The sequence below is a fragment of the Mustela lutreola genome, chromosome 11 (genome assembly GCF_030435805.1).
Source record: "Mustela lutreola isolate mMusLut2 chromosome 11, mMusLut2.pri, whole genome shotgun sequence".
NCBI classification, from domain to species: Eukaryota; Metazoa; Chordata; class Mammalia; order Carnivora; family Mustelidae; genus Mustela; species Mustela lutreola.
In genome coordinates, this window is record NC_081300.1 from 52,719,245 (window position 1) to 53,872,677 (window position 1,153,433).

Sequence of the window (1,153,433 nt, forward strand, 5' to 3'; positions counted from 1 at the left end):
TCAAGTGTCCAGCGGGCTCTCTCTCCTATAGTGACCTCCTCTGAGCTATACCTCACCCTCGAACTGTGCCCTTGCCCAGTGGGTACACCCAAGCCTCTGCTGCCGGGTCCTCCCACTTTTGCCCCTTTGGGACCCACAAGGCTCCCAGTCCTCAAATCAACCCCTTCTGCATCTTCCCCAATCCATCAAACTCACCTGCAAGAGGGTGTGGTACCACTTCTTGAGAATCAACAGAGGTTTAGGAAAACATACTTCATTCTCTGTCCCAACCATACTGTGTGACCTTGTCTTGGACCCCAAAAAGAACATCGGAACCCACCTAACCTGGCACTCTCATACCTCCAGCTCCACTCTGGTCTGCAATGACCGTAAGAAGAAGGGCAGACTTTGCCCCTCCCCTTCCTGTCTGACAGAACATTCCCCTTCACCATATCCTCTTTCTTCCGGAGGTGACTCCTGCCCTTGCCCCCGGAGTGGAAAGGGTTCAGGAAACAGAAACCAGCTTATCGTGAGGAAACACAAGCCAGGAATCATTAAAAAACATTCTATCTGTTACAAGGGGGAAAGAAGTCTCTAGGACAACAAGGATTTGCCTCAGCTGGGAAAGACCAGGACTTGGTGGAAAAGACCGTCCTTCACCAAGGGAGCAAGGTGCTCAGGTTGTTGCATGGGGCTCACCTTGCTCTTACCAGCAGAGGTAGGAGGTAGGAGGAACCCGGGTCAGGAAGGACCCAGGTATGCGAGGTCTGCGTCCCTGTTACCTGGCACGGGATCTGGCTCATTAGATTCACAGGGAATGTTATAGTCAATGGAGTGGACTAACTCTGGACTTTGCCACTGACTCACTCTTTGGCTTTGTCAAGTTCTCTTGGGTAAGTAATCTGTTTTTCCCTCTACAGAGCTGATAGGGGCATCTGGGTGGCTCAGTCCATTAAGCCTCTGCCTTCGGCTCAACTCATGATCCCAGGGTCCTGGGATCCAGCCCAGTGTGGGGCTCCCTGCTGGGAGTCGGCTTCTTCTTCTCCCTCTGCCACTCCTCCTGTTTGTGCTCTCTCTCTCTCAAATAAATAAATAAAATCTTAAAAAAAAAAAAAAAAGTAAAGCTGATAATAAATAAAACCTCCCTCGCAAGGTTTTTTCCGAGTGTGAAAAAAGAGATGGTATTATATGTCACTTGGTGAACTCAGAAATGTAGGAATAAAAAAAAAATCCCTAATTCTTCAATATCCCCAGATAGCAATAAGGTAATAAGGTAAGTAATAAGGACTAAAAAGAAAAAAAAAAAGGACTAAAAAGAAACACTTATTTTCTTATTGGCATTCTTTAACAGAGTAGACAGAGTAAGAGATTTTTTTTTTTTCATGGAATCAGTATAACTATTTTCATGTTGAAAGAGAAAAATCTGGGGGTGCCTTGCTAGATCAGTCCATAGACAAGAGACTCTTGATCTCAGGATTTTAAGTTCCAGCCCCACTTTGGGTATCAAGATCACTTAAAAACAAAATCTTTAAAAAAAGAGAGAGAGAGAGAGAAAGAAAAATGTGGCAGGTGAACATTTTTATTCTTCAAGACCTGGCTCTTAATGCAATCAAGTCTGCTAACTACTGCCCAAAGCTCATCTTGTTTGTCACTCATTCTAACAATGAGGTAAGTTTAGAATCATTAGGTAAAATTCTGTCCCAAAATTTGAATTGAGATTTAACTGGAATTTTGTTAAACCTGATTGTTAGAATACGGAGTTTTCTTGTTCAGGAAGATGGTAGCTTCATTCATTTACTCAAATTATTATTTTTCTCTGAGTACATTTTGGAGTTTTCCTCATAGAATCTAGTGTATTTTCTGTAAAGAATTTTATAAGTTTTTTTCCTACTATAAGAGAGACATCTCTCCATCATATTTTAGCTGTTTACAGATGATATACAGAAAGTTACTGACCTAAAAATCTGTCCTATAGTTGCCATAATAAAAATAGCAATAAAAAATGATAAAATTATACTAGTTTTGAACAGTTGCCAAATAGGTTTTCTAAACACACAGTCATATCACTTAAACAAAATGAGAATTTTATCTACTCCCTTCCAAAAGTTCTGTCTCCTATTTTTGTTTCATGCTGCACTGAACTGGTCATATTATAAAAGGGTTTTTTTTTTTTTTTTTTTTTTTTAAAGATTTTATTTATTTATTTGTCAGAGAGAGTGAGTGAGAGTGAGCACAGGCAGACAGAGTGGAAGGAAGAGTCAGAGGGAGAAGCAGGCTCCCTGCGGAGCAAGGAGCCCGATGTGGGACTCGATCCCAGGACGCCGGGATCATGACCTGAGCCGAAGGCAGCTGCTTAACCAACTGAGCCAAAGGGTTTTTTGTTTTTGTTTTTAAGACTATCTATTTATTTGACAGACAGAAATCACAAGTAGGCAGAGAGGCAGGCAGAGAGAGGAAGGGAAGCAGGCTCCCCACTAAGCAGAGAGCCCGATGCCAGGCTCAATCCCAGGACCGTGGGATCATGGCCTGAGCTGAAGGCAGAGGCTTTAACCCACTGAGCCACCCAGGCACCCCGGAACTGGTTATATAATAGTAAGATGTTAAATAATTATATCTCTTAAATGTTCCTGCAGCCTCATACCCTGAGTGGACATGGGTACAGATGCTATAGTCAGCTGCAGTAACGGAAACAAGAATCCCTGACACTTACAAGGTGCACCAAGACAGTCTGAGTCTAAACTTGATGCTCTCAACCATACTAATTCAGGAACTATTCTCACCTGGTCTAGCATGTTCCATGCCACTCTAGCATGATCCTCGTGCTTCAGACTTTTTCCTCTACCATCTCCCACCAGTTTCCTGGCTTTGTAGCCAAGCTTTATCTCCAACTCAAGCCCCAGTTGGACTGGTGATCCTGTTTACCCTGGGATCTTATTTGGCACTTCCTTGCGACACTGCTTCCAATAATGGTCTCTTGGCTCTACCAATGAAATTAAATAAAGAGGTGGCCTTTCTCTGTGTCTTCTTTAGGCCTCAAGACCCCATCTTATTTAACGCCCCAGTTTCCTTTTACCAACATAACACCATCGAAGTCTCTCCCAACTTCCCTTTAAAATATCTCTGAAAACAATAGCAAAAAAGAGGAATTAGCGAGATTGTTTTGTTAATTAAAAACTCACCATACCTAATGTCAGAAAGACTAAAGAGAAGTGATACTCTTCTACTCAAAACTTGCATATTCCTTCAAAAGGGCAACTTGACAGTGCCTGCAAAAAAAAAATCAATAATAGAATTTTACATATTTCTTGACCAAGAAATCTCACATGTTGGAATTTATCCTGTCATCATGGATGAACACAAATACATTTCTACAAAAGTCTTTATTTCAACATTATTTATGATGGTTAAAAATCTGTAGAATCTAGATGTCCAACAATGAATGGTTTGTTAAATAAATTATACTATATCCAGAGGAATATTTCATAACATGGGAAAGTTCACCATATGCACCGTTAGGTACAAAAAATATATTACAATCAACATATGGAGTGTAATCCATTTATGTTATATGAATATACATTCATTTCTACATAACTATGTGATTATAAATATCTATTGTCTATCTGTATATTTATATATCACTATAGAAATCACCACAGACAATAGAAATACATACCCCCAAATATTCAATTCTGTAATAATTGTATCATTGTGTAATTATGAAGAAATATTGTGTATTTCTTCTTTTTTTCTCACTGAATTCTGAATTTTCTACAGCTGACGTACATTACATTTGGAATAGGAAAAATAGTCACTCTTAACAGCCATTTGTTAATTAGGTTTTGGCAAAGAGACACACACTATTGGGCTCAAATACAATAGAAGGTTTTTTTAAATTAACATATAATGTATTATTTGTTTCAGGGGTACAGGTCTGTGATTCATCAGTCTTACAGAATTCACAGCACTCACCATAGCACATACCCTCCCCAATGTCCATCACCCAACCACTCCATCCCTCCCAACCCCCTCCCCTCCAGCAACCCTCAGTTTGTTTCCTGAGATTAAGAGTCTCTTATGGTTTGTCTCCCTCTCTGGTTTTGTCTTGTTTCATCTTTCCCTCCCTTCCCCTATGATCCTCCATCTTGTTTCCAAATTCCTCATATCAGTAAGATCATACAATAATTGTTTTTCTCTGATTGACTTATTTCGCTTAGCAAAATACCCTCTAATTCCAACCCCATTGTTGCAAATGGGAAAATCTAGGTTTTTCTGATGGCTGCATAGTATTTGTGTGTGTGTGTGTGTGTGTACACATACCACATCTTTATCCATTCATCCATTGATGGACATCTAGGTTTTTTCCATAGTTTGGCTATTGTGGATATTGCTGCTATAAACATTGGGGTACACATGCCCCTATGGATCACTACATTTGTATCTTTGAGGTAAATACCCAGTGATGCAATTGCTGGGTCATACCATAGCTCTATTTTCAACTTTTTGAGGAACCTCCATACTGTTTTCCAGAGTGGCTGCACCAGCTTGCATTCCCACCAATAGTGTAGGAGGATTTCCCTTTCTAAGCATCCTCGCCAACACCTTGCCGTTTTCTGACTTATTAATTTTAGCCATTCTGATGGGTGTGAGGTGATATCTCACTGTAGTTTTGATTTGTATTTCCCTAATGCTGAATGATGTTGAAGACTTTTTCATGTGTCTGTTGGCCATTTGGATATCTTCTTTGCAGAAATGTCTGTTCGTGTCTAAAATAGAAGTGTTCTTAAATCTCCCCAAACTGTCTTGAGGTAAGTGGTTCAGTGTTATGATGAAGCGTACTCCAGTTATTCAGGAACCAGAAGATTTCTTTCACCTTATGCTGCTATTATTTGGATTTATATCCTTTTCCACTTGGTAGAAGCTGGCTAACCTCCACGTCCATATTCTAGACCACAGGAGAGTCCAGGACAAGTAGATTTGTCTATAAGGAGATGGCCTGGAAGCTGCACTTAATTTCCATCGACTGTGGGCTTCATCCTGGTCATGTCACCACACTAGTCTGCCAGGCAAGCTGTCATCTATAGCTCCCAGCCACAGATACATGTTCCACTAAAACTGAGGATGAGGAATTATTACTATAATGAAGAAGTAGGACTGAATAGTGGGAATCAATTAATAGACACTTTCCCCAGATATTATAAAGCTACAATAGTTAAAATAATGTAATTCTGTGGTACAAGAATAAATAAAATAATAGAGTAGACCAGGTAAACGAGAAACAGTCTCAGATTCATTTAAGATTTAAACATATTTAAAAAAAGAAGGTAGCTTTTCAAATTAGGATGGATGACAGAATGAATTATTCAATCAGTGATGTTGAGAACTGGATAACCATTTGGGAAAAAACAAAATTAGATTAAATACCAAAATATATTCCAGATGTCTTAAATACTTAAAGTGCTATAGGGAAATACTGATGCAAATGGTGACCAGATTGTACTTCTGTAGTTGGTTCCCTATTCCACAGATCTCTGGGCCTTATTGAGTTTAATTACCTCTTCACTGACCTTTGGCAGCCAGAACTGCAATTCAGCCGCATAGAAGGCCATGTTTGTACTGGGTCAGAAGAGTGCTTTCTACTTTGTTGTTTTTTTTTTTTGCTGTTGTTGGTTTGTATCCTTTCTTTTTTCCTTTATGTCAACCTTATGTGTTGCTAAATACAATGCATAAAACTACATGACTTCCAACTTCTACCTGAGACTACCCTATATGCATCTGATTATATTTGCTGCAAATAAAAAGTCTCCAACTCAACAACAACAAAAAACTCTATTGAAAAAATGGGCAGGGGCACCTGGGTGGCTCAGTGGTTAAGCCTCTGCCTTCGGCTCAGGTCGTGATCTCAGGAACTTGGGATCGAACCCCGCACTGGGCTCTCTGCTCAGCAGGGAGCCTGCTTCCCACCACCCCCCTGCCTGCCTCTCTGACTACTTGTGATCTCTGTAAAATAATAAATAAATAAAATCTTTTAAAAAAAGAGCAAATGACTAGAATAGACATTTTTCTAAAGATGATATGCAAATGGCCAACAAATGTATGAAAAGTTGCTTAACATCACTAATCATCAGAGAAGGTAAGGACACCTAGCCGGCTCAGTCGGTAGATCATGTGGTAGAGCATGTGACTCACAATCTCAGTGTCATGAAATCAAGCCCCACATTAGGCATGGAACCTACTTAAAAAAGAAATAATAATAGAGAATCACAATAGAAATAATAATAGAAAATCACAAGGAGATATCACCTCTTACCACATTCTACCCACTGATAGTAGGATGGCTACTATTAAAAATTAAAAGACAAAACAAGGGGCAACTGAGTGACTCAGTTAGATAAGCCTCTGCCTTCAGTTTGGGTCATGGTCTCAGGATCCTGGGATTGAGCCCCGCATCAGACTCCAGCAGGGAGCCTGCTTCTCCCTCTCCCTCTGCTGCTCCTCACTTCTTGTGATCTCTTTCTGGATCAAATAAAATGAATAAAATCTTTAAAAAATAAAATAAAATAATTTTTAAAAACCTAGAAAATTAAGTATTGGTAAAGATATGGAGAATTGGAAACTTTGTGGCTGTTGGTGGAAATGCAGCTGTTATGAGAAACAGTATGGCGGTTCCTCAAAAAATTAATAAAAATAGAACACCATATGATCGAGCAATCCCACTTCTGAGACACATAATGTATGACTCCACTTATATGAGGTATCTGAAGTAGACAAATTCATAGAAACAGGAAGTAGAGTGGTGGTTACCAGAGGTTGGGGGAAGAGGGAAACAGAGTTGTTATTTGATAGGTACAAAGTTTCAGTTTTGCAACACAAAAAGAGGTCTGGAGACTGCTTGCACAATGGTAGTATACTTAACAACACTGACCTATATACTTAAAATGGTTAAGATAGTAAATTTCTGTGGTATATGTTTTTTACCATAATTAAAAAAAAATCAATCTCCTCACAGAATTTGTGGTTTTAGATTGTAAGAATCAGAAATAGAGAGTTCTTATAGCTAAGCTATCCAACATAGTAGCCACCAGCCACATGTGGCCATGGAGCACTCAAAATGACTATTCCTAATTGAGATGTGCTATAACTTAATAATACACACTGAGGGTATGGGATGCCTGGCTGGCTCAGTCAACAGAGCATGAGACTTGATCTTGGGGTTTTGAGTTCAAGCCTCATGTTGGGTTTAGAGATTGCCTAAAAATGAAATCTTAAAAAAATAACAGTAATAATACACATGGAGGTTCAAAGACCTAGTACAAAAAATATTAAATATCCAATGATTTTTATATTCATTACATGTTGAATGTAACATTTTGGATATATTGTGTTAAATAAAAATACAGTATTATTATTATTTAGAAGACTTATTTATTTTAGAGATAATGCATGAATGGGGGAAGGGGCAGATGGAGAGGGAGAGAGATCATCTCCAGCAGACTCCCCACTGAGCATGGAGCCCCACAGAGGGCTTGACCCCATGACCCTGAGATCATGACCTAAGCTAAAATCAAGAGTCAGATGCTTAATTGACTGAGCCACTCAGGTACCTAAAATAATACATTATTAAAGATAATTTTAGGGGTGCCTGAGTGGCCTAGTCAGTTAAGCATCCAACTCTTGATTTCAACTCAGGTAATGATCTCAGGTTCAAGAGATCAAGCCCAGAGTTGGGCTCTGCACACTGGGTGTGAAGTCTGGTTGAGAATATCTCTCTCTTTTCCTCTGCCCCTCCTCCCTCAAAAAAAAGTAAATTTTACCCATTTCTTTTTATTTTTACTTTTTAAAAATAGGGGTACTAAATTTGGCAGAGATTTTGGAGTTCTCAGACTAGGAGTTTTGAATAACTAGGAATAATATGTCAAGGAGTCTAATGCAGAAGGTAGACAACATAAGGACAGCTGGATGATAAAAGCAGAGAGATGGAAACTCTAAGAATCAAAAGAAAACGTTAGAAATCAAAACCTGTGGCAGAAATCATGGGCTCATCAATAGACTACACATGAAAAAAGAATCAGTGAGCTTGAAGATAAAAGAGTAGTAACTTCCCAAACTGAAAATCAAAGAGAAGAAAAGAAAGAATGAACAAGATGAAACAGAATATCCAAGTACTGTGGGACACTTACAAAGGGTGTAACATATAAGGACTGCAATACCTGAAGGAAAAGAAAAGAAAAGAAAAAAAGACTTAAAATAATCATAGCTGAGAATTTTCCACAATTTGTGAGACACAAAACCACAGATTCAGGAAGCTCAGAGAATACCACACAGGATAAATACAAAAAGTGTACACATAGGCATATTATATTCAAACTTCAGAAAATCTAAGACAAGGAGCCAATCTTGAAAGAAACCAGAGAAGGGAAGAAAAAACACCTTCTCTATAAAGGAATAAGAATAAGAATTACATTGGCCTTTTCTTCAGAAACCATACAAGCAAGAAGAGAGTAAAATATTTAAAACATTAAAAGAAAAATCCAGCAACAGAATTCTACATCCAATAAAATTATCTTTCAAATATGAAGGAGAGGGATACCTGGGTGTCTCAGTCAGCTAAGCTGCTGCCTTTGGCTCAGGTCATGATCCCAGGGTCCTGGGACAGAGTCCCATATTGAGCTCCCTGCTCAGCAGGGAGCCTGCTTCTCCCTCTGCCTGCTGCTGCCCCTGCTTGTGTGTGCTTTCTCTTTGACAAATAAATATACATAAAATCTTTAAAAAAAAAAAAAAAGTGAAGGAGAAATAAAGAGTTTTTCAGACAAGCAAAAATTGAGAGAATTTTTCTCTAGTACACCTGCCTTGTAAGAAATGTCAAAAGAAGTTCTTTAAAGAGAAGGAAAATGATAAAGTTCAGAAAATCTGATCTACATAAAGAGAGTCTGATAAATGAAGCATTGAGAAATAAAGGTAAAATAAAATAATTTATTTTTTTATTCTTAATTGATCTAACAGATAACAGTTCAGAATAGTAACAGCAATGATATATAGTACAATTCTAGCTTATGGACAAGTAAATTGTATGACAACCATATCATAAGGGATGGGAAGGATGAATTAGAGATACCCTAATCTATGGTACATGCACTACCCATGAAGTGATAAAATGTTATTCAAAAGTGGACTTAAATTAGTTGTAAGTATATATTATAAACTCTAAGGCAATGACTTGAAAAGTTTTAAAGAAGTGTAACTGATACACTGAGAGAGGAGAGAAAAACTGAATCATATAAAATGCTCAGTTAAAAACAGAGAAGGCAGAATAAGGGTGGAAGACCCCAAAAAACAAAGGAAACAAAGAATAAAAAAACCCGACCCACACACAAAAACAAAGAACAAGAAGAGTGAATAAAAAAGTCATAAATATGGCATATATTAATCCAAGTATATCAATAATCACTTTAAATGTGAATGGTCTAAATATACCAATTAAAAGAGAGAGACTATCAGAGTAGATAAAAATAACAAGACCCGGGGCACCTGGGTCGCTCAGTGGGTTAAAGCCTCTGCCTTCGGCTTGGGTCATGAACCCAGGGTTCTGGGATTGAGCCCTGCACTGGGCTCCTTGCTCAGCAGGGAGCCTGCTTCCCCCGCACCCCACCCCCGTCTGCCTCTTTGCCTACTTGTGATCTCTGTCAAATAAATAAATAAAATCTTTTAAAAATAAGTAAGTAAATAAATAAATACAACAAGACCCAGCAATATGCTGTCTACAAGATTGAATATGAAGACAGATTACAAGTAAAGAGACAGAGAAATATCTACTATGTTAACACTGACCAAAAGAAAGTGGTAGTAGCTATATTAGTTTCAGACAAATATCTCCTGCAATATCTTGGAAGGCAGGACTCATGCCAATTAGGCTCATAGCTCTAGGAGGAGTGTTTGAGAAAAGTCACAATGTATATATATCTATATATCTGTATCTATCTATCTATCTATATATATATGTAGATATACTGATTGCTTTTTCTGTCTTTAGCTAAGTCCTATGAGAGGGATGAGTCCAGACAAGAGTTAGGTCTGAAAGCAGAGTAAAATGGAATACATTTCCACTAAGGATGTTTAGTAAAATCTTTCTCATGTGCTCTTTACCAGTCAACAGGAGCCGGCCAGATTAATAAAGTTTGGTTGCTTTCCTACCTAAGCCAGTTGCTTCACATGGCTTCAGGTGATATCCATCATAATATTTTGAGAGTGGATAGGAGCCATGTACCAGCCAGTGAGTAAAAGAGGAGGCTCTTCAGGCCTTCCAGACACCATGTGTGGTTGTGGTTACTTGATCGAGGAGCTGAGTGGAAGGAAATATACCAGAAATATATTAAGAATCCACAAGACTGATCTTCAAGAACTTATAATTCTTCAACCCCTAAAGCAATCCCCAGGGCCCCCACAACTGAACCTAGGCAGGAACATACACTTCAAAACCATTTCAGATGTGGTCATGAAGGATAACTGATTGAAAAATCTTCCAGAGGCAGAGCCAAAAGCAGAGCGGGAATGGGGAAACAAACTAACGGGAAACAAACTTTACTGCCAGCGCAGGGAGCCTTTCACCTTAGCATGCATTACACCATTGCCGTAGGGCAATGATTGCTGTTTTTCTTTCCCTCTTTTTCTGAAAGAGGATTCTTATAATCCCATTCCTAATTCACCACTGTTTTTGGTGAGTGGAGGTGGGGAGGACAGATAACTTGTTTTTCAGAAGATGCTCACATGAAAGAGTCACAGAGTATCCTGATGGAGGAATGTATGTCACAGAGATCCTAGATTTTGAACTGAGTGAAATGGTCAGATGGGATTTTGTATTGTTTCACTTGAATGTGGGACAAGTGTGTTTTATCTATAGGAAGAAGGCTGAACATGTATAATTGGCTCATCAGGGGGCTGGGCTATATGCATTTCCCCCACTTCCTCTAGCAACAGAATTATCAAATTTTAGATTAGCACATGGCCAGTCAGCCAAAGGCTGTATTTCTCAACCTCCTTAGCAGCTGGGTTTGACTATGTGACTTGGTTCTAGTTCATGGGGTGTGAGAATTCATACATACCATACATTCTTAAGCTATTAAAAGAAATAGGCATGCTTGCCCTGTTCCTTTCTCTCTCTCCAGGGTCTGAAGAGGTGATAGGTGGCAAGAGCTAAAGCAAGCATCTCAGATTACAAGAGAGCAGCCACAGGGTACCTGGGTGGCTCAGCTGGTTGACTCTTAATTTTGGCTCAGGTGATGATCTCAGGGTCCTGGGATCATGCTCTGTGTTCAGCTCCTTTCTTAGTGGGGAGTCTGCTGGAGATTTCTCTTTGTCCCTCTCCCTCTGCTCAGGGCCTCTTGGGCTCTCTCTCTAAAATAAATAAATACATTGTTAAAAGAAAAAAGAAAAAAAAAAAAAAAACGAGAGTGCAGCCAGGGTGGAGCCACAAAATAGAAGGTTAAGTGAGGTGACCCTCAGCACCTCAGAGCTGCCATATTACCCCCCTGAAATGCTTATATTCAGACTGACATAGAGAGAAATAAAGTTCTTTCTTATTTATTTGGGCCTTTGTTAAAACAATGAAAGCTTATAACCTAATTAATGCAGGTTTATGTTCAGGTATCATCTCATTACATTGTACCTCTTTTTCTTAATTGTAATTCTTTTTATTATAAGTAGCCAATCAGTAATAATATGAAAAGTATCTGGGAGAAATAATATGTAACAAGTTTACTCTAATCCAAGGACTGGAAGTTCAACCAACCCTTGCAGGATCTAAAACAGGAATTAGAGAAGATATCAGGAAAATGGGGTTATTCTCACCTCTGCTTCTATAGAGCAGATTTTCTCTACATGGGTTGGTATATGACCCAATATAATTGAACTGGCTCCAACTTTACTTCATTTCCTAACAGAGACAGAATGACACCACCTTTCTGATTCCAGAGTTCCCACGATAGGGAATCTGGCCCAGCTTTGGCTAGGGTCTACTTTAATCAGGCATCCTATAGACTGGTATTAGAGAAGAAAGTTCTTAGAAAAGGTTGGTGTCAGCTTCATAGATAACCTATGGGTCTAATATATAATTAATTTATGTTTCTATCTTCTGCATTATATTTTGTTGTGAGTTGTAAAGAAATAGGAACACCTATTCATTACTGGTAGAAATGCAAATTTGCATTGTGAAGTGGAATTTGGCAACATTTAACAAAACCACACGTGTTTGACACAGCAACTGCACTTCTAGGAAGTTGTCCTCGGGAAACATCTTCAATACTATGAAAATATAAAATACATATGCACAAGACTGTTCACTACCAAAAAAACAAACAAACAAACAAACAACAAAAAAAACCTGTTCACTGCAAAGTTGTTTGTAACAGCAGTCTAAATGTCCAAACATAAGAAAGTAATTCAAGTATGGTGCATCCATACTATGGAGTACTATGGAACCATTAAAAAATAAATAAATAAATAAAGTTGATCTCTATAAACTGATATGGAGAGATTTCCAGAACATATTTCTTTTTTTTTTTTTAAGATTTTATTTATTTATTTGACAGACAGAGATCACAAGTAGGCAGAGAGGCAGGCAGAGAGAGAGAAAAGGGGAAGCAGGCTCCCTGCTGAGCAGAGAGCCCCATGTGGGGCTCAATTCAAGGACCCTGGGATCCTGAGCCGAAGACAGAGGCTTTAACCCACTGAGTCACCCAGGTGCCCCCAGAATATATTTCTTAAGTGAAAAAAGGAAAATACAAAAAATATCTATGGCAGTCCACGAAATGAAGTCCACAACCTGAGAGTCCCTGAGATTTTCTGTGAAGTCAAACTCTTTTCCTCATATTACTTACAAAGTCATCACTTGTCTTTTTTCACTATGTTGGCATCTCACTGATGGTACAAAAACAATCAGGGTAAAACTACTGGGGCCACTGTAAACCAAGCTTGTGACAAGGACACTTTACTACAACATACTCTTGGGCAGGGGTGGGGGAGACAATTTCACCTTGATGAAGCAGTAAAATTCGGTAATTTTATTTATTTTTATTTTTTAAAGATTTTACTTATTTATTTGACAGAGAGAGACACAGTGAGAAAGGGAACAAAAGCCCGGAGAGTGGGAGAGGAAGAAGCAAGTTTCTAGCTGAGCAGGGAGCCCGATGCAGAGCTCAATCTCAGGACCCCGGGATCACGACCTGAGCTGAAGGCAGATACTTAACAACTGAGCCAATTCAGGTTCCCCTAAAATTGGTAATTTTATTGAAACTTGACCCTAAGGACATGTCTTTTCAATATTTTGTGTGACTAAAGGGGAAATATACATGAATTACTTCTGATGCACACAGAGTGTGATGGTTATCTCAAGGAAAAGTATTTCTGCTGTTGTCTGAGTTACAAGCTGAACTAGCCACTTTTTCATGGAACACTATTTCTACTTGAAAGAACAAATGACAGACAAACTATTGTTATTCAGACATGGATATCTGATAGTTTTGTTTCGTTTTGTTTTCTCAGAAATGACTGAAGTGAACTTATTTCTTCAAGCAAAACAACTGATAGTATATATTACTAGTGGTAAAATTCAAACTCAAGTCAAAATTAGAATTTTGAAAAAGTCCCACCCACTACCATGGGGTTTTCAGCGTACTAATTTCAGCTTAAAGATTTTTCTGATGAATTCAGAGATGATATTAAATCAAACAATTTTTTATTCATTCTATACAATGCAATGTATCAACATTTGGGAGATCCATATATTTAAGTGAACCATAATTTTCCAAATGACTAAAGCATGATGGTACAAAATCATGCATGGTTAAAAAATACTGTTGGGGCACCTGGGTGGCTCAGTCGGTTAAGTGGCTGCCTTCAGCTCAGGTCATAATCCTAGGGTCCTGGGATCAAGCTCAACATCAGGCTCTTTGCTCAGGGGGAAGTGTGCTTCTCCCCTACCTGACATTTCACCTCCTTATGCTTGCTCTCTGTCTCTCTTGCTCGCCCTCTCTGTGTCATATAAATAAGTAAAAGCCTTAAAAAAAAATTCTGTCAAAGTATAAAGTAGATCCATAGATTTTAAGGTAAGAGAATTTTTTTTTTAATGTAAGAGGATTTTTAAAAGTTCACTGATAATGGCTTCAGATTCCACAAGGCAACTAACTTTTAAGAAACTATCACTATTGTGTTTTAAAGTAATATCAAAGAACATGCACAATACTTGAAAAGACTGTTAAAACACTCTTCCCTTTTCCAAAGACATGTCTATTTGAGGCTAGCTTTTCTTTTCATGCTTCTATCAAAACAATATAACTGTAGGAGATCACTTGAAGAAGCAGAAAGAGAATTCAGCTGTATTCTATTAAGGCAGACATTAAAGAGATTTGCAAAAAAAAAAAAAGTAAAACAATGCCACCTTCTTTCTGTTTTTTTATTTGAGAACATGGAGTAATTTTTCACAAAAATGTAATGTGTTTACATTTCAGGAGCTTATTATTGTTAATTTTAATTGAACTAGTAAATGTTTTAATAATTTCCCAGATTTTAATTTCTGATGTAGTAAATATAATGGATACTACCCACATAAACAAAAGCTCTTTGCTTCTTCAATAATTTTTAATAACGCAAAGAGACCCTGATATTAAAAAGTTTGAGAACTGGTTATCTATAGTATACTATCATATAATAAAGAAATATACATATATCTACTTATTTTTTTGCAAAAAGAAACACAGGAAGGAAACACTAGAAATTAATAGTCTTGGTTACCTAGAGGAGTTACCTACATGGTGGGAGGAACTTACAGGACTGACCCTTCATTAGGTAAATCTTATACTTAGTATTGACTTTGGAACCACGCTACTGTTTTTGTGTCTTTTTAAGATTTTATTTATCTTGACAGAGAGAGAGAACACAAGTAGGAGGAGTGGCAGAGGGAGAAAGAGAAGCAGACTCGCTGCTGAGTAGGGAGCCTTGCATAGGTTTCAATCCCAGGCCTCTGGGTTCATGACCTGAGCCAAAGGCAGATGTCTAACTGACTGAGTCACCCAGGTGCCCCAACGCTACTGTTTTAAATACGAAAAAATTATGATAAAATCAAAAGAATATGGGGCAACCATAAAATAGAATATAAAAATAAACCTAAATGCATTTAAAAAGAATAAGTCACATTGAACAGGATGGAATGAAGAACTAACTCAAGTAACTTTTGAACATAGTATTTTGACCTTATACCCTCAGACTATAGAAAAAAAATGAATTATAATAGTAGGTTTATTCTTTACAGAGGTGTGGTTGATATATTCTAGAATTGAACATGTGATAATTGCTTAAGAGTAAGGTGACACAGTTTCTCCCTGTCAGAGAAGAGAGTTACAACTACGAAAACCAGGAAGACTGAAATGAGTCTTGCGGTATCGGACTGAAACCATGAACTCATGGTTTTCAGCATATGGTTACAGGTGTGTGTGTGTACACACATGTCCACCTCTACCCTCTCTGACAGGTCCTAAAAGTAATGATACTCCAGTAGTTATAAACACACCTAGAGCCCAGGTCTTGGTTTCTAAATACCTTCTCTACTGAAAGTAATTAGCATTTCTTGGAGAAATAATTGGTATCAAAGCTAGAACAGGAAAATCCGTATGAGTCTGGAACATTTTCCCATGCCAGAAAAGAAAAGTCCTCAAAAAATGACAGAGTCAAGTCAAAAGGATATGGGAGTCAGTTTGAGGTGCTCCCACTGGCCAAATATGAGACCATTTGAGCATCAAGATAACAGCGATTGGTTATAACCCACTGAATAGGATTTCACAAACCTATACTGATATAAATACACAAGCAAACAAACAAATGGGGAAGGAGCAGCTCTCAGTAGAACAGTAGTAGAAGGCTAATATTAATAGAATGCCAACAAATAAATGCAAAAGAAATGGTGTTAGAAACTGGTAAATAAGGGGGTGCCTGGGTGGCTCAGATGGTTCCGCGTCTGCTTTCGGCTCCAGGTCCTGAGACTGAGCCCCACGTTGGGCTCCCAGCTCAACAGGGAGTTTGCTTCTCCCTCCCCACCCCGCCTCTCCCCCTGCTTGTGCTCTCTCTATCTCCCTCTCAAATGAATCAATAAAATCTAAAAAAAAAAAAAGAAGAAGAAGAAGAAGAAGCTGGTAAATATGATGGTTATATTTGATTCAAGCTAGAATCACAGTGGATTGACACCACCTTAACCAAGTAATTAAAATTAGTATTACCAGTAAGGGGACAAGTCAATATTGAAATCCTAGTGCCACCTAATCACCTAATACAATGTACTGAGAAAGGCATAATGTCACTTTTGCGATATATCTATCAAAAATGCACAGCGCTATCTAATTATGAAAAAAGGTGAGGCAATGCCAGAGTGTGCTATTGTAAAATAACAGGACTTACTCTTCAAAAATGGCAAGGTTATAAATGACAAAAACCATCTGTTCCAGATGAAAGGATACTGAGTAAACATACGTGTAATTCTAGATTGGGTCTTAGCCTAGAAATTTTTGCTTCTTATGAAAAACATTCTTTGACAACTGGCAAACTATGAATCTGGTCCGTATTTAGGGTAATAGCATTATATCAATATTAGTTCCCTCATTTTTTCTTAAAGACCCATTTATTCCTTTGAGAAAGAGACAAGGTAGAGGGAGAGAGAGGGGAGGAAGAGAGAATCCTCAAGCAGATTTCCCATCAAGTGCAGAGCCTGATGTAGGGCTCAATCCCAGGACCCTGAGATCACACCCCAAGTCAAAACCAAGAGCCGGCCACCCAACTGACTGAGCCACCCAGGTGTCCCATTAGTTTCCTAAGTTTGATCATTGCATAATGTAAGGGGATGTCCTTGTTGTTAAGAAATAAACACGTGGGGGGTGGCTGGGTGGCTCAGTGGGTTAAGCCGCTGCCTTTGGCTCAGGTCATGATCTCAGGGTCCTGGGATTGAGCCCCGCATCGGGCTCTCTGCTCAGCAGGGAGTCTGCTTTCCCTTCTCTCTCTGCCTACCTGTGATCTCAATTTCTCTGTAAAATAAATAAATAAAACCTAAAAAAAAAAAAGAAAAGAAAAGAAATAAACACGTGGGCGCCTGGGTGGCTCAGTGGGTTAAAGCCTCTGCCTTCGGCTTGGATCATGATCCCAGGGTCCTGGAATCAAGTCCATCATTGGGCTCTCTGCTCAGTGGGGAGCCTGCTCCCCCACCCCCATCTCTCTGCCTGCCTCTCTGTCTACCTGCGATCTCTCTCTATCAAATAAATAAATAAATAATCTTTAAAAAAAAAAAAAAGAAGAAGAAATAAACATGCAAGTACTTTGAGCTCAAGGGGGCAACACAACCTGAAACTTATTCTCAATTGATGAAAGAAAAAAGGGACATATCTGTGGGAAATGATTTTGTGTGTGTGTGTGTGTGTGTGTGTATAAAATGAACCAAACCTGAAGAATCTGGGTGGTGAAGCGTATATGGGAGTTATTTGTACTATTCTAACCACTTTTTTGTAAAGTCAAAAGTATGTTTAAAAAAATCACAAAACAAAAATAAATGAGAAAATAAGGATATTCAGACACAAGCTCTAACATGGATGGAACTTAAAGACATTATACTCTGTAGATTAAGTCTCAAAAGCACAAATACTGTATGATTTAACTTATCTGAGGGACCTATAGCAGTAGTCATAGAGACAGAAAGTAATAGAGAGGTTGTGAGGGGCTAGGGAGAAGGAGGAACAGAGAGTTAGTGTTCAGTGGGTAGAAACTTTCAGTTTAGGGTCATGAGAAAGGTTCTAGTGCTGGAGATGGTAGCCCAGCATAGTAAAGGGGCTTAATGCCACAGAACTGTACACTCAAAAGGGTACCCTGTACCATTTTGCATTATGTATAATTTACCACACATACAAAAAAAAAGTAAATGAAGGTTGACAGCCCCAGATTTCTACTTTAACCCTACAATACCAGCGCTGCTTCCCCAGAACTGATTACAAACTGCAGATTCTTTCAACAAAACATTTAAGGAACAGCCTCCTTCCAGACCAGAGGTCTTGTAACATCCTGACGATCACAGTAAGAAATGGCCTATTTAAGTAATAGTTAAGAGCTGGCTCAGGAAGTAATCTCAGTCACTGGAGTAATGAGCCAACAGCCCATCTGCAGGCATCCCAAGGGCGGTGACCAAAAAACCAAGCATCCTGCAAGCCTTTGCCTGTTGCACCCTTTGACCTCTGCCATATGAAAAGGAAAATTAAAGCGAATTGAAACGGCTGACTTGTCTGAGTTCTGGCACTGGCTTGGCCCAAAGTAGGCCCACATTCTCATCTAGGTTATTCATTATTCTTTTATAGTATCAACAGTGGTAAAGTGTCTTCCATACTTGAAGTACTTGTAGTAGTTGCCTGTACAGCATCAAATATCAAGGTGCCATAAATCTTGTCTTATTTTTTAGAAACTTCGAGTACCATGTGAAAAAAATCATTTCCCTTTTTCACAGCTACAGTGACATTTCAGGCCTTCCATCTTTATTTATTTATTTTTTCCCAAGCCTTCGATTTTTTAAAACCCCTTTAACCAGACTCTTTGCCTCTAATTCATTCTGGAGAAAATGGCAAACTTTGTCCTCCAAAAGTATTGCCAAAGAGTCACCATTCCCTACAGAAGAAGGCCCCATACCCCACCCACCTCAGCCTAGCAGTTTGACCTCAATATGTCTTTTAAGGTTTACCTTCCTTGTATCTGCCAAATTAGACCACTGAACCTTAGAATGAATCCCCCAAAGAGTACACCCATTTTCAAGACTTTAAATATACATTGGTGAGTTGTTCTCTCACCAGCTTTGAACACGAGATTTCCTTTTTTTCAAAACCTTGCCAATTCTACTTCCTTCAGCTTTTAGAATTCACTAAACAACGTCTTTTTTCCTCCTTTGAACTCCTGGGCACATTCGTCTATTGTTCTTTGCTTACTTAATTTTCACAACAGCCAGCTTCACACTGTACACATAGTGAGCACTCAAGAATATTTGTCAATATTTGCCAAGTGACTTAATATCACTATTTCATTCATGCATAACCTCTCATTGTACCTAGAACCTGAGGCCAAGGTCTTTTCTTTAACTAAAAAAAATAACACCTACTATTTTTTGTGATGATAAAAGGTAAGTCCAAGCTCACTGCAGGAAAAGCTACAAGAGGGCCCCTGGGTGGCTCAGTTGGTTAAGCATCTGCCTTTGGCTTTGGTCATGATCCTACTAGGGTCCTGGGATAAGCCCCGCAGTGGGCTCCTGGCTCCTTCTGCTTGCCCTCCCCCTGCTCTCTCTGTCACTCTCAAATATTCGAATAAAGTCAGGAAGGAAGGAAAATAAAACCTGCAAGAGAGAGGGGAGGCATAATCTCACAACTTGGACACTGACACTATTTTACATTGAGAGTGACGGACTTAAGGCAACAGATAAAGCTGAATTCTAGACATACACAATTTTATTTTTGTTTTGTTTCTGTGGACATTGAAATTGTGTCTGGAGTGGATGAAGGTTAGAGTGTAGATCTAGAGGACCCCAGCTAAAAGAATATAAATCTCCAATTTCCTTGACCTGGAAGAAAGAATACAAACTCCTGAAAGTCCTCCAAGCTTTCTGGGCTTTATTTCTCAGAACAATCTGCAGCTTGGACAACTGCTCTGTGTGAGTTGCGGGCATAGGGATGGAGGGGAGGCCTCTAATCCTACAGCTAATCAGCTAATCGATGAGGAATGAATGTCAACTTCCCATTCCAGCATTGAAGGTTTTTTTTTTCCCAGCTTAGACAGCCTGTTACCAGATAAGGATTCTTTAACAGTAACTTCATTAAACTTTCTTTTCACGGCTTGAAGTTGCACAAACTAAATTTGTGTTATTATTCTCCCTGGATCAGAGTTTTTTGTGTTTTTCATGCAAGTTACAATTTATAAAATAAAATACAGATTTTGGAGAAATGGGAAAAGCAAGTGTACATTTAAGTTCTATTAGAGAGAAGACTTTTCCTAAATAATATCATTAGTATGGAAAACAGAGACTTTATTTTATGAATTGAATTTCAACTACAAAGAAGCCTGTATCTCAGACTGTGGCGCGAGGGGGGGGGGGTCTCAAGAATTCTTGGAGGCTCAACAAAATGTCGACAGAAGGCAAAGCACTGTGCTTACAGAATCATTAATCTGTTTAGAAAATGCACTTTGTAATCAGACAAATACAAAGTGACAAGTGACTGATGAAGGAGAAGTTTGTGTAGGCTTTTTCCTATATTCTTTCCCATAAAAAGGCTGGTAGGTGAACATATGATTTTATTAGATGAAAACAAAGTGAACCTAACTCAAGAAATCTAGACCCTTTTGTGAAACGGTTGTTTTGTTTAGTTTTTAAAACTTAGTTTTAAAACTAAGGGGCGCCATGACTGACTCTTCATCCCAGGGTTGTGAGTTTGAGCCCCCACACTGGGCGTGGGGCCGACTTAAAATTTAAAAATAAATAAAATAAAATAAAAATAAATGGGATTCTTGTGAAGTACAAAATATTTAGAACTCACCAATTTCTGATTTCTAGCGAGGGATAATGTGTCCAAGAATTATGAGACAGACAGAAAGAGAAGGAAGGAGGCAAAGGAGAAAGGTGGGGGGGGGGGGGGGTTAAAAACAGTTCAGCTACTTGAAATTCTACTTTTTTCAAACTTTATGGTCAGATTGTCATGATTCTACCCTGTGGAATAAGACCTGGGTGTGTTTTCATGTTACCATCTGGCTGCACTGGCTGAAAACAACTCCACACTAGACGTATCAAATCTTTCTAGACTTTCCTCCCCCATCTCCCTATTCTTGTCTCTCACATACACAGGACACACCCAAGGAGGAAATAATTGCCTTAAACACCTTTGTAGCCATTAGTTTTTTAAACGTAATTTATTTCTTTACGGCCAGTACTGTAAAACAGTAGTTCTAGAGATCTCAAAGTGAGATACTGATTCGATGAACATGTTGCCTGAACCAAAAAAAAATCAGAGGACACGTGGTCTGACTGTTCAACTAGGAGAAATGGCAATAACTATTTGAAGATAGAATTGTCCAAAAAAGAAAATTTACCTCAGTTATGGCCCTAAAAGAGGCGAGGAGAACTAACAGCCTTAAAATGCTACCTACAGATAAGATGTAATTGTTTTCCCTGGCAAGAAGAAAATGTTTAATGATAGCAAAAGAAATAACTAGAAAGGAAGGTACAACAGGGCATCATTCTGGGACTTCTTCTTAGCCCCCTTAGAACACGAACCACTTAGACTAGGGAATGAAGAGTTACCAGCCAGAACATTAACTGTAAGAGCTTATCCAGAAATGATATGATGTCTGGTATTTGCTTCAAAACAATACAGGAGAGAAGGGAGTACGTGAGTATGAAGTCAGAGCGGCCTTGGGCTGATAACTGTTGCATCTAAGTGATGGGGATGTGAGGATTCATTATACTAGGATCTCCATATTAGATATTTAAATTTTTCCGTAATAAAAAGTAAAAAAGCAAAACAAAGAAAGACATTCTAGGCATGACAAGAGTCTTTGTTTCTGAGGTCACCTGGCTATTTTTAAGATCTTTTAAAAAACTGTATTCGGGACTAGTACACTTGAGTGTGGACTGTTGCCAAGCACAAACAGAAGGGGAGAGAAAAACAGGGACTGATTCAAACATTTATTTCACCTTGAACAGGAGACCTGATCATCTACCCTGTAAATGTGTTGCTGAGGACAGCTCCCAAAACGGGTTGGAAAAATAAAATAAAAATATATCTAAGTTTTAAAAATAAAGTATATCCAAGTAGCTTGGACATGAGGATGTTTTCCTGCCTTTTATGGTAATATGGGAGAGTTGTTTTGGCTTTTTCATGACATCCTGTGGAGGCCTGCTGAACACTTCAGGAGATAACAGATTGTTCCCTTGTTCCCAAATATGCCAGAAGAGAAAGCCTTGACTTAAATGTTCCATGCCTTTCAGGGGATATGCTGACTCCCTCCCTCCACTGATAGCATGTATGAATTTGTTTTGTGGGAAAGCATCTTGCCCTATTTTTACATGTTGGAATACTTGGCCAAATTTTCTATAAAAATTACCTGCATTGGGATTAACCTTTCTAATTTTGTAGATTTGGTCATCTAGTTCAACAATGTAAATGGTTTGACAGCCTTTGTTATTGTGTCCTGAAAAAGGCAATGAATAATGAGCTCCCAGGGTGTCACTGGGGGGTTATTCTCACTTGCTAATGATTAACCACCCATGGCTCCTGGCCTGCAGAGCCAGACTTAAAGGCCCCAAATACAACTTCATACTTCTATTTTAGATCCCTGCTTATTTTTTATATAGGAGCTTTAAAAATCCCCTCAAACTCAAGCCAGGACAAAACCTCAATGTCCAATAAATGGGGAGTGGTACATAAATTATATCCCCAGTTGTAATGGACTATTATTTGGTCATTAAAAATGATGATGATGGACATGTTTCCAAGAAATGTTAAAAGAAGTTCTTAAGAGAAAAGGGAAATAACACAGGTCAGAAACTCAGACCTACATAAAGGAAGAGCACAGAAGGAGTAAATGATGATAAAATAAAATGATGCAGGCCCCCTGCACCAGCCTATAATGGGGTACTTGCCTCTCTAACTCCATTTCACCTCTCTCTCTCTTCTCAGACTTGCACAAAAAAGTACAAGATGAAAAAAAGTAAAAGCCCCTTTATTGTGCATCTTATTCCCTTCCTTTTCTTCCTTCCAAAAGTAGCCATTGTGAATATTTCCTTGAGTTAATATTTGAGTTTCATTCCCAAAAATATAGGCATAAAATATTTTACACAAAAGGGATAATTGTTCTGTACCCTGCTTTAAAAGACCTTATCAATATATAATTAATCTTTAATATATTAACCTTATCATTATATATTATTAATTAGTCTAATATACTATTTTTTAAATTTTTTAAACATTTTATTTATTTGACAGAGAGAGACAGCAGGAGAGGGAACACAAGCAGGGGGAGTGCTTGAGGGAGAAGCAGGCTCCCCACTGAGCAAGGAGCCCTTTGTGTGGCTGGATCCCAACACTCGGGGATCCCTACCTGAGCCAAAAGCAGATGCTTAATGACTGAGTCACCCAGGTGACCCTAATTTACTATTTTTGTTCTAATGACTGCTACATGGGTTTTCATGGGTTTTTAAATCCAGATTCCTTTTTTTGGGGGGGGGGGGTGTGAACTGCCTACCTACAGACTTTGCCTAACTTTTTAAACACAGAGCTCTTCTTTTTTATAGTCTGTAGGAGTTCTTCATAAATTAGATAAATTGGTCTTGTGCCTCACATATGCTGCAAGTATTTTTTCCCACTTTCTTGGCTTTTGGAAAATGTATGGTGTTTTTCCTCAAAGTTCTTTGAAGACACAAAATGTTTATAAATGTTTATATCTTTTATTGTCTCTTGATTTTATGAGCTGATTAGAGAGGCCTCCCTCACTCCAAGATCATATCTATGTCTTCTTTCAGAACAGGCTGTGTCAACCTTGGCACTATAGGCTCCGTGGGCAGGATAATTTTTGTGTGGTCCGTCCTAGGCATGATAGAACGCTCAGCGGCATCCCCAGCCCCTATCCACTAGATGCCCAGTAGCATCCCCCTCCTCTCAGGTTAAGCTCACCAAACATGTTTCCAGAAGATTGTCCTCTGTAAAGAAAAATCACCACATGCATAGGGTCCATATGCCTTGACAACCACTGTTTTAGAACATGCATAAGTGCCTTTTTAATTACTTTAACATTTTAATCTTTATTCTATCTATCTATCTATCTATCTATTTATTTATTTATTTTAAAGATTTTTGTTTTTATGTAATCTCCACAGCCAACACAGGGCTCAAACCCATAACCCGGAGATCAAGTATCACATGCTCTATTGACTGAGTCAGTCAGGCACAGCATTTTAATCTTTGATTCAGGTGAATTTTATTTCTGTTAAAGAAGTGAGATTGAGACCCAGCTTTATTTTTAACTATGAGTAGTCAACTGTCCCAATTCAATTTACCCCTGCTCTGAAAAGACACCTTTGCCAAAAATCTAAATCTCCATATATAATCTAATGTGTCTCATTGTTCTTTGTTTTCTCTTCCTTTTTCTCTTGGTACAAAACTTTTACATTTTAATTATTATCAACTTCTAAATATACTTTAGGGGCATCTGGCTGACTCAGTCAGTGGGACATGTGACCCTTGACCTCCTGCTGTTAAGTACAAGCCCCACGTTGGGTAAGAGATAACTTAAAAATAAAACCTTTAAAAATATAATATACTTTGATACTTGGAGGGGCTTCCCCTGCCCTCTTTCATCCCCAGTGCTTCTCTTTCAGAATTTCCCTGCCTACAGTAAACTCTTTAATTTTGATGAACTGTGGCAATTTTTAGAAATCCTGTTGGTATTTTAATGGAAGTTGCTTTAAATTTAAAGATTGATTTGGGGAAAATAAACATCTTTATGCCTTCACTACTGAATCTTGCTAGAAAGAATAAATTATATCTTTTATTTTACTTAAGTCTTCCTTTATGTCCCTCAGTAGGGTTTTAAAGTTTCCTTCATAAAACTCGCACATATTTCTTGTTAAATTTATTCCTAGATATTTCATCATTTTATTGCTATTATAAATGGGTCCTCCACAGCATTGGGAAGAGGTAATGGTGATAAATGGAAACATGCGAATGAATTAACCCCTTGACGAAAGGAGGAGAAAGGGAATAAGTTAAAAACAAACGGGTATGATATTCTGAAAGTCTTATTCTTGCTGCATAAATATGGTACTTATTCCAAATGATACATATTTTTTAAAAATGGACACATCGCCTCCCTGCATTCATTACTGGTTCACCTAACCTTGTTCCCTCAATGTTAATTCACTCCTTTTAATTCTTTGTCAGATGAACAAAAGCAGACTGTTTCTTGCTTACCTTTCTAAAAAAAAAGAAGAAAGAACAACATGCAAACAACCAATATAATAAAATATTTTACAAAAGTTATGAATCAGGAAAAAGAAGAATTAAAAATTGCCAATAAATACATTAAAATGTGCTCACCTTCTCAAACAAAGAAATGTGAACCTTACAAAAGTTAGGTGCCGTTTATTTGCCCAGGTGACTGACGAACTGAAATTGATTGTTAATATGTAAAGGCGTAGAGAAAGAGGTTTTCTCACATACTTTTGGTGTGATTTTTAAATACGTAAGATGATTTAGAGAGCCATTTGGCAAGATCTATGAAAAACACATACCTTTGACCCAGCCATTCCACTTCCCAGGGACCCTACAAATGTACTGAAGCCCCCAGACCTCTGTATAGGAGCTGACATTCTGTTGAGACACTAGTTTACAGTGAGGAGACGTTCCCTTGATTTGGATGGTGAGCCCATCCATGTTCTCTCAATTGTCAAGTATTTCAAATATAATTGGACTATCTTTTTGTGCTTAGTTACAAACTAGAACTATCTAAATACTCATCACTAAGCAAATTGTTACATAAGTGGAAAAAAGCAAACTACAGAATATAATTATTGTTTGGATCATTGTCTAGGGATTCAGAGTGACAGGACAAATTATTTAACCTCCCCAGACTCCAACAAGTTCATTTGTCAGATGGGGTAATAACAAGGAATACTTCTTAGGGTTGTTTTCCAGGAATAAATAAGACTAAATAAGTGAAATGTTTGGAAACTGGCTGGCATGTTATATTCAATAAATGTTGATTGTAATTATTGTAATCTTTTCATTAATGATTCTTACACTCTCATTTTATCTTCTTTCCTTTCCTTTCTTTCTTTCTTTCGCTTTCTTTTTTTTTTTTTTTTTTTTTTTTTTTTTTTTTTTTTTTTTTTTTTTTTTTTTTTTTTTTTTTTTTAAAGATTTTTATTTATTTATTTGACAGAGAGAAATCACAAGTAGATGGAGAGGCAGACAGAGAGAGAGAGGGAAGCAGGCTCTCCGCTGAGCAGAGAGCCCGATGCGGGACTCGATCCCAGGACTCTGAGATCATGACCTGAGCCGAAGGCAGCGGCTTAACCCACTGAGCCACCCAGGCGCCCTTTCTTTCGCTTTCTTTCTAGAAAGTTCTATACTCAACATGGGGCTTGAACTCACTACCTTAAGATCAGGAGTCACATGGTCTATCCACTGGGCCAGCCAGGTCTACCCACTTACCGTCTCATTTGCATACATTATTTTGTTTAATAAATATTTATTGAGTATCTATGATGTATGAGGCATTGTGCTAAGTGCATGAAAATTTTCATAATGATCATACATTTTAGAAGGGGATCAAAGGAAAATAAGTTAACAGTCAAATAAGCAAAATAATTAAAAATTGTGGTTATGGAAGAAATGAAGAAAGGGTTGAGCTGGATCAGTGGTTCTCAGCCAGACGTAATTCCTACCTCCCCATGCCACCACCACCATTTCCATCCCCTCTGGAGGACATCTGGCAATGTCTAGAGATGTTTGGTAGGGAGGGTACTACTGGCAAGTATTGGTTAGCAGTCAGGAATGCTGCTAAACCACGCACAGGACAGCCCCTGCAACAAAGAATTAGCCAGCCCCAAATGTTAACAGGGTTATGGCTGAGAAACCCTGAGCTAGGTGGTGACAGTGAGGGGTGAGAGGGGTACCTGAACTTAGGTCAGAAGGTCAGAACTTAGGTCAGAGACTTCTCTGGGGTGACATTTAGGCCAAATTTTGACTGGGGAAAAAGAGCCAGACTTGCAGCAAGTGGTGTGGGTCCAACCTGGGCACAGAGGACTTAAAAACAACAAATAACAATGAAAAATTCCTTATATTAGTGTGTAGTATACATATGCCCCCACAGAGAGTAAAGGGGGCAATTAGGAGGCCTTTACATTTTAGCTGTCTTGTTGAATTTTAGAGAATAGCTTTTTTTTTTTTTTTTAATTTAAAAATGGGGGCCAGGGGCTGGGTGGCTCAGTCCTTAAGCGTCAACCTTCAGCACAGGTCATGATCCCAAGGAGCCCTACACTGGGCTCCCTGCTCCACTGGAAGCGCTTCTCTCCCTCTCCCGCTGCTGTGTTCCTGCTCTATCTGCTATCTGCTCTCTCTGTGTCAAATAATAAATAAAATCTAAAAACAATAAATAAAATAAATAAAAATGGGGGAGGGGAGAGTATAAAAAGCAGACAGATGGAAGACAGCCTCTTGTAAAACTATAGGTAGATTTCAGAGAGGGAGATCTTAGAGCATGCCCCACCTGTTCAGGAGGCCCTGGTGTATCATCTGTGGTTAGGCTCTGCTCTTCATCACGTTCTACATCCAATGGACCTTCCCCCAAAGAATGACAGAGATCACCTGATTTAAAGCCAGATATCTATGTCCAATACTTGGTTTTATATCTTTTAGTTTTGTTGTATATGATGTGTTACTTATCTTGACTTTAAGGGGGAAAGAATAACCCACCTTACAGTTTGTGTATTAAATGAGATAATTTAAGGAAGTGTTTCATAAACTGGAAAACACAATATAGATACACGCTGTTGAGAATAAAAGGGAAAAGGCTGTGCTCAACTAATAATCTTTTTGCTTTGTTACCTTGATTCCAAACCCCCTCTAGGTAAAGAAAGATGAAGAATGGACTGAAGAGGGGGAAAGCCTGGGAAAGGAAGTGCAGGCCAAGAGGAAAGTGATTACAAACAGAAGTTGTAGCCCCAGTTACATTATTCATGCAACTAAGAGCAGGGAGAGTAATCCTGATGGGGTGGATAAAATCACCACAAGATGATTGTTATAGCCCAGGCCCTTGGAAAGACAATGGCCAGCTTCTCCAAAAGCAGCCCAAGAACCTCTGACCTGAGATGTCAAAAGTTGATTATGGAATTCTGGTGCAGTATTTGGAGCCCAGCAGTCTGCATATTTTATAAAAGTATCTGTTCTCCAGAGACTAGAAGCAAAAGGCATCCAGCCACTGTGTGAGTCATCATCCTTGCTGGATGGAAATCACTCTTTATCAATGGCTGTCCAGTAGATGGAGGAAATAAACACATTCTCTGATCACCTGAATATATATATAAAACTGCACACTGTACACACTTTCCTGGCTTATTTGCCTTTCTGTTTCTTGCTGAGTTTTTGCGTTGGAAGGGTTTGTAGGCTGTGGATTAACTTACCCAACTGTCTTTCTTGGCCCTGAGGCGGCTTCAAAAGATGACACCAAATGGAACTTTGTGTGCCTAGAGGGAAAAAATAAATAATGGTGAAAAACGTGTATCAGCGGTCTTCTCCAGCACCAAGCACCTTCTTTTACTCACATAATTTTCCAATTTAACGCTTATATGAATTCAGCAAGTAATATGTAGCAAAAGGGAATCTATAGCATTTCTTTTAGCAATGGAAGGAAACTCAAAAGTCATTGGATCAGTTTAATCGAGAAGCCCGGCCTGGGACATTAAGGGACTGACAGAGCCAGAACTGAAACTTGTTTTTCCACCTTGAGAAAAGCAAATAAACAAAAAATATCCTAAGCAATTGCGGGTTTTTTGAGCCCACTTGGTCGGCTTGTTTTCCTTCCCTGTGTTATGCAGACTCCAGGCACTCTCTTCCCAGAATGCAACAATCCAAAGCTCCAAACAAGTTTGAGACCAGCCTGAGGTGGGGGTGGGGGTGGGGTGGGGGTAGGGGAGAGCCCTACACGAGCCATCACACGAGATGATGCCGGTGTTCCTCTTTGGTGCATCTCGTCAGATTTAATAACAGCTTTGATATGATTCGCTTGAGCAAAAGGTGAGCATTGGCCGGATCAAGCCGGCCCTCCAGCGAGAGGTGTTCAGTTCGACTGTTTTCCTCCTCGCAATTTGAAAGAGGCTTTTAATTCTCCCCGCTCTTCCCTCTTCCCCTGTAAAGTTTGTTTTCTAGCTATGAAGTCGCTTCAATACTTGGTTTCCATGCCGGTTGCCTGAGAATCGCAATAATTAGCCAAGTTCGCTTAGACGAAAAAGATACCTTTGTGTACCTAATGAGAGCCACCGCGTGGCCAAGGATAACCACGCAGAAGGAAACATTTTTGTCTCGCGCTTCTGTAAACGCGGAGGGGGAGGGTTAAGCCTACCCGAAGGCGTGTTTTGTGGAGTGGCTTCGAAAACGGCCGAAGCAGCTTTCGAAGTTAGCAAACAAAGCGTCTCCCCAGTAACCGCCCGGTTCCAGACGAAGCTCCTGCCACTCAGACCGCGGAGTCGCCGCGTCGGCCAGCCCCCGGCTCCTCCTCCCTGCGTCTCCCCTCGCTCCTCGCTCCTCCCTCCTCCCAGTTCCCCAACGGACACAAGCCACCAATCCCAGCAACAAACAACCCTTCAAATGCAAGAACGCCGCGGCCCTCTAACGGGCGGCCCCCCACCCTCTCCCCGCCCCGCATCTGTCCTGCACTCGGGCGCAGCAGCTGATTCATCTCCAGCCAGGCCGGGGGAAGGAACTGTGCTCCAGCAAGTTGCAGGGTAGCTTCCAGCCTCGTGGTTTCCCCTAGGACCATGTTTCCCCTCCTTTGCCGTTTTAGATGTGTGTTCTCTTAGGTGCCGAGCAGGCGGCAAACCACAGAAGAAAAAAATCGTAAGGCTGCTGCCTTCTTAGAATGACGCTTTTTTCCTTGTTTATTCATTTTAAGTCCTGTAATTGGTAAAACCACCCAAGCTTTGTAAACTCTGGCCTTAATTCACTCTCGAGGCGGGGGTGTCTTTTTTTGGGAGGGCGAGTGGGTGGGAGGCTGGCTTTAATTTTCAGTGTAATCCTAAAACAGAGGCTCCAAAGTCTAGTTAGTCATCGTTTGGCTGCCTTAGTCCTCGGGTTTAACCTTATTTCCACGGAGCTTTTCCTGCCGGCTTCTCCATCGAGGTTACAAAACAAAAACAGCACAGAGCCGAAACTGGAGGCAGACTCCGGCGCTGACGTCTCTAGTAGTCTTATTTACGTTGTTGTTGTTGTTGGGTTTGTTGCTTTTTTTTGTTTTGTTGGGGGGGGGTTGTTTGTTTTTTAGTGATGGGGAAAGCCATACAGTGGCATGCGACAGTTCCTCTGCCACAAAACAACAGGACACACACGCGCAAAAACTAGACCCAGCGGAGAGGGCGGGGAGGGGGCAGGCGTTTCTTGAAGTCGGCAAAACAGCATTTGGTCTTTTAAAAGGGTAATATCTCATCAAGGAACTCCTGTTGGAGCCCTCTCAACCAAAATAAACCAACAGGAACATGTGTTTATTCAATGGCTAGTTTCTGTTTGAAATACCCGAGGGGAGAAGGGGTCCCCTAACAGGGCTTAAGCTCTAAAAGTAGACTGTTTACCAAAACAGACGACCAGCCCCAGTGTGGTCGCCCCTTTTCCTTAAAGGCGGCAGCCTCCTGAGTCCTAGGTAGAGGTTTCAGGCCGAGTTTTTGCCGTGGGGCAGGCGCGCGCCCGGGCAGTCCCCAGGCTGAGACTTTTTAAAGAGCATGTGAGCATGACAAGTGTCTGTCCGCAACGAGTTAGATTTTGAAACTGCCTTGCAATCCAGTCCGGAACTCACAGCTTTAGCCGGGGGTAACAGACATTTGCCTGGGGTGTCGGTGTCTCATTCTCCTCCCCCAACCGCCCCCACCCACCCACCGCCGTCGCCGCCGCTGGAGGAAGAGCCCCGGGAGGAGCAGGGTGCGACGCGCCGCGCCCGCGTGTCAATGGCAGCCGCGCATTCTGGAAGAAGTTGGTTCTTGTCCTGAATACTTTTCCAGCGGTGCCCCGCCCCTTGAATCAAAAGCAGCTGTCTTCTCCTGCGGCTAGAGCCGGGAACGGTGGAGTTTGGGGCAGCTGTCAAAAACGAGAGGGGAGCCTTTTCTTCCCTGGGGTGGAGGAGGGGGCAGCCTTTTTCCATCTGTTGCAATTTCCTAACCAAACGCACCCTCGCCAGGCGGAGGAAGAAAGGCCCAAAAGAGAAACCCAGACGCCCGGCTGGTGTCGCCGCCGCCGCTGCCGCAGCCGAGCAAGGGATGCGGGCGGCGTGCGCGCAGCACCGAGGAAGGATCGGGTTTCTGGGCTCAGCCGCCCCCACGAGGGACGGGTGACAGCGGGCAGAGAGGCGCAGAGTGAGGCAGTGCAGCCCGAGCGCTCGGTGCCGTCCTCCCCAACTAGAAGGTGCGGGGGAGGGGCGGAGGAGCGGCGGGGCGGGCGGGGGACGGGGCGGGCAGCTGGGGGCGGAGGCAGGACCTCCTGTACCTTCCCTCTTCGCCTCTCTCACTCTGACAGCGCCGAGGTACGCCGAGCAGGATCGGGGAACAAAGGAGAGGAGTGGGGAGGGGAGTGAGTTGGGAGAGGGAGAGTCCTCAGCCGGCTGCCAGAAGATCCCGGCAGGAGGAAGCCCAAGTGTCACTTGAATTCCACCCAAGGAGCGGGAGCCTGGGATCCGAGCGACTTGATTAGCAATAACGGCCGGAGCGCGTCCTGCAAGTTACGGGAGAGTCGGCTGGGAAGGAGGACAATCGCGTGCCCCCCTTTGCCCCCACTCCTGGCCCCTCGAGACCCCCGCATCGCCTCGCTCTGGAAGGGGTGCTCCAGAATGAAAAGCAAGAAAGGTAAGGCTTGGCGGGCTGTGCCCGCCGTGGGCGCGGGTCCCCGGGAAACGTGCTCGCTGGGCCCCGCGGGGCTTGGGGAAAGAGTGACTTAGTGGACTTTTCAGCCCGGGGCGCTCAGGAACCGCGGCGGTTCTCTTTGTTGAAGCTGCGTCTGAAATGGCAGTTGCTGTTTTCCTTCTAGACACAACACGAGGGGCTGTTGTGGGGAGACGGGCCTCTCCACGCTGCTGGCACGTTGTCAAGAAACACGCTCAGTGCCTTGTTTGTACGCCTCCCAAGTTTCATTGTTTCAGCCGACACCCCACGCTCCGCGGAGCCGCCGCGTGGCTTCTCGCTGGTTCTCGCGGGTGGAGGTTTGGGCCGGGTCGTGGGGACCCCCCACCCCGATTCTCCCCGCCGGGACCGCGGAGCCGCGGCGCCTTTGTCTGAAAGTTGGGCTCCCGGGCCCCCACTCCCTCCCAGTTGGGCCCGGGCACTCTCTTCGCTGGGGATGGGGTGTTTTCACAATCGAAGGAATGCGACCCTGGCCTCCAAACCGCCCGAGGGTGTCGGTAGCCTTGGAAAGCTGGACTTTTTTAAAACTCCCAGTCTCTAAAAGTTTTCCCACGATGAGTTTGAGGCACGATGAAGAGTCAGGACGGAGGGCGAGCAGCTTAAAGCGGCGTGTGGTCAGAATGAGTCCCAGTGTGACAAGCAGGCTTGGTTGTAAGGGCACAGAGTGAGTCTGTCATTGTTTCCACGAAGCGTTCTGGAAGCGTTACAACTAAAACTTGCCGTCAGTCTGGTTTAAAAACAAAATACACAGAAAGAAAAGAAAAGAAAAAAAAAAAAAACCCACCGCCACGAAAGGTCAAAGAATGTTAACTCCCTTCTGAAGTTAACTTTTTTTTGAGTCCCTGACTGGGAGGTACTCCGAACGTTCCGTGGTGAGCCAGAGTTGGCTTTTCTGTTGTGATTTATGTGGAGTGGTTCAAAACAGAAGTTAATCGCTCAGGGAAGCCAGCGCGGGGGCGGCGGGGGGGGGGGCTGCTGCGCATGCCCGGGAGCGTCCGGGAGTTTTTGTAACTCCACATTCTTTCAGACTCCGCCGGCGGATACGGTCAAAACCCAGTGTGGGTAGCGGGGCAGCCTTCAACCCAGGAGAGTTCTTTCGGCCACGTTTTCACCTGGGAGTTCTGTCCCTTTCATTCTGGGCCGGTGGCTTCAGAACACGCGGAGCTTCTCAACCCAGGCTTTCCCAGAGAGAGTAAAATTAAATACCAAAACACAGGGTATTCATAGTGGTTGGTCGTAGGACTCCCAGCGAACCCTCCCCAACGGTCAGTGAGAACGTTGAGGGCTTAGAGGTTCGGAGGTTTAACAGGACTCGGTAACAGACGCGCGCGGGGAGCGCCCGGCGTGGCGTCTGGAAGGCTGTGTGTGTCACCTCGCCGACGACTGACGGGTCTAGCTCCTTACTGGAAGGCGTTTTCGGTCTCCTGGTGGAACTGACGGGCATCAGTTGGGGGGTTTGTTTATGTAGAGCGGTTCTTGGGAGCCTACAGCAAAGCTAGGTTTCCGCCGAGGGCGGGCTCCCCGCATTGTTCGGGCTCGGGTGGGGAAGGCGCAGAGCTGCCTCGCGGGTCCTCCCCCGCAGCCCCTCGGGTACGTTCGCTGTCCCCGCGGCTCTCCCTTGTCGTCGTCGTGCCCTCCCCTCCCCACCGCCAGCACTCCTCGGCCCTCCCCAGAGCCCCCCACGAGTACGTCCCCCCTTCCCAGCAAAGGAACTAGGCTGGGACCCCGAATATTCAGGGTCAGCGGCCCCGGCCGCACCGCGTAAGGAGGTCCTGCTACCGAGCGCCGACTCATGGAAACAATGAAAGGTGACGTGTTGGAAGGGAAACTTTGCGACTGGTTCACAGCTTGTGCGGGGGAGCCGAGACTGCTGAGATTGCCCAGTTTCTTTCCCTTTTTAGGTTTTCCCGGCAAATCGTCTTGACGGTGGGCAGACCCCTCAGAATGTTGAGATTCACAGCCTCGTTTCTAGTTTCTTGTAATCTGAAACTCCTGAAGTCCTCTCTGCCGGTGCGGTTGGAGGGGCGATTTCAGTTGAGGCTGAGAAACTCGCTAGAACAAAAGCTTCCCTGGCTGTCCTCCCTCCCGGGCTCCTCCCTCTGTGGTCCTCCTGCGTCCTGCCTCCCAGCCCGTTTCCTCCAACTACCTCGGAGGGGGCCGGGTTGCGGGTCGGCTCAGCCAGGACCCGGGAAGAAATCTGCCCTGCCTGGCTTTTGTGGGGTTGGACTATTGTCTGTTTTATAAAAGTCTCTGAAAATCTGAAAAGTTTTCTTGAGAACAAAAGCACTTTAAAGGCCCAAGATTTGGTAAGCCTGTTTTGTGATCATAGTGTCTCGTCTTTAGGAAGCGGAGGATATCAGAAAGTTCCCACCCAGCAAATGGATTTAAAACAAGCAAAGATTGAGTGAAGAAGATCCCCGACGTCTTTTTGCTTCTAGTCTCTGACAGTTTGGAGTTCTTCCTTTAGAACTGCTCTCCAGCTGGGTCCAGCCAAGCTCACCTTGGAGTTTGTGCCTGGGGTGTTAACTACGATTTCCGTGGCATCTCCTGAGATACTCTAATCAGAAAACTTGTTAGGTTAGGCTTCCTTTTTCCTATTTGTATACTTAAACTCTTCCTTCGATTATTCTAACTTCTAGATCCCTTTCTAGCCTCTTCCAGGTATTTTTTAAAGTCCCAACTTCACAGCCATGATCTCTGGCTTTCCCCTTCCACCCCCAGCCCCAGTTCCTATTAAGAAAAGATTGATTTTCCCAGCGGTGGGATCCATAGGCCATCTTGTGGCTTTCTAAACATTTCCTTGCATGTGGATGGAGTAAAAAAAGGCTTGTGAGCCCCCTCCCCCACCACCACATTTTTTAAAGTGTAAGCAGAGCAGGACCTTTGGAAAAAAGTGGTAACCGGGAAAGCTCTGTTACAATAGGAAATGAGTAACGTGGAAAAGTCTTTTTGTTTTTCCAAGCTGAGCCACAATCCGGAGGGAGGGTTTTAATGAAAACAGTCCTGACAGCAGCAAACGTGGTTTGCTGCAGTGAAGTATCAGCTGGTGTGGCCAAGGAACTTGAAGTCTTAACTTCCTGTTACTTCAGCTTTTGTGCCCATACTGGAAATATTTGTTAAGAGGTCCAGAGGCCTGGCATTCATTTATTTAAATGAACTGAGTACAGAGTAAAGTCACACTTCAGTTTAGTGTTGCTTAACTGAAACCTGCTTTTTGTGTCACTAACCTATTCTGAAAGATCAGGCTTCTTGTCAAACTAAGCAAGCAGATCAAAGGGCAGGCTTCAGGGGTTTTTTTGTTTGTTTGTCTCAAACTCTTTTGTTGTTATCAACATACAGTTGGGAATTCACCGTTCACTGAGAAAATTTTCACACTTTTCTAGATTAAAAGGGGGGGAAAGGGATTATAGCCTCAAGAAGAATGTCTGGCTTTTCAGACGTTGAAGAGTTTAAACAAATTGCTTTATTCAAATTTGCCTTAGTCATTCAATTACTTGACACATTTTTTAAAAGGTAGATTTCTTTATTTATCAAAGTAAATGTAAAACAGGAACTCATTTCTAATTTCTTAAGGTATTTTATTAGTAGCTCTTGGCCCAAATTTCGATACAGGTTTTAAAAGTTTTTCCGATTTTCTACAGTAAAAGCAGTTTCAGTTTTAAATGTGCCTCTTTTTTAAAAAAAAACTTGTTTTAAAGCAGTTTAATGAAATCCTCTGCAAAAGGGAACATAAAATATGTGGCGGTTAAAACTTAGGATTCTTCTGTGCGGTTTATTGATGGCTGTTGGTTAAGCCTTGAGCTGAAGTGAATTTGCAAGATCATCCTACTCTTTTGTTAGAACTTGCTTTACTTGGTCTTTGGAAGGTTCTTTTCTGTGGACACTCCCTCCAGCACTATCTGCCCCCTGCAGTCCAAAACTAAAAATGTGTCCCCAAGTAAAAGTCAGACTTAATTGTGAACTAGCTCGTCAACAAATCTTGGAATGCAAAGCTTTTTGAGTGTTAAAATGCTTTAAAAGGACGGGTTAAAATTTTTTATAATGCATCGAATGGTTTATCACGAGGTGGAGTATTTGTTTTTATTTTTTTATCAAGGTTAGCCACTCTGAATTGCATCAACAAAGTTATGAACGTTCTGTTTTCTTTCAATTTTATGTTATTTTAATTTTTTTATATAGAACTACTGGTATTTTTCGAGCATGCGATTGTTTGTAATTCATTTACATTTTAAACATTCTAGATTGTCTTCAAAATAATCTATTTCTTTAGTCATTCAGAGTTGCCAGTTGTCCTTTTGAAAGGGGGGAGGGTCCATAGCATTTGTAATTTAAATTTTTTAAAGTTCAAAATTATGTTTAAATGTTAAAGGGGCCAAGTCTGAATTTTTGTTGACCCCAGTCTATTATATGTGTTGTAAATATTCTCTACGGCTGTGAATTCTTAAAATTTCTGGTAGGATTAAAGTACTTACCGACAAAAGAGCATTTCCTCTAGGGGGTGCATATTCAGTCTTTGTCATGTAATATTTTAAGACTGAAGTCTACTTCTTGCTATGTAGTATTCTAGATTCTGATTAAACTGTCAGTTGAAATTTATAGAAATTTTTAAAAGTTTATTCAGTAGTAGCATCTTTTGAGCTCTTACTCAAGTACTAGTAGTAAAACAATATTTTTGTGTGCCAAAACTGAAAACTTCAGTGGCTGTTTGTACTTAGTAAAAGGTGACCAGTGCTTTCCATTAAAAGTAGGTGTCTAGTTTTGAATAAATGTAGGTAGCAATGAAAAAGAAATGACCATGGAGTTGGCAGAAAAAATTGAAATAAATTTTACCTTTAGAATTACTAACTGGGTTGGGGACGCTTGGATGGCTCAGTGGGTTAAGTATGAGGACTCTTCATTGCAGCTCAGATCTTGATCTCAGGGTCATGAGTTCAAGCCCCTCTGTGGAGCCCACTTTTTTAAAAAGTATATATATATACACACAGACACATACTGGGTTAAGTGTTTGATTTCCCCTCCTTATGTAAGTGGGAAAAAATGTATGGACCCTTGGATTGTTTTTCCTGAGTTAGCAATGACCTCAAGGAGAAGATTGTTAGATACATTCCATCTGCTGTAGCGCCTTTCCTATTCGCATGTGACCCAACTATTCACTTCAGGTGCAGCGTTGCCTCCTCTGCTGCGCGAGACTTCTGGGCATCACTCAAAAGGAATGTGAGAAGTTAAATTCTACAGGAAAGTGGGTATGAAAGGGCTCGTGACCACTGGTTGAGAATCTCTAACATGCCACCACTGGTCAGGTTACCATTGAGACTTTGACATGTGCTCTGATACGTCAAGAGAGAAAACATTGGTACTTCGCTTGGCTCTCAGGAGTCAAGACAGTGTGGTTGCACACTAATGGCCCTAAGAGATAAGCTGTGCGTTGGTGCTCCCCTGATAAACATGGTTGACGCTGGCCTTTGTCCTTGACCAGGTGTTGTTGTGGCATCGGGCAGTGAGACGGAGGATGATGACAACATGGACATCCCTCTGGACCTCTCCTCCTCTGCTGGTGCAAGCAAGAGAAGGCGAAGGGGCAACCTTCCCAAGGAATCTGTGCAGATTCTCCGCGATTGGCTGTATGAGCACCGATACAATGCCTATCCCTCAGAACAAGAAAAAGCATTACTGTCCCAACAAACACACCTGTCTACACTACAGGTAAGGAAAAAGAACATGAGGTGTATGCATGGGGTTGGTTTCTTTCCCTTTCCAAAGACCTTTTATAGCATTCCTGTTTATCAAATCATTAAATGCCTCCCCACTCCAAAAAAAAAAAGAAGAATATTTTTCTATTGTAAACTTTATAGTACTAACTGGCTCTTTAGAGAAGCAGAAACACTTGACGGTCATCTGTCAAATAGCATTTCCTTTAATGCCTAAAAGGGCCTTCTTTTATGCACCAAACATAAAGAGGAGGTTAAATCTTCCTCTATTGCCCAGGAAACTGGTTTGATATTTAAACAAGGGCAGACTTCAGTGAAGTAATTCATGTTGTGTCTGTTGACACAGTCATTTGAACTGGGAAAAATCAGTAACTGGGAGGAGTGGCCCTTTTCATACAGGAAAAGTTTTCCTGTAGTTGAGTAACTTAAATGCTGGGGCAGTGGGTAATAGGTTAATATGGGGGAGTGTTAAAGGGTGAACTTCCCTCCCTAAATTCATTTTCAGACATTTGAGAATTTCTATCCTTTTCTTCCTCTTGAAAAGGCTTAAGGATGATGAGATTAAAAAGGGAATTTGTATTAGAAGAGGAATAAGTTTATGGCAGGAAATAGCTCTCTTTCTTGGCGGAGCTCAAATACCTTGAAATAACTTTGGAAGTTCCGATAAGCCTTTTCATGCCTTCTTTACTGCAAAGAGAGAGATCAATTAGGCATCCCAGAGAAGGTTCTCAGAACGTGTTTGCCGAGTGTTAAAGCATACCTTTATGATTTCAGGTCTGTAACTGGTTCATCAACGCCCGCCGCAGGCTCCTCCCAGACATGCTGAGAAAAGATGGCAAAGATCCAAATCAGTTCACAATTTCCCGCCGTGGGGCCAAGATTTCTGAGGCAAGTTCTGTGGAGTCAGCCATTGGTATCAAAAACTTCCTACCGACTCTAGAGGAGAGCCCATTTCATTCCTGTACAGCTGGACCAAACCCAGCCCTAGGGAGGCCGCTATCCCCCAAGCCATCGTCCCCAGGATCAATATTGGCTCGTCCATCCGTGATTTGTCATACCACTGTGACTGCATTGAAAGACGTGCCTTTCTCTCTCTGCCAGCCAGTTGGTGTGGGGCAAAACACAGATACACAGCAGATAGCAGCCAGCAGCTTCACAGACACCTCCCTCCTGTACCCAGAGGACACATGTAAATCCGGACCAAGTACAAATCCACAGAGCGGTCTTTTCAACACTCCCCCCCCTACTCCACCGGACCTCAACCAGGATTTTAGTGGATTTCAGCTTCTCGTGGATGTTGCACTCAAACGGGCTGCAGAGATGGAGCTTCAGGCTAAACTTACAGCTTAACCCATTTTCAAGAAGAAAAGTTTTCACAGGTGTTATTATGATTGCCGGGATGATGGCAAGAGACAAACTGCATTATTTTATATATTTTTTTAATAATATTTGCACATGGGATTGCTAAAGTGAAGCTTCCTGTTACTGAGATGTCTTCAATGGAATACAGTCATTCCAAGAACTATAAACTCAAAGCTACTGTAGAAACAAAGGGTTTTCTTTTTTAAATGTTTCTTGGTAGATTATTCATAATGTGAGATGGTTCCCAAGATCATGTGATTTATTTTTTTCCCCTCTTTCTCCCTTCCCTTTTTTTTGTTCTTTTTTTTTTTTTCTCCAGACTGTGCAATACTTAAAGAACCTATAGCATCTTCTCATTCCCATGTGGAACAGGATGCCCACATACTGACTAATTAATAAATTTTCCATTTTTTTCCAAACAAGTATGAATCTAGTTGATTGATGCCTTTTTTTTTTCATGATGTAATAAAGTATTTTCTTTAAAATTTACTGTAATACAGAGTATTTTGTTGAGGGAAGCACTTCTTAAAAATGAGTAGGAATATAGCACCCAATGAGCAGGAAGTTGGGGGTAGGGTGGAGTGTGAGTTAGGGGGGTGTCACGAGCTCTTTGAAGAACCGTGGACAACAAGCCAGTATGTATAAACAGGATGTGTGATATTTACTCTTGATAGGAGGCATAAGCAGGCCCTTAAATCTTGACTTAAAACTGCATGACAAGTTGAAATGATTCATTCCATCAGTGTTTAGCGAACCACTAAAGCCCTTGGTGATCTGTCCTTCACATTTTGAGACATGGCCAGTGTTGAAAAAAGGTCTCAAAGCTCCTGATTAGGACTGAAGTTTTCAGAAGGAAACAATAACCTATGGGGTCTCTCTGTATTTCCCTCTTTCATGTCACTCTTTAAACTTTATCAAGTGCTACAGTTAGGTTAGGCCCCTATATTCAAATACGATGTGAATCTGTACAGAAATCACCTCTTTAAACATCTGAAAACATTTTCTAAAATGATTAAAACAGTGGGGTTCTGTCAGCCATGAGACTGTTTGTGTATTAGGTTTATTTTCTAAGGTCACAGTGGGTGAAAACTGGTGCCATACATAAGTGGAGTTTGTTGGGATAGACAATTACTTACAAGGCCAGGATAGCCAGAAGGGAATTGGTGGTGTTCCTTTCACTTACATGGTTGACCAGATTTGTCACATGCCACAAAACCATTCTTTGTTGTCATGCTTAGTATGAGGTTTCTTTGTTATTGCAGCCCTGTTCTTTTCAGCCCTGCTCCAGCTAGGAACTGGCTTGAGTTTGAGGTAACATCAGAGCTTTAGTACTGTTTAAAGAATGTAGAAAAATTCAAAGTTAAGTTTGTCTAATTTTGTCAACTTTAACTTAAAGTCGCTACCATAGAAAGGGCTAAACTCAGACTTGTAAATAGAAAAGCAACACTGAGAAGTCAAGCAAAGAGGTGGAAGTCAAGTGAGGAAAAGGTGTGTGGTAGCCTGTGATGGGTGCAGCAATGAAGGGAACCTCGACCATGAGGGGGTGGCCCCACCTCAGGGTTGCAGAAGTAGATACAACCAGAAAAAGAAATAAATGAAGAAAAGGAAATATCAAATATAAATGAGATAAAGATGACTAAGACTCATTACCTGCTCTAATAGCTAGATCAAAGACTGAAATTCTTTGAGTAGAGATAAGGGAGACCAGCAAATCCTGAAAGGCTTACCTTGTTAAGATGTTTAATTAATCATACTAGCAGGGGAGAGAGAAGGCGCCATATGAGTGATTTAAAAGAAAAATGTCTAAGGTCAAAAGAAACCCAAAAGTTTAAAAAAACGACAGAGTCCTCCAGAATTGCCTGTGTTTTATTTGACTTCTTTTCTGCTTGAGGTTCATAAAGATCCTGTTTGATAATAACTGGTCTGTAATAAATGTAAACCATTAAAAAACAGCTAAATATAATTGGAATGTGAAATATAAAAGACCATATAACTATCCATATTGCAGCTGAATAGAAATGAATTTTGTGCTTAGTATTTATATAATCGCTTTTCATTAGCGATTTTTTTACTTTTAGCTATTTGTGTTTCTGTTTAAAGTTCATCCCTCCTAGATAGGATACTGTTGGGTCTTGCTTTTTTAATCTAGCCTAACAATCTCTGCCTTTTACTTGATGTATATATTTGATTTATGTTTAATACAATTTTTTGTTAACTTTTAGTTTTAATTCCAATTAACATACAGTGTTATATATATTTAATATAATTTTTGCTATGTGTCTTTTGGGTTTTTCTCTGTTCCTCTGTCTTCTTTCAGGTTAGTTGAATATTTTTAGTGTTTCTTTTTAATTTTTCTATTGGCTTATGAGCTGTACTTTTTTTAATGGTTGTTCTAGGGATTAAAAAATACATCTTAAATTTACAACAATCTATTTAGGGTTATTATTACATGACTTCATACAAAATACGGTACCTTGCAACAGTATGCTTCCTTCATTTTTTATATATAGTAGAGTTAGATACATAATAAATTAATTACAATGCTATAATTTTTGTTTTAGGCCGGTCCATGTCTCTTTAAAAATTCAGAGAAAAGAGGATATATATAGTCTTGTATTTTTGTTAAATATTATCACTTCTGGTGCTCTTCATTCCTTCTTGTGAATCCAAATGACATGTTATCATTTCTCTTCAGTGTAAAGAATTTCCTTGAGAATTGCGCAGGCCTGCCAGTGACAAATCATCTGTTTTTGTTCATTGAAAATGTCTTATTTTACTTTCATCTTTGAAGGACAGTTTCACTAAAGATTGAATTCTGGGTTGATGGCTTTTGCTTTTTGTTTTTTCCATCACTTTAAAGGCATTTGTTTTCTGGTTTCTATTGTTTGGGATGAGACATCAATGGTCTAATTGTTCTCTTGTATATCATGTCTTTCTCTGGCTCTTTTATCTTTGGATTTTTGTAGTTCCACTATGATGTGCTTAGGTAGGGTTTTCTTTGTATTTGTTCTGTTTGGGGTTGAACTTACTGCATCTGTAAGTTGATGTTTTGTTTTGTTTTTTCACCAAATTTGAGAAAATTTGGCGATTACTTAAATTTTTGTTTTCTGCGGTCTTCTCTCTAGAACTTTATATTAGATCACCTGACATTTCTCCAGGCTGTTTTTCTTCAGTCTTGTTTCTATTTATTTTTTAAATCGAATAATTTGTATTAGGTAATTTTTTTTTTTAGGATTTTATTTATTTGACAGAGAAAGACATACTGTGAGAGAGGGAACACAAGCAGGGGGAGTGGGAGAGGGAGAAGCAGGCTTCCTGCTTTGTGTGGAGCATGATGCGGGACTGTGGGACTCAATCCCAGGACCCTGGGATCATGACCTGAGCCAAAGGCAGATGCTGAGCCACCCAGGCGTGCCTGTATTAAATAATTAAAAAAAAAAAAGATTTTGTGGGGCACCTGGGTGGCTCAGTGGGTTAAAAACTCTGCCTTCGGCTCGGTTCATGATCCCAGGGTCCTGGGATGGCCCTGCATCAGGCTCTCTGCTCAGCAGGGAGCCTGCTTCCCCCTACCCATCTCTGCCTGCCTTTCAGCCCACTTGTGATCTCTCTCCCTGTCAAATAAGTAAAATCTTTTAAAAAATTTTTAAAAAGATTTTGCTTATTTACTTGAGAGAAAGAGCATAAGCAGGGTGGGGGTCAGAGGAAGAGGGAGAAGGAGACTCTTGAGCTGGAAGCCTGACTTGGGGCTTGATCCCAGGACTCTGGGATCATGACCTGAGCCAAAGGCAGACATTTAACTTACTGAACCACCCAGGTGCCCCTGTATTAAGTAATTTTTAATTCACCAACTCCTCTGCTATCCCTAATATGCTATTGAGCCCATCCAATGAATTTTCACTAAGTTATTATGTTTTGTACATGTATCATTCCGATCTGGTTCTTTTTTTATTATTTCTGTTTCTCTGTTGAGATTTCCCATCAGTTTATTAATCAGAAGTATATTTTCTTTTTTTTCTTTTTTTAAGATTTTATTTATTTATCTGCCACATCACAAGCTGGCAGAGAGAGAAGCGGGAAGCAGGCCCCCTGCTGAGCAGAGAGCCCAGTGTGGTACTCAATTGCAGGACTCCGGGATCATGACCTGAGCCAACGGCAGAGGTGTAACCCACTGAGCCACCTAGATACCACACAAGTATATTTTCGTATAAGCTATTTATAATAGTTGTTTTAAAGTATTTGTTAATTTACATGTCAAATCAGTCAGTTTGCACTTCATTTCAGAAAGGGTCACATTATTTTTTTGCTTGCCAAGTGATTTTTTTTTACTGTATGCTGGACATTATAGATAATACCTTAATAAGGATTCTGGATTCTGCTACATTCCTCTAAAGAGTGTTTTTTTGTTTCTGTTCTTTGTTCCAGCAGGCAGTTCATTTGGCTGGACTGAAACTTCAACATCTGTCTTCCCTGTGGTAAATAGTAGCTCAAATGTCTGATCAATTTTTTCAGCTTCCAGCTGTTGCCTTTCAGTGGGCCCACTAGGATCTCCCTGCACAAGCGGACCAAGGATTTGGACAGTTTGGATTCAGAGTTAGGTTTGCTCCTTCTGCTGCTCCCTCCTTTGCAGGATTCCTCTTCTAACTTTCCATTTACTCTGCCAGCTCCAACTCTGTCCTTAGTATCTCAGGTCACTAAGGCTGCAGCTCTCTGCCACCTCTACTGAAGATGGAAGAGAGCCCTCAGGCATCAAGCCACAAGTTGGATATTTTATTCTTTGAAGTTCCTTCATTTTAAAGGTGAACAACCCTCCAGTTTCTTCCTCTGTTGTTCACTCTCCAGGCCTCCAATTAGCTTTTTGTCTAATTTTTTGTTCACATTTTGTTGTTATTACCTGTAGGAAAGTTAGTCTGAAAAGAAATGACTCTGCCATTACTAGAAAGTAGAATTTTACTATAGTTACTTTTAAATGCTAAATCACGAGTTCTTACATTTATCTGCAAATTGGAATCACCTGGAAGGCTTAAAAAAACAAAAACAGGAGCTCCTGGGAGGCACAATTGGTTTAGTGTCTGTCTTTGGCTTAGATCATGATCTCCGGCTCCTGGGATCGAGTTCCACATCGGGTTCTCTGCTCAGTGGGGAATCTGCTTATCCCTCTTACTCTTCCACTTCGTTCTCCCTCTTCTCCTCTCTCACCCTCTCTCTCAAAAATAAATAAAATCTTAAAACAAACAAACAAAAAAACCCCAAAAAACAGGGAACCTAGGTGGCTCAGATGATTAAGATCCTGGGATCAAATCCCAAATCCCACATTGGGCTCCCTGGGAGCCTGCTTCTTCCTCTGACTCTGCCTCTCTCTCTCTCTCATGAATAAATAAATAAAATAAAATAAAATAAAAGAGAAAAACCTGTGGCTTGGCTTATTAGGTAGTTTCTCTACATAAGGAGAACACTAGGAGTTCTCTTTACGTACCTTAAAAAAAAATGTTCTTTCGCTTTTTGTTGAGGTATTAGACAATTTTTGTAAGAAATGTAATTTAGGCCTCCTGGATGGCTCAATCATTAAGCATCTGCCTTTGGCTCAGGGCACCATCCCAGGGTCCTGCCAGCTGGCTCCCTGCTGAGTAAGGAGTCTGCTTCTCCCTCTCCCTCTGCCACTCCCCCTGCTTGTGCTCTCCTGCTTGCTCTCTCTCTCAAATAAAAAAATCTTTAAAGAAATAAAAATAAGTAAATAAATGTAATTGGATGTAGAGTTATCATCTAGGTCAACTTAGCCAATTAGAGTTTAACATAAATTTGGTATCAGACGCTGGGGTCGTATGTAGCATCCGTACAGTCCATGCAACCTGTCAAACTAAACCAGCAACAATAGACCTAATACTTCAGGAAGATAAACATGCATTTGTAGCAAATGAAAAAATACAGTTTATCTCTGAAGACTTGTTCAGGGAGTAAAAAGCAACTTTCAGAAATCAGGTTTTAGGTCTCATTAAGCTCATTAAGAGAAGAGTGTATCAAATCTTGACCTCTACCTAAAAACAGACTACTGAGATAAGGGGTGTTTTCTTTTTTTAAGATTTTATTTATTTATTTATTTACTTACTTATTTTTAAAGACTTTATTTATTTATTTGACACAGAGAGAGATCATAAGTAGGCAGAGAGGCAGGCAGAGAGAGAGATGGGGAAGCAGGCTCCCTGCTGAACAAAGAGCCTGATGTGGGGCTCCATCCCAAGACCCTGGGATCATGACCTGAGCCAAAGGCAGAGGCTTAACCCACTGAGCCACCCAGGCACCCCAAGATTTTATCTACTTATTTGACAGAGAACTCAAGCAGGGGAAGTGGCAGGCAGAAGGAGAGGGAGAAGCAGGCTCCCGGCTGAGTACTGAGACCAATGGGCTCCATCCCAGGACCCTGGGATCATGATCTGAGCTGAAGGCAGATGTTTAACCGGCACCCCTGAGATGAGTTTTATGATTTAAAGACCGAAAAAATAATAAATAATTTGTGGCTGAAGAAATAGTAGTAATTTGGGATGCCTGGGTGGCCCAGTCAGTTAAGAGTCGGACTTCCGCTCAGGTCACGATCCCAGGGTCCTGGGATCAAGTCCTACATTGGACTCCTAGTTCAGCAGAGAGCCTGCTTCTCCCTCTGCTTGCTGCTGCTCCCCTGCTTGTGTTCTCTCTCTCTCTGACAAATAAATAAAATCTTAAAGAAAAAAAGAGCAACAATTTATGGTTGGTGGTCACAGGAGGACAGCTAATAAATGAGGGAAGCATGAAAAGTGATGAGTACAATAAAAAATACTATAAGGTTTTCACCAAATGTCAAGGAAACTGTTTTTGAATGAAATGTTTTATAGACGTCAATAGAATGTACAGCTTTTGAAGCGCTGTAAGGTTGACTTGCAAATGAAATCAAATTCCACGGTGGGAATTTACTCAGACGTAGAGAGAACTTATATAGACAGACATTTAACTGACGAACATACAGGTTAGGAAAATGAAACCATGGAGGGGTTTCAAGATCAATTTTTGTTTTGGAAATTTGATTTACTCCATTGATTCTGTGATGTGTATCACATTAGGTAACATTTCTCCCCACCCCACCCCACCCCCAGCTTATGTGTATGGTAAATCTCCACAATCTGGAACATTACTTATTTCCAATTCTCTAATCAACAGTCCTCCAATTGTAATGTTTTCTATAAATGTATCATCTATAAACCCAATATTGCAATGAAAAATGTGAGATCATTGAGAAAAGGAAAAGAAACAATATTTACTGAACACTTTATGTGATTTATTTCATTAGTATTACATTTATCGAACAGTTTCTGTACCTGTCTCCTTTAGTCCTCACAACCCTAGTGAGAGATGTTATTCCCATTATGGAGCTAAGAAACCTGAGGCTCATCCAAGTTCAAGGTGGCTGTGGTTAGTGGCTAATAGAGCCCACATTCACTAGGTGATTCTGTAAACTCCCTCTCCTTCCACACGCGATACCTGAAATGAAATAACTTGGACCTGTCCCATTTTTATCATGCTGTTGATCAAAAAAGATTTGATGGTTGTTTTGGCAGATGATCACATTCAAGTTTTATTTTCTAAGTACCGCTATTTTTCTGTTGTCTAGCAAGCTCCCTGCCATCCCCCATTGGTTTACCCTTTGGCCACCTCTGCTTCTCAGGGAGACTTGATTTCCTAAATCCTATGGCTGGCCAGAGCCTGAAATCATGAACTCTCCAATGCCAAGAAATCTGTTTTGTAGCTTCTCTGTGTGAGTCTTAACACCTAATCTCTGATTCACTGCATTTCATTTCCCTTTCTAAGTATCAGCTTTCTGAGCCTGCAACCTTGGGGCTACTACTTTTTTCAGTGCATGTCTGGAGTGGTGGTTTGTTTTTTGACTCAGAGAAACTTTAGACTTATCCTAGTATATCTCATTACTCTGTGCTGCTCCTTTTAATTTCCTCGGTATAGAAATTGTCTTTAGGGGGAAACTGTATTTTCCCAAATACAGATGAGGGGCCGCCTTGGACCGAAGACACCGCTTCAAGAAGTAACACTTTAAAAAGGAAAGTGAAGATTTATGACAGTGCCTTTCCACTCTTCTCTCCTCCAACCCCAAAATATCACCTTTTTTGGAAACAAGTCCATGTAAGCTGATTAGAGCCAGAGGTCTTAAATGGTATACACCAGGGGGCAAAGATCGGCTTTAAAATAAATACCACCAAGCAAAGAAAACAAAGCAGAGCATTATTTCCCTTTCAGAGACCTCAGCTACAGCAGGAAAAAACTCTGTGCAACTTTTATAATGGACTGTCACCTCCAAGCTTGACTCAAAGGTCGACTTTATTTGGTGAAATGTGTTGCTATTCGCAGGCAGGTGCTGCCCTGCTTTCGCCAAGTCCGTGTTAACTTGAACCTGCCGAGGTACCTTTGATCAGCTCCCTGAGAGCCTCACCGGCTTCCCGAGTTGGCTCCGGAAACATCAAAAGAACTGTAAAGCAGACTCTAATCTCAGCCTTCCTGTTTCTGTGTCTGCCCACTGGGTTCACATAATAGCATGTTTTCCTTGAAGGGCGTTTTCCTCGATTATACTGACTGTCACAATGTCAAACCTGCATCCAGGTATTGGGGGGCGGCGCTTTTTGTAACCCGATCTTTGCAAATGGAGAGTCAAGGAGGGTTCTCCGGGCTCTTTTGAGATGACATTTATGTGATGATGTAAATCAATGCCTGCTGGCCTGGTGCTGGAAGTAACCAGAAGATCCACCTTGGTTTAGGGGAATTCTGTTAGCGGGAAAGCAGCTAGGAAGTCCAACATGTTTTGTTCATGAAGACGACATCCAGACAACAGGTCTGGGTATTATGAACTGGGCCTCAGACAGTGGATTGGGTATTCTAAGTTATAAACAGCAATGTCCCTTACCAAGGGATCCCGAGTGTATTACCAGCTCGAAAGTGAATGGTCAGATAACATCCAGTCTTCCTCTTTTTTAAAAAATTGGTCTCTCATCCTTTGGCACTCAACAAGTCAATTCGTGTCCTTGGGCTCCATTTCTCTTTCAAAGCCCATACAATTTTGGCTGCCAAGATTTTGTGCCTCTGCATTTGGATTTTTAAAAATGCTTTAAAAAAAAAAAAAAAAGATTTTATTTATTTGTTTGACAGAGAGAGACACAGCGAGACAGGGAACACAAGCAGGGGGAGTGTGAGAGGGAGAAGCAGGCTTCCTGCCAATCAGGGATCCCGGTGTGGGGCTCCATCCCAGCACTCTGGGATCATGACCAGAGCCTAAGGCAGATGCTTAACGAGCGACCCACCCAGTCTCCCCGCTTGGTTTTTTTTGTTGTTGTTGTTGTTTGTTTTTGACACCGCATTGAGAGGTGTTTTAGAACTGGGGCCGTAAGTGAAAAACAACTGAACTTGTGGAGCTCCAAGCAAGCTAGCTGGTGTCCCGCTAAACCTGGATGTCACCTCGAAATTTGGTAAAAATAAATACCTAAAGCAGAAACGCTTTAAAAGTTTTAGAGCAAAACAGGTTGGCCTACAAAGATACGTGGTTGTTGCATGTTAGATAAACGGGACCTATCTCCACACACCCACCATTCCCTGGGCTGGGTTCAGAGTCCTGCTTCCACATGCCTCAGGCCAGGTAAATGCTCCTAATCCTACTGCTGCCTTTGATCTTGTGTGGCCAGGCCCCACCCCACCTATTCTTCCCACCTTCTGGCTGCCTTTCTCCCAGTCTTACAATAGCAGCCGGTCCATTTCCTTCCCCCACTCCTCGTGTGCTGTCTTCCTTCCTTCTCTCTGGTTATACAAGGAAGTTGTGTGAAAGCTTCAGAAATGGGTTGTAGCCTGGAGAGAGTGGTGGCCCTTCTACTGAAGATGAGGTAATCCTCTCTCTCTCTCTCTCTCTCTCAAAACGGTTTGAATTTTTACCACAGGCATCCCTCTTGTGAAGTCAAAGTAACACCGATTCCTCCTTACGAAGGGGCTGACCCACCCAGAGAGATTTGCTTTCTTCTCCCTCTGGGCTCCCTTAAGAAAAACACTCTGAGGGGTGCCTGGGTGGTTCTGGGGGTTAAAGCCTCTGCCTTTGGCTCGGGGTCCTGGGATGGAGTCCTACCTCGGGCTCTCTGCTCATCCGGGGAGCCTGCTTCCCTCTCTAAATGCCTGCCTTTCTGCCTACTTGAGATCTCTGTCTGTCAAGTAAATAAATAAAATCTTAAAAAAAAAAAAAAAAGAAAGAAAGAAAAGAAAGAAAAAGAAAAAAAGAAAAGCACTCCAAAAAGATCTCATTTTGCCTTTGGTGCTTTTTTGTTGTTGTTCTCATGAAAGATGTAAAACTTAGGACAACCGTGGAACAGAAACAGGTATACTTTTTCATTTTCTTGGAGGCAGAAGGACTTTACTGGATCATTTAGGCGAGATGAGAACACTGGGTTCCTCTCTTAACCTTTTCAAGTTACATGACCTCTCCAAGCCTGAGTCCCCTCATCTCCTTATTTATCTTCTAGAGAATGTTTTTAAGTTACCACGGCCGGTCCTTTACTAGAAAAAATAACTGGTTGAATAGAATCTCATTTGTCTATTCTTGGATGTCTTGCTTTTGCTTCATTCCCCAGTTACTCAAGGATAGTATCTCTCCTTCAACTCTTTGTTCTTTGCTCTTTGCTCTCCTTTTCTCTTTCTTTATCCCGCTTTTTTGTTTGCCAGCTTCTCGTAAAGGACATCATGAAGGATACAGATGAACAACCAGGTGAAGGGGTAATGGCTGAGGTCCAGAAGGGGTGAGGGGAGTGAAGGATCTTCTGTCCCCCCAACCTGCAGGGTGCTCCCCACCCAGCCCCGCACTGTGCGCCGATGTCTTTACCAACCTACAGGTTTCTTGCCTTTTCTGACTTTGATACACTGAGCTCGACTTCAGAAGAACTAAGTATTGTACCAGGCCCCATAACACTAGCTTCTCCAAGCTGGTTTTCTCACCAGTAAAGCAGAGGATAGGGTGACATAAAGGATCGGGCCCGCCTCTGAGAGCACTAACTTCTAAGGACATAAACAATGATACCTGTTGATCTAATAACAATGTAGTTTCTTTGAAATCAGTAAAAGGTCCACAAAATACTGATAACCATAAGTTTAAGTAAAAGATGATGTGACAGAATGCAAGTAAAAAGTTTACGAGTGGAAATGTCTCTTCCTTGGGCAAAACTATCAAGAGGGGGATTGTAAACTTTGGGGATGATACTTCCATTCAGGGAGGAGAAGAGCCTACATTCAACTATTCGCCTGGGTGGTTCAGTGGTTAAGTGTCTGGCTTTGGCTCAGGTCAGGATCCCGGAGTCCTGGGATCAAAGTCCCGCCTCGGGCTCCCTGCTCTGTGGGAAGACTGTTTCTCCCTCTCCCACTCCCTGCTTGTGCTCCCTCTCTCGCTGTCTCTCTCTGTCAAATAAATCAATAGACTCTTAAAAAGATAATAAACTATTAAATTGGAAAAGCCAAGTGTTTTGTTTTGTTTCAGGTAGCAGTGAGGCAGGCGGCAGAGTGAAGAGAGGACAGAATGGGCTACTGCCCTGAGAGGGAGGTGGAGGTGAGCAGAGGCGGGCAGAGTGCCAGGCCTGCCCAGTTGTCATGTCTGGTCTCCACTGGAGACAAGTGGGGAGGTTCTCAAGGATTTCCTGAAGACTACAGGCCTCCAGAAAAACCTGTAGTCGATTAGGAAAATGACTGAAATTCTAAACTGAGTGAGAGGTCAGAGGGGCATTTGGAAACCAGGTAGGAAATAACCTTATGACTTCAGGGAGCAAAAATGTGGAGGCTTGGAAGTTAGGATGTAATGCTTTTAAAACTGAGCTGTCCCTTCAGAGTAGCTGGGCAACCGTATGCTTTCACATTAAGGCATCTAAAGCACAGCATCAGTGTTATTTGAGAGAAAGGGAGCCACACTATGCAGGGCAGACAACTCCGGAGCTCAGAGAACCTTGACTTTGTGCTCAGGACTCTGGAGACGAAGGTGGAGGGGCAGTGCTGGGGGAGTGCTGGAGCAGGCTGGCAGGAATAGAGCCCTGGGAAGCCAGGGAGAAAGATACCAGGTTCTACCTTCAGGCTGTGCTTTGGAATCTTCTGGCAGGGCGCTTTGAAATGCAGATATCTGGGCTCCAGCCAGGGCCAGCCCCATTAACTTAGAGGACCCAGAGCAAAACACACATGTGGGGCCCCTTCAAAGAACAAGAAAAAAAGCACCATGAAAGCTACTAAAATCTAATGTTTCTTCCTTCTGTTCACCTGTCATGGTGTTTTCCACTTGCTATTTAATGTTTCAAGTAAAGGAAAAACTACAATTTTACATTATTAGCATGAATTTTTACCACTCATCTTTATATCACAAATGCCAGTTTTATTTACTTTTCTTTCTTTCTTTTTTAAAACCTGTTATTTCTTTATTTCACAGAGAGAGAACGCTCACACAAGTCGTGGGGGAGCGGCAGGCAGAGGGAGAAGCAGGCTCCCCACTGAGCAAGGAACCTGATCCCAAGACCTGGAGATCATGGCCTGATCCAAAGGCAGACTTCTAACTGACGGAGCCTCCCAGGCGCCCCACAAATGGCATCTTTAGATGGACGTATAAGAGCATGAAACATACGCAGAATCACACAAATCACACCGCTTCTGTTTCATAGTTTGTACACGCATATATATTTTGTTGTAGCGAGAATAGTGGAAACATGGCGTTAAAATAGCCAAACGTTCTTTGTTGTTTTTCACTTCTTAATATGCCCACATCCTACCGACCTTCTCTACCTTTGGCTTCCTGAGCAAGAAAGGACTGAAAGGAGAAGGAACTATGGATCTCCCTTCCTTTCCCTTTCCTTTTGTATCACCATCTTCGAAGTAAGTGGTTGGCTGGGGCACCTGGGTGGCTCAGTAGGCTGAGGGACTGACTCTTGGTTTCAGCTCCAGTCACGAACTCAGCCCTGCATCAGGTTCTGGGTACAGTGCCATGTCTGTTTGAGATTCTCTCCCTCTCCCTTTGCCCCTCCTCCCACTTGGATGTGCTCTCACTTTCTCTCTCTCTAAAATAAAACAAATAACTAAAATCTTTGAAGCAAGTGGTTGGCTATTATAAGGAAGTAACGAGAGCAAGAGAAAACGTGGTAGCAGTCCTCATTCATTCATGACTCTGAGAATGCCATTGCTTGCTTTCTGGCTGGAAGAGAAAGAATGACTTCTTGGGGGTGAACCCCTCCAGTTACTCAGTCGTAGACCTGGCACCCTATCTGGCATCTATTTGGAGTCTGCTCAGTCTCTTGCTATCTCCAGTGGGGATCTCCAGTGAGTCCACTGAAATCCTGAGCTCCTGGGACATGAGATGGCACACTCCATGAGAATGAGCCAGCAAGGACACACGTGACACCTAACTCTTCAGCTTATGAACATCCACTGCTGTCCCATCCGACGTCACCTCCAAAACACAAATACAAAGGTATAATTGTTAAGAATTTCAAGTTGGGGGGCACTTGGGTGGCTCAGTCAGTTAAGCATCTGCCTTTGGCTCAGGTCATGATCCCAGGGTCCTGAGATGGAGCTTGCCCTGCATTGGGCTCCTTGCTCAGCAGAGAGCCTGCTTCTCCTTCTGCCTTTCCCACTCCCCCTGCTTGCACTCACTCTCTCTTAAATAAATAAATAAAATCTTAAAAAAAAAAAAAAAAGAATGTTAAGATGGTTATAAAAAAAGCAATAAACCAAGCACAGGGCTCTCCTGAGCATGGAGCATGTCCACGTCCACATTTCCCACCCTAGACTTTCTGGCCTGGGCCTCTAAAATGAAGGCAAGGTGAGGGAAGTGAGGAAGAGTCAGGTTCCATCAAAGTTGTTAAAGGTCTGGGTGAAGAGGCAAAGGGAATTCCAGGTTCCCCTTTATTCCGTGTCCTCATTGTCAGTGTGTGTTCACCACAACTAAGCCACAGACCAGCAGTGGAGAAGCTCCAAAGAGGTACCAACATTTTGCAACACTAAGAATTGAAGAGAGGTGGGACCACGTGTGGCTTTGGTGAGGGATATATCCCTCCTCCCACCATGCATTTTTGCCTTCAACTCTTGGAAGTCAAAGGACCATGACAGCAGCCAGGCTGAGGTCAGGGGCTTACCTATTACACCCCAACTAAGGAAATCCTGTTCTAGATCCACTGTTGTTTACAATCAAATTCAGCCAGATCAATCCTAAGCCCCACATATAGGAAATGTTGAAGAATACTCTGTTCCTGCTCTCAAAGCCAATGTGTACTTTACCCTATATTCAGACCCAGACCTAGATGAGGCAGTATCCAAACTAGTTTTTGCACCATCTTTTCTGGAAATGGAAATTTGAGATAAGACTGCAGTTCACAAAGGTAGTGCTTTCAGGAGAAAATTGCCTAAGTCTATTAACATGACTGATAAATTGCTTTCATGGATTGAGAAGTATCCAAATGACTTGGTAGCACAGTATTTCTCAATCCTTTCTTCCCACGGCGGACACAGAAAGCGGTCACATTGTGTAGCATATACAGCTAGGCTCAGCTCAGGGCTGGAGAGCGTCCATGGGAACTCCAGCTGCCTCCAACCTTGCCTGGGGCTCCAAGGCCTACTGAGCACTCAGTGTACCGTACCTAACCACTCCACAGGCTGCAGCACCCAGCATGGGAAGCTCTGCTGAGGTAACACCTGTTGGATCCTTCCCGAAAGTCATTACCCATTTCTACTTTCTAATGGCATACATTTTCCATTTCCAGAGGATTGAGGGAGAAGTGGTTATCCCTGGCCTGTAGAGGTGAGCACAGGACATGAGCTAAGTCAGTTGGTAAACCTTTTCCCCAGGCCTCAGGGACTGGGTGGGGCATGGCCCTTCATCAGTCCAATCAAATGAAACTCATGCCTAGAATGCTGGGACAAAGCAATCCCTCCTCTTCTGTACACCATGTGTGTGGAGGTGAGACCACCACTATGTCCAGTGAGCCATCATGACAGAAGCCAGGAAGAGGAAGTCAATGCTTGGAAGAGGGTCCAGCAAGTGAAAGGAGTCCAAGACCCCAATTCTTCAAAAACTTCTAGATGATTCCAGACCTGAGGCTTATATGGTTTTTAAACTTAGCACTTATGGGAACCAACAAAATCATTTTGTAGTTTAAACCAGGTCTAGTTACCGTTCCTCTTAATTGTAACTGGCTGCACTCTAACAGGTTCCGATTCTCCTGCGCATCTAATACTGATATACCTCCAGCAAGCCCTTCGAGTTTTTCAGTAGCAGTAAGGAAAAATCCAAATTTCTATCTATACCGAATTGTTGTTAAAAGTATCCATTTGGGGGTGCCTGGGTGGCTCAGTGGGTTAAGCCGCTGCCTTCGGCTCAGGTCATGATCCCAGGGTCCTGGGATGGAGTCCCACATCGGACTCTCTGCTCAGCAGGGAGCCTGCTTCCTCCTCTCTCTCTGCCTGCCTCTCTGCCTTCTTGTGATCTCTCTCTCTGTCAAATAAATAAATAAAATCTTTAAAAAAAAACAAAAAGTATCCATTTGGGGCACCTGGGTGGCTCAGTGGGTTAAGCCGCTGCCTTTGGCTCAGGTCATGATCTTAGGGTCCTGGGATCGAGTCCCGCGTCGGGCTCTCTGCTCAGCAGGGAGCCTGCTTCCCTCTCTCTCTCTCTCTCTGCCTGCCTCTCCGTCTACTTGTGATTTCTCTCTGTCAAATAAATAAATAAAATCTTTAAAATAAAATAAAATAAAATAAAAAAGTATCCATTTGATGGGGCGCCTGTGTGGCTCAGTCGGTTAAGTATCCCCCTTCAGCTCAGGTCATGATTCCAGGGGCCTGGGATCAAACCCCAGGTCGGGCTCGCTGCTCAGCGGGAAGCCTGCTTCTCCCCCTCCCACTCCCCTTCTTGTGTTCCCTCTCTTGTTGTGTCTCTCTCTGTCAAATAATAACTAAAGTCTTAAAAAAAAGAGAAGGGCGTCTCCATTTGAAAGATGTTTGGCCAGAGTTAGACCCACTGTCTCTGACCATGAGTGCAGTGAAGTGAACTGGGCTCTACAGGAAGCAGACCCGTGACACTGGCCAGTTGGCGAGGCTTACAAACCAACCAAGTTAAAACCACTCGTGCTGTGGCACACCACAAGCTCCAGGAGATGTTGGGGTGAGTTACCACAAAGGATTCTAGAAGCAGCTAAGGGCTTCTAAAAGTGTATTGGCTACCATTTTAGAGACAGGAGACCAGCCCTTAATAGCTGATTCTGTAGTTTCCTGGCTCCAAGAACTTGTCTGAGCCTCAGTCTCTTCTCTTATAAAGTTGGAATAACATACTTTATCTGCCTCACAGAGATTTTGTAAGGATAACTGAGATAGTGGGTGCTGATGTGCTTCCTAAACCATCGACGTTGTATGGACACAGCGGATTACTGGTAAAGCAATATTTATTGGTTTATTTATTTTTTTAATTTGGTAGAACATTTTTTAAAGGCCTGTAGACACTCACCAAAAAGTAACTCACTCATCCTTTCTTTCCTATCTTAGAGTACTTAGTTATTATGTGATAATATTTTATTTTGAGGGGAATTGTGGTAAAATGCATATAACATGAAATTTACCATCTTAACCTTTTTTTTTTTTTTTTAAACTAGACTCCATGCCCAGCACAGAGCTTCATGTGGGGCTTGAACTCACAACCCTGATATTGAGACCTGAGCTGAGATCAGGAGTTGGACACTTACCCACTGAGCCATCCAGTTAACCATTTGTCAGTGTGCAGTTCTGTGGAAATCGTACGATTGCACTCTTGCGCAACTATCACCATCATCCATCTCCAGAACCCATCTTGCAAAACAGACACTCTGTCCCTATTAGGCAATAACTTCCCATTCTCCCTGCTCCAGCCCCTTTGAGCCAGCATTTTACTTTCTGTCCCCATGAATTTGACTGTTCTCTCAGTCAGTCACTTAGACGGAATCATACAATATTTGTCCCTTCTATGACTGGTTTATTTCACTTAGCATTGTGTCTTCAAGATTCTTCCATGTTGTAGCATGTGACAGAATTTCCTTCCTTTTTTAAAAAGCTGAATGAACAGTTTGTTCATTTGTTTGCCTGTTGATGGCAACTGGGTTGCTTCTACCTTTTGGTTATTTAAGAATAATGCTTCTATGGATGTGGTGTCACAAGTACCTTCTTGGGACCCTATTTTCCATCCTTTGGCTATATACCCAGAAGAGGAATTACTATATCATACGGTAATTCCAGTTTTAATTTTCTGAGGATCTATCACACTGTTTTTATTTATTTTTTATTTTTTTATTTTTTTTTATTTATTTGACAGAGAGAGATCACAAGTAGGCAGTGAGGTAGGCAGAGAGAGAGGAGGAAGCAGGCTCCCTGCTGAGCAGAGAGCCTGATGTGGGACTCGATCCCCGGACCCTGAGATCATGACCTGAGCCGAAGGCAGCGGCTTAACCCACTGAGCCACCCAGGCGCCCTATCACACTGTTTTTGAGTGGCTATAGCATTCCATATTCCCGTGTGCAATGCACAAGGGTCCCAGTTTCTCCAGCACCCTCATGAACATTTGTTAGTTTCTGTTTGCTGATAGCCATCCTAATTGGCAAGAGTGGTGTCTTGTGGCTTGGACTTGTATTTCCTAATGACTAGTGATGTTGAACATCATTTCATGTGCTTATTGGCCCTTTACATATCTTCTTGGGACAAATGTCTGTTCGAGACCTTTGCTCCTTTTTAATTAGGTTATTTGTTTTTTGTTGTTAGGTTGTAGAAGTTCTTTATATTGTAGAAGTTCTTTATATATATATAAATATATATATAAAGAAGTTCTTTATATAATATAAGGATATTAACCTCTTATTAGATACATGATTTGCAAATACATGGCATTTTTTAATTTACAACTTTTTTTAAAAGTTTTTTTTTTATTTTTATTTAACAGACAGGGGTCATAAGTAGGCAGAGAGGCAGAGAGAAAGGAGGAAGCAGGGTCCCTGCTGAGCAGAAAGCCGGATGTAGGGCTCGATCCCAGGACCCTGGTACCATGACTTGAGCCCAAGGCAGAGGCTTTAACCCACTGATCCACCCAGGTGCCCCTATTTATAATTTTTTTAATTTATACTTTTTATCTAACGCATTTTCAACAAACTAAGATTTCATTAGTCTTTTCTGCAAGGCACTAATTTATAATCTATGATAAGATGAGCCAATAGTTTCAATATATCTACAGTGCATTGGTCTTAGCTCCGGCTGCTATAACAAAACAGCATAGGTGGTGGCTTAAAAGACAGAAATTTATTTCTTACAGTTCAGGAGGCTGAGAAGTCCAAAATCATGATGCCAGCATGGTCAGGTTTTGGTGAGACCTCTCTTCCTAACTTGCAGATGGTCACCTTTGTGTTGTGTCCTCAAACAGGAGAGAGAGCAAACATGGTCCCTGGTGTCTCTCCTTATAAGAGCACTAATCCAATCACAAGGACCCCACTGTCATGACTTTTTCTAATCCCAATTACCTCCCAAAGTCCCCATGTTTGATCACCATCACAATGGAGGGAATGAGTTCAACATACACCTTTTGGGGAAACACAGATCAGTTCATGGCACCACCTAAAAGTATTCGAGATAGACTTCAACAAACCAAATGATGCAAATCCAAACAAATATGAAATGACACTACACACCTATCAGAATGGCAAAAACTTGAAATGCTGATATCGCCGAGTCCTGCCAAGGATGCAGAACAATGGAACTCTAATTTATTGTTGGTAGAAATACAATATAGTCCAGCCACTTTGGAAGAGAGTTTGGCAGTTCTTACAAATCTAAACATACTCTTATCTTACGATCCTGTGATTGTGCTCTATGGTATTGCTCTATGGGTGGCTCAGTCATTAAGCGTCTGCCTTCAGCTCAGGTCATGATCCTAGGGTCCTCGGATCCAGCCTGCATTGGGCTCCCTGCTCAGCAGGAAGCCTGCTTTTTCCTCTTCCACTCCCCCTGCTTGTGCTCCCTCTCTCACTGGGTCAAATAAATAAATAAAATCTTTAAAAAATAAAAAATTAATAAAAATAAAAAGTTGAAAACACATCCACATGAACACCTGAATGTGGATGTTTATAGCAACTTTATTCATAATTGCCAAAACCAGGAAACAACAAAGATGCCCTTTAATAGGTGAATGGAGAAATTGTGGCACACGCAGACAATGGGATATTATACAGTGCTAAGAAGAAACAAGCTATCAAGTCACAAAAGACATGGAATAACCTTAAATGAGTATCACTAGGTGAAAGAAGCCAATCTGAAAAGTCACCTACTGTGATTCCAAGGATATGACATACTGAAAAAGGCAAGACTATGGAGACAGTAAAAAGATCAGTTGTTGCCAGGGTCGGGGTTAGTAGGAGAGATGAACGAGCAGAGCACAGTAGATTTTTAGGCCAGTGAAAATACTTTATATGATATTATAACAGTGGATATATGTCATTATACATTTTTTTAAACCCATAGAATGTCCAACACCAAGAGTGAACCCTAAGGTAAACTACAGACTATGGGTGATTATGATGTGTCATTGTAGGTTCATCCTTGGTAAAAAATGTATCATCCTAGTAAGTGATGTTGTTAATAGAGAAGGTTATTCATATAAGGAGACTGGGAGTATAAGGGAAATCTCTGTACTTCCCTTGCAATTTTGTTGCAAATCTAAAACTGCTCATGGGCCCCTCGGTGGCTCAGTTGGTTAAGCGTCTGCTTTTGGCTCAGGTCTTGATCCCAGGGTCTTGGGATTGAGCCCTGCATATGACTCCTCACTCAGCAGGAAGCCTGCTTCTCTCTCTTCTTCTGCCTGTCACTCCTCCTACTTGTGCTCTCTCTTTTTCTTTCTCTGTCAAATAAAATTTAAAAAACTTAAAAAAAAAAAATTTAAAAAAAACTGCTGATAAAAAAAAAGTCTTAAAAAAAAAAAAGAAACAAAGACTACTTTAGACAAACCATGAGAAACTGTGGACTCTGAGAAACAAACTGAGGGTATTGGGGGGGCGGTTGGGTGAGCCTGGTGGTGGGTATTATGGACGGCATGTATTGCATGGAGCACTGGGTGTGGTGCATAAACAATGAATGCTGGAACACTGAAAAGAAATAAACTAAAACAAAACAAACAAAAAAGGAAATGGAGGAATTCTTAAAATCTGGCTCTGTGTGTTTTTTTGGTGTCTCCACTCTTAAAGCTAAGGCCATTTCCAGAGATTCGTGTGTTGCCTCAGCTTCCACTTTGTGGAGCAAAGGGATCAGGACAGACTGATCTCCAATGTAGCTTCTAGATCATAATACAATGATTAGAAAATGTAAACAAACCCTAAACTTGAGATAGTGAGGATATGCTAAAGTATTCAAAAGGAAGTGTCTGTAATTTACTTTGAAATGCATAAAATATAAGAAAGATCACTGGGTAGAGAAACAGATGGATCATGGATAGCTAGGTGATACAGAAAGTCCAGTAAAGTATTAGTGCTAAGTTCTCAGTAGGGGGCCTATATTGGGGTGTTCACTGTAAAAGTGTTTCAGTTAGTTGCACGTTTGAAATTTTACTTTGGAAACGTTGGGGAAAAGATGAGTGACTGGGCCTCCCGTTTTCATGACTAATGCAGAAAAAATGAACAACATGAAATAACCTGTTCAACTGGTTAAAAAGCTGTTAGATTTAATAGCTAATCTAAGATGTTGTAACTAAAAGGTTTCAGGCCTTTTTTTAAGAAACAAAAGGTCAAAACTTCTGCTATTGCAATAGTTTTAAGGTACCAATTACTGAATGCTTACTATGTGTGCCAGGACTCTGCTGCATGTTTTCTTTTTTCTTTTCAAGTTTTAAATTTTTTAAAAAATATTTTATTTATTTATTTGACAGACAGAGATCACAAGTAGGCAGAGAGGTAGACAGAGAGAGAGGAGGAAGCAGGCTCCCTGCTGAGCAGAGAGCCCAATGTAGGGCTCTATCCCAGGACCCTGAGATCATGACCTGAGCCGAAGGCAGAGGCTTTAACCCACTGAGCCACCCAGGCGCCCCCAAGTTTTTAATTTTAATTCCAGTATAGTCAACATACAGTTTAATATTCAGGTGTGTGATACAGTGATTCAACAATTCTTTTTTTTTAAGATTTTATTTTTTTTTAAGTAATCTTCCCACCCAACGTGGGCCTTGAACCCACAACCCCGAGATCAAGAGTTGCATGCTCCACCAACTGAGCCATCCAGGCCCCCCAGTGATTCAACAATTCTATATATCAGCCTATGCTTATCATTACAAGTGCACTCCTTGATCTCCATCACCTTTGTCACCCGTTGCCACCCCCACCTGGCCTCTGGTAACTATCAGTTTGTCTCTATAGTTAGGAGTCTGTTTCTTGGTTTGCCTCTCTCTCTTTTATCTTTTGTGCTTTGCTTTGTTTCTTAATTTCCACACAAGAGTGAAATCATATGGTATTTGTCTTTCTCTGACTGAGTTATTTCGCTTAGCATCATACTCTAGCTCCATCCATGTTGTTGCAAATGGCAAGATTCTATTCATTTTTTTTTTTTTGGCTGAATAATAATGTATCCAGACACTTGGACTGCTTCCATATTTGGCTGATATAAATAATGTTGCTATAAACACGGGGTGCATATATCCTTTCTTTTTTATTTTTTTTAAGATTTTATTTATTTATCAGAGGGAGAGAGGGGGAGAGAGCGAGCACAGGCAGACAGAATGGCAGGCAGAGGCAGAGGGAGAAGCAGGCTCCCTGCTGAGTAAGGAGCCCGATGTGGGACTCGATCCCAAGACTCTGGGATCATGGCCTGAGCCGAAGGCAGCCGCCCAACCAACTGAGCCACCCAGGCGTCCCCACATATCCTTTCAAATTAGTGTTTTCTATTCTTTGGGTAAATACCCAGTAGTGCAATTACAGGATTGTGTATCTATTTTTAACTTTCTGAGAAACCTCCATACTGTTCTCCACAGTGGCTGTACCAGTTTGCCTTCCTACCAACAGTGCACCAAGGTTCCTTTTCCTCCCCATCTGTCGGAGGCAGGCCCCTGGCCAGGGCGGCCTCCGCCATTAAAAGATGGCGCCTGGCTAGTTGCCAGGTGAGGATTGCCTCGTGAGACTAAGCGGAACGCCCAAAGAGGAAGTAAATAGCATTGGTTGCTAGCGAAGTTGTTCGTTTAGGTGCACAGCCTGATTCGCTCCCTCCTGTACCCTGCTCGCTGATTGGTCATGTAAGCGTATATAAGTGTGTAGACTTGCAGAAATAGAGAGAGAAGAGAGAGAAGATGCATCCGAACCAGGGCGTCTTGTGGGCCGAGGGCGATACACATCCTCGCCAGCACACCTTTTCTTGTTGTGTTGAATGTTTTTTGTGAAACACGTCATCCAGTTGAATCCTCATGACAATCTCTAAAGTAGGTAAAATAGGTATTATCATCTGGTTTTGACAGTCAAGGAAATGGAGGCTTAACAAGCTATAAAATGAGCTCGCCAAGGTCATGGAGTTGGTAACTGACTAAGTGGGGTTTGAATTCTGAGCTGACTGGTCTCCCTGCCTGCTCTTGCCCACTATTCTGTCCTGTTCCATCTGCTGCTTCAGTCTTACTGACATTCTGTCAGGACGTAGACAGGAAAATTAGGGTTATGTAAATGGAATATATTAGCCAACCTCAGTGTGCTTTTGTGTTTTGAGCAGTGTTTTGAGCAAACACCTTGAGGACTAAAATGCTCATTGCCTATATGTGTGAGGGTCAGTTCAGTTGCATGGAATGGTTTGGCTTTGATCTTGTGTAAGTCAGGAGTCTGCATACTGGTGCTTCATATGTAAATTGAGGCAACAAAACTCACCTGTGTGAAAAAAGAGTAAGACTTTGTGTGCTTTCCTTCTTCACACTTTTTTGTGCCGCTTGTTCTGCATTTAACTTGAAGCATCCACAGGCTTTGAGGACCATGAACAGTATGATAGCAGAAAAGCAAAGAAAAACACATACATGTTGTTGATTGGTTTTACTCTCAAAGTATGCTTTTTTAAAAAAAGGGATTTATTTATTATTTGAGAAAGAGAGCAGGGCAGAGGGACAGAGGGAGAGAAAGTCTCAAGCAGACTCCAGGGGGCTCTTCACAGGGCTCGACCCCACAGCCCAGAGTTCATCACTGGGTAGGAAACCAAGAATGAGATGTTCAACTGACTGTGCCACCCAGGCACCCCTCAAAGTATACTTTTGAGAATCAAAAGAGAGAGAGGAACAGGGAGGCATTGGGTTTATGCTCTACCAGCAGTTGAAGATCAGCAAGGGATTACCAGACGAAGGGCTGGTAGGTGTGGTGAGATGAGGTAATGAGGTGAGGTGCCATCACAGCTGTGATGGGGAGGGGAAGGGAGATGGGCATTTGTGGCCTTGGAGATGGCCGGGGCTGTCAATGAGAAGTGCTAATAGGAAGGGGGAAGAGAAAAAGTCAGGCAGTCAGAAGTCTCTAAGCCAAGCCCATGAGACGCACCACTTGCACCTGACCGCAGGCTCCACTGTGGAGAAAATCACCCTCTTGTACTGTTGAGGCATCAGGACAGCCGTTCCCTCAACTGCCAGGACACAGCGCCCGTGGCTTACCCTGCAGATAAAACTCTAAATAAATTGGGCCCTGCATGGACACCCCAACTCTTGCATTCCCAAAGAGGACAGGTTCAATGGTGGTGGAGAAGCAAGTCCCCCAGCTCCTGAACTAGGGCAAGACTGATTAATGGTAAAACCAATGCTCGTGATGTACCTTATAAAGTTAGATCAGGGGTTCCTGACTGGCTTTCTGTAGAGCACGTGACTCTTGTTCTCAGGCTCATGAGTTCAAGCCCCATGTTGGGTGTGGAGCCAACTTCAAATAAATATAAATGAATAAGTACTACAGTTCCCCTCTCATCTGAAGGGGGCTTTTGTATTTGCTCCAACCAACGTTTGTCAGAACTTCAGAAAAGAGGAGCCAGGGCTTAAATACTCCTTGTCATCCTTTAATCTGAGTTACTGATTCACCTGAATATCACTTGCCTCCTATACTTAGTATCTCCTCCCCATCCCCCACCTTCTTCCTACACTCAATACCCTCTCCTCATCTCAAGTCATCCCATGCACTTTAGATATAATTCCTCTTTATCTAAACGAACACAAAAACAATAGCAACTTTTTACAGAGGAGATGAGAATAATTTATTACAGATATTACAGAATAATGTGTTACAGATTATTACAGAATAGGCAAGACAGAACTTCAAGGGTCATCCATTCGATTAATATTTATTGAGTACCTTCTATATGCTAGGCCTTTGTTTGGTTGCTTGGAAATATAGAAAGGAATAAAACAGACCAAAAAAAAAAAATCCCTACTGTCCTGAGGGTTACATTTTAGTTGGGAGAAGGAGAGAAAGCATTTTATTTATGCATCTTCTACTGTGAGTGCTGGGAAGTTGCAGGCTTCCATGGAGGAGAGATGGCTGAAGGATACCTTGAGAACCCTGCCATACTTTAAGAACCATTTTATGCCAAGTACTATTTTTGTGCTTTTGACACTCAGTTTCTCTTCTCATGGCCCACATTTTGAATTCATGAAGCCTTTTGAATTGTGGGTGTGTAGATGTGTATGGAAAAGGAAAAAGGGACTGATACACGGCTGATTCAACATGATTCCAAATATAAGCATTGCATTTGTAAACAGGAACCCAAAGGCTTCAAAAACCGCACACTTTAAGCCCCTTCCTCGAAATTTAAAGAAATCTAGGCCAGGTACTTCAGACTTCTACATCTTGGGAATTGGAGTGGGAAGGAGGGAGAACAGAGTGGATAGTCCAAAATAATTTCAAGGGCCATGGAAAGCTGGTATAATCACTGACCACATACACATATACAAAAGACCAACAGGCCTTAGAGCTCTTTTTTTTTTTTTTTAAAGATTTTATTTATTTATTTGACAGAGATCACAAGTAGGCAGAGGAGGGGGGGGAGGCAGGCTCCCTGCTAAGCAGAGATCCCCATGTGGGGCTCGATCCCAGGACCCTGAGATCATGACCTGAGCCAAAGGCAGAGGGCTTGACCCACTGAGCCACCCAGGCGCCCCCCCCCTTAGCTCTTTTAAAAGCAAGGAGGACAGAGAGGATGACTCTAAAGGCCATTTAGATTTGCAAATTATAATCTGTAGAAAACTGCACCGATTTCTGGGTGAGGGAGGAATAGTGGTGATTTGATGAAGGCAAGAACAATATGTTTCTAAACCAAATATTAAATCACTTGGTTTGGCAAAGGAGTTTTCTTTCCTGATCTGTATATACATAAATATCAACAACTATAAACAAAATCTGTAGTATCTAAATTGTCCTGGAAAGTTCAGGACCTGTGTGTTTGAACAACACGGGGGTTGGGATGTCAACCCCCCTACACCATTGGAAAGCCACATAGAACTTTCAACTTCCCAAAACTTAACTACTGATGACCTACTGTTGGCCAGAAGCCTTAATAATAAGATAAACAATCCTTTAACACATATTTTATATGTACGTGTATTATATACAGTATTCTTACAATAAAGTAAACTAGGTAAAAGAAAATGTTATTAGGAAAATGTATTTACAGTACTGTACTGTATTTATAAAAAAAAAAGATTGTTGTGTATAAGTGGATCCATGCAATTCAAACCTGTGTTGTTCAAGGGTGAACTATAATTCAAATTTCATTATTATATGAAATATCCAGAGAAAAATCTGACTGTCCACGAAATTCGCTGTTGTGAAGGTTGATTGAAATAAGGTGTCCAGGGGCGCCTGGGTGGCTCAGTGGGTTAAAGCCTCTGCCTTTGGCTCAGGTCAAGATCTCAGGGTCCTAGGATCGAGCCCCACATCAGGCTCTCTGCTCAGCAGGGGGCCTGCTTCCTCTTCTCTCTCTGCCTGCCTCTCTGCCTACTTGTGATCTCTCTCTCTCTGTCAAATAAATAAATAGAATATTAAAAAAGAAAGAAAGAAAGAAAGAAAGTGTCCAGGAGCATTGGGGTGGCTCAGTTGTTAAGCATCTGCTTTCAGCTCAGGTCATGATCTCAGGGTCCTGGGATCCAGCCTTACATTGGGCTCCTTGCACCATGGGGAGCCTGCTTCTCCCTCTCCCACTCCCCCTGCTTGTGTTCCCTCTCTTGCTATGTCTCTCTCTGTATAATAAATAAATAAAATCTTTAAAAAAAAAAAAAGGTCTGCAAGTCAAACCCCACCTTCCATAAATCTTTGCCTCCTTCGCTGCAGTTAATCACCTGATGTACTTTGTCAAAGGCAGAAGGCTTTGGTCTATCTTCAGCTTATCGTCTAGTTTTCTTCTTCTGCATTTGCAGAGTGTGATTCCTTCCCTTCCCTTCTCCCAGCTTCCATACAGTAGAATGTGACTGTGAGAGGGTAGGGACAGCTCAGCCCAGAGTTTTACACTTAATAAAGTAATCGTCTTTTACATTCAACATCCAAGCATAGTCTTTCGAGGGCTGGGGCTGAAGTATTAACCAGACTTTAGAACCCTAGCTGCTGTCTGAAGTCCTCTGTGGACTTTCCCACACTGAAGAAGAGTCCTCTGTCCTAATGTGTGTTAAAAGGCACAGGGCTGTTTGCCTAAACTTGGCTGAAACTGCCCTCTGGGTCACAGCGTGAACACCGGTGTCAGGTGGTAACAGCCCTGAGGGACAGCAGCGACTTCCGCCCAGCAAGAGCAGCCAAGCCTGCTGGGAAGAAAGGGTTGCAACCTTTAGTGAGACAAAGGGATGCTTTTGGGAAATGAAGAGTTCCTGCTCACAGACAAATAGGTCTTGAAAGTCACACGCTCTGATATGGTCCCGTCTGAACAGGAAAAGGAGGATTTCTTATTTGTCAGGAGGTCTGCTTGAAAAGAAAAGAAAAGAAAAAAAAGTGCCCACTAAAATATTGCTTACTTCCTAGAGGGAAGGACATATTCTTGGATTGAACTCCAAAGGATGTCAGTCTCAACAAGGATGTCCGAACTAACTCTGTCTTCTTATGGGACTATTTGTTTGCCAAGAACCAGAAGTCACTCAAATCAGTTAAATAAAAGAAGGTTGATTTTAAAAGACACAGTAGTAGTTGTACTTCCTTCTACGTGGACATTTGTCAGTGTTGTGATTAGCAAGGCAGTGGCACTCACACCACTGGGTCTGTGACATATGCAAAATTGTTCTGGTAGCTCTTTCAGCATGGAAGGAACTTTAAAAGTTTTGGAGTCTCCAAACTGAAGGAAGACCAACTTTGTTTATTTATTTATTTTTAAGATTTTGTTTTTATTTTATTTTTATATTTTTTTATTTTAATTTTTAAAAAAGATTTTATTTTTTTATTTGACAGAGATCACAAGTAGGCAGAGAGGCAGGCAGAGAGAGAGGAGGAAGCAGTCTCCCTGCTGAGCAGAGATCCTGATGTAGGGCTGGATCCCAGGACCCTGGGATCATGACCTGAGCTGAAGGCAGAGGCTTTAACCCACTGTGCCACCCAGGCGCCCCAAGATTTTATTTTTAAGTCATCTCTACACCCAGCGTGGGGTCAAACTGACAACCCCAAGACCAAAAGTTGCCTGCTCTTCGGACTGAGCCCACCAGGCTGCCCAGGACAATCTTTAAAATGCTGACCACTTTGCCATGGCTGCCTGGAAGCTTAGAAAGAAATGGAGTATTCATTTGACAACTCGGGATCCTGGGGGCCTGAGAGCTTGGTGAAGTCATCCATCAATTTTTCCTTTCTTTCTTTTGTTTAAAAAATTGTTTGGAGTTTTATGTTTTCATTCCATAAATCATCTTAAAGCCTTTTTAGGAGTTTCTTTAAAAAAAAAAAAAAAAAAAAGCAACAAATAACTAAAGAGGGGCGCCTAAGTGGCTGCCTTTGGCTCAGGTCAGGATCCCAGGGTCCTAGAATGAGTCCTGCGTTGGGCTCCCTGCTCAATTGAGAGTGTGCTTCTCTCTCTACCTCTGCCTCTCTCTGCCTATTTGTATTCTCTACCTGTCAAATAAATAAAAACCTTAAAAAAAAAACAACAACTAAAGAAAAAAAACAAACTTCCTTGTATGGAAGTTTGGTATAGTCCTGTGGTATAGACCTACTAACCGTTAAGGTGCTCTGCCCCAGTGCAGCCAACCCCAAACCCTCCGGGGCACCTAGACAACAACCCCCACCCCCACCCCCCACCCCCGCCCGGTGTCAGAGCCTGCTGGGCTCTCAGGCTATCATCTCAGGTGTATGCAAATAGACCCAGTTCCCCAGATGAGTTCACACTCTATGGTTGACGCTGTGTTTACTTTTTCCTTCAGTTCTGGTACCTTTGTTCTGAGAGTTACATCAAAGATTGCATGGGAACCACCTCCACATCTCCAGAGACTTTTTTTCCTTCCTTGTTGAAAGCCAACTGGAAGATTCCAGGGTTTTGTTGTTGTTGTTGTTGTTGTTGTTGCTGCTGTTCTAAACATGCCTTGAAATTCACTTTATGAACGATCTGTTTCCTTGTTTGCAAAAGTAGGTGCTAAAATGCGTCCATGTTTGGTGAACTGAAAATCAAGGTAGTATTTTTGGAAAGGTCATTAGCAATATTTGAAACAAAGTACACGTCTAATTGGTCTATTTGTCTTGGAGTAAACCTGTAGATACAGCTTCCACATGTACTGAGGATACACTGTGAAACGATTTTTACTGCAGATTTTGTTTGTCATAGCGTGCTGAGGAAATAGCCTAAATGTTCATCAACCCGGGGACTAAATAATATATTATGGTTCACCCGTAAAATGGCATGCTATGGAGCCAATAAAGAGAATAGGTGGGTCATAACGTTCTGAAGTGATGCAATACGTCATTAAACGAAGGGAAGCAAATAATAAAGGAATGTGTCTAGTCTGCTTCATGTTTGTGGGGAAATAAAAAATATATATGCTTCAGTATGCATAGACAAATTTCAAAAGGAAAAACAATAAATTGTTCAAAGCTGTTGAATATTGCAGAACTGGAGCAGAAAAATAGGCTTATTTTCAACGTCCACCCTTTTGTTCTGTTTGAAATTTTCATATGTGTTTCTTTATCACCAGTAAAAAACCGACAGATAAATGGCTTTGCTTGCACAAATTGTACATCTATGAACAAATAATCTAGAGTTAGATGGGATTGAAAGACTAGCTCGGTCAGTTACCCAGGGACCTTGGGATGCTCCCTATAAGTTACCTGTAAGTGACTATCTCAGTGTGGGTTACTGTGAAAATTAAGCTACGAGCTGCATATGAAACAATATAGTCAGGACACAAAGCACTTTCCCAGTAAATGTACATGCAAATGTGTAATAATAATGGTGATGATAATAATGAGAATGAATCTTTGTGTGCTTACCATGTGCCAGGCACCATATTAAGAGCTTTACATGTGTTGATTTATTTAATCCTTAGAATAACCTTATGAGGTAAGTACCATTTCCATCCTAATTGTACAGGTGGGAAAACTGAGGTACAGAGAAGTTAGATAACTTGCCCCCAAAGACACAGCTTGTCAGTGGTCTAACTGGGATTCCAACACAGGCGGTCTGGCCATAACCTGAGCTCTTTCCCACTTGCAGAATGGCGCTGTTTCTGCTGGCCAGACAGGCCCACTCATGGCACAGTTCTGAAGAGGATCAGAGAGTCAGTCTAGTTTCTGAGAGAAATACTGGGAATATTTGTAAGCCTATAGCAATTCTTTCCTACCCAACCCCAAGGCAGAATATTACAATCAAAATATCACATGGGGGACGCCTGGGTGGCTCAGTTGGTTAAGCAGCTGCCTTTGGCTCAGGTCATGATCCCAGCGTCCTAGGATCAAGTCCCACATCGGGCTCCTTGCTCAGCAGGGAGCCTGCTTCTCCCTCTGCCTCTGCTTGCCTCTCTGTCTGCCTGTGCTCGCTCTCTCCCCACCTCTGATAAATAAATAAAATCTTTAGAAATATATATATATATCACATGGGTCTTTCCTCTGGAGGGTGTGGGGACTTTCCCTCTGCCCTTGTTTCCTCCCAGATGGATCCTCTCTGCTTGTGAATCTGTAGTCAGTGACAGAAACGCTGCTTGGAAATTATTACTTTGGGCTGAAGCCAACAGGGATTATGAGGTGTGGAGGGGGCGAGAGACCCTTCTTTTCTGTATTTATTATATAATAAACAAATATATTTAAAAAAATATTTTATTTATTTATTTGACAGAGAGAGAGAGCATGCACAAGCAGGAGAGCGGCAGGCAGAGGGAGAAGCAGGCTCCCCCCTGAACACAGAGCCCCACACCGGGTTCAATCCCAGGACCCTAGGATCATGACCTGAGCTGAAGGCAGATGCTTAACTAACTGAGCCTCTCAGGTGCCCTAATAAACAAATTTAAATACTAAGAACCGCCTTCTTTCTTGAAGTGACACCATTGTCACAATAACTTCTCTCAGGATGATATACCAAGGTTCTCAAGGTAGTCAAGACCTCATACTTTCCTCCAGTAAGCATTTCCTTAATATTTAACTCAAGTTCTCTCAGTAGAATATTTAACCCAATTCTAATGCGTTGCCTTTGCTGGAAGAATAGCTAGTCCTTGGCCTTCTCTTAACCTATCTTAAAATGAAGTGCCCTTGAGAAAAACTACATGATGAATTCAGCCACTGACAGGTCCAGAAGAGTCTAACACAGAGACATCTCAGGCTTGCTTGGTTAGGGTTTTTTACTTTCTTTCTCTGTCTCCAGAATTACTCAGAATTATCTGAATAATTATACCTCATTTCACCGCTATTTACTAAGTGTTTAATACTCACTCACATTCAGTTAAAAACAAACAAACAAACAAACATTTTCCCATACCAACATCTCTCCACTGTTCTAATTTTCCAAACGATCAATCAGTTTTTTCCTTTCTCTGTAAGATTTCATTTTGAACGGTCTGCTAGCCAAGGAATCCTTGGTATACCCACTCAAGCCTACACACGAAGACACAAGTTCTTTTGAAAGGATCGTCCTTCAATCATTTCAGACTCATTGCCTTGCTTGACTAATGTAGGAAATAATTCAGGAGCCCTTGAGTTGCTCTTTCATGCTTGTCCAGCTCAACACTGGAAATGCCAGGCTCACCAAGATCTCCCAGGTACTGCTCTGGCCAGGGACCAGGCTGTAGATGAGAGAAGTATCTTCACTGAGTGTGCTGGGGAGAAGGGAGGCTCTTGATCAATGTGTTACATTAAATCAAGCTGCAAAGGAATCTAAGAGTAAATTATATAAACTATCTCCTGCTTGCCTTTGTTTAAGTGCTGCCTTTGAGGTCTGCTTCTTTTCATACTTGGGAATTACAGACAGACATTGTATTGGCCAAGGTTGCAAAGTACATTAGGGGTTATTCTAGAAAGGAAACAATGGTGACAAAGCTGACATATATATATATTTTAAAGATTTTATTTATTTGACAGACAGATCACAAGTAGACGGAGAGGCAGGCAGAGAGAGAGAGAGAGAGAGAGAGAGAAGCAGGCTCCCTGCTGAGCAGAGAGCCCGACGCGGGACTCGATCCCAGGACCCTGAGATCATGACCTGAGCCGAAGGCAGTGGCTTAACCCACTGAGCCACCCAGGCGCCCCAAAGCTGATATTTTTAAAAAGACATTTTATGGGGGTGTCTGGCTGGCTCAGTTGGACTCTTGATCACGGGGTGGTGCGTTTAAGCCCCACCTTGGGTGTAGAGGTTACTTAAAAAAAATTAATTTACAGAAGTAAATAAACATTTCAATAGAAAGAGTTATTTCCTAGGACCAAAAATCCTTTCAAATGAGCCATCTTTTAAAGTTAGTAAAATGTTTTTATTTTACCCTGGAGAGATGTTTCCCCCAATACACTTTATGGGGCCATCCGTATAGTATTATTTAGGTCCCCAGATGTTTCTCTTCATTTTTCATAATAGATATTGCTGGCAGGCATTGGACTTGAAAGCCCTAGGAAGAAGGAAGGGCTCATCAACTGATGAGAGAAGGGTAGCTATGCAGGAGGAGTATTTTCTATTTCCAAGCATGACCCCCAGAAGCAGTGAAAGCACTAGGACTTAAGACTACAGAACCTGTAATTGTTTTTTTTTTTTAAGATTTTATTTATTTATTTGACAGACAGAGATTAGAACCATGCAGAGAGGCAGGAAGAGAGAGGAGGAAGCAGGCTCCCTGCTGAGCAGAGAGCCCAAAGTAGGGCTCTATCCCAGGACCCTGAGATCATGACCTGAGCCGAAGGCAGAGAGGCTTTAACCCACTGAGCCACCCAGGTGCCCAGAACCTGTAATTGTTGTATATCACCTTCCTTAGTGTCAGTAGGGAGAATGCATTTTCCTCCTTTGTAGCAGAAAAGAAAACTACGACAATTTGCTTCCCTTTCTCTCTTTCCAAAGTTAAAAGGTGATTTTTTCTACTGGAAAATCTCTTTATCGTGATCTCTATAGAAGCTCCCTGTGACAATGATTCGTGTATGAAGTAATATGGAAGGAAGAAAAAGGCTCCAAGTGTGAGGAGGAAGAATGGCAGTCTTCAAACGCCCTGATGAAAACATTTGTGCAATGAATAGCGAGTTGAATCAGCTACATGGCAGAACTTGACTTTTGGTTTTTATCAGAGGGCTTTCCTGCTTTCAGCCATTTTCTATAAACTCAGGCTTGTGCTCATTTACACAGAAACATAATGAAATAATCCATTGGCAGGCTAAATGGAGACCCAGGAATCAGGAATCCTTGGTACTGGGATTTCACATTCCTGCGATTGTCTGGTGATGCCTCCCTAAGCCAGCAGTAAGCCCGGAGGGAAGCATATGGACCAGGAAGTAGCACACTATTTCCTCTCTCTGTTTTAGGGGAGATAATCAGTGACTTACAGAAGAATTTAAGACCTAGTCTGTACACTCATAGCAAATGAATTGGGACCCACAGAGGGTTTTCAGACACTATTGCCAGTTTCTGTTTGCAAAAGGAGCTGATCTGATCTTGGTTTAGCAGCTGAAAGTCAAACAGACTAGTGAGCAAACCTCAGGTACATTTCACACCCTTCAGTATCACTGGCATTTGAGAATGAACACATTCAGACGCTATGATTTTTAACATGCCATTTATTTAAACAAAAATCAATTTGTATTTTCAAGGGGTGGCTTTCAAAGATATTAAAAATTTCTTTCATGTTTAGAGCAAACAATTTTGTTCAATTTCTATAAAAAACAAATTTCAATGAAGCAAATTTCAACTTTGCTTCATTGAAAGTCAAATTTGCTTCATTGAAAGTCAGTTTTACATGCAAAAAAGAAACTCATTTTGTTTTGGAATTGGCCAAAATGTTTAAGAAGCCCCGGTGAGATATAAGAATTAACTAGGTAAAAGGCAAGAAGTATAATCGCTGGTCACGCTATGTGAATAGTTAGTGCACAAAACCAAGTAATGAGATCTTTGCAGTTTCACAGAGACTGAGCCACTTGATTAATCCTCTTTTGAAACAGTTTCAAGGGGCCCCAGTGTGGCTCAGTCAGTTAAGCGTCTGCCTTCCACTCAGGACATGATCCCAGGGTCCTGGGATGGAGCCCTGCAGCTGGCTCCCTGCTGAGCAGGGCATCTACTTCTCTTCTCCCTAAGCCTGCTGCTCCACCTCCCTGCTTGTGCTCTCTCTCTCTCTCTCTGTATTCAAATGAATAAATAAGATATTTTTAAAAAAGTTTCAAACATACATTGTGTTATTATGTACAAAAATAATAAAAAGTGGCTGATCTGCTTAATTTCCACGTTTTATGCATATACATGGGTGGGTTTGCCCAAGAGCTTGGTGGGGAAAAACCACTGTGGACACAGGTTTCAGAGTTTGGCATTTTCAAAGATGTGTAAGGCCACTTCATAAAACATTCTAATTTACCTGTTTGGGGGTAAGTCTGTATTTTCGTGTATAAAGTAAGGTTAATGAATATGACCACGATGAAAACCAGAGGAAATGGACAGTGCCAAATAATTATCAATTTTAAATGTGGGAAGAAGGACAGAGACCCCACTGAAGAGGAAGCTGAACAAAGGCTTAGATTTTGGACCCAAATGTGTCACTTGATAATTATATCCCACTGGGCAAGTCACTAAGCCTCAGTGAGGATAGTTTTTCATTACTTTGGGATGAAATAAAAACCACAAAGCATTATTCTGATCTTCCAAGGGTAGAGGCTATGTAGGAAACAAAATGAATGAAATGTTTGAGAAGAGATACAAGTGGGTAAAATACACACAGGTCTACATGTGTTTGAGAGGCTAATAATTTCTTTCATGAAATATACAGCTCCTGACCTGAACCTTTCAGATGCATGTGATCCTCCCAGTAAAAGGCCTTTTGGTTTTCAGTGTTTTGATCCCTTAGATAGGATACAACGTTTACCCACCTGTTCAAAGGTGGCTAGCATATGTGTTGTCACAATGAAAGTTAGAATGATAGTGTTTCTTAATTACTTAATTATTCCCTCCAAAGACAATTTTATTTTGGGAGAAGCAGGGCTTTGTAGTGAAAACTCACAGACCTGAAAGCAGTGCATTATTATTTTATTAATTTCTTCTTTTTACATTATCGGAAACATTCATCTATTTACAATTTTTTTTTTGTCCACACACAATCTAGGTAAATAAGCCTATGAAATTCCACTTCATAAAGCCATAAAAATGTTCCCCACCCCTCCATCTGAAGGCTTTCTAATGAATCTTTTTTTCCAAACCAAAATAATTTTTAAAAATTACATCGGGAATTCAGATATGCTAGTGATTTACATTCCAGTTATTTAAAATATGCATCTAGACATGTTTTAAAAAAGAAATGGTAAATTCACAAGGATAAGGCTTAAATTAAAGTGGTAATGCACAGTAAAACATTAAGGAAACACCTATAAATAACAGAAATATATTACAAATAAATTAGTTCTATTTACCATTTCAAATATTAAAAATCTTTAATCCATTTCTTCATCTCTCTTTACAAAAAGGTTATGTGAATTGTATGGAAACATCTGCAAAAAATATAATAAATACTTAATTTCTTTGAACGTTTTTTGATGTGGGAGACAAACTTCTTTTGTAATTCCCCCCTCCCCAAGAAAATGCCCAAACAGCTTTATACCAAAGTTAAACAAAATAAGTAATTTTTCAGGGTACATACATTTTCCATTATGAACTAAAAAACATTTCTACAAATACATCAAAAAGAACAATGTAACAAAGGTTATGCTCATGGATGTCAGCTTAAGGGGGCAAGTGGTTAACAAGCAGCTTTATGTGGGGTTATGTTTTAAGATCCATAATTAGCTTTTTATAAAGTGTTTGTACAATTTGTGTTTTTAAGGAAGGCAGAGGTCATGATGCCTGTAGGCAGTCAGCTAAAAGATTTAAAATTCTTACCAAAAATAGCTTATGAATATACAAATACCATTCATGTAGACAAGATAAATAGGCCTTCTCTTGTCTCTCTTTAAAATATCCTGGGCTAAACCAGTTTCCAAAGAAAATACTGTAGGATGATCTTGAATCGTATTAGAAATCTATTTCCTAATCCCAATCTCATCTCTATTTCAGGGCATGGAGCTGTAGTTGGGAACATGGGTCTTCTAGTGGATATCGCTTCCTTCAGTTAGTCTATGAGTTCCAAGTCATTTTCAAGACTGAATGTGACTATAGGCTACCCAAGGCGGCAGTTGGCCTTACTTGATGCAAACTTTGTGTGACCTTCCATTGCTGCTGCAAAGCAAAGAAAAGGTATACTCTTTTTAACAGAAGTGGACATTTGAAGTTCAAAATCTCGGTAAGCTCCCATCGTGCAAAGCACTCAAGGTGCTTTATTCACTCTAGTTAAAAGTTGGTTGGTTGGTTTTTAAATAAGTTAGTAGCCCTTTTCTTGTAAACCACAGCAGTAAACATTTGTGCCCTGTTTATAAAGATAGCTCAAAGCATCAATGGCTCTGAGAGGTAGCGAATTCCCTAGTGGTTTTAGAATATGTCCGTGAAAATAGTTGTTGCCAGAACCCATCACCTCTCTTAATTTCATAAATAAAATTAAATTAGCACCTGGCTACGAGAGTGTATTTTTTAAAAGAGCTCTGGTGCAAGCTTCTTTAATGTGTATTTTTCAACCGTCATTTTTCAATGGTAATTCCTAATGCTTTGGGGGTGGGAGCTGGACATAAGATGCCAGTGTTCTTTAAGATCACCACCTCCTAAATGTTTAAACTGCTACGAGTTAGGGCATTTAAAGATAACTTCAGCTAGATGCAAAGTGCACACTGCCCATCCGTCATGACTAAAAGCATAAATCCACACTCTCCGCCAAAAGCCTGGGTTTCTTTCAATGCTTCTGGATCATGACTTTTCCCCCACTTCCTGTTGGTTGCTGAACCTTCCAAATCAAATTTCTTCTCTCACTACCTGGGACCTCAAGATGAGGGGCAGCTCTTTGGAATGAGGCTGCCGATCTGCTTGGGTAGAAAATTGATTTTATCGGTTTGATGTAGGACACGATCCTTATGCTGGGGTGGGATAGGGCTCTACGTAGTAGTGAGAGAAGACCAAAGGAGAAAATATGTCTGCATTACAAACTACTGGGTTACAACAGATGGATGTGTAGCATTCAAAGGGATGATGGGAAAATCCAAACTTCTCTCTGAAAACACCCTAGCTGCCATTTCCATCACTTCTTAAGCGGATGTGTACTTCTATACGTGTAATTAGGTGGGCCCCCCAGGATGGACACTAACAAAATAAGAGGACCGACACTTTCCCCTTTAAAGACCCCCACCACAACAACAATATAATACACATAGTACAATAAAAGTTGATAAAACATTTCAGGTCTAAATTTTCTTAATAATAGGACAAAAAAAAATCCCCCTTATGTAGTATATCTGAAACTATCAGTGCTTCCTTGCCTTTCTTCATGTTATTGCCTTTCAGAATAGATTAATTTCCCTGAAAGATCGAATTTACAATCTTCTGCTGATTGAAACATTTGAAGCAGTGATTGATGGAATAACAGTGAGGCAGTTTTGTGCAGCTGTGATTGAAGCAGGTACCGCCAGCACCTGCGGATTTCGCTTCCCCCTTCCCCACTACGTATCCAGGTCCCCCACCCACGGCCCAACTTGGTCCCCTCTTGGCTTGACACTCATCGATTCCGGTGAGATGGCGTGATTTCTGAGGTTGGAAATAAAGTGCTCCATCTGCTTTACAAAATAATAACCGTTTAGGGGAAATAAAGGGAATCGGAGCCCTAGTATCTTTCAACGTGGAAGACGGTTAAGTCCCAAAGGATCACCCTGTGATACTGGATTTCTGAAATACCCTATGATTTTATATTGCTGAGCTCTAGGGACAGACTAACTCGGGAGAACTGAGGATGGTGGGCGACCTAAAGGGGCCATTTCTACACAGGTGGGTTCGGTTCTGCCAAGAAAAGAAAGGGCCGGCTCTCCGGATGAGGCAGGGTGACGCGTCGGTACGGGTGGCGAAGCTCGGTGGAGAACATGGGCAAACCGGTCCGGGCTGCGGGGGCTACTGGGGGACGGCTCCTGCAAGACCGACAACTACACCGCGACAGTGGAAGTCACTGAGCTCCGGAACGGACGGGCTCGGAGGGCGGGCAGGGGGGCGGAGGGAGGACAGAGCGCGGAGGCGGCGCGGCGGGGCCGGGCGCTCAGAGCCGGGTCTGCGCCTCGGGGATGTAGATCTCGATGCTCTCGGCGCTCTCGGTGGCCGAGTTCTGGCGGACGGACGCGGCGCGCTTGGCGGCCATCAGGCGCTTGCGGGCCTCCTGGCGCTGCGAGCTCTCCAGCGAGCGCTCCCGGATCAGCGGCGCGGGGCCCTTCGCCGGCTTCTTTGGCACTGGAGGAGGGGCCCTTCTCTCCTGATCAAAGCAGAAGGTTCAGGACATTACACAGCTTCTCAGGACAAGCTTGGGAAAAACTGGGATAGGTCAGTAGTTAGAGCACGCACACTTTTTCCTTTTCCTTTTTTTTTTTTTTTTTTAAAAACCTAAGGGTGGTTAGCTCTGATCTGCACACTGTGAATATATAATAAATGCATATATATATATATATTTTCTTTATTATTCTGGCTTGGGTATTCAAAAGTTACAGGGGGAAAAACAATTACGGGTAAGCCTAAGGCCAAGGGTAAGGCTGAATTGCAGAACTAGTCTTTCCAAGGGAAGGATGTGGGTATTTAAAATGCCCCTTTCTGAAAGGCTGCGGCTCCCAGCACATTAAGTGTGGTTCTCTCTGGAGGCTCCAGACTCTTCCGGGTGCCAGAGATGGGTTGGGGGGCAGCGGCTGCCTCCAGGAACTCTGCGTCCCCACTAAAGAGGTGAGGCAACGGGTAAAGCTCAAAGCTTGGTTCAGAGTTTGAAAACATCCCCGCCCTCTCCCGGGGCCCACCCAAACCTGGATGGCCAATAGAAGAAGAGATGATAAAGCTGTGTTCTTTAGCTTTGTCGATGTCAAAGTGAGTTATTATACCCGTTTGCACATCACACACAAACACACAGCGATATTCTTTCCGGGGTCACCCTGGAGTGAGGACACTGATACAGTTCCTATATTGGGAGCGGGAGTGGGGGGATGGGGGGGCTGGAATCAGTTCCCGGATAGCTTCTAAAACATCCCGCTGGGATATCACTCCTTAGGGGCCTCAGGATGGCTGTGGTGGCCCAGAAGGCAATTCCAGTCACAGGGACAGACACTGTGTGGTGAAAATTTAACACGGGACTGAAAGAAGCTCTCCCTCAGCATCAGCAAACTATGAAATGGTCGGAAATTTTTAAATGCCACTGCACAGACAAAAGCCACTCAATACTTGGGTCCCCGGGGGAGGTGGGGGGGGGGACACATAGTAGGAAAGAAGCAAACTTATACCACGAAGGAATTTTTAAAGCTGGTGATCTTTCAGGCCCGGAAAAGATCCGTGTGAATCTGTTGTTTTCATTTTTAGTGAAATACCTTCAATTCTCATAACACAACTGTGAAGGTTATCTTAAAATAGGGATTCTGTGATTCTCCAAGGGGCACTCATTGTCTCTTAACACACACTCATTGCTTCAAATCCTCCTTGCTTGCCTGGGGGAAGTGACTGGATAAATTTATTACATTAGAATTGCCCACAGGCTATTTAAAGTGGAGTCTGGGTGGACAGAAAAGGAAAGTACAGAGTGCAAACGATATTTGGCCAACTCTGATTGTGCTTCGTTCTTCCCCTCAAGTTCGTGGGGTGCTGAAAAGCTCTAGGCATAGACAAAGTGTATAAAAATTTAGAAATCCAGTTCACTAATGACTCAACAGGGTACATATGTCAATTCTTAGCATCACAATTTTTTGGACATTTTAAATCTTCATTGTTGGGTAACTTGATATTTTTGAAGAGTGAGAATATTGGAAACATTTTAGTCATATCTCCTTTACTTGTACTTAAAAAAAAGTAATATTTGAAAAAAAAAATCAATGAATGAGAAGTTAGATAGATCAACTCTAGAAACTAAATTACCAGTATGTATGTACATCCGTAGTGTTTTCTTATATAAGAACAATTTAAAAGCTTATTTAGTAGACAGTTTTAAACACAGATTAAAGAAAACTAGATTGAGTGCAGATGTCTGGCTTCCCAAGTGAGAGGACACACATATATCAATAGTACTTTCATGCTTAACACAAAAAGCTCCCAGGTTGTTGGTGATAGTATTGGAGATGAAGGACAATGACAATAACCCTCCTGTCAATTAGGCATGGCCCTGGGGACTGGATTTCTCCTGGGAGTCTACTGACCCTATGAACTCAGATAACATGATGGAGAGCAGCAGAATGGATTGGATTGCTGTTAGCTCTCTGAGAGGTAAGGAGATCTGAAAAGGGCAGGGCCGCCAACGCTTCATGGGAATAGCCAAGTCTAATTTTTAGAAGCTTAATCTCTCAGAACTGTTTGACCTCAGGCCCTAGGAAAGCAAAGGGTTAAAAAAGTCAAGCATGACAGGAGGCCTAGGGAGGTAGATACTGGATACCTGTGTGAGCCCGGTGGAGCCACCATAATCAAATGTGAAAATTGCAGTTTATTTGTTAAAGTAAAAGAATTTGAGTCTTTATTTCTAGACTGTTGAATGAGAATCCCAGTGAGCAATATTCCCCAAGGCAAATCAACCCAAAGTAAAACTCTTAAAAAAACCCAAAAAACAAAAACAAAAAACCCCCAACATTTATGATTACTGTGAAGCTTTATGGAGTATATTTTTAAACTTGAACAACAGTGGTTTCTTTATTACTATATTTATGAAATGATTATCAAAGTCGGTTAGTTTTTCAGGGCTTCCTATTTTTCTCCGAAACACATCCTACGGGTGTAAGGAAGTTGAACTCTTGCTCTATATAATCATGCACTGAAGATGTCATTTATTTTAGTTTAAAAAGCAAAATGGAGGCAGTTCCTTCCAGTGACTAAAGTGATTTAACTTAAAGTTTAATTAACAAAAAAGCCACATTCCCATTTTCCAATTCACAAAGACAGGTTTTTCTTTAAAAATATGCCTGAAACATATTACAGATAATATCCCAAATGATTACTATGTAAACATTGTCATTACAATGAGATTAATATGATATCAGCTCCATTTCACATTGTAAACAGCAAGACTGAATGCAGAAGCCTATTTAGACTGTCCAGTGTTTGTGCAGGTTTTTAAATGAACCATACAAAATCTACATTGTTCTACCTTCTTGTCAAGAGGATCCATCTGTTTCCAATTATTGGCCTTTAACTGATGAAGTTCATCAAATTTCATACTAATATTTTCTATGGACAACTGCAGCATGTCCCAGAACCCGGCCAAATCCTGTGAGGTGGGCCTCGGATGAGCATTGGGATTCTGTACAAGAGAAAGAAAAACATTCACACTTTAGAGAAAGTCTGTGATAATAAGTGCAGGACCAAAGGGTTATTTTAAAATATTTTAAATAATGTACGGGGGATGAGTTCCTTTCGGCTTTCAAATAGGAGATAAGAGTGAGGCTACGGGGCGCCTGGGTGGCTCAGTTGGTTAAGCGGCTGCCTTCGGCTCAGGTCATGATCCCAGCATCCTGGGATCGAGTCCCACATTGGGCTCCTTGCTCGGCAGGGAGCCTGCTTCTCCCTCTGCCTCTAGGCTACCACTCTGTCTGCCTGTGCTTGCGCTCTGTATCTCTCTCTCTCTCTCTCTAACAAATAAAAAATCTTTAAAAAAAAAAAAAGAGTGAGGCTACAAATGGCAATCTTATCTATCTACCTATGTACCATCTATCTATAAAGATTTATTAAGGAATAATTGACAACAGTAAGGTAATTTAAAGTGTACGACATGATGATTGGATATTTACACACACTGGGTAAGGACTCATCCCATAGAATTAATAACCACCTCCATCACATCACATATTTATCTTTGTGTGTGTGCGAGAGCATTTAAAGTTCCACTCTCAGCAAATTTCAGTTATACAATACAGTGTTATCAGCTATAGTCATCATCTTGCCCATTAAATCCTCAGACCTTATTCATCTTGTAACTGAAAATCTATCTTTTTGCCAGTCTCTCCCTTTCCCCTCCACCCCAAAACCCCTGGCAACCACTTTTCTACTCTCTCTTTCAATGAGTTTGATGCTTTTTTTTTTTTTTTTTAAAGATTCTGTTTCAAATGGTAATTTTATACACTCATCTGTCTGAGTCAGTGATTCTCAAATGTCAAGGTTGTAAAACTCTTCTTTTGTAATACATCTATCAATGTGGTATGGGGAGAGAGTCCAAACTTTTCAAAAAACTATGTCAAGATTCATTTAAACCATATCTAGCGGCATCTGGGTGGCTCAGTAGGTTAAGTCTCTGCCTTCAGCTCAGGTCATGATCTCAGCATTCTGGGATAGAGCCCCACATCGGGCTCTCTGCTCAACGGGGAGGGTGCTTCCCCTTCTCTCTCTGCCTGCCTCTCTGCCTACTTGTGATCTTGCTCTCTGTCAAATAAATAAATAAAACCTTTAAGGAAATATATCTAAATGAAGATACTGTCCCTGGGGAAAAAATACAATATATTATTATTATTAGGATTGGAATTGACTCCACACCATCCCACTTATTCAGAGAACAGATAAAGAATCTAAAATAAGATTTGTTTTAACAATTGTGTTGAGTAAAACAATAAGGTAAACAAATGATGAGTAATAAAATATTGGATTTTTAAAGTACTATGTTTTTGGCAATCACAATGTTGCTAGTATAAGAAGTCATTTTATCATACAAGTACTTTGGCAAAATCATTGGAAATGAATTCATTTTAAATCAACCATATCATAAAATAGCAAATGTGAGAACACATATCTATACATACACATAGATGTCTGTAATGACACATTTTCTAGATAATATTAAACATTCTTTAGTGTCTAAGGATTGACTTTTTTTTCACTATCCATATATCCCTGACAGGTACTACAAAGTATGGCTCATTTAATTTATATGATTACATATAATAATTTATATGTATGATTACATACATATAATAGTTTTATATATGATCATATATATATTTTTTATGATGTAAAACAGACAAAACATATAAGAAATTGAAGGGGTCATGCTCATTGTTAATCACTACCACCAATGGTAGCCAAAGGTATTCATAGTTAGGTGGGTGGGAGCCTCCAGATGTCAGAGGCTTCCATCTGGGTCAGTTTTGGTTTTGTGGGTATTCAAGGCAATCTGATATACTACGAAACCCCATGCCATATAATAACCTAAGGCCATTCTATACTTTAAAAACCAACTTTCAGAAAGTACAAAGTCAGTGCTCATCAAAGTTAATAGGTTGGAAAGAACTTTTTAGCCCTTGATGGACTAACATTATTGGTCTGGTTTCAAAATGAATATAAGTAAAAACATATTTATAAACTTACACTTCTCAAACTACCCATAGTTCTGGATTCATTGGAAGATGTAATTTCTGAGTATTTGGTTTAAACTCTAGTCTACTGACTTGTGAATTCAACTAAAGAATTTCCCTGTGGTATTTTCATTTAGTAAGTTAACTCAACATCTAGGTTCAGAATAGATGGAAAATAGCTTTAACAAAGTACATCGCAAATGGAGTTTTATGGTCTTCTTTATCTCACCAGTAACTAAGAACTAAATTTTTCACATTTTGGAGTTTACTGAAGTGTTTTAGGTTACAGGCCCTAATGGCAAAATTGTTCTAGTGCAACAATGCATGAAATGTTAGGTAGGCCCAAAGAGTTTGTTTAACTTTGTATGATGGGCAATTTGTTCCCTCTTCACCAAGAATATCTTTGCTTCCGTATCATCAAGGGGAAAGATGGGGAAGCAGAGAGAAAGAGAATCTGTGGGTCATGTGACATTCCATGCACAAGGAGTTGCAGCTCTTGCCTTAGCCTGAACCAGACCTGTAGGTCAGAGGTGGTGGAGGTTGTGGAAGGATGAGGGGGGCTGGGTTCCTTAGTTTAGTTTTGTTGGGATAAAGTAATGCTCATGCATTTACTCTGTGCCTGAGAGTCTAGTCTGGGTTAAGATGCAGGTGTTTTCAGGTGTTTTCTTCCTCAGAATAAGAACGCAAGAAAGGAGAGCCGGGTCTGTTTGTGGCCAATGTTAGCTGGACTTTTGTGCAGCTTTACAGAGCTACGCAAGGCCAACATCTGGCCACCATGCTTCTTGCTGCAGAGGAGCTGGAGATGACTGATGAGCCCCATGTCCCTCTAGGAGGGTGAGGAATAGAACTCAGATCTTGGGAATCTTGGGGGTCGAGAGGAAATCAAAAGGGACAGAGGTCAAACAGATTGGAATTTGAATCTTGGCTCTGCCTCTTACCCCGTGACCCTGGCCAAATTATTTATTGATTTATTTATTATTTTTTTATTCCTGGCCAAGTTATTTAGCTTTTCCATCTCAGTTTTGCTCAGCTGTAAATCTGTCATCAAAATAATGTCACTATCTGCTCCATAGGGTCTCTCTGAGGTTTTAACCAGATCAAAATAACTAAAAGTGGCGACCAGCACATGATTGGTTTTCCTTCTTGCCTTCTGGGGCAGGTCTTGAAGCAGCCATTAGTGGCCCTCTGCCGGAAGTACGGTTCTGCTTCCTACCTCTAACATGCTACCCACGTTTACAACTAACTTCCTCTACTTGCTAAGGCATGTGAAACCATCAGGGACTGGGAAACATCAAAAGCTGGCTTTAACAGTGTTAACCTTTCCTAGAAATCTGCAAAGTTTTCAAATGTCTTCTCTGCGATTTCATCTTCAAAATCTGCACAGTGTTTGCATTCTACTTCATAATACACCTGTTTATTGTACAACTGTTAAAAAGTGTGCTGTCTTTGCCCTAGAGTGGCTTCCCTGTATCCTTTAGCCAGTTTGAGAAAAATAGCTTTATCTGTACTTTTGTACATTTGAGGAGCCAACGATCATGTTAATTAAGATCTGTGACACATTAGCAAGTTTATAAATTAGCAGGAATTCTGTTCATGGCACAGGGTGAAGCTCAAAAAAATATTTGTTGAATTCACTTATCAATGCATTTACTAACCTATATTGTCTCATAATCCAGATTATAATTTCTGAGAAGGTGGAGGAAGGGCCAGGTAATTTTGGCTGAGGGAGGGGAAAACAAACTACAGATGTGGGTGGTGAGTGTGAGGAGAAGGAAAAGGATCATCCCAAAGGGAGGTTTCGGAAAGAGAAGACTGGTGAAGAGGGACAGAGAACACCAACTTTTGTATGCTTTCCATTTTCTCTTGATTGAACCTTATTTTGGTAAATCCCATTCAGCCTATATTTGTCCTTGTTAACAAGAAGATGTGGTTAAGACCCTAAAATCAGAGTCAATTAGATTGCAAATAATCATGCTAATTTTACTCTGTATAAGATAAACAAGTTGCTTTTCATGTTATTTATTTTAGAGCAAGCTTGACCAACAATTGACCAATAAAAGCTATTCCTGTGGAACGACACTTGCAGACATAGTAGGCGGTTTTTTTAAAAAAAGGCGTATAGATGTGAGGAAGCTCTCGTCCTTGTACTTTGCAGCCAATTTAAAAAATGTTGTTGATGCTAGTGGTGTTTTTCTCTCTTCGTTTTGCTTATTTGGTTTTGGTATGTCCAAGAAGGATGAATGATTCATCCGTCTCGAGGAGATCAAATCTACACTTTGGCCTGCCGTCCACCTCTTGGCCTTGAATGAAACCCCTGATGATGAAATAGTTACAGACGGCTATTTCAGAAGGAAAATCATTATCCAGAATGGTTCTTATTTTTGAAATATCAGGTGTTCTGTATTTTGGTAAGAATAATGAAATCAGGGCTGTCATGCGAAAGCCAGGAAAATGGAAAAATTTCTGTTACGAAAACCAAAACAAAACAGGAAATGGAGTTTCGACTTGATTGGATTTTTCTCCTAAGATTATTTAAGTATAAAATAAACAGTTCTAATTTTAAGAAGAGTAGGAAATAAGATTCATCAGAAAATTCTATTGCAGGTAAGAGAGTCCAATGGGGCTTCACTTGGTTCAAAATCAGTTTTACTTTAGTTGTACCAGTCTTGGCAACACATTCTCCTCCTGACTAGGAAGTGGTAGTGATGGGGAATGTTACCTACCAGGTTTTCTTCACACAGTTCTCTGAACTGGTAGAATTTCTGGGCCATGAGAAGTTGGGCACTGCCCACTGCGGTTCGGATTTTCCCTAGAACTGAAAAAAGCAAACATACAAGAAGTTTACACATTATGTCTCATGGTTGAGATTTAGTCTGGTAAAGCAAAGAGGAAATTGTGCTGCAATAATTAGGGAAAACAGCACCCATACAGCACATGAATACACACACACACACACACACACACTGCGCAGTTGCCGCTGTTACTCTGCTAGTCTATGGAACAACAGACTTCTAGAGTAAAGTATAACATTGACTTGGAAAAAAAAAAAAAACAAACCACAAGCTCATCCTGCGTATTCTTAGGAATAATGGAGTTTTCCATCACAGTGCTGGAGGTTACAAGAGAAGAGGCAAATAGTTTCCCTTCCTCCCCCTTTTACCGCAAGGATGAATTTCAAGAGTTTATCAATATAGTTATGGATTTATTTGTGTCAGCCATCATGGTCTGCTAGCTCGCTTTTCCAACGCAAACCCAAACCCAAGAAAAGCATTCCTGACCTGGGGAAGGGGTGGATCTCTTGGCACACTCACCATATCCTATCCATAGCTTTCAGTATTTTTCCGGAGCCCAGCCACCGGGACTGTCAGGAAAGTGCCTTGGCCAGTTGAAGGATTTTCTAAGGAATGAACATTTTCAGCCTGTTGCCTAGGGAACGCCAGCACCGTTCCAGCTTTTCCACTCCACAGACCAATTTTATTGTTAATATAGGTTTAATTCCCTATGCACTGTGCTGAAAATCTCCTTTGCAAGCTACTTCTTGTCTTCCGTGCAGACTAAGTACGGCGAGAACCTTTCAACGGACGGGCGTGCTGAGACTCTGAGACAGGCGGAAGGGCTCTGCGTGGAGCTGTCCCGAGTCTGCATTGTCCCAAAGCCCTCCCTCCACCCGGTGGGGACCGGGGCTCCAGCGCCACCGGGTAGTTCTCAACACGCCCTCCCCGTCGGGAAGGAAGGGGAGAAGGCACCCTGCTCGCCCCTTCCTGGGCCACACAGAAAACCAGACAGGGAGACTCCTCAGCAGGGCCCTTGCCCCGCCTGGAAATCTGTGCGGGGATGTGACCTAAGATAGAAGCAGTGTTTGCTCCACGGTTGTTCAGATGTGAATTGACAGAGCCTGACACCCAGGGCGGAATGAGGTCTCCCTTTCTCGACCTCAGTCCCCATAAAGTCTGAGAAGGAAACAAAAGAAAAGGAAACTTCATGTTGTTGCAGGATTTTCTAGTATTTTCTCCTCTGTTTAAAACTGCTAGGCTCAAAAACAAAAACAAAAACAAAAATCAAAAAAACCCCAAATCCAAAATACTGCCAGCCTAGATAAGGGTTTATGAAGCACATGACACATTGGAATGACTCTGATATTTTGACATCGCCCCCCCTTTACATGGAAGTCCGGGCATTCATGTGCTCTCTGTCACCCGTCACAGCTGCTCCCCCCAACCCCTCTGAAGAAATTACATCCTTGGTGATAGCTGGGGGTTCCCCTGACAGCATTAGGGCAGCAATTCCTCAAGTTAAGTATTTAATCTTTCCAGGCGGCTTTTAACCTCTTTTGGGGGGGGGTTATCTTTTAATCATCTTAACCAATGCATCTGTGGTGTGAGGCCCTTCTTCCTTTTGCACACCCCTGAATTAGAAAGGAAAGAGCATGTGGAGCATGTGGAGACACAGGGCATCCTCGCAGCTAAGGGTTCAGGCCCTGAGCCGTGGAGAGCTCTGGCTCCCACACTTCCCAGCCCCTGCCCTGGACCGGTCACTTAATCTCTGCTCTCTCATCTGTGAAGTGGGGCTTACAGTACCTAGTAATAGGACTGTCAGGAAAGTTTAAAGCAGTAATAGTAGGAAATGCTTAGGACAGTATCTGATACATAGCAAATGACCAATAAATGTTATGACCTAAGGCCAGGACACTATTCTGTCTCTCTGGGTGTCCCACACTTGCTCTGCCCAGAAGAGAGGAGAAAAAAAACAAAGTCTGGATTATTCAAAGGTAACCCAACATGGTTGGTTGCCTGGGACAGGTATATGCTTCAGATGACCTGTCCCAAATCTGAGAAGTTCTGAGCTGACATTTCCTAAGTGACCATGTGGCTTTAGGCAAATTCTGAATTATGTTGCTGATGGATTGGATGGTGACACCAGCAAATCTCAGATTGAATCCTGGGAGCTTAGAGCTAGTACTGAGGGGTCTCCAATTTGCTGACTGGGAAATTTGCATGACTCCTGGAACTCCCACAGAAACTCAAGCTATTCTGATATTCCTCAAAACTGTGAGCGAAAGATTTTCAATTACACCCAAATACTCAAGCTGTATGACTACCATAGCAACAGTAGCTGAGTAAGACAGTGTTTCTCAAATGAGAAGAAAGCAGTGCTCCAAACAATCTTTCAGGTAACACTCAACTGTGTAGGTAAGGGTTAACTTGGATAGATGTCTTCTTGAAAGTAGAACAAGGGATATCTGTCTTCATTCAGGATGGTCTGGTGAGAGCTATAGATTTGGAGCAAAAATAACTGGGGTGGACTCATGTCCCTTCTGTTTTCCAGGTTTTTGCCATCATGTTCCTTGAGTGGAAATTCCCTACTGGCTTGTGTGTGTTTCCAGAATCTGAGAGAAAGGAGATGCTGATGTGGGCCTTTAGTGAAACCACGCAACAGGAGGGCTTGGGGCAAACAGACGGTAATTCCTATCTCTTTGTCCTCCACACTTTTGTTTCTAGAGAACTAAAAACTCACTTTGTTTTTTAAAAAAGATTTATTTATTTATTTGAGAGAGAGAGAGAGTGTGTGTATGTGTGTAGGGGCAGAGGGAGAGGGAGGGAGAGAATCTCAAGCACACTCCCCCTGAGTGTGGAGCCCAATTTAGGGCTTGAGTCAAGGTCTCACAGTTGTGAAACCAAGAATCACCTCCTAAAAACTCACTTTAATCTTTTTTTAAAGATTTTATTTATTTATTTGACAGAGAGAGAGATCACAGGTGGAGAGGCAAGCAGACAGAGAGGGGGAAGCAGGCTTCTGCTGAGCAGAGGCTTAACCCACTGAGCTAACCAGGTGCCCCACTCACTTTAATTTTTAAGAAGAAAGCTCAAATGGGGATGCTTGGGTGGCTCAGTTGGTTAAGCATCTGCCTTCAGCCTTATGATCTCAGGATCCTGGGACTGAGCTTCCTGTTGGCCTCCCTGCTCAACTAGGAGTCTGCTTCTTACTCTCTCTCTCTCCACCCCAATTGTGCTCTTTCTCTCAAATAAATAAATAAATAAAATCTTTAAAAAAAAAAAGAAAGAAAGAGAAAAAAGCTCTAATGAAGTTCTCTTTTCTCATTAGACATACACTTGGTGTATGAGATCACCCCCTTTCCTGAAGGTAAATTTCATATTTGTTATGTATAGAACATTTCATATTTGTTATGAGAAAGAAAAAAGATAATGAAGACGATGTGCTCCTGGGATTACATTTAGCTGGTTTCCTTCACGCTCAGGTCCATGTACCTTTTCCAGATTGTTAAGCTCAAACACAGTCTGCAGTTGGTACCATCCATCTTCCCTCATTCATTTCGTCTTCTGGAATCATGCTTCTCTGCTGTATTTCCTCAGGCATGCCATTTAACCAAGATTATACCATTTATTCATGTAATATTTAGTCATATTATAGGCCTTGTTCTGCTGTGCCACTCTTTTTATGTCGATAAGGCTGGTCTCCCTAGGTGTCTTATAAAACCCCTGATGGTTCATTTTTAAGATTCCTTTCACCCTATCCTTTCCTCCCCTGCTGTTAGACTGTTCCTCAGTGGAAGTACAAAATGACAACCCAAAACTCTGGCGAACTAAATTCCTTCCATTTCAGAGGTAGGCACCTCCATACTAACTCCCCCACTTACACTTCTAGAAACTTCTCATCCTGCATTTAGTTGATGTCTATGGGGGATCAGAAAAGAGAGCACAGGCCTGGGTTAGTTTACCACATAAAGCCAAGAAGATCTTCTGGAAGGTCAGCACTGGTTTTTGAGAAAATCTGTCTATTCATATTATAGCCTTGTATTTTGCATGCACATTAAATCAGATCCCGTCAGGACCCTGTGAGGCAGGGAAGATATCATTATTCCTTGTGAGAAAATCTGGACTTAAAGTAAGAAGTACCTTTCCTGGGGCCTGAGGGTGGCTAGGGCCCTGTCTTCTCCCTCCCCATCCAGTTGTGCTCTTTTCTCTCAACACATATTGAAAACTGGATCTGAATCTACTTACATGAAGCCATCTGAGGGTGATTTCTTTCCTTGATCAACACTCTCTAGACAGTGTCACTAGACAGAAGGGGGGCAGCTGTAGCAAGCTGATGGAAGAATGGGGACGTTCAGCACACACCCTCTCTGTCCCACATCCAGAAGGAAGAACAAAGCCCATGTACACGAAGTGATCATTGCACACAGAAATTTCCAAAGTAAAAAGAACGTAGGAACCAAGGATCCCTTGAAAGAGATGCTCGTGGGTGTAAGGTTTAAGTCTGGGTTTTGATTTTAAAGATTATACATCAAAATAGAAGTAGAGAAAGACTATTTTGGAGTGTGAGATGGGTGTCTCAGGAAAACTCTGATTTTAAATCTGGCCACATGCAGATAGAACCCCAGACATTGAGAGAAGAGCACACCTCTTCCCTCCCACTGAACCCCCTTGTGGGTGATGACTTTTATTTGGGGAACAAGGGGGTGGTATAAATGGCACAGGGATGAAGGGAATGGCAATTTATTTTAATCCTGGAAGTAGGTCCACGGCAAAGCTCAAAAGCAAAAAACAAAGCAAAAAAGAAGCAGCAAAAAACAAAGACTGTTTCCTTTGGGGGTAGAACTGACTTTCTGCTGTGTCCACATCAGCGTCTCATATCTGTGAGCATAGCTCTCTCTTCCTTTCTCCTCCACCCTGGGGGTTGCCATTGATGGCTCCTCACCATGTCTTCCCTTCTCACAAGACTTTCAGGATCGAGTACTTCCCGGCCAAGAAGTGTTCCCCCAGTGGATTCAGATGAGAACTGGCTGTAAAATTAGATACAACTCCAACAGGATGTTGGAGAAGAATCCAGCTGGGTCTATCAGGACTCACACGCGAGACCCCATATGGCTTTAAGCTGCTTCAAGGTCACAAGCATCACCACTATCTGGACAGCTGGATATATGTTTAGGGAAAAATGATTTTGCTATTTGTTTCTGTTCCTGTCCTAGCAGGTTGGCTCAGTCGTAAACATGAGAGAACTTTCATTTGGAAAAAAGGAGTCCTTACACATCATTACCATATGCATCTTTTAATATTCCAAGAAGAATTAAGTCCCTAAACTGAAAAGACAGAAGCAGTGGTTTTCCTGTTTCTGATTCTTGTCTCTTAGGGCCAACCTCACAGTCATCAGGCCCCCACATTAGGCATCAGAAGCAGAGAAGGATAGACACATTTCCTATGCCCTCAATGGCATGTCCCTGAAACCTGGATACTAAAACCAGTACAAGGTGTGCGGCTGGCTGTGAGTGGGGAGGCTTCCCACCTCATGTCCAGTGGACACAGTGGGCAGGATGCTCCCCAAACCCGGTCACCTACACCAGAATTCACCTAGCATACTCCTTTTCCAGTCTAACTCTTCCTGTCTGAGTAGTACGCAAGTCAGGGAGGCCACTTACCAGAGGCTGATCTTGGGAGAGCTTATGGCACTCTGAGACTCTGTTTCCTTTATCTGTCAAATAATCATAATACTATCTTCGTAGGATTGCACATTATTTAATGAAATAATATACAAAAGTTGTTAGAATGTAGCAGAAATTGTAACCTCTCTATTCTATTGACATTTGTTAGTTCTTGGGCATTTACCTGGGAAATTAAAAGGTGGCTTTGGCTGAAGTAGGGAGTTATTTCTTCTGCTAATCTTCATAATCCAGCCTCTCTCTTCAGTAGTGTGGACTGATTGAATGTCCTCTTTTTTTTTTTTTTTTTTTTGTGGCTTTCACTCAGGTAGATTTAGGTGAGTGTCAATAATTTCTTTGGTCTGTGTGTTTAAAGCATCCGTCACAATTATTCAGGGGCCCAGACTTTCTCGCATGGTTTGTCATAGTTCCCCACCTGCAAGAGTGAGAACAATGGCCAACTGGTTGCTGGGTGGAGGAGAGGGGGAGGAGGATCCTGAAAGAGAGAGCATAGCTCTCTCTTCCTTTCTCCTCCACCCTGGGGGTTGCCATTGATGGCTCCTCACCATGTCTTCCCTTCTCACAAGACTTTCAGGAACTATGTTCACTCCTTCCATCTACCTGTGTCGTTGGCCTGATTCCCTTTTAGGGTTCTCTAAGTCTGTCTGGATAGTCTCTGCTTCTCTGTGCTCTAACACTACTGGGGATGCCTGTGAGCACCCTCCCATCCCTCCCATTCGGAGGGAGGGAGAGATATCTTCCCCACTCTCAAGGTCCTCTCTGCCTAATATAAAATGCCTCTTCTTCCTTGTCCTGGGCTGTACTGTGTCCTCCCCAAATTCAAATGTTGAAGTCCTGGGGTGCCTGGGTGGCTCAGTGGGTTAGGTCTCTGCCTTCAGCTCAGGTCATGCTCTCAGGATCCTAGGATGGAGCCCTGCATCGCTCTCTCCTCAGCAGGGGGTCTGCTCCCCCTCCCCCCATTTGCCATCTCTCTCTGTGTGTCAAAATAAATGAATAACATCTTAAAAAAAAAATGTTGAAGTCCTAACCCTCAATACAGGGCCTTTGATTTGGTAATTAAGTTAAAAAGAGGTCATTAGTGAGGGTCCTAATGCAATATAACTTGTGTCCTTATAAGAACAGAACAGAGCACAGACACACAGAGGGAAGACCTGTCACCAGCCAAGGGCGGAAGCCTCAGAAGAAACCAGCACCTTGATTTCAGACTTCTAGCCTCCCAAAATGAAAACACGTGTTTCTGTCGTTCAGGCCAGCAGTGTGTGGTACTTGGTTACAGCAGCCCTGGTGGAGTCCTACCTTCCTGCGAATGCTCTCAAAAGGATGGAAAGCCTCTGCTCCTCTGCTTCCCCAGCCACCATTAGTCTCCCCACCCTCTGCCGCCTGGCCCTCCTTCCTCTCTTTCCTCTGCTGGATGGATCTGCATTTGGCACCAACTCACCCCCCCCCCCACCCCACCGCCAGTCTCTGGCTCTGACCCCGCATTCCTTGTTCCTTAGGGCTCTCTCGTTCACCTCATAAATGCTGAACACAAAATTCAGTCCGGAGCTCACTTCCCTTCTTCTGCTCAAATGAACTCATTGCTCTCCGGTTTCAGCTATTTTGGAAATGTGTTGATGTTTCCCAAGTTTATAACTCCAGCATATATCAATCCCTCAAGCTTCAGTGTTGCATAGCTAAACAGCCACCTGAAACCTCTTGTCTCTCCAAATTATATTTCCCTTAGGATTCCCTAGTTGATTACCATTACGGTGACAAGGCTTCATCACCCCATCCGCAGTATAACTGTTCTCCCTCCCTTGCTAATCCTTGCCAATCTCTTAGGGAAACTGGAGGGTCTTTTTATCTCATATAATTCCCAAGATTAAGACTCTTCCTTGACTGCCTATCATCCATGGGGTAAGCAGGAAACTCTCTTCAATGGATTGCAGGCAAGGCCCAACCTGTTCAGCTTTACATCTGCCACCTCCCTCAGTGTTCTGGATTTCCAATTGCCCAAATCTAAAAGCTGTCTCTCTTCTCAGTGCCTTCGCTCTGGCTAAACACCAAGCTGGGAGATGCCTCCTGTCTACGTGCCTCCACTAGCCCATCTCCCTCCTCAGATGTACCTCTTCCAGAAATCCCTATCTCCTTTCCCCTCTCCCTCTCTATTGCTCCTCAAATTCCCTATGCATAAAGCTGTCTCTGCCCTTTCCACATTCTTTCCAGTGTGATCCGCTGTGATCTATTTATATGTCTGACTTTCTTACCAGACCTCAAGCCCTTCAACGGCACACATGGGCCATGTAACTCCAGGTATCTTGCTGAAGGGGTAGGCTTTGAAACTAATGGCTTTGAAACTAAACTTTGTAAACTTCATCTACAGAGTTTATGTTAACCAGAAAAATAAATCAGCCACAACATTCCAGGCCTTAAGCATTCTGGTTATTTGAGGTTTTACCATGTCTAGCCTCAATTTGTAAATTGCAGTACTGACTAATTAATTAGCTAATATAGTCTTAGCTGGGTTATGATTCCTTTTGGGTTTCTGTTTATAATACTATTTGGGCTGATGTAGGTTGACTTCTTTTTACTCCCTTGGCCTCCCCCTGCCCAACCCCTGTTGTAGACTATAGGGGTGAAGAGGGAAAAGGAATTAAAAAAAAAAAAAAAAGGATCCACCCACTTACTTTAAATTCATGTGGATTTGCCACACCAAATCTGTGTGATTTCAAGTTGGGATTATTCATGTAGAGACATTCTTATTTACAAGTGTGTCTTCATGGAAAAGAATTTCTCCAACCAACTGCCCAGCTGCTCCTCAAACACATTTGTGATCCAGACCTACTGTCAACAAAGCGTCTCCATAGAAAACATGGGTCTGTTTCATTCCTGGCTGACAGTGGTTGCTCTGCATTTTACAAGAGTGCTTTTTTTTTTTTTTTTTTTTTTTTTTTAGCCAAAACTCAGTGGCCAAAGAATAGAGAATAGAATTCTCAAATAGAAATTAACCTATACACTAAAAGCTTCCACACAGTTAAAACATGGGGGGAAATACTTTCTTGTTTGTAAAGAGCAAGTTTTCCAAATCTCAGCTAGTTGAGATTAGCTGAGTCCATCCAGTCCATCCTCCAGGAGTCTTACTCATAAAAGGTAGTTATGCTTTAATGCATATCTCAGTTTACACGAGCTATGAAATGATAACATACACGACACATAGTAAATACAGTTCTTGAGCCTTTGAAAGCTGAATGAAATGAAAGTAGATAACACTTCCCTTGGTAATCCAGAAGAAGAAAACTGAAAACTGTGTTTGAAGTCCATTGCAATTATATTCCACAGAAATAGTTACTGTTGGAGAAAACCATCGGAGATCTTGCCCCAGTCCCTCTCTGCAGTGCAGAAGCAGTCTGGAATAAAGGAACACCACTGGCCTAGACAACAGGAGATCCATTGCTGGCCTGCCCTTCACTTTGCCACATTCTCCATCTCTCCGTGCCTCTGCAGCCCCCTCAGCCTAGAGACCACTCCCAATGAAACACGCCCATGAAAGGATGCTCTGTGATGTACATCTGGCATCAAAACCTTCCCCTTTTTTTTGCCCAGCAGTGCAGAGCAAAATAAACTGAGCACTTCAGAAGGTTAAACATCAAGCACATTATACACGGATTTCCTTTTCATTATTGCAACTTCCCCTGTGGTCACTAATTTCAGGTTGGCCAGACCTTAAAAAAGAGACTAAGCAGTGTGTGTGTACACGCACGTGTGCTTGCGGGGGTGGGAGGCTAGGGCAGGGAGGGACTTTTTGAAGATCACTTCGAAAGTAAGATGCGAATAAAATAGAAAGGAACCAAGATGTACCCAGCCCACCCTGTTTAGAAATACACAAGGCTCGAGGCAGATGAAATGCAGAAATCAGAGAGAGCTCCTTTGCTTGCCACCCACAGGCTGCAGGGACATGCCACAGGTAACACTGGGCAGAGTAACCCTGGCGATCTCACCAAGAGACAGTCACATCGATGATTGTGCACAGCTTCCGTAACTCAACCTGAAACCAGGCAAACCCCATTTCAGGTTTCATTACCAGCCCCACATTCGCTGCCAAGGTTCACAAGCCTTCTGGGGGACCCAGGGCCAAGTTTCACTAACTTGGATGCTATTACCAGGCAAAATTAAAGTGGAATTAATCTGCCTCCTGCACACGCTCTAGGTTTATCAGTTCATTTCAGATAAAGCCTGAAAATTCCGCATATAAGTTGTCCACAATTCAGGAGGCAAAGATACATTTCCCAGCACAATCGACCAGTATTTCATCCTAGGGCCCCTGAAACCTGAGCCTCTGTTTTTCACCCGCATTGCTAGACTGCATTCCTAGTTAGGAGCATTTGGTTCCATCTGGCCGTTTCATTCCCGGTCAGATAATACCAGACGTATCTATGTAACATACAAGCCACTGTCAAATAGCACTGAGCCATCTCCCCGAGACAGCTGTTTCATACAAGGGTTTCATTGTCTGAGGAAAGCTTGTATCATTTTACTTCAAGTGCTGGGGGAACAAGCATTCTGTCAACCGCCAGGGTTTGGAGGAAACCTCACTCACTGCAGACTTTTCATTATTTGGTTACCAAGCCAAAACTCTCCTAACGACTGTTAGGGATGAACATTTAAAACAAGAACTGAAGCCCTTGTCTCACTTTTATTTTATCAGGGCGCATAATAGCTCCACACACCCAGAGAATGTATAGTTACACTTTGCAACGATCACGCGGTGTTACCAGGCGACCACAAATGCCCTTCTCGTTCTGTCCCTTGTTCCGCACATTTAACAGCTTCAGGTAAACCCGGAAAGTGTCTTCCAGTCCCAGAGTGCCAAAAACAATATTCCTAGGAAGCAGCTATCAGAGTCAGGGCAATGGTATCATACAATAGTTGATAACCTAATAATTATTTAAAATTGGATGGCTCCTTTCCTTTTTAACGCTCTAGACAAGAAAGATGACTGCAACCGTCCCACACCCTAAATATGGACCTCAAGCTCCCACTGAGCGCATAGGTTCTGTTCCTAGCTTCTTTTTTTAATCCCCCACCAATACTGTGTATTTCAAAATCAGGAAGACAGTGAGCAGAATACCTTACATTCTTATAAGCATGATAAATAACTATGAACAAGATCCTAGAGTGTTAGAATGTTCGTTCCACTACTTTCAGCCGCTGCAGAGGGTTTTTTTAGAGGGGGGCAGGATTTTTCGCCTGTGGTAAAATAGATATCAGGATCTACCATTTCAACCAGGTTGAAGTGTACATTTCAGAGGCATTGAGTTGCATTCAACATTTTTGAATATTTAAGAACTGGGATAGTTCTAGTGTCTCTCCCCCCCAAAATAAATTAAGCAAGTATAGTCCGAATCTTCCTTTCTCAGGGTGCCTGGGTGGCACAGGTGGTCTCAGCTTTCTGCTCAGGTCATAATCCCAGAGTCCTGGGATGGAGTCCTGCATCGGGCTCCCTGCTCAGCGGAGAGTCGATTGTCCCTCTCCCTCTGCCTCTCACTGCCCACCCTGCTCGTGCTCTCTCTTGCAAACTCTCTCTTAAATAAATAAAATCTTAAAATTTTTTTTTCCTTTCTCTCACTCTAAACTACTTTTCCTTCCCTAAGGATTTTGAAGACTATCTATCCTGGAAGGGATCTGTCAAGGAGTGTTTCTGGTGTACATATTTTTTTTTTTTAAGCTGGTTACTCAGACGTTGGCAGTGCCTACCAGACAGGATTGCCCCTCCCTTTTTTTAAATAAAAAAAAAGAAAAGGCTAAATTAGAGAATGAATAAAACAAAGGCCCTCTACAGCTCCAGGCCCAGTTATCAGAACAGAATTGTGGTTGCCAAGGAGCCAGGGACAGATATGTATGGAGAGCTTTAGAGGACAGCACCAAGTGACACACAGAGTATTATTATCTTGTCAACTGTTATTCATGTTGTATCTGTTCCATCAGACACTTCTGTGTTCTGTGACCTTGGACAAGATACTGCCAGAGAGCTGTTTTGAGGGCAAATAAAACACCTGTCAAAGTCTCCAGCCCACTGCCGGGGGTATTGTAAGGACAAGATAAATATTCTCTCATGTGCTTCTAGTCTCCCTTCTTCCCGTTCAGGGTGGCTACGGCTCTCTGGTCAAACCTTCACTGATCTGAGTTTGCCTCATTTGAAACTGGCAACTCTTGGCCCTGGAAAGTTTGGGCTGGGAAGTTACCTCTGTGCTATTTAGAATTCTGGAATGCTGGTAGATTGAAGCTCTTGGGGATGAAGGATAAAGCTTTCAAGTGCTTGTTGAATGGAATCATGTCCCAAGAGCTGAATGGGACATAGAAGGGTCATCTAGATTATTCGGCTGACCGACACAGAAGTCCTTTCTACCATTTCTGTGGCAGGTGCTCATGTCTCTGTCACATCCTTGCTTCAGAAGAGCTCATCACCAAACCAGGGAAGCCCCCTTTCTACTTTTGACAACAACTGCTAGTTACTTATTGAGTATTCTGTAGCTCCTGAAGAGGAAACATTTTGCAAGATGAAATACTTTTGTAAAATAGAATTTCCAAAATATTTCCAGTACTCAAATATATATTCACTGATCCCCTGCTATGTACCAGGAACCATCAGATGGGCAGTGGATATAAAGATGAGTGAGGTAAGAATAATTTCTGTCCTCAGAGAGCTCATTTTTCAGTGGAAGACAGAGATACATAGACTACTATAAAATTATGTTGGAAATAGTTGATAGACAAATGTACAGGCTATTATGGAATCACCAGGGAGACACACCCAATTCAGCCTGAGGGGAGGCATTCTGCAAACTTCCGGAAGGTGAGGCCCAAGCTGAGACTTGAAGGAAGAGTCATATTTTCTAGGCTGGATGGGTGTATATGAATAGATGTTACTAATTTGAATCAGTTTTGTACATTTAAAAAAGCATACATAAAGAGCATTTACATCTAAACTTAGTGTTAGCTGTTTGATCTATAGTTATTTGAAAAAATTAATTTGAACTTTTCACTACAAACCACTGGGTTTTAAACTGTATCGTAGAAACCCTAGGATCTTTTCTGAGGTCAGGGGAGAGGATGGGGGAGGTTATTAGGGGCAGTAGAGGCTGAGCAGACAGAACTCAGACAAGACAGCTTCACGGTTCTTCCTTCCTCCCTTCCTTTCTCCTTCCTTCCTTCCTAGATTTTATTTATTTATTTAACAGAGAGAGGGGCAGGGAGATACAAGCAGGCAGAGTGGGAAAGGGAGAAGCAGGCTTCCCACAGGGCAGGAGCCAGATGCAGGGCTCAATCCCAGGACCCTGGGATCATGACCTGAGCCGAAGGCAGCCGCTCAGCGACTGAGCCACCCAGGCGCCCCTTCACTGTTCTTTCTGTTATATTTATTGGTGTTGTGTGTAAATTATTTTTAATTAGAAAAGAGGGTTCTGATATTAAAATATGTTTCAGGGGCACCTGGATGGCTCAGGGGGTTAAGCCGCTGCTTTCGGCTCGGGTCGTGATCTCAGGGTCCTGGGATCGAGCCCCTCATCGGGCTCTCTGCTCAGCAGGGAGCCTGCTTCCTCCTCTCTCTCTCTGCCTGCCTCTCAGCCTACTTGTGATCTCTCTGTGTCAAATAAATAAATAAATAAAATCTTTAAAAAATATATATATGTTTCAAACTACAAAGTAAGACCAATGCCCCAGTGAAGCAGGTTTCATTGCATACTTGCCATCTAAGACTGATTTATTTAGTTCAGTACTTTTAAAGCAAAGTACTAAAAAATACTCCCACCCCTAGTTATCTTTGCCTGTTCTTCAGCCATGACCATTGCACCTCCCCCTGCAGGCAACAACCCTGTAAAATAAAGTGGTAGATCTGAGAAAATGTATCACTACTCTGAAGAAAATGTTCTTCAGGTGTATAGCTTATTAATAGTGGAAACTTCATGTACAAAGACAGCAGTTATTATTCTTTAGAACAAATCTTGTTATAGCAAAATACCTTCATGTGGGATATATTTGTTAAGTCCTCTTCATAAATCAATATTTTAAGTAACATGTGAAGTAAAATTCCACAGCTGTGAATGAATGGGTTGCTCCTTCATGTTCATTACCTTGCAACTTTTCTAATAGTGTAATTTCAAAATACAAAAATACTTCTCTTCCATCCCAAGCACAAGATGAGAACCCAATTTTCTGACAAAATTTTCACCTTTCAAATACATGTGTTTGTGTCAAAACACATTAACTTGTTTTCATAGCTCCTTTAGCATCACAGAAGATTTTCCTAAATCTTTATACAATAACTACCTTCATACATCATTGTAAAGCTGAGTTGAGAGAAGTAGATATAGTCTTAGATGGGGGGAAAAAAACCAAAACACTCAATAGAGTAAAAGAAAACAGATGAGCAGCTTTCCTGGATCCTATTGGAAGCCAACCAGGAACCTAGAATGAGTCCCAAATTACTGAGTTGAAGTTATTGGAATCTGAAAATTAGCTTGTTCTGTTGAGCAGAGGCTGCTGCTTCTTAGACATGCATTTTTTCTAGGAAAATCTAATAAGCTTTGGGTATACCCACAAGAAGAAAGGAAAATAAGAAGATGTAACTGCTAAGACTTCTTACTGAAAATTACCCTATCTGTTGTTGCTGGGTGGTGCCTCCTTCACCTGTCACCAGGGCAAAAGCTAATTCTGCTTGTGGATTAACACTCAGGTGACCTTGTAGTGGCACCAATTCTTAGGGGCAAGTGTCAAGGAGATTTACTTTTCCACTGCTAAATTGTTTGCATTTATAACATGAAAGGACAAAAGGAACGTTACAGAAACCTACTTATGGATTTTCTGACCTGTTCATAAAGACAACACATAACACTGGCTAGTCGATAGGGTTCAGTCAGGAGGAATGAATGCACAGGAGAGCTGAGCTCAAGACACAGCAAGGAAATTCCACAACCTGCTAATTTTTTTCCCAGACTCAGTTTTCATAAAAATACTTCCTTTATGGAAAACTCACTGTCCCTTGACATACTTGGTTTGGTTCATTTAGTAAGTCTATTTAACATCATTTAACATAGGTGCAGGGTCTAATTATTAGGAAATTATTATTTTTTAAATATTTATTTATTTATTTATTTTTAAAAAGATTTTATTTATTTATTTGACAGATAGAGATCACAAGTAGGCAGAGAGGCAGGCAGAGAGGCAGGCAGAGAGGAGGAAGCAGGCTTCCTGTGGAGCAGAGAGCCTGATGTGGGGCTCAATCCCAGGACTCTGGGATCATGACGTGAGCTGAAGGCAGGGGCTTTAACCCACTGAGCCACCCAGGCGCCCCTTAAATTTTTATTTTTTTAAAATTTTACTTATTTGACAGAGAGAGAGAGAGAGCACAAGCAGGGAGAGCAGGAGAGAGGAAGGGAAAAGCAGACTCCCCGCTGAGCAGGGAGCTCAATCCCAGGACCCAGAGATCATGACCTGGGCCCAAGGCAGACACTTAACCATCTGAGTCACCCAGGTGCTCCATAATTATTAAGAAATTATTAATATTTTTATTAGGGATGATGATATATGATGATTATGTTAAAAAATAATCCTTAACAGTGGATACATAGTAAAGTGCCATGATGCATACCTTGGACTTTCTTCAAGATAATGTGGCAAAAATGACAGGAGAGGGAAGATAAGAAAAGGAGACTGGCCAGTTGTGATGGGTGACAGGTACATGGAGGTTCACTGTACTAAACCCTATACTTTTGTGCGTGTTTTAAATTTTTTATGAGAAAAAGTTAAATGATCTAAAAATAGGCCCCTTGGGGTGCCTGGGTAGCTTCCTCCTTAAGCATCTGCCTTCGGCTAAGGTCATGATCCCAATGTCCAGGGGTCAAACTCTGAGTTGGGCTCCCTGCTCTGCAAAAAGCCTGCTTTCTCCTTCTCCCACTCCCCCGCTATGTTCTCTCTCTCTTGCTATGTCTCTCTCTGTCAAATAAATACATAAAATCTTAAAAAAATAATAAAATAAAAATTTAAAAAATTTTTAAAAATGTTAAAAATAGGCCCCAAAAGCCGCATCATGACAATACTCTTCTAGGTGGTTCCCATGCAAAAATGAAGACAGGCTTAAATGCCTACCCCTAAATACCTAAATTTCTTTGATTCAAAAATGTCATCAGTTGGAAGATCCACCATTCATTTAATAATAGTTTTTCAGATGGGGCGCCTAGGGGGCTCAGTGGGCTAAACCTCTGCCTTTGGCTCAGGTCATGGTCTGGGGGTTCTGGGATCAAGCTCCACATCTGGCTCTCTGCTCAGCAGGGAGACTGCTTCCCCCTATCTCTCTGCCTGCCTCTCTGCCTACTTGTGATCTCTCTCTCAAATAAATAAATAAATAAAATCTTTTTTTTTTTTAAAGGTTTTTCAGAGAAAACAAACACACAGCATTAAAATACACACTGATTACAAACTATATCCCAATTTCAGAATTGTTGAAAATGTGAAAAACATGCCTCAGAATTGAGGTAACCTGGTCATGTTGTTGTCAATGACTTTATTTATTCATTTTTAAAGGAAGCTCTATATCCAATCTGGGGCTTGAACTCACAACCCTGAGATCAAGAGTCCCAACCTCCACCAACTAAGCCAGGCAGCCAACAGTCTGCCAGCCAGTCTGCTACCTATTGTTGTCAGTTGTTAATAGGAATTATTGTTGTGTTAAAAAGCAATTATTTTCAATAACGGTGAGCCAGGTCTCAGTTATTTATCTTACTTATTCATCATATTTTATCACTTATTTTAACCCCGCCAAGTTGAAATTTGTGTTAATTCATTTAGTGGCTGAAGGTTTGCTTCCCTGAAACCCAGGAGAGAAACTGCATGCTAAAAACGGGTTTGTGAATTTTAATAACCGTGGTCTCTACTGGCCTATGCGTTATTGGCCTTGTTCTACTACTTGGACCGGTGCATGGGGCATTTAATTCCCTGGGAATCATCAACCCTTCAGAAACCTCTCCGGAAAGAGGAACCGCTGTAGAACGGTGGGGCCATCCTCACGTTGAGCTTGGTCCTCTTCAAAGAAGAAAGGATCTAGAGCTAGCAGGCACCGGGGTAGAGCTAGCTAACGCTCTGCCCAGTGGTTCTCCTTCCCTGGGCGGCGCAGGGGGCGGATGGTCTCGCAGCCGGAACAGCCCCGCGGTCCGCACCCCCAGTCGCCGCAGGGGGTGTGGAACCGCAGCTAGACCAGCGAACCTGGCAGGAAAGGAACCACGACATCTACAGATACCGCGCCAGCCCAGCCCGGAAGCGCCGTGTACGCAGGCGTGCACGGCGGCCATTACTTACTGTCTTCCGGCAGGTTGTTTTCCCGCTCTTCTCTCTCCATCTGCTGGCACCACCCTTCCATGCGGTCCCGCTCGGCCTGGAGAAGCTTCAGAAACCAGTGGCCGTCCCGGTGGCACACTGACCTTTGGACAGCCTCCAGGGGATCTTCAGTGATCGAGTCAATCCAAGGATCCGGGGGAGGCAGAATCGAAGGGTCAAAATCCGCATCAAAGTCATCGTCGGCAGCGCAGGCGTGGTAGTGGTTTCCTGAGCCCTGAATGCTGACCGTGGAGGTGCTGGCGTCCCGGGAGAACTGTCTGGCCATTGGGCCGGGGCACGAATTGTCCTCTATAGACTCCAGAGAGTTTTCCAGATTATCGTGGAAGTCCAGGTCGGCCTGTACTGCTGTTGTCACACTGTTGGATCGAGTGAACCTGCGGAAGCTTGGAGGAATAGAGAAAGCAGAGTTAGTTCAAGGCTGTTTCTCGAAGCAAAAGCATTGCTACTTTTCCTGGTGAGTGTGACCATAGGCAGCCTCATCCTCTCAGCCTGGGGAAGTAGGCCCTTGATACAAACTTATCAGTTGCCTTAGCTTTAATATGCAGAATACAGATCTCTCATCTTTATTCAATGCCATATTAAAGCATATTTAGGCAGATTTTAGAAGCAGAACAATGTGTACAACTATTGAAGCTAATATTATGTCCCATATCCAACCGTCCCATATCCGGCCTCCTTCTCAAGTCCGGGGTGGCTTGAAGTGTGGTAGTCAGGTTGCTGAGGTGGTAAGGAAACCAATTCAATTCTATCTTAGTCAGCATAATTTGCTTAGAAATTGGAGAAACAAAACCAACCCAACCTGGCCCAAGCCATATGTAAGTCCTGCATGATCACATTTTTTTCCAGGGACAGCTCTTACGAAGTAAGACTTTCTGAAAGCAGACTAAATGTCATGAGGTTCCTCTTTTACTTTTCTTTTCTTTTTTTTTTTTTTTTTGGTTAAGATTTTATTTATTTATTTGACACAGAGAGAGATAGATCACAGTAGGCAGAGAGGCAGGCAGAGAGAGAAGGGGAAGCAGGCTCCCCGCAGAGAGCCCGATGCCAGGCTCCATCCCAGGACCCTGAGATCATGACCTGAGCCTAAGGCAGAGCTTAACCCACTGAGCCACCCAAGCGCCCCTCTTTTTCTTTTTTTAACCAAAGAATATATTAGGAGATATAAGGTTTGTTCATATCATTGGTGATATTAGCAGATTATTTGTCTAAGGGGGTGCTTGCCAGATTACTCTTCTGTAAAGTTACTATTTTCCTCTTTGTAATTAATAAGAATCTTCTGGGGGCGCCTGGGTGGCTCAGTGGGTTAAAGCCTCTGCCTTCGGCTCAGGTCATGATCCCAGGGTCCTGGGATCGAGCCCCGCATCAGGCTCTCTGCTCAGCGGGGGGCCTGCTTCCTCCTCTCTCTCTCTTTCTCTCTCTCTCTCTCCCTGCCTGCCTCTCTGCCTACTTGTAATCTCTGTCTGTTAAAAAGATAAATAAATAAATCTTTAAAAAAAAAAATAAGAATCTTCTGGAGAGGGACTTTCAAACTTTGCAAATATCTAGCTCTTCATTATACTTTCACCATTAATTTTAGCATCCATGGATGATTCTTATCAGCAACCATTATTATTTATTTCTATATCTGTCCAACTTTGTGCATTTACATGTATATTATAAATAATCAGTTCAATTAACACCTCTGGTATCTCTGATGCCCTTTTTCAAGTAGGCATGCGGCACAGTTCTCTTCACAGTTGATCCCGTTGAAGTTCCCTCTCTAGGCAAAGCGCCCTGCCATCCCCAGACTAAAGGAGGAACTTACATCATTCTGACACAACAGTTTAAACAGAACTTCATGGATCCCTTGGCAAAATCCTGTCTGAAGAGTTCAGGAAATGTGGAATGCCTTATAAATCTGTCTTTGAGGTTCCTCTTGAAATTAAAACACTTTGCCCCTGTAATAATTCTGATCGAATAGGTCATTGTTATCATTTGGCACAAAGCCTCTGGGGCAAAACAGTTCACAGTTGTAGAGTTCTCTGGTACCATTCTCCTCTGCACCTTTAATTTCTCTTCCCACAGTTCTTGTACCAAGGTAATAAAAGACAGCTTGTTCACAGATTCAGTTTGAAAATTTTGTAAGGATATTCACGTAATCCATGTTTCTTTCTTTTTTTTTTTTTTTAGATTTTATTTATTTATTTCACAGATCACAAGTAGGCAGAGAGGCAGGCAGAGAGAGAGGAGAAAGCAGGCTCTCTGCAGAGCAGAGAGCCCGATGTGGGGCTCGATCCCAGAACCCTGGGATCTTGACCTGAGCTGAAGGCAGAGGCTTTAACCCACTGAGCCACCCAGGCGCCCCATGTAATCCATGTTTCTTAACCAGATGGCTCTATACATGTCTGGTTGACCCCTATAATGAAAGTGAGGGTATATGGAAGGTGGGAGGGGTGGGGAAGAACAGAGGAGTGGTGAATTCTTCCTCAGACAAAGGGCAAGGGAAAGGTGTGGGCCTGAAGTAATTTAAAACTCACACAAAAAACTTCATTGGCTCCTACAGCAGGGAGGCAACAATGATAGAGAATGTAAGTCCACTGAAGGAGGCATCATGTGCCTGTTACTCTACTCTGTACTTTTTTTAAAAAGGTAACTAACTTCCTGATCTAATATTTTACTTATTTTTCCTTGTGAAAAAATATACATGACATAAAATGTACTATTTTAACCATATTTTTAAGCGTATGGTTTGGTGGTGTTAAGTACATTCACAGTATTGTGCAACTACTACCACCACCACCCATCTCCAGAACTTTCTCATCTTTCTCAGTTGAAAGTCTGTACACATTCAACAGTTTGTTCCCTTCCTCCCAGCCTGTGGCAGTCACCACTCTACTTTCTGTCTCTAGGGAATTTGACTTCTCTAGGTCTCTCATAGAGCTGGCATCATGGTATTTGTCCTTTCTTTCTTTCTTTCTTTCTTTTAAAGATTTTATTTATTTATTTGACAGAGATCATAAGTAGGCAGAGAGGCAGGCAGAGAGAGTGAGAGGGAAGCAGGCTGCCTGCTGAGCAGAGAGCCCCATGCAGGACTCGATCCCAGGACCCTGAGATCATGACCTGAGCCAAAGGCAGTGGCTTGACCTACTGAGCCACCCAGGTGCCCCGTATTTGTCCTTTCTTGATCAGCTTATTTCACCTAGTATAATGTCTTTAAGCTTCTTTCATGTTGTAGCATGTGTCAGAATTTCCTTCCTTTTTAACACTGAATAATACTGCATTTTATGTATATACCACATTTTGTTTATCCATTTGTGTGCAGATGGATACTTGGGTTTCTTCCACGTTTTGGCTATTTTGAATAATGCTTCTTTGCACATGGGTGTGCAGGTATCTTGCTGAGACCCTGTATTCCATTCTTTTTTTTAAGTTTTTATTTGAGACAGAGAGAACACAAGCAGGGGTGTGCAGACTGGCAGAGGGAAAAGCAGGCTCCCATTAGGGAGCCTGATGTGGTGTTCCATCCCAGGACCCTGGGATTATGACTTGAGCCAAAGGCAGATGCTTCACTGACTGAGCCACTCAGTAACCCCTATCTTCCATTCTTTTGGGTGGAAATGCTGAAGAGAAATTACTGTATCATATGGTAATTCTATTTTTAATTTGTTGAGGGTCTACCCTACTGTTTTCCATACCGGCCATACCATTTTACATTCCCATCTGCAATGCACAAATGTTTGAATTTTTCCACATTCTTGCCAACACTTATTTTTTTACTTTTTGGTAGTAACCATCCTAATGTGTATGAGGTGGTACGTTTTCTTTACTGGCTCGTCATCATGCCATGTTAAGTTGGTTGATTTGCCAGTTGATTTTCTTTTCTTTTCTTTTTTTAAAGATTTTATTTATTTATTTGACCGACAGAGATCACAAGTGGGCAAAGAGGCAGGCAGAGAGAGGAGGAAGCAGGCTCCCTGTTGAGCAGAAGGTGTGATGCAAGACTGGATCCCAGGACCCTGAGACCATGACCTGAGCCGAAGGCAGAGGCTTTAAACCCCCTGAGCCACCCAGGTGCTCCTGCCAATTGATTTTCAATTGTTTTGTATTCAATAGTGCCAGTCTTCCAGGACATTGCTCTAAACAATGTCAGACAACATTTAATAAGCCAGATTATGTCTTTTCTCTTAATTCTCCTGGGACACTTATTAAAGCCAATTAATACTAATGCTTTAGTCCATGAAAAAGAAAAAGTAACCAGAACAATACAGATAAGAAGTTACTTGTAAGACTGTAGAAATACTAGAAGTTACAAAAAGGTGAGAGTACAATCATCACAATAAATCCTTTTTTTTCCCTAGAAAATAAATATCAAGAAAAAAGGTGGCTGCACTCTTGATCTGTATTAGTTCTTAGGATGATCAAAATAAGCAAATATAGTATGATTCTGGTCACTCATTTCATGAAGATAGACCAGCCAAAAATTCCCTGGCCCATTTTATCGTTCGCTCTTTTCAAGAAATTACTTTTGTTGAGGGTGTTTTACCTGGTCATTTTATAAGCTCTTTAACTCTAGAATGGGCCATACAAAAAAATTAATTAATTAAAAATTAAAAAAAAAATCACACAGTATGAAAGCCTGAAAGCCATGTTACAAATGTCTTGTACCAGAGCAAAAGAAAGAACAATTTTGCTAATGTGATTCTTCCAATAGCCCCTTACTGCTTGGCGGCAGTAGGCCTTTCCTGTGTCCTTCTCATTCTCCGCCCACCCCCCTCCAAATGTTAAATGTCATCTTCAGAAGCTCAGCTTTCTTTCCAGACACATATGTGTGAATTGGATGACTCTCCCTGCAACAGTTGACATTTTGGCTGTTCTACTAACACAAAATCTCAACTATGAAAACACTAGGCTTCACTCTCCAAGATCATATATTGCCAGGGGCGTTACATTTTCCAGACTGAAAGGAGTGCCTTATTTTCAATCGCAGTGGACTTGCCAGAGATAGAGTCTGTTCCACACACAAAACAGAGTGACCTCTCCTGGGTCTCTGTTTTTACCTATGCAAAACTGTACCACCAGCATTCCTGACAGAGGGCTCCTGGCTATGAATCTTGTAAAGTACCCACCTTCTTAAGAAAAATTACTTGGCAGTAGATTAATAGAAGTTTGCAGTTTAGTCACCCAGAAAGAAATAAAAGTTAAGTAAAATTAAAAAGGTTTGGGATTAAAAGCGGTGCCTTTGAACTCAGGCAGCCCTGTCCAGGCTGCGCTGTTTCTCTCAATTAAATTCCTTAAGCAAGTGCTTTCTTCCACCCAGAGCTTTCAAAGAATGTTCTGCTCTACAAAACGCTTTATGTCTTTCAAGTGCAAAGTTCGCTCTGAGTGAAGAGTACAATCAAGTTGTTATTGCTGTTTTAAAACTCTGATAGGAACACAAAAGGAATCATTGGATTGCTTTCTGTATTTTTAAAAAGAATAGATCAGTTGCTGGTAGATGGTATAAACCTATAAACTGAACCCAGTGGCTTGCCTTTTCCAAATCCACAATCCCCAGGGTTGAAGCTTCTTTGGTACTTCATGCCCTGAAGGCACAATGGGTAATAATTACAACTTCTGAAAAGGATAGGCCAATATTCTGGCCTAAGGAGCAGAAAACCATGAAACTTTATAAAGACTGGATCAACCAGTATGGGACACCATACCCTTTCTGTTTTGAACAGCAAGAGGAGAGTCATTTGGTAGCATTCACCTCTGCTTTTGCTTTGTGCTCCTGTTTTGTTTTGTTTTAATTTAAAATTTCATTTTGTATAGGCTCTGTGCCCAATGTGGGGCTTGAACTCACGGCCCTGAGATTAAGAGTTGCATGCTCTACCAGTGAGCCAGCTATGTGCCCCATGTGCCTCTTCTGTGAAACAAGTTTGTATGTGTAATTAGAGGATTTTCTGCCCGCCTCATGCATCCCTCCACGACTTTTCTGTAGAGGGCATTACAAATCCAACACATAGATGGTTAATCACAGAGGCCCTTCTCTTTCCCCCTGTCTGATGAGGCTGCATTTAAACAAAGTTAAAGCATGAGCAAAAAAAACAAAGTCCAGTCAGTATGTTTATAATGCCCATGCTTTGGCTTTGCAAGGCATTCAGCTGTGTGAGACCCAAGGCATAAACTTATCTTGAGGAGATGAACTTGGTCATTCTGTTACTGAACCCTCCAGCCCCTGGTTATCTTCTTCATCCCTCTTATTCACATAATAATGGTTGCCTTTCAGGGCTAACAGTGGTTTCAAAGGGAGAAACACTAGTTCTGTGCTGTGCTCTTTTTCTTTGTAGGAGGCTTTAGACATTCTTCAGTAAGCCTGCTGTCAAGGCTGACTAGATGTGGGATCTGAAAATGCTACTCTTCAAAAAGTGCAACCATCTGGGTATTTTATGAAATGGCACCCTTTAACTGATGCAAAAACCCAAGACATTTCATTATATAAAAGATAGATCAAAAGCAAGGTGTGGGGGTGAGAGGAGATTGAGATCCAGAATGAAAACTTTCTAAGAAAGATTCTCTTGTTCTTGTCAGATTAGCTTCACAGTTAGAATAATGAATGGAGGAACCTAGGTGGGATGCAACCTTGGTCCCAAATGCAGGGGGAAGGGGCTCTCCTGCTCCCCATTCCTATATTGTCTGCACGGTCCTTGCAACAGATTGTAAAACGATCTTCAAACAAGCTTCCACTCATTATTCAAAAGCCATCCGGTTCATCCTTCTTTTACCTGAAGATCTCTTTAAGCAAAGGAAAAAGGAATAAATTTTCTACATAAAGACTCTGTTCTAGGTAATTGTAATGCAATTGCCAATTAAAGAAAGGGAAGGAGCAGACATTGATGACAGTGGGCTTGTTCTCCTTGGATCCCTTAGGAGAGGGCCCGACATGTGGCCAGCTTCCTTAGGCCCTCTGGGTAGGTGCTAGTATCCTTGATGGGGTATCACAATAGGAATCTTGGTTAGGAGTCTCAGCAAAACATCTTTGAACTGACAGTGACCCAGCAACCAGAGCATTAGGTCACTCCTTGACTGTTGACCCCAGGTAACAAAAGCCTGAGAGGTCTCACCTATAATTCATTTTTATTGTTTTATTTTGGGGTCAAGTGGAGGCCAGAGGCTTGTGAGTTGGAAGATCATTATTCTTTTGCAAACTAAGTTATCTGTAAAAAACGTGAAAGGGAAGAAAGAAAGAAAGAGGGAGGGAGAGAAGCTGGAGAGACAGAAGTAAGGATGGAAGGAAAGAGGGTGGGAGAGATGAAAGTAGAGAGAGGGAGGGGGACAGAGAGAAGAAAAAAGGAAAGGAGGAAGGAAAGGAGGAAAAAATGTATGAGGCATATCAGGAATTATGCCAAGTTTCAGGCTTTTACAGTTTGAAATGCATGAATGCCACACCTTTAAAACTCAGGTGTATTGTAAGGATTATTTGGCTAGGTCATGGTATTGTTAACTTGGCAAAGAAAAGAAGTTATTTGCCAAATGTAATATTGAGGGTGGGTCCTAGGCTATACAGTACTCCCAAGAAAGCTGTAAGGAGTGGGAATTGATCCAAAGCTTCCAAGGTTGGCAAAGGGGGGATGTTTTTGATTGCCAGTGGTCTTTCTAACTCTGTGGTCCCTGAACTGGCTGCCAGAAGTTGTCTCAATTTTGGTTGCTGCTGCTGCTGCTTCTTCTTTTTCTTTTAAAGATTTTATGTATTTATTTATTTATTTATTTCACAGAGAGAGTTAGTTTGCAGAGTGAGTTAGTAGGCAGAGAGGCAGGCAGAGAGAGGGGGAAGCAGGCTCCCAGCTGAGCAGAGAGCTGGATATGGGGCTAGATCCCAGGACCCTGAGATCATAACCTGAGCCGAAGGCAGAGGCTTAACACACTGAGCCACCCAGGTGCCCCTCAATTTTGGCTTCTTGTTTTCACATCTTACTTAGTTGAAAAGGCACAATTCACTACAAGCCCAAATGTTTATGTATTTAAGTCATTTATGATCAGGAAAAAGATCTCTTATAGTAGTTGATGTTATGCTAAAAGAGAAAACAATGCTAGCTTTGCACATGTTTGTTATGCCAAGTTATAAAGCCCTGAGCTTTAATGTGTGAAGCAAGGAAAAATTTTAAAACTTAGAATTTTTTGGAAATAGAGATAATGTTGGTGAAAAAACAATAGTCTAGTTATCCTTATTCACAGAGGCATTTGTTTCCAGAAATGGGGAGCAACTTTGATAATAGCTTGAAGGGGGGCCTTCAGCACCTGTGACTCTGGTGTGTGCATTCACAAATGTGCGGAAATGGCAGGTGTCATTCACAACTACATTTTGACACCAGCGTTTTCCCCCTTAGCGTTAAAAGTGTCCCAACACTTTCGCATTTTAGGATCCTAATAGAGTATTTATCAACATTTAGCACACGGGGTAAGAAACCTGTGCACAGCTGGGGTATCTTTATTCCTCTTGGAAAAATCCCACATCTTTAAAAAAATATATATTGACTCTTTTGATATACAAAGCAGAAAGCCTTCATCATGAGCAGACATGTACGATAAGGAAGGTTAAAAGAAGTCTTACGGACACCTAGCTGGCTCAGTGGTTTAGACCCTCTGCCTTTGGCTCAGGTTATGATCTCAGGGTCCTGGGATCCAGCCCAGTATTGGGCTCTCTGCTCAGCAGGGAGCCTGCTTCTCTGCCTACGTTTGATCTCTCTCTCTCTCTCTCTGTCGAATAAATAAATAAATATATATTTTTCAAAAAGTCTTTTAAGAGGAAGAAAAATGACGTTAGATAGAAATATGGATCTACACAAAGAAATGAAGAACACTGGAAATCATAAATTTGTGGATGAATAGGACTTTTTTCCCTTTCATTTAAATCATTTGACTAATTAATTAATTTTAAATTTTATTTTTAAATAATCTTTACACCAAACATGGAGCTCAAACTCAGGACCCTGAGGTCAAGAGTTGCATCCTCTTCTGACTGAGCCAGTCAGGTGTCTCTGTGTAAATCATTTTTTTTTTTTTAAGATTTTATTTATATATTTGACAGACAGACAGAGAGGGAACACAAGCAGGGGGAATGGGAGAGGGAGAAGCAAGCCTCCCACAGAGCAGGGAGCCCAACACACAGCTTGATCCCAGGACCCTGGGATCATAACCTGAGCCAAAGGCAGATGGTTAACAACTGAGCCACCCAGGTGCCCCTATTTAAATCATTTTAAAGATAATTGACTTTTAAAGCAAAAACACTAACACTATTATGGATCTGTAATATGCATAGAAATAAAATGTTTGATAACAGTAGCCAATTTTTGGTAGTAGAGGGATGGAAACAGTAAGTTTTTTACATATGAAATGATCTAATTTCAATGTAGGTATAATATAATTAAAGATATACATTATAATCCCTGTTGCAACCATTAAAAATACAATGAAGAGGTACAGCTAATAAGACAATAAAGGGACTAAAATAGAATCATAAAAAGATAATCCAGGGGCGCCTGGGTGGCTCAGTGGGTTAGGCCACTGCCTTTGGCTCGGGTCATGGTCTCAGGGTCCTGGGATCGAGTCCCGCATCGGGCTCTCTGCTCGGTAGGGAGCCTGCTTCCCTCTCTCTCTCTCTGCCTGCCTCTCCATCTACTTGTGATTTCTCTCTGTCAAATAAATAAATAAAATCTTTAAAAAAAAAAAAAAAGATAATCCAAAGGAAGCTAGAAAAAATAAAAAATAGGACAAAGAGGAGATACAAATAACAAACAAATACAAACTGGCAGCCTAAACCCAAACACATCAACAATTACATTAAATGTAAGTGGTCTAAGTATCCCAATTAAAAGGAGGAGGTTGTATGATTGGGTTAAAAAGCAAGACCAACTATAACTAAACATAAATAATTTAAAAGTGAAAGAACGAAAAAGACTACCTCGTGCTTACACTAATGAAAAGAAAGTTCAGGGGCACCTGGCTAGCTGAGTTGGTGGAATATGTGATGCTTGATCTTGGAGTCATGAGGCCAAGCCCCACGTTGGGCATAGAGCTTACTTAAAAAAAAAAAGAAAGAAAAAAAAGAAAGCTTAATTGGCTCTCTTAATATCATACAAGGTAGATTTCATAACAAAAAATCTTAGGGAGAAATAGGGATTTCATAATCATAAAGGGGCCAATTCATGAAGAGGACATAACAATCTTAGATGTTTTTGCACCTACTAAGAAAGCTTCAAAATGCATGAAGCAGAAGTTGATAGAACAATAAGGAAAAATAGATAAATTCATAATTATAGTCAAAGGCTTCAACATTGCTTTCTCAATAACTGATAGAATATGTAGACAGACGATCAGAAATTTATAGAGTAATTAAAAAACTAACCAGACTTAATTGGCCTTTATAGAACACTCCATTCAAAAATAGCAGAATATACATTTTTTTTCATGTGCATACAGACTATTTAGCAAGATAGTATATTGGCCCATAGAACAAATCTCAATGAATTTTAAAGGATTCAAGACATAAAGTATGGTGTCTGGCCATAATGGAATTAAATAGAAATCAATAACTAAATGATGTTTACCAAGTCCCCAAATATTTGTGAGCTAGATATAGACTATGGGTTAAAGAAAAAAAAAACAAGATTAGGAAGTATTTTGAACTGAATGAAAATAAAAACACAATAATCAGAATTTGTGGGATGTGGTTTTAACAGTACTTAAAGGGACATTTATAGCATTAGACACCAAGTACAGAAAAATAAAGGTCTCAATTCAATCTTCAGCTGCTACTTTAAGAAATTAAAAAATAAAGCAAATGCAATCTGTGGTAAGTAGAATAAAAGAAATGAAAAGATAAAAGCAAAAAAAAAAATCAATGAAATAGAAGACATGAAAACAAATATCAGTGAAATCAAAGCTTTTTCTTTTAAAAAAATTGATAAATTTAGTAATCCTCTAGCCAGGCTGATGAGGAAAAGAAAGAAAAGACATACATTGCCAATATCAGAAATGAGACAGGTGACATCACTACAGATTCTATAGCTATTAAAATTGTTAGAAAGGAACATTCTGAACAACTTTATGCCAATAAATTGGATAACTTAGATGAAATAGACAAATTCTTGAGAGACGAACTACTAGGGATCAAGTAAGAAATCAATGACTTAAATAGCCTTATACCTATTAAAGGAATTAAATTTTTAGGAAAAAAAACTTTCCCACAAAGTAAACTCCAGATCCACACAGTTTCACTGGCTAACTCAATTAAATATCTAATGAAAAATTAGAATAATTCACACAAACACTTTTAGGAGATTGAGGAGGAAAAATGCCTCCTAGATCTTTCTATTAGGCCTTACTCTAACACCAAAGACAACAAAGACAATACAAGAAAACTACAGAACAATATTTCTCATGAATACAGATACAAATATTAGCAAATCAAATCCAAAAACATATAAGGAGGATTATGCATGATGACCAAATTGAGCTTATCCCAGGAATACAAAGTTGGGTTAACATTAAAAAAATCAGTCAATTTCAGACAACTGAATAAATACCACATGTAAAAGAAAGAAGCTGAATCCCTACCTCGCACCACACAGAAAAGTTAGCTTAAAATAGGTCAAAAGCCTTAATTTAGGAGTTAAAACTATGTAATTCTTAAAACATAGGGGCAAATCTGCATTATTTTGGCTTTGGCAGTGATTTCTTAAATATGACATTGAAAGCTTAAGTGATGAGAAAAATTGGAATTCATCAAAATTAAAAATTTTGTGCATCAAAACCCACTATCAATGAGGTAAAAAGACAACTCAAAGAAGGGGAGAAAATATATGTAAATCACATATCTGATAATGGTCTGGTATCCAAAATATATAAAGAACACATACAGCACTCATCAAGAAAAACAACCTAATATTAAAAATGGGCAAACTTTGGGGCACCTGTGTGGCTCAGTTGGTTAAGCATCTGACTCTTGATTTCAGCTAAAGTGATGATCTCAGGGTCATGAGATGGAGCCCTGCATCAGGCTCTGTACTCAGCATGGAGTCTGCTTGTTCCTATTCCTCTGCTCCTCCCCCTGGCTCACATGTTGTTGTTCTCTCTCTCAAATAAACAAAGTCTCTCAAAAAAATTAATTGAAAATGGGCAAAAGACTTGATAGGTATATCTCCAAAGAGATAAATGGCCAATAAGCTTATGAAAAGAATCAATATCAGTAATCATTAGGGAAATGCAAATCTAAGCCATAATGAGATACCACTTCATATCCGCTAAGATGGTCATAATTTTTAAAAATGGAAAATAACAAGTGTTGGCCAAAATGCGGAGAAATTGGAATGCTCATACACTGTTGGTGGGAATGTAAAATGGTATAATTGCTGTGGAATATAATTTGGTGCTTCCTCAGAAAGGAATCCTAAGCATAGAATTACCATGTGACCCAGCAATTCTACTTCTAGGTAAATACCAAAAAGAATTAAAAACAGATGTTTAAACAAAAACTTGTACACAAATATTTGTAGTAGCTATATTCTTAATAGCCAAAAGAGAAAACATGGCCATGAACAGATGAATGAACAATGTAATATAACTATATAATGCCTATTCAGCCATAAAAAATAATGACATACTGATACATGCTACAACATGGATGAATATCAAACCAAACACAAAAGGCTACATATTATATGATTCCACTTATAAGAAATATCCAGTAGGCAAATCCATAAAGACAGAAAACAGATTAGCAGTTTCAAAAGGCTGGGAGGAAGGGTGAATAGACAGTGACTGCTTAATGGTTATCAGATTTTTGTTTGAAGTGATGAAAATATTTTAGAGCTAGATAGTGGTAATGGTTGTACAACATTGCAAATGACTTAATGCCACTGAATTGTACATGTAAAATAGTTAAAATGGTAAGATTTGTTTTATATGTATTTTACCATAATTTAAAAAATCAGTCAAGGGGCACCTGGGTGGCTCGGTTGGTTAAATGTCTGCCTTTGGCTCAGGTCGTGATCCCAGGGTCCTGTGATCAAGCCCCGAATTGGGCTTCCAGCTCAGTGGGGAGCCTTCTTCTCCCTCTCCCTCTCCCCCTGCTTATGCTCTCTCACTCTATCTCTTTCTCAAATAAATAAATAAAATATTTAAAAAAATTAGTGCAATTTATTATATTCATAGTTTAAAATGAAAAACCTTGTCATATCTCTTTAGTTACAAAAAAAAAAAAAAAAGAAATTGACAAAAATCCAACATCCGTTCCTGATCATAATTCTCAACAAACTAGTTGTAGAGAGGAACTTCCTCTATTCAGTAAAGCGCTTCTACAAAAAACATAAAGCTCACATAATATTTAATGATGAAAGATTGAATATGTTTACAAAAGATCAGAAGTAAGGCAAGGGTGACGATACTCATGACTTTTATTCAAAATTGTATTGGAGTTTTTAGCCAGTGTAATAAAACAAGAAAAAGGATGCATCCAGGTGAAAAGAAATAAATCTGCCCTTTTTTGTAGATAACTTGGTAGTCTAGAATATCACATGAACTTTACAAAAAAGACACCGAAACTAGTAGGCTGGTTTAAGAACATTATAGGATAGAAGATCAACACACACAAATCGATGGTATTTCTATGATCTAACAATAGATAGTTGGTAAATAAAGTAAAAAATACCATTTATAGGATCAGGGACAAAAAGAAGTATCTATGGGCAAATCTGACAAAATATGTGCAAGACATGTACACTGTAAATTACATAATATTGCTAAATAACAGAAGAGAGAGGGGTTGCTTTTGGTTAAGTATCCAATTCTTGGTTTTGGCTCAGGTTATGATCTCAGGGTTGTGAGACTGAGCTCAGTGGGGAGTCTGCTTCTCTCTCTCTCCCTCTGCCCCTCCCCCTGCTCACATGCTCTCTCTTTCTCTCAAATAAATAAATAAATCTTTTAAAATAAACAAGGGGCACCTGAGTGGCTCAGTGGGTTAAAGCCTCTGCCTTTAGCTCTGGTCATGATCTCAGGAGCTCGATCCCAGGACCCAGAGCCACGCATCAGGCTCTCTACTCAGCAGGGAGCCTGCTTCCCCCCACCTCTCTCTGCCTGCCTCTCTGCCTGCTTGTGAACTCTGTCTGTCAAATAAATAAAATCTTTTAAAATAAACGAATGAAGAAAGATTGTTAAGATGTGAAATCTTCTGTGATGTATAGATTCAATGCAGTGTCAATCAAAATCTGGTAGGTGTTTAATGGATATTAACAACAAACTCTTTCTAAAACTCATTATGGAAAGGCAGAGGACCTAGAATTGCAAGGGAAAAAAATAAACTGACAAAAAGGAATTGAAGGACATACAGTATCTAACTTCAAGACTTACTCTAAAGCTACAATAGTTAGAATAGTGTAGTTTTAGCATGAAGATAGGCAATTAGTTCAATGGAACAGCATGGAGAATGCAAAAACCAGTCCATACACATATATCAATAAATATTTTAAAAGGATATTCTATCTTTAAAAAATTCTAGAAAATGCACACAAGTGTCAACAAGTGGGGAAAGGGGTAGGGGAGAAGAGGTGGGAGGGCAGGAGGGGCTGACTGTGTAAGGGTAAGTGGAAACCTTTGGAGGTGGTGGATGTGTTCTTTATTTCAATGGTGGTAATAGTTCCATTATTATATACATACATACATACATACATACATACATATATATATATATTTCTGACAAATACATACAAATCTATCAAATTATATAATTTGTATGTATAGTTTATTATATGTCAATTTCAATAAAGCTGTTAAAACAATGAGGGGATATGAAGAGGACAAGTATCTATGCACTCAAATGCCTCTCTCTGAGAATAAAGTGGTGCAGATTTTTTCAGGAGCTATTTGCAAATGGGTATCAAGAACATTTAAAAAATGTTTGAATTCTTAAGCCCAGAAATAGAATAATCTGAAATAGCAAAAATATATAGTGCACAAAGATATTTATCACAATATTATATATCATTATTTTGATCAGTTGCTTTTGATTTTTAGCGAAGTTATACATGCACAGAATTTTAAAATATCAAGTGGTTCTGCAAGTCTGGCATGAAAAATAGTAATTCCTGGTCCACTGGTGTAGTAATTTTCTGTTCTGCTGGCAGCCACTTTTAAATACTACTTCTAAATAACAAACGTTACTATTTGTTAAAAATTTAGTTTTTGTCTTTAGGAAAGATGAACCTTTAGATTTCTCTCACCTCATCTTCATTCACTCCTTCTCGTCATTCTCTCTCTGTCTCCGTCTCTGTCCCTGTCTCACTGTCTCTCTGTGTGTCCATCTGTCTGTCTCTGTCTCTGTACGTGTGTGCGTGTGCACGTGTGCACTTCTGGTCTGGTCCAGTATTTTTTTCCATTCTCCTGATATAGTTACATTGTAAATTTGAATCAATATTCAGAACTTGCTTTTTATGACTACATTATTATGAGCAGGAAATAGTGTATCTAGCTGACTGTGTGTTACCAATTGTGCACTTCTCCCTCAACAAATTCAGATGTGGAAGTCCTAACCTCTGGTAACTCAGAATGTGATTGTTTTTGGAGACTGGACTTTAAAGAAGTGATTAAAAGCACGTGAGTGGGCCCTAATCCAATGAGATGGATACCTCTATAAGAAGAGGAAATTGGGACACAGGGAGAGAAAAGCTTCTGAAGACACAGGGAGAAGACAGTTATCTATAAGCTAAAAGCCGAAGAAGAAACCAACCCTACCAACACCTTGATTTGGACTTATAGCTTCCAGAACTGTGAGGAAATAAATTTCTGTTGTTTAAGCCACCCAGTCAGTGATGTTTCGCTATAGAAGCTCTAGCAAACTAGTATGCCATATTATATTCTACATTCTACACATTTTTTCCTTTTTATTTTTCTCCTTTTTAAAAATTTGCTTTATTTTTTATGTACTTAACACTATAACTCAATTCTCAAAATTCTCCCAGATGTGTAGTTTTCTCTGCATGCACTGAAACAAATACATAGTTATGCTGCAAGTCTTCTTGAATTAGTCTTTCACAGAGCTTCTGACCTGCTCCATCACAGCTGGTCACTCCCTAGACCTGCTGTACAACTGTTGTCTGGAGATTTCTCTTCTCTATCATCTTGAGGTCTCCTTTCCACCCTTTCTTGAGTTAGATTACTTGTTTCATGGATTACTTCTTTGCTTTTCCCCTTTTGTACTTTTTCTAGAAATTTCTTCAATTTATCTTCCAGCTCTTCTGTTTTGCTATTAAGTTTTTAATTTCTAAGAGCACTTTTTTCTCCCCCCCCCCCCAAGGGGATAAGATGCTCCGTAAGAAACCGTATCAATTTTCTTTTTCTTTTTTAAAAAGATTTATTTATTTGAGAGAGAGAGAGAAAGAGAACATGAGCAGAGGAGGAGCAGAGGGAGAGGGACAAGCAAACTGCACGCTGAGCTCAGAGCCCCATGTGGGGTTCAATGTACAACCCTGAGATTATGACCTGAGCTAAAATTGAGAGTCCAACATTTAAAGACTGGGGATGCCAGACACCCCAGAGACACTATCAATTTTCACTTCTTCTTCTTCTTTTTTTTTTTTTAAAGATTTTATTTATTTGACAGACAGAGATCACAAGTAGGCACAGAGGCAGGCAGAAAGAGAGAAGGGGAAGCAGGCTCCCTACTGAAGCAGAGAGCCTGATGCTTGACTTGATCCCAGGACTCTGGGATTGTGACCTGAGCTGAAAGCAGAGGCTTTAACCCACTGAGCCACCCAGGTGCCCCTCAATTTTCACTTCTGTCATGGAATTTTCCTTGCCCACGTGTCCCTTCTTTTCTCTTAAAAATAATTTTTCCCCAGGAAAACAGATACACTTTCCGAAATGTGATAGTTTGCTTCTTTATATTACTGGTCTAAAACAAAGCTGAAAAATGTTACAATGACACTTGCAAATCCCACTGACTCCCTATTTCAAGTCTATTCTTTTGGTCAAAATCCTATACCATGGGCAGAAAAAAAAAATCAGTTAAATGTTTGATCCTAGATCTCTAGACTTTTTACAAGTTAAAAAGTCTTACAAATTTTAGAACTCAGTCATTTGAAGAAATCAAATCGAGAAGCTTCATGACGTGCTACTGCTCACAAAACCAACACAGAATTCCAGTTTTTGAATGCATTTGCAATATGAATGAATGTCCCTTTTAGTCACAGCTAATGTTACAAATATACTGCTTTTCCCCTTATATTAGTCTTCTAAGGCTGTCCTAATAAAGTATCATGGACTGAGTAGCTTAAACAGCAGATATTTATTTTCTCAGAGTTTTGGAGGCTGGTAGTCCATGATCTTCCTGAGAACTCTCAAAAAAAGAAATAAATAAAATAAAAATAATTTTTAATTTTCTGAACATTCCTTAAAACTTTTGGTTCTTTTCTTACAACTCTGATCTGAGTTTGCTGATTTTAGCTGTCTGCGCATGCTTGAAAGGCACAGTAAAAGCCTCCTCAGAAGTCTCTACAGTAGGGAGGAGCTTACCCCCTGTGATCCTCACTGTAGGTTATCTTACTGGGCTCTCACCTTGCAAAATCTCTGATGTCAGTGTGTCTTTGGGTCTTTGGGCTCACACTGGTCAGTTCCCCCACAATAGATTGTTTCATACTTCTGCTTAGAGGGAATAAATCTGGCTGCCAGGATTCTGGAAGCAGTGTGAGCATAAGGAGGCTTAGGGCGGGGTGCCTTAGCATTCTGTTTGTTAATTTTCACTTATCTTCCTATTTTCAGGCTCATAAGGGTGCCTTCAACTGTGCTGCTGTCCGCCATCTCTGAGATCCTTTGCTTTAGCACCTGAACAAAAGAAACTTCCAGTCTTCTGCCAGAGTGCGGAAGGGCTGTCACTGGGCTCTGCAGGTATAAAGAGTTCTTAGCTCCTTCATCCCTACTTCTCAGAGCTCCCAGTGCTGATAGGCCCCATGCCTTTTGTGGGTTCTGAAGTTTAAATTGAATTGCATCTTCGGTTTTTGCATCACTGGCTTTATTAGGATTCTGCTTTTTCTGGTCAGTTGAGTCAGCATCACTTGTCTATCTGCCTTCCAGTTTCCAGAATGTCACTGTTCTTTTTCTCTCTCCTGTTCTCATCATCCTTGGCAATTAATGCCCAAAGAAGCAAAAAATCCTTTTACTGCCATTTAGTTTCAGAAGGCCTCAAAGATGGTTTATGTATTTTTTTCACTGTTTTTTTTTTTTTTTTAATTTATTTATTTGACAGAGATCACAAGTAGGTAGAGAGGCAGGTGGAGAGAGAGGAGGAAGCAGGCTCCCCACTGAGCAGAGAGCCCAATGCGGACTTGAGCCCAGTACCCTGCGATCATGACCTGAGCCGAAGGCAGAGGCTTTAACCCACTGAGCCACCCAGGCACCCCTTTTTCACTGTTTTTAACCAGAAGTCAATCTAGAAATAATGGAGATATTTAACAGTGGGAGACAGGGGAAGCAAATTATGGTTTATACTTATTCCTGAATATTGTATAACCATCAAAAGAATTATCTGTTGTGAATTTTTTATGATGAGAAAACTTTTGTTATAACAGTTGATTTTATTTTTATTTTTGTTTAAAGTTTTGCTTTTTTTTTTCTTTTCTTTTTTCTTTAGTAATCTCTATACCCAGTGTGGGACTCAAACTCATGATCACATCAAGAGTCATATCCTTTTCTGACTGAGCCAGCCAGGTATCCCAAATTATTACTAAATTTTATTTTATTTTCTTGAAGATTTTATTTATTTATTTGAGATGGAGAGAGAGAGAAAACACAAGCAGGGGTGGAGTGGCAGAGGAGAGGGAGAGGGAGAAGACTCTCTGCTGAGTAGGGAGCCTGACTGGGATGCTGAGATCATGGCCTGAGCTGAATGCAGCTGCCCAACTGATTAAGCCACCCAGGCAATCCACTAAATTTTATAACATTGAACAATTTTAGTAACTTAACATGTTTATGGAAAAAGTATGGGTAAAAAGTATACCCCTTTATTAATTCATGGTTAGTGAGTGAAATTATGGGGAATTTTACTTCTGTAATTTATAAATTTTCATAATGTATAAATAGTATCTTACTTTTAAATCATTAATTAGATTTAATAATACATAATTATGGAAGTGATAGATGATACTTAAGACACACATACACACAATTTTTTCATTGTTCAGAAATCCCATCAGAGAGGTATAAACTGCCCACATACTGCTTTATGTTTTCCTCCATGTAAATTTATATACCACTCTTATAATGAAAATAAATATATTCTTCTTCTTTTTGTATCCACTGTTAGAGTTTTAGAGTCATTAGTGGGATCATGTAAGAAAGTCTTAAAAAAAAAAAAAAAAGCCTTGTATGAACCATGGTTAATACTCGATTATTACTTGGAAGGACAGGGGAGATCCGTGGGAGCCCCTTTGCTTTCTCACTGTAGTAAATAGGAAGGATTGGTTTACTGGATTTGCTAATTATTAGCTCAAAAGACAAGAAGACCTCGTGCAAATTCCTAGGGGAGCAGTCAGAAGAATGAGATGGGGACAGGATGCTAGGAGGCATTGGGATACAGAGCAGAGGCAGAGCAGGAGGTGTTGCCAAGGTTTGCCGTCTTTGCTTGAGATCATTCAGTCCCTCATAACAATAAATACTGTATGCTGTGTGGATCCTATCCAACAGGGCAGCTAGCTGATCCTTGAAACAGGAGTTGGGGAAAGACAGCTAATGTTTGATGGAGATGAGGAATTTCTTCCCTGGCTTAAGAGAAGCAGTCTTGTTGCATGCATTTGTTATCTCTCATTTGGCACTGCCGTGGCATTTAAACCAAAGACCTTTAGACAGCATTCTTAAGGCATGGTCCCCACCACGAGGTAGCTCTGGAGAAGGGATGTGGCACATCTACTATGGATGGCATTTTGAGGTCATAATGGCCATCTGCAAGTACACCAGGGAGATTTTTAGAATACTCCATTTAGATTCCTCTTTTTGGAGCAGATTGGTTACTTAGTACATTTTACTAATTAGTTATTAACTTATTCCTTCTGTTTTAATTTGTAGCACTGCAGAACACCTAGATTTAAAGTCTACCCCTTCATAGACAAATCAGCCAGGTGGACTTGGGTGAATTAGTTTTGGTTCCTAAATTGTGATGGATTCAAAAGATGATAATGAGGAGTGCCTAGGTGGTTCAGTGGGTTAAGCCTCTGAAGGTCAGGTCATGATCTCAGGGTTCTAGGATTGAGCTCCCCACTGGGCTCTCTGCTCAGCAGGGAGCTTGTCGTCCCCCCCCCCCACCGCCCTCCCACCTACTTGTGATCTCTCTTTCTCTGTCAAATAAAGTCTTTTTTTAAAAAAAGGTGATAATGAGTTTCTTGGCCTCTTAAAAGTCTTAGTTAATCTTCCTCTCTTTGTATGATCTCTTTCTTTCTCTGGCTCTATTTCTATTCTCTCACTTTTTGTTAGGTTACAGTTGTTTATCAGTCTATCTCAGAAATAAAGAGATGGATTGTACTAGCCATTCAACACTGTAACAATTTATCACTAGATAATTAAAAAAAAATTCCCTTAGCTGTCCTTAGATAATCTCATCTGCCCAATTTTGCTTTTTAAGATCCTATCTCAATTAATTACTACTAGCAGAATTGTAAAAAAGAATCCTAATCAGAGACAGAAGTTGTAAGTAATCCCTGTTTGACAGTGGATTTCTTTTGGAGAGGTTGAAAACAATCATTAACATCAATTTGTTTATTTTACATCGGTTAACTATAAAGTGACCTTTGAGGAAGGGTATGTTTTGAAAAATTAAACAGGAAAATTGAGATTGCCAGTCCTTTTGGGAGATGACTCTGAAATAAACCATTCAAAGTACTGAGAAACTGACCATCCTACAAAGTTCAGTAATTCATTAAATGTTCAACTTTTTCAAAACATGGTAAAAGTGGCTCATTCCAAGTTTTGGGGTTGTTATTAGGTGTGTCCAAAGAATGCAGTATTTAGCATTATCATAGATAGATACATATTAGGGTATTTATTTGATAAAACAGAATAGTTGACTGCAGGGGAAATGTTTGAAATATCTCAATTTTAAAATTGAGATAATTTTCTCTTATTGCTTCAGAAAAAGTGGTATAATTACTTTCTTGAGATTTTAATCTTTAGGGAGATTCCATTTGGGTACATAATAGAGTAGGAAACATTTATATGGTGTTTCCTATATGTCAGGTATTTTTCTAAAAGTTTTACATACATACATTAAACCATATACCCTAAGACAACACTCTGAGGTTAACACTATTATCTACTATTCCTCTTCTTTTTAATTAATAAACTTTTTAGAAAAGATTTTATTTATTTATTTTATGGACAGCGATCACAAGTAGGCAGAGAGGCAGGCAGGGGTGGGAGAAGCAGATTGCTGAGCAGAGAGCCCGATGTGGGGCTCGATCCCCAAACCCAGGGATCATGACTCCGAGTCGAAGGCAGAGGCTTTAACCCACTGAGCCACCCAGGTACCCCTAAACTTTTTTTTTTTTTTTACGATTTTATTTATTTATTGGACAGACAGAGATCACAAGTAGGCAGAGAAGCAAGCAGAGAGAGAGGAGGAAGCAGGCTCCCCACAGAACAGAGAGCCAGATGTGGGGCTCTATCCCAGGATCCTGGGATCATGACCTGAGCTGAAGGCAGAGGCTTTAACCCACTGAGCCACGCAGGCACCCCTAAACTTTGTTTTTTAAAGCAGTTTTAGATTCACAGCAAAATAGAACACAAAGTACAGTGATTTCTTATATCCCCTCTGCCCCTTCCCCCAGCCCCGGACCTCCCCTTTATCAACATCCTCCACCAGAGTGGTATATTTGATACAACCTGAACCTATATTGACACATCAGTACCATCCAAAATTCATAGTTTACATTAGGGTTCACTCTTAGTGGGGTATGTTCTTCAGGTTTGGATGGATGAGCAATGACATGCATCCACCATCGTAGTAGTATACAGAGTGGTTTCACTGGCCTAAAACTCCTCTGTGCTCAGCTATGCATTCCTCTCCCTCTTTTAATCACTATTTTTACTATCTCAGTTTTGCCCTTGCCAGAAGGTAGTTGGAATCACACAGTACGTAGTCTTTTCAGATTGGCTTCTTTTGCTTAGTAATATGCATTTAGGTTTCCTGCACATCTTTTTATGGCTAAAGAGCTTATTTCTTTTTTAATGCTGAATAAGATTCCATCCTCTGGCTCTTTACTCTTTCACTTACAGAAGGATGTCTTGGTTGCTTCCAAGTTTTGCAATTATGAATAAAGCTGCTATCAATATTTACGTGCAAGTTTTTGTGTGAACATACATTTTCAACTCTTTTGGTAGTTACCAAGGACTGCGATTGCTGGATTTTATGGCAATGTTTAGTTTTGTAAGAAATTGCTGAACTGTTTTCCAAAGTGGCTGAACCATTTTGCATTCCCGCCAAAAATGAACAAGACTTAATGGTGCCTTACCACCATTTAGTATTGTCAGTGTTTTGGATTTTGGCCGTTCTAATATGTGATTAGTGGTATTTCATTATTTTAATTTTCAGTTCCCTAATGATATATGATGTGGAAAATTTTTTTATATGCTTACTTGCCATTTGTGTATCTTAGGGGAGGTACCTGTTAAAATCTTTTGCCCATTTAAAAAATCAGGTTGTTTGCCTTCTTATTATTGAGTTTCAAGAGTTATTTGTATATTTTGGATAGCAGCCCTTTATTAGTTGTGTCTTTTGCAGATATTTTCTCCCAGTGTGTGGCTTGCCTTCTCATTCTCATGACTCTGTCTTTCAAGAGCAGAAGCTTTCAATTTTAATGAGGTCCAGAGTTTATCAATTACTTTTTTTTCATGGATTATGTCTATATTTTGTATGTTATAACTATTATATACTCTATTCTTACAGTCAAATAAACTAGAAAAAAGAAACTTTTATTAAGAAAATCACCAGGAAGAGAAAAGACATTTAACAATACTATACTGTAAAAAATCTGTGTGTAAGTGGACCTGCACAGTTCAAACCCATGTTGTTCAAAGGTCAACTGTGCTTCCTTTTTTACTCTTTTTAATAGTTGCCCTAGAGATTGCAGCATAAATTTTACAACTCACCCAAGTGTGCTTTCAAATAACACTCTACCACTTCGGGAGTGGTGCAAGTACTATGTAATTAAATAATCCTAATTCTTCCCTCCCATTCTTTGTATCATTGCTGAGATATATATATATATATATATCTTTGAAGTCAAAGGAGATATATATATATACACAGTACGTAGTCTGTGTATATATATATATATACGTATATATATATATATATATCTCCTTTGACTTCAGACAGTACCTATGAATGTTAGCAGAATGGAGCAGACAGGGTATGAGACTTGAAATGTGAAGCCTGGAGCTGGCTCCTAGTTTCAATACCAGGGTGCTCTATAATTCAGGGCAAGACACTTCTCTGTGAGCCTGAGGGATAAGATGGTGTTTAAGGACCAGCTTAGGCTGCAGTCCTCTCGGGCTTCCAATTATCTTGAAGTCTGTACTAGCAAAAGTGCTCTCTGAGTTCTTAATAGGTTTCTGATGCTTTGAAAACAGGCTGCATTCACAGACATGCAAAGTGCTCCATTGTTGTTTTTGGAAAAGACTATGGACCAGGTTCCTAGAGCATTTTGAGAAGGTTCAGATAGAGGTTTGGACTCTGGAGGTTTGGTAAGGCTCATCAGCTATGGTCTCATTGATTTCTGGTTATTAGCTAGTTACGGAATGGCAAGCCTCTTAATTGTACACTAATGAGAACTTAATTACAATTAACTCATTTCTCATGAGCTAATGATGATTAGCTTTTTATTTTTTTAAGATTTTAGTTATTTATTTGACAGAGAGATCACAAGTATGCAGAGAGGCAGGCAGAGAGAGAGGGAAGCAGGCTCCCCACTGAGCAGAGAGCTCTATGCGGGACTTGATCCCAGGATGCTGAGATCATGACCTGAGCTGAAGGCAGAAGCTTGACCCACTGAGGCACCCAGGCACCCTTGATGATTAGCTTTTAAAGAAAGGCTATATTAGTTCAACTAGTTCCCATAGGCTTTCAGGCTAAAAAAAGATGAACTATAAGACACCTTTAGAATCTCCAGATGTCTCTATCATTTGAACTTGATAGAACACATTCTCTGGATCAAGTCACTCATATGACTTAGGCCTCTTCTAAGGGGGGGATCACAAACATGTAAGAGCGTGGGTGTGGACACTGGGATTCCAAGTCCGGCTTCTCTGTCTTAGTAACTCTTTGGTTTTAGACAAGCTCTGTGTTTGAGTTGAGAGTTCTCACTGGTTTGTTGGGAAGCTTATGAGATAAAAGACACCAATGGAAAAAAAAGAAAAACTCTTTATTCTGCCTTCACTCATTCTTTCTCAGATGCTCTTCTTCTTCGTCTTTTTCTTCTTTTAGATACTCTTTCTTTATGTGGATTTGTTTCTAGCCTTTATCATCTTCCTTTTGTCTGAGGATCTTTTTTTTTTTTTTTTTAAGTTTCTTTCCCTCCCTCCTTCCCTCTCTTTCCTTTTCTTTCCCTTCCTCCCTTCCTCTCTTTCTTTCTTTCCTTCTTTTCTTCTTTTGTAATCTCTGTGTCCAACATGGGACTTGAACTCATGACCCCAAGATGAAGAGTTGTGTGCTCTCCAACTGAGTCAGGCAGGCGCTCCTGAAAACTTTTTAATATTTCTCACAAGGCAGTTCTACTGACAACAAATTTCTTCAATTTCTATTTGTCTGAGAACGACTTTATTTCTCTTTCACTTTTCAAGGATAATTTTAGAGTACAGAATTCTAGGTTGGTGGGCTTTTCCCCTTCAAATATTTAATATTTCACTCCACTCTTCTTACTTGCATGCTTTTTTAAAGAAAAGTTGCATGTCATTCTTATCTTTGCCCCACTATAAAAAGGTGGTTTTTTTTTTTTTTTCACTTTCTCCCTCTCTTTTTTTTTTTCTTTTGTTCCTTTCAGGACTTTTTCCTTTTGATTTTCCTTGAATATGGTATCTCTAGGTGTACTGTTTTGGGCATTTATTCTGCTATATCTTTTCTGAGACCTGGATCTGTGGTTTGGTGTCAGACATTAATTTGGAGAAATTCTCAGTTACTATTTCCTTTCTTTCTTTTCTTTCTGTTATTCCCATTATGCATGTTTCTTCTATAATTGTCCTACAGTTTTTGGAAATCCTGGTTTTTGGGTTTTGGGGTTTTTTTTTCCCCTCAGTTTGTTTCTCTTTGCTTTTAGTTTTGAGAGTTTCTATTATTTTACCCTCAAGCTCAGAAATTCTTTGCTCCTCTGTGTCTAGTCTACTGATGAGCCCATCAAAGGCCGTCTTCCTTTCTGTTACAGTATGTTTGATCCCTAGCAAATCTTATTTATTCTTTCTTAGAATTTCCATACCTTTGCTTCCATTTTCCATCTGTTCTTACATGCTGTTTACTTTTTCCGGTTTGATAATTCCAATAGTCCTGCCATATCTGACTGGTTCTAATGCTTGTTCAGTCACTCTAAACTGGGCTTTTTACCTTTTAGTATGCTTTATAAATTATTATTGAAGAATAGGCATGGTGTCCTGGGTAAAAGGAACTATGGTGAATAGGCCCTTAGTAATGTGACAGGTGTGGGGGAGGGGAAGCATGCTGATTGATTAGGAGATCTTTTGGTAAACCTGCACCCCTGGACCATGAACTTCAACAGTACTTTCCAGTTTCTCTCCATCTTGTGTAAAGACAGAATGGCTAGAGGGGGGAGGGTTGGATGTTGTGCTTCTTCCACATGTAAGGCTAGAGGGAGCTGGAGTTGGATATTTCCCTTCCCCTGGGTGGTTTGGTCTCTGATAAGACTCCAGCAGGTTAGGCTCTGGTAAAATAGTTTCTCGTGAGGGCAGACCTTGTTTAGAATGCTCTGGTATATTCTCTTAATATTGACATTTGATAGTTATTATTTTTCATTTACAATGATAGATAATGTTCTGCAGTTGGTTCCCATCCTTTGAGTGATTTCATTCAGGATAGCTCAATGAATATGTTTACTGGATCAATGGGTATGGATACATATATAACTATTGCTGATCTTTTTAAAAAAATATTTTTTTATTAACATATAATGTATTATTTGCCCCAGGGGTACAGGTCATTGAATCATCAGGCTTCTGCATTTCACAGCATCACCATATATTGCTGTCATATTAGTTTCCACATGGTTGTATCGATTTTCTGGGGTTCAAGATTATTTAATTACATGAAATTCTAAAAAATATTATATATACATATATGAAAACCTCCTAGATACAAGTGCAGTGTTAATACCACAAGGCCCTGAAATTACACCCCTTCTATAAACTGATTTTTTTTTTAAAGATTTTATTTATTTATTCGACAGAGAGAGATCACAAGTAGGCAAAGAGGAAGGCAGAGAGAGAGGAGGAAGCAGGCTCCCCGCTGAGCAGAGAGCCCAATGCGGAACTCGATCCCAGGACCCTGAGATCATGACCTGAGCCGAAGGCAGCGGCTTAACCCACTGAGTCACCCAGGCACCCTATAAACTGATTTTTAAGCCATTTTTCCCAGATAACCTTTACCCAGATACTCAGTTTATGTTGCATATAGCCTTGCATTTGGGATGCAATCTGTAGATACTTATTGGATGGATAGATAGTCGGATAGCTGGATGACCTCCAACTGATTCCTTCTAATCAACACACAGAAAGTTAGTGACAAAGTTGAGATGATACACTGATCTATGATATAGAGCTATTTCTCACACTATAACTGCAGTTCTACTTCGTTCACCAATATATATTGTATGCTTAGTATGTGAAAAAACAGTTCTAGAAGCTGGGGGTACTACTATTAATAAAATATAGTTCTACCCATCATGTACCTTACAGTTTGATTGAGAAACTCATATATCTCTCTGGATTAAGTTCTCATTCATAAAATGAATGTAGTGATCTCAGAAATTCCTTCTAGTTTCTGAAACTCTTAATTTCCAGTTCTAGATATTCATATTCTTGAGTAAGATTATTTTAAGGAATAATCTAAAGGAACTGGTGATTCAAGATAATGATAGATCTTCTCTTTTTTTCCTTCCTTCCGTTCTTCCCTTTTCATCATCGAGTGCATACTAAACACCAGACACAATTAAGTGCTAGGAATAAAAATAGGAATAAGATAAATCCTCTTCTTTTAAAAAGTCTACAGTCCAAAATGGGAAGATTTTTTTGAAGAGGAATGGTTTGGCAACACAACAGTACTGCACAGAGTATTTATGTATATGTGAATATGATGTGGTTACTCTAATATTCTAGCAAAAACTTGAGTGGTTTCCAGTATTAAAGTAGAGGAAGGAATCAGCTAAATGCTTCCAAAGTTAATGGAAAATATCACTGAATCTTGTAGGTTTATGTCAGGGGGAAATACTGGTACCATACTTGCCAATATCAAGATGAAAGATGACAAATGCCAATAGACTCACCACTTCTCTTCTTCTACTTGCACTCCTACGGACTGGAACTTACTGGGTGCTTTATTTTCCCCTGTTTTATCAGTCTCTTCAGCATCATCCACCTGAAGAAATAATCAAACAGGCAGAGATGCCCTATTTTAGTAATCTTGCCTGAAAAACAAATGTCACATTTTATCAGAAACCTCTGCAGTACTACTGGAATATTTTGTGATTTGTAGCCTATTTGTTCAATATTTGTGTATTTGATGAGGGCCATCACTACACTGTTAGCATGTGCTTTGACTCTGCTGATCTTAGTAAAATGAAATTTTATTTGCTCTTAAATGTCTATGATTGCCCCATAGATTTGTTTTTTTTTTAATTTTATTTTTTCAGTGTTCTAAGATTCATTGTTTATGTACCACATCCAGTGCTCCATGCAATATGTGCCCTCCACCAGGCTCACCCAACCCCCTCCACCCCTGTCCCCTCCAAAACCCTCAGTTTGTTTCTCAGAATCCACAGTCTCCACCGATTTGTGAGTATGTGCTTACCTGTGAATGCACTATATTAGAAAGGAACACTGCATGGAAATGGTTCTTAGAAGTTGTGAATTTGCAGATAACAAAATACAAAAGAAGGAAGAAATTTTATTTACTATAGTTAGAATGGTTGATATTGAGATTTAGGTACTAACTTTTAAAGATAAACTATATGGTATCTTCATTTTTTCCCCCTTAAACTAAGAAATTGACTTTGAATATCATGCCATGATTCCTAAGTAGCTATGTAGACTGCAGCTCACATAGAAAATGTGTCTATTGGGACTTCATCAAGGTCAAAAGCTTTTGCACAGCAAAGGAAATAGTCAACAAAACCAAAAGACAACTGCCAGATTGGGAGAAGATATTTGCAAATATCAATAAAGGGTTATTATCCAAAATCTGTAAAGAACTTATCAAACTCAACACCCAAAGAACAAATAATCCAATCAGGAAATGGGCAGAAGACATGAATAGACATTTCGGCAAAGAAGACATCCAAATGGTCAACAGACACATGAAGAAGTGCTCAATATCACTCAGCATCAGGAAAATACAAATCAAAACCACAGTGAGATACCACCTCACACCAGTCAGAATGGCTAATATTAACAAGTCAGGAAATGACAGATGTTGGTGAGGATGCAGAGGAAAGGGAACCTTCCTACACTGTTGGTGGGAATGCAAGCTGGTGCAGCCACTCTGGAAAACCGTATGGAGGTTCTTTAAAAAGTTGAAAATAGACCTACCCTGTAACCCAGCAATCGCACTACTAGGTATTTACTCTAAAGATAAAAATGTAGTGATCTGAAGGGGCACGTGCACCCCAGTATTTACAGCAGCAATGTCCACAATAGCCAAACTATGGAAAGAACCTAGATGTCTATCAACAGATGAATGGCTAAAAAAGATGTGTTTTATACACACACACACACACACACACACACATACACATATATATACACAATGGAATACTGTGCAGCCATCAGAAAACCAAAGTCTTGCCATTTGCAATGACGTGGGTAGAACTAGAGAGTATTATGCTGAGTGAAATAAGTCAGTCAGAGAAAGACAATTATCATATGATCCCTCTGATATGAGGAATTTGAGAGGCAGGGCAGGGTGTCATGGGGGATAGGGAGGGAAAAAATGAAATGATAGGATTGGGAGGGAAACAAACCATGAGAGACTCAATCTCAGGAAACAAACTGGGGGTTGCTGGGAGGTGGAAGGGGAGGGACAGGGTGGCTGGATTATGGATATTGGGAAGGGTATGTGCTATGGTGAGTGCTGTGAAGTGTGTAAGACTGAAGATTCACAGGCCTGTACCCGTGAAGCAAATAATACATTAGTTGTTAATTTAAAAAAAAAAAAAAAAAAGAAAGCAAATATGTCTATATTTAAATGATAGCTTTTGTGACAAACACATAGAGGTTCTATGGTTATTAGATTTCCTCTCCCAGATTTTATTTTTTATTTTTTAAGATTTTATTTATTTATTTGTTATTTATTTGTCAGAGAGAGAGAGAGAGTACAAGAGGGGGAGTGGGAGGCAGAGGGAGAAGCAGACTCCCTGCTGAGCAGGGAGCCTGATGCAGGACTTGATCCGAGGACCCTGGGATCCTGACCTGAGCCAACGGCAGATGCTTAACCAACTGAGCCACCCAGTCATCCCTCCCAGATTTTATACTTCCTCTTACAGTAATATTACTAATTTATATGTTTTTCTATTTTATTTTGACCTTAAAATTTACCAGCATAAAGTTGTGAACAAGAATTTTTTGTAATTTTTAAAAAGGATTTCTAATTTCTAATATTGTTAATTTGTGTTTTCCCTTTCAGTCAAACTTTATATTTTTTTCCCAGAGAACTGACTTTGGTTTCATATATCAATTCTATTTTAGTTTTTCTTGCTGTTGGTCAGTTTTTGTTTTCCAATGCATTTATTTCTACTTTCATCATTAATAATTTCCTTCCAATTTACTGTTCTTTTATAGTTTTGTGAATTGAGTGTTTTGTTTATATTGTGATTTTTTTGCATAACTGTGAAAGAACTTAGGGCTATGAATTCTTCTGAGATCATAGCTAGGGCCACAACCCATAGTGATGATTTTTAGGATTCTCGTCATTTATTTCATAATACTCTTGGATTTCCTCCTTCATCCAAATGTTATTTAGAATACTTTTTAATATATTTAGATGGTAGTTTTTGTTATCTGCTTAGCATTACTTTCTAGTTTTAATTTGTAATGGTTGGAAACCATTGGAAACCATGTAATATCTCTTCTTTTTTGGAATCCATTAAGATTATCTCTGGAATTTTGACTTGAGATAAGTCCCCTTAAAAAATCTCTTCCTGGGACGCCTGGGAGGCTCAGTGGGCTGGGCCTCTGCCTTCAGCTCAGGTCATGATCTCAGGGTCCTAGGCTCGAGCCTCACATTGGGCTCTCTGCTCAGCAGGGAGACTGCTTCCACCTCTCTCTCTCTCTGCCTGCCTCTCTGCCTACTTGTGATTTCTGTCTGCCATATAAATAAAATCTTAAAAAAAAAATCTCTTCCTGAATATGCATCAATTCTGATTTCAAGAATGTAAAAATAAAATTTACAAAGTCTGAATGTACTGAGTACTGTCACAGAAAAACTATTCATGACACTTTTTAAAGAATTGGCAAGGTACACTTTATTCAGGGGGGACTATTGTGATAGGCACAGGGACCACAGTAGGCTTGGATTCAACTCCAAATGCAACAAGAAAAAGTAGGAATTTATAGCCAAGGAGCAGGGTGTCAGTGCGTAGAAATTTATAAAGAGGAGATATCAGGGATAAGAGGGGACCTCACATCCTTGCTGAAGGCAGGCCAGGGTGATCAGGCATCATCTGGGGGGCGATGGAGGATGGAGAACATGATCAGATGAGAAACTGGACACCAGCCCTGGGGCATTCTGGCTAAACTGACTTAGCAGGATTCTCACTAAAATTGGGCGACGCAAAGATGGACACACAAATACAAGAGTCAGGGCCTAGTCAGGAAGTGAATTCAGAGCAGCCTGACTAGAGTCTGGCCAAGGAGAGTCTTGTTATCAATACTACCTCCACTGCTTGCCTTCATTGGTGTACGTCCATTGATTATGAATCATTGATGATGTGACTTTTTTATTTCTCAAGGCCCTCTTTTAATTAATAGTAACAGCTCACTTCGTTTGTCTCAATCTATGGACTAGTTCACTCAACATGGCAGTTGGACTCATCTCTTCACGTGGGGCATAATGTATCTCTGTACTCTTGGACAGGCATTAAAAGAAATAAGTAAATTTAGGAGTGCAATCTCAGATAACTTAATTTTCTTTTTAATTCAAAGGATGAGAAAGCAAACCACATGTTCAAAGTGATGTGAAGATTAAGCTTAAAGCTCTTTTAGGTTGCTCTACAACATGAGTTCAATGACCATGGAGGGAAGTCACAATCTAATATCTGGAGGTAGAGAGGTTAAGATATAAAGCTACTACATGAAACTATATGTGCAATTACTCTTGAGAGACTAAAAGATGGTATAACCGCGTTACCTTTGGGGAAGGGAGTAGGAGTCAGAAGTAGAAAGATGGGGGCATTTCGTATTTTGTTCTATATCCTTTCATACTGTATGAATCCTTTATAACAATACTGTATCCATATACTACTTATTTTTGTAATTTTAAGAGAAACAAATTACCCTTAATGTGACCACTGACTTTTTAGAAGGACATACAACTTAGCTCTAAATTGGAAGCAACCAGTTACCTTCCCTGTGACCCGCCCAGCACTAGACCACCAGAGGAAGCCACCAGATAAAGTAGTTGACTTGAATTTTGAACTATATTATAAACAGAATACATGGTTTAAGATATTATAGAATCATAATTAGTGCCATGAAATGTTCCCACTAGTATGCCAAGTAACTATTCTAAGACTTAAGAGCTAAGTGAATTAAGACTACAAATTCACCCTACCCATCTCAAGCTTTTTAATACATATGCTTATGGTTTATTGGACAAAGTGCCGTTTTCTGGTGACTTGCTTATTATCTATCAGCTCCAGGCCCATATTCTATACCCATCTGGTCTGTGGCAGGGGCCAGGACTCTGCCAACTACATTTCCCAGGCTTTGCTGCTGGCCAGCTTCCAGTTTTATTCTAACAAAGGAAGGTCGGAGAAGGGAAGAGACTTTCTTTCTGTTTCCACCTTCTGTAGGCATTGCTCCAGCATGCGAGGGCAGCTGTGGTTTCAGCCCCTTTGACCCATGTACCAGATGTGCTTCTCCCTTGGATGTCCCAGCACCAGCTGACCACACCTGCCATGGTGGTGCAAGGCTGGCTGCACTAGGGACTCTCCCCTGAAGTCCTTAATTCTGGGAACCTCACCTTTCCCTTTTTGCTCCCTTAGTCCTAGAAGTGGTAATTGCTTAGTGTATCACATTATTGCTCTCTCAATCTTCCCATAACTGTAGAACCAATATTGTGTATCAAACTGCCTCTGTTTGAGAACTGAGCATGGTTTCTGTTTTCCTGAATGGGATTCTAACTGGTTCCATGCAGCTACACTCATGTCGATGAAGAAGGCTTAGAGAGTTAGCCAAAGGAGGATATTGCAGCTTTACAGTATAGGACAGTAGCAAAATTACCCAATGAAACTTTGCCCAATGATGCATGATAAGTATCTTAAGTCCCTTAAGAACCATGATCCTCAATGCATAGAGAAAGGGAGAAAGAAAGGATCCAGGGGTCTCAACGACAAGGATGGAGGACATTGTACTCTATGAATTGAGGACATTGTGCTGTTTGAGCCCCACCCCACCCATGTAAACCTACAGATGATTTGCATCCAAGTGTTGTCATCTTCCAAGCTTCAGCTATTGTATGTAAATTTATCTTAGTGACTTTTACCCCCTTACAAAAATGCACAAATGTCACCACTCTTACATAGTACTTAGGGTAATCTATTTAAATTTGTGAAGTGACTTTCAAAATGCTTCAAGTAATTGAATAGTAATTACATCTCTGTCCTGAAAAAAAATTAAGAAAACCCTTAGCAGATAAAATTTCAGCAAGATTGGCTATTATTTTAAAGGAAGGTAATAATAACAGCTAGATCTGATATTGAGTGAGCTCACTACACTTAGAATCTTACATATATTGTATCAGTCAATTTTTTTTTTTTTAAAGATCCTATTTATTTGACAGAGAGAGAGCACAAGCAGGGGTGCAGCAGGCAGAGGGAGAGGCAGAAGCAGGCTCCCCCCAGAGCAGATCAGCCTGATGTGGGGCTTGATCCCAGGACCCTGGGATCATGACCCAAGCTGAAAGCAGTTGCCCAACCAACTGAGCCACCCAGGTGCCCCTCAATCAAGTTTTTAAAAACATTTTATTTATTCATTTGAGAGAGAGAGAATGAGCAGAGATGGGGGGAGGCACGGGGAGAGGGAGAAGCAAACTCCCTGCTAAGCATGGAGCCCAAATGTGGGGCTTGATCCTAGGACATTGAGATCACAACCTGAACAGAAGGCAGATGCCTAACTGACTGAGCTACCCACGTGCCCCATGTAACAGCCTATTTTTACTATACCTGTGGGATAAATACCCTGTGGGATAGCAACTGTTATTCTCAATTTTCAGGTGAGGAAACTGGAATCATTAAGTAATTGGCCTAAACTCACACAGGGTATAAAGCAAATGATTGTAATGTTAGTTGTTAGGCATGGATTAAATTAAAAATGTAGGGGAAGGGTTGGAAACTCTGACCCTAAAGAGGTAAAGGTTGGGAAAGAGTCCAGGATCCTAGTATTATCTATTTTCGGGATTAGGATTTAAATTAGGTTACAGTGTAATAAAATTTGATGACTATTTTGCATTTTGAATTTTTACTTATTATTCTTCATCAAAGAAGAGGTGTGGCATGGTCACATTAAGCATCAAGGTACAGTCTAGGCTCTGTTAATGTAGAATGTGTGGCCTTGGGCAAGTTACTCAACCTCTCTGTGTTCTCATCTATAGGGTAGAGATAATCATACCCCCTATGCCATAGGGTTTTTGTAGGGGCTAAATGAGACAACCACATAAAGTACTCAGTTCTTCCATATAGTTTCTACAGTAATGAACAGCAATTGGAGGAAGAGTTAGAGCAAGTTTTCTGCTCACTAAAATATTCATATATTTAAGTGGCAGGATGATATCTGTAATAAAACTTTCTCCCCAATATTGTATGTGGATTTCAGAGTAGTTCCATCTTACTGGGTGAAAATGACAATAATATAAGGTAGATTTCATGTATATGAATGCTTTATTCTGAGTAAGAATTATGTGGCGAAGGGGTGCCTGGCTGGCTCAGTCAGTAGAGCATGTGATTCTTGATCTTTGGGTTGTAGGTTTGAGCCCCACAGTGGGTGTAGAGATTACTTAAAAAGAAAAAATAAATCTAAAAAAAAAAGAAAGAAAGAATTACTTAGAGCAGAACTTATGAGACCAACTGGCAGACCTGGGAGGTGATTAAGATGGATATATAGAAGCTTTTTTTTTTTTTTTTTAAAGATCTCATTTATTTGACAGAGGGAAACAGCGAGAGAGAGAGAACACAAGCAGGGAGAGTGGAAGAGGGAGAAGCAAGCTTCCTGCCAAGCAGGGAGCCCAATGTGGGGCTCTAGCCCAGGTCCCTGGGATCATGACCTGAGCCAAAGGCAGATGCCCAACAACTGAGCCAATCAGGCACCCCTATACAGAAGCTTTTAAATAAAATGAACAGTAAGACAGACAAACAACTATCTTTAAAGTATGCTATTATTGGGTGCCTGGGTAGCTCAGGCATTAAGCACCTGCCTTCAGCTCAGGTCATGATCCCAGCATCCTGGGATTGAGCCCTACATCAGGCTCCCTGCTCAGCAGGAAGCTTGCTTCTCCCTCTCCCTCTTCCCCTACTTGTATTCCCTCTCTCCCTGTCTCTCTCTCTCTCTCTGTCAAATAAATAAATAAAATCTTTCAAAAAAAAGTATGCTATTATTAAATACAAAAGGCAAGATATAGAATAGTGTGAGGTATATGTTAACATCTGGGTAAAAAAGGGACAATAAATTAAAATATGTATTTGCTTGAATATCCACAAAGTATCTCTGTACAGAGATGCAAATGTTGGTTATATTTCCTCCAGCAAGGAGAACTGACAGTCTATTAAATAAGAATGGGAGGGAGACTAGTCACTGAGTACCTTCTTAGAACTTTAGAATTTTGAGCCAGAGAAATATATTATCTATTGAAAAATAATGTAAAATAAAGAAGAATGAACATTAAGGAAGTAGAAGAATGCTAACATGGCTGGGTGCCAGCTATGTGCTAGATAAGGATGGTAGTTTTTTTTTTTAATCATTTAATCATATCACAAAATTCATCTTAACTCCTGCTAGGTGTATAGTTACATCCGTCATTGAGTACATTCACAATGTTGTGCTAGATCACCATTTCATGTCTAGAATTTTTTCATCATCCCAAACTTAAATTCTGTACCATCCTAGAAAGCTGGAATTTTTAAACTCAATCTCAAAATAATTCTGTGAGAGATGGTTAAGGGAACAGGCTCAGGAAGATGGCATCATTTACCTGGGACAGCAGGAAGGACCAACCTCTGCTCTTCTCTGCTCCTTCAAATCCCTTGGGCTGGTGGGAGACCAGTTAGCTTCTAGGGGAGGTAGGAGTAGGCATGGGTGTGGAGGCTGGCTTTGCCGCATGTGCCTTCTGCTGTGTCTTCTAGTACCAGGCACCAATGCCACAAGTTCTTTTAGGAACTTGACAGCTTGTGTTATGGAAGCTTGTAGACTATATATATATATATATATATATATATATATATATACACACACACACATGCATATACATATATATATGAATATATATTTATATATATGTAACCATTTGACTCATTGCTACTAGACAAAATTTAATTGTCCTTTAGAAGTGCACTGTACAGAATGCACTATGAAAATACATCATCGTTGTGAAAACCTACCCCACGCCTGGCTTTTAGATGTGCCTTAGAGTTGGTTCATTGTAAATAGATTTATTGGCTGCCACGTCAGGAAGTTATTATTCAAAGGGCACCTGCATGATATGGCACAACAAAAAAGGGAGAAAGGCATGACTCTTCTCCATTGAGAGAAGGAAGTTTCTAGCAGGGTAAGCCAAGCTGAACAGATGTGAAAAACAAGAATCAGTTTGATCTTATCTTTGAGCAGCAGAAAACACTGGGCTGAACTGAGGAGCCTGCTGAATTATCTACCACTTTTTGAAATGCATGATTAAATAACCAGCAATTATGCTGAAACTACTGCACATTCTTTGCTCATGAAGCTGCGATGTGAGTGATTGCTTTCTACACTACTAGTCACTTTGGTCTTGCTCTCCCTCACTCCCACATGTATGAGAAGTGATTCACGTTTTTGTTCTCAGATGGTTACTCAATAGTGTTGAACGTACTATAACACAACCCAGTAACCCAAGTTATTCTTGGATGTCCACTCCTTTTTTGAGAATCAAAAATGTGCATTAGCTATTGAGTGCACTTTGTGTGTGATTGTGTTCATGTTTGTTTAGCTATTCTGATGCTTTGAGTCACACATTTAATTTAGAGGACAAAAATAACAGCCTCTAATAATGCCTGCAGACAAAATATCTTCATAATTTTTTAAGTCACGGTCAACAATGTAGGAATTTCAGAGCCAAGTGTTTGAAAATCTGGTCCCACACATGGCCCTATCACCCACAATGTCCAGATGGCAAAATCTTCTGGAAAAATAAAAGTGCGTCATTTCTTGAGTTTTGGGGTCCCTATTTCAAAGGACAGAAAGGGAGGCTGTTACCTGTATCCCAATAGAGAGACAGCGGTTTTTCTTAAAGTGATCCTTCTTCCTGTCCTCCGTAGTGACAGTGGCTATGGTGGTCGTGGTAGTGACTGTGGCAGGGTTGTTGCTCATGTGTTGACTCGCAGGGCCATGGATCTGGGCATTTGCAGCTTCGATGGCGGCTGTCAGAGCCTTCATACTGTCCAGGCTCTCCGTGGAGTTGCTCAGTCCAGACTGGCTGATAATATCTCCTCGCTGGCCCTGTCCATCCATGTAGGCATCCTGGGCAGACTCTGTGCTACTCTGGGCTGTGATAGAAATGAAAGGTTTCGTGGTAGTTCTGGGTGGGACTGGAGGTGGTGTCTTCTTATATGTTGTAATGCAAGATGACACTGGAAGACAGTGAAAACAGAGACACTGTGATTTCTGTGTGGGTTTTAATTTCTATATTGTAACTAACAACCACTGGAAATCAGGGCACATGAAACACACGAAGACATTGAGCATGGAAACAAGTCCGTTGATAGAGTAAGTGAGATCCCTGCTTCGAGAGGATAGTTGAGCCTCCTCTGAGGTGATGCTCCCACAAGACTGGGGGGAAAAAAGACTGGAAAAACACCACCCTCTGAGATGGACGTTTCTGAAATGGAAGTTAATATGAATCAACATAAGATAGCCATCTGTAGAAATCTTCCCAGGCAATAGTGCGCCCTGAGGGAGAACGTATATACATGGAGATAAGCCCAGGGTAGTCTCGACCTGCTCAGGAAAATACAAAATATAGCTAATGTTAAACAAGGTAACTCTGGAGAAGATTGCAGTGGTGGAAACAAAGCAAAGAGATTGTGAGCAAGTGTGGTTTAATCCTAACCACAGTGGGAAGTGCCCTTGGGGTGCGCCTGGGGCACAGAGCCCTCCAAGCTTCCTGGGCTCAGGTTTTTCCTTTCTTCCTCCCTCCTTCTTTTCCCTCCCTCTCTTTCTTCCCGTCTTGGTCTCCCCCACTCCCTCCAGCCCTCTTCCTCTCCCCCCCTCTACCTCTACCTTTCCTCCTTCCTTCCTCTGGATAGATGCTCACTATATAAGCTTGTGTTCTGAATCTTTGTTGTTATTTCTGAGCAAAATTGTCCTCTAAGAAGGACTGCATTACACAAAAGTATACCAGTGTAGTCTCCCTGGTTTCTAAATCTGTGATGGCGGATGGGGGGGATGGCTTGTATGAGCCTCCTCCCTAAAATGCTGCCCTTCAAGCCAACCTAATCAACTCAGGGGCGTCGGTCTGTACAGAAAGGTGTCCTTCCTGGACCTGTACAGTTTAGTCAAAATCCTCCCCAAGGCTCTGGATGAAGTAGCCTTTGCTCTTCTCTCCAGCTACCTGATCATAACTCTGTGGTTATATGAAAAAGCTTTACGAACTGGTTTTCAACTCTCTATTTGTGGAGCATGATGTATAAAATACGGATCAAAAAGAATTATTCAGTTTTCAAGTGAACTTCCCGCCAGAAAAGAACAATTCCTGAACCAGCTTTCTAAAGACTTTTGTTAAGTCCTCTTAAAAAAAAACGATTCAAACTATTGTGTTTCAGTCACATCCCGCACCCCCCCCCCCCAGGCCTTGCCCGCTCACAGTGGGCGGTCCTTGTTACACCAAATCAGCTACTTCTGACCACAGGATCCCAACTCTCATATGAGCTGCAACCGGGGCCATCTCACTAAATGAAATACTTGCTATAATATTTGGGATGTTTCCTGAGGCCACTCAAAGGAAGTGTCCTATAAGGAACAATAAACAGAAGAATCCTGTTAATGCTGTCCTGTGGTTCTACTGGCTTGTGATTTGGAGTAATTTCCTTAACAGTAAAAGAGATAGGGGCAGAAGTATTTTGCTGTTTCCTAGGGATTACCTGATGGAATATATATGCGCTGGTAGGGGGTAATGTAAACAATATAAATGTAGCCACCGCCCAGTTACCCAGGATGAATGACTGCCCATGGCTTACCCAGGAAACCTTCTACCTAACTTAGTGCAAGGACCACATATGCATCCTTTAACTGGAACAGCTCAGCAGCTCCCAGCCCAACATCTACAGTTTTCAGCAAAGGTGCCTCAGAGGTAGTGGAACCGGTGGAGGCTCACAGTGCCCGCCTGCAAGGGGCCGAGCCCGGATCAGAGCCAGATGGGGCTCGGGGCTCAGTTTACCCACCTGGCTACAGTAGTGCCAACATGGTCCCGCTGACTTTTTCACCTCCCCCAGTTCAGTTCCATGTTATGGACCATACCTACTGAGGAGCTACCTTCCACTGCCCAGGAAGGTTTGAAGGGATAACCCTGCTTAGGAAGAGGCCCAGCTATTTCACTGGAAGACCAGCCTGGATGCCAGAGGGAGTGACCCTAAGTGGGATGGGGTCAGTCTCTTCAAATCTAGTGAAACCAGATCATTTTTATTACTTCTTTTAAGTCGTTACACTGTGAACTCATTATTTTGTTGAAAATGGTGCTCAGGACATTCAGCCCACTCGTATTCCAAAGAAATGAAATGCCACATTCTAACAAAGAAATGTCTGATCCTTGGGCTTGGTTATAGCTTGTTGTTAGTTACCCTGTTTCCTCTTTTGGTGTGGAAAATCCAAAGTGCACAGTGCAGCCAAGTACAGTAATATTTCTTCTGATGTGATTTACAGCAGAAATTTTGTCAAGATGTGATGTGTGATGTGGGGACTATAGAAAGAAGGGTGTCACCTTATTTCCAGCGTAATGATGGGGGTTTGGGGGCACTCCCCGGGGCCAACTGCAATTTGGTGCCATCTGGTGGCTGTTGTCAGCTCCCCTCCCGCATGACTAGGGATAACTGTGTCCTTTGATCAATGGGGACCAGCAAGACAGCAGCAATGCTAGAAATCCACTAGGGTTAGATTGGACAGGGAGAATCCAGGGGACATAGCTTTCCCAATAGGCTGGCCCAGCTCCAGTGCCCAAAGGAGGTAAGATTCTGAGATTGCCTCACCTCAAAGAAGGAAGCTGAACAGAAGACAGTAATCATGTGCTTTGGTGTTGTATTCGAGGGACTTCATCATGAAGTTTCACGGCAGTGTGGGGCTTGGCACAACTCTGCCACAGTTATCAGACTTACACTCAAAGAAGCACCACCCATCAATTATCAGATAGAAATTTAAAAGGAATTCCAATCTTTAAGAATGCCCTCTGCCAGAGAAGAAAGGAGATCCAAGACGACTCATACTTCCTACAACCCCCTTCCTTCTCATGCCCCAGTTCTTTCACATACAAGCCTGCTCCAGAAACTCAGACATCCACATTCTCAATTTTTCTCAGCATCTCTCTTTCCTGGTTTTGCAGGCTAAATTCTTTCTTCTCTCTTAAGATATTTTTTCCTCCTAATTCTACTCTCATGATTCAGCACCATGAATAATTTAGAATCCACTGGAGTCTGAGTGACAAGAGGGATGTAGTAGAATGAGGTTCAAGGAGATGAAACACAAGTAAATAAAACTTGCCTGGTCTGGACAGAAAGAGAAAGTAAGTGACTTCTATATCATCAGTGAAATACTTCTCTTGTTTGAGAGTAACATTCTCAAAACAGTGATTAAAAAAATACAAGTGCTCCTTTTATTCAGTTGGAACTTAAAAAGAGAAAAAATAGGGTACTTTAACCATTTTTATTACTTTCCTTTGCCTGACGTATTTCTTTGTTCATTTCAATTAAACTGATGTTTTTTCTTTATTTGGATCCTGATAATTTACTACCCCAGCTCAAAGTTGGAAAAAGAACTCCTATTTATAAGAGTCAGCAAGAGCAGAGTTACACATTTTGATGACATCACTTTCATTCAGAGGATCCTTTGCAGAGTGTAGAGACCAGAGACCTGGCTTTTAAGTGATGCAAGAAGGAAGAGGAGGAGGGAGAGGTGGAGGAGGGGAAGAGGAAAAGATAGAAAAGAAGTAAAAAAAAAAAAAAAAAGAACAAATTCCTATCTTATTTCAGCTTCTAGCCCAGAATTCAATATTGTCTCTATTTGCATGGAAAGATAATGCTAGTGTTGAAAGCCTCAGAAGGCCTGTGCCAGGAATTATTTTTTTTCTGTAGTGGTGAAGTTTTTCTGGAAAAAAAAAAAAATCTAGACTTTCTTATCACTCTGGTTATCTTCTGTGATCAAGAGTACATGTGTCAGGTGGCCACAAAACAGATGTAGGCTCAAACCACGTGTTGTATATTCTTAATTCTGGCTGGGGCGTCAGTCGGATGCTCAACCAACTGAGCTCAGTGTGGAGTCTGCTTGCCCCTCTCCCTCTACTTCTCCCCTTGCTTGAGCTGGTGCTTTCTCTTTAAAATAAATAAATGAAATCTTAAAAAAAAAAAAAAACAAAACTTCTGACGGGTTAAGCTAATGTGTCATATACCATAAGGCTATGTTGAGGAATTACTTAGCACTTCCTTGTTACTTTTTAGAAACTCTTTCAAGTAGAAGCCCATAAGAACTACAGATCAAAACCATAAAAGGACAACAAAAGAATTCCAAAGTATACATATACATAGAGTTTTCTAGTAGCCAAACAATATCTTTTTGATATAAACAAGTTATCCTCAGACGTTATTAACCATAACGCAAGCTGTGATCAAGCTGTGATTTGATCTGCTTTTAGTAGGGGCTGGTTTCTACAGGGAAGTCATGGTCAAAGCAGTCCTGGATTTGCTGAGTTGTATCAGATGGTCTGCACTTACTGAGTTGAAGACCACCGTAGAGAGAAGGCCTGCCTCAACCCACTATCTGTGGAGGGCAAAGGTCTCTTGATTTGGTCCAGCCAACAACAGTTTAACAAGCCCTCAAAAGAAGATTTAAAAAAATCAAATGCGGGGCTCCTGGGTGGCTCAGTGGGTTAAAGCCTCTGCCTTCGGCTCGGGTCATGGTCCCGGGGTCCTGGGATTGAGTCCCGCATGGGGCTCTCTGCTCAGCAGAGACCCTACTTCCTCCTCTCTCTCTGCCTGCCTCTCCGCCTACTTGTGATCTTTGTCTGTCAAATAAAGAAAAATCTTAAAAAAAAAAAAATCAAATGGGGTTAGCAGTGGGGGTGCTAGAACTGGTTCTTATCAGCTTGCTAGATAATTGTGCAAATCTCCTCCACAGTCTCTGTATAGTGACATTTCAATGATAGCTTGAAACTGACCTTGGTGTCAATGTTAACACAATGGAAATTGGGAAATAGTACCCCTGCCTCAGAGAGCAAATCATGAAGCATTTCCAGCACACCTGTGTGCATAGCATGGCACTGGTCAGAGTGTGGTCCACAGACAGGTGTCGAGTCACAAACTATTTGATGAACATATAGTAAGATACGCCATGAAAATTGAGAGTAAACTTCTAGAAACTTTTACAGCAATTCTAAAGACCATTTCATTGATTGAATCTAACAATAAGAAGACTGGGTCTTGGTTTTGGGTGCCTCGTTTTTAAAATTTCCTTTATCCAGTGATTTAATTTATTGCATTTTTACCAAAATATTGATCTGTAACAGACCGGACATCAAACAACAAACTAGCCCATCTCCAGAGACAGTTTGAGAAGCACTAACAGGAAACATTTGCAAATCCAGTGGACAAGGCAGAGGTAGTGCCTGTGGGATTAAGAACATATGAGGGAGGTAACTTGAAACTACAGGCTAGTTTAGAAAGCAAAAGGATGTGAAGAGGCCAAAAGAAAAAAAAGAAATGTGGAAGGATGTAAATTTAAAGGGACCAGTGCACAAATACAAGTTGGTGGCTTTAGCATCAGGTAAGCTGCCTACTTCTAAGAGGGTGTTTCTGGGTACAAGTGTGACATCTAGAACAACGGGGGGATTGTGATGTGCGTTTTATTCCAGGCTTTTCTCTTTAAGGGGACATTGCTGAGTGCTCCACGGAAAGAAAAACCATATCTTACGAGGAGTGGATTAATGAGAGAGGATGTTTAGTTTGCAAGAGAAGGAAGACAGGAGAATTTCCAATGATTTCAAAAGCTCTTGTGTGTTGGCACGGACTAATTCTGTCTAAGACATTGCGGGAAACCACCAAGGTGAGAGCTCAGAGAGGCACTAAGAATAATTCCGTAGTAGTCAGTTGTTCAAAGGAGGAATATGGGGCTTTTGCTGTATAGTGAGCTTCTTGGTCTGTGGAGGTGGTAAGCACAGGCCAGCTCATCCTTTGGCTGGGAAGTTGTTAAAATTGTACCACCATGGTACAAGGGATGGGAGCCTGAAGTAGGTGACAAGATTTCTTTCACACTGGAGCTCCCGCGGTTTTCTGAATATTAATCAGAGGTAGAAAAGAATTTGAGAAGTAGAGACCCATTGAGAGTGAGGTGAAAAAGCCGAAGAGAAGAGGTGAGGGAGCATTACCAACGCGGATGTTGGGTAGCAATGACCAGTGTTCAGGTGTCCTGGGAATGCATTTTGGCATAGATGAGGGCAAAGCTGCTAATAAGAGAAATTTGCTGCTGCTGTTTTGCATCAAGTAGGCCGAGAAGTGCTGAACTGATAATGAACCAGAGGTCGAGCTCCCCGCGGTGATTCGCTACACAGGCTGGACTCCTCACCCACCAAGTCCCAGATAAACCAGCGTCCTGGCTTGAGTCCTTCACGGGGTAAGAGCATAAACCAGGTGAAAACAAAGATGATAAGATGGAACATTAGCCCAGGCTCTTTTTTTTTCTTTTAAAGTGCTCCCCGCAACATGAGGCTTAAACTCATGACCCTGAGGATCAAGAGTTGTGTCCTCCACCAACTGAGCCAGCCAGTCAGGGGCCCCTTTAATTTGGATTCTCCATGTGCCATTAGATCAACTGAGTCACCAGAGAGTGAATCCTTACTCTGTAATGTGCTAAGAATTTAATAGACATAATCTTATGACAGAAGCAGCTCTGGCTACCCCCACTTGTTTGGTGGTAAGACTGAGGCCCAGAGCAGGTAACAGATCTCTGTCTTATCCAGCTACTAAGTACTGGAGTTTGCATAACTTGGAGGCCTCAATCCCCGTGTTGGGCTCTCTGCTCAGCGGGGAGCCTGCCCCCCCCCCCCACTTTTCTGCCTATTTGTGATCTCTGTCTGTCAAATAAATAAAATCTTTGAAAAATAAAAATACTGCCGAAGTCGGGCTCGGGGCTGGGCACGGAGCCTGCTTAAGATGCTCTCTCTCTCTGCCCTTCCCATCCTGTAAATGCTCTATTGCGCACTCGCTCTCTCAAAATAAAATGAAAATGAAAATACTTAAAAGGGAAGAACTCCACAAAACAAAATGTACATGGAAAAATTGCTCCCTTGTTTCAAAATATTTACAGCTGAACATCTCCAGGCCACCCAAAGTGTGGCGGTCAGTGGTCCATGCAGAGCCGGCTGCATGGTGAGAGGGCCGGTGGGGAGGGCCGTGGGGAGCGGCGCGGGGGTCCTGGAAGAGGGAGCCGGCTTCTCGCCTGCCCTCCCGGTTAGTGTTGGCTCCGGGGACGTGGCCATGAGAACGGTTTCCACTGAAGCCGTCCTCCACGGAAACCACAGAGACTAGGTAACCTTTCCTCTGTCGAAGTAGAAAAAAGCACGCTTGTGTGAGCGTGTAGGGGAAGGGCAGGGAATGTGGACAGAGAGGGAGGGGTGGTGTAATAACTCTTTAGTCATAAGACTTGCCAGTTGGTAGTTACTAGTATTCCAGACACTTCCTAATGCCAGACAAATGCCCCAAGCCTCGGCATGTCTGGCTCGGAGATCTATTCATCCGATAGCAGCCCGGCTCTTGCGGGAGACAGATCTCTGGGCAGCCGCGCTCCGCCGCTAATCAAACACAACATTGTTCTCCGCGGGAAGAATGGGAAGGTTTGTTTGAGAGTCACAACTTTTTTTTTTTTTTTTTTTTTTCTTTTCTAAGAGGCACCCTAGTTGTTTTAACAAGTTGCTACAAAACTTGGTCTTCCTGAGGTGAGGCTGTGGCGCACAGTGCCTGCACTGTACCAAAATCCAGGGAGGGAGGGGTCAGAGTTAGTCATTAAAAAGGGAAGAAAAAAAAAAAGCCCCAGGCACTTCATGCCTGGAAATGATGTAACAGGCAGCCACTCCTCTGTTAGAACTACAACCAAACAATGCTCAGGCAGTCCACGGCAGCTGCTCTCCAAATGTCAGCGCCAGCCCCGTCCAAAGAGCTTGAAAGGCAGCAAGCTGGAGGGTTTTGTGCTGTACCTTTCTCGCCCACATTTTCCCCAAGCCCTCCCAGGAACCTGGCAACAGGTAACGTGGCAACCTTTGCTTTATAAACTGGCAAGTGGCATCATTTGAGAGAACAAATGGATTTTCTTTTTTAAAGTCAGCTTCATCTCCCCCTGCCACCTCCATACTTCGCCCCCCCACCCCCCGCCCGCCAAGGAGCTGAGAAAAAGGCACTGCCTCCTGGCAGCCCTGCTCTCGAGTGCCGCCTTGTGGCTAAGCTCAGAATATCACCGAAGTACCCTGAAACCCGCGGCTCAGCTCGAGGTAAGTCACGCTAGGAAAAGGGCTGGACATCTTTGCTAGATTTGTCTTCCAAAAAAGCCCATCAAGAGCGCCAGTCAAGATTCAGAATGCCTTGCCCCCCCCCCCTTTTTTTTAAACGTATCGCCTTAACAAAAATTTTACCCCTGCTGCAGCATAAGGTCTCTGGGTTGAAGTTGTGGTTTTTTGTTGTTGTGTTTTAACAGCAGCTAGGGTAACATTTTTTTATGACTGCGAGTTGAAAAGCAAGAACTGCTGTAGCCGCGTGGTTAGGTGAGTGGCAGCAAGGAGCAATAGCCAAGAAACTGAGGATTCCTGTTGGGTGGGACGTGCATTTTCTATTTTTAATTTTTATGTGATTTTGTATATGTAACTTGTATGCGGAAATCTTTCTCTGGGGCAGAAGCATTTCTAATTCGTATTTCTGGCTTCCAGTTAGTCTACTTGCAAGGATTATTGAGATTTCCCAGACTGTGGGCCTTCCCAGAGAGTAGGGCCTGCAGTACCAGTTTAGCTTTTATCTCTGTGTGGGGCAAACACCCACAGAAATGCCAAGGGCACTATTTGCAACTAGTCTTTCTCTCAGGTACTCCCCCTTCTGATGTCTCTGATTTGGAGGGAAGGCTATAGTTGGTCGCTGCTGGTAGCTCCAGCCAGTTACGAGGGCATCCGTTCTTTCTACTTCTCTGGAAATGTTAACTGGAAACTAAGCAAGAGGTTTAGATCAAAGTAACTGTGCTCTTCAGAAAGTTCCATTAATTAACTAAATTAAAGGAAGTTAAATGATGTTTGGAGGAAAGTCATTTTAGAAGGCCCAGGTCCAGGGACTGAGGTCTGAAACTTCTAATGTAGACTTTTAATGAAGCTTGGCAGCAAGTTAAATACTATTAGAAATTGAGGGTTACCATATGGAAAACCAGTTGTTGCCTGAAATCAATCATTTCAAAGGAACATCTTGAAAGTAGACAGACATTTGGCTAGTGTTTGCCTAGACCATTTAATACTAAAGATAAAAAGCCCATGGCTCTGAGTAAGAATCATTTGACCAGTAGCCACGGTGAGTCATAGCCTTCTTAAGAACTAGGCACAAATATTGAAGTCAGGATGTTGAGAACATTGGGCTTACTAATTTGCAAGGCAGGGCTATTGCTTCCAGAAGGGAATGTGATCAGGATTTCACGGTTCATTTTCCTGGTCTTTCCAGCAGGTGCTGTTGAGTCATCCATGTACAGAAGTGACTGCCCTGGCTGTTTCATCTGTTAGGATTAAATTTCCACTTGTTCCATCACTTTATGAAGTGATTTCTACCATTGAGTCAGATATGTCACTTCCTCTAGGACTTAGGGATTTTTTTTTAATGTTTGTAACATTGTGTGTGTTTTTCAAAATTTGTCCCAGCCAGTCTGCAGGTTTTCCTGGATTGAATGGATTGTTTACAGGAGGGGAAGATTCCGGGCCCAAGGTCAGGGTTACCAAATTATATAAGGTTTCCTGTTTGGGCAGTTGGTCTACCAACCCCTCAGGTTAGTGCAGACTGGGGCTTGCCAAAGGACATCATGCCTACAAGGCCTGGGAGTAAGGATGGTGCCAGGAGCAGGGAAGGAAATTTTTCTTTTAAGCTTCTCATCAGCTAGCTTTCATTTCTTGTCAGATGTCACTTCACATTAATACTTTCCTATAGTTCTCTGTAGGTGATTTTTTTTTTTTTCCCCTGACTGGGAATTCTGAGAGAGGAATTTAGTTAAGGATGTAGGAACCAGTAGGTCAGGCATTGTGGTCCCTTCTGTTCACGATGACCACAGTGCCTGGAATGGGTGTGGCACATGGGACTACCACAGTAAAGTATTTTTTTTTTAATTAATATATAATGTATTGGACGCCTGGGTGGCTCAGTGGGTTAAGCCGCTGCCTTTGGCTCAGGTCATGGTCTCAGAGTCCCGCATTGGGCTCTCTGCTCAGCAGGGAGCCTGCTTCCCTCTTTCTCTCTCTCTGCCTGCCTCTCCGTCTACTTGTGATTTCTCTCTGTCAAATAAATAAATAAATAAAATCTTAAAATATATATATATATATATATATATATATATATAATGTATTACTTGTTTCAGGGGTACAGGCTTGTGATTCATCAATCTTACACAATTGGCAGTTCTCACCATAGCACATACCCTCCCCAGTGTCCATCACCCAGCCATCTCCTCCCTCCCACTGCCCCTCCACTCCAGCAAACCTCAGTTTGTTTCCTGAGATTAAGAGTCTCTTGTGGTTTGTCTCCCTCTCTGGTTTTGTCTTATTGCATTTTCCCCCCTTCCCCTATGATCCTCTTGTTTATCAGATTCCTCCTATCAGCAAGATCATATGATAATTGTCTTTCTCCCATTGACTTATTTCGCTTAGCATAATACCCTGTAGTTCAACCACCTCGTTGCAAATGGCAAGATTTCAGGTTTTTTTGATGGATATATATATATATATATATATATACACCACATCTTCTTTTTCCATTCATCTGTTGATGGATATTGGGGCTCTTTCTGTAGTTTGGTTATTGTGGACATTGCTGTTATAAACATTGGGGTGCATGTGTCCCTTCGAATCACTACATTTGTATCTTTGGGGTAAATACCCAGTAATGCAAGTGCTGGGTCATAGCTCTATTTTCAACTTTTTGAGGAACCTCCATACTGTTTTCTAGAATGGCTGCACCAGCTTGCATTCCCAACAGTGTAGGAGGTTTCCCCTAGTAAAATACTTGTTAAAATGAAGGAATGAACAGGGTTGAGAAGATATTTCCTGGAGAAAAAGAAAAAAGGACCACTAATCTGGAAAGGGAGTCACCAGGGTAGAAGTGAAATGAATACTCAGCAAAGCCATTCTCTGTGACATTGGATATTGCATTCGAATCTCTTATCACCAGTGCCCACTTCTGTTTGGCATTGGCCAAGGGCTGGCCAAGTGCAATTGTGATTGGCCAGCTTTCGCCATGAGCTAGTATGCAAAAGCACAAACTAATATCACCTGACTGGTTGGTCCTATGGATTATTCAGCTAACTTCCTCCAACTTCTGTTTGGCTTTACCCACGGGCCCTGGGCAAATGGCCAAGTGAGGGGCCTGTGATGCTAACTGCCCATTTGCCGTGCATCTGCCTTGCTTTGCCTGCCTATTATTCTGCTATTCTCTGCTTGCAAAAGATGGATATCTGAGAGCCAAGAACTTTCTTTACCTCTTGATCTTACTTCATGGAAATTAGTGGCACCTACACAATGGGACCTGGAGCCTGGAATACAGGGAAAAATCTGGAATGGAGCCACACAACCAAACAGGACTCTTCTGCCAGGTTATTTGGTGACTGGTAAACAAAGTAGAACTCAAGCCTACCTAACCCCGGGTCTGTTTGGAGTAGCTGACGGTCAATGGGAGAGGGGTTATCAGGCACAGATTGCCAGCTTGTCCTGCTTGAGAAAGCGAGTTGGCTGTGTAGCCAGTGACCTGTGCGCAAACCAGCGTATGTCACGAGTCCAGTCAGGCTAAGTCCTAACTGAAACTTCCAGCTGGATGTGTTGGTAGCCCCCACTCACTGCTAGACTGTTCTGGGCTTTGGAGAGAGGGCAGCGCTATCAAAGCTGCCTGCTTCTGCCGCCCTTATGGACTGGGGGTCTGCAGGGAGGGCTTGGCCTGGAGCAGAAGCTTTGCACAAGGCAAGCTCAAATCCCCCCAACCCGGGAAAACAGGATGTGTGGGGAAGTGAAGAAGAAAGAAAACCCATCCACCATTCCTTCCTGTTGGTTTCAGCATGATGAGGAATAATTATCCGGGTCTGGAGAGCAGGGCATGTGGGAGGCCACAGGACGCCCTGGTGTGTGTAGTTAGGCAGTTAATTATTCATCCCACTCCATTCCTCTTTCCTCTCTGAAACCCCCCTTTTCAAAGGAAAAACAGGAAAACTGACTGGGTTAATCTGTAGAACACAGTTTCTGTTAGCCCACTCAGCCCAGGAAGGAGACCTGCCCACTACTGAGTCTCAGATAACTGAATCAGCGCTTAAAATGACACCTCCTTATCCAGCTGTGTCCTTGACAGATGAGGACACAGATCTAGAGAAGGACCTGTCCACGTGTCCCCAGGCCTCTCTGTCCATACCAAACTTTAGACAGGACTTCGGTCCACCAATCAGTGTTTACAGTTGGTAGGAAAAGGGCCCCTTAAAGACTGCATTATAAACTCTATTTTACAGTTGGGTTTTTGTCAGTTGGCAAAAATGTAATAAAAATAATCTAGGAAACTGAAGAGGCCCGCACTAAAACGGTATCAGTTTACTCTACCTGCCCCCACCAATGTCCACCTTCACTGTGTTCAAGAGAGCCAGGCACTGTTCCTGGAATCCCAATTCCACAAGTGACGAGGGGACTGGAGAGTGGGCTGCCCAGGTTCTCCAGGGAGGGGTCTGACTGGAGCCTTGACTTCTTCCCCTCCAAACCTCCACTTAGATTAGAAAGAGTTGCCTTTTGTCATTAAGATTCTACTTTGAACTCTTAGAAGAACCTTAGCTGAATTTTAAAAGCCCTTATTTGACTCTCTTGGTTGGATGTCTTTGGAATTCAGAACTTTTGAGGATCGTAGAAAGCTAATATACCTGACATTCCCTGGGGGTCTAGGGCAGCGCCCTAGGGGTCGAGGGAGTCTAGGGGGTCTATGGCTGCGCCTCTTGATGATGGACTCTAATCTGTTTGTATTCAGAAAGAGGTAGCACAGCCGCACTGCAGGAAGTTCCAAGGTCAGGTTTTGGCCAATGGCTTTCAGAATTGCAGATGAAGGAATGATGTTTCCCTGCTCCTTTGGAAGCCTTGGAGCCATAGGACTTTCTCCTTCAGAGGCATCTACGGCCCTGCCGGGAGTTGTGTCCTAACCAAGCCTACAGAGAGGATTGGGGCGGGTGTGGGGGGGGTGGGGGATGGCTGGGGAGGGGTGGTAGCAGACTCTATTTCCATATGTTTAAGGAAGAGAGAAATCCAAGGTTAGGTATGATGCTACTCCTGATGTCTCTCTTTGTGTTGGAGTTCTGGGTGTTCATTGGTTTCACACACTGTATTCAGAAACATCTTGTTCTGGTTTTTGTGAAAATGGTAATTGGGGTGTTCGTAGGGGGGCTTTCAAGTAACCTTTCCCCACAAGGTGGAGTGATGTGTACATAAACTACAGAGTGGGGTAGTCTTACGTGTTCTTGGAAGAGAAACACCTCATATTTGCAAGGTTGTGTGGATGTGTTTTCATTCATCTTTTCCATCCTCATTATGACCCCCTGCCCTCAGGCTATAGTTGCTTCCCCATAAAATAAATAAAACCAACATTCTTCTCCTTGACCCACCATAATTTATACTCACAGGAGGGTGGCTCTATGCGAGGTTCAGGCTGGGCGCCATGCTAAGTACGGGCAGCTTAGGACACTCCCCTAAAAGTTTCTCTGCAAAAGCACTCTTGATTCGCTGGAGCCCTACCTAGTATACACAGTTTAAAAATTCTTTTTTATTTTTAAATTTTACTTATTTATTAGAGAACACAAGCAGGGCAGAGGGAGAGGCAGAAGCAGATTCCCTGCTGAGCAGGTAGCCGACATGGGGGCTCCATCCAAGGACCCTGGGATCATGACCTGAGCTGAAGGCAGCTGCTTTAACCGACTGCGCTGCCCAGGCGCTCCCAAAATCATTTTCAAAATGCACATTTTACACTGCATTTCCAACCCCGGAGAGAGGAGATAATCCATGTAAGAGCTTGAGTTAAAGAATAAACTGAGGGGCAGTTAGGTATGTTAGCGAACAGACAGATAGATATAGATGAAGCACTAGAAAATTTCAGGATCTAAAGCACCCCACCGCCGGCTGATGTAGGTAATGTTCTTTTCAAAAAGAACCGGAGAAAGTAAAGACAGAATGATTTGGTTTCTCGATTTCTGATTGTAGATGAAAGATTTAGCCAAGTCTCAGTTCTTTGAAGAGGCAACTACACCCACAGCAAACCTACAAAGCAGATGTTAATACAGTCTGTGTGATGTGCCTGGGTCTGGGGGTTTGTAATTTACACCGGTTGTAATTGACATAGCAGTACAACTGCGGAGCTGGCAAGGTGCAGGAATGCGGAAAAACTAGAGGAAACCAGCGCCAGTGTTCGGATTGAAAGTAACTACCAATAAAGACAGGGAAATGGATCACAGAGAGGGGAAGCATTTGGATAGCCGCTGCTCAAAGATTCAGCCGGTTTGCAGTTGCTGATACCTTGTCAGGTCTCCAGATAAAGGCAAGTCTTGTCACCCTCAGGCACCTGGCTGAGAGGTAATAAAACAGTTGCCTTATCTCCTAAGGGTGGAGTTGGTCAAACCTCGGTGGTAATTATAGTAAACTGAAATTGCCTGTCATTTACCGCCCCCCCCCCAAAAAAAAAGAGGGCGAAAGGAAGAGGCTTAAGGCAGGAAACTGTCACCCTCTTTGGATTTTAAAAAGCAAGCAAAACAGCCAGGAGTTTTCCTGGGAGTGAGAAAAAACAGCCTGGCCAGGCTGCCCTCTCCTGGGGGTAACAGGATTGCTGACAGCTCAGGTCCACGTGATGGTCTAGAAAAGAGGCTCAAGCTGATGAAAATCCAAGAAATCTTCTTAGGAGTCTTCCTTTCTAAATGTAAATGACTGAGTCCGTGCTTTGCTAAGGAGGGAAGGAAGTCACAATCACACCGAGTGACTCATTCAGTGCTGTTAGCTCAGGCAGTTGGATAAAAAGTTTTAGCAAAAGCAGCAACAAATCTACTTTAAATACTAGCACAGTAAGGAAATTCCTCTCTTTCAGGCTGAATGCCAACTGCACAAAAGAGCTCCTGTTGACATCTCATTTACAATCTCCCCCAGGACACAGACAAGACCATTTCAATAAACCCGGCTCAGAAACACCTATTGTTCGAAATCTTCAACTAGCCACAGGCTACCACCACTCCCTATTGTTTTGTAAAAGAAAAGATTTAGAAGGAGAAAGATTGCCACTGTGGAAGCTCTGAAAAGAGGAAGGAAAAAAGTCCTTTGACCCGATGCTGTCAGAGAGCGTGCATGAAGAATAAAGTTAATGGATTTCCATTTTTATAAGAAGTGCCTAAGAAATGCCTGTTAAGTTTCTGAACTGGGGATGGGGAATTCTAAATTCAACGCCAACTTTGTGTGTATAAGAAGTGAACCCCTGCCAACGGGTTTGCTAAATGAAATGCCATAGGCTATACTTACCCTATTCTCAGCCCTACAAAAGCCCTGTTAGCACCAATAGCAGAGCACCAGGTGAGTCTTTGATCTGGGCTGTTGCCCTGGGAATTAGAGCTGGACTGTCCTTTCCAAGTAGAATTTCCAGGCTCAGAGCCCACTCCTCCCTGTTAATGATTTCTTTCTTTTTCATCGCCCCGTTTTGCTCCCTCTTTTAGTAAAAGTTGAACACTCTCTGGAGTTATGTAATGTCCTTAGATAGTTGTTCTTCACTATGCTTCAAATTCAGGGATATATTTGTGTTTACCCCCCAAAAGGGGCCCTCTTCATCTGCTCCTTATCTTGACCCTTGTAATACGTCTTGCAGTTAACCTTACCTATCTCTGCAAATGATCCCTTTATCTACCCAGAGCTCAAGCCCACACTGGGCATTATCTCTAATTCCTTTGAGTCCAAACCCCTCTTAAATCCGTCTGGAATCCTTCTACCTCCTGCAAACCAGCTTTCTGCTTTCCTAGATGCCATTACAATACTCCCCTCCTGAGGATCACAGCAACTTCCTAACTCACGGTTTCTCTAACCACCAGTTGTGACTTATTCAGGGGTCATGAAACCAATTGAGGCGGGTCATGCAGTTTCACCACTTAAAAAAATGAAGTAGATTAGAAAATGTGAGATTGCGTCAGACAAAGGAAAAAGTACTGTTTTGTGAGATTTGTTTCAGTTTGTGTTTGCATCTGGATCTCTGTACGTTCTGGGCAACAGGTAAAAACGGATTTTGTTTGCCACGATATTCTGAGAAATACTTTTCTGATTGCTCTCACTGGGTCTGCCTGATGCCTGCTTCAGGAGCCTGCTTCACTGCTGGATACACTTGGAGCAAGGGTTGAAGACACTGAACAGAAGCTGTCACTCCAAACGACAGGTCTGCCCACAGGAGAGTCTCGGGCTTTGGAGAGTCTGAGTAACTGGGCTCCTGCTCACTTTTCAGAAGGGCCTTGGAACTCTGCATCCTGACTGCTTCTACTCTTCCTTATTAAAACCATCAAGTTCACGGGAAAGTTAAAGGGACTTAGAAAATAAAACAGCCTCCATAATGGATTCCTGCCCAGGCAAGTCCAGACATTTAAAGGAATAGTCTTGCTGTTGTTTGCTATCATATGGAGAGATGTTAAGCTTTCCTTTTTATATTGGAAATGAAAAAGTAAAGAAATCTGCACATGCCGACCATCCCTGATAGTGGTCATTCCACGAAAGCCCATGAGACAGACACAACCTTCCTGAAGTTGCCAGCAAGCACATCCTTATCCCTTCCTTAGTGTTGGGGCCCTGCCACCGCTCTGCATCTTGCTGGGAAGAGAGGTGGCCCCAGTTCTTGCAACTCCTCCCCCAAAATCCCGTGCCTGAACCGCACTAAAAGAAGTCCCTGTTTTTTCGCCGGGTGCCTTAAACTTACTTATGTTATGGAGTCTGGGTCTAGAGAACCTGCTCCATTAAGTGGAAGGGCTACAGAAATTCACCTTTTTTTTTTTTTTTTTTAAATTTTATTTATTTATTTATTTATTTGACAGTGAGAGATCACAAGTAGGCAGAGAGGCGGGCAGAGAGAGAGGAGGGAAGCAGGCTACCTGCTGAGCAGAAAGCCCGATGTGGGGCTTGATCCCAGGACCCTGAGATCATGACCTGAACCGAAGGCAGCGGCTTAACCCACTGAGCCACCCAGGCGCCCCCAGAAATTCACCTTTTTAGGGGGAAAAAAAAAAGAAAGAAAAACAGCAATTTTAAATTCTGTAATTTAGAAGCCAGTGTGCTGCTTTTTTTTTCTTAAACTGATTAGCAGTAGCTTGCCTTTGTTTGGCAGAAAATAGGACAGAAACTTACTCTAAGAATGTGAATGTGAATGTGCTCTCTAAGTCACTGCTGTGATTCTGCACAAAACTACTATGTACTCTGACATCAAGCAGTTAGAGCACGTGTGCTTATGGAGGATTTTAACTTTATTCCTTGGGCTTCTCAAAAGAGAGGGAGAAGCAGACTCCCTGCTGAGCAAGGAGCCCCAATGAGGGGCTCAATCCCAGGATTTATGACCTGAGCTGGAGGCAGCTTCTTAACCGAATGAGCCATCCATGTGCCCCGGTTTTGAATTAAATTTAAATGAATCCCACATTAAAAAAAAATAATAATAATGAAAGCCTCTTAATATTATTTGATATTTCACTGTCTTTAAGAACTTAAGGAACATTGACCCATAAACACTGAACACTGGCATTGCACTGATGTTTTCACACCTAACATCTTACCGTTTCCAGAATGCCATCTTCTTACATGTCTAATTGCCTGTGGGACACACTGCTGTTTGCTCTCTCATCACCACCCTCCTTGCCAACAGGCCTCAGTGCTGTTAACTTTTCCAAGCAGCCATGACTTTTTGGGAAGTCAGTCCCTCCCCTAGATACGGAGTCTGAATCTTCATTGAACCGAAGTGTGATCGTAGTGATTCTGGGAAGGTTTCCCTCTCTAGTCAAAGCAACACAAGGCAAGGACATTGTTTTTGCTCCTCTGGACGTTGTCATCAGCAAGAGATACCCTGAAGTGTGACTGCCATCTGGGGACCCTGTGGCAGGGTCTGCCTGAGCAGACAAACCCGTACGGAGGATGACAGGTGGAAAGATGGTAGGAAGCTGGTTTGGATATATTCAATGGCTGCCTAACCTCTAGATTTGCTGTTATTTGAGAAAATGAATGCCTTTCCCATCTAAGTCACTTTGATTTTATTTATAAAATTTTATTTGCTTATTTATTTATTTGGCTTGGGCTTATGCAGATGAATTTATATATGCTAAGCGTCATGCTTGCACGAACACTCCTGTTCATTCATCAAGATTCACTTTATTTGTGTTCCATTAGTACCTCCTACATATCTTTATCGTAAAACGCACCACAGGGGTGCATGAGTGGCTCAGTTGGTTAAGCATCTGGCTCTTGATTTCAGCTCAGGTCATGAGCTCAGGGTCACGAGATTGAGCCCTGCATTGGGCTCTGTGCTGGGTGCAGAGCCTGCTTAGGACTCCCTCCCTCTGCCCCCCCCCCCCCATCCTCCCTGTGCTCTGGCAAACTCAATCAAAACAAAACAAAAACCCAAAAAACTTATCAGACTTTGCTTGTTACAGCACTTCTCCAATGCTCTTGTATGAGAACGAGGAAAGTTAGTGATCAGGCAGATCTTTGTTTACTACTGTTTACTTGTTGGATTAAATGATTCTTTTTTTCTTTTTAAAAAGATTTTATTTATTCATTTGAGAGAGATAGCACAAGCAGGGGAGAGGCAGAGGGAGTGGGAGAAGCAGACTTCTAGCTGAGCAGGGAGCCCAAAGTGAGGCCCAGGACCCTGGGATGATGATCAGGAGGGGAGGGCAGGATATGAATGGCACCTGCTCACTCTAAGTTCAAATACTTGAAAATTTAAAGTTTCAGACCCTATCCAAGCTCTGTTTAAGGCTTGTCAACTAGATTTCCTTAGTTCACTATAGTAATAAGGTAGACTACCAGCCCCCAAATTATCCGCTTCAATTACTACAATTCTATTAAACAACCACTTCTCTGCTTTCCGTACCTGAGAGACAATTTTGCATGATGTTTCAAAATGTAAGTTTTAGAGGCAGACGTTGATTTAAAAGTGTGTCACCTAGGGAAGGTTGTTTACTTTCTTTGAATATCAGTTTCTTATTGTGTAAAAGGAGGACTAGAATACCTTCCTGAAAAGGTTGTTGGAAGGATAAAATGAAGTAATATATGAGAAATGCTCAGCACATTCCCTGACACATAGTAAGTGCTCAATAAGTGTATACATTAACAGCAACAATAATGTCAACAATTTCATAAGAGAAATCCCTTCCTTTTCTCTTAGCAGCTACTGAGCCAGGTGCATCCTATGCAAAGGGCCTGTGACACGCCAAAGCAATAGTTCCATGTGAAGGTAGTCAGATTATGCCATCCATCTCTATGACAACCACGCTCCTCATTTATTTTGTCCAGTGCCAGATGGGTGGTATGTGATGAGACAAAACTGAACCTCAGGCTAAAACTGTCATTCAGTATATTCACTAGCAGTACCCCTGCCAGGGATGCCCTCAAACTTTGGATTTCATGTGGCCTTTATTTACTTTTAAAGATTTTATTTATTTCTTTATTTATTGGACAGAGAGAGAAATCACAAGTAGGCAGAGAGGCAGGCAGAGAGAGAGGGGAAAGCAGGCTCCCTGCCTAGCAGAGAGTCCGATGTGGGGCTTGATCCCAGGATCCTGAGATCATGACCTGAGTGGAAGGCAAAGGCTTAACCCACTGAGCCACCCAGACACTCCTTCATGTGACCTTTAAATTCATAGTTTCAGTCATAGAAGTACTTCTGAAACACGGACTATCTCAGACATATTTTCATTTTTAGTTATTTCCCAAGGACAAAATAAAGCCAAAGATACCTCAATGTCTGCCATTTAGTCCATTTTGCTATTACTAACAAAGGAAGATTAGATTAGAAAAGATTGTTGAGAAAAAAAATTTGAGCTTAAGTGAAGTGTGGGTAGCACTCTATCCTATAAGTGGTCTTGGATATAAAATCAAACCGGGGCATCTGGGTGACTCAGTTAGTTGAGACTCTGACTTTGGCTCAGGTCATAATCTCAGGGTACTAGAATTGAGCCCTGCATGGGGCTCCCTGCTCAGTGGGGAGCCTGCTTCTCCCTCTTCCTTTGCCTCCCCCCCTGCTCATGCTCTCTGTTTCTCAAATTAGTAAATAAAAAACTAAAAAAAGAAACAAAACCAACCTAAACTTTCTCAGGAAAAAAAGGGTTGGCATTCTAGAGAAAGGAGTAAAAGGAACAATGTTGGTTGAAGGGGTCCTATGCCCAGGGCACTTAGAAAGAATGGATTTATGGGGTGCTTGGGTGGTACAGTCAGTTAAGTGGCTGACTCTTGATTTGGGCTCAGGGTCATGGGATAGAGCCCCATGTCAGTCTCCATGCTCAGTGCCGAGTCTTTGGAAGTCTCTCTCTCCCTCCCCACCCCATACTCTCTCTTTCACTCTCTAAAATAAACCTTTTTTAAAAAAATTAATTTGTTAATTAATTAATTTGACAGAGAGAGAAGGAGAGATCACAAGTAGGCAGAGAGAGGGAGAGGGGGAAGCAGGCTCCCAAAGAGCCAGACACAGGCCTCGATCCCAGGACCCTGAGATCATGACCTGAGCCTAAGGCAGAGGCTTAACCCACTGAGCCACCCAGGTGACCCAAATTCATAGTTCTTATAAAAAAGGTTTACTTTAGGAGTGCCTGGGTGGCTCAGTGGGTTAAGCCTCTGCCGTAGGCTCAGGTCATGATCTCAGGGTCCTGGGATCAAGCCCCGTGTCCCACTCTCAGCTCAGCGGGGAGCCGGCTTCACTCTCTCTCTCTGCCTGCCTCTCTGCCTACTTGTAATCTCTCTAGCTCTCTCATTCTGTGCCAAATAAATAAATAAATCTTTAAAAAAAATATTAAAAAGTATGAATTTATAGGGCTCCCGGGTGGCTCCGTCGTTAAGTGGCTGCCTCTGGCTCAGGTCATGATTTCCAGTCATGCCCTGCATCTGGCTCCCTGCTTGGCTGGAGGCCTCCTCCTCCTCCTTCCACTCCCCCTGCTTGTGTTCCCTCTCTTGCTGTCTCTCTGTCAAATAAATAAGTGAAATCTTTAAAAAACAAAAATAAAATTTTTTTTTAAAGTATATAAATGACAGAATGCCTGGATAAAGTAAAAGTCTTGTGATCTCAGGCAATGCACTTAAGTGTTCTGTGCTTCATTTATAACAAACTGTAGAGTGCATTCTGTAGCATTTTATAATAATCTGTAGAATGGGACCATAACTATAAGATAGTTGTTACAGTAAACATGAAAGGCAGCAGGTGTGAAAGCCCTGTGTAAATTGCAAAGTGCTCTGCAGATGTTGTAGTAGGAACAACAGCAGTAGTCCTAATGATTGTCACTTTTTTGGGAGCCAGTTGAGTAAATTTTCCAAACCACAACTCTTCTGGAGCAGCATAAATTGAGTTCGCCTTTGGCTAATGTTGAGTTGGGGTTCTGGGGATAATTTTATAAAATTTGCATGAAATTGCAAATTCAGGCAAATAGGAGGGGGGAAATGCCATAAAAATTAGGAGGGCCAAAAGGAATGGGCTCTAGTCATCAAATTGCATACTTCCTCTCCCACCCACCCCAAAACACTCATAATATTTGATATAAAAATAACATGGCAACAAATAGCTGCATGAAAAAGAAATAGTTCTTCCAGTATTGATAGGATAGGATAAAGTGGATTTTAAAAGTGATGGGAATCAAACAAAACTTGGAGAGGAGATAGAAAATAATTTTTCATATGCTGCATAGAGTTGATAGCTTTGGTGGTTTTGAATAAATGAGTAAAAGAGTTGGGACTGGTGGGTCTAATGTTACCATGGTAAATGCTAGTTGGGGGTCTCTAGTTTCTTGAATAGAAACTTGCTTCTATAGAATAGGTAGAATCCAGAGGCACCCAATAAAAGGCTCTAGGATGCCCCTTTGTGAATTTGGAGCAAGGAGGAGAGCTGAGTCTCGAGCAGATAATCTTTGAGGGGAGTTGTTGGGGAAATGGACTTGGCAATAGCCAGGTGAGGAGAGAAAAAATCCAAGGGAGACCTTGGTAGGTGGTAGGCAGTTGGAGTGGAGCTAGCTAGTCCCAGCAAAGGGAAAGGGAGGTGTTGGGTAAGGGGAGGCCAGGAAAACATTTTTCTTTGCTTTCTGAGGAAGAGGCATCTCTGAGCACAAATGTATGAAGTAGGTAAAATTTCCTGTCTTTCTCTCCATAGCTAAAGGGAGATGTGCTGCTACCCGCTCTTCCCCACTCACTCAATTCCACATTTTCCAGATTCTCTTTCACCCTTCTTTTAAGAAGGGTGAAACTCTTATTGAGTCTGATAAATGCATTGGATTTTTGGAAGAATTCCAAAAATCCCCCAGTTGTTGTAGCCCCTCAACAGACTGCAAGCCTGGGAGAGCCCCTGAACCAGAACTACCCAGCAGGAGGTCTTCCCAGATTCCTGGCCCTTACAAATAGGACTGACAAGATGATTGCTGTTGTTTTAAGGTACTAAGTTTTTGGGTGATACGTTACATGGAAATAAACAAAAAATTGCCCCCAAACTAGAGAGTGGCAGATAAGGGGTTAACCTAGGTTAGCCTGACCCTAGCCATGTGTTTTTTTCCATTACATGATTGCTTCAGAGGCCTTTTTGAAAGGGGGGGGGGGGGGAAAGCTGTGCTAAAATATATATTACACACAGTTTACCATGTTAACTATTTTTAAGTGTACAGTTCAATAAGTATATTCACATTGTTGTGCAAGCAGTCTCCAGAACTCTTGTCATGTCTCCAAACTGAAGCTCTGTAATAAACCAACAACTTCCCATCCTTCCCTCTCCCCCAGCCCCTGGCAACTGCCATTATACTTTCTGTCTAGTGAATTTGACCATTCTAGGTCCTTCGTGTAAGTGGAATGATACAGTATTTGTCTCTTTTGGGACTGGCTTATTTCCTTACGAGCCTATGTGTGTGTCCTTATATATTTATATATTTTAAGCCTATGTTGGTTAGGGAGTCTGACCAGCAACTAAGGTTTGTCAAGGACAAATGTGAGAGATTCCAGGTCCTGTAAGTCACATACCCAACATGTCCCAGGAAGGACCTCACAAGGGCACTTACTCTTAACAATGACAGTTCACAGTTCCCTGCCTCTAAATGGCTTTTTTTTAAAAAAAAATATTTTATTTATTTATTTGACAGGCAGAGATCACAAGTAGGCAGAGAGGCAGGCAGAGAGAGAGGAGGAAGCAGGTTCCACGCTGAGCGGAGAGCCCGATGTGGGGCTCAATCCCAGGACCCTGATAATGACCAGAGCCGACGGCAGAGGATTTAACCACTGAGCCACCCAGGCACCCTCTAAATGGCTTTTAAGAAGGAAGAGGAATCTGGGAATCAAGAATAAGATAAGGCTGTTCGGTTTGTTTCAACTTGTGCTGGGTTTGCCTTCCCTCTCAGATCCAACCTTGAGAATGAAATCCCTTTCTCTGACACAGCTCTTTCAGAGCACCAAACACACACACTCTGTGTCTCTTCATTGATTTCCTCTGTGTCAGTGGTGTGTAGGGACTGGGTGGACTTTTTGTGATTAACTGTAAATTATGTATCAAGCAAAAAACCTTTTGCAGCGAGTTGGCTCTGGGGAAGGTAGGTGGGCCTTAAATGCTGCTGCTTGCTTACACAGACTAAGACTAGTCCCTTTGGGGGCTACTTTGACCCACTCTGCCTTCCTCCCATCCCTAATCTAAGACCAAAAGGCAGTTCTGGGCTGAGGTGCACTTTCTTAGAGTCAACAACCTAGCTTGCCTCTCCCTGACCCTAACGCCCACCTAGTAAACTTGTGGAATCTCCCAGGGTCCCAGCCCACTGTTGCGGGCTGAACTGTGTCTCTCATTCCCACCCCCAAGTGAGAAGTCCTAACTCTCAGGACATCAGAACAACTGTATTTGGAGACAGGGTCTTTAAAGGGGTGACTAAGTTACAATGAGGTCATTAGGGTGGGTCTGAGTTCAATAAGACTGGTGTCCTTATAAGAAGAGAGAGAAGTAGGGCCACCTGAGTGGCTCAGTGGGTTAAGCGTCTGTCTTTGGCTCAGGTCATGATCCCAGGATCCTGGGATTGAGCCCCGCATGGGGTTCCCTGCTAAGTGGGGAGCCTGCTTCTGCCCCTCCCTCTGCTGGGTCCCCTGCTTGTGCTCTCTCACTCACTCTCTTTCTCAAATAAATAAAATCTTAAAAAAAAAAAAAAAAAAAAAAAAGAAGCACTAGAGGCACATGGTCACAGAGGAAGGACCATGTGGGGCCACAGGGAAAAGGGAGCCATCTGCAAGCTAAAGAGAGGGACCTCTGAAGAAGCAACCTGCCCCCACCTTGACCTTGGACTTCCAGCCTCCAGAACTGCTAGAAAATAGATTTCTGTTTAAGCCATCCCATCTGTGGTACTTTGCAGTTTCAGCAAATTAATACACCAGCAGCAACAGAAATTTCAGAGTCTTGAGGTTGGGACCTCAGCCCAGAAATTCTGAAGGTAATAATCAGAAATTCAAAAGGCAATAAAGCTTTTTAATTTAGTTCCTCTTTCTTCATCTTTCATAAGTGGTTTGCGAGCAGGTTTGGAAGGTGGTGCTGGTGACTGAGCCTGGGGTGAACAAGACAGTGGGGCCACTGGAGTCCTGGCTCAGAAGAGGAGGCACTGTGGCTGTAGATTCTAGAACATCTGCAAGTATGGGGAGACCTAGCTGGTGTTTGGGGCATGGTCTTAAGAGGCTCATCTTGACGGGCACTTCACTAACTCCTTCCCTCTTGTCCTTGATTACCGGGAAAGTAAGAAGGATTGCATCACACAAATCCTGATACTGTTTTAGTGGTCTTTTTGGGGAATGGTGATATGGGATGGGAGGGACACCTGCTGTCTAGACAGGTGGTAGGGTGGATGGGGAGATAGAATAATTGTCTCCAAATTCTGAATCTTTTTGAAATCTGTGAATGCATTACCTTACACAGCAGTGGGGACTTGGGCGACGTGATTAAATTAAGGATCTTAAAATAGGGGACGCCTAGGTGGCTTAGTGGGTTAGGCCATTGCCTTTGGCTCAGGTCATGATCCTGGGGTCCTGGGATCGAGTCCTGAGTTGGGCTCCTTGCTTGGCGGGGCGTCTGCCTCTCTCTCCGCCTCTGCCTGCCTCTCTGCTTGCTTGTGTGCTTTCTCTCTTTCTGACAACTAAATAAATAAATAAAATCTTTAAAAAAAAAAAAGTATCTTAAAATGGCAAAGAATCCTGGATTATCTAGGTGGCCCCATTGTAATCACAAGGGTCCTTATAAGCAGGAGGCAGGAGGGTCAGGGTCAGGGAAGAAGGTGTGTTGGTGGACATCCTGCTGGCTTTGGAGATGCATCAGGCCCAAGGCCAGGAATACCAGCAGCCAAGCAGCTTCTAGAAGCTGGAAGAGGCAAGGAAGTGGACTCTCCCCTACAGCTTCCACAGTGGGCAGCCATGCCCACCCATTTTAGACTTTTGACTGTAAAGCTATAAGACGATCAGTGTTAAGTCACAAGTTTGTGGTAACTTGTTACCACAGGAAACCAATCCACGTGATGGGGATGAAAGTCCTTGGCAAGAGTGGCTATCACGTATAAACGGGCAGTGGTAAGTGCCCCGTGGTGAAATGACAGACAAAGCTAAAGCTTCCATCCCCTAAATCATTTTCATCCCCTAAAGTGATTCTCTAGGTGGTCTCCCAACCTACCTGGAAACTGTGGTTCAGACTCTCCAGCCACACCCCAGAAAGCCCCTCCAGGTGGGCCCTGTGAGTACTTCAGGTGGCTCCAATGCACAAGAAGTTTCACGCAAAGTAAGTGACCTGGGCTGGTTCTTCAGAAGTGACGGGTACCTGGGTACCCTCAAAAGTGGGTGTGGTCCTGTTAAATCTACACTTAGATTAGTTATTTCATGATTTATCCTCGGCTTGGAATCTGGGAGGGATGGACAAAGTTTTCAACCCCAAGATGGGGTTTTCAGGGGGAGTGTGGGATGAGGGGGAGCCCAGAGTTCAGTCTCCATGTCCCTACAGGTCCCCATCCCTTTCACATAGCCTGTGCCTGTGGGAAAGCCCAAGAATAAGGCTAGATCGTGGTGGCAGAGCCTCACCCGGCCACTTACCCATGGCCCAGCCTGGTGTGGCAGAAGGGGTAGCTAGTTCCTGTTAACTCCTTGCTCAGTCCTGAGCTGGCTAATTGGGAAAGTACTGGCTTCTGAAGGCCTGAGCGAGGTCATCCCTTCCAGCCACAGCCTAAGTTTTGGAATCATGCAGACAACCGATTTCAGTTCTGCTTCTGCCTCCTATTAGCTGGGTGATTTTAGGCTCTGAATCTCTCCGGAGTCTCTAAACAGCGATGCACAAGTACTTCTCGGATAGAGGTGATGAGAGATTTGTGAAATAATGTATGCAAAGGTCCTAGGGCGGGGCCCACAACAAAGTAAATGCTCAGTGCTGTTGTTGTTGTTGTTGTTTTTTTTTTTTTTTTAATATTTTATTTATTTATTTGACAGACAGAGATCACAAGTAGGCAGAGAGGCAGGCAGAGAGAGAGGAGGAAACAGGCTTCCTGCTGAGCAGAGAGCCCGATGCGGGGCTCGATCCCAGGACCCCGGGATCATGACCTGAGCCGAAAGCAGAGGCTTTAACCCACTGAGCCACCCAGGCGCCCCGCTGTGCTGTTGTTACTTATGGTCATTAAATATAGTTCCTGTTAATTGCAACGAATCGTTATTATTTACTCCAGCCCTGATTTAGTCTGTTTCCAGGCTTTAACTTGTATTAGGGATCAGAGCACAAATTCGTCCTTACAAGGGATTCAGCCCATTTTAAGTTCTGCTAACAACACCTCTCTTGGAGGTTCAAGGCTCTCTGATAAGGAAACGCCACCTGTAATGTTAGTCCAGTTTCTCAGCGCTTCCCAGATGCTGGAACTTTTCGCAGCAGCCGGAGGACAGACGTGGCTGGCCCTGAGCTGGCTGTTCCCTGCCTCCCTCACCGTCTGGTCCAAGTGGCTCCGGTATTTTCCCTTCCTCCTCCTGGGGCTGGCCTCCAGAGCACCCAGACAGCTGCTTCCACATCCTGCTGCTTCAGAAGCAGAAGTGAGGTGCCTTCAGGACCTTTCTAGGTGAATGACAGCCTTGAGATGAAATGAATCAAATGCTGTGCTTAGGGCAACCCAGGCTTTCCCCCTGTCATCTCTGCTCCTCCTTTCTTGTGACACAGAAAAGGGGCCCAACCCATGTCCGTCTGCTTGATCGGGTCGCGCCAGCCTTTTCCATGAACACAGTGGCCACTGGTGACCTGGGTATGAACGGTCCCTTTGTGAGTGGGGGTCTTGCTGGCAGACACGCTGCCAGTATGACAGGCCACTTTGTGGTTGAGGGGGCCCCTGAATGCATGCAGGCTCTGAGGGCATCACTTTGGGGATCTGTCCCCAGACGGCAGATGAGGCATTGTACCAGCTCCCTGAGGGGTCTGCTGGGTTTTTCACAGGCAGCCAAGTGACAGCATTCCAGGAAACCAGAGGGGCTCAGGGAGCCTCTAGAATTTCAAGGGGAACAGCCTGGCATAGGTGCCCACTCATTTCTACCTTGTCCTTTACTCTGAGCTCTAGGGCACTACATTGTGGCTCACACACTTACACCTGAATCCCACAGATTTGAAGTTTTACCTTTCTTAGAAGGGAAAAGCCTGTTGATTGTACCTCCACAGAAACAGTTTAATTTTTAAAGATTCAAGATGTCCCCAAAGGACATGATAAAGACTAATTACAAGAACGGGTAAAACGAACAGATGAAAATATCCTGCTCCCTTTTAATTCAAGTTTATTCTATTTATTTTGTGTAAGCCAAGGGAGGGATTGTCCTATTATTTCATCTGATTTAGGCCATATGCACCTAAGCATGTCTGTTATGGGCTGAATATTTGTGTCCTTTCTAAATTCATATGTTGAAGCTCTCACCCCTAAAATGATGGTGTTGGGAGGTGAGGCCATTGGAAGGTGATTAGGTTTAAATGAGGTCCTGAGGATAGGGGTCCTCATGATAGGATTAGTGCCCTTCTAAGAAGAGATGCCAGTTTTTCTCCTTCTCTCTTGCCACATGTAAAGGTCATGTGAGGACACAGCAAAAAGCCTACTATCAGCAACTCAAGAAACAAGGTCTCACTAGACCTTGACTCCACTGGCACTTAGATCGTGGACTTTCTAGACTCCAGAACAATGAGAAACAAATGTCTGTTGTGAAGCCACCCAGACTGTGATATTTTGTTCTAGCAGCCCCCAAAGGCAGAGATAGTGTCTTGGAGCAAAATAATCTCAACTCCAAGAAATAGACTACAAAGACCTAGGCAGTTCTCACTGGATGCTCCTCCCATCCCAGAAGACAAAATCATGGTCTTTCACAGATGCTCGTAGAAGAAAGTCGACCCACCACATGCATAGAATGTGCGAGAAGGAAGAACCAAAGCAAGAAGCCCTTGGATATACCCACTGCCCACCTTACAGAGCCTCTCCTGCCACCTAGCCAGGGTTCTTGAAAGTGGTCATCACTGGCCTGCTTCCTAAAGGAGATGGTTCTCCATTTTCTCTACCAAGCACGCTTCACTTCCTCCTCCGTGGAAATCTAGCTCTAGTTCATGATATGCCTATGATTGCATGCCTGCAAAATTCTACAGCTATTTGTGGGGTTATCTTAGGAATGGACTTATTCCATCTATTAGCTTTAGTGGCCTAAAGAGACCTATATAGAGACCTATATGCTGCCGTGCTGGCATTTTCTGCCCTCACACGTCGTTAGGGGCTGCGTGTGTGTTTGGGCCTGAGTGGGTCATGGTGGTGGGGAGACCACCTTCAGGTGAAGCATTTGCCATGTGTAATGTTCCTCAAGGTGATGCCACGCAAATGCCCCAAGTGAAACTGTCAGAGGCCAAATTAGCAATTAGTTCCAGGAGATAAGAATTGGAACAGTTCCAAGGATTTGTGATACAAAATAATTTGCTTTAAGGCAGTTAAACCAGAAGCATAAATTTGAATTCTGAGGGGCAGAAAGTAGATTAGTGGTTGCCTAGGTTTGGGGCTGGGAGTGAAGGGTGACTAATTGGGGTGATGAAAATGTTCCAAACTTAAGTTGTGGGTGATGACTGCACAACTGTGTGAATATACTAAGAAAAACCCCAAACATCTAATTACATACTTTAAATGGATGGTATGGTATGTGAATTCCATCTCAAGGTGCTAAACATTTAATTCTGAGAGAATTACATCATCTATAAAAAGAGTCCTGATATTTTATTAGCATTAGTAACTAATTAGTAACCAATTATTTCTATGTGTGATGACTTTAGGTTATGTATGTTCCTGGGACAAACAGACTGCAGAAGTTGTAGGGTTTCAGACAAGGACCAGGTCCCAAGCACAAAAACGCAGGGAGTGGATTTGTCCAGTCTGAGTGTTCTTTAGTCTTTCTCTATGTTCTCCCCCATTACAGATCCGTGGGGTAGAAGGAGCTGTCTGAGCATGCGTGATTCCTCCTACCTTTTCTCTGGAGTCATCCCCTGTTCTCTACAGCCAGAAACACCACCTGCTGATTCTCCAGCAGGAGGGTATAACAAGCTCTTCAGGGAGAAACATGGATCATGGAGTAGTTTCTGTAAAGCCTGGAGGTGTTTGGGTGAGTCAGTCGGTTGAACTTGGGACTCTTGGTTTCAGCTTAGGTCATGATCTCAGGGTCGTGGGACCCAGCTCCAAGTCCCACCTTGGCCTCACTGCTCAGTGTGGAGTCTGTTCGGGATTCTTAACCCTCTTCTCCCTCCTCCTCTGCTCTCCCCGCAGCCCCTAGACATCTACTTGCCTATGTGCACTCTCTCTCGCAAATAAGTAAAATCTTTAAAAAAAAAAAAAAAGGATAGGTTGCCTTATAATGAATTTATTTTATTATTTTATCAAGGGGCTTTTTCTTTCTCTATGTAATATTCTTTTTTTTTCTTCTCTATGTAATATTCTTAAAGAATAATTATAAACCACCACCCAGGATCATGATTTGGAATGGACTCAGCACCCTAAAAGCACCCAGCTCCCAGCCCCCTCTACATCTTTTCCCCAGTCTAAACCACCTCTCCTTTCCCCAGAAGTAACTACTTTTACAAATCCAATCATTTTTAGTTTCTTTACCTATAGATCTTCTAAAGCTTATCTTTTATTTATTTACACATAGCCAGGGTATGTATATTATAACTATATTTATAACATCTGAATCCCATGGACTTTAAGATTTGCTTTTCTTAGAAAGAAAAAGCCTATTTTATTTGCTTAAATTTTTGTTTAAAGATTTTATTAGAGAGAGAGCATGTGTGAGTGTGCTCAAGCGGGGATGGGGGCAACAGAGGCAGAGGGAGAAGCAGACATAACCCCATTAAACAGGGAGCCCTACATGGGGCTCGATCCCAAGACCCTGGGATCATAACCTAAGCCGAAGGCAGATGCTTAACTGGCTGAGCCACCCAGATGCCAAAAGCCTATTTATTTTAATTCTAATAATTTAACATCTTAATCATTGGTACATCTGTTCTCTTCTCCTTCATGGTGCCTTGCTTCCTTGTGTGCTTAGTTATGTTAGACAGCAAGAAGATCACGTTCCTTGCAAAATTATTTTGCAAAGTTATTTGTGGCCTAGAAAAATATTCCGTTTTCTGTAAAGGATTATCATGGAAATATTCATAGCTTGAGGTTCTTTGAACCACTCAGCTGATGTAACTTTAACCCAGGATGTGAAAGAAGGCCACGTGGTTACAGCGTCTCAGGAATGGCTACCCCCTTTAGTGTCAAGATAGGAGTTTTCTTGGTGTATCTGTGTTTTATTTTGCTTTGTTTTATTTGGAGTCGGGGGAAGGGGAAGTGGGTCATAGGGATATACCTGTCTTCTGGTTCATGCTAATGTATAGAGTGTAATCTTTAGGAGTGCAAGCTTTGTGGGGTAGTTTTCTTATTAGATGTTTCCTTGGGAGGACTGGGGCTTTAACATCTGCCCACTTCTTCCTACTCTAGGATATTATCAAAACCTAAACTTGTGATCATCCTGATTCAGTAAACGCCCTCAGTGCAGAAGCACCTTTACTATTTTAGTTACCTCTCTAACTTCCTGCTTTCCAGTAACTCCTTATTAACTCACTGGATCTTGGATGTTTTGAAGGATCTATATGTGTACTTAGAGATGTATGGATCCTGCCATATTACTGCAGGTGAAACCTTATGAGAACATAACTTCAAATTTGTAAGATGAAATATTTATTGGTTTTTATTTTATTTAAAAAAAAATTTATTTGACAGACAGAGATTACAAGTAGGCAGAGAGAGAGAGAGGAGGAAGCAGGCTCCCTGCTGATCCCAGAACCCTGGGATCATGACCTGAGTGGAAGGCAGAGGTTTTAACCCGCTGAGCCATGGAGGCGCCCCTTTATTGGTTTTTATATTACAGTGACTAAAAGTCAAGCCTGGGTACATCTTTTTGGCTGGAGGTACTATGACTTCCTGTGACTGAGGGTGGGGGACAAAACAGAATAGGGAAAGGGGAATGCTTTGTATACTTCCTTTGGGGAAGTTTATTAGAATTTCTGAGTGGGAAGAGGCGATTTATGCTAAAGATGGTTATGTATATGTATGTATGTATGTAAGGTATATCAAAAGGGGGTTTGGATTTTTTAAAAGTTTAGAAACACGATTCTATAATCAGTCCTATTTTCTAAAACTTCATTGAAGTTGCAGTTCTACAAATTCTGGAATGAAGACGCCCTTTTACATTTTGGGTCTTTACATTTTGGGTCTTTCATCTATTGAAAGCTATAGATGCTCTTCTCCCAAAATAATTCACACATGTACACTTATACAAATTGAGATTATAATTTCAGATGATCGAAGGGACCATCTAAAGTCCATTCATTGATCTAGATTAAGAACTTCAGCTCTTCGGGTGCCTGGGTGGCTCATTGGGTTAAAGTCTCTGCCTTGGGCTCAGGTCATGATCCCAGGGTCCTGGGATCGAGCCCCACATCGGGCTCTCTGCTTGGCGAAGAGCCTGCTTCCTCCTCTCTCTCTGCCTGCCTCTCTGCCTACTTGTGATCTCGGTCTGTCAAATAAATAAATAAAATCTTAAGAAAAAAAAGAACTTCAGCTCTTAAAATAGTAAATACTAGTTTAATTTCTATAAATGAATAGGTTAAGTAACCTATGGCCATCCATAAAATTAGAATTGTATGCAGATATTAAAAAGGAAATAACTTGGGGTGCCTGACTGACTGAGTCAGTAGAACATGTGACTCTTGATCTTGGGGTTGTGAGTTCAAGCCCCATGTTCAGCATAGAGTTTACTTAAAAAAAAGAAATAAAGCAACTCTATGTATACTAAGTAGACAGATGCTAAAGATATAATGTCAAGGGGCGTCTGGGTGGTTCAGTGGGTTAAGCCTCTGCCTTAGGTTCAGGTCATGATCTCAGGGTCCTGGGATCAAGCCCCGTATCTGGCTCTCTGCTCAGCAGGGAGCCTGTTTCTCCCTCTCCCTCTGCCTGCCTCTCTGCCTACTTGTGATCTCTCTCTCTCTCAAATAAATAAATAAAATCTTAAAAAAAAAAAAAAAAAAGAATAGGGCGCCTGGGTGGCTCAGTGGGTTAAAGCCTCTGCTTTCAGCTCAGGTCATGATACCAGGGTCCTGGGATCGAGCCCCGTATCAGGCTCTCTGCTCAGTGGAAAGCCTACTTCCTCCTCTCTCTCTGTCTGCCTCTCTGCCTACTTGTGATCGCTGTCTAATAAATAAATAAATAAAACCTTAAGAAAAAAAGAATAATTCCGAAAAGAAAGAAAGAAAAAAAAGATACAATGTCAAGTGTAAAAAGTTGTAGAACAAATGAGAATGATTTTTGTCTGTGTATACACTATGTAATTATAATTCTGTTTGTGTACAGTAGAAAATATCTGCAGGGATATAGAAAAACTTGACATTGTGACTGGATGAGTATTGTGGAGACTTTTTTCTTAAACCAAGTAAGATTTGGACTTTCCATCTTAAGCTTGTATTTCTTGTATGTATTATGAAGAAAAATTGAGTTAAAAAAATCATTCTTCTAAAATACAGTGTTTTATAGTCTTTATAATCTACTCCAAAGGAAAAATCACAGGTATTTATTGCTATAGCTATTTATTGCTATCCAAATGAGATCCTTTTCTCTAATTGAAAATTTTTACCTCTTTTCCCTTTTTTGTTTTCTAAAAGGTTAAAAGACATTTTTGGACTTTCCTTCTTGACTTGACTATCATTGTCCAGTTATCTTGCTTTTGCTTCTCTTCAGGTTTTCAATTTCTTGTTTGTATGTAATGCATTATGTGAATGAAATCCAGGCATATATAAGTTATATTGAAATATTGCTTGAATTTCTACATGAATTCTCTTATTTCATCAGCTACTAAGTCATACATTTATGATTTTTATGTAAAACATTCCATGGATTGCTAGCTCAAATTATGCTGTTATAGTGAACTACATGAAATGAGGTAATTAGAAAGCTGCCAAGTTCTTACATGATGATCTTTGTCTCAAATGTTTGTCTCAAAATATTGATCTGTTATATACTTGCATGGTTAGATTTATTAATGCTAATCCCTACCAGATACTAAATTTCTCACCTGCTATTTCCATTTAATTATGTCCTTATTTTTTTTAAGCAGAGCTAATTTTCTAAAATGAGGCATTTTGGGTAACAGTAGAAAAGAGACACTTTTCCTGGCTTCAGTTAGAGTGGGGTTTAGAATGAAGTCAAGAAATTGGTTTAATAATTACAGATATTACTACAACAGAAAGTCCAACTATTCGTTGATCACAGAAAGTGTCATATACTAACTGGTCAGGAGTCTGGTTGTCTCTCTCATTTTTGTCAGTGAATATGGCTCCATCTCCTTGGAAGTTTTCAAACTTATACCACGGATGCAGCCAATTGATTCATTCACATGTGAGCAGTGGGTGTGGCCTCTTCTGCGCTGAGGGTAGATAATTGGCTGAGAGTAACCTCCCCCTCAGCCTAGATGTGAGAAGCTTCCTGAAATGTACCGTAATGGGGATTCCCTTCAACAGATGGCCAGCATCTCTGTCTTGCAGTTGGTTATTTGCTGACAACTTCCTTCTGTTGAACTGAACTCTTTCTGATTTAATAGACCCTCCTTACATTTAATTCTAACTTTCAAAAATAAAGAAATTGGTAATATCCAATTTGTAACCCCACATTCCTCTTCCTCATATCCATGTTTAAATTGTCATCAGTTCCATGAATCTAATCACTTTCATCCCATGGATTGCCTTGGTCTTGACACGGTCTTCCATAATAATCACAGGATTCTATCCCTCCAGTCAAAACTCTTATTCATTTCCTACACTGTCTTCTGAATTATCTGTTAAAGAGACAGACTTGGTCATTGCATTCCCCAGGTTAAAGATCTTCAATTCCTAAGAATAAAGTCCAAACTCTGTGTTGGCATTTTTATAATTTAATGCATTCTCTTCTGCTTCTTACTATTCTCTTCCTACACACCTTTTGCTCCTTTCTCTTACTTATTTTCCTGCTTGTATCTTGACCACATGCTATTCCTTCTGCCTGTAATTTTTGTCCTCTTTCTTTACTTGGCAAACTCCTACTCATCTTTTAAATCTCATATCTGTTATCACCCCTCCTGTAAAAACTTCCTGAATTACTTACCCTGTCCCTGTCCTCTCTTAACTTTTAGAAGGTGCCTCTCGTATCTTTTATCACTGTACTGTAATTATAGACTTCTGTCTCTCCAAGAGAGTAGACCCTGTGTCTTAACCAACTCTGAATCCAGTACCTCCACAGTGCCTGCCTGGCTCAATACAGTTTTTTGTTTTTTGGTTTTTTTTTTTCAGTTATATGTTGCGTATCTGAAACCAGTTCATATGTCTTTCTGAGGTGATTGATCTTTCCTTAAGAAGAAAACTAGACTGAGGTGCCTGGGTGGCTCAGTTGGTTAAGTGTCTGCCTTTGGCTCAGGTCATGATCCTGGGGTCTTGGGATCAAGTCCCACATCGGGTTCCTTACTTAGGGGGCAGTTGTCTTCTACCTTTCCTCCCCACTCATGCTCTATCTCTTTCTCTCTAAAAATAAATAAAATCTTAAAAAAAAAAAAGAACAAAACTGGACTATCACAAAATGAACTTCAGAATGAGCCTGATTACCTAATGGCCAGCTGGGATACCCTGTCCTCATTGTTATTTTATAATTTGATAGTTTATGGATATTCATAGGAATAGTTATAAAGTAAGAAAGAGGCAAAGGCTAATCAAGGAATTTTACTTCTTCCTAATTTTAAGCCCCCTACTCCACTAATATAAAATGGACACACTGGGGGCGCCTGGGTGGCTCAGTGGGTTAAGCCTCTGCCTTCGGCTCGGGTCATGGTCCCAGGTCCGGGGATCGGGCCCCGCATCGGGCTCTCTGCTGAACGGGGAGCCTGCTCCCCCCACCCCGCCTGCCTCTCTGCCTACTTGTGATCTCTGTCTGTTAAATAAATTTAAATTAAAAAAAAAGTGGACACACTGGAGATTCTAGAAAATTCTCCATCCAAATCTTTCCTCTTCTCTGTCTTACAGAAATATGTTTATTTTCTTGGGTAGAGGTAGCCACATCTCTTCTGGGGCCATGGTCTCATATCTATGATTTTGATTACTCTTTTAAAAATGTTTTTCCTATTCTTGAAAAAATACATTAACATGGGGTGCCTAGGTGGCTCATTCAGTGAATGTCTGACTCTTGACTTCAGCTTGGGTCATGATCTCAGTGTCCTGAGATTGATTCCTGTGTTGGGCTCTGTGCTCATCAGGGAGTCTGCTTCTCTCTCTCTCTCTCCACTCTCTCTCTATAAAATAAGTAAATCTTTTGAAAAATTATGTTAGAATAGTAGAGTAAAGAGCAGAGTAGAGTAGGTAAAGAGCAGTTGCAGTGGTTAGAAAGACTGACCCATCTGATCCTTATGTTGTGCTTAAATATTTTCAACTCAAATCAGTTGGTGTTTCTTTCATTCTTTCTTTCTTTTTTTTTTTTTTTTTTTTGAAGATTTTATTTGAGAGAGAGAATGAGAGAGAGAGAGAAAGAGAGAGCACAAGAAGGGGAGGGGGGTCAGAGGGAGAAGCAGACTCCCTGTTGAGCAGGAAGTCTTATTCGGGACTTGATAACAGGACTTTAGGATCATGACCTGAGCCACAGGCAGTCACTTAACCAACTGAGCCACCCAGGCATTCCAAATCAGCTGGTCACTACCCATTTTGTTTTTCTGCTATACAGCTTTTCACCCCTCTTCTGTTTTATGATCTCATATTTCTTTTTTTTTTTTTTTCTTTTAGTCACATTGATGTGCATTTCACTACTCTGAATGTCATCATGTTAATGTACTTTATAAAGGTCCCAGTGACTCTTCTGTTGATCTTACATTTTTAGGAATGGGAGAACTTCAAGAATTACTATCAAGCTCTTGAGGCATTGGGTATTTGCTGTTTTTTAACATCAGCAAAACATTCTATTCCATCAGTACTTGACACTCTCAGTATTTGATTCCTATATTATCAAGAGAAGAGCTCTAAGCGAGTCTCATTATAGAATAAAGTTGGCCGAGATGCTATAATTGTCAACATCTGTTCATGGTAAAGGATATTAACTAGGCAGCAGTGGTTGTATAATGTCTCATTCATTTGATCTATTCCATATCCATATTTAGAATACCTCTGTATCCCATAAGAACGTAAAAACTGATACTAGACCTTTGTTTCCCTAGTACAGCTTTCAACTGCTGTTGAAACTGCTGGTTTCCTTTCTTTCTTTCTTTCTTTCTTTCTTAACTGCCACTGGTTTCAAATAGAGAAGTCCCTAAGCTGTGGTCCATGGCCTGGGTATGCTCAGCTGTGTCCAGAAGCACTGGTACAAAAGCACAGGAAGATCATGAATGTGCTGTCTTGTGGATATTGCCCAAGGTCAAGGACTATCACAGGACTAGAATTTTGTGTAGGGAGCACAGCCCCTTTGCCTAAAATTTGCTTACAGGTGAGGTTGCTGAAGAGTCAGCTTGGCATAATGTCTACCATAGTGGCTCAGGTGAGGGTCACTCTTAAATTTTTGGATCTGTGTGATGATGAAGCATCAGTTTGATGAAGATAAGAAATATACCATTTGACATAATTGCACTGTTGCTATTCACAAAGTCGCCCCAGGTTGATTAGCCTAATGAGATAGGTTACATGATGATTTTTCTTTTTTGTATCCCTTATAGCTCTTAGGTTAATAATGTCTTGTGTACAATAGATTCTTAATAAATATTTGTTGAAAAAAAAAATAGACATAGAGAAAGAAACGGAGTAACTTGGCATGAAAGTCCTGTGTAAGGCCTGCTCTGGGCTAAGAGCCATGCTGCCCTGTTCTTAAAGCCAAGGGGCTCCCTCCAAGCCTTCCTCCAAAATCCCTGATTTCTGGGCCAAGCAATGCAAAATGGCCCACTCCCATGATCAGAACCAGATTTCTTTCTAATGTGCAATAATAGGATAGGCTCTTCAAAAGCACTTCAAAGTCACCAGGAAAGTTAGGACTTGCCATGGCAAGAAACAGAGCAGGGGGCCCCTTGACTGGGGTCTGAAATGAATCCTTGGTTGAACAAGTAATGGAAACTGACAAAGCTCCCAAACTGTAGAGAAACCCAGAGCACAGAGAGGTTGGTTAGTCAGACTCAATCATATTCCTCATGCGACATTCTACACTGAAGACACAGGGTTGAGGGAAGCCAAACTGGCGCCCATGCTTGCCTTCTTCCTACACTGATGTGTAGATTTAAAAGACCTTTCTCAGCTGAAAGCCAAGTCATGAATCCAGCTCAAAGCAGAGCAAACTCACAGCTTCCTTTGCTTTGTAGCAAACCCTTATATCCAGAATCATATTCAGCCCCTTTTTCCTAATAGATCTGCTGTTACTATTACAACTATGGTCATCATTTGTTGAGTGTATGCAACTTGCTGTATATTAACTACTGTCATTTCAGCTGTGAGTGAGGAAAGAGCAGCCCAGAGAAGTTAGTTAATTTGCCCACAGTCACACAGCTGTGTGTGTGTGCTCTATGAAAGTAAGACAACATGTTTCTATATAATACTACTCTGTGCATTTATATCTATATTCTTTATAGATATTATTTATATAAGGAAATATATCACATATTAATAAATAGCTATTAATGTATATTACTAAAGATTCTAGAGGCAGTTTTATAAAAATAAGATAATGTACTATATATATATATATATATAATTGACCCTTGAATAACAAGGGTTTGAACTGTGAAGGCCCACTTACTGGTGTATTTTCTTTTTTTTAAAAGCAGACTCCTTGCCCATCGTGAAGCCCAACATGGGGTTTGAAGTCATAACCCCGAGATCAAGAAATGAGATTGAGAGGTGTCCCCTTGGGTTGCCTGGGTGGCTCTGTCAGTTAAGTGGCTGCCTTCAGCTCAAGTCATGATCCCAGGGTCCTGGGATCAAGTTCCGCATCAGGCTCCTTGCTCCCCTGTTTCTTTCTACCTTGGCTCCTTCCCCTGCTTGTGCTCTCTTTCTGACAAATAAATAAAATAATATCTTTAAAAAAAAAAAAGACTTGGACACTTAGGGGTACCTGGGTGTCTCAGTCATTAGGCATCTGCCTTTTGCTCGGGTCATGATCCCAGGGTTCTGGAATTGAGCCCTGTGTCGGGCTCCTTGCTCAGAGGGAAGCCTGTTTCTCCCTATCTCTCTCCCCCAGTTTGTGTTCCCTCTCTCACTATCTCTCTGTCAAATAAGTAAAAAAAGTCTTTAAAAAAAAAAAAAAAAGAGTTGGACCCTTAACCTTACATGGGAGGTGCCCTGCACGTGAATTTTTTGGATAAATACAGTACAATACTGGAAATGTATTTTCTCTTCTTGATGACCTTCTTCTTTATTTTTATTATTATTTAGATTATTTGTTTATTTGACAGACAGAGAGAGAGTGCAAGCAAAAGCAGGAAGCAGGCTCCCGGCTGAACAGGGAGCCCAACTACCCAAGACTCAATCCCAGGATCCTGAGATCATGACCTGAGCTGAAGGCAGTTGCTTAACCAACTGAGCCACCCAGGCACCCCCTTGATGACTTTCCTAATAACATTTGCTTTTCTCTAGCTTACTTAATTGTAAGAATACCGTATATAATATGTATATGTGTATATATATATATATATATATATATATATATATAATATGTAAAATATGTATTAATTATCTGTTTATGTTATTGGTAAGACTTCCAGTGAACAGTGGGCTATAAGTTTTGGGGGAGTCAAAAGTTATATTTAGCTTTTTGACTATGCAGGAAGTCGGTGCCCCAAAACCCCACACTGTTCGAGGATCAACTTTATGTAGTGGTCCTCTGCGGTATCAGCAGTAAGTTGGTTTTTCTACACATAGCAACAAATTCATAATAGTAAATATTCACCCTTCACTCTAGAGATGGGAGGTTACTTCTAGCCCCTAACCGCACGTAACCCTATAGCAATCCCATAAGGACATAGGATAGGTATTCCTATTAGGTCCTGTGTGCTGCAGGTGGCAGGCCAGCTTGTGAGAATTTCAAGAAGATATAAAATATTTGAATCTTGAAAAAAGAGTGGCGCTAAACCATGAATAAAAACTGCAAAATCAAAATTAGTAAAAATTCAGTGAAATACTGTTCTAAACTACCATTATGTCAGCATCACTAATTGTTACACGTACTGTTAACAAACTTCCATTACATTTGAAAATACTTTGTGGATTAGGTTTTTTTCATTTTGTGAGAAATTCTGAAGTATGTACGTTTGCCAAAGAATCAGCTAATCATAAGCAAAATGAGTTTTACATATGTAATTTTGATTGTAAATAAAAACTTTCAAATGATTACAGGAAGCTCATCAATGGGAATGGGAATCATTGTAAAAAGGTTTGAATGTACAGGGTGGATTTTCTTACTTATTTATTGTAGAGGGGCAGGGGAGGGGCAGAGAGTCTTAGGCAGGGTGCACTGAGCATGGAGCCTGACACAGGGCTCCAGCCTACGAGCCAGAGATCAGAACTTGAGCCCAAACCTTGACTGCTTAACCACGCGCACCACTCAGGTGCCCCATTAATCTCCCTTGTTTTCTCATTCATTCATTCATTTACTAATTAGGTTCCATGCCCAGGGTAGGGGCTTGAATTCACAACCCTGAGATCAGGAGTCACATGCACTACCAGCTGAGCCAGCCAGGAGCCCCTACAGGGTGGATTTTCTGGAAGAAGCCAAGTTCTGAGCCTGTGAAGCTCCTAAAGTCACCCAATTACCACCATGCAGGATGAGAGCTGATTTGCCTAAGGTAAGTGGGTAGTTAAGTATGGAGGTCAAGCTCAGACCTTGTCTCTGGGCTGTGGTGGTCTTTCTGTTCAGGGTCTCCGGGGAGCAGTCTCCTTCAACGTCTAGATCCCCTTCAGGACCTGCCAAACCAGTGCCTGCCACTGATAGACACACATTCTGGGTTATGTTCACTTACATATGCTCCACTGTAATTATTTACAAGAACTAACCGGCTGCTCCCTCACCGAGTCTTGTGAGACTGTGCCTGGCAGCAGTGGGAACTAAAAGTGAACTTGGAGATTTCATGGTGTGCCGTATCCCTTGGACAGTTTATAACAAACTGAGATGAAACCACTTTTAACCTATCTGGAGACACAGGCATTCAGAAAAGGAGGGTAGTGTGGCAGGTGATTTCAAGGGTTACAAGGGTTTCAAGTCCTGGGTTTGAAAAATTCTGTGACCTCGAGTTAGTAATGTCACCATGCCTCGGTTTCTTCCTTTCTAAAACCAGATGATAATAATAAAACCTACTGAATTGGGGCTGCCTGGGTGGCTCAGTTGGTTAAGCAACTGCCTTCAGCTCAGGTCATGATCTCGGAGTTCCGGGATTGAGTCCCACATCGGGCTTCCAGCCCCATGGGGAGTATGCTTCTCCTTCTGACCTTCTCCCCTCTCATTCTCTCTCTTTCTCAAATAAATAAATGAAATCTTAAAAAAAAAACAAAACTGAGTTACTGTGAAGATTCAGTGAGATAATGTATGTGTTCTCTCTGCTTGCTCTAACTATGAACAGTTTATAAAGTGCTCAACGAGTCAGCTCTTTGTATTATTACTTGCTTTCATTTCTTATCAGTAGTCTAGCTCTTTGTCCAGGACTTAAAAAGCATACCCAGGAGATAGGCATTTTCAATATTATGTATTGCTGGTCGAATAGTGAAGGCACAGCCCCTATGAAGGGGTATATGGCAATATCTAGTACAAATATGTATGCATTTACCCTTGACTTGGCAGTTCAACCTCTAGGAGGGTTGTTTTTGTTTTTTAAGCTTTTTTTTTTTTTTTTTAAGATTTTATTTATTTATTTGACAGACAGAGATCACTAGTAGGCAGAGAGGCAGGCAGAGAGAGAGCAGGAAGCAGGTTTCCTGCGGAGCGGAGAGCCTCATGAGGGGCTCAATCCCAGGATCCTGGGATCATGACCTGAGCTGAAGGCAGAGGCTTTAACCCACTGAGCCACCCAGGTACCCCAAGCATTTTTTATTTTTAAATAATCTCTACACCCAATGTGGAGCTCAGACTCACAGCCCCTAGGTCAGAAGTTACATGCTCCACCAACTGAGCCAGCCAGGCCCCCTCTCAACTTCTAGGAGTTTTGAGCCAATGTCATAAAAGTAAAAACAAAACAACATAAATAAACACCTAAAATATATTGAGTGTCTGTAGGCCAAATACTGTACTATATACTTCAACATGATCTCCTTGTATTTAAACCTTTACCCATCTGGAGTGCTAAGTAGCTCTCACCCCATTTTACAGATAAGGCAAGTGTGGCTCAGTCACTCGCTTCTGATCACAACACAGTCAAGAAGTCATGGCTATAAAGTTTGAAACGAGGAATGTCTTTTTTACTATCCTATACTTTGTTCCAATAGAGTGTTGTCGAAACTCGTGGTAGGAGCTCATATTTGAGAAGGCCATCTATAAAATCAGTCCTTGAAAAGAAATTTAACTAGCCTCTATTTCCTGGAGGGCATATATTGAACCACAGAGCCACATACTGAACCACCAGCCACAGATCTGGTAGCTTCCTGTGTTCACCTAAGGATATGTGTTGTTTAAAATTAGGAAACACCTGAACATCCATACCTATCTCCAAAACATTTCCGATCTGTAAGGCTTTGGGATTGGCCCCTGATTTTGCATCTCACTGAATTACTGCAAAAATGCTTTGGCTTTTTTGTCATCAAAACCAAACCAAAAGTTGTACGGGTGCTCTTTGAACTTAAAGCATTCATGATTTCAACAGAACTGTTGTATGTGCACCTGCAGCAATATTTAGAGATGTGAACATCTTAGTTAAATACCAAATGTACATGGGATCATCTTCAAGTTGATTTTACAGTTAATTTTAATGGGTGTGATGGATAATTTAAGAGGGTGTGATTTCCAAGGTCAAACTCCAGACCCTGCCATCAGGTGATTTTAGCAGTTGTCTGAATTATGGTATGCTCCAAAATGAACAGTAAGTTCAGACTGTAAGTGTGGATGTAAAATGTAAAAGCCGTTTTCTAAATTCAGGATCAAAATAGTGGAAATGGCTCTGATATCCCTGTATAATTTCCTTCAAAAACTGATGAGACCGCTAGCCATGAAAGCTGCCTTCTTACATAGATTAAGAGAGTTATTCTTTTAAAGGGGGAGCTTTGTTTACATTGACAACTTCTGGTAGATGGCTAAAAGTAATAAAAACAAACACATAGATATCGAAACTTAACACTCTTTAAGAACAAGAAGAAGAGAAAGAAAAGAAGCCATTGTCTAAAATTGGTAGATTTTCCCATACAGCTTGTTTTTGACTTATAAATTTCTATTTCCTACCCCAGAGAGAGTGGTGGAGGGTAGGTTATGGCTCTTTGGAGGCAGGTGGTCTTCTGGGTTATGCTAATTTGTTGCCAGGGGCTCAAAGCTTCTTATTCAGCAGAGAATAGTTTCTGGCTACAGAAGTTCAAAGATTTACAGGAGGCTGCTCTCTGGATAGCTGTGCTTGTAATCACTTTAGTCCTCCTTATTAAAAAAAACTTCCAGTGTTGACAAATGGCACACTCAGGAAGCCCAAGTTCATAAACTACTTCACAGAAAATATTATTAATATTGATTAAATTAGTCTTTAACACTTTTCCTATTTTTTTTTTTTTTTTTGTCTTTAACACTTTCTTGAACCAGCCTGAAAAACCTTTCCTTTCTTCCCAGCCCCAGGACTAGAAGAGCAGGTAAGGGCACAGTCCCATCTGATGAGAACACCCCCCGTTTCGGGTTGGTTCCTGGCACTGTTCACTCGGGGAGCTGCTCCCTCTCCACAGAGATGTCATGGCTCCTGGTGAGGTGATCAGGGAACCCTATTCCTAGTTGCTTCTCTCTTAAGTTCTCTCAAAGTGGGAAAGCAAGGGTTGAGGCTGGTGGTTTGTCTGTGGCTTTGCCCCAAATCAAGCTGACTTTCAGCAGCAGGCTACGATATAATCCTAGTGGAAGTGACTATTTGTTTGCAAGATCTTTGGACACTGGGAAGAGGGGTGCTATAGGAAGCCTTGGGAACACTGCAGAGAATGGGGAAAAGTAAAGAAGAGAACAAGAGCCTGTTGAGCACCTACTGTATTCTGTACATTGTTAAATCCTTTATGTATACCATACTGTTTGGTCTTTATAGTTGCTCTGAGAAATAGAGATCTCCATTTTATTGGAGAGCAAGGCAAATGTTGGTTAGCGGCCAAACCCATCCAGTTAGTGGATGGCTTTCTCTTGCCTGAAGGGGCACCCTGTTCACTTTCTGTCACAGGGAAAAAGAAATGTAGTTGGAGTAGAGGAGGAAGGAGAGGGAAGAGAAGGAGAGGAGAAAGAAAAACTTAAAAAAAAAAAAAAAGATGAATGTGAGAGAGCTCTGAACCTTTGCCAGTGGTTATTAGACGTTAATGCTATCTGAAGTGAGGGTAACCCCAAGAAAGACTGGAAACTAGGCACACCTTGACTCATCTTCCAGCTTCTGGGTCACACTGGGTCATCTATGCCATTTTAGGAGGAGCCTAGTTTTTAGAAACTGTTTGGTAGATTCTCGACTTAATGCTTATCCTGCCCAGAGACATTGCTTTGTAATAGGAAAATTTCACCCAAAGTATTGTAAGTCTGAACCTTTGAGAAGAGATAATTTATTTGCTCAGTCGGTGATCCAGTTTCCAAGTTAGCCTTGGAAGCAGGAGGTTTGCGTTTCTTTGCAGAAACAACTCTCTAAGTATTGACTTCAGTTTCTACAGTATTCTGTTTTTAGCTTCCTGACACACTGCTTACTGCTTTTCACTCTGGTGGAACCAAGAGGAACTCCTTCCCCCAGGCAGCCCTTCCCAATCTCTGTAGCTATCTGACTTAAAGGTCGGAAAAGATGTTTCGTTTTGATTTCTCATGGTAAAAACGTTGAGACCTCATTCTAAATTTATTTCTGGGAATAGGTCCATCAGCTATCTATTTGTTAATGGATTTACCGCAGTCTAGCTTGACGTCTGAGCATATGGGCTTTGCTCAAAAAGTAGAAAGACAAAATGACAAGGACAAAATTCAGCTAGGGAGGAAATGACATTAATAAATTTGGAGTATTTTTTAAATGTTAAATCCATTTGGGGTTGTTATGGTATGACTATTCGTGTCCCCTCAAAATTCACGTGTTGAAAACTTACACCCCTCAAGGTGATGCTATTAGGAGGTGGGGCTTTTGGGAGGTGAATAACACAAGAAGATGGAACCATCATGAATGGGATCAGGGCCCATATAAAAGGGATCCCAGAGAGCTCCTTCCCACTTCCACCACGGGAGGACACAGTGAAAACTTAGCAGAAGAGGGAGCGCAGCAGACACCAATCTTGGATTTCTAGTCCTCTCAACGGTTAGCAGTAAATCTGTTGTGTAAGCCACCAATCTACCATAATTTGTTGCAGCAGCCCAAACAAACCCTGACAGGGGTATTTGAGATGCACTGCATGTCATATTATGGAGAACAGTATTTCTTAAGCAGAGAAATGGAGTATTTCCGTATTCAGCATGCAAGTAAAACCAGATCATAGTTTTGAATCGGAAGAACAGCTCCATTTTTAATAGATTTACCATACAGGCATTATGCTGTGGGTATTATGAATTTTGCATATGGGGACCAAAGATTGAATAAAGATTTTACTTTTTTTCCTCTATGCCTGAGGAGTCATTTCATTTTCTGGGTCAGAGGCTGTGAGGCCATAGAAAGCATCACCTCAGATATGACAAAATTCTTAAGTCCTCCCCGCCCGAAGGGGATTGTGGCTCACCAGCCATTACCATGGAGAATTAAGATACTTAAAACCTACCTAAATAAAATGAAGTGACAAGAAGAAAAAAGGAAAACAAAAGCTCCACATGGCCAAGGGAGGTTTTGTTGATGAAATGGAAGCTGGTCGTGGAGACACAGGAAATTTACTGTTCATACAGGTTTCACCTCTGTGGCTCACTGAAGCCCCATGGCATGCCTATACAGGACACAACTGTGGGCCAGGACTTGAAGAACCATCTCATCTGTTCGATATTTTCATAGTGGCTCATCTGTTCCCATTTTTGAAGACGTGGAACTTTTCCAAAAAAGCCAAACTTCATTGTATAGGCTTTCTAAAGAGTTTGATGCCATTTTGGTATTTTGGATTCTCAGCTACCTATGAGGTCTAAACAAATCACTTTTGAGGCAGATTCTCCTCATGGAACACACCCAGGTTATCAGTCACCAGGGCCTGTCACCAGCCTCTGCTGTCTCATCTTGTCCCTCCAGGCTGGATGCCTCCTTCCCAATGCTCCCTTTGCCACATGTCTGAACATACCACGGATCTGGTGGATAAAGAGCGGCTGCCTGGGGCTGGACCCTTCCTCCATGGAAAGAAAGAGCAGCCTGTATAGAATGTCAGGGCAGGCAGCCTCACTCAGGCCTGACTCATTTCTTTGTGACCTGCATTCTCGTTTCTCCTTGATGAGCCTGGTGTGCTGGCCCCACTTGTGGAAATATGTGCCCGGCTCCCTGCTTCAATTTCAAGAGGGAAAATCCCTTCTAAGAGGCATATTTAGAAGATTACATCATGGACTTCCTGGTACAGAATGGTTTTGCTCCCATTAGATGAAAGAGTTTTTCTCCAGTTACTATGCCCCAACCACCTCCCACCTTCCCATTCTCCCAATTTGCTTCTGGATGTTTCTCTCTTACCCTGATTTTATTCCAGTGGGATTATCAATCAAAAGTTAGAGCTCAGAATCCATCAGCATTATCAATAAAACTTTGTAACTATTGATTTTGAAGGTTTTTTTCCTGGTCAGATATTTTTCTTCATTGCAAAGTCGGGACAGCATTGATGTGTGTTACTGTGTAAGCATAATTTTAGGTCTTTAAAACATGAAAGCACATTTGACTTTTAACCTTACCATTAATGCGGTATAAATAGCTTTTTTCTTTTTGCTGATTTAAAAAGCTTACGTGAAGCTGCAAAATGCTGAAGGGGGCACCCCTGCTTCAGAGAAAGAGAAAGCAGAAAATTGCATGACGAAAATACTTGGTGGAAAGTAGCACAGGCAATCTTTGTTGATTTTTCTCTTACAACTTTGAGAATTGTTTTTCCTTAAAAAGAAGAGAAAAGATAAGCTACCTAAAATAATGCTATTTTTAGAGTTCTACGATAATCCCCAAACAGAGTCATTTTTAAAGAAAAGGTAGGTTTCATTTCTGGCCATGGATCCCCTCCACTGATTTACGTACTCCTTGACATGATTAGCGGGAGGAAGCTGCCTCGAGTTCATACCCCAGATGGAAAATAGCAAGTACAGTAATCAGCTAAGCATTCATAAGGACTGCTGTCTGAGGTTTGATGTCGGACCAAGAGATAGTCTCACACGCATTCCACTAAGCATGCTGGTCAAAAATCTCACATTCCAGATGCACCAAGAATGCATGCGTTGAGCACACGCGCACCCCACCCCCCACCCAAGACTGCGCTTCAGACAGCCCCCCTGAGCACACGTGTCCTAACACAGTTAAGACAGAGCATGCTTCCAAGCCTTCAAGCTTCCACAGCCCTCAGCCAAGAAGCTGCACCAAAGATGCTCAAGCTGCAATCGAAGGGGGCCTGACCTCTCATACCCACAGCTGCCCCAGCGCACTTCCCGTGAGCCCCAGGGGCTCAGGGGAGGCCCAGAGATAAGGAGGCTCCTGAAAAAGCCCTAAGCAGTCATTCTGCTTCTTGCTCTTGTTTTTCCTGACTCTCTTCATTCTCTGGACAACGCAAACCTGTTCGAGGGGTTAGGCTAGGCCATGCTACCCAGTAGTGGCAGTAGTCACTAACAAAACGATGAATGGAACAGTAGTTCCAGCGGATCAAGAGTTTAAATCATCTAATGTTCTCATGGGCTCCTGGCTTTTTAAAACATTTATTTTGTCTTTCCATCCTTTTTTGCAAGTGGAATACAGTGCTTTAGCCAAATAGGCAACGTAAAGCTCTGACTTCAAAGCCATTCTTTGATTAAACATCAAAACTGCCCAGGGTGGACCAACTGTTATCTGGAATTCTACAGATAATTAACTGAAACTCGGTGGCTCATTTGCCACTGGGAGTTTCTGCAGACAAGGCCATTCTCATGGACCTGCTTGATTTTGTTGCTGTCTCCTCTGTTTTGTTAGGCTGGGAGAAGTTTGGATAGTCTCAGGATAAGACTCCGTGTTCCCATGCAGAGGAAACTTGACTCCTGCTTGGCCTCATAGAGGCCTGGAACTGGCATGGAACCCTCTCTTGTGCTTAATGTGACATCATTTTGCTCCTCTTTCTTGACCTGGAAACACCACTGCCTGCACCTTTTCCTGGTCCCTCGCTTACTTGAAAAGAGCAGCATGCTTTCCACTGTGAATGTCAGAAATGCTGCCTTTTCAACTTTGCTTTGTGAAATAGGATGGTACTAAGTCTACAGAAGGCACAGAGTTCCCCATTTTGCGTTTGCCAATCCTGTGGGTACATGACTGAGCTCCTCCCTCATCTCCCAGTCTTCAGACTCCAGCCCATCCAATCCCTGTGCTTGAATTAAGCAGATGGTCTCATCACTCCTATCCCCTGGCATTTTTCCACTTCCCACCTCCATGCATTGCTCATTCATCAGGCCACATCTCCCTTTAAATGTGAAGACTCCCCTGAAAGCCCACCACCTCTTCCAAGGAGCCTCCCCTGATTAAGTAGGGATGAAGGAACCTTCGAAGCATGACTGACAGACTCCCGATAAATGAGAACACACACACCCAAAACAAACACAGAGACTCACAAGAAGGGAAAATTACACATTCGCTACTTGTGCTTTGTGCTTCTATGAGGATAAGGAGATCAACATTATACCAATAACCAATTAATCATTTCAGACGATGGGGTATTTTCAGCATTCCTGGGGGTTAGCAAAATCCTGCTGTCCTCTCCCACACCAATCCTCCTCTTTCCTTAAACCCCTTTTCCCTTTCTTCTTCACTTCCTGCATGCATGGCTAAAGGGAATTGCCACTTGCTAGATACGGATGATGCAAATACCGTCGACAGAAGCTGGTCCTCCCAGTGCCTCCTGGGTGCTGGTGGATCACACTGCCTTGGAAAAAGCTGCATCTGAGGCCAGTCAGTGCCTTCACCACTTAGGGTTCTCGTCAGGGAGCTTGAACAACTCCATGCCCACCGACTTGGGCAAGCATGTTGGCTACGTTGGGATGAGGGACCAAAACACTGTAGAGAAGGCCCTGCCGAAAGAATGGGGGGCAAGGTTTCTGGCAAGACTTTACATCCAGCCTCAAATAAGGCTGCTGGAGAGAGCAAGGGGATCTGGAAAGAGCCTTGGATCTGAGGCAATCACATCAGGAAACAGAACGAGACACGTTCGCGCCCCTAAAGACTGCCCTCTCGGGTCAGTGTTCATGCCACGGGTGGAGGCCCGAGAGACTCATGGCATTGAATGACCAGAACGAGGAGAGACACAGATGGAATGGTGACAGCTGGCAATTAGAACAGGCACCACACACTGCTGCCACAGACGCTTTCTGGCTACAAAGCCACGCTAGGCAACCTTTAAGCAAAACAGTATTGATTTTGTGGTTGTGAAAACGTACCTTCAACTGCAGAACTCAGTTTTATGACACCTTGAATAAAAACAAAAAGTGGCAGTTATATAATGGCCCCAAATGACCTCTTCTCGTCTTCTCAAAACACACACATGCTTCGGATCTAGAGTTTTTGCTGGTATTTTGAGGATTTAACTAAACAAACATCAACTTTGAGAATAAAGTAATTTTCAGTCCATTGTTAGACTAAATGATGTCTTCATTAATCCCACTAAAACCATTTGGGGGAGTTTTTTGCTGAATAAGCCATCTGACACGTTTTTGGGTAAAACAAAGGCCAAGTCTGTCTGAATGACTTTCTGTAAATAAATCATGCTGGATAGTGAATTGATGAAACTTCACACAATGGGACACCAGTGGCTAGTACTTTCTATTTAATGTTATGTATAGAGATTGTTTGATACATGTTGGAGCAGGGTTGCTGTCAAAATATATAACAAGTGGTTAAAAACCATGGTGTGATCTGGCAGCTTCCTTCTCTGAGCTGGTTGGGTCACAGGCCATTTACTGGTCAGATGTGTTCAGCGATCCCGCTCCCTGCAGGTCAGTAAAAGGGCTTCTTGAGCGTGTCAAATTGTTCATGAAGCAAGTAGACATTACTCTTGACTGGATATTCATGTGCCTTTTCAGTAAATTTAAAGACTTTAAATTTAAATTCAGTGAATTTAAACACTTAATTGAGGTAAATTAGACTGGGTCCTATGATTTGATTAAAAATTCCCTTTTTTGGTATGTCATAGTTATAAATAATATTCCCCAAACCCTATGTGATAGCCATGATACTTTAGGCTGAACAACAATATCTATTTACAGTTTCATGTCATTGACATTCTGGTTCTCTTCAACCAGAGGAGTTCTCTACAGTTCTCTACAGTTCTCCTCAACCAGAGGAGTCTCAAATTAAAAGTGGAAACAAAACCCTCTTCAAAATCGATAAGCCAAATTAGTATGAGCATGAACACGCACTGATTTTAACAGATTGTTAACAAAGAGACAAACTTGCTCTCCACTACAGCTTTCTGAAAAAGTTCCTTTTAAGTTACCTATCGAATTTCATCTTTCCTGCAGAACCAGTAGTGTCTGGTCAATGTTTAACAAAGGACTCTCCAGGGCAAAAAGTATGCATATAAATGTAGGTGTGTTTTTCCTGATTTTTACTGATATAAATGATGTATGATACATAATCTAAAAAAATAATAAAATACACAATGCTCTTTACTTCAGGTTCTGTATAATCAATTGATTCATGCAGAATGCTTTTGTTGAGTTTGGTCCAACTCTTGTATTCCTATCTAGCAAGGCAATCACTATTGGACAAAATCACGCATTGCGTTTCATCCCACTCTGCTCTTTTCCCAATAAATTTAATTATCACTACATCTCTTCTGTGGCTTACTGCTGAACTATTTTTCACGCTGTCATATAAATTATTTTCATTACATTAAAACTCTTTCAACTTCATCACTAGGTAAGTACTTCCACTGTGGCCTATTTCAGGCGACCAGCCTGATGTCAGGGAATGTGGTGTTGAAAAGAGATGGGCAAGGAACAATACCATTAGGTAGTATTTTGACCATGCAAGTACAGTTGTTATAAACAACCTCAAGAGTATGGAAAGCAAACTGTAGTCAAATGATGAGAAAGGAAAGAGTTTTAAGTATTTATTACCTTTGTTTTTAATATAATTTATTTAATTATAAGTTTATATCTTTTATAACAATGGCTGTGTTTGATAATGGGTTCACAGAACACCCCAAAATAAAAGAATTTGCTCTTGCAAGTTGGTATGAACCAAATCTAGCATAACGTTGTCACCACTGATGTTCCTTTCCACTCAGGCCCACAGAAGAAAATCTTGATCTTCAGAATACTTCCTGAGCTATTCATAAAAGGGGTAATAATTTAACAGAACGAAGTACATGTAAGTAAGCTTAGCATTTGCCATTATTTTTCCAGTAATTTCAAACCTTTTAAAACTGTCATATATACTATCCATAGGTCACCCGGGAAATAACAGTCACTGACAGTCAACCACGAACATAACCTAAATGGACTTGGCAAGCCCACTTATGCCAAGAGGTATGAGTCACTGGCTTATTAAACAATGAGCCTGTCTTTTTTTTTTTTTTTTTAACTGGAGGATTCTTATACAGGAAATCAGTTCATGATAGTGATTTTTTTTAGCCATATTTATTTTTGTGTATAACCATGGTGTCAGCAACTGCCATTGAGATAAAAGGACAACAGTGTGCTCTAATCAAGGTGCTCTGATCAGGCTTTATGCTGGTAGAACAAGAAAATCAAAACAAATTTTTATGGGATTTGTGGGTGGTGGTGGACCAGAGCCCAGTAATACTTTTATTGAATAAGGAGAAAAAGGTAAGTTAAAAAAAATTAACATCTGATTTTAGAGCTCTAATTATTAACATTATCTTAAAAACATTAGTGATTTATCAACTCCATATAGACGTCTCCTGTTTTTTTTTTTTAAACCCCAAATGAAGCTGTTTCCTATAGTAGGACAGGCCTTTATAAAGATATTGCAAAATAACTGTGTTGTAGTGAAAATATAGAATTAGCTAAATCTAATTAGATAGCTACTTTTAATATTATACAGAAATTGTAGAATGAGGGGAAGACATTTTATTTTAAAATACAAATATTTTAAAAAATTTGAATATTTAAGAAATGGTTGATGTCGATGCTGAAAAGCTACATGTAGCACTGTTGACTTCCAGGACACACGATAGACGTTATCTGGTGACTGGCTGACATTGACATTGCCTGGAATTCAGGGTAAGCCATAACACATACATATATGTATATAGACACACAGTGGATCCTACTCCTCCCTAGCCCTCCCTTTAAAGTTTCATCATCTGCAAGTGTTAGAAAATAAAATGTAAAAAAAGAGAGAGAAGGAAAAGACACCTCAACTTGACATCTTAATGTAGCAAAATTCCTAATCTTGTGGGTGATTTGTGCAGACCCTGTCTATTGTTTTCCTGCAAGTCAGAGCGAATCACTACCCGGGTAAGCTTTCAGTAACACTTCCCCAATTCCAAAGTTGTTCCACCCTCTTTCTTACCTCTCTCACCTAATTCACCTAATTACTAATTTCAGTTGATTTAAAATAATTTTTGAGAAGCAAGTTAGAATAATCCATGCTGAAGTGTGAATGACAAGGGCTCGCTCAAATCTTCCAGTGACACCTCATTGTTGTTGGATTGGTAATAAAATTTTTAAACCTGTCAATGCCCTATGTCATATATTCCTACTGATTTTGTTATGTCATCTGACTTTCTCCCTTTTCCAAGATTCATTAGCCACTTTGGTCTTTTCCCTGGTGCCTAGTGCCCTGCAGTGCTAATTCCTTTCTGCCCATGGGGTGCCTCCCTCTGCAGTGAGTGCTTTCTCCTGACCTGCTAGATCTTGCTGCGCAGCCCCTTCTCTTCAGATTTTACTTCAAGTTGTCCCTCCCTCAGAGAGCCCTTCCTTGATTCTTGTATTTAGAGCAGACCCAGTAAGAACTCTGTAGACCCTCTCTCTTACTTATTTCTTCTATGCCAGTTATTCCTACTTGGGATTATGTCACTGATTTATCACTCGGTTCCTTGTTTATATCTCTCTGCCTCATTACAGTGTAAGCAGAATGAGAGCAGAGACCTGGTTTGTCTTGCTTGCTGCTTTAACTCCCGTGACTAGAACCATGCCTGGCGTAGAGCAAATACTCAAGTATTTATCTATTGAATAAGTGGTCATTCCCAAGTGTTTCCTGAGATCCTAAAAAGAGAATTTTATCAATCCCTACAAATGTAACTCAAACATGTTGTCTTAATTGTGGATACTGTTGAGCAGAATGCTCAGATTTCACTATATTGACCACTGTCTATTTCTACTTGGAGGCTGGTCTTCGTGGAGGCCAGTGAACATTGCCATGTGGCGTAAATATACATAAATTACAGTAATATTTAGGTTTCAGGATTATACTGTTAAATAGATTCCCAAGAAGTCTTTTATCAACGAATTGGAGTCAAGGTTATGCTGTAAATGGTCTTCAGGAAATATCAACTAATTGATTTTATATCCAAATACCTCAAGAATTTGCAGTTCTTTTATCTCTACTGTCATCACCTTAGGGCAAACTGCCATAGCAATGCTCACACGAACCTGTATAATATGATAGGGATCGAGAAAGAGGAACCAAGAAAGGACCATTCAGTTTTTTATGTCCTCTTTCCGATGCATTCTCATACTGTAGCTGGAGTGGTCTTTTCAAAGGCAAGTCCAATTATGTCATACCCCTCACCCTTTAAAATTCTTAAATGCCTTTTCATTCTTTTTTTTTTTTTTTAAAGATTTTATTTATTTAACGGAGATCACAAGAGGCAGAGAGGCAGGCAGAGAGAGAGGAAGGGAAGCGGCTCCCTGCTGAGCAGAGAGCCTGATTCGGGGTTCAGTCCCAGGACAGTGGGATCATGACCTGAGCCAAAGGCAGAGGCATTAACCCACTGAACCACCCAGGTGCCCCACTTTTCATTATTCTTCAGTCCAAGATTGAAAGCCCTAACAGGACTTGCATAGTCCTTCATGAGGTTACTCGTGGCAGAATAAAAATGCCCACAAATTCTTCCGTTCACCTCCCACAGAGGAATAGAAGTTGTGTCCCACTTATTCTTGAATTTGGGCAAACTCTGTGACTACTGTGACCTTTAAAATAAAGTGGAAATGAGACTGCCTGGGTGGCTCAGTTGTTATGTGTCTGTCTTCGGTTCAGGTCATGATCCCAGGGTCCTGGGATCGAGCCCTGCATCAAGCCCCACACTGGGCCCTTCATGGAGCCCTGCATCGGGCTCCTTGTTCAGAGGGAAGCCTGCCTGTCCCTTCTCACTCCCCCTGCTTGTGTTTCCTTTCTCACTGTGTTTCTCTCTGTCTGTGCCCAGGCCCATGAACCTGGCAGTCTCTTCCTGTCTCTTGGATCACTCCCTCTGAGAACCCTGAGACACCATGTTACAAGTCCTGAGCATGGAGGCCATGGTAGACATTCTGCCAAACAATGTAAGATGAGGGAAGTTGCTAGAATGCCCTGGGGAAACTGTTGGTGGAAGCTGGGAGGACAGGGAAAACAGTATCCTTGGAGACTGGAAGGAAAGTCAAGTCATCTGATGTAGTGGTGGGATGTTTGGCAACATTATGACCTATAGTAACATGGAAAAACAGAAAACATACCTAAAATAAATAACATATTTAGATATATGTAAACTCATATACCTAATGAGTTTGTAGATTTTTAGTAAGATTTCCAGGAAAAAACATGTAGAGTGCTAGTTAGTTTTTTCCAAGAGTTGCATATAATAAAGTACAGGTTAAAAAATGTGTCTTAAACAAAGAAAGGGACTTCAGTTTTCAGGCAAAATTTAGAGGAAATATAGATCTAGGACTTGTTGGTTTTTTTTTTTTTTTTTTTTTTTTTTATTAAAGATAACAGGGTTTCATATTCTTAGCCTTTCCAATGACAAAAGCTCCCAAAGTATGAAACTTACTGAGGATGAGGACAATCTCAGGGGTACAGCTGTAAGACCCATTTTTATGACTGTAGAAAGATTTAAGCATGTGCCTCAAAAACTTATGAAGAGATGAAAGGTCTTCTAAAAAGGTGGTTCCACAGCACCAGGCCAGAGAAGTGCCTGTCTGGAGGAAAACTGCATGTGTTTTGTCTAATAGAGTGATGTCTAATAGGATTCATAGGAAGCCCATGAAGATATCAAGGGAAGTGTTTAGCGGATACATCATCAGTGTGGACAAAAATGGGCAGAGGTAGTTCAGAGTGAGAATCTTTAAAGCCTCCAAGCATCTATGGGCAGGGATTAGATTGATAAAATTAATCAGTTGCAAATGACATCTTATGTGCTGTAGACTGAGTCTTGTCCCCTATTCCTGTCCCCTGCCCCAAATTCATATGTCGAATCCCTAACTAATCCTCAGTGTGATGGGGTTTGACAATGGGGCCTTTGGGAGGCTATCTTCAGGATAGGAAGAAAGTTCTTACCAGAACCTGACCATGCTGGCACCTTGATCTCAGACTTTCCAGCCTCTAGAACTGTGAGGAATAAATATCTGTTGTTCAAGCCACCCAGTCTATGGTATTTTGTTACAGCAAAATACCTGAGCTGACCTAGACGTTAAGGAAACAGGATAGATGACTCGGAAGGTGCAATTAAGAGTTTGGAGGAGGAGATAAGAACTGCAAAGATTCATCCCTGGGCAACAGGACCAGGCCCCCAGTGAAGGAACTGGCAACATATGGACTTCAGAATTGCTCTGGACCAGTAGATTACTCCATGCCCCTCCTTCTTCCACTCCTGACTGGGAGAGGTCATTACACTGATCTCATCTCTGTGTCGTCAGTATATGCTGGTGTGCGTGGAGCAGATAGCTTTTTATTTTCATTTACAAGTCTTCATATTGATAAAAGTATACTAGAGAACAGGATCAAAGGATCCTCAGCAACACCTGAACCTTATTTCAGTGGTAAGAACCCGCACCTCAAACTTGAACTTCATGCCATAATGCGATTTCTGGAGGGCTTTGGAAGGAGTCTGTTTTGCCTTACAGAAGAGTCTAAATAATTTGTGTCCAGAGGATGGGCTGTAGCTGACTAAAAATGTCCACAAATTATTTGAAATGCTTCCTATTGAGAGGTGACATCTCTGTCATTTTCTTTGATCTGGGGGCGGGGTGCTCTGTGACTGCTTCAACTAATAGAAGATGGTGAAAAGGATGCTCTGCTAGTGTCTGGGCCCAGGATTTAAGACTTCCTATCTCTTGGATACTATCCCTGGGGGCCCTGAATTGTGATGTAAGAAGTCTTAAAGCTGCAGTGCTGGAGGTGCCCCCTATAGGTGTTTTGTCAGCTGTCTCAGCTGAGCCTACACTTCAAGCCACAGAAGCCAAGGTGCCAGGTGTATGAATAATGCTAGCCTGGAGGGCCTAGACCAGCCCAACCTCCAGCTGAAGGAGGTTTGATCCATAAGATCTTGGGTATAATAAAGTAGCTGTTTTTAAGCTGTTATGCTGTGTGTTGAGGTAATATGTTATGAGCAGGAAACAGTTACAGGTGCCTCAATCCTCTGAGCTTACTCTGTATTGCGTCCTGAGCTTTGTATTCCGCAGCTACCCCACCAGCCACCCCACTTTCTCAGCTCTCTGAATAGTGACATGTGTCCCCCCTCACCCTTCTTGATCTCTCAGGTCTTAGCTTATGAGGATTTTCTCAGAGAAGTTCTCCCTGACCCCCTAGATTAGTTCCATTGTTAAAGCAGACTCTCCCACAAGAACTGTGTTTCTTTCTTTGAGAGCAGTGATCTCGGAGAGTATTTCATTTATGCCATTCATTTCATTTATATTGTCTACCTCTAGACAGTAAACTCTATGAACAGAAAGAAAGCAAGACTCTTTGATCATCACTGATTTCCCGGAGTCCAGCAGTGTGACCGGAGGCAGTGCTGAGCAAATATTTGCTAAGTAGATGAATGAAACATTTGATGCTGCTGATAAGGACTCCCTGCTTCCCTTAGCCATTAATACCTGTGCCACTTTTCTTCCCTCTCACGTACTGTGAACAAATTTGATTCAAAGACATTGTAACTGGGGAAGGTCAGTGTGACTTACTATTAAGTCACCACTACCTCGCGACTATCTGTAAAGGCATTTCAGCATAACCCAAGCAGCTGCAGTTGCTTTTGGATGCCCGGGGCAAGGAAAAGCCGAAGAGCGGAAGGTTGCTTCTGGGCATGCGCGGCACAGGCGTACAGAGAGAGAGAGAACCCACACGTGCCTGCTCGCTTCTATGTCCTTGGTGGAAACTCATTCCGAATTTAAAGAAAGCTGGGTGCTCCAGTTAGCTACATTATTCCCAAGTTTAAGTTCAGACATAATTCTTACTAGATTGTCCTGACACCAAAACCCTGGGCGAAGGAACGCCTGCGTGCGTGAGCTTGCGTGTCTAGGTAAGAGCCCTATCCCTCCATAACCAGCGCTCCCAAATTGTTTGTTTGTTTGTTTTTTTAAGATTTTATTTATTTATTTGACAGAGATCACAAGCAGGTAGAGAGGCAGGCAGAGAGAGAGGAGGAAGCGGGCTCCTTGCCAAGCAGAGAGCCTGATGCGGGACTCTTCGGGGACCCTGAGAGCATGACCTGGGCGGAAGGCAGAGGCCCAACCCACTGAGCCACCCAGACGCCCCCAGAATTGTTTTCTTAATACTGAATTTGCTTTCTCCTGTTTAAAAAAATGCATTTCCCTGCTTGTTTACTCCTGTGGGTGTGGAAAGTAGAAGATCTATTGGAAATAATCTTTCTCAAAATTTTTCAGTTTATCTCTTTTAAGTGTTTAGTCTGTCCTTTTTTGCTGACGTGAAATAAGCCCAAGTTGCTATAAATGTCCGTATAATTTCCATTTCATAATTTAAAAAGTATTTTCCTTTGCCTTGTTAGATTTTTCTTTCTTTCTTTTTTTTTTTTTTTTAATTTTTATTTATTTGACAGACAGAGATCTCAAGCAGGCAGAGAGGCAGGCAGAGAGAGAGGAGGGGAAGCAGGCTCCCCGACAAGCAGAGAGCCCGACGCGGGGCTCGATCCCAGGACCCCGGGATCAGGACCTGAGCCGAAGGCAGAGGCCTTAACCCACTGAGCCACCCAGGCGCCCCTGTTAGATTTCTTTTAATGCTGGTCTCCACATGGGTCTGTGTACTATCATTAAACAGGTTTAGTAGGGCTCCAGTCAGGGAAACAGGGGTCTCCATTTGCCCGTGATATTTTTGCTCTTTTTAAAAGAAAACATTCCCACATGGCAGGGCTACAATGTAGACAGACATGTTCCACATCCTCTTACTGAGTTCACACACTCTGGGACTCTGCCCCTTTCCACTTCTCTGATTCGTCCTCCCTCCCTAAGTGCATAATGCAGCGCTTGTCCCTTTTGAACATGTAACAGATTAAAGAGCTGGTCAGGAGGCAGATGTAGGCACACCTTTGATCTCTCATCCTTGGGGGTTAAGGGAGGGCAGACACCTGGCGGCTGCGGAGCTGGAAACAAAACACAGGCCCGGACTGGAATTACCTTAAAGGGAGCCGCAGCGCCAGCCAAAGAGGCAGCTGGATGCGCTGAATGGGCGCGGAGGGAGTAGAGCCCACGGTTGGGCAGAGGGCGAAACGGAGTCCGAACAGTGTGACTCCGGCTAGCAAGGGGATGGCTAGAGTAACCGTTTCTTACGCAGAGGACTGGGAAAACCAGACAGCTATACTGAGAAAAAAAATGAAAGTAATTCTTTTGCAAATAATATTGCCAGACGTTCAGCTGTGGACAAATGCTGAAAGGCGATTTGGATGGCAATTCGGGAATCTTTTAAAGTAAGGATATATAAACTTTTTATTTTCTTAGTAGAACTGTTTTTAGTAAGGGTTTCCACCTTTGCATCAGGATGCTGTAAACTTTCTTAGTCAAAACGAAACCTGAAAAAAACAAAAACAAAAACAAAACCTGGACCCGTTCCTAGGAGTTTTGGTGAAACTGCATTGCCCCCTGGCGTTTGCGCGCGCTAGTGCGTCATTGCAGGGAAAGCCCGGAGAATGCGGTCGGTCTGTGGCAGGATGCGGCTTCCAGGCTTATCTCGGGTCGGAGAATAGAGTTTTAACCCTCAGATGTAGACATGGTTTGACAGACGTGGAGTGAACATGTGAAAATAAGGCTCTTTTCTTGTCCACCCTCAGTGGAATCTCCAGAGGTTTTCGGTAGCCCTTTAAAGAAATTGATCACATCCAAATCTGCCGATTTTAGTACACAAATGGTCCTGTGAGCAGGCTGCTTTACACCTACCCTTTCTCCAGAAACAACGCAAATATTTGCTGTGCTATAAAGCCTTTCCTGACTTCTCCTTGGCATACTGGCCACACCTCAAATGTCATGCCTCTCTGCCTTCATGCTTCTCTCTCTGATGGAAACTTGAAAGTGAGAATTAGACCTCACTTATTTTTGTATCCACTATGACTAAGGTGGTGCCTGGCAGACAGCATGTGTCCATAAAAATGTTCTGCTTGCCTCTAACAATGCTGTTCACAAAGGGATGGAATACACTGCTAAATCAATAGCAACTGATAGTCAGTGTGGTAACAGAACCCAAGGCAGGAGAACATGGTCCCTAGATGGGACTTGGAGTGTCCGAAGCCCCTGAAACTGTGCAGGTGCCACATCCAACTATGGGGGAGAGTGGTAAGAATAACCTAAAGCTGGGAGTATCTAGTTCTAGGAATCCATACTATTCTATTCTATCTAATCTGTTCTAAAACTATTCAAACTTTAACTTCCATCTCTTCCCCAAATGAAGCTCTACTCTAGAGAAATCATGAGTGTATCAGTTATTACCACTGTACTTACAGATTTCACTGGGGCAGATATTTTTAGGAAAGTGTCAAGCTTCAGAGTGCTGTGCTTGATGATACTGTGGCATATTGGCCAAGTCCATCAACCCTGAGCCAAGTGACAATGAGCCAGAAGCACTGGGGTCTGGGGCAGATTACGTGTATTGAGGGAGGGGCCGACCCTGAAGAAGCTGACACTGTGAGTCAGGTGTCAGGCTCCCCTATGTATAATGCACACAATGTTACTCTGCTTTAGATAGTATCTCATGTCAGGAGAAATGGCCAGATCTGAAGACTCTATTGCACTAGGATGTGTCAGGAGTTTGGTATTGTTAGCAGTTTTTAGGTTATGATATTGTCACATTAATACTTTAAATAAAAGCTTCTTCAAGCCATTTGTTATACTTTAGTTCAGTTAAAATAAAACTTTTTTTTTTTTAAAGATTTTATTTATTTATTTGACAGAGAGAGATCATAAGCAGGCAGAGAGGCAGGCAGAGAGAGATGAAGGGAAGCAGGCCCCCTGCCGAGCAGAGAGCCCCATGCGGGACTTGATCCCAGGACCCCGAGATCATGACCTGAGCCAAAGGCAGTGGCTTAACCCACTGAGCCACCCAGGCACCCCAAATAAAACTTTTTGAGGAAGAAGGCTAGTGCAGTAGAACTTGGTTGTTAAGAGTTTGAATTTTGGAGTCAAATTGAATAGGTACAAATATCAGCTGAGCCACCAACCAGCTGTTTGACCTTGGAAAACTTACTATACTTTGTTGTGTGTTTGTTTTCTCAAAATGAGGATGCCATTAATAGTATGTAGTGTCTGGTATCTGGTAAAGTGTGTTTGTTGTTGAGGAGGACCATATGAGTTTCCCACTATGGTGGGGTGGGGTGTAGAGATTAAGCCGGTCTATTTGGTCAAGTCTATTCTGTGAGACATTACTAAAAAATCCCTATATATGAGGAAATGTTCTAGGTAGTGGGACTTCTCTAGTGCTCGTCTTGTCTCTGAGGCTAGCCTCAGTGCATAGTTGGAATTAAGCATATCTCTGACACTTCAGACCCCTGAGAGTCTGTTGGAACCTGAAAGCGTTCATCCTTGTCCTATTCCCATGGAGAGCTCTATCCTCAGGGCTAGCCCAGAGCCTGAATGTCCACCAGCAAGGGGGATCAAAGACAGTCTTCTTTGGCCCTAACTTCCTTTTAAAGGTGTCCAGAATACTACAAAGTGGCATATAATTATTTTAAGCTGATAGCATTTGGAAATAGGCTCCCCCCCCCTGAATTTCCTTACCTGCCTAAAAGCAGAGACCCCTAAAAGAACTCAATGGTCACAAATCCATTTCCCAGGAGTTTCTGCAACCAGGAAGGATTGATTCTTGTCACTAGAGAGGAGGAGTGTCACCATATTTAAGCAGACATTATCATGAAACTATCACATGCCTCACTAGTCTCCTAAGAGCTCATTTATCTTTCTTAAGTCATTTGTGGGGGTGCCTTTGTGGCTCAGTCAGTTAAGCATCCAACTCTTGATTTGGCTCAGGTGATCATCTCAGGGTTGTAAGATATAGCCCGCATCCACCCCATGTTGATCCTGGAGTCTGCTTAATCTCTCTCCCTCACTCTCTGCCCCTCCCCACCCTGAGTGCACATTTGGGTGTGTGGTCTCTCTAAAAAAAAAAAAGGTCATTTGTAAGAGCCTTCCTTCTCCTATTAAGATAGTATATAAGCCTCAAATTCTAACTGCCTCCTTGAGTCATATTTTTCTACAAACATGTATATGAATAAATATCTGTCTTTTCTCTTGTTTATCTACCTTTTGTAAATTTAATTTGCAGGCCCCAGTAAGGAAACACAAGAGGGTAGGGAAAAAAATTCTTCCTCCTCAACACATTCCAACATGGCTTTGACCAAATATTGGACTCTACTGTGCTATATCTCTATTCAGGTCTATAGAACTAGCTTGGTGCCTTATAACAGAATATCTTCAGTTTTAAGGAGTTGAGGGTAAATTTAAGTCTGTCATAAATCAGAAATAGAATACCCTGTATAATATTTGTTGTGTTCATATTTGTAAAGCATCTTTGAACAATAGCTCAAATATAGGTGCTAGATAAGTATTTGCTAAATAAAAATATTCGCTGTCTTGTACAACTCCAATCTTTATATATTTATTTTCTTTCTTTCTTTCTTTTTTTTTTTTTTAAAGATTTTTATTTACTTATTTGACAGAGAGAGAGAGAGAGATCACAAGTAGGCAGAAGCAGGCAGAGAGAAGGGGGAAGCAGGACCCTGAGATCATGACCTGAGCTGAAGGCAGAGGCTTTACTCACTGAGCCACCCAGGTGCCCCTATATTTATTTTATTTCACACAGCATTTTCGTAACCATATATATATATATATATATATATATATATATATATATATATGATGATGTAAGAAGTAAACACTGTTAAGAAGCTAAAAACTTTTTATTGTTGGAAAAGATCATTGGAGTGAGACTATTTTGACCAACTTCTGCCTTTTGAAGTATAACCAGAAATGGCGTTTTTAAAGGTGTGCGAGGCATATTTAGACTTACACTAAGTGGAATGGGTGGATGACTAGGAAAATAAATGGTGGTAATAATCACTAACAATGGTACAAAATTATGCATCCTGTGGGAGCCCGGAAATATATATTCCTTTTCAAGAGGAGATGAGACTTAGAAAATGGGGTGCTCTAATGTGGTTTTCAAAAGGCGTGCAATCATCAATGAGCTAAATGAAGCTGGCAGAGCACACTTAGGCCTGGGAATTCCACTGCATTCCAAACAAACCTGGCAACTGATACCTTCCTGGACAGCTGTTTCTCCCATTTATTTCCCAAATTCTTCTTGCTAGTTGTCAGCTAAATCTTTACGTGAGTGCAGTATCCACCCTGCAGAAGCAAATTCATGTCAGAGTTTTCCTTTTCATTTGGAAAATGATTCTCAAAAATGTTGATTGTCATTCTTTAAGCCTAAAGCAAAAATGCAAGGTTATTTTTTACAAATGCAATCAAGCCTATCATTGTGTTATATTTCTGAGAAATTTCTAAGTAATTTCTATTTCAGTGTCTCTAAATGTAAATAACAGTTCTGATTATCCATGCTTGTATTAGCCATATCCTGAAATTAACACTTGACACCTATCAGGTAAGTGAAATGGTTGATATTTGGTTGATAAGTCATCTAATGTTAACTTTTCCATTACTAAGCACATTGAAATCAAATTCCATCTATTAGTTTTATTTTAGCTTACTTTATTAAGAATATCTTTGTATGGTGACAGATGTTAACTAGACTTACTGTGGTGATCATTTTGCCATATATACAAATATTGAATCATTACAATGTGTACCTGAAACTAATATACTGTCTTATGTCAATTTTACTTAAAGAAGAAAAAGAGCATTTGAATAGGTTAAGCGGCTTGACCTTTGGCTGAGACCATTTAACAGCCTTCTGTTGCAAAATTTTCAAAACCCTTCCTATGGCATATAGCTTTTTGGGCTTCCTGGACACTTATTACTTCTTGTTTTGTCATAGACCACTCCCACGCCCTGCGCCTCCCTCTCCCTCTTGCCAAACTCTGCTGCTGCAACCACACTAACTTCTTTCAGTTAACTTTTCCTTCTCATTCATTCTTCTGGTCGTTGTGCTTTGCCATTCCCTTATCAGGAGTTAAAGAAAGAGTTCCTTAGGGAAGGGGCAATGTATTTTCCCTGTTTGCCTATTTCATGGCTTCCCTAGGATCCTCACACACCCTTATTTCTCTCTTTATAGCACTTGTAACCATGATAGACAATTATATGCATAAGTGTTCAAAAAATAAGTCTCAGTTCTCTGCTCCTTGAAGTTAGGGCAGAGCCTGGGTTAGTGTTCCTGCTATGTCCTCAGGGACAGTGCCCAGGCTTGGCATACAGTAGGTACTCAGTAAATGCCTTGCTAAATAAGGAAAGGGATTCTTGATTCTCTTCACTCTTAAATTGGCAGTTGATGATTTCCTGCTTCGTGGCTGTACTTGAGCAGAAACGGTAACCATTTTTTGAAAGTTGATTATTTAAATCTGAAATAAAGCCAGTTTTTTTTTTTTTTTTTTTTTTTTTTTTTTTTTTTAATAGAGGTAGAAAACAGATTTTGAACTTGGCCTCCCAGGAGCTAACTTTCTCAACAGTTATTTTCTCCCACACATACTCATGCATAACTGATGGGAATATTCTTTGTAGGAAATTCTAAGCAAATACTATCTTGATGAAGTGGTTCCACTTTCCATTTTAATTTGTTGATTTATTTATATCTATCTATTTTTTAAAAAGATTTTATTTCTGAGTAATCTCTACATCCAATGTGGGGCTCAAACTCACAACTCTGAGATCGAGAGTCGCATGATCCACCAATGGAGCCAGCCAAGCACCCCACCACTTTTCAGTAAAAAAAAAATCTGTTGTTTTTATTTTTAAAAGATTTTATTTATTTATTTGAGAGTGAGAGAGAGAGCGGGAGGGAGCACACAAGAGTGCAAGAGCACTTGGGAGGGAGAAGCAGACTTAGTGGGGAGCCCAATGTGGGGCTTCATCTCAGGCTGCTGAGATTTTGACCTGAGTGGAAGGCAGAGGCTTAACTGACTGAGCCATCCAGGTGCCTCGTTAAAATTCTGTTTTGTTTTTTTTTTTCTTAAGATTTTATTTACTTATTTGAGAGAGAGAACGTGCACATGTGTGCACAAGATGAGGAAGGGCAGAGGGAGAGGGAGAAGTAGACTGCCCATTAAGTGGGGACCCCAACATGGCCCTGGATCCCAGGACCCTGGGATCACAACCAGAGCCAAAGGGAGCTGCTTAATTTACTGAGCCACCCAGGCGTCCCTTTAAAAATCTACTTTAAAGAAATAATCATAGATGATTTAACCCTTGTCCTCATATAGTCTAATCCCAACAGAGCAACATGAATAATTCTTTAAAAACCAAGATCATGTAACCCATTCACTAAAACTTAGAAATGGTTCCCATTTCATTTAGAAGAGAAGCCAGATCCTTTCAATTGCCAACAGGTCCTGCATAATTCATGTTATTTATGAATTTCATGACATTTTTTCTAAAGAATTTTCTACAATGAGACACATTTTTGTTCAGGAAAAATAAAAGCATTATTGAAAAGAGAACCGTGACATTCAGAAAGTAGCTTTGGAAAGTTAACGTTCCATTTTTTCTCCCCATTAAAAATCAGTTATGAGGACTCCAGATTTTTTTCAGAGTTTGTTTTGTTTTTTTTAATGGGAAACATGGTCACTAATCTTTAGTTATTCAATTGCTGATTGGAGAAACACACACACTAGAAAGAATTTGACATTTCTTTTTCTTCATTTCTCTTCTTTAAAGGTTAATGAGAATTAGGGAGTGTTTAAGACTCTTAGAGACCACTTGCTAACAAGTTCTAATTCTTATTCTGTCTTCCTTTAATGTCACTGTATTCTTTGTCATTCTTGGCTCAATTTCAGCTGCTTACGGATACTGTGGCAAGCACATCACTTACATCAGGGCACATTAAATGCAGAGAAGCTGGGAAGAACTTTATCCAAGCTCACTCCTTTTCCTATAGTTCCTGTCCTCACACCTGTTCTCCTCTCCCTGCCCTCAGTGCCAGGCTGGGCAAGTCCTTCTGTCCTCTAGTCTGGACCCTTTCTTTTGTGTTCCAACTGGCCTGTCTTCAGTCTTTTCCCTCTTTAATTCTTTCTCCCTAAATGTGACTTCCTTACCTAAAAAACAGTTAACGGCTCTGTTGCTCAAAGCATCAAATTCAAGGCCCCTCTCAGTGTAGATCCGGCCTCTTCTTCCATTACTTCCTCCATGTACCCTACCTAGTCTTTGGCTTAACTCTTTCCTTCACACACCACAGACTTCTGTGCTTCCACTCCTCTGCATGTGCTGCCTTTTTGCCTGGAAACCATTTTCCATGCAAACAGTTTCTTGCCACTTTCCGGAATCAACTCACTGCCTTTCACAGTGGAGCCTTCCCAACCTTTTCAGGCACAATCGATTCCTCTCTGGCCTTCCTTTAGCATTCTGCTGTCTCTGTTCTGGCCCTCAGTCCACAGCATTTTCGTTATTTGCATTTCAGTTGCACTTAGTGACCTCTGCATTCCATTAGAGCACTGTTCCTGTATCTTATACTATTGCTCTTTAGAAGTGCTAGTGGATAGAACATCCCTGTTGATAGGATACTCATAAGTAACCATTCTGGTAAAATACTACTGTAGTAGCCGTGGTTGGTACGTGAATTATGAGAGGAGGATGACTGTCATAGTGAAGGCTGCTGCTGTCACCCCTCCCGCCTCACCATCATCTCTTCCAGCATCACCACCTCTACCATGTCCACCTCCATCCACTAGCACCGCCCCCACTATCACCGTTGCCATCATCATCTCTGCTATCACTACCCACCCCATTCCTATCTTCACCACCATCTCTACACTATCACCCCATGACCTGCACCTCTCTCACCTCCCCTAACTTCCATCACTTTCATCATTTCTGCCAACTCCACCACTGTCACCCCTCTCCCACTGGATTTATTGAGCAACTGCCATATACCACGCACTGGATTGACTTGTGTGTGTGTGTGATCTCCTTGCACTTCCACAATCTGAACAAAATGAGTGCTGTGTTCTGAATGTTTGTGTCCTCCTAAAATTTACATGTTGGAATCCTAATATGCAGTTTGGTAGTTTTGGAGATGAGGCCCTTAGGAGCCTATTAGGTAGTGAAGGTGAAGCCCTCATGAATGGGATTAGTGCCATAGGAAAGTGGCCAGAAGGAACTTGCTTGGTTCCTCTGCCAGGTGAGGTTATGTGGGATGCTGTGGATGAACTGGGATGCAGGACCTCACCAGACCTAGAACTTGACCATACAGGCACTCTGATCTGGACCTCCAGCCTCTAGAACTCTAAGAAACAAATTTCTCTTGCTCACAGGTTACTCAGTCTGTGGTATTTTGTTATAGCAGCCTGAACTGACTCAGACAATGAGAACACTGAAGTCCAGAGAGATTAGGAGCATTCTGTAATGACAGTTCCAGGCAGAAGAGTTTGGGGTTCTCTGACCTGAGTCTGAGTCCCTTCATTTCCAGGCAAAATGTCCCTGACCTTCCAAATTCCTTGGGGACTGAAGGCTATGCATTTGACTTCTTTTTGCACTTCTTTTTTAACTTCCTTTCTTTTTTACATCTTTACTTTTTAACTTCTTTCAGTGCTTTTCACTGGTTGGAATTCAATTCAATACTGGTTGGAAAAGTTGGTAGCCTACTTATCTAGCTTGCTGAGTTTGCATGTTTTTTTTTTTTTTTTTAAAGATTTTATTTATTTACTTGACAGAGAGAAATCACAAGTAGATGGAGAGGCAGGCAGAGAGAGAGAGAGAGGGAAGCAGGCTCCCTGCTGAGCAGAGAGCCCGATGCGGGCCTCGATCCCAGGACCCTGAGATCATGACCTGAGCCGAAGGCAGCGGTTTAACCCACTGAGCCACCCAGGCGCCCCTGAGTTTGCATGGTTTTAATGAAAAAGACCTATCATACCATAAATAATTGGTTTGGATATTCTCATAAAATCTCCATTTCAAAACCAGGAACCTGGTTTTAGTCCATGTTGCTCCTCACAGTGAATTCAAGGCATGAAATTTTTGGTTTATGCTAGCAAGGCAAGGGAAAGTGTAATCTCAGTTCCCACTGGAGATGCCTATGTCTACATCTGAAAATGTGATTACAAAAGAAGACTATGAGGAGAAGGTCAAAAAGAAGAAAGGAGTTGACAGGAAAAAATGTGTCCTGTACATGTCATCTAATGTTCAAGAAATTGGACAGATTTATGCAAAAGGAGTCTTGCATGCTTTTGTTTTCACTTCCATATCTTGTGAGAAAATCCATTGCAAAGAACAGCTTTATCACCTGCATATCACCAAGCTGCAAGCCATGGACAGACACAGTTTTACATTCGAAAGGTCAGTTTGCAGGGGCTGGGTCAGAATACCAGCATTTCAGTGAGAACTTGGGTGAATAAATCTTATCCTCCCCGCTACTAAGAAGATACTGCAGTTAACTGCCTATTCCCAGCTCCTTTGGACTCACTCCACCGTTTACTGGCTAATAGCGATTTCCGTGATGCCTGTGCAGAGGTGGGCTCTAAGGTTGAACAGTAGGCTCTTTGAATGAAGGGAGAGGGGGCTTCTAATTTGTCATACTTGCTGATTTCCAAAGTGTAAACTCTACCACACGGCTATTTGGAAGCCACCAACTTGACATCAACTCACTTGAAAATTTCGCAGTTGTTCTTATGAACCAATATGAGCTCCAGTATGTACCAGTATGCACCATGGAACCTATGGGGGCCCTTTTCACCATGAGTCATTCCCTCCTTCCATATCTCTGCCTCAAGGATTAACCTTGTTAATCCCATTACCCTCAAGCCCTTGCCAGTTTGAAGCCACTTCTCCTTACCCTTTCATGAGAAGAAATGCTAAGGTCAACGTACACATAAAATACATTAATTAAACAGAAAAGGTAGCACCTTTTTATGGTTTAAACCTCAAGATTCAGCAGGTAGCCAGTGAAGTCTCTTTCCTCTCCCGGTTCCCAGTCAACAGGTTTCTCTCCCTAGATGTTATCAATGTTCTCAGTTTTTTTTTGTTGTTGTTCATCATCATACTTCCCACTGTCATTTATAGATCATTTTTCTGTTACTACCACTCTATAGACTCTCTTGTTTTGAGGGTAAACTACTTATACCATTTTCTCTGTCTACATCTATTAACTTCCACAATATGCCTCATCTTACACAGTGATTTTAGCTTCTGTTTTATTGACCTTTGCATCCTGTCCTCCAAGATGTCAATACTCATGTTTATAGCCTCACAAAACTTCCCGAACTTTAGGGATCTTTATCTCTACTCTGGCTCTTCAACCATCAGACCAGCGATACGTCAGATATCAGCATTTCTCAGAGCAATTTCAGCCCTAAGTGATTGGGAGTAAAAGTACTCCTTTGGCCACAATCTTTTAATCTTACACCTTCATCACTTCTGTGCAGCAGACTCTCTCCCCAAGGGCCATCTGTGAACTCTGGCACTTCTGTGTTTTTCCCCAGTGAGCAGCTTTCTACAGGTTTCATGTGTTTTCATCCTTGGCCTGGACCCTAATTCAACAAGAGAATTTTCCATCTTCTTGCCCAACTATCACTTATACCTATTCCAACATGACTCATCATCTATATATTCCTGGGGCAGTTATGAAGATATTTCTGTGCTTAAAAACCTTCAGTGGTTCCCCAGGGTTTAAATCCAGAATTCTCAGCTAAACAGCAAGTGATTTTCATGAGCTGGGGAGGTCCATATTTCCAGTGTGTCTGTAACTGTCCACCTCATGGATCCAATCCTTCTGTAATACTCAACTCCTTACTTTTGTTTGAACATACCCTGGGCTTTCCTACCTTCAGAGCGTTTGTTTGATGACTCCTTATACTTAATCTGTTAATGGATTTATCTTCATATCTCTGCCTCTGAAAGTCCCATAGGCCCAGCTCAAATGGCACCTCCACCACACCTTCTCTCCTTTCCCCTCATCTTCTAGAAATTCTCAAAGTTCTTGTGTGAATTTACATCTTTCATAAAACAAAGCACGCTGTGTTTAATATGATTGTTATTTTTGTGTCTTATCATCCTAATAAACTGAACTTCTTGAAGACTCTTGCTTTAATCCTTGTAGTCCCTACAACATTAAATAATTGCTTTATACATTTGGATAGAATATATTTTAATTTTTTCTTCATAAGAACTAGCAAGGATCTGGAATTAAAACAGGGCAGAATCAATATTACAATGTTCTGACAGCTTACTCTACTACTCAACTTCATTCCCAAATTTATAGAGAACAGAATAGGATTTTTCCCTACTCCAGCTGTCTTAGAAATTGTTCTCGTTCTACCTAGATAGCCAACAAGAGTCCAGTAGAGGAAATGTAAGCACTTATTTCTGCTATACATCACAGTGTGTTGGATATTTGGATGACACATGCATGCGTGGCATGTGTCCTGTGTTTCTGTATGTTGGGGGGCAATGCCTAGCTTAGAGTGGATGGTCAGTGAACAAGAAGAGCTATCACCATCATTGGTGGTCTGTGCTTAAATTGTGACCCTTGTGTTCTTGATCACCAAGGCCCCCATATTTTTGTAGAGAATGTTTTTCCCTCCAGTGGATTTTTACTTTTTCACAGAAGCTCTGTTGACCCCCATTCTCCTATATTATTCCTTAATTCTGTACCAGATGTTCTTCCTAACTTAAAAAAGAGTAAGGTCTCTGTAATCATAGAAGCGACTCAACCTTATCATTCTTTTTGTTAAAGAGTTAATATCATCTTTAACTTCCAGGAAAACACAGCTCTGGACTGAGATACTTGACACATGGAGTCTCACCTGACTATGAATCACTGGGAAAGAGCATGTGATGACCATCTACAGTTTTTTTTTTTTTTTTTTTTCTGTTTTGTTTTGTTTATTTATTTATTTATTTTGGTGACTTTCCCTGTTATATCTCTGAGAGAGTTTTCTCTTCATGCAGTTTTTTGAGCTGAGGAAATAATTTACTGGACTGTTTTATATTTTCGTTTGTTTAATTCAATTGAAGACAAAACGTATTTCTGGAATGGATTTATCATTCCTCACAGCTCAGTCCCTTACTGATCACTTAAGACGCATGTGCAGTGGGCATTATAGAGTATATGGGAGACATATATAGAGTATATGGGAGTATATGATAAAGCCTATGAGCTCAATGCTGCTTTGGCTAAGAAAACCAACTTCAGGACATGAGGCACCATTATAATTTTCTGACTTCCATTAGGGATCTAATAGGGAGCTGTTTTCCAGGAGAATAGCATACACTATGAACTATTCTTCAACAGAAGAACAGAGCAGTCTCTCACAAGACATCCTGGTTGAGGTTGTGTAATATTTGTGGCTTTCCTAGCTCTAGCTGGTGGTGAAATATTCATGTTCTCTGGCAGAGGCATGCCATTACATGACAGGACAGATGGGCTGGAGATCCCCATTTGTTATCTCTCTATGATTGTGACAGCAGAACTGGGAGCAAAATAAAATCAAAACATCACAAATTGCTTAGGGTTAAATGAAGGAAACCACAAGATGACCAGCTGTAACCTCTGCCTTCAAGGCACAGCAATGTATGATTCAGAAAGGATGGCACTGATGTCATAGGCTCGAGGGCAGAAGAAAGCTTTACAGGTTGGTATAGTGATCACAGAGTTTAACTATTCTCAGAAAGTCTTGATTTTAAATATTCTACTCAGTTGTCAGATGTGTTATTTTCTTTCATCCTCAAAGATTAGTCATTGAAAATCCAGGAGAAAAAAATATTGTTTACCCATGGTCATTTTCTCCATGAAGAAATGCTACCATTCACAAACGTGGGCCTGGAAAGAATGGAGAAGGTCTTTGTTGAACCTGTGCTACTGGCTCTTGATTCCATAACCCTACTGAAAGATGAGCAGAGCAAACAAAGATGATCTAGTCCTAGTGGGATGAGACAAGACTGGAATCACAGGGGATCTGGTGGGACCTAAGAAAGTGTGGAACTAGCTGTCTTGGTGAAAGAAGAGGGATGATTTTAACTCATTTACAAGAGCAAACATTCTTAACATAAAATGGAGGCTCATCAGTGTTCAATGTAACTGCCATTTCCAGCTGCAGCGTGGGAACTAGGAACTGGCATTTCTTTATTTCTTTTTTTAATAGAGATTTTTTATTTGGTGGCACAAATAGGGGGAGCAGCAGGCAGAGGGAGAGGTAGAAGTGGGTGCCCGACGTGGGACTCGATCCCAGGACTCTGGGATCATTACCTGAGCTGCAGGCAGACACTCAGCTGAACCACCCAGGTGCCCCAGGAATTGGCATTTCTCTAGAGAAGTTTCAAGAGGTTTAAGTGGACTTGAAAACAACACTCTCTTCTCATATTCTTCAGCTGGTTTTTTAGGATCAGAGATAAAATGACGTCTTAAGGGATTAATCGAAGGGCATTTCTCAAATTAATTTGTGACCAGGAGCTTCAGTAGGAAAGAATTTCTCTTGCCAGGATCTTCATGGAGAAAACTTTATTTCTAGTTCCACAGAGTGACACATATTTACCATGTGATGCTGATAAAAAGGGGAGGTATTTTAAAATTCAAGATTTTTTTTTTAATAACCATCTTTTTCAAAGAACTCTGATCTCTAGTTATTTTACATGATAGAAGATAATGACTAAATGAAATGCTTATTTGCCTTCGCTGAGAATGGCATATAAAGTATTTACATCAATTGATACTGCTGGATAAATTGCAGATTCCTTTTCTTGGGTTCATATTTATATCCTTCCTGCCTCGAAAAGCCAATATGTTCTGATGAGAAGGCCCTGATTTCTTGGAAAAAGCTCTAGATTTAAAGCCCAAGGCTGGCTGACCAAGTTTTAGATACATAGTAAAGGAAATAACAGGAGTAGAAGAAGTTGGGCCAAATCGTCTCCATGTTTCTAATTTTTAAAAAGATGTTATTATTTTATGAGTCAGAAGGCCTGGATTTGAATCCTGATTCTTCTCTAACAAGGTGTTTGACTACCATCAAGTTATGTCATCTTTGTTGGCTCATCTGTAATGAGGCAGCTTCTCCAGAGGAACTCAAAAGTCCCTTTCAGCTGTCGAATTTGGATTCTCATTCTCTGAGGACCGGTAAAATGTTGAAACATAGGATTTCATACTGGGATTCTAGGAGAAGCTCTCTTAACATGGAACTCCTAGGTGTATTCTCTACTCAGCATTATATAATTGAAGAGTAGTGTCCAAACCCCTGACAAAAAATACATTGAACGTCTGTTTCTTATTGAGTGTTCTGATAAAATACAGAGAAGATGCTGATGTTAGCTGAAGTCGGACAAGAAAAGACCAAATATATAGAAAGCCTCAAGAGATCATTTAATTTCTCTCCATAATAAATAGCTCAAGCTAAAAATATCAACAATCTATAAACAAGAACTGCTCTGATACAACCTTATAAAAAGAAATAGCTTTATTGAAACCTAGCCTGAGGTTTTATGAAGGAAAGGTTACACTAGAAAGCCTCCAAATTTGTTAGGAGAGAAGTATTTTTTTTTTCTCCCATCTCTATTTAGGATGATAAATGATACATTTCACTTCTAGAGGCCCAAGTAAAAGCGAAGGATGAAATAAAAAGTGCTTAAGAGGCTAGAAATAAACATAGTCGCAGCTTTGCCCCTATGAAGGATGTATAGCAATAATGAGGATCAGACAAAGGGTTATCATCATAGAGAGTAAATGAGGCATGAAGCAAATAATTAAGGAGTATTAAATCCTCTCAGAGAGCACTTGTGAGACTATAAAAGGCAAACATTGTTAGCCGTATTGTTGAGAAGCGATGATAAGAAAAAGTGAATGAAATAACTCAGTGTTTGGGAAGGAGCATGGTATTGTGGTTTCTTACTAGGTGTATGTTCTTTGGCAAATTATTTGTTCTTCAAGATTCTTAGTTTTTTCCTCTGTAAAATGGAGCAAGTTCTATCTCCATCGCTAGAGGGACACAATGATTAAGTAAGGTAACAAATGTAAGGCACATAGGGATGTTTCTGAAACATAAAAGGGGTCAATAGTCGGTGCCTGTTGTTAGTTAAGGTGATGTTTGATCCAGCTGGTCAACCAAGGGTATTCTATCATTGACATGAAAGATGTTCTCCAGGACCTGTGACAGCTCGCTGAAATACCACGAGAAAGGCATTTTTATTTAAGCCATAATTTTCTTGCAAGTTGGGATCCTCCACTTTGACGAATCCTTTTCTCATTCTCATTCATACAGGAAAAGTTATCCACCCAAGATTCTATGATCTGACAGAGCAACTAATTGTGAGAAGCTTAAGAAAGGAAAGGCAAAGGTGGGGGTGGGACTGGGGGGGCAGCTGGAGGCCTTTTCTGAGAGATACTAGGCAAAAGTTGCTGAGATTCTAATGGAAGCAGGATGAGAAAATCAGAGGCAATTGCATAGAGAACCGTGATTTCTGATACACCCACTCCCTTGAACTACACCCATACATACAAGGTCATGATTAGCTGGTAACATTGCAACCAAAACAGTAAGAGAAGGCAGCGTTGTCTGCTAGCTTATCTGCTAAAGTCAAGCAGCAGTTTAGAAGCCCGAGTTGAACTCACTCATGCCCAGCACAGCTTCAGCTCTGCTTTGCCCTTGGTTGTGTATATATGCATATAGTGGACCTTTGAACAACATGGGTATGAACTGTTGAGTGCACTTTGTCCAGAGTTTTTCCAGGACAGCATTGTAAATGTGTTTTCTCTTATGATTTTCTCCCCCCCCCCTTTTTTTTAAAGATTTTATTTATTTGAGGCAGAGAGAGAGCACAAGCAGGGAGGAGGATCAGAGGCAGAGGGAGAAGCAGATTTCCTGCTGAGCAAGGAGTCAGATGCGGGACTCGATCCCAGGACCCTGAGATCATGACCTGAGCCGAAGGCAGAGGCTTAACTGACTGAGCCACCCAGGCACCTCCTCTTACGATTTTCTTAAAAACATTTTCTATTCTGTAGCTTGCTTGATTATAAGAATACAGTATATAATAAATATAGCATATATACTAATTGATTACTTATGTTATTGGTGAGGCTTCCAATCAACGGTAATCTATTAGTAGTTAAGTTTTCAGAAAGGCAAAGGTTAGAGGATTTTTTTTTTTTTTAAAGATTTTATTTATTTATTTGTCAGAGAGAGAGACAGCGAGCACAGGCAGACAGAGTGGCAGGCAGAGTCAGAGGGAGAAGTCAGAGCAAGGAGCCCGATGTGGGACTCGATCCCAGGACGCTGGGATCATAACCTGAGCCGAAGGCAGCCGCTTAACCAACTGAGCCACCCAGGAGTCCCAGGTTAGAGGATTTTTGACTGTGGGGGGCTCAGTGCCCCAGCCCCTCCCTTGCCTGTATGTCTCCTGAGAAAGATTTAAGGTCCTACCCGTGTTCTGTTTCCTCCCAGCATAGTTTTTTTGCAGACGATAGCACTAAACAAATGTTTACTAAATTAAAAAAGAATCTTTGAAGAAAATTCTTTGTACTGTTTTTGTATTATTATATTATTTACAAAGCAGGATCAGTGTTTTCTGGCAGAAATTAAGTTAATTTATCCCTGCTCATGTTAAATGGTCCAAATGCTCTCAAATCATAGACTATAATTGATATCTTGAAACAACAAACCTTTTCATCAGCCCCATCAACAAAGTTAAAAACCTAGTGGCCAAATAAGCTCTATTCCCCACTTGACCTTTAATAAGTGTTAGAAATGTAATTGTAGGATTTTCCATCAGTCAGGGTCAGGTTGCCCTCATTTTGAAGGTACTCTGAATGCCTGAAAAACAAGCTCTGTCCTTGTGTGTTCCAGAAAACATGGATCTTGTGCCCCTTTCAGTGGGCCTGTCCTTTTCCTCCTCTAAACATCATCGCTAAGAAGAGGAGGTAGTCAACCATTTCGGTGGGAAGCAGATATATGTAGAGTTGCTACCCACCTCAGCAAACCAAAACACAGGGGATGGATTTAAAGATTAACATTTTCCTGTGTCTAGAGTTTGGACCTACAGAAATACACCTAGGTCAGTGTGGCATAGTTGTTCAAATATCTTCCAGATTGTAAGCATTAGAAGACCATTTCTAAGAGAGATAAAAATATGTTTTGAGCAAAACCCCCGAGATTTTGTGATTCAATCAATTTGGAGAATTCTTGATCAATTAGAATTATGATTTTTTAAAAAAGATTTTTATTTATTTATTTGATGGGGGGTGGAGGGGAACACAAGCAGAGGGATTGGTAGAGGGAGAAGCAGGTTTCCCGCCAAGAAGGGAGTCTAATGTAGGGCTGGATTCTGGGACCCTGGGATCATGACCCAAGCCAAAGGCAGATACTTAATGACTGACCCACCCAGGTACCCCTGGATCGATTAGAATCGAGGACATTCCTTTACTGTAGGGTTTCTTGGAGTCTTCGATATGGTAATAAGCACTGATACTTCCTAAGAGGTTTATAGCATGTGAGGTATATCCAGATATATCTCAGTAGGAGAGCTATATATTTTCTTGTTTTTAAAATTTTTTTTCTACAACAGCTCATAAAATTCTGGAATACAGTTTGAGAAATGCAGACAAGCCTCACCCCTGCCTGCTTTTTTTGTGAAGTTCCTAAACATTGTTGAGAATTTCTCAACTCCAGAATTCTTAGTAGTATCTCTAGGGCTAGGTCAGGATTTGAATGGGCAGTGCCAAATAAGGAGAGATTTACTTGGCCTCGGTTTAGCTCTTGGAAAAATGTTTGGGGATTCCAGATGGCCTTGGGACCTTTGAAGCTGTAGCACCAAGCTGTGAGTGGCCTGGAATGGCCTATTTGGTGCAAGGTCTCTGCAGGTGTGGTATGAGATGAAGTGGGTTTCTAGAGGATATGCCAGCTGGTAGGAGCTCATTAGAGAAGAAGGAAGTTTCAAGAAGCAACGAGGGAGGGAAATGATTAATCTTTTGGTTTTCCCATTTTTATCCTCAAGTGTTTCTTTTTAAGGGAATTTTCTTATAATGTTTGTTCTTTTATAGTTTTCACTTTTTCCCCCTCCAAGTTCCTTAATTTATTAGTTTTTGTACCACCACCAACAGAATTAAGCTCTACATCTCATACCATGATTCACTGAGACCAAGACTTATGGTTCAGGAGTATGTAGAGTGATATGTATGTATGTATGTATATATATATGTATTTAAATTCAATTAGCCAACATCTAGTATACCCTTAGTTTCAGATGTAGAGTTCAGTAAATTCATCTTTTGCAGAGTGGCTGGCTTCTAATTATGTAAGGAAAAGTATAAATTGGGAACATGGAGCCACATTGGCATGCTGCACCAAACACGGCTTGGTCTAGATGCAAGGCATGCATGAGGGTCTGGTTTAGTAGGGACCCTCAAAAGCACCCACATAAAGACCATTCCTAAAAAAGGAAACTCCTTATAATATTTGGGCCAGATGATTCCCATAGTTACTACACTAATTTGAAAAAAACATGAGTCAGATGAACAGAAATTACTCAGGTTAAATTAACATGAGTATGACTTTAAACAAGTAAACATTTTTTTTTAACTCTTTGAATTTGTTGGCCTGTATTTCTATTTATTATTTTAGTAATTTAATGATAATTCCATAATTCCACTGTGCCATAGTATTTTTTAAAAAAGGTGGAGGGATTTCATGTAAGGAATGATAGGAAGAAATTCCTGCCAACGGGACATAATGGTAGCCCGTATTTTTCTATGTATTTGCCCAAATCAAGGTTTTTTGCTTTTTAGTTCATCTTAATGTATGAGGAACTATCCTTAGGAGAACTCTGAAAAATTTACTAATCATATTAATGTATCATCAAAAGAATACCAAAAGAAACAAATTCCTGGCTGTTTATGAGCTGTCTCTGGTAATGTAATTTAGCTTGAGATCAAAGGTTAAGTGTCTCTCACTAGAGGAGAGAAGTAATCACTTCCATTATGTGTATTTTTTGGAGTGTTTTTATTGTTAATACAAAATGAAATGGACTCCCCACCCCTCCCTACAAACCATAAATAGTTGCATACGGGCAACCAAAGCACATTGTAAGAGTCAATTATAAAGTTCTCATGGTCTCCAGAGTTCAAATGCAATTTTATCATTTTAATTAGCAATTTATTCTTTTACCAGGCATCACACTGCCGCCCCCCCACACCCCCGATTTACAGTGGAATAGGGAGACATTAGCTCTTCAAGGTCACTCAGTACCTATCTGCCTTTATTCATGTTGGCAGTGGTTGGGGCCTAGGAAAGGCAGCCCCCCCTGTTTCTGAGCCCAGGCCAGAGGATCAAGCCCAAGCCAGCTGAGATCTGCATGTGGCAGCTGTTTACTAACTATTCAGCACTTTAAAGCTTCAAAACTCTCTCTGTGGTTGAGTTCCTTTTTTAGAGTCAGGGAGAGATGGACATTAATGCTGAATTACTATCATCAACCAACCTTCTTTATTAACTTTTCTCCTCCATTAGGAAATCAAGAAACTGTGTCCCTGGAAATCCAACTGGTTTTTCTAGTGCTGGAGAACTAGCAGATGTGACCAGCGTGCTGGCAATGTGGAGCTAGGACCTAGGTTAGTGACTGTGGAGGGGCTCTTTTAATGACAGGCCGGCAGCATGCCGGGATGAAGCCAGGACCCCAGATCATTTTCAGAGCTCTTCCACTGTTTGGTTTGGGCATCTGGGTTTCTCAATATAAAAGCCATTATATTTATGTGCACAGCCAATCCCAAGGAGCAAACACGAGGCAAACTGTAGTTTTTAACACCACCTGATTTTTTTCTTTCCTACATACACTAATTTGCATGTTGAAGAAATACAAAATATTTCATTATACTGTGCACAGGCAGAAACTTGTCAGCAAACCTATTATATGAAGGCAATCACTGCATAGGTGCGTGTCAGTGAGATGAGTGGTGTGGCTGCTTGCTGAATATGATTCGAGAAAGAGAAAGGGCAAGTCAGATATCCAGGGCACAGGACTCTGGGTGATTTGGTACATGCTTGTACTCAGGGTCATGAAATATCTGTGATTTCACAGCTGAAGTGTCCCAATACATTTAAGACAGAAATATTTCCTCCACTGAAAACTTGTTTATCTGAAAAGGACAAAAGGGAATAATTGTTGGGCGAGGAGGCTGTTAGGAGGAGCGCTTCCTCTTTGCCTCTCGACTGGTTGGCGCCCAGGGTCCGTACCGTACTGCCTGTGTCAGCGGCCAGTGTGAGCTGCCGATGGCTTACAAACTGTCTGATCTCCTCGGAGGGGCAAGCTACCACAGGAAGTAGGGAGAGATGACCAGACTGGCCTCATGGCTCCCAGGATGAAGGATTCTTCTGGCACTCTTCATTCTGTAATGTCTGTGGTGAGAAGAAGGGGGTAGGGGGTCCTGTGTGGGGGCCTCATGAAGCAATCACACCCTCCCCACGAATGGATGAGGACTCTGCTTTCTAAAGAATGTTAAGTCATAATACACAATTAGGAAAATGATTGTGCCATCACGTCAAACAAAATAGGGGGAAGCTGGAAGTAGGACTCTAGACATGCCAGTCTGTGGAGCTAGGGAGGTGAGGGGCTGGAGTGGCAGGCTCATTGTGGTTGGCCACTGAGGCCCAGAGAAGGGAAGCAGCTGATGCAGAGAAGCTCAGGGGGCTGAGTCCAGGGGATAGTTTGGACTGAGGGTGATGAAGAAGAGGGAAGATTCCATCCAAAGCTGTGTTGATATATGTTGGGCCCGGAGCAAACAGGAATCTGTTTCTCTAGGAGAAATGGAAATAATGTAGCCAGGAGCTGACAGGTAGATGGAGAAGGAGGTAACTCAGTATGATCTCAAGAGGAGTTGTGGGGTGGGCCGTCGTGTGTGAGAGAGACCGAGAGACACTGAGAGTTCCTGCAAATGATGGTTGAACATCTTAAATGCGTGTCAAGATATTGAGATGTGTGCATTTGTATCATTCTCTATAGATGAGTATCCTGAGATGGACTTGAATTTTAAAACAAGCAGGAGTGCTTTACGGTGCTCAACTGTGAGTACGTCATTGTCATAGACAGGGCTGGGAAAGTTTGCCCCAGAAGTCAAAACCGGGGGTGCACAAGTTCCCACCCTCTTCCTGTTTCCTATGGGATGGCAGGACAAAGTTCCCGAGAGAGAAGCATGGTGGTCCCCTAGAGTGGAGCCTGGTAGGGGGAATGGAGCTTCTGTGCAGAGGTCCTCGGGAGATGCTGAGTCTCTTCCTGAACTCACTTGCTGGATTTGATAGCCAGTGGAGGGAGGCAGCCTGTGGGGTCCTACATACACCATCCTAGAACCATCTGGCCTCAACAGGGAGCTGGGGTCTGAGCAGTTCACACAACTGGAAGAATTTAAGTAAAGCTCCACGGGCAGCCAGGGGTCCCAGACCCAGAAGGACAAACCTGCTGGATTGGGAACAGGAACTTACTGAAAAGCCTGTCCTCGGGGCCCTTGCCACTGGGGTTGAGAGGAAGGACAGGCAAGAGAAAGGTAGTCTCTCCCTCCTGTAGCCACTCAGGATCCAGGCAGCTCACCTGGACAGTAAGCAGCAACAGGGTAAGAAGACAGAGGACAGGGACCCAAGTCTTAGAAAAGAGAACTAGATGGGAATTTGGTTTTAGAAATAAATGGACAAAGGGAAGTAAGGGTCATTTGGTGTCCAAAATTCTGCAAAGGTAGACTCAACCCCAGCTTCTGAATGGGCAAAGTCTGATGATGCCAACTGGTCCAATGACCTTTTGGGGGAAGAGAAGGATTACGAAGGAGGATAGGAGTTCAGGCACATTACAGGATGAGAAATCTCTTATACCAGCTTCCTGGTCTTTGGAATGGTGTGGAGGCTGTGGCTCAGGATCCCTAGAAATGGCCAGTCCCCGGGGTGCATGTTTGGAGGTGTCCTGACAAGGAATCAGAACTCTGTCAGTGAGAGCCTTTGATTCACGGGCTTGGAGTTTTATCACATTCTCTTCAAATACTTGGGACGTTTGTAAGGTTATAGTTTGGGGACATAGACGAGAAGAGCAGAAAACACGAGAATATTTTAAAAGACAAAGAAGTGGGACTGGTAGGGAATTTTCCACAGAAAACGAGATAGAAATTGCCAGAACGGCTTTAAGTGCGAGAAGATGTCCTGAAATCCGCTGAAGAAGTGGACGTGTGGGGGAGACACATGTTCAGAGGACCGTGAAGGGCAGTTTTTCATTTGGGTAAATCCCGGTTTTCTTGAAATGTAGCGGCGACAATGCGTTCCAGCAAACACAGCACAGCCCATGTTTTCTCTCCCCCGTGAACTTATCTCGGCAGCCGCCAGGGGGAGACTCTACCCACCGGCTTTGAGGAGAGAGACCTCCCTGGGGAGTCCACGCGCGCTGCGCCAGACCAACTCCCGAGTTCGCCTTCACGGGCCGAGCCTCTCATCCTGACAGTTCCCAGAGCAGCAGGCATGGCTATATCTGGGCAATTATACCACTGGGAACATTACGGCTGCTTTGTAAAAGCGTAAGCACCCAGGAACAGATGCTTTAAAAAAATGTAACCACAAGACCGCAGTGACAGAAGTTAGGATTATGGGAGCTGAGTCACCTCACTGCGTATCTCCGCATCGCCTCTTCGTGGGGCCGTGGCTCCGCAGAGGCGCCCGAGAGGGCTGTGTGCTGGGTGCGAGGGACCCAGAAGGCTGGCAAGAGTGGCTTTGCACAGACACCAGGCTCCCTAGGGCCTGGGGAGGCAATTCTGTGTCTTGCTAAACAAAACATTATTATTTCGTGACTAAAAGAGAAATAGTCATTTTGAGAGTCCACTGCTAGGTGGACTTTTCAAGACAGGGCCACCTGGCTGGCTCAGCTGGTGGAGGGTGCGACTCTCAATCTCTGGGTCGCGAGTTCAAGCCTCACATTGGGTGCGATTACTTTAAAATCTTAAAAAAAACACAACCCCATCTCAAAACAACTTTGAATTAAAACCTCTGAGAGAACAGTGACTCATGCCCTTGTTCTTCAACCCAGTGGCCCACTGGGTCATTGGTGTCTTGCCTGGAGGGACATAGTTTTAATTTGAGCTTTATCTGTCTGTTACGGAGCTGATGTCATGGAGACCAGCTGAGATGCATGTCATTACAGGAAGAAAGAACAACACCTCTAGGATTTATTAATATTGGTCTCTAATGTCTTTGGGGTATTTTTGACAGGAGGCTCATGTAAAGAGAAAGTACATGAATACATGGAAAAGCAAACTGGGAAAAAGTGAGTGTCGATAATACTCTACTTCAGGTTCCAGAACTGGGTAATAAAGGACAAATGTGTGGGCCTTTAAGAAATTACTTATGTAGTTCAGTTCACAAAATGCAGAGTGGGAATAAGTTTCATAGACAGAAGTAAGAAATTCTGTTTTTTATTACAGAGAAATGCAGATAATTTGGTAGAGTTATTTTAATTTTTTGAGCCAAACAGATTTTGTTGGCGTGGTGATTTCAGCAAACCATCTGCAAGGCTATCTGAAAGGAATATAAAATAAATGAAGGGGTTATTTCAGTTTATTTTTTGGAAAGAAACATTGAAACTTTTCAGACTGCTTCTCCGGAAACTTCAAGGGCTGGGGTAAAGGCAGTTTTGTTCAGCTCTGTACACTTCCTGTACACCAGTATTTTACTCCTATGCCATTGCAGCTGGAATGAGTTTTTGTGTTTGTCTCTTGGATGTATCACACCTTGGTAGCCATTGTGTCTTCCTTTGTGAGAACCTGCTCTGCCTGATCTATTAGGAAAGGGGCATCAGAACACCTAATCCCAGATTCCAAATGCCATTTCAGCAGGGGGACCATATATCCCAGTGTAATTATTAATGGTGCCTTTTCCATTCTCCAAAGTGACCCTGTTTGAACGATGAATTAAATGCCCCCCGCATTTAATACCAGCCCCTAAACACGCTGGACGGTGCACACATTGGGACATTCCTTCTCCGTGTGCAGGAACAGCACAGCACTGATGTACCCAGTGGGCACAGGTTGCATCCTTTCCCTTCATCCTTCCTGGGAAGTTCACACACCAACAAGCCCTGGGGCAAAGACTGAAGATGATGGAAAACATGATCATCATTCTCTTACCCAAAGTGCTTGCAGGTATAAGGACCTAGCTGGGCTCTGAAAATGTACATGTTAGTGCCGAACGTTGAAGGGAAGGCCCGATAGAAGGGTGTACGAGGGACATCAGGGGACTTGTCAGGTAATGTCAGGACACAGGTGCAGAGGAGAATGGAAGAGAGGATGCAGTGGTTTGATGGAGATCCCAGAGCTGGTTCTCGTGTCAGAGGATGATGCTGACTTTCTTGGCCAGGGACAAAGAAGCAAGAAATGGTGGGAAATGAGGCAACACTAAAGTCATGTGTCCCTGCAGAAGAAAAGTTCCCTCAGTGAGAAGTTGGTGGATAGGTATTTAGAAGAATCCAGGGGAAGTTGGGACCACTGAGTTAGGAAATGGAGGGGAAAAAGGCATTCTGAGATGAAATTTAAGAGAAGACTTGAGCTCAGGAAGGGAGAGCTGACTGTCACCAGGGATTGCAGGAGACACTGTGGCTTATATGTGGGAATAAAATGGAGAAACAGGTTGTTAAAATCCTCATTAATTAGTAAGCCAAGATCTAGCATCTGTCTGCTTATGATTTATCTACCCATGTAAGTCTTCCTATCTGAAGACGGTTTTTGTCTCAGTATTTCATGACTTTGCAAGTTCTTTTGCCATAACCATGTGTCAGTCTGGGAGAAGGAAAGGAGAGAGACTGGTGTGTGGGTTTCCATCTTTGGAAGAGTTTGCTTTTGCTTTTGATGGAGGCAAAGAAAATGGACCCTCTCTTCGCTTTGCGCTTGTAACGATGCGTTGTCATCACTGACATAATTGTCTGTTCTACTGCACGGGTTGTGTGTTTTTGGAAGGTGAGAATCGTGTTTTATGTGAAGGCAAGGGCTATGTTTGTCTCACTGAAAGGGTCCCCTTCAAGTCCTTTGGTCATGTAAAAGAGGCCCAGGAATCAAGTCCTTCAAAAGCATCAATGCGGACGGCCACTTCAGCCACTTCGTGACATGGTGCTCAAGGCAGAGGGACCTCCAGGGGGATGGTCTCCTTTGAAATGCTGAATGACCTTGTTCCCTCTGTGAGAGTAGCAGAGACACTACTCTTTCTTTGTGCTTCCCACCTGAGAGACAGTATGGATCTGACACTGTAGAGCAAGGTCTTTAGAGCATCAGCTTGAGGATTATACGGGGTGGTCCTCACCTATTTTGTGTGAGGAGCATGGGGGAGTGGGCGAGCCATGGCTTGTCATCCAGCACTCGGGATTCTGCCCCACTGCCAGGATCCTTGGCGCTGCGGCACTGAAGGGGAGGACCTCTCCCCCAGTGCACATTCAGGAAGGGCAGAGGGCAATGGGACCTCTTCGAGGTGGGCATCTGGACTCATGTGGCTTTGAGTTTTGCTGCCTACTGTTCAATAAGAATGTACGCGATGAGGTAATCCAAAACTTAGGAATGGTGATGAAACAAAAGGATACAAAAGGACTTGGATGAACTTTCCTTGGAGAAGAAAAAAATCTCAAGAGCGCTCCTGACAGGACTCGGAGAGGGGCTCACCCTGGCCGCTCAGCAGTAACTCAGATGCAGCCTTCTCAAGCTTCCCGTTCTGCTTATCATCACATGGAAGAAAGGAGAGAGGAACCAGGTTTCTTTTAGTACAGAAGTGAGATCCCTGTCTTGGAGGTGGTTCTGTTTGAATCTACTTACTGAAGAGAATGGGATACAGGAAACTTACAAAGTCCATCTGCTTTAGTTAATTGCTCAACAGATATCTTTTAAGCCCTTATTATATGTTAGCCACGGGGTATAAAATAATGGGAATGCAGACAAAGCATCTCACCTCAAGGGGCCCACTGAAATACACATTTACAAATGATGGTAATTGCTATACAGGAAAACGACATATAAGTCAACTCAAATCCAAGTCTCAACCCAAATAAAATTAGAAAATTGCGGTATGGGGCACGGGGGTGGCTAGTGGTTTAAGCCTCTGCCTTTGGCTCAGGGCATGGTCTCAGGGTCCTGGGATCGAGCCCCACAGCATCGGGCTTTCTGTTCAGCAGGGAGCCTGCTTTCCCCTCTATCTCTGCCTGCCTCTCTGCCCACTTGTGATCTCTCTTTGTCAAATAAATAAGTAACATAAAAAAATTAAAAATAAGAGTTTAAAAAAAAATTGAGAATCGAGCAAACACTGTAAAAACTGAAAGTGTTGTGTTCCATGCTAGGCTGTGAGCTCCTCAGAGCAGAGATGATTTCTTATCCTGTTGGTGTTCCTAGCCCCAAACTTGGGTTTGGCCTAGAGGTGTTCAGTGTTTGCTGAACTGAAGAATTCGACGCTACTCGATTTTTTTTTCTCCTTCCCACTGCCTGCCATGCTTTGTTAATACAGACATCAGAAGCAAGCGGTGCGGGAATCCAGGGCCGTCTTCCTACCCAGATTAGGCCCAATCATGTGACCTAGAGCTGAGTCCTGAGGGCAGGGCCGGGGTAGCTTTGATGGAGTAAGGCTGAGAAAGTGGTAACAAGAAGTCCCTGGAGAGTTCCGGAAGAACGCAGAAATCTGAGACGTGGGAGGGGCCACACCCCGCAAGGCCTGTGCTGTATATCTGGTGATCTCGGCCCCTGGGGTGTAAGAAGGCAATACAAAAGTAAGTACAAAAGCCTACCCGGAGTTGTTTAAGGCACTAAAATACGGTAAAAGCCACATGACTAGGATGATAAACGCTACTACAGCCTCTTGCTTCACACAATGATTCCGGTGATTTTTTTTTTTTTTTTTAAGATTTTATTTATTTACTTGACAGGCAGAGATCACAAGTAGGCAGAGAGGCAGGCAGAGAGAAAGGAGGAAGCAGGCTCCCTGCTGAGCAGAGACCCTGATGCGGGGCTCCATCCCAGGACCCTGGGATCATGACCTGAGCGGGAGGCAGAGGCTTTAACCCACTGAGCCACCCAGGTGCCCCCCCACTTTTTTTGATTATAAAAGTGAGTCAGATCATATCTCTATGAATTATGAAAATCAAGTTAAAAAGTAACTGGGTGAATTGGCCTGTTCTTGAAATGTTTATGCCCAATTCATCTATTGGAACAAAAATGTAAAGGGAAACAGAAAAGAGAAATAGCTACTCAGGTGAGACTCTGATGAACCAGGCCCCTGAGGAGTGGTTCAAGTCGTCTCCACAGATGAGCAGCCGTGTTGAGTGTGGTCAGGAATAAGACATAAATTATCTCACTGCGGTTATGTAGTCTGGGGATAGTCTGTGGGGATGGTTGGAGGCCTTTTGGTAAGTTCACACTGGGCCTGGGTGTGTGTGTGGGGGGACGTGGGCAGAGCTGTGGGTTTCTGGCTAGAAGTTTTGGTTTTCATTCTGCTGTCCTCAAGGCTGAGCTTGCAAACCCAGAAGGAATGTTTACTAAATGGGGACTCTCACTGTGATTATTGCCCCCGCCCCCAGCCCCTCTGGAGACCCCCCCCCCCCACCTTCATCTCTTGACTGTTCTGCGGGGGCAGGGTGGGTGACAGCGTGGACTGCAGCAGGGGTCGGATTCGCAGCCTCTTGTAGTCTCCAGGAGGCTGGACTTTGTGGACCCCAAAGTGTAGGGTGTGGGGCTCATGCACTGGTCTCTGATTCGCCTGGGGTAGGGCCTCAGTCTCCCGACAGACCCAGGCTTCCCCCTGGGAAGTGTTAGATGGGGCTCCTGGTTCTCCCCTGTACCTAGTCACCTCCCCAGGGCTCTTCTTAGAGAAACATTTGACCACGCTATTTATTTTTTGTTCAAGCATAACTAACATCTGACCACTCTATTTGGTTCTGTTATTAAGAGCTGATTACTTTCTCCAAGTAATGAACAGGCTCTGGTTTTAAGCAGGTCTGTTAAAGGGAACCAAACTGGGTGTCACGGGGCAGGTGAGTGAGTGGCCCAGCTGACTACTGGCAAGGGCTCCTCACGTCACAAAACTGCCCCTCTAATCACTCCTTTATCCACTGTAGTTGAAATCATAGGGGTTTCCAGCAGAGACAATGGGAAGGCGAAGGAGGTGATGATAACAAGTTTGAGTTCAAGTGCTTATGTTACCACTGTTGGCAGCTTGCAGAACAATAAGCTGAAGCAGACACACCAAGATAGAAGCAATTCTGTCTAAACGAACTAATTATCTCTCAATCAGTCCACTAGTTTAAAAGCCAAATTTGTAAGATCATGAAGTAGTCCTATTGATAATCTTTTCCTTGTGGAGTTATCCTTTAGATGTGCTCAGATGGATGGGTGTGGGGTGGGTTGACAGAGCAGGGCGAGGATATAGTGAATACTTGCAAAAAATCCATTATTAGCATTTCAGACTGTTAATGATCTTTAATTAACACTCATACAACAGGATTTCTTGCAAAATTGGACATCGGCCATTGGAAGAACTCTATATGGGGCAGAACCCAAACTGCCACCAAGTACAATCAGGGTTAATTTTGAATCAAGGCGATGCTCCCATTTCTCTGCTGCCTGCTTCTTTCCCTACCCGTACGAGGCTTTATCAGCTGAGCTTGAGTTTGCACAGCTGCAACTGATTGAACTCCCCATCACCTTTTCCAGATCATTTACTAGGTACCTAAACTTACAAAAGCTGATACCAACCAGGCAAGCGAAAAGATCAGGAGCAAGGAATGATAAGAATGAGGACAGGGTAAATCCAAGATGAATGAGGTTGGAAGTCTGTGGACGCATAACTTAGATAATTGAGGTTTATGCAGTAATTGGAAAGATATCAAGTTGGAGGAGGCTTTGGTTGAAAAGGGAAGATGAGTAAACTTCTCAGTAGCTTGTTAGCAATTAGAAATAGGAGTATGTGCTAATTGCCTTTTAGGATGAGCTGAAGGCATGTGGTAGGGGATAGAAGCATGCTTGGTGGAGGGAGAGTGAGCGAATTGATGAATTATGCGTTCACTTAGAGTTCTATTCTCAAAACTCAGAGTTTGTTTTCATCATAACCTTCATAAGTATTTGGGGGTCCTTTCCCAGATAGGCAGTGTGACATGGGAGTGATACCAAACCACTCTGGTTGTGAAATAGAGCACGCAGAAGAACCCAGCAGCCTTGGGCGTTCAGTGGACACCCAAGGTTGGATGGACGTGCAGTTCAGAGGACCCATATTTGCTTCTGGCCCCTTCAGAAGAAGTGCCAGGAAGTAGCATTGATCCATCTGCCCATTTCATTAATGCTTCACCTATTTGCTTGGGCCTCTTCGTTAGCTTGTGTGCAAAGAGAGAAGCTAACATATGGGGAAATCCAAAAATAAAAGGTTTTGAGGAGGACTTACCATTTCAAGTTATATAGGAAAACACAAGCGAGCAAGTGGGGACACTATCAAGATTATGCCCTATTCTGAAACACCCAAATGCTTCTGGAGGTGTGTTAACATCAGAAATAGCTCCTTAATTAAGGGAGAACTTTATCTGAGAAGCACAAGTTTCTTAATCCCCTTAAAAAACCCCATTTTGATTCAGAACCAATTTGAGGGGAGAGAAGTGTGGGTGTCCTATTTAGTAATATAATCCTGTTAAGTCTTTTTTGGAAGCAAAACAAAGCCATGCATGATTTTCTAAGATAGTTAAAGGCCTCCCCATTGTGGAATTAAAAACCAAAGGAGTTCTCTTTGGAAAGATCATTACAAACTACTCGCGCAGGTTCAAACAGTCCATTGTTTTCCAAACAGAATCAGAGGTTGTGTATGATTGGATGGAGATACAACCCTGGAAGGCAGGCTCTGAATTACCTCGTATAATTACCATTACGGTTAATGGCAAACCCCTGATGCACAAGGGAGGAAATAAGCTTTGGTTTGCTTAGCATCTCTTGGTCGACATCCTCCTGTTACACATACTCAGTTGGAATGCCACAGCTCTACAAACAGGTATAAAGGTATTAACTAATGGAGGTGGGTTTTATTTTATTTTTAAGAGATTTATTTATTTTAGAGAGTGGGTGGGGGAAGGGAGGGACAGAAAGAGAGAGAAAGAGAGAGAGGGAAGCTGACTCCCCGCTGAGCTCAGAGCCTGATGCAGGATCCTGAGATCATGACCTGAGCTGAAATCAAGAGTCCAATGTGTGTGGGTTTTAAAATGGAGCAGACAACAAAGCAGATGGATGTTTTCTTTCATTCCTTAGATGAAGGCTTCATAATGCTCCTGAAGTATGTGTCCTCCAAGACCATGGCTGGAAAACGCCAGCTACAGTATTCTGGTCCATGCAGTGTGACCGTATGAATGAAGGAGCCCAGTCACTTGTTTCTGGGCTCTCATTCATGCTGTGTGCTGTCTGGTTTCAGAAGAACATACATGAGCAAGAAAGAATCCGTTAGCTTGCCTCTGTGCCCTTCCTAATGCTTCCCCTAGAGCTCTTGTGAGAATAGGTGAGAAATGATTAGGTGCCTTCGAGTTCTCTCTGGAAAAGAAGGGAAAGGAAAGGGGAAACACAGAAAAGGCAGGAAAGGCAGATGCAGCCGGTTAAGGTGGTCAACCTTCATTTCCACCAGAGGGCTGTGCAAAAAGTTTGCAAGAATCCCCAAAAGGCACTATCTTTGTTTTGTTGTTTTGGCTCTTCTCGTGAAGCGAGAGCTCCTCAGACTTTTTTAGTCCAAGTTTGTCAACATCACTTTCTTTCTCCATGAACGATGATGAATATTTTCCATGACTCTGCAGTCCCATTCAGCACTTCGCTTTGTCTACCTTCCACAGGGTTCTTCCCCTCCTAACAATACAGGTGGGCTGCCTACACTATCATATTAGATTGTGGCTGCAGCACAAATCTTTTCTGTCTCTGTAATTGCTTGGGGAGCTTTTCTGGCTGGAACACAAGTAAAAGCTGAAAGTGTGCCTCTGAGAGGTGAGCTCTGTCAGAGTAAGAGCTCCAAAGGCATGGATTTATGTTTTTAAAGATGCCATAAGCTGGTTTTAGGTAGCTTTATTCCTTTGTCCTCTGCTCCCTTCTCCTTGAACACCACCTGCAACTGTCGTTAGCAAATTAACTGCTTCTGACATCTGAAAGGAGAAAAGAAAAGCCTGCAAAATCTACAGAAACCTCACCTGCTACCACAAGAGAGTCAGCAAAAACGAAGATCTTCTTTTAAAGCTTTTTTCAGATTAAAAAAAAAAAACTTTATTGTTTTCGAATTCCTTTCTAGGAGATATTACATGCTTTGATAAATAACAACAATCACAAAGCAGCATCTTTTCGGAGATCATCTTTAGTTATTCGACCTAACTACAGAACCCAAGAGACTTCATTTAATCACGAAAACAAAAAGGCAGAGGGGGAAATCAGTGAGATCTGCTGTTGTTAGATATATTATTGTTTCCAATTAGGACCCTCACCATGAAATGTTAGTTGTTTTTTTTTTTGTTTTTGTTTTTGTGTTTTTTTTAAATAACGTTTCTTTTATTACAATAAAACAAGTTCACTACAGAATGTTTGGGAAAAAAGGGCACAAAGAAAAACCAAAACCAGATCTTGGTTTCAGTGCCAATGAGAACTACCATGTAACGTTCTGCTAAATTTCCCTTCAGTTCCGTGCACCGCCCCACCCCCCGACCCGGGAACAATTTCTTTTTTTTTTTTTTTTTTTTTTTTTTTTTTTTTTTTTAAGATTTTATTTATTTATTTATTTGACAGAGAGAAATCACAAGTAGATGGAGAGGCAGGCAGAGAGAGAGAGGGAAGCAGGCTCCCTGCTGAGCAGAGAGCCCGATGCGGGACTCGATCCCAGGACCCTGAGATCATGACCTGAGCCGAAGGCAGCGGCTTAACCCACTGAGCCACCCAGGCGCCCCCGGGAACAATTTCTTGACATAGTTCTAGATAATGTGTATATGTTTGGGTGTACATATACACATATACAATTTTGAAGAGGGCTTCAAGGTGCCATAGATTTTTTTAGCTTAATATAGTATCAGAAGTTCTCTCCCTCTGTATTATTTTAAACTCTTTCTAAATACAATTTTTACAGTTGGCTCAAGAATTCCATTGAAGTGGAGGCTCCGCCATTTGACCTTCCCTCTACCCACAGACACTCAGCACCCACAAAGGTAGGTGAACTCCTTCACCATCCTAATTAACGCTACGGGCCCCATCTTTGTTTGTAAGCTTTTCTGCCTCAGGTTATTTCTGAGGAACAGTTTCATGGAAGGGAATTAGAAGTAAAAAAAGAAAAAGAAAAGAACATTTGAAATGTTTGTAGACATGTCAACACACAGTTGGATGGGTTCAAGGAAAGGAGTTCTGCTGTTTTGGGTCTTAAATGGAGATTCAAAATAGGAAGGGATCCTGGTTTCCAGCAGCTTAAGAACTTGTCAGTATTTTTTCTGGCCTTTCATAATACTCTAGTGATTCTGGAGATGAAGAATATGATGGATTTTTTTTTTTTTATGATGCATTTTAGGAGAAAGCAACCCCCCCCCCCCAACAAAACAAAGCAAAACAAGCCCCAAAGACCACCAAATTTTGATATATATCCTAAGTTTTCTCGTGTTATAATAGTCATGGCAGAAATGTGATAAGCAGTCCTTAAAGTCCTCTTACTCAGATATTCACAGATTAAACAGAGCCCTGAGACCACGTCAAGACAATTAGCATGATTTCCTCATTTACAGACACGAGAAGGGAAAGGTAGGGATGTAACCTCTGTGCGACTTTGGCTGGAAGGTGCGGGGAGAAAGAACACAAGGTGGGATGAACAGTCAGAGAATAAAGTGGAGGCCTTTACTTGTAGAAGTTAATGTTTATCACCATCCTTGATTCTTACTGCCTTTCCTCAAATAAGAAATTATTGAAACTTCATTTCTCAAAATGGTATCGGGGAGACATGTGACTGTCCCACTCTCTGTAAAATGAAGTGGTTTATTTTCAGGTGGATGAGAAAAAAGAAAAGAACTTTCTGCTTCTGTGGAGGTGTTAGAATCATCCCAGAAATTTAAGCATTAATTGAGGCAGAAAATTTCCCGAGGCAATCCAGCATTCTCATCTATCAATCATTTATCAACAAATATTCACGACACAGTTCTTCCTGTGTGAGAACTGGAGGTTTGTGTTTCAATGGCGAATGGCCAAAACATTGCAAAGCTATAAATTAAGTGGCATTTAAACTCTCTTTAACCCATTGTTTGCGTCACTTAAGGTACTCACAGATCTTGTATAAGAGTAGTAGAGACTTCAAGATAGCTACTTGGCTGAAGTCAAGAGCTTTCATTCATTTTGATGTAAGCAATTTAAGAAATATTAAGGGCTTTGAGTTTCTTTTTCTGATAGTTGTATTTCAAGTAACTAATTCTTAAGTGAAAAGAAGGTTACTTTTTGGGGCGCCTGGGTGGCTCAGTCATGACCTTGGTTTTGGCTTAGTTCATGATCTCAGTGGTTGAGATCGAGTCTGCTTTGGGCAACACACTTAGGAGGGAGTCTGCTTGAGATTCTCTCCCTTTCCTCTGCCTTTCTTCCTGCTTGTTCTCTCTTTCTCTCTAAAAGTAATTTTTTTTTAAAAGAAAGTTATTTTGTGTAAATTTTACCTGGATTTATCAACATTCTTTTTATTTAATGGAATATGATAAATGCGTCATCAGTAAAACTTGATATGGCAGCCATCTGACAAACACAAGGCAATTCCATAAGCTCTAAAAACAGAATGTCTGGTATTAGCATTATTTAAGACAAGTTGTACTATATTAAAGGTCATCTGTGACTTGATCTGCCAATGAAGTCATCCTAGATTATTTGAAGGACAATGGGTACGGATGTCCTTGAGGATTCTTTGTTTTTTTCCTTTTCTAAATCAAGATTGTTGAGTTTTTGTTTTGAGTACTCAGGTATTTTAAAGGAGTATAAAATTTAGCCTGTAAATTGCTGAGTGGTGAGAAATAATACTTGGACAGGATTAGGAAAGAAGATAATGGACTCTGATACTGATAAGAGGCACTATATACAGGATGTAGTAGCTAAATGTAACTTTGGGTTGTCTCCTGTTTGTGAAAGTTGGGTCACATTAGGTGGGGCAACACACACACACAATTGTTTTTGTGTAACCATACCTGCCTACCCACATCCTCTTCTAAGGAAACCACCCTGCTCAGATCACTCATTGGAGTCATGGCTACTGTGTCCTGCAGTCCCAGAAAAATGGGAGAAGGGAGGCGGGGGTGAAAAAAACAGTCATAAATAATGGCTGACAATTTCTCAAATTGGGCAGTTTGACAAAATAATAGGGTAACTACAATTGACTTTCCCTCTCCTCTGAAATTTCCTAAATTATGTTTGACATTTGAAGCACAAAGTATAACATTGTGGGATATGACTCACAATGTCTGTGGGTAAACTATTTAAGATGATTATATTATAAATGGGAGAGGGCAAAGGTACCAGAAGGGAGTAAAGTTTTTATTCCTTAAACTGATAAAACGTAAACAACTGTAGATCTTGGTGGTTGTGGAATAGTTCTGTGTCTTTTACAGTGATGGCATGAATCTACCGGTGAATAAAATATGAACTATCCATGTATTGCACCATGGGCAGTTTCCTGGTTTTGATCTAGTATTATAGTTATATAAGATGTAACTGTTGGGGAGAAACTGAGTGAGGAGTATATAAAATACTTCTTTGTACTACTTTTGTAATTTCTTGTAAATCTACGAAAAGTTAAAAATGCTGATAGAAAGAAGTTCTTTGAAAATGATGCGAACTGTCTCATTATGATTATTTGGCCATAATCAACATTTCAGAAGAGAGAAGTTTTTCAGAAGCAAAGTAGCAGATGACGCATCAATTTTCCTTAAATTTTAAAAATTGTGGGAATAATATGTGACAGAATAAGAATATCACCTAGAAAAGAAATTCAACGTTGGCCTTTAAGAGACAGGATGACAGTCCTATCCAGAAATTAATGAATTTCTGTGTTGGTCACAGCTCTTGTCAGTGTATGTAATGTATGAAATTGGCTAAGCAAAGTTAATTTTAGTAATTATGTATCCCCTGAAACCATAAGACCATAACACACTCTTTGAGATAATTTAGACGAGTTAGTTTCTTCTTTAAGTTAAATGAAAGGTTATTAGAATTCTCAAACACTGATAATTTTTCTTTTTTGCATTTTTTTTTTCTACCGGTTACTTACGTGTTGGTAGAATTTGTCGTAAGACACCAGCAGATGGCAAAGAGAGCTTTCAGAATGCTAATAGGTACAAAATCATTGGCTCATCATTACAATGTATATAAGATTGTTTCTTATTTGCCAATACAGTAAAGTCATGGTACTATTCATTTTGATCTGTTTCTAAATAAAGACACTTGGTAGCATATACAAGTTGTACTGAAAGCTTGACTGAATTGCAGTAGCAAGAGTAATAGAGAAACATAAACCTCTGCTCCTGGGGGCACCCGAGTGGCTCAGTGGGTTAAGCCTCTGCCTTCTGCCCAGGTCATGTTCTCAGGGTCCTGGGATGGAGCCCTGCCTCAGGCACTCTGCTGAGCAGGGAGCCTGTTTCTTTTCTTCTCTCTTTGTCTGCCTCTCTGCCTACTTGTGATCTCTCTTTCTCTGTCAAACAAACAAACAAACAAACAACAACAAAAAAACCCCCCTCTGCTCTTAGATTTACCACCTGGAGCTAAATAATGCCACCAAAATGTGTAAGTCATCCGGCTGTCAGCATTAATTACAATAAGGTTTTCAATGGCTACTATGTTGCTATATTTGTTAAAGTTTAATATGAATTGGATCAGAAAACTCTGGACTATTATAAAGGCTTTTAAAAATGGCAATTTCATTAATATACCTCCATGGGCACTGTTTTATAACTAAAGATAAAGAAGTGCATTGTTACGTTCTACATTGTTGTGTCATTAGTATTTTTGAGAAATTTCCCATTTCATAAATACTCATTTTAGAGGAATCCAATTTTCTAAATTGTGTTTTCTGACTGCCTTTTGTAACTGAGTTACCAATAATGACAATTCATTCAAAAGACCAGTTGGATCAGGATTACATTGTTGTAGTACTTCTGTCCAGCTTTACTGAGATAAAATTGACATATAACTGTTAGGCTAAGCAGAAAAAATACTATCTCTTCTCATTTTATCAGCTTCAGCACAGAATTTACCACCTACTCAGTTCGTAGAGCAGTTTACACAAGTTGGCAAAAGTTCTTTCTTCTATTCAGTGCTGTCTGACAACACTAGAATTAGATCAAGAGATTGAATATTTGATCTTCTAAATCTGTCATAATGTAAAAATGACAAAGCATAATATGGGATTTTTAACCCAGAAGATTTTTCTTAGGCTTTTTCTCTATCCATTTCATTCATTCATTCATTCATTCATTCATTCATTCATTTTTAGAGAGGGAAGAGGAGAGGGACAGAGGGTAGAAAGAAGACGAATCTTAAGCAGGCTTCACACCCATCCCGACATGGAGCTCCATCTCCCAACCCTCTGAGATCATGTCCTGAACTGAAATCAAGAGTTGGACATTATCCATTTTAATTGCTACTTCCTTTACATCTTTTCTTTTTTTTTTAAGATTTTATTTATTTATTTGACAGAGAGAGATCGCAAGTAGGCAGAGAGGCAGGCAGAGAGAGAGGAGGAAGCAGGCTCCCTGCTGAGCAGAGAGCCCGATGCGGGACTCGATCCCAGGACCCTGAGATCATGACCTGAGCCGAAGGCAGTGGCTTAATCCACTGAGCCACCCAGGCGCCCTTTTTTTTTTTTTTGTCTTGTGATGAGAACTTTCAAGATTTACTTTCTCAGTAACTTTTCGAATTTGCGACACAGTGTTATTGATTATAGTCCCTATGCTGTATATTACCTCCTGACTTACAACTGGGAGCTTGTACATGTTACTCTCTTTCACCCATTCATTGACGCACCAGTCTTCCTGCCCCCGGCAACCACCAATCTGTTCTCTGTATCCAACAGTTTTGTTTTGCTATTTTTTTTTTTTTAATTTCAGTTACAGGTGAAATCATATTTGTCTTTTTCTTTCTGGCTTATTTCACTTAGTGTAATACTCTCAAGGTCCATTCATGTTGTTGCAAATGGCAAACTTTAATTCATTTTTTTATAGCTGAGAAGTGTTCCATTGTCTGTGTGCACATATGTGGTTCATTATAAATAATGCTGCAATGAACTCAGAGGTGCATATATCTTTTCAAATTACTATTTTTGTTTTCTTTAGATAAATACTTAGAAGTAGAATTGTTGAATGGTATAGTAGTTTTATTTTTAACTTAGGGGGAACCTCTCTACTCTTTTTCAAGGTAGTTGCATCAACTTACTTTCCTACCAACAGTACACAATGGTTCCTTTCCTCCACATCCTGCCAACACTTGTTGTCTTATTAATAATAGCCATTCTGATAGGTGTGAGGTGATAGCTCATTGTGGTTTTGATTTGAATTTCCCTGAAAATTAGTGATGGTGAACATCTTTTCATATACCTGTTGGCTGTCTTTATGTCTTCTTTAGGAAACAGTCTATTCAGATTATTTGCTCATTTTTAAACTGGATTTTTCCCCTTGTTACTGAATTAGATGAGTTTTTAAAACATATTTTGGAAATTAACCATTTATTTAGATATGTGATTTGCAAATATTTTCTCCCATTCAGTAGGTTGCCTTTTTATTTTGTTGATGGTTTCCTTAGTTGTACAGAAACATTTTTTAAACTTGATAGTCCCATTTGTTCATTTTTGCTTTTGTTACTGTTTCTAGAATCCGATCCTGAAAGATATTACTACAACTGAGGTCAGAGAGCTTATCTTCTAGGTGTTTCATGATTTCTCATCTTGCATTTGAGTCTTTAATACATTTTGAATTAATATTTGCATATGGTATAAGATAGTAGTATAGTTTCATTCTTTTACATGTGGCTGTTCAATTTTCCCAGCACCATTATTAGTGTCTGTCCTTTCCCCACTGTATGTTCTTGCCTCTTTTGTTAAACTATATGAATATAATACATTAACTGTCTACATATACATGGATTTATTTCTGGGCTCTCTATTCTGTTCCAACGCTGATACCATACTGTTTTAATTACCATAGCTTTGTAGTATAGTTTGAAATCGGGTAGCATGACGCCTCCAGCTTTGTTCTTCTTTCTTAAGATTACTTTGGCTATTTGGGATCTCTTGTTGTTCCATACAAATTTTAGGATTGTTCTGTTTCTGTGAAAAATGCCGTTGGAAATTCCATATGGATTGCACTAAATCTATAGATTGCTTTGGGTAATAGGGACACTTTAACAATATTAATTCTTGCAATCCATTAGCCTGGAATATCTCCTGTTATTTGTATCTTCTTGAGTTGCTTTCATCAGTGTCTTATAGTTTTCAGAGTCCAGGGCTTTCATCTTGGTTAACTTTATTCCTAGGCATTTTATTCTTTTTGATATAATTATAAAAATTACAATTGTTAGTAATAGTTTGTTAGTGTACACAAGTGCAACCTATTTTTGTATATTGATTTTTATATTCTCCAACTAACTGAATCCATTTTTCATTTTTTGGTGGAGTCTTTAGGACTATTTTAGGATTTTTTTTTTTTAAAGATCTTATTTATTTATTTCACAGAGGGAGAGAAAGAGAGAGGGAACACAAAAGCGCACAAGTAGGGGTGGGGCAGGCAGAGAGAAAGGGAGAAGCGGGCTCCCTGCTCAGCAGAGAGCCTGATGTGGAGCTCCATCCCAGGACTCTGGGATCATGACCTGAGTTGAAGGCAGATGCTTAACTGACTGAGCCACCCAGGCTCCCTTAGGGTTACTTCTCTATATGTAAAATCATATTGTCTGCAAATAGTGACAGTTTTACTTCTTTCTTTCCAAAATGGGTGCCTTTCCCCCTTCTGCTTAATTGCTTGGGCTAGGACTTCCACTACTATATTGAAAGAAGTGGCAAGAGTGGGCATCCTTGACTTGTTCCTGATCTTAAGGGAAAAGTTTCAGCTTTTTCATCATACCCATTGGATATGATGTTAGCTTTAGGCTTGTCATATATAGCCTTTATTATGTGAGGTATGTTCCTTCTCTACCCTCATTGTTGAAAGTTTTTTTTTCTTTAATCATAAATGAATGTTGAATTTTGTCAAATGCTTTTTCTGTATTTGAGATGATATGATTTTTTATCCTTCATTTTGTTAATGTGGTGTACATGATGATTGACTTGTGGATACTGAACGATCTTTGCATCCCTGAAATAAAACCCATTTGATCATACTGAATTTGGTTTGCTAATATTTTGCTGAGGATTTTTGCATTTATATTCATTATGAGTAGTGGCCTATAACATTCTTTTTTTGTGGTGTCCTTATCTGGTTTTCATGTCAAGATAATGCTAGCCTCATAGAATGAGTTTGGAAGGGGTGCCTCCTCTTCAGTTTTTTAGAGTTTGATCAGGATAGGTATTAAATCTTCTTTGAAAGTTTGGTAGAATTCACCAGTGAAGTTGTTGGGTCCTGGACTTTCATTTGTTGAGAGTTTTTTTTTTTTTTTTTTAATGGATTTAATATCCTTATTAGTAATTGCTTTATCACATTTTCTGTTGTTTTCATAATTCAGTCTCAGAAGACTGTAAGTTTCTAGGAATTGTCCATTTCTTTTATTTTTTATTTTTTTGAAGATTTTATTTATTTATTAGACAGAGATCACAAGTAGGCAGAGAGGCAGGCAGAGAGAGAGGGCGAGACAGGCTCCCTGCTGAGCAGAGAGCCTGATGTGGGGCTCGATCCCAGGACCCTGGAATCATGACCTGAGCTGAAGGCAGAGGCTTTAACCCACTGAGCCACCCAGGTGCCCTATCCATTTCTTTTAGATTGTCCAGTTTGGTGTATAATTGTTCACAGTAGTCTCTTATGATCCTTTGTATTTCTTTGGTGTGAGTTGCAACTTTTCTTTCATTTCTGATTTTATTTATTTGAGTATTCTCACTTCTATTCTTAGTCTAGTTAAAGACTTCTTGATTTTTTAAAATTCTTTTCAAAGAACTAGCTCTTAATTTCATTGTGGTTTTTCTTCTATTGTCTTTTTAGAAAAGACTCAGTTTTTAAAAATTATTTCCTTCCTTCTACTATTTTTGCATTTATTTGTTTTTCTAGTTCTGTTTAGGTATAAAGCTAGATTGTTCGTTTGAGATTTTTCTTGTTTCTTGAGGTAGGCCTAAATTACTATGAACTTGCCTCTTAAAATTGCTTTTGCTGTATCCCATAGCTTTTGGAATGTATTTTCATTTTCATTTCTTTCATGGAATTTTAAAATTTTTTCTTTGATTTCTGTGACCCATTGTTTGTTCAGTAAAAAAACCATGTCAATAGTACATGAACAAGACTTTTTTTTAAAGGGATTTTTTTTTTTTTTAAAGAAAAATCTAAGGAAAACATAGGTTTCAAACATGGCAGAAGCTAAATAAAAATGTGTGGGAAGAAAGCATGAAAGAAGAGAGCTTCTTATACAAAACAAAACCACAGTGAGATACCACCTCACACCAGTCAGAATGGCTAAAATTAACAAGTCAGGAACCGACAGGTATGGCAAGGATGTGGAGAAAAGGGGAACCCTCCTATACTGTTTGTGGGAATGCCAGCTGGTGCAGCTACTCTGGAAAACAGTATGGGGGTTCCTCAAAAAATTGAAAATAGAGCTACCCTATGACCCAGTAATTGCACTACTGAGTGTTTACCCCAAAGATACAGATGTAGTGATCTGAAGGGGCACATGCACCCCAATGTTCAGAGCAACGATGTCCACAGTAGCCAAACTATGGAGAGAGCCCAGGTGTCCCTTAACAGATGAATGAATAAAGAAGATGCAAGATATATATGAATATATATATGTGGTATGTGTGTGTGTGTATGTATGTGTGTATGTATATATATATAATGGAATACTATGCAGCCATCAAAACAAAATCTTGTCATTTGCAGTGACATGGATGGAACTAGAGGGTATTATGCTGAGTGAAATAAGTCGATCAGAGAAAGACAATTATCACATGATCTCACTGATATGAGGAATTTGAGAAATAAGACAGAGGATCATAGGGGAAGGGACGGAAAAGTGCAGTAAGATGAAACCAGAAAGGGAGACAAACCGTAAGGGACTCTTAATCTCAGGAAACAAACTGAAGGACTGCTGGGGGGTGGGAGGTAGGGATAGGATGGCTGGGTGATGGACATTGGGGAGGGTATGTGCTCTGGTGAGTGCTGCAAATTGTGTAAGACTGACAAATCACAGACCTGTACCCCTAAAACAAATAATACATTATATGTTAATTAAAAAAAGGAAAAATAAAAGAAAAAAAAAGAGCTTCTAGATCAGACAGGTTTGTATGAAATTATTTCAAGATATACTATACTAAACATTCATGATCAGTAAAGAGAATTTCAGAGTCTCCTCTGTAATTTACTAGCAGTATGGCCTTAAGTTGTGTAAACTTCATTAAGCCTCAATTTTTTTTTGTATGATGAGAATGATAATGTATTACCTATGTGTCTTAGAATATTCATTAAGATTACACAAGAGAGTCTATGCAGCTGGTTCAAAATGCTTATCAAATAGTAAGTGCTGAAAGGTTAGCTGTTATCATTGTTAATGAAGTAAGCCAGATTGAGAGATCTAAAATCAAAGCCAGGATAGAGGCATTTCAGTGTATAATTTACATAATACTTATTGATGATTTCATAATCATCCTTATTGATTTATTACTTCCTTATTGATTCGAACTTCACATTTGCCCTTATGGCGAGAAAACCTTGGAGCCCCTTCATGATTGGTCATGTGACAACCCCTCACATGGGCAAAGGTGGCCTTCAGGACTGTCTACAGGGCACAGGATCTTGAAGTTTGCCACTCTATTCCTGAGAGGTGATTTTTTAAACAAAGATTTTATTTATTTGAGAGAGAAAGGGCGCAAGAGAGTACACAAGCAGGGGGAGGGGCAGAGGGAGAAGAGGAAGACAACTCCTGACTCCTCTCTACATGCAGAGCTTGATCCCAGGACCCACAGATCATGATCTGAGCTGAAGGCAGCTGCTTAACCCACTGAGCCTGCCAGGCGCCCCTGAGAGGTGATTTCTATGTATAGTGAAACAAATAGAGGAGATGAAAGCCCAAGTTCTTCAGACTTTATTTCTTTCTCTATCTAATAAGACTTTTGCATCTTATGATTTCATAATATTTCTACTAGAATACAGAGGAATTCCAACTCAAGTTGGAATCTTCCCACAGAAGATAGGAAGGTTATAGCCAAAACGCTTTGGAAAGTTACCACTGTCCGTTTTCTCAGATATAAAAACCGGACAAGTAACCTCATAAAAGGCATAAGTTGTGCTACAAATCAAGTCTTTTTTTTTTTTTTTTTCCTTTTAAAGCCTCCTCAGATGAGGGTAAGTGGCTGGTCTACAGTTTTATTTGGATGGTTGGAGAAATTCAAGGAAGGGAAACTCATTAGCAGAGGAACAAGGCAATATCTGAATATTTACTACTTGATCTTATCTTGACTAGAAAAGAAAGGCCCTTTGTTCAAAACACTTCTGGCTGTTGTCTGTCCCCTTGGACTTCTGAACCTTTCTCTCACTGCTTTATAAAAACAACCTATTAATTGAATTAGTGCCTTGTAATAGAAGTGTGCTTTCTCTGAACTCTAAGGATGCTCCAAAAGTAGTCATTAACACTGGCAAGAGAAGCAGCACTCTAATTTCATTTCACATGTAAAGAAAATGAGTTCAGATTAACCTTACAATCATGCAATAAACAACTTCAAGAGCTGGGACCCAAACAAGCAAAAGTCTATGGCTGGGGGATCGGGGGTTTTATTCTGACTTTGCGTCCAGACAGAAGCTCACCTTAGTTTTCTTATCTTAAAATGGGGGACAGGGGATTAGATCAGGGCAGGGGTGGTAACCTTTTTCAGTAAAGGGTCAGATAGTAAATCTTTTTGGCTTTCTGCAACAACTGCTCAGGTCTACTGTTAAAGAGTGAAAGCAGCCACAGGCCATGTGTAAACTAATGAGAGTGGCTTTGTGCCAATAAAATTTTATAAAAATAGGTGGAGGGCTGGATTTGGCTCATAGATGGTAGTTTGCAGACCTCTGGACTAGATGATATAGAAGTTTTTTCTGCTAATGTTTTATGATTCAGCTTGTTTTAATAGCGATGCTATTTCCTAGGAAAGTTATCTTGATTATCCAATCATGAAGCATGCAGTTTGTGAGGTATATAAGTATTTTTCTGCTGTTTGTTATTAATAGTAGCCATGGCATGGAAGCAACCTAAGTCCATCAATGGATGAAGAAGATGTGGTTTATATATTATAGTAGCATATTATTCAGCCACGAGAAAGAAAGAAATCCTGGCATTTTGACAACATGGATGGGACCTTGAGGACATTATGCTAAGTCAAATAAGTCACATAAAGACAAATACTATATGATATCATGTATATGTGGAGTCTGAAAAAGCTGAACTAGTGGTAAATGTAGAATAGTGGTTACAGGGGCTAAGGGGTAGGGGAATTGAGATATTCATCAAAAGCATAAATTTGCAGTTAGAAGATGAATAAGTTGTGGAGATCTGATGCATAGCATCGTGATTATAGTCTACAATACTGTATTAGATACTTCAAAGTTGCTAAAAGACTAGATCTTAAATGTTTTCACCACAAAAGACAAATGATAATTAAGTGACTTGAGGTGTTAGCTAATGCGATGGTGATAATCACATCCCAATATAGAAACGTGTCAAATCGACAGGTAGCACATCTTAAACATACACAATGTAATATGTCAGTTATATCGTAATAAAAGCAAGTATTTTTTTTGCATTTCCTCTCCCCTTTCTTTCTCCATTACTGAATCCCTACTATGCGTATTGCAAATATAAATTATTGCCTTAATGTTATTTTGCTCACGATCTTGTGTGTTAAGGATTTTTGTTGTTATTGGGGGTGGATGGGAAGCAGGGTATATGGGACTGAAAGGGCATGAAGGTAGGGTACATGAAGGTACCCGGACGGGGTATCCTGGATGGGGTGGGTGATGGAGGGTGAAGACTCAAGCCGGTGGAAGAACTCTTGGAACCTGAGCCCCGACCTCAGCTGATCAAAGGGTACCTGCTTTTGCTAAACTGAGCAAGAACTTGAGTGGGTGGGTCAGAGTTGACAGCAATGATAGACTGTGAAGTAGGATTATAGAAGAGCATGTCTCAATTTAAGAGAAAATATAATCTCATTCAAAAAAGTATAAATATTGGTTTCACTGTGGCCCCAGGCCACACCCAGGAGGGCACACTGTGCTGATTCCCTGGCTGGGGGACACTCGCTGTTGGCCTGGGGGGATGCTTTATCATGGCCTCACTGACCTTTCTGGAGGCTTTAAAAAAATAATTTTTTTAAACTTTTTTGTTTATAATTCCCTTCCTTCCTTCTCTCCCTCCCTCCCTCCCTTTCTCCCTCTCTCCTCCCTCCAGATTTTATTTACTTATTTGACATAGGGGGGGAGAGAACAAGCACAAGCAGGGGGAGAGGCAAAGGGAGAAGCAGACTCTCTGCCGAGCAAGGAGCCTTATGTGAGGCTCAATCCCTGGACCCTGGGATCACGAACGGAGCCAAAAGCATCTGCTCAACAGACTGAGCCACCCAAGTGCCCCTCTGGGGGCTTCTTGAAGGAAAAAATCAGTTCAACTCCATCAACTTTTAAGGCTTTCCCTAATTTGAAAAAAAAAAAAAGCAGAGCACATACACCAAACTTTAAGAGCCACAGTGTGGCAAATGAACCTACTTACTCTTCTATCAATTTATGTTATTGTTACATAAAGCTGCTTTGAAAAGCATGTAATTTCAAAATGCTTTTCTTAAAAAGCCAGAATTCTATATCATGATAGTTTGCCTATTTCTGTCAGAGTATTTTATTTTAAAAAAATTTTTATTGTGTTACGTTAGTCACCATACAGTACATCATTAGTTTCTGATATAGTGTTCCATGATTCATTGTTTGCGTTTAACACCCAGTGCTCCAAGCAATCTGTGCCCTCCTTAATACCCACCACTGGGTTCACCCATCCCCCAACTCCCCTCCACTCTAAATCCTCAGTTTGTTTCTCAGAGTCCACAGTCTCTCGTGGTTCGTCTCCCCCTCTGATTTCCCTCCCTTCACTTTTCCTTTCCTTCTCCTAATGTCCTCTGTGTTATTCCTTATGTTCCACAAATAAGTGAAACCATACAATAATTGAGTGTTATTTTAACCAAGCATTGGCTTTTAAAATCATAAAAAGCAATGCCTATTTAAAATACTTCCCTCTTCCCCTACTGATTCTTTCACCTACTACTTGCTGGGTAACCACTACAAACAGTTTATTTTTTGTCTTTCTGACCAAATGTGTGTCTGTATCTGTTTGGTTGTCTCCACTGATGATTATTATACAATGTTTTTGCTTGTTCACCAAGTACAAGTCTGTCTGTCTTAGCTACAATGTGGTAAAGATTTTGATAGGTCTAAGATGCTCAGTGTAGGAAGTAAAAAAAAAAAAAAATTCTTCTTTAACACAAACAGTTGGGTTGGTATATTCCACACGAGGCAAGTTTAATCCACTACCCTGAGGTAGATGTGTGGCTTTATTTTCAGCACCTAGTTCTACTTTTATCTAAAATATTCAGGCAACTGAGGTAAGTGTGCTTGTTTTCTCCCAGTCCAAGGTTAATTGCTCTACTGCTAAATTGTATTTTCCTACAGTATCTCTAATCCTAGCTTAATAGTCTTGGGTACAGTGGCTTTATATAAAAGCTTGTCGCATATTAGATGGGGAGATCTTGAGTGCTGGGAGCAGATTACAGGCTGAGAGAATATAAGATTCTATGATGGTTACATAAGCTAACAGGTCATTAAAGCAAAAGAAGCATAACTGTAAGTCACTCTCTAACTCAGTTCCTACTTTGCCCTGATTTTCTGGGACGAGTCACCATTCTTGCTCAGGTCGCTCAGGGATCGTTAGGGCCACTTAGGGCTGAGCCCATCCTCATGCCGATCTCACATGGTAAGATACTTGTGGACTTTTGTTTGTGATTTCATCTTGTTAATATGGAGAATGGACAAGGCTGGAAGAGAAAAACTCAATATATTGTGTTGCAAATCTGAATAGTTAGAACGGACTGACACAAAAATCAAAGACTCAGCATGTGCATTGTTGTGAGAAAAAAATTACAGCTAATAATTGCAGTTGACAGAACCGAAGAACTTTTTCCAGGCAAAAGGAAGTTTAGGAAAAAGAATTGTGGTGAGAATCCGAGAATAATGAGCACAGGAAAAGAAGGAGAAGGAGGAATCGACATCACATCCTACTGAACACGGGTGCAGATCTGACCTGTGTACATGGGGGAAATGGTTAAAATTAGAGCAAAGTAGTTTCCTGATTTCCCCAAATGAGCACATCCTTTCAAAAATTAGTAGGTCCCATGAGAAAGTAGATTTTCTGTGTTTTCTACAGGAAATTCTATTTGATTCAGTGTAAGAAGGAAACCAGTAGAAGAAAATTAATATGATAGTACTGAGATCATGGGAGAGAAAAGGAAGTGTGTGTGTGTGAAAGGGAGAAGAGCACACAGGAGTAATCGGAGGGGTAGAATGAATGGAGAACCTTATTATATCATAAAATGATGACTTTTTAGAAGAACAAATCTGTGGCATAGAGAAACTGCAAGGTGATATTAGAATTCTTAAGGTCACATGTGTAAAATGTCTGTTGGGCTTATTTAGAAGCTAGTATCATAGTTTAGTCCTTAACTTGTTAATTTTTCTGTGACTGTAGAGATCATCAATCATAATGTTTAGTGTGATGAAGGGTGACGTCACCAGTTGTCCTGTGCAAAAACCTGGTATTTTATGCTTTCCCACTCCTGGGGGGAGGAGCAGGTCACATCTCCCTGCCTCGGAGCCCCTGCAGCTACAGCCAAGCATGGAGCCTTCCCACCCTGAGAGCTGCCGGCAGGTGGATGCAGCCCAGTACTTATGATGAACCACATGGAGCCCAAGAAGGAATGATGTAATCACCTCTGGTATTTTCATTTGCCTCTCTCTGTTTTGTGGTATTCTCCCTCATAAGGTCCCCAGCTGAAGACCCTCCAGTCAATGTATAATCAGCACACCCTCTCAGATTCTACTTCCCTTCGCTGGTAGGCTTGTCTGATTTAGCAAATACTCCAAACAAGACAAATCATTTTCTAGCATAAGTATGCCCCATGCAACTTTGAGATACACTCCCACTACAAAATTATTGACTATCTGAAATTCAGATTTAACAGGCACCCTGAGTTTTCTCTAGCAGTCCTGTTGTTTGAACTCCAGGAACCTCTCTGAGTATCTGGGAAAGGTCTCAGAAAGGTCAGACATCCTGTTGTGTGGGGTGAAGAGCACAGCCCAAGGGTGAGGATGGATGTGGGAGGTGTAAGTAAATTGTCTCCACTGACAAAAGCACAAATCCTCTGAGAGGTGAGCAGAAAAAAAGCCTTCTGGAGTCTCCTGCCACTTTATCCCCAGCATTGCTCCTTGAGGGGGAAGGAGTCAGCCATTGGCCCTTTTCCTTCCCCTCACGCTCCTAGGCAAGGATGCACATACTGTGTACGTAACGAGCAATTTCAGCACAGGAAAACAGCTGGCAGGTGGCAAGACTGTTAGAGCGAGCAGTAGACTAGACACTGGGGAAGGGCGGGGTGGGCGTGGTGCAAATGGGGAACAATAAGAGACACAGTGATGTGCTGTAGGCACAGGGCAGGTCTTCAAATTACAATCACTGCATGAACATAAACACACACAGAAATATGCCCATGGATGATTGAAAATTTGTTTTTCCTTATAGAAGTCAACCTTACTTGTTAACTTCATCTGTGGGTGTTCTTGCGGAATTTCTTGGTGAGCCAGAGTGGGCATCCACTGTATGGTTGAGCTCCCTGCAGAGCCGCGGAGCCTGTGGGCTCTCTAGAAGCATCCTTCTCCCTGATCCTGATACCTTTCTTTGCATTGGTCAGAGGTGAACTCCTCATGTTTAACCTCTCATGGTTTCTTACAAATTGCTACCTCAATTCCGTATCTCTAGTTAGTAGGATTTTAACTCCGATTTGAGGACCTATTACTTCTCATGGCTGTAAAAGTTCTAGGCAGAAGGATCATTTCTGGCATTTGAGGCCCTAGAAGTAACATTGAACACTGGTATTCTGGCACAGGCTTTTCCTTCTGATTGATTTATTTACCATGACTCGAGGTTTGATGATCTTCTTGTAGAACTACTCTTTATTGGGGTTACACTGAAATCAATCATACAGTTAGGCCTAGTTAAGATGGAGGAGATTTTCTTCTTGGACCCAAATGTTATAAATATGGAAAAAAACCCCGCCAACACACACATTGTCATATCTAACCCATGGCTATATTCCCGTGCAGGTTTCAGTGTCATGTAAACTAGTGAAGCTCTTCTGTGCCTCTCTGCTTAAAATCTGATAAAAATACAGTTTAACTGCATAAACCTGATTGCACTTTAGAGGGAAAAGGAGGTGCTGTATACATATGAGAGAAGGTTTTAAAATAATGAAATCTGTCTTTGTTATAATGAAGGAAAACTCATAAGATGCTCAATTAATCTATCTGGATCATCTGTTTCTTCCCTATTTTCTTAACAGTGATATTTCTGGTCTTTTGGGATAGTCATTTTGTGGATATCTTAGAATTGAAAAAAAAAAAAATTCTCACGGTGTGATACTCAGTAGTTAGGGGAACCCACTTGTCTAAGGATAACCCCCAAAAGAGCCTGACTGTGGCCAGGAGGAGCTGATGGGATGAGTTTGCTGGCTGCTAGTATGTCGTGTGGGGAGGGAAAGACCCTCCCCTCTTTGGTTCTGTAGTTGAAGTTTCTCTGTTCATGCCAGAGATGGAGGCTGAGAGGACTGTGCATGTGGCCAAAGCCAGGGGACAGAGGCAGGCAGGGAGGCACAACCGTTCTTTGTAGGGCACGGGTGGCATTATGTTCCTGGCGATTGTGTGATAACAGCGAGGAGGACACCGTGTGGAGTCTTTTGGGACATTCTGTAGCCTGGGCCTGGGAGGCCAGGCTCATGGCAGCCCCAGGGTGGGGATAGGCGCTCTGCTCACTCACCGGTGCTGCTCTGAATGGTCCTCACGGTGGTGGTGGTGGTGCGCGGTGGGGAGGAGGACCGCAGGGACACGCACTCGTCATCCTGGGAGCAGCCCTTCTCTATGGCCCGCACGTAGCTGTGGCTCCGCATGCGGAAACAGCCGGGCACCGGCAGGTCCAGCGCCTCCACCGCCTGCGACTCCAGCTCGCTGAACACCGATTCGCACACCGACTCAAACTGCCCGTTCACTTCCATCTCGCTCACCTGCGGGCAGACGAGGGTACCATGACTGCTTCTACCTAGTGGAGAAGCACCCCCCCTTTAAGCATCCCTGAACTTCACTTCCCATCCTTCCGCAAGGGAGCCCCCTCGGATTCCACGAAACTCCCGCGCATCTCATTCCCTCTGTGTTCCAGTCCGTAACAGAACTGCGTCTTGTCTGCAATCCCAAACAGTCAATTCTAAAGAAAAAGAGCTTTATTTTCACAATGAAAGAAGGGTGGCATCGGGAAGTCGTCTTCCAGTGCCTGCCCAGGAGCTAATTCTTCTGATTTATAAATGCAAACCCAGGGAACAATTTTTTCAGTCCCTGGTCAGAGTTCAGGTGTTTCAGGGCGACAGTTTTTTGTCTAAACTTTTTGAAACTAGTATTTTCATTACAGTGCTTTTAGAATTGACTGACTTGTCAAATAATTTCAGTGTGCAGTGCAGCTTAATTTAGTACAAAGTATGGAAACAGGCCCTATATTTTCTGGCAAGATACTCTCATTCTGCACAAAAATAGACCAAACCCAGATATGTCAAAATCTTGAAAAGCACTATGGGGATTTTGAATCTACACATACTATCTAAAGAAGGTTTCGTTCTTCTTTATAAAAAGCTGATAGAGTCCACAAATTGTGTTTCAAAATCTTCCAAATGAAGTCTTTGGGGTGTGTGTGTGTGTGTGTGAGTGTGTGTGTGTATGTGTGTGTTTTAGGAAACCGGATTTTATTTACTTATATCCCTCTGTACATAACGCATTGGGTTTGAGCACCTCTAAGAAAGAAAAGAAAAAACAAAAACAAAACCCAGGCCAGGTGCTCCTGTTAATTTCTCACATTTAGCTGATTTGATAGAAACATGGGAGCATTCTTCAAAGTTCTACCACCCTCTAGAACTTCATGTCTGATTTCCCTAATATTAAATTAATGAGTAACTAAGAATTTAGCAGTTAAAAAAAAAGAATTTAAGATTAAACTACAAGTAAGCTTAGAGTAAATACTGAAAATGATTGCAATTTTTGGCTGTTTCTTCATTGTTGTGTTATTGGAGGATATACTCTGATAATGGTACATTTCTTTAAACTTCAGATAGAAGCAACCAATTACCTTAAGGCATATCAAGTGGAAAAGACATCCATTAAAAAAAATTTTTTTTTTTAAATTTATTTGACAGAGATAGCAGGTAGGCAGAGAGGCAGGCAGAGAGAGAGAAAGAGAGAGAGAGAGAGAGAGAGAGCAAGGAAGCAGGCTCCCTGCTGAGCAGAGAGCCCGATGCGGGGCTCAATCCCAGGACCCTGAGATCATGACCTGAGCCTAAGGCAGAGGCTTAACCCACTGAGCCACCCAGGTGCCCCAAGACATCCTTTTTTTGGTAATGATTCTTTGCAGCTTAAAATAACATTTTCACACACTTTATCTAATTTGACATAAAATCCCTGCATGTTTTCAAGACTAATACTTATATATTCACTCCATATTAAAAAATTAAGTACGTATATATAGCATTGATTTTTAGGAAATATTTGGAAGTGCTTTCACAGGTAAAGGGACATGATATTTGTAACTAATTATCAAATAGAGAAAGTGAGCAAATGAGCCAAAAGGATTATGAATATGAATCTGGGTCAAGGATGTAAAGGATTTCTTTATATTTTACAAGAAACGCTTTTGTGAACTTGAAATAATTTCAGAGTAAAAAGTAAAACTGTATTTGCATGTGTGTATGTGTGCATATATATATATCAATGTATATATCATTTATTAGATTTTCCCCTATTAATATGTCAAACACTGCAAAGAAATTATAAAATATCTATCCCTGTTAAGGTAATAACTATTAAACTTGGTTGACTGTTCAGAGGGTATATATGCCCACTTCCCTACCTACTTTTCATAAAAAATTGGACCATAGAGTAAATATAATTCTGCATTCTGTTTTTTTTCCCACTTAACCTTCTTTTTTTTTTTTTAAATTTCTAAAGATTTTATTTATTTATTTGACAGAGAGAAATCACAAGTAGATAGAGAGGCAGGTAGAGAGAGAGGAAGGGAAGCAGGCTCCCTGCTGAGCAGAGAGCCCGATGCGGGACTCGATCCCAGGACCCTGAGATCATGACCTGAGCCGAAGGCAGCGGCTTAACCCACTGAGCCACCCAGGCGCCCTCCACTTAACCTTCTTTATTAGACTTCTTTCTTAACAGGATTCTCCTTCATTCTCTTTTAACCTTTTGTTTTTATTATATACAGATACAGAAAACCACACAAAGTGGGGGCACCTGGGTGGCTCAGTGGGTTAAAGACTCTGCCTTTGGCACGGAAATGATCCCAGGGTCCTGGGATCGAGCCCCGCATTGGGCTCTCTGCTCAGCAGGGAGCCTGTTTCCCCCTCTCTCTCTGCCTACTTGTGATCTCTCTCTCTCTGTCAAATAAATAGATAAAATCTTCAAAAATAAAATAAAATAAAGCTGTTAAAAAAAAAGAAAACCACACAAAGAGAATGTGTAACTTAATGAATTATAATCAGGCAAACACCCTTGTAACCACTACCCAGGTCAAGAAAGATAGATTTTTTGGGAGAAGGGGGGTGGGGTTATGGACATTGGGGAGGGTATGTGCTTTGGTGAGTGCTATGAAGTGTGTAAATCTGGCAATTCACAGACCTGTACCCCTGGGGATAAAATATATTATAAGTTTATAAAAAATAAAAAATAAAAAATAAATAAAGTCTTTAAAAAAAAAAAGACAGATTTTTCCAGGCACCCCAGAAACCCCTCTCTATGCCCCATCCTAACTATAATCCCCGTCATCCCTCCAAAAGTAGCCGCTACTTTGAGTTTTATCTTTATAAAGATAAAAAATTTATTTGTAGGAATTTGTAGGAATTAGAGTTTTTATAAACTATAAATTATATAAATAATTACAAAGATTCTTTTCTTTTTTTTTAAAGATTGATTTATTTATTTGACGAAGAGAGATCACAAGTAGGCAGAGAGGCAGGCAGAGAGAGAGGGGGAAGCAGGCTCCCCGCTGAGCAGAGAGCCCAATGTGGGGCTCGATCCCAGGACCCTGAGATCATGACCTGGGCCAAAGGCAGAGGCTTAACCCACTGAGCTACCCAGGGGCCCCAAGAATTATTTTCACAAGGAATTGCTTGGGTTTTTTCACTTATGTGCATCCTTGGACCTTACAGTTTAGTTATACCCATTTTTAAAAATTTCAATATATCTTTCAATTCACTTTTAACATATAGGCCTTCCTCCTATAATTTTTTTTTTTTTAAAGATTTTATTTATTTACCTGAGAGAGATCACAAGCAGACAGAGAGGCAGAGAGAGGGGGAAGCAGGGTTCCTGCTGAAGAGCCCGATGTGGGGCTCAATCCCAGGACCCCGGGACCATGACCTAAGCCGAAGGCAGAGGCCCAACCCACTGAGCTACCCAGGCACCCTCCTCCTATAGTTTTTAAACTGCAATTTATTTATGGAAGCATCTGGGTTGTTTGACCTGTAAAGCTTCCCACAGTCTGAATTTGCTGATTTCATTCTCATGGTAGGATTTAGCATGTTCCTCCGTGTTTTGTATTTCCTGAAAATTGTAAGCTAGGTGCAGGGGCTTTATAAGATTCTGGTTCAATTCCTTTGGCAGGACTACGGGTCATGTGTTCTTTTATCAGGAGACACATTATATCTGCTTTGTTTCTCTTTTTTGTTGTTAGGAGTCATTGGTGCTCAACCCCTAGATCCATTAATTCACTGGGAGTTGTAAAACTGTGATATTCTAATTCCATCATTACTTTTGCAGTTACTAGTTGGAGCATTTTTTATAAATAAATGCTTCCTCTCACATTATTTGGTTATTCAGTGGTTTAGGTCATATAGGAATGGCAGAAAAAGTGTTCGGTTTTTTTCCCCCTTCTTATTTTCAAGATAATAAATCTGTTCCCTCTTATCTATCAAAAGCGATCAATTAACTTTTAAAAATACCAAGATGAATTCACAGTTTAAAAATATTTGATGGTTTAAAAAAAAAAAAAAGAGACAGTCCTGACCGGGCAGTTTGATTCTTGATGCTTGTCTCAAAATAAAGCTTTGCTTGACCTTGAAAAAAAAAAAATTGATGGTTTTAAGTTCACTTCAAATTTGAACTCACTGATCTTTAACTGGTGGGAGCTTCTTAGGTTGGCTCCTGAATCCTTTTGACATGAAATGAGTAGTCTTTGATAATTTCCTTGGTATCAGCTATGTCAAGGTATTCCAAACTCATCTTCTACCTTTCCTGCTCAGTCCTGGCATCAGTATTTTTTTTCTAAAGGTCCTTCTTCTTTTAATGGGAAATGATATCTCAAGAACACAGTCTGGGCCCCAGGAAGCCTTGTTGTCATTGCTACTGAGTTGGTCATCGTTTAGTGGGCAAAACTAGGTCTTTTGGTAGGCAGATCTAGTGAATATCTCCAACTAAAATTGAGACTGTTCTATATTATATCGATACTTATACCTTGATTCCATACTAAAAGTCCTGGTTCTCAGGGGGCAAAGGAGATGATAGAATTGGGATAGTCTACAATTATTCATGTGTTTCTTCTGTAATATATGCACAACCATCTCAGAATGGCATACTAATAATACCATATCCATGTCATTATTGAGAAGTTAACAATTCCTTTTATTTTTTGTGTATTCACTCTCTATTCTTTTCTCATTTAAAGTAGTTGAGCTATTCTTACACTGCAGAGCATATAACCTACATGTTCTTCCTCGCTTTAGCCCTCATTTAGTCTCTCATAAATAACTGTATATTTAATGCTTGCCACTACGGTTTTTTCATGTAAAAAGATTGTTCCTTATCAAAATTCTACAGATCCAGGTTAAAAAGTTCTAGATGGCTTATAAAGAAAAAGAGCAAACCCCTAACCCACTTACTCCCCCCACCCCAGATTCTCCCCCCGAAAGAGGCAATCACTTTCAATTCTTCCAGTTGGATCTTACGGTATTTGCATCTGTATTTCCAAAAAGTTGCTTATGTGAATTGAGCCTGTTGATACATTTGTAGACCTCAGGTAACCTATTGATTTCCTTCCTGCCCTTAAAGCATTAGCCTCGAAGCCTCTGTTCTCTTATTGCAATCTATGGCTGCCAAGCCCCCAGCTATCCTGGGTTCTCTCTTCCCTATCACTGTGGGGGTGCTCTTGATTATCTCAATGGTGATGGAGTCCCTGTTTCCTCTTCCTTGTTTTATTCCCTCCTTTTGGTGGAAAACATCTTCCGGTGCTTTTCTGGACAAGCTGGCCACCTGGCATTGATGGAAAAGTCTATATTCCATCACCACTGTTAAGAGAGAGTATGCTTGCATTCAGGATTCTAGCCTGCATTCTTTCTTCTTTCCATTGTTTTCAGGCTTTGCTCCTTGTCTCTTAGTCTCCATACACGCTAGAGTCTGGAAAAATAGATGCCTTTCTCATTCCTGAGCCTTTCCGTATAAACTGTTTTTTCTCACCCTCTTTTGAAAGCCCTTTAGGATCTTGGCCCAAATGAGCTAACATTTTACCATGATGTTCCCTATGTGGATATTTCTCTATCAATTGTGGTGGGTACTGATGGGTCCCTCTCAATTTACAGAATCATGTCTTTCAGTTTTGGGACCATTTCTTGAATTATTTCATTAGTAATTGCCTTACTTTTATTTATTTATTTGTGGAACTCCCACTAGTCAGATGTCAGAATCCAAGAAAGCTCAAAGAATTCCAAGGGGGAAAAAAAACCCACACCGAAAAATATATTGATACATCATAATTTCCAAAGCAATCCTGGTAAAAGAACAAAGCTGGAGGACTCATACTTCCTGATCTCAAAACTTAGATGGCAAAGCCACAATAATCAAAGCCACAATAATTGGCACATATAGACCAATGGAATGGAATCAAGAGTCCAGAAATGAGTCTCTACACCTATTCACCACTAGTTCTTATTTCTGGTCATTGGGGTTGTCCAAATCTCATTGTCTAGTTGATTCCTCAGGATGGGCTCATGGAAATGATGTTTCCTATATCCATTCATGTTTATAATAGTTTGTCTGTGCCTTTTATATGAAAGTCAGTTTATGGGGGTATAAAATCTTTGTTTACATTTTACCTCCTTGAATATCATAACATCACTCAGTTTTCCTTTGTCATAAACTATTGTTAAAGAGGCTGATGAGAATTTAATTTTCTTTCCTTCAAATTTTTATTTAAATTCTAGTTAGTTAACATATAGTATAATATTGATTTCAGGAGTAGAAGTGATTCATCTATTTTTTTTCTTTTCTAGGTCATTTGCTCTTCTGTCTAGAAGTCCAAGGAGCTTTGTTTTATTTTGTTTTGTTTGAAATCAGAGTGCTTTCATTTTACTAGACTATGTCTTAGTTATTTTGGGTCAATCTCAGGTATGCAATATATACTTTTGAAAAATCTTTTTGTTTTTATTAAAGTTTTCTTTAATTATTATTTTTATTATTCATTCTCATTCTTTGCTTTCATTTTCTTCTTTGGAGACTTCTATTATCTATGTGTATGATCTTTGTCCAAAATATTTATTAGTGTCTCTTGAATCCTTTTTACCTCTTCATTTCTTTCTGATTTCAAATATGTCCCTCCTCTTTAGATTCTATTTTTCTTAGTGTATGAAATATCTCATTCACTTGCTCCTGTATTCCTTCTAGTCTAATCTTCATTGCTGAAGTGATTTTTCTTTTACTTCTGATTTTTTCCTGAGTTTTGTGATTTTTAAGGTTTTGAAATTCAGATGTATCTTTTTCTTTCATGTCTTATATCATGTTCTTAATGTCATTTAGTGCATTTTATTTTATTTTTTTAAAGGTTTTATTTATTTATTTGTTAGAGTGAGCACAAGCAGTGGCAGGCAGAAGGAGAAATAGGCTCCCTGCTGAGCAAAAAGCCAGATGCAATGGGGACTCGATCCCAGGACTCTGGGATCATGACCTGAGCCAAAGGCAGATGCTCAAGGGACTGAGCCAATCAGGAATCCCTTGTTTAGTGCCTTTTAAAATACAGTTGACCCTGAACAAACAACAAGGGGGTTGGGGCATCGACTCCCCCCATGCAGTTGAAAATCTACATACAGCGGTGCTTGGGTGGCTCAGTCAGTGAAGCGTCTGACTCTTGGTTTTGGCTCAGGTCATGATCTTGGGGTCCTGGGACTGAGCCCCATGTAAGGCTCTGCACTCAGGGGGGAGTCTGCTTCTTTCTCCCCCTTCCCTGCTCTTGTCCCCCAGCAAATGCTTTTCTCTTTCTCTCTCTAATAAATTAGAATCCTAAAAAAAAGAAAATCCACATACTAATTTGACTCCACAAAAATGTAACTATTAATAACCTATTATAAGTAAGAATCCTTACTAACACCATTGCTGATTAACACATATTTATGTCTTATAAACATGATGCACTATGTTTTTATAATAAGGTAAGTTAGAGAAAAGAATGTTATTAAGAAATCAAGAGTTGTGGGTGCCTGGGTGGCTCAGGGGATTAAAGCATCTGCCTTTGGCTCAGGTTATGATTCTGGGGTCCTGGGATTGAGCCCCGCATCGGGCTCTCTGCTGGGTGGGGAACCTGCTTCCTCCTCTCTCTCTGCCTGCCTCTCTGCCTACTTGTGATCTCTCTCTATCAAATAAATAAATAAGAATCTTTAAAAAAAAAAAAAAAGAGGAGGAGGAGTCAAGATGGCGGAGAAGTAGCAAGCTGAGACTGCTTCAGCTAGCCGGAGATCAGCTAGATAGCTTATCTAAAGATTGCAAACACCTGAAAATCCATCGGCAGATCGAAGAGAAGAAGAACAGCAATTCTGGAAACAGAAAAACAACCACTTTCTGAAAGGTAGGACCGGCGGAGAAGTGAATCCAAAGCGACGGGAAGATAGACCCCGGGGGGAGGGGCCGGCTCCCGGCAAGCGGCGGAGCAACCGCGCACAAAATCAGGACTTTTAAAAGTCTGTTCCGCTGAGGGACATCGCTCCAGAGGCTAAACCGGGGCGAAGCCCACGCGGGGTCAGCGTGGCCTCAGGTCCCGCAGGGTCACAGAAGGATCGGGGGTGTCTGAGTGTCGCAGAGCTTGCGGGTATTGGAACGGGAAAGCCGGCTACAGAGACAGAGCCGACAGTAAGCTTGCAGCTCCGTGTTACCTTGAACCGGTCGCAGGCTCGGTGAGCTCGGAGCGCGGCCGGAGGTCAGGCAGACGGGAGTAACTGGGCGCTGTTCTCTGAGGGCGCACTGAGGAGTGGGGCCCTGGGCTCTCGGCTCCTCCGGGCCGGAGACCAGGAGGCCGCCATTTGTATTCCCGTCCTCTGGAACTCTACGGAAAGCGCTCAGGGAACAAAAGCTCCTGAAAGCAAACCCGAGCGGATTACTCACCCCGGCCCCGGGTAAGGGCGGTGTAATTCCGCCTGGGGCAAAGACACTTGAGAATCACTACAACAGGCCCCTCCCCCAGAAGATCAACAAGAAATCCAGCCGAGACCAAGTTCACCTACCAAGGAGTGCGGTTTCAATACCAAGGAGAGCAGCAGAATTCCAGAGGAGGAGAAAGCCAAGCACGGAACTCATGGCTTTTTTCCTGTGATTTTTTTTAGTCTTGCAGTTAATTTAATTTTTTCTTTTTCATTTTTTTTTTTTTCTCGCCCTCGGGTAAAATTTTTTTTTAACTGTTACCTTTTTCTTTTTTAACGATTTTTTACTAGTTTATCTAATATATATATATATTTTTTTTTACATTTTTCTTAGGTGTTTTCTTTCTTTAAAAATATTCTTTTCTTTTCATTTTTTTTTTTTCTTTTTTCTTTCTTCCTTTTTGAACCTCTTTTTATCCCCTTTCTCCCCACTCACGATTTTGGATCTCTTCTAATTTGGTTAAAGCATATTTTCCTGGGGTTGTTGCCACCCTTTTAGTATTTTACTTGCCCCTTCATTTACTCTTATCTGGACAAAATGACAAGACGGAAAAATTCAACACAAAAAAAAGAACAAGAGGCAGTACCGAAGGCTAGGGACCTAATCAATACAGACATCGGTAATATGTCAGATCTAGAGTTCAGAATGACAATTCTCAAGGTTCTAGCCGGGCTCGAAAAAGGCATGGAAGATATGAGAGAAACCCTCTCGAGAGATATAAAAGCCCTTTCTGGAGAAATAAAAGAACTAAAATCTAACCAAGGTGAAATCAAAAAAGCTATTAATGAGGTGCAATCAAAAATGGAGGCTCTAACTGCTAGGATAAATGAGGCAGAAGAAAGAATTAGTGATATAGAAGACCAAATGACAGAGAATAAAGAAGCTGAGCAAAAGAGGGACAAACAGCTACTGGACCACGAGGGGAGAATTCGAGAGATAAGTGACACCATAAGACAAAACAACATTAGAATAATTGGGATTCCAGAAGAAGAAGAAAGTGAGAGGGGAGCAGAAGGTATACTGGAGAGAATTATTGGGGAGAATTTCCCCAATATGGCAAAGGGAACGAGCATCAAAATTCAGGAGGTTCAGAGAATGCCCCTCAAAATCAATAAGAATAGGCCCACACCCCGTCACCTAATAGTAAAATTTACAAGTCTCAATGACAAAGAGAAAATCCTGAAAGCAGCCCGGGAAAAGAAGTCTGTAACATACAATGGTAAAAATATTAGATTGGCAGCTGACTTATCCACAGAGACCTGGCAGGCCAGAAAGAGCTGGCATGATATTTTCAGAGCACTAAACGAGAAAAACATGCAGCCAAGAATACTATATCCAGCTAGGCTATCATTGAAAATAGAAGGAGAGATTAAAAGCTTCCAGGACAAACAACAACTGAAAGAATTTGCAAATACCAAACCAGCTCTACAGGAAATATTGAAAGGGGTCCTCTAAGCAAAGAGAGAGCCTACAAGTGGTAGATCAGAAAGGAACAGAGACCTATACAGTAACAGTCACCTTACAGGCAATACAATGGCACTAAATTCATATCTCTCAATAGTTACCCTGAATGTGAATGGGCTAAATGCCCCTGTCAAAAGACACAGGGTATCAGAATGGATAAAAAAACAAAACCCATCTATATGTTGCCTCCAAGAAACACATTTTAAGCCCGAAGACACCTCCAGATTTAAAGTGAGGGGGTGGAAAAGAATTTACCATGCTAATGGACATCAGAAGAAAGCAGGAGTGGCAATCCTTATATCAGATCAATTAGATTTTAAGCCAAAGACTATAATAAGAGATGAGGAAGGACACTATATCATACTCAAAGGGTCTGTCCAACAAGAAGATTTAACAATTTTAAATATCTATGCCCCCAATGTGGGAGCAGCCAACTATATAAACCAATTAATAACAAAATCAAAGAAACACATCAACAATAATACAATAATAGTAGGGGACTTTAACACTCCCCTCACTGAAATGGACAGGTCATCCAAGCAAAAGATCAGCAAGGAAATAAAGGCCTTAAATGACACACTGGACCAGATGGACATCACAGATATATTCAGAATATTTCATCCCAAAGCAACAGAATACACATTCTTCTCTAGTGCACATGGAACATTCTCCAGAATAGATCACATCCTCGGTCCTAAATCAGGACTCAACCGGTATCAAAAGATTGGGATCATTCCCTGCATATTTTCAGACCACAATGCTCTAAAGCTAGAACTCAACCACAAAAGGAAGTTTGGAAAGAACCCAAATACATGGAGACTAAACAGTATCCTTCTAAAGAATGAATGGGTCAACCGGGAAATTAAAGAAGAATTGAAAAAAATCATGGAAACAAATGATAATGAAAATACAATGGTTCAAAATCTGTGGGACACAACAAAGGCAGTCCTGAGAGGAAAATATATAGCGGTACAAGCCTTTCTCAAGAAACAAGAAAGGTCTCAGGTACACAACCTAACCCTACACCTAAAGGAGCTGGAGAAAGAACAAGAAAGAAACCCTAAGCCCAGCAGGAGAAGAGAAATCATAAAGATCAGAGCAGAAATCAATGAAATAGAAACCAAAAAAACAATAGAACAAATCAACGAAACTAGGAGCTGGTTCTTTGAAAGAATTAATAAAATTGATAAACCCCTGGCCCGACTTATCAAAAAGAAAAGAGAAAGGACCCAAATAAATAAAATCATGAATGAAAGAGGAGAGATCACAACTAACACCAAAGAAATACAAACTATTATAAGAACATACTATGAGCAACTCTACGGCAATAAATTTGACAATCTGGAAGAAATGGATGCATTCCTAGAAACATATAAACTACCACAACTGAACCAGGAAGAAATAGAAAGCCTGAACAGACCCATAACCAGTAAGGAGATTGAAACAGTCATTAAAAATCTCCAAACAAACAAAAGCCCAGGGCCAGACGGCTTCCCGGGGGAATTCTACCAAACATTTAAAGAAGAACTAATTCCTATTCTCCTGAAACTGTTCCAAAAAATAGAAATGGAAGGAAAACTTCCAAACTCATTTTATGAGGCCAGCATCACCTTGATCCCAAAACCAGACAAGGATCCCACCAAAAAAGAGAGCTATAGACCGATATCCTTGATGAACACAGATGCGAAAATACTCAACAAAATACTAGCCAATAGGATTCAACAGTACATTAAAAAGATTATTCACCACGACCAAGTGGGATTTATTCCAGGGCTGCAAGGTTGGTTCAACATCCGCAAATCAGTCAATGTGATACAACACATCAATAAAAGAAAGAACAAGAACCATATGATACTCTCAATAGATGCTGAAAAAGCATTTGACAAAGTACAACATCCCTTCCTGATCAAAACTCTTCAAAGTGTAGGGATAGAGGGCACATACCTCAATATCATCAAAGCCATCTATGAAAAACCCACCGCAAATATCATTCTCAATGGAGAAAAACTGAAAGCTTTTCCGCTAAGGTCAGGAACACGGCAGGGATGTCCATTATCACCACTGCTATTCAACATCGTACTAGAGGTCCTCGCCTCAGCAATCAGACAACAAAAGGAAATTAAAGGCATCCAAATCGGCAAAGAAGAAGTCAAATTATCACTCTTCGCAGATGATATGATACTATATGTGGAAAACCCAAAAGACTCCACTCCAAAACTGCTAGAACTTATACAGGAATTCAGTAAAGTGTCAGGATATAAAATCAATGCACAGAAATCAGTTGCATTTCTCTACACCAACAGCAAGACAGAAGAAAGAGATATTAAGGAGTCAATCCCATTTACAATTGCATCCAAAACCATAAGATACCTAGGAATAAACCTAACCAAAGAGACACAGAATCTATACTCAGAAAACTATAAAGTACTCATGAAAGAAATTGAGGAAGACACAAAGAAATGGAAAAATGTTCCATGCTCCTGGATTGGAAGAATAAATATTGTGAAAATGTCTATGCTACCTAAAGCAATCTACACATTTAATGCAATTCCTATCAAAGTACCATCCATCTTTTTCAAAGAAATGGAACAAATAATGCTAAAATTTATATGGAACCAGAAAAGACCTCGAATAGCCAAAGGGATATTGAAAAAGAAAGCCAACGTTGGTGGCATCACAATTCCGGACTTCAAGCTCTATTACAAAGCTGTCATCATCAAGACAGCATGGTACTGGCACAAAAACAGACACATAGATCAATGGAACAGAATAGAGAGCCCAGAAATAGACCCTCAAATCTATGGTCAACTAATCTTCGACAAAGCAGGAAAGAATGTCCAATGGAAAAAAGACAGCCTTTTCAATAAATGGTGCTGGGAAAATTGGACAGCCACATGCAGAAAAATGAAATTGGACCATTTCCTTACACCACACACAAAAATAGACTCAAAATGGATGAAGGATCTCAATGTACGAAAGGAATCCATCAAAATCCTTGAGGAGAACACGGGCAGCAACCTCTTCGACCTCTGCCGCAGCAACATCTTCCTAGGAACAACGCAAAAGGCAAGGGAAGCAAGGGAAAAAATGAACTACTGGGATTTCATCAAGATCAAAAGCTTTTGCACAGCAAAGGAAACAGTTAACAAAATCAAAAGACAACTGACAGAATGGGAGAAGATATTTGCAAACGACATATCAGATAAAGGACTAGTGTCCAGAATCTATAAAGAACTTAGCAAACTCAACACCCAAAGAACAAATAATCCAATCAAGAAATGGGCAGAAGACATGAACAGACATTTCTGCAAAGAAGACATCCAGATGGCGAACAGACACATGAAAAAGTGCTCCATATCACTCGGCATCAGGGAAATACAAATCAAAACCACAATGAGATATCACCTCACACCAGTCAGAATGGCTAAAATCAACAAATCAGGAAATGACAGATGCTGGCGAGGATGCGGAGAAAGGGGAACCCTCCTACACTGTTGGTGGGAATGCAAGCTGGTGCAGCCATTCTGGAAAACAGCATGGAGGTTCCTCAAAATGTTGAAAATAGAACTGCCCTATGACCCAGCAATTGCACTATTGGGTATTTACCCTAAAGATACAAATGTAGTGATCCAAAGGGGCACATGCACCCGAATGTTTATAGCAGCAATGTCCACAATAGCCAAACTATGGAAAGAACCTAGATGTCCATCAACAGATGAATGGATCAAGAAGATGTGGTATATATACACAATGGAATACTATGCAGCCATCAAAAGAAATGAAATCTTGCCATTTGCAACAACATGGATGGAACTAGAGCGTATCATGCTTAGCGAAATAAGTCAAGCAGAGAAAGACAACTATCATATGATCTCCCTGATATGAGGAAGTGGTGATACAACATGGAGGCTTAAGTGGGTAGAAGAAGAATAAATGAAACAAGATGGGATTGGGAGGGAGACAAACCATAAGTGACTCTTAATCTCACGAAACAAACTGAGGGTTGCCGGGGGGAGGGGGTTTGGGAGAAGGGGGTGGGATTATGGACATTGGGGAGGGTATGTGATTTGGTGAGTGCTGTGAAGTGTGTAAACCTGGTGATTCACAGACCTGTACCCCTGGGGATAAAAATATATGTTTATAAAAAATAAAAAAAGTATAAAAAAAAAAAAAAAAAAGAAATCAAGAGTTGGAGGCTCAACTGACTGAGCCACCCAGATGCCCCAGGTATAGTTTATTTATTTATTTATTTTTAAAAGATTTTATTTATTTATTTGACAGACAGAGATCACAAGTAAGCAGAGAGGCAGGCAGAGAGAGAGAGGGGGAAGCAGGCTCTCTGCTGACAGAGAGCCCAATGCAGGGCTTGATCGCAGGACCCTGAGATCATGACCTGAGCTGAAGGCAGAGGCTTTAACCCACTGAGCCACCCAGGTGCCCCCTACCCCAGGTATAGTTTAATGCTCTTTCTATTCTATCATGGGCAATTTGCTTGAATTCTCTGAGCCCCACTTTCCTCATCTGTAAAATGGGTACAATGATGTCTATTTCCTATGGATGCTTTAAGGATAAAAATAAAATATTCAAAATGCATATTATGTTTCTAGGCACATTGTAGATACTCCACAAATAGTGGCTGTTATTCTGTGAGACAGTGTAGTGGGAAGAATGAATCAATTTACTACAAATGTCTAAACTGAATTTCATAAAGTAAGAAATGATCTTTTTTTGTAGTTGATATGAAATTAATGAGAGAATATGAAAAGTGTCTTATATGTATCAGGTAAGCAATACATGATAACTATTCTGCTGTTATCATTTCCATTATTACTCCTATTATTAGCAATATTGTTGCCTCAATATCTCCATACCAGTAGGTACTGGAGAAACGTATCAGTGAGGAGTCAGGATACTTGGATTTCTAGGTTCTGTACTGGCTGTATACGTAGACCTTTAATTCATCTGAGTTTTTGTTTCTTTGAATGCATACAATAAAGGGATGATCTAGGTCACAAGTCATAGCTAAACTGCTGGTATTACCACTGAGCGTAATAGCTGCTTATTCACTTTTTAAAAAAATGATGTAGAAATCCAATACATTGCCAGCCAGAAATATCTGTGGGCTTCTGGTTTACCACTCCAGATGAAGATATTTGAGAATTTGACTTGAAATAAATGAAGACATAATTTATTTATTATGAATTAATTAGGCTAATTTGGGAATGACTGTTATTATACCAAATACATATATATATTTTAAATGTGACTTTTAAAAATTCTTTATTCTCAAGCTTTACTTTATAAAAACCCCCATTTTTATTAGATGTATGTGTAGTACAAAATATAGAAAGGGACTAAATATAAAAAAATTCAAAATTTCTCTACCATGCATGCACAATCTGTTTTTAGAGGTATTTTATTTCTTTGAGGTATGAATGGCATAAATAAACAATTTAGTTATTCTAGACCAATATTTTGGCTTATAAAATTTTACTTTGATCTTTCTAGGAGGCTTTGATGAATAATATGCCAGGTTTTAAAAGGGAATAGGATATAATGCATTTAAATTCTATACAATTACAGCTGCTACTAAAGATCTATGAGCGAGAATATCCCCAACATCAGAAAAGCTGGCCACTTTTTGGAAAGTCTAGAATATATATGGTAATATTACTTTGAAGAAGAAACTATTCTCCTTTGAATAATGACACTATTGGGACTGCAATAGTTTGAAATTATCCTTAGAAATATTGTGTTACTTGAAAAGTGAGTATGAAACTAGAAAAATGATGTATCATTAGGAATCCATTTAGGATGGCTATTCTTTCTGTATTTTACTTAAGGCTAAATGATTATACCACCAGATTACAGAGCACAACCTGCTGTAGCATCAGGGCCCACATGTGCCTCTTTTTTGTTGATGAGTTACTCGGCTGTCACTAGGATGTGATGGTGTCTCAGGAAGGTCAGATCCGTGGCACAGGGACTCAAGCCAGGCAGCTATGTAGATTCAGTGTCCTGATGGGGGAAGTGACATGTTTCTCCTGTCTTGAACATATAAAATTTAAAAATCTAGAGTTGCCTGGGTGGCTTAGTTCGTTAAGATCTGCCTTCGGCTCAGGTCATGATCCCAGGGTCCTGGGATCGAGTCCTGCATCAGGCTCCTTGCTCAATGGGAAGTCTGCTTCTTCCTCTTACACTACCATTCCCTCTGCTTGTGCTCTCTCTCTCTCTCTCTCTGGCAAATAAATAAAATCTTCGTAAGAAATAAAATTTAAACATTTAGAATTATGAAAGCAGTGAATGGGTATAAATATTTTCCAACAATTTAAAAAAAAAATCCACTGATGTATTCAATGTAATCTATATGTATGACAGCTAGATTTATAGACTACCTTTCCAGAAGCCTATGTGACCATGAGGCCATCCGGAATATACAAAAGCTTAAATAACTTTTATTTTATTATTACTTTTATTATTTTTTTAAAAAATATTTTATTTATTTATTTGACAAAGAAACAGAGAGGAAACGCAAGCAGAGGGAGTGTGAGAGGGAGAAGCAGGCTCCCCACTGAGCAGGAGCCCAATGCAGGGCTCAATCCCAGGACCCTGAGGTCATGACCCAAGCTGAAGGCAGACACCCAACAACTGAGCCACCCTAGTGCCCCAAGAAATTTTAAATATTATATTGCTTATTGTAAAAAAAGTAAGGGGAGGCAAGTCAAAATTTCAGCAAATGAGGCACCAACTATATTCCTGGGAGTTGGGATAGTGAGTATCATTGGACATATCAGCTAGCACAGGTGGGCATGCATATTCTTGCAGGATTCTTTCAAGTAAGGAAATGTGCAGTGGGCAGATGTGGGGATCCCCCATGCCAGATTTCCCCGATTACCACCCTGCCCTGCTCTCAGGGCCTTGCTATGGTTCTTGCCTTTGCTCTTCAAGAATGCAGTTAGAGTAAAGAGCTCTATTTTGTTGGTAGGGACAAAGCAAGAACCATGGTCCTATTTCAGGGTCTCACTTTGGTAGATTAGAGATGCTTCAGTTCTCAGCCTACCATGTTTGGCTAGCCACCATCATTACCACACTCCTCTTCATCACCACAGTCACCATCCCCATCACCACACCCTCACTACCAACCTCTTCCTCATCACCACTGTCACCATCACCATCCTCATCACCACTACCTTAACCACCACCACCCTCACCACTGCTACCACCATTTGTAGCTGCACTGCTAGTAGCATTAATTTTTACCTTGGTGATCACAATGTCTTCCAGACTAGCTTCTTTCCTTCTAACCATTCATCTTCTCTCATCTTTTCTCTATTTTTTCCATACGAATTATTTCACATCAAAGTTCTGATCATATCTCTTGCCTTTTTAAAAGCTGAGGTTTCAATTAATCTTTAATCAATCCCATCCCTAACAAATGAAGTCCGGTCTCCTGGGCCTGGCATGCAAAGCTATGCATTAGCAAGTATATCCAGGGAGGAGCACCTGGGTGGCTTAGTAGGTTAAGCGTCTGCCTTCGGCTCAGGTCATGATCCCAGGGTTCTGGGATCGAGCCCAGTATCAGGCTCTCTGTTCAGATGAGGGCCTGCTTTTCCTTCTCTCTCTTCCCCCTTCCCCTGCTCCTGTTCTCTCTCTCACTCACTCTGCTCTCTCTCAAATAAATAAATAAATAAATATTTTAAAAAATGTTTATATCCAAGGCAGGGCAAGTGATTTTGTACTGTTCATCAATGAGTAACTTCTATAATCTGGTCCAGTGTTCTGCTCAGTAGGTACTAGCTGAATTAATTGTATAGTAGTTATTTTTTTTAATAGAAATTTAAATTCAGAGTTCTTACACTTCATTTAAAAAATATCCTTCTTGTGCTCCCAGAGGAAGTCAGCCCCTGTAGTATCTTTGGTTCCTCTCATGGCCCCCAAAAAGCTGCAGGATCAGGTCCTCCAAGAGTCCCAGGTCTTCTTAATCCCCGATCTTAGGTAAAACAGCCATCTCCCACACTCTGAGACCTTTGTGGGGATAGACTGAGTATTTTGGACATAGAATTAATTTGCCTTTATGGAGTCTTAATCCCTGGTCCAACATACTGGTTCTTAGAAGTGGCTTTTGTCTCATTGCCAAGATATAATATTTACCTGGGACCCAGGTGAGATAAGTAGGACGTATCTCCCTTCTTGTCCCTGGGTCTCTGTCTTGATGACCTGCTCAATACTTCTACTCTTATGATCAGACAGTGCTATGGTTTTTGCCAGTGACGTCTACCATGTCCTTCTGTCCCACAAGCATCTTTAATCACCTCATCTGTCAACTTCCCGATGGCAAGTGTGCTGGTGCTGACTGACTACTGGTGAATTTCTGGTGTCCTTTATCCTTCCCTAGTAGTTGTTGAACATGTGTAGCATGTAGATCAGGCTGACCCATCAGTGGTTTACTCCTTTCATGCCCTGTGTCCACTAACCCTTATGTAGGTAATGGCCCGTAGCCATGGTGCTCACCTGGCTGATGGTGCTCATGGCTCGCATGTAGCTCTCATTCCTAGAGCGGAACTTTGGTGACGTGAGCAGGCCAGCAGGGTCAAGGCTGTCCAAGCTTCGGTTGATGGAGACTTCACTTACAGCCCTCAGGTAACTATGACTCCGGATCTGGAGTTTGGGGGAGTGTTCATTGGAAATCCTGAAAGGGAATAAGAGAAGGGGCACATTTAGTCATAGTCTAGGATGTAAGCAGTAATAAGATGTGGGTGCACTACCATTGATGTGGCACCCTAAATACTGGGATGAAAAATATAGATGGCTTCCTATGATATTAGACTCCCCCATGGTGTCTCAGAAGGAAAAAGTTCTGGCAGGAAATCATTAAGTTCTGATGACCTTAGAGAGCAATTAAAATTCTCTTCAGCCCATGAAGTAATTTCGCCATTCACATTTTCTCAGGCGTCTGGAGGAGGGAGATAATAGCTTTGACCCCGTGCCCCAGAATCCTTCCTATGTGGTCTATAAGCATTTTCTTTTACCCACTTCCTTTCTGTGGCCATCTTTTTGTTTTCGGACTGTCTAGTAACAGCCAATGGGTATACATCTGTAACCGTGTCAGTATCTCTACCAATCCTTCTCTCTTCTACTTGTCTGTCTAATCTTTGTATCATTTAGTTGAGATTGAATTTAGTAAACACAACTTCAGTTTTAGCCATTAACAATGCATACATCTTTAAATCTTGATATGTAAAGAAAGTCTTTACACACTTTGTACTCTGTATTTTCTTTCAAGATACATTTTAAAATTATAAAAGTAGGAAAGGCTCATTGCCAAGCTACACAGGAGTGCATAAAGCAGAAAGTGGGTCTCTCTCTCCACCCCTGTTTCTGCCACAGAATTCTACACCCTTAAAAGAACTACCTGTGTAGCAGTCTGGTGTATATCTTTCCTGTCTTTCTCTCTCTCTCTCTTTCTTTCTTTCTTTTTTTTTTTTTTAAGATTTTATTTATTTATTTATTTATGTATTTGAAAGAGAGAGAGAGGGAGAGAAAGTGAGAGCATGAGCAGGGGCAGGGGACAAACAGACTCCCTGCTAAGTAGGCAGCCCAATGTGGGGCTTGATCCCAGGACCCTGGGATCATGACCTTAGCCAAAGGCGGTTGCTTAACTGACTGAGCCATGAGGTGCCCATGTTCCTGCCTTTCTATAGATATATAACCAATTTATTTTTAGTAATTTTTCAAGCTTGCTTTCACATGGGATTCAGGGTGAGTTTTCTTTCATTGGTAAATTTCTTTTATTTTTGCTGAAATGTTGCTTCCAGCAAAAGTTAAAGCTGATAAGAAAGATGTATGCCCGGTATTAATGCTATTATTTGTCATTCTGGAGATCAAAACCAATGAATTAGAAAATAAAAAGATACAGGGAATATAAATATTCTGAAGTAAGAGATAAGTTTCATGTATTCACATTATATAATTATCTAGAAGATAAAAAAACTAAGAAGTGGGGCATCTGGGTGGCTCAGTGAGTTAAGCCTCTGCCTTCAGCTCAGGTCATGATCTCAGGGTCCTGGGATCGAGTCCCGCATCAGGCTCTCTGCTCTTTGGGGAGCCTGCTTCCCTTCCTCTCTCTGCCTGCCTCTCTGCCTACTTGTGATATCTGTCTGTCAAGTAAATAAATAAAATCTTAAAAAAAAAAAAAGAACTGAGACGCTATCGGAATGCATAAGAGAGATCCACAGGATAGCTAGATACAGGGTTAAAAAATACAAAAATTAATAGCTTTTCTATATACTGCCACCACCAAATAGAAATTTTAATTTTAAAAAATCCTATTTAAAATGGTAAATGTTATAAAATAAGTACAAATCATAAGAAGAAGCAACAGGATTTTATGAAGAAAACTATAAAACTTTGTGGAAGGCAATAAACAAGGCCTAAATAGATGTAAATTTTTTTTTAAAGATTTTATATATTTATTAGAGAAGGACACAGTGAGAGAGGGAACACAAGCAGGGGAGTGGGAAAGGGAGAGGGAGAGGAAAAGCAGGCTTCCTCCTCAACAGGGAGCCCGATGCAGGGCTGGATCTCAGGACTCTGGAATCATGACCTTAGTTGAAGGCAGCTGCTTAACGGACAGCCACTCGGGCACCCCATGGGCCTAAATAGATGTAAAGGAAGATAATTTTCCTTGGTGGAAGTAATATTGTAAGAAAAAATTAAAATTTTCCTAAATTAAGCTACAAATCTAATGCCATTGTAATAAAAATTCTCGTCTTTTTTTTTTTTTTTTTTTTTGAGTGTAACAAGAGATTTTCTTTGAGGTTCTTTGAGGTACTTTGAGATACTGACACGGTTACAGATGTATACCCATTGGCTGTTACTAGAGAGTTTCTTTGAGGTTCATAGCAGTATTATTCATAAGAGCCAAAAAGTAGGGCAACCCAAATGTCTGTCAGCTGAGGAATGGGTAAAATGTGATATATCCATACGGGGGAATATTAGTTGGCTGTGAGGAAGTGTTTAGAACTGATATATGCGACGACATGGATGAATTTTGTAAACATCATGGTAAGTAGAAGAGGCCAGTTATGGATTATATGATTCTACTTATATAAAGTTCCAGAATAAAAAATTTCTAAATACAGAAGGTAGGTTAGTGGCTGCCTAGACTGGGATGTCTAGGAGGAGGAGGAAGATGGCAAGGCTGGGGGTTGATATCTAAAAGGTATGATCTTTTTCTTTGGGGTGGCGAAAAACACTCTAAAATGGATTGTGGTGGCGGTTGCACAAATCTGAATATGCTAGAGACCATTGCATCGCACATGGTCAATGTGTAAAGCAATGAGTAAATTGTTTGCTATGTACATTATAGATCCATAAAGCTGTTTTAAAAATTATATGAGGCCTCAAAATAATCAGATTTCCTAACGGAAGGCGTTCAGAGAATAGACTGTGATTGGCACAGTGAGAGAAGGAACACCAGGGAAGGAGTTGCAATATGGTGATAATTTAAAGAACTAGTGATAGGACTGAGTTAAGTAGCTGCTGAACTTCAGCAGATGGGTTTAAGAGCCCATGTGAAGATTAAACACGGAAGATGAGTAAGAGTAGGGGGTCTAAAACCAGCCAGAAAATAAAAATAAATTAAACAGGAGATAAATATCCTATCAGATCTCAAATATACTTTATAATGACAAAGAGGAAAACAGCGTGGTATAGCGAAGGAATAGACAAATCTGTGTAATAAAGTAAGGACTCCAGGGGCGCCTGGGTGGCTCAGTGGGTTAAGCCGCTGCCTTCGGCTCAGGTCATGATCTCAGGGTCCTGGGATCGAGTCCTGCATCGGGCTCTCCGCTCAGCAGGGAGCCTGCTTCCCTCTCTCTCTCTCTCTCTGCCTGCCTCTCTGTCTACTTGTAATCTCTCTCTGTCAAATAAATAAATAAAATCTTAAAAAAAAAAAGTTAAAAAAAATATAAAGTAAGGACTCCAGAAACAGAACCGAGTGTCTATCTAAACTTACTATCTTGCAAAGGTGGCAATTTAAATAAGCAGAGAAGAGATAAATTACTTAGTAATGGTGTTAGATGAGCTGTGAGTCCACATGGGGAAAAAAGAAAAGGATTCCTACTATCCATATTATTAAAAGATTAAAAATCAAGAGCCCTAGTGTGGGGCTCGATCCCAGGACCCTGGGGATCATAGCTTAGCCAAAGGCAGATGCTCAACCAACTGAGCCACCCAGGCATCCCTGAATTTTTTTTTTTTAAGTTTTCATTTTTAAGTAATTTTTACATGCATTTTTGGCCTCAAACGTACAACCCCGAGATCAAGAGTCGTGTGCTCTAAGCTAACTAGGCGCCCCGTATAATCTTAATGTCTATACCTAAAAACTTTTAAAAATTATCAGGATTTTATGGAAATAAACTATAAGACCTTATGGAAGACAATGAAGTAAGCCTAAGAAATGAAAAGAAAGTGGTGGAAAAAGATTTTTAGAAACAGAATGTTGGGGCGCCTGGGTGGCTCAGTGGGTTAAGCCTTCAACTCAGGTCGTGATCTCGGGATCCTGGGATTGAGCCCCACATCGGGCTCTCTGCTGTCAGGGAGCTTGCTTCCTCTTCTCTCTCTGCCTGCCTCTCTGCCCACTTGTGATCTCTCTGTCAAATAAATAAATGAAATCTTAAAAAAAAGAAAAAAGAAACAGGATGTTGAAATTAAAAGCCATTAAAAAAAAGATGGATAAGAATCTACTTAAGAATAGTACTACATAAAAATTTAAAACTTTTGTTCAAAAAAGGCAGTATAAGCAAAGTTAAGAATAATAGTCACTGGGTAGGAAACATATTTGCAATATCACACGAGATAATGAAGAGGGTTCACCCCTGTAACATTTAAAGTGGACTTAGCAAATTAAAGAATAATGCAAATAACTCAAAAAATGGACAGAGATTCAGTAAATTAGAGAAATGTTGATAAATATAAACACCATTTGCACATCAGATCCAGGCACACCCAGGTCCATGTCTGCAGATGGCAAAGATAATCTCCAAAATCCAAATGTCTTCTTTGCAGTATATAAGAGTGCACTCATTCTTGAGGTTTGTGTGGAATTACTTAAACACAATAGTCAAGTAAGACTCAGTAATACCAAAGCCTGGGAATTTGATGAGCAGCTACCAAAGGAACTAAATTAAAACAGATCTAGAATTTAACCATGAAAGTTAACCTCCTACATCATTATTGTAAAAGGGAAACTGTTCTCTATGGATCCTACAAGTAGCTATCAAACATTGGCTATTTGTTCTGCCAACTCAGATAAATATTTGCCATGTGTTATGTGCTATTATGATAATTCACAAGGGGTTACTTTAGAAACACTCATGGCACCAATCCCAACCAACCAAATAACCAACCAACCAACTGAAGAATTTATTTCCCCCTTAAGATTTCTTTTAAGGGGGCACCTGGATGGCTCAGTGGTTAAGTGTCTGCCTTTGGCTCAGGTCATGATCCCAGGGGCCTGGGGTTGAGCCCCACGTTGAGCTCCCTGCTCAGTGGGAAGCCTCCTTCTCTCTCTCCCACTCCCACTCTCTCAGTGTCTCTCTTTCTGTCAAACAAAATCTTTAAAAAAAAAAAAAAAAAGAAAAGAAAGATCTCTTTTAAGAAAAGAGAGACTTAGTGGGTTAAAGCCTCTGCCTTCAGCTCAGGTCATGATCTCAGGGTCCTGGGATCCAGTCCCGCATTGGGCTCTCTGCTCGGCAGGGAGCCTGCTTCCCCTCTCTGTCTCGCCCTGCCTCTCTGACTAGTTTCGATCTCTGTCAAATAAATAAATAAAATTTAAAAAAAGAAAAAAAAAAGGCTTAGCTGGAAACATTTATAAGCTAAAGTTCACTTCCCCTTAGATTTTGAGAATTAGATGACAAATGTGTTTCTTTGGCTCTTTTGTAACATGACCCCGGGCGATGATATTGCCACCATAAATGATGATACTGTGCCAAATAGTTATGGGGGCAGCAATGGGGGTGGTGACTGTTTCATAAATGGTGTATATTCAAAAGAAGAAGCGAAAGTCCAGTGCTTTGAAAAATGAGTGTCTACCGGCTGAGATGGGGAAATGAGGCATCATTGCAACAATCATTCAGCCTGGTCACTTGTTATGAAATCAGGCATAATTCCCAAATTTCTAAGTGAAAAATCACTCAGAAAGGATTGAATAGTTCTTCTTTGGTGAGTCATTTCTGATAAAACAACACATACTTTAAACATACGCTAAATATAAGGAAATGAATTCTTATCTTGTCTGCTTAGTGAAGCCCACAGCTCTCAGTATAAAATGCCCAGTATAGATACGTGCTGCTGGTGTAGAAACACTAAAGAAATGGCAGGAAATAGTGTACTGATTACTTCATTTCACCTTAAAAGAAAGGTGATTTGCCAAGGAGAAAGGGCATGTGCATATTCAGAAATATTAGTTCTCATGTTAGATGAATTATTTTTCCATGTTGGCCTATTCACATGACATGCATCTCTACTTTTCTCCCTAAATAGGCCCAGTTAATGTTTTGTGGCTTATCAGAACTGAGATTTTGGCCTGGTTGAGTTCTATTCATTGTCATGTCCTTTAAGTGCACGCAAAGAGGGGCACCTGGGTGCCTCAGTTGGTTAAGCGTCTGTGGCTCAGGTCACGATCCCAGGGCCCTGGGATCGAGTCCTGCATTGGGCTCCTTGCTCAGAGGGGAGTCTGCTTCTCTCTCTCCCTCTGCTGCTCCCCCTGCTTGTGCTCTCTCTTTCTCAAATAAACAAAAATCTTAAAAATGCACACAAAGATAGGACACCCTTACGTTGGTCATGTACACAAGCTTGGCCCAGTATCAGTAAAGTTGCCAAAGAAGAGAAAATGCAATAATACTCAGACTGCAAAGTTTTAAACCAGTGTCCTTGAAGTGAAAATGATTAACTTTGTAATAGAGTACTGAAAGTATAACTTCATCAGATGAATTAAACTCTAGGGATGTGATGGGCAGCATAGTGATCATAGCTAATCATGGGGTGCAGTGTGCTTGAAATGTGCAAAGAGAGTAGATGTTTTTAAAAAAAATTGAGGTAGAAGATTGACCTACTAGTTTCAGATATATGACATAATGATTCACTGGGAGTATTGCTAAATGATCACCCTAATAACTCGAGTTAGTATCTAGCACCACATGATTTTTTCTTGTGATGAGAAGTTCTAAGATTTACTCTCAATACTTTTTTTATAAAAGATTTTATTTATTTATTTGACAGACAGAGATCATAAGTAGGCAGAGCAGCAGACAGAGAGAGAGGAGGAAGCAGGCTCCCCACTGAGCAGAGAACCCAATGTGGGGCTCGATGCCAAGACCCTGGGATCATGACCTGAGCCGAAAGCAGAGGCTTTAACCCACTGAGCCACCCAGGCACCCCTCAACATATTTTTTTTTAAAAGATTTTATTTAGGTATTTGACAGAGAGACAGAACAAGAGGGAAGGGCAGAGGGAGAAGCAGGCTCCCCACGGAGCAGGGAGCCCAATGTGGGACTCAATTCCAGGACCCTGGGATCCTGACCTGAGCCAAAGGCAGACGCTTAACTGACTGAGCCACCCAGATGCCAACACTTTCAAATATATAGTATTGTTACCTATGGTCTCCATGCTGTACATTACATCCACAGGACTTCTTCATTTTATAAACTGGAAGCTTGTACCTTTGGACACCCTTTATTCATTTCTCCTACCCCCAGCCATTGCCTTTGGCAACCACCAACCTGTTCTCTGTATTTATAAGCTCAGTTTTTGTTTGTTTAGAGTCTCCATGTAAGGGAAATCATATGGCATTTGTCTGAGAGTATATCTTAAGTGGTCTTACGCCTCAGCTGCTGGCAACCACCATTCTACTTTATGTATCTCGGAGTTTGGCTACTGTAGGTCGATCTTATACAAGTGAAATTATATAGTATTTACCCAGCTTGTTTCACTTAGTATAAGGTCTTCACGGTTCATCCATAATGCAGCTGAATCCTTTAAGGCTGAATAAGTTTCCACTGTATGTCTAGATTACATTTTGTTGATTCCCTCATCTACTCACAGACACTTGGGTTCCTTCCACTTTTTGCTAGTGTGAATAAAGTAGCTGTAAACACGGGTATACAAATATCTGTTTGAGTTCCTGCTTCTGGTTCTTGGGGGAATAGAGGCAGAAGTTAAAAAATCTCTCTTTAACAGAAGTACTTAATCTTCCCTGTTTCATTTCTTGGCAATTAAACTCCCAACAAATTTGGGCATCAACATAATAAAAAGAAACTGTCACTTACTGCCTCCCTCTGGAAAGGTATACTATTGATCATTCAGGGTTAGTTTTAAGCACACTAAATAATAAGAGTAGTATTTCAGGGACTATTATTGCTGTAGTTGAAAAGGGAAAAAGGATACTTCTGTTATTTGGTGGAAAGTACAGTAAAAATGTGAGTATAATTTTACTGCTCTAGTATTTACAAAACAGTGATATAATTAAAACTTGATACAGTATTATTATTATTATTTTTAAAAGATTTTATTTATTTATTTGACAGACAGAGATCACAAGTAGGCAGAGCAGCAGGCAGAGAGAGAGGGGGAAGCAGGCTTCCCGCTGAGCAGAGAGCCCGATGTGGGTCTCGATCCCAGGACCCTGAGATCATGACCTGAGCCGAAGGCTTAACCCACTGAGCCACCCAGGCGCCCCTTGATACAGTATTATGAGAACAAACTGCATTGAAATAATTAAGACATCCAAAAAAGTAATTCCATAAGCACTTAGAGATTGCAGAAAGGCTGTTGCCAATAGTGTCCGTTTATGAACCAGTAAGGAAAGACATAATGTCATCACTAAGAAAGCTGTGATGATAGTTTAACTGCACTTGTTAGTGGAAAGCCCATGGTGGTGATGCTTAGGAGGGGAGGTGGGGGATAGTGACCTAAATGCTGCTTTGAGCTGACCTACAGTGTTTCCTTCAATTTAAAAAGTGTCAGGGCAGAGCAGATCTACTTCCATAGATGTAAGTTGACATTGACAAATTGGAGCAGTTAAAACCCGTGTAAAAGAGTTTTGATAGATTTTTCACAAAGGGTTTCATAGTCTGACTTCACTTTGGGAAGAGCAAAAAGCAACCAAAGACAGACTGTTAAATAATTCTTATAATGTTGGTTTTCTTCTAATCTCCTTTGTCAAATGCTCTGTGTCTACACTCACTACCGGCATGCCAAAAGGTCACAAAGAAGACATCTCTTCCATGTAATAGTCCTCAGTTGTTTTGAATACAGTTTTCCATCCCCACTAAGCCTTCTCTTCTCTAGCTGACATGCCCCCTTTATCTTGTCCTCTTATGTCAAGACTTCAGGCTGTCCATTACCTTGATGACTTATCTCTAAAGGTGGTCCGATTTGTTAGTTTCTCTTTGACAGCAAAACACCCAGAACCAAACTCAAACTTCCAAATGTGGGCTGACAAGTGCAGAATACAGAATGGCTATAATCATTTATTTTATAGAAAATCCTTCTATGATATCGCCTGCGAGAGCTCTGGATTGTTTGGCCTCTAAGCACACTCCTAATTTCTGGTAAGCTCCCTTTGGACAATGTTTAGATCTTCATGTCAATTGATGTTAAGTCATTCCAATTTTTGACACTTTAGTTTGTATTAAAATGAAATCAAAGGGAGTGGCTGGGTGGCTCAGGTCATGATCCTAGGGGCCTAGGATGGAGCCCTGCAACAGGCTCCCTGCTCAGTGGGAAGGTGCTTCTTCCCTTCCTACTGCCCCTGCTTGTGTTCTCTCTCTCTCTCAAGTAAATAAATGAACTCTTTTAAAAAATAAGTTGACGGGGCACCTGGGTGGCTCGGTGAGTTAAAGCGTCTGCTCAGGTCCTGGGATTGAGCCCTCCATTGGGCTCTCTGCTCCGCGGGGAGCCTACTTCTTCCTTTTTCTCTGCCTGCCTACTTGTGATCTCTGTCTGTCAAAGAAATAAATAAAATCTTAAAAAAAAAATAAATTGAAATCAAAGATTAATCCTGTTCTTGCCAGTTAGGTGTCACCAGCATATGAGATAACAGAAGCAAACCTAGCAATACCCCAAATCAGTGAGTATTACAAGGTCCTATGCATGTAAGGGCTTTACCTACAATATCTTACCTATTACAGCAATATTCTATATTATTATAGTAATAGTGAAGCCTTATCACCTCTATTTTACAAATAAGGAAGCAGAGGCTGACAAGTTTGTAAACTCCGAAACAAAGGCTAGATCTGTAAAACTTCTATAGTCTTAATCTTCTCGTACCTTCCCCATAATGATGCCACCTATTTGCTTACCCAGTTACTTGTCAAGTTATTGCCTGGGATTGGGTGAATCAGTGATCTTCCAAGATGACTCAATTCATCAATAATATAGTTTTTGCTCTAAGGTTATTTCACACATTTCCCTACCACTCAGCCCACATTTCTCTGATGTTTGTGTATTTTTATTTCTTTTCTGACTTTTATTCTTTCATGCAAGCCTATAGTGATCTACTGTTTCAAGTACTATTCTAAATGCAATTACATTCCTCTGATGTGTCTGTCTCAAGCATTTCAAAGAGGGAGCTATAAGTAGTCTTATATATGCCTTGTTAGTAAATATTGGTAGTTCTTATTTTCTAAATCATCACAAACCATCTGTTTAAAAATTCTTTCTGGAATGTTTCCAAGGACTCACATTAGATTAACTATTTGTAACTTTTGGAATCTTCTTTTTTGAAAATAGAGATAGTATTTTTTTTCCTGGTACTTTTCCCATGGTCCCTAAAATATTACCAGTTGTGGTTCTACAATTAGATCTGAGTTTCTTCAGATCGAAACTAAGTTTTTCCTGGCTTTCCAGGTTTTCTTATGTGTGGCAGTTACCTGGTTTTGGTCTACATAAAAATATGGCCAACGACGTAAGCCCAACCCAGAACCAAAATGTTGACAATCTTGTGTTAGTCTCAGGTGTTTCACATAAGTGATTCAGCAGTTATATACATTACACAGTGCTGACCACAGTAAGTATGGTTACCATTTGCTACCGTACAGTGTTATTACAATATTAATGACTATATTTCCTATGCTTTACTTCTCATCCCCATGGCTTATTTATTTCATAACTGGAGATTTGTTCCTCTTAATCCACTTCACTTCTATTTTGCCCACCCCCTTACCCCATCTCTGCCCCTCTGCCACCACCAGTTCGTTCTCTGTATTTATGAGTCTAAGACAGAACACTTATTTTATTTTTTCTTTTCAAATTTTTATTTAAATTCGAATTAGTTAACATATGGTGCAATTTTGGTTTCAGGAGTAGAATTCAGTGATTTTTCACTTATATACACTACCCAGTACTCATCATGACAAGTGCCTTCTTAATCCCTATCCCACCTCTAGCCTCCCCCTCCCCCCGCCCATCTTCCTCTATCAACCCTCAGTTTGTTCTCTGTGATTGAGTCTCCGGTTTGTTTCCCTTTCTCTTTTTAGTTCCCGCCCTCACCCCAATACTTTCCTCTTTTTGTTTCTTAAATTCCACATATGAGTGAAATTATATGGTATTTATCTTTCTTTATTTCTATATTTAATTCAAACCACTAAAATGATACCATTAAATTGTGATAAACTGGGGATGCCTGGGTGGCTCAGTTGGTTGGACGACTGCCTTCGGCTCAGGTCATGATCCTGGAGTCCCGGGATCGAGTCCCGCATCGGACTCCCAGCTCCATGGGGAGTCTGCTTCTCTGTCTGACCTTCTCCTCATTCATGCTCTCTCTCACTGTCTCTCTCTCAAGTAAATAAATAAAATCTTAAAAAAAAAATTGTGATAAACTGTAATTCCTAAGTCTACCATTAAAAAAGCTATATCAAAAAGACATATTCAAAAACACTACAGATAAATCCAAATAGAATTCCAAAAAATATTCAAGTTTCCCATAAGAAAGCAGGAAGAAAACCCAGAGAAACAAAAAACAGAACAAATAGAAAACAAAAAAATCTAATGGGAGACTTAAATCCTAAGATGATAGTCATTAAATATATAGTCTCAATGCATTACTTAAAAGACAGAGATTTGCAGACTGGATTTAAAAACATGACCCAGCTATTAATTGTCTCCCAGAAACTCACTTCAAGTATAATGATGTAAATAAATTGAAAATAAAAGGATAGAAAAAATTGTATTGTATTGTGTAAATAGACAATGGAAAACAGAAGTGGCTCTATTAACATCAGATAAAGAAATTTTATTACTAAAGGTTATTGGTAAAGAAAAATACCCAGAAGAGGACATTACATAATAACTAAAGAATTAATCCATTAAGAACACAAAGCAATCTTAAATATCTCAAAACAAATGAAGCAAAAACTGATAGAATGGGAAGAGATAGAAAATCCATAATTACAGTTGGAGATTCAACAACCACTTCTCCACAATTGTTAGAGCAACAAGACAGAAAATAAAGGAGGATCTAGAAGAGCTCCAAACTGTATCAACCAGTAGAATCAAAGAGCATTTAAAGAGTTTAAACTTAAAGAGTATTCTCAAACTTAAAAAGCATTCTACCCAAGAACAGCAGAATACACATTCTTTCCAAGTACCCATAGAAAATATGTAAAGAAAGACCATATTCTGGGCCATAAAGTGAAGCCTCAACCAATTTAAAAGAATTGAAATAATACACAATGTGTACAGCTAAGATTATATTTAATAGCAAAAGACTGAATTTTTTCCTCTAAGATTATGAACAAGGGAAGGATGTTCAATCTCACACTTATTTAGCATAGTGCTGGAAGTTCTAGTCAGTGTAGTAAGGAAATTAAAAGCATACAAATTGGAAAGGAAGAAATAAAACTGTTCTTATTTGCAGTTGACATAATTGCCAACATAGAGAATCCCAAGGAATCTAAAAATAAATAAATAATAAAATAAAAAGAATCCTGAACTAAGAAGTAAATTCAGCCAAGTAATGGAAAATAAGATCAACATATAAAAATAATTGTATTTTAAAATACTAGAATGAACACATGGACACCAAAATTAGAAATATAATACCATTTACAACTGTTTAAAAAAAATTCAATGCTTAGGTGTAAGTCTAACCAAGCATCAAGACTTGTGTACTAAAAACTACGCAATGCCAATGAAAGAAGATTAAAAAAAATCAAAGAAGGGGCGCCTGGGTGGCTCAGTGGGTTAAAGCCTCTGCCTTCAGCTCAGGTCATGATCCCAGGATGCTGGGATCGAGCCCCACATCAGGCTTTCTGCTTAGTGGAGAGGTGTTTACCTATCTCTCTGCCTGCCTCTCTATGTACTTGAGATCTCTGTCAAATAAATAAATAAAATTTTAAAAACAAAAAAAGAAACTTTAAAAAAATCAAAGAAGATTAGATCAGCGGAGATGCTCATAGTAAAAATGTACATTCTCTCCAAATTGACATGTAGGTTTAATGCATTTCCTATAAAAATTCCATGTTTTTAGATATAGACAAGATTATTTAAAAATGTACAGGGAAAGTTAGAGGAACTAGAATAGCTAAAATGGTATTTTTAAAGATTTTATTTATAGAGAGAAAGTGTTCGCACACGTGGGGTGAAGTAGGGGTGAGAGAGAGGCAGGGAGAGGGACAAGCCCGACATGGGGCTCAATTCCACAACCCTGAGATCATGACCTGAGCTGAAGTGAAGAGTTAGACGCTTAACTGACTGAGGTAGTTTATAATAGCTAGACTCTTCTTCTGAATATTGCCCCATGCCTAAACAGGTGCCCCTAAAATAATTTTGAGGAATAAGGTAGGATTCACTCTTTTCAGTATCTATCTATCTACTTATTTATATATTTTCATGTTACTCAATTGAAAGACTTTCTGTATAGCTTCAGTAATCAAGACTGTTTGGTACTGGGTGGGGGATAGACATGTAGATCAATGGCACAAAGTGGGGAATCTAGAAATAAACCCACACATATATGCCCAAGTGATTATCGCAATTGCAAGAGCAATTTAATGGAGGAAAGATAGCCTTTTCCAAATGGAGCTGGAGTAACTGGACCTTTATAGGTGAACCCCAAACAAAAAAAAAATGTTAGACTAAGTCTCATGCCTTATTAAAAAATAAGTCAAAATGGATCATAGTCTTAAATAAAAAATATGGAAAAAACAGAGAAAATCTTTGGGATTCTAAGCTGTTCTTAGATTTGACATTAACAAAATAATGCATAAGGAGAAAACTTTATAAATTGGATGTTATCAAAATTAAAAGCGTTGGCTCTTTGACTCTATGAAGAAGATGAAAAGATAAGTTAGGTACGAGAAGATTTTAAATATCACATATCTGATGAAGGACTCATAGCTGCTATAAACAGAGTACTCTTGAAATCCAACAGAAAAAAAGTCTAATTAGAAAACAGGCAAAAGGCCTGAAAAGACATTTTACAAATAAGCACACGAAAGGACAATGAACATCATTAACCATTAGGGAACACAAATAAAATCCACAACGAGCTAGTTCTACATACCTCTCAGAATGGCTAAATTAAAAATATAGCGACAGCAAATGTTGATGGGATTTAGAGAACCAGAATCCCTCATACATTGCTGGTAAGAATGTAAAACGGTGCAGCCACTCTAAAAAGTGTGGCTGTTTCTTACAAAATGAAACCACAACTACCTATGACCCAGGAACTGTATTCCTGGGAATTTATCTTTGAGAAACTAAGCCTGTGTTCATCCAGAAAGCCTATATAGGAATGTTACAGCAGCTTTGTTCATCATAGTCTCTAGCTGGAAACCATCCAGTTGTGTGTCAATGGGTAAAAGATTAAACTGTGGTGCATCTATGCCATGGAACTCTACTCAGTCTGCGAGGATCTCTGGAGAATTACGCTAAGTGAAAATAAGTAATTTTCAAAAGGTTACATGCTATATGATTCTTATAGAATGTTCTTGGAATAATAAATTCATAGTGATGGAGAAGAGATTAGTGGTTGCTGGGGGTAAAGAAAGAAGTGGGGGTGGGAGGGAAGTAAGGTAGCTATAAAAAGGCAACATGAGGCTATTTGTGGTGATGGAAAGCTTTTGTATCTTGGCTGTATCAGTATCTTGCTTGTGACATTATACTATAGTTTTGTAAGATATTACCAATGTGGGGGAGACTGGGTAAAAGATACATGAGATCTCTCTGTATTATTTTTACAATTACATGTGAATCTACAATTATATCAAAATGAAACTTTAATAAATAATTCCATCCCAGACAGTGAATGAATTAGAAAAAAACTGGGTTAAAAAAAAAAACCAAAAACCTAATCAATATGGTCCCTCACCTAGTCTGAAGTTAGATGTTTGGAACTGAGTTTATACCTAAGAGTAAGCAGAGCCAGTTTAACCTCCAAATTTTAGAACTTCTGCCACAATAAACCAGCAACTGTTTGTGGCACTGAGGGGGGAAAAAAAAAAGCACACTTTAAGAATGCACTCATGGCTCAAGAACATGGGTAGCTATCACTGTGTTTGAAGCTCTGGTATATTCCATTTCCCTGCCCTACGGGGTCAGCGCTGTCGTCACTGGAGAGGAAGGAAGGCAGGCAAGAGCCAAGGGAGGTGGTGGGACTCATGTTATTCTCTGAATGCAACATTTTTAGAAAAAGATTTTATTCATTTATTTGACACAGAGAGAGAGAGCGAGAGAGCGAGTGCAGAAGCAGGGGAAGAGGGAGAGTGAGAGGGAGAAGCAGGTACCCCGATGAGCAGGAAGCCAGATCCGGACTTAATCCCAGGACACCCAAGCTGAAGGCAGACACTTAACTGACTGAGCCACTGAGGAACCCCTGAATGCAGCATTCTGGTTGTTTTCTGCTGCTCTGGGAGGCTCAGGTAGTTTGTAATGGCTAGACTCTTCTGAATATTGCCCCATGCCTTTCCAGCCCATCACTGGCTACTACAATTTTATACAGCCAGCCACCCTGATGCTTTAGTTACGGCATAAAAAGCCTGGAGGTGACCATAGGAAAAGGCATTTAAAACACAGCATTGGGGGCGCCTGGGTGGCTTAGTGGGTTAAAGCCTCTGCCTTCGGCTCAGGTCATGATCCCAGGACCCTGGGATCTAGCCCTGCATCAGGCTCTCTGCTCAGCAGGAAGCCTGCTTCCTCCATTCTCTCTCTCTGCCTGTATCTCTGCCTACTTGTGATCTCTGTCAAATAAATAAATAAAATCTTAAAAAAAAAAAAAAAACCACAACATTGATGTGCCATGCAACACACATGAATGTACATTCATTAGTTATGTGTTACGTCAGCCTTGGATGTAGAAATGCACCACTTCTGAAACTTAGATCTAGAGAAAGTAACTACTCATTCATCCAAGCAAAAAGGAGAAAAGGTTTTCCAGGAAATGGGAAGAATCATTAACTTCACAGAATTCTGAGCAGAAAGTACAATCGTCCAGGATATAAGGCAGACACATATTTTAAAGCACTTGTGAGCAAAGTGGAAACATGCCCTACCAATCCATTATTGCCAGCAGCAAATAGTATTCAAATGACCACAGGTGCTCTGATTAAACCAATTAGGTACAAAGTAATAATTAGGACTGTTGGCAGTCAGTAGCTTTTCCGGATACATGCTTAGATGTTGAAAAGATGACTTCTACCACTTTTTTTTTTTTTTAACCTTTGCACTGTGGTAAATCGTAGTAATTTCTTATGCTTTGAAGGAAAGGGAATGGAAAGATAATATTCTCCCTATTGGGGATGGTTTAACTTTTCCATAGAGAAGCACTGAACATTCAGTTATTAACACATAAAAAGGGATGAAAGCTTTTCTGGTCAGAATGTATTATGGTAGCAATATAATAGAATATACATATTCTGCTGTGAAAAATCCCAAGATTCTGATAAGCAACGTCTATGAAACAGGAAGGAGGGGGCTAGGGGATTAGACAAAACAAACAAAGCTCCTCTTTCAGAGGCTGCTGCCTGGACAGCTCAGACTTGCCTCATTTCCTTCCCTCTTCTAACCCTGAGTGCCCTTCCTCTTCTTTGGGTCCTTATTAATTGGCCTTTGTCTTTCTTCTAATGAAAAAGGCACTTATGCTCTGTCCTAATCTTTCCTGTGCCCAATAGTCTAAATGAAGGAAAGCAAGTCTGTTTCCAGGGAGATGAGCCCTGACAACGAGAAGAGTCAGTCCCGGGGAGCGCCTGCAGGGGGCGGTCGACACTGAAGAATGAACAGAGGCTCGGGCTGTCCAGGACAGTGCATCTCCTGTAGCACAGGCAGATGCAAGTCTGGAGGAAAGGTACCTTCAAGGACAAGATAATTCGCGCAGATTAAGTTGTTAAATGTTTGCCATTGGTGACGATTCTTAATCGAAGAATCAAAGGGTGTCAGAGGTCTGCGTGGATGTGGTCCTCTTTCTAAGGCTCTCCTTTTACAGATGAGGAATGGGGGTTCCCAAGAGCTCGTGGGCTGGTTAGTTAGGCGAAGCTAACTGGAATTGACCTCTATTAATAGCCTGTTCCCCCTCCACGCCTGCAGGTACCCCCCGCCCTCCCGCCCCCTGCCTTGGGCTTTTATTTAGAGGATAAATATCTAATGCTAAAAGAACATTCCTCCCTTCTGATTACCATTTTTAGGATTTAAGCTGAAAGTAGTGAAGCTCCTTAGGGAAAACAAGAACAAATTTGAAATAAGAATTGTGAATATATTGCAAGATCTGATTATTTTAGAATAGCCATAGGCTCTAATAGTAAAGACAGTTAATAAACTATGCCCCCACCCCGGGAGCCTGGGTGGCTCAGTGGGTTAAGGCTCTGCCTTGGGCTGGGGTCATGATCTCAGGGTTCTGGGATTGAGTCACGCTTCGGGCTCTCTGCTCGGCAAGGAGCTTACTTCCTCCTCTCTCTCTCTGCTTGCCTCTCTGCCTACTTGTGATCTCTGTCTGTCAAATAAATAAAATCTTCAAAAAAAAAAATTAAATAAATAAAAATAAACTACCCTCCCACCCCTGCCACCACCCAAGAAGTATCTTCCTATTGTCTTTAAGTATATTTAGAAACAAGGAGGGTTTTTAAAAATTTGTTTTGTTTTGTTTTTTGTTTGTTTGTTTCTGGTGAGCTACACATTCATATGAGCATTTTGGGAATTTTATTTTAATTTTCACCCCCCTCCTCTATTTCTGGACCCCACCCAGAACAATTAATTTAGGCTTTCAGGGTTTATCTAAAAGCAAGCTACTCAAAAATTTGGTCGTAGGACCAGCAAGGGCATCACTTGGGAGCTTGTTAGAAATGTGGACTCACCATCCCATTTGGGCGTACTGAGTATTTGCCTTTTAACTGGATTTCCAGGTGATTCTTACCTGCCTTAAGGTCTGAAAAGAATAACTGGGAGCCTCTCTAACTCCAGTATCAAGTGGCAGAGGACTTCCGCTACTCATTCCCTGTGTTGAAGTAGGCTTCTAGTTCCTACTTGGGTGTTCCTCCCCAAAATGAATTTAAACATCGCCCATTTAAAGAAAGCATTATTCTGCTTTAAAATCAGGCTGAAAGCAAAATTCCTGGATTAAACGAGTTCTTAATGAATTCCATAGAACTTTTTTTTATGTGAAAGAGCACGATGATACATATACAAGGAAGGTTTGAAAGTTTGAATATAAAGCTCATGGGAGCTGGAAACACACACAGACACCCCAGTTTCTCAGTGGGCTTCATTCCCAGTGCTCTCTTACTCATTGGTAAGAAGTTAGGAGCTTGTGAAATTGTGATTTGTAATAAATATATATTTGCTCATGATCCCCATTTCTGGCAGAGCTTTTAAAACCCTTGGAATTTCCTAACTGGGGAGAGCAATAGAGGTGTCATTTCCTATTTTCATAAGATGACTTTTGGACCCCACCCCTGGTTGGGGGCTAGTTGCCAGGGCAACCAATCTTAGTTAGATTAGAGGGTTGGAACTTTTCAGTCTCACCAGGTCTGACATCCAGGGAGGAGGGAGAGGCTGGAGGGTGAATCATAACTAATGGCCAGTAATTTAATCAATCATGTCTATGTATTGAAGCCTCTGTGAAAACCCCAGGGACTAGGTTTGGAGAACCTCTGTGTCAGTAAACATCTGGAGGTGTGGGGACAGTGGTGTACTCAGAAAAGGAGTGTAAGCTCTGCCCCTTCTCACATACTTTGCTCTGTGCATCTCCTCCATCTGGTTCTTCCTGAGTTATACCCTTTTATCACAAACCAGTAATCTAGTTAAGTACTGTAAACTGTTTCTGAGTTCTATGAGTCTCTCCAGCAAATTAATCGAACCCAGGAAAGGAAGCAGTCATTGGAACCTCTAACCTATAGGCAGATCATCAGAAGCACAGTTGAAAACCTGGACTTATGACCGGGGTCTGAAGTGGGTGCGAGGGTAGGTTGAGGGAGTCTTGCAGGACTGATCCCTCCCCCTGTGGGATCTGATGCTATGACTGAGTAGATAGTGTCAGAATTGAGTTGAATGGTAGGACACTGTGGTCACGTTCAAAGAATTGCTCATTGGTGTGGAGAAGCCTCCCCGTCACACATGGGAATTGGGGCCAGGAATCCAAGAGAGCATCCCAAAAAGCACGTGAACTCTGTCAGTTCCCAGAATATAAGAATGCTTGGTAATAAGCCTGTATTCTCGGAGACCTTATCTTTTCATTGTTTTGTTTCCTTCCTTCATCTAATATAAAACTGTGTTTCCATGTAAGAGGCACCCAGTTATCCTCAACAATAGTAATAGTAGATAAATATTTACTGAGTACCCACTCTGTACAAACTATTGTCTTAGATCAAAATCTTTTCCTAATTAACTAAAATAGTTAATATTGCATTGCTATTGGGGCAAGGGGGTAGGTAGAAGAACATCTTTGATTAAGTTGTTCTGATGACCCTATTCCATACATAAAATCATATATCCCTTTACTTCACATATTTCTAGAGAATTACCAGTTCTGTGGACAAATGACTTCCTAAGTAATAGAGCTGTTAAGTTGAAGGATTTCTTTTCTTTTTTTTTTTTTAAAGATTTTATTTATTTATTTGACAGAGAGAGATCACAAGCAGAGAGGCAGGCAGAGAGAGAGAGAAGGAAGCAGGCTCCGGGCTGAGTAGAGAGCCTGATGCGGGGCTCGATCCCAGCACTCTGGGATCATGACCTGAGCCGAAGGCAGTGGCTTAACCCACTGAGCCACCCAGGCGCCCCAAGTTGAAGGATTTCTTACTCATGTTTGTGTGTTTATTCTGTGCTAAGAAAATTTATAAAGTAAATGTTGGCATGCTTAAAAGAGTAAATTTTAGCAGTGTTTTGACCCATCCTTTATTCAAGTTAGAGCAAGCTAGCCCTGGAAACCTCAGAGATTATCTGTCCAGAAGTTTCCAAATAGTAGATTGAGATCTTCCAGAACTAATTCAAATCCTTGCTTGCCAGTCTCCTGGAAGGCTGCCTCTGCCAGACCCCTCATTTGGGAGACCTTGTTCTGGTGGGGTAGGGGAGCCCACACAGCCACTTACCACCAGCCCATACACCACAGCAGTACCCAGGTGTGGCACACTAAGTGCCCCCATTTTCAGGGTCATTGCAGGTAATGATGGAAAGAAGGTCGCCTGTGTCTTGTTCTGAAGTTTAGAGAACCTGGTGTACAACTATGCATAAGTAACATTTTGAATGCTCGTATTCAACACAGGAATGTTATGGTACCAGGAAAACATATCTGTAATGGTAATGGCATTTAGCTATTAATTAAGATCTTTTGTGATGATTGTTTTAATGTTGTGTCAGAAATATTTTTATGATGAAGGTCGATGAAGAAATGAATGTGAATTAGAAGTGTGTATGTGAAGAATGAGGTTCAGCCAAAGGTGAGTTTTGGGCAGAGAAGCTTATTCACAGACATTTCTCCATGTAAACACTTGCGATGAGTGGCTTTGTAGATCTTCTCATATAACATGGCGGTATCTGGGTAGGTATTCTGGACCCGAGCCATGTGATAAAACTGTGAGACTTCCCACTCAGGTCAACTGCGAATTGACGTGATCAGGACTACAGTTTCTCCATGAAGTTATGAACATGCCATATGAAGGATTGGGCGTCTACCATATGCCATAAATGAGGACAGTGGATTGCTATTTCCAACTGCTAAATCAAAAAGCTGAAAAAATACGGACTTTCTCAACAAGCAAAAGTGCAACATCTTTGGATTGCATATAAAAATCCATGAAAATAGATTTATCTAGAAGAGTTTTATAAAAAGAAGCTGCTGTCCTTGCTCTATGAATTTGTTAAGATTAATGCAACTCTAAGTTTCTTCACAAATGTATATATAGTAATTACAAATGCTGGAAAGAAGGGGGAGAAAAGGAGGGAGGGCCATGGAAAGGCGGAGAGAGACAGAGACCTCTTGTGGAAGCATTTTATGATTCATCTCTTAGGATAAAAACTACCTGTCCATTTAGTTTGTCCATTTGTCCTAAAGTTTTGAGTTAGAATTGTGAAGACATTAGTTGCTTTTTAACACAGACTTAAAATTCTCAAAACATCCAGTTTCTACTAAATCCTTCTATCAGGAACAGGTATTTTCCTGTCAGATGATACAGACAATGAGAAGACCTTATTAAGCCCATGAAGTCACCTTGAAAGGCAAAGAATCTATTCCAAGTAGAGAATGGTTTTATGCAGGCTGGCTTCAAATGCTTTAGCTTTTGAAAAGGCAGTAGAGGACAATTTCCTGCCTGTCAGGGCCTGAGTTCCAAAAGAAGTTGCTGTATCAAGCTTCTAATCTAGCTTTTGGTACCTCCCTGTAGATGTTAAGGCTCCCACCTCAGATGCCAGATGATAGTTCTTCCCCTGTGCCTTGCTCTCTTGTTTCTAAGTGGCAGGGGGAGTGGGAGAGTGAGCAGGGAGCCCAATGTGGGGCTCAGTCCATGGACCCTGGGATCATGACCTAAGTAGAAGGCAGACACTTAACTGACTGAACCACCCAGGTGCCCCACACTCTTTTTTTTTTTTTTTTTTTAAAGATTTATTTATTTGAGAGAGAGAGCAGGGGAAGGGGCAGAGGGGAGAGAATCTCTCCACTTAGTGCAGAGCCTGATGTGGGCTCAGTTTCTTGACCCTGATATCATTACCTGAGGTGAAATCAAAAGTTGGACACTCAAGGGGGCACCTGGGTGACTCAGGGGGTTAAAGCCTCTGCCTTCAGCTCGGGCCATGATCCCAGGGTCATGGGATCGAGCCCCACATCGGGCTCTCCACTCTGCGGAGGGCCTGCTTCCTCCTCTCTCTCTCTGCCTGCCTCTCTGCCTACTTGTGATCTCTGTCTGTCAAATGAATAAATAAAATCTTAAAAAAAAAAAAAAGTTGGACACTCAACCAACTCAGCACTCCAAGTACCCCAAGTTATCTACACTTTTAATGAAGCTACAGCTGGCAGAGGTGAAGAAAAAAATGGCAGTGCTAGAGATGATATGAGACAATAACTTTGGTGATTATTTTAAAATAAGGTATTATTCGTGGAGCATATGGTAGATGGTGTCACAGCCTCGTTTATTAGAAACACTCATAATCTCTGAGGTGTTTAGAACAAAGGCACTAATTATAGCAGTGGTCCTCAACTTTAGTCATAGCACTTGTGGAGCATCTCTTGGGGAGGTAGTACATTATACTGATGCCTGGACCTCCCCACCCCCAAACTGATTAAGTAAACCTTTAGCATGTACCTGGGCATCTGTGTCTATAAAATCTGCCCAGACTATTTTAGTTGCAATCAGGATTAAGGCAATGAATTTGTAGATTTCCCCCCCAGAAAGAATGAGAAGTAGTATAAAGAAGTACTTATCAAGCCATGAAAAGTGAAAAAGCCAATCTGAAAAGGCTACATACTATTTGATTCCAACCGTATGACATTTGGAGAAGGCACAACTATGGAGACAATAAAAAATATCAATGGTTTCTGGGGGTTGGGTTACAGGAAAGGATGAGTAGGGCAGAGCACAGAAAATGTTCAGGGTAGAGGTGCTACAGTGGTGGATTTTTATACATTTCTCAAACCCCGCAGAATGTACAACACAAAGGGAACCATGGACTTTGGGTGATAATGATGTGTTGGTGCAGCTTCACTGATTGTACCAAATGTTCTACCGTGGAACAGGATGTCACTTATGGGAGAGGCTCTGCATGTGTGTGGAGGGGACAGGGGTTGGCGGAGACTCTGTACTTTCTGCCCGATTTTGCCATGAGTCCCAAACAGCTCTAAGAAAATAAAGTCTGTTTTTTAAAAATGGAGAAAGGATGAGAAAGTCTGGGAAAAATTGGGGTCATTGTGTTCCAAGCCTTGGTGGACAGCAGCGATGATCAAAACTAGCTGGTGAGAAAACTTTGGTCATGTGGGCTGAGCTGATTCAGTCAGCACTTCTGTTCTCGCTCTCCATGCTACTAGCCATGCAAGTGAATTTGTTCATTCAGCAGAATGTGTTGACTACCAGCTGTGTGCCAGATACTACGCTAGAGCTTATGATATGTTAAGAAATCTCTGGCATTAGGAAGCCTGGAGTCATCAGAGGGAACAGACAAGAAAACGGACCATAAAAATACTGGATGATAAATACTTGGATAAAAATTTCGATGAGACATTGTTAAACTGGGTTTCTAGTATAATTCTGTAATACCAGTGTGGACTGATGATTCTAGCTATCCTATTTGTTTTTAGGTAAGATGATTATTGGTCTTCTGGAGATGAAGGTGAGAACTGGTAGACCAAATTCTGGGGTAACAAACTACACAGGTCTCTTGAATAATTTCTTGCCCTACCGATAAAAATTTAGTGAAATTAATTGTGATTGATTGCTAAATGTTATTTCTCTTAAACTGATTTTATATGCTACATACTAGTAAACATACTGTGTTCTGGGAGCCCTAAAGACTTGTGCTACATTAACTTAAGCCTATTAGAGAGGAAATGGATTTAGACTCTGCTAATATGTCCCTGCAGCTTGACAGTCAGATGTTAGATGTTAGATGTTATAAACTGCCAAGTTATAAGTTGCCAAAAAGTAACAGAAATAGTGTGTGTGTGTGTGTGTGTGTGTGTGTGTGTGTGTGTGTGTGTGTATTTGTTATTGGGAATCCAAGCTGAGAAATAAGATTTCTTTGCCTAGTCTCCAACCCCCAAATTAGGTTGCTCACCTCCCCCACTATCTCCCAGCAGCTGGTACCCCACCTCCATCCTCCTACTTACTAGAAACAATTTTCAGCAGCTGTCTGAAGAAAGTTTTGCAGCAATTGCCAACTTCTGGGTTTTGGTAGCATCCAGAAACTTTTCAAATATCTCAGTGCCAGAATTTTCCTCTTGGTGAGTGCCAGGATACAAGACGCACAGATCTCCTGTTTAAGCCTTAATAAAGGTCCGGTCAATGGCTTGCCTCTGTCATTATCCCTTTCCTTCCAGTGACAAGGTAATTAGTAAGAATAGGTAATGGTCAGTGATGGGAGCACTTATAGTAACTGGGGAATCTAGAAGCAAGAGTTCGGAGAAGTCATGGATGGTATGATTATTATCTGAAATGTCATGGAGTGTTGGTGGTGTCCTTTTTTAATGCTCTTTTACTAGAGTCCTGTTGGGGATCTTTGAGGGAGTTCCATTTCTGATTGCTGGAGTTATTGAAATGGAAAGGAGGTGGCCTCATCTTGCCAGAAGGGCTGGCTTGCTAAGTGCTGCTTTCTCTCTTGCTGCTGCCAGGAAAGGCTCCTTGTGATGGTGGCCATGGGCCTGATCATTCTATTTTCTCTGCTCGGTCCAACTTCTTTTAAAAAATTGTTATGTTGTTACTATTGAAATATAATGTACATGCAAATATAATGTATATGTACCTAAGTTATAAGTTTGTAGCTCAGTGCATTGTCATAAAATGAAAACCCTCTGAAACCAACTCTCAGTCAAGAAAGAGCATAGTCATAGTGTCCCAGAGGCTCTCCACCAGTCATGACCTCCTCCTCCCCACAAAGGTCACTGCTTTCCTGGCTTCTAACACTGTAGATTTGTTTGGCTTGCATTTAACTCTAGATACGTGAATTGTAAAGTATGTATTCTTGTGTCTGGCTCCTTTCATTTGGCATAATGTTTATGAGATTCACCTGGTTGTTTGGTGTAGCTGTATGTTCCTTGCTGGTATAAGGATTCTGTTGTAAGCATATACTTTTAAAAATTTATCCATTCTGGGGGCGCCTGGGTGGCTCAGTGGGTTAAGCCTCTGCCTTCAGCTTGGGTCATGATCCCAGGGTCCTGGGATCGAGCCCCACTTCAGGCTCTCTGCTCAGTGGGGAGCCTGCTTCCCCCTCTCTCTCTGCCTGCCTCTCTGTCTACTTGTGATCCCTCTCTGTCAAATGAATAAAAAAAAATTAAAAAAAATTTTATCCATTCTGTTTTGTTGGGGGACGTGTCGTCAGTTTCAGTTTGGGACTGTTAAAAATAATACTGCTATGAATATTTCATGCATCTTTGGGTGTCCATGTGCATGCATTTGCATTGTATATATAGCGAGGAATGGTATTACTGCTTTATAAGCAGTGTATTTTGGGGAGACAGTCCACTGTGGGCCCTAAGTAATCCTGCACATCTTTGCTTGCTGTGCTGAACTTCAAGCCATATCCATGCCTGCTACTGAGCAGCTCCTGTCGCTGGTCCTGTGGAATTTGTCGGCCACAGCACCCACAGTGTGACTGCTGCTCACACATTACCATCAGTGGTGGTCCTGGCTGATTTGCTGCTTGCTACAAAAGGTGCTGAGCCCTGGGCCCTGTGTTCCTCAGCTCTGGTGCAAACCCCTGCGTGCATGGCTTCCATGTAGGCCCATCATGTTGTCCAGTGGGTTTGGGAGGCAAGGGAACCAGCACAACCATCTAATGTCCCTAGTGTTTGCTGTGCTGTGACTAATAAACTGCCTTGCTCTGATTTATTCCATCTCAGAGCCCACTTTTTGGCAATTTATGGAGTTGTGGCAGGCCAACCTGCTTTTTTGTCCAGGAGTCTCCTTCGGATTCGGAGTCTTTTCTTTTTTTTTTTTTTCACCTAAGATTTTATTTATCTATTTGACACAGAGAGAGAGAGAGAGAGAGAGAGAGAGAGAGAGAACAAACAAGAACAAGCAAGGGGAGCAGCAGGGAGAGGGAGAAGCAGGCTCCTGTTGAGCAGAGAGCCTGATGCGGGACCTGAGCCAAAGGCAGACACTTAATCAACTGAGCCACCCAGACATCTCCTTTGGGACCTTACTGCTCCTTTCTGTCCTTGATGAGGTCGGGCTTCTTTTCTGACAGTGCTTGCCCAGCAGCAGTACATAGTGCTAAATAGCTTCCCCAAAGTAGGGTATGAGACTTCTTACTGTTCTTCCCAAATGTTTTAGAAGTTGCTAACCCTAGTACTTTATTGGCTATTACATGCACGATACTTTTATATTCTCAAATAGGATAATTCTCACAGTTCTGTGAAGTAGGCATTATTTCACAGAATAGGGCCCTGAAGACAGAGGGTTAAGGGATGCATTTTGACTCTATAGGATGGTGATAACGAGGCACCCCTTGCATATCATCCCCTGCATTTGGCACCTTTTTTTTTTTTTAAAAAAAGATTTTATTTATTTATTTGACAGACAGAGATCACAGGTAGGCAGAGAGGCAGGCAGAGAGAGAGGAGGAAGCAGGCTTCTCGCTGAGCGGAGAGCCCGATGCGGGGCTTGATCCCAGGACCCCGGGATCATGACCTGAGCCGAAGGCAGAGGCTTTAACCCACCGAGCTACCCAGGTGCCCCCATTTGGCGCTTTTTATGTAAACTGTTTTCTTACGATACTGTAAGTTAGATATCATCATCATTCCCAATGTCTAGATCAGCAAACTGACTTGAGTTCCAGTGAGTCCCTCTGCCTGCAGTGAGAGCAGCGATAAGCAGTAGGGCTGAGGTTTCAGTCCAGGCTGAGTGTGACCTCCAAGCCCAAGAGCAGGGCAGCCATCCCGTTTGTTGTCTAATCTGGTAAGTGATGGAGGCACAGCTTGAAACTACATCCTCTTAATCCCGAACTGGTACTCACTTTGGTGTACATTTTGCCAAAAGACACCTCAGCCCTCACCGCCCCCTGTCAGCTTGTCTGATTTCCCCTGCTGGCATGTGACTGAATGAGCAGTAGAATGGCCAGGGACCAGACAGAAAGAAAAGAGAGGGGGAGGGGAATGGGCGGTTTGTGTTCATTCTTACACTTATTGAAACATAGCCTGGACCCCGAATATAAAATTGCACTCAGAAAAAAAAAAGTGGATTCTGAGAAGGAATAGAAGTCTTTGGAAAGCTAGAAGAGTACATGTGGCTAATTTTAAAGGAAAAATTAATTTTGGATTTTAAAGGTTACCCGTCTCATAATCATCATGTAGAGCTTGCTGTCTCCAAGGGAAGCAGCTCTAGAAGGTCAGGAGGGTATATTTCTGTGTGTTTGTGGAACTCCGATGAGTCCCAAGAAGTCAGCCACCTGTCATGTTTTGTCATTTCATCGTGCTCTTGTGGCCTCAACCTAGATCCAAGAGACTGACCTCTGGGAGGAACAAATGCATTCACTTTGCACCTCGACCCAGTTCTTGGCTTCTTTGCTTAGGGACCTTGGCCACTCTTGGGGCTCTGCTGACTCTCCATTATAACCTAAAAGTGAAAATGCTTTTCCTATTCACTCCCCTCCACCCCCATGCCAGCATGTTTCTTTGGGGACATCACAGTATTTCTCGAACCCTGAAGGTGATGAAGGGGAAATTATGTCGCATTTGCTCAGTTGCCATTTCAAGAAACTGATTCAAGAGTTCCTTGGGAAAACTATTTTGTATGTTAAGCTCATGAAATCAACTTCAAGGCCCTATGCACTTTATTTTTATTTTATTTTATTTTATTTTTTGAAAAGGTAAACATGCTAGCTTTAATATAGTTAGTAAGGACCTACACATTTTAAAAACCTGTATTTCAGTTATAGTTCAGTTTCCCTTTAAATACACATTCATAAATGTGTTTTGGGTATTTTGGCAGAGAGCAGGGAACGGGGCATCCATGGACTTTAGAGGGAAATTCAGAAATATTCTGCAGTGACCAGGAGCTCCATGATGAAATGTATCCTTACCAGGGAGGGGACATTTCAGTATCAGCCCATGTTATCCAAAGTGTTCATCCAGAGAATAACCTGAAGGGAAAATATTGAAGATAAAAAAGGGATAATTTCATAGAGCTGGAGATGATGGAGGAATATGTATTCAGAGCTGAGTAGAGAGGCTAGCAGGGGTTATGAAACTTCACATTTCCTAGAGTCCCAATTGGTTATTATTTCATATAAATATTGAAAGCAAGGGAAAGAAGGCCATTCTCAGCCTTTTTATTTGGAATTTTTAATGCAATATTGGTATGGTCCTCTCCTCTTGTAAAAGTTAAGAGATGAAAATGTCGTTCCAAGGTTGGCTGGGGGTAGACATTGAGCATGTTTGATTCTGAAAGGTGTTCCAGATCAGTGATGAGTCTGAATGGATCAGCAAGATATGGTCAGAAAAGTGTCATGCATTTTTTTTTAAAATTTATTTATTTGAAAGAGAGAAATCACAAGTAGACAGAGAGTCAGCCAGAGAGAGAGAGAGAGGGAAGCAGGTTCCCTGCTGAGCAGAGAGCCCGATGCGGGACTCGATCCCAGGACCCTGAGATCATGACCTGAGCCGAAGGCAGCGGCTTAATCCACCCAGGCGCCCCAAGTGTCATGCATTTTGATATAAAATACTTCTTTCAGTACAATAACACAATTAAGCTAATTATAATTGGCCCCTTGTTCCAGCTGTACAAAGAGGAAAAGGTTTATGAGAAACAGGTTTTTCAGATTTGATGTAAGAGTCTTGGAGTGGGAGATTCTCTTCTGAGATCAGGGGGACACTACTGGTGTGCACGTGTCTGCAAAACTCAAATGAGTGATTCTTCCCAAAGTAAGCCTTCTGCCCTGTCCATTTTTTTTTATTTCTCCTTTTTGCCAGTCCCTCACTTAGCACTGTTGTCAATGAGATTTGAGAAGGCTTTCAGATTAAAGACATAATGTCCAAAAAAGAAATAATTTAATTGTGCATATTGGAGTCTTGAACTAATTCCCTTTAAGGAGGCGCATAAAAAGCAGGTCATGACTCTCTTTTTAGCAGACGTAGGGAAGAAAAGGTCTTTCTGATGGAAGGATCTAGTGAGGAATAAAAACAGTTTTCCTAACAGTACAGGCTGTGAACGCAGGCTGCTGGGGGCTGCTGGGGAATTTCTAGCTGGGATGCTCAGGGAGAGACCCCCACACATGGAGAGAGACACGCACCCTTCAGAATGTTCCTGTGTACGAGACTGCAGAGCCGCTCCATCCATGAAATAGAAATGCTAAGCACAGGTATAAGAAGAACAAATGACCACCATAGTAGGGATGAAAATTCACTGGGTTAGCAGGCAGGGGAAGCATCTGGGCCAAGAGAAGGGGCAAGGATGTGGTAGAGAGATGATTCTTGCCGCAGAGATGCAGCTGGGTGCTGTCCAGGTTTTGGCTGTGGCCCGCCCAGTGCCGGAGCTTTATCAGTCACCCTTCTCCCAGCATCCACATGGCATCTACACAGTAGCCTCTCCTGGCACCAAAAACTCAATATATTCCAACCTGCTGTCATGCGCACATTTTGTATTTGCTTCTTTCTCTTGCCAGCGCACAGCCGGTGCATGACTAAGCCTTCCAGACCTGGCTTCCACAGTGTCTCCCAAATATCTAGCCATTGCCCCCCTCTCATTTTGTCCTTATCCCAAGACCTAGACTCTGGTGGGGGGGGGGTCCTGTCCAGTCTCATTTTATCTCTCCATACTGAAGGATTCATCTTAAAAAGTAATGCAATCAGGGGCACCTGGGTGGCTCAGTGGGTTAAGCCTCTGCCTTCAGCTCAGGTCATGATCTCAGGGTCCTGGAATCGAGCCCCGCATCGGGCTCTCTGCTCAGTGAGGAACTTGTTTCCCCTCCCCGCCTCTCTGCCTACTTCTGATCTCTGTCAAATAAATAAATAAAATAAATAAAATCTTAAAGAAATATATTGCAATCAATCTTTCCCACCACACCAAAACAGTCCCTGGTTTACATCACCTTGCAAATGAAGCCCCTACCCTCTCACAGGCTTTCAGTCCTACTGTTTTGCAATATAGCATGAGAATGAAACCTGGTGGTCTTTCAAAGTGCCTGGTGTATCCTTTTTTTACACTGTCCCTTCATTTTGATGTCTTCTGTCTTTGCTTGTCAATATTCCATCTATTCTTTAGACCCAGTTTAAGTCCCACTTCTGCAGGGAGCCTGCGTTGATGCAACTGAAATGAAGTTACCTTTTCTCCCTCCAACATTCTTAGTAGAGCAGTGAGGGCACACTTTCTTTTTTAGAGTTGTAGGACATTCTTCTCTCGGGCAACCCCAAGGGCTTGAGCAAATCTTTTAAATCTCAAAGGGTATATATGTTCATAGAAAGACAAAATAACTGTACAGTATAGAAACCGAGAGTATCTTCTCTTTTACACTTTAAAGCTACCCCTTTAAAGATAACTTCTTATTTATTATGCATCTGTATTCACTTCCTATTGCTGCTGTAACAAATTAGTACCGGTTTAGTGGATTAAAACAACACAAATATATTACCTTAGAGTTGTGGAGGTCAGACGTATGAAACACATCTCACTGGACTAAGATCAAGGTATCAGCAGGATAGTTTCTTTCTAGAAGCTCTACTGGAGACTCTGTTCCCTTGTCTAGCTTCTAGGGGCAGCTTCATTCTTTGACTCACCCCCTCCTCCGTCTTCAAAGCCAGCAGTGGCAGGTTGAGTCTCTTGCAGACTCCATCACTCTGATTCTAATGCTGACCCTCCTGTTGCCTCTTTTGCTTATTAAGGACCCTTATGCATACATAAACTGGGCCTAACCAGATAATCGAGGAAAATCTCTCTATTTTAAGGTCAGTTATTGATAACCTAATTTCTCCCTTGCCATATAGTAACATAGTCACAGGTTTTGGGATTATGATATGGACATTTTTGGGGGCTCTTGCTCTGCTTACCACAAGATCCTTTCATATATTTTTTTCCAATTTATAACCGTATATCAATATCTTTATGGAGAGGTATTAGTTTTTTTTTTTTTCAAAGATTTTATTTACTTGACAGACAGAGATCACAAGTAGGCAGAGAGGCAGAGAGAGAGGAGGAAGCAGGCTCCCTGCTGAGCAGAGAGCCCGATGTGGGGCTCGATCCCAGGACCCTGGGATCATGACCTGAGCCGAAAGCAGAGGCTTTAACCCACTGAGCCACCCAGGCGCCCCGAGGTATTAGTTTTTTAAAAGATTATTTATTTATAATAAGAGAGAGAGATCACAAGTAGGCAGAGCAGCAGGTAGAGAGAGAGAGAAGGAAGCAGGCTCCCTGCAGAGCAGAGAGCCTGATTTGGGACTCGATCCCAGGACCCTGAGATCATGACCTGAGCTGAAGGCAGAGGCTTAACCCACTGAGCCACCCAGGCGCCTGAGATATTAATTTTTTAATATATGATTTTAAGAAGTATCAGATACCATGCATATGTGCATATATATGTATATATATATTCTAATTATCTTATATACTTTTATGTCTGTTCATATAGAGGGCATCACTAGTTTTTAAGGTTGCATAGTATCCCATGGAATAAATGTTTCATAGTTTATTGAAACATTATCCTATTAAAGGACATATAAGCAGCTTTCAGTTTTTTACCTTTGAATATTTGTGCCCTTAGATAAGACTATCTATAGCATAGATATCCATGAGTGGACCTGCTGGGAGCAAAGGATATATGTGTATTTTTAAAGTTTTCAAATGTACTTACCCATTACCTATCATTAAATAAAATCAAAATTTTAAAACAGATTGTTTGCTGTTCAAAGTCTTATAAATTCAGTAAATTCACATCTTTTCTTTTTTGGACTTAATTGATTCAACTACTAATCTGTGTGGAAGATATGCATTTGTGTACCTTGATACAATTATAGCACACCTATCCCTGTTGTTCCTGTTGCTTGCTTGCTTGTTTACAAATGGTGTAAGAGATTTCTGGTTGGAATCTATGTATCCCAAACTGTCCCTGATAACTGTCTTGGTCTGAAGGTGCAAAGGATGCCTCCGTGGTCATTCAGGTGCAATTTTGCTCCAAGATTTTAAGTAGGAAACATTAGGTCAATCCGGTTGCACTAGACTAGTCATCAAGGAGGGACTTTGCTAGTACTTATAGCACAGGCATCAGGCTAGCTTGGGGAGAATATAGGCAAAGACTCAGAATGCCTTCTGAATGGCTTAATTGGTTTTTATGAAAGAATGAAGCATTGTCAGTGATTCATGAAGGTTCAGCAAATCTTGCTCCTCGTGTTTTTGTTAAGTTAATTATGTAGCAACTATGCCATTGTAAGGTGGCCTCCAACCTAGGATGCTAAACAAGTCTGGAAACTTGGCTTATGTTGTACAGGTTTTGTTTTGTTTTAAAGATTATTTATTTATTTGGCAGAGAGAGAGAGAGATCACAAGTAGGCAGAGGCAGGCAGAGAGAGAGCGGGAGAAGCAGGCTCCCTGCTGAGCAGAAAGCCTGATGCGGGACTCGATCCCAGGACCCTGAGATCATGACCTGAGCCAAAGGCAGTGGCTTAACCCACTGAGCCACCCAGGTGCCCCTCTTGTACAGGTTTTGAGGTGACAAGGAAGTGAATCCCTTCAGAACCAAGAGAACTTTATTTTAAATAATCTACAAGTTAAAATCTCAACACAAATATTGGTAATATTTTATTCTAGGGATAAACTATTATCCCTATCTTTATAGATCTTCCTTTTGTTCTTATGACAAGAACATGATTTCACTTCTTTTTCAAACTTCTATTTAAATTTGTCTTTAAGTGTATTTGATCTCATTTGCTGTGACTTTTCTTGTTTTTAAAAAAATCATGTATTTTAATTCCAGTTCAAAAGTGGTATCCCTTTATTCAGAAATTTTGCAAGATATAAGATCAATATATACAAATCAGTTAGATATCTAGATAGTAGCAATGAGCAAACAAAAATTAAATTAAGAAAAATCTATTTACAATGGCATTAAGAAGAATAAAGTACTTAGTACTGTATTTAACAAAAGAAGTGCAAAACTTATACTCTGAAATCACAAAACTACAAAACTGTTAAGCTAAAGAAGACCTAAATAAATGGAAAGACATCCTGTGTCCGTGGATTGGAGACTTAATATTGTTAAGATGGTATAGGTCCACAAATTGATCTACAGATTCAGTGCAATCCCTATCAAAATCCAAGATGGTTTCTTTGCAGAAATGGATAAGCCAATCCTAATATTCCTATGGAAATTCAAGGGATCTGGAACAGACAACACAGTCTTGGAAAAGAACAGACTTGGGGGAAATCACTTCCCAGTTTCAAAACTTGCTACAAATCTACAGTAATGGAGATAGTAATCAAAGGAAATATAGATAAAATAGACTTCATAAAAATTAAAAACTTTTGCAGTTTTAAGGATGCCATAAAGAAAATGAAAAGGCAACCCACAGAATGGGATAAAAACTTTTGTATGTCATATCTCTGCCAAGAGACTTGTATCTAGAATACATAAGGAACTGGTACAACTGAATAATAAAACGACAAATAACCCAATTAAAAATGAATAAAAGTTCTGTAAAGACATTTCTCCAAAGAAGATATAGAAGTGACACATAAACCCATGAAAAGATGCTCAACATGATTAGTTATCAGGGCAATGCAATTCAAAACCACAGTGAAATACCACTTTACTAGGATGGCTATAATCAATAATATAGATAGTAACAAGTGCTGGCCAGGATGTACAGAAATTAGAACCTTCGTACACACCCAGTGGGAATGTCGAATGGCACAACCATTTTAGAAAACAGTTTGGTGATTCCTCAAAAATTAAGCATGAAGTTACTCTATGACCCAGCAATTCTACTCCTAGGTACACAGACAAGAGAAATGAAAACACATGTCTATATAAAAACCTATACACTAATGTTCATAGTAGCATTACTCATAGTGAAGCAAAACATGAAAACAGTCTAAATGTCTATAACTGATGAATGCATAAATCAAATGTGGTATGTTCAAACAGTGGGATAATATTGAGCAGTAAAAAGAAATGACATTCTAATATATTCTACAACATGGATTAACCTTGAGAATATGCTAAATGAAAGAAGTCAGTCACAAAGGACCACATATACAAAACTATCCAGAATAGACCAATCCACAGAGACAGAGGGTAAATTGGGGGTTGTATAGGGCTGGAGAAAGAATTGGGAAATGAGCTATGATTGCTAATAGGCATGGGGTTTTGGGATAATAAAAATGTTCTAAAATTGATCACGGTGCTGGTGGCACAACTGTGAATGTACTAAAAACCACTGCATTGTGCATTTGAAATGGGCAAGTTGTACATATATACATTTAACCTCAATATAACTGTTATAAGAAAAGTAGTATCTTTTGGGGGTGCCTGGGTGTCTCAGTCAGTCAAGCATGTGTCCTGATTTCAGTTCAGGTCATGATCTCAGGGTTGTGAGCTCACTGGAGAGTATGCTTGAGAAAGTCTATCTCCCTCTGCCCCTCCCCCTGACTCATGTGCGGATGTGCTCTCTCTCTCTCTCTCTTTCATAAATAAATCTTTTTTTCTTTTAAAGTAATATCTTTTTGAAGTTGCTTACTTGTATTCACATACATGCTTGTATTGACATAGGCTTTTCCCTTCCTGTGGATCCCAAAGCATTTTCTGGAAGGACTGGTGATGATGGTAGAGGTGGGAATACCATGTGTTCCCTTATGTAAAATGGATGATTCGAGCACTGAAGTAAGGTTGTTCCTGCCTTAGCTCCCGGCCTGGTGGGCTCATTTCTTTCTGTAAATAGATCTTGAGTGTCCAACACAAGTGGGTTCTTATCCACCATGGGCGTCATCTCCAAAGACTAGAGTGGAAAGAAACCAACTGTGTATGTATTTTTGCACACACGTATGTGAGGAGATAGATTAAGGGAGAAGTACCAGGCCTCCAAACCATATTGTGTCTCTGGGCACCAGCCCCTGGGATTCCTGAAAGTGGCTCATTCCGCATTTAAGGTAGCAAAACAAGATGTCTACCTAGGAGGCTTCCTCCTTTAGTACCCCTCTAACTCCCCCAACCCCAGCAGCAATCTCGGTTCTGTGGAATTATGATCCTCTCCCCTAGCTTTCTATCAGTGTTTGTTCTCCATTTTCTTCCTCTTTTTTTTCTCAAGCTGTTACAGTCTCAGGAGAGATTTGGATCTGTTCTCTCTGTGTGTGTTTTATTTTTTAAAAAAATCCTGGAGATTCTATTTTTACTCATCTGTTCAGGTGTCCAAACGATGAAGATATTTTCTTCCAATCAACAGCAAGCCACCCACAGTGTCAGTGTGTTCCGTGATTAGGACTCTAATGACGGGCCCCATTCTTGCCCAGCTCTACCACCCCCACGTTGTGCTTCAGGGCGCCCACACAGGGCTGCAACTGACAAGGAAAATGTGCAGAGCTGGGCCCAGACCTGGAGCCGAGCACTGTGCCAGAGCTAGGGGAGGGCCATTCTGTAAATCTTGTCTTGTGAAAAACTAAGTCAAGAAGACAACGAGCTCTAGAAGTGTTCTAGAATTCCAGGTTCTCGGCAAAGCCTGTAAACTGCCCATAATGGGGACTCTGCCAGCCTCCTTGGTCTCATGGCCAATCATTGGCCCTCCTGGCTTCCTTCCACCTCTGTCTCCTTGCAATTCCTTGTAGGGGATGACTGCACTCCTGCCTCAAGGCCTTTTCTAGATTTATAAAGTGAATCCCAATCCCCTGCCTCCCTTTTTAAATATCCACCTCACTTTATGAACTGAGGAAATAATGGCCACTTCCCTTCTCATGTTCTTCATAGTCTGTGTGGCAATTGTGTATTCATTTTATTTGTGTCTGTTGATGTAAGTCCTTCTGAGTGAGAGCTTGTATTAGTTTTGAGTGGCTGCTGTAACAAATCAACACAGACTTAGTGGCTTCAAAAGCCACAAATTTAGAATGCATCCCTAGTAGATCTGCTTTAAGGAAAAAAAAAGTGCTAATGGGGGGTTTTCAGAGGGAAAGATACTGATACCCGGAGGGAAAATTGGAACACAAAGAATTCAGGAGGAACAACTAAAATGGAGACTATCTGGCTAAAGAGACCATTGTTTTTACCTCTTGGGATCTTCAAAATACATATGTTGTGAAAGCAAATGTAGAATGATTTATGGTTTTTGATGTATGAAGTTGGGATTTTTAGTGTGTGAAAATGTAATATACATGATGATTCTAACAAAAAGGGGATAGAGTCAAGTGTCATATTGTTGGGGGAAATATTAATTAATATTAAGTAGAATATAGAAAGTTCAGTATATTTAATAATCTTGTAATCCTTTTATATTCTCTATACAAATGGAGTAAAGAGCCAAGAGACAAATTGAATACTAGTGATATTCAGATAAGTCAAAGGAAGGCAGGAAAGAAAGAAGAACAGGAAGTCAGAGAAAAACAAAATCATAATAACATTATAAACCTATGTCCCATCATGTCAATAATTGCATTAGATGTAAGTGACCTTAAAACTATCCGACAAACTTACTATTTTATAGTTCTAGAGGTGGGAAGTCCAAAGTGGGTCTTCGAGGCCACAATCAAGGAATCAACAGGACTGAGTTGTCTGTCGCCTATGGATGCTGTAGAGGGAAATCTGGTCCCTTGTCTTTTCTCTCTAGAGGCAGCCTGTGTTCCTTGACCTGTGACCTCTTTCTTAATCTTCAAAGCCAGCCAGGTAGTAGTCAATCCCTCTTTCTCTCTCTAACCTCTGCTTCTGTTGACATCTTCTTCTTTGACTCTGCCCCTCCTGCCCCTCCCCGCTTTTTAAAGATTTTATTTGTTTGTCAGAGTGAGAGAGCACAAGTGGGGGGCGAGTGTGTAGTCTCCTGCCAAGCAAGGAGCCCAAAGAAGAGCTCAATTCCAGGACCCTGCGATCACAACCCAAGCTGAAGGCAGATGCTAATGGACAATGTGAGTAAATTAAAACACAATTTTCATTTGTAAATTGTAGGCACTGCATGGTTTGCGTAAAACAAGGCATTTGAGCTTGAGTAGTTTTTAGGTGATGTCTTGTATAGTTACCAAGAACTTGCTATTAATGATGAACTCTGGCTCATAGCTTAAGGTTAAAGTATAGTGACAAAACAGGCACAGAAAGACAAATACTGCATGATCTCTCTTACATGTGGGATCTAAAGTCAACTCCTGGAAGCAGAGTAGCTGTGGGTGAGGGAAATGGAGAGTTGTTATTGAAAGGGTACAAATTTGCAGTTATGTGGGATGAATAGGTCTAGAGAGCTAGTGCACAGCTCTAACTGTGATTATGGTTAAAAACAGTGTCTTGAATACCGGAAATATGCTAAGAGTAGATTTTAGGTGTTCTCACCACATAATAATGGTCACTAGGAGGTGATATGTTCATTAGCTTGACTGTCGGAGTCTTTTCCCTGTGTATATGTATATCAAATCATCATGTTGTCTGCCTTAAATATATACAATCCTCATTAAAAAAAAGAGTGGCAAATAAGTGTATTTCAATGGGGAAAAAAACTTAAGAGATTTCATAGAGTGTATCATTTGCACTCAAACATTGTCATAAATGAAAATGGCTATTTAGAATAGAGTAGACTTTGAGACAAAAATTAGAGAATTAAGCCTGGTTGTTTATGCAACAAACAGAGGTAATGAGCATTGAGAGACAATTTAGGGTTCCTAAACAAACTTTAGGAAAAACTAACAGTAATCAGGGCAGGGACATCACAAAATGGCTTTGTCTTTTCTGGCAGGGATATATTGTCTCATTCAATAACCAACAGGAAAATGAGCTTATATTAACATGGTGGATTTCCTTGTAATTTCACTGACCTTCATATTACTTAACAGATGCATCATAAGAGTGTAGTATTGTTGGGCACCTGGGTGGCTCAGTTGGTTAGGCAACTGCCTTCTGTTCAGGTCATGATCCCAGGGTCCCAGGATCGAGTTTTGCATCAGGCTTCCAGCTCCTTGGGGAGTCTGCTTCTCCCTCTGACCTTCTCCCCTCTCATGCTCTCTCTCACTCCCTCTCTCTCAAATAAATAAAATTTTGTTTTCAAAAAAGAATATAATATTGTTATGAGGACAGTGGGGACTTCACTCTCTTCTGAGAGGTTTTTCCACTCTTACCAGTCTTCATTTCTCCTGAAGAGTTCATGGAAGATCACTCAAGGTTGGATTTTTTTTACTTCCAAATTTTGCCATAAATAAGCCACTCTGGAAGGGGCATGGAGAGGAAATATGTGTGGACTGTTCTATCACTTAGAGTTTCCAAAACTCTCTGTCTTCATCTGAACTATGAGAATTGGACTAGGGGTAACTCCTTGCTAAAACTGGATCATTTCAGGCAAAGATGGTAATATCACAGGGGAAGGCAGGGAGAAAACTTTTAAAAGATGAAAATGATTCTACAACAGCAAAGGAAATTAAATGTTTCTGCCTGGCCTTCTCCACTTAATCCTCTCAATCCTTGCTGCACTGGGAAGGTAGCTTAGCACTACCCTCTATGCCTTCAAACGCAGAGACAAAGGAAAAATGACTTACTTCTTTCCTGCAAACCTATTTGAAACCTGTAAGATACTAAAAATAATTTCTACTTATATGGCACCTTTTGAGGGTTGCAAACAACTGTGATTAGGTTTATTTGGCAAATGAGAAAATTTGGGCTTTGAGATAACATAGTTTTTCAAAGTCATTATCCTCTGGCAGGCTCCTCTGGCACTCAGCTTTGTTTGTCAGATATAATCCTCATGGGTTGGTTTGGCAATCCTGTCACTATCATTCTAGAATTACTTCTGCTGTGTAATGTAGCCATTACCGAAGATAACTATAAAGCCCATATAAGCACACAGAGAAATGGTTATGAACCAATGTTTCAGTGAAAAACAGAACACAGAATTAAGTCTGTTATTATTATAACTACGAAAAAATGTGCACCTACAGACAAAACATGGAGAAGACCTGATAACAAAGAACAACAAAGCCACCCCGTTTGTGGTGGTGTTATAATTAATTTTTCCCATTTTCAAAATCTTTTAATATGATTGATGATACATTTATTTTTTCATTCATTCACACAAGAATTAATTTAGTATCTACTGTGGGCCAGCACCTACATGCTAGTACCTGAAGAAACAGATGGAAAGGACATCTTCCTGGCTACGTTTGTCCTAGCTCCTTGTCTAGTAGGGGAGAGGGACATGTAGACAAATAGTCACAACACAGTGAGATAAATCCTGTAGCAAAAGCTTTGAAGAAGAATCTTATGAAGAAGAGAATTTACTAGAGGAATATTTAGGAGTCATAATTCACAGAACTTCATGACCTACTGAAATAGAAACTAGAAGAAAGGGAGGTGGTGAACAGGAGCCTGGGTGTGTAACTCAGGCAGGCTTGGGATGGACATGTCATTCATGGAGGTAGGAAGCAGAGAGGAGGGGACAGGTAGGATTCTGCGAGAGTCAAGAGCTCAGTTGTGGGAACTTTCAATACTGAATTGCCAGTGAGTACTTCAGAGGCAGCTGGAAACTTCTAAAAATTGTGCCACTCAGGGCAGACTGGGCTGAAGAGATGGTCTTGAGAATGAAAACCGAAGACAATGGGCGAATCTGCAGATGTAACTAAGATTGTCTAAGGAGTGCACTGGGACATCTGGTGGATCAGTTGGTTATGTGGCTGACTCTTGGTTTTGGCTCAAGTCATGATCTCAGGGTTGAGCCCCGTGGTAGTCCTTCTGTCAGGGGCCGTGCTCAATGAGGAAGCCTGCTTGGGATTCTCTATCTCACTCTCCCTCTGCCCTTCCCCCAGCTCATGTGTGTGCTCTCCCTTTTGTTTTTTCTCTAAAATAAATAAATCTTTAAAAAAAAATAAAGAGGGCATTGCATGAGAGGAGGCAGTGATTGAGGGAGAAGCATGGGGCATGGCAGTAGTTGAAGGGACGGGGAAGGAAGGGAGCCTCTAGAAGATACTGAGAAGGAATCGTGTGATGTTTAGGATAGAAAAGACAGAGGTGTGTCACTTAAGCCAGCAGAAGAGTTTCAAGATCATGGCCAGTAGTGTAAAATATATAGAGATTAGTCAAAAAAGTTGAGACTCGGGAATGTTCCTTGCCTGTAGCATTTGGGAATGTATGAGTGATCTCAAGAGTGATTAGGATCAAAGAATTAATGACAAATCAAAAGAAGTGACATACAGTGTCACACTGAGAAAAAAGTAGGTTTGAATGAATAAAAAAATAAGGAGGAAATATCAGAATTTAGGTATCATACTAAGGTAACTGGCGATAATATTTTCGTCAGAAGTTATACTTTGAAAGCTATTATAAGCAGTAAGTCTAGTACATAAGTTATTTCAGAGTCAAAGAAGATTCTTTTAGTCCAATATAAGCAAGTGTTGATAAGTCCCTCATGGCTTTTAAATGCTAACTAAGTATGGTTTGTTTTAGTTTGGGGAAATGCCTATTGGCTCCCAAATGATATGGTAGAATCAGCAGAAAAATTAAAAATTCTTAATCTCTGAGGGGATTTTAGAATGAACTTCCTTTTCTCTGTTTAGTGGTAGAGCAAGCAGGCGCTTAGGTGAAGGGTACCACTTCTCTGATGGACAATTTCAACATCTCCCTTAGTCTTTGGTTCTCTAGTCTCTAAAATGAGGACCTTGGATTCGATTGTGGTTATTATCTAGCTGCTTCAGGGAAAGCAGGAGGCAGACACTAGATTGAACTGAATGAAGTACATTTGTTTGCATTTCTTTTAAACATGATGTGTCCATAACCAAATTTGGAAAGAGTATCTGGGGGAGGGGTGCCTGGGTGGCTCAGTCATTAAGCATCTGCCATCGCTCAGGTCATGATCCCAGGGTCCTGGGATGAGCCCTGCTTTGTGGTCAGCCTGCTTCTCCCTCTCCCACTCTCCCTGCTTTTGTATTCCCTCTCTCATGACTCTCTCTGTCAAAAGAATTTGGGGAGAAAAGAGGGATCACGAATATGGCACAAAGTTTCTGGCTTTGGGAGGTGAGCAAGTTTTCCTCTGAAGGAGTCACCATGAGGGTATCTGGCTGGGCTTCAGCCTCTGTCACGGGGGGCTGGTAGAATTATGTGCTTCTCAAGGAGGCCCCTGAACTTGCTTTTAGCATGAGATAAATCACTGTCACTTTGCAGACAGGCACAGACAAACCAGGAAGCTACGTGTGCTTCATTAAAACAAAGAACCAACCAGGCTCCTGCAGATGTGGTTTCTGCCTCTTAGAAATGACAGAATCAATTAGTGCAGGTTCACCTCCATGGTCTGCCATGGGCATGGCTTTTGGGATGAGGCAATAAAGATCTGTCAACGATGATGATGTTTCTGGAGAACAGGTAGGGAATTGGTGGCAACTCATCAGGATATGAAAAATGATATCCCTTGGAAAAGGAGGTACAGGCATTGTAATAATATACTTGACAAGCACCTTATCTTCTAGCAACTTTGCAGGGCATGATGATAATTACTAATCAAAATTGGCTTGGTATAGCACAGTGGTACTCACTAGAAGTCAGCATAGATGGGAAAGCTGTGAAAAATAGCATTTTTCCCTCATATTTTTTTCATGCACATTTGTTACTACAATGGGCTCAGAAAACACAAAGTAGGTCATAGGAACAGTGGGCTCTGGACTCCTAACACTGGCTTGAATCCAGAGCTGTCACATTTAGTCTGTGTTACAGGATTCCATTTATTGAAACAAGATGATATATGTGTGTACATATTTGTGTGTGAAGTGGGAGGTGGTGGTGGATATTGATAGAAACCTTCTTCATGCACAAACACACAGACTACTGACATAGGGGTCAATGATCATCATTATGTAATATCCTGTATTATACATACATGGCCATGTGTTTTATATGAATTAAAATCTATTTGCCTAGAAAGTATAACAATCTCAGCGTCTTAAAGCCTATTGCTCTGGGTGAGCATTAAAATGAAGCACGATTAAAATGGAAAACAGGCAATTTATCATTTTTAATGGCAAAGCAATGTGTCAGTTCCTAACTGCTCCCACCTCTGCACGGAGAACTGTCTACTTTTAGCCGGCTAGAGCTCTAACTCAAGCCATACTACTGTGGCGGTATCTTATCCAGGAGCCATGGCCCAGCTGCATGACGGGCTGGCCCGGGTACTCACAGGTCTGCAGAGCAGCAGTCTTCTTCCTGCCACTGAGCTGTGTGTCCTTAGGATATTAAGATGGGACATTCTTTTTATTTCTATTGTTAAAGATTTTATTTATTTATTTGAGATGGACCACAAGTTGGGGGGAGGGGCAGAGGGAGAAGGAGAAGCAGACTCCTTGCTAAGCAGGGAGCCTGATGCAGGACTCTATCTTGGGATCCTGAGATCCTCACCTGAGCTGAAGGCAGATGCTTAACTGACTGAGCCACCCAGGTGTCCCTGCGATGGGACGCTCTGCCCTGGTGTCATACTGATCTCTGTGATGGAGATTTGACCCTCTCACCTCCCTCCTCTCAACCCCTTCCACCCTGGAAGTGGGACGCTGAGCTCTGTTACTCACTTCCTGGCCCAGCCTCCATTGCAGACCCAAAGGAACAGGGTGACGTCTTGACGGCATGTGTCCCCATGGCCTGCAGGGGCTCCTGCCACACCTTGGCGTGCAGACTGGCTTTTGTGGGCACTGGTGGTAGCCCACATTGAGCCTGAGTTAGTGGAACTGCTAGGATAATGTCCTGGGTACAGCTGATGCTCTTCCCAAGTCCTTTTGGCCCTGCCTGACTCCTTGGCCTCAGGTCCTAGGAAACTAACCACTGGGCCTGTGGACACTCAGTCTTCCTTACTGGGTGACTGGAGGGGCCAAATGGTGCAACTCAGAAGTGTGACCCATGGGGCGCCTGTGTGGCTCAGTTGGTTAAGGTCTGCCTTGGGCTCACGTCATGATCTCAGGGTCCTGGGATTGAGTCCCTGAGTCAGGCTCCGTGCTCAGTGGGGCATCTGCTTCTCCCTCTCCCCACCCACTTGTGCTCTCTCACTTGCTCTCTCTCTCTCTCTCAAATAAATAAAAAAATCTTAAAAAAAAAAAAAAAAAAAAAAAAGCGTGGTCCAGTTAATACTCTGTGGAGCAAGTTTTGACTAATGAGAGACCAGAACTGGAAGGAACTAGCAGATACACTGCACGCTTTTCTCTCTCTGATGGACTGTTCCTGTATGACAGGCTTCTGTATCTCCTCCCTAGAGATGTCCCAGGGAACCACGTAAACAGTTAGGTTTTCCCACAAAGCTCTGGCCAGCCTGATACTGTCTCACCTTGTGTCTCAGCCTTCTTCCCAGCTTCATACCTCCCTCCCTCGGTGGAACATGTGGAAGCATTACCTCAGGTTCCATTTCTGGGGGACCGGGTTGAGACAGACAATGTGGTTTAGTCAGCAAGATGGCCTTGCAGAAGGACCAGCTGACCCAGGCTTGGCTCGACACATTTGGAACTTCTCTGATCCCTGCTGGTCTCTGGGTGTGGTGAGGGGTGGTGGTTCCAGCCTGTTTCACAAGTGTGGCCAAGTTGGTCATGGTAAAAATGGGCAGATTCTCAGATATGTTGGTAATTATTCTCCAAGGTCATGTTCTGTGGGGACTGGACTAAGCAGAATAAGGTTTTGGCTTGATATTTCTAATGTTGAGCAGCCCCAAACAGAATATGTCCTCTTAGGAGTGCTGAGCTGGTAGCATCCTCGTAGAGGAGCTTGACCTTGGGTTAGCTTGACCTTGGGTTAGCTTGACCTTGCTCTCCTCCCATGAGAGCAAGAAAAGGTGATGCACAGCCGTGATTTTGGATGAGGAACTATTTTGGAAGAAATTATTACAGCATTTATAATTTTCTTAAATATCGGTTCATGTTTTTAAAAGTTGCTATGTTTTTCTTATATACTGTGTGGGCAGTTTTATGGAAGAAAGGCATAAAGGAAACCCCATTAAAACCCTATTTGGAAGGGCAACTGGGTGGCATAGTCAGTTAAGCATTGGACTCTTGGTTTCCGGTCAGGTCATGATCTCGGGGTTGTGGGATCGAGCCCTGCATCAGGCTCTCACTCAGCGAGGAGTCTGCTTGAGGATTCTCTCTCTCTCTCCTTCTGCCCCTCCCTGCTGCACACACACAGTCTCTCAAATAAATAAATAAATAAATAAATCTATCTATCTTTAAAAAAATTCCCTCTTTGGGGGACTGTCCCCACTCTCTGCTAGCAGTGGGGATGTCTTTGGCTCTGTATGCCCCTTGTGGGCTTCGGGGAATCCCTGGTACTACAAGTGGGATACCCAATGGGAGGCATTGCTCATCCTCATCATCTCCCCTGGCCTAAGTCATGGCAAAGTGCAAGGCCTTTAACAAGGATGTCGGTAAATGGTTTTTTTTTTTTTTTTTTTTTTTAAATTTCTGATTGGCTTTATACACTTACTAGGCAGAAAGAAGCTCCTTCCATCCTTTTCTCCCACATCTGCTCCTCTCACCCTTGCCCCAACCCCCAAGGCCAGAACGTTGTCTTGGCTCTTTCTTTGGATCCCTATCTGATCCCCACTGGTTCTGCCTTCAGAAGAGAGGCAGCGTCTGTCCGCTGTCTCCTGATGCTGCCACCCATCCAAGCCCTAGTGACTGCCCCCCCTCTGGTATACTACCATCACTTTCCCCTGTTTCTAGCCTTGGTCCCCTTTAGTTTCTTCTCAAAACAAACAAAAAAACACACACACAGCCAGAGAAGTTCTCTAAAAAGGCCCTTCTCCTGCAAGCCTTCTAATATCTCTCCATCTCCCTCAATAAAGTCCAAAGTGCCATCAGGCCGTCATCAGTTTGCTCTTTTCCCTTTGGGACCTGTCACCATGCTCTGGCCACAGAGGCCCCAGTGCTGTACCTCAAACACACCAGGGACTTTGCAGCTACTGTCCCCTGCCTTAATCCTTCTCCCTTGGACAGTGGCAGACCTTACTCCCAAATATCTTTTCTTAGTGTGGCCTTCCAGGGTCACTCTGTCTGAAAGGCACCTCCCCTGCTTATTTTTTTCCTTCCTAGCACTTATCCCTACCTAAACTGCCCTGTACTTACCTATGTTACTTATTTTTGTCTACCCTGCTAGAATACAAGCTCCGTGGGTTACTTTCTGTGTTGCCTCCTGCAGTATCTGCAGCACCTAGGAGAGTGTCTGGTATCCAGCAAGTATTAAGTATTTGTTGAATAGATGAATAAATGGACAAAGGCATCCCCCACATTTGAGTGTTTCACTCCCAACTGTACACATTTCATCCTTTCTCTGTGGGTGTGAGTGGCTAGGTCCCAGGTGGTCTATTATTACTGCTTGCCCTCATACCCGCCTCTGTCTGCTCCTCCTTTAATCCTTCTCTAACCATGACAGCATGGGAGGCAGTTCAGGGACCCACAATAAGACAGGCCATAACATAGATAGAGACTCCATGTAGTTGACAATTATTGTGATGTATGTCTGAAGCTCATCTCAGCTATAGGCCCTGGTATTTTTTTTTTCTGACTTCAGAACTCTCTGTTAAGAACTATGCTTCTAATACCTTACTGAACATGACTATGGCAGTGGGAATTGATGCCTGAAGAGGAGCCCACGAGTAACCAACCCAGGATGTTCCCCATTTGGCACTTCTACTATGTTGGAAGGATCTGCTAATGTGAAGAGAGCTTCTTGCACTTGCGGATTTTGTGTGGGGCAGGAAAGGCTCACCTAGAACAATGGGGTGGGAGCCTCCACATGGGCTCACACATGGCCACAGAGGCATGCTTTGGCGGGCTGCCTCCTAGAGGGCAGATTGCAAAAGTTGGCAGGGATGCTACCTAATTATCAAGGTAGCTGCATATCTGGGAGCTACAGTCCAATGTATCCAGCAGCAGAGGAGGCTCTGCCAATTCTGAGCACACAGGATCTGGCTAATTTGATAACATATGGTGGAGAGAAAGTGCGTCACTAGTTTCCTCTCCCACCATGGCTGACTTCTGCAAAGTTGCTGTCTCTTTGGGTCCCACTGGGAGGCCTGTCCATTCCTTGTGATGGGATAACGTGTCTTGAAGAAGACAGAATATCGTAGAGACTGTAGAACGATCTAGTGAAAACTTCTTTATTGGTAAGGAGGAAGTAACTTCAGCCAACTTCATTCCTCTTGAGTTACACACTTATTTCTGAATTGTCACCCTTAATGCTCTCTGGATGTGTGTAACTGACCTGGGTCAGGAGGGTCACAGAGCCACTTACAGAGTGTCCTAAGTGACAGGGAAGCTGGATGTCGTGAGAAGTTCAGAAATCCCCAAATCCCTTGAAACAGACAGGAATTTTCTTACTGGGGGCAAACTTAGATATCTTTAAAAAATATGTTCATCCTTATTTATACCTCTCAGAGTTGCATGGCCTGTTGAATGCAAATTACTCCAATGTAACACACGTGTTCTCTTTGAATATACTAATCCAAACCTACAACCAAATTTATTATTCTTTCCTTATATGATCTCTTGAGGCATGTAGCAATGCTAAGAGGCTGAACGAGTGGAATGCACAGGGATACGGGACTAGGTCAAGGATAGAGAGACCTCATCTCGTGATAAAAGGCTTAACATGATTAAGGAGGTAATACTCCTGGACTATTGGGCTATTGCCACTTGCAGCTGGGTTTCCCCAACAAACTCAGGCAAATATGTTCCCTGAGGTTGACCACTCATGTCCTTCCTTTGCATCTATCCTGGGTTCTGGGGTAGAGATTGAGAGAGGTAAGTTAATTTGTGATTAAGATAGGCACAGCTTAGAACTCTAGACTCAAGGTCATCTTGGGAACTTACTCATAGTGAAGATTTGGAGGAAACAATGCTTTTGTCTTCCTAAAAATGCTGTCCCTTACTTGCTTCTCATTGGCATTGAATATTTTAGAAAATATTCTGGCTGAAGAGTAAGAAGACCTGAGCTAAGTCACAGTTGTGTTCATGACCTGTAAGTGATCATGGATTCTTAGAGTGGATTCTCTTTGCAGAGAAGAATGTATTCTCTGCAAAGAGAAGATTGCAGAGTGGATTCTCTTTGCAGAGAAGGGAGGCTTTTTAATTATCAAATGAGACCATAAATAACAAACTTTTAAAACTGTAGAAACTACCTAAAAATGAAATATTCTTATAGTTATTGCAAAAGAAAAATATTTATAATAGTTACAGCACTCCACTGAAAGGATTTAAGTAGTGTGTTTTCTTGAGGAGCCTGGAAGAGAGAAAATATGACTGAGTGACAATCTGTCCAGGAGATCCTGGGAGAAGACCAAAATTGGTCACCTGAGCTTGGTCCATGAACATGGTATGGACCAATTAGTCACAAGCTTTCAGCCACTAAGCTAAGAGCTAAAGTCACCTTGAAGATGGGAGTGGGTGTGTTCTCATCATGCTGTTCAAGCAAATTCTAGCCACGGGTGCCTTGTTGGTAAAAATAATCACCAGAATTCATTTTTAATAATTAAAAAATGCATTTTTCAGTAGTTTCTTCTTCCAGTGGCGCAACAGCACAATTTCTTTAACTACTGTTCTCAGAAGCAGGTAATGAATCTACTTGACAGTATAGATCAGAGGATGAAAATATGAACAATAAAAGAAGAAAGAAAGATTAAAAAAAATATTTAAGGCTAGTGAGCATGGAAACGGGATATTCTTAACATTTTTGGTGGTGGGTCAAAAAAGTTGTTCAGTACAATATCAGAGGGGTAACTTTTACCCAGGTTGGTCAAGTGAGTCAAGGGATCAATGCATCATGAGGTACTAAGCCAAAGGATCTGATTCACTCTAAGACCTACTCCTCAAACAGAGATTTTCTGGAAACATAGGCATAGGTACTCATTTAGAACAGTAAGTCAAACACTTAACGTTACCAAACCACAGATCAGTCTCTGCTACTTTTGCCAGTGAAGTCTTCCAACAAAGGAGATGCCTTGGTGAGAAGTGGGTAAAGGACAGAGAGAGGATTTCTAGGGAAGGCATATATGTTCTCAGCCATGAAAGTCTACATGGGGAGGGCTCGGTAGAAGCAGATTGATCCTTCAGCCAGGGAGCCTTCAGGTCAGTCAGGGAAGTATCTTCCATTTGGAGCCCAAGACCAGGGACGTGCCTACAGGGATCAAAGGCCAAGGGCAGATACAAAATAGAAGAAAAACAGAGTCCAGGACTGACTTGGGAAGGAGGAAGAATCTCACAGAGCCTGGCTGGGGTCTACATAATTGGCTTGGCCCATTGCATGTGTGTGAGTAACCTAGTCTGTGTAAATGTATCCGTTTTTATGGTTTTCCAATTGTCTTTTTTCTTCTAGGTTTGTTTATTTTTAAGTAAAATTTGTATCTTGTGCATAGGAAACACTAAAGATATGCTTACAGACTAAAACATCTCAGATGAGGTGCTCAATATTTGTTAGCTCACTGAATTCTCACAATATTTATTTATAATATTATAAATTATAATTATATTATAAATTAATATAATATCTGTTATAAAAAATCAGAACTATTTAAAAAATGAGAACCCTCCCCCCAAAGCCCACATAGCAACAACAACAAAAGCTATGCCTTGAAAAGTTAAGTAACTTGTCTAAGATTGCGAAGCGGTAAAGTCCAGATCTGTCCTCAGAGCTGCCTTTTCTTTTCTTTTTAAAAAAGATGTTATTTATTTATTTGAGAGAGAGAGAGAGAGCGCGAGCACAAGAGAGCCCAGGCGGGGGAGAAGCAGAGGGAGAGGGAGAAGCAGGCTCCCCACTGAGCCCCAGGCAGGGCTCAATCCCAGAACCCAGAGATCATAACTTTAGCCGAAGGCAGACGCTTAACCGATTGAACCACAAAGGAGCCTCAAGGGATGCGTTTTCCTATGACTTTGGGCTGCCTCTGCACCAGCGCTCTGTGATCTGTCTAATGTGGTTGGTTGGTGCTTGAGGAATGGGCACTGTGATGATGGCAAAGGGAAGGAGGTGGGGCATAGGGGTGGTGGGCAAGCGACCTGTTCCTGCTGGGGTTTCTTCACTGCTTTCCTCTGGTTCCTGAAATTATTCCATCTCTCACAGTGTTGAGGGCGGCCAGCAGACTCAAATGGCAATGTTATATTTTCATTATTTTATCATGTCATTTAAAAAGTAGTGTGTTTCTTTTCTTTGAATAAAGGAGAACAGGGGTGCCTGGGCAGCTCGGTCAGTCATAGGTTGATGAGATCAAGTGCCTCCCCCTCTTCTCCCCCCAAGTTGGGCTCTGTGCTCCTTGGGGAGTCTGCTTATCTCCCTCTCCCTTTTCCTCTGCCCCTCCCCCCGCTCTCTCTCAAATAAATAAATACATCTTTAAAGAATAATAAAGGAGAACAAAAACCATTATTAATGTATTTAAATTGCCATTTAGATTTAATGTAGTTACCACCAGGGTACAGGAAATGAACATGGGAGCCAGACAGGCTCACCAAGCTGTTTTCCACAATGCTCAGCTCAGCTACTTAAAGCGTGGGTGGTTGCCATAGTAACTACTTAAATAAACTCAAGGATGGTCCAGGGGGGTCAGGCAGCATAGGCATCTAATGGATTTACCTTATTTTGAGAAATCAAAACAAAAGGAGAAAACCTAGATTTTTTTCTCCCCAAGGGTCACTTTTCCTTCCTGCTAATACTAAGACTTTCCTTTACCGAAGATGATTGCTTTTTTGTGTGTGTGTGTGTGTGTGTGTGTGTGTGTGAGACAGCCTGAGAAAGAAGAATAAGAAGATTTTAATCTGTTTTCTAAACAGCTCAGCAGATCTCAAAATATTAAAAAAGGAAAATAAACTGGAAATTTCTAGCTATTGATCAAATACCACCATGACTGTAAGTCACAAAAACAAAAAACAAACAAAAATTAACTTATTTTTACAATGGCCCCCTGGATTGTTTTTGCAGTGGTAAATTGTTTATCTTCACCTCCTGAGTAGCAAAGTCTTAGGACCCAGTCCTGCCTGCAAGGAATTGAAAAGGCAGCCTTTGTGATTATATTCTTTGATTTGATGGCTGGGAACATTTCACTTTACATCATGCTTTTTGTTTATCTTCATTCTCTTCAAATGATCAAGTGCTTTGAGATCCTAAGCCTTCATGTTTATGGAAATTACTTTAAAATTCTTACTCATTCCTGCTCTCTTACCCAAGAGATAGAATCTAATGATCATTTTGATATGTTGTAAATATCTCTTTTTCTTATGACTAAGCCTTTCTGCCTTCTTTGGCTTTGCATAAAGAATATTCTGCATGCTGGGTGTGATGCATAAACAATGAATTCTGGCACACTGAAAAGAAATTTAAAAAATAAATAAAAATAAAAAAAAACACTAAAAAAATTATTCTCCATACAAAAAGGGAAGTGGTTGCCTAAGTTATTGTATACCCATACAATGGAATACTTTGCAGTTGTCAAAAAGAATTTCTTAAAAAACGAATCTACATGCATGTATATAAAACAGTGGTTCAGAAATAATTTTAAGCAAAAAGGGCAAATTGCAGAACCATGCATATCAAGAAAGTATGGACATATGTTTATATAATGTCTGCCTAGAATGTTTCTAAAAGGATGCACAAAAATTGGTTAAAATTCTTACCTCTAAGAAGTAAAAAGGGATGGAGAGGAAGGAAGACTTTTACATATTATTAGAATACTCATTGGTGCTGTTGAAATTCTTATGAGCAGTTTTATAATAATAAAAATGGAAATCTTTTCATTACTCCTAAACAGAAAAGAGATGTGTGTAGGCATAAAATCTGTTGTGGTGTAGAGTATCACCACAACATATAAGGGAAAATGACAAGGGAAATGACCCATTCTTGGTTGGCTTTTGATTTTTAGTATCTTTATCTGTGTAATTCTGCATAACAGGCCTTTCTGGTATTATACTTCTAGGGTTTCCTCATGCCTGGATCTCTGCAACTTTCTTTGGGCTCATTTACTTGATTTCACACTGTCTGCCTGTGTCTCTGACATCCAGAGGCAGTGTAGAATAGTGGTTAGTGGTGTGGACTCTGGATTTTAATCCTGACTATGGATGTCTAGCTCTCTGACCTTTGGCAAATCCATTCACCTCCTGTGTCTCAGTTTCCTCATTGTATAATTCAAGGTGATAATAATTCCTGTCTTGAGGAATTAGAATTAGGAATTAGAATTACTTTATGTACTGGTGTTGTTGTTAGTTGGTGTTAGCCATTATCCTTTGAGGTGATTTTTGTTGTTCAAATTAGCTATACAGTAATGAAAGGAAGAAACAAAAAGAAAAACAAATAAGAGAGAAAAGCAAAAGACGGGGGTGAAATCAGCCATAAAGTCTCTTCACAGGGAGAATGATTACTGAGATGTTAGAAAACATCCTTCCAGATGTAGATCCCCATATAAATAACATAGAACATTATCTAGATGGGAGAAAAGTTCTCCTGTAATTGACTTTTTAAAATTCCATGCCATGTAGGCCATTGTTCTAAAACAACACTGACATTATTTTCTTCCTCTGCCATCAACGATTCTCTATCACTAACTGGATTCAAGCAAAACGAGTTCTCTAATTTAAGGATCTTGCTTGTAGAAGTCTTCACTGTCTCTCCTAAGATAGCTTCCCAGTTTTAAATACCCCTTATCCTGCGTCAGTCAGCTTGCTTCCTTTATATTCAGACACATTCTTTCCCCAGTCTCTTATCTGTGGGTAATTATTTAAATTCCAGGCTGGATTCTTTCTTTCTTTCTTTCTTCCTTTCTTTCTTTCTTTCTTTCTTTCTTTCTTTCTTTCTTTCTTTCTTTCTTTCTTTCTATTATTTTATTTATTTACTTGACAGGGAGAGACAGAGAGAGATGGTGAGAGAGGGAACACAAGCAGGAGGAGTGGGAGAGGGAGAAGCAAGGCTTCCCACCAAGCAGAGAGCCCGATGCAGGGCTCGATCCCAGGACTCTGGGATCATGACCTGAGCCAAAGGTAGATGCTTAAGGACTAAGTCACCTAGGCACCTCAACTTTCTATTTTCTGAACAATTACAGAACTTTTAGTCTGAGACAACATGCATAATGTTATTTTGAAACTTACAAATAATTATACAAAATTGTTTTATTCATTTTGGTAGCACTTAAACATATATGTGTAGAGGAGGCAGAGCCTTATCTTTCTCTTGTCTCCCTCAGGGAATGTAGCAGCCCGAAAACTTTGATTTCTCTGGAAAGAATTCTTAATTGTAAGTGAGAAGACTTGGATCCTAAAATTTGTCAAGTAGTTTAAGCAAGTCCTTGCTCTTCTCTGGGCCTCTACTTCCTCATTTGTAATATAACTGGGTTGGAATGATCTCTGAGGTTCCTCTGGGTTTTGCTCTTAAGATGCCTTTTATCCTTTCCCTGAAGGATGGTTACATGAAGATACTGTGCAGTGGTATATAGGTAAATGCTTAAAAACTGGCTCTCTGGGAAGGAAAAAAAATCTCTGATTTGTAGGGTCTGTTGATTTCTGTGGTGTCAACAGTCCCATCATGGCCAATGGCCAGTTACCAGGGTGACAAGGGCGAGTTGGATTTGAGGAGAGGTGCACACCACTGGCTCTCACTGGCAGACTGGACCAGCCAACATCGCCGAGTGGTTTCTTTCAATGATGATAGGTGCAGAATGTGGCTATTTTATTCTATGTTACTTTATTTTATTTCTTTTTGGTCTTTTAGTTTGGCTACTTTAATTCTCAGCTTCTCCTACTCCGAAACCCTGACATTACCTTTCTTTGCTAGGTGAAAGGAAGCAGGCGAAACAATACAAGAAAGTGGTTCTTTCTTGGCTATTTAATTTCAGGCTCTCCAGACATGAGCTCTAGGATCAGCCCAGTATCCTCAGGATCCCAAACCCACAGTATAGCATCTACTTTTCTTAAGATTTGGCCCAGGGATGATGCTACTGAGGTGGTGGCAACTTCATATGCAGGTGGTAACCTGGATCTATGCCTAGAGCTCTCAGCTCTGCTTCTTCTGGGAAAGAGAAGTGGTCCAAAGAACTAAAAGAAGTTTCTGAGCTGGAAGCTCGGAACAATGTCCAGATGGTGAAGATAGTCTTACTTGGAAAAAGTTCCCAGAGCTCCACGAGGCAGTGGAAGGATGAAAGTTAGAGTGGAAAGCAGATGGCTGGAGCCTAAGACCCAAGACCAAGCTGGGCTCTACCTCCCGAGGCTCATAATCATGTGGAGCCCTTGGTTTATTGGTTAAGTGTTAGTAAAAATCAATTCTAAATTCCTTCTGCGACCATTGGGAGGATCAAATGAAATAGACTGAAAACACTTGTTAAATTATGATGTGTAATTTTAGCTTGAAAAGTAGGCTTGAAAGAAAATTAAACTATTACTTGTTATCAGGATAGATGATCAAATCTATTTCTTCCTCAGTGGTTTATTTGAGTAGCAAATCAACTTGAAAGAAAGCTAAGCAGTTAATGTGATCAATGCAGAGAATCCTTCTCGAACTCTAAAAGGACTAGTTAATGTTGGTCTTGGGCCTCTCCCCTCCTCCTAAGAGAACTCGAATGAACAGGGATTCCCCAGATGAACTAACAGAAATATGCTAATGGGCAGAGGGGATGACAATACTCGGGCTGGCTGCATAGATATTTTTAACATGCTAATGTGTACCTGCCAGACTGAGCTCCCAGCCTCCAGGTGGGCTGGTGATGCTAAGAAGGGTTGAGAAGGAACAGGGAGCTTTGCAGAAAACCACAGATTCAGAAGCACGGGGAGGGTAAAGAGTCTGAGCAAGCACAGACACAGCCAAACAGTGGCGGGCAGATATTAGATGGAAGTTCAACTCAACAACTATGGGTTAGAGCTACTCCGCGAAGCTGTTTTTTAAGCCACCCGAGGTATATAGGGATTGTTTAGTAGTAAGTTCACATTCATCTAGACTCCTTGGGGTTGACCCTCTGCCTGGTGCTTTGCAAACACTACTTCAGACAGCATTTGATGTGGGGACAGAGAAAATAGAAGCATATGTAAGAAAGCTACAGCTACCTTGAGAAATGTTTGAAGACAGTGCGTAGGGAATTCTTAGGAGGAAGAAATACTAGCCAACAGGGAGAGGTTACATTTGAGAGGAAGATGGAAAAGAATGCAGAGATTTTCTCCTACTCTTGAGGCACAGAATGGTTAAATGGTTTTTCCGACAGTAGCACATCTAGGGGCAACAGAGCTATGATTTGGAGCCTAGGTAATCTCCTCTCAGAGCCTGCACTCTAGCTGTATGTGGTAGTTAGTTTCAATTGAATGAACACATGAAGAGGAGATGGCTTTCCTGGGGGATAGGGTGGACAACCGTGTAAGCAAAGACCATGAGATACCATTACTGCTCTTCACCAAATATACCCAGCTCTCCATTTTCTGGGCACATAGTAGTATTGCACTTCTCTGTCTCTCTGAAATTAGTGTGGTCATGTGGATGGTTTTAGTAATGAAATGTGAGCAACGTGAGGAAATGACATGCATCATTTCCAGGAAACAGTGCTCAATTCTCCACATTCCCTTTTTCTGATTTGGTGATCATGGACACACCTGTTGAGATATACTGTCTGTCTTTCTGGGTGTCTGAGTGACTGCAACGATCAGAGTCTCCTGACAATTCACAGTGGACACATATTGTGAGCAAGGAATAAACTCTTGAGATTTGGGGGTTGTGGATCAACAGAGCGTAACCTCGTCTAGCCTAACTAGTACATAAATTAGTACCAGAAATGGGGTACTCATGGAATAACAACCACAAAATACCCTAAAATATATGGGTATAGCTTCAGAAATTGGTAGCAAATAGCAAGGCAATTATTAGAGGCTGGAAACATACTGATCTAGGTTATGCAGTGGTGAATCATTTGGTAAACTGTTACTCTCAACAACTCGGAAGGTAGATGATGTAATAAGCGAACTGATAACTGTAGGGGAGGTAGTTGCAAAACACAATGTTAATGGCATGTGTTGGTTGCTGTTGACAGCCTTCAACAAGGTATTATACAGTTTGAAATAATTCAGAAAAAAATGGTTAGATGGTAAATAGCAAGGAAGGGGAGTAAGGGGAGGCTAGACATTTGAAGACTTGAAGGATTTGGAAGAAGCAACTGATTTCAACCCAGTTTGTAAAAGGTAAACCCAAGGATGTGCTTTGAGTGATGAAGGTATGATGAAAACTAGTGCTGGTGGCAAGGTTCAAGTCAAGGATGTGACTATCTCACACTATCGTTCAAATAGATTATCTGAATGGAGTCAGATAATTTAGAATGAAGATGCAATTAGATAAATACCTTGATTAGACGAAATGATTCAGAGGGAAGCAGCTAATAAGTTGATGAGTATCTTAGAGGTATGGGGGTGGGAGGGTAAACAAATAAAGCAAAGACGATCATTGTATCTGGGAGGGTTCTATAAGTGTGCTGACTTTTAAAGGGAACTCATCAGAATTCATAGGTAAGAAGCTACAGTTGTGAGAGAGCCATACAGCTAGAAGAACCAAAAGGCTACATTAGAAGGTGGAGTAACAAAGGGAGTCCTAAAATGTCTCCTGGGGTCCAAAGCACACATTTCCAGATGTGTACTTTGGCTATGGTCAAGGAGAATAATAGAAATTGAAGACTTTTCCAGAGCAGGGAGCTAGGAGACAGAACAGTGTAAGGAAGTTGCTCCTAGGGAGCAGAATTGTAGCCCAATCAAGAAACATCTTCTCTAATGGTATTGCAGAATTGCTATGGACCAATGACTACTGTTGTCCTCCATCATCTTCTTTTTGGATGGAAGTCCTTATTGTGGATGTTTTGTCCTTGTTCCATCATGGTAAATGGGTATGTAGGGGGCAAGTCATTTTATGTTAGAGTCTGATAATCTCCAGGTGTAAAGGAGCTACATCTGAACCAGATGTAGATATGACTATGTATTATTCTCTGCTCTACAGATTATCATTCATCACCCACAGATCATAAATTTTGAGGTTCAGGATAGGACTGGGATTTGGTTTTTCTCCCTTTGATGGTGGTGATGGGGCAAGAATATAATTTGTCTGCAGGAGAAGGAGAGAGCCAAATATTTGGTCTCAGAAGTGTAGACTTCAGTAGTCATTAGTGCTGCTTGTCAAATACTGTTTCATGTGTCCGTGTTCTGGGCACATGGTAAGATTGCCTTCTCTGCCCTCTTTGAAAATAGACATCACCATGCCACTAGCTTTTGCCTGTGAAATGGGAATGAAGGTGATTTTTCTCACTTGAGGATGGCAGCATTAAGATGCTGTGCTCTTGTCCTGCCTTTATGACTTTGGAAATCTTTCCAAACTTGGTCCCTGACTGATCAGTGACCAGAGCTCCCCATTGACCCAAGATGGACATGTAGCATGAGCAAGAAATACATTTTTGTTGTTGGAAGCCTCTGTGATTTAGGAGCTGTGTTTCACTCCTAGTGTAATCTAACCTATCCTGACCAGCATGGGTCTGAAGCCATCACAGTAGATCCTAAGATCAATTAGTAGCTCAGTTTTATGTGTAAGGGAACAGCAGAAAAGAAGACCTCCAGCAAGAATGGAGTCTTACTGGGACACTGAATGCTGTTGGGGACTATGTTCAGAGACACAGTCAGAGTCAGAGATGATGTCTCAGTAACCAGGTAGAAAGTCTATGGAAGGAGTTATTACAGAGACGGGTTGGTCACAGCAAGAGAGATTGGTCCTTTTCATCATTCAAATGAGGCGTGAAGCCCTAAAACCTGAAGAGGTGAGAGTTTGAGCTGAAGTGTTTTAAGACTGAATTTAGGAAAATGGTAATTCGGGTGATAGAGGGGAAGAATCAGGAAGAGCAGTGATATTCTCAGGGATTAATGGGTGCCTAGAAATCTCATCTTCCTGCATGTTTCACTTAAAAATGCAGGATGAATGTACATGATAAGAAGACGTGGCGCTGGTCTTCAGCTGAAATCTTAGATCCCATAGGTCGGGAAAATCCCACACAGAGATTCTGTTCAACTCCACCCAAGTCACCCAGCAGAATTATCAAAGCTCTCACAGAGGCACAATCCAGGTTGTTTTCAAAAGTGCCTGGAAAAATTTCTCTCCAAATTCCCAAATTAATTTCATGTTTAATAACTTCGTGATTAGAAGTTTCTTCTTACAGCTGATCTAAATCCTTGGGTGGTAGTTTTTATCTCATTTCCTCTCATTTATATGTAAGAATGTCAGTGGTTTTGCTATAAGAGTTTTCTGTAAAGGTACATTTGTTTAGGATTCATACACAGCCTGCCTTCAAGAAGGATTAGAGGCAGCTCCTAATATGTCTGCTTAGGCTTCCTTTAAAGTAGCTTTTCTCTTTCCTTCAGAGTGTGCTACCACCTGAGGGGCACGAGGAGGATTGCTTTAATGATACAAAATGAAAACAAAACTAGTAACATGGACTATGCTGACAATAGTAATTTACAGTGAAAAAAAAAAAAAAAAGGAAAAGAAAACACTGTCTCCATAGAAAGTAAAGTGGATTTTTTCTGACCAGAAAAAAATTCTGGATAAAATAATAAACTTTAATAGCTTCACCCTCTGAATTTTAAGTTTATTTCTTCTATGTAGTGCCTTCTTCCACCATTCTTAAATTTTAAAGCACACCTCTATACTCTAGAGTATCTTTTAGGGTATATTTATATCTCTAAAAATATATGTATTTCTATATAAATATGTGGAAATATAATATGTTGATGTATAAATATATGCCTATATAAAATCTATTTATAGAAAATACAGATATAAAAATAAAATCTGTCTATATAAAAACATATCTATAGCTCTATTTTCCACTTGACTGTGGAAACCAGATTTTAACAAATCATTTAATAAATTTACTGAAACCAAGTACAAATGTCTTCCACAGTACTTCAGTATTAAAGGTATTGAATAAATGAGTGAGTGTTTACATGAATACCATTTCTGATTACAATCAGGGTGTTCTCTGTTACCTGGTTATCTGCACTTTAATAGTGAATGTAGATATTAAATTGAAGGGATGGGAGCCAGTAGATAGGCAACATAAAGTTATTTTAAAGCTTCCTGCAAACACAAGTCTTCCTGGCAGGCCAGTGGGTAGCATTTTTGATCAGTATCACCTGAGGGGACTGGGGAGTCTTCATTTCCAGAACTTTCTTTGGGGGTTTTCCCCTGCTCACATTTCTCCAGTCTTTGGGGAGTTGCTGGGTCCTGAGAAGATAGTTCAGGTTATATACCATACAGCCATGGAACAGATATAGGGACAAGGTTTGTTATTACATAGTCCCATAGTCCAGAAGGAGCTGGACCCAGGCTTCTAAGAGCCTATCACTTCTCCCTGTAACTTCCATCAGCCAATGCCTCCTTTATCTCTGATCCATTGGTCTTTTGGTCCTTCCTTCTTTCACCCCAGGGCAAGCCCAGATCAAAATGTTTTCAAAGTCCTTGGTGTTTGGGCTGCCTGTGAGCCTGCAGGACCTTCAGGGCCAGGATGTACCTCACTGAAGCCTCTGACACCACGCCCTGCCCCCCCCCCCCCATCTAATCTGCTTTCTCAGCTCTTTTCCTGGGTGCCACTTGGCAAGTGTCCATATCCGGGAGACCTTCCTTTTCTCCTCTGTGCTGAGCCCTCTGATGTACCTCCTCTCTGTGGTCTGGGGAAACCGATCATGCCATGTTTCAGCTTCTTATCCTTTCTGCTTTCAATGCCTGGCCTCCAATCTTACCTTTGATGGTTAGTTGACATATAACCTTGGACAAGCTATTTAATCTCCCTGAGATGTAGATTCTTCATTTGTAAAGCAGGGAAATTTTCATTTTTAGAGTTATGGTGATTAAAAAAAAAAGAAAAAAAAAGGAATGTAGAGCCCTTAGCACTCAGGCATTTAGAACATTAAAACTTAAATCTCTCTTCAGTGTTTTAAAATCTTCCTTTCTCTAAAATGTGTCAGAATTTCTCTTCATTCTTTCACCTCCCTCACAGAGACAAAAGACACAAGTTCTTTCCTCCGGTGTCATGATCCTTGTAGGGACAGGCCAATCTATGCAAGTTTCCTTCCCAAAGAGGCTTTTCTTAAGATTATATCACAAGAAACCAGGATATGGTACAGACTACAGAGCTCACACACGCCCATCTCATTTGGAGGAGGGCATTCATACCCCAAAGAGGAATTGGTTTTTCTTAAGCTGGGAATGGTGATCTGAGCTGAATATAACTGGCAATTTCTTATACCAGTTACTGTTTGTTTTGTTTTTCAATGAGGCTTATTTCTAGCAAGGGGTTGAAACATATTTAGATAATTTCTCTATGAGCAAGTGAATGAGTTTTAGTTTTAAATGTTTTCCATTTCTTTCCATTTTGGAAGCTGGGGGTGGGGAGTTGTGAAGACAGAATGTAATAGAAGAAAGTACTGTGGTGGGGAAGGGATGGGAGCCTATCTTGAGCTTATGTCGCTGAACTATAGTCACAATATTGTGGTGTCAGGTTGTGTTATTCTGTTCTTTCTTCCACTGTAAAGAGCGTCTGCTGTTCTATGTAAAATTATACAGAGGGTCAGGTAGGAGAGGAGTGTCAAAGCATTTGGGGAAAATGACAACAAAGGAAAATAGAGACATTTCATACCACTTAGGACAAAGATGGGATGATCTATATGGGCGTGTTCTTAAACATGGTTTATATTCTTAGGAAAAAGATGTCAATGTTCTCATGTTCATATATCCCAGTTCCCCTTTTTCTGGGGAGAGAAGGAACTGAGGAACTATAGGTGGGCAGGAGGAGCCTGTGGAATGTGAGGAACCGGCAGAGGACACAACGTGTCTAGAGAGAAAAAAGGGAACAAGAAGTTTATACACAGATAACCAAAAACAGAGATTCTATCAAGAAGCGTGTTTTGGGTTCCTGATAAAAAATGGATTCATTCTTAAATTTCCAGACTTAAAGTTGTAGGAGAATACCCCATCTCTCTCTTCTCAAGTTATTTTATTTACCAATATCGCTCCTTTTGTCTTTACACTGCGAACTCCCAGATCTTCTGTGCCTCATTCTTACAATGGCATACCGTAGTGCTGCAAGTTCTCTCAGAGACCACGTGGATGGGAGACAGTACCCGGTGGCATGGCCAGTCAGTGAGAAGGGAGGGCTAGAGAATTGTGTTGAGAAGCGTTCTGAAACCAGATCTGTGTTCAGTGGGAAGGGCACTGGCATCCTTAATTAATGCAAGGATTGGCTGATGCTGTCTGCCACAGGCCTAGAAGTTGGGGGTTAGTGTGAGGGGTTTTATGATGGGAGTTGTCTCAGTGGTACCATCCATGCTAAGACCCTGAGCCTCTCATTTAGTTTAGGTGTGGGTTGGGTGTAGGGCTGAGAGACATTAAGCCAGTTGCCAACGTCACACATCTATTCACTATTCCACAATTTATGTTAAGAAAAAAAAAAGAAAAAGAAAAAAGTGTTCAGGATCAGGAAAAGAACGAAGATTAAGAGGATTAGCCATCCAGAAAACAGAAAACTATCTACCTTCAAGACATTAAGGACTGAATGTGAACCTTCTTGAAACCTTTTGTTAGGTAGTTTATCAAATTGCTAGAGCTCCGTCTAACTTGTCACCCCCAAAGCCAAACGTCCATAGAAACCTGGGGCCCTCCTTGCCAATTCCAGAGACCTTTCAAAGTCTATAATGTTAGAGACTATTTCTTCCAGGAGGAGGTTTTTCTTAGTACTTGGATGAAGAGATAAAGATGTATGAAGAAATTTTAAAGTGTTATTTGCCTAGGATTAATGGATAGTTGAAATTAACTTTAGAATCTTTTAAATGCCAGCTCACTTTTTAAAAAGAGCTTTCTGCAGAATATTGGGAGGGAAAAGTCCAAGATGGGATTTAGACATGGTTTTAGCTAATCAGAGTTGCAGGCGGTAGTCTCAATGCTAGAATAAATAGCAAACCATAACAAATCCAACTAAGACGTAAATTCATCAGAGTCAAGGTATGGAGAGGTTTAGGGGAATTCTGGCCCCCAAATCTCCCCTTGACTTGCCTGAGAATTTACTATTAAGCATCTAGGAGTTATTATTTGAAAATACTAATATTCTTGAGTGATAATTCATTTCAAGTTCATTGTTGGTTAATACCAAAGGAAGAAAGCAAAGCTAGTGGTGGGTGAAAGGATTGGTTACCAGCTGTGAAGGGAAACAAGGAAATGAAAGATATAATGGTTCTCAGTGAGTAGCTACAGAAATTTTGTGGCCCAAAGATGGAGTTCACTGTCTGAAGCCTGCTCCTGACTCTAGAATGTTTGACCTTAGGACGTAATAAATAAATGACGTAGGTGATGTAAATAAACCCTCAAGATGCCTTTATAAAAATAGAAAAGAGAAAAACAATGTAAGAAAGAACAGGAGTGCTTTCTCTCCAGCATTTCTGACAGAAGATAGGAGTTGAAAACCTCAAACAAAATGTTGCCCCAATCTCACTTGGCTAATTTTAGTTATCTTAGTTCATGGCTATGATTCATCCCTAAAGCTGTGAATTGCTGAGGAGGAAGGAGGAAAAAAAATTGACTTAAATGTCAAAGAAGTAAGAACAAAAATATAGTTTTCTTTTTTGGGGAACTAGAATTCCAGGATATGGGATCTTTCTTTTTTTCTCATGAGGGACTGAATGCTTCAAACTTCTAGAGAAATAATGGTCTTGAGTCAAAACATCATTAAGGAACAAAAGACAGCAGTGATTATAAGTCATGTCATTGTTTGAATTTTTTGCCTCCGTAGTATATTTCCCTTGTCTTCTTACGTGCCTCCTTAAATACCATTAAACTAGAACTCACTAGGAATCATCTGTAGTTGAGTGTGATGGAAGCGTAATAGGTAGACTGTAGAGAGGAATGGAATCCCTAAACCAGGTCAAGGAGGAATAAATGGAGACAAACAAAACTATGGGAAGTAAGCCTGGGGAATAGGATGGTAGCTGAGAAAATAAAGGTATATTTGAATGACGGTCAGATGTGGTCTTATTTGCTAAAGAATAGAGATGGTTTGGTGAAATTCCTTCTCGAATAAGAAAAAAAGTTTCTCAATTTATAGGGATCCCCCAGTAAAGTGGTTGCCATTTTGAATTTCCGTAGGTTTGGAGGAAGAAAATAGTCACTAACTCAACTCAGCTCTATGACTGTTTTCAGTATCTGAAGTAGCTGGCCTTCTCTACCAACAGCTTGGCGACTATCTGTGTTTGTCTTTTTCTTAAAACTTTTAAAAACTGCTGCTCTTGGGACGCCTGGGTGGCTCAGTTGGTTAAGCAGCTGCCTTCGGCTCAGGTCATGATCCCAGCGTCCTGGGATCGAGTCCCACATCGGGCTCCTTGCTCGGCAGGGAGCCTGCTTCTCCCTCTGCCTCTGCCTGCCATTCTGTCTGCCTGTGCTCGCTCTCACCCCCCCCCCCCGATAAATAAATAAAATCTTAAAAAAAAAAAAAAAAAAACTGCTGCTCTTAAAACTTTGGAGCAAAGAAATATATGATGATTGTAAAAATAGGGCCTGGGCTTGAAAGGAAGATGATACTATATAGGAAGCAACATGAAAAGGAAAGAGTTCTAATGACTTCAGAGCAGATCACCTCCAGGCCTGAAGCTGTGAGGGGAGTAGCCCAAGGCATAATTGTGAGAGGTGACTTCTGCACCTACCCCAGTCCTCAGCATCGTCAGAGCTCCACTCCTTTCTGTGCTCCTCGCTCCTGGGTATTACGGTGAGCAGCCGCAATCCCTGTGTCTCACACCTGAGACCTAACATGTCATTCAGCTGATGTGACAAATGCATCTTGATAGATCAACTAACAGGATACAAAAGTGGCAGAAGGGACTCTGAAGGTTGCAGAGTCCCACTGCTTGTTGAGGAACTGAGCTCTTGAAGGTCTAAATGACTTTCTTGCCCAAAGCATTCCCTCTTTTGCTTCTTCTGGAGGATGTTAATTAACACCATGGCTGTGTCTGCCTATTATTGTCTCTAGTGGAGAGATATTTTAAAGTCCATAGATGATGTTTGCCAGAAGTTATCCTTGGCCACCCTGATTTTAAACCACCTTGGCAGACTGCCTTTATTACAAATCCAGTTTTTAAAAAAAAAATTTTTTTTCAGACTGGATATATATTTAATTTTCTGAGCCTCTGTGAAGTGTGCCAAAGTACAACAAAAACCTATTTCTATTTCTCATATCCTTGATCTACTTTGACCTTGTGTGGCAGTGTTATGGGTTGACTTACATTCCCCACAAAGATCAAAGTCCTAACTCCTAGTATCTGTGAACATGACCTTACTTGGGGTTTGCTGATTTAATCAAGTTAAGATGAGGTCATTAGGGAGGGTTCTAATCCAATATGAGTGGTGTCCTAAGACAGCTGTGGGAAGACCCAGAAGGGAGAAGGCCATGTGATGACAGAGGCAGAAATTGAAGTACAGCAACCGGAAGCCAAAGAATGCCAACGATTGCCAGCCCCAACCAGAAGCTGGGAAGAGGCCAGGAAGGGTTGTCCTTACCAAGTTTCTCAAGGATCACGGCCCAGCTCATACCTGGATGTCAGACTTCTAGCTTCCAGAACTGTGACATTACAAGTGTGTGTTGTTTCAAGCCACTCAGTTTGCGGGACTTGGGGATGCAGCCCTAGAAAACCAATACCTGAGTAATCAAGACAAAGAGAAAGGGCAACTGGAAGCCGAAGGAAAGAAAGAAGAGCTACTTTGTTGGGTTGGTTCATTAATGCCATTGGTAGTAATTTTTTACTGAAATGATCTGGAGAGATTCCACTGCTACCTTGAAAAAAAAATTTGTGAGGGGACTCCCTTTGTCCACTTATTTAAGATGTAGTGCATTTTGCTATTTAAATGTTTTCATCGTAAAAGATTATAGTTTTTCAGTGTTCTCTGTTAATAATCTAGTTTATTTTCTTTAGCCTGATATCTTTGGCCTTTTTCTATTTATTTTGTCTTTTCATATTTTATTTTATAGCATAATATGACTGCATGAATGGTAGTATGTATTCCCTCAAAATATGGGAAAAGGCACTTTTTAAAAAATGCCAATTACTCCTATTTTTCAAATGATGATCCAAGCCCTGATATATTCCAAGGTTCTGATTTACTCTCCATACATAATATTAAAATTTAATCGGGTCTTGTTTAAAATAATCAATTTCAGTAGTTTCTTCTGTAATGATGTTTTCAATTTACAAATAGCACAAAGGAAGTGAGGACTACTTATAACTGTATTTTTCAAAACCAAAAATAATTTTTTAAAATATTTTATTTTTAAGTAATCTCCACACCAAATGTGAGGTTCAGATTTATAACCTTGAGATTAAGAGTCACATGTACTGGGTCACCTGGGTGAATCAGTGGGTTAAAGACTATGCCTTCAGCTCAGGGGCCTGGAATCGAGTTCCACATCGGACTCTCTGCTCAGCAGGGAGCCTGCTTCTTCCTCTCTCTCTCTCTGACAGCCTCTCTGCCTACTTGTGATTTCTCTCTCTGTCAAATAAATAAATAAAATATTAAAAAAAAAAAGTCACATGTTCCACTGACTGAGCCAGCCAGGAGCCCCCCAAAAATCATTTTCAAGGTCTTAAAAATTCTATGTATTTAGTGTCCAAATTAAAAACCTGTATCAAGAACCTGCACATATGACTCAATTTTTAAGCATAGCCACTTTCTACAAGTCTCTCCAAGATCATCTGCCCTATTATATTACTCAATTATCTGAAAAACTGAAGGGTCTTAGAAGGAAGAGTTGCCCTGAAAATTTAGTGGTTAAGGAAACATCTGAGAGTTGAAAGACATGGATCTTTTCATTGACCAGAAGTCTTCATTTCAAAAGCCATTCTGGATTGTTTCAAACTCTTCTTCTTGGGTTTTGGGGTTCAGTTTATGATTTCTGCAGAATGCACCTGGATGCCCGTGTCTTTGAGGCACTGGATACAGATGTCAGACCCCAGGTCAAAATCAATAGACCATTCAGTACATAGCACTGCTCCATCTGTAGGTTGTACTCTGCCCTGATTACTCTAGGAGTCACACCATCTGCTTCTAGGTGCTAGAGTAAGGAGCTGGACCACTGGAAGTAGAGCATTAGAAACACTTACTTGAGTGTGGTAAGTTCTGTAAGGGATGGCTGAGTAGCTTTGAGATAGCTTTCTCTTCGTGCAGCAACTTTGGGAGAAGGCTTGGGACTTGTGTCAGAGTCACCACTGTCTTCATCCCCCATGGCCTTGATGTAGCTGCCACTCCGCATTCTTCGGCATGGAATTTCGTCGTCTTTACCTCGAGGGGTGTACCCTGTCCAGTCATCCTGAGGAACCTGTTCACATAGAAAACAGATAATTCATCTTTAATAAAATCTTATACTTTCCTTTCCTTTTGTTCTTTTTTTGGTTGACCCTGAATATGGGTAATATAGATAAATTATCTAAAACTTCAAGATTCATTTCTCAATAACGGTGTTTTACTGCAATTGGTTTAAAAACATTTTAATCCTTGAAAATCCATGTCCTAATCTTTAAAACATCCTGTGTATTAGGAAAAATTAAAACCATTGGCTTTGATTTACTTCTGATTTTTTTGCATGCTAATAAGAATAAGAATTTCAAGAGATAATTTGAATAAGAATACCATTGGAAAGGAGAACAGTTTTATTTGAACTTTTCAATTATTTGTTGTCAACTGTCATTTAAAATGTAAGAATCTTTCACTTTTATCCTCCTCACACCTTCCATCTGTACTGTCTTGTATAGAATCTCTCTTCTTCCTAAACCAGGTACATGGACTTCTCAATAACCTATTCTTTCTAAACCCCTCTTAATTTGTATTCATCTTCCATAGATCTGCTTAAAGCAGTCTTTAAAGGTTTCCAGTGATCTCATGAAAGCAAGTGGCCTTTTCTTAATTTAAATTTTCCTTGCCTCTGTATACACACACACACACGCACATCCCACCCCTGAAGAGTTTCTCTACTTACCTGTTACAGCTACTTATCTGAATTGTTCTTTTCCTCTTGCTTTGCTGGATCCTATTCTAAGTCCCCACTTGGGGGATAGCATATAAGATAATGTTCTTAGTACACTGCTCCTTCTTTTTCTACAATCATTTCCTTTGAATTCAGCGGAACACTACACTATGCTATAGAGGGCTTCTTTAAGATTTTCTCTTCAGTTCCACTTAGATTTTCCACTTCAACATGGACTCAACCTAGGATTTCATAACTCCTCCATTTAGTAAAAGAAATGCATAATGACCACTCTTTTTATCCATTAAGAAGCAACAAACAGTCCACGGTGCATAGAACACTGCACAGGGCTTAAAAAAAAAAGAAACCAAAAAACAAAGAAGGCTGGGTTTTGTCCTTAATATGATTTAACAGCAATGAGAAGACAGAGCATAAACACATTTGTGAACAGTTCCAAATCAACCTGTCAGGAAGTTTAAGAAATGGTGCCATAAATGAACATGCACCAAAGAGAGACTAGAAGTAGGAGTTATCAGTAATGGTGATGGGGAAGGAGTAGCCAGGAAGGGCTCCCGGGAACTGTCCAACTTTCAATGAGAAGGTTAATAGGTATTTAATATTCTGATGCTAACTACTTAGTGATTATCCAGCAAATAATACATTCTTTCATCATTAACATTTAACTATGCGAAGGGATTTGCTTACAGGATCTTTTTTTTTTTTTTTTTTTTTTTTTTATCAACGTAACAACTCTGCATAATTTTTCTCTGTATTTCTCAGATAAGGAACAAGAACTCAGAGAACTTAAAGAATTTGCCAAAGAACACACAACTAATAAAAGAACACATAATGGCACTGGCATTCAAAGCATTTTGGTTTGGCTCCAAAGGTTAGAATTTACTTAACCTAAATTTTATGATTAATAATATATGAATTTTTAACTCAGAAGCATTCATAAAATCGTTCACAATGACACATACACATATGGGACACAGGTTCCTAAATGTTATAGATTCCAGAAAGTGAGAATAGATGTTTCCCTAAAAACAGAATAAAGGGGTTGGTGGGTGGCTCAGCATCGGTTAAGCATCCAACTCTTGATTTTGACTCAGGTCATGATCTCAGGGTCATGAGGTCAAGCCCCATATGGGGACACATAAATCTCAGCTGCGAAGGTACAGAGTTCTAACCTGGTTCTCTTGACCACTATGTGATACTATTTCTCTCTTTCTGGGCTATGATCTGGGGTACCTATAGAACCAAAGAGCCATAGTCCCATGCCACCTTGTAATCCATTACATCTGATCCATTTGCTGTTTGTTGATCATGGTAATAACAATGCAGAGTTTTTACTTTTTTAGCTAAAAAGCATCAAAAAATCACTATAGCAACAAGGAAGATTCTTAGTGAAATCATAGATGTTTAGAACAGCCTTGTTTTCCTTCAGTTGGAAGGTGACTCACTGAAAAATATGATCATGTTCAGAACCTCATTATTGGCTTAGCAATTACATTTTATAAATTACGTTGGTACAGCTGAGGGTCACAGATGATGCACGTAGCACTTGGCCATTTCTTGGTACTGATTCACAGTTCATAAATAAACATTGGTCTCTGGAATATGTCAGAGACTAAGGACAAACTTGTATGAGGTCATATCAATTATGAAATGAAACATAGCAAATTTCTGTTTGGATGTTTTTCCCAAAGTTAGTTTATGGTAGGAACTTGGGCTTGCACTAACAATGGGTTGCAACTGTTGCTAAGGGAACCAACTGTAAAGTATTTAATCTGAATACCTCTCAATGAAACTGTTTTCAAATGATAGAAGCTAAGAAGTTGTATGGAATGGGATTTAAAAATTAATGCATTATTCATACACCTAAAGGTAGCCTACAACAAGATTACCTATACAATAATACAGAAATCAGTTCTAGGAAAAATATAAAGAAACAGAAAATCAAGATCTTGGAGAAGAAAAATAGTGTCTCTGAAGTTCCTATGACTGAGCCAAAATTTTTATTCTGACCCTTTTAAACTCTAAAGCAAAAGGGGAGACAGTGACCAGGTGCATAGTTTTCTAAGAAGGCACGCCAATTTGTAAGGGGCCTGAGTGTGAAATGTTACTGCCTTTTAATTGGAAAGAGCAGAAAATCATGGGGCACAGCTACTATTGTGATCTAGTCAAAAGTTGATGTGTCTATCTGCCCCAGTTGCACTGAAAGAAGAAAATTTGGGGAAATCCAAAGAAACAATTAACCTTATGGCTGTCTGAGAAAGTCTTCAGTATTACTGGTCCTGGGAGTTTGAGGGAATAGAAGTCTTATTAAGGAGAGGAAGCTGGTGCAAATAGATACTTGTTGGTCGTAGGCCAGCCAGATGTCCTGCTTGTCTGCACCAACCCTGGAGGTGGTTGGACGCAAAATTTTTAAAGAAACAATAATAAAATCAATGTAATAAGTGTTAGATTTAACAGTGGTTATGAATTAGAGAAAAAAGGATTATTTGCTTTTTAATGCATATGTTTAAGCATTAAATTCCAATAGCTTTATTTTTGATCAAACAAAATGATGACTAGAGTGCATTTTTCTATTTCAGGAATAACCAGTCTATAACTTAGACTACATGTCATAGTTCAGAATTACGGAAGGCTTGCTTCTGACCAAAGAATGACCATAACCAAGAGCTAGCGCCCTCTATTTACAGGATGAGGATGTTTTCTTAATTGAAAGAGTGCATGGACACAGAATGATGGGTCATTCTAATCACAGCTGTAGTCTATTCAGTTACAGAACAGGAGATAATGAAATATGATCCAGTGGGACATGCTTGCATTTTCTCAGTCTCCTTATGCATCTCTCTTTGCCTCTCTCCTTCTTCCCTCACATCTGCAAGTATTTTTTGCTTGTTTCTTTTCCAGTCATGGAGTGGGTGCCAGGAATATATGGCAGTGAACAGTACAAACATGGATCTCATGCTGTGGAGCAAACATTCTAGAAGCAGTGCAGGAAGAGACAGATAATAGTCAAGCATGCAAATCAATGAACAAGATAATTTCAGCATAAATGGAACTAGGAAAATAAGATGGGCTAATGTAACAATGTGGCTGAAAGGGGACTCCTTTAGCCTGTTCCTGGAAAAGCCACTAGGAAAGCGATAATATTCCTGAGGAGATCTGTTGACCAAAGGAGCCAGCCTGGAGGAGAGCTGGGAAGAGCTCCCAGGCAAAAGGATCAGCCAGTGCAGAGTCTCTAGAATAAGACTAAGCTTGGGAGGGGTCCTGGGTGGCTCAGTGGGTTAAAGCCTCTGCCTTCGGCTCAGGTCATGATCTCAGGATCCTGGGATCCAGCCCCCATCCCCTATCAGGCTCTCTGCTCAGCAGGGAGCCTGCTTTCCCCCACCTCTCTCTGCCTGCCTCTCTGCCCTACTTGCGATCTCTGTTTGTCAAATAAATAAATAAAATCTAAGAAAACAAAAACAAAAACAAAAACAGAATAAGCGTGTGAGTGAAAATGCCAGAATGACTGGAGAGTACCCAGCAAGGGGAAAGTGATACAAGGAGGCCAGGGGTGCAGGGCCAGGTCATGTAGGGTCTTATACATCTGTCTCAAATCTTCCTGCCAGGCTGAACTCAGCAACTATAAAGCTCCCTCTGACTGCTCCAGAGTAAACTGATCTTTTTAATGAAATCTATAGCATGTATCTCTACATGAGGGGTCAGCAAACTGCAGGTTACAGACTAAATCCAGCTTGCCATCTGTATTTCTAGATGAAGTTTTATTGGCACACAACCCTGCCCATTCATTATGCACTGACTATGACTGGTGTCAAGTTACAAGGGCCGAGTTATATAGTCGGGTTGGACACTCTATGGCCCCAAGCCTAATCCACATCGTCCTTCTGCGTACTTAATGTGCCTAATCACACAATGGCATTTATAGGCACTACTTGTTTTATGTGTCTTTGTGTCATCTCTCTAATTACTTGGTAAGCTCACTGAAACGGGGGGGGGGGGGGGAGGCAGTATTGCTGGGGGCTCAAAGATGTGAGCTCTGCATCTAGACTACCGAGGTCTAAGATCCTGCTGTGTCAGAAACTAGGCATATGCCTCAATTTCCTTGTCTGTTTCCTACCCCATAGAGAGTTAGGCATGTATTAAATGGGGTAATGCCCACAAGTGCACAGGGAATGCTCAGTAAAGGTCTTTGAGGGGAGCTCTGCCCTACTGGTATAGCACTTGGGCACTCCCTCATGATGGATGACATTAGCTTTCCAAGAAGACTCAGATGCCTGCTTCCAATATTCCTCCTCAAAGGAGGAGCAGCAATAATTGAAATATAGTAAGTAAAAACATAAAATCCTAATAGACTATCAACTTCCATCATTCTTAAGTGACAGTTCCCATCAGGAAGTACTCCCAGCTGTCTGTCCTGGGGTATCATCTCTATTCTGCAGGACCGAGACAGGGAGCCTATAGCCTTTAGGTCACCAGAATCTTGCCTGACTTCCTAGGGATTGAATCCCAAATGCCTCCTTTTGGTTCACAAAGAAGAAAACCTAGAGGGAAAAAAGCCTCCCTGGGAACTGTGTTTGTATTTAAATGGTTTTTTGTTTGTTTGTTTGTTTTAAAACCCAGATGTATGAGAACTGTCCAGACCAAGAGTTGGAGTTAGGGAACCTCTGGGCTGTATGAAGTTTCTGCTCTGTGCAGCTCTGAGTTACAGAGGCGCGGAAGAGGCTGAAAAGGTAAGGGGTGGGGCAAGCTTCTTACTGTTTATCTGGCTATTTCTAGGGCCTAGTACATTGCCAGAAAGGGAATAGGTTTCTGGGTAAATATGATCCTAAGTGAATGAATGAATTCCAATTCGAGCTTTACTTTCACTCAATGTGGATGACCTTGGATAAGTCACTTTATCTCCTTGATTCAGTTTTTCCATCTCTAAAATGAAGATGATAATAGATATACAATGAATAGAAATTATGTGTGTGAATATAGTTTGTGAACTTCCAAGGACCACTAAAATCTGAGGAAAACAAAAGAAATCTGTCTCTTCATGGCTACTTTTAAAGTATAGCCAGCCATAAATAACTTGGGGATTAAAAAAGCAGTGGCATTTTAGCTGACCATCTTCCACTCATTAAAGCAGATGTTCTAGTATAAGAATATAAGCAGATGGAATATATATGTTATCCTATATAAAAATACAAAAATTTCAAACACAGAAATGCGCTTCTGTCTCTTTTAGGATCTTTGAAAGTAAACTGTCTTCTGGTGCTGCCAAATATTTTCCCCTTCAGGTTTCTCCAAAGTCAGCTGAAAGAGGATCACACTCATTCTGGTTGATCCATGAGCAAAAGCTATGATAAGCTAGAGACCCTTGAAAATCTTTCCCTTGGGAAACTCTTAAAAGTTATATGATCCAAGATAATACCTTCTGTTCTGAGGGTCTCAAATATTTTGCTGATTTTTTTGGGGGGGTTATCCCCACTTGGTTAACAAAGTTTCCATTTTGAATAGACAGACTACCCTTCCTTTGACCTACCTGCAGCCTTCCTCTAGTATGCAAATGCCACATTATCCTGAATCTAAGCTACCAATGCAAAACCTTCAATATTTTTTTGTGCCCCTAAGAAATCAATGCCATCAACTAAACTCTGACTCTTCCTAGATTATATGGTTCATTCCAATATCAAAGATGCTAAAATGAGAAACATACATCTTAAAACAAATACCTTTTAAAGAACATGTGTGAAAATAAAAATAAATGGATATATTCTAGGGTAGAAAGCATAGAACTTAATATTCCTATTTAATAGTGACCAACTTAATAATAATTAGCATTCATCTGTGCCACGCTTTTGCAAAAAACATAAGCTCACATATTGTCTTATCATCCTTACAACTACCTTGAAGGATAAGAAGAATTATTATAATCTTAACTTGTCAAATATAGAAATTGAGGTCCAGAGAGCTTAGTATTTGGTATAGGGTGACACTATACCCAAAATAGGGTCTACTCTTCACAGATAGTGATTCCCCTGGTCCCCCTGTGTTCAGATCTTGGCTGTCTTTTGAGTCACAGTTGTTATTTTATGGTAACCTAAAGAATACATATTTCAGGTAAGGAAAAAAAAAAAAAACACCTCCCTATGGTTTTAATATCTGTCTGGAGGAAAAAAATGTTAATAAAACGAAGGATTACAAGCCTTTAAGTAGAAGTTATAAGAAATACTATTTCAGACATGAGAAGGCTTACTTTTAAAAGGCTCTTCCACGGGATTTGGGGTTTCAGTCCCCCACTTTTGCTGGGCTGCTGTCAGTAGAGTGTAACTACATGTAGAGAGAAGTCAGACATTTTGTGCCAATGATGGTCTGAGAGATGATGGCTGGGAGATGAAGCCATGTGTGAGGGAGTCCTGGACAGCGGATTATCTTGAGATGGGAGGTTGGATGGTGAGGTTTGGAGGGATGAAAATGCGTGAGATTTTGGGAAATCTGAGAGCCACAAAAGGAATGCAGACCCTTAGAAAGCTGGGACAGCTGAAATGGAGCGTATATCCTGAAATATACCAGGGGAGGCCAGTGCACTTCTGTGAGCGGTTCTGGATGGCAGAGGTTTAGGGAGGAAAACCTCTAAGGCTGAGGTGGGACTTAAAGTTCTAATTTGTCAGGAACCAGAGAAGCAGGGAGAAAAAAAAAAAAGGTAGGCATTTTATCGATGAGATGGGAATAAAGACAACATAGCAAGTTACAGCAGTGATTAAAATGGTGGCCATCGATAAGAGGTTGATCTGTGCAAGGCTATTCCTTGGCAGCTGTCGATCTCTTCAACAATTGAGTGTTTCTCTTAAAGCAACCGGGTAGATGAGGGCGCTTGACTATGGCTGAGGAGATCAACAGATTTGGTCTTACCTGAGCTCGATGAAGAAGGCTAAATACAAGGAGGAAGAACTGTATGTATGAAAGGAAAGCTAGGGATCTGATATTTACAGAATAATCTGACATTTCTGGGGTAACCTCAGAGGGCTGGAAGAGATATCCATGTTACGTGAATACTTCCAGCAGTCTGATGAGCTGGGCATTAACACTGTCCATTTTACTGCTACAAAACTTAGACTCAAAAAGCAGAAATGACTCTCCAGGTCATAATAATGAGTAGGAGTCTGGCTTTGTCTGACATCAAAACTTTAATGTCACCCTGCCTCTGAGGAATGTACATTGATTAAGTGACTGAACAAAATAAATGGGGGTGGGGGAAGGGAGAGCATGCTCCCATTCCACTGTACTTTATTTCTAAAATAAGCATAAAATGCAACTATTGAAATCAGCATAAATATTATCTTGTCACTAATTTGCCAGCACTGTTGAAGAGGGTTTAAGGTAATAAGAAGCAAAACAGCATTTGCTCTCTCAGTGTTTCCTGGTGCCCTTAGCAACTGCTGTTGTCGGACAGTTGGGGGGTGGAGCTAGAAAACTTGAAGGACAACCAAGTCTTTCAAGGATGGCTGTGGGGGGCTGCATGCATCCCAGTGGTAAGGAGGCTTCCCCCTGGATTTCAAGTGCCTGCCTACAACTCGTTACAGAAATGGCGTGAATGTCTCTGCCTTCTAAGCACTTTTAGTGAGCTCTCAGATTCCCTACTCACTCGGCTCCTTTGCATCTTCTTTACAGCGGGGGGAACTGCTTTTCTGCTCCACACAGCTTTCAACTTGACAAATGCGACTTGGCATAAATGTCCCTGTAGCCTTTTAAGCTTGCTCTTCTCATAGCAAAAGCAGAAAAAAAGAGCAAGAATAGGAAAATTACAATTACGCGACGTGCAGATCCCAAGGTCTGATTGGTGTTTTCCAATCAGATTTCCCTGGCAACCGCCCTTTCTAACTCCCCACAAAGCCCGAAGGGGGTGCAAAGCTTAATTTGCTTCAGATTGCTTAAAAATGACCTTTTAAGGACAAGAGTAAATACCTACCTCTTTTTAAATAGACCCTTCGCTATATCTCCTTCCAAATAAAAATGTTTCAGCATTCTTAAACAAAACTTTGTAAACAGTACTATGTAACAGTGATTCTATTGCTTTTATTATTCCATAATCCTATGGAATTACTCTCACCCACCAACATTTATAGGTGTCTACAGGGTACTTAGCACCATAGTAGGTGCTGGGTAAACATACCAAAAGTATTTTATAAAACACAGTCTCTGGTGTCAAAGGGGGTTGTAAGTTTTAAGTGATTGGGCAAATCTGGGAGATAGATGAAGGAAAATGGAAAAATAGCTTTAAAACAAGTCAAGCTGAGTGAAGTATTTCAGTACCTTTGATTCACCTACTGGGTTTGTACTTTGTTCTTCAAAAATCTTCTTCCCTGGTGGTTAAACCATTCTTTAGTAGTTGAATGTCTATGTGTGAAGTTAATGGATGCCACTGAGAAAAGGCATTGTGGGAGAAATGTGAGAGGCAAGGTCTGTGACCCCTCAAAGTGGTCCATGAGCCTTTGGGGGCTGGTAGAAAATGTTAGTGAGGTGACAGCTGACACCAAAGGGGCTGCTGTCTGTCGTGAAGATGCTTTGTGATTCCACATTAAGAAGCAGTAACTAAGATACCACATTCTGGTATAATGTGAGGACAGGGGAGAAAACTTAATTTTCCTCACTGTCCACCCCGCATTTTGACTGTAGTGGACAACAGTGAGTTTTGCGACCCTGGTTCTAATTCTGGTTCTTGTAGTCACATCTCCATGATTTTGCTCTGGAGAACCCTTCCTCCCCAGAAGGAAACACACTTGAGGTCCATGTGTCTCAGGAGTAGCACAGCAGTTGGCTCAGTCAGTCAACACATCACGTTCCCCAGTTGCCTTGCCTGGCTCAGGGCTAAGTGTGTGATCTAAGCCTGCTCAGTAAGCAAGCATCTCAACCTTTGCTTGGAATGCTGCGTTGAAGATACTTCCTCTCACATTCAGTACACCCACAGTAAAGAAATTAGCCTTAGGACTTGCTGATAGCCATTTACAATCCCAACACACAAACTTTATCTCATATGATACAAAACCCTAGTTGTTATTAACCCCATTGCAAAGATGAGAAAACTGAGAGTTCGTGCTATTAAATAACTTACACTAAATTGTACAGCTAGTAAATCATATTCGGAATCAAAGGGCAAGTTTGTTTCAAATTTCTATGTTCTTTTCATCATATTATTCTGCGGTCTGTAAGTTTCAAAGCTTAGCAATTTTCCATTAAACATGAAACTCAAGCATTAAGTTACTGGGAGCCACAATGCTGTAATGTTTTGACAACTGTAACAAGGAGGGAGGTTTAGGTGCTTGAAAGAACCACAGAACACCCACCATCCAGCAGTTGCAGTTGGCTACAAGGTTTAGTGAAATATAAGCAAGAACATAAACATCCTAAAAGATAGCAAGATTAAAAACGTCAGAGGGTTAGGTCTGTTGTATCTTACATTTATTTCCATTGACCATATAGGGGATAAGCTAATTTAGAGCCCTTTCTTATTTTTTAATGCAACTGTTCATTTCTCACATGTCTTTCTGGCTAAGTGGAGGCATATCTGTTGGCTTGCATTGGCTGGGTGAGCCATCAGTGATGCAGTCATGCGTGGTGGCACCTGCCCACTGTATTCCTGGTGATTTATAGTTATGATTCCAAAAATTGAATTCCCTGAGGCAAGTATGAATTCTGTGTCTGGTGCTCAAAAGCAGAGATGCAGGTAGATAGTTAGGGATCTTCCTGAAGTCTACAGAAGCCCAGATGTAGAAATACGATTCATCAATACTAAATTTTGGTATTGGATAAAATCTTCTAAATCTTTCAGCAGTTCTGAGACCCCACTACTTGTCAATGTTTTTGAGTATGGATCTTTTCCCTTAGAGCTTACAGTCTGTTGATCTTGGAACAGCTAGTTTATATCAAATCAGTCATCTCTAGTATTAATACTTAATTTCAAAATTATAAGAATTTTAAAAGATATTATATATTAGAGAGAGAAAGAGCATGAGCAGAGGGAAGGGCAGAGGGAGAGGGAGAAGCAGATTCCCCACTGAGCAGGGAACCCAATTTGGGGTTTGATCTCAGGATTCTGGGATCATGACCTGAGCCGAAGGGCAGACACTTAGCCAACTGAGCCACTCAGGTGCCACCCAAATTACAAATTTTGAAATAGATTTCAGCAAATACTTTCCTTTTGTTTGCCATTAAGTTTAGGGTTACTAAGTTTCTCAAATGGGCCATAAATTATTACACTTGTGAACCGTTAACTTAGCTATTTGGTGTCTATTAGAAAAAAAAAAAGATTTAAGAAGAGATACACCTCAAAATTTCTTGCCTTTTTTTGCCTGCCTTGGTGCTGTTTGGACTTTTTACTCCAAGTCGCATTCAGGACACCTAAAAGTGTACTGTACTCAAATGGGTCAGAACAGAATCTCTTCTTCATGAATACTGTTCATTCTCACTCAATGAAACTATCGTTTTTCAAATTATGTGGATATAGTTCTTGACATCTAGAAAGAATGGAATAATATTTTGGGTGTCTTTATGCACATGTGTAATACAAAATTCCACTTTCATAGTTACCAAATGGGGAAATGGCTTTTTAGGATTTGTACTTTCAGGCTATACTTCAACCCACTTCTGCTGGGCAACATGATACAGAACCAATGGGAGTTGTCACACAAACATGTGCACAATGAGTATGGTACATTCAGTAGCTATCCGAACCAGTATTTCCAAACTAGCTCAGGATCCCTTGAAAGGAAATGTCCCAACTGAAGTATTCATTATAGAGTTTAAGGTGAGGTTTCTTTTTTTAAATTTAAATTTTATTTTTTAAAATTTATTATTTTTTATTGATATACAATGCATTATTTGCCCCAAGGGTACAGGTCTGTGAATCATCAGGCTTACACATTTCACAGCACTCACCATAGCACATACCCTCCACAATGTCCATAACTCAACCACCCTCGCCATACCCCCAACTCCCCCCAGCAACCCTCAGTTTGTTTCATGAGATTAAGAGTCTCTTATGGTTTGTGTCCCTCCTGATCCCATCTTGTTTCATTTTTTTCCTTCCCTATCCCCCATAATCCTCTGCCCTGCCTCTCAAATTCCTCATATCAGAGAGATCATATGGTGATTGTCTTTCTCTGATTGACTTATTTCACTCAGCATAATACCCTCTAGTTCCATCTACAGTCATTGCAAATGACAAGATTTCATTTCTTTTGATGGCTGCATAGTAGTTCATATACCACATCTTCTTTATCCATTCATCTGTTGATGGACATCTAGGTTCTTTCATAGTTTGGCTATTGTGGACATTGCTGCTATGAACATTCAGGTACATGTGCCCCTTTGGATCACTACATTTGTATCTTTAAGGTAAATACCCAGTAGTGTGATTGCTGGGTCATAGGGTAGCTCTATTTTCAACCTTTTGAGGAACCTCCATTCTGTTTTCCAGAGGGAGGTTTCTTAGACCAAACTTCATTATGGTATCCCCTTCCTTTTCTTACTGGCTAAGGTGGGGTTAAAAGTATCATTTCTTTGTCTCTTTCACTTTAAAAGCATGTATTCATTTATTCAATGCCTATTTATTATTGAGCTTATTATTGTGAAACAGGTGCTGCTTTAGGTACTGGGGATACAGAAGGTACAATGCAGAAGGAGGAAGACGGGCAGGAACAAGTAAAGTATATGTTAGATGGTGAGCTGTACCACTGAGAAAAGGAAAGCAGGAGAGAGGAGCAGAGTGTACCCATGGAAGAGAGAAGGTGAAGGGATTTGCAGTGCTGCAGAGCATGGTCCCTGGAAGCCTCACTGAGGAAGTAACCTTGAGTAAAGATCCAGTGGGGGAGGGGATCAGCCAGGAGATCTGTAGGGCAAGTGCCTGGAGCAGAAGAGTAAGAAAGTCCTGCTGGGAAGATAGGCCTGCCATGCTACCTTGCAGAGGCCCAGCAGGGCAGGGGAGTGAGAGCAGACAGAAGGGGAGCACAGAGAGGTGATGGGTGGACATGGGGTCTAGGTCACTGGGCCTCACTGGCCATTGGAAGGGCTGTGACTTTTCCTCGGAGAAACAGGAATAGCTCAGAGGTTCTGATGAGAGACGTGACCAATCATAGTTTAAAAGGATCACTTGGCTTGCTGAGTTGAGGTTGCTAGAAGGGATAAGGTAGAATCTGGGGAAGAGTCTGGAGGCTCACACACTTATCCAGACTGGAGTTGAAGGTGAGGAATGGTGGTAGCAGAAGAGGTGGGGAGAAGATAGAGCCCGTGGGCTTTTCCACGATGATTTGGACACAGGAGTTGAGAGTAGAGTGGAAAAAAGTCCAGAACGATACCACGAGTTTTGGCATGATCGGCTGGAGGGATTGAATTCCCCGTAGCTGAGATGAGAGACCCTAAGGGAGGTGTGGACTGGCGTGACAAAGACGAGTTCAGTTTGGGACAGATTACGTTTGAGATGTCCACGAGACATCTAAGTAGAGAGATTCACTAGGCCCTGGTAATGCAAGGCTGGGAGTTCAGGCTGTCTGGGCTGCAAAAGCAAGCGCGGGCCCTCCCATGGTATTTACAGCTCAGAAAATGACTGAGGTGACCTAAGGAATAGGTACTGGTAGGAGAGAAAAGTGGCCCAAGAACTGTGCCCATTTGGCATTGACCCAACCACAGGAGATGGGGAGCTAAGGAGGAATGAGTGAGGGATTCTGAGAAGGATCAGTGAGGTGTGTTGTCCTAGAAGCCAAGTGAGAAATTTTTCAAGGAGGAGGGAGTAATGAACTGCCACAGGGATTTTTCCCTGGTCTCAGTCTCGTGGGGCACTAAATCAGCAACATTCATTGACCCTTTAGTCATTAGCTGCTTCATACAAAGGGTTCTGCTGTTCATTAATTAGCTTTATCTTCCCAGCAAGATACAAGCTTCTTGAGAGCAAAGCTTTTGTTTTCTTCTTTCACTCTCCCTAGAACAGTAGCTTTTAAACAGGTTTTTGACTCTGTTTCACGGTAACGGTTTCTTCTAGAAACCATTATATGTGCATATACAACTGAAAGAAAGAAAGACAGACTTAACCTCTCTGAGGCCATGTACTCTATCTTCTTTTCTATTCTCTTCTATTGTGTTCTATTTAATTAAAAATGATGTTGTTTGCGACCCACTGAATTGATTTCATGAACCACTAATTGGTTGCTATCATTGGCTTGAAAAGCACTGTTTTTAGAGCATCTGGCACAGAGCACGGCCACGTTCATTATTAATCAGAGGACAATGTGATTCATCTTTGTTTTTCCCAGAGAACCTCCTGTACAGTAAATGTTTAATATGTGCTTGTTGAATGAATGAGACCCTAAAACAATACTTCCAGAATTGAGCTCTCTGGCTCTTTGTCACTTTTACTTTCGCTGATTGAAATTATGTAGAAGAATATTTCTTAACAGCTCTTCAACTTCAGGATGAGGACAATAGGAGCATCCTTTTTGAACAGGCCCCTGTGTAGCTGACAGTTAGAGAAGGCACTAGCCAGGGGTGGGGATGTCTAAGCCGATGGAGGGAGTCCCTCGGTTGGGTTAGGACAAACCCTGCGAAGTCAGCTCAAGGCAGCCTCAGGGTTGAAATGCCTTTGCATGTTTTTGGTATATCAGCCTCTGAGGGCCAGGAGCAGTGGGATTCAAAACACAAAAATAAATGTTTTTTAAAAAGTCTTTCATTCACCTTAGAACAATCCAGCTTTTTTATTCGAATGGATGCAGTATTTGATGTCCATATGAAACAGATGTCATTTAGGTAATGTTTCAGTGCTTCTGCATACAATACTCCAACAGAAGTGTCACAGAAAAAAAAAAATGGAATATTTTTCTACCAGGTAATTCTTACCCAGGTAGTTTTTCCACTTATAGGGAAAGAGCATGGTGCAAGCAATATAGGATAGTGTTTGGAATCAGGTAAACGTGGATTCAAATTTGACTCTACTACTTCCCAGATGTGTGAATTTTGGTCCAGTGACCGTCACATCTTTTAACCTCCATGCTCTCAAACAAGATGAGGATAGTAACACATGTATCAGGAACTAACTCCAATGACATAAATGATGTAAAAATGCATATAAAATTCCTATTAGATAAAAGCTTGTTTTTTTGGAATTCAGAAGGTATTTTCATGTAGAAATCATGTCATCCATGTTGATTAGATTCCCTCATGGGGCCAACCCCTGCTGCCTGTTTAATTCATAACAGAGCTGGACCATGATGGAGGAGTACGAAAAGGTTTCAAGGCTCTTTCAGCTTCGGGGTGGAAAGGGGCTTGGGATGGAAAAGATCAGTCAGTGCACTTGAGAAAATCTCCAGAGGCTGGTGTGTAAGGGATAGTGGATCAAAAGGTGTTCTCAGAGAACAGAAAAAAAAGAGATTTGTTTTAAAGAACTTGCTCACATGGTTACAGTGGGCAGCAAGTGTGAAATCTGTAGGGACGGGTGGTGGTCTGCAAACTTAGGCGGGAGCTGAGTGAGTTTTGAGGCAGCATTTCTTCTGCTCAAAGCTGAGGAAGCCTCAGCTTTGTTCTCAGGCCTTTCAACTGATTGGATGAGCCCCACCCACATTATCGGGGATAATCTTTCCTTAGAGGCAACTGATTGTTGATATTAGCCATATTTACAAACTTCCTTCATAGTGACATCTAGATTTGTGTTTGATTAAATAACTGGGGACTCTAGTCTAGCCAGGCAGCCACACAGAATGACCCATCACAGATGGAGACTCAAGTGGCAGCCTCCAGGGTAGTGGAACTCCAGTGCTCACTGTTGTACAGGTTCTCTTCAGCTGTGAGCTGTATATGTTCTGTTCATTCCTCTGAGGAGTTAGTTGGGGCCAGAGACCTAAGTGTAAGTACCAAAGTCTGAATCAGCTGTTCAGAAGGTCTACACAGGCCATCGAAGCAAAGAAATGCTGTGTGGAGCAGAGTGCCTGAAAGGTGCATTCGTTTAATAAGACAAAATAAGTCATTCTCAATTTAATTGACAGGCTTTTAGGAACAGGGAAGCCATTTACAAAATGTTTGGTTTTTGCTGCCTGATGAACAGGAAAATCAAGTCACCTGAACCATTGCACCACGTGAAATAAATAGGAGCTTCAGATCCTTTATTTAAGCCCTTCTGCATTCTTAGAGACCAGGAATTCCATAATGACCTGCCTTAATGAAACAAATATAGAGCTAACCTAAAAAGATAAAGATTTACTTTAACAACCTGCATATACTACTAATAGGACACTATCATAATATTTTCAGACCATTTGTTTACAAATCTGGTTCACCCACCAATCTGTAAGCCGTTTGAGAGGGAGGAGGATCTCATTTGTCTGGCAGAAACCACGTCTTGTTCCCATCCACATACCCAGTTCCAAGCAGAGTATCAAATAAGACATAAGAGAATAAGATAAAAGAAAAGTGCTCATGAAATCTTTTATTCTATCACCTGAGATATTCCTGACATATTGAATAGTTGAGAAGTAAGTGTGAAAATCTTTAGTCCTGGATTTTTCTCCACCAACGGTGGGGAAGAAATGTGCCATCCAATGCTGGCAAGTAGGAGGGCCCCCAGCGGAGCAGGTTGTACGGGGACCTGTCTGTGAAGAGGCTGGGTGGTTGGGTGTAGTAACTGCAGTGGGTTTGGTGGGGCAGAGGGGTGGACATATAACCAGCATCCACAGGAGAAGCTGTGGTGGCCTCCAGGGAGCTGAAGTTGGATGTTTCTGTGAAGGTCTCCAGGGCACCGCAGCCGCATTCCACAGCAAGGTTGATGGAACTCTCCTAGGCCCACACAGACCCATCACCTGACCGTGGCAGGACCAGTCAATCCTAAAACTGTCATCTCCCCCAGTGTATGCTACAAGACACTTCATGGTTCACTCATCCAAAGAAATGCTTCATGGGAGAGGGTTCCAAGATGGAAGAGGTTTGGGAGGTGCTCTGTATGGCATTGTTCTCTTAGAGAGCTGCTGTCCATATCAGCATCATAAAGATCACAGGATGTCTGCCAATAAAGAAACCTGATTATGTCACTAGTTTCTCAAATTCTATGCCTTTTCTTCAGCTGAAGATCGTTCACATCATGTTTTAATAAATGTCATCATTTATATGTGAAGAAACTGACACCCAGAATGTAAATTACTGTTTATATGGCTAATTAAGTGGCAGAATTGGGATAGAATTCAGATCTCTTCTCTCTTGGGCCTGGGTTTCAGCTCCATTACATTGCAATTACTTATCTATCCCCTGGACTCAACAAAATGAAAAAAAAAAAATGGTTAAGCTAAATGAGTGCTTTTCACAGTTTGTAAAATGGTTTGGATCTCCCTCTCTGGATATAGAGAGGACAAATGGAGGGTGGTCTCCATGTGTGGAAGGGAAGAACCATAACCAGACCCAGGCTGTGGGAGCTTACACTTTATATCAAGTCTATGTCATCTGTTTCACTCCAGAAATCTGTGCAGATGAAAGACAGTAACAGAGAATGAATGTGGCACTGATCTATAAGGATAGGTATGCGTCATACGGCTTGCATTTTCTATCATAAACCTAGATCATGCCAACCAATTTTTTGTAGTAAAAACTGTAATGAGGTAAAAATGTCTTCTCAAGATGGTAAATGATTATCTTTGGATATAAAAAATCTCTTCAAAAAAAAAAATCTTTTCAATGGCACGCATACCCATTATCCCTTCTTTTGTCAAACACTGACTGCAATCCAGTCTTCAGTGTTTCGTCTCTCACACATCCATGAACACACAGGCAGAATTCATACTCAGGGAGGATGTTTATCCTATGACAGAGGTTGCAGATTACCTACACATAGTAACAATGCAGATATATTTCTTTTGAGAAGGGCTTTTTAAATTTTTTTTGCCTTTTTTTTCTTTCTTTACCTTTTTGATAATAAGTCAAACCGACCTGATTCAGGTTCTTCAGATGTTCATGCCTCCCCTAGTTACAATGCTGGCTCTCTGCTGTTCACACACCCCTCACTATTGCTGGTCGAGTGAGCCCTTAACCTCCCACTCAAGTTGGCAGTTGTGCAGAGTAAAAAATTTTGAATTAATAGCAAAATATTAAATTAAGCTCCAGTTATGATATCCCATTTGACAAAAATGTTATTTTTGTTTTCCTGAAACAGATTTGGACAACTGCCAGAAAACAAAACGAAACAAAACAGAACAGTTTTGTGTCAGAATGTCTACAGGGAACGTTTCCCTCCGAGGACATAGTTCTTAAATTAGGAAAAAAAAAATTTTTAAGCGGCTTCTTACTTTCTACCTCAAATCAGTCGAAGGTTCCTGGTATCACCGGAAGTCTGAAACATAGAGAATACTTTCTGGGGATGGGAGTAGGAGGCAGGAAAGGGAGACCCTCTCCCCAAACCACTGAGGTAGAGAGAGTAACACTACTTTCTCCCTGGTACACCCCCCATCTGGCAACTTGGATTCCTTCTCTAGATTTGTTAAGGCGCTCCTAGATATAAATTTTGAGCTGATTTCAGTTGTAAGAAATATATGGGGGATAAAGACAATGAAAACTCAAGTGATTTTTCCTCTCTGGGGTTTCTGAGGGATGGGTTTTGAATGACAATCACCTAAGTAACAATTGATTTTTTTTTTTTTTGCCCAATTTTGTGAAGGCATATTTTCCTTGAATTTTCTATGAATGGAGAGATACATTTATTCATTTTGTTTTAATTTCACAACATCTTTCCTTTGTTCTTATGCCACACAGAAACCAAAAGGAGACATAAAAGTTGTGTCTGGAAGGCATTTGGTTATCATGAAAAAAATTTTTTTTAAGATTTTATTTATTTGACAGACAGCGATCACAAGTAGGCAGAGAGGCAGGGGGTGGGGGGAAGCAGGCTCCCTGCTGAGCAGAGAGCCCAATGTGGAGCTCGATCCCAGGACCTGGGATCATGACCTGAGCTGAAGGCAGAGGCTTTAACCCTCTGAGCTACCCAGGCACCCCTATCATGAAATATTTAAATCAGAAGTTTTCAGCACATGGGATCAGTAAAAAGTGGACAGAAACTGGCTCATCTGACCTAATTCCTCTTTGGAGTGTTTATCATAGGCTGGTTGAGAAGGATTCAATTCAGATTAATTTCAGTATCTTTATTCAGGTACTCGAGGAGGTAGATTTATAAAGGTCGGGTACCTAAGTGTAAAAATGCTATTATTGCATGAATTTAATTAACATCAAAACATTCACAATCCATTCCTAGAGAAGTTGATGATATGAACAAAGAACTGACTGAAAGACTGAATGAATAACAATAATTTATTCAACTGACCAATGAGTATAAAAATTTATTTACCGGGTGATTTCTTACGGCATTGTTTGGAATAGCTAAAACCATGATAGTGAATAACATTGCTCGTGATGTATTGTTAATATGCCAATCCCTCAAATGTTAAAATGTAGTAGATTGTGGTCTTTGTGAAGCAGGGATTTTGTTTTATTCAGTTCTGTATTCTTAGTGTCTGGAAATGTGCCTGGCACATGGTCTGTGAGCATTGAGCATTTGCTAAAGAAATGAACACTCCCCTATAATAAAGCATTTTCCAGTTATTAAAAAGAATGGGGCAATCTGTATGTACTACCATGAGAAGAAGACCAAACATATTATAAAGTTTAAAAGGGCCAAGTGCTGAACAGTACCTTACTGTATGATACCAGGTTGTTAAAAAGAAAGAAAGGCAGTGCGCATGCATATTGTATTTGACTACATGCATAACATATTAGAAGGAAAATGTTCAAATGATAATGGTGGTGGTTCCCTTTTGGAAGTAGAAAAGGGGAACTGGGAAGCAGAGGGCTTTTACTTTTAAAAGTAAAAGTAAAAAGTTCATTCTGTACTGTCAGTATTTTTTTTCAGAATTAACAAATAAAACTTTTATTGAAAAATAAGTTCTGTGGAAAAACCCCAAGTCCATTTTAAGAAATGAAATCTATTAAGCACCCCATAATTTACAAGTCATTTAGGTCTGTTTTTTAGAATTTGTGTTGTCTTTCAGTATCTCAATCTACAAATATTACTTCATCACCTTCAAAGAAAACCCAAGGAATAGGGTTTTCACCGGAAATCGATGAAAGTGTGTGTGTGTTGGGGGGGGGGGAGAGCAGATCAGAAACTGGAATCGTTAAAGAGCCATTACTAAGGAATATATTTTGCTTTCCTAGCTTTTCAGCTTGGGCTAGAGTTTTATATTCAAAGTTAAGAAAATTTACATGTTATTGTATGCAGAAATCCGTATGTTCAGTGTCCGTCTGTGGCACTTATTTTCAATGAGATAAAACAGCTTATTTAAACGTAGAATTTTCCCATTGGGTTTAGACGACTCAGCTGGTTACCCAGCAGCATTCTGCTTAAAAATAGATGGGATGACATTTGTGGGTGTTTTTTTTAAAAAAAAAAATACCCTTTGGAGAAAGAAGCAGAACTCTAATGCCACATTTACCATTTATGTTATATAAGAAAGACAAGTTTTATGTTAGGAGGAACTTACATGAATTATTCTCCTTTCTAACATATAAACTCTAGCACTTTTGGAGCCCGTCACCATCACTAGATACAGAAGGGCATCTCATCTGCGTTTTACTTTTCGGTGACTGTAATTAATTTAACAGAAGTCCAAACATGGACGGAAGGAGTTTCTTAAAATTGCAGATGGAGACTTGTCTCTCAGTTCACCCTTCTATTTTATGTATTTCCCCCCATCATTCTTTCAGCGGCTATCTCTTCTGAATCAGCCTTGAGGCAGCCACTGTGGTTATGAAAATGCATATCAAGGTGATTTTGACTACATTTTACCTGACTTTATAGACCTATTTAATAATGTTTGTACCAACCTGCCAAAAATAGGAAGTGGTTAATATCAGCCTTAAACCTGCTGTCATATGATTTCACAGGGTCTAGAGTAAGAATTAAAATAGGTTGAGCTGAAAATATACTGTCATCCAAAATTTCAAACTGAATACATGTACAGGAGAACTATAGTCAATTAAGGTATGAAATATTAAAATCAGTGTTCCAATCTTGGTAGAATTGCTGATGGCTAAGAATTATGCCACCAGGAGGAAATGAAACCAAATACATCACTTTCCCACCCAGAAAAATACACCTGTCGTAGAGTTCTAGAGATTTTCTTTATTTAAAAAAAATACATGGGAGGAGGAAATGGCATTTATTAGGTAATATGAAAGAGGAGGGCGCCTGGGTGGCTCAGTGGGTTAAGCTGCTGCCTTCGGCTCAGGTCATGATCTCAGGGTCCTGGGATCGAGTCCCGCATCGGGCTCTCTGCTCAGCAGGGAGCCTCTTTCCCCCTCCCTCTCTCTCTGCCTGCCTCTCCATCTACTTGTGATTTCTCTCTGTCAAATAAATAAACAAAATCTTTAAAAAAAAAAAAAAAAGAAAGAAAGAAAGAGGAAATCAGGTCTGTGTGAGAGCATGGGTGCATATTATTACCATAAAACATTTTTATCCTTAGTTTTTATAGATGTTTTCTCTGAGTACTCATAAAAGGTAATGGGATTCGATTCTCTTTCTTCACTTCTCAAGCATCTTCCTGACTCTGAAAGCTGTCACACAGATGGCAGGTGAATGGTATCTGCCCAGCAAGGAGGCACTGCACTTTTTCACCCCTCCTGTTAACGTGACTCGAATACCTCGCCTTCTCCATTTGGGGCTTGCCACCTGCTCCTCCTCCCAGGTAGCACACTAACCTGACGTCATCCTGGGGGGTGATCAGGTTAGAAGGAGAAAGAGTCCTCAAGCATACATTCTTTCATCTCTCCTTGCAATCTACCTCTCAGAGGTAGACTAAGTAGCTCTCCTACTGGACACGTTGTTTCATCACTATTGTATTTTCCTTTTCTTAGACTCTGTGAATGCTTTTAATGGTTTCCCCCACTCCCACCTCACCAGAGCAGGGATTTTTGTGTTTTCTTTTGAATAGCATGGTATAGTTAATTCTGAGTGCCCCCTGGCATTCTGTAGAAGTGATAAATACTAATGATGAATGAGGAAGTAGGCTCTCGAAGCCCTGGGGCTGGCTATAGGAGAATTCAGAATGCGGTGTGGGGTGGGGGGGATAAATCAATTTCTACCACAAAGGCAAGATTTAGCCTCTCATTAGATCCAGCTGCTACATGTGAAAAAGTGTGTTAATAAAATGGCACAGGGGTTTTGTGAGGGGGTGTCAAGCATGTGGACTAGGCTTTCAAGATATATTTTCCATCTTCTTTCCCATTTGGGGTGTTATGATGTAACAGGATTTTGGAATCCAAGCATATGTTGTTTTCTTCCTTTTATGTTTAAACCTCCACTATAATGAATTAACTCTCCCTCCTCAATAACTTTGAGTATTTATTTCTTTTCTATAAAAATGAAGCACTTAGACATATGGTGAAATTTAGGTATATCCCCTTTTATGACTGTTTTCCACTCTATTTGTAGGTGATTTTTGACTCACCTACTAATATGAAGATATTAATTTTGGCAATCAAGGACATTATTAATCTTATACTTTATATAAATATAAACTCTTTGTAAACAAAACTTTCAAAAACACCAAACTTTTAAAAACATTAATTTATAATTTTTTTTTTTTAAGATTTTATTTCTTTGACAGAGAGAGCGAGCGAGCGAGCACAAGCAGGGGGAGTGGGAGAGGTCAAAGAAGTCTCCGCACTCCCCATTGTGGGGCTCAATCCCAGGACCCTGAGATCTTGACTGGAGCCAAAGGCAGACACTTAAGCAACTGAGCCACCTGGGGACCCTTATAGTTTTGTTTTAAGAAAGCAAAATATCCCAGATTATCAAGTCATATGCAGTGAGGAATGCAGCAAGTACTAACCACTTTTTTCTCTTTCTAGATTCCATGATAGTTTGGAAAAGAGACATTTCTTTTTTTTTTTTACCCAGCATTGGTACTAGTTGATGACATCTCATATCTTAGCAATTTAAAAATAATGTAGATTAGGATGGAGCCATGGAATTAAAACTGGGGAGGGAGAGAGGCAGAGGGCAGAGAGCATAGCCACCCATCTGCAGTAAGAAATCTTCAGTGAATGGGTAAAAGAACAGAATGTGAATGCGACATGTTTTACTACCGCTCTTGTTATTTACGTTTGTAATAAAAAGATAAGAGTAGCAACCATAAGGAATAGTAGCATCCATTGCACATGATAATGTTATCTTTTTTTAAGAAAACCCTTGTGGGTGGCTCAGTTGGTAAATCGCCTGCCTTCAGCTCAGGTCATTGATCCTGAGGTCCTGGGATCAAGCCCCTCATCTATTCCTTGCTCAGCGGGAGTCTGCTTCTCCCTCTGCCTGCTGCTCCCCTTGCATGTGCTCTCTCTCTGACGAATAAATAAAATAAAATTAAAAAAGAAAAACAATTGTGAATTTTAGACAGTTTGCCTTTGAATGTGAAAGGCAATAGGTAAAAAATCAACCTGTGGTTTTATTAATCAGGTTCCATTTAACACAATATTTTATTTTCCTTTTGTAGTCTGCTTTGATTTAAAAAAAAAAAAGTCATGTCATAAAGGAGATGACAAATTCAGTCTGGATGGTGGAGACAATCTGTTCTTAAATTTTAGATCAGATATTGAGTTGTCATTTGAATATATAATGGATAATAGAGGAATTAATACCTATATCATGCACAGAGAAGTTCTGGTGTTACCTACTTCTATAATTTCTCATTTTCAAGAGAGCTGGGTGGAAGGCCTTCCTTCCTTTAGACACTGACCCTGGGGTTCGTAAATTACATTATTTTCTTTATCTCATGATAACTCTGCCTGTAGGGCACATTTAGTGAATCAATTCATCCATCCATTCATTCATATATATATTTTTTTTGTTCTTGAAGCCCCTCAAATCTTTTTTTCCTTGTTTCCACCTTTACTGAGATATAATTGATATATGATATAGTATAGGTTTAAGATATATAACATATTGGTTTGATACATTCTATATTGCCACATGATGAGCACCTAGCTTTATCGAACACCTCATCCCATCAATTAAATAAGCCCTCCCCCTTTTTTGGGGGTGGGGGAATATTTAAGATCTACTTTCTTAGCAACCATTCACATTTACTGAATGCTTCCTACCTGTCAAGCTCTGTGGGAGCAGAAGATGTGGAATCAACAGACTGGTATATGCCCCCCAGGGATCTTTCTGTCTATGGAGGGGAAGGTGCAATCAGTGGGTGGGGAGAGAGAAGCCACAATCATTTAAGTGTGGTTACACTGAAGCGTGGAAATCATTAGCAAATACATACTAGATAGGGCAATTAATGTGGAAGCTGGTTCAAGGAGGTCAAACTTCACTTGAGACTTGAATGATGGGCAAGATGTTGCCTGTGGGGCCCAGAGGCAGAATCTTACAGGAGAGGAGGGATGGCATATGGGCAGCCATGGCTGTGTGAAAAGGCACAGTGTGTTCTGTAGGAAATACCAAATTATGTACAACACGTGGAGGTTCCAAATGAACTCACTTCACTCCAGCCTACATCTCTCTGGGCATGGCTAGAAACAGAGGAAGCGGAAGACCCTCGGTTGCCTGCTAATAGTCTTGACTTGGCTTCAAACACAACAAATCCTTTTCAGAATTCCTTTCCTGGGATTGTCATTTTGGATCAGGAATATGGCATGGAGAACACTAGAAAATGGCTCCTTTTGTTTTGTTTCAGGGACACAGGTTTTCTTTCCCAGATCCACATTTCCTCCCTCCCTCAGTGTGTCTGGTAGCCCAGAGAAAGTCCCCGCATCAGCCTTTCTTCATAAGTGATCACTCTTGCCTGAACAGGCCATTCCACCATCTGCCCTGCCGCCCTCCACTAGCGCATACCCCCCTCAGCCACCGGCCGTCACTCCCTTCTCCACAAGACCTCACTTCTGTCCACGTCTAAACTCCCCACACATGGCTTCACCCTTTGCCCTCTTCCTTCTGGCCCCTCTCGGACACACGGCACTGCGGTACCTCCCACCACACATTGAATACTCAGAGGGTCTCTCCACCCCACATGTGAGCCTTGGTAATGTCCTTCTCCTTATGTTACCAGCTCATTAGGAGTCATCTTTCATTTCCCAAATATCACCTTGTGTTAGCTTCCTAAGGCTGATGCTTCAATGACCACAAACTTAGTGGCTTAGAACAACTCACACTTATTCTCTCCCAGTTCTGGAGCCAGAAGTCCAAAATTGGTTCACTGAGCTGAGACCAGGTTCTTGGCAGGGCTGAGCTCCCTCTGGAAGCTCCAGGGGAGAACCCATTTCATTGCCTTTCCACCTTCTAGAAATGCAATCTTTGCATTACTCAGCTCAATGCCCTCTCCTCTGTCCTTAAAACCAGCAGCATAGCACCTTCAAATCTCTCTTCTGCTTCTGTGGTCGTGTGGCCTTCTTCTGTGGTCAGGTCTCTCTTTCCTCCCTCCTATAAGGATACTTACAATTACATTAGGGCCTACCCAGATATGCCAGGATGATCTCCGCTTCCCAACTCCCTTGACTAATCACATCTGCAAAGCCACATCTGTCATAGAAGGTAACATTCATAACTTTCTGGGATTGAAATATAGCCATATTTGGGCTGTTTTGCCCAGATACCTCAACCACTGACATTGTCATCACATTGAGTACTTACTCTGGTAAGCGAGGCACCATTATTATTATTTTTTTAAGATTTTATTTATTTATTTGACAGAGAGATCACAGTAGGCAGAGAGGCAGGCAGAGAGAGAGAGAGGAGGAAGCAGGCTCCCTGCTGAGCAGAGAGCCCGATGTGGGGCTTGATCCCAGGACCCTGAGACCATGACCTGAGTTGAAGGCAGAGGCTTAACCCACTGAACCACCCAGGCACCCCGTGAGGTACCATTATTATCTGTGTTTTACAGATGAAGAAATTGAGGCCCAGAAAGGCCCAGGACACACAGATAGAGACATGGTAGGAAGCGGGTTCAAACCCAAGCCTGCCCAATCTGAAGGCATTTGCTGTACACACAATACTGAATCACCTCTCCCATTTTGGGACTGTGTGTGTCCGTGTGGTGGTTTGGATCCCAAACCACCACAAAATGGATTGTTTCCCAGATACTGATATGTTCTCTCTCGAGCTATGCTTCTGGATATTTCTTCCACAGAGAGTACTGCTAATTAAGCAGCTGAGCAGTAACGAGAAGAAATGGGCTTTTCCCATGAAGGACCAGCAGAAGCCCCCTAAGTAGTCTGTCATCAGGCTTTCAGGGACAAGCATTAAGGCACAACTGAGCTCAGGAAAAAGCTCCATCAGAAGAGTAATCATGGAGCCGGACCAGAAAAACGTCCATGTTGAAAAGGACAAGGGACTACTGTGAAGAAAAATAATGCATTGAAACAAAGTTCTTCACATTAGGATATAGCTCATTGCATCACATTTATTTATCTTTCTGAATATTTTTATGGCCTGTAATAAAAACATTAAAATAGCCCAAAATGGGGCACCTGGGTGGCTTTGTCAGCTAAGGGTCTGACTCTTGATTTTGGCTCACATCATGATCTCCAGGTCGAGAGATTGAGCCCCGCATGGGACTCTGTGCTGGGTGTGAAGCCTGCTTTGGATTCTCTCTCCCCTTCTGCCCCTCCCCATACTTTTCCTCTCTCCCAAAAAAAAAAAAAAAAAAAAAAAAAGCCCCCCAGAAAAGGACAGTGGAAATGAAACAGAAATAAGAAGCCCAGTTATTCTCATTATGGAGAGAGTAAGAAAGGCAGAAAACCCTGCAGACATAGAGCCTGTAGAAAAAAGCTGGAGAATAAAGAATATGGTGCAAAGAAAGTTACTTTCAGATTAACAATAAGGAAAAAGTACATTCAGAGCAGACTACTGGAGGTTGGAAAGCCAATGAACAATCCATAATTCATTTCTAAGCTTAAAATGTTTTCTCACTTGAAGCAGGCAGTTGACTGTGTGCAGAATAGAAAAAGCTGGCCCCTAGGATCAGAGTGAGGGGCCTGCATCTTAATATCGGACTCATTTATGACAATTGGAGCCTTGGTGGTCTTATTTATAAAATGGGAATAAGAACAAGAAGACTGAAGAATTTATGAGAACTGCGTTAGCACAGTGCTTTGTGGGAATGAGGAACATAAAGAATCATTGCAGTTGGTTTCTGCAACCTCATCGGAACAAAAGGTAATGAAGCTTGTTAAGGAGCCCAAGGATCTATTCATGCATTCAGATGGAATTGACTTTGCACTTGTTCATGGCCACAGCTGTGACAACGAGGCTGGATATCCACCTTCACAGAACTGATAGGCTAGTGGAATAGGCAATCCTACATAAAACAGTAGAAGCATGATAGGGAAATAATGGGTGCTAAGAGAATTATTGGGAGAGGGGATGGGGCTCAAATTTGGCCAGTCAGGAAGGGCTTCCTGGAGGAGGTGTCATCTCAGACCAGATAAGAAAGTTGAAAAGGTGCTAATAGAGAAGAAAGAAGTTTGAGCTGGATGGACAGAAGAGACAAAAGAGGAAGCAGCTCATGCAAAGGCCCTGGTCAGGAGAACACAGCCCCTATGAGAAAGGTAAAAGTAGATCAGTATGGCTGAAGTGCAGAGTCAACAGAGGGTATATGAAGAAGCAAGGCTATGAAGGAAAAAGTTCCCCAATTCTGTCCAACCCTGTAAGTCCTGGTAAGGAGTTTGGATTTTGGCCCACAGGTAAGGAGGAGCCATTGAAGGATCTATAAGCAGAAGATTTAGTGATTCACTTTGTATTTTAGAAAGATGGTTTGATCTAGAATATATAAATGAATGAATGAAGGGAAAACTAGAGGCAGGGAGACCCCTTAGGAGATATTTGTAAGCATCTAGGTGAGAAACTATTAGGCTTCACTAGGAGAGTGGCAGAGAGAATGGAGAGAAGTGAATAGAAATAAAATTTCTAGGACTTGGGGATCCATCCATCCATCCATCCATCCATCCGTTCATTCATTCAACCAACTTTTGTGAGTCTACCTTGGAGATATGATGGTGAGGTAGGGAGAAAAATCAGTTTTCCCCTGTGTTTCTGGGTTGAAAATAACGAGAGGTGCTTTTTACAAGGGTAGGAAACACAGAGTCAGGAGGCTTGTAGGAAAGACATTGAGCCCAGTTTTAGAGATAATGGGTTTGGAGTAATGCTTTTATTTTTATAACACAGCTATCCTGGGGTCCCCCAGGCAGTGAGCATAAATGAGGTAATGTTAACGATTAATAACCAAGTCTGTTGATATTTTAGTCCTCGCTCATCTTTGCTCCTCCTCCACTTAATCCGGATTGTCCCCAAGAATGGGTTTCATGTGTATTTGGGAACAAATCTGTTGGCTGCCTCCTGCTCAGCCTTCCTTGCCACAGTGCCAAGAACTTCTCATGATGGTGGGCCATCTGCGACAAGGCTGCTGCTTGGTTGCAAGCGTCCCCAGTAGGTGGCTGCTCTGTGTTCTTTGCTAAGTGCATAGGTGTGTGTGTGTGCATGCCTGGGGAAGGTGGTGGTGCTGTTTTCACTAGATTTTCTCCCTAATAAATTCACAAGCACATAGAGATAGCATGTGAGTCTGTAAATAACACATGCCTTGCAGTTGGCATCGCTAAGAATGTCTGAAAGGACTAACAACTTTGCATCTCATCTAGAAGCACCAGTGGGTTGACCACTGAAGAAGAAGAATCACAAAAAGGATGCCGGTCAGCCTTGCGCCTTTTCATCGCCAGGTTGGTTTTAGATAGCAATTGTGGATAAAAAGGTGTGCTGGTATAAAAGTTTTTATAGTTTACGAATGACAGGGGATAGGAAAAAACAACTTGGTGGTTGCAAACGTTTGCTTTCTGGTTTGTTTCTTCCAGCTTTAATAGAGATATGGTGCAATGCCTAGGTTCTGGGCCAGTGATAACTGACGAGAAGGGGAATGGGGAACATACCAGAATTAAGGAAGCAAAACAGTGCATGAAGCAGTCAAGAATGGCCTGTGTGAGGGGGAAAGGAGGAAAAGAGGAAGAGAAAATGAACACCTTAAGAATCCCCCCCAAATCCACCATATTTGAGCTTCCAACAGAGTTCTGCAGAGAATAACCATGAAATTGAAAACGTATTTTATAACTTTGAAGGGTAAAGAGTAACCTATGTCTGTCTTGGTGATCTTAAAAATGAACTGTGATAGACCAAAATGCCACATTCCTACTCCTCCTAGGTTTACCAAATTTGAGGCTTTTCAAAAGAAATGCCTCAAATTTGTAGGTGAAAGACGGGTGATCAGTAAGGGGAACTAAGCCATGAGTAGTAGCCAGAAAATCATGCTCGAACTTAGCATCCTGTTAAACTTCAAGGGAGAACAGACACTGGGCACATTCTAAAGGGAGGAAGGATGAAAGTTCTTCATTTTCTTTTCTTTTCTTCTTTTCTTTAAAAGATTTTATTTACTTATTTGAAAGAGAAAGAGATCACAAGTAGGCAGAGAAGCAGGCAGAGAGAGAGGGTGGGGAAGCAGGTCCCCTGCCGAGCACAGAGCCCACCCAATGCGGGACTCAGTCCCAGAACCCTGAGATCATGACCTGAGCTCAAGGCAGAGGCTTAACCCACTGAGCCACCCAGGTGCCCCAAAAGCTCTTTATTTTCTATAAAAGTCTGATTGTGATGTTTAAAGATTTCCACGAAACAAAAATATCCGGTGCCCACAGCTCATTTCCCACGCGTAAAAACAGAACGGGAAGATTAGACAGTAGGAATAATAAGAAACACTTCCTTTTCATTTCTCCAAAATTTCCCACATACTTGGCTGTTTTGCATAGAACTTCTGAAATCTCTTTTGAGGTCACCTACTTTGAGAGAATAGAGCCGTGGATTTTTCAGGTGACATGGCAGGGAGCCCAGGAAACATAAATCTTAATCGCATTTTTCATTTTTGTTATTCTTATAATAAAGAAAAGAGTGTTTCTTCCCCATCTTGCCATAAGTTTTTCCTAGTTTCTGCTGTGAACTGAATAAAATAAAAATCCCTGTGTTAAACACTGAAAAACTGTATCACAAAGAGCTAAGCCAACCAATAATTGTTTTATTCCTTATTTTTGCTACATGGTAGCCAGGGTAGCAATGAAAGTCTCAGAAAGGTCTGACGGTTTGTAGTCCCCTGAACTTTAGTGGACAAACAAGTACATTTCCACATGACCCAAATCACCGAAGCCGTGGTAAATCAAGAAAGTAATAATAATGAAAATTCACATTACCGGTATACTGCTGTTTTAAAAATACAATCTTACAAAATAAAACCCACCTAATCCAAAGCTGTGGAATAATTTTAGCAATTGAAAATTACTACCTTCTCAAGAATAACATGTACTTAGAAACAAAATGACTCAGAAACCAACATGATGTATGTATGCTGCTTTCTCTAGAGCACATTCAACATCAATTTACAATATATCATGCCAAATATATTCAATAAGCTGTGCTTAAATAATTTTGTCGGTCTTTGCTGCATCTAAATATTCTGCCATTTAAGTAAATTCCTTTTGCATTATAGATGATAAAAATATTATTACAGAGATGCGACTCTTACGAAAAGCTGGATTTCTCCCTTAGCCCCTCAGTACCACAAGCAGCCTAATTAAAAAAAAAAAAAGGTGCATTGGGGGTACTCTTCCTAAAACTGTTCATCCCAAATCCACATACATCGTGAAACATGAAATTAACTCCAGCACGTTAAAAGAAAAATTACAGATTAGCACAGAAATCAAACACAAAGAGAGACTATTCATTTTCTTTTCCATCGCCCAGAATTGCCATTAGCTTACCTTATTAGCTGAAATGCCAAACAGAATGTCTTTATGGAAAATTAAGTTCATTATTCATCTCAGCTTTGATTTGGTATAGTGCAGCTGAGAGCATTTAGCTTCTCTCTATGATTTGCCGAAGCAAAGTGGGTGAGTAAGGCAGTAAACACAGAACTTGGGAGGTGGGGAGTGGTTGGCCATGGCTCACAACTCTAGACTTGCAACTTTACATTTTCATTCATAGGAAGATACTTAATGAAATCGGATCTTATAACTGCAGAAGAACACTGAAGGAAATAGTGCAGGTTTTTTTAAAGCCCATGCAGTTTTGCATCACTGTTGTAGTTAGAGTCTTGCATCCTCACTGTTCCAGCAAAATTACATTGCTCTCTTTCATTAGCTCAGTAGATTCTTAGGCTATTGATTGACTTTGCAGTACACACGCTGGATAATGTATGTTCTGTCAAGGGGAGATACACGTGGGGGAGTGATCTCTGCAATTTTCTAAAAAAGAATACCTGGTTGTCTGACTAGAGATGGAAAGACAGATGCATTTTACGGTTTTGATGATAAGTGTGCAGCTACACATAAATTGGATACAACATTCTAGTAGCTAATGGAGAGAGAGACTTTAGGGTTCCCTTTAGGGTTCCAATAGGAAAATAACAATAGGCATCTGTCCTCTGGACATCAAATTCACTTAAAAAATAAGTCATGTTCTGGGGCACCTGGGTGGCTCAGTGGGTTAAAGCCTCTGCCTTCGGCTCAGGTCATGATCCCAAGGTCCTGGGATTGAGCCCCTCAATCGGGCTCTCTGCTCAGCAGGGGGCCTGCTCCCCCACCCTCCCACCCCTGCCTGCCTCTCTGCTTACTTGTGATCTCTGTCAGATAAATAAATAAAATAAAAAAAAATTATTAAAAAATAAGTCATGTTCTTTAATAATCCATTTATTTTCTTTAAACGAAGTAAGCTTGTTTTAGAAACCTTTGGGCAAACACTTTTTCTTTCTTAAAAAATCAGTTCCGTAGAAAACATCCCAGAAAAATCTCATTTAGTTCAAGCATGATGTCCTCTCCCAGGTGTTTCACTTACGGAATTTGAGCAGGCAGCATTTATTGAAATCCACCTTTACCAAGTAAAATGTGCAGTCATAACAATGAGATAAGTCCAATATTATCAACAGACAAGGACCTTGTGACTGAGCAAAGATATTTTAGCTTAAGGTCTTTTAAACCTTTCTGGTTTTTGTCACATTGCAAGGCCAGACCCTAAAACTTTCCTCTCCTCAATTAATAAGAACATGGCTTCCTCCAATGAAAAAGTATAAAGAAAAAGCAATATTAAGTGATTGATTTGCTTCAAAATGTTAAATAGAGCTACTATATGACTCAGCAATTCCACTCTTACTCATATATCCAGGAGAAATAAAAACATGTATCCACAGAAAGCCTTGTACACCATTATTCACAATAGCCAAGAAATGGAAACAACCCTACTTTCCATCAGATGATTAATGGTTGTAAAAATCCAGTTTATCCAGAGTGCCTGGATGGTACAGTGGGTTAAGCATCTGACTGTTGGTTTTGGCTGAGGTCATGATCTCAGGGTTTTGGGACTCAGCCGTGCATTGTGTCTAGGTCTGTGCTCAGTGGGGAATCTGCTCGAGATTCTCTCTTTTCCTCTGCCCCTCCCCTCTGTGCTTGCACATACGCTCTCTCTCTTTCTAAAATAAATAAGTCTTAAAAAATATGGAATATCCATACAATGGAATATTATTTGGCATTGAAAATAAATTAATATACACTATAGAGTATTATGCCTCCATCAGAAAGGACGAATACCCAACTTTTGTAGCAACATGGATGGGACTGGAAGAGATTATGCTGAGTGAAATAAGTCAAGCAGAGAGAGTCAATTATCATATGGTTTCACTTATTTGTGGAGCATAACAAATAGCATGGAGGACATGGAGAGTTAAAGAGGAGAAGGAAGTTGGGGGAAATTGGAAGGGGAGGTGAACCATGAGAGACTATGGACTCTGAAAAAGAATCTGAGGGTTTTGAAGTGGCGGGGGGGTGGAAGGTTGGGGTACCACGTGGTGGGTATTATAGAGGGCACGGATTGCATGGAGCACTGGGTGTGGTGAAAAATAATGAATACTGTTATGCTGAAAGTAAATAAAAAATAAATTAAAAAAATAAAAATAAAAAAATTTAAAAAATAAATAAAGTATCAATACCTGCTATAACATGCATGAATCTTGAAAACAGTATGCTCCTTGAAAAAGTCAGTGACCAAAGATCACATATTGTCTGATACCATTGATATGAAATGCCCAGAATAGGCAGAATCTATGGAGATAGCAAGGAGGTTAGAGGTTACCCTGGGCACAGGGTAGCAGTGAGAATGCTAATGAATAAAAAGTTTCTTACTGAGATGATGAAAATGGTCATGTTAGTTGTAGTGATGTTTGCACAATTCTGTGAATATACTGAAACCATTTAATTGTGTATTTTAGATAAGGGAATCTTATGGTTGGTAAATTATATCTCCAATACACATATTAATAAAATTATTAACTTGTCATGGGAACACTTCCATGTAGTGTTTGTAATGATAAAAATCAGTTATATAAAATAAATTCTGCAGAAGGTAGATAGGGAGGATCTTGGAGAGTGTGAGGATGATACCAAACATGGGAAACCCTTGGGGACCCATGAGCCACAGACACATTCAAAAGAGCCCTTTGTGCTGGTGTTTAGTCATAGTTGGTGCTCAATAAAGAAAAAAAAAAAAACCCAAACCCAAATCAGACAGAGTGAGAACAGGAGGAAAACACGAAGGGGAATGACAATCAAGGAAGAGAAGGAGAAAGAGAAGAAAGAGAAAAAAATAATAAGGGGCAGGCTTGTTTTTGATTGCTAAGGGCAGATGATTGAAGAGAGAAAGTAGGATCACAAACCTTAATTCTGTTGATATAATATCGAATGATCTAGTTGAGAATAAAAATAAGAAAGCCTTTAAACAAATCGAGAGCTTGTACAAGGATGGTTTTAAAGCATTCATATTAAAGGAGCTTGTTACAGACATGAGAGATGGGTTCACCATCAAGGACGAATACAGGCAAGTGATGAGTGTCTGTAAGAATTGCAGCAAGAGGGCTAAAGCAAAAATAAAGCGAAGTTCATAAGTTGAAAAAAAAAAAAAAAAGAAAGAAAAGAAAAAAAAAACATTAAAAGGAATAAAAAAAAATAGCCAAGGACAGTTTAAAAAAGAGCCCTTTTAAAAAGATGTAAATTGGAACAAATAGAAGAACAAGGATAATCCCAAGGCTTGGTCCAGATGGTATAACGGTGTAACAGATGATGATGAAGGAGGAGGAAGGGGAGGGGGGGCAGTGGGGGGGTAGGGGAGAGGGGAGAGGACAAAGCACTAAGCTCTGAAATGCTCTCATTTTCTCTATCAAAGAAAATGATCTACAAGATGGAAAGTGTAGAAGAAGAAACATGGTGAAGAGAGTTTGGATTCTAGAAAAATCTCTTGTATGCGGACAACTCATAACATTATATTTTCATTCCAGATTGCCCACAGGAGCTTCAGGTACTTGACAGCTTCCCTTAGATACCTCACAGCACTTCCTCTAGAGCAGCGCCCACCAAATCAAGTTCACTTTCTTTCTCCCTCCTCCCCTGCCCACTCCTGACTGCGGCTCTTCCAGAGCTCCCCACTTCAGTGAATGGAAGCCCCATCCTTCATGCAAGTCAGAAACATAGGTCTCACCCTGGACACTTCCCTCTCCCTCTGCATCAGCAAGTCCTGCAGATCTGGAATCTCTGGACACTATCCCATCTGCCTCAATAGCACCATCACCACCCTAGTCCATCCACCATTGTCTTGCATCTGGAACCCCCTATTTACCTTTTGTTTCTTCTTCTGCTTTACTTTGTCTTTTCACTCCATCGAAAGGGATATTTTCAGAAGGCAAAGTGGATATCAGTTTTCCCTGTATCTACCCCCTACACACAAAAGCAAGGATATGAAGATCCAGATTTTAAACCTGACCCCTAAGGCCCTGAGTGATCTAGTCCTGCCTCTCTTCTCAGACTCATCTTGCACCATCTTCGTGATGAAGCCACACTAGATTTTTCTCTGACCCTTTGTTTTTTCTTGCCCTTGCATGATTCCCTTGGCTCATTGTCTCATTTACTCTTGCCCTTCCTTCAGACTTAATCTCAACCATTACTTCTTAGGAAATGCTTCCTTGAACTTCTTAAGTTAATATGTTATTAGAGTGTCATAATCTTCTTCATAGGTATTGAGCAAAGTGGTCACTTGGGATAGTTTTGTACTCATGAACAGTAGGCTTGGAAGGTGTGAGGGCCACTACACGCTTGGCACCTTTGAAGAGACCTGCCTGGGTTGAGTCTCTTAGTTAAATGAACTATGGAGAGACCTGCCTCTCCATTGGTCACTCTTCTAATAAGGCAAGTATGGAGAATGCACTGTATGGAGGAAAGGCAGGGAATAAACATTCTGGGCTCAGGGGCCCAGCAGTCTGATCTTAGGTGCAAGACATTTATACAGGATTAAGAAATACAGTTGCCCATTCCCTAGAATTCATAGTGGCTCTAGTCCTGCAGGGAGCTGAATTCAGCCAATTCCTCCCAGTAAAGAAAAGGACAGCCCTGATGGCAGACAAGGGAGAGCTCCCACCAGTTCAATAATAGCCCTCACCATGTTAGTAAATTTCAGTTTATTATTTTAGTAATATTTACGTCCCACTGACAGAAAATAAGGAGCATGAAAGGACGAATCATGTTTGTTTCTGATCATCATTGTACCCTTTGCAACTACACAGGGCCTAGCAATAGTAGCCATTTAATAAACATATATATATATATTTTTTGGAATGAGTGAAGGAAAAAGCTCTGAAATTGGCAGGCTGTGGTGAGAGGGTAATGACAGTATAATTGCTACTAGCAAAATAATTTGAAGCATGTGCTCTGTGTTGGGAGTCAGGGCTATTCTTGTTTATAAAATCTGACCATTCTCTCTTTCCCTGGTCAAATGTCTGTCCTGGCACTCCTACATGGTAGCTCCACTATTAGTCTAACACATACATTTTGCTTAGAAAATTAGCATGCAGGATGTTAATTTAAGATATCATAAGATTTATTAGATTGATAAATTAAAAGATTAATTAATTTTATCAATAAAATCACTTACTTTTTTAAAAAGGACACACCTATAAACACTAAGCTTACGTTTTTGTGCCCACACAAATGATATATATATATATCTTTAAAGATTTTATTTATTTATTTGATAGAGATCACAAGTAGGCAGAGAGGCAGGCAGAAAGAGAGAGGGGGAAGCAGGCTCCCCACTGAGCAGAGAGCCCGATGTGGGGCTTGATCCCAGGACCCTGGGATCATGACCTGAGCCGAAGGCAGAGGCTTAACCCACTGAGCCACCCAGGTGCCCCACAAATGATATTTTTATGTACTCAAGGAACTTTTGGTAGGATTCCATAATCAAGGTGGCTAATCTAAAAGATTGTTAAGGGAAATACAGTAGCAAAAGACAAAGACGGACGAGGCTTTTGAATTATCCGAAAGATAACAGCTTGATAGGCTTGAATTTATAATGAATTTATAATGCAGCATCATCCTAGAATAGGCTGTTAAATCGAAGGCCTCCGAGCACAAGGAAAAGCAGCCTGGGATTATGAAGAGGTAGGATGCTAGACTCACTGTGCTTTGTTTTTATTTATTTTTATTTTTGAAAACATTTTACTGATTTATTAGGGAGTGAGCAAGAGAGAGTGAGAGGGAGAGAGAGAGAACACAAGCTGGGGTGGGCAGAAGGAGAGGGAGAAGCGGACTCCCCACTGAGCAGGGAGCCAGCGTGGGGCTCAATTCTGCCACTCCAGAATCATGACCTAAGTGGAATGCAGACACTTTAAGGGACTGAGCCACCCAGGAACCCTTGTTTTTGTTTTTAGTTTAGAAAATCAACTTGGTTGATAAGTAAACACATGCTTTGAGCTTTCTTATGCAAAGGCATCTTTGCAGGAAGAAAAGAGAGGGAAAATATTTCTTAGTTTTAACAGGACTGGTTTTCACAGAAACTGAATTTTTTCCCTTTTCCTCCTGGCATCAACAAAAAAATACAACAAAATGAAGACAAGCCCACAGATCACATTTTCAGCAAAACCAGCAGAAAATCCACAAACTCCAAAGTTAGAGTCCAGCAAAAAGCCAAGGAGGGAAGTTATAATAATGTGGTAGGTAAATAAGAGGTACAGAGGGGACCTACCTGTAACAGAGCTCAGGAAGTTCTGTCAAACAAACAGTCTCCCGTAGTAAGGACCTCAGTCTGGAAGGGAAGAGCTGTGGAAAAGTCTGGGACTAATGTTGGTGGTGGAGAGCAAGTAGGCAAATCTCATTAAGGGCCAAAACAATTCTTTCTAAAAAATGACTGTATCATTTGTGTTCCCCATGTGACAGGCAGCCTGGGAGGTTATCCATGAAGTAATTGAGGGAGAAAAGAACTAGGTTTGGTCTGAGAGTCAGAGGATATGGGACTATGTAGATGCATCAGATTATAAAGAAACAATTTGTAACTGTAGCAACAGGAAAGGAAGCCCTTGATTCTTGGGAAACTACTGCCCACCATTCTCTCCACAGGAACCTTCTGATTCTCCAGAAAAATACAACTCACTCAATTAGGAGTAACATAAAAGGAATACACATACAGGTACTTTAAAGAATATAAGAAAGGGTAGCCGCAGGTATCTTGTAAATAGTAAACATGCACTGGGAAAATGTGTGCCATAAAGCTTAACCCCAAATCAAAACAATAATTAATGAAGCAGTTAGAGCTATTAAAAAGATCACGAAGAAGAATGATAAGAACTCAGGAAAGAAGTGAGAACACAACAAAAGGTTGTTGGTCGGCAGCTGGAGGACGAGAAGTAGGAACTGGCAGACTTGAAGGAAAGGAAGGGAAGGCAAGGACATAAAAGATGAAAATGAAAAAGAGCAAAGAAATAAATGGTGCAGAGAGAAAAAGAGAAGGATGAGGGAAACAAGGAATTATATCCAACATAAGCATAGCTGTGATTCTGAAGGAGAAAATCAAAGCTATAGTGTAGAATAATTTCTTAAAACAATTCAATAAAGCTTTTCTGAAATTAAAAAAGGCCCACATCTATTTAATGAAAAGTTACCCATTTTATTAGTGAAAAGCCATCAGAATGGTCAAACACAAAGACATGGCTTAGAAAAACTATTGGAAAGAACCCTTTGGCAAAAAGCTAAAATCAGGTTAAGGGAGAGAAAATGAGGTTGACATCAGATAACCACAGAAACTCCTAACCTCAGCACACAGCAGAGCAACACCTTTGAGATACCAAGCCCAGAGAGGGGGAGTCAAGGATTTTCTATCTAGTTAAGCTCTCCTTCAAGTTTAAAGAGTCAAGTAAAAAGATAGCTTTGAACATGTGAAAAGTTGGGTTATATTGCTCAAATGAACCTTTCTAGAGGAAAATAATAGAGGTCAAGCTATATACAGGCTTGATGCAAACAGAAAAATGTCAGCAAAGAACCAGTGGCCAACACTCCCATGTTCATTGCAGCATTATCTACAATTGCCAACATATGGAAACAACCCAAATGTCCATTGATGGATGGATGGAAGAAGATGAGGTACATATACAATGGAATATTATTTGGCATAAAAATAAATTGCCATTTTAAAAGGCATAAAAATCTTGCATTTGTGACAGTATGGATGGATTTTGAGGCATTATGCTAAGTGAAATAAGTCAGACAGAGAACGGCAAACACTGCATGATCTCACTTATATGTGGAATCTAAAAACCCCATAGAACATAAGCAAGCTCGTGGATACAGAGAACAGATTGGCAGTTGCCAGAGGTGGAGAATTGGGGGTGGATGCAACTGTAGAAGATCAAATGCACAAACTTCCAGTTATAAAGTAAATAAGCCCTGGGGATGTAAGGTACAGCATGGTAACCATAGTTAATAATACTGCATTGCATATTTGAAAGTTAAGAACTTTTAAAAAGTTGCTAAGAACTCTTGCTCATCACAAGAAAAAAATATTTTTGTAATCACGTATGGTGATGAATGTTAATCAGACTTATTGGGGTGATCATTTCATAATATATATAAATATCAAATTGTTGGGGCACCTGGGTGATTAAAGCCTCTGCCTTCAGCTCAGGTCATGATCCCAGGGTCCTGGTATCGATCCCCGCATCGGGCTCTCTGCTCAGTGGGAAGCCTGCTTCCCTTCCTCTCTCTCTGCCTGCCTCTCTGCCTACTTGTGATCTCTGTCTGTCAAATAAATAAATAAAAATTAAAAAAAAAATTTTAAAATATCAAATTGTTATGTCTTATACCTGAAACAAATTTAGTGTTAAATGTCAATTATGCATAATCATATAATATTAACTGGCCGAACATAGTTTAATACATTTTAGAAGAGGTTTATCATCTTCTTTATGGATTTAAAAGGATTGATCCAACATTTCACAAAGTTCCTCTGAGCTACATATCTGTTAGATACACTTTAAGAGTTCTTTTCTATTTCTAATTTGTCACGATTTTTAATTAAATCATTCATAGCTGTTCAATATTACAAAATATCTTTCTTATGTATGTTGTTAAGATAGTCATGGATTTTCTCCTTTAGTTTTCTAATGCTGTGAATTATGTATCTTTAATAATGTTATGCCTTTCTTTCATTATGAAATAAATCCCATCTGGCCATGTTATTTTAAATTATTTACAATTATTTAATTTTATTGATATACTTACTAAGAATTTTTGCATTAGGGGTACCTAGGTGGCTCAGTTGGTTAAGCAGATGTCTGACTCTTGGTTTTGGCTCAGGTCATGATCTCATGGGTCATGGGATCGAGCCCTGTGTCCAGCTCTGTGCTCAGTGGAGAGTCTGCTTGGAGATTCTCTCCCTCTCCTCTGCCCCCAACCCCCACTCTCTCTCTGTCAAATGAATAAATGAATCTTTAAAATTTTTCTAAAAATAAAAGAACTTTTGCATCAGATTTGTGAAAAAAATGCATTAAAATTTTCCTTTTCCAAACTGCCCTTGTCTAAGGTTATATAAATCCTAAGTGAATTTGGCATCTTTTTTGTTCAGATCTCTAAAAGAACTTTTGTATGACAGAGATTACATCTTCCTTGCAAATTTCCTAGAACTCTTTGGGTCTAGTATATTTTCTGAGTAAGATTTATTTATTTATTTATTTATTTATTTATTTATTTATGTTCAGTTAGCCACTGCATGATATATCATTAGTTTTTGATGTAGTGTTCAATGATTCATTAGTTACATATAACACCCAGTGCTCATCACAGCCTGTGCCTTCCTCAATACCCATCACCTGTTACCTCTTCTGCTCGACCCTCCTCCCCTCTGAAACCCTCAGATTGTTTCCCAGAGTCCATAGTCCCTCATGGTTCATCTCCCTCGCTGATTGATTGATTTCTGTCTTCCCTCTCTCCTTCCTGAGCAGAGAGCCCAATGCGGGGCTTGATCCCGGGACTTGAGATCATGACCTGAGCTGCAGGCAGAGGCTTAACCCACTGAGCCACCCAGGCGCCCCTCCCTCCCTGATTTCTACCCCTTCAGATTTCCCTTACTTCCCCTACGGTCCTTCATGCGATTGTATGTGTTTTACATATGAGTGAAACTATGTAATAATTGTCTTTCTCTGCTTGACTTACTTCATTTAGCATAATCCCCTCCAGTTCCATCTACTTCAAAGCAAATGGTGGGTAAATTCTAACTGAATGCGTCAATTTCTTAAATTGTCATGGGTACGGTTTATTTCCTTCTTCCATTCCTCCCTTTCTTCCTCTGTCCGTCCCTCCCTCCCTCTCTCTTTCTGTCTCTCCTTCCTTCCTTCTTTGTTTTTTATACCAGGGAAAAGGATGGTCTCTTTAAGAAATGACATGGAGAGAACTGGACAGCCGCATGCAAAAGAATGACATTGAACCATTGTCTTACAACATATACAAAAATCAATTCAAAATTGATTAAAGATTTCACATATCAATGTCTACTTAAATTTAATATCCTATCTTTTCATGCAAACCGTGAGAACCTTGAGCAATGTAATTCCATTTATACCCCATCCTTTATGCTATTATCATATATTTTACCTCTAAATATATCATAAGCCCCACAATAAAATGTTATAATTTTTACTTTAAACTATCATTTGCGTTTTGATGGAGTTAAGAAATGCACAGGGTAACTTTCATATTTATACACCTAATGGTTTGTTTCTATCACATTTTGAAGAATTTAATATTCTAAGAAATTAATCACTTAAGTTTTTCATACATTGGTATGAAGTCTGTTTCTCTTCTATTCATGTGATAGCTTTAATATCTACTGTATATTTGTCCTTGTTCTTTTCTACATTCCTATTAGTGTTTGTGTGATGCTTTCTTTTTTTCTGCTTGGTGAGTTTATTTAGAGGTTGCTCAATATTATGGGTATTTTTAAAGAACAGCCACAACACAAAAATATTCACAGTGATTATCTCTGGGTGATTTTTACGGTCTTCTTTATTTTCTTATGTAGTCTAAAAAAAAAAAAAGAACAACTCCCCCCAAAATGCGTACCAGCTGTATGAACCTGCCCAATAGTACTTGATTTTTTAAAAAGATTTTATTTATTCATTTGAGAGACAGAGAGAGATTGAGCACAGGTGGGGATGGGGAGGGGCAGAGGGAGAGGGAGAAGCAGACTCCCCGCTCAGCAGGGAACCCAGTGCAGGGCTTGGTCCCAGGACCCCAAGATCATGATCTGAGCTGAAGGCAGAGGCTTAATCGACTGAGCCATACAGGCACCCCAATACTTGATTTTTTTTTAAAGATTTTATTCATTTGACAGAGAGATCACAAGTAGGCAGAGAGGCAGGCAGAGAGAGAGGGGGTAGCAGGCTCCCTGCTGAGCAGAGAGCCAGATTTGGGGCTCCATCCCAGGACCCTGAGATCATGACCTGAGCTGAAGGCAGAGGCTTAACCCACTGAGCCACCCAGGTGTCCCCCAATACTTGATTTTTAAAAGAGAAATGAGCTCACCAGTACAATGAACAGATTAGTTTCATTTAATAAAATGAAAAACTTTTAAACATAATAAAGAAGTATAGACTGGATAGGAGATTCATAACTTGAATGACTTTCCCGATATGGTATATAAATAGTTTCATGAAAAACTGTATAATAGTCTGTAGTTGAATGCATAAGACTCTGTTTTTGGCTCTGTTCTGAACATTCTTTTAATTATCAACTTTGATGATGATATATTGGTGCTATTATGAGATTTATAGTATAATACATCTTGGGAAAATATTTAAAATATTGTATTTCAATTTCATATTCTCCAAGTTCGACAGCGAAAACATTCTTTTTGGTAGTCTAAATGGCACTTTTAGTTGGGTGAATTGGAAGCAAGCTGTCCCTTCCTCAAGATTCTACTGCCATTTGCTGGAAAATTGTAGTAATAAATAATGCGAAGATAGCTACTAATATAAATGGTGTTCCCTGGAGTTAGCTAGTGTACAACCTACACAACAGTAAGGGCTGTCCCTGAGCTAGAAACACACATTCATATCTACAAGGTGACATTTAATAAAGATAAATATGATATTTTACATTATGTCAAACCATTTAAGTGCACAGCTCAGGGTGGGAGAAACCTGTTAATGTGATTTCCCAAGAAAAAATGGCATACAGATTTTACCTGAGTGCAGCACTGGGTCTAGCATGACTGCCAGACAAGCTAGTGCACTGACAGAAGGACACCGTTCATGTCCAGAGATTTTCAACGGACGTTGTCAAGTCCACCCGAAATATTGTTCACACAATTATATCACAAGTTAAGAGGGATGTTGCTTTTCTTGGAACGAGATATGATTTGTCATTTGGGATGCTGGAAGTGCTTAAAGTCTAGTTCTAGAATGCTAAAGAATTGCTGGAAGAAGTAGGTCTTTGGAGGTTGGAACAATGAAGACTTAGGGGTGAAAAATAAATCATCAAGCATATGACAGATGGCCCTGTGAAGGAGTAATTGATTTACTTCACATGGTACCTACATCCAAGTTAAAGAGAGGTGGATTTGTATTACAATAGAGAAGAATCTTCTCAAAAGGTGCCAAGAGTGGAAACCGGTACTGGGTAAAAATTCAGTCTTTCTCGAGGTCAGTTGGAATATGAGCAAAAATCCTTCACATTTTGCACACCCATTGGCTGGGCTGATCTAATTCTAGGAATTTCTACTGAATAAATAATTTGATACTTCTTGAGGCATTTGCCACAGTAAAAGGTTTGATAGGTTACTAGATAAAGAAGAGGAAAGGCAAAGAGAGAGAGAGAGATCGAATGGGGGCAGAGAGGGTAAGTGCCACGAAACAGAAACTACTATTCTAAAGGTGGGGGTGGGAAGGACAGTGAGGTATTATTAGAAAATTGCCAGTCAAAATAAGGTTGAATGCAGGCCACCGAGGCAATGGCCCAATTTTTTTGATAATTAGATGAGAGAATTGTGATTGCTAAAATAAAACTCAGATTGAGGATCTCTAGTGAAGTGAGGTCAACAAAAATAGCTAATAGGTGGGAAATTACTTTAGTCATTTGAAAGTGAAGAAACCTATTACAAATGGGTGTTAAACTGTAACAAGAAAGAAAATGGATTCGTGCACAGATTATTATATGTTATACTGCTACATCGAGAGGGTTTCAGCATGTAGTTGCTGCGGAGATGCTGGTTTTAGAAGTGTGCACTTGAGGTTAGACAGTAGCCAAGACATTTGTGATTATCTCCATCTGAAAATGACAACAAAAACGTCTCTGCAGAGTAATTATTCCAAATTAGAATAGTTAAGTTATTTTGAGACACTAAGATTTACTTCTACTTTTTAAAAAAATTGAATAGTGCATAACATTTGGAAATACCAGAAAGAAGGTTTCTACATTTTATTAAAAGAGATATTTGTGACATTATTCATAGTGGTAAAAAATTTAAAAAATTCAAATGTTAAATAATTGAGAAATGAATATTCTGACCCTGGCATATCATCATACTTCAATAGCTATGCCTCTTTTCTTTAAAGTTATAGGCATTAAAATAAATAAGTATTTTTTAAAATGATAAGCATATGTATACATACAAATGAATATAGAATGACTTTTACTCTATCACTTTAGGAAAACTATTGGCACATCTGGTAGTTACTTCCTAATTGCCAGATTCATCAATAGACTTTTTATTCCTTGTCCAACTTGACCACTCTTTGGTAGTTGACCTTCCTGAACTTTCTTTCTTGAAATCCTCTTCTTCGTTCACTTCCATGCTGTTTTGTTTTCCTTCCTATCTTTCTATCTTTCTATCTTTCTAGCTCTTCATTACAGCTTCTCTTGGCTTCCTGTCTGTGCCTTAACATCTGTGTAGCCCAGGAAACTGGCCTGTACTGCCTCATCTTCTAACTTACACACACCCCAGTGTGATATCATTCACTCTCAATCTTGACTCTGTCTGCCACGTGATAACCCCGACACACGTTTCTCCAGTGCTGACATCATCCTGAACTCGGGAATCATAGATTCAACTGCCTCCACTCTGTCTTCCTCACCTGAGGAGTTTTGGCTGATCTGACACCTTTAAGGTCAAGTAGAAAGATTATCTTGAATTCCGTCTGTCTTTATTTCTTCTCCCCTAGTCTGAATCACAGTCATCTCTTGTCTGGATTATTGTAAGAACCTTCCAAGTTATATTTGAACGAATAAAAGCTTGCCTGTGGGACATCTTCAGCTGAATATTCTGAAGGCACATCAGATTCATAAGGTCTAGAACTAAACCATCTTCCCCATCCAAATTTATTTTTCCTCCCATATTATCTCTTTGAACTGGATGTGTTGACCTGTCCCCAGTTTTTCAAACCATAGATGATATCACGTTTACTCTTTCTTTCCTGACACCTCGGTCATCCAATGTCCAAGTCTAGGTAATTCTATATATTTTTAAAATGTTTTCTCCTTTTAAAAAATTCTTATATCAGCATCCCTTCCCCTTCCACTATAGTAAGAGCTTCTTGAGGACAAGAGTCATACTTTTTCAACTTTGTATCCCTGGTCCTTCAGAGAGTGCCTAAGTTAGAGTTAGTGCTTACAAGTGTATGAATTAAAAATTTGCATTATGTACCCAAAAAGGCTACAATATATATAACACATTGATTGTAAATGTGTAAGAAGTACTTGTTTACATTTATGGATATTGGAAGGGGATTTCAAGTATATAAAGAATTGGCATTTTACTGTAAAGTGAAGTGAATAATAAACGTTTTAAATGAAAAGAGAGTGGCAAATATGGAATTCATAGGCAAAGGGGAAGAAGCTAGACCCAACAGTTAAAAATAGTTTAGATAGTTTAAAATAGACTAACATTGTTTTATATTCCAAAGATATAGTTTAAAAGAATCTAATAGATACAAAAAATGGAAAATACCATCTCCACATAAAAGAAGTCTTCAGGGAGCGCTGCATACGTACAGTGGTCTTATTTAGCTGCTATGCCCTGGATGGGTGATTTCATGTACTTTTCACACAAAGTTTACAAAATGGTTAGGTTTAAGAAGTATATCACGTATCAGGTGGTAGATTGTGTGGCAAGCAGAAAAGGGGCTCCTGGAAGATGCTCACATCTTAATCCATGGAACTTGTGAAGATGTGACCTTCCACAGTGCAAGGGGCTTTGCAGATGTGATCAAGGTAATGATCTTGAGATGGGGATATTATCCTTGGTTTACTGGGTGGTCCTAACATCATTATATGGATCTTCATAAAGGAAAGAGGGAAGCAAGGAGAATCAGAGAAGGAGCCCTGAGCCCTGAGCACAGACACAGTGATGTCACTGCTGGCTTTGAAGGTCGCAGAAGTAACTGGGACTAAAGAATGTGGGCAAGCTGGAAAAGGCAGCAAATGGATTCTCCCCTAGAACCTCCAGAACCTCCAGAAGGAACACAACTCTGGTGACCTTCTGATTTTAGCTCAGTGAGATCCATCTCAGACTTCTGGTCTCCAGGACTAAGCGCGTTTTTTTTTTTTTTTTTGTTTTTGTTGTTTTTTTTTTTTTTTTTTTTTAAGCCACTAGGTTTGCAGCAACGTGTTAGAGCAGCAATAGGAAACTAACACAGACACTTAGGATTTCATCAAAAGCCTGACTAAATGTTGTTGTGGTCTCTTATGGTAAGAGTTCTGCGGTGCCTTTTAATCTGGTTTCTTGTTTCAGTTTACTTTGCTACACCATGTTTCAAGGCTTAATACAAATAATACCATTTATTGAGGCATTACATAACGTCTCTTTTCCAAGTGTTGTTCCACACCTTTTACACTACATTAACTTGTTTAATCCTCTCAAACTCCCTATGTGATAGGTATTATCTTCATATTCCAGAGGACGGGAGAGGTTAAGTAACTCATTCGAAGTTGCATGATCGGTAAATACAGGATTTGAGCATAGCTGCCTGGCTCCAAAGCTTCAGAGATAGAGCATTTCAAATGGGGAAGCCTTTCTTTTCTACCCTTTCTTTCTAAACCCCAGCTCCAAATCCTTCTTCCTATTAAGCCCCCATATTCTGTGTTCAAGTATCTATGCTTTTTCTTACTTCATTTTGCATTATATGTATCTAACGACCTAGTTCTACTAGGCTCTGAGAGTAGGAATTGATTTTAAAAATTTTTGAATTCCCCTCTCCTCTCATCTTCAACCCTTAGAGAAGGGAAATCCTCATTTTTTGTCACTTGATTACTCAGGAAAAGCTCTTTCCAAATAAATCTCATTACAAACTTGACTTTTTAATAGGATCTCCAAATTCCAAAAGAGGACTTACTTATTTCAGGTAATATGCACTCACAATAACAACATTCCTCAAGTCAGTCTAACCCAAATTATAACCCAAAAGATTTCTCTAATGAATTATTATAAGGAAAAAAGGAAATAATCTATTTTAAGTTTTTAAGGAAAAAAAAAATCAAATTTTAGTGATACCAAAACTTAAACTCATTAGTGGCTTTAAAAAAAATAAAACCAAAACTTATTTATTTATTTGAGAGAGAGAGAGACAGCACAAGCAGGAGAGCGGCAGCCAGAGGAAGAAGCCGACTCCGTGCTAAGCAGGGAGCCCAATGCAGGACTCAATCCCAGAATTCTGGGATGATGACCCAAACTGAAGGCAGACACTTGACTGAACCAACTAGCTGCCCCTGTTAATGGCTTTTTATCTTAATCTCTTTTGGGGACATGATAAAAATCTGTGGACTTTTCTCCCTAGCAGGATGAACACAAACACCCTTTCTCCTTGGCTTTTGAAGTTCTGGAGTTCACTGACCCCATAGAGTACACTCTTGAATAGTCTAAATGTCCACAGTCCCAAGCTAGAACACGAAGTAGGGGGATAAGTATGCTCTGCTTTTCTTCATCTGAGTCCTCATTATACCCCCCTCCATCCTGCCCACTAAGGGATCTTCTCAAGGTAGCATTAATTTGGCCATCAGTTAAGCTATTCCTCGGTTCTGCTTCTGGACAGCCTAGGCCCCATGAACAACCTCCCCACAGATGCTCCAGGCCTGGGACCTCTCTTCCTCTGAGGGTCTGCATCAAGGAGTTCTGCCTTAGGAAGCTCTTCTAGAAAGGCCTTTTCTGGAAAGTAAGCTTTCCAAATGGCCTGCCACCAATGGCATTTTTCTGGCCTGCTGGGCTGAAATGATTTCTTTCTTTTGAGGCCTCAAAGATGGCCAAAGAACACTTGTTTTCAGAAAGCAGTATGAGAAAATAGGGCTTTTCAAGTTTGTCAAATAAACAAATGAGGCCAGACAGCTCGTTTTTGGTAATTCCAGTTCCCTTAAAACAGAAGCCTACTTTATCATGGTTATCATTCCATGAGCTACTGTGTAGTATCCAAATGGGTAATTATTATTTATATTTCAGAATGGTGTGCAAAAGTCTCACACTGACACCCAGAGATCAGTACATTAATTTTTTAGTGTGCCATGGGAAGGTGTGAGATTCACTCATCTCAGTGAATAGGGTTAAATTAAACACTGCCCTAATAACCCATAGTGAAGACTCCATGGGCCTCTCCAGAAAGCTCTTGCTCTTTGACCAAAGGCGGAAGAATGTGAGGCGGCCAGGAGTGGCTCAGGTGTAACTATGATGCCAACCATACTTGTTGGTGGGAGAGGAGCTGAGTGGCACCAGCCGTATGAATGGCTGTGGCACACATTACTATGCATCGCCAACTTCTGGATCCCTTTGCACCCAGATGCAGCTCCTAGAGGTGCCAGCAGATCATAATTTACAAATAAATGTGAGTAGGAGAATCATTTTGCCTTGTCTAGGACAGAGTTTCAGCCCAAAGCTGAGCATGAGTGGAAATATTCTAGGTACTGCCTGGTAGGTTGATGGTAAGTCAGGTACAAAATGCAGAGTGGGGTACCCACTGGGGCTCAGTGGGCCTCTGCCTTTAGCTCAGGTCATGATCACAGGGTTCTGGGATTGAGCCCCGCATCGGGCTCCCTGCTCAGCGGGAAACCTGCTTTCCCATCTCTCTTTCTGCCTGCCTCTCTGCCTACTTGTGATCTCTGTCTGTCAAATAAATAAATCTTTAAAAACAAACAAACAAACAAACAAACAAAACCCCAAAATGCAGAGTAGGGGCAGAGCAAGGTTCCCTGGGCAGGACAGCGCCAGGCAGAGGGGAAGAGCAAAGAAAATGGCGTGAGGTGCCCAGCACAATGTCCTGCGCACAGTGACTGATGGATACATAGGAGCTGAAATCTGGGCAAATCCCAAGTTGTCGTCATGTTTCTAGTGAAAATTTGCTTTTACTTATTGAAAACTAGCTCCCTTATAGAATTTACTCCTCAAAGTAACTCCCAAGATAAGTATTTTGCAAAAGAGGGGCTAGAGGATGAGTGGAAGTGACTGACTTAATGCCACATAGTGAGTGAGTGGAGGACAGCATTCACACTGGACAGCCCTTGCTCATTGGGCCTCTCTGGGTCTGTGTGTGTGTGTGTGTGTGTGTGTGTGTGTGTGTGTGGAAAAGGATTGGCTGGTTCTGACACCTCTCAGCATGAAGCCATCCCAACAGGATGTTACCTTCTCTTGGCAAAGTCCAAATCTAGTAGAAGTTGTAATATTGAGAACAACTACTAGAAGTCATTATATTAGTGCTATCCAATAGAATTTTCTGTAACAATGGGAATGTTTTCTGTTTTTCCCATAGGTTAAACATGAGCCACCCATGACTGCTGAGCACTAGCAATGTGGCTATTGTGACAGAGACATTGAAGTTTGTGTTCTTATTTAACTTAATGTAAATTTCAATAGTTGCTTGTGGCTAGTGGCTGCCATATTGGACAGCACAGAACGCGATTGTTTGCTTTAAAAGGAACTCTAAGGGCCATCTGCCCAAATTTCCTTTGCTCTGTCCCTGACATGTTCATCCAGGCTCTCATTACACACGTTTATGAAGCTCTCCTCCTATCTTAGGATCTGATGTCTTTGTTAGGAAGAACTCTTCCTAATCTAACAATGGCACCTTCAAATGTATGATCTGGGGATACAGTTTTGTTTTGGCATAATAAACCCATTCATTTTTCCCTGGGGCTATCCCTTGATATGCTCTCTCAGGGCTTCTCTTGTTCCTGTGAACAAGAGAATATCAGCCCCATTTGTGTCTCCGTTCTCTCGGTGCACGGCACTGTAGGCCATCCACGGAATCCTGTCATCTGACCATGCTGGCCTAGAGCTGAGCTGAGCGCTAGCTGCGGAATGAAGGGGAGAATGCCTTCCCTCACCACCAGTGCTCTGCTCTCTGCCTAGATTTCTTCTCTAGAGCCTAGGAAGCCCCAACTGGTTCTGGGGCCAGGGGCCTGGTAGTTGGGCTCAGCCTGGTTAATATCTGATGCCTCCTAGGCCTCTCTGGGGAGTCCTTCCCTGTTCTTTCTTCCCTTCAATCATTGCTCCTCCTTAGAAATACTGCCCAGAGAGTTAAATTGTTTGGGTTTGGTCTCCAGGCTAAACCATGTCCTTCATCTTTGGGAAATTTGAGTGTTTTAGAAAAAAAAAATTCTATATCATTTTGTCAACTAAAAACCAAATCCTGTCCTCCGCGTTTCCTTATTTTCACCAGCTGGGCGGGCGGCTACCTTATCTGTTGTGTTCCTTTTCCCAAACTGGTCTTTCCCTTCTCACGTTTATCTCGTCACCTTTCCCAGATTTCAGTCTGGGTCACACAATCACTAAATAAATCTTGGTGGAATGAGGCTTGTCGAGAATGGCAATGCTATTAAGCCATTTAACAAAAATTTTTATTATACACTCATGATCTAGATAATGTAAAGGGACTACATATTTTGATAGTTGGATGGATTCATCCCTGGTTGAAGCTAAGAAATACAATGCTATATTCTATTCATCCATTAATCTAATTAAATGAGGTTAAATTGGCGTGCTTTAATTTTAGTGAACTCTTAACATTTCATTCTTATGCATGGGGGTATTTTATAAAATACTGAACCAAGAGAAGGTGGAGGCTTTAGGATATATTAAGATTGTATCCATTACTTCAAATGAACTTCATCTGGGTTTAAACAAAGAGGGGAGTGCATTAAGTAAGGGCTTGCTAGAACATTGAATTACTGGCAGTGAGATACATGTACATGCGGAAAAATCCCAAATGAGTTGAGAAGTGGGATAACACAGATTACACTGACTTCCAAGTTCATCACTTAACTGCAATTGATCAGTTCTTTCATCCTGATGCATTTCTTTCTTTTTTTTTCTTTTTAAAGGATTTTATTTGTTTAACAGAGATAGAGATCTCATAAAGGGGACTGGGAGAAGGAGAGGGAGAAGCATCCTCCCCTGCTGAGCAGGAAGCTTGATGCTGGACTCAATCCCAGGACGCTGGGATCATGACTTGAGCTGAAGGCAGAGGTTTAACTGACCAAGCCACCCAGATCCCCCATTGTGATGCATTTCTGAAGTCTGGACATTCCATATTGTTACCTATTATAAGAATTTAGTTTAAACTCAACTAATATCCACTGAACAGCATATATTTATTGGATATATACAGCCACGTCTAAGGTGCTCTGTACGAGTGCTCTGTACTGTATGTTCTGTGACTCAGTTAAGTTATACATTTATAGGTAATTAAGAAGCATTCTGATGGTAGACCTATGGGGAAACTTATCTTTTCCTTAAGAGCTAGAGTAATAATTTAACAAATAATAAAGCTGTTTGAACGTCTTAAATATTTAGTTAATAACCTGGGATATATGGAGCTCGTGCACCGAGGAGAATTCTGACTCACAATATGCCTGAGAAATAACACTCTGGTCTCCCAAAAGGACAAAATATAAAGTCACAGTGACTTATAGAGGAATTGAGTTTGGGGATTCCTAGTTCATTTCCTCATCATTTCAGTGAAATTACTTCTCCTGGAAGCAAACATCCCTGGCACCAAGCAAATGATATCAAATGGGCATTTAATACCACATTTCTTTGGATGTAACTTTACAGTGTTATTAACAACATCATAACTACAATCAGGTTGGCAATCTCAAGGGGTCAATAATGTTGTTTCCCACTGAAACAAATGAATAATCAAAACAGCCTTGAGAGATGGTTGTTTCATAGATTGAGGTCTAATTGTCCAGTTACATGAAATAACATTGTACTACTACAATTTAATGATTTGTATATCTGACTCTGTAAACAAATCTCACATGTTCCTTTCTTTCTAACTTAGCTACTTTTCAAACTAGACTTAAATTTATAGCCAGAGTTGATCTTCTTTTTAATTTTAAGGTTTTATTTATTTATTTGAGAGAGAGAGAGAGAGTGTGTGTGTGTGTGTGTGTGTGTGGCAAAGGGAGAAGCAAGCTCCCTGGAGCCTGACATAGGGCTCGATCCCAGGACCCGAAGATCACGACCTGACCCCAAGGCAGACACTTAACTGAGCCACCCAGGTGCCCCTCACCATAGCTAATCATTTTCAAAACTCTTATTAAAATAGATTCTCATCGAGAAACAACCCTTCAGGAAAAGAACAATGGGAATATTTCCAAAGTAGAGGCAGCATCATATGCAGGAAAGTGAACAGGTTTTGGAATCAGAGCAGAGTTTAAATCTCCATTATGTCACATCCAGGCAGTATAATCTCGAGCAAATTAGTTACCCCATTTTGTGTATGAACAGTTACCCTGCTAACTCTCAGAAATAAGGACAATATATATGATGCATAGGCCCATAAGCCTTTCTCAATACATTATGTTCCCTTTTTTCCTTTCCTCTGCCGCCTTTTTCTCATTGCCATCATTCGTTATCACATGGAGGAGCATCTGGCCATAATGGAGATGAGAAGATGCTCAGTATGGTGCTGTGGAAAGGAATCGAGGGCCCTGGGCATTCTCCAAATGTCAGTTCCTCTCTCGGGGTCACAGGCGAGCAAGAAGGTATGAGGTGATGTAAGAATTTGCCTGCCAAAGCCAATAAGTGATTTTATAGTGGCTCAGTCCGAACTCTGGGTGCCCCGTGATCAGCTGTTTTCATGGATGGGCCCCCAGGACTGCAGCGGGGAGAGGCGTTGCTGCTAATTAAACTTACCAAACTTGGGATAGCTACCTCACACGTTTTGGACTTTGGTCAAGGTTTTAGCAGGGCAGTGGATGGAGGGGGACGGATTTGGATTTGAATCCTCCTACTCTTGTTTCTGTTTAAAAATTTTTTTTTTCTGTAAAGTTGGCTCCTCTGAATACGGAATTCTGTGGTTCAAAGGTGTAAAAAGCATTGCGCTAACAGGCCTTTGAAGTTCTTTCTGACACCTAGCTCTATTGACGATGCATGCTCGCTGGGGGTTCGTAAAGAAGAAAGACAAAGAGATGCACTCTCCAGAGACTCTAGCCATGGACTAAACCACAACCAAATCAGACCCAGTCAGTGCCTGGCATGGGAGAAGCAGGGGTGAGTCAGGCAGCGGAATTTCTTGAGCTTACAGAATACCAAGATAAATGAATGCCTCATGCTACATGATTGTGGCGTGCTACGCTGGGGTAAGAGGAACTGGGAAAGATTTCCTGCTGGGCATGCTTCTGTACTGCTCTCTACACCTGAGCAACCAAGGGCATGCCAGTTACTTTCTCCAGGCCTCAGTTTCTTCCTTGTAAGTATGGTTCTGGGCTAGTCTTCCATTCCCAATTATTTAATAAAGTCGCTACCTAGACAGGGAAGAAGAGAGACAAGGAAGAAAGGAACAGGAGAAAGCACAGCTAAGCCCAATTCTCTGGTGCTTAGTAGGGTGCAGGGGATGGGGAAGTAGAAGTAAGAAGCAGTATAATTAACGTCACATATCTGATTTCTGAGGGTCATTGCAGTGAGACCAGTGAAGGGCATTATTAAGGCCTTGTCCAGCATACATGCAGTGTCCAGGGAGTTCTATAATACCACTCTGGGATATGGGGCAGTATTACTGATTGGTGGGCGCAGAGAACAAAAAGAAGGCAAGCAAGGTCCGTTTGGAGGAGAAACAAGGGTGTGGTTTCCAATTTCCTACCACAGAACGGCCGCAGGAATTGGTTATGTAGATTTACCAATGGAATCTAATAAATAACAGTTGGCAGCATGAAAAGTCAAAATATGTATATCTTTAAAGAAGCATGAAAACTCACAGGAGACATTTTTGATTGATTGTTCAGTTCATGAGATCATCTGGCATGAAATAAAATGTTTCCTTTTCTGTGCAGTGATTGCATAAGCCAAATATGGCAAAGCGACCTACACGACAATTTTCGGCCTATGGATCTGATTTTTCATCAGCCTCACCACACACCCCTCACAGAGGGTTCTTGTTTTTGGTGGATTTGTTTCACCTCCTTTGTGAAAGCCTTAGAGTGAAGGCAGCAAGCAGGAAAATCAGCTATTTATAGGCCTTTTTGACGAAAAGTGTCTGCTCAGCGTGCCATGGAATACTTCCAAGAGGTGGGAGAACAGGAAACTATCTAAAATCAACTAGAAGGCTGGAGGAGTGTTATGGGGGAAAGATTTTACATGGGAATCATTTTCAGAAAGCTCAGGTTTCATTTGCAAACAAATGACAGTTACTTTCACTGACACCCCCTGAGTTACCGAAAAGCCAGCTAAACTTATACTAGTTAAGGAGAGAGAAAGGAAAAAAAAAGACATGAATTCTCCAAAGGTTAAAAGTAGTTGGGGTTTGTAAAGGGACTCGAAAGGCACACCTCTCTCTGTCCTATTTATTGCTGGAGGGACCCCAGTCAGACCAGCACTGCCAGGCAGCCTATCTGTAGCTGGCTTAGGGATGGAGGTGATTCATCTGGGACTTTGGGCCCGAGCGAAAAAGAGAGACTGACAAGGGCTTGTTGTCATCTGCTAACAGAGGCGGAAGACCTCCCACCCATTAAAGTCATCCTGCAGGAAATACTCCTCAGAAAACCTGGATGAGTCATTATGGGAGGCAAATAGAGTTGCCTTGTAGACAAGTTCTGGAGCTGTTGATTACACTTGTCCTGTTGACTTATCAAATGTGCCTGGAATAAGTCAGCCTTGGCCAACTTAGGTTGTGAAAGCAAAAGCAGGTCTTCCGTGAACAAACTAAAACTTCAAGAGGCCAGAAGAATTGTGTTTCGTGGGCAAAGAAATATAAGCCATGGGAAAACCTGACCCTTGGTGGTGAGCTAACAAAAGATCTACCTTTTGTGATCTCTTCATCTGAGGATGAAACCCTGGGGTGTTTCGTTGGGACATGTGCGAGGGAGCCTTAAACCTACACAGGGATGAAGACCAACTGGCATCCAATGCTGGGCTTTCCTTTATAAGGGGATCGGATATGCTCAATGTAACCCTGGTTTAATGAAAGTTGGTCAAACAAAATATAAGGAAGTGTTAGGGTACGTGGAACACATGAAGAAGCAGTGAAGCATTTTGATGTCTGAAGATTTGTAAACCTCAAACATTTCACACTGTTTTTTAATTTATTTCCTGAATCAGAAATTATTTTTTTTCCAAGACATGAACAAACAAAAGAGTCATATATCATCAAGCCCATTTTACAGGTACAGAAATGGAATTACTAAATGAAGGGAGGCCTAAATCATGTTAGAAGTCAGCAGTGATAGTAAAGTTAATGGAGTGCCTGAAGCCCTTGTTTTCATCTGTTAGACTCTACTGCCCCCTTCAGTAAATAAGTTGATAAATGTAATCTTACCGTTCCCTAGACTTGGGTTACAGTGTGGCTCTTAGATTGGTTTCTGGGTTGCAATCACCCCAGAACTACAGATTCAGAATCTTTTGGATTAATATCTAGAAATCCTCATTTTTTAGCCAGCTTCAAGGTGATTCTTGTGCACACAAAGTTAAGGAATCATTGTCCTAAATATTCCAGAGCAGGTAGCTACACATAAAAATGAATTAAAAAAAAAAAAAAAAAGATTTGTATCACAACTATGTTAGCAATTTTTATCCCAGAAAAGTAAGATGAGAGGTGTGGGGAGGTGGCTACCAAGATAGTGTAAGATCTAGAGAAAGTAGATGGTGCTCAGAGTCCAGTCCTAGGGCTCTGAGTATTTCTGCTCCATTTGTCCCCCTTTGGTACATGGTTTATTCATAATGAGACCACTGAGATGCAGGAGGGACTGACAGGGATAATAGGAGAAATATACCTATTTCTATTTTTCAGAAGTTAAAAATTTACTACTCTGCCATTAGTAACCACAGAATTACAAATTGCAGGTAATCGTTTAGTTAATAACTGTTTTCATCTCTTGTGAATCTTTTAAGCCACAAACATGCTTCGAATCTAACTTTGAGATCAGTTTTTTCCTCCCTTTGCCTCCTTGTGCCTTGACCCCACTGCCTTAAAAGGATGTGCTGAGGATGGGTAAGCTAGTCTTTGGAAAGACCCTTAAAGGTTTGCATAGATGTGTGAGACATAATGGGAAAAAGAACAGGGACAGTGAGTATGCTGGTTTCAGCCTGCTACCGACAAGATGACTGATCTGGTATCAGCCAAGGTGTCTCCCTAGGGTTTATTTTTGTCATTTTTAGAAAGAGGGGGTTGGACTAAATAATCTCAAAGAATTCTTCCATAAGATGATTATTAGATGAGAATTAGGTAGGCAGGAAGTTGCTATATCCACCTTGCAAGGAGAAATTTGTGAGAAGGTATAGCAGATGGCCTTCCAATGAGGTGGTTCTAAAATGCTAACACTATCATTTTTCTGAAAACAAAAAAACAAAACCTGCTTGATTCTTTACACAGATTTTAGGCACCTGGAGAGGAAAACCAGGGAGGCATTAGACAATTTTGCAAGTCTATATGAAAGAGTGGAGGGGGAAAAAAAAAAAAAAAAGCAAGTGGAGCAGAAGTCATTTCCTTTCATTTTTGTTGTATGTCTCTTTGTATGAAAGGGATTTCTCCTCACACCAGGGAAGTAGGGCACAGGCACCCCTAAATGGTTTATACTAATGGTCTAAGATGAAGTTCAATAAAATCAGTGTAAAGGCAAAGCAATGAGTTTTCTAGTGAGATCTCCAAAAAATGTGATTCCCCACTTTATAGTCATTCTTCTTCCATGGACATTGTGAAATTGTGTGGGATCTTATGTCATGAATCAGAGATCAAAGAAAGCGTACATATAAATGCAAATTTTGAAGTATGGGTGCGGGGATGTCTATGCAGATGTAATGAGTAGAGACGGACCTGTACACATGCATACTATGTGTGGTAACTCTGGAATCCACATGATTCTGCTTCATAGACAATTCTGTGATATCACAAGACTGAATTTGTAGGAAATTTCCTATTTTTGTGAGAACAGTGAGTAGAAACTTCAACTGATAGAGAATAGTGACTTAATGTGCATGAAAGAGAAAAATCTACTTGTCTAGACAACTCATTTTGCAAATGTAATTAGAAGTTTCTTTATCTTGGAAGTGGAAACAGACTAGGGTATATTGCTTAACTTGAGGAAATAAAAAAACAACCATTTTTAAAGATAGTTTTATATAGTCTTATACTTAAAAGACCGAAGAATCAGAATTTCCTTGGTCATACAAATGTTCTCCAAGAGAGAAAAGAGTTCAAAAATAACAGAAATTAAAAACTGGTCAAAAGCAACAGAAGGAGTGAGATGACATGCTTCTCCTTACACTCTATTCCCTCCTTTACCTTTGCTAATTGTATAACAACAATGAATTTATTCTTTTTATATTTACCTTTTAGCTAGAGAGGGGGCTGGGTTGAAGGAGAAAAAAATCATTCACTGGGTTGAAGGAGAAAAAAAAAAAATTAAGGGACACCCCTCCACCCCCACTGTTGTTTCTGTCTAAGAATTTATAAAAACATTTAAATATGCATTTATAAAAATTAAGTAAAAGAAATCTCCCCATGCCATAAGTGTTCCAGATGTCAGTTACTAAGGACAAAACGGAATGATAGGAGATAGGCAAGATGAGAATCAGAGATATGAGAATCAGATAAATGAGCCCTGGATGGGAAGTTATACACACATGTTATTTTTATCCAGTGGGAAAAGTTATGTGTTCAAAGTTTCAAATGAGTAATACAAATCAGTGAGGTCGCATAATTCTTTGTGGATATCATTAGTAACCTGGTTTTACCTGAAAAGGCCAATTTTCATTTTTCTCTACCAAGCTGGCAAATGACAGGAAAAAAATCGGACCAGGGAGTATTATGGTTTGAACCATGTAAAGTTCTGGTTTCAACTGTTTAGACCTGAAAGATGGAATTTCCCCATGATTCAACAGCATACCGGGGAGCACACTAACCTAATAAGAGAGGTTGTTGCCTTTGAAACTAAAACAAAATGGTGAAAACCTAATCACCAAATCAAAGCCAACTTGGTAATATTGTACGTATATTTTAGCAGCCCCTATAACGTCTCAAACAAAAGACCAGTGTGTCCTAGCATTCACGAGTCACTGTTCATGTAAAGTTGGGTAAAGCTGTGATCCCAAGTGGACAAGAGATTATGAGTAACTATTTCTCCAGAGAATGTGAAGGATTACCTGGAGCTTTTGCCTTTAATTTGCAACGAAGCAACCTGTTTTCTAAGGAGGACAGAGAAAGAGGAAATAAAGGCCACTGTCCACGAAGAGATCCAAGGCTGGTTTTTTTCTCTTCTGTGCTAACCAGTGCTATACCTTCCTTTAGTAGATTGAACTCGGTCTGATCAGAAAACAGGTTATGAAACCTTTGATTGTGGCTAGCCAAGTACTTTAGAATAATGAAATTGCAGACCAAGAATCGTAAAGTTTCTTCAACGGATTTCAAGAAGGATTTCCTATTTTTTTTTTTTTCGAGCTTCCTTTGGCTACCACTGACTCTTTCCGGACCCCAGCTTTCTGACAATCTTTTGCCAATGGTTTTCCCCACATCTTCACTACTATTTGGGCAATAGTGAGAATTAGAATCAGAGAGAGAATTACCAGGATTCTGTTAGCTGTGCACTTGATTCTACCTTCAAAGTTAGGATCAGACAGTAGTAACCTCATTTTTCTACCAACAGAGGGTATATTTACTAAGATCAGTGAAAAAAAATAGAAGATTGTGCAAGCCATGAAGGAAATACATTCAAGAATCTTGACACTCCTTAATGGATTATCAAAACAATTTAAATTAAAAATAAAGAAAATTATTAATTAATGTGGCCGATGTTTTTTTTTTTTTAAAGGCAGCAAGCAAGCATTGCAGTAACCAAGTAACCAAAGTCACTCGCAGAATTGCTCAGCATTGTCACACATTTCACATAAAGTAGTTTTCATTGATTTAATATAATTTAAATTGTTCTAAAACAAGAGGAAAGAAAACCTCGGCCAGGGAAGGAGAAACTCCCACTAGGCAAAGACTGAAATAATCTTGAACAAAATTTTGAAAAATAGTTGTACTTGCACTGGGAAAAAAAAAAATCCTGGGTTCATGCTTGTTATGAATGATTCTTCAGTGATCTTTTGTGGAGTCTAATTTAACCAATAAACCAAAAAAACAAAACAAAACAAAAAAAACCCCAGAAAGGAAGGAGGAAGGAAGGAAGGAGGAAGGAAGGAAGGAAGGAAGAAAGGAAGGAAAAGGAAGCAAAAGGGAAAAAAAAAAAAAAAAAAAAAAAACCAACCCCAGCTGTCCAGAAATTTTAATTTGCAAAGGAACGTAAGCATTGAGGAAGCTTTCAGGATCCTTGTCATGGGAAACAACTGATCACATTTCAATCACTAGCCACACAATATCCTCGAATAGCACCCTGCTCCTTAGATCAAATGTGTCAATGAAAGATTTTAGGAAGCCTCTGTGGAGACACTGATTTGTAGGTATCCAGTGTTTCCAGTGTCTCAACCTGTTTACTCACCATCTGCACATACATTAGTTTATTAGATCTTTCAGTCTCACTAGCTATTATTTAGAGAAGACATAAAATAACAAAAATGATCCCTCCCCCCCCAAAGAAAACCCCACTCAAAACAACAACACACTATCACCAAATACAAAGTAATAAAAGAGTTGTACCCAAACCTGGTCAGTCCTTCCATTTCTTGAAACTTGCACACAAACTGAAGAAACCCACTCAGCCTTAAAAAGGTCGATCATTTCGCTCTCCTAAAATTTCATCTCTGAGAGTGGCTTTCTTTCTCCGTCTCTGTCTTGCTCTCTCTCTCTCTCTCCCTCTCTCTCTCTCCCTGTGTGTGTCTCTACTTCTACCGGAGAGAGCGTTTTGTTTCCCTTTTCCTGTTTCTGCTGCTGGATGAATGCAAAATACATGATTGAAGGGATTTTTTTTTCAGGTTAACAGTTGGAAATCTAAAATCTTGCTCCTCTGAATGGCTTTATATGCTAGTCACTCAACACATAACGTTCACATAAAGAGGCATATACAGAACCAAAAATCCTGCTTTTTTAAAGCAAACCAAAACAACAACAAAAACTCCTTTTACTCCTTCGAGCCCATTCCTATTTTATTTACTTGACTATTAGCACTTACCCGGAGATGTGCCATAAATGCTCTATTCCAAATGTATAAAAGCCAACCACATCTCAACTGAGAATTAAACAGTTTTAAAGTCTTCAAATCCATGTCCCTGCTCCAAACCCTGTTACAGTCACTGGCAGTGGTACAAGATTCTAAACAGCAGACATCTGATTCTTGACATTTAAAAATAACAATATTGGGAGAAAAAGGGAGTCTTTTTTTTTTTTAATCATTATTAACTACAAACAGCTTGTGAGTGAGCACAGATCACAATTGATGTATTAGCTGGATCTTGCCATAATTTCAAGCTACAGTATTTTATTTCTAAGTCAATGTCAGACAGAGGCCAAATACCTACAGACTTCTCCTTTTCTGTGTAACAGAAATGGCAATGGCTTAAGTTAAATTAATTCCAAGTGGCAATTCTCCAAAGAGAGAATCAGAACTTTGCTAGTAGTGAGATTCTATTATTGGTGAATATTAATTTAACCTTTGTGCAGTCTTGAATCAAACTAGGGACAGATGGATCCTTCATGGCTTGTCTAAGATAGGTCACATTTCATATACATGCATTCTTAGCTACATTCACAGAGAGGAGGTCAAAGGAACACATACATCTGCTACAGAATAAAACAGGTAATAAAATGAAAGTAAAAAGCACTTATTTCCATTTATGGAGCACATTTTTTACTCAGACGGATCTAGGATCAAATCTTAGCTCTTTTACTTACTATATGCCTTCCTTGGGAAGTGATTTAATCTTTTTTGCCTTAGTTTAGTCACCTGCAAAACTGGAGTAAACATAACACTTTACAATGTTATTTCAGGTACTAAATAAGATACTGCGTGTTTTCTGGCACATAGCAGGTATTTGCTACGTGCCACTCCCTCCCTCTGTTTTATATTTGGAAGGGGTTGGGATTGGACATGGTAGATAGAAAAATCCAGACTTTCAAGGTGGACAGCTCTGTTCTGACCCTCCGTGTTGCCACTTACTGACTGTGTGCTCTTAGGCAAGTTACTTAACCTAATTTACTAAATCTCAGTTTCTTCACTTGTAAAATACCTCACAGAGTTTTACAGAGCAAATTAGAAACACTGGAAAAACATGTACTCTTGGTAGACATGTATTAAATGAGAGTTTCCAGGCCTTGCAACTCTCGAAAATTGCTCTAATTAGTACACCTCATATGTATATAAGGAGTTTAAAAATGTGAACTCAGATCACAGGTCCTCTAGGCCAAATGCCTCATCTTATAGCAGAGGAAGGAGACCCAGAGAGCTGAGATGATGGTCACTGGTTAATGAGTGACAGTTAACACTGTCACTCCAGGGGCTGGAACACAGACTTCCTCCTTTGAAGTTCAATGCTTTATCCAGTAAACTTTGTGAGGCTGAGGTCAAACACATTTGTAAATCCAGTTTCACTACTGGTAATTAAGATAATAGAACCGGAAAAAAAATTCTTTTTTCATTTCCCCAAATATGCTTCTAAGAATGAGCTTATAAATGAAATCATTCCATGGGAGTTGGCAGGGGCTGGCTACACCTGTCTTCCTGAGAGGAGCTTTGGCAGAATGGTGGGGAGTCTCTCTTTCTTCTAGAGAAAGAACAGAGCTGGAGAGAATGTCCCGTTTCAGGAGTTTCCTGTTCTCTTCCCACCCCTGCGAGTGTCCGGCTCCTTCTTTCCCTTCCTACCAGGGGCACTTTAATCTCTGCACAGTGGGTGGGAAGAACCCACTGTTCTACATTTGGTTTATCTGCTAGACACACTACCTTCTCACACTGAAATACAGAATATTTTCCCCCAGTGTGAAAGACTTGCACAGAATAGGAGCTCAATAAATGTCAATATTTATTAAAGAAGGTGTTCCTTTGAGCTCAGTTTATATTTAAAGGGTTTAACTAGCTTGGTGCAGTGTTAATTATTGCAGTTATTGTAGGATAAAAAATATTAATTTCTTTCAATCTTTCAATAACTTCAGAATTAAAAACAAAGATCCTTTGGGTAGTGAGTCAGATTAACTGTTACTCTGGGGAGGAATGGACAGAAATAGGATTGGGGGGGCGCCTGGGTGGCTCAGTGGGTTGAGCCTCTGCCTTCGGCTCAGGTCATGATCTCAGGGTCCTGGGATCGAGCCCCACATTGGGCTCTCTGCTCGGCAGGGAACCTGCTTCCCTCTCTCTCTGCATGCTTCTCTGCCTACCTATGATCTCTCTCTCTCTCTGTCAAATAAATAAATAAATAAATAATCTTTAAATTAAAAAAAAAAAGAAATAGGATTGGGAAGGCATATATGCGATCTATTGTAGTTAATGTGTTATTTCTCCAGTTGGGTTACATATAACTGGGTATTTGTTTTATTATTATTTTCCTTTATACTTCTCTGTAAGCCTCAAATATTTCATTAAAAAACTGGCTTAAAAGAAGTTAAATAACTTAAAAATAGAATTCCCAAACCTTTGAATATGAGCTGTAATAATGCTACGATACTAAATCTCATACTTAAATTTTCAAGCTTTCTTTCTCATTTTACTGAAACGCTTTTTAATAATAATATGTTTACTCTACAGATTTTTTTCCTCTTGTTCAGTATTTTCATGCCCTTGATTCCAGGGCTGTGATGAGATGTAGTGGAAAGAGCTATTTTGTCTCAAATAGATGTAAGTCTAATTCTTAGTTCTTCAACTTTTTGGCTGCGTGGCTTTAAAATCACTTGATAGGGCACCTGGGTGGCTCAGGTCATGGTCCCGGAGTCCTGGGATCAAGTTCCACATCAGGCTCCCAGCTCCATGGGGAGTCTGCTTCTCCCTCTGACCTCCCCTCTCATGCTCTCTCACTCTGTCTCTCTCTCTCTCAAATAAATAAATAAAATCTTTAAAAAAATAAAGAATAAATAAAATCACTTGACATTTCTCATCTCAGTTTCCTTTCTTGTAAAATCAGAGTATTATTGTATCAAGCTGTCAGGATTATCTTGAAAATTAAATGGAATAACAAATGTGAAAACATTTGCTACAGCTTCTGATACATTGTAGCTTTTCAGTCAATAGCAGTTTCCTTCTTTCTTTCCTTATCCTTCCACTTTTCTCCACTACTTGAGCCTTTTACTGCAAAAAGGCATAAAAAAGAAAGAAAAATGAATTTGAGGTAGGAAGAACGTAGGCAATCAGGCAAGCATAAAAAGGTTAAAAGATACTAATTTTGTCACAACAAAGGCTAGTTCTGGATCCTTGCAGAGTTTTCATCTTTAATCTGATATTTCTCATCTAATCTTATCACTACTTATTAAAGTCCAGTTTTGTTTTTTTTTTAAATTCGTTGTGGGTTTTTTGTTGTTGTTGTTGTGGGGGGGTTTTTTGCTTTTTGTTTTTGTTTTTTTGTTTGTTTTTCTACCCATTTCAGAACTTTCATAGTTAAACTATCCTGTTCTAGGGCTCCTATCTTATTACCCATCCTTTCTTCAGGACAGACATTCCCTTTTTTTTTTGACAGACAGATCACAAGTAGGCAGAGAGGCAGGCAGAGAGAGGGGAAGGAAAGCAGGCTCCCTGCTGAGCAGAGAGCCTGATGCGGGGCTCGATCCCAGGACCTTGGGATCATGACCTGAGCCAAAGGCAGAGGATTTAACCCACTGAGCCACCCAGGCACCCCTGGGACAGACATTCTAATTAAAATACTTTATTCTAGGTGGCGGGTAAGATTGATATGCTTAAAGAATTTCTAAAGCCTTCAATTGTAACCCTTGTTATGGTCATTTCTATAAATTAAGTGACTTGGATTCTCTCCTCCCTCTATACTAACAGTACAACAGTATAACCCACTAAGCCTTTACCTTTCTTAGAGGCTAGTTTTTTAATATGCTAAATGAGGAGGTTGGAATAAATGTACTCTTTAGCTCTAAAAATTCCATTAAAAATTCTTGATGGCTTCACTCCTCTAGCAACCTTATAGTACCACTCTGAGTGGGAAAAACTGACCATGGAATTGTGTGCTATTTGTGAAAACTATCCACATATTGGTGGCTTCTTCTGAACCCTCGGATGGACTCTGACACTGTCCTTGCCCAGTGACTGCCAGCCCGGCATATTCTCAGGGCCAGGTATAGGCATTTTCAAGGGAACCAGGTTTGTCAGGAGTAATTCAGAGAGCAAAAAGTTGAATTCTCAGTGGAAGACTTTTTTCTTGTACTTCTTCTTAGGATGGGAGTGTGAAATGGTTATGTCATGCCTTTATAGTCCAACAGAAAAAAAAAAAAAAAAAAAAAGGTTGGGTGTACCAGGAGAGAAGAGAGAAAAAAAAGACACCATGAACAGGAAAAATATGAAGGTACTTTTAAGGGATGGTTATATCTTGGGGAAGATGACAATTACCAGATAGAGGAATTGGCCCCAGGCGGGGGGGTGGGGGTGAGGGTGGTGAGAAGAGGGAGAAGAAAAAAGACTCTGCTTCTGACATTTTTATCTAGGGGAATCTAGGTTCAGTGAATGGAAGGGCATTAGGGAGAGACATGAGGAGACTGGAAGAGGAGGAGCAGCTTGCCTTGGGTCTATACGTGTGTGGGATTTACACGCTGACATTAATTGCATTTTATTGCATGGATGCTTCCCCCCTGCTTTTCCTCCTCTTCTCTGTTGTCCTGGGTCTCTGCAGCTGTGCTTGTCAGGTCCCCAAACTGGCTTGATCTCCACCTCCTCAGGGCCCAGGGCATTATTCCAATTCCCTGTGCCCTGGGGGTTGGGGGTTCAGGTGGGAGTATGGTTGGTGTTGGAGGTGGTGATAACAATTGCAATGGTGAGGATATAGATCAAGTTTTCCAAACAAATAGTTTAAGGCAGAATTTTATAATAAAAACAAAAACCCTCTGGATAGATCTAATTAAACTCCTTCCAAAATTCAAAAGATCATTGTTGACTTTTGTGGAAAAAAAATTGATTTATTTTAAAATTCTGTGTTGACTCCCCTTTTCTTGCCTCCCTATCCCATGTTCCCGCAGACAAAAGAGGAATACTAAACATTAATAACTCCTTGGCTTTATGTAGGCGTGCTTTTCAAAGCACTTTTATATCTAGTATCTCAAGATAACTGGATGGAGTTGGGTAGCCGGTTTGTTTCCTGATAGGAGCAGTTGGCCAGAGAAATGCTAAATAATTTTCTCAGGTTCATGCAGGCAATTCACAGCCAAGCCAAGACTAGGACTCAGGAGAAAACACCACACAATGAGCAGGTATGATTTCTAAGCATCCATCACTTGACATAAATGGTACCTGAAGGTACTGGCAGGAGCGTTCTTGTTGACAAGACTCTGACTTCACCATGGCCTGGTCCATGTTAACCGAGGCTTTCTGGTAAACCTCCCTGGCACGGCTGACCGTCAGAGTGGAGGACCACGCGCTCTTCTTCAGGAGCGGCGTGTCCAGGTTGACAGGCAGGTTGGCGCAGGTGGAGCACTTGACGTCGTTGTTACTCCGGGAGGCCTTGACCGCCTGCTCGCTGATAGTGTTGTAGGCCTCCATGAAGTACTGCGAGGCCGAGCGGTCAGGGCACCTGCCCATGGTCATCACTCCCGATGGCGCGTGGTAGATGCACATGTCACCGTCGAGGTTGTCATCGGAGCTCCACCAGCCCGGGGAGGTGTTGGGCCGGGCCTTGGGGTCCGCGCGGCGTTCCTTGCTCTTGCTGCGCTTGCCATACCGCACGGTCTGCGTCTCGTCAGGGCTGGCTTTGCCCCCGTTGACGCTGCCCTTGGATGGGCCCTCCAGGGAGTGCGACTTGGTGAAGAGCTTCTGGACGGAGTGGACCAGGTGCCGGATGCGGCCGGGGCTGTCACTGCGGTGCTCCACGGCGGTGCGCTTGTACTGCAGCGTGTGATAGCCATCCCGGTTGAGCGGCAGCTGCCTCTCAAACTGGTCCAGGAGGTTGGCGGGGATGCGGTTGGCCTTGGTGGCCAGAGTGCGCGGCACCAGGGCGCACTCGTCTTTCAGCTCCTGCTGCGACGTGTAGTGCCTGCGCGGGAAGGTGCTGCTGGCCAGCGGGTCGCTGAAGGGGCCCACGCACTCTGCCTGAAAGGAGTTCCGCTGAGTGTAGTAGGGGTGATCCGCGGGGTGGTGTTCCACTGGGCTCAGCAGGTAGGGCTTGCGGTCGGAGTGGTGCGACAGCGAGTCACAGGCCGAATCACAGGTGACTCCGTGGTGGTGGCTGCGGCTGCCCGATAACCCTTTCATTGCTGATGGGCGGCAACCTCGGGGGTCATGGACACCCCGTGGTTAGGTTCCAGACCCGTCTTCTGCAAAGACCTGGGGGTAACGAAGAATAAGAGAGAGATGATGGTTAACACTTGGTAAATAGATGTTGCACTTTTGAGTGTCTACTACTATGTTCCCTTTCTGGCAGAAGAACTCATCAGGGTCCTTGAAAGCAGTTTTAATAGTTATTGGATAAGCTCTATCCCCTCTGTAGGTGGGAAAGTCCACTCCAGTCAGATACCCCGAGATGGTAGGGGTGAAAGCTAGTGAACCCGGAAAAGGAAACTATAAAAATGCTAAATAGTTTTTTTTCTCCAGGCAATTCTTTTTTTTTTTTTTTTAATTAACTTATAATGTATTATTTGTTTCAGGGGTACAGGTCTGTGAATCATCAGTCTTACACAATTCATAGCACTCACCATAAAATGCTAAATTGTTTCAACATTACCTGAAAGCAAACCCCCTCCCTCTAGGATTCCAGTAAAATGGATGGCTCTTTCCCTTGCTTCTCTGGTTTTAGTCTTAATTGTCTGTTAATAACAAAGTAAAGCATGCACACCCTTAGGGCTCAGTTTCTCTGGGAAATCTCTGCTGATCCCTGCTTGCAGAGAGAATAAGTTCCCCTCTGTGTTTCTATGGCATCTGCCGCACAGTCTCTCAGCTCCTATGGAATTGTTTGTCTCAGGCATTCCCTGGCTAGTTTCGTTCATCTCTTGTAGGTGGGCTTACCTCTTAGTCACCTTTCTATCTCTCTAGCTAGCTCCAGGCCAGTTAGGTAAACACACAGTAAGTACTCCATTAATGTAAATAAAATAAACGTGGGTGGAAAAAAACCGAGAGAAGTAACTGGCTCCTTATAACTTCAGGATCTATCTTTCTATCTTCTGTCACATGCCTTCCCATTAGAATTCTGTAGTAACAATTACAGCTCACAAATAACTACCCCCCACCCCAGCACCATAGTAATTAGAATGGAAAATAGTGATGGTGGCAAATAAATCAGAGCTGTAGAGAAAATCTGCCCCTGTTTTCTGTCATTAAAGGGATAAAAAGCTGCTTCTTCTTCTTCTTCTCCTTCTCCTTTTTTTTTTTTTTTTTAAAGATGTAGTTATTCGAGAGAGAGAGAGAGACAAAGTGTGGAGGTGAGAATGGGGGGAAGGGGTAGAGGAAGAGGGAGGGAATCTCAAGCAGATGCCAAGCTGAGTGTGGAGCCTGACCCAGGGCTCCATCTCACAACCCTGAGATCATGACCTGAGCCAAAACCAAGAGTTAGATTCTTAACTGACTGAGCCACCCAGGAGCACCAAGAGTTTCTTCCTTAACAAATGGAGAGTGGTTGAAGGATGAGCTTGAATTAACTAGTTTGAATATCGTGGTATCTCACTTCCTGGTTTAAAGGTTTCTAGTTAAATGTTCAAAAGTGATAGAAAGATGGCCAAAGGAAAGGCCCTGGAAATGTTCCTGAGGACACAGAGGGCCTGGGCCTGAGAGCAGATCTGCCTCAGAGAGAAGTGACCCCAACAGATCCACCTGTGGGAACTCAGCTCATTCCAAGCACAGGTCTTCCCTGTGCTTTAGTAGCAGAGGCTGCTGTTCCTCAGGGCAGAGTATCTTCTTTCGACTCTAACTTCTTTGGGAACTGACTGAGATCCTGTTAACAGTCTGATTTATTTTGAAAGCTTCCCATAACAAAAATTGTCATAATAAGAATTGTCCTGAAAAGCCAACATTACTGTCCAAAATATCACTAATGTCATTTCAGATATTCAGAGAGGGAGAGATAAATGGTTTATTTTAAAAACAACCACAACACAATAAAACACACATACATGGCCTAATGAAGAAAACTGCATACTTTTGAGAGGTCAGGTCTTTCTATTCCATGGGCTGTACTGTATAAGGGAGTTCCTGACAATGTTGAAAATCCCTATCCAGATTTTATGACTTTCTGTTTTTCTCTTAGTCTCTCAGCGTCTGCATTAATGGATCAGCAAAACTTATCAAGGCAGTTTAATCACTGGAGTCTTTTGAAATTGGTTAGTTTACTAAATTATGAGTTCCTTGAGGGTATGGACTATGTTTTACCCATCCAGTACCCAGCAAATGCTTGGATGATGGTGCAAACTGGGTAAGATATTTATTCAATGAATTAATGCATCAATGCAAAAATTCCCAGTGTGGTCCAGACTGTGATTTGAGTGAAGTGTATTGAGTGAAAAGATGACTGTGTGACAAGAGAAGGGGCGTGTGCAAGGAAGGGACCACCTCTTGATGTTCTCTACCTGTATTGAACTTAAAGTCTAGAGGAGCTTGCCTGCCCTACTGACTATAGGATGTCTAGACAGAAGACAGTCTGTTCTGAAGGACAGAAAGAAACTGACACCTGAAGAGATAAAAAGGCAAGAAGGACTCATGATATCTGTGGGTCAGGTAAATCAAAACTTTCCCACTGAACAGAGACTAATGAGGAAGGAGATTTTTGCAAAAATACTTTGGGACTGCTTTGCATGACATTATGATCCTGTGATTAGTTTGTGGGAGGGCAGGATTTAAGAGGGTTAAAAACATGTTTTTGGCAAAACTGTGGCACAAACTAATTTAGATGGAAAAATCCATTGCATGAGGGAATCTCTCTATATAAAACCGGTCCCATTGAAGACATTTTTGGCTTTTTTTTTTTTAAGATTTTTTATTATTTATTTGACAGACAGAGATCACAAGTAGGCAAAAAGGCAGGCAGAGAGAGAGAGGAAGGGAAGCAGGCTCCCCGCTGAGCAGAGAGCCTTATGCGGGGCTGTATCCCAGGACCCTGGGATCATGACCTGAGCTGAAGGCAGAGGCTTTAACCCACTGAGCCACCCAGGCGCCCGACATTTTTGGCTTTTAAATATGGACTTAAAAGGAAAAAAAGAAACCCCACAAAAAATAACAACCCAATAGGGTTATAGTCACAGAAAAAGTCTTAGGATTACACATATTAGAATCTCTGTGAAATAATGATATGATACTTCAAAATTTTCCTTCTGAAGTACCCGGGTCTCAGGTAGCTACTTTCTACAAAGTAAAATGTGAAACTGGCAAGAGCTGAAAACATGAATTATACATATTTACCCCAAAATGAACAAAACTGACTCACTGTTCAGTATTTAGTTATCTTTACTACAACAACAGCATTTGACATAAAACAATATTACCTGAGGACTAGCAGAGCAAATGAAGAGCTTTTACAAAGCCATTTGTGGTGAATTAGTTAAATGATAATTTTTGTAGCAGACACAGCGTAAGTTTTACTAAAATATAAGTGGATGATTTTCAGCACAGAGTCAAGCACTTACATTTTCTTAGAGGGTAATACATCGCAGCAAGGATAAATAACTTAGTTTTCCTTTTTCTTAATATTTGTAAAAGGATACTGAGATCTTATTCCCTTTTCTCTAGGATGTGGGCAAACAGGGTCATGAAAAAATGGCAATAAACAATCATAAACATTTCTAAATGCTCAATCTGTGTTTCTGGTCCAGGCCAAATAAACAACTTAATACCTTGGGCAACCAAATGCATATAGCAAATCTGTAATGGCCAAAGACTTATAATGTGCTCAGAGAGACATGACCTAGTCAAGAAAAAAGAGGAATAACAATTCCTGTTATCTTCTGTATTCTTGGGAAAGGAAGCTGTTAGCCCCTGAATTAGATTTTAAGTGGCCATAAAAGATTTCTCAAAATGGAAAGGGAAATTGCCTTTCATGCCTTCCTTTTTTGAACAGGAGTGGGAAATGTGGGTCAACATGCCTTCATAAGGGTTTCTATGACTACGGCGATTATCTCTGATATTTTTCTTCACTATGACTTCAAAATTGTGTTTTGTTGTCCTCTTAAGTTCGATTTTACTCTCAGACCATACATTCTGATTTTTGGCTTGGAAAATTTCTTGACTATATTGGTCACCATGAGATGAGCTCTGAGGTGTGAAAGCATCTGGTTTTTTTTTCCCCCCAAAACATCTGATAAAAAAAAAAAAAAAGACTTATTTATTTATTTTTGAGAGAGAGAAAGAGTGCAGGAGTGGGGGGGAAGGGGCAAAGGGAGAGAGAGACTATATTAAGCAGACTCTATGCTGGGCATAGAGCCCAATGTGCGGCTTGATCCCACAACCCCAATATCATGACCTGAGCAGAGGCAAAGAGTTGGAGGATTAACTGACTGGGCCACTCAGGTACCTGAGATGTGCCTGGTTTTTAGAGTTCCCACACCTGGAGCAAAAGCATTGCTGTACCAATGATGACTAAAGCAAGAACGATCCAGCACTGTAAAGGAACTTCTCAAGGTAGGTAATTTATTAGACCTGAGGGAAAAACAACCCAACCATATATTAGAAGATGCTGACAAGGGGAAAATAGTCTTGCAAAGCTGGCAAGTCCTTATTTCACTTTGATTTCTCTGCATGTCTTTATTTAGAGCTACTGTTCATGATTTTTCTTTACATGCAGATAGAAGAACCAAATGAAGGGCTTCTACTCTCTCATTCAGTGAAGACTGACAACCAGACCATCATGACTTGCTTTAGAAAGACAACGCAAGGGACCTTGTCCAGGAGAACAGGGAGCACTGTGCTCTGATTTGGGGGCACATTGGGATGAAGAAATCTCCACAAGTCGTTTCAGGGTCAAGTGGCCTTTTTGGCTTTCCTTCATGCAACCTGCCCATGTCAGATTGTAACATTCAATGAAATAGAGAGAGAAAGGATTCCCTTATTAAAGACTATAAAGTAGTTTCAGAATAATGACTATGTTTCCCAGTCTCCCTAGATGTGCACAGGTGACTAATTCTGGCTAATGGAATATGATTGGAAATGGCATGTGCAATTTCTGGGAAATGTCTCTAAAGTGCAAGGCACATCCTTCTTTACTCCTTGTTGGAGTGGCACAAGATGAAGAAGCTGGCCAAAGTGGAGGAGCATGGCAGCCCAGCTCTGCATCCTGCCTATGCCGGAGAAAACAGACCTTTATTTTTGCCTATGCCACTGTTATTTTGTTTTCTGATGCTTGCCTCTGAACCTTAAGCGAGATGCTTAAGCAGGATGGTCAGTCAAGGCCAAATCCCCAGGAGCTTTCGTAAGCTATCCTAGTACCCAGGACTTGGCTTTGCAGGTGGTGGTACTCTGTGAGAGCGATTTAAAAGACACAGTGACATGGCCATCCACGTACTCAAGATTTCCCTGGCTATAGCTACAGACTGGATCTAGGGGAGGAGAGAGGCAAGGGAATCTAAAAGAAGCAATCATTTCTTGCTTGGGCTGTTCAGGAGGACACTGAAAAGGAGGAAAGAGTACCTCCAAGGAAGGTGAGAATGTGGCCCAGTAGGGCGGTGCCTCCCTTTGCAGGCCTCTCTGCTCACACACGTGTGTTTCCACTAATTGTCTAAATACATAGGGCACTTTTTCTGCACAGAACAAAACTCTATGGAGTATGGATGCAGGTTCCCCAATGTTTATAGCAGCCATGTCCACAATAGCCAAACTAGGAAAAGAGCCCAGATGTCCATTCGCAAATGAATGGATAAAGAAGATGCGGTGTATATATACGAGGAACAACAATTCAGTCATCAAAGAAGCCCCTCAAATCTTGCCATTTGCAACACCATGGATGGGGCTAGAGGGCATTATAAGGGGAGAAATAAGTCAATCAGAGAAAGTCAGTTATCATATGATCTCACTCATATGTGGGATTTAAGAAACAAAACAGAGGATCATAGGGGAAGAGAGGAAAAAATAAAACAAGACAAAATCAGAGAGGGAGACAAACCATAAAAGAGTCTTAATCATAGGAAATAAACAGGATTGCTGGAGGAGCGGTGGGTGGAGGTATGGGGTAACTGGGTGATGGACATTGAGAAGGGCACATGATACAATGAGCACAGGGTGTTATATAAGACTGGTGAATCACTGACCTCTACTTCTGAAACTAATGATACATTATATGTTAAATAACTGAATTTAAATAAACAAATGGATGCAGGTTTTCTATCAGCAATTTTTTACTCTCAGTAATAAAACCCAATTCTATGGGGATCAAGAAGGAAGAACTTTATGAATGTTTAATGGGCTTGTGATTTTAAATAAAAAGCAGAGGAACGATTCTCACTAATATACTACTGAAAAACAAAGCTATGCCATTTTAGGATAAAAGTAAACAGAAAACCTAGAGGAAGTCAGGGTATGAGTTAATGTTGCCCAAAGTTAAGGGCCCACTTTTCAGATGGCTGAATGCCATTCTCTTTCAGTTTTTCAGATTTCCCTACTCAACGATTTTCATGTATTCTGTATTTGAAGTCATACAAATACCGTTAGAGCACCTTTAAACAAACACAGTCTGAAACACACCAGTTACATTATTCAGAATACACTGCTAAGCCGTATTACATACCCAGAATGTATTCTGCCTTTTCATTAACATTATTGCTATCCTAATCATCTGCAGTTGGATTTTATTTGTGAATAACTCCTTCAGTCAGTCTGCTTCTACAAATAAGTCCCTTTCAAGCATTTCCTTTCAAAAGATATGATATTGTACCAAAAAAAAAAAAAAAATACAAAACACAAAACACAAAAGCAACAACCCATACCTCCTCCAGTTTGGTCCCAGTAGGTAGCACAATTCCAACTGCCTTTGTCTTCAGATAAAGCTTTCAAAAAGGGGCTTCATTTTGACTTTTAAGCGTAAAAAGGTGGACAGTGATATTTCTTGAGAAACAATAAGTCCTCATTAATATTGGTATACACTTATTGCCAGTTGAGTAAATCTCATAGAACTTAGGAGGGGATTTTCATTGTGGAGATAATTGAGGCAGTATTTAGTATATTATAAAAACCTCACAGCATTATTTTGGACTGGTGATTTTTGGAAGGTGACAATTCTGACTCTATGTGACTATCTGACTATCTGACTCCTTGGAGATGTGCTCTCTGTGGAACTGATCTCATTGGCATTTCTAGGAGAGGGTCTGGTCACCTCAGCTATGCCTACAGATGGATTCCCCTGGGAGAGAACGTGCTTGCCTTGACCTGCCATGGCCAATAGTTCTTAGGGAGGCACGGTGGCAGGGGGAGACCCAGTCTTATGGGCAAAAACACATGTCTGCCGAATTTTCACAGAAAAGAGCAATGACCATCAGTGTCTATTCAAAACAAAACAAAACAAAACAATGCTGGGAAAGATATGCAAGCCGCTGATCTATGTAGGAGAAACAGGAATGATGACAGAATAAAACTCTTCCATGGGCTATAAAGACAGCCCTGGTGGAGAACGGGAAAATGCAAAGCCGGTGACAATCAAAACAGCACAGCACAACTTGAAAAGAAGTAGCGGAAATCGCCCCTGATGAGAATGGGTTATTTCTGTCTACATCTCTCATAGCCAGCTAAATAGTCCCGTGAACACGTTCTGGCACATTCTAGACAACTTGCTTCAGAGCCAGACTATATGTATATTTTTTTACCTGAATCAATATATTTCCTTCTTTCATATGCTGCTTGCTTTTCTTCCCAAGTTTGCTATACAAATCTACTGAGCACTGAGGCGCCAAAAGGACCTCCATTGGTCCTTTCTGTGGGAGCCTTTTCAGCTGACACCTGCTTTGGGGAAGTTTTTCCCTCTGCCCACAGCTTCTGTTGCTGCTGTCCTGGCCAGTAATGTTGAAGGCGATTACTCCCTCCTCTGAGCTCATTGCACCGGGATTGAAGACCCAACTCAGGGCCATGCATAGGCCTACCTGACTAAATCAGATGCTGGCTCTCAGAAATTCAAATGGAAACGTTCCTAGAGTCCCTGAACCCTCATGAGCTTATCTGCAAAGTGGAGGAGAGGAAAGGCCAGTGTTGGCACCTCAGAACGGAAAGTCAAGTGCTATTTGAAATGGTGGGGCCTCAGAGACCAGGGCGCTGCAGAAGAAACATGGAAGGGGAGGGGAGAGGAGTAAACAGGCAGAGAGAAGCAGGTCCACGTAGCCCCAGGGGAAGAAACAGAGAAGCTGCCCAGCAATCTTCCACATCTAGCCCAGGCCAGCTTCCTGCCCAGAATGGCCAGGGCCCAGCGGTTTGTGGTAGAACCATGGCAGGCCCCCCAAAGCATCCTTATGCAAGGAAAGAGACCCTCCTGCCCAGCTGGGCCAACGGCAAGCATAAGAGAAGCACCACCGAAGTGTCCTGTGTCCCACAGGCCCCAGATGTGAGGCTCAGAAGTGGCCCATTCAGAACGGCTAAGGCATCTTTAAATGGCTTTGACCACTGTAAGTACGTATTGGCTTCAACAGCCTACGGAAACGCATTCAGATCTCGCCTTCCTTCTTTCAGTGCTACCATCAGCTCCTGCCTGCACAAGAGTGAGGTGGTCAGCACCCAGAGGGGGAGATAGGTAGCCTCTGCAGCTAACCATTGTCAATGCCATGTGTCTGGAGTGTTTTCTGCAGGTGGGTCTCCATTCTCCGCCCCTCCCCGCCCCCCCCAGCCTCCGTGATGGCTGCTGTTGATGGGCATGAGATTAGAAATTTCTCAAACACCTGCTGCTTCCCTGTTCACATAGTTTTTAAAGGACCTTATTCTTACTCTTCACATATATAGCAATGAGACTCTTTTTCATTTATTATCATTATTTGTTTATTTCAGAACCAGTTGTTCCTTCCCCTCTGGATTTCTACACCAGATCTTAAACTTTAAACAAACAAATCCTTCTCCACAGAGATTTCTGAAACACTGTTGCTGTGACAGAGAAGAAAACATGACGACAATCATGGTGCCTGGATGAAAATCTCTTAGTTTTGACAGGTAAGGGTGTTAGCCTGTAAGACCGCAGACTATATTCTTTCAATGTACTGGGCGCGGAGTCAAATTACATGTAGGCATATGAATTTAATTCGATGTCTATTTATTGAATAACTGTCGTTTACATGAAGTGCCCTGGGCACTATAAAAAGAATTAACGGTTCTTATTATTCCCAACCCCACCTCCTATGTCTCACGTTTCTTCCTTCCCTTCTCTCCCCTGTGGCTCTCTGATGGCTCTTGGATAGTTTCTTCTGTTATCCGGTTCTTCAACGACTTCCATTTCTCTATTTCTGTCAGCACCCAGAGTCTCACTTCTTCCCTTGCTGGCCCGAGAGACATATCACGTCAAAGGTTCTTTTGTAAGCACCTTCTGCTCCTTGCTCTACGATTCTTCTTTCTGCCTCATCTATTCTGAACAACATAAAACCAAGGTGTGACACCACCATTGTTCTGTTCTTCCATACAGGGGCTGCTGAATGTCACTGGGGATGGGACTGGTGCCATGCCAAGTTCCCAGGGTCCAAACTCTCCTCCAATCTCAAAGCTGGATGGGAAGAACATGGCAGGGCTCCTGCCTCTGTTGCTGCTCTTCCAAGCCCTTGACTCCCTTTCTCTTGTCTCATCTGGACTTGGTTGGAAAAACAAAGACAGTAACCAACAAATGCTAAGTGAATAAAAAAGGAGTGGTCCTTCTGCCTCTAATAACCACAATCATTAGAAACATTTTTGAGCTCCTGTATTCCAGGCACATGTTGGGGACTTTAAATGAGTTAGCTCAGTTCATCCTCAAACAATATGTGATAGAGATTATTCTCTGGATAAGAAGACAGGCTATTGAAGATTAAACAAGTTTCTGAGATAATAGAGCTAGTAAAATTTAAACCTACTCTGCTGGTAACACGAAGCCATAATGACTTTGTTCCCACCCCCTCTAGCGCATGCGCATGCACAGCTTGCACACACCCCCCCGCCCCCCCGCCCCCCCGCCCCAGCAGCATGTAGCATAATCCTAACAGTATGATTTGTTAACTCATCAGGCCTTTTTTCACTTTACGTTCTTTCCATACTTCCTACACTTTTATAATATAATCTAAACCTTTGCATATGGGAGATTTTCATGATCTATACTTTTACTACCAGACGGCCTTGTCTTCTATTCCCCCCACCCCCGGCCCTTACGCCAGCAGCCCTGGGCTCCACACACACTTCCCCACATGCCTCGCTTTCCAGGGTCCTTGTGTCTTGTGTTCTCTCAAACACTCATCTCTGCTCATGGAGCCAATTCTCATTCCTCCTTCCAGAAGAGCTACAAAGACAGCCTCCTCTTAAAATCTTCCCTGTGCTAAAGGAAGCATGGAAGTGAGAGACCTTCTTCTAATTTCTGACCTAGTTGAGGAGATAAACGATGTAAGCGTGAACAGTCAGAAAAGAATACAAGTCACATGCTAATCAAGCCCTAGATGGCGTGAGACGTGTTGCACCTGTAATGCACCAAGGAAAAAGCTCTTGGAAAAAAACACATGTAGAAGTTGCTAGACGTAAGGAGTGTGAAGCCATCTCAGCCTAGGAGGTTCAGGCAGTCTGGGGAAGCCCCTCCTTCCAAGATGAGGTTCTCAGGGTGATGTATAATGCTTACTCTGTTTTTTGTTGTTGTTGTTGTTCAAATCTGACTATTTCATCTCCCCTCTGGCTCTTCTGCCTCCGCTCTCTTTTGTCTTTGATGATACTATCCAGATGTGAGTTGGATTGCCTGAGAATAGCAAGCATGGCCTCAATATTCAGGCTGCTGTCTGAGTTTCTTCCATTTGATATGAAGCTTCTGAATGAGGGGCTGTGGCAGGGACGCCTCTCCGGGCTTCACATTCACAAAGCTGTGTGTTTAACAGCTGCCGTCTAATCTTGCAGGTACTGTGACCCTTGGAAGACAAACGTGTTTCCACACCTGCTTTGAGTATTAGGACATTTGTTGGGAAATGTATGACAAAATGATAATGGTTTTATTCTACTTCTGCTATGTTTCCCTTGGCTATATCCTTTTTGTCCTTTTGTGAGCTACATAATCTTATTAACTCATCCTTTGTGGAAAAGTTGGAGTAGGGGTGGAAAATCTATGTCTACCGAGATAGCTCTGTATCATGTAAAGATAAATACTTTGTTAATGTAGTTCTTCTTTTACTCGATACCATCACTTGACCGTAACAATGGTTCTTCAAGCTGAGTGAGCCTAAGAATCAGCTGGAGGGCTTGCCAAGACCCAGACTCGTGGATACCGTCTTCAGAATTTCTGGGGTGATTCCCAGTAATCTGTATTTCTGACAGATTCCCTGGCAATTGTCATGCGGACGCAACAACCACATTTTGAGAACTACTGAACTGGACTGTCTCTTTCTTATGCTTATGATTCTTCCCAGAATGTACCTCTTCCTTCCCTCCATTAGGTTTAAACTCATACTTTTCCTTCATACCCCAGCTCCGCTGTCACTTTTGGGGAGAAACCTTTATGGAACCCAGTTGGGAGAGTTAACGACCGTCTTATGTGTTCTTGCAGCACATTATTCGTAACCCCACTGGGCACTGGAAGGGCTTGCTGTAATGTATTGTGTCACATGCCTCCCTGTCCCAGGAGACCGCCTCTCTCGTTTTCATCTTACCATCTCTTGGGAAGGTCCCTGATAGAGAGTACACACTTGATGAATGGTAGCCAAATAAATACACGGATGGGAAGTCTCCTGCCTGGGAAACGTGGTATTTTCATGGAGTAAATGTGGTAATTTGAAGAAATAATATGACTATCTTTATCCCAGGAATAATGCCTCTTCAGCATAGGCACTGTGCTCCTGGGTAAGGAGCTGAGTGGTGCCAAATGGAGCTTGCTGAAGGAAGCCTGCTTTGCTGTCTCATCCACAGCTCACAGGTTGCATCTGTCCTGCGGCCCATTCATCTCTCTTAAAGGCTTCTCAGCAACTAGAGTCTCTCAAGCAGTGGTGGCAATGATTTGTAGAACCAAAGATGACTCCGGGTCAAATTCTTGGCACATCTCTGAAGACAGGGAGGCTTTTTCGTTGGAACCTGGTTGCCAATAAACTGATGTCATGAAGGAAGGATGTTTTCTCTTTCTGCAGTGGTCTCTAGGGCTCTTGCTAGGCTCTGGCATTAGCTCAGTGGTATTTTTGAATCCAGTGAAATACAAGGTTTGCCTATTATGGGTCAGGAACTCAATATACACTCTTTGGAACCCTTGCAAGTGTGGCATGCTCTCTTCTCTTTGCACAGATAAGGAAACTAGGGTCCACAGAAGTTGAATATCTTGCCCAAGGAGCACAGTGTGTAGCAGGTAAGCTAGAATTTGAAGGGTCTGTAAGACTTAAAGCACATGTTCTTCCTGCCCCATCAGTAGCTCCAAGAAACTTCAGAATGCTGGGAGGCAGCCCAGCAAGGACCACCCTCCAATCCACAGCTTTTGGACTTTCCTTTGAAAAAAATTTTAGCTGTTAAAAGAAAAAATGGGGAAAAAAAAAAAACCCAAAGGATAATATCACCATACTTAGCCACATCACCTTTTTTTTTTTTTTTAACTTTATTTATTTGAGAGAGACAGAGAGAAAGAGAGAGAGAGGTATTGAGAAAGAGAGCGTGAGCCAGGAGGAGAGGCAGAACATGGGACTTGATTCCAGGGATTATGACCTGAGCCAGAGGCAGATGCTTAACTGACTAAGCTACTCAGGTGCCCTGTACTACCTCTTTTTGATAGAGGAAGACACCCCCAGCCTAAGTGTTTAATAAGCTGCCAAGCAGAGTGCTTCCTGGGAATGCATGTCCTTAGGTATGCATAGGTGACCCTGAGAGCTTGTTTATAACTCTGACATTGTACACGTCAAAGATGTTGGCCTATAAATGCTGCTCAGCTGAAGATTGTAGATATGCCTATGCTTTTCTTCCTACCACATAGGCCTTTATGTAAAATGTGTATAGTGTTTTTAGCCTCAAAATAGCAGTGAGCCAAGGTAGACTGTCACCTCCCAGTTATCTACAAAGGAGCTAACATTTATGGATTCCTGTTTTCCCAACAAATATTTACTAAGTATCTACCAAATGACAGGTATACAACTCAAAAATTCCATGTCTTCATGGCAAGTACATTCTTGTGTGGGGACACAGCAAACCAATATATAATGTCTAAAATCATGGTGACTGTATCATATAATCGGCCAGGTGATGGCATATAGAATGTCTTTTGTTAACTAGTCTTTTATAAATTCTTTGCTGACTTAGACACATTGAAAATTATAAAAAAAAATACTGACTCATTTATTAAAGAGGTAGTTTATTTTATTTTTAATTAGGAAAAAAAATTTTTTAAGAGAGAGCATGTAAGCAAGGTTGGGAGAGGGGCAGATGGAGAGCATCTTAAGCAGACTCTTCCCTGAGTGTGGAGCCTGATGTAGGGCTTCATTACCTGAGCCGAACTCAAGAGCCAGACACTTAACTGATTGAGCCATCTGGGTGCCCAAAGAGGTAGTTTTGTAAAGTGTGTAGCTGTTAGTATATTTCAGCAAGTATTAGGTAAAATATGTCTGCATGCCAGGCCCTATCCTTGGCGTTTTATATGTATTTTCCCACCCAATTATCATGGCGGCCCTATGACGTAGGTACTTCTTATCTGCATTTCCCAGAGGAGGAAAAACAAGGCAGAGGGAGGTTAAACACTTTGCTCAGAGTTAATCTGGGAAGTCCGACCCCAGAGCTCGACCTAGGCACTGCTACACTATCAATGACAAAGTTTGTCTTTGTCACTCACCCTCTTGATGAGATACCAGCAAGGCTGCGGCATATGACTGCCTAGACTGTGCACAAGCACAACTGCAGGGGGCAAGCTGACCGGTGGGGCAGCGGCTCTGTTGCTTTGCTGTTACTGAGGGGTCAAAAGGAAGGTATTTCCATTTCAAACAGTTAATATCAGCCAAATTACAAAGAAGACACTGGAGAAAAACCATGCATTCTGACATCAAATTGAAATAGGATTATTCGCCTGTTATTATATTACTATTACCTAATAAAACCATAATTGAAATGACATATTTCAGGGACATAAACATGTATTCATAGCCTCAGCTATACATTTAGGTAGGCTGTTTAAAGAGGAGCATGCTAGAAACCTAGAAGAATTTAGGAACCCCTCCATACAAAACGCGTTTTTGTTTTCTTTCACCTCTCCACCTCTCTGAACTGAACCTGGACATTTTCAATTTCCCCACAGTCCCTTCTCCTCACCATCTGCTAATGCTGGCATGGACTGTGGGGTAATTCACACCATTCAGAGAACCATCTTCTGCTACAGTGCTAAGTAAGGACCTGAAGCCAATGAAAGAAAGACGTGTAGGGAGAGAAGCCACAATAAAGACTTCACCAGGAGGGCATCCGTTGAACAGTCTGCCCTTCCTATTGGGACCACTGTCCATGGCAGATTTCTTCTGACTACTGAGCATTATTGTTTCCTTTTCCCAAATCTGTATCAAGACAGTTCCACGTAATTGGCGTTATAAGTGTCATTTCCCAGCCAAAGTACATGGGCAGCCTAAAATCCCAGTGGAGCAGATCCAGGCAGGAGCAACCGGTGGTGAGTGTGAGTTCAGGGTGTAAGATGGAGGACAAGTGGCTTCAAACAGGGCGGGAATGTTAAAGGAATGTCGGCTGTAGGGAAACAGTTCACCTGAGATTTGAAGAAAACTTTTGGATTCTTACTTAGGAGGTGGGATTCAAAGCCAGGATGCATCAGCCCTATTTCTTATTCTCTGTCGACAAGATGCCCAGGCTTGATCGGATTTCAGCAAACGTCCTTCCCGACGCCTCGAGCTTCAGCCCATCTTCCATCTAGCTCTCAGCATCTTTAACTAGAAATGGGCATCTTCCCTTAACGATCCCACTTATTGGTTGAGTGGTCTTTTTTTTTTTTTTTAAGATTTTATTTATGTATTTGACAGACAGAGATCACAAGCAGGTAGAGAGGCAGGCAGGGAGAGAAGGAGGGGAAGCAGGCTCCCCGCTGAGCAGAGAGCCCAATGCGGGGCTCCATCTCAGGACCCTGAGATCATGATCTCAGCCGAAGGCAGAGACTTTAAACCACTGAGCCACCCAGGTGTCGGGTTGTGTGGTCTTTGAAATATGTTGTTCCTTCTCTTTCTTTTTCTCCCTCTCTCTCCTTTTGAGATGCTCTTTAAGGAAAAATTGGCTTCATGAAGTGCAAGTGTTCTCCTGCAAAGGTCTTTGGCATGTGACTGCCAGCTACATCCCGGTTTAAACATGATCAGCGTTTTGTGTCCTTTGGATGAGGAAATCCCTTTAGAATTGTTTAACTTAAGCTTTCCTATCAAGATTTCTTTTTCACTTTTAGACTCCAAGAATTACTCGGGGTCCCTGAATGTAGGCAGAAAAACCCTGAAAAAATAAATGGGAGAGAAAAACGTTTCTAAGCACAAGCATGACCTCCACACGCAGGGTTGGAACCCAGTGTAAGGATGGCTCCATGGGTTGTGGAGGGCCAAGCTGGGGGGATCTACTTCTGCACTTCTGCAGGATAACAGAACCGGAAAGGGAGATAGAGAGGCAATTCCTTATGGGTACCATAGTTCATCCTGCCTGTGGGAGGCCACAAGTGTGAGGTAATTTACCAGTGTAAGGTAATTTATAGGACCTTGTTACTCTTCAACTGAAGCCGTGGATCCCAGCTCAGGATCCCTTGCTGTCTCTCCCCCGTCCACCACTGTTTCCCAGATCTGGGCATTCATGGCCCTTTGGAAAGAACAGCATTTGTAGCACTTTTTAAGCATTTAACTCACTGAAGAGTAGTTAAGCTGCACACTATTCTGTCTTCCTTCCAAATGTGAGCTCCTTCAGGGACTCGATTGCTCAGCACCTAGCCCAATGCCAGGCACCGAGTTAAATGTTAAATGCATAAGAAAAAAGGAGGAAAAAAGCCCCATCAGCTTGCTGGCTCACTTGCATGTCCCATAAATGTTCTGAGTGGATACTCCACGACTTTCTAACCTCCTCATCTGATCACACCCCTTCCCTGCTCAATACTCTTCAGTTCCTTAAAAATAAAACCCTGCTCCTTGCACAGCCTGTGCAGTCCCTGCTGGCCTTGCTGCAGCTCCCCTCCCGCCTCACCTCTTTCTCTTCTCACCTCAAATCCCAGGCTACAGCCACTAGGTCACTTGCAGGTTCCTCATCCACCTGCTGCCCACCCGGCCCCCCATTCTTTATGACTTCCTCTGCTGGGAGAATGCCCCTCACAGCCACGTGATTCCTCCTCGTCCTTCAAAATGCTGTTGCTTTGGCAACGGCACGGTGTCCCCTTCACCTTTCACGCATCACCTCCAACGAAGCTCTGCCATCTTCCCCCTCTCCAGTGATCCCTTGTGCTGGGAGGCAGTCATGGGTACACTTAAGGCCGATACACTTCTAGTTACCGTCCAGGCTGCTGTTCATCAATAATAAGATTTACAGTCTCCTAAAACCATAAATGCCAAAGCTCATGAAGGAACTTAGGAGCTGGTTGCCTAGGGACAGTGGCCGCCATGTTCGCAGCTATCAGAGACATGATCCTGGACTGTTCAAGGAGGTCGATTCATCTCGGGTAGGTCTCCGACCCAGATGCCTCTGACACCTGACCGTCACCGTCCTAGATCCTCAGCAGGAGCGATATTTTACTGTCTCCATCGAAGTCTTCCCAATGTACCCGAACACGTCTGCTTCGCCTAAGAAATCTCTCCCTTTTGTTTTCTCAGAAAATAAAGGTAGGCTATTATGCTTGTTCTAGGCAGCTAGGGGGAAACAGCCTGCACATACAGAGTCAGAATGAAATTAAACCCTAGAACAAGAATTTAATTTCCAAATAATAATGAGCTGGGAGACGTCCGAGAGAAAGCTTTCAAGGGGCCAGCAGTATCCCAAAGGTGTCCGAGGCGCACTAGATTTTTCTTCTGCCGCTTTGCAGTAGGCGTCGGTGTGATGCCCACCTTCCCTAAGAGCCAGGCTCTTGGGGGGCAGCGGGTACGCCGAGTTCACCTCCGCGTTCCCGGAGCCCCGCCCGGTAGCTGGCCGGGAGCGAAGTCCCCAAGCTGTGGCTGCCTTGAATAGCACAGCAAGAAAGTTCCTTCCGTTTCAATTCTCTTCCAACCCATTTAGTTTAATCAAAGAGGAAAGCTCCCTGTTTTCTTGACGATATGATGTTAACACCCCTTTTTGCTTTTCCTCCCTCGTAAGCAGGATTCAACAGGCATAACATCTACCTGAGCGACTAGTTTTGTTTTCCTTGTTCGTGTTTTCGTGATTAATGTCAACCGGAGGCAAGGCAAATGGAAGGGATCCCAAGTTGTTGTTTTCTAACTGAATGCGTTTAAATAAAAAATGAGTCTATTTGTTAGAAAAGCATTAGATTTAAAAAAAAAAAAATGATACCAGGAGAGCCAGATGTGGCAAAAGTCACGACGGTCGTATATAAATGAAGGATGTTTGGGAAACAGTGACTCAATCAATGTTAATTTAATGGATAAGTGAACGTCTCTTGTATCTTCTCCCTTCTTTTGGCTTCTCTAACTGCCACACTGGTCTGGCTTTGCCTCCAGTTTGTATTACTGCAATTATCTCATATTCTGGAGCTATCTTCCTGCCTCTACCTTCCGCCCAGCTCCCCCACGCACTAGCACGACCTACTCATAAATGTGCCATGGTTCCTTCTCTCCTAGCAAGCCAGCGCTGACTTTGGACATTCGTCAAAAGCTGGTTCAAATTCCCCAGAAGCTGGCTCAGATCTGTCCTTCCAAACGTATCAGCCCAAGTTCCACTGCATAGACCACGTGGACATGTATGAATCCTAGGCAATACCTGGTTTCTTTTTGGCTCCAGGACTTACGTGGCAAGCCCTCAGAATCCTACTCATCTCTTGCAAGTCTTATTCAAATCCTCCTCCCTCCATGAAGGCTGCTTTGTTCATTCCATCTGGGGGTGATGTGTCTCTCCTTAGAGCTACAGCAGCACCTCGACTGTGGGAAAATATTCATCATGTTTATATTACATTGAAGGCATTCCTTCAGTATTTTTATAAGTGTCCTGTTTTCTCTTTCAGATTGCAGGCTCCGGGAAGGCAAGAACCAATTCTTAGACATCTTTCTATCCCCATTCTATTTTTATTGGCTAAATACCTACTGTCTGAATTAATATATGAGTGGAGATATTTGGGGATATTCTGCAGGAAAGAAATGTAGGAAGCCAGTGCACTGCTTACAAACGCTATTTCAGCTGAAGAAATGGACTGCAAACTCACAGAATGGTAAGCTCATTGGGAATTTGAATGTGGTAATTCACCCGATGTGTGGAAACCTATGTCCTTTAAAAAAAATGATCTGTAATAATTTTAAAAATGACTTTTCAACTTAATATTATTTACAGTCTAGTCCAAATCCTTCCACCGTAGAGGCAAGAAAATGGAGTTAACCCTACAAATATAATGCATAGACATATATAAATTTATACGTGACTAGCGCTATGTTCACACTGCAAATATGCATGGGTAAAAACAGTCCTTTGGTTCTTTGCAGCATATGGTTCAAACCTCAGAGGAACTACACCCTTTAAAATTCTCTAAATTTCAGATACAACCATAAACAAGAGCCATATTTGTAGTACGTAGTCCACTCCACTGGGTCTAATATATGTTGGCTGTTAGAGAAACGATGGAGAAAGCTGTCGGGAGGCTATTCACGTTGACCATCCCTTCCAGGGTGAAGTGATATTACCATGGAACACATTTCAGAGAAGATCCTTCTACAATAGCTGCCTCTAACTTTGAACTTATTTTGTTTCATACCAGATGCCTCATTAGTAAAATGGCAATAATGAAATGTTGTGACATTAGTAAAGACAGTAATGTTAGTAACATTAATATGTCCAGCAGTAGTCAGCAAAAAACAACAACAACAAAAAACCAACCAAAACAACAACAACAACACACACACACAAACAAAAGAGACAAACCTGTGGCAGGCAACTGGCCTCAGTGGACCTTTATTTGCATGATCTCTCAGGGAGGTGGGTCACTTTTATGAGTATAATTTATACAGTTCTTAGCTGATGAAGTACTAACATGTTATTCACTCCCTAAGCAGTCTCAAGATAGTTCAGTCTTTTGAGATACACTTTTGTTCTTGCCCACTTAGACGTTGTACATAAAATATAAATTGAATGAAAAAGAGCATTTGGCACAGGTAAGTACACTGAAGGTGCATGAATTTGCAGCAAGGTTTCTTGATAGAAAGGCCCAACTCTCTTATTCATTATTATTATTCATTATTACTATCTTTACTTTCTGCTGTATTTTCTGTATATAGTCCCTTCACTGATAGTAGAAAAATAAATCAGTTGAGTTGAAATGTATGTGCATAAAGGGAGGGACCAAAGCATGCATAAAGATAATTTGGAAGTCACCTCCATCATATACCAGTGCTGTACAGAGATTTCTTTATAATGACATAGTTTAGTGGTCATGATTACTTGGTGCCAAGGAAAACATCAAAAGAAGGTTCTGGTAGCTTTCCCCTTCCTGACCTTGTTCAAAGATTTGTCTTTTAAAAATGACTCCATTATCTCTCTGGTCATTTCCAACACCTTGTTTGTTAAGTCTCAGTGAGTCAATGATGCAGGCCCCAGCAAAATGTGAATTTGGAGCTAGAAAGGACCAAAGAAATAGCTGGGCTAGAATTTCCCCAAAGTGTGTTCTGTGGATCTCTAGTCCTAGGAGAGATTTTATGAGGGACAGCGAGAGAGCAAGAAGGAGACAGAGAAGAAAGAGAGAAGAGAGAGAGATTTGGTGCAATATATTTTGTGGAAGCTGGCTGTCATATTTTCTCCTTAGAGAGTCACAATACTCTTTCACCTATTAAAGATTGTGAAGTTTTGCAGTAAAGAAACCTTCTTTAATATTTGTACCTTAGCATTTTGTAAAACTGTCTGATACTGAGCTTTTTGAAGACTATCTCTTGCCCTTTCTGAGGAGGGCCTCTCTGAAGAACATAGCTGAGGAATTGCTGATTGATGCTTAAGTTCCTCCCTCATTTTACAGATGAGGAAGTTAAGCGTGATTTACTGTCACTCTCACCTACCCCATTACTTACCCACAGGAACCGTGGGGAAGTATGGATAAAAGGCTTTGAAGCTGAAGACAGCTTAGCCTACCTCTATAAAAGAAAAAAGATGAACTCCAGGAAATATAATTGATTTACCCAGAGTCCCCAATTAGCAGTGTCTTTGTCTAGAATCTAGAATTTCCTCACTTCTGCCTTTTCCTTCCCCATCAAAAAAGTGCTCTTTCCATTATATGAGTGCATTTTTTCTGAAATTATTTTACCTTGCATTTTGCTTTACCTGATATCGGGCCTTTTTTTTTTCTCAGTACAGTGGAGGCCCTTTTAACAAAACTCCACCTAACCCACGCCCCAGCTTCACGGACACCATTGCTCTCTCTGTCAACACAGCCAGGCTGCTCACGGCAGCCCAAAGAATCCTCACACTCTGAAGCTAACTCTAGAACTCTCCCAGACTTTTCCTTATATCTATTTATTTTAACCAAACTTGGAATTACAATGATGTCATTTCATTAAATATTACAGAACACCATAGGCTGAGGGCAGAATAGTCATTTCTCTAAAATCTCTTTTAAAAGGAGTTGTTCCGGGGCGCCTGGGTGGCTCAGTGGGTTAAGCCGCTGCCTTCGGCTCAGGTCATGATCTCAGGTTCCTGGGATCGAGTCCCGCATCGGGCTCTCTGCTCAGCAGGGGGCCTGCTTCCCTTCCTCTCTATCTGACTGCCTCTGTCTACTTGTGTTCTCTGTCTGTCAAATAAATAAATAAAATCTTTAAAAAAAAAAAATAAAAAAAAAAAAATAAAAGGAGTTGTTCCTCTTTGCATTTAGAAAGTTTTGTGAAGATTGAATAGACAGGGATGGTAAAAATGGCGGCCAAAGGAGTTGTGAGGGAGACAAGTGTAAGTAAGGAGAAGAGTCACAACAACTTCGAAGGGTCTGCCTTCAGATTGTTTTGCATGTCCAAATCTAAAGAAAACGGAAGCTTGAATTTATAGATACATAGTTGGAATGTGGCTCATGCAAGAAAGACAACTTAGAACTCCAACCAATAGTTTCACTTTCAAAAAAAAAAAAAAAGGCCTTGGTACTTCATGAAAATGTTAGTGAACGAATATACATGTACATGTTTTAAGTTAAAACTAAAAGTTTGAGGAAAGTATTTTTAAGATTTTATTTATTTATTTGAGAGAGAGAGCCTAGAGGGTAAGGGAGAGGGCTGACTTGTTGGACAAGTGACCTCAGAGACCCCTCACTCCCTTGGCTCAGGGAGGGAGAAAGAGGTGACCGTCCTGAACAGTTGCAGAGGTGCTAAAGGAATGAGAAGCTTGAAGTTGGGGTGTGGAGGACACAGGTGCACCGCCTTCCTGACCGAAGGCTGTGGAAGAGACCACAGGTGTCGGCAACACTTGCAGCACAGGGGACATGAGGCACGTGTGCCTGTTTCTCAGCGGACACCAATGATGAGGAGGGATAAGCTGTAGCTAAAGGACGCAAGGCTGGGCTGGGAGGAGACAGCGTTGACCCAGACGCCAGGTGAGCCTCTTGGCTGGGTGAAAGACGGTTTTGTTTGACCAAATATCCGTTTCAAAGAGCAAACCTCTCACGGAGCGACTGTTCCCTTCTCAACTCCCGTAATACACGTTCTCGGTCTTGACTGGAGTCGGGGTCTCACGAGGTAAGCTTAACTTACTTGTGGAAAATAATAAGTTTTGTTTCTGAACATATGATCTGTTGACGGTGTATTTTAAACCTGAAAAACCTGCATTGGAAGAATGGTGTATGAAAGCAACATGTAGTTCTTATTGGTTCTCTTTTTTTAACACACATTCGGTGCCAATGTTCTAGACACTGTACTGAACACTGAATCAGACATAATTCTCTGTTCACTTGGCTCACAGACAAAAATGGGAAGAGCACACTATACGAAGCGCCGGGGATGGGGGAATGGACATATGCATGCTTATGAATGTGCATGTTTAGGAAGTATAAATAATATGTGTTATTTAGAGATCATTACGGGATGAAAATTGTGCCCTCCTAAGGCCTTGATTAAACATGTGACATAGTGGGGGGCAGTTCTGGCTGGCTGTGATTCAGAATCAGCTGCCACACTCCAGAAAAAGATTTCTGCCCCCCCCCCCCCGACAACCTGGGGTTTTGCTGGGCCATCTGTATTTTCAGAATGTTCCCTTGGTGATTCTGCCCAACTGGGAGTAGCCATTGCCATAGAAAGCTATAGGTGTTTTGTATAGATTTTCTGTGTCTGATTATCTTTGGTGGCATCCTTAGGAAAAATCATTTAGGTTAGCTCACAAAAATTTCTCTGTGAGAAAACATGCTTAAATCTCACATGGCCTCCAATTCTGCCTTAATTAGAACTTACTTTAATAAACTGAAAAATAATAAACTCAGAAAAAAGTGTCCAAAGCCTATGCTTAGGGGGAGCCCACTCCTAAATCTTGAGTGACTGCTCTGTGGCAAAGATTTGTTTTTCAGTGTTAAAGAGGCTTAACCCCCAGTAACGGGAAGCCTCCCGTTTTTCAGAGTTCAGGGGGCAAGATAGAGCTTGCTTAGGTCATCCTGGCATGAATTGCTGAAACCAGATAGTACCAAGCATATTTTCTCAAAATGTGGTGGTATCTGGGAGCACAAGTCACAAATGAACTTTTCTCTCCACTGGATAATTCTATACTTAAAACCACCTGGGAGTTCCTCGCCTGACAGCCTTTTGCTGTTGAAGGTGAAATGTGGTGAAGCAGGTCCTGTCTGAAACAGCTGAAACCAATTGCTTAAGGTGTTTAGCAAGCAAGGTTTTTGGCCATCAGCAGGAATGACTTGCTGGAGTCCTGGCTTACAAATTTACAGAGCCTACATGCTCTCTCTCTCTCTCTCTCTTTTTTTTTTTTCCACTTAAAAAAAATAAATTATTTTTATTATGTTATGTTAGTCACCATATAGTACATCATTAGTTTTTGATGTACTGTTCCAAGACTCATTGTTTGCATATAACACCCAGTGCTCCATGCAATATGTGCCCTTCTTAATACCCACCACAGGGCCAACCCATCCCCCCACCCCCATTCCCCCCTAAAATCCTCAGTTTGACGAATCATGAGGGTTTATGGACTCTGAGAAGCAAACTGAAACACTTTTAATGAGTGCCAGTTTCACTGTGTTCTCCAAATAGGTGTTCTCAGGATCTAACCATCCATCTATCTGTCTCCAAAAGGCAGAATTCTGCTCTGGGTAGAGAAGCAATTGATTTCACTTTCCTGCCATAGAGAGAATGTTACAATACCCTCCTAAATCAGGACGTATCCTGATTTCTGAATGGTGACTTAGGAGCGGCAAGTCTGAGTCTGGACCTTGAAGTGTGCATTCTGGGGCATGTGCCCCAGCCCCTGGGGTGCAGAGGACACTGGTTGGCTGAGGTCTGCACCTACACTCTCTTAAGACCCAAATGACTGGATGGAAATTGAGGTTTCAGTGACAAAGTGCATCCACATTGTGGGGTCAAGTTACTGTCATTGGTTGGCCACACCCCCTCGATGAACCAGGAACTGCAGCTTATCGTAGTCTCAGACTGAATCGTAAAGGGACGGACTTTCTAGTGGTGACCCCCATGAATCCAGGACACTAGTCTGTTATTCCTGTGAACTTTTTCTTGCTTTTGATTTTTCTTTAGTGATTATTCTATTTCTCTGCTAGGGTTTGCATAAAAAAGAAAAACAGTGGGAACTGTAAAAATTGAGAGACTTCTCTTTCCCTTGGTTCTTCTGGTAAACAGTGCTAATAGGAAACTCCTTGAACAGCTGGGACCTTACATATGCTCTGTGTTTGGCGTCTCTCTGGTGTACTGCAAACAGAAGGTGTTCAGTTATTGTTGACTGCCTGCCTTGAAAGACACTTTCTTTGTAATTTTGCCTTTCTCTTTACCAGAACACTAAAAATTCTCTACTAGAGGTAGATACTCTATACAGGATTTTCTTTCACCTGGATAGCTGTTGTATATTCAACTGATTTTCTTTTTTTTTTTTTTTTAAAGGTTTTATGTATTTATGTATTTGAGAGAGTGCAGAGGAGAAGCAAGGGAGAGAAAGAAAGAGACTCTCCAGCAGAGGCCCCCTCCCCACCACAGAGTTCAACACAAGGCTGGGTCCCAGGGCCCCGAGATTACAACCCCATCTGAAACCAAGAGCCACCAGATGCACCTCTCTATTTTTTTTTTATTTAAGATTTTATTTATTTATTTGACAGAGAGAGACCAAGAGATCACAAGTAGCAGAGAGGAGGAAGCCGGCTCCCTGCTGAGCAGAAAGCCGGATAAGGGGCTCAATCCCAGAACCCTGGGACCATGACCTGAGCTTAAGGCGGAGGCTTTAACCCACTGAGCCACCCAGGCACCCCTCTCTCCCCCCGCTTATTTTAAGTCCACTTTGCTTCAAGGCTTATTCATGCGGCTTTCATGATTTAGCATTATTTTCTGATGGGTTCAATTGGAGGGTCTGGGAGCTCACTTTCAGTGGCATAGATGAAGTAATTCTTTGCTATTTTTTTTCTTCTCATGGTTTAAAAACTTCTACAAGTTGGACTATAAAACTGAGTGCCTGGTGTCTGCTATCTAGTATTCCTAGTTAATAAGAAATACTTAAAACATGTTTCCAGTGAGCGTGGGGATTGTACCCTTAGGCAAATGCTAGAGTCACAAAAGGAGTAACACGGGGAGGTTATCTTCTGTCCACAGGAGAGCTCTCCCCCATCACCCCCATCTTCAAAGTGAAAATGTTAATACATTTACTTGCAGCTTCTGTGGTGTTATCCACTGGCGAATGAGAGGAAACTGAGAGAAATGTAGTGATTGAAGAAAAGGCATGCAGACTGGGGTTTGTTTTTTGTTTTTCTTTGTTTTAAATCAGGTAGTTTTAGACCAAAATTCATCCATTAAAATCTGCTGCTTCCTACGGGCCGAATTCAAATTGGGTAGCCAGGTAGATAGAACAACATGGAACGCTGGGGTAAGTAACTACAGGTGGAGTCAAGTTGTACCATCTTCTCAGTGGACTCTGGAGCAATTAAAACTCTAGAACTGTCTGCTTGTCATAAGGGTGCAACTGGTGATTAGGAATCATTGCTGTCTGCCAGTGCTGCCTTTGCGGTCCGGGGGCTGGTGGCTAGGGATGTGTATTTGCAGCAAGCTTCATGGGGTGACTCACCTCCTCTCCTGGGTGGAAATAAGGGATGGAGAAGGGATACCTCATTTTCTAAATATATGAAAATATTGAAGAAAAGTAGAATAGGAATCTTTGTGATGTCATTAGTAGCGTCTAAAAAAAAAATCAGTGCTAACAAAAAGGAAGTGGGCGAATTTCTACAAAACCAGCCAGGGTGATTGCTTGCTGGGAATCAGGAGTCATAGTTCTAATCCTGGTTTTAGTCCACAAATGGTTGGAGGATAGACAGTTAAACCCTCTGGAGTTGTATTTCTTCTACCTGGGAGCTGAGAGACCCAGCTTAATTAGAGGAGGACAAAGAGAATAAATGCGTCACTCCCATTAGGAAGTTGTGGATGGTAAATATCAGGTAAATTTGCTTTCTCTCTGAAGACGAATTTATGGGGCACCTACTTTGAGTCATGCTGGGGATAAATTCATATCTTTACATGTACTGGGTAGACCTTCAGGATGAAGGCTAGATCTTCCACGTATTGGAGGATTCTTGGCACAGTGATTGACTTGTCAGTACACACTGAACTGATTTTTGCATAAATTAACTCCTGCATAGGAAAGAACAGGCTTTTGTTTTTGTTTTGATGGTGTAGGGGATGACCTGTAGTAAGCACGCAAAGAAGGTCAAGATTGAATCCTTGCTGAAAGCAAGCTTTTCTTTTCCCTTCATTTTACCGTTATCAGGAGGCACGTATTCTAGAGGCTCTGTTGGTACGAGGATTAGAAGAGTTAGACAGCTAGCAAGGTGTTGTAATTTGCAAGTTCAATGACCGAAGTATCAGGCATGGTGGGGTATATAAAGCGATTATGTGTTACAGCTTACTGAATCACCTAGCAAGGAAATGACCTACCTTTTCAGCCCTGCAGAACAGCAGCTCAGGTTCGTTTCTTAATGAACTGACTGATGGCTCCTCTGTGAAATTTTTAGAGGAATTGAAAGAAGTCTTGATTCCTTTTACTAAATCTCAGTACTTTTCTTTTCTCCTTTTGTAACTGGACTGCCAAAGAGGTTAATTGATAACCTCTACTTAGCTGTAACAGACTCCACATGTTGCAGAGGTTGAAACTGTTCTCAATGTTAAGTCCGTGCTGGTTGGTTCTCAGAGGGGATCACCGGACTTTCAGCATCACCCGGAAACTTCTTAGAATGAAAAACCTCACCTCAGGCCTATTGAATCAGAAACTCTTAGTAAGTGCTCCAGGTGATTCTGATACCTGCTAATACTTTAAAGATATTTACTTTAGGGGGTGAGAGCACACATGCATGAGGGCAAGAGAGTGCAAGTGAGGTTGGGGGGAGAGCAGAGGGAGAGGGACAAGCAGAGCCCAAGACAGGCTGGGTCTCGGGATCCTGAGCTCATGACCTGAGCCCAAACTAAGAGTCGGGCACTTAACTGATTGAGCCTCTGAGGTGCCCCAGATACCTGCTAATATCTTGAAACCAATGATCTAGGATATTTAACACTCAATTAACGACTAGGGATTATTCTTCTTAGGGCCACTTTTATTTTGAGAATGAGTGTTATCTATTAATCTGTTCTGTATGGATATCTAAACTTGAACCAACTAAACTCAACTTCATGCATTCCTAGCAAGTCTAGTGCTATTTCATCGCAGAGACTATCATTTCAATTCACACCAAGAACTGGCCTGAGCACCTGCTCTATATAAAGCAAACATAAGTAACGCCAGTTCTCTCCTTCCAGGGCCTTACTGTCTAGGTGGGGAGGGTAATTAAACTTACAAATGCATAACATGAATGGAGAAAGGCAGAGCCAGGGAGGGAATGGGGCTGAGCCTTAAATAGAACCACATATGCTCTGGGAGGCTGTTGGGTCTACAAGGGCATGACCAGACTGGAAAGCCTCAGCCCCGTGGTGGGCAGGTGAGTTTGCCCAAATCCAAGCCAGTCCCCTTTCTGTGCCTTTGCCGTGCAACCCACCCCTTCTAAAATAGCCTGAGGTCGGGGCAAGAACTGGGATTTGAAAAAGCCCCTTGCTGACTTTACAGGGTTGGGGATTGGAGGGAGCCAAACTGGGGAAACTCTGTGCCTTATGGTTCGGAAAAGCCCATTCTTTCTCTGTTTATGTATCAGGCGTCCATTTAACTTTTTGTTTGAAAAAGGGCTTCCACAGCTGAAGGAAAAAAACTGATTTCTGAACTAGATGATCTCAGGTTTATTCCAGCCCTCTATGGTTCCATGGCCTCTACTTCTTACGTCCTGGGAGGATTCATGGGGAGCATGAGGTATCTTGAATAGTTTGCCAGAAGTTACAATGGAATATCAGGGTGAAATGGTATTTCTATTAAACACACCTCCTATTTATCACTCAATGGGATAGAAAAAGAAAACTCCAGATCCACGTTAAGAGGCGTGTAGTTACCTTTTCTACTTTCTGTCACAATTTAAGAACAGAACACTTTCTCAGTGGCAGACTTGAAACACAGACCATTATGGATGTGGACAGAAATTTTAAAATAGATCAGAATCCCAACTGAAAAAAGTCTTCAAGTTCAAGGTCTTATTGTTAAACTAAATTCTACTCAAGTCTAGTCATGAATATATAATGACTGAAATTAGTTTTTTCCCCCTAATTTAACATATATCTTGATAGTTTAAAAACATTACAATAAAAGATTTTTTTTTTCTCCCCAAACAGAAACAAAGGGAATAGTACTCAAATGACCAATGGGAAATGCAGAACTAGTTTGTACTGAAACCCTCATACTTTCTTGGATAGCAACTTACCAACTCTGCTTTAATTAAGAACCCTTCCAGTGGTCACTATGGCTGCTTTTAAAAGGATTTTAATAGTTTGATAAGCAGAGTGTAATAAGCTCAGCTATGGCAATTATGTGCCAGGATAACTGAGAATGCTTAAAGCCCACTAACTGAGCCCCAGTCAGGGGCCTTTTGAAGTGAACCTCATGTAAAGTAGTGGGTGACCCCATGAATAAAATGGCAATTCACAGCGCCACAGCTTAAGGAATGAATAGCCCAGTTCCGAACCTAAGGAGGTAATCAAAAAGATTAAAAAGGAACAAAACTGGAAAGGAAAAAAGAACAAAGAATTGAAACTGCTAATTGCAACTGAAAAAGGCATTGTAGAACTGAATCACAAACACAACAACACAACGTGTGATTGATCTGTTCCTGGGAATTCTTTTGTAAATTTGGAGAGTTTCAAACTCAATTAAGCTTTAGGGTTTTGAAAATAATGATCACAAAGAGGATGAAAAGATAAATCAAGGAAAACAGCATACCAAGCCCAGAACAGACTATTTCTGAAATATCATTTAGATGCAAAGTTTGCAAAGTTCTCTGTTGGGAGAATGTCGTCTTCTGAAGACATTTTACTGCCATTGTGAAGGAATAGGGAGTTCTGACAAGACTTAGATCTTACGTGAGAATAGGCTGGTGAGAACAGAAAATTCCCTACAGTCCACTATAGCAAGATGCCCAAAAAAATTCTGTAGGAAGGGATGCTACCGTAAACCCTTATAGCCCTTGCTCTAGGGAGCTAATTAACTCCCCTGGAGAGATCTGTAGACTTGTAGCCAAACATCTGAGAACTTCATTCTTTCTCTGCCATCAACCACAGAATATGTTCAGATTGCTAGAGCCTCGTCTGGTGCTAAATAACCTAAGGACAGGGACACTGCTTGAGAGACACCCACGGTCACAGCTGCACCAGCCAAATCTGTTCGTGCGCCCGTGCCTTCCCAGGGAACAGAGGAACATATGGAAGGCTTGGGCTCCTTGCCATCTGTCAAGAGTGGGCAGGATGGCACATGCAATCCCAATTGGCACCAACGCTTGGGAGATAGCAATTTTTCACAGTGAAGGGTCTGCTGGCCTCTGATAAGAACAGCTTTCAGATGGGAAGAAGCCACACAACAGAAACAACCCTGTTCGCCTCTCAGATCTTCCCCAAAGCTCTTGTGGGTCAAACTATAGGACTTTGAGGGGAGACAAAAGCATACCCACTGCTCAATGTGTACAGAACTTGGACACTCATTCACTTGCTATATGATTGTTGTAAATTATAATCACATTGACAGAGCTGCTGTCTAGTAACTCCCATTTAACTTCTAAAAACTTGCACAGTGTGATTTCCTTCTTAGTGAAATTGAGACCCACTGTATCACTCTCTTCCATTTCTGCTGGGCTCCAACGAGTAAAGTAGAAAAATGACAGTGGGAGGTTTTTGTGTTATTAATTAGGAACAAAAGATTCCTGACTTTTCCAGCACCACCCTTTATCTACCTGAAAATCCTACCCATTCTTCTGATTTGGACCGGCATCTATAAATGACCAAGTGAAACATATAAACACCTATAGTTAACTTGACCACTCTCTGTAAGGAGATGGTCCTAGATGGCCCAATGAGGTTATTGTGATGGTTTCTATTAAAATCTTGTCTAAATTAATCATTATGCACTCTGAAACTCCTCTGAGCTATTTATTTTTCAAAGTTCAGTTCTTAAGCAGAATACCCTAAAAGACTACATTTGTTTCAAATGACCTGTTATTACTTACATAGCAGAATCTCTCAAATCCCAATAACAATTCTATGGTATAGGTACTATTAATTTCCCCCTTTTTACAGATGAGGAAATCGTGGCACAAAGAAGTAAAGGAGCTTGTCCCAAGTAATGCAGACAGTAAGTGGAGGGTCAGGATGCCAGTGAAGAAAAACGGGCTCTGGAGTCTGAGCTTAAAACCATTAGGCATCACTGTCTACCCCTGATGGAGGAGCCACATTTGTGGAAGGGTGGGAAACTTGTTGCTCCCTGTAGGAGGGATCCTGGTTGGAGAAGAGGGTGGGAAGGGTAGTAAGAAAGCACAGGATCTACAGCTACATGTTCCCTGTTTCTTACACACTATAGTGAATTTCCCACAGAAGGGCTGTGGTGTCTTACGAGAACAAGGGGTTTGCATTAGAGGCTGGGGGCCCATAGACAGGGGCCAGCAGCATTCACCCCTTGTACCAATGGAGAAGATGGGGGAGGCCCTGGAGTTCGGTCCAAATTGTCAAATATCTATTTGTTAGTTGTATTGTTTTACTGGTATTGTTTTACTGGATGTCCTCTTTTCTGGGAGCATCTTCTAAAGCAGGATATATATTATTTTACATCATGTTACGGAAGAGGGAGCTAGACCAGTACTTATAGAGTTTGTTAAGACTTTAGGCAGACCCACCTGGCCAATATCCAGGCTCTGCCCCGTTGACCTGTCATTTGCTACAGGACAGCATAAGTAAAGTAAGACTTTGGCTTGACAAAGAAGCATACTTAGGGTGGTTCTTAATGCAGCCCTATATATGTAAGAATACGTAGCAAATATTCTGCTAGAGGAATAATGATCCTACAAATTTTGTAAAAATTGTCTATATAGAAAAGTCAGTACCAGAAGGAAACAGTGGTCCCAGTTTCCTCCTCTCTGACAACAAGCTAAAGGATAGGATAGAGTCGGAAGTGCTGGGATATTAACATTCTGGAGGACAAAGAGGCTGCTTACACATTTGCATTCCTTTGGCTCTTCCCAATCATCTCTATTCAAGCTGAGTTGTGAGACATACCATACCTGTTATTATCAGGCTCATGGACTTAGCTGTGGGCTTTGTTGCTGCTGTTCTAATATCGTGTCTGTTGTGATGAAAACAAAGCACAGCCTGACTCAGATTTGAAATACACAAGCTGCATACAATAGAAACCAACACAGAACATAATTCTAGTTTTGAGTGAATATATGCCAAATAAGTCCTTTTGCCTCTCTGAGCCTGTTTCTTCAGATTTGTGTCCCAGGTTCTCTTTAGTCTCTCACCATTAGCTGGGAAGAGATGACCAGCATATACTAACCAACCAAACGCAGGCATGAAAGGGGATTAAATGAGAAAATGCTGCCCAGTGCACTGGATCATAGAGCTCTGGGCTCAGGCACCAGAGGTGTACTCTGGGAAGAGCACTGGATAGGTGTCTCTGAGACCTTGCTCTACAAGTTTTCTCTGAAAGAGTGCTTTCCACCTATGTTGTAGCTTATTCCAGAAACTGGCATTCTGAGCAGAAACCACCCTTCCTGGGGGATGGGGATAATAGGAAAAATTGAAAGGAGTGGGGGAACGGGTGGTTGTCTATTGCAAATGACTACAGTTAGTAGTTATTAGTGATGAGGCCTTGAACTAGGCCAGCCAAGAGGGGAGGACTGGAAGGGAAGGGGAGATGGAAGAAATATTGTGATGCTGAATTAGGAGAAAGGCCAGGCTCAGAAAGGAAGTTGCAAACACTGGCAGTGGACAGCTCAGGAACCTGTATGCAGTGTAGCCAACCAATGTAGGCAGTGTACAGGGTTCTCCAGAATTATGAACCGTTTAGAGATGCAAAGGGATGAAAGCCTTGACCTCTCTTGCTCTTTCTTCCTGCCCCTCCCACCCTCTTCTCCATCACACTCCCTCCCACAAGGACTGGCTAATTCTCCACACCCTTCCACAAATTTGGGTAATCTGTGACCTGCCCAGCTCAATGAGAGTTTGGCCAAAATAATCCACATGCCTTATTGAAGAATCCTGGACATAAAGTTGATTGACAAGAAAGACGGATGAAGGCCTTGACCTTCCTCTGGTACTGAGTTTTGTAGGCATCTTGAATAATTTTGGTCTCCCTGGTAGGCACTTGGAAAGACCTGTAATTCACACATCTGCCAGACTTAGCTTTGTTTGAAAGTTGCACACTTCTATCAGATACAGATCATAGAGCTTCCTGGCAGGCTAGGTTGTGAATGAGTTTAAATAGTGAATTCACGGGATTGAGAAGGGAGAAGCTATCGATGGGTTTTGCACAGGAGAATACCATAGTTATGGTGTTCCTTTAGCAAGCTAATACGGCAGTGGTGGAAACGTGGTAGGTTTCTTGAGTCCTGCTATCAAGTAGAAACTGGCTGAAATGTGCTAGATCTAAGGTGATAGAGTGTAATAGCGGTGATTGAATGTTCTGACACACCAGGCACTGTACTATAGTGGTTAAACTGTATTCTCTCACTGAATCCTCATAGTAATGTTACAAGTTCATCACGCACATTTTATGGAAGAATAAACAGACTCAGAAAACTTAGGGTACTTGCCTAAGGCTGCATGGCTAGTAAGTGACAAAGACCTGTCCGACTTCACACCTGTGCTCTTCACCAGTAAACAAGAATATGACCTTGATAAAGAAGAGCTAGTGCAGGAAGCACTGTGGAGTGGAGGGCATACAGATAAAGCTGCCCAGGAGAGGAGATGGTTTTGCTGTAGAGGTTAATGGCCAGAGACAAGAAATCTTTTTTTTTTAAATCTTTTACAAGTGCTTTGAGGTAGAGCTAGTAGGATGGAGTAGATCTATCATGCTGGTTGCTTTATTTCTCTGATGCATTATAAGCAAGGCTACCATTAAGCTTGTGAAAATCATAGTGCATTTTTTTGAATTCTTGTGCCTTCCCACTGATGCCACTTGGCATGTCCAGTTAAAACCCCATTTCTTCTCCAGGGTATATTTAGTGCTGCCTGTGGCCACATATCTCACTCCTGAATTTCTCTCTGATAGCTCTGAGATCAATGTTTGTATTGTATTGGCATTTCCGAGCATAGCACTCTCCTGTCCCATTCCACCCTACCCAAGAATCCATGGCCAGGTACACAAGGAAAAATGTCTACTGATGTAAAAGACCTTGTTGACCAGATAACAGTCAATAGCCACATCCTGTTTAAAGGAGGAAATCACTTCTTGTCCATTTCTTCCCCTTTCCAAGAATCTGACTAAACACTGAGTGCTACATTCTGATTCATGTAAGAAAGAATAGGTCACTTTATTTCCTCTGGTGAAAGTTAAACTTCCAGGGCTGATAACTGCTAGAAAGGATTATTAAGATTTTTTTTTTTTTTTTTTTTTTTGCATTTTCAACAATGGCTCTAACCATCAAAAATTTAACTTGTTTTCTAAAACTGTAGTGCTACATTTGTAATCACTATGTGGCGAAAGGGAAGATTTGATTTCCCAGTATCCTGATGCAATCTGGGATGATTGTACAGCCCAAGAGAAATACCAGAAAGCATTTATTTATTTATTTATTTTTTCATAAGCCACAAATGTAAAGAAAGAAAATTGAAGTAGGAATTGTAATATCTTATTTGTTGTTCTGGTTTTGTCATTTTCTAACTGTGGTATATGAGAAAGATAATTCACTATTTGGAATCAGTGTCCCTGATTATAAAACAGGATGACTATCGAGTGTTGTAAGAATCTGAGAAAAACCGTAGATACGTGTGTGTACACAAGCACGATTTCTCCATGCAGAATGGTAAAATAACCACCAGGGAAACTTCACTGTGTGGATATTGCAAGCACGACTTCAGAAAGCAGATGTGCTGGAAAGAATGTGGACTTCCAAGTCAGGAGACACATGTTTGAAGTTAGATTCTCTCAAATTTCTGTCTGTGTGAATCTGCAAATTCTGTTAAACTTAATGAGGTGTTTTGTTTGTTTGTTTGTTTATTGATGTTGTTGTTTAAAAAGGAGGTGGACAAGGGACTAGATGGATTTTTGCAGAGACCAGTACCAAATGTTTGTCAGTCCACACCGTTAACTGTGAATATGTAAATGTCAGAATAAATAGAAAAACCCATGTAGGTCTTTATTGAGGGTCATGAGCACATCAACACATGTTGCTAGTGAATTAAATAAGTGATACTCAGTACCTCCTTACCTAATTTCTGAGCCCTGCTATGGAGATGAACGTGTTCTAGTCTTCTGAGTTAGCATTGTAACCATATGTCCCGACAGTAAGTTGGAGTCAACTCTACCACAATCTACTTTGGTGAGGGTAGGTGACTTGGGGTCCTTGGTGAAAATATCCAGCATAGAGTTAGATTTGAGGTTCTGGAGTTTAGTAGAGTGGTCCATTGAGAAATCTAGGTTTAGAAATAAATCTTGCTTTTATTTTTTTTTATTGTTTGCTTGCTTTCTCTGCTTTTGGTCCCACTCTGGATGTGATCTAAAATCTTGGGTTGTAAATGAGAGTTCAAAGTACATCATTCCTGAGGAAAGTGGCCAGCAGCATCACTTTACATTTCTTCTGTTACATTTCTATTTAATAGGATTTGTGGGATTTTTTAAAAAACTAAGATCCCCCAAACCAGGTCATCTGCAAATGGGGAAATTTTATTATGTACCTCCTCTCCAGTAGCCCTAAGAGTAGCATGTCTATGCTAAGGAGGGCCCATCTACCTCTAACTTACACATGAAGGCTGATCACTGGTTTTTAACCCCAAGTTGTCACTTTTAGGCTCAGCCCCAGGACCCCTAGCTCTGCCTGTTATAGTCTTGGTGTACGTATAGTTTGTCATGAATCAAATTTTAACCTGCTCTTCTAAGGCAAATGTATGAGGAAAGAATAATATTAGGAAAATAACTTCCCTTCATATAAGAAGTTAAACCAGAGAATAGGCCAATAGGGCTATAGTTCTAGAAGGCTCTCCATACTCCAGGAATAAAGACCTGGTGGTAAAACCTAACTTATTTTTAAAGCTACACATATAGAGAAGAGGGAACCAATAAAGGTCAAGTTGATCTCCAGCATTAATTAGATTCAGGAGGGGGTGGGGTGACTGGGTGGCTTAGGTGGTTAAGCATTCAATTCTTGATTTTTGACTCAAGTCATGATCCCTGGGTTGTGAGATCAAGCCCTGTGTTGGGCTCCATACTCAGTGGGGAGTCTGCTTGGGATTCACTCTCTCCCTCTGCACTCCCCCCCCCCCCCCATTCCAGTGCTCTCTTGTATTCTTTTTCACTAAAATAAATCTTAAAAAAAAAAATTAGATTTGGGGCAGTGGGGGAGTGGACAACCCAAGTAACATTTGAATAAGCTATTTTAAAGAGCAAAAAAAGACAAATACACAAAGACAACAACAACAACAAAAAAATCCATTTAAACAAATAGTTTCAGTAAGTTGGTTTGTTTTTCTGCAGAGGCAAGGGACAAAATCAGAAAGCATTCTCTGTGTGCTTGGGGATTGATCATATAAGTAAGCACACAGGAGGCCATATTTGTCATGGTCATGGAAGGAAATGCAAGAGCCAAATGTTGTGGTGCTGGATTGAAATTGGAGGTAACCATATAAACCAGGATTTCTCAACTTCACTACTGACATTTGGGGAAGGCTTTCCTGTGCTTTGTAGGATATTTAGTAGTATCTCTGGCTTCGACTTACCAGATGTGAATAGTACCCTCCCCAGCTCTGACAACTAGAAATCTTTTCAGAAATGGCTAAATGTCCTCCAAGACCAAAATCTCCATGGTAGAGGATGGTTTGTCTAAGATGATGGTTTTTGAGATACAGATGTATGTGTATGTATGGAGATATGTGCACATATATGTATTTCCTAGTTCTATTGAGAAGACTTGGGAGCAATGATCAGTAGGAGCAGTGAGTACATCTCTAACATGCAGGTCTTGGACTACTATTCTTGACTAAAAGGAATCCTGGCTCCTTGGAAAAATGGCTCCTTGGAAAAATGTCCAGGTCTGGGGCTGGGAAAATACAAGTTGATCCTGGAACATCTTGTTATATGAAAAAGTAAGAGAAAGCTCAAAAAAATGTTGGACCTATCAAAACAGCTTGCTTGAAGGTGTTTCCTCAGACTAAATCTGGGGTAACAGATTCAGAAAATCTGAGCAACAAAATGGTAGAGTAAAATAAGAATACACAGTTTATACTAAAGAGAAAGCTTTTTTTTTTTTTTTTTTTTTTTTGTGGAATCCATGAATTAATCTAAAAGTGATGCTGATTCTTCTGTTTGAAAACCACAAAAGCTGGTCATGATTCAGGCAAGAATAATTAATGGCTGCTAAAACTAGTGGACAGAAGTAGGTGAGTAACGGTGTAACACTATATTTTCATCTTAAAATTTTTGGAAAACTGATGGCTTGATTGGTTGTGATTGCATGTAAGTGAATTCTTGTGTAAATGATTTTATTGAAATGTTGAAAGAACTCTAAATTACGGTGTATTCCAGATTCAAATGAGCATATATAATTACATTTGGCATCAGTGTCTGGCCACATAAATACTTGTTGAATGAATGATGCATCCGCATTAAGTATGACATATAGTTGTTGCGTCAATGTAGGAATTTAAAAAATGTGCCATTGTCACATATGAGGGAAGCAACCAGTTGTGGTTCTTTTTTTTTTTTTTTTTTTTTTTTAGCCTAAATAATTTTCCTCACATTAGCATGGAAGTTTAAATGCTAGGCTTCTAGCTTACATGTATGATTTAGTTTTGATACTGAAAAGCATTTCTTTTCTTTTTTTTTTTTTTAAGATTTTATTTATTTATTTGAGAGAGAGAGAGAGAGAGATAGAACATGAGAGTAGAGATGTCAGCAGGAGAAGCAGACTCCCCACCAAGCAAGGAGCCCGATGTGGGACTCAATCCCAGGACTCCAGGATCATGACTTGAGCCAAAGGCAGTTGCTTAACAGACTGAGCCACCCAGGCACCCTGAAAATCATTTCTGATAATGTGATAAGGAAGGCAAATTGGAATTACTTTGTACTCGGTCTTTTAATATGAAGTCCACTGAAATAATTGATAGGGAATACCAGCAACTGCAATTAAGTAATACACATTATAAATGTACATTGTACCTCACATCATTAAGCAGTATGATTATATTTTTAAAAATGTAATGTTAGAATAATTTGATTTTTGCTGACTTGTACACCAATGAGAACATTCTTCCCTATTATAATGTTTTCAAAAAGCTGGGATGATCTGACTTACAAACCAGTCGCGTAAAGCAGAAGGACCTTGCAGATTGACATGCCTGCCAGTGACCGTTTCCCTATATTCTAATTTAGCAGCTCCTCTTCCTCTGGGTGAATGTTTTGGATCTCCCCTTCCTTCTACCCCCATCCACATCACTTCATTCTATCCTCCATTTGCATTTCTTCTTCCCGATGCCTATCTGCCCCATCTTCTGTCTGTGTTTGTATCTTGCACAGCATCTGCTGCTCAAGAGGTTTGTTGAACAAATCTGATGGTAAGGACACACTTGGAGTTTTTCATTGTTGAGCTGAGTGTCTAGTTTTGGGAACAAGACCTTTTGACAACCCCCATGACATTGAAATTGTTGCCATGTTGATGTACTTAAGCATTTCTTCTTGGAGGAGCATTTAAGTGTAGAGAAGTGTTTCTTCAGTCATTATGCTGAAAGTTCATTGTGTACCTTAAAAATATTCCTAAAGAGACAGGAAAGGAGGTTGGAATTAAGTACTCTAACTTATGACCTTATAAAAAATGAAAAGAGAAATAAAGACATCTATTACAGATAACTTGAGGAGGAGGGTGAGAATTGCTTTTTATAGAGACCTTCCTATATGCCAGACATGGAACTAACTACTTGAGATTCATTAAGCTCATGTCACCTCCACAGTGCCGCGAAGTAGGTACAATTATCTCCCACTGCAGATGAAGACACTGAGCTATGAGAAGTAACGTTTCTCAAGAACAAAAGTTTTTAAGTCATGGAACCTTGATTAAATACAAGCATCTGGCTCTAAAGTCTCTCAAATTATGATTTCCATGCAGTTTTTTTTCTTGCCCTTTTGAAGGACTTCATTTTTATTCCCCCCCTTTTTTAACTGAAGTATGGTTGACACCCAATATTAATTTTAGGTTTATAGCATAGAGACTTTCTATGTGCGTATGCTATGTTCACCACAAATGTAGCTGCCATCTGTCAAATCACAAGGCTCTTAAGATACCATTGACTATATTTCCTGTGCTGTGACTTTCATCCCTGTAACTTACTCACTCCATAACTGGAAGCCTGTACCTCCCACTCCCCATCACTCATTTTGTCCATTCCCACCTCCCTTCCAGCAACCACCAGTTTGTTCTCTGTATTGATGGGTCAGTTTCATATGTTTCAGTTTCTTTTGACTATAAATGGAAGTGAAATCATATGATACTTGTCTTTCTGTGACTTATTTCACTTAATGTAATACTCTCTAGGTCCATTCAGGTTGTCATATATGGCAAGATCTCCTTTTTATGGCTGCATAATATTCCCCTGTGTATCTTTATACTACTTTTTTTTTATCCATTCATCTTTTGATGGACACTTGACTGGCTTCCATATCTTGGTTATTGTAAATAAGGCTGCTATAAATATAAGGGTGCATGTGTTTTTCCAAATTAGTGTTTTTCTTTTCACTGGGCAAATACCCAGTAGTGGAACTACTGGATTGTATAATTTTTGTATTTTTAAATTTTTGAGGAGCTTCCATTCTGTTTTCTTCAGTGGCTGTGCCAATTTCTGTTCCTACTAGCAGGTGCGAGTGTTCTTTTTCTTCACATTCTTACCAAACCCTATTTCTTTCTTTCTTTCTTTCTTTCTTTCTTTCTTTCTTTCTTTTTTTTTTTTTTTTTTTGTATTAGCCATTCTGACTAATGTTTGGTAATATCTTATTGTGGTTTTGATTTGCATATCCATGACAACTAGATATTTAACATGTTTTTGTGTTTCTGTGTCTTCTTTGGAAAAATGTCTGTTTAGGTCCATGGTACATCTTTTAATTGGATTGTTTTGTTGGTGTTGAGACATATTAGTTCTTTCTCTACATTTTGGGTATTAACCTCTTGTCATATCTATGCTTTGCAAACATCTCTCTTTCCCTCTCAACCAGCTTTGTTGGAAATTTTAATCATGAAGAGATGTTGAATTTGTTAAATGCTTTTTCTGCATCTATTGAGATGAACATAGGATTTTTATCCTTCATTTGGTTATTGTGTTGCATTGATAATGATATCGAACCATCCTTGCATCTCCAAATAAATCCCACTTGATCATGGTGAATGATGCTGGTGCCTGTATTGTTTAATGTGGTTTGCTAATATTTTGAGAATTTTTGCATCTATGTCCATCAGGGACATTGACCCAAATTTCTCTCTCTCTCTCTTTTCTGAAATGTTTTTGTCTGGTTTTAGTATCAGGGTAATTCTGGTCTTGTAGAACTTACTTGAAAGCTTTTCTTCATATTGTAGTTTTTGGAACAGTTGGAGGAGAATGGCTCTTAACTCTTCTTCAGATGTTTGGTAGAATTCACCTGAGAAGCCATCTGGTCCTAAACTTCTCTTTGTTGGGAATATTTTGATTACCAGTTTAATTTTGTTACTAGTAATTCAGATTTTCGATTTCTTTCTGATATACTTTTGGAAGATTGCACATTTCTAGGAATTTATCCATTTCTTTTCTAGGTTGTCCAATTTCTTCGTTGTAAGAGACAATGAAAAATTGTATGCTGACACCACACAGATACAAAGGACTATCATGTCTCTTTAATTTCTGATCATATTTATTTGGGTCCTCTTTTTCTTGGAGTCTTTCTAAAGGTTTATTAATTTTATTTACCTCTTCAAAGAACTAGCTCTTGATTTCATTGTTCTTTTCTATTTTCTTTTCTCTTTATTTTCTTCTCTAATCTTTTATTTCCTTCCATTTGCTTTGGGTCTTGGTGATGGTTCTTTTTCTTGTTCCTTTATGTGTAAGGTTATATTGCTTGGGATTTTTCTTGTTTTTTGGGGAGCCTGTATTGCTCTAAATTTGCCTTTTAGAACAGTTTTTGCTGCATCCCAAAGATTTGGACTGTTGTGTTTTCATTTTTATCTGTCTCCACATTAAAAAAAAGTTCTTTTTGATTTCTTTATTGACCCAATGGTGGTTTAATAGCATGTTGTTTTAGTCTCCATGGGTTGTGTGTTTTCTTTCCCGTTTTTTTTTTTTTTTTTCCTTCTAATTGATTTCTAGCTTCATACCATTGTGATGGGAAAGGACACTTGATACAGTTTCAACCTTAAATTTCTTGACTTGTTTTGTGGCCCAGCATGTCGTCTATTCTGGAAAATGTTCCATGCACACTTGAAAATAATGTGTGTTCTGTTTTTGGATGAAGTGCTCTGTATATCTCTGTATATATTTAAGTCCATCTGGCCTAATGTGCTGTTCAAATACACTGTTTCCTTATAGGTTGTCTGCCTGGATGATCTATCTACTGATACAAGTGGGGTGTTGAAGTCTACCATTATTACTTGGAATTTCTCTCTTTATGTTCAATATCTGCTTTATTATTTTTCTTTTTTTAAAAAGATTTATTTATTTATTTGTCAGAGAGAGTGAGCACAGGCAGACAGAGTGGCAGGCAGAGGAAGTAGCAGGCTACCTGCTGAGCAAGGAGCCTGATGTGGGACTCCATCCCAGGACGCTGGGATCATGACCTGAGCCGAAGGCAGCTGCTTAACCAACTGAGCCATCCAGGCGTCCCCAATATCTGCTTTATTAAAGTGCTCCCATGTTAGGTATATAGGCATCTATAATTGTTAAATCCTCATTTTGTATTGGTCCCTTTATCACTATGAAATATCCTTCTTTGTCTCTTGTTACAGTCCTATTTTATAATATATTTTGTCTGATACAAGTATTACTATTCTGGCTTCTGCAGCACACACACACACACACACACACCCCCCCCCCCCCCCCCCACCGCCCAGCTGCCCAGCTTCCTTTGCATGGAACATCTTTTTCCATCATTCATTTTCAGTCTGTATGTGTCTTCAGTTCTGAAATAAGTCTGTTGTACATATAGATGGGCCTTTTTTTTTTTTTTCTTAATCCACTCTGTCACCCTATGTCTTTTGATTGAGCATTTAGACCATTTCCATTGAAAGTATTTATCGATAGGTACACACTTATGGCCATTATGTTAACTGTTTTGTGGTTGTTTTTGTATATGATTTCATTTTTAAATAGAAGGAACTTCAGAGTAAAGTGATCTTGCTCACTTAATCTAATCACTCTAAGCCAGACAAGGCAGTCTGGGACTATTAAGGCATAGCCTATTATTCCCATGGATTCATAAATGAATTTGAAGTAAGCTGACAAAACATATCCCACAGTCCTGATCATTCCAACAATGGCTTAGGGTCACTACATCTGTTTCATAAGAGAGGACCTCCCCCCCCCCCCCGCCCGCCGCTGCCATTGGGCAAAGATGTGTGGTTCACCTAAATCAAAGCAGAAACCCACAAATCTAGTTAAGGGCAAAAACTGATGGCAACGTTAGGAACTGCTCTCATAATCATTTTTTTTGTCCATTTAAGATGTTTAGAGACTGTGAGGGGCCTTGCTGTGTGTCACTTGGAGGCCATCTCCCAGAATTGCACAGTCTCCAGTTGTGTGCTGAGAAAAGATTCCCTAGATTTATCCCTGGGACAGATGAATCCACATAAACATTTTCTACCACTATGATGTATTTTAGCAGAAGAAACAGTAATATGGACCAAACTACTTTTCTCTGAACTTTAAATTCTATGCTGTGGATTTTTGTTGTCTACCCCGAGCAAAATTGCCTTATTGTGTTTATCAAAGTTTCTTTTGCAAAGGGAAAGTGTTTAGCTGATGGTAAGGAAGGCCCAGCAAGAGTCTAGAGTGTAACATTGGTTTAAAACCATAAAAGAGGGGCGCCTGGGTGGCTCAGTGGGTTAGGGCCTCTGCCTTTGGCTCAGATCATGATCCTAGGGTCCTGGGATCGAGCCCCACATCGGGCTCTCTGCTCAGCAGGGAGCCTGCTTCCTCCTCTCTCTCTGCCTGCCTCTCTGCCTACTTGTGATCTCTGTCTGTCAAATAAATAAATAAAATATTAAAAAAAAAAAACCATAAAAGAAATAGACTGGGAGAGCCAGCAGTAACATGGCACAGAAAAGTAGAGGAGAGACCTGAATCATGCAGCTTCTAATGAGTTGGAATACTTCCCATGGGCTCAGTAATAAGATCTCTCCCCAGAGAAGTGGGAAGGAATTTTAAGGGAAATAACAGTGAATCTGGGCAGGGCAGTGTTATCTGAATTCAACTGTAGTACTGGGTTCTTTAGACAGTTTGAAGTAGAATGGAACAGCAACAGTGGTACCTTGAACTGACAAAGACTAACGTCTTCGGTGGACCACGTATGTGTAGATGAGGAACCTATGGCACATGGCAGAATAGAAGGGAGAAGATGAGAGATCAGCCTCCATGACTCCAGTCCTGTTGCCCTCAAGCTCCTCCTTCACATGGCAAGGACCATGTCTATAGAGCAGATCTTCTCCAAGAACTCTGAGTCAAGTTCAGAGTCCCTAACATGGGTGACAAGTCCTCCTGCCCCATCTCCAGTTCCTTCCCTTCATAACTCTCAGCATCCAAGCTGAGCTAAAAACTTTGGTTCTTTACTGTCCCATAGCTCAGTTACTGACTCGTCTACATGTGCTCTTCCTTTTGGCAGCAACATTGCTCCTTCTCTTTTCCTTCCTTTAGCCACTCCTTGGCTTAAACATCCAATTATTCCTTCCTCTGGGAAGCCCTTCCTTTGCTGGCCCCTGAAGTCTGGGTTAGTGACTCCCTCATATATCCCTGTGCTTGAACTATTATGCTGCAATGACCTGTTTATATATTTATAGTCACTACGTTAATAATAGTACTATTTATCTTAATGCTAGCACAAAAGCAAATGATGTTAATTATTTAAGTTAATTACTAAGTACTAAGTAAAACAAGTACTAAGTACTTATACTTGGTAAAACAAGTACTAAGCCAGCAGTTAAGAGCTAACATGTATTCTTCTATTTCTAGTGCCAGCACAGAGTTGAGCATATATAAGTACTCTAAATACTAGTGGGATGAAAGTAGCAGGCTAATTCAGACATGCATTTAAGTCTGGGACTATGTCCTAAAATCTTAAAAGGCAAAATTATTTATCGCTTTCTTAATACAAAAGAAGTATAATGGACAACAGAAAAATTAGAAAATGCTGTTAAGCAGAACAAAACAATAAATTTCTAACTTTACCAAGAATAAACAGTTACTATGTGTTACCTTTTCTTACACCTTAATTCACACTTTTGTAAGCTCCTTTTCCCAAGAATGTCTATTTAGACAATGTAAGTAGATCTAATATCTTGTGCAATAATATTTTTAGTCAAATCTCTATTGTTGCATATTTAATTATTTTTTTGCTTTTATAAACAGTGTGAGGAACGTTCTATAGATAAATATTTGTGTGTGTTCTATATTTTTCTTAGACTGAATCCCCTTGCAGTGGAATTACTGTATCAATGTATACACGAGCATTTCTGAAATTTGCAATCTTGTAAGATGAATTGGCAGATGATACTATGGAAAGGTTGGCTGATCCTCTGGCCAACGCTGGACAGAAAGCTAAATTTGCCAATTCAATGTGTGGGGAAATGTGTTTTATTATTTCAACTTCTATCTGATTTTGAATGAGGCTGAGTCCTATGCTTTGTGGCCACATCTTCTGTGAATGGTCTGCCATGAACACCCTTTTCCTGTGTTTCTATTGACTTGTGGAAAGCTTTATTTTAAGGGCAGAAATAATAGAAATTTTCAAGTAGTTACTTTGTGCCTGGCACTGTGCTGAGTCCACAGCACAGCAACGTTTTCCCAGGAAGCTCAGATTTTAAAATACTCTAATGAAATCATGACTCCCATTTCTTGAGGCAGTTTTTGGAGCAGCCTGTTTTAGAAGTCTGCATTTGTTCATTTTTAGCATTTAACATCTTGAGTGGGGGACTGAGGCACAGAGCTTGTGTAGGATGCCCCTGAGTTTTTTGCAGCTGCAAACAAGTCTTTCATTAGAAAGGCCCTGGCACGACAGGGTGCACATGTGGTCATTGCCCCAGATGCTATGGCCTGGGACTCTTGGCAGTAACCTTAAAATTAGGTCCTCCACACTTGGTGCACATCCCATGGATCCCAAAGGGACACAATCACAGCAGGTGTGATGAGGTGATCATGATGCCACTTTTCAGGGACACTAAAATGGGGAGAAGAATGGTTTAGGGAGCTCTTAACCTTTTATCCCAGCACTTGTAGGAAGAACAGCAATGACCATGGGCCCTTGAAATATCACGAGATAGATGCTTCCTTTTTGTGGTTTTGGAGACTGTCCACCCTGTTGTCATGGTTATGTGAAAGCTTATCTGAAATGGCCCCTCTGTAAGCTTCTTGGAAGGGGCCTAACAACTGCGTTCACCATTTTCTCTACTGTCTGCCCTATCTCCCCCTAAGAAAGACCTAAGAACACAACATGGCTTCAGGGTACAGACACTGGGCCAAGCTAAAGAGTGGACCAGTCCCATGAATTGCACTCCCCACTCACTCACTGAGGCCTGACTTGGTGGCAAAATCACTCTTCCCTGTGCTCCCTTCAGACACATGCCAGCATCTTACTGGTAGATACTGCCTTTCCTTGCACAGAGAGGCAAGTGCAAGCTTTGGGTTTAGGGGTTGGGGTTGAAATAGACAATAGCAATTCTTCTGTCTACTTTGGCTCTGGCTCCATGGGTGGATGGAACTCAAAATGTGCTCCTCCTGCAGTCCTGCCCCATTCATTCAGTCTAAACCTGGAAATGAGCCACCAGCTTCCTCTCTAGGCATGTGTCTTCCCCAGGGACTGGAAGTGAGAGGCAGGGCTGGACTGTGGCCACCTATTAGTTGTCAAGTGTAGATGTGATGCAGAATGAATAGGATACCTATTAAAATCTAGATTTCTGTGCCCTATTACCCTTTTATTGCATAGAAAAGGGTAGGGCTTGGGAGTCTTGTGTTTGTAATTTAATCATTCCCAGGTAATTCCAATATAGCACGTCTGGAATTTGGGAAGCAAAGAGTGGAGGCAGAATGGAACATTCATTCATCCTACCCAAAGCAATCTAGACATGCATCGCTTTGAATGTCTTCTTCCCACAAATCTTAACAGCAGTTTAGTGTTACTTTTGGATAAAGGATTGTCTTTCAAAATATAAAGTGATTATGGCAATAATTGCACTTAAAAAAATATTTTTTTTTGGTTTGTTTTTTTGGAGGTATAGACTATAAATGCAACATACAGGAAGTCAGGAAGTCATTTAGGAGTTCACATTTTGCCTCATATGTTATCTTGGCCTTCCCTGTGACTCATTTCCTCTTCCAACAATGGCAGAGTGGATTTATGTGCCGCCCTCTAGCTTAGGTGCCCTTGGGAGCGTGCCCTGGTCTCTGAGCGTTCCCTTCCATCTTGCTGCTCAGACAGCTTCCTTATGTGCACTTCACTCTTAATGAGAACTGCTATGGCAGACCCCAAACACCCACGGGCCCAGTCATAGATGTAGAAAGGTTGCATCAGAGTATCCAGAATGCACTTAAACGGCCTAATAAGGCTCCTTCCTAACTCCCACATGGTTAAATCTAAATGGATCTGGCATCTCCCTGTCCCTTTGGCAAGGGCCATTTGAAAGCTATTGGGCAGGGGCACCTGGGTGGCTCAGTCACTGAGCATCTGCCTTCGGCTCAGGGTCCTGGGATCAGGCCCCACATCGGGCTCCCTGCTCGGCGGGAAGCCTGCTTCTCCCTCTCCCACTCCCCCTGCGTGTGTTCTTTCTCTCGTTGTATATCTCTCTATTAAAGAAATAAATAAAATCTTAAAAAAAAAAAAAGCTATTGGGCAGATGGAGATTGTCCTAGTACCTCGAGGTGGGTAGGTGAATGAATGGATACAGCCTAGACCAAAGAATTCACAACATCCCACCTCCTACAGACTGTGGGTCAAAAAGTCATATGCATTTTTGCCTCCCCGTTCCCTCCCCTGTAGATCTAGCCAAAAACAACAACAAGTATCTCCAAAAAGTATCTCTTCATATGCTCAGTTGCAGGTGGGAGCAACCCACCATCTCCCAAGGGTTTAGGTCAGACTGAAGCTGTGGTATCCACCTCTAAGATGGAATGACACAGAAATAGCCTTGGGAAGAGCTCAGGCTCTGCTCCCTGGCAATTGGCAAATCTGCATCCCCTGGGATCCCTGAGCGGGCATAAAGGATATGACTGACAATGAAGTTACAGTATGGGCGGTGACAGGGGTAGCAGGGACCAAGACACATTTGGGGGAATGTGTCCTCTCTGTTCAGAAAAATGGAATCCAGGGCATAACCGGAACAGGAGTAGGGCCACTGAACAAAATCACTTTAGCATTGGCTATGACTATCCCTAAATTCTTGTTCCATATCCATTTGACCACTTGATGCTATGCACTTACTGGCCAGAAATAGAAAATACTTAAATCAGTGGTACAGGTCACTAGGAAAAAAGACCCAGTTTCAAGAACATGCACCCAGGACGCAGTGTGGAAGTCAGGTAAAGTAAGCCGGGCCTCAGCCTGATTTCTTCTGGAACATTTGAAAGGCAGACAGGTGATGAGGATTGGGGGTAGGACAGATTAGGGGTTCAGCATGCTGTGTGGGTTGGGCTCTACAACATATAGATGATGAATGGGAAACATTTGACCTTGGGAGTTGGCATGGGTTCAAGATAGATCACTGGGTGATGCATTGTACTTGGGAATTCATTCATTTATGCAACAAATATTCTAAGACTCCAGTCTCCATCTTCAGAGACTGTAATCTTTATCACTCTGTCTCTTGTTACTCTGGAGAGCATTCAGTGAGCTCAGAGTGGAGGATAAAATGAGAGGAAAATACAATGGCCTTTGTCATCTTTGTAGCCTATAGTCTGCTGAGGGACATGGACATGCGTAAAATCACCAAATACATGCAGTGCAGCCACAATTTTGGTGGCAGAAATGCCGTGTTGTTTTTCCATACCTGGACTCCATTTGTTCTCAAGACCCCGTTTCCTCTAAGGAGTTGGAGTCTTTTTCACAACCTTTTTGGTAATTTCCTAGTTAATTTAGAAATCAAGTTGAATTCAAAGTTTAAACTCTACTCTTTCAGTGGAAAAGATCTCCCCCAATCTTCCTTTGCTTCTGGGAGCAGAGAAGTTGATGCCAGAGTATGGCTCTGACCTGGAGCTTTTTCCGTCCACCTACTTACCATGCTCTTTCTGAGAGTTGGACCTCCTGGTCCTTGGCTACTGGCCTTCATCACAGCCTGCTCATTCTGTGTCCAGCCCCCCTGAGAGAGGAACTGAAAACCTGGTGTGAGTGCTTCCTTTCTCATAACTCGGTTGGTTTGGAACCTTTTCTCTTATTCAGACAGAATCAAGAGACATGTGAAGCAGGTAGGCTAGAAGGAGAGGACCCAGTATAATGTTTCGCAGGGGCCACAATTATACAGAAAAACTGGGAGACTCCTCACATGAGTCTCTTAAAAAGAGGTTGTGTCAGGGACACCTGGGTGGCTCACTCAGTTAAGCATCTCCAGCTCAGGTCATGATCTCCAGGTCCTAGGATGGAGTCCTGCATGGAGCTCCCTGCTTAGCAGGGAGTTGGCTTCTCCTGCTGCCCCTCCCCCTACTTGTACAAGTGCTCTGTTTTATTTCTTTCTCCAAAAAATAAATAAAATCTTAAAAAATCATATCTTCCGGGGCAACTGGGTGGCTCAGTTGTTAGGCGTCTGCCTCAGCTCAAGTCATGATCCCAGAGTCTTGGGATTGAGCCCCGCATTGGGCTCCCTGCTTGGCAGGAAGCCTGTTTCTCCCTCTCCCACTCCCCCTGCTTGTGTTCCCTCTGTTGTTCTGTCTCTCTCTGTCAAATAAATAAAACCTTAAAAAAATCTTGCACAGGATTCCAAAGCTGTCTCCCATAGACCCATTGATCTGAAGACAACAGGTTGCTGAATCTTGGTCATTTGAAGTCATTAAAAGCAGTCTAATGGCCTCTTAAACACTAAGTTACAGTTATGATCCAGGATTTGTCCCAGGCAGGGAGCAGCTGTGTGGGAGGGACAGTCTCTCTGGGCTACATAGGCTAGCTAAGTGTTACTTTTATTGAGCAACTTTATTTGGTCACTTAAAAATGGAACTGCATTTACTAAAAAAGGAGGAAGTGACAAAAGTATGGGCATTTCTGTTGCAGTTCATTCTTTTGAATTAGCAGCATGCCTGGGACCTTGTAAAAGCAGATTGTAGCTGTGTGAAGTTCCCAAAGGTTCCCAGCCTGAACAGAATGCCTTCAAGGTCTATATACAGGAGAAGAGCTAATAGGCTCCCTGGAAAGAGAAGGCCTTCCAGAGGAGGCTTACAAAGACCAGGTTATTGAAACTCATGTCACCAATTCCTTCATTCCTCTATTCATTCAGTACCTGTGTCAGTGTCTAAGGCATGGGCCATATGTTGGGTGAAGATGAATGGATCAGTAGTTCGAACCACTAGATATTCTAGATAAAGGTCTTTTCTCTGCCTTCAAAAAGCTTAGAGACTTACTGATGATATAAGATTATATAGAGAGTAAAATAAGCTTTTTAGAATTAAGTAATTAAAAACAGTAGTAAAAAAGATCGCTCGTGCTGTCCATTTTAGGAGTTCGTGCTAAAGAGGGAGGCAAAGCGGACATGACTGGTTGTTTGGGGTCCAGCCAGCACAGGTCCAAAGCAGAACCATGAGGACAGGGTATAATTGGGATAAAACGGCAAAGAGAACACGCATTCATGAAGCAGTAACTAGATTCGTCCAGCTAGAGTGAAAGGGGGTCTTCTTTTTTGAACGCATGAAACCAAATAAGGAATAATAATAATAAAAAAACAACCCATTCTGAATTCAAACCGCCATTTCATTCCTGAGAGCCAGGCATCTTTACCCAAGGGACTTAATCTCATTCAGCCTCAGATTATTTTTAATCTTTGAAAATGGGACAAAAAAAAAAAATACCCTAAGAGTTACTATAATGACTATAAGAAAACATACTTGCCTGGCATTTGGTAGGCCCTCTGCAAGTGCTATACTTTTTTTTTTTTTAACAGTTTATAAAACACTCCATAGATACTGTCTCATGTGATCCTTACCACAAGCTGTGTGAGGTGGAAAAAGCAGGTACAAATACCCTTACTGTATAGGTCCTATGAGATTTCTACTATGCCACGGCTCCTTAGGGAAATAGAAATGCAACCATATGCCATGGTTAGCTCAAACATAGACTTGAGGAGTAGTTGAGATGTTGTTATTTTTTTTGTTTTGTTTTGGTTTTTTTAAGATTTTTAAAATTTATTTGAGAAAGCGGGAGAGAGTGAGAGAAAGCACAAGCAGGGGGAGCAGAAGAGGGAGAGGAGAAGCGGGCTCCCCACTGAGCAGGGAGCCTGATGCGGGGCTTGATTCCAGGATCCTGGGATCATGACCTGAGCCACTGGCAGGTGCTTAACTGACTGAGCCACCCAAGGCGCCCAGGATGCTGGGGTTTTAATTCTATAGGCAATAAGAGATCAGTGAACATTCTAAAACCGAAATGGAATAGCAGTATTTGGGAGAGGTTAATCGGGCAGTGGTGGGCAAAATGAATGGAGAAGCACTCATTCAAGAATGACTCAAGCAAGCATCTTGGTGTTTGTTGTTGCTTATAGAATAATGGGTTACCACCCCAAAGGATGGGCAGATGACACAATTGGACATTTCCTCTTATCAACAAGACAGGTACAGTTGTCCATCTGCTGCTCCTGCCTACCCCTTCTTTGCAAAGTAACAGTGGTGACAATAACAGTAACACAAATGACATGGTAACTGCACGTCTGAGTACCAACAGCGTATTAGAACTGTGCATATATGGCAAAACGTAACTGAGGAGGATTGCCGTGATCCAAGAGAGACCTTCTCTAGGGTCACACAGCTAGTGTTAGAACAGAGATTTGAGCCCAGCGCTCAATCTAAAGTCCAAGACTTTTCTATTCTGCCATTTTCTTCAGCACGGTTTAGGAGGTTGTCTTCAAAGCCAAAGAAGAGGTTTTATCCATACAAACCTTATGCCAGAATCAAATATTCAACATTAGCTTCAGTAAGTACTTCGATGAGAGACGCAACCAGCCCATAATACATAGTTCTCTGCTTGGGGTTCTCCTGGACTCATCCTCTAGAGGTCAAGCCACTGCCTTAGAGGGCTCCCTGATGGGCTCAGAGCCTGCACCGCTGACCCTCCCTGGGTTCTTCCTATCAATTTCCCTTTGCAAGTCCACACAGACTTTAGACCACGTTTCAACCCGTGATCTCCTCCTGATGTGAATGTGCCGAGAGCCTTCAGGTCCATGTGCCTTCCCTGCGTGAAGGCGTCTAGGATCTGACCTACGCCTCTCTCCACTTCATCTCTGTTCTTGTTCTGTAGTTTTCCCCCTGGGGGCATGTCAGCTGTGGTTCTTTCCCACAGATCAGGTTATTTCCGGCTGGTGGTGGACCTTTGCTTTCTTATCCCATTTCTTTTCACTCGCCGAACTCCCCTTGTCCCAGGAGAGGTTCTTGTTCCCTCTGATGTCTCCAGGATTCCATATGCATTTTGCCATTCTTTCCCCAATAGTGTACTGAAATCTGGGTACATTCTGTTAGATTGTGAATTCCTTGAGAAAAGGCCCTGTTGTCTGATAACCCTTGTGAAATTTCTGGTCTGCAGTAAGAATTTAAATATGTGTGAGTGAGTGAGTGAATAAGACACTCTTGGAATGTTGAGACCTTTGTGAACCACTGTTCACTATGTATAAAACGATTCACAATTTGGAGACCTGTAGGGGGTGATGTGGCAATTGTTAGATTATCCAAGAACGGAGAAACAGGAATGACGACCCCTGACTGAGAGTCCTAATCTGCATGTTAAAAGCCAGCGAAGGTGGAAGGTGGTTGTGGGGTGGGGGTGGGAGGGAATTGATTTTGCATGGGCATCTGAAGTCTGTCAGCTCTGACATGTGAGCTACAGGCCTCCACTCTTAATAAAAACAAGCTTGCAGGGAAGTCATGGAGGGAGCACAGGAGGGCTTATGAGCTCTGAATGAAAAGAATGCGCAAACGAGCTGTGAACGGAGGTTGAAAGGTGGGTATGCCCTGGAGAGGCCAGCTTCTGAAATAATGTGCAGAGGGAGTGAAGCGTATGATCTAGACTGCGCTGTACATATGCTTTCAAGTTAGTTGTGTGCGTTTTGTTGTAATCCCAGCTTATAGAATATGTTAACGATTTGCATATCTGGATTTTAGCCACCTAACACTTCCACCTCTTTGAGATGCAGTGCTAGATCCGAAGGAACCAAAACAGGTATATCCCCAAATCCATGCATCAGCATTTATGCCCTTCACTCCTAGGAGGTCCCCTCAGACACGTGGAGCCAGTTTAGCCTTGTCTTCCATGCAATTCTAGAAAAGGACAGGCAGGTATTAATGTGGCGAAGGGTGAGGACGTTCAAGTCAGATTGCGTTCATTCTAGTCTGGCTCTGACATGTAGTACCTGGATCACCATGTGGCAGGTACTTATATTCTGTGCCTCAGTTTCCTGAACTCTTCAGTGGAAAAGAATAATAGACCCCCAACAGGTAGGATTGTTGTGGGAATGAAGAGTGGGACAGGCACTGGTTGTAATGGGTGCTTTTCTAGCATCTAAGCTCAGAGTGGAGTAGAAGCAGGAAATGAGATGGTGGTACTAAGGCAGGTGTGTTGAGAGCAGTCAGCTGAGGTCTTGGCAGCAACGTGGGCAACAAACAAAACCCACACCTTAAAAAGGTCAATGCTTTGGGCTATTGGCCCCCAAACTGGAAAAGATGAAAAAGTACCCTGTCTTCTTGGATCTTTCAGTATGACCAGGGGAGCTGGACTGTGAGTAAATGATGGTAGAATGTCAGGTATGACAAGTGGTTTGAGGGAAAACAAAGTGGAGCGTAGAGAAAGTGGTGAGGGGATCAGAGAAAGCCTCTCTGAGGAGAACTTGGGCTGAGACCTAAATGATGTGAGAAAGTGACTGAAAATCTGGAGCAGAACATTCCAGGCAGAGGGAATAGTGTGTGCGAGGCAGGGAGTCTTGGTGTGCCTGGTGGGTGTTCAGACATTGGAACGGAAGTTCCACAAGGCAGGCCTGTTTGTGTTGTGCACTGCTCTATCCCAGAGACCTAGGAGGACAATGTTGTGCACGTACTATTTGATGCATTAATGATCTGTAATGAATAAATGAATGTAAGGTATTCAATGTACTCGGCATATCAGAAGTGAGGAGAAAGTCCACAAAATAGGGTTCAGAGCACGTAAGGCCCTCTGCTCCATCGCAGGAACTTTGGCATGGCTCTAAGAAAAATAGGAGGCTGCTAGGGGCGGGGACCGGGTGAATGGCCTGATCTGACTCTGAGGCTAGGTGATCAACAACATTTGGGCTTGTGCCTTGCTCGCTTCGATCACTTGATTTAGGGGAAGCTGGCTATCATAAGGACACTCAAGCAGCTCCATGGAGAGGTTCACATGGCCAGTAACTGAAGCCTTCTGCCAATAATCAGAAAGAACTTGATGGTCACATGAGTGAACCATTTCGGCATCAAATCCCGCTGTCCCTGTGAAGTTAAGGGATGACTTATACGCGCTAATACCTTGAATGCAACCTTGTCAGAGACTGAGCCAGAATGTCCAGGTAAAACACTCCTGGAATTCCTAGTCCCCAGGAACTATGTAGACACTGAATGGCTATTGTTATTGTAAGTTGCTAACTTTTGGGGTAATTTGTTATACAACGATAGGTTAAATTGACTGATCCTATTTTAGTCAGTACCTTGAACTTTCATTGAAAACTGTCTTAAGAAGAGTTGCTAAGGAGTAGGGGTCCCTGGGTGGCTCAGTGGGTTAAAGCCTCTGCCTTTGGCTCAAATCATGATCCCAGGATCCAGGGATCGAGCCCCGCATCAGGCTCTCCACTCAGCAGGGAGCCTGCTTCCCTTCCTCTCTCTCTGCCTGCCTCTCTGCCTACTTGTGATCTCTGTCTGTCAAATAAATAAATAAATAAATAATCTTAAAAAAGAAAGAGTTGCTAAGGAGTAAAAATCACATGTAGCTTGGGATGGATTGATTGCTTCTCGCCATCCCCTCCTTCCCACCTATAAAAGCAATAACTTAAGTAAACAAAACAAAACTATGTGGTTCAATCAAGTTCTATAATATCGTTCTCTGTAAATGAAGTGTTGGGCATTGCAGTCAACTTTAGTATCTTTAAACAGACAAACTAATCCTAAAATTACACAGTTGTTTTCATTAAAGCTTCCTCTTCTTTATCCAGATTTCTGACAAATCCTCACCTGGCTTTGAAACGTCTTCTGTTTGTTCTCTTTATAGAGCTTTTTAAGACAGCTATATAGAACACAATAAACAGATGCACTTGAATGAGTGAAATAATTTTGCATTTCCTGACTTTTAGTAAGGACTTAAAAATTTCCCACAGAGCAAGAGAGAGAGGAGAGTGACAGAACAGTGTATATAAGATTCCTTTAGTCTATTAAGGAACTTGTCAGGAACAAATGAACACCTTAGTCCACCACAATGGAGAAAGCCACAGGCTATGGAGTGGGAAGAGCATTTTCTTCCCTTGTTGGAAATGTTACCTACTTGTTCACCATAACACTTCAAATGTACAGTGAAGACAAAACTATGATTAAATTCTAGTAAATCAGAGATGAAGATATAAATGGAACTTGTAACCTGGGGTAAAATCCTTTAGCTTGGACTGAACTTAGAATTTGCCAGTGATTTCTACTGATTTGCACTTGTCAGACATGGAACATGGTGGAGAACACTAGGCTCAAAATGGAAAGGGAGCCTAGTGAGACAAGGGTGAGGGGTGTGCCCTGGCTTCTGTACTAAGCTCAGGCTCCAGGGATGTGTTACTCCTCCCATGGGGCCCCTTGGCCTAAATGGAGATGCTGGCTGAGAGCCTGGGGGCAGGAGCCAAACTGAGCAGAGGTGGAAGGAGTCTTCACAATTGGATGATAAATGCAGCAGGCTGCAGGGAAGCAGATTAAGACACAAGGTTGATCCCCAGAATCCCCAGAATCTAGAGACAATTCTAGAAAGGGTGAAGGGGAGAGCTGTAAGATCGGAAGCCTGGAAGACTCTGGAGGTTCAGAGAGAGAAATACCTTCTTTACCCACGAGCAGAGTCATCAGGGATCATCCATCCATTTAATAGTAACAGGAGCCAGGCTCTGTTTCCAGGGATCTGCTCACACGTCTGTGTTGGATTCTGACAGCAACCCTCTGAGTGTTATCTTCCCAGTTTGTGAGGGAGGAAACGGAGACTAAAAGAGCAGCAGCTAAGTCACTTGCCCAATGACTCCGAACTAGAAGCGCACATGTTCAAAGGCATCTGACTGAACTCTCAGTATCAGTTAGATGCCCTGCCCTGGATGGGAAAGCTACAGGGAATACTAAGTATTACAGGACTTGAAGACAGAAAAGATATCTGGGAAAAATATTCCTCAGACTTGGAATTTTCCTATTCAGACTTGAGTTCTTGGAGAATGAGAATGGAACAAATGTATTCGATCTGAAACCGTGATCACCAAGTCTGCCTAAAGAAAGTGCTGGGGACTCTGTGGGTCACCTCCTTCCTGAAGAGGAGGAAGGGGTACCAGCAACCCCCATGGCGGACCAGGATGGTCTGCAGCCAGAGTGAAGACAAGCCAGAAACCTTATCTGTTTGGGACCTCTTTTCTCCTGGAGGGCAGAAGTTCATTTTATACAGTATCTAACATGTAGCAGATCATTAACATCTCTTGAATGGAAATGTGTTATTCTCAAAATTTGAATGAAATTCTTTGTTTTGTCCAAACTATGAGGAAATTTTTTCTACACTTAAAATACTCTCTATGGATTGGATGAGGCTGGTGCAGTTTGGGTAAAAATTGGGAGATGTGGCCCCTAGCAGGAGTGATTCAGTCTAAGCATGAGAATGACGGGAGACTGGTCACATTCTTGGGCTTTTTCTTTTTTTAAAGATTTTATTTATTTATTTATTTATTTATCTATCTATCAGTTAGAGAGAGAGAGAGAGAGAGAGAGAGAGAGAGAACACAAGCAGGTAGAGCAGCAGGCAGAAGCAGACCGAGAAGCAGGCTCCCTGCTGAGCAAGGAGCCCGATGTGGGACTCCATCTCAGGACCCTGGGATCATGGCCTGAGCCGAAGGCAGCAGCTTAACCAACTGAGCCACCCTGGCTTCCCTTGGGCTTTTTCTACCTAAGACTTCTTGATACTGCTATTAAAAATAAGGGGAGGGGATTTCATTTTCAACTTTGTTTACCAGTCACTTTCAAGGAAAGTCAGTTAGCATTTTTCTTGCTCTCTAGTCAGGTTTCTATTCCACATCTCTTTTCTGGTTATTTAGTTCTCTGGGATCAATCTTCTGTCTTAATTCACTGAGTCCTATCCTTTCCCATTTCTGACTCTGACCACCTTGTGTGACCACCTGACCCCCTCATTTTCCAAGGATGAAAGAGGTTAAAGTGATGAATACAAATTTAAGAAGGAAGGAAAAAAAGGAAAAACAAGCTTGACTTGGATGTTGGGAGGCTTGGCTTCATAGATGGTCAGGCTTTTCTAACTTAATTATGAAATGCTATTTTGATTTTTGGGCTCATCAAATAACTTATTCATGTTAAAGTTTTAAAGGTGATCTACTACAAAGATGGAGGATTATCTACTGTGAAAGACTTTTTTTTTTTCCCCTTGGCGTGAGCAAAAGGACATTGCTGCCAGGAAACAGTTTGGGCCTACCATAGGATTATTCCCTTTGTGAATTTGCCAATCAGTATGACTGTTCAACCATTGCAAAGGGGAGATAACTCCAACTGCAACCTGTACTTAAGAAAAAAACTGACATTAAAAATAAACCTCAATTCAAATAACAACCAATATCCCAATTTTCTTCTAAGTGATCCCATTTAATATAATAAAGTGATAGTGTATAATTATCTCAAACTTATAGGTGTTGTTCCTATGGCCTCAGTATCACAGTGCTTGGATTGAGGTATCTGGTGTGGACCAAACTGGATTCCTCCCAAATTCACATGTTGGAAGTCCTCACCCCTAGTACCTCAGAAGGGGCTGTATTTGGAAATAGTCCTTCAAGGGTCATTACAATAAAATGAGGTCATGAAGGGGGACCTCATTTGATATAACTAATGTCCTTATAAGAAGATGAGTCTAGGGCACAGACCACCACATGGGACCACGTTTGAGACAGAGGAGAAGATGACCATCTACAAACCAAGGTTGCTACTAGCAACCTGATCTTGGACTTGTAGCTTCCAGAGTTGTGAGAGAATGAATTTCTGTTAAGTCAGTCTGTGGTACTTTGTTTTGGCAGCCCCAGCCAACTAATAGTCTACCATGCATATTTCGTCACTTCTGTCTGTCTGTCTGTCTGTCTCTCTCTCTCTCTCACACACACACACACACACACACACACACACACACACACAGATTGAAGAAGATGGAACAAACAGGTCTTTACCTTTCTTCCTGCTTAGTACCCCCAACCCCAAACTGCAAATAAGAAAAAAATAGATTTTGGTAGCTAGAGTGCTCCCTTCCCTAAGAACATTTCTAATGCTGACCTTCAAAAGGTAGTTGCCCCAGCCAACTTTCTGCTGATGGTGTGAGCTGACACCAAGGCTGCATAAGACGGAGAGATGACAGATGCCACTTCCAGAGACTCTGGGCATCTGTGGTTTAAGAATTATTGTCTGTAATGAACACAGCTACTGAAGAAAGTGTCATTCCCCTTAGAAGGGTGTGAAGGCATCAAGAAGTTAAGAATCCTCTTTTCATTGAGAAGGTTCTGCTGTGCTTCTTGGGTCTTTGGGGTGGACAGAGGGACCTGCCAAGCCTTCTACCCTGATGAGGTGGGATTGGAAACCTATCCATGGTATCCCTGGAGAAAATGGTGAATGTGGCTTGTGCTCTAATAACCAAGTTTGGTTGCTTTTAATATGCAATTGGGTGGCCTTTTGTTAACTTTGTTTTCATTTCAAGAATACTTTGAATTCCTTGTATCTAGGGTAAGAATCTCAGTCTTAGGCATTTCTCTAGCTATTGAAGGCCAGGCTGTGCAGGGAGAGAGCATGGGTCTGAATGGGTCTGACCCACATGCTCTTAACTAATCTATGTTTTTGGTTTGCCTGTCTCTAAAATGAGAATAATAATATTCACACCATCAGATTGATATGATTAAATGAGTTAATACAGATAACTTCCTTAGAACAGTCCCTGAAATGTGAGTTGACTAACATTACTTCAGAGAGAACATGTCCAATTGAATTAAATAGTGTGCTTTAAGAAGAAAAGAGAACTCACCAGCAAAAGTATGAGCCATCTTACAGAAGCAAACTTGAAGCAACAAATCTATACCACTCCTTGATCTCTGTATATCTCACTGGGAATATATACGATTATAAGAATTGTTTTGTTTGGAGCAGGATCCAAGCCTTGGAAGTATCACTGAGCACTAGGTTTGGTTCTAAAATTTATAATACAGAAATAGAAATAAAAAAGATCAAAGGGTTAAAGGGAATAAAAAAAAAAAACATTTCCAAGAGTTCTTAAATATACTTGGTTAGGATCTTTTATACAAAAGAAAGACAATAGCATCTTCTTACGGAATTTCAAGAGTTAATATGTTCTCCAAAGCACTGGCTTCAAATAATGAGGTTTCCTTCATGTATAATGAATATATTAACACAGTTTCAAGAATGGATGCTGAAGATACTTTGAGGCTACCTATTTATAATCTCTGTAGATGAAAATTATCAGATGAACCAAGACCAAGGACAGTACTATCAGCAACCTCCTTTTCTAGGAAATGGGACTCAAAATTTGAATCTTAACAATGCTGGGTAATGGTACAAGGTTGTAACATGTCATGTGTCTGATGAGGGATTTCAAAGCTTAGGTTATTTTATTCCCTTGTTTTTCCTTCAATATTTTGGTTGCACCAATGACTTAAAAAGAATGAAAAGTAATGAGCTTCTCTTACAAAAGCCTCTTGATTCTCCACTGCTGTTTTAGATGGCAGGGTAGCTGGATTTTCTCTGACCAGTGGAATGGCCCAGTCTAACAATGTCGTGGGTAGATATGAATTAAAACTCTGGCTTGGCTCATTTGTTCACCACACTTCATAATAGTCACTAAACCAGATTAGTCCAGGGCTTTAACTAATGTGTCACTTGTTTGGTTTCCACAAGCAACAGGAATCAATGAAAAGGAAATCAGAATCTTACATATAAAGCCAAACATTAAGAAATTAGATCATTTCCCATGCCAAATCAAAACAGATTGATCAATTTTATATGTGCTTTATTGCCTGGTCAAATTTCAAATTATTTACATTATTATATCGGCAGAGAGCTTTTTTCCCCTGGGAATTTACCAGATCTAAAACAAGCAAACAGACAAAAATCTTATGAATATTTTCTTTATTGAAGAAAATTGTCCAAAACCATGAGAGACTCTTAATCTCAGGAAATGAACTGAGGGTTGCTGGAGTGGAGGGAGGTAGGAGGGTTGGGGTGGCTGGGTGATGGACCTTGGGGTGGGTATGTGCTATGGTGAGTGCTGTGAATTGTGTAAGACTGATGATTCATAGACCTGTACTCCTGAAACAAATAATATATGTTAATAAGAAAAAACTCTCAAGCATTAGGATGATTTGGTCTCTAACTGATGAAAACCTCTTTGGAAAAATCCTATCGTTTTCTTTGTGTACTGAAGTTATTCGTAATGGATGGTTCTGATTTGTTGCTAATAAAGGATGCCAGCGATGAGCTGAGTCACTGCTAAAATTAACACCAAATTTTGATTGAAAAAAAGAATCCCATTTGTCTTATTTTATTTAAACCCTGACATGCTTTTGGACTTCTTTAATTTTGAAGATAAGGTTTTCATACTAAGTTCTTGATAGTGTTAGAAATCAGTCTTATGTCATGAATGGGATAAAGCTACTTGTTTGTTCTTTGTTTTTCTTTTTTAAAAGAATTTATTTATTAGAGAACAAAAACATAAGCAGGGGGAGTGGCAGGCAGAGGGAGAAACAAGCTCCCCACTGAGGAAAGAGACGGATTTAGGACTTGATTCCAGAACCCTGGGATCAGACCTCAGCCGAAGCCGGGTGTTTAACTCACTGAGTCACCAGGTGATCTTCAATAATAAAGAAGGAAGACTGGAGGGTAGGAGAGATGCCTCTAGGTTGGTCATCCGCTTCCCCCCACCCCCAGTCCCTAAACCCACTGTCCCACCATTCTTTCTCCCATGCCAACCATTGCACTCTAGTCTACACACTTTGGGAAGGTATATATTTTATTATAGGTAAGATGTTGATTTCCTAGGTCATCCTCCCCACCCTCCATCTTGCTGTTAGTTTCCCAGAACTCTTTCTTTGCACATACAGATGGTATGTGGTTGTGTATGTTGCCTACAGCCTGGCTTCTCAAGCACTGGGTTAGTGGAGTTTGTTAGTGTGGTATCTTTTATAGGGGAATAGCCAAATATGAATGTCTGACATTGGTGAAAGTGTAGAAGGAAAAATAAAACATTCAATAAGGAACAGTTAACAATATCTCTGAGGAAAGTTTGTTTTGAAGAAAAGTTTAAGAACAGAAGCACCAATGGTCGTAGGACCCCGCATCTCTATGCTGGTACCATTCAGCATTGGTTTCTGGCTCTGTGCCAGTCATCTGTCTGCCTTCAGGTTCGTTTCTTGCTTTTCCCTTGCTCTGCATCATGGGGCTGGTTTCAAACTCTATTTCTGAGTCTCCCTTACAATGGGCTTGAGGTAGGTTGAATCAGTGGGAAATTGAAGGGCAGGAGCAAGGAAGAAGCCAGGGTATTTCTCCTTTTTGTTTCAAGGGACTTCAGTGGCTGAGAAACCCAGTTGTGGCTTTGGGTTCTGTTTCCTTCTCCCTTTCCTCTGTTTCCTTCTCTTATGCTGAGGCTTCCTTCTGCTACTGTTTTTCAACTCTTACCACCATCTTTGTAACCAATTCTATATATTAAATTACCTCCATTGAGTCATGTGTTGGGGTTCAGCTTTCTTTTCTTTTCTTTTCTTTTCTTTTCTTTTTTCTTTCTTTCTTTCTTTCTTTTTTTAAAGATTTTATTTATCCATTTGACAGACAGAGATCACAAGTAGGCAGAGAGGCAGGTGGAGTGGGGGGAGCAGGCCTCCCACTTGAGAGCCTGATGCGGGGCTCCATCCCAGGACCCTGGGATCATGACCTGAGCCAAAGGCAGAGGCTTTAAAACCACTGAGCCACCCAGGTGCCCCATAGGACTGCAGCTGTATCTCTCCATTGTCTTACTCTGGAGAATTTTACTGGTCAGAACATGTTTTCTTATATTTTATTAGGTAATCTCTCTCTCTCTCTTTCTTGTAAATATAGGACAGCATCACCTCCTGAGTTACGTAGGGTTGAATTGATGTGTGTGGTTGACCCAATTTAACATTTTTAAAAAAGATTATTTATTTATTTATTTGACAGAGAGCACAAGTAGGCAAAGAGGCAGGCAGAGAGAGGGGGAAGCAGGCTCCCCACTGAGCAGAGAGCCTGATGCGGGGCTCGATCTTAGGGCCCCGAGACCATGACCTGAGCCGAAGGCAGAGGCTTAACTTACCGAGCCACCAGCTGCCCAATATAACATTTAATTGCTTGCATTTAATATCACATAGATAAATCAGTTGGCATAAATACTAGTTTATTCTTTTTTCTCAAAAAGAAAGCTGTTATTTTCTACCTTTCTAAAAAGATTATTCATAAGATGGGTGAGGTGTTAGTAATAATTAGACTAAATAGTAAGCATAAATCACATTAGGGAAAAACGTATCTTACTGAAGAACACCTGTCTGCATGTTTTGTAGTCCACATGATATTTTGTTTCTTTAAGGGAAACAAATTCATTTATTTAAATCTTAAAACAGATGGTATATGCTAGGAAAAACATTAGAATAAATGCAGCTTTATAACAATATCTGAGATCTGAAGGCACAGTGAGATGTGAATCCCACATTACTCCTATTTTTTATGCTACTAATGAAATATTTTCATGTTCAGGAACAAGCTGATGGGGGCTTTTTGCCTATTAGATTTACCACTTCAAACACAATTGCTTGAGCATCCCTAAAAGACATTATAGGACTAGTTACTAAATCCTACAGGGCAAACACTCCAAAAATGAGACAGAGGCCACTTACTTCATCATTTGTGGAAAGTCATGTGCCCATCTTTGTTGGTCCCAAATTAAGGGGTAAGCTCACTATCCTGGAATGATGTTCTGACTTCTGCCTAGTTAACTCCTCTCATCCTTTAAATCTACAGTCACTTGGTACCACTTCATGGAGTCAAATCCCCTCACAGACTGTGCCTGCCCTCAGTAGCAAACATCACACTATACTTGTTTGCTGAATTTTCAGAAACCTCTCTCTTTCCCACTACACAGGAAGCTCTGTGAGGGCAGGGGCTGTTTCTAATGTTGCATATGCTTATTGTTCTAGTGAATAGCACATAGTTATGCTTAATGCCGACCAAACGAATGAGTGAATGGACAAAGAATAGGCAACGAATGAGTGAATGAACAAAGAATAGGCACAGAACTTCTCATGCTTAGGAAGTAGTGATGGCACTGAAACAGACCCCAACTTCTACTTGAGGCTTCAGATGGGTCTGCTTAACACTGCTTTCTTTTATGCTAGCCTGAGACAAATTCACTTGGAAAAGATGGTTTTTCTCCCTACCAGTCCTCAAAAGGGTCTGTTTGTTCCCTGTGTTTTCCAGTTGTAGTATTAAAACTGAAAGAATTTTGGTAAGCCAATATTAAAAAAAATAGATATCAATGTGGTGAATTACATGGGATGACAGCTCTCTATGTCTGAGAAATGGAAAGGTTGGTAAGGACTCCAAACCTGGAAGAAAAGGTTAAAAAAAAAGTATTCCTTAAACAGCAGCACATGAAGGCAAATAATTATTCAAGTAAGTTGCCTTATCTTCCCTTCATTTAAAAAAATCAAGTGTTTTCAGACCCTCGACAGAAGAAAGCTCAGAGTTCCCACATATGTGCCCCATGCTATCAGACAAATGCAATTTATCTGGATTTTATTCAAGCATTAATGTTCCAGTTAGAACAAAACAAGTGAATTAAAATGTGATTGACTGTGGTTTTGCAGTGGTTCAGCATTTTTGGTATTAAAAAGCATCAAATTGCACACATGTACAAATACATATGAAAATATTTCAAGGGGGGAGGAAATCAGTATAATGCAGTGGAAATGGACATCTATACACTTAGGTTGCATTTTATAATTTTTAAATGGTTGGTTTTTAAATGTTAGGGTAAACTGTGGTCATGACAAATATATTAGAAAATTTTTGGAGCGTAGTTGTTTAACTTGAAATTGGTGTACAGGTCCTTCATTTTAAATATTCTTCATTTGTTGATTTATCATTTAGTCCAACTCTGCAACTGAATTTAATTTCAGATGTCTTCACTTAAATCTTTTGTAATTCCAAAAATCTCTGGTTTACAAAGAAGAAACTTATTAATGGAGTGTGAATTTTCTTGAAGATTGAGATGATTAGAATTGAGATCTTTTATAGGAAATCCAGGATGGTAGAAAAACATAGGGAAATTGGTATACTACAGTGAGACGGTTTCCAATGATATATTACATTTTTGTTAATGATTAGTTGACTTTGAGGATGGATTCCAGTGCCATGTGTGGAGGTTTTGATTGAAGTCAACTAATACTGACTCAGATCATAATTTTCTAGGAATTACATTATCCCTGAGAATTTTTTTCTTGCTTTTATTTTTTAATGCCAGATGGGAAAATATCAAGGAAGTTTCTTTTAAGCTCTGCTCTTTTTTTTTTTTTACCATGATGTGTCAAATAATGTTGCTTTGGCCTTGTGACCAATTCTACACCTTTAGAGCAGGTTTTCCCTTTGGTGGCAAAGGCTGTTCTCAGTGAATTCCACACTGTGTCTAGTCTCCCTTGTTACTTATAACCAGGAATCTGAATGGAGGTAACTGGCAGCCCTACGACCACTTCAGGGGGCTGATTTTTCACTTGAGTGAACTGGTCCTGTCTGCCTGTGCTTGCTCTCGCTTCTCTCTCTATGACAAATAAATAAATAAAATATTAAAAAAAAAACACACAGTAAACTTTTATGTCATTGTAATACTGTGATTTACAGTAAGAAATATAAATTTGGTTTTTGTTCCTGGCAGAGCTCATAAAGCCCTTGGAATTTCCTAAGTGATGAGAGTTATAAAGGTGTCTTTTGTTATGTTAATGAGGTGACTTTTGGAAAGCACCTAAGGATGGGGGCTGGTTGACAGAAGAACTAACCACATGGTTGGAGGGTTGGAAATTTCAGACTTACCTTTGACCTCCAAGGAGGAGAGAGGGGTTGGAGATTGAGTTGAATCATCAGTGCTCAATGATCTAATCAATCGTGCCATTGTAATGAAACCTTCGTGAAACCCAAAAGGACAGGATGGCTGTTTGGGGAGAATGAGAGTACTGGGATAGGGCATGGAATCTCTGCACCCTTTCCTCATACCTTGCTCTGTGTATCACTTTATCTGCCTATTGGGCTCCATTTAATATCATTTATAATAAACTGGTAATCTAGTGAGTAAACTGGTTTCCTGAGTTCCATGAGCCACTCTAGCAAATTATTCGAACTCAAGAAGGGGGTTGTGGGAACCTCTGATTTATAGCCAATTAGTCAGAAAGAAGTACAGGTAGCTAGGAATTGATATCCAAAACATGGGAAGAAGGCGGGTAGTCTTGTAGGACTGAGTCCTTGTGGGGTCTGATGCTATCTCTACATTAATGGTGTCAGAATTGAGCAAACCTGTAGGACACCCAGCTGTCAGGGAATTGCTTGGTCTGTTGGGATACCTCCATTTCCCACCACCCACCCATATTGAAATTGGGTCTAGAACCCTACAGTCATCTCTTGGGAATTCTGATAAATTAGGCTCTAGTCAGATGGGGAAAAAAAAATAACCAAGGGAACTCAATGGTTTGGATGAAGTTATTTCATCCAGGGCTTTTTGCTTGAAACTTTTTATCTCTACCATTGTCAGATTGTACTGAAGAAGGAAAATTAGTTTTAACATTATTATTAGAGGATACTTCATCTTCTGTCCTTAGTATTGTTTAAATACTGATATTTATTTTTTCAATATGTAAAAGCTATAGGCAGTTGTTTATCATTTGTAAATAAACAAATATTTGAAGGAAGAAAGTGGTTTAATGTAGAAAAGATAAAGACTTACAGAATTAAAAGATCAAATATATTTTAGGATAAAGTTATCTTCCTAAACAGATACCTTAATAACATTTCCCATTTCCCATAAATTAGAACCATGTTTATATGATGCCACTCAAGAGATGAAAATGAAAGTCTCTGTTGGGCACTGTCTCCATTCAGAAGTCTCTGATTCTAAACTGTCAAAATACAACTTTTGATGTTAAATGGTGTGAACATATTTTATTTTAGTTGACACATTTGAATATGGTAATAGGATGAGTGGAGGATCAAACAGTGAATGTACTTCAATAAAAGTTAATATTTTTACTAATAAGTATAATAAACTATTTCACACTAGAAAGTTCCAGTCATACTTAAGTCAAATAAATTTTTGCTTTAAAATAATTATCTCTAGTGCCACAGTGTTGGGTTCAAATAAATGGAAGTTCTCAACTGCCTATAAAATACATGTGAAGGAGCTTTTTGAGATAATAATACATGTAAGTTAAGCATCTTCTCAGAGACCACAACTGGCTGAAGGAATGAGGTACTTCTGCCCAAGGTAGAGTCACAAGGGACCAGATTTATTTCCTTCTGGAAACAACCAAAAACACTGGATAAAATATAGGAAACAGATTTCAGAGCATTACCATCAGGCAAGGAAGGACAGTGATCCCTGAGAGATGGGAAAGAAAGGAGGTGAGCTTGCCAGTTGCTCCACTTACTCCAAAGAGGTTTCCATGTTCTGGTGCAGGGAGAAGAATCCAGGCAGAGCCCAGACAAATCCAAGTTTAGGAGAGAGAGTCAAGGGAGACCAAGACAGATGGAGATCTCAGGACAGAGTCTCTAGGAGGAGAGAGCTACACAGAGAATCCCAAAGATCTGCAAAGAGTCTGACCAGTAAATGTATGTGAAGTAACTACCCAAGGCTAGAGGAAACACAGCAAAAAAGATGAGCAAACGGTAGATGGTCCTCATTCAGTGCTGGGAGTAGTACCTATTCACACCTCTCAGAATGGAAAAATTGAGAATTCATGGGACATTGGGTAGAGTCAGGAAGGTCTTGCTTCAGTAGTGGGAATAACTGGCCTGACATTGAGCACTGCTCTGGACTTGCCTAACAAATCATAAGAGTAAGACCCAAAGAAGATCAAGCTGTTTCAAAGTGATTTAACTGTTTCAGAGAGCAAAGCTCAGGAGTACTATAGGAATAAAAAATAAAAATAAAAAAATCTATCACCCAACAGGATAAAATCACATCAAAAAGTTAATGTAAAAAGCTTATTGACTAAATTAGTGGGCTTTGTAGGACTTTTCTGAAATTGATTATATCTTTTGTTGTAATATTTCCATGACCTCGCTAATTAACCAAGACTTAAAAATGTATTTTAATAAGTAGAAATGCATCCGAGAAATAAAGGAAGCAAACTGGTTGAAAAAAAAAAAAAGTTAATGATACAGAAAATATAAGAGAGACTCAAACTGAATTTATGGAGACAAAACTGTGTTAGGTGAAAAATACACTGGATGGGATTAATGTCAGATGTAGCAGAAGAAAAGATTGGTGAATTTGAAGACCTAGAAATAGAAACTATTAAAATTAAACCTATAGAGAACAAAGAATCCCTCAAAAACTAGAATTGGCAAGTTGGGATTATAGGCAGACTAATATATGTGTAATTGGAATCCCTGAAGGCGCTATTGAAGAACTTATAGGCTGAAATTAATGAAAACGATAACACTAAACTCAATGAACATGAGAAATAGGAAAACTATATCAAGGCACGTGATAATCAAATCATATAAAGCCAGTAATAGAGGAAATCTTAAAAGCAGCCAAAGAAAGCAGACACGATACCCAGAAGAATGAAGATAAAATGACAGCAGATTTCTCATGGAAGCAATGTAACTGAGATCTTCAAAGTACTGAAAGGGGAAAAATATTATCGACTTAGAAATCTATACCCACAGAAAATAACTTTCAAAAGTGAAGGTTAAATAAAGATGTTTCACCCTAAAGGAATTCTTCTAATATTTATTTACTGATTTCTTTTCTAGCAAGTAAAATTGTTAGAACCCTACCATATAGACAGTAATGGCCCCCAGAGATATCCATGTCCTAATCCCCAGAATCTGAGAATTTTACTGTCAGTTCAGGCTACTGTAACAAAAATATCATAGTTTAGGAGCTTAAATAAAAAACATTTCTTACAGCTCTGGAAAATGGAAGTCTGAGATCAGGATGGTTGGGTTCTGGTGAGAGCTCTCTTTCAAGTTGTAGATTATTAACTAATCACTGTATTCTCACATGGCAGAAGGAGACCTAGAGAGCTATGTGGAGTTTCTTTTATAAGGGCACAAATCCCATCCTTCCAAAGGCCCCACTGCCTAATACTATCACATTAGGGGTCAGAATTTCAGCATATGAATGGGGGGGGGACACAAACATTTGGTTTACCTTACATGGTGAAAGGGACTTTGCAGGAGGGATTAAGATAAAAATCTTGAGATTAGGAGATTATCCTGGATTACTAATGGGCCCAGGGTAATTAGAAGTATCCTTATAAGTAAAAGGGAAACAGAAAGATTGATTTGCAGATGGAGGGGACCATGAGCCAAAGCATGAAGCTAACCTCTAGAAGTTGGAAAAAGCAGGAGAGAGGACTTTCCTCTAGAGCCTCCAGCAGAAACAGCCCAACTAACACCTTGACGTGAGACCCATTTTGGAGTTCGGAACAAATGTAGGATAACAGATTTGTGATGTTTTAAGCCACTAAATTTGTGGTAATCTGTTATAGCAGCAATAAGAAATTAATGTGTTTATGTTCAGGGGATGACATTTGTGTTGTAATTGACTAACCAGGTAGGTTTTACATATGTCAGGTATTTCCAAAACCTTTGCCTATTCATTTATAAGCACATTGATAATTCCTTTCTGTTTGGTTAACCTTGAAAATGTATTCAATGTATTTTGGTTCCAAGTTCTCTTGGATGCTGATTACTTGAAAATTTGAAATCTGACTCTTGAACGCTTTTTGCCATTATAAGCAAAGCAGTTAAATTCATAGTTCTAATGAAAGGAATTTCCTTCTTGCTAGCATAGTCATTCATCATCTTCATACTAAATCATGTGGAATTTGGTAGGATGATATTAAAATCTGTATTTGATGGGAGCACATTCTCCAGTGAAGTCATTGTTATATTCTTGCCCCTTTCACGTTTTTGGTTTGGTTTTGTTTTTGTTTTGTTTTGTTTTTTGTTTTTTAGACCATAAGGAAGATGGTGTTATATGGGAAGAGTAGGTAGAGGAAGTGGGAGAGTGGGGGCAGTCGGTTTTGTAGCTGGGATTTTAATGCTATTGTTAAGAGGATGCAATCTGGGGGAGGCAAAAAGAATGAACAAGAAGTCTTCATAGCTAGAACAAGTACTTAAGATTGGCCAAAAAAACCAAATGAAGATTAAAAAAAGGCAATTAAGAGCACTTACAATTTTAGAAATAGAAGGTCTGAGGCAGTTTAATCTTCTTTAGGAAAGATGCCTTTGTGGCAGGTTTTGTGGAATTTAAGAATATGGAGTTATAAATAGGATTTTCAGCAGTATTTCCCTCACCTGTACTGCTCCAAGCATTGAGAGTTTTTTGAGTGACAGCTTCTCAGGAGGGAACATGAGGCCTTTTTTGAAAGTCTCCATTGAGCACTCTCCTCCTGTTTGCTTTAGTCATTAGTACCAGATTCTTCCTAGACAAGTTCTGGGTTTAGATATTTGATGCATTTCTGAAATCATATCGCAAGGGAGACCTCAACATCTTATTCTTATACCTTGACCTTTTCCTTTCAAGCACGAGACCAAAAAAGCAAGGGATGACGTTTGGTCCTTTTTCTTCCTTCACCCACCAAAAGTTCAGTACAACCTACTGAAGACTTCTTTCAGACTGAGAAATTTCAGCACCAAATCATATCCTCACTCCGTGAACTCAATTATTCTTGTCAGTTTTAAATTTGTAGCCCGTCTTTTACAGGCTAACTTGTATCTTTATAATTTCCTGAGTTTTTCCCCCCCAAGGGGCAGAAATCTTTTCACTCACTCTTTTAAGACCCAATTTAACATGAGAAGAATCTTGGAAGAATCGCATGTGGTGTTTTCCTCAGGCCCTTACATGGACCCGAAACTTCTTAACTCTTTCACTTACTTTTTCTCCAAACCTATTAGACTTTCTTTTGCTGTATACCAGAATTCTCCTTCAGAAATAGAGTGTGTAATTAAAAGCCATAAGTGTAATTTAAAAGTTTTAGTGGCTGCATGAAAAAGTGAAATTAATTTTAATACTTTATTTAACCCCATATATCAAAAAGTACTTTGATATGTAATCAATGCAAAATAATTACTGGATTATCATCTGTCCTTTCTTTTAATGCTAAGGCCTGGAATCCAGTGTGTCTTTTCCATCCACAGCATGTTTCAATTTAGATGAAGCCTCATTCCAAGTGCTCAGAGCCACACACGGCAGGTGGGTCACATACTGGCAAGTGTGGTCTAATCTCTCTTGATAGTCCTCAGGGAAACTCCTCCCCTGAGTATTACTTTATTTCCAGTAGCTTCTGTTTTCCACTGGATTTTTACCCCTCTGCCTTTAAATTGTTCAGGCTTCCCCTGAAAGCTCTTCACTCAAATTGTAACTGCTTTAAGTTCTATTTCCCCGTTTCCTATCTCTGAGAAGCCCTTTAAATAAAACCTAGGACCTCTTTAGTACATTAGACACTGCTGTCAACTCTTTCTTTCTCCACCCAGGGTTGCTTTCACAGCTATCTACTTGTTCCCCTCCTGGCTTCTCCTTTGTGGATTCATCTATTAGGAGAATCAAGGACAAGCAGTGGTTATCAAACGTCAGGATGCTTTGGAGCCTCATGGAGGACTTGTTGGAACACTAAATCCTGGGCCTTACTTCCAGAGAATTTGCCTTTCTAATAAATTTCCAGGTACTGCTGCTGGTCTGGGGACCCAACTTTGAGGAACACTATTCTAAGTTTCAGTCCTTGGCGCTCTAGCCTTTCTCTGCAAAGGTGTCTGCTCAACAGCCACGCCCCCTCTTCTGGCCGACAGAGTCCATGTTTGGTTCAGGTCTGGCTGGCCCTTAGAGGTGTCAGTATTGACATTGTATCAGCCTGAGTCCATCCTGGCTGATGGTAAATGCACTTCCTCTAACCAGTGAGGGGTTCTAGAAGATGAGACCTGGGAGGAAGGGGATAGAGGAGTTTTCAGGGGCTTTTCATATTCTATAAAAAGGATACAAGATAGGCTTGCTCTTTTCCTGCTTCTGGACACCATTGACTAGGTGCCTCCCTCAGAACGATGGTCCTCATCCTGAGCCCCTGAGGGGAATGGCCAAAGAGACCAAGCTGCGCACTGACCATGGACGTAGGAATGAAAGATGGAAAGGAGACAGGTTATTGAGATTTCACTGAAGCCTTCCTGAGGCCTTCCTTCTGAGATATGAGCAATAATCATTGAGGCCACTTTTAACTGAGTTTTCTGTCACTTAGTGCAGAAACCCCAGGACATTCTCTCTCAGAGGTTTCCTTTCTTCTCTCACCAGTTGCTATGTTTGGTTGGGTGCTATTCTTTTTTTTTTTTTTTTTTTTAAGATTTTATTTATTTGACAGAGAGAGATCACAAGTAGGCAGAGAGGCAGGCAGAGAGAGAGGAGGAAGCAGGCTCCCTGCTGAGCAGAGAGCCCGATGCGGGACTCGATCCCAGGACCCTGAGATCATGACCTGAGCCGAAAGCAGAGGCTTTAACCCACTGAGCCACCCAGGCGCCCCATGGTTGGGTGCTATTCTTTAGTCAGCTTTTGACCCCACTTCTTTATTTACTGAATTCTCTCTTCCATTCCTGTCTTTCTACTATCAAAGATGAGGACAAGTCCGTCTCTAATATTTTTGAGGTTTAGGTCGGGAACACAACTGAAGGGTCCTAGCTTGTGTGGCCTTACCCATTTCTCCTTCCACATCTGGATTGTGCCATGCCACAAGCAGCGTGCACCTAGATACCTGGATGGTATCCGAGCTCTGCCATAACCCCCAACTCCATGCAAGCCACACCCCTTGGCCTTCCTTCATCTGAGGAGTATCCGCACATTGATTGATGCCTGGTCAGCCTCAGGAGGGTAGGCAGTAGAAAGACAGGAGCTTTCTGCAGACTCGGGAAGGAGCCAGGCAGGCATTGGAAGTGGGCTCAGGGTACTTGATGGGGAACTCCAGCGTCATGCTGCTATGAGGGGCATGGTCAGAGAAGGGCCACAGTGGGCCTTTGAAAGCAGGGTCCCCAGGGTTGGGACCCCAGTTGTTCAGGTCTTAGAACAGAATGAGCCATGCTAATATGATTGAGTGGATTCTTAGACTGAATCACATAGAGTGAAGGTTTCCATGGCTATATAGTAACAGGCCATGTATGATACCTTGATCCTTCTTTGGGATGAGATAATGCCCTAGTGTATTGCTTTTTTGAAAATATCTGAGAATTTTTGAGATGTTATTTTTTATTGTTTTATATGCAATTAGGCATTGAAACTTAGTGGTAAGATTTTTCTTTTAGTATCATTTCTAGTATCTTACTCTTTCTTCTTCCTTGGATTCCTTTGCTGAAATTTCCTGGTTATCTTTTCAGAAAGGACTTCATCTGGTAAACTTGGTTCAAAGGATCCTTTCTCTTCCCATATTAAATATAAGTATGAATTATATACAAGCTAGTGTTCAATTTCCATCAGCAGTTTGGCAAATGGATCTCACATCTGCTGTGCAAAGAATCACTGAAATGTCTGGCTTACTTGTTCTGCACTCCTTTGTATGTAATCTGTGTTCACCCCTCTCCCCCAACCTGGAACTTTTTATATCTTCACATGTTTTTTATGTCTGAATGTTCTGGACACATGCTGTGTCCTTCAGGAAAATTTTCTTTTAATTTGTTCAGTATTTTCTTTCCTTCAGTTTTTGTTCTTCTAGAACTCCTAGCAGACAGATGTTTGAGATTTGGCTCTATTCTGTGTTCCTACATCTTGATCTTCTCATGGTTTCCATCCTTCTGTTTGTTTACATGGTATTTTAGAGAATTTTTCTAGAACATTCATTCTTTTACCTGGGTTCATTCTGCTGTTCAGTCTTTAGACTGAAAGTGTGTGTTTGTTTCCTGGTCGTATGGTTAACTCCTGAGAATTAAAAAGAAAATTATCTTCCTATTAAGTACTGAATATTTGAGGATAAGAATTACATATTTTTATATATTAAGTTGTCTTAGTTTTTTCTATTAACAGTGTTTTTTGGGGGTTAGGTTTCCAGTTGGTTGAATTTGATGTTTCTCTTTGAAGGTGTTGATTTTTCTTTCAAAGTTTGGCAATTCTTGGCTGTCTGTTCACACTTATGTTAAAAGACTGGATTGAAGACTGAATCTTGTCAGCTCAAATCAGAAACCCTATTAAATTTTCTATTAATGTGGGTTCTGATCTCTGCAGTCTGCTGTCCACAGTTGTGAGGAAGACAGGATGAGTGGAGCTGCCTTGTTTTGGGAGGTAGAGAAGAGGGAATGTTTCCTTACCTGCAGCATAGCCCTGGGAGCTTCTCTTGTTGGAGTCTCCACTTCAGAATACATACTTAGGGCCCTACCCTGGGAACCAATTCTTTCTCTCTGCCTCTCCCCCGCCCCCACCCCCCCATATGTTCTTATCTGCTTCTCTCCAAGACAAACCAGCAGAGGACCCTTCCCTTTGTCGAGCAAATAATTCTTAGGCCATTGACCTGGAGGAAAGGATCACAGCTGCGTGGGGACCTGAGTGCATGAGGATAAGGTGCCTTACTTACCTTTTCTGAGGGCCATTTCTGAATTACTGATGCCCTTGCCCCTGAGCCCTTGATTGTGTTTGGGTGGCTGAGCTTCTCGAATGGGATTTATTTATTTTTTACTTTACCTGTGAAGGTGCATTCTCTTTGTATTTTGAGCTGTATGTGTAATTTTTATTTGTTTGCTTGTTTGTTTTAAATATTGAGATGTAATTGGTATATACCATTGTGTTAGTTTCAGGTGTGCAACATGTTAATGTGATACACATATATTGCAACATGAATACCACTGTAGCATTACCTAAAACCTTTATCGGGTAACATAACTACCATTTTTTTTCTGTGATGAGAACATTTAAGATCTAGTCTGTTAGCAATTTTGAAGTATATATTATTGTATCGACTATAATCTTTATGGTGTGTATTAGATCTCGGGAACTCATGCTTCTGGTAGTTGCAAGTTTGTACCCTTAAAAATCTCCCCACTTTGGGCTGTGGTTTTATCCCCAACTTGGTTCTGAGTGCTTTATAAGTTATCTGTTAATAGCTCCCTTTCCTATTTTTCAGTGTAGTCATGGATTGAGCCTTTTCATAGCCAAATGGGGTCACTAGCACTTGATTTTGAAGACTTTGTACAAAGAAAAAGAAATGTAAAATATCCATTATTAAACATTTTCATATTATTTACAGTTTGAAATGCTAATATTTTATATGTACTGGCTTAAATAGTCTTCAAGTTAATTTCGCTTTTCTCTTACGTATATAACGTCACTAGAAAAATGTAAAATTGCACAATCCCATGTTACATTTCTACTGGACAGTGCTGCTTACCGCTGCAGGAGCCATTCCTAACATAAAATCTGGAGGAGTGGGCCAAGCTGATGAACTGAATAAGTATATAGATGACCCATCCATGCTCAAGATCTCACAAACACCAAAAGAGTGGGATAAATTATGTCCCTAAAGGGAAAGTGTGGATGGAAAGAGAAGTCAGACCAGAGGTATATTCTTTACTACGGTTTATGATTTAGAAGTCAGTTTCTTTTGGGTAGAGAGCTCAGGAAAGAAATGTTTCCAGTTTGGGGAAATGGATCAGTAATGGTCCTGTTAATGCTGTGAATTGGGACCTTCAAACAGGAAGAAAGGAGTTTGAGCAGATACGTCAGTGGAGGTATGAAGTTAACAGGTTTGGTTTTGGATTTGTGGTGTTTGAGGCATTGCTGGGCTATCCTCTAGTCCAGTAGATGGGAGCAGGAGCAATGCTGGGAAAGGAACGTGAGGGTAGGGATAAGTAGATGGAGGTGGTCATTGTGGTGGGTAAAATCACCCAGGGGTATTCACATCAATGGTGGTGCTTTGGAAAACCCACCATTTACAAGTGGACTGATGAGGAAGAGGGGGTATTGGCAAGAGGAACCTCGATACATTTGTATCCTCCACAATCTAGCATAGTGATGGTACAAAGTAGGCTTCCAGTAGTCACTTGTGTAATTGAACTTCTAAGGTACCAGTAGTAGCTTTCAATATACTTGGTGTTTCAGGAGTTAGTACAGTGTGGAAGCTTAACCTGTGGAAGCTTGTACCAGTCCAGGGCTTTTAAGAGATGGCATATAGGAGAAAGGGGAACCCTCCTACACTGTTGGTGGGAATGCAAGCTGGTGCAGCCACTCTGGAAAACAGCATGGAGGTTCCTCAAAATGTTGAAAATAGAACTGCCCTATGACCCAGCAATTGCACTATTGGGTATTTACCCTAAAGATACAAATGTAGTGATCCAAAGGGGCACATGCACCCGAATGTTTATAGCAGCAATGTCCACAATAGCCAAACTATGGAAAGAACCTAGATGTCCATCAACAGATGAATGGATCAAGAAGATGTGGTATATATACACAATGGAATACTATGCAGCCATCAAAAGAAATGAAATCTTGCCATTTGCAACAACATGGATGGAACTAGAGCGTATCATGCTTAGCGAAATAAGTCAAGCAGAGAAAGACAACTATCATATGATCTCCCTGATATGAGGAAGTGGTGATACAACATGGAGGCTTAAGTGGGTAGAAGAAGAATAAATGAAACAAGATGGGATTGGGAGGGAGACAAACCATAAGTGACTCTTAATCTCACGAAACAAACTGAGGGTTGCCGGGGGGAGGGGGTTTGGGAGAAGGGGGTGGGATTATGGACATTGGGGAGGGTATGTGATTTGGTGAGTGCTGTGAAGTGTGTAAACCTGGTGATTCACAGACCTGTACCCCTGGGGATAAAAATATATGTTTATAAAAAATAAAAAATTAAAAAAAAAAAAAAAAAAAAGAGATGGCATATAAATATGAGAAGAAAGTGCAAACCTATGAACACAGGGTGTTTGCCATGGAAACGAGGGAGTCTCTTTTTAGTTTAGATTAGAGGAAGAATGGATCTTGCTCCTATTTCTGCATGTTTACAAATTAGCTGGACCTGGCAGGAAATGTGACAAAACTAAGTTAACTCCAAACTGAAGCAGAGTACAATGATGTTTCAAATCCTTAGTCCCTGGCCAAGCAGAGAATCCTGTGGTTTTTAAAGTTACAGTAACAGAATTTAAACATGGGGGAAAAACAAGTTTGTAAACAGCTTGAGGCATGGATTCTCTTTATTTCTTTCCTGTGGCCTATATTTGGTACACAAAATGCTGAACACCACCACAAAGTACATAAACACTCTCAAATACATTTGAATGGAGGCTGTGGGTCAATATGGAAACTTCCACTAAATTTTTCCCCAAATATTTATTTATTTGAGAGAGAGTGTGTGCACGCGCATGCACACACACACACACACACACACACACACACAACTGGGGGGAGGGAGTGGGGGAGAGGGAAAGGGAAAGAATCTCAAGCAGACTCCCTGCAGAGCACAGAGCCTGACATGGGGCTCAGTCTCATGACCCTGAGACCATGAACCGAGCTGAAATCAAGAGTTGGGCATTGAACCAATGAGCAATCCAGGTACCCGAAACTTCCACTACTTCTTAAGTGGAAGTCTATCTAAAATATTCTAGAGGAATTGAAAAACTTGACCTTGCTTGTAGTATTTTGGAAAATATTAGCCACAAGGAGTTCATGTTGCATGAAAAGCAAAGTCTGTGATCTGGATTAAAATTAAATACCTAGGACAACATCAGGGCCATGGCATGAGACTTCTTTTAAGCAGCCCAAGCATCTGTCTTTGGAATTATAGCTTCTGGGATTCAAGAATAACAAATCTGAGTTATGTACTTGTCACTGATTAGAACAATCCATTGTGCAGACATTGGAGTAGGTTCTGATCAGATTACAAAGTGGTATCTGAGGAGGCGTCAATGTGGTGTAGTAGAACAACAGATTTAAAGTTCACCAAGTAAACATGCTTGTGTGATGTGCTATGTTCTAAATACTGTTCTAAATAATCTTGCAGTGAAGAATACAAAATCCCCACCTGCTTGGAGTTTACATTCTAGTTGCCAGATATAGATAACCATTAAAAAAAACTATATAACTCAGGGAGCCTGCTTCCCCCCCCCCCCTCTCTCTGTACCTGCCTCTCTGTCTACTTGTGATCTCGGTCTGTCAAATCAATAAATTAAAAAAAAAACTATATAAATAATTTCAAATAAGTACTGTGAAGGAAATCAATAGGGGATAGAGAGTGCAATGGTGGGGAACCATAAACACTTCGGTTAAGAAAGGCCTGGGTTAGTAGAGGACACCGGAGGCCAAGGGAACAGCAGCTATAAAGAGGGGCTTGAGAGGCTTGTTATAGCCAAGAGGGAGAAATAAGGTATGAATGGCTGGGTAGGGGAGTGGTAGAAGATGACGCGGTAGATAAGTAGGGCCCTCTAGACATCCTATGGTTAAAGGTTGGACTCTGTCCTATTTGTGGAGAGAAGCGTCTGGCAGGTTATAGTAAGAGAATTCCCGAGGTCTGATTCACTGTAAAGCCAGATCACTCCACCTGCTCCGTGGGACAATGAAGTGATGGAGGGGACAGTGGGAACTGCGAGATGAAGCCATGGCCATGAATTAGGGGAAGAGACAAGGCAGCTTCAACTGTGGCAGGCAACAGGAGAGATGGTACAAAGGAATTGGTCCAGAAACCACTTGGGTGCAAAAACTGGTCCAAGGGGTTGGTGGAGACTTAGCACATGAAAGAAATCCAAGATGACTCGTGAGATTTCGTCCCGAACAAATGATATTTGGGGATCACATCTACCAAAATGAGAAGGAGGTTCAAGGCAACTAAAGATTCTGTTTTGGACCTGTTCCATTTGAGATGCTCATTAAGTATTCCAGTGGCGATGCTCAGTTGGCAGTTAGATAGATGAGCGTGGAGCTGAGTCCAGGCTGGAGATGCAGATTTGGGCGATATCAGCATGCTGGTGTTATCTATAGCCCTGGGTCTATGAGATCATCCAGGGAGAGAGGAGGAGGCAGCCAGGAAATGAGCTCCCTGGGGCATTCCAGTGTTTCAAGGTCCAGGTGAGGGGGAGATAGCAAGGGTTTCTAAAAGAAGCAGAAGGGAGAGTAGGAGGGAAGGTGGCACAGAGCCTCAAGAAAGTGGCCTGAGAAAAAAGAAGGGCTAATCAGCTGGCTCAGAAGTGCTGAATGACTGTATAAGTCACAGAAAACTGTCACAGGGACTTGGCAAGACATAGGTCATGGTGACTTGATGAGAATTAAGAGACTGTGGTCCTAGTCTTAGTAGCCATGCATACAGTACTTAAGATTTTCCCTAAAATGGGGATCCTACTAAAGATAATGCCCTGGTTATGGGAGCAAATAATACACTTTTTGAAACTGTATGGTTTCCATAGATTGACATTTTTAGTTGTGATTTTTATTATCTTTATCTAGCACTAAGATTATAATCTGAAGCCAATGCCATGAGTTGAGTTTTGGGTATATCAGTAATTTACCATTTTATACCTTTGGCACGGAGAGGTATCAACCAGTTAACATCTTCATGTCTATGGAAGTGCCTCTCTGCGTTCATGGAATTGTGCCTGCCACATTCAGAGAGGGCATTCAGGAAAAGCTGGTTTACCTTCCTTCTCCGAAGAGTTACTGGGTGCCAGTTATATGCCAGGCACTGTGACAGGCACGGGCAGAATCAGCAATGAATGAAGAAGAGATCTAGAACCTAGGAGCTTCAGTGACTCGAACAATTGCACATATTCATCCTGGTGTTAGAGGTTGACTGAGAGCCATGGCATCTGACCAACAGCCTCAACAGAACCTAGGAACTTACTAGAAATGCAAATTCTAGGGCCCTACCCCAGACCCACTGAATCACAAACCAAATCAGCAATCTGTTTCAATAAGCTCCTCAGAGGCTTCCAATGCATCCTTAATTTTGAGAACTACTGGTAAGTAGAGGGTTTGCTCCTTTAAGCTCCACTTAAAAATTATAGTGTTTCCAGAGAAGCTAACACATATAGGGGTAGTGGTGGTACTTCTCACTCTCTGTTCCATTTCTGACACCTGTACTTATTTTGGCTTAAGGCATGTTTGAGTCTACTTTTGGCTTCAGACTATGTGGAGCTATTTAAAAATTGGGGGTTTACTTGTTTCCATTGTGTAAGTAAAACTGAGCCCTTCTGAGAAAATCATCCAATTGTGCCAATTGGTTTCAGGATGAATGTATGGCTTTCAATGGCCCTGGACACTAGAGGCCAAGAAGGAGCCCCAAGTTTTCCTCATCAAGACTTCCACCTGTTTGCCCAGTAGCTGTTTTGAACATTCCATTTGCCTATTTGCTTTTCATTCCCAGCTAATGAGCACACCTTTTATTCCTTACAGGTAAAATGACTTACTAGAGAAAGTTCCTGCACTAATCCTGGAAATTTACCTAACTCCTATACATCTTTCCTTCTTTGACAACATTTCCATGAAGGAGCTGGAACTGCTCTAGATGGGAGCACAAGTTTGCAAGGCCTCCACCTCTTCCTTCTCCTGTAATCCTAAATCCTTCACTGTCCATCAGTCATCTTTTTTTTTTTTTTAAGATTTTATGTATTTATTTATTTGACAGACAGAGATCACAAGTAGGCAGAGAGAGAGGTGGGGGGAAGCAGGTTCCCTGCTGAGCAGAGAGCCCAATGTGGGGCTCGATCCCAGGACCCTGAGATCATAACCTGAGCCGAAGGCAGAGGCTTTAACCCACTGAGCCACCCAAGCACCCCCATCAGTCATCTTTTGTTAAGGATTTAAACATGTGAGGGGCTCTTATTAAAGGAAAAACCAAATCTTGTCTTAACTTTATATCATTTTCAAACTGTTGATCTCAGTCTTTTATTTTGTGCAGTAAAATTTCTAGCACCTGGGTATCCCTGTCATTTTGGTCAATGGTGGGCAGTCAACTATTTACTGACTAAAATGGCTCAATATGCACCCTAAAACTTGAAAATAGAAAGTTTCCCCCAAACATCCTTTGTCATCTCTTTACCTCAATAAAGCCGTCATGGAAGTTTTAGGCAGTTAACAGCTTTATGTTCCTGGTCTTCAAAAGACACAAAACAATTTCCTGAAGTTTTGAAAAGAGCAGAATAATGTTTGGAGGATGATTTAGAACTGGTATTCAATTACTTGGGCAAATACTATCTAGAAAAAGAGATAATTGAAATTCAAAGAAAATACCTTTCCTTAAAACTTTACATCATTGCGCCTAATCAAACCTTTACTGGGACAGCTAATAAGTAATACCATGTAAAGGAAGTTTTAAAAAAAAATTATTTTCCTTGCCCAACTTTATTGAGCTAATACTCAGATAACATTTTGCATCAAGAAGACAAGTAATGAACAGGAACTAGTAATAAAACAACTGATTTTTTTTTTTTTTAAGAACCACTTTCAGGTTCAACTTTTTTTTTAAAAAAAGATTTTATTTATTTATTTGACACGGAGAGAGCACAAGCAGGCAGAGCGGCAGGCGGGGGTGGGGGTGGGGGTGGAGAGCAGGCTCCCTGCTGAGCAGAGAGCCCGATGTGGGGCTCGATCTCAGGACCCTGGGATCATGACCTGAGCCGAAGGCAGAGGCTTAACCTAATGAGCCACCCAGGTGCCCCAGGTTCAACTTTTAAGAGATCTGTGTTGCAGTGAGACAAGGAGAAAGAAGTGATGGATAGCATTGGGAATATGAATATGTTCTGAAAGAGAAATACTATTTTTTCTGATAATATTCAAAGAAAATAATCATTTTGTTAGTATGAAAGGGTTTAGAGGAAACATTGATCATTAAGGTAGTTTAACTCTCCAGTTATTAAATTAAATTAAATATTTTAATTTCCATGCACCAAATTTTACCGTATCGTAATATTATGGAGCTATATTAGAAATGTCCTTATTATTGGTCAAAACATCCAATAATTCTCACCTAAGAAAGAAATAGTCTTTAATGACCCCTTTGTGAAGACCAAATGGTGGAGAAGTATAATGAGGTGTCCCATTTATATAGTGACCATTGTTTTTTTATAAAGTATCCTGCTGCACATTCTGTTCCATTAATACAATGACAGGCGCTTCATATAAAGGGGATTTCATGTGGAGAATATGTAGAGGAAGGCTCTAGGGGTAAATATCTCTGATAAAAGGTCCCCTGAAGTCTGTTTGTATATGCATTAAGATGGAAAGCACATGTAGAGAAGCAGGCAGATTTGTTGTGTTGGGATGTGGGCGTTTAATCAGTGCTAGGTAATAATGGCAAGTTTGATTAATGTTTGTCATTATAGGAAGAAAACACAGTTTTTCTGAGCAGGAAGAAGCAAACATATTACACAAATGGAAATGCAGTATTTAAGATGAGTTGAATGCTATTGTACTTATGCAATTTAACCTTCCCTTCTTTCACATAAAATATGATTTCACTGAATTTTATTTTGGCTAAATGATCAGCACTTTAGTTTCAAATCTCACAGGGAAAATATGAGATCATTTGTTTGCATTTTTCAAGTCCTGGGGCTCCAGGAAAATTGTGGTAACTACAGAAAGACTTCAACTTAGTGTTCTTATTGGAGCCATTAGATGCGATTATGTAGCAGTAACAATAAAAAGTCCTCCTGAGAAGGACCACCTTGATAATAAACGTACTTCGTACTTTAACTCAGGTACAACTGCTAAAAGCTGTTTTACACAAATGTTGTTGCTAGAGATTACAGCAAATATGTTGGGCAAACATATGGATGATGAGGAAGAAGTACTAGGTTAATCAATGAAACACATTAAGTGGTATACCTTTTAGAAAATCTTAAGGGAAGCAAAGGAGGAAATAAATATCTTGGCCTGTTTTCAATCTGACAGTATTACTACAATTTTTAGTCTGTTTTTAATTTGTTAACCCTCAAACAGGTATGCAATTTAGAAGCAAGGGTATTTTATTCTATTAGCGGTATCTCGGTAGTAATATTAACATTAAAATATGCAAAAGATTTTTTCCCAATGTGACTAAAATTCACTTCAAATTAAGATTCAGAAAGTAAATATAAGCCTGTTCCCTTGGTCAGAGGACCTGCAGAAGTCCTGTACTCTGGACCTATGGGGTTAGCTTCCATTCTACTCTTTGGTCAAACTGTACATTGTTTCCTCATATCTAGGAAAGCTGGAATACAGGCTTCAGGCCTAAACAAGCACTGGGATGGCTGCATTAGCCTTTGACCCACATCTGACCTCCTGTTGTACCCCACAGCTGCTCCAGGTATTGTGACTAAAGAAAAGCTACCTTCACCCACCTTCTTTCAGTAGCAAGCTACCTTCACCCACCTTCTTTCTTTGAGTTGCTTTTCCTTACCCAGATTTCAGTTTGTAGCAATGACCCAAAATTTCAACCAGACGCTGGGCCTTGACATTAATTAAGTTTGGTGCTCTAAAAGGATAACAATGAACCATGTACTGAAGTAAGCCATCTTGTCACATCTAACAGTTAATTAAAAAAAAGAAAAAAGAAAAAAACCTCAACAAATTACTGCCCAGGAAGACTTAAGGCTCTTCATTTAAATAGAGTAATCAAATATTTATTGAATACTGACTACATTCAAAGTCCTTTCTTGATTCTGTAAAGAACACAGAGAAACATGATTACTGGGTCCTGCCTTTAAATGCTTATATCCAGTTTGGAAAAAGGAATTTTCAGTAGAAGAGAATAGACACAGCAAAAAGAATGACCAGGTTTTTCTTTCCTATATTAGAAGTCTCCACAGAAATAGAATCAGTGAGTGAGTGAATGAGTGAGTATGTATATACACATTCATCCATAGGGATTTATCTTAAGGAAATGGCTTGTGTTTGTGGAGGCTGTGACAAGTCCCAAATCTGCAGGAGAGGAGATCTGGGGAATGTTGCCTGAGTGTGAAAGCAATCTGGAGACAGAATTCCCTCATCTCTGGGGAGCTACATCTTTCTTCTTTTAAGGACTTCAACTGCTTAGGTGAGGCCCCTCCACATTATAGAGGATAATCTACTTTACTCCAAGTCTACTGATTTAAATGTCAATCTCACCTAAAAAATATATCCAATGTTATTTAGGCTAGGAATGACCTAGAAACTGTGGTCTAGTCAAGTTCACACATAGCATTAACCGTCACATTGACCTTTGTAAAAAGTTGGCAATAAATTTGTTTTTAATTAGGCTGTAAGATTTTGCTGGGACCACTGACAAGTAATGCGCTACTGGCTACTTCACTCCTGGAAGCTGTGATTCTTCTCCCTTAGGAAGATCTATGTTACCTTTGTGCCCCTTTTACCAGTGATCAAATAGCCTGGTTTGGGGATCGATCTCTCTTTTAGGAGAGGGAGCTAGGGCAAAGAGCTTTTATGGTCTGGGTCAGGGGTCAGGAGCTACAGGGGTTTGTTTCTTTTCCAGCATGATCACAGCTGTTTTCTTCTTGGGCTGATTGTCCTTGTCCTTGAGCTCCTGCTTTGGTTTAAAGGTGAGATGTTAAGACCTTTCTATTAAGTGGGTAAATGAGAGCATGACACTGAATAAATTCAATGTCAAAAGGCCTACTATAGAAAAGGGGGTATAAATGGTTGAAACAGAGGAGAGGTCAGTATGAGATTTATATAGCTGGGTAGGATTCCAAAATTTATAAATAAAAAGTGTAAAAGCACTTAAGTAATATAGCATGTGTATATACTATAGTATTGTCAATTATAGTTGCCATGCTGTACATTGTGTCCCCTGGACTTATCTCATGAACTCCCAGTTTGACCACCATCACCCATTTTGCCCATCCCCCACCTCCACACCGCTGACAACCACCAATCTTTCTGTATCTATGAGTTCAGTGTTTTTTATTTTTTTTTAAAGTTGAAATACAGTTGACATACAGCATTGTATAAATGTCTAAGGGGTACAACATGTTAATTTGATACATTTACATATAATAATGATTGCCACTGAAGCAATCATTAGCAGCTCTTCATATTACATAATTATGTCCTCTTAGGGGTTGGAATGATTAAGTTCTATTCTTCTAGTAAGTTTGATAATTATAATACAATACTGCTTATATTTACTATACGGTGTATTAGATCTCTAGGACTCGCTTGCTATTTATTGCAGGCTTATACCCTTAAACAACATCTGACTTACTTCTCTTCACACCCCTCTTCCCTTCTAACTACCATTTTATGTTTTTTTTTTTTAGAGTTTGGCTTTTTAAATTCCACATGTGAGTAATACCATTCAGTATTTCTTTGTCTGACACATCTCTCTTAAAATAATGTCTTCAAGATCTACCCATGTGAGCTCATTTTTTTAAAGATTCCACACATAATCAAGATCATACATTTGTTTTTCTGCATATGATTTATTTTGTTTAGCATAATGCCCTCAAAGTCCATTCATGTTGTTGCAAATGGCAGGATTTCCCTTTATATATTTGAATAATATTCCATTGGGGTGTGTGCGTGTATCACATTTTTTTCCCTCCATTTTCTTTTTTAATTTTAAAAAAAATTAAAAATATTTTATTTATTTATTTGACACAGAGAGGGAGATCACAAGTAGGCAGAGAGGCAGGCAGAGAGAGAGGGGGAAGCAGGCTCCCTGCTGAGCAGAGGGCTCAATCCCAGGACCCTGAGATCACAACCTGAGCTGAAGGCAGAGGCTTTAACCCACTGAGCCACCCAGGCGCCCCTAAGCCTATATTTCTTTAAATTACTAGTGACACTGAATCATTAATATGTTCATATATTATCCTTTAATATCTATATTTTTTTCTCCTTAAAGTTGTCTTGATGTGAATTTCTTCACTTGTCCCAATGATGTTCTTCGTAGCAGAAGGATCCAGTACAGGATCACACCATAGACCTAATTCTCATGTCTCTCTAGTTTGATCTTTCCCTTGCCTTTCATGATGTTGTTTTTGGGGTTTTGTTTTGTTTTCAAGATTTTGTTTGTTTGTTTGACAGAGAAAGCACACAAGCGGGGGAAAAGGGAGGGGGAGAAGCGGTCTCCCTGCTGAGTGGGGGGTACAATGCAGGGGCGTGATCCCAGGACCCTGAAGGCGGACTCTTTACTGACTGAGCCACGCAGGTGCCCCAACCTTGGTATTTTTTAAGATAACAGGCCTGTCATGGATGTCCCTCAATTTGGGCCCAGTGGTTCCTCATAAGTATACCCAATTTATGCCTTTTTTACAGTGTCACAAAAGTGATCCTTTGCTCTGCTCATTGTGCTCTAACAATTTGTCCAACTACTGGTAGTGCTGAGCTTTGGTCACCTGATTAAGGTAGTGTCCGCTAGGTTTCTCCACAGTAAAGCTCCCTTTTCCTCCTGATTAATAAATATTTTATAAGGTGAAAAAAAAAAGTCTTGATGTGTATTGATATTTTTACATAGCTTTTTATGAACACTTTATTATTAACTTTTTATTAACAATTTATTTTAAAAGATGATATTAAAATGTCCTGTTATCCACTATGGTTTCTTCTCCAAAAATGAAAAGTTCTTTCCACTTGAGAACTTTTGAAGACCATTTTATTCGTTTCCCCCTGGTTTTCTTAGGGTTTAGTTTTGCACCCTGAATTCCTCTTCCATTTGGAATTTACTGTGATACATGAAGGACAGATTGTGATGGGCAGGGAGGCAAGGGAGGGCATATTAACTGGGGGAACAGCACAGGAGAATTTTAATAGTAGATTCAAATGAAGGATATGTGGAACGTAAATGCGCTTGTCTGGGTGGGGTAATTGCACTGAGTATTGAAGATAAAATGAGAGGTACAAATGATGAGAAGAGAAGAGAGAAGAGGAATGAGCAAAAGCAGCTGATCTGCTGCATCACAGCCCACCCAGGGGTGGTACACACCACCTCAAACGGGTCTTGGCTAATCGGAGGCAACAAGACCTGAGAGAAAGGACCCAGCTTTAACAGGAACCTCAGTTAGATAAGAAAGACTTCGCCAAATTGGAGATGGCGGATTCTGGAGTACTGCCTGATGAGCAGGAGCAGAAAGTGCTTACGTCTTAATAATTTCTGTCTAAAATGAGATAGGATTTTCATCTGGGCCCATCACGATTTTGTTAAATGTGATTTAAATTGTGTTTGCAAAAGGAAAGATATTTTACTGATTTCTAGTAGAATAATTGAGCTTTGCCTTAGATGTGCAGGTGTTACTGCCACTGTCTTTCTTATTCCTCTCTGAGGGAGAAAAAAAAAAAGTCTCTGCAATTTTCATTGGATTGTTCTTGCTCTAGAGTCCAGATAATAAATCCCTATGTTCACTACTCATTTTCTGAGGTTATTTTTAAAAGATAAGATTTTAGTTCACTTTTATATATATTCCCATTTTTTAAAAAAGATGTCCAGATAACACATTGGAAGCTGTGAAATTTCAAAATATAAGAAGATTAAAAATGAGAAATCCCTGCCTCAAGAGCCCCATATTTCTGGATAGGCCAAGTGTAGGCCATTTGTCCCTGTAGGCAAAATGTACTTTATTAACCTGGAACACTTTTTTAAAAGACTCGGATCACAGTTGTTTACGGAGAAGTCTTGGTTTTCCTCCCCACCTCCTCCTCCTCTGTCACTTTTTGCGATATGACTCAAAGCTAGCAGGGAAATGAACATGCTAGCATAACTCAGACGTGGCTGAGATGACAGCCCACACTGGAACGCTCTACAGGAAGAGGCAGGGCTTTGGCATGAGGGAATTAAAAGAGTTGCAAAAGGATTAAGGAACCACAAGGGAACATTCCCTGGGAATGTTCTCCACCCCATGCTTGGGGGTGGCCTGTCATGCTCCAGAAGGTCCAAGAGCTAAGAGCAAGAGCCTGGAAAAGAGCATAGAGAATGAAGTGACTAGGTAAGAAAAGCTTATTCTAAATCTTTAGCGCCCTTCAGATTTTGTATGGGCCGGAATAAAGAACTTGAAATTGAAATAAGGAACTGATTGAATACTGTCTGGTTTTCCTAGGGTGAATGGAGAATTTATACCATATATAGATATGATATATCTATCATATGATATATGTAATGATACGATACCATATATAGATATGATAGAGTGACAGGTTATATTTCACAAGAATTTCCTTATTCATCCCAATCCAATGATGCTTCCCCCCTTTCAGTTCTTGAAACACACACTCCTCATTCTTCTTTTTACTGAAATATAATTGACATAAAATATCCTATTAGCTTTAGGTGTACATCATCGTGATGACATATTCTTAAACATTACAAAATGATTCCCACAAGTCTAGTTTGTCACTGTACAAAGTTATTTCAGTATTACTGATTATGGTCCCTATGTAGTACATTATATTCCCACGACTTATTTTATAACAGGAGATATGTATCTCTTAATCTCCTTCACCTATTTTGCCCAGTTTCCTCCCCTCTCTAGTAAGTTTGTTTCCTATATTTTTATTTTTGTTTCTTCACTTGTTTTTTAGATTCCACATTTAAGTAAAACCATACAGTGTTTATCTTTCTGTACTATTTTACTTAGCATAATACCTGCTAGGTCCATCATGTTTTTGCAGAGGGCAAGATCCCATCTTTCTTATGGCTGAATAGTATTCCATTGAAATAGATAAACCACTTCTTTATCCATTCAAATACTGATGGACACTTAGGTTGCTTCCATATCTTGGCTATTGTAAATAATGCTGCAATAAACATAGGAGTGAATATATCTATATTTTCCAATTAGTGTTTTCATTTTATTTGGGTAAATCCCCAAAAGCAAAATTACTGGATCATATGATCGTTTATTTTTAACTTTCTGAGGAATCTCCATACTGTTTTCCACAGAGGCTGCCCTAACTTACATTTCTGATAACGGTGCATGCGCGTTACTTTTTTCCCACACCCTTGTCAGTATTTGCTATTTCTTGTCTTTTTGCAACTAGCCACTCTGACACCTGTAGGGTAATAGATAGCTCGTTGTGGTAGTGATGTTGAGCATCTTTCCATGTGCCATCTGGATATGTCTTCTTTGAAAAAATATCATTCAAGTTTCTGTGCCCTACTTAATTTTTTATGTCAGATTGTTTTATTGGTGTTGTAGGAGTTCCTTATATATTTTGGGTATTAACCCATTATTTCAGATATTTATATATCATTTGTAAGTATCTTCTCCCATTCAGTAGGTTGTCTTTCCATTTTGTTGATTTTCTTTCCTCTGCAAAATCTTTCTGTTTTGTTGTAGTCTCAAAAGTTTAGTTTTGCTTTTGTTTCCCTTCCTTTAGGAGACCTATCTAGAAAAATGATGCTGTGGCTGATGTCAAAGAAATAACTGACTGTGTTCTCTTCTGGGAGAGTTATGGTTTCAGGTCTCACATTTCAGTCTTTAATCCATTCTGAGTTTATTTTTGTGTCTGGTGTAAGAAAGGGCCATTTCATTTCTTTGCCAGAGATTAACTGACCATATAAGTGTGGGTCAGTTTCTGGGCTCTCTATTCTGTTACATTTATCTATTTTTTTTATGCCAGTACCATACTATTGTGATTACTGAAGTTTTGTAGTATATCCTGAAATCTAGAATTTTGATACCTCCAGCTTTGTTCTTTAGCAAGATTACATTGGCCACATGGAGTCTTTGGTAGTTGCATACAAATTTGTTCTACTTCTGTGAAAAATGCTATTGGTATTTTATTAGGAATTGTGCTGAATCTGTAGATTTCTTTGGGTAGTATGGATATTGTAGCAATGTTATCCTTCCAATCTATAAGCATGGAATATCTTTCCATTTGTTCATGTTATCTTCAGTTTTTTAAATCAGTGTTTCATCCATTTGTCTGTTGAAAGGCATCTTGGCTCTTTTCACAGTTTGGCTATTGTTAAAGAAGATGTGGTCCATATATATATATATATATATATATATATATATATATATATATAAATATTACTCAGCCATCAAAAAGGATGAATAACCAAATTTTGCATCAACATGGATGAAAATGGAGGAGAGTATGCTAAGTGAAATAAGCAGAGAAAGTCAATTATCATATGGTTTCACTTATTTGTGGAACATAAGCAATAGCATGGAGGACATTAGGAGAAGGAAGGGAAAAATAAAGGTGGGGGGAATAGGGGGAGATGAACCATGAGAGACTATGGACTCTGGGAAACAAACTGAGGGTTTTAGGAGGGACAGGGTGGGGGATGGGTAAGCCTGGTGGTGGGTATTAAGGAGGGCACAGATTGCATGGAGCACTGGGTGTTATATTCAAACAATGAATCATGGAACACTACATCAAAAACTAATGATGTACTGTATTGTGACTGACATAATAAGAATAAAAGTTTCATATTTTTCAGAGTGCAGGTCTTTCACCTCCTTGGTTAAGTTTATTCCTAGTTATTTTATTCTTTTGGGTGCAATTATAATTGAAATTGTCCTAATTTCTCTTTCTGCATATTTGTTGTTAGTGTATAGAAATGCAAGTGATTTCTGCATGTTAATTTTATTTCCTGCAATGTTATTGAATTCATTTATTACTTCTAATAGTTTTTTGAGGGACTTTTTAGGATTTTCTATGGATAGTGCCATGTGATCTATAAACTGATGCAGTTTTACTTCTTCCTTACCAATCTGGATGACTTTTCTCTCTTTTTATTTCTAAACCCTGTGGCTAGAAAACTTCTGGTAGAAGTTTGAATAAAAGTGGTGAGGGTGGGTATACCTTTTCTTGTTCCTGTTATTAAAGAACGAGCTTCAGCTTTTATCTTGGAGTATGATTTTAGCTCTGGGTTTTCCATATATGGCCTTTATTATGTTGAAGTATGTTCCCTCTAAACCCACTATGTTGAGAGTTTTTAACCATAAATCGATGTTGAATTTTGTCAAATACTTTTTTGCATCTATTGAGTATGATTTTTATCCTTTGTTAATGAGATGATCATATAATTTTTATCCTTTGTTAATTTTATCTTGTGATTTGTGGTTGTTGAACCATCTTTGCATCCCTGGAATAAATCCCACTTGATCATGTTGAATAATGCTTTTAATGTATTACTGAGTTTGGTTTGCTAATATTTTGTTCAGGATTTTTGCATTTATGTTCACAGGTATGTTGCCTTATACTTTCTTTTTTTTTGTAGTGTCCTTGTTTGGTTTTGGTATCAGAGTAATTCTGGCCTTGCAAAATGAATTTGGAAACATTCTTTCCTCTTCATTTCTTGGAATAATTTGAGAAGGATAGGTATTGTCTTCTTTGAATATTTGGTGGAATTCATATGTGAAACCATCTGTTCTTGGACATTCATTTTTTGAGATTCTTTTTTTTAATAACTAGTTCAATTTTATTACTAGTAATTGTTCGGATTTTCTATTTCTACCTGATGCAGTTTAGAAAGATTGAATGTTTCTAAAAACTTATCTGTTTTTTTTTTTCTAGGTTGTCCAGTTTGTTGGCATATAATTTATTTTAGTAGTTTCTCATAATGTTTCCTATTTCTGGGGTGTTGGTTGTAACCTCTTTTCTTTCATTTCTGAATTTGAGTCCACTTTCTCCCCTTTTTTCCTTGATAAGACTAGCTAAAGCCTTATTAGTTTTGCGTATCTTTAAAAAAAAACCAGCACTTTGTTTCATTGATCATTTCTGGGGTTTTTTTGTCCTTGCTTCATTTATTTTTATTCTGATCTTTATTATTTCCTTTGTTCTATTAAATCTGTTTTTTTTTCTTTTCCTAATTTCTTAAGATCTAAGGATTCACTATTTGATATTTTCCTTGTTTCTTGTGGTAGATTTGTATTGCTATAACTGTCATTCTTAGAATTACTTTTGTTGTGTCCTAAGATTTTAAACTGTTGGGTTTCTATTTTCATTTGTCTCAAGATTCTTTTTTTTTATTTCCTCCATGTTATCTTTGTTGACATATTCCTTGTTTAGTAGCATGTTGTTTAGCATCCAAGTGTTTGTGGTTTTGTTCCCCAGTTTCTATCTTGTAATTTCTAGTTTCATGCAGTTGTGGTTGGAAAATGATGCTTGATGTGATTTTAATGTACTTAAATTTGTTAAGATTTGCTTTGCGGCCTATCTTGTAATCTATCCTGAACAATGTTCCATGTGCACTGGAAAACAATGTGTATTCTGTTATTTTTGGATGGAATGTTCTGTATATATCTGCTGTGTCCATCTAGTCTGATATGGTATTCAAAGCCACTGTTTCCTCATTGATTTTCTGTCAGGACAATCTTTCTGTTGATGCAAATGGGATGTAAGAGCCCCATAGTATTATTGCGTTATTGTCAATTTCTCCCTTCATATGTCTGTTAATATTTGCTTTTTATATTTAGGTGCTCTATGTTGGGTGCTTTGATATTTAAGACTATTATATCCTTTGGTTGGAATGATCTCTTTATCATTATGTAATATCCTTCTTTCTCTCTTGTTACAGTCTTTGTTTTAAAGACTATTTTGTCTGCTCTCAGTATTGCTACCCCTTATTTTGAATATTGTTTTCTATCACTTCACTTTCAGTGCTTATGTTTAGGTCTGAAGTGAGTTTCTTGTACCTAGGGGTGGGTCTTGTGTGTGTGTGTGTGTGTGTGTGTGTGTGTGTGTGTTTTCAGTATCCCTATGTCTTTTCATTGGAGCATTTAGTCCATTTACATTTAAAGTAATTATTAATAGGTAGGTACTTACTGCAATTTTGTTAATTGTTTTCTGGCTGTTTTTGTTTTTGTTTTTGTTTTTTTTGTAGTTCTTCTCCATTCCTTTTTTCTTCTTTTGCTCTTTTCCCTGGTGACCTGATTACTTACCCTAGTGTTATGTTTGGATACTTTCCTCTTTATTTTTTTGTGTAACTTTATGGTGTTTTGGTTTGTGGTCACCATGACCATATGACACCATATGACATCCTGTAATAATAGTCTATTTTAAGTTGATAGTTGCTGACATTTGAACACATTAAGAAACACTACATTTTTATCCCCTGTTCACCTTTTATGTATATGACATATTTTATATGCTATTTTACAGCTTTTTATTCTGTATATCTTGGTTATTATAGATAAAGTTGATTTTACTACTTTTGTCTTTTAACCTTCATATTAGCTTAATTAATGATTGACCTACTACCTTTATCTATTTTTGCTTTTGCTAGTGAAATTGTTTCTTTCATCATTTTCTTCTACTTGTGGCCTTTTCTGTTTAAAAAAGTCCCTTTAACATTTCTCATAAGGACAGCTTAGTGGTGATGAATTCCTTTAAGTTTTATTTGTGTGAGGAACTATCTTTCCTGTAATTCTGAAAGATAAACTTGCCAAATAGAGTTCTTTGTTGTAGGTTTTTCCTTTCAACACTTTTACTATATCATCTGGCCTGCAAAATTTCTCCTAAAAAAAAAAAATCAGCTGATAATCTATAGGCATTTTCTTGTATGTAACAGTTACTTTTCTTTCGTGCCTTTAAGGTTCCCTTTTTATTTTTAATTTTTGCTATTCTATTATTATGTGTCTTCGTGGGGATTTCATCTTTTTGGAGCTCTCTTTGCTTCCTGGACCTCGATGTGTTTTCTTCCCCAAATTAGTTATTGTTTCTTTCAATTATCTCTTGGTGTAAGTTTTCTGCCCCTTTCTCTCCCTCTTTTCCTTCTGGACCATCTAGAATGCAAATGTTAATACACTTGATGTTGTCCTAGCGGTCCCTTAACCTAACCTCATTTTTCAAGTTCTTTTTTCTTTTTGTTGTTCATCTTGAATGATTTCCACTACTCCATCTTCCAGATGGTTGATCCATTCTTCTTCATTCTCTAATCTGCTATTGATCCCATCTAGTGTGTTTTTCATTTCAGTTTTTGTATTCTTTAGCTCTGATATGTTCTTTTAAAATATTTCTCCTTTTTTTTTTTTTTTTTTTTAAAGATTTTATTTATTTGACAGAGAGAGATCACAAGTAGGCAGAGAAATAGAGGAGGAAGCAGGCTCCCCGCTGAGCAGAGAGCCCGATACGGGACTCGATCCCAGGACCCTGAGATCATGACCTGAGCCGAAGGCAGCGGCTTAACCCACTGAGCCACCCAGGCGCCCCAAAATATTTCTCCTTTTGAAGTCTTAGTTCTTCCACTCTTTTCTCAAATTAGGTGAGCATCTTTATGACTATTAATTTGGATTTTTTTCCAGATAGATTGCTTATCTCCATTTCATCTAGTTCTTTTTCTGATGTTCTGTCATGTTCTTTCATACAGAACAGATTACTCTGTCTTCTCATTTTGTCTCTCTTTGTTTGTTTCTATGTATTATGTAGGTCAGGTAGGTCTCCTGGTGTTAAAATAAGTGACCTAATATGAAGGTCTTTCTTTTGGGCCCTCTAGTGCATCCCCCAGTAGTCAGAATCAGGTGCTCTGGTGGTGTCCTCTGTGTGGGCTGTGTGCACCTTTCTGTTGTGACTGGACCATGACTGCAAGCACTGTAGGTAAAGCTGGCCCCCAGCCCAGCTCTCAGCAATGGCCAGCTGTGACCAATGCCACTGGTGGGTAGGGCTGGCTAAAAGGTCCAGCTGCAGTTGCTGCTGAAATACTGGTGGATGGGGTTAAGAGTACATCCAGTTAACATCCAGCAGTGCAGCTGGATGAGAGGCCTGGCCACAACTATGTGGGCCTGCTGATGGGCAGGGCCAGCCCCTACCCTCGCTAGGATAGGAAACACTATGGTAGTCTTAGCCAATGCTGCCTGCCCCATATAATGGGCTGGTAGTTTCTTTGGGGGATAGTTGGTCTCTACCAAGTCTGCCCACTGTGTAGGTGGGAGTTAAGTCCACAGGGACTATCCAAGATGAGGCAAATGGTGCTAGCAGGGTAGATGGAGAGTATCAGAACTGGCTTCCACCAGCATTGGGACAGCTAGGCTAAAAGAGGGCAAGAAAAATGGCACCTGTCAACACTTGCATTCCTATGCACAACTCCCATGGATCACTGTCCCTCCAGGACATGTCCTAAAACTAATTAAATCTTTCTTATGTCTCTTTCTCATATAACAAACTTTTCAAACTGTGCCTCTGTGCTGAATCCTGGAGTGTGTTCTATTATACATTAGCCCTTTAAGAGCAGTTTCTCAGTTTCACAGTCCTGAGGCTCTCCTGGTCCACTGATTATTGAAGCCAGATATCATAGAGGCTTATGTTCCTGGCATAGATCTCCAGGGGAGGGTGATACCCCTAATCCTCAGGTAGTATCTCCACACCTGTGGACTGCTGTACTAGGGGTTTAGTTCCCCACTGTGTCTCTGCGCCTCTTACCTTTTTCAATGTGGCTTTTTCTTTATATCTTTAGCTGTGGAAGAGCTGTTCTCCTAGTGTTTTGGTCATTTTCAGACTGACTTGTACTACATGTAGTTGAAGCTTTGACGTGTCTGTGAGAGGAGGTTTGCTCAGGATCCTCCTACTCTGCCATCTTTCCATGCCAGTCTATTTAGGTCATTCTTGGCTCAATGTAAGCACTCTGTAGCATGGCATGCAGAACTGAGAAAAAAACGTGATGTTAAAAATTAACTTAGCAATGTTATTATATAATGAGAGATGTTTAATTGGGCAAGATCTCAGAGAATGCCAGTTCTGGTACCACTTAAAATACAAACAAAAAGAGGAGTGTGCATTTCTCTGGTCCTTTCCTTCTGTTAAATCTTTAATGCTCCTTCTTTTCCCCATTTAGAAATTCTCTTACCTCCCAAGTTGAATTGTGTCCTTTTAAAATTCATATATTGAAATCCTTACCCCTAGTACCTCAGAATATGACTGTATTTGGAGAAAGGCTTTTAAATAGTTATTAGGTTTGAAATGAGGTCATATGGGTGGGCCCGAATATCAAATGACTTGTGTTCTTGTAAGAGGAGATTGGGCCACAGACAAGTATAGAGGGAAGGCCATGTGACGACAAGCCAAGAGAGGAGAGGGCTGAGGAGAAACAATGTCATGATCTTGGACTTCCAGCCTCAAGAACTGTGAGAAAATCTATTGATGTTGTTTAGGCCATTTATTTTATGGTTCCTGGTTACAGCAGGCTTAGAAAAGTGCTATGTCTCTTAAGTGCAGGTAATTTTTCAGTCCCCCTCAAGTCAATGGGCTTTTTTCTCAACATTTCTCAGATACCTCATCACTTCAGGTATCCCAGGCCTCCATGTAGCTACTGAGGTGCAGTTCCACATATTTTAGATGCCTGAGAGACTGTTTGATGTGTCCAGCACTATCTGGCTCTCTGAGTTCCATGTCTGAAATAATGGTTGTCCAATGAGACAGATATACTCCTATCATGTCCATCTGCTCACCAAGGCTTCAGACACTAAAACATCTTTAATTGTTTTCTTCCAGTGCATCTCACAGCATAGCAATCATCGTCATTCTATCTTTCTCAACCTTGGTGAGCTCTGTGGCACCTTTTCCCCAGGCCCATCTACTGTAAGCTCCTAACCAGAATCTAACTTCCAGACTTAATCATGTAGCCATGCACACTGTGCTCAACCAGGATAATCTTCCTGTCACCTTTCCATTTGTCTTTGAGCCTTTCTCCTGCCCTGCAGCCTCTGATTCCTAACTACTCTTGCTACCCTTATTCCCCACATGTGGGGAATTTCTCCCCACACCCCATACTTTTATCTTCTTTTTTAAAGTAAGCTCCACGTCCAGCACCGGGCTCAAACTCACAATCCTGAGATCAAGACCTGAGCTGAGACCAAGAGTCAGATGCTTAACTTACTGAACCACCCAGGTGCCCTCTGCCTCACTGTTTTTGCTCAAGCCATTTTTCTCTTCCTAAAAGATCCTGTCTACTTTTCAAATATTACCCATTCTTCAAAGGCAATTTCAGATCTAATTCCTATGTGGACCTTTATTCAAAGATACCAGCTAGATGATCTGCCCGTTTGATCTTCTGTAACATATCCTGTTTCCTTTTCTATCTTGATTAGCAAGTACCTCTGAGCCAAATACAAGGCTCCATCCCAAGAGCCATCTCTTATCTCAGGCTATAGTCGCACTTCTCTCCTCGATGTGATTTCTGTTTCTTTCAGTTCAATTTTAAACTTTCTTTGGAATGCATGCTTTTCTTTTTCTTTTTAGTTTTATTTAAGTAATCTCTATACCCAAAGTGGAGTTTGAACTTAATGATTCCGAGGTAAAGAGTTTCACTTTTCCAGCTGTGCCAGCCAGGTGCCCTGGAACACATGCTTTTCTTTTTTCTTTTTTAAGGATTTATTTATTTATTTGAGAGAGAGTGTGTATGGGGAGGGGTAGAGAGAGGGCAAGAGCGTATCTCAAGAAGACTCCACACTGAGCATGGAGACAGACGTGGGGCCCAACTCCATGACCGATGAGATTGTGACTTGCGTCACAACCAAGAGTTAGATATTCAACCTACTGAGGCACCCCTGTGCCCCAACATATGCTTTTCTAACAGAAGGCCTCAGATGCACAAGGCTTGGCTCATGGTAACCTCTCAGTAAATATCAAGTATTAATTACGAGTGATTAATAACTATATTATTATATTAATATACACAGTTAAATATTAATATAGATTTAACTACATATAACTAATATATAACAATTTTATATAATATGTAATTATATAACATATATATATATATATATGCAAAGAAAATGTTAGGTCATTTATAGCCTATGGCCATATATGCTGTCATTTTCATTTTTTGGTGTTTTTAAAAAATCACTTTTCATTATTATATTTTGGGGATATATAACTTTCCTATAAGACTTTACTCCTTAAGGGGACTTTTGTCTTACTCATTCATTCATTTATAACAATGCTTGGCTTAAAATAATCAAACTGTAAATGTTCTCTGTTCCGCAAAAATAAATGTAGTGCTTCTTAAGAACACTCCCATGTTTTCATAGATAAGTTGACAAACCTGATGGAAGGGCTTACTGTTCAGTAGTACTTTTTTCATAAAGGCAAAAACATCTGTTTTTGGATCTTAGGGAGACTTTTTTTTACTTCACATTTTTACAGGCTTGAAAAATAGTTGTGCTCCATAAATATCCCAGGATGAGTCATTTGCTTCACCCAACAGCTGCTTACTCATTAGCCAAATGCTCTTCATTTTAAGTCATACACTTAAATGAATTTTCTCCTTCCTCCAGGAGCCAGAAAGTAATGTACAGACATTTTTCTGGAATAGTAAAGAGGTACAGACCTGCCTTTGATATGGGGAAGTCTAAACTTCATGAGGTGGCAGGAAGCTATCCAGCTCAAATTTATAAGGTCTTTGTGTATAATTTGATTGTCCCACTAACACATACATTGCTAAGTCTCCCCTTTCTCCTCTCTCCCCAAGAAACTCCCTTCTGGAACATCCTCCTTTTCATTCACATTGAACCTACCCATTCCTTCCTTTGGGACACTTGCAGGGTCTTTGTTCTTATTTTCTCCCATCACTATCACCTGCCTATTATTATTATTTTTTAAAGATTTTATTTATTTGAAAAAAAAAAAGATTTTATTTATTTGAGAGAGAGCATGAGGGGGAAGGGTCAGAGGGAGAAGCAGGTTTCTCACTGAGCAAGGAGCCTGAGGCAGGAGTTGATCCCAGGACTCTGGGATTATGACCTAAGCTGAAGGCAGTTGCTTAACCAACTGAGCCACTCAGGCACCCCTCACCTGAGTGAGGTGGTCTGTGTCAAGAACCACCAGCAGAAGTCATCATTTCAATAAGTATAAGGAAATGACATATACTTTTATAATTTTTTAAAAAAAGAGCTATAAATCAACTCTTATAATTAGTAGCTTTCAGCTATCACTTTGGCTTCTTCAACTTACTTTGGCTGATAAGCACAGAGGAATCATTTACAATTTCTATCCCAGACAACTAGTGTTCAACTGCCTGCAAAGACCTGCCTTAAGAATTTTATTTTAACTTAACAATGCTTCTTCAGTACAAATTCATTTATGGCAATGGATACTTGGTTTACATTATTCTGTCCCATTGAAGAGAGGTGATCTATACTTTTACTTTTTTTTAAAAAAATGGTGAACAGCATTAGGACTTCCTTCTTTTGGAAGACAATACATGCCTAAATGTTTTGGAAGAGGAGAACAGAACTTTAATTTCTAGAAAGAGCAAATGAGAGGAAATAGATACCATTCTCCACAGTTTCCATTTATAGTACAGCTTTACTCAATAGGGTTCCAATCCGACGTGGCTTTTTTCCAGCCTGCAGAAGACATCTCAAACCCCCAGAGCTGGGATTCAGTATTATGCTACATGTTAAAATCATTGGGTATGAAGACTAGTGTCAGTTGTCTACTACTGTCCTAAGCCTCCTGTATGCCCATCCCTTCCACTGTAACAGCCTGTCTCCCATAAAAATGCCCTCTAATTTGGCAACAAAAGTGTTAATGCCTGACACCAGAGTGTTGGGACAGCACCAGGCTGGTGGGAGGCAGAGATATTCTTACTGGTTACTGGTTAGAAATTTTGAGTATTGTCCTGCAAAGAGCATTTGTTTCCAGGTGGATGAAGTATTATTTATTTTCTGGAAAGCATTCCACATGTGCTAGCTTTGAGACTGAGGGCACTTTCCTCCCTACGGTTTACTTCCCTCATCTGTGAAATGGTAGGGTACCCTGGCTTAGTTTTCAGACTGGGTTCCAGGAATTGCCTGATGGGGAGACTGCTGATAAGAGATCTGGGCTCCACTTCAAGCAGAGAAGGCTCCTCTGTATCTGGCCTACTCATGGGGATCCAACTCTGCTTTCTTTGTTCACAAGAAAGGGATTTTTGGGGGCACCTGGGTGGCTCATTGGGTTAAGCCTCTGCCTTTGGCTCAGGTCATGATCTCAGGGTCCTGGGATCGACCCTGTATGGGGCTCCCTGCTCAGCGGGGAGCCTGCTTCCCCCTCTCTCTCTGCCTGCCTCTCTGCCTACTTGTGATCTCTCTCTGTCAAATAAATAAATAAAATCTTTAAAAAAATTTTTAAAAAAGAAAGGGTTTTTTGAAAAATGGCTTTTGTTACTAAAAAAAAGAAACAGAAGCCACTGATTCAAATGAATAGTAATCTTTCTAATCTTTCATCCTATTTTACATTTCTAAAATCCAATTATAACCAAAACTATTAAAAATTATGTCTGCCTAATAATAGCAAGTACATACATTGGCCCTCCACTGGGCCAGGCATTGTTCCAAGTACTTTACATATTTAAACTCACTTAATCCACAGAACAACAATATGAGCTAGTGTTATAATTATTATTACAACTATTAAAGTTTAAAAAGTATATTCCAATGTATCTATTTTCACTTTTATAATTTCCTTAGATACATTTCAAATCATAATTTATTCAAAGGTAAAAATCCTACAATGACCATCTAATGAAAAATAAATCATGATAATGTCTTTATGTTCTCTACAGGTTTCTAGATGCATTTTATCTATTTATTTATTTTCTAGATGCATTTTAAAGAACATTTTGTCTTTAACTCATGGATATCATTAGACTAACAGACTAGCAACTGCGCATGTACTTTCCTTATAGCTTGTACAGTGTTCCTTCCCTTTCAACCATTTTTAATGACAGTCCGTGGACATGGGTTGGGGGAGCTCTTAATGTGCTTGGGAATTTCCTGAGCACCAATTCTGGTCTCTCACTATGTACTTGGGGTAAATGACTGGATGCAAACCTTGGTATGAAGTTCTTTGCTGCCCTTTCCCCCTGAATTGATGGAAGAGACTTTGGACCCGCCGCTCACCCCCTCTACCCTCCATTGTAGCGCTTTTTAGGTCCCTGGGTGCTCTGTATCTTCTTGTGCTTCTCTTTCCAATGGCTCCATCCACATCAGCTTCTGGCTGGGAGGGATGGAGTCTGGCTGCGGTTTCTACCATCAGGGCTGCTCAGGCCCATGCTGGCAGTCAGCATGGACTTTTCTGAGTCCAGCACAGGAGGCCACTGGAAACTACAGCTGGTCAGGGTGAGGAGAAGGTTCCAGGGGCTCTGGTATTTTGGTGAAGTGGTGGGACACACAGGAGAGGAACCACATGGATTCTTGCAGCTCCTACAGGCAGGAATGAAGCTGAGAAGCAGCTGGATGTCACTGGATGAAGAGAATGCTGGCCGCCGGACGTAGCCACACAGGCCGTATGAAAGCTTGCCCAAGATGATAAATGAATTTAAATAGGATGTGTGCATGGACCAGATGCACCTTACACAGCATTCACCATCCCTCCCAACTTCCATTATTCTGTCCCACTAATCCCCAAAGTATGCATTGACTTATCATAGTCCTGGTTTTAGATTAAAAACCTCATTTCCTGAATCTCTAAAGCATCAGTCCATTCTGAGACTTCACGAATTTTACCTGGATAGCTTGCTCAGGTTTTTGCAATAAATATCCAAATGACTAGAATTAAATCAGACTCTTAGACACTTGTTTTGGTACGTCTCCTTCTGTGTTTTCAGTGATGGGGTAGAGTTGAAAAGAAGGGATAAGAGGCATTGTTGGTTTATATTAGGAGTCAAAGCCTTAAGCTAACGAGGAAGCTTTTGCCCGGGGAATTTCCAGCATTGGGGGCCATGGGAATCTAGGGGCCAGGGTCCTTGAAACCACACAGTAGAAGCAGTGAGCGGCCCTGTCTACTCCCATAGTCAGTGCCTGGAGCACCTAGACCCCTATGAGGGTCTCTCCTGGAGGCTACAGACAGAGCACCCTAGAGAATCTGGGAGATACCTTCTGGTTGGCTTTGTCTTTCTCCCTTCTCCCCACATCTAGTTCCATCTGGGCTCAGACAGCCGACCATACACAGCACATGTTTTAGCATATTCCTGCTTAACATGATAAAATTACACTTAACTTCCAGAATAGGTTCTAAGATCTACTCTTTCCCCCACAAAAAAACACTGTATTACATATAGATTTTTTTTAGAACAGTGGTTGATTATCTCATTATAACTAGCCATTTTAACGTCCCGTTCCCCCCCGCCTTAACATATCACTCTATTGAAGACTATGGAAAACTGCATTTCTTTGTGATATTTCCAAAAATATTTATTTTTATTATTCATATTAAAATATTAGAATTAAAATATTAGTATTTCTAAAATATTAATATTAATTTTTATAATAAAAATTAGATACTAGGCTTCTGTATCACAGAGTACTTCTCTCCCTGATGGCCAATTCAGTCATGTAGTTCCAAAATTAATAGGATAAATCTGGTTTAATAAGACAATATATGCCCCCCAAAAATCCATTTATTTTTTTGCAATTACTATATGCCTTAAAAATGTTCATTAAAGTTCCCACTTTTTTTTGGTTTATCTCCTTAGACTTGTTTCCCCTATTATAGTGATTTAAAATCTCTTTTCAAATGCTTTCTTGCTTGGAAGATCCATGGCCAAGTAACTCTATTGCAAAAGAGGGAAATCTGGTTACAATCCTTGCTCCTTAAAACTGAGGTTACAGGGATTGGTTTTAAGGCACAGATCTGTTAGCTTTTTTTTTTTTTTTTTTCTCCATTCTTTCCAAAAATAAAAATTCAGTTAAAAGCTGCCACTTTATTTAAATTAGGTCTTATTGTTCGTAACTTATACAACCTGTACAAATAAGCTGAACTATAAACATTGGCATTGGTAATTGCACACATTTTTTAAAAATTAAAGTTTCTTTGTAATAACTCTTAAGATTATTTAGCTAACAAGTGGTCCCTGAGAGGCCTTTAAGACCTATTTGTAAATGCTGTGAGGAAGTGTACCCTGGTAATCGCAAGAGGATTGGGCAATATTAAAATCTGAGTCAATGCAGGTAACGGAATCTCATTTTTAATTTTGGTCAGAACAGTCAGAAGATAATGAAGTCAGTTTTGTGATTCAGTGGCATATAGGGAAGGCTGTAAAATATTGCAAAATAGCCTCACCCCTGGCAAAAATGTACGAAGCCATTTGTTTTGAATTTCTGTGAAGGATTTATCTTCAAAAGCAAGTAGGTGAAGAAGCAAAGATTACATGTGCAAAGCCCACACACCCAGGACCCACTCAGTGTACCAGTATTGCAAGTGGGAAGAAGATAGGAATCAACAGTGCAGGGGAAAGAAAAGGGAAGGGAGCCTTGGAAACAAAATAAGACAAGGCTCTCTGAATAATGTAGAGGACTCTCAGGAAAGAGAAGAATAACAGTATAAATTTTCATTCACTGATTAAATTCCTGGGGAAATTGTTTTGAGAGGAAAGTCGTTGGCTTTAATCAGCTACTTTCTTCAAGAGCTTTGTCTATATATCTGGGCCAAAAATCACAGTCCCTTAATAATTTTTAGTGTAATTAGAACAAAACCACCAAGATTTCCTTTCATTTTATCCTTTCAGTAAAAAAATCAGGAAAGGGAGGTGGGGAGGCAATATTTTATGAAGGTGACAACATGTTTTGCATTTGATTTTTTTTTTTCTGCTAAAGTTTAAAATGGATGATAAGAAGGAAGGAAAAGCTACAAATTAGCCACACAAGAAGGTGAGATTCCAGTAGTTGAGGCTGGGGGTGATTAAGGTAGCTGGGGTTTTAACAGGAACTCCTTAGATACAGGAGAGGATGAATCCAGTCTCCCTTCTTGCTGGATCACTGCCTCAACGCTCCAAACTCAGGGAACAGAGACTTCTCTGAATCCATTCAAAAGCTTGTCATACTGAGATGATGAGAAAAAAAAAGTTCTAGATTTTTATATCCTGGTAAGTGCTTCCTCTTGAATGACACAAAAGTCAAGATACATGAGGTAGGGAATACAGAGTTCCATCAAGAAGCTTGATATCTGTAAGAAGAATTTCCTTAAAATAATGTTTTCTCTTTTGTTTGGTAAGAACGTGGTGAGTGACATAAAAAGCTAAGGAAGAAATCGTGTTAGACAACCTGGGTAAGAAAACTGTATTACTAAGTCAGCACGTGGAGCCGTCCTGTGATTCTTCATTTGCTGTGGCCACTCCCACTCCCAAGTTGGCCACACGTCCCTGCCCAGCCCTGGGTGGTCCAGTGAGGTACTGGCTGAGGCACAGAGGGTGAGGGGCGCACAGGTCTGGGTCTTTCTGGCCCACTTCCTCCCATCACCAGTGTTTCTGCAGTAGTAGCTTTCCCTACAACTCCAGTTAGTACAGGCTCAGGAAACAGTATTCTCCCCTCTTCTCTCCCTTCAGGCCTAGGGCTGGACCCACTTCCCACTGGGCTTTTTTCTGGGTAGCTCAACCTCTGTGGCTGCTTTCTTTCACCCTGCCCACAGTTCTGTAAATAGCCGTTTCTCTAAATTCTCATTTCAACGCTTTGAAGTGAGGTCTCTTTCCCATGGGATTCTGACTGATAAGAGACTAAAAATACCTCAAATCTGGTAGAAACAACAACGAGCTCTAATTTCTAGTTGCAAAAGCTAGATGATTGCCACTGTATAAAAGAGGGTGAGCCATTTATTGTTCATAAAATCCCAAAATAAATAGGCTATAGAAATTCCAGGTACAATTTTCCAAGTCAAAAAGATCTGAAGAAATGAATCAGAATCAACTAGTATTAATTATATTAAGCATGCACTTTTATAATCACCTGAACCACCTGCTGCTAGATTGTATATTCCAAACAGGCTTCAGGAATTGTTCAAAACTAAATAATGTGCTTTCTGTAGAATGATTTGTAAAAATTTAAGTAGATCAAACCCACTCTTCAGAGTATAGCTCATATAGCACTCATAGATTCCAATATTCTAAAAAAAAAAGGATTTTTTGCTTATTAGAAAATTCACTATATATTAAAAAGGCATTGAGACTTGCTATCTCCTCTAAGTCTGGCATGTAAATGTTTATCTTATTACCATATATTAGCATCTGTAGACTCTGCCCAATACGCCACAAAATTACTGTCAAGTCACTGTTCACAAGGATTTTATGCCCTTAAAAAAATTTTAATTTTAGAAAACATAAAAAGGCATTCATAGATTTTGATTTTTTTTTTTTCAGTTTTGATCTTTTAATTTTGACCCTAGTTGTCTTGTAGGTAGTAGGTGGCATTATGGATTTTTTAAAAAAAGATTTTATTTATTTACTTATTTGACAGAGATCACAAGTAGGCAGAGAGGCAGGCAGAGAAGGGGTGGGGGGAAGCAGGCTCCCCGCCAAACAGAGAGCCGGGGCTCAATCCGAGGACTCTGAGATCATGACCTGAGCTGAAGGCAGAGGCTTTAGCCCACTGAGACACCCAGGCGCCCCAGAGATTAATTTCTTAATACACTTTTCTTGACTTGGAATTCAATTGAGTTGAACTGGTAATGTTATAATGATTGTCACCATGCTAATGGGCTCAGGGTTCAAGTAAAGTGTCTCTTCCAAAAGAATATTTAATTTGTGTGTGTGTATTATAGTCCATATAACTTTAAAAAAGTAAGGTTAAACAAAATGGTCTGTTGCCATTACACCCCATTTATCACAGTAGTGATTGGTAATTTGATGTGAACTGTTCTTTCCAGTCCCAGGGGAGATGGTTGAATTAACAGCACTGCCCCCTAGTGTTCTCTCGCTTTCATGCAATGTGAGTAAAGGGGAAACAAGTTCTAAGATTTTCTACACACACACACACACACACACACACACACACACTCTATATGTATATATATGTATTAGTGTATTGCTAGGTGGATGTGTAATATATCTTTCTGTGGGTTAATTAGATGTTTTATTATATTTGTGCGGATAAACAGTTAAAGCATGCTAAAGTCACATAATTTTACAAAAGAGTAAAAATAGAAGTAAAAATTGAGATACCATTATGTAATTTCTAATTCAATGAACGGAGAGACAAATATCTAAGATTTCTGGGTGTCTATTATGTTAGGTATGTAAGAAATACCATATTAAAACTGAAATCTGGGTAAACTTAATTTTAACTTTCGCAGTTTCCAAAATTTTATAAAACAATTATCAACTTAATCTCTAATTTGGGGGAAATAGTCAAGATAGAAGAGAGACCAGGGAGGACTTAAAAATTTTACATATCCAAGTTGTTTTTTTATTAGATTTTAATCAAGAAAATTAAAGTAAGTTCATTCTCATGAGAGGTAGAAGTGAGATTTAGAGTTTTAGAATACAGGAAATATTAAACAAAGGTTTTCTAATGTAAGAAATAACCATGTATTTATTTTCCACAATGCAGTGCACATGCCATAGATGATTAAATTACTTTATGCAATGCTAAGATACATGTTTTTAATTGCCATGCAGTTATTGTTAGAAGTAATGGAGAAAATGTAACCACAAATCCATGATTCCATAGATATTAATATTTAAAACTACCTTACACATGAACCACAGTGCTCTGCCTCAGACATTTTTAGTTACTTTGACTCTCTCATTAAAACAAATGAGAAATACGAATTGCAGAGTTTCTGAAAGCCTGCATTCTTTCTGTTTCCTTTCTTCTGGTGTCATCCACCATGTTCTTCTGTCCAAGGTGTTTCCTAGAAATCATAGTTAGAACTAGAGCAGGACTTATTGTCCAAACAGAAATTGAATATGAACCATGAGTGTTTTAAAATAAGACATCTTAAAAAAGAAAAAGTAGATGGCATTAGTTCTATTGATAACTTTTAAACTACTATATCTAAGTATTACTTTAGTATGTAGTCAATATTAAAAATTGAGGTAGTTTACATTTTTAAAATATACATTAAGTTTTTGCAATTTGGTATGTATTTTACACTCACAGCACGCCTTGATGTGAGTGGGTCACATTTCACATTTTCAGTAGCCACATGTGGTTAGTGTTGGACAATTCTAGGGATGTCCTCAGATTGAGGTTCAATTTTTGGCACAAATATGCCATAGGTGGTAGATAGTGTATACCTCCCTCCAGAAGTACCTGTCTGGTGGCTTTTTGTGATTTTGTGTGTGTGATATTTTGTGATACTGTTGTTGATTATCATTGTCTAGATCTAGTAATTCAAGATTGTAAAATGGTGATATTGGAATTTAAAAACTCCTTCGTTTATTATATGGAATACTTCTATTGGAGAAGCTTCTCCTCATCAACTACTTGGTTGCTTGGAATAGTCTGTATAGAGAAGGCAGAATAAATGATCTCATCCCTTTATTTGCTAGCTTGTAAAATAATGATTTTCCAAGGATAATCACTAGTATTTTATTTTCATGGTATCATTAGGAATTCATGAATTTTAACCCATCTGGTGTGTTTTGATCTACTGTAGTTATTATATTTATTATTTAAGTTTTCCCATCTTTGGCCCCTGGGAGAGTTTTTAACTTGGTATTACCAAAACAGCCTTTGATATTCTAGATTATCTTGTACATTTCCTGCCACAGATCTGTAATCAACTATTTCTTCAAGAAGCCCTTGGTTCTTTCTAGGTGTAAGGGAATTTTTTTTAATGTCCTTCTTCCAGGTTAAACACTAAAGCTTTTCACATCACAGGTGTAACTACTCACTCACTTGATTCATAGTACACACTTAACAACAGTCTCAATAGTTAAGGCTACCATCAAAAAAGTAATTTAAAAAGTTGAAGTTTCTTTGCAGTTATTTTGTCCTTCTGATAACATTCCATTTAAGAAGAGTCAAATCACTGTGTTTTAGTCACTTGGAATAGTCCTCTTAGTGTTGTTACGCCACCTACTGGATACACAGACATAGTCATTTCATTTGGCTTTTTTTTTTTTTTTAAATTTTTATGACTTCATTTTTATTTATTTTTAATTTTTTAATAAACATATAATGATTTTTTATCCCCTTGGTACAGGTCTGTGAATCACCAGGTTACACACTTCACAGCACTCACCATAGCACATACCCTCCCTAATGTCCATAACCCCACACCCTCTTCCGACCCGCTACCCTCAGCAACCCTCAGTTTGTTTTGTGAGATTAAGAGTCTCTTATGGTTTGTCTCCCTCCCGATCCCATCTTGTTTCATTTATTTCTTTCTTACTCCCTAAGCCTCCCACGTTGCCTTTGGCTTTTGATATTTAGGGAGTGGTTCATTTAAAATTTAATCTTGTTTTATAATTATGCACAGTTTTATATGACTCTAAAGTCAAATTTACAACATAAATCTAGTTTCTTTTCCTGTCCCCTCTGACCTATTTCCTGTCTCTACCTTTAGGCAAGTATTTTGTTTTATATATATATATTTTTTTTTAAGATTTTTAAAAAATGTATTTATTGGACCGACAGAGATGACAAGTAGGCAGAGAGGCAGGCAGAGAGAGGGAGGGGGAAGCAGAGAAGCGCTCTGCTCTCTCAGCAGAGAGCCCGATATGCGGCTCAATCCCAGGACCCTGGGATCATGACCCGAGTCGAAGGCAGAGGCTTAACCCACTGAGCAACTCGGGCGCTCCTATTTTGTTTTTTAAATGCTGTGATTTCTTCTTTGATTTATATTAATGAATGATAGTTGGATGAAAGGCAGGCAGGGACCAGGACCACCCCCAGTTTGCCTGCCCCAAGAGGAAACCACTCTTAGAAGGATTTCACACCACCCTGCAAGGAGCCCTCCACCCTTTCCCATGTGATAGGTAGATGACAAAAATCTGATTGGGTGACAGACTCATGGAGGGTTAATCAGGTTTAAACAGCCCACCAACAAGCCTGTAAAAACCCCTAGACTAAGAAACGCTGGTGGGAACCCTCTCGGGTCCCCTCCCTGTTCAGGAACTTCGTACTACCACTCAGTAAACTGCTTTGCTGCCCACCACTCTTCATCTGATCTACCTCTTCGTTCTTTGAAGCAGCATGCCCAAGAACCGTGGGCGCTGAAGGAAAAGGAATTCTGTAACAATATTTTAATATATGCTTATATATAAGTATATAAAATTAATATCTCTCCTCTTCTTTATTAGATAAATGGTAACATGATTTGTAGACTTCTCTCCACTTGAAACAATTACATATATTATTCTAAGCAAAAACAAATACATATAAGCTAATATATATAATTATAGAAAATATATAAAAACATAAAAATAAAATATAAATATGTTGAATAGCCTGGAGTTTTGGATTTTGCTTTGTTAGGTAACCTGAAAATCCTTTTTAAAAAATAGGTGAATTAAGCTCTTTTACATATTTTGATAGGCTCTAAATGGTTGATGTGTTAAAAGATGAACTTAAGGCAGATTGAACATTTTAACATTGGAAGAGGTTAAGAGCCTTCAGGAGGACCATGAAGAGAGACTGTCACACAGTAAAGATGGAAGCAAAGTAAGGAAACTGCTGATTGGCAGATTAGTTGTCTTTAGGTTTCAATTTTGTAACCTTGAGATATTTACAGGCTTAGATTTTGGTTGGCTTACATAGGCCACTATGGAATTAGTTACTCAGTCTAATGACCTGCTTATTTATTTAAATTAGTTTTGTTATATTTGTTACACACATTTCCATTTATATATAAGTATGTGTATGTACACACACACACACATCTATTTATATGTGTCTATATTGCTCTTACACTCCTATTTTTTCACTGTGTAGTCTAAACCAGTGCTTGTCCATGAACTGCTTGTTACCAAGCCATAGTATATGGGCAGAAAGTGAAAGAAAACATTTGAAAATATTTAGTTTGCCATGCCACTAAGCATGACAAATCCAAGCATGTGATTTTTGTACTTTGCCAAAAACTAAGGTGCAATTGACTGGAAAAGTGAAAAACTTGTCTCTCCGACCACCCCCCGCCCCCCACCCCCTGTCTCTGTTATTTGCTTGTACTCTATTCTGCATAACTTTTTTGTATTGAGAAAAGTTGATGATTCTTTGTTCTGGTGGCTTTTTATTTCTTTATAAGAGCTATGATTTATGATTTTATTAATATCTACATGATGACTTGAATTTCCTTTTAAGTACTTTCTCTTAGCATCCTCTGAATAAAATTGAGATTGGCTAAGTGACCCATTCTTCACCTTGTCCCCCAGATCCCAGAATCTATTTTCAACTAGTATCTTTTAGCCCCCATTGACACCTTGGAGACAATCAGAAAATATCTACTTTCTGTCTTCTTTTTCTAATCTTCCTTCCTTTATTTTTAGATAATTTAATTCAATGTATATATAGCAAATTACTATTACATTTTATAATCTCTCCCTTAGAATATACAGTTGTTCTGGGTGATACAAATAAATACGTATTTAATGTTTACTACCAGTTCTACTGTCAGGTCTTTTTAATCATTTTGTTTTTTGAACTTGTTCTCCAGTAATTTTCTGAGGAAATCTCGTCAGAACAATACACCCTGAGTTCTTATATGTGTAAAAATTATGACCATTTGTATTTACAGATCATTATAGCTGCATAAAAAATCCTTAGCTGACATTCATTTTCCTCATATTTCTTAAATTTGCTACCCCCATTGTCTTTTGGCACAGTGCAGTGCTATATAAAAGTATGATGACAATCTCATTTTCTTTTGTAAAGGATATTGACCTTTTAATTGTGTGCCAAGAGGAATTTGTTTTTTAAGATTTTATTTATTTATTTATTTATTTGACAAAGCGAGAGATCACAAGTAGGCAGAGAGGTGGGCAGAGAGGGGAGGGGAAGCAGGCTCCCTGTGGTCCATCCCAGGATCCTGAGATCATGACCTGAGTGGAAGGCAGAGGCTTAACCCACTGAGCCACCCAGGCATCTCCTAAGAGAAGTTTTTATTTAAAAATAGGTACTTGTAGTTGACTATGTTTAGGTGTAGGCCATTCTGGGTCAATTTTACCACGTGTGTCTTTTAATATGTAGTACAAGTTTTTATTTTAATCTCAGAAAAGGGGTTTTGAATTATATTTGATAGTATTTGTTCTTGTTTGTTTAAGGGATTTCTTTTATGTCTATCCTGGATCTTGTTGTCTTTTATACATATAAAATGTTTTTATTTATATAAGTAATATATGTATTTATGTACTATGTATTATATATTTTATATAAATGTATTTATAATTTATATATCAATATTTTTGTTTAAAAGATTCCTCATCTGTTTTTTTAAAGGCATTTTCTGTGGTTTTTCATTCATGGTTTTGTTTCCTGTGTAGTCTGAAATTTTAAGATGAATTTTTCTCCTCAAATAGTTTCTTAAATTCTACAAACTCCCTTTTTAAGTCTTTGTGTTCTCCAGTTAGCTTCCCTTTGACTTTTTCTAAAACTTGGATGGTGCTGGTGTCCCCCCCACCCCAAAGCTCCTATCACTGTTTTCCAATTTTTTTTTATTTCAAGTATTAGATTACAATTTCGTTGGCATGTCTTTCTGGCAGGTGTTTAGTGTCTGCAGAGACATTATTGTGTCTCTCAGGCCTTTTGTCCTTATAACAGCTCTGTGGCTTTTTCTTTACTAATGTTGGAGGGGGAAGAGCTCTCTTGTGCACTAAGAGAGGAAGGGTGGGCCAGGATAGTCTCAGCATCCCTGCTCGGTAGCAACTGCATCTATGGCTTGGAAAGTGTTCAGAATAGGACAGATCATGTGTGAGATCTGCTGCCTCTTGGCCCTTCCCACTTTTATCTGGATCTTCTCTTTTCTTTGCTCCTGGTCTCTTCTCTGCTCCTTTGGATTCTGTTTGCAGCTGTTTATTCTCAATGAGGGGCTTTGTCTTGGAGACAAAGGTCAGTTCTGTCTGTTCAGGGTCTCTCTTCAGGGCCCATGACCTCAGGCAGTTCAAGTACAATCTGACCTAACTGGTTCTCTTTCTTGTGTTTACCCACTCAAGAGGGAGCCGGCCAGACTCCCGGCCTCTCAGGGCCACCAGAAGGGCACTTATCTCTTTCTGTTTCCTCTAACACGTTTGCTGATACCATGAAGATTTTTAGTGTCATCAGTACTTGAGTGCAACCCACACATATTTCGGGGTTCGTACGGATATGTTTTCCTACCACTTTAATGAAAATGTTTGTGGGAGTTTGCTTTTGCTGTCTAGCTGCTCTGTTCCTAGGCGGTGATTTGGAGAGGTCAAAAATGATGCCACCTTGTCACCATTTTTCAGGTTACTTTTTATTTTTTATTTAGAGCGACAGAGAGTACGAGCGAGAGCATGAGTGGGGGCAGGAGCAGAGGGGGAGTGAAAGGGAGGACTCCTGCTGAGCACAAACCCAAAGCGGGGGCTCCATCTCACAACCCTGAGATGTTGACCTGAGCCAAAAACCAAGAGTCAGAAGCTTAACCGATCAAGCCACCCAGGGCCCACTCAGGTTACTTTTAAACATCCAAAACTTTTAAACAGTTTTGCTTCATTAGGAAGCACGTGTATGCCTCTGTGTATGTTGGCAGTTTTTCTGATGTACTCTAATCATGCTGGTTGTATTGGTGTCCGTGTGTATTAACACCTGAATTCCCAGTGATGAGTATCTCGGTGGGTCAGAGATCTATGCCTTTTCACACTGCCAGGCTGCAAGCTCCCTGTCCTCAGTCCATGCAGAATCTCTTGACCACCTCCTTCTCAATACAGTCCTGAGCATTCCGGATGCTAACACGATTGCTCTTCCGAAGTGCTCCTGCATAGTCACCAGGATGGGGAATGGTCATAAACATCCCTTCTTCCTTTCTTCCTCCAACGGGGTATTAGCACTGATTCTTAACTGGGGTGGTAGAAGATAAGGCTTAGAGCAGCATGGTGCCAGTGGGAATGTAGAAAAATGAAGAGGAAACACACCAGAAGGAAGTAGCAGTTTGATAAAGAGCCTCCTGAGAGATTCTAATAGATAGTTAATAGGGTTGTACTTGGGCTCTCTGCTCTTGGTGTGACAGAGGGCACCATGAGAACTGGCTGTGGCCCTAGACCATAGAGGCAGCTGTGGGCAGAGCAATAGAATGAAAATGAGGTTAAGAGATGGGGTAAAAGAAGGAAAAGGTTGTGGTCCAAAGATCTAATTGCTTTAGGGGGGTGCTTTCTTCTTTTCTTCAGGCAGCTTAACATCTGAAGCATATTTATCTTCTGGGCATTTATTTATTTAATCAATCTTCAAAGCATTTAAAGTCATCCCTTTTAAATATTCAGCTGAGAAACTCTTTCAACTCTAAACAGAAAACAAAACCCTTTGTTACACAGGTAGAGATTGGTTCATACAGGCATTGAATGGGATAATTTAAAAGAGGTGGCATTTTGTCTCAAAGTGTTTCTATCAAAGACAGACTGATGACAGCAGATCGGTTCCTGTTTTAACAGAGGGAAAGAATACAGGGAAACAGAAAGATTGAGAGAAGGATATCAGAAGTATGAAGAAAGTTCCCAAGACAAGCTCAGGGATCAGCAAACAGACAATGGAAAGGGCCATACGTCCTGACAACTTCATAAATGTGTTTATCTTCATTTGCACAAACAGAAGTGTTGTGTGGGCACATTAATCATTTGGATGGATGCCAGGGCTGGTAGTGCTTCTGGTTCTAGGAAGGAAGATCACCATGTATTTGGTAACAGGGTTTGAAGGAACAGAAGGGTAAAAGTACTGATGGCCTGGCAAGTTCTGGTGGATGAATTAAGAGGATAATCACATAGAATGTTCAGGATAGATTTTGAGGAATTCTGTATCTACAGTTCCCAGGGAACATCAGTAACTTAAGGTTATAAAAATGGTTCATAAAATAATTCATAAAAATGGTTCATAAAGTAGTAAGTAGACTTTTTTGTAAGTGAGACTATGGATCATTTTGACTTCAGAAGGATAAGTAGCTTTATAGGTCTGAGTCACTTTTGTTTTCTCAGTTTCAGATGCTTTTTCTTCCAAAGGTAAAGAGGGATCATAGGTTAGGAGGTAACTGAAAATCCGTTCTCCTCTCTATGGTATTAATATTTATTTTCCTCATTTCCTGAATATGATGAATGGGGCAGGTGGGTTAAGTACTGAAAAGCTGGGTCGACTTCTCTCTTCCCTCTCCATAGTCCCATTTTTCCCTTCTTGCCTTGTTAATTAACCTGTTCTTCTTCACCTAGATGGTAGCATTGGCCAGTCCTACCTTCAGTCAGTGTTAATGTTCTGTTTTTAGCCCTGACATGCACATGCCTTAGACTACCGGACTACTCACTGATCCAGATTGGGTGGGGACCATGAAAGGAAAATCGATGACTCACTAAAGAGAGGGTCTATTTTATTAATTTTAGCTACATAGTATATAATAACCAAGATTTTCAGCTTTCATCAAAATAATCTATAGGAAATCACTAAAAAAATCAAGCTATAAATAATGGGGAACATTTTTATTTTATTTATTAAATGTTTATTTATTTTAGAGATAATATGTACACAAGAGTGGGGAGAGGAGCAGAGGGAGAGGGAGAGGAGAAAGAGAATCCTAAGCAAGCCTCTCACAAAGTGCGGAGCCGTATGTGGACTGGGTCCCACAACCATGAGATCATGACTTGAGCCAAAATCAAGAATCAGATGCTCAACCTGCTGAGCCACCCAGGTGTCCCAATAATAGAGAACACTTTTTAAGTTAAAATGTTAGTGTTGAACTCCGAGAAATCAGAGATAGTGTTGATTTCTGATTTTGCATCGACATCTTCCCTTTGGCATATGATATTATGGTTCCCACAAAAGTCAGGAATGAACTACACAGGCTCTTTGGACCCATGATTGCCTTTAGGGGTATGTGTTTTGTTGGGTGGGATATGCTGGATTGAGGAGGCATATTGCTTTGAAATTTATATACATTCCCTATAGCCTTAATCTTGTCCTATTTCAATTTAGGATGGCTGCACATCATAGGCTCCATGGTTTCCATGTTGCTTCTCCATTGTGACTATTCTTAGTGTCTTTGTCAGTCAGCAATTCTCTGTAGCAGACGTCATACCCTCTAGTGGCACTCAGTGGATCTCAGGGTAGAGTTAGCCTTTTAGCAGTATAATGCATATTTTAGTCCCCTGGTCACATACAAATGAAATGAAGGGGGTGACAAACTTATAGAAACTCAGGAGCCCGAGGACTTCCCGTTATATACCAGATAGGCTTGTCAACTGTTCGAACCCTTATTATCACATCGGTTTCCTTGAACTTAGTAAGTCTAAAACTGAATTCACACTTTTTCTCTAAACATTTATCCTCTTGAGTTTCCATATTGTGAAATTGGTTATACCATATTCTGCAGCTTCCACTTTTCTAGATTTTTTTCCATATATTTATTCAACAAATACCTGTCCATTCTTACGTTGCGTGAGGTGAGGTTCTGGGTACCCCGGGGTGGGGCAGTGAGTATCGGCATGTCCTCAGGGGTTGACAATTTAGCTAGTCCCTGTTTGCATACTCTTTCCTTCCTACCCCTTCACCATGACTATGTCAGCACATGAAAGCATGTCTTACTTTCCATGATACTTGGATAGGGAGCCCCTCCATTTTGCCTGGTCCACAGCACTCTACCACTCACTGGCTTCAGGTCATCTGATATTTGGAGCGTCTATAATCCAGTGTCCACTGTGTGACCTGTTCCAGTTGTTCTCAACTCTGGTTGTGTGGCAAGATCCATTGGTAATTGTATTTGGTCAGTTTGTTCTTAACAGAGCTATCTAGGAACCACTTGTACAGCAGATGATTCTGTAAAGTTCCCTTTGGGGTTTCCGACGTGCAGCCAGATTTGAAAAGACTGACATAGTGTCTTATCAGTCAGCTTGTGTGAACCTTCACCTCGTGCAACCTGGTCATATCCACAATTACTATTCATCACAAATGCCACAACACCCCTGCCTCTGTGCTCCACTCAGCAGCTAGTGCTTCTCTTTTCAAAGCTCTCAACTCTTCCTTCCAGTGCCAAGGGCAGACACCACACCATATCCATCTCTGACTCCTGGAGGGATTAAGAACTACTTATTGAAGGTGAAAGGTGGAGAAATATACCATCCTAAATGATTCTTCTTTTGTGTAAGAATTATTCTGAGCTGAAGCCATTTGAAAAACAGCAGATACAGGGAGAGACTCTCTCCCAACTTTCCTTACCTGCCTAAAGACAGGTCTTTCAAAAAGGAACTCTATTGTCCTCCATCCTTTCCCTAGAGTTTTATCATAGGGAAACTGACTCTTGCCACAGAAGAGGAGATTAGAAGTAGATGCTATACCAAGATAAACTTGGGCACACATTATCAGACCTCCCGTCTACTCTTCTGAGAGCCCATTCTTCTTTCCTAAAAATCATTTACAGTCCCTTACATGGCCTATACCTCCCTCATCTCCCTGCCTTATATTCTCTAAGTTCTCAAATTGCACATCTTTTCAGGGTATTCATTTTTTCCCCCTGTAATGCCGCCTGACTGTAATAGTAAACATCTTCGCTAATCTGCCTGTTGTAAGTTTATTTCATAGGCCCAGCTACTGAACCTAGGAGAGTTGACAGTTATTCCCCGCTACCCCACAGATGCATGGCTCTGCTTAAATCCCACCTTCTCCTTAATGCTTCAAGTCTTCATACTTCAGGTTTTAAAGTCTTTAGAAGCCTCACCCTTATCTGAACAAGTAAGTTCATATTTAAATGAACCCCTCAAGGAATCAGTTTAAGTTCCCTTGTTACTTTATTTTCTATTACATTTTAATTTTGTATATTCACTGGGAATAGGGAACACCTTTTAGTTTCTTGCTCCCTTGCATATCAGAGTTTACACGGCACCCAAGAGTCTCACTGGGTTCTGGGCCCCTCTCCTCCACTTGAAAGGCTAGTAATGGCAGGCCAAATCTTTCTACATCTCCTCTGTTACTCACTTGTCAAATCCTGTTTTAAAGGAGTCATGTGATGAAACTGGGCTCACCAAGAAAATCCAGAGTAATCTCCCTATGTTAAAGTCACCTGATTAGGAACCTTAATTCCATCTGTAACCTCTACATGGCTTTTTGTCATGTAACGTCCCATATTCACAGGTTCTGGGGATAAGGACTTGGTGTCTGTGGACAGCCCTTACTTTGCATACTGTGTATCCATGATAGTAAAGATAATGACTGAACTCCTAAATCCTAAAATTTCAAGTCCTAAATTTCAATCACAGCAGAACAGTGATAGCTACCCCTTACCAAGAAGTTGCTCTTGGCCAGCCATAGTTCTTAACTATATGAAGTCATTTAACCTTATTAGGAACCCTGGGCAGGGGAGGTATTTTTAAACCTCATTTTATAGATGAGAGGAAGGCACAGAGAATCCAGTTAATTGGTTTGGGCTCCTGGGCATGTGCAGGTCAGAGACAGGCTTCAACTCAGTAGGCTGGTATCAGAGTTTGTGCCTTTAACCCCCTTGCCTGGTCCTTCTTCCTAAAATTCAGGAACTGAGTCCCTGTCTCCAGAGTATCCTTTAAAGTCATGGTTCTTGTGGAAATCCCTATGTAATAGGCCTACACTATATTTGGAATGGAATCCATTTTATAACTTGTAAAAGAAATTCATAAATGTTACTTAGTTCTCCAAAGGGCCAAGAGATATGATATTTCCTATTTTATAGATTGAAAAAATGCTGGGGTTTGTAGAGTCTAAGTGGTTTCTCAGGATAGCCCAGCTCGAGTATCTGCAGCCAGAACAGGGTAATATCTCAGATAATCTTGGGCTCTGCAGCTCGAGATTCTAGCATGATGGCCTGGAAGAGACAGAGCTCTAGGGTGTGTGCCTGACATGTGGTTTTCAGGCCTGTGGTTTGGTAGGCATCGAACACAGGACCAGCACTGCTTCTCCTGTAGCAAATACTCCGTAGCAGCACCCCTCCCCCGGCTGTGCTGTGCTGTGCTTGCACCCCTCCTCCCTCAGCACAGGACCCCATTCTTCTCTTTTCAGTCTGTCTTCCTTCTACAGCCTGTGTTAATTTTTGTAAAACAGTGTATCAGAGCTCCACTTAGAAGCCTGCAATAGTACCCAGTGACCACAATTAAAGAACGATTAATATGATGCACAAAGCGCTTCAAAATCTGGGTCCCGTCTTTTGTTTCTCTATCCTCTCCCGTCATTTCTTTCTGAGCAGCAGATGCTCCCACCACTTATGAGCACTTGAAGGCTCTGAGAATGAGCCTTGCCTCTCTCACATCTGTGTGCCCTTCAAGTAACTCCTTCTAGAACATACTTTGCCACCTTTTTCATCCAGAAAAGCTTCCTTCATCTTTTTGGGTTGGTTCCCATGTAATCTCTGAATGTTATCTTCCCTGGGCTCCTAGACAATGGTTGGCTTCACTGTGTGTCTGTTGTCCGACATGCTTAGCTTCCCTGCTTACACCACTATTCCTGGACAACTGTGACCCCTCAGCTAGACTGAGAAAACCCCACGGGGCCAAGAAATGTTACCTGACTCACCTGTGTGTGATTACTACTGATTCCTTTTGCCCTATCTTTAATGCCTAATGATACAGAGGGAATTCTTAGGCATTTTCTTTTTATCAAGTATTGGTGTCTTGCCCTTTCAGAGAAAGGGGAAATAGCAACTATTAGGGCCTAACAAAGCTCCCGCACCCTCTTTGTCTTCTAGGGCAAGAGCAGGGCTAAAATGTACTTTAAAAGACAGAAAATGAGTTATTCCAATATTCTATGACAGAATGTCTGAGAAGTACCTGAATTCCAATATTCCTTTCTCTCCATGGGAATGACCCTGATCAGTTGTGATTTCTTCACAAACATTCTCTCCTTCACCCCCAAGAAAAATACTACCCTAGTCCCACCCAGTTGCATAAAGTTAATACAGTTCCTTAATGAGAATGGGAGTACACTGGGAGAATGCTACTCTAGCTGAATTTTTAAAAATATTTTAAAAATTAAAAAATATAATAAAGCAATAAATATATAATAAAAATATATAATATATAGCTATATATTATATATAAATATTATATTTATTATATATAATATATATTAATTTATATAATAAATTTATATATAGCTATATATAATATATTAAATATAAATTATATATAAATATATAAATTATATATATTATATATATATATATATATATATATATATATTGCCAGACCCACTGTCTCTGGCAACACCAGTCTGTTCTATGAATTCTTTTTCTAATTCTACCTATAAATTATATATACATAGCTATATATTATATATAAATATTTTAATATTTACTGAAGGAGTAGTTGTAATTATCAACATTTTAACCTATCAACCCTCTCAAATTATATGCCCTGAAAGATTAGTGCCTCTGTTACCTCCTTGTGGTTTTTAAAAATTGAGATATAATTGAAATATAATACATTTAGTTTCAGGTGTACTATATAATGATTTGATATTTGTGTATATTATAAAATGATTATCCCAGTAAGTCTAGTTCATGTCCATTACCATACATAGTTACAGTTTTTTTCCCCTTGGGATGAGAATTTTCAGAATTTACTGTTCTAGCAACTTTCAAAATACAATATAGTATTATTAACTATAGTCACTGTGTTGTATATGATCTTGAGGACTTATTTTAGAATGAGAACTTTGTACATTTCACTCACCTCCCCAACCCACTGTCTCTGGCAACACCAGTCTGTTTTATGAATTCTTTTTTCTAATTCCACCTATAAATGACACAAAGTATTTGCCTTTATCTAATTTCACTTAGAATAATGCCCTCAAGTTCCATTCATTTCCTTGGTTAAATTTGCTTGTAGGTATTTTATTCTTTTCGATGCAATTGTAAATGACATTGTTTTAATTTCTTTTCCTGATTGTTAGTGTATAGAAACAATACATTTTTATATATATATATATATATATATATATATATATATATATATATATATATATAGCCATTTTGTATCCTGCAGTTTCACTGAATCCATTTATTAAATTTAATAGTTTTTTTGGGGGGGAGTCTTCAGAGTTTTCTATATATAGGATCATGTCCTCTGCAAATAGTGACAGTTTCACTTGTTCCTTACCAGTTGGGTAAGGAATTCTATTTCTATTCTAATTTTGTTTCTTTTTCTTGTATGATTGATATGGGTAGGACTTCCAGGACTATGTTAAATAGTAGTGGTGAGAGTGGGCATCATGTCTTGATCCTCATTTTAGAAAAGAGCTTTGAACTTTTCATAGTGTATGATGTTAGCTGTGGTTTTTGTCATACGTGGCCTTTATTATGTTGAAGAATGTTCCCACTATGCCCACTGTGTTAGAGAGTTTTTTTTTTTTTTTTTTTTTTTTAATCATAAATGGATGCTGAATTTTGTTAAATGCTTTTGGTGCATCGTTGAGATGATCTTAAGATTTTCATCTTTTATTTTTTTATTTTTTTTTTAAGATTTTATTTATTTATTTGTCAGAGAGTGAGGGAGAGAGAGCGAGCACAGGCGGACAGAATGGCAGGCAGAGGCAGAGGGAGAAGCAGGCTCCCTGCCGAGCAAGTCCCGATGTGGGACTCGATCCCAGGATGCTGGGATCATGACCTGAGCCAAAGGCAGCTGCTTAACCAACTGAGCCACCTAGGCATCCCTATCTTTTATTTTGTTAAAGTGGTGTATCACGTTAATGGTTTTGTGGATATTGGAACAATCTTCCTTGATTATGGTGTATGATCCTTTCAATGTATTGTTTAATTTGGTTCAGCCTCCACGTTTGTGGTTTTTTTTCTATTTTTTTCCTTATAATTAATTTTGGCTTTCATATTACTGAGATTATAAAAGATGCTTGATATTATTTCTATCATAAATTTATGAGATGCGTTTTATGGTCTGACGTGTGATCTAGCCTGGAGAATGTTCCATGTGCACTTGAAAAGGATGAATAGTCTGCTGTTTTAAATGGAATGTTCTGTATTTGTACATTTAATGTGTCATTCCAGGCCAATGTTTCCCTATCGATTTTCTGTCTAGATGATCTCTCCACTGATATAAGAGGTGTGTTAAAATTCCCTCCTATTATTGTATTACTGCCAGTTTCTGTATGTCTTTTAACATTTGCTTTATATATTTAGGTGCTCTTATGTTGGATGCATACATATTTATAATTGTTTATATTGTGTTGGAGTGATCACTTTATCAGTATGTAATGCTCTTTTTCTCTTATTGCAATCTTTGTTTCATTTATCTTTTTCAAAAAGTTTTAATTTAAATTCCAGGTAGTCAACACATAGTGTAATATTAGCTTCAGGTGCAAAACACAGTGACTCACCACTTCCACAAATCATCTTGTGCTCACAGCAAGTACACTCATTAATTCCCATCACCTATCCAACCCATGGCTCTACTCACCTCTCCTCTGGTAGCCATTAGTATGTTCTCTATAGTTAAGAGTCTGTTTCTTGGTTTGCCTTTCTCTCTCTCTTTCTCTCCCCACTTTGGTGGTTTCTTTCTTAAATTCCACCTATGCATGAAATTGTATGGTATTTGTCTTTCTTGGACAGTCTTTGTTTTAAAGTCTATTTTGTTTCATATAGTATTACTTTTGTTTGTTTCCATTAGCATGGAATATCTTCTTCCATCCCTTCATTTTCAGTCTGTATGTGTCTTTAGGTCTGATGCAAGTCTTTTATAGGCAGCATAGATGCAGGTCTTGTTTTTTCAATCCATTCAGCTACCCTATATCCTTTGCTTAGAGAATTTATCCCACTTACATTTATAGTAGTTATTTATAGATATGTATTCATTGCCAATTTGTTAATTGCTTCTGGTTGTTTTTGTAGTTCTTTCTATTCCTTTCTTCACTGGCTCTCTTCTCTGGTGATTTGAGGACTTTCTTTTGTGGTATGTTTGGATTACTTTATTTTTATATGTTGTGTATCTGTTATAGGTTTGTGGTTACTATGAGGTCCATATATAACACCCTGTTGATATAGCAGTCTATTTTAAGTTGTTGATCACTCAAGTTTGAACAGATTAAAAAAATAACAATCTCAGGGGTTTGAAGTGGTGCGGGTTTGGGAGGTTGGGGTACCAGGTGGTGGGTATTATAGAGGGCACAGATTGCATGGAGCACTGGGTGTGGTGGAAAAATAATGAATACTGTTTTTCTGAAAAATAAATTTAATAAAAAAAATAACTACATTATTACTCTTCCACCCCTATAGTGTATATATTTGACATCATGTTTTACATATATTAATTCTGTGCATCCCTTACTTATTGTAGATATAGTTGATTTTATTTTGTCTTTTAACTTTTATACTAGCTTCATAAGTGGTTGATCCACTACTTTTGCCATATTTTGCATTTTTTTTTTTTTAAGATAGGAGGGGTGGGGAAATAGAAGGAAAAGTAGAAGACAGAAAATCTTAAGCAGGTTCCTCACCTAGTACAGAGCCCAATGCAGGGCTTGATCTCACAACCCTGAGATCGTGACCTGAACCCAGAATTCAAGAGTTAGATGTTTGGGCACCTGGGTAGTTTTGTCAGCTAAGTATCTCTTCAGCTTGGGTCATGGTCCCAGGGTCCTTGGGTCACATTCCTATGTTGGGCTCTCTAATCCATGGGGAGTCTGCTTCTCTCTCTCCCCAGCCCCCTACTCGTGTGCTCCTTCTATCAAATAAATAAATAAAATCTTTGAAAAAAGATCCTTAACCAAGTGAGACACCCAAGTGCCCCCACATTCTGCTTTTACCAGTAAGAACGTCTCTTTTTTTTTTCTTTTATGCTCAAAGAAGTCTCTCTAGCATTTCTTGTAAGTCTGATGTAGTGGGATGAACTCTTAACTTCTGTCTGGGAAGCTCTGTTTTTCCTTCAAATTTGAATGATAATCTTTCCTGATAAAGTGTTCTTGATTGTAGGTTTTTCCTTTTCAACACTTTGTAGGCTAGAAGGAAGCCACCTTAGATATTCAGTTTCTACTGAAAAAGCAACTGAAAAAGCCTTATGGGGGTCCCCTTGTATTAACTAGTTGTGTTAACTAATTGCTCTTCTTTTGCTGACTTATGATTCTCCTTTCATGTTTAATTTTTGACATTTTAATTATCATGTGTCTTGGTATGGATCTGGGTTCATCTTGTTTGGGAATGTTTATGCTTCCTAGACCCAGGTGTCTGTTTCCTTTCCTAGGTTAGAAAAATTTCCAGCTATTACTTTTTCAAACAACTTTACTGTCCCTTTCTCTTCTTCTGAAACTCCTAAGATGCAAATGTTGGTTTGACTTTGTCCCAAGTGTTCCCTTGAACTACCCTCAACTTTTAAATTTCTTTTTTTCTTTTTGTTGTTCAGCTTGGGTGATTTCCATTACTCAGTCTTCCAGATTGCTAATGTGTGTGTTCTGGATCATGAAATCTGCTGTTGATTCCTTCTAGTGTATTTTTCATTTCAGTCATTGTTTTCCTCAGGTCTGGTTTCTAATTTTTTTTTTTTTTTTTTAATTTTTTATTTTTTATAAACATATATTTTTTATATACATATATTTTTATCCCCAGGTCTGTGAATCACCAGGTTTACACACTTCACAGCACTCACCAAATCACATACCCTCCCCAATGTCCATAATCCCACCCCCTTCTCCCCAACCCCCTCCCCCCGGCAACCCTCAGTTTGTTTTGTGAGATTAAGAGTCAATTATGGTTTGTCTCCCTCCCAATCCCATCTTGTTTCATTTATTCTTCTACCCACTTAAGCCTCCATGTTGCATCACCACTTCCTCATATCAGGGAGATCATATGATAGTTGTCTTTCTCTGCTTGACTTATTTCGCTAAGCATGATACGCTCTAGTTCCATCCATGTTGTTGCAAATGGCAAGATTTCATTTCTTTTGATGGCTGCATAGTATTCCATTGTGTATATATACCACATCTTCTTGATCCATTCATCTGTTGATGGACATCTAGGTTCTTTCCATAGTTTGGCTATTGTGGACATTGCTGCTATAAACATTCGGGTGCATGTGTCCCTTTGGATCACTACATTTGTATCTTTAGGGTAAATACCCAATAGTGCAATTGCTGGGTCATAGGGCAGTTCTATTTTCAACATTTTGAGGAACCTCCATGCTGTTTTCCAGAGTGGCTGCACCAGCTTGCATTCCCACCAACAGTGTAGGAGGGTTCCCCTTTCTCCGCATCCTCGCCAGCATCTGTCATTTCCTGACTTGTTGATTTTAGCCATTCTGACTGGTGTGAGGTGATATCTCATTGTGGTTTTGATTTGTATTTCCCTGATGCCGAGTGATATGGAGCACTTTTTCATGTGTCTGTTCGCCATCTGGATGTCTTCTTTGCAGAAATGTCTGTTCATGTCTTCTGCCCATTTCTTGATTGGATTATTTGTTCTTTGGGTGTTGAGTTTGCTAAGTTCTTTATAGATTCTGGACACTAGTCCTTTATCTGATATGTCGTTTGCAAATATCTTCTCCCATTCTGTCAGTTGTCTTTTGATTTTGTTAACTGTTTCCTTTGCTGTGCAAAAGCTTTTGATCTTGATGAAATCCCAGTAGTTCATTTTTTCCCTTGCTTCCCTTGCCTTTTGCGTTGTTCCTAGGAAGATGTTGCTGCGGCAGAGGTCGAAGAGGTTGCTGCCCGTGTTCTCCTCAAGGATTTTGATGGATTCCTTTCGTACATTGAGGTCCTTCATCCATTTTGAGTCTATTTTTGTGTGTGGTGTAAGGAAATGGTCCAATTTCATTTTTCTGCATGTGGCTGTCCAATTTTCCCAGCACCATTTATTGAAAAGGCTGTCTTTTTTCCATTGGACATTCTTTCCTGCTTTGTCGAAGATTAGTTGACCATAGAGTTGAGGGTCTATTTCTGGGCTCTCTATTCTGTTCCATTGATCTATGTGTCTGTTTTTGTGCCAGTACCATGCTGTCTTGATGATGACAGCTTTGTAATAGAGCTTGAAGTCCGGAATTGTGATGCCACCAACGTTGGCTTTCTTTTTCAATATCCCTTTGGCTATTCGAGGTCTTTTCTGGTTCCATATAAATTTTAGAATTATTTGTTCCATTTCTTTGAAAAAGATGGATGGTACTTTGATAGGAATTGCATTAAATGTGTAGATTGCTTTAGGTAGCATAGACATTTTCACAATATTTATTCTTCCAATCCAGGAGCATGGAACATTTTTCCATTTCTTTGTGTCTTCCTCAATTTCTTTCATGAGTACTTTATAGTTTTCTGAGTATAGATTCTGTGTCTCTTTGGTTAGGTTTATTCCTAGGTATCTTATGGTTTTGGATGCAATTGTAAATGGGATTGACTCCTTAATATCTCTTTCTTCTGTCTTGCTGTTGGTGTAGAGAAATGCAACTGATTTCTGTGCATTGATTTTATATCCTGACACTTTACTGAATTCCTGTATAAGTTCTAGCAGTTTTGGAGTGGAGTCTTTTGGGTTTTCCACATATAGTATCATATCATCTGCGAAGAGTGATAATTTGACTTCTTCTTTGCCGATTTGGATGCCTTTAATTTCCTTTTGTTGTCTGATTGCTGAGGCTAGGACCTCTAGTACGATGTTGAATAGCAGTGGTGATAATGGACATCCCTGCCGTGTTCCTGACCTTAGCGGAAAAGCTTTCAGTTTTTCTCCATTGAGAATGATATTTGCGGTGGGTTTTTCATAGATGGCTTTGATGATATTGAGGTATGTGCCCTCTATCCCTACACTTTGAAGAGTTTTGATCAGGAAGGGATGTTGTACTTTGTCAAATGCTTTTTCAGCATCTATTGAGAGTATCATATGGTTCTTGTTCTTACTTTTATTGATGTGTTGTATCACATTGACTGATTTGCGGATGTTGAACCAACCTTGCAGCCCTGGAATAAATCCCACTTGGTCGTGGTGAATAATCTTTTTAATGTACTGTTGAATCCGATTGGCTAGTATTTTGTTGAGTATTTTCGCATCTGTGTTCATCAAGGATATCGGTCTATAGCTCTCTTTTTTGGTGGGATCCTTGTCTGGTTTTGGGATCAAGGTGATGCTGGCCTCATAAAATGAGTTTGGAAGTTTTCCTTCCATTTCTATTTTTTGGAACAGTTTCAGGAGAATAGGAATTAGTTCTTCTTTAAATGTTTGGTAGAATTCCCCCGGGAAGCCGTCTGGCCCTGGGCTTTTGTTTGTTTGGAGATTTTTAATGACTGTTTCAATCTCCTTACTGGTTATGGGTCTGTTCAGGCTTTCTATTTCTTCATGGTTCAGTTGTGGTAGTTTATATGTTTCTAGGAATGCATCCATTTCTTCCAGATTGTCAAATTTATTGCCGTAGAGTTGCTCATAGTATGTTCTTATAATAGTTTGTATTTCCTTGGTGTTAGTTGTGATCTCTCCTCTTTCATTCATGATTTTATTTATTTGGGTCTTTTCTCTTTTCTTTTTGATAAGTCGGGCCAGGGGTTTATCAATTTTATTAATTCTTTCAAAGAACCAGCTCCTAGTTTCGTTGATTTGTTCTATTGTTTTTTTGGTTTCTATTTCATTGATTTCTGCTCTGATCTTTATGATTTCTCTTCTCCTGCTGGGCTTAGGGTTTCTTTCTTGTTCTTTCTCCAGCTCCTTTAGGTGTAGGGTTAGGTTGTGTACCTGAGACCTTTCTTGTTTCTTGAGAAAGGCTTGTACCGCTATATATTTTCCTCTCAGGACTGCCTTTGTTGTGTCCCACAGATTTTGAACCGTTGTATTTTCATTATCATTTGTTTCCATGATTTTTTTCAATTCTTCTTTAATTTCCCGGTTGACCCATTCATTCTTTAGAAGGATACTGTTTAGTCTCCATGTATTTGGGTTCTTTCCAAACTTCCTTTTGTGGTTGAGTTCTAGCTTTAGAGCATTGTGGTCTGAAAATATGCAGGGAATGATCCCAATCTTTTGATACCGGTTGAGTCCTGATTTAGGACCGAGGATGTGATCTATTCTGGAGAATGTTCCATGTGCACTAGAGAAGAATGTGTATTCTGTTGCTTTGGGATGAAATATTCTGAATATATCTGTGATGTCCATCTGGTCCAGTGTGTCATTTAAGGCCTTTATTTCCTTGCTGATCTTTTGCTTGGATGACCTGTCCATTTCAGTGAGGGGAATGTTAAAGTCCCCTACTATTATTGTATTGTTGTTTATGTGTTTCTTTGATTTTGTTATTAATTGGTTTATATAGTTGGCTGCTCCCACGTTGGGGGCATAGATATTTAAAATTGTTAAATCTTCTTGTTGGACAGACCCTTTGAGTATGATATAGTGTCCTTCCTCATCTCTTATTACAGTCTTTGGCTTAAAATCTAATTGATCTGATATAAGGATTGCCACTCCTGCTTTCTTCTGATGTCCATTAGCATGGTAAATTCTTTTCCACCCCCTCACTTTAAATCTGGAGGTGTCTTCGGGCTTAAAATGTGTTTCTTGGAGGCAACATATAGATGGGTTTTGTTTTTTTATCCATTCTGATACCCTGTGTCTTTTGACAGGGGCATTTAGCCCATTCACATTCAGGGTAACTATTGAGAGATATGAATTTAGTGCCATTGTATTGCCTGTAAGGTGACTGTTACTGTATATGGTCTCTGTTCCTTTCTGATCTACCACTTGTAGGCTCTCTCTTTGCTTAGAGGACCCCTTTCAATATTTCCTGTAGAGCTGGTTTGGTATTTGCAAATTCTTTCAGTTGTTGTTTGTCCTGGAAGCTTTTAATCTCTCCTTCTATTTTCAATGATAGCCTAGCTGGATATAGTATTCTTGGCTGCATGTTTTTCTCGTTTAGTGCTCTGAAAATATCATGCCAGCTCTTTCTGGCCTGCCAGGTCTCTGTGGATAAGTCAGCTGCCAATCTAATATTTTTACCATTGTATGTTACAGACTTCTTTTCCCGGGCTGCTTTCAGGATTTTCTCTTTGTCATTGAGACTTGTAAATTTTACTATTATGTGACGGGGTGTGGGCCTATTCTTATTGATTTTGAGGGGCATTCTCTGAACCTCCTGAATTTTGATGCTTGTTCCCTTTGCCATATTGGGGAAATTCTCCCCAATAATTCTCTCCAGTATACCTTCTGCTCCCCTCTCACTTTCTTCTTCTTCTGGAATCCCAATTATTCTAATGTTGTTTCGTCTTATGGTGTCACTTATTTCTCGAATTCTCCCCTCGTGGTCCAGTAGCTGTTTGTCCCTCTTTTGATCAGCTTCTTTATTCTCTGTCATTTGGTCTTCTATATCACTAATTCTTTCTTCTGCCTCATTTATCCTAGCAGTGAGAGCCTCCATTTTTGATTGCACCTCATTAATAGCTTTTTTGATTTCAACTTGGTTAGATTTTAGTTCTTTTATTTCTCCAGAAAGGGCTTTTATATCTCTCGAGAGGGTTTCTCTAATATCTTCCATGCCTTTTTCGAGCCCGGCTAGAACCTTGAGAATTGTCATTCTGAACTCTAGATCTGACATATTACCGATGTCTGTATTGATTAGGTCCCTAGCCTTCGGTACTGCCTCTTGTTCTTTTTTTTGTGGTGAATTTTTACGTCTTGTCATTTTGTCCAGATAAGAGTAAATGAAGGGGCAAGTAAAATACTAAAAGGGTGGCAACAACCCCAGGAAAATATGCTTTAGCCAAATTAGAAGAGATCCAAAATCGTGAGTGGGGAGAAAGGGGATAAAAAGAGGTTCAAAAAGGAAGAAAGAAAAAAGAAAAAAAAAAAAAAAAAAGAAAAGAAAAGAAAAGAATTTTTTTTTTAAAAAAGAAAACACCTAAGAAAAATGTAAAAAAATATATATATATATTAGATAAACTAGTAAAAAATCGTTAAAAAAGAAAAAGGTAACAGTTAAAAAAAAAAAAAATTTTACCCGAAGGCGAGAAAAAAGAAAAAAAAAAATGAAAAAGAAAAAATTAAATTAACTGCAAGACTAAAAAAAATCACAGGAAAAAAGCCATGAGTTCCGTGCTTGGCTTTCTCCTCCTCTGGAATTCTGCTGCTCTCCTTGGTATTGAAACCGCACTCCTTGGTAGGTGAACTTGGTCTCGGCTGGATTTCTTGTTGATCTTCTGGGGGAGGGGCCTGGTGTAGTGATTCTCAAGTGTCTTTGCCCCAGGCGGAATTACACCGCCCTTACCCGGGGCCGGGGTGAGTAATCCGCTCGGGTTTGCTTTCAGGAGCTTTTGTTCCCTGAGCGCTTTCCGTAGAGTTCCAGAGGACGGGAATACAAATGGCGGCCTCCTGGTCTCCGGCCCGGAGGAGCCGAGAGCCCAGGGCCCCACTCCTCAGTGCGCCCTCAGAGAACAGCGCCCAGTTACTCCCGTCTGCCTGACCTCCGGCCGCGCTCCGAGCTCACCGAGCCTGCGACCGGTTCAAGGTAACACCGAGCTGCGAGCTTACTGTCGGCTCTGTCTCTGTAGCCAGCTTTCCCGTTCCAATACCCGCAAGCTCTGCGACACTCAGACACCCCCGATCCTTCTGTGACCCTGCGGGACCTGAGGCCACGCTGACCCCGCGTGGGCTTCGCCCCGGTTTAGCCTCTGGAGCGATGTCCCTCAGCGGAACAGACTTTTAAAAGTCCTGATTTTGTGCGCGGTTGCTCCGCCGCTTGCCGGGAGCCGGCCCCTCCCCCCGGGGTCTATCTTCCCGTCGCTTTGGGTTCACTTCTCCGCCGGTCCTACCTTTCAGAAAGTGGTTGTTTTTCTGTTTCCAGAATTGCTGTTCTTCTTCTCTTCGATCTGCCGATGGATTTTCAGGTGTTTGCAATCTTTAGATAAGCTATCTAGCTGATCTCCGGCTAGCTGAAGCAGTCTCAGCTTGCTACTTCTCCGCCATCTTGACTCCTTCCTCTGGTTTCTAATTTTTAAAAAGATTTTATTGACTTACTTATTTGAGAGAGAGTGAATATGCAAGTGGAGGAGAGGAGCAGAGGAGGAGGGAGAGGGAAAGAATCTCAAGCAGATTCCATTCTGAGCCCAATGTGGGGCTTAATCTCACAATCCTGACAGTGACTTGAGCTGAAACCAGGAGTTTGATGCTTAACCAACTGATCCACACCGGTGCCCCAGGTCTAATTTTTTTTTTTACGTTCTCTCTTTTGAAGTTCTTTTTGGGTTCACCCTTTCTTCTGAGTTGGGTATCTTTTTGACTACTACTATGAACTCTATTGGGTACATTGCTTTTCTCCATTTCATTTAGTTTTTTAAAAAGGTTTTGTCTTGTTTTATCATTTGGAACATATTCCCCTGCCTCCTCATTTTGCCTGACATTATATGGTTGTTTCTCTGTGTTAGGAAGATCAGCTATATTTCCCAGTTTTGAAGGACTGGCCTTATATAGAAGGTGTCCTGTAGGGTCCAGTCATGTAATTCCCTTTGGTCACCAGAACCAGGGGTTCCAGTGGTGTCCTCTTTGGGCTGCATATGCCCAAGGCATGTTGGTGGGTGAGGTTGGCCCCAATCTGGCTGGCTGTGATGCCTTACTGTAAAAGCTGCAGGATCCTGGTGGGCAGAGTGAATGGTACTAGTAAGGTAAATGGAGAGTGTCAGAAATGGTGTCTGCTAGTGCTGGGCCAGGTAGATAGAAGGAGATTAAGAAAAATGGTATCAGTCTGTGCTTCTGCTCCTGGGGAAAGATCTACCCCTCCAGAACACACTCTAAAAATTAGTCTATCTCCTTCATATAAGGCCCTGGCACTTTATAAACCAAGGGTTCAGTGCTGAGTCTAGGATTGGGTTTGTGCATGGGTCCTTTAAGAGCAGAATCTCTGTTTTCCGTAGCCCTCTGGCTCTCCCATAGTTAAGCCCCACTAATTTTCAAAAATTATAGGCTGATCTTCTTGATGCAGGTTCCCAGGATAGGAATGCCTGATGTGAGCCTTCAACCCTTGTCTCCTCAGGGTGGACCTCTGTACTTGTGATATTTGGTTCCACTTGTGAGTTCCTATGCTGGAGGAGTGGATTCTAAACAGAATGCCTCTCTGCCCCTCCTACCTATCTCGGTGTGGCTTCATCTTTATACATTCAGTTGTGGAAGAACTGTTTTGTTAGTTTATATGTCATTTCCAGAGAGAAACATATGTAGTTGTAGTTTTGATGTTTCCATGGGAGGAGATGAGCTCAGGATTTTCCAGCTTCACAATTGTGATCTCAACCTACCTTCATTTTCATTTACCCAGAAATGGAATCGCAGATTGGACAATAGTTCTATTTTTAATTTTTTGAGGACCCTCCATACTGTTTTCCAATGGAGGCTGCATCAATTTGCATTCCCACCAGTGGTGCACAAGCATTCTCTTTTCTCTACATCACTGCCAGCATTTTTTAATTTTTTGATGATTGTCATTCCATCCAGTGTGAGATGATTTCAATGTGGTTTTGATTTGCTGAATGCTTTGATGTGGTTCTCGATGGTTGGTGATGTTGAATACCTTTTAGTGTACTTGCTGACCATCTACATATCTTCAGAAAAATGTCTATTTAAATCCTCTCCTCATATTTTAATGGATTGTTTGGGATATTTGTTGTTGAGTTGTAGGAATTCTTTATATATTTTGGATATCAACCATTTATCAGATATATGATTTACAAATACTTTCTCCCATTCTGTAGGCTGCTTTTCCATTTTGTTCATTTCCTTTGCTGTGCAGAAGCTCTTTAGTTTGATGTAATCCCACTTGATTATTTTTGCTTTTAGTGACAAATCCAAAAAATCATGGCCAAGCTCATTATCAAGCTGCTTACCATCTATATTCTTTAGTCTATTTTGAGTTAATTTTTCTGTATGGTGTAAGAGAGTGGTCCAGTTTTATTGTATATATATGTCCAGTTTTCCTAACACCATTTAGTGAATAAAATGTCTTTTCTCATTTATATATTCTTGGTTCCTTTGTCATAAATTATTTGACCATATAAACATGGGTTTATTTCTGGGCTCTGTTGTTCCATTAATCTATGTGTCTAATACACCAATACCATACTATTTGGATTACTACAGTTTTGTAATATAGTTTGAAATCTGGAAGCATAATGCCTCCAGTTTTTTCTTTCTTTCTTCAGGTTGCTTTACCTATTTGGGGCATTTTTGTGATTTCATACCTATTTTAGGATTGTTCTATTTCTGTAAAAAATGCCACTGTTATTGTGATAAAATTTAGAATTTTGATTGCATTGAATCTTTAGATTGCTTTGTGTTGCACAGACATTTTTAAAAATTTATTTTATTTTTTTATAAACATATAATGTATTATTAGCCCCAGGGGTACAGGTGTGTGAATCGCCAGGTTTACACACTTCATAGCACTGACCATAGCACATAACTTCCCCAATGTTTTCCAGACATTTTAATGACTTTAATTCATCATAAGCACAGAATATATTTACATTTACTGATGTCCTGTTCAATTTCTTTAATCAGTTTCTTAGTTTTTGGTGTACAGATCTCTTACTTCCTTGGTTAAATTCCTTGGTATTTTCTAGGAATTTTTGATATGACTGTGAATGGGATTGTTTAATTCACCTTTTCTGATAATTAGTTTATTAGTGTACAAAATGCAGCCAATTTTTGTATATTGGTTTTGTGTTCTGCAGTTTTATTTAGTTTGTTTTGGTTCTAACAGTTATCTTTTTTGGTGGACTTTAGGGTTTCTTCTATATATGATGTCATCTGCAAATAGTGAGAATTTTACTTGTTTCTTTCCAATTTAAGAAGGAACCTTCCCTTTTATTCTTCTTGCCTAATTGCACTGACTAGAATTTCCAATATTATGTTGAATAAAAGTGGCAAGAGTGGGCATACTTGTTTTGTTCTGATCTTAGAGTCAAAACTTTCACCTGTTGACCACAGTATGAATTAGCCTATGGGCTTACTTATGTAACTTACAAAAGTTACTTATGTAACTTACAAAAGTTTTTTAAGTTTTGTAAGTTTTGTTTAGAGTTCATCATCAGTAGATGTTGAATTTTGCAAGGGTTTTTTCTGCATCTATTGAGATGACCTTAAGATTTTTAACCTTTTTAACCTTTCTTTTTTAATGTGTTATATCACCCTGATTTGCAAATGTTGAGCCAACCCTGCAACCCGGAATACATACCACTTGATGAGGGCATATGATCCTTTTATAGGTTTCTTCCACTCTCTAAAAGAGCGTTCCTATAAAACCTTTCATAAGCTGAAATGGAGTAAAATGGAGAATTTCATGCTTTCCAAAATATTGTGTTAAGCCACTTTGACTTTATGAAAGACCTATATTACTATGTTAATGGCTTTTAAAATAAAATAGGTGCTAATGTAGGTCTTCTGTAAAAGTGAGGTGGTGTAACATGAACTTCTGGAAAGCAGGGGCTACCTGTAATGTATCACTGAATTTGGCTTACTAATATTTTGTTGAAGATTTTTGCATCTATGTCCATCTGGGATATTGGCCTATAATTTTCTTCTTTGATGGTGTTCTTGTCAGGTACTGGTATCAGAGTAAGGCTGGCCTCATAAAAACTCTCTGGAGGTGTTCTTGCTTCCTCTGTTTTGGGAACAGTTTGCCAGTAATTCCTTTCTTTTCTTTCTCTCTCTCTCTCTCTTTTTAAATGTTTGGTAGAATTCACTGTTAAAACTATGTGATCCTAGAATTTTGTTCCTTGGGAGATTTTTGATTACTGATTTAATATCCTCACTAAAAATCAGTCTGTTCAGATTTTCTATTTCTGTATGATTCAGTCTTGGTAAGTTGTATGTTTCTAAAAATTCAAGCATGTCTTCTAGGTTGTCCTTTTCATTGATTTATAATTTTTCCTAGTAGTCTATTATGAGCCTTTGTGTGTCTTTGATATCGGTTAACATCTCCTTTTTCATTTTTGAAAATATTTGAGTCCTCTTTTTTTTTTTTTTTTTAAATTGGTGAGTCTACCTGAAGGTTTGTCTATTTTGTTTGCTTTTCAAAGAACCAGCTCTTAGCTTCTTTGATGTTTTCTATTGTCTTTTTAGTCTCTATTTCATTTATTTCTGCACTGATTTTTGTTCTTTCCTTTGACCAACTTTGAACTTTGTTCTTCTTTTTCTGGTTCCTTGAGGCATAAACCCAGGGTCTTTGTTTTTGATATAGGCATTCACTGAAATGAACTTCTTTCTTAGAACTGTTTTCTGCATCCCATAAGTTTTGGTATGTTGTATTTCCATTTGTCTCAAGGTAATTTAAAAATTTTTCTTTTTTGACCAATTCATTGTTCACTAGCATGCTGTTTAATCTCCATGTACTTTTTAACTTTCCAGTTTTCTTCTAACTAGCTGCTTCCCATTGTGGTCAGAATAGATGCTTGACATGATTTCAGTATTCTTACATTTATTAAGACTTCTTTTGTACCTGCAAATATTCTGGAGAAAGTGCCATGTGTGCTTGAGTGGTATGCATGTCCTGTTGTTTTGGGATGGGATATTCTATATGTCTCATAAGCCCATCTGGTCCAATATATCACTTAAGATCAAAGTTTTCTTATTGTTTTTCTGTCTGAATGATCTAGCTCTTGATGAAAGTGAGGGATTAAAGTCCCCTACTATTATTATACTGCTTTTTATTTCTCCCTTTATGTCTGTTAGTATTTACTCTTTACATATAGATGCTCCTATGTTGGTTGCACAATTATTAATAAACAGTATATCCTCTTGCTGGATTGACCTTCTTTTATCATATTACAAATCTTTGTCATAATGCCTATTTTATCTGATGTAAGGGTAGCTACCTAGCTTTCGTTTGGTATTCAATTTGCATGGACTGTCTTTTTCCCTCCTTTGCTTTCAGTTTGTGTGTATCTTTATATCTGAAGTGAGTCTCTTATAGACAGTTGGGTGTTGTCTTTATCTATTTGGTCACTCAATGTGTTTTTGATTAAAGAATTTAGTCCATTTACATTTAAAGTAATTATTGATAAATATGTCCTTATTGCTGTTTTGTGAATTATTTTCTGGCTGTCTTAAGTTTCTTTGCTTCCTCTTTTGCTCTCTTCCTTTACGATTTGATGGTTTCTTTCTAAGTGGCATGGTAAGATTTCTTCCTAAGATGGATCTTTATAAATGACGTGCTTAGATTTCTTTCTCTTTAACTTTTGCATATTTACTATGGGATTTTGTTTTGTGGTTCCCAAAAGTTACATAAGTAACTTACTGATAACATTCTGTTTTAAATTGATAGCAACTTAAGTCTAAATGTATTTAAAGCTCAATATTTTTACTACAGCATTTTATATTTTTGATATCACAATTTACATCTTTCTGTCTTATGTGTCCCTTAACAAATTATTTTTTATTATAGTTACGTTTACTAATTTTAATCCTCATAACAGTTTATAAGTGATTAACAACCTTACATCATAAGATTAATTTGTATTTTCCTGTATATTCTACCTTTAGCCATGAAACTTATATTTTTATGCTTTCATGTTACTAATTAGCATTAACATTTCTTATAAAGCCAGTCTAGTGGGTGATCAACTTCTTTAGCTTTTGCTTGTCTGGAAAACAAACTCTTTCAAACGAGGTCTATCTTTCAGACCTTCAATTGTAAAGGACATCATTGCTGGGTTCTCTTGTTTGGTACTTTTTTTTTTTTTTCCTTCCAGCCCTTTGAATATATTATGCCCTCCCTTCTGACCTACAAAGTTTCTATCTTATTAGGGAGGGGGATGTCCCTTGTGTGTAACAAGTTGCTTTTCTCTTGCCTCTAATTTTGCCATTTTAAGTATAATTTGTCTTGTGGGTCTCTTTGAGTAATCTTACTGGGGATTCTTTGGGCTTCCTGGACCTGGATGTCTCCTTCCCTGGGTTAAGGAAGTTTTCAGCCATTATTTCAATGAAGTTTTGTATCCTCTTTTCTCCTTTTGGAACCACTATAAAATGAATGCTGGCTTAAGTTGTCTTCACTCTTTTTCATCCTTTGTAAAAACTTTTTCTTCTCTTGGTGGATGAGTTTTACTGACCCATCTTTAAGGTCATTGATCCCCACTATTGTACTTTTTGGTTAAGTTTTTGTATTTCTTCAGCTCTGTTAGTTCTTTTTGGTGCTCTTAGATATTTTTTATGTCTTTGTTGAAGTTCTCACCATATTCATTCATGTCCTGAGTTTAGTGAGCATCTTTATAACCACTATTTTGAAATCTTTATCAGGAAATCACTTATCTCCATTTCATTTAGGACTTTTTCTGATGTTTTATATTTTCCTTGATTCTCTATTTAGTTTCTATGCATTAGATACAATAGCCATTCCTCCCAGCTCTGAGAACTGGCTTTGTGTAGGAGTTGACCATTCAGCTGCTAGCTTTCCATTGTCTTTCCGACCTTTTTGATTATAAAAGCAATCTACTTTGTTTTCAGTGGCTCCCAGTAGTTGAGATTGTGTTAAGTCCTGTCAGAGTTCCAAATAGGAAGCTCTCAGTCAGCAACTAGTTTCAGGCTGACTGGAAGTCAGCATCTTTTAATGTAGGCACACATACTTGATTCAGGAGAAAACTGGGAGATAGACATTAGTCTGTTCCCTCTGCACTGAGCCCTGGCTGATAACCAGTTAGGAACTCTTTCTTTGCTACTATCCATTGAACCCTTGAACACAAGCCTGGCTGGCCACCAGCCACAGGCTCCTTTTATGGAGATATCAACCATGTGGGCCAGGGCAGTGGCATAGTGTTAAGATGGTGCCCACCTTCTGAGGCTTCTGGAGAGGATTGTAGTCAGCCCCTAGATCTGTTTAAGTCTGCTGTCTCTGCTGTGCGTTTGGTGGGGTAGCCAGTTAAGAAGTGTTTCTCCATTTGTAACAGCACTGAAGGACCTTCATGTGCAAGACCCACTTTTCACCAAAGCCAGGTGATTTAGAAGTATCCCTTGGATTGGAGTGGAAAAAATTGGGAGTGCCAGATGAGTGTACAGCTCCTTTCCAAGAGATACCAGGCAGCTGGCATGAGGCAGTGGGGACTCCTGTCCTCTTTCAGTAGGTTTCTAGATGTCTGTTAAATTAGATACCTGTTTCTCCAGCTGAAGCTTTAAGATAAGCAAGAAGGTTTCTTTCACAGAAGACTGGGCTGTCTGTGCACTGAGTCTTGGAATGTTGAGTCTGAAAAAATCTCTTTGGAATTCTTGGTTTGTGATTACCTTGTGAATCTTGTGGATGCAAGTCCTTGTGGCTTTCAAAGATGGATGCTTTGTCTCTCAGGTGCAGGTCTTAAAAGTTAGGGTGCCAGATGTTTAGTTCAAACCATTTGCTCCGCAAGGAGAAAATCAGGGTGAGTTCCTTCCTGATTGCATGTCACTGAGCTAGGGTTGAGTTTACAGTGAGATTTTGTCTGAGTCTTTCCTACCTGCTCCCCCCGCCCATATGTCCATGGTGTAGAAGTTGCTCAGCTAGTATTTTCTTGCTTAAGAAAAATGTTCCATATGTAGCTGTATGTCCAGGATCCTCCTATATGCTCACCTTGAACTAGAACCACCCTGCTCTTCCCTCTTCTATGAAATATAGGTAGTGGCAATGTTTAATTCAATTAGAAAAAACATGCAATTACTGTATGGAAATAGGGCTTTATTGAGGAATAAATGGAATGACGTGTTAAACATTCAGCATGGCACCTGGCTTATGCATGTACTCAATATAAAAATAATCACAATAGCACATTATTATTATTTTCATCATAGTAATATATTTTGTGATTATGTGTTGGTTTGCTATTCTGTCATTACAGACTTATTTCAAGGACTTATGCAATACACATATATAAATTATACCAATCTGAGTCAATGTTCACTTAGGTTGAATTCTTTGAAATTATTTTCTATCTTTAATTTTAGATTGTTTTAAGTTTGCTTAACCATTACTTCTGCTATGGTTCCTTTTTTTTTTTTTTTTTTTTTAACTGTTGCTCATTCTGTTAATGGTAAGAATCCAAATTTTGAAAATTTGACTATTCACTTGCTTAACTGTCACCCAAACCATTTTTAAAAGTGGAGTTATTAATAAATCCTACACAGTTTCCTCTATCTGGGCCACTCATTAGGATTTTTCAGGAGAACTTTATGATCGAATAAGTACAAATGTCCAGCTTTTGGGTGAAATGAAGATAGTAACTTGTCATCTCTTTACAAAATCACACACCTAATTATATTTTTTCAAGTATAGTTAAATAAATAAAAATAGCTATCTTTACAAAGTGTTTGGTTGTTCTCTTAGTTACTATCTGTAAATCCAAGCAGCAAAAGTCTTACCAAAGATTCTGTGCAGAAACCTGTAGAGTCTTTCATCATACTACATTTTTTTTTTTTTAAATAAAGTTTTTCAAAGACAGGGACAGCTGTCAGATATAAATAGATTCTTGAAGATATATCAAATCTGCCGAAAAATGAAAGTCATTTTTCATACCCAGCATCTTCTAACTTTCTGAATTGTTCTGTAAAAGTGTTTCATTCTTACATTGTGAAAGGCAGACAAACCAAAACTAGTGATGGGGAAAAATAATGATCACAGTTTCTATATCATTACCATATGTTTTTCATTCAGATAGCATGAGTGTTGAACATGCTGCTTTTTATGATTCTATTTAACTTTTCTGACTTTTGAGCCAGTGCTACAAAATGGGAAGCTGGGTTATTTAAAAGAACAAATGGTGATGAAGCCTTCTGTCAGAAATGGGAATGGAGTGCTAGCCACCAAAATATTTTTAAGATTTTATTTTATTCTATTTTGAATTTTTTAAGACTTCATTTATGTGAGAGAGAGAAAGGTCACAAGTAGGCAGAGAGGTGAGCAGAGAGCCCTATGTAGGCCCGATGTGGGCCTCCATCCCAGGACCCTGAGATCATGGCCTGAGCCAAGGACAGAGGCTTAACCCCCTGAGCACCCAGGTGCCCCACCTATTCTCTTTTAACTCCACTTATGCTCCACCCCCACTTCGACCCCTTCCATGAATGTGTGGATGCAGATGGCCAGGACCCTATTTTACTCTCTGGCATTAGTAATCTTTTTTGAACTGCATTAAGCAGAGCAAGGATTCATTGCCATCCATTATTCCTTCTGTGTTGCAGCTGATGCTAGGACAGCCACCATTCCAGCAGTAAACATTTGCCTAGTTATCACACACTCACTCATTCAACAAATAAATGACAAAACAGTTAAAATGTGCCCATCATTATGCTTGATATTGAACATAAAGAGGAGTACTTTCCCTCAAGGAATTTAAGGCCTAATGAAAGATACAAATATAACATGCCCAGGGCTGAATAGGATTCACTTTTTGTTCATCTCTTTTCTTCTCTTTCACTCTTAAGAATGGAAAACTGTTGCATAACAGCATATGTAAGTTATACTATGAATGTGTGTAATGTTCTCATGATAGAAATGGGACTGGCCAATAGTTATTCCCATTTAAAGACAGTGTCTATTGGTGGGAATGTAGACTGGTTAAGTCATAATGGAAAACAGTATGGCAGTTACTCAAAAAAAGAACTACTTTAAGATACAGCAATTCTATTTCTAGGTATATATTTGAAGGAAATGAAATTATGATCTTAAAAAGATATCTGCACCTCCAAGTACACTGCAGCAATATTTATAATACCTAAGACATAGAAAAACCAAAGTGCCCATCAACAAATTCATGGATAAAGAGAATGTGACATAAATACATATACAAAATGGCATATTTTCAGCCATTAAAAAAACCCCCAAAAGTCCTGTCATTTGCAACAATATTGATGGATCTTGAGAGTCATCCTAAGGGAAATAAATCAGAGAAAGACAACTACTTACTTACAGGGGAAATTTAGAAAAGATGAACTGTATGTGACAGAGTACAGTTGTGCTCCAGAGGGTGAGAGGAGTGGGGAAATGTTGGTCAGAGGGTGAAAACTTCTGGTTATAACATGAGTAAGTTCGAGGGTGTACAGGCATACCTTGTTTTCTTGTGCTCCGCTTTATTGCCCCTTACAGATAACTGTGTGTTTTATGAAAAGGTTTGTGGCAACCCTCTGTTGAGCAAGTCTTTCAGATTTTCCCAACAGCATGTGCTCACTACATGTCTCTGGGTCACATATTGTTGATTCTCATTTCAAATCTGTTCCTCATTATCATATTTGCTATGGTGATCTTTGATGTAACTATGGTAACTGTTTTGGGGGGCCAGAAACTGTGCCCATATTAAGACAGCGAACTTAAATGTTGTGTGTGTTCTGACTGCTGCCCACCTCTCCCCCTTCTCCTATTCCCTGAGACACAACAGTATTAGAGGTTATTGTAGAGTTATTAATTGGCCTAAGTGAAAGTGAGAGTTCCACACCTCTGTTTAAATCAAAAGCTAGAAATAATTAAGCTTAGTGAGGAAGTTATGTTGAAAGCTAAGATAGGCTGAAAGCTAGGCCTCTTGTGCCAAAGGAAAAGTTCTTGAAGGAAATTAAAAGTGCTACTCAAGTGAGTATACAGTGATAAGAAGGTGAAACAGCTTTATTGCTGACATAGAGAAAGTTTTAGTGGTTTAGAAAGGACATCAAACCAGCACCCAAATTCCCATAAGCCAAAACCTGATCAGGAGCAAAGCCTTAACTCTCTTCAATTCTATGAAGGCTGAGAGAGGTGAGGAAGCTATTAAAGAAATGCTTGAGGTTAGCAGAGGTTGTGTCACGAGGTTTAAGGAAGAAGCCATCTCTCTAACATCAGCATGCAAGGTAAAGCAGCAAGTTCTGATGTAGAAGCTGCAGCAAGTGATTCAAGAGATCTAGCTTAGATAATTTATGAAGGTGGCTACAGTAAACAACAGATTTTGAATGTAGACAAAACAGATTTCTATGGGAAAAAGATGCCATCTAGGACTTTCACAGCTAGAGAGAAGTCGATGCCTAGCTTCAAAGGACAGGCCAACTCTCTAGTTAGAGGCTAAAGCAGCTGGTGAATTTAAGTTGAAGCCAATGCTAGGGTGCTTAAGAATTATGTTAAATCTACTCTTCCTGTTCTTTATGAATGAAACAACAAAGCCTGGAGGGCAGCACATCTGTTTACAATATGGTTTACTGAAAATTTTAAAGCCATTGTTGAGATCAGCTACTCAGAAAAAAAGATTTTCAAAATATCACTGCTCACTGACAATGCACCTGGTCACCCAAGAGCTCTGACAGAAAAGCATAATGAGCTGAATGTGGGTATTGCACATTTCAGCCCGTGGATCAAGAAGTAATTTTGACTCTCAAGTCTTAATATTAAAGAAATACATGTAATTAGGTTATAACTGCCCTTGATAGTGATTCCTCTGATAGCTCTGGCAAAGTCAAGTGAAAATATTTTGGAAAGGATTCGCTATTCTAGATGCCAGTAAGAACATTCATGATTCATGGCAAGAAGTCAAAATACCAACATTACCAGGAGTTTGGAAGAAGTTGATTCCAACCCTCACGGATGGAGGGTTCAAGACTTCAGTGGAAGAAGTCACTGCAGAGGTGGTGGAAATAGCAGGACAACTAGAATAAGGAGTGGAGCTAGAAGATGTGAGTGAATTGCTGCAAACTCAAGATAACGCTTGAATGCATGAGGAGTTGCTTCTTATGGAGGAGCAAAGAAAGTGGTTGTGTGAGATGGCTGACAACAAAGGATTTAGAATACTCCTTGAACTTGAGAAAGTAGTGACAGGGTCAGAGAGGACTGACCCAAGTTTTGAAAAAAGTTCTACTGTGGGTAAAATGCTATCAGAGTCCATTGACATGGCAAACTCCATTGTTGTCTTAAGAAATTGCCGCAGCCACCAACACGAAGGCAAGACCCTCCACCAGCAAAAAGATGAAGACCTGCTAAAAGCTTAGATGATGGTTAACTTTTTTTTTTTTTTTTTTTGGTAAGGATGTATACTGGTTTTTAGACATGATGCTATTGCACTTAATAGACTATAGTGTAAACATTAACTTTTCTATGCACTGAGAAACCAAAACAATTCCTTTTGGTAGCCTTTTTGAGGTACCCACTCTACTGTAGTAGTCTGGAACAAAACCTGCAATATCTCTAAGGTGTGCCTGCTGTGTACAGCATGGTGACTAGTCAGAAACACTGCATTATATAGTTGAAAGTTACCACAATATTTACACCTCTAATGTGTGTGTTTAGTGAGAATATTTAAGATAAAATATTGTGGCATCATTTTGCAGTGAACACATGTATCAAATAATCATGCTATAGACCTTAGAGTGTTATAGGTTATTCATATGTCAGTACAGCTGGGGAAAAACATGCCAAGATCCACTGTTGGCCTCCCAAGAACAGGAGCCATTGGGCACATGAGTATCCCCATGACACCTCAAGAAGTTGTAGCAGGTAGGGAGGCCAGGGTGGTGGAAAAGAAGAGAAGCACTACAAGAGACCAAAGGATTTCTGGACTCCCATGTCAGACTGACTCTCTAAAGACTGAAGATGTACAAAAGGCAAATGATCTACACCACATCCCAGAATGGGTGCTTGTCTGTGATACTCAGGGAGTATGACTCTGCTATCTTTGACCTGCAGGCTCTTTCAGACATTGCAGAACACGATGCAGACTTACACCATTTCTCTAGCTTTTTCATGGAGGTAAAAACAAACGTGTAACCACTTGAGCCTACACTGCAGTAAACTATGTGGCAATCATAGTAAAATTAGATTAAGAATCATTAGTGCACTACGTTAGTTACGAGAAGTTAAGCCCCAGTACGCAATATAAGGTTTGGTTGTTGTTTTTGTTTGTTTGTTTTTTTAAGGACATCACCGGATTTTCTATTGTAAACATAGAGATGTAAATTTTTTCAAGAAAAACAATTCAGAGCTGAGTATTTCAGTGCTGGTATTTTGATTCTTTGGTAGTAAGGGACTCCAATGCTTACTATTTTTATGTTCTTCTTTCTAGAGTTACCTCCAAATTTAAGGCCACCTCATGTTCCAAAATAGCTGCTGGAGTGCCAGTGCTTAGCCACAAGACCAGAGGAAGGTAAGTAGGAGGTAAAGGGGCAAATCTCCCAGCAGAGTCAACTTTTTTTTTTTTTTAAAGATTGTATTTATTTATTTGACAGAGAGAGACACAGCAAGAGAGGGAACACAGCAGGAGGAGTGGGAGAGGAAGAAGCAGGCCTCCCGCCGAGCAGGACGCCCAATGTGGGGCTCGATCCCAGGACCCCAGGATCATGACCTGAGCCGAAGGCAGACGCCTAATGACTGAGCCATCCAGGTGCCCCCAGAGTCAACTTTTTGAAAAGCCAGGTAATGTTCCATACTACCCTTCCCTAATAATAACCAGAATTTATTTAAATGGTTATATCTCACTAGCTTGCAGGCTGGTAGATGTGGGCTTTCTCAGCTTGCCAGACTGCTACTTAAAATAAAACTGGAATTCTGATACTAAGAAAAAGGGAGAGATTATATTAGGCAAACAACTAGAAGTCTCAACTCCACAACCTGTGGAAAACTGTATACAATTAAGAGTAGAAAGTACCCATCATTCATTTCACTGTGTAAAGGAGAGGGTGATGGTCACTTGAGTATGCTTTATCTGTACAATTCTGGAAAATGCTGGGTTAGAAAAGTGTGGGTATAATTTTTCCTTCCTCTATGCTGCACATGCAAGTGTGTTTACATGCTCCTTCTTAGGGGAGTTTTCTCATAAATGGATAAATTGGTCCTAAAGGAACAAGAGTCCTACCACTGTGTGGACTGCTTGGGTTTTCTCCTTCAACCTTAACTACAATCTTTTTCAATGCTGTCGGTCCACACAGGTGTTGCTGTGCAGCCTCCTGGATTCTTAAGGGAATGAAGGTAAGGGGTGTGCTATTTTAAGATCCCTACTTTTCCCCCTGTCCTCTTATTCTCAAGCCATTAGCTCATTCATTAAACATCTATCGAGAACCCATTATATCTGGCCTTCTGCTAGTAATAAGAAAAACCATGATAAAAAATAGATCTTTCCCATCAATGTCCTTCCGACATCATTGCAAAGATGTCAAGTGGGCATGTCGAGCACATTCTCCTAAGTGCTCAAGGGGAGAGGGGCACAAAGGAGGAACAACCAAGCATATCTTGAGGAGGAAGAGAAGCCTTCAGAGAAGAGGTATTGCTGGATGTGGGGAGAATATAGTTCAGAAGCTTTCTAGACTGTCTTCCAGGCAGAGCCCAGCACTGGAAAGGACTGGGATGAGTGAAGCCACCAGCACATAGTTTGAGAAGGACAGATTGTATAAGATGTGACAGTAGAAACTGCTAATGAAGATTTTCTCACCTCTCAGACAACACAGAGATCAAGAGGCATAACCATCGCCCCCCCCACCCCCATCTCTATCTACCTTTATTTCTTACCTTGGTATCTCAGCTTCCCACACCCGATATAATTGTTGACTGTCCCTCCACAATTTCCTTTGAAGTCCATTGCCTCCTTCCATCCCACAGGGGCGGTTATGCAAGTCTCTTAACTGCTTTCTAGTCTTGGCCCCCAGCCCACCTCTCCTGCCCTCCAGAGTCTATCCTCTACCCAGCCAAAGGAGTGACTTACCTGATTATACAATACAGACACTTCTGGAGATCCTATAGCTTCCATGAAAAAGCTCAAATTCCTTATCACAGTATAGATGGTTCTTAATATCTCTGTCCACCTTCTCAGTCCCTGTGTTGCTAGGGACACAGACCAACACGGTGAAATACTGGCCATGTCTCACAGCACAGAGACCGTGCCAGGGAATTGATTATGTGCTGGCTGGGAGGGACACACATCGGAACTCACCCCTTCAGCCACACCAAACTGCAAAGGGGGCTGGAGCATATGAGGAAGAGAAAGACAGTTTGGCTGAGCAGCAAGAAATCTGCCTTACAAATCTTTTCCAGCATTGTCCTTTTACTTTTTACGCTATAAATTATCTTTGCTCCTATTTCATAATCATAACTGTTTTTTGAAAATACTAATTTAGTAATATTAAATTCTAATTTCTGGATTTGTTTTTAATTTGAAAAATTTTAAAAAAGATTTTATTTATTTATTTGACAGAGACCACAAGTAGGCACAGAGATAGGCAGAGAGAGTCGGGGAAAGCAGGCTCCCCACTGAGCAGAGAGCCCAATGTGGGGCTCGATTCCAGGACCCGGAGATCATGACCTCTGCCAAAGGCAGAGGTTTAACCCACTGAGCCACCCAGGTACTCTTAATTTTAATTTTTAAAAATTCATTTCCATTAGGGTCATTTGTGCTTAATGTTCATTTGAGCCTTACTGTCTTGTGCTAGGGGTTTTCCTTTAATAATTATTCTTAACATCTGCTTACTATGTATCAGGTATCATAAGCATTTACATATATCTGTCATTTATTTAAAACACCTTTCTAAGGTAGGTCCTATTAACAGATGAGGAAACTGAGGCACAAAGTGCTAATTTACTTGTTCAAGATCACACAGCTAGTTCACGAGTTTTGAATCCTGACATTCTGAGCTGCAAATCTGAGGGTATACTACTTTTCACATGTATAATGCATTTTGGATATCTGTTCCTGGTTAAAAATAAGCATTATGTTGATTAATTTAGGTAGTCTGTAGAGGTTTCTTCTGCTTTTGTGTAGTGAGCTCAAACCACAATAATTTTTAGTGTGCTCTACTGTGACATTTCTCCTTTTCCATTCTCCATGCAGTTTCCTCAGAGTTCATGGAGAAAGAGAAGCCCTCTGATGGGAGCCACTGTACAATTCTACAGAATACTGGTAACGGATCACAAAATCAAGAAGAGAATCGTTAGAAGTTATCGTATATTAAAAAAAAAAAAAAATCAGCTCAGGTTACGCCCTCAGGGCTGTGAAATGGAGCACCGTGCTGGGCATGGAGCTTGCTTAAGGTTCTCTCTCTCCCTCCCTCAAAAAAAAGGTGTCAATATGTGGCTTCATTTTAGGGTGGACATTAAATATGTACACAGATTTAATGAAGCTACTTGTAATTATTGTCTGCGTAACCTTTATTATGGTCAAAGTTCTAAACAGTATGTCTATAGTCTTAAGCTAACAAAATGAATTTAGGCCCAATTATAAGATTTTCTATATCCCTAAATTCCTGTGATAAGTTTAGATCTGTAAAAAACTCTGAAAATAAATACTCCATCCTTGCCTATGCTTGGTGAGACTCTGAGACACATTTTCTCTTTGGTGTTCTAGAAAATATTCAGCTCATTTTTTTTTTAAAGATTTTATTTATTAAGTAGGCAGAGAGACAGGCAGAGAGAGAGGGGAAGCAGGCTCGCTGTCGAGCAGACAGCCCAATGCGGGGCTCGATCCCAGGACCCTGAGATCATGACCTGAGCTGAAGGCAGAGGCTTAAGAGCCACCCAGGTGCCCCTCAGCTCATTTTTTAAGGACAATTTTAGCCCTCCTGTCCTTTACAGCAAATAAGAAAAATAGTAATTAGTTATTGTCTAACCATTAGAATAAGCACAATAGGGACAGGAAGCTGTTCAACACTGTGTCCTCATTTTCTGACATACAGCTGACACTCAAATATTTTTGACAGGCTCTGCCTCACCTTTTCAGTGTCCAGGTGAGTGGCAGTACCAGGTGGGCGAGGCTCTTAGTTCTCACAGACTGCGTGGCCGACTGTGGTTTTGATCATTAGTGCTCATGGCTCTGCCTTTAATCAGCAGTGCTGAACACGGGCCCCAGGTCCTTGCCAGAGAGTAGGCCTTTGAACGGTCTGCTGCTGACCTTTATTGAAAACTCTTGACAGAAATATTGAAGGACGAGTGTTTAAAGGACCTGTGGTCAATGCATTCCTGACTGCGACCCTTTCATGGATTGAAAGCTCTGAAGTCATTCCCTAGAAAAATACACTTAAAGAAACATACAGAAAATGGTGTCTATAATACTACTCTCTGAAGCACATATTTGACCCTAGAAAGTCCAGCCCTTGATGACAAATAGGCTTCAGTTTTGTCAGTTCTAATAAATGCGTAGTGATAGCCAAGAGCACTTGTTTCAAAAACCTCAGCCCACTTGGGTCTTAGCAGAAAAGACTTGGATGACCTAGCTGTGCACACACGATGTGTGGTGAGGCAAGCACTGGGGCCAGTAATGAGCTATGCTTGTGGTGGCCTTTTTCTGGCAACAAAAGGATATGGGCAGCAAGCTGTGGATGTTGTCCACAGGCTTTCCCATTTCTCCAGCAAACTGCTTCCACTGAGTTGGATTTGGGCGTTATGCCCTCATCATATATTAAAGGGGAATAAAACCCCTCAAAACTAAAGTTTCCTGTGAGGCCCTGCTTAAAACTAAACTTTTGTTGTCAGCATGTCATAAAAACATACTGGCCACTATACATCAGATAAGAAGTCCTTGTCAAACTGAGGTGTCAGGAAAATCTTTGATTCACTGGAGAATGCTATCTTTCACGACCATGAATATAGACCAGTGACATAATAGTTCCTTTTTGCTTCAGCTTTTAGAAATATCAGCCCAGTGTCAGTCATCATCCATGGGCCTAAATTCAGCAACAATAATAGTATTTTTTACTGATCTATCTAGATCTATCCATCTCTCTCCGTGGATCTAACTATCCTTATAGGCCACTTCAAATCATTGGTGGAACAAAAGAGGATATTGAAAAATAAACAGCACTCCTCTTTTAGCTTCAGATCATTAATTTTACAGTGTTCAGACCAAAGAATAGTAAACACATGTGATTAATAGATTATTATATCCCTCTAAGTAACAAGTATACAGTTAGGGTCTTCTTTCTGTCTCCTGTTCCCTCCAGTATGACTGAAGTTTTTTTCTAGAGACAGACTCTAGTGCGAGGCCCTGACATTTTTCTTTCTTTTTTTAATAATGCATGTGCCTGACTTTAGTTGCCAAGGAATCAAAGATGGCAATCTCCAATTATTACGTGGTCAGCCACAGAGATAGAGCCAGGCCACCTCACCCCGTTGAGGCTCCTTTGTGGAGAGATCTTGACTTCAATAACTGACCCTTTGGGCACTTGCCTTTCTCTTCCCATGTTTGTAAAATCCCCCACTAAAGAGTGAGCCCATGAAACACGAGGCCCCCACTTTCCACCCCAGTAAAAGCAGAACCTCTAGCCCGTGCATGCTTTCACTCTAATTTCCAAGTCTTATAAGTAATAAACCTCTGTTTTCCCAAAGTGTCCTGATGATTGTTGCCAAAGGGCATCTTGCAATCATAAGAACCAGAAGGGCCAGTCCAACTACAAGACTAGTTATCGATAGGCCGAGATTTGCACAAAACAATGGATGTAGCAGTCAGCAGGATTGCGGGTTGCTCTTGAAATTAACTAAGAGGAATGCCCTTTACCTGTAATTTGCTTACCTGCTGCCTAACTCAGGGTAACCCCCTATGGGAAGTGAGCATGTTTGCTGGGGGTCTGTGGCACTGCTATGTACTCTGATGTATTGCCCCTGCAATATGTGACCTGCAGTATCCAACCCAAAGAATCATGATATGATCATGAACAGTTTCCCCCAAGCAGTGTGATCAAGGTCATATGGTCTGACGAGATATATTGACTAACATGAGAAAGGGTCTACCCCACCTTAAGGCCAAAGAGAGCTAAGAAGGACAGATTGGATTGCAAGCCCATTATTGCAGTAAGAAACCAATGACACCACCAGAGGGAAAGCACAACAGAGGCCATGGTTTCTGGGTCACCACTTCACTCACTGCTGTCACTCTTCATCCCTTGATCCAATAGAATATTAGGGGTCCAATTACCAGTGTCCTAAGTTAGAAAAATTGATGGAGAACTATAAATGTTGTGGACATCTAATCCTAAGGATCCTGAGGAGGTCTAGCAGCTGCTCAGTAAATGCAAAGCCTCAGGGATGCTTCCTGGGTATTTTTCAATGTCAGGCACACCAGCATGCTAAGACCCTGCCATTAAACTCTAGCGGCCCAGTGGCTTTCTCATTACTGGCAGAGGCAGAGCCCAATCCCAGAGGGGTTCTCCTGGGACCTGGGAAAGAAAAGCAGCTACCTGTGAAGAGGCCTCGTAGTGATGTCATCTAAAAGTTTCCAGTAACAACACCCCAGATTAAGGTAAGAACAAAAACTGAAAGTAAACATATCCTAACTGAAATTCAACCATTTCTTAAAGATAATATACAACAGGCAGGAGAGAGGGGAACTAAATGGCTCCTGTCAGTTTTCTTTTTTGATTAAAAGGGCTCTGGATTCTTATTCACAGCTGCCAAAATGGGTCAACTGGTTGGTAGGTGTCTCCAAAGACTCTGAAATCTGTAACTTTCTTAAAGATCCATCTAGGCAAATGCTCATTTCCTTCTATCACAGTGATCATGGCTAAGGCTCCCAGTGGGTAGAAAACATTAAGACGAGGCTCCTCTCCTCCTGTGCAAAACTGGCAGAATTCAAAGAGTTTATCATTTCCCAGACCACAGTGACCCCCCAAGGCCACATCATCATTTCCAATCCAGAAGAGGCCCTATTGGACCTTGAGTTCAGAGAATTATTCTTTACAGAGCACACCACCTAATTACAAGACCGCACAACCACATTTTAACTGGGGCTGCCAAAACTCTCCGAAAAGCACTCAAACTCCTAAGAGAAAACCTGCACTCTTCTCTGCCCCTTGAAGATGTAAGTCTTACCATGTCTTTGAAATGTAAATGCCCAGGAGGTCTCTAAAATGAGAGGAAGGAAGAGAAGGAAAGAAAGGAAAAGAAAGATACAAGCTGCAAAAAAGACTCTTTTGCCCAGACTCTTGATCACTGTCTCCTTAAGATTACTTCCAGGGACAAATACAAATGGTAAAAGTCTTCTCTACAAATAGAGAAAGAGGTTAGCCACATGAACAGTTAAGTTTAACTTATCCCAGAAAAACAGTTGGAGTCCAACTGTTCTTTTGTAAACTAGTGAGCTGGACATTATTGTATCCGTCTCATGGCTAAACATTTTATGTTATTTTTTTAAAAGATTTTATTTATTTATTTATTTGACAGACAGAGATCACAAGTAGGCAGAGAGGCAGGCAGAGGGGGGGGGGGGAAGCAGGCTTCCCTGCTGAGCAGAGAGCCAGATGTGGGACTTGATCCCAGGACCCTGGGATCATGACCTGAGCCGAAGGCAGTGGCTTAACCACTGAACCACCCAGGCACCCCATGGCTAAACATTTTAAAAAGCCATAACTATAAGATCTCTGTATGCATCTGCCTGTGTGTTCATGCATTGTAGATGTATGGTATTTTTCTACCTCTGAATGATATTACCAAAATTATATTGTAAAAGAGCTCTATTTAATTGGCTTTAAGAAAACTAAGTACATCTGTAAATTTAGTATTCATAAAAATTCTCAAAAATAAAATGAAAACAATGCAAATGAATTTCAGAGTCTTATGATCTGGGAAAACATTTGGTAGCAAAGCTAATTTAAGGTTGTGGGTTTGATTATAACAAACATGTTTTCAAAATTATCAGTATTAAATATAAGGCAGATTAGTAACTATATGGGTTTACTAGTTGAATTCATGTTATCTCTGCTGCAAAATGGGTCAGGCAAATTTAGAATAATGGTATACTTTTTTAATGTCTCAAAGTTTTTTGTAATCTGAAGCCTTAAAGCTAAGTTTGTTAAGTTAAATGATGAGTTAAATTTACTGAATATCGAGATCATTTCCAAGTAAGATAGAATAATGAACATTAATTACTGTACATAGGTTTATTTACTTTTGGTGTTTTATTCTACTTTTAGAGAAGCTAAAGATAAAATTTGGGTCTGTTAGCACATGTTCCATGCTTTATTGAAAGACTGAATTCTAGAAATACGTGCTTTCTTATAGTACAAAATATTTCTCGGTTTGCCAACTCACAGAACACTAATGTAAAAAGTTCATAATTCTGTATTTCGTAGTTAAGCTTCCTAAGAATTAAGAATTCTAATTAATGTAAGTGGTTAAGGGAAACTTTGCTGTATGCAAGCAAAGTAAGGTATATATTTTTGGTAAAAGATGGTCTGAGGAATGGACATGTATTCTTCCTGAGGGAAAAGTAATATTGTGTTACAGTGAGGCAAGGAAAGAGGGAAAACACAGAACAAAATCTGAATGTAAAAAAGAAAACTGTTGAAGATTTATGGAAAAGGAATCTTTGGGAAGGAATTTTATGTGTGGTCAGGACTGGCTAAGAGTGGAATAAATTTGATTAAGTAAATTAGTTTTAATACTGAAAGTACATTGATGCAAATATGAAATTAGGTTTTTTTCTTTGTTAAAAGGACAAAGTTTTCTTGAATTATTGGTCTGCTCTTGATAAGAGATTATAAAGGGTTTTTTTTAATCTCTAAAAATTATCTGCCTAAAAAAAAAAAGGATTCTGTGATGCTGTGTTTTATCAAAATAATTTGCTTTGTTTGATCATGTCTTTGATTACTAAAATAACCCCAGTCTTCTTGATATTGAAAGACTTGAGTTTAGCATAGAAGTATGTAACCTTCATTATTTGCCTGTGAAGTCCGTGTCACTTTGGTTAAACAGATAACAAAGTATTGTTTCATAGTGATCTATGATTCTATTTAACGGTTTTAAAACCTTTTTGGTATTTTGACAAACTTCCCCAAATTCCAAATGAAGTATTTTAGATCTGGGGATCAGGAGACCTTTAGGATATTCCAGAGGGTTCCTGGATCATCTTGAAAGACTTGTTAGACCTTAAGCTTATTTGGTATGTATGTCAAATTATATGGGAAGCATCATCAAACAGGAGATGCCAAACTTTGTTAGATTACATGTATCTGGATATAGGGTATTAAAATATTCTAGGAACTCTATGAAACTCCTAGCAACCTAATATGTCCCTGTATGTTACCACTTGTAATTAGTATCTTAAAATTAATAATCCAATTAAAAAACTGGCAAAAGACATGGAACAGACAGTTCTCCAAAGAAGACATACAGATGGCCAACACCACTGATCACCAGGGAAATTCAAATCAAAACTACAATGAGATATCACCTCACACCTGTCTGAATGGTTATAATGAACAACATAAGAATAAACAATTCTGTTACACTGAAAAGAAATAAAAAAAAATAAAATAAAATAAAGGAAACAACAAGTGTTAAGATATGAAGAAAGGGAAAACCTGCTGCTCCATTGGAAAACATTTTGGGGGCTCCTCAAAAAGTTAAACAATGGACATGCCCTTCATCCAACAATTATACTACCAGCTATTTACCCAAAGGATACAAAAATGCTAGATTTGAAAGAGCACAAGCACCCCAATGTTTATGGCAGCATTACCAAGAATAACCAAATTATAGAAACAGTCCAAATGTCCAATGGTGAATGGATAAAGTGTGTATGTGTGTGTGTGTGTATGTATATCCACCCACAATACAATATTATTCAGTCATTAAAAAAAAAAAAGACATTTGCAATGACTTGGCTGGAGCTAGAGAGTATAATGCTAAGCAGAATAAGTCAGAGAAAGACAAATACCATATGATCTCACTCACATGTGGAATTGAAGAAACCAAACAAATCAAGGAACAGAGTCTTAACTATAGAGAACAAACTAATGGTTACCAGAGAGGGTGATAGGTGAACTAGGTGATGGGGAGTAAGGAGGACACTTGTGATGAGCTCCGGGTCATGTACAGAAGTGTTGAATCACTCTATTGTACACCTGAAACTAATATCATACAGTGTGTGAACTGGAATTTAAACAAAAACTTTAAAAAAATGTTGTATGTCACAGAAATAACAAAACTTCCTTTGATCAACTGGATTGTAATGGACTCTGTTCTGACCTTTAACCATGCCATTTTCAAGTTTTTTAAGCATTTACAGACAGCTATTTTTTGACTCAGATTCTTTTACAGAAGAGTTCTGCAAAAATCTATCATCTTTAAGGAGATTCTTGAAAAAGACCCTAGAATACAGGTTTCTGATAACTTTAGGATCATAAAACTGAACTGGGAAAAAAATTCCAAAAGTAATGGAAAAACTGAATTCAAGCAGCACAAGAATCAGTTACATGGGACTGAATAAATGGAGGAGGAAGATTATAATTTTTATGCCTTTTTATACCTTTTTTTCTCATTCTTTAATATTTTGTTTTCCAGATATAAGGAAAATAGGCTAACTCTCATAGTAATTTGGTAAACTATACCTTTCCAAGCAAAATTAAAAGTTATCTTTTCCGCTTACCTGATCTCTCCAGAATTCAGAAACAGTATTTTTATTTTTATGGCAATTTATTTAAGTCCAATAAGAATCAGTTGTCCTTTAAACAGGACAGAATTGGAAAGATGGGTACCATCCACAAAGGCTTTGACCTTGGTCTTATCTCACAGAGACATACATAGACTCAGGTATAACCACACGACTTCAGGACTAAGATTGAATTGCTAGAAGCCAGCCCTGACACTGGGGAAGTACTGACCTGACACCTTGCTTACCGGGTTTCCAGCAGCTTTACCCATTAAGTAAAGAAGGTTCTTTCCTGGCAGGTGCAGGAACCTCAGGATATTTTGGGGACCTCAAAAAGAGAGGAATTGAGCCAAGTCTATAGGTATTTCAGGCAAGTCTGATACAAGTTCAATCTGAGATTCCTTATGAAAATACCAGCAAAGCAGATTATAAATTCTGTGCGGTCAATGGCAAGGTTTAAAAGAACATGTAACCACCAAGCTGGCCCTACAAGAAATATTAAGGGTGGGGGTTCTGTAAAAGGAGAAAGAACCCGAGAGTGACATAGAACATAAATTTACAGAGACAATCTATAGAAACAACGACTTCACAGGCAATGTGATGTCAATAAAAGCTTATCTTTCAATAATCACTCTCAACATGTAAATGCTCCCTTAAAATAGCACAGGGTTGCAGACTGGATAAAATGAAAGTACCTGTCCATATGCTGTCTACAAGAGACACATTTTGAGCCTAATACATCCAGACTGAAAGTGAGGAGATGGAGAAGCATCTTTCATGCCAATGGGCCTCAAAAGAAAGCTGGGGTAGCAATTCTCATATTGGATAAATTAGATTTTATGCTAAGGACTGGAGTCAGAGATACAGAAGGATACTACATTATTCTTAAATGGTCTATCCACCAAGAAGATCTAATAATTGTAAATATTTATGCCCTCAAAATGGGAGCAGCCAACTACATAAGCCAAATGTTAATCAAAGTAAAGAGTCATAGTGATAAGAATACATTAATTGTAGGAGATCTTAACATGCCATTCTCAGCAATAGATCATCAAAGCAGAAAATCAATAAAGAAACAAGAGCATTGAGTGACACATTGGACCAGATGGACCTCATAGATATATACAGAACATTCCACCCTAAAACAACAGAATACTCATTCTGAACATGGAACTTTCTCCAGAATAGACCATATACTGGGTCACAAATCAGGGCTCAACTGATACGCAAAGATTGAGATTATTCCCTCATATTCTCAGACCACAGTGTCTTGAAACTGGAACTCAAGCACAAGAAAAACTTTGGAAGGAATTCAAACACCTGGAAGTAAAGACCATCCTGCTCAAGAATGTTTAGATCAAAGGAAATCAAGAAGAACTTAAACAATTCATGGAAACCAATGAGAATGAAGAAACACCGGTCCAAAACCTATGGGATACAGCCAAGGTGGGCCTAAGGGGGATATACGTATCCATCCAAGCCTCACTCAAAACAATTGAAAAATCCCGAATACACCAACTCTCTTTACACCTTAAAAAACCGGAAAATCAACAAGTTAAGCCAACCCCATGCACAAGAAGGGAAATAAGATTAGAGCAGAGATCAATGAGTTAGAAACTAGAGATATAGTAGAACATATCAACAAAATTAGAAGGTGGTTCTCTGAAAAAATTAAGATTGATAAACCACTGGCCAAACTAATCCAAGAGAAAAGAGAGAACACAAAAAAGTTATGAATGAGGGGCGCCTGGGTGGCTCAGAGGGTTAAGTCTCTGCCTTTGGCTCAGGTCATGATCTCAAGTCCTGGGATCAAGCCCCACATCCAGCTCTCTGCTCAGCAGGGAGCCTGCTTCCCCCTCTCTCTGCCTGCCTCTCTGCGTAGTTGTGATCTCTCTCTCTGTCAAATGGGTAAATAAACTCTTAAAAAAAAAAAGTTATGAATGAAAGGGGAGAGATCATGACTAACACCAAGGAGATAGAAACAATCATCAGAAATTATTATTAACAGTTATATGCCAATAAGTTAAGCAACCTAGATGAAATGGATGCATTCCTGGAAACCTATATACTTCCAAGTCTGCAACAGGAAAAAATTGACAACCTGAATAGACCAATATCCAGTAAAACAAGAGTCCAGGACAGATTCCCTGGGGAACTCTATGAAACATTCAAAGAAGAAATAATACCTATTCTCCTGAAGCGGTTTCAAAAATAGAAACAGAACAAAAGCTTCCAGACTCTTTCTATGAAGCCAGCTACCTTGATCCCCAAACCAGGGAGGATTTCAGACCATTATTCCTGATGAATATGGATGCCATGATTCTTAACAAGATCCTAGCTAATAGGATCCAACAATACATTAAAAAGATTATCCACCATGACCAGGTGGGATTTATCCCTGGGATGCAAGTGTGGTTCAACATTCGCAAATCAATCAACGTGATAGAACAAATCAATAAAAGAAGAGAGAAGAACCACATGGTCCTCTCAATTGATGCAGAAAAAGCATTTGACAAAATACAGCATCATTTCTGATTAAAACTCTTCAAAGTATACGGATAGAGGGAACTTTCCTCAACTTCATAACATCTATCTATGAAAAACCCACAATGAATATCATTCTCAATGGGGAAAAGCTGAGAGCCTTCCCACTGAGATCAGGAACATGAAAAGGATGCCCACTCTTGCAATTGGTTCAACATAGTACTAGAAGACCTAGCAATAGCAATCAGACAACAAAAAGAAATAAAGGTATTCAAATTGGTAAAGAAGAAGTCAAACCCTCTTTCTTCATAGGTGACATGATACTTTATGTGGAAAACCCAAAAGACTCCACCCTGAAATTACTAGAATTCATATAACAATTCAGTAATGTGGCAGGATACAAAGTCAATGCATAGAAATCAGTTGCTTTCTTATATACTAACAAAGAAACTATAGAAAGGGAAATTAGAGAATCGATTCCATTTACTATAGCACCAAGGACCATAAGATACCTGCGAATAAACCTAACCAAAGAGGTAAAGGATCTGTACTTGAGGAACTACAGAACACTCATGAAAGAAATTGGAGAAGACACAAAAAGTGCTCATAGATCAGAAGAATAAACATTGTTAAAATGTCTATACTGTCCAGAGCAATCTATACTTTCAATGCCATCCTGATCAAAACTCCACTGGCATTTTTCAAAGTGTGGAACAAACCTAAAATATCTATGGAACCAGAAAAGACCCTGAATTGCAAAGGAAATGTTGAAAAAGATAAACAAAGCTGGGGGCATCACGTTGTCTGATTTCAAGCTTTATTACAAAGCTGTCATAACCAAGACAGCATGGTACTGGCACAAAAACAGACACATAGACCAGTGGAAGTGTAGAGAGCCCAGAAATGGGGCCAGAACTCTATGGTCAAATTATCCTCGACAAAACAGAACAAATATCCAGTGGAAAAAAGTCTCTTCAATAAATGATGCTGGGGAAATTGGACATCTATATATAGAAGAATGAGGCTTGACCATTCTCTTATACCATACACAGAGATAAACTTAAAATGGATAAAAGACCTGAACATGAGGGGGAATCCATCAAAATCCTAGAGGAGAACATAGGCAGTAAAGTCTTCGACATTGGCCACAGCAACTTCTTTCAAGACATGTCTCCAAAGGCAAAAGAAACAAAAGTGAAAATGAATTGGGACTTCATCAAGATAAAAAGCTTCTGCACAGCAAAGGAAACAGTCAACAAAACAAAGAGGCAACCCACAGACTGGGAAAAGATATTCACAAATGACATATAGACAAAGGGTTAATATCCAAGATCAATAAAGATCTCCTTAAACTCAACACCCAAAAAACAGATAATCACATCAAAAAATGGGCAGAAGACATGAACAGACACTTCTCCAAAGAAGACATACAAATGGCTAACAGACATGTGAAAAAATCTTCATCATCATTAGCCATCAGGGAGATTTAAGTCAAAACCACATTGAAATACCACCTTACATCAGTTAGAATGGCCAAAATCAACAAGACAGGAAACAACAAGTGTTGGAGAGGATGTGGAGGAAGGGGAACCCTCTTATACTGTTGGTGGGAATGCAAGTTGGTGCAGCCACTTTGGAAAACAGTGTGGAGATTCCTCAAAAAATTAAAAATAGAGCTACTCTATGGCCCTGCAATTGCACTACTGGGTATTTACCTCAAAGATACAGATGTAGTGAAAAGAAGAGCCATCTGTACCCCATTGTTTATAGCAGCAATGGCCACAGTCGCCAAACTGTGGAAAGAGCCAAGATGCCCTTCAACAGATGAATGGATAAAAGATGTGGTCCATATGTGCAATGGAATATTACTCAGCCATCAGAAAGGATGAATACCCAACTTCTATATCAACATGGATGGGAATGGAGGAGATTATGCTAAGCAAAATAAGTCAAGCAGAGAAAGTCAATTATTATATGGTTTCACTTATTTGTGGAACATAAAGAATAACATGGAGGACATTGGAAAGGAAAAGTGCATTGGAGGAAATTGGTGGGTGGAGAGAGATGAACCACAAGAGATTCTGGACTCTTGAAAATCAAATGAGGGTTTTAGAGGGGAAGGAAGTGGGGGGGTTGGGTGAACCTGGTGGTGGGCATTAAGGAGGGGGGCACATATTGCATGGAGCATGGGGCATATACAATGAATCTTGGAACACTGAAAAAATTTAAAATATAATAATACAAAATAAATAATTCTGTATGGTCAGCTGCTATTCTTACTGTGCTAATGTAAACAATTAGGTCAAGTTCATTGAACCTAGACTAAATTTGCACACAAATTAGTTTTACTGTGGTTATCTTTGACAGAAATAGGGGTAACTGTAGAGAGGAAAAATTGTGTTTCAGGAGAAATAATTACACACATGTGTATATTAGATTCCAGTGCTCTTAACTGTCTGAGGTTTTATTTTCTACCTGTAAACTGGACTGGATGGTGCATTCTACTAGTTTCCTCCAATATTTGGCTACAACTCTCTAAACATTTCCAATTTCCTCCCACTTCTGACTTGCAACATTAAGAACTAAAACTACCCTTTTCCCAAACATGCTACAGACATCAGAGAAATCACCCTAACTCATATACAGATGGTCTTCATGCCTGTTGCTGGGCAGACCCTCAGGAAGATCACCAGAGACTTTCAAACTGCAAATCAACAGATTCTATCAGAATGCCGCCATCTGTCCTCCATCTGAAGACGCTTTCAGCCTGAAGTCTCAAAATTTCGACTGGTGGCTTTCAGAACTCAGAAACTGGGATTATAATCTGCTACAATCATTACTCTTTGCTTTTTGTTCCACAGAAATGTCTCTTATTAAATGCCTGATGCAAATACTTGTTCCACATAGGCATAATTTTGGAAGTCTCCTGAAATGAAACACAACCTTTCCCTGAACTGACCTATTCTGAGGACAAAGAAACTGTTTTAGATAGGTGAGGATCTACCAAGTCAGGACAGAATCCTATCTACCTACACCAGACATCCCAGGATGTTAAAATATTTCACAGTATTACCCAAACTTTGGCCCAGATTCCTAGGGCCTCCAAAAGTCACTGTCTTCATTTCTTTGTGGGACCCTTCAAGGTTGGGACAATAGCTACTGAGTGGATTTCAGACTACTGCTTATGTAATTATTATAGGATTTGTTCCTATAATCCTACTTTGATCTATCCTTACTTTCTGAGTTACAACATGCCCTACCCCTGACTTTGAGTTTATCAACTACCTAGGCACTACAGGGTAGATTGTATTATAAAGCCCTGACAATTCTTCTTTCTTTCTTTCTTCCCTTATGCAAGTGCCTGATTTAAAGCTTTAATTACTACAGCATCCACTTCAAAGATGATGATCTCCAATAAGCACACATCAGCCAAAGGGCTAGATAGAGCCAGGCTGCCTCGCCTCACTGACGCTCCTCTGTTTTAGAGATTTTGGTTGATTTGATAACTGATCTTGTCTCGTGCTTTAAATTCACCAATGAAGAGTGAGCCCCTAAAACTGTAGGCCCCGCCCCTCGGCCCCAATAAAAGCAGAACCCCCACCTTCTGCATGTTCTCCCTTTATCTGCAAACCTGTAGCCGCAGGTATGCTGTGTAATTGCCAGGTCTTTTAAGTAATGAACCTCTATTTTTTTTTTTTTTTAAAGATTTCATTCATTTATTTGACAGAGAGAAATCACAAGTAGTTGGAGAGGCAGAGAGAGAGAGAGGGGGAAGCAGGCTCCCTGCTGAGCAGAGAGCCCGATGCGGGACTCGATCCCAGGACCCTGAGATCATGACCTGAGCCGAAGGCAGCGGCTTAACCCACTGAGCCACCCAGGCACCCGAACCTCTATTTTTTAATAGTTTCCTGATGGTTTCACTGAAGGACACCGTGCAATCATAGTAGGAGCCACAAGGGCTGGTCCAACCACATTTGTTACTGACAGGCTGAAACCAGCACTTTAAGACTTTAATTTTATAAATGCTTAAATATATACACAGAACATAATTTTTTTTTTTTTTAAAGAAAACCAGTGTAAATTTACAGTGGTTTTCAGATTTTGTTTCTTCTTAATAGAAACAAATCACTGGTTCAAATAACTTCTCCAAAACAAGAGTCACAGGTCTACAAAGATGGCTGGCAACGATCTGGCTTTCTTGGAGTCTTCAATCTTTGCCCGAGCCCCCTCGACTGATATTTAAGTGTGCAATGATTCCCATCTCAAAGATATATGAGACAGAGGTGGATGGAGGAACAGGTTACACAGAAACTTCTCTGTAGTTCTCTTGGAGAAGCTTCTGTGTGAAGAATCTGAGATGAGCACATGTGTGAGGAAATATAGCCAGAGTTCATACTTAAAGATGACCTGTGAGCTGACGTGTGGCATTCTCCATGGAGAAGGCCTCAAATGTTACACCAGTCTCTATGCCCAGTGTGGAGCTTGAATACACAACCCCGAGATCAAGAGTTACATGCTCTAACAGCTAAGCCAGCCAGTGCCCCTACAGCAATCTTCACAATACTTTTTTTCAGAGTTTCTTACACCCACCAAGCTCTATTGCTCAAATTTGTCTTAAATGCATTCATTCCAAAATATTTAAAATGTTTACTGAATTAGGGAAATTGCTTCTTCAGCTCTGGGTATAATGATAGGTTAAGTAGGCCTTTGTGTGCTGTTTCTACCTGCAGAATCAGCGTGGTTGGGACGAGGCAGGTAAATGCAGATTCAGTTCTGGTCAGTCACTTACTATTAGTGTGATCTTTAGGAAGTTTTGCAAATTCTATTTTCTCATACACTAAATAAAGATAAACACCGTATCCAACTGCCAGAATCATTTTGTGGATTCAATGCCCTATCTTCTATATCATGCCCAGGGAGTGTACTAAATGCTCAGTAAGTATTTCCTCCCTTCATCTTCCCAGCCCCTCATCACTCCAGGAATATTTACAGATGATGAAAAAGAGCTAACAATTTTCAGTTTGAATCTCATCCAAAAATCACATTTTGGTAGTTAAACTAAAAATGGCCATATAATATAGGCAAATGAATGAGCCACATGCTCTGAAAAGAGAATTAAAAGAAGGCCTGTGTGTGCAGCAAACCTGAAAATATGTTACATATCATCCACCACATCCTTTCCCAGCTTCTCTTTCTCTTCCTCTAGGTAGGCAGTAGGTTCAAGAGCATGAACAAAGGTACTAACTTAGGGGCATGAGTTGTGCCCATCTTCTTCACTGATCTATCCCAAGTACGTAACCCAGGATGCTCATAGGAGTTAATGATGTTTAATAAATATTTGATAAATATAACTGAATAGTGAGAAAGAAGATAGGAAGATTCTGGAATTGAATATTGTTTTCCCTGGGGTCCAAGGACAAAAATAATTATTTCTAACAAGCAACAGAAGATAGTCTTTAATTTTCCAGACACCTATAGGCTGCTTCTGCAACCCCAGTGTAACCAGAGGTTATAGATCAAGCCAGGAGTGGCCTTGCAGAAACTGTTCTCTCCTCAGTTAGGAGGACTCTTGTACTCTCGTGAACCAGCTTGGAGTTAAGTATAAGGCACGGTGTCTGAGGCATCACCAAAGCAGATCTTCTACATTGTAAACACAGGTGCTCAGGGGAACTGAGTTGCTTGTACTGAGTATTTGCTCCGCTGATTGGTGAAACACTCTACACTTTTGCACAGGTTCACAGGTCTATTTATATGCAGATTTTTCTGAATAAATGTATTGGAATTTTTTTCAGGTTTGTGACAATTTGAAAAAGAACAAAAACAAAGCCCTGCAGATGAACTGTATAGCCTAGAAATATAAAAAAAGATTGAGAAAAAGGTATGTCACGAATGCATAAAATATAAAAAGTTAGAATTTATCAAAACTTATAAACATACAGACCCTATATGGTACCATCTGCAGTCAAGAGAGATGGAATCGAATGTAAAAATGCAGTAGTAAGTTAGTAAGTAACTGCCTAAAATTAACGTAGTCCATACTATACTACTATAACAATTTCGTGGCCCCTTCCAGTTGCCTTTGTGAGCTCTAGTGCTGTGAGTATCTGCTTAAAACACCGTAGGACGCTAATCCTCTCCAGAGGCTAGTAAATTAAGTATCACAGTAAAAAGGGATGTCTCCTGGTTCTCATGTATTGTTCATCACATTTAGTGTAATACCAAAAATCTTGAATAACCACACAGGACTCCTATGAGATGCCACTAGTGATGCCGGAAGTGCTCCCAGGAAGCGCAGAGAAATCCTGACATTACAAGAAAAACTTGAGTAGTTTGATAGGTACTCTAGATCAAGGTCTGCAGCTGTGGTTGCCCTCCAGTCTTTCTTTAAAGACTGATTTATCTTAGAAAGTCCACGGGGGAGAAAATGTGTGCGTGTTGTTGGGGGGAGGAGCAGAGGGAGAGAGAGGAGGAAGCCGACTCCGCAGCTGAGCATGAAGTCTCAAGGCAGGGCTCCATCCAGGACCCTGAGATTATGACCTGAATCAAAACCAAGAGTCCGCCACCTGGCTGAGTGAGCCATCCAGGAGCCCCAGGACCGTTTTAAGAAAAGAAAACTCAGAAGCTGTTGTAGCTATACCAGCAGGAGTGAAAACCTTGCACTTTTTGTGAAATACCTTTTTGACCTAAATTGCAGCTCATTTATTTTTAAATGCAGGATTGTTCTAAGAAAGGCATCCCTTAAAGCAAAAGGAAAGTGAAGGATCTAAAGCTGGAGAATCTAATGCCAGCAGTGGATGGTTTGAAAACTTTAGAGAAAGGATTGGCTTAAAAAAAAGTCAAGAAAACAGGAGAGGCAGCTTCTGCCAACTAAGAGACAGCAGATGAGTTCCCAGATGCCATGAAGAAAACCATTGACAAGAAAGGATACCTGCTTAAACAGGTTTTCAAGGCAGACAAAAGTACTCTGTTCTGGAAAAAAAAAAAAAAAAAGAAAAAAGAAAAAAAAAAAGCCACACACAAAAGATTTATTGGTAAGGGAGAGAAGTAAGCACCAGTTTTAAGGCAAGAAATGGATAGGCAACCTCTACTGCTTTGCGTAAATGCAGTTGGGTTTATGACCAGTACTGCCCTAATCTCTAAAGTTGCTAACTTTCCAGCCTTGACGGGAAAAGATAAACACCAACTGCCAGAGTTTTGGTTGTACAACAAGAAGTTGTAGACAATGAGAACCCTTTTTGGAAATGGATCCATCAGTGCTATCTTCTGAAGTCAGAAAGTACCTTGCCAGTAAAAAAAATACTTAAAAAAATTTTTTTTTATTAACAAATAATGTATTATTAGCCCCAGGGGCACAGGTCTCTCAATCACCAGGTTTACACACTTCACAGCACTCACCATAGCACATACCTTCCCCAATGTCCATAACCCAGCCAACCTTTCCCCTCCACCCCCCTCCCCCCACAACCCCCATTTTGTTTTGTGAGATTAAGAGTCTCTGATGGTTTGTCTCCCTCCAGATCCCATCTTGTTTCAAAAAATACTGTCTTTTAAAGTATTTTTGATCTTGGACAACACAATGCCCGGTCAGAGCCTCCATGAGTTCAACACTGAAGGTGTCAAGTGGTCTACGTGCCCTCAAACACATCTCTAATTTAGCCTCTAGAGCAGTCTTAAGGACTTCTAAGTCTTATTACACACAATACTCTATGAAAAGCATGGTCAGTTTTCTAGAAGAGAATCCCTCAAACCATAGGGCATCACCTGTCTACCATTCTTGCAAGTCCTCTCTGTTGTTTCCATCATCTCTGTTAGTAGCCAGAGCAGCACTGTATTTCTGGTTACCAAAATTTGTACTGCTTCTCAGATACTAGCCATAAAAAAACAATGAAGTTACTGGATTTTATTGTGCAGTCTAACTGGTGGCATGCCAGTATGTCCACATTATACTTAAAGAGGGTGAAAAGAGCGATTCTCTATGCTAGGTTATTTTTTGTTTGTTTGTTTTAAGCAAACAATCATTGGACACCTGGGTGGCTCAATTGGTTAAGGATCTGCCTTCAGCTCAGGTCATGATCTCATGGTCCTGGGATCGAGTCCTGCATCGGCCACTCTGCTCAGTGGGGTGTCTGCTTCTCCCTCTCACTCTCCCACTGTGTACTCTCTCTCAAATAAATAAATAAAATCTTAAAAAAAATAAAGCAAACACTCATTAACTGGTCCAGCAGAGTATTTTCAGTTGGCTCATCTAACGACTCAGCTTTCTGGTGTAGCACATTATGTTTTCAGTAGGATTATTTGTACAGTTGAGCCCTGAACATCAGCTCTGTGTGCAGTGGAAAATCTGCATTTAACTGTAGACTCCCCAAAATAGCCTACCAGAAAACTCACCAATAACATCAACAATCTATTAACACATATTTTGTAGAGCTGTTATATATTCTATTCTTACAATAAAGTAGTGAAGAGAAAATCAGAAAGGAGAGAAAATATATTTACAGTACTATCCTATATTTACTGATACCATGTTATATCATCTGCTTAAAAGATGAATATGTCAGTACCTACTCAATATTGTCTTATATAATACAACACACTGACAATCTGAATTACCAACACTAGACATCAATAACGAAAAGATAATGTGAATTCATGTTTATTTGTAGGAATAACGATGCAAGTGCTGATAATGAAGCAGCAGCAATATGACTGCTTAACAGCGAGCATCTGATAAGCAGTGGAAATTCTGGTAACCAGAAATACAGTACTGCTCTGGCTACTAACACAGATGATGGAAACAACAGAGAGGACTGTGAAGAATGGTTGATAGGTGAATCCCTATGGCTTTTCTTGTCTTAGGTTGGGTTCTCTGGAGACAGACTCTGAGATGGGGATTTGAGAACTGGAGAGTTGGTGGTGGGGGGGGTGTGCACTGGGGAAAACCACCACTGAAGTAGCCAGGGAAGAAGGATTGGGTGAGGAAGGAAAATGCTGAACTTTGGAGTGGGATGGCCTTTTGAAATTTTCCACAATTAAGGAAAGGGGCTGGGCCTTTGTATCCCCATCACTGACCAGGCATTGGATGTGGACTGCCCTGGAAAGGAGGGCAGTGAGGCTGGTGCTTTCAGTCAAAGGCGATTCCCCAGAAGGGATGTGGCTGAGAGGCATCATGCCAACACTCCCACCATGGAGTGGAATAAAGACCTTGGTTCTAAAGGGGTATTTGGATGGCTCATTATAGCATCCATTAAAACTAGCAAGTTTGTCTATTTTTATTTAAAACTGGCAAGTTTAACAATATATTTAAGAAAGAGTAATTGACATAATTTGTATATAAGGGACACTTAATAAATATTTATTGAATGAAGAGTGGTTATTATGAGGGAAGAATGATAAGCAATGGATTTAAATTTCATCAGAAGGGAGTTAAACAAGGCTACAGGAAAATACAGAATTATAACAGACCATGTAGAAACCCGAAGAACTTCTAGCTCAGATATCTGTATTGTGACTCTGTCACTTCATTAAATCGTTAAAATGATTCCCTTGGGGGGAAAGTAGAAGGAAGAGTTCCAAAAGGGACTCTGATGTAGAGAATCAAGGTTTAAGTGAGCCCCCCTCTGCCATACTGTAAAATAACGATTATTCCACTATGTGAGTCTGATAGGAAATTTCACATCTTTAAAATCCAGTCTTTTTAAAAAATTAACATATAATGTATTATTTGCCTCAGGGGTACATGTCTGTGAATCATCAGGTTTACGCATTTCCCAGCACTCATCATAGCACATACCCTCCCCAATGTCCATTACTCAGCCACCCAATCCCTACCTCCCCACCTTTAAAATTCAGTCTTTTGTGAAGCAGCAGAGTGAAGTGAAAAGCATCATTGAATCTTTCCAAAATTAATGACTCTTTTTGCGTGGAGCCCTTTTCAACTAACATAATCATCACCTAAAGTTCCTTTTGAAGGTCATTTTTGAGCACAATCTAATGATCTAGCACCTTCCTCTGAGTGTCAGGACCCCCTCACCCTTGCAGGACTGACCAGGTAGCCAGGATCCCTGATTATGTCTGTGCAGGGGATCTAGGACAGGAGACCCACGGGAACCCACCTGCACACCCACCAACATGCATGTGCCTCTCCCCCAAAGCCTGACTTTCTGCCAAAGTAAATTATATACCATTTGTTTTTAAGATTAGCTCTTCTCATGGTCCCTGTTAAAATATTCCTAAACAGGGTATCATTAAAGTGATGGGGGAAGGCAGAGGCACAGTAATAGGTCTGTTTCCTGCATTAGAGGAAAGAAGTGCTTAATTTTGCCAAGACACAGGTCTGATGCATGAATCAGCCCTGAAAGAAATTTAGAATAATCCAAAGTAATGCAAAAGTAATAATGGAAAACTTAACATTATTTTTTACAGACAGACAAAGCACACAATACAATTTTTTTTTTAAGCTAGGGATAAAAGATAATTGTTGATACAGCAATGTGACTTCACTTCACAATTTTGTTGATTTTTTTACCTTTCCTATTACTGCCAGTAATCTGCACTCTATTTTCAAGTGCGAGAATGATAAAGTCTTAAAATAGGCCCATTCCTTTTTTTTTTTCTTTTTCTTTTTCAGCATTAATGGAGTTATTGTGTGGCTAAACCTTGCTCTGAGTCCAGCTTCAGTCTAAAGGAAGAAAAGAACCTGGATTCCTAGACTGAAAGATTTTAAAGGTAATATAAATCAGGGCCCAAACAATAGCTCCGGTCACCAGTTGCAGGGATGGTGATGATGAGCCCCTTATCTGCAGGACTGAGTGCTACTGATACAACCCTCACTGTTTACTTAATGGAAAAACCTCTCTCGTGTTCAGATTTGTCCCAAGGCTTCGCCACAAGAATATTACTTCTTTTGAAAGTATGAGTTTGTTCATTCTACACACTTGCCTATGGTGTCATGCCCCATCCTGTGCTGGGGCAGGGGACCCTGGCATGAAGTAGGTACACTGTCGATCCTCAACTACTGTGGCTGCAGCCAGTTTTTATGGCCTTTGCTTTCCCCAAGTGAGAATGCCCAACCCTTGAAACCATGGGAACTTGACTGTGTGTGTGAGGTTCAAGCCCAGCTTTCATGAAGGCTCTTGAATAGAGCTGGTGTTTCTATTGTTGTTTTTCAAATGTTCTTAATTTTGTTTTTCTCAACTTTTAAAGTTTTAATTTTTTAAAATATGCACCTTGGATAAGCAAGTTTAAGACGATCATAGACTTGAATTTACAACATGACCAATCCACAAAATGCCCTTTTATATATTTCCCTGCAGTTCAACTTCTTTCTCTATTATCGGTGGTCACTAATCACACCCCCTTCCCACTTAGACCATTTTTTGATATATTTAAAGTATGTTCTTTTCTTCTACTTTTACACACACACACACACACACACACACACACACACAGAAGCTCTGAACAATTTTGGCACAGAGTATGTTTAATTTCCATAAATGATACTGTGGTATAAATATCTTTCAAACTTTTTCCACTTAATGTGGTTTTTAGAGATCTTCTCATGTTACTGCAACATCTAAGTTACTGGCTTTATACTCCATAATATGCCAGCCTATTTGTACACTGGTAACTTTACCAATGATAGCAGCTGTCAGGAGTATCACTAAACTTTTTCCTTGAGTACCTGATTAATTGAAAAACTATCCCAAAGCACAATTGCTTGTGTGTGCATGATTGTTAGAAGTGTACATACTTAATTTCAATAAATTCAGTGAAATTCTTTTCCCAAATAACTTCATTAGGGTCTCCCATTTTTCTTTATCTTCACCAGCATTTGGTATTGCATGACTTTTTAGTTTCCATCAGTGTTATGATTATAGATCAGCATTTTACTGGTGGCTTAATTAGTATTTTCTTGATTTCTATACAGTTTGACCGTCCCTTAATAATTATTACCCTTTTAAGGTTTTCTTACCGTGAACTGCCTATTCAGAAACATTGCCCATTTACCATTTTGCATTTTCTCACTTTGTAGGAGGAAGACTGACATAATGGAGTCTACCAAGAATATTATCCAATTTTTCCTTTTTAAAATGTGTTACGTAGAAAATTTTTTCTTAAGACTTTAATACTAGGAAAGCTATACAACTCTCCTCGTGAACTTTTTGCCATGGCTTTTAGCCACTTAATATGTAGTCACAGCTTCCTATATCCTTTCAGTGAGTGTACTTGTATTCTCGTATTTTCTTTGTACCCAGTTTATTTCAGTGTTATTGCCTTCTTTGTTTCTTGTCATAACCTAACTCAAAAAAATGTCTTGAAAGAGTCAGGCAGAAGTTAACCAATACATTTATTTTTGAAAAATGTACTGGTTTAATTGTTATCCGTCCTATGACAGAGTATGTTCTGACTCACGTGGAATGACAAGAGGCTATTAGAATTATAAGGCTCTGGAGAGCATCTGGTAGGAGAGAAAGGATGGTAGAGGTCATCTGACATTGTTAAGGCTGTACAGGTAGGGACAAAACAGGAAAAGCCTAGCACCGCATGTGGTTTTCATTTATCAAATTATTTTTTTAAATTATTTTGCTTTTTATGCTTAATAGAAAAGGTGAAAAAATAGGGACAAACGTTCATGTGTATGTACAGATTTGTGAAAGTGTGTATTTTGTAAAACTCGTGAGTTTTTTTTTTTTTTTTTTTTTACCTTTTGGCATTTATCTCTATGTAATTGTGCTGAGGTTTCTGATCTTGTACCTCTACCATCTTTCAAAAGCTTTTTACAAATTTTAAATCTAATCTAGAAATGTAAAATTACAAGTCATGCTTTGGAAGTTGTATTTATTTATTTGGGAAGTTAGATTTAAATTCCTCTCTTTGGTTATCTCTGAGATAGTCCGTATATAAAAATATCATCCTACTTGGTACTTATTTGGGTGTTGGCTTTGTTCTTAAATCACACACAGATTACTCCTTTTCTAGATTAAATATCTGCATCGGGAAGATTCTTGCTCAATTTTAGGACTGGAAGGGAAAGTTGGGGTTGAGTCTGGAGTTTCCGATGATGGAGCCCTGACTTCCTGTCCCTGTGGAGCCCCAGCTTCTCTGATAAGGCTGGAGCAGACAGGAAACAACACAGCTGGGCAGGCTTCCACTATTTCAGACTGGATCAAGTGAATATCACCCCTGGCAATGGCGACACTAAGGTTTCTCACTAAGCTATTTGCTTCTGTATTCACCGAGATGAGAAAAGGAATTTGTCCAACTCTTCTCTAGCTCTGAATGCTTGGCACAGAAGCCACACAGCCATCATGTTCACATGTCCTTGGCCAAATCATCTCATGTGGCCACAGCTAACTCAGGGCAGCTAGAGGAGTAAAATACTTTATGTACTGGAAAGGGGAGACTAGAATTTGATCAAGAGTTCACCACTGATGATCACACTCTGAAATTCTCACCATTGGTGGTTTGAGGATGACAGTGTCCTCCGTCCTCACAGAGTACAGCTGTGCCTTATCATGGAGCACGCAGGGCAGATCTGGATATGGAAGAAGGTGATGGGTTTGACTGGGGGCTCTAGTGTCTGAGACCCAGACGGCTGAGCCATGAGACTATAATCCAGGAATAAAACAGAAACCAAGAGTGGGGTATTCAGTGCTACTGAGTTATCAATGTGAAAGGACCAGGCAGAGAGAGAGACACACACAAACACTGGGCAAACTGGATGAGATCACCACCTAACCCACCTGCTTTCCTGTGCTCCACAATTACTTCTTGTGCACTAATAAGCAGTACAATTCTATGGTTTAGAGACTTAGCAGTGAATAAGACAACCAGAGGGAAAATGACAGAAAAGACATCTGAGGCCTGGAGTATGTATGGGGAGACAGTGATGACCCCATCCAAAGTCAAGTGTGTGCCCTCTACATGGCACTGGGCATTTTATCCACACATTTCATTTGATATATGCAGGAACTTGGGTGAGTATTGCTGTTGTTACCAATGTGATAACAGTTCCACAGAGGGTAAAGTGACTGGCCTACGGTCACATAATTAGTTCAGGTCTTGGTTCTCTGACTCCAGAGGCCCTTTTCACTTTACTTTTAGACTGTGACATGGTCATTCCCAACAGAACACAAATATCAAAATTAAAAGCTTCCTGAATTTAAATCTTTACTTTCTACCGATGGCATTTTGCACCCACGTCCAATTTAGAGCTGGCAATTACAAATGAACACAACTATATATAGAACATTAATCTAACCCTAACCTTATTCATTCATTCATGCATGCAGGCGTCCATTCATTCATTCGCTTATACATATAGGATAGTCCTTGGATTCTTTACATGACCACTAAAACTCTTCAAACTGACATTTTCAGTTACCAAGGAAATCAGTAGTATTTTTAGAAAACTGTTACTTTGATTTGAAACAATCTCTTGCTATGATTCAAGCAGTCCCATCCCTAAAATAGCCCAATACAGGCAGCCACAAGATGAGTAACTCTGAATCTGCTTCCTTGTTGTGGGAAGTGAGTCTTAGTGTCAAGAGAGTGCTTGCTCTTCCAGACTTTCTGCAGTGACAAGGTTAGGTCAAAACTCATTGTCAGGGGGCTCCTGGGTGGCTCAGTGCGTTAAAGCCTCTGCCTTAGGCTCAGGTCATGATCTCAGGGTCCTGGGATTGAGCCTCACATCCGGCTCTCTGCTCAGCAGGGAGCCTGCTTCCTCCTCTCTCTGCCTGCCTCTCTGCCTACTTGTGATCTCTGTCTGTCAAATAAATAAAATCTTAAAAAAAAACCCCAAACAACAGCAACAACAAACTCACTGTCAGGTCCGTGTGGCTTCAACAGTGCTTCTGTTTTATAAAAGGCAAAGATGGTTCTCAAAGTGATTCCTCTTGACCTCTATCACCCTCTGCCCCACAAAAAGATGTACACACATCAATTAGCTTAAGATGAATTCTGCCTAACAAATGCTAGGGTAAGGCTTCTAAATTGTTGAAAAATATTCTAGGGGTGAGTTGGTGGCTTTTGGCTAAAAGAGTTACACAACGGCCCTAGCCATCTCACTTTGAGGTATCCAGATTCTCACAAGCCATTCTGAACAGGAAGTAAAGAAGATTAAGTGTGCCACACCAAGAAAATAATGAAGCCAAATCTACTTTCCTGAGTTTGCAAGTTTTTGAGTTTTTCAGGGTAAAATACTTAATCTACTGGGTAATAAATACTTAGGGGTTGAGTATTACCAGAAGGTTAAAAAAAATGAAAGAGAATAGTTGAGAGAATAAGAATTTCTGAGTCTATACATCATCTAGAGGAAGGAGCTCTGATTTTCTGGTGGTTCAGATGGAAAAAGCACCAGGAGATCATACCATACTCTTCTAGTTCAACTGTTATCCAATTAGAAGTGCCTATTGCCCTATTTCTGATTCTGTGGTTACAGAATGACTTTCTGGGATATGATACAGACCATTCAGTGAAACTATCTCTTAGGAAAGGGATGCAAACATCTTTTCCTTGATCTTAGTCCTAGAATAGCCCACAAAATACATGTATCACTTCGCATTTGGTCTCAGGAGTCTGAGAATTTTGTTACTTCCCAGGGCATCATTATTAATAATAATAACTGTCATTAAGATATGAATTGTAGGGGTGGCTCAGCCACAGGGAGACTCAGCCTGAAATAGCTTGCTGCCTAAGCAGTGTGGAAGCATAGCGTGCCTCAGGTGTACAGACCTGTTTCCTGGGTCCATCCCAATTCTACTGCAACCTCACTGTTACTCTTGGGTTTAACACCAAAGGCATATTATATCAGTGCCATCTGGCTAGATAAGGGAAGTCAGAATGCTCTCTTTGGGCGAGGTATGAAGATTTTACTATGCATTGACTGTATGACTTCTCTGAGGCTGAGTTCCCTGTTTAAATATAAGAATAACAATATACTGTATTAAGGTTAAATGAAATGGATATTTTAGGATTCCTGGATGGCTCAGTTGGTTGAGTGCCTGCCTTTGGTCAGGAATGGTCCCAGGGTCCAGGTTCCCTGCTCAGTGAGGAGCCCGATTCTCCCTCTGCCTGCAACTCCTCCTACTTGTGCTCTCTGACAAATAAATAAATACAATCTAAAAAGAAAAAAAAAAAAAAGGAAGAAATGATGTATTTAACTTTGTAGCCCAGAATATGGAGCACAGTAAGTATTCAAAAGAGTTAGTTCCCTCATACTCCCTCCCTTCTCCATGGGGTCATCAACAGGACTCTAAGACCTGATCTTTACTGCCCCCCTGTTTGCACTCACAGACTTTTGTCCCATATTTTTCCTTAAGATCTTTTTTCCAGTTTATCTCTTAACTCAGGCAAAAGATCCAACAGCATAGCATCCCATGATGGAAACCAAAACAACCCCTCAAGCAAGAAGGATGGTCTAGACAAAGAGTTCGGTGGCCCAGACCACCCAGACCAGTTGGCACTCATGCCTGCACAGACCACAGAGTGACCCATGGAGTGACCGACATTTACCTGACTTCATTATGAGAGTGAAACGCTCACCCCCCCTTCAAGGAGGAACACAAGCCTCATTTCCATAAGGTACAGTGTATATACAGCCATGTTTCCCTAAGTTACCTGTGTGACCTTACAGGTCCCTCTACAAATGGTGACCAAGAGATGGTTTCCTGTATATATACTTGCTTTGGGTGAACTCTGGTGGTGTCACAGAGGAAAAATTTCCTCTGCCCTTCAAGCTGGAATTAAATTGATATGAGACACATTACAGGAGAAAATCAAACTTAATGTTAAATATTCATTCTAACCCTAAATAAAAGGGAGTCACAGCTTTGGAAGTAACTCCATGTGATTTCCTTCTTTGCTGCAAATAAACTTTCCTTTATGTGACACTCATCTGATGTAGTTTCTACCTGTGACTCACCAAGGAATGAAACCACATTAGTTCAGTTAAATAGGAGGAGGTAAGTCGTACAGTTTGTGTTAATACAGATTCACTTGTTATATAAAATTTTAATTGATTTGAGATCAACTTAGCCTATCATTGTTGGGAAAACACCTGGCAAAATACAAAACACACCTCAGTTTACGGTGACAAAAGTAATTTACTTTCCAGGTTAGCAGCATTGGGCAGAGCATGAGCAATAAATGACCTTGAATCTCATTCATTTCACTTAGAGCTGAACTTGCAAACTATTCTTTGTGGTGCCTTCCTAATGCTTTTGCTTACGTAGTAGCACGTGATGACCATGCCTTCCCTAAATGGTTCTTGATAAGCTAATCTGTTTCAGTCTGATCTGGTTCAATAAAAATGGAAAAAAAAGTCATTTCCATCTGGAGAAGAAGAAAGTGTGCCTCTTTCCTAGAAACAGCTGTAAACTGGAACCAAATATAAAAATTTAGAAATTAACCCAAAGCAGCTGAGAAGATTCTAAAAATATAGCTCTTCCTTTCCCTTATGAAATGCTATCCATGCAGACTGTCTAAGGCCTGTGGATTTTTAACCATTGTGGGAGCTCAGGGCAGGCCACCTCAACACAGGCCACTTTGGCATGAACATTATTGTCACCGAAAAGCAATTAAACCCCAGCAGATTCAGGAAAAGCTCTCTACCTCCCCCCCAACTGCCTGCTTGTATCAGAAAGAGAGCTAACAACAGAGATTCTACTTTACCTAAGAACTCTAAGTAATAGGACAACTTTTATTTTCCACATACCTCCTTGCTCCTGGTCATTCTCCGCCTTGTATCCTCAGACTCCTACTTCTCTCCTTAGCTCATATAGTCTGTCTTTGGAATTTCCATGTCTCTGTGGATTCCCCGTACCTACAGCATTAAGTTTGCTTTCCTCTTGTAATGTGTCTCATATCAATTTAATTCCAGCTTGAAGGGCAGAGGAAATTTTTCCTCTGTGACACCACCAGAGTTCACCCAAAGCAAGTAAATATACAGGAAACCATCTCTTTGTGTTGACATACATATCTATTCCTTTTGTGTTTCTATGCAGGTTTTTTTTTTAAGGAAATGTAAAAAAAAAGCCCATGGCAAATCATAAATTTAACACAGTGAACATATTACCTTGCTCTCTTCTATGGAATGTCAGTCTCCTACTTGAATTCAACCTCCTATTTCAATTGGCAGCAAATAAATTACGATCAGATCTTGCAGAGTTTTAAAAAAAATGCATGGACAGTGGGGCGCCGGGGTGGCTCAGTCGGTTTAGCATCTGCCTTTGGCTCAGGTCATGATCCCCGAGTCCTGGGACTGAGCCCCACATCAGGCTCCCTGCTCACTGGAAAGTCTGCTTCTCTCTCTCTGCCCCTTCCCTCCTCTGTTCATGTGCACGTCCAAGTTCTCTCTCTTGCTTTCTCTCAGATAAATAAAATCTTAAAAAAAAAAAAATGCAGGCAGAGCACACCACAACACGTGTTGAAATGATGCATCATATCAAACTAAATAGGAACTTCAGTGAAATTGTTGGTGGCTCTAGTATATGAAAAGTGAAATTTTTTACTGTAGCACCCCTTCACACTTCTCGCTCGTATCATTCCCATCGATCAGTTTCAGGGAATGAGATATTGGGTGTAAATTTGTTTTCCAGATTACTGAGGTTTAACATTTAAGGACTGAACCCTTTTACTGTAAGCGTTTGTGAAGGAGAGTTTTCTTGAATGCACTGTGTATTTTTATGCCTCATGGAATAAATATACCAAATGCCATCTAACCTCTTAAGGACTCCGTTATTAGCAAATAGAGTACGTAAGAAACTCAGACATGATTTCATTCCCCAGGCTCATGCCATATTTTATACCTGAACTTCAAGATGCTGAGTGACTTGCTAACAGACACCTAGATACATTCCACAAGGGCTCACCTTAAAATCTAGGCTAAACTGGAGTTTCATTGCTCTTTCTTGCACAAGGTCATTCCCATTTCTGTTGGCACTTGTCACTTCCCTTGCTATGCATTTCTTCCCTTAGATTCACACATGCCTCATTCTATCACCTATTTAAGGTTTTACCCAACTGTCCCCTTTTCAGTAAGGTCCTCACTCATGGCCCTATTGAAACGTGTAACCCTCCATCTGCCTGGCATTGCTCTCACTTTTTCTGATTTATTTATTTTTTCTCTGTTGCATCTATCACCTTTTAACCTTACTTACATGGGGTCTACTTAATTTTCGTCATTGTCTTTCTCCTCACACTAGAATACAGACTCTGTGAAGAAAAGTTTCTTGTCTGTTTTGGTCATGACTGTATCCCCAGTGGTAAAACAGTGCCTAGCAAATAATAGGGGCTTGGTGAATATTCATTAAAGAAATCACTGGTCTGGATGATTAAACTCCACAGAAGTTTGATTTCTGAATAAGCCAGGTGCTATCATGTTAATAACATGGGTATTTCTGGCCTGTTTCGATGTTGGTAGAGAAGGTTAAAAAATTACTTGTTGGGGCGCCTGGGTGGCTTAGTGGGTTAAGACACTGCCTTTGGCTCAGGTCATGATCCCAGGGTCCTGGGATTGAGTTCCGAATCAGGCTCTCTGCTCAGCAAGGAGCCTGTTTCCTCCTCCTCTCTCTCTGCCTGCCTCTCTGCCTACTTGTGATCTCTGTCAAATAAATAAATAAATTCTTAAAAAAAAAAAATTACTTGTTAAAGTAAGTCCTCTGGTTAAGAAACAACACCTAATGTTGAGTTTTAGCTGGTTAATCTGTAGCATAAAGTTGATTCCTTTATAGATGATATAATAAAATATACATTGCACTTACAAATGTATTTGTACCAAACTTTTGAAGGCATCGATGACTGTAGCACCAGTGAAAACTAAATATTGAACTACGATGATGTCCTATCTACTGGGGCGCCTGGGTGGCTCAGTTGGTTAAGCATCTGCCTTCAGTTCAGGTCATGATCTCAGGGTCATGGGATCCCGCCCTGCATCAGGCTCCCTGTTCCCCCCTCCTCCCCCTGGTCATGCTCCTGCCCTCCCCGCCACCCACCACAACCCACCCCCCCACCCCACCGCCACCATCAAATAAATAAATAAAATCTTTAAAACAATGACCTACTTATGAAGACCCTAAGTGTACCTAGCTGGTGCTTGGTCATTCTGTCCCAAAGTGGCCTTGCTTGTCCTCCAGGGAGCTCATGTTAAAGCTAGTTGATGGGAAGTCAACAGCAGTGTCTTAGAACCATTAATAAAACCCCTCAAGGTAGCTGGGGAGTTTAAAGCGTTCTCTTCAGTAGGGTACATCAAAGAGCTTCACAACAGTGAATTTCAAAGACAGGTGAGTCTTTGAGGACTCTGTCTAAAAATGATGAAAATTATAATGAATGTTAAGAAGTTCTCTGCAGCTTTATAGTAAGAGGTAATTGGCAGGAACCTAAGGTTTAACAGTAAGGAAATAAGTAAACTGCTGAATGGAAGATGTTGTTTCAGTGAAAAAGTTGACTCTGAGAACACAGAGCAACTTAGAAAAGTTTAGGAAATACTACTCGATTCTTCCCATGTCAGAAACCACATGTGGTGACTGAGACCATGTAAAACTATGTGTGTGGACAAACGAGTGTGGCATTATGAGTAATAAGTAAAATAACTTATTTTCTCTCTTTTCCCAGGTTTGAAACATCATGTTATAACTCATAAAATCATGTATTGACTATTGAGCAAAAGTGATAGCAGTTTACCTGCGGTAACTAAGGAAAAGTCAGTTCAGATGGGAGGCAATTACTGATGTTTTCAGACTAACATTCAAAAGGGATTTCCCAAATTATGTCTTCATGCTTTTCCAGATAGTAATAGCTGTGCCATCCCCCCCACAAAAAGGAACGTGAGGTTAAACAAGATTTGCTCCTATTGAAGCTTTATGATACAATAATTTGAGGCTCTAAAAATTTCTGTAGTAAAATAAACAGTTCAATTACACTTTATTTTTTACCCAAATTATTTGACCAAGTGCCATTTTTTCCTAGTCCACCAATGGATATCCTGAGAAAGACCACTGTTCTACAGAGCTATCTTGGTTTTTCTATAGTGAAGCTTTGAGCCTAAGGAAAAATAGAGGAAATCAAGGGGAAAAAAAAAAAAAAGTTGAGTAACCGGGTCCAAGTTGCTTTATCTCGGAAAGCTGTCTGAGGGAGACAAATCGTGCGTCTAACTGCTGAATCAGGAGGTAAAAAGGAAACTTCTCGCCAAAAATAGAAGCTGCCTGGCTCAGTTGGTAGAATATGTAACTCTTGATCTCGAGGTTGTAGGTTTGAGCCACGCACTGGGCACAGAGCTTACTTAAAAAAAATAAAATCTTTAAAAAAAAATAGAAGCAGCTAAATTAAAGTCTGTCCATAAAGACCTTTATCGCAGGCCTGAGTCCATTGCATAGGGAGATGAGCCCACGTCTTAGGGATTATAGAATGGAGTTAGGAACTACTAGGAAGTTTCCAGAACCCAGGTACTGGGTTATTAATTTTCTTAGGGATTGCTCCCAAGAGGTTCTTCCCTCCCTCCTTTTGCTTGCCCCTCTCTCTGCCTTTCTCAGTAAGCTGCTTGATGACAGCAACTATTATTATCACCTTTGTATCCACAATTGGTGCTGAATTAATGCACACTGAATTAAGAGAAAGAGTGAATGAATGAATGAATGATTGAATGTTCTTGTGCTCTACAGAATGTTGGAACCAATGAACTCAAATTATTTCCAAGGGTAGCTCTTCAATAAAAGGTTCTAAATCACCTTTCTATATTTCCTACATTTCCAGATTAGAAAGTACTAGAAGAATAATTTTCAACCTTTCCCTTTATAACCTTAATACTTTTCTAACCATTGGATCACTGTTCACTGTGATTAGTTTAAAATTCATATTTATTTTTAATTTCATAATACTGGATATTGTAAAACATTTAGACATTTTAAAAAAAGCTAACTCACATATACATATGAAAGAAAATGAAAATATTAACGATAGTTATTTTCATGGTGGGAATTCAGATGATTTAATTTTTAAATGTACCTTTCATATTTTCCAAATTGCCTACAATAACATGACATACTTTTGAAATATTTTCCTAGATTTGCATTTTTATTGCAAAAGTGATCCATGTTCAGGATAGGAAATTAAACTTTGTTACCACTGGGGGAAAAAAAATAAAATAAAAAAAAATAAAAAAAGCTAACTCCTCTCCTAACTATCAACAGCTAGTATGGAGACCTTATAGTTGGTTGAGCACAGAAGATCATGGTTTTTTTTGAGGTCTATTTTAGAAAAATATGGATTACTTAAAATTGTTTTCAGTAACTGCAGAGTGTTCCATAAAATGGCTATAACATAAGAAATTTAATTTCCCCCTACTGGCAGACATTTAGGATGTGACCAAGATTTACTATTATATGAGAAATACAGCAACAAACATCCTTCCGCCGTCCTAGATCAGATATTGAGAAACAAAACTGTTTAATCATAAACTTTAAGACAGAAATACTGGCAAATTGTCAACCAAAAAAATGCTCACCAAATCTACATTCCTACCAGCAATGTCAAGCATATGTATTTTCTGTATTTGTGCCAAAATATTTTTTCCTTTGTACCAAAATATTTTTATTATCAAATTTAATTTGTTTCTAATTATTTCAGTGAAAAAATGGTATCACATTTTGTCCTTTCCTGATCAGTACTGAAGATTAGCAACTTCCATGTAGTATTTGTCACTGGATTAATTTTAGCCAGTCTAAAAAAAGATAGAACAGAGATGCCTGGGTGGCTCCGTGGGTTAAGCATCTGCCTTTGGCTCATGTCATGATCCCAGGGTCCTGGGATGGAGCCCACATCTGCTTCTTCCTCTCCCCTCTGTGCTCTCTCTCTCTCTCTCTCAAATAAATGAAAAGTAAAATCTTTTTTAAAAATAAGAAAAATAAAAAGACAATCCCAAATGGGTCATTGCTCTGAATTATCTAGCCTTGTTACAAATTATTGGAAGCGAAACTGTACCTTTGAATTAGTCACGGACATACAATTGTCTGATCTTCATGTGGCTCCCCAAAAGATCTGTAGCATTACGTGTTTTATAATCTCCTTCAGCAGGGGGCTGCAATGGTCACCACATTTATAACCGAGGTGGTCACTTTTCTGGACAAACAGTTCTTACTTCAAGGAAACATCACTTTTTGTGCTTTGTAATGTCCTTCACTAACAGTAGCTTCCTGAGGACAGACATTTTTATAATTCTGTAGCCTTTGCAGCTAACACAGTGTTAGCTACACAGCAACAAATGTATTATAATTGTAATGGATTTAACAAGCTGGTCTTATTTCCCCCACACTAAACTCTAATTCTGCCATCATTTGGGGATAAAAAAAAGAAAAGAATAAAGAAATGACAGAATCTTCTTATGCCACGAGGTAGCATACTCACAATGACAAGCAGGAAAGACTATGGGTGATCAAATGATAAAAAATTATCCATTGGGTTATCTGATGATAATGGCATGTAAAAATTTCTCTTTTTTTTTATAAGAAAAACTAAATGGTACAGACAGTGCTTAGGTAAAAGAACTACCGGAGACAAAGACATTAGTTAGAGTACTTTAAATATACACCACACCCACACCCACAAACACACACACCCTCAATAGCAATCCCATGACATACTGTTGAATATTTTTTGAACTCAACTTTTTGGAAAATGGATTAGTAAGGTAAGAAAAGTGATACAGAAAGAAACTTACAGCTCTTCTTAATTATTCTCAAACTATATTCAGCATGAACAATCCTTTTTTTTTTTTTAAAGAAATGGGTTTGCTTTTCAGTAAAAGATCATTAACAAGGAGAATGCAAATTCCATTGTATGCCAACCTAATGCTTAGACTCTGAAGTAGTTCATTTTCCTTTTTATTTTCTGTCAAAGTAAGTTTCAATTAGTAAAGCATAAGAAAAATTTACTGGATATCACTCATTCACTGATTTGAGGAAAATAAACGAGATAATTTCAGATTGAGGAAAAATTGTCTTAAGGTATTTTTGGAAAACTGTATTTTACTGTGTGATTTAACTTGAAATTCTTTCAATCTCCATCACTCACAAAAAAAAAACCTTCCTGAATTTCTTAATCATGTGAAGAAAAGCTTTTACTGACAATCATGAGATTGTGTTCCTATCAGGGCTCTGACACTAAATATCTGTGTGTCACTGATAGAATTTATGTGATTGTTTTTCTGTACTTTTGTGTCTCATTGAGTAAAACAATGACTTTGGCTAGACTAAGAGATGCAATCTCAATTTCCTTGAATTGTCTTCCAAAATTAAGATTTATTTTAGAGGTTTTTATATGAAAATAAATATTGCAAGTATTTCTTGAAGTCCTGAGTTATTTGGCACCATGAGTCCATGGGTCCTACATTTTAACCACCAGCACACCTGTCCACCTATGGAGTATGGACATCTCAGTTCACCTAAGCCTCACCTGGCCTGTTCCATTTATTTATATTTGTCTGCTATAGACCCTATACTCATTCAGTGTCAGCTAAAGGCTGGACAAAAGTCTACGGAGATTTTTATGTTCTAAAATCCAAAAGGTTGAGGACACAAAGGACTTACTGGTACAATATCCTGAAAGACTCAGCTTAAGGTGTCAAAATTGACTCAACAGCTTCATGTCTCCTTCCTCTTTCTCACAGACACTCAGTTACAGGGTTCTTTGGAAGACTTCTGCCTTTGACCTACGCAAATGCCTCTCAGGTCTCTCCAAGCTTTACCTTTCCTGTCTATTCTGTAGGGGCCAAGGGCAGGATGCCCCAAGATGCACCACTTGGAGTTAAGAGCTGCAGGAAAAGCTCGCTTCCAGATCCTCAACTGCCTGAATTTACATTGCAAAGGAGAGCCTGTACCAAGAAGACAGTTAGTAATGGAGGCTCTCCTTTACCTGAGAAACTTATCTGCATAATAAGCAACCTTTGTTTTTAAAAACAATTCCTTTTACTTTCCTGCTATAGCCTTCCTCTACTTTGTATCTTCAGACTAGACCCATCTCCTTCACTCATATAAGCTTCCTGTTGCCTCGTCTTCGGAATTTTATGTCAATATGGATTCCTTGTATGTACACCTATTAAATTTGTTTTTCTCCTACTAATCTGTCCCATGTCAACTTGATTCTAACTCCAGCTAGAAGGACCTTGAAGGGGAGAAGAAGGTCTTCCTCTGCAACAACTCAATCATTCTAACCTTAGCATCTTTTCATACTCTCTCCTCATTACCAGATTTTATTCCTCACCCTCCTGGTAGACTTGAAATTCTAGTAATCCTTTCTCTACTAGGTTGCTTTACTAAGGACAGGATTCTGGATTCCTTTTGGGTAACAATGGGACCAGTGTTGTCCAATTCTCCACTCAGGCATAGCTCCTAAAGACCCCAGCCTGTGGCAACCCACCAGTTTGCTGTCAAGGAGAATCACAGGACAGGATGGTGGAGCTAGCAACACAACTATCCTGAGGAGAAGGTCTACAGCCTCTTTACGGCATTTATTTTACAAAACTCTCCATTTTACATAAGAGGTGCAGAAGCCTACAGAATTAAAGAATCTTCCTGGTTTCAAATATAATTTTGAATATAATTTTTTTTTTTTAATCTTGACAAGAGACAAAAGGAAAACTTAAGCATTGAAAGCAGGGGAATAGCTTCAAAGGAGGCGAAAAGTCATTAGGTAAATAAAAGAATAGAGTGCGGGTAAAAATGAAAGAGGAAGGAGCCAGGCTGGGAGCTAACACAGCCTCCGCCATCTGATACTACGCCTTTGTACCTACTTGGAGAATTTGTGACTCGTATTAGGTTTTGATAGGAATCTGTAAAATTCTGAACAGTTTTCATCAGCACTTAAATAAAGCAAAGTGACTTGAAGAAGCTTAAAAACAGAAATTATCAGAGAGAAACAGCCTTACTATATTTGAGATGAAAGCCACTAGAAAGAATATTACATGTCTTTAGACTCTATTAATCCTAGTCCTTACTCGGGCACTTTCAGCATGATCAGAGATACATACTTGAATAACACAAACCATTATTTTTTACCTACTAGTCACATGGTTACATAATATTTGCTATTTGCAGATTGTGAAATATGTTGGCTTTTAGAAGCCAGTTTTTAAGTTGAACTTCTATTAGCAGTATTTATACTCTACCATTATTTCCCATTTGTCTTTGTATGGAGCTTATCTTACATCCTTATGGTATTCTTTCCTAAATACCCCATATCACCTCAATATGTTGCAGTAGGCAGTTAGTTAGGCTTTCCCAGTGCACCCAGAGGCCAGGCGGCCTCAGGGCTAGCTATTAGGCATGGGACAGTTAGAGACCTGTCCTGGTTGCACTCCCAGTCAAAGCCTAGAGAAGCTGGAGCAAGACCAAGAAGGTCAGAAACCCTGACCAAGTAAGGGAAAAAAGGCACAAACTCTGCTTCCCAATCCCTTTCCCAAATAATAAATACGCCACCCCCTCGTTAACAACCGTCAATAAAAGATAGAGGCCTAAACCCCAGGGTGCACAGCTTTTGTTTGAGTAGGCCTCCTCTCTGACCTCAAGCATGGACTCTCACTTCAATCAACTTTCCTACTTGCAAGATCAACCATTGCATCTGGTCTGTCCTTGAACTCTTTCTTACAAGACCAGGAGCCTCCAGGGACGTCCCAGGGAGTGTGGGGTGGAGGCCTTAGGGCCTGGGATGGGGGTTGGAGCCCCAGTCTACCTGGAGACAAATATTGTGCTTATAATTGTAATGGGGATGAGACTATTTCTGTTTTCTACACGAATTTCCATTTAGCTGTCTTACTCCGCTGAATTAAAATTTACTTTCTTTGCAATTACAGAGAAAAGAATACCTATTAAATTACAGGTTAGAAGGTATCTGAGTCAGTGGTAAAGATACTGAAATGCCATTAAGTGGAAGAATGTAAGCCAAGGGCTGTTTTGGGGGGTCTATTTCAGGTTTTAAGGCTCATGATGGAAAAAAAAATGATTAAAAAATAAAAATCTTCAGGGGATGGAAAGACACAAAGAGTGGTCATTTACTCCACAGAAAATAATATCTCATATTAGATGAGGGGAGATCATGTACCTCTATCTCACTAGGTTCTGGGCTTTAGGAATGTTCCAGAAATAAATCTGTAGCACTGAGAACAACAGGAAATTGCCACTTAGACACTTCAAAAGCCTTCCTGCTGCCATAGAGCCACCTACTCAGTTGACACTGAATCAGCTAATGGTTTCTGCCTAAGGATTTGATTGTCTTCATCTCCAAGGGATTGCCTCTTTCCAAACCCATTACAGTCCACTAGCTAATCTGATTTCTAAAATGCAGCCCTCAGCTCTGTTGTCTTGAAAATTCTTAAGCATAGGATCAGCCTAATTTGGGTGACAACTGATCCAATGTTTTCCATAGTTTAACAATTCATGTCCACTTTTCGACTCATATTACCTGGAAAACCTAAAGGCATTATGCATATGTCACTTGGAAAAGGTTTGTTTATCTTTCAGTCATGGAAAAGTAGGCCAGATACCTTTAAAGCTAGTAGCTTTCTTTGACAGCTTAAAAAAATTTAATATAATAATAAAGCTGATTAGATACCATGGTACACATCAAGTCCTTGATATGAGGTAATGCTGGAAGGAACACAGCTGGTTATCAGTTTAGGTGTCTTTTAAAAGCAGATGTGTTAAAACTCAAAGCAGGTGCAAGGAGAACATGCAAATTAATCTTGGCACAAGAGCACTGCACTTGGAATTGCAGGAGTGTGGACAGACCCTACCCAGAGTTTAACTTCAGTTCTCCCTTATGCAAATGAACAAGCTAACATGAGTCTTGACATGAGACACAGGGAGAAAAAAAAAATTGCTATAGTGGCCTCTCCCTCAAATTTTACAGTTCATTGAACTTGAGTAGATATTTTTTATTTCCACATCAGTATTTCCTTGTCAAGAACCCTTAGAAACTAGAGGGATGCCATCTCATAGACTCTTTACCTCCACCCTCCCCAAATGTGATTTGCATCACTGCACATCTTTGTTCTAAATACTTTTTTCCAAGAGGAATCTAAGATTGTCACATTAACACAAACAGTGTGCTTACTCTCTCAATACAGATTACACATTTAAAGCCTCAGCTGGGTACCATTCAATCCATTATGATTTAAAATCCGCACCCCCCTCCCCAGAACAGAGGGAGTTGTAAATTTCTTATGCTTTAGGATGAGACAGGGGGGAAAAAATCAAAATGAAACTCAGTACCAAAATAAAGCTCTATATAAGTAGTCACTAAAACAAAAGTGGCATTATTTTTTCTTCAGTATATTCTACCCTACAAACTCTGGTCACATTTTCCCTGTTAATATGGGCAGTTGTATGAAACTGCTTTTTCCTGATAACTTCCTTTGGGAATCCTGGAAATATAATCACGATTTCTGTCAGTTCATTACTAACAGATTGCACACAGTACAGTGCCACAAACTCTCCTTGTTTACTGAATTGTGAGAACTCATCATTGGCTGGTATTAAAATACTAGAAGGCAAAATTGTACTTGAGAAGAGAACAATAACTGAGGAAAAAGGCAACAAGATGTCATTTGTAAAATATTACATCCACCTGGTTAGAGGAATCTGAAACAATGTTTTAGGGTCAATTTGAAAAGTAAATTTCTCCAATTGTGGCTACAGACATTTTAAAATATATATTCTTTTTTTTTCTTTTTAAGATTTTATTTATTTATTGGGGGGACAGTGAGAGAGACAGAGAAGAGCAGTGAGGGAGATGAAGAAGCAGGCTCCCCACTGAGCATGGAGCTCATCGTTGGGCTAGATCTCAGGACCCTGGGATCCTGACATGAGCCAAAGGCAGATGCTTAACCCACTGAGCCACCCAGGTGCCCCTATAATGTATATTCTTAATATGGATCTACAGATATAGAGTCTATGTTAGAATAATGGTCAGCATGTGGAAAAAAAAAAAAAAAAGCAGTGAGGGTGGTTTCCATTGTTTCAGTTCATTTCCAGAATGAAGGAATTTAATTTTCATTTGTATGCATTTTATGGAGACTTCCCTTTTAAACTTCTTAGACTTGGTGAAAGCCACACTAGCTGCAACATATTGTATCACTGCACCAAATATGAACATGACTTTTGGAAAGGCAGAAGCTCATCACTAAGCCAACTTTTTCTTTTATTCTGCATTTAGCCATTCCTTCTCTCTCTTGAAGGCTATGTAGCAAGGATAAGGTTTAACAGATGTCCGAAACTTTAGACAGAGCTTTTCAGATACAGAGAACAGAAGACTGAATTTACCCTTTCATGGGAGAGACAAAAACATGGCTATCACATCCCTCAGTTTCTCCTGAAAGTCTTTCATTGTTAAATTTTCTCATTCTGATAACTCTAGATGCATAATTAAGCAACTTAAGCATAATTCCCCATAGACCTAAAGGATTTCTGAATTCTAAATTCTACAATTATAAAGAAGCAAATCAGGACAAGAGACTCGATAACAAATTTCAATCAACATTAAATAATGATATAAACATGGATTAACTCCAATTTATGATGCATACTCATTCAGCTAATTTTGGTTGTTGCCTTAGGCATTGATGGACACATCTCATATATGGTGCAGAAGGATGGGGGAACTGCAGCATGCTTCCTGAAGTCATTACCTAGGACGAGCTGCTATGTCTCTGTCTTCTCATGTCACCTGGTTTCGATTTGGCTGTGTTCACTATCAGTAGTCTTTGAGTTCCTGAATCCTTGCTGGCTTACTAAATTCCCTTTGGAAGATAGTTTGGTTGTGATTCAATATCAGGTTGTCCTACTTGAGCTCCAAATATATACCTGTTTATCACTTGGACTTTTGGACACTAGAATGCTTTTCTTTTCTTTTTTTAAAATGCTGGTTTATGTCATTTTTTTCAGTCGGTGTTGGTAACTTTGACTAACTGACTTTCATATGTACTCACATAAACACACACCTTTGACAGCATATGTATGGGCCGTCAGCCATGTATGTGGCTTATGAATAATTCATTTCGTATTTCACAGTCAATTGTAGAAGCTTATAAAAGCATAACAGTAGAGGAAGAATGAAGAAAACTTACAGATAGTTCTGTTTAAAATTTTCTTTTCCTCCATTTTGAATCTTCTATTTTATAAAGTAGGTTTGTTTAATCTTTTCATCTTCTCATACTCTTTAATGAGCATTAAAATTGACCCAGAAAATGAGTGTGAAAAGAGAGGAAAGGAATACTTAAGAGTCTAGATGGTCCACAAATAGTAACTAATATTGACTGAATCATCAAGACACATACAGGAGATATTTTCAAAATATTTTATGCATTGTTTTTCCTCTTGAACATTCATTTTTCTTCCTCCTTTGCCTTCCTACCATTGAAGGTATGACAAACATGCACGAGTCTTTTAACTACCTGGAGTATAACTCTTCAAATGTAAAGTAGTAATGGCAATAATATTAATTACTTATTTGTCAAGATAGCTAAATAATAACAAGAGAAGCAATGACAAAATAGTAGGAACCACTATATTAACCACATGCTATTTTTCATGCATTTGATATTTCAACCTTAGAATTAAACTGTACCTGAAATCTCTTTGTATAATGCTACAAACATTAATTGTAATTATTATTAGAAATAGACTAGTTTTGAGTTAGCATAATAAATTCACATGTTGTGACATAAAAAAGATTTGGAAAAATGTCTTCCTTCATCTTAGCTCCTTTCCACCCATCTAGACAAGAGCTTTATATTTAAGAACTCTTGGCTGGGGCAAGTGAGTACCCATAACTGTTTCCTAAAGACCTTTTAGAATAATATGCCTTTCATAACAACTATAGCATAATGGATAACAGCTCATACTCTCTGGGCTCAAACTGCAAGCTACTACTAGCCATCTGTGTGACCTTGAACAAGTGCCTTAACCTCTATGTGCCTCAGTTTCCTCATCTATCAATTGTTGGCAGTAATATTCTCATATGTGATTGTAAGGATTAAGTAAGTTAGTATATATAAAGAGCCTAGACCAGTGTGCCAATAAGCAGTCACTAGATATTGGCTACCGTAATTATAGTCGTTATAAACTGAACTTGGATTTTACATGTAATCAACTAATCTCCAACAAAGGTGCCAAGAATACATAATGGGGAAAGGATAATCTCTTCAACAAATGATGTTGGGAAAAGTGGATATTCATATATAACAGAAAAAATTGGACCCCTTTCTTACACCATACACAAAAATCAACTCAAAATGGAAGAAAGACTTAAACCTGAGACCTGAAACTATAAAACTCTTAGGAGAAAACAGCGGGGTGGGGGGAGGGAAGTTTCAAGTCTTAGCAATGACTTCATGGATAGGACATCAAAAGCACAAGAAACAAAAGCAAAAACAAGGGGTACTGCATTGAACTGAAAAGCTTCTGCACAGGAAAAGAAACAACCATCAGAGTGAAAAGGCAACCTATAGAATGGCAGAAAATATTTGCATGAATCTGGCTGGGGGTTAATCTCCAAAATATGTGAGGAACTCATACAACTCAGTACTAAAACCACTAACAAAAACCTCCTAATAACCCAATTAAAAAATGGGCTAAGGAATTGAATAGACATTTCTCCAAAGATGACACACAAATGGCCACCAGGTGTGTGTGTGTGTGTAGTCATCATCACTAATCATCAGGAAAGTGAAAATCAAAACTACAATGAAATGTTACCGCACACCTGTCAGAATGGATAATAGAAAAAAGACAAGTGTTGGCGAGGATGTGGAAGAGAACTCTTGTGCACTGTTGGTAGAAATGTAAATGTGTGTAGCCACTCTGGAAAACAGTATGCAAGTTCCTCAAAGAATTAAAAATGGACCCACCATCTGATCTAGCAATCCCACTTCTGGGCGAATATCCAAAAAAATGGACATGAGGATCGTGAAGAGATATTAGCACTCTATGTTCATTGTAGCACTATTTACAAGAGCCAATATGTGAAAACAACCTAAATGCCCAATGACAGATGAATGAATAAGGAAAATATGATATATACATACAATGAAATACTATTCAGCTTTAGAAGAGAAGGAAATTCTATAATTATGACAACACAGATGAACCTCGAGGCTACCATGCTAAATGAAATAACCAGACACAGAAAGGAAAGTGCTGTATTGTATGATTCCACTTACCGTGAGGTACCTAAATAGTTAAATTCACAAAGTCAGAGGGTTGGAAGTTGGTTACCAGGGGTTAGGGAAGAAGAAATACAGAGTTCTCAGTTAAGAGGCAATACAGGTTCATGCTCTAGAGATACAGGAAACACTCTAGAGATGTGCTGTGTAACAGTGTACCTATCATCAACAAAAAAGTATTGTACATTTAAAACTTACTAAGAGGATAGATTTCAAGTTAGGTGTTCTATCACAATGAAATTTTAAAAAGATAAAGTTGGGATTTTGTTGTTGAAAAAAAATACTTATAATGCATACAATATAAATGGAGTTTAATTCAGCTCAGAGGATAGCTTTTTCTTCTACAATTCTCAAAACACTTTATCTATAAAAAAAATCTAGGAATTCATTTAAGAGCAGAGAGAATTTTATCTGTACTCAAAGAAAGGGAAAAAAGAAATCCCCCATTTTCACAATGGGGCAAAAATGTACCAAGTAAACTCTAAGTATAGCTTCTTTTCTCCTTTGTCCCTCTCATACGTATCCTGACATGACATAAAAAATCTGTGTGACTTGACTGGTTTCAGCAAGATATCACAGATTGGAAATAATACAGAGCTCCACCAGCTGATCATTTGGGAGATGAAGTTCAAGAAGAAAATGTCTATTATTTGAGAAGCCAACATGAGAATATGGCAGGGGGCTATAGCACAGAACTGGAATCTGATGGGCTTCGGATTTGAACAATTTTTTTAGACAAGTTTCATCAAGATAAAGAGCTGCTCAGTTCCCTGTAACAAGGGGCAGCTTACTTATTGTGATTAAAAGTAGCCACACATGCTCACCAGTGAGTGACCTGCCACAGGTCTGCTCCCATGAGACTTGATGTTAATAGTGAGATAGCTGTCATTCTCAGAGCTCCACACCTTCACTTAATCAAACCCTATATGTCTCATTCCACAGTACAGAAGCCCGGAGAGGAGCTTTTAAAGGTATGGCCAAATAGACACAGGGTCTCCCTTTCCCCCACTGTGGGTGCCTACTCATGAACTGCAGGGGGGAAACAGCAATAGAACAGAGCAAATGGAGCACCCAAAGGGTGTCCCCAAATTTATGGAAATCTGCCTTTACAATCAAACTGGGGGAAGATGGCAGTGTAAAATATATTTGATTTCCCTCTAGTTGGCTGATTCAAAGACTGTAAATGGACACATCCAATGGGTTTTAAGATCCTTATCCAATCCTTATCCACATTCAGAGTCATCGTAATGTTACATGGTATTTACTAAGCCTCTTTCATCTGGAGGATGAAGGTTAATTCTTCTACAGAAGGTTTGTCATATCAGTCCTTGGAACTTTGTGTAGATGAAGAACATAGGTGGGAAAGAATGGGACTAGAGGTACAGAGGTCAAATAATTACAAGATTAACAAACATTCTTGGTGTCAAAATGTGGCATCCTTATGGAATCCCCAGCCAGGGTGTTTTTTTATCTAATGGTCCGTTTTTTGTTTGAGCAACATTCTTTTATAATTATCCTATTTCTAACTTGAAAGTATCTTCTGTATTTTTACATTAACACCCCCACCCCCGCTGGCATTATTATATTAGCATAGCTATTATGACAAAACAATGAAAGAATAAGGTTGGGGCTGTACTGACCTCTCAGTCTTGCCACCTTCCTTTCTTTAATATCCCACAATTCCACCAGTACCATTAACAGCAGGGAGTCTACTAGTTCCATTATCTTGTGGTTCTATTCATGGGGAAGAATTGTTTTTGTTTTAGGGCCCTCCTACAAAGGATGACTAATTGCTCTTCATCTCTATCAGGGATTTAAATAATAATTTCTCAACTTATTAAAGGGCATTTAAGTACAAAGGGGTTGACAATAAAGGGTTTAAAATCTTGTTATTTTTTTTTTAAGAGATATTTATTTATTTGACACAGAGAGAGAGAGAGAGATCACAAGTAGGCAGAGTAGCAGGCAGAGAGCTGGATGCAGGGCTCTATCCCAGGACCCTGAGATCATGACCTGAGCCAAAGGCAGAGGCTTAACCTATTCAGCCACCCAGGCACCCCTGAAATCTTATTTTGTGAATAGTCTCTTTCAAATAAAAGTATTAGAAATACAGATTGATCTAATTGTGGCCTTGAGTAGGTATGTCAAATAGCATCAATAAAATGAGCTGATTTTTAATGGAAAATAATATATTTAATTCCACTGTGTTGTATAAATGTCTTGATAAGACCTATATTTCTAACAATCATGTGTCTCTTTGATGAAAGATAAAATAGCTATTCCATTTATAATTGATGTGCATTTTCTGTGGGATTTTTTGGTATCTTTTTGTTTGTTTGTTTTTTGATTTTTAAAACAGATTTGCCATTCTTCCCATAGTACTACAATACAGGTGACAGTTTTGGATTAGTGAGTTTCATAGTGTACTATTGTAATCACTGATGTCACTTGGAAAAAAAGTCAAATGCCTTAAAAGTCGTAGTTAAGGTGAGTAATATTCTCATCATTACTCCATAAAATGTAACCTAGTTCACATTTGTGCCTCAAGAAAACACTTCAAACTCTTCTAAATTCCTTTTTAATGTTGTACTGCATGATAGTTGCTGAAATGTAATGATGTTTATATCTGCAAGACTAGAATTCACAGGCAGTTTGTCACCAAGATGAAGATGGCCTTCAGCGAGCTGTGTTACAATAGTTCTGTGGTAGGCACAATTCTAAAGATGGCCCCCAGGTTCCTAGGTTATTCAGTCAAGTACTAATGTAGGTGCTGCCATGAAGGAATTTTGCAGTTGTAATTAAAGTCCCAATGAGGGTGATCTTAAGCTATGGGCATTATCATCTAAACTTGATCGAATCACATGGTCCTTTTAAAAGGCATGAGAAAAAGGCAGAAGGGAAAGCAAGGGAGACTGGAAGCTCGAGAAAGATCTTACATGCCAATGTTAGTTTTGAGATAGAAGTGGCCATGGGCGAAGGAATGTGCATGTCTTCTAGAGGCTGAAAACAGCCCCAGGCGGCAGCTAGCAAGGAAGTGGAAACCTCAGTCCTATAATTGTATGGAACCAAATTATGCCAATGATGTGAATGAGCCTGGAATCAGATTTTTGTTCCATGTCATCCACATATAAGCCGAGGCTAGGTGATACCTTGATATTATCTCAGTATCTCAGTATCTCCAGCCAAATCTACCTGGACTTCTATGGAACTCTGAAATAACTGGTATTATTTTAAGCCACTAAGTTTGTGGTAATTTGTTATGCCATGATTAAAAACAAAACAAAACAAAACTAATATAGGTCCTGATACCCCTATGATTATCAGTTAATTCATTTAAAAATATGGTTCAAAACAACAATGTAAAAACTTCTTTTAATTTTTTATACTGAAAAAAATTTTAAGGTTTTATTTATTTATCTTATTTGAGACAGACAGCGTGAGAGAGAACTAGCGGCAGGGGGTGGGTAGGAACAGGGTAGAAGGGAGAGGGACAGGGAAAGAATCCCAAGTAGACTCTGCGCTGAGTGCAGAGCCCAAAGTGGGGCTCGATACCATGACCCTGAGTACATGACCTGAGCTGAAGCCAAGAGTCAGATGCTTAACCAACTTAGCCACCCAGGTACCCCAGAACTTCTTCTAATTTTTTTTTAATTAATTTATTTTCAGAAAAACAGTATTATTTCTTCTAATTTTTAATAGCTTTTGGACTACTGGCTAAAAGAAATATCATAAAATATTCAAAGTTTAATAGTTCATGGCAGAACAGAGAATCATTTTTTCCTTCTGAAAGATTTATTCAAAACATCTGAAATAATTTGACACAAAATGTAGCATTTTATATTCTAACCACACATATATATGTATACATATATATATCTCTACCAAAAATCTAGACTTTAACTTGGGTTTTTCTCCTGATCTTTTGTCTTTAGAAGCAGAAGGAACAGGTAGACTTACTCATACAATTTTCATTACTGCAGTAATATTTGCAGATACTTAATTTCTACTGGAAATATTTACTATAAATATACTTTTTACACCAGTATAGGCAATACAGTCAAATTCAATTAAAGAAAAGCATTTGCATAGTCACTCTGGCTGGACCTTAAGCAAATATAGAAAATGACAAACCTGGAATTAATCACCAAACCTCTGACATTAAAACAGAAATTTGTCAAGGCAGAAATGTATGAGTCATAACAGTATCTAATTCCATGGTTCTTGGGCAGATCCCTTTCTGTGTTCTGATGAAGCTGGCATTTATTGATATTAAAATCCTCCAACAGACCATATCTTATATTTAGCTCAGTCATGTAAAATCCCCAGGTGGAGAATATTCTCTATGGGGAAGATTTCAAAAGTCTGATCAGTTTAGATGTAACCTACATTTTATTTTGTACCTTTCATTTCTGAAGACTGTCTTGGAAAAGCAGACACATTTTCTAGTTTATACTAAAACGTCCCCAGCTTTATGGAATAAGTTAAAGCAGTCAATTGCACTAAGCTTTTATGGACCACTACTCTGATTTTTAGTATTCAGAAAAGCAATTTGTTTTTTCCCTTTGTATGTATCTTTCAAGGATACATTGGAGCAACAGGATTAGTAAATCTCCGGCGAAACTTTCTGAGGGGAGAAAAAAGAGCTGGATCAGAAACTTGGTGGTGAGATTTTAAGTTATTATTTTCTTAAGTGTTAGTAAATGAAAACAACAACAACAACAACAATTAAGTGGGGATTAATTGAGATGACACTTAAACCCTGTCTTATCAGGGAGTACAGAAGACTAAAAAATGTCACAACTATATATTTTAATAAAGTATTTAAAAGTAGCACAAGACATAAACCAAGTAATAGAGAATACCTCTTCTGTACTGTACATTAAATGCAGAAACTTCACAGATAATTAGCGAGGTATGTAGCAGGCACTGTCAGTGAATACAAATAAGTGATGAGAAATGAGAAAAAGAATGCAAAGTTCATCTTTGGCAAACCAGAATTTTTCAAACAACTAAAAATCAAAGGACAACAAATTTCTTATAAGAGAAAAGGGCAAAGTACAAAGGACTCATGGTATTTCTTACACAGAGTCTACTAAAGCTTGATTTTTTTTTTCTTACAGAGGTCAATCAATTCACTCAATTCCTGTTATTTGGGATATTCATGGTCGAGACACCCAAGAGTGAATGGGCTCTTTCTAAATGCTGGTTAGGGCCCCACAAAAGGGTGTAACTTCCAAGAGAAAAAAGCCATGGGAAACATATCTACACACTCCTATTTTTGAACACTGCAATCAATGGGCACACAATTAAGCAAGCTGACATTTCCCCAGATAGTCCAATGTTGAGAGTCAGCAGTCACACTGGACAAAAATGCAAATTCCAAGTCTCGACCTCATGTAAAATGAAGAGTGTCTCTTGTAGTGATTGTAGTGCTCTTTAGGAAAGGGTCCTGTTGCCTCTTATCATGGGGCAGTTCTGGGGAAACTCTGCACGGTGACCCCTCCTCTCCCGACAAAGAAAAAAACAGCAGTAAACACCATTATAAGTAAAAAAAAAAAAAGAAAAAAAAAAAAACAGTATCCACAAGAGATGAGTAAATAATGAAAGTGTTATAATAACACAAATTGATTTCCTAAGTCGACACTGTATTTTTATCCCTTCTAAGGGATGGGTCTACTGTACTGGGTACCAGTACTCCAGAATGGCATATTCATCTCTTGACTTAACAGCCCTACCTCACTCACCTACCTTGTCCCCCTTCACTACAAGGCTTAGCCACTTAGTCACTCTCCATAAAACTGTCTTATAATCATCTCCCCCCCCACCACTGGAAAAAAAAACACATTAGTTTTATATGTATCTAAAATAAAAGAAAAAGGGAACAAACTCCTTTCAACAATTCTTGATAACTGAATTCCAGTTTTTAGAGTTACCTATATTTTGAGTTTCTAGGAAATAGAGATCAGATTGTAGCAAATACTGCATAATTAAGAACAATATTTTTGGTTTCATAACCTTTTTTTCTTTTTCTTTTTTTAAGATTTTATTTATTTGACAGAGAGAATGAGAGAGCATAAGCAGGCAGCAGCAGAGGGAAGAGGAGAAGCGGGCTCCCCACTGAGCAAGAAGCCGATATGGGACTTGATCCCAAGACCCTAGATCATGACCTGAGCTTGAAGGAAGATGTTTAACCAAATGACATGAGATCATGACCTGAGCCAAAGGCAGACACTTAACCAACTGAGCCACCTAGGCATCCAGACACTTAACCAACTGAGCCACCCAGGCTTCCCAGTTTCATAATCTGATAACTATATCTCCTATGTACTATTTAAATCAATGAATAGGTTAACTAGAATGCTTTGTTCTTGATCATGCCTCCTATAACATTTAAGCATTTTAGCATTCTCTGTTTAAAAAGGTTAATCCTTTAGTATTCTTTCAGAATCTTTGAAACTTTTAAAACATATATGCAAACAGACACAACTTCAGTTATTAAGAATGGTGGTGACCTCATAGGAACCATACTGACCTTAGAGCACTAACACCAGAAGATTCCACACAGAACTTCCACTTACCTTCAATCTGTATGTCTCCTTCTGACATTTGACTACTGACTGTACAAAGGCACTAACCACAACAGAACTGACCGGTAAGCTGATTATTTTCAATTCTGATGAATAAAATCATACATGGAATTTTGTAAACTTTACTCCTTGTGGTTGGTTGTACAATTGTTGACTTACTGGTAGAGCACCTAAAGATTGCACATGAACTACTGCCCAAATCTCAATAACAATATTTACCTAATCATAGACCCGAAGTGAGCAAGATCAATTGGGGTAAGTATGCTTATAAATGATTCATCAGACCTACTGTTCCCAGCCTAGCAAAACTGGGTGTCTTTCCATATCATCTTGGCATCCAATAAATGTTGGTTGAATAATTCTTGGAACATTTAAAAATGAAATTTTTAAATTTGCCAGGGGGTTCAGAGCCTCATGAGAAATCATGCAGATTAACATAATTATAAATGGTTAAAAAATAGGTATGTGTACCATGCTGGGATTGAAGTAAAAGAAATGCTTAATTAGGTGTATCAAAACATTACCTATTTGTATCCCTAGCTAGCATTTAGCACAGTACCTGAAGTATTCTCAGTAAATCTTTCTTGAAAGAAAAATAATATAAAAATGACTGATAAAATTATTTTAGATCAGTAGTAATCAAAAGAGTGTACTGGGACTATAGAGCCTTGTAGGATATGAGGTTGATACAAAGTCCCTTCTTGAAGAGACAGAGTTTAAGTATCTGTGGAACATACAGATGAAGACATTTTGATATATGAGTCTGGGAACAACAGTGCCTTCACCTTTGGTCTCTAAGCTAAGCAGGTCCAGAAGGCCAGAGTTCAGAGGTATGACCAGACGGAGATTCTGATGACCCTTAGTTTTTACTCCAGGTACCTGATCCTGGGACAAGGGATGCTTGGCTATAAAGGATATTTTCTAGCCTATTCTAGCAACTTATTCCGATGTTTGATTTTCAAGAGAAAATTAAAGTCAAATCCTCCTTAAGTTCTTCTGAAGTAAAGCAGAATGAATATTTTTGTTGTAATGTAACCATTTCTAAATTCTCCAAGAGCTCCCTGTCTTTATAAGAAATGCTCATGCAATCTTACAGGGAAATAAAATAGCTTACTTTATCATAACATATGCACAATTAGCATATTAATCTGCATATGGATAATAGCAGAATAAGAGATTGCAGATTATACGAACATTTTTTAAAAAGATTTTACTTACTGATCTGTCAGAGACAGAGAGAGAGAGCGTGTGCAAGCGCGTGTGTGTGCGCACGCGCAATCACACACAAGCAGGGGGAGGGGCAGGCAGAGGGAAAGCAGACTTCCCACTGATCAGGGAGTCCAATGTGGGGCTCAATCCCAGAACCCCGGGATCAAGACCTGAGCCAAAGTCAGATGCTCAACCAACTGAGCTACCCAGGCACCCCTTTTTTTTTTTAGAAAGATATTTTATAAATACTGCCAAGGTGAATATAACGTCACCACTTAGTTTATATTCCCAATCTGTGTTTGTTTGCTTACATCATGATCAAGCTCTACGTATGAATAGGAAGCCATTAGCAATACAAAGAAACAGATCAGAACCTATTTATGAGATGAAGACTAGCTACCAAGCATACTTCTTGTTGTTGTTTAATTATTTTATTTAATTGAGAGAGAGAGAGAGAGAGAGAGACTGAGAGAGCTAGCACAACTGGGGGGTAGAGAGGGAGAAGCAGACTCCCCATTGAGCAGGGAGCCCAACACAGGGCTTGATCTGACCCTGGGATCATGCATGACCTCAGCATAAGGCAGATCCTTAACTGACTGAGCCACACTGGTGCTCCCCAAACATTCTTTCAAAGGTTCGCTGACAGACTAGAAATCAAGTCCAACATGGCTTTGGCGTAGTAGCTAGGGGTGGATGTCAAAGTTACTTTTAGTCCATTTGTATCATGTCTGAAGACACACATTACCTGGAGAAAAAAATGGTGGTCCATCACCTTCATCTGAATCAAGAATTGAGTCATTACAATTGCATGCATCTGCTTATCACCTATAGAATAGCTTTTCCATTACATCACTGAGATTTGACGAGGAACCAAAACCCCTATTTGAATCAGAAGGGCACAGTCCATCCCACCTATCCCACATGCGGCTGGATAGATTATTAGGAAAAACAGAATGGAAAGTTGGTGAATTTCTTCATACCAAAGATATTCAAAAGTTCTTATTCAGCCATTTTCAAGAAATGTGTTAGTCTTTGAAGAAATGTGATTACTCACATTTAGGAGGAAGAATTGCAACATTAATCTAAGCCAACAGAGCCCATTTCTGACATTTTAAAGTAATGAAATTCAAATTTTGCCTTTTATACTTATCTTGTACCGTATTGATTCTAAATTACTTGGGAGTTTTTCACAGCATGACAAAGCATGAAGCGGGCAGTTTGGCAAATCTTTTTTTGCTCAGAAGTAGCATTGATATTGATGTGTCCCATCATTCAAGCAGTACCTGCTCACCCATATTGTATAAAAATCTAAGATTTAAGGGGGACTTGGATAATTTTATTCTTTTCTTCCTTTGGCAGTCACACAAATTCTAGAATGTGGGTGGACGGATAGAAACTGGAAACTGTGATAGATGAATGGTCTCTGCTAGGCCAATCCTGCACCAAACCAGGGGAGGGTGAGGGGACCATTCTGACGGTAAATGCCAACAATTATGGAAAGTCTGAGTATTAATTGTCAAGGCAAAAGCAGGTATAAAAACTGCCAGGGAATTGAAAAAGAAGAACTGACATTTGTCCCTGTTTCTCTATAGCAACACCTTTCTGAGTAGACTCTAAGAACTACTTGTATACAGAGTTCTTTAAAATGTTTCTTTGCAAGCATTAGTCCACATGTAAGCTTTAGTCTCATACAGAAATTAAAAACATGATGCACATGGGGATGGATGATCATGCTACACAGAAGACAGCCAGTGCCTGGGCTATATTTAGTTCAGTGTCACTGGGCTCACTGATGCTGCTGGCACACCGTACCAGTACCGTTCTAATTCCCAAGTCAGTCCTGGCAGGCTGGCTGCAGGTCGCCTGCTGCTGTTCGGCCAATTTACCCAGGCCAGTTGTCTTATCTAGGGCATATGCTCCTGCAACGATTCTCCTGGTCCAGTCTTCCATCATCTCCCTCTTTTCAAAATTATTTGCTTGGCCCAAACCTGAGCTCCCTGATGGCTTTCATTCCTTAGTCTGGGATTTTGCCCGAGTCCAATTATGGAAATCCTTTTCTGGTAAACTGATAAGCATTCCAATTCCCTTCTGGGAGCTGGCTATCTGCCTTAGTCCTATTTCTGAGTTTGACTTTGCTAACCTGTATTCTGTCAGAGGCCTTGCCTTGCTCTTGGTCAGTCTCCATCTGGCATATTACCCAAGGACAGACGGCCCACATGGGGACTGCCAACCCTGTTCTCTTCTAGGATACCCTACTGTAACCATGGGTTTGGACTAAGTTTTGGCTTTTTTTCTGAGTGTAGTCATAATTGTCTCTGGGATTATCCATCCATCCATCAATCAATCCATCCATTCCATCCATCCATCCATCCATCCATCCATCCATCCATCCATCGTTGTATTCATGTATTCATTATTACTTATTAGGGACTTACTCTATGCTGGGCCCTATGCCTAGTGCTAGAGACCCAGTGATTCCTAAGACAGGCATTACCCCTGTTCCAGCCGGGGAGACAGATAATTAAACATTTATAGTGAAGTGGGATAAGTGGCTCTCTACACACCTACCTGAGCAGGTGGGTCAAATGCTAAGTTCTCATACATTCTTTATGGCCCTGTGTCTCTGTGGGCGTATAGCTAAACCCTGCTGAGGTCAAAGAGGCTAATATTTCTGGTTCTCTTACTGAAAGATTCGGGGAGAAAATATCATTTCACATCAGAAAAGCAACCACTAATATTATATTCATATTAGTATAATAAGCCTTCAGATTTATAAGGTGTTTTGCCACATACCAATTCTTTCAATTACAGATCTTACTCCATCTTCAGGTGCAGGCAGGGTATGAATTTATTATTTTCTCTTATATTTATGGAAAAGAAACTAAGGTTCATAGAAGTTGAGGCAGCTTTAGCAAAGTTTAAAGCTGACACTAAAAACAAGCCTTTTAAATGCTAATTTGAAACACTATCTACTTTATTAATAATCCAATGGAGACTGGGACAGTTTCTAACATCTCAGTAATGCCAGGTCCAGGTTTTATTACCTACATTTTGAAACAGCTAAATGCCCAGAGGTTAGCCTTGGATGTCACCTGTTCTGAAAAAGTGACAAAAAATAACACACCGAACTCTAAAGTATTGATCTATCTTCCATTAAATGTTTATTACTTTAATCTATGAACCCAAATAGGGAGGTAGAGAGATGAAATCATTTGTCTCTTGTCTTTGAAAGATGTGAGATCATTACTGAACCCTCACAAAAACAGCAGGTAGCTCTTGAAACGTTCCAAGGAACACTTGGAAACTTTGATTCATGGCTAAAGCTGTACTGTGGCATTTTCCTCTTGCCACCCTTCATGGCAAAGACTCATCTCTTTCTCATCTGTTATCATATTTAATTAGAGTCATGAGAACGTGTTGTTATATGTGGTTTGGTTCTTTTTTAAAATTCATATACCAGCATGACTTTTATTTCTCCAAACAGCCCGTGTCCTTGAAACTGCAGTTAAGAATTTCCTAAAAGGGTCAGCTTCCTTGAGTTCACCACAGTCTGTAAGATTTTATGATGCCAAGCTACGGGGAAACATTCAAAGGTGTCCTACACTACCACATCTTGGCTAATCTAGTTTTCTATTTGCCTTATTTCTGGAATGACAAGAAAAGTCTGGTACTCAGCATTGTATACTTAAAAATATATTTAAAATATGGGATTTTTCACCCCACATTGGGCTCTCGGCTCAGCAGGAAGTCTGCTTCCCTCTCTGCCTGCCTCTTGTGATCTCCGTCTGTCAAATAAATAAATAATAAAATCTTAAAAAAAAATGAAACTCTTAAAAAAATAAATGAAATATGGGATTTTTCACTTTCATGTAGATTCTGCATTTGCAGATAAACCTGAAAAGTGATTTTATGGCATCAAGATCACTTTGAACCAAAAGTATTATAAAAATTTAAAAAGCCATTTCATAACTCTTCAGTTCTCTTGAGCAGAGTGCAGCCTTTGGGGTGAGGTCCAAGGGAATCATGACTGTCACCCTGCTTCTTCTTTGCCATTTTTCCTCAGGTGATCCTGTCGCTTGGTTTTATAGCATGGAGCACTTTCTCCTGATGGTTCTCACTTGCTCTCTGATCCCCTAGGTATAAATATTCATTCTCTGAAGATTTTCTGAGGGATAGTATATAAACTTGTCACCTTTGAAGCCCTGTCGGGGATACTGTGTTGAAAGGGAGAGAGAAAAAAAAAACGCTACTATCTCCTATGATATGGCTCTTTTAAAATTAAATTTTCTTCAAGGGATTTAATCAAAGGTCGTCTCAGGCTGGCAAAGTAAGCTGTTCGTCTATCTTTGAAATTGCGATTTCTTCCAGGTTGAGAAGAATCTCTATTCTGTATGGATTTGATCAGTTCATGTAATAGCTCCATGTAAATCACTACAGGAAATCAACAAGTATAAATCACAACTATACAATAATACACCCAGACACAGGGATGTATCATTCCTTTAGAAGGAGAAACAAACACTGGTTGAAGTATTAGCATGAATTTAATTAACTGAAAGTCTTATGTAACTTTATTCTTTTCTTTGTCTCAACTATCACTCTAAAAGTAGAAGATCCAAACACACCCAAGACGATCCTGCAAGATGGTGCCAGTCTGAGTGGGGATGGTTCATATTTGGTAACATGCAAAATTTAGCTCAATTTTCAGCCACAGTATCAAATCCTTCACAACATCTCTTCTTTAATAACATTTTACTCGAAGAAAACGAATATTGTTTTCATATTGAGCATTGGCTTTGGAAATGCCTACTCCTCAAATGGCTAAAGGAAAACTTTCATATTTAAGGGTTAGCTACCAAAACCTTAAATTAAGTGCAGATTGGATTTTATGGTTTAAACATTATTTCAAGAATTATTTATCATCAAGTATTATTTATGTGCTTTGGGACCAAAAAGTTGATAAGGATGCTTTTTGTTCTCAAGGAGTTTTTAGTCCTTGAGGAAGAGGTTTGTGTCAGTGTATGTTATGGAAACAATAACTCCAAAATAATTGTTAAAATCCAGTGATTTAACACACCACAAGCTTGTTTCTTGCTCACACAACATGACCAGTGAGGTTGACAGAAGGCCCTCTGTTTCCAGTAGTCACTGAGGGGCACAGGCTGACCAGGACTTCGTCTGGACACCTGCTTCCAAGTTCACCAGAGCATAGTGGGAAAAGACTGGGGACCACACACTTGATGAGGGAGCAGAAGGTTAACTGAGGGTAAAGCAGAGGCTGACACCGCCCCCTCCCCCCATGGGATATATGTGACATTCCTCAGGCACTCCTGGCTGTCCTAAAGGAAAATCAAATAGTTAACTTATAGAGATCACAATCCTGCAAGACCGGAGTCTCCCTGTTTATAAATGTCCTAGTGATTCACAAGGAAAAAGCTTTCTTATCAATAGCCTAACTTCCAGAGACCCATAACTCAGTTTCCTGAGGCCCTAACATCACCCTCCCCTCCATAAAATTGAGGGAGGCTGAGGCAGAAGGAAATGTAAATAAAATTAAATTTCTTTTTTTAAACCTGCAGCCTGTTGATAAGGATGCATGATAGGAGAAATGTAACCTTCCTCCAGGAAGCTCCCAACTAACTACCTTAGTGTTAATGCCTTCAGAGGGATAAACAACCTTAACTTGACAAAATAGCAAAGCCTCCAGGATCCTGTGTGTCTTCTTTAATACATAAACGTTCTTTCAAAACCTCCCTTTTTCCTTACCTCCTCAACTCCTGAGTATATAATCAGTCACTCCTCAAGACCCCAGGGCAGCAGCTTATTAAAGCCCTATCCTGGGCTTTAATAAACCAGCATTTTGCACCAAAGATGTCTCAAGAATTCTTTCTTGGTCTTCAGCTGGGGACCTCACCCCAGTGAACCCCACCTATATTCCAAAACCACATCACACCGCTCCTAAAGTTTCTTCTTAGCAGTGACATGGTACTTCTGTTCTTATTTAATGGCCAAAGCAAGTCCTACAGTCACATCCAACCAAGAGTTGCATGCTCTACCAACTGAGCCAGCCAAGTGCCCCTACTAAATGCTTCTCTAAGTTTAGAAAAATAAATCAACCCCCAAACCTCTAGAAAATAAAAATAGAAAATTAGGGAGTCAGAGTCTGTACATTAAGAACATGTGATATGCACACAGAAGTTTCTTGGTGATAGAAACAAGAGCAGAATTGCTGTCATGGGGGAACCGATGGCTTATACAGAAAATGGAGTAACATCATTGACGCAATACTCCATTCACCCCCCCACCAGTTTTTAGGATTGGATTTTTGTACAAGCTACAAGGGGATGGTTTTTGGCTTTGCCATGCAGGATATGCACTGCATATCTCAAGTCCAAAGATTTGGAAGACTACCTGTATATAAACCTGGGTAACGCAATGTTGCATAGGAGAGAATTCTCTTTTATTTATCTGAATAAATAAGGGGCAGAAGAGAGAGGATTTTTGTATTCCTTGTCGAATTCAAGCATTTGTCATGTAATCTCACCCACTTGGAACACCTTTAGGAACCTAACATTTACCCTTTCTTTTAAGGGTTAGCATCAGCATTTCACAGCCCTGCTGCCCTTGATCTGATGTTTTCACACCACACCTCTGGTATCTATGTTCTACCTTGGTTTTCTCACCAACTGATTCCCACCAGGAGTAAAAGATAGTATTTTGTATTTTTTTACACTTTCGAATCAGTATAGGTACATATACACACACACCCTCCCTCCACCCATAATCATATTCTTCCCTGATTTTTTTTCTCCTTTGCATTTATTACCATCTGATACACTATATATGTTAGCATCCTCTCTTTTTATGTAACTGTCTGCTGACTCTTCAAAGTAACACAGGCTTGGCCAGGGTCTGATTAGTTGTATGTGTTTACCACTTCATCTCTAGGCTTCTAATAGTGCCTTATTTAACAGCTGCTTAATAAATATTGAGTGAATTAGTGCATCATATACTTTTGTGTTCTGGTATAAATTTTAAATCATACATACTAATGTGTTCCATGTTCACGTTTATATGCATATCCTATGTATGATATACTATATATATTTTTTCACGTATGTTTACATTTTGAAACCATTACTTTAGTCTTTGAATTTCCAGACATATAAAATATGGGTAACAGAGACTAATTTAGCTGTTTGGGTTATTTGCAGATATTGATAACTATGATGAGCAACTATGTGTTTTTAACACATACGATAAAATATTCCTCACAGTATACACTATAGGATAAGAGTATTTTTACAGTTCTAGTTTCTGTGGAATATCTAGTAACAGAAATGAAAAAGAATCCTTGGAATCAGAGAAGCCTAAATAGAGAGAACTGGATTAGTTGGTCTTTACTCTCTACTGCCATCTTCTGTTGTGTTGGTAACACAACAGCGAACATCTCAAATGTCTAAAACAGGACAACTGGGAAAGACCCTAGAGACCACCTGAAATCAACTTTCATATGTAAAGCTGAGAAAAAAAAAGACAGGAGAAACTCAGTGACTTGCAAATCTGTTGTTTATTTTGTTATTAGAAGAGCAGGGAGTGCTGTTCAGTGGCAAAAACTAGTTCTGGAGTTAGACTTAGTTTAGCATTTTGGCTACATGGCCTTTGGCAGGTTACTTAGTCTTTCTAAGTCTTAGTGTCTTTTGAGGTTAATAATATTTACATTATATGATTTACATGAGAATTAAATGTGATAGATATAGGATATCTATATCACCTGCCATACACATGACTGCTGTGCTTACAAAACAGTAATTATTATTGGAGCATTTGGGGGCTCAGTCAGTTAAGCACCTGATCTTGGTTTTGGCTCAGATCTTATTTCAGGGTTGTGAGATCCATTCCCAAGTCAAGCCCTGCATTGGGCTCAACACTTTGGGCGGAGTCAGCTTAAGACCTTTTCTCTTTCCCTCTGCCCCTCCCCACTGTGCATGCATACTCCCTTTCTCTCTCTCTCTCTCTCAAAAAAAAAATTATTATTATCTTGCTTGCATGTAAGCTTGTCCATGGCAAAGGTATTTTGTCTTCAAATTCCCAGTGAGATAGTGTCTGAAGTACTTGGTTCATAATAGGTACTTAATAAATATTTTAAAAAATATTTCTTGAATAAAAGAAAGAGGGAGATGTCAAATCTCATTACAAATTACACTGGAAATCATCTATTGGGAATGATTAATTTTTGTTGTGAAGTACAAGTTATACTGACCAATTTATCTCTTCATTTGCTTTTTATGAAGTGCCCTAACCTGTGAATGTGTTTCATAATTTCTAGTTCTATTTCAGAATATTCATATTGACTACTTTTTGATTCAAACAGAGTTTACAGGCAAATGCTTAATTCCCCATTTTCCACCCCGAATTCTTTCACAACAGCTAAATATCAGACTTGTTTAGTACCTCCACAGAAACCATATGTTTACGATGACTCATAATTCTGAAAGAAGACTTTTAGTCTTGGAAAATTATGTGATTTGGATACTGAGAAGTTATATGAAAGTTACTTATAAAACTAAGTTACTTATAAAGATGGTTTATGAAACCCTTCCTCATTTTCCAAACTCTAAGCTAAGAGCCCAGTTAGAAAAATCAACTAATCTCTAGTAATTAGTGAGTAACAATACAGGTGTTAAAACACTTGTGGTCATTAACAGCAAGAAGACAGTGAGGATGGCAATGAATGGTGACAGAATATCTGTAAGCATCTTAGATACAAGATTTGTCCCTCTCTAATCTTATTTCTTTTGTTATGAGTAATATTATCTTGTGATCTATTCTGTGGGTTCCTTATGGATTCTAAAATTAAATTTGATGACGTATTTAAGAACAGAGTAAGCAGAAGACTGCTTATAAAATGAGAAATGGACAGCTGGAAAAGAATTTTATATTATTAGGGTTTTAAAATTAGAATTTATACCCTTTAAAGCAAATTGTCAAGGATGGACAGGAAATTGGTATTGATGGTAAACTTGTCATATTCATCTACAATCTCTTTTGCTTCAAGCCCTGGAAAATTATGGAAACATCATTTTTATACACACACACATACATGTACACATGTACACACATGTATAAGTATATACATGTATATGTGCACACACATGTATATGTATACATGTACACATGTATGTGTGTATATGTATATACACACACGTGTGTGTGCGCGCATGTGTGTGTGTGTATGTAAGTTTTGGAAACAATATATTTTTTAAAGCCTCCACTAAAATCACCAAAAAAGGAAAAAAAAGAAAATGAAGAGAAAAGGAAGGAAAGACTACCACTAGCAGAAAACAGTTAATTTACCAAATCTCTGAGAGCTATAAAGCATAAGTCATTAGAAAGGGAAGGAAACAGGCTGGATAAATACATCCCATAGCTGAGAGAAATGAGAATGAGGGTTTCCTATGTTAATAGAGGCAGGATCAACAAGGAATCATGAAGGAAATTCTCCAGACCGATCAACTGGGCAACTATTTATGCAGTGGCTGAGAGGTTCAATGTAAGCATGTTTAGCCTCCAGGATAAAGTAGTGAATGTAAGTTCTGGGAATAGAAAGGCCCCTGGTAGCTAGTGTTTGCTAGGAAGCAAGAGGGCAGGCACACCTGATTCTAAGGAGCCTGAGTGTCTCCCATAAGCCAGATCTCATAATCAGAATTTGTACCCTTAGGTGTAGAAACAGACACTGGAAAAATGCAAACGAGAGCAGACCACAGAGAATAATCAAGCCATTGCTAAAAATCAGCACCATCAAAAGAGAAAGACAAAATTCCACAATAAAGAGAATACCCTAAAAGACAAGTGTAAAAGAGCAAAGGAAAGGCTATAGTAAATGACTAGTATCTTTATACACATTAGAATATTACATGCACTACACAAGAATACATTGACTAGACAAATAAATACAGAAATCGTAGACATTTAAATCATGAGTATCAAAAAGAATCAATAGTGTGGATAAACATTATTGTACAGTAGGTCTTATAACTGAGATGAAAGAGAAGTAGTGTATTAATGAGACAGGAGATAAAGGGGAGGAAATGTCCCCAAAGATAACATTAATAAACAGTAAGATAAAAAGTGTAAGAGAAAAGGTAAGAGAATTGCAAATAGTTCTTCAAGCTCCAATATCTTTTTTATAAAATCATATAAAAGAGGAGAGTGGGAGAGTAAAGAATTTAATCAGCATATCCAGAACTTACGAGTCATTTAAGGGGGTTTAGTCCAAGAGTATCTTCTAAGTGTCAAAAAGAGGGACCAAAGGGTCTGAAATGACATATTTCATTTGATGTTTCAGGAAGTAAGGATAACATGCATTCTGGTAGGCTTCTGACTTAAGAAGGACAATCAATTCTATAGGATTTCCTTCTTAAGGGTCCTAACTGACAGGGAACAGTATCTTCAAAATTCAGATTGAAACCGTCACTGAAGCTATGATTTTATGCCAGCCAAAGCAACCTTTATCTTGAAAGAGGCCAGGATTTGTATTCTGGTGAAGCAAGACATGTACCTAAGAAAAATAAAATTAAAATAAGCATTAAACTCTGGAAAATAGTGACAAGTATTTAAATATACATAACTATGAGTAATCGGCATACAATGTAAAACAAGAGGGTCATTGAGGTGAGATTCCCAGATGATCTCAGTGTGGGATCAAGCAGGCAGGGGGAGTGAAGAAGGTTGTCGGAAGAAAGTGAAAACATGTTAATATTCTTATCTTAAATTGTGGAGGAATATAGATACTGACAAATCAATATATCGATCAGTATGCTAAAGATTTAAACACAACTCCTCAAAGGCTGGAACTAACATGCTTGAACATTAGGAGGAAAAAAAAAAAGAAAAGAAAAGAAAATTGATGAAAACTATAAAAGAAAAGAAAAAAAAACAACAAAACATCAGGTTACAACTGACATATCTAAAACAAGATAACAGAAATGTTTATAATAAGTGGATTTAAAAAGTAAACCAGACTAGCGGCACCTGGGTAGCTCAGTCTGTTTGTTGGCTGTCTTCGGCTTAGGTCATGATCACAGGGTCTTGGGATAGAGCCCTGCATTGGGTTCCCTGCTCAGCAGGGAGTCTGCTTCTCCCTCTCCCTCTGACCCTCTCTTGGCTCACTCTCTGTTTTTCTCTCAAATGAATAAATAAAATCTTAAAAAAAAAAAAAAAAAAAAGGAAACCAGACTAATAATAACAAGAATGAAGGCAAGGAAACTATATGAGATAAAACAATGCATGACAAAGAGCACGGAACAAAACTAAAAGAGATACATCTGTATAGACAAAAAGGTTTAAAGCACCAAGATGGTATAATAATCATAAAAAGAACAATAGAGCTTTTTAAATACATAAAGCAAAAATAATAGGTATAAGGAGTCAAAAATCCTGTTGGGTTACCCTAAATGCATGCTTCTCAAAATCTATCTAAAAAGTGACTTAAAAATTTTTTTAAAGTAAGAATAAAAGCACTGTTTCTCAGATTTTAGTGACTATAAGATCCTAAGAAACTAGTCTTACATAATCTTTATTCTTATCTCTACTCAATCAAGATGTGCTTCCTTGGGGACCCCTAATAATTTATCAGGAATGTGATTTTATAAGTTAAGGTGGGAGAGTGATTATTTTTATCTATTTTAGATACTTCAAAATTTACTGTTATGCCTAATTACTTAACTATGAACATAAATATTTAACTTTTTTTCCAGGAATGATTTTTAGAAATGGAAAAGTATTAATTTGAAAACTCTAAATATACACATATACACATGGGTATGTTTGAGTGTATATATATTATATATCTAGTGTTCATATATATATATGCATACACACATACATGTGATATATATACTCAAACACCTGATTAAAATATTTCTTGGAAAAGCAAAATTATTGAAAAATACTTAGTTCCTATTTGAGTATTTCTTTGAGACAATTAAATATCAATATAAACATTTTCCCATAAGAATATAACAGAGGTGCCTGATTGGCTCAGTCAGTGGAACATGTAACTGTTGATCTCAGAGTTGTGAGTTCAAGCCCCATGATGATTGTAAAGATTACTTAAAAAAAAAAAAAGGAGAGAATAATATGCACATCTAAATGATAAATTGATAAATCTTATTACTATTTAAATTTCTCCTGGTCAGTTACCCATTTGCTATTTCAAATCCTTTATAATTTAATAATGTGAAGCACAACCATCCAAATCTGGGACGACCAGCAGGGCTCTCATTCCCAGAACCCCCAAGAAATATCCATCGGCACTATTTCAGGAAAATGACTTGGCTGCCAACACATTCTAAGGTACCTGTAATAATGACCTCTAATAATAGTTTCTAATAATACCTCTAATAATAGTCTCATCATATTAGTGATTACTATTTCATAATGTATAATGATAACACTACTTCAAAATCCCTTCTACAAGAATTTTTTTTTTTCTGACATCATAATAGGTCCGAAAGATGGGACTGCTTATCGGAGCTATCTTGGAGGTGGAGGTGAAGACCAAGAGGCAATGACTGCCTTCTCACTTGCAGGCTGTCATTATGATTTCTCTCCATTCAAATAGCTATTCATGTTACAGGAAGAATGGTCAACTTAGGAACTCAAAATTTCCATAGTTCCTAAGTATACTGGAGCCCCGACCTGCAATGCAAGAGAAGAGTTTCAGTTTGACTTAAGGTCCTATATGCTTTTAAGGGTGTGTTCACACACCTGTGTCTAAATTTTCATTATCTCTCAGTTCCTACAGCTGTCTTGGAAAGACTGAGGGCATATGCTCTGCCTTTCTGGCTTACACGCCCCAGAAGAACAGATGATGAATATTAAACAGGTACATTGGTCCTGTGTAGACATTCAGCGTCATGGAACAAAGATGCCAAATCAATGTTTTTCTGCAGACTTTTTCTTTAGAACAATTCTCTTGAGCCAAGATATTTTAGGAGCACAAAGCAAGAAAGAAGTCCTTACTGTATTTTTAACTGAAATCTGACTTCATTGGTAAGATGAAAACCTCCCCCTGTGCAGACAGAGATTGGCCTCTCTAAGATGTGATCAGTCCTAAGTCATCAACATATTAATCACATTAGAAATCAATGTTCTTCACCTTCACTGTCATCATCAACATCATTTTCATAATTTTCATTTTCTTTGTAGTTATTTTTATCATTATGAGTTACATGTAAGTGTTAACTCTCTTAACTCTCTCAACCCCATGAGGGAGGTATTATTATTATTACACCATGAATTGACAGATCAGACTAAGGCAAGGACATTTAAGTGAGTTGCCATCTTCACAGAGTTAGTAAAGGTGGAGTCAGAACTTGGGCTCAGAACTTACTTGGAGTAAGTCCACCTGTATTTGAAATCCGGCTTCCCCACTACAAACAGTGGGACTGAAGGCAGGTTTCTTAACGTCCCTGCATCTTAGTTCCCTCATCCTTAAAAGCATGCATAATAATGGACATGCACCGTGAAGATTAATATGGGAGGGGAAGGAAGGGAAATATCAAGTAGAAAGAGGCAAGACTGGGCAAACTGGATGGCATAAGCGCTTTTTCTACACATTGTTACCCACAGATGTCGAAGTTACCAGGTTCTTAACACATAACCAAATTACAAAAATAAAGAGCAGGGTTTGGTGAATGCCAGTTTCTGACACAAGGTGGACTCCAGGGTAAACCATAGAGACCTGAGAGGACACAGCTATTTATCTGAGAGGAAAATGGAATTAAGAGTTCACACTTTGGTGGCAGAGAACGAAGATATTAAAATATCCTGTCATCACTGAGATAGCATGTTTTTCCAGGGAGAAGATTTATTCATTTTAATCCTCCAACTTTACACTTTCAAATCAAGAAAGTCACCTTCAGGCAGGGCTATCTGAGGATAATGAAGAGGGGGGTGGGGAAGAAGCAAATCTATAAATTCTGACACAAGTGTTTTAATGCATAAATCAAAGTGACCTTATTTTAATGTGAGCCAGAAACAAAATAAATAAGCGAAGAGATTCTTAACACATAGAAAACTAAGTGGACAGAGATTCTAGTAATGTCCTATGAATGATTTTCTTTCAACATCAGCTGCTTCATTAGAAATAGAAAAAAAAATCTCTGACCCTAAGAGGCAATGACATTTAGATACTAGCTATCACCCGATTTTAGACTTCCTATCAAATGAGTCAACTAAAACCAGGTTATTTATAGCAAAGATTTTCTTAGTTCACAGCTTCCAGAGGTTAAATACAACAATCCAATAAGACATTTTTTGGAGATGAAAACTTCAACAGTCTTCAACAAAAAGGTGATAATAAAGACATTAAAGAGCATTCATTTTTTTTTTTAAAGATTTCATTTATTTATTTGACAGAGAGATAGAGAGCACAAGTGGCAGAACGGCAGGCAGAGGGAGAGGGAGAAGCAGGTTTTCTGCTGAGTAGCGAGCACGATGCAGGGGCCAATCCCAGGACCCTGAGATCATGACCTGAGCCAAAGGCACCAGTTTAACGACTGAGCCACTCAGCTGTCCCTAAAGGGCATTCTTTAGAACTTATTTATGAGACAATAACTTTATTTATAGGAACAGATTATTTTGAAGAAAATAAATGAAATTCATCTTTTCCCTACAATCAAATACTTACAAAACTTGAAATACTTATGAAGAGATATGCATGCAGAAGCTAAGAAGAAAATGGTTCATGTGAAATAATAATCCTTGAAGTAGGAGCTAATAGATAGTATTCTAGATCTAGTTCCATTATATGCCCAAACTGACATAGGTAGTCATCTCTTGGTAGGTCAGATCGTTGAGTAGTTCTTTCTACCTCTAATACTCCAGCTAAACACACTGTTCAGCAAGTTTTTATCACTAAAATTTCCATAAAAATGGCTGTCTGCCCTATTTAGAAGGAAGGGAGGGAGAACCTGCTTTCACAGAAATAAATTTAAAGTTCCATCACTGCGAAGTTCCTAGAATTTCAGCATGACCCTCAGAAGCTCAGGTTAATGAGTTAATGTTAGTCTTAATTTTGGAAGGCAAATCGATTACAAAACATCTAAAAAAGTTAATATTTTACTTAAAAATAGTTTGGCTACTTACATTATTATGCCAAATGTCTTCTCCCCCCATAGGCAAGCAATTATGTTTAGCATTTTATCGAAAGTATCCAATCACAGCTAATCTATGTTCACCAAGCTTAACCAATATCATAAACTCCTGATTGAACCAGTGTAACATGCAGGTTTCTGAAAACCTCCAATAAAAACCATTCGTGTCATCAGGCTTATCCTTTCTTGTCCTGTCAGTGCAAACATTAGTTTTCATTGAGCACATCTTTTTTCGGGATACTGTTGGCATTCAGAAAATGTTTCCTGAATAAATTGATGAGTCACCACACCTAACACACACAGGACACATCAGGCTATTAAAATTTCCAGATTCTGTTAGAGACGTTGTCTCTTACTCAGAACATTTTTCTCCTTTTTCCGTCGTCTAAACTTTTAAAAGTAAATCCTAGTTCCATTAGTTTTCTTGACAGTAAAAGGACTTTAAAGCTTTTCCACTTCAGATTCCCCACATTTCACCAGTGGGAATTTTCCTCTTGTTTACTTCACGGGGGTGGCCACTTGCTATTAAACAGCTTTCCCAACATCATTACATTAAAAAAAAAAAAATCAATGGCAATGGTTTCTCCAGATAGGCTTTCTAATTTCAATACCATATGGTGCTAATGCATAATATCAAGAAATCTCCAAACATTTTAATAAGATTCCTAGTTCTAGGCTTCTGGGCTGTGACTGGGTCAAATTTCTATTTTTTTTTCTTACTGTGTAATAAGAAATAACTAGGAAATGAAAACACTTTCTTTTTTCTTCTTTTCTTAACAAATACAACAAAATAAAAAACACTCAACCAACTGGAATAGAAAATGACCTGACTCTCTAACAGCTAGAGAGAATTTTAGCAACTGTACACCATTTGAAGGCACCTGCGTTTCCTTATGGCTACTGTCACATGTGAAGAATGTGATTGGGCCCCCCGATTAGTTTATTTCATTGGCAAGTAACTCGGTTTCTAAAATGTGTACAGTTAATAATGAATGACAAGGATCTCATGGAATGAAAGCAGAGGCAGCTTGATCGGTCTGTCATCATTCGACTGGAAAACAACAGCAAGCTTAGAATGCTATTTATTATTTAGGGCCTAAGTATTAATAATTTCATTAAGTGAGACAACAGATTTAACTTTGATTATTTCTTTCCAACAGCAACAAGTCAAGCACTGTTTCTCGTTATAGAGCTGTTCTTTGTTCGGTTGTATTTAAATGAAACATGAGTTTATAATGCCTTATAAGACATATGTTGATTATCTAAAAACAATCTAAAGGGTATTTTTTTTTTTTTTAAAGAACCTGCAATCTGTATCTAATAATGGAGCTTACTGATAGATCCGAACACACCATAGCCCTAAGATTCCTTCCACTATCTCTTCTTTGCTTCTCCCTCCTCCTCCCCTTTCTCCTCCTCTTCCTCTCCCTTTCCCTGACAGAGCTACTGCATTTTTTAAAATTATTGTTATGTAAGTCACCATACAGTACGGCATTAGTTTTTGATGTAGTGTTCCATGATTCACTGTTTGCGTAAACACCCAGTGCTCCTTGCCATCAGTGCCTCCTTAACTTCTAAGACTCTTGCATTCCAGAGATTCTCTTCTCTCTCTCTCTTTTTAAAAGATTTTATTTATTTACTTGACAAAGAGAGATACATAGAGAGAGGGAACATAAGTAGGGGAGTGAGAGAGGGAGAAGCAGGCTTCCTGCCGAGCAGGGGGCCCGATGCAGGGCTCAATCCCAGGACCTTGGGACCATGACCCCAGAAGAAGGCAGATGCCTAACAACTGAGCCACCCAGGCTCTTCTCTCTTGGTCCCTCCCCTCTTCCTCTTCTTGCATTCCCTCAGACGTGAGTGGAGGACTCACTGCAGTGAAGACACAGGGCTGGAGGTACAGAAGACAGAGCCAAACCTTCATTTTTGTTTCTTAGCTCCGTGAAATTCCCCCAAATATGCTGTTTTTCTTGTTGCCTTCAACATCACCTTGTATTTTTTTTTTTTTTTAAATTATGTGTAATGAAGAGAGCTCACTGTAGTTGGTACATTTGACTGGATCAGGCATAAACTTGCCAGAACTGAAAGTTAACAATGGTACAATAAAGACCTCATCTACCAAGGTATTTAAAACCTAATTTATACCTTGCAAGTGTTAAAACTGTATTTTCATGTGTAGAATAGACACAAAATGAGGAATTAACATGATGAAGAAAAACAAAAGAAAAAAAATCCTAAAGTGAAAGAGCTAAGTTTTGGAAAACACAGGTCTTTCATAATCTTAAGGTGTCATTTCTAAAATCTTGTACCCTTACGTAAATACTCTGCTCTCTGCATTTATATTACATCATCTGCCCATTTTCCTCTCTCACACGCTTTTGTCCTCTTTATTTCTTCAGTGTTTATCACAATTTGTTATTATATAGCGAGTGCTTGTTTGCTGATGTCCGTTTCCTTCATAGGACTGAAGGAGGGTGTGAGGGCAGGAACTGGTTCTGCTCAGTTCAGATCTCCCGTAGATATTGGTTGAATTAATGTATGAATGGATTACTTTTATGCTCTGCTACCCAAAGAGCCATGGTTAAAGAATGAGATTTGGTCCCATGGTACCAGGCTGACTTAGTCAGTGGAGCCCAAGACGATTGATTGATTGTGGGGTCATGAGTTTGAACCCTATATTGGGTGTAGAGACTACTTAAGGAAATAGAATAATATTTTTAAAAAGAATGAGAGCACCTGGGTGGTTCAGTTGGTTGGGTGACTGCCTTCGGCTCTGGTCATGATCCCAGATTCCTGGGATCAAGTCCCACAACCGGCTCCCTGCCTGCTTCTCCCTCTCTCTCCCTGTCTCCCACTCTCCCTGTTTGTGCTTTCTCTCTCCATCAAATAAATAAAAATCTTTTTAAAAAAGAGTGAGATTTTTTCCCTTAGGTATTTTATCATCTAAATGCATAACTAATGCAAATATGTCAAGGGAATGAATTAAATAAATCAGTTAAGTAGCCAGTGATATTTCTGTAACACTTATTTAAAAGGTGTTCAATTCTAAGTAGAGAAGAGCCATGATTGAAATCAACATTCCCATTGATGTTTAACTCCCTAGATTTTATAGATGATACCAGGAAAAGCAAGCTATTTAGGAGTATATAGATGCCAAAGCCATATGGAAATTTAGGTTAGCTATTAGATCAATTTTGCAGGTCATTTAGGGATTCTGTGAAGGAAAGCATTTGGTCAAGAGCTCTGAACTGTAAGAAGTGGTAAGTTTACCTAATCCCAGTTTAAACAGGCCATACAAACACACAGAATGAGAAGCCGCCCATGGTGGATTACTGCTAGACACTGAGGGCGATGGTGTGACGGCTGTGAAATGGGTCATAGGGTTTTCAACACTGGAAGTTTTCCTATGCATTGAAAACAATATACTTCCCTGGGTGCTTTTTAGGTTTCTAAGTTTAAGGGAAGCTGAATGATTTTTTTTCAGGGAAATAAGTTATCAAAAGCTTGAGACTTGACTGTTACAGTGAAATCTAATCTTTACTACCCTCACACAGATCCTTCCAGAAAGGTTATTCTGTATAAGTAATGCAATTTAACACTGAAATGTTGAGAGACTGAAACTCCTCCAATCAATAACTGAGGCAAGAAGGGCCAGCATTAACGAAGCTCCGAAGGACACACTTGCCAAGTTACACTCATTTATATGTAAAAAAATCAGTTGAATAGCTAGCCCAGTTTAAGACCAGTGGTCATGAAGCACACTCTGAATCTCTGAGGAGGGGCCCATGGTTTGGTATTTTCAATCTCTCCCCACGAAGACTCATGAGCAACCTAGGTTGACCATCTCCAGTGTAGCTGAAAGTGTCAAGGTGAAGTAAAGCTAGTCATGTTTCACAGACTGGATCTGATTCCTCTGAATCTCCATTTTTCAGGTGGAAAAATGGTGCACCAAGGAGGTTATATAATCAATTTGGTGGTACCTATGTCACAATTTTAAAAGACAAAGATAGTCTCTCTAACTTCCTCGGAAGTACTTTTACATGAGCTGGTGACCTCATATTCAGTGATGCTTGCTGACAGGAGGAATGGAGGTTTAAGGGAGGAAGGTGGAGATGGGGATGGAAGTATGGATATGTGTTTCCTTACATCCTGAGGACCCTTATGGAACACCAGTCTGCCAAGCCCAGGTTTAGAGGCCTGTGAGAACGTGACAAAGACCCCCAATTCCATCCCTTTGTGGACAGGTTAGCAGTTCTTTATTTTATGGCCACACATTATATTCCTAAACTTCGGCTGTTTTGCAGAAGTCATTTTGTTCATAAAGCTTAGGTATTGGAGTATGATTTGGTAAGTGAAAAGACCATCATCACTGCATGAAGGCACCAGAAATAGAGCTGTACTTGTGGGGACCAATTAGAAGCATCCATTACCTATGTAAATTCAAGGCAAACCAAAGGTGGAAGGGGTAGATTTGAGCTCTTTGCCTCCTCAGGCATATGCTCACCATCTAGCCTCTGGTGACTTTTGGACAGAAGGGATCTAGAAGAGAGAGAACTTTGGTGGCAGGTGTGTGTGTGTGTGTGTGTGTGTGTGTGTGTGTGTTGGAATGCTTTCCGCAGATATGAGCCACGGGGTCACTTTTGGGTTTCTTTCTTTCTTCCCCACCCCCGCTCCCGGCTCTAGGATCTGGTCCTTAAAGAAGAAAAATCCTGCATATGTGGTGAAGTGGTAGGAGCAGAGGTAGACAGCTCTAGCCAGGGGGAGGAAACAACCAGAAAGAAAGCTGCCCTTCTGAGTTTTACATGTTGAAGTCCTTACTAAATTTCATCTATCATCTACTTCCACATGAATCGGAAGTAAATTGAATGTGTTTGTCCAACTTTGAAGTAGATGAGATTCACTAGCTTATTAACAATGAGATTTCTGAAACTCACCGCCAAGGTCTCCAATTCTGTAAATCTGAGTGGAGCCAGGAATCTATGATTTAAACAATCTCCATTGAGGGCGCCTTAAACATTTTGAAAAAACAGGGGCCCAAATCAACCACCAACCAGCAGATGTACCTCTCATATGAAGTTCCTGTCATAGTTTAATTAAATGCTCATCAAATTCTTCTTTGTTAAAAACGTTAAGAAACAAGACAAAAATAAAGTGAGTACCTTAAGCTGCATGAAGAGTCATTTGTTTTCCCCTTTAATTACAGTTTTAAGGAAAATTTCTGATTTGATTTGGTTCTATGAGAAATGCTTTATGACGTTTAGTCAAAGAACTACATTCCTATTTCCCAGGAACAATAGACTCCAAGTTCTTTATGCCTAATAATAGACATATCGCAATACTTTCCTCTATAAAATTTGCTTTTGAGGAACCTGGATTTAATTTTAAATCCCACTTCACTGTGCCACACTGTTGCTCTTTGTGAAGTTTCTTATTAAAGATAACTGGAATTATTTAAAGTAAAACATAAATGAAGGAAATGAGCAGGACTTCTCCAGATGGCTATTTTTCTGGTTTTCGGTCTTTTGATATGATGGAGGAAATGTATGTTTGGAGAAGTAGAAAGTGGCAGAGATTGTCCAAACTCCAGCCAGGTTCCCTTGAATCCTTTCCCCCGTAGGCATCAACCTTGGCCTATAAAGACTTGAACAAACATGGATGGTTTCTAACTGTTCAAGCCTGCCTCCCAAAGTGATCAGAACGCCGGAGAGTGCCTGCCTGAGAAAACTCAAGACCACCCAAAGAACTGACGGCTTGTTCCAGTGACACCTGAAGACAGGGCCCCAGTGTCCTAGCCTCTGGAGGACAGAAGCACCTTAACGTTGATAAGTATCAGCAAACCACAAGGTGTCACATGGACCAACCTCTTATAAGTTCTCACTTCCCTGAGTACACAACCCTCCTTACCCTCTCCTTACCCCCTCATTCTTCCTTTAAAATGACCAGGCAGCTTGGTACAAACTGAAGCTGAGTTCAGTTACACGGGACTCTTTTCCTGATTGCAATACCATATTCCTGAATAAAGTCTATCCTTACCGTGTTAGCTAGTGTCTAGTTTTGTTTATCTTGACAGTAGGCATGGCACTAGATTTCACATGTAAGACCTCTGTAGACTGCCTCCAGCTTTGCACATGGGGGAACTGAGGTTCTGACAGATTTAGTGGCTTGGGACAGTTAGGCAGATGGCATCAGAACAAGATTCCCATGGAGACTGCCTGGTTCCAGGAGCATATACTTTATCTGGGGCTGGCTTCACAGGCTCCCCAGGGGCCACACACTTGGAAGGGCCCCCACGCTCGGGCTCTTGCTCTGCTGTAGGTGCCTGGAAATTTTTAGTCCTTTTGGAGGAAGGGGCCCCTCATTTTCATTTTGCACCAGGCCCTGCAAATCAGATCACTCGCTTCCCTTTCATGGCCTGCTTCCATTTAGGATTCTCCCAAACCTATTATGTCTTTGCAATCACAGTATTCATGATTTGAATTTGAATCCAGGTGTTTTCTTTTTTTCATTTAATTTATCCTAAAGATTTTCTTTATGGGAAAAATGATTCTTCACAAGAGCCTGTTTAACGATCTCTCCTTTGCTAAAATTAGGTATGTTCTGTTCTTTTTAAAACTTGTTTTTATATAATTGACTATCAAGGCAAGGGGCAAGTATCAGGATGGTTAATGGAGAACACTGTAAGGGCCTACTTAGCCAGAGCGAGCCATTATGTTGTTTATGCAGTAAACTTAGATTGACCCTGCCCCCTCCCCCCCAGAGGAACTTACTTAGAAACAAGTCTGGGAAACCAGTAAAATATGACTGACCAGCCCCTGATAACAGAGCCCATATACCAGGACGTGTCATGTCAGGGGGAGGTGACAGAGCCCAGAATACAAGGATGAGCCACATCCAATCAGGAAAATACCTCCCTAGCCATCCAAGAATGTGGGCCCTGCCTTTTGGGCACCAATTCTGACCAGAGTAATAGGCTAGTTCAAATAACTACTATAGGGTCAATTGTAATTCAATTGGCCACCTGTGTGTGACCAGGCTCAACCACATGGCCTTTACTCTATAAAAGTGAGTCTGTGAGACTGGGAGGGGTCGCCTCTTTGCAAGAGACGGCCCTGGCCGGTCAGTTTGATTCTCCATGCTTGGCGCGAAATAAAGCTTTGCTTGACCTTCGCTTTGTATCAGTCTCGCTCCTTTGACCATTGACCCAACAAACACAACGCACACTCAAAACTGTAGGTTACACGTCTACAAATCTAGAGGGTTTTCTGTACTCACAGGAGGCAAATATAGAAGAGATTGTTCTATATCGTTCTATATATACCAGAAGAAAATTACTGTGGCAGTCCAGGCAGTCTTGGTATAACTGCATGGTAGAATTAAATGGGCAAATGAAGAAAAGAGAAGGAAAATACTACTTGCAGAATCTTTCCAAATGTCAGCCTCTTTAAAAATCAAGAAGCTAATTATTTACTGCACAGACAAGTCACCAAGGCAGAAAAAAAAAAAATATGGGTGTTCTTGAGGTTTGATTATTTTCCCCAAGCAGTGATTATATGCATCAGCATCCAATTCACTTACATGCTAATTAGAGGCTTTATCTTCATTGAAGAATCTGCTTCCTTTGTTTAATTCAGCAAAACCAGCTTACATCAGAAGCTTGGTACTCAGAAAACCTTGATCCTCTCCTTATCAGAGAAGAAACTTCTTTACACTTAGGACAAGACTCTCTGTTTATACTTAGTCTAGATCTAGAATTCCATCCATACACATAAATTTAATAACATATGAAAATCATTTGAGAGCAAAGCCTTCTGTCAATTTCTGTTTTACAAACTTTACAAGCTGTGTTACTTTGCTGTTTCTTTTATATCATGGGGCTTCCTCCTCGGAATTCACCATGCTTCATCTCAGTCCCTGTCCCAAAAGAAAACAAAATGGATTTTTCCATTTAAAGACAGAGGGATTTTTCTCAGACGACCTCAGACCATAATTACCTGGTCCAGTCAAACAACCTGAAATTAAGTCTTGCAATTTATTCTGATCTGATCCCCTCTTCTTTCTTATTTCCATTCCCTTTTGAATTCTCGATTAGCTCTATTGTGCTTACTGAAGGAATTTCTTTTGAAAGTGATTACAGACTTTGCTATGAGCTTGGTTTGATCGAATAATTTGGTAACCTAAACGAAACCTACATTGAGCAGAAACCGGAAAAGAAGGCCATTTGTGCTAAATAATTGCCTTTTGTTTATTTTTGAAAGGTAGAGATTGGAGAATGCCTCACCCTCCTTCTCCCTGCTGGGGGCCATCTGAACTGTGAAACAGTGCAAGGACACTATGTGACGCCCTGTGGTGGGGTGCGGAAGCTGCTGCATGTAGCTTAGGATAAGAAGGCAGAGAGGTTTCCAATGAACACGGCGCATTGAAGAATATAGGCTGTCTGCCATCCACCTAATCAGGTTTGATTTCTCCATTCAACTGCTGTCTGTCTCTTTAGAGCAAAGCCCAAATAACAAAGTGTGAGTAAAACTGTTCTCTACACTCTAAAATGTTAAGTAAAAATGATGTTACTTGGGGAGGGTATGTGCTTTGGTGAGTGCTATGAAGTGTGTAAACCTGGTGATTCACAGACCTGTACCCCTGGGAATAAAAATATATGTTTATAAAAAATTAAAAATTAAAAAAAAATGATGTTACTAATTAACTTAGTTGAATTAACCAGTAACTTAATCATTCAATTAATATAAGCATTTTAGTGCTATACATTTTCCTGTAAGTATGGCTTTAACTGTGTTTCACAAGTTTTGATGTGTTGGGTTTTTATTCTCATTCAATTCAAACTGATTTTAAATTGCCCCAGGGACATTTTCTTTGACCAACTGTTATTTAGTAGTGTGGTTTTTCTATTCCAGCTTTGTTGAAATGTAGATAACATATAATATTGTGTAAGTTTAAGGTGCACTGTGTTATGAATTCATGTATGTATATACTGCGAAACACAACGGCTACAATAGGGACAATAAGGTTAGCTAATATATCCATCAATCCACCCAGTTACAATTTTTGTGTGTGTGTGTGTTGGGAACATTTTAGATGTACTCTCTTAGCAATGTTCAGATATACAGTACAGTATTATAAATATAGTCACCCCACTGTATAATGCTTCCCCAGAACTCATTTGGTTTATAACTGGAAGCTGGTACCCTTAGACCACACTGACCTATTGCTCGGCCTCTCTTTGTCCCTTGGCAACCACAGATCTACTTTCTGTAGATTTTTTTTTGAGATTCTACACATAAGTGAGATCATATAGTATTTGTCATTTTCTGTTTGACTTATTTAACTTAGCATAATTCCCTCAACGTCCATCCATGTTGTTGCAAATGTCAGCATTTCTTGTCTTTTTATGACTGAATAATATTTCACTGGATAACACTTTGCACTTCTTTATTCATTCATCTGTCAATACACACTTAGGTATTTTCCCCAAGTCTTGGCTATTATAAATAATGCTGCAATGAACTCGGGGGTACAGATATCTCTTTAAGACAAAAATTTCATTTCCTTCAAATATATACTTAGAAGTGGGTGGAATTACTGGATCCTATGGTAGTTCCATTTTTAATTTTTTATTTTTCAGTCCTACTTGTAGCCTTCATTTTCCCTTCAATTTTTCAGTTACACAAGCCAAAAAATTTCTTCTACATTTTAAGCTAATATGAATTAGATTTTCTGTTACTTGCAGCTGAAATGATCACAACTGACATAGCTATTTTCATCATATAATGCACATTGACATATACCTGAGTGTGTTTGGTACTCATTTTTGTTCCTGCAAGTACTGTGTCCATTCTTGTGTCAACATTAAATGGCTTCAGTTTCAGTGCTTTATCCTTCATGTTAGGAAACTCTTACTCAGTCCCATGTTTCCTAACACGGATTCCCGCTCCTCTCTCTTTACACTAACTTACCACTTCCTTTGGGAAGAGAAGGGATTTATTTGATTGATCAAATGAAGCTCTTGTCTCTGTGTCTGGAACTTGCAGAGTCTGCAAGCAGGTGACCTCTCTCTCAGCTACTTTCCGAGGTAAGAGTCCTGGTAATGCTTTCCAGCTCTGCAGACACCGCGATGCACTTTCCCCAGTTGTTCTGCCTGTGACCCAGTGGGTAAGTTAAATTTGAGGGAAGAACCAGGAAGCCCAGGCTGCATTCTTCATTCTGGGTTTATTGCCAGTGAAGGAAATTGTATTTTAATTCTTAACCAGCTCATGAATTTATTCACAATTGTTTCACAATTAGGAAAGATGCCTGGGGGTTGGTGTTGAAAACCATCTACAGTGTGTTTTGGGAACTGGTAGAGAAAGTATCCTTCCTTCCTTCCTTCCTTCCTTCCTTCCTTCCTTTCTTTCTTTCTTTCTTTCTTTCTTTCTTTCTTTCTTTCTTTCTTTTTTTTTTTTCCTACTTCTCCCTCCAATTTTCTTAGCTCTTCTTGCCCATTTCCTCTTTTAGAAAAATTTTCAGGCCAATTTTTCAGAACTGACAAAAACTTCTAGAGGGTGCCTGGGTGGCTCAGTTGGTTAAGCATCTGCCTTTGGCTCAGGTTATAGTCCCAGGGTCGTAGGCTGCTCAGCATGGAGTCTACTTCCTGCCCTCCCTCTGGCCCTCCTCCCACTTGTGCTCACTCTCTCTCAAATAATAAAATAAAACTTAATAAAAAAAAACCCAAGACCTCCTCCTGGGCCTTTTATTGGGATTGTAGGGTGTTAAATTAAAGAGTAACATTAGAAGAACTGGTGTCCTAAATAGAGTTTTCCTAGCCAGGAGCTTCACATATTTTTTATTTACTCAGGGTGTCTATGTACTTCCCAAATGCGTAATAATTTTCTTCAATGAGTTTTATGAGTCTTTGTATATCTATTCCTAGGTTATTTTAGGATACTGATTACCATAGTGAAGGGAATTTAAGAAATTTTTTCTAATTGAGGTTAGAAGGTGTATAGGAAAACTACTGTTTGCTTATTGATTTCTAGTCTGGCCAATGTGATTAAGTCTTTTATTAGTTTTAATTCTTAGTTTTCTATTAACCTTTGATTTTCACAAATACAATAATATTATCTTAAGTAATCAAAGTTCATTCCTCTCATCCCACTACACTTCTTGGATTAATTGCCAATACATCCTGGTGTTAATAATTTTCACTGATATGCAGTTTAAGTCCTACCGTTGATAATGATGCTTGCTCCAGCAAGTTAGGTAACATTTTCTCTATTCTTTGTTCACTATTTCTTTCAAAATCAGCAGTGGGTTTTATATTAATTTTTTTTTTAAGCAACAACCATACATTTTTTTCTTCCTTTCTTTGTTAACATGAGAAATAACAATAGATATCTAAATCTAACTACCTTAGAATAATTAATATAAACTACACTTTGTCAACATACTCAATTCTTTTTTTAACATATCTAATTCTTTAGGTGCATTGCTATATTTTAATTACTAATAGCTTATTTAAGAGTTTAATATCCATATATATTTTTTAAAGTTTATTTATTTACTCGAATAATCTCTACACCCAATGTCAGGCTCGAACTCACGACCCCAAGACTAAGAGTCACATGCTCTTCTGACTGAGTCAGCCAGGCGCTCCTGCGTCAGTGTTTATGAACAAGATTGGATTACAGTTTTTCTTTTTGAATGTGTCTTCTCTCCTCTAGTTTGGTATAGAGTTTTGCTTGCTCTTCCTAACTAGCCAAGATATTTGCAATCTTTTTCTATTATCTAGATATGGTTTTATATCAGAAATAACTTATAAACATCTATTATTTGTATTATATAAACAGAATTATATAAACATCATATATATATTACCAATATTATATTAACATTGATTATTTTTATTTTTAAATATAAAATTATCTATTTTTTAAAGTGTAGTAGGAATAACCTAGAAAAACTTTCTAAACTTCACGCTTATTTTATGGATAGATTTTTGACTACCTTAATTTGTTCTGTGATTATTGTTCTCTTAAAATTTTATGTTCCATTATAATGTTTATATTTTTTTTATGTTCCATTGAAAATGTTTATATTTTAGAAAAATAATAATTGCATCCAAAATTGTCCAATGTATACAAGGTAATTTTTTATGCTTTCTTCAATCCACCCCCCAAATAGTTACATCTTTATTTTAATCTTTTTATATTTATTTATTTATTGTGCATGAGTAGGGAGGGGCAGATAAAGGAGAAAGAAAGGATCTCAAGCAGACTCCCTGCTGAGCACAGAGTCCAAGACCTGGAGCTCCATCTCATGACCCCGCAATCATGACCTAAGCCAAAAATCAAGAGTAAGAAGCTTAACTGACTGAGCCACCCAGGCACCATCCCTATTTTTATTTCTAACATAATTTATTTTTAGAGTTTCCCTTTTCTTTTTGATCAGCCTTGCAAGGGTTTCACTTTTACTGGGCATTTTAAGGAACCAGGCTTGTTTTATTGTTCCAAATCTATTATTGTTCATTTTTCTGTTCTAATCATTGCTATCTCCTCTGCTTTTTAGTTTTGAAAATTCTTCAAATATACTGACTTTATGGTAACATTATTTTTCTGATACATTCTGTTTTTAGATCGCAGATTATATATATTATTCGTATCTACTCTGTCTAGTTATCTCAGAATATATAGTAGAAAATAAGAATATAATTATGAGAGCTTAGTCTTGATGACTCAACTGATCTTTTGCCCTTCTCTCTCTTTTTTTTTTTTTTTTTTTTAGAGATTTTATTTATTTGACAGAGAGAGATCACAAGTAGGCAGAGAGGCAAGCAGAAAGAGAGAGAGGAGGAGGAAGCAGGCTCCCTGCCGAGCAGAGAGCCCAATGCAGGACTCCATCCCAGAACCCTGAGATCATGACCCAAGTGGAAGGCAGAGGCTTAACTCTCTGAGCCACCCAGGCACCCCTTCCCTTCTCTTGTTTACGTAAAATAGCTTAAGGTGCAAGTCTTCCTAGTGATTACAATTATTTCTATTAGATTTGTCCAATCTTCTTCCCTTCCTTTGCTTTAACTCCCAACAAAGAAATCATAACACAGACTATCAACTTATCTAGCTCTTGGACATTTACTCATTCAGTGAACAACGGTCGAAATACATATACACACACACATCCTGAGAGCTAGCACTGCACTGGGTGCTGGGGGACTTGCAAGCAACTGAAACAAAGCCCTTCCATAAAAGGAGCCTCCGCTGGGGTGGTAGAGAAGAACACACATGGGCAGAATGTTCTGAGACTCTGCTTTCAGTGAAGGGGTATACTCAGTGTCCTAAAACCAAGACGAGCTATCAGGGGACAGGTACTCAGGAAGCACCACTATAGTCCTGAGGAACCAAGCAATGGAAAAGGTGGAAGAAACAAGTACCAAGCATAGAAATGGTGCTCAGGCACACGGCCTTAGTTCATAACCATGTGTAGTGCACCCTTCATCTGGCTTTAACATGACACAGTAAGGGAGGCAGGGTAAATCCTAAATGCTAATGATGAGTCCCCAGTGTCACATATGCTTGTGAATTTTAGATACCACTTCTTGGGGGACAGGGGAACCAATAATGCTTAAGAATAGGTGATATGAAATAAAAGCCTGTGGTTTCAGAAGTAGAAAGGCCATTTAAATTAAACTGTAAATTAAATCTTGAGTTTTAAATTACTTCCAAGACTTTTAGCCACGCTTCCTAAAGTCAATTATAGTCATTTATTATTGAATTTGTGAGTGCAATGTATTTAATTCAACTCAGCAATTTGGATTTAGTTTTGAACTTTTGGTTTCACCCAAAGAAACACGCAGATGACAGAAAGTTATCGATACTTAAAATAATTTAAATACAACCTATTTCTTATTATGTTCATTGCCTCTCTAACCCCAATATTCAAACATCAAGCTAAAGGAAGATTTAAAAGCAGTAATTAAACCAAAAAACATGCTTAACTTAAAAAAAAAAATTCAAAGTTTTTTTTTTTTTTTTTTTTTTAAAGCAAGAATAGTGGTAGCATAAGACAGAAAAAAGAAATAGATTCCTTATGTCAACACAGAGATGAGCCTATTCGGTGCCCAGGTAGCTACAATATTAAAAAATTACTGACATAATTATAGGTTGTACAGAATGGTGAAACTTCCCGAGAGCCACCCTCCCCCTCCCAACACACACACATACACACACACACTCACACACACACACACACACACACACACACACACACCGTCCTCCTCTGAATTCACTTCTTTTTACAGCCATTCTCTGAACGTCCTGTTGGAAGAAATCAGTCGTCTTCTCAGCTGTGGTGTCCCCAAGTCTTGCATGTGTCAACTTTCTATATCCTGAGGCTGTCGTAAGAAACCAGGAAAAGAGACCAGGAAATCTCGTTTGTCTCTGGAAATCTTACAACGGACCATTGCATTTCCTTTAGCTCTTTGAATCATGCTGGCCAGAAGTGTGCTCCCACTGTTGCAGGAAGAAAACATGAAGGACCAGCAATACTTCTCTTCAGCCGGCAGAGGGAAGAGAAGAACAGAATTTCACAGATCTAGGGATGCATTGCTTATCCTCACAGACAAAAACCCAAAATGAATTCCTTATTTTCCTTCATTTCTTTAAAAAAATAGACCTAGAAAAATAACATTTTTGAAGAAAGACATTTCCCAGGGCTTATGCTATCAGAACAAACAGATCTAATTGAGGACTTGATATTTCTGATGTAAAGACTTCCAGACAGACCCAAACTGGGTCTGAGAGGAGGGGCCAATGTGTGTGGCCAAGGTTCAAATGTGAGTCAATTTGTAGATGGATTCAGAGTTCATAGCTCTCAGGAAGAACAAGATTTGTGCATTTTGTGATCGCTGTTTGTTTTTAATGAATATTCCAGTCACGTTCTAGTAATTCAAAATAAGATGCTCTAGATTTCCTCTAACACTCCTGCCCCTGAAACTTAGAAAGAAAATCACATAGGCTTTATTAAAAGCAACCCAATGCCAGTACTTGTTTTAAAACTGCCTGCCTAAAACACGGCCCCACTCGATTACAATTGCCTCTTTGCTGAAGCAAAACACACACTGCACTTAGAGTCGACTTCAGCCTGAACCCCTTCTGAAAGGAAAGGGAGAGCCCAGTAGTGGGGAATGGAATGTAATTCACGATTCAGCCTTTCTATAAGCCCTGACACTCCCATTAGGTTTAAATGGAATCACACAGGGAATGTTCCACAAGCTGTTGTTACCAGGGAAAAGGGATTTGAAGATGCCTGCCTTCTAGCAGAGGCCCCGGAGTCCAGACCTGCAGAGAGGACAGACATTCCTCGATGCCTCCCTCGCCCCCTTTCATCCCTTCCCTTTTTCCAGTTTATATGTTTCCACAACCCCAAATGGATGGCAGCGTCTTCTTCCTCACCATTACAAATAAAGGGATTTCAGGGTTTGTTTCCAGTGCAGAGGGGTTGGGGGACACAGGTGATGGTGATGGTTGTACAGTGTGAATGAATATACTAAAAACTTTGAAAGGTACCTCTTAAGTGGGTGAGTAGTGTGGTATGTGCATTAATTCTTAATAAAGCTGTTGAAAAAAGGATTTTTTGGGGTGCCTGGGTGGCTCAGTGGGTTAAGCCTCTGCCTTCGGCTCCGGTCATGATCTCGGGGTCCTGGGATCGGGCCCCACATTGGGCTCTCTGCTTGGCAGGGAGTCTGCTTCCCCCCCTCTCTCTGACCTGCCTCTCTGCCTACTTCTGATCTCTGTCAAATAAATAAAATATTAAAAAAAAATGAAAAGATTTTTCTTGGGGTGCCTGTGTGATTCGGTCTGTTAAGTGTCCATCTCTTGATTTTGGCTCAGGTCATGATCTTAGGTTGTGAGATTGAGCCCTGCGCCTGGCTCTGTGCTCTGCATGGAGTTCGCTTGAGATTCCTTCCCTCTGCTGCTCCCTTTGCCTCTCCCCCAACTCATGAGCGGTGTGCGCTCTCTCTCAAATAAATAAAATCTTTTTAAAAAAGGGATTTCTCTTATCTTGCCGGTGAAAAATAATAAGAAGAATGGCAGATAGCTATGTTTGACCTCTTTTGCCTTTCAATGAAAATGAGGGTCAGAGGAACATAATTTAGCTGTTGAATTCTCTTTCCTTTCCATGTTGTTGTATCTCCATGTGGTATAAATATATGTGTTTGTCTATCAGGATTTTCCTTTTAGTGCTTCTGTTCTGATTAAAAGTTAGGCTTTTTTCCCCCCTTTACTTACAAAGAATTGAAAACATATTACACAATCCAAGAAAGGATCCAACAATATCTTGTATTTGTTTTATATTAGAACTTTCTTTAACTGACGTCTTCATTATGTGTCTCTGTGCAAAACAGGGCTGGAGAAACCTTCCTATTACAGGAAATGAGTTTCCCATGTGATGCAACAGCAAAGTACTTTAAAGCAATTTTAGGCAGCATTTCTTACATAAAAGTGCTAAGACTGAGAAGGAAATGGTCCTCTATTTGATACTGGTCAACATATCTGGGACTTTGTGTTCGGCCTTAAATACTGTAGCCCGGAGCACTTCCAGAGGAAAGAGGAAAAGCCCACGGAGAAACCTATGGAGAACTATCTTCAGTAACTGAAGGGCTGTCAAGTAACATAGCTCTTAGAGTACAAAATCGTATCTGTTGTACAAATGGTATAACAGGTATGAATTATGGAAGGACTTGTGTAAGAACTCTGTGTTGTTTGGAACTGTCCAAAGGGAGGTGAGTTACCTCATTAGTGAGCTCGTATTGGAGAAGTCTGCTTTTATGACCTGGATTCAGCATCACTGATTATGTTGTGAAAAGGGATATGGTAATTCCAGGCCTGGTTTGCGACTCACAGCTGGAAAACCTCCTGCCCCATCCACAATGTTAAGAGGGTGTGCTTTTGAAAATATGGCCATGGATGTGGATGGACTGAGCTACGAGTTGGGGCTTGGACCATCTTGCCAGATCACACTGAGGATTGCTTTTCAAAGGCTCATGTGATTAGACCAGGTCAACCGAAATCATATCCCTTTTGCCACATAAGGGGCAGTATTTCTTAGCCTCACAGGTCCCAGGCACATCCACAGGGGAAGACATTACACAAGATCAGGGTTCATGGGGGGTCATGCACAGGAATCTGCCTATCACAAGATACCTGGGGTTAAAATATTCCATGGTTACTGTAATGTTCAGAGAAGGCTAAAATGCCAACTGACCTTAGACAACCCCCCCACCCCCGCTTTGCTACTTGGCTACTTACATTGTTTTTTCCTGAACAACAGAAGAAGGCCCTCTCCAACTTAATGACACAGTTGCTAGTCAGAAGCCAGTAGAGAATCTCCTGAGCAGCTGGCTACTCTTGAAATCATTTCTCACCTCCCTAGATTCACTCCTGGAATCCTGTCTAAATGCCCAGCCTACAGCAAGTTCAGGACTAATCCAATTCAAATGAATCTAACTACCATTAATCTTAACTCAGACCCCTCTGAAAATTATTTTTCTTCTTAAGCCCTTACCCTTTAATTCCTTTTTTACTTTCCTAGATTGTGTTTTTGAAGGGAATCATTCAAGCATTGGAATGTTAAATACACATAGTTGACCCTTGACCAACATAGGAATTAGGGAAGCTGCCTCTATGGCACAGTTGAAAATTCATGTACAACTTGTGACTCCCCCCAAACTTACTTACTAACAGCCTACCATTGATCAGAAGCCTTACTGATAACACAAGCAATCATCATAAATTTCATATATGTATTATATACTGTATTTTTACAACAAAGGAAACTATAGAAAAGACAATGTTAAGAAAACCACAAGGAAGAGAAAACATATTTACAGTACTGCACTGTATTATTTTTAAAATCTGCACTTAAGTGGCCCCATACAGATCAAACTCATGTTGTTTGAGGGTCAACTGCATATTTCACATATTTAGAAGATTTCTATTGTGTCCAGGAAAAAAAAAAAGGTACTCTGTGTGTGGGTGTGTGTGTATTTGCCTACGGTGGTTACTCTCAATTATTTCCCCAATGTATTTTCAGGGACTGGAAACTGACTGTAGAAGTAAGCTTAATAAACAATAATTAGGAAAACAATCATCTTAAAAAATTATACACAAGCAGTCTCCAAATTAAAATCATGTCGGGTCCCCAAAGTTCATTTCAGTCAGTTGTTTAGTGACCAGTCCCAGAGATACTATATTTGGGGGGAATATAATATATCATGGTGGTTAGATGTCCAGGTTTCCTACAGATCTATGTAGCCCACAGTTGAAACTAAATTATAGTAGTAATAGTACAAGTAATCAGGACCCTGAGAATGTGAGGAAGGAGAGAAGGAAAATAAAATTGTCTCCTCTTTTCCTTTTAGTTGAGTTATTTGAGGGAATATTTTGAAAAAGTTTTTGATACCTTTCAAACACTCTTTGTGTATTTCTTTAATTTACTTTTATCCCAATCATTTGGAGGAGCTTATAAGTGATTGCTATTGGTTCTTCATAAAATGTTTAGTAGAATTCAAGAGTGAAAGGATCTGGGCAGGGATTTTCTTTATGGGAACATTTAAAATTTAATAATTCAATCTATTATAAGTCTATTTAGATTTTCTATTTTTTTTTTTTAAGTCAGGTTCAGTAGTTTGTGTTTTCCTAGACATTGGTCATTTTATCTAAGTTATCTAATTTGTTGGCATACATTATTTATATTGTTTTCTCATATTTCTTTTTTATTTTTGTAAAATCGGTACTGATGTTTTTGTTTTTTATTTTTTATTTTGGCAATTTGAATTTTCTCTCTTCATTTAGTCAGTCTAGTTTTTGATATCAATTTTATTGATCTTTACAAAAAATCAACTTTTGATTCCATTGATTTTTCTTTATTATTTTCTATTTTCCTATTTCTGCTGTAGTGTTTATTTTTTCCTTCTATTTGTTTTGGATTTAGTTTGTTTTTCCTTTTTCAGTGTCATAAGGTGAAAGTTTAGGGTTTTGATTTGAGATTGTTCTTTTTTTTTTAATATAGCATTTGCAGCTATAAATTTATCTCTGAGCACTGTTTTAACTGCATCCTATAAGTTCTCGTTTATTTCAGTTTTCATTCCTTTCTAATTTGTGATTTTTCTTCTTTGACCCATTAATTATTTAGGATATTTGTTTAATGACATATATTTATGAATTCCTCAAACTTACTTCTGTAGTTGATTTCTAATTTAATTACACTATGGTCAGAGAAAATAGTTTGCATATTTTAAATCCTCTAAATTTACTAAAGTCTGCTTTATGGGCCACATTGTCCATTTCTGAGAATGTTTTATGTGCACTTCATAGGAATGTTTATTCTGCTGCTTTTGGCTGGAGTGTTTGATAGATACCTGTTAGGTTTAGTTGGTTTATATTGTTGGTAAAGTCTTTGCTTTTTTGTTTATCACTTGTTTAGGTGTTCTAAACATTACTGAAAGTAGAGTACTGAAAGTAGAGTACTGAAGTATTCAACTATTTACTGAGTTTTCTATTTTTCCCTTCAATTCTGTCAGTTCTGTAATTTGGGGATCTGTTTGTATTTGGGGGATCTGTTGTTGTTAGTTGCATATATGTTTATGATTGTTATATCCTCCTTGTGGACTGATATTTTTATCATTATAAAATTTCCCTTATTATCTCTATTGACATTTTTGTTTGAAAGCCTATTTATTTTGTCTTATATTAATATTGCCACTCCAGGTCTCTTAAGGTTGATGTTTGCATGGCATTTCCTTTTCTATCACTCATCTTCAACTTACTTGAACCTTGGAATGTAAACTGTGTCTCTTAGAGTGTAGAGTTGGAGCTATCCTTTTATCTAATCTAATAATTTCCACCTTTTGACTATCTTGTTTATATTTAAATGTTTCTAGTTTATCCCAAGTGTCGTTTCCAGAACTAATCATTTAATTATATATGTATTGATGATATGTCAGTGACAAAATCCTCTGGCTCCATGGTAGAGAAAACTATCCATGTGAGCAAAATAAAAACACTAAACACAAAACTGTTTAGTATTTTCATAAATTTTGCTAAGTCTTCTGTTTATACTATGATCACACTAAGAGCATAATTTGAGTAGATAGTATTTTATCAAACACAAACCACCTACTACCTTAATTCCATTCAATTTTCACATCTAAATATAGAATCTGTATTACTATGATTATGTGTTAAGTCCCAATGGTAAATATAGAGCAAAAGTTTTCAGGGCACCTGGGTTGCTCAGTCAGCTAAGCATCTGATTCTTGATTTCAGCTCAGGTCACAATCTCAGGGTTGTGAGATTGAATCCTGCTTCAGGCTCCATGCTAGGTATGGAGCCTGCTTAAGAGTCTCTCTCCCTCTCTCCCTCTACTATCCCCTACCCTGGTCAAAAAAAAAAAAAAAAAATCTTCATTCATGGGAAGAAAAACTAAGAAATCAAAATGTAATTAAAGATAGTCTATATATTTTTATTGTAATGTTTGGATTTTTATCTGCCATTTTATTTTTATATGTCTCATATTTGTTTTGTTCTTCTAGTTTCCTTCAGTTTTCTTTTGTATTAAATTGATATCTTAAGTGTAATATTTTACTCATTTTAATAATTTTTATTTCTCTGCATATATTTGTATCATTTTCTTAGTGATTGATCTAGTGCTTCCAAAGTACATTTTAACTTACCAAAATCTACTTCAGACTTATACAAACTTAATTCCAGTATGCATGTGTGTGTGTGTATGTGTGTGTGTGTGTGTGTATATCTCTACATATAGGTAAAAAAACCCAAACAATTCTATTGTTGTAATTATTACTTTATATGTTATACTTTTTAAAGAAACTAATTCAGAAAAGAAAAGCAATTGTATTTTTATTATTATTTTTTTTTAAGATTTTTTTTTTTTATTTACTTGAGAGAGAGACCGTGAGAGAGAGTATGAACGAGGAGAAGGTCAGAGAGAGAAGCAGACTCCCCATGGAGCTGGGAGCCCGATGCAGGACTCGATCCCGGGACTCCAGGATCATGACCTGAGCCGAAGGCAGTCGTCCAACCAACTGAGCCACCCAGGCATCCCAGCAATTGTATTTTTATATGGTTTGTTATATTAACCTTCTTCAATATCATTTGTAATTCTCTTCATTTCTTTCTGTGGATTTGAACCACCATCTGTGACACTTCTTATTCCACTGCAGCGTTGCTCCTATCCACCTTCTGTGCTATTATTATCAAATATATTAAATTTCTATATTTTAAATCCAACAATAGCATGTTATGCATAGTTTTATTTAATTGTTCTTAAATCAGTTTAGAGAAAAAAAGGGAATAAACATTCAATTATACTGTCTTTTATATTTACCTACATAATTGCCTTTGTTAGCACTTTATTTTTCATGTATATTCAAATCGTACTCCGGTGTGATTTGTTTTCTGTCTGAAATGCAAGAGTACAGTCTTTCCCACTGCCAAGGACAGGTCTGATTTCATTCTTAAGCCTCCTTTCCTAGGAGTTGCCTCTGGGTTAAGGCAGGTTGTTGTTCACCCAGTTTTTTGATAAAACCCCTAGTGCCAGTAAGGCTTCTGCTCTGTGTTTACTGATCTGGTATGGCTTAGGAGGTATTTTCAAGTCTGTCCACATCCAGCTCTGATTGCTCTTGGGTAAGTACAGCCTAGAATTTGCACATAGTCTTCCTGGCCACCATGATCGACTTGGCTGTTTCTTTCCATTATTTCTCTTGTTAAATTTCTGATTGCTCTGCCACTTTGCCTGTTGTTGCTTGTATCATGAAGCTATGAGTGCCTTCCTAATTGTACTATACCAAGATGTTCATTGCTTTTGACAATGTCCTTAGGTATAGAATTCTCCATGCTCTGTTCCAAATAAAGTCAGCTCCTTCAGGCAGAGCTATAGAGGTCATCATCCCTGGAGACCTACTTCTTCTCCTGGCATAACCTCTGTACCACCACTAAGAGCTGGGGGCAGAACACTGTGACTCACTTTTCTCAGAGTGATACCCTGCTCACCAATGGATGGTAGCAGAGGTGGTACCCATTTTCTTGGTTTGCTTTTCCACCATGCGGAACCTTGGCCTTAAAAGTGAGCTGTGTTGAGAGTGACTAGGGCACTAGTATTCTTCATTTGCTATGCCTAGAACAGAATTTCTGTCTTCAAATAGTGGTTAAGCACAGGAAAGGAGCCCTGGACCTCTTAGACATACCAGCCTAGGACAAAACTTTTGAAAAAATGGAAGAAATGAGAACACTGGCAGGCTGTTTTTCCCAAGATGAAACTGTGGTCCCAGAATGGGAGCTGGGGGATGGAAGAGCCTCATGGTCGTAGTTGAATTTACCTGGATCAGAGCACAGTTTAATCTTGGGGTGGGAGGTAGGGTCACAGTCAAAATGCTACAGACTCCTGCCTTAAAGGAGATTTAGTACAAGAAGTGAGAAAATGAATGGACACTTCTCTATTTACTACATGTCCTTAGGACAATTCTCTTTAAATAATTATTTAAAAATGTAATTCTATCCAATTAAGTGATTGCTTATTGGGAAGAGAATCTGCATTAATCCATTCTGGAAAACACCTTTTCCTTTTGCATTGTAAATGATGCAAATGCAAATACTGATACCTTCTTTGGGATAACCTTTTTTTTTTTTTTTTTTAATTAAATGACCAAAGCGGTAACTTTTATTACTTCTATACATGTTTTTATTTTTTATTTAATTTATTTTATTTTAAGAGATTTATTTATTTAGTTATTTGACAGACAGAGATCACAAGTAGGTGGAGAGGCAGGCAGAGAGATAGAGGAAGCAGGCTCCCCGCTGAGCAGAGAGCCCGATGTCAGGCTGGATCCCAGGACACTGGGGTCATGACCTGAGCCGAAGGCAGAGGCTTTAACCCACTGAGCCACCCATGTGCCCCTATACGTGTTTTTAAATACCAATAATTTTATGTTAGTATTTTAAATGATAGACCCACCAATAATTAATATACTCTAGGACAGGGAGAAGCTTATACCCTCTGAAATTGCTTTACATTTAAATTGCATTTTTTTGTTTCACAATGCTAAGATTGTAAAACACTGTACTCATTGGAAGGTTGCTGCGACATTCTTATCAACAAGGGCATTATAATGAAAATAATTGCCCAAAGGCACACAAGTGATTGGTAGCAGAGCTACACTAGAATCCAGATTTTTTTTTTCTTTCTGAATTCCAACTCTTACTCTTTTCATTAAAAAAAGTACCTTTTAAAAAAATCTGTTTATTTTCCATTTGGATGAGTAGCTTATCTACCCACAAAGATCTAGATCATTATTAAACTGGAAATTTTCTCTTACCATATTTTAATTCAGTAACAATGTGATGAAACTTGTGCTTTTGCTAAGATTTCCTATGAAATGAGACATCATTTGGATATATAAATATTCTCACTGGTGAAATTACTTGACATACGCAGCTATTCTTTATTTGATACAATGACTGAATTTTAAGTATCTCTTTGAGGTTAAAAAAAAGCTATTAAAAATGAAATACCTTTTAACAGCAGAGGGGGCTGGCTGAATTAATAAAGAAGAATGCACTGGATTACATTTCAGTCTAACAGATTCTCTTCAGCACAATCACTGTTTTTAACATGAATATTTATCTTGACTGAAAACTAATGAAGATTAATTATAATACTATTTTTAAGAGACCATTAAAAAACCCATCATTTGTTTCAAAAACACCCATAAAATTAAGCACCCAGTGGTTCACATAATGTTAGCAACTGTTTAAAAGAGCAGTGAGCTGCTACTAAATATATCAGAGTGCCCAATTAAATTTTTACAGGTCATCAGATGGCGTCACTGACTGGTGAAAAGGCTGAAGTTAAAGCCTTCATTGCAAAGGAAATAATCAGACAATAGGAGTTCTGTATGTAATTCATGTCATGACAGAAATCCAATATGAAAAGGTGAATTTCACACCATTCTTGACTTTTCATAACCATTGTCCACAGTTTAATCTTGAAGTGACTCATAAGAGATAACTGGTAATTATAAAATCTGCAGTGTCAGTTGAGCAATGATAGATAGGTAAGGATGAAGTCTGTGCTCAGAGCAGCGAGGGAGGTATGAACGTGTCTCCTGATAGAAGGAGAGATCAAAAAATGGCAGAGTAATTGGTCACCATTTCTACAGGTTCCTTTTCTTTCGAATTTAAAGTACTTAATCACACAAACAAATCATTCATCATGTCTGGCTACCTTCCTTCACTCCTTTCTTCCTTCATCTCTATTTTCTATTTCCTATCTCCCTCCTTCTTTTATCCATCCATTCTTATTTTTCTTTCTTTTATTCATTGAACAAATATGTACTAATGTCTATGATAGGCTGGGAAGTTTGAAAGAAACTGGGGATAGAGCAGAGAACAAGATAAACACAGTCCCCATCCTCAACACTCACATTCTAATGGTGGTTGTTGGAAGAGATGCAAATAGACAAGTAAACACAGGATGATTTCAGGCTACAATGTGGTAAGAAATAACAGGCTGATATGACAGAATGTGCCTATAACAGGGGTGGGGTGGGGTGAGGTGGAGTGAACACTGGGGACACTTTAGAGAGGGCCATTAGGGAATGTTTTTTGAAGATGTACATCTGAAACTAGAGAGTTAGAAGGCATTGCCTATAAGAACATTATAGGCTAGGAAACATCAAGACCAAAATCCCTGAAAGGGACTGACAAAAACATAGGCAGATTTATACTCAGAAGATGAGAGAGAAACAATGTTCTGCCACGAATGTATCAAAAAATGATAATCTTAAGTAATGCCTATTTAACAACATCAAATGATCCTAAATGCCCAGGGGGGTGGAGCAATTAGAAATGCTGATTCTGCTCTTTAATCTTGAAGGAAATAACTGTAGTCACTAACTCAACAGATTATGATCTAAAAGTTATGAGATGACCATGGACCCTTGGCCACAGACCCATGTCAGCCACTGCTTTATGGATATCAAAAGGGAAGACCTCTCTCTCTCTCTTCCTTATCGTCTTAATCTAAGCACAATTTCTCACAACCATTTTGAGCAAAATCCCAAAAGAATGCTGTGTATAAGACAGATTTCTGGTGATAATGTATGGGATGATTTTTATCCCCCAAATGGATATTATCAAAATATAGTACTATTGGGGAAAAAAAAAATCTTTGAATACTGTCTCTAAAATAGCCACATCCCTCACCAAATATAGTTTAGAATATTGAATTTTGGTAGGTTGAAGAAAAGGAGAAATCCAGCATTCCAAGATCTCCCATAACTTGACACAATGAAGAAAAGAGCTTCTGGTTCACAAGGTCCAAACCAGCTTTTGATTTCAGACAGAGTTAGGGTCTCAGCAGACACCATGCACTCACACTGAAACAATGGCCTTGAATTTTTAGAAACCCTTCACCATAAAATACTTTGAAATCCTGTTAATCATCATGAAAGGTTTTAATGGTGATTTATTCAATACTTATTATTTTCTTTTTAAGAAGAAAGTTCTAGAGGTTGGCATATTCTTTCAAAGGCTCAGAGTTCCCAAGAACCACATTATCATGACATAGATTATTTCCCAGCTTGAGAAAGAGAACACATCTATCCTACCTAAGCTTGTAGTCATTGTCAATAACATTAGATACTTCAGTGGACCTTCCTGGAGACCATCCACTTAATGAGCATGACAAAGCCCATGAGAATCAGGTTATAAGGCACCAGGCAAGCAAGCATGTGGTCTAGGACAGAGGTTGAACAGTATAGCTTAAGAACAGACAATGGCCAGTGAAGGTTTGTGATAGTTAGATGAAGCTTTACAGGTTAATATATTAACCTCTAGCAAGTAGCAAGTAGCAAGACAAAGGGTTACAATCATACAGTTATCCCTCCTCATCTGTGGTCTCACTGACTGCAGTTCCAGTTACCCTTGGTCAACCATGGTCCAGAAATGGGTGATCCTACTTCTGATGTATTGTCAGAAGGTCAACAGTAGCCTATGTCACATGCCTATATCATTCACCTCACTTCACCTCATCATGGATGCACTCCATCATCTTACATCTCATAAGAGGATGGGTAAGTATAGTATAAATTTTTTGAGAGAGAAAGACCACATTCACGTAACTTGTATTATAGTATTGTTGTAATTGTCCTTTTTTATTGGTATTGTTGTTAATCTCTTACTGTGCCTAACTTATATATTAAGCTTTATCATAGGTAGGTATGTATATGAAAAAGCACAACATTCATAGGGTTTCATACTATCTACAGTTTCAGGCATCCCCTGGGTGGCTTGGAACATATCCCCCTCAGACAAGTTTTGGGGGGGCTACCATGTGTACATGTATCACAAAGGAACATAAATCTGAAGATTCATTCATTCATCCAAGAAACACTGAAAAGGCACATACAGTGCCAGGCATCAGTAGACTCCTAGTCCAGGGATAGGAAGAGGTAAAAGATATGTAAATGGATTATTATAAATATAAATTAATGTATATATTTGAAATATGCCCAAGCCATTAGGAGATTGCTGTGAAAGGATATTTAGCCCAGCCTAACAATGAGACTGTGAGGGGTATAGAGTGAGGCCAAAGAAGACTTCATGAACTGTTACCTGAGCTGAGTCATAAGAGGTGCAGAGCAATTGAGAGCAGAGAAAGGAGAATTCAGTCATTAGGGATGACAGAATGGTCCCAAACTGTGTTGCAATACATTGTAGAGACCCAAACAATATCAGAAGAAGACTCAGACCCTATATCTAATGGCGTGGAAATAATGAAGATTCAAGCAGCAGGCAAACATCATTCATGGTCAGGACCAGGGCGGTACGGTAACCCCAGGAAGGCTAAGCTGTGGACTCAAAAATCAAAAATAGAAAGGAGTCAGCCATATCAGGCCATGAAGTCTAATCACAGGGAAAACTGAGGAGCACTGAAGAAACTAGATTCAAGTTGACAAAACAGTGAGACTAGATACAGAGGGACTTGTTTCTTGGCCAGAGATGTATGGCTTTTCATGTCTTGTTCTGGGGCCCGAGAACTTGCCCCAAAGTCAGAGCACAGAGCTGGGTCCACAGGCGGATGCTCTAAGTTTTTCAGAGCCAGAGGACCAGGGAACCACAGAGACCAATGTCCAAGGCAGCCGCACACAAGGAAATAAAGGCACAAGCAGTGTTGGTGAGACTTGATGAGTGATGCAGTTTTCTGACCTAGTTCAGGCTTTCTCTTTAGTTTCCTGTGTGGCAGGAATCAATCCCAGCACAGCTGGGCTCAGGCTCCCAGACGGAAGCTTGCAATTAGAAGCACCTGGCTAAGACAGTGCACACAGAGCAGGGACACAGCTGTAGCTTTTCGTAAGTGAATCCTCTCATGGGTAGGGGAGGAGCAGCATATTAAAAAAATAAATGAAGTCTATTGCCAAGATGGATATCATGGATCTCTCTTCCATTATTAAATATTTTGTCTCTGAGCTGACTTTGCACTGCGTGCGCGTGCAGAGATGGCAGTATGGATCTCAGCTGTGTGTGCACAAACTCATTTGCTCAACAATTACAAAGGGATGACTTCTAGAATAATCTCTGTAAAATACAAAGCTTGCAAAAGACCTAGCCTCAGGTGAACCCGTTAACTACTAAGCTCAAGTGCATAGGTTAAAGTACTTACATAGCATAGTTTTAAACATCTCCATAGCTATTTGCTTCAACTATCTAGTTGCCAAATGTAATATATGTGGTGTGCATTTATATCTATGCACATATATATATATATATACATGTATATGTAAATATAGACATATACACATACATATACATATAGTATAAACATGTCATATGTTTATATGCATCTATATATTCCAGCCATGCATTTATATATAGTTCTAAAAAAATAGGGACACTTCCTCTTCTTGAAAGATACTTTTAAGAATATACAAGATACTTAACACCCTGAAATGGCTTTTTCTTCCCCTGACCTGCCACTAGTCTGTTCTGCAATTTCACAGCAGCAACCCCATACTCTAACAGTGGTTGCATATGGTGTTGAAAGAGTTTTTATTTTTAAATCACAGAAACCCAAATATATAGATATCAAAGAAACTTCAAAGACAACGCCTAGAATGGATAAAGCCTCTACAGATAGCTGTCCCAGATTAATGAAAACATTTTTTTTTCCTCTCAAGGGAAAATAGGAACATCCTACAGGAAATAGCAAAAGGTAGCATAACAGTATGTCCAGAAGATGAATTTCCTTCACATGCATTTTCTGTCCATTTACAGCGAAGCCTTGTGGTTCCATTTCAAAGACACATATTTGCATAACAAAACTTTAGTATTTCTAGTCATTTGACTCCGAATATTAGTTGAAATTTCTAGGAATACTCATTTTGGAAGAGGAACAAAAAGGAACCATCTAATCCAAACATATAAATAAGGTGAAATTTTTGACAACATAGGCTACCATGCATCCTCAAGACTATTCCAAAGCTATATAACTACCTATGACATTCACTCTTTGCAAAGTAGGAGGTGGTAATTTATAGCTGAGAAAATAGATAAGAAGCTAGTAGTATATTTTCAAAAGGGTATTTGTCAAAAATAAAAAGAAACATCATTTAATCTCTTCTTCCTGATATATCAAGGTGTTGACTATTGACACCCAAATTTTACTGCAAAAATGGAGGAACAAAGAAGTGTAACAGGGAAAGAGGGAGATAAAAAAGTAAGTAAAAGGAAGATCTCAGATTCATAGGAACGAGAATTGACAAAACATTTGGTAACATTTATATAATTGATTCAATGATGAAACAAAAAAATGTCTATTGACATCAAGAAGCAAAATTTGGCGGGGAGGGGGGGGCACCTGAGTGGCTGAGTTGGTTAAACATCTGCCTTTGGCTCAGGTCATGATTCTAGGGTCCTGGGACTGAGTCCCAGCTTGGTGGGGAGTCTGCATCTCCTTCTCCTTCTGCCCCTCCCCTCCACTTGTGCTTGCTCTCTCTCAAATAAATAAATAAATAAATAATATTTTTTAAAAAGAAGCGAAGTTGGTACTACTAGACTCATGTACTCATTAGGAATTGATTTGATAATGGAGTTTCAGAGAAAAATGTATTGTCTATATAGCACAATTAAGTACAACTGTAAGAATCACATATTTGCTACAAAACTGGAAAGAAGATATTAAAATACTATTTTACTGCCAGGATGCCTGGGTGCCTCAGTTGATTAAGTGTCTGCCTTCAGCTCAGGTCATGACCCCAAGGTCCTGGGAAGGAGTCCCACATCAGGTTTCCTGCTCAACAGAGAGACTGCTTTTCCCCCTCCCTCCCCGTCTGCTTCTGTTCTCTTTCTCTCTCTCTGACAAATAAATAAAATCTTTAAAATAAAATACTATTTTATCGCTAATTTCTCTTCTAACATGGTGGCAAATTAGAAAATAAGATGTGAGGGGCATCTGGGTGGGTGGTTCAGTTGGTTAAGTCCAACTCTTTATTTCTGCTCAGGTCATGATCTTGGCTCAGGTCTTGATCTCAGGGTCATGAGATTGAGCTCTGAGCCTGGCACTGGGTATAGAGCCTGCTTAAGATTCTTTCTGTCCTGTTACCCCTCCTCCACCTAAAAAATCAAGATGTGAAAGATAGGTTTTAAAGATATTTAACCCAGAAGGTGCTCCAAAATGTGGCATTGGGAGATCCTGAACTCATGTATCATATGTATAATTTTGCTCTGAAAAAGATCTGGAAACTCGATGAACTACCCCCCACAACAAAGGATAAAAGGACCATATCAAAATGAATAGGAGAGGAAGAAATATGGTCTTACAGAAAATCCTATCTGCAGGACAGTATACATAATAGGGAGGGAGCTCACCAGAAAGGTGCTTCTTCTGGAGGAGTGAAGGGTTGGTGTTCCACATGGGATACCCTGGCCCTTGGGAAATACACTGAGAGGAAGCCAGAATGCCTGTTTGGAAAAGCACCGAAGCTGATGTTCAGAAGTCCCAAAGTGCTAAAGGAAATTAAATTTCCTCTCTCACAGGGCTTACATATGGTCTTGCTCACTCAAGACCCAGTGAAAAAATAGTGCTATGAAAATCACCTGGATTACATGTGGGGAGATTCATTTGTTGATGTGGGGGCACTGGCTGGAGGGTAGGGGAGAGTTGAGATATTCCCTAGAGACTGAGGCCTAGTGGGTGCCATTGTTATACTCTCCACATAGTCTGCTAGCACAGGTGGATAAGCTCAGATGGGGCATCCTCCCTTAGCTTGCTGGAATGGGTACAGGCAAGTGCTCCTGGGATTGGGTGACCCTGGAGAGGACCTGTGCTTACTGTGCTTCTGGGGCAAGTGAGCAAGAAATGCCACAGCATTCTTCTGCTGGCTTGCTAAAGTCTGCCAGCACTGGTAGTTGGGATACTCCCCTACTCCCTGACTAGAGCTGGTGAGCATGAGTGGTTGTGGTATTCTGCCAGTCCCAGCCTAAAGACAGAGTGATTGCACTGACAAGGCTCTCATACTGCATTGTAGAAGGCCATAGATATCAGCCAATACATTTTTCTGCTGCCTTACTGAGGCCAGCTAGAGTGCCCCACCCCTTACATTCTCCAGCTGCCTAGCTAAAGCCCCTGGGTATGCACATTCTACACAAGGATGTCTCTGAGATTGCCTGGCCTTTGTGGTCAAGGGGGCTGCTTTTCCAGATATACATGGATCTGTAATGATCAGAAAGACAGTATTTGGCATGACATCACACCCAGGGCACTGCATGAATAGCAGAAGGAAACCAACTCCAGTCCTCCTGTGAAAAAGGTCTATTTACATAGCCTGAAGCTTCAGCCTGAGGGACAGGCTTCAGGCTTCCCACACATCTAGAGGCTAAGCAGACTTACCCAGGGAATGTTAATAGGGGCATACTATCCTTGGACATACCCCTTGGCCTTGCTATAGCTTGATGAAATTTCCCAGAAAGTAATTTATACACTCATGTAGATTTTGCACTTGTGATCTGGAGGGGTACCTTCAGATCTCCTGGTTTAGGGGCCTGCAGGAATTACAAGTTTAGCCCCACAGGACTGCATATTTTTGCACACTTTAAAAGCTGCTGCCTTAGGTTCTGGCTTCCATCAGCCTGAAACTAGGTACTAAATGAGATTCCTCCTATTGGATCACTGACAGGTCTGGCATACTCTCAAAAACGGGGACCTATAAAGATTTAATCAGGCAGCTTAGGTAATCACTGCTTGAGAAACAACCAGAGCTGGGGCAGGGCTGAATGAGAAGCATCACCTACACAAGGGCACTTCTTCAAGACTGAGAAAGGTAGCTGTTATGTCTCATATGTACAAACAAACATGGAGAGTCAAGCAAAATGAGGAAATAGAGAAATAAGTTCCAAACAAAAGAATATGACAAAACCTCAGAAAAGTGTATTAATGATATGGAAAGAGTTAATACACTTAATGAAAAATTCAAATGGTTATATAGATGTTCACTAACCTCAGGAGAAGAAGGGATGAAAACTATGAGAAATTTAATGAAAGAGACAGAAACATAGGAAAGTGCCAAAGAGAAGTTATTGACCTGGAGAACACAATAACCAAACTGAAAACACACTAGAAGAGTTCAACAGTAGATTAGATGACATGGGAGAATGGATCAATGAACTGGAGGATAAAGCAATGAAACTCACCAAGAGAAAGCAGCAAAAAGAAAAAGGAATTAAAAAAAAAAGAAGATAACTTAAAAAAGCACTGAGACAATATGAGATACAATAACATTTGCATTTTAAGAGCCCCAGAAGGAGGGGAGACAGAGAAAGGAGCAGAAAACTTATTTGAAGAAATAATGGATGTAAATTTCCCTAACCTAATAAAGGAAAAAGACATCCAGGTCCAGGGAGCTCAGAGAGTTCCAAACAAGACAAACCTTAACACATTGACACAAAGAAGTATCACAATTACTATGTCATAAGTTAAGGAAAAAAAGAGAATCTTAAAAAGCAGCAAGAAAAAAAAAATCACTTGTTACATACAAGGGAATCCCTGTAAGACTTTAAGCAGGTTTATCAGGAAAAACTGCAAGTTAGAAGAAAGTAGCATGACGTATTCAAAATGCTGAAAGGAAAACAACCTACAACCAAAAATACTCTACCCAGTATGGTTATCTTTCAGAGGGAAGGAGAGATAAAGAGTTTCACAGACAAACAAAAGATAAAGGAGTTCATCACTATTAAACCTGTGGTACAAGAAATATGAAAGGAATCTCTTTAAGTTGAAAAGAAAGGGAACTAACTTATAGAAAGAAAACATATGAAAGTAAAAATTTCACTGACAAATGTAAGCATATAGTAAAAGCAGTTGATTAATCACTTATAAAGCTACAAAACAAAGCTATAAAAGACAAAAGTAGCAAAATTACTAAAATGGCAATAATTTGTCATGGGATACATAAAATTAAAAGATTAAAAAGTGACATCAAAAACATAAAAAGCGTAAAAAATGGGAATAAAAATGTAGAATTTTGAAATGTGTTCTAATTTAACTTATCAACTTAAAAATAGACTGTTATATACTTAGGATGATTTATGTGAGCCTCATGGTAACAACAAAATACAGTAAATATGGAAAAAAATGAGAAAGCAATGTAAATACAACATTAAGGAAAGTTACCAAATCACAAGGTAAGAAATAAAGAAAAGAAGGGACACAGAGAAACTATAAAAACAACCAGAAAACAATGAATAAAATGGCAATAAGTATATACTTATCAAAAATTACCTTAGGTATGAATGGACTAAATTCTTTGATCAAAAGACGACAAAATGACTGATTGAATTAAAAAAAAATCTATATGCTGCCTGTAAGACACTTAAGAAGGACATACACAAATGAAAGTAAAGGGATAAAGAAATATATTCCATGTAAATGGAAATGAAAAGAAGCTGGGGTAGTCACATTCATATCAGACAAAAAGACTTTAAAACAGTGTAATAAAAGACAAAAAGGGGTATTACATAATGATAAAAGTGTCAGTGCAGCAAGAAGATATAACATTTGTAAATATATATGCCCCCAGCATTGGAACACCAAAATATATAAAGCAAATATAAACAGACCTAAGGGGAGAAATTTATAGTAAACCAATAATGGTAGAGAATTTCAACACACTCTTTCATCAGTGGATAGATCATCCAGACAGAAAATAAGGAATCTATTAGCGTTAACAGGACATTAGACCAGATGGACATTATATGTGTGTGTGTGTGTGTGTGTGTGTGTGTGTGTGTGTGTGTGTGTGTGTATTTCATCCAAAAGCAGAATACACATTCTATCATGTGCACATGGAGCATTCTCCAGGACAGATCAAATGTGAGGTGACAGAACAAATCTCAATAAGTTCAAGGAGGTGGAAGTCATATCAAGCATCTTTTCTGACCACAATGGTATGAAAGTAGAAATCAATTACAAGAAGAAAACTGGAAAAACTACAGATATGTGGAGATTAAACAACATGTTAGTGAACAACTACTGGGTCATTTCAAAGAAGAAATTTTAAAAAATACAGGAAAATGAAAACAAATACAACATACCAAAATCTATGGGATGCAGCAAAAGTGGTTCTAAGAGGGAAGTTTGTGGTGGCACAGGACTACCCTCAAGGAACAAGAAAAGTCTCAAATAAACAATTTAACTTTACACCTTAAAAATCTTGAAAAAAGAATAACAAAAAACCCCAAAGTCAGTAGAGAAGTGATAAACATCAGAGTGGAAATAAATGAAACAGATACCAAAGAGGCAACAGAAAAGATCGGTGAAATTAAGAGTTGGTTCTTTACAAAGATTAAAAAAACTGACAGCATTTTAGCTAGACTCATCAAGAAAAAAGATAAAGGGATCAAATGAAATCAGAAATAAAAGAGGAGTTACAACTACACAGAAATACAAAGGATGATAAGAGACTACAATGAACACTAATGCACTAATAAATCAGAAAGCCTAGAAGAAATGGATAAATTCTTAGAAATTCACAGTCTTCCAAGATTGTATCATGAAGAAATAGAAAATATAAATAGACAAATTGATAGTAAATAGATTGAATCAGTAATCAAAATCTCCCAACAAGTAAAAGTCCAAGACCATATGCTTTACTGGTGAATTCTACTAAACATTCGAAAAACAGTTAGTACCTATACTTTTCAAACTCTTCCAAAAACTGAAGGGGAGAAACAGCTTCCAAACTCCTTTTATTTTATTCCAAAGGAGTTTTATTCTAAACTCAGTTAATCCAGATTACCTTGATACCAAAACCAGGCAAGCAAAGATAATAAAATAAAATAAAATAATATAAAATAAAAGCACCAATATGATGAATATAGCTGCAAAAATCCTCAACTAAATATCAGCAAGCTGAATTTAACAATACATTAAAAGGATCATACGTTATGATCAAGTGGCATTTATTCCAGGGATACAATGATGGTTCAACATTTGCAAAAAGAATTACTGTGACATACCTTATTAATAAAATGAAACATAAGACTCCTATGTTCATCTCAATAGATGCAGAAAAAATAATTTGATAGAATTCAATATTCAATTATGATAATGATTCTCAAAAAAATGGGTACATACAGAACATACCTCAACATGATAAAGGCCTTATGACACAGAGCTATGATCAAAAGCAGTTGGGTAAAGCTAAAAGCTTTAAGATCAGGAATAAAATAAGGATGCCCACTATCTCTAAGTTTATTCAACAATGCTGAAAATCCTAGCCACAGCAATTATGCAAGAAAAAGCATCCAAATTGAAAAGGAAAAAATAAAACTATTTGTAAATATCATAAAACTACATATAGAAAGTTTTTTTATTTGTAAATATCATAAAACTACATATAGAAAGTCCAAAGACTCCTATACACACACACCAAAACCTGTTAGAACTAATAAATCAACTTAGTAAAGTTTCAGGATAAAAAATTAATAGGTAAAATCTACTGCATTTATATACAGTAATAACAAAGTATCAGAAAGATATTGAGAAAATAACCCAATTTCCTATTGCATCAAAAAGAATAAAATACCTAGGAATAAATTTAACCAAGGAGGTGAAAGAGTATAAAACACAGATGAAAGAAATTGAAGACATAAATAAATAAATGGAAAGATATTCCATGCTGTGGATTGGAAAAAATAATATTGTTAAAATTTCCATACTTCTTTTTTTTTAAGATTTTATTTATTTATTTGACAGAGAGTGAGATCACAAGGAGGCAGAGAGGCAGGCAGAGAGAGAAGGGGAAGCAGGCTCCCTGCTGAGCAGAGAGCCCGATGCAGAGCTCAATCCCAGGACCCTGGGATCATGACCTGAGCCAAAGGCAAAGGCTTAACCCACTGAGCCACCCAGGCGGCCCAAAATGTCCATACTTCTGAAAGCAATCTTTATTTATTTAATGTGTACACACACACACACACACACACACACACATATATATATATATATATTTTTTTTCTTTTTAAGAGAGAGTGTGAGCAGTGGGGAGAGGGACAGAGGAAGAGTAAGAGAGGGAGACTCTTAAGCAGGCTCTACACCCAGCATGACCCCTGGCATGGGGCTCAATCTCATGATCCTGAGTTCATGACCTCAGCCAAAATCAAGACTGAGCCACGCAGGTACCCCTTAATATAATGCCTATGAAAATTCCAATGACATTTTTCACAGAACTATAACAAATTATTCTAAAATTTCTATGGAACCAAATAAAGCCTGAATAGCCAAAGCAATTTGGGGAAAAAAAGAACAAAGCCAGAAGTATCATGTTTCCTGTTTCAAACTACCCTATAAACCTGTAGTAATTGAAACTGTATGGTATTGGCATAAAAGCAAACACACAGATCAACAGAAGAGAATAGAGTCCAGAAAAAAAAAATACACATATATGGTCAATTAATTAATGACAAGGCGAGTAAGAATACAAAACAGGAAAAGGACATCTCTTCATTAAATAATCCTGGGAAGGTGGACAGCTGTATGCAAAGGAATAAAACTGGGCCACTATTTTATACCATATACAAAAAGTAACTCAAAAGAGCTAAAGACTTGAAAATAAGACCTGGAACCAAAAAAACTCCTAGAAGAAAATACAAATGGTAAGCCCTTTGACATTGGTTTTAGCAATGCTTTTGTTGGATCAGACTCCTCAGGTGAGGGCAACAAAAGCCAGAACAGATGGCACTGCATCAAACTAAAAACATTCTGCATGGTAAAGGAAATCATTAACAAAATGAAAAGAAAACCTAATGAATGGGAGAAGACATCTGTAAATCATATATCCAATAAGAGGTTAATATAAAATATATAAAGAACTCATATAACTCAATAACAAGAATCAAACAATCCAATTAAAAAATGGGTAGAGGGGGGCGCCTGGGTGGCTCAGTGGGTTAAGCTGCTGCCTTCGGCTCAGGTCATGATCTCGGGGTCCTGGGATCGAGTCCCGCATCGGGCTCTCTGCTCAGCGGGGAGCCTGCTTCCTCCTCTCTCTCTCTCTGCCTGCCTCTCTGCCTACTTGTGATCTCTCTCTGTCAAATAAATAAATAAATAAAATCTTAAAAAAAAAAAATGGGTAGAGGATCTGAATAGACATTTTTCCAAAGACAAACAGATAGCCAACAAACACATGAACAGATGCTCAATATCACTAATCAGGAAAATGCAAATCAAAATCATGATACATCACCTTACACCTTTCATAATGACTATTATCAATAAGACAACAAATAACAAGTGTCATCAAGGATGTGGAGAAAAGGAAATCTTTGCATACACTAGTGGGAACATAAATTGGTGCATACAGGATTGGAAACAGTATTAAGTTTCCTTAAAACATTAAAAGTAGACCTACCATATTATCCAGCAATTCTACTACTGGGTGTAGTATTTCTTAAGAAATAAAAATACTAATTTGAAAAGACAGATGGATCCTTTTGCTCATTGTGGCATTATTTATAATATCCAATATGGAAACAACCTAAGTGTCCATCAGTGGATGAATAAGGTAAAGAAGATGTATTTTATAGATACAAAGGAATATTATCATCCATAAAAGTGAGTGAAATCTTACCATTTGGGACAACATGGATGGACCTTGAGGGTATTATGCTCAGTAAAATAAGTCAGATAGAGAAAGACAAATACCCCATGATTTCACTTACATGTGGGATCTGAAAAATAAAAGTCAAAACCTAGACTCATAAATATAGAGAACTGGTGGTTGCCAGAGGAAGGTCATGGGAAGGGTGAAAGGGGTAACAGGAATTAAGAAGTACGAACTTCCAGTTATAAAATAAATAAGTCATAAGGATTTAATGTACAGCATAGAGAATACAGTCAATAATATCGTATTAATTTTGTAAGGTGACAGATTGTAACTAGACTTATTGTGGTGACTATTTCACAAAGTACACAAATAAAAAGACATGGTATACACATACACACACACGCACACACAATGGAATATTACTCAGCCATAAAAAGGGTAAAATCTTGCCATTTGCAACACCACAGATAGACCTATAAGGTACTATGCAAAGTGAAATAAGTAAAAAAAAGACAAATGCCACATGAATTCACTTGTATGTGGAATCTGAAAAACAAAACGAACGAACAGAATAAAACAGAAACATATTCATAGACCCAAGAAATTAACAGTTGGTTACCAGAAGGGAGAGGAGTTGGGAAAAATGAGTAATATCTGAATTCCAGTGAAGGGAATAAGGGGCCCAAATTTTCAGTCATAAAATAAATCACAGGGATGGAAAGTACAGCACAGGAAACATAGTCAACAATTTTGTAATAACTCACAGTAACTCCATTAACTGTGGAGATCATTTTTTAGTGTAGAAAAATATCAAATCACTATGATGTATACCTGTAACTAATATAACACTGTATGTCAATTATATCTCAATTAAAAAAAAAGAGCGTTTAACATTTCTGTATGTTTCAGAGGAACCCATGAAGACCTTGTGATTTCCAGTCTAGATGAGAATATTACATATATTATAAGTTGGGCAAACAAGCATCTGACCAAGGATACTTATCGTAAGTATCTTAGTCTTTTGTCCCTCATATAAAAATCCTGTCAGGTCACATCACACATCTCCTACTGTTCCCCAATCATGAAGAAGAGGCTGGGAAATAGGGGTGCTTCCTGGAATGAGAGTTGTCAGTGGTTCATCATTCTCAGAGGTCCATCTGTATTCTCAGAGATCTAGTTCTCCATGACTACAAAGAATGCTGCAGCCTTCTCTTTGGTTTACAGGGAGGTAAGGAAGGATAAATGGGAAGTTGTGGAGTCCTTGAAAATGCCTTTGACCACTCCACCCAATGAGTAGTCAACCCAATGCCAACTTTGGCAAAGGCTTTCTTATGAGCACTACAACTATAGAACTCAGTTTCTAGCAATTCAATAAACAGTTATGATTCATAAGGCAAATAATCTCCTCTTTGCAAAATAGTGATTGGAAGGAATGATGTAAGAATCTGTAAAATAATGTTTCTAAGAGTTTTAACTGCCAGGTAAACAATTATTTCCAACAATTACATAATCAGTACCATTCCGAACTACTTATTATATATGTGAATAGGACATTCTAGACACTGTCCAGGGCGTGCTGAACTGATGTCTCACCATATTTTCTTAGAAAAGCTTAATCACAGTCTTTTGACTGCTTTTCTACTATAAGCCTTCCTGAACACTCTGATAAAAACTATTACAATCAAATTCATTATAAAAATATTAAATACCTTCCCTTCCTGTTGGTCTTTCAGGCTGTTCTTGAAATTCTGTGTAATCAAAGAAACGCTTCTCAGTTATATAGACAGATGACTATTTCCAATTTCCCAAATGTTATGAATATGTAAATTCCAGAGGCATCACTGAGGCAAATATACCCACCTTACTGCTGGTGAAGAAGAAAGGGATATATGTATATAGTATGTAGAATAATGACCATTCAGTGATAAATAACCTATTAGTTAAAAAATGCAAAAAATGGCATTAGCAAAATCGGGTAAAAGTCTCAATGACACTTGGATATGCATTAGTATCTCTTATCAATTTGATACATAACTTCAGGACATTTATTTGACATTTATATATTGAGTGCTATATTAGGTACTAGAAAAACAATAGTGAACAAGACAGATCCAGTCCTTGACCTTGTGAATGTTACATTCCAGTAGAGAGGGCTGGTACTACCTCACAGACATGCACATGCGCACATGTAACCCAAATGTAAACAATGAGAAAACTACATATTATAATGAAGGTCGTGAATGTCACAAACAAGGAGCTTGAGGCAGGCATTAAAGAGTGTCACTGAAGGCCACGTGGAGATGATGACATTGTAACAAAGACCTCAAGGAGGGCTTTGGAAGCAGGAGAAAGACCAGAGAGAGAGAAGAAGGAGTAGTGAGAGGTGGCCTTTTGTAAAACCTGTCAAAAAGCTGTCTGCCTTGGTTGATGAGAAGATAGGCAGTGGGAAGGATCATGAAAAAGCAAGAGGGCAGGGCAACATGGAGAAGGATTTACTGAAAACGGGTGCCTACTTGCACCTAATTCTATTTAAAAAAAAAAAAAAACCCATCGTCTCATACACACGTGATACCAATAAATTATATCTTTAAATGATCATAAACAGCATTACTATGTCTTTTTAGAAATATATTATGCAACAATGTCATTTGTATCCTAGAGCAACTGATGACATTCAGGCTGAATGTCACAAAAAGAAAGACCATGACTGTGCCCAGTTAATCAGCTTCAGAAAAAAGTGGGTGTACGAGAGAGGGAGATGGGGGGCGGGTTGGAGGTAGGAGAGGGAGTGAGAAAGAACAATTACTCATGAGACAGAGTGGGAAGAAAGTCAAGCCATGTGGAGGTTCTCTGTGTTTGCGTTGTTTATTCTGTCAATCATTTTATTCCACATGATGGATGAAATGAGAAGTAAGATTTAAAAATAAAACATAAAGACTGCCCATACTTCAGAGCAGAGGCTGGCAAGCGTTTTCTCAGGGCCAGGTGTAAGGATGGGACAGGCCCAGAAAAGAGTGGCAAGAGCCCCTGCTGTACTGGATTGCCTAAATATTGTAGTAGTTTACTAGCCAAAGGCACAAAGTTATATAATAGTGTAAAAAAGTTCCCTGGATTGTTTCCATCAACTCTACGCAAATGTTAGAGGAACATTTATCAAATGTCTTATTTTCCAAATGAGTGTGAACACTTCTGGCATTAAGTAGAAAGTTGGCACAGATGATCTCAAAGTTCCCATCCAACTCTAAAATTCTATGATTCCAAAATTTAAATTATAATACAATTACCAATATCTGACAGAATTTCAAAAGCAGTTGAAATGGTGTTTTAGGACTTCTTTTTCCTGGCTTAATATTTGTGCAAATTCTAGGATGCTAATTCCTGAAGCTTGGCAGCTCAAACAATAATTGACTATTTCCTAGTCACTTTGCAAGTGCTTTCTTTTAATTGAGGATGAATTGGTACAGCATGTAAAATGTGAAAACTAATAATGGATGCTTTAGGCAAAAAATTTTTTCACTGAAATGAGTCATAGACCACTAAAAAATAATTCTACTTTCACACATCAGTCAGTGAATGCCCTTACTAGACCTCATATAATCAAATACACATTCACTGACCATCTATTAGAGACTAAAATCAAGACTGCTATATATGAAAGTACAAATATACTTATTAATTGAGTTAATATTGACTCTGAGCCATGGTGCCTGGGTTCTAATTCCAGTCTGCTGCTTATGAGCTGTGTGACCTTGAGGAAATGACTTAACCTTCTGTGTCTTCCTTGCCCATTGATAAAGTGGGGCTAAAAATAGTATCTACTCCATAGGGTTTCACTAGAATAAAATGATATATTGTATGGCAAGTGAATGGCCTGTTACACAGTCAAGTTTCAATAAAAGTTGGTAATATTTCTACCTCTGCTTCCAATCTACTGGGTATAGTAGTTACCTAGCATAAAAACATTATGTAATTCTAGGGCAGAAATGGCCTACCAAGGGAACCTGACATTATACTAATTTCTGACAAAACAGTATTCACCTAAAACCCTATTCCAAAGTGTGTTGCATCCAAAAATCAAATTATAGGAATAATGAAAAATGAAGACCTGCCTAGATAAATAAATGAAGTGCTTATATTTGCTCTGTGCACTACACATAGCCAAGTATTATGAGGAATACAAAAGCATGGAAAAGATAAGTCCTATTATCAAGGAGTTTCAAGTATTTTAAATAAAATAAAATATATAAACAGATAAAGGTAACTGATGTACTCCTTACACATTTATTGAGCATTTACTTGGTACGAGGGGTTGGTAACACAAAGATGATTCAGACACAATCTCAGAAGGCAAGTCATGTAAAATCCATGAGCCTTACTTTCTTCACCTAGGAAATAACGGTAGAAACATGCTGATAAGATTGGGAGACTCAAATGTGAATCCCTGCACAATGGTCTGCAACACAATAGGCTCCCTACACTCTAAGTGCTTTGGGTAAAGGCTATGGGGTACGGAGGAGAGACACACTGTGTCTTCAGGAAGGGGACCTTAGAGGAATGTCTAGCAGATTTGTGAGGCAGAGAAATTCAGTAAGAACATCCCATGCAGAGTGGACAGCACATGCTTTGAGGCCAAGGCTCATGACAGGGCTTATGGCGGGTAGAGATTCACTCCTCAGGTTCTAAATGCTCCAATCCATTCACCATCTCAATGTGTTCCTCCCATCCCCTGCTTACGGATCTTGAATAGCTTTTGTCCATTTGGTGAGAGCAAGGGGATTGCTCCCAATCTAACTGTAATTCACCTAGCTGTTTCTCCCCGGAGTGGCCAGCATTCCTTCTACACGTGGCCATGGAATGTACTGTGTGACAATGGTTAAGGGCTCAGGTTTTGGAGTAAGACAGAATTTCTACTTAACTGCTGCAAACTTAGGTAAGTTATTCAAACTCTCTAAAGATTAATTTGCTCATTTGCTAAGTAAAAATAATAAAACCTAATGTTTAAAATTGATTCTAAGGGTGCTTGGGTGGCTCAGTCAGTTAAGCATCCGACTCCCGGTTTTGGCTCAGGTCATGATCTCAGGATTGTGAGATCAAGCCCTGAGTCAGACTCTGTGCTGGGCATGGAGCCTTCTTGAGACTCTCTCTCCTCTTCTCCTCTGCCCCCTCCCCCCATGCTCTCTCTCTTTCTCCAAAAACAAACAAGCAAAAGTGGATTCTAGGAATTAAATGAAATAGCACACTTAGCATAGTGTCTGGTCTATAAGGCCTCAACAAACACTAATTGTTACAAATATATTAGAAATGGCATTTTAGGGAGGTTAATCTAAGGATGGCTTGTGGAATGGAATTGTGGAATGGGGTTAGTGTGAGGCACAAACATTGCTGGGGGTGCTACTGTAGCCATTGGGTTGTGAGGCAGTGAGGGCCTGACGCAGGGTGGTGGAGGGGATGCTGGGAAGGGAAGGCTCTGAAGGCAGCAGGGGAAAACCACCAAGACCTAGGAAGGGCTGCATTTGTAAGAATGGGATGAGAGAAGAGACAAAGATGACACCAAGATTTTGACACTAAGGTAATGTTGGTCCTATTTTTAAAAGGAAGAGAATTTAGAGAGGTGAGGTGGGATGACTGACTTGATAATTTTACAAATTATAATCCTAAGAACTTATCAAACGGATGTCAGAGGTGAAAGAAATTGCTGAGTTTAAAATTATGATATGAGCCTTTTAAATTAAATTTGCTAGTCTGAATCTTAGAACTTTGTCTTTAGCCTTCATGACAAAACCCATCCCTGTTCTCCTGGCCATATGTCCTTCTGACAGACTGTCTCCCGGACGAAGTTTTCTCAGGCTCCTCTGAGACCCTCTGGGCCTCCATCTCAGGCTCTGTGTCTGTCCTTGTTGGGCTTGCATTGCCTAGTTGTAGCAAGAATTTTAAATCAGTTTAGAGAGAGCCCCTAACCCTCTATTACTGGTCACTCTCAATTCTGATCAAATTCTTTATTCTCTATCCTTGATATCTGATCATCCTGATTTGCCTTTAGCAAGGATCCTGTTAGGTCTGATTCACCAGTATCCTCTCTTATTCCTGATGTTTCCCCTTAGTCATTTCTATCCTCTGACCCATACTACACACTCTGGCTATAAATCCCTACTTGTCTGTGGTATATCTGGAATTGAACCCTGTTCTCTATTGGGGTCTCTTTTCCCCTATTGCTATAGCCCTGAGTAGAATCTGTCTGTAACCATTTCACTATTGTTAAGCTCTGATTTTCTTTGGACTTCCTAGCTAATTCCTTCTTCCTGAAGGATGAGGGGCAGGGTTCACCTTACTGTTAAATTCCAATTGGAACTCAGGTCTCCACTTTACCTGCCCAGGGCACCTTCTTTCATATTCGATCAATGCAAAATTTTCCATACTTAGACACACGTTCAAGTGAAAAATGATAATAAAATTATCTGGAAAGCAGTCATTTAAAAGTCAAGAAAGAGGTAATTTATTCAAGCTTTTAAAAAAATGCATACATTATTTACCAGAAACTTCTCTTAAATAAAAACGAATCAAAATGGGGGAAAGCTTCCTTGTGTCCCCCATGAAATATTTTCTAAATAGGTAACATTTAAAGTTTTTTCATCCCCAAAGGAGATAAAAATACATGCCCAATTAAGCCCCAGTGTAAGTTTCAGTTGGAAACATTAAGGTTTCTTATTACTTAAGACCCAGGAAGTCTTTGATTAGGAAAGCTGCCTTGCCAGGCAACTGATTTTTCCCCCAGGAGACACAATTAAAGAGGGCAATACCACTGAGAGCATGTGCGTGCCAAAGGCAAAGTGCTATAATTTATCAACAGACACAATACTTCATGGAGAAGACAAAACATCTCGGCTGCTCTGTCGTGGATCCTCCATGAATGTACTTTCACTCAACAGCTGTACCACCACCACCACCAAAATGCAAAGAAACCTCTCAAAACCCAAAAAGTCCCCACATGGGAGACTTGAAGAGTGTGGGTAGGAAAACCAAAACACATTAGAAACCATCAGAACAGCCTCAAGTCTCATCCCTACACTCTCTCTGAAGGTCAACATCTGATGCCTTGGGCATTAAAATATTAGATGGAAAATACGGAATTTCATTCAATAAATTCATTCAAATTTACCAAGGGTTGGGGGGGGCAAAGAGATTTCATAGATGACTCCCGGGTTTCTAACTTAAGCAGTTGGGTATGTGGGTGGTGGCACCATAGATGGGCCGGAGAATAGCACAAGAGGGAGGAGCAGATGGGAGGGGGCGTATGTGAGTTCAGTTTTGGAAATCCAGGAGTCCCCTTTATCCACAGTTTTGCTTTCTGTGGTTTCAGTTCCCCATGGTCAACTGTGGTCTGGAAGCAAACGATCCTCCTGCCCTACTGTCAGAAAGTCAATAGTAGTCTAACGCTGTGCCCCAATGCCTACGGTTATTCACCTCTCTTCATCTCATCACGTAGGCATTTTACCACCTCCCAGCATCATAAGAAGAAGGGTGAGTACAGCACAATAAGATATTTTGACAGAGAGAGACCACATCCACATAACTTTTATTATATTAGATTGTTATATGTGTTCTATTTTATTTCTAGTTATTATTGCTCATCTCTTTTCGTGCCTAATTTATAAGTTAAACTTTATCATAGGTGTGTATATTTAAGGAAAAAAAACATAGTGGAGACAGGATTCGGTACCATCTGTGGTTCGTGCATTCACTGGGGGTCTTGGGATGTATGCCCTGTGGGTAAGGGGGAGGGTAGTGAAAGGAGGTCATCATGGATTTGATGTGATCGTGAAAACACCAGTGGATGTCCTCACATTTCCTACATAGGCCCTAAACATGATCAATAATTCAGGTCTGAGTTCTGAAGATATCAACTTCAGGTAATAACTTAAATTGTGCCATTTTTGCTTTGCTTTTAGCTTTTGAACATTTAGCAACTTTTAAAATCTACTTTTAATGTATGGTTTGGATTGTTTTAAGTCTAGCTTCCTACGTGGCATCACATTCTAATTGGTTAATCCCAAATTGACAACATCCTTGCTTCAAAACATTACATAATGAATTGGGTTTACTCTCTGCCTTTCTTCTCCTGATATTTAAGTTATGTCCTAAAGATCAGCTCCCTGTCTTCTACCTGTGTGACAACGAGCAGGGACAGATAATACTAGAGTTGAGTCACTCTGAGGCAGACTGGGTCTGTGTCCTGCTCTGCTGCGTACTAGCTCTGTGTTCTTTGCCACGTTAATTAGTCCCTCCATATCTCAGTGTCTTCATGTGACATGGAAAGTACATTTTAGAATTGATTCATGGCTTGGTACAGAATTTTTAAATATGACACATTCACTTGGGAAGAAATGGTATTCTCCAGCTGTCAAATGAAGATGCCTGTACATAATCACTAAATGACACTTAGTGTGTTGTTCATATCCTCTACGTGATAGAGAGGATATGTGAAACACCTCACTGCCGCTAGGGAATCTTCTGAGAGCTTCATCGATCATGGAGAAAAGCATCCTGGTATCGGTTCTATGGTGGTGGATTTGTTGATTTCTTCCTATGGTTGTGCACAATTTTCCCCAACAGGATTGTAGTAAGGATTAATTGAAGTAACACAGGTAAAGTTTAAAACAATACCTGGTGAAGGGGGCAGAACATGCTGCCCCCAACCCTGCACCTTGGCATAAGGATTACTTGGAACCAAAGGCACTTGAAAAAAAGATACGAGAAGTACATCCTGCATTCTGACCTCCTCTTTGCTTCTTCAAATACAAGATACAACGCCCATGTGAAAGATGTCCTTCCTGCACCAGGAGAAACGTTCTTATCACCAAAGCAGGGAGTGGAGGCAGAAAGAATTCTGTACAAACAGACCTTGCTGAAGTACCTCTTATCTTCCTTTTACCTCCCCATACACTTTAGTAACGTTTCCACAACTATCTCTCTTTGTTCAAACTACGGTTAAAAGCGTTGAGGTCTTGCTGCTTCTTTGGCTCTTCTTTTCCCTCTGAAGGTTCCCATGTCACATTAAATATAAATAAATTGGAGTGCTTTTCTCCTGTTAATCCATTTTATATCAATTTAGTTCTCAGACCCAGGGGAAGACCTTCAGAGGGATGAGATAAAATTATGCCTCTCCCCACACTGGCACATACGTAAGTATTTAATCTACACTTGCTATTATGTTTTTAATCATAAAGAAATACCAAGAATGGCCTCAATTATTAGAATTGCTAGAGAAATGGGCAGTGTGCATCGCCATCATGATTATTTTCTCAAATCTGTACCTTATTTGAGTTACAGCTCCTAGCTTATAGAGGAGGATAAAAGGATCCCATTGCTAATGCTGGGTCGTTTCAAATAGGATTATCTATTCCCAAAACTTAGATTTTAAAAAAATAAGATATTTTAGGTGAAAACTTCTAGCACATGAGGATAATACAACAAGAGTCAAATAAATTCAGCCTATATGACTTTCCTCTTTTTTTCTTTAAAATAATTCTTGTCAAGCTGTATCATTTTACTGCATAGCAAGCACTGTCCTTGGGTTTTCTTACAGGGTCAACAAATATCCAAAAATATGAGTTGTGATAAACTCTATTACATTCTATTTGAAGTTATTCTATCATAAAGCAAAGAATATTTATATGTCTTTCCAAGAGTACTTAATAGGTCATTTCATTAAACATGTCTTCAGTAATAATTGGTTTATAGAGAAATATATTATTAATCATAATATTAACATTATTAATAATACTAACATTTATTATTATATAATTATGTATTAACATAAAATATATGCAATATATTTAATAACTAATTATAGCTAGTTATATATAACTATACTACCATGAAAGGACCAGAGTATCTAAGTAAACAGTATCATCACCACTACCACGATCACCACGTACTATGTGTGTGTGGTCTCTCTCTTTTTCTCTCTTACTCTCTCCTTCCTAGGCTTGAAACAGCCTCATCAGTATGATGATTTTCATCTTGACTATGACATGTCTCTAAGATATGACAAATAAATACAACATTCCACAATTAGATTTTTGTTATCTTAAAGACGTCTGAAATCATCAGGTTACTCAAATAGTACCAATAGATCTTAGCTCTTAAATTATTCTGACATAAAAAGTATACAAGAGTAAATAGTAGGATTTATCTCAAAATGCATCAGCTTGCACAGGAATTACAGAGTATTGAAATAGAGAAAAACATAATAGGATTAGGTCTTCTCTAAGATTGATGAAATACTTCCCCCAAATTTTATTGATCTACTCCTATTAAGTAGGCAGATCTGAATTACTGCTGAGAAATCACAGTGGCTCATCAACATCAAAATGACAACTCAAACTCAAAAACACAAAGAACAGAAAAATATTTAATATTTGCATGACTCCTGTAGTAAATGAATCAACTGTAGACTAAAATTTGATTTTTTTTGTTTCTGTGTTAAAGGCTGCATCATGCAAATTGGCTATAAAAATTCTTTTTTAGAGGACAAGAAAGGAAAAAAAAGGAATACCTTTTAACTTACCGGAATCAGTTATAAATCAAGAGTATGTGAACATTTATTCCTTCAGCCTAAACCTATGTCTTGAAGAATCTTTATTTTAGTTTCTGCCCAAAATGTGTCTAGATAACGAGACAGGAGACAGAATGCAACTTGCAGACTTCATGTTTTGACCCTGAAGAGGTCACTCTTGATGACAAGGGGCTTGCTTGCTGTGTGTAATTATTCTCAGTGTATAGAACCAGGTATCTTGGCTAGATGCAAAGCTATGTTGAAATTTCCCATTAGTGTTGTCAGTCTCAGGTGATTAAATTATGGATACACTTCTCTAAACTCCACTTATTTTTTCAGTCACAAATAAAATTTCTTAGCCTGGCTGAATTATATTGGAGAAAAAGAATGTGATCTTCTGTTAACCTTTAAGACCATGGTCTGGGCTCTGGCCAGCTTAGAGGCCTGCCCAGATCCTTAGAGCTATGCGTGTTCAGCATATAAGTGATAGATATTTTTTGGATTATCTCTAACCTTGACTGCAACCTTGCAGGTACTGCTATGTCTGCCCTTGTTTCACAGATGATAATTCTAAGGTACGTAGAGGGGTTCAGGAAATTCTCCAGCTCATATTGGTAATAAGGGAGAGAGTTAGGTTTTGAACTCAGATCTTTCCATATCCAAAATCCTGGTCCTTCAACCTCATTGCCACATACGTGCTGCAAATTGATTGACTGACTCCTTTGTACTTCTGGGCCTGATTTTAAGTAGCATTTCATATGATCTGCATCCTGACATTGCAAGGTAAGACATTGGAGTCCATCCCAGGGATGGTAATTGTAAATCTTTCTTTTTAAAATGGAGGTAAATGAGTGTCAGGACTCAGCCAAGGACATGCACCAAAGTAATAAAATTGAAACTAGACTTTTCCTTTAAGCTTCACATTAGGCATGCCATAACATGACATGAAAATTTGAATTTTCTACTCTTAAAGTGAATTAAGAAAAAAATCCTCAAAAAGAAATTTTCAAAATTTGTCATCATTTATTGTTCTTATTTATGCTAACATATAGTCCTAATATGCTTTTTCAAGGGTGCATTTCAAAGTTGACACCGCTATAGAACACATAACAGAAAAAAAATATGTGGGAACTTGGTTTAAAAACATACAGAATAAATTTCACACTGAGCTATAAAAGTCGGCATTGAGCCCAATTTCTGGAATAAATCAAAGAGTAGGCAGAAAACAGACAGCAGGAACAGTTATTTTAGCAAGAAAAGTAGGATAAATTTACCAAGCCAATGATGGGATGATGTGCGCAGATAAGAGACGCGGAGGGAAAAAGTGCAATGCTGATACATGAACACATTTGAATGCGAGAAAACAAGACCCAGAAAACACAATTGTCCTACATGTGAATAAACACTCAAATTATGTTGCAGCTGCAAAATTTAAACTCAAGGAAGAGACATTTGCAAAGAAATTTATTAAATAGATGTGATTTCCTGGTTTCACACACCCAGTGGTTCTTTTATAAAGTAAAATGTACAATTTTCCTTGATATAAATGACATTTGCCCCCTGTTGGACTCAATCAAATAGCAAAAAAAGTCTTTTGTGAAAGACTCTGCTTATTAAGAAGCACAATACAATTGATGCCAGACACTCAGGCTCGAAGACATAGAGTTAATCCACTAATTAAATGTTTTATATACTGAGTACAGTCTTACACGATAAGAAGGTTTTCATGAGAAGGAAATTCGTCCTTCCCTAATGGCATATGCAATTTCTTTGAAAGGAGATAAGGAGATAAATTTCTTGCTGAAACCAACCCTTGGCTACCAGACCTATCCATCTGTCCTTCCTTTCTTCCTTCTTTCCATCCATCCATTCATCCATCCATCCATCCATCCAGTATGTATAGTTCTACAATGTCTGTATGACCCAGGAGGGGAAATAAAAATGTATCACAAAGCTTTTATTGGGAATGTTAGGACATGATGATAATATTTGACTGGAAGACTCAGACTCTGTTCTTAAACTAGAGCACCTTCCCACAATGGTGATGATGACAAGTGAGCCCTTGTCCTGTAATCTGTCTTTGACTCAAACTGCCATATAGGAATTAGTGGTGGCCAGCCTAGATTGTTTGTTTTTACAGAGTGGCTCACAAAGTAAGGTCTCCGGACCAGTAGCATCACCTGGGAACTTATTAGAAAAGCAAATTTTTGGTCTCGTACCTGGCCAGTCTGTTTGAGAGCCAAAGTATGTCACTACCACTTGGAAGACTTGATAAATTACAGAATCTGCATGACTCCACAATGCTCTAGACCACTGGTGAGGGAAGCCAAGGAAGAAGAAGTAAGTCAGAGAACTTAAGAGTGGCATCTTTTATAGGTTTCGTTAACAAGTTTGGACGATGGCAGATTGGTGAATTACCGAATATTTTCTGAGCAACGCACAGGCATGATCAGAGCTTTGATTTTGGAAGATTTTAGAGCCTAATGAGACCACAGAGAGGCAAGTGCATTGTTCAGGTGAGAAGACAAAGTAACTTATCTTTGATGACTCACCCAATGTGTCAGCCTCAAATAGTCACTCAGTTCACTCAGTTTGCCTTCTGGGCTCAGGATGTGGTTCTCAGAGATCTCTCTCCACTACCACAGGGCCCTCTTGATCCTGTAGTCTGACACAGTCTACCCTTGGTTATTTCTGCCTTGCCATCTGCCACTACTTCCCTCATTCCCCTGCCTGAAGTCTCTCTGCTGCTCTTTCTCCTCTTCTCCCACATTTCTTCTCCTTCACTAGGGATTTGCATGCAAATGCACACATTGATTTAAATTTTTGCTGCTGGTTATCTGTAGAGCTACTTAGAGAGCTCACACATGGCACTCCTCCTCTGAACACAGGATCTATGAGGTCACAACAGAACAGCAGCCTTCACCTGACTTTCCTTAAATCTGTCAACCCCCCCTTGGTTCACTTTCATGTGTTAAATCTATTTCACAGGCTGAAGATCCTTGTACCATGATGCTCAGACATGCATAATTTAAGTGACCCCTTTCACACAAGCGATGACACTGCTAACTCGGTGGTTTCCAAACAGAGAAGACGATAATTGTTTTTCTGTGTATCAGACACCTTCTCGTACATAAAACCATCAACGGTGCATAGTCAGGACAGATAAAATGAAATGCTATTGTCTTTAACTATTCCAACATTTGGGTCATACTTCAAATTTCTATACGTAATGTCTCAAATGTACCTGTTGACCAAGACATATGTCTCACTTTGAACATAGACAAATTATGATGAAGAAATTAGTTCTGAAACAGAGTTCCTTCTGATTCCATGACACTTGGAGGTAACTTTTCGGTGTCTTTAAAAGAAAACATTTTCCTCCCGGAGACAGTTCATTGAGGAGGAAGATGTGATTTATTTTAGGATTTAAAATAAAGTAAAAGAATGTATAAGAGATGCCTCTGGTTCCCTGCATCACGCCCCTTGGTCTACCTGTGGTTTCAGCCACATCAGCACAGACAGACGGTTCTGTACCAACTTGGGTTCTCTTCACCTTTCTAGTGTCCAGCCCCAAGTGACCACTGAGTGTCTTCCAGCCCCATGCAGGGCCAGAACAACCCAGCATTCATTACAGGGGGAAATCAGTGCCCCTGGGGGGCAATCCAACAGGGGAAAGCCAGTAGATAAACCTCTTGCCACATGTCTTACAGGCAGAAATTCTGGGAAGTCTCCCACTCTCCTCTAGATCCCAGGGAATCGCGCTCCTATAGTCCACACCGAGGACTTGTCTACTCCCCCCCTTATTTTGCACGTGACTTCTTCCCCAGTTCACGCTCCCACCCAGTTAAAAACCACACCCAAATCATTGTCTCAAGCAAGCGACCCCAAGAAAGATGACAGCTTATTCATATATTGAGCAATATTAACCCCCTTCTGATCAGACACCCCATATGTGGGGTTTCAGACTTGGACATCATTAAGACCCTCCATTTTTCCCTTCTCAAAACTCCATAATGATAGGAAAGGAGTGGAGATCACAGCATTGCATTTCCTCTGCCTATCTTAAAGCATGTAGATCTTGCTGAACACATTCCCCAGATAAGTTCAAACCTGTTCAACACAAAAAAAAATTTAAAACTGATGCAATGCCATCCACTTTCATAATTCTATGCTTACCGTAAAGTATACTATTTTGGTCCACAGTCAGGAAAATGGCATTTGCCTCATCTGCCATTCTAGGCTAATAGCAAGAATTCAGATTGAGCATATAAAACGCATCTCATCCACATTCTGTAACAAGCAACTAGGGAGTTAAAACTCACAGACTAAACTCAGCAGCCTCTTAATATGACTGGAATTACAAGCCAGAAATATTTATACTTGAATATACCATGCTATAAAAAAAAGAAATTGTTTTGCATAACATAGCTGGAAAAGAAGCTGTAGGGTTGTGTTATATAAGGAGAAATGACACAATTTTACCTTTGATGATCAATTTTCCATTTTTCTTGCTTTTAAGGCAGGAAAAGATCCAAACCTTGCAGCCTTTTTTTCTTTTTTTTTAAACTGGGTGTCACTCTTGGTATGTGATGCTCAGCTGTTCTGAAACATAACAAAACATAATAATTAGATGTAAAAACTAGCCTGAAAGAAAAAGATACTTAAGATCTCTTAGGAACTACTCTGACAAACATTAAATTCAGTGATGTGAGAAGGGAGTTCCATAGAAAATTTACATGAATGTGTTCTTGCATATGTTACATTTTATATTTTTATGCTTTCCAGAAAATAAAACCTACCACAAGAAAAGTAATGTCATCACAATAAATAGGTTTGATATTCTACATATACTTTTGTAATAGTAATGATTTTATCTTCTTTAAAAATCAATAAAACTCATGCATGGTGTTTTGATTTTGTAGTATACACTCCACACACAAGACAGTATCCATTTCCTGTCATTCATTCTTTTATCATCACTGCAACTAAGCAGTTGTAAATAAAGGGCTGAAAGGTATCATTCTTCACCGGGTGGTTTTTCTACCATCACAGGAGGACACAAATCAGGGCACAATCTTCCCAAGCACAGTACCAGAGGCTTGCTGATGTTCAAAACAAACCATAACCCTTCATTATTGATGCTTTCTGAAGAAAGTGACAACATGGAATTGTAACTAGGCCCAGAGTCATGGGAGGTAACTTTTCCAATCCTATCACATGTTTTTTGCTGAGCTGTGATTTTTCTCTTCTGAAAGTTCACATGGAAAGGGACTTGTGTCACACACAAAAATTATCTGGTGTTGGAAAGTGTAGGTATCAGCAGAATTCTGCTTAAGCAATATCATTTTGTGGCCCTAGGTAGCATATTAAAAGAGCATCGATAGGGGATGAGAAAAACAGTAGATCTAAGTATTAAGCAGAGTTAGAGTAACATTCAGAATTAAGGACACTGGTGTGAGTAATTTTTCTTACCTCCTAATTATTTTTAGAAATTACAGTGCCTGAATGAATATGGAATTCATTTCACAGAAGAGGAATTGGAGACCCAAAGGGATGATGTGTTTTGCCCACTTTTATTCAGCTAATAGGCACAAAGGCAGAATGACATTCCAGAATCCCTGCCTTGAGTTCAACCCCTTTAGAAACCCATAACACTGTATTTGTTTCCAAAAAGGATACCTGGCATTCAAAAAGATCAGGGCTAATAAAATTCTCTGCAGAACTTGTCTGAGCAATATTTTGACTCTGGCAAAGTTGATAGGTTGAGAATAAGAAGCTATGGGTGGTAAAATGGAAGAACTACAATAACACAACAATATGCATTTTCATAGCACATAAAACATGTTGGGGATATTACATTTATATATATATCTCTTTATCCACATTACAAAAGACAAAAATGAAACTCTATTATCAAGAGCTTTTAGGTATGAGCCCTGGTTTATATATGATTGTTTTATTAAATATTTTTTAATATCCTGGTAAACTGAATGAATTCTGATTTTTTCCCCTACATGTATGAGAAGTAGATTACTTAAAGAAATAACAAAAAACTTTTGATTTTTAAAACAGAGAACTATTTATTTGTTCATATTATTTATTGAGAATCTATTTTGTGCTGGATATTGTTAATTTTCTACAGAAACAAAATGAAAAGATTATGGAATTTCTCACAAACACACCCAGATATACAATAAGCAATCAATTTTATTACAATTGCAATGTTTTGTAAGTTAGATAATCTTAATGTAAACAAATATTGAAACACTGGGAGGTGTTTCAAATATCATCTAGTCTAGTGGTTCCCAAGTATGGTTGATCATCACAATTGTCTGGAAAGCTGCTGGAAAATACAAATTATAGAACGTCATGCAAGATCAATTAAATCAGAATATTCATTAGTAGAGTCAGGGTAATCTGCGTTTTGAACAGGTTCATTCTGCTGATCAAGTTTGTTTTATAAACCTACTGATTCTTGCTCATCTTCTTATTTATACGGATAAGGAAACTGAGACCAGGGAATGACTTGCCCAAGGCATTTACTCTTTGGTTGCAGAACTGAAGTTAGAATGCAGAATTTCTGAATTCTCTAGTATTTTATTTTATTTTTATTTTCTTGCTTTCCTTTACTCCAAGGGTTTTTTTTTTTCTTTTCTTTTTCTTCGTCCTTTTTCCTATCACCAAGTAACCAATATTTACTCCCTACACCTAAGAACAAGAGTGAAAGTAAACACAAAGAAACAAAATCAACAAAAAGCCAAAATGGGAATTCGAACTTAAACTGTTTAATTCCACAGTGTGCTTTCCGAGGTTCCAATGGGTGCTACATTCATCTGCTCATGGAGTGTCTACTCAGCCCCTTTCTCTACATTCCCCAACTTCCAAAGACATCCTCTGTCCTTGTCACTTGTTAGTGAGTCCTGATCCCTGGCCATTGTTGCTTGGAAAGGGAGGGGGACCTCACCTAGGGTAAGCTTCTGATCTGGGACTAGGAGACTATAGTCTCATTTAGGTGAAAGACCTATGTCTGGAGCATGGTCACCTTGTCCCTTATAGACAGAGGGAGCACATACTGGTAATCTGTGGAAAAGAAAAGTGAAAAAGACACTTATGGAAAGTGGAGTGAGAGCTCTCCAAACTCATCTGCTTCCTGCTCTTGCTTCTTTATTTTTTCTTGTAGCTTTCATGAGCTCATATAGACTTATGACACATTCTACTTGATATTTTTCAAGTCATTTAGTTTTAATTTTTTACCTCACACTAGCTCAAGTGGTTTGCTTCTATGACTCTGCAGCCAGAGTCCTAACTAATCCATCTCCTATCACTCTTGTCATGTAAGTTATTTTATAAGCCCGTCACTTTAGTTACACTCTTTTAAGAGGTTCATTTGAAAAAATATTGGCTGAGAGTGTGGAGAAAGGGAGATAGAGACTGTAAATGCATCACATTTTATGGAATACTGATATTTTCATAAAGTACATGTTTTACAGTGTGATAAATAAGGGGGAAAAGTCCAAATCAGAGAGCCCTCTCTTAATCTCAGCTCTTCCTTTTATAGAACTTCTGGTTTGTGAAAGTTACCTAGCCTCTTTGTGTTTCAATTTTCTCATTCTAAAATGGAGGCAAGGAAACCTTAATCAGGGTTATTATGAGGAATAAATGAGACCATTTGTGTATTCACTCACTCACTCACGTCGCAAAGATTTTTTTTGAGCATTTATCATGTGTCAAGCAGTATGTTTGGTGCTTAGAATAACGAACATTTCATTTCAGTGAAGGTGAGTAAGTGTAAAATAAACAATAACCATGCTGAAGGAATAAAGCATAGAGTATCTTAGAACATGTAACATGATACTGATGTAAGAAAGATAAGAAAAATAGATCAAGTTAAGGGGTATTGAGAGGACACGGATTGGAAGCCATTAGGAGGTGAGGGGACCTCACTAAGAAAGTATATGTAACCAAACACGTGGAAGATGTGAGGGACTAAGTCATGTGCAAGAGGAAGGTGTTCCAAGCAGACAGAACCATCAAGGTTAAGGCCGGAAGGTGGGAGTGTGTGAGATTGATCTTGGAATTCTGAGATCAGTGGGGATGGAGTGAAACAAGAAAGGGGAGATTAGTAGAGGAGAAAAAGGCAGTGCAGTGGAGAATGCTGTGGGGAGGTAGAGGGAGGGATGGACCAAGGGTGGCTCAGCTTCTTGGCTTTCATTCTGTGTGAAATGGGGGCCACTATAGAAGTTTGAACTCAGAATGAGACATGTTCTAACAGGTTCCTCCTGGCCGTGGGTTGGAAACAGACCACAGGGGAGGTCTGGATAGAGGCAGTAGGAAAGCTTGTAGAGAGAGACCATGTTGGCTCAAACTCAGGAGGAGCTGGTGAGGAGCTCAGTCAGATTCAGGCTACCCTTATTTTGAAGTGAGAGCAACAGGATCTCCAGACGTACTGCATGGAGAGAAAAGAGGGAGAGAAGGAATGCCCCAAGGCTCCAGCCAAAGAAACTGGAAGAGAACCTTCACCATCATTTGAGATGAGAAGGACCATGGCTACAAAAAGGGTTTTGGGGAAAGAGGATGAACTTACTTTGGCCATATTGATTCTGAAAGGTCAATGCCCAGTGGGCTTGCCATGCAGGTAGTTGGTCAGGCAGTACTGGAATGTGAAAGAGAAGTGTGGCTGGAGTTTGTCTTAAAAGCTTCTAGAAGACTTTCTGGTCTAGCATAGATGATGACTGATATTCTTATTGCCATCTACCGTAGTGATTATGAAGGAGTTAAACAAAATAATATACAGAAAGCAGAATGCCTGGTCCATAACAGGAACTCAACATACTATAATTCCCTTCTGTCTCCCACCTTTATTCCCAAATATTTAGTTCTCTATTGGCTATAGCATTGAGACTATTTTTCTGTGAAAAAAGTCAATTTTCCACAAGACATAATAAAAATTATATTTTATATTTTGGAACTCCTTTTAAAAATATATCAAAATAATCTTATAATAAAATATTAATAACACTACTCAATAAGTCATGAAGTGGAACTTTCAGTTAGCAAGGTAAATCTTGATTTGGGCATGAGCTAAAAGATCTAATGAAAACAGGACTGAAATAATCTAAGGACTTATAAGTCCTTCAATGTCTCCCAAATCTCTCTGGATTTTTGACAATGATTAACAGTTCTTCAGGATAGAGAAGATGCAGAAATGTGGGAAAAGTGATTATTCAAACTGCAGGCCCTAGCATACATCTGAGGAAGCCCATGTGGCACATCTGGGGACCTCTGAAAATTCTGGAAAGAATTCTCTAAAGTCTAAAAGCTATCTTTAAAGTAGGTTTCCTAATTTATAAATGTATCCTCATTTTTTTTTTTATTTTTAAAGATTTTATTTATTTATTTGACAGAAAGTGAGAGAGGGAGAGGACACGAGGCAGAGGCAGAGGGAGAAGCAGATTCCCTGCCAAGCAGAGATACTGAAGTGGGGCTCAATCCCAGGACCCTGGGATCATGACCAAAGGCAGACACTTAACCCACTGAGCCACCCAGTTGCCTCTATAAATGTGTCTTCAGTTGAACAGTTTTAACCTAGAAACCATCAGAGTGTGAACCTTTTTATGGATGAGGTTAAGGACTAAGGAGGTGAAGTGGCATGCCTGAGGCCACAGCTAGCCAATAGCAAGGCCAGGACTAGACCTATAACCCCTAAATCTAAGTATAGCTGTCTTTCCACTCACTAATAAGTAGTATTGTTTCTCTGAAGTCTCATGTCTTATCTTAACATTTTACTGAAATGTTATAGTCCATAAAACATTGTGTTTGTTTGAAGACAAAGTTAAACTATCTATCTGCCTCCTGGGCTCCTCCTTCCTACAGATGATGAAGAAAGAATTTCAGAACAAGGTCTGAATTTATCCTGACTTTCTATATGTCTGAGACAGTGTGAGTGCACATAAAAAAGGAGGACTAGTCATTTTCCACTTTTACAAATTATGTCATTTGTGTAATTAAAAAAAAAATACAAAACTATACAAAACTTCAAGGCAGGGCTGGATGCATGAGTCTGCAACCTGGGCAACTGCCCAGGAGCGCATGCTCAGCATAGCCCCTTGCTTTAATTCTTTTATAATTTCAACCAGTGTTTTTGTGGGTTAAATCCAATGGGGTAGTGGAACATGTGAGTGAGAAGAGGTATCTGTACCACATGCATGCCCCAGCCATCGCTTATGGCCTCATCTGCATATAATGTGCATATAATGGTGAATTCTGGTAGACCCACAATTCCTGGGAGTTCAGTGAGATTTGGTATGAGTGAGGTTAAGTATGCTCTGTCTATGGCTAAGCGGGGAAGCTGACAACCCAAGAGGCCATGCTTTCCATGGAAGCAGAATTTGCTTTGAACTTCACAAGAAGGCAATTTAACTCTAAGAAACATGGATGACAACTGATGGGGTTCAAGGATGGCCACTCCAAAATATGCCACTTTGGCGTATTATCTTGAATTAAAGTTACTTGGGAAGCAGCCAGTACAAGAAGAACTCTCTGAAGCTCTTCTGTCCCCTGAAAGCAGGAAGTAAATCTCCCATGTGAATGATACCTGTCCCGTACAGGAGGTAAAGAGACGACCTTACCATCAGAGACGGGGGATTCAGAGAAGGCTATATCACAAAGCCCTGTTATTTCTTCACTAATTTACTACTCAAAGCCTGAACTTTTTTGGGTCAATTTTTCACAAACTTATTGTTTGTCTAAAACATATAAAAGCTGCCTGGTTTTGTTTCTTCTTTGAGGCTCATATGTTTATAGGCTCTTATTTGTATGAAATTAAACTTGTTTTTCTCCTGCTACTCTGTCTTATGTTGATTTAATTATTAGACCAAAGAACTTAGAATAGAAAGAAGAAAAAATTTTCCTCCCCAACACAAGAAATCCTATCAGATACTTTATTTTTTGCATTTCTTCCTTTGAATTACCGGGTTGCTGATGGTGAAAATAAAGACATAAAAAGAGAAAGAAAGGGAAAGCCATAGTTCTTTTTGCTGTAGTCCTTCCTTACTCATCAATGAGCCAGAGGGAGAGTGTGTTGGTACACTGTGCATATATTAAGAAGTGAAATAAAAATGGTCGAGAAGGTTTGTGTGGTGTTGCTGCTGTTTTGGTAAGAATAACATGATCTATGACATTTAAATTCTATAATTTTGGCAATTCTACATTTAAGTTAAATATTACTATATTTGTGTAATATAATATAAAGATGAACAGTAAAATGAACGCTAATAATTTAAACCTTTTTTCTTTTTTTGGAACTATATTAAATAGTAAATAAAAACCACTATGATCAGTTGAGAGAGAGATGTCAGAAAAAGAGTAGTTTTATACTTAATACATTTAACAATTCTTCTGTCCTGCTTTCTGAACAAGAGGCCTGCATTTTCATTTTGCTCTGAGCCCTGCTAAATCTGTAGTCATTAACATTCACCCTGTGTTGTAATTAACTACCACAGACTTTAGAAACAGCTTCAAGCATTATTTATTTACAGTTTAAATATAATACATAGGATTCTTGGAAATGGACAATCTACTTCTGAAAATCTTAGTATAATTACAAACTAAATTAATCTAGTCTCTGTTCTCATCAAATCTCCTAATGTCTTCTCCTTCCTTCCCAAATGACTCCTTGGACATCTGACCAAAGTTCCTAATTTGAGCTAACCTACCTCAGAAGTCCCTCAATTTTTGATTTAATTTCTAATTTAATTTAATTTTAATCTTCCATTTGAAATTCCACTAACTTCAAGGTCAAATCCGCAGTTGATGAAGAGAGAAAAGTTGGAGAAAAAAGTAATATACTTTAAAGTATGAGTAATAAAGCCAACTGACACTTCTGGGGGATATTTAGATTTTAAAGAAGCACTTAGTTCAGTCTAAATGACCTTAGTGTGTAAGAAACAATGCTTCTAAAGAGAAAACTTCCATTCCTCTCTGGTAAGAGGGCCATCAGACCTCAGTGCACTTGAAAGAAAGGGTTATGTTCTATTTTTCAACAACCACACATGATTTTTTTAAATGAGCTATCTTATAGTCTTATGTACCAAGGTATTCCCAATTAAAAAAGACTTCGCAATTGTGAACTATATAGGCTTATTTCATGTCTCTTTATAGCTCACTAAAAAGAAATGAACTTTGAAACATATAGTAGAGACAGCCTTCCTTTCATTGTCTTTGTGAATTTGACCTCTGTTTTCCCAATTCTGTCTTATATTAGTCTGCCTGTGGTGAATTTGCTGTTTCAGGAATTTAGCTAAAAGACTGTGCAGAAATTTTAAGGCATTACCTCCCGCCCTGCCCCAACACACATCAACTCACTTTTCTACAGACAAGATGATTTTGGGCTTCCAGATGAACAGAAGGTGGGTAGTGACTCATTGAGATATCACAGCTGTTGCCCTGGTACAAAAAGATTGACAATCTATTTACAACTTTGAGACCACTATATAGAAATATCTTCTAATTCATGTGGCAGGAGACTAAAAGACCTGTTCTCTTGGGCGTATCTTTTTGGTTAAAAGGAAGACTCATTGTCAGAGAATAAACTAGGGACCACGTTATTTTTTGTCAATGACTAAAGTGGGGACTTTCGACATCTTGCATCTGTATAGCCTTTCTTTCCAATAATCTCAAAGCTCTAATATGTTTTAAAATAATTTTCTTAAAAAAAAATTACAGTAGAGGTGTGCCTGGGTGACTGAGTCAGTTAAGCAACATACTCTTGATCTCAGCTCAAGTCAAGGTAGACTATCCTAACCTATTTGGTTCTAGTGAATTCACACTGTGTTCTCTTCACTCATTGGGCTGAGAGTCTTCCACATCTCTTTCAGTTCCAGCCCTAACTCCCCTGGATGAACTTAACGAAACACAGTTAACAGTGGCCACATTAATTGAGTGCTTACTGTATGCCATCATTGTTCTAAGATTGCTTCACTTAAAATTCTCAATAATTCTATGAGGTAGATGATATTATCATCAACATTTTACAGATGACAAGAATGAGATGCAGAGATAAGAGATGGACCAAATTATGATAACTGGTCAGTAGGGGGCGCCATGACATAGCCCGCAGTCTGTCTCTGCCCTATACTCTCCAGCTTGCTCATCTCTTCATGGTTGTTTAAATCCAAAAACACAGATTTATTTTTCATGAATTCATTTCCCTCACCTATCTAATTCATTTATATCAGCTAGTCTCTAAGGCTTCCAAAGCTTACCACGTCCTAGGAACTTGAAATAAGTTGCTTCATTTAGATATTATCATTATCCCCTTTTACAGATGCCAAAATTGAGACACAAAGAGATTTAAATTACTTGGCTAGAATCTCAGAAAATTTTGGATCCAGAATTTAAGTCTAGTTCTTTTTATCATTATGTTACATTTCACTCTTCTGTGTCAGATCTCATTTTGCTCATTCCTAAAAGTAAATTTTCTATGCCAAAGAATAGAAAAGCATTATGATGATGATGATGATGATGATAATGATGTTGGGGATGAGTTCAATGGTGGAGCCAAATTTCAGTAGCCAGAGATCAGAGTTTCAGTTCCAAGTTGATATGCCAGTTGGCAACAGTGGTTCCATGGCCACAAACTGTAACTTTGCTTCCAGCCAGCCCCTTCCCAACTGCATGCTGCTAAACGTGAATCCCTGAATTACTCACATTTAAATATGGATTGCATTTCATCATTCATCAAATCTCATTGCTTCATTTCATAGATAAAAAGTACAGAGAGTTTTGGTAGACTACCTGAGATCACACAGAAAATCAATAGTAAAACTAGGACAGTTATTTAGATTACCTGACACTAAATCTGAGGTCTTCATCCCATCAACAATGACTACCTATAATGGCTCCTTTTTTCAGTGTCTTAAAAAACGTGTTCAGGAATGCGTAGGTGGCTCAGTTGGTTAGGTGTCTGCCTTCAGCTCAGGTCATGATCCTGGAGTCCCGGAAGCAAGTCCTACATCAGGCTTCTTGCTTGGCGGGGAGCCTGCTTCTCCCTCTTCCCCTCCCTCTGCCTGCTGCTCCCCTTGCTTGTGCTCCCTCTTTGTCAAATAAATAAAATCTTAAGAAAAAAATAGTGTTCATACTTTCAACAGATATTGGATGGCTACTGTATCCCAGACATTACTCTAGGTTACTAGGGAAAATGCAGTAAACAAACAAAAAAATTGCTACCTTCGTGGAGCTTTACGAGCTGGCACTGTGATGGTAAAATGTCCTGAAGTTTTAAATGAGAAAAATGTCATATGAATTTGAGTTACTTTAAATTTAATCACTAGTAAAAAATTGGCTATTTAAGAATCACTGGCTTAAAAATGGATGATCCAAAACTATAATGCCTCATAGAGAGAAGAGCTTATTATTACATATACCAGTTTATACATATGATCAAAGCCCAGTCATTCTGTTAATAGGGGTGGCATGGGTTTTGTGGTACCCATGGAAAGATGGAGAAAGTGAGGAAGGTCCAGGCTCCCAACAGCTTAGGCTTGAGATATTATGAGTCATGTAAATGAGGGGAATGATTTCCCCTCAATTTAAACTTCTTTAAGCAAATTCCATAACGTTTAAAAAACTGTCTTTTACTGTGTGACACTTAAAAATCATTCTCTATAGCTAAGAATTAAAACTATAATTAAATGAATATTCTGAAATTCCCAAACCCTGGTTAACTTTTCTGAAATTGATCTTTTCCCAGTCTTTCTTTAAATGATGCATACCATAGTCTGTGTCAACTTATCCAGTGACAGAGAAATAACAATAATAAAATGTAAGTTGTCTCTAAATCAATATACATCTGCATCCTCTTGTCAATAATTATTATAATGAAGTAATGAAATTGAGCTCTTGGTCACAAAGGCTGGCTGCATTTGCTTTTAGTCTGAATGGAAAGAGTCACCCTAAAGCTATTTCATAATGGAAAACACAGAGCAGTGCAGTTCAAAGTACTACACTAAGCCTATTCTTCAATTATAATATTTTTCAATACACACCATTATCTGCAATAACCAGCATTTTAAAAAAATACTTAAAAATGCTTTGAGCTGATAACAAACTATGCTTTAGTGTCGTCCAAGATATTAAATGCTTCATTCTGACTCTCACTTAATAAGTATGTCAAGTAGATGTAGATGATATCATGTCTCCTGAAGACTTTGCTTAATGAAAATCCAGCTATAGGAAGACCTAAGAACCCAAAATATGATTTACCATTACACATTTATAACCATCTTTGCTCATATACGTATTTAAATGCTGAACTGTTAAAGATGCATCTGCTAATATGTATATATCCACCATTCATAACTTCTGAGGGGAAATTCATAAGAACTCACACTCAGAAAATATTCTGAATGACAAGTGTTGGACAAAAATCTAAAGGGTTAATAATTAGGTGAACTACTACTTTTACTATTCATACCTACATTCTTGATGGTGCCTTTATTTTTCTTTAAGGTTTTATTTATTTATTTGAGAGAGAGAGAAAGAGAGAACTCAAGTTAAGGGAAGGGCAGAGGCAGAGGGAGAAGCAGACTCCAAGCTGAGATGGAGCCTAAATGGGCTCAATCCCAGGACCTTGGGATCATGACTAAAGTGGAAGTGTTAGTTAACGCAGAGGCTTAACTGATTGAGCCACACAGAAACCCCTCTCATGGTGCCCTTACAAGACCCAGTGAAGAAAACATGTTTCACCTGGGAAGGTTAGCTAACCTACATGAAAGTATGCCATGAACAGTACAGAACAACCCAAATAATGCCATTTGTGGTAACTTAATTTCTTTGGTTTCTTCTTTGGTTACTTCAGTAGAACTAAATTGTGCTTATCCTCCCCATAGGGAATGCCATCACAATAATGTCTGCTAAAATACAGCGCAATAATGCTAGTTGTCATGATAATTAGGTGAGACAGTCTATTCCAGAAAATCAATGAACAGAAACACGGGAGGGACCCTCTGTTATTTCCTTCACGCCCATCATGGATGGGAATTACATAGGGCCATCCCTAGAAAATGCTGTGAAGGACACTCATTTGGTTTTCAGCACCTTGTGCCTTCCCCCCCTTCCCCCCGCACTTACTTTCCATTTTTATATCTTTTTTCAGATATTGTTATTCAAGTTCCCTTCATTAAAACTCTAACACTTGGCAGTAAGTGGCCCAGCCCAGAAAGTCTCTTTGTCCCTGCAGATCCCCCACTTCTCCCTCCCTGGGAGGCATGTAAAGGCTTGCCTATACAAATCCATTCAGCTCTCTTAGGCAGTGCCAGCAGGGCCCAGTGAAAAAGCCTAGTGGCATTAGGTAAACCTAGCCAACCAAAATAACAATGGACAGGCAGTGAAAAATAAACTGCCATTGGAATCATGGCCCACAAAAGTAGCCATTCTAAATCTGTGACTGCCTATAAGAATGAAAAAATTTAAACAGGACCCTGAGTCTCCTAACTTAACAGACAAAATGTCCAGGATACAATAAGAGATCACTAGTTATACCAAAAAATCAAGAAAAATCTCAACTTAAATGAGAAAGATAATCAACTGATGTTCGCATTGAGATGGTTCCAACATCTGACAAGGATTTTTAAAAGCCACAATATAGCTGTTTCAACAATCAATTACAAAATCTTTTGGAATATAAGAAAAAATAGAAAATTTCAACAAAGAACTGGAAGTTATAAAAAGAACCAAATGGAAAATGTAGAACTGAAAAATAATACAACAGAAATGATGATGATGATAATAATATAAATAAAAACAACCAATTTGGTGATAAATTCAAAAGAAGAGTGAAGAGGACAGAGCACAGATCCATTGAATCCACCCAGTCTGAACAGGGAGAAAATAGGGTATTTTTAAAATGAACAGAAACTTCAGATGCTTGTAGGACAATAACAAAAAATACAACATTTTTATCACTGGAGTCTCTGAATGAGATGAGAAAAATAGTTGCTGAATACTTCTCAGATTTGGTAAAACAGACACAACCACAGATCAAAAGAACTGAGAAATCTCCTAACAGATACAAGCCATAGAAATACATACCTATCCACCTTACAACTGAACTTCTGAAAATGAAAGAGAAAGAAAATATTTGAAGGCAATGAGAGAGAAATAAGCATTTCAAAGTATTTAAACACCAACTTGAAGAATAACAGCAAATTTCTCATTTGAAACCACAGAGTCCAGAAAGAAGTGGCAAAGCATTTTTTTTGCAAATGATGAAGGATAAGAAATGTCAACTGCAAATTCTGTATTAAAAAAAAAAACTGTCTTTTAGGAAAGAAGAGGAAATAAAGGCATTCTTGTACAAAGAAAAATTAAAAGAATTTGCCACTAGCAAACCTATCCTTAAAGGCTGTCTCAAGAAAAATCTTCAAACATAAAGGAAATTAAAAAGAAAAATCGTAGCACATAAGGAAAGAAGGAATAAGGAAAAGAACCGATATCCAGATATATACAATCCTTTTACTTATGAGTTTCATAAATTAATCTGATGATTGAGAAAGAAATAGAACAGCAATGTGATACTTAAGAAAATGATATCTTAAAGTGCGGAAGTTAAAGGACTTAAAACATAAGTGAGGTTTCCATACTTTAAGTGGTAAAATGTTGGTACCAGCAAACTGTGATAAGTCACATATATATTGTAATACTTACAGCAACCACTATGAAAACCATGCAAACAGGTATACTCCAAATCACTGTAGAGAAAATACTTTCCAATCATATATCTGATAAGGGATTGATATCCAGAAAAAAGAAAGAATGCCTAGAAATGAATAGTTACAAAATCAAATGAACCAATTAAAAAATGGGCAAAAGATTCAAATATACATTTTTCCAAAGAATATATACAAATGGCCAAACACACATGAAAAGATGATCAGAATCACTAATCATTAGGGAAATGCAAAACAAAGCCACAATGAGATATAATTTCATATCCATTAGGTTTCCCATTATAAAACAAATAAAATAGAAAATAATGTGTCCATGATGAGGTGGAAGGGCTGGAATTATTGTGCATTGTTGGTAGAGCTCAACAACAAAAACAAACAATCCAATTAGGAAGAGGCAGAGGCACTGAATAGACATTTTTCCAAAGAAGACATACAAATAGTCAACAGGTACATGAAAAGATGTTCAACATCACTAAGCATTAGGGAAATGCAAATCAAAACCGCAATGAGATATCATCTCACACCTGTTAGAATGGCAATCATCAAAAATACGAGAAAACGTGTTGTTGAGAATTGGGAAAAAAAGGAGCCCTTGTGCACTGCTGGTGGGAATGTAAATTGGCACAGCCACTATGGAAAATAGTATGGAAGTTCCTCAAAAAGTTAGTCATGGAATGTCTATGTGATCCACTAATCCTAGTTCTGGCTGTATATCCAAAGGAAATGAAAATAGGATCTCAGGAAGGTATCTTTGAGATATCCTAGGTTTATTGCAGCACTATTCACAATGCACAAACAATTCTGTTTATTCACAATAAACAAAAAAATGAAAATAACCTAAGTGTTCATGAATGGCTGAATGATGAAATGGTATGTATGTGATACACAAACATACAAATACAAACACAACAGAATATATGTGGCTACAAGAAGAAAATCCTACTTGTAACAACATGGATGGAACTTAAGGGCTATGTAAAAGAAGTCAGAAAGTGAAAGACAAATACTATTTGATATCACTCATAGGTGGAATGTAAAAAAGCCTAACTTATAAAAAACTTATATATTACCAAGGCCCGGGGATGAAAGGGATGGGGAAATGTTGGTACAAGAATATAAGCTTACAGTTATAAGATGAATAAAATGTAAAATATTATTATAGTTAACAATACTATATGGTATGTTTGAAAGTTGCTGAAAGAGTAGATTTTAAATGTTCTCACACACACACACACAAAAAGAATGGTAATTATGTGATGTGATGGAGATGTTAGCTAACACTACAGTGGTAATCATTTTGCAATATATAAGCATCAAATCAACTTGCTGTACTTCTTAAATTTATACAATATTACATATCAATTTTATCTCAACAAATCTAGAAAAAAATACAAAAAATACAATAAATAATATAAAATGACAGAGCTACTATGAAAAATTGCATGGTGCTTCCTCAACAACTAAATATAAAATTACCATATGATCTAGCAATTCCATTTCTGGTGTATAGCCAAAGTATTTGGAAGCAGGGACTCAAAGAGATATTTGTACACCCATGTTCATAGCAGCATTATTCACAATAGCCAAAAGGGGGGTACAACTCAAATGCTCACTGACCGATTAATGGATAAACAAAACATAGTATTTATACAATGGAATATTATTCAACCTTTGAATTTTGATACATGCCATAAGATGGGTGAACCCGGATGACATTATGCTAATGAAATAAGCCAGATACAAAATGAAAAATATTGCAAGATTCCACTTAAATGAAGTTCCTAGAATAAACAAATTCGTATAGAATGAAAGCAAAATAGTGGTTACTGGGAACTAGGAATGAGGAATTACTGTTAAGTTTCAGTTTAGAATGATGAAAAAGTTCTGGAGATGACAGTGATGATAGCTGCACAACACTGAAAATGTACTTAATGCCACTGAACTGTGTACACTAAAAATAGTTAAAATGGCATGTTTAGTTATGTGTATTATACTGTGATAAAAAGCATCAAAAACAAATCAACACAGACTCCCCCATACTGTTCAAGTAACCCATAGAAAGGTGAGAAAAGAGAAACAGGAAAAAAAGGGTTAGAGAAAACAAACAGAAAACAAATAATAAAGTAGTCATCTTCATTTCAACAATTACCTTAAATATAAGTGGCCTAATTGCATGAATTAAAACATAGAGATTGGTGACATGAAATAAAGCATGGCCCCAAATATGTTTAGAACAAAATTATTTCAACTTCACAGAAAAAAAAATCATGCAAACAGTAATTTTTAGAAAACAGGGGTGACTGTATTGATAACAGATTAAGAATAGTTATCAAAACAAGAAATGTAACTAGAGAAAAGGGAGAGACATAACAAGGATATGAGGATCAGTATGCTGAGAAGACAACAATACTAATCCTAAAGATGTATACAAATAGAGCCTCAAAATACATGAATCAGAAACTGACCAAGTTTCAAGGAGAAGTAGAAAATCCACAATTAGAGAATCCAACACCTTCCTCTTAAAAACTGATAGAACAACTAGATAAAAAGTCAGCAAAGACATAGAAGACAATCAACAGACTTTAAGTGTATGATGCAGAACATCATACCCAACAATAGCAGAATAAATATATATATATATATATATATATATATATATATATATATATATATTTTTTTTTTTTTTTTCCCCCAAATACCCACTGAACCTTTACCAAGATAGATCAGTTCTTTGGCCACAAAACAAACCTCAACAAAAAGAAAAGTATTGAAATCAAACATAATGTGTTCTCAAACCATATGGAATCTAACCGGAAATGAGTAACCGAAAGCTAACAAGAAAATTTCCAAATATGTGGATATTAAGATATAGACTTTAAAATAATCCATGGGTCAAAGAGCAATGAAAATGAAAACTCAAAATACATGGGATGCAGTTAAATCCATGGTATGAAAGAAACTTATAGCATTATAAATGAGGAAATATCTCCAATCAATAATTTCCGTTCCTACCTAAAGTAAGGAGGAGATGATGAACAAAATCTTTAAGAAGAGAAAAGATGCATATCACAATAGCAGAAACCAAATAAGGAACATAATTATAGATCTTGTGCTGCCTGTTAAAAAGATAATAAGGGGACATTACAAAAAAGACTTCATGCTCAAAAATTTGACAATGTAGGAAAAATGGACCAATTCCTCAAAAACTGCAAACTACCAAAACTCATCCAGGGTCTGATAGATAATTAGAATAGCCCTATAACTATCAAAGAACATGAACTGACAATTTAAAAAGTCCTGAAAAAAATCTTCCAATTCAGGTGGTTTTACAAGAGAATTCTACTCAACATTTAAGGAAGTATTGTCACTATTTTTCATAACCTTTTCTAGAAAATAGAATGGAGCAATTCTCAACTCATTTTAGGAAACCAAAACCTGACAGAAACCCAAAATAACAAAGCTAAAGACCAATAGCCCCCATGAATTTAAATGCAAAAATGCTCAACACAATATTGGTAAATTAAATCTAACAACACATAAACAAAAGTATATGCCATAACCAGTTGTGCAAAGTTGGTTCAACATTCTAAGAAGAGTCAGTGTGGGCTATCTGGCTGGCTCAGTCACTGGAATGTGTGACTCTTGATCCTGGGGTTCTGAGTTTGAGCTCGATGTTGGGGACAGAGATTACTTACAAATAAAATCTTTAAAAAATATCAAATCAAATCAGTGAATCAATGTATGAAAAGCTAAAGAAGAAAATATCACATGATTCTATCAACTTTAGAGAGAAATTTTTTTTTTTTTTTTTTTACAAAATCCAATATAGATTTATGAAAACAACTCTTAGAAAGCTAGGAGTAGAAGGAAATCACCTCAACTTGATAAAGAATATCCAGAAAAAAAAATCTACAGCTAATATCATGCTTCAGGGTTATACTTAAATATTGGCTGCTTTCCTTGAAACCAGAAACAAGGCAAGGATGTCTGTCCTCACCACTCTCTCTTCAACATAGTATTGGAAGTTTTAGCTACTATATGAAGCCAGAAAAAAGAGATAAGTAGATATAAACTGGAAAAGATGAAATCAAATGGTCTCTATATGGAGACGATTATGTAAATAATTTACAAAAATACTCCTAGAACTAATAAGTGATCTCTGAAATTCTGCAGGATACAAGATCAACATACAAAGACCAATTACATTATTATACACTAACAATGAACAACCTGCAAATAAAAAAGATGTAAAACTATAGCTAAGAAAATGAAACAATTAGGAAAGCATATACAGAATCTATATACTGCAAATGACAAAATACTGAGACATCAAAAAAGATCAGAGTAAGTGGAAAGACACTGATTGCATTCATGTATTGAAAGACTCAATACAGTAAAGATGTCAATTCTTCTCAAATTGCTTAGTGCAATTCCTATCAAAATCTTGACAGTGTCTTTTATAGACATAAAGAAAGTTTTTCTAGAATTTATATAGAAGGGACTAGACTAGACCCTATAACAGCTAAAATAATTGTGACTAAGGATAAAAATGAGAAATCAATCTACTCATACTAACCTTAGTATATAATTTCAGTAAAGAGACAATTCTATAGAACACAAGAGCCCCAAAATAGATGCACACAAATATGGTGAGCTATTTTTTTGATGAAGGTGAAGAACTGATTCAATGGTGAACGGATAGCTTTCAATAAGTAAGTGTTGAAACAAGTGGATGACATCGGCAAAACATAAAAAAATATAAAAAAACAATACAAAACAAAAACAAAAACAAAAAAACAACTTGACCTAAATCTCACACTTGAAACAAAATTAAACTCAAAATGGATCATGAACTCAAATAAGTGTCAAAACATAAAACTTTCAAAAAAAAAAGAAAAAATATTTGGGATCTAGGACTAAATAGTTTTTAGACTTCATACTAAATGCATGAGCCATAAAAGGAAAAAAAAAAAACCCCGACAAACTGATATGGTTTAAGTTAAAAATTACTGCTCTGTGAACATCCGTGTGAATAGGATGAAAAGCTATTAAGAGGAAATATTTGCAAATCACATATCCAACAAAGGCTTGGTACCTAGAATAAAGAAATAACTCAAATTTAACAGTAGTAAAACAATTCTATTAGAAAATGGTGCAAAGCTTTGAATAAGTATTTTACCAATAAGTGTATACTGATGGCAATAAGTGCATAAGCAAATACTCAAATCATTGGTCACAGAAGTGCAAATTAAAATAATAATACTGTTTAATAAATGAATGGCTAAATTAAGTGCTAGTGACCACACCACATGCTGAAGAGGATGCCAAGAAAATGAATCACTCACATATGGCTGGTGGGAAGGTAAAATGACATCAGGACTTTAGAAAACAGTTTGACAGGTTCTTATAAAACTAACATGCAATTATAACATGACTCAGCAATTACACACTTATTCCACAAAAATATAAAAACATGGTCACACAAAAATTCAAAATATGTTTATAGCAGCTTTGTCAAAGTAGCCAAAAGCTGGAAAAAGACCTTTTGTCCTTCAAGAGGTGAATAAACAGTCACACAATGAAAAACTATTTTGCAATAAAAAGGAATGCACATTAATACAAACAACAACTTGGATGAAATTCTAGGGAATTGTGTGAGTGGTAAAAGCGAATCCTGAAAAAATTGCACCTCATTTATAAATGATTTCACTTATGTAACATTTTTGAAAGTCAAATTACTGAAACAGAGAACAGATTAATGCTTGGCCAGAGTTTAGGGATGGGTATGGGAATGGATAAGCAGAGAGAGAAGGTTCTGGAGGACGTGGGTGTGCCTACAGAAGGGTCAAGCCATGGATCCTTCTGAGATGGAACTGTTCAGTATCTTGACTGTAATGGTCGATACATGAACCTAAATACCTGTAATAAAATTGCATAGAACTAAGTATATAGACATGTACACTCCAAATGAATATAAGTAAAATTGTGGAAGTCTTAAAATTGGTGGATTTTATAAATGTCAATATCCTGGTTGTGATATTATACTACAGGTTTTTGAACTGTTGGAGGAAACTGGGTAAAACATATGTGGTTATCGCTCTGTATTATTTTCTAATGCTGTATGTGCATCTATAATAATCTCAAGAAGATGTTCAATTAAAACACATTAACTTGTTAGTAAATTTAAGGTGAAATGAAAATCGTAATATTCACAAAAGACAGCAAAACATACAACAATTTGTATTTCTAATACAGTATGTAAGAAGCTCATCGTGAAGCCACTGTTTCTGATTTCCATTTTAATTTCTTTCTTGAATCATACCTTTCATGGTGGTAAAGTATATGTAACATAAAAGTATCATTATAATGATTTTTAAGTATATAATTCATGGTTATTTAGCAGACTTGCAATGTTGTCTATCACCACTATCCATTTCCACAACACTTTCATCATCTCAAATGGAAATTCTCTACCTATAAATTTTAATCCATATTCCTACATCTCCTCAGTACCTAATAACCACTATTTCACTATGGTCTTAATGAATTTAACCAGTTTAGATACCCTGATAAGTGGAAACATACAGTATTTGCCCTCTTATGTCTGGTTTATTTCACTTGGCATGGTATTTTTTTTAAGGATCATCCATGCTAAATAGCATGTATCAAACTTTCAGCTCCTTTCAAAGCTAAATAATATTCCTATATATGCATAAACCACTTTTTTTTTTTTTTCAGTCATCCATCTGTTCATGGACACATGGGTTGTTTCCACCATCAGGCTGTTATGGAGAGTTGCTGGTATGAATGTTTGTATACAAGTATCTGTTTGAGTTTCTGCTTTCAATTCTTTTGGGTATATACCTAGAGTGGAATTGCTGTATCATATGTTAATTTTCTGTTTAACTTTTTTTTTGTATATACAATTGTTTTATTTATTTATTATGTTATGTTAGTCACCATAGAGTACCTCATTAATTTTTGAGGTAGTTCCATGATTCATTGTTTGCATATAATACCCAGTGCTCCAGGTAATATGTGCCCTCCTTAATACCCATCACTGGCCTTACCCACCCCCCATATCCCTCCCCTTTAAAACCCTCGATTTGTTTCTTGGAATCCATAGTCTTTCATGGTTCGTATCCCCTCTGATTTCCTCCCCTTCATTTTTCCCTTCCTTCTCCTAATGTCCTCCATGCTATCCTTATGTTCCACAAATAAGTGAAACCATAATGATAATTTTCTTTCTCTGCTTGACTTATTTCACAAGGACTGGAGGAGTTAATGCTAAGTGTGTTTAACTTTTTAAGAAACAACCATATGACGTTCCATAGTGGTTGTACCATTCAAATTCCCACGAACAATAGAAAAGATTTCCAATTTCCTCACATCCTCACCAACATTTGTTATATTCCTTAAACAAGAACAACAAAATAACCACTGACTTAATGGGTTTGAAGTGATACATCACTATGGTATGGATTTGCATTTCCCTACTGTGGCCAATAATTTTTTTATTTAAGTATTAAAAGAGGACAACCTATTCTACCCTTTATGATTAGAAAAATAAATTACTTTAAATCTTTTTTTTTTTTAAGATCTTATTGGTCTTATTCAACAATTCATCAAGCCAATTAGCATCCTATCTAGAGATAGAAAGTAACTCCCAGGAGTTGTACAATGAAGGAGCCATTTGTAGTCCAAAGGAAATAGGAACAAGGAAGTTATCCTAGCAAAAGTGGATTGGTGTAGCAAGGTCACTTTCCCCCAAGGGATGGCAGGAATCTATAAAGCAGATTATCTCACCAGCAGTGACCGGTGATTCCTGATTAACTGGTTTAAGATTCCACCTCTGGTAAAGACAAAACTGCAATTAAGTTTTGGTTGGTGACATGGGGCCTGGTACCATCTTGTGACTCCATTTTGTCCTGTTTTCAATACTTCATTTAGAAATCACAGTAAAGTTTCTTGTCTACACTTCCTCTCTATCTCTGCCTCCTGACATATCTGGGTGCTTTCTTGTATGCTCTCACCCATGGCACAACCCTTTCTCTTGGGTACCATAAATTTCTCTTGGGTACCATAAAAAACAAATTATATTTGGGCGCCTGAGTGGCTCAGTGGGTTAAAGCTTCTGCTTTCAGCTCGGGTCATGATCCCAGGGTCCTGGGATCGAGGCCTGCATCGGGCTCTGTGCTCAGTGGGGAGCCTGCTTCCCTTCCTCTCTCTCTGCCTGCCTCTCTGCCTACTTGTGATCTCTGTCTGTCAAATAAATAAATTTAAAAAAAAATCTTAAAAAAAAAACAAAACAAGCTATATTTTCAATGGTGATCATCTGATCTGTTGGTCTTACTAGAACTCAAGTTTTCTATTAATATATTTTAAGACAGCTCTGAATGTCTTACAGGCATTCTGAACAAATAAAGAATGCATAAATAATGCACTTTTTTTTTTTTCAGTTGTTAAAAATTAAAAAAAAACCAGGCCAATATGGAGTCACTTACATTAAACCCACTGAATCTAATGGAATACATGTCTGCATATGAGTCACACTCAAGGAAGATAACCCTAAAAATATATATATGGAAGGGTGCCTGGTGGCTCAGTGGGTTAAGCCTCTGCCTTTGGCTCAGGTCATGATCTCAGGGTCCTGGGATCGAGCCCTGCATCGGGCTTTCTGCTCTGCGGGGAGCCTGCTCTGTCTCTGTCTGCCTTCTTGTGATCTCTGTCAAATAAATAAATAAATCTTTAAAATATATATGTGTATATATATATATATAAAATTCAATGTATCTACTGTTGTTGCATCTGTTATTAACATGTACTGTTTGTTGTGAAAATACATTAAAAAATTTCAGTTTTCTCAATGACCTAATTTCAGTTCTCAAAAGAAAGGTTTATGTTTCCCTAGAGAATTAACTAAAGCTCAATTTGCTGAACTCCCAGGCATATTTTTATTTTAAAAAGCCATTAGTCAAAATAAATGCATCCTTAGTGTTTGTTTCACTGCATGAATTATGCAATTCTTGGATGGGCAGCACACTACCTCAAGTTCCAGTCCTTGGCCTTCCCATATAGGTAGTCCTTGTAAACATGCCTCTTAACTCCTTACAGGCCTCAGTTGTCATAGGTGAACAGAACATGAGTTTAGGAATAGAGCAAATCCTCATTCTATTATGCACAGTCAAACTCCTGGTGTCTCAGAGTCCTTACCTTTCAAATGTGAAAAAAATCTACCCACTGTACCTTACACTCACCTTTTTTTTTTTTTCTTTTTTGAAGATTTTATTTATTTATTTGACAGAGAGAGACACACCGAAAGAAGGAACACAAACAGGGGAAGAAGGAGAGGAAGGATCCCCACTGAGCAGGGAGCCCAGCTCAACGGGGGGCCTGGGGTCATGACCTGAGCCAAAGGCAGACTCTTTTTTTTTTTTTTTTTTTTTTTTTATTTTTTTTTATTTTTTTTTATTTTTTATTTTTTATAAACATATATTTTTTATATACATATATTTTTATCCCCAGGTCTGTGAATCACCAGGTTTACACACTTCACAGCACTCACCAAATCACATACCCTCCCCAATGTCCATAATCCCACCCCCTTCTCCCCAACCCCCTCCCCCCGGCAACCCTCAGTTTGTTTTGTGAGATTAAGAGTCACTTATGGTTTGTCTCCCTCCCAATCCCATCTTGTTTCATTTATTCTTCTACCCACTTAAGCCTCCATGTTGCATCACCACTTCCTCATATCAGGGAGATCATATGATAGTTGTCTTTCTCTGCTTGACTTATTTCGCTAAGCATGATACGCTCTAGTTCCATCCATGTTGTTGCAAATGGCAAGATTTCATTTCTTTTGATGGCTGCATAGTATTCCATTGTGTATATATACCACATCTTCTTGATCCATTCATCTGTTGATGGACATCTAGGTTCTTTCCATAGTTTGGCTATTGTGGACATTGCTGCTATAAACATTCGGGTGCATGTGTCCCTTTGGATCACTACATTTGTATCTTTAGGGTAAATACCCAATAGTGCAATTGCTGGGTCATAGGGCAGTTCTATTTTCAACATTTTGAGGAACCTCCATGCTGTTTTCCAGAGTGGCTGCACCAGCTTGCATTCCCACCAACAGTGTAGGAGGGTTCCCCTTTCTCCGCATCCTCGCCAGCATCTGTCATTTCCTGACTTGTTGATTTTAGCCATTCTGACTGGTGTGAGGTGATATCTCATTGTGGTTTTGATTTGTATTTCCCTGATGCCGAGTGATATGGAGCACTTTTTCATGTGTCTGTTGGCCATCTGGATGTCTTCTTTGCAGAAATGTCTGTTCATGTCCTCTGCCCATTTCTTGATTGGATTATTTGTTCTTTGGATGTTGAGTTTGCTAAGTTCTTTATAGATTCTGGACACTAGTCCTTTATCTGATATGTCGTTTGCAAATATCTTCTCCCATTCTGTCAGTTGTCTTTTGATTTTGTTAACTGTTTCCTTTGCTGTGCAAAAGCTTTTGATCTTGATGAAATCCCAGTAGTTCATTTTTTCCCTTGCTTCCCTTGCCTTTTGCGTTGTTCCTAGGAAGATGTTGCTGCGGCAGAGGTCGAAGAGGTTGCTGCCCGTGTTCTCCTCAAGGATTTTGATGGATTCCTTTCGTACATTGAGGTCCTTCATCCATTTTGAGTCTATTTTTGTGTGTGGTGTAAGGAAATGGTCCAATTTCATTTTTCTGCATGTGGCTGTCCAATTTTCCCAACACCATTTATTGAAAAGGCTGTCTTTTTTCCATTGGACATTCTTTCCTGCTTTGTCGAAGATTAGTTGACCATAGAGTTGAGGGTCTATTTCTGGGCTCTCTATTCTGTTCCATTGATCTATGTGTCTGTTTTTGTGCCAGTACCATGCTGTCTTGATGATGACAGCTTTGTAATAGAGCTTGAAGTCCGGAATTGTGATGCCACCAACGTTGGCTTTCTTTTTCAATATCCCTTTGGCTATTCGAGGTCTTTTCTGGTTCCATATAAATTTTAGAATTATTTGTTCCATTTCTTTGAAAAAGATGGATGGTACTTTGATAGGAATTGCATTAAATGTGTAGATTGCTTTAGGTAGCATAGACATTTTCACAATATTTATTCTTCCAATCCAGGAGCATGGAACATTTTTCCATTTCTTTGTGTCTTCCTCAATTTCTTTCATGAGTACTTTATAGTTTTCTGAGTATAGATTCTGTGTCTCTTTGGTTAGGTTTATTCCTAGGTATCTTATGGTTTTGGATGCAATTGTAAATGGGATTGACTCCTTAATATCTCTTTCTTCTGTCTTGCTGTTGGTGTAGAGAAATGCAACTGATTTCTGTGCATTGATTTTATATCCTGACACTTTACTGAATTCCTGTATAAGTTCTAGCAGTTTTGGAGTGGAGTCTTTTGGGTTTTCCACATATAGTATCATATCATCTGCGAAGAGTGATAATTTGACTTCTTCTTTGCCGATTTGGATGCCTTTAATTTCCTTTTGTTGTCTGATTGCTGAGGCTAGGACCTCTAGTACGATGTTGAATAGCAGTGGTGATAATGGACATCCCTGCCGTGTTCCTGACCTTAGCGGAAAAGCTTTCAGTTTTTCTCCATTGAGAATGATATTTGCGGTGGGTTTTTCATAGATGGCTTTGATGATATTGAGGTATGTGCCCTCTATCCCTACACTTTGAAGAGTTTTGATCAGGAAGGGATGTTGTACTTTGTCAAATGCTTTTTCAGCATCTATTGAGAGTATCATATGGTTCTTGTTCTTACTTTTATTGATGTGTTGTATCACATTGACTGATTTGCGGATGTTGAACCAACCTTGCAGCCCTGGAATAAATCCCACTTGGTCGTGGTGAATAATCTTTTTAATGTACTGTTGAATCCGATTGGCTAGTATTTTGTTGAGTATTTTCGCATCTGTGTTCATCAAGGATATCGGTCTATAGCTCTCTTTTTTGGTGGGATCCTTGTCTGGTTTTGGGATCAAGGTGATGCTGGCCTCATAAAATGAGTTTGGAAGTTTTCCTTCCATTTCTATTTTTTGGAACAGTTTCAGGAGAATAGGAATTAGTTCTTCTTTAAATGTTTGGTAGAATTCCCCCGGGAAGCCGTCTGGCCCTGGGCTTTTGTTTGTTTGGAGATTTTTAATGACTGTTTCAATCTCCTTACTGGTTATGGGTCTGTTCAGGCTTTCTATTTCTTCATGGTTCAGTTGTGGTAGTTTATATGTTTCTAGGAATGCATCCATTTCTTCCAGATTGTCAAATTTATTGCCGTAGAGTTGCTCATAGTATGTTCTTATAATAGTTTGTATTTCCTTGGTGTTAGTTGTGATCTCTCCTCTTTCATTCATGATTTTATTTATTTGGGTCCTTTCTCTTTTCTTTTTGATAAGTCGGGCCAGGGGTTTATCAATTTTATTAATTCTTTCAAAGAACCAGCTCCTAGTTTCGTTGATTTGTTCTATTGTTTTTTTGGTTTCTATTTCATTGATTTCTGCTCTGATCTTTATGATTTCTCTTCTCCTGCTGGGCTTAGGGTTTCTTTCTTGTTCCTTCTCCAGCTCCTTTAGGTGTAGGGTTAGGTTGTGTACCTGAGACCTTTCTTGTTTCTTGAGAAAGGCTTGTACCGCTATATATTTTCCTCTCAGGACTGCCTTTGTTGTGTCCCACAGATTTTGAACCGTTGTATTTTCATTATCATTTGTTTCCATGATTTTTTTCAATTCTTCTTTAATTTCCCGGTTGACCCATTCATTCTTTAGAAGGATACTGTTTAGTCTCCATGTATTTGGGTTCTTTCCAAACTTCCTTTTGTGGTTGAGTTCTAGCTTTAGAGCATTGTGGTCTGAAAATATGCAGGGAATGATCCCAATCTTTTGATACCGGTTGAGTCCTGATTTAGGACCGAGGATGTGATCTATTCTGGAGAATGTACCATGTGCACTAGAGAAGAATGTGTATTCTGTTGCTTTGGGATGAAATATTCTGAATATATCTGTGATGTCCATCTGGTCCAGTGTGTCATTTAAGGCCTTTATTTCCTTGCTGATCTTTTGCTTGGATGACCTGTCCATTTCAGTGAGGGGAATATTAAAGTCCCCTACTATTATTGTATTGTTGTTTATGTGTTTCTTTGATTTTGTTATTAATTGGTTTATATAGTTGGCTGCTCCCACGTTGGGGGCATAGATATTTAAAATTGTTAAATCTTCTTGTTGGACAGACCCTTTGAGTATGATATAGTGTCCTTCCTCATCTCTTATTACAGTCTTTGGCTTAAAATCTAATTGATCTGATATAAGGATTGCCACTCCTGCTTTCTTCTGATGTCCATTAGCATGGTAAATTCTTTTCCACCCCCTCACTTTAAATCTGGAGGTGTCTTCGGGCTTAAAATGTGTTTCTTGGAGGCAACATATAGATGGGTTTTGTTTTTTTATCCATTCTGATACCCTGTGTCTTTTGACAGGGGCATTTAGCCCATTCACATTCAGGGTAACTATTGAGAGATATGAATTTAGTGCCATTGTATTGCCTGTAAGGTGACTGTTACTGTATATGGTCTCTGTTCCTTTCTGATCTACCACTTGTAGGCTCTCTCTTTGCTTAGAGGACCCCTTTCAATATTTCCTGTAGAGCTGGTTTGGTATTTGCAAATTCTTTCAGTTGTTGTTTGTCCTGGAAGCTTTTAATCTCTCCTTCTATTTTCAATGATAGCCTAGCTGGATATAGTATTCTTGGCTGCATGTTTTTCTCGTTTAGTGCTCTGAAAATATCATGCCAGCTCTTTCTGGCCTGCCAGGTCTCTGTGGATAAGTCAGCTGCCAATCTAATATTTTTACCATTGTATGTTACAGACTTCTTTTCCCGGGCTGCTTTCAGGATTTTCTCTTTGTCATTGAGACTTGTAAATTTTACTATTATGTGACGGGGTGTGGGCCTATTCTTATTTATTTTGAGGGGCATTCTCTGAACCTCCTGAATTTTGATGCTTGTTCCCTTTGCCATATTGGGGAAATTCTCCCCAATAATTCTCTCCAGTATACCTTCTGCTCCCCTCTCACTTTCTTCTTCTTCTGGAATCCCAATTATTCTAATGTTGTTTCGTCTTATGGTGTCACTTATTTCTCGAATTCTCCCCTCGTGGTCCAGTAGCTGTTTGTCCCTCTTTTGATCAGCTTCTTTATTCTCTGTCATTTGGTCTTCTATATCACTAATTCTTTCTTCTGCCTCATTTATCCTAGCAGTGAGAGCCTCCATTTTTGATTGCACCTCATTAATAGCTTTTTTGATTTCAACTTGGTTAGATTTTAGTTCTTTTATTTCTCCAGAAAGGGCTTTTATATCTCTCGAGAGGGTTTCTCTAATATCTTCCATGCCTTTTTCGAGCCCGGCTAGAACCTTGAGAATTGTCATTCTGAACTCTAGATCTGACATATTACCGATGTCTGTATTGATTAGGTCCCTAGCCTTCGGTACTGCCTCTTGTTCTTTTTTTTGTGGTGAATTTTTACGTCTTGTCATTTTGTCCAGATAAGAGTAAATGAAGGGGCAAGTAAAATACTAAAAGGGTGGCAACAACCCCAGGAAAATATGCTTTAGCCAAATTAGAAGAGATCCAAAATCGTGAGTGGGGAGAAAGGGGATAAAAAGAGGTTCAAAAAGGAAGAAAGAAAAAAGAAAAAAAAAAAAAAAAAAAAAAAAAAAAAAAAAAAAAAAAGAAAAGAATTTTTTTTTAAAAAAGAAAACACCTAAGAAAAATGTAAAAAAATATATATATATATTAGATAAACTAGTAAAAAATCGTTAAAAAAGAAAAAGGTAACAGTTAAAAAAAAAAAAAAATTTTACCCGAAGGCGAGAAAAAGAAAAAAAAAAAAATGAAAAAGAAAAAATTAAATTAACTGCAAGACTAAAAAAAATCACAGGAAAAAAGCCATGAGTTCCGTGCTTGGCTTTCTCCTCCTCTGGAATTCTGCTGCTCTCCTTGGTATTGAAACCGCACTCCTTGGTAGGTGAGCTTGGTCTCGGCTGGATTTCTTGTTGATCTTCTGGGGGAGGGGCCTGTTGTAGTGATTTTCAAGTGTCTTTGCCCCAGGCGGAATTACACCGCCCTTACCCGGGGCCGGGGTGAGTAATCCGCTCGGGTTTGCTTTCAGGAGCTTTTGTTCCCTGAGCGCTTTCCGTAGAGTTCCAGAGGACGGGAATACAAATGGCGGCCTCCTGGTCTCCGGCCCGGAGGAGCCGAGAGCCCAGGGCCCCACTCCTCAGTGCGCCCTCAGAGAACAGCGCCCAGTTACTCCCGTCTGCCTGACCTCCGGCTGCGCTCCGAGCTCACCGAGCCTGCGACCGGTTCAAGGTAATACGGAGCTGCGAGCTTACTGTCGGCTCTGTCTCTGTAGCCGGCTTTCCCGTTCCAATACCCGCAAGCTCTGCGACACTCAGACACCCCCGATCCTTCTGTGACCCTGCGGGACCTGAGGCCACGCTGACCCCGCGTGGGCTTCGCCCCGGTTTAGCCTCTGGAGCGATGTCCCTCCGCGGAACAGACTTTTAAAAGTCCTGATTTTGTGCGCGGTTGCTCCGCCGCTTGCCGGGAGCCGGCCCCTCCCCCCGGGGTCTATCTTCCCGTCGCTTTGGATTCACTTCTCCGCCGGTCCTACCTTTCAGAAAGTGGTTGTTTTTCTGTTTCCAGAATTGCTGTTCTTCTTCTCTTCGATCTGCCGATGGATTTTCAGGTGTTTGCAATCTTTAGATAAGCTATCTAGCTGATCTCCGGCTAGCTGAAGCAGTCTCAGCTTGCTACTTCTCCGCCATCTTGACTCCTCCCTCCAAAGGCAGACTCTTAATGACTGAACTATCCAGGTGCCCCTACTCACAGAGGGGCAGTATTTTTTTTAAGTTTAAGTTTTAAATTCCAGTATAGTTAACAGACAGTATATTAGTTTCAAGTGTACTATAGAATGATTCAACACTTCCATATATCACCCGGTGCTCACCACAAGTGCCCTCCTTAATCCCGATTGCTCGTTTCACCCATTCTCTCACCCACCTCCCTTTAGTAAATATCAGTTTGTTCTCTAGAGTTAAGAGTAAAGACAGTATTTTTTAGGAGAGGAATTATTGAGATAATCTATATAATCAATAACCAAATTATTGAGATAAACAATTGATACCTCAGTCAATTCCACTCAGCAGTTGAGAATAAGCTCTTTCAGGAAATAATTCAAAGTTATTTGTTAAAATAAATTTTATTGTGAAAATGTCAAATTCGTTCATGAACCCAGCTTTCAGTGTTTTCTAACATTGATGAGTGCCGTAAAATATTACAAAATATGCTCATTATATGCTTCTAAATAGCAAAATCTTGATTTCCAGTATTAAACCAACTTATATCCCTTTTACAAGCCCATTTGTGAATGTATATTTGGAAAAATTACAAATGCATGTTTTGTCCTGTTTAAATAGACTAGTGACTAAGTGACTCGGGTACAGAAGCTCCTAGATCTTATTTTCCAAAGATTACTTCTCCTTGCATTTGAGATAAAGATCAAGAAGGGAGACAATCATCGCAGTAATGACTTTCTTTTTTCTTTTCAAAGAGTTTCAAATTTTGGCAATTTGAAGTTTGGCGACTGTCTGAACTAGTCAATCGACATCACCATGTTACAGAGGCAAGGACAGCTCACTAGAAAGTTGATCTGATGGCAGTGAAGCTTCACCAAAGACAAATATCCTGAAAGCATATGCAGAGAACTACTCTTATGGAGAATGACTCCCAGATGGCAGTTAATGTGAATCCTGACCATTGTCAATGAAGTTGATAAGATGTGGTCACCTCCAATTGGAAGTAATTCCTCTGTTCACGGTAACTCCCTAAGTGCCAGTGTATAATCCCTTTTGATTTCTCAGAATTTCATGACTTGAGAGTCACCTGTCTTAAACAGAGGCAAGCTTCTCAATATTTCCCCATTGAGTCTCGCACGTACGTGTGTAAGTGCATGTGTCCTATACGTACCACTTGAATTGTTAATCTAAGTTTTCCATGGAGAGACATGGTCTGATTCTTTTATAACTAATTTCAGTTCTTTCAGAGCTGATCACCATTATTGAGCCTACCCATCGAATTAAGATAAAACAGCATGATTCAACATAGAAAAATGTCAACTGTGAACATAAGGGAGCTGAAATAACCAATCCTAATCTGGCAAACACCCAAGGCATTCCCCATAGCAACAGAGCTGATGGCATGGCAACAGCAGCTGCTTCACCACAGACAAATTAGAAGAAATATTCTTGGAAAAAAGTGTAATCCATGTTAAAGTCAAATATGACATTTTCCTTCAACAAAAAAGCCTAGAAGAGTGCATGTGTTAAATGATACGATTCCTTAGCAGCTGCAAATGCTTCGGTGTTGGGTAAAAGCCACTTTGACTATAACACTCAAGGCCAAGTGCTCCGGGGCTAAAACTTCCTAGGCGGTTCTCTGCCAACTCCTAGACCATTTCCCTTTAATGTTAAAGTAGTCCTAACTTTTTTTGTTGTTCTTACTGATTTGGTGTTGACTGCACAGCAGGTACGGTGGTAAATGTTTTACATTCATTATAGGAATCATTCTAGGAGAGATGAGGAAACAGAGGTCCAGGGTTATTTATTTGAAGTCACACTGCTCTTATGACCAGCACTTTGGCTCAGACTGACATGCAGGCCAAGTTCTGACATTTAGAAGCCTCACCCTCTCTGATCTGGCTTTAAAAGCTTGATAATTTTATGTTTAATAAAATCAAGAATAACAGTTCCTTTTAGTACATAAATCCTAGAATCAAGACTTCAGGTGTTTCATTCTTTCCCTAGCTGCCGCATCAAATACATATCAAACCATTTATAAAATCTCTTAAGTCCAGGTCTTCCATCATTTCTTTCTAGTTAGAAGTGATTTCTCCTGCCTCTGAACATATCTGTACTGTTAATTCTTTTAAACCTTCACTGTGTAAAAAAAAAAAATATTATGTGTGACAAGGAGAGAGAAAGGACACAAATGATAAAGGGGGTGAAATATAGTAACATTTATCTAGGTAAATATGGATAAAAAGTATGTGAGTATTCTTTTTACTATTCATATTCTTGTAACATTTTCATATTTAAATTTTATTTCCAATATTCTTCCTGAAAAATCATTTCCATTCCAATGCTAGCACCCTATATAAAAAACCCTTATTTTACTTATTAAATAAACACTTTAATGAGTACTTTACTTTTTTTTAAGATTTTACTTATTTATTTGACAGACAGAGATCACAGGTAGGCAGAGAGGCAGGCAGAGAGAGAGGAGGAAGCAGGCTCCCTGCTGAGCAGAGAGCCCCATGCGGGGCTCGATGCTAGGACCCTGGGATCATGACCTGAGCTGAAAGCAGAGGCTCAACCCACTGAGCCACCCAGGCACTCCTATTGAGTACTTTATATATTTAAAACATAGGGCTTGGAATCAAACAAAAAAAATGCAAGGGGAATTTTGCCTTTAGTAGCTTTAAAATTTAATTGGTGACAATGGTCAGATGTTACATTAAATCATCTTGCAGACACTTCTATTGTTAATTGTTATGGTAATCCTATAAATAATGTAATTTTATATTGATTTTATACAGGAGGAAGCTGAAGCTCAAATAGCACAGGGTCACAGACCAAGATTATATACTACCTATGAAAGGGGTAGATCAGTAATTTAACTTAGGTCTTGTCTGAAAACAGGAGCTATACTTTGTAACCCAATACACTGTTTTTGACCTAATGTCCAGAAGGAAGGGCTACATGAATGGTACAATGCCAGGTGTCCAGAGGCTGAGATAAATAAATTCTATCTGGATTAATATCAAGGAATTTGCAAGGAGGGAATATCACTGAAGGATGGATAGGGTTGAGATGGGTGGAGCCTCAGGATAACACATCCACCAGAGGAGAGGCTGGATCCAATCAGGTGGGGTGAGAGCTATGGGGCTGAAGGACATGGCCTTCTATGGCGAGGCTGTGGCTGATTAACCAGGATTGAACAGCAAGAATCTGGAGGCAAATATTGGTGTGATTTCCAATTCTGCCACACGCTGCTGAGTGCCCTTGGGGAAAATACTATCTCTGTGATCTTCAGTTCCCATATATGCAAACTAAACATGATAACACAAACTTTACAAATTATTGGGAGACTCAATAATACAGCCCTGGATATACAATAGTTACTATAAATAACTCTTTCATTCTGAGCTGAGGAATTGGGACTTCACTGAATAGACAATGGGAATCTTTGAACGACAAAGCCACACAGATCTCTGACATAGTCTTCCTGTCTGAACAGTCACATGTGTATCAATGATTAATTTTCTTTTAACACAACTTAGATTTTCTGTGATACAACTCTGTTCTGTCAGAATTCAGTGTACTTCTCTGGTTTCCCATTATGCATGGAATGAAGCTGAAATGCCTTCATTTGGAATTCAAGGTTTGGCTCAAGCCTCAATTCCCAGCATTCCTGAAACTTGTTCTTGGCATCAGCTAAACTCATCTCTTCAGAGTCCCCCCAAAGTAAGGTAGATGACCAACTCATTCCAATTTACCTGGGATTAGCCCTGAAATTCTTCTGTCTGGGAAACCCTTCTGTCCCAAAGGAACTAGAAAAGTTGGTCAACCTACCTCAGAGGACTCACACTTTCTCAAATCCCCACATATTTGGCTTTTTCCCCTGCATTGCTCTATCCAGAGGTGGACACCTTGCAAGGCTTAACCCAAACACAACATCACCATCATCTGGGTCACGTGGTGTAAATGGAGCAGATGGCACCCAGAGGAGAATTATGACTGAATTCATTGGACTGGGATCAAGTACTCAAGGGATTTTTTTGTTTTGTTTTGTTTTTTAACTCTTTTTACTTGGAAATAAAATTTAAATCCAAAAAAAGTTGCAAGAATACAAATAGTACTAGGAATACTCATACATTTTAACCCAGGTTCACCTGTATAAAGGTCTGCCTTTGCTTTATCATTTGTGTTCCCTCCCTTCCTCTCTCTCACACATACATATTTTTTTACATGGTGATTTTTTTAAAATTTTTTAATTAACAGAGTCTAGGTATATTCAGAGACAGAAGAAATCACTCTAACCAGAAAGTAGTAATGAAGGGACCGGTTTTATGCAGATAGTTACGGGGAAGTTAAATGTTCTGACCTCTGCTTTAGGAGGCAACTGCAAGGGTGTGCAATGAAGTCTAGAAAGAAGAAAAGTCTGGAGATAGAGAATATTCTGCAGGGTGCCCAGTGGTGCTTGCACCAAGAGCCTTTGCTGATGGACAGAAGCTACTGGTGAGCTTGAGTAAAAATGAAATAATATTCTTTTACTGCCCAAGTCAGATAACAGTGCCTTTTTCTTGACTGTTTGACCTAACTTAATAAGATGATTTAGATTCTTCACCTCTAAAAAAAAAATACAGACCCCATTTATCAAATCCATTCTCTCACCTTGGTTATTTACAAATGGTGGGACAAAATTAAAGACCATGGAAAGAACAAGATTTCTGTTACTTTGTGTGATGGACAAGTTTTTCACCAGATGAGTTAAGGAGTAACAATGTATTCTTCACTCCTGAAACATTGGAATTCTGCTTTTAATTATCATTGAAATGCCACCAGAGGTACATTTAAGCAGTTTTTGATAAGATACAAACTAACAAACTGTATCCAACTGCTACAGGGAGAATTTTTTAATTTCACAGTTGGGTGAAAAATATACTACCACAGTATAAAGGAGAAAATTCAGTAACGGCTATCTGGGACGTAAGAATGTATATCAACAAACAAGAAGCAGCACTATCATCTTGGTCAAAAACATTTTTATGCATAACAAACTCCAAAGCTCCTCTATATCATCTTCTTATAGAACTTTAAGGGTCCACTCAGCATCTTTGCTATTGTATCTGGATAAAAAACACACACACACACACACACACACACACACAAAACAAAACAAAAAAACCCTTTAATTTAGTTTATTGGTCCCTTGTTAGAATCTCTTTGGAATTTTTCCTCCTTTTTAAGTATCTGGTATTTTGGCACTCTTCCTTCTCACATGGGCCTTATTGATGTGTTCTTCTAACAAACACACACATCTACAGTGGCCAGTTTGGGAGATATTGTCCTGTTTGCTCCAAAGAAAGAGATCAGGGGAGTTCTTACTGTGATGAGAGTAGTGATAATAACACTGGGGTTCTTTTCCTCCTTTAGAAGAAACGCCAAGAACAACACATATATCGCAATATGTGGTTCTAAGCAGAGCCAGTTCAAGAGATGATGTAGGGATTTGCAGAACCTCCTGCTTGAAATTATTTTCTAGGGTTGGTCTGGGACCTACTGGTAGTGGTTAGAGAGATTATGTTCTTCTCTTTCCAGAGCAGGGATCTGTGTAGCTTGAAGATGACCAGGGACAAAGTAACACACCACAGATGCAGGCAAATACCATACATAGTATTCAGAAAGTTGGTTAGGAAACATTACCATTATGATTCTGGCTTTATGAATACTGGATCACAACAGGGAGAGGGCATTGAGAAAATAAGAGTGTTGAGCTATTTTCTGTCAATAAGCTGTTACCTGTCAAGAGTTAACACCGAATGCATGCCATAAAGAGTAAGAGGAAGAGAACAATGTTTGGAGAAAGGGATTTTTCAAATCAAGATGATCAAGGTTGGGGTCCTTAGAGCAGCTATAAACAAATCTCTACTACTTCACAGACATACTAACGGCTAATGGTTACAGAAACACAAACTGCAAGATAGATATACACTAAATCAAATTCTCGGCTAGCTGATTAGGCAAGAAAATTGAATACACGCCATGCTGAAAGCCATCAGTTCCTTTTGTAAATAACTTAGTGTTTACCAAGCAAATGATTTTTCCTAATTGTTTTTTTTAATAGACAACTTTAACTGAAGCAGAAAGTTGAATGACTGTTAATTGATTTAATGTGAAAGGCTAACTGAAGAAGTATGTATTTAGAATGAAGAGGGCCTTATCAAGGTTTCATAGATGTATGAGAACAGACAGATCAAAGAAAAGATTCCCTTATCCATTATTCATACTATGCATGTACTTATATTTTATATGTTCTTATATGATATATATTTATATATATTTTATATATTTGTGTATGTATATGTATGTACATATTTACCCAAAGTAGGCAGTTTAGAGAAACAAAAAATTATTTCAAGGTAAAAGCCATATTATCACCCTAAGTCTCCAATACCTTTTGCACTGTCATTTCACTTTCTTGAGCTTTTTGTCTTGTTTTTTTAGTTTTGTAAACCATTATTTTAAAATTCCATGGCTACCTTAGGTAGTCCACATCCTCATTCCTTAAAAAATGTAAGATTCATGTATTTCATCCTTTCTTCTAGAATCCAAGAAGAACTAAGTTCCATATAGGTTTCCTTGGAAGTCAGTCAAATAATCTTTACATGTGTTTCACCTAGAATCATTTCTTTAATAATGCTAAGTGTTAGTCATATGTGAAAATTCATTCTGCCTCTTAGTCTACTACTAGTATTCTGAAAACACTTTAGTTTTCATCAAATCAAATATGGTCTCAGGAGTCATAATTTTATTTTTCCAGAAAGCTTTCACAGTAAAAAAGAGACAGAGGTATTTTCTCATCTTGTTGCAGGGAGTGACAGTACAGAATGTGCATAGGTGCCCACACAGAAGAGTTAATAATATTCTACAAAAAATCTATTTTTAGGCTAATAGAACTGGTTTACGCAAAGCAAATCTGTACAGCAAAAAGAACAAATTCCTTCAAGTGTTTGAAATAATTCTGGCTACAGTTTGAGAAAAAGTAACTTCTTCTTTTTTCCCATTGGATCTAATCTAAAATAATTAAATGAACTCAAAGGCTTAGCCACTTTACAAAGACTTTTTAATTGTTCATATTGATCAAGACATAAATTTGCTTCTGCATAGTGTATAGTGCAACATGAAACACCGGAAGCAAAACCCTGGGGGAAGAAAATTCACAGCCATCCTAACATTATCAAATGGCAGAATAAGTATTTATATTTGTTAATATGGAGACGAGGATCTTATTGAGGCGGGAGGGGAAGACCAGATAACTGTCTTTACTGGTTCATGGCACACGAAAATAAGACTTTTTTTCAGAAGACAAGATTTCTCCCACTGGACTCTGGCAGGCCATAATTTTACTTTACCTAGAGAAGACAAACCTCTCAATGCAAACAATGAATTGGGATTCACATAAATTGGGATCATACTTAACCCTCAACAACAGACATGATGATTTTGTTCAATGGTGATGTTGCTAAGTATCAAGAGTCCTCTGTCATTTCTTTTTTAATATAAAAGGGAAACCACCTGCGCTTTTTTTTTTTTTTTTTAAGATTTTATTTATTTGTTTGACAGAGAGAGACACAGTGAGAGCAGGAAACAACCAGGGGGAGTGGGAGAGGGAGAAGCAGGCTTCCTGCTGAGCAGGGAGCCCAATGCGGGGCTCGATCTCAGGACTCTAGGATCAAAACCCAAGCTAAAGGCAGACACCCAATGACTGAGTCACCTAAGTACCACCTAAGTGCCCCCTTTTAATGTTAGGAGTGGCATCTACCTATTTTGCCACAGAGATCTCTCCTCCTGGGGTCCCATCACGCTTTAATGCAAGCTATCATGCATATGCAGCTTTAATGGTGTAATTCTAAGTACCCTGCAAAAGTCAGGGATATTTTGAGACCTGGGGGATATTTTGAGTGAGCATTCACTCACCCCTCATATATATATTTGCATCCTGCAAATGCTCCCATATATGTAACCAAACAAGTATTTATGTTCAAAGTTTTATTTCTCTTGAAAGTGTCTTACTTTATGATTTATAAGGAGATGTTAGGTGCTGAGTACTAAGAATTAGAACTATTTTTAGAGAAATTCCCCTTTTTAAGTCTCAGTATGTTAATGTTGTGTGTATACAAAACATACATGTTATATGTATAAATATTTATGTAATTTATAACTTATGATGTATAGAAAATTGTGTTTAAATATACACACAATACATACATATATATTCATATGAATATATGAATTCAGTTAGATGAGAAGTAAAGTATAATTCTCACCATTCATTTTCTATATAGTTGCTCTGAAATTTGGGCTAATGCACAATTATTTTCCTTAAAATTTGAAAGAAGAGACTAACCCTTCTTATGAAATAACTAAAGTTACTTTTAAATTAAATCAACAATTTAGTTGTGTTTTAGAATAAATTATGTAACTAGGTTTCACATCTAAAGGACATTGTTCTGATCAATGATCTTCCTTGTTCTGATCAATAAAAAGATAATTCTGGTAATTTTTCAGAAAAATATGGTATGCATTTTTTAGTTCTTATTTCCATATGTTAATCTTTTTCATTTTAAAACTGTCATTACTTTCTTTTGTCTTCATTTACTTGTTAATTCAAAATACAGTCTTTCATTCAATTTAAAAAAATTATCCAAAACCAACCTATGTTAGGCAGTATTTTCCAACTGGATTTATTCATATAGGTTACTTAAGATTCTTTTTGCAACAGTGCAAAAACATCATTTAAAGTCGTTGACAGGCTAAGTTAAATCAAATAAATTCACTTGGTAGACCTTTTAGTCACTGAATTTCTTTGGCAGAAATAATATCTTTGCAGATATTTTTTAAATGACAATGCTGTCAATGATTTACTATTTCAAATTTAGTTATATTAAAGTTTATCTCATTATAAAGACTCTCAAAAATTATGAACTATTACTTTTTCTTTCTATTTTGGGTCCCTTTCCACCTTGTAGGGGATCACATATTATAAATATTCAGGAATCTTATAACCAAAAATAAAAAATTGCATTATTTCTGAAAGACATCTTCATATAATGAATGCTACACAACTAGACTTTTTGCCATCAATTAAGGAGTATTTCATGCATAAAAATTACTGAAACTGTTTTTGCTAATTCTTGTTAACCATTAGACCTCCCCAGATACTTCAACTAGTTCTTTTGACTTTGTTTTGATTATTGGAGAGTAGTACTTAAAAAAAATAGTAGTAGTTTAAAAGTATGTCTTAATAAAGTTCTATCATTTTTAGGTTGAGGAATTTTAACTTCTGTAATACATCATCTAAAATATAAACATTAAAACTATAAAACTGATGCAAGAAATCAAAGAAGAGCTAAATAAATAAGAGACTGAAAATATTAATGTGTTAAGTTTTCCCCAGTCTCATCTATTGATTTGACAGAATCCCAATCAAAATCCTAAGAAATTATTTTATGGATGGTGACAAGCTGATTCTGAAGTTTATATAGAAATGCAAAATACACAGAAAGCACAATTTTGAAGGAGAAACAAAATTGAAGAAATGACACTAACTGACTTGAAGACTTACTATAAAACTACAGGCATCAAAGCAGCGTGGTAGTCCTGAAAGAGGAGATAAACAGTTGAATAGAACAGAACAGAGTCAGAAACAGACCTGCACAAAGGTAGTCTACTGATTTTTGACAAAGACCACAGACAATTCAATGGAGAAAGGACAGACTTCTAAACAAATGGTGCTGAGACAACTGGTCATCCATGCACAAAAAAATGCATCTAGACACAGACCTTATGAAGTAACAAGAATTCTCATTCATTACTGAACAGAATGCAGACTGGCCACTCCTTAAAAAGGAACAAAGTCTAACAATTCTTTACAAAACTTAACATAGTCTCACAAAACATCACTAGCAACTGTACTCCTAGGTATCCACCCAAATTAGCGGAAGAGTAATGTCCACACAAAAACCTTCACAGAAGATCATGAGTGCTAAAACTAGAAGCAACCAAGGTGTCCTTTAGCAGGTGAATGGATAAACAAACTGTGGTACATCCATACAGTGGAGTATTACTCAGCAATGAAAAGAAATGAGTGGTGAAGCTACAAAAATGACATGGAGGAACTTTACATATATATCTCTAAATGAAAGAAGCCAGTCTTAAAAAGCCACTATGATTTTAGTTATATGGCATTCTGGAAGAGGCAGAATGAATAGTGACAGTAAAATGACTGGTGGTTGCCAAGAGTTCAGGGGGAAAGAGTAAGGGATGAGTACATGGAATGCAGGGGATATTTAGGGCAGTGGAACTATTCTGTATGATTCTATAACAGTGGATATGTGACATTACACATTTGTCAAAACTCGTAACGTACAACACAGAGTGAACGCTAGTGTAAACTATGGACTTTAATATTAATGTATCAAAAAAGGCTATCAATTGTGAAAAAATGTACATTAATGCAAGATGTTAATAAAAAGATAACCTGTGTTTGGAATAGAGGCTGTATGGAAACTTTCTGTGCTTTCTGCCAGTCTAAAACTATTCTAAAAAAGCAAAATATATGTAAAAAGTAAATACTAAACTGTATGTTAGCTGAATTTAAATAAAAACTTAAAAAAAAAACTAAAAAAAATTGTTGCTTACTTCATAGGTTATGAATTTTCAGTGAAACAAATTTCAGTGAAATTTGTCTCCAGATGTGGAGCTATGAAGAAAGAGCAGTCAGTTTGCTATCACAGAAGTTCTAAGGAATCAAGTTTTCTTCTCTTTAAAATATAAATAAAGTGGTGTGCCTGGGTGGCTCAGTGGGTTAAAGCCTCTGCCTTCCGCTCAGGTCATGATCCCAGAGTCCTGAAATCAAGCCCTGCATCAGGCTCTTTGCTCAGCAGGGAGCCTGCTTCCTCCTCTCTCTGCCTGCCTCTCTGCCTACTTGTGATCTCTGTCAAATAAATAAATAAAATCTTTAAAAAAAATGATAAAATAAAATACAAGTAAAGTTTTAAATTTTTTTTCTAGAAATAATGCTAAATTATCCTTGGAACAGAGAAAATTATTTGAGAATAACTATTTTCACTTGAAGTGTTTCAAAGCACATTAATCTTATGTGAAAAACATTAAATAAGAAACTAATAGTGTATAAAAATCTTTTTATTCTCTTAATTTGGAAAGAGGAAATATCTACAAAGAATCTCCTTATCATATACCTTCTTATCAATAGTTACAAATGTTCTGTTTTTTTTTTTTTTTAACCTAATGGAGGTGTATTTGGAATTATTTTTCTTTAAACAACTATTTTTTTTTACATTTAGTACATCAAAATACACATGCCATGACAGATGGAAAATGATATTTTCCCTCAGTTTTACATTTACTTCTGTGCCTTTCATGATTGCATCATGAATCCCATGATTCCTCCATGAGACCCAATAACTGAAGCGTATTTCTAAATGTTCAACCTAACAATTCATATCAAAGAAGTTTTTATACAAATTTAACTTTAAATAGAGCCTGAATGCTAAATGATGAAAACCAAAGATACACTATTAATCAGGATTCTGCAAGTCCCCATATAGTACTTTCATCAGATTTAATTATAACTAGAAAATATATCTGCTCTCTCCATCTCCAATGCCCTTACCTTATCTAAACCACCACTCTATCCTTCCCAGGCAACTTTAATAGCTTCCTAGCTATTCTCTCTGCTTTCATTTCCCCCCTTTCTAATCCACTCTCCACAGAATCCCCATAGCAATCGTCCATAAGTGCAATGTGATCACGTCACATGTGTGCTTAAAATCCTTCAAAGGCTCCAAACACAAAGTTTACTTTATTCTCCCCTTTTTGCTTTTCATTCTTCAGGATTCAGCTTATATGATACTTGCTTAGGGAAGCACATTGTGAGGTCTGCAGAGTAGGTTAGGATACCTCTTACACTCTGCTAAGATGACGATGTTCCACATTTCCTCTAGAGCACTTAGCCAACAGTGGTACAGTAATCTATGGTATTACCCATCTGCTTTTCACCTCTTACAATGGAAAGCAAGCTCCATGGATGCCTCAAGCTTGTATCTATCCCCAATCTTAGCTCAGGGCACAGCACACAGATGCTCAGTATTTTTTAAATTTACTTATTGATGATATTTCTAAATCATCACCAAACAAAAAGTAAAACAGGAATTCATCATAAAGACAGAGGGGGAAGAATAATCAACTTTAGGTAACTAAATTAACTTCAACAACATATTTAGTTTGGGACACTGTTTCTCTGAAAGTTAAAAAGCTCTCATCATATTTCCTACATGGGAGGGAGGGGCGTTCTGTGTCATAATCCATCTCCTACTGTCCTGGGGGAAAGGGGACATTAAAATACCCACAAGATTTGGTTTGAATTTCTCTTCATTCTAAAGTGCCTGATGAGTCAGTGGATTGAGAGAAAGCAGAGTGGTCCTCAGCCTGAACACTCACGGATCGCTCAAGTGTGCCACTCAGAGAAGGAATGCGGATTTTAGAAACATACCATTTGAAAACAACTGCAACATGTTCTTCTCCCCTAAACAGCCAGCTCTTAGATATGGTAACAGAGTAACATTAAGAAATTTAATCCTTATAAGCACATGGGAACACATTTACCCTGTAACCCCAACAAATTTGAAGTTTGTTCTCTGACACTGCTCCTTAAAGCATTGCATCCTATTAGAAGGACACAGACGGAAAAGACTTTGTAAAAAGAGAAGCTGTGGATCTTCCCTATTTCTATGATCCTATAACATTTTATGTGCCCCTGAGAGGAAGTAACCTTGAAGCCAAGGGAAGGCAGCCAAGGGAAGATCTGGAGAACACAAGCTGCTGGTGAAGGGAAAAGCCAGGGTTCCCTAAAGTGAGAAAAGAGAACTAAATGAGGCCAATGTAGCTGCTGTAAACTGAGACGGGGTTAAAGGTGTTGCAGACACCAGATCACGGGTCCTATAGGCTTGGGAGGAATTCAGACTATATTTTGGACTAAGAGTGGACTGAACTTGTTAATGAGCTGCATGTGAGAAGAAAGGCAGAGACAGGAAACAACTTCTCACTGAAGAAAGGCACTAATGATCCAATTCCAGGAAAAAACTTAATCAGCTCACCCTTGAAAGCTGATATAAAGCTATAAAGTACAGGAGATTTTCACATTTCCCCCTAGGATGCTCACTTTGAATTTCTGTGTGGCATTTGTGCAGGTTACTGCCTGCACTGATGAGCCAGTCAGGGAACAGCATCGTCGGAATCCAGGGAGAAGTGCTGAGGGCTCCGTGGTCGCCATGCTCTCCGCTCTGACAATATGGCTTCTTGGGGGCACACTGCATAGAACAGCCTGAGCTGGATGCAGGCTTGGCCTGGATTTCAGTATTGGGGCCCCGCCAGCTCTGGGTAGATTCATTTTTATCTCATTTTTTCCATGTTTTCCAAATCATGTATACATTATCAGAACTAGGTCAAAAATGAAAACATCAGTCGAGATACGTTAATAACTCACCTCTTCAATCTGTTCCATCCAAATATAAAGGCTTAGGGAGGGTTTGTACTTGTACTAGAGTAGAGCCAATATTATGACTGTGAAACTGCCCAGAAACAAGAGCTTTGGGGGGAAAAAAAAGACTCAAACACTGGACTAACACCAATTTCAGTCCTAGAATCTAAGAAGAGATTAATTTGACAACAATAAAATTAAATAGCTATACAGTTTTTCATTTAAAAATAAGGACATGATTATAGCAATAACTATATTTGTAGGATTTTATAAATGGATGTTTTGATGATATTTGAAGATGTTCTTCTGCTACTGTTTTATAAATACTGGTTAAGTAAAGAATGAGTGAATGTGAGGAGGGAAATTTGTTTGAAACAGAGCTGAAAGCCAGAGTCTTGTATATTCTCTTCTATACTGGTTCCTTGAATTTTGTTTTTAGCGCATTTATGAAGTCCAGGCAAACTCAAAAACATCCCCATCAATAAAAAGAATTTTCGATGGCTCGGGACCAAAAGTGAATGTGAAAGTCTGGAAATTTAATAGAATAATACAAATGTAGAGGAGCTTAATTTTCAGCAACTATTGTTTTAAGGAGTTTTGCTTGGTTTCTACTTTTCAAAGATGGAAACTGAAGCTAAAGTTTTGGAAAAAGCTCCTAATGGTGAAAAATATAGAAAATGAAAGGATTAAGATACATGTGTGTGTGTGTGTGATTTTCAATCACTAAACCATTAGCTTTGCTGCATATAAAAAATTTTATCAAATTGGAATTGTAAATTCAAGCTGATACAATCTTAACATTGTTTAGAACTGATACCAAAGGCCATATATATATTTTTTTTTCTTAAATATATATAAAACATGTCCTAGCATTTTACTTGATATTATCTAGATTTATATTATCTCTGAGTCAACATCTAGCAATGAAAATCTCCATGTCTAGCCATTTTAAATTGTAACTCTGCCTTGGGGCACCTGGGTGGCTCAGTGGGTTAAGCCTCTGCCTTCAGCTCAGGTCATGATCCCAGAATCCTGGGATCAAGCCCCACATCAGGCTCTCTGCTCTGCGGGGAGCCTGCTTTCTCCTCTCTCTCTCTGCCTGCCTCTCTGCCTACTTGTCTCTGTCTGTCAAGTAAATAAATAAAATCTTTTAAAAAAATTGTAACTCTGCCTTTATATTTAATAAAATTCATTTATATGCCAGTTTTAAGAATTTAGGATGGCTTCTATTATGTAACAATTTATAGGGTTACTTTACTTAACTCACAAAGATCATTTGAAGAAAAAAAATTTTAAAAAAATTGCCCCCATCACTAATGATTAACTTTTTAGAGGAACAATAATATGGTATAGAAATGTAGCAAAGTTTTATCACAGATAATCTATTGTGCATTTGAAAGTTCTTAAATTAAGCAATTTCCATCCAAGATTCATGAGACATAGAATATAAGGGTATAAAAATCATTTTTACCTCATGAACAACAACCCCATGAAAAAACAAGGCATTGGAGGGAACAAATGCATCTTTACCAACTCCTAAACCTACAGACAGCAGTAAGCAGAAGCTTTAAATATGTTGTGCTTGCTGCCCCCATTATGTTTGCATCATTCTAAAAATGATGAAAGAGGGAAAGTTGTGTGCTACCTCTGAGGACTTTATTTTTCAATCATTATAAGATCAGATAGAACTGTTTTTTTTTTTTTTTTTCATAGAAGACTGGTTTTATAAGGACAACCCTATTCTGTACAGCGGATGTCACACTCAAAGATGAGTGAGCGAGTTTGCAAACAGAAGATGAACCTTAGGAATAAGAAAATGAGAACACAGAAAACCTATACTCGGCCTGCATCTTTGTTATTGCCATTATCCACTGGTGGGTTGTCCTTCAAGCCCCATGACACAGGCAGAACAGATCAGCCTTAACAGGTTCTTGGTTTACTGTTAGGGCAGCAAAGAATGTGACAAAGGAGGCTCCTCAATAAATTAAAAGTAAAAGTAGCATGAGATCCAATAATTCCACTACTGAGTAATTACCCAAAGAAACTGAAGACACTAATAAAAAAGCTACATGCTACCCTGTGTTTACTACAGCATTATTATTATTTACAATAGCCAAGATATGGAAGCAACCTGTGCCAACTAATATTTGAGTGGAAAAAGAAGATATGGTGTATACATTTACAGTGGAATATTACTCAGCCATGGGGAGCATGAGATCTTGTCATTTATGACCATATGCATGGACCTAGAGGGTATTATGCTAAGTGAAAAAAGTCAGACAGAGAAAGAAAAATACCATATGTTCTCACTTTTATGTGGCCCCTACAAAACAAAACAAAACAAATAAAAGCAGAAACAAAGCTGGAAATCCAGAAAACAACTTGATGATTGCCATGGAGAGATGGGCAAAATGGGTGAAGAGGAGTAGGAGGTACAGATATCCAGTTATGGAATAAATAACTTTCAGGGGTAAAAGTCACAGCATAGGGAATAAAGTCAATGGTATTTTGATAGCTTTGTATGGTGATAGATGGGAGCTACACTTGTTGTGAGCATAGCATAATGTACAGAGTTTTCAAATCACTATGTTGTTCACCTGAAACTAATTTAACATTGTGCACCAACTGTCCTTCATTAAAAAACAAAAAAAACAAAAAACAAAAAGCCAAAAAAAAACTGGGGGGGGGGGGGAAAGAGGGCCGTGATGGCAATGTGCAGCCAGTGCCTTTCAGTGCTTTGTTCGATATCCAATGATGCAGTACTCGATGTCACCTAGCAAGTGTCCGGCAAAGGAACAGTCAGGAGTCCATTCTTTTTTTAAGATTTTTGTTTTTTTAATTTGAGACAGACAGAAGCGTCAGAGAAATGAGGGAGAAGCAGACTTTACTGAGCAAAGAGACTGACATGGGGACTCAATCCCAGGACACTGAGATTGTGACCTGATTCGAAGGCAGACGCTCAACTGACTAAGCCACGCAGGTGCCCTCAGGAGTCTCTTCTTACGAACCTTACAGTAAAGGAGACAGCTATCAAGGGTCATGCTAATGTGTAAATTAGTACAAACTGGAAAAGAGCCATGAAGAAATGGTCTGTAAAAGAAAGGGAAGAAAAAGAGAAATAGGAAAAACAGCAAACCCACCTTGTTACAGGCGAAGCTTCTATGGATGATGTGTTTAAGGAGTAAAATGAAAGTTCTTTGTTCCCAACTTGAGAAGAAGAGAAAGAACAATCCTACTTGCCATCTGGATCTTATTTGAGAACTATTTGTTATTCATTTATAAAAACACAACATTTCCTACATGAGTAGTGCCTACAGATTGTCGGTAATACAAATATGCATGTGACAGAACTTCTACTTCCAATGTGCTGATTTATTACTTGGACAAAAAGACATATTACAATGTACAAGGTAGAATGTGTTGAATGTGAGAAAGAAATAAGAAAGAACCAGACGGAGCACAAGTAAGGCTGTCCTAGTGATGAAGCTGCCTCTGGGATCTACTGTCATTTAAAAAAATTTTAAACTAAACTGGTTTCTGGGGCACCTGGGTGGCTCAGTGGGTTAAAGCCTCTGCCTTCGGCTCAGGTCATGATCCCAGGATCCTGGGATTGAGTCCCCACATCGGGCTCTCTGCTCAGCAGGGAGCCTGCTTCCTCCTCTCTCTCTGCCTGCCTCTCTGCCTACTTCTGATCTCTGTCTGTCAAATAAATAAAATCTTAAAAAAAAATAAACTGGTTTCTGATTTTGTGTTAGGTGCCTACTTTTATGTCATTTTTCTGATGACATCTTTTTTTTTTTTTTTTTTTTAAAGATTTATTTATTTGAGAGAGAGTGAGAGCGAGTCTGGGGAGGGGTGGTGGGAGACAAAGAGAATCTTCAAGCAGACTCCTTGCTGAGCTCAGAGCCTGTCCTGGGGCATGATCTCCCTACCCATGACGATCACGACCTGAGCTGGAACCGAGAGTCAGATGCTTAACCAACTGAGCCACTCAAGCACCCCTCATGACTTCCATTTTATGTAATTTCACAGTATTGCAAATACATGCATTTTTTGCGAGCCATCTTAAAGCTTTTCACAAGGAGAGTCCCAAGTAAATGGATATTAGGAGAAAATTAGGGGGAAACAAGAAGTAAAACAGAAGTTGCACCCCTTCCAGAGTGAGGCTTTCCAGACTGGAAGAACTCTGGAAGAACTGGAAGAACTTCTAAATATGGAAGGAGGCAGAGAGACTGGAAATATAGAAGATGTGGAGAAGGAGGACTTGCTGGCAAAGTGGATTATAAGGCTCTTGGGAGGATACAGTGCAGAAATAGGTTGCTCTCAAAATGCAGAGGAACCCACATGGTAGAATTCTAGGAGTTCAGGTGTGAATCTCTGGCAGTGTCAGGGCAGCGATGATCAAGACTGTATTTGAGGAAGATAATTCTGGCAGCAGGGTGAAGCGGCACAGCATGAGGACATGGATAAGACTTGTGATGAATTGAATATGGGGGGGCGGGTAGGGCAACAAGTTAAGGAGGTTCCCAATGTGTTATATGAGATACAAAAGAGACTAAGGACAGGCCTGGAGGGGGGATGATGGGTTCTACCTTAGACATGTAGGGTTCAAGCTACCAGCAGAGTATATAGGACTGGAATTTCTAAGAGAAGAGAGGATGCAAAGATTTGGAGATCATTTACGTTCAGGTGTCAGGTGAAGCCTCTAAAATACTGAAGACACAATGACTAAGAAGAGCAGGGAGCCAGCTCTGATTTCTCCAAGGCCTCACAGGTTTTGGCAGTATGTGGCCATCTGAAAAGCTTTGAGGAGAAAGTAGCTGAAATCAATTCTTGTATTTCTAAGAGAGGGTCATGACTTATTTTAGACATAACTCACATCTGGGAAAGAAACCAGGCTCCAGGGCAATTCGAATCAGTGTTCTAGCAATGAAAGCCAGAAGCTTCTACCCACATAAATGCCATGACAATGTGTATTTTTCTTCTTGTCAGTACTGTAATGTGGCTGGTAAACAATTAGTAGATATCATTCAAGAATATATTTGAATAATCCATATTTAAATAACACCTCAGACAAATACCATCCTTTCCAATCCTCTAAAAATATATGAGGATTGTCATTGATAATAGCATAACAACTCTCTAAATTCAAGTATGAAGTCCATCAATTTTAATAGGATGAAAGAGTTGCCAAAAATATCAGCAAATGGTTAGAGTCAAGTTACCATATTGTAGTAAAGTTTCCCATTATGCAGTTTGTTTATGTAAAGATTTTATTTATTAGAGAGAGAGAGAGCATGAGCAGGGGGAGAGGCAAAGGGAGAGGAAGAAGCAGACTCCTCACTGAGCTGAAGTCAGCCGCTTAACTAAGCCACCCAGGAGTCCCTGGGAAGTTTTTTTTTGTTTGTTTTTTTGTTTTTTTTTTTTTTTAAATTATATCTTTAACATGCTGTACTTTGCTAGAATTTTAACATGAATAAGGACAGGATTTTTATGGTATTTGACTTCAATCTGCAAATAACCTTTTCCCCCAAACTCCTTGGTGTGTATCAAATGGTTTGTTGCACACTTCAACTTTTCAATGATATACTTAAAATAAATTAAGATACATACAATACTGGGATGCCTGAGTGGCTTATTTAGTTAAGCATCTGACTTTTGGTTTTGGCTTAGGTCATGATCACAGGATCCTGGGATTGAGCCCTGTGTCAGGCTCCCCACTCAGCTCAGAGTCTACTTGAGGATTCTCTCCCTCTCCCTCTACCTCCCTCTCCAATCTCTCTCTCACACAAATAAATACATCTTAAAAAAAGATACATTTGATAGCATCCTTATAACAATGCCATTCTCACTTGCACTGGAATGGTGCACACATACCACAGCATCTTGCGGCTCAAGCAAAAAGCAAGCTCAGGGAGGAGGAACAGGAAATTCAATGGCAGAAGGTCAGTAAGAGGCATGTTCTGGCTCAAGTCCTCATCATCCCAAGCAGAGTTGTAGGCACACATATACCTGGGTGGTGCTCTAAATCAGAGTCCTACCATATACCTGCCTTCTTGTTTATTGGCAGTGAATGGTAATGAGCTTTTGTAACCAGGAAAGGGGGGAACGGAAACCCAGACTGAGCCCGTGTGCAAGCTGCTCATGGAAGCAGCACAGAGGCACCTGATCACCTGCTCAGACCTCCTACCCACCCTGGAGGTCAACAGCCTTGTCTCTTCTTGCTGTCAGACATTTTTTCCTGATTAGGATAAAGGAGAAGTGGTTGCAAGCATGTTGGCATCATTATTTTCATCAATTTAAAAATGCATTTAAAAATATTAACATCTATGAGACACAGCTGTTTCTTTCTTTCTTTCTTTTTTTTTTTTTTTGAAGATTTTATTTACTTATTTGACAGAGAGAGAGATCACAAGTAGGCAGAGAGGCAGACAGAGAGGAGAAAGCAGGCTCCCCACTGAGCAGAGAGTCTGATGCGGGGCTTGATCCCAGGACCCTGAGATCATGACCTGAGCCGAAGGCAGAGGCTTAATCCAGTTAGCCACCCAGGTGCCCCGAGACAAGGCTGTTTCTTATAGTCAATGGCACATCATAGTTTATGAACTTATATATATATATTTATTTTATGACTCAGTGGTACACACAGTGTATTTTACAACTGGTGTCAGATTTGGTGAATTGTGATAACTTCGGAGGCATCTGAGTGGCTCAGGAGTTTGAGCATGTTAATATCATCTGATATGTCTGAACTGGGAGGAAATGTTCTCCCATATAATCATTGCCTAAAAATAATCAGCACGTATACATGGACAATCTCTGATTTCTGGATTTGCCGTTAGGTATCAAGTCATTTCTGGAAAACTACAAGAAGACTATTTTAATGAGTTAGTTTTAAGACCATGGAAAAGATGGGGAGGCAAGGTTCCCCCCATCCAATTGTAGTTCTTCCTCCTGAGAGTGTTGGCATCCTTGATATCAAAATGAGGATGTGATGGTCTCACTGTGGTTGGAAAAACATCTCCCTAAGAGTTTTACATGGAATTTAGCAGCATAGTGAAAGCTTGATTATCTAGATAAATAATTTCCTTCTTCGAAAGGCCCTGAATTTCAATATATTTATAATTGTCCAGGTTATAAATTCAGAGTCTCATTACCCAAACACAGCTGTTAATATTATGGATGCATTTTCTTCTATTTTTAATAACCATATTCTATACTGTAAGTATATGCAATTTTGTATCTTGTGTCTATTTGGTTACAATAGGATTACAAGTATTTTCTGAGCGCTCTCCAGCCTTTATTAACTGTCTTCTTTAATGGCTGCATAATAGTTTCTTAAATGAACGTACTGTAGTTTATAGTGGTTTTCCCTACTATTTCCAGAATTTGGAAATATAAAGCTATAAGGATGATGTATTGTGAAAGATTTCTTCAGGCAGAGTATAAACAATAAGATTAAGGACATCAATGGGTATACATTTTATTATGGTTTTTGTAGAATAAGTATATTAGTTATTTGTATAATAGATATAATAATATAGATTCTATTTGCACAGTACTCTAGTTAGTGATGATGAATGGCTTTACTTTTATTGTGGGCTTTTTTTTTTTTAAATAGATGAGAAATTAAGCCAAATTGCATTTCTTTTGTTAATTGTAAGGCTGAATAACTTCTTACATATTTGATCCTGTTTTGTGAATCCATGCCTGTGTCCGTTTACATATTGAGTTACTTTAGTCTTCTCACTCAATTGTTATGATCATTTTGCATAATAAATATGCAAAATTCTATTACGCCTTTTTTATAGGTAGATTTTTGATACCCAGAAACTGAAGAAATTTTATATTAAATATTCTTCTATTACTTTTATATGTTTTGAAAGCATAAGATTTTTTTTTTTTTTACCATTCACACATTTGATAACTATTACATCAAACTTTCTTCAAGTGCTCTTTTAAAAAATAACTTTTTTATTCTTAGGGACTTATTTTTCTGCATTCTATTAAATGAGGTTTTATACCCATTTCATTCTCTTGTTAGCCAGGTATTCCAATATTAAGTATTGAAAAATTTTTCTCTTCTTCACAGATTTATGATCATTCTAATAATACATTAAATTTCTATATATGTCAGCATCTATTTCTGGGCTAACAAATCCCTCTGTCCATTCTCAAGATAACACATGATGTTAATTACTGTTGGACAAATGTCTTTCAATGTTGACTTGTGACCTCCTTACTCATTTTTATGTTTTATTTCTTCCTCAATATTTCTGGAAAACTTTAAAAATATTTAAAGTTTTTTTAAAAAGATGTTTTTGTTAGGCTTGCAATAAATATAACATTCTCTTTTAGAAATATATTGTTTCTTATAATTCATTTACATGGATTATATGTAATTCTTATTTAAGTGATTACTAACTATATCATAAAATTTGCCAAGATAAATGAGATATTTCCAATTCGAGAGGTTCAGAAAAATTGATTACAGAATCTCCTATCTTGCCAAGTTACCAACATTTTATGAATTTTCTTCAATTGATTCTTCTTGACCTAAAAGATATTTAAGAATATGACTTATAGGGGTGCCTGGGTGGCTCAGTGGGTTAAAGCCACTGTCTTAGGCTCAGGTCATGATCCCAGGGTCCTGGGATCCCGCCCCGCATTGGGCTCTCTACATAGCAGGAAGTCTGCTTCCTCTTCTTTCTCTGCCTGCCTCTCTGCCTACTTGTATCTATCTCTGTCTGCCATAAAAATAAATAAATAAATAAAATCTTAAAAAAATATATGAATTATAAAGAATAAGAATCACTATTATACTATTTCTAATATTTACAGATCTCTCTTTTTTGTATTGCTTTAGTCAGAATTTTCAAAACACTATTAGATAATTATGGTAATATTAGACACTATTATTGTAATTATTTTAAGACAAATGCCTCCAGTAGATCATAGGTAACTTATAATTGGCTAACTTTAGTATACAGATATCTCCTATTTTTGAAAGTTCACATTCAGACACTTCAGTTTTATGAAAGACCTACATTATTACCTATTTTTGCCAACTGAAAGAAATCTGAAAGGGAGTTTAGCAAAAAAGTGAAAACAGCTTTCAGTGTTTGTCTTTCAATGAGCTGTTAGAGAAGTAGCAGGTCCTCAAGCAACAAGGGTGGCCCCTGCCAAGGTCCATCCCCAGAAACTACACCCAGCATTTCCGCATCAAGCCATCATAGCTTTGAACTGTGTCTGCCATCATCTGTGCTTAACATGATTTGATTTTGTGTATCTATTAGCAAGATGTGCCCCCAAAGTATCAGAAAAGCCTAAAAGAAGTTACTTTTTGGTCTGGGAATTCTTAGAAATTTTTTCACATTAATTAATGGTAATTGCGTCTTTATACCATTTTGTCTTAAGAAAGGTCTCATTGGAACATCAACTTTTGGATAGGTGGGGAGGGAATCTGTATATTGAAGGGAGGGCATTTGTTGCCTTAATTAATTGTTGCTATGTGCGAGGCAAGTGATTGGCTATGATTCCCACAATAGTGTTACCATTTCATTAGCTACACTTTCAAAAGGATTTATTTCAGAATGCTAAAGAGGTAGGAAAAGCAGGAAATATGAAGGTCTTAGGAAAATTGGGGTCATTTCATTATTATCATGATGACTTTATAATGACAATCTGCTCTGCTCAATTCTATTAGACTTTGTGAGTAAAATTAGATTAGAAAGACCATATCCACTAGAAAAAGAAAATCCTGCTAAAACCAATAGTGATAAGAACAACACATGATGGCAAGCCAGGAAAAAGTTAGAAAATATTTCTAAAAGATTACAAGAAAAAAAATAAGTACGAATTTGTACTTGATAATGACAAAAGTGGAAAATGCAACATCACACCAATGCTGGCAAGTATTCATTCTTAAAATTTTTTCAATCCCGATGGCTTTACCAATGTTTAACACAATTCATCATGTTTCAGATATCGATTTCTGTTTTGCAGAACAAAGATAACAATAGTTTTAAAGTCAGATTTTATCATTTCTGACCAGAAAGTTTCATCCCATTCTTTTGCTTGAAGAGATATACAGGCTAAGATGTTTCAGAATAGGTTTTATAAAATGAAGTTAGATATTAAGTATCTTAATATTTAGATATTAAGATGATGATGAGTACCATAGTACATGGTACTTAGCTTCAATGAGTTCAGGCCAGTGGGGATGCAGAAATATACACATTTAATTGCAATGTAACCTGGTAAATTAAGTGATAAATGTACATGTACACAGAATGCTTTGGAGCGTAGAAAATTTTCCCACTCAGCCTCAGGAGGTCAGAAAAGAATAAACAGAGGAGGTAGCTGCGTTAATGTTTAGGCACTCTCAAAATTCTTTCCTGATACCATTCCCCAAAAAACAAGGGGCTTAGGATTATGAGCATTTCTAGATTTGACTGTCAAATAACTCATGGTTTATAGTTTTAAATCTGGTTGACTATAAAACACTTCATAGTAAAAATAGAAAGTAACAGAAACCCAGTCATTATGTATTCATTTCCTATAACATTCAACTCGTTTAATAGCCATAATTCTTTCAACTGTCTGCACATAATAGTGTCAATGAAACCAAAATAATTTGGAGCAGACTCTTTTAAATAATCACTTAAAAAAAATGGTAATATCATCCTCAAAAACATAGCAGATTGCTTTGCCTTCCATAAAATCAGGACAAGAAAGATGCTATTCTCTTCACCCTCCAGTGAGCTCAAAACATGGGAATGTTGCCAAGATATTTCAATGAGCAGGAAGTTATTTTCCCAGGAAATTTCAAAAATATCATTAATTCACTTTGATTTTTTATAATGATTATAAAACATTTATAAGACTGGCTGTATTTAGCAGCTTCAACTGACAATTGTTTTTTTTTTTTCCCCTACCATAGTGCATCACTTCAAAAATATCACTCCCTCCCTCCAGTCAATTTCACAATGGAAAATCCAGGAAAAGTGTTTTACTCTTGCTTAACCTTGAAAGATACATGGTGTGCTCAATGGAAAATTTATCATTTAGTTAGTTTGAAGAGATTAAATAGACACATTTGAAATATAGACCAAGTAAGAGGTAAAAGAATACAGCTTAGAATTGTAAAGGAAAATGTTAGATGTTCTGTGAAGGTCAAAGTCGACTCTTTCTCTTAAATTCCTTCCAAAGACCTATATGCATTGAAGTATATAGTGATGGTGACCATGGTGAACCCAGTCCCACTCTATTTCTCATTCTTCTCTCTCATAATTCCCTTGAAATTTACTCTTTTCCCCCCAATATATTAGTTATCTATCATAGGTCATAAATTTTGAAATTTCTTTTCTAATTGACCACTTAAGGGGAAAAATGAGACTTAGGATAATAGACAAGGAAACAAATAATTGCCAGGCTGTATATTAAATGTTTTATTAGAGAACACATAAGTTGGGATGGGAACCCTGAAAAGGAAGTCAATTTGTGCCTGATGCTGTCTGAGCATAGTCTCATGGGATTTATAGCTGTTCAATGGAGGCTAAGAAGAAAAAGAATGTATCAGACAAAATGTACACAAACCAACATATACAAAGAATAATTCAGAACATGAGGTCCTTTTCCCGTTCTGAGGCGATAAGCAGCTGTGTGAGTCTGCAACACAGGTGCCGAGTGAATGGGAGGGGAAAGGGAAGCCACCAAAGCTGTGGTTGTTCCTTGGAGGATCTTACCATGCTGAAGACTTTGGATTTCATCCTTTAGACTTTCACTGCCCAATATGATAGTCACTAACCTTGTGTGGCTGTTTACATTTAAATTAAATTAAATTCAATCCCCCAGTTGTGCCAGCTGCATTTCAAGCGCTCAATCACCACATGTAACTCACAGCCACCATACTATACAGCACAGATCCAGAATGTTTCTGTATCCCCGAAAGTACTAGGGGACAGCGCAGCCTTAAAGAAGAAGAAACCACAACCAACTGTGAATTTTAAACCAAGAGACTGACCTGAATAAAACTGCACTTGATTGAACAGGTAACTCATACAGTGGGAAGGATAGCCATAGGGATGATGGGACTGGATGCCGAGTGCCGATAAGAAGGAACTTTTTGAGAGACAAAACTAGAACTGTAGCTGTGGGAATGTGAAGGAAGCTGCCTATTTCAGGAGTCTGGGGGTAAGGGAGCAGAACTAAGAGCCGTGGGCTAAATTCCTAGTGTGGGTGCCTGGAAGGAAGGTGATACCTTAACTGGAACATACTAGAGGAAATGATAGTGGGCTAGAGAGCAGAGAATAGTTAATTTTTTGACCTGTCAAGTTGTAGACACCTGGGGACTTAGAAGGTTTGGGTCAATAGGTATCTGAGAAGTAATTTCTCACTATTTTTCCTTTACAATGGACTTCCTTTCACAATTGCCTAAAATAGGCATTCTCAGCTTTCACATGACTCTTCAGCTTTGCTAAGTAGGTTAAATAAGAAAGGAGAGTTGAGACTCAAATTGGCAATAAATAAACAAATAAAATAAATATTATGACATAGGTTAGTTTCAGGGTTTTTGCACTTTATTTTACTATGTAAGCAGTATAAAAGATACACACCAGCTGAGGGTAGGAGGAAATAGCTTCTGCTCCCCAGTGTCACCCTTGTTAAGGTCTGAGGATCAGTGATGCCCACATATCTGAGGGGCTCCTAGGATCAGAGGAGAGAAACTGTGACCACCAGCCCTTAATAGCCACCTGGAGCCTGGATAGGCTCCATATCAGACCTTTGAGTCTTTCTACTATCGGATAAGGTTATCCTTTGTGAACCACTGTTCAAAGCACCAGTATTGTAATTTTTAGTTTTTCGTGCCGTGCCACCATACCCCAAATTCTCTTTTCCATTCTCTTTATTTTTACCTATTGAATAAGCCACCTACTTTACAAAAGAGGAATATCCCAACTCCAATGTTACTCCTACCTTCATTCCTTTCAATAACTTTCCTGATTATTTCATCACAAGGCATTCCTATTTGCTGATTTATAAGAAGATCCACAGAAGGCATTGATTAACAAAAGAGGGAGACATGTAGATAAGAAATAATTTCTTTAGGATGACGGTCAACTGAATATGTTTAAATGTTTATGTCAAAGAGGCTTCAAAGACCAAGGAGCTGAAGATACGGAAGAGAAAGACTCTCTGATGTGATCTCCTACAAAGGTGGGGTAGATGGGATCAAAGCACAGGGGGCGGGTGAGCACTGAAGTGGAAGAAGGACAGCCCTTCTGTCATCACAGAAGAAAAGGAGGCAAGAATGCAGACCCTGGGAAAACATCTAACCTGAATCCTAAAGATTTCAAAGGAATTATCCATTAGGGGTAGTCACCAAGCCTTCCTACAGATGGAAGGCTCCATAAATATTATGGTTTCTGGGAGAGCCCAGGAGCAGCTTCTTGGCTTTGAGAGATACCAAACACACAGCCTTGGTCCATGCCTTCCTCTACACGGAACGTGTCAATCTTTGTAACCCCAAAAGAGCAAATTGTCACCCACCAATACCTGTTTTTTGGACCCGATCCCAGATTAGTATTTCATTTTCTGCCCAGGGATGTATTTATCTGGGTTGGAATCCTAACTCTGTCTTTTAAGCTTTCCTTTTTTCATTATTTGTTTTAAATCATTGGTAAGTGTAGAGCAGAATGGATGCCCCAAATTTTAAGTTCCTAACCAGAAGTCATGAACATATTTTGCAGGACTGATCATGCTACTTTTCTAGTTCAAATGATGATTCCAGGTATCCGCTTCAGTTCAAATACTTAGAATTTTAATTGACCATGGGGATCTGTATCTGTGAAATATTCTTCATAATTTTCAGTAAACACTTAGCTACATAGAGACATTTTATTACACAAACTTTAAAATAGAAATTGCTCTTATTCTTGAAACAATCAAAGAGGAAATAAGAGATTACATCTCTGCCATTACCATTTCCTGCAGAAGCTATCTCCACCTTAGTTGCAGGCTGTGATTGGAAGTTCACTTTATAAACTGTGTGCTTGAAATATAGATTCTAATTCCTACAGTAAAAATATTACAAATTGTAATTAGGTTTCCACTCTAACTCAAAAGCAAATATGAGACACAATACACTTGAAATATCACAAGTTTGCATGAAATAATAGAAAATAGCATATGGAATCATGGTTTGTTTTCCTTTTACACACATTTAAATACTTTCCGAAGCAATGCAAAGCCCACTGTTGACTTGCTTGACTAATTTAACTCTGGAGTCTTAGCCTCAGGTGGAGCTGGGGGCTCATTTTAGTCTATTTTCATTATGCAGTAATCTAACATGTTATTGGAATTTAGGAGGAATGTGGCAATGAGGGAAGAAATTTTGATTTCCAATACCTTTAGATCCCAAGTAATCAAGATGGCTCCTCTCTCACAAAAAGGCCAATGGTAGAAGAGAGGAGGAAGGGAGGAAAGGAGAAAGGAAGGGAGAGGTAGATAAAAGAGAGAGAAAGAATATGAATGACAGCTGTGAGAACAAGCCAGTTATCCAAACATATACTCAGTGGAAGCCAAAATGGCAGCCATAACAGTCAGGGAATCTGTTGCTTGTAGTGGGAAGAAAAATAAACAATAGTAACTATTCTCTAACGGAGGAAAAAAAAAACAAAACAGGGAAAAGAACACGGGGGAACAAAATCTGTTACCTCCTTCAAAGGGGAGAGGAAAGGGTTAAGAATCACTGCGCAGACACTGAAGTAAGCTGATGAGTATGATGGTGCTCCTACAGTCACCAGCAACAGAAGGCAGGAGACATGAGGCTCCTTTGGCCGTGGTGCCCATGGAAGGAGGATTAGGGTCATCGCTGTGGTGAATTATCACAGGGTAACCTGGGAGTTGCTAGAAAGAATGAACTGGAGCCATAAAAAGAGGCCAAAACAGGCAAACTAAAGTGTTCTTGCTAGACAATAGGAGGGTCACAAAAGGAAACAACATTTTATTTTTTGTGTTGTTATTTTTAAAGATTTTTTTTATTTATTAGAGAGGGAGAACAGGGGGAGGGAGAGGGAGAGAGAATCTCAAACAGAATCGATGTTAAGTTCAGAGCTAGACATAGGGCTAGATCTCATGACCTTGAGATCATGGCCTGAGCTGAAATCAAGAGGCAGATGCTTAACAAACTGAGCCATCCAGGCACCCCAGCAACATTTTCATTTAAAGAACTGTAGCCAGGTGTGCACATGCTTCCTTTTTAATCCTGAATATTTGACAAACATATTTGCTTTGATTGTTTCAAAGTACTCTTCTTTTTATTAAGTCTTACACTTGAATAATTTATACCAATTCAGCCATCAGACATTTGAAATGTACACTTCTCTGTTTTGACTTAGTAAAGTTAAGAAAAATTGCATGCTTCATATTTAAATATATTTATGATGGTGACATATATCAAATTGAAATCATTTTTTGAGAGAAGAAATGTCTAAAAATAGCCTGGAGTTAGCCAAGGGAAGGCAAAGAGGAAGTAGGGAAGAAACTTCCAGATAGCACTAGGATACTTGGGTTATTGAGAGTGCCTTATTCCTGGGAGAAGAAGTGGTGTGGGGGAGTTCAGGAAAGCACTGAGGGAAATTTTCAGTGATAGATGTTACCCAGCAATAATTGTCCATGTCTGGCTGCCAACAGAACCCTAACCTCAGTCACACATCCGCCCCTCCTGGCTCAAGAGAAGATGACTTCAGCCCCAGACCAGCAGGTACAACCCAATTAAACCACATCAATCATGGTAGTAATTTCCATTTTTCTCATTTTGGAATTATAAGCATGAGAGTAAGTCACTGGGCTTTCCCTGGAAAAATCATATGAAAGGCGTAAGAGATACAGAAGTCCTGCTTTTTCTTCTGGACATGGTCAAGTTGGAACTGGACACTTGGACCTGTTCCTACAGCCATTTTGTTACCAGACTAGGGATGAAGAATTACATTGAGGAAGGCTAAGCCAGACTCTTTACAAAGAAGTGAAGCTGGAACCCTGGTATGTGGAGCCTAGAAACCATTCTATTTCTATAATTTGACTTGTGAGATGGTGATTTTTTCATTGTGTAGGGAAGTTTGAAGGAAGGCATTCCTATACTTGCTGTGGAAAACACGATGATGTAAAAAGTGTGAAGAAGCCAGATACAGAAAGCATGGGAGAAAATCCATGTGGGAAATCTCTGTTCTGAAGGGTTTACACCAGACATAATATATTTATCTTTAAAAAAAAAAAAAAAAAAAAGGAACTTGTTTCTGTTATAAAGTAGAAGAATGGAAGGTAGGAGGACAGGTTTGGGGTCAAGATAACTGAAAGATGTGTGGTAACACAGTGTGCACAAGGGCGGTGGCAGAAGAGAAGCCAAGATGGAGGCAGAGACAGAGGGAGGCTGCATTCCGAAGGCAACTTTGCATAGTTACTCTATGTACTGCACTAAGAGGTTGAAGATACAAACAATAAGATCACCTTTGCCTTCAAAGAGCTCATAGTTTCGTAGCTGGGGAAGATAGATTCGAAGCACTTGACCACTACCATGTAGTCAGCCTATTACTGAGGCGATGAGAGGGGAGATTGACAGGAACAGAAGGGACAAAATATCCAATATCTATGCTTCCTAGCCCTCCACCTACTGTTCTATTTATTGCCATTTGCTTTCAGCGTTACCCCATTAAAATTCTGAGTCTTCATGGGTAATTTTTCATTGGACTTGAGCATGTCCTCCTTCAGATTAAATTCTCTTTGGCAGCTCTGCCTGGGTTTAAAATTTGCTTCCTTTGAAAACTGTTCCTAACCATGTGGACTGGGTAAGTTAATCCTCCTACGTGTTTCCCACGGCATGCCCCTATGACCTCTACCACTCCGTACACACATTTTTTACATGTCAAGTCATTATCTGTTTGTATAGCTCATAAACCTATTAATTCCCTGAGAACTAGCACCATTTCAGTTAGGGTTACCATTGAATTAATTTCCCTATCAAGTGTACGTAATTAAAATGTATTGGGTAAGTATTTAGATGCAAAGAAAAACTCTGATGGAGTCAACTCTTTCATTTACAAATAAGGAAACTGACCCCAAGAGAGACTTGTTGGCATTGCTCAGGCCAGTAATGGCCAAACTAAGACCACAAATCCAACTTCTTGACCTGGAGGCCAGAACTCACAGCATTAATAACTAGAATTAGTTAGAATTAACAAAGAAGCACAAGAATTGGCCAGAAGTTGGAACAATAAAATTCGATGGGGCTAATGTAGCTTAATCCTCTTATAATAACACATTTTGGAAGTTAAAGGTAGACACTAGTTTTTTCCACTGGAGCACTGAGGTAAAAGAGTGAGAAAGGGCCCATGCTGTCTGGTGTAGCCACTTTGCTTAGTGAATCAAGATAACATTGAATCTCACCCATTTTCTAAATTTGTGATGACAATGGGCCTGCAGACAGCAGGGGGCTTTATGGTGGGGGGCAGGGGGGTCATGGTGGTGGTGGTGGTGGTGGTGGTGAGTTACTAATGGCATTATTCATGAGCAGCTTATAGAGAATGATAAACATCTTTTCCTCACAATTCATCCAGAGAAGAAAAAAGATGGACCAACATTACAGTGTTACAGACTTTGTCCTAAGTATGCATTAACTCTTTTATTATTAGAGTTATCAAAAGACATTGCTTAATGAGAGTTTTTGGGTGCAGGGCTTATTCATTGCAAATGGCAAAGGGTAATGCGAGTTGATGTCTCATTAGAGCCTAGTAAGATTTCTGTCCTTTCAAGTGCTTCCTCAGTGAATATCCTAGACAGCCCCCAACAGAACTGGTATCCGTTGGCATAAATCCTGCTTGAAAGATTTGGTGATAAATCATTTTTCTCTTCATTTTACCTAGAAATATCAGCAATCACTCAATATGCTTCTGCAGAAAAACAATGGTCAAGATCTTCCTTTAATGTCTCCAGACAAGATGAAGCAATGAATCACCATATAAAATGACTGTATTACTTCAGGTGAGTGTAGGGATGCTATTTTTGTGATGGTAACATAACTTACTGTTTTAATGAGGCTTTTCTCCATTCTATTTCAGCTTTCCTTCCTATCCTTTCTCTTATTTTGATCATTCACAGCTCACTCACCCAGTTAAGAAAAAGAGAGTACAAGCATGTTTTCTGGTTTCAGCAGTTCTTTCTTCAAAAATATAAACATATACATGTTTTGTATACATTTTTAAAATCATGCTCATTTACTGCATTTTATATATACTGCTTCTTTCCTGGGTTTCTTTTTGTAAGAGCAGCTATTCCCAACAGGAAGGCATTTTTCCCTGGAGTATTAGAATCTGCAAACCTCCAAGTGTACATCACTTAATTCTGTGACAGGAAGGCAGGCAGCTTGTGTCTAATGAATGGTACTGACAGAAGGGCAAAGGACAATGAGCTCATGTCATCAAACAGGATAACTTTGAGATGGTCTTGCTGGATCATAGGATGCTGCCAGAGTTGAGTCCTTAAAATACATCAGCTCTCTCCAAAACTCCCAAACTGACTGATTCTATTAATCTAAAAAAGTAAGAGAAGGGAATGGAACACAGTGCCTTACAACAGGGACAATCACACCTCATCATAAGACCTTTATGAAAATTAAGTAGCCTAATGGATGTGTCACATGATCTTAATAATATCATTAATGAAACAAATATTTATGTTAATAGTGTGTCAATATATCATCCATGAATCATTACTTTTTCATGAGTATAAAAAATGCAGTATCGTGGAAATTAATATAACTTCATTAATTTCTAATCATTCGAAATGTTTTTCAGGAAGGTTTTTTGTTTTTTTTTTTTTTGCCAATAATCAGCATTAACATAAATATTTATATTTATCATGAGGGAAGCCAGGTTATAGGAAACCTATGGGTGATAAAGTGGCAAATAAATTACACTTATATTATTTCATAAGGTACTTTCTCTCTCATGTCTTAAAGCATAATGATAGCACTTATTTGTATTTTCATCTGTTTGCTTATGTATTGAACAAATACATTTTGGGCAGTAATTAGGTATAAGCCACTAAGGTAGATTTTTGAGGGTATAAAAATTAATGAGACATAATCTCTGCTCTTCTTTGAAGCTGATTCCAGGGTAAATAGGGCTGAAACATGAGTGTCAATCCTAGGGGTTTCATTTTTACACTGAGGGCAGCAGAGAACTATCAACAGGTGTGGAGGAGGGAAATGATCTGACCAGATTTGCATTTAGATTGGTATGGGAAATGATAGGAAGGGACCAGCTAAATGGCCATTGAAGTAATTCAGGCAAGAAAGAAAACCAGGTAGGCCCCTGAACCAACACAGAGTCACTGGGAAGAAGAGAGAGAAAGAAATGCACTGGAGAGACATTAAGACCATAAAATCCAATAGTTTGAGGACTAATGATGGGGGAGGTTATACCCAAGCCTTAATTTGGGTCTCTGGAGAGATGATGTTGTCACTAACAGAGATATGACACAGAAAGAACAGCAGGTTTAATAACAGGGAAGTTATGTGATACATTTTGGGTATTTTATACTGAAAATGTCAATGGGAAATTCTAATAGGAATGGTTTCCCCTTGAAGCTCAGGGAATATTTTTAAGTGAGAGCACATAGATAAAGGCATCGACAGCATCTAACAACCATAGAAAACCATAGGGGACCCATTCCTCCATCCCAGGGAATGTTTTTGAGAGTAACCAGACAAAGGTAAGAATAAGCCCTGGGCTCCTAAGAGTTAGGTAATGAAAATCCTGATGAGACTGGAAATTACACCAGCAGGAGGAAAATCAAAGTAGTGAGTGGTATCTACGTCCTGGAAACCAAAGGCAAAGAAAGAAAACATAGCAGAGGGCATCAGCTCTTTCAGAAGAGTCCAGGTAGGAAGACATCTTGATCTAGCAGCAAAGAGAAGACCTTGGCCAAAGAATTTTCATTGTGCGCCAGAGAGCCCTGAAATGAGTAGTTGCCACAGAAGATAAGAAAAGTAAGACATTAAGTGAAGCAAGATACTCTGGCCTCCAAGAAACCTAACTGTAAAGACTATGAAAAAGCATGACAACAGATAAAGGGTCAAAAGGTGATTTTGAGATTGAAAGGAAAGTGAGGGAAACTGATGAAGGGGTGGATGGAGATGGGAATCGGGTACTGGATCACAGATAAACCAGAGCATACAGTTACAAGCTAAGGAGGCAGAGTTGTCCATCATATTATTGTTTTATTTGGGGAAGCATATAAAACCGCTTACGTGACTGTGACTTCCTTCCCAGAATGGCCCATTTTTCCTATTCATTTAATAAGATTTATCAAAGGTCTATCTTGTTCAGACACTGAGTTAGGCACACAGAGGTTTTAATGGTGAATCAGACAAGGTCTCCATCTCAAGAAACTCACTGCTTTAGGAGTGGGGTGGAGGCAGACGGTGCACATGGACATTTCTAACTCCAAGGCAACCTGTGATAATCTTAGCAATTATTTGTAGCTTGCAATGGGTACAGCAAAATCATGTATACCTTTCTCTTAGATGTGAAAGCCCATATTAAAATAGTCTACCTACTCTCATATAATTGTAAAATACAATCTCATAAACTGACCATTAGATGGCTAGATTAGTTATTAATCTGAGCCAAGAGACCAGAATTAATTAACCTTAGCAGTGAATTACATTCTGACCTTGGTCTAATTAGGCCAATTTTCCACTCCGGGAAACATGATTAATTAACTGGTTCATTTAGGGAAAGAACCCCTACAGAACAAAACATATAAACACCAAAACTTTTACCTTAATTATTAGGATTATAATCTAAGTTTTGATATATTGTGTCCTTCCTCTGATCAGAAAATGCACCATAAAATGAAGATGGCATTTTTTTCTGTAAATAGGGAAAACAATAAATGAAAAATATGGTCTAATTTATAAGGGAAGCTAAGATATATTTTATTCTAATACCAAAGTTTTTTTTTTTTATTCTTAACTTTATTTTTTTTACTCTTATTTTATTCTTATTTATTTCATTTTATTTTGTAACAACTTCCCTTTATATAAAATGCAAGATACTCTGGTACCACTCGTATTCTACATACCTACTAAAGAATGTGATAAACTCTAAAATACTTTGGGGGCACCTGGGTAGAATGTCTGACTCTTGGTTTCAGGTCAGGTCATGATCTTAGGGTCCTAAAATCGAGTCACCCCTTGTTGGGTTCCATGCTCAGTGGAGAATCTGCTTCAGATTCTCTCCCTCTTTCTCTGTCCCTCCCCCTGCTCTTGTGTGCTCTTTTTCAAATAAATCTTGAATAAAAAATCTTTCTCCCATTTGCATAAATCATTTTTATTTTATATTTCAAATAGCATCCTTGATTATTTAAAAACTTCTTCAGGGTGAAAACACAGTGGGTTTATCTAGATGTACATTAAGTGGGAGATACTACAATGAAATATGTTAAAATAAATGTTATGTGTGATAAAATGCTATTTCATGTAGCATTTATGTTGCTACCAATGAATGACATGTCTGTATTTAAAGACAGGCTCACCCAATTTCCAAGAGTCTCAAGAGAAAGAGGGAACAGATTAACAGATACTTAAAAGGAGCAAACAGAGTTTCATTCTTTGATTAGTACTTTCATATGATCCAGGTCTCAGTGTCTCACTGCTATGTTTTTATTGAACTGACTTACCAAATGAACTTTAAAAATAAATACTATTGGAAACACAGCAACCATTTTTGGGGGTATAGGTGACAAGTAAAAAGGACATTTTTCCTCCTTTCATTAAAACAGATTGGTTCACTTACTGACCAAATGTAGGAGGATCAGCATTAATTTGGACCATACTCTCTGCCGTGGACATTGGCAGATATTGGACACTCAAGTAATGGTTTAGTGTGTTTTTAAAACAATCGGTAATACAGTTTTCATAGCAAGCGTAGACCAACACACTGCTGGCAGTGGATAGACCTTGCTGAAAATGTGAGCAGGAATGCTTTTCGGAAGGAAGATGATGTTGGAAATTTATGGGAACAAGTCAACATTTGCACTGAAGAAGCAGAGACGAAATGGAAGAAACATGAAGAAATTTTAGAATACACAAACATGTTGCAGCCTTTAAATTGACCACCTCTTACCAACTGATTCTGACTTATTCTCTTTAATTTTCTTCCTTATTAACTTTGATCCGTGTTCATAGTCAAATTTTTTAAATACTATTTTGAATGCTTAGGAAAAATGTGTGCATGCCGTACACACACATATATAGACACATTCACATTTTGCCAAGAATAAACATATTAATAATTAATAAACATTTGGTATTATATCTATACAATGAAGGAGTCTGTGGATTTACCTTGCATCTATCATCGTGAGATCCAATTATCAAGATAAGCACAGGATGCCTAAACAGATAACATCTATCTGAATCCTCCACAGAGGAGGGTTAAAGAATTAGGTTAATACAAAATTTCTTTGAATTATTAGACTTTGTTTTTAGAGCAGTTTTAGGTTTACAGAAAAAAAAATGAGCGGAGGATATAAAAAGCCCTCATATACTCTTATCATTCCTCACTCCAGTTTCCCTTACTTTAATGTCTTGCATCAGGAAGGTCCATTTGTTGTAACTGATGAACCAATACTGACATATTATTAACCAAAATCACAGTGTATATTAGGACAGACTCTTTGTGTTGTACAGTTCTATGGGTTGTGACAAACATGTAAACCTATACATCCACCTTTAGAGTATCATACAGAATAGTTTCACTGTCTTAAATATTCTCTATGCTCTACGCATTCATCCTTCCCTCCCTCCCCAGGAATCCCTGGAAAACATTAATCTTTTACTCTCCCCATAGATTTACCTCTTCCAGAATGGCATATAGTTGGAATTATACGATATGCAGCCTTTTCAGATTGGCTTCTTTCACATAATAATATGGCATTTAAGGTTTGCTCATGTTTTGTCATGGTTTGATAGCTCACTTGTTTTTAGTGCTAAATATTATCCTATTGTCTAGATGTACCACAGTTTATCCAGGTTGCTTATCCTGGTTGCTTCCAGGTTTTGACAATTATGAAGAAAGGTGCTTAGATATCTGTGGGCAGGTTTTTGGATAAATGTAAGTCTTCTACTCATTTGGATAAATCAAAAAGCATGTTGCTGGATCATATGATAAGAATGTGTTCAGTTTGGTAAGAAATTGCCCAGCTGTCTTCCAATGTGGCCATACCACTTTGCATTCCCATCAGCAATGTAGGATTTTTCCTATTGCTCTACATCCTTGCCAGCATTTGGTGTTGTCAGTGTTTTGGGTTTGGGCCATTTTAATAGGTTTGTAATGGAATCTCATTGTTGTTTTAATTTGCATTTCCCTAATGATAGCTGATGTGGAGCATCTTTTCATATTATAATTGCCATCTGTACATCTTCTTTCATGAAGTATCTGTTCAAGTCTTTTGCTCATTTTTAAAATTTGTTTGTTTTTTTACTGTTGAGTTTTAAGAGTTTTTATATTTTGGTTAAGTCCTTTAGCAGATTTGTCTTTTGCATGTATTTTCTCCCAGTCTGTGGCTATTTTTGTCTTGACAGTGCCTTCCACAGACCAGGAGTTTTTAATTTTAATAAGCCCTAACTTAGTATTTTCTTTCATGGATGGTGCTTTTGGTATTATATCTAAAAATTCATCATCAAACCCAAGGCCAACTATATTTTTTCTTCTATGTTATTTTGTAGAGGTTTTATAGTTTTGTGATTTACATTTTGGTCTATGATCCATTTGATTTAATTTTTGTGAGAAGTGTAGTGGCTTCAAAAATTATTTTTATCTAAGAATGTCCAATCCAATGTTCAGGGCTCCTGAGTGGCTCAGTGCTTAAGCCTCTGCCTTTGGCTCAGGTCACTGTCTCAGGGTCCTGGGATCGCCTGCATCAGGGCTCTCTGCTCAGCGAGGAGCCTGCTTTCCCCTCTCTCTCATTTGCCTTTCTGCCTGCTTGTGATCTCTCTCAGTCAAATAAATAAATAAAATCTTAACAAAAAAAAAAAAAGAGAAAAATGGATGTCCAATGTTCTAAGCACCATTTGTTGAGAAGTCTATCCTTTCTCCACTGAATTGCCTTTGCTCCTTTGTCAATGATTAGTTGATGATAAATGTATGAGTATGTCTCTATTTTGTTCCATGGAACTATTTTTTTTCTATTTTTTCACTAACATCATCCCATCTTAATTACTGTAGCATTGTATTAGGTCTTAAAGTCAAGTAGTATAGTAGTCAGTCCTCTGACTTTGTTATTCTTTTATAGCATTGTATTGGCTATTCTGAGTCTTTTGCCATTCCATATAAACATTAGAATCAGTTTGTGGTACTCACTAAAAAAGTTGCTGGGATTTTTATCGAGATTGTGCTATATCTATTGATCAAATTAGGAAGAACTGGCATCTTAATGATATTGACTATTCCTAGTTATGGACATGGAATATCCCTATATTTAGACCTTTGATTTCTTTCATCAGATTTATAGTTTTCCTGATATAAATCCTGTATATTTTATTACAGATTTACATGGAAGTATTTTAGGTTTTTTTTTTTTGTGCTGATATAAATGCTATTGTGTTTTTATATCCTGTAAATTTGCTATAATTACTTATTAGTTTCCTTACTATTTTTGTTAATTCTTTTGTGATTTTCTACATAGATAATCATGACATCTATGAACATATCAATTGCCTCTATCTTTTCTTTCTTTTTTGGTTTTACTGCATTAGCTAGGACTTCCAGTTCCATATTGAACGAAAGTGGCAAGATGGGACATCCTTGGGAAATCTTCTTCTTTCTAACCATTAAGTCTATTGTTAATAGTAAGATGTTTACAGATGTTGCTTACCAAGTTGAAGAGATTCTCTACATTCCTAGTTTGTTGAAAATTTTTATCAGAAATGAGTGTTGGTTTTCATCAAATGATTTTCCTGATGATTAGATTTATTTATTCCCCATTTTTATCTACCTCTACTATTCCTACCTTCTTGGAAAAAAAAAGAAAGGATATTCATTGAGGATCATATTTTGGTAGGCCTCCATCTGTTGCTCTTGTCTCCAGAAGCTACATATAATCAGATCAGTGGTTATTCATCAGAGCTGTTGGCCCCAACATGTAGTCTCTCTCTCCTTCTATGACAAAAGGTTTCTTCAGCACACAAGTAGAAAACCCATCCAACCTCTCAGCCACCTTCTCCAAGCTACCTAATCTACCCTTTTCTACTTCCACATTCATATTCCCAAACCTGTCACACCTTAAGCTCTTCAAATCCCACATAACTCTAAAAGCACTCACTCCCTATACTTCGTCTCCTTGGAGCCTTCTGTGTGCAATGACTTCCTCTTCTCCCTCATCAAGATCTCCAATTTGATCTACCTTTACTCCAGTAAAACAGACCTTTCTCATCTTCATTTCATTCTTTTTTTCTCCTTAATTTTCATGGTTCAGAACTTCAGTTACACTTTTGCCTACAACTTATTATCTTTGTCCTTATTTCTTCATTTCCACTGGGCAAAACTGAAATGATGGATGAATCCAACTTAACTGTTTTATTTTGCCTGCATCTGAGCAAATACAGCTGGAGAATTCACAAGAGGGCAGATAGTGATGCTGTAACTTTATAATCAGCAAAATAAAATTGACCCTCAGGATTATTAAGGAACTTGACTATATTTTTTTGTTCCACCCTCTCTTCACCACATGGAATGTTTCAAAGCTTCTTTCCTTGACCTTTGAAAAATGTCTTAATTTTTTCATCTTAATGGATTTCCTGTGTTCTACTTCACAAAAAGAAGCCTTCATAGATATTGGAATTCCATTTAGTATAAATCTATTTAGATAAGCTCTTATATATTTTTTTAAACTTTTATTTCATTAATGAGGGAGAATTTCTTCCTATGTAGTGCTAGGTCCACCTCTCATGATTTGGATTCTATTTCTTAGAAACCTCAAAATATCAATCAACCTTTTTCCCAATATATTCAATAATTCTTTTATAGTTGTCTCCCTTTTACAGTTTATCTCCCTTAAAAAAATCAACTAATCTGTCCACTCTCTCATTTCCAATTCTTGTCATTTACAGTAAAAATAATGAAAAAAGCTCTCTATACAAATGATAGATTATATATTTAATTAAAATATTTCCTCCCTATATGCTGTGTCATTCACATTAGGTTTGGTCACATGACTTTTCTTTAGTTAATGAAATATATGTGAAATGATCATGTCACTTTCAAGTATCAGCTTTTAGAGTAACTGCATGGTCCTGCCACTTTTTTTTTTTTTTTTTTTTTTTTTTTTTTTTTTTTTTTTTTGCCTTTAAGAACCTCTCATGTGTCAGATACTGGCTGCAATTCCTTTAGTCCTAAATGGTATACCGCATCAGCAGAGCGGATGTCAATCCACAGTGGAAAATAGTTTAAGCACAAAATCAGCCTCTCTGATAATGTTACCTTTGGAGTTTTCAGGTTGTTACCACTTCACATTCTAACTCACAGTGACTTGTACGTGACTTCTTGCCTGCATTTTCTCCCTGTCCATTACTTCTCAACCCATTCTAATCTGACTTCAGCGCTATCTCTTCATTTCTATATGGCAATAACTTAAGTGGCCATTTTTCAGTACTATCTTAATTAAGTTCCCTCCAAGCAGCATTTCAAATAGGTGACCATTCTCTTTTTTGGGGAACTTTTTCTTTTAAAGATCCTATTGCAATCTGTGAACCTACTATTTCTGATAGTAAGTAGTGATAGTTTTAAAAACCAGTATTCCTTGGTCGTTAAATACTGGAGTTTCTCAAGACTCTATCCTAAGACCTCATCTCTTCTCATTCTACAGTCTAATCTTAGGAAATTCCAATGAATCTGTAATTTTATTTTCTTCCTTCACTTATGTGATGTTTAAACTTATATCTTCAGTTGAGATACTGACTTCTTTGAGATACTGACATAGATAGTCAAATTGTCTACTTTGTGTCTTTCCTTAAATTTCTTAAAGACACTTCATATTCAAAATATCCAAAATGTAATGCACAACCCTTTGCTCCAAACCTGCCTTGTTTCTGGTGTTTGTTTCATTTTCTCTCACCCCCATATAAAGCTTTATTACACATAGCCTGGGCCCGTTTCTGATTCTTACAGTACTTGTTAGAAAGTACCAAAATTCCAAGTATGATAGATAGATACATAAGTAAATAAATAAATAAAAATAATTACACATATTAGGGTGAAACTACAGATAAAGATGTGAATTTGAAAGTTAAAAGAAAAGGTAGTTTGTTGTTTAAGCATTGACTATAGTATTATAATCAATTGCTCAGAACTGGCATTGGAAGCCAGAGGTTATTGAAATAATACATTAAGAGGCTGTAAGAAAATTCTAGTAACTTATAAATGTGTATTAGTAAAAATATATTTCGAGAACAAAACAGAATAACTTTTTCATACATATTAAAAATAATGAGTGTGTAGTGCTATGGCTCCTTTCTAAAGGGAATTCCATAAGATATAATTTAGGCAGAAGGAAAATGACAACAGATGGAAGTCTGATATTCAAGAATAGTAAGGGACAAGAAAGTAGAAAATATGTGGGTAAACTTATACAACATTCACTGAATAAAACCAGAATGTCTAATTTCAAGAAGTTAAAATGTAGAAGGAAAATAAAAGGACATAATTCAAGAGAAACAAAAAGAACATGAAGGGGATAATACACATTCAGCATACTGTTACCATTTTCCTTTAAAACTGTAAGTTAGGTGCTCAGTGTATTAATTTTCTTTACACTTTACAAACGCTTTACAAGTATTGCCTTCTTTTAAATAATATTTAATAAAAATATAAATATGTATTTTCTTATCTCCAGCTGAGCATGAAACAGGTTTATGAAGAAGTAAAATTTATAATTTGTTAGAGAATAAGATTGGCCTAGTATATTGTTCCTCACATATCCTAAATTGTAGAACCATTCCAAGAACCATGTTTAGTGGATATGCTGTGTAGTGGCTTAATCTGTGATTCAGCACCAAAAAAGATATAGCCTTTTATGTAACAGTCTGAGGTATCAGTGGGGGCTTCTGACATATGAACAAGATGTATTAAGTGCAACAAAACAAAACAGAAACAAGAACAAAAAAAAAACACAAAAAGCACCCTCCCCCCAGAAAAGAAGAAGCAAAAAAACAAAAACAAAACAAAACAAAACAAAAAAAACCCGAAACCCACAGTACTATGGATTCTGTTTTAAGGAAATGATCTAGTTGACATAGCTGAAGAAATGTGGCTTGTGAGATCATCCGGAATTTCACTATCTGTAATGATCTTAATAAGTTTCAAGATTATGTAACAACAGTTGAAGGTCAATAGATATCTAAAGGTATTACTATAATTCTAAAAGCTACTCGATTATTCATTTCTGTGCCAGAAATGGAAATTTTCTTAAAGCCATAGTAGTGAGAGACTCACTGTTTTCAGCATCTAGTTCTGTAACATAAAACGTCATCCTTCCCCATCCCACAGAGAGGACAGAGAATTAGTCTTAAGAGCATCATTGTGGCAGAGATGCTCATAAGGGCTGCTATATGAGTGAAAGAGCCTAATTATTTTAACTAAGTTTTTTAGCTGTAATCTCATATGATATTTATAGGATCAGTAACATAATCGCTTCAATACATAGCTTTCAATATAACTTAGGAAATTCTAGCTAGAGAAGTAGGAGATTTTATCTAGAGAAGTAGGAAAAGCAGAATATATTGTTGAAAACAGTATATCATGAAAACAACAGTGGGGAAATCTGTCCATGGTCCTGAAGAAGTCACCTACTAGTGTTTGTTTCATTAAATGGTCTGTACTTGCACAAATTAATTTCAAGATTATCTACCAGGTCCTTTTTTTTTTCTTTTAAAGATTTTTATTTATTTATTTGACAGAGAGACAAGTAGGCAGAGAGGTAGGCGCGGGGGGGCGGGGAGCGGGAAGCAGGCTCCCTGTTGAGCGGAGAGCCCAATGTGGGGCTCAATCCCAGGACCCTGGGATCATGACCTGAGCCAAAGGCAGAGGTTTTAACCCACTGAGCCACCCAGGTGCCCCAACCAGGTCCTTTTTATTCCATACTTATTGTCAGATATGTTATTTTAGAAGAAGAGCCCTGTCATATTCAGGAATACTGTAATTATTTTAATTTATATTATGTAGATACGTTGTTTTTTCTCCATTGTTACCTCTCCAAGATCACTTCTCTGTACTGCTCTGCCCTGTTCTGCAGACCTTTGTGGCTAATCTCTAGGACATGTTGTCAAAGTAATAGGCTTTTGATTAGATTTTGTCTACAGGAAACATCTTCAGGAAAGCAGGAGATCAGCAAAGTAGGATGATAGATACTGAGATATTTTTCTCCCAGTCTTTATTGTTTTGGCAAAATTATCAGGAACCATTTTAACTTTTGAAGACTCTAATTTCCATTGAATGATCTCCCTTTTAGGGCTCCAGTCCTCTCTGGGCTTATTCCCTTGTTCCTTGGGTTTTTGTTGTTGTTGTTGTTGTTGTTGTTGTTTTTAAAGAGTTTATTTATTTATTTGACAGAGAGAGATCACAGTAGGAGAGAGGAAGGGAAGAGATCACAGAGAGAGAGGAAGGGAAGCAGGCCCCCTGCTGAGCAGAGAGCCCGATGTGGGACTCGATCCCAGGACCCTGAGATCATGACCTGAGCCGAAGGCAGCGGCTTAACCCACTGAGCCACCCAGGCGCCCTGTTCCTTGGTTTTTAATGGAAATAACTTTTCCTTACCATTGCTATTCTCTGGGTTATTCAACAACTTTTAATTTGTTTTCTAGTTTTAATTTGTGTTTTAGTCCTGCTAGTACTGCTAGTAAGTAAACCTCTTCTTAAGAAGAGTCTCTTCATTGAAAGCATCTGACTGCAACTTATTTCCTGCCAGGACCATGAATGACACATGACACAATGACAAAAAAAGTTTTTGAGCCATAACTAAAATATTCAACTGACAAGACAGAATATTAGTAGACAAGAAGTAGACATTAAATGCCCATAAAATGTAGAAGTTAACAGAGGATAAGGTATAAGCATTGTAGATGAACTATGTAGCTACTTTTCCATGATAGCTAGCCCATTGTGTCCTTTAACAACAGGTGGTATTAATGAATATTTTTAAAACGTGGAATTTACCAAGATGTCATCTCATGTTTTCAGAATAAGTTATTACTAAAATCAAGGATTCCTTTAGTCATACCTAGACCTATTAATTTTATACATCAGTTTCTCAGAAAAACTAAGCATAAAACCCAAAAACTACCCCCAGAATTTCACCCAACACAAAGCCAGATACCATTGGTCAGGAATGCAACATTAGTTACAGAAAAATTATCTTGCTCTATTGCTAGGTAATTAAAAAATCTGAAAGTACACTTTATACTTGAAAGCAACTAAAACTAAATTTAAATGTGACTGAAGGTATGCATACTTGCTCAGGAGATGCAAATACACTAATTGATGGGCCAGGACATATAGGAGAGATGATTTAGAAAGGGTTAAACTTGTTTTCTCAATGATTCTCTTCTTACAATACATCAGCAACCTGAAGGAGTCTGCTGGTTGTTCCACTTTATGAAGGCATAAAGATTATAATAGTGCAAGAGAACTAATAGACAAGGCTGTTATAAAGGCCAGGTTTGCAGAGATAACATCAAAAGTCTGGAATTTACCATCAACTTTAAAATTCAGATATTTAGAATAGGAAAACAAAGTTCCAGCATGACAAATATTAGACATTGAGCAATTTTTGGTTTTTGGAGAGTAACTAAATGCAAGGAAAAGGTCAAAGATAAATTTCTGATATAGTTCATTGGAAAAAAATATATGGCAGTCAATAAATATAGGTCACCTCCCAAATGACACTAAATATAATTGATGATGTGTAAAACTATTAGGAGTTTTCTTCAGAAGCTGGGTCTAGAGAAGATCTAGAGTCTTAGAATAAGTCAAATTTAAATGTTCCAAAAATGGAATTGTATCTCATTCATAGTAAAGAAAAAAAATAGTAGTTTCAAGGAGGGGGCAAATATAAGGAATATGAATATTTAAAATTCAATTTAATCATCCTTCAGTTTTGTAAATTTTTGCATTCTTTGGCTTACTCTTACTGATATCTTGAAAAAAAGGACATGTTTCATTAAACTCCAAATTCCCCAGCTAATATTATTGCTGATCATCTGATGTAAGTAAAACATTCTAAGTAACATGAAATAGGTACAATAGTTGTCTATAATATTTAGCATTACCCCCTTGATCAGAATGGTATTTGATGAACTTTCATATTATCATTTAAATTATTTTATTGATCATCTATTGATGTATAACCAAAGCTTAACTCCAAAGCTCAGTAGTTTAAAATAACAATGATCATCAGTTGGGTATTTTTGGTGCAAGATAGTAAAGTCAGATGTTGACTGGGCTATGGCCATCTGGAGGCCTTACTGGGGCTGGAAAATCCATTTCTTAGGTGGTCCACACACATGCTTTGTAGGTGTGGTTAGCTGTTAGTAGATCTTATTCCCACCTACATGGGATTATCCACTCACTTGGTCCTCAAGTGAGTTCTCAAAGCATGGAGGTTCACTTGCCCCAGACTGGGTGACCTAAGAGAACAAGGTGAATGCCACAACACCTTTCATGATCCAGCCTCAGTAATAACAGAAGATCCCTTTTGTGGTATTCTGGTACACAGGTCAGTCCTGATTCAGTATGAAAGCGACATACACAAGTGTGATAATGCAGAAGGCAAGGATTATAGGGAACCATCTTGGAACATGTCTACCAGAGTTACTAATTACAAGAACCATGATGTCTCATGAATTTGTTTTTTTTTTTTTAAGAAGATTTTATTTATTTGAGAGAGTGAGTGAGAGAGAGACAGAGTGAGCATGAGTGGGGGGAGGAGAAGAGGGAGAGGGAGATGGAGACTCTTGCTGAGCAGGTAGCTGGCCACAGGGCTCAATCCTCCAACTCTGGGATTGTGATGAGAGCCAAAGGCAGATGCTTAACTGGTTGAGCCACCCAGGTGCCCCATGAATTAGTTGTTTTTAAAAATTTTTATTATGAAATGATTTTAGGTTTACAAAAGAGTTGAAAAGTTAGTGCAGGAGTTCCTGTACCCTTCATGTAGTTTTCTTGAAGCTATCCTACATAACTGCAGCACAATTAACAACTAAGAAACACTGGTACAATAGTCTAGTCCCTAAACTAGAGACTTTAATTGGATTTCTTGTTTTTCCATTAATGTTCTATTTCTGGTCCTGATCTATGCCAGAAAAAGCACATTGGATTTTGTTGTCTTTTCTCCTTGGTCTCCTCTACTCTATTTTTCTTTGTTTTTAAAGACCTTAAAAATATCTAAGAGTACTGATCAAGTATTTCATAAAATACCTCTCCATTTGGAATTTTCTGGTATTTTTCTCACAAGCAGATGGGAAGTATGAGTTTAGAAGAAGGTGAAATGCCCTTATCACCTATCACATCATGACATATACTGACATGAATTATCAGTAGTGTGGTTAACCTGGTTAAAATGATGCATGCCATTTTTCTCTACTACAGTTACCAGTTTTTCCTTTGCATATTCTATTTGTTAGACACAAGTCTTTAAGTGCTGCCCACATTCAAGGTGAGAGGAGTTAAGATCCACCACCTAGAGGGAATACTATCAAAGAATTTGTGCATATATATTAACCCCACTACAGCGGGGGAACCTGGGTGTCTCAGTTGGTTAAGTGTCCGACTCTTGATTTTGGCTCAGATCATGATCTCAGGGTTGTTAGATTGAGCCCTGTGTTGGGCTCTGGGCTCAATGCAGAGTTTGTTTAAGTGTCTCTCCCTCTGCCTGCCCCTCCAATTCACACACCCTCAGTTCTGACTCAGAAAGAAAGAAAGAAAGAAAGAAAGAAAGAAAGAAAAAGAAAGAAAGAAGGAAGAAAAGATAAAAGAAAAGAAACTCACCACAGTGCTCAGATAGTTAATGATTAGAGATAGAAGATAGTTTTTTGATAGAAATAAAGAATTGCAGAGGACATCTGAGAAAGTATTTTTGTTTCAAAATATTTCTCCTTCGGAATACTCTTAAGTCTGTCACTATTTCTTTATTCCTATATTTAATACAAGTAAAAATAATCCACATAACTTACATTTTCCTTCTGTCATAAATGTACAACATCAAAATTTTAAAAAAGGTTTTGATAAGTATGGTTTAAAAGCCTAAATATTGGGGCGCCTGGGTGGCTCAGTGGGTTAAGCCTCTGCCTTCGGCTCAGGTCATGATCTCAGGGTCCTGGGATCGAGTCCCGCATCGGGCTCTCTGCTCGGCAGGGAGCCTGCTTCCCTCTCTCTCTCTCTGCCTGCCTCTCCATCTACTTGTGATTTCTCTCTGTCAAAAAATAAATAAAATCTTAAAAAAAAAAGCCTAAATATTTCAATCTTACCCCAATTCACTTTGAGAATTCCAAATATCTACAGTTAAACCAAAAATCTGTTCTCTATACACAAGGTATGTGAAGCTTCATATTTTGGTTTGTTATGGAGTTTTTTGGATGGAAGGTCAACTAGATATAACTATAATGGTCTCCAATGAATACTAATAATGGTACCAAGAACATTTTGACAAAATACTGGATAAGTTCCCAGATAGCAGACTCTTAAGATTGCAGATTATATTAGTAGCACTAAAATTCAATTTTAATTGGCCATGACACTCACATATACTTCAGAACTGATGAAGTGCTCTTCAGACTAACAATTCTTAATAAGCTCTGTTTAATTTTAATTTCTATTTCCATTTGACAGTATCTAAGGAAAACGTGTGACTTGGTATGATAACACCACCCAGTTCAAGTGCTGTAAGTTTCCAGTTTGTTCTTATTCATCTAGCCAATTTAATTTCCAAATCATAAACTCTTCCACTCTGCCTTCCGAGAACAATAATTTCCTTCAGAAGGTATCTTTAAGGTTTTTAACCTTGATTGAGAGAATATATCAAGTGGAAAATACTTTATATAATCCAGTTCTTTTGTTCTATAAATTATCAAAACAGTAGCACTTCTCTGAATCATATTTTAGCAAATATGTATTCCTTTAGAAGAATTATGATAGGTGAGCAAATTTAGCGCTGTTCTGATAACTAGTAGTTATATAAGAGGGAGAAACAGCCTTAGCCTCCAGTCTCACTACATCCCTTTCTACTCATGGCAATATGGATAGATCTAGACAATCTTTGCCTCTTTTCTGACTCACAAAAATAAATCCGAAAGAGTTAAGACGTTTACTGAAGAAGTAACAAAAAAGCATGGTAACACTAAAACTTGTTTTTTTTTACTTTTTTTCTTAAAATAGGATGAGAAAAATAATCTTATTTTTTGATTTATTTTAAAGATTTTATTCCTTTATTTGAGACTTAGAGAGAGAGATAGAGCATGCACAAGCCAGGAGGAGGGTTAGAGGGAGAGGAAGAAGCAGATACCCTGATGAGCAGGGAGGCCAACACAGGGCTTGATTCCCAGGACCCTGAGATCATGACCTGAAACAAAGACAGACGCTTAACCAACTGAGCCATCCAGGAGCCCTAGAAAAGACAATTTTAGAGCCTTTTTTTAAACCTCATTTGTAAACAATTTCCTGACCTCTGCCCAGGTCAATATTGTTCCCTTTATAGACTTCACCTAGAACATTTTTTGTCCCTCTCTTGTAACACTTATCCTACATAAGACTATTTTCACTAGAAGCACATCAGCACATGATGAAGCTGACCTTGGAACCACAGAAGGCAGAGCACATTCATCTTGTACCCTCATAGGCTCTAAAACGCAGTAGACATCCATTAAATATTTGTTAAATTTTGAAAACATATTTTCTTTTAAAAATCTTAAAAATTTCTTTTAAAAATTCAAAATTATATATATCCAATAAAGAAAACCAAGGAAACACAATAAGAAAAAAAGGTGGGCACTATTGTTATCCCCATTTACAGATGCAGAAATTGAGGTTTAGAGATGTTAAGTCGCTCAAGATTATAGCTCCGGTGTCAGTTTCTCAACCAGTATGTGATACTGTAAAGGGCTGGAAGTGCTAGTTGCCAATGGGTATTAATGAACCATCTGGGGTTGGAAATCACAAATGCATGACAGCTACTTAGAAGAGATGTTCAATGTCTCATGCGTTTATTAACTGATTTACCGTATATTTAATATCTCCATGTCAAATATTAGAAACTATATTTTGTTGGATATTCTCTAGCTGGCTAAAAGCAGAAGCAGAAGAGAAATTTTGATTGGATTTAAGGCTGGGATCCAGCATAGTGAGTTCAGTGACTGGGGTAAAGGAATTGAAGGTACTGATGCAAATCATAATGAAATGACTGACCAATCAAGGTAATGAATGAAATTATCCAGAGATAATTTCAGAGACTAGGAGTCCAGAAAAAAAAAAAAAAAAAGATTTGAGTAACGGGGATGGGGAACTCAGATTTTCAAAAGATGAGGGACAATAAGAATAAAGAAGAACATTAATATAAGAATGACTTACTGTCGGGGTACCTGGGTGGCTCAGTGGGTTAAAGCCTCTGCCTTCAGCTCAGGTCATGATCCCAGGGTCCTGGGATGGAGCCCCCCATCGGGCTCTCTGCTCAGCCGGGAGCCTTCTTCCTCCTCTCTCTCTGCCTGCCTCTCTGCCTACTTGTGACATCTCTCTCTCTCTCTCTCTCTCTCTGTCAAATAAATAAAAAATATCTTAAAAAAAAAAAAAAGAATGATTTACTGTCAATTAGCAATTTCACACACGGAGTTGTGTAATGAAAGGTTCAAGACGCACCAGTATGAAAAAATTGTTAAAATGAGGTAGGAGTGAAGGGAAAGTAAATGACATTATTGCCCATGATAGTCACCCATTAAGAAGGGAGAAGAGCAACACAAGGCTCTGAACTTGTGCATTTCTCCTCCCCCAAATAGGGGGCCAGGAGTGACATCATGACATTCCCATCATGTGGAATACATGAAAATTTTTTTAATGTTTGTTGGTGAAATAGCAGTTATTCTGTCTATGGATGTGTAATCCATGAAACTATTGAAGTCCTTTTTGAACTTGCTGGTATTTTATTCCTAGCATTATTTAGAATAATGTGTTAAAGTTTTTGTTTGTTTTTGTCTGCACTGTCTAAATGAACACTCTAATTTGTCTGAAAATATAACTGATTTTCAGTGTTTTGATAGATACAGGACACATCCATGTCGGCATGGTTTACTGTTTTATAAATATCCATAATGTCTTTTCTCTGCCTTCCTCTTCCCATAACAGAATCCATGACCTTCCCTTTAGTGTCATGGTTATAAGCATGGACTTTAGGACCAGGCTTCCCTGGATTCAAATCTTCCTTCAGCCACTTACTACGAGTTGGAAGACTTGGGTGAGTCACTGACATTCTGTGATCATGAGTAACCTTATCTGTAAAATGGAAGAAAATACTTTTACCTGCCCCATAGGATTTTGCGAGGATCCAATCCATAAATACATGTAAAGCCCCACCCCCCCGCCAACCTTGGACCGGCATACAAGTAAGGACTAAGGCAGTGCTGGATACAATTAATATAATTATTTTTGTAAAAATGCCATATTGCCTTTAGCCACTGAAACTTTCCTTTCTCGAATCCTCATGTCCATGAGGTCTCCTGGAGGGACAGTATACAAAGTGCACATAGAATGGCAAAGCTTGGAATGATGTAAGAGTGTTATAATATATTCACTTGAGTTTTTATATCTTTTCCTAGTGATGCCCAAGAAATTGTTGGCTCATGGGCCATGGCAGTACATAGCAAATATTTTTAAAAACCAGTCAAAAAATGACTCCATGATTCTCAGACTGTACTTTATAGCTCTGAACCTCTATGTTTTAGAAATAAATTGTAGCACCCCCTCACATACCCTAAAATGAATTATCTTAACACTTAAAAACAATATTGTTTCTTTCCAATGTTGAGTTATTTTGAGGAAATGATTTTTACTACATGAAAGAAAATACCACTATCTAGGCAATTTCTGTTCTAAACAATTTATAAACATGTAAGATTTATGTTCCTACCCCTCTCTAAAATATTGAATAATCAACTTTTTGGATACGAGTCCCTTATTCTTTTCTCCTCGTTTTTATTTAGCAAACATGTATTGAGAAGTTCCCAGAGATTTGCTTTGTGGTGCAATTTAGCATGAGAGTCCAAAATATAAGTAGTGTTCCTATCCTTGAAAACTCAGTCAATCATGTCCACTTCTCCTCCTGGTCCAAACATATTTACCCTACATGAAGCGAGACAAGACTATGCAAACTCCACTAAACTTCCCAGAAGACACAGTCAAGTGAGTGGCTTGGTCTTGAGATAGAGGAAGCCCTAGTGAGGAACATGCTTTGTTATTGCTCCTGATTGCACCAATCAAGGACCAAATTAGGCTATGATCCTCACCACTTTGTTAACTATAAGACAAGATGCTTATAGTTCCTGTACTGGAAAGTCTTTCAATTTATATTAAAATCAATAAGTTGCTGAAGCATCTGCTTTGAAACATCACTTTACCAGTAGAGCTGAGAGGCAAAGTTGGGAGACTCTAGCACAGCTCTTGAATTCTCTAGTTGTTCATCCTTAGGAAATTTCTTAATCTCTTTGCTCCAGATGATTATATGTTCTAATTTGTTGACTTATAAGAAAGACAAATAATATCATAAATGTAAAGCATAACAATGACTAGCATTTCTTGACTTATTACTAGCAGCTAGATATCTCTTCCAGATAGGAGTAAGGAATCAAGGTTTCTCTTCTTCATTTTTCCACATTCAGAAATGTGTGGAATGAATTCCAGTATAATGTCATAGTCCTGCCAGACTATAGGAATTCTACAGGAACTCAGTAATCATCCTTGGAAACCCTCTGGGTGTTTCTCTCTGGATATCTATACCACCAGCATCTTGAACAAAGGGTAAAATACGGTCATTAAATGTTCTCCAAAAAGCCATACACAAAGTTTAGTTAAAAATTCCCTCTTGGGGAGCACCTGGGTGGCTCAATGGGTTAAGCCTCTGCCTTTGGCTCAGGTCATGATCTCAGGGTCCTGGGATCAAGTCCCACATCGGGCTCTGCCTGGCAGGGGGCCTGCTTCCTTCTCTCTCTCTCTCTCTCTCTCTGCATGCCTCTCTGCCTACTTGTGATCTCTCTCTGTCAAATAAATAAAATCTTAAAAAGAAATTCCTTCTTGGGGCACTTAGGGGCTCAGTCACTTAAGCACCAACCAATTCTTGATTTCAGCTCAGGTCATGATGCCAGGGTGGAAAGATCGAGTCCCAAGACCCATGTCAGACTCTGCACTCCGTGGGGAGTCTGCTTGAGATTCTCTCCCTCTGCTGTCTCAGCATGCACATTCTCTCTTTAAATAAATAAATAAATCTTTTTAAAAAAAGAATTCATTCTTAAGTGTGTGTATTAAGACATGGGAGTTAAGATGTATGTGTTAAAATATAAGTAAAAGTATATAGATATATATATGTACATAAATGTCTGGAATGAAAGAACCATGAGCGGGGGGTGCTAGGAAATTTAACTTTTTTACTTACACCTTTATTGACTGGATTTTTATACTGTGTAAGAGTTACCTTTATGATACAAAAATTAAAGCTATAATGGACACTGTTTGGTGGATGGCTCTGAACTCACCTACCTTGTGTTTTTAGGAAGACATTTATGCTAGAATCTGGTCTTTTTATTCCCCTGCCAAGGCAAGTTAGTGGGTGATGAGATAGAAAGAATGGAGCCTGCTCAGGTCAGAATCTTTCTCAGGGATTTGCCCGTCAGGGAAAACACCACATGCGGGGCTGCAGGTGAAAGACCCCTCCCCTAGAAGATAGATAGGATAACTAACCGCTTGTTTGCTTTTCTGTGAACCGCTGGCTTTTAGGTGTAAATTAGGTTATTAATTGCTCTTTTGCCCTTCTGTAACTGCTTGGCTTATAGAAATAATAGAAGACGCCATGATGGCATTCCTACCTTCTCCCTTCTTGTTCCCCCTCCCTGCCTCTCTCCTCCCGTGCGCGGGCACTCAGAACCAATCAGCTTGTTCCCCCTTCCCGCCTCTCTTTTCGCGCGCGGGTCCCCAAAGCCAATCAGCAAACTCCACGTATGCCTTTTTCAAAAGTTCTAACTGTCAACCAATCAGTTGCGCCCCACCCAAAACTTGTTTGTACCTGTCTATAAAAACCCGGCACCACCCCAGCCGGGTGTGCTCAGCTAGCAGGAGCTGCTGACCACCCGCAGGCAGGTGAGCCTGTCTCAGGAAGAGGTCAAGTCTGACAAACCCAAACGGATGCAATTCTAACACCCCACTCTCCAGTCCGACTGTGACTTAAAGAAGTGACATCTCTACTATCTCTTGTTCTGTTTATAGGTGTTTGTTTATGTGTGTGCATGGGTATATATGCATACATGAGTGAATGACTGAGTTCAGGAAAAGTAGGGAAATGATGTATCACTGATGTGGGGAACAAAGGCAGAAAGAGATGTACTTAAAATTAAATTTCCTTATAACCTGCAGCAAACTGACAAATACTGGAGGCAGGCAGAGTATGACATTCCTCCAGGAACTCCCAATCTAAATGTCTCTTAATGTAGGTGAGTTGCTAGAGGGGAAAACAACATTAGCATGACAATAGCCAGGCCTTTTGGAGAAGCACCCTGGGTGACTCAGTAGGTGAAGGGATTGAGTGTGGGACTCCTGGTTTCAACTCTGGTCATAATCTCCACTCAGGAGATCAAGCCCTGCATCAGCCCCTTGCTCAGCAGGGAGGTTGCAGTTCCCCTCTCTTTCTGCCCCTCCACCCTACCCACCACCCCCACCTCTGAAATTAATAAATCTTAAAAAAGAAAGAGAGAAAGAAAATCTGTTTGGAAACTTCACTTTGTCTTTCCCTTTCTCAGCTCTAAAGTATATAATCAATTGCTCCTCACAACCTCAGGGCAGATTTTTCTGCCTATAGGTCCTGCCCAAGCACCAAAAACACATCAAGAATTCTTTCTTAGCAATGGGCTCTGAACCACATCATTACTGTTCCCCCCAAACTGACAGTGATTTGCTCTCTTGCAGTTTTTTTGTCAGCTAATACGCATCACCCTTCTCAAAACTACACCTAGTTCATTTTGTAGAAATCCCTTTTCTCCAAGAGGTATACTCTTGGGGGAGACAAGTTCTGGAAGCTAGAGGGGTCCCCGGAGCATTCTTCTGTTAGGAATTTGAACTGAGTGGAGAAACCAAAGACAGAAGGCCTGGTTAGAGTTACTGTCTGGCTTCAAGGTGAGTACTTGGGTACATCGTCACACTGTTCCTGCCACCATGTATCCATGTCTCAGTTCCTGCCTTTTCTAAGACTGGATCTGTCACCTTCCTCTCAAATTTCTTAGTTTCCCCAAGATCCTCCTAATAATTTACTGATATGTCTGTGTTACACAGAGTTAGTTTCTGTTCACAGCAATAATAGATACCATTTGGAAATGGGAAATAAAGGAAGAAACTGTGACCTGACTTGTGTAGATGAAACCCATTATGTACAAATGCGTTAACACATGAATTCTTAAACTGAGTTGACATCAATCTCTTTATATTACTTCACATCACTGATCATAACTAGTGTCAAGTTGTTGTGAGTTGTAAAGTTGTAATAAAAATATGTGATGTAAGATTGTTATACATGCAAAATGAAGAACTCACTAGGGTTCCTTACCTACAGAAACAATCTATAAATGGCACCTACCATGTAAAGTATTCGGGTATGTGCCTCTATTTGCAGAAGGTAGATTTCCTCTCATTTTGTTTCATTTGTGAAAGAGAATGCCATCTTCTTATAGTATCATGAGTGAAATGAGATTATAGCTATAAAAGTTGTCCAAAGACTTTCCATAAGTTATGACCTAAATCTAAATGCAATTCTAAACTACGTTCTATTGATAACCAAAGGTTAAGTTTACGCCTTTGTTAAGTAGGAAAAAGGGACTGAAATCTGAAGTCATTTGGAACACATAAAAGAATAAATCTAGCTTTTTAATGTAAGCCAATTTGACAACTTTCTGACAACATTTTCCTAAACTGTTTTCTTTTAATTAAATAGAAGCAGAAAAGCATTCTTAGTGTTGAGAAAAAAATTTTTTTTCTACTATGTAAATATAGAGTAGAGGTTTGAAAAATTACATCCTTTGTCACTCTTCATTTTTGGTATCTGTCCTTCAAAAAATGTATTCAGTAACTATTGAGCTGATTTATTCAGTAAAAAAAAGAACATGATGATACAAGATAATAAGGGATTATACATTAATAGTGGCACCATTAATTCTAATCATAATATGTAACTGTCCTTTCAAGATGTTGTAAGCAAACGAGTCAACAATGGGGGCTGTTTAATGATTTTACATTGTTGGAAATGTGTAACCTTAGGCAAAGATCTCTCCAAGAGTAATCTATGGACCACCTACATCCAAATTACTACTAGGAGCAACAGTTTAATAGAGTGGATTTGTGAAATTCCTTCATCCCTCCAATTTACTGAATTATAATTTCTTAAGGCATTAAGAAAAAAGAACACTGATAACACATGTTCCATGTATTTTCATGAACATCAAAATTTGAGAACAATAGCTTAGGTAGACATTATCACTGAGCAGACAGAAGGAAAAGTAAGGTAACTATGTGATGCTGGAGTTGTACACTGGACAACTTTGGAGGGTGTTGTTGATGTCACAGTCTAAGTTCAGCAGTTCTGATTGCAAGACTTAATTCATATCTTCCAGCTACCAAGGAGTAGTTACTGAAAGAGTGACTGAGAGAATCCATTCCATTGGTACCTTTCAAAGCCTGTTATCAACGTCCTTAAATAGGAGATGTACGACGAGTTATATTTTGATCTATACCTTAAATAATACATAAATTATTAAAATCTTTGAAAAATTCTATTTGTTCCATCATTTATTTGATGGGAGTCTAGGTTTTTAAACCAAGGAACTACAGAAGAAAAAGTCCTAATGAGAATTATCAGTCTTTGGTCTGTAGTTATTTAGTATACACTTAGAACATCCCTGAAGGAAAAACAAAAACAAAAACAAAAAAACACCTCTTTAAAAAGTCCATTTCTTTCTTGGAAATAGTACCAAAACCTGATTTTATTCTTTAGAAAATATTCTCACATTATAAAAATTAGCCAATGGTATATAGTTGAGTGATAATCAGAGTGAGGGCTTGCAGCAAGAGACAATCAGAATTGTAGCATGTCAACACCAATTCTCTCAAATCAAATGTTAAGCAAAGTGTCTTCAATTTAAAAACAAACTATACAAGGGGCACCTGGGTGGCTCAGTGGGCTACACATCTGCCTCCGGCCCAGGTCATGATGCCAGGGTCCTGTGATGGAACCCTGTATCCGGCTCCCTGCTCAGTGGGGAGCCTGCTTCTCTCCCTCTCCCTCTGCCTGCTGCTCCTCTTGCTTATGTGTGTGTGTTCTCTCTCTCGCAAATAAAATCTTAAAAAATAAATAAATAAAAGCAAACTATATGAGTCTTCATAGTTATCAGCATGTTCATGAATATTTGCAGTAATAGAATCTAAAATGTTATTGTTCCAGAAGGTTAAAAAGTGAAATCATCACCTTCCCCAGTGCCGATCACCCAAGCTGATACAATTTCAAGAGCATATTTTTCAATTTTGGATGTGGTTCAGCAAATCAACAATGAATCCATTAAGACTGCCTTAATATCATTTCCTCACCCATATCTTTTATCATTTTTCCATACTCTATTTACATATCTTCTTTCATCTTCTTATTCCTTCAAGCATGTCAAGTTTGCCCTCTAAAGAGACGTTTCCTATATTCTGTATTTTACTTATGTTAGAAATTCTTAAGTAACCACATAGTTCTTTATGAAATGCAGTATCAGTTATTGGATAGGAGTTGTTTTCAATAGGCAAGGAAATCCCAGTGAATGATTCCTGTTTACTTGATTTCCACAGTATTTATATGTATTTTTTTAGGAAAAAAAAATGTGCACTTTCTTTTTCTTATAGCCTTGGCAATGTATATGATCACATGTATCAAGGCATCAAAATCTAGCTGGTGTATTTTTTCAGTTAGAATGAGCCCCATGATGCGGTAACTTCATTATATACTTCTATAAATATACTATTATTATTTAAGTGTTACTAAATTTAAAAGTTGTATTTAAATACACTATTATAGAAAAATAAACTTATCTTAGAAAAAATGAAAGTTGAGAGAAAAAGGATATAGGATCCTCACCAAATAACCCTTTTTGATGATAGGAAGTTCCTAGATAATATCAGATTAACAGTAATCTCTTAGAAATAAAATTGTCTGGTAAAGTAGAAATTACTTAAAATCAGATTGAAAACCTAAAAAAAAAAAGATGATTAAGCTGTATAATAATTTTCTCTTCCTATATATAGAGAAGTATGAAAATGAAACCAATAGAATAGAATCATAAGTGTCCTAACATGACTCACATAATAAGACCCTTCTGGGTGGGACGCCTGGGTGGCTCAGTTGGTTAGGCAGCTGCCTTCAGCTCAGGTCATGATCCCAGCGTCCTGGGATCGAGTCCCACATCGGGCTCCTTGCTCAGCAGGGAGCTTGCTTCTCCCTCTGCCTCTGCCTGCCATTCTGTCTGCCTGTGCTCGCTCTCCCCCCTCCCCGATAAATAAATAAAATTTAAAAAAAAAAAAAAAAAGAGCCTTCTGAGTAATTCTCATTATGCTCCGTAGGAATAACTCTATCTTTTATGATGTTCATGTGGGAAAAAAGATAAAAGAAAAAAACCTGAATTTCCTTACTGCTAGAGTCCATTGACAAGCCCTTGAAACAGGTAGAGTGACCTTTTGCTAGTTACTGAGCTGCCTCAATGCTGACACATAGCTAAGGGCAAAAGGCCATCTTAGTCTGACTCCCCTACCCCAGGATACTTTCAGTCCACTTTAACAAATAGAAATTCCTTTGGAAACTTCCTTTATCTCTACACCCCAAGTTATATGTTGGCAATCATCTTCCAAGCATATGACCCACTGAAGACATCTGAAAGGTCTCCTGACTGAGTTTTTACTAAGCAGTAATAAATGACTTTTTCCTAAAAATAGCTAGCCCCCTCAAGGCCCAGGAAACCTTGCTTCCAAAATTCCTTGGAGGCTTAGGCAATCCCTAACCTCCTTCCAACTTGAAAATATATAATTGGCCACTCCTCACCCCAGTGCAGCTTCTTCTGCCCAGGGGACCTATCCCTGTGCTTTGATAAAACCACCTTTTTGTACCGAAGACATCTCAGGAATTCTTTCTTGGCCATTGGCTCTGAACCCCAACATTTCTACATCTACATGAACTGAGCTGCTGAGAACAATGGAATATAAAATCCTTTTGTTAGAAATTGGCAAAATTCTCAGATCTGTTTTATGGCATGCTGTGTTTCTGTTGAAAAGATCAACAGTTGATGGGTTTCTTGTAAGTACCATGTGGTTTCCATGCAATCATACAAACTTACACAATTTCATATTCACTCAATGATGATGGATACTGGGTATAAAGAAGATACATATGTCCTTTGATCTCACGGTTAATGGGCCCATCATTCACTATCACTTTGCTCTGTTTTAATGAAGATGCCAAGAAGTAAAGCAAACAAAAACAATGGCCTTTCATTTCTTCTCTTGGTTAACTTGAGCAATTCATTTTTGGTCTATTAAAAGCCAAAGCAATGAGTTATCAGGCCTTGGGTCATGTCTTTCATCACTGTTCAAAATTTCCGCTGTTCCTGGCTCTTTCTGTTAGGATTTGCAGGGGTAGGGCTCAGTATTTTGTGATGGAGGAAATCTCTAGCGGATTCTGATGCATGGTGTTTCTTCAAATACTGACTGCTGATGCCTAGTTCGATGGATCTAGGGTCAGGCCCTCAATGCGCATTTCTAACAGGTTTCCAGGTGAGGCGAATCCTACGACTTGGGAACTGCACTCTGGTTATGGCATCTGTGAGTGAATCAATCTCTGAATATTCATAGACTGCCTTTCACTTCCATTATGTCATTATGATAAAATCTCACCAAAATTAAAGAAAATTAGACCAAAATACACAGTATCAGCTTAGAAAACAACTCTTTGAAAAATTGGAGGAGTCAAGATGGTGGAGGAGTATCAGACTGAGATGACATCGGGTTGCAGGAATTCAGCTAGATAGTTATCAAAACATTCCGAATACCTACAAACCCAACAGAAGATCGAAGAGAAGAAGAGCAGCAATTCTAGAAACAGAAAATCGACCACTTTCTGAACGGTAGGACATGTGGAGAAGTGAATCCAAAGTGACCAGAAGATAGACTACAGGGGGAGGGTTCGGCTCCTGGCAAGCGGTGGAGCAACGGAGCACAAAATTCGAACTTTTGAAAGTCTGCTCCACTGAGGGACATCACTCTAGAGGCTAAGCGGGGGTGGAGGCCTTGGAGGGACAGTTTGGTATCAGTCCCACAGGGTCACAGAAGGATGGGGGGTGTCTGTCTGAGTGTATCAGAACTCGCAGGTATCAGAGTGGGGAAGCCAGTTACAGAGATGGAGCCAAAGAGTGAGTGCTCAGCTTGGGGTTACCTTAAACTGTGATCCATGGCACAATCGGACCACTACTCTTTGAGCAGGGACCTCACAAGTGGCAGATCCAGGGAGACCCAACTTCATCTGCTGGAAGAGCAGAACAGCAAGAATATGCTGGCTTTGTAAACTCCAAAGGGGACTGTGTGCCAGAGACAGATATGCTTGATCACAGGCCAGGTGAGCTCGAAGCATGGCCAGAGACCAGGGAAACAGCAGTGATTGAGCACTTTTCTCCAAGGGTGAACTGAGGAATGGCGGCCCAAGCTCTCAGCTCCTCCAGGCTGGAAATTGGGAGGCCAGCATTTTCATTCACATCCTCCAGAGCTCTATGGAAAGCTTTCAGGGAACAGAAGCTCCCAAGAGCAAAACCAAGCAGATTTCTTAGCCAGGCCTCAGGCAAAGACATTTGAGAATCATTACAATAGGCCCCACCCAAAAGATCAGCAAGAACATCCAGCCAAGACCAAGCTCACTGATCAAGGAGAACAGTGGAATTCCAGAGAAGGGGAAAGCAAAGCATGGAATTCTTGGCTTTCTCCCTATTATTCTTTAGTCTTGCAAAGTTAATTTTTTTTTATTTTATTTTTTCATATTCTAATTTTTTAAACTTTTCCTCTTTCCTCTTTTAACATTTTTTAAATACTTTATCTTAACAATACCTTTCTTAAAAAAATCTTTTTAAACCTTCATCATTATAGTCATATTTTATCCTTCATTGTATCTAACTTTATTTTTTGTATACATATAGGATTTTTTCTTCTAAAAAATTTTTGGGATACGATTTCTTCTAATAGATCAAAATATACCCTAAATCTAGCACAGAGCTTTGTTCCAGTCTCCAGGCTGAGCAAGTTCTCTCCACTTTCTTTTTCCAACCAACTTATCTTATCAATTCCTTTTTTAGAAAATTTTAAAAAAATTTTCATCTTCACAATCATATTCCATCCCTTCATCATGTTTAGCCTTATTTGTGTGTGTGTGTGTGTGTGTGTGTGTGTACAAACGTTTTTCTTTCTTTAAAATTTTGGGAGGTAGTTTCTTCTAAGAGACCCAAATACACCAAAATCAAGTAGGTGCCTCTATTCTATTCACCAGTCTAATATATATATTTTAATTTTTTTTAAGCTTCTTTTTATCCCCTTTCTTCTCCCTGCGATTTGGGGTCTCTTCTGATTTGGTTAGCATACATTTTTTTGGGACCTTTGTCACCCTTATACTATTTTATTCTCTCATTCATATATTCTTATCTGGACAAAATGACAAGGTGGAAAAACTCACCACACACAAAAAAAAGAACAAGAGGCAGTACCGAAGGCTAGGGATCTAATCAATACGAACATTGGTAATATGTCAGATCTAGGGTTCAGAATAACAATTCTCAAGTTGCTAGCTGGGCTCGAAAACTGGGCATGGAAGATATTAAAGAAACCCTGTCTGGAGAAATAAAAGCCCTTTTTGGAGAAATAAAAGAACTAAAATCTATCCAAGCTGAAATCAAAAAAGCTACTAATGAAGTGCAATAAAAATGGAGGCTCTTACTGCTAGGATAAATGAAGCAGAAGAGAGAATTAGTGATATAGAAGACCAAATGATGGAGAATAAAGAAGGTGAGCAAAAGAGACCAACAACTATTGAACCAGGAGGGGAGAATTTGAGAGATACGTGATACCATAAGATGAAACAATATTAGAATAATTGGGATTGAAGAAGAAGAAGAAAGATAGAAAGGAGCAGAAGGTATATTGGAGCAAATTATTGTGAAGAATTTCTCTAATTTGGTGAAGGGAAGAAGCATCAAATTCCAGAAGGCACACAGAACCCCCCTAAAAATCAATAAAAATAGGTCCACACCTTGCCATCTAATAGTAAAACATACAAGTCTTAATGACAAAGAGAAAATCCTGGAAGCAGCCTGGGACAAGAAGTCTGTAACATACAATGGTAAAAATATTAGACTGGCAACATACTTATCCACAGAGACCTGGCAGGCCAGAAAGAGCTGGCCTGATATATTCAGAACACTAAATGAGAAAAACATGCAGCCAAGAATACAATATCCAACTAGGCTATCGCTGAAAATAGAAGGAGAGATAAAAGGCATCCAGGACAAACAAAAACTAAAAGAATTTGTAAACACCAAATAAGTCCTACAGTAAATGTTGAAAGGGGTCTTCTAAGCAAAGAGAGAGCCTAAAAGTAGTAGATCAGAAAGCAACAGAGACACTATACTGTAACAGTGACCTTCCAATACAATGACACTAAATTCATATCTTTCAATAGTTACCTGAATGTAAATGGGCTAAATGCCCCCAATCAAAAGACACAGGGTATCAGAATGGATAAAAAACAAACCCCATCAAAATGCTGTATACAAGAAACTCATTTTAGAACCAAAGACACCTTCAGATTTAAAATGAGGAGGTGGAAAATAATGTACCAGGCTAATGGACATCAAAAGAAAGGTGGGGTAGCAAACCTTACATCAGATAAATTAGATTTTAAGCCAAAGATGATAATAAGAAATGAGGAAGGAAACTATATCATACTCAAAAGGTCTGTCCAACAGGAAGATCTAACAATTTTAAATATCTATGCCCCTCACATGGGAGCAGCCAACTATATAAACCAATTAATAACAAAATCAAAGATATACATTGACAATAATACAATAATAGTAGGGGACTTTCACACCCTCCTCACTGAAATAGACAGATTACCCAAGCAAAAGATCAAATAAAGACCATAAATGACACACTGGACCAGACAGACATCACAGATTCTATTCAGAACATTCCATCCCAAAGTAACAGATTACACATTCTTCTCTGGTGCACATGGAACATTCTCCAGAATAGATCACATCCTGGGTCACAAATCAGGTCTCAACCAGTACCAAAAGATTGGGATCACTCCCTGCATATTTTCAAACCACAATACTCCAAAGCTAGAACTCAACCACAAGAGGAAAGTTGGAAAGAACCAAAATACATGGAGGCTAAAGAGCATCCTACTAAAGAATGAATGGGTCAACCAGGAAATTAAAGAAGAATTGAAAAAATTCATCGAAATAAATGATAATGAAAATATAACTGCTCACAATCTGTGGGGAACAGCAAAGGCAGTCCTGAGAGGAAAATATATACCCATACAAGCCTTTCTCAAGAAACAAGAAAGGTCTCAAATACACAACCTAACCCTATACTTAAAGGAGCTGGAGAAAGAACAGCAAAGAAAGCCTAAACCCAGCTGGAGAAGAGAAATCATAAAGATCAGAGCAGAAATCAATGAAATAGAAAGCAAAAAACCAGTAGAACAAATCAATGAAATTAGGAGCTGGTTCTTTGAAAGAATTACTAAGATTGATGCCAGACTCATCAAAAAGAAAAGAGAAAGGACCCAAATTAATAAAATCATGAATGAAAGAGGGGAGATCATAACCAACACCAAAGAAATGCAAACAATTGTAAGAACATATTATGAGCAACTATACGCCAGCAAATTTGACAATATGGAAGAAATGGATGCATTCCTAGATACGTATAAACTACCACAGCTGAACCAGGAAGAAATAGAAAACCTGAACAGATCCATAACCAGTAAGGAGATTGAAGCACTCATCAAAAATCTCCCAACAAACAAGAGCCCAGGGCCAGACGGCTTCCCAGGGGAATTCTACCAAGCATTTAAAGAATTAATATCTACTTTCCTGAAACTTTTCCAAAAAAAAAAACCAGAAATGGTAGGAAAATTTCAAAACTCATTTTACGAGACCAGAATTACCTTGATCCCCAAACCAGACAAATCCCCATCAAAAAGGACAATTACAGACGAATATCCTTGATGAACACAGGTGTGAAAACTCTCACCAAAATACTAGCCAACAGGATCCAACAGTACATTAAAAGGATTATTCACCACGACCAAGTGGGATTCATTCCAGGGCTGTAAGGTTGGTTCAACATCAGCAAATCCATCAGTGTGATAAAAAAGTTAATAAAAGAAAGAGTAAGAACCATATGATACTCTCAATAGGTACTGAAAAAGCATTTGACAAAGTACAGCATCCATTCTTGATCAAAACTGTTCAAAGCATAGGGAGAGCGTGTACATACCTCAATATCTTCAAAGCCATCTATGAAAAAGCCACAACAAATATCATTCTCAATGGGGAAAAACTGAGAGCTTTTCCGCTAAGGTCAGGAACATGGCAAGGATGTCCATTATCACCACTGCTATTCAACATAGTACTAGAAGTCCTAGCCTCATCAATTATACAACAAAAAGAAATTAAAGGCATCCAAATTGGCAAAGAAGAAGTCAAACTCTCACTCTTTGCAGATGATATGATACTTTATATGAAAAACCCCAAAGACTCCATTCCAAATCTGCTAGAACTTGTTCAGTAAAGTGTCAGGATATAAAATCAATGCACAGAAATCAGTTGCATTTCTATACACCAACAACAAGACAGAAGAAAGAGAAACTAAGGAGTCAATCCCATTTATAATTGTACCCAAAACCATAAGATACCTAAGAATAAACCTAACTAAAGAGGCAAAGAATTGGTACTCAGAAAACTATAAAGTATTCACAAAAGAAATTGAGGAAGACACAAAGAAATGGAAAAATGTTCCATGCTCATGGATTGGAAGAACAAATATTGTGAAAATGTCAATGCTACCTAAAGCAATCTACACATTTAATGCAATCCCTATCAAAATACCATCCTTTTTTTTTTTTTTTAACAATGGAACAAATAATCCTAAAATGTATATGTAACCAGAAAAGACCTCAAACAGCCAGAGAAATGTTGAAAAAGAAAGCGAAAGTTGGTGGAATCACAATTCCAGACTTCAAGCTCTATTACAAAGCTGTCATCATCCGGACAGTATGGTACTAGCACAAAAACAGACACAGAGATCAGTGGAACAGAATAGAGAGCCCAGAAATAGACCTTTAACTCTATGGTCAACTAATCTTTGACAAAGCAGGAAAGAATGTCCAATGGAAAAAAGACAGTCTCTTCAACAAATGATGTTGGGATAATTGGACAGCCACATGCAGAAAAATGAAACTGGACCATTTCCGTATACCACACACAAAAATAGACTTCAAATGGATGCAAGACCTCAATATGAGACAGGAATCCATCAAAATCTTGGAGAACACAGGCAGCAACCTCATCGACCTCAGCTGCAACAACTTCTTCCTAGAAACATTGCCAAAGGGAAGGGAAACAAGGGCAAAAATGAACTACTGGGACTTCATTAAGATCAAAAGCTTTTGCACAGCAAAGAAATAGTCAACAAAACCAAAAGACAACTGAGATAATGAGAGGAGATATTTGCAATCAACATATCAGATAAAGGGCTAGTATCCAAAATCTATAAAGAACTTCATCAAACTCAAACCCTGAAGAACAAATAATCCAATCAAGAAATGAGCAGAGGACATGAACAGACATTTCTGCAAAGACGATGTCTAGATGGCCAACAGACACATGAAAAAGTGTTCCACATTGCTCAGCATCAGGGAAATACAAATCAAAACCAGAATGAAATACCACCTCACACCAGTCAGGGTGGCTAAAATTAACAAGTCAGGAAATGACAGATGCTGGTGAGGATGCGGAGAAAGGGCAACCCTTCTATACTGTGGTGGTAATGCAAGCTGGTGCAACCACTCTGGAAAACAGCATGGAGTTTCCTCAAAAAGATAGAAATAGAGCTACCCTACAACCCAGCAATCATACTACTGGGTATTTACTCTAAAGACACAAATGTGATCTAAAGGGGCACATGCACCCAAATGTTTGTAGCAGCAATGTCTAACAATAGCCAAACTATGGAAAGAACCTAGATGTCCATCAACACATGAATGGATAAAAAGAAGTGGTATATATATACAATGGAATACTATACAGACATGAAAAGAAATGAAATCTTGCCATTTGCAATGAAGTGGATGGAACTAGAGGGTATTAGGTTGAGCGAAATAAGTCAATCAGAGAAAGACCATTATCATATGATCTCCTTGATACGAGGAATTTGAGAGGCAATATAGGGGATCTGAGGAGTAGGGAAGGAAAAAATGAAACAAAATGGGATTGTGGGATTGGGATTGGGAGGAAGACAAAGCATAAGAGACTCTTAATCTCACAAAACAAACTGAGGGTTGCCGGCTGAGGGGTGGTTGGGTTATGGACATTGGGGAGGGTATGTGCTATGGTGAATGCTCTGAAGTGTGTATGCCTGACCATTCACAGACCTGCACCCCTGGGGCCAATAATACATTATATGTTAATAAAAATTAAAAAAAAAATCTCAAAACCAAAACCAAAAAAAAAAAAAAAAAAAGAAGAAGAAAACAACCTTTGAAAGAATGGTTTCATATGAAATACGAATATATGATAGAAATTACACAAGCAGCCCCCCAAAACAAAATAAGTAATTTTTTAAAAAAGGAAGTTACACAGTGCCTCCAAAGAGGTAAATCTTTGTTGAATGGATGTGTGTGGAAAATTTGCCACCCATCTTAAACAAGTATAAATGTGAAATCCCCAAGTCCTGCCTATTAGACATTGGATGCTTCCAGCAGAAAGTATGAAGCTCCATCTTCCTACTTTATTCCGTTTTTAAAAACCAAGGGTTTTGGGGTGCCTGGGTGGCTCAGTTGGTTAAGGGATTGCCTTCGACTTAGGTCAAGATCCTGGAGTCCCAGGATTGAGTCCTGCATCTGACTCCCTTCTCAGGAGGGAGTCTGTTTCATCTGTTTCTCCCACTGACTTCTCTCCTCTAATGCTCTCTCTCTCAAGTAAGTAAGTAAGTAAGTAAGTAAGTAAATAAATAAATAAATAAAATCTTTAAAAACCCACAAAAACATGGGTTTTGAAAACTGCCATTATATTGTCCTACATTGCTATGCTCCTGAATATTTTGGAAAGAAACCCACCAATGATTCTGTTTGTATATTTAGTCGCCAGTGACACTATCTTGACATTTTCTCCCTTATAGTTATTTTTGTGAGATGGTCATCTGTCATTATATAGAAAAATGATGCATTATTATCTTAGTTTCGTCATGGAAACCATCACATGCCAGACACACCTGCTATTCCAAAGCGGCTCCCCCTCATCACAGCCTTTGACCTATTCATGCTTGATTCTGATTTTTTGCAGAATATGTCTTCCCATAATTATAAAGTGCACTCTCTTTCATTGTTTGTGGAAGATTCCAGCTTCCTTCCCAGTATTTTTAGAGGCCAACGGAGTATTCTCCAATATGACAAGTTTATCAAGATTCATCTGGAAATATTTTATGCATTCTATTTTTTTTAATCCGCAGGAATTAACTTTGCTCATGGATCACCCTTTCAAGGACATTATCCCTTGTCACAGCTGATTGCTCCAGCATGTATTGGCAAGCATGCCCCGCATTCTGGGAGAGAGACTTGAAATGAAAGAGAATGAAAGTAGCTAGACATTTGGGAGAGTCTGAGGGTAGATCTGGTCTTGGAAGTCCAAACTTAAAGAAACATTTCTACTTTAGAAACAAGTCATGAATTCCTTTGAGAAATAGCAGAGCAAATAGCTTGCTATCATGACCATTCCAGCACTCTTTTCGGAAACATTAGGACACCTTGGCTGAAAACAAAGGGAGAAGGATAGGCAGTAACATTAGGAATCAGGTAGCCACCTGCAATCACGATGGAGTATACACAATGTTAGAGACGCACTGATGCGATGTGCCTGTGAGCAGCTCAGCTGCTGCAGAGCGTGAGAGCATGGTAACAAGACATAAGAGCAAAAAGGGAAAATATGCACACACCTGCCAACACATCTGCCCTCCCGGCTGCCCCAAACCCAGAACTAATTTTGTTGATGAAATTGCCACGAGGCAACACTTTGTGAAGCTCATGCACTCGGTGTAATGGCCAAGTGGGTAGTTCTGGACACATACCCACATGCATTCAAAGTCTGTCTAAAACAATTAAACAGTTTCTTGGACTTCATTATTTAAAATTTTTCTGTTTTAATTTCCCCATTTGTAAAATGAATCTAGTAATAGCTCCTTCCCAGTAGGAAGTGCCTGGTGTATAGTAAGTGTTCCTTAAATTACAATAGCAGAAGCAATTAGTAGCATTATTGGGATCATCTCTCAGGGCTGGGAAGGCAATTGATAACTGATGGGCACAGAACACTAGGGCAGTGCTGTCCCTTGTTTTTTGCTTCAGTCAACTTACTGCCAGGTTCTCCCAAGTCCCAGCATTGTGGGGGCATCATGAGAAGAAGAGAATCCATCCCCATGGGTGAAGATATTCTTCATCCCTGATCTTGTCAGATTGAGAGGTAATTCAAGGTCACTTTATATTACATGATTACATGTTTAGATTTCATTGTAAAACCCATGATAACACAAATTTAAATACCAAACATAATTCCACAGCAATGTGCTCTCCATGATACCCCCACATCTCACAATGTTTATGTTTAAGTCTATTCACTTAGATGATAAATGTTATCACTTGGGGATTTTCCCTTGGTATCAGAAATATTTACCATTTTTAAAATAAGCAAAGTGAGATATTACATTCAGGTATGTAGTTTTCATTTTTTGGGAAAAGAAATCCCGGTTATCTTGTGTTTTTGTTTGTTTGTTTGTTTTTGTTTTTCTTAGATGGGCTACCCTACACTGTGGTTTAAAGGTCAGCAACATGCAAATGAACTTTAAAAATTACGCCATCTATAGGGGCATCTGAGTGGCTCAGTGGGTTAAGCCTCTGCCTTCAGCTCAAGGTCATGATCTCAAGGTCCTGGGATGGAGTCCCACATCGGGCTCTCTGCCCAGCAGAGAGTCTGCATCCCCCTTTCTCTCTGCCTGCCTTTCTGACTACTTGTGATCTTTCTCTCTCTGTCAAATAAGTAAAAAAAAAAAATTTTCTTTAAATTAGGACATCTATATTTTGGAATGTTTTCTCTCTATATTGATATTTCCCAATTGTTCATATCTTCAGAAAAGTTAGTAATATAATACCTTTGTACCCATTATCTCATTTAACCAATTATTATTTTGCTCATTCTTGCTATCTTTTTCTTTTTTGCTATATTGCAGACATCATGACATTTTATCCTTAAATATGTCAGCATCATATCTTAAGAACTAAGATATTCTCCTACATAATCATACTGTCTGAAGTACATCCAAAATGTCATTTTGAGGAGTGCCTGGCTGGCTTAGTTGGAAGAGCATACAACTCTTAATCTCAGGGACATGAGTTCAAGCCCCGTACTGGGTGTAGAGATTAAATAAATTTTTTAAAAATGCCATTTTAATACACTAATATTATCTAATATGCAGTTAGGACCATAAATTGAAATGTATTTTTATAGGCAAGAATGCCAGCAGAAGTCTGGCTAACAAGACTCTGTAGGTAGAGATAATTCTTAAGATGAACATGCTTTCATCAGATTAATATGCCACTTCTTAAGAATTCAACAAGTAACTTCAGTTTTCTTTCTTTTTTTTTTTTTTTGAAGATTTTATTTATTTATTTGACAGACAGAGATCACAAGTGGGCAGAGAGGCAGGCAGAGAGAGAAGGGAAGCAGGCTCCCTGCTTAGCAGAGAGCTCAATACGGGGCTCGATCCCAGGACCCTGAGATCATGACCTGAGCCAAAGGCAGGAGCTTTAAGCCACTGAGCCAGGCACCCCAACTTTAGTTTTTTAATTAAAAAAATATACATCAGATAATATCCTTTTTCCTAGATGTTGATATTTGAGATTTTCAACATCACCATAACATTAAATTAATCTCTGAAAAATAAAAACTAACTTGGGTGCATGGGTGGTTCATTCAGTAAAGCATCTGACTCTTGATTTCAGCTCAGGTCATGATCTTGGGATTGTGAGATTGAGCCCCGTTTAGGGATCTGTGCTCAGGGAGTAGTTTGCTTGAAATTTGCTCTCTCTCTGCCCCTCCCCTTGCTCTCTCTCATTCACTCTGTCTCTGAAATAAATTAACCTTTTAAAAAAATTAAAACTACCTAATATACACAATATACCTAATAGAAAATCATGTGGTAAAAATCATGTGGTACCGCTTTTGGAGTAAATACTGTTTTAAACATGACAGAATAATCATATTGCTATGAGTCACCAAGTTAGTGAGAAGAGAAATGGTCATGACAGTACAACAAATATCACTGCTCACTCTTTGTTGATTCTGTATCAAATGTTGTCCACCCTCCCAAGCCAATACATTTGAGTGATTCAAGGTAGGTTACTTGATCTCTCCATCATTTCCTCCAACCATAAACCGAAAAGGATCCTATCACTATCCATACCAGAGGATATTAGGAAGATAAAGAATGTAGGGTGAAATTGCTTTCATTTCCCAGGCCAAAGGGCACAATGTAAATTCCAGCTATTTGCATCTCCCTTTCTGCTGTATTCCAGTATAACGGAATGGGTCTCAGCCAAGCACACTGGGACAACAGTACAAAGCGCTAGAGCTTTTGTTATGATGTGGCAAGTGTCTGGAATACACGTTCTCAACAGTTTGTAAGATTCAGTAAACATCCAGTTCTTCGTTTTTCTAAGTACAGTCATGTTAAATTATAAGCAATTACCACTTCATAGGTTAAAAGTGATCTAATATTAGCAATTTCCTCTGGTACAACCTGGCAATTGTGATAGCTGCAGTCTACTACTATTTTAACTGCTGTTATTACTCACAATATCACCACAGTATTCAAACTGGGTATGCTCCTACACATGCTTAGGAGAATACTTGGCACATGGCATTCATGAGGGCTAGGACTGTGGCCATTAATTTTGACAAGTCCAAATATTTCCATATTAATTTCTGGTGGTGCTCCAACATTTGATGCACACCCCTCCTCCCAACAGTATGATGGAGACGTCTATTGTGATGAGTTACAAATGTCACCTGAAACCCACAAAAGACATATGTTCTCATTCAAGAGCTAATATCACGAAGAGATTTTTTCCAGCACATTTCTTTGTAAAGTAAGGGATTTTAGGAAAGAAAAAAAAAAAAAAAAAAAAAAGCAAAGCTTGCTGTTTTTGCAGCTTTATTGCTTTGGGTGTTTTTTTTTTTTTTTTAAATGCAATAAAACAAACATTCCAATGGCTTTAAAGTCTTAATCCTAGCAAAGCTATTTTTCTTTATAAGCAATAGGCCTAGATTTCAAAATGAGCAGCAAGTTCCGGAGAACAGCAGCACAGAGATAACACAGAGTCCCAGAGCAATTCATTGACCTTACAGCAGGGAATAATGATGCATCATCAGAATCCGCTTGGGCAGTATCACTTTGCCAAGAAGCATTAGGCTTCCTTTTTAAGTAAGATTTTATTTTGCTGCTATTTCTAGAGAGCCCGAGAGCGTTTATATCAATGAAATGCAAACATGCTCTTTTATTCACCTAACATGATCACACCTACCTACTGAAAAGAAAGCCAGATTGGGGGCAGGGTCAGATTCATCCAGTTTTTCATATGCAAAACTTCCCTTTAAGTCATCCTTATGGAATGGAAGAACGTTTTCATAAAATCCCGAGCCTTAAATACACATACAGACATTTCCACTGAAAACCTGCAATTTTAGCATCACTTGAGGAAGAGGAAGAAAACCCCTCCCCTGTATTTTGTTGTCTTAGTTCTTATTATTGAAAAGTTTATGAGTTTTTTTTTTTAAGATTTTATTTATTTATTTGATAGGCAGAGATCACAAGTAGGCAGAGAGGCAGGCAGAGAGAGAAGAGGAAGCAGGCTTCCCCCTGAGCAGAGAGCCCGATGCGGGGCTCAATCCCAGAACCCTGGGATCATGACCTGAGCCGAAGGCAGAGGCTTTAACACACTGAGACACTGAGGCGCCCCAAAGAGTTTATGAGTTTTTGTGTGTGTGTGTGTGTGTGTGTGTGTGTGTGTGTGATAGTGTGTTTGTGTGTATGTGTATCTAGAGGATATTTACCTGATGTTCCCCAGAAAGAGCAGAGCATGACAAAATTATAAAATGCAATAAGGCATCATTAGGTTTTTATGAAGTTCTAAACACAGATATTTGTTTAAAAGAGGACAACAGTTTCAAAATGGAGTCATTTATGCTAAGTCCCATACACCAAAGCTAGACTTAATTACAGTTTTAGCTCTCCCAGAAATGAAATCTTAAAGCAGTCAATCAGGGATCACCTGACCAGCACTAGAGAGAGAACCTGCTTAAAAGGAAAGTGACCTTGCTACAACCAACCTGCTTTTTGCTAGTATAACTTCCTTATTCCGCCTCCCTCTGTTGCAAGCTAGACCCCAAGACCTGACCTGTACTGCTCACCTGCTTCATGCTAACCTTTGTCTTAACATTTTTTCCTTAGGCTCTTCTTTCAGTTTTACCTCTTAACTCAGGCAAATGAAACCCAAAACCATTCCTCAGGCGATGGTAGGGGCTCTGAGGAGACCTCCCGCTGCCAGGTCACCCATACCTTTGGAGCTAAACCCCTCCACAAATGGAGCTTGGAGTGACCTCTAGAATGACCTACAATCATCTTTACCTCATTGTAATACTAAAATCTCTACCTAAGGAGAAGCACAAGCCTCATTCACATAACACATAATATATGAAAAGCATGTTTCTTTAAGGCATGTGCACAGCCTTAGGGCTGCCTCTAGGTATGAGGACAAGGCATCCTAACCGTAAACCAAAGGCACCCCCATTCACCCTTGCTTGGAGAGTCATAGCTTTGGAAGGCATTCCTGAAGATGTACTTATTTGCTGCAAAGGGAAGTTTTCTGTGCATGACAGCTTAAGCTGGTACGGTTTCTGACTCACCAAGGAGCGAACTCACATTGGTTGTTACACCTTCTGTCTATAAAAATCTTTCATTTTGTACAGCTCCTCTGTGTTCTTTTCTGTCTGTTGGATTGGATGGTGCCCAATTCATGAATCACTGAATAAAGCCAATAAGATCTCTAAAATTTACTCAGTTGAATTTTGTTTTTTTAACAATGGGAAGAAAATGTTCTAAATGATTTTTTTTTTACTTTCCTTCTTTAAAAAAAGAAGGAAAACCTGTCACAGCAGGTTTTATTTTAGAAGGCCAAAGGCATTTTAATCAGAATTTTTAGGACAAAGCATTTATGTATAACAGTTTCAGAAGAGAAACAACCAGATGATTTGGCAGTAACAGAAAAGTACACACTAATTGTGTTGTTAGCTCTTGTATGTACACAGCCCACCCCATTATATATATGTTTAATTTTAAGGAAGTACTATGTATCTATTATTTCAAACCATTCCACCCTTGTTTTTTGTTACTCACTGACTTAGAATGTCCCTATTACCCTTGTTCTGCTTCAGGGTGCTTTTTGCTTTTAAACCTTTGTTTTAAAGTGGTCTGTTTGCTCAGAACAGACAGCTTGAGAACATTTCCATCAGTGAGATGTTAAAGCAGTACCTAGGATGTCACCAAACCTCTAATTCCCATTTTCCTGCAGTGAGTATGTCTGCTCCATGCTTCGTAAATCTGGTGCCAAGGATGCAGCAGACAGTAAACCCAGCCACAGTCTCTTGCTCCAGTGAGGAGCTGGCCAGCGTGGGTCCCACACTGGTGGGACTGGTCCCATAGTCCACAGCACTTGTCCCTGCACATCTGCCATTTGCCTACACCACATCTCCTTCTTGTAAGTCAGGATTTCAGTCTTTAAAGTCGTTATTTGGAAGAGAAAACAAGATTCTTCTAGTTCATCACAGGATGAAAAAGAGGAACACGCAACCAAGAGTGTCTAAGAATTATTGCAACCTGTAAAATAGATGGTCAAGTCTCTTCACTGATTTGCAGTGAGAAGGCTCCAGGTTAGTTAGGTTTCTTTTCAACTCCCCATGGCATTTGTTCAACTTATAGGAACTTTATTTCTCCATTCAAGGGGGACAAGAAAAAAAGAAAAAAAAAAAGAGCAAGAGAGAAATACCAATTCTTTCAAAGCTGTGAAGCCCAATGAGATGAAGTCTCTTCTTCCAAAAATTATGTGTTGGGATTCCAGTACCCTCTACAAAGCTTTGGTTATGTTTAGAAGTTTACCTATAATAGTTCTGGGGGTGGGTAGAGGAAGAGGAACATAGCAGCAGCCACTGTAGGAATAGTCATTGCAAACCATTACTGAGCACTCTTGTGTGTTTGGCACGTTGTAAGCATTCGGTATGGATTAAGGCATTTAATCTTCAGAATTGCCTGTTAAATGAGACATTATACTATCAGTCTCATTTTTCAAATGACAAAACTAAAGCACACAGCAGTTTAAAAACTTGGCCAAATTCACCTAGCTAGTAAGGAATAGAACCAAAACTGGAACCAGAGAGTCTAGACTCAGCTTTCGAGCTTTTAATGACTGTGATCCTCCTACCTCATTTCTATGCCCCATTCTTGTGAAAGCATCCTCAGAAATGTCATCCTGCTAATTTTTTCTTAGCAAAGTTTTTAAAGATAAAGATACTGCAGTGAAGAGGATAAAATGCCTCTTCCAAGGTCCCTCAGAGATAATTGTGGGAGTATCAACAGAGTTTTCACTTTTATTTCTACTGTATAATTAAATCCCTATTATCTGAGAATTCAATATATACAGAGGTCTCAAAATTGAATAGTCCAGTGACAAACAGAGCAAAACTACTTTAATTCCTGGGGTATTAACTTGGCACCAGGGGAAAGAGAGATGAATAAAGCCTTGGTGACTTTAATCAAAGTCACCCTCAAATGTCAGAGTTAGGGCACTCCTGGCTTCCTTGCCCTTCACACAGGGGCTCCAGCTGCAGGCTCATGCTGACTCTCCACAAGCCTGTCCTGGATTCCTATATAACTGCATTAATTAGCCTAGCAGGGGGAAGAAAAAAAAAAAAACAAAAAAAAAAAAACCCAGCAACAACCGAAGAAACAAGCATCAGTGTTGACTTTAAAACTCAAAGGAAACAATTAACAATGACCTTCACAGTGAATTGAAGAACACAGCCCAGGAGCCCTAACTGTATTTTCAATTCCTTAAGGATATTTACTCCTTGGAGTCTGCAATATTTGTCAATATTTCGCTGCATAAGGATTTATTTTATCCTGAAGTAAAACTTTCTTTTCTTCTCTATTATTTTCCCGCAAATCAGGCTCACAAATGGCTCTCTACTTTAATTAACTGCCATTTATATCATTTTCTTACAGAAACTGCTGAATCTATTTAATTATTCAAGGGGGAAGAGGGGAGACATTGAGACACATTATTACCATGAATGTAGAAAAAGGAGACCTAGAAATATCAACGGAGAGCTCCCCTGAACTCCTGACTCATATATCAAGCTGTCCTTCATCTCCACCTGGATGCCTATTATCCTTCCCAAGCTTACAAATGACCCCCCTCGTTCCTCCCTCTCAGCCTTTTCTCAACACAGCAGCTAGAATGAGACTCTTACAAAAGTCAATTACACTTGAAACTAATATAAATTTTCTGTCAGTTATACCTCAAGGGGAAAAAAAAAAGATGTCAGTGAAATCATGTCACTCCTTTCTCAAAGCCTACCAAGTAGGTTCCTTGCCCCCCTCAGAGTAAAGCTGAAATTTTCATGGTGGGCTCCAAGTCTGCATGATGTTTGTACCCTCTGAGCCCAGCCTTCCCCAGCACCCTGCTGTGTCAGCACACTCAGATTTGCCAGACAGCCTCCCACTTAGGGCCCTGGGCACTGTCTCCATCTGGAACATCCAGATGTCCACAGAGCACCTGTCTACTTCCTATCTTTGCACAAATATGACCTGCTTGGCAAGGCTTTCTTTCCTGTACTCTGATACTGTTGATTCCAACTCTGTCCCACCTGCTTTATTTCCCTCCAGGGCCCCTATCACCGTATCAGACACTGTTTGTGCTGTCAGAACTTACTCTTTTCCTTGTTGTTTGCTCCCTACTCTACAGTGTCAAGGGCATGAGGAGAAGTCTTGATCCATTTTGTCGACATTCTCTTTCCAATGCACAGAATACCACCTGGCACATAGTAAATGCTCCATGTGTGTTTCTTGAATCGATGAATAAAGGAGTGAATGAACGAAGTACAAATGGAATTTCATTTTGTAAAATAAGGAAAACAGACAAATGATGTGCTCCTGACCACTTGGGAGCACTAAGGAGACTCTCAAGTTCATGGCCTGATGTGGCTGGATGTTGTGGCAAAGATAAGTAACAGTGAATACTGGTTCTAGATGTCCTTGCCCAAAGGAGTCAGGCAACACGGGGAGCCTGTGTAAGTCTAGTCAGTAGCTGTCAGTTGTGAGGGATTTTAGTATTTGGTTTTCAACTTTCAATCTCCCCGTATCCACAGGACATCTGCAAACATTCCTTATCTCGTCCTTCTAGTCTATCGTCCATAGTTGCATCTAAAGTCTCTAAGCTGATATCCTTCAGCCACATGCCTGTGGGCGGGAAACTTTACCTGCTTGGGCTCTTTGGAGAGAAAAAGCAAACTGCACATCCAAATCTGGCAGAAACTCCTCTGGAGTTTCAATGCCGGTAGAGGCAGTATCTGCAGGTGTCCGGGGGAAATTGCTCTTTTCCCTTCTACTCCAAGAGGCTTTCTTTGCCCTTGGCCCACATAGCAGTTTCAAAAGAAAAAGTTACACTTTAGAAGGAACAGAAGATTTTGTTATTTGAGAGGACACAATATTTAGGTGGGAGAACGTATCACTAGGTTAACCTCAGATATTTGTAATTTGTGGTGAGCTCACACCTGCTATTAGGTACAACACTCATAGCTGTCACCTCCCTGAACAGTTCACAGGAACAGAAAATAAACTTGTCATCTGCAGTGTCACACTGTTTCTCTGTACCTGAGAAAGTCCTGATGCCAACGATTTTGGAGATCGCCATTCAAGAATACTTTGCTCTTTTTAATTTGTTTCATGAAATTGCTGAGGAGCTGATTTTTTTTTCAGCCCAGAAATATTTGTTCCCCATAGTTTTATGTTCACTTTTAGTGGCATTGCACCTTCTTGTGCCTGTCACCATCATTCAGAAGCTGCGTTTTTAATGAGAAACTTCATTTAAATAAGGAGAAAAGCCAAGTCTTTGTACTGGTTCAATATAACTACCACTATGAAGGGGAGTGGCAACATGTCACTTCTATCATACAGACTCCCCATGTAGAGCTGAGCTAAAAAACAGTTGATTGTTGCAATAATTTTTTTTAAAAAGCAGATCCATGTCATACTGAAAAAATACGACAAAATCCTAAAAGCATGGGTTTAGGAAGAATCTAACTATACAAGTTGTGCCAGCTACCATATCCAATATATTCAATCCTGAAAAAAAATCCTGAAAAAAAAAAAAACTTGCACCGATCTTGCACCACTTCTGGTTGAAAGAGATCACACAAAACCATGGGTACAAGTTACCCAAGTAAAATCTATATAGCCCCAGGCAACCAAATTCAACTGGATCATTAGAGTACTAAATATTTTCTAAAAATACAGACACGAAAGGGACTTTAAGAGGGCCCCAGCCTCCTGGAAAACACATTTAGGTGCATTGAAAGATAGAACGAGAGGGACGGATATTTGACTTTCTTTTTAGAAACCTCATAGACATAAATCCTACCAAAAAAGGTTTCTAGGTGTGGGACTGTATAACTTTTCAAGTGGGAAGTCTGTCAATTTCATTTAGTTTGGGAACTCGACCTTATAGAAGGGAGCACTAAGCCCAGAGGGGACACACTAAGTCATGGTCACGTGAGAGGGGACCAAGGGGGGGTCCTTATTTTGCCCTCCATGTTTTTCTTAGTAACCAAGTTGGAGACCGTCCCGTGGAGTGCGACACCTTCACATTCAACAGAGAGGAAGGCGTGCTGTGGAATTCTGAGTGGGTCTCAAGTCTGTTTTGCCTCATCTTTGTCATTCTGTTATTGTGAATGGGCCATTCACAATTCTATTCATTTAGACCACTGTAAATGGAGCCTGACACAAGGGCAGTTTGGAGGGAGTAGGTTCTGAAATATTGACCGTGTCAGTATCAACAGGGGGATCTGGGAAAGATAATTAAAGTTGGGGTTGGCAACGGCTGCATTGTATCCACTGGAAATAAGCTGAGCTCACTTATACTGATGAGTGAGAAAGGAAAAAAGAAAAACTGGCAACATTCCTATGAAACACTGAATTGTAGACTCCTTTGTTTTGGACAAAAGAGCACTCCAAACTCTCTCCCAGCAATGGGCTTTTAAAAGCGTTTGTGCTTTTCGTTTAATCTAATAGCTAAGAAAGGGAAAGCTACACATTCAAAACAAAACAGAGCAGTTAGGTTTACTTTCAAATCCAAAAATAATAGTTTTTTTGTTTTTGTTTTCCAAATTCAAATGCAGCCATTGAGGATAAAACCTTTGCTGCTGATGAGACAAGAGAACATTGCCCCAGCTGTCAGGGCTGTTCATCACCACAGAGCTGAACATCAGAAACCGATTTATCTATCACAACGGCTGTGCCACGAATCATGGGTCACTCTTCTTTCTGAAACAAAGTCACATCTTTCTCACTTTCAAGGATTTCTGAAGCTGAATACTTTTAAGATACATGGAGATTGATCTTCAGATTCCAAGGACTGTCGCTGTTATGGATTGTTACCAGTAGGCTGGCATTTGGAATCCCTGGAAGACGACGAAGTAGGCGATGGCTGCAGTGTGAACAGCAGGGAGTGACAGATCAGCTATTCCCCAGCATGCTCTGCTTCTGGGCAAGTAGCAAGGGATCCTTCATTAACTCAGCAAAGTCACTTGAAGGAAAAAAATCCCAGGAAATACATGAACGCTCTACGCACTACGATTTTGTGGCCAATCGAGTCCATTCATTCAGCCCTCACTGACCTTTTGCAGCTCATCTTGGAGTTACAAAAGAATAAGCAGCATGAGTATGATTTACCCCAAAGGTAAGTTTCAATGAGAACAAGAAACTAATGTTCCAAGATATATGAACATGGCAAACAAGACAGAGATATTTCTTAGGGTTATTACTATCAAAAGACATTATTCCTACTTTTGAGGTGATCGCAATTTAGGCTGGTAAAGATACTAATAGCTTTGGGCCAGAATAAGTATAAAAAGTATAAAAAGCTATCCAATCTCTGGTGGACTGTGCTCAAGACAAGACTAAACTCCTTTGGAATTCAGTGAAATTCACGCAGTCTCCTCCATCTACATCTGTACTGGTCTTTTGTTTCCATCTGCCCTTGCTCTCAGGTTTGGCCCTCCATCTACCACCTCTGAGCCAGTCCCCCGTCAATCTCTTTCTAAAATTGTTATGCTTCCGATTAAATAAAAATACCATGACCATGGTCACCCAGCTTGTTGAAAGAAAATCAGTAACTCGAGATGTTAGAGGTGCCTATCCACTGGTAACTGAGGCAGGTCTAATATCTAGGTTTTATTAGACTCCATCTTGACTCATCTAACACATCACTCCCATCTCTAGTCCTGCAAGCACATCCAGAATCAAAAAAATAATGCTTCCAAACACATTGTTCATGTTTTCCAGCAGACAAGCAGGCCACATTCTAAGGTCACTAAGAAGGCATCAAAATTTTATCATCTTTTTAACATAAATACATGTATCTTGGCCTGTCCCAGTTTACGAACACTGAGGAAAGGTTGAAGTGCATACATTTTCTTCTCATCTGACTCTATCTCTTAATCAAGGACTGTTCTGCAGTGACCCTTGGTACTTTGATGGGTGTAAAAACACAAATGAGTCAGCCATAACCTGAAGCAGCTTACGTGAAGAAGAAAGATGAACATACAGAAGGATGAATCAAGATAGCCTGCGGTCAAGTCCTACACTCTGAGGAAGCACATGGAATTCAGTGGAACAAAATCTAGGAAGACATGCAGGGACTTTAAGAGGCAGAGAGAGAAACCACAAACAAAGGCACAGCCTTCACTTGGAACAGTGAAGAAATCAAACCAACCTGGTCAAAGCAGAGAAGAGGTGCTGGGGCATAGTGGGAGATACTGTGGGAATTAGAGTCAGACATGCCAGCTTAAAGCCCCTGCACAGAGGTTTAGACTCAATGCATTATGGACAGAGTACACATTCAAGGTCATTTATCCTTTAAATTGCCTTTTGCCTCAATTTACTGAACCTGTTTAGGAAGTGGAGGTCAAAAAAAGAGGGCTGACAAATGACTATGAAAACTTGCCTTTTAGCAGTCCTAAATTGCAGGTTTCTGGGCTCTCGACTCAAGCCTTTATTCAACAGAATATCACCTCTCTACCATCTTGACAAGGAAATTGTCTTTCCTCACCTTTTGCTCTGGGTTCTTTCAAGCTGACTTTATTTATTCTTGTGTGTGTATGTATTTAACTATACCCATTAGCGACAACTATTTACCATATTCAGCAAAGTGCCAGCTCTGGGCATGGGAGAAAGAGCCCTCCCAATGAAACCCAGCATCTTTCTGCCACAGTTAGACCTATCCTGAAGTTTGGGTTATTTTTTTTTTATAAGTCATTCCTACATGCCTCAGCTCTAAAACTAAGGCTGAGAGGCACTACTCCTTTAGCCTCTATCAAGGTGACATAATTTAAACTTTACCCCAAATAAGCTAAATATAAAGCTACAGAGGCAACCATGTTTAATATAAAATACTATGGACTTTTGACCTAGAAAATCTCAACTAATCCCAAGGTAATTCAGTGTCAGTAATTTTTCTTTGGTTTCTGTAGCAATAGAATTAATAGAGATCAGATGTTAATGTCCCACCCGATGATTTATTTAATATGCACGTTACAGAATAAGAACTGGTGTGAAGTGGAGCGTTCTGACCACTCAAGGCAACAAGCAGGCACACAGATGCTAAGCCAAGCTGGACCACTGACTGTCTGTGTTACTACAAGCAAATGACTTGATGTGCTGTTCTTCTGGCCAGCCCTGCAGCAACACCTGGTAAAAAGCATTACCAGGAATAAAAATCATACTTTAGTACACAACTTTAGCTTCTTCAAAAGAAAATTAGTTTTACTCCAACATGTTTTTAACATTTACTCTGACCTACTCAGCTTAGAATCCTTAGGGGAATAATATGCCTGTGGGCCTGTGCATGTGTGTGTGTGTATGTATTCATACATATATCATGATGAACCACTGTTTTCATTTTATTATTATATGAGTGTCTTTTATGGTAAAAGCCCTGAAGAAGTATTTTGGATTATACCAATATTCTGGCTTTTATTCTCTCCAGAGAGAACTTTAAGTACTAAAACTGTAGAAATCATTAAAAAAAGTATACTCCTTATAAAAACAGTGTGCTACAGAGACAACTGGACTATTCTTGCTCAATAAAGCAAAGCTTCCTTGGCAGCGCGAAGACACAAAGAAATGAGTCTTGACCAAAAGAAAGAATGAGGATGGCCAGAAAGGAGGAGCAGTATTGCAATGTGTGGGTCCTTTCCCCAGGACAGAGTGGGTAGGAAGAGCACTCTTAAAGCTCCCACAAGGTGCCGTTGGGCATTGACCAGCTAACAGAGCAGAAATAACATGCTGCCAAGGACCCTGACTGTGTATGTACTTACTCTTCAAGGAAAGAAGCCTGCAGAAAGCAGAGTATAGGGGTTGGTCATGTTGACACTTCAAAAACCTTGTAAGTGTAGGATACTGAACTGCCAGCATAAGAAGGGTGTCATGATCCGTAATAAGAAAATGAAAGAAACGTTGAGCAAAACATCCAAGTAGTATGTGGGATGCCAAAGTCATCAACATGGCAAGAGGGACCCTTATCTGACTTAGGAGCTAGAGGAGGGCACTCAGCTAAAGTCTCTTTGGTTGGGAAAATAGAGTCTGATGTCAAGTTGTTAGGTTGTTAAACCTGCAACTTGGAGTTTGTCATACATTAACATATAGAGCCCGTTCCTTGGCAACATCTTGCTACATTGTTAGAGTTTAACATGGAAATGGCTGCATTTCAGAATTGTTAAAACAGAACTTGCTTTAAAACCATATTCATCAAAGAAACTTGACAGTCAAATCATTTGCTTCTTTCAATGAACTGTCTCCCAGAATATTTATATACTCTAGTTTAAAGACCCAAAGCTCTATTACTCTCCTTGATTGATTTACTTTCAGGATTTTGTGTTACTAAGATACCCACTGGCTTCCCTCCCTCCAGAAGATAAACTAATCCAGCAATAGGTAAACCCTTAGGAATTAATTTGATTGTCAACATGAAAGGGAATTATAGCAAATTATAAATCAGCCACTTCGTTTTCCATTTCCTTATTAAGCAATTATTATGGAATGTGACAGGAGCTATACATATATTAAAAAAAAAAAAAAAACTGTCAAGGTCTGTCAGCTAAATGAAAGGACTCCCCCCCCCCCACTGGAGAAGCACATGACTCACCCAATCCATGTTATCGCCCCAAATTCAGGGCTAGGATTAGCCTTGAGAATATTCTCCAGAAGAATTAAATATATATTTAGACAAAATGAAGACTCCATTTTCATTTTTTTTCTTTTTTTAAACAATTTATTTATCAGAGAGAGCACACATGAGCGAGAGGAGAAGGATAGAGGGAGAGGGAGAAGCAGACTCCCTGCTCAGCAAGGAGCCCAAAATGGGGCTTGACCCCAGGATCCCGAGATTATGACCTGAGCTGAAGGCAGTTGCTTAACTGACTGAGCCACCCAGATGCCCGTAAAGGCTTCCATTTTCAAAATAACTGTCAAGATTATCTGTTGATAGATTACTCTGTCTAAGGATTCCATTTTCGAAGGACTAGATAGATTCACATTGTTTTATTTTTCATTCCTCGGCCAGAAAGACTTATCAACCATGACTTTTTCCTTTTCTTCTCCAAAGGGAAGAATAATGTGAATACCAAAATTAAGTGGGAAAACTGAAAATAATATATATTAAAAATGTACATGTCTATTAAAACATAATATATGCATATATATTAAATATATCTATATGTAAAATATATGTATATTAATATATATTAAAATAATATACATGTATATTGAAACATATATGTGTATTAAAGCAACTGAATTGTAATATCACTTGGAAAAAATTAATAAAATTTAATTGGCTTCATTTGAATAATTTCCCAACTGATACTTCATTACAGCAATACCTCCATTATCTTAGTGCATACTCTGAAATGAAAATGATCACAGAACAAACAGAATGCAGGTGTGGAGGATGCTTTCTATTTTATGTAATAAATTATCTGTTACTTTGTATACTTTCCAGTCTATAATGTTAAGGACAAGAACTCTTGAAAATGAAAACCATTCCATATAATAAAGAGGACATGGATCTTAAAAATCAAGGAATGAGTACATATAAATTTAGGGTCATGTAAGTTTGAAACAAGGATCATTTATTTTATGGTTAAATATTTAATAATGTCTCTACCTTTGTCTGAAACAGGAAAGAAAACAAAGGAGCATGATCTTCTTTAGGGGCATGTGTTTCAGTTTATTTTGTTATGTATGGATTTATGAAGTATAAATGAATATCTCATATGGTTAAAACACTTGTTACTTAATACTCATTTCTACTATTATGCTGAAAAGAAATAAAAAATTTAAAAAACAACTCATATTTCTAAAAAAATGTTACATATATATTTTATGTGGGGCAAGATGAGTGAGAATCTTTCTCATTCCTTTTACAAAGCACCCAATTCTTAGGAACAAATAGATCTATGCTGCTTTGCCCCAAGATATCAAAGCATGCTTATCAGATAGGTTAATGGCAAAAAGCGAAATCTGTGATTATATAGGACACATAGATTGGATTCCAATGATCTCATCAAGAAGATAAGGCATGGTGGGTTGGATAAAATTTAATAATGCAGAGACATGCATAAAGGTTAAATAAAATAAAAAGACATCAAGAAAGGATTAGAAAGTCCTACCTACAAAGCAGGCCATCTGAAAAAGACCTAGCATTTTAATTGGCTACACTCAAATGAATCAACAGCATGACATGGGTAACCAAAAAATTAATGCAAATAGGTTGTGGTTAATGGGATTAGAGTACACACACACACACACACACACACACACACATACACACCCAAACACATGAATTTCTCTATACTCTGATTTTGTTAGGAAACAACCAGAATGTTCAGTTCAGTTTCGGGCTCCCCATTTCGAGTAGTACCTAGTATCTAGGAGATATTTCAACAATGCCCATGATGGGAACAGGACTGAAAATATATCCTAGACAATGAGGGGTCAAGGGATTAGCTGCTTTGCTTGAAAAGAAGTCAAATTAAGTAAAAGAGGATAATTGTGCATGTGTGTCCCTGTACCTCTCTTGATAACCACCTGTCACAACCAGAAAGTGACCACAGTCCTCATGGCCTTCAATGGCTTGGCTTCAACCACCCTTCCAGCCTACGGTGTGCTCTCTGCTTTAATCTATATACTCCTGCATCATGGAGTTTCCTCTGTTGTTCTGACACCATGACGTCTCCTTGCTCTTTTGTTTCTATCCTCTTCTTAAAGGGTCCTGTCACCTCTGCTTTCCTCCATCAGGGGTAAATCTTCCTCATCTTTAAAACTCAGCTCAAACTGATTTATTCCAGAAAACATTTTGTGACCCACCTCCTCTCTTTTCCACCTCCCTGGCCCATCCAAAATTCTTCTTGTGTAATCTTGAGGCATCCTTTGCATATTTTTTAATATATGTTTAATTTAAGTGACTTGGTCTCTTGCAGCAGGTGAATTAGGAAAAAGAGAGTCTATCTAATTGCTAGTGGCTGTGAACAGACTTTTACTAAATTGACCTGAATGTCCATTGTGTTAGAAGCTGAATGAACAAGGATACATTGAATAAATATATACTGAACTCCTATTAAGGGCCAAGCAGTGAAGCAGTGTGCTAAGTTATCCAATACTAAGAAGAAACAAGTGGGCAGAAAGTCGTCTCAGTAGTTGAACAACTTTCTAGTAACTAGATCTGCTTATAATTAGGATGGAATGAATAAAGACGTTTGTCCACCATTATTACAAATACCAATGACGCTAACTAATGACTAGGGAGGATGTATTAAATCATTAAGTACTGTCTAAGATCCCTTCCAACATTAAGATTCTATCTTCTCTTCTCTTCTAGCTCTTTTCCTTGCCCTAGGTGAGAAAAATGTATCCATTTTTATCTTTAAGTTATACATCAATAGCTATGTAGTTCTGCATTTAGTTAAAATTCAAGCAATTCCAAGAAAGTTTTTGCACAGACTAGCAGCACACAGCCAGAAAAACTGTGAAAATGTGAACCGGTCCTCAGCTCTTCTCCTTTCCTTAACTAATGAAGTGAAAGTATTTCCTGTGCACTCTCTGTGTTCATGTGCACACACGTGCAATCGCACAGACAGGAGGGTGTATATTTACCTAATTGGGTTCTATTAACAGAAATTAATGAAGAAAAACCACTGAATACTCACACTGTAGTCTTGCAATATCATGGAACAGTGACCCCACTTAAGAACAAAAGTAACGAATGCATTTTATACTAAGCACAGCAAAACTGAGTAATTGTTAGCATTTAACAGCATGCAAGGTAACAAGAATAAAACTGTTCAAATGAGCTACTGATCCAGGGTGCAGACAAGAAAAGGAATGGATTTTAAAAGTCTCACAGACATAGCAATATGAAGGCAATGTGTGGGCAGCCCAGTAGAGCGGTTAAGAAGCGAGCGTTCTGTCCCTAGCTTCCTGCGGCAAGGACTGGTAATCTGTTCCTGCTTGTTCCTGGACAACTTACTTCAATTCAGGGTGCCTCAGTTCCTGTATCTGTAAAATGAGGACAGTGTCACTTGCCTAACAAATCTGTGAGGAGCACTGGAAGAGATGTGCCCTTGAAGTGCTCAGACCAGCGTTGGCTCACAGTTAAGTATGCACTGGAATAATTATACCAGGACACAATTTCATACCAACTGGCTCCACAGTTATCAATAAAAAGGAAATTGTTAATACTTAATAGCTTTTATCTGCAAGGCTGGATATAAAGGCTATGGAATCATGATTGGTAGACATACGGGAAATTTCCTTCCTTCCCATCAAGCTTTTCGTTCCTAGGGCAAGTACCTACCTCACAGCATTGTTAAGATAATTGAATGAATTAATAATGACAGAGTTCAGCTGCTATCATTATTATTATTCCCACTTATCAAAGCTGTAAGAGAAACATATTTAATATTGTACATAAAGCCAATCTTGTTCATCTCTACCACATGTCAGTAACTAAGTTGACTGCATGATGGTTGTTAAAGATGAATTATTTTCTTTCTTTTTTTAAACTGTGAAAGGGTTTTATTTTTTGGATTTTAAAGCAGCAAGTTATTTTTAAAATTTTTTACTTGAGTATATTACATTAGTTTCTGGTATACAACATAGTGATTCAGCTTGTCTGTAGTTATGCTGTGCTCACCACAAGTGTGGCTGCCTTCTGTCCTCATGCAACACAATTACAATATCACTGACTACCACTGACTTACATTACTGGAAGCCTGTACCTCCCACTCTCCTTCACCCATTTTGCCCACCCTTCTTATCCTTCCCTCTGGCAAACATCAGTTTGGTCTTTGTATTTTTAGGTCTGATTCTGCTTTTGGTTTTTTAGAGTCCACATACAAGTGAAAGCATACAGTATTTGTCTTTCTCAGTCAGACTTATTTTACTTAGCATAATATCCTCTAGACTCACCCATGTTGCTGCAAGTGGGAAGACCTCATCTTTTGTATGGCTGCGTAATATTCCACTAATGTGTGTGTATGTGCATCTCACATCTCCTTATCGTTATAAAAGATGTGAGATACACATGGACATTTAGGTTGTTAGGATGAACTGTTTCCGAATGGAGAAGAATAATGCCTAGTAACTCCCAGAGCTGTAGGGAAAAGTGAAAGGCCTCAAATAGTCCAAGGTAGACTTCAGATTAAGCACAGGGGAACTGGAAAAATATTAATACAAATGGAAGCAAGTAACTCAAACAGGTGATGGACTGTCCTCCTGAAGGGAACAGGTATGGACTAGTCTGGGTGGTCATTTCTTGCACTTACAGAAAATTAGTAGCTATGGGAGGTGGAATAAAAGCTCCAAAGTTGCTCAGGTCCTCAGGCCCAGAACCTGTGACTACATTGCATTATGTGGCAAAGGCAAATTAAGGTTGCAAACAGAATTAAACCTATTAATTAGCTGATATTAACATAGGGAGATTATCCTGGGTGATCTAGTATGAACGAGTGTAATCACAAGGGTCCTGAAAAGTGGAAGAGAAAGGCAGAAGACTATCAAGAGAGATGGCAGCATGACAAGAACTCAGCCAGCCACCACGGGCTTCATGGAAGGAGGAAGGGGCCACCAGCAAAGCTGTGAGGGCAGCCTCTAGAAAACTGGAAAAGGCATGGAAATGGATTCTCCCTTACTGTTTCCACAAAGGTGTGAAGCCCTGCTGACACTTCTATTTTAGCCCAACGAGACTCACATCAGACTTTCAGTCTTTTGAACTGCATGATACTTTGTGTTGCCACTAAGTTTGTGGTAATTTATTATAGTAAACACAGAAAAGGAACAGAGCAGGCATCTTTTTGCATTGCTTTTAATTATCTGATATGCAATTACACCTTATTGGAGGATTAGTAAAGTCTTTCTTTAGTGTGCATTCTTGTTAAAAATTATTTTAAGTATTATATTTAAATAATGCTTAAATATTAAGTAAAGTGCAAAACTAAAGAAAGACAAAGATTCTGTAAATGGTTCTAAAATTTGACTGACTGCAAAATGCATGGCTAAAGAAGAGAAAGAAAGTTTTAGGTGAAAAATACTTTCATTTCCATTGGAATTCTAAGTTCAATAAAGGCAGGATTGTTGCTGATCTTCCTCGTTTTATCGTGGTACCTGGTGCCTTGAACTTAAATATTTACAAATGAATCAATCATGGTTTATCTCAACATGTCCTATGACAATGATTTGCTACCATATTTGGAAGGTGTTCTTTGTACACTACCTTTCATATTCTTTTAATGATTTGTTTCCTTTAAATAGACTGTAGCTACTTCACAACATTCAACTACATAAACCACAGAAAATGATTTACAAATAAAATAACTACTTACTAAAAATAGCATGGTTAATATTGAATCAATTGTGATGCTACAGCCTAGATGTTTGCATTTGTGTCTGCCCCAAATTCCTATGGTGCAACGTTATCCCCAGTGTTATGGTATTAGGAGGGAAAGCTTTTGGAAGGTGATAAGGTCATGACGGTAGAGCTTTCATGAATCAAATTTGTCCCCTTTTAAGAGAAACCCCACAGAGCTCTCTTGCCTCCATATGAGGACACCGTGAGAAGATGGCTGCCACTGAACTAGAAAGCAGGTCCTCACCAGGCATGATATTGGCTAACATCCTACCCTTGGATTTCTGAATCTCCACAGCTATTGAGAGATAAGTTTGGGTGGGTGTTTTTAAGCCACTCTGTCTATGGTCCTATTGTTGCAGAACTGCCTAAGACATAGTACATCATAATGAAAGTGAACACTCATTTACAAAGCAAAGTTTCTCCAAGCAGCACACACGAAGATGTTTTCCCACAACTTCTTATAAATGGGTCATATATGCCTTGTTAAATTACTTTCTGGAGGGCCATGGTTATTGTAGGCAAAATGAATTATAAAGTGGAAAATCCATAAAGTTTGTCTGGCAGATTCTTGTGTTTTCAGGAAAAGCTGTGAGGATTCTCTGGAGCCAGGGAAATCCTAGTACATTGAACTAAAAATAGAGGAAAAAAGAAGAGGTGGGGAGTACATCCACATGCTGAAATCATTCCAGGGCAATCGTCTGTTTTCTCATTTCCATTCTCAGAGCCCCTCTATGCCATCCCATGTCTGTACTCCACAACGAGCTCATATTTTGAGATCCAGCCCAACAAATGGAAGGAAGCCCAATTTCAATGTTTCCCGGGGAGGACTGTATAAGCCTTGCTCTTGGTCCTAGATGTTCTCCCTCTCAGAAGCTAGATTACTGCCTTTGCATTGGTAACTGGTTCCTAAGACTCATTTCCCACCTGCATTTACACTTCACCTCAGCATCTACTTCCACCTTGCCCCTGCCTCCCCCAAGTCTGGACTTCTGCCCATGTTGTCTGCCACCTGGCTGCTCATAATCCCTGCCTTGAGCCAAACCCCAGTATGACTCATTTCTTTCACTTGCTCTTTTTCCTTCAACTCTTAGAAGTGAAGAGTAGAAATATATAGGGAAATGTAGGCCAATCTGCTAAATCTAGATTCAATTATGTTAGTCCTTGGGGACCTTGAGCTGAATTAAGAGAACCTAAGGTTCTTCGTCTTCCCAACTGCTTCTGGAAGCTCACCTCCAGCACAGGCAAGCTGGAAGCTACAGGAAGGCAGCAGATGGTAGGGTTTTCTCCAGGTTCACCAGCTGTGATCATGGCCCCAGGTAAAACCATGAAGAGGGCAGAATTTGTCTATGGAATCTTCCAATCTCACCTTTGGATTTCCCTTTGAGCTTTTCACTTGCTTTCCAAAACTCTGCTGGGTGTACAATAAATACCTCCATAGAAATACTCGCATTCCTCTTCCTTCTCCCTCTGCCTCAGTTAAGATTCTCTCTTAAAGAGTTAAGATGCTTGCAAAGCCTCAAACCAGTTAGTAGAATCAACACTCAATTGTTCTGTATATGGAACTCTCCTGTGACAGCTCCTGTGACATAAAGGCTATCATGGAAGCTCGCTACCACAAATGTTTGTTCAACTTCTGACAAGATGATTACCACCTCTATAGGGCAGTCTGTTCCATTTTTGTACAGATAAAACTGTTAGACAAATACTTCAGAGACCAAAATTCACCTTCCTAAGAGTTGGAGAGACAGAAGTAAGTATAATTCACTTGATTTTAATTGCTTATAAACATATATAATTATCATAATCATAATATAGAATATATATCACAATTATAAATATATAATTATATATTAAGACTATTATTCATATGATTAATTATATGATAATTATATATAATTATTAGAATACAAAGTTTTAATTTGCTGATTTTGAAACTCTTAGAAGGGAACATAGAATTTTTAGATCATTTTATTCTATTTTTAAAAGACTTACTTATTTGGGAGAGGATCTCAAAGAGACTCCGTGTAGATCATGGAGCTATGAAGGGACTCTGAGATGACCCCGAGATCATGACACAAGCTGAAATCAAGAGTTGGGGCAGCTCAACACCCAAATGCCCTGAATAGTTTTACCCCATAACATGGCTAAATAGAAAATATACCAGGGAAGAAGACATAACTAATGAAGGAGAGAGACAGATGGATGTACAGAGAAGTAAATCCTTATTCGATGCTGAACTGGGTGTTAAGATAAGAATTTAGCCCACTATGCTTGCCACACTGACCACAGTTCACCTCTCCCCCTTTCTCTTCTCACAGTATGGATTAACCTTCCATTTCTAGTGTTAGCAGTAATGGTTGGAGTCAGATTCATTCTCCTGTGCTGGGAGTACAGTTCCATCTCCATTTGTAGCCAAATATGGCAAAATTGTTTAGTATCTGTTAGTATTTTTGAGATATTAAATATTAAGATAATTATTAAGAAATTAAACATTAGAGAGGTCACTGAAAAATAAGATCATGATACAAGTAATGATTTTTATTTATTTTTTTTTATTTTATTTTTTTTTTTTTTAAGATTTTATTTATTTATTTGACGGAGAGAGATTACAAGTAGGCAAAGAGGCAGGCAGAGAGAGAGAGGAGGAAGCAGGCTCCCTGCTGAGCAGAGAGCCCGATGCGGGACTCGATCCCAGGACCTTGAGACCATGACCTGAGCCGAAGGCAGCGGCTTAACCCACTGAGCCACCCAGGCGCCCCCAAGTAATGATTTTTAAAGAGTTCTTTCATTAGTGTTGGGTTATATGAATTTTTTGTCTTGCTTAGTGATTGCCAGTTATTTGGAGATAATTTGAACAAGGTTTTCAGCAATGCTAAAAACATATAAGATTGATAAATGATTAAAAATTGGTAAATTGTAGTCATAATAAATATTAATGATTATATTAGTAAATTCTTTTTATAAGTCTATTGCTAATATACTGCATAGTAAATTGCAGTAAGATGCCTTACTAAGGGTATCCAAGAAATACCAGCTTGACCTTTCCACATGCCTATTTAATTTTCATGTGATATTAACTATCATGTGAACACGTTGATAGTAGAAAAAATTTCCCTTTGGGAAACAAAATGCCATTCATTAGCAGTTGCACTACTGGGTATTTACCCCAAAGATACAGATGTAGTGAAGAGATGGGCCATAGATACCCCAATGCTCATAGCAGCAAAGTCCACAATAGCCAAACTGTGGAAAGAGCCGAGATGTCCTTCAACAGATGAATGGATAAAGATGTGGTTTATATACACAACAGAATATTATTCAGCCATCAGAAAGGATGAATACCCAACTTCTGTATCAATATGGATGGGATTGGAGGAGACAATGCTGAGTGAAATAAGTCAAGCAGAGAAAGTCAATTATCATATGGTTTCACTTACTTGTGGAGCATAAGGAATAACATGGAGGACATTAGGAGAAGGAAAGGAAAAGTGAAGGGAGGGGGAATTGGAGGGGGAGATGAACCATGAGAGACTGTGGACTCTGAGAAATAAACTGAGGGTTTTAGAGGGGAGGAGGGTAGGGAGATGGGTGAACCTAGTGGTAGATATTAAGAAGAGCACATATTGCATGGAGCACTGGGTGTTGTACATGAACAATGAATCTTGGTACATTGTATCAAAAACTAATGATCTATTTTATGGTAACTAACATAACACAATAAATTTTTTTTAAAAAATGCCATTCATGGGGCACCTGGGTGGCTCAGTGGGTTAAGCCGCCGCTGCCTTCAGCTCAGGTCATGATCTCAGGGTCCTGGGATCGAGTCCCGCATCGGGCTCTCTGCTCAGCGGGGAGCCTGCTTCCCTTCCTCTCTCTCTGCCTGCCTCTCAGCCTACTTGTGATCTCTCTCTGTCAAATAAATAAATAAAAATCTTTAAAAAAAATGCCATTCATGTTCTAGTATTTTATTTTCACCCAGAAATAGAAACATTAGAACAGAGCATTGACAAAGTCTAGAATTACTGCCTCAGTTATGAAGGAAGAATGCCAAGTTATAAGTCAAGGTATTGAACATCAGGGATATTCTACAAAAGTATTCATCTATCTGGAACATTCTAGGTTAAACTCGAGGACCAGATGGAAAACCTGGCTTCTGAAATAATCATATTCTGAACTAACTTCTATTTAAATTGTTTCTAATGTTTTCTTTCCAGCTCTTCCTTTGAAATTTTGGCTTCCCTATTGCAGCTAATTTCATGTTAGCAAGATCATGATTAAAATACAAATATGTTATTCATGACAGAACCCTTCACATCTTATAATACAATTTTAACTGCTCAAAAGCTCTGTGTTAAAATTTAGTCTTAGACAAAAAGGTCAACATTTCTCTCACCAGTGGAACCAGATGTCACTCAGTGAGGAAATCAGTTTTGCAGATGGGACACGCTGCTGTATTGAACAAGCATTACTGAGTGACTAATGCTGGACAGATCCATTAACATGCGGCACCTCTCCTGGTAGACTATTTGCAGTGGTTATTTCTTTTTGTCCTCTTCATGGCTACAGCCTAGGTGAAGTAAGATGCAAAGCAAAACCTCATTCTGCTAGTATCCTGGAGACATCTGGAGGGACACATCTATTCTCAGAAACGGTTTCCTCCTTGAAGCTCCAGTGTCATGTGTGTGTCTCAACATCTCAAACGGCACCGTTTCAAGGGAGTACAAAATATGTAACATAGGATAAATGATCTGAAATTTAAAACTACAGGGAAGGGGCACCTGGGTGGCTCAGCGGGTTAAGCCTCTGCCTTCGGCTCAGGTCATGATCCCAGATCAAGCCCTGCATCGGGCTCTCTGCTTGGCAGGGAGCCTGCTTCTTCCTCTCTCTCTGCCTGCCTATCTGCCCACTTGTGATCTCTATCTGTTAAATAAATATTTTAAAAAAATCTTTAAAACTGCAGGGAAGGGACGCCTCGGTCGCTCAGTCAGTTAAATATCTGCCTTCAGCTCAGGTCATGATCCCAGGATCCTGGGATTGAGTCCTGCATCCTTGCTCAGCGGGGAGCCGGCTTCTCCCTCTGCCTGCCACTCCTCTTGCTTATGCTTTCTGTCTGACAAATAAACAAACAAAATCTTAAAAAAAAAAAAAAACCTTCCGGGATTATTTTTTATAACAATGAATCTTGTGATAAATTAATATTCTACCAAAATGAAATATTTTGGTAGTTTTATCACACAAAAGTAACATTTTTAAAAAGATGTTATTTATTGATTTGAGAGAGAGAGAGAGAGGATGAGCAGAGGAAGGGCAGAGAAAGAAGGACAGGGAGAAGCAGACAATGTGGGGCTCAGTCCTAGGAACCTGGGATCATGACCTGAGCTGAAGTCAGATACTTAAGGACTGAGCCACCCAGTTGCCCCACAAAAGTAACACTTTTTAAAAGATTTGTAATAGGTTTTTCTTCAGAGGAGTTCTTACTGAAAATGAAGGACAAAGGGAATCAGTATTTTTCCTTGCTAATAAAAGAAACACCTTTCAGATTATTTGTTACATCTGCCTGCCTCCTTCCCCCAAACTGAGCTTCGAAACTCTGAGGAGAATTCAGTGGCTAGTAGTAGTTGGCTAGGGTTTTTTATTCAGTCATCAGATGTTTTATTTGTAAGTTTTACTTTTCCAAAAGTAAAGTTCCGAGAACAGTTTTCTGTAGAATGGTTGTCATGCATTTAATTCGGTTGGTCTCAGATGTTGTCCTCAGATGTTGACTTAGACCTTAAAGTTTTCACAGTGAATAACACTCCTTATTCGCCATGTCCTTTTACTGTTTGATCTGATCCCTCTAACATTTATGAAGTAACAGTTTTCATAAGAGAATCTTCCCTTCCCTGTGGATTATTTTCTTAAGCATAGACACAGGGTTTCAGAGGCAGCTCTCTTCCTGACTCATTCCAGAAGGTACAAAGACTAGCTGTCTCCAAACTCCATCCATTAACTGGGGATCTTCCCAATTTAGAAAGTGATCTGAGATTCCTGGGGTATGGTAAGATTTTTATTCATTTAGAACAGAACTTCTCCAAACTAGTTGCATATTAGAATCATTTGGGAAAATTTTACAAAAAACTCAAGCCCTGGGGTGCCTTTGTGGCTCAGTTGTTAAGCATCTGCCTTTGGCTCAGGTCATGATCTCAGGGTCCTGGGATCAAGCCCTGAGTCAGGCTTCCTAATAAGTGGGAAGCCTGCTTCTGCCTTTCTGACTCCCCCTGCTTGCGTTCCCTCTTTTGCTGTCTCTGTCAAATAAATAAAGTGTTTTTTAAAAAGAAAGAAAAGAAAGAAAGAAAGAAAGAACGAACTCAAGCCCTGACCCAATGCTTAGAGATCCTGATTTAATTGGTCTGGAGTCGGGAAGGGGGTGGGCAGTATTTTAAAGCCCCCCAGGTGTTTCTAATATGCAACCATAGTTGCAAACTTCTAGCAAAAATGAGATTTACAAAGACATTACCATGGTGATCCTGCCTTTTAAAATAGTATATAATTTCACATATATCAGTTGACGGGAAATAAGGCAATCCTAGAGAAACACATCATTTATCTGCTACCCTTGGGGAACAATTATTACGAATGAAAGAATTCTACAGATAACAGAAATCTGGTGTTTCAATGCCGAGATAGTAAAAATTTAAACACTTTTGTTAGAAATCTTTTAAATAAATACTATGTAATTCCTTGGCCTGGAGAAAATGTACTAAATGTCCTTTGATATTTTCTTGATGGTTCAATGTCATCATTATAGGCATCTATGGTTGTGCCATCTTATCTCTGTGATGTTTAGATATCTCCACTAAATGGTCCCAGTTTCAAAAGTTTGGGGAGTAATGATTCTTGTCATCCATTACTCTCAATGATTACTTCTTAGTATCTTTAACTGGCTGACCTCACCCACCCATTTCCTTTTGCTTTTGCCCTTCCTGCTTCTAATCTAATAATGCCAATATTGATTATGCTGAAATGGCTGAATGTAACTTGAGGAGACCTGAAAGCCTGAAAGACCAGGTAATCATGCTTATTAAATCAATACTTCAATGATGCATGTAATTCATGATCAGTAGGCTCTGCTGTAAGAACAGAGTGATGTCTGTTCTCCTGCAAAGGAAAGCATGTGAACACTATTACCAATTTTCTTTTTGTAATTCCTTTTCATTCCTTTTTTTTTTTTCTTTTTATGTTTTATTTATTTGCCAGAGAAATAGAGCACAAGCAGGGGGAGTGGTAAGCAGAGGGAGAAGCAGTCTCCCCAGTGATCAAGAAGCCTGATGTGGGACTCAATCTCAGGACCCTGGGATCATAACTTGAGCTAAAGACAGCTGCTTAATAAACTGCACCACCCAGGCACCCCTGAAAAACTCTCACTTGTTAGCTTATATAAGGTTTCATCATCTGGAGCCTTTTAGACGGATCCACCAAAAAGTCACAGTGTAGAGTGATTCAGTGCATTCTACATTTTTGTGTGGCTTGCATTAAAGCCAGTAGAGGTTTTTATATGTGAAATATATATGCAATATGACCTGACTCTATATCTTCACAAAATAGTATCCATGTGGCAAAATTCTTTATAAACATACAGAGAAACACAGCACCCACGGTCTATAGGGTTCTATCTAGTATCATTATATGTCCTGTGAAGTCATTTCATCTACAAAACATCTAAAAATGTTAAAGTTAAGCAAATAACCCCACTTGGTTCCTCCCTCAGTACTCAAGTTACTATTTGTAATTCAAGGCTACTCTTCTGCTATCAGTAGCCCAAGGTGTGATATAACTCTTGACAGGTTGGTACTCATTCCAACAGCAAATGAGGTAAAGAGTGAGAGTGACACTGATTCAGTATACATAAAAGGGTTCCCTGCTTATCCCAACACTTCTCCAAAGAAAGCATTTGGAGTGGGTTGAATTATGCCCGCAGAAGGATATGTTAACCTCTGGTACCTGTGAATGTGACCTCATTCACGGTTAGGGTCTTATTGATATAATTAGTTATGAGATCGTATTGGATTGGGGTAGCCCCTAAATCCAGTGACTGATGTCCTTATAGATAACAGGATACACAGAGATGGGCATGTAATGACAAAAGCAGACATTAAAGTTGCAAGGCAAGGAATATTAAGGATTGTCAAGAGCCACCAGAAGCTAGGAAGAGGGAAGAAAGCAAGAGAGACAGAGAGAGGTGCCAACACCTGCCAACAACTTGGGCTTGGATCTCTAGCCTCCAGAACTGTGAAAGAATATATTTCTGTTGTTCTAAGCCCCTAAGTTTGTGGCAATTTGTTATATTAGTCCTGGGAAACTAAGAAAGCACCAAAATGAGTATGTTCCATTCTAACAAGTTGGGGAGTAGAGAAAGAAAATGATCACTGGTTAACCTCCCACCATGTTGAGAAAGGATTTGATCTCTTTAACCATCCATTCCAACCCAGTTTGCCCCCTCTTGTCTCCCTAGTATCCACGGGTCTGTTCTTGGGGCTCACTTTTCTCTTCCCAGTCTTGGTTTGCCAGGAAGTCCCTACAACACTTGACCCAACACCACCAGTTATTACCTGACATATTTTCAGATATAGAGCATCACAATCCTATCTGCAGACTATACTTAGATTTTATGGTATCTTTTTCCCCCCAGAAAAAGAAGTGCTTTCGTGATAATAAAATCTTATGTAAGTCTGACTGCAAATTCTGTATTTTGCAATTTTAAATAAATATAAAGAGAAGTGCTACCAATAAACATTTTTAGTTTTCCCAGAATGGCCACTACTCAGGAAAAGACTGTCTACCATTGTGGGATGGAACACAAACTATCCTCCAAGGCATACCTGGTTCTACACTGTATAAGGATATTCTTATAAGACAGTGGATCTTCTAGACAGCATTTATGCCCAAATTTCTGGCAACAACTATTAAGAATATATTCCAATAGAAAAAAGTTAAAACTCAGTAGAGGCTTAGCTAAGACACTCACACATGCAGTTGAACTGAGATTGGCCTTGAATTACCAGTTGGTCAGTAGCATTGATTCACTACAAGGAATGTCTTCTGCAAGACCAAGTGGTCCTGACTGATCAGAGCATGCCAGGCCTTTATTAGTATACTGATTCGCTAATAGTTACACCACATGGATGGGGATTGGTAGACTTTCCTCTTTGTCTGTCTACTGGTTAATTTTTTCCTCTTTATTCATTGGATTCTCTTCTAAGGAAGGAAACCCAGACACATTAATTATACCAATAGCCTCCAGTATAATATTAGGGTAGTTATCTTATTGGTTAAACTGAGATTTAAAGCTATTGTGATTTTGTGAGTCCAATTATCTATGCTAATCCCTGTTCCTATGACTTAAAAAAAAAAAAAACAGCTTTCTTAAAAGATAATTCAAATAACATGCAATTCACTCACTTAAATTGTACAATTCAGTGGTTTTTAGTGTGTCCAAAATATGTGCAATTGTCACTACCATCAATTTTAGGATATTTTCATCATTTCTTTAAAGACCTTGTACCCTTTGAGCTCACACTTTCCCTATCCCACCCCTTCTCATCACTGTGCCTCCCAGCCCTAAGCAGCCATTTACCTTCTGTTTGTGTAGATTTGTATAGATTTCTCTATTCTGAACATTGCATATGAAGGAGCCATATAATGTATAGTCCATTCTGTCTGGCTTCCTTCATTTAGTGTAGTTTTTTTAAAAAAGATTTTATTTATTTAACAGAATGAGAGAGAGATATCTTGCACAAACAGGGGGAGTGGCAGGCAGAGAGAGAGGGAGAAGCAGGCTTCCTGCTGAACAGGGAACCTAATGCAGGGCTTGATTCCAGGACTCTGAGGTCATGACCTGAGCCAAAGGCAGATGCTTAACCAACTGAGCCACCCTGACACCCCATTTAGCATATTGTTTATAAAGTTCATGGTACAGTATCATGTAGCAGTGGTTTGCTCTTTTTCATTGCCAACTAATATTTTCTTTTATGGATAGGACTCATTTTGTTCTTTATCCACTTGTCAGCTAACCAACATGAGTTTTTCCTACCTTTTGGCTCTAAGAAATAATGCCACTATAAACATTAAGTGTGCAAATTTTTGTATGGACATATGTTTTCACTTCTCTTAGATACATAAATAGAGTAAACTAGCTGGGTCATATGTTTAATCATTTGAGGGACTGTCAGACTATTTTCCAAAGCAGCTTTACCATTTTAGATTCCCACAATTTGTTTATGAGGGTTTAGATTTCTCTAGATCCTAGCTAACGCTTGTTGTTATCTGACTTGTAATGTTATGTACCAACATCCTAGCAGATGGGAAGTCATATCTCATTACACTTTTCATTTACATTTCCCTGATGACTAATGGTATTAAGCATCTTTTCATGTGCTTATTGCCCATTTATACACCTGTCTTGGAAATCTCCATTGTCCAATTTTAGTTGGATGATCTTTTTATTTACTGAGCTGTAAGAGTTCTTTATATTCCTAGGTATAAGCCCTTTATCAAATATATGATTTGCAATTTTTTTTTCTAGTCTACAGTTTGTCTTTTCACTTAATTTATGGTGTCCTTTGGGTGGAGGAAAAAGATGGTGGAAGAGAAGGAGACCCTCTTTCAACTGGTCCCCTGAATTAAACTAGATATCTACGAGACCATTCTTAACACCCACGGAATCAGCCTGAGGTGTAAGAAGATCTCCACAAAGAGAATCTCTCCAGTGGCTGGTCGAGAGATATGCAGTGGGGAGCCGTGATTCTGCAGATAGATACCAGAAGATAAATGGAAACATGAAGGTGCTGCCATAAGCACCTGAGCTGGGAAGTGGAAATATCACAAGAGCATGCAAAGCCTCCCATGCTGGAGCCCGGGCACAGACTCACAGACCAGTAGCTCGGGGAAAGGACTTTAGAGCAGCCCCCAAACTGAGACCTGGGGCTTTGGAGGTACACGTGCAAACCAGGGGCAGCTGGTGGTTTTAGAAGCACAAAGGACAGAGATGTGCCCGCACCTGTAAGTGAGAGCTGAGAGTGCTACTGTGGGACACATAACTCTACACTCTTCAGAGCGTAGGGATAAAGGAAAACATTTCCCAATTCATGAAAACCATCCATGAAAAGCCACAGTGAATATCATTCTCAATGGGGAAGATCTGAAAGCCTTTCCCTTAAGATCAGGAACATGCAATCAGAGAAAGACAATTATCATATGATCTCCCTGATATGAGGAAGTTGAGAGGCAAAGTCGGGGATTTGGGGGGTAGGGAAGGAAAAAATGAAACAAGATGGGATCGGTAGGGAGACAAAGCATAAGAGACTCTTAATCTCACAAAACAAACTGAGGGTTACGGGGAGAGGGGATTAGGGAGGGGAAGTTGGGTTATAGACATTGGGGAAACTATGTGCTATGGTGAGTGCTGTGAAGTGTGTAAACCTGGCAATTCACAGACCTGTACCCCTGGGGCTAATAATACATTATGTGTTAATAAAAAATAAAAAATTTTAAAAAAAGATCAGGAACATGACAAGGATGCCCACTCTCACCACTATCATTCAACAAAGTACTAGAAGTTCTAGCAACAGCAATCAGACAACAAAAAGAAATAAAAGGTATTCAGATTTGCAAAGAAGAAGTCAAACTCTCTTTGCAGGTGACACGATACTTTATGTGGAAAACCCAAAGGACTCCACCCCCAAATTACTAGAACTCATACAGCAATTCAGTAATGTGTCAGGATACAAAATCAATGCACAGAAATCAGTAGCTTTCCTATACCCTAACAAAGTAACTACAGAAAGAGAAATTAAGGAGTTAGTTCCACTTACAATAGCACCAAAAAACTTAAGATACCTTGAAATAAACCTAACCAAAAAGGTAAAGGATCTATACTCTAGAAACTATAGAACACTCACGAAAGAAACTGATGAAGACACAAAAAGATGGAAAAACATTCCATGTTCACAAATTGGAAGAATAAACATTCTTAAAATATTTATGCTGTCCAGAGCAATCTATACTTTCAATGCCATCCTGATCAAAATATCAATGGCATTTTTCAAAGTGCTGGAACAAACAATCCTAAAATTTGTATGGAACCAGAAAAGACCCCGAATTGCCAAGGGAATGTTAAAAAAGAAAAACAAAGTTGGGGGCATCACATTGCCTGATTTTAAGCTGTATTACAAAGCTGTGATCACCAAGACACCATGGTACTGGCACAAAAATAGACACACAGATCAGTGGAACAGAATGGAGAGCCCAGATATGGACCCTCAACTCCAGGATCAACTAATCTTTGGCAAAGTAGGAAACAATATCTAATGGAAAAAAAAGTCTTCAATAAATTGTGCTGGGAAAATTGGACAGCTATGTACAGAAGAATGAAACTCGACCATTCTCTCATACCATTCACAAAGATAAAATCTAAATGGAAGAAAGACCTCAGTGTGAGACAGGAATCCATCAGAATCCTAGAGGAGAACATTGCCAGTAACCTCTTCAACACTGACCACAGCAACTTCTTTCAAAACACATCTCCAAGGCAAAGGAAACAAAAGTGAAAATGAACTTTTGGAACTTAAGATAAAAAGTTTCTGCACAACAAAGGAAACAGTCAACAAAACAAAGGGACAACCCAGGGAATGGGAGAAGATATTTGCAAATGACACCACAGATAAAGGGTTAGTCAAAGATCTATAAAAAATATTCTCAAACTCAACCCCCCAAAAACAATCAAGTCAAAAAATGGGAAGAACACATGTAGAACATCAAGTCAAAAAATGGGCAGAACACAGACTCTTCTTCAAAGAAGACATACAAATGACTAACAGATCCATGAAAAAATGTTCAGCATCATTAGCCATCAGTGAAATTCAAATCAAAATCACATTGAGATACCACCTTACAAGAGAATGACAAAAATTTACAAGACAAGTAACAGCTAATGCTGGAGAGGTTGTGGAGAGAATGGGAAACGTTCTTTCATTGTTGGTGGGATTTCAAGTTGGTGCAGCCACTTTGGAAAACAGTATGGAGTTCCTCTAAAATTTAAAAATAGAGTCATCCTATATCCCAGCAATCGCACTACCATTTACCCCAAAGATACAGATGTAGTGAAAAGAAGGGCCACATGTACCCCAATGTTCATAGCAGCAATGTTCACAATAGCCAAACTGTGGAAGGAGTCGAGATGTCCTTCAACAGATGAATGGATAAAGATGTGGACTATAATGGACTATCACTCAGCCATCAGAAAGGATGAATACTGAATATTTGCATCAACATGGATGGAACTGGAGGAGATTATGCTAAGTGAAATGAGTAAAACAGAGAAAGACAATTATCATATAGTTTCACTTACTTGTGGAACATAAGGAATGCCATGGAGGACATCAGAAGAGGGAAGGGGAAAATGAAGGAGGGGAAATCAGAGCGGGAGATGAACCATGAGAGACTATGGACTCTAGGAATCAGAGGGTTTTGGGAGGGGAGATGAGTGAGCCTGGTGATGGGTATTAAGAAAGGCATGTATTGCATGGAGCACTGGGTATTATATGCAAACAATGAATCATGAAACACTACATCAAAAACTAATGATGTACTGTATGGTAACAAACATAGGAAAATTATGGTGTTCTTTGAAGGACAAAGTATTTTAGTTTTGATAAAGTGTCATTTACCTATTTCTGTTGTTGTTGCAACTTTTTCCTGTAACGTTGGCAATTTCATGTTTTTGATGTCATATCTAAGAATCCTTTGCCAAATCCAATGTCATGACAATTTACTTTAATGTTTTCTTCTAGGAGTTTCACAGTTTTAGCTTTTAAAATTTAGAACGATGATGCGTTTTAATTATATATATGATATGAAATAAAGATCCTACCACATCCAATTTGTGGGTGTACAGTTATTCATAGGATTCTCTTACAATGTTTTTTATTTCTGTAAAGGCAGCAGTAACATCCCAATGTCATTTTTGATTTTAGCAATTTCAGCCTTTTCCCCTTCTTTTTAGGCAGTATAGCTATAGGTCTGTCCATTTTGTTTATCTTTCAAACAACCAGCTTTTAATTTATTTTTCTCTGTTGTTTTCTATTCTCTTTTCCCTTAATTTCCGCTTGAATCTTAATTGTTTCATTTCTTCTCCCTCCTTGCTTTAGATTTCATTCATTCTTTATTTTCCCAGTATCTTGAAGTGGAAGGTTAGGTTATTGATTTAAACTCCTTTTTCCTTCTGAAGTTAGAATTTATAGCTACATATTTTCCAGTAATGCATTATCTCCCTTCCACCAATTTTAATATGTTGTGTCTTCATTTTTATTCAAGTTAAACTATGTTCTAATTTTCCTTTTCATTTAAGATTTTATTTTTAAGCAATCTCTATGCCTGATGTGGGACTTGAACCCACAACCCCAAGATCAAGAGTCACATGTTCCACTGGCTAAGCCATCCAGGCACCCCTCCTTTTCATTTCTTCTTTGGCTCATTGGTATTTAGAAATAGGTTATATAATTTCCATAGATTTGTGAGTTCTCCAAATCTTTACTGCTATTGATTTCTCATTTCCATCGAGTTCAGAGAGCTTAGTAAACATTATTTCTACCCTTTGAAATTACTGAGGTTTGATTTATGGCCTAGCTTATATTATCCCAGAAAATGTTCCATTTCCCTGTAACTTTGGAAAGTCCAATAGTTACTTAACATTTTTCATGTAAATTAAAACAAGTAATTTGAAACTGATTATTGGGATATGAAAGAGTCTTTGGAATTAAGATTGGGCTGTATTTACTCAAATTAAAAGGAAACTTTTAAAACTTTTAAAGGTAGACATAGACAACCCATTCTTGCAGGCTTCCTTTATTTTAAATCAGTGTAGGACCCAGCAAATGTTGCAATTCAATATAATCTTCATTCTTACAGCTATAACTCAGGAAACCCCAACTACTACTGAGTATTTAAACAGAGATCTCAGTGCCTAGCAAGCAGAAATGATAAAGCCAGTTCCTAACATGAACATTCCAAGATAAATTAGATTCCACTGATCATTCAAGATGAACACATTGGAGTCATCCAACTGAGTAATAGTTCCAAAATTTAAGATAAATTTCTTCCAAAGAATTTGTCTGAAATAAGACTGACTTCTAATTTGGGCAGTTGGGGAATTCATCTGGAAAGATATAAGAAACCTATCTCTATCCGGTAACAGATTATACTCAGTATTACAAATTGTGGATAGTAATAATGAGATAGAATCTAAATGCATTTTAAAGTCTTAAACCTTTCATTATTCCTATTAATGTGTCTGGCCCCCATAATTTCTCTAATGTTTTTGACCACTACGGTCAACTTGCTCATTCTACTCCTGTCACACAGGCCACATTGCTATTCCAGCAGCCCTCCAAACCTTCGCCCTGGGTGTTTCCTCTCCCAGGAATGCTCAGAGATCCACTTGGTGAATTTTGTCACTTCCTTCAACCTCTTCTCAAATGTCACTTTTTTTTTAAGGTGTCAATGTCACCTTTTCAAGAGGAGTATCTATTAAAAGTTCTATTTAAAATTTCAGCCTGCCTCCATATGTGTCTTTACCCTGGAACTCTTCATCTCCTTATTCCTATAAATTTTCTATATTGCTTAGCACTTATAATTTTCTAGCAGACTCTATCATTTACTTCCGTATTATATCTATTTTTATCTTTCTCCCCTTGCTGGAATGTAAATCCTAAGGAAGCAGGGATTTTAGCTGTTCTTGTTCTCTTGAATATCATTAAGTGCCACAACAGTGCTCATTCTCACAAGAAATATTTACTGAGCATTTACTACATGCTACCCAGTGTACTAATCAAATTATTACATTGTGTGTAAAAACATACCTGTTCTCTCTTCTGGCGGTCATTACCTTTGAGTGGGGGAAATGTATATTAATCAATATTCACCCCTAACAAACTGTCAATTGAGATACATAAGTATTCTGAAGGATAAAAACAGTCCTATGGAAAGATGATGAAGAAACAACTTCTATATTTGGAGATAGAATTCATTGGTTAGGAAAGCCTTTGTTCAAATTTCAGAAAATTATTTTTGAACTGAGATATGAACTATAAGTATGAGTATCCAAGGAAAGAGTAAAGAGGAGATTTTTACAAGGAAAGAGCATGTGCAAATATCCTGCAGGCTGTAGGAACATAGCAAGAGGAGTTCACGTGTTTGCAGGAGGGTAGGAAGAACTTGCACAGTCAAGCCCTCTATGATGGCTTTGCTCATTATCTAGGACAAATGGAAACCATTTGGGAAGAGGATGGAAGGAAGGAAACATAACAGGTATGATCATAATTATGCTATCGTCAGATTATTTTGGTTATAGCTTGAGGAATTATAATGAGCTGTTGACCTTCTGGGATCAGTTCAGAGTTTCTAATTGTATGCAGAGGTTAAAATAAATGGTAACAGTATTTTCCCATATTTAAGAGAGTTTCATGATACAAGTACAATATGTTTTACAGTATGATACTACCATAGGTAATTTTCATATGCATAGCATTTAAAAATTTTAAAATGTATTTTTAAATTTTATAGTCAGAGAAACTTGAGTAATGAATATCTGGCACCCTAAATTCTATGTGATACCTTAAACCTAAAAGTCAGACTTAAATAAGAAATACAATTCCTGTGTATCTGGCCACTGCTATGTATGGATGCATAAATATAAATACATCTATATTAAAGGAATGTGAATCTCAAGTTCATTATTAAATGTACATGAATATTGGCTACTGATTCATTTCACATTTCAGTTGATTGTTAGACTTTAGTGACTGTAGATTCTAACTCAAGTATATGTTTCCTTAGTAACTTGGTTCATGCTGATTTTTCAAAAAAGAGAAAGAGTTGAAATAAAATGTTGTCACCAGAATAGGAGGAGTACTTTCCCTTCCCAAAGTAGTAGCCTTTTGATCATCTTCCTGTGCATGCAGGTGACACAGAGGATGGGAAAAATAGACACTCCAACTGCAGATCATGAGCAGTGGAGATCTTCAGGATCCAATAATGCTATGAGTTTCTTCCATCAGAAAGAAGCTTAATAAACACATGGAATTACACGATATTATTTAAAGCTTATTTACAGAACTCTTTCATTTTTATATGCAATCCCATTTCACAAAAGGGAAATTTATGTGTATATGTCTGAGTCTGTGTGTGTATATAAGCCAGCATGCACTGTTGAGCTGTAACTCCAGTTCTGATCACTTTAGGCTGTCATGTGACATTGAACCCAAGGTGAGCTAGTATTCAGAAAGTAAGAATAGTGGGTATGGGTTGTATGTGAGGGGAGTTGTAGGTCACACGTTTCTTAAGGATATCTAGTAGATTAGTATGGGGACCACAGACTGTTTTGCATCTTAAAAGGAACATGCCCAGAAGTAGCTGTGTGTGTGTGTGTGTGTGTGTGTGTGTGTGTATAAATTGTAACTGCACTTGCTATAACTATCTTTTTGGGGGGTGATTTAGTGCAAATTATTTTTTGTGGGTGGTTATCACATATTACTGTAACCCAGACAGTTTCCAGAGTTACCACTGAGATGGAGCGCAGCAGGGGTTGCACAAAGCTATTGTCTATTCTCACATTATGTATTTGGGCTGCTGAATTTTTATTTGCCCAAATAGCAAGAATATTGGCATTCAATCCTATTCTTCATGGAGTTTCAGTTGGTGGAAATAGAATTTCTGTCCTCACTTTGTTCCCACTCCTCTAAAAGCCTCTTTTGCTACCTACTTTTTCTTAAAACCTACTGTGGCAGAACACTTTAATTAGGAGGCATGATAGTGGGAGACAGCTCTGTATTTTGGAAACTCCTGGACATGTCCACATTGACTCAGGAGAGAAAAAAGGCCCTCCCATACTTTTGGCTCTTTATTATTCTTTTGTTGTTGTTGTTTAATATTTGGTAACAATGTTCTCAGCGCAGATCTGTAGTTTTTAAAATCTGGTATGCTCAGTCGGTTATATATGCATATGGAAAGGCCATTTTTATATTGATATACAACTTCTAGTCTCAGAATGATCATCTGAAAGAGTGTTATAATCCTCTTAAGCAAACAATAAGAAAAAACTCCTATCATCTCTTCTCCCCAAAACAAAAAGTATTACTTAATGGGGGACAGCATTGTAACACCACTATCTTTGATCAACACCTGCTGGCTCAAATGAGCTCGAATCCTAACGAAGGCAATGATGCTGTGAGCCGTAGTGACATGGGTGACAGTGACAAGAACAAGCCTTCAAGTAGGAAACAGCAGGATTTAAGGCCTTAAAAGTTCTTTATAGCTGTGTAGTAACTGCACTTAGGTCACTGACATTGTCTGTGTCTCTTCTTCAATGAAATAGGAACAATAACATTTCACAGAGTAATCTTAATAACGTTCATGAAAATATATTTTAAATGGAAAACTTTAAACATCCATACATTTTTCTGAACTTCAGATTAAGAACAAAAGTAGCCCTGGCATTTACTAATTTTTATTTGGCCAGGATCCCTTGTCTTGGGCATTTAAGATACAGCATGTATAGTGATTATAAGAGGCTGTATTCATCAATTTTTTTGTTTTTGTTTTATTTTTTGTATTTATTATTTTTTCCCAGATTTATTGAGATAAGTGCCATAGGAGATGGTGTAAGTTTAAGGTGTACAAAGTGATATATGTGTATGTTGCAAAATGTCTACCATAACAAGGTTAGTGAACGAAAAAATGCTGTGAGTATTTAGAGTAGGTGTAAGGTAATAGTCAAAGGGCCTTCTTATTTGGCAAAGACTAAATGGTCTTTAAAAATAACTTGAAAAACATCGACTGAATCTTGGACCTACTGGCAAAAGTTTTGAGAGATAAAATTCATACGTAACTGTAGGTAAACAAATCATCATACAGTTTAACAAACACTTGAGTGCTGATTTTTAAAAATTTTTTTAATAAACATATAATGTATTATTAGCCCCAGGGGTACAGGTCTGTAAATCGCCAAGTTTACACACTTCACAGAGTGCTAATATTTTTAATTAAAAAATGATTTAAATATGTTTCACATTCTAAATATTAAAAGGATTCTAAATATTTTGCTTTGTTCTTAACTAAATATTTCTTATAAAGCAGAAATATTTTTTTTATCAAATTTACTGGTATTAAAAAAATAATTTTCAACTGTTTGAAGATTAGTAAAATTTAGCCATATCATCTCAACACCATGGTTTTCATTAACTGTATGCACTCCACTAACCATGCCAGGTAATTTTATTGATGTTCTTTCTTATTACTACCATGAAAATTATCAAGATATACCCATGACTATTTAACCAAAAATTTGATTTATTCATAAAAAGGTCATTATGTCATTATCTTCCCAATTTCTTTTCAGTTAGAATGAAAGAAACTGTCATTTTAAGGTTATTTTCTTATAACATTGTTAAAATTTCTCTAGTTTATCAAATATGGCACAACCCTAGTTTTTGGCTGTTAGTTAGCTTCAACATGTGTTTTGCATTCCTGATGTTCAATAATTGTATGACGATTTCATTATACAAGTGGGTTTTGAGAATTTTTTTCTCATGTGTGTAAGTCCTGCCAACCCTTCAAGGTAAAAATTAATTATTCATTCATTCATCTTTCCAACAAATACGTATTGAAAAAATCCTGCCAGACACTGTTCTTAGTGCTTAGAATACATCAATGAACACAACAGATAAAACCCCCGTCTTCAAGTTCTTGTGTGAAACGAATGAAGAAACTGAGGTCTAGCATGAGTGAATTACTTGCTTAAAAGCCTACGACTGGCATATTTTTAAGTATTTACTTCCTGCCTTCAAATCATCGCTTACCTAGTTAACGGTAGATCTGGGCTGAAAATCCATGTCTTCTGTCTTTGGCTCGAGGCCTATTTCCCTAGTTCCACAGCCTGTCCCTCCACTTCCTACCCCACCATCCCGTCATTGGTTCATAGTAAGTTTTAAACAGTAATTTACCAAATGTTGGCATTAGACTCTTCTACAGTCTGATTAGAAACAATCCAATTTATATCATTTACAGTGACACTTTTCCCTTTGTGATACCTTTCTATGGAGAGGCCTCCATGTCTCTTATCTTCCCAATTACGACATAAGCAATCATCGTATTTTATAACTTGTGAATCTGACAATACTGGGCAGAGAACTGGTATGAAATACTCAGGAACTGATGACTTCTGATAAAGAATTCTGAGAAAATGGTTGTCCTATTGTTACTAATTCCATCCTTCATATCTCCTCCCAAAATGCACCTATTTTTATTTTTATGGCCTTAGCAAAAATATTTCTCTCTAACCCTATATTATCTTTGGTTAGATATTGAGATATCCTATAAGAAATACACAAATGATGCTTGCTAATTCTGGAATAAACTATCTGCCTGAATTTGTTCTATTTTCAGGTTTCATTCTTTGAAATGCCTATAAAATAATGGTACCTTTGAGCACTAACACATATCCATTTTAGGCCAATGACCTGAAGACAGCTACTTTTGAGGTAAGGAAAAGCTAGGGAAATGTCAGTGTCTTACAGTTGCATACTTTTTGTTTTTTTTTGTTGTTGTTTTCAAATATTTTAAAATGTGATCCATCTACAAAGCTTCCACTGATGTCGGTTGTATTATTATAATTAGCTTCCACACACTCCTCCTATATACTGCTTGTCGTTTTATCACTAACTGAAGAGAATTACAGTTATTTTTCTCTAAGGTAAATATTCATGGATTCCTGGAAAACACAAAATTGAACTCAATTCTTAATTTCCTTTGGTTTACTTACAGACATTCACAATACATACAAATAAATATATGTATGTCCTATATTTATGATTCCACGTATCAGAGATTTTCTGAGTGAAACTCCTTATAAGGGTAGTGATTTAGTAAACTCTAGAATCATTCTACACTTTATGAGTACTTGAGTCACTAAGAAATGTCTAATGCTTTTTAATAATAATCCCCCATACTGGGTAATGGACGTTGGGGAGGGTATGGGCTATGGTGAGCGCTGTGAATTGCGTAAGACTGATGAATCACAGACCTGCATCCCTGAAATAAATAATACATTATATGTTAATTTATGTTAATTAAAAATTAAAATAATAGAAATAATCCACATGATTAGTATCCCTAATTGCTATAAATACATACAGATAAAAAGAATAAATACAATAGATTTTTCTAATGGCGAGACAAAATGTTGAGCTGGTACAGATAAGGTACCTGATGACAACATGTATTCTAATAAATTAATCCCTTGCAGAACTGAAAATACATACAAAGCCATAAACTATTATTAACTAAATCTGTCAGTTTGCATTTCCATCCAAGTAAAGTAGCACATTCGATGTATCATTTCAGACCATAGTGAAATGTTTTAGACCTATAAAATAGGGTTTGCTGTGGAAGGGATTAATGCCATAAACCATTAGCAAATCCTTAACTAAATTTGCTAAGAAAGGAAAGTCTTGTTAAACTTATGTATTTAAAAAGTAGAAACAACGTGTTCTGTGATCAAAGAACATGGCCAGCATTGAAAGAAAGGAACATATTTTTCAGTTACGCCATGACAGCATGCCCCCAAGTTAAAGTGAAATTGTATAGACTATGCATAGGATGATAGCAAATAATTACAGGAAATATGTCAGACATCAGCAGACACTATAACAAACTGTCTGGACTGTTTTGTCTCAGTCACATCATTTTATAATAAGTAGTTTCAAAAATAGTAATGAGCTTGTTCATTGTGTCAACTTTAGCCAGACGGGATGGGGAAAATTTGTTTTGACACTGGGTCATGTGGAAAATGACAAAATGAATGGGACAAGCAATAGGAAGGTGGCACTGCAGGCTTAATATTTCTCTCTTATATACATGGCTATTAAAGAAAGCTAATAAAATACTAGGTTGCAGAACTGAAGTAGAATAAAGAAATTATAATCTCACGGGTCTTTGCACAAATCCTACCCACCTGATATATACAAGCTGCTTATTTCTGGGAATCACTTTTCAAAAGAAACATTGATGAGTTAAAGTGCTTTGAAAATGAAGAAAAGGCTCGTGAAATTTGCCAATATGAGTAATAAGGAAAATGAGGATGCTTAATATGTAAAATGAGACAGAGAAATATTTTTGAGATGAGAGCAGAAGGATTAGTTATTTTGATTTCCTGAAACTAGTACCAACACCTAAAGATATTAGTTGCCACCAAAGGGTAAATAGTACTGAAAAATAAATTAAAAAATAAACATAATAATACATGGGATTGTCAACTCTGGCAAAAGTAATTTTGTTATGTTTCACTCTATATGTCTTTTTACTTTCTCAAGAAAACTTTTGTGCACATTAAATAGCAGACTGTGAAACGTGTTATCAGTGGTAGAGTTTATAAGTTTTGGAAAAGATAAAGCAGTTTTTTTTTTAAGAGTTTATTTATTTACTTATTTGACAGAAGGATCACAAGTATGCAGAGAGGCAGACAGAGAGAGAGTGGGAAGCAGGCTCCCTGCTGAGCAGGGAGCCCAATGCAGGGTTCGATCCTAGGACCCTGAGATCATGACCTGAGCTGAAGTCAGAGGCTTAACCCACGGAGCCACCCAAGTGCCCAAAAAAGTAGTTTTGAAGTAAAGAATCTTTTCAAACATACTAACCATGACAATGGAGAAATAATTAGTAAACAGACTTTGACAAGAAGTCATCTACATACTGGCACAAGGTTTTAGTCAATGAAATTAACAAGTAAGAAAAAAAAGTACTATTTCTAACAAACTTGAATTTCAAGCAGAATATAATTATATCAAACCAAAGTATCAACATGCTTTTGTATGACCCAAGAAACCCAGTACCCAGGTTCCTCGCAGGCCAAAAGATTTAAAGTTCAAGGGCTTCAATGTGGAAATAAACACAGATGATCCTCTTCCTAAAGGAAACACATAAGAACATATGGATGGGATTCAAAAGCTTTGGCCACAGGTCATGTCCAGTTAAAGATTCCATGTGGCCATCCAAGTTGAGAAAAGCCCTTCAGTGTCAGAAGTATCAGTGCCCTTTTCCTAAAGGACACAGTTTAGATCTACGGGGCTTTTGAAAGAAATGGCTTTGAGGTCCTCCAGTAACCCTGGTTGTTCTAAGCCTTGATCATTTGGTTCCCAGGGTCCCAGACTGTGAGTGGTGGACCCAAATGCTAAAGAACAAAGTAGGGTGAGGAGGCATCACATCAATGTTTTGTTTGTTTGTTTGTTTTTGTTTTTTACCATGTAACCCTACACAATGAAAAATTCAGTGCAGTTATTACAGACTTGAAGCTCAGAAATAAATCAAAAGCTCTCATGCTATAGGTATCTTTCTGATCCTGAACCCCAAGGAAACTCCAAAAGAAATGGACAAGTTAAAAACAAAAGGCTAAAGGAAGAATAGAGGCAAGGAAGCAAATTGAAAAGAAGATACAATGTTGGTAGAAGGGCAAGAGAAATTAATACAATGTTAAGAACATACAGGGCAGTTCTGACAGACTTTAGGGAGAAAGCAACTAGTACATCCCGTTGACTTCTAAAGTAGCTTGATCCTGGACTGAGGGTAAAACCACTCTGCTCAGATAAAGAAATGTGGACAAAATTGATTAAAAAAAAATGATGTTTTGGTCAACCCAGAATATAATATATATTATATTATTATAATATAATAATATAATATAATATAATAAATATAATATATATTATATTATTTATACTTCTTCCTGACAGACACTTCAAGGGTTAGAGTCTGAAGAAAAATGTTGACAACAACAATTTCAGGATCCATCAAACAAAGTCTTCTATTTCTTGAGGCGAAACAGTGTTGTATGATAGAGGAGAAACGGGAAAAAATAAGCAGTTTTAAAAACAAAACAACCAACCTAAAAGCAACCAAGCAAGGCCAGGTGAGCCTATTTGAAAGGCAACAGAACACCAGAAGCTGAAACTTCACTGCAAGTGGAAATAGGGCAAAAAGGACTATTCCTCAAAGCCTGTATAATTCTGAGAACAAAGTGTCCAAAGTCCCTCAGGGCATAGGCTGTGAAAAAGATCCACTAGTAGTAACTCAGTGAAGGCATCATAAATGACCCCAAAGGTAGGTGTAGGAAGAAGCCACCCCAAGAGACAGGATTCTTGGGCTCCCAGAATCCAGGGCAGGAAAAAGAATCTGATGTGGGCATTTACCTAAAAATTGTTGTAGGATCTTTCAGGTGATGGGATGAGACCGAAGAGCAGGATTTGGCAATTCACACTTCAGTTGCTCATTTAGAAATATTTAGTGAGGTCAGTGAGCATCACTATTTGTGATATTAAGGATACAGGAAAGAACAAAGCCTACAGAAAGCTTGGCTTTTATAGGACTTCCATTCTAGGGAAGGTGACAGAAAATATGCAAGACGGATTCTATTCTCCTTAAATTGTTCTCATACATTTTTTTAAATGTAAGATGGAAAGAAAGTCAGGCATTATTGAGAAAAAGTGCTATTCTACTAGGTAAACCATTATATTTCATCCTACCAAAGTTAGGCTTTCCAAATACAACGGCTTGACCTACTGTCTCTGCTCTTGTAACAAAGAAAGAGGAATGATGATCATTTCAAATCTTACAAAAAAAATATCGCTATTCATTCTTATTTCTCTACTAGGGACTATGTCATTATTGTATTACATACCAGGTAATATTTATATACTACAGGTTTACAATATCTAAAACCAATGGACAAACATGGTATTAGGAGAAATATATATTATTAAAAACTGAAATAAAAAAGTATTCTGAGGGTGAAATTTATCGAATGTAAGTGTAAAACAGAGAATTGGCCATTATATAAACCTTGGTTTTTAGTTGAGATAATCTATGAAATCTAACCACCAGCCCTTCTTTCTTACAGAAACACAGTATCTCTGGAGATCAAAGGCACAGGCACCCACTGACAAAGAAGGCAGTTCCTCTGAGTGTCATCATACAGCAGGCACGAGTGAAGCTCTCTGTTCCTCTCGAGCTACCTCTTAGAATTTATTCAAGACAGCCAGGTTAAGTCATACCTTAGGTTTTCCAATGGTGAAGATGTAAATTGCAAATGAAAATCCAAGATAAGTAAAATGAACAGAAAGCCATTACTTGAGCTTCTAATCAGTAATCACCCAGATTTTTAAGGTTAACATTTCTAATCCCATGATTTTTTTTAAAAGATTATATTTATTAATTTTAGAGAGAGAAAGAATGCATGAGTGGGGGGAGGGGCAAAGGGAGAGGGAGAAGCAGACTCTCTGCTGAGCAGGGAGCCTAACCTGAGACTCAGTTCCAGAACCCTGAGATCATGACCTGAGCCTAAAGCAGATGCTTAACTGCTTAACCAACTGAGCCACCCAGGCAGCTTCCCCCCATAAACTTTTTACAACGAAAAAATGAATATTAAAAGGGAAGGGCCAAACGAAGATTTCTAAGGAAACGTGAAAAGAAAACCATATATGTGGTGTATCTTATTAACAATTTGATCTATGATGCACTTTCAAGGCCTTAAAATAGCTATACTGGGAGTTGTCAATATGTTTTGGTATTTTTTATTTCTGTTAATAACAAAATGAACATTTGAAATGAGAAACTAAAATGCAGTTATATATATAATTAATCTTTTGAAAAACCAAAAGCATAGTAAGTGGAGAAATAGGAAGATGTGGGAATCAAGGTTTCATTTTAAAACAAATATTTGCTCTGAGCCCAAGCCAGGATGTCAGACTTGGAAAATACAAGGAATCGAATTCAAATGTTTACATTACATGTGATGGTAGTGATGAGGACATCAGGCTTCCTGCCCTCGGTCCAGTTCAGATAAATATAAAAGGAAATCAAAACACAGACTGAGAAGATGCCAAGACTCATTAGAAGGGAAGGAAAGGTCTTTGTGCAACTAACTACAGAGCTTTTTCCATTTCTCTAGTTCTGTCCAAGGGAGCGGGTAACGCTGGGACTTTTTCTGCTTGGCATTGTGCATATAAGTGTGGTCCTTATCATATGTAGGCACATTGTTTAGAACTTTCCACAACTAGATGACCCAGTGATCTAAAACTAAAAACTGGCTTTCCAACTTCCAGTTATTTCAAGGTGTGAATATATGTATTTTTTCCTTAAAAAGAACTGTAAATTATTTCATATACAATCACATATTTAATGCCACCAAAAGATTTCCATTATTACAATAATGTAGGTACAGTTCTAGCTACCATGAGAAACACAAATATAATGCTATGTAATACTGCAGGTCTCACTGGTAATTTTTATTGAGGTTTGTTATTAAAATTTCACTTGGCAAAGGAAGCCTAAAAAGGTACTAGCCCTATACACACTCAGAACTTTAATGAATATTGGTAATTGTAGATCTGAGAAAAATTATAAAGCGCTGATCTTGAAGGAAGACGACCACAAAAGCAAAATGGTTTAAACTGCATAAAATTAAAATTAGAAAAAGTATTTTGTCAAAGCTGCCTCTAACTAATAGTTCCCAAATTGGGGCTGTACATCAGAATAATTTGGAGCACTGTTTATTATTAATTTGAGAAAGAGAGGTGGACTGAGAGAACAAGTGAGAGGAATGGCAGAGGGAGAAGCAGACTCCCCGCTGAGTGAGGAGCCCAATGTGGGACTCGATCCCAGGATCTTGAGATCATGACCTGAGCCAAAGGCAGACGCTCAGCTGTCTGAGCCATCCAGGCACTGCTTGGGGCACTGTTTAAAAGACATTTGTCAGAGACTCACATACAGACTGTTTCAGTAGGTGACTGATAAATATTTTTACCAGAACCCCAGCAATATACAGAAATCATTGCTAGATGGCTTCCATCTACAACAGTATGAACAGTTTTTTAAAATGTATTTTCTATCATTAATACTCAATGTTCAAAGCAGAATAGCTTAAATAACATGGAATTGTCCTTAAGCAGATCTAGCAATCATAAAAGTGGGTCAGAGCAATGAGAAACTGATCCTGCTTATGGAAATCAAATTTTCTCATTTCTAATTTTTTTGAATGATATAGAAAATATATGACTAAGTTGTTTTGGAAAAAATAAAAACAAGAAGTCTAAATAATCACCCATCACCAAAATGTTCAGCAATTGTCAATGTTGTGAAAGTATTCTTTTTAATGTTTGAGTATATATATATATATAAGATATATATAATGATATACATACACATATATACACATATATTATACATATACCTATTTTAAAATCAGATCATTAAACAGTATTTTAGTGAGTTTTTTATGTAGCAAGATATGATCATTTTGTATGTTGTCAGATGATGTTTTGCTACATTTTATGATGTTTGTCTATCATACACCTTCCTAGTTTCTCATTATTTAAACAAATTAGAAGAAAATATCCATTAAAATATTGCTCTTTGAGTAGGTGCTTAGGATAATTTTTTTCTTATGTCTCTTAATATATTTTCCAAAAAATGGCTTAGAGGTTAAATACACACACACACACATACACACACACTTATATATTACATCTTCTTAAGAGCAAGTAAAAATTAGGCCAGAGAGTATTTCAAGGACAATCTTTCTCCTCCAGTGGGAACTAGAGGTCGCAGAAGGGAGAATCAGGCTAGAAAAACAGCGAGGGATGGCATGACATGGACCGAACCCCTTGTAGAAGAGGTTCAGAGCTGCTTGGGAGCATCAGCGGAACTCTGTCCTTGTGTTGCTAGCGAGTGCCAGCAGCAGGAGTGAGCACAGAGCTGTATTGGCCCCCTGCGGATATACACACTTGGAAATCCTAGCATTACTACTTGGTCAATTGGACGAAGCTGTTATTACAGTATACACAGTATTATTCCAAAGAACAAAGGGAAATAAAGACAGAATCCAAGGCATGTCAAGATGAAAGATGAAGTTCATGATGATTCTAACGTTTGGAAGATTCTACAGAAATTTCTTCTCTCTGCATAGCGCAAGATGGTCAAAACAAATGTGCAGAGGTAGGGACTGGCTCCAATTACAAGGCATGCAATTATTACACACAGGCCACGCAGGAATACAGAAAACATTTCCTGCAATAATAACCTCTGAAAAATGTCAGTGATAGAGTCTATTAGATAGATCCAACTCTGACTCAGAAACTAATCTCCTAATTTCTAGGTGAAAGAATAGGTAAGATCTAGTCTCTATGTGAAATTCAATTGTATTAAAGAGCGATCATAGTTGCAATGACTAAAATAAGAACACTGCTGCTGGCAAAATCAGATTAAACTAGGCTCCGAAACAATACTGACTCATTTAAAAGTGCAGTGACCTCTTGCAGGATTCTGCACACAAATACAAAACACACAGGTCACAGGATACCAAATTCTCTAGACCACATGTCACTCGTAATACTCATTTTTATTCCGATATGTACAAGACCATTCGGCATTTGTTAAAGAGGTTATGTTTGCATGTGTTTTACCGAATACTAAAATCAATATCATAATGACAAAAACACTTCAGGTCAGAGAAACCCTTACTGCTTTTAAAAGCATTTTAATGTTTCTCTGCAGTCCAGTTATAGTCCCCTCAATCCTTCACCCTCCATCCTACCAAGGAGAAAATCCAAGGTTTTAAGAATAAGATGGATCACTTTAAAGTAATACATTCCACTTTACTTCCTAAATTTAATCCAAGTCTAGAGGACTTTCCTAAATTCCCAGGAAAGAGCAGACCAACAGATTAATGCAGAAAAGTTTTTACTAGAGTGGGTCAAACTGCAAAACCTTGAGTCCATTTTCAAAGACAAATCAAATACAAACTTACTTAAAGCCTAACCCACTTTAGAAACACTTATTGAAAAAAATCCCCATATACTTAAAAATGATATAATTATACTCCTTTTCTACCAACTGTCTAAAATAAGAGTACATCCTGTGGCGCCTGAGTGGCTCAGTGGGTTAAGCCTCTGCCTTCGGCTCAGGTCACCATCCAAGAGTCCTGGGATAGAGCCCTGCATTGGGTTCTCTGCTCAGCAGGAAGCCTGCTTCCTCACTCTTTCTCTCTGCCTGCCTCTCTGCCTACTTGCGATTTCTGTCAAATAAATAAATAATCTTTAAAAAAATAAAATAAAATCAGAGTACATCAGATGCATGAGACATCAGTGAATTATAAATCCTAAGGTTTTAAATTGAGACAAACACTGGAGTATCTCATATCCATAATTTTTTATCCGGTGGGACATGCTTTTGTTTTTCACTAGCGAATCAAGAGCCTTCCCCAGCATGACATTCAAAGCCTTTCATCAATTTATTCTAAATTTTCCCCACCTCACTTTCTGCTCATCCTTTGAAAAATACTTATTTTTTAATCAGACCAAACTGCCTTCTTCCCAGACAAACCATAGTTGTTAGTTTATATTCCCAGCTAAGATGTGTCTAGAAGACACAGCTCCAATGTCCCAACCTCCCTGGCAGTATCCTTGTTTCCATAGCTTAAGAGTCAGTGTTCTGTGTAAAGACCACACTGGTCCTCCGTGATCTTCCAGAGCTGGGTGTGAGGAGTGAACGAGATGAGGTATATGCAGCATCCAACACTGTACAGGTATTAAAACATTTCCATTTCTGTACTCTTCCGTCCCTGTGGTTCCAAAGGAATCTATGTTCACCCCACTGACAAGCATTTACCACACTGTATTGTGATGACCTGGTTATATGTCTGGCTTCCCCCATAGACTAATGGTGGCCTCACTGCCTGATCTTAGATGGGTCTCGATAAACATTTTTTTTTTGCCATTGCATTGTATTGTGTCTCCAAAGCAGGGATTGTCTCTCACTCCCCAGAGGACCATGTCTAGCATTTAGTAGGAATAGATAGTTGTAGATAACCAGAAGATTGATTTTTTTAACAGTGTGCAAGTGTGGGGACAGAATAATAGAATAGATAGGTAACAGATATATACATAGACAGAGGGCAGAAAGGAAGGAAGGCAGGGAGGGAGGAAGGAGGAAGGAATGGAGAGATAACAAGTGCATACACAGAGGAAAGAAAGGGGGGGAAGGAGAAAGGAATGTATATAGTGTTGCAAGGAAAACACAAGTTAAAATAGTACAGTAAGAGTCTAAAGATTAATCAGGGAGAAAAAAAAAAAACACCGAGATTCTCACTTCATTATCTAGGCTCTTACCAAACAGGCAAACCTCAAACCAATTTCTCTGAAGACAGCCATGCATTATGACCCAGTCTCCCTGAGTCTGGATTTGGCTAGACTTTGCCTTATCGTTTCCTTTACTTTTCTAGTCAACTGTGAAGTCACTCAGGACCAAGATCGTGTCATTCACCTTGCTAGTTCTCATAGCTCAAAATTGGAGTGTATACACACACACACACAGAGTCAGAACACACAAATGTAGGGAAGGTGACAAACTGCCTTCAGGTCAAGGTGGAGAGGGCACAGCAGATTAAGGGAAAGGCTAGCCTCTGAAACATCAGCAATGAGCAGATAAACTAGACCACCCCCAACAGAATGCAGACACACATTCAGAATTCCTAAAATCTGTCATTCTGTTGGTTTATCTTCCTTCAACCTCCAATCTTGCATCATTTTATAGCTTCACTCCAGTTCTCTTCTCTCCTAAATCCTGCAGTTAATGCCACTTTCTGCTTGGATGCTTTAATTAATAGCTCCGTAATGTCTGCATTCTCTGCTGGACGAAACATTTTGTGTTCCAAAAGCAATTCTTTACCTCTATATATTGGCAACCTCAGCTTCCAGAACTTCAACAACCACCTGGACTGGCATTCCTGACACCAGGCTAACACCACTGGAAACCTTATTTTCCTATCTTCTCCCATCACCTGGGAACTTATTGGTAGAACAGGCGGCATCTGTTCCAGCAGCTCTCCTTTACCTGGCGAAGTAGTTGCTTCCTGCTCAGAGGATGGATTTACCTTCCCACCATCTTTAATCACCAAGCAGCACTTCACCATAAATGGTGCATCATCTGGATGTATCTTCCTGGTAATGACACTCGTACTTTCCCGACTTAGGCATGGAACAGGCCTCTGCAGGACTCTGGATTACAGGGGATGCTTGGCTATGGCACACCTGATCATAATTACAATTTGTGAAGACTTGTTCTGGAGTAGGTGCTAGACAAAGCATTACATATTTTTTTATCTTCTAACAATAGAATGAGGAAAGCGTGCCAACTTTCTAAGTGAGGAAACACACTCGGAGAGGTTCAGTAAGGGTTAGCATGAAGGTAAGATTTAACAAGGAGCAATGAAGGGAATCTATGTAGGTGAATCCAATTTTGACAATCCCCTGTCTTTCCACCATGCAGCCTTGTGACCTGAAGGAAATATACCATTGCCTAGTGGTGCTGAGGAAGCCCTGTGCCACGGGCAAAAAGTTATTCAAGTATAATATACATATGGGAAAATTAAAGTCATGAAGAGAAAAATGAAAATGTTACTTAGTTGGACTGTAAGATAGCTGTCATTTTAGCCTATCCTCTAAACCCATCATTGAGAAATCATGATCGCTGGTTATTCTCACATTTCCATATGATCCCCAGCCTTCTGAGCAGAGTGCTGGAAGGGTCTTTGCATAACAGACAGCTTTCAAAGCTACACACAGAGGCTCCATTAGAATAGAGAGCACTGGAGGGATGTGGAGACCAAGCCATCTCCTTCCTAATTTCCTGGAAGAGACTTGCTTACATTCCAGGATAATGGGGGGAAGATGATGTGTAGCAGTCAGTGAAAGCTTAGAGTCTCCTAATCTTAGTATTTCTCTTCTATTATGCAAACCAGCTGCAAAGGCAGGTAAACATGTGACCTTACGGCATCTTTCTGTGGAGCCTGAGCCATGGGAAACAGGAACCAGAGCCAAGATAGAGCTCTGGCTGAAGCTTTCATGCAAACCATGCACCTCTAACCTAGAGACTATTGTCCTCTTTTATTGTATGTGCATAAAGCTGTCAGGCTGACTTGCTCACTTGCAAGCAAGGTAATTTGAGAGCCTTCCTAGCTTCAGAATACAAGAGGTTCTCAAAGTGGGTTCCTGGATCAGCTGCCTTAGCGCCACAAGGGAACTTGTTAGAGAAGCAAACTATTGGATGTTGCCCAGATGTACTGAATCAGCAACACTGGGGCTGGAGCTCAGCAATTTACTCTTTAATATGCCTTTTGGGTAATTCTGACACACAATAAAATTTATGAACCACTGAAATATACTTTATTTCCAGTTATGACCATTCCATTTGACAGTGTCCTGTAACAAATTCATTTTGAAAGATCACCCAAGAGATCTCTAAAACATTTTGGATTTCTTAGAAGAAATCATTCCTATGTGTTTTGAGTTTTTATTAATTCTCTAACATAGTGCAAACTCTACATTCATGCCATGATTTAGCACTACTCAGAAGAGTTTCCTCAACTATATCACTCAATTGATCCAGTTAATAATATATACTGAGCATCTATGAAAATGAAAATCATATTTTGTCATATTGGCTTTAAGTTGAATTGTCTTGATTTTAAAAAGGTAACTTTTTAGTTGTAATTAATCATAAAAAATGCAGTATGTCAAAAAAGAATGGAAAAAAAAAAAAAAACTATTAACATCTGTATTCTTCCAGAATGTTTTTACAAAAAAAAAAGAAGTTACTTTGGGATAATATCAGATATCAGGTTTTAATAGTTATATAATATTCTTATAAACTATAATTTGTTTATAACTAATCCATCCTCTATTATACACGATAGTTTATATTTTTTAAACTTTTTTTTTAAAACTTTTTATTGCAAAATACATTACAGAGTGGTGTAAGTAATTCCTTAGGATAAATTCAGCTTGAAAATTATTGAAACTAATAATAGATCAGTAAATGTTTAATTACCAATAACCAACAGCTTTCCTATGTACCAACAAAATCCTCTCAGACCATTCAAAAGAAAAATGACCTCATCTGTAACAGCAATTTTTTTTTCCTTTGCGTGATAAAGCTTTGCCTAAGTGTGTTCTTTGTTTCAGATGAGCCTTTTTTTTTAAAGATTTATTTATTTATTTGACAGAGAGAGAGATCACAAGTTAGGCAGAGAGGCAGGCAGAGAGAGAGGAGGAAGCAGGCTCCCTGCTGAGCAGAGAGCCCGATGTGGGACCCGATCCCAGGACTCTGAGATCATGACCTGAGCCGAAGGCAGCGGCTTAACCCACTGAGCCACCCAGGCGCCCCTCAGATGAGCCTTTTATACAAAGCATATAAGTATTGCTTTTTGGTTCATTCTAAAGAGGGTTTGTCTTTTAATAGGGGGATTGCATTCACAAAAATGACAATAACTGGTCTTCATCTTATTTATGACTTTGTTATTAGCACATCACTTTTTGATTTTGCTAAAATAATAAGTTAAAAAAATTCCTCAGCCACTTATAAATTATGCATACCAGTTATATTCTACTACGATTTATCTATAAATTAAAAAGCTATCAATATTACATGTAAGATAAAATTTTGAGTAGCATTTTATACATTGCTTTCTTCACACATCTTCCCACCCCACACACAAATATGCCCACACATACACACGCTCCATACCCCTCCTGACTATACAGTTTTAAAAATCTTGTATTTTTTCTCCATAAATGCTTTTTTTAAGTTGCATTAAACTTCACACCCATGGGGCTCCTGGGTGGCACAGTCAGTTAAGCACCCAACTCATGGTTTCAGCTCTGGTCATGATCTCAGGGTGGTGAGACCGAGCCCTGCTTCAGCTCCATGCTCTGCACAGAGTCAGCGCTCCTTCCTCCTTCCTCCCTCTAATAAACAAACCTTAAATAAAAAGCAAAAACTTCATACCCACATTAAAAATAATACCGGCTTATTCTTGATTCTGACCTCTAACACTACTACTGCTCACCGCTATTTCTGCTCTAAAATGTCTTCCCTTTCAGGGAATGTTTAGATCAGGTGAAATAGTTCTTCAGATGTGTGATTTATGGTATTATCTATGTAAATGTTATATGCGCTGAGTCCTGACATGTCAAAACATGTTTTCTTTTGTCATCCCCCCAAATGATAGGTTTATTCTTGATCTGTATGAATTCTTTATTTTTGTACATTAGGGTCTCTGTACTGTTCTCTTTTGAGAACATACCACTCTTTCTCAACTCCCACTGCCAAAGTTAGGCTTTTTTTTTTTTTTTTTTTTTTTGGTATTCAATCTCAGATCCAAGGTCACCTTCTTTGCTGGCCACCCAATCCAAAGATATTTATTTGACTCAATCATTTTATCCTGTTTAATTTTCTTCATGGCACCTTCCACAGAGTGAAATGATCTCATCCATGTAATTGTTTACAGTTTATTTCATCCTAGAATTTAAGAGCTGGAACCTCTTCTGCTGACTAGATTCCTAGGTCCCAGAATAGTTTCTGGTCCATAGACCCAAAGAATGAATCAATGGGTCTAGTTAGTCCAACCTTGGCAGCTCAGTTGAATGGCTTATATTCATTTCTTTTTGTCTGAGCTAAAAGAAGAGAAAGGTTTTGTTCTGTATTTTCATTAGTAACTTTGGGAGTCCAGGGGAACATAGAGAAGAAACCAAACCAGAAGCAGAGGTCCACACAGCTCCAAGTATGGAGCTCCATGCATCAGAGTAGGATATTTGCCTATGTCTGTACTGACAGCCCATAGCTGAGAGTGGCCTGGGCAGAAACCTCTTCTGGTCTCTGGTCAGCTTTTCATCTTTTAGAACAGTGAGAGCTTAGGCTTCTGGAATTCCAGTTTTTTCTCCAAACCAGCTAATGTTAATTGAATAGTAAAAATAGGACCCCGCTTATTGCCCAATTAAATCTACGTAGAGAAAGGACACTGGTGTGGCATACCATTCCATTTCTGCTAGAACTATACAGAATTATGTAAAGTAGAATGCTCTCATGTTTCCATGCCTGTTAAAGAAATGTTCCTCATTATTTTAGTAGAGTCTATTCTGAAGTACATTAGGAGAGGTACAAAGTCAAATGGGCTGAGGATACCCCCTGAGTCCTGGGAATTCTGACTTATTTTGAATGACATTCTTGGTGGGATATTAGCATTTGGTTTGAAAGTCTACAAGAGAAGATGAGTTAAATAATAGCAAGATGAAAGGAACACCCATATGCTATTTCTCAGCAAAATTATAAGTATTTTAACTATTTTCCAATTGAGAATGCAAATTTTCCTCGTTCAAACATTTTTGTGGCAAGCAGCTATTAACCTTACAATCTTTAGTTTTGAATTCACAGAATTGAGAAACTGATTATGATAATGTCAACTGCAATTTATGTTGTAATTGTGTACTAAGAATGGGCTAGTTAGTTGCTAATGATCAGGTCTATAATATCAACTCTATTAACATCAGCATGCAATGCTGGCCTATCATATATATGTGTGTGTATAGACACAGAAACACACACTCACACCCATATACTTATATATAAATCACACTCCAATATATGTCAGTAATTTGTCTAGAAGAGAGGACAGAGTATGTATGTATGCATAAGTGTATGTAAGTGTGTACACATACACAAATATATACATACTTTTAATTTTGAGGACTTTAAAGTTGTATTCATCTCATAAATGTACTGTCAATAGAATGAGCATATATCAGAAAAAAAACCCAACTCAATTTCCAGTGTGTATGAAGAATTCCTAATGCAAAAATGAGCAAAGGACTTGAACAGACATTTCTTCAAAGAAGATATACAAGTGGCCAAAGAATACATGAGAAGATAATCAACATCTCTTCTCATTACAGAAATGCAAATCGAAATTACAGTGTGATACCACTTCACACCCATTAGGATGGCCACTATCAAAAAAACAAAATAATAACTGCTGTCAAGGATGTGGAGAAACTGAAACAATTATGGATTGCAGGCGCAGCTGCTGTGGAAAAATAGTATGGTGAGTCCTCAAACAATTGAATGTAGAATTTACCATATGATGCAGCAACTCCATTTCTGGGTATTCCATATTTTGTTTTCCCATTAATATTGCAAAAGCTTCTTTAAGCAAACATATTCTAAAATCACTATCTTGCTATGTGTAGTCATTGTTTATTTGCTACCATAACTCATCCAAAGTTCTTTGTAACATTACAGACTTCTCTCCTCACCCATTCCTTGCAGCCTTCACATTATTGAATCTCTGCATTTATTTATTCAATTAATTCAACAAATATTTCTATTCTTCTCCTATGCTAGGCCCTGTGGTGGGGACACAGGAGAGACCCTGAATCCAAGAAGCTCATGATCTGGGTGAGCATGTCTGGGGTGGGGTGCAAGGGTGTACAGGGCGAACAGAGATAGAAGAGGGAAGGGAGACAGCAAATGTCCAAGAAGAAACAGTAACAAGAAATAGCACAGGTCACACTGAGTTCATCACGGCATACCCTGTCTATGCTGTCCCACCTGATGCTCCGAGCAATTTTCTAAGTACTGTTGTTGTCCCAACTTTACAGATGATCAAATCTTGTGCAGACAGGTTCCATACTATTCTCTGAATCAAAGAGTTGGTAATCTGAAGTACATAACCATTTCCAGACTTTTTTGACTACAAAGCCCGTGTTTTTAATCATTTTTTAGTAATACCTATCACTTTCAATACTGAAAGAAAACCAACAAAAATGTCCAACAGAGGGACACAGGGAGGCTCAGTTGGTTAAGCGTCCAACTCTTGATTTCAGCTCAGGTCATGATCTCAGGCCCCGTGTTGGGCTCCATGCTTCGTAAAGAGTCTGCTTTAGACTCTCTTTCCCTCTGCACATTCCCATGCCCCTACCCACACCCCACCCTTGGCACTCGCTCTTGCTGGAGCTCTCTCTCTCTAAAAAAAAAATTAACTAAAAAAAAAAAATACAATAGAAATAAGACAGCATGTGGAAACTGGGAGAGTACTGTAAAACTTGGCATGACCATTATTTATTTGTCAGATAAATTTTAGGTTTTCCTTTGGGGCAAGGTATTGAGTACAATAATATCAGACTCATTAGTGTGCCACTTCTGAAACACCATGGAGAGAGAGTTACAGAAGACGAAAGAAAAGCAACAAGATTTTGAATCTGGAAAACTGACGGACAATGGGTGATAGCATTATCAGATTGGAAGAAAGTGACTGCCTCAACTCCATGTTAAGAAAGCTTAGTGGTGGGACACCTGGGTGGCTCAGTCAGTTAAGTGTCCAACTCTTGCTTTTGGCTCAAATCATGATCTCAGGGTCTTGGGATCAAGCCCCATATCAGGCTCCACACTCAGTCAGAGCCTGCTTAAGATTCCCTCTCTCCCTTTTGCCCCTCCCACCACCTGCGCGCGCGCTCTCTCTCTCTCTCTCTCTCTCTCTCATAAATAAATAAATCTGAAAGAAAGAAAGTAAGTTAGGTAGGTAGGTAGTTTAGTGGCACAATGATTCACATGTCAGATCTAGCCAGATTCCTAGGAGAGCTCCAAGTAGAGTGATTGACAGAAAGCCTGTGTAGGAAGCGGGGAGACCAACAGTTAGTTTCCTTCCAAACAATCAGGCTCCTGTCATTCCAAAAATCTTGATGTAATATTATAAGCACATTTTAAAAAGAGAAAGAAGATGGGGGTGGTGCAAAGGAGAGGTGAAGAGGAGGGAAAAATGGAAGTCTTATAAAACTATTTGGCTTTATTTCCTTAAATAGCTTTGAAAAAATTAAATATTAAATGTAAAGGGTGCTATAACTTATTGCGTCTTTATAATTACTTTATAATGAGTTTCCTAAACGATAGAGGAGTTAGGGACTTGACTATTTTTAGTTGTTTAATTTACCGAAATTCTCTTCTCAGCCTCTTTTGGGGATTTGGTATGTTTGTTTCAAATTGCATGTTACTATAAAACCTAGGATGTGAGTTATCTACCTGAAGGCAATTTAAATAATTTACATGAGACTTTAAGTTTGTTAAATTTTATTTTAGAGAAGCAGATTATTTATGTTCTTATACTATAGGCAAAGGATTCTTTAGAGAATGAGGGAGCTGTTTTTTTTTCTCTTGCAGTAACTTGTAATTTTAATCTGAAAAGGCATACCAGCTGACTTCATGACAGAATCACAAGAGATGCAAATATAGAGCCATTTCAGAGCCATGCTAATCAGTAAAACCACCCAAATTAATAAATTGGTAATTTTAGATCCAACGCAGGAGGCCTCTCTTTGAGCACCAGAATGCTTTCAGAATGTCAGTCCTGGAAAGAATGCATCCCTACAGACAAACTTAACACAGTGGAACTGAATCTTCCTCCATGTTGCAGAGTAAAGAGACACAAGTGTTTGAAATATTCCAGATGTCCCCACCTACCATACCCTCCCCTCCCCTCCCCCACCACTGGGATAGCCACTGCCAGGCAGCAAACTCCTACTTCTCTTTCATGTCACTTCAAGGACAGACTTTCCAGTCTGCAAGTGTTTCTCTGCAGCACCATCTCCAGTTTCCACCATTGAAATGCATCAATGCATTCATTTGGCAAATACGTTGCTTCTTATACACACGTGATCTAAGAGTCTACCATATAAGTCTTACTAAATACTACACAATATCCTACATACTTTACGTATTTTTTTACATATGTATTTGAAACAACATAAAAAGTAGCTAATAACTACACCCAAAGCGTGAAATAGTGATTAAAATGACTATATCTGCTCTGTAAAGGAATTTGCACACCATAACTGTAATAGTTACCTCCAGTGATGTTTCCAATTTTATGGAAGGTAAATCAAACTAGAAAACCCTAAGTAAAGAGAGAATAATCTACTTTTCTGCCCTATGTATAACTTTAAACATCTTACTCTTTTTTTCAGGTTTGGGAAAATCATAAAATCTTTCCATCAGATGAACAAAAATGTAGGGACCGACCTTGAGAGTACTCAACAAAAAATTACAAAAGTAAGATCAGGCTGTGTTTACAAATTAAAAGGCTTAAGTTTGTACAGATAGTAACTGATCTATTACTGAACCTCAGGTAAGGAAAGAAAAAAGGAGGTGCACAGTTAAGGGACAGCTTCCATTTCTCTGTGAAAAAAGAGCACAAACTGAATTAACCAAACAAAGACCCAGGCAAAAGAGCGGCAATCACACTCTTTGCCAAACAAAATGAACTTCACTTTTTAAAAGCTCCAACTAAGCTAAAATGTAAAATAAGTTATTAAACAGTAAGACATGTGAAATTCAAGCCTTTTAATGACACAGAGGCCAGAAGAACAAGTGTAATTGCTTCACTCATTAGCAAGTGACTCAAAAAGTAAACACCTCTGGATCATTAAGACTAAGTCATAGAAATATGCGTGATGCCATGTAAGGTAAAATAATGCGCACAGCAACATTCCACAAGCCACAGACATGTACAGTGATCAGGTCAGACGTAGGGAGCCAAAAGAGGCAATATGCATGGTTTCATTCTCAACACAGGACCTGGTGACCAGTATGCTCTCTGACGACTGCATTCACTAAGAATGCGGTTTGCTCAGCACTGGGCTTTGAGCGCTCAAGGAGAAAGTTACAGCCTAACCATATATATACTTTATGGGCCTTTAAACCACTTAGGGAAAAGAAAATAATGTCTGCAGGAAGAATTATTAAAAATATGGGAGAGGATAAGCCAGCGCTGAATTTCGTGGGTCAGAGGAGAGAAGTTTTAAAATGCTGACGTACATTTCAAAGGCAAGAGGAATGAGAGAATTTGCACTGAGGTTAGCGGTTCTGATGGGATGTGAAAGTCTAAGAGCAGGCATGGATGAGTGGGTGAACTCTGAAAGGTTAAGACTCAGACTGAACTAAGCACTTTATTCTAAAAATTAGCCTCTGACTTCTCCAAAACTTGAATCACAGAACTGAGAGACACCAAATTAAAAATTAAACAATATTGGTTGACCACGTCTTAATTTCCTTACCCAATACCTTCAAGATTAGTGGAGGAGAGAAGAGGCAAGGTCGTATCAGAAAAATCAACAGCTTTGGCTCACAAGGAATGAAGGCCCATTCTCATTCAGGAACTTTCTTACTTTTATGACCTAGGGCAACTTATTTAGCATTTCTAAACCTCTAGGTAAGTTTTCTTATCTGTAAGGTTGGGGCACTAAGACTCCATTCATAGCCTTTTTGAAAATGAAATTTTTACAGTAATGCTCAGCTCCTTTCTTCTTGTGCCCTTCTCAAAGTCTAGAGAAGGAGGACCTGAGTATTGGCTCTGAGACGGTAGGAGTGGTTTCTTGGACATTTGTCAGATATGTGAAATCAGATTTGGCCCCCTTCCCCTCACCCCAAGTTACACTTGAGGGCTAAATATTTTGTGACATATTCATATTTGTTGTAATCTGTTAAATGACAGGAGAAGTGGGAAAGCGTCAGTTGAGGCATTTTGCTGTCCCTGTTAGAATTCCTGGGACCCTGTTCTCACTTGTGAGACACCTCGCTCCAAGTCCACACCAGGTCTGGTTTGCCCAGAGTCAACCATTTGGTTGGTTCTCATTCAGAAGAATGAGTCTTCATTTGGTCTTCATTTCCTTGGCTGTCATTTCTTTTCTAAATTGCATTCAATGATACACTTTCTTTTTTGTTTTCATTCTCTAACACTATTATGTGTGTTCATGTTTATGAGTACACATGTGTGTTTAGTTAACCTGGTGTTTTCCAAGTTGAAAATCTGCCATCAATTTTCATCTGCCGTCTTACCCAGCAAAGTTCCCATCTCATTCTTTCTGATCAGTTCATCTGCCCCATCTTCAAGGCTTCCCCAACCCATTCTACTCCTCTAATTAGATTAATGTCCCTTTTTATGTGATTCCTTAATACTTTGAACAGGTCTTTAGTGTTGTGTGTACCCCAGGATAGTGTTTGTATATTGATTCCTGCACCAGGCAGTAAGTTCTTTGAGGGCAGGAACCACCTGATTCTCTTCTTTGTATCCTGGGTTTAGTTGGCATGCAATGAGGTGCTCAGTAGATAAGGACATAAGATGCTTATCTAGAAGTCACAAAAACATCACCCTTTGCAACATTAGCATTTAAATACTAAATATTATTCCATGTATCAAACAAAAGGTTTCATTCATTCTTGCTTCAATGCTTCCGCAACTTATTCTCAAATTTAAGCACCTCCCTGTCCCAGTTCTTAATTCATGTAAGCTTTCTCCAATCCTCTGCCCCACAAACCATCTTAGCAATTCTTTCGTGGATTCAATTCTTTCAAGTTCTTTACTTCACTCATTAAATGCACATTTACCCTATGCTTGCATGTAAACAATGCTGACTTATTTCTTCCTTTAAAGTTTAAGTCTAAAGAGAAAACAACTCCGAAGATCCTCCGCATTAAACAAAGAAAGGAAGCCTCGGTATGAGTCAAAGTACAATTCCAGTGCGTAGGGACCAAGCATCCTATTTAATAAGGAAGTGTTCTCCCTTTGGGTAAAATCCATCTGTAGCAGCGCTCCTGGGTACCAACTTGAGCGGAACCATTCAGCATTTTATTGCATACAGCTATACTTTGACAAAGGCAAAATCTTTTTACCCTCTAATTCATAAAACCTCCTAATTTACACATCAGCCATACTTTTTTGGAGTGCCCACTGGGATAATTACAGTGGTTATTTCACTTCTGTCTGCTTTATTTAGATAATAAGCCCAAAGGCCAGGAATGTCTTTGCAATTTCTATCTATAGCACTGAATACAATCTATATGAACATTTGTGAAATATTAATACTAGGTTCTTAATGTCTTTTTGTAACAAATCCTTAGAATAGTCTAGGGGCTGCATTAGAGTCAAGTTCTGTTTATTTTCTTCTTGAGATATCTATATTGATTCCAACATGAGAAATTATAGGCCATTGGTGTATCATTTAGAATTTTCTCGAACATTTTCAAAAGTGTATGACTGGTACTTAATCCTACATTTGAATCATATATATGGTTTTCTCTAGATCCAATGCCAATAACTTCACAAAAAATTTTTTCTAAGGGCTAGCTCAGTAGTAAGAGTATTCTTTGTACTTACAGATTATCAGGTATTTTTAAAAATTGTTGTTTATTTGAGAGAGAGAGCACAAAGCAGGGAAGAGACAGAGGGAAAAGCACGTAACCCACTGAACAGGGAACACAATGTGGGACTGCATCTCAGGACCCTGGGATTATGACCTGAGCTGAAGGAAGATGTTTAACTGACTGAGCCACCCAGGCGCCCCTGTTAGGTATTGTTTTAAATGACACACACACACACAAAATCAAGCCATATTTTCATAACTAAAGAAGATGCAAATCTAGGAATTGAACACATTGATTCCAGACTGTAGAGTCCAAACCAATACATTCTATACGAAGTTTATTCTACACTAAGTGAGGAGGTAATTCAATTTTGAGAAATGGAGTTAAATCATTAAATTCCTATCAAAACTATTAAACTTAATTGTAGTATTTATAGGCTTAGATTTATCTTTCAGTTTTATTTCAACACTTTTCATTACCAACCTCCTGCTTAATTTTATAACATAATAAATTCCATACCAACATACAGAATTTTGCCATTTTGAAAAACTTTGTTAACCCATGTATGGGTAAGTGATTTTAATGTACAATAATGTCCTTGGAAAACTTGTTTAGGGAAAAAATAAAAAAGAATTTATTAACTAAATCTTCATAGCAATGTCTTGGTATTAACCAGACAAGCATGCACTCCTGTCCATGCACACACAAACTCATTTAAGTTTTGCTTTTCCGCATTTTACTTCACTTCCTTCCTAGCCTTTTAAAGGTTATTAAAAAAATGACCCCTTATTCTTTAGCAGAAGAATTGTTTGTAGTGTTTTCTGTATATTGTATTCAATCATCCAGTGACTACTTGTTAATTGCAACCTTCCTGATGCTTGGCATAAATCAGTTAAGATAAAACAATTTCCACATGGAGATTACACTCTGGTATCAGAAGACAGACAACAAACAATAGATAAAATGAATAAGTAAATTCTCTAGTAGTTTGGAAAGTGACATGTGCCATGGAATAAGGAATAAAAAAATAGACGGGGTTGGTTGACAGAAAGTACTGGACAATGAAAGTTGATGTAACCTGGAACACTGAAGAGGGTGGCCCGAGCAGGTACCCTTGAGAAAGATGACTTGAAAGAGGAGGAGTCAACCATGCAGCAATAGGAGGGAAGAGCATCTTGGTCAGTCAAGGATATTTTTGTTCCTTAAAACTGATTGTACAATCTTATCTTTGTTAGAGAAAATTTCCATTGTAAAAAACTAGGTTGATCATTCAAGCACCCAAGATGGTAATCATTTCGTTTCTGCAAATGGGCACTGGCTAGTAGCATATCTAAGGTAAGAAATTCACCAGGCTTCTCTCTGAACCAAAAGAGAAATCATTGGGAACCATAAGAATAAGAAGACCCTCAGCAGGTGGGCTCCTGAATTGATGCCATTTACTATTAAAATAACTTGAATAAAATTAGATAACAAGTAGAACTTCACCAAAGGTTAGTTCTTACAAATGGCTAGAGAGCATGCTGCGGGGATAGGCAGTAAAGAAACTGAAAACAAAGAAGTGACTAGAACTTGCTGGGAGCAGTACTCAGCAAGACTTCCATGATGGACAAAGTCGGATCTGTTAGAGAAATGCAGTTGAGGACAGCAGTGTCTGGAGCCCAGACAGAGAACATCTTCCCCCACCAGGGGCCAGGGATCAGATCGTGGTTTCAGAAGCCAGCTCCTAAATTTGTATTATTTCTCAACTCAAATTACTACTTCCTCAAAGAAGTCTTTCCAAATCTACTATAAACTTGCCTGGCTTTACAATTTCATAAGATTTCTAGAACTGTAATGGAATTAGTAATTATGTAAGAGTGATTTACAGCATGTGTCTCCTTCTAAGATAAAAGCTTCATTTGGGCCAAGAACCAAGGTTTGTTGGAATTATTTCCCATTGTTTTGCCAGCACCTAGCCTAGTATCTGGATAAAACAAGAACACCATAAATGCTCCTCAAATGAGTAAATGAGGGCATTCACAAAACAGAGCCTCAGAGTGATTATGACATAAAATGTAGCCAATTATTTTAGTAAGATGTACACAGGAGCTTGGTCAAGAGAAAAAAAATAAAATAGTTGGCAGGAGGTAACAAAAGACCTGATGTCAGTAGAAATAAAGAAAATGTACTGATTTCAATAATTGAAAACATTATTCTTCTTTCATGGTTTACAGAGGGACAATATAGGAAACATTTACGTGAAGAATGGTATCTGTATTTATCCCCAAAAACTAAATTTGGAGAATTAAATTAAAATATATTCTCTGTGATTTAAATTATCCATAATAGAGGCATTAACTTAATAATTTGAGGGAGGGCTTATGAGCCTCAAACACGGAATCAGACCATTTGGGTGGCCTCCCAGTTCTGTCCCTTGTTAAATGGACAAGTCATTCAATTTCAATTTCCTCACCTGCAAAATAGGGATAATAGTAAGAATGTAGTTATGTATGTGAAGTGCTTACAGAGGACATGGCATAAGGTAAGTTGGATATACATTATTGTTTTTGTTATCTATATACTTTTGATGATATCAACTCTACCTACTACCATGTTACTTTCTAAACATGTTATAATGAATTAAAGGCTTCCTTGCCCCCAACAAATATACCTGGTACTTGGCAAGTCTCTCTTTCTCCTCTTAATGAGCTTTTGATACATCTTTTTTAGAGGCACTTTATAACAGTACATTTCCTCAAATTCCTTGTCTAAGTAGACAAATGAAAAGTTATAATCTTCTGGTATTATGCACTGAATACTATTAATAAGCTTATAATTACCAAATTAATTGTAATTATACCTTTTAAATCAAGCTGACAATCAATTAACTTTAAAACAAAGTGATTTTCAAAGTTAAATTAATGAAACTGAATTCAGCCCAGTTACCAGATATTAAAAAGGAATAAAACACACAAACCTTTTAAACAGAATTCATAAATACTCAGTGTCTCTAATATGATAGATTGTAATATTTTTACTCTGAAGTAGGAATGAATTAAGCCATACAGTATTAGGCACATGGTAACTGACCAATAAATATTGATTGAATGAATAAATGGCTGAACTGATGATATTTCATATGTGATGGGCTAAGTAGCTTGTAGAATGATTAGGATCTGTCACTACTAAACATATTACCAATAACCGCAACATAGGTACTGGGCATAAGAATAGAAGGAAAAATGTAGAAGTGATCCAGGAAAAAAAAAATTAAAAATCTTTTTCCATCACTATCTAGGACTTCTTTTGCTACTAGTTGAAAATATGATTAAAGGGAAATCAGAAGCAACATATTTCCTGTGCCCAAATGAACCCATCATATTGATATTCTCATCTAAATATTCTTCATCAAGTTTGGGTAGCCAGTGTTTGTCCATGTATTATATAGTGCAGGGCACTCTGAACATAATAACAATCTCACGTGGGTATCATAATAAATATGTAGTATTTAAACTCTATATTGGTATAAAAATACCTCAGGTTCTATGTACTATGCACAGGTGTAGGATACAGAAAAGCAGCCTGCCTCTGGCCTCTACGTATTCCTGTGGTAAAATGCTATTTCAGAGTGTTTGGAGAAGACAGGAATCAGTCAGAGCTAGGAGAGATCTAAGTAGCAACCTTGTTTTAACTGCCACAGTCCTCCTCAGGGACATCCTAGAAACTGTACTTATCGCCCCCCACTACCGCTGTGCCCCAGAGCACCGTGGATTCGCAGAGGGATCTCCCAGCACAACTGACAACAAAGACAGCAACCAATGATGAATGGTGTCAGCCTCTGTGCAGTCCTAGTCCTCTGTCACTGCTGTCTACATGGTTGCAACTGTGTCCTGACTACGTTAGGAAGGACTCAAGGCATTTGAGCTCTCTCAAGTTAAGGCTCTACTCTGTGCCCAAGTTATGATTAAATGATCAGGATCAACCTTCTCTGAGCCCTGTTGGTTTCCCCGTGCCACAATTTGGTCCTTAGATTCATGAATTTCCCCATGCCCATATCCCTGCTAAGCTTCCTGTTTATTTAGGACAGGGGTCTTATTATCACCACCCCCTTCTAGGGATTAGTGGGTTTAAAAAATTATAGATGGGGCGGGGAGGGGCATTTTCTACTACCAATTCCCCTCTTACCCTACTGATCTCATAGCAGGCCCTACACCCAAGCCTACTGGCAAGGTCCACACTTACAAACCCAAGAGAGGAGATACCCAAAGTGGAGAGGACACTTGTCTACTTTAAAATCTGCTCAGGCTTTACCATTTCCATACAAAATTTGAAAGAGCATAGGAAATAGAGATCAGTCCTCACACATTTCTGTTTCATACACATGATATGAGTCTGAGATTTCTTGCTGCTTTGCTCTACCAACAGTTAGAATGCCCGCTCAAGACTTGCTGTTGGATCTCTATCACTGACACCTTCACAAGCTTCACAATCTTCAGCTGGTACCATCTTTTCTGAATCATAGCGTCTGCTCACTGGGCTTATCACCACGTTTCCTCTGCTCTAATAACATTGTACAGGCCATGCCCGACCATAACATCACATAGAAACAGATATACTACTGCTTTAAAACGATTGCCATATATTTTTTGAAGATACCATGGCATGTAATTTCCTTTGAAAATGTACTCAATGGAGTTTCCTATATACTCTAGCAATAAAGGAGTCTATTTCTTGCTCTATTTTATGCTCCTCAAGTTGAGATCAAAAGAATTGGAGGGAAAAATGTTTTCCAGGGCTCCAAGGTCAGTATTTCATGAATAATTCTTGCACTGTACTTACTGATACTAAAAACTTGACAAATTAACAAGCTCCCCCAAAGTGAGTTGTATATTCCCTACTCACCCATGATTGTGTTTTTCCTTAAGTACCCCTTTTCCCCCCTAGAGACTCAAGAGCGATTATAGAAGGGAAGAAGCTAAAGAGTAATTAGAATTTGATCCCACAAATGATCACACATGGATTTTAACAGCTGTTGTAGTTGCAAACATATAGAACAGTGACTAAAATATATAAAAAAGAACTAAAAGGTATCTTTTTAGGGGCATCAGGGTGGCTCAGTGGGTTAAAGCCTCTGCCTTTGGTTCAGGTCATGATCCCAGGGTCCTGGGATCAAGTCCCACATCGGGCTCTCTGCTCAGCAGGGAGCCTGCTTCCTCCTCTCTCTCTGCCTGCTTCTCTGCCTACTTGTGATCTCTGTCAAATAAATAAATAAAATCATTTTTTTTAAGGTGTCTTTTTAAAAGGAATATGTCTCTGCTTATGAGCGAGTGGTACTAAAAAGGAAAGACCTCATTAGAAAGAAGACCTATCACAGCATCCTGACATGACGAATGGCTCAAATACCTCTCAGGATTCATTGTATTCCATATATCATTAAAGCAACTTCTCTCTTATCGCTTTTCCATTCTTCATTTAAAGGAAAATTCAGGTCATATCTATTGCTTCACATAGCAAAATTTCCTAATCTTTATGGAGAATAAGAGTTACTAAGACATGTACTGTTGAGCCATAGAACTGTGCTGTGTGGAAGACAGGAGGAAATCTGAAAGTTAACATATTAAAATCAAGCCCAATTCGAGTGCAGGCAAAACTTAAAACAAGGCCTTAAGCCAATTCTCAAGGAGAGTCTTATTGCAGAGTACAGTTGCTTTCCAAGAGTATCAGTAGAATATACTTACCAAGGCTTTCTTGAAGAAAACACTAGAGTTCCATCTTGAGGCCAAGAAAACTGGGAAGAGCAAGGTCTCCGTTTTTCAAAAATGTAATTTTTAATTTGCAAGTTCATTAGGAATGGCCACTTTAAGTCACCGTATTTTAATAATAATAATAATAACAAAAAAGCTGAGTTTATTTACCTGCCTAAATAAGAGCATTATACCATAATTTAGTTCTTAAAATATCTTATATTTATTATTAATATCCAAGTACTTTATTATTAATATTCAAAGTACTTTACAGAACTTCTGATTAATACAGAATTTTTCATCAAGATATATCCAAGAGTCTTTTTGGTTTGTGTTTTAACAAATTACTAGCATCTGCTTGTTTTACTAATAGTTACCTCTGCTATAAAAGTTTAAAGTTCTAAATGCATCATCAGTGGAACAGCGAACAGTAATAGTATTTGATATTACAGAGCCCTTAAGGCTCTGTGGGTTTTTTTTTTTTTTTTCTCAACGTGGTGCTGTATCATCTTAAGTTTTCTTCTTCTGTGTAATCAAATTTAGCCATTTGGTAGGTATGTAATTTTGCTATATGACAAAGGTTACAAATGTGAAGACTAAGAAGACAAAGTAGTGCATTATCCTATTTGGAAACCCAAACAAATAAACCTAGTGCATGAAACGAGCCCTACTGTGGGTGTGTTAATAAATCACACAAAGGTCCGAGGAGAAGAAATTAATTTTACCTCTTACCAGTAGTCATCACAGAGTATTAGAGAAAGGTGGAAGTACTTCAACTAAGTCTGAATATTTTGTGAAAAATCAACAGGAACACATGGTAAGGAAAGAGATTTTGAAAAGCCTCAAATATACTTGGGTGCACTCAGGATACAGCATTTTAATGGACAGGATTAAAACAAGAAGGAGGACAAGTTGATAAGAGAGGAGATCGTTGGCCATTTGTGCCCTTAAATCCCCATCTGATTTATATACTATAGACAGTAGCCACTGAAAGTTTCCAAGTAGGAAAATTACACGAACTCTAGAAACAAAACTTGGCAGCAGATGGAGAAACTTTCAACACTTCCCACTCATCCATTCGTATCTTTGCCTTCTTTTCTTCCAATTTTGAGGCCAATCCATCCACGCCTGATCAGATCTCAGTCTGTGAATCCACAAAGGGAACTTGACCCATCTCTGGTCTCTTCTCCCTCTACTTTCAATCTTGTCTTTGCCATTAACATTGCCTGGTAAGAATGTCATTATCAAATAGTAATTCAATTCCGGAAGAAACACTTTCAAAAAAATAATGGAGCACAGTTGAAAGCCCTAGGGGCATTTCCCCCCTAAACAGAGCATGATTTGAAAAGAGGCAGTTATGAGAAACTGAGGTAGTATAGTATTGCTCATATATCCAGTGTTTGTCCCTCCCACAATTTTAGAGCTGCTTGAGTCATTTTAGCTGGGTTAGGGGAAGCGACCATAACAACTTCAAATATGGAAGAAGATGACTATTTGATAAGCTCTGTTTTCTTTCTAGATGCATTAAAACTGAACAGCTAAACTGGACCTAATTTTTAAAGGTTATTTGAATTAAATATATATATTCTTTTATTATAGCTCAATAAATGATATATTGTCACAGTCTAGAGAATCTTAAAATTCTTTTGTTCTCTTGAACACACCCCCACAATACATTCTGACTCTCTTCTTAGCCAAAGCAGTAACAAAAGAGAGTAGGAGGCAAATACATAATGCCAGCAGGAGCTCTGTCAAATGTGGGACTTGATAATCAATGGGTCTAAGACCCCTCCATTTTCTCTCCTGTAAACACCATCAACAGCTATGATTTTAATTCATTGTTGTTTGTATTTGTAATGAATTAAAGTTGCCCTTTTTAAGTTTTAAGAAAAAAAAATCTGTGATGGAAACCTTAATTTTACACACACACACAAATACTACTGCAAAAAAACCGAACGCCTAAGATTGAAATAGAAGACTGATGACAGAAAAATAATTCTCAGGTGTTGTTTAAAAGAAGTGAAAATTACCAAGACCATTCCTCTCCTTAGATCTATTATGTATTATGAAATTAATGAAGTTGTTTTGAGTGCTAACATTAAAATAACCTTTATAACACTTTTAATTGCAGAACTTTAGGATAGAAAAGTAGCCCTTTTTGAACAAGCAGCACTAGATACAGTTAAAAAACATGGTTATTAACTTTGTCATCATTTATAAAAGAAGATATTTTAAACAGCAGTATCATTAATGTCTTTATCTCAGTTTGAGGACTACACAGTTGAATACATAAGTCATTTTTTTTTTTAAGATTTTATTTATTTATTTGAGAGAGACAGGGAGAGAGAGCATGAGTGAGGAGAAGGTCAGAGGGAGAAGCGGACTCCCCTGGAGCCGGCAGCCCGATGCGGGACTCGATCTCGGGACTCCGGGATCATGACCTGAGCCGAAGGCAGTCGTCCAACCAACTGAGCCACCCAGGCGTCCCTACATAAGTCATTTTCAATGGGCAGAAGCAATTGACATATTGTGTCAATCATGTTCACATCATATTGTTGACATTTATATTTGCTACAATCTTATAGAATATAAATATTAACTAACATAAAATAAGTTGGTAGAAATACTTTACACAGGGTCAATTTGTGTTAGCCATAAGAAGTGTTATAGACTGATAACATAAGAAGCAACTATGGCAAAACACTCAGCAGCTCCAGGTCTAGAGATGGGAGTCATTTGTCAGTGACCTTTTAATTTCGGTGAATAACAGGGCTCCTTCATACGATACTGAGAGTTTATCACTAGCAACTTCCAAGCAAAAGTAGCTTCTACCTCACAGATCACACTCACTTTAAAATCAAACTCTAAGAAAGGACACTAATGATTTCCAAATTTGATAGCATCCATCTGAACACAGAACATAGCTTTTGAGCTCTCCAAGAAAAGCCAGAGCAGAACAATAGGTCATCTGGGGAAAATATTAAGTCAGTTCAATAATTGGAAAAAATAATGAGAATCTGAAAACTGTTATAAGAACATCCTATATTTTACCAGTTAGGACATCTCTTGATTCTAGGTATTATGCAATAAAAATGAAGATGTAGCAGGGAATTAAATATACTTTGCAGTCAAATGCTCTACCACTGAGCTATACCCCCTAAATATACCTTGAAACACTTTTTAATGAATATTTTTATGCAGGAAACCCAATTTCTTTTGGCAATTCTATTTATCCAATGTTTTTCACACTTCAAAGTTTTAAGTAATCAAAAACTTTTAAATTCTGTAATTTTTGACTCAATCCAGAAACCCAGTAACAGAAGTTACTCCAGATTGTAAATATGAATCATGCTTATGTTCTCTATAGAAAATCAAATATTTCTATCTGCACTTCATTAAAATATAAGCCACATACAATAAAACCATACATAACTTAGTATTTGTAAATTATATACCCTTGCATAAACACCACTTAGATCAGGATGAAGAATATTCTTTACACCCCAGAAAGTTCCCTTGTGCCCATGGTAGTTGATACTCCCATTCCACTCCCAGTTGCTAAAAACCATTGTTCTGCTTTGTCACTGTTAGCTTACTTTCTTCAGAATTTTCTATCAGTAGAATTGTACATTATGCAAATTTTTGTGTTTGGCTTCTTTCACTTTGAAAATGATGTTGAGATGTATCCAAGTTGTATGAATTAATAATCTGTTTCTAAATGCTGACAGCATTCCATTCTATCTCTATTGTTCAGTTTATGTCTCTACCAGTTGATGGACACTTGGTGGTGGTGGTGGGGGTAGTTCCAGCTTTTATTATAAATCTTCCAAAACATTTGAAACCAAGTCTTTGTATAAACTTGTGTTTTCATTCCTTTTGGAGAGCTACCTAGTGTTGGAGTTATAAGCCACAAGGAAAGGGCTTGCCTTCTTGGTGAGAAACTATTTTACAAAGCAGCTGGACCATTGTGCATTTCTATTTGCAGTGTATGAGATTTCTAGTTGCCCTACATCCTTGCCAGCATGTGTTATTGTCAGGCTTTCATTTTACTCATCCTGCTGGGTATGATTTCATTTGTGATTTTCATTTACATGTATCTAATGATGTTGAGCATCTATTCATGAGCTCACCTGCCATTCCTTATATATTCTAAGGTGAAATGTCTATTCAAATAATTAGCTTAAGTTGTAGAGCCCTTATATCTATTAGGTGCAATTTTTATTATCTGTTTTACAAATGTTTTCTAAGTAGTATGTTATGAAGAGCAATATATCTTAATTTTACAAAGTCCAATTTATCATTTTCCTTTTATGAAAAATACTTTTCACCTCAAGTCACAAAAATAATCTCCTTTGTTTTCTTTTATGTGATATAGTTTATAATTTAGAAGTCTATACTCCAGATTGAATTACTTTTCTTTACAGGTGATGTAATGATTGAGAATTATTTTTTTCCATAAGGATATGTAATTCTTCCAGCATGTTTATTGAAAAAAGTAGCATTTCCGTATCCAATTACTTTGGTTCTTCTATCAAAAGTCAGCGCACCATATTCAGACTTTTTTTTCATTGATCTATATAAATATACTTGACCACCACACTGTCTTAATGTATTATAGTTTTCAAAAGTAGTATATGGTAAGAGTTGATATCAAATACTGTAAGCTTTTCAACTTTGTTTTCTTTAAAAATTGTTTTAATTATTCTTTTCCTTTGATCTCTCATTGGTCTTACAATAACCTGGTCATTCTACTAAGATATTTTATGGAATCTCCTCTGTGACTACATTGAAACTATGGATCACTTTGTAAATAATATTAATATTGGTTTTCTAATCTATGAAAAGAGACTACTTCTCGGTTTACTTTTTAAAATTCCTGGTTATGGTTCATAGTTTTCAGCCTGCGGATATTGAATATATTGTGCTCAATTTATTCCCAAGTAATGTTTTTTATGCTATTATAAAGTATGTTGTTTTTAAATTTTCAATTTCCAATTGTTTATCAGTATAGAGAAATACAATGAATTTTTGTGTTTCCTGAAAACTTCCTGAACTTAAAAAGGCTTTTTTTTTTTTTTTTGCACATTCCTAGAGGTTCCTACAAAGAACACTGAATCATCTGATTACAACAGTTTCACTTCCTTTTCAAACTCACAATTTTTTTCCCCCTGCATTATTGCACTGCCAACATCCTCAAGTAAAATACTGAGTAAAGGGGAGATTAGATATCTATGCCTTGTTTCTGATGTTAGAGAGAAACTATTATTTTTCACTGTTAAATCTGACATTAACCACAAGTTTTCTGACAATGTCATTTTTCAGGCTGAAGTGGTTCCCTTGTATTTGCTTCGAGTTTGTTATGGATTCTGTTAAATATTTGACGGCAAATTAATTTTCTTGTGATGAGAACTTTTAAGATCTACTCTCTAAGCAGCGTTCAAACATGCAGCTGAGTATGATTAACCATAGGTGCCATGCTACACATTATATCTCCATTACATCCCCTGACTTATTTTAATTGGAAATTTGTACCTTTTGGCCCCATTCACTCATTTACCCACCCTTATATCCCTCTTTCAGCAACCCTCAAACAATTTTGGAGAGAGATTCTTGAGCCAATTTGTTTTTAATAGTATTAGAATTTCAATCCACCTATTACATTAAATATATAATTTGTGTTCAATTTTTAATTATTCAAAGTCAAACACTACAGAGCTTTTGAAGTTCTCATGGAATTCTTTACTGGTCCTTCGATTTTTCCTAAAGATCTGGAGTATCACTATGACTACTGCAAACTTCCCATAATTTAGACAAAATGAAAAATCAAAGGAACATGCCTTTTTAAAAAAAGCATTCCTAAGATTCTGACTCAGATGCAGATGTGAAAGGGAGAAATGGTATATTAGTGGCTGTAATTGCAGTAGTTTCAAACATCTTTCCACCGTGCCCTAAGCAAATGAAAACCTCAGCACTCTCTTGCATTTTGTAATCCTATAGAGTTGATCCCTTGTGGAATGCAATTTACAGATGAAATCTAAGACCTGAGACTGTACACTCATCTCTAAACTCAGACTAGGGCCTTTTTGCAAACACTTCTGCACAGAAGTCAAGAAGCTTCCTGCCATCATGACAGCAGGACTCCTTGGCCACATACAGTAAGAGAGATGCTTTTGCAGCAACAAATCAGGCTCAGAAATCAAAGGAAATTCATAGGTTTCAAGTTGCTCAATCAAGAACTTGTCTTATCCCACTTCTTCTCAACTTGTATGGAAATGGCATCAATGTGCTAACACTAAAAATGTCAATTGATACTTAAGTGAATTTAATAGCTTCATCTGTGACAATTTAGATATTCAGTTGGAAATTATTTTTCATAAATGGGTAGCATTGGTTGAAGGATTCAAAGAACATGTTTTTGTTTGTTGTTTAATTGGAAGATATGGTAGTTATAAAAATGACCAAAAATTCTTCCCCTCTCTGTGTTAATAGTGATGTTACAGATCCTCTCAACCTTCTAGAAGTCTGTTGCTTTGGTCAATGCAACATTAGCATAAGTGATGTGAACAAAGTCTTGAAGAATGCTTACACAGTGGAGCTTTCCCTCTGGATGCTTTTAACACCTGATATCCCCAAGAAAAGGCAGAGGTCACCTTGCTAGAGATGAGAAGCACAAATTATCAGCCAACTGCCAGATCTATTAGTGAGGCCGTCCAGGACTCACTCCCAGCTGAATCTCAAACTGATCTCAAGTCCAAGAGCTAACCTAAGAGATCAGCAGAACCTTACTCAGAACAGCAGAATTTGCAGTCACATAAATGGCTGTTGTATTCAGCCATTTAATTTGGGTGGTTTAGTAAACTTCAAGGGTTAACAGACACATGATGGGAAAATAATGAGGCTTTTAAAACAGTTTCATAGGAAAGAAGGGTAATATGGCTCAATATTATGAAGCTTAGATTACCAGAATTTGCTGGCAGAGAAACTTCTATAAAGTTGGCAGATGCTGAGGAAGTTTAAAGCTTAACTTTGAAAAATAAAAATAAATAAAATTTGGGTAAATAGAGGTAAGCAGAAAAAACTCTGTAGATGAGAATATTAATGTCAGCACAGCTGAAAGAACAGAAGGAAAATGGAACTTATGAGCAAGTTCTTACATTTCAGTCAATTTGACAGAATATATGAAATGTCATACCTCTAAGTAGATTACTGGCTTTACTTTCAACCCAGGACAAAGAAGTGACAGAAGCAGAAATAAAACCAAAACACTCTGATGGTCCTGTCCTTTATATTGGTCCTTTATGCATCTAGGTTTAAGACCAGGTCAAAGAAAGAGTTGAATTATATTCAGGTATTTGAATGTGCTTTTGGAAAAGGAAGCATTTGTTTTCATTAAAATAATCTCTACAGTCATGTAAATCATTTTTATTTTATTAAGTTTACAAAAAGAAATCCAAAGTGTATGTTAAGCCATTACTCTTTTCTTACCTTTTCTATCTCATGCTACACAAAATATCATTGTTCTCCATTTGAAATAATAAACCTGTAACTTTGCTTTAGATACAGGATCAGATTGTGCCAACTTGAGGCTTGTAACTAATTACTAATCATGATGTGTCCAATCAAAAATGATCATAATGTACATGCTAACAGTTCTGTATATGAACTGCAATTTCAATTAATGTGTTTTTCATTTCTACTGAATTTACAAAGTGCCATTTCACTCTTACTCCCCCTTCAGATCACTGTTAAAGAATACGGCAAGGGAGCCTATTTACAACTTCAGTCTATTTCAGTTTTACTATGGGTTTCATAGAGCTGTGTTCGCTTTATGGGACTTCTGTCAGGGAATATTTGCACTTGCACTGAATGATGTCTGTCTTCTTCACGGATTTGTAAACTCCTTGAGTGCAAAGACCAAGTATCTTTAGACTTCCAAATTTATTCTCTGCATGGAGCTCAGTGTCTGGCATCTAGCATGCACTCAACCAGTATTTGTTGAAAGGATGAATTAATGAAGAGATCTTTCTTTTGCATGCATGAGGTCTCAGTTTAAATGTTAGTAATGCAAACTGCTGAAGTCAATTTATTCCAGGAAGATGCAACAGCTGAGGTCCCAAACAGAAAAAAGATTCAAGGATCAAGAAACAGAAAGACCCAGGTGGATCAAAGCGGGGTAATCCACAAGATGAGATATGTTTCAAGAAGGAGTTAGGACATCAATTACACAGGGCCTTCTAAAGGGTTTGGAGTTCATTCTAAGTCCAATGGGAGAGACTGGAGGGTTTATACGGGGTTTGATATGATATAATGCATGCAAAGATCACTTCTTGCCGCTGTGCAAGCCATGGAGTGAAAGCAGGTGGTGACAGCTAGGGGTGAAGTCAGGAAATCTAGAGGAGTGAAATTTTAACCTCTTTAGGTTCATGTTGTAGAAAGGGAGAAAAGTGGATGAATGTGTCATATTTTCTTGAGATTCATTAGGATACATCTGACAGATCAAAGGGGAATTGAGCTATTTCCCTGGTTTCTGTCCTGAGCAACTGAGTGTATGTTGTTCCATTCATAGGCACACAGTCTATAAATGGGAGGGGGTGCATTAGAGGAAGAGTGGTGAAAACACAACCATGTGGTAGTTTTTAAGTAAAACATTAAAAGTAAAAAGATAGAAATTCTGTATTCTATGCAGACACTAATAAAAAGAAAGCCAAAAAAGCTGTAGTAAGGTCAAATAAGATTTTAGAACAAGGAATATAACCAGGGAAAAAAGAGACATTTCATAATGATAAAGAGGTCAATTCATCAACCCTTAGTAGGTCTGTACATATTAACAGGGCCTCATATCACGAGAAGCAAAATTTGTTAGAACCAAAAGGAGACATAGACAAGTCCATAACTACAGTAAAAAAATACAGCCTAGAGGGGGAAAGGGATGCTTATTATAAATTATCTTTCCTAATCACACTCACTAATGAATTCACTCCAGTTTCCAATTTATGTTATGGAATATACATAATTCTAACTTACTTCATCAGAACTGCTAAAATTATAGTCATAATTATTCCTTGCATAAAATTTCTCTGACACCAGTACCAAGGACCTCCAAAACTTCATGACTCAATAATCCAACAAGGGTTTATTATTTAACAAAAATAAAATACCGAATGTCAATATTGAGTATTTATTCAAAAGACACATGTTCTGTCAATTAAAAATAAAACAATATTGCATGCTAAGGGAGACATGATTTGACAAAGTAAATACTCTAAGTGTGATCACAAGTCCACTAAAAATGCTTAGCTTCGGAATTTTTTGAACAAGATTTGAAATACTTTTACATTTAAAATTCTTACATTTAAAGTTTCCATGTTACACCAATGGCAACAGCAACATTCACATGTACCATTTTTATAGAGTCTTAAAATTCTAGAATATTTCCAAACAGTATCTCATTCAATTCTCACAACTCAACAAAGTTTGTTTTTTCCCTAGAATAAAGAAACAAACAAACAAAAAAATAAATCTCAAGATGACAAGAAAGTAGCCACAATTCACAGTAAGTGAAGTCTCCTTGTCGTCTAACTTTATGTGCACTTTCTTTCACACACTTAGTTTTAATGTAAATATAAAGAGGTAGAAGGTATTTGTGTACCCACTTTATTCTTTGCCTGACAACCATCCTTTTTAATTATATTGTCAGGTTTTCAAAATACCCATGTAGTTCTTAGTAAATTTGCCAAGAAACACACTAAACATTTTGCTGTTTCTAGATAAAAGTGACTTTTATTTTAAAAAGGGGAGGGTAGGAAAATTCATTAGACCACAGTCTTCTTGAAATCATATTATAGAAGTGAACCTAAATAAGATTATGTATGAAATGACTCTTCTAGAAAAATATCTCTAATATGACTCTTCTATAAAAATATCTCTAAAATACTGAAGTGGAGTTTCAACACTATTTAAGAGCAGGTGCATCTAAATGTGTCCTAATTATAATCTAGTTAATTCTAGACCTGTATGAAAGTCTATGCTCCTTCCTGTCAATTCATACAGGAATTGTGAATTATTGCTATTATTCATATTTTCAGGATGAGTATATGCAAATAATATGAGGAAAAGGTGAATAAGAAAGAGAAGTTTCAGTTTTCTTATAAAGTAGAAATAAGATTAAGAATGTACACTAAGTACAAATAATGTATTATATACTTTGAAAAACAAAAAATATCATTTGTACTAAGAGCTTTTTATCTCTGCAGATTTCCCACAAAATTTAAACAAGACAATTGTATTATTATTGAACACAGCAGTAAATAATACCAAATAGGATTAGGTATTGACTTAATGAAAGGTCATAGCAATTAAAGTTGGCTTTAAATTTCTATTAATCACTAATAGCAAACAAATGCTTAGATTCCTTTAGAGCATTGGAGAATGGCATTTTTCTTCTCAGGAATTCACCTGGAATACATTAGATGTATGTAATCAGACACCTGAAGTTCCCCCTTATGACTTCACCATTCTACACATCTACTCCTGGTTCTACTCCTGCCCAAGAATTGAAGTAGTCCTCAGAAACTATAGGAGAAATAGGATAATCTAGGAACTTCTAAAAAGTGTTATTAATGTTCTTGACATTGCATATTTCTGTCAGACAAAAAACAGATTTTTGCTCCTAATTCTGAAGGCAACTTTTTCTCTAAGAGTCTTTGATGAAATAATAACATGGAAAACATGATAAAATGGAAGGTAGTTTTGAATTTAAATGGATACAGATTAGTCTCTATGCTTACTCCAATGACGCCTCTGTGCATTTCTTGGGGGTATGACTTTGAGCAAGTTACTTAATTCCTTGACCTTCATTTTATCTATAAATAAAACAGAAATATCTAGACTCATCTCACAAGATCATCTCCAGAATTTGGATAAATTTCTTAGCATGTGGTGAACAATAAATATTACTTCCCCTTCCCAGCACACAAGTCTTAAAAGCCACAAGTTTAAGTATCTGGTAATGCACAGTATTCCAAAAGCCATAGTCTCCTCTATGCACCAACTGTGGCAGTGGAGTGTTTACATTAACACAGAGTATTTATTTCTAGTAACACAGAAGTCACCTAAAACAGAGTCCCTGAACTTGATAATGCTTAAATTCTAATGATAGGCAATGGGATTTCTGGGTCTGTTATATATATTTTTGCACTATACAAGATTATGTTCAAGGATTATAAATAGAAAAATGCATTAAATATTTGGATACTCTCAAAGATCTTACATTTTAAATACTGAAGAAATATTTTACACCACTAAGGCTAAATGGTTTTAAACTTTTGCTTTCTCTACTCATAGTTTCTAACTCTTGCAAAATTACATAAGTACTTTTTAGTCTGCTAGAAACTATAAGTGACTAGAAAAACGAAGTTACAAAATATGTTCTAAGGTCTAATATTGCCTTGTTGCTCTCTCTGAAATACATTATGGTATACATAGTTGCAAATGTTTCAGCAAAATAACTATACTGTTCTTATAAAAAAAAAGTCTGGCTTAAGCCCTGATCATATAAAAAGGTATATTAGATATATTAATAATTTACTTTACTGGTTAATCCTATATATGCCATAAATCTTTATATGCATATTGAAAGATCTTTTTTTATTCTTGATTTTTTTTTGTTTAACAATTAACTTATTTTAAAACACCTTGGGGAAAAAAAGTGAAGACAATCAAATGGATAGAAAAAACTAAAAAAGTTTTCATTTTCTTGTTTTCAACAATTCATTAAGAACATCATCATGCCTAGAACATAGTTTTCCATGGTCAGTATCAAGTCTCCACATGAGACACAGCCCAAGTTTTCCTCTTCCTAAATCTCACTGGTCATTCGAAACCCAGTACTATACTATGGTGAATAATATCAGAGTCAGAATTGAGCATTAAGATTGGATGATGGAAAAAAGATTGGATTAAGGAATTAACTTCTAAGCACTCCCTAGCCCTAGAGATAAGCCTGCATATGAAGTTCGAAGTTTAGGTGGAGTACCTAGTAGAAAGTCATGGTATCCTTATTACCTAGTATTTTACAATTTCACAGATTCAGAAGGTTTGGTCAGCAGTTTAAAACACAAATTCCAGTTGAAATGGCAATCTCTGATATTAGGAATCACCAAAATGTGAAGCAATTTAAAATAGACGCTATGTAGATTCCTCTGGAAAGAATCAACTTTGGGAATTTTAGAAGTGGTTGTCCTGGAGGTAATTTAGTAACATCATGAAATAAGATTTGCATTTAAACTAAATTTATATATTTTATGGGTATAAAATGATAAACATAATGAATCATGTCCAAGAATTAAACCATGACCTGAGAATTTGCATATATTAATATTTTATTAGTAACTCCATAGAACATTCTGCTTCAAGGTCCACCAGTTAAAGACAACAGCAGCAAGCACACCAGAGGTAGATGAGAAAGTATTTACGAAGAATAATTACAATACTAACAGTAGAGGTATTGGTAATAGTTCACATGCATTGGTTATTTCTGTATCATATAGTAGACATCATTTAATACTCACAAAAATTATTGTAGATATTCTATTATTCTCATTTCAAAGATGAAAATATTTGGAAGGTAAATTACTCAATATCAAAATGCTACAAAAGTGGCAGATGTGAAATCATAGTTTAAAATACCAAGAATCTTCAAAAATATAATACATGCCAGATGTTAAAAAAAAATTCTACTCTTGAAAAATCATAGTAATGTCTTCCTAGGGTTGACTAGATAAGATAAGGAAAATTTAAGGTAGGAGAAATTACAGATGAGAAATGTAAATCCTCAGAGAAAATAGTATCAAGGACTAGCGAATCTATAAAAACCCTTAAAAATGTTTGCACAATCACTTAAGTATAGTCATTTATTGAACAACTTCTATTTAAGTCTAGTACTAAGTTCTTTTTGTAAATAAGCTCTTTGGCCGAAGTCATGGCCAAAAGTTGGCACAGTCCAAGTTCTAGCCACAGATTATTGTTCCTACAGCCCATATTCTCTGCCACAACGCTATGATCATGGGGCGTTTACATGCTTCGGTCTTCCCAGTTTCCATTTACCAGGTTTTGTTCACTAGGAAACTTTGGGGCTATCCCTTCCCTGCACTGAGCGTAAGATACTTGAAAAGTTGTTACAGGTTGAAGGTGAACACACATTCCAAGAAATCGAAGGGTCTAAATCCTCCATCTAAATATGCAACATCTTTCCATTTATGTCTAAGAGGTACTAACTTACCTCGAGTCTCAGATATGTGAGATTCAGAGTAACCTGAACGCTTGAGAAGCAAAACCTTTGGATGACCTGTATTTCTCAACACCTATCTACCCAAGATAAATTCACATCATGGCCAAAGCACCATTTCATCACTTAGCTTGTGTCTTCATGGCAGCTACTGGAGCTTCTAAGAGATGGCACGTCACCTATGCTCACTTAACCCCCTCTGGGATTGATTTCCTGCAGTAACTACTTCAATTTTGCCTTCTGATTCAACTTTACTCTCTTCTTACAATCCCAGTTCTATTTTTCTAATTAATCCCAACTGGAATGACTGGCAATTTCATATATTGGAGCAGAAAATTTTGACATTGAGGAAAAGATATCAGAAGCAAATTTACATGCATTTGAAGTACAGGTAAGGGAAGCTCACAGTTAGGGAAGGATCTGCATAAAGATAATCACAATAGGTACATTTTCATCATAACCCATTTCCAGGGGATAGCGTTCTCCATTTCACAGTTATTTTACAGCAATAAAAATAATGTAGATTGTAGCAATTACAGGTTTCATAAAACCGTATTGCAGTTCTATTTTACAAGAAGAATGCTTGTCATGAAACTCCCCTTATACTAAATGATAAGTCCCTATACTTTACGCAAGTAATAAAAATATCTCTAAATACAACAGCATATGCTTAGCTAATAATAAACATTTCAGTCCATATACCAATGCCTTTTTGTGGGAGCCTATTTTTTCCCCTCCACCATGTGTCTCTTTAGTTATAACCTTCCAAGGCAGAAATACTTCTAAGCAGGTCATGTCAGATATCATCAGCAAAGAGTAAATTATTCTGAAAGTCTTACCTGATCTTAGTGAGACGAGCGTAATCTGTTCCCCAACTCCATTAATCGGAGCTTATATCTGAGGAAACCAGACGTTTGCGGGTCCCAGGAAGAGATATCAGTAGCAGTCACTGAAAGTGCTCCAGAGTACCAATTCACAAAGTACTGAAACAGAGGGAAACAGAAAACAAGCACAAATCTGTTAACAGAGCTGCACAGTTACTTAGTTACTTTTTTCAGTATTAAACATACATACGTTAAACCACATGCACAACAACCTCAGCCTCATCCTATCTTCAAAACAACAGTTCATTGGCAGGCTACTCTAGTCATCAAGAATGTGAGCTCTGGGTCCAACACCAAGACCTCACGCTACACCTCAGCCACCCATCTGCCTCTTGGGCAAGCTATGGACACCCTCTGCAGAAGACTGTGAAAAGGACAAATTAATATAAGTGCTTTTAACAGGGGCTCAGTAAAGAGTAGTTATTTTATCCCCCCCCCCTTTTTTCACTGTTCTCAGTGAAAGGAAAACAGAACACCCATTTATTGAACACATAATATAAAGCAGTGGGTGGTACTTTATAGAAATTATCTCACTTCATCTTCAGATGACATGCTATTAAATCTGTTTTGCAAATAAGGAAACCAAGATCTGGGGAATTAGTAATCTATCCATGTTAGACAACAAGAAAACAGTATAATTGGGACTTAAACTAGGTCTGTCTGATTTCCAAAGTCTTTGCTGAACCCCCATATTGGAGGGCTCATTTGGAGTATTTTGATGCTATCCAGAGCAAAACAGCAAAAGTATGAAATTTAACTCTTACTATTGTTTTCATATAAAATACTATTTTTTATAAACTTCCCTTAAGTTTACTTACACTGAGTTTTAGTAGATTGAATGCAACTAAAATTAGCCAATGAAATTTAGCACATGAAACACATTAGAACATTTAAAGAAATTTTTTTTCAAGATTTTATTTATTTTAGAGAGACAGCAAGTGTGCCCTTGTCCACTTGTGTGCTCCAGCAGGGATAAGGGCAGAAGAGGGATGGAGAGGAAAAGGGAGAGAACCCAAACTTGTGCTGAGCCTAGAGCTCGATCCCATGACCCCGAGATCATTACCTGAGCTGAAGCCAAGAGTCAGATGTTTAACTGACCGAGCCACCCAGGCACCCCCTCAAAGTAATTTTTCTATTTAACTCTAACATGAAAGATTGATTTATACTGACGATTACTACCATGGAAAGATAACTGATGAAAGACAACTTGTTCAAATTCCTATAGTCAAAATTACAGAAGAATTAAAGCTGTGTACTAAGGACCATTTGATAGATTTTCATTATAATAGTATCTTTTCTAAAAATCTGCCAACAGAAAAATATTTAGTCATATTCCCAGCACATCATCATTGCCATCACTAATAATACGGTTATCTTTTCCAGACTATTTCTCTATGCTGAGATTTTTCCTAGATATATAACGATACTATATTCTGTTTATTTAACATTATAACAAGCAGTTCAAAGTTTTAAGTTTGTAAACATTTTATTAAATGTTTATTTAATAAACATTTATTTATTTATTAAATAGCACTACAGGGACATCTGGGTGGTTCAGCTGGTTAAGCGTCTGACTTGATTTTGGCTCAGGTCATGATCTCAGGGTTGTGAGATTGAGCCCCAAGTTGGGTTCTGTGCTCAGCAGGGAATCTGCTTGAGATTCTTTCCCTCTGCTCATCCACCCTGCGTGCATATATGCATATACTCTCTAAAATAAATTTTTTAAAAAAGTGAAATTTATCTAAAGTATATAATGCATTATTTTTTAAATAAATCTTTTAAAAAATGCATTATACATTTTAGATAAATTTCATTTTTTTTAAAATTATGGAATGTAAAACTATAATCCCTTATGACAATACCAAACTCCAAAAATTCTTTTAAGGATTTTTTTTGTTTCTCATTTGGTAGGAAAATCTGATCTGAACTGAACTGATATGAAGCCACTTATTATTTAGAATGCTCAATATGAATATTCTTATAATTCACAATGAAGTTATGAATGGGTTTAACTCTGGGGTCCTACCCCAGAAAACCTTGGCTATGGGGGGAGGGCATTATGTAATATAGCCTAAATAACCTCCTGTTACTTTTCTAAAATCTAACAAGGTCTGATTTCCGAAAACTTTAGAATTTTTGATGAGCAGTTATGGACCTAAAATAGTAACAGGGTCTCATGTGGTGCTTAGCACTTGCCAGACATATTATTTTAACTGCTTTACATATAATAAGCCTCCTAACATCCTCCCAAAACAAGGTAGCTTTTAGATATATATTTTTTTTCTTAAGATTTTTTTTTCAAAGATTTTATTTATTTGACAGACAGAGATCACAAGTAGGCAGAGAGAGAGAGAGAGAGAGAGAGAGAGAGAGAAGCAGGCTCGGCTCCCTGCGGAGCAGAGAGCCCGATGCGGGGCTCGATCCCGAGATCATGACCTGAGCCAAAGGCAGCGGCGTAACCCACTGAGCCACCCAGGCGCCCCTTCTTAAGATTTTATTTGAGAGAGAGAGAACACAGGACTGGAAAGAGAGGGAGCAGGGAGCCCAATGGGGGCCTCGATCCCAGGACCCTGGGATCATGACCTGAGCTGAAGGCAGACGCTTAAATGACTGAGCCACTGGAGTGTTCTGGTAGATACCATCATGAATATCCTCTTACAGATGAAACTGAGGAGACAGAGGAGACTGAGGCACAAGGAGCCTCAGTAACTTGCTTGATTCACATGGATAGGAAATAACAGACCGGCACCCTGAATCCAGACAGCCTGACTCCAGCACCTGCATCCCAAGGCAACATTCCTAGACACTGGCTTCACTCTCAGAAGTAGAACCAAGACATCAACATGTTTAAGATCTCAATGTGTATGGATAGGCTGTCTTCTTAGAATATTTGTGCCAGTCATGACACAGAACAAGCAGTTAGATTTCATTGCTGTCATTGGTTGTGATTCATTCTCAATTTTTTCATACTTTGCAGGTGAAGAAAATTAACTTTATGGTTGGCTTTGATTTTGACTTGCTTTTGTGACCGTGATGATGAAAATGTTTGCATATTTTTGTTATCATGTTTGTTTTTTCTTTCAATTATCTTTGCACACCCTTTCCCTAGTTAGACATACTACTTACTGTCTACCGGTATCTTCCTGTTCCTTATGCGCACCTGCATGGTCCTGCTTGGGACTGGTCGGTATACTCATCTGCCTTGGCTGTTTTACACCTGTGGGAGAACCTTGGTAATTCTGAGGCCTGTGCATCTGGAAGAGCTCTTCTTTCAAAGCCCAAACAACCTGGAATGGCCCGATTTCCAACCATCGCTGCCCCGATGCCCCTTATCTGTCCCTCTTTTCTTCCATTGCAGCTTCTCCTGAGTCAGAAACATCCCACATCTCCAACAATGGGGCCTTTCAATGACTCCAGCCCATGAAGGTCATGCCTTTGAGCTTTCTAATGTTTTGCTCATTCTGGTCACCTACCACAATCACAGGCATTTTTCATTGTTGACTGAGGGAATAAATTTTGATCATTATGTGAAGAATTCATCTAACACTCCAACCCTCTGGTACTTTTTCATCACCTCTGCCAACCTTTGGCTTTAGAGAGAATGAAAAGCCAAAGCAATTTCTCTTTCAAATCCTCTTCAAAAAAAAAAAAAAAAAAAAAAAATCTAGCAACATAAGCTGGAGATGAGAACCAATTCAATTGTTTTTCAGCCAGCCCTGCATGAGTATTTGGCGTGTGTGTGAAAGTATGTATGAAATGTATCATTCCAGAAGTATATAAAACACCATTTCATCACGTCATCACCACTACATGGGATTTTCGGTCTTTTTCATTTTATTTGTTTTTATTTATTTTTTTAAAATTTTATTTATTTGAGAGAGAACACATGCAGGAGTAGGGGGAGAGCGAAAAGCAGGCTATCCACTGAGCAGGGAGCCCAATGTGGGATTCAATCCCAGGACCCTGAGTTCATGACCTGAACTGCAGGCAGATGCTTAATCAAGTGAGCCACCCAGGTGCCTAGTCTTTCACTTTTCTAGGGGACATATCACCGACATATCACAGCATTACACTGTGGTTTCAATTTGCATTTTCTCCATAACTAGTGAAGTTTTTAAATTTGTTGACTATGTGGATGTTCCCTATTTTAAATTTCCAATGCAAAGTTTATAACTTTTTAATAGGTTGTCCACTTTAAAGTTATTTTAGTTGTCGAGTTTCTTTATATCATCCATAAAGGAGTCTTTTATTTCATATATATGTGTGTGTACACACACATACACACACACACATATATATAAAAGCAAAATTGTGCAAATTAAGGAATGACAGGGATGAATTAACTATTGAAAAAAGGGGAAAAATAAGGAGGGACTACTCTACAGTGTAGTCTTATAAAAGATATCTTATAAAAAAACATCTTTGCTTTAAGTTTTAAAATATAGATAAAAAGGACAATTTTCTGGGAAGGATGTACTACCAAAGGTTAAAGAGACTAAAGAGGAAGTTATTAAAAGTCAATCTCCAAAAACAACCAGGCAGACAATGTCACAGTTGAAATCTAAAAAGCATTCAAAGACCAAATAGTCCCAACATTATAAATTGCCCCCATAGTTTCAAACACTATAAATTTGAAGCAAAAGAAAATTTGTTATTACGCCAGTGTAATGTTGAAGTGAGGAGAGAACTTCAAGCAGACTCCCCACTGATCACAGAGCCTGAGGCGAAAACAAGAGTCAATGCTTAACCGACTGAGTCACTCAGGTGACCCTAGAAGCATTTATACTTAGACCTGAAATAAGGTGAGAATGTATAGGAGGTCATTACTCACTATTGTAATGAAAAGTACCAGCAAAAGAACTTACACAAAATCAATTAAAGTTATAAGAATTGGTAAGGACAGTGAAACTTTACTTACGAATGATGTGACATCTGGAAAATGCTTAAGAATCAGTAACAGTAGTACCTCAATAAATAGATTTAGTAAGTGATAGAATATGAAATTAGTATTCAGATACCTTTCACATATATTGCATTATAAATTGATAATATAACCAAACAGAAAGGGAAAGGAAAGAAAGTTAACCTAAGTAACTGTTAAACAAGTGTTTTGCTTGCTTACTGTAAGGTTATGCACATGCTTTATTGTAGTAAGAGGTGTTTTTTTTTTTTTTTTTAAAGATTTTATTTATTTATTTGCCAGAGACAGAGGGAGAGAGAGCGAGCACAGGCAGACAAAGAGGCAGGCAGAGGCAGAGGGAGAAGCAGGCTCCCTGCCGAGCAAGGAGCCTGATGTGGGACTCGATCCCAGGACCCTGGGGTCATGACCTGAGCTGAAGGCAGCTGCTTAACCAACTGAGCCACCCAGGTGTCCCGAGATTTGTTTTTCATAGTGGTATGAAATTGCAATTTGAAGTACTTTATGTGTATTTACAGATAAATAATGAAATCTATTGATGATAATGAGAGTGAGGTTTCTCACTGTTAAAAACCACTGGTAATGGAGGGATTTGCCAGAATGAACCCTGTGATTTTGGAATGGAGTCAGATATATCAATGAAATCATATTTGGATTTTATGTATAGACATAAATAGGTATAAAAACACCACATGTGTGTATATGCTTGTTTGCATAGATGTACATATGTCCTAGTTCAGTTAGGTGAGAGGCCCTAGAAGAAATGATGAAGTTCAATGAGCACACTCAGCACCCAGATCTTGGTTTCTCAATACCCTACTTCAATAAAATGAACCAAAAATCCTTGGAGAAATGGTTGATTTGAGGAATGATGCAGAGAGAAGAATAACAGAATGGGGCAAGAAGAGCCAGCAAAATCTTGTAATGACAGAAAGAAAGCAAATGCTCAACATTTGATGATAGGTCAAAAGAATAAAGGACCCAGTCTAAAGGAGTTTCCAATGGCCAAACCTAGAATAAAGTGAAATAACTAGAGTGAATTTGATCTCCTGGAATAAATAAATATATTTGAGTCTATACTATAAATCAGTAATTACGTGAATAAATAAGGATGAGACAACTTATTGAGTAGATTTCAAATGAATATAGAAGGAATGATGCAAGTAAAAAAAAAAATCATCTCACGAAAGAGTAGTAACTATTATAGAAGCAAGAATCACTGATAGAGGCTAATGTTACTGGGGAAAGTCTGTGAGAACACAGGATACTTAACATAGTCTAAAACTGTCTCTTCACAATATACTTATTAACTATAAAAATCATATATATATATATATATATATGTATGTCAGTGGGGAAAACTGACAGATTCCACCTTAATTAGGTAATCAACCTTGGTATCACAAGGAATGAAACATGTCAACATTATATACCTCCTGATATGAGGCACTGAGATTATCTCATCATTTCTGGTATTCCTGCCAAAAGGAGGAACCTAAGGGTCACCTGGGTGGCTCAATTAGTTAAGTGACCAACTTGGCTTTGGCTCAGGTCTTGATTTCTAACTCCTAAGATAGAGCCCTGCATGGGGCTCCTCACTCTGGAAGGAGTCTGGTTATCTCCATTTCTTTTTGCCCCTCCCCCTCCCCCAATCACACGGTCTCCCTCTAAATAAATCTTAAAAAAAAAAAAAAAAATCAGGAACCTTAATTTAATCATGAACAAATGTTAGACAAACATAAATTCAGAGAAATTCCCCAAATTGAATGGTCAGCCCTCCTCAAAAATGTCAAGGTTATGAAGATACATAAAGTGTAAATTTCCCACCTCAAGGGAGAATAGATACAACAGCTAAACTCAATGTATAATCTTGAATTTGATCCTCAACTAGGAAAAGGATATTTATAGCACAACTGGCAAAATTTGAAAAGGCTTATGAATCGCATCAATATCAATTTCACAATTTTATAACTGTACCACAGTTGTTATATAAGATGTTGACACTTAGTGAACCTGGGTAATGGGTTTATAAGAACTCTTAGTAATACTTTGCGTAAGGTTCTAAAATTCAACTTACTTCGAAATGAATGTTTCAAGACATCCTAGAAGCATCTAGGAAAAAGACTAGCAAACTAGTCTTTAGTCAAAGATATTATCAAAGATAATAGATTAAAAAAAGAATGAATAAAAATGAATACAAAAGTCAATTGAGTTGAAACCGGGTTTATAATGAAAAAAAAAAAACTTTCTAGAAATTCTTAAGACATTAGGAAAAGAGAAATTTAGCAGTATCACATGAAAATAAGGGCATCTCTGCAATAAATATCAGGAAAAAAACCTTCAGGACAGTAAGTTACAAAACTGAAAAAACTCAGGAAAAACACCCACACATATATAGCTACCTAATTTATAACAAAGATGACATCTCAGTGAATGGGAAAAACAACGAACTGGATCTTTTCAATAAATAACTTGGTAAGTTGAAAATGCATATGGGAAAAGAAATGGGTCTTGACCATTTTCTCATGCTTTACCCAAAACATAAAAATAATTCCAGATGGATTATAGACTAATACGAAAGGTAAAATGAGATAGCTTCTAGAAAAATGGCTCAAATTAAACCCTAGCGTTAGCAGATACAGGAAACGAAATTCACATGTGACTGGTCCAGTTTAAACTGGTTCACTTTCTTTAAAACATTGTGTAGGTAAAGGGGAACAAATGCAGAGTCTTTGATCAGATACTGCACCCCTATGTACATTCTAGGGAATGTGCACACCAAAAGATGTGAATCAAAATCTTCACAGCTATCATGCTTAGCGAAATAAGTCAAGCAGAGAAAGACAACTATCATATGATCTCCCTGATATGAGGAAGTGGTGATGCAACATGGGGGCTTAAGTGGGTAGAATAAGAATCAATGAAACAAGATGGAATTGGGAGGGAGACAAACCATAAGTGACTCTTAATCTCACAAAACAAACTGAGGGTTGCTGGGGGAAGGGGGGTTGGGAGAAGGGGGTGGGATTATGGACACTGGGGAGGGTATGTGCTTTGGTGAGTGCTGTGAAGTGTGTAAACCTGGTGATTCACAGACCTGTACCCCTGGGGATAAAAATATATGTTTATAAGATTGCCTTATGTCCTAACATACTTTCATGACTTAAATGCAGTATCGATGTAATATTTACTTTTATCAAACACTATGCTAATGGCACATATTATAAAGATATTCTAAAACAAACAAAATATATATATATATATATATGTTTATAAAAAAATAAATTAAAAAAAAAAGTAACGAGTGAATAAATAAATAAATAAATAAATAAAAATTTTCTAAAAAAAAATCTTCATAGCTTTTTGACTCCTGAAAGCCAAAAACCACCAACAAGGCAAATTTTCATCGATAATAGAACTGATTAATATATTATGCTCCATTTGGAAAACTGCTCTCTAGACAAAGGGAATTAAAATATTGCTGCCTATAACACCATCAATCCTACAGAGATAATATTCAGTAACGACAAAAACAAAAATTGAGGGGCGCCTGGATGGCTCAGTGGGTTAATCCTCTGCCTTCAGGGTCCTGGGATTGAGCCCCATGTCCGGCTCTCTGCTTGGCAGGGGGCCTGCTTCCTCCTCTCTGCCTCCTCTCTGCCTGTCTCTCTGCCTACTTGTGATCTCTGTCTGTCAAATAAATAAATAAATCTTAAAAAAAAAATTGAGCATAGAGTATTACATCTATATAAAATTCAAAAAACTGGTGATACCAATTTTTTAGTGGGAAAATGTCTTATAGTGATTACCTCCAGGGACATTAATTAGGAAGTATGACACAGGAGTTTTTTGGGCTAGAGATAATATTTTGTACCTCTCTATGGTATCAAAGTATGGCTGGGTAGCAGCCATCATCTTCACTAGGCTGTACACTTAAGATTCATGTGGTTTACTTTGTGTAGGTAATAATTCAGTGAATTTCTTTGTCCTGAATGTATCCTTTTATCTCAATTTTCATAGATTAAACATGCTATATTCTCAGACAGAGCTTTCCAAAGGAGGCAATTAAAACCAAGTATTAATTTATGAGAATACATTCTTCCATAAAATAACAGAAGAAAGGAAAAGCACTATTTTCTATCTTTCAACCCCTCTGCTGAAAATGGATGCTTTAGTTATCCGCTTACTACTTTGTAGAGCAAGAAAAGATAATATCCTGGTTTTTACTATAAATGCTGACTATTCTGTTACAAAGTGTTTATTTCTTCTCAAAAATGGCAGGAGATATTAGATACTGGTAAATACTGCAGACTTAGCACTAGCTTAGAAAAATATTTTTAATTTCTGTGTACCAAACTGATTGTTTTGAAAACATTTTAATGAGGCATTGTATTTTTCTAAACTAACAATATACTTCCAGCTTAGCTATACAAAGGTGCTAATGCAAAACCATGTATTTCCATTTTCCTCAACATCAAATTGCAATGACAATAACATTTTCCTTCAATAATGATAGAATTTCTAGAATTTTCCATCTCTAACAAAATCAACTAGCAATAGTGAGTTTGAAATCTCAACTGCCATCATCCATAATTTTCCCTGAAAGTCCCATTTGAAAAACAATGAACATACCATCCTTTAATGATTTCATATCCTGTTCTGAAAGACAATTATAACTAAATCATAATTGACATATGAAACATGAGTACTAGCCATACAAGTACTGATTTCTACAGATAGAATGTCAGATGTTTAGGATCTCCATTAGCCACTACACTGCCCACAGGGCCTATAATACCTGTATGGCCAGTTATCAATATATTGTTTTTCTAAATTCTAAAGGTAACACCCTTAAAGCCAAAGGAAAAAATGTTAATTATGACAATACCTTGTGTTAAGAGAAAGCTGGAAAATACATATATATTCAATTTTAAAAAGCAAAATGATATAAATTAAATCTGGCAATTGGGATATGTTCCAATTATCTAGAGAATGTCCTCATGTACCACCTTTCTGTTTAACACCATTTCTAAGTAAATGAGGTATTACTGCACATACATACAATGCCATTTACAGATCAAGGGAAAAAAAAGAGGTACTGCAATAGGACCATAGTCATATTTCTTTTAGAACCTTAATAAAGTTTTATGACGTACAAGTATTTTTTTGTCCATTATACAGTACAGGACCTTTTTGACTTTTGTTTAATTCTAATCATACAATAAATATTCTCCGTTCCTCTGAATTTAACTCTTCCCATTGCTATTACCAAAGTTTCAATTTGTAGGTTTCATCTAACTACTGAAGCATGATCAGAACCCAAATAGAGCCATATTATCTTACTAACTAATGCTCTTCAAGAGATTTAGAAATTAGTATTGACCATGCTACAGAAAAAACGACCACTGAAATCACAGCCCTAACACACACTTAAGTGAACACACTCATGTACCCATTTCTCTTAGTAGGATTTTAGCAAAAGACGGGGAAGATAACCGAAATTGCCTGTGCAAAAACAAAAGATTACACTGGTTCGTAACTATATTAAAATTCTACCTCAGCAGATAGTCACAAGCTCTAGCCTCAGGATTCTGAGAGTGATGTACACACAACACAAAGAAATATTGAAGAATTACATAATCCATTCTTCAACCAGTTGTTAGCTTGTTTGCTGTAGATTTAAACACTGCCACAGGCTTCTAGTGGTTGGCAACTCACACTGTGGGAAATGTCACTGGGCTTTGCTACCCTACTAGCTGTGCTCCACAGAGCAGAAAATTAAGCTTGACACATTTGGGGGAGGAGTTTTCTGTTTGTAAGAATTTACAAAAATAGCCATACTTATTCATTCCAGGGTCACATTTGTAAGTTCTTAGTAGCTCTGAGATAAATTTAATTTTATTACACATGCTAAAATTAAAATCTTAGGTCATTCTCACTTAAAATCTAGCTAATTGTCGCTTAGGTAAATAGACTGGTTTCTAGCTTTAAAAGATACATATACATACAGTACTGCAAAATACTTAAAAATCCATACCAACTGAAAATAAACTGAAGAAAAATATGTATCTAAAATCATGCATTTCTGCTCCAGTTTATTCTGATTTCCTTTAAATAATGACAAATCTGAGTAGCTAATTGTATATCAAAATATGAATCTCATTCTGAATAACCTAGATTTAACGTACAAATGGAACTGTTAGATACTAGATTCAAATTTTATTTTATGCATTTCTTTTGACTATGGTAAGATTTAAAACTAATTATCCTTTAGTTTGTGTCAGCATATTTGAAATATTCTTTATTTCATTCTATTTTAAGTAGAATCATATATCACAAATTGCTGCACTTACTCACAAATCCTAAATAAAACTATGAGGTCCTGGGGTGCCTGGGTGGCTCAGTCATTTAAGTGTCTGTCTTCAGTACAGGTCATGATCCCTGGGTCCTGGAATGGAGCCCTGTGTTAGGCTGTCTGCTCAGTGGGGAGTCTGCTTCTCCCTCTCCCCTATCCCTCTCCACCGGTCTCTTGCACAAGCTCACTCTCACTTATTCACTCTAGCAAATAAATAAAATCTTAAACAAAGAAAACCTAGAGGAGCCTGATTGGCTCACTCAGCTAAGCTGCTGACTCTTGGTTTCTGCCTCAGGTCATGATCTCTGGGTTGTGCAAGCCAGTCTCACATTGGGCTCCACACTAAGTGTGGAACGTGTTTAAGATTCTCTCTCTCTCTCAAAAACAAACAAACAAATAAATAAACAAACAAACAAGATTCTCTCTCTCCCTCTGCCCCTCCCCACACTTGCACACTCTCTAAAAAACAAAACAAAACAAAACAAAACAAAAAACCTATGAAGTCCTGAAAGGTGCACACAGTAAGATCACCAATGAAGAAAAATATTTATAGTGCTGCTTCTAGAAAAATTTGCCCAACTTTTTCAATAACATCAAACCACATATTTAATCACTCAGAGGCATTTGCCAACTTCATCAAAATGAAGACACACCTCTTGTCTCCTGCCAGATTTCTTTCTTACCCGACTTTGGCTGTTCTCTCCTTTTAAAAGGAGAATCTTATGCTTCCAGGCTCTTTCTGCAATATTCCAGGCCCATTTTAATATGCATGCCAAACACAGTGGCCTTCAGAGAAAAGTGCTTCCATATTTCTCCATTTCCTCAGCACCTTACCCTCCTGTTTGTGCAAAGTTAGCCTCTCTCAACATTTCTTTCTCTTACCATGCCTTGGAAAGCCATCCTTTCTGCCTTCTAGAAGTCCTATTGATCAAGCTAATGCCATTCAGTTAGCATCTGCTAAGTCAAAGTCACCGCTCTTAAATGGCTGTGATGAACACACATACACACAGATCACAGGGCAGCTTCCTTTAAACAAAGAAAAATGCCCTGTGATTCCTGTTTTATAAAGTAGCCCCTGATGCCTGAGAAGTCTCCTGGCAGTCAAACATCCACTTACCTACACAGGACATCTCTCTTTTCCTTAAGATTTCCATTTGAATTAAGAGAAATCAAAATTCCCTTTCCCCAATAACCACCACCTAGAATTCTGTGGACACTCTTGCCTTTTCCCTGAAAACATATGCTCATGACCAGTATTTCATGGAAATGTCTAAGCCCATCTTCTTACTTGATTTTATGTTTCCTTATCAATGATCCTCTGTATGTCACTCTCCATTATTTTTGTATAGGTGGTTGTAGATTCATGAAGAGGGGCTCCTTGTGACTTTTTTAGTCCTTGGCACAATTAAACATTAATGTCCTCTGTGATTATGAGGATTATCTGCCTGGAATTAGAGATGTTCCTTTACTCATTCCTGTTAAGTGTTCTGAGCACAACTAAAGGCCGTGTATCAAGAACAGGGGAAGGAACTGCAAGAAAGTAAATATTTGAATAACAATCTGCACTCTCAGAAAACTCTGTTTTTAAATGTTCTATTATAAATCAGGAGTTGATAGTATTTAAATTATAAATCATCACACACCAAAGCTTTCTGGTTTTTAACTGTTTGCTCTCTGCTTTCAGAACACTTGGCTGCTCATCTCCTATTTTGTTTTGCTTTGTTTTGTCTTGTTTTTCCTTTCTTTAGGTCTCAGAGGTTGCAATGGCTCAATATAGGCTTCCCCTGGAGCAGGGGGCAACAAGTCACAATGCCTCATTGATCAACCTTCCTTGCAGAGCTGACATGTTTCAAATGACCTGAAGTGGCTACATCTGTTCAGTCAAGTTATTACAAGAAACATCAAGAGGGAGCCCCTCTTGTGGAGCAAAACAACCACAGCACAGCCTCCTTCAGGTTCCCCAAGAGGCTGCAGGATCCAGCTACTGGCACTTGTCAGATTTCCCTTTCTCCATCACTAGGAGAAAGAGAAATCCCCTCTTCATTGTGAAAGGCTCTCTCTGCAGCTTTTTGCCCCCCCACCTTTTTTTTTATGATGAACAAATTCGGCTTAGAGAAACCTATTTTCAGACAAAAAATGAAAAACATTTTATGTCCTAAGATGTGGAAACCTTGAAACTTTGTATTTTAAATTTATATTTAGATATTTATATATTAATACAGTTTATGTACTTAAATCTTTTTTCCCTACTATGTTTTTCAAGTTTTTTTTTTTTTGTCATGCAGTTTAGTGGTGGGCTCACCAGTTTTTAATGAACTTCTATCAATGTATAGGTACTCTGAAGTTATATATTCTCTGTCCCTGTGACAAAAAGATCTATAGATTAAAAAATTTTCACATTAACTCGGGGTGCTTGGGTGGCTCAGTTGGTTAAGCATCCGACTCTTGATTTTGGCTCAGGTCATGATCTTAGGGTTGTGAGATGGAGCCCCACATCCGGTTCCATACTGGGTGTGGGGACTGCTTAAGATTTTTTCTCTCCCTCTGACCCTGCCCACCCATCTCAAATAATAAATCTTAAAATACATGAACTCCAATTTGTAATTCTTAGGTTGTTGCCAAATATCACACATTTCACCCTACATAGAGTTTGAGCAGTTTTAGTGCCCAGATGTGTATTACTCAAATGTATTAAGTTTTCAGGCAAGGAAATAGAAACATTCACTCTCTATTGCTCCCACTGGTGACAAGTGTGGAGGCTCTGCACAAAGCATTAGCTCACTGGTCTTCATGTCAAAGAGCAAAAAGATCTCCATATGTCCTTATCTATTAAGCATAACCTTTTTTAAAACCAACATCACATCTATTTGCATACGTACTCAAAACTTCAAAATATGGGCTAGGTTTTAATAATCTTCATGTTACCTAAGAAGAGTCTGGAGGTACAGGTGGGCTCCCAACTCTGCAATTACTGTCCTTAAAAAGAAATGTCTCCAGCCAGATGGCCAAAAGACACATGAAAAAGTGCTGCACCTCACTCAGCATCAGGGAAATACAAATCAAAACCACAATGAGATACCACCTCACACCAGTCAGAATGGCTAAAATCAACAAGTCAGGAAATGACAGATGCTGGTGAGGATGCGGAGAAAGGGGAACCCTCCTACGCTGTTGGTAGGAATTCAAGCTGGTGCAACCACTCTGGAAAAGAGCATGGAGGTTCCTCAAAAAGTTGAAAATAGAACTACCCTATGACCCAGCAATTGCACTACTGGGTATTTACCCTAAAGATACAAATGTAGTGGTCCGAAGGGGCACGAGCACCCAAATGTTTATAGCAGCAATTTCCACAATAGCCAAACTATGGAAAGAACCTAGATGTCCATCAACAGATGAATGGATAAAGATGATGTTGTATATATACACACAATGGAATACTATGCAGCCATCAAAAGAAATGAAATCCTGCCATTTGCAATGACGTGGATGGAACTAGAGGGTATCATGCTTAGTGAAATAATTCAATCGGAGAAAGACAACTATCATATGAGCTCCCTGATATGAGGAAGTGGAGATGCAACCTCCTGATATGAGAAGTGGGCTTTGGGGGATAGGAAAAGAATAAATGAAACAAGATGGGATCAAGAGGGAGACAAACCATAAGAGACTCTTAAACTCACAAAACAAACTGAGGGTGGCTAGGGGGAGGGGGGAAGGAAAGGGAGGTGGGGTTTTGGACATTGGGGAGGGTATGTGCTATGGTGAATGCTGTGAAGTGTGTAAACCTGGCGATTCACAGACCTGTGTCCCTGGGGCTAATAATATATTATACATTTATAAAAAATATAAAAATATATTTAAAAAAAGAAAAAAAGAAATGTCTCCTAATGCATTCATCAGAGTGGCTAAAATCAGTGACAACACAAAATGCAGGCCAGGGTGTAGAGAACCTGGGTCACTCATAGGTTGCCAGTGGGAATGTAAAATTACATAGCCACTCTCAATATGATCTGGCAGTATCTCATCAAACTCAACATGGGTGATGGGCATTAAGGACGGCACTTGTTGTGATGAGTATTGGGTTTTATCTCTAAGTGATGAATCACCAAATTCTATTCCTGAAACTAATCCTACACTCTATGTTATCTAATTAGAATATAAATTTTTTTTTTTTTTTTTTTTTTTTTTAAGAAGTTTACCAGTTTATTTCTCAGATGATAAATTCAGCCAGATGAAATATATGAAGAATCCATTATTTTCAATTTTAATAAGATCCTTAGGATTTCCCTTGTTCAATTTGATTTTTCCATCTAGATTGCTCGGAATTGAATACCTGGTTCTCATACTAGAATATAAATTTTAAAATGAAACCATACATATACGACTACATACACTCAACATGCACTTAACACAAAAACCAGCAATTGCACTCTTGGGCATTTGTCTCAGAGAAATGAAAAGCTAGGTTCACCTAAAAACCTGTACACAGTTGGGGTAACTGAGTGGCTCAGCTGGTTAAGGATCTGACTCCTGATTTCAGCTCCGGTCATGGTATCAGGATCATGAAATGGAGCCCTGTGATGGGCTCATGCTCTGCACAGATTCTGCCTAAGACTATTTCCCTCTCCTCTGTCCCACCTCCCTGCTTGCGCTCATTGTTTCTAAAATAAGCATATTTCACACAAACAAACAAACAAAAAAAGCCCTACACAATTTTCATAGTGATTTTGTCATAATAACCCCAAAACAGGAAAAGCCTAAATATTCCTCAATGGGTATAAAAGGCCATGGAACACCATTCAGCAATAAAAAGGTATTCAGTACCATTAGGCAAAACAGCTTGTATGATTCTCAAGAGAATTATGCTGAGTGTAAAAAGTCGATCCCAAAGGTTAAATACTGCATGATTCTATTTACGTAATATTCTCGAAATAACAAAATTATAGAAGTAGAGAACAGTGGATGCAATGGGTCAGGGATGAAAGATATATAGCTTTAAAGTAGTAGCACAAGGGAACCACATGATTATGCAAAGTTCTGGATCTTGATTGTTCTAGTGGCTACACATCTGATGAAACTCTAACGCGTGCGTGCGCGTGCGTGCACACACACACACACACACACACACACACACACAGTACATGTGTAACTGATGAAACCTTAACTTTTGGATGTACCAGTATCCATTTCTTAGTTTTAATATTGTACTATAGGGATACAAGTGGTTTTTGAGGGGAAACCAAGCCCATCTGATCCCATTATTTTCTTCCTTCATTGTCTCATACATCATAGCCAATCAAAACCACCATTGCCTCTACCTTCACAATATACCCTGAAACTAAGCACTTCCCACAGCTTTCACTGTTACCATCTATTTGAGTGCACTATTATATTTGCACTGGATTCTTCGAATGGTTTTCTAAATCACTACTCTGGCCGTGATCTCTATAGTATATACTCAGTGCAATGACCCAAGTAATCCTTTTAAATTATAGTTAGTTCAAGACACCCATCTGGCCCCCAAAGACCCATACTTTCTAGACCTCATGCCTTACTATTAGACCCTTTGTTTACTCTGCTCTAGTTCACTGGCCTTCTTGTTTTTTTCTAGTACATACCAAGTACACAGCTGCAGAGCCTCTGAATTTGCTGTTCTACAACATGGGAAGCCATTCTCTCTTCCCAGTTCAGGTACTCACATGTTACCTTTAAGATGGATCCTTAGCACTCCATGCCTTATTGTACTCCATAGAAATTACCACCTCTTCTATCATCATATGATCTTCCATTCATTTCCTTGTCATCTGTGGATTCTCACTAGAAAACAAACTCTATAGAATTTGTGTTTTTGTCCATTTTTACACTTGTTTATTGCCATTGTCTAAGGCATGTCTGGAACACATAAGGCTCAACTGTCACAGGATTAATTTTTTAAGTAATTATCCAAATAATCCTCTATTTCCAAATAGGAAGAAACCTGCAGTATTTGGAATAGCATGGACTGTAAGAATTCTTGAAGACCTGAAGGACTACAGAGAATCCCATGTGCTCTATGCCTGATAGCCCTGGCAAGCACAGCAGACATCACCTCATCTCTCCAAGATCTGGCAGTCAGATGACCAAATGCTTCACAGTCACAGACCTGTCCACTCAATAACAAACAGAGCCCCCTTGGAGGGCAAAGCCTATTTGCTCTCTTATCCCTGGGGATTCCATAGCCTGAGAGAAGCATGAAATACAGCTGGTTGGAAGCAACTACATCTATTTTCAGCTTCCTCTGATACTAGACAGAAAAATCAAGCTCATTAAGATTCAAATACAGTCAACATCAAATAACTGTTTATTATAGATTACCCCACCTGCTAATAACAACAGACATTCTTTTCAAGCTCACATGGAACGTATTCCAGGATAGACAATATTCTAGGCCATAAATTAATCTTGATAAATTTAAATTTAGAAGAACAACAATTATACAGTATGGTCTACAATCACAACTGAAGGAAATCTGAGAAATCCCCAAATACTTGCAAGTATAACTAAAGAATTCTGAATGTCAAAGAGGAAAATATGAGGAAAATTAGAATATACATATATTTTAAAGATTTTATTTATTTATTTGACAGAGAGAGAACACAAGTAGGCAGAGCAGTAGGCAGAGTGTGAGGGAGAAGCAGGCTCTCTGCTGAACAGGGAGCCCAATGCAGGGGTCAATCCCGGGACCCTAGATGATGACCTGAGCTGAAGGTGAACGCTTAATCAACTGAGCCACCCTGGTGCCCCAGAACATATTTTAAACTGAATAAAAACAAAGGCATAACATACCAAAATTTATTGGATGCTGCTACATCAAGGTTAAGAAGGAAATTTATACCTTCGTTCACCAGTATTAGAAAAGAATCTTAAATCAGTACCCTAAATTCCCACCTTAAAGAAACTAGAAAAAAGGCAAACATACCCCCAAAGCAAACTGACTCCTTTTTTAAGATTTTATTTATTTATTTGACAAGAGAGAGAAGGAGAGAGAACGAGCTCAAGCAGGGGGAGCAGCAAAAAGAGTGAGAAGCAGATTCTCTGCTGAGCAGGAGGCCCAACACAGGACTCTATCCCAGGATCCTGAGATCATGACCTGAACCAAAGACAGATGTTTAACCGACTGAGCCACCCAGGTGCCCCTGGACTCATTATGAAAAGTTCAGAAAGGCCCATCTATAGATAATGGAAAGCAGAACAGTGGTTGCCTGTTGCTTAGAATTGGGAGCAACAACTGCCTGTGAACAGTATAGAAGGATCTTTTTAAGGTGATAGAAAAATGTCCTAAAACTGGACTGGAGTTGTATAATTGCAGTTGTATAATTCAATAGTTTACTACATTTCTACTTCAGTTTCTACTTCAGTAAAGCTAATAAAAAATAATTGTCCTAATCAGCAGTGGAAAATATGCAGATGTGTAAATACAAATGTATTTGTAAATTTGTATTTGTAAATATACAAATGTGTAAAAAAATCTTAAAAATGAGATTTATTTAATCCTGCTCTTTATAGTTTTATAGCCAATAAAATACCCTCATAGGTTAAGTATTTCATTTTTAGTGGATAAAACTATTTGGGCATTGTCTTAAATTTTCAAGTTAAAATTTCTATTTAAAAACTCAATTTTATTTACCTCTAAAATATTAAGTCAAAAGCTAGGTCTTTGTTCTCACAATGATGTGAATAGCTTGGCTATTTGGGGAAAAAGAAACAACAACAAAACTCTTGCCTATCAGTATTAATATATCTTATTTCTCATCTTTAGCAAGAAAGTCTGATTTTTCAAGTGGAATTATAATTGTAACAAATCATCCTAATGTTGGCCATTTATAGACATATATAGATACCATCAAAATGACTCATTTATTTGATATAATCAGGGGCGACATTCTCCAATAAAATTGCTCTAAATACGGATTTCACCAACCAAAATTCTAGTTATCAAATGATTCTGTATCATTCTGAAACTCTGAAAACAGTCTATCTAGGTCATAATTACTCAACAATCTCATGTGCTGCTTTCAGATATAAGTAACAGAACTGAAAAATTTGAACCATCTTAAGGGATTTTGAGGAAATTGAGTTTTTCATAACAACTTAAGAGTTCTGAGGTAAAAAAAAATCTGAATCCCTTTAAAAGTCTATTTCTGAATCTGATGGAGAAGTGCTAAAAGGGTTAAATCCTATATTTTCAACAAGGGGTCTGTTTCTCATGGAGAGTGAGAAATCTTAGATGTTACTATGGTTTTTGTTTCAAGAACCAGAGAACATCAATAGGATACATGTATCTGTGATATTAAAGTTTCATGGGACACTAATTAGAAAAAAAAAATATTTATACAAGATTGGAGCAATGATGAAAAGAACAGATAGTTTCCAAATAATTTATTTGGCTCTCCCCTCCATTTTTTAAAACATTTCATTACAGTTAAGTGCCTGTCTGATATCCATATAAAAGTGAACTCTTTTTACCTAACAATGTGAAATAACATTACGAATGCAAAAACACTTGTTGTGCATATTTCTAGAGGTTATTTAAAAATGTCAATGTATTTCTGATAGTTCATGCCATAAGTCGAACACAATATAGACAGACAACCCAATATTCTCATGGAAAAAATTGATTTTTTTTACTCTTTACTTTCATAATATGTAAATTCTATAATACTTATTTGGTATACAGCGCTATCTTGTATTCAGTTTTCTTACCATGCAGCTGTTGAACAAAAACAGCAAGAACTGTGCTAATCTAGTACACTGGCATTTCTTAGCTGACCTAAATTACAAAGGACTGACTTCAAGACCATCAGGCAAACTAAATTTAAGCACTAATTACATCTAAACACATCCTATATTTATTCAGAAGTCACAATGTAGATACATTAGACAAACCAGTGTAGTACAATTTCAGAAGAATTAGTTGGCATATTGCTTTCAGAACTATTTGAAAAATAAACCCAATTATTTCATTCAATATTTTTAGATTCAACAATGTATCCATTATGATCACTTTGCTAATTTCAGCTTCAAGTTGCTTTCATTTTACCAAGTTTTCTCTTATAATAAAAGTTTGCAAAGCTTCCAAATTATGTTAAATGTATGCAGTTCTTTCAGAAGTCCTAAGAAGTCAAATTATTCCTTAGGAAATTCAGCAATTCTACCAAATGTTATACTAAAAAAAGAAAAAAAAAGATTTACAGAAACAGAAGGAATATTCAGAAATAGTAAATCAGTTTCTTCAGGAATCGTAAGTGGGTTTTTAAAAAAAGGTACTACTTTAGTATTTAGTTGATCACATATTTTGCTCAAAAGGCTAAAAAAAAATAATCAATATTGTTTTATCAACCTGTATTTGTACAAAGAACATAAGCAATGGCTTCATTTTAATAACCTTTAAATCAGAGCAAGAAACAATACAACCACAAAGGGGAAAATTCCTGATTCTCATGAGAAAAAAGTTTAAATGTAGGACCTAAGGCATAGTTTAAATGATGGTAAACCATCATAGTTAAATTTTCGACTGTTAATTTTAGGAATTTTCTAACAAAACTGTCCTTCCTACCCATGACATTTTCTCTCCCAATTTTGCCAATGGTATTTAAATTTTATGATTTAGATATCATGAGGGTTAATTTCATGTTAACTTGGCTGAGCCATGATACCCAGACATTTAGACAAACATGCCTGGATGTTGCTGTGAAGGGATTTTTAGATGAGACCATCAACCAAAGCAAATTACTTTCAATAATGTGGATATCCCTCACCCAATCAGCTGAAGACTTCACATAAAAGACCTTACATAAAAGGCCAAGAAAGAGGGAATTCTATCAGCAGACAGCCTTGAACTCCATCTGCAACATCACCTCTTCCGTAAGTCTCCAGATGGCTGCTCTGTTTTCCAGATTTTGGACTTGCCAGTCTCTGCAATCATCAGCCAAGTCCTTAAAATCAATTTCTCACTCTCCATACACACACATATACCCTGTATCCTAGTAATTCTGTTTCTTTGGAAAATCTTGACTGCTACAGGTTTATAATGCTTCCTTCATTTTTAAGGATAGCATAAATACTACTGACAGGTTGAGATTAGTTAAAAAATTCATTACGTGAAATGTTATTTGAAATACAACTGCTATTAAAATGTGCATTTCTCTGTGGAAAGGGGAGTTGATAAGAAAACACACAGAGATGGGAAGCTGTTTTTCCAAGAGAAGGAAACAGGTTCAGATAAGCAAACAGATCTGTAAGGTCAGCAAAATCATCTGATCTGAGAGCTAGAAATAGAACTGCCTCTCCCTATATTGGAGATGTATTCTTCAGCTGCAATAATTCTTCCTAATTTTGTGTATGTGTGTGCATCTCTGTGTATGTGCATGTGTATATTTTACTGAGAAACCAAATACTGTTGTTATACCTTGTCCCTGGCTGACAAGAGCTCCCCAGTCTTAACTTCTGGATGTTGCTGTTATTATAATAATCAATAACTAGAATCAGGAGCACCTGGGTGGCTCAGTTGGTTAAGAACCTGCCACAAGCTCAGGTCATAATCTCAGGGTCCTGGGATAGAACCCCACTTTGGGCTCCCTGCTTAGCGGGGAGTTTTCTTCTCCTTCTCCCTCTGTGTTTTCTTGCTCTCGCTCAATAAATAAAATCTTTTAGGGGCGCCTGGGTGGCTCAGTGAGTTAAGTCTCTGCCTTCGGCTCAGGTCATGATCTCAGGGTCCTGGGATTGAGCCCCGCATTGGTCTCTCTGCTTAGCAAGGAGCGTGCTTCCTCCTCTCGCTCTCTGCCTGCCTCTCTTCCTACTTGTGATCTCTGTCAAATAAATAAAATCCTTTTTAAAATAAATAAATACAATCTTTAAAGAAAAAAAACTAGAATCATTACCAATCCTTTAGTTACCTACCATATTTATTTCTTATTGTAATTCAAGTAAATTAATACTGTTTGATTATCCTAGAATTAAGGTCCCCATCTAAGGACACTATCTTATATTTTTTGTGGTAAAATTAAAATACCTACTGAACAGCCAGGTACCAAGCTGGAAGAGGAACAAATGCTTCACTTCAGCACCATAGTTAGTGACAGAGAATTTTGCCCAAGAGGGGAACAGGACAGAAGTTTTGCCCAGAGTGAAAGGGAGGAGAAGTGTATAGATGGAGCTGGGGGTCTGGCAAATGGTATCAGGGAAGACTTCTCAGAGGAAATAAAAACTGGCTCCACTCTTGCCTTAGTGAAAGGAAAAAAAGAATGGTGCTGAGGTGATGAACTAGAATAATCCAGGGATGTGGACATGCAAAGGACTGGGCATGAGATGGAGTTGGGATGACTTATTAGTCGGAGTGATAAAGTCAGGAAGGCATGGTTGTCACAATTGCTGTTACAGGACTGGACAGGGAACACAACCAGAGGCTGAAAAACTAACTGGAAACTCAGGACTATGGTAGTCAGACTGGAAGGAGGGACTGGATTTGAAAAATAACGTCAAATTACAAAATTGGCAGGATGTACAAAATGTCTCAAGTGTGGAGGAGAAAGGGCTGGGGTGAAGAATGATATAAAGATTTGAACTGAGCTTGAGAAGGTAGACAGAAAAACAAATCTGGAGTGGGGAGGAAAGAGGGGGCCATGACATTATGAATCCAAAGTTCCTGTGGAATAGCCACATTAGTTTGTTCACTTATCTACTGAATAAGAGGCCTGGAACTCATGAAAGTCATGGTGGAAACAGAAGATGGAGCACCAAAGGTAAACATGTAGTTAAAATTATAGTACTTAATGAGATCACTCAGCCAAAGCACCATTTTTAAGAGAAATTGGGGTGGGGGGGGCACTTGGGTGGTACAGTTTGTTGTGCATCCAACTCTGGATTTTGGCTCAGGTCCTTATCTCAGGATCATGAGATCAAGCCCTTTGTGGGGCTTTATGCTCAGTAGAGAGTCTGCTTGAAACTCTCTCCCTCTTCCTCTGCCTACCACCCCAACTTGTCCACAGTCACACTCTAAGATAAATAAATCTTTTTAAAAATTTGCTTCTTATGGAGTGTCTCTTATTTTAGGACTTAATGGCACCAATAGCTAATTTCAATTTCACATCTCTGGCCAGAGAATGGAAACAGAGCTTGGATTCTGTCTCCCTTAGAGGAACGTTGCTAGGAACCTCAGACAGAAAGGTGAAACCGTAGCACTAAGTACAGTGTTTTTTGTTTTCTTATTCCCATTGTGTTTCTCTATTCGCTAATTCTTTTGTATGTGTATATGCATATGTATTTTTGATGTTTTTCAAAACTAAGGCATGCTTGTGATATCTGTGGAAAACAATACAAAAAAAAAGAAAAAAGAATGCTAATCTCCCTCTGCATTCTTCATCTGAAGTAATCAACAAACTATTTAACAGATAATTCCACAACAGTCAGCATAGTGCACAGGTGGACCTTGAAGACAAAAGTCATAGATCGAGTTTTGACATTTCAAGGTGGTGATGCCCCTAAACCCTGGGTTGTTCCAGGGTCAACTGTTTATTTTTAGTTTAAAATAACAGAATCTAGGAAGACACTGGGAAGATGGCAAAGTAGGAGAACCCTGAGCTTACCTTGTCCATAGACACAACTAGAAAAGTCACATCAGCATAAAAACCTAAAAACCAACCGGGAGACTGGCAGAACTAAAGGTAGTGAGGAGGTCACATAGAAGGTCAGAAGGGCAGAGATGAGATCTGGGAGCGGAATAGACCTTGACTATGTGCCATTGGGAAGGAGCTGAGTTATGGAGAAGGGTGAGAAACAGACTATAATGCCTGAGAGCCCACAAGGGGAAGACCAATCCCCATAACATTCCGCTTTGAAAGTGAAAGGGGCCAAATTTCCTGAATTCATACAGCCAGAGGGATTTAAGGCCTAGAATTTTAAAAATCTGTGTGCTTTTGTGGATAAGTGACTGTTCATGGATTCTGCCCATTTTTTTTTTTTTAAGTTGCATTATTTGTTGGTTGCTGAGTTGTGTCAGTTCTTTAATATATTTTGGATCAGATACGTCATTTGCAAATAACTTTTCCTTTTCAATAGGCTGCCTTTTAGTTTGTTGATTGTTTACTTTGCTGTCCAGAAGGTTTTTAATTTGATGTAGTCCCTATAGTTTATTTTTCCTTTTGTTTCCTTTGTCTCAGGAGACATATTGAGAAAAATGTTGCTAGGGCCAATATCAGAGAAATTACTGCCTGTGCTCCATCTTAAGATTTTTAAGGTTTTAGGTCTCACATTCAGGTCTCATCCATTTTGAGTTTATTTGTGTGGATGATGAAAAATGATCCAGTATCATTGCCTTGCATGTAGCTGTCCAGTTTCCCCAACAACATCTGCTGAGATAGATTTTTCCTGTTGTAATTTCTGTCCTTTGTTGAAGATAAGTTGACCATATAGTTATGGGTTCATTTCTGAGTTTTATATTCTGTTCTATTGATCTATGCATCTATTTTTACATAAATTCCTCAAAAAGATAAAACTAGAACTACCCTACAATCCAGCAATCACACAACTAGGTATTTACCACAAAAAATATACAAAAACACTAATTGAAGGAATATATATATATACCTATCTTTATTGCAGCATTATTTACAACTCCCAAATTATGCAAGGAGCCCAAGCACCCATCGATTAATGAACAGATTTAAAAAGATGTTATATATCTTATACAACAGACTATTAATCTCCCATAAAAAAGAATGATAGCTTGCCATTTGCAAGAACATGGATGGAGCTAGAAAGTTTGATGCAAAATGAAAAAACTTAAAGACAAAGACCATATAATTTCACTCCTGTGTGGGATTTAAGAAACAACAACAAAAAAAGACAAACCAAAAAACAGACTCTTAACTATAGAGAACCAGCTGAGGGTTACCAGAGGGGAGGTGGGTAAGGATTAAGGAAGGCACTTGTGATGAGCACCTGGTGTTATATGGAAGTGTTGAATCACTATGTATTGTACACCTCACGCTAATAATATGCTGTATGTTAAAACTTAAAATTCCTGGGGCACCTGGGTGTCTCAGTTGGTTGAGTGTCTGTCTGCAGCTCAGGTCATGATCCCAGCATCCTGGGATCGACCCCCATGTGGGGCTCCCCGCTCAGCAGGGAATCTGCTTCTTTCTTTCCCTTTGTCTGCCACTCCCCCTGCTTGTGTTCATTCTCTCTCTCAAATATAATAAAATCTTAAAATACAAAAACCAAACCAAACCAAACAAAAACCCTTAAGAACCCATCTTGTTGTATTAGGTACATTGCTAGATACAGAGATGTGTGGATAAGAGCGACAATATCCTTAAGGAATTTACAGTCTAGTATTGCAAACAGATTCTATTGTAATTGCCTACTTAAGTACAACGTATATGGCCAAGAGCAAGGCCAGGGGAGGGAGGTAATTGAAAAGAAGCCAAAGAAAACTCCATTAGCTCTGTTGTGCCAAAGCACTATGACATCCTGTGTTTAAGCATCTTGCCTTTAAAACTTGCCTTTTGTTCACTTATCCATGTATCATTTAGTAGGGCAGATTCTATCCCATGCATTTGTGATTTAAACAGACAACCCTCTTAACCCACAAAGACTTAGATTACTCAAACCCAGCTTCACTTCAAATGTTGTTATCTTCTCCCACTCTATTTCATCACTGCCCTAAACCTTTTTAGTTACCCTTGCAACTTCTTGTTTTAATTATTGAGTCTTCAGTCATTGTCTATTAAAATCAGGCTTTGTGCCTCTATTACAATAAGGAATAGAAAATGCAGGAAGACTACAAATATAGGCGGGATTGGCACAGAGTAAATATTTGGTCTGTTATTAACCAGAAATAAAATATGTCTCTGATATATCATCCCCCTTTCTGTCCTTTTCAGTAGGACCTCTCAGTGTACTCAATACTGTCCCAAGACTTTAATGATATAATTCTGATCAAGGTACTATTGTTTTAGGGTGCCTTGGTGGCTCAGTTGGTTAGGCATCTGCTCTTGGTTTTGGCTCAGTTTATGATGTCAGGGTCATGAGATCAAGCCCTACCTCAGGCTCTGGGCTCAATGGGAAGTCAGCATCTATCCCGCTCTCTCTCTCCCTCTGCTCTTCACCCTACTCATGGTCTTTCTCTAAAAACAAATCTTAAAAAAAAAAAAAAAAAAAAAAAAAAAGTGCTGTTGTTTTAATTTCTTATCACGAAGGAGGACATTTTTAACCTGAAATAATGCATCTGTCTAAAGCGTATTATTAAGATCAGGTTGCTGTTCTCAGGTACAGAAAATAATCTCTTCCTTTAAATCAGAGTACAGCACAGACTTTGAGCAGCAGTCCAAATTGTATATCAGCAATATACTGAAAGACCATGTAATTTCAATGTACTTAACAAAATGTTATGAGATGGGGGTAGATCTAGTTTAAGGGTAAGAATATATGGTTTCTTTCTAGCTAACATTACATATTAATATTTACATTATTCACATGTAAATAAACACAAGTACTTCCTAATCACTACCTCATTTAATAAGCCTTTACTACATATCTATCACTTACTATATGCTATGGAAAGCAGTAGTGTGGGGAGAGCCAAGGACCTTCTGAAAGATTCCGTTGGGTCATCAGATGGTACTGATACTCAATGAAGATTTCCAGGAATGAGTTCAAAACTGTACATGGTGGAGATACAGGTCTGGTATAAAGAGGACTAGGAGGGTCATCTACCCCACACTGGATGTCCTTGGTGGTAGCTATTTGTGCCAACATGAAGGAAAGCTTCAGGAGCTGCTAAAGCTGAGTGTTAAAGAAACAGGAGGCCAGAGGGAGGGAGAGGCAGAGGAAAACATCTGAAAAGGTACAGATCAAAGAAAGAACAAATATATAAAGTAGGATAATAACACCTACAACTGTGTATGGCTACAGCATAGGGAGTGTGTGGGAGATGGTTAAAAAAGAACCTAAAGTCAGGTCGCATGCCATGCCAAAGTGCTTGGGCTTTATCCTCTTTAGTATAGACTGTAGGGAGCTGCTGAGAAAACTTAATAGGGAGAAAGGTGCATTTGAATTTCAGCAAGATCACTCTAATAATAGTGTTAAAAATTGATTATAGAGGAAGAAAAAATAAAATGGCCCCAGCAACAACCTACGGGTAAAGGATGAAGGCCTAACTAAGGTAGGAACTAAAGACAAGTAGGGGTAATTAACAGGAAAGGCCAGATCAGAAACGGAAACAACAGAAAATAGATGCTTATTCATAGGGCAGTGGAGGTGAGGAAATGGGAAGAATTCAAGCAGATTCCCTGAGTTTTAACTTGGATGCAAAAAAGAGAATCCAAATACTAAATGTTAACTAGGCATCTACTGCATCCACTGCTTGTACACAGTGCCCCTCTCTGGGAAGCCTTGCCCCTCACTGCACAGACACACGCACACACATGCCCATCAGTCTCCCATTGTTCCTCTCTGCTATCTTCTCCCTTTCAATGCTCCTATGGCTTTCTGGTTATCCTTTTCTTAGAGTTATTAGGCTTTTTTCTTCAATGTGTCTCCCATCACTCCACTCATCTAAAGAACAGATTCCCCCCTAGATCTGCATTTCTTCCATGTCTGGAGAGAAGAGAGATCAGTATAAATACCTGACTTAATATTTAAACAAATGATATTTATCTTGTCACAAAGAGCAAGTATATGAGAAAAGTTAACTATTTTTGTTTGGGAGTCTTGTTTCAGAAAGGGCAGTAACTGGAGTTCCTAAAAAATAAACAAGAAGAACCAGAAAATATTTAGCAACGTAATTCAAGGATATTGAAAGAAAATATCTTTTACTCCATAGGTTCAAAGAGCAAATTGTTTTCTAGGAAAATAACTCAGGAAAATAGTCAACACTGAGACAGAGCATGATAGCTAATACTGTAAAAATAGAAAAGAGTATTTGGTAAGATACACAGGAAGGAATATTAAGGGGAAAAAATGAGGTGGCTGGTCACGGGCTACTTCAGATCATAGTCTAAACGATGATGTAAAAATGCTTGCCAGATTCATTAAACATACGTACACACAAAAAAGAAAACAGGAGTGTTGCCAAGTAGCATGTGGGTAAAACAGAACTAAACAAAACAAAAAAACCACTATGGGTTTTTTGTTTTGTTGTTGTTGTTTTGAGAAAGAGAGAGAGAGCACGCACATGAGCAGAGAGGGAGAAGACTCCCTGCTGAGCCTGGAGCCCAGTGTGAGTCTCCTTCCCAGGACCCAGATATCATGACCTGAGCTGAACTCAGACTTTTAACCCACTGAGCCATCCAGGCACACCCATACCTGTATGTTTTAATAAGCAAAAGTATTTATTAACATCTTTCCACGAACATTTATAATCAAAACTATTAGAGCCATCCAAGAGATGAATGGAAAAAGTACAACTGATGATTACCAACGGGCATTAAATCTGTTCAACCATACAAACTAAGGCTAAAATGAATTCTGGATTATGGTAATAGAAGAGAATGCAAATTCTGTCACCAAAATTCAGAGGGGAAGTTAAAAAATGGTCTGAAAATTCTGTCAAAAGATTTTCATTTTCTTTGCTTTAGAGCTCAGGAATACAACAGATCATTTAAATTGAACAATGATGGTTTAAAGTGTTTTTACCAGTAAAAAGGTAAACATTAATGAACCTAAAAAAAATTGAAAATGCAGTGATTTCCACATTCATCATATTAGAGAGTTAAAAATACTGTTCAGCGTGATATAACTATTAGTAATTCGTAAATCTGTAGTTTAACTACTGGACTGGTAAAAAAAAAATACATGACTTTAGTAATAAAACACATCAGAAAAGATTAAAATATCACTTTTCTTCTAGTAATGGAGGACTTTTCAAACAATTTATGCATAGTTCACAAAAAAAGAAATTTGATTCACATAATTCGGGGAGAAAATCCAGAAATTAATTTGTGTTTGGGTGTTCCTTGACTATGAGTTCTTATTTCTTTTTTGTCAGATATAATCTTGTCAGTGTACTCTTAATATTTCCCACTGGCCAAAGAGTCTTAAATATGATTTTTAAAGAAATATAAATAGATGCTGATAAGGAACCAAGTGAAATGAGAGTACAGCATTCTAAGGTCAATATCAGTATTTGGGTTAAGTGGATTAAATTAGTCTAAAAACTTAAATCTTCACAATACTTTCACCCCATTTGAACGTCATCAAGACATTTTATTGCCAGCATTCAGTCAGATGTTAGTCAACCAAACATATGAATTCGGCATTGGCTCAGGACCCTTCCACAACAATATACTGTCCTAGGAGCCAGTTTTCTCCTTCTGATAGATAGATTTTGGTATTTAAAACTGAAATCAACATTAGACCAAAGCTGCATTCTTCTTTCTTAAGCAAATGCTTTTCTAAGCATTATTTATAAGGGTCCCCAAGGTCAATTTAACTCAATATTATAATTAAAATAAGCAATGTTATTTTACAGTCTTTGTCATATGCTTTGGGCATCATTCTAGTCTGAACATGCCATGAGGACAAGGTTTGGGACTCTTCATGCCCACCCTAGCACTGAGGACAGCACCTGGCATGAAATGAAATCTCAGTATGTTTGTGTGCAAAGGCCTACATTGAATAAACAGCAACACAATAGAATCCTTTAATTATAACTTGAGAGTTGAATTTATCGTACAGAATAAACACTTTCTTCAAAGAGCAAGTCTTATTTTTATTATTTAAGACCATCCCATTGTTTATAATTATACAAAGACAACTTTTTATCAGGTTAAACTCATTTATAAATGTTAATATAGTGAAATTTGGCAGGAATGGGTAGCTTTAGTTTATAATGCACTTATATTTATGTATATGAAAAGGAAAATCTGTAGATTCTAAAATAAGAAAAACTTTCAGAGGAGTAGGAAAACAAACTGAAAACACTGGATCATATTCGATCACAAAATATATAAAATAGCTCCCTAAAGTTATCATAAGCATAAACAACAGTTGGCATATATAATGGCATTTTTTCAAATACTGTATACGGTTAAGGCAATAAATAGCTGTTAATGTCATTATACTCTCCTACATAACATACTAAAATTATTTTTCAGTGTATCCAGTAATTAATTCTGGAATATACTCCATTTCTATAACGTGTTCTCTTTTATATCGAGAGCTTTCAAGCTGATTGCACTTTCCATGATGTAAAAATTGCAACTCCCTTATTGGAATCCACTCATATGGCCAATTTCTGTATCCTTTTTCCCTCTGCTTTATTTCATATAAATGGTTATTACATTTCATTGGAAACCAAAGTGATGTATCTTTACCACAATCTCAACTGATAGGAACTCTACTATTCCTATCTGAGGATTGTAATCTTTGTCACTTCTTATGAAGGAAACTGACTGATTTAGGAAATATTAGCTCTAGCTAAGATATAACTAGTGTCAACATGAAACCTTCTCAGGCAGGAGAATAAATGGTTCTTAGTCTTAAAGTGACAATATTACAACAAAGTCAGGGTTTATCTGAAGAAGGATTCTGAGCACTTGGTCAGTGACTCTTAGCTGGCAATATTTCTCTCCTTTCATCCTAGAGGTGAAACAAATTTTATTTAACAGATTAATTAAACATTTATTGGAAACAAAGTAGCACCCTAGATTTTCAAGTGTTTGGAATTTGGCACTGTCCATTGGGGCACGATAGGATTCATCCAGAACCATCCAGAGCACACTTAATATATAATTTCCTTGGCAATGGTTATATAGATTATTTACAGATTAGGTCATTTGGACTTTGCCAGAACCTTCTGATCCCATAAATTCTGACTCCATCTAGTGAATCCAGGGAAGAACTGTTCCCTTTCCAACATAAGGGATCTTCGAAGGTCTGGACTTTGCTATGGATGCCATGTATGTTCAGGATTTCAGAGGACTACATTTGTTATCCTATTGCCATTGCTACACACACACACACACACACACACACACACACACACAGTTTTGGCAAATGACTGCATTTGTAGATGATGCTTCTTCCACATCTGAATACAGAAGAGGGTATTTTGGTGAATGATATATTCTGCTTTCTGCAATTGGAGAGAGCATTTACTACCACTCTAGGTGTCAAGAAAATTCAAGTTTAGAATAGAAGTTAACTGGCATACTACCCTAAGTTCATTATTTCTAGACTCTGAGCTAATTTTTCTTATAGCTAATTTTTCTTATGCAAATGTATTGCTCAAAAATGTTTATTTATAAAGGTTAAAATCTTTAGTCATTAGATACCTTTTTCATGTTTAATAAAAAATGAAGTCTATTTCATTCTCATGGAGTTTGTTGTAATAAATATTTCTTTCTGATGGATAAACAAGTTCATTTGAGAGATTACATTCTTCAGAATTTTTAAGTTAACTTCACCTTCAATTACTTAAAGTTATGTGACATTGTCCTTGTATGGTGACATATATATCACTTTCTTATAAAATATAGTATAACCCACACACGAAGGTATTAATGCATACAATCATGATTCCTTTGAAAGGATACCAAGAAAATATTCTCTGTAGAACTGTTGAGGGTACAGAAAACAGGTAATCTCATGCACTGTTAGTGGGAGCTTATGATAGTATAGCATTTTGGGAAGGCAACTTGGCTATATCAAAATTTAAGGAGTATATATACTTTGATCCCAAAATTCTACAGTTTGGAATCCATCATCCATTATGGAGGCACAAAACAACATAACGACATATGCAAAATATATGAAGATATATCACTGCATTAATACTAATAGAATAATTTCTTAGCTTTTATGGGTAATGAATTTAGGAGGATGAAGCAGTTGAATAAAATGAAGTAGAGCCATATTACTGACAGAGAAAGATATTCAAGATGCATTGTTCAATTAAGAATCTAAGGCCAAGGGGCGAATGGGTGGCTCCGTCAGTTTAAGCGACTGCCTTTGGCTCGGGTCATGATCCCAGGGTCCTGGGATCAAGCCCTGCATCGGGCTCCTGCTCAGTGGGGAGCCTGCTTCTCCCTCTCCCTCTGCTGCTCTGCCTGCTTGTGTCTCTCACTCTGTCAAATAAATAAATAAAATCTTAAAAAAAAAAAGACTCTAAGGCCAAGGGGAACCTGGGTGGCTCAGTGGGTTAAAGCCTCTGCCTTCAGCTCAGGTCATGATCTCAGGGTCTTGGGATTGAGCCCCACATCGGGCTCTCTGCTCAGCAGGGAGCCTGCTTCCTCCTCTCTGCCTGCCTCTGTGCCTACTTGTGATCTTTGTTGTCAAATAAATAAATAAAATCTTTTAAAATATTTTAAAGAAAGAAAGAATCTAAGGCCAAGTTACCAAGGAACATATTCAGCATGATCTCATTTATGTAAAAACTAAGACTATCAATTTATCTGCCTAAACTTATGTGTTTGTGTGTGCATGTTAGAAACAAGCTTTAAAGGATACTACAAACTATGGTTATCTGTAGTGAAGACAGTAGAATAGGAGGAGTGGGGAATGTGGAGGCCAGGAAATAGGTAAGAAAAGGAACTTTCACATTTTACATTTTGTATTTCACATTTAGCCTTTTGTATTGTTTCATTGTTTTACAACAAATATGGATCCTGTCTTTCTTCAAAGTTTAAAGGACAAGTTCTCAGGAGCCATGCAATAAACTCTAACTTTCTAATCACAAAATCATACAGTTACAATTCAACATAAACGTCTATGAAGTATGCTGAGAAAACAGAATTAACACCCAACCTGAAAGGAGTGGTAGTCCTATAGTATTGGTAAGTTAGTCTGACAGCTTGGGACAAAAACCAACAGTTATTTACTATGAATCCGTACTCTGAGTTTTATTTCAAAAGAAAAAACAAAATTAAAAGCAGCTCCTCATGTGCTTGTGGGCTTAGTAGGAGGTGAGGAAGCAGTCTACACAATATGGAAGCACCTAACAGTCTCCATAATAAGCATTCCATAAGTGCTAGTATCCTGTCTTCTTGTGAGCTTTAAATTGTCGTTTAATTTGAACCCATCTTTCCACTTTTATTTCCTACTCTTCCCAAAGACAGACCTCATCTCCTCAAGACTTGGTTGTCTCACAATTCCATCAACAGTATGCTGTTCTTACCATGTAACTCTCTGTATTTAATGTACTTGGGTTACCTCATCAGTTAACATTCCTTTTTCTGAAAGTTCTTGGACAACTCCACATCCACAATTTCCCTCCCAGAGGGAGGGTCCCTAATTTCATATTCATAGCATGTGATCTCCTATCCTGTACCATCACAATTTTTGGACCGAGTCCAACCTCTCTCTACCCATCATCTGTATCAATTACATCCTCTCTGAAGAATTTCACCAAAATAGCAATATAGCCACCAAGACCCAATCAACTACTAGTTGATCTTGTAGCTGGAAATCATGCAGACTCAGGAGCCATGGCAGCCCTTGGGGCTATTTGTGCTTATTAATATGCAGGCGATTCAGATCGCAGGCACGTAGAAGCAGAAAAAGAACCAAATGAGGACAGCAAAAACAAGAGTGGAGGGAGAAGGAGAGGACCAGAGAAAGGGACAAACACAGCTACTTTCTTCCCAAGGGTTTTTTAGCTGTACGCTGAGAAAACCCAATAGTTCATTTCTTTTGGTTTCACTGCCTACCACTGTAAATTTAATAAATATGTTAGTGAAGCCGACATGACAGGGTCTTATTTTAGATAGCTGATAAGTAATGTCCCTTCAATTATCCCTGAATCATTTCCAAATCTACCCACCTATCTTTCAAGGCTTAAATTCTTTCTTGAATCACATGAATGGATAAGAACACAATTTCAATTTATACGGATTATACCTTCCCTGAATATACCACACAGTCTGTGCCTTACAAGTAAGCCTAGATGGGACCAATGTCCACCTGTGATGCAATGACATTCAGGTTATGAGTAGCTAAATTGAAACCTTCTTTATAACAGAAGTAAACTCCTCCATTTCTTTCTGTATACTGACCACCAATATACTTTCTGTATATTGACCACTCAGTAGGTATTTGCCAAATAGGTGAACCAAGTTGCTGAGCCTATATTTAAAAAATATAACTGAAGCTCACTCAAGATTAATAATTAAAGAGTATATTCTACAATTGAGAGCTAATAAAATATTTAAATGAAAGGGGAAGTCTCTAAAGAAATTTTATATACCAGAAAATGGCAATTTTGAAAAAATAATTAAGCCAATATACACTGATTACACTTTTTTTTAAAAGATTTTATTTATTTGACAGAGAACACAAGTAGGCAGAGAGGCAGGCAGAGAGAGAGAGAGAGGATGGAAAGCAGGCTCCCTGCTGAACAGAGAGCCAAATGCGGGGCTTGATCCCAGGACCCTGGGATCATGACCTGAGCCGAAGGCAGAGGCTTTAACCCACTGAGCCACCCAGGCATCCCTGCTTACACTTTTAAAGTACAAGTAATAAGCACCAATTTCATATTCAAAACCCAGATGCAACCTCATGGAAGAAGAATGGAAATAAAATATTGCTGTTGGTGTGTTATAAACCTTACACACAAGTATTCTTCCATGAATAGAATAAATAAGATAGATTTTTTTAAGTAAAATTACATTCATGATTATTAAAGGGAGTCCTATCAGGTGGATAATAGAATACATCCCAAACATATAGTCCTTGAAGATTTTTCAAATACGTTACAAAATAAAAGGGATATACTTATATCTTGAAAATTATTCTTGTTCTAGTTTTCTTAACTTAATAACCAACCCTACAAAATCACAATGACTTGGGGCACCTGGGTGGCTCAGAAGGTTGAGCCTCTGCCTTCGGTTCAGGTCATGATCTCAGGGTCTTGGGATCGAGTCCCGCATCGGGCTGTCTGCTCAGCGTGGAGCCTTCCTCCTCCTCTCTCTCTGCCTGCCTTTCTACCTACTTGTGATCTCTGTCTATCAAATAAATAAATAAAATCTTAAAAAAAAAATCACAATGACTTTTAAATGCCTGACAATTCCGCAAGCTCAACAGGAGGACAAGCATTTGCCTTAAGTGGAGAAAGTCAGCCTACCAATAGAATACAAATGGAGCGCAAAGAGAAATAAAAAAAGTAAGATGTATATTAACTTATCTCTATTTTTTTTCTCCCAAACCAGTCCTTCTTTCTATCACTAATGATGATGTATGTGCAAGTTGATCCCTTTATAGACCTGCTCCCAATCCCAGGAAGCACACTGAAATGAGTATAAAGAAGTATCACTAAAAACAGAATATAATCTAGCAGATATTCACGATAAACTAGCTCTTCATTTTACCCAAACTCTGACTCCCTATTTGTCTGATCCATTCTCATTTTACAGGATCTCATCTCACTCCATGTGTACAGGTGACCCATCTTTTTTCCTTGGACATGGGACTGATGAGATAGGTCTTTGTCTTTAATCCATTGTTCTGGCATCAAGACTCAGCCTCTCAAGATATACTCTAGAAGGCAAAGGATGCAGATACCAGTTAAATTCTACTCTGCTATACATATACATACAACTTCCCAACATCCTCACTGCTGACTTGTGAGATTTAAGGAGGGCTAGCCAACAATCGAGAATACTAATTTATTTAATTTCTCCATAAATATTCATTAGTTTCTGCCAGCCTGCCATGTAGCATTTCTCAGATGGTAAATACTACTCAAAGGTTGACCTATGGTTTACTGGTTTTCTCATTTTAATATCATTGTGCTTCTGCTAAGACCTAGAAGTTTTAAGACCTTCTATGGTCATTCTTTTATCTAGGCCTATAATTGTTCTCAGATATAGACATACAAAAATGAAATATCAAATAGTTGGGATTTGTATTTATACCATAAAATAGGATCACAATGATAACCAATCTATAAGCTGTAAGGAACATATTTTTAAAAATGTCAGTCCACAGGTAATATTTTTTTTTAAATATTTTATTTATTTATTTGAGAGAGAGAGAGAGAGAGAGCACACGCACGACTGAAGTGGAGGGGCAGGGGGAGAGAGAGAAGCAGACTCCCTGCCGAGCAGGGAGCCCTACGTGGGACTCGAACCCAGGATCCTGGGATCATGACCCGAGCCGAAAGCAGACACTTAGCCAACTGGGCCACCCAGGCGCCCCCACAGGTAATATTTGATCAATCTGATTTTCTTTGAATCTTCCAAAATAATCTCCCAAGGAGTAAAGTCAAAGTTTCCCACATTGGAGGCACTATTAGGACTTCCTATTATTACATACCTCCACAATGTGCTTCTTACCTTTGTCTTACTCTTCATTACATTGTAACAGATAAAAGCCACTTGGGTAGGTGAACCCTATTTCGTACTCCTTTGGCATTTAATCTACATTCACTTTGTTAAATTATAGTGGACACTGGGCTTTACAATCTACCACACGGACCTAGCCAGTTAACCCACATAAGCACAACCTAATATAGTATATTCTACAAAACAAGCAAACATTTCTTTATTAGAGGCATTTATAAGAAATAACCTAACAAGATTTAAATCATTTTCTAAAATGGTCTAAGATAAGCACTCTACCCATATCTCTGCCATTTGAAAACCTCCACTGCTAAAACCACTCACTTTAAAGATTACATAGCTTCCATATTTCTAAGAGGCCCTGTGACAACACATCTTTAAGCTTCATCTTACTTTCAGTGTAAAGACTCCCAGTCCATAAACTGTTCTTCTATGCACAACAAACTCTTATTATAATTGTGATCAATCTGATTTTTAACACTAACATGTGAATATTCAAATCTTATTCACCCTCCAAAACCCCACTAAAGCACTGCCATTTTTATGAGATCATTCTGGAGTCCTTCCGTAATGAGAGCAGCTCTTTCTATTCCAAACTTTCTGGGGCTTTGTTTAACTTTCTAATTGTTCACATCTCACATAGTAGAATGCAGTGACTAAGCCCAAGCTCTGTAGTCAAGTTCATTTGGATTCCATTTTACAGCCTACCTGAGTAATCTTTTATAGGAAATCATAGGAATTACCTCTCAGATTTGCAGCCCTTTCAAATTTTTAAGTATTCAGTTAAGGTTTGCTATTACTAGATAATGAAACTAATGCAAAATAATTTTCTCATGGTCAGTTAATAGATTCCCCTATAGGCAAAATTTCAAAATATTGAAATAATTAACTTGGGGACAATAAAAATATAGCATAATACTTTTTTTTAAAAGGTATTACTTCTGACTGGTGTGAGGTGATATCTCATTGTGGTTTTGATTTGAATTTCCTTGACGCCGAGTGATATGGAGCACTTTTTCATGTGTCTGTTGGCCATCTGGATGTCTTCTTTGCAGAAATGTCTGTTCATGTCTTCTGCCCATTTCTTGATTGGATTATTTGTTCTTTGGGTGTTGAGTTTGCTAAGTTCTTTATAAATTTTGGACACTAGCCCTTTATCTGATAGGTTGTTTGCAAATATCTTCTCCCATTCTGTCCGTTGTCTTTTGGTTTTAACTGTTTCCTTTGCTGTGAAAAAGCTTTTGATCTTGATAAAATCCCAATAGTTCATTTTTGCCCTTGCTTCTGTTGCCTTTGGCGATGTTCCTAGGAAGATGTTGCTGCAGCTGAGGTCAAAGAGATTGCTGCCTGTGTTCTCCTCAAGGATTTTGATGGATCCCTTTCTCACATTGAGGTCCTTATCCATTTTGAGTCTCTTTTTGTGTGTGGTGTAAGGAAATGGTCCAATTTCATTTTTCTGCATGTGGCTGTCCAATTTTCCCAACACCATTTATTGAAGAGGCTGTCCCTTTTCCATTGGACATTCTTTCCTGCTTTGTCAAAGATTAGTTGACCATAGAGTTGAGGGTCTATTTCTGGGCTCTCTATTCTGTTCCATTGATCTGTATCTGTTTTTGTGCCAGTACTGTACTGTCTTGATGATGACAGCTTTAGTCAGGAAATGAAAGATGCTGGCGAGGATGCGGAGAAAGGGGAACACTCCTACACTGTTGGTGGGAATGCAAGCTGGTGCAACCACTCTGGAAAACAGCATGGAGGTTCCTCAAAATGTTGAAAACAGAACTACCCTATGACCCAGCAATTGCACTACTGGGTATTTACCCTAAAGATACAAACGTAGTGATCTAAAGGGGCACGTGCACCCGAATGTTTATAGCAGCAATGTCTACAATAGCCAAACTATGGAAAGAACCTAGATGTCCATCAACAGATGAATGGATCAAGAAGATGAGGTATATATACACAATGGAATACTACGCAACCATCAAAAGAAATGAAATCTTGCCATTTGCGATGACGTAGATGGAGCTGGAGGGTATCATACTTAGCAAAATAAGTCAATCGGAGAAGGACAACTATCATATGATCTCCCTGATATGAGGAAATGGAGATGCAACATGGGGGGGTCAAAGGGGCGGGAGAGGAATAAATGAAACAAGATGGAATTGAGAGGGAGACAAACCATAAGTGACTCTTAATCTCACAAAACAAACTGAGGGTTGCTGGGGGGAGGGGGGTTGGGAAAAGAGGGGTATATTGGGGAGGGTATGTGCTATGGTGTGTGCTGAAAAGTGTGTAAACCTGGAGATTCACAGACCTGTACCCCTGGGGATAAAAATATATATTTATAAAAAATAAAAATTAAAAACAAAAACAAAAAAAAATACAAAAAATATATTACTTCTTTTTATAAAATTATTTTCTAAAGTTCCTCCATCCATGATGACTAAAACTGTACTAACAATTTGATGGAGAGTCAATTATTTTACAACTTTTCAAAAATCCTATTTTGTAATGTCTGTTGGTGGCTCCCATGTTTAAATAAAATGTTTACTTGTTAATCCTCAAATATAGGAATGCTGATTTTTTTTTTGAAGAGTCTGTACGAAAAATGAGATCTTTTCTACATTTTTTAAAAATTCAAGTATAGGTGACATAAATGTTATTACCTTCGGATATCCAACATGGTGAATCAACAATTCTATGTATTTACAAAAAATCTATATGCTGACATAGGTTCCATTTCTACTTCTACATACTAATGAAGAAAGAGCAAAAAGAGAAACTAAGGAAACAATCCTGGGACATCTGGCTGGCTCAGTCCATAGGGGATATGACTCTTGATCTCGGAGTTGTAAATTCAAGCTCCATGTTGGGTGTACAGATTACTTAAAAGTAAAATCTTAAGAAAAAGGAAAAAAAAAAATCCCATTTACAATTGCACCCAAAACTAAGATACCTATGAATAAACCTAACCAAAGAGATTAAAGACCTATACTCTGAAAACTATAAAAACACTAGTAAAAGAAATTGAAGACAACACAAAGAAAGAAATGGAAAGACACTCCAGGCCCATGGAGGAACAAATATTAAAATGCTTATATTACCCACAGCAATTGACACATTTAATGCAAAAATACCAACAGCATTTTTCATAAAACTAGGACAGATAATCCTAAAATTTGTATGGAACCACAGAAGACCCCAAATAGCCAGAGCAATCATGAAAAAGCAAAGCAAAGCTGTAAGCATCACAATTCTGGAGTCCAAGTTGTATTACAAAGCTGTAGGAATCAAGACAGTATGGTACTGACACAAAAAGAGAACAGAACAGAATAGAAAACCCTGAATGAACCTACAACTATATGGTCAATTAATCTTTGACAAAGGAGGAAAGACTATCCGATGGGAAAACACAATCTCTTCAAACAAATGGTTTGAAGTTTCAAACAAAACTTGTCAACTATGGGCAAAAGAATGAAACTGGACCATTCTATTTCACTATCCAAAAAGTAAAATGGATGAAAGACCAAATGTGAGACATGAAGTCCTAGAAGGGAGCACAATCAGAAATGTCTGACATTGGGACGCCTGGGTGGCTCGGTTGGTTGGACGACTGCCTTCAGCTCAGGTCATGGTCCTGGAGTCCCAGGATCAAGTCCCACATCGGGCTCCCAGCTCCACGGGGAGTCTGCTTCTCTCTCTGACCTTCTCCTCGCTCATGCTCTCTCTCACTGTCTCTCTCTCAAATAAATAAATAAAATCTTTAAAAAAAACTAAAAAATGTCTGACATTGGCTGTAGCAACACTTTTCTAGATAGGTCTCCTACAGCAAGGGTAATAAAAATTAACTATTGTTTTTACTTTTTAGATTCCACATCTAAGTGAAATCATGCGCTATTTGTCTTGGACTTATTTTACCTAGCATGATAATCTCTAGCTCTATCCATGTTGTCACAAATGACAAGATTTTAACAGCTAGGTAATTCTCCATTACACACGCACACACACATACCCCACCTTTTCTTTATCCATTCATCTAATGATGGGCACTTAACATAAAATATTATAGAAGCACCTTATCTCACACGTGTACAATTTTCACTTCAGCAGTCTTTAAAATCCAACAAGGTAATAAATATTGTTAAATGGAACTCCTAAAGTTCTTTAAATATAATATGAATTTGACACTACCTTCTAGCAATGTAGGTTAAATGGCAATTTGATGAAGTTTTCAAAACCAAGGTGACCAAATAACCTGGAAACCAGTAACATGTATAGGTCTAGCTGATACTTCAGCAACAGTATTTAAAAGTAATAGGATTTGGGGTTTGTGGGTGGCTCAATCATAAAGAATCTGCCTTTGGCTCAGGTCATGATCCCAGAATCCTGGGATCAAGCCTATGTGGTGGGAAGCCTGCTTCTCTCTCTTCTACTCCACCTCCTTCTGTTCTTTCTCGCTGTCCATCTGTCAAATAAATGAAAAAAATCTTTAAAAATAAATAAATAAAATAAAATTAACAGGATTCCTGGCTATGTCCTTCCACCACATATTTTGCCTAATAGAGATCAAGTAACTGATATGCCTTCTAACAGAATTTAGCAATGAAATCACATGTTAATTAGCCTCACTCCTTCTTAGAAAGGCTGAATGTATTAAGAATTACTGAATTATCTTTTCAGTAGTACCAAAGTACAAACAAAACATTATAACATCACCTGGGGAATAATGTTCTAATATTCATCTAATTGAAAGGTTATCTTTGGAATTTTAACTTTTAAAATTCAACTACTGTGTAAGCATATTTATTAACCAGTAAAAGATTATGTACTTGAACCCCAAATATTCAGTGTACTAACGAGATTATCATGGTTTTTATTAGCATTCATTTTTTTCTATCTAATTAAATTTTGAAAATATAATCTTAATAAAATCAGGATATAAGATATCTCTGATTCAGCAGCAGAAAGCTGTGCTAGAATTAACACTAGACTGGGACGTAAGAGACTTGGGTTCTAAATGGATTAGTCATTTACTGAACTTTGTATGGATTTGCAGAAAATGTCGCCCTTCTACCCCAATTCATAAAACAAGGAATATTTCAAAGGAACATTTACCCATGAGGATCAAGTAGAATTGTTTTGGGACTATACTAAATACAATTAAAAGTACTCAAATATAATGGATTATTATTTTTTTTGATCCACGTATACTTTTTTTTTTTAAATTTATTTATTTGACAGACAGAGATCACAAGTAGGCAGAGAGGCAGGTAGAGAGAGAGGGGAAAGCAGGCTCCCTGCTGAGCAGAGAGCCCAATGTGGGGCTCGATCCCAGGACCCTGGGATCATGACCTGAGCCGAAGGCAGAGGTTTTAACCTACTGAGCCACCCAGGTGCCCCGGTCCACGTATCCTTTTTAAGTAACCAAATGGAGAAACCCCATAGTAAAGGGAAGAAACTAAATCCTGCCATTTCCATTTGAACCCGCAGTGCCTGTACATACAATCCGCAAGTCTGCAAATAAGGTTCACTGATAATCATTTCAGTGACTCAATCTAGTAAATTAAGTCTGGATCATTTTTCTGGAATTCAGTGAATAGGATAAGATTAGTACAAAATGCCCTTTCACTCTGCCAATATGACATACAAAAGTTCAAAAAACTTTTAGAGTTGGTTTTTTTTTTTTTTTTTTTTTTTTTTTTAAGATTTTGTTTCTTTGTCAGAGAGAGAGAGAGAAATCACAAGCAGGGGGAGTGGCAGGCAGAGAGGGAAGCAAGGTCCTGGCTGAGCAAGGATCCTGATGTGGGGCTCCATCCCAGATCCTAGGATCATGACCTGAGCTGAAGGCAGCCGCCCAACCAACTGAGCCACCCAGGTGCCCCTCAAAAACTTTTAAACACTAATGTTCTACAATAGTACCTTAAAACAGAAAATTCCTTGAAGCAATTCTTCTTGTCAACAGGGTCTTAGTACATGTTTCCTAAGGTGGGTACTAATGATGGAATCAAATGTATGATTTGATATTCTGCCAAATCATAAGAAATATCTAACCTAGCTAATATCTTTATCTAGGTTTCCTGGGGTTCAGTGAGGACATTTAAGAACTAAGTTTTCATTATGAAGCTAACTGCACACACTAAGATTTCAGAATATAGCCTTCTTATCAAAGAATTTACTAAGTTAATGCATTTAAATTGATTAGACCAGTGCTTAGATCTTAGTAGGCTCAAGAAGTTGAGATCTTTACTATTCTCACTGATTTGTTAATTATTTTTGTCTTTCTGGGGAACCACCACAGTTCATTCTGATGTCAGAATGCAATGGCGGGGATTTATCCATCTTCATATACCACGTCTTATTGATCAGAAGAGTTTTATGCCTTCACCTTGGGAAAACAGGTTGAACCTCAATGGCAACAATGCGAGGTGCTTGGTTTTTTTTTTTTTCCCTCCCCTTCTAAACACATCAAGTCTGCCTCTAGTTCAAGTACTCTATATATTCCCTCATTCTGACATAGCTAAAATTATCCCATTATCATTGATCATTGGGACACTCATAAAAAGAATGATATCTAGATCAAGAAAGACTAACCACTATTGTCTAGAAATGTGACCTTATAATTGCATCAGCAATATCATCTAAGGGTAGTCTTCTATTACTTTTTTACTATTAGAAAAATAAAAACAGCTAGGTTACTCACTAGACTTAGTAAACATGAAGAAACCAAAATTTTCCATTAACTGACATTTCAAATTAGAACATCTTTGGTGTTTTGCCAGATCCATCCTACATCTTTGCCCTCAAAGTTCTTTATACCCCCACTCCTTTCTCCTCCACCCCCTTTATCTTTGCTGGTTCCCAACTCCACTGTTGCTGTCATGCCTCCCTGATGCCTGGAACTGTGCCTTGTTGCCATGGAAATAACCACTTGAAAAAACAATACAATACAATAAAGTAAGTAATAATGAGAGCTTTGGCAGCCTGTACTATAGCCAGGAAAGGAAAGTAGAGCCAGAAATAGAACTGTGTTACTGTCACTAACAACTACTCCCTTATCGAGCCATTAGACCACTAGATTTCCCTTTCCTTTATTCACTCTTTTCATATATGTACTCCCAGGTGATATCAAGCAGCATCTGATTTAAGAGATGCAGATTGCTTGTTGCTGCAAGGAATCATTTACCATATTATATAATAAAATAATAACCATGGGAATTAGCATATGGACCTTTAAAAAATTACAGGGTATCCTAGAATTGACAGGCTGTTCCAGTAAAAATCTGCATATTCAGGGTTCTTGCCATCTGAGGACTTAAATATATACAAATAACATACATACAAAATATATACAGCAAACATACAGAGAAACATACAGATAATAGTTGATTTATTTCATATTTTACTTTCATCACTTAAGTTATGAATAATCCCATATTAATTGTGGAGCAATGTGGAAGAGAATTGCGGCAAATATGCCCCTCAACTGACAGTAATGTCATATTGTTACTCAAATCATTTTTGTAGAGAATATAAAGTTTTTGTAGGTCTTTAGAGGAAAGCTTATGAAAGCTTTCCAAGCATAGAAAAGCACAAAGGAACATATAAAATACGAATCACAAACTTTAAACACTGCCCCGAGGATTTAGGAAATGGGCTGATATGGGCTGATGAAGTGTCTTAAAGGGGTCATTTACTTAAATATTTAAGCACATTTATGACCAGAGCTGAGCTGCAGGGTGATTACAATGATAGCTTTGACCTCCTCTGGGAACGGAAACATCCCTTGAGGAGTTTATAGTTCACTGCATATGGCAAATTACCAACTATAACTGCAGTTCATCATGGTGAATGCTGCACTGGCAATATGGAGAAGCAGGCCTTACAGTCGTCACACCTTCTGAACTTAACCATACCCAGGTAGCCATACCCAGACAGGTAGACTTCCCCAAGGTCAAAGAGGTGGTTAAAAGTTCATATGGGTGGGAATGAAAAAGCATGGGCAAAAGACCTCTGGATCCCTGTATTAATAAAAAGGATCTTGTATGAATAGCATTTGTGAGGAAGTTGAGTAGTGGACACAATTTTAGAGAACTTTAGAAGATCACTAACTGGGAGACCAACATGGTAAGAATTAGAATTCAAGAATGAAAACAAGCATCAGGTAAGGCTATCCTTAGAATAGAGGAGATGCCAGTTAAAACAAAGGAAATGAGGCCAAAAAAAAAAAAAAAAAAAATAGTGAAGCACCAAAGATGCATAATAGGTATAATCAGGGGATAAAAATCTATGGAGAAAGTATTTGGGGTATAAGTGTTGCCTCTGTAATACTCAGATAAGCAAGAGTAAAAGGACCGATTCTAACTTGTCTTGTAAATGAAACACGATTTAAATTAGAATGGGAAGTGTGCCAGTCTTCTTTAATATTTATGGAACACCCACAGTGCTCTAACTACTCAAATCCTCATTGGAATGGTAATAAAAGCCATGGGAATAGATGAAAAAGGTGGAAAAGAGAAATGATGGGGCAAGGTTGAATGGAAAGGTGGGTGATATCAAACAGTTACAAGACATTTATTAGGCCTTTATTACAAACAGGTCAACTAGGCATGTTATTAGCCTCTCTGGGGAGTAGAAGAGAATGAAGTGCTTTAACAGAGGGGGGCCTGGGTGGCTTAGTCAGTTAAGCCACTGCCTTCATCTCAGGTCAGAATCTCGGGGTTCTGGGATAGAGCCCTGCCTTGGGCTCCTGCTCAGCAGAGTCTGCTTTTCCTTCTGTCCCTTCCCACTTCCCCCACCATTCTCTCACTCTCCCTCTCTCAAATAAATAAAATCTTTAAAAGTAAGTAAATAAAGTAGCCAAATAGGGAAATAATAGACATATGAGTGAAAAAAAAATTACATTTATAAAAATATGTGACAGATATTAAAGCAAGGTCATATCATTGACCTGATGGTGATTTTAAATTTATCGCTAAAACTGGAGTTAAAATAAAACCTTAAAAATATAAAGTAATCACTAATACATACTAAAGAATAAACCTCACTGGAACCATAAGTACAAAAGTAGTGGATTAATCACCTATAAAACTAGGATGAAGGCTAAGAGAAAAAAAATAAAATTGACTGATTACAAAATTAGTTAAGGGATACAAATGATAAAGAAAAATGTGACATTAGAAACAAAACCATGGTGGGTAAGTAAAATTGTTTAGCTTTAGAATAGGCAGAATGCCTGGGTCCCACCCTGCCCTCCCCTTAACGCCCAAGGTTTTGATTCAGTTGTTCTGGGATGTAGCGCAGGTGTTGAGTTTGTTGTTTTCTAAGTCTTCTAGGTGTGCTTTGTGTATAGCCAACTTGAGAACCACTCTTCTAGATGACAAGAGAACAGCACCACTGAGTGCTGGAAAAGGAGAGAAGGACCACAGCTGGAAAGGCCAAAGAGCGAAGCAGATAAAGTTTGGGTTCTTGATGAGGTCATAAAGCCCCTACTCCAACCTAAGCCATTGTTCTTGGAGTTTCAGTCTTAAGAAAAAAAAGAGATGTGATTAGATATTTTTTCAAAGGAGACCTACATGTGGCCAACAGGTACATGAAAAAATTTTCAACCTCAGTTATCAGGGAAATGCAAATCGAAAACCTACAGTAATCTCTCATCTTATACTTGCTGGAATGGCTATTGTCAAAAACAAGAGAAATAACAAATGTCAGCAGAGATACGGGAAAAAAGGAAATCCTTATGCACTGCTGAGGGAATGTAAATTGAAGCAGCCGCTATGGTAAACAGCATGGATTTTCCTAATTAGATAAATAATAAATTTTTTAAAAATCAAAAAAGAACTACCATATGATCAGTAATTCCACTTCTCAGTATTTGAAGAAAACAAAACACTTACTCAAAACAAAAACAAAAACAAAAAAACCCACAAATAAAAAACAAACTGCACTGCACTGTTCACTGTAGCTTTATAATAACCAAGATATGGAAACAACCTACGTGTCCATCAATGAATGAATAAAGGTGACTACACACACACACACACACACACACACACACACATTATTCAGTCATTAAAAAGAATAAAATCTTGCTATCTGCTAGATATATGGACCTTGAGGGCATTATGCTAAGTGAAAATAAAAATCAAATATTGTATGATCTCTTACATATGGTTTATATAAACACACATTAATATATATACATATATGCATGTGTGTGTTTGTTTGTGTGTATATATATATAAAATAGGACCTCACAGATACAGAGTACAGATTAGTGGTTGTCAGATGGGGCTGGAGGGTGGGAAAAAGGCTGAACTGCTTTTTAGTGCTTAAGTAGATTTAAAAAAAAATTATAGAAAATAACTGATGAACATTTCTTTAGTGGAAATTTTAGTTAATATATCATTTCTTCTAGGGCACATTTCTCTGACCTTGAATAAAAACAATTTATGGCTTTTATTTTAAAATAAAATGGTTTTGTTTTTTTTTTGCCTGGGTGGCTCAGTTGGTTTAGGTGTCTGACTCTTGATATGGATCAGCTCAGGTCATGATCTCAGGGTCATGAGATCAAGCCCCCCATTGGGCCTACTTAAGAATCTGTCTCCCTCTCCCTCTGCCCCTCCTCACCCCTGCTCACACACATGCTCTCTCTAAAATAATAAAATAGAATTTTAGAGCAGGAAGGAAATGAAGAAAACATCAAATTTTCAGATGATAAAACCGAGTTTCTGGTAAGTTAAATTAGATGTTCAAGATCACATAGCTATTCAGTGCCAAAATCTCAACTAGCACTCCCAGGTCTTCAACTCTCTCAAGGTCTTTCTACCACATCTCACGGTTACTCTTCTGCATCAATTTTTTGAGTTCTTCTCAAGATTTGGGTTTTATATTACATCTTATATATATATATATATTACATCTTTAATATATCTTATATAACATTTGTGTTTTATATTACCTCTTATTACAACCAGATATACAGAAGGCATCCAGAGTGTCAAATCCATACAATTTTTGAGTTACAATTAAAAGAAGTTTGGAGAAATTAATTTTTTCCTTGCTAATGTGGTATCTGATGTTAATAAAGACTTCCCTTAAGAAAAACACAGTCATCTTTGTCTGCTGTAGTTCACTATTTCATTACACCTCCCTAATATGCTTCACTGTCTTCTCTGCCTTTGTCCATCCCTGGCATGCTACTGACCACAGTTTTCTTCCTGAGTTACATGCTCTCACGAGGCAAGTTCATCCTTTCCCCTCATTCCCATGGGTCCAATCACTGCCATATCACTGAAGACTCCAGAGCTTTCTACGTCCAGGTCTCCTGGGCTCTCTAACTGCATACCCATATACTCCTATGTATCTCTAAATTAGATGTTTCATGTATACATGTCCAAAATGGAAGACTTTTTCTTTTCCTCAAAACCTTCTTTAGTCATTAGCTCCACTATCTCCCGATCACAAATTCCAAAGTCATTCTCCTTCCCCTTACCTTACTTTACTATGTCCTCTCTATTCCCCTTCTTAATGGCTCTTTAGTATTGTTCTTACCTGAATATACACCTTAATTTCTCTCCAAACATTGCAAAGATCTCTGAACTTATCTTGTTGTTTATAGCTAGTCTCTGATCCACCCTCCATACAGTATACCCCAATACTTCCCACGTAAGCCCTCAAACCCTATAGAAAAATGTCTAATCTCCCAAGCTTGGCACGAGAGACCCTTCCTTTCCTGGTTCTTTCCTTACTAGCCTCCCCGACTTCATGTCTTCTCCATTCTCATCTGATAACAGCATTATAGACTGTTCCCACAAAACACGTTTCTTTAGTCATTAGTCATCCTGTGAGCAGCAGACAACACAAGGACGACTTAAACATTAGGAAGTTTTAAGAACATGATAAGGTATTTCAGAGTAGACAGCAGAGAGTGATAGCTAGCAAATATCACAGGAATGGTGCCTGAATCAGAACTCAGTGATGAATATATTTATGAATCAGGAACAGGGACTCTCAAGGGGCTGAGTCAGTAAAGCATCTGCCTTTGGGTCAGGTCATGATCCCAGGGCCCTGGGAGTGAGTACTGCATTGGGTTCCTTCCTCATCAGAAAGCCTGCTTCCCCCTTTGCCTGAGGCTCCCCCTGCTTGTGTGCACTTGCTCACCCATGCACTTTCTCTGACAAATAAAATCTTAGAAAAAACAAAATAAAGTCCAAAAACAGGAATAATGGACAGCGATAAAGACATTTCAGTTCGACTTTAGATAACTGTAATTTGCCTACTGCAGAAATATTTCATGATCTAATAAAGTCAATGGATCTGTGGGCCATTCAGCTTTTGAGAGATAAAACTGGGATTTGAATCCTGATGTCCTAATTCTGCAAACCATTCTGCTGCCTTTAAGAGCATTTATGTGTATTACCTGAAACATCTCTTCCATAGATGTTCTTATTATCTGGGGTAAAGTAGAACTTTAATGCAGAATTTCTCAAAACCATAATGTGGGATTTCCCCAAAGTAGTTACCTTCAACACTTCTGTTTCAGTAAATCTGAGGTAAAGTTATACTTTACTTATAGCCAAAGACATTTTAATCAATAAAGCTTTATAAAGTTATTTCATACAACTATATCAAAACAGACTTCCTAGAATTTAAATAAAATTTGGAAGAAAAAAATAGATCTCAAAAATGCATCAAAAATGCAAATGAACCAACCAGAAGGCTACCATAAAAACAATAACAACAACAACAACAAACAAACACACAGAAAATAAGCATTGGCAAGGATATAGAGAAATTGGAACATTTGTGCACTATTGGTGGGAATGTAAAATGGGATAGCCACTTTGCGAAACAGTTCTTCAAGGAATTAAAAATAGAATTACTGTATGATAGAGCAATTCCGCTTCTGGGTATATATCTAAAAAAATTGAAATCAAGTTCTTGAGGTATTTATACACATACATTCATAGCTACATTTTTCACATCAGCCAAAGGTGAGAGAACCTCAAGTGCCCATCGACAGATGACAAAATGTGGTATACACCAACAACGGAGTATTTATTGTTAAACCAGAAGGAAATTCTGACACACGCCATAACACAGAGGAACCTCAAGAACAGTATACCAAGTGAAACAGGCCAATCACAAAAGGACAAATACTTGTAAAAAGGACAAATAAGCCAATTACAAAGGAACAAATACACTTACACTTATGTAAGTGACTCGCACTTACATAAGTCAGCTGGAATAATCAAATTCATAGAAACAAAGTACAACGGTCGTTACCGGGGGCTGGGGAGAGAAGGAAGTGGTAAGTTTTCTAATGGGTACAAAGTTTGTTTTGAAACATGAAAAATTCCTGAAGATTGGGTAATTGAATGTACTTAACACTACTGAACCAAACACCTATAAATGGTTAAGATGAAGGCATCTGGCTGGTTCAGTCGGTAAAGCATGCAACTCTTAAATTTCAGGGTTTTAAGTTTGATCCCCATGTTGGATATAGAGATTACTTTTTTTTTTTTTAAAGATTTTATTTATTTATTTGACAGAGAGAGATCACAAGTAGGCAGAGAGGCAGGCAGAGAGAGAGAGGAGGAAGCAGGCTCCCTGCTGAGCAGAGAGCCTGATGCGGGACTCGATCCCAGGACCCTGAGATCATGACCTGAGCCGAAGGCAGCGGCTTAACCCACTGAGCCACCCAGGCGCCCCTAGAGATTACTTTTAAAAAAATCATTTAAAAATTTTTTTAATCTTTAATTTTTAAAAAAAAATTTAAGATGGTAAGTTTTATATGTATTTTGCCATAACTTTTTCAAACAACTAAATGGTGATAGTAAAAAGGATTGACAAACTATAACGTTTATTGATTGAATTAAATGATTATCATGGGTTCCCATGTATTACTCAAAATTACTACAAAGGGATGTTTATCTTTTATAATCAAAACAGAGACTATTACAATCAGTAAGTCCAGACCACCTAATACATGCATATTGAAAAAGTTTCTTCAATATGCCTTCTGATCAACTGAATTATGAAATATACTCTATCATGAGTCCGCTGATGGCACACAATGACTACCCACTAAGATGCACAATTACTACAACCTATAATCAATGATGGATAATTTAAATATTACTGGTGAATAGTCATTATTTAACCTAGAAGTCTATTTCTTTCCTATTTTTAAGATACTTCTACAAGGAGAATTCAATTTTACTTGACTGAACACCATCTACACAGAAGGTACAATGTCAATTACTATGGTGGACACAGGGATAAATCACAGAGCTTTTGATCTTGAAGAGTAGGTTGTAATAGACTGTATTATTCTTTAGAATATTGTTTTTCCTTATGGAGGAAATGGACTTCTCTGCACCATTTTGGTTGGGAAAACAAGTAACCCCTTTTTTACAACAAACCGTTCTTTTGGGGCAGTTTTAGGCTCACAGCAAAATAGAGAAGCAGGTACAGAAATTTCCCATAAGCTCCCTGCCCCCACACATTCATATATACCCTATTAACAGCACCCCCCACCAGAGTGGTACACTTGTTACAATTCATGGATTTGCAGTAACACATCATTAGCACCCAAAGTCCATATTTTACATATCGGTTCATTCTCAGTGTTGTACACTGTATGGGTTTTGACAGATGTATAATGAGTTGTAACTGCCGTTGTGGTATCATACACAACAGCTTCACTGCCCTAGAATTTCTGTGTTTTACCTATTCATCTCTCCCTCCCTCATAACCCCTGGCAATCACTAATTCTTTTTTCCTGTCTCCATAGTTTTGCCCTTTCCAGAATGTTCTATAGCAGGAATCATAAAATATGTAGTTTCTTTGGAATAGCTTTCACTTAGTGATATGCATTTAAGTATCTTCCATGACTTTTCATAACTTTATAGCTCATTTTTTCTTACTAATAATATTCCATTGTCTGGACATACTACAATTTATTTATCCACACCTACTAAAGGACATCTTGTTTACTTCCATGTTTTGCCAATTAGGAATAAAGCTGTCCTAGTGTACAGGCACTTTCAAGCCAATCTGTAAGACCTCTCTCGTGGTGCCTCCAGGTTCTTTTTGCTCTGATCCCTAAGTGGTCTACATTGGGCCAGTTCCATTAGCCTGAATACATCCAGGCACAAAGAAGCTGGGTGCAGGACAACATATAGTGCAGAATGCACACCTCAATAGCAATATTTGTCACCTCAAACTAATTCAGCCTATCCCAACTGATACAGTTGGTCAAGTTTGTGTACAAGTTTGTTTTAAACTAGATATACACCATCTTCAAATGGTTCATGTTCAGTTTCTCTATGAGAGAAACATGTTCAGTTTCTCTATGCCACAGAACTATTTCCTAGAGAAGTCTGTTCCTTCTGTGTTCACTTTCTGAAACACAGACACTTATTCCCCCCAACCCCCACCCCAACAACAAGGGGCAGGAGACTTCAACTAGGGAAATTTACCTAGCTTATTTTCCCCATTCTTTCATTTAAGAAAGACAGAGTTCAGTTGCTAAGTATGCACTCAGAAATTTGCTTTCTTTAATTGTACTTTTGCCTTTGGCCAACTTGAGCTACCATCTTACATTTCAAGAGTCTCAATTCCTTGTGCAATTAAGTCTCATTTATCTGTTACACCATCTTCTACAGTTGCCATCAGTTGTTTCTTTGCAACTTTGCAAACTTTAAATGATGAGTGATGATGGTCCCAACCAATAGCAGGCTACCACCTATGTGAGGACTTCTACAGCATTGACTGATGAAAAGCCCCTCAGCTTGAAGGCAATTGACAGAACAATCACATAGCCAACAGTGGCCCCTTTGAATCATAGCTTCCAACTTAAGTTAACTAGTTTTTCCCCACAGCAACAACTTGCAGAGTTGCTGAAGTAGAACTAGGGACCCTTAGGTTGTTTCACAGAGAAGCAGATTTATTAAAGTCTGCACCCAGAAACAGATGTCAGGCTGATCAATCAGCTCCCTGGGGCCAAAGGGGTTTCTCAACATTCCAGACAGTAGTTCACAGAAATGGACAAGTATTCTGATCTCGATCTCACCACATTTGTGTGTGGTTTTGATACCAGGTCCTCTTTAAACTGATCTAAAGAAATTAAAAAAAAAAAAAAAAAAAAAAAGCTTATATATCAATGGAGAGTGAGATAGTTGGTTTTGTTATTGTTACGAATTTGTTGTGGAGTTTGGTTACAAACACAAAAGAAACTTAACTGTTTGGCTCAGGAGGAGACAGTATCAAGGGATTAGTTCCTCAAAATAGACCACTTACTAGACTGTCATTTATACTGAGACTACAGCCAAGTTTCTGATGCTCCAGGAAGAAAAGGAATTTGGCTGCATATCATATTATACTTAAAATGCCTTCCTGAGGACAACTAATAAAAGAGACTGCTGAGGTGTTATCTTGGCTGATCACCTACTTGATCAACCTGCTTAAGTCTTAAAGGCTAAGATAGGAAGTTTTATGAGCTACTGAACTCTCTAAAATAACTGTATAGTCTCAAGTGATCTCACCCAGACCCATGGATTTAAATGTCTTTATATTTTATGATTCCCACATTTTCATCCTCAGGCCAAGTCTCACTTCGGAGATTCAGCTGAATATTTCAAGCTGCCTCTTTGACATCTTAGGTGTTTGAAAAAGGTTTCAAACTTAGAATGGCCTGACCTTCATTTATTTCGTGTCCTAAGCATCTCCCTCTTCTGATAAAGCAACAGGAAGTAATTATATGGACCAGAAACATCTGAGCTGCCCTTGGCCCCTCCCCTCCCTTTCAGTCGATGACTGTATACTTTGGGACCCATTTTAGCAAGTGGCTAAGAGCAGATCCCACAATGATTCTCAAACTCCCAGGAGATGGGGTTTCCTTGAAGTAATAGGAAGAGTCTTGAGACATGAATGAGATTGTCATTTGTGTCCTTCCATTCTCTTGTGTGCCTTTCACACTTAGAATTCTAACTCCTTACTGTGGCCTTTGAAAATTATACCTAGACTCCTATTTGTATAGCTAGACTTTTCTATCCTATTTTATGCCCTGCTCTCACTACACGTCAGTCTCAGCAGTCCTTTTGCTCCTTGTTTCTTGAGCATGCCCATCTTTACCACCCATTGCCTTTGCATGTATTTGCACATAGCTAGAATATACTGTAGCTCTTATTTTCATGTGGTTGATTCCTTCTCACCATTTAAGTCCCCTCTCAAATGTCATTTCTTTAAAGAGGGCATTCTTACCCCATGTATTTGAATAGTACCATCTATCCCCATTCTTCACCTCCATCTACAGCTTGCTTACTTGAGGACCCAATTTTTACTAACATTTTCGTCTCTATTGGTTTTTGTCTCGCTTGCTGGCTCATGAACTCTGGGGGTAAGCACAGTGTTTCACTTGCCCATGAGTCACATCCCCTAGTATAACCTAGTATAACACACATAGAAAAGTGTGAAATGAACACTGAACACAAAAGTGGCTACAAGGCTGAATTTAATAATGGGACAATAAGGTTTGACTTTCTTCATGTATGTGGAAAAAGGAGAAAGCCACAGTAAGGCCCGCTGAGACTCATGATCCTCAAGTATCCATTTACTAAAGGATATGAATTCATAAAAAAATTTTGAAATTTTCAGAAGTATTATCACATCTCTTTAATCAGGAAGATTTCTTCAATCAGGAAGAAACAAGGAGCTACTGTAAGTGTGAGAATTGAAATTTCCTTTTTCTTCACTATTTCATTGGCATTTGTAAGTAACTAACTTCAGTCGAAGCATGGCAATATCAATCTAAGCACAGAAAAATGCACTTGTAAATGGAAAGATTCTCTTGGGAAAAAACAAGCAAATAAACAAAACTCCAAAACAGAAAGCCCTCAAATCTGTCCTAAATTGTTTTTTCAAAGTAGTTATTCATGAAATTAGAGCTCCTAAATAAAAGTTTCAGTTTTATTGTTAAAATATCTCTTCTTTGTAATTTAAATTCTTCTCCCAGTGAACCAAATAGTTTTAAGCAGGTGGGAACAAATCTATTTTTGGCAATCAAGATTGATGAGAAAAATTACTAAGGTTCTGATGTCAACAGTGACATTTTAACATTTCTTTTATCATAAAGGATTTCATAAATGGATTTACAGGGGTTTCAGCTCGCAGTTGGTAACAATAGTCTTGAGATAAACATGGGGAATACCATCTTTAGGATCATGTATGCTGAAAATAATCCACTAGTGCAAGTAAAATCTTAGAATAGTATTCAGTAGTGTCAAAAAAGTTGAGTGTTACTTACCAAGGAACAATATTAATTTTCCAGTTTCTGATTCAGTCTTTCATTTGAGTTTTATATTTAACCCTGAAGTGTTCCAACACAAAACACATGTTCTAAGAGATAGCATATTGCATTTGGAATTTCCTATCTGAGCTTCTATTTTTCCTGTCTTGCCATAGGAATTATGGAGAAGGATAAAATGAAATTCTAAATGAGCACTAACTTATTTAATCTTACCTTTTTTCTTTTTATACCGCTGTGATGGTCTTTAGAAAATTAGGGAGGCAAGTATTGCCATCTCCTGGGTTGAAATCAAAATAAATACATTTGAAGTCAAGTAGCAAGTTTAAAATATAAATTTTGTCTTATTTTAAAGATTCCTATTTTTACTGTGTCAGTGAAAGAACTCATGGCATGATCTCCAAGCTGATGAGGATTCCTTAACCTACTAATTCTAATGGGCATAAAGTAGGTACACTAAAAATATCTGCCATTAATTAAAGTGTAAGGATGGAGACAGATGCAGGAAAGATTAAAAGGTGAATTATTCTGGAAAATATAGAGAAATACAATGCATACTCTGAAGGCCAAATGGCATTTTTTTTTACAGCCTAACGATTTTTTAATACCCTAAGAGTTTATAACAAACTGCTTAAGTCAATACCCATTGAATTATAAGCCTTCCAATTTGTAACAAGGCAAGGATGCTTTTACAGCTTCTCTTGAATACCAAAAATTGCAAAAATCACTCAGTTGATAGCCCAGCTAACACCAAATGTGAGTCGAAATTACCACAATGTTTCTAAGCCCCAGGATAAAGACAAATTGACAATCACTTGCACTTTGACCCTAGACTATAGGAAAAGTGACAGATCATAGGAGTCAAACTTAGGCTTTTTCTATTCAAGAAACATGAATCTTATAAAACAGACATACTGAGTGCCATCCTAAGCTTAACCAAGATTAGCAGAGTTCCACTCCATAGTTCTCAGGCAAAGAGAGAGCTAGAGTGATTGGTTGTAAATATATGAAACACGCTGAGTTTGTCTGGAATAGAGAATTTGGTCTCAGCTACTCCCAAGAAGAAATAAAAATTTAACACTTGATTCCAAATATAAAGAAAAACAGTAAGGAAAGAAAACTGAAACTTCCATAATACAAAGTTTGTTTTACAGAGACACAAAGAGGATAATCCTGAGATACACATAGGGATATATCATCTGAAGGCCCATCTTCCTCACTTTGTGAAAGAGACTGAGACTGTGGAATTCCATTGCCACCCCAAGGGCAGGGACCTTCATGATAGGGAGGACCAAGCATTTTTCCAGAGTAGCAAAATTAAAGAGGGTTATTCTTAGTAATTATGTTCTTCTGTCATTCTGAGGTCCAAGGACACCAAGAAAAAGACTTTACCGAGAACCAAAGAACAAAGTAGGTTTCCCATATAGCCAACCACTCCAGTGCTACTAGAGCAGACAGTAGTACTGGTATCGGGGATCTCTGACAGAAATCTAAGCATGCTCTCCTTCCAAGAACAATCTGGCTGGTTCCTTTGGGGAGACAGGAACTCATGCTGCGGGCTGTGTGGCCAAAAGAGGCCCAACAGGAAGATCAGCAGAGCAACATGTCCTTCATCTTCTCGTTCCCTAAATCAGAAGGAATAAATCTTATAGACCAGTGAAGAGGGCCAGTGGGCTGGAGCACAGGGTTTGTGGTTCATTGAATTAAGGAGTCCTGCCTAGGTTTCGCTCATTGTTTCCAAAACTTCAATTGCATAACCTGCACTAATTTGCTCCCTTAACTATTTAGAATGTCATCTGTACAATACTTCCAAGTGGGGGAAAGAACTACAGCAAAGAGGTAAAGCTGCCATAAAATTTTGAGCCAAACAGTACCAAGATGGGATCCAGAACCAGACACAATCAAGTTCAAATCCCACTGCTATTAACTAGCTGTGTGACCAAAGCAGGTCACTTAAACACAAAGGGTCTATGACTTGACCCGTTAAGTGAGTGTGGTTAAGTATTCCACCTTAGTGTGCTTGTGAGGACATCAACACTTCAAGGGCTCAGCATAATACCTAATAAGCACCAAGGCTAACAGGTTGTTATAATCATCATTAGTAGTAGTTTTCTCAATAACCATGATTTGTAAGTCATCAGAAGGCTAGATTTCCTCAGTTTCAGGAGACCGATTTCTGTCTGGGGCGGTTGTTATTGAACAACAAAGAGTGAGCACCAATCCTAAAACAGACTGTTTTGTATTACAAAAATTCATATAACTTTTAGAAATTTTGTTTCTCTGTATACTTAGAAACCACACTTTACTTACATCATAGTACTTCTTGGGTCCTATACTCACCATCCTTGAACAGAGAACATTCACTTGAAATTATCAATATCCATTTATTTATTATAAAAGAATAGGTTAAAAAGTCCCCAAATACTTTTTCTCAAAAACTTTTGTTCTTGATTACGTTTCCAAAAGTACCAAGCCCTTTGCTCCCTAAGTAGTATACCATAAAACCCATGGGTTTTTGTTGTTAAGTTTATTTTTTGAGAGAGTTGGGGGGCAGAGGAAGAGAAAGCAGACCCCCCCCCCACTGAGTGGGGAGCCCAATGTGGGGCTTGATCCTAGCACCCCGAGATCATGACCTGAGCCATAATCAAGAGTCGCATGCTCAACCAGGTGAGCCACCATAATGCCCCAAACTCACAGCTTTTAGTGGGGGTAAAACTGTCACAGATCTGGAATTATTCAGTAAATTTCACCTTTAATTTGTATTTAATAGAAGGGTAGGATGCATGGGGATAAACTAAATTGTAATTTTGTAGTTCAATCCTCTCCCATCTAAGAGCCAGTGGTATTTAAAATTTTAAATTAATCAGCTCAAGGTAAAGATTTTCTTAATTCTACTTTTTCGGAACATATTTATCTGGCCATTAAGCTGGGTTTATGAGCAGACACGTCTGTTTTATAGATTATTCATCAATATGTTACTCTAATTTAGTGTGTGCTTTTATTTTTAAGGTTTAATGATTCCTAAGGCATCAATTCTCAACAGAGAACGGAGCCTACACCACGGTATCTGTTATGGTATATGCACCAAAATTTGTGTTGTTTCTGCCATATATAATTTTTTAGAAATATCACTAGATACTTAATAGTAATTTAAAGTCAGCAAATACTTGTAAATTTTCACTATGTGTTCAGAACCATGGGGCATATAAAATCATATTGGGAAATAAGGTATACTCATGTGATGCAAGTAGTGGGAAAAAAACAGCATATGTTTCAGCATTTAAACACATTTGTGTTAAATACAAGTAAACAGGCCAAAAATTGGCATCACTGTGCCAACCCCCCACATCACCAAACCAAAGCTTAACTCAGTTATAGTTTCTGGCTGCCCCAGAACAGGAACCTTAGAGCAGTCAGGAATCACCCGACTAGCACTAGGGAGGTAGTCTGTATGACAGACCCCAGCCAGTCCCTAAAGAAAAGTAACTTTGCAAAAAACCAACCTGCATTTTTGCCTGGTATGTAACTTCCTTGTTCCTTTTCCCTTTTACCTATAAATGTCTCTTGTTTTGTACAGGTCCTCAGAGCTCCTTTTTAGTCTGCAAGATTGGATACTGCCCGATTCATGAATCACTGACTAAGACCAATAGGATTTCTAAAATTCACTTAAGCTGAATTTTGTTTTAACAGTAGACAGCAACCTAAACTTTCCAATTTGTCCCTAAGATTCTGCACCCTAATTCCAATCCCATACCAAGCAATTCTTCATTCAATACCAGCTGGATGTCCTAAAATTCAATTCTGACGCCATGTAGCAGGAAATAGCGTCAGACTACACAGAATAAGGACTCAGTTCTACAGGACTGCTCCCTCCTTTCAGACACCAATCTCACATCCAGATTCACACCGGTGCTTCTGAAGGACAAACTATAGATTGGAGGTTCCCACAACCCCTTCTTCAGGTTTGATTAATTGGCCAGGATAACTCTCAGAACTCTAAGAAACATTTTACTTACCACTTATTACCGTGGATATAACTCAGGAACGGTCAGACAGAAGAGACGCACAGGGCAAGGTATGGAGAAAGGGCAAGGAGTTTCCACGTGCTTCGAGCAAGCCCTCTACCACAAACACCCAGAAACTCTCCAAACTCCGCCCAAGTCGGTTTTTATGGAGGCTTCATTCCATAGGCCTGATTGATTAAATTACCAACCACTGTAATTTAATCAGTCGCTGGCAATTGAACGCAGCCTCAGCTCCCTGGAGGTCAAGGGGTGGGGCTGAAAGTTCCATGCCCCCGAACTCTGGTTGGCTCCACCTGCAACCAGCCCCCCATCCTTCAGTACTTTCCAAATCACCTGAGTAACATACGAAAACCACTTTTATTGCTTTCATCACTTGGAGAATTGGAAAAGGAACTCTATGCCAGAAACTGGAATCAAGACCAAATATATATTTCTGATTATAACACAGCCCACTCAGCTTTTCTGCAGGAATACGGGGGGGGGGGGGGGGGAAGACCTTTAAATCAAATTTGTTTCATTAGAAATATTTTTCACATTTTTCAATTATCTTAAATATTAAAGTCAAATAGAGTAAAAGGGGAAACTGCATTTATGTTCAGTGAATATGTTGTCAATGATCTAGCCTGAAATTAGAGATGCCTGGCCCCTCTCTATCCTGGAAAAATTATTTACCAAGTCTGAAATGTCTATTATCTGAACAGCTATTACTGAAAATGTTTTGAAACTGATAGGAGGTGATTATGGGGATGAAAGTTGAAAGCATTATTGCTGCTACAAAAAGATAAATATAGGAACCACTTCACAAACACTGGAAATTGGTAAATTGAGAGCAACTGTTATCCCTTTGCTTTCATCTGTGTCACCCTAATCAATTTTCTGTGTGTCCATTAGGCCAGGCAAACATCACTAAACCTCAGAATGGGGAAGAAGTTTTAGACTTTAGTCACTGAAAACAAGCCGGAGGATTCTACATCATATGTGACCTATTTTAAAGACCTTCAGGGAAGATGATTTCAAAACATCTTTTTGATAACTCATTTCAATGTCAAATTGTTAAAAAGAAAGAATGTACTTCTATTTTCTAAACTAGCATTTTTCTGCATTGCAAATAATCTTTTGATACCAACAGGAAATTCTAACCATAACAACAGGAACAAATGACAGCTACCAGGTTTTAAGCATCATTTATGTGCATATACTTTATATTAATTATAGGAGGCACAAAAAATCCTGTAAAAGTATTATTTTACAGGTGGTGAAACAGGGTCAGCAAACTATTTGCCTAAACTTAAACAGCTAATGCACAGAGAAACAAAAATGTAAACCTAATAACTGATGTTGAATGCTTGGTTTTGTTTTGTGTTTAGGAAAGCTCTATCCCCATCTCAGAAATTCTTTGTTGAGGTTGTTGAGGGTAAAGCCAGCATTCTGACTCAGTGCTATTAGTCCCAAATTATGTGATGCTTAACTACTTTCTTACAAACTACAAAGGCAGGATTCATTTATTAAGAGAGGCGGGTGGAAAAGCAGGTAGGCAGCTATGAGAAAGGGAAAAAAAGGAAAAGAGGAAGAAACCCTCAGGTCGTGTGTAGCTTGGGTTTCCAAAGACCCACATTCTCTCCTTCCATAATTGTGTGCATACCTACAGCCGACTTACTTTGCATAGTTAAAAGTAACTTGATTTGGACAGAAAGCTAGATATGTCCAGTCTTAGGATGGCCGTGAGGGAATCACTTTCATAACGAGGAAAGATCCTGGGATGCCAACAAATCCAGGACCTATCCCATGAGGGAGGGGTGGCTTTTAGGACTGGAGACCACCAAAGATTTTTGACCAGATGTTAACAGGTGGTTGATTGGGTTTAATTTTGGCGAGAGACAAACTGACCTGGATTATTCAGTAAAATCCTGCAAGTTTGGCCCTATGGGTATCACAAAGGACAATTCCCCTGCTGTCGCTCTGAACAGAGAAAGGATGGGCAGAGCTCTCTAACCTGCTGCTACAGCATCTGCTCGTGACAGGGGATGCCGTGAGCTTCTGAGAAGGTCGGACCACAGCTGCACTGACTCGAATCAGTTGAGTTAAACCATGAGGACAGGGCTTCCTGAGTCACATGCATACCTTTTTTTTTTTTTTTTTTAAGATTTTATTTATTTATTTGACAGAGAGAGACACAGTGAGAGAAGGAACACAAGCAAGGGGAGTGGGGGAGGGAGAAGCAGGTCTCCCAGGGAGCACAGAGCCCTATGTGGGCTCGATCACAGGACCATCACCGAGTTGAAGGCAGATGCTTAACGACTGAGCCACCTAGGTGCCCTGCATGCATATGTTTGTGCGACTGGCTTCATACCTGACTACTGGGAGCTGTTTTTAGGTTGGGAATATAGAAAGGGTGTGTAGTTGGACTGCCCCTCAGGGCTCAGGAACCATGCTGTAGAGACGCAGTTCTCAGGCTTTAGCCTGTAGAAGAACCACAGACGGCCAGCACTCCCCCTTCCCCTGCCACCCAGAGTCTTGGACTAAGTATCTCTGGGGTGAAGCCGGAACCTCTGCATGTTTGACAAGCTCCAGTGTGTCCGGGGGATCCTCCTGGTTAGTGCAAACACTAGAAGAATCACTCCCATAGAACAACCAGCCCTTTCCCCCAACCCCCATCTACCTCCTCCTACCGAGTTTACTACTCATGAAAACACCAGATGTCCCTTTGCCCTGCACGTACCACAAGTTAACTCTGCACTGGAGTAACTGAAAAATGGCAAAATTTTCCAAATTACTTTGAAGTCTAGACAGCATCGGGATAGCTAGAATAATATCAGGGTGGATTAGTCATGTAAAAAGGCAGGAACTCAAGTCCCACCCTGTCGGTCAGGGCAGGGGAAGAATTCCCACATGCTCATAGGTCAGATGACAAGTTTCAACCATTTACTCCAGCTGTACCTTGAACCGAATCAATGCCTGTTACAGTTGACAATACAAAAATCTTCTGCCAAAATGGGCTCTGTAATTTCGCAGTGAACACTAACAGGCTGTCGTTGAACAAAAGGGGCCGAAGGAGTTTGAATCTTTAAACCTCATATTTGCAATTTTTTCCCCAAAAAAGGCCACTCATCCTGAATGGAACCAGAATGATTAGACATCAGTGGTGGTTAAGAAGGTCTAAAACAAAAATACTGGTCATTATATTAGGCATGATAAAGATTTTCTCCCCCTGAGTTTTCCCTGTATATAGTTTAGAATAATTATAATTACTAATTTGTCAGACACTCAGAATTTAGTGATCAGAAAAAATAGAGATGCATAATCATTCGTGTTCATCGGTAGCACCTGGAGGTCTTATTCTACACTAATAATCCCAAAACCTTACTGGTGAAAGGGCCCTGGAATCTGTATTTTAACGAGAGCCCAGGTGATTTAAGTATCGGACCGAGGGGTGAAGACAAGAAAGAGTAATGTGCCCAGAACCCCTTGAAAGAAAGTAACCACAGACTTACACAGCTCACTAGCAAGGGGCCACTGACTGTTGCTTTGAGAGAACAGTAAGATTTATCATCCACAGATCAAAAGCTGAAGTCGCTACTCTACACCAATAAGAACCTACATAGAAATTAATTATTTTGTGTTATCCAGCTACAATAATTGTGTTATCTAACTGTTGAATATTTGTTGAGGATATTAAGATGAATGAGGGATCACAATTGCACTCACAATTATGTGATTACAATGTTTTACTAAATCCGCTAAAACTGAGGAAATTATTTTTACATTGAGGAACAAAACAGGTTAATCAGAAACAGATATTTCCACTTACCTTATTAATGTTCGGACCTAATATCATAATTACCTCATTGATTTAAAGCAGCTATCTTCTAAATAACAATAAGTATTACCTTATTTGTTTTTTAAGAACTTATGGGAGGACCAACACTGTTAGTTCTATTTTATAGAGGATAAAAAGTTAGATAGACTAAAATGACATTTCCAAGGTCAGTTTGCCCAGGAACCTGAGAATCAGACCCCAAAGCCAACTTTTCTGATCTTAAGACTTCACCACTATACTATTTGGTATTATTTAAAAGCACTGAATTGGTAAAAAGTTGCTTTGTAAAAGGATTCATCTTTCTACAATAATTATAATTATAATTATTTTCAGTCATATACTTGCCTAGAGAAAGTTCACCCTTAAAGACCTAGAAGCCCTTTTGTACGTATGTTTGTGGGTCAGATAGGTCTTTTATATATTGTAAATTATACTCACTTTTCACTTTACTCCTCCTCTATGCAATACTTCTATTTTGAAGTGGTTTGCCCTAGGCAAAGTTTCACAAGCAGTATTAGAGAAAGGAAAAAGAAGAAAGTGAAAAGGACTGCTAGAAGCCATAAGGAAAAGTCAGGGCGGCAGAAAATGTGGCCTGGCTTATTTTCACCACAGTCCCCATGAACATCTCTCTGTCTCTCTGTCTTTGTCTCTATCTCTTTCATCCCCCCAGAGAAATTATTTGAAATGCCAAATCAAATGCCAGGTCAAGCCAGCTTTGACAGTGACTATGTGAATTTAGACATTCTTAACTCCAACATTACTGCATACCTTGAAATCCTCACTTAAAATCATACTGCAAAAGGTAATGGCTCAATGTATCAGTTATGGTAGAGACAGGCCTCGGCCTATATCAGAATAAAAGGAATCGATACCACTTGTTTTTCTTTTTTACTAAATAATATTGCAAACCACAGGTTTCTTTCCTAAATAAATTCACATAAGGTACAATTAGTCCTGATTTGGAAATGTCAGCAAATCTTAAAGTTGGTACATTATAATTTAGCTTTTTTTTTTTTTTTTTTGACTGTTTAGGCCACTTTATTTATTTATTTTTTTTTAATTTTTTATTTTTTATAAACATATATTTTTATCCCCAGGGGTACAGGTCTGTGAATCACCAGGTTTACACACTTCACAGCACTCACCAAATCACATACCCTCCCCAATGTCCATAATCCCACCCCCTTCTCCCAAACCCCCTCCCCCCGGCAACCCTCAGTTTGTTTTGTGAGATTAAGAGTCACTTATGGTTTGTCTCCCTCCCAATCTCATCTTGTTTCATTTATTCTTCTTCTACCCACTTAAGCCTCCATGTTGTATCACCACTTCCTCCTATCAGGGAGATCATATGATAGTTGTCTTTCTCTGCTTGACTTATTTCGCTAAGCATGATACGCTCTAGTTCCATCCATGTTGTTGCAAATGGCAAGATTTCATTTCTTTTGATGGCTGCATAGTATTCCATTGTGTATATATACCACATCTTCTTGATCCATTCATCTGTTGATGGACATCTAGGTTCTTTCCATAGTTTGGCTATTGTGGACATTGCTGCTATAAACATTCGGGTGCATGTGTCCCTTTGGATCACTACATTTGTATCTTTAGGGTAAATACCCAATAGTGCAATTGCTGGGTCATAGGGCAGTTCTATTTTCAACATTTTGAGGAACCTCCATGCTGTTTTCCAGAGTGGCTGCACCAGCTTGCATTCCCACCAACAGTGTAGGAGGGTTCCCCTTTCTCCGCATCCTCGCCAGCATCTGTCATTTCCTGACTTGTTGATTTTAGCCATTCTGACTGGTGTGAGGTGATATCTCATTGTGGTTTTGATTTGTATTTCCCTGATGCCGAGTGATATGGAGCACTTTTTCATGTGTCTGTTCGCCATCTGGATGTCTTCTTTGCAGAAATGTCTGTTCATGTCCTCTGCCCATTTCTTGATTGGATTATTTGTTCTTTGGATGTTGAGTTTGCTAAGTTCTTTATAGATTCTGGACACTAGTCCTTTATCTGATATGTCGTTTGCAAATATCTTCTCCCATTCTGTCAGTTGTCTTTTGATTTTGTTAACTGTTTCCTTTGCTGTGCAAAAGCTTTTGATCTTGATGAAATCCCAGTAGTTCATTTTTTCCCTTGCTTCCCTTGCCTTTTGCGTTGTTCCTAGGAAGATGTTGCTGCGGCAGAGGTCGAAGAGGTTGCTGCCCGTGTTCTCCTCAAGGATTTTGATGGATTCCTTTCGTACATTGAGGTCCTTCATCCATTTTGAGTCTATTTTTGTGTGTGGTGTAAGGAAATGGTCCAATTTCATTTTTCTGCATGTGGCTGTCCAATTTTCCCAGCACCATTTATTGAAAAGGCTGTCTTTTTTCCATTGGACATTCTTTCCTGCTTTGTCGAAGATTAGATGACCATAGATTTGAGGGTCTATTTCTGGGCTCTCTATTCTGTTCCATTGATCTATGTGTCTGTTTTTGTGCCAGTACCATGCTGTCTTGATGATGACAGCTTTGTAATAGAGCTTGAAGTCCGGAATTGTGATGCCACCAACGTTGGCTTTCTTTTTCAATATCCCTTTGGCTATTCGAGGTCTTTTCTGGTTCCATATAAATTTTAGAATTATTTGTTCCATTTCTTTGAAAAAGATGGATGGTACTTTGATAGGAATTGCATTAAATGTGTAGATTGCTTTAGGTAGCATAGACATTTTCACAATATTTATTCTTCCAATCCAGGAGCATGGAACATTTTTCCATTTCTTTGTGTCTTCCTCAATTTCTTTCATGAGTACTTTATAGTTTTCTGAGTATAGATTCTGTGTCTCTTTGGTTAGGTTTATTCCTAGGTATCTTATGGTTTTGGATGCAATTGTAAATGGGATTGACTCCTTAATATCTCTTTCTTCTGTCTTGCTGTTGGTGTAGAGAAATGCAACTGATTTCTGTGCATTGATTTTATATCCTGACACTTTACTGAATTCCTGTATAAGTTCTAGCAGTTTTGGAGTGGAGTCTTTTGGGTTTTCCACATATAGTATCATATCATCTGCGAAGAGTGATAATTTGACTTCTTCTTTGTCGATTTGGATGCCTTTAATTTCCTTTTGTTGTCTGATTGCTGAGGCTAGGACCTCTAGTACGATGTTGAATAGCAGTGGTGATAATGGACATCCCTGCCGTGTTCCTGACCTTAGCGGAAAAGCTTTCAGTTTTTCTCCATTGAGAATGATATTTGCGGTGGGTTTTTCATATATGGCTTTGATGATATTGAGGTATGTGCCCTCTATCCCTACACTTTGAAGAGTTTTGATCAGGAAGGGATGCTGTACTTTGTCAAATGCTTTTTCAGCATCTATTGAGAGTATCATATGGTTCTTGTTCTTTCTTTTATTGATGTGTTGTATCACATTGACTGATTTGCGGATGTTGAACCAACCTTGCAGCCCTGGAATAAATCCCACTTGGTCGTGGTGAATAATCTTTTTAATGTACTGTTGGATCCTATTGGCTAGTATTTTGTTGAGTATTTTCGCATCTGTGTTCATCAAGGATATCGGTCTATAGCTCTCTTTTTTGGTGGGATCCTTGTCTGGTTTTGGGATCAAGGTGATGCTGGCCTCATAAAATGAGTTTGGAAGTTTTCCTTCCATTTCTATTTTTTGGAACAGTTTTAGGAGAATAGGAATTAGTTCTTCTTTAAATGTTTGGTAGAATTCCCCCGGGAAGCCGTCTGGCCCTGGGCTTTTGTTTGTTTGGAGATTTTTAATGACTGTTTCAATCTCCTTACTGGTTATGGGTCTGTTCAGGCTTTCTATTTCTTCCTGGCTCAGTTGTGGTAGTTTATATGTTTCTAGGAATGCATCCATTTCTTCCAGATTGTCAAATTTATTGCCGTAGAGTTGCTCATAGTATGTTCTTATAATAGTTTGTATTTCTTTGGTGTTAGTTGTGATCTCTCCTCTTTCATTCATGATTTTATTTATTTGGGTCCTTTCTCTTTTCTTTTTGATAAGTCGGGCCAGGGGTTTATCAATTTTATTAATTCTTTCAAAGAACCAGCTCCTACTTTCGTTGATTTGTTCTATTGTTTTTTTGGTTTCTATTTCATTGATTTCTGCTCTGATCTTTATGATTTCTCTTCTCCTGCTGGGCTTAGGGTTTCTTTCTTGTTCTTTCTCCAGCTCCTTTAGGTGTAGGGTTAGGTTGTGTACCTGAGACCTTTCTTGTTTCTTGAGAAAGGCTTGTACCGCTATATATTTTCCTCTCAGGACTGCCTTTGTTGTGTCCCACAGATTTTGAACCATTGTATTTTCATTATCATTTGTTTCCATGATTTTTTTCAATTCTTCTTTAATTTCCCGGTTGACCCATTCATTCTTTAGAAGGATACTGTTTAGTCTCCATGTATTTGGGTTCTTTCCAAACTTCCTTTTGTGGTTGAGTTCTAGCTTTAGAGCATTGTGGTCTGAAAATATGCAGGGAATGATCCCAATCTTTTGATACCGGTTGAGTCCTGATTTAGGACCGAGGATGTGATCTATTCTGGAGAATGTTCCATGTGCACTAGAGAAGAATGTGTATTCTGTTGCTTTGGGATGAAATATTCTGAATATATTTGTGATGTCCATCTGGTCCAGTGTGTCCTTTAAGGCCTTTATTTCCTTGCTGATCTTTTGCTTGGATGACCTGTCCATTTCAGTGAGGGGAGTGTTAAAGTCCCCTACTGTTATTGTATTATTGTTGATGTGTTTCTTTGATTTTGTTATTAATTGGTTTATATAGTTGGCTGCTCCCACATTGGGGGCATAGATATTTAAAATTGTTAAATCTTCTTGTTGGACAGACCCTTTGAGTATGATATAGTGTCCTTCCTCATCTCTTATTATAGTCTTTGGCTTAAAATCTAATTGATCTGATATAAGGATTGCCACTCCTGCTTTCTTCTGATGTCCATTAGCATGGTAAATTCTTTTCCATCCCCTCACTTTAAATCTGGAGGTGTCTTCGGGCTTAAAATGTGTTTCTTGGAGGCAACATATAGATGGGTTTTGTTTTTTTATCCATTCTGATACCCTGTGTCTTTTGACAGGGGCATTTAGCCCATTCACATTCAGGGTAACTATTGAGAGATATGAATTTAGTGCCATTGTATTGCCTGTAAGGTGACTGTTACTGTATATGGTCTCTGTTCCTTTCTGATCTACCACTTGTAGGCTCTCTCTTTGCTTAGAGGACCCCTTTCAATATTTCCTGTAGAGCTGGTTTGGTGTTTGCAAATTCTTTCAGTTGTTGTTTGTCCTGGAAGCTTTTAATCTCTCCTTCTATTTTCAATGATAGCCTAGCTGGATATAGTATTCTGGGCTGCATGTTTTTCTCGTTTAGTGCTCTGAAAATATCATGCCAGCTCTTTCTGGCCTGCCAGGTCTCTGTGGATAAGTCAGCTGCCAATCTAATATTTTTACCATTGTATGTTACAGACTTCTTTTCCCGGGCTGCTTTCAGGATTTTCTCTTTGTCATTGAGACTTGTAAATTTTACTATTAGGTGACGGGGTGTGGGCCTATTCTTATTGATTTTGAGGGGCATTCTCTGAACCTCCTGAATTTTGATGCTCGTTCCCTTTGCCATATTGGGGAAATTCTCCCCAATAATTCTCTCCAGTATACCTTCTGCTCCCCTCTCACTTTCTTCTTCTTCTGGAATCCCAATTATTCTAATGTTGTTTCGTCTTATGGTGTCACTTATCTCTCGAATTCTCCCCTCGTGGTCCAGTAGCTGTTTGTCCCTCTTTTGCTCAGCTTCTTTATTCTCTGTCATTTGGTCTTCTATATCACTAATTCTTTCTTCTGCCTCATTTATCCTAGCAGTTAGAGCCTCCATTTTTGATTGCACCTCATTAATAGCTTTTTTGATTTCACCTTGGTTAGATTTTAGTTCTTTTATTTCTCCAGAAAGGGCTTTTATATCTCTCGAGAGGGTTTCTCTAATATCTTCCATGCCTTTTTCGAGCCCGGCTAGAACCTTGAGAATTGTCATTCTGAACTCTAGATCATAAGCCCTACTGCAGTTTAAAAGTCTCCATTGTAATGTATGAGCTGTCAGTCACTATGGGGAATTAAGAGCATGTAATGGTCATTTGGTCTTTAAACAAAGTACTTAAGTTTTGCCAAAAAAGCCCATTTCTCCATGATCAGCTGCAATATACCCGGAACATACAGGTTGAATTCTTTTAAATTCAGAAAATGTAATGTAATTTGATCAGGACATTAACAATTCTAATTATTTAATTCTTTCCATCTCTTCAACTCAGTATTATAATAATGATGTTTAATACTATCATGTTGTAAAAGGAAAAGAAAAATCAATGTCTTTAGCTGAAAATTCTCCTAAGAGAACAATTTCTTAAATGAGGAGTACATTGTAAAATACAAAATACACCACGCTGTAAAATACAAAAATTCTGATGATAAAATTTCCCTCCCCCATTAAGTCTATATCTCTGCCAAATTCTAAATTATGTTTTAAGAAGTGTTTCAGTTACGCAAATCAATGTCTTATTAGATTGTAAAATGAGGAACCTTCTCATGTTCAAGCCGAAGTTACTCAAGGGGCAGAGATTGTCTCTTGAAATGGAAATAGCCTTTTCTCCTCTCCTCACCCTCCTTCCTCCCTTTCTCTTTTTTCTTGCCAAACTCTAGTGGAGGAGAATCTATGGATTGTTCGTAGGATGGATGTGATTCTGCGGAAGATTTTGTGTGTCTATTAGGCTTCGCAATATTAAAGAGAATCCAATCTTGCTTTTATTTTTTCTCTCGAGCTCCCTTCTGCAGCCACTTGTTCCATCCTGCTGTTCCTTCCCACACTATCCAGTCATCAACCTTGAAGTGTCTCAATCCCAGTCAAAACTCCACCTCTACTAAAGGCTTTCAGGTTCAGGGCCTGTAGAGATCCCACAGATGGCCAGTGTTGGATGAGGGAGGCTTTATGCCAAATACCAAAGTCAGAACTCCAGAGGAAGGAACGGGAAAAGGTTTGGAGATGGTGGAGAAAATGTTCCATATCTAATATATCCTTGTTTCTTTTCTTTTCTTTTTTTTTTTTAATTTTATTTATTTATTTGAGAGAAAGAGAGAGTGAGAGAGATCATGAGAAGGGAGAAGGTCAGAGGGAGAAGCAGACTCCCCATGGAGCTGGCAGTCCGATGCAGGACTCTCCAAGGAGTCCAGGATCATGACCTGAGCTGAAGGCAGTCGCTCAACCAACTGAGCCACCCAGATGCCCCACATCCTTGTCTCTACATGCACCTGAGTGTTTTTACTACATTTTATTTGAAAAGAATACACAACTCTTGAAGATATGCACTTAGGAATGTAAGCAAATGAAATATCATTTAATAGCATAAGATAAACCAAAATTCAATTCTAGCTTAGTTTGAAATACACTTTGATCTTTTTTCCTGTAAGGCTGTTCTTTCCTAAAAATTATTATGAGTTTGGATTTATTGAGCACATATCAACTGCTCTGTGAGGTACTAAGAAAATGTGGCAAGTAGGAGGAAGAAGTTAAAATATAGCTTATACACTTATATACCTGTCACAGGTAGTACACAAGGTGGATAATCTAAGTATAAATATGATTGGTTGACTACTACATAAAATATAACATATAGATAAACCATAATTTACTTTCACATACACTCCCTGGGATGTAACTTTCTGGCTTCAAATAAATCTAATGAGTTGGAATGGACTCTATATTTTCTTATTCTACATAATTTTGTCATATGTCTATTTATTTTCAAATTCCCTCAAAGGAAAAACAGCAATATAAATACCAAATCCTGGTAAGTCAGAGGATGCATAATATGTGAAAACATAAAAGGGACTGCAAACACAACAAGGCCATAGGAGACTCGTCAGGAGAAGGAAACATCCCTGCGTGGTTTACAGAGGACATGATGTAGGGTATCCACGGTATGATTAAAAAGGGACTGTTCCCCATTCCTTCCTATAATCTTGAAATAAAAGCTAAAAATAGAAACACCTATAATCTACCAGGTTTTTGAACCAATTGCTGAAACAGAGAATAAGTGGGGTAGAGAATGGTACCTTCACTGCAAAGAAAAAGAACAAGAATAGCAGAGATCTGCTTATGATTAAATATATCCAGTTATACACAGGTGGAAAAATGTTCACATTCATAAGTGAGGTTCCAGCCATTGGCAGAGTTACTGGCTGGAAAAGAAAAGGGGGTTTCCATGCAGTTACTAACTACAACTTGAAAGTGGATTGACATCAGTGCCCAGAAAGGAGCTGTCACAAAGCAGCAGTGTTAATGTCACAGCTATTTCTTGACGAGATCCAAACCACAGTACAAATTCCTGGTCCATTTCCCACTGGTGGACAACATAGGTGGTAGGTTCAGCAGCATGTACGAGATCATTTTCTCTGCATACTCCCTGTAATCTGGACACCACATAGAAATGGCCACCATTACTCTGAGAGGAAGGAAGGGATAAGACCTCATATTTCCTCAAGGCTAGCACTGGTCCAGCACTATTCAAAAAACAATAAAATAAATAATTTTCCAAAATGCCACTCTCTCTCTTTTTCTCAGAAAATTGTTTGCCTTCTGAGAATTTAAAAACAAAATAAAACAAAACAAAAAACAAAACAAAACAACAAAAAGAAATGGTAGAAAGGGAGCATGATAGTTCTCACAGCTGACCTTTCACACCCTCACAGGTAATACAAAGTGGCTTTTATAGTTTCTTACCTTATTGGTTTATGTCGTGTGTTCAGAAGATTTTCTCTCAGGACAGAGACTGGGTACAGTGACTTCACTTACAGCAGCAGAATCAATGGTGTCACTCACTGGGAACCTGAATTGGCTTTAAAGAATAGACTGGCTGCCGGGGCCGCTGGGTGGCTCAGTGGGTTAAAGCCTCTGCCTTTAGCTAAGGTCATGATCCCGGGGATCTGGGATGGAGTTCTGCATCGGGCTCTCTGCTCCGCAGGGAGCCTGCTTCCTCCTCTCTCTCTCTTTGCCTGCCTCTCTGCCTACTTGTGATCCCTCTCTTTCAAATAAATAAATAAAACCTTTAAAAAAAAAAAAAAAAAAGAATAGACTGGCTGCCAACCCAAGATTTCCCCCATGAAAGACACTGTCCTGAGAGTTTGGAAAGAATAGGGGATTGAACCAAAATGTACAGCTCTCAAGGAGCATAAACAAGAACAACTATAGTATCAGTAAGTAGCACATGAATAGGAGCAGTGAACAGACTGTGGACACTGAACTCAGACAGAGTCCATAAGGGGAAGAACTTAGACACACAAGTGGGTCTCTAACATTCACAAGACAATGTTAAGGCAGGATTAAACATTTCTGATGACAGTTCCCTCGAACAGACTTAGAACTCTGGGACATTGTGCTATTTACCATAAAGTCTGTTTAGTTATAGTGGTGATTTTTGAACATGCCATTTAACCAGTGAAACCACTCTGTGAGGTGACAGAGTTATTTTCATCCTTCCTAACTGAGAATACTGAGGTTAACAGAAGTTCAATAAATGTCCAAGGTCACAGCGCCTGGAAGAGGGCAATACCTTTGCACTAATTGGGAAGAAAGTCATTGGTAAACAGGTGTCCTTTTGCACCCCAAACACACTGCAGTTCATGTGGAATATGGATTGGAAGTCATTGTGGGACAGGGTGAATTACATGGGAACAAGCACACTGGTCAAAAGAGGACTGCAATAGTACAAGCATGAGAGCCACTGAGGACATGCCCAAACAGGTACTTAATGGAGAGATAAGGGGGCCAACAAAACTTGAAATAGAAAGAAACCCATTAATGACTAGAACTATATGAAATAAGTGGCCTTTGAGAAAGGGAAAAGAGGATGATTTAGTCCGAAACTGGGTTAATCTTTCTTAAGGTGTTGACTTTGGTGATTTACAGAGCCAACCATTTTTGTTGGTTGCTTCCAACTCAAAAGAGGTCGATGATACGATCATTTGGATCTTTACTTTTTAAAACTGTGTTCTCCTGTCACATTAAATTAGTTTTGTGTTAGTTGCTGAAGCATGAAATCCATTTACTTTATGTAAGAAGGGGCTTATTCCATGCAATTCTAGCCACAAAACAATAACCGTTAAGTTTAATCTCACTTCAGCAATACAAATTTTACCAACCAGAAAAAAGAATGGGCAAAACACAATTTAGTTGGGGGTGGTGGGGGGAGTAACATTTGCAGCAAGAAACAAGAAAATTGGGGGTGGGAAGAAATTTAATTCTAAAGAAAATGGAATAGCCTTCCATTAAACCACCCCAAAGTACAATTTGGCTGCTCAAGTTTTCCCCTTATATAAGAGAAAGAGATGTCCTCTGTATACAAGTAAATTAAATAAGTTCCAGCTGGATAAAAACTAGATAAGAGAAAGAGGAAACCTGAATCTGAACTTTCTGGATTAAGTATCTGCACAAAGATATCCATTACTGGTCCTTATTACTTTACAGGTAGACAAACAGTCTACTACTGCAACAGTGCAGTCAAAAGAATAGAGTGTTAGGATTAAGCTCGGCTGGCCTTCTTGGCAGCTCTCTGAGCTTGAGCCTGGCCAAATCACTTCATTCAATTGTGTATCTGAATGTACCCAACGGGTACCAACAGACATCGGTGTGTAACTACACTACACTGCTGGGGGTTTGGAGAACATAATATGAATTTTGTCCAAAGAACTTACAGTTCAATAAAAACATACAAATCTTACCAAGTTACAGCCTTAAAGTGTTGGAGGTATTAGGATGGCTACTTTGGACTGGTAGAGGAAGGATAAGAAAAAGAGCAACGAACTTTACAGAGGGATGAAAGGAGGACACTCAGAAAAGTCGCCAAAGAAAAGGTTATCCTTGGTCTAAGTCTTCACGAAAGGGTCAGTATTTACCAGGTGCATATTCTTGGTAGTTGTGATAATGGTGTGTGTATTAATATGTATGGGACTAGTGTGGTGGCACTCTACTAGGCATGAAAAATACCATGAAGGAGCACAGAAATAGAAAAGTAAGCAGTCCACTATGACTGACAGGTCCAACTTAAGATCTAAATCAGGGAAAAAGAGGAGCTTTAGAAAGGTCTGTATCAGCATAAAGCCAAAACAGAAACCATAAACAAAAAGAGTATTTGTCAAAATTACAGTAAGAGCTGAAAAGAAAGGGCAAGATATAAACATGACATTCACATGTGGGATATGGCTTATAGGACATATTAACATATGGGATAGCAAAGAGTTCATTTTGGATAGTAACTTATAAAAGATGAGCAATTAAAAAGGGATGAAAGACAACTGACAAATGAAATAGCAAAATACCTGTGCTAAAGTACTGTTTCGCTAGTAAACAAGAAATAAAATTAAAGCAATAGCATATTATTCATAAATCAGATTGTCAAAGATGACTCACTGTTAATACTGTCAGCAAAAGTGTAAGAAAACTGTATACTCAACAGTGAAGGTAGACATTATCAAATAAGAATATTAAGGGAAGTAATTTGACAATATCTAGTAAAACTCTTTAACCCCACCTAGCAATTCCTTCTAGAATTTAAGTTTAGGCAACAAGTCAAACTACTATGAAAAGCTGTACGTTAGCTTTTTGAAAAGAGCAGAAAAACTGAAAACAACCCTAATGTTCAGTAATAATGCACTTAAATAATGATATATCTATATCACAGAATATATACAATAACTTAAATGAGGATACAGGCTTTTTTTTTTTTTACAAAGAAAATAACCATAATAAAAACGTAGGTGAGGAAATGTGGTTACTGAGAGTATTCCTTAAAAAAAAAATGCTGAAAAAGATGATATTTCTTATTTGTTTCTTTCCTCTTTAGTTTCCATAATCCTTTCTTTTCAAGTAAATTAAAATCTGTAGAAAAGTTCACAAGTGGAAGGTAATCAACCACAGAGCGATATCCATGAATTTAGGCACCTCACAGAAACATGTCATGTTGGGAAATAATAACTTTTTGGTTGTCCTACCTCCATCAAATCTGGAAAACATTACAACAGATTTATCTCCCTTTGAAGGGATCATAAGATATAAAATTAACATTATTGAAAGGAAAAACAAATCCACCAGTTTTTTATGCTCAAGCTTTGAGGAGGTAAAAATTAAATTGGTTGATGAGCACCTGGGTGGCTCAGTTGGTTAAGCTTCTGACTTCAGCTCAGGTCATGATCCCAGGGTTCTGGGAAGAAGCCCCGCCTCAGTGGGGAGTCTGCTTGTCCCTCTCCCTTTGCCCCTCACCTTGCTAATGCTCTATCTATCTCAAATAAATAAATATAATCTAAAAATTAATTAAGTTGAAAAATTCAGTAAATCCAGCTAGATTTTCAATACTACATAATCATAACAACCAAATAAAAGTAATTTATTTTTTGAAATTTAATGCATTGTAAATATTTCTAAATAATATAGCATTCTAATTGAGAATTATAAGAATATACATATGTATGCATACATAAAGTACATAACATGTATAAAGTATATTTCCAAAAATTAAAATGGAATATGAAACTGTATAATGAAACTCATAAATTATTATAGTAGAAATTGGTTAAAAAAGTTTTGGTATCATGCTGGCCTGTAGCCAGCAGAAAAGGCTAATGATGAGCTTCTGAGCTTAAATACAATGGGAAATTTGACTTCCTGGCCACCCCCAGCAGGTCTGGTGTACTAAGACTAGGTTCTTTGTTGGGAAGGATAAATATCTTCACTGATACACTTGAAAATCTTTTATCATTAGATTGCCCTGACGCTCCTGGGCCTAAGCAAGTGGCTCACTCCATTCTTCTAAGGGTGGTACCACTCCCTGTATAAAGATGGTGCAAGTGGCACCTGGGTGGCTCAGTCAGCTAAACATCTGCCTTCAGCTCAGGTCATGATCTCAGGGTGTTGGCAGCTAGCCCTGCAGGAGGCTCTCTGCTCAGTGGGGAGTCTGCTTCTCCCTCTCTCTTTGCCCCATTCCCCCCACACATTCTCTCTCTCCCTCTCTCTCTTTTGTAAAAATTAATAAATACATAAGCTTGCTTAATTAATTAATTCTTAAAAAAGGAAAGATGATGCAAAACAATGTCACCTTTGGAATATAGCCCATTTCTCCTCTGACCTGCCAGAAAAATTACTAGGTCAAGTCACAACACAACCTAGCTGAGTACTAAGGAGTAGAAGGCCTGTTTACTGAAAGAAGTGTGGGACCAAGCTAACATGCATGGCCAGAGCTGAGAGAATGGGTTCACTTTGGATCCTGAGGATCTCGGACCAAGTGGAGAGGAACATAAAGTTTAATAAGGGTCAGCTTACTGATATGAGAGTAATCACCTACAAAATATAGGCTTTAACTCCCTGAAAAAAACCCTGGAAGATAGTGCTAACATGTTGCTAAGATGGTTTCTGGAAATTTGGAGGGAGCAATGTGTACACCAGGGCAGACAGTAAAAAAACAAACAAACAACAACAACAACAAAACAAGTTTAAAAGGTACAGAAAAGTGGTGTGCCTGGCTGGCACAGTCGATAGAGCAGGCTACTCTTGATCTCAGGGTTGTGAATTAAAGCCCCAGGTTGGGCATAGAGCTTCCTTTAAGAAAAAAAAAAAAAATGGTGCGGAAAAGTAAGTATGGTATAGTATATATTCCAGGATACACTAAGGTGAAAAAAACCCACTAGGTTACCATTTTTCTGGGAGATCCCAGAGGACATGACTTGCCAAAGTCATAAGAAATGTACTAAATAAGCATGAATTACATTGATATCCTCAGTGGTGCTGTCCTCCAAGGCGAGGGCTGATCATAGGAGATGCTATTACAGAGCAATACTTATGACAGCAGTGATGAACACAGTTATTATCAAGAATGGAAGTCAGAATGGTGGCCCCAGACTGTTGACCCATATAGGTTAATGGAGATGGTTAATAAAACTCAGCATTCTTTGCAGAGATAGATGGGCAGCCAAAAGGGTATTATTCCCAGTTATATGCTCAAAACAAATCAAAAGAGAATGGTCATGAAGTTGAGAAGAGCTGCCTCAATAAAAATTCCTGATCTCTTGCCTAATTTCTGAACTTGAGCCAGTTTTTAGGTACCAAGCCTACAAACTAAAACAAAACAAACAACAACAAAACCAGGTTTCCCATGAAGAAAGACCCAGAAGTTCATCACACGTATGTGTTAATGTTTCCCACAGTCCTGCAAAGTTGCTTACAGACACTTATTTAAGTATCCACAAACTAGGAAAAGAGGAATAAACACATGTAAAGGACTGCTGAACATAGTATACAAAAATTAAAGGCAGAAGTGCATGATTTGCCTGGTTAGTCAAAGTCCTGGAGAGAAAGAATGAATGGAAGATTGAGAGGAAGGAGGTTAAAGGAAGAGAGAGCTGGAAAAACTTCTGGGAGTATGACGTATGAAAAGCTTGAAGAACATTTTATCCCATGTCGGAGACTACCATAGAGCAGCCACCACAGAAAAGGCAGACATAATCAGAGAGACAGATTAGTCAGCTGATATTAGCCAGCCCTCCATTGACCACTCTAGTGGTAGCAAGCACAATGGTTGCATGAACAAAGTGGCTGTGGTAGGAAAACCAGATGCTATGAATAAGTCCAACATTATGGCTCCAGCTTGTTAGGACTGATCTACCTCCTGCCCAGGCCACATGTCATATTTGCCAGCTACAGAAACAAACACTAATATCCTGATTTGGCACCATTCCTCAGGGAGAACAACCAGACACTTGGCAAGCCGAAATAACTGGAAAACTTCCACCCTGGAAGAGGCATTGATTCATCTCAACCGGAATTGATACATATTCCAAGTATGAGTTTGCTTTTGCTGCCCAAAGGATCATAGCCAGCACCACTGTCCAAAGATTTACAAAGTGCTTAATCTATTGGCATAGGGTCCAATGAACATTGCATTGAACCAAGGCACCATCTACATCAAATGAAGTATGGGGGTGGACATATGACTATGAGGATCACCATTGCTATCACAGGTCACACCACCCCAAACCGCTAGCCTAACAGTGATGGTATGGCCTTTTGAATTCACAACTGAGGTGCCCACTCAGAGTGATACTTTGCCTTCATGGGGTACATTATTTCTAAGATACAGTATACACCAAGATTGTTTAAGAGCCAAGGGCAAATATAAGAGTGGTTCATTTACCATTTTTCCCAATGATCCATGTAGGAAAAATATTCTTCCCATACTCAAAACCCTAGGTCTTGAAGGTCTAAAAGTCTGGTTCCCAGAGGGGAAACACTTTCGAAGAGGATACATCAGGAAAAATGAATTTTTTAAAAAGATTTATCTATTTGAGAGAGAGGGAGAGGGAGAAGGAAACTCCCTGCTGGACAGAAAGCCCGACTCAGAGCTCAATTCCAGGACCTTGAGATCATGACCTGAGTCAAAGGCAGACACTTAACCAGCTGACCCACCCAGGCACCCCAAGGAAAATGAAATTTTAAACTAAAGCTGCCACCCAGTGACTCTGAGCATCTTGTATCAACAGACCAACAAAAAAGAAATCACAATTCTGGCAGGAATTCTGATCATCAGGAGGAGATAAGCCTGATGTGTCATGAGGAGGCAGTGAAGGTTATGTTTAATACTCAGGTAACTCACTAGGGCATTTTTGATAACCTCCTGACTAATGATAATCAGTGAAGTGCAGAAACCTGAGAAATCCAAGGTGTTCAGGAGCTCAGACTCCTTAGAGAAGATGATCTGGATCATTTTACATGCTAATCGACCTAGACAAGCAGAGGTACTGAGAATGAGGGAACCCTAGTAGGAAAGATGATGAGTGTTAACTGTGACCCAGAGACCAGCTGCTGTAGCAGGGCTTTATTTCACCTGACTAGCCCTCTTCTTGCAAGGTTTCCCAGGAAAATAGACCAACTAAAACCCTGGAAGAACAATTCCCCTGTAAGATTAAATGAATGAAGTGAATCTCATTGGTCCAGTGTGTGTATCAGTAGATACCAAGTGCACCTCTTCAATCTCCTTTACAAGAAGATGATCAAGGTCAGGGGAACAAGGGCTTGGTCCCTTTGCTTATCTGGGTCACCTAGCTCTGGAGTCCTTTGGTGCAACAGCATCTCAATTCAACTTCCTTCTCTACTGAACCCCCAATTTCCCAACTCCCTCACAGGTAATATTGCCAAGAGGACTCCCCAGTAAACTTCCTGCATATCATTCTCCATCTCAGTTTCTAGGGAAGCTAATCAAAAGCAGAAACCAAACACAGAAGAATATACATAGTATAACCATATTTATACAAAGCTCAAACACAGGCAAAAATAAAATACAGTGTTAGTATTCAGGGCAGTGGTTTCCTTTTAAGAGCAGCAATGGCTCCAAGAGGAGATAAGAGGCTCTTGAAGAACTGATAAGGTTTTATTTCTAACTGGGGGCTAATGACATGGATATGGTTACTGAAAACTCATCAAGCTAGGAAATTATGATTGCTAACATTTTATTTATATTCTATACTTCAAGATACTGTTTTTTAGAAAGCCACACTTCACAATCCTTGACAATTCAGAAATGAATTCATTTCTGCCATAAGATGATCAAGAAAATATTAATTATCACCCTTCATCCTTAAGCTCTGAATTCAACAATCTGTATTCAATGCCAGACTTAGATACTCACTAAGCATGTAGAACTGGTTGGATTTTGAACTCTGTTAACCCTGTTTTATCATCTCTCCTATGAATGAAAATAGTACTGCATGGAATTGTTGTGAATTCCTAAAGATGATTCCTTTAAAGAACAGACGATGAAGAATATAGTAAACTTTTAGTAACATGTCAATAACCATGGTCCCTTTTTATAAAGGGATTAAAATGTGTCTAAACTATTTCTAATACATGTCCTGGAAATTGCTTTTCAAAATAAATATGAGATAGTTTGTTTTGTTTTAGCCATAAAAAAATAAATAGAAATTACCTGATTGAGAGTACACTGAAGAGTTATATTTGTGGTGCTCAGTTTATAAATAATCATTGTTACTATGACATCTATTTAGTCCATTACAGGAATTGTGGTAAGTAACAGACAGACTATATTCTCTCTCAGCAAAATGAGAGTCAATGTCATCTTTATATTATCCAATAAACATAGGCTATAGAATTTGATATTCTCATTTTCAAATTCTAACTTTGCCAATTACTAGCTGCAATAGTCTGCACAAGTTGTTTCTCTTCTGAATCTATAGTTCTTCAACTCTAAAGTAAAGATGAGGGGCACTTGATTGGCTCAGTTGGTTAAGCATTTGCCTTTGGCTCAAGTCATGTTCTCAAGGGTCCTGAGATGGAGCCCCACATCAGGCTCTCCCTGCTCAGTGGGGAGTCAGCTTCTCCCTCTCCCTCTGCGCCTCCACCTGCTTATGTGCTCTCTCTCCTAGTCTCTCTCAAATAAATAAGTAAAATCTTCAAAAATAAATAAAACAAAAAGATGATGATGATCACTCTATGGGATTTTCTGTAATATTATATAAGACAACATTGCACTTAGAACACTGGGTTGATTGAAATGGGTCTCCTTCTTATTCCCACTTATGGTCAAGGGACATGTTTACATGATGGTTGCAGATATTAGAGGAAGAAACTTTCACCAATAAATACTTCCCAAAAAAATTTTAAATTAAGTATCATGTTTCATATTCAGTATAAACCTTAGTATCCAGCAGCACAGAGACTTGTAATAATATATTACCTAATGTTTATAATGGATGAGATAAAAATTGCATGGAAATGGAATCCATAATTAGACCACAGTATCATGTTCTGAACAACTTTCCCAATTAGTGTTTTACAAGTTGAATTATGAAATTGATTTTTAAATGCAATAATGTGACAATTATTTTGTAATACTGAAATTTATTTTATTACTTGCATTAATATTACATTTTTTAAAATCAGAAAACTTGTGTGTAGGGGCGCCTGGGTGGCTCAGTAGGTTAAAGCCTCTGCCTTCAGCTCAGGTCACGATCCCAAGGTCCTGGGATTGAGCCCCGCATCGGGCTCTCTGCTCAGCAGGGAGCCTGCTCCCTCCTCTCTGTCTGCCTCTCTGCCTACTTGAGATCTCTCTCTCTCTGTCAAATATATAAATAAAATCTTAAAAAAAAGAAAACGTGTGTAATAAATTAGGTTACCAATTTGTAAAGTTCATTACAATGTAATCCTACATACTGAAATGTCTTTTAACAAAGGAATAACAACTCAATATTACAAGAACAAATAGTAATTTTATTTTTATTTTTTATTTTTTTAAGACTTTATTTGACAGAGATCACAAGTAGGCAGAGAGGCAGGCAGAGAGAGAGAGGAGGAAGCAGGCTCTGCCCCCCCCCAACCGAGCAGGGGGCCCGACACGGGGCTCGATCCCAGGACCCCAGAATTCTGACCCAAGCCAAAGGCAGAGGCTTTAACCCACTGAGGCACCCAGGCGCCCCAGTAATTTTATTTTTATACTATAAATTTGGTTTACCTTTACTCTACTTTCACAAAATTAAGTGTGGTGGAATGTAAATGATATGTATAAATTTTACCCTTCAGCTGACACAGGCTCAAATATAAGTTTTGTTTCTTACTAGCTCTCTGTCTTAAGCTAAGTTTCTTATCTATCTGAGCCTCAGTTTCTTCATCTATAAATGGAAGTAGAACCTGCCTCCAAGGGTCGTTGTGAAAAATAGAAGCAAATTCAAACACACTGAAATGCAGTAGGAATTTAATAAAGGGGGGTTTTGTATCATGAGTGTTGCATTACAAATTATATTATTGCTGAGTCCCTGAGAATTGATTTAGTTTTAGTTTTTATAGAACTTGTCAGTTCTTTCTCTTCTAATTGCTTTGAGGTTTCACAGTAAAATACAAACCTGCAATCCTATTCATTATGTTTATGCCGTTCAATAAACACATTACAGTATTCAATGCTGGCACTAGTATCTTGGCAAGCATTCTGGCTAGAATATATTTTATGCTTCAGAACCTAAATGTGTAGTGACATATTAATACATCATGAAAGTCTACAAAGATGCAGTGGCCTTTAAGAAAGAACAAAGCATGTGTTCACACTTCATCACAAAATATTGTCTATCCTGTCATTATTTATTGTCAGGTGTCCTGGCAATTGTGTCCTTTGTGGATAAATTATAATAATTTCAAATTCCACAGATGAGCTAATACCAAGGTAGGACTATTAATAGGCTGCTAATTTGAGTTATACTACAGTAAAAGGGAATATTGGAATAGAGACATTTCATCTACACTTGCATTCATGAAATGTAAAGAATTACTTATTGATATGAGCCATTTCTAATTCAAGTAAGAATTTTACCAGAAGACATTTGGGGAACATAAAATGTGACCTTTGGAAAAATATTAAACATGTTTGGTTAATATCTGAAACATAAAGAAGTCTACAAACTACCTATATACACATACATCTATATAACTCTAAATGCCTAAAAGTAATGCTCATTACTTAACTTTCTTTAAGATCCAATAATCTTCTTAGTATTTATTTAAAACTATAGAAGGCAAGAGATAGTGTTATCAGTTTTTGGAAGACCAATATAAGATGCTATAGGAAATATGCACTAATTGCAAAGTACATTTTGATTTGCCTTTCAATCCATCAAAAATATAATGGCATGAGAGACAGACACAGGATTTACAGTCAGGTTTCCCTGGGTTCAAACATGAGATCAGTCACTTACTAGACCTAGTTTTGCCTTTATATGTTTCTCTTCTCAAAACTTCAAAAGTGTAGTATAGTATAAGAAAACTAAACTTCCTAACACCCTGGGACTTGATTTATACTCACCAGTGTGAGGGTCAGAAGTCAAGGGCATAATTGCATTTATTACTTATTTCAGTGATCCTATACCTATTGGAGGTGCTCAACCATCGTTTTGTTCAGGAGGTCTGCAAGACCAAAACTATTTTCATAATAATACTAAGAAATAAGACACTATTTCCACCTTCTATTCTCATTCTCTCATGAGTGTACAGTGGAATTTTCCAGAGGTTATATTATATGACATTGCAATCCACCAAATACAGAAAGGAGATATGAGACTCCAGCTGCATTATGTCTTAAACCAGACAGTAAATAGATTAGGAAAACTATAAAGCAATTGAAAAATATGACTAAATATATTTTGTTCTATAAAATATATTTAATTTTCAAAAAAGTTATGTTAATACTGGGTGTCTGGATGGCTTAGCTGGTTAGGCATCTGCCTTTGGCTCAGGTCATGGGATGAAACCCCAACATCAGGCTCCTCACTCCACCTCTCCCCCTGGCTCCTGCTCTGTCTTGTGTGCACACACTCCCTCTCTCAAAAATAAATAAATAAATAAATAAAATCTTTTTAAAAAGGTAAGTCCATTACATATTAACATAAGTTTTAAAAATATTTTATTTATTTATTTGAGAGAGAGAAAGAGGACAGCTACACAAGCTGGGGGAGGGGCAAAGTGAGAGAGAATCCAAGCAGACTCCAAGATGAGCACAGAGCCCGATGCCACACTCAACCTCATGACCACAAGATCATGACCTGAGTGGAAACCAAGAGTCAGACATTAAACCGACTAAACCACCCAGGTACCCCTTATTTTTTATTTTTAAATGGATTAATACAGTATTTAAATGAATTAATACAGTATTTAAAAATATCTTAGCTTTAATTTCTAATATATATAACCTACACAAACAAAAGATCTTTCAAGTTTTCAATAAATTTTGTGTAAAGGGGTCCTGAATACCTACCTCATTGTAAAATTTAGTAAAAAATAAGACCTCTGGAGACTTCCAACTTTCACCTAGGTACATGGAAAGCTGGGAAGAGATCACTCCTAAACTTAGATGAAAAGCCAGACAAGTTGAAAATTCATGAACTTCTATCCACTGGACAACTGAGGTTGTGGGTTGTACAAACAACTATCCCAACATCTAAGGAGAGATGAGAAAAGACCTGGGGAAGGGGAACAGCAGGAAAGGGTCACAGAACTCCATCCAGAACCTTTTTCCCAGAATTAAAGCTCTAATCTGTTGGGGAAAAGGCAACTAATACTTACACCCTAGGGCACTGGAAAAAAGACCACTGCAGCTATGGGAAGAAAATAGAAACAAAACAATGAACAACCTACTCAGAAAGGGGGAAAATATATATGCTAGGTTCAGAATTATAGATAGGGAAGGAGCCAGAGAACTGAGGAAGCCACACCTTGAATTCCCAACAATATAGTATCTGCCCAACGGTAAGGGTAGATGAATACAACAGAAAACACACTGTCACCATGTCTTGCTGTCATGCTAATACATCTCAAGTTACATGTGTATAAAACACTGCTCAGAGAGGAACAAAACTGTGGGAGGATAGCTTCTCCGAGGTTCAGCACAAAAGGAAGACCTACTGCTAAAAATGAAGCAGATATTTGAGAGGAAAAAAAAAAAAACCTCAGAAAACCCAGACCCAATCCTAAGCCCAAGATATCACTAGAGGGATTTGAAGCATATAGTCCACTGAGGTTAATGACAGTGACAGCATACTTCAAAGCTAACCCCAGTCCTAACTAGACTTGCTCAAACCACTGCACTGAAGAACCAGAAAAAGTAACAGCATGCTCATTTCTAAGCATAAAAACTGCTTATCTCAATCTCTATTGAATTACACCGATGTCCAATTTCAACAACAACAACAAAAAACACAAGGTACATGGAAAGATAACACTCCCCATAAACAAAGCCATTAGCAAAACCAGACTCAACTATGACACCAATGTTGGAACTGACAGGGATTTGAAATATCTATGATTAATGTATTAAAGATTCTAATGTTAAAAGAAGATGCATATAAAATCAGATTGAAAAGTTCAACAAAAAGACAGAAACGATTATGAATCGAATGAAGGTGCTCGAATTAAAAAAAAAAAAAAATCCACAGGGGCGCCTGAGTGGCTTAGTGGGTTAAAGCCTCTGCCTTCAGCTCAGATCATGATCCCAGATCCTGCCTGCCTCTCTGCCTACTTGTGATCTGTCTGTCAAATAAATAAATAAAATCTTTTTAAAAAAATCCACAATAAAATACACAAAGAATGCCTTCAACTTGTTTATTAGTAGACTCAACATAGTCAAAGACTCAAGAAACTTGGGATACATCAATAGAACTACTCAAACTAAAATACAAAAGGAAAGTGAGTGAAGAAAAAAAGAAAAACACAACAGAATATCCAAGATCAGTGGAACAATATTAAATGCTCTAACATATATGTAACTAAAATCTTAGGAGAAGAAAAAGAAAGGACAGAACAAATATCTAAAGAAATAATGGCTGAGGATTTTCCAAAAGTAAAAACAGGCACCCAGGCACAAATTCAAGAACTTCAGAGAACATGAGGCAGGGGAAATAAAGAAAAAAAGAAAAAAAAACTAACAAAATCCACCTAGCGATATCAAATTCAAACTTTGAAGGAAAAAAAAAATAGGAAAGAGGAGAAATTGCAAGCAGCTACAAAAGACACATTACGTGCTGAGATATAAAGACAAAACTTATAGTGGACTTGTAGCAAGAAGACAATGGAATGCTAAAAGAAAAAAAAATGAACTCAGAATTTTATACCCAGTTAAAATATTTGCAAAAATAAAGAAGTAAAGATATTCTTAAAAAAACAAACAAACAACAAAAAAACTGAGATAATTCATTGTCAGCAGACTACCTTACAAAAAATGGCAAAGGAAGTTCTTTAGGCAGAAGGAATATGACAACAAACAGAAACTTGCATCTACACAAAGAAATGACAAATGCTGAAAATGTCATAAAAAAATATAAAACCTTGCCATTTGCAAGAACATGGGTGGAACTAGAAGGTATTCTGCTAAGTGAAATAAGTCAATCAGTCAAAGACAATTATCATATGATCTCACTCATATGTGGAATTTAAGAAACAAAACAGGATTGTAAGGGAAGGAAGAGAAAAACAAAACAAGATGAAGTCAGAGAGGGAGACACACCAAAAGAGACTCTTAATCATAGGAAACAACCTGAGAGTTGCTAGAGGGGCCTGGGGTGGGGGATGGGGTAACAGGGTGATGGGCATTATGAAGATCACACGATGAGCACTGCATATTATATAGGACTGATGGATGACTGAACTCTACCTCTGAAACTAATAATACACTATGTCAATTAATTGAATTTAAATTTAAAAAAAAGAAAATTGAAGGTCACACACACATACAAACACACACACACACAAAAAGTATTGGGGCACACGGGTGGCTCAGTCTGTTCAGCACAGGTCATGATCCCAAGGTACTAGGATCAGAGTTCCACGCTGGGCCCTTGCTCAGAGGGGAGCTTGATGTTCCCACAACTTCTGCTTGGCTCTTTCTCTCTCTGACAAATAAATAAAATCTTTTAAAAAAGTATTTAAGAAATGTAGAATATGTTTCTATAAAGGAGGAAAGATAATAATTTAATCCTAAAGTAGTTGTTCAGAGATTACTTAAATGTTGTTCTAGAATGGGCAATAGCTCTTTCCACTCACGGGTTCTGTCTCCATGCTTTAATAAGATCATCTTTTGCAATCTGAAATCAGTCAATGTTGTTCCAGAACGAGAAAGGGGAAAGTAGAAGAAAAAACTTGAATTAATATACAAAGTTGTAAAGGGTCTGTAGAAAAATAAAGCAAGAGCAAGAGAAACTTCTCTCACATGGTCGAAAAAAAAGAAAAAGAACACTGAAAATGGAACCAATGAATATAAAATAAAATTCTTTTTTCCCTATTTTGAATGGATTAAATATTTAACTGACAGTCAAAAGCAAATCAGTAGCAACATGTTAATGTGTTTAAAGCGTATGTAGAAGTAAAATGTAAAGGGGTGCCTAGCTGGCTTAGTCAAAAGAGGATGCGATGCTTAATCATGAGTTGTCAGTTTGAGACGCATGGTGCATATAGAGACTACTTAAAAATAAATAGACTTTAAAAAGAATGTAAAATTTGTAACAACAATAGCACAAGAGACGAGGGGGAAGCATTGAGAATATATAGAAGGTCCTTACATGGTACATAAAGTGATATAAAGATCTCTGCAAGTAGGCTCTAATTAAGAGGTGTACACCTCATGATCCCAGGTCCTGGGATCGAGCCCCGCATCAGGCTCTCTGCTCAGCAGGGATCCTGCTTCCTCCCTCCCTCTCTGGGAGGGTATCACAGGGTAAACACTAAATATTAATACAGATTAACAAATAGCAAGTTTATAAGAGATAAATGGAAATATAAAAAACTCAGTTTATACAAGAAGGCAATATTTGTAGGATGCAGCTAAAGCAACTCTCGAAAGAAAAGTACAGTATTAAAAAGATTATATCAGAAAAAATAATGATTCTCAAGTCAGACTATCAGTATTCAAATATGGGCTCACTTCATACTAAAGATATGTTCTTGGGCAATTTGCTTAATTTCTCAGTGGATCAAATTCCTAATTCCTAACATGAAGACAACAATAATTCTTACTTCCTAGGGGTATAGTAAAAATTATAATTAGATTAGATTAGAATTATGTAGAACTCTTAGCACAATGCCTGGCATATGTTAAATATCGAATAAATCTCATCTAAGCTTCTTGTTAATTTCCAATAATTAGTAAACATTTTTGTAGGAACTGGAAATAAGGAGGACAAACTGTCCTTACCCTTAAAAACCTCATAGTCTAATGAGGATTTACAAAAATTACTACTCAACATAAAATGGAGACCACGGAGAATAGCTCCTTGTGCCAGACTGAGAGAATGAGAGAATTAAACAAGTTTCTCAGATACAGTAGGCCTCTCATTAAGATTTAAAGAATTAGTAGTTAATCTAAGTTAAAGGAAACATCCAGGAAGAGAACGGTTTGTGGAAAGCAGGAACCTATGAGAGCACACGAGAACTGGAAAGCTGCTACTGGTTCCGATACTAGAGCACAGTTTTCCAAAGCCAGCATGGCAGATGGGTATGCAGGCAGGAATAAGAGGTTCAAAGACCTCCCTTGTCATTCCAAGAACGCCTCGGGAATGACCTCACATGGAGGCTATACATGAGAAGATGCACGATTCTGGCTTAAACAAGTAAGTGCAGGGAGACAGGAATCACCTTAGTAGGTAGTAAATAGAGTGGAGTAAGATGTGCAGTTTAGCAATAGATTTGCTTGGTTTGAGGTACTAATAAGGGGTCCAGAAAGTAACTGTCTAGTGTCTACATCTGACTCATGAGAGGTGAAGCAGAAATCAGAATTTGAGACTTAACAGTGCACAGTAGTCACTCAAACCTTGACCACGAACAAGGCTTTCTGAGGGAGGAGAACTCACCCGGGAAAGAGCCAATGAGGTAACCCAAAGCTCTGGGACCTGCCGGGGGCAACTGAGGTGATAAGAAGAAAGAATTATAAACAGATATTAAAGACAAAGTGAGAACTTGACTAGGTATTGATGATACTTGAGAATTTGGGTCAGAAAATTTCCCTTCAATCTGTAACAATGTCTCTTCATAAATAGTGAGCTCTGCATGGCGCTGTATTAACTTCCTGGGTCTGTTGTAGCAAATTACCATAAGTAAATGATTTAAAGCAATAAGAATTTATTCTCTTACAGTTCTGAAGGCCAGGCAGGTGTCTAAAGGGCCACATTCCCTCCAGAGGTTCAAGGAGAGAATCCATTCCTTGCTCTTCCAGCTTCTAGTGATGGATTGTCAACATTCCTCAACTTATTGCCACATCTCTCTCTTCTCTGCCTTCATATTACCTTTCCCCTCCTAAGTATCTATTTCAACACTTCCTCTGCCTCTCTCCTATAAAGATATATGTGATTGTAGGGTTTTTTTTAAGAGTTCACATAATCTAAGATAAACTCCTCTTAGAGCATCAACTTAAGGTCACATTCACTCTTTTGCCATATGACATGATATTGACAGGCACTAGGTTTAGCATGTAGACTCGTGTTTTCAGAGACCACTATTCAGTTTACTTCAAGTGCTTTGTCAAAACTTTAAAATAACAAAAATCACTGTTAGAAAGGTCTGAAGGAAGGATGCCTGGGTGGTTCAGATGGTTAGCATCTGCTCCAGGTCCTGGGATGGAGTCCTACATCTGGCTCCCTATTCAGTGGGGAGTCTGCTTCTCCCTCCTCCTTGCCCATACTCTCTCTCTCTCTCTCTCTCTCTCTTCCTCTCCTAGACGAATAAATAAAAGCTTTAAAACAGAAAAAGAAAGAAAAAGGAGAGGTCTGAGAAAAGGGGTATTCATACACTATTGACAAACTGGCATGATCTCTCTGGAGGGCAATTCAGCAAGATCAGGAAAAAGTCTTTACAAATGTGCATATTGCCTTTAATTTAGTAATTATAACTTTAGAAGTCTATCCCAAGAAGATATTTGATCATACACGAACATGCAAGTGTGTTCAAAAAAATCTTTTTAATATTCGAAAAGAAAAGCTGGAGCTAACCTAAAAAGCCCAACAATAGGGGTTAGAATGGGTTTTAATTATATTTTTATATATGTATGTAAACATATAGAAATATATACATGTATACATATATGTGAACACATATACATAATGTATGTAATACATACATTCATGTATTCGATTCATACAATGACATCATGTGTAGCCATTAAAATTGGTAGTATAATTCCATGTTTATAGCATGTAAAAGGACTCACAATATCATCAAATTAAAAGATTATAAAACAGTATATATAGTAGGAACACATTTTAGTGTAAAGGTACATCTAGAAGAATCTAGATGAGGGGTGACTGGCTGGCTCAGTAGGTAGAGCATTGTGACTTGATCTCAGGGTTGTGAGTTCAAGTTCCACCAGGGTGTAGAGATTACTTAAAAATAAAATCTTTTAGGCGCGCCTGGGTGGCTCAGTCAGTTAAGCGTCTGACTCCTGACTTTGGCTCAGGTCATGATCTTAGGGTTGAGATGGATTCCCGTGTTGGTCTCTGTGCTTGTGGAGCATGCATAATATTCTCTCCCTCTTCCTCTGCCCCTACCCCTGCTCATGCACCCTCTCTCCCTCTATAAAAATAAATAAATAAATAAATCTCTAAATAAATAAATAAATAAAATTTGAAAAGAAATCTGGATGAGTTGATCATACATATATTAATGTTAGTAAGATCAATGCAATTTTATTCATTTTTATCTATGCTTTAAATTTATTTCTTCAATTACCTTATTTACAATATTTTTGTAAGCCACTAAAATGTAAATTTATTTGTTAAGACATGTATTAATTTTTCTTCAAAAGCATGGTGGTGATTATCAAGGAGGGCACATATCGTATGGAGCTCTGGGTGTGGTGCATAAACAATGAATCTTGAGCACTGAAAAAATAAAATTATATATATATATATATAATCCTTCTTAAACCTTCAGGTATTTCAAAGTAATTTAGCCATAAATTATCTACTGATAGATAAAAAAGAAAACTATATATACTTACAAATGAATTCATAAAAAACCAAATATCTGTTTTCTAAATATTATAGAGTCTAAATGTCAAAACAATTTGAACCACCTATGTAAAAATATTAATATTATCTTTGTGTCATAACAAAGAAGGCATAAAGCTTTTACTCCTGAGTATATAAATAAATAAATTCCTTATTTAAGAAAAACTAGCCTATAGTTGTAAATATACTCTACAAGCCATTTAAAAGCCAATTATATATGTATGTATGGTAAATGAAACTGTGAATAAATTATATCTATAAACTGAAATTATACACATAAATTATGAAACTTAATTGTTTTGGAAGAGGCTCTAATCTTATTAAGTGTCATGATTATTGATATGGTTGCCCACAAAATCGATTTTTCAAGATTTAATTTGATTTATATTTAACTCATAAAAGAATCATTTTTATATACTACTAGTACAGAGTATATTTTATAGCTCAAACCTAAAATCATGAAATTGCTCTTTTGCTATCATTAAATGTGATCCACCAATTCTTCCAAAACCAATAAATATTCACTTCCACTGGTATTTGCTTCCTCATCTGGAAAATGGATTAATCAAAAAATGTCCTCTTAAGGCTTTATGGAGAACTTTATGCAGCTCTCCATAAAATGAATAATGGAAATTGCGCAGTGTTTACTAGTAGAACATTCGCATTAATACTAAGGTAAGAAGTAGTGCACAGTTCATCTAACAACTGAAAATGATTAGGTTGTTAATTTTTTTTAATTCACTCTAGGAATATCTGTTTGCCTACTAAATGCAAAGCATTTCACATCAAGCTATCAGAATGGTTAGCCTAAATTGTTACTGTAGGTTGGTTATTCTCAACCTTCTACAACAAACAAAAAATAAAATACATTATTTATTATCATAAATAATTCAACTTTGTTCACATCATAAATTACCTAACAGAAATTTTTTCCAAATTCATATTTCATCAATAGAAGTTGCTAGATAATTCTAAGGTCTGATAGAAAATGTGGGTAGAAATGTTCATTCACCTCTCTGTTTGTCATTGAGAGAAATCGGTGCTTCTTAAATGAGCCTCTTCTAACACAAAAGCTAATCATGAAATCTCTATTTCATTGTTTCAGTTCATAGGATTCTTAAAAACATTGTTCACCTGGGGTGCCTGGGTGGCTCAGTGGGTTAAAGCCTCTGCCTTCCGCTCAGGTCATGATCTCAGGATCCTGGGATCAAGTCCTGCATCAGGCTCTATGCTCGACAGGGAGCCTCCTTCCTCCTCTCTCTCTCTCTGTTTGCCTCTCTGCCTACTTGTGATCTTTTTCTGTCAAATAAATAAATAAAATCTTAAAAAAAAATTGTTCACCCCAGAAACATCTATAGATATCCTGGGAAAGGTGATACACCACAGGCCCCTGAGGGAGTGGGACAGTAGCAAGTGGGAAGGGTTCAGAAAAGATCTTATCAATGCCTAGGAAAAGAAGAGGGCAGAGAATTTGAAGCCATTTGAATTTACTATGCACTTGAGGGAGGCTGGTGAAGAGTCTTATTAAAAGGATGCAGTAAGATCCATGTAGGTTGGAAGGGTACCTAAGCAAACTTCTGCTTAATTTTACTTGATTCCAGAAAAACAACAGAGTCAACAACATGCAGGGTGCTGTATACCAGAAGCCCAAAATCTTCATTCCAGTTTGGAGAAAGTTTAAAATGTTAATAAACATTTGCTACTATCCATCTCTTCTGTTTCTTGTTGTAATACCATCTTCCCAGTTTTATTATTATCTAAATTCTTTAACACAAATTTAAATTCATCTACATTTCATATGAAGATAATACCAGGTAACTAAAGTCATTGAGATAAAGGGACCTTTAATAATTTCAAGGATAAAATTAGTCATTTATACTGCATTCCCTTAAAATTAGTTTTTCTCTAAAGCCATCTGGGAATGCCTTCAAACTGTGACCAAATATTGAGCATACTGTTCTCTGTGAGACTCTGATTCAATTCACTGCATATCTGAAAGTGCAAAGTTATTCATCACCAATTGGAAAAAAGTAAAAGAAACAGCAGTTTTGCTTAAGTATTTATTTCTTGGAAGACTTTGTTTTTTCCTTTTTCTTTCTTTCCTTTTTATTTTTGGAAAGTGAAATATAAGAGCTGCTGAAATTGACAACAAAATATTCACCTTATTCTCCACAAACTTTCCCCAAATCAATTTATTGGTAGATTACCCTAGCAGCATAAATTTAACATTTACTGCTATTGTTTATTCTACTGGAAAAAACTTTTAAATCTAAAATATAGTTATGTCCATCTACCCATACACCCCCACACATTTGTAATGCATAATATATAGCAAACTCTGTGCAAGTATCCAGGGAAATGAAAGATAACTACATATTCTTCACTGGCATTGTATTTCATTTTGGTGTTACTCCTTCAAGCTCTAACTCTAGGAAACTCTTTCAAAACCAGCACAAGTATTAAGTTTAAAAAAAATAAATGGTTTCACAAATCATTACTACAAGAGCATTAGCAACACAGTTAAGTCATATTTGAGCATAACAATACATTGTACACTGTTTTTGAAATTCACCTGTAAAACTGTTTAATATTTGGCCACAAGTACTGAAGCTGGACACCAGTGACTGCTCAAGTTCATGCTCTTAATTTGAGCCAACTTCTGTCCCATTGCTGAAGTTAAGGTGAAAGAAGGTGTCAGCTCTGCTTCCTAGAGACTGGCTCGATGGCACAGCAGCTAAGACAGGGCATACTTAACACAACCTTGCAAGTAGAATTGAACCTGTGCCAAGGATGCTTACCCATCTACTTAATGACACAAAGTATACAGAGAGGAGGGGGGTAAGAGGGATAGGGTGGCTGGGTGATGGACACTGGGGAGGGTATGTGCTGTGAATTGTGTAAGACTGATGATTCACACACCTGTACTCCAGAAACAAATAATACATTATATGTTAATTCTAAAACGTGACTATCAGAGAATTAAAAAAACAAAACAAAACAACAACAACAAAAAGACACAAAGTATAGTCAATTCTCTATAAACACTTCTTTCAGGCATGCAGAAAACTTACCCCCATATTTTCAACCATCACATGCTTCTTCATTCATGCATTCAAACATTTATTGAACATCTGCTACAAGACTAGGCATTATGCCAGGTAATGAAGACACTGTCATGACCAAGGTAGACATGATCATTCCCTTCATGTAATCTAAACAACAAGATTCACCGAGGGGAGGTTGGAAGGCAAAGGGACAACTCTACTCCTTTCCTCTCTGCATCTGCAAGCCCCATAACATCATCACATTATAATGGTTTGATAGTTACTTCCATAAAGTCTTCCACTAATTTTTCCCCCTGGTGAGTTTGGTTGCACTAGTATTTTCTCTCTGACATGATAACAAATTCCTTAAGGGCAGGAACCCTACATCACAGAAATTTCTATGGCCTCCTATAACACCTAATTGCCTAGTTGTTCCCATTGAAACATTTTTCCTACAAAATAGTATTATCTTCCAGGGAAATGCAATAGCAAAGGGAAGTTACAGAACCCTGAAACACAGATATGGTAAAACTTCTCAATGGATCAGGGTGCCTGTGTGATGGTTGTGTTAGTCATGTAACAATGCAACTGACATTCCACGTGCACATCAGCTGCCCATCACTTCTGGTCCCCTCACCACCCTGACTCCCATCTCCACACCTTCAGTGCATTTAGGAAATCAGTTTGGCCTGACTTGAGGCCACTGTAGAAGCAGATGTCCTCTCCTTAAAAATCTCTCCCCAAATAGTCTTGATATATCATTTAAAGGTCCTATCCCATTCATGTCTTTAAGTCCACAAAGTCTCTTTCTTTGTAAACAAAAATATTGGTTGTGATTCCTTTGGCTCTTGAATTTTTGTACTACCATCTGCCCATACTCTTAGAACAAGAAAAAGATGTATGTATTTTAAAAAAACCCATCTTGAGCGGCAGATGGGTGGCTCAGTTGGTTAGGAGTTCAACTCATGATTTTGACTTGGGTTGTGATCTCAGGGTTATTGATTGAGCCCCATGTAGGGCTCTGGAAATTCTCTCCTGAGAGAAGGAAGAAGAGGGCAGGGAATTCGAAGCCATTCAAATTTACTATGCACTTGGGGGAGGTTGGTGAAGAGACTTGTTGGAAGGATGCAGTGAGATCCAAGGAGGTTGGAAGGGTACCTCAGCAAACTTCTAATTTTACTTGATTCCAAAAAAACAACTGAGTTAACAACATGCAAGGTGCCATATCCCAGAAGCCCAAAATTCTCATTCCCTCTGCCCCTCCTCCCTAAAATAAATTTTAAAATGTTTTAAAAGCATCTTGGGACACCTGGCTGGCTCAGTCAGTGGGGGATGTGACTCTTGATCTCAGGACTGTGAGTTTAAGCACCATGGTGGGTACAGAGATTACTTAAAAATAAGATCTTAAAAAATAATAATAGTAAAAATATTTAAAAACCCATCCTATTCAGGAAGGATTTAGAGAGGATGAAATATGTATATTGATAAAAAAGTGGAAACTAGTGATGAAGTATGCTGGGTCTACAGCCGGACTTCCTGTGTCTACATTCTCTCTCTATGGGGTGCATAAGTTACTTCCTCTGTAACCATGGACAATTCTGTGACTTAGTTTCCATATCTATAAAATGAGGATAATATTACTACTATATCACACAGGGCAAGAATTAAAGGAGAATACAAAGAACGTACTTAGCACAGTACCATCTGCCCAGGCCAAGATAAGATATTAATATATTCTAGATAATATTAAATTATTATGTTTTAGTTATATACAAATCTACTCAGTTAGTTCTGAAATCATGTAAAATCAACAAAAATGTGACTGGGTACCTTCAAAAATACTGAGTAGCATTAATCAGAAAGGAAACACATTGCAATGAAAGAGGAAGTATATTAGGTTAAGTTGAAGTGTATGAAATTGGGACACCTGGGTGGCTCAGTGGGTTAAGCCTCTGCCTTCGGCTCAGGACATGATCTCAGGGTCCTGGTGTCAAGCCCCACATCAAGCTCTCTTCTCAGCAGGGAGCCTGCTTCCCCTTCTCTCTCTGCCTGCCTCTCTGCCTACTTATGATGGCTCTCTCTCTGTCAAATAAATAAATAAAATCTTTTTTAAAAAAAGAAGAAAATAGTAAATGAAATTGGTGGGGCACGTGGTGGCTTAGTTGGTTAAGCAACTCTTGATCTCAGGGCCTTGAGTTCAGGCCCCATGCTGGGCTCCACAGTGTGTATGGAACCTACTAAAAAAAAAAAAGTATTTGATTTGGTATTTGAGAAGGCTCTCAGTATCACTAATCATCAGAGAAATGCAAATCAAAACAAAAAGATATTGGGGATACCTGGCTGGCTCAGTTAGAAGATTACGTCACTCCTGATCTTAGGGTCATGTGTTTGAGTCCCATGTTGGGTATAGAGCTTACTTACATGAATAAATAAACAAACAAACAAAAACAAACAATGACATCCCCACCCATCAGCTAGACTTATTGCGGTGATCATTCAGCAAAATAAACAACTATCAAATCATTATGAAATACACCTGAAACTAATATAATGTTTTATGTCAATTAGATACCCATTTTTTAAAAATGGGTAAGAGTGGGACGTGACAGATACAAATACTGCTACCTGAAGGAAAATGGGAGCAGCAATCATCTTATGGTCAATGTTGGGCTGCACTTGGGGACCGTATAAGAGAGGGCAGAGGCTGGGTATAAAAATGTGTAGAAGGCACCCCAGAGCTCTGCATGGAGTAAAGGAAGTCTGGAGGGGGGAAACAACAAAGCAGAAACTGGGGAAGATATGGGACTCGTTCCTTGTATTGTGGAAACAAGCCAGATGAAAACTAAGGGCCAGGTGTGTTGGAGGTGAAAAGCTTCCTAGGGAGTCAAAGATCTATGGTGACTTTAGGATTTTCTATTTTGTTCCATTCATGATTCAACCTAAAGTTCCAGTAATGGTTGATGAGTGTTAAGAGTAGTATGGATCTAACCAAGTTAAAGAACAAAGAGCCAAAAGCTTTAGAGTAAAACTAAACATGATAAAGAACCCATACAGACTCCTCAAAAATCTTTGAAAGCACCAAAGTCCTATTCAGAAATCTCCACTGAAGGCTTCGCTTACCTTATCCCACTCCTAATTAGGCCAGCTTCTCTTCACATACCGGTATTAAAACCTGTGTCTTATTCAACTGTATAGTTCATTTCATTGAATTATTAGTACCAAATTATTTCTCATACCAATTTTCATAACAAATACATAGCATTTCAGCTGTGTCAAGGGACAGATTGGATTTATAGATGTAGCTATAAAAATACCTATTGTTAGCAAGTTCCTGACATAAAATGTATTCCACGTTCCAACTTCCTCACAACTCAGCTTTAAAAGCACCATCTTAACTCTATTTTTCTAAGTGTTTATTTCTTGCTTCATCAAATAGTCCATAAGCATCTCCAAGTTAGGGAAGCTGCCATTTTCTTTCTCTCTCTTTTTTTTAAAAGATTTTATTTATTTATTTGTTAGAGTTAGAGAGAGAGAGAGAGAGCACAGGCAGGCAGAGCGGCAGGCAGAGGCAGAGGGAGAAGCAGGCTTCCCGTGGAGCAAGGAGCCGGATGCAGGACTCAATCCCAGGCCACCGGGATTATGACCTGAGAGAAAGGCAGCTGCTTAATGGACTGAACCACCCAGGTGTTCTGGAAGCTACCATTTTCATCTCTTATTCCTCTCCAGTGTTTCCCCAACACTGGGCCAGGCACACAGCCACCTTCTTCTCTAGAAAAGAGGACAGGGTTCAGATAAGAATTCAGTTGAATGATAAACTAAACCCACCTTCTCCATACCCATTTCTTGTACCTTCTCTTCCTTTGCACTACACTTCGAAAAGAATAGTCTGTCAATGCAACTTACTCAACTTCTTTCAGTTTTCACACCCACAGCTTGGAGATATGGTAATTGACTTAACTGATGTAAAATGTTGGGGACAATGTCTGGCTATTTAGTAAAAGTGGTCCATTATTATTATCTCAAAAAACAGAAGTAAGCAGGTGTCTGGGTGGCTTAGTTGGTTAAGCATTTGTCTTCAACTCAGATCATGACCCAGGGTGCTGGGATGGACTCTCATCAGGGAGACTGCTTCTTCCTCCCTGTGCCCCTCCCTCCGCTCATGATCTCTCTCTCTCTCAACTAAATAAAAATAATTAAAATCTTAAAAAAAAAAAAAACCAGAAGTATATGAAATGTATTTGTTTCAGGAGATCATTTATTAATATGATTGTGACATTATTAATGTTTGAGGTATTATATATTCTGAGTCAGTAGAAATAGAAGACCTTAAGGCAGTGGAATTTGGAAGTTATAATTTGGTGTGATATATAAAGAAAACTAAGAAGGGAAAGTTTCAGAGTTCTTATAATCTTGCAAACATAAGAACAAGGTGAGCCATAGACACAGTCGGAGGTTAATTAACCAAATGGAGCAGAGAGACTGCTTTCCCATACTAGTGATATCATATTGAGCAAAAACCACATGCAGAGGAAGTGAAAAATAAATGGGACAGAGCAACAAGCAAATGGGTTAGGGCTACCTTGGGTGAAGTTTGGAGGTAGAGTAGGGAAGGGGGTTATATAATGAACAAAGGGTGGGACCTGAAGGGACATCCTTGGCTATGAACTTGTCAATTCTTGAGTCCTACAAATCTGTCAATACAAATAAAACATGTGGGTGGGACTCCACATAACCTGAGCTTTTCTACTGGGCCTCATAATGCAATGAGGGACATCTGGACTAGTGGAGATTTTCTTTTGGGAGCTTTTGACAAATTTGACTTGGCTTCTGACAATCTTCAGTTTGAACTTTAGATCATGATCCTTGCTGTCACCAAAGGCTGGAACCCACCTAGAGAGTGTAGGAGGGGTGGACAGGAATCAAGAGTGACTAGGCTTGTTCAAGCCAGCTTCAGCGAGAAAAAAACATTTGCTGCTGTCATCCACTGTTATGAGATGTTCTGGGATGGTCATAGGTTTGAACTGTAAGTTAGAGAGGAAATGCTGAGCTTCCAGTGGATCCTAAAGTAAACTTGGTCTTCTAATTCCATCCCTTCTGATTATTGATATGCAACCATCCCTAATCCTGATGGCAAGAGTAGTGCATGACATGACCCTGTTGGGCCAACGTTCAGCATCTCATTACAAAATAATTCTATACTACAAACACAACCTTATCTGCCAACCCTGAATGTATATCGTACAGATGTGTGATCAGAGGGAGGTATTTATTAAATCTCATTTAACTTTGGGCACTTACCAGGTCTTCTTCACCTGCTCCATTTCTCTGAGTATATTCCTCTATTTTTGATAACAAGTTATTATAGCAAAGGTGCCTTACTTGACTCAGCAGAGGGTGGGAGTGGGTATTATGGTTTCCAATGCTTCACCACAGCATTTAAATAGGAAGTTGGTGCCACAATATCAAATCCCAACCTATAACTTGAGATCGGAAAGCCTGCATCACATCACTACAGTCATTAAATGTCATGTAATGAGTATAGCCAGAGCATTTTCAACCAAGGACCTAAGAGGGTTTTCAAAAGATTAAATTACAAAATTCTCCAATGGCTTTTAGAAGTAGTGTTATTACTTCTACAACCTGCAACATAATCTATTTAGTCAATATATGACTTCATCCTGAGTCATATATATATATATATATATATATATATATATACACACATATATACAATTTATATGTATATTCTTACTGTATTCATATATTCATATATATTCTTTTATTTTTGTTATATCTTGCTATATTCTTTTCCAGGATGATTTAAAACAGGATAAGATGAATAACTATGAATAAATTGAACTTCTTTAATTAGTTCAAGATTACCACTAAATATTGATGAACATGAAGGTGTTACTGCTGAATTTGTCAACAACCATCACTCTGAATTTGTGAAAATATCTTCCCTCTAACACAAACAATATAGATTTTCTTCATGTAAATGTGTTGTGTCTTCCTTAACCATTTTGTCTCAAGTAAGTATTTATAAAATGTCTTCTTTTTGAATCCCTGGTAGTTTTGTATGTATGTGTATTTCTTATGCAAATACCATAGACCACAAATCACAATTAAAAAATAACATGTGAATGCTAATATTCACCCAGCAGATTGGCAAAACTTAAGAAGATTGGTGAGACTAAGTACTGGCAAAGACTGAGAACCCTGGGGACTTGGATGCACCATTTGTGGGATTCCAAATTGGCGCTGCCACTGCATGAAACAGTTGGGCATTATGTTGAGAAGCTGGGACACTGCATAGCCCAGTCTCTAGCATAGATTTGTCATGAGACGTGCATAACAATGTATGTGGCAGACTGGTTGGTACTAGCAAAAACAAACAAACATACAAACAAAAACAACTGTCTAACAAACCAAATATACAGAAATGGATGGACAAATAACAGAATAGTCATAAGCTAGAATTTGTACAACACTGAAAATATATTAACTGTACATCAGCACAAACGAATCTTTGAAGCATACTGTTTTGGTTTCTTTTTCTTTTTTTTTTTTTTTTTTAAGATTTTATGTATTTATTTGACAGAGAGAGAGAGAGTGAGAGCACAAACCGGGAGACAGAAGGAGAGGGGGAAGCAGGCTCTCCCCTGAGCGGAGAGCCTGATGTGGGGCCCGATCCCAGGACCCAGGGATCATGACCTGAGGTCAAGGCAGATGCTTAACGGACTGAGCCACTCAGGTGCCCCCCACCTTGAAGCATACTGTTAAACAAAAAAAGCAACTTGCAGAAGAATTCAAATATTTTGTTGCCATTTTGACAAAGTTCAAAAGCAAGACAAAGAAACAGATAGTTTAGGAATAAGGCATATAATGATATAAGAATAAACAATGAGAGCATAACAACAAGTGAAGTTCTGGAGAACAGTTCATTGCAGAAAATGAAAGGGGACCAAACATTAGGAAATCAGCACATGGAGTACTTCATGGCTGGTAATGATATTCTATCATCTATGGGCAGCATGCTTGGTGGTATTTGTTTAATTGTTATGTTTCATATCATAAATGGATATCATAAAGTTAAAAGAGTTTTAGGGGTGCTTTGGTGGCTCAGTCAGTTAGGCATCTGACTCTTGGTTTAGGCTTGGGTCGTGAGCTTAGGGTCATGGGATGGGTTCCCCATGTCAGACTCCTTACTCAGCCAGGAGTCTTCTTGTCCCTCTCCCTCCCCCTTTGCTCCTCCCTGACGTGTGTGCCCCCCCATAAAATAAATAAATAAAATCTTAAAGAAATTAAAAAAAATTTTTTTTTGAATGCACCATCTTAAACCCAAATATTTCCTTTAAGGATGTGTATTTTATACCTGAAAAGCAGTACTTACTTTTTCCAAATTAAGAGTTCTGGTTTCCAGTTCTGATACCTCATTAATAGTTTTGTAACCTTGGACCTGTTTCTTAATCTCTTTGGGAATCTTTTTCCAACTTGAAAATACAGGTCCTAGGTAGCAACACTTTAGGTCTTTTCTAGAGAGCATATTTTATATTCTTTGGAAAATGAGATACCACCTTACACCAGTTAGAATGACTTAAATAACAAGACAGGGACAACAAATGTTAGCAAGGATGTGGAGAAAGGGGAACCCTCTTTCGTGGGAATGCAAGCTTATACAGCCACTCTGGAAAACAGTATAGAGGTTCCTCAAGACATTAAAAACAGAGTTACCCTATGACCCAGCAATTGCACTACTGGTTATTTACCCCAAAGATGCAGATGTAGTGAAAAGAGGTACATGCACCCTAATATTCATAGCAGCAATGTCCACAATAGCCAAACTGTGGAAGCAACCTGATGTCCTTCAACAGATGAATGGATAAAGAAGATGTGGTTCATATATACAATGGAATATTACTCAGCCATCAGAAAAGATGACTATTTATCATTTACATTGACATGGATGGAACTGGAGGGAATTATGCTAAGTTAAATAAGTCAATCAGAGAAAGACTATTATGGTTTCACTCATTGGCAGAACATAAGGAATAGTGCAGAGGACAATAGGGGAAGGGAGGGAAAACTGAAAGGGAAGAAATCAGAGAGGGAGACAAACCATACGAGATTCTTGACTTGGAAACGAACTGTGGACTGTGGAAAGGGAGGTTGGGGGGGATGGGGTAACTGGGTGATGGGCATTAAGGAGGGCACGTGATGTGGTGAACGCTGGGTGTTATGTGCAACTAACGAATCATTTCACATTATATCAAAAACTAGTGATGTACTATAAATGGCTAATTGAATTTATATGAAAAAAGAAAACATATTAGGGTATCTATTATATTTATAATTCTATAAGTCATTGAGCCTTCTACTCTAGACAAAATCCAATCGACCTGAATTCAATTCTGGAAAACAAGCCCAGAAGAAGTTAAACAAATGTACAAGCATCCCCATGGGCCTTTTCAAACAGAAGTTATTTAACTATACCATACTGCTAATTTCCTCTCCTCTCCTGAGTTCCTCCACCCTAAGATTTAAATTTTTCAACAGCCACATGAGGTGGCTTCTCCTTCTGGAAAAATTCAGCAAAACCAGATGGAGATTTTTTTCTCATACAGTTCAAGCTCAGATTTGACTTTTAAATCAAAGGGATATACAGCTTTATAGAATCAAAATAACACCAGACTGCATATTAGAAGCCTACTCCTAACCTTGGCTTTGACATTTACTAGTCGGGTAACTGTGGTGAAGTCATTTAACATTTCTAGGTCTCAATTTACTCATCTGTAATAAGGTGCTGGAAACGGACTAAAGCTCTCTGGAAACATTTTCTGTTCCAGCATAGTGTAATTCTACATAATTTCAGTTTGCTCTTGGAAACTATTTTGACTTAATAATTAATTGTTAACAAAAAGCATTCAAATAGCTTATAGTTCTCAGCTACCAAAACCAAACTTTCCAAAACCACATAGTTCTACCGGAATATCTTGATTTTGAAGAGGTTAAAGGGAAATGGGTACATACTGATGGGGACACATAAAAAAAATTCTCTAATTCACGTGTTAACCTCCATACTGATGGAGACACATTAAAAAAAATTCTCTAATTCACGTGTAATACACTGGCCACAGTTCTCACTACTATAAATAGAGCAGCCCTCACCAAGGTTAGATTCCTGTCCCAACCAAGCAAGTAACTATTCTGAAAGACTACTGGAGAGTAGAACAAGGATACTCTTCATCCGTTTGAACATTTACTCCATAAACTCATCCCCAGAACCTTAAAGCATTTTAACTATTAGGGATTTGGGAACATAAACCCCAGTATACATCTATTTGACTTGAGTCTATTTCCTATTCAGTCATTTCCAGAATATGCTAGTATTGAAATCTGGTTGGGCTCTAGAAGAGACAATACTTCTAATTAATGAGATTTAAAAATCAATGATTTTTTTGCTGCGAGACTAATAAAATTAAACTCTTTAGTTTATGTCCCCAAGGTTCTCTAGGATCTATATCCGGCCACACACCCTATGTTTCAGCCACCACAAATTATGCACCTGCCTAAACATATTTAGCCCTTTTGGTACTCACTCAGATCTTGAGCTTGAGCCTGGCAATGTAACTTCTCCTTCAAAGCCAATCACAAAAGTAACTCTTTCATAAAGTCTTCTCCATCCTATTTTATATTTTATGAATTAAAACCTGTTTCTTACCCCCAAAGCATTGTGGCCCTACACAACGGCATTTTCCTCTGCTGCTCTGTATCACAGATGGTCATCCCCATATGTGTCTCCAACAAGAATGTTATGCTCTGCCTGAATTCTTGCCCCACAGAATCTGCAAATGCCATAAAATAGTTGTTTTGCATCGCTAAGTTTTGTAGTAACTGTTTAAGCAACCGGAGATAACTGATACACTAACTTTCTCTACATTTTCCTTTCTCTTGCTTTTTTTGAGCTATACCCTGTTTTCTGAACTTTCCCCATAAATCTTTTTTCTTCTTGAATCTGCCCAAATGATAGAAACAGTCGACAGATTATTCTCTTTCCTCCTCTCATGCACCTTGGACTCCATCACCCAGTTCACCCGCCTTGAGTCCTCCAAACTTACTGTTTGTTCCCACAGTACCCTGTTGTGTTCCCAACTCCTAAACTTTCTGGAGGGAAATAACATTTCCTTCTTCTCATCCTATAAGAAGTTAGTTCTTCAACCAGATCACGGGAAACTAGCATGGTGGCAAAATTTTCTGCAACATATTGTAATACATACACATGAGCTACTGCTGGAGTGAGAGGAAATGTAAACCTTCCAAGGTGAGCTGCCAAAGCCTCAGGCTCTCCTGAACAATGGTAAAAGGTCTGCCATGCAGGAAAGGAAGCAAGGATATCCCAAGGGAAAGGAACCACAGGGGCAAGACTTAAAGAGAAACATGATGAAACATGATGTCATTTAGGAAAAGACGAAGAAGACAGTCTGAGGCATAAAACCACATGACATAGGCAGGTGTTGGAGTTAAGACCAGAAAATAACACTTACCAGGTCATAATAGAGTTTAAATGCCACCCCAAGTTGCAACTCTATCTTACAGGTCATGGGAGGACAAGACATCAGATTTAATTGGGAAACTTAGCTAAATAAAAACATTATAAAATGATTTATCTAGTATTACTAGAGGGCCGTTTGGAGGAATGTGGGAGGAAACATAGAATGGGCAATAAGGAGGCTTTTAGATTAGCAGAGAAAAAAAGTGATGAAGGTGATGAAGTAGGCTGAGGTTCCTGGGTTGTGTGTGTTGTGGGCAGATGTTTATTTGAGAGAAAGGTGGGTAGTTGGTAGAATTTGGTGAGTGAATGTGAGGAAGTGGAAGTGCAGGCTACCTCACTTTTGACTTACTTGAAGGCAACCTCAGAAACTGCCTCAGACTTCCAGCCTGTGCAACTCGATGTATAATGTACGTGAAACATAAAATACAGTCACATAAAAGTACTGGCAAAACATTTTAAGTAATGGAGAGGTAGTATGGTACAAAGCAAAGAGAGAGAATAGGGCTCAGGAAGGGTAACTCCTACCATCCCAGAATACACTGCATAAGGTAGAAGTGTAAAGAGTACAAGTAGAGAAATTAAAAGGGTCAACGAAGAGCCAGCACTGTTCAATTATCTGTCAGCCCCCACACCACTGGAGGGAGGGGACTGATGCAAAGTTACCACGATTTAGCTGCATCCATAATTTAACTCTGGAAAGGGTTCTGGTCTATTTGAATGCAATTGCTCCAGATGTTCTACAAACTCATGTCTTTAATCACAGTAATAAAATCCCTTTACAAAAATGTACTTCTGAAGAGATGGAAACTGCCTAATTTCTAAAAAAAAATTTTTTTAACTCCCCTCTCCAGTACATAAAAAGATTAAACTGCATAGATCCCACAGCCAGGGTAGCAACAGGTCACAGATTCAGGAGGGATGGGCACGGAAGCTGAGGACAGGTTGTGAGTTCATGAAGAGCTGAAGGGGTGCTCAGTGGCTTAAAGTCAAGTCGATGTACATGCAGGTATCATAATTTTGGTGTTTTGAAATGAGTAGACTATACCAAAGATGGCCAGTACAATCAGCAAAGAAGCTCAAAAGGGGAAAGATTATTTTGGTAGCAAAGAGAAGGTCAGGAGCTCAGAGAAGTATTTCTGACGTAAGCAGGGAAGTCATCTGAGAACAGATCAACAGGCCCAAGTCCAGGGAGACTGCTAAACAGCTCTTGGTTCCAGCAGCAATCTTTTACGCCTTTTCCTCTTATCAAAAGAGCCAATTCCCAAGCATGCTTGTCTGAGACTTGCCGGGAGAGACATACAAATAGCAGCACCTGGCTGGGGTCGGAGTCTCATGGCTCTGTTTCTGATTCAAGTAGTCTGAGTTGGGCCAGCATTTGCATTTCTAACAACTTGCAGATGATGTCATGCTGCTGGCTCAGAGACTGAATTGTGAGAACCGCTGCTATTGGTCATCTGTTTTTATCCCTAGACGTATGTGCTCCAGACTCACGTGCTTAGACAAGCTTGGTAAATGCTCATACCTGAACCTAGACATGGAGATTGAGGTGGTCTAGGATAGAACCTGAGATCAGACTTTTTTTTTTTTCCTTTAAGGCATGTACATAATTCCAGTATCTAGATAAGGTCAAGGATTACTGATACATGTACATACAGAGTTACATGATGACAAATTAGTTCTTAATTTGGATTCAGTAAGGCAACTTTCTGAAGGGGAGCTAGTTTCTTTCTTTAGGCCCATAGGTTTAAATTCATGAGATCTAATAATGGTTGTTTACCAAAAGCACTTTACTAACAGTTCCTGTTCATTCAAAGTCCAATTTATGCCCATAAAGTATTTAGGGAATATCATCAATAATTTATAAACCACTATAAAATGTTCAATTTATCTTTAGAAAACACAGGAATAATCTCTAATAATGGAAGGAAGACTTTGGTTTTCTCCATCCATGTCTCCAAGATATAGAAGAAAAACAATTTTTCCAAAACAACAATAAAGCAGCCAAGAGGAAAATCCAATAAAGTTGCCGAGAAATGACAGTGCTCTAGGAACAGATGGGCTGCTTCATTTCTGAAATTTTATGAAGAATATCGACTGACTGAAACATTGACAAAGATTTTTTAATGCAACTTTAGAGAAGAGGGAAAATAATCAAGTCCCTTCTAACATGCAAGCTAGGGGAGATGCTTGAATCTAGGGATAACATTTGCAACCTCTTTGCATTTTTCAGAATCACTAGTAATTGATCAATTAACAAGAGCTAAAATAATACTATGCTGTTATAATCATAGTTTTGTTGACCAATTTCTCTTTCTTGCACAGTAAATATGGTTTTAAAACAATTATATACTGAAATGGCATTTCCACTTGCTTCTTACAACCTTCGAATTGCCCACTGCACAGAGTTGGAAGATATTTTGAAGTAGAGAAATGGGAATTACCAGAGAAAGGGTATTTATTTCCTTTTACTAGGGCTAATTTTTGTCATCAAAATAATGGACTGTTCCCTTCAGAAAACAACTGAAGAGCTTACGTACTTCCTTTGGAAGATTTACATAACACTTCCCCTGGGCTCTGCCAGTATCTCTTTTTTGTACTTTATTACAACATATTGCTGAATTTTGCTTACATGCTGATCCCTCCATGACCTGGTACTTTTCTACTCCAGTACCATACATAGTACATGGCAAAGAAATCACCAATAAAGGTTTTTGAAATACTAGACTGATGTTAGCACCTAATAGGTCCCACATTACTTTAATTCCCTATTTAAAACAATTCTAGCCATCATGTTTCAGTCTATGATCCTTAAAAGTACACAGCCTTTATTTATTCATTCTTCTTAGTATATACACAGTTGTAATGACTTGACTCCATCTGATGAATTAAAAAATGATTCCAGAAATTATGAAGAATAATGTGAATCTTTCTGTAGGATGTTTACATAGTGTATGACATAGAAAACTTCTACAAATCCTTTTTTTAAAAATTTTATTTATTTATTTGACAGAGAGAGAGATCACAAATAGGTGGGGGAGGGGGGAGCTCGATCCCAGGACCCTGAGATCATGACTTGACCTGAAGGAAGAGGCTTAACCCACTGAGCCAGGCACCCCTCTATAAATCCTTCTTAAGACATTTTATTCCCAAGATTTTCAACCCACACAACTGTTTAAAATATCTCATGCTCCCTCTCAGTGCTCACTTACTCCCAACACCACTGCTCATTTACCCCCAACATCACCCCATTACTTATCCCTCAAACACCACCCCATTACTTACTCCCAACACTACCCCAATACTTAGCCCCAACATCACCCCATTTCCCTCATTCTCCCACTTTCCCTTCATCACATTTATCAGTCTCCCTGTTCAAAACTATATCCAATAGTTCCCTACAGACAGTTAGTTCTTCAGCTTCCTTTGTTACACTTACTACCTACCTAGTTTACATAAAACATACTCAATCTTCCTCCACAGGTTTCCTGGTGTTTCAAAATTAAACTGCTGGGTACCTAGCCTATTCATCATTATAATCCCATGGTTTGTCATTCAACTTTAGTATGTATTTCATATTTCACTGAAACTTCCATGGAACACCAGTTTCATCTGAAATTATAGTGCATAGAATATAAGTATTTTAAAAGAACCTCAAAATCACATAATCATCCCTGTCAGCTGACACAAGGGTAAACAAACTTTGAGAGAGGTGAGTTACATGCCACAGAGCACTTCTGTTGGCAAGGTGATGGTAGGGAGAGAAGGAGCTTCCTGTGAGCTGCTTTAAAAGGCTTGGTCAAGAACTATAAGAACTACTCCATCCCTTCCTTTGCATCACTGATCCTCGGCTCTGAGAAACCCTCCTTCCCTGGTACTCACCTGCTGCATTAGTGACCCTTCTCTGTCCTATCTCAGCATTCTATAACACCCCATCATCCTACTAACCTCAGCGGATTGATCTGACTCTGACCTTCTTCCTCATTAGCCTATCTGAGATAGGAATGAGTCTATTGCTGTGATGAGTTCCAAACACATATAAGGAGTTGACATATTCGTTGGCCTCAGACTTAAAACCAAAACTTTAACTCCATGTCTTCAACTAATAATGACTGAAATTTTGTGTTCAAACATGCCATGGTCTTACCAACAAGAAATTTTAATTACTGAGAATTTGTTACTTCATATTCATTCTCTGGAAAAACTTTTATTAAGAACCAATATTTGGCAAATACTTGTTGAGAAACTCTATGGTTGGATGCTGAGAAAGAGAATAATGGGAACAGGCTGAAGCATTTTTCAAATGGTAGTCATGAGTGGCATCAAGGAGGGGGACAAAAAGCAGTCCTGAGAAAAGGAGTTGCGAGTAGGAACGGGGCAAAATTCCAGACAGATGGAACAAATATCTTAGAAAATATTTGTTATTCTTATACCTTTACCTGAACATATGTGACTGTGTAATGTGAATTTCTCAATTTCAGTTACAGAATTTTTAAAAAAGATTTTACTTATTTATTTGACAGAGAGAGAAAGATTACAAGTAGGCAGAGAGACAGGCAGAGAGAAAGGGGGAAGCAGGCTCCCTTCTGAACAGAGAGCCTGATGTGGTGCTGGATCCTAGGTCCCTGAGATCATGACCTGAGCCAAAGGCAGAGCTTAACCCACTGAACCATCCAGGTGCCCCTCAATTACAGAATTTCTAATAAAGTGTTTTGATTCATGTATATTCCATACGTGTATATACGAATTAATTTTAAGAACATGTAATATAAATAGAATTTGAATTTCAATGTAGGACACTTGTAGATTGAAAAATAGCCCAGCCTTTGGCCATTTATTTTCTCCTTCAACAACTCCGTGATTACTATTAGTACATTACTTTTACTAGTACCTGTCTAGGGGGCACCTGGGTCGTGTCTGCCTTCAGCTCAGGTCATGATCCCAGGGTCCTGGGATCAAGCCCACCATCGGGCTCCCTGCTCAGTGGGAAGCCTGCTTCTCCCTCTCCCCCCTCACCCCTGCTTATGTTCCCTCTCTCACTCTGTCAAATAGATAAAATCTTAAACAAACAAACAAAAATCTAGTACCTGTCTAGAATTCTACTAAGTTTATGTTCTGTCAATTAGACATTCAAATTCATTTAGGGTCAAGAATGTAATTTCTGAACAAAAGCATTAGAAATAATCTATATAGAAACATGGGAAGAAAGATTTAAGATATTTCCTTTACAAAATGCATTTGTTATCTGTAACACTATCACAACTGCAAGGACTTCATAAAAGGCACTCAGTTTTATCTACACTTTTCTTCATTTCAGTTTTTTTTTTTTAATTCACCTGAGCTAAATGCCCTGTATCAACATTTATCTATCTGAGGCAGAGATACTTACACAGTCAACATGACTTTTTCTTAAAAAATTAAAGCTAAAAAAAACAAAAACTAAAAAACTATAGGAACATTCTGCTGCTTTGCAGGTCACTTGAATCACCTTATAGTTAAAGTTATAATAATATTGATTTAGCAATGTGTCTTTAAGCAGTTGGAAGTTTTTTAATTCCATCATGCTGGATTGCAGAGAATCCTAAGAAAGAAGCAAGAGGCTCTTTCTCTCAGGGATATCGTAGATGATCTAACAGATTTGTTTCCCCTTGCCACCAAAGTCCTAATCTGAACCTTGCAAAAGATGTGTCAGGTTTGTTAATTGTGTTCTCTAAACTGTGTTCCTTATGGAAGACCTCATCTGTGTCTGTGCTTCTTTGTCTTTGAGGAATGTTCTCATCTATCTTTTCAAGTAGATTACTCAATGGGAAGCAGACAGCTCAAGTTTCTCTTGCAGCCAACAGACCCTTTCCTGGAAAGAAGGGACTGATTTTCCTCAGAACAAGCAGATGGTCACACCCCTAGAAGGTCCCAGTGAGATTCACCTCTGTCACACAAAATTTCTCTGACGAGTAGGAAGAAACAGGTAGAGAGCAAATATCAAGCCAAACACAACCTGTTTATGCACTTGGTTCTTGATGCCATTAAAATGCCTGCATCTTGAAAGAATCCACTGAAGCAGATACTAGCAAAAATCAAGGTAAAACTGAGAGAAGAAAAAAGGATCTACGGAGATTCTTCATCACAACAGACATTATAGGGCAAAGTATTTCTGCCTTCAAACTACAGGGCAATGATTCCAACAGAAGCAATTCTATTTCTATTGTGTTCTCCATATCTGAGCTCTATGGAAGCAGGAGGAAGAAATTAAAGAAAAATAAGCAGTGTCACTTCAAGAAGTTTCCAAATAACTACCTCTTGCGTCAGCAAGACCTTGAAGTCAAACCATTAAAAAAAAAAAAAAAAAAAAAAAAAAAAAGGAAGGTATAACTTGCAGGCAATTGGAGACATATTTGTGAGATTTAGGAGTTTCATAGGATTATGGCATTTTTTTTTTTTAGATTTTATTTATTTGACAAAGAGAGGGAGAGATCGCAAGTAGGCAGAGAGGCAGGCAGACAGAGAGGAGGAAGCAGGCTCCCCCCAGAGCAGAGAGCCTGATGTAGGTCTTGATCCCAGGACTCTGGGTTCATGACCTGAGCCGAAGGCAGAGGCTTTAACCCACTGAGCCACCCAGGTGTCCCGGATTGTGGCATATTTGATTTCCACTTCACTCTACATTTCTTGGATGCCAACCAAGTGCCAGGAACTGGGTTAGGCACCAGGGGAGTATAGAACTTAGTGCTAACAAAAAACCAAACAAAAACAAAACAAAAAAGAACTTAGTGCTAACAGACCTCAGCTCAATTATCAGCTCTACCCACAGTAGTTCTGTGGCCTAAGAAGATATTCTAGGGGTACCTGGGTGGTTCAGTTGTCTGCCTTTGGCTCAGGTCATGATCCCATGGTCTGGGATCGAGCCCCCCATCGGGCTCTCTGCTCTGAGGGAAGCCTGTTTCTCCCTCTCCCACTCCCCTGTTTGTGTTCCCGCTCTCGCTTTGTCTCTCTCTGTCAAATAAATAAATAAAATCTTTAAAAAATAAAAAAGAAGATATTCTATAAAGCATATCACTTTCCACATAATGCTGGCAGAATGCACTCAGTGTGTTAGTACATAGCAAGCATTCAGTAAAATATAGAATCACTATTATTATTATTAGCACTCTTATTGCAGGAAGCTAAGTTTGTAAGAAACATGCTTTAAGTTATAATTCATAGTCTAGTGGGAGATTAAAAAACACAACTATACTGCAATACGGGAGATACTGTATCTGTGGCATATACACACAACTGTTAAAATAGAAAGGATAAAAGAATGACTCAACGGTGAAGGTGATCATACATCTCTCTTAGAGACTTGTCAAATCCTAGAACTAGAACATTTCAAGTGAAGGTCTGAATTAAAAAAACAAACAAAAACCTCATTTCCTTCTATACCAGAAATCTATTGAAGAACAGTACTTCAATGATCTCTTTCAACTGATTCAATCTTTTTTATAGCTGTTAATTCTTCTAACATTGTAAATGAAGTATTTATTATGCTTATTGTTTATTGTCTGTTTCCTCCTCCTCAATTGCAAATTCCTCAGTGTCACGCCTCTTTCGTCTGTGCTGTGCAGGACCAAATTCAAAGCACCTAGAAGAGTGCCTAGCATACACTAATTATTCAAAAAATTGTTGTCGACTAAATGAGTGAATAAATTAATTGGTAATTCCCATCATCCAACAGTGGCCATATTCAGGATCTGAAATGCATAAGGGAAAAAGTCTGGCAAAAATGACCTACATACAGGGGCACTTAGGTGGCTCAGTGGGGAGCCTACTTCCTCCTATTTCTCTGCCTGCCTCTCTGCCCACTTGTGATCTCTGTCAAAAAAATAAATAAAATCTTTTTTAAAAAATGACCTACGTACAAAGAAATACAGTTCTACTTATTACTCCTAACCTACTGACATCTAACTTATAAATAACATACATGTCCTGATCTATTCTAGAGTTTTCTTCCTTTATTCAAATTTAAGTAAATAGTTTATATAAATGTAGACCATTAAGAATTATTAGTGTGAATGAGTAAGAACTTTTGGTTCTCTTATGCCCTCACTGCATTCCCATCCTGGCTCAATGGAAACCATAGCACTGCGAATATTGCCTGAGCTTCATCCAGCCTCTAACCACTAGCAGAAGCAGGGAGTTCCTAATTCTGGGGTAGAAGGAGGAATGTATGGCCCTAGTCAAAATACAGAATTCCTTGTGGCTGGCTCAGTGGGCAGAACATTACTTAAAAATAAAAATCTTTTAAAAAATTTAGAATTACTTTTTTAATAGATACAGAGTCCTGAATTTTAGATAGATGTGGTATTCATTAGAGTAATACTGTTTGTAGAAAATGGGCCAAAAATACTAAAAAAAAATTAAAAATTTAAAAAAATACCTTAGAAATTTACATTTAGAAGCCAGCCACCGTCAGACAGCACAACTTTTGTGAGGTAATCCTGTTTGGTGTCCAAAAATATTCATCTTATCAGCACATCTTTGGAACACACCTTATCTGTAAATTAGTATTGCCAACATTTAAATTACATTTAAAGTGACTTTATCATCTCTCTATGGAGCATACCAAACCATTTCATGTGTGCCAACATTTCTACCCAAAAGGAATTCCTGAAAGAATAAAGACCTGAGAGAAAGTATTTTGTATGATGTTCTGTGAGGTTTTAAACCTAAATCACAAAGACAAGAAATATTGTGTTATGTATTGGAGTAAAAAATTATAAAACCCCAATCATCTAGATCTAACTGCCTAGAAACATGTCCTTTAACAATGGAACTTTCCCACCTAATCGATGAGAAAATTTCTAATCCTGATTTGTACGATTTTCATCTGCTGAGCCCTTTCTTCTTTTTCTTTTTCAAAGATTTTATTTATTTATTTGACAGAGAGAGAGATCACAAGTAGGCAGAGCAGTAGGCAGAGAGAGAGGGGAAGCAGGCTCCCTGCTAAGCAGAGAGCCTGATTCGGGGCTCGATCCCAGGATCCTGAGATCATGACCTGCGCCGAAGGCAGAGGCTTAACCCACTGAGCCACCCAGACACCCTTGATGAGCCTTTTCTAGGAGAAACTATGCCAGGGAGGCAGACAATACACCCCACAGAGCAGGGAAGGTGGATGCAACCAGAAGACACGTGTGCCCTACCCTTCAATGTACAATGACCTTAGGGCTCCCCAGGACCTTTAGGAGGTGCTTGTCTTTAAGGAGCCAGTGCAACTTCCTCTTTCTGGTTAGCCTTCAGATTTTTTTTTTTCCTTGTCCTAGTAATATGCCTAAGCAAATCATATATTCTGACCAGAGTAGATTAAAATTCACATTTTGAATGTAGCTTTAAAGGCACTGAATTGTTTCACAACTGAATTGTTTCACAGTCTCCTTCCTTGGGAAGAAAGGGATGACTGATTTATCAGACGAGGCTGGGCTATAAGGGGTGAGGCTTCTTTCCCTACAGATGCAGCACTGGGAGCATGCAGGCAATAGTGAAAGTTGTATCCTGCAAGACCCCAAGACCAGTGTGTGCTCAATAAATACTAGTTATTACTGAACTTGTTCAGCAAATTGCTGTCACCAGTGTCAGAAAATACAGGAACATGAAATAAGATGTAGAAATTTTCTATAGGAGAAGAAATATTTCATGAGTAGACAAGTATTTTTTAAATTCTTGATGCTATTTTGATGTAAAAGAAATGACTGGCAGAGTAGTTCTTACAGATAAAATATATTGTTTTGTTTGTTTGTTTTTTAGGATTTTATTTATTGGGGCACCTGGGTGGCTCAGTCGGTTAAGCAGCTGCCTTCAGCTCAGGTCATGATCCCAGGGTCCTGGGATTGAGCCCCACTCGGGTTCCCTGCTCAGTGGAGAGTCTGCTTCTCCCTCTCCCTCTGTCTGCCACTCTGCCTACTTATGCTCTCTCTTTGTCAAATAAATTTTTTTTTTAAATATTTTATTTATTTAGTTGACAGACAAGAGATTACAAGCGGGCAGAGAGGCAGGCAGAGAGAGGGGAGGAAGCAGGCTCCCCGCTGAGCAGAGAGCCCAATGCGGGGCTCGATCCCGGAACTCTGAGATCATGACCTGAGCCGAAGGCAGCGGCTTAACCCACTGAGCCACCCAGGCACCCCTGTCAAATAAATTTTTAAAAATCTTTTTTTAAAAAAGATTTTATTTATTTATTTGAGAGAAAGAGAGATATCATCAGAGAGAGCAGGAGTGGGGCGGAGCAGGGAGAGGGAGAACCAGGCTCCTCGCTGAGCAGGAAGTCGGTGTGGGGCTCAATCCCATGACCCAGGGATCATGACCCGAGCCAAAGGCAGATTCTTAACCAACTGAGCCACCCAGGTACCCCTGGATAAAATATGGTGTTAATAACAGCATTTAATAGTTGACCACCATTGAATTACTTCACATAGGTTGGCTCATTTAATCCTTTCAAAAACTGTTATGAAAATATCATTATCCTCATTTCTCAGGTGAGAAAAGCAGGCTCAGAAAAATTAAGTAACTTGACAAAGTCATCTATCTAGTTAGATGACTCAAGAGAGTAGAATCAAGATGGACATTGGCGGATGCTCATAGAAGCAATGGCAACAGTAGCCAAACTGTGGAAAGAACCAAGATGCCCTTCAATGGACGAACGGATAAAGAAGATATGGTCCTTATATACAATGGAGTATTATGCCGCCATCAGAAAGGACGAATACCCAACTTTTGTATGAACATGGATGGGACTGGAGGAGATTATGCTGTGTGAAATAAGTCAAGCAAAGAGAGTCAAGTATCATATGGTTTCACTTACTTGTGGAGCATAAGGAATAACACAGAGGACATTGCGAGATGGATAGAAGAAGCTGGGGGAAATCAGAGGGGGAGACAAACCATGAGAGACTGTGGACTCTGAGAAACAAACTGAGGGGTTTGGAGGGGTGGAGGTGGAGGATTGGGTGAGCCTGGTGGTGGGTATTATGGAGGGCACATATTGCATGGAGCACTGGGTGTGGTGCATAAACAAAGAATGCTGGAACACTAAAAAGAAATAAAATAAAATAAAATAGAAAAAAAACTGGAGTTGGGGAAACATCCTTATCTGTAACACAGAAATAGCTGTTAGCACCATGAATGTACTGATCACCTGCCAGCAGTTAACTCCCTAGTCAACACCTCAAATTTTGTCATTTTCTAAAACTTGGTTTTAATATTTTCCAAGTTGCTGATGAGACATGTCCAATATTGTCTCAAAAGTTAATATGAACAAAATAGAGTTCAATTTATTTATTAGGAATTAGCTCCCTATCCCAAATTCTTGTGTGTTCCAACACTGTCACTAATCCCAATGTCCCATTCCAAATCCCCACTCAGCCAATGTCATCTCCAGTAACTAATTACCAATCATCAGGAAAGCAACTGTGACCCTTTGAAAACCCACTCTTCTGGCTCTTGTGCTTAGTCCTTGGAGAAAGAGAGCAGTACCTAAGCCAATGAATCCCTTAAAGGAGCTTAAAATCTAGGAGTAGTCACATAAAAGGTTTAAAATGTAAACCACAGAGTAAATGAACCAGAAAAATGCAACTAGAATTCAGAAAAGAGTTTACCCTGGCCTAGAGTATTCATAAGATACTTCCTATGAGATGAGATTTGATCAGCCTCCCAGGATAGAGAAGGCTTTGAAATAGTCATTTTAAAAGAAATTCTTGCTTGTTGTAAAGCATTCAAACTATCTAGAAGGACATGAAAAGGACTTACATAAGTCAAAACCAAGAAAACCAAATACTCTGATTTTAAAATGGGCAGAAGGCATGAATAGACATTTCTCCAAAGACATGCAGATGGCCAACAGACACCTGAAAATATGCTCAACATCACTGACCATCAGAGAAAGGCAAATCAAAACCACAGTGAGATATCACCTTGAAAGGGCCAGAATGGCTAATATCAAGAAGACAACAACACTTGACAAGAATGTGGAGAAAAAGGAGCCCCTGTGCACTGTTGGGGGGGAACACAAACTGGTGCAGCCACTGTGGAAGACAGTACGGAGGTTCCTTAAAAACTTAAAAATAGGGGGCACCTGGGTGGCACAGTCGTTATGCTTCTGCTATCAGCTCAGATCATGATCCTGGGGTCCTGGGATCAAGCACCGTATAAGGCTCCCTACTTAGCAGGAAGCCTGCTCCTCCCTTCTCCACTCCCCCCGTGTGTGTTCCCTCTCTATGTCTCCCTCTGTTAAATAAATAAATAAATAAAATCTTAAAAAAAAAAAAAAAAACTTAAAAATAGAATTACCTTATGATCCAGCAATCACACTTCTAGGTATTACCCAAAGAATACAAAAACACTAATTTAAAAGATATATGCAGCCCTATGTTTATTGCAGTACTATTTACAATGACTAAGAAATGGAAGCAGCCAAGTGGCCATCCATAGATGAATGGATAAGGAAGCAGTGTATATACACAGTGAAATATTAGTCAGCCATAAAAAAGGATGAGATCTTGCGGTTTGCAACAACATGGATGGATTCAGAGGGTATAAAGCTAAGTGAAATAAGTCAGCCAGAGAAAGACAAATACCATATGGTTTCACCCATACATAGAATTTAAGAAACAAAACAAAGAAAAAAAGACTCCAAAAAAAATACAGAACACAAACTGGAGGTTGCCAGAAGGGAGGCACGCAGAGGGATAGGTGAAATAGGTGACGAGGATTGAGTGCACTTACTGTGATGAACAACGAGTATGTATAGAATTGTGGAATCACTATATTTTGTGAATTAATAAATTTATATTTATTAAATATTATTAATATTTAATCATATTTTATTATATTATGTATATTATATTATATATTCATATTATAATATATTTACATTATTAATGAATCATAATAATTATTAATTATATAAAATATTAATAGCATATTAAATGTTATATTAAAATTAATATAACACTGTATGCTAATTATATTGGAATTCAAAATAAAGTAATCTTTTCACCCAGGGACATCATAAAAATTAAAAGACAAGCCACCAGTTGGGAAAAGATCATTGAAATGCATATTACAGAAAAAACTCTGGTATTCAGAATATATAAGTAACTCCTACAAATCAATAACTTTGGAGTGCCTGGGTGGCTCAGTTGTTAGGCATCTGCCTTCAGCTCAGGTCATGATCCCAGGGTTCTGGGATCAAGGCCCACATTGGGCTCCCAGCTCCGCGGGAAGCCTGCTTCTCCCTTGCCCACTCTCCCTGCTTATGTTCCCCTCTTGCTGTGTCTTTCTCTGTCAAGTAAGTAAGTAAAATCTTTTATAAAAAATTTTTTTTTAAATCAATAACTTTTTTTAAAACTATGGGAGAGTGGACAACACATATGAATAAGCATTCCAAAGAGACCTGAACGTTAATTAAGAGAGGAAAAGAATAATCAACGTTACTAGCAGTCAGTCAGGGAACAACACATTTATTTTTATTTTATTTTATTTTAAAGATTTTATTTATTTATTTGACGAGAGAGATCACAGTAGACAGAGAGGAAGGCAGAGAGAGGGAGGGAAGCAGGCTCCCTGCTGAGCAGAGAGCCCGATGCAGGACTCGATCCCAGGACCCCGAGATCATGACCTGAGCTGAAGGCAGCGGCTTAACCCACTGAGCCACCCAGGTGCCCCGGAACAACACATTTAAACTAAAAAAGCTATCATGTTGTATTCATAAGACTGGCAAAAAATAAAATGTATCACCAAGTATTGGCAAAGATATGGGAAAAAAAGTGGGGCTCCTCTAGATTGCTGGTGGGAGTATAAAGAGGTAGTCTGCTTTTTTGGTAATTTGGTATTATCTGCTACATGTAAAGGTACAAATCCCGCTCTCCTGTAATTCCACTCGTAAAGAGGAAATATGCATATAAATGTTCATAGCAGCCTTGTTGGAAAATACCCTGACTGTCCACCAACAGATGACTGGTACATTAATCACGATATATTATGCAATGGAATACCATATTGCAGAAGAAATGACTAGAAAGGATCTACATATATCAACAGAATACTAATCAATTAAAGTAAGGTGAAAAAGACTACAGAGCATGTTACTATTTAAATAGTTTAAAAAGAGCAAAATTAGACTATCTTGCTTAAGCACACATAAATACATAGCAAAGCACAATGAAATGCATGGGAATATAAACAGAGAATTTAGTACAGGCACTCTACTTTATTGAATTTTTTTAACAAACAATGTCTGGGGCAACCTTGCATTAAGCAAGACTACCGGCAGCATTTTTCCAACAGCATTTGTTCACTTCATGTCTCTCTATCACATTTTGGTAATTCTCGCCATATTTCAAACTCTTCATTATTATTAGTAGTATATCTGTAATGGTGACCTGTGATCAGTGATCTCTGCTGTTACTCTGCAATTGTTTTGGGGTGCCAGGACCATACACATAAAAGATGGCAAACTTAATCTGTAAATGTTACATGCATTTTGACTGCTCGGCTGACCAGCCATTCCCTGTCTTTCTCTCTCTCTCCTCCAGCCCCCCTATTCCCTGAGACAAGAAGAAAATATTGAAATGAGGAAAGTTAATAACCTAACAATGACCTCTAAGCCTTCCAGTGAAAGGAAGAGTCCATCAATGTGGCCAATTTCATCAGCTACCTTCCTCTTATTTTTTTTTAAAGATTTTATTTATTTATTGGACAAAGATCACAAATAGACAGAGGCAGGCAGAGAGAGAGGAGGAAGCAGGCTCCCTGCTGAGCAGAGAGCCCGATGCAGGGCTCTATCCCAGGATCATGACCTGAGCCAAAGGCAGAGGCTTTAACCCACTGAGCCACCCAGGCACCCCATCAACTACCTTCTTTTAAGAAACTGCCACAGGGCACTTGGGTGGCTCAGTCAGTTAAGTGTCTGTGGTCAGCTCAGGTCAGGATTCTGGAAATGAGTCCTGCATTGGGTTCCTTGCTCAGCGGGGAGTCTGCGTCTCCTTCTACCCCTTCCCCGTGCTCATGATCTCTGACATACTCGCTCTCTCTCTCAAATAAATAAATGAAATATTTTTAAACTGTGTAAAATGAACATAAATATATAAGAAAAAAAAAAGAAATTGACACAGCTACCCAACCTTCAGCAACCACCGCCTTGATTGATTACTCAGCGGCCACAAGGAGGCAAGAACCTCCCTCAGCAAAAAGATGACAACTTGCTGGAAGCTCAGAAAATGGCTAGTATATTGTAGCAATAAAGTATTTTTTCATTAAGGCTTATACACATACATTTATTTTAGAAATAATTCTATTACACTCTTAATAGAATACAGTATAGTGTAAACATAACTTAAATGCACTGGGAAATCAAAACATTCCTTCAACTCACTTTATTGCAATGAACTTGGACTATCTCTGAAGTCTGCCTCTAGAGAGGGTACCATGAGGGGAGATATGCTTGGAAAAAGAGTACTATGGGAGTATTAACAGTACGTGTAATGACTTATTTCATAATCTGAAGAGTGGATACACAGGCATGTGTTTTAATATTTAATGTTTTGGTGTTACTGAAATAGTTTACAATAATTTTTAATTAATAATAAAGAGTTAAAAAATAGTTTGCGACACAGGTCTAAGTAAAAGAGAAAGGAAGGGGTCAAATATTACTTGAAAATTTTTCCAAAATATTTCTTGTCTTCTTTTCCCCCAATTTTTACTTCCTTAGACCTGGTTCTCATCACTTATGCCTCAATTAATGAAAAGCCCCTAATGCTTCTCTCTGTTCCAGTCTGGTAGATCCACTTCCATCAGCCGAAGAGACCACTTCTCTGTATCACTGTCTATTCAAAATCCTTCAACTTTCCTATCAACGCTAAAACATTCTCCACCCTTCTCAATCAAATTCATGTCCAGGTCTAAGGAAAATGCACTAGAGGAACCAGAGCTGATGACTATCTCCTTGAACCAGGAATATGCCAAACCGATTTGATTTGTGTTTCCATGTCTTTGTAAATGTTCTGCCTTATCGCTTCTTCCATTTAACTCCTACCCATCCGGGAAGACCAGTCTAAAACCTTCTTCCTCTCTCGGGAAGGTTCCACAATGATCCTATTTTTTGTGGAGCTCTGCCACTCCATAAAAGCCCGGAGTAAGTATTACAGGTCCCAATACTTGAGCCCTTACATTTATTCTGTAACATGTTCTTACTAATTATTTTCTACATTTTAATCTTATCCTTTGGATTAGATTTTAAGCCACCCAAGGATCTGAACAATGTTTGCATTTCTGTATTCTCCACACTAATGAGTACACAGGAGATAACAATTTTATTTGCCTGTTTGCTCATCTTTGGGGGTGACATCATGCCAATATCTACATCAATCATCTACGTCCCTTAGGATTCTTACCATCAAAGCAAGATATTTTAAATTACCAATAAAAGAAAAGCAAATCTAGATAAATTATTACACATCAGAATTTATAATAACATGAGCAATGTCCACATTGAGTCTTACTTTCCCTCACTGAAGGCTGAATAGTGGATCCAGCAACTAAAGCAGGGTGCCAAGTGGCAGGTTAAGCTCACGTCACTGCACCATTCAAGTATCTCAGAAGCACAGAGCGGGATAGAATATATACATGCCTGTCCAGAAACTAATACAAAAAAAAAAAAAAAAAATCACGGAACTTCTTAGAAGGCTGTGATTCCATATAATGTTAAATGGCAGATTCCAACATGGCTTATGAGTGAGAGCCATCCCACGTAGGTTCTAAGTACTTATAACAGAAATCAGCCTCAAGCAACCAAGTCAGTTGTATCAACTTCTTTCCATCCCTGGTGAGTTGTCTCTTATCCTTGTGAGCTGATTCAATCTTTCACTGTCCTTTGAACATCTGTATCCCTCCCATACGTGAGTCCTATGCTAGCCATTATCTCTGAGCTTAGGGTGTCACAGAAGTAGGCACATAAACAGAAAATAAAATACAAAACTAAGAAATAAATATCTATCAGATTCCATGGAACCGTAGGCAGGAGTGCTCAATCCTTCGGGCTGGAGAGTAAGAAAGGAGCCTGTGCGGGAGAAGAGGGTGGGATTATGGACATTGGGGAGGGTATGTGCTTTCGTGAGTGCTGTGAAGTGTGTAAACCTGGTGATTCACAGACCTGTACCCCTGGGGATAAAAATATATGTTTATAAAAAATTAAAAAATAAAAAAATAAAAAAAAGAAAGGAGCCAGTGCTAAACCTGGGGAGGGGGACACTCCATGCACCATAAACTGGCAGGTGGACTGATTAAGTTATTCATATGCTTCTTTTGAGTAAAAAAGAGGAGGAAGAGGAAGGGACAGGAAACTTTTCTGTTTGTTTTTATTCCATTTTTAAAATTCTTATTTCGGAAACTTCCTCTGGTTTTCCAGTGGATTGCAGTTTCCCTAGTTGGTAAATGTAGCAAAACCTATCCCCTCACACGTTGGCCACCCTGAGATCAGCCCTGTGTCTCCCAAGTATTATTGGAGTAGAGAATACAGAATTTAAGATTGCAAGGAGCAGGGGCACCTGGGTGGCTCAGTGGGTTAAAGCCTCTGCCTTTGGCTCAGGTCATGATCCCAGGGTCCTGGGATTGAGTCCCGCATCGGGCTCTCTACTCAGCAGGGAACCTGCTTCCTCCTCTCTCTCTGCCTGCCTCTCTGCCTACCTGTAGTCTCTATCTGTCAAATAAATAAATAAAATCTTAAAAAAAAAAAAAAAAATTTCAAGGAGCAGGGGAGATGGGCTATAAAAGCCACAGCATACTACCCTCAGAGTTAAGGTCCTTACACCGTTTGAATACAGATTTGCGTTCACTCATTTGTTTATTAACTCATTCACTTAACCAACGTTTACGGGACCCCTTACTAAGTGCCTGGGGCCGTACTCAGCATTGCTGATATCTGGTCAACAGGCTATATTTAGTTCTTGATCTCATGGAATACGCAGTTCAGTGGGGAAGACAGCTGATAGGATAATCACAAAAGTCAAAAAAGCATCGTTATTTACTGTGAAAGGCCCATGAAAAAAAGTATAAAGCACTAAAACTGCATTCAACTGGCAAGCCTCACTGATTAAATTACTTTTCAGCTGAGATCTAGGGAAGAGGAAATAAAGTAAGAAACAGTGTTGCAGGGAAAGCCAGGTAAGACATCTTATCCTGCTTCACAGAAGCTGTAGAATCAGGTGAGTATCCTCTAAATTGCCTAGGCAAGATTCACACAACTACCGAATGTGTCTACTGCTTCAAGATCCTGTCCCCACTCCCACCCCTCCCACCCGACTCACCCTGAGGCTCTAATGGGGGGGGGGGGGGAAGGCATCCTTGTTTGAAACAATGAAATTGTTCCTTAGCCTTCTGGGTTAATGCCAGGTTAATGCCTGGGAAAGGAGCTTCCAAGGGAGTGACTCTACCTTGCCTTTTTACTAGAGTAGTAGGATGAATCATATCACAGAATGGTTGTTTGCAAAGTCTGAGACAAGATCAAAATGCCATTTGTCTCTGAAACTGCAGCATGTGTTTTGTAAAGAAATCTCAGTGATATCTAGCAGGGAAAGTTCTAGTCCAGAAATAGACCACACTCTGAGTTTCCACTGAAACTGAAACCAAGAGAGGGTCTCCAGAGAAAGAGTATGATCTTGAGGTCAGAGTATCCTATCATATACTAATGAATGTTCTCCAGTAGTAGAATTAAAAGGGAAGTTACTCTAGCAGAAGTTTTCAAATTAGCCAAAACCATGTCACACACGGAGTAAAGCGGCAGGGCTGGAAACATGCCCAGAGAGAGAGAGAGACCTCCCCACAGGCCGCCTGAAGGAGCCAATTCAATGCCTCTGAGCCCTCCCCAAGCAGCCAGGGACACAGGAGCTGGGGCGACAACCTGCCCTACCACAAACCTGCCTCTCCTAATTGCTTAGCCAGGGTTTCACCAAGCCCCTACTCTCTTGAACACTAAGAAAATCTGGCTGGATTGGAGAGTTAACACACTGCCCAACCACAGTCTTCGTGGCTTGCTTTTGTGTTGCTGCTTACAAATCTCACAAAATGTTGAGAGATCTAGGAATTATCAATGACAACAGGTGAGCAAACGATGATAAGTAAATATAAAAACAAACAGTTGAGTTTTGGGCAAATTCCAGGAGGAAAGTGGGTTTGCATCTTCACGGCAGATCCCAAAGCACTGATATCTCATTCACAACAACCCCAAGTAGGGCATTCATATCCCAGTTTTACTGGTTCTCAGCTACCCAAGAAAAGATTCAGGAATCTGGGCCAAAGATCTACAGCTGTATGTCCAGAGGGCTTCCTGTGTATGAGTTGGTCTTCTGAAGTGGGATCCACTTACCTTGCAATCCTAAACTCCTACAGGAGGTAGAAAACAATACACACCAACCTTCAAGCCGATAAATAGAATAACACTAGCTTCTCACCTGTACACCACTTGTCTAGTCCCTGACATTTATTAGAATGAAGAAGGTAAAAATGGTGGGTCAACACATTGCACACGCAATACCAACTTCTGGGGGTGGTGTGTGTAGCAAATATGCATAAATGGTTTAATGCTTTATGTATTAATGGGATATTTGTTATTATTTTGCATAAACAAAATATGTGTTAAAAGAAAACCAACTGGTACGCGGTATCTCATACAATGAATTATCAGTGGATGTTTAATAAATTAAAGTACATGCCTTAAGACTAGTTCTAAATCCTGCTCTGTGGTAGAAGAAGGAACAGCAGCTCTAGCAATTTCTGATACACCACACATCCACAGAAAGTCACCTTTATTAGGCAGTAACAGGAATCAGGCTACAAATTCACCATGATTTTAAAAGGGTGTATAGGGAGGAGAAAGTAATTTGGGGGCCAGTGAAAAGATTCTTCTCTTTGAAAATGGAGAATTATAAGCCCTTAGCATCTTCTGGAAGTAAAAGACAGCATAAGACACAGGTGCTTTTGAAGTTCCAGGCATCTCAGCAGCACAAACATTTTTGGAATGCTAGAAAAAGGGCCTTCTTGTGATTGTATTTCTTTAAAATGAAAATCTGTTAAGAAAACAACATCCCACAGAGGTAAGGCAAAGATTGTAAATGTGAGAGGTAAGGGGTGGAGCAAAGTGTTGAGATTTTTGAGAAGTCCTTGGAGTCTTTCTGCTTTAATGGTGCTGCTCCTCTACCAGCTAGAAATAATTACCAAAGAAAAAGAGAAAAGAAACAAAAGAATTTACAACTACATTGTATCCTGAAATTAAGCAAAGAGAGGCAAGTGCGGTTTCTATAGAGATGCAATCTTCATAAAAATTCTCCAGTTCAGTGCTTCCTGAAAGGAACAGAAAACTTCTGCAGGGAGCACAATGGATCTGATAAAGGGCGGAGCAACTTCTGGGAAGGATGAAGAAGACACCAGAAGAGGAACTGGACTCCATCATATAAACTTCACTATAAAAACATACAGTTAGATAGCATTTTACTACTCTTTCCCAATTCAAAATACTATTTGAAATCAAAATCAGAATGCTGAATTTTTTTTGTTTCTAGAAGTTTCTATACAAATATGGTACTTGCCACAATTAAGTTGTAGCTGAAACTACTACTATGCTACATATCTCTAAATGAGGAGTTAGTAAAAATTCAGTTCCCTTCCAGTTTTAATTTTAGATTTAAAAAATAATAATGAATCTAGGTGGCTATATGGAACAAAGACACAGACATCTAAAAGAGTTAAATCAAAGTGTGTGCAATTTATATTTTCAAGTTGAATTCAATAGGAGACTTAAGCTTAGAAAGATTTAGAAAGTAGACCACCTCATTTTAGGCTATTTCTCTATATGGGCTCCATAATATTTTAAGAAGATCTTGCTTTCAATTATTACTGATACGTTTCATCAAGGTTTTAGTCCTGGCAGAAAAAAAATTATGGTGAAGGAGAAATTAAAGATACTAACCCATGAGAATTCCCCACAGGGAAAACTCACGCACACATTCTCTCTCAAAAGCACAAGTGCTCCAGTGTTATTTGAAGAGTCTTGTCAGAAAATTCCTTCACAACTTTTTAAGGAATCTCTTAATCAGTTGAGTTTCCAATATTGCATATAATATTTGAGATAATTTATTTGGCAAACTAATCTCTGAATAGGAACCTTGATAGAAACAGAGAAACAGAGATAGGTCAGGCTTTTTAAAATATCCTATATTTGCAAATGTGCTCAAGTCTTTTTTCATTCAAGCAACATTTTCTCTTAAGTGAGTGTTGTTTTTCTGGTTTTGGGTGTGTGTTTTTTTTTTTTTTTTCAAAAGCAGTTATGGAATTTTAGATCTGAAACTTGTAATATTTCAAAGCAATGACTTCCCCTGCTGCAACTTTAACCTGAAGTGATAAATCCAAATGACATTAATAACATAGCTACTGACATAAGATTTCTGAATTTTTGACTTCCTATTTATGCCAGAATATAGATTTTTCTGAACCGAGTAATTTTTATGACCTGAATGGACATTTAAATTTCACATATTTTGCATAAATACATATTCAGTGTTTTTGTGCCTTTGAATTTTCTTTGTAAAAATTTAAGCAAAAAAACACTTTATCCTTTTCTCATTACAGAAATTGGGATACTTATAACATTTCTTGCCTCCATGTCATTTCCGTCGAAGTTGGAAGAACGACTATTGCTATATATGCAAAATTACATTGGCCAATAGAAAGTTGCTTCCTGAAATTGAAATTCTGCTATAAATAACAGTCAAAAGGCAGTTAGCTTCTTCCTGGTAAAAATAATTTGCAAGATGTTTCTGAGTTCGGTCCTAAAATCGGTTTCCTAGTTCTAAACATTCTTCATCGTGGTGTCTGACTACAACTCAGACTGATCCATCACCACTTTACAGAGCCATTCATGAAGACTATAAAAGATAAAGATGTTTTTAATTGTTACTTTTATTATATATCGTTCATTCTTGTAATTCCATAACTTTACAGGTTATGACAAGGGAGACCGGAAGCATCGATCTCTCACGAACTCAAGCCAGGCTCCCTGTGTCAGGAATGTAAATATAGTCTTGCCTGAGTCCATAAAAGAAATAACATCTACCCACCCGCGTCCCTGTCCCTGTCCCGGCCCTCCGGCCACTTCAAACCCCTCCCCTCCGCACGACCCCCGGTTTTCAAATAGAAAATTCCGCAGCGCCACTGGCCGAGAGGAAGGCGAGCCCGGGAGCCGCGGGCGGGAGCCGCACTCGGGCACAGGCACTCAGTGTCTCCCGCGAGGGTCGCCCCTTCCCACGGCCTCCCGGGGGCCACCGGGTGAAGCCGGGACAACTCGCCTTCCTCGAAGAGCTCAGCAGCCGGAGTCCTGAATGCAGGGTCTTCATCTCCACGCGGCCCTCCGAAGGTCCCTCCCGCAGCTGCAGCCGCCCCTCAATGAAAGTGCAATTTGTTATCTCTCCCAGCCCCGAGGAGAAGTCCCCGTTTGGTCACGGCTCCAGACCCGCTCATTCAATTCACTGAATACCGCGCCTCAAGGTTGGCCACGCGATTCGCCAGGAATTGGCCCCCGCCGCGGGCGGGGGGCGACTCTACAGTGACCTCCCCCTTGAATCCCGTCTTCTGTGTGTGTCTCTCTTTCTGTATCTCGATCTCCCCCTGCGTGCTTCTGTCTCTCTTTGTGTCTCTCTTTCTCTGGCTTTCTCTCTTACGCGCGCGCGCACACACACACACACACACACACACACGGGAGAAGGCTCTCTCCACAACCAAAATGTCACCTAAAAAGCAAGTGCAACAACTTGCTTTGCAAACGACCCAGGTGCCTGTCGAGAACTCCCCTGCAGAGAGCAGTCCCCTCCTCCCCTACAAGGTGTAACGGGGGTTGGGGGCAGGGGAGATGTGAATTTGGCCGGTGGAGATGATGGGAACTAGTGTTCTTCTCCCCTCCCCCTTCCAGGACCCTGTCGCAATTAGAAATCTGTCCCCTCCCAGGGCCCCAATGGGGAGCTGCCAGGACCGCAAGCCCCGAGAGGGGCGCGCTGGCCCCCGTGTGCCCGGGGTCCCCAGGGGATCTGGGAGTGCGCCGCAGGCGGCGGATGGCGAAGGAGAAGCTGCCGGGGAACCCAGCCCATCGTCCCTCCGCGGGCGAGAGGAGCGGCGACCGAGCGACGGGCAAGAGACACCCAGCGCTCCGGGATCGCGGTGGTGGTGGCGGCCCGGGCTTCGATTGCCGCCGCCGAGAGCGCACGCCCCAGCCCCGCAGCGCAGCCCGGCGTTACCTTGCCGCTGCCCGCAGTCCGGCCCTGGATCCCTGCGTCCGTCCGTCGGTCCCGCGAGCCTCGGGGGGAGGACGAAAAGGGGTGTCCCCGCGGCCGGGACAGGGTCTCAACAAGGTGATGGGAAGGACTCGAGAGAGGAGCCGAGGCGGCCGCGGCCGCTCCCGCCGATGATGCTGCCGACTCTCCGAGACTGGAGGTGTCGGAAAGGCCGTGTCCTCGGGATTGCGGCGCCCGGAGCGCAGCGCTCGCCTCTGGCGCGGAGGCTGAGCGCCGGGACGCGGCGAGCTGGGGCGGCTAGGCTGGGCTGGTCACCCGCCCCTGGGTGCATGTTAATACGGTGGGGAGGAGGAGTCCCGCGCTTCCTCCGCCCAACCACCGGAGCCGGCGGGCGGGCGGCGGCCGCGGCCGGGAGCCAGCCTCTCCCACCCACCCCAGCTACTACCGCGCGGCCACTAGCCCTGGCCCCAGCCCAGGCACGTGCGCCGAGGCCGCGGGGAGGCGCCCGGCGTCTCCCGGAGCTTGCTCTAGGCCTGCGGGTTCTGCCCGTTCAGGCTTCCGGTGGCAAGTGCACTCACACACACTCAACCTGGACCGAGGGGAAAGCCCCGAATCCCTGGGATGGGCTCGAAAGGCGGCCACCCATTAGTGGGCGTGCCCCATCCGTTCCCTGGTGCAGTGTCTCCGGAGAAATGAAGCTTGCCTTTTATCTTGCCAGCCGTTGTCCTAACCTTGTCTTTTTAAGAGAGGGAATCAGAACTCATCTAACAGTTATGATCACAGGAGATCAAGTTGGCGGCCAGAGGGTTTGCTCCTCTCTTCTCCATCCTCGGGGTCCCTACTAGAATTGTTGAAGTAATTGCCAGGGAAGACACGGGATAGTGGAAAGAGGCTAGACTCAGAGAACCGACGTGCAAAGCCCATGCCATTACTTTCAAACATTTATTCCTCGGAACCTCAGTTTCCCCATCTGTACAAAGATGGCTCTTGGGTGGTTGTGTGGATTAAATTGCACAATATTAATTCCATTGGTTTCTCTTGGCACTGACGTAACGGTAATCAGAAAAAGGAATCCCTTTTTTCCTCCCATCTGGCCTCTGACCTCAGTAAACTCCCCACTAACCGCACCCCCCCCATGTATCTTTGGAAGCCAGGGGGTTCACACAGGCGGACCCCACCTCTAACGTGCTCTGAAAATAGGAAGAATCCACGTGGCTTCAAAGTAAGAATAGAGATAGTGTGAATAGGTGAATTGAGATGTGGATCAAAGAGAAAAAAGTCAATTATTTATTGAGCTCCTGATCTACCCAGTTAACTACTAATGTTCTGGATAATAGTTAAGATAATCTAGTTAAAATAATCGTAGTTAATCACCGTCTTCCTGTTTTTCTCTACTAAAAAAAAAAAAAAAGAAAAGAAAAAGAAAAAAAAGGTGTCTTCATGGAGAATATCCTTTGTTCTACAGCTCCCAGAGAGAACATTATGTCAAAGACTATATAATCTTCTTTATGTAATTTTACCCATAAAGTTATAGCATAAGATTTAGCATCTGCTTTGTGTGATATCTAATTATAAATATTAATAGAATATCCTTTTTAAAGAAACACTTCTAAAAATGCAGAGAAGTGAAAAACGGTTTCCATAAAAAATATGACTCAGATAAATATTCGCTTTTCCGCAATTTCACTTGAGTGATTTTCCATTAAAGAAAAAAATCTTTAAACCACAAAACAGCCAAAGAAATGGAGGTAAATCCTCAGCATTGTAGTACCATGATCACCAATGTTTTAACAAAACTTTAAAAGATACTCCCCAGCCATTCAAGAATGGTTATATAGAGGCGCTTAACACTTCAACTAAGATTCCATGAAAAGGCAAAGTAAAAAAAATAGCTTTCCTAATCTGGAAAAAGCAGCTATGTTGCCTTTCCAGATCTGTAAAGATGTTTAATCCATAGAATTTTAATGAGGTCACATAAATAAGAATTCCTTAAATCAGACTATGTGACATTAGCGAGTAAAATTACTTGAAGCGGAAAATCAATTTTCTTACAAAATTCTTATGGTAGATTGAACCCAGCAATGATAATATCTATGAACCACTACAATTACTAGGATTTTCTAACCATAAGCGACAGAACCAAATTTGGCTAACTTAGGAGAAAGTAATTCATTGGAAAGATACTAGAAGTTTCCAGAATGGAGGGGAGGGCTGGAAAGCAGTCTGAGAATCAGGCAGGATTTAAGGCAATACAGGAGGTCTAGGAGGTCTGAAAGACAGAAGCCATCTGGTTTGGTGCTACAAGGGCAACATGAGTAAATGCCAACTGTTTTTTCTGACCTCACGTTACTTGATCAAGATTCAAGTCACAGGGTAGAACAATTGACAGGCCAAACTTCAGTCAGGCAGTAACTCCCTGGCTGTACCAGGAGATGGAGAGAAAACATTTGATTCTTTGACTTCCAGAATGGAAGGCAGGTACCTGGATTTATCACCCTTCTATAAGGACACATAACCGGCAAGTGCAATTTCAGGGAGCTATAAAGAAAGAGAATTTTATGCTGAGATCCACCCCCTCCCCCAAAAAAAGGGAAGGGAGGAAGGGAGGGAGGGAGGAAAGGAAGAAAAATGTCTGTTATATTGAAAGGCTACAAAATTCATGTAATTTTTAGAATTACTTTGAAATAAACAGTGATACTGTGCAAATAAAACTGAGAGCAATTCTTTTATAGTTATTGTACATAAGTTTCTTTTAAATTAAGGAATGCTACTTAAATATATGTATGACTAGTTACTCTTTTTATATTTATAGTGCCTCTAAGTACTACTGTAGTCCAGGGCTAGCGACTGTGTTCATTTCTAGTCATAGGCAGTGTGGTAGCTAAATAGAAGCCCTGGAGAGATGCCCACATCCTAATCTCTGGAACCAGAAATTTTATCCTACATGACAATTTGCAGGTGTGATTATGTTAAGGATCTGGAGATGGAAAGGTCATCCTCTATTACCTTAAAGGGCCAGATGTAATCACAAGGGCCCTTACGAGAGGGAAACAAGAAAGTCAAAGACAGAAGAAAAAGATGGGATGCTGGAAGCAAAGGTGGTTGGGTTGACTGCCGCACTTAGATGGAGGAAGGACACCATGAGCAACGAAATACATAGTCTCTAGAAGCTAGAAAAGGTAAAGCAATGATTCTCACCTAGAGCTTTCTGAAAGAATGTCAGTCTGCTAACATCTTGATTTTAGTCCAGTTAAACTGATTTCAGACTTCTGATCTCCAGGACTGTAAAATAATAAATGCATGTTGCTTTAAGTCACCAAGTTTCGAGTAATTAGTAACAGCAGCAGCCACAGAAAACTAATGCAGATAGCATCCTCCCCGATGGGAGATGGTAGCAGGCAGCATGAGAGCCGCGGCTATAGAAGAAACACAGAAAGGTATAGTTACTTTTGGAATAGATAACTTAAAGGAGGCCGAGTCAGTAATATGCTGGTAAGAATGGAATGGTAGATATCATGGAGAGATAGGATTCCTATTCAGAAGTTTCCATGTCTTTGGCTAAATCAAAATGGGTGCATTCCTCCTAGACCACAACATGGTCAAACAGGTAAAAGTCCATTAAAATGAAGTAGAGTTGTTAAAGAAAAAAGAACTGGATGGGAAAATGAATGGTTAAGTTTGAAAGACATGGAAGTTTCTTCTGCAATAATAAAGCACTCTCACTCATTCGCATGGTTTTAAATAGCATTTAAATGGTGATCTCAGATCTGTATCTTCAGCCTTGACTTCTAGGCTAAGTTTCATATTTGTGAATGTTTCATATTTGTGAATCTAAAGACAAATCCACCTGAAACTTCCACTGGTATCCCAAACTCAAGAAGTCCAAAGTAAACTCATCACGTTCTGCCCTTTCCCTCCATTCAGATTTTCTTTCTTTTCCTGTTATCCTATAGGGGCTTACAGCACTGTGTTCCACTAAATCACTCCTGTGAGAAACCTGTAAATTATTCTGGACTTCTGAACTCACCTATCACCTCTCAGCCATCACCAAACACTCTTGACTCTGCTTACCATCTGAATTCACCCTGAATCCTTCCTACATTTCCATTTCTACCACACACCCCTGAGGCTTTGTCATTTCACCCCTGGGTTATTATCCTCCTAATGTCTTTCCTAACTCCCACCATATCATCTTTCCTGCTCTTCATTGTAACAGAAGTGGTCTTCTAAAAACATAACTCCAACCATGTTTCTCCAGTGCTCTACCTACAGTTTATTCCTTATATGTTATAAAATTTAGCCTCTTATAATAACGTACAAACCTTCCATAAACTTGCTTTTATCTATTTCTTCAGATTTTACTCCATGATTTACACATTATGCTTCAGTAAATCAGACTCTGCTTGTAACACCATTCATGTAACATACTCTGGAGTATATCTGTATTTTTCTCATATTATACTCTGCCTTGAATGCCCTCTTTCTGCTCTTGCTGGCTAATACTTATTTCTTCTTCAAGATTTGCTTCAGCATTCCTCATGCTCGAATCATTACGTTGGATTAACTGTTGCCAGTGCTCATAGTACCTACTACTCTCTTGGTTTTTGCCACATTATATTAAAAATTTCAGGTTATCTGCATTGTATTTTGGGGACTGTAGTTATCCCAGTTCAGATCCCCTTACCTAGCATACTTCTCTCAATAGAAATCAGTACATATTTGTGGGACTGAATTAACCTGAATTGCTTTGAGAATGTTTTGTGATATCAGTATATATATCTTAATATAATTTAGTGGAAGCCTGCATGTGATATAATATAACCTGTAGCCATCTTTGAAAACCCATCATTAGGGGCGCCTGGGTGGCTCAGTGGGTTAAAGCGGCTGCCTTCGGCTCAGGTCATGGTCTCAGGGTCCTGGGATGGAGTCCCACATCAGGCTCTCTGCTCAGCAGGGAGCCTGCTTCCTCCTCTCTCTCTCTCTCTCTCTCTGCCTGCCTCTCCATCTACTTGTGATCTCTCTCTGTCAAATAAATAAATAAAATCTTTAAAAAAAAAACCAAGTTTAAAAAATGGAAAGGTATCTTTTCCATGCTAAACTACAACAAAAAATACTGAAGAGAGATATATGAAGACATTACAACTATTTTTTTCTTTTTAATGCAGTGAAATAAAATAGTGTGTCATTCTCAAATGCTTTTCTTTTTTCTTTCTTTTATTTTTTTTAAGATTTTATTTATTTATTTGACAGAGAGAGAGGGAACACAAGCAGGGGAGTGAGAGAGGGAGAAGCAGGCTTCCTGCAGAGCAGAGAGCCTGATGCAGGGGCTGGATCCCAGGACCCTGGGATCATGATCTTAGCTAAAGGCAGCCACTTAACCCACTGAGCCACCCAGACACACCCTCGAATGCTTTTCAATGAACATTTTTGCATTATGCTTTACATTCGTATTAAAGATATAAATGCTGGAATATAATTTCTTTAGATTCTGCCCCAAACCTTCTTTTATTTTTGTTCACAAATTAATCTGTGTACACTATCTTCTCTTCTTGTCACCTCCCCCACACCCCCGCCCTCACCCATTGCAATGTGGTAAGAGTACTGTGCACTGCAATGTGACTTTGTTCTGATAAAGGTGGCCTAATTTTCCCAACAAAAGACCCTCTGCAGTTCCTTTCCTTGATCTCTATTACAGTATTATACTGCAAATAAGTGATTTTTCAAATTCCCCACTAGAAACTTCCATTACTTGACGGTCACCTGGCTTTCCTTCTAGCTCTCAGTCCCCAAGCTTTCTCAACATCTCTCCTAAGCTCCAATTATCATGCCCCCAATATGGTAGCTGAGGCCACTGGGGAAGGTAAAATCTCAAGAGATAGGGCTCTCCTTCAAAACCCTGGAGGGTCTCTGCTATACCCACGGGTAAAGGTAGAAAAGCCCAACATCATAGTGGAAGGAAACCCAGAGGAGCAGAGCTGTGAATGCAGAAGTTCTATGGAAACAGAAGAATGAAAGAATTTTAGGAGATAAGACTGTTGGATGCTGGGTTTCAAACTAGCATTTCTACACACATAACATGTCCACCTGCAAGAAATGTATAGATCTCACAAATTCAGTAGATGCAAACCAAATGGGCCATCTTCCATTCTGTGTTACCACTTTTTCACACAGCCTTCCCACTGACAATCCCTTTCACCATGTACCCAGATACTGAAGCCAGAAATATAGAAGGCACTCTGAGACTCTTCCTCCCACCTTATCTACTATATCTAATTAGTCATCAAGTTTTATCAAATTCCTAAAACAATAAGCTATCTATTTCACTATAAAGTTGAGAATTTTTCAGAACATTCTCTTGGCCTTCAAGGTAAAATCTAAAACTTCAGATAAGGCATGAAAAACCATTCATAATCTGATTCTTCATTAAATTGTCAAAACAATCAACCTGAGTAGGTTGACTTTTCAGTTTGGATTTAAAAAAATTTTTTAAAGATTTTATTTATTTATTTGACAGACAGAGATCACAAGTAGGCAGAGAGGCAGGAGGAAGCAGACTCCCTGCTGAGCAGAAAGCCTGATGCAGGGCTCGATCCCAGGACCCTGAGATCATGACCTGAGCCAAAGGCAGAAGCTTTAACCCACTGAGCCACCCAGGTGCCCCTAAAATGTTTTTTTTAAATAGTTTTAACAGGTTGAAAATAGCTCATAGTTAAAAATAAATATAAATCAGTCTTAAAACAAGAAATACAATGAAGTCCATACATTTACCCATATATAGTAGAGACTGCTAATAGTAGCTGATCCTGGGCCAACTACCTATCAGCAGAGTAGTAAATGGGAGAAAAAGAATTAGAACATCCTGATCACAAAAATAAGTCAATGTATTACTGTATACATTTTGAGAAAAAACTCCAGAATTTTTTTTTGGCCTGGAAGTAGTATATTTAAGAGTTCTTTTTAAAATAGTCCTATTCACTCAGGGTTCTCGGATCGAGCCCCACATTGGGCTCTCTGTTCAGTGGGGAGCATGCTTCCCCTTCTCTCTCTGCCTGTCTCTCTGCCTACTTGTGATCTCTCTCTCTGTCAAATAAATAAAAAAATTTAAAAATATAAAATAATCCTATTCATAGTAGCATCAGAAAGAATAAAATATTTAAGAATAAATGCAACCAAAAAGTTGAGAAATCTGTACACTGAAACTATAAAACACTGATGAAAAAAAAATTGAGAGTATCATATGGTTCTTGTTCTTTCTTTTATTGATGTGTTGTATCACATTGACCGATTTGCGGATGTTGAACCAACCTTGCAGCCCGGGAATAAATCCCACTTGGTCGTGGTGAATAATCTTTTTAAAGTACTGTTGAATCCTATTGGCTAGTATTTTGTTGAGTATTTTCGCATCTGTGTTCATCAAGGATATTGGTCTATAGCTCTCTTTTTTGGTGGGATCCTTGTCTGGTTTTGGGATCAAGGTGATGCTGGCCTCATAAAATGAGTTTGGAAGTTTTCCTTCCATTTCTATTTTTTGGAACAGTTTTAGGAGAATAGGAATTAGTTCTTCTTTAAATGTTTGGTAGAATTCCCCCGGGAAGCCGTCTGGCCCTGGGCTTTTGTTTGTTTGGAGATTTTTAATGACTGTTTCAATCTCCTTACTGGTTATGGGTCTGTTCAGGCTTTCTATTTCTTCCTGGTTCAGTTGTGGTAGTTTATATGTTTCTAGGAATGCATCCATTTCTTCCAGATTGTCAAATTTATTGCCTTAGAGTTGCTCATAGTATGTTCTTATAATAGTTTGTATTTCTTTGGTGTTAGTTGTGATCTCTCCTCTTTCATTCATGATTTTACTTATTTGGGTCCTTTCTCTTTTCTTTTTGATAAGTCGGGCCAGGGGTTTATCAATTTTATTAATTCTTTCAAAGAACCAGCTCCTACTTTCGTTGATTTGTTCTATTGTTTTTTTGGTTTCTATTTCATTGATTTCTGCTCTGATCTTTATGATTTCTCTTCTCCTGCTGGGCTTAGAGTCCACAATAGCCAAACTATGGAAAGAACCTAGATGTCCATCAACAGATGAATGGATTAAGAAGATGTGGTATATATACACAATGGAATACTATGCAGCCATCAAAAGAAATGAAATCTTGCCATTTGCGACAACATGGATGGAACTAGAGCGTATCATGCTTAGCGAAATAAGTCAAGCGGAGAAAGACAACTATCATATGATCTCCCTGATATGAGGAAGTGGTGATGCAACATGGGGGCTTAAGTGGGTACGAGAAGAATAAATGATAGAAAATGGGATTGGGAGGGAGACAAACCATAAGTGACTCTTAATCTCACAAAACAAACTGAGGGTTGCTGGGGGGAGGGGGTTTGGGAGAAGGGGGTGGGATTATGGACATTGGGGAGGGTATGTGCTTTGGTGAGTGCTGTGAAGTGTGTAAACCTGGTGATTCACAGACCTGTACCCCTGGGGATAAAAATATATGTTTATAAAAAAATAAAAAATTATATAGAAAAAAAAATTGAACAAAACACAAATAAATGAAAAATATTCCATGCTCATGGATTGTACAATTAATATTGTTAAAATGTCCATAGTACCCCATATCATCTACATATTCAATATAATGTCTTTCAAAATTCCAACAGAATTTTTCCCGGAAATGGAGAAAACAATTCTAAAATTTGTACAGAGGGTGCCTGGGTTAAACCTCTGCCTTTGGCTCAGGTCGTGATCTCTGGGTCCTGGAATCGAGTCCTGCATTGGGCTCTCTGCTCAGCAGGGAGCCTGCTTCCCTCCCTCTCTCTGCCTGCCTCTCTGTCTACTTGTGATCTCTCTCTGTCAAATAAATAAATAAAATCTAAAAAAATAAAATAAAATAAAATTTGTATGGAAGTATAAAAGATCCTGAATAGTCAAAGCAATCTCTAGAAAGAATAAAGTCTGATGCCCCAGGGTGGGGCGAGTGTCACACTATATGACAAAGCCAAAGTAATCAAAAAAGTATGGCACTGGCATAAAAACAGACATACGGATCAGTGGAACAGAAAAACAAAAACAAAAAACCCCCACCACACATTATGGTAAACTCATCCTTGACAAAAGTACCAATAATACACAATGGGGAAAGGATAGTCTCCTCTATGAACAGTGCTGGGAAAACTGGAAAGGTACATGGAAAAGAAAGAAAGTGGAGCATTATCAAACCATACACAAATATCAACTCAAAATGGACTGAAGCCTTGAATGTTAAGTCTGAAACTGTAAAACTTCTGGAAGAAGCCACAGGGAGTGAGCTGACATTGGACTTAGGAGTGATTTTATTTGGATTTGACACCAAGAGTAAAGGCAAAAAAATCAAAGAACAGGTGAGATGACATCAACCTAAAAAGCTTCCATGCCATAAAGGAAACCATCAACAAGATGAAAAGGCAACCTATGAAATGGGAGAAAATATTTGCAAACGACATATCTGACAAGAGGTTGATATCCAATATATACGAGGAATTCATATGGTTATGGATAAAGGAATCCCTTTTACACTGTTGGTAGGAATGCAAACTGGTACAGGTATTAAGGAAAACAGTATGGAGGAGCAACAAGAAATTTAAAACAGAAAATAAGGCATAGATTGAAAGAGTCAACCAAGTTGGTGACATAGGAGGTTCCTGAGCCTCCCTTCACCCATAGATAGACTGAGTATACAGCTATGTGCAGAGCAATCTTTGAGAAGGAGCCAGAAATCAGATGAGTGATTCCTATACATGGGATGAATGAGAAAATGTCCACATCAAAATGGGTAGGAAGAGCTGAGACTTCGTCTTACAATAAACCCCATGCCTGGCACTCCAGCACACCATCAAGAAGGAACCCCCAGCTCCACGCTTCTCCCTGTGAAATGAAGGGTGGAACCCCACAGCTGGTACTCCAACTTTTAAGACACCCATCAGAGGAAGGGCTCCCAAATTGCCTAGCTCTGAAGGCCAATGGGATTACATCCATGAGATTCACAAGATTACAGCAAACCAAAACAAACAAACAAACAAAAAACCAACCCAATTTTTAATGGGCATGAGCTCTCACTTGGCCTCTATCTTCTATTTCCCAGTCTTTCCTTAAAAGAGGTTTCCCTACATACTTTAAAAAATGCTGCCTGGGGCACCTGGGTGGTTCAGTCAGTTAACTCCCTGTCTTCAGATAAGGCCATGATCCCAGGGTCTTGGGATAGAGTCCTACATTCATCCGTCCATGGAGCCATGTGTGCTTGGAGTCCCTACTCAGCGGGGTGTCTGCTTCTCCCTCTCCCTGTGTCCCTGCCCCACTCTCTCTCTCCTACACCCCCCGAATCAATCAATCAATCAATCAATCAAATCTTAACAAAAATAGATACCACTGTCTGATGGTCAGGTTTCTAACTTAGCAGGCACGAGGGACTGGTTGTGATCCTCCTCAGAGACCAGAGAAGCTGGTGGATTCCTCCCCACCTCCTCCCTCCAGCCATTCCAACAACCACACCAAGGTTCCAGTTATCTCCCTGGAAGGAGTCTTTACAGGAATCTGCAACCCCAGCTTTTGCAGCTGCTATCCAGTGAGGGCCTCAGATTTCCTGACCCTAAGAGTCAATGGGGCTTGTATTCATGAGTCTGCCAGGACTCTAACAACAAACAGTTCTTAACAAGTGCAGCAAACCCCTTCTGGAGCTAGATACTTTGGCCCAGCACAGAGGAAGCAGGTAAAATCCCCATCTCCCATTTACCCCCTGAAAGGGACTTATCTATATATGATCCCAGATGCTGTCTGAGGGTCCAACTTCCAAACAACCTGCATTTAGGTGCTGACTATAATTTTCCCCTTTGGGACACAGAGGTCTTTCACACACTCAACTAACTGGGAGCCACTAAGAACAAAGAAGGAAGCCTGGACACTCACAAAAGTTTGAGAGACAACTGAGAGCTTGGGTCAGTTTGATGGCATCATTATTCACAATAGCCAGCGCACAGAAACAACCGAGGTGTTCATCCTTTGTAAAAGATATCCTTCCATTTGTGACAGTACGGATGAAATGGGCAGGTATTGTGTTATTAAGTGAAGTAAGCCAGACAGAGAACAATACTACATGATGGCATCAGTAATATGTGGAATCTACAAAGAAGTGAACTCACAGGAACAGAAAAAAAAAATTAGGGTGTGGGGAATGAGGGAATAAGATAAGGTTAGTAAAAGGCTACAAACTTTCAGTTATACAGTGAATAAGACTGGAGGATGGGAAGAGCTAATGTAAAACCCAGTGGTCCCAAAACAAATAACACATTCTATGTTAATAATAATTTTAAAAAAAGAATATTAAAAAAAACCCGGGTGGTTCTAATTGGTAACACTGTTTTCTAAAATTGAAATTTGCTAGTATAGAACTTAAATGTTTTCACCAGAAAGAAAAAAAAAAAGAGAGAGAAAAGGAGGGAGGGAGGGAGAAAAGTAAGAAAATATGGGAAGCGGTGGATGTATTAATTAACCAGAAGAGAGGAGTCCTTGCACACTCTAAATGTCTTGCAATTTTATTTTTGTCGATTATACCTTAGTAAAGCTGGAAAAAAGAGTTCTCCTTTAAAGTATTTTAATTGAGCAAGACATTTTACCCTTTCAAAAAATTGCTCATAATTATGTAGTAGTCTCATTTCTCCAGAAACATAAATGTTCTTGACAGACTACATTAAGTAAAATTGTTTAAAAAACAAATAATGGGACTAGAGTTTGACCTTTACTTTTATATGCAATATATCCAGCCAACTGAAAGAGTAAATAATTACATTATTAATTTCAATATTTTGTCTTTGCATTACCCTTAATTTGACTCTCTCAAACCAGTTCATATTTCATCTTTTCATATAAAGATAGATATGGGTTTTTTTTCTCTGGAGGAAAATGCTACTTAAACATAACCCTTGTTAGAATCTAGAGTAAAGAATAATTAATAAAACTGGAATGACCTGAAATTAACATAAACTAGTAACTAAAACAATAAGTATGCACATATTTAGTATAGAGTTTTATTTTGCTTTTACTATTGTGTGCAGCAGGTTTAGAAGGAAAACATCTTCCTTTTCCTGCAAAAGAAGGTGTAATTTAGGGAAAGCTGTCAGCAGTGAATTTCCAGTGATTGCATGAATAGTTGGGTAAGTTAAACACAAAAAATCCTGTGAATAAGTCATATTCTCTTATGAATCAGTTTCTTCTGATACAATTTTTTCATAAGATATAATTTATTGAATCCCCAGAGGCATAACCTCCAGACATGCACTATTAATATTGAATAGTGCATAGAATATCTCCCCATTCTAAGAAATTTTAAGATAAATTTAAAACTGGGTAGTGTACATTCCTGTCTGGGAAGCTAGAATGACTGAGGTAGAGTTCCTAAGGGTTAAGATTCTGTTTCTGATATTCTTTCTTTCAAAAAATGTTATAGTCTGGGGCACCTGAGGTGCTGAGTGGGTTAAGCCTCTGCCTTCAGCTCAGATCATGATCTCAGGGTCCTGGGATCCAGTCCTGGATCAGGCTCTCTGCTCGGTGGGGAACCTGCTTCCCCCTCTCTCTCTGCTTGCCTCTCTGCCTGTTTGTGATCTCTCTGTCAAATAAATAAATTTTAAAAAATCTTTAAAAAAAATGTTACAGTCTGTTTTTACTCTGTTCAACATCAGGAGACTTGCAGCAAAACAAAATAAAACAAAACAAGGTATGTCTCAGTCCTTAAGAATTCTTCATTCTAAAGCAGAAATATAATTGATAAAATACATAGAGCGATCTTGATGGAAAGTTGGCTTTCAAGAAATGGTAGCTGATGATCAGCACAATGACTATTGTTACTACAGTTTTGTAAGCATTAATGTTTAGAGTCAGAACACATTGCATTAGAAGTCACATTCCAGCAACCAGAATTGCCTGAGACATACCTTAACATAAGCTCTGCATAACAAATGGGTATTTCTAAGGCTATATCCTAAAGCTCATTTGAGTGTTCCTCATTCATTCTTAATCTTTAGGAGGAATGTGGCAGAACGTGCTAGCTATTCATCAAAACTTGATTCCCACTTCTTCCTGGTCACAGAGCTCATCTGCCTTTCCCAGACCACCCTATAGTTATGACCATACAACTGCATTCTGGGCAAGTGAATACTGGTAGAAATGACGGATGCTACTTCCAAAGCTGGTCCATAGAAATGTCTTATAATATCTTCCAGTACCTCACGCAGCATGGGGCTGGATATTAACACATGAATAACAAGATATTCACCTTGTGGTGAAAATGGCAGACACCCCCCACCCCCTCAGGCCTCAAAGAACTCCCAGGTGGGAGTTCTTTTGTTACCAATTGGATATTCTATGAAAGGGGAGGAAATTTCTATTGCATGTAGCCACTGAGGTTTGGAGGTTTATCAGTTCAGAGCTAGTGTTAATTCATCTAATAAAATAGTGAGATAAGGAGTGGAAAGTTTTTAGAGTGTCTACTGTGTACTAGAGCTTGCATACACACTACTTTATTTATTCTCCCAACTGATCCTATGAATTAGCCAAAAGAGTCCCATTATATGACAGGGAACCTGAGGCTTGAATTAAATAACTTCCCTGGGATCCTCAGCCACTATGTTGCAGAGTAAGAACTTGAACTTGCATTTACTGACCTCAAAGACTGTATTTTCTGCAACACATCCTTAGACTCCTCGGCTGACTTTTGACAACTGCATGATCAGGGTTCCATTTTTATGACAGGTTAAGGCTATAAAACAGAAAAATAGTAATTCTGGTATCTGAAATCATAGACAATAAATAACATATAACATATGACATATAACATATAAAATAACATATAGACAATATATAACATATAAAACTGAAAAAAAATTCACTAACTATACAGGCTCAGGACCGTTTGTGTGGGTGAATGGGTCTAATTTGCTTTAGAGATACTGGGATGCCTGGGTGGCTCAGTTGGTTAAGCAGCTGCCTTCGGCTCGGGTCATGATCCCGGCGTCCTGGGATCAAGTCCCATATCAGGCTCCTTGCTCCTCAGGGAGCCTGCTTCTCCGTCTGACTCTGCCTTCCACTCTGTCTGCCTGTGCTCGCTCTCGCTCGCTCTCTCTGACAAATAAATAAAATCTTTAAAAAAAAAAAAAAAAAGAGATACTGACATTACCTGTCTACTACTGTCCTAAAATAAGGTTAATATACCCAATAATTTTCCCAAGTTGGAACAAAGAAGGAAATTTTATTTTTAAGAGATTTTGTTTATTTATTTGAGAGAGAGAGGGAGAATGAGCAGTGGGGAGGGGCAGAGGTAAGGAGGGAGAGAGAGAGAGAGAGAGAAGCAAACTCCCCACTGAGCAGGGAGCCCCTTCGGGGCTCAGTCCCAGGACTCAAGAGGTCATGACCTGAGCTGAAGGCAGATGTTTCACCAACTGAGCCACCCAGGTGCCCCAGGAAATTTTACATGTTTAAGATGGCAGAGGACTATGCAGTTTTATGAACAGCTTTGTTGAAATAGAAGTGATAGATGATAAACCTCAAGTTAAATTGTACAATTTGATCAGTTTTCATCTGTGTGTGTGTGTGTGTGTGTGTATGGTATATATGTAAAATCTTCATAAAACCACTATCAGAATCAAGATAATGAACATATATAGGCATCATCGCCAAAATTTTCCTCTGTCACTTGATTGCCTCCCACCCTTCCCAATACCCACTCTTTCCCTGCAAACTCTATTCCCCCACTTGACACCATACATTCCTTTCTAGGAATCACATAACATGTACTTTTTCCCCCCTCTGGCTTATTTCATCAATATAGTGTATCTGAGAGTCATGTGAGCTGCTGTGTGTACTGATAATAATAATTCACTCTTTTTTATGCTGAGCGGTTTTGCCTGGTGAGTCCATACACGATTTGTTTATCCACTCACATATTGATGGCTATTTTTTTCTCCAGGTTTTGACTGTTACAAAATAAACTTTTCTAAACATTTATGAGCAAGTCTTTGTACGGACATATGCTTTGGAAAAATACACAGGAGAGTAATCACTTTGGTCATATGGTAAGTGTATGTTTAATATTTAAGAAGCTGCCATACTGTCTTCCAAATGTTTGTATCATTTTACATCCTTGCCATCAGTGGATAAGAATGGAAATTCCTCCATATCCTCACTAATATTCAGTGGGCTTAATCTTCCTAATTTTAGACATTTTAAAGGTATTACCTTGGTGCTTTAATTTGCATTTACCTACAAACTAATGATCTTGGACATGTTTGTCATGTGCCCATTTGCCATTCATGTATCTTCTTTAGTAAAATTTCTTAAAATTATTTGTCTATTTTATTTGTCTAATTTGTCTATTGTATTATTTTTATTATTTGTTATAATTTTATATTATATATAAATATGTATAATTTATATAAAATATATATTTATATGTATTATATATATTTATTATTTTATTATTTGTTATAAATTTGTCTAATTTGTCTGTCTTATTATTATTGAATTTTGAGAGTTCTTTATAGATATTGGGTAGAAGTTCTTTATAAGATATGTTACTTGCAAAGCTCTTCTCTCAGACTGTGGTTTGTCTTTTCATTTTTCTAAACAGTTGTCTTTCCAAGAGCCGAAATTCTTAATTCCTATGAAATCCAGTTCATTATTTTATTTATTATGAGCCATACAGTTGGCGTTGTATCTAAGAAAACTTTGCTTAAACCAAGGTCACACAGCCTTTTTTCCCCCTTTGTTTTATTTAAGAAGTCACAGAGTTTTAGGTTTTCTATTTCAGCTTATGATTCACTTTGAGTTAATTCTGATACTTAAAATTATACCATTTCCATTCTATCATGTTCATAATTAGTTTTGTTATGAGCATCTTTATTTTCTAGGCACAACTAAGAAACTTGCAGCTCAAAAAAGCCCAGAGACTGGCAGGACACATAGCTAATACGCATTGTGGTCAAAATCTGAACCCAGATCCCTATTCTCTATATTCCATGACTCTTCTGCACTGCCCTCTACTGAATGCTGGGGCCTTCCTCCGGGGTGCTGACTCTGGTCTGTGTTTGTGTGCTAGTGGTCCTGTCTAAACCAACAAATCTTGGAGGAAACCCGACACCAGGAAGAGTGATATAGTTCTGAAAAATTCTGGGCCTTTATTTTATCAGGGTATAGAGAGAATGGTAATCAGGTACTCTTACCTTCACATCTGTCAGAAACCAAAGAAGAATTCTAGGAATCCTGGGTGCAGGATTAACATGTCAGGGATCAGGGGTGAGATGGAGAGAAGCATAAATACCTGTGACACAGTTACATCAGGCGCAACACAGGAAGTCAAGCCATTTAGGTCTGGGCTCCAAATCAAGTCTAAACTCCATGGGAGCATTGACTGCATGATCTGTACCCTTTTCTGTAGCTATAGCTCTTGCATCTAAGTGTGCTAGTGCATAGTAGGTACAAGATAAATACTGGAACTAAATGAGTTAATTAATAACTAACCCTGCCTCTCAACTATAGTCACGTCCTCCATCTGAACCCCACAGCACTAGAGCATTATTCCTCCAATATTTCATTTGAGCAAATATTATTTGAGCATCTTGTATATAGAAGGCATTGTGATAGATGCTGAGGGATTACAGAGACATGTAAAACTTAATCTTTTGCCCTCAAACAATTTGCAGCCTAGTGAGAAATAAAAAATAGGAGCAGATAATATAAGATAGAATTATATATATATATATATATATATATATATACACACACACACACATATTTATGTATGTATATATACATATGTATGTTCAATCTATAGAAGCATTGCTTTGGCAAGTGGGAGTAATTAAACTTAATAGAGATGCATCCTTCTGAGTGCTAAGATGATAATCTTTTCAAAGTAGGTACTAGATAAATGTTGCTACTCTACTGGAAATACGGTAATTTTCATTTAATTAGTCTTGTGATAAATGGAGGACTCTTTCCCCAAAGGAAAGATTCTGCTTAAAAAGACCAATGAACAAGGGTGCCTGGGTGGCTCAGTTAGAGCCTCTGCCTTCAGTTCAGGTCATGATCCCAGGGTCCTGGGATCGAGCCCCGCATTGGGCTCTCTGCTCAGTGGGGAGCCTGCTTCCCTCTCTCTCTCTCTGCCTGCCTCTCTGTCTACTTGTGATCTCTGTCTGTCAAATAAATTAAAAAAAAAAAAAAGACCAATGAGATAAGCATGTTCCACTTTTTTTTTTTTTTTAATTTTTTATTTTTTATAAACATATATTTTTATCCCCAGGGGTACAGGTCTGTGAATCACCAGGTTTACACACTTCACAGCACTCACCAAATCACATACCCTCCCCAATGTCCATAATCCCTCCCCCTTCTCCCAAACCCCCTCCCCCCGGCAACCCTCAGTTTGTTTTGTGAGATTAAGAGTCACTTATGGTTTGTCTCCCTCCCAATCCCATCTTGTTTCATTTATTCTTCTTCTACCCACTTAAGCCTCCATGTTGTATCACCACTTCCTCATATCAGGGAGATCATATGATAGTTGTCTTTCTCTGCTTGACTTATTTCGCTAAGCATGATACGCTCTAGTTCCATCCATGTTGTTGCAAATGGCAAGATTTCATTTCTTTTGATGGCTGCATAGTATTCCATTGTGTATATATACCACATCTTCTTGATCCATTCATCTGTTGATGGACATCTAGGTTCTTTCCATAGTTTGGCTATTGTGGACATTGCTGCTATAAACATTCGGGTGCATGTGTCCCTTTGGATCACTACATTTGTATCTTTAGGGTAAATACCCAATAGTGCAATTGCTGGGTCATAGGGCAGTTCTATTTTCAACATTTTGAGGAACCTCCATGCTGTTTTCCAGAGTGGCTGCACCAGCTTGCATTCCCACCAACAGTGTAGGAGGGTTCCCCTTTCTCCGCATCCTCGCCAGCATCTGTCATTTCCTGACTTGTTGATTTTAGCCATTCTGACTGGTGTGAGGTGATATCTCATTGTGGTTTTGATTTGTATTTCCCTGATGCCGAGTGATATGGAGCACTTTTTCATGTGTCTGTTCGCCATCTGGATGTCTTCTTTGCAGAAATGTCTGTTCATGTCCTCTGCCCATTTCTTGATTGGATTATTTGTTCTTTGGATGTTGAGTTTGCTAAGTTCTTTATAGATTCTGGACACTAGTCCTTTATCTGATATGTCGTTTGCAAATATCTTCTCCCATTCTGTCAGTTGTCTTTTGATTTTGTTAACTGTTTCCTTTGCTGTGCAAAAGCTTTTGATCTTGATGAAATCCCAGTAGTTCATTTTTTCCCTTGCTTCCCTTGCCTTTTGCGTTGTTCCTAGGAAGATGTTGCTGCGGCAGAGGTCGAAGAGGTTGCTGCCCGTGTTCTCCTCAAGGATTTTGATGGATTCCTTTCGTACATTGAGGTCCTTCATCCATTTTGAGTCTATTTTTGTGTGTGGTGTAAGGAAATGGTCCAATTTCATTTTTCTGCATGTGGCTGTCCAATTTTCCCAGCACCATTTATTGAAAAGGCTGTCTTTTTTCCATTGGACATTCTTTCCTGCTTTGTCGAAGATTAGATGACCATAGATTTGAGGGTCTATTTCTGGGCTCTCTATTCTGTTCCATTGATCTATGTGTCTGTTTTTGTGCCAGTACCATGCTGTCTTGATGATGACAGCTTTGTAATAGAGCTTGAAGTCCGGAATTGTGATGCCACCAACGTTGGCTTTCTTTTTCAATATCCCTTTGGCTATTCGAGGTCTTTTCTGGTTCCATATAAATTTTAGCATTATTTGTTCCATTTCTTTGAAAAAGATGGATGGTACTTTGATAGGAATTGCATTAAATGTGTAGATTGCTTTAGGTAGCATAGACATTTTCACAATATTTATTCTTCCAATCCAGGAGCATGGAACATTTTTCCATTTCTTTGTGTCTTCCTCAATTTCTTTCATGAGTACTTTATAGTTTTCTGAGTATAGATTCTGTGTCTCTTTGGTTAGGTTTATTCCTAGGTATCTTATGGTTTTGGATGCAATTGTAAATGGGATTGACTCCTTAATATCTCTTTCTTCTGTCTTGCTGTTGGTGTAGAGAAATGCAACTGATTTCTGTGCATTGATTTTATATCCTGACACTTTACTGAATTCCTGTATAAGTTCTAGCAGTTTTGGAGTGGAGTCTTTTGGGTTTTCCACATATAGTATCATATCATCTGCGAAGAGTGATAATTTGACTTCTTCTTTGTCGATTTGGATGCCTTTAATTTCCTTTTGTTGTCTGATTGCTGAGGCTAGGACCTCTAGTACGATGTTGAATAGCAGTGGTGATAATGGACATCCCTGCCGTGTTCCTGACCTTAGCGGAAAAGCTTTCAGTTTTTCTCCATTGAGAATGATATTTGCGGTGGGTTTTTCATATATGGCTTTGATGATATTGAGGTATGTGCCCTCTATCCCTACACTTTGAAGAGTTTTGATCAGGAAGGGATGCTGTACTTTGTCAAATGCTTTTTCAGCATCTATTGAGAGTATCATATGGTTCTTGTTCTTTCTTTTATTGATGTGTTGTATCACATTGACTGATTTGCGGATGTTGAACCAACCTTGCAGCCCTGGAATAAATCCCACTTGGTCGTGGTGAATAATCTTTTTAATGTACTGTTGGATCCTATTGGCTAGTATTTTGTTGAGTATTTTCGCATCTGTGTTCATCAAGGATATCGGTCTATAGCTCTCTTTTTTGGTGGGATCCTTGTCTGGTTTTGGGATCAAGGTGATGCTGGCCTCATAAAATGAGTTTGGAAGTTTTCCTTCCATTTCTATTTTTTGGAACAGTTTTAGGAGAATAGGAATTAGTTCTTCTTTAAATGTTTGGTAGAATTCCCCCGGGAAGCCGTCTGGCCCTGGGCTTTTGTTTGTTTGGAGATTTTTAATGACTGTTTCAATCTCCTTACTGGTTATGGGTCTGTTCAGGCTTTCTATTTCTTCCTGGCTCAGTTGTGGTAGTTTATATGTTTCTAGGAATGCATCCATTTCTTCCAGATTGTCAAATTTATTGCCGTAGAGTTGCTCATAGTATGTTCTTATAATAGTTTGTATTTCTTTGGTGTTAGTTGTGATCTCTCCTCTTTCATTCATGATTTTATTTATTTGGGTCCTTTCTCTTTTCTTTTTGATAAGTCGGGCCAGGGGTTTATCAATTTTATTAATTCTTTCAAAGAACCAGCTCCTAGTTTCGTTGATTTGTTCTATTGTTTTTTTGGTTTCTATTTCATTGATTTCTGCTCTGATCTTTATGATTTCTCTTCTCCTGCTGGGCTTAGGGTTTCTTTCTTGTTCTTTCTCCAGCTCCTTTAGGTGTAGGGTTAGGTTGTGTACCTGAGACCTTTCTTGTTTCTTGAGAAAGGCTTGTACCGCTATATATTTTCCTCTCAGGACTACCTTTGTTGTGTCCCACAGATTTTGAACCGTTGTATTTTCATTATCATTTGTTTCCATGATTTTTTTCAATTCTTCTTTAATTTCCCGGTTGACCCATTCATTCTTTAGAAGGATACTGTTTAGTCTCCATGTATTTGGGTTCTTTCCAAACTTCCTTTTGTGGTTGAGTTCTAGCTTTAGAGCATTGTGGTCTGAAAATATGCAGGGAATGATCCCAATCTTTTGATACCGGTTGAGTCCTGATTTAGGACCGAGGATGTGATCTATTCTGGAGAATGTTCCATGTGCACTAGAGAAGAATGTGTATTCTGTTGCTTTGGGATGAAATATTCTGAATATATCTGTGATGTCCATCTGGTCCAGTGTGTCCTTTAAGGCCTTTATTTCCTTGCTGATCTTTTGCTTGGATGACCTGTCCATTTCAGTGAGGGGAGTGTTAAAGTCCCCTACTATTATTGTATTATTGTTGATGTGTTTCTTTGATTTTGTTATTAATTGGTTTATATAGTTGGCTGCTCCCACATTGGGGGCATAGATATTTAAAATTGTTAAATCTTCTTGTTGGACAGACCCTTTGAGTATGATATAGTGTCCTTCCTCATCTCTTATTATAGTCTTTGGCTTAAAATCTAATTGATCTGATATAAGGATTGCCACTCCTGCTTTCTTCTGATGTCCATTAGCATGGTAAATTCTTTTCCACCCCCTCACTTTAAATCTGGAGGTGTCTTCGGGCTTAAAATGTGTTTCTTGGAGGCAACATATAGATGGGTTTTGTTTTTTTATCCATTCTGATACCCTGTGTCTTTTGACAGGGGCATTTCGCCCATTCACATTCAGGGTAACTATTGAGAGATATGAATTTAGTGCCATTGTATTGCCTGTAAGGTGACTGCTACTGTATATGGTCTCTGTTCCTTTCTGATCTACCACTTGTAGGCTCTCTCTTTGCTTAGAGGACCCCTTTCAAGATTTCCTGTAGAGCTGGTTTGGTATTTGCAAATTCTTTCAGTTTTTGTTTGTCCTGGAAGCTTTTAATCTCTCCTTCTATTTTCAATGATAGCCTAGCTGGATATAGTATTCTGGGCTGCATGTTTTTCTCGTTTAGTGCTCTGAAAATATTATGCCAGCTCTTTCTGGCCTGCCAGGTCTCTGTGGATAAGTCAGCTGCCAATCTAATATTTTTACCATTGTATGTTACAGACTTCTTTTCCCGGGCTGCTTTCAGGATTTTCTCTTTGTCGTTGAGACTTGTAAATTTTACTATTAGGTGACGGGGTGTGGGCCTATTCTTATTGATTTTGAGGGGCATTCTCTGAACCTCCTGAATTTTGATGCTCATTCCCTTTGCCATATTGGGGAAATTCTCCCCAATAATTCTCTCCAGTATACCTTCTGCTCCCTTCTCACTTTCTTCTTCTTCTGGAATCCCAATTATTCTAATGTTGTTTCGTCTTATGGTGTCACTTATCTCTCGAATTCTCCCCTCGTGGTCCAGTAGCTGTTTGTCCCTCTTTTGCTCAGCTTCTTTATTCTCTGTCATTTGGTCTTCTATATCACTAATTCTTTCTTCTGCCTCATTTATCGTAGCAGTTAGAGCCTCCATTTTTGATTGCACCTCATTAATAGCTTTTTTGATTTCACCTTGGTTAGATTTTAGTTCTTTTATTTCTCCAGAAAGGGCTTTTATATCTCTCGAGAGGGTTTCTCTAATATCTTCCATGCCTTTTTCGAGCCCGGCTAGAACCTTGAGAATTGTCATTCTGAACTCTAGATCTGACATATTACCGATGTCTGTATTGATTAGTTCCCTAGCCTTCGGTACTGCCTCTTGTTCTTTTTTTTGTGTTGAATTTTTATGTCTTGTCATTTTGTCCAGATAAGAGTAAATGAAGGGGCAAGTAAAATACTAAAAGGGTGGCAACAACCCCAGGAAAATATGCTTTAACCAAATTAGAAGAGATCCAAAATCGTGAGTGGGGGGAAAGGGGATAAAAAGAGGTTCAAAAAGGAAGAAAGAAAAAAAAAAAACAAAAAGAAAAGAAAAAGAAAAAAAAAAAAGAAAAGAAAAGAATTTTTTTAAAAAAAGAAAACACCTAAGAAAAATGTAAAATATATATATATATATATATATATATATATATATATATTAGATAAACTAGTAGAAAATCGTTAAAAAAGAAAAAGGTAACAGTTAAAAAAAATTTTACCCGAAGGCGAGAGAAAAAAAAAAAAAAATGAAAAAGAAAAAATTAAATTAACTGCAAGACTAAAAAAAATCACAGGAAAAAAGCCATGAGTTCCGTGCTTGGCTTTCTCCTCCTCTGGAATTCTGCTTCTCTCCTTGGTATTGAAACCGCACTCCTTGGTAGGTGAACTTGGTCTCGGCTGGATTTCTTGTTGATCTTCTGGGGGAGGGGCCTGTTGTAGTGATTCTCAAGTGTCAAGATGGCGGAGAAGTAGCAAGCTGAGACTGCTTCAGCTAGCCGGAGATCAGCTAGATAGCTTATCTAAAGATTGCAAACACCTGAAAATCCATCGGCAGATCGAAGAGAAGAAGAACAGCAATTCTGGAAACAGAAAAACAACCACTTTCTGAAAGGTAGGACCGGCGGAGAAGTGAATCCAAAGCGACGGGAAGATAGACCCCGGGGGGAGGGGCCGGCTCCCGGCAAGTGGCGGAGCAACCGCGCACAAAATCAGGACTTTTAAAAGTCTGTTCCGCTGAGGGACATCGCTCCAGAGGCTAAACCGGGGCGAAGCCCACGCGGGGTCAGCGTGGCCTCAGGTCCCGCAGGGTCACAGAAGGATCGGGGGTGTCTGAGTGTCGCAGAGCTTGCGGGTATTGGAACGGGAAAGCCGGCTACAGAGACAGAGCTGACAGTAAGCTCGCAGCTCCGTGTTACCTTGAACCGGTCGCAGGCTCGGTGAGCTCGGAGCGTGGCCGGAGGTCAGGCAGACGGGAGTAACTGGCGCTGTTCTCTGAGGGCGCACTGAGGAGTGGGGCCCTGGGCTCTCGGCTCCTCCGGGCCGGAGACCAGGAGGCCGCCATTTGTATTCCCGTCCTCTGGAACTCTACGGAAAGCGCTCAGGGAACAAAAGCTCCTGAAAGCAAACCCGAGCGGATTACTCACCCCGGCCCCGGGTAAGGGCGGTGTAATTCCGCCAGGGGCAAAGACACTTGAGCATGTTCCACTTTTTTTTTTTTTTTTTTTTTTTTTTTTTTTTTTTAAAGATTCTATCCATTTATTTGTAAGAGAGAGTGAGAGCGAGCACAGGCAGACAGAGTGGAAGGCAGAGTCAGAGGGTGAAGCAGGCTCCCTGCGGAGCAAGGAGCCCGACGTGGGACTCGATCCCAGGACGCCGGGATCATGACCCGAGCCGAAGGCAGCTGCTTAACCAACTGAGCCACCCAGGCGTCCCAGAGCATGTTCCACTTTTAAAGCATCTCCTACCCCTTACATGCTGCTTGCCTGTCACCTTGATTCTTCGGTTTTAGAATCTCAGGTGCCCATTCTAGTCAAGTCTGCATCTAGTAGCAAAGATTTCAGCTCTTCAAAGATATTTAATTAAAATGAACCCTCCTGATATTTCAGCCAATTCCTTTCTCCTTTTTTTTTTTCCTTATTGGTTGATAATACCCAAGGTAAGAATAATGAAGTGGTCACAAAAAAAGTAATTCAGGGAATTTAGACTTTGTGCGGTTCTGAGTTAGACATTCCAATACTGTACAGGTGCTGGGGAAAAGGTTTCAGGTGGAAGTGTGAATATTTTATGTTTCAAAGCTCAATTCCTGAGGTTTTATTTTGCAACATCACACCTTTGACTTCGCTGCCACATGGCTCTCAACTCTGTTCACTCACCGCTACCTCTGAGAAAAAAGAGGGTCAAGTGACAGAGGTGCCAGAGTGCTATCTGTCTCTGTGGTACACATACACACACTCACCAGAGTTAGGAAAGCCACAGTCTCAGCCTCCTTAACCAAGATACATTAAGCTTTGATGTAGCTGGCAATAGGGAGTTGCTGAAGTATTTTCGCTGGCAGTGAGGGACACTGAAAAAATCAGGTATTACTGATGGCAGCACCAAGAGACAAGAGAAATCAAACTTTAATATTTTTAATGAAAAAAATAAAGATTTTATTTATTTATTTGAGAGAGAAAGGGAGAGAGAGCTAGCCCAAGTTGGGGGGAGGGAGGAGGAGCAGAGGGGCAGGGAGAGGGACAAGGGGGCTTGCTCTCACGATCCTGAGATCATGACCTGAGCTGAAACCAAGAGTCCATGTTTCAACCAACTGAGCCACTCAGGCATCCTGAGAAGTCAAATTTTTAAAAAGGGACATTCTTTAGAATTTGTTTCCATCCAAAGAAGGTCCCCCAAAATGTTCAACTTGCTTGCTCCTTTCATCAATAATAGGAAAATGCAAGGAGATACAAAATAGAGAATTAAAAAAATCAAATCAGAAAAAGGGTTGTTGGAGACCTTCTCACTCCTGAGAGAATTCTGGTAGGACTGAAAAAAAAAAAAAAAACAAAAAAACAAAACACCAACCAGTGGCAAATCCATTTCTAACTGATAGTCACACCTGGGCTGGCCTTAGTTAAGGAAAAACTGAATGAGGTTGGTCCTTAAAACAATGAGTTTATGTCATTTTGGCAGAATATTTTCTCTTTTTTCCTTTTTCTGCCTTTTAAGAAAGTATAATAGAAAATCATTTTAAACTTTAAAATAGCCTGAAAAATGCACTTCCCCCCCAAACAGGGCTCTAGTAAACAGAACAGATTTAATTTAAAAAATCCTAATCTGTCAAGAACCAATAAATTTATAAAATATAAAATGTGTTTGAATGTCACAGCAGTGTCAAACTCATACTTGTTTTCTTAACGCTTCCTTACTTTTGGTTCTTATTCCCTGCAACGAACCAGCATCAGATATTCTGCAGACCAGCTCCAGTTCACAGACTTCTTAGAGAAGTTGATCAGGAGCACAGGGGTCAAAAGGTTAGTCATATACAAATAGTAGGTCAAGTGATCCACTAAAGTGCAAAGGAGAGCATGCTTCTGGAATGTCATTCAGGCTCTAGTCTATCTTTGTCTTTTGTTGTTGTTGTTGTTGTTGTTTTTAAGATTTTATTTCTTTGACAGAGAGAGACACAGCGAGAGAGGAAACACAAGCAGAGGGAATGGAAGAGGGAGAAGCAGGCTTCCTAAAGAGCAGTGAGCTCGATGTGGGGCTCGATCTCAGGACCCAGGCATCATGACTTGAGCTGAAGGTAGATACTTAATGACTGAGTCACCCAGGCGCCCCTCTGTTTTTAGTATTCTTCAAATGGCTCTCAGGCATTCAGTGGGGTATTTGATGCCACTTATCCAGAACCTACCAGTCCCCGCCCCCCCCAGCCCTACCCCTCCTCAGATAATCAGTCATTCATCTCACTTCCCTTGTCAAGTGAGGGACTGAGTTGGCTCCTTCCAGCAACTTGCTCTCTAGCATCAAGGCTGGTGTGTTTTAGATACTGCTGGAGACCTCATCTTGAACAGTTTTCCAGTTTTCTTATTGGAGTGGGTCCAACAAGATCTGTCTGGGAAGCAGCCTTCCCCTTCAACCAGTGGCTATTTTCCTTTCTTTTCCTTTCCCCTCAGAAAGGGCTCCACTACCTAAAAAAATAATCAAGAACTAATGATGTACTGTATGGTACCTAACGTAACATAATAATAATTAAATTTAAATAATAAAATTAAATTTAAAAAAGAGCCAAAATTAATGACAAAATAAAAGAAAAGCCGGTGGGGGGTGGGGAATAAGAACACAGGAGGCAAAATCATGAACAGATGAGAGGGCTATTCATTTGTGGAGCGTTCTAGAAAACCCTGAAATAAAGATTGGGTTTGGGAAAATCCTAAAATAGAGATTGGGTAACAACTGGAGTGAAAGTTTTGTGATGAGAACAAAGTAGATAGTTGCAATGGATGATTATGAGATTTCAGAACTTAATATAGGTAATTGTACTGAGCAAGACTCCCACTCTCCACCTGTAATGTACTCACACTGGGCAGATGAATGTGGCTGGACATGCAAACACAGCCTTGTTGCTCTATCTTGCTTTAAAAAAAGATCTCAGGGGCGCCTGGTTGGCCCAGTGGGTTAAAGCCTCTGCCTTTGGCTCCGGCTGTGATCCCAGGGTCCTGGGATCAAGCCCTGCATCAGGCTCTCTGCTCAGCAGGGAGCCTGCTCCGCCCCCTCTCTCTCTCTGCCTCTCTGCCTACTTGTGATCTCTGTCTGTCAAATAAATAAATAAGAATATTTTTTTAAAAAAGATCTCTAAACCAAACTGGTTCTTATTGCTGTCCAATTATCCCACTATATCTACCTAGTCTATTATTTTCTCTCCATCCTACAGCTGCATCTGCAGATTTCGAGAACTTAGGATGGTCAAGAACTGACCATTCGATCGGGTTCTGCACAAAACTCTGCCCCACTCTGCAGAGTACTATGTGAGGAGCCCTGACCCCTAATAAGAAGATAATAAACTGCTCCAGTTCTCCCAGAGAATGAGGCTCAATTCTTTTGAAAAGAGCCTAGGAAATTTCTTCTGGGCAGCTTATTATCTAAAGCATCTACTCCAAGTGCCAGGCTTTTCATCCATCCTATTTTCATCTCTCTTGTTTATTCTTCTTCTAACTCCTTCACTCCTACCCATACCTTGGATGTGCTGGCCCAGAGCATCTTGGAATCCGTTTCACCTGCCAACACGGTTTTCTTGAAATATCTTCTCCATTGCTGTCCCCAACCAAGTATCTAGCTCATTAAATTAAAAGTCTCAAACTAGGGTATATCATCAAAACATTTTAAAACAACTAGAGAATATCTTCATAAAATTTTGAAATATCGAAATTTCTGATAAAGAGAAAGATCTCACTATTCTCTAAAGAATAAACATGTCTTAGCCTACAAATAGTGTTAACCCTTCTAAAATAGCAGCCCTTGAAGCAAGAAGATAATGAAACATTGACTCTCAAATGAGTCCCACTAAAGGAATTAATATTGATACTCATGTGTCCAAAAAAATAACAGAAGTCTGAAATATGCTTTGCATCAGATACAGAAGTGTTCTGGGTTCAGTTCCAGATCACAGCAATAAAGTGAATATTACAATAAAGCAAGTCAAATGAATTGTTTGGTTTCCAGTGCATATAAACATTACACGTACAGGGGCACCTGGGTGGCTCAGTGGGTTAGCCTCTGCCTTCAGCTCAGGTCGTGATTTAGGGTCCTAGGATTGAGCCCCGCATGGGCTCTCTGCTCGGTGGGGAGCCTGCTTCCCCCTCTCTCTCTGCCTGCCTCTCTGCCTACTTGTGATCTCTGTCAAATAAATAAATAAAATCTTAAAAAGAATTACATGTACACTATATACTTGTCTACTAAGTGTGCAAGAGCATTATGTCTAAATAAATGTACATACCTTAATTAAAGACACTTCATTGCTAAAATATGCTAACCATCATCTGAGCTTTCAGCGAGTTCTAATTTTTTGTTGGTGGAGGTTCTTGCCTCCACATTGATGGATGCTGACTGATCATCGTGGTGATGGCTAAAGGTTGAGGTGGCTGTGTCAATTTCTTTTTTACTTTAAGTTTTCATTTAAATTGTAGATAGTTGACATATGGTATAATATGTGTACAATTACAATTAATATGGGGGGTGTACAATACAGTGATTCAATCCATACATCACCCAGTGCTCATCACAAGTGCACACTTTAATCCCCATCACCTATTTAACCCAGCCCCTCCACCCACCTCCCTTCTAGTAATCATCAGTTTGTTCTCTATAGTTAAGAGTCTGTTTCTTGGGGTGCCTGTGTGGCTTAGTTGTTAAGCATCTACCCTCGGCTTGTGTCATGATCCTGAGGTCCTGGGATTGAGTCCCACATTGGGCTCCCTGCTCAGCCCAAAGATTTCTTCTCCCTCTTCCCCTCCCACTCCCTCTGCTTGTGTGCTCTCTCTCTCGCTCTTGCTGTGTCTCCCTGTCAAATACATAAATAAAATATTTTTTAAAAAGAGTCTGTTTCTTGATTTGCCTATCTTTCTGTGCATTTTTAAAATTCCCTTTCCTCATTTGTTTTGTTTCTTAAATTCCACATATGAGTGAAATCATAGAGCATTTGTCTGTCTCTAAATTCCTTATCTCACTTAGTAAAACACTTTCTAGTTCCAAGAACTTCTGCAATGGGTGAGATTTCATTCTTATGGCTGAGCAATATTCCATTGTGTGTATGTATGTGTGCATACATATATATCACATCTTCATCCATTCATCAGTCAGTGGACATTTGGGCTCTTTCCATGTGTAATATTCCATTGTGCTTGTGTGTGCATTTGTGTGTGTGTGTGTGTGTGTGTGTGTGACATATATATCACATCTTCTTTTTTTTTTTTTAAAGGTTTTATTTGTTTATTTGACAGAGATAACAAGTAGGCAGAGAGGCAGGCAGAGAGAGAGAAAGAGAGAGAGAGAGAGGAGGAAGCAGGCTTCCTGCTGAGCAGAGAGCCCGATGCGGGGCTTGATCCCAGGACCCCAGGATCATGACCTGAGCCGAAGGCAGAGGCTTTAACCAACTGAGCCACCCAGGCGCCCCTATATCACATCTTCTTTATCCATCCATCAATCAGTGGACATTTGGGCCCTTTCCATAATTTGGCTATTGTAGAGAATATTTCTATAAACATCAGGGGGCATGCATTCCTTGGGTATTCTTTGAGTAAATATCTAGTAGTGCAACTGCTGGATTGTAGGGTAGATCTTTTTTTAACTCTTTGAGGAACCTCCACAATGTTTTCCACAGTTGTGGCACCAGTTTGCATTTCCACCAACACTGCCAAGGGGGTTGCCCTTTCTCCACACCCTTGCCAATACCTGTTGTTTCTTGTGTTGCTGATTTTAGCCATTCTGACAGTGGGAAGTGATATCTCATTGTAGTTGTGAATTGCATTTCCCTGATGATTTCATGTGTCTGCTGGTCATCTAGATGTCTTTTTCGGAAAAATGTCTACTCGTGGCTTCTTTTCATTTTTTATTTAATTTTTCTTGGGGAGTTGAATTTTATAAGTTTTTTTTATATATTGTGGATACTAACTTTTAATCACATACATCATTTGCAAATCTTCTCCCATTCTGTAGGTTGCCTTTTAGTTTTGATCACTGTTTCCTTTGCTGTGCAGAAGTTTTTTATTTTGGTGAAATCCCAATAGTTTACTTTTGCTTTTGTTTCTCTTATCTCAGGAGACATATTTAGAAAGAGGTTGGTATGGTCTATGTCAGATAAATTGCTGCATGTGCTTTCTTCAGGACTTTCATGATTTTAGATCTCACATTTAGATCTTCAATACATTTTGAGTTTATTTTTGTGTCTGGTGAAAGAGAATGGCCCAGGGTGCCTGGGTGGCTCAGTGGGTTAAGCCGCTGCCTTCGGCTCAGGTCATGATCCCAGGGTTATGGGATCGAGCCCCGCATTGGGCTCTCTGCTCAGCAGGGAGCCTGCTTCCTCCCCTCTCTCTGCCTGCCTCTCTGCCTGCTTGTCATCTCTCTCTGTCAAATAAATAATAAATAATCTTTAATTTAAAAAAAAAAAGAAAGAAAGAGAATGGCCCAGTTTCATTCTTTTGTAATTTGCTGTCCAGTTTTCTCAACACCATTTGTTGAAGAGACTGTCTTTTATCCATTGCATAGTCTTTCCTGCTTTGTCGAAGTTTAATTGAACATATAATTATGGGTTCTTTTCTGGGTTTTCTATTTTGTTCTACTGATCTATTTTTGTGCCAGTAGCATACTGTTTTGATTATGAAAGCTCTGTAATGTAATTTGAAGTCTGGAATTATGATGCCTCCAGTGTTGCTCTTCCTTTCAAAACTGCTGTGTCTATTCAGGGTCTTTGTGGTTCCATACAAATTTTAGGATTATTTTGTATTTTATGACTTGGTGAATTTGTGTATCAGTTTTACCAGTTTCTTGGTGAAGTATTTAGGGTTTTTTATATATAGTGTCATGTCATCTGCATACAGTGAAAGTTTCACTTCTTCCTTGATGATTTGGATGCCTTTTCTTTCTTTCTGTTGTCTGATTTCTGTGGCTAGGACTACCAGTACCATGTTAAATAACAACAGTGAAAGTGGACATCCCTATCTTGTTCCTGACCATAGAGGAAAAGGTCTCAGTTTTTTCCCACTGAGGATGATACTAGCTCTGGGTTTTTCATATAAGGCCTTTATTATGTTGAGGTATGTTCCCTTTAACCCTGCTTTCTCGAGGGTCCTTTTTTTTTTTTAATTTTAGTTTTTTAAATTAATTTATTTTCAGCATAACAGTGTTCATTATTTTTTCACCACACCCAGTGCTCCATGCAATCTGTGCCCTCTATAATAACCACCACCTGGTACCACAACCTCCCACCGCCCCCCCCCCCCGCCACTTCAAACCCCTCAGATTGTTTTTCAGAGTTTCGAGGGTCTTTATCATGAAAGGATGTTACACTTTGTCAAATGTTTTTTCTGTACCTATTGAAATGATCATAAGGTTCTTATCCTTTCTTTTATTAATGTGATATATCATAGTGATTGATTTGTAAACATTGAACCAGGCTCGCAACTCAGGGATAAATTCCACTTGATTGTGGTGAATGCTGTTTTTTAATGTATTGTTGGATTCAATTTGCTAATATTTTGTTAAAAATTTTTGCATCTCTGTTCATCAGAGATATTGGCTTGGAGTTCTCTTTGTTGTGTCTTTATATCTGGTATTGATATCAGAGTAATGCTGGTCTCATAGAATAAATTGGGAAATTTCCTTTCCTTCTCTGTTTTTTGGATTAGTTTGAAAAGAAAAGGTATTAAATCTTCCTTAAATGTTTGGTAGAATTTGCTTTTGAAGGCATCAGGTCCTGGATTTTGTATTTTGGGAGGAGTTATTTTTAAAATTACGATTCAATGTTTTTTTTTTTCTGATTATCAGTCTGTTCATTTTCTATCTCTTCCTGTTTCAGTTTTTGTAATTTATATGTTTCTAGGTATTTAGGTACTTCTTCCAGGTTGTCCAATTTGTTGACAAAGTTTTTTCCTATCATTTACTTATAATTGTTTGTATTTCTATGATGTTGGTTATTATTTCTCCTCCCTCATTTATGATTTGATTTATTTGGGACTCTTTTTCTGGCTAAAGTTTTATCAATTTGATTAATTTTTCAAAGAACCATCTCCTGATTTCATTGATCTGTTATATTGTCTTTTCAGTTTCTCTATCTTTTATTTCTGCTCTAATTTTTATTATTTCCTTCCTTCAGCTGGCCCTACACTTCATTTGTTGTACTTTTTCTAGCTCCTTTAGGTGTTAGGTTAGGTTGTTTATTAGAGATTTTTCTTGTTTCTTGAGAAAGGCATGTATTGCTCTATACTTCCTTCTTCTGAAGGGTTTGGACCATTGTGTTTTCATTTTCATTGGTTTCTATTTTTTTAAATTTATTCTTTTGTTTTCTGGTTGACTCATTCACTCTTTAGTAGCATACTGTTTAACCTCCATGTATTTGTGGTCTTTTCAGAGTTTTCCTTATGCTTGACTTCTAGTTTCATATCATTATGATCAGGAAAGGTGCATAATATGAATTTGATCTTTTTGAATTTGTTGAGGCTTGTTTTGTGGCCTAATATGTGATCTACTCTGAAGAATGTTCCACGTGCAATGGAAAAGAATATGTATTCTGCTGTTTTAGAATAGAATGCTCTGAATGTATCTTGTGTATCTTGAGAGAGAGAGGGCACAAGCAGGGGGGAGGTAGAGGGAGAAGGAGAGAAGCAGACTTCCTGCTGAGCACAGAGCCTAACATGGGGCCCAATCCCAGGACCCCAAGAAGAGCTGGAGGCTCAACCATCTGGTCCAGTGTGTTACTCCAAGCCATACTTTCCTTGTTGATTTTCTGTTTAGATGATTTGTCGATTGATGTAAGTAATGTTAAGATCCTCTATTATTATTGTATTATCATTAATGAGTTATTTTATGTTTATTACTCTTTTATATATTTGGGTGCTCCCATGTTGGGTGCATATATACAATTGTTATATCTTCTTGTTGCATTGTTCCCTTTATTATTATTTAATGCCCTTCTTTGTCTTTTGTTATAGTCTCATTTTAAAATCTAGTTTGCCTAATATAAGTATCACTACTCTGGGTTTCTTTTGACATTCATTCACATGATAATGTTTATTCATGCCCTCACTTTCAATATGCAGGTGTCTTTAGGTCTAAAATGAATGCCTTGTAGACAGCATATAGGTAGATCTTGTTTTTTTTTAAATTCATTCCGATACCCTACATCTTTTGATTGGAACATTTAGTCCATTTACATTCAAGGTAATTTTTGATAGATATATATTTATTGCCATTCTGTTTCTTGTTTTGTGGTTGTTTCTGGAGACTTTTTCTGATCTTTCCTTATCTTTCTCTTTCATGCTTTGCTGATTTTCTTTAGTGGTATATTTGGATTTCCTTTTCTTCATTTTTCATATGTTTGGTAGTGGTTTTTGATATATATAGTTACCATCAGGTATGGATATAAACTTTTCTACATATAGAAATTGACAGGTATGAGGTGATATCTAATTGCTGGTTTGATTTGCATTTTTCTCAATGATAAGTGATGATGAGCATATTTTCATATGTCTGTTAGCTATCTTTGGAGAAACACCCGTTCATGTCTTCTGCCCATTTTTAAATTGGATTATTTGGTTTTTGAATATTGAATTGTATCAATACCATTCAAATATTCAATTTTGAATATTGAATTGTATCAGTTCTTTAAATATTTTAGATGCTAACCCATTATCAGATATGTCATTTGCAAATATCTTCTCCCATTCTGTAGGTTGCCTTTTTGTTTTGTTGACTGTTTTCTTCATTGTGTAGGCTTTTATGTTGATGTAGTTTCAATAGTTTATTTTTGCTTTTATTTCCCTTGCCTCAGGAAACCTATCTAGAAAATGTTGCAAGGGCCAACGTAAGGGAAATTACTGCCTTTACTCTTTTGTAGGATTTTTATCATTTGGGGTCTCACACTGAAGTCTTTAATCCATTTTGAGTTTATTTTTATGTATGGTGAAAGAAAATAATCCAGCTTCATTCTTTTTCATGTAGCTATTCAGTTATCCCAACACCATTTGTTGAAGAGATTGTATTTTTCCCATTGTATATTCTTTCTCTTTTGTTGAAGATTAATTTATCATATAATTGTGGGTTTATTTCTTGGTTTTCTGTGCGGCTCCATTGACCTATGTGTCTATTTTTGTGTCAGTGCCATACTATTTGAATATAATAGCTTTGTAATATAACTTGAAGTCTGTAATTGTGATACTTCCAATTTTTGTTTGTTTTGAATATTTTTTTAAAATATTTATTTATTTGAGAGAGAGAGGGCACAAGCAGGGGGGAGGCAGAGGGAGAAGGAGAGAAGCAGACTTCCTGCTGAGCACAGAGCCTAACGTGGGGCCCAATCCCAGGACCCCAAGAAGAGCTAGAGGCTTAACCAACTGAACCACTCAGGTGATCTTGTTTTGAAAATTCATAATTGCATCTAGAATGATGCCTTTCCAGAAGGTTTTCAACTGAATTTACCCAGATCTATCAGAGGAATTACTGTATGGCAGCTACAGACTTATAGAGTGTACTTCTTAAATCATAAGACCTGCCAGTTTAAATGACTCTTTAATCCAGGGGCTGTAGAATGGTTGTTCTTGTTAGCAGGCATGAAAACAATCATTATACTATACATTTCCATCAATGCTCTTGGGTGGCCAGGTGCACTGTCAATGAGCAGTAATATTTTGCAAGGAATCTTTTTTCTAAGCAGGTCTCAAAAGTGGGCTAAAGATATTCAGTAAACCATGTTGTAAACAGATGTGCTGTCATCCACGCTTTGTTGTTCCATTTACAGAGCACAGGAAGAATAAATTTAACATAGTTCTTAATGGCCCTAGGATTTTAGGAATGGTAAATGACCATTGGTTTCAACCTAAAGCCACCAGCAGCATTAGTTTCTAACAAGATTTTTGGTCTGTTCTTTGAAGTTTTGAAGCCAGGCATTGACTTCTCCTCTCTAACTATGAAAAGACTAGACAACATTGTCCAGTAGAAGACTTTCTCATCTACACTGAAAATCTTGTTTAGTGCAGCCACCTTCATCAATTATCTTAGCTATATCTTCTGGATAACTTCTTTCTTCTCCTTGCACTTTGACGTCATGGAGATGGCTTCTTTCCTTAAATCTCTGCTGTTCTCAAACCTATCTCCTACATCTTTCTCACCTCCCAGTCTTCACAGAATTGAAAAGAGTCAGGGCCTTGCTCTGGATTAGGCTTCGGTTTAAAGGAATATTGTTTGATCTTCTGATGATCAAATATTATTTCATCCTCTATCCAAACCACTAAAACTTTCTCCACACAGCCATGAGGTTATTTGGCTTTCTTATCATTCATATGTTCATTAGAATAGCACTTTTAATTTCCTTTACGAACTTTCCCTTTGCATTGACGGCTTGGCTAACTGTTTGGCACTCTAGTGTCTATCTCAGCTTCCAACATACCTTTCAGTCTATCTCAACCTCCAACATACCTTCCCTGCCAAGGTTAATCCTTTCCAGCTTTTGATTTAAAGTAAGAGATGTGTAACTCTTCCTTTCATATGAACATAGAATCCATTGTAGGATTATTAGCTGACTTAATTTCAATACTATGTGCCAGAGAATAGGGAGGCCCAAGGAGAGGAAAAAGATGAACTCTGGAATGAAATTAATGGATGGCTCAGTCAGTTAAGCATCTGCCTTCAGCTCAGGTCATGATCTCAGGGTCCTGGGATCAAGTCTGATGGATGTCAGGCTTCCTGCTCAGCAGGGAGCATGCTTCTCCCTCTACCTCTGCCCTTCCCCCTGCTCATGTTTAGTTGCATGCTGTCTCTCTCAAATATATAAATAAAATCTTTAAAAAAGAAATTAATTAACAAAGGAGTATTTCACCAAATTTTCTGAAATTCTGAAAAAAAGAGAAATTCTGGAGTAGAAGAAAATAAGATGAAGAATGCTTGGAAATGGAACAGATCAGATGGAAGAGAGAATAAGTAACCTGGAGGATAGGAATCTAGAAATGATTCAGATGGAAGAGGAGAACTAATATTTTTCAAAAAGTGAAAAAGCCCTGAGGCACTTGGGTGGATCAGTTGGTTAAGTATCTAACTCTCTCTCAGCTCAGTTCTTGATCTCAAGGTCATGAGTTCAAACCCCACACTGGGTTTCTTGATGACCATGGAGATTATTAAAAAACAAACAACAACAACAACAAAAAACCTGAAGAAACCCTACAAGAGCTATCAGACTATATTAGGAAAGCCAACATAAGAATAATGAGTATACTGGGGCACCTGGGTGGCTCAGTGGGTTAAAGCCTCTGCCTTCAGCTCAGGTCATGATCCCAGGGTCCTGGGATCGAGCCCCACATTGGCTCTCTGCTCAGCAGGGAGCCTGCCTCCCTTCCTCTCTCTCTACCTGCTTCTCTGCCTACTTGTAATCTCTGTCTGTCAAATAAATAAATAAAATCTTAAAAAAAAAAAAAAGAATAATGAGTATACCAAAAGAAGAGGAGAAGGGTAGAGAGGTTATTTAAAGAAGTAATTGCTGAGAACATCTCAAACTTGGGGAAATAACTAAACATCTAATTCCTTAAAAGCTAATAGATTACCTTACCATCTCAATGCAAAAAGACCCTCTCCAAGACATGATAATGAAGCTGTTAAAAGCCAATGACAAAGAAAGAATCTTAAGGGCAGCCAGGGGAAAAAAGAAAGTCCTAAAAAGAACTCCCATTAGACGATCAGCAAATTTCCCAGCAGAAACTCTATATACCAGGAGACAGTGTAATGATGTATTGAAGTACTGAAAGATAAAAATTATGTGACAAGAATACTCTATCCTGCAATGGATATCCTCAGATGTGAAGGATAAATAAAGGTTTCTGAGACAAAAATGAGGGAATATATGACCACTAGACCTGCCTTACAAAAAATGTTGAGAGGAGTTCTTCTGTTTGAAACAAAAAGACGAAGTACATAAAACTTTGACTAAGGTCATAAATATAATCAGAAAATCTTAACACTATTTTAGAAAAAGGTATTAAACAATTACAGCGTAATAGATAAAGATAGCATTAATATAACTAATGATACTACAGTTTGGTAATGAACTCGTAGCATAGAAAGGAATAATTGGTACAATAAAAACATGAAAGGGGAGGGATAAATGATAGAAGTTATATAGGCAAATGAAGGCAAATGTTTATCAGCAGAAAAAGGATGATTTTATCTAAGAGAAGTTTATACAAACCTCATGGTAACCACAAAAATTTAGAGCAAAAGAAGACAAAATATGAAAAGGAGGAAACTGAGCAAATCATCATAGCAAACCACCAATCTAGAAAGGCAAAGAGAAACACAGAGGGAAAGAAACAATGGAGATACAAAACAATCAGAAAACAAAAGATAAATGGCAATGGTAAATCCCTATATATCAATTGCACTAAATGTATATCAAATGCACTAAACTGAATTCACCAATTGAAAGGCACAGAGTGGCTGTATGGACTAAAAAAGAAAACCCAACTATATGCTGCCTTCAGAAAACTCATCTTGGCTGCAAAGACAGGCACTCAAAGTGACAAGGTGGAAAATGATACTCAAATGGTAACCAAAAGAAAGCAGATGTAAGCCATACTTAAGCCAACCAAAATAGACCCTCAAGCCAAAAATGGTTATATATTATATAATAAAAAAGGGGTCAATACATCAAGAAGATATAACAATCATAAATATATATGCTCTCAACATCTGAGCACTAAAATATATCAAGCAAATACTAACAGATCTTAAGGAAGAAACAGACAACAATATGATAATAATAGGGGACTTCATTACCCCACTGTCTGAAATGGATAGATTGTTCGTACAGAAAATCAGCAAGGAAACTTTAAACTGAAGCCATACTTTAGAACAAATGGACTTAACAGACACATATGGAACATACCATCCAACCGCCAGAGAATATACATTATTTTCAAGGGCACATGGAACATTCTCCAGGACAGATCATATCTTGACCTATAGAACTAATGTTAGCAAATTTGAGATTTCTTTTAAAGATTTTATTTATTTATTTGACAGAGAAAGAATGAGCACAAGTAGGGGAAGCAGCAGGCAGAAGGAGAGGAAGAAGCAGGCCTCCCACTGAGCAGGGAGCCTGGCATGGGGACGCAGGGCTGGATTCCAGGACCCTGAGATCATGACCTTAGCCCAAGGTAGATGCTTAATGACTAAGCCACCCAGGCCCCTGCAAATTTGAGATTTAAATCATACCAACTGTTTTCTTTGACTGCAATGGTGAGAAATAACAAATCAAAAAGAAGAAAGAGAGCAGATCTTCAAATATGTGGAAATTTAAAAACATATTTGTAAGTAATCAATGGGTCAAAAAAGAAACCAAAAGAGAATTTAAAACATTATCTCAAAACAAATAAAATGAAAATACAACATATCAAATTTTGTGGGATGTAGCAAAAGCAGCTTTCAGAGGAAAGTTCATAGCAATAAAGAATATATTAAGAAATTAGATGGATTTCAAATAAGCAACCAATATTTACATGTTTACACCTTAAGGACATTAAAAGAGCAAAAAAACAAACCAAAAAAACCCCCAAAGTTAGCAGAAGGAAAGAAAAAAAGAATCAAAGTAGAAATAAATGAAATAGAGGGGTGCCTGGGTGGCTCAGTGGGTTAAAGCCTCTGCCTTCGGCATGGGTCATGATACCAGGGTCCTGGGATCGAACCCCACATCAGGCTCTCTGCTCAGCAGGAAACCTGCTTCCCTTTCTCTCTCTGCCTACTTCTCTGCCTACTTGTGATCTCTGTCTGTCAAATAAATAAATAAAATCTTAAAATAAAATAAAGAAATGAAATAGAAACCAGAAAAACAATAGAATCAATAAAACTAAAAGATGCTTCTTTGAAAAGATAAATCAAATTGAGAAACTTTCATCTAAACTAAGAAAAAGAGAAGACTCAAATTTAGAAGTGAAAGAGGAGAATTACAACAGATACTACAGAAATACAGAAAATTATGAGACTACTATGAACAATTATATACCAACAAATTATATAACCTAGAAAAAAACAGATACATTTCTACAAACACAAACCCACAAGACTGAATCAGGAAGAAACAGAAAATCTGAGTAGGCCAATAATGAATTAAGAAATTGAGTCACTAGTCAAAATTTCTCATCACAGAAAACTTCAGGGTTAGATAGCTTCACTGGGAATTCTACTAAATGTTTAAAGAAGAATTAACACCAATCCTCCTCAACCTCTTCCATAGCATCAAGGAAGAGGAAACTGACCCTTTTTTCCTTCCCCTTCCCCCTTCCCTTCTTTCCTTCTTTCATTTTAATTCCAATGTAGTTAACAAACAGTGTTACATTAGTTTCAGGTATATAATATAGTGATTCAACAATTCAGTGCTCATCAGGATAAGTGAACACTTCACCTATTTCAAACTTATTCTGTGAAGTCAGCATTACCTTGATACCAAAGCCAGATAAGAATACCACAAGAAAATTATAGCCCAACACCCCTGATGAATGTAAATGCAAAAATTCTCAATGAAATATTACCAAATTGTATTCAAGAAGACATTGAAAGGATTTTGCACCATGACCAAGTAAGATTTATGATGGTTCAACATATGCAAATCAATAAATGCAACTCATTACATCAATAAACGAAAGATAAAAATTATCTGATCATTTCAGTAGACACCGAAAAAGCAGTTGACAAGATACAACATTCTTTAATGATAAAAACACTGAACAGATTAGTATAGAAGCAACATACTTCAACATAATAAAGGCCATAAATGACAAACTCACAGTCAACATTATACTCAATGGAGAAAAGTCAAAATGGTTTCCTTTGAGATCAGGAATAAGAGACAAGTCTGTCTATACTCACCACTCCTATTCAGTGTAGTAGTGGAAATCCCATCTAGACAAACTAGTCAAAACAAAGAAATAAAAGGCATCCAAATCATGGAGGAGAAAGTAAAACTGTTGTAATTTGTTGACAATAAAATCTCAAAGAGTCAATACAAAATTTTTTGGAATTAATTAATGATTTTAATAAAATAGCAGGTTACAAAATCTACTTACAGAAACCAGAGGCATTCTTTTACATTAATAATGAAGCAAAGAAAGAGAGAGAGAGAGAGAAAGAAAGAAAGAAAGAAAGAAAGAAAGAAAGAAAGAAAGAGAAAAGGGAGAAAAAAGGAAGCTATCTCAATCCCAACAACATCAAGAACAATAAAGTACTTAATAATAAATTTAACCAAGAAAGTAAAAGATATGCATGATAAAAACTACAAGACTATGCTGAAAGATACAAATAAGTGGAAAGATATCTGTGTTCATGGATCAAAAGAATAAATATTATCAAATGGACATATTACCTAAAGCCATCTATTGATTCAATGCAGTCCCCATCAAAATACCAAAGTCATTCTCCACAGATATATAAAAAACAATTCTAAAATTTGTGTGGAACCACAAAAGAACTTCAAATAGCCAAAGCAATCCTAAGAAAAGGAAAAAAGTCAAAAGTATTATACTTCCTGCTTTCAAACTCTACCGCAAACCATAGTAATAAGTTTGGTATGATTACAAAAATAGACACACAGACCAATGGAACAGAAATGAGAGCCTAGGATTAAATGGCACATATGGGCCACTAATATTTCACAAGGGAGCCAAGATGCAGGAAGGATGTTATCTTCAACAAATGGTGCTGGCAAAACTGGAGAGACATGTGCAAAACAGCGTAATTGGATTCTTATCTCAAACCAATAACAGAAATTAACTCAAAATGGATCAAATACTTAAACATAGACTTGTTATCATAAAGCTCCTAGAAGAAAACATAGGGAAGAAGCTCATTGACACTGGTCTTGGCAATGATTTTTTTGGCCATGACACCAAAAGCACAAATAACAAAAGCAAAAATCAGCAAATGGAACTACATCAAATTCAAAAGGTTTTGCGCAGCAAAATAAACAATTAACAAAATAAAATATCAATCTACAGAATGGGAGAAAATTTTTGCAAATCATATATTGGATAAGAGGTTAATATCCAAAATATATAAAAAATCTGATTAAAAAGTGGGCAAAAACTCTGGAAAACAGCATGGAGGTTCCTCAAAATGTTGAAAATAGAACTGCACTATGACCCAGCAATTGCACTACTGGGTATTTTCCCTAAAGATACAAACGTAGTGATCCAAAGGGGCACATGCACCCAAATGTTTATAGCAGCAATGTCCACAATAGCCAAACTATGGAAAGAACCTAGATGTCCATCAACAGATGAATGGATCAAGAAGATGTGGTATATATACACAATGGAATACTATGCAGCCATCAAAAGAAATGAAATCTTGCCATTTGCGACAACATGGATGGAACTAGAGCGTATCATGCTTAGTGAAATAAGTCAAGCAGAGAAAGACAACTATCATATGATCTCCCTGATATGAGGAAGTGGTGATGCAACATAGGGGCTTAAGTGGGTAGAAGAAGAATAAATGAAACAAGATGGAATTGGGAGGGAGACAAACCATAAGTGACTCTTAATCTCACAAAACAAACTGAGGGTTGCTGGGGGGAGGGGGGTTAGAAGAAGGGGGTGGGATTATGGACATTGGGGAGGGTATGTGCTTTGGTGAGTGCTGTGAAGTATGTAAACCTGGTGATTCACAGACCTGTACCCCTGGGGATAAAAATATATGTTTATAAAAAATAAAAAATGTTTTAAAAAAAGGGGGCAAAAAACTAAGTAGACATTTTCCTTAAGAAGATATCAAAATGGCCAGCAGACATATGACAAGATGTTGAACATCGCCGATCATCAGAAAGATGCAAGTTAAAACCACAATGAGATATTACTTTACATGTTAGAATGGCTATTATCAAGAAGACAAAAGACAAGTACTGGTAAGGATATGGTGAAAATGGAGCCCTCATACACTGTTGGTGAGAATGTAAGTTAGTCCAACCACTATGGAAAAATAGTATGGAGGTTCTTCAAAAAATTAAAAATAAATTTATCATATGAACCTGCAACTTCACTTTTGAGTGTATACCCAAAGGAAATTAAAACAGGGATTTAAGGAGATATATGCACATCCATGTTTATCACAGCATTATTCATTATAATCAAGATATAGAAACAGCCTAAATATCTATCAATGACAAATGGATAAAAAAATATGATATATCCAAAATACATAAAGAACTTATAAAACTCACATCCAAAAACAGAAATCCAATTAAAAAATGGGCAGAGGACATGATCAGATATTTCTTCATAGAAGACATCCAGATGGCTACCAGACACATGAAAAAGTGTCCATCATCATTTACCATCAGGGAAACACAAATCAAAACTACAATGAGATATCACCTTACACTTATCAGAATGGCTAAAATAAACAACACAAGGAACAACAGATGTTGCAAAGATGTGAAGGAAAAGGAACCCTCATGCACTGTTGGTGGAAGTGCAAACTGGTGCAGCCACTTTAGAAAACAGTATGGCACTTCCTCAAAAACTTAAAAATAGAACTACCTTATGATCCAGCAATTACACTACTAGGTATTGGATTCAATAAAGATTCAATAAACTAATGAAAATGTATACATGTATCCTTATGTTTATAGTAGCATTATTTATAATACCCAAATTATGGAAACAGCCCAAGTGTCCATTGACTGATGAATGGATAAAGAAGGATATAGATATAGATGTAGATATAGATATATAGATAGAGATAGGAATATTATTCAGCCATGGAAAAGAATGAAAATATGCCATTTGCAGCAACATGGATGGAGCTAGAAAGTATAATGTTAAGCAAAATAAGTCAGTCAAAGACAAGCACCATATGATTGCACTCATATATGGGATTTAAGAAGCAAAACAAATGAGCAAAGGGGAAAAAGAGAGAGAGAAATAAAGAAACAGACTCATAACAGAACTGACAGTTGCCAGAGGTGAGGGGGAGGGTGGGGGCTGACATGGGTATATAGCTGGTGGAGATTAAGGAGGGCACTTGTGATAAGCACCCAGTGATGCATGAAGTGTTGAACCACTATGTTGTATATCTGAAGCAATGTAACACTATATGTTAACTAATTGGAATTTAAATATAAACCTTAAAAAATGAGTCAAAACAAGTTTTAAAAAAAGATACGATATGTATAAACAGTGAGGGGGTGCCTGGGTGGCTCAGTGGGTTTAGCCTCTGCCTTCAGCTCAGGTTATGATCTCAGAGTCCTCGAATCAAGCCCCGCATTGGGCTCTCTGTTCAATGGGGAGCCTGCTTCCCCCACTCTCTCTGCCTGCCTCTCTGTCTACTTGTGATTTCTCTGTCAAATAAATAAATAAAATCTTAAAAGAAAATTCAAAATCTCACAGCAAATTTATAAACACTTAATATACAATTCTATACCTGATCAAATTCTATACCTAGTTATAGGTGCAAAATAAAGCCAATGTAATTCTTGCAGCAATAAAAAAGTTTACTTTAAGAAAAAATGGATTTATTTATTTTTTATTATTCTTATTCTTATTTTTTTTTTCAGCAAGAGAGAACAGGGGAGGGGAAAGAAAGAAGGAAAGGGAATCTTGAGCAGGCCTCATACCCATCACAGATCCTGACACAGGGCTCCCTCTCACGACCCTGAGATCATGATCCGAGCTGAAATCAAGAATTGGTCGCTTAGTCCTGATTTAGGACCGAGGATGTGATCTATTCTGGAGAATGTTCCATGTGCACTAGAGAAGAATGTGTATTCTGTTGCTTTGGGATGAAATATTCTGAATATATCTGTGATGTCCATCTGGTCCAGTGTGTCGTTTAAGGCCTTTATTTCCTTGCTGATCTTTTGCTTGGATGACCTGTCCATTTCAGTGAGGGGAGTGTTAAAGTCCCCTACTATTATTGTATTATTGTTGATGTGTTTCTTTGATTTTGTTATTAATTGGTTTATATAGTTGGCTGCTCCCACATTGGGGGCATAGATATTTAAAATTGTTAAATCTTCTTGTTGGACAGACCCTTTGAGTATGATATAGTGTCCTTCCTCATCTCTTATTATAGTCTTTGGCTTAAAATCTAATTGATCTGATATAAGGATTGCCACTCCTGCTTTCTTCTGATGTCCATTAGCATGGTAAATTCTTTTCCACCCCCTCACTTTAAATCTGGAGGTGTCTTCGGGCTTAAAATGTGTTTCTTGGAGGCAACATATAGATGGGTTTGTTTTTTTATCCATTCTGATACCCTGTGTCTTTTGACAGGGGCATTTAGCCCATTCACATTCAGGGTAACTATTGAGAGATATGAATTTAGTGCCATTGTATTGCCTGTAAGGTGACTGTTACTGTATATGGTCTCTGTTCCTTTCTGATCTACCACTTGTAGGCTCTCTCTTTGCTTAGAGGACCCCTTTCAAGATTTCCTGTAGAGCTGGTTTGGTATTTGCAAATTCTTTCAGTTGTTGTTTGTCCTGGAAGCTTTTAATCTCTCCTTCTATTTTCAATGATAGCCTAGCTGGATATAGTATTCTTGGCTGCATGTTTTTCTCGTTTAGTGCTCTGAAAATATCATGCCAGCTCTTTCTGGCCTGCCAGGTCTCTGTGGATAAGTCAGCTGCCAATCTAATATTTTTACCATTGTATGTTACAGACTTCTTTTCCCGGGCTGCTTTCAGGATTTTCTCTTTGTCATTGAGACTTGTAAATTTTACTATTAGGTGATGGGGTGTGGGCCTATTCTTATTGATTTTGAGGGGCATTCTCTGAACCTCCTGAATTTTGATGCTCGTTCCCTTTGCCATATTGGGGAAATTCTCCCCAATAATTCTCTCCAGTATACCTTCTGCTCCCCTCTCACTTTCTTCTTCTTCTGGAATCCCAATTATTCTAATGTTGTTTCGTCTTATGGTGTCACTTATCTCTCGAATTCTCCCCTCGTGGTCCAGTAGCTGTTTGTCCCTCTTTTGCTCAGCTTCTTTATTCTCTGTCATTTGGTCTTCTATATCACTAATTCTTTCTTCTGCCTCATTTATCCTAGCAGTTAGAGCCTCCATTTTTGATTGCACCTCATTAATAGCTTTTTTGATTTCACCTTGGTTAGATTTTAGTTCTTTTATTTCTCCAGAAAGGGCTTTTATATCTCTCGAGAGGGTTTCTCTAATATCTTCCATGCCTTTTTCGAGCCCGGCTAGAACCTTGAGAATTGTCATTCTGAACTCTAGATCTGACATATTACCGATGTCTGTATTGATTAGGTCCCTAGCCTTCGGTACTGCCTCTTGTTCTTTTTTTTGTGTTGAATTTTTACGTCTTGTCATTTTGTCCAGATAAGAGTAAATGAAGGGGCAAGTAAAATACTAAAAGGGTGGCAACAACCCCAGGAAAATATGCTTTAACCAAATTAGAAGAGATCCAAAATCGTGAGTGGGGAGAAAGGGGATAAAAAGAGGTTCAAAAAGGAAGAAAGAATAAAAAAGAAAAGAAAAGAAAAGAATTTTTAAAAAAAGAAAACACCTAAGAAAAATGTAAAAAAAAATATATATATATTAGATAAACTAGTAAAAAGTCGTTAAAAAAGAAAAAGGTAACAGTTAAAAAAAAATTTTACCCGAAGGCGAGAAAAAAAAAAAAATGAAAAAGAAAAAATTAAATTAACTGCAAGACTAAAAAAAATCACAGGAAAAAAGCCATGAGTTCCGTGCTTGGCTTTCTCCTCCTCTGGAATTCTGCTGCTCTCCTTGGTATTGAAACCGCACTCCTTGGTAGGTGAACTTGGTCTCGGCTGGATTTCTTGTTGATCTTCTGGGGGAGGGGCCTGTTGTAGTGATTCTCAAGTGTCTTTGCCCCAGGCGGAATTACACCGCCCTTACCCGGGGCCGGGGTGAGTAATCCGCTCGGGTTTGCTTTCAGGAGCTTTTGTTCCCTGAGCGCTTTCCGTAGAGTTCCAGAGGACGGGAATACAAATGGCGGCCTCCTGGTCTCCGGCCCGGAGGAGCCGAGAGCCCAGGGCCCCACTCCTCAGTGCGCCCTCAGAGAACCGCGCCCAGTTACTCAACCGGTATCAAAAGATTGGGATCATTCCCTGCATATTTTCAGACCACAATGCTCTAAAGCTAGAACTCAACCACAAAAGGAAGTTTGGAAATAACCCAAATACATGGAGACTAAACAGTATCCTTCTAAAGAATGAATGGGTCAACCGGGAAATTAAAGAAGAATTGAAAAAAATCATGGAAACAAATGATAATGAAAATACAACGGTTCAAAATCTGTGGGACACAACAAAGGCAGTCCTGAGAGGAAAATATATAGCGGTACAAGCCTTTCTCAAGAAACAAGAAAGGTCTCAGGTACACAACCTAACCCTACACCTAAAGGAGCTGGAGAAAGAACAAGAAAGAAACCCTAAGCCCAGCAGGAGAAGAGAAATCATAAAGATCAGAGCAGAAATCAATGAAATAGAAACCAAAAAAACAATAGAACAAATCAACGAAACTAGGAGCTGGTTCTTTGAAAGAATTAATAAAATTGATAAACCCCTGGCCCGACTTATCAAAAAGAAAAGAGAAAGGACCCAAATAAATAAAATCATGAATGAAAGAGGAGAGATCACAACTAACACCAAAGAAATACAAACTATTATAAGAACATACTATGAGCAACTCTACGGCAATAAATTTGACAATCTGGAAGAAATGGATGCATTCCTAGAAACACATAAACTACCACAACTGAACCAGGAAGAAATAGAAAGCCTGAACAGACCCATAACCAGTAAGGAGATTGAAACAGTCATTAAAAATCTCCAAACAAACAAAAGCCCAGGTCCAGACGGCTTCCCGGGGGAATTCTACCAAACATTTAAAGAAGAACTAATTCCTATTCTCCTGAAACTGTTCCAAAAAATAGAAATGGAAGGAAAACTTCCAAACTCATTTTATGAGGCCAGCATCACCTTGATCCCAAAACCAGACAAGGATCTCACCAAAAAAGAGAGCTATAGACCGATATCCTTGATGAACACAGATGCGAAAATACTCAACAAAATACTAGCCAATAGGATTCAACAGTACATTAAAAAGATTATTCACCACGACCAAGTGGGATTTATTCCAGGGCTGCAAGGTTGGTTCAACATCCGCAAATCAGTCAATGTGATACAACACATCAATAAAAGAAAGAACAAGAACCATATGATACTCTCAATAGATGCTGAAAAAGCATTTGACAAAGTACAACATCCCTTCCTGATCAAAACTCTTCAAAGTGTAGGGATAGAGGGCACATACCTCAATATCATCAAAGCCATCTATGAAAAACCCACCGCAAATATCATTCTCAATGGAGAAAAACTGAAAGCTTTTCCGCTAAGGTCAGGAACACGGCAGGGATGTCCATTATCACCACTGCTATTCAACATCGTACTAGAGGTTCTAGCCTCAGCAATCAGACAACAAAAGGAAATTAAAGGCATCCAAATCGGCAAAGAAGAAGTCAAATTATCACTCTTCGCAGATGATATGATACTATATGTGGAAAACCCAAAAGACTCCACTCCAAAACTGCTAGAACTTATACAGGAATTCAGTAAAGTGTCAGGATATAAAATCAATGCACAGAAATCAGTTGCATTTCTCTACACCAACAGCAAGACAGAAGAAAGAGATATTAAGGAGTCAATCCCATTTACAATTGCATCCAAAACCATAAGATACCTAGGAATAAACCTAACCAAAGAGACACAGAATCTATACTCAGAAAACTATAAAGTACTCATGAAAGAAATTGAGGAAGACACAAAGAAATGGAAAAATGTTCCATGCTCCTGGATTGGAAGAATAAATATTGTGAAAATGTCTATGCTACCTAAAGCAATCTACACATTTAATGCAATTCCTATCAAAGTACCATCCATCTTTTTCAAAGAAATGGAACAAATAATGCTAAAATTTATATGGAACCAGAAAAGACCTCGAATAGCCAAAGGGATATTGAAAAAGAAAGCCAACGTTGGTGGCATCACAATTCCGGACTTCAAGCTCTATTACAAAGCTGTCATCATCAAGACAGCATGGTACTGGCACAAAAACAGACACATAGATCAATGGAACAGAATAGAGAGCCCAGAAATAGACCCTCAAATCTATGGTCATCTAATCTTCGACAAAGCAGGAAAGAATGTCCAATGGAAAAAAGACAGCCTTTTCAATAAATGGTGCTGGGAAAATTGGACAGCCACATGCAGAAAAATGAAATTGGACCATTTCCTTACACCACACACAAAAATAGACTCAAAATGGATGAAGGACCTCAATGTACGAAAGGAATCCATCAAAATCCTTGAGGAGAACACGGGCAGCAACCTCTTCGACCTCTGCCGCAGCAACATCTTCCTAGGAACAACGCAAAAGGCAAGGGAAGCAAGGGAAAAAATGAACTACTGGGATTTCATCAAGATCAAAAGCTTTTGCACAGCAAAGGAAACAGTTAACAAAATCAAAAGACAACTGACAGAATGGGAGAAGATATTTGCAAACGACATATCAGATAAAGGACTAGTGTCCAGAATCTATAAAGAACTTAGCAAACTCAACACCCAAAGAACAAATAATCCAATCAAGAAATGGGCAGAGGACATGAACAGACATTTCTGCAAAGAAGACATCCAGATGGCGAACAGACACATGAAAAAGTGCTCCATATCACTCGGCATCAGGGAAATACAAATCAAAACCACAATGAGATATCACCTCACACCAGTCAGAATGGCTAAAATCAACAAGTCAGGAAATGACAGATGCTGGCGAGGATGCGGAGAAAGGGGAACCCTCCTACACTGTTGGTGGGAATGCAAGCTGGTGCAGCCACTCTGGAAAACAGCATGGAGGTTCCTCAAAATGTTGAAAATAGAACTGCCCTATGACCCAGCAATTGCACTATTGGGTATTTACCCTAAAGATACAAATGTAGTGATCCAAAGGGGCACATGCACCCGAATGTTTATAGCAGCAATGTCCACAATAGCCAAACTATGGAAAGAACCTAGATGTCCATCAACAGATGAATGGATCAAGAAGATGTGGTATATATACACAATGGAATACTATGCAGCCATCAAAAGAAATGAAATCTTGCCATTTGCAACAACATGGATGGAACTAGAGCGTATCATGCTTAGCGAAATAAGTCAAGCAGAGAAAGACAACTATCATATGATCTCCCTGATATGAGGAAGTGGTGATGCAACATGGAGGCTTAAGTGGGTAGAAGAAGAATAAATGAAACAAGATGGGATTGGGAGGGAGACAAACCATAAGTGACTCTTAATCTCACAAAACAAACTGAGGGTTGCCGGGGGGAGGGGGTTTGGGAGAAGGGGTTGGGATTATGGACATTGGGGAGGGCATGTGATTTGGTGAGTGCTGTGAAGTGTGTAAACCTGGTGATTCACAGACCTGTACCCCTGGGGATAAAAATATATGTTTATAAAAAATTAAAAAAAAAATAAAATAAATAAAAAAAAAATAAATAAAACACTGTGTTTAGATATAAAAAAAAAAAAAAAAAAAGAATTGGTCGCTTAGTTGATTGATCCACCCAGGCACCCCAAGAAAGCTTACTTTTGATGGAACCTTTCTGAAGAAATTTTTTGAGATTGTACTCCAGCAAAACAAGGATAATAATCAAGAAAGAGGAATAGTGCAGCAGAGTTAGGAATGTAATGGAACAAACCCTGGGATGGCTCATCTGTATAAGGCTAGAAAGTCCTTGGTTCAAATTAGATCTCAAAGTTAATGGACTCTAAGAAGGAATGCAGAATGTTACACATCTTTAAAAAGAATGGGATAAATTCCAAATAATATGTGAAATAAATAGGGAACTGGAGATTCTCAGTGTTATGTCAAGGATTGCATATATTTATTCTCTCAGACAGAAAATGTATGAAAAATGAGAAATCCTAGGAAAAGTAAGGAACTTTAATAAAAACCTATGGTGAGTTGATGAAACAAAATGGAGTAAAGCACCATTTCCTACAACTGAGAAGTATACAGAAAATACATTTAAGCAACATTCTTCTCAAATGGATCCTGTGTATGTGACATGGGGCATGCAGAGATTAAAATACTATCTTAAACAAGCATGTTGTTCTTTTTGGTACACAGCTATAACTGGATAATACTCTTTACTGAATTTTAAGAATCAACATATATAATATTTTACTATTGCTACAGAAGAACATAAAATGTTATCACTATTGCTATTTTAAAGAAAAAGCTATACCTGACAGAATTTGGAGGGCAGATGTGAGGGAGATAAGGAAGGAAAGTTGGAAAGCTAATATCTTCAACTAAAGGATGGACTGTCTCAAATTGCTGAATCAAGATATGTAGAATATTCCATGCAAAAAGTCAAAAGAATGCTAAGATAGCTATATTTACCTCAGGCAAAATAGAGTTTAAATTAAAGAATGCTTAATGTTAAAGGGATCAATCCAACAAGAGGATGTAACATTTGTAAATATCTAAGTACCCAATATACATAAAACAAATATAAACAGACGAAAAGGAGAAACAGACAGTAATATAATAATAGTAGGAAACTTCAATACCTGACTTTCACCAGTGGATAGAACATCCAGACGGAAAATCAATAAGGAAACATTGATCTTAAACAACATGTTAGACTAGATGAACTTACCAGATAATATATAGAAAATTCCATCTAAATGGAACAGAAGACACATTCTCTTCAAGTGCACATGAGTTTCTGGATATGACACCAATAGCAAAGGCAACCACAGCCAAAAATAAACAAGAGGACTAAGTCAAAATAAAAAGCTTCTTTCTTCACAGCAAAAGAAGCCATTCAGAAAGTAAAAAAGCAACTCACTAATTGGAAGAAAATTTTGCAAAGCATATATCCAATAAGAAGATAATATTCAAAATATACAAAGAACTCATACAACTCAATAGAAAAAAAAGGAACAATCCAATTAAAAAATGGATAGAGGATCTGGATAGACACTTTTCCCCCAAAAACATACAGATGGCTATCAGTTACATGAAAAGGTACCCAATATCACTAATCATTAGGGAGATGCATATACAAACCACTATGAAATATCACCTCGCACCTGTTGGGATAGCTAGTAACAAAAACATAAGAAGTAACCAGTGTTGCCAAGGATGTAGGTGAAAGGGAATCCTTGCACAGTTGGTAGGAATGAAATTGGAGTAGCCACTTTGGAAAACAGTATGAAGTTTTCTCAAAAAATTAAAACTAGGAGTACCTGGTTGGCTCAGTCACCTCATGACCTCAGTCACCTCAGGTCATGATCCCAAGCTCCTGGGATCAAGCCCTGCATTGGGCTCCCTGCTCTGTAGGAAGCCTGATTGCTGTGCTCCCTCTCTTGCTGTGTCTCTGTCAAATAAATAAATAAATCTTTAAAAAAATTAAAAATAAAATGATCTGGCAAATCTACCTCTGGGTATTCATCAGAAGTAAATGAAAACCCCAACTCAAAAAGATACAGGCATTTCCAAGTTCACTGCAGCATTATTTGCAATACACAAGATATGGAAGTAACCTGTATCCATTGGTGGATGAATATATAAAAAAACATAGTATGTATATGACGGAATATTACTCAGTCATAAAAATAAGTAAATATTTCCATTTGCAACATCATGGATGGACTGTGAGGGCATTTTGTTAAGAGAAATAAATCAGACAACAAAAGACAATTATCATATAATCTCCCTTACATATGGAATCTAAAAATGCTCAAACTTACTTAGCATTAAGTTACTTAGCATCAAACTTAGATACAGGGAACAAACTGGTCATTGCCAGATAAGGGTAGGGGATAGGCAAAATGGGTGATCAAAAGATGAAAACTTTGAGTTCCAAATAAGTAAATTCTTGGGATGTAAAGTACAGCATGATCACTATAGTTAATAACACTGTATTGTGTATTTGAAAGTTGCTAAGACAATAAATCTTAATAAAGAAAAAAAATTACCTATGTATGAATGACAGATGTTAATAGACTTGTGGTAATCATTTCTCAATATATACAGATATTAAATCATTATACTGTTCACCCAAAACTGATAATATGTTAATCATATCTCAATTAAAATGTATATTTGTATTAATACAAATATATATCATATTCTGTATAAATATATCTATATCTATGTAGACATCTAAAAATATTTATATAAATACAGATATTTAAATTTATAAAACTGAATAATGACTGAACTAAAATAATAATATAGTGAATAAAACTGAGAACATTATGAGGCAGCCAGATGGAGATATTTGAAATGAGTTAATTCTTAACCTTTCATAGAAGAATCAAAAATGTGTTTGATAAATCAAGTAATATCTACATATTATTAAGAGCTACAGTTTTGGGGTACCTGGTTGGCACAGCTGGTTGAGCATCTAACTCTTGGTTTGGTTCAGGTCATGATCCCAGAATTGTGGGACTGCCCATGGCAGTCTCCTTGATCAACAGGGGGTTTACTTGAGACTTCTCTCCCTGTTCCTCTGCCCCTCACCCTTCTCACACTCTCTCACCCTTCCACTCTCTCTCTCTAAAATAAATAAATAAATAAATATTTTTTAAAGTTATACTTTTAAGTAAGAGAAGAATCACTGTAACAACTTCTAAAAATGCTTGCTTCTCAGTAGAAAGGCTGGAGGTGGTAAGGAATGAAATGAATACCATATATTATTTAATGCTACTTAATTTTTACTATGTGCATGTGTTACTTTGATACAAATAAGCGAAACAAGAAACAAAACTGGAATTCTTTAAATAAAAATGACATAGGAAGAATTATAATGATAGAAAAGATATTAAGTACAATCAGACATTGCTCTCTTACTCCCCAAATGCATAGAGATTACAGATATGATCTGATAGTGAGAAGCTCTCAAATGGAATGATATTCAACTGGAATTAAACATTATAAAATTAGTAAAGGGGCACCTGGGTGGCTCAGTGAGTTGAGCCTCTGCCTTTGGCTCAGGTCATGATTTCAGGGTCTTGGGATAAAGCCCTGCATCAGGCTCTCTGCTCAGTGGGAAGCCTGCTTCCCTCTTTCTCTCTCTGCCTGCCTCTCTGCCTGTGATCTCTCTCTCTCTATGTTAAATAATAAAATCTTAAAAAAATTATAAAAGTTAGTACAGTCACAATTATTCTAAATTGACAGGGAGTAAATCTTCTGAAAAAATAAAATGACAGATAAAGAAGATGTCAAACACACACACACACACACACACACACACACACACACACACACAGACACACAGAGGAATATTACTCAGCCATCAAAAAGAATGAAACTTGCCATTTGCAATGATGTGGATTAAATTAGAGGGTAACATGCTAAGTGAAATAAGTCAGAGAAAAAACAAATATCATATGATTTCACACATATGTGAAATTTAAGAAACAAAACAGATGAAACAGGGGAAGGGAAGGAAAAAAATATATGAAACAGTGAGGGAGGCAAACCATGAGACTTAACTATAGGGAACCAGCTGAAGGTTGCTGCAGGGGAAGTGAGGGGGTTGGGGTAACTGGATGATGGACATTGGGGAGGGCACATGATGTAATAAGCACTGGGTATTGTATGCAACTGATGAATCACTAAATTCTGCCCCTAAAATAAATAATACACTATATGTTAATTAAATTGAATTTAAATTAAAAAATAATAAAATGATGTTCAAAAAGCTCCAGTTTTGAAAATCACAATTTCAAATATTGAAAGAAAAAACCTAGAACCAAGGATATCTCTGAAAACATGACCAACCTCCCTTCTTATGATTCTAGTGTAAAGAAAAGGACTTAAAAGATTTTAGTATAAAGCATAGGACTTTATAAAACAGAACTGGAATAAGACCAAAGACAGTCTAAGCACCATGCTTAGATGGCAAAATGCTACCAAACGACTTGACTTATTTTCAGTGTCCTTTTTGTTGTTACTATTTTTTTTTTAATCAGAGAGAAAGTTCTGTAATGTAGAGAAGTTTTAAAACCCAAGAGAGACCTGAAGCCCTAGGGAGGTGAGATACAGTGTGACAGTCTTAGGTACTTAAAATGTACTTACAGTAAAATGTACTGAGTGAAACTGCAGATATAATTAAGGAAATATTGCAAATAAGCTTAAAAAAATCCTGGTTATGGAGAGGAGTGACTTTAGTTATACCAATCTCAATATATTTTTCAAAAGGAACTATAGAAAAACTCTGATATTAAATATTGCCAAATATATTAGTTCCCAACAAAGTTCTTCAAAGGATTATGAAAAAGATAATTCAATAAATGTCTCAAACCAAGAAACTGGTCACTGTTACAAATAAATATACAAATATAAGAAATAAGTTCTCATAGGTTAACTTGTAACAAGATAGGATTATTGACTAGACCAGAGGCTTAAAAATATGGGAAGATATCATGTAAATCTATGTAAATAAGTCACTCATATCCAGCAGCCAAGATTGAAAAATGAGAACTATATTATAGTCCAATTAGTTGAAATCATTTATTTGAACAATTTTATCCTGGAAGTGTTGATTAATGCACTGTGTCTGTCACTGAGGATGACAAGCAGAAAAATCAATAGTGGTATAGAACAGAGTTCTCCTGTGTCCTTTTTTAAAATTTTGTCACTAAATTGAATAAAGAACCCAAGCTGATTAAAGCCGATAATGCATGGCACTCCGAGGAATCACACCACACTACATTGACAAACTGACAATTTATGCAAAAACCCCAAAGCTTAATAAGCTCAGTGTGAACCAAAAGTAAGCACGTCTCCTTTAAAATTGAATATAAGATACAATTTCATTAGCAGACATACTAGCTTTCTGATCTGGGGAGTTGTGCTTCTCCTGTTTCTAGCTTATCTCAGTCAATAGCTGAATGGTTAGAATTCAGTCTGCTAGTTATATTTCAGATTGTTTGGTAAGAGACTGAAATATGTTCAGAGTAGTGCAAGCAGAATGACGCCAGGACTGGAACCCATATTATAAGAGAAAGAAAGAAAATCACAGGAGCAATTAGTCCAGAAGACAGAGGACTTGTTTGTTTTGTATTTTAAGTGCCCAGCAGAGTTGTCAGCAAATGTTTACGGAAAGATTGAATGTGTTGCATATAAAACAGAGGTACGTCTAAGAGCTTTTACCTTTCTTTAAGATAAAGAGGATTTTTAAAATTTTGACATATAAGTACATCTCATGGTTTTTTACTCCTCATCTTGATTTGAGACCTGCTTTTTTGTGATTGGTTGGAACATTATTTCTTTTGTCTTATGACACTAAAAATAAGTCAGACCTTAGAAAAAAGTGCCCCACCCTTTTTAAAGAAACAATTTCAGTGAGTAAGCTTCTTGGATAAATGAAATCATGAATAGCTGTATCCTTTTCCACAGAGGACTATTCAGAATTAACAGATTGGTCTTCAACTAAAATAAAGGTACTTGTCTGGTATTTGGATTTTCATGATTTTGTTTGGTGTTTATATCTTTTAGTTAACTATTTGGTAACAATTACTCTAGTCTAAGTGATTCCCAGGAGCTTCCACAAAAGCACATTAATTTCATTCCTTCTCTTGTTCAGCACAAGTCTTGGTCTCCTGATGATATAGAGAGAGGGGCAATATGTTGCTGTCGTGCTAGCTGCCTTTCAGATCATGTTTTCTTTATGTCGATGTTTTTTAAGAAAGTAAAGAAGGGTGATATTAGGGCAGAGGAGGCAATATAGCTACTGCTTTTCAAAATTCCTTCTGGTATACAGGGAGTTCACCCTAATCTTTGAGTGAAATTTGTCTAATTCTAAATTCAGATTATGTCACTGGTAGTAATGTCCTAACATACTCAACCTTCACATGTATGAGACTAAGAGCCATATTCTATACCCTTCAAAAATATCTGAAATCCTCTACCTAGAAAAAAAAAACTCCTCATTTTGGTTAACATCCTGTATTCTTTATCTCAAGTAATAGTGTCACTATCTACCCAGTTTCTCAATTTCAAACTTGACCTAAGCAGTGGCAGATTGGAGGGAATATCAAAAGCTTTTCTGAGGGCAAGAACTGTGTCCTCCAATCTGCCATTGCGAAGGTCAGGCTCTGACTTTCTAACTAGTTTATGAGCCTCTTCCACTTGTCATATAAGATCCTTTATAATCTGACCCCAATAAATTCTGCCACTGCCCATCACACCTGACCATATTCTCCAGTTACACAAAATCGATCACTATTTGAACAGAGACATACCTGAACATGGAACTGAAGGACTGTAGGATGAATAAGACTTAGCAAGGGAGATATGAAGAATGAGGGAAGTCGGGAGAGAGAAGTCCCAATAAAATAAAACCTATTATGCTTAGAAAAAGACAAGTCACTTGATATTGTGGAAGAAGCTGGAGAAACAGTTGGGGAAATACAAAGGGGTCCAATTAAGGTAGGCCTTAGAGACGTAATTCTGTGAGATTTTAGCTGTGGGGAAATTTAAGTGAGAGAGTAATAGGAAGGTTTGTAATTTGATGTAATTTTATTCTGGTAAAAGATATTTGAAAGCAATGAAGCTTGGAGATTAGGAAACCCCATGATTCCGGTCCAAAATGGGAAGACAAGGGTTGTCATACTAAAGGTTGAACAAAGGGATGGGTGACTGGGTTATTAAAGAGTTTGACTCAACCATGGGTAGAGGTTTATCACGACAGAAAGTTAAAGTGTAAAGACAGCCAGTGTTCAGTTTGTGCTAAGTCCCAAGTTCTGTATTCTCTGACAAGGTAACTGTTGTCATCAATGGCTAAGACTGAAAATGTGAGAGAATGGCCCTGCAGTAGGGGAAGGTAAGCTCACTTGTGACTACCCTGTGTTTTAATGCTGTTTAGACCTCTAGGAGAGAAAGCAGGGGATGAAGGGGTGACAGCTAGTTACCCAGGTTTACGACCAGTGCCACCAGTTTCAGGGTAATTCTCTCCAATGGGGCTTCTCTAAATAACCAAGGAAATCTGACCAGTACTTGCCAGTACTAGTTAAATGAGCACCTGTATACAATGTTCTTCATCTTTACCCATTCCTTCACATTCAACAATCTCTGGAAATCTGTACCTTTCAAAAAGTCGGATTTGGTCTGCCTCTACATAAAAATTTTCCTCAAAATGCATGTGAATAAGTGCTTATAAGAACCTAACCTGTTTTTTATCATGCTCTCATCTTAAATTCCCACAGCCACAGTTGACAATCATAGCATAAGAGGAGAGACTGGTACATGGCATATGGTTTGCACTCCATAAATGTTAATAAATGAATATTTTATTGAAAAAAGCCCTGTATTTCTTTAACATTGCAGGCATACATATGAACAAATGCTTGAATGGAGAATAGATATTAAATTTTACTTTGTCAACAGAAAAAGAAGGAAATTGATGTTATGCCCTTCCTTCCCCTGTTAGTGAATGCATAAATTATTGCTACCAGCAACAGCACAGGCTTTTCTTAGCAACAGTTAATGCCATTAAGTATATTGTTGTTAATGATTGTTTTAGAAACTGAAATTATCAACACATATAATTGATGGAAACCATTAAGGTAAGTGTTGTTTCTTACAATTGGTTCATGATTTACTTTGCATTGCAAATATTTTTATTAGTTGTTTTTGATTTCATAAAAATGTCTTTATTAATTTAAAAGCACATATAGCTATAATTTCTATTTTTTATCTATAAACAGCTTAATATACCCCATCAGTGAGTATCTAAAACAAACAAAAAACAAAAAAGTACAAACCCTATATACTTCTCAATACTTAATTGTGATGTGCTCCATTTTCTAAAAGTTTATTTTTATACCTGTCCACTTAAAATCATTCTCACGCATGCTTGAGACACCTGACCCTTCTTTACTAACCTGTCATTGAACATCTGGTTGACTCCAAGCACTTACCTACAAATCCTTGTTCTTCCTGGGGGAGATTATAGATGCCTCTTCATCTAGTCTAGGTTCTTATTTGGATCACCACTTAGAGAACTTCACTCTTTTTCCTTTTTTCCTCCTCCCAGAACATCTTCCCTTTCACATAAAATAGGTCATTTCACATAAAATAGCCCCATATTGGGGCTCGTACTCCATCAGGCCTCAGTTCTGGTAGTTCGTCTTGCATTGGCACTTTAACTGAGTTCCTTATCTGTTGAAAGGAGTGAATGACAATAGTTTATTTGGGCTTCCTGATACCCAACAACTGATTAACAGAAAATAACACCATGAATCTCAAACTAATGTTTGGTAATTTATCTGACCAGATTCCTTCTCTGACATCAAATCTTTAACACTATCAAAATCTTTCTTCTGATTTGCATACCAGAAGATACAGAGCAGTTTCATATCTACCCCATGGCTTTGATGCACACTTTCTAGCTTCTGGTCCTTCTTATGCCATCACTACGGATGCTAAAGGAAAACAATCTCTCACTCTCCTGAGAGCAAAGCCACTTACAAGTATCTGGCATGGTCTTAGAAGTTTGCAGAATTTTTTAAATCATTGAAATGTATATGTTAGTCATAGAATACCATTGATACAAGAAAAAGAAATTATTAATGTTATGTTTATTTTGTTCTGTTTAGAGTTATCTTTGGGGATAAAGGAAAGATTTGAAGACAGGAACCCACTAAACAAATAAAACCACTAAAATCATTATGCCAAGCAAAATAAGTCAGTCAGAGAAAGACAAATACCAGATGATTTCACTCATATGTGGACTTTTTTTTTTTTTTTTTTTTTTTTTAGAGAAAGAGAGAGGGAGTGAAGGGAGTAGGAGAGGGTGAGAGAATCTGGAGCAGACTTTGTGCTGAACACAGAGCTCACCACAGGGCTTGATCCCACAGCCACAGTTGACAATCATAGCATAAGAGGAGAGACTGGTACATGGCATATGGTTTGCACTCCATAAATGTGACCCGAGATTATCACTTGAGCCAAAATCAAGAGTCTTATACTCAACCTACTGAGCCACCCAGGTGCCCCCACTCATATGTGGAATTTAAGAAACTAGACAGATGAACACAGGGGAATGGAAAAACAAGAAAAAGAGAGGGAGGCAAACCACAAGAGACTCTTGACTATGGAGAACAAACTGAGGGTTGCTGGAGAGAAAGCGGGTGAGGGAATAGCTAAATTAGTGATGGGTATAAAGGAGAATACTTGTGATGAGCACTGGGTGTTATATGTAAGTGATGAATCACTAAATTCTACTCCTGAAACTAACATTATACTATATATTAACTAATTAAGATTAAATCTTGAAATATAAATTCACAAAAATAAAACCACAAAAATCACCTAAAGTATAAAAATGCATCATTATCTCAACTCAGATGAATTTTGTACCACCTTCCATACAAGGCAAATATCATAATAAGGTGAATTTGAAGTTGAAATTAACTATTAGTGACACAGATACTCAGAATTATTTTGATGAACAAAATGAAATACTTTGGGTTAACAGATCAATGCTAATGTTTAATCTGTGGAAAGCCATTCAATTTGAAAAAATAATTATTTTTTTCAGGAACTGTTATTACCAGTTACTGTGTGTAGTATTCTAGGAGATCAAAATCTGGAGGAAGAAAGGAAAGAATAAATTCAGTAGAGAATGATGTTGTGTCAAGTGTAATAAGAAGATCTTTATAAAGTCCTCGTGCATCATCTAAAAAATTAACACAAAGTGAATAAAAAACCTATAGATAAGAACTAAAAACTGTAAAAGAGGGAAAAACAGGTGTGGATCTAAACTAGGCAATAGTTTTTCATATATAACATCAAAAGCAAAGAAAAAAATAGGACTTTATCAAAACTAAAAAGCTCTGTGCTTCAAAGGACATTATCAACGAAGTGAAGAGACAACCCACAGAACTAGAAGAAAAACATTTGAAAATAATATATATGATAAACCTCTAATATTCAGAATGTGTAAAGAACACTTACAACTCAGTGGTAAAAAACACAACTGAAAAATTGACAAAGGATTTGAATAGACATTTCTCTGAAGAAGAGATACAAATGGCCAATAAACACATGCAAAGATCATTAGTCATTAGAGAAATGCAACTCAAAACCATGGGGTACCATTTCATACCTACTAGGATGGCTAAAATTGAAAAGACAAATTATTCCATGTTGGCAAGGATGTAAACAAATAGGAACCATTGTATATGGCTGGTGAGAATGTAAAATTATGCTCTCACTTTGATAAACAGTTTGGTAGTCCTTCAAAAAATTAAACAGATTTACTACATGACACAGCAAACCTAATCCTAACTTTATACCTAAGAGGATGGAAAACATATTCACATAAAAACTTGTACAAAAATATACAAAGAAACATTAATCATAATGTTAAAAAAAATGGAAACAATCCAAATACCCACTGATCAATGAAAATATAAGCAAATGTGGTATACTTGTGAAATGGAATATTATTCAGCCATGAAAATGGATAGAGTGATGATAGATGCTACAACAGAGATGGATCTTCATAACATTATACCACATGAAAGAAGCCAGATATGAAAGGCCACATATTATATGATTCCACTTCTATGAAGTGTCCATGATAGGTAAACTCATAGAGACATAAAGTAGATTAGTCATTGTTAGGGTCTGTGGGGGAGGTACAAATGAGGTATGAGGTACAGGGATTCCTCAGAAAGTGAGGGAAATGTTCTGAAATTAAGATACTGGTAATAATAGCACAACTTTATGAATACACTAAAAACTACTGAAATAGTTTACTAAAGTATATAGCAAAGTACTCTAAACTGTATGCTTTGATAGGATAATTTTATTATTTTAAGTTGAATCTTAATTTCTAAAAATGTCTTATGTGAACACAATTTTATGAGTATAGAATTTTTGTTGAGGTATATCAGAGAAAGCAACAAAGAGAAATAATACTTCATATGGCCTTGAATATCATTAGAAGATGAGTCAGATAATGCTTTAGTACAAGTAAATGAAAGAAGGAAATAGTAAGTCCTTCATTGTCTGAAGGGGTATGTATAGAAGATATGAAAATACATTCTATTTTTTAACATTCAGTAATTAAAAAAACACTGCTTTAGGTCTCCTTGATCATCAAAAGAAAATGTATACACAGTAAAAATAAAACACACTTTTTAAAGCTCTATATAAATTGTCTTAGACTCTAATTTTTTTGCTTTTTCTATATTTCTATTTACAATTGAAATCAGCATATGTAATTTTGTATTCTGACTTACTGAAAAGCAGTTTTGTAGGCATTTTCTCATATGGTGTCCCCTGTGATTTAAAGATGCCTCAAAATGTACTTATTTGCTTACATTCTTCAGGGGACCTCTCTAACTTTGGACATTTAAGATGTTTCTGATTTTTTAAAAAAATATGAATAATGCCCTATGGATACATATTTGTCCAAATTTTGCATTTTTAAGGATAGATTTTCTGTTTAATGAGAAAACTATTTTTACTTATAAATAATACCATATAACTTTGTTCTGTAATATTGATAAATTTCAGGGACATATCTATACTGCATTATCTCCATCTCAGCCAGCAGATTCAAATCATATACCAAGCAGTAGGGCAAAATTTAACAGAGTTCTATTTGTATGGGTGAGTGCAACAAGGTCATTGTACCATTTGGCATTTTTATGACTAAAATAGAAAATGAACATCTTCCATGTGACTCTGTGACTCTATATTCTATTAGAAGAGTAGGCAACAACTATAAACCTATTCTTCAGATAAAGGCTGAGCTCTAACATGGGAGTTAAAAAGTGGTAACTACTCAAGAACATGGTCAAGAGATGTCAACTACCTTTATCTGTTAAGGTTCCCAATCCAAATTGGCTAAAGGAATCTGGCCCAATGCATCTTCAACTCTAATTATCATGTAACTTGTAACCTGCTTGAAACCAGTAGAAGAAGAGTGATGTTATGTAATTTGAGAAGCTGGGTCATAAAAAATGTTGTAATTTATGCCTTTTTTAAAAAATGGATACTTATATTTGGAACAGTGAAACACAGATCTGAATAATCTGAGACCACCACACTGGAGAGGTCAAATGGATGCTCAAGTTGACAACCCAGCAGAACTCCCAGCCAATGGCCATCAGTCATGTGAGTGAGCCATCTTGGATGTCTACCCCATTTCACCTTCAGATGACTGCAGCCCCAGCCATGATCTCCCTGCATGAAAAATCACAAAGGAAGAACCTCCTGGCTGTGTCCTTCCCACATTCCTAATCCATAAATTCATGCTCAAAATAAAATGTTTTTTTTAAGACTCTAAATTTGGCTTATAAGCCACATTCTATATATAAATTCTATATATAATTCTATGCATAGATTCCATATACAAAATTCTCTACACAAATCTATATATAAATCATTATATCTACATAGTAAAAACTTAAAAATCCATATGTCATAACAAATGCACTAAAGTATTATATTAATGTTCTCTCTCTTTTTTTCTTAGGTGGCTTAATACAAGATAGAGCTATAGCTAAATTAGGTCTTAGAACATTCATTTCAATCACTCTCTTAACTGCACCAAGTAATTGTTCAACTTCTTTTTTTTTTAAAGATTTCATTTATTTATTTGACAGAGAGAGAGAGACAGATCACAAGTAGGCAGAGCAGCAGGCAGAGAGAGAGGGGGAAGCAGGCTCCCCAATGAGCAGAGAGCCCAATGTGGGGCTCAATCCCAGGATCCTGAGATCACGATCTGAGCTGAAGGCAGAGGCTTAACCCACTGAGCCACCCAGGTGCCCTAATTGTTCAACTTCAGATTACACTTTCAGGGATAAGTGTCATCACTTTGTAACATAGTTTTGCCATCTTTGGGTGGCTCTCAGCTTCTTTGAAGGTTCTTATATTGAATTCTACATAGCTCTCACCCATTAGCCTTGGTTTTATTTTTCATTTACCCTCAAAAATATACCTTTTCATTTCTGTCTAAAATTCAAATTGTGATTATGATATTTTATGAAGTTATAACAATACATAAGAGAAATAGAAAGTTCTATGTATCACAATACTAAAAACTTACCTTCCATGATTAGTGCCACTTGTTAATAATCTCTCTTTATATTACTGCCCTTATAACTCAAGTATAACTAAAGAAGATGCTGATTTAATAATGATATGCTTCTGAACAAAATGACTAATTTCTCATTCTAGGACATTTTAAGATATGGGTAGAGTTGTAATTTAAAATGTTTAACATGGGGCGCCTGGGTGGCTCTGTCGGCTAAAGCCTCTGCCTTCGGCTCAGGTCATGATCCCAGGATCCTGGGATCAAGTCCCACATCGGGCTCCGTGCTCAGCAGGGAGCCTGCTTCCTCCTCCTCCTCTCTCTCTCTCTCTCTCTCTCTCTCTCTGCGTGCCTCTCTGCCTACTTGTGATCTCTGTCAAATAAATAAATGAAATCTTTAAAAAAAAATAAATAAAAAATAAAATGTTTAACATGGAGCACCTGGGTGGCTCAGTGGGTTAAGCCTCTGCCTTCGGCTCAGGTCATGGTCTCAGGGTCCTGGGATCGAGCCCCTTATCAGGCTCTCTGCTCAGTGGGGAGCCTGCTTCCCCCTCCCTCTCTGCCTGCCTCTCTGTACTTGTGATATCTCTCTTTCTGTCAAATAAATAAACAAAAGCTTTAAAAATATAAAATATTTAACACATCTGAATTGTTGAAAATTTAGTTGGAGAAAAAAATCAGAGACAACTAAATAAAAAGAGTAAAAACAAGTTTTCATCAATACATGAATGGATAAAGAAGATGGAATATATATAATATATAAATTATTTATATATGTATATATATACATAAACACACACATATACACAACACACACACACACACACACACACACAAATACAATGGAATATTACTTGGCCAAAAAAAGAATGAAATCTTGCATTTATCACAATATGGATAGGAGTTAGTAAAAATAATGCTAAGCCAAATACATCAGTCAGAGAAAGACAAATGCCATATAATCTCACTCATATGTGGAATTTAAGAAACAAAACAAATGAGCAAAGGCAAAAAAGAGAGAGAGAAAAACCAAGAAACCAACTCTTAACTATAAAAAGCAAATGCTTACCAGAGGGGAGGTACGTGGGAGGGTGGAGGAAATAGGGGATGGGGATTAAAGAGTATACTTATCATGATGAAAAAAACCCGATAAAAAACAAATATGAGAAATAAAAACCCAGTAAAAAATGAACCAAGAACTGAGCTTAGGACTTTCAAGCCTCTGCTAGACTTTCAATAGGAATGGAATACCATTCAGCCAAAGAAACAGTGAATGAAAACATTTCTAAATTAAAAAGAAACACACACCCTCGTACCAAAAAAGTGATTTACCAATTGTTATCAAAATAGGAGCTTATCGAAAATTAATTGTTTGATAGAGTAATACATGTTTTGTTTGTTAGGATTTATCTAAAATTGCTATTTAAAACTCTTCCTGAATAAAATATATATATATATATATATATATATATATATATATATGATGCATGAACACATGAAAGTGACAAAATGGTTTTTTTAAAAGAAGTCCAATGTATAGAACTCCTAAAAACAATTTCAGTGAATGTCTTTACAGAAAACAAATTAGAAAAACAAAATCAATTAATTTGGCAAATAGTATGCTGGCAGGATGATATTGATCAAAATTTACATGCCTACCTGTAAATACAAGCTTTGTATTAATTATGTGATACTTCAAGGAAAAAAGAAGGAAAAATTAATTTATGATGCTCATGTATGAACAAAATGTACCTTTCACTGTTCTAAGAGATCTTCAAAATTTACTTCTTCCATACTAAATGTTTGACCACAGAAATCATGATGACAAGTGGCTAAATAGAAGATCTTGTTAAAGATTTATATTGGTCTCCTCTTCCCTGCTGTCCATACTTTCCTATCCTGAGATTCTTATTAAATAGTTCTGAGGCTGGCCTCAGGGAATCAATCTTTCTAGCATGCACCCTATGTAATCCTTCTGCCAGTGGTACTCTAATCACAATTGGAAAAAAGGTTACTATAAACATGGGAAGGAAAATGTTCTAGGTTATTTAGTGATATTCTTATTCTTTGGGAGTAAATTTTTAATTTCTAAAAACAAAATCATTATATTTCACCATCTTTTTTTACTAAAAGTGAAAATCATTATTAATTTGAGTAACCCAGGTAATCATAAAATGTTGATATAAATTCTAGATGTACAGATGTAGAAACTTGGGTCTTGAATTCATATGCTTGCCCAATAAAAATATCTTCTAGGTTTGATTTTTCTTTTTTTTTTTATTCCTTTATTTATTTATTTGAGAAAAAGAGACAGAGAGAAGGCAAGAGCAGGGTTAGGGTTTGGGGGAAGGGCAGAGCAGAGGGGCGGAAAGAGAGAGGAAGAAGCAGGGTCCCCACTGAGCAGGGAGCCTGATGCAGGGATGGATCTCAGGATCCTGGGATTGTGACCTGAGCAAAAGGCAGACTAAGCCACCCAGGCATTCCTAGGTTTGATTTTTAAATAAAATTTCAATTTTGGAATGGCTTCAGATTCACAAAAATATAGCAAAAATAATACAGAATATTCAATGTGTTTAATCCCAGTTTTCTATATTATTAACATCTTACATTAATTAATATGGTACACTTGTCTCGACTAATGAACCTATCTTGATATATTAATATCAACTAAGATCCATACTTTATTAGTATTTCTTGTATTTTCTCAATGTCCTTTTTGTTCCAGAATCTCTTCCAGGATATGGCATTATCTTCAGTTGTCATGTTTCTTTAGGCTCCCCTGGGTTGTAATAGTCCGTCATAACCTTCCTTGTTTTTGATGACTGCAACAGCTTTGAGGAGTACTGGCTAGGTAAATGTAGGATACTCATCTATTGGAATTTGTGTGATGACTTTCTCATGATTAGAACTGGGTTATTCATTTTTGGGAGAAAGATCATAGAGATAAGGTGCCACTCTCATCACATGCCATCAAGGTTATATACTATCAAACTAATTTGTCGCTGTGGATGCCATCCTTTGGATCCCATGGCTGAGTGAGTGTTTGTCCAATTTCTCCACTGCGAAGCTACACTATGTATGCATTCTTTAGAAGGAAGTCACTATGTCCAACCCAGACTTTAACAGTGAGAAGTTATGATCCTTCTCCTTGAGAATAGCATATCTACATAAATTATTTTTCTATTTCCAAAGAATTCTTCTGTCTAGGAGATTTGTCTATCTACTGCAATTTATTTACTTAATAATTGCTATCAGTATGAATTTGTGGATATTTATTTAATATCTTTGCCTTCTCTAAGTTTTGAATGATCCACTACTACTTTAGATGTTTTATTCCTCAAATTTTTCTGGTTCCTTTTTCTGTTGACATTCTACCCATGTGGATCGAGTTTTCTTGTTTGTTTTGTTTTGTTTTCTGAGCACTTTCTTACTTGTTAGCACTGCAAGATATTCCAGGTTCACCTTCCATATTCCCTGCCCCAGGACTGGAATAAGCCATTTCTCTAAGGAGTTGAGGTTCCCTTTAAAAAAATAATTAATTTTTGGGTTGCCTGGGTGGCTCAGTGGGTTAAAGGCTCTGCCTTCAGCTCAGGTTATGATCCCAGGGTCCTGGGATTGAGCCCCACATCGGGCTGTCTGCTCAGCAGGGAGCCTGCTTCCTCCTCTCTCTCTGCCTGCCTCTCTGCCTGCTTGTAGTCTCTGTCAAATAAATAAAAAAAAATCTTAAAAAAATAAATAAAAAATATAATTTTAAAAATTTGAATATAGTGGACACACAATGTTGCATTAGTTTCAGATTTACAATATGGTGATTCAACATCTCTATGCATTATACTGTGCTCACCACAAGTGTAGCTACCAACTGTCACCATATATTACTATTAAAATACCACTGCTTATATTCCCTATGCTGTGCCTTTTTTTCCCATGACTTATTCAATCCATAACTGGAAGTCAGTATCTTAGTTCATTCGAGCAGAGAATGATATTGGAAACCAAGATCTGGGCATTACCTGTGCTCTTTGCTACTGGAGTATCATTTCTTTAAGTTATCTCAGGTGACATAATAAATACATGTGTGTATGCTAACCTATGTATATACACACATCTATAACTATTTCTACCTGTAACCATTTGTATTAATTTTTTAAAGATTTTATTTATTTATTTGACAGAGAGAGCCATCACAAGTAGGCAGAGGCAGAGAGAGAGGAGAAAGCAAGCAGGCTCCCTGCTGAGCAGAGAGCCCTACACAGGACTCGATCCCAGGACCCTGAGATCATGACCTGAGCCAAAGGCAGAGGCTTTAACCCACTGAGCCACCCAGGCACCTCCATTTGTATTAATATTAAGCTAAAGGTGAGTTAATACTTTTGTCTCCAACTCCAATACACTACTGCATGGAATTCGTAGCCTCCACCCATTGCTTTTATGTAAATTCCTACTCCAACAGTGAAAAGGCTCCCACCATTTGCCATCTTCTTAATTGTTCAATTCTAGTACACATGCAATGCATTTTCAGAATTATTAACCTGTACTTCCATGGGAAACCACTTTATCAACTACAGCAGGGTTTGTGTCAGTTCCATTTGCTTTTAGTCTTACAGACTCCACTCATTTTGAAAGTTATTTAAGTCAGCAACTTTTTACTGCTACCCCTTCAGAGTTTCATGTATTTCTAATACAGTTAGAGGATCTTGTCATATGTTACATTCCATCCTGCAGATCTCCCAGCCTCCTAGATGATACTTTTTTCAGTTGCATGCATTAAGACCTGTTCTGTTTATTGTAAATTCTATGGGTTTTGACAAATGCAGAGTGACCTATAATCATGACATAATGCCATGCAGAATAGTTTCAGCACACTAAAAATACCTCCCGTACTTCATCTATTCAATTCCTACTCCCTCCACACTCCCAGAAGCCTTGGCATTCATTGATCTGTGTACCAACTCTATAATTTTGCCTTTCCTAAAATGTCATATAAATGGAGTCAAACAGGCTGTGGCCTTTTCAGACTGCCTTCTTTTAGTTAGCAATGTGTTTTTAGGTTTCCTCCATATCTTTGTGTGACTTGATAGGTCACTCTTTTTATTGCTGAATATATTCCATTATCCATATATTTATATCATATTTTATCATTATACCATCATTTATCAGTTCCTGTATTGAAGGACATGTTGGTTGCCCCCAGATTTGGTGATTATTATAGAAGGTTCTATAAACATTGATCGGCCAGCTTTTGTACTTATATAGTTTCAAAATCAGTTGGTTAAATATGAAGGAGCACGGTTTCTGGACTCTATGGTGAAGCTGTTTAACTTATCTGAAACTACTAAATTGTCTTCCAAAGTGGTTGTAGCACTTTGCATTCACCCCAGCTATGAACCAGTACCTATTGCTCCACATCCTTAACAGAAATTGGTATTGTCAGTTTATTTTTTTCCTTTTTTTTTTTTAGCCATTGTAATAAGTATCCTATGATACCATATTGTTTTAATGACCATTTTCCTAATAACAAATGATGTTGAGCATCTCCTGTGTTGGAGATCTATGCATATTTTTTTGAGAAGTACTTTTTTCAGACCTTTTGACTGAATTTATCGATTTTTTGGATTTTCTGTTCTTGTCTTTTAAGAGTTCTCTGTCTGTTTTGGATACAAGTCTTTTAACAGATATGTGTTCTGCAAATATTTTCTCCGAGGCTGTTGCTTGTCTTTTGACTTTATAATAGTGTCTTATGCAGGACAGAAGCTTTAATTTTAATAAAATCAGGTTTATCAAATTTTTTCTTGCCTCATAATTTTTATATTGCTTTCCTTAAATTTTAAATGATAAAAATAGCTTTGCTCTCCATTTGGGGATTTAGTGGTTAGGGAATAAATTATACTTCCAGTGTATAAAATAACAGGACCAGATTAGATATATCTTAAGGTTCCTCTAAACAGTAATTATTTCTATAATTTTTTTCTGCATTGCATGTACCTAAATGGTGTACTTTATACTCTTCTGGCTTTCATTGAATTTTTCTTATTCTTAGAATATCCAAGTATTGGGCGCCTGGGTGGCTCAGTGGGTTAGGCCGCTGCCTTCGGCTCAGGTCATGATCTCAGGTCCTGGGATCGAGTCCCGCATCGGGCTCTCTGCTCAGCAGGGAGCCTGCTTCCCTCTCTCTCTCTCTCTCTCTGCCTGCCTCTCCATCTACTTGTGATTTCTCTCTGTCAAATAAATAAATAAAATTAAAAAAAAATATCCAAGTATTTTCCTACCTCCTTTGTAGTGTTCATTCCTTACATGGGAAGGAAGTATTCCTGTGTCTACTATGCAGCTTTTCTGCCTTCATATTCTAGCTGTTTTTCTAAGGCCACAAACCAGTGATATATTGGGAAATGTGACTTTAACTCAGCAGATAGTTTTCTTCCATTTAAGAAATCGTTCTTTTTTTTTTTTTTTTTTTTTTAAAGATTTTACTTATTTATTTGACAGAGAGAAATCACAAGTAGGCAGAGAGGCAGGCAGAGAGAGAGGAGGAAGCAGGCTCCCTGCTGAGCAGAGAGCCCGATGTGGGACTTGATCCCAGGACCCTGAGATCATGACCTGAGCCGAAGGCAGTGGCTTAACCCACTGAGCCACCCAGGCGTCCCAAGAAATCGTTCTTAAGAGATTTGTATTACCTACAATTTGTCCCGCTCCACATACAGACTGGTGTTCAGTGGCATGCTGACACATCTAAGTTCATAGGGACTCCCCTCCAAATGTGCTCCCCAAGCAAAGTTCAGGAATCCTGGACTTAATATAGGAGGCAGAAGCACAGGACCTCAGCTGCTCACTGGCAAAATCCTATATCCACAGGACACCCTTCTTGACACAGGCAGATGAGAATGTTCTCATGCTGTCATGACTGTGAAACTGAAAACATGACTGGAAATCCTCCATATTAGCTCCATCAGTATTTAGGCTTTGGATTTGAATTCTCAGGCATCTGCAGAGGGTTGGTAGGTTGCCACAAGTAACTGATTTTAGATGAACTGTTAGTGATAGCCCTGAATAAAGTTATGAAATTTTTGGTATTTGTTTTTGACCCACTTTCTTTCCCATCCTCACATTCCTCACTTTTCTCTCAAATACTCAATTAAAACATTAGCCCTTACTCCTTCCTTGATAAGCAAATTTGTTTTCAGAGACTTGATTCATGCAAATTACAAATAATAGTTATCAGGTGAGAGTATTAGGCCCTCAGGATTATTTAGTTTATAAGGATTCTCATCATAAATTAAAAAAAGCAAAGCTTTTGCTACAGTTTCATGGGAGCCGGAGGGCTTTTCAGTATCTCTCAAATGGCCTATGCAGGCAATTTCCTGTTCTTTCTTAAGGCGCACTGTGGCTAAGAGTTCCCTATGTTCCCTCTAAACCTACTTTGTTGAAGGTTTTTATCATGAATGGATGCTGTACTTTGTCAATTTTTTTTTTCTGCATGTGAAGTGATCATATGGTTTTTATCTTTTCTCGGGGTTGATGTGATGTATCACGTTGGTTGATTTGCAAATATTGAACCCTTACATCTTGGGAATAAATCCCACTTGAATGTGGTGAATGATGTGTTTAATGTACAGTTGGACTCAATTTGCTAAATACTTTGTTGAGAATTTTTGCACTTATGTTCTTAGGGGTATTGGCATATATATTTTTTTGGGGGGTTAGGGGGTAGGGTATTTGGTTTTGGCATCAGGGTAATGGCTGGACTCATAGGATGAGTTTGGAAGATTTTCTTCCTCTTTTTTTTTTTTTTAATAATTTGAGGAGAATAGGTATTAACTCTTCTTTAAATGTTTAGTAGAATTCATCTGTGAAGCTATCTGGTCCTGCACTTTTGTTTGTTGGGAGTTTTTGATGGCTCGCAAATAAATTGATAATGAGCAATTTGTTAAATTTTTTTCCTGATTCAATTTTGGAAGGTTATGTTTCTGGGAATGTATCCATTTCTTCTAGGTTGTCTGATTGGTGGCATATAATTTTTTGTAACATTCTGTATAATCCTTTGTATTTCTGTGGTGTTGATTGATATTTCTTCTCTTTCCTTTCTGATTTTTGAGTTTCTCTTTCTGTCCCTCCCTTCTTCCCTCCCTCTTTTGATAAGACTAGCTAGCAGTTTACCAATTGTCTTGATCTTTTCTTTCATTAATCTGTTCTATTGTGTTTTTAGTCTCTTTCATTTATTTCTGTTCTAATCTTTATTATATCCTTCCTTCTACAGGAATTTGTTGTTGTTTTGTCTTATTCTTTTAGGTGAGAGATTGCTATTTATTTGAATTTTTCTTGTTTCTTTTTTATTTTAAGATTTTATTTATTTATTTGACAGACAGAAATCACAAGTAGGCAGAGAGACAGGTAGAGAGAGAGGGGGAAGCAGGCCCCCTGCTCAACAGAGAGCCCAATGTGGGGCTCCACTCCAGGACCCTGAAATCATGACCTAAGCCAAAGGCAAAGGCTTCACACACTGAGCACCCAGGTGCCCCTCTTGTTTCTCTTTTTTAAGATTTCATTTATTCATTTGACAGAGATAGTGAGAGAGAGCACAAGCAGAAGGAGCAGCAGAGGGAGAGGGAGAAGTTGGCTCTTTACTGTGCAGGGAGCCTGACATGGAACTCAATCTTAGGACCCTGAGATCATGACCTGAGAGGAAGGTGGTTGCTTAACTGACTGAGCCACCCAGGCATCCTGAGTTTTTCTTGTTTCTTGAGGTACCACTGTATTGCTATAATCTTTCCTCTTAGAATAGCTTTTGCTGAGTCCCTAAGATTTTGGATCATTGTGCTTTCATTTTTATTGGACCACATGTATTTTTTGATTTCCTCTTTGATTTCTTGGTTGACCCATTCACTGCTTAATAGCATGTAGATGGGTTTTGTTTTTGGTTTTGTATTTAAGAAAACTTCATTTTTAAGGAAACTACTGTCATTAGGGTGGCTCACAATTTTCCAGTTCTCATGATTCCTGGCATAGGGTAGTCCTGCACTTTGCTGCCCTCTTGAAATTTGGTCATGTGATTTGCTTTGGTAAGTGGAATGATGTGGGTCACTTCCTGGTGCCAACTTTTAAGAGCTAGTGCACAATTCCTTATATTTCTTTGCTCTGCCATGGCAACTGACAATATTTCAATGGTGGTTATTTGTCAGATCAGTTCTAAAATGAAGGCCATCTTTGTGGAGCAGAGTCCCCTGAGAAGGAGACACAATCATATTTTACAAGTCAAGCAATATAGGGGGATTGTTTATTGCCACAGTTTAATGTTTATATATATATATATATATATATATATATTTAACTTATTTTGTGTACAAATACACAAATTAAATATATATATATTTAACTTAATTTGTGTATAAATATATATAAATAAATATATATATAAATATAAATATAAATAAATATATATAAATAAATATATATAAATATATATATTAAATATATATATATTTAACTTATTTTGTGTATAAATACACAAAATAAGTTAATCTGCAAATTTTTGCACATAAATCATACTGATTAAATATTACTTTCAGAGGAACTTGAAGTTCTAATTGCCTAATAAAACACGTTAGACTTCTGGAGTAAAAGTCAACATGTTTCAGTTTGAAATAGCAATTCAGGTTGAACAGATTTCCCATCCCTTCATAAACAGTCAAAAATTTGGAGGTCTACCCTTAATATAAGTGACACTTTTAATAAATTTTAAAATACTTTTCCTAAATGATTGTGTATACCCAATGCAGCAAAACATTCCTTATACATTCAACACAGAATATAATTTGTTTCTCTTGTAACAGTTTAAATGCCTTAAACAAGTTTTTTTTAGCCTAGAAGCAAATGCATGGCTAGTATCAGTGCTTAACCCAATATATCATGTATAGTCTGTGTTACTATTTAGGATGAAGTTGCTAATTCATTTAGAAATCTCTAAGCACAGCTATTTGAAATGCTTGGTTGAAAAAAAAAAAGTCTTCATGGAATTCCTTATTCACTCATAATTAAAAAGCAGTTGTAAATGAATATGTTGTCACACGTAAGATAGTAATCATTTCATTGGTTTCTGCCATATCTAGAATTTCAAAATATGTTATGTTTTGATGAAAGCACTTTATCAATCATTTCATTTGTTCTGTGCCCAAACATCATTTTCATCATTTTTTTTTTTAAAGATTTTATTTATTTATTTGGCAGAGAGAGATCACAGTAGGAGAGAGGAAGGGAAGAGATCACAGAGAAAGAGGAAGGGAAGCAGGCCCCCTGCTGAGCAGAGAGCCCGATGTGGGACTCGATCCCAGGACCCTGAGATCATGACCTGAGCCAAAGGCAGCGGCTTAACCCACTGAGCCACCCAGGCGCCCCATTTTCATCATTTTTTTCACAGCAAATTTATTAATGATCCTGCCAATACTTTAGCATTTCTAGCCATTGTGTTAAAATGTGACACTGTACAAAAGTCTTTCAAAGTGTTTGCATTTGCATTCTCTGCCCTAAGACACATTAACTTATTGGGACACAGTTGAATTTCCTTAAACTTAAACTTAATTTCAAATATTTAAGAGTAATAGATATCCTTTGGTGTTCTTTGGGTACTTAAAAATTATGCTGGAAGTTGATTAGTTTAATTTGTGTCTCCAAAAATGATTCAAAATAGAATAAAACAAATTACATTGCCAGATCATAAAAATAAGAAACATTAATTTTTCTATATATTTTTAAAATTTATATATAACTAACATATAGCATTATGTTAGTTTTAGGTATACAACATAATAATTCAATATTGAGAAATGACCACAATAAATATAGTTAACATTTGTTACTGTATATGGTTACAAAAAATAATTTTTTTCTTGTGAAGAGGACTCCTAAGAACTTCCAAATATGCAAAATAATAATATTAACTATATTCACCATGCTATATACTATATATAACCCCATGAAATTTATTTTCTAATGGTAAGTTTGTCCATTTTGACCCTCTATACCCCATCCACCTCTGGTAACCACCATTCTGTTCTCTTTATTTATTAACTTGTTTTTGTTTTAATTCCACACATAAGTGAGATTATATGGTATTTGTCCTTCTCTGTCTACCTTATTTCTCTTAGCACAATGTCTTCAAGATTGATCCATGTTGAAAGATATCCTTCTATTTTTGGCTGAATAATATTCTGTAGATTCATTTTCTCTATCTGTTCATTCATTCATGGACATAGGTTTTTTACATATCTTGGCTATTGTAAATGGCAATGAACAGGAAACTGTATATATGTTTTGAATTTGTTTTCTCATATTCCTCAGATAAATACCAAGAAGTGAAATTGCCAGATTGTAGGTAATTTTATTCTTAACTATTTGAAGAACCTCCATACTGTTTTTCATAGTAGCTGCACCAATTTACATTCCCACAAACGATACATATATTACATATCCTCACCAACACTAATTTCTTGTCTTTTTGATAATAGCCAAATAGGTGTGAAATGATACCTCACTGTGGTTTTGATTTACATTTCCCTAATGATTAGTGATGCTGAACATATTTGCATGTACCTGTTGTCCATCTGTATATTTTCCTTGAAAAAACATCCATTCAGATCTTCTATCCATTTTTAATCAGTTTATTTATTTGCTGCCTGGAGTTGTATAGGTTCTGCTCATATTTTGGATATTAACCCTTTACCAGATATTTGATTTGCAAATATTTTCTCATATTCTAGGAAGTCTTTTCATTTTGTTGATGATTTCCTTTGTTGTGCAGAAGCTTTTTAGTTTGATATAGTCAATTAGTTCTATATATTTTAATCACATTTTAGGGATTTTGGGAGATGATATTTATAAGACACCAAGTAACTTACATACTTAGTCCTCATAATTCTTTGAAGACATATGACTGAATCACTACCATTATAGTATTCACATTTCTAACACTTTTTTGTCTTTATGCTTTAAAAATTCTCTTCTAAATCATTCATCCTCAATGGGATTAAACAACAACAAAACAAAACAAACAAAAAAAATTACCAATTGCAGGTCTGATTTCAATTTATAATAATGTATACATACTTTTTATAATCAATGACTGCCAACCCTCAAAAGTGGCAATTTAAAGTATTGCTGAAAAAAAAAGCAGAGATGTCCTTATAAATTATTTAATAACCAACAATACAAACCACATTACTTATACTTCAATCTTCTATAAAATGGTGGACATTTGGAGGACCTTTCAGTTTCTATAAGTTTGTGGCATTAAGTGGGTAAGGCCAGAAATTTTAGGGTGAACCTACTACCTGGACAGATTCACTACAGGCATTTCCTCTGCAGCAGCAATATTTTGAGAATCACAAGGTTCATGTAATAGTTATATTTGTTTATAAAATACATTGTTATATTGCTTCATATGAAGCCACTCTAAAACCTAGTATCTTAAAATAACCACCATTTTATTATTTTCAGAATCCTTAGCCATGGCTAGGGTTCAGTGGGTTAGATATTTTGCTCTTATTTGAGGACTCCCATGCAGCATTTATTTTTGGCTGGACTGGAATGTCCAAGATGTCTTTACTGACACGTCTGGCGGCCTCATTTGGATGGTTCTTGAAGACATGGCTCCCTTGTGCTGATGGGTTAGCCTGGTTGCTCTCTTTCTCTAGCTCTCTTGGAAGGGTTTTGAAACCTCTCCTTCTCCATGAGAGCTCTCCATGGAGTCCCCTACATTGATCTCTTCAGTGGGGTAACTGGCCTTCATATGTGATCTTTTAGGACTTGCAAAAATGCAAAAAACTTAAGATGCAGAGGGTTTTTAAGGCTTAGGCCTGTAACTGGTAAATATAACAAGGAAAAGACAGAAATGAGAGTGCTGAAGGAGCCAATTCATTCAGAAAGATTTGAGAAAGCATATAAAAGACACCAGTACATGGAAATTCTGAAATACACTCAGGTACATGTCACCAACTACTCTGTTTTGGGACAGGGAATGGGCTTTGATTTAGACCCAATTCTGCTTCCTAGGAATGATTCTTCTGATCATTCAGCTCTAGGTTCTGATTTCTGAGTTTATTTATTCTTTCTTATTCATGGAAAATGGCTTGTATAGGTAGCTTAAGGAAATTTCTCAGTCTGCTTTTTAATTTATTATTATTTTTAAAAATATTTAATTTATTTTATTTGAGAGAGCAGGGGGAGTAACAGAGGGAGAGAGAGAGAATCCCAAAACAGACTCCATGCTGAGTGAGAAGCCTGACATGGGGGCTCAATCATGACCCTAGATCATGACCTGAGCAAAACCGGAGCGGCATTTCACTGACTGAGTCATCCAGGCACCCCCTCAGTCAGCTTTCTGTTCTTGGAGTTGAGGGTTCAGAGGTCTCTTTTCTTCTCGGACTGTCTCCTTACCATTTAGGCTGAGCTAGTATAGACCCTATATGAACTTTTTTTTTTTTTTTAAGATTTAATTTACTTATTTGACAGAGAGAGAGAAAGAGAGAGAGTGAGAGAGAGCGAGCACAAACAGGGGGAGCAGCAGGCAGAGGGAGAGGGAGAAGCAGTCTCCCTACTGAGTCAGGAGCCCAATGTGTGGCTCAATCCCAGGACCCTGGGATCGTGACCTGAGCCAAAGGCAGATGCTTAATCAACTGAGTCACCCAGGTGTCCCTCATATGAACTTTTAAAGTCATCTATGTATTATTTTATAACCCATTCCTTTGGACAGAAGTCATAAGATAGGCTCCTCTCTATTTGGCTTAATGGGTCACTTTGCTATGGAACAGTATCTTTGAGACTCTTAAACATTCTCTTAGATACCATACTATCACAGGCAGTCTATGAAGAATGTCCTTAGGCTTTTAGAAGTCTTTTAGTCTATGTAAGATAGCCTGCACACCTTGCCTTAAATTTTGCTGAGGTTTTAACAAAGAAACTTACAGGTGAAACCCAGATCTCATCTTTACCTAAGGTTGCATTTTACTATAAATGTGATCTTTGTCTTGAAGCCAATTATTATTCTGAGGGTCTTTGAACAGGAGACACTTGGAATGATAAACAGTTATATTTTCACACTTAACAAGCCCTTTTTTCATTATATTTCCTCTAAATACTGTCTACAAGTTCCAAGTTCTTTAGCTTATCTTGTGCCTCCCATTCTTCATCAAAGGGGCCAAGATAAGTCAATTGACACTTTCAACTCTCTGTCTGGAAACCTCCACAGCTAAAAATCACAAGTTTCTTTGATGCCTTTTTTTATCTCTCACATTATCTCAAGCAATCTTTTTTTCTAATTTTCCATTATTATATAATGTGGGTTGCCTTTTCTCCAGCTTCCCATCATGATTTCCCATACTAACTTTCCAGGATTTATTAACAATACATTCAGGTCTTTTCAGTTTTTCCCTGCTCCCTGCTAACAAAACCAGTACCGTACTTCCTGCCATATTTCTGATACCAGTTTCTGTTTTGATTACCTATTGTGGTATGATAAACAACCCAGAACTTGGTGTCTTAATTTTTTTTTTCTATTTCTTCTGAATAAAGAGTTGACTTATGCTTAGCTGGGTAGTTCTTCTATTAATTACTCTATTCAGGGTCTGCTTATTGCTACAGTTGGATGTGCTAAGTCTGAAATCTCCAAGAGGGCTTTATTTATGTGTGACTGGTACCTCAGCAGGGATAGATGAAATTCTGGAATTAGCCAGGATACTGTAATGGCTGGGCCTCTCACTCTATAAGTGTGGTTCTGGAGTTTCTCCCCCTCCACACAGCTTAAATGTGTGGCCTTACCATGTAGCCTCTCTAGCAGGGAAAGACTTCTTAATGGTGAGCACAGACTTCCTAAATCACAAAAAGTTGAAGGGTTCAGGTCGTCTTAAGCATTAGGTCCGGAAATGGTATATCACTTTGCCATACCCCATTGGTGAAAGCAAATCATCTAGATTTGATGTGGCAGGGGACTGAACAATGGTTTGAAAACACGGAGGAATGGTTCAGTCATTTGTGGAGATTAGCCAGCACATGCTAACATAAGTATGTTACTTTTAGAAAATGATCGTCTTTGCATTAACCTAAAATACTATTTTTTCCACTGGCGGTATGCAATCTACTTTTGGGGAAACACTGGCTTAGCTGTGCTACCATTGTGTCAAATACTTACCTAGAATCATCCTAACAGATAATAAACATCTAGGGCAATTTAAGTAGTATAAGATACCATGAAATTATTTAACTAAATTTTCAAAGGTTTTATGGTTATTAATGAATTGCTATTTTTCCCTTTTTGCTTAATGTGCTACAGATAATTCATATTCTAGTCAAAATAGTTTCCTGCAAGCAGTGTGATAAAAAATGGTTTAGACAGATTGTCAAATCCTTCTTTAGAAGAGTTCAGAGGCACTCAGTAATCTGAAGAGATAAGGAGGTGATATATATTGGTTAAGAATAGAGTAAAAAATATGTGTGACAATTATTTATTTATAACCATAATACGCTTTTTTACATATTCACTATATAGGTATGAAATTGCCTGAAGCCCATTTATTGTACTGAAGTAAAATATCATTTTAAAATAAGCTTTACAAAAGATGGCAAATATTCCAGGTAGTTCAAATTTAATATTTGTAATATTTCCACACAACATATTATTAAGTTTCATCCAAAGTGGATTTTCTTTTCTATAAATAGAAGTGCCAAATAAGCTTCCATTTTTGTAAAATAAAACTCATCTGCTGATTCGTCAACAGCATTGGCTATAACATTTGAAGCTGCATGATGCATTAAAATGTTAATTTTAGGGGTACCTGTATGGCTCAGATGATTAAGTGTCTGCCTTCAGCTCAGGGCATGATCCCAGAGTCCTGGGATCTAGTTCTGCATTGGATTCCATACTGGGCAGGGAGCCTGCTTCCCCCTCTGTCTCTACTGTTCCCCCTGCTTGTGCTCTCTCACTCTGTCAAATGAAAAAATAAAATCTTTTAAAAAATAAAAAATAAAATGTCAATTTTATCAAGGTTTATTCCCCCTTAATAATCAGGTTATTCATAATATGACCTAAATAGTTAAAATTTTGCATAATTTTAAAAGATTGTGATTTAAGCATTTCACATATTTTTTTCTCTCCTGAATGGCAAGAATTCCTTCTGGATTGGGGAGGGTATGTGCTATGGTGAGTGCTGTGAATTGTATAAGACTGATGATTCACAGACCCGTACCCCTGAAGCAAATAATACATTATATGTTAACAATAAAAAAAATCCTTCTAGGATGCTTTTAATGCACAAGAAGGAAGTAAATTTTTTCAACACCTAAAAACTTAGTTTGCAGCACTACCAGGACTATTGGTGGCCATAATCCATAGCAGTTGCATCTTTCTTAAACGTTTCCCGATTTCATTTAAGAAGATTGACTTAATAAATAACACTTTTGCTGAAACAAGAAACTCATCTGCCAAGCACCAGAAAAAAATGATATACCCAATATACAATTCTATGTTAACGATGTGATTGTTACCCCAAGTATTATGCAGTATATAACTTACAGGTACCCAGACAAATGCTTGACCAAATAAAATATCTGTTCATTCATTCATTCATTCATTCATTCAAAAACATTCACTTAACATGAATAATAAGTCAAGCACAATTCCAGGATTAGGGGTATTTAAATGCCCAGAACACAGGTTATACTGAAGTCTAGTGTCAAGGGGAAAAGTTTAACTGGTAATAACTTATATCTGTATATAAAAGAGGCAATTCTCCCTTCAACATTATCTTTCAGAAAAAGTGTAATCATTTAAATTTGTGTCATAATACATTCTTTCACATAACAAGACACTGTTTCAATGACTTCATTTTGAAAGTTATTGCTTAAGGAAGACTTGAATAGCTTCTTTGGCTGCTTAGAGAGGTCATCAGATAGGAGAAGTAAAAGTAGCTAAAGGAATTTAATGTAAATTTGCTAATTATTCTTGGAGGTGTTATCTCAGATTTCAAGTACTGAATATTATAAATAACTTAGGTATATATCACTTTAACAAGCCATTATTATATAAGGTGGGTTGCCTTTTCTCCAGCTTCCCATCATGATTTCCCATACTAACTTTCCAGGATTTATTAACAATACAATCAGGTCTTTTCAGTTTTTCCCTGCTCCCTGCTAACAAAACCAGTGCCGTACTTCCTGCCATACTTCTGATACCAATTTCTGTTTTGGTTACCTATTGTGGTATGATAAATAGCCCAGAACTTGGTGTCTTAATTTTTTTTTCTATTTCTTCTGATTAAAGAGTTGACTTGTGCTTAGCTGGGTAGTAATAGACTAAGTAGCTATCTGTGGAGATCATAAATATAAATATAGAGAAAGAATTCACAATAGCAAAGAAAAAACTGCTACAGTGTTATGCAAATGAGTGTCTGTGTCCTGAGTCAAATTTTTAGGTACAGTACCACACATTTAGTAATAAAGAAGATATATTTTTAAAAAGAAGTATACAGAATTAAATAAAACATTTTTAGAAAAAGGTATGGAAATACCTTTAGAAATACCTTTAGAAAAAGGTATTTCTTTTTAAAGCCTGACATGGGCCTCAATCCCACAACCCTGAGATCATGAGCTGAGCTGAAATCAAGAGCCTGACACTTAATGACTGAACCACCCAGGTGCCCCTGGTTTTCTTTCTTTAGCCTATTCATGTCATGAATTACATTAGTTGTTTTTCTAGTGTTTAATCAGCTTTGAATATTATGAATATAGGTCACTTTTTAAAGAATAAAAACAGTCTAATTAAGTATACAGCATTTATCATAGAGTACCTATATTGTATAACTTGCATTTTTAAAATTAAAGAACATAGTATTGTTGTCATGCTCTGAAATTGTGACCAATTTGATGCATGAGAAGGATGTATGTGAGGGTTTAATTTGCATTACCCCTTCTCTGTGACTTTAGAATGTAAGAGAATACTTCTTTTCTTTTAAGCTACCAATTTTGGATACTTTGTTATGGCAACCCTAGGAAATTAATATATACCTTGGTACCACAAGTGGTGTGCTACTATAGCAAATACCTAAAAATGTGGACATCTTCACAATTGGGTAATGAGCAGGAGCTGAAAGAATTTTTTGTTCATGACAGAAAAACATAGATTGACCTGAAGACATTAAACATCCTTCTGGATAGGTCTCAGAATAGGACATGAGCAACATGTTATTAGAAGTTGGATCAAAGGTGATACTGCCTATAAAATGGCAGAGAGCTTGACTGTATTGTTTTCTTCTTTTGGGTAGAAAGTAGAACTTCTAAGTGATAAACCTGAACATTCAGCTGAGGAGATTTCCAAGAAAAGGGAAAAACCGTCCAAAAATTTTCTGTACAAGTTCAGTCTGGATTCTCCTTAGTGCTTATAGTAAAATGCTAGGGGAAGAGATAAATTGATGAAGGAACCGCTAAGCAAATAGAACTTTAAAATTGAGAAAATTCTCGCCCTAAAATTCCAGATAGCTTTTCTGGAAACAGAGGCAAGAAATGTCTGGGTAATCTTTTGGTGACGAGATTGGGCATGTGATTCTCAGCAGACGAGATTAGGCATGTGATTCTCAGCAGAAACACGGCCAGTTTGGGCTAAGAGAAGAGACACATGCAGCAAAGGAGTGTGCTGTGTGAAGACAAAGGTTAGGCAGCTATAGGATGTCAGAGCCTGAGGTAATGCAGATGCAGGCCCAGTTCACTAAGAGCTGCTAGCAACTACCAGAAGTTAGAAGAGAGCGCATGGCCCTGCCAACACCTGATTTTAAACATACAGCTTTCAGAAATGTGAGAATAAGGTCTGTTGTTTTAAGCCACCTCGTATGTGGTAATTTGTTACAGCACCCCTAGGAAATGAATATAGGGAGTCTTATGCCAGCGGAAAAAATCTGATTTCTTTAGAAAAATTTACTTCATTCTGTAACCATTAGATAAAAGCTGAAACATATAAATAAATAAATTTCCAACTGGGAACCAGACTATAATCTCACAGAACAAAGTTAAAATTAAATTTAAATCTCACAAAATCAAGAGATAGGTTGATACTGTATCTCTAGGTTGTGTAGGACAGTGACATCAGTGAGAAATATATTTTACTTCTGTTTTTTAAAAGTTTCATAAAATATTAAGTCTTACCACACATGATGCACTCTGATTTATCTATTCTATTCTATTAATTTTCTTTGATGTCATAAAAGAGGGCTGTCTCTGTCCAACAAAACTGATTTCATGAATCAATCATGGAAAGAAATGTGGAAAAACACTGCTCTAGTACTCCCTCACTTTCCCACAAAGCAAAAAGGAGTCTGTACTTAACTGAAAATAAAAATGTTGCATTCTCTTAAATTATGTTTTATTCTTATCTGTTGCTCTTAATATAATAGTCTTTTAACATAAAAGATATTGAAAAATACGCATCAATTTGGTATATAAGGCACAGTGCCTTTTCTGAATAATTTGACATAGGATAGTCTATTATGTTCATGTTTGTTATGTAAAAAAGAACAAGGTGGGTCTTTCAATCTGTCCAAATGTTTATGAAAAAATGTTATTATCTTGATAAAATTTTCCAATGTGGTAAAATAGATAAGGCATCATATGGTCATGTGTTATTGACCTGCGTTCTTGGTACAGATTCAAGTCTTGTTTATCAGAGGGGTGGGCAAAAAAACACTGAAATTAGAGGGAGTTTTCATTGACTTCAAGAAAATAGTGATTGGTGGTGGCAGGACATTGGTAGTAATCTACTAGTTAGCTATGGATGTTACCATGGACACCAGTGCAGTACAGAAAATCATGAGTGGGAGCAAAAGAAAATGATGAGAACCAAGAATAGTTCCTTTATATAAAGTATGTATTTTTGAAAGATAATTATTTACTTGTAATTTTCTTATTGAAGTTTTCCTGTTTCAGACACTGATCTTTTAAGTGGTAAGTTCTCTCCTAATAGAAACATAAAATAAAGATCTTGATGTAAGTATTATTAAAAGCTATTTCCTATTTTGCTCTTTTCTTCAGACAATTTGAAAAAGACCTTTAACGTGTACAAAGAAGATTAGAAGCATGTGGGCTGTGCTACAGAATACACGATCTTATAAATGGCTTGCTTCATCAATGTTATGTAATGTTTGTTATGATGGAAATGAAAGTACTGTAATTTCGCTTTTGAAGAAATTATTTCAGCTGGCCATTCAGCTCTAATTTCAAATACTTCATTCATTTATATTTTCACTTATTTCATAGACTGATAATAATATGAAATAAATAAAATAAAATTTTGAAATAAATGTAGGTAATATATGTATGTCATGATAGTCGCAAGTTTCCTATTGCATTTAGTGACACTGATGGGGAAAAATTTCATCTTTTTCTTTTGGGCATGATGTATGTATGCAATGGAAGAGAAGGCCATAAAGAAAAAGTGGAAAATTAGTCAGGGTTCAATCAGAGAAGAAAAACCAGTAGGTGAAAAGGACACGGGGAAGGAGGGAGGGAGGAGGAAAAGACAGGGAAGAGGAAGAGAAGGTCAATGATGATGATGATGAGGAGGAGGAGGAGAAAGAGAATAGGTTGGTTACAGGAGATTTACAATTGTGGAAGTCTCTGTAAGACTGCTGTGTCCTCATGTAATGCTAGATCTCGAAGTGGACCAGGGAGGCAAGTGGTATGGATCCAAGTAGGGAAGACCAAAAGTAAGGTGGAATCCATAAGATGAGCTGGAAACCCACAATGGATAGACTAAATCCATACCTAGTTTTCCCTGGCTTTGGTAATGAGAGTATCCTGCAGAAGCCATACTTTGTCACAAAGCTAAACACGACACATGTACAGGTGTCAGACAGCTAAAGGAGGCTCCAGGGAGGGGTTTACCAGTAAGGTAGGTCAGCAGATCTGCAACAACGTGTGTGAATTACAAAGTGCTGCTACTTACCTTGTGCCTTCCAAATAGCACAAGGACATTCCCTGTGGCCTACTTTTGTACTTCAGTTGTCCCTTCCAGGCATAGGCCAAACTTTCTTCTCTGGACTCCCTTAGCTCTCTGTAAATTGTAATAGTTATCATGAATTGAATATTTGCTATGCAGGGGACACATGTGTTGCCTCATTTATTCTTTAATAATTTATTGTGAGATAAGGTTTATTAATAACCCAATTTCACAGATGAGAAAATGAAGGCTTAGAAAGGTTAATAAATTTATGTGAGGTTGTAACATAAAAACTGTGGACGGACCTTGGTGTCTAAGATTACACAAGTGTTCTAAACTTCCAAATCATGACTGTCTTTGTTATAGAACACATGTGAACATACTCTGATTAACTCTATCTATGCATATCTGTCTTTTCCAGCATGCTGGAAACTCCTTTAAGGCAAGAAAACATTTTTTTTCTCTTTTCTCATGTCAATTCATGTTTTCTTTTATACTTGGCGCTTTTATTACTCTATAGGCATTTGTATCACCAGTCTTGCTTTTGCTTTTCTTGGTAAAAACAGAGAATAAAATCTCACCTTAAGACTTTAGTAAATTATCATCAAAAGCTTTTTTTAAAAAAATTTTTTCTGCAGTAACTTTTAGGCAACTAACTACAACTACCAAGACCTTAGGAAGTTTCCAGAAGCTTAATAGATTTTTTAATTGTCTAAAAACTTTCCTCATTTCTTTGGTGTGATAAACTACTGTCATGGTCTTGTACATAAAATTCAGCAGCAGCATATTTGATAATGACTGCCCCAGGGCTACAAGCATAATTGGGAAGAAATGGCTCTCTTGTCAGGCAACTGAGAAGTGCATTAAGGTCACTTCCTTTCACCCTGAAAACAATAGCAAAAAGAAAATAGATGCTTTGGTGATGACAAGTGATAAAGAAAGAAAAAATCAGAAAAAAAGAGATATATTAAATAGAGTCAACAATAGCGGTACCCATACTTAAAAAGGATCTTGATTATGAGAAAGGACATTGTTGACAGCCTCCTAAGTACACTAAGCACATTAATGGAAGAAATGTCACTAGACTTAATTTTTAAATGGAGCATTTGAGGTAGATAGAGACTCCCAGGGCCCCAGCCCCTTCCCATCCCCTACTCCCTATTGCTCCTGCTGGGGCAGAAGAAAAGACCAAATGACCATCCCATTTGGTTAAGATTAGATAACAAGTCATTGCTCCTGCTGAGGTAGAAGAAAAAGAACAGGTGCCCACCCTGTTGGATTATAAAAAGAAAAAAAAACAAGTCCCCCAGGGTGATTTAGCATTCTCCTGAGATGCCTCCCCCTAGATTATACTTCCACATGAAGGGGCCATTTGGCCTTGAGAGACTGCAAAAAGCTCCCATTACCATCCCCATCACCTGTAACCATAATGACTCACTCCTAACCCTGTCAGGTGCTCAGCCTTTGGGAAATGATCCCGCTGGGTCTGCCAGCGATAATAAAGCTAAATTTTCCCTGATTTCTCGTGTGTGCTGCTTAAGCTTCCTTGGTCGCTTCAGATTTTCCACAATATTTGGTTCCCTGTCTGGGAAACCCAACCGCGCTGGCCCATTCTGCCACGGGTGTGGGACAGGAGATGGGCCTGGAGGGCAAACAGAGTACCTACCCTAGGGTTTAGGCACACCCCGCTGATTTCAGCCTCCGGGACAGCCCCAGCTCACCTACGCCCTGCTGGACCAACAATAGGAGACCCGGGACAACTGACTGGATCCACCGCTTGAACCAGGAAGGTCCTGGGGCCACTGTGCTGAGCCAGACCCATCAGTTAAGGATGGAAGGAGAGTTTGATCACCTCCCATCAGTCAGGGATACTCACGGAGTTATGTCCGACCTGTTTGAATCTGAGAAAAGCTTGTACGTATGAGTGTGTCTGTATGGCTCCACCACTTTGGCTAAGGAGTCTGGGTGGGCTGTACCCTGAGTCTCGCAGAGTGTCATATGGCATAACGGTCATCTACTCCACAGAGTAGCCTGGTCCGGGGCATATACAGACAGAACTTAGCTAAGATGCTCCTAAGTTCCCGTGAGGGACATGAGCAGGGAACTTAGGATTCTTTTCTTCTGAAAAGAATCCCCTCCCTTTGTCTTCGACATCGTTCACAATGGGAGGGAAACCCAGTAAACCCACTGTCTTAAGACTGCATGCTTCAAACAAAAAAAAGGCATCAGTGGTGATTACGGGTTTCACAGGACGCCAGGAAAACTCAGGACCCTCTGCAAGCTAGAATGGCCAGTCTTGATGTTCGATGGCCCTCAGAAGGAAACTTAGATTTGCCCACCGTCTGAAATGTTTATTGTGTGGTCTCAGAAAACCCAGAACACCCAGATCAGTTTCCATATATTTATTCCTGGTTAGAAATAGCTAGAACCCTTCCCCCATGGATACGGTTCTGCATTAATAGTAAGGGACAAGAAGGAAGTTCCAAAAGGAATTCCATAGGTCAGAGCCTCCTGGGGGGAGGAACTCTAGTAACTTCAGTGTGAATTCATGAGTGAATGTGCAGTTTGACCTGGCATGTTCACCAGCTGGAATGGATAGGAGGACAAGGACCAGGGATGTGTTCAGGTGCTGCCCATAGGACCGTGCAGATTTGGGAGCTTGGGAAGCCCTGGCCTGGGGGTGCATCAGGGGCAGCCACATGGATGAGCTGTGGGCAAGGATGAACCCATCAGAAAGTGTGGGGACCACAGTCCTCTGACCCAGGGCCTAAAGCTCAGCTGTAGGAAGACAGTGCTCCTGCTTCTTTTAAGTAGCATGTGTGGGGAGATACTGATGCAGCAGCTCTGACAGCCCACAGGAAACTTGATCCAGCCAAACAGGATTTAAAATAAAAGGAGCTCTCATATTTACCTTTTAGAGAAAGTGGAGGTTGTCTGGGTGGCTCAGTTGTTAAGTGTCTGCCTTCTGCTCGGTCACAATCCCAGGTATCCTTCAGGATGGGGACTTTAAGGAATATTCCCAAGCAGCTGCCAAAAAATCCTCCTTCATTTTGGGGAAATTCTCTGTCTTCTCTGACTCAATATGGATTGTCTATCCAATGCCGCCCCCCCCCCTGCCTGCTTTTTGTTGGCGGAAAACATGGCATCTGCTCCTCTGGAGCTGATGATCTCCTAAACCAGGAAAACTTTCTTTGCCCTCTGGCAGCACTTTGTCTCTTTTGCCTCCCTATCCCCTTTTCCTGTCTCTGCACCACCTTGGTTGTGGCCTGCATTACTGGCATCCTCAGTGCCTCAGGCACTACAGCTTCCTCCCTTCACTGTCAGGGAACAAGAAGAGCACCACCCAACCAGGACCTAACACCACCCACTCCAGATTACCCCATGTGTCTCAGGTGAAAAATTGGCCATGGTGAAGATACTGGTGGAATATATTTCAGCATTTAAACTAGGTTTGTTCATTTGGTTCAGACAGATGTGTCTCTTAAGTTGTCAGTGGTAAATGCGAAACTTTTATTCTGTCAAGGTTTACTGAAAGTCAAATAACCTCATATTACCTCTGTTGGGTTGTTAGTAAAAAAATAACTAAAATGGTTAATTGTCTCATTAGAGTTTTCATGGATAATTGTTAAAGTAGCTTTCAAAGTCTTTGGTAACCTAAAATTTTCAAGTTTTGGTTGGATGACAAATGGAATTAAATTGTGGACATCTAAGTCTTTTCCAAATGGGATAAAATACCAAAGCACTGATTACTGGAACTAGGTTTGTGTCTTTGACTTCCTACTGCAAAGAAACTAAGAATATTTAAATCTGTTGGTAAACATGTTTTATGCTTAACTGACTCATAAATTTGCCATCTAAAGAATTCTGTTGTAACTGTTCACCATTGGTTAATACTTGGCCATCACTAGAGACTGAAGTGTTTCTAAGAGTACAAAATTCTGTTAACTATAACTAAGACTGATGTAAATAAGGGAAACAACATTGTATGTGGAAAAGTACGAGATATGTAAGAAAGATAAAGAATGGGAATATATTTTGTTGAAGGTAACAGAAGGTAATTTTGTCCTAAATGAGATGGTTGTTTGGAAGAAAATGGCTTGGGACAAAACCTGAATGCAAAGGAAAGTTGTAGAAGGTTTATGAAAGGAAATCTTTGGAATGGAATTTTAGGTATGGTTAGGACAGACTAAGATTGAAATGAATTTTAAAAGTACATTGGTATAGAAAGCTGTTTTTCTCTCTGTTCAAAAGACAAAGTTTTCTTAGATTAATTGATCTTCTATTAAGAAGAAAATATAAATAGTTTTCTCTTTGCCTGCCCAGAAAAAAAAAAGTTTCTGTTTTATTTTATCAGATCTTTAACATCCCTAATTATATTTAGGCATGTGCCTTAAAACCTTTTAAGATTTTAGCAAATGTTGATTTAAATTGTATTAAATTAAAAATTAAAATGAAAATAAAATAATAAATATATAAAATATTTATATAAAATAAATATAAAATATTTAAATAAATAAATAAACAAAAATAAAATTAAAAACAAGATTTAAATTGTAAATAAAATCTCTTTAACTCATAAGGCTTTTCCTTGGTATGCTAAGTTATTCAGGAAGTACTGCTAAACAAATGATAAATCTTGGGTTACATTTGTGTAAATGGTATAACTACTCTAAAGATTCTATACATTTCCTAAAGTTTTAATGTTTTGATAAGGTTATCACTTGATATTTAATTACTGAAATGGTATATGTCACAGAAATAACCTGATTTCCTTGCCAGCTAAATTGTAAACTCTCATCTCATCAGCTCTTTAACCATATGTATTCTGAGTTTTGTCATTTATAATTGTTTTAATTCTCTTGTAAAATGAATTTTGCCTTCAAGGAGATTCATATAAAGGACTTTCAGGATATACTAAAAATCCTAAAACTGAAATGGGTAAGAATTTCTAGAACAAACTAAAGCTGCATTCAAACTAAACCAAAATTAGTAACATGGGAATAATGAACTAAAATAAGAATTGTATCTCTTATTTTAAACATTGCTGGTTCTCTAATGTTTGTTCTTTCACATTAAGGGAAATTTTACTTAAGTTATCTGTGACTTCCAGAAATGTAAAAATAGTCATTTGTAAACAAATCAAGACATTCAACTTTTCTCTCTATCTGAACCCTCTGAAACTCAAAAGGTCTCAGTAAATATTCCTTCTTCCACAGCAATCAGTCATTTGCATAAGTTCAATAAGAATCTGTTCTCCTTTTAACAGGACACCATTGGAAACACTGGTTATTTTATCAAGGCTTTGACTGGAATGTAATATTTGAGAAAGACTTGCAAGACTCAGATATGACCAGACAGCTTAAAGGAACTAAGGTTGATTTTATAAAACCTGGAGCCATAATAAAGCCCCTTGGAACTGTTGGCTGATACCTTGCTTATAGTTCCCAGCAGGCTCACCAGTGAGTAAAGATGTCACTTCCTGACAGATGCAGGAACATCAGGATACTTTGGGAACCTCAGGAAGAGGAATTTGCCCAAATTGACCCACAGGCATGTCTTATTCAATCTTATTCAATCAGGACCTACCAGTTAGAGAAAATGCTTCCCCCAGGAAGCCTGAGGTGGTTTGAGGGGAGGGGGTGAGAGGAGGGGCGAGGTAGTGCCTAGATGACCAGATTTTTGCTCAAGTACATTTAAAGATTCTGTTGCTTTTCTAGTATTTTTGGAAAACTAACACTAGGCCTAGGTTGCAGGTTTGTTTTCTGGTTTCTGATGTTAATTTATTTTGCAGGGGAAAGACATTAGCAAGTGGTGTCAGGGTTTGTCTTACTTTCTGTTAACTTTTAGTATATCAATAATTTTTTTTTTTAACTTTGTCAAAAAAAAAAAAAAAAAAAGTATGTGGCTTGACTTCTGGCCTGGAGAGGCTACTACAAGTTCAACCTAGAGATTTCTTATTAGAAGTTCTAACAAAGCAAATTCTAAAAGATCTATATGATCACTCACTGTTCTTGCTGAAGTTATATAAAAAAATTAGGCCAAATCTGTTAAAACTGGACTTATTCTTCAAATAAAATAGTCCTTATTTGGCTATCTCTGGAAATGAGGGTTATTTTAGAGAAAAAAATTATGTTTTAATAACACACCTTTGTAGATTCTAGATTTGATTGTCTTTAAATGTTTGTTGTTTACCTAAGCAAGACAACTTGGGATAAACTTCAGAGAAGTTACACAATAGCTCATTTGGACAATCTTCTTGCTTTTTATTCTGTTGGGATAATAACAGGATCCCATAGCAATTTGAAAATGGGATTAATTCCCCAACAATTATATAACTTAACTATCACCCTGACCAATTCTGTGTGGCTGGGATAATGAAATTGCCTAAAAGCCAGAAGCATACCCCACTCCACAGGATTAACTATGGACTTATGGAGATAATAGATGACCCCACTTTCTTTATGATTGGCTGGGTAATGCACTTGGAGATAGCCTTATCTTCTGAGACAAGTTTTCTCCTACCTGCCAGTGGTCCTTTGTAATTAGAATGTTAATACCTCAAAGTGCTTAATGGTATTTTTCAGTTATATTTATCTTAGAAGCCACCTCTATTGAGGTACAATTGTAAACAAAAGGCTTTCTAAGCATACAAAGTACTCCTGGTAAACGGAGCCTCAAAGCTCATTATGGGAGGGCCCCTGACTGTAATGACTTTACATCAGGTCCAGAGTGTCTTAAAAACCAAAGGCCTCTGATGGATGATGTAGTCTTTGCCGGTGCAGCTACTGGCGCTTCAAGCCTCAGGACTTCCCTTAACTTTTACTTCAAGCTTTCACAGAAACTCAATGATGACATGGAACGTATCACAGATTCATTAACATCCCTCCAGACACAACTCTCCAGTATGACAACAATAGCCCTCCAGAATCCGAGAGCCCTAGATCTCCTCACTACTGAAAAGGGAAGGAACCAGTCTCTTCCTACAAGAAGAGTGCTGGTATGTCAACTAGTCTGGGATCATCACTTCCAAGGTTCACGAGCTCCGGGAATGCATCCAGTCTTGTTGAGAAGAACTCACATCTTGGAGTTTCAATCCACAATCCTGGACAACTTGGCTATCACCCCTAGCAGGCCCTTTATTGCCCCTACTCCTCCTAGTTATCCTCCGTCCTTGTCTCCTCAATAGCCTCATCTGTTTCATCAGAAATACCGTCTCTCAACACACAACAGCCCATATCCTCACCTTCTGCAGATACAGTTCCTTAAATCTAGATAATGATGATCTCTAGGGTAACCCTTCCAAGCATCAAGAGGGGGGACATGAGGCAGATAGAGACTCCTGGGGCCCCAGCCCCTTCCCATTCCCTACTCCCCATTACTCCTGCTGGGGCAGAAGAAAAGACCAAATGACCATCCCATTTGGTTAAGATAAGATAACAAGTCATTGCTCCTGCTGAGGTAGAAGAAAAAGAACAGGTGCCCACCCTGTTGGATTATAAAAAGAAAAAGAAACAAGTCCCCCAGGGTGATTTAGCATTCTCCTGAGATGCCTCCCCCTAGATTATACTTCCACATGAAGGGGCCATTTGGCCTTGAGAGACTGCAAAAAGCTCCCATTACCACCCCCCATCACCTGTAACCATAAACACCACTCCTAACCCTGTCAGGCGCTCAGTCTTTGAGAAATGATCCTGCTGGGCCCGCCAGCCATAATAAAGCTAAGTTTTCCCTGATTTCCTGTGTGCCGCTTGAGTTTCCTCAGTCGCTTCAGATTTTCTGCAACACATTTATTGGGGCACCTGGGTGGCTCAGTGGGCTAAGCCTCTACCTAAAGCAGGGAAAGCAGGGAGCTTGCTTTCCCCTCTCTCTCTGCCTGCCACTCTGCCTACTTGTGATCTCTCTCTCTCTCTCTGTCAAATAAATAAATAAGATCTTTTTAAATAGAGCATTTATTAGCATTGGTTGAAGAAAATTATTGACAGTTGGAAACTTTAAGAAAATAATTTTATAGGGAAGTTAAGATTTTATCAAAGATTCTTGACTTCTACATTTAAAAGTATTAAATACATGATACCAAATGCATTCTGAACTCTTCTTAAGAGGTAGGCATTCTGCCTGCTCTTGTACATATAATGATGAAAGAGTCAAGGTTCCATACCTTATGAAGATGACAGTATAATAGGGACAAATACAAAGAATGAGGTGAGTGCAAGTCAGGGTAAGAAGAGCAACCATTGGATTAGACACAGGTGGGGAACCAGACCGAGCATTGAGACTTCAGAGTAGCCTTTCTGGAGAATGTCACATACATGACATGAAGGACAGATAAAATTTAGCTAAAGAAAAGAACATAAGAATAGGGAAGAAAATTTCAAGTATAAAATGGTAGGAGGTGAGAAAAAATATGGCATGTCTTAGGAACAGCAATCCCTACAAACTCAAATATATAACTCAAAGGTTATATTTTAGAAGTGTACTGTGAATGGCAAATCAGGGTTGGCACAGGCAAAGTCTTACTAAAAGTCCTGCATCAAGTTAAATAAACAAAGAGAACATATCTACACTGTAGAAAGCATCTTCTTCCAAAGCCAAGCAGTATATTGGAATTAAATCCCTATTCTACTGTTGCTTGAATATTTGTTCATCCGGAAATATTTTCGAGTTGTTTCACATAAGCCTTTTCTCCTACACACTTTATGTTCTGCACTTAACTATTAAAGTTTTGAACAAGTTTTGTTGTACTTATAACCATCTTCATTTCAGTTTTGAATTTATTGTCATATTCTTATTGATATTTTTGTAAGTTATCACAGAATTTAAGCCACCTACCTAAGTCTAGTCTTATGATTGGATAATGAAACATAATATTTTCTGTGCTCTTCCTTTGATAATTTCATATGGTTTTCAAAGTGGGGAAAACAAAGGTTTTTTGTGTTATTTTTATTTAAAAAGATTCAACATAGCTTTGTAAATCATGAAATTAAACAAACACTGTCTATGGCCATACCACCCTGAATGCGCCCGATCTCATCTGATCATAAACAAACACTAAATATTTGTCATATGCAAGCATATAAAATCATATTAAAATCATGATAGGATACAAATCAAAAGCACAATGAGATATCACCTTACAAATGATTAAAATAAAGAAGATAAGAAATAACAAGTGTTGAGGAAGATGTGGAGAAAAAGGAACACTTGTGTACTGTTGATGGGAATGTGAATTGTGCAACCACTGTGGAAGACAGTATGGAGTTTCCTCAAAAAGTTAAAAATAGAAATACCAAACAATTCAATAATCCCACTACTGGGTCTTAACCCAAAGAAAATGAAAACATTAATTCAAATGCAACTCTATGTTTCACTGAAGCATTATTTACAATAGCCAAAATAAGGAGGCAACCTACGTGTCCATTGATAGGCAGATGGTTAAGGAAGATGGTATATACATACAATGGAGTATCTCACAGCCAACCTTTAAAAGGAGGGATCTTTCATTTGTGACAACATGAAAAAACCTATAAGTTTGAGAAAGACAAACACCATATGATTTTACTCATATGTAAAGTCTAAAAGTCAAACAAATGAATAAACAAAAAGCAGAATCAGACCTATAAATATAGAGAACTGATGATTGCGAGATGAAAGGGGAATTTAGGAGTGGGAAAATGGGTGAAAAGGGATAAAAGATATGGTTTCTAGTTATGGAATAAATAAGCCATGGAAATAAAAGGCACAGCACAAGGAATAAGTCATTGATATTGTAATAGAATTGTATGGTGGTAGATGGCAGCTGCACTTGTGGTGAGCATAGCATAGTGTATAGAGATGCTGAATCAGTACACATGAAATTAATGTAATATAACAAAGTTAAAAAAAATAAGAAAAAATAAGAGCATATAGCATAGTGAATGTCATAGAATGAAGACAGATGAGGTGAAGGAGATATCTCTAAAGGCTTTCCATATTCAATTAAATAGCCTGGGAATTACATGGAAAGGGATAATTAATAGCTAAAAAGACTCAATTAGGTTAATGTCATGAAATTTTACCTGGTGACTTTGAGGTGTGTGGGTTAGAAATGAATGAGATCAAAGATTAGAAAAACAGTGGGCTCTGATGATAATGAAGGTAGACTGAAGAAATGTTCAGAAAGTATTGATGGGAAATGCCAGTAGAGACCAGAAAAGCAGATGTATTGGAGATATATTTAAATAGGGCCATCAACAAAACTACGTGATTGAATGTGAGTTTGAGAAAGGAGAGTAAATATTGGTGTTGAAGTTACTCACTTGAACAATTAGGTGTATTAACAAATCATACTAAGAACCAAATCACAGGGAAGGAGCCCAACGTTGAACACCTACTGTGTGGTAGGAGCTGTGCTAAGTTTGCTTTCCATGCATTATCTTAATCAATTTTCCCAATAACTCAAGTAAGGAAAGTGATCTCAGAGAGTTTATTTAAAAAAATGTGTCCAGTGTGACAGAGCTGATAAATGGGAAAGTGGGAGCCAAACTCAAAAGCTCAGTCCATTTTTTTTTTAACTAGATTTATATATTTTGAGTTTGAGGCCCTAGTACAATTCAAAATGGAAACCTCAAAGAACGAGCTAACCCAATTTTCTGAACTTAGGGGAAAGTCTACATAACTTGTAACTGTGGAGTCATGGGAATATATGTTTTTGTTGATGGAAAGTGAGAAGATATGGATTCCACAGATGTCACAGGCATACACATAGAAGAGAAAGAAGGACTTGCAAAGAAGACAAAGAAAAAGCAGCCATGAAAAGGAATTAAAGAAAAAAATAGCAGTGTGCAATAGAAGCCATGAAAATAAAAAAATTTTTTCCTTTGTTTTTTTTAAAAGAGAGAGAAAGAGTGAGTGAGGGGGTAGGGCCGAGGGACAGGGAGAAGTTCCAAGGTGGAGCTCAATCTCCTGACCCTGAGATCATGACCTGAGCCTAAATCAAGAGTCAGATGCTTAACCAACTGAGCCACACGGGGCTCTGGAAATAGAAATGTTTCTAAAGAAAGTCTTCTTCAGTGTCAAATACTATATTAATATCCAGTTAAATAATGACCCCCAAAGGTGGCCATGGAATGGAGCAATATGAAGATTGTTGGTAACATTAACAATAGTCCTTGGTAGAGTGCTGGGAGTAGAAGCCAGCCTAAATTGCTTTTCTTTGGTGAAAGAAAGGAAAATCAGAAAGTGGAGAGAGCCTACTGTTTATGTGTTTGACAATGAGGGGGAAGAAAAATAAAAGGGCATATTGGTGCTAGGAAGGCTACTTGCAATTATTAGAGACACTTAAATATGTTTAAATGCTGTCATAAAAGAGCCACACAGCCAGGATTACTGTGGAGGGAATGCAAAAGGTCAGGCTTTGATTCATAGCATTTATTTCACAGTAACAAGGTAATGTTTTCTGCTCATTTACCACACCAAGTCATTAGGGAGATGCAATATGTATCTGCTGATAACTGACATTTTGTGAAGACGAGAATATTTTGCATCTCCTTTTCTCTTGGGTAGCATTGTCTCTAAAGTTAAAAAGACTCAACAATGAGCTATGTTAAACATAGAAAATATAAATAGGATTTTCTGTTGATACAAGCTTATAGGCTATCAGGCTCTTGCAATGATTATAAAGGGTCATGTGTGGCCATGATCGATCATTATTCATCACCACTAGAATATGAAAAAAATAGGACAGAAGAATGAGACATGCACTGCGCTGAGGGTTTTTCCTTCTTTCTCTCATAGTATCTACTGGCAATTCACAGACTCATGAGATTAGTGGAATTGCATTGAGACTCATTTCAAGTTACAATACCTCTACTCCTGAAATACCAGCTTTGGGCATCGAGAGTGTAGTACAGATATCCCCATTTTTCCAAAGTTTGTGTTATGCGACTTTGATTTAACAGAAGACTTATCTTAGTACCTGCTCTCATTAATTGAAAGAAATGTGAAGATGATTTGCGTTTTTATGAAAAAAGGCGAAAAGCGGAAATAGTGTCCAGCATTTCTTTGACAGTAAGCTGTTCTAGATGCAGTGTGTACCTTGAGCAGGGAGGGTGGCACTGCCACAGTCCTGTCCCAGGAACTACACTTGGCATCTCAGCATCCAGTCCCCATAGCTTTGAATTGTATCTGTGAGCAACTGTGCTTTATCTTGATTTATTTTATGCATTCAATAGTGAGATATGCCCTAAGGTAATAGAAAAGCCTAAGAGGGGTTATTTTTTGGGTATGGAGTACTCAACCTTTTTTCTATGTAAATTAAAGTTAATAGGAATTTTTCTTTGCTTTATACCACTTCTGCTGAGACAAGGTTCCATAGGAACCATCTACTTTCAGGTAGTGGGAAAGCCTATGTTATACCAACTGGTGGATTATTTATAGCAAATATTACTTTCATGATCTTACAAATACTTTATATTTTGAACCTCCTCACAATCCTTTATTTTTGTTCTTCCAATAACTCCAAAACTAGAATGCTCATATATATTATTCTTTTTCTGGGTTTAAATGTAACTAATATGCATTACAGAGGTATAAATGGTAAATAAATATTTAAATAGAAAATTAAAATATCAGTCATTTATTCTACCCATATATAAATACTTTCAATTATGAATTTATATACTTCAGATTTAATTTTTTAAAAAGATTTATTTATTTATTTTGAGTTAGGGGGCAGGGGCAGAGGGAGAAAGAATCCCAGGCAAACTCCATGGTGAGCCCAGAGCCCGACATGGGCCTGGCCTCTTAACCCTGAGATCATGACCTGAGTTGAGACCAAGAGTTGGTATTCAACCAGCTATATTAGGCAGGTGCCCTGATTTCATTTTTGTATATAAAATTTTTCTTAGGCAATTCTTTCACAGAACGCACCAAAATTATCTTTTTATTATATTTTGAAAATAACCTAATTTTATTATCTTCCTATATGATAGTATTATTTAAAACATGACTTTAGAGGCACCTGGGTGGCTCAGTTAGTTAAGCACTGGATTCCTGATTTTGGGAATCCCTTGATCATGGGATCAAACTCCATATTAGGCTTTGTGCTGGGTGTTGACCCTGCTTAAGATTTTCTCTTTCTCTTTCCTTCTGTGTCTCCCTCTGACCTCCTACCCCTGCTTGTGCATGCACATGCATGTGCTCTCTCTCTCAAAAAAATAAATAAAAAATAAAAACATGACTTTAATAACAAGATAATATCCAATAGTGTAAGTATATAAAAATATTTCAATAATAAAATTATTTAACAATTATGCTATTCTTTTTTTTAAAGATTTTATTTATTTATTTCAGAGAAAGAGTTCATGTGTGGACATGCAAGGGCCAGGGGGAGGAGTGGCAGAGAGAAAGGGAGAAAAAGACCTTCATCCAGCAGGGAGCTGGAGTTGGGTCTAGATCCCAGGACCCTGAGATCATGACCTGAACTTAACCAACTGAGCCACCCAGGACCCCACCATAGTACTATTCTTGGACAGTCAAGGGTATTGTAAACAATTCATGGACCAGGATCTTTGTAACTAGTTTCTTGTTTCGTTTTCCCCACTTAGGATAGGAAATATTAAATACTATGCTATATATGATAGAATTAATTTTATCAAGATTTAACCATTTAAATTCCTGCCATAATTACATGAGACTGCTAAGTACAGTGGTTTCACTTCTACAAGGCAATTTTGAGATTTGATTCCACATTTTGTTTTAATCTTTGCTTATTTGCATGAGAAATGTCATTGTTTCAACTTATACTTCCTTGTCTATAAAAAACTTTAAAAAATGATTACTATGCAAGATAGTCTAGTGGTTAAGATCATGGGATTTAGAGTCAAACGGACTAGGTTTAAATTTTAGAAGCTGCACCTATAGGAATGTTCCTTTAGCCAGTAACTTAAACTCTGTAAGTTTTTTCTATGATACTAATAATATTTACAAAATGTCAGTCACTTTTCCAAGAGTACTTTATATATTAATATATATTAATTTAAGTTATATCCACAACTCCATGGGAAAAAAAAGGATTATTATTATTATTATTATTATTATTATTACTCCACAATCTCTGCTGTTAACAGTTAAGCCATGCTGACCCACATACTGTTGGAAGCCTTAATTAAATAAGATGCTGTATATACATAAAACATTTTAGCATGATACTGGAAACAAAGAGAGCATACAATAATTAGCTGTCAAAACAAAGTTCTTTTTTTCCCTCTTATAAATTGACTATGTACTTTATTGTCCACTGGTATTTCTAAATTTTCTTATCTAAGTATATATATTTTGCTTAGTAATGTTACAAACCATTGTTTATTTGTTTCTTATTTGTTACAAACTTTCCCCCAAACCATATTAAGCTAAAACAATCCAGTTTTTAATTTTCCTCAAAAATATGAATGGTTAAACACAGGAAATTAAGATCAAAGTACAGTAAGGACACAGAAACAGTTTGCTTTTAATTGATGTTTTGCTTCTTTGCAACAGGCAGTGTTTCTATCCAGCATGGAATGGAGAACAGGAAGTAGCTCTGAGCAGTGAGGCATGGTAAGAAAGCCAGGCCACTTCCCTACCTTCAGCAATCAAATCTACCCTTTGTTATGAATTTTTAGGCTGTTAAGCATACATATTCAAAGATAATAAAGAGGAGTTGAATAAGTTGAAGTTAACCTTGAATAATGATTTAGATTTGCAGAAAGGGAAGGAGAAAAAAAGGATATTCTCAGAAGGGAATAACAAGAGAGTAAAGTCAGAGCAATAGTAAAATACTGGATAAGTGTTTAACAAGAGATATTTGAGTACCTATAGTTTCAGGCAGATGGTAGGTACTATGCCCACAAGCATAAACATGATACAGGCCATATCCTTAGGTTTAGTTTCTGGAAAATAAATGTACCTACTATTGTGTGCAATAGCACAAAAATTAAGGTTTTTTGTTTTGTTTTGTTTTGTAAAAATTAAGGTTTAAAATTAAGTTAAGGAGCAAGATGAAAAATTATTTCTATTTTGCAAAAAGGCAGAATTAGGAAAGAACTCACAGGCTTTGTTAGAGTGATGAATTGTGTCAACAACAGCAAATAGTAGTTTGTTATATGCACAAAGATAGGTACAGCAACAAGGCTGAGGGAACTATAAGTGCAAAACCATGAAAGTGAAAGAGTATGATGTGAGCATTAATATTCTGTGGTTGTGCAAAAAGTATCACCATTAACTCAGGAACCTAAAACAGAACTTATTTATTATAGCTCACAGTTTTGGTATGAGAGAAATCTGGGGACAGTTTAGCTCTGTTCTCTGCTTCAGAATCTCAATTCTGCAATCCATTTGTAAGTAAGGTATGTAGGTTCATAGAGGTTTGACTGGGCAAAGATCCACATCCAAACTCACTCAGGTTGTTGGGAAAATTAATTCAGTTGTTATAGAACTGAGAATAGAATACCAGGTCCCGCTAGCTGTTGGCTGAAGGTTGTCTTCTGTTTCTGGAGGTCTACTCAGTTTTTTGGCATTAAAAAATGTTAGGTCCCCCAACATGAGTGCATACTTTATTAAGCCAACAAGAGAGTCTCCTCAAAAGATGTTTGTTAAATTTTTACATGATTTAATCACGTATCTATAATCTCATGTATTTGAAGAGTACCTGTGTTATGGCCAAAATTCCATAATATATATGTAAGGTAGAAAGATTCAGATTTAGATAAACTGGAGGTGGAGGTATGAGACAAACCACAGAAAGCTTAAGGAACTTGAACTTTATGTTTAAGCAACAGGGACCTATTGAAGAGTTTGAAGAATAATAACATATATATAATATGTATATTAATATATTAATATAGTATATTAATGTGTTCATATTTGTATTTTAGATAGTTCACTCCAGCAGGGACTAAAAGGATACATTTGAAAATTGTGAGATTAGTTGGAGAATTATTCAAGCATCAAGTATAAGGAATTAAGTCCCTTCACACAATCATATTAAGCTCATTGAAAATAAGTATAAATTGTCCCCTTATAAAACAGCCAGTAGAAATTTTATCTTTGGCCTCTAATCTGAGATTGACTCTTTCCTTGAAGATATTTGTCTCATCCTCCTACCAACACTCTGCTCTTAGGTGGGTTAGTTGTTCTCTTGAAAATATCTAACAAGTAACAATGTCACTGTAGTAGAAAGAAAGCTGGAAAATTTAAACTACTTATCTTAGAAATACAGAATATAAAATGTGTTTTATACCTGGCATAATAAAGATGGTGACAATGGAAATAAAGAGTAGAAAATAAACTAAAAATCCCGCAGATAGAAGAAATAGTGGGATGTGGGAGGCCACAGTAAGGCTTGAGACGAGAACCAAATCAGGCACTGACTTATGCCTCCTTTAAAGGCTGAATAGCTGAACAAAAGGCTTAGGTCGATAAAGTCGAGTAGCACTGAGAAAGGGTCTGTGCTATGTATTGGGTGCTCCCCTATGTGACTTCCCACACGTTTGCTAGTCAGATAGAGACGATTTGGCTGGGGTCAGAAATTCTTGGCTGGTCCTTGCTGTCCTTGCACAGGCTATAGACTACACCACTGTAAGACTGTACTGTGCTTACACAAACTATGTCTTGAGTGGTCTTGAAGTCAGTACATCTGGTGCTAGAAGGTCTGCTATTGATGTTTAGGAAATAGATAATGGGAAAGCTTGAAGGATTTTCTGTGCTTGTTGCAAACTCTTTAGTAATCAGCTAAAATTAGATACTTTTCTTACGATTGTTTCTGTTAGCTATATAATGCCTCACAGCCTTGAATAAAATTGGCACTATTGGACATCCTCCTTGGTGCTCCTCCTGTCCCCATTTCTTTGTCTCTTAATTTCTTTTCACCATCCTCTTACCCTCATGTTCCTGGTCGATTTGTCATGCCTGCTGCGACAGTGAGATATAAATACAAAATGGAAAAAAGGGATTTAATTTGAAAAATTTGAAGATAAGATCTAACTTCAGCTCAAATATTTTATGTTTCTATGCTTCCATAAAGCTAGGCTGGAGCCTGAAACAATTCATGGAATATAGATGCAAGACAAAGTCAAAATGAGAGCTAATATAAGATCAAAGCCCTACCAATTTCTCTTTTTCTTCTTCTTCTTTTTTTTTTTTCTGCCCAAGTACCTCCTTCAAGAACTTGGAGAAAAATTTACTAGCTTTGCAATTACCAAAGTGTAAAAGATCCTTCTCTAAACTGTAAATTACTCTCAAAAATGTATCCCCATACCTTCTTAATTTAAGAAGTATGACCTTTAAAATAAAATTGTTTATATTTCCAATAAAGGCAGACTGGCAGCCAGCTGACCAATCCTTCCACTAAAAGCATCAATAATTGTTGGGCATTAAAAACATAAATGTTAGCATTGCAAAGCTAGCAAGGCAGCAAGTACTTAACATGTAAAGTTCCCAAGAAGGGAAGAATCTATATTTTACGTAGCCTTTAATCTGGCCATTTGCCAGATCACAATGAGAGGCTGATAAGCTGAGCACTGATTCCAGAGTATTAATAACTTGGCATACAAAAGTTGAAGTTTAGAGGCTAGCAAGGAGAAAGTTTTTTCATAAGAACCCCTGAGAAGCTGGCTAAACTGCACAAATAAGAGGGAATCACTGATAAATCTGCTTTCCACAAAGGCTAAAGTATACTATGAAGTTAATTCAATCTCTGATTGTGTGAAAGTGATCTGTTCTTACATAACTACTTTCTAGAGGTAAAAGAAAATTATTCCTGGAGGAAGATAACATTAGCCAGAGCTGGAAACTGTGTTTACACTTGTTCATACACAATGATCAACAACCAATCTACAATTTTTCATACCCAATGAGCAGCATTAAATCAAATACTAACGGAAGATATATCAGGGGAATAAGACAGAATTATTAAAAAAGAGGAAAGAGAAAGAGGAAAAGAAGGAGAGAGTAGGAGAGGAGGGAGAAAGAGAGTTATAGAAGATTCAGAGCTTATAGTTATCAAAAACAGACTTACAGTTATCAGTAACATAAATATCATAAGTGTAATTAGTATATTTAGGAATTAGATAAGGGGTTTTAGAAAAGAACAAGAAAATATAAAAAAGAACAAAATGAAAGTTTTAGAATGAAGAATACAAAACTGTCCATAAAAATTCAACAATTGTGTTCAGTAGCATTATTAGATACAGTTGAAGAAAGAATTAGTAGAATGGAAAATATGCCAGAATAACATAACCAGAGTTTATATGAGACGTACGTAACACAATGAAAAGCCCTAATATGGATGTAACTGGATTCCACAAATCAGAGCATAGAAAGAATAGAACAGAAGTAAATTTTGAACAGGTAACAGATGAACATTTTCCAAAACTGATAACAGGCATCAAGTTACATATTAGAGAATTAAAAGCACAATAAAAACTAAGAAAATTACAATGGTGTACAGAGTTACACTGTTGAAAACCAAATATAAATAACCTTTTAACAAGAGGTTAAAAACATATTGCCCTCAAAGGAGCAAAAATCAGACCAATAACTGATTAATCAACTACAAAAAATGAGAACAGAAAACAACAGAATTCCAAGTGTTGAAAAACAAATAAAAACCTGCCAAATTAAAATTTAACAGTAAAATGAAGGAAAATAAAGACATTTCCAGGCAAAGGAAAGCTGTAAGAATGTATCATCAGCAGACCCTCCAAAAGGAAATATACAGATAGAATTATGGAGATGTAGGAAGGGGGAAAAGAGCAATAGAAAGAGTAAATACTCTTTGCCAAACATGTTGTCAAAAATGTGGAGAAAAGAGAACACTTGTGCACAATTGGTGGGAATTTAAAATGATGTATCCACTTGGAAAACTGTATTGAGATTCATAAAACAGAGGTTCCACATGATCCAGATATACCACTTCTGGTTAGGTATCCAAGGAATCAGGATCTTCAAGAGATATCTGCACTGTCATGTTCATTGTAGCATTATTTACAATAGCCAAGACATAGAAACAATCCAAATATCCGTCGAAAGATAAATGGATAAACAAAAAGAGTTACATACCTAAAATAAAGTATCACACAAACTTTAAAAAGAAGGGAATCCTAAGACTTGCAATAACATGGATAAAAATTGAACATACTATGTAAAGTGAAATAAGGCAGTCTAAGAAAGACAAATACTGTATGATTCTACTTATATCAGGTAGCTATTTTATAGAAACAGAGGATAGAATGGTCATTGCCGATCCTAAAGGGAGGGGGAATTGGGGATTTTTTAATGATGAAACGTTGTAATTATTTAAGATGAACAGCACTAGAAATCCATTGTACAACACAGTATCTATAGTTAACAATAGAGTATGATATGCTTAAAAATATGTTAAAGAGAGTAGATCTTATGTTAAGTGTTCTTATCTCCCCTGCTACACATACACATAAAAGAGAAACAAACAAAAAATCTTTTTGAGATGATGGGTGTGTTTATTTCCTTGATAGTGCTGGTAATATCACAAATGTATTGATATGTCCAAACTTCTTAAAATGCATACATTAAACATGTGTAGTTTTTTTTGTATATCAATTATACCTCAATAAAGCTGTTAAAATATCACCCCTCACACTTCAAACTCCTTCTTCAATAACTTCTTCACAAATCTCCATTGAAATTAGATATTAATACTGATGTGAACAAGCAAAAGAATAAATCTTCTAGAATATGACATAGTTGAGTGTCTTTGCAAACAAGGAATAGTCAATGTTTTCTTTAACAGGACACAAAAATCACTGACCAAAAGAGAAAAGGTTGATGTAAAATTAGATCTAATCAGAAGAGAACTTTATAAAATGACAAGCCAAGAAACTAAGTGGGACAAGTTATTTGATGTATGTAAAACCCACAAAAGATTGTTTTTCAGAGCCAGGTGGTGGGTATTATGGAGGGCATATATGGCATGGAGCACTGGGTGTGGTGCCTAAACAATGAATTCTGTTAAGCTGAAAAGAAATTAATAAAAAAATGAAACAAACAAACAAAAAAACCCACAAAAGACTTGTAACTTAAAAACTTACAGGACTTTTAAAAACCAATAAAACAAAGAGATAATGGGGAAAAAAAACAGGTGAACATGAATGGTCATTCACAAAGGGATATATCCAAATAGCCAATAAACATGAAGAGTTATGAAATTTCATTAGTCATTAGGGAATTGCTCATTTGAGCCACAATAGTTGAGGCAGAAAAAATTGACAATATCAGCATATCCTTGGGCAAAAGAGCTAGCTATAAAGAAATATTCTATTTATATTAATTTCTAAAACTTTCTGATGTTGGAAGTCAGTCTAGTTGTTACATGTAGTAAGGAGAAAGGGAGATACAGTTACAAAGGGACACAAAAGAGATCTTGAGATTGTAGCATTGTTTCATTTCTTAACCTGTGGTGGTTACACTGATATTTTCACTCTTTTATAACTGATCAAATTGTATACACATTCTACTTGGACTTTTTCTGTAGGCAATATATATTTTAATGAAAATATTTTGAGGGGAAATGATTTGTACCTATATAAAAGCAAATTTAGTCAGTATAAAAAACAGAATATTTGAAAAAAAATATAAGGTATAGAATCTTAAGACTAAACTGTTTCCTGGTTGATTTAAATCACCTGCATTTCCTTGTCATCAGAGATATGAATATTATTCCACTAAGAAGGAAGATAACTTATGCCCCATTTCTCTATCCCCTGAAGATTATTATATTATCATTACTATATGTATAAATATAACATTTATATTCCACTTTTAGTCACAGGGTTTGCAGTTGTTAGCCCTTGTTTCATATGAAAGTTATTAAGTGCTAATAATCCATCTCTTTATTGTGGTTTTGCTTGTCACCTTTCATGTTGGTTGGTATTTATTCCCAACAGGTATTTTTCAAGGTACATTCATAGATGCTGTAAGCTCTTAATTATTGAATGTTTACTTTGATTTGATTCTTGAATAGGGACATGCTGGGTAAGACTTTCATTAGAATTTTAGGTATCTATTTATTATCTCAGCTTTGAATATGGCAGTGATGAAGTGTAAGACCAACATAATACTATATTCAGATGTCCACATAATAACTTCTTTATCCTTAAAGTCTAGTGGCTTTACAAGTTATCTCTGATGTTTATTATTCTGTATCACTGAAACTTTTATTCTCTCTTCATCTATATCAGGGAAGTTTTGCTCTATGTATTTAAAACATACCTATTTTTCTTTTGTTCTAGAATACCAGATGTCAATTATGCTTTGTCCATAGCACCATTTTTTTCTCTTACATTTTTAAGCATTAGGTTTTCTATTCTACTTTGTTTGAATTTCTCAAGCCTATCCTACAGATGTTTCTAATGCTGTGTAATCTCTTTTTTATTGCTTTTGATGCATTATTCTTTTCTGTAATAATTAAATTTTATGTTTCTCTTATAAGAGCTCTGCCAACTCATAAAAAATTTATTGAGCAACACATCATACATAAAATAACAGTGTAACATATAAATATGCAATATAAATAATAATAATGATAATAAAAACAACTAAATACCAATCATTTCACTTGAAAATAGATCCAAACAACCTTTGGAGAACCTTGTATACCTATTTTTTTCTCATTCCTTCTATTAGATAACCTAATTCATTCTCCTGCTTTTGAATTTTAAATTTTAATATTTTAAAATGCATCTATTTATTTATGATTTATACATTTTGGGGTCTTACTTTAGGGCCCCTCTATTACTCTGAGGTCAATTAATACAGTGAACAAATGTTATACTCTGCAGAATATCCAGAAGATTAGGTTGTCTTCAGTCTTTATTGGGACAGAGAGCTGTAGTCAGTGAGGCAAGACATAAGTTTGCAGCAAGACAATGAATACATATTGTTATCTATTTCAAAAGAATATAACATTCTGATTCTTTTTCTGGTTAAACTGAAAACAATGAATTTACCACATTAATAAGCCATGCATGAATTTAAGAGTCTGTATTAATCTGCTGCAACATTATGCTTGTACAATATCTGTGATTATGGATCCAATTTTGTTAAGTTTCTGGTAGTCCAACATTATCTACTATATATTTGCTGCTTTTTCAGGGGCCAGAGTAGTGAATCATATGGAAATACTGTTTATTTACCATAACATACAGCAATAAAAGAGCAACATATGTTATATAACTTATACATAATATAGAATATAGACATTATAAGCTATCTACCTAAAATTTATAGAAATATAAATATACATTAATATAGTCTGAATAAATCTACATTTCTCATTTTTATCTTTTAACTAAAGTATTGTCAGCTTTTTTGAAATATAACTGACATAGAACATTATGTAAGTTTAAGGCAAACAATGTATCGACTTTATATACTTTTATTGTAACATGATTACCAGCATGGTGTTAGTTAATATCTCTATCACATCACATAATTAATTTCTTTTTTCTGGTGAGAACACTTAAGATCTACTCTCTTAACAAATTTCAAGTGTATAATACATTATTGGTAAATATAACCAAAATGTTGTGCCTTAGATACCCAAAACTCATTCATCTTCTAATTGGAAGTTGTACCCTTTAATCAACATTTCCTCATTTCCCCAGTCCCCTAATCTCTGGAAATCAACATTCTATTCTCTGTTTTTATGGCTTTTTTAGATTCCACATTTAAGTGAGATTATGCAATATTTGTCTTTTTCTGTCTGACTTATTTCATTTAGCATAATGCCTTCAGGGTCTATCCATGTTGCTGCAAATAGAGAAATTATTTTTTCTTATTGCTGAATAATATTGCATATATATATATATATCCATTCATTCATTCATATATATATCCATTCATATATATGGATATTCATTCATTCCATTCATCTATTGATGGACACTTAGGTTAATTCCATGTCTTGCCATAGTGAATAACACTGCAAAAAAACACCGTGGGAATGCAGTTTTGCTCTCCAGTTTCGTTCTTCTTTCTCATGATTCCTTTAGTTATAAAGGGTCTTTTGTGGTTCCATATAAATTTTAGGATTTCTTTTTCTACTTCTGTGAAAATAACATTTGAATTTTGATAGAGATTGCACTGAATCATAGATGGCTTTGAGTAGTATAGATATTTTTAATAATATCATTTCTTATGATTCATGAACATGGAATGTTCTTCCATTAGTATTTGTAGCTTCTTTAATCAAAATATTAGAGTTTTCAGTATTCAGATATTTCACCTCTTTGATGAAAGTTATTCCTAAGTATGTCACCATTTTTGATGTTACTATGAATAGATTTTTTCTTTTATCTATATTAGATGTTTTATTGTTAGTGTATAGAAACACAAGTGCTTTCTCTATGTTCACTTTGTATCCTGTACTTTACTGAATGTACTGAGTTCTAACAGTTTTTTTTTTTTTTTGGTGGAGCAATTAGAATTTTCTGTATATAAGCTAATGTCTGCAAATAAAGACAATTTTACTTCTTCTCTTCCATTTTTAATGCCTTTTATTTCTTTGTCTCATCTGATTGTTCTGGTTAGGAATTCTAATATTTTGTTAGAGTGGTGAGAGTAGGCACCTTTGTCTTGTTCCTGAACCCAGAGGAAAACATTTTCAACTTTTCACCATTACATATGATATTGGCTATGGCGTTGTCATATGTGGCCCTTATAATGTTGAGGTATGTTCCTTCTATACCCAATTCACTGAGGGGATCTATCGTGAATGAATGTTGAATTTTGTCAAATGCTTTTTTGCATCTATTGAGATGACCATCTGATTTTTATCTTCATTTTGTTAATATGGTATATCATATTTATTGATTTGGATATGTTGAATTATCTTCATATGGAATATGAATAAACTGCATTTGATCATGGTATATAATCCTTTTAATGTATTGTTAAATTCAGTTTGCTAATATTTTACTGAGAATTTTTGCATCTCTATTTATCAGATATATGTCTGTAGCTTTCTTGCAGTGTTCTTATCTGGCTTTGGTATCAGAATAATTATGGCTTTTAAAATAAATTTGAAAGTGTCCTCTCTTGTTCATTTTTTGGAAAGAGAAAATTTGGTGTTAATTTTTCTTTAAATGTTTGATAGAATTTACCAGTGAAACCACCTAGTCCCAGACTTTTTTGTTGTTGTTGGGAGATTTCTGATTGCTAATTAAATCTCCTTACTAGTACCTGGTCTGTTCATATTTTCTGTTTATAAGTCTATCTTAATAAGCTGTATGTTTCCAGAAATTTATGTTTCTTCTAGGTTATCTAGTTTGTCATGTAATCATTTATAGTAGTCTCTTATAACCTAATTTATTTCTTTGGTATCATTTTTAATGTTACCTTTTTCATTTATGATTTAGAGTCTTCCCTGGTTTTCTTCTTTAGTTTAGCTACAAGTTTATCAATTCTGTTTATTTTTTCAAAACATTCGCTCTTAGGGTTGCCTGGGTGACTCAGTTGGTTATGCTGCAGACTCTAGGTATCGCTCAAGTCATGATCTCCTAAGATCAAACTCTGCATCAGGTTCCACGTGCTGTGGGGAGATTGCTTTAGATTCTCTCTCTCCCTCTGCCCTTCCCCCTTACCCCCACCACATACTCTCTCTAAAGTAAATGAATAAATCATTTTTTAAAAAAGCTCTTATTTTTATTCTTTTTATGGCTTCTTTTTAATTTATTTCAGTTTTGATATTTGTTATTTCCTTCCTTCTGCTAACTTTGGAATGATACTCTTTCTTGGCCCATTGGTACTAAGTGACAACTCCCACACAGACTCTATTATTTGTGAATGAATGCCAAATATGTTTGTTGTTGGGTGGGCAGAAAAGGAAAGATGTCTAATGTTGCTATGATGCTAATGTCAACAACCTAACTTTATAGTTATAAAGTGCTTAGATTTAAGTACTTTGTATTAAAGACATAAAATAAGCATGTCAGACACACAAATAAGGAATACTTTTTTCAATCAGAACTACCCATTTTCTTTTCTCATGTTATGTTTTCTGAAATCTGGAAGTGGACATGGAATATGTGAATATTTTTCTTCACATAAAACTGTTACAAAGTCATTGGTATACCTTACATGTTGCTAATATGAATAGAAGTATAAAAACTTTTGTCATAATTCTGTTGGTATAAAAATTTTATTGAAAGTATTTTGTTAAATAGTATGTTACAGAATGAATTCAGGTTTTCCATTTTGATTCACACCGCAATATATTGCCATTAAATTAACAGTATTGCAAATTTATATTTAAATAACCTAGTATGTTTCTGATATAAAAGTGACAAGGTAAAAATTGCATAAATTTTAAATTAAACAATAGTACATTAAATGAATAATAGAAAAAATATTACATATTTGAAATTGATTCTTTCAGTTTCACTCATAATATATAAGTTTGCTTTTTAAAAGCTATGTGTTTTGATAAGGATCCCTACTCTTACCACTCTTGTTCAACATAGTATTAGAAGTCCTAGCAACAGTGATTAGACAACAAAGAGAAATAAAAGGTACTCAAATTGACAATGAAGAAGTCAAACTCTCTTTGCAGATGACATGATACTTTATATGGAAGACCCAAAAGACTCCACCCCCCAAACCACTAGAACTCATACAGCAATTCAGTCATGTGGCAGGATGCAAAATCAATGTACAGAAATCAGTTGCTTTCTTATACACTAACAATGAAAATACAGAAAGGGAGATTAGAAAATTGATTCCATTCATTATAGCACCAAGAACCCTAAGATACCTGGGAATAAACCTAACCAAAGAGATAAAGGATCTGTACTCAAGGAACCACAGAATACTCATGAAAGAAACTGAAGAAGACACAAAAAGATGGAAGACCATTCTGTGCTCATAGATTGGAAGAATAAACATCATTAAAATGTCTATACTGCCTAGAGCAATCTATACTTTCAGTGTTATTCTGATCAAAATTCCACTGGCATTTTTCAAAGAGCTGGAGCAAACAATCCTAAAATTTGTATGGAATCAGAAGAGACCCCAAATTGCAAGGGAGTCAATTATCATATGATTTCACTTATTTGTGGAGCACAAGGAATAACATGGAGGACATGGGGAGATAGAGAGAGGAGAAGTGAGTTGGGGGAAATTGGAGGGGGAGACCAACCATGAGAGACTGTGGACTCTGAGAAACAAGCTGAGAGTTTTGGAGGGGGATGGAAGGTTGGGTGAGCCTGGTGGTGGGTATTATGGAGCGCACATATTGCATGGAGCACTGGGTGTGGTGCATAAACAATGAATTCTGGAACACTGAAAAGAAATTTTAAAAAAATAAATAAATAAAAATTTTAAAAAAAATCTATGTGTTTAATACGGAATTTCCACTGGAAGTGTCCTAAGAGATTCATGTTCAACACTTTTAAAATATTTCAATAAATGTGAAGCAAAGAAATATGGTAATTGATTTTAACAGTAACCCAAAACTTATTTTACCATTTAAGGAACATTATGTTTTTTAGTACTGCTTATTCATTCCTATTTTTTTTTAGTATGATATAAACAATTATGACACAGAATTGCATAAATTATTCCCAAGATACTTCTCATATGTTCATTTTTCTCATTTCGGTATCACTCTCTAAAAAGTAGTTTTAATTATTTTCTGACTAACAATCAGTATCAGTTTGGGTTACAAAAGAAAAATTAGTATATTTTAAGCATATATAGAATAGCTTTTGCAGCCATAAGCTTTACACCTATCAATATACGAAGCATACAAGGTACTATCTAAGCACTTAATGGTAACTCACTAAATCATTCCAACAACTCAATGAAATTGACACTATTAATATTCCCAATTTACAGTTAAAGAAACTGGCATACCATGATTTAGAAACTTGCTCATGGTTTCAACACTTTGAACATTGGCAGTTGGTCTGCAGATTGCATGTTCTTTTCTTTTTTCTTTTTTAAAATATTTTTATTTATTTATTTGACAGAGAGAGATCACAAGTAGGCAGAGAGGCAGGCAGAGAGAGAGAGGAGGAATCAGGCTTCCTGCTGACCAGAGAGCCTGATGTGGGGCTCAATCCCAGGACTCTGGGACCATGACCTGAGCTGAAGGCCTTAACCCACTGAGCCACCCAGGCGCCCCTGCATGTTCTTTTCTATTATATATAACTACCTCTCACAAGAGAGCTCACATTTGTATCATAGTAAAAAATATAATTATGTATAGAATTATCAAGTGATGGGAATTTTCAAGCATGCTATTTGCAATATATGAAGCTCTGATGCTATCGGGATGGAAAACAAATACTGAATTTAAAGGTATTTTATATTAGAAGACAGAAAGTGTTAGAAAATACAGTGAAAAGTTAAAGTTAACCAAAGAAGTAGTGACAGAGCTTCAGTTTTCCAGAAAAATTAGTGAAAGAGTTTGTAATAACAAATACCACAAGGTGCTACTACAAAATTAAGTTATTCTGTAATAAAATGTAATAAAGAAGACAGATAAAATTCTATAAACATTAAAGCAATTTCAGAAGTATTTGTTATATTTTAGGAACTTAGAATTGTTTTCTGGGTAGTTGTTAAAATTATTTTTTAAAAATGTGAACAAAATTAAAAATTTAGTGTTCAATTTTTACTGTGGTGCTTGCTGTAATGACTCATTATGACATCTGTTGATGAACTAATTAAGTATTTTAACAACTTTGTCTCCATATGTCTTAAGGTGTTTTTTTCCTGAATTTGAAACTTATTTAGACATTTCCAATGATCCACTTTGGCTCTTTTAGACAAGGATGTATATAAAACATGCATTTGTACTACAGAATGCCAAATACTTCCATAAGGTTTTTTTTTTTATTTTAATTTTAATTTTTTTAGGTTTTATAACATACAATTTCAAAAGCCATTTGTAAGATGCATGAACTGATATATTTAATTTATCTTCTAGTTATCCCCTCTATTTCAAAAACAAAGCAGTAACCAATAATATAATCAAAGTTGAATTCAAAGTCCAAAAGGACTTAATGGAATGGAAATATCAAAGAATGAGTGAAGCTAAAGCCCTGGGTCTTCCAGAAGGGGAGCAAAGCAGACCCTTTATAAACTCTAGAAAAGAATTTAAGAGGGGTCAATTAGAAACAGAATTGGAAAAATCACACAGTAACTAGTGTAAAACAAGAAAAACAAAAGTAAAAGAAAAACCACACACACATACACACACACACACACGGAGAGAGGGAGAGAGAGAGAAAGAGAGGGAAGAAAAAGAAAAGAAAAGAAAACCACATAGGAAGAAAACATGGAGGCATAGTGAGGCTTCTACATTCATGAAACCAGAAATTCAGTAAGAGCAGAATGGAGCAACAATCAGAACAATTTTCCAGATCAAAAGTGTACTCCAAGTACTCAGCAGAATGATTTAAAATAAATAAATGTGTAGACATATAGTGGTAAAGTTGTAGAACATTAGAATAAAGAGAAAATCTTAAAAGGCACCAGAGAGAAACAACCTATTACCAAGCATGGCATGACCAATTAAACCAAGAGACATCAGCAACAATAAATGGTAAAAGACAATGGAATAATAAACTGAAGGTGGTGACTGAAAGTAACTGTAAACCTAGAATTTTATACACAGATAAATTATTATTCATGACTAAATGAAAAATAAAGAAGTTTCATGCTAACAATTACCAGAAGAATTTACCAACCACACAGACTCTGATTAAAAGAACTATCAAGGGGCACCTGGGTGCCTCAGTGGGTTAAAGCCTCTGCCTTCTGCTCAGGTCATGATCCCAGGATCCTGGGATTGAGCCCCACATCAGGCTCCCTGCTCTGCAGGGAGCCTATTTCCCCTCCTCTTTCTCTGCCTGCCTCTCTGCATACTTAAGATCTCTCTCTGTCAAATAAATAAATAAAATCTTAAAAAAAATAAAAGAACTATCAAATATATACTTCAGCAAGAAGAAAACCAAACAAAAGAAGGAAGCTATAGGATTCAAGACACAAATATGATTTTTAAAATTTACTAAACGCCAGGAAATCTCCTTAACAGTTCACTATAAATGTTAAGTAAAAACTTATACTTTAAAATAGGGATCTAAAGTTAATAGCCCATGCAGTCATGGTGAGATTACAGAGGTATCTTCATTTAGTAATGAAAGTATTGCATCTTTTCAAGTTTGGAAGAGGGAATGAATACTGAATATCTTTGATGTTTTCAAGAGAAAAAAAATGTGGGGATAGAAGTGCTCAACGCTATTTATAACTTTAAACCAGAAGAGGGGTAATGAAAGAAGTATATTTTTTAAGTTAATAATAGAATAGAAATCAGGAAGAAAAAGAAATTTAAAGTAAAATTTTAAAAATGGTAAATGGAAAGTGATATGACTAAGTCCAAATATTTCAGAAATCACAACTATAAAATTTATGTACAAATATTGAAAGACACACTGGATTTTTAAAATCCCCATCATGATACTGAAATGAGTAATCAAAACCAAAATTCTCCAGAAAGATTGAAAACAAAATGCAGAAAAAGAAAACATGGAAAATGTTTCCAATTATCTGAGAGCAAAAAACGTTTTTATAATTATAACTCAAAACCCAGAAATTATGAGTGACAAAGTCAAGTAGATAAAAAATTTAAATATCTGCATATCAAAAAATATAGTCAAAATGAAATTGGAGAGAAATAATTGCAACTCATACCACAGAAAAATGTTTTAATACTCTTGATATATTAGAAGATGCTATTATATATCAGTATATTTATTATTATTTACATTAAAATTTATATTAGTTATTATTATTTATATTAATTCTGTAAGATATGTATAAAGATATACATATATATAGAAACACATACCTGTACAGAGAGATATCTATAATAATGATTGTATAGTACTATTTATAATAGTGAAGATTAAGTATGCAAAATGTCCATAAAAAGGAACATTGATAACATTGTTATATTTTGATACAATGCAAAATTATGGAGTGGTTGAATTAATTTGGACTTTCAAATTATCATACCTATTTCCCCACATATTTTTGTACTCATAATCATTACACAGTGTTTGAATTGCATATAAATTGTACCATCCTTTTCTAACCTGCTTTTTATTTTTACCAGTAGGGTTTCACAGACTTGCCTATATTGTTTCATGTAGCCCAAGTTTATTCATGTTCACTCTTCTTGAATATTTTATTAGAATTGGATCACAAACAATTCTCATTTTTCTAGACTTGGCCACAAATGACTTAAAAAATAAACATTTGGAATATATTTTTTTAGAATTCCCTTCATGATAATCTCTTTTTGAGTAAAAATTAAGCCAATTTTCATGATCACTATGGGGCTCCAGAAATTTGTGCCAGCACTATTAACCAGATGTGTTTCCCAAAATATGAATGGAGTCACACCAAGCAAGCATTTGTCTCCTTCCCCACTCCTTGTTCCAATGTGCACTCTGAAATGTGAGATGAAAATTCCCTAACCAATTGAGGTGGGGGGGGGCTCCCATCCAGCTTCTAATCTTCTAACTCTGACATCTACATTCTGCACCCTAAAGGCAGACAGCCATCCTAATATACCACAGCTCAAGGTATTCCAGATACAGAAACAGTTACAAAACCTGGTGAGTTCAGGATAGATGCTAAGGACGGACTACAGAAACGAGAAGGCATGTTATGCTTGTACTCTTCAACCAAAAATGCAGAATTAGGTCAAAAATTCTTTTGAGATATAAAATTTTAAATTTCATCATTGATACCTTGAGTAATATTTAATAGCAATTTGTGTCATTTGATGAATTTTGTTTTAAATCAGGGTGAATTCTTTCTTTTGTTTTGTTTTTATTTCAATTCCAGTTAGTTAATATACAGTATTAGAAATTATATTTTTATTATATAATTATTTGTTATCTAACGAAGTGCTACTTTGGCCAAATGTAAATAGTTGCCTACTAATAGCATTTCCAGAACATTATAAATATATATTTCATACACATATTTGTATATTTCTACACTTATATTTCAATATAGAATGCTTCATAGCTCAAAATAAGATTTGGGTTTTTTTTTTAATCATTGGAATGGGGGGGCTGTTTTATGAAATTTTAAAGAAAAGAATCATCAATTTATTAAAAGATGGTTTTCTTGTAGTAACAGAGTGCTATGCATTGCCTCTTCCTATTAGTTTTCTTTGATTGTTCATGTCTGAGGATGGGATACATTTTACAAAACCAGGGCAGTTTAAGCGCAAAGGGCTCCCACAACACTATACACATACTGATTGCCCCATCAAAAAAGTGTAGAAATTTAAATATATCCTCAAGGATCCCTCTTCATCTGCTATAAAAAAAAAAAAAAAGGGCCACAGGTATTCCTTGATGTTTGTCATGTATGAATATTTAAATATCACAATAATATAACAAATGGACTGTTTAGGCATTGGACTTTTATGGAGAAAACATACTTATTTAAATTAAATTTCCTTATAAGTGCATTTCATATAAAACCTTAAAACTTTTTTTTTTAAAGCATGCAACTATTTATTTATTTACTTGTTTGGCAGAGAGAGAGAGAGAGAGAAAGGGAACCCAAGCAGGGGAGTGGGAGTGAGAGAAGCAGGTTTCCTGCTGAGCAGGAACCTAATGCTGGGCTTTATCCCAGGACCCCTGGGATCATGACCTGAGCCAAAGGCAGACACTTATGACTGAGCTACCCAAGTGCCCCAAACCTTAAAACTTTTTGAGAACAAAATGCACTTAAAAAAAAAATGTCATTCTGAAATAGTTATCATTGTACTTAGAAAACTTGATTTGCATTAGGGAAATTATTATTATTATTTTTTAGTTAATAAATGATGTAAATGTATACTAACATGTGCCCACTAAGACTAGTAAACAATGTATATTGCAAAAAGACTATCTCTCATTTTTTTTTTTAAGATTTTATTTATTTATTCAAGAGAAAGAGGGAGAGAGAGGCAGAGGCCGAGGGAGAGGCATAATCCTCGTAGAGTGGGAGGCCCACGCAGGGCTTGATCCCAGCACTCTGGGATTATGACCAGAGCCAAAGGCAGATGTTTAACTGACTGAACCACCCAGGTGCTGCTGTAAAGAGCCTCTTATGTCAGTTTGTTTTTCAGTGTGCTTTATTCAGATAAAACTTCAACAGTGTATGAGGACACTTTCTCCATTACTAGTGCTGAAGACTGTCAATCTTAAACATTTTGGGCAATCTCAGCAGTGAAATGTAGTATCTTGAAGTATTTTACTTGGTATTTCTTTGGTGATTATTACTCTTTACGCATGTCTACTGGAGGAATTTATTTCTCCTGAAATATGTCTATTTATATCCCTGCTATTTTTTTATATTCTTACTAACATAAAGGGACTACTTACATGTAAAGAGTATATATATAAGGATTACTAGCCCTTTACTATGTTATCTTAATACAACTTTAACAACATGTCTTAAATATTTTCTTCATCTGTTTTAAACTTGTATGTGATAGCAATTATGGTGATCTTCTTTGGGGTATCTGGATTTTGTTTCATGGTTTTATAGGTATTTGCCCCAGTTTTCTTCTACTAAGAGCTGCAATATAGATATTTTTTTACTTATTATCTATCTAATCTATCTATCCATCTATCATCTATCTATCTCTCCATCCAACTATCCATCCATGGCTGGTTCTGATTTGTATGCCTTTGCTAAAACAAAATTGTAAGTATGAGTCTACTCATACTCATACTACTATTTCCTCTGAGTTTTGTGAATCATTCTAGCAAACTGTTAAACCTGAGAGGATACTGGGAACAACCAAATTTGAAGCCAGCTTTTCAGAAGGGAAAGCAGACAGGGGATCTCTGAAATTGCAGCTGGTGTCTGAAGTGAGGGCAGTCTTGTGGGGACACTACCCTAATCTGTGAAGTTTAGTCTAACTCTAGGCAGTTAATGTCAAAAGTCAATGTGGTTGCAAACAAAGTACAGGGACTTTTCAGGCATACTTCACCTAGTTTTTACTGCAATGGCAACATTGGCGTTAAGTGTAGTCTATCTGTACTATCCACACCAGGAAATTAACACTGGTACAAAACACAAAGCTAATTCAGATTTAATTTGTTTTACCAGGACATAATTGTGTATATGTGTATATAACTGTATGCAATTTTATCACATATATAACTTCATGTAAAACCATCACAATCCAGATACCTGACTGCTCCATCACCACAAGTCTCCCTCATACTATTCTTTTATGTTACTTCTCACTCCCCTCTCAATCTCTAAACCTAGGCATATTTCTATAATCTGTTCATCATCTCTACAGAGGTGCTATTTCAAGAATGTTATGAAACAGAATCATACAGTATATAAATTTTTGAGATGGACTTTTTTCACTGAAGACCACCCTTCTGATATCCATTAAAGCTACTGCATGCATCACTAGGTCAATTTTCATTGCTGAGTAGTATTTCATAGTTTGGATAAACCAGTTAGTTTACCTGGTTATTCATCACCTGGAGGGCACTTGACCAATTTCTAGTTTGGGGAGAGGGTATTGTGAATAGAGCAGCTGCGAACATTTGTGAACAGATTTTGTTTGAACATACGTTTTCATTTTTCTGGGATAAATGCCCAAAAGTGCAACTGGTTATATGGTAAGTGCACTATTTAATTTGTTTTTGTTTTTGTTTTTTATAAGTGAGAAATCTAGGCCTCAAAGAGGTGGAGTGCCTTGCCTGTAGTCAAACAGCCTACCAGACCCTGTCAAGGGAGAGTAGAAGAAGCCAAATGTATGCTTGGCCTTCACACAAGTTTTGCTTTGGGCTACCCTGGCAGGCCTGTCCAGCTGGTGGCACAAGGATGCAGAAACAATTTCTGAAATACCCCAGTGTGTCAGTTTAATGGTCTCTTTGGAGTCTTTGCTGCCAAACAGAGTTAAAAGGGAATTGCTATTTTAACAAGGTCCACCTTGATAACCTTACCATATATAATTAACAAGGTCCTTTGGACATGGTCTAAGAGAATTGCCTCTCTTAGTATCAAACAGGGTATTTTTGAGGGTCATATTGAAAAGGACTCAAATATGTAGGATCTTATAAATTATAATAGGAAGGACATAGGACATTATCTGTATTCTAGGCAGTGTTCTAGACATTTTTTAATGTTTATTTTCTCTAAACAAATAATGCTATTATCCAATTTTATAGACAAGGAAACTGAGGCACTAAAGAGCTGAGCAATTTGCCTAAGGTCACATAGTTAGCAAGTATAGAACCAAGTTTTAAACCCAGGCATATTTGCTCCAGACTTCATGCTTTGACATATTTTTCTCTAGGTGTAGACGTGTTCTAATATCTACAATGCAATAGTAATTTGTTGATAAGTTTCTTTATCCTATAGTCTCTTCAGTTTTAAATTATCTAAGTGAAAAGTAACCACATAGCCCATGAAGGCTATCTTGTCACGTGCCATGGAAAGCTTTTAGGGGATCCCTGCTGCCCTTAGTGTGACTTCTGAGGCTCCTAAATTCTGACTCCTGCCTTTGTCTTCGGCCTGAGTCGATGACTCCCTCCTCCGCTCATACAATGTATTTCCTTGTGGATATATAGTTTTAAAAGAAACTGATAAATGATTTTTCGGAATGGCTAAATCATTTTACAGCCCCCTCTGGTGATGAATGAGTGATCTAGTCAGTCTGCATCTTCAAGAGCATTTGGTATTGCCATTTTATTTCATCTTAGCTTTTCTAAGGGGTGGGTTATTTGGTTTTTATTTATATTTCTCTAACATCTAACATAACATATTCTCATGTGTTTATGTGCTTTGTGCATATCCTCTTCAGTAAAATGTCTAATCATTTATCTTTTATCTAACTGGGTATTTTTTAATGCTGAGTTTTGATGGTTCTTAATATATTACAGATACCAGTCTTTTTAATCCATTCTGGCTGCTGTAACAGCATGCCATAGGCTGAATGGCTCATTAACCAAGAGAAACTTAATTCTTACAGTTCTGAAGTCTGGAGGTCTAACATTGGGATGTCAGCATAGTCTGGTTCTAGTGATGGCCCTCTTTTGTGTTGTGGACTGTCATCTTCTGGCTCTGTCCTCACATGGTAGGAAGAGGATTAGGGAGTTTGGTGGAAGGTCACTTTTATTAGAGCACTAGTTCCATTTATGAGGACTCTAACTTGATGACCAATCACCTGTCAAAGTCCCCACCTCCTAGTGTCATCACATTGGGGATGGGGTAGGTTTCAACATATGAATTTTGTTGGACACAAACATTCAGATAATAGCAATTCCTCTGCAGATTATTTTGTTTGAAAATATTTTCTCTCAGTCTGTAGGGTTTTTTTTTTTCATTTTCTTACCAGAATCTCAATTTTTTTCTTTAAATTTTATATTACTTAACTCAATTAATTAATATATAGTGTGTTATTTGTTTCAGAGGTAGAGTTCAAGGATTCATGAGTTGCATATAACATACAGTGTTCATTATATCACATGTCCTCCTTAACACCCACCACCTAGTTACCCCATTCTGAACCCCCATTCCCTCAAGCAACCCTCAGTTTGTTTCCTAGAGTCTCTTTATGCGTCTCTTATTTAAGAGTTTAAGCGTCTCTTATGATTTGTCTTCCTCTCTGATTTCATCTTTTTTTAATTTTCCCTCCCTTCCTCTATGATCATCTGTTTTCTTAAGTTCCACAAAGGAGTGAAATCATATAATTGTCTTTCTCTGATTGACTTATTTCACTTAGTATAATACCCTCTAGTTCCATTCACGTTCTTGCAAATGGTTAAGATTTCATTTTTTATGCCCGAGTAATATTCCTGTGTGTGTGTGTGTGTGTGTGTGTGTGTGTGTGTGTACCCCATCTTCTTTATCCATTCATCTGTCAATCTGGACATCTGGGCTCTTTCCATAGTTTGGCTACTGTGGACAGTACTGCTGTAAACACTGGGATGCAGGTGCCCCTTTGGATCATTGTTGGATCCTTTGGGTAAATACCAAGTAGCACAGTTGCTGGGTCATAGGGTAGCTCTATTTTTAACTTTTTAAGGAACCTCCATACTGTTTTCCAGAGTGGGTATATTACCTTGCATTCCCACCAATGGTGTAAGAGTATTCCCCTTTCTCCGCATCCAACATTTGTTGTTTCCTGACTTTTTCATTTTAGCTGTTCTGACCGGTATGAGGTAGTATCTCATTCTGGTTTTGACCTGTATTTCCCTGACGCCAAGTGATGTAGAGCATTTTTTCATGTGTCTGGTGATCATTTGTATATCTTCTCTTTTTATTTTTTTAAGATTTTTTTTTTTTTTAATTTGAGAGAGAGAGAGAGTGCACAAGTTGGGGGAAGGGCAGAGGGAAAAGTAGACTCCCTGCTAAACCTGGAGCCCCATGCAGGGCTGGATCCCTGGACCCTGAGATTATGACCTGAGCCCAAGGCAGACAAAAGCAGAAGCTTAACTGACTGAGACACCCAGGTGCCCCCATTTGTCTTCTTTTGAGAAATATCTGTTCATGTCTTCTGCCTATTTCTCGGCTGGATTATTTGGGTGTTAAGTTGGTGAGTTTTTATAGATCTTTGTACTAGCTCTTTATCTGATAAGACATTTGCAAATATATTCTCCCACTCTGTAGGATGTTTTTTAGCTTTGCTGTTTCCTTTTCTATACAAAAGCTTTTTATCTTGATTAAATCCCAGGAGTTCACATTTGCTTTTGCTTCCCTTGCCTTTGGAGACATGTCTAGCAAGAAGTTGCTAAGGCCAAGGCTGAAGAGGTTGCTACCTGTATTATCCTCTAGGATTTTGATGAATTCCTGTCTCACACTGAGGTTTTTCATTCCTTTTGAATTTATTTTTGTGTATGGTGTAAGAAAATGGTCCAGTTTCATTCTTCTGCATGTGGCTGTTCATTTTTCCCAAAAACATTTGTGGAAAAGACTTTTTTCCATTGGGTATTCTTTCTTGCCCTGTTGAAGATTAGTTGGCCCTAGAGCTGAGGGTCCATTTCTGGCTTTGCTATTCTGTTCCACTGACATATATGTCTGTTTTTGTCCCAGTACTATACTGTCTTGATGATTACAGCTTTGCAGTGTTGCTTGAAGTCCAGAAATGTGATGTCCCCAGCTTTGGTTTTCTTTTTTCAACATTTCTCTTGCTATTTGGGGGTCTTTTCTGGGTTCCATACAAATTTTAGGATTATTTGTTCCAGCTCTGTGAAAAATGCTGATGGTTTTTTGATAGGGATTGCACTGAATGTGTAGATTGCTTTGGGTAGCATAGACGTTTTAACAATATATTTTCTTCCAATCCATGGGCATGGAAATTTTACCATTTCTTTGTGTCTTCCTCAATTTCTTTCATAAGTGTTCTGTAGTTTTCAAAGTACAGATCCTTTGCCTCTTTGGTTAGCTTTACTCCTAGGTATCTTATGGTTTTGGGTACAATTATAAATGGGACTAATTCCTTAATTTCTCTTTCTTCTGTCTTTTTATTAATATATATAAATACAACTGATTTCTGTGATTGATTTTTATATCCTGCAACTTTTCTGAATTCCTGTATTAGTTCTAACAATTTTTGAGTGGAGTCTTTTGGATTTTCCACATAGAGTATCATATCATCTGTGAAGAGAGTTTAACTTCTTCTTTGCCTATTTGGATGTCTTTTATTTCTTTTTGTTGTCTGATAGCTGAGGTTAGGACTTCTAGTACTATGTTGAATAACAGTGGTGAGAGTGGACATCCTTGTTGTGTTCTTTTTTTTAAAATTTTTTCAATTTATTTATTTTCAGAAAAACAGTATTCATTACTTTTTCACCACACCCAGTGCTCCACCTTGTTGTGTTCTTAACCTTAGGAGAAAAGCTCTCAGTTTTTCCCCAGTGAGGATGATATTCACTGTGGGCTTTTCATATATGACTACGATGTTGAGGTATGTTTCCTCTATCCCTACACTGTGGAGAGCTTTATTCAAGAAAGGATGCTATATTTTGTCAAATGCCTTTTCTGCATCAATTGAGAGGCTCATCTGGTTGCTGTCTTTTGTTTTAATAATGTGATGGATCACATTGATTTGCAGGTGTTGAACCACACTTGCATCCCAGGAATAAATCCCACTTAGTTATGGTGAATAATCCTTTTAATATACTGATGGATCCTATTGGCTAACATCTTGGTGAGAACTTTGGCATCCTTGTTCATCAGGGATACTGGTCTGCAATTACCCTTTGATTGTGATGCACTCTGATTTACTGATTTTTTCTTTCTTGAATTATGTTTTTGATGTCAATTCTAATAATTGTTCACCTAATCCCAGGTCCTGAAAATTTCCTCTGATGATTTTTTAAATTTTTAAAAATAGTTTTATGATTTAAAAAGTTTAAGTCCACAATCCACTTTTAGTTAAATTTTTGTATAAAATCTGAAGTTTAGGACCAGGCATTTTTTGGCTTGGTTTTGTTTTTTTTCTATGGCTATCCAAGTGTTTCAGTACTATTTATTAAAAAAATTATCATATTTTTCTATTTTGGAGTTCCATTTTCATTGATTCATGTGTCTATTCCTACAGCAATACCACACTTTCTTTACCTCTATTATACAGGAAGCCTTATCATCAAGAAGAATAATTCCTTCCACTGATTTATTTATTTATTTTTAAATTGTGTTAGCTATTCTAGGGCCTTTGCCTCTCCAAAAAAATTTAGAATAAGGTTGTCTATGTCTACAATAAAACTTGCTGGGATTTTGAGATCGGTTTGGGAAATATTGATATTTTTGCTATGTTGACTCTTTCAGTCCATATTCACAGCACATCTCTTCAATTATTTAGACATTGATTTATTTTATCAGCATTTTGTAATTTTCAGCATACAGATTCTGCACATCTTTTATATTTATACCTAAGTTTTTCATTTACTTTTGAGTGATTTTAAATGACGTTTTACTTTTAATTTTGGATTTTCATATGTTGCTTTGATAGAGAAATTTGTGTGTCAATTTTGTGTTGTATGGTCTTGATAAACTTAATTTTAGCTTTTGTTTGTAGATTACTTGGGATTTTTTAATGTTAAAATCACCAAAGAATCTGTAAGTAAGGAAAATTTTCCCAATATATATGCCTTTTATTTCTTTTCCTTGCCTGGTTATGTCAACTAGAAGTTCCAGAGCTATGCTAAGAGTATAGAGTGAGAACTTGCCTTGTGTAGAATCTTGTGGGGAAACATTCAGTCTTGCTGAATTAAGTATGATATTAGCTCTTTTTCTTTATTTTAATAGATGTTGTTTATTAAGTTTAGGAAGTTTCCTCCATTCCTAGTTTGCTGAGAGCTTTCATGACGAATATGTAGCACTTTGTGAAATGCTTTTTCTGTGTCAACTGCTACGATGATATAAGTGTTCTTCTTTAGTCTGTTAATATAGTGGATTACAATAATTACATTTCAAACGTTGAACCGGCTTATACATTCTACTTGACTATAGCACTTAGTTTTTTATCTATCGCTGAATTGAATATTTTATTGAGAGTTTTGCATCTCAGCGCAAGACAGTATTGGGACAGTATTGGTCCCAGATCTATGTATAATATCTCTTTATTTGGTTTTGGTATCAGGATAATACTGGTTCAGAAAATGAGCCAAGAAGCATTATATCCTCATATGTTTTCTGTGATTCTATCATTATGTAAATTTAACACTAATTTTTTAGGTGACATTTGCCTGGGATTTTCTGTTATGGCAGCTTTTATTTATTTCATGGTTATAGGACTATTCAGATTAAGTATTTTGTTTTTCAGATAATCTTTGTTGAATTTTAGTAGCTTTTGGTTTCAAGGAAATCGCCTGTTTCTTCTAAATTGTCAAATTTATAAAAGCAACAATTCAAATATGTTTAACTTGTATCTTTCTGTATGAATATATGCATTATGTTATGTAGAGTTTTAATTTATAATAATCATCTTGTTACTCACATTTTCTTTCTTATTCTCATTCCACTCTATTCTATGAGTATGGTTAATATACTCAGAAATATGGCTTCAAACTGCTGTATAATACCACATGGTATCCATCCACCATATTTGATCTATGAACTCCAGGGGTATATCCTAAATTATCTGCAACTTTAAACTATCATGAATGGTTCAAAAAATATTGTGACCATATCCTCTTATGTATCCATGAGAAAATTTTTTCAGCGTGCTTTCTGTATAAAATATGTTCCATTTTTAAAAAGAGTATATTTATATATGTATGTATTTATTTATTTGTGGGGGCAGGGGAGAAACAGAAAAAGAGGGACAAGGAGATTCACCCTGAGCATGGAGCTGGTAGAAGTGCCCAGTCGCAGGACCCCCTGAGATCACAACCTGAGCCAAAATCAAGAGTTGGGTGCTTAACTGACTGAGCCACCCAGGTGCCCCAGAACAGGTTCAATTTTTAAAAATCAAATTGTAGAGTCTCTGATTGATGAGTTTAACTTATTTACATATATCCTCATTATTTATGGTTTAGGAGTAATTTCTACATTTTAAATTCACACTTTCATTTACTCTATTTTTCTTGGTTTTTTTTTTTTTTTTTTGCTGTTTGTTTTTGGTTTTTTTTTTTTTTTTTTTTTCTGTTTGTTTTTGTTTTTGCTTTTTTCTTTTTCTTTCCTGTTTCCCATTAGACTCAATGACATATTTTGGTGATTTCAAAGTTCTACATTCTAAGTTTCTTGTTGCTGTTTTCTGTTTTATTTTGCTTTGTTTTTTAGATTTACTTATTTACTTGGAGAGAGACCACACAAGGAGGGACAGAGGAAAACTTAAGCAGACTCCTTGCTGGGCTTGGAGCCTAACACGGAGCTTGATCTCAAGACACTGAGATCATGACCCGGGACAAAACCAAGATGTGGGCACTTAACTGACTGTACTACCTAGGGACCTCTACATTCGAGGTTTCTAATGGTCAATATTCTTAACTTAAAATTCATAAATGTACTGATTATCTACAGGATAATCAGTAGATAATCAGGATCTATGCATAATATCAGATCTATGTATAATATCTCATAACATAACAGGTACATTAGCATTATGTTCCTTAATACCTATAATTTGGATTTCGAATATTTAAAAAATTCTGGATTAATATAAACTTAATTTTGAAAAACCACAATTTACCAATGATAGATACGAATTTAAGAATTATTGCTATTATTACTTTTTAAAATATTTTAATTTGAGGTTTTTAGGTTTTTAAAAAAGTTTTAATAAATCTCTACACCTAATGTTGGCTTGAACACACCTCTCGATATCAAGATTCACATGCTCTACCAACTGAGCCAACCAGGTATCCCTAAAAATTATTATTATAAATACAAATGATTTTGAGACTATTTCTTTAGAGAAATAAAAATTATAATAGAAAAATGTCTCAAATAAATATTGATTCTTTCAATATTCCAGGTATTTTAATAATCCCAATTATGATTTTGTATTATTCAATTGTAAAAAGAGCACATATCCTTTACTGAGAATAAGAGAATGAGGAGTAAGTGTAGTTCTTGATATATAGATCTTAGTTTAAATGTCACTGCCTTAGCGATATTTCTTCTAACCATCCAGCCAACTCTGTCATGTTATGTCACATCACTGTATTTATTTCCATAGCACTTATCATTATTTATTTTTTTCCTGTTCAGTTTTTTTATGGCCTGCCTCACTAGAGTGAGAATATAATCCCTGTGAAATCAGGAAGAGGAAAATAATTGGTGTTCAATACATGTTGGCTGAATTAACAGACACATATTTGTAGCTTATTTAATAGACATGGGTTAAAATAAGATTACATTGTTACAACATTAATCACATGGCATTTATTATCTTCATGACAATTATTTTTGAAGAGTTTTTTTTCTCTTTTCTTTCCTTCTTTCTAAATTTTCTCTCTTCCTTCTAAGAACAGAGACAGATAACACATCAGAATCCTTGGTATGGTTGAATGTATAATCTTTAAATATGAGGTTATTCATATTGATCTATCATATTTTTCCAGGAAGCTCAGTCCTTCAGGACCAAAGTCCAAGATGGTTTGAGATAGTTAAATGTATGAGAATAAGGTGCTGTTCCTCCCTTTGTACAGAAGTGCTCATTTGCAACTTGCCTGCTGTAAAATACACTAGTCTTTGCTTAGTAGAGTAACATTCTCTTATTATGGTGCTTCATCACTCCATGTGGAAAGCAATTATTCCTACTCATCACATCACCAGAAATAGTTTAGGAAAGGAAGTATTTACTCCACTCTTCTTATAAATAGACACATCTTGTAACTCTTAGAAAGTAAAAATCAGATGGTAAGAAGAAAACAGTGATTTTGTACATTCTGAGACATAGAGTGTCTTTTGCTTAAAGGATCTTCAAAGGTTGAACCCAAGAAATGCAACCATAAAGAAAACTTGATGCAATTTAACTTTTCATCATAAAATACCCTAAACAAAATTAAAAGTTAAATAATGAATATTTGGGTTATATTTTATCATACATGCAATAAAATATGTTAATTAATCAAAGACTTATGAATTAGAAATAAATGAATAAAATATAGAAAAATCAGAAATTCACCTATGGCACAGTTGATGGGGCATGAAGATAAATCCAAAAGGAGAAATATAAATGATCCAATGACACATGTAAAAGTTTTTTTTCCCTAGTTATAAACACATACAAATTCAAAGAATAAAATATTCTAAACTTTACCTAGCAAATTTGCAAATATTTACAGACTATAATACTAAATTTTGGCACGCTGGGAAAATGTAGTGTTCTTTACAATTTAGTGACTACCTTGTTTCAGTCTTACTGGGAGAGAATTTATAGCTATACATGCCAAGAGCACAGGCTATGCTGTGCTATACAGGGCTCCAAATTCACAGTGTCAACCTGAAAGCTTTATCCCTCAATAGTCCCTACACTGCCAACAAAATGAGCCATCCCCAGTATTCTCAAACTAACTCTAACACCAAAATCATGCCAGAAAATATGCTGACAAAGTTAATTCTATATATCCTTTGCTCTCTAATATTTTGAAATGCCATGATTTAAAAATATCAATAGTCTGGGCATCAATAACAAGAAACCCTCACTCATAATTAGGGTGCCTTCTCCTATTTATGAATCCTGCAGTTACTAGTTACTTCTTCAACAGTCATTTCTGATACTATAGTTGTTGATTCCTCCTTTGGTCTTCATATCAACCCAGAAGTTGTATGTATGCATGTATGGGGAATTAAACATCTTTTTCTTACCTACAATGCTCCCTCTTTCTTTTTTTACTTAGAACCACCTATCAATAACTAAAAAGAACATTAAGGGGTAGCATTTGTTCAGAGACTTCTCTGCATACTTGCCATGGGCCAGATTATATATAGTAATGTTACACTCTCTTTCTTTGCTCTCATTCATTCTCTCTTATCTTAAGCAGTCAGTACCCTGATAAAGGGATTATCAGAACTATAAAAATTATGTATAAAAGGAAGAACTATTTTAACAGTATGTTATTTTCTAGAAAATAAGAAAACATGATTATTAAATCACAGTATGTCATTCAAATAAGCATGATACAGTATCTTTATTTAGACTGCCAACTTGATGTCAACATCAATGAAATTTTGAAATAATTTTTTTTAGAGCACAGGATCCAGTCTTCAAAGCAGTAACTGTTGACAGTTTGACATACCAAAACAGCAGAACATTGGGCTTTTGAGATGTCCTTCCTTGACACTGGGACCAGGAAACATAGCCCAAGATCACTTACATCAAGTGTAATAGATGAGGCACTTGCATGGAGCTAGCATTCCCTGTGATATCAGGAGTAGGCAGCTAATGAGGGGGATGCTAGGCTAACAAATGTGCTCCAAGCAACACCTTGTAGGAAAGTGATTAATGATTTATGTTAGATAGATGTAAGATGGTAGAAAAATACATTTATATTCAGTAATTTAAGATTTTCCCAAAATAAGAGGAGTAGATACTGCTTCAGGTATGTATCCATCTTGTGAAGGATAGGACTTAAAATAGGATTAGGATTTTAAGATAGGATTCCCAGTCTAAACTTTTCCATCTGTTAAGGTCACCATAGATGACACCAAAGGAGTCCTCTGACTGAATTCTTATCACACTGTATCATTTAAAATGAGGATTTCTGGCCCACAATAGGCTGTGACATGTGACAGATTAAAACTGACATTGAGTAACAATTCTCACCTGCCAGGCTGAAAGAGTAAATATGAGTTATTACTATTCCAGATAAACAAAAATCCCTATCTGAGAATAGACTTGACCTAGGCACCAGTCACCCTCCACATTGTGTCTTAGGGATAACTCTCAATGGCTGAGAATATAATTTCATTCTTTTAGTTCTTCAGCTGGAGTTTAAGTGTGATCCCTCATTAGGCTAAGTATAGAAATTGCCTTCTGTTACATAGATACAACCATCTCTACAACAGTGGAAATGCAATTGTTACAATGAAGTATAGGAATTTAGTTCAGAAATTAGAGAAAAGTCCATCAGAAGATATGATTTGAGGGAAGATGGTGGAGTAGGACGACCCTAAGTTTACCTTATCCCTTAGATATAACTAGATAAGACTCATATCAGCATAAGTAATCCAGAAAATAATCTGAAGACTGGCAGAATAACTTCCAAAACTAGAGTAGAGAAGAGGCCACATCAAAGAAAACAGGATGGGTGAAGACTTGCTTTGGGAGTGAAACAGACCATAGCCATCTGCAGTGTGGTGGGAGCCAGTGTCAAAGAGAAAGACCCAAAACAGACTATTAGACACTGAGGATTCAGCAGCGGAATATGAATCCCCACATTTGGCTTAGAAAATGAGAGGGGCTGAATTTCATGAGTTATTATAACTACTGAGAGTTAAAGCCTGGAATTTTAAAAATCAGGGGGCGTGGCTCTGGGATGGCACAGAGGGTATTAGGAAGCTGAGTTCACCTTTCAAAAGACAGCATAACAAACAGACATGTGAAAATATAGCAGGGAAGAAACAAGTTTGAAAGACACTGGCACAGATGGGATAGAGAAGTGATTTATTCATCTTAGAGCATGGCCCGGAAAGGCAGGGATCATAGAAAACCCTTCCAGGAAAAGACGTGCTGTCAGGCACCATTTTCCTCTTTTGCCCCCAAGCGTAAACACATTACCACCAGCAAGAACCAACCCAGTGCAGACACTTGTTAACTAACTTACTTACACCAAGCCCTGCCTCCCTGTGCTTCAGTGGATCCATACTTCCCAGTCATACTTGCCTCAATCCCTGAGCTATTGGTCTCCTCCCCTAGAAGACTGGTGCAAACCTAATCAAGACTATCTCCTGACCCATGCCTTTTATGGAGCCTCTGTTCTGTTGGCAGTGGTAGCAGATCAGATTTCATAAGCAGATCAGTGCATGCCTTGTTAAAATATACTGAATCAGCCAGGGACCAAACAATGCCCATAAGATGCAAAGAGGGTCTTTGCAGACAACTGGACTGACATGAAGAGAGGTCAGGACTCAATAGCAGGGCATAGACAACACACATAGAAGATACACCTTGTAGCACCAGGCTCTGGAACAGGAAACACTGCACTGCAGGACACTACAGGACCTCCTTTTCATAAAGCCATTACCTTTAAGAGCAGCAAATTTAGCTGGCTTTCTTAACATACAAAAACAGACACAGACAGTCTGACAAAATGAAGAAACAGAGGAGTATGTCCCAAATGAAGAAATGTGACAAAACCATAGCAGGACCTAAGCAAAGCAGATATTGTAACATGCCAGATAGAGAATTTAAAGTAATGATCATAAAGATACTCACTGGACTTGAGAAAAGAGTAGAGAATATCAGTGAGATCCTTAGCAAAGAGATAAATAAGAAACAATCAGAGATGAACACAATAAATTAAATTGAAAGTACAGTTGGGGGCACCAGGGTGGCTCAGTGGGTTAAAGCCTCTGCCTTTGGCTCAGGTCATGGATTGAGTCCCACATCGGGCTCTCTGCTCAGCAGGGGGCCTGCTTTCCCCTCTCTCTGCCTGCCTCTCTGCCTGCTTGTGATCTCTCTGTCAAATAAATAAATAAAATCTTAAAAAAAAAAAAAAGCACACTTGGTAGAATAAATAGTAAGCTAGAGGAAGTAGAGGAATGAATTAATGACCAGGAAGACAGAGTAATGGGAAGTTATCAAACTAAGCAAATGAGAGAAAAAATTATGTAAAATGATAAATGACTAAGGGAATTCAGAGACTCCATCAAGTGTAATAACATTAACAATTAACAATGTAGGGATCCCAGAAGAAGAAGATAAAAGGTAGCAAAAAAGTTATTTGAAAAAATAGCTAAAAACTTCCCCAATCTGGGGAAAGAAACAGATATCCAGATCCAGAAGGAACAGAGATCCCCCCACAAAATTAACCAAGAACATCCATAGCAAGGCACGTAGTAATTAAAATGGCAATAAAGGGGTGCCTGGGTGGCTCATTGGGTTAAAGCCTCTGCTTTCAGCTCAGGTCATGGTCTCAGGGTCCTGGGATCGAGCCCCACATCGAGCCCCTCATTGGGCTCTTTGCTCAGCAGGGAGCCTGCTTCCCCCTCTCTCTCTGCTTGCCTCTCTGCCTACTTGTGATCTCTGTCTTTCAAATAAATAAATAAAATCTTTTAAAAACTGACAATAAAGAAAAAATGTAAAAGCACCAAGAGAAAAGGAGACAGTTACATACAAGGGAAATCCCATTAAGCTATCAGGGATTTTTCAGCAGAAATTTTGTGGGCAAGAAGGGAGTAGCATGATACATTCAAAGTACAAATATGTCTGCAGCCAAGAATAGTCTGTCCAGGGGCACCTGGGTGGCTCAGTGGGTTAAGTCCTGCCTTCGGCTTGGGTCATGATCCAAGGGTCCTGGGATCGAGCCCTGCATTGGGCTCTCTGCTTGGTGGGGAGCCTGCTTCTCCCTCTCTCTCTGCCTGTCTTTCTGCCTACTTGTGATCTCTCCCTCTGGCAAATAAGTAAATAAAGTCTCTTAAAAAAAGAAAAAAAAATGAACAGTATTTACAACAAGGCTCTCAGTCAGAATAGGAGAGATAAAGAGCTCTTTAGTCAAACAAAAACTAAAGGAGGTCATCATCACTAACTAGCCCTACAAAAACATACAAACAAACAAACAAACAAATAAATAAATAAATAAAGGGGAGACTGGAAAGGAAAGACTATAACTGAGAGTATGAAGAGTAAAAACACAAAAGCATTAAAAATAAGTGTTTCTGTAAAAATCAGTCAAGGAATTCATAAATAAACGGATATAAAATATGGCCCCATACTTATTGTTAAATTGTACTGAATAAATAGCAAGGAGCTCAGGAGGAAAGTAAAGAATGGATTCAAATTTATGTGACCATCAACTTAAAAAAGACTGCTATATGCAAAAGATGGTATACACAAACCTAATGGTAACCACAAATAAGAAAACCAGTATAGATATGCAAAGAATAAAGAGAAGAGAATCCAACTATATCAGTAAAGAAAGCTAATAAGCCATGAGAAAAGAAATGATTAGAGAAAAACTAAAAACAAAATAAAACAATCTCCCCACAAAACAAATAATAAAATGACAATAAATACGTATCTACCAACAATTTTTTTAATTTAATTTTTTTCAGTGTTCCAAAATTCATTGTATATGCACCACACTCAGTGCTCCATGCAATACATGCCCTCCCCAACAATTACTTTGGATGTAAATGGACTAAATGCTCCAACCAAAAGACAAAGGGTAACAGAGTGGATAAAACAAAACAAAACAAAACAAGGCCCATTTATATGTTGCTTATAAGAGACTCATTTCAGACTTTAAAAAAGTCACCTACATATTGAAAGTGAGGAGCTGGACAAGCATTTATCATGCAAAAGGATGCCAAAAGAAGCCTGGAATAGAAATACTTATATTGGACAAAATAGACTTTAAAGCAAAGTCTGTAATAAGAGACAAAGAAGGACAATATATAATAATAAAGGGGATAATCCAACAAGAATATATAACAATTGAAAATTTTTATGTAAAACATGGGAGCACTCACATACATAAAATAATATACACATATTATATCACATACCAGTTAATGATAAACATAAGGGAAATAATCAATTATAATACAATACTAGTAAGGGGCTTTAACACCTCACATCAAAGGACAGATCATCCAAACAGAAAATCAAAAAGGAAACAGTGGCTTTGAATGACACACTGGATCAGATGGATTTAACAGATATATTCAGAACATTCTAGCCTAAAAAAGCAGAATACATGGTCTTTTTAAGTGTACATGGGACATTCTCCAGAATAGATCAGATATTTGACCACAAAACAAGTTTCAACATTCAAAAGGATCAAAGTCTTATCAGCTATCTTTTCTGACCACAACGCTATGAAACTAGAAATCAACCACAAGAAAAAGTCTGGAACCAGCACAAATACATGAAGGTTAAATAACACACTACTAAATAATGGATGGGTCAACTAAGAAATGAAAGAAGAAATAAAAAAATACATGGAAAGGAATGAAAATAAAACACGGTATTTCAAAATGTGGGCGATGCAGCAAAATCAGTTCTAAATGGGAAATTTATAACATTACAGGCCTACCTTAAGAAACAAGAAAAATCTCAAATAAACAACCTAACCTCTCCTCCTAAAGGAGTTAGAAAAGAACTCACAAAGCCCAAAGCTGGCAGAGGGAAGGAAATAATAAAGACTAGAATTGAAATAAATGATATAGAAATTAACAATAAAACAGACCAATGAAACCAGGAGGTAGTTTTTCAAATAGATTAAAAAAAAATTTGATAAGCCACAGCCAGTCTCAAGAAAAATGGAGAAAGGACTTAAATAAACAAAATCAAAAATGAAAGAGGAGAAATAGTAACCAAGACCACAGAAGCTGAAACAATTGTAAGAGAATATTCTGAAAAATAATATGCCAACAAACTGGACAACCTAGAAGAAATAGATAAATTCCTAGAAAAATATAGCCTACCCAAACTGAAGCAGGAAGAAATAGACCAATTGACAGGAATAAAATTGAATCACTATTTTAAAAACTGCTCCCAAGAAACAAAAGTCCACAACCAAATGGCTTCACAGATGGATTCTACCAAACATTTAAGCAAGAGTTAATAAGTATCTTTCTCAAAGTCTTCCAGAAAACAGAAGAGAAAAGAAAACTTCCAAATTCATTCTATGAGGGCAGTACTACCCTGATACTAAAATCAAGTAAAAACATCACAAAACAAAACAGAACAAAAAAACAAAACAAAACAAAACTACAGGCCAATATTTCTGATGAGCATATATACAAAAATCCTCAACAAAATACCAGCATAGTGAATCCAACAATTCATTAAAAAAAATTATTCACCAGGGGTGCCTAGATACCTTAGTCACTTAGGCATCTGACTCTTGGTTTCTGTTCAGGTCATGATCTTAGGGTCATGAGAGCCAGCCCTACGTTGGGTTCTGCACTCAGTGTAGTCTGCTTGAGATTATTTCCCTCTTCCCCTGTCCCTCCCCTTGTTCATCAATGCCATCTTTCTCTTTCTTTCTCTCTCAAATAAATAACTAAATCTTTAAAAAAAAATCATTCATCAGGATCAAGTGTGATTTATTCTCCAGAGGCAAGGGTGGTTTGATGTTCTCAAATCAATCAACATGATATATCACAACAATAAGAGAAAGGATAAAACCATAAGATTATTTTAATAGATGTAGAAAAGAATTTGGCAAAGTACAAAATCCATTCATGATAAAAACCCTCAACAAAGCAGGGTTAGAGGGAACATATCTCAATGTAATAAAGGCCTTATATTAAAAAGCCCACAGCTAATATCATCCTAAATGGGGAAAATCTGAGAGACTTCCCCTGAAGGTCACAAATAAGACAAGGGTATCCACTCTCACAACTATTATTCAACATAAAACTGGAAGTCCTAGCCACAGAAATCTGACAACAAAAAGAAATAAAAGGTATCCAAATTGATAAGGAAGAAGCAAAACTTTCACTATTTGCAGATGACATGATACTATATATAGAAAACCTGAAAGACTCCACCAAAATCGACTAGAACTGATAAATGAATTCAGTAAAGTTGGAGGATACATAATCAATGTACAGAAATATGTTGCATTCCTATACACCAATAATGTAGCAGCGGAAACTGAAATCAAGAAAACAATCCCATTGTTAGTTGTACCAAAACAATGGAATACCTAGAAATAAACTTAAAGAGATGAAAGACCTGTATTCTGAAAACTATAAAACATTGATAAAACAAATTGAAAATGAAACAAGGAAATGGAAAAACATTCCACGTACATGGAATGGAAAAACACATATTGTTAAAATGTCTGTACTACCCAAAGCAATCCACAGGTTTAATGCAATTCCTATCAAAATACTAACAGTATCACAGAAGTAGACTAAGCAATCCTAAAATTTGTATGGAACCATGAAAGACCCCGAATAGCCAAATCATCTTGAAAAAGAAATGCAAAGCTGGAGGCATCATAATTTTGGGCTTCAAGTTTATTACAAAGCTGTAGTGATCTAAACAGTATGAAACTGGCATACAAATGGACGCATAGATCAATGGAACATAATAGAAAACCCAGAAATAAACTCACAATTATATAATCAATTAATCTTGGACAAAGGAAGAAAGAATACACAATAAAAACAGTCTCTTTAACAAATTGTCTGGTAAAACTGCTCAGCTACATGCAAAAGAATGAAACTGGACCACTTTCTAACATTCTACACAAAAATACAATAAAAAATGGATTAAAGACATAAATGTGAGATCTAGAACAATGAAAATCCTAGAAGAGACCACAGGCAGTAATTTCTCTGACATTGCTTGCAACGTTTTTTTTCTCTTGAAGCAAGGGAAATACAAGCAAAAATGAACTACTGTACTATATCAAAATAAAATGTTTCTTTACAGGGAAAGAAAACTAAAAGAATGGAAGAAGATATTTGCAAACGTCCTATCCAATAAAGGTTTGGTATCAAAAATATAAAAAAACTGATACAACTCAATACCCCCAAACCAAATAACCCCATTAAAAATGGGCAGAACACATGAATAGACATTTCTTCAAAGACATACCAGATGGCCAACAGACACATGAAAAGATGTTCATCATTACTGACCATGAGGGAAATGCAAATCAAACTTCAGTGAGGTATAACCTCACACTTGTCAAATAGCTAATATCAAAACGACATGAAACAAGTATTGTGGAGGGTGTGGTAGCAATGGAACTCCTTTGCACTGTTGATGGGAAGGTAAACTGGTGCAGCCACTGTGGAAAACGGTATGGAGTTTCTTCAAATTTAAAAACTGAACTACCTTACAGTACAGTAATCACCCTATTGGATATTTATTCCTAAAATACAAAAACACTAAATCAGAGGGATACATGCATCCCTATTTTTATAACAGCGGTATTTACATAGTCAAATTATGGAAGCAGCCCACGTGTCTACTGATAGATGAATGGATAAAGAAGATGGATGTGGAATATTATTTAGCTATAAAAAGAAAGAAATCTTGCCATTTGTAATAACATGGATAAATCTAGAGATAATAATGTTAAGTAAAATAAGTCAGAGCCAGACAAATACTCTGATTTCCCTCATATGTGGAATTTAGTTAACAAAATATATGAACAAAGGGGAAAAAAGAGGGAGAGAAAGAGAAACCAAGGAAGAGACTGATGGTTACCAGAGGAAAGGTAGGTGGGAGAATAGGTAAAATAAGTAATAGGGATTGAGAGTTCACTTAATTGGGTGCCTGGGTGGCTCAGTCATTAAACGTCTGCCTTCGGCTCAGGTCATGATCCCATGGTTTTGGGATCAAGCCCCGTATTAGGCTGCCAGAGTCCTGGGAATCAAACCCTGCATTAGGCTATCTGCTCAGTGCGAAGCCCACTTCTCTCTCTCCCACTCCCTCTACTTGTATTCCGTCTCTCACTCTCTCTGTCAAATAAACAAAAATCTTAAAAAAAAAAAAGATTAAAAAAAAGAGTTCACTTATCATAATGAGCCCTGGGTAATGTATAAATTGTTGAATCACTGTATTTCACAACTGAAACTAATATAACACTGTATATTAACTCTACTTGAATTAAAATTTAAAAACTTAATAAAAAAGTCTAGCACAGAATTAGATTAAAAAATAAATTTGAGTAATATGCGAGCATCCTTAAGATAGGCAGTAATTGAAATTCTTCATAGTTTTCCAAATGGCCATTAACCAATGCCAAGAGGCCATCAGCAACCAGGGTTGCTATCTAAAACTGAATTACAGATTATAAAGGATTATCTCAAAGTTTTAGCACATGTTGTTATAGTCTGCTTGCATGCATATGGAAAATGAGTTAATGGAAGCCCATTATAAATTTATGTGATAAAAACACCCATGTTGTACTTTGTACTTGAAGGTAGAAAAGGATTAATTTAAAATTTCATGAAATTATACTACTATAATAAATTAAGCCTCTTAATTTTGTTGTGGTATTTTACACAAAAGTAAGGTTTATATGAGGAAAATTTTCAAATGCTGTTTACATATCCCTAAGTCCCTATTTATCATAAAATTAACTCCCACTTAGGTGGATTGGGATTTTTTTTTTCTGGGAATACTGTTACAAATTCAGATTCAACTATATTTTTAAGTTATGCTTTAAAAAATAAAAGATGATCTTTATTTAAGATCCCTGTTGCTGATTTTTCTCTTGAAATATTCACATTCTAGGTAACCAACTAATATTGACAGTCATTAAGTTCATCCAAGGTGTGAAATATTTAATATAAATCAGAAAATAAACGACTTAGTTTATACCAATTGGGAAATGTTGATGAGATTAAATGTCATGAGATTAAATATGATGGGATTAAAGAAGGCACTACTTAAAATTCCAGATTCTATTCCCATTTCCAAGATAGGACAAGTGGAATAAAATAATTTATTTACTTTTTCTATCCATAACATCTAATTATGTATAAAATGGAAACCAAGTAAGTGGTACAAGAAGCACCAACTTTAAAAAATGTTAAAAGTAGTTATTTAAACTCAGATGCAATATTAAAACATCTAATTTTATAGTTCTATTAAACATTATGCTAAACTTCTAACGATCACAGTAAGAAAAACAACAAAATTAAATCCATACAAACTGGAGTGAAGGAAATAAAATTATTGCTATTATTTTCAGATGATGTGAGTGACTATACAGAAACTCTTCTCAGGATGTACAGATAATCAGAATCACTAAGTGTATAGCAAGTTGCTGAATATAAGAGGAACATAAAACAGTCAATTGTACTTCTATGCATGCAAACAAAAAAAGAGTTAAATAAAACTTGAAAATTGATAACAATTATAATAGCATCAAAAATACAAATATTTGGGGTGCCTGGGTGGCTCAATGGGTTAAGCCTCTGCCTTCAGCTCAGGTCATGATCCCAGGGTCCTGGGATCAAGCCCCGCATAGGGCTCCCTGCTCAGCAGGGATTCTGCTTACCTCCCCCCCACCGTCTTTCTGTCTACTTGTGATCTCTCTCTCTGTCAAATAAATAAATAAATTCTTTTAAGAAAATTCAAATATTTGGAGATAAATCTAACTAACAAAGGTGGGGAAGGACAACATGTAGATTAGTATAAAACTTTAATAAAAGATATTATGGACCAATATTCCATTTCATTGAAAAGAATACTTAATATAGTAAACATGCTACTGTTCTTCATGCTGAGTTTAAGTTCTTAAGAGTCATTGCAACTTAAAATAATACTCCAAAGAGTTATTTTTTAACTTAAAAGGTTGATTCTAAATTGTATAGGAAAGAGTAAAGCCTCAGGCTCCATAGAGATAATGACAGTTAGATTGACAATAGCAGCAGCAAAGGAGGGAAAATATTATGAAATATTATCTTCAGTAGGCTAAGAAAAAGTAACTGCCAACTTAGAAGTCAATAATAAGCAAATATATCTTTCAGTAATGAAAGGGAAAATAAGGATATTTCAAACAAGCAAAAACTGAGAGAGTTTAACAGCAAATCCTCTGGAAAGAAAATGCTAGAGGATATTCTTCAAACAGAACAATTATAATTTCAGATGGAACAGCCAAGATGCAAGAAATGATGAGGGCTTCCACAGTGCAACTACACAACATTGTTGAAAGTGATTTTAAAAATTGAAAAATATCCCATGTTCATGGATTGGAAGACTTAGTATTGTAAAAATGGAAATATTCTCCAAGTTGATCTACAGATTCAATGCCATGCCTATCAAAATTTCAACTTCCTTAATTATAGAAGTGACAAGTTGATTCTAAAACCCATATAGAAATCAGAGAAACCAGAATAGGAAAAATAATCTTGAAAAAAGAGGAGCAAGGTTAGCAGACTCACACTCTGAAATTGAAATCTACTGAAAGCAACAGTTACCAAAATAATGTGGTATTGTCACAAATATAAATAGACATAGAGATCAATGGAATAGAGCAGTCTACAGATGAACTCAAACATCCATAGTTAATTGATTGTGACAAGTGTGCTAAGACCATTCAAGGAGAAAAGACTATTCTTTCCAATAAATGGTCTGGGGCAACTGGATGGCTACATACAAAGGAAAGAAGTTCAACCCTCTACCTCACATCATAAAAAAAGGAATTCAAAAAATATAAAAAAATGAAGTGCGAGAGATAAAAACTATAAAATCTGTAAGAAAACAAAGGTGTAAATCTTCATACTTGGCATTAGGTAATAATTTCTTAAATATAATACCAAAACAAGCAATCAAATAAAAAACAAATAGATAGCACCTCATGCACTTCAAATGAATAACTTTTATAACTCAAATAACATTATTAAGAAACTGAAGAAACTGCCACAGGATGGAGAAAGATTTGCATATCATATATCTGATAAAGGTCTAGTATCCAAAATGCATAAAGACCTCTTAAACCCCAATAATAAAATGACAGATAAAACAATTAAAAATAGGCAAAATATCTGAACAGACATTCCTCCAAGATAGATATATAAGTGGCCAAAAGTGCATGAAAAGATGTTCAACATAACTAGTCATCAGGTATACACAAATTGAAACCAAAATGAGATACTACTTCATACCACAGGATTTCTATAACCAGAAAGAAAAAACAAAACAGAAAATAACAAGTGTAGATAAGGTTGTGGAGAAAATGGCACCTTCATAGATTTCCAGTAGAAATCTAGTGTAGCCTCTGTAAAAATCCATTTGGCATTCACAAGAGCATTATTCAAATGGCCAGAGGGTAGAAACAATAAGCAAAGTACCCATCAAATGATGAACCGATAAACCAAATCAGATATATGGATACAATGAAATGTTTTTCAGCCATAAAAAGGAGTGAGGTACTAATACATACTACAACATAGAAAAAACTTGAAACATTATGCTAAGTGAAAGAAGCCAAACATAAAAGGCCACATAATGTATGATTTTTATATATATATATATATCTACAAGAGACAGAGAGTAGATTAGAGGTTGCCAGAACCTTGGGGGAGGGAGTAGGACAGGGAGTATGTGGTAAGTGTTTTGAGGGAGGGTGACGAAAATATTTTAAGATATTAGTAATGATTGTACAACATTGTGAATATATTAAAAGCCACTGAGCTGTACATTTTTAAATGGTAAATTTCATCATATGTGAATTGTATCCCAATTAATAAAAGTGATGAGGAAAAAATATTGGTAAAAACATTGGTTAATGTAACAAAAATCAATTGTATTTTTTTCTAACTTCTTAAAGCAAATATAACCATACTTACTTTTTTTTGGTGGGAAAATAAGCCAGATCTAAAATATTAGAAAGTAGTAGCATAATACCATGGACTGAATGTTTGTGTTCCCCCCCAAATTCACATGTTGAAGTTCTAATTCCCAATGTGATGATATTTAGAAGTAAGGCCTTTGGGAGGTAATTAGATTTAGATAAGTTCATGAGGATAAAGCCCCCAGATGGGATTAATTGCCTTAAAATCTTAAGAAGAGAACAGAGCCCTCTCTCCCTTCCCTGTGAGATACAGCAAGAAGGCAGATTATCTGCAAACCATTCAGAGAGTTCTTAACAGACACCAAAATCTGCTTGTACTTGATCTTGGACTTCAAGCTTCCAGAACTATGAGAAATAAATGGCTGTTGTTTAAGACACTCAATCTATGCTATTTTGTTATAGCAACCTTAGCTAAGACACATATCAATCTGGAAGGGATAATCAGAGTTCAAGTGCGGTAATAACCTTGCATTGCTTGGAACAAACATAAAGCTACTGATTATTTAAAAAATCTGTTAGTTTTGCATATATGCCAAAATATCTAGGCTATACATTAGAAGAAAATTATAAAGACTATAATGCTCTAGATGCATAATTTCCAAGCCATAGAGCAAAAAGTATAATTTTAAAAACAAAAGAAAACCCCGCTATTTTAAAAAAGGGGTACCAAAAGCATCAGGAAAAGTAGGACCACAAAATTCACTAAAATGTGTTTTGCATGTGGAAAGGATATGAATTATATGACCAAAGGGCAAACAGTAGCATGTTATACTTTCCTAAAATAGCCACAGCAGCATTTTTGGTCTAAGGTATTCTTCCAGAACTTTGGCAATCCCTTACCAAAAAAGAGAACCCATTCCCATTTCTTTAGAAATTGGGTGAGCTTACGTGAGTATTGTGACAAATAGAATGTGGTGGACATGATATTGCATGGCTTTTAATGCTGAATCCTAGAACATTTTCATGCATTGAAGCTGTGAAGACGTGGTTTCCATCTGGCTTTCTGCCTAGAGACGTTTGCCTTTAGAACTGATAACCATGTCTTCAGGAATCCAGATTAAATGGAGATGCTGTGTCTGAGTGTTGTGGCTGATGTTTCCAGCTAAGGTCCCAGTCTACAGCCAGTTACCAAGAACCAGATGTGTGAGTAAATGAGGATTCTAGCCCTTAACCTTTGAATGTTTCCAGTAGATACTAGAGTGGAAGAGATACACTGTCTTCGCTGAGGGCTGCCCACGTTACAAATTCATGAGTAAAATAATGTTGTCATCATTTTAAGCTACTAAGTTTGAGGTAGTTGTTATGTAGTATGATCAACCCAAATTGTTAAACTCTTTAGTATAACCTCCCCCCTAACTTTGGGATAGCTGTTTTCTGGTATGCAGAAAAAAAAAAAAAATTAGGCTTCTTTATCAATGGCAACAATGGCTTTATTTATTAATGCAGTGGCTTTAGTTTTCAATGCAGTGGTTCTCAACATTTTGGAATTTATGATTTGCTTTTAAATCCTAGAAATGTTGGTAGGCACTTGAAGAAGTTATATGATTTAAAACAATATAAAACATATCAGCAATATCCACTGTCTGGTTATTACTGAGAATCACTATATCTCACAAAATTTCTAGAAATCCACAGCTACACTTTTCACTTGGTCCTTCTTCAGGGCTGATCTGTTTCTGCAGAACTACTCTTTACTGTGACCTCCTTATTGACACAAAAATGAGTAAATATAGTTATGGCTCCAGTAAATCCGTAACTGTCCTTAGCATTGGCTCCTTTTCTTCTCTCTCTCGCGGCCAGTTGTATCCTCCTCTGAAGCAGGTGGTACAGTGTGCACAGCTCAATGTTCCTTTTGATAATTGTTACAAAAACACAGGGAATTGTTGTTGCTATAGGATTCCAGTTCTCTGAGGAAATGTATCAACCCTACAAGATGATGGAATAAGGTGGGTGGCAAAAAATTGGGAAAATTAACTGTGGCTATATAATTTTAGAAGAGTTTACTCCTATACAAAGGTTCTTATTGATATTAAAAAGATGGATTCTTAGAAGAACAGTTTCCTTGGACTGAAGAAAATGTCACCACTGCTGTTTACTCTCTAAGGCAGCTTCTTTTTCAGGATGCAGATAGTAGACATTAGGTACCATACAACTTGTCACTTCCCTTAAACCTGCTTAAAAATTAAAACTGCAAAGAAGCCCTGTGAGGAGGTCAGGAAAAATCAGTGGAGAGAGTGAAACAGGGTTTTGTAATGAAGTTACATTCTCCTGGCTTTCTCAGGGGACCCCATTCATTGCTTGAACTTATCCAGGTGACATAAACAAAGCTAATTATTGCTAAGAAGCACATTTTGCATAGAGCTATCTTATTTTAAATGGGACATGGTTCTGGCTGCTTATTCCACATATGATTTTTAGGCACATATGCTTTTTAGGCACATATGCTCCAAGGAGCTGCATATAAGAATATATTATGATTTAGATATACATATAGATAATTTGTATGGACTAGATATACTATATATATATATATATATATATACACACACACATATATATATATAACCTCCACACACATATATATCATATATATATTACCCACATATATTACCCACACATACGTAATATTTAAAATATATATTATATATAATAACATTTTTATATATGTGGGTAATGTATCATATATATATATATATATATATATATATACATATATCAACACAATTTCCATCCTTTTGGTATTCCTAGTCTAGGTGGAGATAAGCCCACATCCTTGCAAGCCATGGCCTTGCAAGTATTTCTTAGAATTACTCAATCCCACTTTCCAGCTCACTCTATGGGTATCCATAGAGTTCTAAGATCTCTGGGAAGAGCCAAACTAAGAAGCATCCAAGCCTCATTCACATTATACTGCAACTAGTACTGGGATTTTCAAGAAGATATGAGTGTTTAAAGTATACTAGGACTTTCTGAAAATCATGGAAGGATAAATTAAGGTTAAGAAGTAAGGGAAAGCTTAAAACAGAGGCATCAGAGTTGTGCAATTTTTCACAGCCACTATAATGGGGGGACTAAGGAGGAGTTCAGGTGTTTCTATTTGATTCTATAGTTTCCCCCAATAGCCTGAATATTTAGAGTATTTCTTGAGATTACAAGAAGAGAAAATATAAGTGATAGTTCATGGATATTATGGGGGAAAATGAGAACTTTAAGGTTTTTTTTCTGCCACAAAGATAAATTAACTTCAAAACTGAATTACTTCATAACTTTAAAAACTGTTAAATTTGGCAGGAGATGATATGGTAGTGTTAGTATGCCCATTTTCCTTTTTGGTCTCTGTTTTCTATGATATTGCAGGCATTTGTATTTCTATGATAAAGAAGGTATCATGTGATTTCCTAAAATATGGTTTCATATGGAGGCCAACTGTTTTTGGGTGCTTCTGTAACTTCAAATACTACAAGATCATAAAATGCAACTTATACAATTCAATCTGCTACTTTTATTACCATCCTTAGTATACTAAATATAGAAATAACTATTACCCAGAAAACTGTTTAACATTTACTAACTTAATTACATTTATGTAACTGTGTACATATGTACATAAGTTATGTATGTAATCACTACACCATATGTGGGGCTTGAACACGACCCTGAGATCGAGTCAAATACTCTCCTGTATGAGCCAGCCAGGTACCCCTAACTTAATTCCTTTTTTTTTTTTTTTAAGGTTTTATTTGTTTGACAGAGAGAGAGAGAGACAGCCAGAGAGGGAATACAAGCAGGGGGAGTGGGAGAGGGAGAAACAGGCTTTCTGCGGTGCAGGGAGTCGTCCAATGTGGGGCTCAATCCCAGGATCCTGGGGTTATGACCTCAGCTGAAGGCAGAGACTTAATGACTGAGCTACCCAAGTGTCTCAAATTACTTTTAAAGATGAGCTTTTATTCTCTGTCATAAGTTACTTGTATTCATGGAATGTGGAATTCTTAGCTTTTGCTAGTTTCACAAGGTTAGAGTAAAAACTTAAAAATAAGGAAAATCTACTATTGTTTTTGTAAAACAAAGAAAGAATGACTTTGGGAAAGGAAGGGCAAAGGGTTTTCATTTATTCTGTTTCATTGTTAACTTTTTAGTTCAGATCATTGTATGCTCTTGTTAAACTGATTTAGAAAGAATGCCTTTGGAAAGGCAAGCATATAAAAATATTTTTCTATATGCTATGATAGAGGTAAGCACAAGGGATAAGAAAGCATGGAAAGATGACATCATAAGAGCCTGGTTTTAGGATAGTGAGGGACAGGCTTTAGGAAGAAGTAACACTTAAGGAAGAGTTAGCTAGGTGTGAAGAAGGGGAAGCACATTTCAGAAAGAGAACATGAACAAAAGCAAAGAGGAAAAGAGTAATATGTTTGTGCAATTGCTAGTAATTATGTACCCACTTATGGTGAGAGCAAAGTGTATGGGGAGTAGTTGGAATTGCAGCCAGAATTGGGGGCAGAATTTGCTGTGATTTGATAAAACACAGAGATGGAAAGTCATGGTCCTAGAAGTCATGGTTTCCTATGAGGAAGTTACAGTTTCCTATTAAGGACAATATGGTCAATCTTAAATGGCCTGAATGAGTGGGTAAGGTATTTTTGTAAGGTAGGTCATATCAGAAAATAAATATGTCTTATTGTGATGAGCACTGAGTGATGTACAGAATTGTTGAATCAGCATATTGTACGCCTGAAACGAATACATTATTATGTTAATTATACTTCAATTAACAAATAAGTAAAAATTTTTTGATAAGGTTAAAAAAATGAAAAGCTAATGTATGGTGTTAGAAGTCAGGCTAATGGTTATCTTTGGGGGGAAAAGTGCAAGGGAATAAGGAGAGGTTTTGGGGGTAGTGATAATGCTCTATTTCTTAATCTGGTTATGTGAATGTATTCACACTATAAATTTATTTGTACTTTTTGGTATGCATGTTATACTTAAATAAAAAGCTCAAAAATAGAAAAAATTCAAAAAAAGGAAAATAAATGTGTTTTGGGATGAAGAGAAATGAGTTACATTTTTGGTATGTTGAATTATAAATGTAGTTATGATACCAATGAAAGTTATCGACAAGAAGCCTGAAGATACAGTTGTGGATCTCAGGAGAAAATTCCATGCTGGAAATAACTGCTTTGGGGTTCATCAACATGTGCTAAAAGTGGAGAGTGTTCATTAACACACATTATACCATATGAAAAGTGAGTAAGAGGACCAAATCATTCCCTGAGAAAATATTACTTCTCATAGGTTCCGTTCGACATCATTCCATTGTGTTTTTGTATATTTACAAATGTGGAAAAGACTTCAGAATGTGTAAATTGTCAATTAACCAAGATGTTTAAAAATTACATAAATTCCTCAGAGGCAAATTTTTTGTCTGTTCTACCCACTGCTATGTTATCAGCAACACAAAGAATACCTGGCATTTAGAAGGTTATTAGTAACCTACTACAATATTTACTAATTTAATAAAATAATAAATTAATACCAGAGAGGAAGAGAGGAAGATGATAGAGCAGGTAGATCCCGAGGTCAGATTCTCCCATAGACACACTGAGGCAACAACTACATGTAATGTAACTGACTCTGAAAATGACCCGAGCAGATTTTTCACAGCTAGAGGCATAAAAGAGAAGGCTCATCAAAAAGGGCAGGAGGGGAAGGGGCAAATTTGGAAACCAAACACCTGGCATGCAATAATGTATAAGTGGGAGAGATATCATGAGTGTGGAGGTCCTCCCTGAGGAGCAAGGGGATCAAATCTCACAGAGGGCAGCCCTGTCCCCGAGGACTAGTCCTGGGAAGATGAGACCTCATAATCTCTGGCTTTGAAAATCAATAGGGCTTAGATCTGGGAACTTTGAATATTAGTGGGCTTAACTCTGGGAGAGTGGGAGGACGATAGGAAACTGAGTCTCTGCTATTCAATGGCCTGCACACTGCATCACTTGGTCTGAGACTCCTTGTGGAGATGGCATTTTAAAAAATTGCCTGGAGTTTAAAGATTTCTTGGCTGGCTAATTTTAGGATGTATCTTGCCCACCTTTAGCCTAGCTAGACAATTGCTTGAGGGAGCCAGTTCTGATATTCTCCATCTACCACGCTAGTACCAATTCCACAACCTACCCCCAACCAAACATTTCCCTAGGAACTTGCCTTATCCAATTCTCCTGCTCTGGCAGATGCCCATCCAAAGCAGCTCCTGTCCTGCCACATCCAGCAGGCCACCTCGGTTGGGACCAGAATTTCCCCCAGAGCAACTATCACTACATCATATTGGCAGGAAGTAATAGCTGGGACTGGTGCCCCTCTGACTTCGGGAGGGTAGCTAGCTCTACTGACCAGTGCACCCACAGTAGTTACAGCAGGGCTTCTCAGTCAGCTGTAACAGGAGCCAGCCCCACACACCAGAGTGCCCAGAGCAGCTGCGGCTCAGCAACAATATGAGGATGCACACAGCCCACCCAGAGGACACCCCTGGAGCACTTGGTTCTGGTGACTGGGGGGGGATGGCTCTATGAATACCAAAAAATGCCTTCTTTTTCTTTTCTTTCTTTTTTTTTTTTTTTAAGATTTTATTTATTTATTTGACAGGCAGACATCACAAGTAGGCCGAGAGGCAGGCAGAGTGAGAGAGAGGGGGAAGCAGGCTCCCTACCAAGCAGAGAGCCCAATGCAGGGCTGGATCCCAGGACCCTGGGATCATGACCTGAGCCGAAGGCAGAGGCTTTGACCCACTGAGCCACCCAGGCACCCCCAGAAGATGCCTTCTATCCAAGGCCACAACTTTTAAAATGGAGATGTAGCTGACCAACTTAACAGTAACAAACAGATAGTCAGACAAATGAGAAGACGAAAAGAGTATGAGCCAAACAAAAGAGCAAAACAAAACCACAGAAAAAGAGTTCAACAAAATGAAGTTAAGCAATAAACCTGATAAAGAGTTCAAAGTAATGACACAAAAATACTCAATGGATCTGAGCAAAAAGTAGATGAACTTGTGAGACCTTCAACAAAGAGACAGAAAATATAAAAAAGAACCAATCAGAGCTGAAGAATCCCATAACTACAATGGAAAATATTTGAGAGGAAAACAAAAGATTATAGGATATAGAAGAATTAATCAGCAATCTGAAAGACAGGATAATGGGAAGCATGTAGGCTGAACAGCAAAAAAAAAAAAAAGAACATAAAAAAATGAGAATAAGTAAAGGGGCTTCTGTGACATCAGCAAGTATAATAATATTCATATTATAGGGGTCCCAGAAGGAGAAGACAGATAGAAGGGAGCAGAAACTCTTTGAAGATAGACTTGATGAAAACTTCCTTAACCAGGACAATGAAAGAGACATACTTTTAGGAAGCACAGAGAACAAAAATAAACACTTGAACAAAATAAACACAAGGAGGTCCACAAAAAGACACATAAGAATTAAAATGGCAAAAATAAAGATAGAATCTTAAAAAAAAATTTATTTTTATTTATGTATTGAGAGAGAGAAAGAGCATTAGCAGGGGCAGGAGCTGAGGGGGAGGGACAAGCAAACTCCTCACTAAGCTGGAAGCCTGGATGTGGGGCTCAATCTCAGGGCTCTGAGATCATAACCTGAACAGAAGTCAGATGCTTAACTGACTGAGGCACCCATGCTCCCCAAAGAGATAATCTTAAAAGCAGTAAAATAAAGCAGACAGTTACACACAGGGGAAACCCTCCAGGATTGTTAGCAGATTTTTAGGCAGAAATTTTGCAGGCCAGAAGAAAGTGGCATGATGCAGCCAAAGTGCCAAAAGGAAAAAACACAAAACAACATTCAACCAAGAATACTTTACTTTACAAAAAACAAAAAAAACACCTTGAAATTGAAGGAGAGACAGTTTTCCAGACGAACAAAAGTTGATGGAGTTTATCACCACTAAACCGATTTTACTAGAAATGTTTTCTTTTTAAATTTATTTATTTAATAGACAGAGATCACAAGTAGGCAGACAGGCAGGCAGAGAGAGAGGAGGAAAAACAGACTCCCTGCTGAGCAGAGAGCGTGATGTGGGGCTCAATCCCAGGAGCTGAAGGCAGAGGCTTCAACACACTGTGCCACCCAGGTGCCCCCCGATTTTACCAGAAATGTTAAAGGTACTTCTTAAGATGGAAAAGAAAAGGCCATAAACAGAAGTAAGAAAGTTATGAAAGGGAAATATTTCAATGAAAAGAGCAAACATATAGTAAAGGTAGAAATTTAGTAACTTATAAAGGTAGAATGGAGGTTAAAAAACAAAGGTAGTAAAATCAGTTATATCTACAAAATCATAATAAGCTGGAAACATAATGTAATATATGATACCATGCACATAAAACAGGAGGGGGACAGCAAAAATATAGTGTTTGAATGTTTTATAGTTCACAATGTGTTTGAACTGAAGCAATTATTAATTTAATATAGACTGCTTTATACAGAGATGTTATATATGAACTTCTGGCAATAACAAGCCAAAAACCTATAATAAATTAAAAAAAAAATAGAAACAAATCCAATCATAACACTAAGGAAAGTCATTAAATCACAAGAAAAGCAAACAAAAGATAAAGAAACGGAGAATTGCAAAACAACCAGAAAACAATTAACAAAATGGCAATAAGTGCATAATTACTTTACTTAGTAATTACTTTAAATTGAAATGGGCTAAATGCTCCAATAAATTACTTAAAATGGAAATGGACTAAATGCTCTAATAAAAAAATAGGGTGACTGAATGCTTAAAAAATCAAGACCTATCTGTTGTGTTGCCCACCAGAGACTCACTTCAGACCTAAAGACACATACAGACTGACAATAAAGGGATGGAAAAACATACTTTGTACAAATACAAGTGAAAAAAAAACCTGGGGTAACAAAACTTTTATTAGACATAATGGACTTTAAAACAAAGACTGCATGAGGAGCTCAAGAAGGGCACTACATAATGATAAAGGAATCAATCCAACAAGAAGATATAACAAGTATCCATGCAACAAACATAGGAGCACCTAAATGTATAAAGCAAACATTAACAGAAAAAAAGGGAGAAATTGACAGTAATACATTAATGCTATGAGACTTTGAAACCTCACTTACATCAATGAATAGATCATCCAGAAATCAATATGGGAAGATCACTTTTGAATGATACATTAAACCAGATGTACTTTACATGTATTTGCAGAACATTCTATCTGCAAACAGAAGAATACCCATTTTTTTCATGTGCACAAGAAATATTTTCCAGGATAGAGCACATTAGGCCACAAAATTGTCTCAATAAATTTAGGAAGGTTGAAATCATATTTAGCATCTATTTCAACAACAACTGTAGGCTACAAATCATTACAAGAAAGAAAAAGCTGGAAAAAACACAAACACATAGACACTAAACAACATGGTACTCAACAACCAATAGGTCAATGAAGAAATTAGAGAGTAAATTAAAAAAAGAAAATACCTAGAAATACAATGGTTTAAAAATCTTTGAGATCTAGCAAAATGGGTTCTAAGAGGAGAGTTTATAATCATATAGTCCAACATCAAAAACTAGAAAAATTTCAAATAAATGATCTAACATTACACCTAACGAAAATGGTAAGAAGATCAAAGTCTAGAATTTGTACAAGAAAGGAACTAATAAAAATGAGAGTTGAAATAAAGGAAACAGGGACTGAGAAAATAGTTTTTAAAAAGGTCAATGAAACTAAGAGCTGGTTCTTTGAAAAGATAAACAAAATTGATACATGTTTAGCCAGACTAATCAAGAAAACAAGAGAGGACGCAAGTCAATAAAATCAGAAATTAAAGGAGAGAAGCTACAACTTGATACCACAGAAATAACAAAGGATTATAAGAGACTACTACGAAAAACTATACACCAAAAATTGGGCAACCTAGAAGAAATGTATAAATTCCTAGAAACATATAATCTTCCAAGACTGAATCAGAGAGAAATTTAAAAATTGAACAGGCTGATTACTAGCAGGGAAATTGAATTAGTAACTAAAAACTCCCAACAAACAAAAGCCTAGGACCAAAAAGATTCACAGGTGAATTTTATCAAATTTTTAAAGTAAACTTAATTCTTATATTTGTGAAAATATTTCAAAACATAGAAGAGGAGGGAATGTTTCCAAATTCATTCTACAAGGTCAACATTATCCTAATAACAAAACCAGACAAAGACACTACAAAAAGAGAGAGAGAGAGAGAAAAGAAAACTACATGCCATTATTCCTATTGAACATAGATGTAAAAATCCTCAACAAAATATTAGCAAACCAAATTCAAAAACACATTAAAAGAATTACTCACCACAATCAAGTGACGTCTCTTCCACGGATGGTTCAGTAACTGTAAATCAATCAACATAATACACCACATTAACAAAATGATGGATAAAAATCATATGATCATCTCAATAGATGCAGAAAAAGCATTAGACAACATCTAACATACTTTCATATTAAAAAAAAAAAAACAACTTCCAACAAAGTTGTAATAGAGAGACCATAGCTCAACATGATAAAGGCCATATAGGATAGACTCACAGCTAACATTGTACTTCATGATGAAAATTTGAAAGCTTTTCCTCTAAGATTAGGAAGAAGACAAGGATGCCTACTCACCACTTCTATTGAACATGGTGTTGGAAGTTTTAGCCACAACAATTAGACAAGAAATAAATTAATGCAAATTAATAAGAAAGGATTAAAACAGTCACTATTGGCAGGTGACATAATACTTTATATAGAAAACTCTAAGGACTCTACCAAATAAAAACCGATTAGAAATAATAAATGAATTCAGTAAAGTTGAGGGAAACAAAACCAATATACAGAAACCTGTTGTGTTTCTAAACAGTAATAATGAAATAGCAGAAAGAGAAATTTTTAAAGAATCTGATTTACAGGGGCATCTGGGAGCTCAGTTGGTTGGGCGACTGACTCTTGGTTTTAGCTTAGGTCATGATCTCAAAGATCATAAGATCAAGGCCCATGTTGGGGGGGGGGTCTGTGCTCTGTGGGGGGTCTGCTTGAAGATTCTCTCCTTCTGTGCCTCACTCCCCTATCCCCACTCTGAAATAAATATATCTTTAAAAATCCCATTTAAAATTGTATCAAAAGAATAAAGTAGGAATAAATTTAAACAAGGAGGTAAAAGTCCTGTTCTCTGAAAACTCTAAGACATTGATGAAAGAAATTGAAGACAACACAAATAAATGGAAATATATACCATTTTCATGGACTAGAAGAATTAATATTATTAACATATCTATACTACTCAAAGCAATCTACAGATTCAATGTAATACCTATCAAAATACCAATAATATCTTTCGTGGACTAGGAAAAATAATCCTAAAAGTTGCATGAAATCACTTAAGACCCTGAATATCCAAAGCAATTTTGAGGAAAAAAGAACAAAGCTAGAGGTATCACGTTCCCAGATTTCAAGCTATACTACAAAGCCATAGTAATAAAAAAAATATAATACTGCCACAAAAATGGACACAGAGATCAGTCAAAAAAATAGAGTTCAGAAATAAACCCAAACTTATATTATTAATCAATGACAAAAGAGGCAAGAATGTAAAATGGGGACAAGACAGTCACTTTAATAAATGGTGCCAGGAAAACCAAAGAGCTATATGCAAATGAATAAAACTGGATCACTTTCTTATCCCATTCACAAAGATAAATTTAAAATGGATGAAAGACCTAAATGTAAGACTTGAAATCATAAAACTTCTAAAACTCAGCATAGACCATAAACTCTTGGACATTTGCTTTAGCAATATTTCTCTGGATATGTCTCACTAGGCAAGGGAAATAAGAGCACAAAAACAAAAACAAAAACAACCTGGGACTACAGCAAACTAAAAAGTTTTTGCACAGTGAAGGAACATGGAAAGGGAATCTACTGAACGGAAGAAGATATTTAGAAATGAAACATCTGATAAGAGATTAGTATCCTAAGTCTATCAAGAACTTATATAACATAAAAAAAAAATGGCCAATCTGATTTAAAAACCAGCAGAAGGCTTCAATAGACAGTTACATACTGAAGATATAGAGATGGCTAATCAATGCCTGAAAAGATGCTCAACACAACTAAGGAAATGCACTGAGGAAATGCAAGTCAAATACTTGCAATAAGATATCACCGTATACCTGTCAGAATGGCTAGTATTAGAAAGGCAAGAAATAACAAGTGTTGGTGAGGATGTAAAGGAAAAGGAACACTTGTGCACTGTTGGTGGGATTGCAAGTTGGTTCACCCAGGATCAAAAACAATATAAAAATTGCTCAAAAAACTAAAAATAGAAGTATCATACAATCCAGTAACTTCAGTTCTGATTATTTTCCCAAAGAAAATGAAAAAACTAACTCAGCATCATTTACAATAGCCAAGGTTTGGAAACATCCTAAGTGTCCACTCTTAGGTGAATGAATAAAGAAGATGCAGTATATATGCATAATGGAATATTATTCAGCCATACTAAAGAATGAAATCCTGCTACTTGTGACCACATGGATGGATCTAGAAGGTACTATGCTAGGTAAAATAAGTGAGAACAGAGAAATACAAATACTATATGATTTCCTTTACATGGAGAATCTAAAAAATAAAACAAATGAACATATAAACAAACAAAAAACAGAAAAAGATTCATAAATACAGAGAATAAACTGGTAATTGCCAAAGGGGATAGGGATGGGGGTATAGGTAGAAGGGGACTAAGAAGTACAAACTCTCAGTTATAAAATAAATAAATCATGGGGATGAAGAGTACAGTGTAGGGAATACAGTCAATTATATTGTAATAACTTTGTATGTTGACAGAGGGTAACTATACTTACCATGGTAAACACTTCATAGTATATGTAATTGTTGAATCATTACGTTGTACACCTCAAACTAATTTAACATTATATATGAACTATACATCAATGAAAAATACAGCAATACCAGACACTGTTTTAAGGGCTAGGCATACAAAAAAATTAAGGCATATCTTCTATGCTCAAGGAAGTCATTCTCTTGTAAGGAAGGCACATCATGAGGCAATAATTGCAAAATAACATGATAAACAAAGTGCAGAGGACAGTTTAACTGGGAGCACAGGAGGAGAAAAGGAATGAGGACATGGAAAAGCACAGTGTTTATAGAGAAGAGTAATTTTTCAAGTGCCAGAGCATGAGGCATTCCAAGTCCTAAACATGCAATATGTTTAATGTGGTTAAATGAGGAAGCTAGTCTCATGTTTCTGCCTTTGCAATTTAGATACAAAAAAATTAAAGCTGAATCCTTTTTATCTATAAATGTATTTGTTTGAAACTACCATTTACATTATCAATCTGAATTGCATTCAATTGCATTTACTGGAGTCTGGAAAAAAAAAAAAAACCAAAAACTGTTTAAAGGAGAGAAATAGTTTACCTTTGTCATGCAACAAGGAATCCCTATGTTGGAGTTCAAATCTGGGGCACGTGGTCAAGCAACCACACTCCTATGTCTTCCTGCTTTACCATTTTAACATGTTATATTCATTTCCTGGCTCCAAGGTGGCAGCTCTACCTCCAGGCATTGCTTAAAATTCCAGGCAGGAAGAAAGAGAAGTTCATCTTTTCATTGTTTTTGGTTTTTTGTTTTTGTTTTTTTAATTTTTAATTTTTTTATTTTTTATAAACATATATTTTTATCCCCAGGGGTACAGGTCTGTGAATCGCCAGGTTTACACACTTCACAGCACTCACCAAAGCACATACCCTCCCCAATGTCCATAACCCCACCCCCCTTCTCCCAACCCCCCTTCCCCCAGCAACCCTCAGTTTGTTTTGTGAGATTAAGAGTCACTTATGGTTTGTCTCCCTCCCAATCCAATCTTGTTTCATTTATTCTTCTCCTACCCACTTAAGCCCCATGTTGCATCACCACTTCCTCATATCAGGGAGATCATATGATAGTTGTCTTTCTCCGCTTGACTCTATGTTTTTGTTTTTTAATTAAGAAAGTGAAAGGAAGCCTCATCCACCAGAATTCCATTTACACTTCTTTTCTTGAACAAGGTCACATGACATCATCATGCCATTATAAATAATCGTAATGTCTATTTTAAAGAGAAGACTATTTAGAAACTATGGGATTATATTTCCAGGTGTAATATTATGTCTGACTTGATAACATAAAAACCATCTTTCTTAAAATACCTAGAAATTGTGTAAAAGTCAAATAGCATACATTCTGTTATATACAAAGCTACAATCTTGTAAAAGAGAAAGATAGTCCCAATGCTGAAGATGAAAATGGCCCCAGAGACTGCAGCAGTTAATGCTTATGCTCAGGGGGATACGAAGGGCATTGGGGCAGTTCAACCTTCATACTCTAGGGATTTGTGTTTGAGTACCCATAGCCCTTGGGCTGTCTAAGGCAATGTGTGAAGATTAAGAACCCACATTAAGCGAAGACACTCAAGTGGTAGTCCTCCCCAGAAGAGGGTGGCAGAACATCATCCACTTCAGAGAGAGAGATGATAACAAAGGTCGTGTTTCCTTTTGATGTTTTCATGGGAAAAAGCTTCTCCTAAGAGTCTGATCTGGACCTTATAAGCATTTAAAGTACAAATTCTGGTTCAATAAAATCCAAGCCAAAAGCTTGACATGAAAAAAAATCCCTGGTTGGTTACACACCTGGGACCACAGACAAAGCAAAAACAAACTGCTCTGAAGTGATCCTCCCACAAGTCTGGCCAGTGTGTTTTCCCTCAGGAAGGCGGCCTATCTAAAGATAAACTCACAGTTATGAAATGGCATAACACTTAAGTAAAGGATTCACTCTGAATGGAAAAAATATCCCAAGAATTTAAGGAAAGCACATATTAATCTCAAGGAAGAATATAAAAATTATTTTAAAATAATTACAAACATTAAAAAGAACTGAAATTCTGTGACGAAGCAAAATACTAAGAAAGCCAGGTGCTAAAAAAGAAAGGCATTTGAAATGATCTAAACTGAAATTCAGATGAGGAAAATAGAGTTAGTGACACAGGTGAAGAGGCAAAGAGATGTTAAGTAGGGAAACAGGAAAAAGTCACATAGGATATTGTCCAGAGAGGTAAAGGTAGGCAAATGCAGGGGGTGAAGGATTTGGAGATTAAAATAAAAAGACCCCTTGCATAATGAAAGAGTTCAGAAGAAAGTAGGGGTGAGAAGCAATATTCAAATAGAAAGCTAAGTAAAAAATCATTTCCTAACTAAATATATCATAGTGAAGTTTTAGAAAAGCTCAATGCAGAGAACATCTTAAAATTAATGAGACAGGAAAAATGGGTTGCTTCCAAAGAGACAGTGATTTGTTAGACAACTGACTTAATAATAACCTTTCATATTAAAACATTAGACTGGGGAAATCAGTACAACTGGGAATTTTTCTAGGGCAGTCATTTTTTTTTCATTTTATTTCTTTCAGTGTTCCAAAATTCATTGTTTATGCACCACATCCAGTGCTCCACATAATACGTGCCCTCCATAATCCCACCACCAGGCTCACCCAACCCTCCACCCTCCTCCTCATTTTGTTTCTCAGAAGCTAACAGACACATGAAAAAACGTTCATCATCATTAGCAATCAGGGAGATTCAAATCAAAACTACACTGAGATACCACCTTACACCAGTTAGAATGGCCAAAATTAACAAGACAGTAAACAACATGTGTTGGAGAGGATGTGGAGAAAGGGGAACCCTCTTACACTGTTGGTGGGAATGCAAGTTGGTGCAGCCACTCTGGAAAACAGTGTGGAGATTCCTCAAAAAATTAAAAAGAGAGCTACCCTATGATCCTGCAATTGCACTACTGGGCATTTACCCCAAAGATACAGATGTAGTGAAAAGAAGAGCCATCAGTACCCCAATGTACATAGCAGCAATGGTCACAGTTGCCAAACTGTGGAAAGAACCAAGAAGCCCTTCAAGGGACAAATGGATAAAGAAGATATGGTCCATATACACAATAGATTATTACGCCTCCATCAGAAAGGATGAATACCCAACTTTTGTATCAACATGGATGGGACTAGAAGAGATTATGCTGAGTGAAATAATTCAAGCAGAAAGAGTCAAGTATATGGTTTCACTTATTTGTGAAGCATAAGGAATAACCTGGAGGACATGGGGAGATAGAGAGGAGAAGTGAGTTGGGGGAGACAAACCAGAATAATTTGGCAAATGAAAAATCAGTACATATCTCTCCCTTTGGGTCAAAAACCTATTTCCAAAAAAGAATCCTGAAGTATACAATAACTTTTTATTTAATATGCCATTTATTTATACATTTAGGATAAACAAATGGAAAGCCCTGTGCTCTGGTACTAGTCCCATGCCTTTGTGCTTTACATAGCTATGAATAAAATGAATTATTTTATATTATAAACTGTATTATAGAGAATAGAGATTTATATTTAAAAACTAATTGAGTCAGACGTCTATCAATATGGAGAGCTGTGGCACTACCAGTACCCTAACATGTTATCAACAAAACATAAATTTATTTTTAAAAACTACATCAATTTTAGAAATCCTTATGAAGAATGTATAAATACACACCTGTCCTTTTGCTACAAGCTTTGAGTCAGGATAGTCTTAACAGGGACAATGCATAGTTCTAATCTTCTAGATTTAAAAAAATATTTGGCATACCTACTTTGTACAGATTAAATGTGCTGTAATATATTTAACCATAATTTTAAAAATCTGTGAGCTCACTATGATTCTAAAATGGGGGTATAGATCTTCCTTATGGAAGAAGACCAACTAATAATTGTAGAAATAATGGCACAATTAGAAAAATCATTAACCATTGTAAGCATGGTTACATTATTGTAATAACTGATTCATGCTAAAATCACCACTTCAATAGTAAAACTACTACGTGAAAAGTTGCTGGAGAAAAGAACCTACCCATTCTCAAAGTGTTGCTTCATAGATTTTTTTTAATTAAATTTATTTATTTTCAGCATAACAGTATTCGTTATTTTTTCACCACACCCAGTGCTCCATGTAATCCGTGCCGTCTATAATACCCACCACCTGGTACCCCAACCTCCCACCCCCGCCACTTCAAACCCCTCAGATTGTTTTTCAGAATCCATAGTCTCTCATGATTCACCTCCCCTTTCAATTTCCCCCAACTCCCTTCTCCTCTCTAACTCCCCATGTCCTCCATGCTATGTGTTATGCTCCACAAATAAGTGAAACCATATGATAATTGACTCTCTCTGCTTGACTTATTTCACTCAGCATAATCTCTTCCAGTCCCATCCATGTTGATACAAAAGTTGGGTATTCATCCTTTCTGATGGAGGCATAATACTCCATAGTGTATATGGACCACATCTTCCTTATGCATTCATCCATTGAAGGGCATCTTGGTTCTTTCCATAGTTTGGCGACCGTGGCCATTGCTGCTATAAACATTGGGGTACAGATGGCCCTGCTTTTCACTAAATCTGTATTTTTGTGGTAAATACCCAGTAGTGCAATTGCAGGGTCATAGGGAAGTTCTATTTTTAATTTCTTGAGGAATCTCCACACTGTTCTCCAAAGAGGCTGCACCAATCTGCATTCCCACCAACAGTGTAAGAGGGTTCCCCTTTCTCCACATTCTTTCCAACACATGTTGTTTCCTGTCTTGTTAATTTTGGCCATTCTAACTGGTGTAAGGTGGTATCTCAATGTGGTTTTAATTTGAATCTCCCTGAGGGCTAGTGATGATGAACATTTTTTCATGTGTCTGATAGCCATTTGTATATCTTCACTGGAGAAGTCTCTGTTCCTATCTTCTGCCCATTTTTTTATATGATTGCTTGCAAATTGGCAACGAAGAAGTCAAACTCTCTCTCTTCGCAGATGACATGATTCTTTATATGGAAAACCCAAAAGACTCCACCCCCAAACTACTAGAACTCATACAGCAATTCAGCAACGTGGCAGGATACAAAGTCAATGTGCAGAAATTAGTGGCTTTCTTATACACTAACAATGAAAATACAGAAAGGGAAATTAGAGAATCGATTCCATTTACTATAGCACCAAGAACCATAAGATACCTGGGAATAAACCTAACCAAAAGAGGTAAAGGATCTGTACTTGAGGAACTACAGAACACTCATGAAGGAAATTGAAGAAGATACAAAAAGATGGAAGACCATTCCATGCTCTTGGATCGGAAGAATAAACATTGTTAAAATTTCTATACTGCCTAGAGCAATCTATACTTTTAATGCCGTTCCGATCAAAATTCCACTAGTATTCTTCAAAGAGCTGGAGCAAACAATCCAGAAATTTGTATGGAATCAGAAGAGACCCTGAATCGCTAAGGAAATGTTGAAAAACAAAAATAAAACTGGGGGCATCACGTTAACTGATTTCAAGCTTTATTACAAAGCTGTGGTCACCAAGACAGCATGGTACTGGCATAAAAACAGACACATAGACCAGTGGAACAGAGTAGAGAGCCCAGATATAGACCCTCAACTCTATGGTCAATTAATCTTTGACAAAACTGGAAAAAATATACAGTGGAAAAAAGACAGTCTCTTCAATAAATGGTGCTGGGAAAACTGGACAGCTACACGTAGAAGAATGAAATTCGACCATTCTCTTACACCGTACACAAAGATAAACTCAAAATGGAGTTTTGAGTTTATTCCTGTCTCAATGTGAGACAGGAATCCATCAGAATCCTACAGGAGAACATAGGCAGTAATCTCTTTGATATCAGCCACAGCAACTTCTTTCAAGATATGTCTCCAAAGGCAAAGGAAACAAAAGCGAAAATAAACTTTTGGGACTTCATCCAAATCAAAAGCTTCTGCACAGCAAAGGAAACAGTCAAAAAAAACCAAGAGGCAACCCATGGAATGGGAGAAGATATTTGCAAATGATAGTACAGACAAAAGGTTGATATCCAGGACCTATAATGAACTCCTCAAACTCAACACACACAAAAGATTATTTTTTCAGAAAAGGAACAGAGGAATCTGTATAATGATGAAATCTGGTAGAGGATCTAAGAGATATAACTTAGTATCACAAAGAATGAGATACCAGACGAGGCACTCAGAAGGACCCAGGACAAGCTATGGTAGTATCTGGCCAAGAAGCTGAACCTGAATCTAGGACCAAGGAGCAGCTGTGAGACAAATGACCTATATCCTGCCAAGTAATGATCATGAAAGACAAGAAAAAATGCTGGGGATTTCTCCAGTTAGGGGGAAAAAAAAAAAAAAGAAAACACAAAAGAAAAAGGACACCAAAAAGCTAATAATGATCCCTGATCATTGTGTTCTAGTTCAAAATGAAAATAAAAAATTATAAACAATATTATTAGGACAATTGGTAAAATATGAATATGAACTATGTATTACTTAATAACATATCAGTGTTAAACTTCCTGAATGTGATCCTGATCCTGAAGGTGTGTAGGATAATGTCCATGTTTTTAGGAGACTGTGCATATGTATTAAAGCATGAAAAAGAAGAGATATAGCTAATGGGGCAAAAAGTGAACACTTGGTGAATCTTGGTAAATATATAGTGTTCATTGTACTATTCTGGAAGCGTTCTGTGTGTTTGAAATTTTTCAAAATAAAAAGTTGGGAAAAAGTGATTGTCCTAAGTCTTTCATTTCATTACAGTTGGAAATTCACTATTCCAATTTTTTTTTTTTTTTGTAAAACTTTTCAGAAAACAGACAAAACTATTGCCTCATGGTTTGTAAGATTTCACCTTTGTACTATGTTAATAATGATTCTTACCACTTACTATGCCAGATACCACACTAAGGACTTTAAATATATCCTCTCATTTGCCACTCAAGGCCTTCAACTTGTTATGACTTTAAGATTTCACATGAGAAAATTGGATTTTAGTAACATTACATTAACTTGCCCAAGAGGCTAAATTAATATCTAAATGCATCACTCTGTTTCCAGAGTCCAAGTTCTTACTGGTATAGCCTCCCTAGGAAATGTCATTATATCTAGACTGTGCATCTGAACTAGAAGCAGTGCATGATCATAAAACAAACAGTTCTGTATTCAGCTGCAGCTGTGAACTTCCTGACGCAGGTGGGCAGTTTTATTCTTGAGGAGTGAAGTAAATGAAAATGCAGATTTAAGTACAATAATAAATATATTAACTTTTGGAAATGTTGAATATTTTTATTAAACTATTTGTCAAAGCCCATAATACATTTTTGTTTCTCACATTTGTGATCATCTTTTACTGGTTTTATCACTGAATATGTCCTATTATTATTCAGTTCTCATTCCTAATCAATGTAGATTAACACAGGACATAAGAATAAATCAGACTACCTTAGTAACAAGTAAGAAGATGAATTCCCTGAAGATTCTTTATCAGTTCATACTTTCTTTTCATTGACGTCTTTATTTTTCTGTTCTATAAGGTAACAAGGTATCTTCACATAATGCTTTATAGTTATTTTAATAATTAAGCTGGATAACCTTTAAATTTTTGTTAAGATTGCAGGAAAAAATTTGTGAATAATATTTCAGCTATTATATGTGGATTCAACAGAAACACAGCAAAATGGTAGGTACAACATAGGCATAAAGAGACATTTTATAGAAAGAATTAGAGATAAAACTTTGAAAATACCTTTATAGGAGAATGATACCCCAAATGGAAAGTGCCATTAGTTATAGAAAAAACTTGTTTTTTCATCCCTCTTACCTAAAAGAACAAACATCCAACATAAATAATTTCTTTCAGCCTAAGAGAACAACACTATATACTTTACAGAAAATTAGTCACTCAATATATTCTTGTCAAAATGTAGAAAATGAATCCATTCATTTATTTATTCATGTAAAAACTTTTATTTGGTTCTTTCTATACCAGAAACTATGCTAGTTGCTTGAGGGATAAAATATCATTAAGCTATGGCGATGATGCCATTGGGCTTCACAAATTGTGTGCAACAAATTAATCTATTATCTTCAAAAAGATCAATTCATCAATGCCAATACCCTGAGAGCTAGTCCTGTAATGCAGCATCTACTGAACATTTGAAAATTTTAGCCATTGGCAAGAACTGTAGGTCAGAGCCAAAGGATGTTAAATTCTCTGTAAACAATATAGCTAAGTTAATTAAAATACAGGAACCTCTTTTTTTTCCTTCTTTTTCTTTTTTTTTTAAAGCAAAGAGTAATCGTCCTGATGACTCAGAATGAAACACTGCCATTTTCTAAAAGGTCAAAAATATATGACTTATAGCTAATTAGCCAACCGACAAATGCAGTTAAGACCTGTTCCAAACCAAGTAACTATTTTCTAATCATTATATGAAAGGTTAACTCCTACCTCCTTGCTTTCTTCTGGATATACCAACATGAACTAAATAGCCAGTGGTATCTCCAGATCCAAAGTCAATGGAAGAGAAAAAAGAGTACCTGAAAGTGAAGGTCAAAAAATACAGAGCCAAGCTTCACAGAAATTAACATAAGCTCACAGGCTAACCTTTAAGACTAGATATTGCAAAAGGCAACATAAAGACTACCAAAACAACAACAACAACAAATAGAAACAAAAAACAAAACCAGAAACAAACTAATATTTAAAAAATTCTAGCAAAGGGTGCCTGGGTGGCTCAGTAGGTTAAGCCTCTGCCTTCAGCTCAGGTCATGATCTGGGATCGAGCCCCTCATCCGACTCTCTGCTCGGTGGGGAGCCTGCTTCTCCCTCTCTCTCTGCCTGCCTCTCTGCCTACTTGTGATCTCTCTGTCAAATAAGTAAATAAAAAATCTTAGAAAAAAAAATTCTAGGGAAAAAAAAAGAGAAATAAATTCACCAGTGACTCTAAAGTCTACCAAGAGGAAAATTGAAGCATATTTGGGAGCCAGAATCTGAGCGTAGGCAAAGGGACTGATCAAGGCCCTGACACTCAGGCCAAACGCATTGAGTGGGAGGAAGGTGGTGATGATGGGGTTGGTTCTGTGTTTTGGCATTTGGTCATTTTTTTCCTTGATATTCCTCTAACACTTCAAACATGCTCTTATTAACCTTACCCATTACACCAGGTACATTATTACTAATGCCTCCCTGTATTACAGAGAGTAGAATAGCCCCTGGCTGAGCCTCTTTGCATTTCCAGTATATACTTTTGAAGATTAAAGAGAAAAAACTCACAAATACACCTAAAAGTCAGAGTGAGGATAAAATATTTTTAGTGTCCTTTCAGTGTCCTTTTTTGTTGCAGTGACAGAAGTGGAACACAAACTAGATTAAACAAAAATGGAATTTATCACATCATTAAACTGAAAAGCCGAGAGCTGGCATTGGCTTTATATACTGCAGGATCCAAGACTCAAAGGATGCTGTAAGCCTCCCTTCTTCCTTGGAACTCTGGGCTCTTCTTGTCACTGGGCAGCTTCCTTCTGCATCTAGCTATAAGTATAGGGAATGTTGTCCACATTTTAATCCCACAAAATGATTCAGACAGTCTCAACCTGGCTCTCATCACCCCTCTGTCTCAAGACTAGGGGAAGTACAGTAACTGAAAGCTTTACCGTGTGAGGAAGAGGGTCTGGTTTTCCCAAGGAAAATGATTCCCCACAGTATATAATCACTGTTTCTTGAATGAATGAGTCAATCAATTGGTGAAATCATTTCTAGAATAGTGGAAAGTCTTTTGAAGTGGTCAAATTTCTGTACTCCTTTCCTGGACAATGTGTTTTGCATTCATTAAAATACTCATAACAACTAGAAAATAAAATGTTATGGGTGAATAAAAAATATTGGGATGAGTACCTATTCTAAGGGAAATCCAGGAGGTAAAAGTGGAGATTCTGTCAGGTAGTAAAACTGGCAAAGGTGATCGGACATTTCATGACATTCTTAAGGACAGGGTAGAGAGGTATGGAGAAGGGCGCCTGGATGGCTCAGCTGGTTAAGTGTCTGCCTTCAGCTCAAGTCATGATCCCAGAATCCTGGGATTGAGTCTCACGTCAGACTCCCTATTCAGTAGGGCGTCTGCTTCTCCCTCTGCCCCTCCCCCCACGATGAACGCGTGTGCGCGCTCTCTCTCTCAAAAATAAATAAAATATTCTTTAAAAAAGAGGTATGCAGAAAAAAGGCAAGTCCATGGAAGTCTGAGTCACTATACAGCAAAGTAGAGATTCATTTGTTTTCTATTTTTAATAAACTTTGATTTGGGAATAATTTTAGATTTACAGAAAAGTTACAGAGCGTTCCTGTATAGCCTACACTCAGCTTCTCTTAATAATAATCTTTTTTTTCAGCTTTATTAGGATGTATTTAGCAAATAAAATTAAAATATATTTAAAGTACAAAAAGTAATGGTTCTTAAAGGAGAGAATATAACTCAAGTAACCTTGGCAACGTTTGTTTTTTTTTTTAAGATTTTATTTATTTGACAGACAGAGATCACAAGTAGGCAGAGAGGCAGGCAGAGAATGAGGAGGAAGCAGGCTCTCTGATGAGCAGAGAGCCCAATGCAGGGCTCGATCCCAGGACCCTGAGACCATGACCTGAGCTGAAGGCAGAGGCTTTAACCCACTGAGCCACCCAGGAGCCCCTTGGCAACATTTTTTAAACCATCATCACTGCCCAAGAAAGATTCTGGTATGCTCCCATAGAATGAAGGACACATATACGAGGTGTTAATAAACAAAACTGGCTTTTAACATGCTCTTATGATAAGTGACAAAACTGGTTTTGACGTGATCCAAAAAATTTGAAGCAATGAACCCAAGCTAGCAAATTTAAGTTAAGCAGATACAGAGGTCAAGTTCCATGAGCAAGTTTAAAATCATACAGAAACAGAATAGAAAGACTTAGAAGATCATTTGGGAGGGGGAACTCAAGATCAGAGAACTCAGGAGGTCATAATTGCCATCTGTCCTTTTTGACAGCTCAAAATAATTTAATCACTCTCTACACAAGGTACTTTCTTATATTGTCATCTTGCCTTCTTCATGTAAAATTCAGCAAAACTCACATTTCTTAGCTTCCCTTGTCACTAAGGTGAAGGCATATGAATTGGGAGTCTCCACTTCTGGGATGCACCCACATAAGTCAGGTCAGAATTGAGCTCCCAAGTGGAAGGCATTGATTTTGGAGGTGTAGATGGGTTCTGTGGCAGCCAGAACCCCTCTAAGCTGAGGATCTGGGAGTCCAGGTTGTATGTACCCACTCTTACAAAGTTGACCAAGTTTCCGAGCACTCTGTAATATTTTGAAAAACAAACAAGCATATAAATAAACAAATGCAATTTCTGCCCTTAAATGGGTTTCTCTTGGTTTTTTTTTTTTTTTTTTAATGAATGCTGTTAACAGAAGCCTCTGCTGTTTCTTTGCAAAACTGAGATAAGCCTACTTCTGCAGACTTTAGACATAGAATGAAATGAGGTGAGGTACATGAAACCACTTGAAAAGGTACCAAGAAATGATACATATGCAGAGACTTAGACTAGACACTACTAAGATTTCCTTATAATTTTACTATACCCTGATTTTGCTTTGTCAATTTTACATGAAGAGATTTTCTGGGCCATTTTCTATGTTTTTTTTCATGTGCCCATTGACTGCATCACATTTATTAATTATATACTATGATAAAACTATTTGATATCCCTTTAAATGATAGAAATATGCAGAGTCACTACATTTATATATATTACAGATATATCAAAATGCCAAATACACACACACGCACATATTTATTTATTTGTTTGTTTGTTTATTGAGAGAGAGAGGGGGGGGGTAGGAGCAGAAGGAGAGGAAAAGAAAGAAAAAAAATAAAAAAGAAAGCAAGCAGGCTCCTTGTCCAGCATAGAGGCTGACGCTAGAATTGACCTTGTAACCTTGAGATCATGAACTGATCTAAAATCAAGAACTGGACACTTAACCAACAGAGCCACCCAGGTGCCCCACAAAAAACACAAACAAATTGATATATATTTAAAACTAAAGTATATTGATACATACCAATATACTCAAAATATATGTGTAAAATAACCTTGTAAGATATAATTTAGTATAGTGAACATTGATTAAGAGCATGTACAAACATGCGTAGGTACATTGCATAACTTTGCAAAACAATTTGTCAGGATATGGTCTTTCAGTTTTTATAAAGAAAAGTAAGATTTTAATCTATATTTTAGTTTAAAATATACATTTTTTACCTGGGGTAAGTTTAGTATGTATAACTTGAGTATATCTAAGTCCAGTGTAGTAAAGGTGCTCCTGGGGTGCTAAGTGTACAAACTCAATCCCTAGCCCTATGAGGGTAAACACACACACATACGTGAGTGGGGGATAATGTGTGGTCTCCCCACACTCTGCTCCAAGGGGGCTTTACTCATGCTTTTACTATCATTTAAGTATGTATTCATTTGCCATTCTACCTAGTTGGATTAGGAACTCTGCAATGACAGGGCTCATTAAAACAACAGCTTCATTGAGATACAATTCATACATGATGTGATTCACCCATTTACAGTGTACAATGTTTTTTTTTTAGTATATTCTCAGAATTGTGCAACCATCACTGCAATCCACTTAGAATATTTTCATCACACCTAAAAGAAACTCTCCTCCTTTTCGCACCTCTCCTCTCTCCCTAGTCCTACATAGCCACTAATTTACTTTCTGCCTATCTAGATTTGCCTATTCTGAACATTTCATATGAATGGAATCGTACAATACGTGGCCTCCTGTGACTGGCTTCCCTTACGCAGCACATTTTCAAGTCTCATTCGTATTATAACATGCATCAATACTTTGTTCATTTTTATTGCCAAATACAGTTTCATCATCTGGATATACAAAGTTTTAATTACCCATTCATCAGTTGATGAACACTCGGACGTTTACAATTTGGGGTTATTATGATAAATGCTGGAATTACATTTATGTCCAAATTTTTACTTGTGGATGTGTTTTAAATTTTTACCACTATACACCTAAGAATAAAAAAGCTGGATCACGTGCTAATTTTATGTGTCACCTTTTAAGAAACTGCTAGAATGTCTTCCAAAATGGTGACACCACACAATTTCTCCATATTCCCTCCCAAGATTTGCTCTTACCTGTCTTTTTTATTCTAGCCATTCCAGTGTGGTAGGAAGTGATATCTCATTCTGGTTTTGATTTCCTTTTCCCTAATGATGACATTATTAGTCTATACTAAGCACATTTTCATGTGCTTATTGTCTATATGTATATGTCTTGGAAAAATGTCTGTTCAGATCATTTGTCCATACTTTAATTGGGTTATTTGGTTTTTTATTACTGAGCTCTAAGAGTTTTTTATGTACTGTAAATGTAAGTCTATTATCAGGCATATAGTCTGCAAATATTGTGCTCCATTCTGAGAGCTGTCTTTCACTTTCTTGATGGTGTCCTCTGCAGCACTAAAGTTTTAAGTTTTAATGAAGTCTAATTTATTTATGCTTTCTTTTTTCACTTGTGCTTTTGGTGTCGTATCTAAGAAACCACTGCCTAATCACAGACATAAAGACTTATAACTGTTTTCTTCTGTGAGTTTTATGTAGTTTTAAATCTTATATTTAGGCCTTTGATCCACTTTGAATTAATTTTTAATACGGTGTGTGATAGGGATTCAATTTTATTTATTTACTTATTTTTTGCATGTGGACATTTAATTGACTCAGCACCTTTGGTTGAAAGATCTTTCTTTCTCCATTGGATTGTCTTGTCATTCTTCTCAAAATTTAATTGACCATATACATGAGGCCTAATTTTTTTTAAGATTTTTTAATTTATTTGACAGAGAGAGAGAGAGAGATGATAAGTAAGCAGAGCAGCAGCCAGAGAGAGAGGGAGAAGCAGGCTCCCCGCTGAACAGAGAGTCCAGTGCAGGGGCTCAATCCCAGGACCCTGAGATCATGACCCGAGCCAAAGGCAGAGGCTTAACCCAGGCACCCCCAAGAGGCCTGATTTTTGGACTCTATTTTATTGCTCTATATATCTACCCATATTCACTTTTGTAACTTCTACATCTAGCACTGTGTATGTCCCCTACCTAATGCAGTATACATACACATTTCTAATGAGTGGAAATATACTAGGAAGAGTAGGCTTTTCAGTTTACTGTCTTAGGAAAAAGATATGTTCTGCTATTGTTGGAAGAAGCAGTCTATAGATGCCAATTGTACTTAATTGATTGATGGTGTTGTTGAGTTCAGCTATATCTTTTTTGCTTTTCTGCTTGCTGTCCATTTCTAAGAGGGTGTGATGAGTCTCCAGATAGGATAATAGATTCATCTATTTCTCCTTGCATTTCCATCAGTTTTTGCCTCATATAGGTTGATGCTCTGTTATCAGGTGCACGGACATTAAGAATTGCTGTGTCATAGGAGAATTGACCTCTTTACTGTTATGTAATATTTTTTCTTTATCCCAAATAGCTTTTTTTTTTTTTTTTTTTTTTGCTTTGAAGTATGCTCTGTTTGAAATTAGTATAGCTGCTCTTGCTTTCATTTGATTAGTATTAGCATGGTCTATTTTCTCCATCTATTTACTTTCATTGTATAGATGTCTTTATATTTAAGTGTATTTTTGTAGGCAAAGCATAGTGGGATTGTGTTTTTTGATTCACTAATACAATCTCTGTCTATTAATTGATGCACTTAGACCACAGACATTAAAAGTGCTTATTGACATAGCTGGAATAAGATTTAACATAGACATTGCTGTTTTTTATTTTTGCTCCTAATTTTGTCTTCCATTATTTTTCTGCCTTTTGTTATTTTAATTGAGCATTTTATATAGTTCCATTTTCTGCCTTATTTTAGCAAATCAGTTACACTTTTTCTTTCTCTTTTTTTTTTTTTTTTTTTACTTCTTTTAGTGGTTGCCCTAGAATTGCCAGTATCCAAATTCACTTTCCAATAACACTACACCACTTCACACTATACATTATATAACAAAATAATCCTAATTCCTTCCTCCCATCCCTTGTATCATTGCTGACATTCATTTCACTTATATATAAGCATAAATATATATGTATAATTATAATTGAATATATTACTGATATTATGATTTTGAACAAACTATTATATGTTAAATTAAGAAGAATAAAAGGTTTTTTAAAAGATTTTTTATTTATTTGAGAGAGAGAGAGAGTACAAGTAGGGAGAGGGGCAGAGGCAGAGAATCTCAAGCAGACTCTGCACTGAGTTTGGAGCCCCATGCAGAGCTGAATCTCATGACTCTGAGATCACAATCTGAGCTGAAACCAAGAGTTGGATGCTTAACTGACTGAGTCACCCAGGTGTCCCAAGAAGAATGAAAGTTTTTATTTACCTTTACTAATCCTTCTTCAGTGTCCTCCCTTACTTTGTATAGATATGGGTTTCTGGTCTATCTTATTTTCCTTCTCTCTAAAAAATTTCCTTTAACATTTTTTTGCAGGGTAGATCTATTGGAAACAAATTCACTCAATTTTTGTTTGAGAATGTCTTTACTTCCCCCTGACTTCTGAAGAATAATTTTATAGACTTCTGGGTGGGTGGACTTTTTTCTCTAAATATTTCATTCCACTCTTTTATTACTTACATGGTATCTGAAGAGAAGCCAAAAGTAATTATCTTTGTTCCTTTATAGGCAAGGTGCTTTTTCTTCCCTCTGTTTTCCTTCAGGACTTTTCTCTTTGATTTTCTTTAGTTTGAAAATGATCTGCCAAAGTTGTAAGTTGGTTGGTTTGTTTTTGGCATTTATCCTCCTTGGTGATCTCCACATTGCTTAGATCTGTGGTTTGATGTCCGATGTTAATTTGGGGAAGTGCTCACACAACTCTTTCAAAAATTTTCTTTTTTCTTTTGTCTCCTTCTAGTACTCCCATTATGCCTATGCTACACATTTTATAGTTGGCCCAGAGTCCTTGGATATTCTGTTGTTTACTTCATTGTTTGCTTTTTGGTTTTCAAACATTCTACTGATCTATTAAGTCATTTTCTTTTTTTCTTCAGCCATGTCCAGCCTACCAAATAAGCCCATTAAAAGCATGCTTCTTCTCTGTAACTGTATTTTTAATCTCTGGATTTCTTTTTGGTTCTTAGGATTTCCATCTTTCTGTCTACATTGCCCATCTGTTCCTGCATGCTACTTTAGCCAATTGGGCCCTAAGCACATTAATCACAGTTCTTTTCAATTCTTGGTCTGACAGTTCTACCATTACTGCCAGGCCTGGTTCTGGCGCTTGCTCCCTGTCTTCACATTGTGGTGTCATTTCTTTTCCTGATAGCCACATATGATGTACTGAGCAAAAGGAACTTCTGTAATTTGGTCCTGTGGTGGGGAGTTGCAGGGAGAGCAGAAGTGTTCTACAGTCTTGTGATTGGGTTCCTGTCTTTCAGTGAGCCTGTGGACTCTGGACTGGGACCTTCATGACTAATTCTTCTTTGTCCCCCTCACCCCTTTGGTGGGTCAAGATGGCTAGAGAGGGCTGGAGCTGGGTATTTTCTTTTCCAAGTCTGTCAGGTTCTAACAGAACCCTAGCAGGTTAGGCTCTGGTTAACAAGTTTCTCCCATGGGAAGTCTTTGTTAATAGGAATGGAGCACTCTGGCATAGTTCATAATGGTTCCTTTTCCTCTTCCCCTGCCAGGAACACGAGGGGACTTCCCTGTGATATTTACTGTACAAACCTGATAAAATTCCTGAGGCTAAACCTCACAATCTTGTGGGGCCCCTCTGACTGGATTCCACTGGAGTTTTTAATTCTGAAAGTTGTCCACACTGAGGCTCCAGGAATTCGTCAAGTATGGCTTAGGTTTTCTTCTCCTGGTACTGGTTCTCACAAAGGTTCTGCCCATGAGTCTCTGCTCTGTTAAACGTCAATGATCTGTATTCATTTGCCTCTACAATTTGGGGGTCAGTGGTTTGTCCTATGTCTTGTCCGCTCTTAAGAATCTGACAAGAGTTGTTGATTTTTCAGTTTGTTCAGTTGTTCAGTTTTCTACTTATTGTTAGAATGAAGTAGAAACTTCCAATCTCCTTGCATGTGGAGCCAGAAACTAGAAGTCCTTGCTTATTGTCAGCATTTGCACAGCTTTCTATATAAGTTTATAGCAGTAGAAAGAAGCATTCTAGGCCTTTAACTCTACTATATGTTTAATACAAGAATATCTAAGTTTATGATATAAAGGGCCTGCCCCAGTATCACACAAAAGAAAATCACTTATTTTTTATAATCTGTTTTTTGTTATGTAATTATTCTTGGCTATAACATTCTTCTATGCTCTTGTCAATTCCATTCTTGATTGTAGGTAATAAAGATGAATTTACAAGAATTTCAACTCTGATTTTTTTTGAAACAGAAAAGAGAGTCTATTTTGATATTTTAAATCTTATATTCTTCTGTATGACCTAAGTCCAAGAACTAGAAAAGCTAAATGAGAATGCTAGCAAGCCACTTAAACTGTATCAGATATAATGTCTGTTTTTACTATTTGCCAGGTATTATGCTATCCTTTATGAATATAAAGGATACATGATACAATTATACATGATCTCTTTTTACCTTTATCCCAACACTTGAGGTAGGTGCCATTAAACTGATTTTTCTAAGAATAGGAAACCAAAGCATAGATGGGTTGACTAGCTTAACCAAAGTTATAGAGGAAGATAGATTTGGAGCCAGTTATTTGAGTATAGTTACAATCAATTTGAGAGTGGTCCTTAAAACTCTACATATCTGCTTTTTGAGGTCAGATTCAATTTTTGATCTATTTCTCTTCATTTTCAATACAGTTAGATTTGTTCGTCACAGCCTGCATTATGTCCTGGGATTCCTGAGATATTGGCTGAGTTTTTAAAAAGCTCCCATGTGGTAAAATTCACCTTTCTGTTGTAACAAAGACATAGAGCCAAGTACCTACCAAGCCAGTACCAAAAGAATACTTCCATGTAAAGGAACAAATAATCCTGGTTTGCCTGGAAGAGGGATTACATAACACATAAGCCTTTCGGTTTTAAAATTGGTACAGTCTTGAGCAAACTAAGAGGAATAGTTGGTCCTTATTTCTATGATCTTACAAGTTCCCCTCTGTAATGATTTCACTCATATGTAGAATTTAAGAAACAAAACAAATGAAAATACAGAGACATACAGAGAAAGGAAAACCAAGAAACAGACTCTTAACTATAGAAAACAAACTGCAGGTTACCACAGGGGAGGTAGGTGGGGGGAAGGGTTAAATACGTGATGGGGTCAGAGAGTACACTTGTGATGAGCTCCGGGTGTTGTACAGAAGTACTGAATCACTAAATTATATACTTGAAACTAATATAACAGTATTGTGAATTAACTGGAATTTAAGTAAAAACTTTAAATTTTGCACTCTCCTTGCAATCATCCTGCTCACCAAATGTCAACCTTTAGCAACCACCCATCTATTTGCTGCCATCTCTATAGTTTTGCTTTTTCAAGAAGGTCATATAAATGTTACCATACAATGTATCCCTTCAGAATCTGGCCCTGTTACCTCAGTTACCTGATGGACATAAGAAAATTCATTAATTCGGGGCGCCTGGGTGGCTCAGTGGGTTAAGCCACTGCCTTCGGCTCAGGTCATGATCTCAGGGTCCTGGGATCGAGTCCCACATCAGGCTCTCTGCTCAGCGGGGGGCCTGCTTCCCTTCCTCTCTCTCTGCCTGCCTCTTTGCCTACTTGTGATCTCTCTCTGTCAAATAAATAAATAAAATCTTTAAAAAAATTCATTAATTTGCAGTTTGTCTAGATTTACTTTTATTGTAAAGTGGGGGTGCTGCTTTTTTTCCAGCTCTTTGCACTTCTAAGCCAAAATCATTCATCTATTTTTTGAATGAATGGGAAAAATATTTCAAACACAGAAAACAAATAGTGGTCTAAATTTATGAATTGTTTATATATGATAAACAAAATGAAATATATGATAGTTTGATTTTTTTTTTCAAAAGGTTATGCCAGAAATGGAGTCGCCCAAAACAAAGAGAGGAAACAAAAATATTCAAAGTTGTAAAGAACACAAAATGCAGGCCTCTGTGTTATTTAGACTGTAGGAACAGTGTTCCCTTTATGACCATCTACGGAAAAAAATATACCTTTAAGCAGTTCTCTGCTAGCTGTTATTGTATACTGGTATCACCAATTAAAGACCAATGTTTCATGGCAAACACTGATTGGTATCATAATTCTCTTTCCATGGTGTTATAAGGAATACACAGTTGGCAATCACTGTTTCCTAATAGACTCATCTTCTCACAACAATAATAAAATTATTACTCAGCAACCTTGCAAATGATTACAAATTACAGCAATAAGAAAAGGTATTCAACCTCATTATTGCACAATCAAGACATTTTAATATTAATCAAAGAAATTAATAATGAACAAATGAGGCATTTCTTCTTACAAATAGAATTGTATAGTTTTATTTAACCCCTCCCTCCTTCTGCCTGCAAATTCTCTGCAGGTTTGATAATGTAAAAGTAAGTTATGGTCCTCTTCAAAATATTGCCACTCACTACATAGCACACTTTTTAGATTCACATGTTTAAGCCTCCCTTATTGAACACAAGAGTAATAATTTTATGTCAATATTTAAAGAGAAATTTTACTTTGGGTAACTGATGAGAAAGGGAGAAGGCAAATATTGTATAATGTAGTTCTTCAAATAATTTTCAGAAATCAAAACTGGCAAAAAAATTATTCACTTCAGTAACATCATCAGAAACATAACAAAGCCTAAGGTCATACTGGTAAAAGCAAGGCAGGACCATCCATCCTCTTCCTCGCTTAACAGAGAATCTAAGATATGCATGAGAGAGAAAAACAAAAACACAGAGAAACACAAAACAAATTCATTGGTTAAAACTCTATATAATGGTGAGAGCAACTTTGGGGAGCAAGACAAAAATACACACACAGAGCCAAACTAATGTGACATGAGATGAATTCCAAACAATTTGGTCAAAGATCCTGAAACTATTTCCAAAATAATGGTTCCAAAGTTAAGTCAGTCATTTTGGATGGAATGGTATATGTTAAAAATGGAAATGCAGAGGAAATTGCTAACCTGGAAAAATCTGAATAGCTAGTAAAAAATCACAAGTGTACTTGATAAATTTATCTCTAACACCTATCCAACCCACCCTTCAAAGTCCATCTCAGAAAGCCTTTACTAATGTTAACTATGAGAAGTTAAATGTTTGCAAGGATTTTAAAGCCACCTAGTGATGCAAAGATACTAGTTGCTCACTCCAACATCCATTTTCCCTTTGCTTCTTAGAAAAATAGAACCCCAGATTTTAGCTGGATACACTGCCTCCTGGATCCGCAGACCCATTCCCTACCCTACCTCACTGCAAAATGTGGCCATGTGACCAAAGCCTGGCCAGTGAGGCTTAAGCAGACATGTGAGACTTCCAGGCTCCTTTTAAAGGGGAGGAGACAGCCTTACTCTCTTTTGCCCTTTTCGTTGCTGAGAGAACAGAAAAGAAGAATGGAGCTCCAGAAGTTTTCTTGGACTATGATTTAACTTTGATAATCGAAGAGATCTGCTGAAGACAGCAGAGCAGAAAGGTACATGAAAAATGGGACCCTAAATCACTGGTGAAACAGAAGAGCCTCCATGCCAGTCCTGGGTATCCACACCGCTTTTATGTGAAAGGGCAATAAAATATCTTTAAAACAAAAATGTTGTTGCTATGTAAAGTCAAACCTAATCCTAACAAATATGTTGTATTTGTTTTAGACTATGGCATGTTCCATGTTTATTGATGTCTCTGTGTATGTGTATGTGGTAGATTGTTGCCAAAAGCATATCTAGAGATTATAGATATTCAGAGTCAGGAATCATTTTTAAAAAGTAATGGTATATCTCTGAATTCATATTCCCTGTGATGGTCAGTTTTATGTATCAGCTTGACTAGGCTATAATCCCAGTTGTTCAATCAAACACTAATATAAGTGCTGCTGTAAGATATTCTGAATTCTATTATCTGTTGAATTTAAGTAAGGGAGATTATTTTAGTTAATCTGGGTAGATCTGATTTATTCACTTGAAAGGGTTTAAGAGAGACTCAGGTTTTCTGATGAAGGAGAAACTCTTACCTATGAAGTTTCTGCCTCTGCCTATGAATTCTAGCCTGTCTTTCCTCATACCCTAATACCCTGTCATGCAGATTTCTGTCATGCCTCCCTAGACTCCCAAATCACATAAGCCAACCCTTTATAATAAATCTATTACATATCTACTGGTTCTGTTTTTCTGGTTCAGTCCTAACTGCCAGAGCCTGAGATTTTAAAAATAAGTAAATAGGGGTGCCTGGGTGGCTCAGTGGGTTAAAGCCTCTGCCTTCAGCTCAGGTTGTGATCTCAGGGTCCTGGGACTGAGCCTGCATCGGGCTCTCTGCTCTGTGGGGAGCCTGCTTCCTCCTGTTTCTCTCTCTGCCTGCCTCTCTGCCTACCTGTGATCTCTGTCTGTTAAATAAATAAATAAAATCTTTTATAAATAAATAAATAAATAAAAATAGGGCAAAAGAACAACTGGGTCAAAAAAGGAAAAAATTATATGAAGAAATTTACAATTTTTACTCTATCACATGTAAATTTTAATTAGAGAAATACTGTTTCTTCATTTCTTTCTTCTTCCTCTAGCATTAGAAAATTTGCTGTCTTAAGCAAAATTATTCTATGCATCTTAAAAAATTTCTCTAAATACTCTTCGGATTATTTTATCCTATGATGTTTCATTGAATGAATTTAATCCACATTTCTCTGTTAAGCCCAGAGCCAATGGAAATATCCTACTTTGCCTTAGTAAAGAAACGACAGTTGTGATAGACTACAGACGCCGGCTTTGATTCAGCCACTCCATTAGTTTGATCAAGCTTTCCCTTTCTCTTTTAAGAAAGAATTTGTAAATTGTTTCTAGTATTTAAAAACTATCTCGGGGATGGATGGATAATTTTCATCACTTCCTGACATCTTTCCAGAAATGTGAGGCTCTCTGCTTATGTTCTTTGTTCTAATAGATAAGAGAATAGACTAGATAAGAGAATAGGAGAATTGAGCATTGACAATTGAGATTATATTATTATATAATTATTATATTATAATTAATAATTATAATTATTATATAATAATTAATAATTATAATATATTAATCACCTCTTGGATCAGCTATGGGAGATCACCTATCACATTATCCTGCTGGATCCAGAATCACTGTAGTATTTTTAAGTATTTTAAAGATGGTAGTTCATCAATGTCAAGAAAATTTGACTTTGTAATCAGGGCATTTCCCTTGATCAGATTTTTTTTTTTAAGTGTGTTTTTAGAAAACAAACTAGTGGAAATGTTACTGTGTTTTACATGAAAAAAAAAAAAGCCATAAAGATTTTGTAGTTGTTATGCACTGAATGTTTGTGTTCTTCAAAACTCACATGTTGAAGTCTAATCCTCAGTGTGATGTATTTGGAGGTGGGGTCTTTGGGACGTAATTCAGCCGTGAGGGTAGAGTCCTCATGAATGGGATCAGTGTTCAAGCTCACACACTCTTCTCCATGTGAAGGTACAACTAAAAATTGGCAGTGTCCAATCTGGGAGAAGGCCCTCATCAGGACCGGAACATGCCAGCACCCTGACCTCAGATTTCTGGCCTACAGAACTATAAGAAAGAAATGTTTGATGTTTCTAAGCCACTCAGTCTATGGTATGTTGTTAAAGCAGCCTGAACTGACTAAACAATAGTCAAGTAATTTGGGGAAACAATGAGTTAAGAAAAGTTTAGGGGACCTGGCTCAGTGGGTTAAAGCCTCTGCCTTTGGCTCAGGTCATGATCCCAGGGCCCTGGGATCAAGCCGCACATCAGGCTCTCTGCTCAGTAGGGAGCCTGCTTCCTCCTCTCTCTCTCTCTCTGCCTCTCTGCCTACTTGTGATCTCTGTCTGTCAAATAAATAAATAAAATCTTTAAAAAAAAAGAAAAGAAAAGTTTAAAGATGTCTCTACTCTTTGTGAAAGCCATTGACCTGCAAATGTGCATCTTTTTTTTTTTTTTTAAGATTTTTATTTATTTATTTGACAGAGAGAAATCACAAGTAGGCAGAGAGGCAGGCAGAGAGAGAGAGAGGAGGAAGCAGGCTCCCTGCTGAGCAGAGAGCCCGATGCGGGACTCGATCCCAGGACCCTGAGATCATGACCTGAGCCGAAGGCAGCGGCTTAACCACTGAGCCACCCAGGCGCCCGCAAATGTGCATCTTAATTATACAAAATTGTGGTCAGCATGTAGTATTTCCTATTCTACAGAAACCAGATTAGAACCAACATCCCCACATAATCTATTTGATGGGATTATTGCCAGGTGGACTAATCTTTCTAAAAGCTCCCACTCATATCTGAAATAGAGACATACTATCTTATTGTAGAGTTAGTCCAGGTAACATATGTAAAATACTACATAGTCATCCATTTAACATTGATTGAATGCTACACAGTATATTATTTAGAATTTGACACTGAAGTTTCCAGAACCATCACAGGCAATACATAATTTTTGCTTCATCTACAAAATGAGTTTAGGGTTTAAGAGATTTTGTGGCTTCTTCATAGCTTCACTCCTGCTTCCAAATGCCACTGAATATTATATTTCAGTCCCCTCCAATACCTACTATATATAGGAATCATCATCAACTTTTCACTACCTCCTTCTTGCACAAAATACTCATGAAATCTTGCAAATGGGCAGAAACTTTATAGGTTTTTTAAAATAATGATTCTTCTAGTCTAGTCTGTGTGAGGCTAAAATCCATATAAAATTTTTCGTTCTGACTTTTAAAATATGATGTTTTTGCATGGCTCCTAAGAAAGCTGGGATTTTTGCCAACTTTCCTTTAGTCGGCCTTAGAAAATCTGCATACTTAAAAAATTTTGGAAGAGTATTATTGCTCATAAAATTGGAGATAGTCTTAGCTCATTTACATGGACAATGAAAAATTGCCTAGATTTAGCACAACTCTAGCATTTGTGTATCTAGTACATACTCCATTTACTTCTGTGTTCTATTTTGTTTTCTTAGGCAGCATCTTTGGTGTACATCTCTACTTGCCCTGAGGACTAAAAGCTAGAAACATACATGTTGAACATTACCAGTGCACAGACCTTTAAGCATAGTGAGACTAGAACAGACACTGTCAGGTTCTATGTGGTGTTACCACTTTTTCATTATTAACGTCTAACATAAATGCTGAGGGGAAAGTAAAAAGACATCTAATTATAGTGAAAAAGATTTATACTGCCTCAGAAAATATTAAGGCAGAACTCAATAATATATTTTGAAACCTGCCTATGAAAATGTGTCCCCATTCCCTTATAGTCTTTTCAAAGGTTTTAATATTTGTCAACTTGTTTAAAAAATACAAACTTTAATTTCCCTGTTTAATATTCTAAAGCTAAAATAAATGTGATATGAAACATACAGATTAATCATTAATTCTACAAAAATATTAAATTTGTTTTAAAACCCTGTAAGTTGATCCTCTTTTGTTTGGACAACTTTTCTGTAGTCCTAAAAATAACTTAAAAAATATATATATACTAAGGCAATGCCACTTTTAAAAATGGTATAACCAACTTGCAAAATGTCTTAAATTTTCTATTTCGTTAAATATATGTTTTGAGGAGAGAATACAAAAAAATACATCATTTCTAAAATATAGGAGAAAAACTTAAAAAAAAAATCAGTCATTATCCTATATCCAATCAGAAATAACAAAAAGACTTTGGTCCTGCCCTGCCTCCCTCCTTATAGAAGACATTAGATCTTTATAAAGATAGTCATTCTGTGTCTATAAGGTTATATGTAAATCATGCAATGCTGTGACCCACACAGTTTATTACAAGAGCACTGCAAAAAAATAACTGAGTTTTCTGGAAAACATAAATAAGTTCCCAAGTGGTTTTCAGCAAGTCTTTAATAATATGTTAGAAAATTCACTTTTCCCCTCCTCCTTTCTCCCGTTTATCCCAATTGCTTCTGAACCTCTCTCCTTCACCAACCACAAAGATACAACCTAAAAACTTCCCCAGCCATATTCTCCATCCTTCTCCTTTTTCTTTTCATTTTCTAGCACATTGTAGAAAGAATCTAAGAAGAGAGGAAGGTAGTAGTAGACCTCGATTTATTTGAGAAGACAGACAAGATAAAGTCTGAGAAAACCTGAATTCTTATTTTCCACATGTTTTTATCTAGTGCACATGTTCTTATATATTTATGAAACCTTTGGGAATTGCTTCTATATTAGCCTTATCTATTTCTCAATCTGAGTGTTTACTCTTTATCTTATTAATTTTTATATGCATCTTAATTTTTAATCACTTATGTACATTACAAAAAATAGTTTTCCCCAAGTTTATAATTCATGTTTGTGAATTTCATATGCATTTCCTTCAACTATTTGTCTTCTGGGTCTTAGTTACTTATGTATTTATTTTTAATGTGTTGTCAGTTATGTAATTTGTCCAGCTTCTATTTTCAGGTCATTTATGATAATTTGTCCAAACTTTCCTGTATTAAATTCTGCTGTCTTTTTCTTCTTTGTTAATTATTTTGGGGTTTAGTTCCAGATCCCCGTTTATAACAACATTGATCTGTATTTCTCCTAGCACTTTTAGGGCACTTAAAAGAATTTGAAACAATTTATTTACTTGGGGCTTATTTTGGTGTTGTGTGAACTAAAGACCCTAATTTTAATTCCTCAAGTTGGTGTATTTCATCATTAATAAATAAGATAAAATGAAAAGTTTTACCTTGGTTGCTAGGGACTTAAAAATTCTAAGTAACTTAAGTACCTTTGCTTAAGTGTTTGAATACATTTATTTGTAAGTCATTTTGGAGTTAAGCCCTGACATTATTTAAGAAAAATAATTTTATGACTTTTCCCCCATAACCTGTTTGTTGTGGTTTTCTGCCCTCCCATCCTTTTTTGAGCCTGTTATTCTATTTTAAAAATGGAAAGGTTTGGGGGCACCTGGGTGGCTCAGTGGGTTGGGGCCTCTGCTTTGGCTCAGGTTATGATCCCAGGATGAGCCAGCCCCGCACCGCACAGGGCTCTCTGCTCAGCAGGAAGCCTGTTTCCTCCTTTCTCTCTCTGCCTGCCTCTCTGCCTACTTGTGATCTCTGTCAAATAAATAAAATCTTAAAAAAAAATAAAAATGGAAAGGTTTAAGTAATCTCAGAAAAGGGAATATTGTTGATATCATAGGTGGGTTTTCAAATATATTATCTAACACTACCAACAACTTGCTTTCACTTCTCTTAGGATAAGAAAGTGTTACAGTTTTGTTGGCATCCTGGACAATGAAGACCCTGTGAGGAGAGGGTCTCCTGGCTTGATATTCTTAGTGTATTTTTGCGGCAGGTTCCCTTTTACCTTTTTTAATCTATTTGTTTGAGATGTTTGTCTGACTAGAGCAATCCTTATGATACTGCAGGCTGACATGCTGCCACTCATTGCTTTCTGTCTTCCCTAGCACTCTTTGGTGTATGATCAATCAAGATCTGGGTTTTGCCTTAGGAAATAAGGAGACCAATTACTTCACTAGCCTAGTCAACACATATTCTAGCCCAGTTAACTAGAGTTCAGATTAGATTGGGGCCAAAACATGCATGAGTGCTGTAATAATTTGTGTGTTCCTGTGTCATTATTCTGTTAGTTAACTCCCTTGAGAACTTCTTAAAAAAGAGCCTGTGTCTTGTTTATTTTTAGATTTCTGGCCCTAATACCATCTAATACAGGTGCAAATTCCCCATGGGTTCTCAGAAGCATTCTATGTAAGGGCTTTTAATGTGAAAGAGCCGCATACATTTGAATATGAATTCGATAAAGGCTAATATGGACAGAATTCAGACAACCAGGGGGAAATTTGGGGAAAATAAAGCATAAAGGGCTGTGAAGGTCCAGCTGTGCAGGATTTCCCTTTAACACCTTGTGAAACACTGGCAATTTTCTCATAAGAATAATGGGAAGGCTTTTGAAGGCTTTAAACAGGGGAGCAAAATTATTATAATAACCTTATAAAAATATTCTTGATGAAAAGGATTCTTGACTTTCCCTTTCTCGACAACTACCTTCTGATTGTTTATCAATCTATTATATTCGTACACAGATTTTTTCACATAGCTATCATTTTTTATTTTGCTTATGGATCAAAGATTTAAGATGGTGTGTTAGAGTGTTATTACTGTTAGTTTTGTCTATTTCTCATATATTTTATTGATATATATTGATATAATTTATCAGCACATAGAAGTTTCATGAAAAATATGTCTTTATGTAAAGAAGAATTCTTATTAAAATGCCAAATGCACACAAATCACAGAAAAATGAATGTTTAACCATAGTTAGGTTGACTTTGTAAGGTTTGTGAAATAGTCTTTTTTGGTCTAAATCCAGAACATACAAAGCAAAATTTGAAAGTCACTATGAAAAATACATTAGATTTGCAAGAAGGTGAAAGAAAACCACTAAAATTTTGTCACCACTTTAGTAGCTTAGCAAGCTCTACAACTCATTGTCATTCTCTGTTAGCTTGTCCCCTAGGGACCAATAAAAGATGTTCTGGTTGGAAAACTATAACTACTAGTGCAGAAAAGAATTATGTTGGGTTTATTTAGTCATGTCATGGAGCCCTAAGGAAGGCAATAAAAATCTCAGATGCTCTCTAGGAAAGGAGAAACTCACCACATGGAAAGAAATGTTCTAAAAAGACTTCAGCCTTGAAGAAAACAGTTCAACTTCTTTTTAGTGATGGGAAAGAGAAGGTGTGTATCCATGAAATATGTAATATCAGATGGAATTGAAAGAACACTATGGAAAATACAAAGACAAATAACACAGTTGAAAAACGGAGAAAGGACCTAAATACATATTTTTCTAAGGAATATATATATATATGGCCAATAAGCACAAGGAAAGGTGCTAAACATTATTAGTCATTGGAGAAATGTAAATCAAAACCATAATGAGATACCACACTTGGATATCTAGAATCAAAAAGATAATAGCAAGTGTTGGCAAAAACATGGAGAAATTGGAATCCTCTACTCTTGGTGGGTATGTAAGATGGTAAATTTTCTTGGGGAAATGGTCTTGTAGTTACTCAAAGGATAAAACATAGCTATCTTATGACCCAGAAATTCCACTTCTGCATACACCCAATAGAAATGAAAACATAAGTCTACACAGAAGCTTGAACATATTCATAACAGCATAGAAGATATTCATAGCAGCATTATTCATGATAGCTAAAAATTGGAAACAAGTTGTGTCCACCAACTGATCAACAGATAAACAAAATGTGATATCTCCATATAACATTTTTGTGGTTTTGGTTTTGTTTTTCATAAAAAGGAATGAGGTGGGGTGCCTGGGTGTCTCAGTGGGTCTGCCTTCGGCTCAGATCATGATCTCAGGGTCCTAGGATCAAGCCCTGCATCAGGCTCTTTGCTCAGCAGGGAGCCTGCTTCCTTTTCTGCCTGCCTCTCTGCCTACTTATGATCTCTCTCTCTTCTTTCTCGCTCACTGCCAAACAAATAAATAAATAAATCTTTAAAAAAAAAAAAAAAAGGAATGAGATACTGTTAAATGCTACAACATGGATTAATCTTTTTAATTTATTTATTTATTTATTTATTTACTATTTTACTTAAGGGAGAGTGAAAGGGAGAGGGAGCACAAAGGAAGAAGCAGACCTGCCACTGAAAAGAGAGCCTGAGTGGCTGTACAAACTTACATTCCCACCAAGAGTGTAAAAGGGTTCCCCTCTCAAACAGTTGTTTCCTGTCTTAATTTTTGCATTCTACCTGGTGTAGGGTGGTATCTCATTGTGGTTTTGATCTGTATTTTCCTGATGGCTAGTGATGTTGAACATTTTTTCAAGCGTCTGTTACCCATTTGTTGTCTTTGGAGAACTGTCTGTTCATGTCTTCTGCCCATTTTTTGACTGGATTATTTGTTTTTTGGGGTGTTGAGTTTGAGAAGTTCTTTATAGATCTTGGATACCAGCCCTTCATCTGTAATTTCATTTGCAAATATCTTCTCCCATTCTGTGAGTTTCCTCTTACTTTTGTTGACTGTTTCCTTTACTGTGCAAATGCTTTTGATCTTGATGAAGTCCCAAAAGTTCATTTTTGCTTTTGTTTGCCTCGCCTTTATAGACACATCCTGTAAGAAGACAATGTGGCCAACGTGGAAGAAGTTACTGTTTATGTTCTCCTTTAGGATTTTAATGGATTCCTGTCTCACATTTAGGTCTTTCACCCATTTTGAATTTATCTTTGAGTACGGTATAAAAGAATGGTCCAGTTTCACCCTCCTGCATGTGGCTGTCCAATTTTCCCAGTACCATTTATTGAAGAGATTTTTTTCTATTGGATATTCTTTCCTGATTCGTCTAAGATTTGAGAGTCTGAAGAGGTGACAGTCCATTTCTGGGGTCTCTATTCTGTTTCACTGATCTATGTGTCTGTTTTTGTGCCAACACCATACTGTCTTGATGATCACAGCTTTTTAATATAGCTTAAATACAGGCATTGTGTTGCCCCTAGCTTTGGTTTTCTTTTTCAACAATCCCCTGGCAATTCAGTGTGTTTTCTGGTTCTATACAAATTTTAGGATTGTCTGTTACAGTTCTGTGAAAAATATCCATGGTATTTTGATAGGAATTTCATTGAAAGTGTAGATTGCTCTGGACAGTGTAGACATTTTCACAATATTTATTCTTCCAATTCATAAGCATGAAATATTTTTCCATCTCTTTGTGTCTTCCTCAGTTTCTTTTCTAAGTGTTATGTAGTTTCTAGAGTATGCATCCTTTACCTCTTTGGTTAGGTTTATTCCTAGGTATCTTGTGGTTTTTGTAGCTCTTGCCAATTGAAAACAGTATGGGGGTTCCTCAAGAAGTTAAAAATAGAGCTATCCTACAACCCAGCAACTGCACTATTAGGTATTTACTCCAAAGATACAGACATAATGAAAACAAGAGTCACATGCACCCTAATGTTCACAGCAGCAATATTCACAATAGCCAAAGTGTGGAAGAAGCCAAGATACCCTTCAAAGGATAAATGGATAAAGAAGATGTGGTTCATCTATACAATGGAATATTACTCAGCCATCAGAAAGGATGAATACCCACCATTTACATCGACATGGATGGAACTGGAGGGGATTATTCTAAGTAAAGTAGGTCAAGCAGAGAAACACAATTATCATATGGTTTCACTCTTATATGGAACATTAAGGAATAGTAGGGACGACCACAGGGGAAGGGAGAGAAACTGAATGGGAAGAAATCAGAGAGGGAGACAAACCATGAGAGACTCTGGACTCTGGGAACCAATTTGAAGGTTACAGAAAGGAGGTGTGTGTGGGGGCAGAGGTGGGGTAGCCAGATGATAGGTATTAAGAAGGGCACATGTGGTGATGGGCACTGGGTATTATATGCAACTAATGAACTGCTGAATACTTTATCAAAAACTAATGATGTACTACATGCCAGTTAATTAAACATAATAATAAAAAATAACTAAATACGCTCTAGGGCTTAAGTGGGTAGGAGAAGAATCAATGAAACAAGATGGGATTGGGAGGGAGACAAACCATAAGTGACTCTTAATCTCACAAAACAAACTGAGGGTTGCTGGGGGGAGGGGGTTAGGGAGAAGGGGGTGGGATTATGGACATTGGGGAGGGTATGTGCTTTGGTGAGTGCTGTGAAGTGTGTAAACCTGGTGATTCACAGACCTGTACCCCTGGGGATAAAAATATATGTTTATAAAAAATAAAAAATTAATTAAAAAAAAAAAAGAAAAAAAAATAACTAAATAAAAGGTAAAAAACAAAACAAAACACCAGACCAAGTATGTGGTCTCAGAGAGCCACAAACCTAGAATCTTAAAAAAAATAAATGTCACATATGACTTGGACTTGGGTAAAGTAAATTTTTAACCTACTCAAAAAAAAAAAATAAAGAAAACTGGATCTCAAAAACATATTTGCATTTCCATATTCACTGAAGTATTATTCATAATAGCCAAGATATGGAAACAACTTAAGTACCTGCCAACAGATCAATGGATAAAGATGTGGTATAGGTCAACAGTGGAATGTTATTTACCCATGTGATAAAATGAAAGAATGCTGTGGACATCATGCCAAGTAAAATAAGTCAGAGAAAGACAAATGATATATAATTTCATTTACATGTGGAATCTAAAAATACTGATCTCATAGAAACAGAAAGTACAGTTATGGTTACCAGGGGCTGGGGTGTGGGAGAAATCAGGAGATTTTTTTAAAGATTATAAATGTTCACCTATAAATGAATATATATATATATATACACACACACACACAATACACATATATATTGTAGTATATATATTAAATCAACATGTTGTACACCTTAAACTTACAAAATGAAAGGAGATCCTCATGCAGGGCTCAATCCCAAGATCACGACCTAAGCTGAAGGCAGATGCTTTAACCGACTGAGCAACCCAGGCGCCCCTACAACATGGATGAATCTTGAAAATACATCAAGTAAAAGAAACCAGCCACAAAAGCCATTCACATGAATTGCCCTGAATAGGGAAATCTATACAGAGAAAATGTTTTAGTGGTTGTGTAAGGTTGGTGAGCACAAGGATTTAGGTGGGTGGAACCTACAGGCATGAAGTTTCTTTTAGAAGGGAAAGACATTCTAAAATTGACGGTGGTGATAATTGCACATCTCTGGAAATAACACTAAAAATCACTGAAGTTTACATTTTAAGTGGGTGAGTTGTACAAGTATGCAAATTATTGCTAAATAATGTGTTTCCTTTTTTAAAAACAAGAACTCAAGAAGTTGTGTCATTTGCCCTGTAACCTCTGAGTTTATCACAAATTTTAAAATGGATCAAAAATCTAAAAAAACCTCGTAGAAAATCATATTCCAATCATATTTCATATGTTGTGACACCTTTAAGAGGTAGATACTCTAAGATATTGCAAACTTTGCTATTCAAATTTGCTCCCTTTGACACAATATTATAAATCTTCCCAAAAGTCAGGTAGTATGTGAGTTACACTCACATTTAAAAGACTATTCCCTTTCTTTTTTTTTTTATTAATTTTTTATTTTTTATAAACATATATTTTTATCCCCAGGGGTACAGGTCTGTGAATCACCAGGTTTACACACTTCACAGCACTCACCCAAGCACATACCCGACTATTCCCTTTCTTGTAGGCTATTTGGCAGAAAACATAGATCTTATCAAAGCACTTAATAAACCACATATCTTTATAAATTATGATTCTACAAAATATCCATGAGGTTGGATTCCAGATTTTAAAATAATGTAATAAGAAATACTTGTATTTTGCTGTGCAAAAGCTTTTGATCTTGATGAAATCCCAGTAGTTCATTTTTTCCCTTGCTTCCCTTGCCTTTTGCGTTGTTCCTAGGAAGATGTTGCTGCGGCAGAGGTCGAAGAGGTTGCTGCCCGTGTTCTCCTCAAGGATTTTGATGGATTCCTTTCGTACATTGAGGTCCTTCATCCATTTTGAGTCTATTTTTGTGTGTGGTGTAAGGAAATGGTCCAATTTCATTTTTCTGCATGTGGCTGTCCAATTTTCCCAGCACCATTTATTGAAAAGGCTGTCTTTTTTCCATTGGACATTCTAAACAGTTAACAAAATCAAAAGACAACTGACAGAATGGGAGAAGATATTTGCAAACGACATATCAGATAAAGGACTAGTGTCCAGAATCTATAAAGAACTTAGCAAACTCAACACCCAAAGAACAAATAATCCAATCAAGAAATGGGCAGAGGACATGAACAGACATTTCTGCAAAGAAGACATCCAGATGGCGAACAGACACATGAAAAAGTGCTCCATATCACTCGGCATCAGGGAAATACAAATCAAAACCACAATGAGATATCACCTCACACCAGTCAGAATGGCTAAAATCAACAAGTCAGGAAATGACAGATGCTGGCGAGGATGCGGAGAAAGGGGAACCCTCCTACACTGTTGGTGGGAATGCAAGCTGGTGCAGCCACTCTGGAAAACAGCATGGAGGTTCCTCAAAATGTTGAAAATAGAACTGCCCTATGACCCAGCAATTGCACTATTGGGTATTTACCCTAAAGATACAAATGTAGTGATCCAAAGGGGCACGTGCACCCGAATGTTTATAGCAGCAATGTCCACAATAGCCAAACTATGGAAAGAACCTAGATGTCCATCAACAGATGAATGGATCAAGAAGATGTGGTATATATACACAATGGAATACTATGCAGCCATCAAAAGAAATGAAATCTTGCCATTTGCAACAACATGGATGGAACTAGAGCGTATCATGCTTAGCGAAATAAGTCAAGCAGAGAAAGACAACTATCATATGATCTCCCTGATATGAGGAAGTGGTGATACAACATGGAGGCTTAAGTGGGTAGAAGAAGAATAAATGAAACAAGATGGGATTGGGAGGGAGACAAACCATAAGTGACTCTTAATCTCACAAAACAAACTGAGGGTTGCCGGGGGGAGGGGGTTTGGGAGAAGGGGTTGGGATTATGGACATTGGGGAGGGTATGTGATTTGGTGAGTGCTGTGAAGTGTGTAAACCTGGTGATTCACAGACCTGTACCCCTGGGGATAAAAATATATGTTTATAAAAAATTTAAAAAAAAAATAAAAAAATTATAAAAAAAAATAAAATAAAATTTGAAAGATTCTATAAGGCAAGAATTAACTTTGTTACTACAAAATTCAAATGAATATGAGTTTCTGTTTGACATCTAATAAAATTTGTTTTCTCACAGCAAAAAAAAAAAAAAAAAAAAAAAAGAAATACTTGTATTAATTCCAATTCCAGAGTAACTATCTTATTCTTACCTAGGTTTTATGTGGACAGTAGCTTAATACTAGTATAACTGAACACTGTAATGACAATTATATATACAGATTTTTCTGAGAATTCCTCAATTTTAAATTACCAGTTTCACTATCTCTACATATTCATACCTATTAGGCAGCATGTCCAAATTTATCATTTGATAATATATAATCATTCTGTTTTCATGGAGTTATTGGATGATGGACTTTAGAAATGCAACCTGTCACTAACATATATACATATGTGTGTGTGCACACATACACATATGTATATATGAAATAATTTAGGGCAATTAACAAATTAATTCAAATCAATTATTTTATTTTAGAAGTTTCTTTGAGAAGCTTAAATCAAGTATATAGGCATGTGCCATAATGACATCAAAATGCCATATGCCAGGCTATCACCAATAGAACAGAAGTACCCTTACTGCGTAAGACAAAGCAAACCTTTCTCTAAAGGGGAGTTCCACCAGCTGGTTTCCTGAAATGCTCCTCCTAAGTATTCCCTCTGACTCAGGGTGATGGTGGAAAGCATGTATTCTTAGATGCCTGCTTAAGTGCTATTATTCTCCATATTCTGCAAAACCTATTTATTTTAGGGCTTGGCAACCAAGTCTTTCCCAGAAGTCTCTATTTCTTAATCTTTTCCCAGGAGATAACTGCTCCTACTCCATTAAGAGAGATTTACTAAGTCAGTGCTATATGCATTTTGGTTATTCAATTCATGTTTACTAGACTGAACAACCAATTGTCTTTGAACTCTTTAGCTATTCTCATCCAAATAGCTAGATATATAAAACTATCATCAAAATCTTTAAACTTAGGGGCTCCTGGGTGGCTCAGTGGGTTAGGCCTCTGCCTTTGGCTCAGGTCATGATCCTGGGGTCCTGGGATCGAGCCCCGCATCAGGCTCTCTGCTCAGCAGGAAGCCTGCTTCCCTTTCTCTCTCTCTGCCTTCCTCTCTCTCTGCCTGCCTCTTGGCCTACTTGTGATCTCTGTGAAATAAATAAATAAAAATCTTAAAAAAAACTTTAAACTTAAAAGTACTAGTTTATAATGAGCCAGGTCCTTCCAGAACTTAAACTATAAGCAAACTTGGTTAGGTACTTTTAGAAGCTGTATTAACTCTTTTAAACCACAAGGGATCTATTTAGTAAATTGTTAGTTCAGTGCTAATTTGCATGGCTGACTTGCTCTAATTTTTAGTTGGGATAGGAACTTGGTAGAACACAGTGAATGAGCAGTTATTGTGAATGACTATATATGAATGATCCAAATTATAATTGAACATTAGAACTTGGCAGGTGTACAAAGTGTTTTATAGTATATAGGCTGAGGTACTAACAAAGATACTTTGAAAGACAGTGGTTCAAAAAAATATATAAACCTTTGTCACATAAGAGCTCAGAGATTATAAGAGAACAAGGTAAAGATAACATCATATTTTCTTCATTAGTGACCCACATCAGTGGCAAACTGCTGATATAATGCTGTTGAGAACAATTATGCTTCTTGAGATCATCCAGGGACTAAGGAATCCTTCTATCTGGCTGCCTTGTGTTTTAAGGTGTTGTTTTTGTTCTGTGTGAAAGCTGTGTACAGCAGTATATTTGCTTTCCAGCTTTTAGAAAGGATGGAAAGGAAGATTAGGAGTGGTGACATGTCCTTGTAAGCAGGTGATACTCATTGCTCATGCGTTGATGAAACAGTCACATGGTCATTGCAGACTTCAAAAAGAACTGGGCAGCAGTTTTGCCCTGCTAAAACTTGGTGAGCTTGTGTGGCCAAAGGGGAGGATGCACAATGGTTCTGTGGTTGGAAGGCGGATTTGAAGCAGTAGCAGTGACATGGTTCATTTGAGCCTCGCCATGAGCTAGCAGATGAATGCTTATTGTTTTCTTACCTTTTACAGAGAATGAAATTAAACCTTGGGGTGTGAAAATAAATTTAAATTTGTATCAGTTATAACTTAAGCCAACAGATAATTTCTAAAAGAGATAAGTAAAGAATAAATATTAGAAGAATGCCAGAAAAAATGATGGAAAGAGTTAAAAATGAAAGCCTCCAGGGAATAGGACTTGAGGATAGAAGGAGATGCTGATTTTACTGGTAAATATTCTGCTTTAATCTGATTTGTTACAATATATCTGTATATTGCTTTGATAAGAGTTGGAAATATTAAGAATGAATTTTTAAAAGATCTATCCAATAAGTAAAACACCAGCCATAATGGTAGCAGATTGCCTCCAGTTATCTCTAATGGCCCCTGATAATACCAATGCCCACTCTAAATGTTCTCTAGGAACTATTAAATTCTAAGTCATGATACTCTTTTGAAAATAGAGATGTCAAAAAAAAAAAAATCATCTCTCCATACTGAAGTCAATCCTCACCACCTCCACATCAGAAATTCGCCACAGATTTGGGTAGTTAGAGGGGAAAAAAACACAGCTGTTACATTTTATTTGGCTGAACATTCTCTAACACTTCCAATCTCAATAAGTAAGGATCTTCACCCAGTTCTATTCAACTGGACCAACCTGGGCAGTGAAGGAATCTAGAGGCAGCAATATATCCTTAGAGATTACTACACGATTAGTCAACACATGAAGTTTATATTTAACCTCTGTTACTGCATGGTCTTTCAGCATTTCCAGTGATGGAGATATATAAGAATAGTCTACACTTCTCCAAGTCTATCTATTCCCACGTACTCAGTCTGTATTCCTTTCTTCTTGTGCCTCCCTCTCCTCTTCATAAAACAGACAGGGTGACCTTTTTAAAGTCACAAATCTCATATGCCCTAGACTCAGCTATGTACTCCATGGCAGGTGTTCCAGTAATATCCTTGTACTTTCCATAAAATAGTACTCATGACACTGGGTTATAATCACCTGTTTGTTACTCCTTCTGAAGAGCAAGCTCCATGAGGGAAGGCATCATGCTTGGCATGATCACTGTTGAATCTTTAGTACTTTGCACTATAATTGGATCTTGATAGATTCTTGAATGAATTTTATTGCTCCTGCTTTAATTGTTAGAAATGTTTTTCTATATTTAATAGAAATCTGTTTCCCTCTGAGGTTACACAGATTAATCCCTATGTAAAAGAGAGTCCTTTACATATTTAAAAACCACTATTATTCTCCAACTTTATATCATCTATATTCTCAGCAAAAAATTAACACTTCTAAGTTGTTTCATATTACACAGTTATCTGACTTTGAGGGAACACAATAACACTTTTTGCCTATGTAACTTTGAACAAATTGAAACATTTTATCATTGACAAAAGTCATATGAGTGGAAATTTATTAAATATACCACCTAAATTAGAGTATGTGGCTTAAGTGTGAGATACAGTGGGTTTGCTACTGCTTGTACTTGGCTCCTGTGATTCTGGGTATTGGGACAATGTAATTATGAAGAATTTGGTTTTGAGGAGTAGATGAACTTACCCTTAATTACTGTTTTGCCATGACCTGGGATGGAGAAGTAAGAATGACTTTCAGCACTTACACATTTAGAAGATCTAATTCCTGAATTAATGACTGTCAACCACCAGCAAGATAGGTCATGGGAGTAATGTCACCATGTTGGAGATCTCTCCATATGGAAATATGAAGAACAAAGGCATTTCCTAAGACTGTAGTTAAACCAGGCTTTCTCACACTATTTCATGCCACTAATTTGCATAACTATAGTGGAAGACTTTTATTGTGGTCTAATTTTATTTTTTATTTCAGATTATAATTCTGAACCATCAATTTTTTTCTATCCATTTGCCACTTAATATACAATTGTTGCCAGCTTTGTATAAAATATGTCTTTGATAAGTACTTCTTTCTTTATTAAAGCTATTGGCTATAGATTTTGACAGAATCATATGAAATCCTGAAATAGGCCACTAGAGACTTCTGACCAGTGTGCAATTATTCCAGGGAGGATGTTGTACCTGAATGTGCTGCTGGTCCCCCAGCTGTATATGTCCTTGTGCTATTGTATATGGTAGCCTAAAGCAGAAGTCACGCACTATCGTGTGGGGGCAAAAAAAGCAACAAATGTTACATCCCTGAATTATCACTTCTTGGTCTTATCTGTAGATCAATTTACTTGACTTTACTTCCAACTAACAGATTGTTTTCAGTGTAGAGATACCTTCTTAGGTATCTTGCTGGTGGTTGACAGTCCTTAGGTGTAGGACTATGCAGGTAACAAAATCAAGTTGGATACTCTTGATTTTCCTATGACAAATAATTTCCTATAACCATGGTAGTCTTATTCCTTCAAGAAAAAAGTTTGCATTGACTACTTTAC

General features: G+C 38.8%; 3 protein-coding genes and 3 long non-coding RNA genes across 47 annotated transcripts; 4 read left to right on the forward strand and 2 right to left on the reverse strand.

Annotated features, from left to right (window-relative positions):
• Positions 1-10,178: 10,178 nt before the first annotated feature.
• On the reverse strand, positions 10,179-28,273 carry LOC131811743 (uncharacterized). Its single transcript, XR_009346097.1, has 3 exons — positions 28,208-28,273; positions 11,214-11,370; positions 10,179-10,318 (listed from the first exon to the last, which is right to left on the reverse strand). It is a non-coding gene; the product is annotated as an uncharacterized LOC131811743 (long non-coding RNA).
• Positions 28,274-31,050: 2,777 nt separating this feature from the next.
• Positions 31,051-39,238, forward strand: TGIF1 (TGFB induced factor homeobox 1). Its single transcript, XM_059139944.1, has 4 exons — positions 31,051-31,190; positions 31,442-31,627; positions 37,158-37,384; positions 38,164-39,238. Exons 2-4 carry the CDS (start codon positions 31,612-31,614, stop codon positions 38,737-38,739), a joined length of 819 nt encoding a protein of 272 aa, XP_058995927.1. The 5' UTR covers positions 31,051-31,190; positions 31,442-31,611; the 3' UTR covers positions 38,740-39,238.
• A 9,254-nt stretch (positions 39,239-48,492) lies between these two features.
• LOC131811418 (uncharacterized) lies at positions 48,493-51,502 on the forward strand. The gene is made up of 2 exons (XR_009345925.1): positions 48,493-48,653; positions 51,215-51,502. It is a non-coding gene; the product is annotated as an uncharacterized LOC131811418 (long non-coding RNA).
• Positions 51,503-73,378: 21,876 nt separating this feature from the next.
• On the reverse strand, positions 73,379-962,796 carry DLGAP1 (DLG associated protein 1). Of its 17 annotated transcripts, none has more exons than XM_059140356.1 (14): positions 962,278-962,795; positions 835,025-835,168; positions 656,435-656,549; positions 395,171-396,199; positions 330,081-330,295; positions 265,195-265,372; positions 246,539-246,782; positions 188,203-188,232; positions 138,520-138,893; positions 129,132-129,223; positions 101,554-101,975; positions 84,494-84,585; positions 79,577-79,729; positions 73,379-76,729 (listed from the first exon to the last, which is right to left on the reverse strand). In XM_059140356.1, exons 4-14 carry the CDS (start codon positions 396,125-396,127, stop codon positions 76,520-76,522), a joined length of 2,967 nt encoding a protein of 988 aa, XP_058996339.1. In that variant the 5' UTR covers positions 396,128-396,199; positions 656,435-656,549; positions 835,025-835,168; positions 962,278-962,795; the 3' UTR covers positions 73,379-76,519. The 17 variants fall into 17 exon arrangements, with proteins under 17 accessions (XP_058996339.1, XP_058996338.1, XP_058996341.1 ...); XM_059140355.1 differs by having other exon boundaries at positions 656,435-656,554; XM_059140358.1 differs by lacking the exon at positions 188,203-188,232 and having other exon boundaries at positions 138,520-138,809; positions 656,435-656,554; positions 962,278-962,796.
• Positions 146,194-185,370, forward strand: LOC131811671 (uncharacterized). Of its 26 annotated transcripts, none has more exons than XR_009346053.1 (6): positions 146,572-147,001; positions 147,205-147,320; positions 163,462-164,717; positions 168,392-168,574; positions 179,146-179,329; positions 182,251-185,370. XR_009346053.1 is itself a non-coding variant. In XM_059140375.1 (4 exons), the coding sequence occupies exons 1-4, from the start codon at positions 146,343-146,345 to the stop codon at positions 178,039-178,041; spliced, it is 459 nt and encodes a 152-aa protein (XP_058996358.1). In that variant the 5' UTR covers positions 146,194-146,342; the 3' UTR covers positions 178,042-178,874. The 26 variants fall into 26 exon arrangements, 5 of the variants coding, with proteins under 5 accessions (XP_058996358.1, XP_058996357.1, XP_058996359.1 ...); XR_009346051.1 differs by lacking the exon at positions 163,462-164,717 and having other exon boundaries at positions 146,580-147,001; positions 182,251-182,297; positions 184,531-185,370; XR_009346058.1 differs by lacking the exon at positions 163,462-164,717 and having other exon boundaries at positions 146,580-147,001; positions 182,251-182,297; positions 184,862-185,370.
• LOC131811672 (uncharacterized) lies at positions 195,768-561,533 on the forward strand. Its single transcript, XR_009346068.1, has 14 exons — positions 195,768-196,223; positions 229,380-229,458; positions 335,576-335,685; positions 400,638-401,490; positions 404,498-404,613; positions 404,810-404,968; positions 414,096-414,299; positions 536,320-536,400; positions 536,483-536,669; positions 537,182-537,221; positions 538,441-538,588; positions 539,074-539,142; positions 559,712-559,809; positions 561,116-561,533. It is a non-coding gene; the product is annotated as an uncharacterized LOC131811672 (long non-coding RNA).
• Positions 962,797-1,153,433: the final 190,637 nt, after the last annotated feature.

What these genes read in the sequence shown, in the direction of transcription:
- TGIF1 (XM_059139944.1), top strand. An exon ending in CACACCTGTCTACACTACAG is followed by an intron (nt 37,385 to 38,163) that starts GTAAGGAAAAAG and finishes TTATGATTTCAG; the next exon opens with GTCTGTAACTGGTTCATCAA.
- LOC131811671 (XM_059140374.1), top strand. An exon ending in AACCCGCGGCTCAGCTCGAG is followed by an intron (nt 147,002 to 168,391) that starts GTAAGTCACGCT and finishes CCCCCATTACAG; the next exon opens with ATCCGTGGGGTAGAAGGAGC. An exon ending in TAAAGCCTGGAGGTGTTTGG is followed by an intron (nt 168,575 to 177,313) that starts GTGAGTCAGTCG and finishes TTTTAAAAGCAG; the next exon opens with ACTCCTTGCCCATCGTGAAG.
- DLGAP1 (XM_059140356.1), bottom strand. Translation starts at nt 396,127, where the DNA reads ATGAAAGGGTTATCGGGCAGCCGCAGCCACCACCACGGAGTCACCTGT. An exon ending in ACAGAACTTACCACACTCAA is followed by an intron (nt 265,373 to 330,080) that starts GTAAGTGTTTCT and finishes ATTCCCTTTCAG; the next exon opens with GATTTCCAATGAACACTCCC. An exon ending in AACTGTGTGAAGAAAACCTG is followed by an intron (nt 79,730 to 84,493) that starts GTAGGTAACATT and finishes TCTCTTGTACAG; the next exon opens with AATCCCAATGCTCATCCGAG.